The sequence below is a fragment of the Anabrus simplex genome, chromosome 9 (assembly GCF_040414725.1).
Source record: "Anabrus simplex isolate iqAnaSimp1 chromosome 9, ASM4041472v1, whole genome shotgun sequence".
NCBI classification, from domain to species: domain Eukaryota; kingdom Metazoa; phylum Arthropoda; class Insecta; order Orthoptera; family Tettigoniidae; genus Anabrus; species Anabrus simplex.
Window position 1 is genome coordinate 422,276 of NC_090273.1, and position 1,007,679 is coordinate 1,429,954.

Genomic DNA, 1,007,679 nt, shown 5'->3' on the forward strand with positions numbered 1-1,007,679 from the left:
CCTCCTGCATGTTGTAAGAGGAAACAATCACAGAATCTGTAAGCGCTCTCTTGTCTTTTAAACCCACAAACATATTCATGATTCCATCTTTTTCCATGTAGCAGAAAAATTTAGATATATCCTACTGTCACATAAAATAGAGCATTTTTAAGTATTGTAAATAGTGCAGATCAATGAATACACAGGATGCATACAATTTTGTAGCTTGACATTGTTTATCATCTAAATGCATATGACTGATTGAATGATATGTTGTGTTTTGGTGCAGTATGTAGGAACAGAGTATGTGCTATCATGTCTTGGTTTCTTCAAACACTACTCTGCCAGAGATTTGCCATCCTCTAGTAGATGCAAAAGAAGTACAAATCTCAATATTTCTCAGTGTGTGGCCCTAGGTGCCTCTTTTGACAGACTGAAAGATGTATCATATAGTAAGTTCCTTGGGAAAATACAACTGGTGTTGCTGAAAACTTTTGCAATGTCAGTGCAATGTTAGACTGCAATAAGAGAGAAAAGTATTATGTTGTAACTTGTCAGTTCCAGTCTTTCTTTCCTAAATGAATGATTTTGTATTTGTGTTGTATTGAATAGTTTTCTGGCTGATGAATATTAATTGATGATTAACACTGCTGAATGTAATGTTATGAGATCACTATGATCACTAAAACTTTCGTGCAAATTTCTACACAATTTTATACCTGTAACACTGTGGATAGTAGGTAGAATATAGCTCCATAAACCAAAAGATCATGTTTCATTTCAATTTATCTTTGAATCCTACAAACTCCCTCCTTATCATATGAGTTTCCTTTCATCATTGTGGTTCCTGTGTATGGTTTTTTTTCTTACATTGTATTTATATTTTATTTCCTGCATAAGTGGCATATCTTGATACTATTGACTGTTACGGTTGGCTTAAGTAGTGTTAAAGAGGACTGATGTACGAGGGGATGTTAGTGTCTATTTCTGTCATAGGTCTTAATATGAGATAGGGATTGCCAATCCCACTCACCTTCTGGTCACTTCCTTCCTCCCTTTGTGAGTTAGCTTCTATTTTCCTCAGCAGAAACAAACAAAAGCAGCACAGGCAAGGCCAGTCACACCCATCCTTCATGGCTTTGTGAATTAGTAAAAGTAAAATATAACTCCATAAATGAAATAATTATAATAAGCAGCACAAGCTGGTAAGCTTCTTTTCTCCAGCAAAAAAATATTAATAATAATAATAATAATAATAATAATAATAATAATAATAATAATAATAATAATAATAAAGCACAGGCCAACCTCCAGGTGTATTGTTGTTCAGAATGCAGTATTTCAGAAAAAGATAACAAAGAAGGAAAGAAAGAAAAGGAAATTAAAGAAAAAATATGAGGGGAAAAAAAGAACAAAAATATATTTAATATAATATTTAAGAGTTGTGGGGGGGCGAGAACCTGGGGACCCTCCGCGCGCTAAACGATTTAAATCGCCCGCCCGGTAATTTTAGTTCAGCCCTGTGCTCACTAGAGGCGCTACTGTGCAATCCCTGGCGATCTTTGCGCAGCCGTTGCGTACAGAAGTGAAAAATAACGTTGAGAGTCATCTCTTACTCATTCTCTTTGGTTGATACTTATATCAGCTTGCCTTACATTGTTGGTACCAACGTGAAACACTACCACCTTCTCCTTCCCCTCTTCCCTCTCTTCTACTTTCCTCAACATTGCCTCAACCTACTTCCTGGATAACACTCTACCCTGGTTCCCTTTGCAAACATAGTAATCTTATGCATGTAAATGTATGATGAGACATTTTAATTGCAGAAAGAAATGTATGATGAGACATTTTAACTGCAGAAAGAAGAGGTAGTGACAGGTCAAGACCAAGAGTTCCCTGTAAATATGAAAATAGAAACAGATAACCTCGCACAATCTCCTGTGAAAACAGAATTCAAAAGATCAAAAGGCTTCAGATGATTGTTTATCACAGGAATAAGAAATTAAGTAACATGGCCAAATTAATTTCCAGTTTGAAAAAGAAGGGGCATCTAAATACTGACTTAGAAAGCATTTTGAAATTTCATTTCAGTGGCTTTCCACTCCCTTCATAATTAACCAGTTTCACAATTCTGAGGTAGGAAAACCAGCAAGAAGGTACAGTGATGTCATGAAACAGTTTGCACTTTCATTCCCCGACAGATATGCGAGAACACGGTTTCCATTGCCGCACCTGAACCGCATTACATCATGGATTTCATCAGTGAAATGTGGACCAGAATTTGTTTCTGAGGTGTCTGAATTTTTGCAAAAAAACTGTGATAAGTTATCACATTTAAAAGAATGTGCTTTGGTGTTTGACGGTATGTTGATTTGAAAGGATTTACTATGGGATGATAAAGTTAACAGAGGTTATGTTAATTTTGGTCACATGCTTCCAACAGAGGTAGATGAATTGGCTAGGGAAGCTCAAGTTTTTCAAATTGTGTCATAAAGGAAAAGGTTTAAGTGTCCAGTGGCATATTGTTTTTGTAGTTCCTGCTGATCTACTGACATAATTAATAAAAACTTGTCAATTAAATTGTATAAAGTTGGTGTTGTCATCCGTTCTGTTACGTGTGATGGGCCTTTTGTTGATGTTCAAACTCTGTGATTACATTAAAAAGACAGAAAAGTTTTTTCTTATTAGTCATTTTCCAGAGTTAATAAGAACCCCACAGCTAGGATACAACAAAGTTTAAAATCATTATTGAAAAATTCTATGTTAATCCTCAATGAAGACTAAATTCATAAGATTACAAATACGAACCCCAGGTTACCTACAACTAGAGCGTTGCCAAAAATCCTTAAAGTAGGAGTACCTGTTAATCCTTTTTATTAACTGTAAGAACAGTACTATGTATACAACCTCCAAATTTATACACAGATTTCTTTTTAACAACTATAGGTTTCACAATAAATCAATAACAAATTCAGTGGATTTTTGTAAAAGACTGGAAAGGGACAAAATTCTGCCACATCATTACTTATGTTCATATGACGTAACTAATAAATAAGCAAATATCCCGGTCAGTAAAACAATAGATATTATTATAATGAATTTAACTACTCAAGGTCATCTAGGGAAGTTATGAGATCGAAAAATTCATGAAAATTATTGAGTTAGTCACAAGAAACAACTTTTACGTTCAACAACACTATTTATAATCAAGAGGGATTACCAATGGGAGCTCCAGCCTATGGTATCCTAGCCAATATTTAGACTATCTAGAACACCACAAAAGTAATTGGACATATTCAAGGTTTGGATTTTTGGGCACAGTTCGTGGACGTTACCTTTGTAATAATAGATAAACGTTATAACAATAGTAACAATATCTTACAGTTTTTAAATTCATTACATGAAAGAATAAAATTTACACTTAAAAATGAGAAGGACAATTCTTTAAATTTCTTCGATGTGACCATTAAAAGGGAACCCAGTAAGTTCTCTTATGAAGTAAGTTTACTCCAGTGACCATTAAAGATGATTCTTTACATCCTGGGGGTCATAAGAGGGCTGCTTATTTCAGTATGGTTTATCGAGCCTTCAATTTACCTTCATCTCGTACGGAAAGAGAAAAAGAATTACAGTACATACAGAAGATAGCCATTATGAATGGGGTCAGTGTTAATACCATTAAAAAATTATAACTGAAGTAAAAAGAAAGAACAACATAAGACCAACACCAGAGAATTACAACAAGAGTTCAAAATACGCGACTTATGCATTTACAAACCCAGGGACTTTTCAAACCACAAAATTATTTAAGAAACACGGCTATCAAGTCTCAGTTTCAATAAAGAACAATATTGGTCATATATTTCTAACCATAAGAGTGTAAATTACAATAAAGAGAATTACTTAGATTCAGGAGTCTATAAACTTAAATGCGATCAGTGTTTTGTCACGTACGTGGGGCAAACAGGTAGGAGTTTTCAAACTAGATATCTAGAACACGTCAATGCCAATAGACACAAGAAGTACTCTGCTATAATTGTCCATATGGGAGATACTGGTCACCAGTATACTGACAGAGACTTGACCATTTTGAAAAACGTGAGCAAAGGGAACCTAATCAGCAATTACGAAAATATTTATATAGGTTTGGACCAGAGTATTAACGCAAACTAAAATTTGAATGATGTACAAGAGAACAAAAATTCTGTGACGTGAAAATCGCAACTAATATTTATTTGGCATAATGGAATTGTAACATGAAAATATCTACGAGTATTTATTTATTTATTTAAATATTTATTTATTTATTTATTTATTGATTTATTTATTTATTTATTTATTTATTTATTTATTTATTTATTTATTTTATCTGGCATGTCTACTTGTGAATCGAGACATTATCTAACTTTATCGCTCATTCTCTGAAACTGTCGTCTAGTTGTGGAATTTACCATGCACATTTAATTCATCTCCTATTGTTTCATATTTGCTGGATTAATCTGATTCGCTCGATTACTGATCGAGTGCCGTGTGGCCTTGCGCTGTGGGGACTTGGAATGCTGGGAGCTGCTGACTTCCGCCTTCTCTGTGTGAGAGAGGGGCAGTCTGTCTGTTGTGTTGGAGAATTCAACATGGCTGGTTTTAGCCGCGCTCGTAAAAAGACATCTTGGTGCAGTCGGAGAGTGCTAGTAATGGCGAATTACTCACCAGGACAAGTGTGAGGATGTCAGGGCTTGATCTTTTGAATATGTATCAGTGTGCTCCAACCCATATTTACTGTACTAGTGTAAGAAGAAAACCTTGTGTGTGTTAACCATTAACAACATGGGAAGTTCTAAATGTGTTGCAAGTCTTAGTATTGGATAACTCTACTCAAGTAAGTACTGGGAAGTCTATTATTCAGGAGATCTCGTACAACCAAGGAGCACATACTTCGAAAGTTCGGTTCGTTAATTAAAACTGTAAACATCTAGTAACAAAATGTATTGTATCAGTTATGGAGTAAATTCGTGAAAGTATGTAACTAAATTATGTGGGAATTTGAAATCGCTAGTTATGCGTCTATGAGGTTGTATTTTGTGCGAGTTGTTTAAACTTGCTATGTTGTGGTTTGTACCTTGTTTGCCTACTCATTCTTTGAGATTATTATTATTATTATTATTATTATTATTATTATTATTATTATTAACATCAAATCTGTGAAAAATTGAAATTTGCTGGTCGATATTTAACTTAAAATATGCCATTCTCTTTACGTTTTCTCGTCACATTCTACGCATTGTTTGAGGTTCCATGCCTTTGTTATTATTACGTAATGTGTCATCCCCTTTTTATCTTATCTGATGGACACGTTATTAATTTTGGGGCTTTGATGACTATTATGGGACGATGGCTTTGCGTTGGTAAATGGTCGCTCCTGTGGTGTGCTTCCATGTTCTCTTGTTATGTGGGAACGTTTATAGTATTTTTCCCTTGATATTTTTCATTTAAATGGGATAGTTTCCACTATTGTTTTATTATAATTTATTCTGGTTTGGTTTATTTATGTAATTTTAATTCGCAGTTGGAGCCACTGACTTCTTGTACGTGTGTCCTTGTGGGTGCCTTTGCGTGTGACTTATTATTTGTTGGTAGTGTAGCAAATTTCAATTTTAAGCAGTATTAATATTCGTGGGCCCGCATACTGATTATCCTCTATTTTATATTTTTAAATGAATTTCCATGTAGCAGTTACCTAGTGTTTATTGTTCCAAAAATTCTGGTTGCAATGAAATTTCCTTTTTTTAAATATTTTAATATTTCTGTACACTAAGGTAACGAAATTGACAATTTTATTTAATGTTATCAGTTATGAGTTTTCCAAATTTGATATTTTGAGGAAGCCTATGTTGATATCAGCTTCATTTTTTTAAAATTTAAAATTCATTATAAAATAGCGTTTCTTCCTTCAGTTTTAAAAGTGTTTTTAAAAAGAAGATATATTTAACTGTTCTTATAATATTTTAAATTTTCATATTTAATTTATTAAGTAAAAATTCCTTATTGTAAATTTAATCTTGTGTGTTATTTAGTAGCTAGCAATATTGACCTGGCAACCTGTCCAATGTTAACGTAAGACCCTGGCCTTTCTCCTTCATGTTTTTGCCCTTCACGCTTCGTATTTTGTGCTACTGCCCTTATAAGTATTGTGTTTGTTTTCATTTTGTTCTTTGGATTGTTTTTCCCTATATCTTGGTGAGGTTGCATGTTCGTTATATGAAGAGATACTGTCGCTTTTATCAACACGAAAAAATGATAGTTTGAAGTTACCTCCTCTAAAACATCTGACCCTCCCGTTCTACATATAAGCCAAGCTATTTCCCATTCCCCTATTATAGCACTGCTCCCGCCCCTAGCCAAGTTCCGCCGGGTGAGAGGAAACATAATTATAACATGCGCAGTAGCGTGGCGTTAAGCAAGTCAGAGCGAGGCTCAGATGTGAAGCAGCTATAGGGAGTTTCACAAACTTTGATGGTAAGGTTTTACATTTCTTACATTTCCGAGGGTGTTAAACTCGCTAATCTTATATATCTCTTTCCAGGCCTTGTCTTTTTAAAAAAGGAATATTCATAAGAATTAAGCTACCAATATGCTGGTCATGCAGCGCAGATCTTTGCCATGCAACAGGCTATCTCAGAAGCATTAGATTCCTTCTACCACAAATAGCTTATTTTTTGAAAGGAATTTCCATATGAATTAAAGCTTTCAAATATTCTCATGTTGATTTGATCCCATTTTCCTATTCCGAGGCCAGAATTCAATTCTCCCTCTGTCAGTACACTGAAGCTACCAGCTACTAGCACTGCACATCATATTTTCAAGAAATGTCATTGAAATTTTAACAATGAAGAAAAAGATTTTTTTTTTTTGCATGAAGTGATGAACAATATCATGCAAATTTTTTTACAGTCAGGTCAGGAATGATCCTGATACCGTATCCGACAGTAGACGGTACTACCTGCGACTGTCTGGCCGAGGGTTGGGCGGCCGACACCAAACCCGACAAACTAGGGGAAGACCAACAGCTACGGGTGGAGGAGTTTTCCCCTAGAAGGTTTGATGAGACCCTTGTGTAGGAAATGACACAAATTCATCAGCTGCTGCCTTGCAGTGAGGTAGGGGACTGCCAAAGGCTAAGGGAGAATACCCCTGACAGAAAATCCCCAGCAGTGTTAGGCTTAGCAAGTCAACTGAAGGGTTATATCGATTGCTTTCAACTACAAAACGAGCCTCGGAACGCAAAGAAAATACCGGATAGACACGTCTTCTCAAACATCTGCAACGTATGATGACCGTAAGGCTGATGTTCAAGTACGATGTTCTGAGAAGAAGCCCAAAAGAAAGTCCTAAACACAGAATTGGAACATTAAATATCCTGACCTTGACTGGCAGAAGCGAGGAGCTGATAGATATGATGGAAAGGAGGAACCTCTGTATTCTTGGCCTGAGTGAGGCAAAGTGGAAGGGAAGAGGAACAAAAAAGCTAAGAAAAGGATACAAACTACATTGGAATGGAAATAAAACAGAAGCCAAAAATGGTGTAGGTTTTATATTAAGAGAGGACATTGATTTCATCAGTGAGGTAATATATGTTAATGAAAGAATTAAGTTGAACATCTCTCAACAAGAGTGTGCTGGTCCAGGTGTATGCCCCACAGACTGGCTGTAACGAAGAGGAAAAAGAACAATTCCGAACTGATTTAGAAGAAGCTATAGAAAGAGAGGAAAATATCATAATAATGGGAGATCTAAATGCTGAAGTTGGATCAGACAGGCGTGGATATGAAAATGTACTAGGTCCACATGGATATGGAGACAGGAACCCAGAAGGAGAAAGTCTTCTATATCTATGTGTAAGGAATGGCTTGAGAATAAACAACAGTTGGTTTCAGAAGCAGCTAAGTCATAAACACACAAGATACAGTTGGAATGGAGATACTAAAACTCTGATAGATTATTTTATATCTGACAATGAAGCAGGAAAGACTATATGTGATGTCAGAGTTATACCAAGTGAAAGCCTGGACAGTGACCACAGACTTCTCCTCGCAACAATAAAGCACATTGAAATTTATAGATCTCAGAAATACAGGAAACCAAAAATTAAGACATGGGAGCTAAAGAAGACAGAGAAACAAGTTGAATACACAAAAAAAGTGACCAATAAGTTACCATCAGATGCATTACAAGAAGGCAACATCGAGTGGACTAGATTCAAAGAAAGCATTGTCGGAGCTGCATTAGAAGTTTGTGGTAAAACTAATAGCAAAATGAAGGGAAAAGAAACTCCTTGGTGGAACGATCGGGTGAAGATTGCTGTGAAAGTGAAAAATGAAACCAGGAAAGCCAGAGACAAAGAAATGCAAAAAGGAAGTCAAAGGAACGAATCTAGAGTAAACAAACTGCAGCAGAAATACAGAGATCAGAAGTTACAAGTAAAGAAAATTGTGGCCGAAGAAAAACAGAAAGCTTGGACTGATTTCACAGATAAACTAGAGCAAGACAGCAAAGCTAATTCTAAACTACTTTACCGAACAATACGAAATATAAGAAGAGACAATGAATACATAACAGCAATAGAGGAACCAGATGGTAACATAGTTAGGGAGGAGACAGAAATAAGGAAGATCATGAAATCCTATTTTGATAATTTATACAACAGTACTGGGAAAGACTCCAATGATGTAACCATGCAGGTCAGTTTAAGCTGCAATGATGAGCCTGACCAAGAGAGTCCGCCAACATGGAAGGAAGTAGAGACGGCCCTTAATAGTATGCCCAAAGAAAGATCTACAGGATTTGATGAAGTCAGTGCAGATATGATCAAAGCAACTGGTGCAATAGGAATACAGTGACTTCATAGAGTAATTAATGCAATATGGAAGGATAGGAAAGTCCCAGATGATTGGAAAAAGGGAATAATAATACCTCTCTTCAAAAAAGGAAGCCGGAAGAAATGTAGCAATTATAGAGCGATCACTTTATTGTCTCATAGTTTGAAAATATTTGAGAAAATACTTGAAAAAAGGCTAAGGAAAATAATAGAACCACAACTACAGGAAGAACAATATGGATTCAGAGAACACCGATCAACTACCGATCTCATATTTGCACTTAGAATACTGTTAGAGAAGCATTGAGAGAAGGGCAAAGACTTAATACTAGTGTTTTTGGATCTCGAAAAAGCATTTGATAGTGTTCCAAGGAAGACTATATGGGAATGTTTAAGAAAGAAGAATGTACCCAAAGGGCTTATCCAGAAAGTTAAAATGCTTTACAAAGACTGCTGCAGTTGCGTACAGATAGGAAACGGTAATTCTGATTGGTTCCAAACCACTAAAGGAGTGGAACAAGGCAGTACCCTTTCACCATTACTTTTTATCACTGTCATGGATGAAGTCGTGAAAGAAATTAAGCAGAAGAACAATATGGACATCAATGCATTTGCATTTGCAGATGATGTAGTAATTTGGGGAAATACAGAGAAGGAAGTCCAAGAGAGGCTGAACACCTGGAATGAACATTTGAAAGCACACGGATTAACAATAAATCGAAAACTGTTACTATGTCTGTCAACAGGCAGAAGAAGAAAGGAAAAATAATGCTGGAAGGTACACAACTGGAAACAGTAGACCAATATAAATATCTTGGGTGCATCATTTCAAGTGATAACAGAATACAGCATGAGATTAACAACCGCGTTCAAAAATCAGCTCAGTTTTACCATCAAGTTCGGAACCTCCTCTGGAACGAACAAGTTCCCTTAAGATCAAAGCAGATTCTACTCCAATCATACTTCACCCCCATAATAAGATATGGCCTAGAAAACTGCACAACAACCCAACAAGTGGACAGCAAACTACAAGCCGCAGAAATGAAGTTCCTACGAACTATGCTACAGAAGACAAAAAGGGACAGGGTAAGGAATGAAAGAATAAGGGAGCAAGCTGGTGTGTACCCATCCCTGAATGAAAAAGTGACAAGGGCCCGTTTGAAATGGTTTGGCCATGTCAAACGAATGGGCGATGGAAGGACAGCAAAACAATGGCTACACACAGTCGTGGCCGGAAAACAACCGGTAGGAAGACCTAGGAAGAGGTGGCTGGAGAAGAGTGGTACATGGACAGACAGAAGTGGAGAGTGCTCGTAAACCACACCCGGGCAACTGGAATGGAAAACTGATGATGATGAGTGTGTATAATTTCTTTAGTGTATTCTGTAACTTGTGTCTCATTAAGAAAGGACAGCAGAATTTCATTTTTGTCTTAAAAAATTAGTACCGTATTGTAGAAAATGAAGAAATATGGACTCTGCAGGAATTATTTTAATGTATCTAGAAGAATATATTAATTAGAATATTATTGTAATATTTCTTTCATGCAGTTTAGGGAAACCTCAACACTATTTGCGACTTATGAACTTTTGAATATTTTTAACACTGCAAGAGCGATTAACTGACCTTTTATTTAAATTTCATGTAGTTGGGTTTTATGTGTATCATTTAAATTAATTTCAAGAAGTGTGAAGAAAAGATTCTGGATGTTTTAATGTTACTTGAAGAATTTAATGGAAGTTTTTTTTTTTAAAAATTATTGTGGGAAGAAGAGCCAAATGGTATTAATATTACACTTTTTGAAGTACAGAATATAAAATGTGCTTTGGCGAAATGTGTGCGGTACATAACTTTTGGATCAGTTGGTACTGCACGTGGAGAGATTAGGTGATGCAATTCCTCTCGCATCAACGGTTTATAAAATGACCATGTATGGTCATGTAATTGGATTGGTCAGAATAACAATCTTTCCAATTGGCAAAAAACAGGAATCTAGAAATTTGGTGTCCTATTGGTTATTTGTGATCAGTCCATTTCCGGCCTTCTGCCGGCTTTGTGTGTATCGTGTGTTGTTGGTGTCTTTTCCATCTGACCGCCCTTGTGAGCGTTCACGCTCGAGGGCTCCCCTTGGGGAACTCCTCCCTTTCTTGGTACGTGCTATATCTATGTTTTTCTATCATGTTGATTTTATTTAATTCCTTCTAGTGTTTCAGTATTTTCTCGTTTAATATAACGTTCAATTATTTAAATTCAATGTGTCGGAGTTTGCCCTAGATTCCCGATGTCACTAATTTCAATTCTCTGGGTGACTTTTTCGCCGGACAGTCACTTTTACGAGATATTAGAATCATTCTGTATTGACGGTTTTCACTTTACAAAGGTGAAAAATTGAGTGTGTCCTCCCAATTCAATGGAGGATACACTCCACTTTTCACCTTTGTAAAGAGACGGTCACCTGCATTTGTTATTGACAATATATTGTAATTCTGTATAATCTTACGATGTTAAACCTTGTGTTTTACAAACTGAAGTATCCTGATTATGTCTATTTTGGTTTAGTGGATCTATATCTTCTGTGAATATCCTTTGTTTTAGTGAGTTGAGTATCAGCTGCTCTGTCATGTATTACTTTTGCTTCTTGTACTTTTCATTTGTTAATTGTAATAATATTTGAGTTGAGGGGGATTGTTGCGAACCTCTTCTTCCCCTTAACGTCATACCTTCCTGCGGACCTCAATAGGGCTCCAACATGTTCCACAATCCTGTTCGTAGTTATTGTTAGGCCTATAAGTTTATTCCCTTGCATATGGTTCAATTTTGCGTACTGATAAATTATCCGTCACGTTTCCAAGCTTAGATGTGAAATCGCCGCTACATATTTTTCCATTTTCCTTATTTGGTTTTATTATTATTATTATTATTATTATTATTATTATTATTAGTTCGTGTATGCGCAAATAATCCCAACTGGCTACACATTCTCAAACAGTTCTTAAAGGAAATGGGTTCTTTCATTTTTAAATTATAAGACAGCAACAACGAGCATTGTAATCTGCTATGAGACATTATGGTTGAAGAAGTCTCAAATTGAGATGTAACATGTTCCAAAGTACGTTGAATATATATTGATATTAAATAGTTTTCACTTGTGAAGTGAAGTGTATTGATTGGGTGGACCATTAAACCTAATCCTAGTTCTTAACGATGGTACTTCACTCTTAATTCTCCTTCCACCACTTCTCTTCAGTAATTTTATTCCATTCCAGACTACTTTTCGATATAAAGGGTGAACAAAAAATGCCGCACGTGGAGGTCGGCATGCAGTTCCTCGTCGAAATTCACGACAAAAGCTTATTTTGCAAAACCTAGTCCCAGCAATAGGCTTAATAGAAATGCGAGTTAAGAAACTAGGCTCTGGCAACGCTGTAACTGCGTGCAGCGTGGCCAAGCACAGGTCGCATGAACTCTGCACTCTGCCGGAGCTGTCTCATTAGCTCAACGAGGCGAGGTAATATGCCAGTTGTGCGGACGCGCCGATGTTCAAGTCGCGTTCGCGCCAATTTTTTTTCAGTTAGTGTATTCCATAGTGGAGGTAATACATTGGATACAATTTGATACATTATGTTCTGTCTTACCATTACTTATTTAAACGTTCATACATAACATGAACTTCTTACAGCCATAAACGACCACTTTGTATTGTCCATGGCACAAATAAAGCCAATACGTAGAACATAATAATGGATACAGTAAGATTGTCTCTATCCAATGCGGTACAAGGAAACAATACAGTACAGTAGGTAGGCTACACTGGATTGTCCATTATGCTACGCACAATAATTCCACAGTGTACTTGTGACATCCAGTCTTATCTTCACAGAGCCGGTACGTACACTTACGAGCATCGTTCACTTCACAGCAGATGTTCAAAGCGACCACCTTCCATTTGCAAACACTTCGCCACTCGCTGGAACATACTTCGCCCGACTCTACGCAAAACACCTGCATCCACCATTGCCGATGCAGCATGCACACGAGCTACATCCACGGGTGGAGTACTATAAACATGTTCCCTTAAGTGTCCCCACAAATAAAAAATCTAGTGGATTTAAGGTCCAGGGAACGTGGAGGCCAGAACATTGGACCTCCACGACCAATCCATTTCCCTGGAAATGCTTCATTTAACCAGTCACGCACAGTCATTCCAAAGTGTGGCGGTGCACGATCACGCTGAAACCATAGCTGTCGCCGAACATCAAGAGAAACGTTTTCTAACGCATCAGGCAAAGTACTGCTCAGAAAGGTATGATAGCAGGGCGCATTCAACTTGTCCAGCAATAGGTAAGGGCCTAAAAGCACTCCTTCCACGATACCAGCCCACAGGTTTATGCCAAAACGTGCCTGAAAGCCACGTTCGTGGGTGACTTGGGTTGTGGTCAGACCAATAATGACTGTTGTGATGGTTGAAAATACCTTCCCGAGTGAAGCTACATTCGTCACTCTATATCACATTCTTAAAAATGTTCATTATCTTCAACTTGTTGCAAAAGTCTTTCACAGAACTGTACTTGTTCAATGCGGTCTTCTGGCCACTGGTGTTGAGTTAACGTGTAATGATATGGATGCAGTTTTCCGTTGTGCAACACGTCAACAACCAGTGTTTGAGATACCTGGAACTGCATTGCAATATCACGGGTACTTCACCGAGGTGATTGGTGAACGGCTTCAAGAACGTCGTCCTGTTTGTTGAGTACGTCTAGTCCTTGGACGACCTCTGTCCAGTACTTGTGCACGAAGATTACCGGTTTCCCCACAGGCATTGCTCAAGGCAACGAAAAACATTCTTATCAGGATGGCGCCTTTGAGGGTATAGTGCTGCATACTGACGAACAGCAGCAGAAGCTTGGTTATCAGATGTACCCAACACTAAAAGCCGTTTGTGTACTCCATCAGGAAGCCGCCGTACATGCACCTGACAGGACCAGTTACGGTTGTGCACTCATGCATTCAGTTGAATGGATCACACCGTCATGTGTTCGACTATACTCATGCGACAACAGGACGTCATGCTTACAAACGCAGTTACACAATGGGAACTAGGGACCTGACGTCACACACACAAAAGGAAAAAAATCTGACAGATACAAGCCGTAGGTCCTTGGTGCATGTGGGTTTGATAACCCAGCAGTCTACTCAGTGAGCTGCGACGGCAGGTACGGTAGAGCGGGATGATGCACGTTGCACTATTACATTCGGATGCGCTGCAGGATGTGACAGTGTTGCCAGCTTCTCGTTTTAGACTTGTTTTCCAACAGCAACAAATCCGATTTGGCTATAGCAACTTGTCTTGCAATGGAATGAGGAATCTCATGCCGACCTCCAAGTGCGGCATTTCTTCTTCATCCTGTATTGTTCTTGACAGAGTATATCCATCTTTCTTTGTGCCTCCCTTTTGTCATCTTTTCCCTTCAACACTAGTTTTGGTATCATCCTCTTCTCCCACTGGGCTGAGTGGCTCAGACTTGGCACGTTCGATCCTGGCTCGGACCGGTGGTATTTGAGCACAATCAAATATGTCAGCCTTGTATGGGTAGATTTACCAGTATGTAAAAGAACTCCTGTGGGGTGATATTCCAGCATTTTGGCATCCCCGAAAACCATAAGAGTAGTTAGTGGGACATAAAGCCAATATCATTTTATTTCTTCCCTCCTCCATCATCATAACATGTCTCAATTCTTCTCCATCCTCTGTTTTTCTACCGTTATTTCTTTTCTGAACTCAACATATCTCTCTCTCTCTCTCTCTCTCTCTCTCCTCCCTCCCCCCCCCCCCCCCCCCCCCTGTCTTCCCTACCATACTCCCAAGAAACTTCATCTCATCAGCCTGAATTTTACTCTCATCTCTTGCTGTCAATGTCCAAGTCAGATTCATACATTTAGTACATCTTGTACGTTACCTCTTTACATTTCACAGGAACATTCTGGTAGAACGTATTTCCCACTTGTACCCTTCTGCTGATCTTATCCATCCTTACAGCTTGCATTCTTTCCCTTCTCAAATATTTGAAACATTCAACCTCAAGATTTTGTCCTTTGATACTAACAATTCCTTTTCGTTCTCTTGTCATCACCACTGTTATGCTCTTTGTATTACGCAGTTTTCATTTTTATTTAACTTCTCCTGTGCTTTCAATATAAGTGGTCCATTTTTGGAAATTATAAATTTTGCAGATAATTCATTCTTGGCTGCCAACGTTTGTGCCCAGTGTACCAATTTGGGCTCAGTTGGTAACTAGCAGACCTACCATGATGCATGGCTAGTGTATGTGGTGGAGGCCATTGCGTAGGCTACTTCGAGCCACTGGCAGTGCCAATGGATTATCAGAGAATTTGTCTCTGAAAAATTGATGCCTGCTAGGCCATCAGATGATGTCAACCTAGAATGAATTAGCTGGAAAATTTACAATTTGCTATAATGGAGCATATACTGGAATTATGAACTTACTCATTCAGGACAATTCTTTCAGATTCCCAATGGTAATGTTCTTGCTGGCGAGACCTAGTATTTACAATGCACTATGTCGTCTGGTAAAAAATGTTACTTTCATTGATCTGTGTCAATCTCATCCTTGGCTTCGACAATATGAAAGTGACCGACGTATGAGTGATACTAGTAATGCCAATCCTTATGCAGCCAGTCCCTGCTATGAATGGTGTGAAAATGTTACTCATATGGTCGGTTGGTTCATGCATTTCTTCTTTTTTTTTTTTTTACAAGTTGCTTTACGTCACACCGACACACATAGGTGTTATGGCGACGATGGAATAGGAAGGGGCTACGAGTAGGAAGGAAATGGCCGTGGCCTTAAGGTACAGCCCCAGCATTTGCCTGGTGTGCAAATGGGAAACCACGGAAAACCATTTTCAGGGCTGCCGACAGTGGAGTTCGAACCAACTATCTCCCGATTACTGGATACTTGTCGCACTTAAGCGACTTCAGCTTTCAAGCTCGGTTTCATGCATTTCAGTGCGCTTTGCAGACTAATATGTAATAGCAACTTCTGGCCTGATGAGAAAAAGAATGGGAAAACTACCTCACTCCTCATTTCCATAGTATACCTCTTCAGTGATGCCTGGGCTATCTATGACAGCTGATGGAGGAGCTATTCAGGATTGGATTCAACATACTTACATGGTAATCAAAATCTAAATCATCTGATGGCCTAGCAGGCATCAATTTTGGTAAGAGAGGCCAAATTTCTCATAGTGCATTGTCACTGCCAGTGGCCTAAAGTGGCCTGCGCAGTGGTCTCCACTACATGCACTAGCAATGTGCGCTAGTTACCAACTGATGAGCCCAAATACACACACTGGGGCATAACGCCGGCAACCAAGTCCACCTTTTCAATACAAACTGTACAATGTTTTACATTACATTTACATTCAGGGACTAGTTTAGACCTAACTGTAGGTCATTATCAGCCTTAAAGCAAATCAACACCAATACATTGAAGAAAAGAAACAAAGGAGGTGCAGGGAGGAAGACTGGAGGGAGGAAGGAAGTGACTTACAGTTTACCATGCATCTTTCATCTCCCTAACACAGCTTCTCAATTTTATGTCGCAGCCCTTCCGACCTTTTATAATAAGGCAAACCAACCAGCCAACATTATGAAACTATAATCAAGAAAGGGACCGCTAGACTGGGAAGATATTGAGAATGCTGTTGTTCTAAAGCTTTAAATTTCATCGGTGTTCTTCCTTGTCACAGGCTTTTCACCTGCACGTTATATCAGGCTCCAACTTTTTCGCTTCCGCTCCCCTCCTAGCCAATTTGATGTGATGGGTTTCTATAAAAATAAATTTTCAGCCTGAATTTTCGACAGTGATTTCAACCAGTTTTGTTATTGTTACAAAACCAATATTTTGTAAACTATGAGGTCTGCAACCTCACCATGTGCACTTGAAAACAAATGATACAGTATTTCTTTTCTTCTTAGGTTAACACTGTTTTTAGTTTCAATTATTGTTTTGTATTAACATCTGTTGCACTGAATTTTGTCGCAGTGAGTTGTTTTTTTGCTCCACATGATAATGTAAATATTGTATTTTGTGATAATTTTGTTTCGGTCTAGGCTCTCTTGTTTTTTTCATTTGTTCCTTCATTATGTTTTTTGGCATTTTTAACTTGTATTATTTAAATCATTTCAACCCCCCCTCCCCCCGATTTTTCACTGAAGATGGCTCAAACGAGCCAGAACACGTTTGAATTTGTTTACTCCATCTAATGATGGAATATATGATCTACTGAATTAGGAGGATACACTCATTTTCTCACCCATGTAAAGTGAAAACCGTCAATACGGAATGATTCTATCTTGTAAAGGAAGTGAAGTGGAAAGAAAAGGGGGGAGGGTCAAGGCAGGGCTGAGGGATTTGGGAATACAGATGATTGCATAAGTAGAGTACTGTAAATAGAACGAAAAATCGGACCTTGAATATTTGATTTCGTTTTTCTGAAAAAAACGAATGAGCAGGTCAAATAGAATATTTGGTTTTTCGGAAATGTCATTAAGATTGTAATTTGTATTAAAATATTGGTCCAAATGCATAAAGCAGTTTTCTGCTATGTTAAGGAGCGATCCTTTATTCATAACTGAGGATTTCCATATCCTGCTTAATGTCAGTAAACTTGTGGTTGTAATCGTGCATGTGTTGTCCTACCCCTGAAAATTTATTGTATTTTAGGGCAGTGACATGTTGGACAGACTGGAAGGAACATAAGAAAAATTACAGCTGTTGCATTTTATCCTATACTAGCTGATGTACCCGTGCTTCGCTACGGAATTCTAAATTTTATACAGAATTCTAGGTTAGGTAGTGTAAACCTTGTGAGCAAGATTGTATTAAGTTGCATAGCTCTTAAAGTTGCCCTAGAAGCACGACGGGCAAGTCACCAACGTCTTTTCTCATATGAAGACTGGGTTAGGGAATTTTCATGATAATGGTAGGCCAGCTTGCCTACCGTCAGTCACAATTAGGTTGGGAAGTTTTCATTATAATGGCAGACACTCACTCTCCGCCTGCCTGTATAGATTCCCAGAAAGACTTTCTTAGTGGTTTTCCCAACTGAAATGAACATGGATCATTACAATGACGTCAGTAGGAATGGCGCGATTAAAAGCAATGCCTTCATATGAAATACTCTATCAAAGGAAAAAAAAACACATTTTCTCACTTTTAACGAACAGTACTATTTTGCCGAACTAACCGTCCAAAGCTACAGAGCTGGAATGACCAAGACGCAGACATCCGTGAACAGTCTTCGTCCTTTTTTCGGCGGGGGGTAGGGGGGTTTCAAATAGTGGATAGTCCCAGGGCAAAAACTACGCCCGTTTACTTATCTGTTTTCTGGGAGTACCCGATGAGTCAGAAAATCTCAATTCACTACACTGGCGGGGGAAAAGAATTGTCTGACGTGGAGGCAATTTGTACTACAAGCCAGAGAAGAAACCACATCTTCGCTACTAATTTGGAATAAAATTAATGAAGATTTAATGAAAGTGAAGAGGAAGAAGCTTTTCCTAAGAAACGGCTCTTTTCAGGGTTGAATTTTGAGTTATTTAGTGCATTGTGGTACTACAATTTGGAATAGGGCTAAATTGTAATTCCAGACCAGTTCATACTACTCCTCCTATTACTAACTGAGCCGCTGACTTAAGTGCGCACACTGCTCATTCAAAACAGCGCGTCAGAGTAGGTATCGAATAGCTGGCATACTATGACGAACCAGTGTGTTACGTACCAGCAGTATCAGAAAATGTATGAACCAGAGGATTGGCATGCTAAAGAAGAAAGTTATCTAACTCCTCAGCTATTTCCCGCCAATATTCAGTTAGGCTGTTATACTCTGTACGCAGCAGTAATCCTATCTATCGGAGTTGAATGTCAGCATAAGAGACAAAGAAAATTACAACAAACAATGGTCAGTGTAATGTTATTGTTGATCAATGTTACGCGCTATCGATATTCTAGGCCTTCACATTATTGTCTTCCGGTTCTGAAATACCACTGTTATCATAGTCGGTACGGTAAAACTGAATAAAACAAATGATCGGAAATTATATTCTCTCTAACTTTTGTTATGTAGTACTTTTCCATAGGACCAAGAACATAGGTATTTAAAAATTAAATTTTAGGTGCCTTCCCCTAAACTACCATTTCACCCAGGGTGAATAACATTGTTTATAGCTTTAACTGTAGTTTCTGATTCCCCGACTCTATATACCGATTTTCATTAAAGTCTGTTTATCCATTTTGTCGAGACTCGGCGTTGGTATGGACTTGGCAACAAAAATCCAAATTCATGAATATCTGCGTTATCATAGCCGGTATGGTAAAAATGCATAAGACGGAAATGATCAGAAATTTAATTCTATATAACTTTAGTTATGTAGTATTTATCGATATGACCACTAATAATATAAATATTTGAGAATTGAATTTTAGGCCTTCCCCTAAACTACCATTTCACTCAGTGTGAATAAAATAATTTATAGCCTAGATTGTAGCAGTTCACCCTCCGACTCTACATACCGATTTTTATTAAATTCTCTTTAGCCGTTTTCTCGTGATGCTTGTACATACATACATACAGACAGAAATTACGGAAAAGTAAAAACCATTTTCTTGTTACTGTGGACATGATCGATACAAAAATACCATTCTTTTCAAATTCTGAGCAATGTACAGACAAAACTCTTATTTTATATATATAGATACTCCTGATTTTGAAAAATTATTAGTCTTATAATAGAGGTAGAGTTGTGTAAGATTGTTGCATTATTATAGATAGTTTTAAAGGCTATTTTAACATGTTTCTTAAAAATGTTATTGACTTCATAAATTTCTTCGTTGAACGTGAAGGGTGAAAAAACCCAATGTTACTTTATTTTCTAAGTGGTTAAAGGGAGATGTTTGTATTTATTGATGAAGTTTTGCAATAATACAAATATTGTTCAATTCTTTTTTTTTAAGATCACTTTTGGGCATTAATACAGTAAAGGCTCAAACCATGCTATTGTATGCCGGCCTTTATTGAACTTCTACGCATCATCCTTGACCAGCATCCTTGCAACGTAGTGCAGCGCATCTCTTGAACCTTAGCTTAATTTCTTATTTGGTATGTATATTTCATTTTTATATCATTGACACTGCACTGTGTCTTAAAACTGCTTGAACTTTCAACAGAATTTTATTTTATATAACCGACCTGAACTTCAATTCTATGAGCTGCGCATACAATTTTTTTAAGACCTTTGTGTCCATACATTATTTTCTTTGATGTATTTGTGTTTATTTGCTTGAAGGCTGATAATGACCTACATTTAGGTCGAAACTAGACCCTGAACGTAAATGTAATGCAAAACATTGCACAGTTTGGATTGAAAACGTGGACCTTAATAATAAAATATTTAAAAACTATTGTAATCACAGTTCAATACGGATCTATCATAATGAAATGTGTATCTTAATTATATGGCCAACCAGGCAAAACGTAAAGCCTATTTATACTTATGTTTAAAAGTTAAAATATACGTAATACATTGTTTAAGAAACTATCTTTGCCCAATTTAGCTAATTTGACACCTGATTTTCTCAAAGGTAACTTGAAATGATATTGACTTTCTCCTCAAATCGCTAAGACCCAAATTAGAACCTATAAGATTTGGCTAAGAGAAAAAATTAAATTCCTATTCAAGAAAAAATATTTCTTAAATCATAGATTGTATGAGACTCGCCTCGTAGCTGCAAATTTACTTTCAAGTGCTCAATGGAATTTATTTCAAACTCAAGTTGATAATGGACTATTCACCTTATTAGCTAAGAAGCTAAAAACCCTAGATAAGGAGCTCTGTGCACTAAAGAACTCTAAACCTAGCAACAGCCGTGTTAATGGAAACAGAAATTTCACTAGCACAAAGAATCATTTCATCCACCGATGATTAATTTATCCAATGTACCTTTGAATGATGACTGAAAGACAATTCTAGCCAAAGGTCCTAACCTTAATATACTTACTAAAACCATAGTGGTGGTGGTATTAAGTTACCAATAGAAAAACAGGCTGAAGTGAGGTTTGAAGTAAAACTAAGAATTAATAACATTCTTAACTTAATAACAGCAACCCCCCTAACTATAACAGCAATAAAGAATCAGTCACTGAACAGAAACGAATATGCGCTCTTAAAAAGATTACTGATAATCTTATTGTCATCAGGTAGCAGGTAGAGACTCTCTTCGGAGGCAGCCCTGCCCAGGGAGTGGCGCCCCTGCCTATGCAAGTCCCAGAGCAGACTGACCCGGTGTGTAACATCTGGTAAGGGTCCCAGCTCAGGGTTACGAGCGAAGACTTCAACGGAATCTACAGCGGAGAAGATGGACTTCGGAACGGTGGAGATTGTGGAAGAGGCAGCCCAGTTCTCGGGGAATAGTATGAGTACACTAACAGCAGCGTCTGTTTCCCAGGTGAGGGGCGGCTGCAAGGACGTCTGTTCCCCAGGTAAGGGGCGGCCTAGAACAAACTCTGGGGCTTACAACCTCAGTTTTAACTCTGAGGAGCAGGCTGTTCCTGCCCTCCCAACTTAAGGCATGATCGAAACGTCTTCAGGAAGAACTACTCCAGAGCGTACCAAGAAATGGAAATCCCCCACTGCCAAGAGCAAAGCCTGGAACATCATGTAGGAGAGAGTCGGAGCTTTCCAGAACTTCAAGGCAGAAGATTCGACCCAAGAAACAGTGAACATTAACACTACTACAGGTCGGGAAATTAAAACAACTTACCAGTATTATAAAGGAACGGAATATCTGCATATCAGCGGTACAAGAGACGAGATTTCTGGATGAAAATTCATTTGAGTCAGATGGTTTTAGAATCTATAAAGGAAAACCTGCAGTAAGAAACAACTCTAATATACCGATTCTAGGAACGGCCTTTGTAGTCAAAAGGAGCATTACTGAGTCTGACAAACTTCACGTCAAACAGAGAGGGTCTCACTTCTCTCCTTTAGATCTGGCAACAAAATTTACACAATCATCAATGCACATGCCCCTATAAATGAAGGTAACAGGAAACTTCCAGAAAAGGTGGATGAATTTTGGGAAACACTTGAAGATATAACTTCCAAAATTCCACAACATCATGTAAAGGTTTTGGTCGGGGACTTCAACCTCAGATAGGCGAAGAAAAGAAACATAGAAAAGTCGTGGGAGATTACCCAGCACACAGAAGAAGGAACAGAAATGGCGAAAGACCAACTACTTTAGACAATTCAACCTGAAAATCGTGTCCACACATTTCAAAGCTGTCCCAAAAAAGAAAACTTGGGTCTCTCCTAATACAATGTTGGGTGAATTTCAGATTGACCCTGTCGCAATAACAGCACGAAACCAGAAAGAAATCCTAAATGTTAAAGTAAGGAAAAGTCTGAACAATGATTCGGATCACTATCTCTCCGAGATAAAAGTAACATTCCAGCAAAGGAAGCCTAGGATCAATAGAGACTCTGGAGCAGAATAAATTGGAATACCAGCAGAACCTCTACAAACTAAGGATGACCTACTGGGATGAAATCAGATTCCATGAATAAAGCTTTGAAGGTTTGGGGAATCCTCTGAGGAAACGGAAATCTAGATGGTCGAACAAAAAATGTGTCGCATTAGAAAGCAGACTAAAGGCCTGGAAGAGATGGCATTCGAACAGCAACAGCGAGAACTTTTAAGACTTCAACAAAGCAAGGAAGAGAACAACTAGGATCGAGAAGAGAAAATATGACAGGAATAGGATAGAGAAACTAGAAGAGGAATACGAAAGGAACAACACCAGGGAGTTCTACAAAACCTTCGAAGAAGACCTAAAGGGATACACACCACCAAATCTGTGCTTCAGACGAACAGACGGTAGCATAGCAACAAGTGATAAAGAAAACTGCCAGCTCTTGGCTCACAACTTCCAAACGCTGCTCAACTGTGAAGAACCGCATAAAAGATTGCCTGCCCTGAAACTATAGAATGAGAATGCAAATTCCAAACCACCAAGTCTAGACGAGATAAAATGGATAATCAGAGAGTTTAAAAACAACAAAGCACCAGGTGAAGATGGCATTGCAGAAGAAATGTGGAAGATCAGAGAAGAAGTGGCTGCAGAAAGAATACATCACCTCATAAAAGAGATTTGGAAAACTGAAAGGAATCCAAACGACTGGAATTGTGAGCTTATCCACCCACTTCACAAGAAAGGTAGCCGTATGAATATATTAGTGCTTTACGTCCTACTAACTACATTTTTTAAGGTCTTCGGAGACGCCGAGGTGCCGGAATTTAGTCCCGCAGGAGTTCTTTTATGTGAGAGTAAATCTACCGACACAGGGCTGTGTATTTGAGCACCTTCAAATACCACCGGACTGAGCCAGGATCGTACCTGCCAAGTTGGGGTTAGAAGGCCAGCGCCTTAACCGTCTGAGCCACTCAGCCCGGCATATATATTAGTAACTAACGAGGTATCTCTTTACTTTCAGTCGCATACAAAATATTCTCCTAAGTGCTACTGAACAGAGTCGAAAAACAAATAGACTCCCTCATTGCAGAATACCAAGCTGGTTTCAGGAAAGGGAGGTTGTGTACAGAACAGATATTCAACCTCAAGGGTATTCTAAGGACTAAAGCATTGAGGGGCCAGAACACAGTGGTAATCTTCGTTGATTTCCAAAAAGCATACGACTCAATTGATAGACAGACATTATTTAAATGTCCTAGAAGAGTTTGGAATCGACAGGAAAACTAGAGAAATAATAAAACAAACCCTGACAGACACCATCTCAAAATTTTATTTGCTGGAGAAATCTCTGGTCCATTCCAAATAAAGACAGGAGTCAGACAAAGAGATGGATTATCACCCATCCTGCTTAACATTGTATTGGAGAAAGTCATAACTTGAAAGTAGAAAGCATACAGGGAATTCATTTTGGGCGCTAGGGACAAAACTTGGAAATTAAACGTCTGGCTTTTGCTGATCTTTCTCTCTTAGCTCAAAACAGAGAGGATGCTGGAGCTTCTTCCTGACAATGCGAAGAAAACAGGTCTCAAAGTCTCCTGCGAAAAGACGAAGTACATGGAGTACCGACATCAGGGAGAGAAAAGCATGGAAGTAACATACATCATTATCATAGACTGTCATGCCTTTCAGCGTTCAGTCTGCAAGCCTCTGTGAATTTACGAAACGTCGCCACAATCCTCGATTTGCAACTAGTGCTGTGGCCTCATTTAGTTCTATACCTCTATCTTTAAATCGTTAGAAACAGAGTCTAACCATCGTCGTCTTGGTCTACCTCTACTTCTTTTACCCTCCATAGCTGAGTCCATTATTCTCCTAGGTAACCTATCCTCCTCCATTCGCCTCACATGACCCCACCACCAAAGCTGGTTTATGCATACAGCTTCATCCATCCAGTTTATTCATAAATTAGCTTTTATCTCCTCATTCTGCGTGCCCTCCTGCCATTGTTCCCACCTGTTTGTACCAACAATAATTCTTGCTACTTTCATGTCTGTTACTTCTAACTTATGGATAAGATAACCGGAGTCCACCCAGCTTTCGCTCCCGTAAAGCAAAGTTGGTCTGAAAACAGACCGATGTAAAGATAGTTTCGTCTGGGAGCTGACTTCCTTCTTACAGAATACTGCTGATCGCAACTGCGAGCTCACTGCATTATCTTTACGACACCTTGATTCAATCTCACTTACTATATTACCATCCTGGGAGAACACACAACCTAAATACTTGAAATTATCAACCTGTTCTAGCTTTGCATCACCAATCTGACATTCAATTCTGTTGAATTTCCTACCTACTGACATCAATTTAGTCTTCGAAAGGCTAATTTTCATACCATACTCATTGCACCTATTTTCAAGTTCCAAGATATTAGACTGCAGGCTTTCGGCACAATATGCCATTAAGACCAAGTCGTCAGCATAGGCCAGGCTGCTTACTACATTTCCACCTAACTGAATCCCTCCGTGACATTTTATACCTTTCAGCAGATGATCCATGTAAACTACGAACAGCAAAGGTGAAAGATTACAGCCTTGTCTAACCCCTGTAAGTACCCTGAACGAAGAACTCATTCTATCATCAATTCTCACTGAAGCCCAATTGTCAACATAAATACCTTTGATTTTAATAATCTACCTTTAATTCCATACTCTCCCAATATAGCGAATATCTTTTCCCTCAGTACCCTATCATATGCCTTCTCTAGATCTACGAAACATAAACACAACTGCCTATTCCTCTCGTAGCATTTTTCAATTACCTGGCGCCTACTGAAAATCTGATCCTGACAGCCTCTCTGTGGTCTGAAACCACACTGGTTTTCATCCAACTTCCTCTCAACGACTGATCGCACCCTCCCTTCCAAGATGCCAGTGAATACTTTGCCTGGTATACTAATCAATAAGATACCTCGATAGTTGTTGCAGTCCTTCATGTTCCCTTGCTTATAGATAGGTGCAATTAATGCTTTTGCCCAACCTGAAGGTACCTTACCAACACTCCATGCTAATTTTACTACTCTATGAAGCCACTTCATCCCTGCCTTCCCACTATACTTCACCATTTCAAGTCTAATTTCATCTATTCCTGCTGCCTTATGACAATGGAGTTTATTTACCATCCTTTACACTTCCTGAAGCGTAATTTCACCAAAATCATTTTCCTCCTCCCCATGACTTTGGCTGTTCACAACACCACCAGGATGATTTCCTTTTACATTGAGAAGATGTTTAAAATATTACCTCCACCTCTCCAGTGATTCCCTGGGATCTATTATGAGTTCACCTGATTTACTCAAAACACTGTTCATTTCCTTTTTCCCTCCCTAAGTTTCTTTATTACTGTCCAGAAATGTTTCCTTGCTGCTTGACCTAGCCTTTCCAGGTTATTACCAAAATCTTCCCATGACTTCTTTTTGGATTCAACTACTATTTGTTTCCCTCAGTTTCTTTCATCTACATACAAATCCCTGTCTGCTCGGCCCTTGTTTGGAGCCATTTCTGATTAGCCTTCTTTTTACGTTTACAAGCTGCTCTCACTTCATCATTCCATGAAGCTGTTCGCCTTTTCCCATCTTTACACACAGTTGTTCCTAGGCATTCCCTTGCTGTTTCTACTACAGCATCCCTGTATGCCACCCAATTCACTTTCTATATCCTGAACCTGCTTACTGTCTACTGTTCGAAACTTCTCACTAATCATATCCATGTACTTCTGTCTAATTTCCTCGTCCTGGAGATTTTCTACCCTTACTCGTTTGCAGACAGATTTCACTTTCTCTAGCCTAGGCCTAGAGATACTTAGTTCACTACAGATCAGATAGTAGTCTGTGTCATCGAAAAATCCCCGGAATACTTGTACATTCCTAACAGATTTCCTGAATTCGAAGTCGGTTAAGATATAGTCTATTATGGATCTGGTATCCCTAGCCTCCCATGTGTAGCGGTGAATAGCCTTATGCTTGAAGAATGTATTCGTAACTGCTAAACCCATACTAGCACAAACGTCCAGCAAACGCTTCCCATTTCCATTAGCTTCCATATCTTCCCCACAATCACCCTTTCGTATCCTTCAGTTCTATTCCCAACTCTCGCATTGAAATCACCCATTAGCACTATTCTATCCTTGCTGTTCACCCTGACCACGATGTCACTCAATGCTTCATAAAACTTGTCAACTTCATCCTCATCCGCACCCTCAGATGGTGAATACACGGACACAATTCTAGTCCTAATTCCTCCAACTGACAAATCTACCCACATCATTCGCTCATTTACGTGCCTAACAGACCCTTCCCTTTCTAACAGCCATCAAGTACACTTTATAATCTCCTATCTCTTCCTCGTTATCTCCCCTTACCCGAGTATCACTTACTCCTAGCACATCCAGATGCATCCTCTTTGCTGACTCAGCCAGTTCTACTTTCTTCCATAAGCCCCATTAATATTGATAGCTCCCCATCGAATTCCATTTCGTTCGCCAAGTTTCCAAGGAGTCCCTCGCCTGTCAAATGGGAGTGGGACTCCGGGATGGAAGTAAAGTGCGGAAAATTAGAAGAGTAGAAAAGTTTAAGTATTTTGGAGAACTGATCCAACTCAATGGACTAGACAAGGGGGCAAACAAGGAAAGAGCTAGAAAAATTAGAACTGGCCTACAGACTGACACAGAACAGGTACAATAAGTGGGCAATATCCTACAAAGCCAAAATTAAACACTACAACGTTATTGTAAAACCAGAGGGGCTGTACGGTTCAGAATGCCTTATCTTAAATAGAAAAGGGGAACTGAAAGAAATGGAGAAGGAAAGGAAAATTCTGAGGAAAATTCTTGGTCCTCAGAAAACGACGGATGGGACATGGAGGAATAGGAGAAACGAGGATCTCTACAAGTATTCCGAAAAGATCACGGACACAATGCAAAAACAGAGACTGAAATTTTACAGACATATCGTCAGAATGAATGACAACCGCATGACGAAAAGAATAATTAAATATACATAATTGGATTGAGGAGGGCAATGAAATGAAGGACGCAGAAGAAATTAAAATAACACCAGAATTGATCCTCGACAGAAAGAAGTTCAGAACTCTAGTAGATGACCACAAATTCCATGAAGAGCAGTGGAAGAACAGACCCAAATTGTTATCTGAGGAGCAGAGAAAAATACTCCCATAGGTCCGAGGCTTGCTTAAAATGTTCCGAGCTCGGTAAATTCATGAAGCAGGATGCTACTACCCTACTTGCACATATTCCAAGTGAGGATCTCTCCTCTAACGGGTTATGGACCACCGGTGGATTGTATAGTCCTGAGCACAAGGAGGGCCACGCCTCAGAATATGTCGGATGCCCACTCCCATTCCATAGCAACTGGTATCCCGACTCTCAGGACCACTTACTAGGCCACTCAGCCGTTGCCCATGGTTCACTTACTAGGATGCGACTACAGTAACCCACAAACATGAACCACTGAACGAATGAAGAAGTTCTGGGAAGAGAAAAGAAGACTGGCCAGAAAGCATTAAGTTTCACGTTGCCCACAGTTGGCCAAATTCGGAAGCAAGAAGAATCTTATTGTCACCAAGGCAGACAAGGGCAACACAACCATTTTAATGGAAACAAATGAATAAGTAGGTAAAAATAAAGAATTATTTTCAGACAGTCGTTTACTACAGTAAATAAGGACCTTACTCAAAGAATTCAACGCCTACTTAAGCAAACTTTAAAGAATACTTTGTTCCTTTTAACGGATCAAGGAAAAACAAAATTAACTAGTATGAACCCAAGCCTTCCCACTGCTAAAGCCCTTCCTAAGATACACAAGTTTAGCGCCCCCCCTTCGCCCGATCATCAATTACAGACCAAGCTCTCTATATAAGACATCTCAATTCATTTAAAAGTTTTTTATCCGAAAAAAATCTGTTAAAAATATTACAGAATTGATAAAGAAACTAAATAAATTTTGTATCCAACCTAATCATTCCCTTCACTCGTTCAACATTGTAAATATGTATCGTAGTATTCAAACGTCTTAAATTATACCCTATCATAGAAAACAATTTAAGTAAATACAGCCACGTAAGTACTTCAGAAATACAAGATTTTATGTATATCCTGAAATTAGTTTTAAATAATAACTATTTCACTTTCGATGATATCTATCAGCAGGAAAGTTTGGCCATGGGATCGCCAGCCTCGGGTATCTTGGTGGAAATTTATTTAGATTTTTCAGAACATACTAAGATTGATAACAATAACAACTTCGACAACATTCTTTTTTGGGCTAGATATGTGGATGATACTTGAGTAATCTTAGACGAGAGCACAGCAGACATTGATACCACTCTTTACAACCTCAACAATATTGAGCCACACACAAAATTTACGCTCAAATCTGAAAATGAACAAAGAATACATTTATAGACCTGACTATCATTAGACAACCAGACTCCTTAAAATATAATATTTTCAGAAAACCTACCCAAACAGCTTCTACAATTCATCAAGATTCTTTACATCCCCAAATCCATAAACGAGCAGCATACAATAGCATGGTTTATCGAGCCTTCACTATACCAATGCCCAAATAAGAAGTGAACAATATTCATATGATTGCGAAACTTAAATACAACAGTTATTTCATTAAAAGAATTATCAATAAATACAAACATCGCCCTTTAATCACCCAATGTTACTTTCTTTTCTACCTTCAGATTCAACGAAGAAATTTAAAGCTATTTTAACATGATGTTTTTTAAAAACGTTAGTGACTTTATAAAACTATCAATAGTAACATTTTCTTGAGTAAGTGTGTGTTGAAACTCTACAGTTTTCATGCTTTATTACTTCTTTTGCTTAACAAAATAGACTATATTCTCAAAAATTTAGCATTTTTTTCCTGTAATTAGTGTAAACTTAGGAAAATTCATCTGAAAAAAATGTGTATATCAAATTATGCTTCATACTGATGTCCAATGATCAATCGTGTAATAAAGTAGTGATATAAGATTAGCCAAAGAGTTGTTTTATGTCAAATTACAGAAATCCAAATCACTATCATAATTTTTCAAATATGTTGTTTTAAATCCTGGGGTGTTTCAAGACCCCGCGTGTGTGTTTGAGTCCTAAAATTTGGCGTGTATGCTTAACGGTTAATGGAATGAAATGGCGTACGGTTGTTAGTGCCGGGATGTGTCCGAGGACTTCAGCTCGCCAGGTGCAGGTCTTTTGATTTGACTCCTGTAGGCGACCTGCGCATCGTGATGAAATGATGATGAAGACGACCTGGTGCCATCTGACTATCACCTCTTCGTATCCATGGGGCACGCGTTCAAAGAGCACCACTTCAGCAATTTTGAGGAAGTTGGAAAATGGTTTGCCACTAAAGACAACCAGCTTTTCTGGCGTGGTAAACATGGACTACGTGTGTAGATATTTTGAATTTAAAAAAAATGAATTTCCCTTGAAAATTATATCTTTCCTTTACTACAAAAACCAGCAAAAACGTATGCATACACCTGGTAAACATATCCAGTTAAATAGCATTTAAGTGTGTCCAAAAGTAAACTGGCAACTACGGAGTTTTCCTTACCCGCACCAGTTATATTTTTTGGAGTTCTGAAGGATGAATTTCATCCACTTTATTCGGTTTATGGAACAGTAACATACTAAACAGATCTTTCTCCGTGAGTGGATGCAACCGGAGATAATAAATTACCCTCAAAATGCCCCTTGTGAAATGAATGAAGCCTTTATTGGAAGAGCAATTTGACGAGTAAACTATGAAACAACAATAATGGCACAAGTATGTGGATAGTGTAGTAAAAAGCACTGTCACTATCACGATGACTGAACAAAACCAAAATCTTTAACATTTAGATTTCAAATTAGAAAATTATAGCAGAAATGTTATATTATCAACCAAACGATATTGGCACATGAACTTACCAACTTCGCGTGCTGAGGAGGATGACAACGGTCACGCCTTCTTGTACATAAACTGTGCTGGTAGTCCCAAGACATAATCGGTCTCCCCTCCAGGCACAAGCATTCGTGTATCGCAGTAAACGTTTTTCTGAAATGAAAATAATGTAATTAAAACCATAAATTCCAACATAACACTTTTGACAGTTAATTCTGCCACTATTCCTTCTTGTAAATATCCATCTACAACAGTCATAGGAAGAGTAATCAATCCCAATATCATAAATATGAGTTTTTAAATGCTTCAAGGATAGCAGGGCATGTGACCGTGTGACCTACGGGAATGAACATCTTAAGGAGGAAATCCAAGGAAATGTTCACAGGAGGATCACATCATTTTAACAAGAAAACACTTCAAAATTCAAAGTTGTAAAGGGCCACAAGGTTCATTCAATACGCTAGGAACGACAAGTCAAAATAATTAATAAATGCTTGGTAAAGCTGGAACTGTATAAGTAGATCCGACAGCTTTGTGCGCGAGTACCGTAAAGTGGAGTAACTTCAGCCACTGACGAATAGCAACACTTATTTTCTCTTGCCTCCTGTACTGAAAAAGATAAACCACTTGCAAGAACTAAAATTCACGTACAAAAGAATGGTATATCAACACTCTGTAGTCCAGAGAACATTGGCGGGCTCGTTGAGTCGATCCACTTTTTTCGCAGCCCCGACTATTATCTTGTCCAGTAACAGCAGAAAACAAACTGTTCTCTAGCCCCAGCATTTGATTCTCCATTCCGGTGGTTTATGGGGTCAAAATGTAAATACATCTGGTAACTGATCAACCCAATTTAATGCATTTCATTTAAATAGGTTTTTCAGGGAATAGTTTTGTGATAAAAGTTGTCCCCTTCCGGGGTAACTTCGGCCATGCCAAGAACATACAGGAAAACATTATGCCAAGAACATACAGGAAAACATTACGTGGCCATAGGTATTGTAATCACAATCCTGTTTACCTCAAGAATGCTTTAGAAGACATTAATAAAGCCACAATAACAATAAATGGAGAAGTCTATCCCAACAGGGAGGGGAAAGACAGTTTCCATTTTCAATGATAAATAGATGGATATCAGCTGACATGGATGATACACATTAAAGAACTTGATGACGGCCCAGATATTTTCTAATTTAGAAGAGTGTATTACGAGGACAGTCTACAAGATTGCTTCTTTTCCGACCGCCTTTTCTCTCCATACAATTGGGCTTTATGATTTCCGTACCTTTTTTTTTAAGTTCCGTTTGGGCCTGCTATGGACCACGTGGTTCTCATCTCTAGCAGCTTTCTTGTTTGACCAGCACTCCTTCATTCTTGAATGTCTTTTCGCTCCCGAGTCCCGGACGTACTGTTTTTTCTGTTAGTGACTGGAGAGAGTTTGATGTTCTGATCAACGTTCTGTACCTATTCCTGTCATAAATTTCACTGGGAGCAATGTCCAATTCTTGAAGGTCTTTAATGCCAAGTGGGCAAGACTCATCAGTAGTCGCTTTCCCTCTAGAGATAGTGTGGAAGATTCTGGAGGTGAACCTCTGATTGTCCATTCCCATGACATGGCCGTAGAAGTTCAATCTCCTCTTCCTCATAGATGTTGTAATGCTCTCCAATTATTGGTACAGTTCGTTGTTGTGCCTGATTCTGTACTTGCCTTCTTTAATAGGGCCCATGATTTTTCTCAGGATCTTCCTTTCCTTCAGCTCCAGTTTTCCAAGTTGCCCTTTTCTTACCATGTTCAGGCATTCTGAGGTGTATAGTACTGACGGTCTCACCACAGTAGTGTAATGCCTGATTTTGAGGTTAAGGGAGAGGGATTTGGATTTGTACATACTCTTACATAGGTGGTACGCATTTTCCAATTTGATGCATCTGCTGTTCATGACCTGATATTCATTCATGTTTGGGGTTATCCATTCTCCTAGGTATTTGAAGGAGTTAGTCCTTTGTACTGTTTTGTCCCCCAGTGGGATTGATTTGGGTGCATCTTTGATGTTGGTGATAAACTGTGTTTTTTTGATGGCAATCTTCAGCCCTACTTTAGCTGCTATGTGGTCGAGAGAGGATAGTTGATGGATAGCTTCCTCCACACTGGATGCCTGGAGTGTAAGGTTGTCTGCGAAGGCTAAACAGTTGACTTAACTTTTCTTTCTTGTAGCCTATTCTCAATCCAGAGTCATCCCTTTGGTATTTTCATCCACTCACGAATGACTTTTTCAAGTAGGCAGTTAAAGAGGATTGGAGATAGGCCATCCCCTTGTCTAACACCTGTTTTGATCTCAAAGCTCTGGGACAGTTCCCCTCTGAATTTGATTCTGGCTGTAGTGTTGGTAAGAGTTGCTTTCACTAGATTCAAGGTTTTCTTATCTAGTCCCAGTTCAGCAAGTGCCTGGAAGAGTGAGTGACTACTGAATCATAGGCCTTCTGAAAGTCAACAAATGTTGCCACGTAGGGTGAGGTGCTTAGGTTTTTGTAAGTGATGATGGTTTTGAGGTTCAGGATTTGTTCGGTGCATGTCCTTGACTTGCGAAACCCAGCCTGGTACTCTCCGATGCAGGAGTCTAGTTGAGCCTCTACTCTTGTAAGTAATACTTTGGAGAGTATCTTGTACGTCACTGATACAAGGGAAATCCCTCTGTAGTTGTTGAGATCTCATTTGTCGCCTTTTTTGTGTAATTTGTAATATCATACAATGCTTGTTCGCTTAGGCTAAATAAAATAGTTTCTTCTTTGGGGAAGAAGAGAATTTGATCACTATACATCTGTTTCACCATAAATCGTTTTAATTTAATTTAATTTAATTTGTTTGTGATTGTTTATGCTGGGCGTTTTGCAGGTTTTTAAAAAACATTCACAGTGGCCGAAGTAACACTACATCAAAGAAAACTTGGCATCTTGAGTTATTTTTATGGCGGCCTAAGTTACCCCAAAACACGGGGTAACTCCGGCCACTCTTTCGATAATCATTGTTCATTACTGAATAACAATGAGAATTATGTTCATATTTAAAAATGAAGAACAAACATGGCAGAATTTATATTACATTTTTCAGAAAATTAGAGGGAATATTTCACATTTTAATTGTAAAAATATACAAAAAAAGTGGCCGAAGATTTAAGGTACTTGTTTTTCTATCAAATGGCAGTTTGTGGAGTAACGAGAACCTATCGGCCTGATAGCCAGAGTAGTTTTCTGTGACATAAAACTCGGAAAGTAAAGATGGTCGAGGTAAATATGGGAACACTTTATTCTCCAACCCCAAAAGAAAAAGAAGGGGGGCCCAAAATTTAAATCGGCTAACTGACTCTCTAAATGTGGGGAACCGTTAGAAAGCTCCCTCCAGTACAAAAGATGTTCTGTGAGCATTCCTTATTTTGCTCCCCATTGAATTCCTGAGATGTGCAGCACCACCCTAGACAATTAGTGCAGAAGATATTGGCTTTGTAGCCAGCCATCAGTCAGGTAAGATAGTTCACATTAAATAACAGAGACACTCGTCTCCTACTAGCCACTTGTAAATAAAATTGTGCTCTAAAGCACCAAGCCGGACTTGGATCGGGCAAAGTTGTCCAGTTAGTGAAAGTGTTCAGTCTCCACAATCCCCTATATGTAACCAGGTCAGCAAACTCGTTTAATCCCACACCTCAACCTTGTAGTCGTTAAAAACCATCGTCTACTACTCTTACCCTCCATAGGCGTGTCCACTATTCTCCTCCTCCATTTGCCTCACAAAGCCTGATCCATTCAGTTGTTTTTTAACTTTAATGTTCTCATAAAGGGTACTCTCCTGCCATTGTTCCCATCTGTGTGTACCAGCAAACACACTATCTGCTCTCATGTCTTATTTCTAACTTGAGAATAACACATCCTGAGTACACCCAGCTTTCACTGTTGTACAATAAAAGTCTGAAAAGAGACCAGTGTAAAGATTTCAACTGGGACGACTTATTTCATACAGAATACTGTTGATCGCAACTCCGAGTTCACTTTGCTGCACCTTGATTCAATTTTGCTTAATAGCAACTAAATTATAATAATAATAATAATATAATACAATAAATTTTTCACAAGAGTAATCCAGATGGAAACATGGTATGTCCACGCCTCCGCCAAAGAAAGTGTTATTTTTGCCGAGCGTGTAGTACCGACCTTCACCCCGTCAACGACTCTTGTTTGGACGAACAGTGCTACACCTGCATACAGCAGTGCGAAGATCTGAACTTCTGAATAAACGACTAAACCTGGATTCTGTTCACTTAGTTTATTGAACACATTCACAATGCACTGCCTATGGTCACTTCTGAGCGGTTTTCCTCTTTTGTGCTTCACTATACACGATGGTCCATTTCTCTCACTATAAATACCGACTCACTGACTGCTGGAAGATGCAACACACTGTACAGCTTGGGACCTTCCCCCACTACGAGAAGACTTCCTGTATTACACCACGCCTTGTGCCTTCATTTCTTGTTATTTAATCACTATTTTATAAACAAGCATATATAAATATATATATTATTGATTGCGTATTCTTCCAAACACTCTAAATGTAATAAAATAAAATTAATGCGACATCCTACTTTTATTTGAGGTCACATACAGTCGAGCGAGTGCAATGGTTGCTTCTCCAATGAAGTATGTCTATGTCCAGGTGCAAAGGAAAGGTGCTCCACCTATTTGTTTACATCAGGATTAATCTCTTGTGAAAAGAAGTATACTGCTACTACTACTACTACTACTACTTGAGGCAAGTGGAAGTTCCTCTAAAAAGGAGATACAAATAATATATTTAATTTACCTGTGTTGTTTTACTATTTACATTTAATACTTTTTTCTCTCAAAATGATCTTTTAGAGTTATCACTTAAAACAATAATCCAAAACAGTCTTTAACGAGCTAGTTAATCGACGACGTTCTTTCGCACTGAAGCATGATTAAATACGAACTGAATATGCTGGCATTTAGAAAATAGATGACAAAGTGCTCTGTATTGAACTCGTTACAACACGACAAAAGTAAACAAGGGCACCCAGCACTCTCATGACATGGGCCGGCTCCCTACAAAGCTGTTTTAGGTGGAGCTGCCAAGCAGGCAAGCAAGAGGGCACTGACCAAGCTGCATGGCCTCAAATTCTGAAGGATTCGCACCAGGTTAAGTATGTTTTCAGCTTCCCTGTTGGCTACTAGCAACCCACCCCCCTAGCATGCTCTCTCAGGACACAGGAAGCTAGGAAACTCAGTACGAGGGGTTGGGTAAGTATTGCCAAATTTTGGAAGCCTGTCTGACAGGAATTTTTTTAATCTACTGGCAATTCTGATGGATATCAAAAGTATCTTGGTGGTAATCTGGTGCATGTACATGTTACCTTAAAATCACTTAGATAAATTGATGAAACATTAAATTCACTGTCAATTAAAAGTGCACTTCCTTTAAAGGCTTCTGGACAATATCAAAGCTTTGTCTTCCAGAATTATACATGAAAATTAAGTTGTTTCTTGGCCTCGTGTCAGTAACGTACCTGCAGCCTCAGCGTACCGGAGAACCGCGAAGGTAGTGGTCGTAACATCCTCATCACTTGCACTGCGCTGCTCAACTGGAGAGAATTTCTAGTCAGTAGAATATTAGCAAAACTAAAGTCAAAAGTAAAGGGAGACACGAAATGATAAATTTGCTTTTTATCAATTCCGGCAGGACGGAAGAAACAAACACTGCTGCCAAACAAATATATTACAAGAAATACGGACTGCACTGTTTCTTCCTCTGAGCCTCAACTATTAGGAGAGAGCCTTGAAATAGTTTGAACTACACGGATATATATACTTTTCGTGTTGATACAGATTTAAGAAGGAAGGAGAGGGGGGGAGACTTGTCATTTCTGGTGATTTTCAAGTAGCTGTTTAATGGTAATTATATTCCACCGTTGGCAGCACTGGCTGAGGTGAAGGAACTAGTTACACTTCTGTTTCGCTTGGCTTGACTGCACTAACGTATGCACTTGTCAGAGAACAGTTCTAATATATCTCCTTGTACCAATTACCACAGAAGCTTCACTTCAACGAGCGTATAAACGCGGACAAGACTGACTGTTCCCTACCACAAGGAGGTTCCATGAGCCCAAGCCTATGCCCACCACAATAGTGCAGGTCCATACGCCTATTAGTTCAGCAGATGACAAGGAAAAAAGAACATATGAAGAGATAGAAGATTTAATACAATATGTGAAAGGTACCTAATTGTGATGAAAGACTGGAATGCAGTGGTAGGCGAGGAAGAGAACAGTACGAAAATTCAGATTGGTATAAAGGGATGAAAGAGGAAGTCAGCTGGTTGAATTCTGCACCAATCATAATTTAGTCCTTGCTAATACTTGGTTCAAACACCACAAACGACGGCTGTATATGTGGAGACATTGGAAGGTATCAAATAGACTTCATTATGATTAGGCAGAGATTAACAAACCAGGTGCTTTCCCCAGGAGCAGACATGGACTCTGACCACAACTTTGTCATGAAATGCCAAGTTTAGTGCAACCAACAGAGGTCGAGGCCACAGTGAGTGCACTAAGAACCGACAGATTTCAGATTCGGGTGTCAAAAAACAAACATTATCCAATTTGCTAGAGGAGGAGTAGATATTGATCCTGATATCTATGTCCTACTGACAAGCATGTTACCCAAGGCTAAGTTCAAAGTCAATTATGTTTACGTATGGACAAGAGTAGATTCACTTAGGCTGGAGTGAGGAGGTACCACTCTAGCTGCAACATTTAACTGATGAAAAGTCAGGATGCGAAGATTTTAATAAATTTTAAGAGACGCTATTTTAATAAATTGGTACCTACAATACAATCAGATATTTTAAATAAGATTGTAAATAGAATAGTGTAGTCGAGTGCTCACTTACGACAGTGTACAGTACATTAACTAAGAGATGGCTTACGAGGGGATTGGTGTTTATTGATAAGTGAATAGGTCCAAGAGTGTGAGAAAAACTGCTGAGGAAGAGGGCAATAAGGTCCTCAAAACATGTACGGTATATTCCGTGAAAATAAATAATTTGTTAAATAACCAAATATTGACAACGCTGATTTTAAATATGAAGTTGCTTTACGTCGCACTGACACAGATAGGTCTTACTGCGACGATGGGACAGGAAAGGACTTGCAGTGGGAAGGAAGCAGCCACGACCTTAATTATGGTGCAGCCTCAGCATTTGCCTGGTGAGAAAATGGGAAACAACGAAAAACCATCTTTGAACCCACTATCTCCCGAATACTGGATACTGGCCGCACTTAAGCGACTGCAGCTATCGACCTCCGTGATTTTTAAATATCACATGTGTATTTATTGGAGTTAAGATTGTAGTCAATACGGACTATTATAATTTCAACCCACAATGGTTAGGTTAATAAACTTAGCTAAATTTGACGAGAAGAGATAGAATGATAGGTCACACCTTAAGACACCCAGGACTTGTTCTGTTGGATTTTGAGGGAAGTATAGGGGGTAAAAATGGTACGGGTAGACCAAGGTATGAATATGACAGGCAGATTAGAGCAGATGTAGGATGCAGCAGTTACAGAGAAATGAATACGTTAGCACAGGATAGGGTGGTATGGAGGGCTGCATCAAACCAGTCCCTGGACTGATGACTCAAACAGGATTAATTAGGAAATATATGACCTGTCAAATTGATGACATATGCAGTCATTTCCACAAGAGAATTTAATGAAGTAATAACATACACTTCCTCCAGAATTCCTATAATGGAATTTCTTCAACCTCACTATCATTACCACCCTCAGCATCGACGCCCAAAGTTGTATTTGTGACTCTCAAAACAACGCCAGGAAGTGCATCTATGATACCAATATACTGTACTTACTAGACATTATAAATTTTCCAGCGTTTTGCCCCAGTGTGCTAGTTGGCCTCAACACACCTACCAACACCAGTGCATACATGGTGGCCACAGCGTAGGCTTTTCTTTTTTTAATTTTAATTTTTTTAAATAAATGTTATTTGTTCGGGGCGTCGACTCATGTGGATCATTTGCCCCTACTGGCACCATATTGTATGAACCTGCGTGTAACTGGAATGGTAGTAGTGTGGAATGTTGTGTGTGAGGAAAGGAAGATTAAGGACATCACAAACACCCAGTCCCCATGCCCGGGATATTAATCCTTAGTTAAAAACCCCTGACCTGGCCGGGAATCGAACCCGGGGCCGCTGGGTGAGAGGCGAATGTGTTGCCCCCTACACCGCGGGGCCGGACACAGCGTAGGCTACTTAGACCCACCGGCAGAGCCATTGCACTATGAGAGATTGTCTCATTTTCAAAAATTGATGCCTGCCTCACCATCAGGTTTGCTATAGGAATCAACATCTATATCAGCATTTCCACAGTCATCTTAAGGCAGCACTGATAGTCCGAATATTCCCCATCCTATTTCTAAGTCCCGTCTTCAATAAATTTACCTGACTAAATGCCCCCTCTAGTTCGGCATTTGAAGAAGGGAGTATAAGATTTCAAAGTTTGTTAAAAGGATTTTCGCCATTTTCATCTTTATACCACGACACTTCGTGTCCAATCAAATAAAAATTTAGTGCGCTGACGTTCGGTTTATTATGTGTCCTCAGGAGAAAAATGTATTACTCCCGAAAGGGTAGTATTGTCTCTTTAAATAAGTTTTAAACTGTTACATGGTTCTAGGAGAGCAGTAGCATAGAGAGGATCAGCCGAAGGATGAGCATTAGGGGTGCTGCTTCCGTAACCGGTGTACAGACTTAGGGATGATAAAAATCATAAAAATGATATGCAACAATACCATAAGTAGCAGAAAGGAGAGATCCTTCCTTTATGCTTGCTAGAAACCCACCATCCCGCCCCAAGAAGTATTCTTACCTATATAGCAGAATTAAAACCGAGTCTGTGTAAATCGGCTGAATGCAACCATGTGCTGTGTTCCTATTGTCTGGCCAGTGTTCGTGATGGTTAAATAATAAATTAATAATCGTAAGTAGGGTACCTATTCGCCAGACAAGCTTCGTATTGTCTCCGACAGAGCTTGCATCGTGTGCAAGTACAGGGCTAGAACTGCCATATTCGCTTAAAGTGAGAGAACCATATTCAGACCAATGGTTTTGTCACTAACCTACCCAAACCTGTACAGAACAATTGTTTTGTCGCCAAGCTACCCGGGCCAACGGTGGTGTCACGCGGGATACTAGAGGCCTAAGGGCTGCTTTGCGGCTCTAACCCGGGAGGGGGGGGGGGGGGAGGGGGGAGGGTTATGCCCCCAGAACCCCCTTTGCTTGCCCCGAGGCCAATGGTCTAGTCACTAGCCAGACCAACCAATCCAGACCAATGGTTTTCTCACTCATCGGACCTTGTCACTAAGAATGCAAGCCTTGCACGAGATCGCCCGAGCCGTGCCATGTTGAATCTCTGAGCTCACTTTTGCACAACGGGTACGGAAGTTTTACCGCATTAGATTGTAGAACACAATTAAGTGCGTCACTTTCTGTTTATTTTATTTTTGTAAGGGGTCACCCTAGCTATGCCCCTTACTCAAAATGGCAGGCACTAATGAGTTCTACGTTGGCCAAATGCCAGGTTTAAGGAATCTACTAAGATCGGTAGCTTGAGCTTGGAAAGCTTCATAAACGTGTTGTACCTCACTTAACACTGGTTTCAACAATAATAATAACATCTTTGTACATTTCTACTTAGCGTACCAATATTTGTGATACACTGTGTTCAAGGTGTGCGCTGAACACCCAGTAAATTCGGTAATCTCATTTTTCTTATTTCAAGTTGTTTTGTGCAATGTAACTAGATATTAATTTATCACAATTTAAATGTGTGGTAATATCACTGGAAAAAGTTGAAGACTAATTTTAATTAATTATAGTTTAAATAATTTTAAATGCCTGCTGGCTCGATCTGTACATCGCCTCTGCCTGATAAATGGAACGAGGTCCCTGCCCGTACAACAGAACGTCCTTTGATGCAAGTTACTGCGCGGATGGTGGCGTGTGAGCTGCCAACTCCGCTCATCAATTAAATAGTGTTATAAAATATTGTGTTTTATATTTGTTGTTTGTGCGCTTATTTAGAAATGTAAAAGATTTGCATAAGTTTGTCATCAATGTATAAGTAGTTACTGCACAGAGACCCATGTTATAATGCTGTGATTGAGAAGAAAGAATACAGCTAATGAGGTACGTACATGTTAAATACACTGACTTATTTCAAACCGATATGCAGGTTACACAATGCGCACGGCATCGACTCAGTAGGATGTAGGACCACCGCGAGCGGCGATGCACGCAGAAACACGTCGAGGTACAGAGTCAATAAGAGTGCGGATGGTGTCCTGAGGGATGGTTCTCCATTCTCTGTCAACCATTTGCCACAGTTGGTCGTCCGTACGAGGCTGGGGCAGAGTTTGCAAACGGCGTCCAATGAGATCCCACACGTGTTCGATTGGTGAGAGATCCGGAGAGTACGCTGGCCACGGAAGCATCTGTACACCTCGTAGAGCCTGTTGGGAGATGCGAGCAGTGTGTGGGCGGGCATTATCCTGCTGAAACAGAGCATTGGGCAGCCCCTGAAGGTACTGGAGTGCCACCGGCCGCAGCACATGCTGCACGTAGCGGTGGGCATTTAACGTGCCTTGAATACGCACTAGAGGTGACGTGGAATCATACGCCATAGCGCCCCAAACCATGATGCCCCGTTGTCTAGCGGTACGGCGCTCCACAGTTACTGCCGGATTTGACCTTTCTCCACGCCGACGCCACACTCGTTTGCGGTGACTATCACTGACAGAACAGAAGCGTGACTCATCGGAGAACACTACGTTCGGCCATTCCCTCATCCAAGTCGCTCTAGCCCGGCACCATGCCAGGCGTGCACGTCTATGCTGTGGAGTCAATGGTAGTCTTCTGAGCGGACGCCGGGAGTGCAGGCCTCCTTCAACCAATCGACGGGAAATTGTTCTGGTCGATATTGGAACAGCCAGGGTGTCTTGCACATGCTGAAGAATGGCGGTTGATGTGGCGTGCCGGGCTGCCACCGCTTGGCGGCGGATGCGCCGATCCTCGCGTGCTGACGTCACTCGGGCTGCGCCTGGACCCCTCGCACGTGCCACATGTCCCTGCGCCAACCATCTTCGCCACAGGCGCTGCACCGTGGACACATCCCTATGGGTATCGGCTGCGATTTGACGAAGCGACCAACCTGCCCTTCTCAGCCCGATCACCATACCCCTCGTAAAGTCGTCTGTCTGCTGGAAATGCCTCCGTTGACGGCGGCCTGGCATTCTTAGCTATACACGTGTCCTGTGGCACATGACAACACGTTCTACAATGACTGTCGGCTGAGAAATCACGGTACGAAGTGGGCCATTCGCCAACGCCGTGTCCCATTTATCGTTCGCTACGTGCGCAGCACAGCGGCGCATTTCACATCATGAGCATACCTCAGTGACGTCAGTCTACCCTGCAACTGGCATAAAGTTCTGACCAGTCCTTCTTGGTGTTGCATTTGCTCTGTCAGTCAGTGTATAAACAATGGCAGTTAATGTAGACCTCATATTTCACTTAGAGACAGGGTGGTCAGTGTTAGAGGGTTGGTCATACAGATCAAGAATTTCATATCTCGTACCGTTGTGCTCGAGGGGAGGAGTTTGACGCTACACTCACACAGGCTGGTATGTTTGTGTTTCATGCCGTTCTTCAGTCACGTCACATTCCCGCCCAAAGCGAACTGATTGGCCGACCACGGTGCGATATATCCAATTAATTCTTTCAAATTCTTTATCAGTATGACCAACCCTCTAATGTCCACATTCTTTGTGACTACCCTTACTCCACGCCAATGCTGAACAGGGTTTTACATCATTTCTGCTGTGTACTCGACTTAGAATGATATGACTAAAGGAGTGGAATCGGAGGTAAGACTTTTTGCGCATGATGTTATTCTCTATAGAGTGATAAATAAGTTACAAGATTGTGAGCAACTGCAACGTGACCTCGAAAATGTTGTGAGATGGACAGCAGGCAATGGTATGTTGATAAACTGGATTAAAAGTCAGGTTGTGAGTTTCACAAATAGGAAAAGTCCTCTCAGTTTTAATTACTGCGTTGATGGGGTGAAAGTTCCTTTTGGGGATCATTGTAAGTATCTAGGTATTAATATAAGAAAAGACCTTCATTGGTGTAATCACATAAATATGATTGTAAATAAAGGGCACAGATCTCTGCACATGGTTATGAGGGTGTTTAGGGGTTGTAGTAAGGATGTAAAGGAGAGGGCATATAAGTCTCTGGTAAGACCCCAACTAGAGTACGGTTCCAGTGTATGGGACCCCAACCAGGATTACCTGATTGAAGAACTGGAAAAAGTCCAAAGAAAAGCAGCTCGATTTGTTCTGGGTGATTTCCGACAAAAGAGTAGCGTTACAAAAATGTTGCAATGTTTGGGTTGGGAAGAACTGAGAGAAAGAAGAAGAGCTGCTCGACTAAGTGGTATGTTCCGAGCTGTCAGCGGAGAGATGGCGTGGAATGACATTAGTAGACGAATAAGTTTGAATGGAGTTTATAAAAGTAGGAAAGATCACAATATGAAGATAAAGTTGGAATTAGAGTGGACAAACTGGGGCAAATATTCATTTATAGGAAGGGGAGTTAGGGATTGGAATAACTTACCAAGGGAGGCGTTCAATAAATTACCAATTCTTTGAAATCATTTAGGAAAAGGTTAGGAAAGCAACAGATAGGGAATCTGCCACCTGGGCGACTGCCCCAAATGCAGATCAGTATTGATTGATTGATTGATTGAATTTATGATAAGTGAATCATACAATTGGTTTTCTAAGGTTCAGTTGCAGCAGACACAGCCAGAACAGCGTAGGTTACACATTTAACCAGAATAACAACTTTTCAAGCTTGTTGATAAGCAATGTTTCTTAAATTTTGTGAATTAAACTTTTCATTAACTTTCGTGTTTTCGTTAACATTTCGGTTCGCATGTGCACAAGGACGCAAGTAAAACACGCACATTCGTACCGCGGAATATGATGAATTCTTATTTCTTCTAAAACTTTACTATCAAATCGCAAGTGAAAGTTCTTATATACAGTAATTTTATTTCTGTATTACATTCTTTTAACTGTGTTCTAATGTACTTTCATTTCCAACTTCACTCCTCGCTGAATAACCTAACCAACAATGCTGTATCGCTTGTATATCATCAAAATAATACTATCCTAACCAAACACCTCAGGCACAGTACGGTAACAAATTGCTGCTTTTGATACTCTAGACAAATATAAGTGAAATGTCAATCACCAGTTGCTAGGAATCTTACACTTATACCTATTAAAAAATTAGCCTGTCATCAGTGGGGCCGGCTTTCCGATAATCTGAATCACTACTTGCAGCTTCAGACAACATTACTGTCAACAAGAACTGAGTGATGTGGGGGGGATTCTAAAAATTCTGAAAGCCTGCATCATGAATTAAAAAGTTCTGACATAAGTGTTCTCTCCAAACCAAACAGAATGCTCCACACTTAATTCTACTCGCCTTTCCAGTATTTCCCTTTGCTACACTTTGCATCTGTGCTTTTCTCTAGTTGTACTCAGTTAAATAATGAAAGCTGAAACTAAGTATTTTCTTCTTCCTGACCCTATCGATTGTAACCTCACAAACAGCTATTTTGGTGTGGACACAATGTTGAATGAGTTTTATTAACAAAAGTTTGTTAACATTTTCAGAAATGTGTTTAAGATTTTTTATTACCTTTGTTTCGTTAACATTGTTTATTAACTTTGGTGTGGACTAACCATAAACTCATACAAACCCAAGAATGTCGATCTATCCTCTTGAGTCTCAGAAAAATGAATGATGTACAACCATACGGTAGGTAACTGTTCGTTCACTCGTCAACTGAAACTGTGAGGACTTTGCAGGGTAATGATGCAAGAGGTTGATAATTAACGCACTGCATTTTGTACGATGCACTTAGATGATCCATACTCCGGATCGCACAATGACGCACTGTAAATAAAGCACATCCAGCTTCCGTTCTTTCTCGATAAATGTATGAGTGTGAAACTGTCCAGCGACACCCGGGTGACTTTTTTACGATATACAAGATCAGGATATCAAATTAGTTTCACAGAAACGACAGCAAGCCACTGTATTGATTTGTTTGCCCCATTTTTTTGAAATGCACGTATTTATAAATTTTATAATGACTTGACTACCGGCACCTCTGCTCTGCGTACGTAGGCCGTGGACCACTTTAACCGAGGGAGGGGACTCCCTCGCTGCGGTTCGCAATGCTGCGCAGAACCCCTCACCTGCTTCATTTCAAATGTCACGTGATCTCATGTTCATGTACTACATTAACCCAAGCCACAAAAATGCACAATCCTAAATACGAAAAATCTTTAAATCACCGTCAAAACCACGAAACAAAAAACCTTCCGAATTTTCCAGCTGCCAAATTCAGTTTCGTACCACCAGAAACTAAAAGACTTGGTGGTAAACCACTGACGTTGGCAATCCTGGGGCTCGGAAGTCCGTTCCCACACCACACCGAGGCAAATACTTTAATACGCTTTAATATTAAAGTATTTGACCGATGTAATGTGGCTGGAAACCTGCGTGGCCAGCGCGACCTTGAGGCTTCGTCATTCGTCGGACGAGCTGTGAGAGGAGCATCTCCCATTCAGTGGGGTAAGGAATGCGATGCGAGTCCCCTCAAACAAAATGTAAAATCTATGAATAACTTCATGTAGGCCTAAATGTGATTAGGCCTATAGGCACCGTGCGTGTCGCTCTTGCGGCCGGGCGGAGAACACGTGAGGCACACTCCAGACTCGCGGTAGCTGTTCTGTTATGACTGAGCGTGCAGTTACTCCGATGATAATAACAGAGAAAAAGATCAAGTAAACACAATTGTTGTGTTGTCGGATGTTCTAATACTAACGCCATTACGGGAAGAAGTACAATTTTGTTTTCCAAAACGAGCGATAGAAGTGGACCGAAGGAGGCGATAGATACAAGCAGTTAACCGAACGAAGTAAGTAGGCCTACACATACGTAGGCCCTACTCCACATGTTTGCAATATGTTCAATTGATCCGATTTAATTTAATTTTTAGCACTGATGGATCACTTTGGCAACCTACGACTTACTCAAGAATATGTAGTGCACATTTCATCTGAAACAGAATATCTGGACACCCACTAAGTCCAGCCTATGTTCTGACAATATTTCTGGATGAATACAAGAAGATGAATGTGTCGCCGGGACCCAGCTTACAGCGCTTTCATAGACAACTCGAGCGATTAAAAAAGGAAGAATCAGACGGAAAATGTTCAAGTACAGTTTGCCCAATTAACATAACCAAGGACACATCCGTGGGAACAGCTGCGTCTGATTTTCATTGTTCAGACGTCATGTTTTCTTGCTCAATAAATGAAAACGACGTAAATACACAAGCATGTATTCCACGTAATGTCTCTCTGGGAGAGGACATTACGAAACATGATAAAATGTGTGGAACGGAAGACGATCATGCAGACATCAAGGGTCCAGGTTTCCAAGGCTACAGTTCCATAAGGAATACACAGAAGCGTGATTTAACAGGTGTGAACTTCAACGTCTTTGCCTTGCTGCTGTAACGTTTCGAAATTATGTAAAGAAACCAGATTACTGATTTTCCTAGTGAAAATGAAAATCGGACTGTCCTATTCTGCTTTGAGACTACTATTTGGTATTCACAGGACAACAATTTAACGTATTTTTACGACCGTGCTTATGCAACTGGCAATGCGTACGAAACATTTCATATTCTGGCCCATTAAGGAAAGTGTTCAAGAAACAATACCTCAAGAATTTAAAAGAAATTACGGTAATTGTCGATTCATTACTGACTGCACGGAATTTAGGGTTCAACAGCCTCCCCAAGTAGATCAGAGAGTGTATTTCTATTCTCAATACAAGGGTTGCTACACTGCAAAAGTTTTAATTGTAATCACGCCTAGTGGTATGTTTGCCTTTAAATCTAAATGTTACGGTGGAAGAGCTAGCGACTCATTCATAAAAACCGACAGTGGTTTATTAACTTTCCTTCAACCTGGCGATGAGGTCATGGCTGATAAAGGATTTTTTGGCATCAGAACTAACTTATCTGACCGCGATGTCGTAATTGTGACACCACCGTTCTGACGGGAGATTAACAGCTGAGGAAGTTGACAGTACTTACAATATTGCGGGTGTTAGAATTCACGTAAAAAGGTGTATTCACAGAATCAAAATATGCAATACCGTATATTACAGAAATTGCCAACAGAACATTTTCCACACGTGGATAACATCGTGCATATGTGTTGCGTGTTAACGAATTTTCAACCTCCAATTAAGAAATACGAGGTAGTTTGAGAATTGTTCTACCATCAGTTTGTTTTATATATTCTTTGTTTATATTTTGATCTGTTAAACGTTTTACAAGCAAGAGTTAGCAAATAAATACTTTATTATTATTATTATTATTATTATTATTATTATTATTATTATTATTATTATTATTATTATTATTATTATTATTATCAATACCGCTAAATTTTGGCAAGTAATTATTGAAATAGAACTTTATCGTTTTGGTGAGACATTCCTCGACATACTTATTGTCCTGATAAATAGGTATTGTCAACTGTTGTGCTTTGCTATATACATATAGATCACATTTTTCCAAGCCAGTTATGTACATCAGTATTTGTATTTGTGTGTAATACATGTGACTTGTCTTTAACTGTATGTTATTTTGATCATCAAAGTAAAGATAACGTACTCGCACATTTCCTGACTCATCTACTATTGATTTATCTTTACAGGAAGATGGACTTCTAACACTCTGTCAGCTACATTTCCTTTTAAGAACTATGCCATCGGGAGATCCACAAATCCAAGGTTGTTTCTTGTGGATTATTAACCCACATCGAATAACACGAACACCAAATGATCTTCCATAGCATTCTATTGTTTCACTTTCCATTTCACTTCCGTAAGAAAGATTGTTCAAAGCAGCTCCTCCAATTGGAGATTCAGTTACAAATGCGAGAGCTAAAGTATCAAAAGTTATGTCGCTTAGTTTTGATCCTATGTGCTTTCGTGCTAGCAGATATTTTTATCTCTTCCTTTCTTGAAACCATCGAGGGCTTCCTGACTGAGATAGTGTGTCCAGGGAGATTTTAATTATACACGTATGATCTGTATTAACCTCCACTTTGCTAGTAAAAAACATTTTTTCACTCACAGTGCGAAAGGTGTACTTGTCTGGCAAGTGCACGTCGTTAGAGACTTGTGACACAGGTATTATATTTACAATTACCTCACATTCTTTTCTCTCCACATCATTCACTACCCTGTTTTTCTGTTGACATTGTTTTCCGGCACGGTTTTCTCCATTGTTGCGGACGGTCTGTTTTGGAGACAACACAGGTCGTGCTTTCAGATAGTCAATCAGATGTCGGATTGCACAGCGCGAACCAATTGGAGACCACACACTTACATATAAATACAGCTGCTTCCCAAACAACTTTCTCACTCCTCTCAGCAACAAATACATCCCTACAATACTACAGAAACTTCAACCGGCCAACATACCCTCTCCGATTCTAGTCAACCCAGTCATCATGTCAGCTCAACCTACCACATCTAACTGCAGTATTCAATCCCCTGACACTCAAGACACAGGAAGCCAAACCGATGCCACCCGCAGCACTCCTCAGCCTATCACTGAACCTAAGGAAAGTCAAACGGATCCAGAGCTCCAGCACCTTCTCACCCCTCCCACCTCACCTGTACCTCCACCACCCCCCACTTCTGATACAATTTCAATGGCTGTCCAGTCTTCTCCTACACTCACTTCCAGCGCCACCCAGACCCGCCGCAGGAAACGAAGGAGACGACGGACCCCTGCCCTGAAGCCTACGTCGAACCCTGAAACTGCACCCCTGCCAAAACCCTCCCCTAGCCCTCACCCCTCCCTGGTCGTCCAATGTTTCAATTGCCTCCAGCTATATCATACAGCTGCTACATGCACCAACTCCACCAAGTGTAATAGGTGCGGCGGTCACCACCGCCACACGGACTGCAAGAAACCACGCGACCAGCCGAGATATGCCAACTGTGAGGGAGAACACGCTGCGTCGTTCCCGGAATGCCCTTACCTCAAGAAGGCCATCAAGCAACACTACCGGCACTCCAGGCACCTGCAACAACCAAGCTCTCCACCACCACATCTCAACAACATTCCCCCACCGTCCCCTCCACCCGCCTACCAAGTCAACCAAGTTACCCCCTCTCTAATTCAATTACTTCTAAATCTTCTCACCACTCAAGTTCCCGTCATGCCCCATCAACAACTCATTGTCCCCTAACCAACTACTCCCTGACAAGACGCCACGCCTTGCCAAACTTCCCTCCTCTAATATCTTGCTTCTCTTCTAACACCATTGAAAACGAACATCATGTTTCCCTGCCTCTGCCCACTAGCACTAGTTTATTTGATCTGTAATAGCTCAGTGATGAGGGGTTTTCAGCTCTGACATCTCCGCCATAGACAGATTTTTCCCCGCTAGCGCTACGTCATGCTTTTTTTTTCCAACGTCGAAGATACAGATGAGTAGAGTGGCCGAAGTGTGCCACGGCACTCCCAAGTACTTGAGAACAAAAAACAACTTTCGCAGTCGCCAGCGGGATACAGGAGAGCGTATCTACACGATGCCACAGAAGATGACTACCGCAGCAGTAGTCGAAACGTCTGGGAGAAGCGAGAGGAGTGTACCACGGCATAACAGCCCGGAAGCTTTTTATTACATTGACACCGGCCGTGAAAGCCTTCATACTTTAATTAACACTTTCATTATTTATATAATACAGTACCGGTACCGCAGCTACATGTTTGCAAGTTCCTCTGACGCTGGCAGGACAGGAACATTCGCTGGTAGAGACATTACTATTCTGGTCAACCTGAACACACAATAAAAATGCGTACAACTTGGCAAACATAAGGATTACTTACTGCATAATTTTTTACCTAACTACACCTCGCCTACCTCAAATTTCACGATATAAGGCGACAAAGTGACAGACGTTTGTCGGGTGACTTTTCCTGTGATGTATCCGAAACCATCTTCAAGGCCGTTCACATGGCCACTGACAACAAGGTTTCTTCCTTTATTGCGTGATGATTCACTTAGATCCCTGAACTGAATCGCTTTAAACCCGCAACTTGTTCGAATGTCACATGTTGTACTGAGACTCTCGTACTACACCTCACCTCTTGTTTCAGAACGGGCCACTATCTGCACGGTGCCTATAGGAGGTAGAAGTAATGTGATATATTGTCAAATCACATGAACAAAGGGAAAGATTCTTAGACTGCCTCTGCGGTTTAACAGCTGCGCCACTCGCACTCAAGGCAGAAGGCTCTGTCAAACCATAGAGTTAGTAAATAACACACAAGAGGTAGCATTGGCGCCACCGTCTACGAGAGGATCACTGTAGCGAGCGGAGCATGTTGAAATCGCAGCTGTTTGGCAAAAAGCTCACTCCGCCGTACTCATCAATGTAAATTGGGGACTTTTAAAACTGTGTGGATGTAGATACGATTTAAATTTCATACATGTAAACATTCTCAGATACTACAGTATAGTTGCGATGCTTCTCTCCAGTGAAAACGAGAGCTCTAAAAGCAAAAATACAGGAGAAATGCGTGATAAAAGAGGACGATGTTTAGGTGCAGTTAAGTAACAAAATCAATTTGCTGTTCATATTAAGTCTTCTAACGAAATACGTTTAGAAGGAGGGTACGTATATTTTGCTACCTTTTGTGTAAATGGGCAGGAATTTGCTATAATTCTGCCCAATGACCGAAAATGTTCTCTCTCGTACGAAGCGGATGAGCTAGTTTTTAGGCCTAAAAGCGTTGGCGAGATATTGGGGTAAACTAGACAAAATATTGTCATCGCCGGTTTAGACGCTGGCTTTCTGAACCCAAGTTGGCAGGTTCGAGCCTAACTCAGTACGGTTATACTTGAAGATGCTCAAACATGTCAACCTCTTGTAGATAAATTTACCGGCAAATGAAAAAACTCCCGTAGGATAAATTCCGACACCTCAGCATCTCTGAAAACCGCGCAAGTAGTTAATGGGACGTAAATCCATTATTATTATTATTATTATTATTATTATTATTATTATTATTATTATCATCATCATCAATGTTTTCTAAATGCGATTACAAGTGGAAATATGACACTCGCTTATGGTTTTAGCCTATTATGGAGTTTTTATTTAGCTTTTCGTGAAATGTACCGTATGATTTGCTTTAACATTTTAACTTGTAAAATGATTTCTGTTAACGGAAAGGGAAAGTAGTAAATCATATGATTGAAGAGAACTGAAAAATACAAGAATTTATACAATTTGCTTTACATCGCACCGAGACAGATGGGTCTTATGGCGACGATGGGATAGGAAAGGACTAGGAGTGGGAAGGAAGCGCACATGGGCTTAAATGAGGTTCATCCTCAGCATTTACCTGGTGTGAAAATGGGAAATCACGGAAAACCATGTTCAGTGCTGCCGACAGTGGGGTTTTAACCCACTATTTCTCGAAAGCAAACTTAAAGCTGCGTGGCTCTAACCGCACTGCCAACACGCTCGAACATTAATTTGCGTATTATGCTTGTATAGGCCTGTGGTCCTATATGCCATTTCCTCTCTCCTGCTAGGGGCTTTACGTCGCACCGACACAGATAGGTCTTATGGCGACGATGGGATGGGTAAGGCCTAGGAGTTTGAAGGAAGCGGCCGTGGCCTTAATTAAGGTACAGCCCCAGCATTTGCCTGGTGTGAAAATGGGAAACCACGGAAAACCATTTTCAGGGCTGCCGATAGTGGGATTCGAACCTACTATCTCCCGGATGCAAGCTCACAGCCGCGCGCCTCTACGCGAACGGCCAACTCGCCCGGTTATATGCCATTTAAGTGAATAATATTCACGAAAGTAAAGGACTCAGATGTTCACACGGTGTTGCACATTTAGTCTGGTAAGGCATGAACGGGGACTGCTACAGTACACGTACTATACGAAGGGAAAGCAACAAACTGTATGTGCAGAAAATATATCCATTAGCTTTTAATACTATAAATACACGCAGAAACTGAAAAACGGAGCACAGTTCCAGGCTATCATGCACAACTTTTCTTATTTTCTTTTTTGTACCAATTTCCTTTACGTTGCACCAACACACATAGGTCTTACGGAGATTATGGGACAGGAAAGGGCTAAGAGTGGGAAGGAAACGACTGTGGCCTTAATTAAGGTGTAACAATTGGAAACCATCTTCTGTGCTGCCGACAGTGGGTTCAAGCTGACAGCTACGTGACCTAAAGTCTGCAGCCACTCGCTCGGTATCATGCGCATGATTTTTCTGCATATTTGCTTTCAAAAGCATGGCCATTCAGTGAAAGGAAAATGCCATCCCTTATATTTCCTAAAACTTTAATTTCAGTCTTCAAGGAAAGATCCAAAGAAACTCATTCACGCCGACAGGGGAATCAGTCGCGAAGTCAGCCCAAGTAGGCCAAAGTATTATTTTATATGCATGGAAATGAATTTCAAGGAAACATACCTGTAAAATGATACGCCACTGCCCTTTATGAACCTCTCTATGCAGTCATTAGTTGCACAGGAGACTGGCATTTTCCTTCACAGAAGTATATACTTCAATTTATCGGGAAGCTCCAGTAATGACAGTGCCAAACAATACAGCTTTTGCCAAACAGCGCGCTCGTTCAATTTCGCACGCGACTACAGCGCCAATGCTACCTCTAGTGTATAATATACTAACTCTATGTGTCAAACTGTCTGCACGCCGTCGCGTACTGGGATAGTCAAATAGAATGCGAACAAGTGTGAGAACAGTCGCAATCAAGTGCTTACCGACTCATTTTTCTTTTTTTGAACTGGTGTTATTTTGTTGTTTTAATCGAATGTCCAGCACCCCCTGTGGGTGGGAGACGCAGACGAATAACACACCCAACTGTATCCCGTGCCTGTCGTAAGAGGCAACAAAAAGGGGCGACAAGGGATTCTGACATTTTTTGCCATTTGCTTTACGTCGCACCGATACAGATAGGTCTTATGGCGGCGATGGGACAGGAAAGGCCTAGGAATGGGAAGGAAGCGGCCGTGGCCTTAAGGTACAGCCCAAGCATTTGCCTGGTGTGAAAATGGGAAACCACGACAAACCATATTCAGGTGCGGGCCCCTAACCGCACGGGCAACTCACCCGGTGATTACGACATTAGAAGCATGAACTACTTGTGATCGACGTGCCGTGTTTCATACAGGATGACCAAGCACTATGAATCAATTTATCCGTATCTTCTGGAGACATTGTTCAGTGTTGGCCCCGAGAACTCAACTGTCCGCCTTCTGTTTGACCAGTGCGTAGTGCACAGAGTCCGCGCGCACAGTCCACCGCCTTAAGATGTTCGTATTGTAATTGGTTTCATTTTCCAGTAATTACAGAACTATACTCTGTAACCGATACCAAAGTCTCGGTTATAATAATTTATTCGATTACCAAAATGTATAACTGTCCGCCGGTCCACTGCGAACTAGTCTGGTCCGCTGCGGTAGGCCGCCCCCCCCCCTCTCCCCTCCACCACTTTGTAGTGAAAACATTACATTTTTATTCCATTTTATCCGGCTGAAATTAGGAATTATAGGAATTTTTAAAAAATGTGCAAATTTTTAATTATTAACACATTTATTATCGAAAATACGCACAGAACGTCGTTCGTCACGACTAACCTATTTGTACAGCGCCACAGCGAGTAGTGGAGACTTCGCAAATGCTATGAGGAAGGGTAAGAGGGGTATATTTTTGGCCAAGGTCGTGGACACTGAGGTATGATTCACCTGCTTGCCGCGTGCGTTCGTCAGTCTGGCTGTCTCTGTTTCTTCGAGTGTAGTCAAATACTAAATGATTTTTTAATCACGGCATACTTGTAATATGTGTGAAATACTGTTTCTTTGGTGAAAGTATAGCTATTATTGCCGCACTGTCACACACTACATGTAATAAATATCATTTTTGGTCCGTATTGATGATGTAGATTGAAATAATAACATTAAGTTATTTATTAGACCACCTAATCAATACAAAATCGTCTTGGATGATTTACATAAATTTGTTAGCTAATAGTGGGACATGTTTCGCCTTCTCTGAAGGCATCATCAGCCATAGTCTTAACCTTAAATTAAAAATAAGCGTCTAAATAACATGTAGTGATGAAATGAATTTTAAAATCTTGAAGAGATTTGAAGTAAAATAACATTAAAAATAACAATGATGGTTTGAAAATACAATGTGATGAGATACAATAGAGGAAGTATTAACAAAATTAACCTTAGAAGGCTGCTAAAATAAGTACAATGGAATAAAACAACAGATTGTTATACAACAAGTAGTAAGATTGCATAAAAGTAAAGTTGATAGTAATGGCGGTTATAATTAGACGATGGCGAAAAATCTTATGTAATCAAAGTAAAGAGGAGAGAGTAAAAGTCAAAGTTAGTCGAGAGATCCGAAGTTCATTATGATCTTGAAGATAAAGGATGAAAGTCAGATGCATATGGTGAAGTTGTAGAACACGTTGAGGATATGAAGTTGGTGAATAGAAGTTGAAGAACAGTTTCAAATAGGATCACTATGGACCATCTCAAAATTTGAAGTGATGTTCAAATGTTGTAAATTGTGAGTTTGTAGATATTCTAGTTGAAAAAGCATATACAAGTGGAATCTGTAAATGGAAGCAAGAAACGTAGAGTTAATTGTGTGAAAAGATATTTGAAAAATCTTGAAGTAGAATCGTATGCACTTACCACTTGACGGTGACAAAGATAGCTTGTAATATTATGAGTAAGAAGTATTTGCAACAGTAGACTTCTTGCTACGTGTGTTATAACTCTTTTTTTTTTTTTTTTTTTTTTTGCTGTCGTTGATTTGTTTATCAATGATAGCTATGGTATCATCAACATAGCGATGCCAAAGACAGAGTCCGTTGATGTTATTAATAATCTTACTATGTTCGAGATTATCTAAGTATATGTCGGCTAGTATTCCAGATAACGGGTCTCCCATCGCTAGACCTTCTTGTTTGTAAATTTTCTTATTGAAGGTAAAATAGTTGTTGTCTAAAACGAAATTAAGTAATTTTAACCATTCATCAATTTCGATTTTACTCAATGTGCTATGTTTCAACAGATTGTTTTTTATGATGTTAATAGTATTGTTGATAGGGATATTAGTATACATGTTGGTGATGTCAAAAGAACATAAAACGTGGTTTGGTTGTAGACTGAACTTATTTAGGGAATTACAGAGTTCGATCGAGTTCTTTATGGGGTTGGAGTTGTGAAATTTGAAGTGTTTTTTTTAGGAATTTGTGTAGGAATTGAGAGGTTTTATAGGTAGGACTATTGATACTATTAATTATAGGTCGAATGGGGACATCTTTTTTATGAATTTTGGGCAGTGATCTGACTGTAGGTAATTTTGGGTTCATTACAGTTAATTTCTGATAATCTTGATCATTTAAAATGAAGTTAGAATTTTTCAGAAGGTTCTTTAAGTTACGCTGTATTTTGTTTGTAGGATCTTTGTTAATTAAGGTATAGGTATTGTCTGAAAAAAAGGTTTCAGTTTTATTGATGTAATCTTGTTTGTTCATTATTACTATGGTGTTGCCCTTATCTGCTTTTGTAATTACTACGTTGTTGCTATGGATTTTGGATTTCAGGTTTAGAATTTGTTTCGAGACATTGTGGTTATTATTAGATGTTATCTCATTAATCAAAGTTGGGAGTTTCTTTTTTACTTCATATCGTACGTCATTCTGTTTATCAATTGGGATTTGTTTATCGATATTAGTTTCGGTTTCAGCGATGGTAGTGATGATGTCTTCTGCCTTTTTGTGATTAGGCCAATTATGTTTGATGCCTTTATCTAATAGATTTAATTCTTGGTTAGAGAAGGTTGCATTAGATAGGTTGATTGTAGTGGGAATGTTAGTCAAATGGGAAGGGGACACTTTGTTGTTTGTATTTTGGTCAGGAGTTTTACATTTGTTTTCTTGAAGACTAAGTAATTTATGGTTTAGGGTTTTCTGTTTCTTGTCTAATACGTAAGATAGTTTGAGGTCAGTGTACCTTAAAAATGAGCTCCATTCAAGTGGGGGTAATTTCTGAGAGATGGTCAAATGAGTCCTATATAATTGTAAATTTAGTAAAGATTTCTTCTTGTATAATAGTTTAATTTCATTTTTCAACCATATGTTGTTTACTTTCTTTTGAGTGGCATTAGATTTTGAATAGGGATGACTTTTTCTTTGTAAAGATTTGAGAGATTTAGGTACCAACTCTAATTTCAAGCAATCTTTAAGAAACTTGATATCTCTAGAAATCTTGCCTATTTTAATTTTTAGGTTTAAGTACTTGTTAGGTTTTACTATTGCCTGGTTGGCATTGACATTACATGTAATAAATATCATTTTTGGTCCGTATTGATGATGTAGATTGAAATAATAACATTAAGTTATTTATTAGACCACCTAATCAATACAAAATCGTCTTGGATGATTTACATAAATTTGTTAGCTAATAGTGGGACATGTTTCGCCTTCTCTGAAGGCATCATCAGCCATAGTCTTAACCTTAAATTAAAAATAAGCGTCTAAATAACATGTAGTGATGAAATGAATTTTAAAATCTTGAAGAGATTTGAAGTAAAATAACATTAAAAATAACAATGATGGTTTGAAAATACAATGTGATGAGATACAATAGTGGAAGTATTAACAAAATTAACCTTAGAAGGCTGCTAAAATAAGTACAATGGAATAAAACAACAGATTGTTATACAACAAGTAGTAAGATTGCATAAAAGTAAAGTTGATAGTAATGGCGGTTATAATTAGACGATGGCAAAAAATCTTATGTAATCAAAGTAAAGAGGAGAGAGTAAAAGTCAAAGTTAGTCGAGAGATCCGAAGTTCATTATGATCTTGAAGATAAAGGATGAAAGTCAGATGCATATGGTGAAGTTGTAGAACACGTTGAGGATATGAAGTTGGTGAATAGAAGTTGAAGAACAGTTTCAAATAGGATCACTATGGACCATCTCAAAATTTGAAGTGATGTTCAAATGTTGTAAATTGTGAGTTTGTAGATATTCTAGTTGAAAAAGCATATACAAGTGGAATCTGTAAATGGAAGCAAGAAACGTAGAGTTAATTGTGTGAAAAGATATTTGAAAAATCTTGAAGTAGAATCGTATGCACTTACCACTTGACGGTGACAAAGATAGCTTGTAATATTATGAGTAAGAAGTATTTGCAACAGTAGACAGTAGACAGTGTGTTATAACACACGTAGCAAGAAGTCTACTGTTGCAAATACTTCTTACTCATAATATTACAAGCTATCTTTGTCACCGTCAAGTGGTAAGTGCATACGATTCTACTTCAAGATTTTTCAAATATCTTTTCACACAATTAACTCTACGTTTCTTGCTTCCATTTACAGATTCCACTTGTATATGCTTTTTCAACTAGAATATCTACAAACTCACAATTTACAACATTTGAACATCACTTCAAATTTTGAGATGGTCCATAGTGATCCTATTTGAAACTGTTCTTTAACTTCTATTCACCAACTTCATATCCTCAACGTGTTCTACAACTTCACCATATGCATCTGACTTTCATCCTTTATCTTCAAGATCATAATGAACTTCGGATCTCTCGACTAACTTTGACTTTTACTCTCTCCTCTTTACTTTGATTACATAAGATTTTTCGCCATCGTCTAATTATAACCGCCATTACTATCAACTTTACTTTTATGCAATCTTACTACTTGTTGTATAACAATCTGTTGTTTTATTCCATTGTACTTATTTTAGCAGCCTTCTAAGGTTAATTTTGTTAATACTTCCACTATTGTATCTCATCACATTGTATTTTCAAACCATCATTGTTATTTTTAATGTTATTTTACTTCAAATCTCTTCAAGATTTTAAAATTCATTTCATCACTACATGTTATTTAGACGCTTATTTTTAATTTAAGGTTAAGACTATGGCTGATGATGCCTTCAGAGAAGGCGAAACATGTCCCACTATTAGCTAACAAATTTATGTAAATCATCCAAGACGATTTTGTATTGATTAGGTGGTCTAATAAATAACTTAATGTTATTATTTCAATCTGTCACACACTGTCGAAATTCGGTTAAAGAGCTTTTTTGTTCAGTTTTGATGTGTATACCCCCTCCCCAAATCGCCGCTACTGGGCCGCCCCGAAGGACCACGGCCTTCCAAGCGACCGCTGCTCAATCCGAAGGGCTACAGATTATGAGGTGTCGTGTGGTCAGCACGACAAATTCTCTCGGCCGTTATTCTTGGCTTCTTAGACCGGGCCCGCCATCTCACCGTCAGATAGCTCCTCAACTGTAATCACGTAGGCTGAGTGGACCTCGAACGAGTCATCAGATCCAGGTAAGAATCCTTGACCTGGCCAGGAATCGAACCCCGGGCAGGCAAGCTACCCCTACACCAAGGGGCCGGTTTATTCCATAACAGCACAAAAATATAGAACAAATTAAAACAAAAAACTGTTCAAATAAAGTTTAAATATCGAACCCCACTGATAAGCCTAGTCTTCTATTAACTCGTTCGAAACGGAATTGACAGGGTTTCTACACCAACTTCTTATTGGCGTTATACACTGTTGTCGTAAAACAAAAATGTTCCGCAAAATTGTGCATAATACGATCTAAGGAGACCTACACAACAAACAAACAAACAAACAAAAAATGTTTGTATCATTTTCACTGCTGCAGTTATTTTGAAATTATTTGGTGCAGGTCTTCTGTGAGGAGCGTGCAGCAAGGGCAAGCATTGTTTACAGCTGTGCTATAATGACAGCTGATACACGTAATCAAGTGTCAATTCCTCTGTTTACAAAGTTTAAAAGAAAAAGAAAAAAACATATTTCAAGTCGCCATTTCCGTGCAGTGACATTAGGCTATATACAGGGTTGTTCATGCTACATGGAAATAACTTCTAAACAATTAAAGATATCGCCATTGTTTTCATATTCGTAAATGGTACCCAAGGACTTATAAAATAACGTGCTACTTAGTCTCATGAAGTGATTAATAACCGAGATATTGGTACTAACTTCATATTTTTAAATGGAACGGTACAAATTTATGCAGCTGGCATAGAAGTTCAACGGCGTACAAGTCCAAATATGTAATTATTTTCAAAATCAGACGAGTACTTTTTGAGATATAAATAACAGCATGAGCGGTTTTGCATGCCACATCAGACAGCGTGAAGTTGAGCAAGGGCATATTGACGCGCAAGCAGGTTCTTGGCTGTGATTCCGGCCACAGGATGGATACCAGGAATGTAAGCATATCGTATACATGTGATGGGTTCGCAAAGTGTGTATGGCAGGCGAACTCATGACAGGATAGGGAGGGTTGATGCGTTTAAAAAGGAATAAAATAAGTACTTTGGCTTGAAAGGAACATAACGAAAGCTATAATTGTCACTGGTTTCAGTGCACAGTACGTACTACTGTATGAGTTGAGAAATAAACATAACACAAAACACCGGAAGAGCTCCTTCTAGAAAAGCAAATGAATAATGTCCGAGGTACGTGGTTAAGACACTCAAAGTGGTACCTAGAATAGTGGTTGTTATTTCATTTCCGGGGCTTGAACATCGTGGTCGTGTAGCCTCGTGTGTGTGTGCGTGTGCATGCATTTGTTAGAATGTGCATGACAACCTATGTTATTGTGATGTCTGTAGTAGTATACTGTATTTGTAAATTTAATTATATCACATTTTAAGTAGTATTGAACAGGTGGAGAACCCTACCCTTTATCTTTGAATGCAGTATCCAGTAATCGGGAGATAGTGGTTTCCCATTTTCACACCAGGCAAATGCCGGGGACTGTACCTTAATGAAGGCCATGGCCACTTTGTTCCAATTCCTAGGCCTTTCCTATCCCGTAGTCGCCATAAGACCTATCTGTGTCGGTGCAACGTAAAGAAAAAACCCTAAGTAAGACAAATGATCAAACATTGTAATCTCCAACCTTTTTTTACACAGTATGTATCAAGATAACCACTAATAAATTTTGGTGTATCGAGCCCCAAGGAAGAAGAATTGCAGTTCTGTGGAATGAGACACATAAAAGAGAACGACTCAGAAAAACTTGTGGTTAACCTCTCTGCAGCAGCAAGGGAACAGTATGGCAGAAAAATAAATTGCATAAAAGAAATGGATGAACAACTACGTAAATTTATAATAGATAGAACAGGCTTTGAAACTGCAGCCTGTTCTAAATAATTCAAAACTCTAAGCTACAACACAGGGCGGGTCCTTGATGGGTACCTCAGCTCACCGTAATGAGGAAAAAAACGCTTTAAGAAGTTATCAGAAGACTATAGAAAACGAACCCTTGCAACAACAAAGGAAACTAATATACAAAGCAGTTGAAAGAGTATCAAATAGTGATAAGAAAAGAAAAAATGAAATCATGGAAAACATACTGTAATATAACCAAAACACACTGGAACACAGTGTACAAATTAGCTTCAGGGAAAATTAGGAACAATTGTACAATATCAACCTTAAGACAGCCCGACGGTACATACACATCTAATTTAGTGGACACAATGAGCTACACAAAGGCTCATTTTACCCCCTGCGATGATGTAGCTGAAAACAGCATACATCACATAGAAGCAAGAAGGAAGTTGCAACAGCCTCCAAATACTGATGACGATATCCCATTCAAACAAGTAGTTGCAGCCATACGGGACCTAAATCACAATAAAGCACCCGGAGAAGACTGAATAACAGTTGACATACTAAAATATTCTATGAGCAATTACCATCATATATATCATACTATCATATATACATGTGTTAAAACTGGATGCTTCCCAAGAATATGGAAAAGGGCCATTATTGTACCCATAATCAAACCTGGAAAAGTAAACAGTGGTGATGTTTCTAAATATCGACCAATAAGTCTGTTGAACGTAGTCGCCAAAGTGCTAGAAAAGCTCTTCATAAATCGAATAATGCACCACATTAACTCACGAGACCTACTAAACAGAAACCAGTATGGTTTCATGCCACAAACTGGAACAGTCGACGCACTGATGGCAGTCAACCAGTTTGCTGAAGATGGACTTAAACACGCAATGATCAGTTGGGACGTGAAAGGAGCCTCTGATGCGGTCTGGTGGCCTGGGTCTTGAACGCACTGAAAGGATTCAACTACCCTAAAAACCTCTACAAACTCACGCAAAGCTATCTCAGTGAGAAGAGATGTGCTCTGAAAGCAGGCTGAAGCGTCATTGCGCATAAGTAAAGGATATCCACAGGGTTCATGCTGCGGAACGGAATATTGGAACATCCAGTATGAATCGCTTTTAAATCTCAACTGCAACGAGTGTACGAAGGTGATTGACTAGGATGAGCACATCTGAAAATGCAAAGGAAAGAGCAAACTGGAGATAGTTCTATGTTTGCATTATTTTCTGAGTAAAATATAGACTTGGGGTACACAAAACAAAGTTGTGTTTAATGAGCAGAAATCTCAAACAATGATAACACGCAAGAGATCCAGTGTACGGTAGAATGTGCAAATATATTTAAATAACAAGACACTGAAAGAAGTAAACATCAAAATATCTTGGAGTCATTATAGACAACAGATTTAAGTTTGACCAGCACATACAATACGTAACTGATAAGTGCTCGAAACTTGTTCATGCTCTCTCAAAGTCTGCCAAAAGAAATTTGGGACTTTGCCCTGATGTTATATATATAATCTACATAAGAGCTATTCCACATATCCTGCCTTGTGGAATACCATTACGGATACAATCCACAACCAAGTTGTATAATACATTGAAATTATGTAACGACTAATCAACATTAAAATAGCTAAAGCCTACCGTACAACATCACATGAGGCACTGTGTCATAACCGGATTAACTCCCATTGTGATAGAACTTGGAGAGGTTGCCAAAATAAGGACCTATCTGCATAGATTTAAAATCCAAGAGCATGTGACATGTTGGTACTGCGAATAAACGCAAAGCGTGGACCACATCCTATATGAGTGTGAATTATTAAAACACGAATTGATGAACCTGAAGACCAATGTAATCAACTCAGGAGGCCACTGGCCTACAAGCAAGAATGAACTTATAGATAAATGCACTTCAAGTTCTTTAAACTATTTGTGAAGTGCATCAATTTTGATAATCTGATGTACAGCATAGTAATGTCAAGAAAGAACACTATCACTGAAAGATATCTAGGCTAGACACACTAAAATCAAACATGGAGGTACAGGTAACATAACAAAAATAGAAATGTAATCATGACTACAAAAAGAACACTATTGCATGTAGTATTACTTAAATTGTAATGGAGCATGCAGTTAATGAATATGTTAATAAAAATAAATAAAAAGAACCCACTAATAACTGATACTTGAGAATTAAATTTTAGGCCTACCTCTATACTACCACTTCACCTAGCATAAATACATTTATTTACAGCCTCAATTAAATATAAGAATTCCATTATGTTCTTTATTGAACTGAGTTCACAATTAAATTGAAATAAGTTATATAATGGTTCAACCTTTTCAATACATCATAGGTTCTGATTTTTTTCAATACAGTCAGAATTAGAAATGTAATGTAACATTACTAGTTGATTATAATTTAATTGTGTTATAGCCTTATTCTCTGACTGAATACCAATCTTTCAAATTATATTCAACAATTTCCTCATGATGGATGTACATACACACAGAAATGACTGAAAATAAATAATTGCATTTCCTTCTTGCTGTGGACAAGACCGATACAGAAATAACTCCTTTTTAAATTCTGAGAAATGTATTAAGAAAACGCTGACATAATGTATGTAGATACTGAAAGCAAGATGTGTTGACAGCATTTCTGGATATTAACGCAGATCATTAAGTCAACATTATTATACTAATTCATATACTTAAAATAGATTTCCTATAGCCTCTTGTCAGTCGCATTTAAAAACACTTTATTTCAAGTTCAATCTTATTACAATGCAGTTTATTCAGTGCTCTTGATAGTGTTATGTTGTTTCTGAACTGTTTACGAAAGTTAATCTCAACTTGGTCTCTTTAATGGTGATCGTGTTTCTTTGCCTTTAAGCTATTGGATAAGTGCATACAGGAATTAAACAGGCAAGTAATGTGTTGTGTTATTTGCTACTTCATTTCAGTCCACCAAGGGCACAGCATTCCAAGACCACTGCACCAAATGAAGGGGCCAGGCATCTCTATGCTGCATGAATATTTGAAATCAGTTACTGTACTGGCTAAAAGAGAACTAGAGTCAATGAAATGAACTAGCTTTTCTTGGAGCCCCAGTTCATGAAACAATTAACTCATAAAAAAACAAAACTCAAAGTTGAACGACGAGCTCTCAAGGAGTGAGCCAGCTTGGAATTAGCTCTTTTGAATGAGTAGTTCTGAAGAGTAAGTTTGTTCATGAACAAACCCATCACTAATGTAACATAACTATGAAGTCACGATAAGTTAAATACATCACAGTCATGAAAATTTTGACTGTTTTTAGAGTTGGTGCTGAATAGTTATTTTCCCAGGTATAATGTCACGACATCTCACACACATTGTTACCTGCTCTGCAAGGCTTCGTATCTTATAAACATATCTACATAAAAAGCATGTACGTGTGTCTAAAAGTGAACTGACGACAGAGTTCCTTACGTGAACTGGTTATATTTCGTGCAAGTCCCAAGGATAGATTTCATCCACTTAATTCAATCTTGATGTGGGGTATAAAACTACATATCTACACCAGTCACTGAACGCAACTGGACTGAATACATCTCCCTCAACACGCCTCTTGCAATCAATATAAGTCACGACACTTTGTCGTTATCGGAAGAGCAATCTAATTAGAAAACCATCACAAAATATGGCACAATATATCGCAAGTACTTTGATGTTACGGCAAAACCACTTGGTCAAAGACCGAAAAAAATTATACTTACAACAAATCGTCATCATTTATATTGAGAAATAGAAAATTATAACAAAAACGTTTGATTACTAAATGAACAATACTGGCATAATAACTCACTTATTTTGTGTGCTGACGAGGACGACCACGATCACGCCTTCCTGTACGTACACTGTGCTGGTAATCCAAGTCATTCAGGTCAACTACCTTTCTTCTCTCCACACACAATTGTATGTACTGCAGTCAACAAAATGTACTTTTCTGAAATAAGAAAAGTCATTAAAACAATAAATTCCTACCAAAATTTATCTATTGACAGTAAATTCCGCCACCATAACCATCTACAACAATCACAGGAACAATATACAATCCCCAACCAGAGAAAGAAATACAAGACAACCAAAAGAAAGGAAACAACAGGCATAATGGTTTCATCCTGATAAGGTAAAATTATACGCTTTTATATTTACCACTGATGTGCATTTACGACTGTACCGAGGTGGCTCATTAGCTATCAGTTGTTTACCGGATCTTGTGTTACCGTAAATAATATCGAACAAGTCAGAAATTATCGAACTTCTCCCTTCGTAATCATTCCTCTTCCTATGAAGGATTGATTCCAACTTTACCTTCCTATTATGACATTTCCTGCTTTCAAAACCTCCACACAAGCTGATTCCCCTACTAATGTCTTTTCGCACCCTAGAGCATACCGCTTACACAAGTAGCTTGTCTCCTTACTCCCAAATCTTCCCAGCCCGAAGACTTCACATTTTCGTAAAACTACTCTGAAATAGCCCAAGACAAGTTGTAGTCTAAATGGGGTCTTACCAGTGACTTATGCCCTCCCATTTACATCCTTACTACAGCCCTCATAGCCATGTGAAGAAATACGTAACCTTTGATGATGCTTGTTTAAACGGGCCTAACATCTAGGTCATCGGCCCCTAATGGTACGAAATGAAATGGCATATTAAAAACCCCAAATCCTCCACTGACCACAATTCAAAACGTGAAGACGAAGAATGAATGGATGGATGGATATGAAGTTAAAACGATCAGTGGAACCGACTCACAGTGCCTCACACGCACAGAAGCTGGCGTAAAACAATAGTATTACTGACCAAGGGACTGCTTCTATAGCACGATACTGAACCGATGATGCTTGTAGTCGAAAGGAGTCCAAAATCCAAGCCATCGGCCCCTAGCTTATCGCTAGAAAAGTAGAACCATGGTATTTGTCATGTTGAGATACTAATCAAGAGTAGCGTAGACTCGCGGCATTCCGCACATTATGGTACTACTCACAGGTAAAGAAATTCGCACATGTATTACAGACCTACTGTGTTTCGCACATTGCAACGCAAACCTATGGTGTTCATCACCTAAGTGTACTAACCACAGGGACTCGTACTATCGCATGGTGTTCCTCATATAGCGGGTACTAATTATCGGCAAGATAAAAAGGGTGGGGAGGTGTTAGCGTAAATTGTATAATATTGTATTATAGGAAAATTTTCTTCTCTTGTTAATTTAATATTTAGTGCTTCACAATAATGTATTTTAGTGTACCATTTGCCACCGAGGTAGACACCTCATTTGTAAATAAAGAGATTTTGATTTGATTTGAACCATGGGTTCCATCATCTCATGGCGTCGCTCATATAGTGCTACTCATTACAGGTACTGTAAAAGCCGTGGCGCTCTCGTTTGCTACTAATCACAAACCTTTTTTTGCTAGGGGCTTTACGTCGCACCGACACAAATAGGTCTTATGGCGACAATGGGATAGGAAAGGCCTAGGAGTTGGAAGGAAGCGGCCGTGGCCTTAATTAAGGTACAGTCCCAGCATTTGCCTGGTGTGAAAATGGGAAACCATGGAAAACCAAGGCTGCCGATAGCGGGATTCGAACCAACTATCTCCCGGATGCAAAACAAACCTATGTGGTACATAGTGGTACTACGCGCAAGTAAAAGTGACCCATGGTGTTCCCCGCGTGGTGGTACTAATTACAAGGAGTTTCGTGGTTCTATACAATCATCCCTTGGTTACACCTTTTAGTCGCCTTTGTCGTATCCCAGCCAACAGGTGAGACGCCAAGCGGTGAGTGGAATCACCTCATGGCTAACAACAGTACTAAAAACGAAAGGGATATAAGATGGTAATTTATAGGCGTTAGGTAAGTTGGTTGTTAAGAGTTGAAACTCATATGATTTCCTATATATGTGCGTATATTGACAGATGATGTACAAAGAATATACACGTACAATTGAAGTCGGTCGCGTATCGAGACGTACAGGAACTAGCCTTCCTCAGAACGGCTACTCCAAGTAAATGAAAGTGGACTCAAGAGTACCACTGAAATACTAAGCGATGTTAAAAACAGAGTATCGTGGAGTCTCAGAGATTCCTCAATCTTTAAGTTGCCAACTACGATGAAACCCAAAAGAACTAGGGCTTAAGTCGAGAATCAAAGTATGAATGGTGAATACCAAGTGTTAGCAGCACCATTCAACCTGATCTACTAAGAAATATTCTAAGTAGCGAGACCGCTTGGAGAATTGATCGCAATTCTCTAACGTGAGCGGAAGGCAAGGCTTCCAAAGCGAAGACTAATGCAATAAGACGCTTGTTCCTTCAATTACATACGTATTTAAAGGGACTAGCAATATGATATGAGGGTCTCCCCTCCTCTTAGATAAAGCCTTACTGGCTTACCATTGGTGCTACCACCTCCCTCATGCATCACAAATTCCACACTATGCACGTGGCAATATTTATTAACATGAACTTGACTTCTCGCCCTTAAACCTATGCTCATAATAAACTCCCCCATTTCTAATACTTGTCATCATAAACATGACTGCGTCCCGTTTCACTTAGTTAAGTATGGTATCCTTCAAACTACCCCCTTTTCTTGCCATCTCCAGACGACAGGACGTGACTATTTAGATTTGTCCGTATCGACTTCCCCATGAGACCTCTTGACCTCACACAACTCTGTTTTTAACTGTCATTCTATATCACCCCCAACACATGGCTGCTCAGACAGCACGGCCAATGGATTTAGTTACCAAAAATAATCACTATGTATTACTTATGTACTGCTACTTGATGAAGGTTCGTGTCCTTGGACATGACACCTTTTACGACAGGCAGGGGATACCGTGGGTGTATTCTTCGTCTGCGTCCCCCACCCACGGGGGTTATGTAACCTTTACTTTCAACCTCAGTTATGTGAACCTATATCACATGACAACTTCAAATGTGAACCAGTGTGTCATATCGGCTTTCCTCTGGGGATTAACTGAAGTAACTCCTACTTAAAATCTCGTTTATCATCATTTCCAAAATGTTCGGAACAAACCCTTGCATTATTTCTTCAAAACGAATTTCTCCTTTTACAAGCAGGGCGTCGCCTTTTATTTTAGAGAATGAATGAATGATTCTTTGTGTGTGTGCTATGATTTGTGCAGGCTGCAATGGCGCAGTAAACTGTACACTCTTTCTGCCTTTTACATTACATTAAAAAAAAAAAACCTTTCTTTTACGCCACTATCATAGATTACCTACGTGCACTGATTCTTATTAAAGCTGCCACAACGTGTGACGTCACAGCATCTCTCCCGTGATGGTGTTCTGGGCTCGATTCCCAGCCGGGCCTGTCTAATTCCCCTGACTCGGGGAATGGATTGTCACAACACACTTTCCACACATCACTACCAACCATCACAAAAACACGCATTATCTCTATATATAAAATAAGAGTTTTGTCTGTACATTGCTCAGAATTTGAAAACAATGGTATTTCTGTATCAGTCATGTCCACAGTAACAAGAAAATGCATTTTTTACTTTTCCGTAATGTCCGTCCGTCCGTCTGTCTGTCTGTCTGTCTGTCTGTCTGTATATACACGCATCACGAGAAAAAGGCTGAAGAGAATTTAATGAAAATCGGAATGTAAAGTCGGGTGATGAACTGCCACAATCTAGACTACAAATTATTTTATTCGCGATGAGTGAAATGGTAGTTTAGGGGAAGGCCTGAAATGTAATTCTCAAATAAGTTATTTATGTTATCAGTGGTCTTATCGATAAATACTACATAACTAACATAAGTTAGTAGTAGTTATGTAAGAAGTTATTAAATTTCCGATCACTTATATCTTATACATTGTTACCGTACCGCATATAATTAGAGATATTCATGAATTGGGATTTTTGTTACTAAGTCCATATCAGCGCCGAGTCGCGAGAAAATGGGTAAACAGAATTTAGTGAAAATCGGTATGTGAAATCTGAGAATAAGGAACTACAGTGTACGATATAAATAATTATGTAGGACACCCTAATATCACAAAGTCGAAAGAAAACTAATGTGAAGGCCTGCAATATAGAAAGCTCAAACTTTATCAACAATAACATTACATTGACCATTGTTTGTTGTGATGTGCTTTTTGTCTTCTGTTTCCTCTCATCCCCGATAGATAGGATTACTGCAGCGTACCGAGGTTTTTTTTAATTTGTTTGACGTCGCACCGACACAGGTAGGTCTTATGGCGTCGATGGGAGAGGAAAGGTCAAGGAAGCGGCCTAGGCTTTAAGGTACAGCCTTGTGTGACTGGTGTGAAGATAGGAAACCACGGAATACCATCTTCTGGGATGCCTGCAGTGGGGTTCGAATCCACTATCTCCCGGATGCAACCTCACAGCTGCGCGCCCCTAACCACACGGGCAACTCGCATGGTCGTATCGACTGTAACAGCCTGCCTGTATATTGGCGGGAAGTAGCTGGGGAGTAAGATAACCTCCTTCTTTAGCATGCCCTCCCTCTGGTTCATACATTTTCTGATATATCTGGTACGTAACACACTGGTTCATCTTAGTATTCGAGCTATTCAATCCCTACTCTGAGGCACTGATTGGAATGAGTAGTGTGCATATTTAACGGAATAATGACAGGAGTGTTCACGGCAGTCTGCGACCTGGTTATTCCATCTCTGGAACTTTGGACTCTTAGAACGGCACCGTAGTACTGTTCGTTGTAATTGAGAAAGTGTGCGGTTTTTCATTTGACGGAGTATCTTATATCATAACATTGCTTTCAATCGCTACATTTCCACTGACGTCTTTGTAATGACCTATGTTGAATTCAGTTAGGAAAACCACCAAGTCAGTCTTTCTGAGAATCCCGTAGGGAAGCACGGGTACAGCAGATAGTTTAATTATATTTATCGTACACCAGGAGTGTCCAATGGACCAGCACATGATGAAGTACGGAGAAGGTGAAACCCATTGTCGGCACGTAGCCTACTCTTTGGGACTGCTCAAAACTTAACGTCACCATCCGACGGACAAATCGCCAACAGCGACGTATGCCCCTGCTCCTTATGGATTCTAAGGAGAGGCTTAGAATTGAATCCGGGCTTTCGGCACACAACTAGAAAACTTCTAAGCTGCCTGTGATAATTTTCCACGTTAGCAACTATAACCACCAGGAGGGCTAAAGGAACACATCCCTCCAAGTAGGGTTGGAGTAATCCAGACCAGTGGCGCGACTAGCTGTACGGCAGTGAAGCACGAGTGACTTACACCAAATACACTGCAGAAACTTCTGTATTCTCCCGTAATAAACAGACATATTGACAGTGGCGCACCTGGCAGCAAGATCGAAGCTATAATAATGTCATTTGTTTTACGTCGCACTAACTACTATTTTACGGTTTTCGAAGACGCCGAGGTGCCGGAATTTAGTACCTCAGGAGTTATTTTACGTGCCAGTAAATCTACCGACACGAGGCTGACGTATTTGACCACCTTCAAATACCACCGGACTGAGCCAGGATCGAACCTGCAAAGTTGGGGTCAGAAGGCCAGCGCCTTAACCGTCTGAGCCACTCAGCCCGGCAGATCGAAACTATAAAAAGTTGCATGCTTAATTGATAGAAATAATGAAACTGAATTCCTCTGTTATACTGCGAAAGTTGCATGTTAACACTGATAGAAACAAGTGAAACTCAAATATTTCGTTTCGTCAGAATACTTGGGTAATGGTCAACGGTGAGGCCTTTGATTCAGAAGTTCGCAGATTCGATTCCCGGCCGGAACCATGACTTCAATCGCGTCTAATTAATTCTTCAGCCTCGGGGACTGGGTATTTGTGTTTGTTCGAACACTTTCCTCTTCTTACTCAGGCTAGACATTACACTTCCAACCAGCACAAACGTATAATAGTGAATACCAGCCTCAGATTCGTAAAGGTTGTTTTAGCTGCCTAAAACAGACTCTCAAACAGGTTCTAAAATATTTTTTAGATTCAATTTTACGTATTTTCATACGCATCAATTAAAATACCATACTTATTTTACTAAATTGGTAATAGCTCGTTAGCGGGGAAACATAAATCTATTTTCATCACTTCTCTGCTGCAAACGTTAGAGAATATAATTTTACGACCTCATGTGAAATGGAGAAACTCATGTAACCAGTTTTTAATTAAAGGCGACTTGCTACCAGACACATAATTCATAGTGTACAGTGTACTAATGCCTTTCCTGACAGGACCTAGTGTTTACAATGCACTACGTCTTCTGGTATAGGCTAGAGCAATTTTGTTACTTTCACTGATCTGTCTCAGTCTCATCCTTGGATTTGACGATACGAAAATGACTGAGGTATGAGCGATAGATTCCTTCTGCAGCCAGTCCCTGCTATGAATGGTGTGAAAATGTTGCTCATAGGGTCGGTTGGTGCATGCATTTCAGTGGGCTTGGCAGACTGATATGTAATAGCAACTTCTGGCTCATTAAGGAAAGCAACGGGAAACTACATCGCTCCTCATTTCCCTAGAACGCCTCTTCAGTAATGCCTAGGCCATCGATGACAGCTGATGGCGGAGCTGTTGAGGATCCAACCAGCCTTAAGGCTGAACATACATACAGTGTACTACTACACTCAGTTTCAAGGGCGCCCCGATAGGTGCGCTTGAGATATCTCGCCAAGTGGCACGTATTCTCTGTAGTGTATCTGCTTACACAAACTGTTCATCCAACGAGACATAAGTATCCGAACAAATTTTAAACATTTAAGTGGAAAGCTTCTTGCAAACTTCACGTGATTTACGGTGAAATATATTCAGAAGATTATTAGCAATTTGTTACTGAAAAGGCTGTTTGGATGTATTCTACGCCTGATTGAACCCTTATAGAAAATATGTTTGAGAACTGTGACGTGTGCTACCAGAGTTTACACATTTGGCCTCTTTCAAGTAAATTTTGGATCATTTGAAATTGTATTAATTTTTATCGTCCAAAACTGTGGGACACCGTCCTGTACCACATGTGTCGATTTTTCTGGTACTTTCGCAAGATACAAGCTTCGAGAAGATTCCAAAGGACAAGATAATAAGCGTCCAATTAAACATTTGTCACTGGTCATTAATTTTGCTCCGCATTTCCGGTTACACCATCCAGCGTGGGCTACTTTCGGTACGGGCGCCGCAGGGTGTCTTAATTCTGTCTTCGGCATCATGTAGAGCGGACGTGTGCTCCATGGGAGATTGCCTTCTCTTGGGGTAAGTAAATCTTAATATAAAATTAAATTACATCAGGAAATTCGCTTCACGTTTTATTTTGTCACGGCAGTTTACCCGTCGATGTTTCCATGAGAAATCAATTGTCATTTGCGATGGTGTAAAGACGTCTTACATCCATCTTCACGGTTTTTTTCCTGAGTGTTTGACAGACTGAAAAGTTTGTTATATTTTACATCTTCACGTTCGCACGAGGCAAGCTTTTTCTAACAGGTTTGTAATTTAAGTTAAATTTCTCATTGGGACTGACCTCAGTAAATCTGCTTCATTTGGAAATATTATCCTTTGACCTGTATTGTAATGTGAAGCGATCACCTTTACGAAAGAATTAAAAGTATTTTCCATTAAGACTAGCATCGGTAAGATTGTAAGACTGCAACTTCATTTCATCTGGGTTTGTATTTCTATTTTGTGCTTATGCTACTAGTACTGTTGCTTATTTCCTTTTCTTTAATGTTTTTATAATAAATAAGTATTTAGTATAAGTAGGTATTAATTATTCTTTGGTCGAAGTTTCGGCCACAAAAGTCCTTCGATCCACAACAAAGCAGGATTCCTCCCATGTCCCCATCCTGCCGTTAGAGATTCCGTGTATTTTTCCTTGTTTTATTTTGTATTTTATGATATGGTTTTAACGATTCTAAATGTTATTTAATGTTCCAAGTGTTTTTTATTTTATAATTTTATAATTAATCCCCGATCGCCGCTACAAGAACGAAGACGGTACTACACTAGACTACACAGGCAATAAAATACTTTCCAAACAAATAAAATTAAGTAAATGCCTTGAGAACAAAAATATGCATACAAAATGCAGTCGAAACTGGTTAAGACATCCCTCCCTAGGGCATTTCCCTCGTTATTGCGTCGTTATTCCGAAGTCCCAGTATGTGCCCCATTTAACACATTCTAAAGACACCTGGATAGCACACTTACGTCACTCTTTAGTACGTTCGTAACTCCCACCATAAGAAATTTAAGTTACCGTTCCCGGGCACGTTGGGCGCACCACAGGCCAGCGACAACTGGCCCGATTTGGTAGAGAACTTAATTTCACGGCCGCGGAGTGCGGTTCGCAAGGGGCGGCATTCTTATTATCTTTGCGTCTGACGAGTTGGTGCTTAATTTCACGTTCGTGAGCCTCTTTCAGACGGCGCGGGTTCGAACCGCTTCCGCGCTTAACCGGCTAGGCCTGAACTAAGAACTGATTGTTCAAATAGAATCTTTCAGATGACGCGGAGGCGGAGAATAACACCGCGCGGGAGAAATGTTTGAGCGGGCAGTCCGTGGTGAGTCGCGGTCCCACGCCCACAATTACTTATTATTGGACATTGGTGTAACGGATTGACCGTGCTCGCGACATCAGTGCAGAACCTATAGGAAAGTAGAAATTGATTTCGACGATAAACGAAAGTAGGCCCACTCTCACCGATTCGACGTACCGTATTTCTCATTTTCAATTTAAAAGTTAGTCGTGCGGTTTTCTCTTTTTCTGTGTGATGTATAGAGGTTGGTTATGGAACCCGAAATAGACACTCAGAACTTTACTTCAATGTCGGATATAACAGTGGTCTCGTGTTTGGGAAAGCGAGATTTAGAGAGCATCTTCAAAATTTTACCCATCTTCTTATCTAACGAAATGTGAAGGGCACTTTTAAGTCTAAAAGAAGACTATGATGGTCCATATTCATTACCCACACTGAAAATAGTGTTGAAAATGAACCGCTGGAAAGCGCGGCGAGTTTTTCACCACTCGACCCGTTGTGTGTGTAAGCGTCAGCGGAAGCGGGTGCACCCGTACATACACACGGACGCGTTTTACTCCTGAGTGACTTATGTACGTAAATAGGCCTACTGTACTTAAGTATACAACTAACATGTTGGTGCTTACTTTTACGTTCGTAAATGAAGTATGTAACAACGTACACTGTACCTACGCATGGTGGTTTGCAGGACATTGCTAGACAGTTTACCGATGATGAAAAGTTAAAGGGGATGCTACACCACACAGGAAACATGTGCAACTCAACCACATGTTGGACTTTCCTGTCACAATTTTAAACATAATTGTAAGCGACGTGTACAGTTCGCGTTTGTAAGAACGTTTCCCTTTGAAGTTTTACTGTGTTGGTATTTCATTAATTATAACTGTAAACACATTTCTTTGTTTTTAAAATAATTATTTTTACGTTCAAACTTAACCTAAACTTTAACTGTGAAATTGTTTTTCATTTTATTTTAGCACGTTCCCTCTTTATGAATTGTTTTGGTCCCAACAAAAACGTCCTGAGTAGTTTTGGCTGTAGTGATTTTAGACTGGAAATATCTAGGAATGAGTGTCAACTGAAAATATATTTTAGTTAGTGTTCGAACACTCAGTTACACGGCAAAGGACATTCGTACACGTGTATGTACATAATACACTACTTCACAGCGCAATATACACTTAAACTAAATACACACGCTTTACAAAACAACCACACATTCAACAGTCTTCAATGTAGGGTAATGGGGGGATGCTTCTCAATAATTACGTCGCAACAGAAATGACTAGGGTAAAGGTAGGCCCTGCTGTATGCAGTCAAACATTCATGCTACTACATTCAAATAATGGAGATACTGGATCACTGAAATTTTACAACATCTACACAATATCATGCATGCGGTAAATGTTCTGTACCCAGTGCGAGACACATGCCGCTCTTTCCTTCTTTCACCGAATGTGGTAACCCTGCGGCTACTATTCATGTGAAAATTGCCTTCATCAAACCTTATCACAGCTGATCGCAGCTAGCCATTAGGAACAAAGAAAATGGCGATCTTCAGTTTTAATTCAACTATGTAAGTGAAAGTGGTTCATGGTGTGGGTTACTGTAGTCACGTCCTCGTTCGTGAACCATGGGCAACGGCTGAGTGGTCCTGAGAGTCGGGATACCAGTTGCTACGGAATGAAAGGGGGCATCTCGGACATTTTCTGAGCCATGGCCTTCCTTGTGCTCAGGCGGCTAGGGCTATACAATCCACCGGTGGTCCCTAACCCGTTAGAGGAGAGATCTCACTCGGACTATGTGTAAGTAGTGTAGCATCCTGGTTCATGAATTGACCGAGCTCAGAACATTTTCACCAGGCCTCGGACCTATGAGAGTAACGGAGCCCCACTCCAATTTGACAGGCGGCGGGCTTCTTGGAAGCGAACGAAATGGAATTCGATTGGGAGCTATCAATATTAATTGGGCTTATGGAAGAAAGAAAGTAGAACTGGCTGAGTCAGCAAGGAGGATGCATCTGGATGTGCTAGGAGTAAGTGATATTCGAGTAAGGGGAGATAACGAGGAAGAGATAGGAGATTATAAAGTGTACTTGATGGGTGTTAAAAAGGGATGGACGGGGTCTGGGGTAGGGCTATTCATCAGGAATACCATTGCACGCAACATAGTTTCTGTTAGTCACGTAAACGAGCGAATGATGTGGGTAGATTTGGCAGTTGGAGGAATTAGGACGAGAACTGTCTCAGTGTATTCACCATGTGAGGGTGCAGTTGACAAATTTTATGAAGCATTGAGTGACATCGTGGTCAGGGTCAACAGCAAAGATAGAATAGTGCTAATGGGCGTTTCAATGTGAAAGTTGGAAATAGAACTGAAGGATACAAACGGGTGATTCGTAAAAGTGGAGAACATGTGGAAGCTAATGGGAATAGGAAGCGTTTGCTGGACGTCTGTGCTAGTATGGGTTTAGCAGTTACCAATATATTCTTCAAGCATAAGGCTATTCACCGCTACACATGGGAGGCAAGGGGTACCGGATCCATAATATACTATCTTAACCGATCTCGAATTCAGGAAATCTGTTAAGAATGTGCGGGTTTTCCGGAGATTTTTTGATTATACAAACCACTATATGATCTATAGTGAACTAAGTATCTCTAGGGCCTAGGATAGAAAAGTGAAATCTGTCTGCAAACGAATAAGGGTAGAAAATCTCCAGGACGACGAAATTAGAAGTACACGGATATGATTAGTGAGAAGTTCCGAACAGTAGACAGTAAGCAGGTTCAGGATATAGAAAGAGAATGGGTGGCATACAGAGATGCTGTAGTAGAAACAGCAAGGGAATGCCTAGGAACAACTGTGTGTAAAGATGGGAAAAGGCGAACATCTTGGTGGATTGATGAAGTGAGAGCAGCCTGTAAACGTAAAAAGAAGGCTAATCAGAAATGGCTCAAACAAGAGCCGAGGCAGACAGATTTGTATGTAGATGAAAGAAACAGAACAAAACAAATAGTTGTTGAATCCAAAAAGAAGACTTAGGGAGATTTCGGTAGTAACCTGGAAAGGCTGGGTCAAGCCGCAGGGAAACATTTCTGGACAGCAATAAAGAATCTTAGCAAGGGAGGGAAAAGGGATATGAACAGTGTTTTGGGCCATTGAGGTGTACACATAGTAGATCCCAGGGAATCACTGGATAGGTGGATGGAATATTTTGAAAAATCTTCTCAACGTGAAAGGAAATCTTCCGGGTGGTGTCATGGGGAAGAGGGAAATTATGGTGAAATTACGCTTGAGGAAGTGGAAAAGGTAGCAAATAAACTCCATTGTTATAAAGCAGCAGGAATAGATTAAATTAGACCTGAAATGGTGAAGTGTAGTGGGAAGGCAGGGATGAAGTGGCTTCATAGAGTAGTAAAATTAGCATGGAGTGTTGGTAAGGTACCTTCAGGTTGGGCAAAAGCATTAATTGCACCAAACTATAAGCAAGGGAACAGGAAGGATTGCAACAACTATCGAGGTATCTCATTGATTAGTATACCAGGCAAACTATTCACTGGCACCATGGAAGGGAGGGTGCGATCACTGGTTGAGAGAAGTTTAAAACCACTGTGGTTTCAGACCACAGACGGGCTGTCAAGATCAGATTTTCAGCATGCGCCAGGAAACTGAAAAAGGCTACGAGAGGAATAGACACTTATGTTTATGTTTCGCAGATCTAGAGAAAGCAAATACTAGGGTACCGAGGGAAAAAATGTTCGCCATACTAAGCGACTATGGGTGTAAGGGTAGATTATTAAAATAAAAGGCATTTACGTTGACAATTGGGCTGCAGTGAGAATTGATGGTAAAATGAGTTCTTGGTTCAGGGTACTTACAGGAAATAGACAAGGCTGTAATATTTCACCTTTGCTGTTCGTATTTTAAATGGATCTTCTGGTGAAAGGTATAAAGTGGCAGGGAGAGATTCAGTTAGGTGGAAATGCAGTAAGCAGTCTGGCCTATGCTGACGACTTGATCTTAATGGCATATTGTGCCGAAAGCCTGCAGTCTAATATCTTGGAACTTGAAAATAGGTGCAATGAGTATGGTACGAAAATTAGCCTTTCGAAGACTAAATTGATGTCAGTAGGAAAGATAAGAAATTCAACGGAATTTTTTGTCAGATTGGTGATACAAAGCTGGTTTCAAGTATTTAGGACGTGTGTTCAGTATTCTGTAAGAAGTCAGCTCCCAGACGAAACTATCTTTGCATCGGTCTGTTTTCAGACCAACTTTGCTGTACGGGAGCGAAAGCTTGGTGGACACAGGAAAGTAGCGAGAATGATTGATGGTACAAACAGGTGGGAACAATAGCACGAAGTTACTCGGAATGAGGAGATAAAGGCTAAGTTAGGAATGAATTCGATGGATGAAGCTGTACGAATAAACGCCTTCGGTGGTGGGGTCATGTGAGGCGAATGGAGGAGGATAGGTTACCTAGGAGAATAATGGACACTCTATAGAGGGTAAGAGAAGTAGAAGTCCAAGACGAGGATGTTTAGACTCAGTTTCTAACGAGGTGAAGATAAGAGGTATGGAACTAAATGCGGCCATAACACTAGTCACAAATAGAGGATTGTGGGGACATTTAGTAAATTCACAGAGGCTTGCAGACTGAACGCTGAAAGGCTTAACGGTCTATAATGATGTATGCATGTATGTAAGTAAAAGTACTGTTTAGAGCGGGAGAGACAGTCACAAAAGAGGCATCGAGGAGCGATCACCCCTCTCTGCCACTTCAGGTGCTCAAAAAAACTTTCATATATTTACAGCCCCAAACCAGGTAAGGAATCACCACATATTTCCTTATTTTTTTCTCATGACAATGTACATAAAAGCAAGGATTTCTTGTAGCACATGTTCATATGATTTTCTCATCCCTATGTGCGTCCGCCGGGTACTGAAGCACCACCGACTGAGATTCCCACTGCTTTTAGTGGCAGGTATTTCGCCGAGGGTAACAGACCTCACTGCTTCCCCAAGGTGTGAAGTGACCGCACATTAGTACTCTGCTTTTTAGTGTTCAGTGCAAATGCTTTACGTGCAAATACACCGCCCTCATAGCTCATCATTGCTGCCAACTTCACTAGTTACATACTGAAATCACGAGACATAACCATAAACAACCTAACCTCAATACGAGTACGTTATCAGTAATAGAAGTAAATGATCAATCAAGGTATTCATAAATAAGCTTAGAGATGAATTAAGGAAATACACTCTCCCTCACACTCAAATGTTATATATTCCTGCATTTATTTTGATAGACGCATTACTATAACCGTTCATGTGCAAGTAATTCGGCTCCCTTCTTGAAATGTATGATTACAGCGGGGTTTCACATCAGTCCGACAAGTAACAGTACACAAGCATAGTTCGTACGCCGTGAGTCAATAAGCACCGTACAAAAGTCGTGTCAAAGTCAGGTTAGGTTGGTAAGGTAACGAAATTCCCTTCTATTTCAACTGAACTGCTCTTTATATCGGAGGTAATGTTACTTTCCTTTTCAGAGCTCTTGCTTCTTATACATCCTAGTTGAATTCTATACATACGAAATAGATTAAACAAGACCCTATTAATAAAATGCTGCGTTCGTCATTCAATGCCAACTACGTTATTCGAACATGGCACAGTTCTAATTACCACATTTACAGTCCTCAATATAAATGAACGAACCAATCACTACAATGTTTTGTCCCTCTCGCAAGTACACTATCAAGAACTCACACGATCCAAAGGATCAACAATGCAATATTTTCGAATACACAGCAAAAAGCATTTTCCGGTTTCAAAAAATGCATTTCCGCATACCCCAATAGAATAAGAACCTCCGACTCAAGAGCTAACGGGTAGTCAATATGTTAGCCATACCGAAAGTTAGACTCCTTTTTCATACCAAGAATGGAACTTAATGAACAGGCGTCCCAGGCAGTTTAACAGGAATGATCCAGTGACTCTGCAATATGGGAGTACTGGAAGGCGACTATTAGTTAAGTCTTAACGAATTTTGCACATAAATGCCATACGTGTGACTAACCCCATACGTATACTTCGACAGACAACCTCCACTAGCAAGTGTGTCGTGCGGGGCTATATAACTTTCTTTGCCCCTAAAGCACTTTGATATGCAACCAAACATACGAGTAGGTACTACGGTTATGCATAAACACACAGCGCCTAACAATGTAGACATGAGGCCACCAGTCTGACTTGCTGGTAATATAGGAATTTATAGCACGCCGCCCCAGGGGCCCGTCCTACAAATCTGTTTAGCGGTAGTGTAGAAGACGTATAAAAACGGTTTAAGCATTGATAGTCTACATGCTTAACACGGATAAACACAAACACTCCAGGAGCACATTCCTAAGAAATGTCATGTCCACAGTACTTCTTGTAAAAACCCAATACTCTTAATTATTATTATTATTATTATTATTATTATTCGCACATCGTGCATAAAATTACAAAGATATACAGACATACCCTGTACTACGACAACCATTGCACTTCCTACTACACAATTCACAGATATATTCCGCCCTTGGCAGGTGAAATACCTTAGGCCCAGTTTCTTCAACGAATGTTGACACTTAACTCTCCTGTTAAGGAGACTTAACACATTTAACAAAACGGTCGTCTCATCAATAACTGTTAACTCGAACAAATTGTTCATACTTGTGTTAAATTAACCTGGCAGCAGCCCTATGTTAAAACTCTTAACAGCTGCTAAAATTTCAAAATGGAGTCATGTAGAAGACGTACGTTTGAAGATTTACTGCTGTATGAAGACTTTATAAACTGAAGAAGGCAAAGGACGGCCATACTAAGAAATAAGAGTTGTCTGAAGAAATATTTCTAATTACCAAAGCCATAATGAACAAGGTACTAGACAGGGTTAGAATTTCCAACAGATTGAAACTCCAGTGCAGCAGTTGTACCTGTTGGGGGACTCAACAGTAAGTCGTCTTCTCATTCTCCTTCTGTTTGCCCTCCAGGGTCGGTTTTTCCCTCGGACTCAGCGAGGGACCCCACCCCTACCGCCTCAAGGGCAGTGTACTGGAGCTTCGGACTCTGGGTCAGGGGATACAAATGGGGAGAATTACCAGTACCTCGCCAAGGCGGCCTGACCTATGGTGAACAGGGGCCTTGTGGGGGGATGGGAAGTTTGGAAGGGATAGACAAGGAAGAGGGGAAAGAAGCGGTCATGGCCTTAAGTTAGGTACCATCCCGGCATTTGCCTGGAGGAGAAGTGGGAAACCACGGAAAACCACTTCCAGGATGGCTACGGTGGGAATCGAACCACCCTCTACTCAGTTGACCACCCGAGGCTGAGTGGACCCTGTTCCAGCCCTCGTACCAGTTTTCAAATTTCGTGGCAGAGCCGCGAATCTAACCCGGGCCTCCGGGGGTGGCAGCTAATCACACTAACCACTACACCACAGAGGCGGCAATACGCTTACGTTTTCGAAAAAAAAAAAAAAAGACAAATGTAATGAGGCAGGGTCCGCTTTGGACCACATGGAGGTGATATAACACTAAAATGCGAACACGTCTTACTAAAACTTGTCAGGTCTGCACCCTAATAATTTCCGAAAATTTTATGAATCCCCCGATTCTAATGCAACGTGTACACTATACTTGAAGAGTTGCAACCCAGACACATGGAGCAGTGGCCGAGTGGTCATCGTACTTGTCTCCGAAACGCGGCGACGTGAGTTCGAGTCCTGCCATAGCCATACTTTTTATACAAATTAAATTATTATTTCAGGGAATGTGACTAACATGTCGAATAAAATTAATAATCAAATTGCAGTGGAACTTCATTTTCTACCTCAAATTAATGTATATCCAGCAGTAACTGTGAGAACGTTTAGGTCTATATTAATTTCAGGTAGAAAATAAAGTGTACTGCAATTTGCATAATATTTTGGTTCCAACTTTTATCTTATCGTTCACTCAAATATTAATTTATTTTGTACAATTATAGCTGCGACGAGACTCGAACTCACGTCTTCGAGGTTCGCAGATAAGTACGGTAACCACTAGGCCACCACTCCGTTTCGCTGTGATGTAACTCCTTGGATTGGAATCAAGGATTCATCAATTTTTCAGAAGTTATTAGGTTCGGACTTGACATGTTTAAGTAAAATTTGTTCGCGTTTTAGTGTTGTATCACCTCCCCTTTGTCCGAAGCGGATTCTGTGTAATGACATCTGACATTTTTTTTCGAAAACGAAAGCGTATTGACTTAAACACTTATACACGAGTTACTGTTGAGTGTCTCCCCACAGGTACATTGAAGATAGGTGAAATCGGTTGACCGCATGGTCTGGCTTCTACTTGTTAGATATTATGCTTGACACACTTATCATGTAATTGTAGGCGACTATGTTCATGAGTGCAAGAAAAGTGTGTAGAATCCTGCAAAGAATTCCTGCTGCCACTGCAACATTAACAAGGCATTACATTATTTTCCTCGCAATAACAGAATGCCCGAAAATTATTCAAAAGATATCAATTGTCACATTTCCCCGGTGATAAGAATATAAGAATAGGCTATATCCAATGTTGTGATGTAACAACCCGTTCTTTCATTTTTAAGCACACTCGCATAATGTTAAATTAAAACTATAACATTTGTCTCGCATTCATCAAAATAACGCTTTTGTTGCCTCTTACTTGACATGATTACGTCTTATCGGTCTCCGCTGACCATAACCTATAATAATGTCAACCATGTGTATCACAAAATACTATTTCAACACACCACCAAGAGCGCTTTATGTAAACAAACAAAAGACGCTCACTGCCAAACGCGTTCAGAAATCTCAGGGAAATGTGTTAGTTTGACTTCAACAATTGTTTTCTAAGAAATGTTGGAAATGTGTTCGTGAAACAGGGCACTTTTAAACTAAGTGTTAAATTAATAACAATTGTTAGTTAACATTTGTTAAGTAAAATTTAAGAGTTGAAGAAACCAGGCCTTGGTGGTACACACACTGATGGCTCTATCTGCAAAAACTCTGGGGGCACGACTCCCATAACATCGTTACACTCTGGATGCTGTTTAAGTCATAGTTCAGTCCCAGTCAGAATCGAGGTTGAGAAGGGGCGAAAAATTATGTCCCAAATGGCCGAGATTATGGACGTATGTATTATATTCTAGCATAGCTGTCAACTAAGCTTGGTGAAAACATGACTCACTATATTACCTGCAAATGAAATTATATAGAATATGGCACCTTTAGCGGAGGGGGTGATATTAAAATTAGTAGAAGACGACGAATATTACTGTCAAATCCATAGTTTTCGGGATGGTTTAGATTAGTACCGACACTCCGGACGTCGTTTCATTCCAAGCTCAGCACCCAACGGCATGGTGGTTCAGAAGGGGCGAAAAGGAAAATGTCCAAACTGACCGAGATTAGTGTTGATGACAGTTTTCGGGGTACCTCGGCTGATTGATGGCAGTCCCAGTGACAGTTGGAGTCATGAACATATCTATAACGCGACGCATATATACATTTTGTTTCAAAGGATCAACTACTTCCCAGACAATCTGGGCTGCCACAAAGAAAACTTTAATGCGAAACTAAAAGATCTCAAACAAAAAACGTAAAATTATACACACAATATTTCTCATAAACTAGCAGTCAATGTCACAATTAAGAAAACATTTTAAAAAGTCACTTCAACACGTAATACAATTCCTGTGAAAGAGAAAATGACCAAGATTGTAGATGTAAGTGTGTACAGTATCTTCCAGAACAGCTCTCAACCAAACTTCGCACAAACACGAATTAACATCTCGAAAAGATACTGGAGGGGTAAGACACCCCTAGCATTCCTAGGAGAGGGAATGACATACAAGAAAAATAAAAAATGAGCAACGTTAGCGTCGAATCCATAGTTTCCACGGTCGCTGAGATGTATTGTGATGCTCGGGATGCCATTTAAGTACTAGTTCAGCTGCAGAGACCTGCCGATGAAGATGTTCAAAATGACTGAGATTAATTTGAATAAAGGGAAACGAAATAATCCATAAATGAAACCTGAAATTGAACACACAACACTTAAGCTACAGAATAGTTCTTAAAATACCATTCAACGTCACATTAAAGTAATCTAAAAGAATTCACCTCACAAATTAACAGGTAATAAAATGTCTTAAAGTAAACAATCAATAAAGTGCCCAAGTTAAGGAGAAATACTACCAACACAGAGTCGAACCAAGGAACCTGTAAACAAACCACCCCAAACACAATTAAGAAATAGTCACACCAAGAGACCTCAAGACCGCCAAAGAGATAACCCTCCAGTCCATACAGTTCTTGCTCTAGGCCACCCTCTTGCCCTCTTTCCTTCTATCAGCCTCCTACACTTCTTTTTGTATCCTTCTCGCCTACATCCTCAACAACATGTCCAAACCATCTCCATTTACGCTTCTCTATCCTATCACTCAGTTTTTCTACCCATACCTCTTTTCTGACGTCAACATTTCTTACCGTCTCTCCTTGTCTTTCCTACCACACTCCTCAGGAACGTCATCTCACTGGCCTGAATTTTCATATCCCCTCCAAATATTGTTTTGTTTCCTTCATAATTTCATCCATAAGCATAATAAACAAATTTTGGACGCGACTGGAACAATTCTTATACATTGCTTTCACTAGTTCCCTTCAACCTTCTGCCACGTTATTATAATGGGAGACTTCAACACACTTTTGTTGGAGAGTAGTGCAGCTTCTACTCGACAGTTTCGTAATACTTTTGAATCATGTGACATGACCATTCGAGCCGTACCAGCCATGTTGTGAGAACACAAGGCACTAAATCTAATTTTTCTGTCTTCTTATGAGAGTTAAATACTCTTGTCGAAGAGTCAGGATAGCGGTAATAGGCTAACAAGTGTTCTGATCTATAAGAAGTAACTGATTCTGAAACCACAATATTGATTCAGAGCACCCTAAAATTTAATCAAAACAATACTACCATCCATTTATCAACAGGTGTAGGGCAATAGCCCATTAATCTGTACCAATCTTTACCAAATAACCGATCGATCAATCAAACAGCATTGACCTGCATTTAGAGTGGTTCTTAACATCACCCTTGATAAATTATTGTAATCCCTACTTCCTCTTCCTAGAAAATCAACATGTGCACCAATCTGTGCTCTTGAATTCCAACTTTATCTTCGATTTATGACCTGTTATACTCTTATCCTCCTCCTCCTATGGCGCGACGGCCCGTTTTCGGGTCATGGCCTCCCCAGTTGCTCTCCGCCAAACTTGTCGATCTCGTGCAGCTACTCTCCAATTCCGGATCTTGAGGATATGTGCTGCGTCCTGATGTACACCATCTTCCCATCTGTTACGTGGCCTTCCCACAGGCCTTCCTCCTCCAAAGTCTCCTAAGAATACCTTCTTTGGGATTCGGTGTTCTTCCATCCTAATTAGATGACCTGCCCATTTAAGTCTCTTCATTCGAATGGCATGCGACAGGGGTGCCTCCCCATACAGGGAATATAGTTCATTGTTATATCTAATTCTCCACTCCCCTTGTACGCATATGGGTCCATAAATTCTCCTCAGGATTTTCCTTTCGAAGGAATCTATCTTCTCCACGGCTTTCTTTGGGAGGGTCCACGTATCACTTCCATACATCACTATACTGCGAATGAGGGTTTTGTATAGCATAACTTTTAAGCTCTGATTTATATCTCTACTTCTGAAAAGTGGTAGTACTGCAAAGTATGCTCTGTTGGCAGCTTGAATTCTTGCCTGTATTTCCACCATTTCCTCATTCTTGTTGCTCAGATGTACACCAAGATATTTAAATTCATCCACCACCTCCACTTTGGATCCTTCAGGGACAAGTTGGTCATTTGTATACTTCCTTCTCCGAGCCTGCACCATTACCTTCGTCTTCTGTTCATTGATCTTAAGTCCAATCTCTTTGCCTTCCCTATTCAAGTCTTCAAATGTTTCTTTAACTGTCCTTGTTGTTCTTCCCATCAAATTTATGTCATCAGCATATCCAACTAGTTGAGCTGTTTTGTACAGAAGTGTTCCACTGGTGTCCACCCTTAACTTTCTAATCACTGACTCTAGTGCCAGGTTAAATAGAATTGGTGCTAAGGCATCTCCTTGCTTCAATCCCTGATTCACTTCGAAGAAGCTGCCTACTTCAGTCTGAATTTTCACTCCCACCATCGTATTTCTCATAGTCAATTCCACCAGTCGCACCAGCTTTTCTGGTATCTTGAACTCTCTTAATACCTCCATTAATTTATCCCTGTCAATAGAGTCGTATGCTTGTTGAAAGTCGATAAACATCTGTACCACATCTATGCCCCGTTCCCAACACTTCTCCAACACTTGTTTCACAGTAAATATCTGATCAATAGTGGATCTTCCCTTCCGGAACCCTGCCTGGTATTCTCCTAGAATTTCTTCCACCAGGGGTTCTAGTCTCTTCTTTAGAATGGAAGTGAACAGCTTATATACTGTACACAGCAGTGTGATCCCTCTATAATTGCTACATACCAACTTATCCCCTTTCTTGTATATTGGGCATATGATGCCTTTGCGCCAGTCTTCAGGCATTTCTTCTGTATTCCACACACTCACAATTAGATCATATATAGCTTCTTGTAGTGTGGTTCCTCCGTATTTCCACAACTCTGCAGGGATTCCATCGATACCTGGTGCTTTATTGTTTTTCAGTTGCTGTATGGCTTCTATCACTTCTTGCATAGATGGTGCTGTGACTTCTGATTCATTTGTCTCAGTATTCTTCCTTGAGGTAGTTGGTGTTTCCTCTTTCATTTCTACTGGGTTCAGGAGGTGTTGGAAATATTCCTTCCATCTATCTTGGATCCCTTTTTTATCTCCCAATAGCTGTCCATTTCTGTCCTTACACATGTTTGTTCTTGCCTTGAATCCTTCTTTCACTTCCTTAACTTCTCTGTAAGCCATGTAGCTATTATCTTCTTTAAATTCCTCCACTATTCTAGCCATTTTCTCATTTAATTTTCTTCTCTTCTTTCTTCGACAAACATTCCTTACTTCTTTATTCTGGTTTTCAACCTCTTGTTTCTTCACCCTTGTTGGTCTCTCTAGGTATGCTTTATATGCTTTATCCCTTTCTTCTATGGCTTTTTGGCATTCCTCATCAAACCATTCCTTTGTGTTCCTTTTGGGTACAATGTCTAGTGTGTCCTTTGCCACGGCCTTAACGCTTTCCTTCAGAGCAGTCCATTTGGTCTCGACCGTTGCTGTTTGGTCCTTATTATATTTCTCTACCAGCACTTCTGCCATTCTTTCCCCGTATCTTTCTGATACTTCCTTATTCTTCAGTTCACAAGTATTGTACTTTTCTATCCTACTCATTCCTTCCTTTCTTGTTTTCATAATGCGGCACCTTAAGATTGCCTTAACTAGAAAGTGGTCGGAGCCACAACTTGTTCCTCTGAATGATCTGACATCCATGATATTGGATGCCCATCTTTTCTCCATTATTACATGGTCTATTTGATTACAGTTATACTCTTATTAATAAGCGAATAAGCTTTAGTGCAGATTTTATCATTCCCAGCCATCTCTCCACCGACAGCTCGAAACATCTCATCTCCTTACATATAAGTATTCTGAGCCTAATGTTTCCAAAATTTTCGTTACACTACTCTTATCGGAAATCATGTCCGACTCCTTGCCCGAATGGTCAGAGTACTGACCTTCGGTTCAGAGGGTCCCGGGTTCGATTCCTGGCCGGGTCGGGGATTTTAACCTTAATTGGTTAATTCCGCTGGCACGGGGGCTGGGTGTCGTCTTCATCATTTCATCCTCATCACGACGCGCTGGTCGCATACGGGCGTCTAATCAAAAGACCATCTGGCGATCCGAACATGTCCTCCGACACTCTCGGCACTAAAAGCCATACACCATTTCGTTTCATCGGAAATCACCCAGAACAAATCATGCTGCTGTCCTTTGGATCTTTTCCAGCTCTCGTGTCAAGTAATCTTGGCTAGAGACCCGTACAAATATAAACATACTCCAAATGGGGTCGCACGCCTACTTTACATCCTTACTAAAACCCCAAAATAAACCCCATAGCAATGTAAAACGTATTTACAATCCCGGTTATGTGATCACCACAATGACGATCTCTTCGTCGTCTCATCAACACAACAACCGAGAGGACTTCTCCCCTTCGTGAAACTTACGACCTGACCTTTCACTCCGATAAACATCGTACCATTGCCTGACGATCATCTCACAACTTTGTCAGGATCTTTATGCAGTCACCAATAATTTCGAACAACATTTATTCACTCATAAACGGGACCATATAACGAGTAGATTTGTCGCGGCAAACAAGTCCGCCAATTTATCTTTTTAACCCTCATGACCGTTTTTCTCTGACGAGATCCCGATATTATTTGAGAATTCAAAACATTTCCGAAGTAAAGAATAAAATCCAACATGTAAGTGAATTGCTTCATGCTCAACACCTTTAATCACATTAAAATTATAAGAAAGAAATATCCTGGTAGGAGTTTTAATTGTCAATTCCAGAAAACAATGGCTCTGCATGTTTAGCATCATTGTGGACAATATCCATTTCTTAAAAGAAATGCAAGTAAAAATTGAAAATCAAACCCAATCAGTTTTTTTTTTTGTCACACAAGTACACCATCAAGAACTCACACGAGCCTAAAGCTCAATAATTCAGTACTTGAATCTTCGCATATTTTCGATTGCAGAGAAAAAAATAACCTTCCGGTTGTGAAAACCGACTCTCCGCATTCCTGACATATATAAGACGTCTGACTCGAGAGCTAACGGATAGTCAAAGCAACTGGTCATGTTAAGCCATACGGAAACCTCGAAGGCTTTTTCACACCAATAATTGATCAACAAACTGAGGTCCCAGGCAGTTGAACAGGATAGACCCAGTAAGTCTGCAATTCGGAAGTACTGGAAGGCGGCCCTTAGTAAAGTCTCAACGAATTTTGCACATAAGTGCTATACATATGACTAACCCCTTAGGAATCGTTCGAGAGGGAACTTACATGGCAAGAGTGTCGTGCGGGTCTACATAACTTGTCTTGCCCCTCCGGCACTTCTATATGCAACCAATGGCACGGGTAGGTACGGCGGGTATGCATAAACACACTGCGCCTGCGATGTAGACATGTGGCCACCAGCCTGACATGCTAGTAATGCAGGACGACGGGGCAAGTCGTACAAATCTGTTTAGTGGTATTGTAGAAGAATTACGGCTTAGGCCTCTCGTCCACGGCAGAACGATAATTCCGCCGGCCGGCAGGTAAACCGTGCGGAGTTGTCAAGCGTGCAGTGTTCCACTTCAGTGGTGTAAGGCAGCATTGCACGCGCATAACGCAGTATACTATTTAAAAAAAGAAAGACTGGGTGCATCTTGTGTTGCAAGACAGATGCAAATTTGATGCATTTAGAGCAATGTTTCAAAAACTACGACAGGAAGACACAAAGCTAGTTAAATTTTTACATTTGACATGTTACTAAAAATTATCTTCATCATTTGGAATATGAAGACAGCAATATGTGAAACGATTTCTCCTCCTGAAATAACGCTAGCTGTGACACGATGTGCCGCATTTACATAATTTACCTGTTTGAAAATAAACACTGTAAAACAAGTGAAACGAACATTAAATATTTCCTTTTATCTGACTTAGCACGGAATTAAATATCTCATTTTATTCAGTAAATTGAAGTGGAAATATAAATGAAAATGTCTAGTACTGATGTGAAGGTGAGCTACCTGAAATTAATGTCCTAGAAAAACTTCAACACTACTAAGTGTCTCGGTCGATAAGCAAACCTACCCAGTTCATCACGCACATGTTCCAATCTTAAATCCTTCCAGCACCAGATTAATGCGTCCAGTCTGTTTTCAGCCGGATGTCTCAAAACCCTCATGCATCCTACTGACTGAAATACTTCAGTGAGATTGTATTGGTCACCAAAAGAAACCAGTTTTTCTAATGCGAATGGACATCAAGACCTGCCGTAGGATTCTAGTCAGTGTTTCCATTGTTCGAATAAAAGTGAAGGAAACCGAACGCACTCATCACACGGAGTCATGTTACCCATACACCCTTATTATTTTCGTCTGAATTAACAAAAAGGAAACAACTGAAAATGATAGAACTGAGAATGAGAAAGGTTGGTCCAGACAGATCCGTTCACACACCAGCCAGAATCATATACCGCAGTTGTGTCAAACCTGCTCGGAATATTTTTTAGATATGTACCTCTGTATTGGCTGTGCCCACAGTGACAGGGAAGATAAATTTTTATTTGTGTCTGCCTGTCGACGCATCACAAGAAAATTACTTATCAGAAAATGAAAATCGTTAAGTCGGGGAAAAAGGCATTACACTCCAGGCTATGAATAATTTCATTCACTCAATGCAAAATTGTGGTTTAGGGGACACCTCAAATTTAAATCTGAAATATTAACGTTATTAGAGGTTCTATGGATAAATAACATACAAAATACAACACCGATCTACAGTTTTGCCGTGGCGCTGTGATAAGACAGACATTCATGAATTTAGACTTTTCTTGCACAGTCCATAACAGCGTGGAGCATCGCTAACATGGAAATGTTGATCAGTCACGTTAATTGGAGAATGTGGTGTTTTTGTCATAAGCTCTTAAGTTAACGGCTCATAAAGAGAAGGAAAAGTGTGATGACGACCATCAAAATTAGAAAAATCGTGTAGTAGCAATAAGAATTTGACAAGAAGGACTCGTGAAAGGAAGGAGACATTGGATGCCCTATATCATAGAGTACAAAGAAAAGTAAATGTGAAGGTCTTTAATATCGAAAGCCCATAAATCTGATCAACAGTAACATTTCGTTGACTACTGTTCGTTCTGATGCGTTTTGCCTCTTTTGCCTCCACCCATCTCCGATAGAGTGCAATACTGCTGCGGTGCTGAGGGAGCTAACCGACTACAGCAGTCCAAGTGAATACTGGCCCATCTTGCAAGAAAGATAAATAATTTTATGTTTCAAAATGCAATTCCTCCGTTTCGTGAATGTTCTGATAACTACTGGTAGGCTGCATGAGAGACACAGTATTGCAGCTTCTCGATACCTGATAAGAATGGAAGTGTGTACACTCAACGGCAGAGCATTGTTCACCGCTGTCTGTATTGACAATGCAGTATTAAGACTAGAATGATCCGTACACAATGTTCTGTGTCCGTTACACCATCACGGAGAAATGGATGGGTGGATTTTTGGGAAGTTTGGCATTTCAGTTAAAATAAGGTGCAGTAGAGTATTAGGTAAGAGTTTTCCAAAATTTCAGCAGGCGGAAATGCTTCAGAAAGAGACGGAAGCATAAAACTGAATTTACCTCTTATGATTGGTTTTACATTAACATAGGTCATAGCCATATTTATTTACAATTTATCTTCTACATCTTTCCTCCGATACAGTGATAAGCGGTGTTTATCAGAGGCAGTTTTATGAAAGTTATCCGTTAGCCGGTATCTATCGATCTATAGCCCGTAAAGAGAGTTGCTATGGAAATAGTCCCGGCAACTTTGCACATCTGTCAGTATTATTTGTATATTAACCAAACGCTTGGCATTCTTTCATACTGGTATAAAGAGATGAACTCAAGATCAGATATAATGCAGAAAAATTATATTGCAAAGAGCCACAGTGAGCACATAAGCCGCCGACAGGGAGAGCGTTGCCCACTTATGAGCAATGAAGTTGGGGAGAAAAAACCGTAATCATGCACATGCTACTTGATAATGCCGAAATCGACGGGTTTTGAACAGGTACCAAGATAACTCGAACGCTTGGAGCAATTTCAACCAAACCTACTACTCGTACATAGGCCTATGTGACTTACGATCAGATGTAAGATAATGCGTGTTTGAGGCACAGCTAACATTCCTAGAGAATGGGGTCGCAAGGCAAAACAAAAAAATCTAAAATGACAAATACAGAATTCAGTTTTCGGGATCGCAGAGACGCCCTTGAAGTCGAAGTTCGCCCAAATCGACAAGGCGCAGTGAGAAGTGAGGAAAACAAAGTGTAAAATGACCGAGATTATTTGTGTGTGTGTGTGCGCGCGCGCGCGCGCGCGTACGGTCGCGTGTAGTCCGAAAAAATAGGATTTTCCTAGCACAGGGTGATAGGTATAACGACAGAAAGTTTGTAGAGCAGACAGATATGCACACAGAAGGAAAGAACCACCCGCAAGACCTGATAATGTGAGTGACCGCTAGTCTGGCATTTTCACTTCAGGTAACATCTGTAAGGGTACTTGAACACACGGGTGTCCAATGGGAACTTCGGTGCACAACCCTCACCTTGTCGCAGGTACGATCATCTGTATACGAGAATACAAAACAGTGTGGTTAATACCATTCACCTGCTGTTTTCACATGGCCGTACCTGCATCTGATGTCATCCCAACACATTCAATTCGGTCTGCCATCTAGTGGGCCCAGAGTAAAACGGAACGTCGAAATTGACGAGCAGACAGCCAGATGGCGTCAAATTGAAATGTCTGGACACGGTAGCTGAGGCCATACGATTATTATTTTTAACACATTCAATGGAAGATAGGTCGGGGCGATCGAGCCAGGAAGCGCACTAGTCGAACCACACCATAAACAAGTCTCGTAGTAAAGGAACTATGAGTTCTCTTAGCACAGGACAGCACAGGGTGAACCGGGTATACGAGCCATGGAGGGATGTTATTGTTTTATCACCTGCTGAAGCTAGCCAATCAGATCACTTCACGGGAGACTTCAGATGGGATTTACTAAATGTGCACGGCTTGAGAGCACCAATAGAAGAAGGGCCTCCATGCTGATAACAAGCACCGGCTGGCTTGGTCCCCGTGCACATTTAGCAACATCGCCCGCGAAGCAGCTGACAAGGACGCGAGACCAACGCTCGAACGCTCATTGTTTACGACATGTCACAGCGGTAGTGAGAAGGTTTGTCTTTTTTACACGTAAAATACAATAAACCTAACGTACCTTCCATCATGACGACCTACGTAAACAGCTAAATCTATCGGCGTGCCTCCTGGCTTCTGTTGTCTTCCACATATACAAGTCATCAATTCTGAAGTGTTCAGTGAAAAATGCTCTCTCTCGAATAAATGTTTTCCATTCTGCGGCCCACCCAGTGACCAGGGTTAACCGGTTCGAGCACCGTCCGTTGAATGTTGGCCGGTAAGGGGTGCCATAGAATGCTTGCCAAAAGCCTGGATTTAATTCCAAGACTCTCCGCAGTGCTCTGAGCGCATATGAGCTGTCGGTTCGTTTTGGATACAGTGACTCTATATATACAGTGTGGCCAACGAGTGCTTCATTCTGATTGGCTCCGCCATGTTTTAGCCAAATGTCCCGTCAGCTGATTTAAACGTATCTATTCAGCACAGCGTAAGATCACTCATCATGCAATTTCAGCGAAGTACAGGCTACCTGTTTTAACCTTAATACACCGAAAATATGTTCTTATTAAACACGAAGATTATTTAGTATTATTAGTTAAGAAATGTGTGTGAATTTACGTATTTCTGAGGTCTGAATTTTGAAGAAAATTACGCCAGGCTGTTATGCTTATGGTTGTAGAAACAATTCAGGAAAGGTTTTTAAAATGAAATTAGGCAATTGATTGTTTTCAGCACGTTATAAGACGCTCCCAACACCGAGTAGAGTTGTTTCATGCATTATAATGGTAACAATAACAACAAAATGGGTTAGTAATTTTATAGAGGCCAAGACAGTAAATGTCATTTCTCCGTTAATATTCGCCGCAACGAAAACCTGTACATAAGGAAAGTTGTTTAGAATATAATTTCCGACACTTTACGTGTGTTTTTTTTTTTTTTTTTTTTTTTTTGCGATTTTACTGTGTAAGCTAAATAACAGAGATGTTCACGATTATATGATTTTTACAAATTTTCAAATATCCCAGAAAATATCTGTTTTATCTGAAACCTGTACTTAACAAAACTCACAGGAAAGGTCACTTCCGATCATATACTGTAAGTCTCATTCATTTTCACCGTATGAGGCATTATGATTGATATATTCTCGAATTCAAACTGTTATGGCTATTCATCTATTAAAGAACGTAGTTATAAGTGCCGCCTAGCATCCAGTTGAGTTTTCCCATACATTATGATAAAAATAATAGTCCGACTCCGTGGTTGCAACAAGTAGCATTTTCTCAAACGATAGGCTTGTTGTATAGTGATACTAATATTTAATTCCTCGTTGCGGGGATCGAACCGTAGCCATTATTAAAGGACCACTATAGACAACCCGGGGACAATGGCAGTTGCTTGTTTTCGCCACTAAAGAGGTTTTCGCTATTATTTCTATTAGTACCACGAGTAAAATGGTACAGTATATTACGTTAACTTATATTCATCATCATCATCATCTGTTTACCCTCCAGGTTCGGCTTCTCCCTCGGACTCTGCGAGGGATCCCACCTCTACCGCCTCAAGGGCAGTGTCCTGGAGTTTCAGACACTTTGTCGGGGATACAACTGGGGAGAATGACCAGTACCTCGCCCACCCTGCTGTGCTGAACAGGGGCCTTGCGGGAGGATAGGAAGGGATAGACAAGGAAGAGGGAAGGAAGCGGCCGTGGCCTTAAGTTAGGTACCATCCCGGCATTCGCCTGGAGGAGAAGTGGGAAACCACGGAAAACTACTTCCAGGATGGCAGAGCCTGGAATCGAACCCGGACCTCCGGGGGTGGCAGCTAATTACGCTAACCACTACACCACAGAGGCGGACGTTAACTTATATTACGTTAACATAAATATGGAGCTAGGTAATACAATTTTGTCTACCCATCGGTTAACTAGTCATGTTATTTTCCATCTTCTGCGTGTGTTCAGATTATATACATACCGTAAGTCATATATAAAAAGTAAATTTCTATGTATAGTTTTATGATACTGCGTTGTATATTCTGATATGTAAAACTATGTAACCTGATATATTTTCCTAAATTTAAATAAACGGGCGAGTTGGCCGTGCGGATAGGGTCGCGCAGATGTGAGCTTGCATCCGGGAGATAGTGGGTTCGAACCCAACTGTCGGCAGCCCTGAAGATGGTTTTCCGTGGTTTCCCATTTTCACACCAGGCAACAGGCAAATGCTGGGGGTGTACCTTAATTAAGGCCACGGCCGCCATAAGACCTATCAGTGTCAGTGCGACGTAAAGCAAATGGAAAAAAAATAAATGTAGGCTAACTTTACAGTCATCACATACATTATTCAAGACAATGACTATACTATTTTAGTAGGCCTAGCTACCATCGCAGAATTTCTAACCTCTTCAATAATACTGACTTGTAAGCCTATACCACGTATAACTCTAAATTTTGAAGTTTTACGGCAGGTAGTCAGGCTCTGAATATAACAAATACTGATAGGCCTATATACATACAGCATAAGCAAAATAAATAACATCTTAAAACGTTGACCTAGTCTATTCTTTATTGAAATAATAATAATAATAATAATGTCACTCTCCATCTATCAGCGGATTGAGTGCTTGGCAAAAACATGGCGGCTAGACTGGCCTTGGCCACACTGTACATATAGAGTCACTGTAGTTTTGGACACAGTTGTACGCAGCTTTCTCACGAGCAGACGCCAAAGTACAACTCCGAGCTACAACTGCATTCAATAGAGTTTGTTTTGACTCCATCTGAACGCCATATAAAACCTAGCAAGTGTAACTTGCTAAGAATTGTCTGTACATTGCTGAGAATTTAAAAACAATTGTGTGTACGCACATCACGGAAAAAACGGCTGAAGATCACTTTACATACCGATTTACATAAAGTCGGGAAATGAACCACTACAATCTAGCATATAATTATTTTATTCACACTGAGTGAAATGGCAGTTTAGCGGAACGCCTAAAGTTAATTCTCAAATATTTATGTTAATATAATAATTTCGTGCGGCTATTTCTAGCCGAATGCACCCCTTGTAAGGCAGACCCTCCGATGACGGTGGGCGCATCTGCCATGTGTAAGTAACTGCGTGTTATTGTGGTGGAGGACAGTGTTTTGTGTAGAGTGAGTTGCAGGGATGTTCGGGACAGCACAAAAACCCAGCCCCCGGGCCATTGGAATTAACCAATCAAGGTTAAAATCCCCGACCCGGCTGGGAATCGAACCCGGGACCTTCTGAACTGAAGGCCAGTACGCTGACCATTCAGCCAACGAGTCCGACAAATATTTATGTTATTAGTAGTCCTGTCGATAAATACTGCATACATTTTCACCGTACTGGCTATGTTAACAGAGATACTCATGGTGAGTCCATAACAACGCCGAACCACGAGAAAGTGGGCTAACAGAATGTAATGAAAATCGCTACGTGAAGTCGGGGAATAAGGAACTATAACACACTCTAGGCTATAAATAATATTGTATTCAACTGGATGAAATGGCTGTTTAGGGGAAGGCGCCTAAAATTTAACTTGTAAACACCATTTTTTTTCCTACCGAAAAGTACTACTTAACAAAAGTCATACAGAATACAATTTCCGATCATTAGTGTTATGCATAAGAGAGAAAAATGGAAGGGGTCCGACACTTCGAAAATTGAAGGTATCGACTGAAGAAGACAAGGACCACGAAGTGCGTGAAAATGAATGCCTCCCTAGGCCTCCATACGTAATACTGTCGGGGTCAGACCACGGGAGGTCGGATAGTATACATAAAAGTGAGGAGCCTGGCACACGTAAGTGAAAGCAATAACACGACTCGCCTACGGGCCCCGTGGTCGCCAACGGACGCTCCTAAATTGAGAGCCCGTAAGACCCCTTTTATTCGCCTCTTACGACAGGCAAGGGTTACAATTTGTGTTATTCTACCGTCCCCACCCACAGGGGGACGACCATCATAAAAGTTCACGAATGTAGATTAATTTAAATAGTTTAGTCCGTATCAACGCCGAGCATTGCTGACATGGAAATATTGTTCCATCATGTTAACTGGCGATCGTTTTTGTCATGATTAACAAAATGGCGTCTGCAAAGTCGCTCTGTGTTAATCTAGCCAAATCTTCATTTACAGATTCATTTAGTTTTCAGGAATGATCAAAACAGTCTAATTACTGTAACTTGCCGTTAAGAGTTTACGAAATTCAAAATGACTGAAGGCCGTGCAAAATACGGTTTATTTGTTTTCAAATCGGATGAAATAATTTCAAGCTCGTCTCGGCCAAGCGACCGTGGCTGTCAACAGTGCTACCAACTCCCACAACATACTCCAGGATCTCCGCTCGGACCTCACTGATTTCCAGCCCACTGTAGGAGCTGAATTGGTCTCCATGAAGGAGCGCAGCGAACAGTGAAAGCGAAATTGCCTCTTCATCCATGGGATCAGTGAGTGCCCAAAGGAAGATGTAGCTCAATATGGTGAAGCAGAAGCTAAACATCGAGAGCATTGACTGCTGCCATGGGTGAGCACCCGTAGAACAACTGCTGCTGATGTTCTAACAACAGGGAAGAGGCCGATAAGTGAAATGTACTCGACATCATCAACGTAATGCGGTCTGGCGGGCTAAACGTGCCCTCAAAGGGACGGATCTCCTGGTCACGGAATTATTTATTTATTTATCGTATGATGAGTCTATGCACACACATGTATATAGTTCAGGGTAAATGTGCAGTCAAGTCCGTACAATACTAGAACTCAAGGTCTAGCATTTTGACCCAATCAACTGCTTCATCCGATGTGCGGTGAATGTCCATTAGTGTTCCTTTGAAAGCTGGAATTGGGCAGTCAGCAACAATGTGGTGGATTGACTGAGAAGAGACACCCCAATCACAATCTGCAGAGCTAGTCCAACCCCATTTGCACAACAGATAACCACATCTGCCTTGTCCAGTTCGTATCCGATTGATGATTCTCCACTGTCGTCTTGGAAGATCAAATCCTTGTACTCGTTTAGAAGGATTCTCAACCAGATGTTTGTTCACTACTGAAGACTGATCCCACTGGGCTTTCCATGAACTGTTAACATGAAAAGAGGTTCTTTCAAGATCCACTGCTGTACGCCAGGGTGGTTTCCTTGATTTCAGTCGTTGATGTTCAGTGTGCGTAATATCTTGATGGATGGGTAGTTGGGGATTCTGCTGAATGTTCTTCCAAACCTTTAGGAGAGCTTCTGATCGTCTTAGGGCTGGAGGTGGAATATTGCTGAGAACAGGAAGCCATAGTGTGTTCGTGCTCCGAATACAACCCGTGATTATGCGCAATGCCTGATTGAGTTGTACATCGATCTTCTTTGTGTGAACACTATTGATACAAGAGGGGCAGCAGTATTCAGCAACAGAATATGATAAGGCTAATGCTGTTGATCTTAGAACGTGAGTATTGGCTCCCTATGATGTAACAGCAAGTTTCTGAAGAATATTATTTCTGGTTTTTACTTTAGCAGCTACATTTAAGAGATGTTGCTTGAAAGTCAAAGTTCTATCAAGTGTTATTCCCAAGTATTTTGGTGTACTGCAGAACGGCAACACTTCCCTCGGAATCTGACTGTTGGTTTGTATTTAGACTGTCTGTTGCGTAAGTGGAACGTAGATATAACTGTTTTTTGAGGATTTAGGTGAAGGCACCATTTCTTAAAGTGTACATCCAAGCCTTCCAGATCAGTGGCTAAAGTAGTTTCAGCATCATAAAAGTTGGAGCACTGAGTCACCAAACAAATGTCATCAGCATAAATGAATTTTCTTAATGTGTCTGGGAGGTCGTATATGTACAGACTGAAAAGAAGGGGGCAAGGACTGGTCCTTGTGGTAAACCATCGTTTAATTTAAACACTCTACTTCTGTCATTATCAGCGTAGACCTGGAAGTACCTATTACTGAGCATACTGCTAAGTAAGGCCGTAAGTTTACGACACTGGATCACACTCAAAAACTTTAGGAGTCTTTCTCGCCAGACAGTATCATAGGCAGCTGATAGGAAATCAGTAAGCGTGGCTGCCTTTTTGGATCTCTCATATCCATTTTCGATATACGTGGCGAGAGACAGTACTTGATCATTACAACTTCTTCCAGGTCTACATCCTGCTTGCTCTATAGGAATGTAGCTGTTGATTGTTTCATAAATTCTATTGTAGATCAGTCGCTCAAGGAGTTTATATCTAACACTTAGAAGTGCTATTGGACGGTAGCTTTCCACTTTAGATGGGTCTTTATTTGGCTCCAGTATGGCTATTATCTTTGTTTTCTTCATCAGAGGTATGTTTCCAGTTTGCAGAATATTAGTGAAGAAGTTGGTTAACCATTTTATTGTGGCTGGTCCACAATGAGCCAAAAATTCAGGATAAATTCCATCAAATCCTGCAGCTTTTCCAAGTTTCATACTTTTTATTGCGGCTTTCGTTTCCCCTTCTTTGAATGGAGTAGAGAATTCAGAAAACTGCGGCGCTGATCTTTTCTTGGTGTTCAACTTTAATTTGATATCCTTGGTCACGGAGTGTCTCAATGTTACTCGGAAAGGGCTGCTCAACAAGGCGCGTGAGCCGGGCCTCGTCACAGGATGATCGAATAGTGATAATGGACAAGGACGGGAAGAAACAATAAACATACCCGCAACCGGACAGTGACAATTCGTGTTTTATTTTTGAGTGTGAATGTGAGCGAGTGCATGAAAGGCCGGTACGACATCGGAGGAGATTCGAAGGTAAGAAACATGTATTCTACTTTGTGTGATGAGTAACTGTTAGCTGTGGACCTGACTGCCCCCCTACCCGAGAGTGCAGACACCCCGCTGCCAGAGCTCATTAGTGAAACTCCCGAGCATTAAACTGTATTCACTTAAATTCCCAATCGCTACCTGCCCATCACGAAGAGCTAACAGGTATTCTTGAAAACAGCGATGTACACGTAGCTTGTGCTAGTGAGAGCTCGTTATGCGCAACTATTCCTAGTAGTATGGTTCACATAACGGGCTATAATATTTTCAGGCATGACCGAATAAATGAGAGGTGGAGGAGTAGCCTTGTTCTGTAGAGATTATATTAAATGTAAAATTATATGCACATCTGCGCACTGTGCTGACCCGAGACCCGAGTTCATTTTTGCCGAGATCACTGTGACAACAGTTAAAGTCCTAATAGGAATAGTTTATCAGCCACCACAGGTGGGTCTCCTGTCAGACATTGACGACATTCTACAGGGACTATCACCTGCTTATAAACATATTTTGATATTTGGAGACTTAAATACTAGTTTACTGGAACAGGCTGGAGATACAAAACAACTGTTAAGTATTTTCCACACATGACGATACTTCCACTGAAACCGACAAATCATACCTCATCTTCACTTACAATCCACAGAAAATAGTATCGCATGGTCAGATCCCTACTCCCAGCACATCGACACATGGCACTATATTTGTCTTACTCGCTCGAAGTACGCAAGTATTAAACGAGATACATCACATTCACGAACATTAAACATATAAACTTAGATCATCTAAGAGCTGATGCCTTGAATAGTCCATGGGATGACGTCAGTATCGATAAGACATTTGAAAATTTAGTTCGCTTATACTGGACAAACATGCACCTACGCGCAGGGACTAAGTCTCCCGACCCCCCTCTACATGGCTGACCGAGGATATCGAACAAATGATGTCTCACCGCGACGCGTTACACCAGCTCTACAGACGCACTCACCCAGTGCGCTTGAAAAGTGCCGAACACTTCGGAATGTAGTTAAAATAGCCCGAAATAAGAAATTTTCTTTTTATTACCCCCTTGCTGGAAATGTAAATTTGTCAAACACTTGGGAAAAACTTCGTTCCATTTGAATTGGGAAAGTTTTGCCCCAGCCATGTAATCTACACATCTCTGTGGAGAGATTAGATGCCCATTTTTCTGAATTAAAAAGTAAACCGAAAATTGTAACAGTATGTAGAACTATAAATTCTCTTCTGAACCAACTACCACCAAATAGGCCATTCTTTGAATTTCGTGAAGTCAGAGATTGACGTGAAACGTGAACTACACCAACTATAGAACCTGATAAAATATCCATACTCAAAACACATTGACATTCTTCCTGTCATTACTCATATCAAACACCTGCATCACAAGTGGCCTCTTTCCAACAATGTTCTGTTCCAAAAACACCCTCACCTGTAGTTATAAGACATTATCCACCTTCTGGGTACTTCCATCTCTCTCTAATCCACTTGAACGCATGCCACACGTGCAATTAACCGACTAAAATACATATTGTTTGACACTTTAGTCTGGTTTCAAAAAGGGACACAGTAAGGCCACTGCCCTACTAAAAGTTATCATGAGACGTGCGATGGACGAACGGCAAGTAACGTTATTTGCACTTCTTGATTTTAGCAGTGCCTTTGACACAGTAAATATAGAAATACTGGATGCTAAATTGAAATCACTCCACCTAGGACCGACAGCGGTAGAATTCTTTCACTCATGTGTTACCGAACGAAAACAATGCGTAATTCTTCAGAATAGGTCATCTGAATGGGTAACAAAATATTCAGGAATGCCACAGGATTCAGTACTTGGACCGCTTCTCTTTGTTGTCTATATTACTGATACATCAACACGGCTGAGACACTAAATACCACTTGTATGCTGACGATCTACAAATATATTATTACTCCTAAATTTCGGACATAAATCAAGGAATAGTTTATATGAATTCTGACTTAAATAATATGTGTACATAGATAGATAGATAAAGCCTTTATTTTCTGTGGCGAAGTTAGGGCTCTTGGCCCTTTCTTACACTTAACCACACACATATTGTTATTATTCCATTATCATATCAAACCAATATTTAATTTATTGTGCAATAATATATCATTTTCACACACAATCACTCGTTCCACTCATACAGGTACTGTACCTTGATGGAAGCACTTAACAAGGAACTGCTGGTAGGAGGTTTTAAATATACTTTTTGATGCAGCATCCTTGATGTCTTTGGGAAGAGCATTCCACCATCCCGAAGCGGTGATAGTAAATGATCGATGGTATGTGGTTGTTCGGTGGATAGGTATTTCTAGGAGGGACACTGAGCGAGTATCATGAGGATGTAAAGAACCAAGGTGACGAAAATTGCCGGAGAGATAAGCAGGGATGTCTTCTGAAAGTACCTGGTACACAAGAGTATTTGCATGTAGTTTACGTCTGTCATGTAGTCGTAACCAAGATAATTGTTTATAGTAGGGAGAAACTCGAGCGTCATACCGTAAATCCATAGCATATCTAAGACAAGCATTTTGAGTGCGTTGTAGTTTCAAGCTTAATTCTTTTGTTATATCCGTAAGAATTACATCACAGTAGTCAAAAATGGGAAATAATAATGACCGAACAAGTTGAATTTTAAGTGATCGAGGGAATACATTTCTGAAACGTTTTAAGGGGTGCAAGCAACAATAAACCTTTTTGCAGATATTCTTAACTTGCGCTGTCCAGTTTAGAGTTTCCGTTATAATAACACCAAGGTTAGAAACTGATTCACACTAAGGTATAACAGTATTATTTAAAGTTACGGGAGGAATGCAATTTTGTTTTAAAATGTGAAGATTCTTTGCGTTTTATGGGGGTTTAATTTAAGGTTGTTTTTAATTGCATAGCTATTAATTTGCTCAAGGTCAGCGTTTACATTACATATTGTTTGTTGTATATTATTAGTTCTAGTGTGGTAATAAATTTGCAGATCATCAGCATAAAGATGGTACTTGCAGTGCTTAATTGATCTGGTGATATCATTTATATATAAAGTGAATAGGAGAGGGCCTAGGACTGACCCTTGTGGAACACCAATATTTTTTGTTCGCCACGTTGATTTATTATTATTTGCAACCACACACTGCCGGCTGTTTGTGAGGTAAGAATAGAAAAATTCCAGCACTTTCTGGCTAAAGTTTAAGGACTGTAATTTGGAAAGAAGCAACCTAGGATCGACAGTATCAAATGCGCTACTGAAATCTAAAAGAGTAAGTACTGTCACTTGTTTGTTGTCCATTGCATATCTAATGTCATCTGTCACATACGCTCATGACAACTATATTTTAATTAATCCATCAAAATCTAAAGCTATTATTGTTGGGCACATGAAACAAATCAGTGCGCTAAAAAGAAAGAAAAATCCTCCACTAACTTAATCTGATAAAATTATTCCGTACAAAAATCGGCAAAAAATCTAGGTGTCATTATAAATGAGAGAACATTACCAATGTCTGTAGAAAAGTGTACGCCTCCCTCCACCCACTAAAATATCAATATGCTGCCACTAAACAGAGAATTAGACATATAAATACTCTTATCCTCCCTATATTTTCCTACTCTGACATAGTACTAATTGTTGCCACGAAACAACTAAACCGATTACAACGTGCTGTGAACTCGTGTATTCGATTTATTTTTGCCTTACGCTATGATGTTCATGTTGCCCCTTATTATCGTCAACTTCCTTCTAAAATTTGAACAGTACAGAAACCTCCACGTGGCAGTATTAATATTTCGAGTATTACATGAGAATATCCCATACTACTTATCTTCACAACTGAATTTCCTTTCCTTTTCCACCAGCACAACACACGCTCCGGAAGCACACTTGCTATCCCTCTCAGCACGTCAGCAGCATATAGCCCTTCCTTTGTTGCAGGAGCTAGAATATGGAATTGTCTCCCCCATAACAGAGCCATAAACGGCTTAAATCCCTTTAAGTCGTCTTGCCGCGAGCATCTCCTTGATGTGTGTCGCCAGATTGAATGAATATTGTGGTGTGAATGTGTGTGTGTGTGTGAATGTATGTTTACCGTGCTTATGTAGTTCCTGATATTAAGAACATGTTGTGTTCTTATATTACGTCTTCTGTCTCATGTTACTCTAGTTTGTAATGGCAGTTTCTAAGATAAGATTAAGAATATATTTTGCTTATGTTATTTGTTATTGAATTAGCCTGTAACGGACGGAAAAATTCCAATTTTCCATTTTTTACATCCAAGAAATATTGAAATATGGAAGCAATTTTAACGACGGCGCAGACCTTCATTTCGAGGTATTTGGTGGCTAAACAGAAAGTCTTATCACAAAACGGATGGCACAATCTTGGTTCAATATGGAGTGATCAACAACTTTGGTCCTATGACTTACTGTTGTACCTCTCCCTTTTACGTTAGATTTGGCGGTATTTCTCAATTGCACATACGTTTTGTGCTTTTTACACGTATATTTCATAGTTCGACACACTTATAGTAAGGATAGAATCATCAAATTCGGGACGAACATAGTCGCCATATGTGAACCAAATTCTATGTTTCTAGTTGTCACAAGTGTATCCGGAAAGTAATGCAGTGTGTGGAAACTGTACCCAAGTTCCGTCTTATTCAACGTTTCTAACTCAATTTAACACAAACAGAGGATATAGGAGAAAATTTCATAGGATCTACCATTTAGATCGCTATAAGATGTGTGTTATAGTGCAATCTGTTTGTTGATATGAAGTACCGTTAAGCATCAGTTAATCCGTACGTGAATGTCTGAAATATTGTAAAAGTGCATATACTTTCGTATATTGATCTATATTCATTGAAGTCTATTTGTACCGATCTAGAAAGCGACTGTCTGCCATTATTATTAATACTTTACAAATTTATAGCGACTGTCAGCAGGAGGGCATCTGCTATTGTTATGAATACTCCCCACATCTATTTTGACTGACAGTGGGAATGGAGACCTTCTCCAACTCTTGTAAATGGCATTAGTAAGGAGGGGCTACCGTTGTAATGAAAAATTCCCTTCTCAATTTGACTGGCAGAAGGCAAGGGAGCATACAATTTTGATCAAAACCCTCCTTCCCAATTGCGACTGGCAGTACGCTAGAGTGCCCGCCATTATAACGAAATTTACCCATCTAAAATCTGACTGGCTTAAGGCAAAGTTGCCTGCTAATATAATCGTAACTCCAATACAATGCGACTGTCAGTAAGCTGACTGGCATTACGAAAAGGGTCTTCTATAATAACAACAAAACTCAATCTTGACTGGCAGTAGGGAATGTGCCTGACATTATGATGAAATTACTCAACTGGAATGTGACTGATAGTAGGCAAGGGGGCCTGCCATTATAATGAAACTTTCCAACTCGATCTTGAATGGCAGTAGACAAGTGGGCCTTCCGTTATCACAACTCCACAACTCGCACGTTACACGGGAAAGAACGTATGAGGATTTCCCCCATGCAGTTTCTTCGATAACGTTAGGAGGTGCAATTTAATGAAGTCTCCCTCACCCCGTGTACAGTAATTTACGTAGAAATCCGAATACAATCTAGAATACCGAAGCGAAGCACGGGTACATTTGCTACTTTATTATAAATTTATTTTCCTCTGCTTATTTCCCTAGCCTGATGAAGGATATCCGTAGTTTTGTTATTTTTCTTGATAATTCTTGTGAATTCCAGCACTACATCATCGACATACAAGTAGAATTTTGTTTTCTCATCTGTGTGTATAATTTTATCTATCAGATCTTTAACTGCTATATTAAACAAATGTGCCCTCTTGAACACTATTCATGTGACCTATTGAGCTTGAGAGGGCGATGTCATCATTGACAGCGACATAGTTAGAAATCCATTATTGAACATCATACGTAGTACTCTCATTTCTATGACCTACAAGGGCCCTGAATGATATACCGGTAATTAAAACATGTGTAATATTGTAAAACTGTATCAAAATGAGGTATGGTTTACAGTTTAAAGATACTTTATCTGTAGTTAATAGCCCTAAGCATGACGTAGGAGTTGACAGCCAAAGTTCTAAGATTGCATAGACAGAGGTAGTTGTGCTGCCTAATTTGAAAATGTAGGAGCTGTTCCACGGCAGCTTTCAAAAATTAAATTGAGATGCATTAACTTCAAAACTTCTCTTTGAATATGCCCCATTTTTGTTATACGCTCCCCTGAAGAGGTGAGTGTGTGTAAACAATATTAAAATATAGGACTGACCATACTTACCACATTCTTCCATTTTTCTGTCAACACGTATGTACCGATTCGGCTTCTTCAGTTTGTTACAAAAATACGAGATTCAAGTGTCCCGCTAACATGGACGCTTTTCAGTTTCACCTATCAATAATTCTTCGTATATAAACTCGCTCATTGTGGAATTAAAAGATGTTCAACGTGGCACGTACCCGTTTGCCTGTGTGAAGTGGCAGACTGTTGTGACGTTGGTGACGAGTATTAGCTCTCCCCAACCGTATTTCGAATACTGCATTTGTGTTTTTTTTTTTTTAATTGTGTCATTCAGAATTATTTCAGTCTTGTATTCTACTAGTACCTTCTACGTGGCCTTGCCCACTTTATTTAATTGATACCATCTTCGTCATTGTCACCATGAGATTATATTGCTGTAATGTTCTCTTGCAATCTTTAATCTTGGTCTGGTTAAATTACGTGCCCTAAGTTGGTGGGCGAGTCTATGACTTTCGCTTTCCATTCTGGTGGGCCATGCTTATTATCGGTGTGGTCCGCCGTGAGTAATCCTTGGAGTACGATGGAGACAAGACGTGTTTCGTTCCCTCTCCTGGGTCGTTTTCCGATCCACCACATAGATAAAGGATAACAGTGTTTCTACATAAGGACTTGTCCTTAGTGCTGATCTATCAACTTTGGGAACGTCTTCCTTTTATTATAAATTTGTAACTTCAAGTATATTCCATTTATGTGAGTAACGGATAGTAGTACACTTCTCCAACTCCAACAAAGCAAGTAAGTCTTTTCTTCATTTCTGTCTTGGATCTGCTTCCTGCTGCGTGAAGAATTATGAGTGAAATTCTTTCATCTTGAGTATCGTCGTCGGTCTTGGATTTATTATGTCGTCCAGTTTTGTTTTAGGTTACCTTAGGTTTCTCTGAATTGGGTTTCCAAACTGTATCAAGTTATACATGGGATCCGTTTGGTGAAAAGGAAGTGTAATTAATTAAAAACCAATTTATTGGATAATACTAATGAGTAACTGCGAAAAATCTCTGTGTATAATCTCTAAACTACGCGAGATTTCACCTGGGTACCAGTCTCTATTCGTTTTAATTTCTTGTTTACCTCTGTTTCTGCTCTTTTAATTTTGACTGTGCTTTGGTTATCTTTCCCTTTCCCCTCGTATTTTGGTTGGACCTGTGTGTTATTTGGGTTCATGTTTTCGGGGTTGCCAAGGACTCTTGGCGTGTTTGTTACCATGGCAACTGGTCACGTGATTGTGTTTGTTGTTGTTTGGTGGCGTTCAGCTTCTCTTAATTATGCATGCGTATTTTGGTCGGTTTCTTGAGGATTTTTCATTTGTTTTCCATACTTTATGTAATTTTATGTATTCCCCTTTTATTGATCCTTATATTTTTCTGGCTTTCTGCCGGTTTATGTCTGCTATTTTCTCATCCGCGTTGCATGTACTGGGGGCAGTGTGAAATCTCCGTGGTGATTAGCCTAGTGTTTTCGGTGTAATGAAAATATTTATAAGTTAAAGGAATGTTGTGAAAAGAAATACTTATTTAAGACGCAATGCATAAAACATGTTAATAGTCACACGTAGTTGGATTGGTTTGAAGTTATACAAAATGTATCAGGTAATTTTATTTTTCCGTCCGGACGGTACGTTAAGTTTTTCCTTCCTAAATTTATTTGTAACCCAGTTTGGGTGGTTTTAATTTTGGACGCTTCCCTGATAGTGATGGCTTAATTCATTTTTTTTCTTTAAAATAAATAAATATGTAAGTTATGTTCATTATGAAAAACTTGTCCTCTTTATTGTAGATTAGAAATTTTACTGCCGTACCAACATTTATTTTGGTTCATGGTCTCTGGGTAATGGATTGTTCAACTAAGGTTGTGGTATGCTTTGATGGTAATGAAATATTTTGCTACTGTCTTCAATTTACTTGTCCCTGTTTGACTTCTACTGCTGACAGTCGGTAAGGCGGTAGACTGTTAAACAGCGTGGAGCTGACCCTGGCATAGAAACTCGTGGAAAGCAATGGCCTGACCTTGTATTGACTGTGCGAACGAGCACAATGTACGAACTATTGGGCAAGCCAGAATAACCGAATACAATATTCACACCATTTCTATCCCTTCCGACAGTTCCTATAACACTAGCAGCAAGCTGGCTAACGAGCAACTGCTGCAAGTGTTGCCCTTGGACCCAGCCGGGGGTAGGTGGGGAAAAGCGGACATGATTGTGGAAGGGGAAGTTCGCACTCGCTGGCCACTTTCTACCGCCAACTGCACTGTACAGCGCTACAACAAATGTGTTCTCCGCTGGCGTAATAATATTAGCCTGCATTTTTATTCTTTTCTCAGCAAATTTCAGATAGATTTTCCGGAAAGAAGTTCATTCTACAAATAACTCACTGTTTTCTGCTGGCTGTAGACAAGTTATTGAGCATACCCACAGAGTTAGCACAAGAAGCCAACAAGATACTACTGTTAACAAGACCGTACCCAGTGTCCTCACTTTCCTCTTGCCACCCGTTGTGAACTCTGACCCACGTTAGAAAGTTTGCAAGACTCTTTTGTTGATGTCTTCGTTCTTCTACATTCACTCTGATTAGTGTTAATAGAGGCTGAGTGTGGCCTTCGGAGAGGCCTAGTGCAGGGGATGACGCCCTATAGGAGACCTGCGCATCTGAGGATTGCGCCCTACTTAATGCTGAAGGCGGTACAAACACCCAGCCCCCGAACCCAATCCCCAACCCTGCCGGGAATAGAACCCGAAAATCCTTCAATCAAACGCTAGCATGTTAAACATTTAGCCATGGAGCCGGACAAAACTTGTGTGCTCGTCCCAATCTGGCGCAGCTTTTTCAGACACACCCCCAACGGAGGGGAGCTGCTTGTGCCATTTTAACCTCGCCATTCATAAATCTCTGGCAGTACCGGGAATCAAACCCGGGGCATCTGATGACGGCAGCTAACAGGTACGCTACGAAGGCGGACGAGGCATAGTTTCAGTTATGAAACAGATTTGAGCAGTACCATTTAAAAATCAACGGGTTGAGATAACCGTGACATAGTAGACAGCACACGCAAGCGTGCAGTGCGAGGCAAATCATATTGCAATTTGTTTAAAAATGGAGGAAACCTTTTCTTCACTATAATTGTTATAAAAGATATTAACATATCTGACATTTTCGAAAAACTCCTAGTGGCTTGATGACATTTGAGTGCATTCAATAGTTTGTTCATATAAACATAAAACCATTCAAATATATAGGCCTACGTATTTTAACACTCATAATAAGACAATACCCTTTTTATTAGCATCGTTTACATACAGAAAACTGAAAATATAATGTCCAAACAAACCATTCGTATGGAGTGAAAAATTATTTTTAAAATGAAAGGGACACATCTTACCAAGATTTTCAATTATTTCCCAGTAAATTTGTGAACTATGTTCATAAAAAAACATTTAAAGACTGCCCAGTTTTATACATTAAATTCAATTGTTTTATTTTGCAAGTTGTTGATTTCATAATAGTTAATGCGTTGAATGTTTAAAAATATAAACAACATATTCGGGTTTTTAAAGTTCATTTGAGAGGGGGAGGGGACGCTGAACCCTTTTGATTCCCCATGGATACGGCCTTGTCTGTTGACATGAAAGCAGATATACCCATTGACTAAATGTCTGTTCCTTATGCAAATCCATACCGTTCCACCAATCTGAACCAAATTTTGTATATTTACCCTTTAGGACCCCAGGTAACCCCATCTACAAGAAATGTTAACATCCCTCTCCATTCCCTAAATTTAGGCCCTTTGGATCATTAACATAGGCTAATATAGGCTAAATATAGAATTTATCATACCAAGAACGACACAAAGCTCATTTTAAGCCTCACGGATCAAATAACAAAAAACATGGTTTTCGGGGCCCATAGGGCCTTACCGAGTTAAGGGCCTACAACCAACCGTTAGAGATATTGGCATCACACTATCCCACTCTATGAATCGGATGAAGAATCACCAGCTGTAATCATGGCAACGTCAGCTCAAGAATTTTGCAACAGAATACAGGCATGGTGTTCGAAGCAGGCATGTGCGTCAAGGTAGGCTAGCCCAAGGAGAGATTCTGCTACACATATGACTGTCTGGATAAAACACTGTGGAGTTAGAGTGGCAGAAAAAATAATCGAAAATAGTATTGAATCCATAGGTTCCGGGATCGATGAGATGAACATTGGCACTCTGAATATCGTTTAAGTCCGAGTTCAACCCCCATCAGCATGAGGGTGAGAGGGGTAAAAAAAAAGTCAAAAATGTCCAAGACTGGGGGTGAAGTATAAAAGTAATAGAAAACAACCATTATTAAAATAGATTCCACAGTTTTCGGGGTCGCTGAGATGAATAGTGATACTGCAGGTGTCGTTTAAGTCCAAGGTCAACCGCATCGACACGGAGTGAGGATGGTGAAAAAGAACGTATACAAAATAACCGAGATTACAGATGAATGTGTCTATGTTCCAGCATAGCCCTCAACTAACATTGTACACATACGGCTTACTATCTGGGGGCAGGACTCCCATAACTGCGTTTAAGTCATAGTTCAGCCCCAGCCGGAATGGAGGTTGAGAAAGGGTGAAAAAGAATGTCCAAAATGGCCAAGATTATGGATGTATGTGTTATATTCCTGCATAGCTGTCAACTATACTTGTTGAACACGGCTTACTATACTATGTGGAAAAAAATTATGTGGGGCAAGACACCCCTAGCGAAGGGGACGAATCGAAAACGACGTACTGTATATTATTGATGAATCCAGAGTTTTCAGGGTAAGTGACCGGGAAGCGCCGGGTAATATAACTAGTATATATTGCTTGACGATAACATTCACCATCCTCGACGACTGGACAATTACTTCCATGTCAGCAATAAAAATCTAAATTATTGAACACCCCTCTCACCCCCATGCTGATGGGGGTTGAACTCCTAGCGCATATGTTATGTACAGTATTCACACAGAATTAATATTCCCTAATGCTTGTTGTTTAAGGGGCATAATATTTAGGTCATTGGCCCCTAATATTCCCTAATTTTTCCTCCAAATGAAAGATCAGAGATAAGACTTATGTACCACTATTGCTGTGATACAAACAGAGAAATTTGAATTATATGTGGAGACGGTAGGTTAACACTAACAAGGGGGCTAAAACCGAGTTTCTGTTAAGCAGGAATGAGAGGCGCTGGCCTTCAGACCCCAGGTTCGATCCTGCTTCAGTCCACTGGTATTTGAAGCCTTGTTTGTAACTTACTGGCACATAAAAGAATTCCGTGTTACATAATTCCGGCACCTCGCCGTCTACCAAAAACCGTCAAAAATAGTTCGTGGGGCGTAAAAGCAATAGCATGATTTAATAGTTTTTTAAGTCATTTCCCGTTAAGTTACGTACAAACAAACTTTCCACTTAATCTCAGATCAAATATTTGACTCATACCTTACTCTGCTTGTAAGCATACAAACAAGTTTATTTAAATGACGTCCATGTTTTAAAGATAATTAAAGCACAAATATTCAAACACTATTTTACACAAAAACTGTGTTTTAACTCTTAACTGGTATAATGGTGCACGTCAGACTCCAGAAATTTACTATTAAATTTGTTGCTGTTTATTGAATTTAATTAGTTGAAACATGTTTTCACATGTCACAGCAAAATTTAGGAAACAAGTTTACAAATTCAGAAGAAAATACAAAACACCGAAATGAATCTAGAAAAAGTGGACCTTCCTATTTTTCTCAAAAATCTATAAACGCAACTTCTAATGATTACTTTTCTGCTATGTCAGTCTTTTATAACGAACCTACAATCGGAAAAGGAAATGAAATTAGATTCTCAAGGCGGTTTAGTCTTTGCTATAGTCAACTATGCTCTTTTTCCTTTTACTACACAGTGTTATGTGGTATTTGTCGCATGGATTCTCACACAGAGAACATGTACATTCTTTGTTCGGTTCATGATATTTTATGTTTCTACAAATTTTGTGATGGTAGCCATGTACGGCGAGTCTAGTGATTAAGTTTCTTAGTTCCTGATCTTCCCGTGTCCATCGTCTACGGTCATTGCTTCCGTTGCGTAAAAATCCAGTGGTATGTCCTGTTGCTTCAGATGCTTCTGCTCAAGTACCTTCTGCATTTGCAGGGTGGATGGCAGGTGTAGTTTGAATCGGAGGTCTTCTATATAGAAAAGTTCCCTTGCCAATTAGTCTGGACGGTGACGATCTTGCCACGCCCAGTGCTCTCTTAAGGAATCGTGCTTAGGTCTGTTGTGGTTAGCCTTTCCCACATTAGCTCTAGGCCGTATGAGATAGTGGGAGTTATTTTGGCGTGGAAGAGTGTCATTGCTGTTCGTAGTGAGAGAGTGGTTATGTTCTTCAGATCGTATATTCCTCTGATGGCAGCTGTTGCTCGTTCCTTTATGTGGTGTCTGAAAGAGTGGCACGTTGTTTGCAGGGTGACGCCGAGGTATTTCTAGGTACTGACCGACGTGAGTTGTTCTTCGCCGAGAGTCATTGTTTTCTGCTGCTAGTTTTCCTCCTTTTCGGAAAGCCATGTACACTGTCTTTCTCTGGTTTATGTTGAGATCGTTATCAACTGCCCAATTGTGAAGGTTGTTTAGGACTTTCTGTAGCTCTGATTAACACGACTCAAAATGACAGCTACATAACTGGGTATATCAGACTAAGAAACAGCGCAGCGATCTTACCACGCTTTTACTACAGGCCAAATAGAGCCACCTTCACCGTATGGAGCCTACAATCCAACTGAAAGGTACACACAGGTACAAAGATGTAGAAACCTAGACTCGCAGACGTATGATACCAGTTGAAGGTTAAATATTCTAAACAACCGCCGTCATGATTTCACTACTACAAAACATTGCCGTCACTCGTCGACAATCGTCTGTCATCCACCTCCACTGGCACTTACCAGTATTTCTTTTCCATCATCTTACTATGCTACACTTCATAATATTGTCCTCTGTTTATTTGAAAAGTCAAGGGATTATGAAATGTAAAAAGTTAACGTTTACACTCTTCTTGAACTTCTTCAACAGCAGTGGCAGTGGGCTCTTAGCTCGTGAACATCCGGTTCTCATGTATATTCACGCATTCATGGATAATTCAAAATTGTTTCCTTTGTTTTGATAGATTTCAATCGATCTAAAGCATTCGACTTAAATAGAATCTTAAACAAATTGTCAAATTATGTTTAATTATCCTCGTAATCAATACACAATACACATGTAGTCCTTTCATCTGACAATTTGCTACATCTTCACTTAGAAATAACTGATGCCAGAAAAGTGAGAAGAGTACTCAGATAAGGAGCAACCATTGAGTGGTGTAACTTGCAGCAGGAAGGAAAAGGTGTATATATATGTTTATACAATGAATATACTCCTGCCAATTCCTGATTCGAGACCATCAAGGCTTGTCATGTAGTGAATGGCGTGTGGCATATGAAGTTTACAGCAAACATGTCATCAGTTAGATCAGTACCAGGAAGATCTCATAAGGATCCCCTTTGTAGGCACTGCCTCAAGCTGATTGAAAATCTTGCGCATGTTCTGGGATCTGGACCTCGTGGTGAACGTGTCATCATAACATCCACTCATCACTGGCGTAGCCGGGGGGGGGGGGGGGGGGGGGCAGGGAGGCCGGGCCCACCCCAAAATATTTCCTGAAACTAGATCGAGGATCAGCCGTTGTTTTACGTACGGTACGAACAACTTAAAAACTTACGCCGAAATATTAAATTAACGTAGCAACAAAGAATCTACTAGCAAGGCTCAATAGAGCCATACAAAATTCTCTATATTTGTACTGCTTTAATGAAAGGAAAACACTTAGGATTTTGATGCGCGGGGATATTTCCCTGTAGAGGCCTCAGTATTGGGAATGCAACCGTGTGTTGACAAATGTCACGACATGAAAGGGGCAATTAGTAAGGGATTACTCAGTACGGGGCCGGAATGTAGCAAGATAAATCGCGGATGCGTGCCTAAGTTCGATAGGTAGATCTATAGGTAGGTTAGGGAACTGACTGGAACCTCAAATGGCACAATCAAAACTATAGGCCTATAGGTAGGTTAGGGATGTGATTGGAACCTCAAATGGCACCATCAAAACTATTTTGTAATTGGTGGTGGTGATAATTAAGTTCCAATGGTTCTATCTTCTCATCAGGACGGCCCAGGCTTCAATCGCAGCCGATGCATGAAACTTTTAAAAAATGGTAAGTTACGTTCTATTGATATGTATTCTACTTAAAACACTAGACCCCGTCCCTTACCTATCTTTATACTTTTGAGTTATAACTGCAAATGGTGGTGTATTTTGAGTATCCAACCATTCATCGGGCTTACCTTGTACCTTAAATGGTGAGTGGATGCAGTGGCGTACCCCTTGGAAGAGGCTGTGAAAAGATTTTTTTCATTTTTATTTAGAATTTGCTTTACGTCGCACCGTGTCTTATTTTTTTCAATTAATCACTGTGATCTGCATTTCGGCCAGTCGCCTAGGTGGCAGATTCCCTATCTGTTTTCCTAGCCTTTTCTTAAATGATCGCAAAGAAATCGGAAAATTATTGAACATTTCCCTTGGTAAGTTATTCCAATCCCTAACTCCTATTCCTATAAACGAATATTTGCCCCAGTTTGTCCTCTTGAATTCCAACTTTATCTTCATATTGTGATCTTTCCTACTTTTAAAGACACCACTCAAACTTATTCGTCTACTGATGTCCACCCACGCCATCTCTCCACTGAGAGTTCAGAACATACCACTTAGTCGAGCAGCTCGTCTCCTTTCTCCGAAGTTTTCCCAACCCAAACTTTGCAAACATTTTGAAACGCTACTCTTTTGTCGGAAATCGCCCAGAAAAAAATTGAGCTGCTTTTCTTTGGATTTTTTACATATCCTGAATTAAGTAATCCTGGTGAGGGTCCCATACACAGGAACCATACTCTAGTTGGGGTCTCAGAGACAAATATGCTCTCTCCTTTACATCCTTACAACCCCTAAATACCCTCATAACCATGTGCAGAGATCTGTACCCTTTATCAACAATCATATTTACCGTATGTGATTACCCCAATGAAGGTTTTTTTTCTTATATTAACACCTAGGTACTTACAATGAACCCCAAAAGGAACTTCCACCCCATCAACGCAGTAATTAAAACTGAGAGGACTTTTCCTATTTCTGAAACTCACAACCCGACTTTTAACCCCGTTTATCATCATACCATTGCTAGAGGATTTAATCCCGGGATCCCGATTGCTTTTCAATCCCGTAGATTTCGGGATTACGTTTTCGGGATCCCGGGATTTTCGGGATTGACATTTTTTTTTTTAATTTGCAAAAGAGACTGCGTGAAGCGAAACTCTCAGTGCGTTATTTATGCGTCTTTTCGGTGTGTAAATGCCTGTTCTTGTTTAGCGCATGAGTCCATCCCCTATGTGCGTAAAAGTCTGACCACAATTGCGTGCATTGGTACATTACCTCTCCCGTGTGAGTGAGATGAGTGTGTGCCTTCTTGAAATTTAGCGTCAAAAAGGCGCTTATAGCTTTGAATAATCCAGTGCAGTTGGAAGAGTCCGATTTCGAGCCCATCGATTAAATCATTAAAGTCTTGGCTCCAGTCAAATTAACTGTAGAAGTACTCTGTCGCACTGATGCGTATTTATGCACAACAGGTGCTGCCCTAAAGTTTGTTTTTAAGCTGTTAAATGACAATAGCTCCGAGTTGGCTTCCAAATTCAAGATGCATTTACACAAGCGCATGAAAGATCGCCGAAGAAATGAGTTGAGTGGCGTATTATGCTACCTACAAAATCCTCAAAGTGACAATGGCGTTGGCGTTCGATGATGAAATAAAGCGTATATATTTTCAAGTCTGAGCAAAGTCCTGATAAAAAACACATTTGGGCCGATGACCTTCGATGTTAGGCCCCTTAAATCAACAAACATCACCACAAGCAAAAAAACGTTGTTTCTTTAATTGAGAGATTAAATGGTAAAAAAAGACGAAGAGGAAGATCAAAATACGCAAGTCTAGCCCAGAAATACGGAAAAAAAAGGGGATTTGACGCTCAAAGAAAAACTTCAGCTGGAAATAGAAAACAGCATGAAAATTATGTCTCCTGGAGCATTAAATGAAAATGAATTTTCCAGAATTGTTAAGAAAGAAAATAACCTATACAAGTCTTCAAGTTCTACTCGGAGCTATAACCTAGAGCAGGCTTATAAGTATTTACTAACGATTCCTCCAACTTCCATTGAACCTGAATTCGCTTTCTCAGCAGCTGCATATATGTGCAACAAATTGAGAAGCAGGTTTGGTGATGAGACACTGGACGCACTGTTATTTCTCAGATCATATTTTCGCAATTCACACTAGAATGTTGCTATTAAATTAGTTTTCTTCATATTTACGAGAAATGTGACTGGGAAATGTTATTTTTAAATACTTTTTGCTAAGAAATATTCTACCTACTTATGTTGTTACATGAAAGTCATCTATTTAGTCTATGTTCAGAGAGATCGTTGTTAATTTCTAAAGTTTATTTGCATACTTTGTTAAAAAAAACCCTTATGTAACTTTGTGTAAGTTTAAAGAGATCTCACTGATTCTTGAATAAGAATAATTTTAACATAGAGACTGAGTGATTTTAAATCTGGTTATACCGTAAAATATGTTTATTTTGCCTAAAATTTGATTTTCTGATTAAACAGCCGATTTCTGTGAGGATATCTTTTTTTTTATTTGTACCTTTCAATCCCTCGATAATCCCGGGATTGACTAAGTGTAATCCCGAAATCCCGGGATTAGAAATAAGGGCCAGGATCAAATTCCCTAACCATTGCCCACCGTTCATCTCACAACACTATCGAGGTCACCCTGCAGCCATTCACAATCTTGTAACTTATTTATTACTCTGTACAGAATAACAATCTGCCTTATCTCTGATTCCACTTCTTTACACATTTAAGAAAACATATAGGTCCAATAATACTGCCTTGAGGCATTCCCCTCTTAATTACTACAGGAGCTTCGCCTACTCTAATTCTGAGTTCTGCTTTCTAGAAATATAGCCACCCATTCAGTCACTCTTTTTTCTAGTCCAATTGCACTCATTTTTGCCAGTAGTCTTCCATGATCAACCCTAACAAATGCCTTAGACAGGTCAATCGCAACACAGTCCATTGGGCCTTCTGAATCCAGGATATCTGCTAGATCTTGCTGAAATCCTACAAGCTGAGCTTCAGTCAAAAAAACTTTTCCTAAACCCAAACTGCCTTCTGTCAAACCAGTCATTAATTTAGCAAACATGTCTAAAATAATCAGTAAGAATGCTTTCCCAAAGCATTCTTACATACAATGCATGTCAAACTGACTGGCCTGTAATTTTCAGCTTTATGTCAATCACCCTTTTCTTTATACACAGGGGCTACTATAGCAACTCTCCATTCATTTGGTATAGCTCCTTCAACCAAACAATAATCAAATAAGTATTTCAGATATGGTACTATATCCCAACCCATTGTCTTTAGTATATCCCCAGAAATCTTATCAATTCCAGCTGCTTTTCTAGTTTTCAACTTTTGTATCTTATTGTAAATGTCATTGTTATCATAGGTAAATTGTAATACTTCATTAGTATTACTCACATTCCCTATCTGGACATTATCCTTGTAAGCAACAATCTTTACATACTGCTGACTGAATACTTCTGCCTTTTGAAGATCCTCACATGCACACTCCCCTTGTTCATTAATGATACCCTTGTTCATTAATGATTCCTGGAATGTCCTCCTTGGAACCTGTTTCTGCCTTAAAGTACCTGTATATACTCTTCCACTTTTCACTAAAATTTGTACGACCACCAATTATGCTTGCCATCATGTTATCCTTAACTGACTTCTTTGCTAGATTCAATTTCCTAGTAAGTTCCTTCAATTTCTCCTTACTTCCATAACAATTTCTAACTATTTCTTTCCAGTCTGCACCTCCTCCTTAGCTTCTTTACTTCTGTTATAATATAGTGGATCTTTACCATTCCTTACCACCTTTAAAGGTACAAACCTATTTTCACATTCCTCAACAACTGCTTTAAACCCATCCCAGAGTCTGTTTACATTTTTATTTACCGTTTTCCAGCAATCATAGTTACTTTTTAAAAACTCCCTCATGCCTGTTTTATCAGCGATATGGTACTGCCTAACAGTCCTAATTTTAATACCTTCCTTTCTTTCACATTCATTTTTGACTACGAATTCAAATATAGGCCTTCATGTGTTATTTCGATCAGTTAATTCAAAATACGGTTAATATGCAATTCCAAGTTCTTATCCGACTCATAAACGATGTAATTAAAAATCAGTATTGTAATCTGGTTGCTGCAGAGCGGTTAACAAATAAAGTCATTGTAGACAATTAACGACAATGAGCGTAAAACATATCTCCTGTCGCATACGTGCCCGAATAGTACGTTGACCTTAATTTAGTATATAGCTGCTTTTTTGTTACTTTTTTTTTATCGCATCGTCAAAGAGCTCTATTATTGTCGTGAGGTACACGTACGATACGGTCGCAGAGTTATTTTTGTTCAAGTTTCGTAGAGCCTAAGTTTGTTTATAATGGGGAAAAAGAAGACTTATTCTGCAAAGATGATAGCGGAGAAATTGCGGAACATCAAGGAAGTCGACAAGAAAAAAAAAATCTGAAGTGAAATAGCTAAAACATACGGAATACCGCTATCAGCACTTTCAATGTTCTGAAATAATCGAGATTGAAGGTAAGAAGATTGAACAACGGAGGCGAATTCAAGGAGCAAGGCACACAAAATTAGAAGATGAGTTAATAGAGTTGTTTCATCACGCCCGTTTAAATAATATTCCAGTGGATGGCACAGTGATAAAAGAAACGGCCAACAAACTGGCACTGAACTGTGGACTGGACTTCCAGTGTTCGAATGGCTGGCTGCAATGATTCAAAGAACGGCATAACATCACTTGACAGACAGTGAGTCGCGAAAGTAGAAGTGTTGACACAAAGTATGGATGAATGGCAGGAACGAGTGGCACCGATTTTAGTAAAACATGCACCCAAGGACATGTTCAGTATGGATGAGACAGCTCTCTTTTTTAATGCCCAACCAAAGAGAACTGTTGCTGTGAAAGGACAGGCTTGTCACGACAGAAAAGGTTTTAAGGACAGAGTGACAGTAATGCTGTTGTGTAACGCCGATGGCAGTGAGAAATTACGCCCTCTCGTTAGAAGCAAGTTTGCAAAGCCCCGCTGTTTTAAGGGTGTGAAGAAATTTGCGTGTGATTATAGATGTTCTAAAAAATACTTAGATAACAGGAAATTTGTTCCGTGAATGGCTGCTGTGTTTGGAAAGAAAGCTGGCATGTAAAGACTGCAATATTCTTATTCTGGATTAATGCGCTGCCCACAACCATGATGGACTGGAACTTCAAAATATCCAGATCTCCTGTACTTGCCGGCAAACACTACCTGCCAAATGCAACCACTGGATCAAAGGATTATTTACTGCGTGAAACGTGCATATCGGAAGCGGCTCGTTCATGAGAGGTATCAAGAAATGTGCCCTACTCTGATATCAGGAAGTGGTATGTCATGGATGCTATATGGACTATAGCTGTGGCTTGGGACACTGTTACACCATTTGTTATAAAGAACTGCTTACAGAAGTGCGAGTTCTTTGCAAACGATACAGAAGAAACCATCGTGGCCGATGCGGACAACTGGGACTGGACTGATTTACAACAGCCTTTGGAGTTGGAAGAAACTTTCAAAGACTTTGTGAATCATGTACCAGTAACAAACATTCTCCGACATGTGTGAGCTAACGGAAGTGGAATCGCAAGCAGACGAAACGTCGGAAATGGTTAAAGACGCAATGACAGCCTTATTGATTCTGGGCAGTGTTATCGCTACCAGCAATGCCCCAGAAAATGTGAATGCAATGGATGCAATAAAAGATCTTATTTCAACAAGTTACAGAAATGCCCTTAAGCAGAGTACCATTGACTCTTATTTCAGAAAACAATGACATTTTCAGTGTTTGCCCAATAAGGTAAAATGTTTACATGTGTTTTTGTTGGAACTTAATTTCTAAGTTGGCTACTGTATTAGAATACTTTTATACCAGGCCACACTGTCACAGAGGTGACAACCTTTGAAACAGATTATCAGTAATCAACCTCCGCCCCCGAGAAAAATTTAGAGTCAAGTCCAAAGCACGCTCGTTCCTTCACGATAATGACACCCCTTTTGCTCTTCCCTCTAGCAATCAATTCAAAATTATATCATATTGCACAACATCATTTGCACACAACCTGTTAGTTCTGTGATAAAACATTTGTTGTACCTTGTTTTTCACGCAGAAGCTGATTTTCAGTGTAGTTTTTCTTGAAACATCCTTCCGACTGTGATGACATCTTCGTCTTCTGAATCATAAGCGATTCCAGTGCAGATATGCTTAACGTAGGCCTAACTTCTTATTACTTCTCTGCCATGATTGAACTCTTATGACAATATCTGGTAAATATATATCAATTAAATTACTTAACACTATTACTTTCTTTACAAAACTTCTGCAGTTTAACGATAACAACTTCTTGTCTTCCTATACTCTCATTCATAACCACTCCCAAGTCTAGCCTGTTTCTCAGAAAGTAAGGAACATAACCAGGAATAGTAGTGAATAGTAGAAATCCAACCTCATAATATATGTTGTGAACTAACCAACCCACCCCTAGAAATATATTTTCTTTTGTATAAGTAAGGTAGCATCCTGCTTCACAAATTTACTGAGCTCATACACTTTAAGCATGCCATGGACCTATGGGAGTAACGCAGTCTCACTTCCATTTGACAGGTGACCGACTCCTTGCAAACAACTTTGCTAACGAAATGGAATTCGATGGGAAGCTATCAATGTAAATGGAGCTTATGTTGGGAAGAAAGTTGAACTGGCTGAGTCAATAAAGAGGATGCGCCTGGATGTGTTAGATGTTAATGATGTTCGGATAAGGGGAGAATAGAGAGAGAATATGAAGTGTTCTTTACAGATGTTAAAAAAGAGCAGTGTGGTGTAGGACTGTTAATCAGAAACACACTGTCATTTCTGTTAGGCATGTAAATAAGCCAATGATGTAGGTAGATATGGTAATTGGAGGAATTAGGAAGAGAAGTGTCTCAGTGTATTCAACATGCGAGTGTGCAGATGAGGAGGAAATTGACTAGCTTTATGAAGCACTGAGCAACATCAGAATCAGGGTCAACAGCAAGCTTAGGACAGTGTTAATGGGCAATTTCAATGTGACATCTGGAATATTGCATTTTTATTCTTTAGAAGGTACTTTACGTCGCACTGATACAGGTAGGTCTTATAGCAACAATAGGATAGGAAAAGGCTCAGTGCAGTTGGAAATAGAACTGAAGGATATGAGAAGGTGATGGGTGTATGTGTGGAAGGTAACAGGAATGGAAAGAGTTAGCTGGACTTCTGTGCTACTTTAGGATTAAGGCTATTCACTGCTACACAGGGATGGGAAGGGGCACCACATCCATAATAGACTGTATCATTACCTACTTTGAATTCAGGAAATCTGTTAGGAATGTGCAGGTATTCAGGGGATCTTTTGATGATACAGACCACTATGGCATTTGTAGTGGACGAAATATCCCTAGACCTAGGAGAGAGAAAGTCAAATTTATCGGCAGACAAATTAGGGGAGAAAATCTCTCCAAGATGAGGAGCGTCGACAGAAGTACATGGATATGATTATTGAAAAGTTCTGAACAATAAACAGTAACCAGTTTCAGGATATAAAGGAGAATGGGTGGCATATAGGAATGCTGTAGTCAAAACAGTAAGAGATTGCCTAAGAACAACTGTGTGTATAGATGGAAAAAAAACTGATGAGTTGGCCGTGCAGTTAGGGACGCGCAACTGTGAGCTTTAATCCGGGAGATAGTGGGTTGAACTCCACTGTCGGCAGCCCTGAAGATTGTTTTCCGAGGTTTCCCATTTTCACACCAGGCAAATACATGCGTTGTACCTTAATTAAGGCCATGATCGCTTCCTTCCCACTCCTAGCCCTTTCCTATCCCACTGTCGCCATAAGACGTATCTGTGTCACTGCGACATTAAAAAAATAGGAAAAAGCCAATATCTTGGTGGACTGATGAAGTGAGAGCAGCTTGTAAACTTAAAAAGGAGGTGTAACAGATATGGCTCGTAAAAAAAGAAAAAAAAGAGAAGGACTGAAGCAGGTAGGGAACTGTACATAGATGAAAGAAACTGAGCGAAACAAATAACTGTTGAATCCAACAAGTCGTGGGAAGATTTCGATAATAACCTGGAACGGCTATGTCAAGCAGCAGGGAAACCTTTCTGGACAGTGTAAAGATACTCAGAAAATGAGGGTAAAAATGAATTGAATTGTGTCTTAGGTAAATCAGGTGAACTCATAACAGATCTCAGGGAATGGAAGGAATATTTTGAGTTCCTCATATAGCGGGTACTAATCATAGGCAAGATAAAGGGGGGGGGGGGGCATAAATTGTATAATATTGTATTACAGGAAAATTTTCTTCTCTTGTTAATTTAATATTTAGTGCTTGACAATAATGTATTTTAGTGTACCATTTGCCACCGAGGTAGACACCTCATTTGCAAATAAAGAGATTTTGATTTGATTTGAACCATGGGTTCCGTCATCTCATGGTGTCGCTCATATAGTGCTACTCATCACAGGTACTGTAAAAGCCGTGGCGCTCTCGTTTGCTACTAATCACAAACCTTTTTTTTCTTTTTTTGTTAGGGGCTTTACGTCGCACCGACACAAATAGGTCTTATGGCGATGACGGGATAGGAAAGGCCTAGGAGTTGGAAGGAAGCGGCCGTGGCCTTAAGGTACAGCCCCAGCATTTGCCTGGTGTGAAAATGGGAAACCATGGAAAACCAAGGCTGCCGATAGCGGGATTCGAACCAACTATCTCCTGGATGCAACAAAAACCTATGTGTTACATAGTGGTACTACGCGCAAGTAAAAGCGACCCATGGTGTTCCCCGCGTGGTGGTACTAATTACAAGGAGTTTCGTGGTTCTATACAATCATCCCTTGGTTACACCTTTCAGTCGCCTTTGTCGTATCCCGGCCAACAGGTGAGACGCTGAGCGGTGAGTGGAATCACCTCATGGCTAACAACAGTACTAAAAACGAAAGGGATATAAGATGGTACTTTATAGGCGTTAGGTAAGTTGGTTGTTAAGAGTTGAAACTCATATGATTTCCTATATATGTGCGTATATTGACATGATGTACAAAGAATATACACGTACAATTGAAGTCGGTCAAGTATTGTGACGTACAGGAACTAGCCTACCTCAGAACGGCTACTCCAAGTAAATGCAAGTGGACTCTATAAAGCATTAGAGTACCACTGAAATGCTAAGCGTATTGTTGAGTCTCACCGAGATTCCTCAAGCTTTAAGTTGCCAACTACGATAAAACCCTGAAGAACTACGGCTTAAGTCGAGAATCAAAGTATGAACGGTGAACACCAAGTGTTAGCAGCACCATTCAACCTGAACTACTAAGAAAAGTAGCGAGACCGCTTGGAGAATTGATCGCAATTCTCTAACGTGAGCGGAAGGCAAGGCTTCCAAAGCGAAGACTAATGCAATAAGACGCTTGTTCCTTCAATTACATACGTATTTAAAGGGACTAGCAATATGATATGAGGGTCTCCCCTCCTCTTAGATAAAGCCTTACTGGCTTACCATTGGTGCTACCACCTCCCTCATGTAAAACATAATTCCACACTATGCACGTGGCAATATTTATTAACATGAACTTGACTTCTCGCCCTTAAACCTATGCTCATAATAAACTCCCCCATTTCTAATACTTGTCATCATAAACATGACTGCGTCCCGTTTCACTTAGTTGGGTCGCCCATTAATTTTAAGTATGGTATCCTTCAAACTACCCCCTTTTCTTGCCATCTCCAGACGACAGGACGTGACTATTTAGATTTGTCCGTATCGACTTCCCCGTGAGACCTCTTGACCTCACACAACTCTGTTTTTAACTGTCATTCTATATCACCCCCAACACATGGCTGCTCAGACAGCACGGCCAATGGATTTAGTTACTAAAAATAATCACTATGTATTACTTATGTACTGCTACTTGATGAAGGTTCGTGTCCTTGGACATGACACCTTTTACGACAGGCAGGGGATACCGTGGGTGTATTCTTCGTCTGCGTCCCCCACCCACGGGGGTTATGTAACCTTTACTTTCAACCTCAGTTATGTGAACCTATATCACATGACAACTTCAAATGTGAACCAGTGTGTCATATCGGCTTTCCTCTGGGGATTAACTGAAGTAACTCCTACTTAAAATCTCGTTTATCATCATTTCCAAAATGTTCGGAACAAACCCTTGCATTATTTCTGCAAAACGAATTTCTCCTTTTACAAGCAGGGCGTCGCCTTTTATTTTAGAGAATGAATGAATGATTCTTTGTGTGTGTGCTATGATTTGTGCAGGCTGCAATGGCGCAGTAAACTGTACACTCTTTCTGCCTTTTACATTACATAAAAAACACAACCTTTCTTTTACGCCACTATCATAGATTACCTGCGTGCACTGATTCTTATTAAAGCTGCCACAACGTGTGACGTCACAGCATCTCTCCCGTGATGGTGTTCTGGGCTCGATTCCCAGCCGGGCCTGTCTAATTCCCGACTCGGGGAATGGATTTTGTCACAACACACTTTCCACACATCACTACCAACCATCAAAAAAACACGCATTATCTCTATATATAAAATAACGAGTTTTGTCTGTACATTGCTCAGAATTTGAAAACAATGGTATTTCTGTATCGGTCATGTCCACAGTAACAAGAAAATGCATTTTTTACTTTTCCGTAATTTCTGTCTGTATGTATGTATATACACGCATCACGAGAAAAAGGCTGAAGAGAATTTAATGAAAATCGGAATGTAAAGTCGGGTGATGAACTGCCACAATCTAGACTACAAATTATTTTATTCGCAATGAGTGAAATGGTAGTTTAGGGGAAGGCCTGGTGACGTCGCAAACAGAGCCCATGGGAAGGAGGGCAATGATTTTGGTGAATATACACTTGTGGAAATAGAAAGGAAGGTGAACTCCATTGTCAAATCAACAGGAATTCGACCCGTAATGGTAAAATTTTCAAACACAGGGATAATAATAAAGTTAATGTTTTCACGCCCTCAATAACTACTTCATAGCATTTCTGGAGCTGCTTAGGTGGTGGAATTGTGTCCTGCAGGGGGTTATTTTTGTGCGAGTACATCTACCGACACAAGGCTGACGTATTAGAGCACCTTCAAATTCCACTAGACTGTGCTAGGATCGAACCTGCCAAGTTCGGGTCAGAAGGCCAGCACCTCAACCGTCTGAGGCACTCAGTCCAGCAAAAGGCAGGGATGAAATGGCTTCTAAGAGTAATAAGATTAGCATGGAATGTTAATAACGTACCATCTGATCGTACAAAAGCCGTAACTGCACTATCCATAAGCAAGGGACCGGGAGGGATTGCAACTACTATCGAGGTATTTCATTAATCAGTATACCAGGCAAGACGTTCACTGGCATTTTGGAAGGGAGGGTACGATCAGTGGTTGAAACTTAGTTGGATTATATCCAGGGTGGTTTCAGACCATGAAGGGGTTGTCAGGATCAGATTTTCAGTATGTGCCATGTAACTGGAAGATGAAACGAGAGGAATAGACAGTTATGTTCTGTAGATCTGGAAGTTACATGACAAGAGTTCTGAGGGAAAAGATGTTTGCTATACAAGGGGACTATGATTTCTTTTAATAATCTGCTCTGAACCCCAAAGGAATTTATGTTGACACTTGGGCCCCAGTGAGAATTGATGGTAGAATGAGTTATTTGGTTCAAGGTACTTACAGGGATTAGACAAGGCTGTAATCTTTCACCTTTGTTGTTCATAGTTTGTATGGATCATCTACTGAAAGCTATAAAGTGGCAGTGGGTGTGGGGTGATTCGGTTAGGTGAAAATGTAACAAGCAGTTTAGCCTACCCCAACGACTTTGTCTCAATGGCAGATTGCGTTGAAAGCCTACTGTCTAATATCTTGGAACTTGAAAATGAGTATGATATAAAATTTAGCCTGTTACTAAAGTGATGTCCATAGGTAAGAAACCTAGGAGAATTGAAAGCCAGGCTGGGAATACGAAGCTGGAACAGGTACGTAGTCGGTTTGAAAAGTTCTCGGAATGTACTAGAATTAAGTATCTTACATCGGTGGAACTGCTTTTATTTTTCAACATAGTCTCCCTGTAGACTAATGCATTTGGTCCAGCGATGTTCCAATGCCTTGATCCCATCTCGAAAATGGGATTCCTCCAGGCCTGCAAAATACTTCTCCAATTCGGCTGTCAGTTCTTCCCTTGTAGAAAATCTCCGTCCACCGAGGAAAATTTTCAGCTTGGGGAATAGGTAAAAGTCTGATGGTGCCAAATCAGGCCTTGTTTCACGTATCTTTTCGTGTAGTTGGTCTAGGAGGTTTGCATAGTATTGCCCCGTAATTGTTTGGCTAGTAGGAAGATAATTATCAGCAGAATGCCTTTTGCATCCAAGAAAACTGAGGCCATGACCTCTCCGGCCGAACGCACTGCCTTTGCTTTCTTTGCTGGTGGTGAATCAGCATGTTTCCACTGCTTTGTCTCTGGGGTATAGCAGTGGACCCAACTTTCATCTGTAGCCACAAACCAGTGCAAAAAATCTTGTTGGCTACACTGAAAATGGGCCAGACTTTGTTCCGACATTTCCAATCTGGTGCGTTTATTGTCCAATGTCAAGAGCCGCGGCACCCATCTTGCGGATAATTTTTTCATACCCAATTCTTCGGTTAAAATATAATATATCTGTTCAGAAGACATCCCTACAGCTTCAGCAATCTCCCGCACTTTTAGTCGACGATCCTCCATGACCATTTTATGCACTTTTGCGATAAATTCTGGGGTTGTAACACTTTTTGGCCATCCACTATGCGGATCATCATCCAAGCTCTCCTGACCAAATTTAAACTCGCTGATCCTCTTGGCAACAGTTGAAAATGAAGGAACAGAGTCCCCCTGTGTGTTCTGAAAGTCGGCATGAATTTCCTTTACTTTCATACCTTTCTTTACAAAGTATTTAATCACTGCTCGAATCTCAGTTTTTTCCATTGTCACAAACGACTATGCGGGAACAACAACAGTCATCACTACCACACTCCTGCAGCTAGACCGCTGACGCACCACGTGTTCACTCACAAAGAATGTACGATTATTGTGCGGGAACCTCGTTGCTCTAGCACTGACATCTAGCGGTGATTCCGAGAACTTTTCAAACCATCGTCGTAGACAGTTTCAAGTGTTTAGGACGGTAGTATAGTAAGTGAGATGAAATGAAGGTGCTGTGAGCAGTGAGCTGGCAGTTGTGATCAACAGTATTCTGTAAGAAACAAGTCAGCTCCTGGATAAAACTATCTTTCCAGACCAGCTTTAATTTATGGGAGTGAAAGCTGGGTGGATTAAGGATATTTATACATATGTTAGAAGTAAGACGCAAAAAAGTAGCAAGAATGATTGTGGAATAAACCTGCAGAGAAAAATGGCAGGTGACTACTCTGAATGAGGAGATAGACTGTTGGGAATGAACTCTTGATGAAGCTGTGCGCATAAAATGACTTCCGTGGTGGGGTCATGTGAGGTGAATGGGGAGCGATAGTTTATCCAGGAGAATAATGGACTCTGTCATCGAGGTTAAGAGAAGTAGAGGAAGACCTGGACAATGATGGTTACTCAGTTTGTAATGATCTGAAGATAACGGGTGCAGATTGAAAGCTAAAAGGCACAACATACATATGCATGAAATGTGGAAAATGTGACATGACTTCTGATGTTTTCCTAACACCCACTGTAGCCGACATTTATTAAATATGGCAGATATAATTTCAAACTGCCGCACAATAAGGATACCTTAACAAAATCTAAACCTAAACAAACAAACCAATGGTAATAAATTAATATACACGAACTAAAATTAAGTTTAACCCCTTAGGGTGTAACAAACCTATACATTCCAGCAAACCTCCAATCAGGACGATGTACTAGAAGTGCATTCTGAAATGATATAGGTTAGACAGATAATTGATGGTTATGAATTTCATGTTTTTGGTCCGTATTGAACAATATATAAGTAATAATAATAACATTTAAGTTATTATTATTATTACTTAGACAGATAATGCGATTATGGTGCTTCTCTGGTACTAGCAACGGAGGCAAAGCAAAGCTTCAGAGTTGAACCCGAGGTTATACAGTCAACTTCCATTTCAATTAAAGCCTGCGACTATGGCCACATACTGTGCGGAGAGTTCAGGCTTTAACTTATCCCTATACATGATATTTATTGCTTGAACTTCACTTAGGAAGCCAATCCATGAAGGTAGCACTCTATACTAAGCTTGGTAACGAGGTGTATTTTCGCCATTTCACACAGTAGGAGACACTTGTGGTTTTTGGAGATGCGAAGATGCTGGGCTCATTTCCTGATGATGATGATGCTCGTTTGCTTGTCATTTAAAGAGGCCTAACATCTAGGTCACTGCCCCTCTAATGGTACGAAAAGAGATGAAATGTTATGGCAATTTCAAAGTCCAAAATTCATCCACTGACCAGAATTCAAAACGTGATGAAGAATGAATGGATGAATATGAATTTAAAATAATCAGCAGACCCAACTCACAATACTGAAAGGTAAAAATTATTCCAAAATAGACCCACTTACTAGTATTCAAGAAGATGACGAACAATAATTATGAACTTAATCAGTGGATCCGACCTACCGTCCCAGTAACTACACTTAAGCTAGTATTACTGACCGAGTGACTGCCTACAAAGCACAAACATGAATCGATTATGCTTGTTGTCTAAAGCGGTCCAAAATCCAGGACTATGACCCCTCATAATGGTACTTATCGCTAGCAAAGTAGAACCATCGTATTTCACATGTTGCGGTACTAATCAAAAGTAGTGTAGACTCACGGTGTTCCACACATTATGGTACTCCTCACAAGCAATGTACATCGCACAGGTAACTCAGAATTCTGTGTTTCTCACATAATGGCACCACTCATAGGCAACGCAAACCCATGGTGTTCCTCATATAGTGGGTACTAATCGCAGGCAACGCAGACCCACGGTGTCGCTCATATAGTGGGTACTAACCACAGGCAACGCAGACCCATGGTGTCGCTCATATAGTGGGTACTAACCACAGGCAACGCCCAGACCTGTGGTTGTGGTGATTATTGTTTTAAGATGTACAACTAGGCAACCATCCTCTATATAACAATAATCACAGAAAAAATGGAAGGGATCTGAAACTTCGAAAAATGAAGGTATCAGACAAAGGAAGACAAGGGCCACTAAGAGCATGAACATGAAAGACTCCCTAGACCTCTAGTGCTCTAAAACCATCAGGTCGGAAAGGAATAAGATTTGACCAAGGGAGGTTGGATGGGATAGATGAAAGTGAGGAGCCTGGGACAAGTAAGTGGAAGCAATGCCAGGACTCAGCTAAGGGCACCATGGTCACCAGCCCACGCCCCAAACTTCAGAGCCTCTTGGGGCCCCCTTTACGCCTCTTGCGATAGCATGGGTGATATTCTACAACCCCCACCCACAGGAGGACCAGACCTGTGGTGTTTCTCACATAATGGTACTAATCACAGGCAACCTAAGCCCGTGGTATTCCGCATGTAGTGGTACTTCTCACAGGTATTGCAAAACCACAGTGAACCACTCTCTGCTTCTACTAATCACAAACCTATGGTGTACCTAACATAGTGGTACTACTCGCATGTAAAAGCTACCCATGGTGTTCCCCGCGTGATGGTACTGATCATAAGCAGTTTCATGGTTCTAATTCGATCATCTCTTGGTTGCCCCTTTAGTCACCTCTTACAACACACAGGGAATACCGTGGGTGTATTCTTTGTCTGTGTCCCCCACCCACAAGGGGGTGCTGCAATTTTTTTCCCACAGGAGTTCTTTTAAGTGCTGGTAAATCTAACAGCGCAAAGATATGAGCACCTTCAAATAACAGCAGACACAACTGGAAACAAAACACCAACATGGATTCAGAAAGCCTGCGCTCTTCTATCCTTGCTACACAGACTGATAAAATAATCTACAATGTGAGGTTCTGGCTTCACAACTTACAAAATAATGACAAGTATGTCTCGTGTGTGCAAGTTGGGTGAAGCAAAAGGCCACATTTGACTCCAATGTAGACTGAAGAACATAACTTGATAAACAACTCTGAACATATTGTGGTGCATACACTTGTTGATTAGGCAAAAGTGTACTATTTATTGCATTTGATATGATTATTACACAAGTATTCCCATTACACAGGTGTCCAAATTCATTCCATTTAGTTTTAATTTGTGGAATATATGTCACGATCACAGAAGCCATGATGAAATAATAGCGTCTTACTGGATGCTTTATTATGAGTGGACGAAGAATTTTACTTCCAAGAGAAACTTTAAGTAGATATGTCAAAGCACTTGAAGGTGACTCCTTGAATATAAATGTCCCACGGCCATTCTGCCAGACCATCAGGCACTCTAGAAAAAATTGGCTTTGAGAGATTCCAGCAGTCCCTTCCATCTGTAATTTTTTAATATTAACTGGTACTTATTCTTCACAGTACCGGCTCTATGCTGTTCTCTTAACTGTGTCTGCCTCTTACCCATACGTCCCAGGTCTGAGATTTTTACCCGGACTGAGGGCTGGTTCGAGGTCCACGCAGCCTATGTGATACAATTTAGGAGCTATCTGACAGTGAGATGGTGACCCAGTCTAGAAGGCCAAGAATAACTGCCGAGAGGATTCGTTGTGCTGACCACATCACACCTCCTAGTACTGTAGACCTTAGAGCTGAGCAGCAGTCGCTTGGTAAGGCGACCCTTTGGAGCTGTAGGGGTTTGGTTTTTCCAAGTTTTCATACCGAACAGGACATATGTTGCAGGATCACAGGAGAATGGATTGGTGGATTTTCATGAAGGGAGAGTGGGAATGCTGCCTGAAACATAAAACACAATGCATCTCTTCAATGTTATTTTTAAAGGAAAATTCCTCATGGCAACATATATTTAAAATAGAATTTGGAATATAGAATATGCCTAAATTGTAATTCTAGACTAGGTCATGCTGCTGCTACTACAACTACTACTAACTGAGCCTCTGCCTTAAGTGTGCACACTACTCATTCAGAGTGTCAGTGTAGGGATCGAATAGCTGGAAGACTGATGAACCAGTCTGTTACGTACCAGCAGTATCAGAAAATGTATGAACCAGAGGAATGGCATGCTAAAGAAAAAGCTTTTCTAACTCCCCAGCTATTTCCCGCCTATATTCAGTCAGGCTGTTATACTCAGTACGCAGCAGTAATCCCATCTATCTCAGTTGAGTGGCAGCATAAGAGACAAAGAACATCACTACAAACAATGGTCAAGGTAATGTTATTGTTGATCAATGACATGCGCTTCAAATAGAGTAGGTTTTCACATTTAGTTTTCTTCTAACTCTGAAATACCACTCTTATCATAGTCGGTGCAGTAAAACTGAATAAAACATGAATGATCAGAAATTGTACTCTCTAGAACTTTTGTTATGTAGTACTTTTCGATAGGACCAATAACATAGGTATTTAAAAAGTAAATTTTAAGCGCCTCCCCCTAAACTACAATATCATCCAGGGTGAATAAAATTGTTTATAACTTCGTTTCTTATTCCCCGACTCTATATACAGGCTTCAATTAAATTCTGTTAACCCATTTTCTCTTGACTCGGCGTTGATAAGGACTTGGCAATAAAAATTCAACATCATGAATATCTGTGTTATCAAAACAGTTACGGTAAAATTGTATGACATAAATGATCGGAAATTTAATTCTATATAACTTTCGTTATGTAGTATTTATCGATAGGATGACTAATAATATAAATATTTGAGAAATCAATTTTAGGCCTTCCCCTATACAACCATTTCACTCAGCGTGAGTAAAATGATTTATAGCCTAGATGGTAGTGGCTCATCCCCGACTTCACATACAGATTTTCATTAAACTCTGTTCAGCCGTTTTATCGTGATGCGTACACATACATACATCATCATTATAGACTGTTATGCCTTTTAGCGTTCAGTCTGCAAGCCTCTGAATTTACTAAACGTCACCACAATCCTCGATTTGCAACCAGTGTTGTTGGCGTCATTTACGTCCGACCGCCCTATTGAGCGCAAGCTTGAGGGCTTTCCGCGGTAAGTGTCATTTCAATGTTAATCTCAATGTTTTCTGGTTTTGTTTAATGTAATTTTTTACTTTGGTATTTTGGTATTTCCTTGCTTAACGTCTTTTTTTAAGTTTTAAATTTAACGTGTCCGAGATAGCCCTTTTTTTTTAAATTCAACAATTTGTTCATTTGTGTTTTTGGATTCGTAATTGTATCAGTTTGTCAAAAGCGTTAAGTATCAACTGCTTTGTGATCTAACTTTCGTAATGTTTTTAATATAGCTGAGCTAGAGGGTGTTTCTTGTAAGTCTTTTCTCCCCCATAACGTTATACATTCCCATAGACCTCGTAGGGCTTCCTTGCACCTTCTACTCTCCTGTCTTAGTTGTCATTTTTAGGCCTGTAAGGGTTCCCTTGTATTTGATTTAATATTGCGTATCAAAAGATACTCGTCACGTTTCCATGTTCTGATATGAATACACCGCCACTGCGTCATGTTAATATTTCCTTATTCATATTGTTAAGTGCCTATATTATTATTACAACTATTTCTTTATTCTCATTCATTTATGTCAATATTTTTTATTATTATGATGATGTGTAGGCGTAATTGTCCCGATTACGGTTACAGATATATCACAGAATTTTCAAGATCCCATGGGTAGATAATAATGTAACCAGTAAGAAGGTAAACAATCATGCCAGTAAACTTCACATGATTTAACCTTCACAAAATGCAGAAAAGCAGCCTATTTTGGTCACATATTAAAAAATAAATAGTACGGCCTGATATAACAGATAACAGATCATAGAAGGCCAGGCGGACGTGGGCGAAGATTAAGTTAGGCAGCAGTGGTTCGACATCATATATACGACAACTGACATGGAAAGAACAAAATAAGAAGAATTATTCCATGTTAGTTGTCAGACTTCTGTGAGGAAAACATATGAGTAACAACACATGAAATTTATAACCCTTAATTCTGTGAGGAAACAACACCAGAAGAAAAGATGACAAAGAAGTTAAAAGCAAAGAAAGATCAACTTCTTTCATGAGTATTTGAAGATGTTGCTCTCATCCTTACCTTATCAATGACACTCATATCTGTGGAAAATCAGCTGATGGTTCATCCGATCGGTGTTCATTCGATGAAACGCACTGGACATTTCAGGATATTCTGTTATGCAGCATTCGTCTTGCTCTTGCCCCACCGTATTGTCCTACGCCATTTTAGGACAACGAGAAGAGGATGGAAATCGCTGACAGAATGGTGTAGACAGTGAAGTACTCTACCATCTGTAAAATACAGAAGAAGAACTAATGAACACACATTTATCTCTTAATCATTTGTTTTAGACGGTCTGTTGAATTGGACAATTGTCACGACTGTACAATATTTCCCATTGTGATGTTTTAAGAACTATATTTGTAGTTGTCAGCTGAGGATGAGCCTTGAAGGGTCGAAACCGGTAGTGTGAATGATAGTATGTAAATAAATGTATTGATAAGGTGGAGGCTTTAGTATCAATTTCATGTTGTAGCTACAATCAATACGGAAATGAAACTCGTAGATTATGACCATGATCCTTATGTTATCATTGTATTTATAATTTGTTCACGGGGCAAGCAATGCAGTTCCTTCAACATGATTTGCTCATACTTTGTGAGCACCATCAGCCAAAATAACCTAATTCAAGGTAGGTCAGTACATGTCCTAATTTTAATATCTGTCAATGGTTTCATCCTAAATATAAAGGATTACTATGTATTGGAAAGATGGTTTTTATTAATGTATCAACTTATTCTGAATTCCAATACGGCTCTTCAATGAGATTCATAACCTGCAAAATATGAAGGTGACTGAGGTATGAGCGATGCTAATAATACCATTCCTTATGCAGCCAGTCCCTGTTATGAATGTGAAAATATCACTCATAGGGTAGGTTGGTGCATACATTTCAGTGGGCTTGGCAGACTGATATGCAATAGCAACTTCTGACTAAGCGAGGAAAGCAACGGGGAACTACCTCACTCCTCATTTCTCTAGTATGCCTCTTCAGTGACGCCTGGGCTATCTATGACAGCTGTTGACGGAACTGTGGAGGATCAAACCAGCCTTCGGGCTGAATACCCAAAATACATACATACTGCACCCGCTCACCTCCTGACACTGATTCATGGTTTGTTCGGGGCTAAGGCAACTAATCCAGAAACACCTTTTTAGAACTACCTGCATAATATGCGGGTACTGAAAATGTTTTGCTGCTAAAAGTTCTGTGAATAATACAATGTACAGGTAGGAAATCAGGAAATGATGTTTCAGCATTTAAAAGCCCAATAAGCCCTTGTTTCATGCCATTCATAGATGGTGAACCATCGGTAGCAATGCTGATAATGAGTCTTTCTGTAAAACACTATCCAGGGCTTCTTTAATGTCACAACCACGAGTTGTATCCTTCAAAGTAGCCAGGTCCAGAAGTTCTTTCACCACCTCCAAGTCCTTTGACACACACCTCACAAATATGGCTAGTTGTGGTTTATCTTTGATATCAGTAGACTCGTCCAGAGCCAGACTTACTGCTGAGCACTCATATATTTTTATAAATTATTTAAAATATCCGCACTATAACAGAAACTCGCCTCTATTGTGTTTCTAGCAGCTGGCATTTCGTTGATCATTTTCAGCAGTTTCTTATTTTGGGTTCTAAAACAGAATTAACTTCCTGTGTCCTTAACACTAGAACCGCCGGAGCGGTCAAAATGACCGCTACACATTTTCCAAACTCAATTTTGACTACAGTTTTTTTTGTAGGATATTGAGCTGCAGTGACTTTTCCTGATTAGTTCCCAGGAAAATCCATATTATATATAATTAATTTTGTATCAATAGAAGGGGCATTAGTAACGGCTATACCTACTACCGCCGGCGCAGTCATTTTGACCGCTGTATTAATTATCATAATAAAATGTATTGTAACACATACCTCTCGTTAAGATATAATCATCTACTTATAATTAACCTATCAACAACAGTGATGTACAAAACCACAACAGTGGAACTGGGATATATTAAGAATTGTACGAGCATTATTTCCGCTGCGTCTCCGGTAGTGTTATTCGTCAGCTTTTGTCAGTTCGTCAGCTTGACACAGTACAGTAAACATGTCTGTTGCTGAGTCTATTGCATGACATTCCTGAAGATATGTCGGATGTAAAATGTGGTCCAGGTATAAAGGACCTAAAAAGAGAAAATGCATACGAAGCTTACGACCAGTCAAGTGATAACTCTGAAAGCAATGATGCTTATCACGCTGAAAACCGTATTGTTCAGGCTGCAGGCGAGTTGATATTAGTACGAAGTGCATACTATATTGTTTTACTCTTTGTTTTCTACACAAATGAAATGCATTACACATCGGTTCTTACGTCTACCTAATCAACATAATCTCCTTGTAACTGTATGCACTTTTGTCATCGATGTGTCAGTTTCTCCAGACCTTCCTGAAACCATTCTTTCGGACTGCTGCGTACCCATGCCTTGACATCTGTGTCCAGTTCTGAAAAATCTGCAAAACAGCGACCACGTAGAGGTTCCTTCATATTCCCGAACATTACTTCTTTGGCAGCGGACTGCCCCTGAGCTTCCATGTCTAATCACCAGTCGCAAACCTAGCCATGAAGTCGGATGGATCTTGATCATGGCATTGCAAAAATCCTCTGCACACCTCCACATGTAACAGCTTTTCATTTGCAGACAAGATTCTAGGCATCCAGGTGGATGACACCATCGGCTAATTCCCGTAGCTGCCTCCATTTCCGTAAATGTGATTCATATTTTTCCTTGGATGGCCTGTTTGACTTGGGCAATGTTGGCTGGTGTTGAAACCGTCGCATTCCTTCCAGAACAGGTTCTCTTGTCCACCGATGTGCGCCCTGTTTTCCAACCGTCCAACCAGTTGTAAACAATCTTCCTTGACGGCGCACGTTCTCCACAGACTGCCACCAAGGGCCGGTGAATTTCTGCAGTGGTCACACCTTCATTCCATAGGAACCAAGTCGTATAGCGCTGTCCCTGACAGTTGCTTTCCATTGTGTCTGCTCCTATGCTGACAGTATTGTTATGAAATGGCTATGACGAGTGCATTCGTTGGCCTCTGTTCGTGTGCTGCTATCAAATGGTGGAACAAGACACTAGTTACACGTCACCACCTTCAAAGGTGAAATGTGAACCATACCCGGACGTATCAAAAATAAAGTGTAAAACAATAGAGTACGCCCCTCGTATTATTATAACCATTAGCATAACAAGTTTGATGTAATTCCTTTATTTATGCCGTATTCAGATTATAATGATGCTTTGCATAGGCTGAGAACTGACGAGTTTTTAATTATTCTATCACAGACGTAGAAACAGTAACCCGTAAATCATGGTATACAAGGAGACGCAACAACCAAGGTAAAAGCCTCCCATGGCCAGATAATGCGCTATTAGGTACTGATGGCATCAGGGAGTGGACTGCAGCAGACTGGGAAGATGACACTTGGTTGGATTGCTCGCCATACACCCTTGAAAAAATATCCAGGACTTACTCCATATTACAAGTGGCATGTTCCTGATGATAGTGTAACGAGTGGGTGGTGTCCTTTTATTGATAATTCAATATTGAAACTCATACAAATGCACAGAAACAGAGGTAAAAAGATAATGAGTAACCGTGCATATCAAGAACGAAAATATAATAATTTCAATAGCGGTCAAAATGACCGCATCGGCGGTTCCAGGTATACAATATATTCCGGCGGTTCTAGTGTTCTAGTGTTTTGTTTTTGTAACATTAAAAACCAAGATGAAGCCAGCTTCGGTTGTCAAACCTGCTTCTTTGGTAAAAATTGACATAACCCCACTCTGACCACTCTGATTTCAGTTTGGTTTTCCTTAACTGCGAGCCAACAGGAAAATCTTTGTTGAAACCGCCGTGGTTAGTGTAATGATGGCGTTTTAGATTACTGGTCTTGAACTGTGACAAAGTTATTTGACACAAAAGACACATTGGCTTACCGTTTCTTTCTACAAAAACGAATTCTTCCTCCCAGTCGGTATTAAAAGCTCGATTCTCGTCTTCACATTTAGGCTTCTTAGACAGCATCGCAACTGTTCGGACACCAGGCCACAACTGTACTCAAATAGCACACAACAACTGCACACAGAAAAGTATCGGCACTCACTACTGCCTATACGCGACTGGCTTCACCTCACGACACTGACTCACTGACACACACTCCCGCGCACAGCACTATCTAACAGAAGGCGCCGGAACTATCTTCACCTCCCATGTCTTACCACTGATGTACAGCGCTAATAACGTTAAACCGCACATCGCTGCTACTGACTGCCGCCGGCCGCGAGATGTCGTTAGATTCCATTAATTTTATCATTTAATTTTACTCTAAGGTTGGTGTCAATGAGCCGCAAAAGACTGACTCAAGAGCCACATGCGGCTCGCGAGCTTCGTTGTGACCAGCCCTGCTATAAGCCATGATCAATTAGTTCTAGATAATGCCCAACAGATGGCAGAACATGCCAGAGATCGAATCAGTAATCAAGAGTGAACCGGGAAACTAAAAAAAAATTCTCGTGCACCATCTATAGACGGGCGTAGCATTAGTGGACCAGCCGTGTCAGCCCGTCCATAGACGGGCGTAGCACTCATCGCATTAATTGTTTTGCTTGAAGGAATGGGGAAGATAAAATGCTTTGCTTTAGAACTTCATACCGTGGAGACTACTACTTCTCATTCACACAGAATTTTCGTACTTCTTCCCCTCTACCTCCCAATACCATCAGATCATCTGCAAACATTACTGCTGTAAGAGCATGCCGTATAATTTCATCTCACCTCATCCCTGACCCCATATAAGGACACAGGACGAAGAAGTACACGTACATAGATACACGTTTCAATGCTGACTTATGCAACAGAGACTGGATAATGGAGGAAATAAATAAAAGTAGGATATAGGCCTGCAAGATGAAGAAACTTAGGTTACGACTGGAATGGCAAGATTGGACGATGAACCCATAATAGCTGCATAGAAAGCTCAAGATTAGTGATATGGTCAAGAGTGGAGAATGAAAGAGGAAAGATGGTTGAGGGGGATGTTTGATATGAGAATGAAAGGAAGGAGACCTAAGGTAAAGCCAAGAGACAGATGGCTGCAAGGCTTTAAGGACTTTAACAGAAAAAGTTAGAAGAGAACCGAATGTGGTAGAAATAGTGTCTGCCCCACTGGGATTATAACTTAATGTTGATATCGGAATTAGAAAGATGTTTTTGAAGACTTTTGTGTGGAGCGTGGCATTGTATGGAAGTGAAACATGGACGATAACTAGCTCAGAAAGAAAGAGAATAGAAGCTTTTGAAATGTGGTGTTATAGAAGAATGCTGAAGGTGAGATGGATAGATCGAATCACGAATGAAGAGATACTGAATCGAATTGGTGAGAGGAGATCGATTTGGCTAAATTTGACGAGAAGAAGAGATAGAATGATAGGACACATTAAGACACCCAGGACTTGTTCAGTTGGTTTTTGAAGGAAGTGTAGGTGGCAAGAACGGTAGGGGTAGACCAAGGTATGAATATGACAAACAGATTAGAGCAGATGTAGGATGCAATAGTTACGTAGAAATGAAAAGGTTAGCACAGGATAGGGTGGCATGGAGAGCTGCATCAAACCAGTCTATGGACTGATGACTCAAACAAACAACAAGTGATGTGTTCATTACGCCTGCCAGAGACCAACCTGCCTTCCCCTAGAAGTATATTTACTTTCATAACCTGAAGTAACAGTCCAGGCGCCACTATCCATTGCTTCTGCCAAGGATCACGAGCATTGGCCGAGATATCGAAGATTAAGACATCATTCCCACCAATGAAGAGATAAAGATTTCGTTACTAACCACTGCAGAAGAAAAAAGGATAAAGAGGCCCGCAAAGTTTGAAAGTGTCATGGCATCGGACCATAACCTTACACTTTCTCAATTCCTCCCATAATCTCAGGGCTTACGGCAAGAAAAAAATGGTCATTTAGTAGCTGTAACGTATTTTTGCACATCCTGGCCAATCTGTCATGAGAACAGTGGCCCCTTCCAGGTCATATTCCTTTTGAGATGCTTTTTGCTATCGCCGCGGCACATACTGTGCGCACGGTAAAGAAAAAAATAAAAATGAAAGACAGTCATATAAAACGAACAGTTGGCAGCAGTGAAATTCTTCTTCCTTCAGTGCTACTAGTGGAAACCTAAGTGTTAAACAGTCCCTTTGCATGCGCCAGCGTTATTAACATTGCGGGACAACCTCTATAGTTATGCCCTGAATGTGGACAGACAGAAAAGAAAGTGGTGGAGAGGCGTATGTTGCAAATAGACCCGTCAATACTGGAAACAGGTCAAGATGGGTATAAAATTTAATACAGGTCGTTCATAAAGTTCTGCAATGGATACTCTGCAACTGAAAAAACAAAGTGCAATACATTAATGAAAGTAGCTTTTCGTGGTTCAATGTCGATAGTATGCTCGTGATTTCGACATCCCTTCAAAGAATTCCTTTGTTCACTGTCGGAGGCATGCCCTGATGAAGGCCAATGTAATTTCGCGGAAAGCTCGGCTTTGTTAAATATATACAAGTGGTTTTAATCCAGATAGCATATTTATTTCTTTATTTTAAACTGCAATGTATGTTACTTACCACTTGCCCTCCCTCAGCTTGCCAAGACTCACGAGCCACACTGCGCTGTTTCATCTGCACACCAAATCGCTACACGAGTCGCACTAGTCTCCACCGTTCTCTAGCCGTGTGCCCTCTTGCTCCCTGCTTCTCCTCCACCTGTTCACGGGTCATGTTCTCCCAAGTCTGCAATACTTCACTATCGATAGCTTCTATCTGAACCAGGGTTCCTTGAGTTTGGACTTGGCCAACTTCCATTGCTACGATCTGTATTGTAAAAATTAAGGTGCAGAAATAATTGCTCTGCACCAAAATTGAGTATATCATCAAGTTATACATAGATAGAACCAAGAAAAGGACCTCTTCACACTATGATAGGCTAGAGTGAGACAAGATAGAAATAGGAAGAAAATGTGGAAGGAAAAGGACAGTCTGCACATCTTCATACACTGTCAGTCTTTAAAGAAGCCCCTTTTCTTTTAATACAGTTAATAAGATGTTTCTGTTAAGCGAGAAAACGTACTAGTGAATACAGGTGTGAAAAAGATAAGAGAACAAAGATGAAAACACTTCCCTAACAACAATGCCTTCAAAGGTGGGTAAAGCACAAGACAAGTGAAAAAACGAATGAAATGGTGTACGGCTTTTAGTGCCGGCAGTGTCCGAGGACAAGTTCGGCTCGCCAGATGCAGGTCTTTTTGACTCTCGTAGGCGACCTGCGCGTCGTGATGAGGATGAAAAGATGGAAGGCGACACATACACCCAGCCCCAGTGTCGGCGAAATTAATTATGGTTAAAATTCCGGACCCTGCCGGAAAACGAACCCAAGACCCCTTTGACCAAAGGCCAGCACACATGGAGCCGGATAAGACAACAAAGCGAAAAGCCGAGCGGCCGCGAACGTGATAAGAGAATTAGTAAAGAGGCGAATAACATTGAAAATCCAATAAAAGTTCATGCAAATACGTTTTTTTTTTTTGCTTTATATTCCCTTCGAATTGTAATATATATGAAAAAAATGACAAAAAACGAAACAAGCGGGCCTCGATCCAGTGAACCAGCGACTACGGAGCTTGAACGCCAACTACTTGACAACCGCCGTTTCGTGCTCACGATCGCAACGCAACGGTACATATTCGACGCGAAAACTTCTCTACGATTTTCTCGACACGGTTTTTTTCTTACTAGGTGCACAGATAGGTCTTATGGCGACGAAGCGACAGCAAAGAGCTAGGAGTGGGAACGAAGCAGCCGTGGTCTTAAGGTACAGTCCCAGCATTTGCCTTGTGTGAAAACGGGAAACCAGGAAAAACCATCCTCAGGGCTGCCGACACTGGGGTTCTCCCGAATACTGGCCGCACTTAAAGCGGCGTCACAACTATGGCGCTAGTACAACTTACTATTTTCACATTATCTTGTCCTAATGGACTACTAAATGTGTATGTTTGAAGATGCTCCGTGATCCGAACGTCGTGGCCTCCCCGTGAAAGATTACTGCACCTGTATTCAGTCTGTGCTGCTTAATTTGCGTCTATATTTCCTCCGCTTGTTCTGGTTTGAAGATAATACAAAGTATATTAGTTTGATATTTAATACGGAATTATTCTTCTCTGTCTGGTTACCCCCCCCCCCCGCCGGGTCGGTTTTCCCCTCTGACTCAGCGGGGGATCCCACGTCTACCGCCTCAAGGGCAGTCCTGATCGGGGGAGGATGACCAGTACCTCGCCCAGGCGCCCTCACCTGCTATGTTGAACAGGAGCCTTGCAGGGGCATGGGAAGATTGGAAAGGCTAGACAAGCGGCCGTGGCCTTAAGTTAAGTACCATCCCGGCATTTGCCTGGAGAAGTGGGAAACTAAGGAAATCCACTTCCAGGATGACTGAGGTGGGAATCGAACCCACCTCTACTCAGTTGACCTCCCGAGGCTGAGTGGACCCGGTTCCAGCCCTCGTACCACTTTATCAAATTTCGTGGCAGAGCCGGGAATCAAACCCGAGCCTACGGGGGTGGTAGCAAATCACACTAACTACACCACAGAGGCATGTTTAAGAATATTTAAGGAACTGAATACTTGTTTACAGACATTTGGACCACAAATGTCACGAAAACTGTCTGATGCATGGCAGTTCCTTGAAATTACTGATGAAAAAAATCAGCAAAATGCAAATTTTGCGGTGGCATATGAAATGTGTGGGATCATATCAAGAGGCACCACAAGGATGAAATGAGTAGGTCTGCTTCTACAGCAGAAAACACCAGTTATGTTGTGAGAAAAGGGCAATGAATTTACGTTGTCATACCAATTACGTGCTTAAACGTGCCGCTACAGTAGTCTACATTCACTCGGTACAATCGGCTGATGACGTCACAACTGCCCCGCTCCGTCCGCAACGCTAGGATTGGAGTGAAGGAGGAATTAAATGACGCTGTTAATCAAGCGGGAGGGGGAGAGCGAGTGAGCTAGTGGCAGACGAATCGAATGAGTTGTGAATGATATGAAGTGTTTGAACTACCAGTTCATAGAAATTGAGTAGTTCACACTTCATAGGAGTGAAACGTTCGTTTTGAACGACTCATTCACGAGTTACCGTATCCATCACAATCGCTCTTTGTTCGCGGACGGCCAGTATTGAAATACTTCTAGTTGATACGAAGACAATGACGGGCAGTATTCGGCACATTAGAAGTGGGAAAAATAATATTCACCTTTATGACTTTAAATTGTTAATAATGCACAGGGAAAATGATAACCTGGCGTGCAATAAATTAACAAACTGAATGATTACACATGTGTCTTCGGGATACCAGTACTTAATGTAGGTTTAAAAATAATGACTTTTACCTAATATTATAAAAGTACAACCTTCATTGGGGTAATCACACACAGGATTGTAAATAAAGGGTCCAGATCTCCGCACTGCGTTATGAGGGTAATTAGGAGCTGTAGTAAGAACATAAAGGAGAGGGCATGTATAAGTCTCTAGTAAGACCCCAACTAGAATATGGGACCCTCACCAGAATTACTTGATTCGAGAACTGGAAAAAATCCAAAGAAAAGCTGCTAGAGTTAGTGGTATGTTCCGAGCTGTCAATGGAGAGATGGGGTGGAATGACAATTGATAAGACAATATGAAGATAAACTTGAAATTCAAGAGGACAAATTGGGGAAAATATTTGTTTAAAGGAAGGGGAGTTAGGCATTGGAGTAACTTACAAAATAAGATGTACAATAAATTTCCAATTTCTTTGCAATTATTTAAGAAAATGCTTGGAAAACAACAGATAGGGAATCTGCCACCTGGACGACAGCACTAAATGCAGATTAGTAGTGACTGATTAGTTACACACAGTTATACACCTACATTACAAGGTGTGCACCACAAATAACCCGTGAACGGTTAAGGATATAGGCAATTTTTTTTCACTTTCGGTAATGATACCAAGGGGCTAATAATCTGGACTTACAGTGCTGTTTCATGGCGTTAATATTTTCTGAGATCATGGTACTAACTTTGCTTTTTTAAACGGTACCTAACACTATTTTGTACACATAGCCCTAAATCAGCACCGTGATTATTTTGAAAATGGGACAAGTACTTCGAAGGAATATGATGTATTCAAACGTGCGTCATTTGCTAGCTGAGAACTGCCCTGTTCGATTCGCGCTCCGTATGAATCATTAGCTGTTGACATACGGAGTTGCTAGATAGGCATTCTCTCTACTGTGCTCAGAAGTACACTATGATCAAATGCATGATTTGACACCTTTAATATCGCCGTAGGTAACAGGTAAATGAAAAACGGATACAGACCTTGAACTACACCAGATAACATAGCCCTGTGAACGTGATCTAAGTACACAACTTAAACGATATGTTGTCACATATAGGCTACTTCCGTGCCAGCGTAACTGATACATCGGTGACAAATTAGCAGGCTGCGATTTATCGACCATCTTAGTTACAGACCTCGAAACTTACTACCTATAAATTACATTTTTGATAAGACTGAACACTCCCGCATATACTAACCACATTCCAGGAGAAATCATCTGACCCAGAAACGCTCTTTTCAATAGACCTGGATTAAATTGTCTCCAATATGTTTTTAAAATCCATCAATATGAACATTAACGTCCAACGCGAATGTCAAGAGATGTCAAAAGGCAAAGCCTGATTAACAGGATAAGTCGCACTGTAGTAGATCAAACTTAAGTATTGTATGAAAACTGCACTTAATAGCTTCGAAAATAAAATAAAACCGTTTTCAACTACAGATTATGAAGAGTCCGCAGATTTATTTAATACACTTTCAGCATCACGAGCAATAAATAGAACCTGGATGTGGCCATAAATGTAGAACATTTTACAATTGATGTACCGGTAATTAAAACATGTGTAATAAAGCGCAACTGTATCAAAATGAGGGATGGTTTACAGTTTAAAGATACTTTATCTGTAGTTAATAGCCCTATGCATGATGTAGGAGCAGTTGACAGCCCAAGTCCCAAGATTGCAGAGACAGTTCGAGGTAGTTTTGCTGTCTAATTCAAAAATGCGATTGAGATGCATTAACTTCAAAACGGGTAGGGGCTGTCAATACTTGTTATGCCCCATTTTTGTTGCACGCTCCTCTGAAGAGACGAAAAATATGCCTTGTGTGTGTAAAAATATTAAAATAAAAGAATGATCGTACTTACCACATTCAGCTATCAATAATAATTCTCGCTCATTGTGGAATTAAAAGATGTTCAATGTGGCACGTGCCCGTTTGCCGGTGTGAAGTGGCAGACTGTTGAACAGCGTGGCATAGAAGCTCGTGGAAAGCGATGGCCTGACCTTGTATTCACTGTGCGAACGAGCAGAATGTACGAACTATTGCACATGCCGAATAACCGAATTCAATATTCACACCATTTCTACCCCTCCCGACAGTTCCTATAACACTAGCAGCAAGCTGACTGACGAGCAACTGCTGCAAGTGATGGCATTGGACCCAGCCAGGGGTAGCTGGGGAAAACCGACATGATGGCGGAAGGGGAAGTTTGAGCTCGCTGGCCACAACTGCACTGTACAGTGCTACAACAAATGTGTTCTCCACTGGCGTAATAATATTAGTCTGCATTTTCTTTTCTCAGCGAATTTCAGATTTTCCGGAAATAAGTTCATTGTAGAAACAACTTGCACTGTTTTCTGCTGACTGTAGATGAGTTATTGAGCATTATAGAGATGTGCTCGAGCTGCTCGAACAGATGACGTCAGAGTTCGAAAAAGTTCGAGATTTGCTCGAGCTTTAGGGCGCGCGGCGGCCTAGCGCCTTGTTTGTTATCAGCCAGAAACCTCAAGAACGCTGTGTTAAATTACTGAGCTAGGCGATACCGCCTCGTCCTGTGTTTGCTGTGCACTTCTGTATATTTTGAGCGTATAATCCCTTCAAACTGTATCTGCAATTTAGAGACAGCCAGAATCTGTATGTGCGACGATTCGTTGCAAATGCCTCCCCAGAATATACAGACTGCCTCCAGAACTTCATTTCCATGTACAGTACAAAGACGACGGGTCACAAGTTCTTCTTACAATGTTGCGGCAACAGTATTTGTATATGTATGTATGTTTAGTCCTCAGCCCGAAGACTGGTTGGATCCTCAACAGTTCCGCCATCAGCTGTCATAGATGGCCTAGGCATCACTGAAGAGGCGTACTAGGGAAATGAGGAGTGAGGTAGTTTCCCGTTGCTTTCCTCACCGAGCCACAAGTTGCTATTACACATCAGTCTGCCAAGCCCACTGAAATGCATGCACCAACTGACCCTATGAGCAATATTTTCACACCATTCATAGCAGGGACTGGCTGCAGAAGGAATGGCATTACTAGCATTACTCATACCTCAGTCACTTTCATTTTGTCAAAGCTAAGGATAAAGCTGAGACAGGTCAATGAAAGTAACAAAATTGCTCTAGCCCATACCAGAAGACATAGTGCACTGTAAACACTAGGTCCTGCCAGCAAAGGCACTATTTGTATATATGCGAGTAATTTGTACCGTTGCAGTAACGTACTTTTGTTACTATCCTCAGTAGCAGCGATTGGGAATTAGAAGTGGTGGGGGGGGGGGGTGCAAAAAAAGTTATATAAAAACAAAATGTACCGGTGGTCTGGGGAATATAGTGCGGAGTAGACATCAAAATTGAAAGTAGCTACAAAATGATGTTTTGGTGCTCTCCGAGCGGATTTCGACAGAAAAGTAAAGGCTCGACACTTCAGCAACTTAACTGTGATAATAATAGTTTTGTGACATTTTGATTCAATTCTCTACAATAAAACTCTCACGGAAGTAACAATATTACAAATGTGCGCATCTAAGGTTCTGTGCCATCAGATAGTGATCACGCTTCTACCCGCTGCTGTGCGGGTCTCTACTACTTGCTGTGGCACTGAGCTGCGTTGAATGGCATATTTTAATGTATTTATTCAGGATCAGCAACAGCATAACGCCGAATTACAGAGATCCGAGCTGTGTACAATATATATGTTTATCTAAAATGAAAGATATATAGGATTGTACAGCTTTTACTGTGTATATTCGTGTACTTTGTAAATATACAGGGTTATTCACCTAACATGTTACACGGAAATAACTTCTAAACGATTGAAGATATCGGCATTCTGTTTTCATATTCGTAAATGGTACTCAGGGTCTTGTAAAATAACGTGCTACTTAGTCTCATGGGGTAATTAATAACCGAGATATTGATATTAACTCCATGTTTTTAAATAGAACGGCACAAATTCATACAGCTGGCCTAAAAGTTCAACTGCGTACAATTTCAAATTTGCAAGTATTTTCAAAATCGGACAATTACTTTTTGAGATATAAATAAGAACAGCATGCGCGGTTTTGCATGCTGTATCTGACGGCGTGAAGTCGGGCAAGAACATATTGACGCTCAAGCAGTTTCCTGGGAGTGAGTTCAGCCTCAGAATGGATACCAGGCATGTAAGCACCTCGTACACATGTGCTGGGTTTGCAAAGTGTGTATGACAGGCGAACTCATGACAGGACAGGTAGGGCTGATGTGTGTAAGAGGGATAAAGTAAGTACTTTGCCTTGAAAGGAACATAACAAAAGCTATCCCACTGTCGGCAACCTTGAAGATGGTTTTCCGTGGTTTTCCATTTTCACGCCAGCCAAATGCTGGGGCTATACCTTAATTAAGGCCACGGCCGCTTCCCTCCAACTCCTAGGCCTTTCCTATCCCATCGTTGCCATAAGGCCTATCTGTGTCGGCGCGACGTAATGCAACTAGCAAAATTAAAAAAAGTAGCGATTGCATGACAACATCCACAATTTCAAACACTAACTCCAGAGCAGTAATGCTTATACGGTCGCACTTCTAGTAACCTGATGCATCTTATTCGGGTTCCTCTCCAGACGTACGTGATTAAGACACTCGAAGGGGTATAGAGAACAGTAGTTATTTCATTTCCGGGGCTTGGGCATCGTGGTCGTGTAGCCCCATGTGCTTGGGTGTGTGTGTGTACTGTGTGTCTGATAACCTGTGTTACTGTGGTGTCTGTAGTACTGTGCTGTATTTGTAATTCCGGTGAGGAATTGGGGCGGAGGCGGCCGCTGTCGTAAGTAAGAAACCATCCCGACATTTGCCTGCAGTAGCGGTGGGAAACCACGGAAACACTTCCAGGATAGCTGAGATGGGTATCCAACCCACCTCTTCCCCGTTCTGCCTCACGAAGTTGAGTGCATCCCGTTCCAGCCCTACAACCAGAATTAAATTGCTTATCAGAGCCGGGAATTGAACCCAAACCACCGCGGCGACAGCTACGAATGCTAGCCGCTACACGTGATTAAGAAACTCGACAGGCTGCGGAGAAGAGTGGCTGTTTGTTGTTATTTCATTTCCGGGCTTTGACAGCGTGGTCATGTAGCCCCGTTTGTGTGTGTGTGTGTGTGTGTGTGTTACAAAGCGCACCTCGTTTTGTGCTGGGTTATTTCAGGCGAAGGAGCAGTGTTACCAATGCTGGATTATTTGGTTTGGGATAGGTTATACAGTAGGAGACAAACAGCTCGACTTATTATGTGGGATGTTCAGAGCTGATCGTGGTGAGATGACAGCAACACATTTATTTATTCTACACGCATTAATCTCCGCGGGGATCAAGCGCGACTGTAGTAGCGTGCATTCGGGAGAGCGCAGGTTCGAGTCCTGCCTCGCCCAACCTGAAAGTGATTTTCATTGCGTCCCATGTTCAACACCAGGCAAATGCCGGATAGGTGCCTTTGTGATAGGCCACGGCCGACCTCCTTTCCAAATCCTTCCCATTCCCATCTGCGGGAAAAGACGCTAAACTGAGCGCAACCTATTACACATGGATGTCAAAACAAAAAGCAGAACAACTTTAATCTCCCTTTCCCATTGTGTGTTTGCCAGTCATACAATAAAATTGCACACCCAGGGTATGTTACGGTACATCACATTATGTTTACAGTACATGCCTGGTATCCGTTCTGTGGCTGAACTCACTCCCAGGAAACTACTTGCGCGTCAATATGTCCTTGCCCGACTTTACGCCGTCAGATGCGGCATGCAAAACCACACATGCTGTTCTTATTTATATCTCAAAAATTAATTGTCTGATTTTGAAAATACTTATATATTTGAACTTGTACGCCGTTGAACTTTTAGGCCAGGTGTATGAATTTGTGCCATTCCATTCAAAAATATGGAATTACTATCGATATCTCGGGTATTAATCAAACCATGAGACTATGTAGCACGTTATTTTACGAGATCTTGGATACCATTTAAGAATATGAAAACAGAATGCCGATATCTTTAATCGTTTAGAAGTTATTTCCGTGTAACATGTTAGGTGAATAACCCTGTATATAACACATATTTACATAAACGACATAAACAAAGGAAAATATATTTACATACAAGAGGAGAAACAGGAAAGAACAAGTAGGAAGATAAGTTATAGAAGAAATATCATGAGAGAAGGAAGGAAACGATACGAAGATGTCGAGGTTCTGCCTATTCCTACTATTTTTTTAAATTGGGTTTGATTCCGACTTCAGCCATCCTCAAAATGGTTTCCTACTTCTTCCCCACGCAAATGGCGGGGAGATAATTTAAGGCCACGGCCGCTTTCTTCCCTCTTCCCCTTCTATCCGTTCCAATCTTCTCATTCCAACCCAAAGTCTCCAGGACACGGCCCTTGAGGCGGTAGAGGTGGGGTCCCTCGCTCAGTCCGAGGCGAATAACCCTGGAGGTTAAACGGATTAAGGAAGAAGAAAGATTTTTAATATTTAAAGAAATTTAAAAATAATTATCTAACAGACAACAGGGTTTACATACCATTGCTTTTTATCATTCCCTATTTTTCGCCGCTACTGATATCCTCGGCACTATGGCTTCCTGGCCAGAAGTCAGAGGCGCATCAGGGATGGTGGGCGGGGGGAATAATCTATATTATTATTATTATTATTATCTACTTTTATTGGTAACTACTAGACAATTATTTACAATTTGCTTTTACCTCGCTCCGACACAGATAAGTCTTAAGGCGACAATGGGATAGGAGAGGGCTATAACGCGGGAAGGAAGGGGCCGTGGCTCCGACACAGATAAGTCTTATGGCGACAATGGGATAGCAGAAGGCTATGACGCGGGAAGGAAGGGGCCATGGCTTCAATTAAGGTACAGCCCCAGCATTTGCCTGGTGTGAAGATGGGGAAACTACGGAGAGCCGACAATGGGGTTCGAACCCACTATCTCCCAAATACTGCATACTGGCCGCACTTAAGTGACTTATTTCTTTTTGTTCATACTTCGTTTACCCTCCAGGGTCGGTTTTTCCCTCGGACTCGGCGAGGGGTCCCACCTCTACCACCTCAAGGGCAGAGTACTGGAGAGTGAGACTTTGGGTTGGGGTATACAACTGGGGAGGATGACAAGTACCTCGCCCAGGCGAGCCTCACCTGCTATGCTGAACAGGGGCCCTGCGGAGGGATGGGAAGATTGGAAGGGATAGACAAGGAAGAGGGAAGGAAGCGGCCGTGGCTTCACGTTAGGTACCATCCCGGCATTTGCCTGGAGGAGAACCACTTCGAGGATGGCTGAGGTGGGAATCGAACCCACCTTTACTCAGTTGACCTCCCGAGGCTGAGTGGACCCCGTTCCAACCCTCGTACCACTTTTCAAATTTCGTGGCAGAGCCAGGAATCGAACCCGGGCCTTCGGGGGTGGCAGCTAATCACACTAACCACTACACCAAGAGGCGGACTAATTGCCAATCAATGAATAAATTGATGCTTTCATGCTTATGAACGTAAAATCGGTATAAACTGTATGCCTTAACAGTAGAGTAACTTCGTAGATCCTGTCCAGGCAGACATTCTGAGCCCTTATCATTCTAATGCGAGCGGCCGTCCACTGTGTTATTCGTGAAAAGTAAAAAGGAGCCTAAGGATATTTCAGCCGCGTACCGTATGTCGACGTCGTCTTAGGTGGAGATGTCTCCCCCTCATTTGGAATGGTTTCGTTCGACGAAGGACGAACATTATGAAGTGCCTTGTCATCGTCGATGTATTTTTACTATCGTTTTTTAATATTTTATCACATTGTGTGCATTTTACTTGTTTGTCTGGAAGCCCTTCAAAGTCGTCCCAAGCCCATGACCTTTTTCTACCGGTCATTGTCTGCTCTGTCTCAAGTAATAACAAGTTCGTATACTATATTATTAATAATTATTATTAATGAGGAAATAACTCGTGGCATACGAAAAACATGTTAACTATCGGTACTTGAAAGTAATGATTAACAACATTAACCCTGCAAAACACGACAAAGTTATAAAGCTAAGCATTTCTGAAGAGCGGACACAATGTAAAATGCAAAGTTAAATGTTAACGAAATAAATACCTTACCAAAAAATTGCTTTTACCAATCTGTTGTTCGTACTACCAGAAAGACTATCAAGCAAATGCTCTTTCCCTTCACAGAGAACGTTGTGTTCACCAACCCACACACATAAATATACTGAGTGTAGTAGTGTAATACGACGACTGGTCCGTCAGCGCTCCGCATAGTCTGTGTGTGGGGTCGCCAGACTAGTGCTGGGGACGGAGCGGAGCGGAGCGGAGCGGAGCAGTTGTTGTGACGTCATCACCCGGTAGTACCGAGTGAACTACCGAGTGAATGTCCTGACGCGGGACGTTTAAACACGTTATATGTATGGCACTGCGAAGGTATTGCATCCCCCTATTAATACCCTTCTCTCACAACGTAACAACTGTAAATAAGTGCATATATATTCACTATAATTGTTATATACGTAACTGCTAGGGAGTAGGAGGTAGTATGTGGAATAAATGTTAGTAACTCGTATAGTTAACTCATTCGAATAGTGAAATAAAGTATGGCGCACACTTACCAAAGGGTTTGTATACAAGGTGATTGGAAGTTAACAGAAAAGTAATGTATTAACAATTATTTCGTAAGTTCATGTGATACGGTACACTGTTAATGAGAAGAATAACCTGAATATAAAGAATCTTATCAGAATATAATGAAAAACACTGACATAATTTCATATACAGAATGACAAAAGTAATTACGTAAATGAACGTTGACTGGAATGTCCTTCTTTGCAAATGTGATTACAAAACATATCTGACAACATCCTACTACTATACGTCCCAATGCCAAACAGCTATCAGTAGAATGCTTCTATAAATACAGTTATTATATATTATATTATATTATATTGTATTTGATGTGCCACCACCCGTCGCGTATGTGCGGCCACAAAATTTGCATTTTGCGTGTTTCCTATTATCAGTGATGTCAAAAAACTGCCAGGCATCCGACGGTTTTCGTGGCATTTGTGGAAGAACGTTCTGTAGAAATTTCTTTAAATTCCTTTAAATATTCTAAAAATATAACTACTATCTACGAATATGTTTAAATATCACACTAACACCACAGATATAATCTAACAGACTTTACATTATCTACAAAACATAACAAGCGTAGGAAATATATACGTACATTCGAAACACACAGATTGAATACAGGTACTTTCGTACGTGTGTTGTGCGCTACACTGTGCTCAGGTCCTCCGCGAGTACTCGCAGTTGTAAGCGGAGGGGATCGGTGGTGCGCTCTACCGCTACAACCGGATTACTCATCGGTATTACTCGCTCCGTCCCCACCTCTACGCCAGACCGTATCGAGCCTACGTAGCGTATTGGACCGGCTCGAGCCTGCTCGAACTTGAGTATCGTTCACCCATTACTATTGAGCATAGTCACAGCGTTAGCTCAAGGAGCCAACAAGATACTATTTCTGTTAACAAGACCGTACCCAGTCTCCTCATTTTCCACTTGCCTACCCAGCCACCCGTAGTGAACTCAGATCCACGTTAGAAAGTTTGTAAGACTCTTTTGTTGAAGTCTTCGTTCTTCTACATTCACTCTGATCAGTGTTAATAGAGGCTGACTGTGGCCTTCGGAGAGGTCTAGTGCAGGAGATGACGCCTTGTAGGAGACCTGCGCATCTGAGGATTGCGCCCTACTTAATGCTGAAGACGGTACGAACACCCAGCCCCCGAACCCAATCCCCAACCCTGCCGGGAATAGAACCCGAAACTCCTTCAATCAAAGGCTAGCATGCTAAACATGTAGCCATGGAGCCGGACAAAACTCGTGTGCTCGTCCTGATGTGGTGCAGCTTTTTCAGACACACCCCCAATGGAGGGGAGCTGCTTGTACCATTTTAACCTCGCAATTCATAAATCTCTGGCAGTACCGGGAATCAAACCCGGGGCCTCCGATGGCGGCAGCTAACAGGTACGCTAAGAAGGCGGACGATGCATAGTTGAACTTACTTTTATAATCATCACCATCAGCAAATAAAAACACTATAGTTTCAGTTATGAAACATTTCAGCAGTACCGTTGAAAAATCAACGGATTGAGATAACCGTGACATAGTAGACAGCACACTCAAGTGTGCAGTGCGAGGCAAATCATATTGCAATTTGTTTAAAAATGGAGGAAACCTTTTCTTCACTATAATTATAAAATATATTAACATATCCGACATCTTCGAAAAACTCATAGTGGCTCGATAACATTTGTGTCACATTCCATAGTTTGTTCATATAAACATAAAACCATTCAAATATATAGGCCTACGTATTTCAACACTCATAATAAGACAATATCCTTTATATTTTCAGTTTTCTGTATGTATACGATGCTAATAAAAGTGCAAACAAAACATTTGTCTGGAGTGTAAAATCTATTTTTAAAATGAAAGGGACACATCTGACCATTTTTTCCATTATTTCACAGTAAAATTGTTAAGTACGTTCATAGAGAAACATTTAAAGGCCGCACAGTTTTATACATTAAATTCAATTGTTTTATTTTCCAAGTTGTTGATTTCATAATAGTTAATGGGTTGAATTTTTAAAAACCTGTATAAGTTATGTTATATATATTTTTCAACTTCATTTGAGTGGGGAAGGGGAGGTTGAACCTTTTTAATTCCCAATGGATACGGCCTTGTCTGTTGAAAAGCAGATATACCCATTGACTGTCTGTCCGTTCCTTATACAAATCCATACCGTTCCACCAATCTGAACAAAATTTTGTATAGTTATTTTTTTAGGAACTCTGATAACCCCATCTACAAGAAATGTTAATATCCCTCTCCATTCCCTAGATTTAGGCCCTTTGGCTTATTAACATAGGCTAATATAGGCTAAATATAGAATTCATCACACAAGGACGAGACAAAGCTATTTTAAGCCTCACGATGCAAAGAACAAAACTCGGTAAGGCACTATGGGCCCCAAAAACCATGTTTTAAGGGTCTAAAACCAACCGTTATAGAGATATTGGCACCACACGACCCCACAGTAGGAATCGGATGAAGAAATTGCCAGCCGTTATCATGGCAACATCAGCTGGGTGGAGTTAGAGACACTGGCATAAAAAAATAATAGAAAATAGTGTCGAATCCATAGGTTCCGTGATCAATGAGATGAACAGTGACACTCTACATGTCGTTCAACTTCGAGTTCAACCACCATCAGCATGGGGGTGAGAGGGGTGAAGAAAGTCCAAAATGGCCAAGATTGCGTGTGAAGTATAAAAGTAATAGAAAACTACCATTATTGAAGTAGAATCCATAGTTTTTGGGGTTGCTGAGATGAATAGTGATACTCCAGGTGTCGTTTCTGTCCAACGACACGGCGTGAGAACATAATTATACAAAATAACCGAGATTACAGATGAACGTGTCTATGTTCCAGCATAGCTCTCAACTAACATAGGACACATACGGCTTACTATCTGAAAAAATGGCTGTGGGTTCAGGACTCCCATAACTGCGTTTAAGTCATAGTTCAGACCCAGCAAGAATGGAGGTTGAGAAAGGGTGAAAAAGAATGTCCAAAATGGCCAATGGCCAATGCATAGCTGTCAAGTATACTTGCTGAACACATGACTCACTATACTATCTGGAAAAAAATTATGTGGGGTAAGACTGCCCTAGCGGAGGGGATGACATTAAAAATAATCGATAACGACATATTATTGTTGAACCCATAGTTTTCCGGGGAAGTGCCCGGGATGCGCCGGGTAATATAGCTAGTACATATTATTTATATCACCGTTTCATGATAACAGTCACCATCCTCGATAACTGAACAATTACTACCATGTCAGCAATAACAATCTAAATTAGTGAATACCCCTCTTACCCCCATGCTGATGGGGGTTGAACTCACAGTGCATTTGTTATGTGCAGTATTTACACAGAACTGAAAGGGTAAAAAAACCTACAACCTGTTTTCCAGTCTTTGACTGGGTCAGGGATGTAATGAATGAACCATATATAGGCTTTTAGTACAATGGGGTCGCCACTCCCAAAGTCACACAGAACTAATATTCCCCAATGCTTGTTGTTTAATGGGCCTAACATTTATGTTATTCCCTTATTTTTTATCCAAATGAAAGATCAGAAATAAGACTTATGTACCTACATTCCTGTGATACAAACGGAGAAATTTGAATTATATGTGGAGACGGTAGTTTAACAATATCAAGGCTCCATCCCTGACAGAAGACGCCACCCTCTATGAGGCTCACCTTACCCCACCAGGGTGGGAATTTTTTTTACGAACAGACGGAAGTCCACTTTCGAGCGTAGTAGCGAATTTTTTATGGAGCATTTTGAGGAGGCTACTGCTTCAGCACCCATCAAACCTATGATTTGGTGGAGGTATGTTGATAACTCAGGAGATACTAGACCTGACTGATGAACGACGAAAATACAAGAATGCTAGAAATGAAGAGAGCAGAAAAGAATACAGGCGATTAAAGAATCAAGTGGATAGAAAGTGCAAGATAGCTAAGGAAGAATGGCTGAAGGAGAAGTGCAAGGATGTTGAAGGCTGTATGGTCCTGGGAAAGGTAGATGCTGCATACAGGAAAATCAAGGAAACCTTTGGAGAAAGGAAATCTAGGTGCATGAATATTAAGAACTCAGATGGTAAGCCACTTCTAGGGAAAGAAGACAAAGCAGAAAGATGGCAGGAGCATATCCAACAGTTGTATCAAGGTAACGATGTAGATAATTTCGTTCTGGAACAAGAAGAGGCTGTTGATGCTGATGAAAAGGGAGACCCAATTTTGAGGTCAGAGTTTGACAGAGCTGTGAGTGACCTAAATAGGAACAAGGCACCTGGAATTGATGATATTCCCTCTGAATTACTGACTGCCTTAGGAGAAACAAGCATGGCAAGGTTAATTCATTTAGTGTGCAACATGTATGAGACAGGAGAAGTCCCATCTGATTTTCGGAAGAATGTTGTTATACCTATTCCCGAGAAAGCCGGTGCTGACAGGTGTGAAAACTACTGCACCATTAGTTTAGTATCTCATGCCTGCAAAATTTTAACACGTATTATTTACAGAAGAATGGAAAAACAAGTTGAAGCTGAGTTGGGAGAAGATCAATTTGGCTTCAGAAGAAATTTAGGAACACGTGAAGCAATGTTGACTTTACGTCTGATCTTAGAGGATCGAATCAAGAAGGACAAGCCCACGTACATGGCATTCGTAGATATAGAAAAGACATTCAATAATGTTGATTGGACGAAGCTATTTATGGTTCTCAAGATGATAGGGATCAGATACCAAGAACAAAGAATTATCTACAATCTGTATAAAAATCAGTCTGCAGTGATAAGAATCGAGGGCTTTGAAAAGGAGAGGGGACAAACTGCAGCCTTGCCTCACTCCTTTCTGGATTGCTGCTTCTTTTTCAATGTTTACATAGAACAGGCAGTAAAGGAAATCAAAGAGAAATTTGGAAAGGGAATCACAGTCCAAGGAGAGGAAATCAAAACCTTGAGATTTGCCAATGATATTGTTATTTTATCTGAGAATGCAGAAGATCTCGAAGTTGCTGAATGGTATGGACGAAGTCTTGGGTAAGGAGTACAAGATGAAAATAAATAAGTCCAAAACGGAAGTAATGAAGTGCAGTCGAACGAAGGCAGGTGATGTCGGAAATATTAGATTAGGAAACGAAGTCTTAAAGGAAGTAGATGAATATTGTTACTTGGGTAGTAAAATAACTAACGATGACAGAAGTAAGGACGACATAAAATGCAGACTAGCACAAGCAAGGAAGAGCTTTCTTAAGAAAAGAAATTTGCTCACTTCAAACATTGATATCAAAATTAGAAAGATGTTTTTGAAGATCTTTGTGTGGAGCGTGGCATTGTATGGAAGTGAAACATGGACGATAACTAGCTCAGAAAGAAAGTGAATAGAAGCTTTTGAAATGTGGTGTTACAGAAGAATGCTGAAGGTGAGATGGATAGATCAAATTACGAGTGAAGAGGTACTGAATCGAATTGGTGAGAGGAGATCGATTTGGCTAAATTTGACGAGAAGATATAGAATGATAGGACACATCTGAAGACACCCAGGACTTGTTCAGTTGGTTTTTGAAGGATGTGTAGGTGGTAAGAACGGTAGGGGTAGACCAAGGTATGAATATGACAATCAGATTAGAGCAGATGTAGGATGAAATAGTTACGTAGAAATGAAAAGTTTAGCACAGGATAGGGTGGCATTGAGGGCTGCATCAAACCAGTCTATGGACTGATGACTCAAACAACAACATGTTGATAAATTTGTGGTCTGGACAGAAGATCCTGAGAAACTTCATCTATCATAAGTTATGAATTTCATTATGATCCCTGTTGACAATTGACCACTATCAAAGGGTAGAGAAGGGTCCAGCTATTCAATACCATTAGCTTTCCTCTTAAATGACAAAGAAACCCCTGAACTAATCAATATGAACCCAGGACTCCCTAAAGCTACAGCACAACCCAATATCCACAAAGTTGACGTCCCCTTGAGACCTATCAATTTTAGACCGAGCCCTTTAAATAAAACCTCACAGTACATACAACAGTTTTTCAAGAAAAATTACAGGTTTCTAGCCAACAAGTCCATTAAAAACACATTGGAATTAGTTGACAATCTTAAAAATGTTGAAGTTCATCCTAACCATCCAATTCACTCTTTCAATATTAAAAACATGTAACCAAGTATCCCTATAAAAGAAACCATAGATATAATATACAATAATCTAAGAAAGTATAGTAAATTATCCATACAAGAAATTCAAGAATTTATGTCCATTCTGAATTTGGTTCTTTTGTGTGTGTCCTCCGCGCCTACAGCTCCACAGCCCGCCGAACATGGATGTTTCCAGAGACCACGAGGCAGACTGCAGTGCACTGACGTGATCGGTGACGTCAGTCAGCGCTATATAAGGAGCAACGTTTCTCGCCTCTCCAGGACTCCTACAGTGTCCAACGACCAGACTACACCACAAGTCAGACACAGAGGTACCCTCTTAAAAATGTGTTCTGAACAGGTGGACCGATTCCTGGCCGTGAGGTTTCACCTCTGGACATTGCCTCATTCATCCTGCATTCCGTAGCTACGTCGAGCACTCGTCCAAGCATTCGGCTATTCACTCAAGTCCCCTACAGTGCTCCGACTCCAATCATAGCATTCTGCTATATATGAACATTAAACGCAAGTTCCTTATACGCCTCCTGTTAGCATTCACTTGTTATTATACATGACCGATAGTTTTCGACTATGAAGAGCATTCTCTCATTTGAAAGACAAGATTGAATGTAAAAATTATTCAGGCCCTTATATTAACATTAAACGTGTGCAACTCAACAAGCTTCAAGAAAAGTTTTGTTCTATTTCATGTACATATTGAAATGTGTTGAAGCAATAAACTTTAATGTTGTGCCTTGTATACAACAGGTTCTAAATAATTACTACTTCAGTTCTAATAATGTAATTTACCAACATAATGGTTTGGGCATGGGATCACCAGCCTCCGGGATACTGGCAGAAATCTATTTAGATATTTAGAAGACACAATGATCTTAAACAAACCCGTATTCAGTAATATCTGCTACTGGGCTCGCTATGTGGATGATTTTCTGGCTATATTAAATCAGGCCTTGGAAATGCAGCCTATACCCTATCCAGTTTAAACACCCTAGATCTGCATATTAATATTACACTGAAATCAGAATCCCAACAGAATCTAAATTATTTAGATTTAAGTATTACTAGACATCCCAACTGGTTATCTTATATCTTTAGAAAACCAACTAAAATGCATACCTGCCAAAACTTCCGATTTACCCGGAAACGTTTCCTTTTTTAATTTTTCTCCTGATTTTCCAATTTAATTTTACTTCTTCCTATTTTTGAACAATATAACCTCCAGTACGGTCAATACTCTTCCGCTGGTATAAATTCTTATATGCTTTTGTAATTTACGCATCCTAATTTTCAAGCGCATTTATTTGTTTATTTGGCGAGTGTATAGACCGTCGCCTTCGTGTATCATGTTTCCCTCTCACTATTGTAACTGTTCGCTCTTCTCATCAAGACACTTGGGGAGATGAATGTTATTACCTTGGGACACATGAATATCAAATAAACTATTTGTGGCTTGCCCGTAAATTGCCACGCAAATAGAAACAATTAACATTCCATGGTTTCCCATTTCTTTATGTGATGTTTGGGCGCCAGGGTTACAGTTTTAAACAAAACTGTACACCAAACTTTATATTTACTAGCATAGAGACTTATACTTAAATCACAGGGGTAGGATTTTAAATAATTAACCATTAAGTATCGCTTAAGAAAGAAAATTAACGCAATATAAAATACAAATGAATTTATTATACAAAAAAAATGAGATGAATCGGAAAAGTTCCTTAAAGAGTGGCGGGATTTAGAATTTACTTTACTGAATTTACTAATTGCTTGCTTTATCTAATTGAAGCTCACCAATTACAGCTTTCGTTGAAGTCATCGGGTTTCCGTGGTTACTCATTATCTTCTTCTCGATGTAGAATTGGCTCCATGGACATCCTTCCTTCCTTCTTTGATGTGGTACGGGCTATCTGGACTAGCACTCCCTAATTGCCTAGTCTTTAAATCAGACATTGGCCCTATACTTGTAAAAACTGATCAGCGTTGATCGTAAGAGGAGAAAATTCAGAGATATGAATTTTTCCATATAAGTAGAAATCTCAATCCAACTGAGCTATACTACTTACACGGTACAGACTTGTACCAAATTCCGTAGACTTGAACTAAACATGGTTCTTCATCCAGAAGATTTACTGAATATAACACAAGCCATAAGCTTGTTTCGTCTCGCGCAGATCCGATAACATAACCGCAGCCAAGTAGTGTATCAAAGCGATAACACACTGTACAAAAATAACTGTCGCGGAGCGACCACACACTGTTTCAAAAATCAATAACATCGTTCACAGTAGATGTTCTAATAATTTGTTTAAAGCGCACAATGTGCAAAGAATTACTATATAAAACATTAATCATCGTTGCAAAATTTCACCAGTGATTCTGATCGCTGTTTACAATTTAAAACATGGTACCTAGTACAGTGTGCACCATATCTTAAACATACACAGTTCAAACCTGGTTCATGATAACGCTTTATATTACACAGTTTATAATGGAACCCATGAACGGAGAACCTTGTCAGCAGGTGTCGCAGTTCATATCCACCTTGAACCCACTCGCGATTTAGCATGGCATCGGTAGAGTAGAAATCTTCCCAGATGTCAGCCTTCTTCGATCGTAGGTCTCGAAGCAGATGTATATAGGGTGTTGTTGCTGGAAGTAACAACTGTAACCTTAGCTCTTCCACATATAATCCCTCTCTGGATAGCTCATACATGAGCCGGGAAGGAGAATATTTGGAGAGGCATAGAGCCCGTTTCAAGTAGATTGCATTCAACTTCTCGATTTTATCTAACTGTTTCATACTCAAATATTCCCAAATGTTTTCCAAGCCATATGTTGCTATAGGGCTGATTTTTAGATGAAAGAGTTTTATAGAGTAGATGTTCTAATAGTAGATAGGTTGACAGCAGAAGTAGTAGTTAGGTTCTCGTAGTTAGGTGTCGTTCTCGTGGTGAGAATCTCTATATATCTGGGCTCACCCCCCATTCTTGGTAACAGTTCAATCGCAAAACTCATATACAACGAAGTATCTGATTCGTAGATCGAATTATCAACTCCCCTTCTCTTCTTTCTTGACAAGTCCAGTAGGCGTGGCGATGATGTAGCTGACCAGCTTGCAAGCCTCGCGCGCGGGTCGCTGTTTACTAGCCTTGGCTCATGAGTTAAACCCAGTGAGTCATGTAATTTTCCACACTCAAGAATAACCTTTTCCGTATACACAAATATGAGATGAAATGACAACTATATTTCAACATATTAACCAAATCCAATACATAATAAATTCCTATCTTTCATAATATAGTAATAAATAATAAATGATGTTATAATATGATTGCAAAAACCTTATTTACAAATGCTTGACGTAGAATAAATATGTTATTACAAATAATTGTCGATGGCGGATAAATTTGATATCAAATGATATCGCGTAAAATGATGATATATTAAATTAGTAGGGCTGGAGAAGCCTGGACGGTTACACTATAGCAGTGCGTTTGCCTTACACCTGGGAATTCGGGACGGCAAACGTCCTACAAGAGAGAGAGAGGCCGACTCCATTAAGTAATCGGGACGAAAAATGAGTGTTATTGTATGGTTTGCACGCTGTTAACATCAATCTGTGCATAGATTCATTGGAGTTGTAGGCCACGTGTTTTTCTCGTTCTTCTGTGCTTTTCACCCTGTCGAAGTCGTAATAATCTAGGAGACATATTGATCTGTTTTGTAGGTGGTAGTTTTGCGTATTTCAGTGTATTTATGTTCATTCTTAGTTCATAATTTTAATGGCTTGAATGTATTTCAGGGAGTTGTGTCAATAACAGTGTCTGGTATTTTCTCTTCACATTATGGCCACCAAACATAACCGTTATCGCCAATTGTTCAGATACACCTATAAAATTGAATTTCCGTTCATTTTACAGTCTAATAAGAGAAAGTATTATGCATTTCACTCCATATGTCGGTGTAATTGTTATCCGTATGTGTGTGTCAAATGAGATTGATTAGGTACATTTTCTTATAACCATATTTATCTATATATTAATTTTTTTTTATGGAAAGTAATGTCAGTCAGTCCGGTCGTTCTATCCGGTCGATTTCCTTCATTTTTTAAAAAACTGAAAGGTATTCATGCACAGATTTGTCATCAGGTACTATAAATCACTTAAATTCCGCCTTCCTCAAATTGTTTGATTTTTCAATTTTTCGTCTCTTTGAAGCAATCATATATTTGGTTCTAATTGAGGCTCGGAGTTCGTTTTGCCTAAGAACATTCAGTGGATCAAGCTCTTTCATTTCAGCTCTTAACTATTCAAACTGGTTGATTCTGAGGAAAGTTATGAGTGCATACTCAATTTGACGTGTCGATTCAACATTTTTTCTCATTGAAGAAATCACATCTTTCGTTCTAATTGAGGTACGCAGTTTGTCTTGGTCTAAAAACACTCAGTGGAGCAAGTGCTTCCTTTTGAGGTAATAACTACTTAAATAGGTATATTCTGAGAAAAGTTATGAGTACATTTGTCTCCAGGACGAAGATCTTTGAAGGACTTATTAACAGTTCGGCATGTAGTGTTGTTCCAAGGAACGTTTAATTCAATTTCTTTGTGTGATGTATTTTCAAGTATTTTGTTGGCATAATATTACATTCTATTACCACAACAGATCATGTGCTTTATTTCATTAACTCGAAACTTTCCAAATACATCCGTGAGGATAGTAACGAACAACACCATACTTCGTACATTGCGGGCGGAGTCAGCAGGAAACTGCTAGTATTTTTTTAGTTAAATATTTTAAATTTAATGGTCAAGTCGGATTGTAACTGTAAATCTGTATGCCCTTTATCTTGTCCTTTTTTCATCGAGACTGTGGTGCAATATACGTGATGAAATCCAAGAATTAAAGATTCTTCCTATTTTTTATTTCTAAAAGTTGGCAGGTATAAAAACGGTTAGTACAATCCAAAATGATTCTCTCCATCCCCAATCCCATTAAAATGCAACATACTATTGTATGGTAAATAGACCATTCCCCATCTCCTTCTTCCCCAACAATAATCACCACCAACACCACCACTTGCATTTTTGTATCTCATAGTTGCCAAAAACTTATCCAAAACTATCTTGAAGGCTGCCGATAGTGGGATTCAAACCTATTCTCCCGGATGCAAGCTCACAGCCGCACGCCTCTTCGCGCACGGTCAACTCGCCCGGTGGGAATGGAATGAATGAAGCCCCCTTCTAGCGGCGAGGATGGGAATCGTGCCAGCTACTGAGGTCTGTCGCACTCCTGGGGCAATGATTAATGGATGATTAATAAAATGAAATGATATTGGAGTGTGTTGCTGGAGTGAAAGATGACAAGGAAAACTGAAGTACCCGGAGAAAAACCTGTCCCGCCTCCGCTCTGTCCAGCACAAATCTCACATGGAGTGATCGGGATTTAAACCAGGAAAGCCAGAGATGAGAGATGGCATGCTGCCACCTGAGCCACGGAGGCTCCCAAGAAAAAAAAATATTGAAAATATGTAAGTGTTGTATTCGCGACTCAAACCCGGATACCTCCGATCCTCACGACGAATAGAGCAGAAATTGGGAATTATCATTCTTACATTTTTTAGTCCATAATACGACAAGAATAAGAGGAAGCTACAAAAATTGGGTTTACGGTACAGAAACTTATGTAATAATAAAGAAGTCCAGGGTCCATCAGTGTTAAAATTTACGTATCTAAATAGAGTGGCCCGCTCTTCCTGAATGTTTAGAACACACCTATCTATTATTTTGACATGGAGAGAACATTTTAATATTGTTTTTGTACCCCATTTTAAAATGTATGTATATCTTTGTATTTTGGCTTTATTCCATATATCTATGGTTGAAGATGTGTCTAAATAGGAGACCAAACATGTCCTATTAACTAACTTGTTATTCGTAATAGAATATTGTAAAAGTGGAATTTTTCTGAAAGCATTCCAAAAATTATTTTACAGGCGAGTTCTATCAGGTGGTATAAGTGATCACGAAGCTGTTTTTGTTGCTATAGAAATGAAGGTTATACAAATATTTTATAATTATTACAATCATCATCAGCTATCGCGTGGAGGCATTTTAATTTGAAGCCACCTGGCTGCCTGTTCATCAATTTCGATGGCCTACTAGATGGCAGAGTATATTAAATCTAAAGCCTACCCGGCATTCTCAGGTTTATTTTTATATACATGTTTTTCTTTAAGTTCGAGATCGCAAATATGAAAAGTGAGACCTTTTAAATAAAAGGAACTGTCATTTGTTAGTAGGACTACACTATTGTCGTGGCCACCAAATTAGGCGAATCATACAAATTACGCTGTTGCCACGGTTATGTAGCAACTGGCGAAGAAATGTCTAACTGAACACATACTTTCGGAGCGCAAAGCAAGTTGTTCTCTCTCAAGCTCTGATGTTACTTCATACAATGTTTCAAAACAAATTATACTACTAGCTTCAGAAAAGACTGCTCATTTCAGTGGTAGAACTATTTTCCACATAAACCACTTTAAATAATTATTATAAATACAAACTTGAACGAGTAAATTAAAATCAGTAGAATCATGTATTGAAAATTTCAGTAAGCGGCCAAGTTTTTATTTCTTCAGCCAATAAAATTTTGTCTTCAGGAAAAATGTAAAAAAAATCGCCTGACTTACATTTTTTATCTGAAACATATTTCCATGAGTATTGCAATTTTCCTAGAAAATGGCCTGGAAAGCGATCATGTAAATGTCGCTAGCTGAGACAGTTCGGGGCGCGCGTGCGCCAGGACAGGCTGCAGAACGCCGTAAATACTTTCGGATTACATATTAATATGTGTCAGTTTTATTACATTATAACTTTAGATATTTGAATATTGTATATTGTACTGAGTAATACAGAAAAAGAATTACTTTAAAGAATAGGTTTACATTAATTTACAATGAATTAAGAATCGGTTTCTAGATTCAAGGCAGTCTAAGATTTCTTAGTCACTGTCATCACTCACTTCACTATCTGTCGAGTTATTTACACTGATGATGAATGGTTCCATTCTTTCATCCCTTACCATTTCCTTGGCCCAATCATCTGTCTGAAGATTTTCCGCATGATTGAAGCACTTTTCCCAATCTGCAGCAGTTACACGGTCGATGGCTTCTGACGTGAGCTTTTCTACGTCCTTTATTTTGAATGTCTTGTTCCTCTCCGCCACTTCTTTCCTGACTTGAGCCCAAATCAATTCACATTCACTATCCATCTTTAACTGCACTTACGGCGCAAACTCAACAGCTGCACGACAGGGAATGACTCTGGTAAAGTGGCCCATTGGGCTTCAGCTAGAGAGCACTGCACGATCAGCATTGCCAATCTGTGCTCAGTCATGTCCACAGTAACAAGGAAATAATGCACTTTGCCTGCCTGCCTGCCTGCCTGCCTACGCATCACTAGAAAATGGCTGAAGAGAATTGAATGAAAATCGGTATGGAAAGTCGAGGAATAAGCCGCTACAATCTAGGCTATAAATAATTTTATTAATGCTTATAGAAATGGTAGTTTACGCGGAAGGCCTCAAATTTAATTTTCAAATATTTATGTCATTAATGGTCCTATCATAATAAAAAATGGTATACAAAGTCAGGGAATAAGTCACTACAATCTAGGCTACAAATAATTGTATTCAGCCTGAGTGAAATGGTAGTTTAAGGGAAGGCCTAATATTTCATTCTCGAATATTTATATTATTAGTGGTCGTATCTATAAATACTACATAACCAAAGTTATATATAGTTATAGAGAATTACATTTTCAACCATTTATATCATACATTTTTACCATACCGGTTATGATAAAGATATTCATGAATTTGTATTTTTGTTGCTAAGTCCATATCAACGCTGAGCCACGAGAAAATGGGTTAACAGAATTTAATGAAAATTGGTATATACAGTCGGGGAATAAGAAACTACAGTCTAAGCTATAAACAATTTTATTCACCCTGGATGAAATTGTAGTTTAGGGGAAAGCGCCTAAAATTTAATTTTTAAATACCTATGTTTTTAGTCCTATCGAAAAGTAGTACATGACAAAAGTTACAGAGAATACAATTTCCGATCATTTATGTTTTATTCAGTTTTACCGTAGTGAGTATTATAAGAGTGGTATTTCAGAGTTGAAAGAAAACTAAATGTGGAGGTCTACAATACATAACATTGATCAACAATAACATTACATTGACCGTTGTTTGTTGTGATGTTATTTTGTCTCTTATGCTGCCTCTCAACTCCGATAGAAGGGATTACAGCTGCGTACCGAGTATAATAGCCTGACTGAATACTGGCGGGAAATAGCTGGGGAGTTAGAAAACTTTCTTCTATAGCATGTCATTCCTCTGTTTCATACATTTTCTGACAGAGCTCAATAGCTGCAGTCGCTTAAGTGCGGCCAGTATCCAGTATTCGGGAGATAGTGGGTTCGAGCCCCACTGTCCGCAGCCCTGAAGATGATTTTCCGTGGTTTACCATTTTCACACCAAGCAAATGCTGGGGCTGCACATTAAATAAGGTCGCGGCCACTTCCTTCGCACTTCTAGCCCTTTCCTGTCCCATCGTCACCACAAGACCTAACTGTGTCGGTGCAACGTAAAGCAACTTGCAAAAAAAGAAAAAATTTCTGATACAGCAGGTATGTTACACACTGGTTCTTCATAGTATTCCAGTTATTCGATCCCTACTCTGACACGCTGTTTTTGAATGAGCAGTGTGCATACTTAAGGCAGAGGCTCACGTAGTAGTAGTAGTAGTAGTAGTAGTAGTAGTAGTAGTATGGCCTGGTATAGAATAACAATATAGGCCAAATTATAGCACCACAATTCACTAAATAACTCAAAATTTAACCCTGAAAAGAGCTTAAGCTTCTTCTCCTTCTCTTCCTCCTCCTTCACTTTTATTAAAATCTACATTTATTTTATTCCAAATTATCAGTGAAGAGGGGTTTCTCCTCCGGCTTGGAGAAAAAATTTGCCTCCAAGTTAGATAATTTTTTTCGCAGTCACTGTAGTGAATTGATAAAATCCGACTCATCGGGTACTCCTAGGAAACAGATTAGTAAAAGGGCATCGTTCTGGCCCTGGGAGTCTCCACTATTCGACCCTCTCCCCGCCAAAAAGACAGTGTTCACGAATCACGGCTGTCTGTGGCTTGGTCATTCTAGCTCGGGAACTTTGTACTGTTAGATCGGCAGCTTAGTCTTGTTCGTTAAAAGTGAGAAAATGTGTGGCGTTTCATTTGATCGAGTATTTCATATGAAAGTATTGCTTTGAATCGCGCCATTGCTACTGACGTCATTGAAATGACGTATGTTCATTTCAGTTGGGAAAACCACTAAGACAGTTTCCGAGGATGTAAAAAGGCAGGTGGAGAGTGAGTGTCTACCATTATAATGAAAACTCCCCAACCTGATTGTGACTGATTGTATGCAAGCGGGTCTACCATTACAGTGAAAATTCCCTAACTCAGTCTTCATAAGAGAAGAGATGTTTGGTGACTTCCCCGTCACATTTCTAGGGTAACATTAAGAGCTATGCAACGTGTACACTAGAATTCTGTATACAATGTATAATTCCGTAGTGAAGCACGGGTACATCAGCTAGTCATACTTAACAGACATGATAGTGTATAGGCTTTTGGACTTATATGCCGTGTCAATGCTTCTTAAACAAGCCTTTCTTGTGGACAGTTGAGATTTCTTCTGAGGACGCAGAGCACAGTTTTCTGCAAAACGTTAAGAATTTCACCTTATTTTCTTGAAATGGCATAAGCCCAAAAGCCTATACAATATCCTGTCTGTAAGTATGGGCCGTGAAAGCATTAATGGCAATATCATACATAATTCTTAAGTTTTTCTACCTTTCTGGAAGTCTTCTAAACAACACGATTTATCATTTGACTTCATCTCAAAATTATTTAGTAGACTTTAATTTGCACAGACACACCCTTTCAAGTTCATTTAACAGTGTATTGTTAAGAGAACACATTCAGCATTATTTGTCTGATTTCTCTAATTTTGACATACTTTATCTTTTGAGCAACAAAGAACTGTTTCCCCATGACATAAAACGCTGTATGGAATCTTTCACATGTAAAGAAGACTGTGCGACACAACAATCCAACTCTAAATACAACTATCTCAGATGGCAAAGTTAATTTACCCCTATCCAGTTCCTTAACAGAATCGTATGATGAATCAACCTTAACTTCTTTACTAAAAGTAAAGCCACTACATACTGTATATCACAATCACATTTCAAATGTTGTAAAAGCTTTCGATTTTACTAGCTAATAATTACAAATTAGTTTCTGTAAGGTACAAGGATGCAGTAAAAACATGAAATTGCATTTCCGAAGAGCGGTGAATGTGGGGACTGAATAAACATAAACAAGATGCTACTATCATGGTTCTGTTGCCATACTGTCTTATTTCTTGAGGCCTGCGAGACATTACGTTGTTCGAACAATAAACAATTAATTGTTCGTTCTCATAACTGGGAAGAGTTTGTAGAATTTGCGTAGCACTCAACTGTATTCCTAATAGTAGGCACTATTTATCCCTTTTCCACTTGTGACTTAATACCTTCTAAACCGTTTATAGAGTTCAGCATCTTAATGTGTTTTAAGGGCGCATTCACACTGAAGTCATTACCGGTCTTTATGTTTACAATAAATGTCAAATCTTGAAGTATAGTGATAAAGGAAGTGTGTTGTTGTTTGAGTCATCAGTCCATAGACTGGTTGGATGCAGCTCTCCATGCCACCCTATCCTGTGCTAACCTTTTCATTTCTACGTAACTATTGCATCCTACATCTGCTCTAATCTGATTGTCATATTCATACCTTGGTCTAGCCCTACCGTTCTTACCACCTACACATCCTTCAAAAACCAACTGAACAAGTCCTGGGTGTCTTAAGATGTGTCCTATCATTCTGTATCTTCTCGTCAAATTTAGCCAAATCGATCTCCTCTCACCAATTCGATTCAGTATCCTTTCACTCGTAATTTGATCTATCCATCTCACCTTCAGCATTCTTCTGTAACACCACATTTCAAAAGCTTCTATTCTCTTTCTTTCTGAGCTAGTTATCGTCCATGTTTCACTTCCATACAATGCCACGCTCCACACACAGATCTTCAAAAACATCTTTCTAATTCCAATATCAATGTTTGAAGTGAGCAAATTTCTTTTCTTAAGAAAGCTCTTCCTTGCTTGTGCTAGTCTGCATTTTATGTCCTCCTTACTTCTGCCATCGTTAGTTATTTTACTACCCAAGTAATAATATTCATCTACTTCCTTTAAGACTTCGTTTCCTAATCTAATATTTCCGACATCACCTGCCTTCGTTCGACTGCACTTCATTACTTTTGTTTTGGACTTCTTAATTTTCATCTTGTACTCCTTACCCAAGACTTCATCCATACCATTCAGCAAATTTGAGATCTTCTGCAGTCTCAGATAAAATAACTATCGGCAAATCTCAAGGTTTTGATTTCCTCTCCTTGGACTGTGATTCCCTTTCCAAATTTCTCTTTGATTTCCTTTACTGCCTGTTCTATGTAAACATTGAAAAGGAGAGGGGACAAACTGCAGCCTTGCCTCACTCCTTTCTGGATTGCTGCTTCTTTTTCAAAGCCCTCGATTCTTATCAGATTGTAGATAATTCTTCGTTCTCGGTATCTGATCCCTATCATCTTCAGAATCATAAATTTTGCAGGCATGAGATACTAAACAAATGGTGCGGTAGGTTTCACACCTGTCAGCACCGGCTTTCTTGGGAATACAATAGAGTAAAATAATATATTATTATTGGTCCACCTTTTCAATACAAAATGAAAATTACATAGGGACTAGTTTCGACCTAGTAATAGGTCATCATCAGCCTGAAGTAAATTAAAGCGTAAATATCTAAGAAAACATAAACAATGTAAACACAAGTACATTCTTTTTAAAGGTACATACCATGTGGGAAGTTGAGTAGAGATATATTGAAAATAATAACTCTTCCAATTGACGAAGCACTGAGCGGAAGTTATGTAAAGTTCGGTGCGCCGTATATTATAAAAGACCACTGTGCACTAAATGATGTAATAAAGAAGAATAGTAGGTTGAATGCTGGCTTCTTCTTAGCTGTTGTATATTCGAAGAGCCTTTCCAACATTCATGTATTTTGACGTCTATCAATACCTTATAAAATACGACATAATCTTCTTCGAATATACAACAGCTAAGAAGAAGCCAGCATTCAACCTACTATTCTTCTTTATTACATCATTTAGTGCACAGTGGTCTTTTATAATATACGGTGCACCGAACTTTACATAACTTCCGCTCAGTGCTTCGTCAATTGGAAGAGTTATTATTTTTAATATATCTCTACTCAACTTCCCACATGGTATGTACCTTTAAAAAGACTGTACTTGTGTTTACATTGTTTATGTTTTCTTCGATATTTACGCTTTAATTTACTTCAGGCTGATGATGACCTATTACTAGGTCGAAACTAGTCCCTATGTAATTTTCATTTTGTATTGAAAAGGTGGACCAATAATAATATATTATTTTACTCTATTGTAATCACAGTTCAATACGGATCTATCATTATGAAACTTATTTCTTTTAATTTCTTGGGAATAGGTATAACAACATTCTTCCGAAAATCAGATGGGACTTCTCCTGTCTCATACATGTTGCACACTAAATGAATTAACCTTGCCATGCTGGTTCTCCTAAAGCAGTCTGTAATTCAGAGAGAATATCATCAATTCCAGGTGCCTTGTTCCTATTTCGGTCACTCACAGCTCTGTCAAACTCTGACCTCAAAATTGGTTCTCCCATTTCATCAGCATCAACAGCCTCTTCATGTTCCAGAACCAAATTATCTACATCTTTAATTTGATACAACTGTTGGATATGCTCCTGCCATCTTTCTGCTTTGTCTTCTTTCCCTAGAAGTGGCTTTCCATCTGAGCTCTTAATATTCATACACCTAGATTTCCTTTCTCCAAAGGTTTCCTTGATTTTCCTGTATGCAGCATCTACCTTTCCCAGGACCATACAGCCTTCAACATCCTTGCACTTCACCTTCAGCCATTCTTCCTTAGCTACCTTGCACTTTCTATCCACTTCATTCTCTAATCGCCTGTATTCTTTTCTGCCCTCTTCATTTCTAGCATTCTTGTATTTTTGTCGTTCATCAGTCAGGTCTAGTATCTCCTGAGTTATTCACTGATTCTTAGTTGATCTTTTCTTCCTTCCTAACATTTCTTCAGCAGCCCTACTGACTTCATTTTTCATGACTCTCCACACTTCCTCTATAGTGTTTCCTTCAGGCTCTTCATTTAGTCCTTGTGCAACATGTTCCTTGAAACAATCCCTCACACTCTTTTCTTTCAACTTGTTTAGATCCCATCTTTTTGCATTCTTTCCTTTCTTCAATTTCTTCAACTTCAGATGGCATTTCATGACCAACAATTTGTGGTCAGAGTCCACGTCTGCTCCTGGGAAAGTTTTGCAATCCAATACCTGGTTTCTGAATCTCTGCCTAATCATAATGAAGTCTATTTGATACCTCCCAGTGTCTCCAGGTCTCGTCCACGTATACAGCCATCGCTTGTTTTGTTTGAACCAAGTATTGGCAAGGACTAAATTATGATCAGTGCAGAATTCAACCAGCCGACTTCCTCTTTCGTTCCTTTGTCCCAATGCAAATTGTCCTACTGTACTTCCTTCTCTTCCTTGGCCTACCACTGCATTCCAGTCTCCCATCACAATTAGATTCTCGTCACCTTTTACATATTGTATTAAATCTTCTATCTCCTCATATATTCTTTCAATTTCTTCATCATCCGCTGAACTAGTAGGCATATAGACCTGCACTATTGTGGTGGGCATTGGTTTGGTGTATCTTGACGACAATAATTCTTTCGCTATGCAGGTCATAGTAGCTTATCCGCTGCCCTATTTTCTTATTCATTATTAAACCAACTCCTGCATTTCCCCTGTTTGACTTTGTGTTGATAATTCGGTAGTCGCCTGACCAAAAATCTTGTTCTTTCTGCCAACGTACTTCACTTATACCAACTACATCTAACTTTAGTCTATCCATCTCCTTTTTCAGGTTCTCTAATCTACCACAACGATTCAAACTTCTAACATTCCACGCTCCGACTCGCAGAATGTCAGTATCCATCTTCCTAATGATCGCCCCTCTCGTGTAGTCCCCACCCGGAGATCCGAATGGGGGACTAGTTTACCTGCGGAATATTTTACCCGGGAGGAAGCCATCATCATTACATCGTTCATACAGAGAGAGATGCATGTCGTCGGGAGTTAGTTACGGCTATAGTTTCCCGTTGCTTTCAGCCATGTAGCAGTATCAACACAGCTAAGCGATGTTGAGTATTATTACAAGGCCGTATCAGTCAATCATTTAGACTGCCGCCCTTGCAACTACCGAAAGGCTGCTACCCCGCTTTCGATGAACTATTCGTTAGTCTGGTCTCTCTACAGATACCCATCCGATATGGTTGCACCTGCGGCTCGGCTATCTGCATCATTGGGACATGCAAACCTTCCCACCGCGGCAAGATCACATGGTTCGCAGAGGATAAAGGAAGTAACACAAGATATTCAACTCCCAAATACCAGGAAACAAGTAATTTCTTCTCATGCTTAACCATCACAGTCCAGTCTGAAATAAACTTGTCGGGTTCCTAGGAATGAACCAATGTCATTTAGACACTTCACAGATTCCTCTGCAATGTATATTTTATTGGATTCGATACCATTCTGAATAGCTGTTCAAAGATTATCCTCTTCTACAACAGCAAGACGTCTTACTTTACGAGTTGACTTTGAACAATATGAAGGTGTATTCGAAAAATAGTTGGCACAGCATTTTCAGTAGGTTTTGGAATTATTCTTGTTACCGAGTTTTTGTGGTAGTTAAGCATGAAAGAAGGTGCTGGGTGGTGAATAGGTCTCAAGCTACTAAAGAGAAATTAAATTTTAAAATTTAACAAGGTTATATTTTCTTTTCAAAATTAGGTAACAACAAATAGAACAGGTACTTAGTAGCCGAAATACAACTTGAAATGTACAATTACAGGGATTAAAGAATTTGGGCTTCGAGCCCTGAAAACACAATTCTTGAGCAACTAGCTCAACTTTACGATATACCAATTTCAACAAAAGGGGCAGAAGACCCCACTCAAACCCTGGAGCCCTTGCTCCAAATTACACAGCAAAGCCTCCTCGAGGCATACAACTCTCAGTTTTAGAAAAGAGCCACTCGCTCTTAAAGTTAAGCCTCTCCCAGGCCACACCAAACTCAACTTTCAAGTTGTCCTCAAAGGACATATACACAGGGGTAAAATACCCAACCTACTGAGGTCTATTAGGTGAGAAAAGATTAATACATGACCTCTAAAATACAACTTGAGAGGAGGCGAACTTGCACTCCTAATACACTTTGCTTAAGACCTACTTGGCACTAGGCCGTTAATACAAGGGCTAATCCCATACTACAGAGGTGACTTAAAGGCAATTTACATTACATTACGGGAGAATTGGTTGAGAAAAATAAGTTCACCTCAAGACGATGTGAGTGGGAACTCGAGAGGGTTAGCACTCTCTATCCCATAATGTAGCTTTACAAGAGAATAGAAGAAAAGAGTAGTTACATTTTAGGAAAAGGTTACATGATGGAAAACGCTTCGAACCCGCCGCGAGAGTTAAACTGCCGACCTAGCAAGAAAAGAAGATATTAATAGGCCATTACCTGGTAGTAGATCGCTGCCGAGGAAAGAGGCGCTTCCCGCCTCCTGCTATGTACTTAATACACTGAAAGATGGAACAGAAGTGGCCCGGAGACCCTAAAATCAGCAGTTTAAATACTCTCGCGGAAAATTCTAGGCGTTAGGGGAAAGAAAACACCCTCCCACAAAGATTTTATTGGGTAGGACCCCGCAACAGATACAAGATGGGGGAAGATACCCCTGATTGGTCAGAAATTCATTGAAGAAATTCGTGATTGGATACATTCAAAGCAAGGGGAAGAAAGGGGTAAATATTGCCAACTTAAACAATGACAGAAAGAAATTTAACAAAGAACAAACTCTTGAAATAAAAATTTCTCCAACAAAATAGTTCTTTGATTTCGCACTAGGTTGCACTATTGTAATTCTTCAGTAGTGTCCTCTAGAAGAGAAAGTTCACACTTCTTAATACAAGCAAAACAAAAGTACGTCGAAAATGACACAGTTCACAAACTCAAAATTTTCCAGGTAGTGACATCTTCAGAGAAATTTGGAAATTAAGACCGTAGATAAAGTTCAGACTTCCTCCAGAAGAGGAGTTTCAACTGGCGCAACTTTTAAATAAACAGAGTAGAGGTGTACCGCCCGGTACAGACCTCCCCCCCCAAAAGTTCCTCCAGGGGTGACACATGAAATCAGTTTGAAACAAGTTCCAAGTTATAAGGTGGATATGAAAATAGATTACAAGATTTTCAGAATGTTGTGTGATTCAGTTTCACAATTTGTTGTTGCAGGTGAAGCAAAGTCTTTATGTTTGTAGAATTTGAATTTCTGAAGATAAACTTTTAATGCTTAAAAGTGAAGAAAAGTTTTGCGATGTCCACCAAATATTGTTGTTAAATTCCCAAATGTAATTATTGCTTATGGTGACTGTCCATGTAGTTGATGTAGATTGAGTCGAATGGCCGGACCGGCCGTTGCAGCTTGCGTCCAACGGAGGCCGCTCGGACCCCTCAAGTACCCTGAGATACCGCTCGCCCGCACTATGAGGGGAGCAGAGGTGTTGAAGTACGCCGCGCCCGCGGTGAACAGATACAGGCTGCGGGCATGTAGTAGGTCGTGCGCCGCACATCAGCCTTGGCCGGGAGGAGAGCTCCGGCTCGCCGTGCACATGTCGTCCTCGCTGGAGAGGAGGGGGCCCATCCCCCTCCCCAGTCGCTGCACGGTGCTGCGCGGCTGCGGGGGCGCTGAAACATTAAAGCTAGGCGGCAGAATTGTGTTGGACAATCATTTTCTTTGAGGGCACAGGCTTGTAGAGAGAGTGAGGGGCCAGCGGCGTGCAGATATTCATGGTATTCATTAAGCCACTGTGTAGGGTGGAGCAGGAGACGGGAGCGTGGTAATGGCCGTGGCAAGAACAGGATGGCAGTTTAATGGGTCGGGGCAGGTTTTACACAAGGCTTACATCTAAAACCAAAATATTACAGAAGGGGCAGAATGCCTTAAAAGTGAAACTCACAAAAAAATATAACCTTCATATCCTTTCAAAATAATATGGAGCAAGTTAACACAGAAATTACACCGGTTTCACCTGGGACAGGTGAACTCTAAATATCCTCTCGGTGGCTGGATTACTTAGCAATAAGGTAACCGGCGTAAGAAAATCGAGAATGATACAAGGCCCATGGAATCTGGGGGCAAGCTTGCCCGCGGGAACAAAATTTTTGACCATAACCTGGTCACCTACCTTCAAAGGGGTGGGTCTCCGTCCACGATCATACCTTTCCCTAACCTTTTCATGAGACACTTTAAGATTGGCTTTAGCCTTCTTCCAAAGATCTTTGATGTTGTCCGGGTCTATTGTCTCGGGCAGAATGTCACTCAGAGACCAGAGGTTAGAGAGCGGCGTGTTGGGAACGAACTTAAACATCAAAGAAGCTGGAGTAAACTTGTGAGATTCATGAACCGCCGAATTCAAAGCAAAAGCTAACCAATGCAGGGACGTGTCCCACCTGGAAGGATCTTCATGATGATAAGCAATGAGAGCGGACCTGAGATTACGGTTAACTCGTTCAGCCAGAGATGGTTGCGGGTAATAAGCAGAAGTAGTTACATGAGATATGGACAAGCCAAAACAGAATTTACGAAACAGATTAGATGTAAAAGCCTTAGCATTATCAGATACAATATATTGGCACGGACCAAAAGAAGCAAAAATAGAATTTAGGCAAGTAATGGTGGACTGAGCGGTAGCCAGCTTAGTCGGAAATAACCAGGAAAATCTTGTAAAACCATCTACACACACAAAGATGAACTTGTTAGCATTGCCCTTTGACTGGGGGAAGGGTCCCACATAATCAATATACAGGCGTTCCATGGGGCGCGACGCTTGATGAGAAGACAAAAGGCCTACTTTAGTGGACATGGTGGGTTTACTGATCAAACAAGATTTACAAGCTTTTACGAGTTCCCGAATTTCACCGTCCATACCTTTCCAGATGAACATTTCACGAATCTTTTCACGAGTTTTAAAGATACCCAGATGCCCTCCTAATGGGGTCTCATGATAATACTTGAAGATCATAGGTACAAGAACCGCTGGAACAACAACTTTCATCAACTTATCATGCCTCGAAGGGCAACATAAAACACCATTCCTCAGAACATAAGGGACAGCATGTTCCCCAGAAGAAAGGGTTTCCATTATCGGAGCCAGCGTCGGATCTTCACGTTGGTATTTCTCAATATCCCTAAAAAGCATGGGAGCATCTGTTAAGATGGCATTAACACCAGATAGTATGGACTCGGAAGGTGATGAACTGTCGACCGGTTCGTGGGTCTCTACGTCGTTATGAAACATACGGCTGAGTCCATCGGCAACAACATTTTCGGTACCTCTGATATGTCGTACATCAAATTGGAAGGCAGAAATACGGATGGCCCAACGGGCTATACGACCAGTACGACGCGGCCTACCTAAGACCCAGCTTAAGGCTTGGTTATCTGTCTCCAGGTCGAATTTGACATGTTCCAGATAGAGACGGAACTTTTCTAAGGCAAATAAAACTGCCAAACCTTCGAGCTCATAGATGGAATACTTGGCTTCTTGAGCCGACAAAGTCCTAGATGCATAGGCGATGGGGCGCCTCCCTAGTTCAGTCTCTTGAAGAAGGACTGCAGCTACCGCTGACGACGACGCGTCGGTTTGGACGATGAATTTCTTCGAGAAATCAGGCATAGCAAGAACAGGGGCATTACAAAGAGCTAATTTAAGGTCTTCAAAAGCGGCTTGTTGAGAAGGTCCCCACTCGAATTTGATGCCTTTCCTACGAAGAAGGTTTAAGGGCGCCGCTCTATTAGCAAAGTTAGGAATGAACTTTCTGAAGAAATTCACCATACCAATGAATCTGGCGATACCTTTAATGTCCTTGGGAGGTTTAAAATCACGGATGGCCTGTGTTCTAGAATGATCGACAGCTACACCATCAGGTGACACAATATGCCCAAGGAAAGACATAGAGGGCTTAGCGAAGGCAACCTTGGACAACTTAACAGTTAACCCAGCCTTACGAAGGCGATTGAGAACTTCTCGCAAATGATCTAGATGTTCTTCAAAGGTTTCGGAAAATACGACGACATCATCCAAGTAGTGATATAAGTACTCAAATTTGATGTCGGAAAAGACCCTATCTAGTAGCCTAGTGAGCACAGCTGCCCCGGTGGGGAGCCCGAAAGGCACGCGGTTGTATTCATATAAATTCCAGTCCGTGGCAAACGCTGTAAGATGTTTAGACTCTTCGGCAAGGGGAATTTGATTATAGGCCTGATTCAAGTCCAAGATGGTGAAGAACTTGGCCTTACGAAACCATGAAAAGCAAGAATGAAGGTCGGGAAGGGGCACAGATTGCAACACCACCTTCCGATTGAGAGCCCTGTAATCAATGACAGGCCTGAAGCCTCCTTGGGGTTTCGGGACTAGAAAAATAGGCGAAGAATACGCTGACTTAGAGGGCCTAATAATACCATCCTTCAACATCTGATCGATGATTTCTTTCAGAGCCTTCATTTTAGGTGGAGATAGCCTATACGGTGGAAAACGGACAGGAATTGAATCCGTGACCTCAATTTTGTATTCAATAAGGTCAGTAACACCAAGAGTATCAGAGAACACCTCGGGAAACGACTGACACAATTTCCGAATACTATCAGCCTGCTCCTCAGGTAGATGTCTAAGGTCTAACAACATCTCATCCTGGGTAGGCGAAATAGATGAACATGATACAGAATTACACTTTAACAAGGGAATTCTACAATTGGACGCAAATTTGAATGTGCACGACCTACTCTGGAGATCGAGCACAAGACCAGTGTGAGAAATGAAGTCCGCTCCCAATATGATGGGGCAAGACAAACGCTTGGCCACAAACAATTTGATCTTCCATGTAAATTTAAAAACCCGAATTTTGACATGTAAGGAACCTAGAATTTCTAATGGAGATGAATTAGCCGAAACATATTTAACAGGAGATGAGTCATAGTCAGGGAGTTTACAAACAGATTTCAATTTAGAATACCAATCAGCCGAAATAATGGAACAAACACTGCCTGAATCTAAGAGAGCTGTTATAGGCTCGTTATTTAACTCAATCTTAAGAAAAGGAACAGGTGCGGGGGTATCCGCCGCAATCCTAAGACACTCTCTGGGGCATTCAAAAAAAGAATTTGAAGATTGCTCATTCCCTGAATTCTCGACCCTTTTGCCCGGGGCTGAGCCTTGGAAAGCAGAATTAGTCGACTCAGCCGAAGCCGCTAGTCACTTTTTATTATTGGAATAGCTGGAATTTGCACCAGAAGTTGAGCAGGAGGGGGTGCTATTTGAGTTTGGGCAATTCTTGGCGATATGTGAGAAAGCCCCACATTTAAAGCAGCCTTGTGATGAGCCAGCTCCATTCCTAGTCCCACTTGGCTTGATCAGTGGACACTTGTTGCGCAGATGGTCAGGCGACCCGCAAGCATAACATTTACGGAGATTGACTGATCGGCGAGGTGGAGGCCGAGTGTTACTAAAGGAAGGCGGGGGTTCTTTCGCTACACGCAAAGAATCGGCGTATCTAACTCCTTCCGCTGAGACGGCCAACGCTTCAAGTTCAGAGAAAGTTTGCGGGCATGCCGCAAAACACAAGTATGATCTATAAGATGGTGATATGCCTTCCACAATAGCTTGTACAATTTGATCCTCAGGGAAGTGAAGAGCAAACACCCTAGTGTAGAATTTGATATCTTGTATGAAATCAGCCAAGTTTTCATCCAAGCGCTGTACACGGTAATAGTACTTCTGAATCAGGGAGGACCTGGCCCTAGCCGGGATGAAGTTAGCTAGCAAATGGGCATGGAAATCCTCAATAGAAGATTGCTCGGCGATGGCTCTAACTATTTTGTCAGATAGGACACCAATAGCATAAGGATAGATAATTTGCAAAATTTGACATGGGGAAAGAGAAAACACAAGGGCATGATCCTGAAATTCCACTAGAAATCTTAAAAATGAAATTACGTCACTGGTGGTGTTGACGGAAAACTTAGAGATACCTCTAAGCAACATTGCCAATGGATGAGGCAAGCTGCTGAACCCAGGTGACATAGTCGTTAAAGGTTTCAATGGCAAAGAAGTTAATTCAGAGCGGATGTTACTCAATGACGCACGGCGTTCAGATTCGTTGTTCGATGGGGCAGAGATAGTTTGAGCAGCCACGGTTATCCTATTGACTTCTCCCTGAGGAGGCTCTTCCTCGTTACCTACATTCACCGTGGCGGGTTGATCAGTTTTGGGAGGAGCTTCGCCGGTTAGCAATTGAGTGACCTTATTAGACAATTCAGAAATAGTTTCAAGGAGCGTATTAGCTTGCTTCCTCTGAACGTCATTCACCTTTAGAGACAATAGATCATTAACTCTATTTGCAAAGTGATACAGCCTGCCTTGCACACGCTTAATTTGATTAGGAGATGGATCGTTTTCATCAAAAAAGCTGACTACCGATGCTAGCCCAGTAATATTCTCGACAATCGTGGAAAGAGAGTCATCAATTTCTTTCTCTCCCAAATTGGGGATGGAAATGGGCAAATCAAGGGACTCTCTAAGCTTGTTAGTATCTATTGCAACCGTGCCTCCAGATTGAACATTTCTGATAGTTAACTCATATATCAACTCCTCTTTGCGCAAGTAGTTAAGGAGGAGAACATCGCGAGGGCCGGGCATGATGACAGAACAATTTTGAAAAACTCAAAAAATTCCAGCAACTGAGACAATTGTTAGAGTTCGAATCAAAGCAATATTTAGCCGTCAAAAGGGGCTAAATCGAGACCCATTCAACCACGCTCTGCTACCACTTGTTACCGAGTTTTTGTGGTAGTTAAGCATGAAAGAAGGTGCTGGGTGGTGAATAGGTCTCAAGCTACTAAAGAGAAATTAAATTTTAAAATTTAACAAGGTTATATTTTCTTTTCAAAATTAGGTAACAACAAATAGAACAGGTACTTAGTAGCCGAAATACAACTTGAAATGTACAATTACAGGGATTAAAGAATTTGGGCTTCGAGCCCTGAAAACACAATTCTTGAGCAACTAGCTCAACTTTACGATATACCAATTTCAACAAAAGGGGCAGAAGACCCCACTCAAACCCTGGAGCCCTTGCTCCAAATTACACAGCAAAGCCTCCTCGAGGCATACAACTCTCAGTTTTAGAAAAGAGCCACTCGCTCTTAAAGTTAAGCCTCTCCCAGGCCACACCAAACTCAACTTTCAAGTTGTCCTCAAAGGACATATACACAGGGGTAAAATACCCAACCTACTGAGGTCTATTAGGTGAGAAAAGATTAATACATGACCTCTAAAATACAACTTGAGAGGAGGCGAACTTGCACTCCTAATACACTTTGCTTAAGACCTACTTGGCACTAGGCCGTTAATACAAGGGCTAATCCCATACTACAGAGGTGACTTAAAGGCAATTTACATTACATTACGGGAGAATTGGTTGAGAAAAATAAGTTCACCTCAAGACGATGTGAGTGGGAACTCGAGAGGGTTAGCACTCTCTATCCCATAATGTAGCTTTACAAGAGAATAGAAGAAAAGAGTAGTTACATTTTAGGAAAAGGTTACATGATGGAAAACGCTTCGAACCTGCCGCGAGAGTTAAACTGCCGACCTAGCAAGAAAAGAAGATATTAATAGGCCATTACCTGGTAGTAGATCGCTGCCGAGGAAAGAGGCGCTTCCCGCCTCCTGCTATGTACTTAATACACTGAAAGATGGAACAGAAGTGGCCCGGAGACCCTAAAATCAGCAGTTTAAATACTCTCGCGGAAAATTCTAGGCGTTAGGGGAAAGAAAACACCCTCCCACAAAGATTTTATTGGGTAGGACCCCGCAACAGATACAAGATGGGGGAAGATACCCCTGATTGGTCAGAAATTCATTGAAGAAATTCGTGATTGGATACATTCAAAGCAAGGGGAAGAAAGGGGTAAATATTGCCAACTTAAACAATGACAGAAAGAAATTTAACAAAGAACAAACTCTTGAAATAAAAATTTCTCCAACAAAATAGTTCTTTGATTTCGCACTAGGTTGCACTATTGTAATTCTTCAGTAGTGTCCTCTAGAAGAGAAAGTTCACACTTCTTAATACAAGCAAAACAAAAGTACGTCGAAAATGACACAGTTCACAAACTCAAAATTTTCCAGGTAGTGACATCTTCAGAGAAATTTGGAAATTAAGACCGTAGATAAAGTTCAGACTTCCTCCAGAAGAGGAGTTTCAACTGGCGCAACTTTTAAATAAACAGAGTAGAGGTGTACCGCCCGGTACAGACCTCCCCCCCCAAAAGTTCCTCCAGGGGTGACACATGAAATCAGTTTGAAACAAGTTCCAAGTTATAAGGTGGATATGAAAATAGATTACAAGATTTTCAGAATGTTGTGTGATTCAGTTTCACAATTTGTTGTTGCAGGTGAAGCAAAGTCTTTATGTTTGTAGAATTTGAATTTCTGAAGATAAACTTTTAATGCTTAAAAGTGAAGAAAAGTTTTGCGATGTCCACCAAATATTGTTGTTAAATTCCCAAATGTAATTATTGCTTATGGTGACTGTCCATGTAGTTGATGTAGATTGAGTCGAATGGCCGGACCGGCCGTTGCAGCTTGCGTCCAACGGAGGCCGCTCGGACCCCTCAAGTACCCTGAGATACCGCTCGCCCGCACTATGAGGGGAGCAGAGGTGTTGAAGTACGCCGCGCCCGCGGTGAACAGATACAGGCTGCGGGCATGTAGTAGGTCGTGCGCCGCACATCAGCCTTGGCCGGGAGGAGAGCTCCGGCTCGCCGTGCACATGTCGTCCTCGCTGGAGAGGAGGGGGCCCATCCCCCTCCCCAGTCGCTGCACGGTGCTGCGCGGCTGCGGGGGCGCTGAAACATTAAAGCTAGGCGGCAGAATTGTGTTGGACAATCATTTTCTTTGAGGGCACAGGCTTGTAGAGAGAGTGAGGGGCCAGCGGCGTGCAGATATTCATGGTATTCATTAAGCCACTGTGTAGGGTGGAGCAGGAGACGGGAGCGTGGTAATGGCCGTGGCAAGAACAGGATGGCAGTTTAATGGGTCGGGGCAGGTTTTACACAAGGCTTACATCTAAAACCAAAATATTACAGAAGGGGCAGAATGCCTTAAAAGTGAAACTCACAAAAAAATATAACCTTCATATCCTTTCAAAATAATATGGAGCAAGTTAACACAGAAATTACACCGGTTTCACCTGGGACAGGTGAACTCTAAATATCCTCTCGGTGGCTGGATTACTTAGCAATAAGGTAACCGGCGTAAGAAAATCGAGAATGATACAAGGCCCATGGAATCTGGGGGCAAGCTTGCCCGCGGGAACAAAATTTTTGACCATAACCTGGTCACCTACCTTCAAAGGGGTGGGTCTCCGTCCACGATCATACCTTTCCCTAACCTTTTCATGAGACACTTTAAGATTGGCTTTAGCCTTCTTCCAAAGATCTTTGATGTTGTCCGGGTCTATTGTCTCGGGCAGAATGTCACTCAGAGACCAGAGGTTAGAGAGCGGCGTGTTGGGAACGAACTTAAACATCAAAGAAGCTGGAGTAAACTTGTGAGATTCATGAACCGCCGAATTCAAAGCAAAAGCTAACCAATGCAGGGACGTGTCCCACCTGGAAGGATCTTCATGATGATAAGCAATGAGAGCGGACCTGAGATTACGGTTAACTCGTTCAGCCAGAGATGGTTGCGGGTAATAAGCAGAAGTAGTTACATGAGATATGGACAAGCCAAAACAGAATTTACGAAACAGATTAGATGTAAAAGCCTTAGCATTATCAGATACAATATATTGGCACGGACCAAAAGAAGCAAAAATAGAATTTAGGCAAGTAATGGTGGACTGAGCGGTAGCCAGCTTAGTCGGAAATAACCAGGAAAATCTTGTAAAACCATCTACACACACAAAGATGAACTTGTTAGCATTGCCCTTTGACTGGGGGAAGGGTCCCACATAATCAATATACAGGCGTTCCATGGGGCGCGACGCTTGATGAGAAGACAAAAGGCCTACTTTAGTGGACATGGTGGGTTTACTGATCAAACAAGATTTACAAGCTTTTACGAGTTCCCGAATTTCACCGTCCATACCTTTCCAGATGAACATTTCACGAATCTTTTCACGAGTTTTAAAGATACCCAGATGCCCTCCTAATGGGGTCTCATGATAATACTTGAAGATCATAGGTACAAGAACCGCTGGAACAACAACTTTCATCAACTTATCATGCCTCGAAGGGCAACATAAAACACCATTCCTCAGAACATAAGGGACAGCATGTTCCCCAGAAGAAAGGGTTTCCATTATCGGAGCCAGCGTCGGATCTTCACGTTGGTATTTCTCAATATCCCTAAAAAGCATGGGAGCATCTGTTAAGATGGCATTAACACCAGATAGTATGGACTCGGAAGGTGATGAACTGTCGACCGGTTCGTGGGTCTCTACGTCGTTATGAAACATACGGCTGAGTCCATCGGCAACAACATTTTCGGTACCTCTGATATGTCGTACATCAAATTGGAAGGCAGAAATACGGATGGCCCAACGGGCTATACGACCAGTACGACGCGGCCTACCTAAGACCCAGCTTAAGGCTTGGTTATCTGTCTCCAGGTCGAATTTGACATGTTCCAGATAGAGACGGAACTTTTCTAAGGCAAATAAAACTGCCAAACCTTCGAGCTCATAGATGGAATACTTGGCTTCTTGAGCCGACAAAGTCCTAGATGCATAGGCGATGGGGCGCCTCCCTAGTTCAGTCTCTTGAAGAAGGACTGCAGCTACCGCTGACGACGACGCGTCGGTTTGGACGATGAATTTCTTCGAGAAATCAGGCATAGCAAGAACAGGGGCATTACAAAGAGCTAATTTAAGGTCTTCAAAAGCGGCTTGTTGAGAAGGTCCCCACTCGAATTTGATGCCTTTCCTACGAAGAAGGTTTAAGGGCGCCGCTCTATTAGCAAAGTTAGGAATGAACTTTCTGAAGAAATTCACCATACCAATGAATCTGGCGATACCTTTAATGTCCTTGGGAGGTTTAAAATCACGGATGGCCTGTGTTCTAGAATGATCGACAGCTACACCATCAGGTGACACAATATGCCCAAGGAAAGACATAGAGGGCTTAGCGAAGGCAACCTTGGACAACTTAACAGTTAACCCAGCCTTACGAAGGCGATTGAGAACTTCTCGCAAATGATCTAGATGTTCTTCAAAGGTTTCGGAAAATACGACGACATCATCCAAGTAGTGATATAAGTACTCAAATTTGATGTCGGAAAAGACCCTATCTAGTAGCCTAGTGAGCACAGCTGCCCCGGTGGGGAGCCCGAAAGGCACGCGGTTGTATTCATATAAATTCCAGTCCGTGGCAAACGCTGTAAGATGTTTAGACTCTTCGGCAAGGGGAATTTGATTATAGGCCTGATTCAAGTCCAAGATGGTGAAGAACTTGGCCTTACGAAACCATGAAAAGCAAGAATGAAGGTCGGGAAGGGGCACAGATTGCAACACCACCTTCCGATTGAGAGCCCTGTAATCAATGACAGGCCTGAAGCCTCCTTGGGGTTTCGGGACTAGAAAAATAGGCGAAGAATACGCTGACTTAGAGGGCCTAATAATACCATCCTTCAACATCTGATCGATGATTTCTTTCAGAGCCTTCATTTTAGGTGGAGATAGCCTATACGGTGGAAAACGGACAGGAATTGAATCCGTGACCTCAATTTTGTATTCAATAAGGTCAGTAACACCAAGAGTATCAGAGAACACCTCGGGAAACGACTGACACAATTTCCGAATACTATCAGCCTGCTCCTCAGGTAGATGTCTAAGGTCTAACAACATCTCATCCTGGGTAGGCGAAATAGATGAACATGATACAGAATTACACTTTAACAAGGGAATTCTACAATTGGACGCAAATTTGAATGTGCACGACCTACTCTGGAGATCGAGCACAAGACCAGTGTGAGAAATGAAGTCCGCTCCCAATATGATGGGGCAAGACAAACGCTTGGCCACAAACAATTTGATCTTCCATGTAAATTTAAAAACCCGAATTTTGACATGTAAGGAACCTAGAATTTCTAATGGAGATGAATTAGCCGAAACATATTTAACAGGAGATGAGTCATAGTCAGGGAGTTTACAAACAGATTTCAATTTAGAATACCAATCAGCCGAAATAATGGAACAAACACTGCCTGAATCTAAGAGAGCTGTTATAGGCTCGTTATTTAACTCAATCTTAAGAAAAGGAACAGGTGCGGGGGTATCCGCCGCAATCCTAAGACACTCTCTGGGGCATTCAAAAAAAGAATTTGAAGATTGCTCATTCCCTGAATTCTCGACCCTTTTGCCCGGGGCTGAGCCTTGGAAAGCAGAATTAGTCGACTCAGCCGAAGCCGCTAGTCACTTTTTATTATTGGAATAGCTGGAATTTGCACCAGAAGTTGAGCAGGAGGGGGTGCTATTTGAGTTTGGGCAATTCTTGGCGATATGTGAGAAAGCCCCACATTTAAAGCAGCCTTGTGATGAGCCAGCTCCATTCCTAGTCCCACTTGGCTTGATCAGTGGACACTTGTTGCGCAGATGGTCAGGCGACCCGCAAGCATAACATTTACGGAGATTGACTGATCGGCGAGGTGGAGGCCGAGTGTTACTAAAGGAAGGCGGGGGTTCTTTCGCTACACGCAAAGAATCGGCGTATCTAACTCCTTCCGCTGAGACGGCCAACGCTTCAAGTTCAGAGAAAGTTTGCGGGCATGCCGCAAAACACAAGTATGATCTATAAGATGGTGATATGCCTTCCACAATAGCTTGTACAATTTGATCCTCAGGGAAGTGAAGAGCAAACACCCTAGTGTAGAATTTGATATCTTGTATGAAATCAGCCAAGTTTTCATCCAAGCGCTGTACACGGTAATAGTACTTCTGAATCAGGGAGGACCTGGCCCTAGCCGGGATGAAGTTAGCTAGCAAATGGGCATGGAAATCCTCAATAGAAGATTGCTCGGCGATGGCTCTAACTATTTTGTCAGATAGGACACCAATAGCATAAGGATAGATAATTTGCAAAATTTGACATGGGGAAAGAGAAAACACAAGGGCATGATCCTGAAATTCCACTAGAAATCTTAAAAATGAAATTACGTCACTGGTGGTGTTGACGGAAAACTTAGAGATACCTCTAAGCAACATTGCCAATGGATGAGGCAAGCTGCTGAACCCAGGTGACATAGTCGTTAAAGGTTTCAATGGCAAAGAAGTTAATTCAGAGCGGATGTTACTCAATGACGCACGGCGTTCAGATTCGTTGTTCGATGGGGCAGAGATAGTTTGAGCAGCCACGGTTATCCTATTGACTTCTCCCTGAGGAGGCTCTTCCTCGTTACCTACATTCACCGTGGCGGGTTGATCAGTTTTGGGAGGAGCTTCGCCGGTTAGCAATTGAGTGACCTTATTAGACAATTCAGAAATAGTTTCAAGGAGCGTATTAGCTTGCTTCCTCTGAACGTCATTCACCTTTAGAGACAATAGATCATTAACTCTATTTGCAAAGTGATACAGCCTGCCTTGCACACGCTTAATTTGATTAGGAGATGGATCGTTTTCATCAAAAAAGCTGACTACCGATGCTAGCCCAGTAATATTCTCGACAATCGTGGAAAGAGAGTCATCAATTTCTTTCTCTCCCAAATTGGGGATGGAAATGGGCAAATCAAGGGACTCTCTAAGCTTGTTAGTATCTATTGCAACCGTGCCTCCAGATTGAACATTTCTGATAGTTAACTCATATATCAACTCCTCTTTGCGCAAGTAGTTAAGGAGGAGAACATCGCGAGGGCCGGGCATGATGACAGAACAATTTTGAAAAACTCAAAAAATTCCAGCAACTGAGACAATTGTTAGAGTTCGAATCAAAGCAATATTTAGCCGTCAAAAGGGGCTAAATCGAGACCCATTCAACCACGCTCTGCTACCACTTGTTACCGAGTTTTTGTGGTAGTTAAGCATGAAAGAAGGTGCTGGGTGGTGAATAGGTCTCAAGCTACTAAAGAGAAATTAAATTTTAAAATTTAACAAGGTTATATTTTCTTTTCAAAATTAGGTAACAACAAATAGAACAGGTACTTAGTAGCCGAAATACAACTTGAAATGTACAATTACAGGGATTAAAGAATTTGGGCTTCGAGCCCTGAAAACACAATTCTTGAGCAACTAGCTCAACTTTACGATATACCAATTTCAACAAAAGGGGCAGAAGACCCCACTCAAACCCTGGAGCCCTTGCTCCAAATTACACAGCAAAGCCTCCTCGAGGCATACAACTCTCAGTTTTAGAAAAGAGCCACTCGCTCTTAAAGTTAAGCCTCTCCCAGGCCACACCAAACTCAACTTTCAAGTTGTCCTCAAAGGACATATACACAGGGGTAAAATACCCAACCTACTGAGGTCTATTAGGTGAGAAAAGATTAATACATGACCTCTAAAATACAACTTGAGAGGAGGCGAACTTGCACTCCTAATACACTTTGCTTAAGACCTACTTGGCACTAGGCCGTTAATACAAGGGCTAATCCCATACTACAGAGGTGACTTAAAGGCAATTTACATTACATTACGGGAGAATTGGTTGAGAAAAATAAGTTCACCTCAAGACGATGTGAGTGGGAACTCGAGAGGGTTAGCACTCTCTATCCCATAATGTAGCTTTACAAGAGAATAGAAGAAAAGAGTAGTTACATTTTAGGAAAAGGTTACATGATGGAAAACGCTTCGAACCCGCCGCGAGAGTTAAACTGCCGACCTAGCAAGAAAAGAAGATATTAATAGGCCATTACCTGGTAGTAGATCGCTGCCGAGGAAAGAGGCGCTTCCCGCCTCCTGCTATGTACTTAATACACTGAAAGATGGAACAGAAGTGGCCCGGAGACCCTAAAATCAGCAGTTTAAATACTCTCGCAGAAAATTCTAGGCGTTAGGGGAAAGAAAACACCCTCCCACAAAGATTTTATTGGGTAGGACCCCGCAACAGATACAAGATGGGGGAAGATACCCCTGATTGGTCAGAAATTCATTGAAGAAATTCGTGATTGGATACATTCAAAGCAAGGGGAAGAAAGGGGTAAATATTGCCAACTTAAACAATGACAGAAAGAAATTTAACAAAGAACAAACTCTTGAAATAAAAATTTCTCCAACAAAATAGTTCTTTGATTTCGCACTAGGTTGCACTATTGTAATTCTTCAGTAGTGTCCTCTAGAAGAGAAAGTTCACACTTCTTAATACAAGCAAAACAAAAGTACGTCGAAAATGACACAGTTCACAAACTCAAAATTTTCCAGGTAGTGACATCTTCAGAGAAATTTGGAAATTAAGACCGTAGATAAAGTTCAGACTTCCTCCAGAAGAGGAGTTTCAACTGGCGCAACTTTTAAATAAACAGAGTAGAGGTGTACCGCCCGGTACAGACCTCCCCCCCCAAAAGTTCCTCCAGGGGTGACACATGAAATCAGTTTGAAACAAGTTCCAAGTTATAAGGTGGATATGAAAATAGATTACAAGATTTTCAGAATGTTGTGTGATTCAGTTTCACAATTTGTTGTTGCAGGTGAAGCAAAGTCTTTATGTTTGTAGAATTTGAATTTCTGAAGATAAACTTTTAATGCTTAAAAGTGAAGAAAAGTTTTGCGATGTCCACCAAATATTGTTGTTAAATTCCCAAATGTAATTATTGCTTATGGTGACTGTCCATGTAGTTGATGTAGATTGAGTCGAATGGCCGGACCGGCCGTTGCAGCTTGCGTCCAACGGAGGCCGCTCGGACCCCTCAAGTACCCTGAGATACCGCTCGCCCGCACTATGAGGGGAGCAGAGGTGTTGAAGTACGCCGCGCCCGCGGTGAACAGATACAGGCTGCGGGCATGTAGTAGGTCGTGCGCCGCACATCAGCCTTGGCCGGGAGGAGAGCTCCGGCTCGCCGTGCACATGTCGTCCTCGCTGGAGAGGAGGGGGCCCATCCCCCTCCCCAGTCGCTGCACGGTGCTGCGCGGCTGCGGGGGCGCTGAAACATTAAAGCTAGGCGGCAGAATTGTGTTGGACAATCATTTTCTTTGAGGGCACAGGCTTGTAGAGAGAGTGAGGGGCCAGCGGCGTGCAGATATTCATGGTATTCATTAAGCCACTGTGTAGGGTGGAGCAGGAGACGGGAGCGTGGTAATGGCCGTGGCAAGAACAGGATGGCAGTTTAATGGGTCGGGGCAGGTTTTACACAAGGCTTACATCTAAAACCAAAATATTACAGAAGGGGCAGAATGCCTTAAAAGTGAAACTCACAAAAAAATATAACCTTCATATCCTTTCAAAATAATATGGAGCAAGTTAACACAGAAATTACACCGGTTTCACCTGGGACAGGTGAACTCTAAATATCCTCTCGGTGGCTGGATTACTTAGCAATAAGGTAACCGGCGTAAGAAAATCGAGAATGATACAAGGCCCATGGAATCTGGGGGCAAGCTTGCCCGCGGGAACAAAATTTTTGACCATAACCTGGTCACCTACCTTCAAAGGGGTGGGTCTCCGTCCACGATCATACCTTTCCCTAACCTTTTCATGAGACACTTTAAGATTGGCTTTAGCCTTCTTCCAAAGATCTTTGATGTTGTCCGGGTCTATTGTCTCGGGCAGAATGTCACTCAGAGACCAGAGGTTAGAGAGCGGCGTGTTGGGAACGAACTTAAACATCAAAGAAGCTGGAGTAAACTTGTGAGATTCATGAACCGCCGAATTCAAAGCAAAAGCTAACCAATGCAGGGACGTGTCCCACCTGGAAGGATCTTCATGATGATAAGCAATGAGAGCGGACCTGAGATTACGGTTAACTCGTTCAGCCAGAGATGGTTGCGGGTAATAAGCAGAAGTAGTTACATGAGATATGGACAAGCCAAAACAGAATTTACGAAACAGATTAGATGTAAAAGCCTTAGCATTATCAGATACAATATATTGGCACGGACCAAAAGAAGCAAAAATAGAATTTAGGCAAGTAATGGTGGACTGAGCGGTAGCCAGCTTAGTCGGAAATAACCAGGAAAATCTTGTAAAACCATCTACACACACAAAGATGAACTTGTTAGCATTGCCCTTTGACTGGGGGAAGGGTCCCACATAATCAATATACAGGCGTTCCATGGGGCGCGACGCTTGATGAGAAGACAAAAGGCCTACTTTAGTGGACATGGTGGGTTTACTGATCAAACAAGATTTACAAGCTTTTACGAGTTCCCGAATTTCACCGTCCATACCTTTCCAGATGAACATTTCACGAATCTTTTCACGAGTTTTAAAGATACCCAGATGCCCTCCTAATGGGGTCTCATGATAATACTTGAAGATCATAGGTACAAGAACCGCTGGAACAACAACTTTCATCAACTTATCATGCCTCGAAGGGCAACATAAAACACCATTCCTCAGAACATAAGGGACAGCATGTTCCCCAGAAGAAAGGGTTTCCATTATCGGAGCCAGCGTCGGATCTTCACGTTGGTATTTCTCAATATCCCTAAAAAGCATGGGAGCATCTGTTAAGATGGCATTAACACCAGATAGTATGGACTCGGAAGGTGATGAACTTGATTGAAATAATAACATTAAGTTATTTATTAGACCACCTAATCAATACAAAATCGTCTTGGATGATTTACATAAATTTGTTAGCTAATAGTGGGACATGTTTCGCCTTCTCTGAAGGCATCATCAGCCATAGTCTTAACCTTAAATTAAAAATAAGCGTCTAAGGTGATGAACTGTCGACCGGTTCGTGGGTCTCTACGTCGTTATGAAACATACGGCTGAGTCCATCGGCAACAACATTTTCGGTACCTCTGATATGTCGTACATCAAATTGGAAGGCAGAAATACGGATGGCCCAACGGGCTATACGACCAGTACGACGCGGCCTACCTAAGACCCAGCTTAAGGCTTGGTTATCTGTCTCCAGGTCGAATTTGACATGTTCCAGATAGAGACGGAACTTTTCTACGGCAAATAAAACTGCCAAACCTTCGAGCTCATAGATGGAATACTTGGCTTCTTGAGCCGACAAAGTCCTAGATGCATAGGCGATGGGGCGCCTCCCTAGTTCAGTCTCTTGAAGAAGGACTGCAGCTACCGCTGACGACGACGCGTCGGTTTGGACGATGAATTTCTTCGAGAAATCAGGCATAGCAAGAACAGGGGCATTACAAAGAGCTAATTTAAGGTCTTCAAAAGCGGCTTGTTGAGAAGGTCCCCACTCGAATTTGATGCCTTTCCTACGAAGAAGGTTTAAGGGCGCCGCTCTATTAGCAAAGTTAGGAATGAACTTTCTGAAGAAATTCACCATACCAATGAATCTGGCGATACCTTTAATGTCCTTGGGAGGTTTAAAATCACGGATGGCCTGTGTTCTAGAATGATCGACAGCTACACCATCAGGTGACACAATATGCCCAAGGAAAGACATAGAGGGCTTAGCGAAGGCAACCTTGGACAACTTAACAGTTAACCCAGCCTTACGAAGGCGATTGAGAACTTCTCGCAAATGATCTAGATGTTCTTCAAAGGTTTCGGAAAATACGACGACATCATCCAAGTAGTGATATAAGTACTCAAATTTGATGTCGGAAAAGACCCTATCTAGTAGCCTAGTGAGCACAGCTGCCCCGGTGGGGAGCCCGAAAGGCACGCGGTTGTATTCATATAAATTCCAGTCCGTGGCAAACGCTGTAAGATGTTTAGACTCTTCGGCAAGGGGAATTTGATTATAGGCCTGATTCAAGTCCAAGATGGTGAAGAACTTGGCCTTACGAAACCATGAAAAGCAAGAATGAAGGTCGGGAAGGGGCACAGATTGCAACACCACCTTCCGATTGAGAGCCCTGTAATCAATGACAGGCCTGAAGCCTCCTTGGGGTTTCGGGACTAGAAAAATAGGCGAAGAATACGCTGACTTAGAGGGCCTAATAATACCATCCTTCAACATCTGATCGATGATTTCTTTCAGAGCCTTCATTTTAGGTGGAGATAGCCTATACGGTGGAAAACGGACAGGAATTGAATCCGTGACCTCAATTTTGTATTCAATAAGGTCAGTAACACCAAGAGTATCAGAGAACACCTCGGGAAACGACTGACACAATTTCCGAATACTATCAGCCTGCTCCTCAGGTAGATGTCTAAGGTCTAACAACATCTCATCCTGGGTAGGCGAAATAGATGAACATGATACAGAATTACACTTTAACAAGGGAATTCTACAATTGGACGCAAATTTGAATGTGCACGACCTACTCTGGAGATCGAGCACAAGACCAGTGTGAGAAATGAAGTCCGCTCCCAATATGATGGGGCAAGACAAACGCTTGGCCACAAACAATTTGATCTTCCATGTAAATTTAAAAACCCGAATTTTGACATGTAAGGAACCTAGAATTTCTAATGGAGATGAATTAGCCGAAACATATTTAACAGGAGATGAGTCATAGTCAGGGAGTTTACAAACAGATTTCAATTTAGAATACCAATCAGCCGAAATAATGGAACAAACACTGCCTGAATCTAAGAGAGCTGTTATAGGCTCGTTATTTAACTCAATCTTAAGAAAAGGAACAGGTGCGGGGGTATCCGCCGCAATCCTAAGACACTCTCTGGGGCATTCAAAAAAAGAATTTGAAGATTGCTCATTCCCTGAATTCTCGACCCTTTTGCCCGGGGCTGAGCCTTGGAAAGCAGAATTAGTCGACTCAGCCGAAGCCGCTAGTCACTTTTTATTATTGGAATAGCTGGAATTTGCACCAGAAGTTGAGCAGGAGGGGGTGCTATTTGAGTTTGGGCAATTCTTGGCGATATGTGAGAAAGCCCCACATTTAAAGCAGCCTTGTGATGAGCCAGCTCCATTCCTAGTCCCACTTGGCTTGATCAGTGGACACTTGTTGCGCAGATGGTCAGGCGACCCGCAAGCATAACATTTACGGAGATTGACTGATCGGCGAGGTGGAGGCCGAGTGTTACTAAAGGAAGGCGGGGGTTCTTTCGCTACACGCAAAGAATCGGCGTATCTAACTCCTTCCGCTGAGACGGCCAACGCTTCAAGTTCAGAGAAAGTTTGCGGGCATGCCGCAAAACACAAGTATGATCTATAAGATGGTGATATGCCTTCCACAATAGCTTGTACAATTTGATCCTCAGGGAAGTGAAGAGCAAACACCCTAGTGTAGAATTTGATATCTTGTATGAAATCAGCCAAGTTTTCATCCAAGCGCTGTACACGGTAATAGTACTTCTGAATCAGGGAGGACCTGGCCCTAGCCGGGATGAAGTTAGCTAGCAAATGGGCATGGAAATCCTCAATAGAAGATTGCTCGGCGATGGCTCTAACTATTTTGTCAGATAGGACACCAATAGCATAAGGATAGATAATTTGCAAAATTTGACATGGGGAAAGAGAAAACACAAGGGCATGATCCTGAAATTCCACTAGAAATCTTAAAAATGAAATTACGTCACTGGTGGTGTTGACGGAAAACTTAGAGATACCTCTAAGCAACATTGCCAATGGATGAGGCAAGCTGCTGAACCCAGGTGACATAGTCGTTAAAGGTTTCAATGGCAAAGAAGTTAATTCAGAGCGGATGTTACTCAATGACGCACGGCGTTCAGATTCGTTGTTCGATGGGGCAGAGATAGTTTGAGCAGCCACGGTTATCCTATTGACTTCTCCCTGAGGAGGCTCTTCCTCGTTACCTACATTCACCGTGGCGGGTTGATCAGTTTTGGGAGGAGCTTCGCCGGTTAGCAATTGAGTGACCTTATTAGACAATTCAGAAATAGTTTCAAGGAGCGTATTAGCTTGCTTCCTCTGAACGTCATTCACCTTTAGAGACAATAGATCATTAACTCTATTTGCAAAGTGATACAGCCTGCCTTGCACACGCTTAATTTGATTAGGAGATGGATCGTTTTCATCAAAAAAGCTGACTACCGATGCTAGCCCAGTAATATTCTCGACAATCGTGGAAAGAGAGTCATCAATTTCTTTCTCTCCCAAATTGGGGATGGAAATGGGCAAATCAAGGGACTCTCTAAGCTTGTTAGTATCTATTGCAACCGTGCCTCCAGATTGAACATTTCTGATAGTTAACTCATATATCAACTCCTCTTTGCGCAAGTAGTTAAGGAGGAGAACATCGCGAGGGCCGGGCATGATGACAGAACAATTTTGAAAAACTCAAAAAATTCCAGCAACTGAGACAATTGTTAGAGTTCGAATCAAAGCAATATTTAGCCGTCAAAAGGGGCTAAATCGAGACCCATTCAACCACGCTCTGCTACCACTTGTTACCGAGTTTTTGTGGTAGTTAAGCATGAAAGAAGGTGCTGGGTGGTGAATAGGTCTCAAGCTACTAAAGAGAAATTAAATTTTAAAATTTAACAAGGTTATATTTTCTTTTCAAAATTAGGTAACAACAAATAGAACAGGTACTTAGTAGCCGAAATACAACTTGAAATGTACAATTACAGGGATTAAAGAATTTGGGCTTCGAGCCCTGAAAACACAATTCTTGAGCAACTAGCTCAACTTTACGATATACCAATTTCAACAAAAGGGGCAGAAGACCCCACTCAAACCCTGGAGCCCTTGCTCCAAATTACACAGCAAAGCCTCCTCGAGGCATACAACTCTCAGTTTTAGAAAAGAGCCACTCGCTCTTAAAGTTAAGCCTCTCCCAGGCCACACCAAACTCAACTTTCAAGTTGTCCTCAAAGGACATATACACAGGGGTAAAATACCCAACCTACTGAGGTCTATTAGGTGAGAAAAGATTAATACATGACCTCTAAAATACAACTTGAGAGGAGGCGAACTTGCACTCCTAATACACTTTGCTTAAGACCTACTTGGCACTAGGCCGTTAATACAAGGGCTAATCCCATACTACAGAGGTGACTTAAAGGCAATTTACATTACATTACGGGAGAATTGGTTGAGAAAAATAAGTTCACCTCAAGACGATGTGAGTGGGAACTCGAGAGGGTTAGCACTCTCTATCCCATAATGTAGCTTTACAAGAGAATAGAAGAAAAGAGTAGTTACATTTTAGGAAAAGGTTACATGATGGAAAACGCTTCGAACCCGCCGCGAGAGTTAAACTGCCGACCTAGCAAGAAAAGAAGATATTAATAGGCCATTACCTGGTAGTAGATCGCTGCCGAGGAAAGAGGCGCTTCCCGCCTCCTGCTATGTACTTAATACACTGAAAGATGGAACAGAAGTGGCCCGGAGACCCTAAAATCAGCAGTTTAAATACTCTCGCAGAAAATTCTAGGCGTTAGGGGAAAGAAAACACCCTCCCACAAAGATTTTATTGGGTAGGACCCCGCAACAGATACAAGATGGGGGAAGATACCCCTGATTGGTCAGAAATTCATTGAAGAAATTCGTGATTGGATACATTCAAAGCAAGGGGAAGAAAGGGGTAAATATTGCCAACTTAAACAATGACAGAAAGAAATTTAACAAAGAACAAACTCTTGAAATAAAAATTTCTCCAACAAAATAGTTCTTTGATTTCGCACTAGGTTGCACTATTGTAATTCTTCAGTAGTGTCCTCTAGAAGAGAAAGTTCACACTTCTTAATACAAGCAAAACAAAAGTACGTCGAAAATGACACAGTTCACAAACTCAAAATTTTCCAGGTAGTGACATCTTCAGAGAAATTTGGAAATTAAGACCGTAGATAAAGTTCAGACTTCCTCCAGAAGAGGAGTTTCAAGTGGCGCAACTTTTAAATAAACAGAGTAGAGGTGTACCGCCCGGTACAATTCTAGTGAACTCTTTCAATTATCCCTTAACCGTACCCCTATGTACTCTAATTATGTATGACTCATAAAATGTTTTATGCATACCGTAAGTTAGTAATGGCTTTTTCACTTTAGAAAAATCCATCGACATTTGACGAAGCCATACCTTACGGCGGCTTTCATCCGTTGGTAAATAAATGGTCCCTGTATTTTCAGATTCTGTGTTATTATTCCACTGATAGTCGATACTACAGCAATGAGCCATTTTCAAGTTTTCACATATCTGTAAACAAATAAGGTATGAATGTATTACCTCTAACTCGTGTATTGCAGCTTAACATTGCTGAATGAAGAGACCGCTGAGGTTACACACACATTTTTGTCGACAAATATTTACTTACACTTCCATACACAATACTGTCAATGTAAGGAACTGTCGCACAACACCTATATATTCCTGACACGGTCAAATGACTGGAAACAGGCTGTTGATTTTCATTTTTTTCTCTTACACAGAAACTCATTTAATTCAAACTTACGTAATTCAAAGTCCAATTAATACTGTCTTGTGGGTATTCTAAGTCATTTGGAACGACCTCCATTGGGAGGCAGTTATGAAAATTAAAAAACTCAACAGGTCCTGAGGACAGCTCCACATGGAATAAATGCTGCCTTCAGGACAATCTATAAGACAGATTCACAGAACACTCAATATCTATCTTTACCAGACTACTAGTATCAAATATTTCTGCTCGAAAGGAAGATCAAGTTCAAAGCTACTTACACAAATACCTTGCAAGGAATGGAAACATTTCATTTGTAAAATATCAAATTAGCCATATTCCAGCCTGAAAGCAGAACCAAAGCAATCCCAATACTTCATACAGAATATAAATGACAACATGGACAGAGTCCAAAACTTACCAACACAGTCACCAGTTCATAGTCAGTGTTTTCTCTGAGGACAGCTTAATATGGCTGCAGAATAAATGCTGCCTTCAGGACAATCTGTAAGGAGAGAGATTCACAGAACTCATAATATCTGTGTTTACCAAACTACAACTACTTTTAAATATTTCTCTCAATTTTCAATGCTACTTTTCTGAACTAAAAGAAACACCAGTGTCTAGATATGAACAGTGCTATGTAACTTTTTTAAATTACAATCCTCCCTTTGGAAGGAAGTGTGACATAGTTGAGAGAGACTCACCTATACCATCATGATGATTTCTTCCTCTTCAACAGATGATGCCTAGCTAAGCCACTCTTCACAACTTCTCCCTTACTGATGCTTCTCCAGCACATCTGAAACTGAGCTTGAATTATTGCTATCAGCATGATTTTATACTTTATTGCTGCTTGACCAAAAGTCCAAGGGTTTGCAAGGCTTTGTTAATAGGATGGAGAGGATTATATCCCAAACAGTGCTAGCCAGTGGCAGGAAACTCTGCTAGACGATGAATTACATAAAATTGGTTAGTTAGGGTATATAACAACATGTCCTTCACCCAAAGCATTAGCACTTTAATTACTCTGAGAAAAATACTTGAATGTATACTTGCAGTGTGATATACAGAATATGAGTAAAACATCTGTGATTAGAAAGACTATGTCCTCAGAGCAAGATTATCAGCTGTCTTAGGCAGGACTGCACCAAGAAGTATTGCAAGTGCAGATTACCAGTGACAGGTCTGGTAATGCATTACAAGATAATCCTGTGTTACAGTTTCATAATTTAATGTGTACTACATGAAATTCAATTATCTGATACTGCCATTTGAGAATAATTGAATTATTGATTCATGAAATTATACAATTTACAAATTATAATTACATACTAATATTCCTGTAGATCAACGCTTTCTTGGCCTGCACTAAGGGACATTATCTTTTGGTTTCTTGTAATATCAGTAACCCAAAAGACCACTTACTAGTAGTTTGTAAATAGGCTTTGTTGTCCCAAAAGCTGTTTCTAGAAAATCTGGCTATGTAACATAGCAGACACAGAATGAAGTGTTGTGCAGAATATGCTGGAATATTCCAGACTTCTTCAGAATCATACAAATTGCTTAAAATAGCCAGATTGCTCTATGGTAACTCTGAACATTCCAGAAGGTTCTCCTTTCCTTCAGAATGTTCCTGAATATTCCTGATTTGTACAGAATTTCTAAAATGGTCACCAATATTTTGGCATGTCAGTGTTTCAAGAAGTACCTAGAATATTCAAAGTCAGAAAGCTTTATGTAGCTGAAGAATGTTCCAGAAGGTTTAGGTCCTGTTTAAGGTACGTATATATAAAGGAGCCAGCCCAGCATTTGTATTGCACAAACCAAAAAAGGCAACACTTCAAAAGTACCTTAACAAATGTCAAGAATTCTCAAAGTTGTGTGTGCCCATTCAATAACTGAACTTAGTGATGTTAATATGATTGTATTGTAACTTTAGTTTTCCGATTGTTTTCAGCAGAATGAGCGTATGTATTTGATGCAAATGATATACTAGAGACTGAGGACATTGGTATTTACGCAAGTTATTGTGGCAATTTATTACTCCCTCGGTTGCTATTAAAAAGTTAATAAATGATGTTTCCTTACTATTCCCTTTCATTTGTTCTTCAGTGGATTCTTCTTTAAGAATATAATCGTATGTAACCAAACATATTTTACTTTCTCACAGATATACACATCCAGTACGTGATGCTTCATTTTTCTTTACTTGTAGTCCAGGAGGATGCAAATACTGAGGAGATTTCTCCAACAATTACCATTTGAAGTCCTGGAGGTAGAAACTGGTAATTTCAAATGATCTGAATACATTGTGAGGGGTACTGGTTGTTGATTTACTGATGTTCACTGAGTAACATGAACTGTTGATATTAAATATTAATCCTCCGATGGTTTACTAGTACACTCCATTACACTTGCCATAATTATAACCACCAGTGTAATCTCAACTAAATTATTGGTCAATTTATCATTGAGGTGTAATGTTTTACCCATTCATTTTTCCAACTCTGTCGACAAGGATACCTCAATACCTACTGTAGGTACACAAATATGCACAGTTTCTGATTCCAACAGAATTATTGTTGCTTAACAACCTGTGAATGAGTGTTGCATAATGTCCCTAGATGACCTATGGGCTACAGAAATCCTGGGATGACCTGGGCAAAGCCGACCTTGCAAATATCATCTTAAAGAGGTGCTCTCCCTCTGAACAAGATGTGTGTGCTACTGTATCAATACCAGTTTGGTGGGCCGAAAAACATTTTATGCTCTTCATCATAAATCTAATGGATGCTGTACATAGAGCTGTTTTCATTTCTCAATATTTCTCACTGAGAGTGTATTTTGCTTCATGTCACTTAGTGGCCACTTGAAGGCAAGTCCCCTTAGGGTCCCTTCACCTGTCTTTAGAGACAGGCACGTTCCACGTTTCTCGGCCATGGTCTGTGGTGACCTGATATCTATAATTATAATGGACAGCTGTGCGTAGTGGAAACGTGTTGGACTGGTATTCGTTGGAACAGAGAGAAACAAATCCTTGTCTCTCTTTCATGACTTATTTTAGTAATTAACACCAAGTTCATGTATTGCCAACAATTAATCCATTCCTTCTACAAAAATTTATTACCAAATCTCCTTGACAGTGTGCCCAGACAGTTGGTATGGGACACATGAGGAAAAAAACAAGTCAACAGAGTGGAAGTGCAAGTGATAAAAGCTATGTACGAAAATTGTGTTAGTGGTGTGAAGACAAGTATAGGAAAAACAAAAAGGTTTTAAGTAGAAACTGGTCTCCAAAAGGGAAGTGTACTATCTCCCATACTATTCATCATTTTCATGGATGAAATTCATACGTAACACACTGGTTCATCATAGCATTTGAGCTATTCAATCCCTACTCCGAGGCACTGATTGGAATGAGAAATGTGCATATTTAACGGAATAATGACAGAAGTGTTCATGGCTGTCTGCGGCCTGGTCAATCCAGCTCTGGAACTTTGGACCGTTCGATCGGCAATGTAGTACTGTTCGTTAGAAGTGAGAAAATGTGCAGTTTTTCATTTGATCGAGTATTTTATATGATAACTGCTTTTAATCACTACATTCCTACTGACGTTTTTGTAATGACCTATGTTGACTTCAGTTAGGAAAACCACAAAGTCAGTCTTTCTGAGAATCCCGTAGCGAAGCACGAGTACATCAGCTAGTATGAAGATAAAGTTGGAATTCAAGAGGACAAATTGGGGCAATTATTCATTCACAGGAAGAGGAGTTAGGGATTGGAATAACTTACCAAGGAAGATGTTCAATAAATTTCCAATTTCTTTGAAATCATTTAAGAAAAGGCTAGGAAAACAACAGATAGGGAATCTGCCACCTGGGCAACTGCCCTAAATGCTGATCAGTAGTGACCGATTGATTGAAACTCACTCATTCGACAGTACGGTTCTCGCATACGTCTGCACGGCATCCTGCACGTCTGCTCAGTCACATCCATTACCTTCGGTTTATAGCGACGAGAGCCACAGGCACATTTTACCTGTCGGTGGTGGTGCGCAGAGATATCGATGTGGTCCTTGAACCTGAGGGCTAACACGCTTCAAATGCTAATCATTTCTTCAGAACATACTAATGCACATGTCCTGTGAATATGAACTTCCTATCTTTAGTCCTTCAAGGTGTTCTGGTTCAATCAGAATATCAATCAAATGAACATAGAAATTAGTATTAGAAAATACTAATTTCTACGTTCATTTGACCACATAATAGTGGAATAAATTGTATTGAATAGGTGGTATAATAAATTACTCCTTGTGTAAACTTAGTGATATAGCTATTTTCAATACGGAATAATGACGATAATAATGGTTTGTAACATACCACTTAGTCGAGCAGCTTGTCTCCTTTCTCCGAAGTCTTCCCAGCCCAAACTTTGCAACATTTTGGTAATGCTACTCTTTTGTCAGAAATCACCCAGAACAAATTGAGCAGCTTTTCTTTGGATTTTTTCCAGTTCTTGAATCAAGTAATCCTGGCGAGGGTCCCATACACTGGAACCATACCCTAGTTGGGATCTTACCAGAGACTTATGTCCGCCTCCGTAGCGTAACGGTTAGTGTAATTAGCTGCCGTCCTCGGGGGCCTGGGTTCGATTCCTGGTACTGCCAGAAATTTAAGAATGGCAGGAGGGCTGGTATGTGGTTGAAATGGTACATGCAGCTCACCTCCAATGGGGGTGTGCCTGAAAAGAGCTGCACTACCTCAGGATGAGGACACGAGTTTACTTTTACCAGAGACTTATATATGCCCTCTCCTTTACATCCTCACTGAAACCCCGAAATACCCTCATAATCATGTGCAGTAATCTGTACCCTTTATTTACAATCATATTTATGTAATTACCCCAATGAAGATCATTCCTTATATTAAGACCTAAGTACTTACAATGATCCCCAAAGGGAACTTTCACCCCATCAACGCAGTAATTAAAACAGAGAGGACTTTTCCTATTTGTGATTTTATGAACTTTAGAGCACTGTATATAAAATACGAGTTTTGTCTGTACATAGCTCAGAAATGAAAAAGAATGGTATTTCTGTATATGTCCTGTCCATAGTAACAAGTCTGTCTGTCCGTACGTAGATTGTGAGAAAATGGCTGAAGAGAATTTGAAGAAAATTGGTATGCAAGTTCGGGGAATGAGCCACTACAATCTACATACATACATAATTATTATAGACCGTTATGCCTTTCAGCATTTAGTCTGCAAGCCCCTGTGAATTTACTGAACGTCGCCACAATCCTCTATTTGCAACTAGAGCTGTGGCCGCATTTAGTTCAGTACCTCCCATCTTTAAATCATTAGAAACCGAGTCTAACCATCGTCTTGGTCTCCCTCTACTTCTCTTACCCTCCCTAACGGAGTCCATTACTCTCCTAGGTAATCTATCCTCCTCCATTCGCTTTCCATGACCTCACCACCAAAACCAGTTTATGCATACAGTATACCTTCATCGATCACGAACATTCCTTACAGCCTTTATCTCCTTGTTTCGAGCCCCCTCAAGCCATTGTTACCACCTGTTAGTACCAGCAATCATTCTCCCTACTTTCATATCTGTTGCTTCTAACATATGAATAACATTTCAGTCCGCCCAGCTTTCACTCCCGTAAAGCAAAGTTGGTCTGAAAACAGACTGATGTAAAGATAGCTTCGTCCAAGAGCTGACTTCCTTCTTACACAATACTATTGATTGCAAACTGCGAGCTCAGTGCATTAGTTTTACTGCACCTTGATTCAATCTCACTATATTACCATCCTGGGAGAATACACATCCTGAATACTTGAAATTATCTACCTGTTCCAGCTTTGCAACAAAAATCTGACATTTAATTCTCTTGGATTTCTTACCAACTGACATCAGTTTACTCTTTGAAACGCCAATTTTCATACCATACTCATTGCACCTATTTTCAAGTTCCAAGATATTAGACTGCAGGCTTTCAGCACAATCTGCCATTAAGACGAAGGCCAGACTGCTTACTACATTTCCACCGAACTGAATCCCTCCCTGCTACTTTATGCCTTTCAGCAGATGATCCATGTAAAGGTGAAGGATTACTGTGGCCGGAGTTGGGACAGCAGTGGGGAAATGACGGAAGCCTCTTCAATTTTATTTTGAAAAATTAATTTGTTTTAAAAATTTATGTTGTATAAAATATGTTCTTTCAAAAATTGAACCCAGGACTTATTGCTTTGAAAACTGATTTATTGTTCTGGAAGAATTCGGTTTTTGAACTTACGAAGAATTACGTTTGGGTAGCAGTATGTTTTGAAATTACGTATCTACTTATGAGGCATCGTGTACTTGCACGTGCCGCTTTTGGTGGCGAAATTAGTGTTGCGTAGTCTTATGTAAAAGAAAGATCTGTAAGAGAACTCTAACTGGTAGGAATAACAACAAATTTAATTGGTGAACGTGGAAGTCGGGAGTAAAATTATATTGCCTGATTGGTCACCTCTGTAGTTGCACCATTTCCGGCTTCTAACTCCTTCGTGGGAGCGAAGCTTGCATCCGTGTCTTTTGGCTTGGACCTGCCTTGCGAGCGGTCCATCCCACGATGGGATGTCGGCCTCGGAGTAAGCACTATTTCTTCTTGTTTTTCAGACTTTAACTTTATTTAAATTTAATTTTTCCTTAGTGCGCAGGAGTATACCCTCGAATTTCACATTCGCCATTTAATCATTGAAATGACTTAGCTCTTCAACTAAGCATTCACATTTCAGTTTTGGAGGCAATTACCTTTTCCTTTTGTTAAAAAGAAACATTGTAATTAACATGTACTGTGATTTAGTGTTCCTTGGGTTTGCCTCCGGTAGTTCAGAGTCACTAATAGAGTTTTGTTCTGTACTTCCTGTATTTTGTATTATCTGAAAGTTACTTGGTATGTAGCACATATTTACCAGCGCAGTCTATTTCTAACAGTCATTTGGTATACGAGATGTTTTGGTTCTTTCTTTGTTGATTTTGTGTCGTCCTTTCTATATTGGTTTTGTTAGTTTATTAAAAATGAAATTGTTCAAAGGTGATTACTTTTTACCAATGTTCCTTTTCCTTTTCTTACAGAAAGGTGCAATTACTGCTTTTGTCCAATCTAAAGGTACCTTACCAACACTCCATGCTAATTACTCTGAGGACATTTCATCCCTGCCTTCCCACTATACTTCACCATTTCAGGTCTCATTTAATCCATTCCTGCTGCTTTATTACTGGAGTTTATTTACCATCCTTTCCACTTCTTCAAGCATAATTTCATCAACATTGCTTTCCTCCTCCCCATGAGGTATGTTGTTCGCGACACCACCAGGAAGACTGTTTTACGTTGAAAAAATTTTCAAAATATTCCCTACACGTGTCCAATGATTCCCTGGGACCTATTATGGGTTCACCTAAAATACCCAAAACACTGTTCACTTCCTTTTTCCCTCCCTTCCTAAGATTCTTTATTACTGACCAGAAAGGATTCCCCTCCTGCTTGACCAAGCCTTTCCATTTTATTACCAAAATCCTCCCACGACTTTTTTGGATTCAACAACTACCTTTGTTTCGCTCCGTTTCTTTCATCTGTGTACAATTCTCTGTCTGCAACAGCCCTTGTTGGAAGCCATTTCTGATAAGCCTTCTCTTTATGTTCACAAGCTGCTCGCACTTCATCATTCCACCATCTTTACACACAGTGTTCCTAGGCATTCCCTTGTTATTTTTACTACAGAATCCCTGTATTCCACCCATTCTCTTTCTATGTCCTGAACCTGCTTACTGTTCACTGGTAACTCACTAAACATATCAATGTACTTCTGTCCAATTTCCTCTTTCTGGAGATTCTCTACCTTTATTCACTTGCAGACAGATTTCATTTTCCCTATCCTAGACCTGGAGATACTTAGTTCACTACAAATCAGATAAAGGTCTGTATCATCAAAAAATACACAGAAAACCTGTATATTCATAACAGATTTCCTGAATTTGAAGTTGGTTAAGATATAGTCTTATGGATTGGTACCCCTACCCTTCCAAATGTAGCAGTGTAGTAGCCTCCTGCTTGAAGAATCTATTTGTAACTCCTAAACCCACACTAGCACAGAAGTCCAGCAAACACTTCCATATCTTCCCCACATTTACCAATCACCCTTTTGAATCCTTCAATTCTATTTCGAACTCTTCCATTAAAATCGCCCATTAGCACTATTCTATCCTCGCTGTTGACCAGGACTATGTCACTCAATGCTTCATAAATCTTGTCAACTTCATCCTCATCTGCACCCCAACATGGTGAATACACCGAGGCAATTCCCATCCTAATTCCTCCAACTGCCAAATCTACCCACATCATTCGCTCATTTACGTGCCTAACAGAAACTATGTTACATGCAATAGTATTCCTGATGAACAGCCCTGCACCACACTCTGCCCTTCCCTTTTTAACACCCACCAAGTACACTTCATAATCTCCTATCTCTTCCTTGTTATCTCCTCTTACCCGAATATCATTTACTCCTAACACATCCAGATGCATCCTCTTTGCTGACTCAGCCAGTTCTACTTTCATCCATAAGCCCCATTAAAATTGATAAATGCCCATCAAATTCCATTTCATTCGCCTAGTGTTTTCCAAGGAGTCCCTCACCTGTCAAATCGGAGTGGAACTCCGTTACTCCCATAGGTCCGAGGCTTGTTTAGAATGTTCTGAGCTGTGAAGCAGGATGCTACCCTTACTTACACATAGTCCTCTCCTGTAACAGGTTAGGGACGACCAGGGGATTGTACAGTCCTAACTGCCCGAGCACAAGGAGGGCCATGACTCAGAATATGTCTGAGACGCCCACTCCCATTCTGTATTCCAACTCTCAGGACCGCTTACTAGGCCACTCAGACGTTGCCCATGGTTCACGAACTAGGATGTGACTACAGTAACCCACACCATTAATCAATCGTCATTTCTCATTTTGTCCTAAAAAGGGATGTTTATAACTCGTGTAGGCTATAAATTATTTTATTCACACTGAGTGAAATGTAAGGTTAGAGGTAGGCCTAAAATTTAATTCTCAAATATTTGTGTTATTAGTGGTGATGAATACTGCATAAAAATGTTAGAGAGAATTAAATTCTTTATTTACTTATTTAATTATTAGATACAGCCTACGGAGGGCCATTTTACACTAATAAGTTTAAATAAGTATGAAGGATAAAGGTATAAACAACAACATTAGGTAGCAACAATAAATTAACAGTTAACAATGTACCGGCAATGAAAAGAGTAGTGATGGTGATCATGGTTGCCTAGTGTTCCTTCCTCTGAAGACAATCCTCTATATAATACAATTCAGAAAGAAAAAATTGCAAGAGCCCGATACTTCAAAAAGGTATTGGCCTAAGAAAGACAAAGGCATTGAAGGGAGTGAAAATGAAAGACTCCCTAGGCCTCTGCAAGTAATAATGTTGGGGTCAGAAAAGAACAAGAGTTGACCAAAGGAGGTCGGATAGGAGAGATGAAAGTGAGACGCCTGGTACAAGCAAGTGGAAGCAATGCCAGGATACAGCAATGGCCCTGTGGTCCGCAACCCACACTTTCAAGTTCAGAGCCTCCCTGGGGCCCCTTTAAGTAGCCTCTTACAACGGGCAGGGGATACTGTGGGTGTTAATATACGGCCCCCCGCCCATAGGGGGTCGACTAGGAAAAGGGAACTCGTGAACTTACATGAATGTACGCTTTTGCTGCTTAGTCCATATCAGTGCAGACATGGAAATATTGTTCAATTGTGTTAACTGGTGATGGTTTTTGTCGCGACTGACTTCAGGTGTAAAGCTTGCATGGTCACCGGTCCATATCGACAACAAAAACTATGAAGATGATTATAAAAATGACAAGAAGTCAAAGGAATGATCACTTGAAGGATGAGGCAAGAGGGAGTCTGAAAGAAAGGACGACTCACTTTACATTCGATGCCATAATATCACAGATTTGGAAGAAAACTAAACTAAAGGAGATCGAGGTGGCAGTGAATGTGTACAAACGTGTGCCAGTTTTTACGTAAATAAACATACTTCAAGTTCTTTCTCAATGCAAATACTGGACTAAATGTGAGTATTATGACTCAGTGTAAACTTCGAGGACTGGACTCGACATAATCTTATTTAATTAGAGTGAAATTGATTCTTTTCTGTTCTACGTGTAGATAACCGTTAGTCACCAACAGTTGAACATCGTAACTCAGGGAGGCTTCAAAGCCTTCCACCCTCAAAGAAATGGCTTCTTACCAAGGAAATCAGACCGTACATAACCTTACCGACAGCTCTACCCATAATGTTCCAAAACAATCTCAAAAAAGTTATGCTTCTGTAATGCAGTTAACACCAAAAAAAGAACAGGCTATCATTATTGATGCTCACGACGGAATCCCAATAAGAGACTACGTCCTTGCTGTAGGAAAAATAACAGATCCAGCTAACATACGTTATATATCTCGTATTTCAAACTCAAGAATTTGCATATTCCTATCGAACACAAAAATTGTTCAGGAATTGTCACTCAGTCACCCCGTAATTAAAATCAATAATATTGATCTCACTCTCAGACCATTAATTGTAGCAAACAAGAGAGTGATATTATCCAATGTATGTCCTATTTTACCAAACACAGTCATTGAAGAACATTTACAACAACTGGGTATTAAGCCAATGTCATCTATATCCAACTTAAAGGCTGGAATTAATATTCCGGGATTCACACACATTCTTAGCTTCCGCCGACAACTATATGTTAAACCCGACGATTTCAATAAACTACCGAATGCACTACAAATATGTTTCGAAGGAACCAGTTATTGGATCTACACTTCGTCAGACGTTCCCACCTGCTTTATTTGCAAAGAAGAAGGCCACCTGGCCCGAGTATGTCCCTCACTACCTGAGACTCTAGAAGAAAACAACCAGCCACCTGATCAACATTCAATTTCTTCCAAGGAGGACACCTCCAACCCAGCAAATGCCACTATGAATCCTGAGCCAACTACTGACCCTCAGCAAATCATTGAATATTCTAATGACACATCATCTTCCTCTAAAAACCTCTCTGAACAAGACATCTCCTTGAAATTGAACACTTCAGTCCCAATATATGAAGTAAATAAAGAATCACTCATAACTAAGCCTCAAGGAATAAAACGACCCTTCCTTTCAAGTGACTCTTCTAATAACACTTCCAAGGCTGATAATAATTCCCTCTTAGATAATTCTTCTATCTCGGGAGATGATAAAACAGATGATGAATTTCCTGTTCTAGGGTCTCATAAAACCCAAGACATTAAACAGCCTAAGAAGAAACTAATGGTATTAAATCCCCTCAGTCTTGAAGAACAACTACTTCCTGTTAAGGAAGTAATAGAAGCTAATCCCTCAAATTTTATTCTTAATTTCATACAACTCAAAAGTTTATTTGAAAATACTAAAGGAACATCAGCAACTAATATCTTACCTATTGCATTATCTTACACTTCCCATGTTGAAGATCTCATAGAGACCCTGAATAAACTATACCCCTACTATCAGGACAAAAAAATTAAAAACCAGAGTACCAGACTTGTAAAGAAACTACTTACAGCCATAAACGGAGAAAGCAATAGGCCTGCCCCAGATCAGACAATCCCAATAACTGATAAGGATCAAATCTAGTAAATACATCTTTAAAAAGCCATCATGAATTCTTGGATACTGCAGTGGAATATGAACGGATTTTACTCTCAATACGAATATCTACAACAACTTATTAATGAACACCAACCCGAAATCATTTGTTTACAAGAAACCAATTTTCGAGATAACTACGTAGCTAATATGAGACAATTCACAGCATATCACAAAAACCGCAACAATCCCATTCATGCAAGTGGAGGGGTTGCCACTTAAATCCGTGACAATGTTCCTCAAAAAGAAATACCACTAAAAACCCATTTGGAAGCAGTAGCAGTTACAGTCTTTCTAACATTTTCCCTATGCATCTGTAATATTTATTTGCCCAGCAGCCAGAAAATGGATTTAAATGAATTAGTAGATCTGATAAATCAACTTCCTAAACCATTCCTCCTCTTAGGAGACTTCAACTCCCATAACACCCTATGGAAATGTCTCTACACTAACACACGAGGAAGAACAATTGAATCGTTGCTAGATTCTGAAAATTTGATTCTAATAGACTCGAATGGTCCTACACATTATGATATCCAGCACGGTACTTTTAGTACTATAGATCTGTGTCTGAGCACTCCAGATGCAGCAACGATATATACATCATCAGCGAGCAAAACCCTTTTTGGAAGTGATCACTTTCCTATCATAATAAATGGAAACAACAAGCCCCACCCAAGTGTATACCCAAATAAATGGAATACTAAACATGCTAATTGGCAAGAATATAAAGAAAATATTAAGGCAGAGTTATATAGATTACCACCACCTACCCATTTCAAAAATTACAAGATTGACTATATAGTAAGAGAATTCACCAATATCATACTTAAAGCCGCAGAAAATTCTGTTCCAAGGACCAACAATACAACTTACAGAAAATCAGTTCCTTGGTGGAATGATTCCTGTAAAGTTGCAATTAAAAAGAAAAACCAAGCATTCTACAAGTATAAACGCCATCCCACTTTACAAAAGAAATTACGGTTCCAAGAAAGTCGCGCTGCAGCCCGAAAAGTCATAAAAGAGAGTAAACGAGCATCTTGGCTGAAGTATGTGTCATCTCTTTCTCATCAGACCCCACAAAACACAATTTGGGAACACCTACGAAAAATAAGAGGGCTTAAAAAACCCTCACGTATCATAGCCCTCAATAAAACGACTGGACCAGTTACAACTACACATCACGATATTGCAAATGCATTAGCAGAGAACTTTGCAAAAATTTCAAGTGATTCCAACTATGAACAAGAATTTTTATCCTCTTGTGAAGATTGTCCTGATTTACAGTCACACATCCACTTAAGTGCTGACCAATGCTACAACGATAATATCAGTATTAATGAAGTACTATTTGAACTTAGTAGCTGCCGAACTACAAGCCCAGGTCCTGACGATATTATATATGACTTCTTGAAAGAACTTCCTCCTGAAGGCCTAGCATTCCTCACTGAAATATTTAATTTCATTTGGGCACAGAAAGTCTTTCCTGTAGCTTGGAGGAAAGCTATAGTAATTCCAATACCTAAACCTGGCTGCGACCACATGTTACCCGATAACTATCGACCAATAGCTCTAACCTGCACTATGTGCAAATTAATGGAAAAAATAATAAATAAAAGGCTAAAATGGGTTCTAGAACAACAGAATTTCTTCACTGCAGAACAGTGTGGCTTCCGACAGTTTCACTCAACAGCTGACACCTTAGTAGTATTGGAGTCAGAAATCCTGGATGCCTTTCATTGTGGACAACATCTCCTTGCTGTCTGCCTGGATATTCATAAAGCATATGATATGGTGTGCAAAACTCACATTATTAAAACTCTACTGCAACATAATATTAAGGGAAATATGATCAGTTTTATCTATAACTTCCTGCAAGACCGACGCATTCAAGTTCGAGCTAATGGTGTCCTGTCCCAAGAAGTCAGTTTAGAAAATGGTGTCCCACAAGGCTCAGTTCTGAGTGTAACACTATTCTTAGTAGCTATAAATGGCATCACGTCATGCGTTAACCCTCCTGTAAAAACATGCCTCTTTGCTGATGACATGACTATTTTTTGCAGAGGTCGCAACTTGTCAACCACCCAAACAATAATACAGAATTCCCTTGAAGATATTGCCAAATGGGGAAAACACACAGGCTTTACCTTTTCTTCAACCAAAACCAAATGCATCTTATTTTCCAAACAAAAGAGTGATAGTAACTGCCCAGAATTGTACCTCAAGGGAAATAAAATTGAGATAGTAAATGAAATTAAAATACTAGGAATGACCTTTGACAGAAAATTAACATGGAACTCCCATCTAAAAACTGTAAAAAAAGATTGCCTACATCGAATTAATGTACTAAAATCATTGGCAGCTAACAACTGGGGAGCAGATCTTCATGTATTAATGTGCACTTACAAATCTATAATTCGCACCAAACTGGATTATGGTTCTATTATATATAATTCAGCTACAGCATCCTCATTGAAAATGCTTGACCCGATTCAAAACACGTCTCTCAGGATTGTCCTGGGAGCATTCAAAACTAGCCCGATCTCAAGTTTATTAATAGAAGCTAATGAACCCCCGCTTCGGACTCGTAGAAAACAACTGACTATCAACTACGCAGTGAAGATAGCGGCCTCTCCTCACTCCAGAGCACACGAGTATGTTTTCCCACGCTATCAGCCTCAACGCTATTCCTTGCAACAAAAGAGACATTTACCCTTCCACGTTAGGTTTACGCAATACTTACAGGAAATTAATTCTTCAGTTCCCCCGATTGCTTCCAGAACTAAAAAAGACATCACATTCCCCCCATGGAAAGCTGAACCACCACCAACAATATTAGATTTAAGTGAATTAAATAAAGAAACAACAGATAGTACCGTATTTAAACATATGTTATCTGAAAAGTGTGAAAGTCTGCCCAGACACACTCCTATATACATTGATGGCTCAAAAACCGAATATGGTAGCGGCTGTGCTGTTGTCCACCCCGATCATACAATGAAGTATGCACTACCAGCTACATGCTCCATATTCACATGTGAACTGTATGCTATCCTAAAAGCTATGGAATCCATAAAGAGTTCCCCCAAAAAAGAACCTTTTCTAATCCTTAGTGATTCTTTATCAACAGTAAAACTCATTCAAAATGCATCATCCTCAAATACATTAGCACAAGACATACTGCAAACTTACAATACCGTGAAAAATAAAGGACAGCAAGTTACCATAATATGGATTCCCTCACATAAGGGAATAAAAGGCAATGAACAAGCTGATATATCAGCTAAAGAAGCAACTCGTCTTCCTGTACATGATCCAAACTTTCTAATCCCCTACACCGACGTTGCTCCTTTTCTTACTACAAAGATCCGAAAACAGTGGTTAACTGAGTGGACAAGGGAACAACCCACAAGACTCCATGATATCAGGCGTGGATCTACAGACAAATTTGATGTTTCATTCCTTCAGCGTCGAGAACAAGTGCTCATTACTAGAATACGTATAGGCCATAGCAAACTGACTCATGCTCATATCTTCTCTAAGAAACCTCCACCAATATGTGACACCTGTCAAAAAAGAAAGACTGTTGACCACATTTTACTAGAATGTCATCTATACGATCAACAAAGACAGTTTTGTAATTTAAACCAGAATAATAGAGTATGTGACATCTTCAACAGAGATACTCAGTGTAAAAACATAATTAAGTTTTTTAGACAAACAAATCTATTCAATGACATATAATTACTATCTGATCAATATGTACTTTTTTTTTTTTTTTTTTTTTTTTTTACAATTGTAACTGTATGTAATCAATGTAATAATCCTGTATGTACAATTGTGAATGTCGCGATATGACTTTCTAAGTTAAAGCGACAATAAATAAACTTAATTTTTAAAAAAATATCGAAAGTTCATAAAACTGATCAAGAATAACATTGTTTGTTGTGATGCGCTTTCTCTCTTCTGCTGCCACTCATCTCCGATAGGATTACAGCTGCACACTACCCGAACATTGGCGGGAAGTAGCTGGGGAATTAGATAACTTTATTCTTTACAGTGCCATTCATCTGGTTCATAAATTTTCTGGTTACCAATACGTAACACACTGTATCATGGTATTCCAGCTTTCGATCCCTACTCTGAGGTGCTGATTGGAATTAACAGTGGGCACAGCCAAGGAATAATGGCAAGGGAGTGTTCACAGCTGTCTGCGGCCTGGTTATTCCAGCTCTGGAACTTTGCACTATTAGACTGGCAGTGTAGTACTTTTCGTTAAAAGTGAGATAATGTGTGGTTTTTCATTTGAACAAGTATTTCATATCATAACATTGCTTTTAATAGCGACATTCCTACCGAGGTCATTGTAATGATCTATGTTGATTTCAGTTGGGAAAACCACAAAGACACACTTTCTGAAGATGTAAAACGGCACGTGGAGAGCAAGTGTCTGCCATTGCAATGAAAACTTCCCAACTCAATTGTGACAGATAGTAGGCAGGAGAGCCTGCCATTATCTGAAAATTACCTAACCGAGTCTTCACATGATAAAAGACCTATGGTGACTTCCCCGTTGCATTTCTGGGTAACATTAAGAGCTATGCAATTTAATACAATCTTACCCACAACGTGTACACTACTTAACCTAGAATTTGGTATACAATGTAGAACACTGAAGCGAGGCACGGGTATATCAGCTAGTGTAGCTTAAAAATATGATCAAATGACAAACAAAACCTGGAGTGTTCCAAAAGTGTAGGACACCACGGCAAGAGACAACATTCACACAATGTTGACAATATATGCAACACCAAGAGATATACGCAATGATTTCTGAACAATATGAAAGTCTGAAAGAACTACCTGTTCCCAACACTATTAGTCCCCTTGTCACTGCTTTGGTTCTTTCAGAGTATTCCTACAATTACACAGCATGTGATGACGCATCCTCTAGGCTAACACAAAACCATCCTGAGCATTTCACAGTTTTACCACAGTTTATTATGGTCTAAATATCGTCTGCCACAAATTTCCATGAAGTGAAATGGTTATGCATATACACGACAAATAAAGATTCCTTTCATTTAGTGAAAATATAACTAGTTTATTCCACATTCGATGGCATGTTGCCAACTAATTTCTTAATTTTGTAGAAAATGATCAAGCTACTAGCCTTCAGAACTAGAACATTAACCATTTGTTTTGTTAACTAATGTAATTTACAAGGAGAAATGGTGTGGAAAAGTGGAATAACCTTGAGGTATTTTTAACTTCTTATACAATTTCAATAATTTAGGTCTAAACATTTTTGTTCTCAACATTTCAATTTGCATCACTTGCAAGTTGGCATAATTACGTTAATTTAATGAACCACTCCATTCCATGTAACTTTCTTTTGAGTTGTTCTGAATTCAGATGGAATATGTATTAGGACATTTCAGTGCCTTCTTTCCAAAAACGTAATGATCAATTGAAGACCTCGCTGCAAAGACTGGTCAAATCAACTGTTTTGAAAAATTATATTTTGTGTGTACTGGTTACAGAAATAGATGCCACACATTTGATAATAGAATCAGACACGTTCATATTTAATGTCTGTACCGGAGAGAAGAACTTGACTGAGTCACAAATTTGTAGTTCTTTGTCAACCGTGATGAAGGACAGCACATGTGAAATAGCCTACTGTATGTGATGTGTATTAACATGTGAATTGCTACCATAGTCCAATGGTAAAGATAACTACATTTAAAAATGACCAAAAGCTTCCACAAAGGTATGTGCCAAAGTGTTAACAGGCTATAATATAAATATCAGTCATGCAGCATTACAGAACAAGAATATAATTATTTAAGTAAATCAGACTAAAGGCCACAACAGCTGCAAGAAACTTAGTTACAATATATATCAAGTAATGTTGTATACTATCATTTTACAAATTGGAACAAAGTGTTAGACGAAAATGAATTTAAGAAATTAATTAAATAATGGTTGCCTGCTGGGAATTTGAGAATATAATATATATAAGCTCTTTGGGCTTTCTCAGTTGTGGAATTACCAGTCTGGCAGCAGGCTCATTAGCTGTACTGTCCCACCCTTCAAGGATGTTGGCGACCAGCATGGAGTTGAGACACCACTACAAGCGTCTTTTGAAGATGTAGCGAGTGTTCCGGGGAAGATATGTATCTCCACTTTCTATAGGTTAAATAACAGCCTTTGGCTTTCATATCAAAAGTTAAGTTTCTAGCTCCTAGTGTGAAAGAGACTTGCAGTGGAATCTGAAAGGCCCATTGGCCACCAACATCTTTAAAGAGGTGTACCACATGACACAAAATGCTGCTAACTTATATTCCTGACTGAAAAAGTAATTAAATAATTTATTTTACTGACTGTCATGAATGCTTCAGTGTCACTAAAATGGCAAGAGTAAATTGTTAATTATGGAGTGACCATAAGCTCACAAGTGCCACATCAGTTGTGGAGCATTCTACATTAACAGAATCTCATGATCACAGTAGCTACAATGTTACCTTTACATGAATAGTCTGACAAAGGAGCTACCTTTTCAATACAGTATATCAGTACATCAGTGTTGGAACTAGTTTCAGCCACTTAGTGGCCATATTCAGATTATGTGATAACTAAAACATAAAGAATAATTATAACATATAATAACAATAATTATGGTTATGATCTTGTCATAATATGATGTCTAAGTTGACTTAGGACCTAAAGCAAAGGAATAAATCTGGAAAATATAGCCAGAATTATGAATGAATAAACAAACAACATCAAATATGAAGCTTCATGTGCATCATCAAGTTGACCAAGGTTACCGTTATTTATGGACACTGACTGAAGACCTCTGAGCAAAGATTTTAAATGCTAATATTTATCAAGTACAAAACTATTTAGACTACATTTTCATGACCATGAGGATGATTGTAGAACTTTGGCACAAGGTAAAATCTCCAACTATACATATGTGGCACACTATGTGGACTTCTCTTGCATAGGATACCAGTAGAGAACTTTAGTGCAGTCACAGTGTGTACTGTGTGTGGGAAGATCTACACAGCAAAACCACTATTGTGAAACAAATTGCTGAGAAACAGAATATTTAGTAGGGCAGAGGTAAGCAACCACATAGCACAAAAATATATTAGGTACATGAATACTGTACTGCGAGCCTGTTCCGGGCAAGTAGAGAGAGCTCAACCTAAGAAACACTGTCCGCAAGTGAAGTCTGCCTTAATGCCACCTGGATGTGAAATGTCCTAAAACTCAAGTTTGTTTTTCACTTCTATGAAGAGACTAAGCCTTCCTGTATCAAAAAATATGCATGTGTTTAAATACGGTAGCACCTCTGCCACTCCCCCTCACCTAACATTACATCGCCAAATGACTCTAGGTACACTTCTCAGAATAATAAACACTTCCTAAGTTGTCTATAAGCTACAAGGAAGACTTCCAAATGCACATTGTTTTACTGAAATTGAAGTAGCATAGCACTAAACACTTCCAGATTTTTAACAGAAAAATGATTTATTTTCGAGAGCCACATTTAATAGGGCAATATCTTTTTGAAAAATCTTAAGTCTTCATTGTAGGTTATTAACTCTCACAAAAGAACTCTCACTCGAATTAATATCATCCATGAAAATTGTACTTAAAGTTGCAGCAGTAATGTGAGTTGCTCCTCTTGGCATCCCTGTTGTAGAACTGAGGGAGACTGGAAGTTTATGATAGTCTTTGAACACGGTTTCTTACATATGAACCTACAAAATGGGCCTTAGAAATATGCAGGTTTCACATCCAGGCAGCCTTAACAGAGAGCTTAACATTCACAAACCTTTAATAACTTAACCTATGAATATAATATTTACAAAAGTTGCTACATCCACAATTCACATATTTTTGCTGATGTAGCACAACTCTTCACATAATCTTCAACATATTTTGTGATATTTTAAGCCATCACTTTTCACTTTAGACTGTTCATTTATAACTTGTTTCTTTTTCATGTATAATTCTGTAGCCATGTATGTTTTCTTCTTCAGACAGTTTATGATTTTATTTATTCAAAATTAGTTTTGGAAGAAGCTACACATCACAAAAACACATTCCAACAGAGGTTTGTAATTCCAGCCTAAGAATCCCAAAAGAAAGAGTTGTTCTGGATATTACAACAATTTGCTATTGCTCTAGTAAAAACGCGACCAAGAATTTGCTGTACTGTGAGATAACCTAGAACATGTCATTCCAAACTTCTGCATCCATTACTATCTACAGTTATTTTGCGTGTTATAGCACTGCTAGCCCGTCACAAGCACACCTCCAGCTTTTACAACAATATAATTGATTAGTGTGTGTTCAAGAGGGACTAATTCCACTTAATTTTTGTATTTTTTTAGTATTTCATCCACCTGCATTGCAGTAGATGAATACTACTGAATGTCCTGAGCAATCCAGACCACAAAAATGTAATTCCTTAAAAGTGGTATCGTACCCAATCGTGTACGTTCCACGTGTCTTATTATATGCTTCCTTGCAGTTTTCCACAACTTGCTTAGGTTGAAAATAGCTCCATGGCTTAATGGTTAGCATGCCAGCCTTTGGTCAGGAATAAACTGGTTAATTCCTCTGGCACAGGGGCTAGGTGCATGTGTCATCACGACGTGCCTGTCTCATACAGGCGTCAAATCAAAAAGACCTGCATCTGGCGAGCTGAACTTGTCCTCGAACACTCCCGTTACTAAAAGCCATACGCCCCTTTGTTTCACCGCCAAATGAAAGGACACTCCTCAACTGCAAATTACAAGTCACCACATCCATTATAGGCCTGTAACAAGACAAAGTTAACCATTTATACAGTTGTCGCCGAAGATACAAGTGGTAATCTTCCGGACGTTTTAATGGAGTCACTGCAGAGAGCCGTAACTCCAGGAATGGATACAGTCAAATTCTGATATTTACTTCGTTGAAAGTCATCACTGTGCATTAAGATCTAACAGGATGATAAATACAGGTTAAAAATAAAATTTGCTTATTAGACACTATAACAGCCTATTGTTCTCACCCTCACAGGTATGGGAAGTGGAACAGAAGGACTGAGGAATGTAACATCTTCATGCCAACGAGGCCCATCGTGGCAACTTGGAAATGAACAGGCCATGGGCAGGTTAACAACAAGAAAAGGAGGAACACTAACTGATAAAAGTAACAGTACTTGCAATATTAAGTGGTGCTAGAGAAAAATATACAAGACAAAATGAGTGACCTTATGTGAATGAGAAGCACTGTCCTGGTTCTGAGTAACCGTAAGATAATAGGTTTCTAATAACAACAATAATAATAATAATAATAATAAACATTACTGGTTTCATGCCAACCAACTACCGTACTTATACGGTTTTCAGAGATACCGCTGAATTTTGTCCTGCACGAGGTTGGTTGTTTTTTTTTTTTTTTTTTTTTTTTTTTTTTTTTTTTTTTTTTTTTTGCCGGTAAATCTGCCACACGGGGCTTACATTTTTTAGCACTTTCAAATACCACAAAACCTGCCAACTTAGAGAGTCAGTGAGTTAACGATCAAAGCCACTCAGCCCAGCTAATAGGTTTCTTCTATTATTTTTATTATTATTATCATCATAATCATACATAAAGTGCAAATAACTTAAAACAATGAACAGATCTTATGACGAAGGCTATTCCAAGCACTATTCCTGATCTGTCCCTCAATACTTGCAGTAGTTGTACATAGTAAAAAGGTGAAGAAAATAACCAACATTCCCCCCACCCAATGAGATAATTATCTGTGCTACACCTGCCAGACACTTCACTTCCACTATATATTGCCCTAATTCCTGGACAGGATAAGGAGTGCTTCTCCAAGAAGTATATACCCCTAATCAATAATATATACAATTTTACACTTATTTGTAGAGGTAAGTCAAAATAAGAACCACAGTAATTTAAATACCAGTCATTCGCTTATCTGAAATTGAACTTAAAGATGTCCTCATAACAATAACAAATAAACAGACCAAGAAAATTTTACATTAATTGACCGATGTAACATTCCTTCCATCAAATGGAGTAAGAAATATCACACATTAAGGAAAATAATCTAATGGAATTATGGTTGTTTGTTGTCAAATCCACAAAATAAAGTACTGTTTCTCATAATGTTATTTCTAATACGGCATGGCAACTCAAGACCAAGAATACAAACAAAATAATAAAGATTACAAATTATTACAAAAAGTACCACTCGGGCCTCATACAGAATCAAACATGGCCATGATGTTCAACAGCATGACACTTTTGTTCTCTATTCCAAAGTGGTCTTTCTCTATTACAAAGTAATTTATATGAAAATTTAAAACCCACTGTAAATTATATTAATGTTTTCTAGAGAGAATTAATTGGCAATAACGATTAAACAAAATAGTTTCTTCACACTGTAAACTGTTAATAAATGTGCACTTTCTAGTACTAAAATCTCTTGTACAATACAGTCAGCATGAAACTGTGTATGCTCTGTCCCAAGCTATAGCCTTCTGTTTTTCAAAAACGTTAGTCCAACATACAATGTCCGACTGTTGTCCCATTGCAGCACAAAAGTGACCAGCAGTGTTTATGGTGCTATCATTTAAACTATTTTCATAATCGGTGCAAGTTCATTATTTTATTGGTGAAGTGCACACAAACCTCTGAATTAACTACTAAAGAATCCTCTATGACAATATACTTCTTGTACTGGGGACATAAAGTGTCAAGAAGTGTACAGTCACTGAAAAAAAAATTAGCACATGGCATTGTAAGTTCCCCATACGTACACTTTCCTCAAAAACAAATGAACATAGAGATGACTCTTGTAGAATACATGAGAGGTGAAATATATTTTGATAATTAAAATTAAATCTGACAGAATATTAAATGCTAAGAACATACAATTCCATGTGCACATATAGTTAGCAACAACTATTATTTTTCCTTTATTAATTTATCTTCACAAAATACTGTATATTATTCATAAACATTTGTTATCTGTGGCTGGCAATGTCTACAACAATTTCTGCACAAAGTTATGCCTGAACACACATTTGTAAAAATCACTCTACATGGGCTGATCAGCATTGAAATAAATTATTGTTCAAGGTGACAAGCCACTATTACAGAAAAACATACATGGATTCTCAATTCTGAATTGATTAAATTCCACAAAAGTAAATAACTGTTACATGTAGTCAACGATTCAATATATTCCACTTAATGTAGACTACTGATGATTTTTGTCTTAATTCAAAATAAATCCACCAGTCAGTACCTTTCACAATAATTTAATTTTTTCTTGCAAATTTAATATTAATATGACAAGTACTGAATAGTTGAATAGTTAAGTTCTCTTCAAATATATAACATTTGTCAATGAAAAATGAGATTTCATTTACTAGGATTTTTATCTATTCCATATCATCTAAATTAAAACAAAGGAAGCAAATGCCAGCTTACACAAGAAGCACAATGTAACAAATTATGAAACAGTTTACCTTCAAAATTAGTACATTAGAACTTAATTATTCCAGATAAAATTTAGGAAAATGCATCTTATTTTATGAAAAAATCATTTATTCATTATCATTATGCAGAACATATCATAGATTACAGTACAGTACTTTATTTCCAAACCTATAATATAAGAGTAAATAATGTGTTTAGTAAGTTATTCAAATACTGTAGTGTGTGTGCAATATTCCATACACTGTATTATATTTATTAATTACAGTAACCTTTGAAGTGGCTATGTTATTATTCCTGTAAAGATCACTGATAATAGCACGTTTCCACTAATTTGGTACAATTCGGACTTTTGTTAGTCCAGATTACCTGCGGTCCTGTTTAATTTGGAGAATCTACTTTCTACTGTACACCACGACTGTCCCTATCCATTTTCATTTAACTTTAACAACTAATATCATTTCTGGAAATAGTAAATATCTTTACAGCAATTACAAAATGCACATACTGCACAAAATACACTTCCTGATTAAACACATTCTAAATAATATGCCAACAGAGGAGAATGGAATCATTCTTCACAATTTGTTATCTACATGCATATTGACCTTTACAGGACCAACTGACTACACATTGCCAATATTACGGAATCAGTTCAGATCTCAATACTCAAACCATAGCCAAACTCCCAGAATGAACCCTTTCCACAGCGAACGTCAGAGGGCACTAACATCTCTAACAGCAAGTCAAATAAAGAATAAATTTAAAGTTCAGATTAACACTGTAATGGCTTGAATTACTCCTAGCGTTCTCACCCTGACGGGTATGAGGAGGGGAGCAGAAGGACTAAGGAATGTAACATTTTCATGCCAATTAGGCCCACCATGGCAACTTGGTAAAAATAGGCCATGGACAGGTTAACAACAAGGAAAGCAGATAAGTAACTCGATACTTAATGGGTGGCAGGATTTCAACTACACTAAACTGTATGGACCTAAAGTGAATATGAAGCATTATTCAAACAGGAAGTGCTACCAACCATCATGTTTGGGACTCACCATTAGGTGCAAATAGTTTTCTTATTTAAGTGAGCCACCAATAAATGCTACTCCCAGCACCATTCTTTAGCAGTCCCTGAAGATCTGAAGTATTGGTACAAAATAGAAGAGGAAGAAAATAACCATCACACAACAAATTATTTTCAAGCAAAACTTAGATATCTCATAGATGGGAATTAAACATTTTATGAATTCTGGAGCAAAATATGAACAGATTATATTTTGTCATGAACATTACACAAGTGCTACAAGACCACGCCATCAACAGTGTAGAAGATGAAATCTAAATTTACAAACATGAATTAGGTCAGATCCCTCACGAAGTACAGTATATTGTCCAAAGGAGGAAGATTAGGTAACATTGTACTGAACGTTAGTTATTTGGACTGATGCTTTCACAGCCCGTACTAATAGACATGGAAATGCAGCTTTCAGGCTATTGCAATGTCAAGAAAAAAGGTAAGAAATTCTTTACATTTTGCACAGACTCTGCTCTGCATATTTAGTAGAAAAATCACTTGTCCATGAGAAAATTTAACAACAACAATAATAATAATAATAATAATAATAATAATAATAATAATAATAATAATAATAATAATAATAATAATAATAATAATAATAATAATAACAGTGTTCTCCCTAGAAATTTTCGTTAAATTCAGTGGTCCAGCTGGAGACACCTCTCGCTGCATTCAATGTGCCTCCGAGACCCAAACCACCCACAGAAGTCTTCTGTCACTAATCTTTTGGTGCTCACATAGGAGTACATACATCTACAGGGATGTGAAGACAAAAGTTATATGTTAGGAAGATAACATGTACTCAGTCTCCAGGTTAGTTTTCAGAGAGGATCTGCACAATAAACAAATACAGTAGAAGTAACAAGTAGGTCCTATACTATTTATATACAGCTCGGTAAAACCTACATTGGGACTATCAAGTAACATTCTTTCACTAAATGAAAAGGCTTTAGTATGAACCACCAAGCAAGTTCCAAGGAAAATTAGCATTTTTACTATCTTCCTTAGAGGCTACCTCTGTGGATTACTGATAGTGCCAGTCTGTAGAAGCCAAGGTTGGGAGTTCACACCCAGCAGCTGTAGTCATTTTTGAAAGGAGGCAAAAATTCCATTTGACACTCCATGCCATACGATGTTGGTATGAAAATCTCGGGTAGCACATTTGGTGTTTACTTGCCAAAAGAATGACAAGACCTTTGGCAAAGACTGCATTTGGAATGAGTTTATAAAAGAGAGAGCAGAACTCTAACACAACCAATCCCACATAAGTCATACCAGTGCAATGGAAATCTACGACTGACCATCATTCTACTACACAAGAAAGAGTCAAAGGATGGTTTGAACAACGATAAGGCACTAAGTCTAATGTCCAGTCTGAACAAATGGTTTTCGAAGGTAAGAACAAGAAGGCTGACAAAGCTCCTAGACTAGAACCTAACATGTGAATACTCAGGCTTTGGTACAGCAAACCACCTCAAAACTCTCAACCAAATTATAGAGAAGAATGAAGAACTTTGTTTACTGTTGATGAAGCAAGACATTTGACTCACTACTCCACTCATCACACAACCAGGGAATAGAAACAAATTATATCAGTACTCTTGACAGTCTATAAGGATAATTACCACCTCTTGGACAAAGTTTCACATGACTACCACTGAAATTTCCCTCATTTTTTATAGAACAAAAATTCTAAATAAATGTTATCATGAGCTATTTTCGTGCGAAACCAACCAAAATAGTTTTATGCTTTAGGGCCCCTTCTGAAGCATCCCCACCTGCTGAAATATTTTTGACAACATATAAGTAAGATCGTACTGGGCCTTATTCTAAACTGAAATCGACTCGTCTGTTTTCCTGTGGTGCTGTAAGACACAGAAATTGACACAAGTCATTACAATGATAACATTGTATTCTGATAAGAATACTGATAACAGACCAGCATATCGAAGTTAAAAGCAATGCTCCATCAAATGATAAACTACAGTTTAATAATTTTCATGAACAGTACTACGCTTTACAAAGGAAAGGATTTATTGCATCATATTCAATACATATATGTATCTTGCAACAGTACTACACTGGCATTCTAACAACGCCAAGTCCCAGAGCTTGAATGATCTGACTACAGACAGCAGTGAACTGCTCTTTTCTATTAAGTGTTCACTCCCCCCCCCCCCCCCCATTTCTATCAGTGCCTCCTGGCAGGGATCAAATGGTCTGAATACTATCCTGAACCAGTGTGTCATGAACCAAGTAGTACCGGAACAAGTATGAACAAAGGAATGGCATTAAAAAAAAAAAACAGTTATCTAAATACCCAACTACTTCCTGCATCCCACCAATACGCAGGCAGGCTGTTCTACTCTGGAAGCTAATTCCCTTGAATCGTGCAGCAGTATTGCCATCTGTTGGAGATAGAGAGAACACACATCACAACAAACAATAGTCTATGTAATGTTACTGTTAATCAATTTTTATGGGCTTCACATTTTGTTTCCAGCCGAGTGTGATATTAGGGCATCCATGTAAAGGGAACCCTCCTTCCTCTGTTGGCAACTCCCTCTTGTCTCATTTTCATAGCCAGTCCGGTAAAACATTATGAAGGCTAGTTTACACGATGACACTGACTTATCTCAATATGCAAGCATGAATTCCAGTTGTGACACTAAATTAAGATACTAGCAACTTTTTGTAAAACCATCCAGGTAACTGAGATTATAAACATTTTGATGTGTTACTTGGTTTGCAAACAGAAGTGACAATGTGAAGAAATAGTGAAATCTCAACTTGTTCACAGTCCAGACGAAAATAACTTCTTTAAAATCCCATAAAGTTGAATGCACTACTAATATTGAATCTTCCGAAAAGTAGTAATATGCATTAACTGGCAGTTTATAAACTCAAAAACAAAATGCGTCCTATTGGAAATACCTACACAAATGAACTCTCGATAAGGAAGATGGAAAACAATTAAGTCTAGTAGAGGCACGCAATAAATTTATAAGCCTAAAATTCCTTAGTTCAACCTTGCTCCTTCTACAGTTATCTTTTTCGGTAAAGTTGCAGGTCATCTTAAATGTGATCTTGTATTTATCCATTCCCTATTCCAAATTCGTATGTTCATTTTCTCAGCCTATAGAGTCTCTAACTTTGCAGCCATGACTGTAGTTGCTGTAAGAATCTGAGTATAGAATTAAGTAAAGTGCAGAAGATACCATGGAACTACAACATGCACTTGTCTCTCCACGTAAACCATCATTGAGATCTGTTCCATAAAATTAGAATGAAATGTAGTGTCGTGTAAACTAGCCTTAACACTTCAGTATTCTCTATAATGTTCATTACTTAGTACTTATTGAAAGGACCACTACAGTTGGGCCCACGAGAGTTGAAGTCTGACGTTTAGCACCAACGGCGTGTTAAAGTTGACTTATGCTGTTGGAAAATGATCTGTTGCTATGGCAACGATAACAAAGATGCCACATTTAAGGAGGCTATCGTCATGTGGGTTGACTTGCTCTCGGTCGCTTTTGTTATATTATTTGTAGTAGTGCTGTATTAGTTGCTGGTTTATGTAATTTAAGTGTTTGTTTTCTGAATATTATTTTCATTGTTAGTTCATTTTTGTAAGTTAATCAGTGGCTAGTTGTACAGTTCTATTCTCTATTTAACATGTGCATTTGGTGAGGTTATTGTCAGATTAGTGAATATGAAATCTCATATTTATCGGCAATGGCGTGTTCTGTCTTAAAAGCCAGGATTATTAGGATGAGCTTAGGAACGGGTCAAAGTTGATTGAAATGCAATAGACCAATATAGTTAATTAAACATTCAACCAGTATGAAAGGGTGATACGCCGCAGATAGAGGTAATTATGACAACGCAGCATACTTCGCCGCTCAAACGTCAGACTTCATCTCACGTGGGCCTAAACTTTCTCATGTCTGTGCTAACGCTTAAATTACCATTTTACTCAGCATGAATACAGTTATTGCGGACGTACTGACCCTTGGCCCCGAGAATTTGGAACACACACATACAAAAAAAAAAAAAAAAAAAAAAACTGTTAAAGCAAGGTCAATGTTGATCAAGTAAGTGACAGAGTGGACAAGGAAGGATGTCAGTGCTGTGGGCATTTTGGTGTTAACAATAGTGAAGGTAATTTGTCAGCATTCGAGCAGTAAATTCACCACTCATCTCGACATGCAATAGCGAGGTTAAGTGAACCAATCTACAACACTCCACAGATCACACACTTAAACCACAAACCCACCCAAAACGTGTTACCACAGATGTTACATACCGACCAACTCGCACCAATGCACAAATTGATTCACACAGGAGAGAAAATCTGCAGTTGCAATAAGTGCGAACAGACATTCACCGATATTTCATGCGCTGGTTCAGTTTAGGAAGGAGAACCACAGCTGCAATATAAGCGAGCAGACGATCACAGTGGAGAGAAAATCTACAGTTGTAATAAGTGCGGAAGACATTTACTGAAATCGCATAAGCTGCCACCACTCTCTTGTCCAAAGGCAAAAAAGCATTCTCAAGCAAAGGAAAATGCCACTACAGCGAAATATCAATACCACCGCCGACGAACAAACAGGAGAGGGAAGTCACTAGTGCCCGAAGTGCAGCAACGATATTGACAGGAGTCCCAGGCCGTAAAGTGTGACGACCCATGTGATCGACGGCTACACAGGGAATGCGCGGGAAATGTTCACTGCTATGGTTATGCTCCGACTGCAGAAACGAGTACCAGAAGATAAAGCAGGATGTGCCAAGAGAAGAAGATAAAATTAGGGATCTGAAAGAGTGCGTGGAAAGGAAAGATGCAGAGAACAAGCAGGCCTACAGAGAGACACGTACTAAGCTAACCATGATAAAGGACATGATTAAAACGCTGCAAGATAAAATCATGGAGAACAGCTCCAAGGATATACCCCAAGAGAAATTCATATAGGCGACAGCGGGAACAGCACGGATACAGAGACAGAAATCCCACTACGCTATGCCACCGTAGTAGATCTGGGAGGTCCCAGACCGCGGCAACGACAACCACCACTACATTATAGAGAGCGCTCCCCTGCCATAAGACGACCAGTAGACGGAGGGGCAGGAGATCAAGACCAAGATCATTTTACACCCCGTGCACCAAGAAGGATACAGAAGGGTACATCAACGGCGCCCGGTGGAAAACTATGTGCCGCAAACAAGACTGCATGGCTGTATGTAGGATGCATGAATCTGGATGTAACCGCAAGCGATGTCGTAGACTACTTAAAAGACAAGGGAATCGAAACCGGCATAAAATGTGAGGAACTCGTCACCAGAGGTGAGAATAAAGCCTTTGAAGTTGGGATTCCCTTCGAGAGGAAGGAGGATGCTTACGACCCAAACTTATGGCCAGCGGATGTGATTTACCGGCCTTTTCGTTTTTGACCATGAAATCCCGTAAGATGCAAACAATCAGAAAGTGAAGTTATTTCTATGGAATATTAAAGGCCTGATAAACGCCACGAACTCAAACACCAGGAAACATTGACACCTACGACATCGTAATACTGGTTGGAACCTTCCTAAATTCAGATTGGATTGCGAGAAATCACTACACAGTGAACAATCTGGCAGAGTAAGGTATGGTGGGGAGGCCGAAAGGAGGAATCACCTGCCTTTTAAAGGCTCACTTCACACCATTCAAAGCCATATATAAAAACAACAATGTTCTAGTAGTGAAGACTAAATTGTGTGTGTTAATATGTGTGTATTTTCAGCCAGGTTTCACATCTTATCAGATCATTGATGAAATAGGCAAACGGAACGGAAGGATAACATCATCCTAGCAGGAGACCTAAATTGCCGAACTGACATTCCATCACAGAAGACAATAGAGGTCTTAGGCTACTTAGAAGATCGGAAGACGTATGTCTGTTATAACGGCATTAGCACCATGGATCCTGTCTTTTTGAATCAAGGTAAAACAAAGCCAATAAAACAAGACATAATCCCAACCCCCTACCGGAAACACCAACTAGTAGAAACGACTTTCCTACTCAGTCATGGCAACAAACAGGATAAGCCTAAAACATAGAAATTCTCAAGGAAGACTCTACACCAGTTTATTTGGGAGACAGACAACCAGGCAGTCTCGGAAAAGGCCCGGAAAGGAGATCTTGACGAAGCAGCAAATATGCTCGTCGAACATCTTTTACAGGGCGAAGTCATACCAGAGGCTGCCATAACTAGAAAATCTAAACAATGGTTTGACGAAGCCTGTTACAGACTCTGTAGGACTACATTGAGAGCTGTGTGTCGGGAATACAAAGATCCAACTGACGATCATCTAAGGGAATATTCTAATCATAGGAAGACATACAAAACCCTCATAAAAGAAACAAAGGAATGGTATCAGGAGCAAGAGGAGAGGAGGCTGATGGCGGCAGCGGATCAGTGCCCATACAAAGCATTGAACCCGAGGCAACCAAGATACTGCAGAGGCATCCCTATGGAGACAAGGGTGACTCACCTTAGCAATGTACTGCAATACAAGGATACTCGATCAACGGATACCCCCAGAGATCGAGGGGGACTCTGACTTCGACATGGAGATATTCACAATTGAGGAAGTAGAGACCGCTATCCTCTGCTAAAAAAATAATAAAGCTTGTGGCCCAGACAATATATGTAATGAGCACCTTAAAAACGCTCACCCAGTGTTAAAGGAAGCAATAACTTCCCTCCTGAACGAATGTCTCAGGAAAGGGAAGCACCAAGGACCCAAACTCCCATCGAGGCATCACCCTAGAATGCGCATTATTCAAAATTCTAACAAAACTTATGTCAACGCCTCAACAGAGAAATTGACCCCAAGCTCGCGGAGGAGCAATTTGGCTTCAGAAAAGGAAGATCTAGAACACAGACCATCCAATGCCTTCTAAATGATATCAAGACAGCCCTGACAGTCCCAAAAGGAAAATTACATGCCATATTTATAGACTTCTCCAAAGCCTTCGACACAATAAGAAAATCATAATAGAGAAGATAGGAAAACAAACAAGTTTTTTTTTTTGCTAGTTGCTTTACGTCGCACCGACACGGATAGGTCTATTTAAAGATAAAAATTTCATTGTTCCGTATTGAAAAGTATCACAGTTAAATTGAAATAATAAATATGGGAGTTCAACCTATTCAATACAAGTAAATAAGAGATGTAGAGATTACATTCTTATTTAATTAAAAGTGGAAATGGTACCGGTTTCGACCCCAGTCTGGGTCATCATCAGCTGATTATAACTCTAAAAACAATGCATAAGTAAGAAAGAAGTTAACAGTCAAGTCCACACAATATCAGTTGACAGAGGCGATATAAAAATGACGGGGGTAGGCACTGTAAAATTCAGACGAAGTGGAATGTAAGTCACTTAAAAGAAGTAATGCGTAATCTTCCGAGCGTCAGCAAGGCACACGCAATGTTTGGCACTGCCTCACGATGTTCATGAAGAGCAGAGAACAGTTAAATGAGCCAGACTGCATAAACCGTCATGCACAAAGTCATAACACAATCCAAATATGAAGATCTAAAGTCATAAAGAAGCCGAAGACGAGCAGCTCAACCAAAGTAACTTGCAAGCTCCAGAAGATCCAGAAGATATATATATATATAAAATAGCTTGTCCTGACTGACTGACTGATTCATCATCACCGAGCCAAAACTACTGGACATAAAGGAATGAAACTTTGGGCATAGATTCATATTAAGATGTAGGTGCTCGCTAAGAGAGGATTTTTGGATATTCCTTTGCTAAGGGGGTGAAAAGGGGGTTGAAATTTTAAAATGAGTATCTATAACTCAAAACTTTAAAAGTTTAAAAATGTAAAAATTGGTATTTAGAATCTTCTTTAAAAATAAGGAAACACGTATTTTTTTGTTTTCAGAAAATCCCAATAGGAGGGGTGAAAACGGTGAAAAAGTGGTTGAATGCCTTTTATCAGGATACCGGTACTTATATCTCAGAAATTGGAGATATTGCAGACCTGAAAATTGGAAATTTTGATCTCCTTTAAAAATAAAGAAACACGTATTTTTTGTTTTTGGAAAATCCAATTAATGGGAGGATGAAAACGGGGGTTAATTTTTAAAATGTGTGCATCTATATCTCAAAACTTAAAGTTTACAGATGTAAAAATTGGTATTTAGAATCTTCATTAAAAATGAAGGAATACGTATTTTTTTGTTTTTGGAAAATCCCAATAGGAGGGGTGAAAACGGTGAAAAAGTGGTTGAATGCCTTTTATCAGGATACCGGTACTTATATCTCAGAAACTGAAGATATTACAGACATGAAAATTGGTACTTTTGATCTCTTTTAAAAATAAAGCAACACGTATTGTTTTTGAAAAAAAAAACAATTACTGGGAGGGTGAAAAGGGGGGGGTGAATTTTTAAAATGAGTGTATCCATATCTCAAGACTTTTGAAGTTTATATATGTAAAAATTGGTATTTAGAATCTCCTTTAAACATAAAGAAACACGTATTTTTTTGTTTTTGGAAAATCCCAATAGGAAGGATGGAAAAGGGTGAAAAAGGGGTTGAATGCCTTTAATGAGGCTACTTATATTTCAGAACCTGAAGATATTACAGACCTGAAAATTGGTATTTGTGATCTACCTTGAAAATAAAGAAAAAGGTATTTTTTCGTTTTTGGAAAATCCAAATAATGGGGGGTGAAAAGGGGGGGTGAATTTTTAAAGTGAGTGTGTCTACATCTTAAAACTTTAAAAGTTTACAGATGTAATAATTGGTATTTGGAATCTCCTTTAAAAATAAAGAAAAACACGTATTTTTTTTGTTTTCTGTTAATCCCAGTAGGAGGGGTTTAAAGGGGTGAATAATGGGTTGAATGCCTTTAATGTGGATAATATATCTCAGAAACTGAAGATATTACAGAACTTAAAATTTGTATATGGGATCTCCTTTAAAAATAAAGAATCACGTATTTTTTGTTTTTGGAAAATCCAATTAATGCCGGTTAAACAGGAGTGACAACTTGGGGTGAATTTTTGAAAGACTATATCCACAGAATATATGAGAAACGTAAAATGTTACAGATGTAAAAAGTGGGTATTTGGAATCTCCTGTAAATGTAAAGAAACATAGGTGATTTGTTTTTGGAAACTCCACTTAAGGGGAACTAAAAAGGGGTGAAATTTTAAAATGAGAATTTCTACAGTATACCCAAAAAAAACTTAACATGTTACAGAAGTGAAAAATGGTATTTTTTATCTCCATTAAAAATAAAGAAACGTGTATTTTAAGTTTTCGGAAATACCATTGGGCCGAGGGGGGGGGGGGTGGTAAGAGTGACTGAAAATTGTGTTGAATTCTTTTAATTAGGCTACTGATATCTCAAAATTGAAGATGTTACAGACGTGAAATTTGATGTTCGGAATCCAATGAAGGGGGGGGGGGGGTGAAAGAATTGAAAAATTAATTGACTTAATTGTATTAGAATACATAACCCACAAATCCTATGGCACTACAGCCCTTGAAGGGCCTTGGCCTACCAAGCGACCGCTGCTCAGCCCGAAGGCCTGCAGATTATGAGGTGTCATGTGGTAAGCACGACGAATCCTCTCGGCCGTTATTCTTGCCTTTCTAGACCGGTTTAGAATACATACATCTAATAAAAAGTAAAGTTGTTACAGACGTGAAAATTGGTATTTGGATCTCCATTAAAAACAAAGAAAAACGCGTTTTGGGGGGGAAACCATCTTGGTGGGCGGGAGTGAAAACGAGTTGAATTTCCTTTCATGAGGACACACAAATCAAAAACTGAAGAAGTTAGAGTCTTGATAATTGGTATTTAGAAAATCCTTTAATATTAAAGAAACAAGTTTTTTTTTTTTTTGCCGGAAAATTCACTTAGGTGGGGGAGAGTGTGAAAGGAAGTGAAAAAATGTGAATTATTTTTATGGGGATACTTATATCTCAAAACTGAAGGTAATCGACGTGAACACTGGTGTTTGGAATCTCCTTTTAAACACAAAGAAACACGCCTTCTTTTAAATTTTTTTTTGGGGGGGGGGTCTAAATAAACTTAACGTCGCTGGGGTGTAAAATAGGTGAGACCAATTGATTTTACTGTTCATAATGTACTTATAAGGAGCCTCCGTTGCTCAGGCGGCAGCGCGCCGGCCTCTCACAGCTAGGTTCCGTAGTTCAAATCCCGGTCACTCCATGTTACACTCGTGCTGGACAAAACGGAGGCGGGACAGGTTTTTCTCCAGATAGTCCGGTTTTCCCTGTCATCATTCATTCCAGCAACACTGTCCAATATTTCATTTCATTCGTCATTCATCGATCATTGCCCCAGAGTAGTGCTTCGGCAGCCAGCACAATTCCTATTGTCGCCGCTAGATGGGGCGTCATTCATTCCATTCCTGACCCTGTCGAATGACTGGAAACAGGCTGTATATATTCGATGTACTTATTCTGATCATAAACCGATAATTTTTAATCTTTCCTGGGTTCGTTTTCAACAGCCATCTTTTCCTTCGGAGAACGTTCTTAGATTACAGTATATTCTCCTGGCATATAAATAAAAAATTAAACACATTTGTAATAAACGATAGGAATGAGATTGACCGTCAAATTGTTCACCTCTATAATATGGTCAATATTGCACGGAAGTATGTCATTCGTATCGCCAGAAATCCTGCACACTTGCCTACGCGCGACAATGGTGCTGGTGACATTTTCAACAATGACAATGCCAGCAGATGTAATTTACCGCCAGGTAGCGGTCTTGCATCTTGGCTGTGGGGTCCATAACATCTATAATAATAATAATAATAATAATAATAATAATAATAATAATAATAATAATAATAATAATAATGTTCTGGACCGTCGTCAAATGTGCGAACCGCGCTGGAAATGGGTCCTGGATGGGTAATGTTAAGAATGCTGTCCGACCACGGGTTCAGTCCGCCAAGGAACCCATGACGACGCCACGCCGGATCTCCTGAAGGATTTGATCCATACTAAAAATGCTTATAGGAAAAGATGGCAAAGATTTAGGGACCCAACTGACCGGGTGGAATGCCTGGACCTAGCCCGGGAAGTACGAAATCGATTGCTGGAAAGAAAGGTTGAAAAATGGGAGGAAACTTGCCGTAATCTATTAGAAAACGAGTCAGAGCGCGAATTTTGACGGATTATATATCTAAAACAATAAGCATTCAATTATAAATTTCAGTATAATACCGCAGCGAAGCACGGGTATCTTGCTAGTGTATATCTATATATATATATATATATATATATAAATAAAGTAGCTTGTCCTGACTGACTGATTCATCATCGCCGAGCCAAAACTACTGGACATAAAGAAATGAAATTTTGGGCATAGATTCATATTAAGATGTAGGTGCTCGCTAAGAGAGGATTTTTGGATATTCCGTCGCTAAGGGGGTGAAAAGGGGGGTTAAATTTTAAAATGAGTGTGTCTATATCTCAAAACTTTAAAAGTTTACAAATGTGAAAATTGGTATTTAGAATCTTCTTTAAAAATAAGGAAACACGTATTTTTTTGTTTTCAGACAATCCCAATAGGAGGGGTGAAAAAGGGTGAAAAAGGGGTTGAATGCCTTTAATCCGGATACGCTACTTATATCGCAGAAACTGAAGATATTACAGACCTCAAAATTGGTACTTTTGATTGCTGTGAAAAATAAAGAAACACATATTTTTTTGTTTTTGGAAAATCCAATTAATGCGAGGGTGAAAGGGGGGGTGAATTTTTAAAATGAGTGCATCTATATCTCAAAACTTTTAAAGTTTATAGATGTAAAATTTGGTATTTAGAAATCTCCTTTAAAAATAAAGAAACACGTACTTTTTTGTTTTCGGAAAATCCTAATAGGAAGGGTGAAAAAGGGTGAAAAATAGGTTGAATGCCTTTAATGAGGCTACTTATATTTCAGAACCTGAAGATATTACAGACCTGAAAATTGGTATTTGGGATCTACTTTAAAAGTAAAGAAACAGGTATTTTTTCGTTTTTGGAAAATCCAAATAATGGGGGGTGAAAAGGGGGGTGAATTTTTAAAATGAGTGTGTCTACATCTTAAAACTTTAAACGTTTACAGATGTAAAAATTGGTGTTTAGAATCTCCCTTAAAAATAAAGGAACACGTATTTTTTGTTTTCTCTAAATCCCAATAGGAGGGGTGTAAAAGGGTGAATAATGGGTTGAATGCCTTTAATGAGGATACATATATCCCAGAAACTGAAGATATTAGAGAACTGAAAATTTGTAAATGGGATCTCCTTTAAAAATATAGGAACACTTATATTTTTGCTTTTGGTAAATTCAATTAATGGCGGTTAAACAGGAGTGGCAAATTGGGGTGAATTTTTTGAAAGACTATATCTACAGAATATCTGAGAAGCGTAAAATGTTACAGACGTAAATAGTGGGTATTTGGAATCTCCTGCAAGTGTAAAGAAACATAGGTGATTTGTCTTTGGAAACTCCACTTAAGGGGAACTAAAATGGGGTGAAATTTTAAAATGAGAATTTCTATAGTATATCTCAAAAACCTTAACATGTACAGAAGTGAAAAATGGTCATTTTTTATCCTATTAAAAATAAAGAAAAGTGTATTTTTAGTTTTCGGAATACAACTTGGGTAGTGGGGGGTGGGGGGTAAAAGTGACTGAAAATGGCGTTGAATTCTTTTAATTAGGCTACTGATATCTCAAAAATGAAGATGTTACACACGTGAAATTTTATTTTTGGAATCTGCTTTAAAAGTAAACAAACACGTATTCTCGGAAAATCCAATGAAGGGGATTTGGAGTGTTAAAGGATAGAAAAAATTAATTGACTTAATTGTATGAGAATACATACATCTAATAAAAACTAAAGTTGTTACAGACGTGAAAATTGGTATTTTGATCTCCTTTAAAAACAAAGAAAAGCGCGTTTTGGGGGGGAAACAATCTTGGGGGAGGGGGGGCGGGAGTGAAAAGGAGTTTAATTCCTTTCATGAGGACACATAAATCAAAAACTGAAGAGGTTAGAGTGGTGATAATTGGTATTTAGAAGATCCTTTACTATTAAACGAACAAGTATTTTTTGCTTGAATATCACTTTGGGAGGGAGGGGGGGTGGGGAGTGTGGAAGGAAGTTAAAAACGTGAATTATTTTTAAGGGGATACTTATATCTCAAAACTGAAGGTAATAAACGTGAACATTGGTATTTGGAATCTCCTTTAAACATAAAGAAACACTCCTCCTTTTAATTTTTTGGAGGGTGGGGGTAAATAAACTTAACGGCGGTGGGGTGTAAAAGGAGGTGAGACCAATTGATTTTACTGTTCGTAATGTACTTATAAAGAGCCTCCGTTGCTCAGTCGGCAGCGCGCCGGCCCCTCACAGCTGGGTTCCGTGTTTCAAATCCCGGTCACTCCATGTGACATTCGTGCTGAACAAAATGGAGGCGGGACAGGTTTTTCTCTGGATACTCCAGCTTTCCCCGTCATCATTCATTCCAGCAACACTCTCTAATATTTCATTTCATTTGTCACTCATCGATCATTGCCCCAGAAGGGAGCTTCGGCAGCCGGCACAATTCCTATTGTCGCCGATAGATGGGGCTTTATTCATTCCATCCCTGATCCTGTCGAATGATAGGAAACAGGCTGTAGACTTGCGATGTACTTATTCTGACCATAAACCGATTATTTTTAATTTTTCCTGGGTTCTTTTTCAACAGCCATATTTTCCTTCGGAGAACGTTCTTAGATTAGATTAGGAATGAGATTGGCCGTCAAATTGTTCACCTCTATAATAAGGTCAATAATACACGGAGGTATGTCATTCGTATCGCCAGAAATTCCGCACACTTGCCTACGCGCAACAATGGTGCTGGTCACATTGCTAGCAATGACAATGGTGGCAGATGTATTTTACCGCCAAGTAGCGGTCTTGCATATTGCTGTGGGGTCCAGAACATCAATAATAATAATAATAATAATAATAATAATAATAATAATAATAATAATAATAATAATAATAATATCCTGGACCGTCGTCAACATGTGCGGACCGTGCTGGAAACGGGTCCTGGACGGGTAATGACTACGATTGCAGTCCGGCCGCCGGTTCAGTACTGCCAAGGCACCTAAGAGGACACCACGCCGGATCTCCTCAAGGATTTGATCCACATTAAAAATGCTTATAGGAAAGCATGGCTAAGATTTAGGAACCCAACTGACCGGGTGGAATACCTGGACCTAGCCCGGGAAATACGAAATCGATTGCTGGAAAGAAAGATTGAAAAATGGGAGGAACGTTGCCGTAATCTCTCAGTAAACGAGTCAGATCACGAATATCGGCGGGTTGTATATAAAACGATAAGCATTCAATTATAAATTTCAGTATATTACCGTAGCGAAGCACGGGTATCTTGCTAGTATATATATATATTATATATATATATATATATATATATATATATATACTTATAATACGATTCAATATAATTGAATACGTAATAATGATCTTGAAGATTTTTAGAACAGTTGACGTGAAGAAACAATAGTGAATAGAAAAAATGGTAAAAAGCGCAATAATGGAAACAAATGAAAACGTGTATGCACAGGACGCTATTTTTTTAATATAAAAAAATTCAGGCCGTGATTGAAGTAGTCAAAGTTGGCGGACGCAAGGCATGAGTTTAAATTTGAAAATGAGGGACCAAAATGAAGGTGGCAATGTAGCGTTTTTTTTTTTAAATAGAGGTGAAAAGAAAAATAGAATAAGTTAATAAAGAAAGAAGATTAGTGGATAAGAAAAGATTAAAAGGGTTTAAAGTTAAAAGGTGGTGAGAAAGGATAAGATAGGGATGAAGGAGGGGTAGTTTAGGGTGGGTTAGGAGGGTGGGTTACTGGAGGTAGAAAATGTGGGTAGGAACTTTGTAAGGCATGGAAAATTGAATTCAGGTTTTGAAATTTAGAATCTGAGAAGAAGAATTAGGAAGTCAAATAGGATGTTGGATTTTTCAGAAATGTCGTTTAAGTTGAAATTGGGGTTGAAGTATTGGTCAAGGTGAATAAAACAATTTTCAGTAGTGTTTAAGAGGGGGCCTTTGTTAATGATGAAGTATTTTCATGTCTTTTTCAATATTGGTGAAATTGTGCTTGGAGTCATGTATGTGTTGTCCTATGGCGGAGAATCTGATGTATTTAATGGCGTTCATATGTTCGGAGTATCTGATGTTGAAGTTGCGGCCAGATTGACCGATGTACGAGGAGCTGCAGTTGTTACATTTGAATCTGTATACTCCAGATTCTGAAAAAGCATTAGATTTATTTAGTGATTTAGAGTTGTGTAGTATATCAAAATTTCTGTTATTGGTTCTAAAGGAAATTTTCATGTTATGTTTTTTAAGAACAGTTATTTTATAAGCTTCTTGAGTGAAAGTGAAAGTGGAATATGCTCTGGGTTTGGTTTTGTCTTTAGATAAAGTAGTTTTAGGACGGTGTTTGAAGGAGTTGTTATAGCCATTGAATTTAGCGATGTTATGGATAGTGTTTAATTCATTATTTAAATCTTTTTTAGACATAGGGGTGTTGAAGGCACGGAAAATTAGGCTGTTATAAGTAGCACGTTTATGTGCTTGAGGGTGCGAAGAATCTTGTATTGTGGTTGCAGTTTGGGTTGGTTTTCTGAAAATTTTGTAAGATAAAGAAGAAGGATGTATAGTAATGGTTAAGTCTAGAAAATTAACAGTTTTGTTGTGTTCTGATTCGAGGGTGAATTTAATGTTAGAGTCAATGTTGTTGAGGAGAAGAAGTGTAGAGGCTGCGTTGGTTGATTCTTCGTTTCCGTTATTGCGCTTTTTACCATTTTTCTATTCACTATTGTTTTTTCACGTCAACTGTTCTAAAAATCTTCAAGATCATAATTACGTATTCAATTATATTAAATCGTATTATAAGTGTAATATATATATATATATATATATATATATATATATATATATATATATAAAGTACATCTTTGTGAACTAAGAAAATACTTTATCATTAATCTATCCTTCAATCTCCGTCAGCGTATGAAACTACAGCACTTGACGTTGTAAACACCGCGCCGATCTTCTGGAGCTTGCAAGTTACTTCGGTTGAGCTGCTCGTCTTCGGCTTCTTTATGACTTTAGATCTTCATATTTGGATTGTGTTATGACTTTGTGCATGACGGTTTATGCAGTCTGGCTCATTTAACTGTTCTCTGCTTTTCATGAACATCGTGAGGCAGTGCCAAACATTGCGTGTGCCGTGCTGACGCTCGGAAGATTACGCATTACCTCCTTTAAGTGACTTAGATTCCACTTCGTCTGAATTTTACAGTGCCTACCCCCGTCATTATTATATCGCCTCTTCAACTGATATTGTGTGGACTTGACTGTTAACTTCTTTCTTACTTATGCATTGTTTTTAGAGTTATAATCGGCTGATGATGACCCAGACTGGGGTCAAAACCGGTACCATTTCCACTTTTAATTAAATAAGAATGTAATCTCTACATCTCTTATTTACTTGTATTGAATAGGTTGAACTCCCATATTTATTATTTCAATTTAACAGATAGGTCTTACGGCGACGATGGGACAGGGAAGGGCTAGGAGAGGGAAGGAAGCAGGCGTGGCCTTAAGGTACAGCCCCAGCATTTGCCTGGTGTGAAAATGGGGAAACCACGGAAAACCATTTTTAGGGCTGCCGGCATTGGGGTTCGAACCTACTATCTCCCGAATACTGGCCGCAAATGAGAAGAAACAGCTATACAAAATGGCTTATTGCGAACATCCTGGGCTCAAATTTCATAGAGATAAGCGATGAATCCAAATAGAACAAACAACCGGTGTATTGCAAGGGGACACTAAGCCCACTACTGTTCATCGCGATGGCAGATATCACACAGGTAGTCTCGAAGGAAGTAATTCTATATATGTATGCTGATGATATCGTGCTGGCCTCAAGATTTGAAAAGAAGCTGCAATCTGCATTTGATCTGCTGCTGGAATGGGCGGAAGAAAACGAACTCACCCTAAACAAAGACAAGACTGTGTCAATGACTTTCCCTCACACACAGAAAACCACTGCAGAGAGTCTTTCATATAAAGTACTTGGGCGTGACTCTCCAGACAACTGGCAATGTTTTTATGCTCCACATCAACGATAGGATCAGCGCAGCTACGAGAGCCATAAACTACATCACACAGCTGAGAAAACGCTCCGTCTAAACAGCCTTGGAAATTTTTTAATCTTAAGGTTACACCTGTCGTAACATACGGATTAGAGAATATCTTAGATATATATATTAGAGAATACTTTTTCGTTCAACGACACTATTTATAGTCAAGACTGATTACCAATGGGAGCTCCAGCCTCAGGTATCCTAGCCAATCTAATTGGACATATTCAAGGTTTGGATTTTTGGACATGATCCGTGGATGATCCCTTTGTAATAATAAACGTTATAACAATAATAACAATATCTTAGTTTTTAAATTCATTACATGAAAGAATAAAATTTACACTTGAAAATGAGGACAATGCTTAAAGTTTCTTGGATGTGACCGTTAAGAGGGAACCCAGGAAGTTCCCTTATAAAGTATATAGAAAGGATACATTTACTGCGGTGACCATTAAAAATGATTCTTTACATCCTGGGAGTCATAAGAGGGCTGCTTATTTCAGTATGGTTTATCGAGCCTTATTTCATATGGAAAGAGAAAAAGAATTACGGTACATACAGAAGATGGCCATTATGAATGGGTTCAGTGTTAATACCATCAGTAAAGTAAAAAGAAAGAACAACGTAAGACTAACACCAGAGAATTGCAAGAGTTATACATTTACAAACCCAGGGATTTTTCAAATCACAAAATTATTTAAGAAGCACGGCTATCAAGTCTCATTTTCAAGAAAGAGCAATATAGGTCATATATTTATAACCATAAGAGTGTAAATTACAATAAAGAGAATTACTTAGAGTCAGGAGTCCATAAACAAGTGCGAACAGTGTTTTGTCACGTACGTGGGGCAAACAGGTAGGATTTTTCAAACTAGCAGGGGCGAATGCTGGTCATGAAAGTCAGGCTTGCTCTTCCATTCGTGAAAGTTGGTGGGGTGGGACATGCATATTTCTGAATGAATAAAATTTATAAACCCAATAATCGCTAAATCACATGAACATTTTAATCATCGGTTACATGAACATGCATTCAAACTGGTTATGTCACACCTACAAGAATGGCCAAAAGAATAACAATCAGACACATTTTATAATTATTAAGAAATCATGACAAGCCAGTGAACGTCAAACTATGTACACAGAAAAATTGCTACTATTTATTAAATCTTCCTACTTGAAAACAAACTCTACTCTGCGGCTTCTCTTGACAAAACCATCAATAACTTCATCATAGAAAGAGGACTGTAATCTAATTTTTGCAAGCAACCCTTTTTCAATCGACAACATAGCTAATGATGATAGCCTCTCCTGACCTTGAGTCGATCTGCAATATGTGTTAATGCGTCTCAGTGTTGAAAAAGAACATTCTGCAGAGGATGTAGTAGCAGGAATTGTTGCTACAAGTTTGATGAGCTTGAAAATTTCTGGCATACCCATGTACAATTTATTAGTATGCATAAACTGCATTAAGTCTGAAACACTTTTCTCTTTAAAATCAGAAGATGAATACATCACACTCAATTCTGTTTTTAAGCGAACGATGTCGAAAAATGACCCATAGGTCTTTTCTAGGGCAGTAACATCACTGTCTGGAAACCTATTTCTGTGCTTCTCAAACAAATCACAATCCAACATCAAGAAGAACACAAATTTCTTTATGTATTTAAAACGCTCTCCTATTTGGACAAGTGCATTGTCAATAATTTCATTGAATAGACGTTTGTATTTTGATTTTTCTGGTTCATCACTAATTCTTCGATTTTTAGAGCACAGCTGTCCTCCATAAACATAAATTTCAGTACCAACATGTCCGTACAAACTATCAAAATCTTCATTTCTCAGACTGGATATTTAAAAAGAGCTCCTCAACCTTCTTGCCACAGTACTGAATATTCAGACTTTTTGTTTGTATAATACTGAATACAGTATCAGAGAATGAAAAAATCTTGGAGAACACTGCCAGCAGAAATCTAGTGTTGAACTTAAGTAAGAAGAACAAAAATCCCTGTGCTTTCAACGTAGTGCCTTCATCCCAGTTGTCTGAAGTATCCTGTACATGTTGAAAGAATTTCACCAGCGTACCATAATATTCCTACACAGTATTAATAAGACGTGAAGCAAAATTCCATGTCGTTGGTGCTACTGTTGGCAACTTCTTCTGAACAAAATCTCGAAGAGCAGCTGTTCTCTTTGTAGACTTTGAAAGAAAAAGCAGCAAGTCCTGACTTTGTTTGGAAGAAAATTGTACATTCTTTGATTTTTGAAGCAGACTGCTGTAGTGTGAAAATTCAATAGGTGGCTATAACAATGCACAAATGTCGCATATGGATACTGGTCTTGAGTAGTTTATTAAGCCCATTCACATGACCGGCTAAGACAGCAGCACCGTCATATGTTTGAGCCACAATCTTTTCCTCACAACTGAACTCTATTAAAATAGCACGAACATGATTTAAGAGGGCTCCAGCAGTGCGATCTTTACTAACGTCAGCAAAACCATGAAACCCCTCTTGAATTTCACCACTTTCATCTACAAAACAGAGTAAAGTAGAGAGTTGTGACTTATTAATAATATCTGACGTTTCGTCCAACATTATTACCACAAAAGTTGCTTGTTTAAGCTTCTCCTTTATTCTTCTCACAATTACTGAACTTATTTCTGCTATTAAATCATTTTGGATTGCAGACGACGTCCCTCTAAAAATGGTGGAGTCTTTCAGATGAGCTGCCAGAAGAGGATCATATTCACTTATAATTTGTAGAAGTTCGATGTAATTCCCTCTGTTTACGGAAGTTGCAGGCTCGTCATGTCCGCAAAATGGTAGTTCCTGTTTTGCTATAAAAAAAATTAAAAAAACCACTGCATCGATCACTCGTTTAAGTATGTCACGATTTTTCTTTACCTTTTCATTATGAAGTTGGTCACTGATGCGTTTCTGTTCATCCAGCTGGTGGTCGATCCTTGTACGCCCAAAGCCCAAAGAAACACTTCATATGGTTTGCAGATTTCTCATGCCTTGTAATGGACAGTGTCAAGGTGTTCAAATTGTCAAAGCCACTTTTACACCATACACCGTTATCAGCAGGAAATAGTAAACACGGCCAGCAAAATAGTCTATTCAGTTTCTTGGACCCTGTCAACCAGTGCGTATTATTATATTGAGATACAGAGAACGAACTTACATATACTCTATTTTTCTCCCTGTGCTATGTCTTTAAATCTGGCAGCGCCTGCCATCTTAGTAATGTCTGTTTTCTCTTGGATAGTCCTCCGAGAAAATGGATTTGATAACAAGCTGTCAATAATGCACGGTTCGGAACCCATTGCAGCATGTCAAATCATTCAGAATAGATGGTCGGGAACTTACAGTACACTACTCATTGACACAACACACTAGATCTGTAGCTCTCAGACCAGAGCTTCCAACTACACATTATAAACGTGACAGCTTGCAACCGGCCTTCGAGAGCAGAAACCTGCGCGCGCATACATTTCTCGCTGTGTCGACAGCTCCGCTGAAGCTCCTAAGACACGAGCAAGCCTCGCAGGACTCGCCAAGATATATGCAACATGCGATTTGCATAATGCAGATCTATTACAGATACGGTACATATTGAATTTTTTTAACTCGCCTGCTTTAGAAAAATATTGCGCTTGCGCAGCAAGCGTAGCATGCTCGGAGAAATCGCCCCTGCAAACTAGATATCTCGAACATGTCAATGCTAATAGACACACAGTGTTTTCTGCTATGAGTGTCCAAATGGGAGATACCGGTCACCAGAATACTGACATACAGACTTGACCATTTTGAAAAAAAGTGAGCAAAGGGAACCTAATGAGCAATTACGAAAATATTTATATAGGTTTGGACCAGAGTATTAATTTGAATGATGTACAAGAGAATATAAAATTTCACCATACGCTTCCAAAGTTTTAAATTTAATGCATCGTCACACAACAATGTTTTCATCTTCCTGAATGTTGATCTTGCAATTTCTATTCGGCTCTTAATTTCTAGGTCTGGATTCAAATCATCCGTTATCCAACAACCAAGATATTTAAGTTTATTTACTTGTTGAATATGTTGGTCTTTGAGTTTCAGAGTAGCATTATTTCTTCCTCTGCTGAAAACCATTAGTTTTGTTCTTTTGATGTTGATGTTTAGATCCATCTCTTCCCCAACTATAATAATTACTGTGTTATCTGCATATCACAAATTACTTATTAGTTCTCCATTTACATGAATTCCCACTTCCTAATCACTTGATGCTGCCTTAATTATGGCATCTGAATAGATGTTTAACAATAATGGAGACAAAACACAGCCTTTACAAACTCATCGGATTTCTATGTAGTCCGTTGTATCAGCCTTCTGATGCCAATACAGGTTTTCAATAATCCTTATATCTTTATCATCAATTCCAGTTTGCTGCAGTAGTCTTGATGTTTTACTCTATCAAAAGACTTTTCATAATATATAAAACAGGCAAAGACATCCTTTTGTTGATCCCAACATTCTTGAAGAAGAGTCGTTAAACTGAAAACAGCCTCACGAGTTCCATATCCATTCCAAAATCCAAACTGGGTATCATCCAGGTTTTCCACACATTTCGTTCTTATTTGAGCATGGATAACTTTTAAGAAAGATTTTAACAAATTGCTCATTAGGCTAATGAGACTATATTCACCACATTTTTTTGAGGTGGTTTTCTTTGGAAGGGGAATGAAAGTAGAGGTTAGCCAATCATGAGGTAATTTTCCGGAGTTATAGATGTTATTAAAAAGGTCCACTATCTTATTAATTTGTTCCTTAATTGATAAGTTGCATAACTTCAGCTGGAATTTCATCTGAGCCTAAAGCTTTCCTATCTTAATTGGCTTATCGCATGGATTACTTCCGATTTCAAAATGCTCGGTCCATTTGAGCATTCACGATTTTCATTTATGTTGGTCGATTATCATAGAAGAGTTCTTCTACATATTCTTCCCATATCTTAATTTTGTCGATGATTTATAATAGGTTTCCTTGAATTATCTTCTAGAACAAGAGGCATCTTTTTTTCTAATTTTGTGCATATTGAAGATATCATGTGTTTCTTCCAAATTTTCAATGTTTCTGCATTTTTCAATCAACCAATTTTGTTTTGCCTTCCTAATTTCTCTTCTAATTTGAAAATGTATCTGAAGGTATTGAGCCTTATTGTTCTTAGCTTTTCTGCGTTCTTCCATTAAGTCCAAGATATCATCTGTCATCCACTTCTTTTTTGTCTTTTTATCAGGCTGTAGGTATTTCTTGTTTACTTTCTGTATAGCTTCTTTTACTTCCTCCCACTGGTTTTCCACCTGTTGACTATTCAATGACACTTGTCTTAGCTCTTCATTAATTACTTTTGCAACTTCGTTTTATTTCACGGTTTACCAATTTTCTTTGGTCAATTTGGTTGGAATGTTTTATTTTCTGTAAAATTTTAATTTTAGTTGTACATCAGCAACTAGTGGATTATGATCAGAACCTATATCTGCTCCTGGGTATGTAGTAACTCTTTTAATGAAGTTTCAGAACCTCTTATTTATGAGGATGTAGCCTAATCAATTTGGTTCCTGATAGGAACATTATGTTCACTGTCACTAGGTGAAACCCAAGTGTATAATCGACATTCAGGAAGTTGATACAATGTGTTTGTAATAACCATTTACTTTTCTTGACAAAATTCATATAACTTATCTCAGTGTTCATTGGATTTTCCACGTCCCCAATTTCCTGCCAAATTTTCTCGTTGGCCTTTGCTGATCTTAGCATTGAAATCTCGCATTATTATGGTTATGCTATCATTTTTTGTTGATTCTAGAATGTTTTGCAAGCTTTCATAGAATTTTTCCACCTCAGTGTCATGCTTTTTTATCTGCTGTTGGAGGATATACTTGTATCATATTGATCCTGAAGAGTTGCCCATGTAGTTGTAAAAGCATGAGTGACTGATATTGGGACAAAATTGGTGACATATTTCACGAATTCTGATTTTACAAATATTGCTACACCATTTCTGTGACTTCTATTGGTTTCAGGACTGCCAGAATAGTATAGATTTCCACCTTCTCTTTGACAGGTACCTTTACCTGGCCATCTCAGTTCACTTATCCTAAGGATAGAAATTTTTAACCATGTTATCAACCATGTTATATTCCATGTTGCTAATCTTGTGTTGAACTTCATTACTTTGAACCAAGAGATTCTTCGCACACCCTGCCCATTAAAGGGCTGCCTGGGACTAGGGGCCATTATATCATTAACTCTCTCCATAATGATATCCTGGGGAAAAATATACCAGAGTAGTTTCCCGTTGCCTTCTCTGGTTACTATTCAGCCGCCCCTAACATGGGATACAGTGGCATTTCCTCCACTGAGAGACCATTATCCTCCTAAAGGAGCTCATCCACCTTAAGATGTTGGCCCCTTTAGGGTGTTAGGTTATTTCCCGCCATCCAACACTCGGCGTTGAGACGCTGGCTGTACGGCCTACTCCATTACTGTAGCAGGATAACCTGGCCCAGCAGTCATCAATTTTTGTACGAGAGACCAAATTTCTCATAGTGCATTGTCGCTGCCAGTGGCCTAAAGTGGTCTGCGCATTGGTCTCCACTACATGCACTAGCCATGTGTCTTGGTAAGTGCGCTAGTTACCAAATAGGTACACTGGGACAAAACGCCGGCAACCAAGAATAAGTTTAAATATTTTGTTATTAAAGTCCACCTTTTCATTACAAACTGTACAATGTTTTACATTACATTTGCGTTCAGGGACTAGTTTCGACCAAACTGTAGGTCATCATCAGCCTTAAAGCAAATCAACACAAATACATTGAAGAAAATAAACAATGTATAGTTCAAGCAATTTAAGACACAGTGCAATGTCAATCACATAAAAGTGAAATATACACACCATGTAAGAAATTAAGGTAAGGTTCAAGAGACGCACTGCACTAGGTTAAAAGTTGCTTTTTGATAGAGATTCATTAAAGTCCAGTGCGCCGCACTACATTAAAAAGTTGTTTACGATAGAGATCCTTAAATTGCTGGTCAAGGATGATGTTCAATAAAGGCTGGCTCCTTAAATATGCTGCTTTCTATTCAAAGTTCAACTGAGCCAAAATCACACTGTTGTCAAGATATTCATATATTCAGTATACATGAATGTGATGCATGATGTTAGATAGGCTCTTCTGTTTTAAGAATCTTGAAAGATGGTGATTGTTGCACATGGAGGTCTAAATACATAATAGTAATTAAACGTGGTTGGATTTCGCAGTCCAATGCAGACTGTACAGATGACCTTGATAAATGACAGCTAAGATAGAAAGTTATGTTAGCGGGAAGAATATATTTAAATGACATGTTGTATGGGAATCACCTCGTGTTGCAACAAGCGTAGTAAAGCTTGAAATGAAGCATGAATGAGGAGTGGACTGGGTGAGGTTTTAACGAAGCCTTGAGAAGGAGGTGCAGGGAGGAAGGGAGGAGGGAGGAAGGAAGTGAAATGGAAAGAATGGGGGGGGGATCAAGGTGGGGCTGGGGGATTCGGAAAGACAGACAGTATTGTAAATAGAACAAAAAAATCAGACCTTGACTATTTGATTTTGTGTTTCTGAAAATATGAATGAGCAAGTCAAATAGAATATTCAGTTTTTTTGAAAATGTCATTGATTATACATTTGGACCAATATTTAAATCCAAATTACAAAGCAGTTTTCTGTTATGTTAAGGTGGTGTCCTTTATTCATAACTTTGAGGATTTCCATATCCTGCTTAATGTCAGTAAACTTGTGATTGTAATCGTGCATGTGTTGTCCTACTGCTGAAAATTTATTGTATTTTAGGGCATTGACATGTTCCAAGTATCTTATGTTAAAGCTCCTTCCAGTCTGTCCTACATCTTACAGCTGTTGCATTTTATCCTATATACTCCTGATTTTGAAAAACTGTTAGTCTTATTAATAGAAGTAGAGTTGTGTAAGATTGCTGCGTTATTATTGACAGTTTTAAAGGCTATTTTAATATGATGTTTTTTAAAAACGTTAGCGACTTTATAAATTTCTTCGTTGAATGTGAAGGTAGAAAATAAAGTAACATTGGGTTTTTCTTTTTTCAAAGCGATTAAAGGGCGATGTTTGTATTTATTGATAATTCTTTCAATGAAATAACTATTGAATCCATGAAGTTTTGAAATCATACAAATATTGTTAAATTCTTTTTTAAGACCACTTTTAGGCATTGGTACAGTAAAGGCTCGATAAACCATGCTATTGTATGCCAGCCTTTATTGAACTTCTACACATCATCCTTGACCAGCAATTTAAGGATCTCTATCGGAAACAACTTTTTAATGTAGTACGGCGCACCAGACTTTTATGAATCTCTATCAAAAAGTAACTTTTTAACCTAGTGCAGCGCATCTCTTGAACCTTACATTAATTTCTTACATGGTGTGCGTATTTCATTTTTATGTCATTGACACTGTACTGTGTCTTAGATTGCTTGAATTTTCAATGGAATTTTATTTTATGTAACCAATCTTAACTTGAATTCTATGAGTTAAGACCTTTGTGTCTATACTATCTTTATTTTCTTTGATGTATTTGTGTTAATTTGCTTTAAGGCTGATGATGACCTACACTTAGGTCGAAACTAGACCCTGAACGTAAATGTAATGTAAAACATTGTACAGTTTGTATTGAAAAGGTGGACCTTAATAATAAAATATTTAAATACTATTGTAATCACAGTTCAATACGAATCTATCATAATGAAATTTATATCTTAATTATACTGTATGGCCAGCCAGGCAAAATGTAAAGCCTATTTATACTTAGGTTTAAAAGTTAAAACAGCCAAATTGGGCAAAGATAGAGTTTCTTAAACAATGTATTACATATAATTTCACACCTAATTTTCTCAAAGGAAACTTGAAAAGATAATGACTTTCTCCTCAAATCGCTAAGACCCAAATTAGAACTAATAAAATTTGGCTAAGAGAAGAAATTAAATTCCTATACAAGAAAAAATATTTCTTAAATCATAGATTGTATGGGACTCACCTCGTAGCTGCAAATTTACTTTCAAGTGCTCAATGGAATTTACTTCAAACTCAAGTTGATAATGGACTATTCACCTTATAAGCTAAGAAGCAAAAAACCCTAGATAAGGAGCTCTGTGCACTAAAGAACTCTAAACCTAGCAACAGCCGTGTTAATGGAAACAGAAATTTCACTAGCACAAAGAATCATTTCATCCACTAATGATTAATTTATCCAACGTACCTTTGAATGACGAAGAAAAGTTAATTCTAGCCAAAGGTCCTAACCTTAATATACTTAATACCACTACCAATATGGTATTAGAATCTGAACTAGTCAGTAGGTTACCAATAGAAAAACAGGCTGAAGTGAGGTTCGAAATAAAACAAAGAACTGATAACATTCTTAACTCAATAACAGCAACCCCCCTAACTATAATAGCAATAAAGAATCGGTCATTGAACAGAAACGAATATGCGCTCTTAAAAAGATTACTGATAATCTTATTGTCACCAGGTAGCAGGTAGAGACACTCTTCGGAGGCAGCCCTGCCCAGGGATTGGCGCCCCTGCCTATGTGAGTCCCAGAGCACACTGACCCGGTGTGTAACATCTGGTAAGGGTCCCAGCTTAGGGTTACGAGCGAAGACTTCAACGGAATCTACAGCGGAGAAGATGGACTTCGGAACGGTGGAGATTGCGGAAGAGGCAGCCCAGTTCTCAGGGAATAGTATGAGTACACTAACAGCAGCGTCTGTTTCCCAGGTGAGGGGCGGCTGCAAGGACGTCTGTTCCCCAGGTAAGGGGCGGCCTAGAACAAACTCTGGGGCTTACAACCTCAGTTTTAACTCTCAGGAGCAGGCTGTTCCTGCCCTCCCACCTAACTTCAACTTAAAGCATGATGGAAACGTCTTCAGGAAAAACTACTCCAGGGGGTACCCAGAAATGGAAATCCCCCACTGCCAAGAGCAGTGCAACCAGACCATCATGGAACATCATGTACGCAAGAGTCAGAGCTTTCCAGAACTTCAATGCAGAAGATTCGACCCAAGAAAAAACACCTTTTGGAAACAGTGAACATTAACACTCTTCTACACGCCAGGAAATTAAAACAACTTACTAGTATTATAAAGGAATGGGATATCTGCATATTAGCGGTACTAGAGATGAGATTTCTGGATGAAAATTCATTTGAGTCAGATGGTTTTAGAATCTACAAAGGAAAACCTGCACTAAGAAACAACTAACATACCGATTCTAGGAACGGCCTTTAGTCAAAAGGAGCATTACTGAGTCCATCATAAACTTCACATCACCAACAGAGAGGCTCTCACTTCTCTCCTTTAGATCTGGCAACAAAGCTTACACATTCATCAACGCTCATGCCCCCATAAATGAAGATAACAGGAAACATGGATGAATTTTGGGAAACTCTTGAAGATATAACTTCCAAAATTTCACATCATGTAAAGGTTTTGGTCGGACACTTCAACGCTCAGATAGGCGAAGAAAAGAAACAGAAAAGTCGTGCGAGATTACACAGCACACAGAAGAACGAACAAAAATGGTGAAAGACTGACTACTGTAGACAATTCAACCTGAAAATCATGTCCACATATTTCAAAGCTCTCCCAAAAAAGAAAACATAGGTCTCTCCTAATACAATGTTGGGTGAATTTCAGATTGACCATGTGGCAATAACAGCACAAAACCAGAAAGACATCCTAAATGTCAAAGTAAGGAAAAGCCTGAACACTGATTCGCATCACTATCTCTGTGAGATAAAAGTTCCAGCCGAATAGATCTAAACCGAGGTAGTAAAGGAAGGCCAGGATCAATATAGAGACTCTGGAGAGAATAAATTGAAATACCAGCAGAACCTCTCCAAACTAAGGATGACTTACTGGGATGAAATCAGAGATTTCATGAATAAAGTTGCTGAAGGTTTGGGGAATCCTCCGAGGAAACGGAAACATAGATGGTGGAACGAAAAATGTGACGATGCATTAGAAAGCAGACTAAAGAGATGGCATTCGAACAGCAACAGCGAGAACTTGGAAGACTTCAAGGAAGCACGGACGAGAACAGCTAGGATCATAAGAACAGAGGAGAAAATATGACAGGAACAGGATAGAGAAACTAGAAGAGGAATTTATAAAGAACAGGGAGTTCTACAAAACCTTCAAAGACCTAAAGGGATACCAACCACCCAATCTGTGCTTCAAGCGAACAGACTGTAGTATAGCAACAAATGATAAACAAAACTGCCAGCTCCTGGCTGACTACTTCCAAATGCTGCTCAACTGTGAAGAACCACATGAAAGATTCCCTGCCCTGAAACTATCCAATGAGAATCCAAATTCCAAACCACCAAGTCTAGATGAGACAAAATGTATAATCAGAGAGCTTAAAAACAACAAAGTACCAAGTGAAGATGGCATTGTGGTAGAAATGTGGAAGATCGGAGAAGTGGCTGCAGAAAGAATACATCACCTCATAAAAGAGGTTCGGAAAACTGAAAGGATTCCGAACGATTGGAAATGTGCGCTTATCCACCCACTCCACAAGAAAGGTAGCCGAATGGATATTAGTAACTACAGAGGTATCGCTTTACTTACAGTCGCATACAAAATATTCTCCAAAGTACTACTGAACAGAGTCGAAGAACAAATAGACTCCCTCATCGGAGAATACCAAGTTGGTTCAGGAAAGGGAGGTCGTGTACAGAACAGATATTCAACCTCAAGGGTATTCGAAGGACTAGAGCATTGAGTAGTAATCTTCGTTAATTTCCAAGAAGCATATGACTCAATTGATAGACATTATTTAATGTCCTAGAAGAGTTCGGAATCGACAGGAAAAAGAGATTTAATAAAACAAACCCTGACAGACACCATCTCAAAAATTAAATTCGCTGGAGAAATCTCTGGTCAATTCCAAATAGACCATGATGATTAATTGATGTTTGTCGTTTAAAGGGGCCTAACACTGAGGTCATCGGCCCCTAATGGTACAAAATGAGATGACAAATTAAAAGTCCAAAATCCTCCACTGACCAGAATTCAAAGCGTGAGAACGAAGAATGAATGGATTGATATGAAGTTAAAACGATCAATGGATCCGACGCACAGTGCCTCACATGCACAGAAGCTGGCACAAAATAATAATAGTACGGACCAAGGGACTGCTTCCATAGCACGATGCTGAATCGATTAGAATATGCTTGTTGTCGGAACGGGTCCAAAATCCAGGTCATCAGCCCTCATAATGGTATTTATCACTAGAAAAATATAACCATGCTATTTGTCATGTTGCGGTACTAATCAAGAGTAACGTAGACTCGCGGTATTCCATACATTATGGTACTACTCACAGGTAATGAAATTCGCACATGTATTACAGATCTACTGTGTTTTGCACATTGCAGCGCCCTTGACAGGCAACGCAAACCTATCGTGTTCATCACCTAAGTGTACTAACCACCGGGACTCTTACTATCCCGTGGTGTTCCTCATAGAGTGGGTACTAATCATAGGCTAGCCAGAACCATGGGTTCCCTCATCCCATGTGTTCGCTCATATAGTGCTACTAATCATAGGTACTGTAAAAGACTCCTTCATCCCCATCTTATCCTTTCTCACCACTTTTCAACTTTAAACCCTTTTAATCTTTTCTTATTCACTAATCTTCTTTCTTTATTAATTTATCCTATTTTTCTTTTCACCCCTAAAAAAAAAAATAACTACATTGCCACCTTCATTATGGCCCCTCACTTTCAAATTTAAACTCGTGCCTTGCGTCCGCCAACTTTGACTACTTCAATCTCGACCTGAATTTTTTATATTCAAGAAATAGCGCACTGTGCATACACGTTTTTATTTGTTTACGGTATTGCGCTTTTTACCATTTTTTCTATTCACTATTGTTTTTTCACATCAACTGTTCTAAAAATCTTCAAGATGATAATTACGTATTCAATTATATTGAATCGTATTATAAGTATATATATTGTACTGGTTACGACCTGTACATACATATTTTTTTGAGATTTGATTGTATTTTATCACCACGCGTATTACTCCGTGCAAGCCTGGTTTGTTTACATTCAGGAAGACGAGCGAGCAAGCTGAGAACAGCTGTATGCGTGACGTAGCCGCAGGGGCCAGTTAGATCACCCGCCTGTCATGCCACGGGCAGCTACCCTGAACTCGTATGTTCCAGATTCAAGCATCACACCTTTCAGAACATTCGATGGAGAAAAAATTTAAAACTCCTATAATAATTGGGGTAGCGACTTTATCAACATGTCATCTTAAAGGGAATTACATAAACGTCGCAATGCTTGAATTTCAAGAAAATCCGTCGAGGGATTCAGGAGATAACCAGCTTCACGGCATATGTGACGTAATGTCCCCAAACCAAATATAAGGAGGGCTCAATATAGCCTGATATCTCAGTCAGTCAGTGACAGTCGAGTAGTCAACGTGGCCCTACTCGCTGCCATTATCGTCGGAAGCTATCTTCGTGTGGTTATAGTCTCACTGAGGAACTCTGAATTCTTCTAAGTCTTTATAAATGGGACTTGCAATATTTACGAGTGTTGAGGAATCCTGAATTTTTCTAAGTATTTACGAGTGTTGAACTCTAATTTTTCGCCAGTGATTATTCAAAGACTTAATATTTACCCGTGTTGGACTTTAACCTTTCGCCAGTGATTATTCAAAGACTTGTAATATTCACGAGTGATGAACTCTAAATTTATTCGAAGTTTCCATGAGCATAGACTTGCGATCTTTGCCAGTGATTACTTAAAGACTTGTAATTTTTTTCACTTATGAACTATAACATTATTGAAAGACCTCATGACCACGGACGTGTCACTTCCATGAGTGTTAAAAGGTGGATTCTTGAAAGTCTTTATGAACTTTGTCTCGTGATTTTACTAGTGGTGAGAAAACTCATTACTCAAGGTTTTCATGAACTTTGATTTATTCTGCGAGTGACGAAGAGCACATTTACGGAGTTTGCATTGATTCTACCAACCTCATTGTACTTGGGTAATGTGATTACCCTCAACATCGTCAGGAACCAGCGGAGGTCATCACGAGCATCGGGAACTTGAGGTGTATTCCGTGCAGCCAACCTGGATGGTCCGTCCGCTTCTTGACGGAGTACTTGGGCATCTTCTGGAACGTGTTCCAGCCGGTGAGGCCTGGTGAGCTGGAGACCCGGGCCATTTAAAGGACAATGTGGAAGACAACTCCTATCTACGATCAGGTGATGTGCAATTTAACATGCATTATATGAATAAACTGTCATCAAATCAGATTCAAAATTTTGTTGTAGATAGGACCCTGCCTCCTGTACCAAGCCCTAGCTATTATTCATCCAGTTTAGCCCTGAGAACTATTCCATGCTTGCGTTAAAAACAAATCTTAAAGTCGGGCTCTTTTATTGGTACAATATATAGGTACATTTTCGTGAACTAAGCAAATACTTGATCATTAATCTATCCTTCAATCTCCGTCAGCGTATGAAACTTCAGCACTTGATGTTGTAAACACCGCGCCGATCTTCTGGAGCTTGCAAGTTACTTCGGTTGAGCTGCTCGTCTTCGGCTTCTTCATGACTTTAGATCTTCATATTTGGATTGTGTTGTGACTTTGTGCCTGACGGTGTATGCAGTCTGGCTCATTTAACTGTTCTCTGCTTTTCGTGAACATTGTGAAACAGTGCCAAACATTGCGTGTGCCGTGCTGATGCTCGGAAGATTACGCATTACTTCTTTTAAGTGACTTACATTCCACTTCGTCTGAATTTTACAGTGCCTACCCCCGTCATTTTTATATCGCCTCTTCAACTGATATTGTGTGAACTTGACCATTAACTTCTTTCTTACTTATGCATTGTTTTTCGAGTTATCGGCTGATGATGACCCAGACTGGAGTCGAAACCGGTACTATTTCCACTTTTAATTAAATAAGAATGTAATCTCTACATCTCTTATTTACTTTTATTAAATAGGTTGAACTACCATATTTATTATTTCAATTTAACTGTAAAAGCCGTCGAGCCCTCGTTTGCTACTAATCACAAACCTATTTGGTACCCAACATAGTGGTACTACGCGCAAGTGAAGGCGACCCATGGTGTTCCCCACGTGGTGGTACTAACCACAAGTAGTTTCATGGTTCTAATTTGATCATCCCTTGGTTGCCCCTTTTAGTCGCCTCTTACGACAGGCAGGGGATACCGTGGATGTATTTGGGTTATTGTACTTTGCTGGCGTGATGAAATCAAATGTTTTAAATATTAACCTCATATTTTGGATTCCATTCCTTGTATGACTCACTATTTTCTCTGCGCTGAAGGAATTTTACAAGTCACATGTTGTGCTGTTATTTCTAAACATTTTCTCGAATAAGTGTGTGTTGAAACTTTACAGTTTTCATGACTTATCACTCTTTTTGCTTAACGTAAACAAAATAACTATGATCTCAAAAAAATTTAGCAGTTTTTTTTCTGTAATTAGTGTAAACTTACCTCTTAAGAAATTAATCTCATTAAATGCATCACTTCTTATCCATAAAGTCTTGCATAATAAAATGTTCACCAACTATGAATTTCCTAAAGTCACTGATATCCACTCATATAAGACAAGGCAAAAAAATAAATTACATGTTCATCAAAATTATACAACAAGGTTTGGCACTAAGGGAGTGCAACACTTACTAATATCTGAATATAACAGCATTCCTGACAACATAGCAATCATCTCTAAAACTGTGCCATTTCGTAATAAGCTTAAGAAATACCTGTTAGGCACTATAAATGTGTAACAGTTATTTCTCTGATATTTCCATTTCCAAATCTTAAAAGTCAAAAAGTTGTTCCTCCTGTATTGTTACTCTGATAATAATCCACTTAATATAATCCTATCCATAGGTAAATTGTGATACTTAAAGTATATGTAAAACCACTGTAATTACTCTTTCACGTTTAGACCTTATGCGTTAATCCGCCATTGTTGTGATTATCTATGTATTGTTCCTCTTGACAGAGCTCTTGCTCTCTGGAACCCTATTTATCAATAAATAATTTTTTTTTTAAAAATTTCATCTGAAAAAATGTGTATATCAAATTATGCTTCATACTGATATCCAATGATCAATTGTGTAATAAAGTAGTGATAGGAGATTAGCCAAAGAGTTGTATTATGTTAATAAATTACAGAAATTCAAATCATCATAATTTTTGAAATATGTTGTTTTTAAATGCTGGGGTGTTTAAGACCCCGCGCGTGTGAGTCCAAAAATTTGGCGTGTGTGCATAAGGGTTAATGAAATGAAATGGCATATGGTTTTTAGTGCCGGGATGTGTCTGAGGACTTCAGCTCGCCAGGTGCAGGCCTTTTGATTTGACACCCGTAGGCGACCTGCGCGTCGTGATGAGGATGAAATGATGAAGACGACACATACACCCAGTCCCCTGTCTTAAATTGCTTGAAGTTTCAACAGAATTTTATTTCATGTAACGAATCTTAACTTCAATTCTATGAGTTGCACATACAGTGTTAAGACATTTGTGTCTATACATTGTTTATTTTCTTCAAAGCATTTGTGTTGATTTGCTTTAAAGCTGATACCTACAGTTAGGTCAAAACTAGTCCCTGAACATAACTGTAAAACATTGTACAGTTTGTAATGAATATGTAAATACTATTGCAATCAGTTCAATACGGATCTATTAAATGAAATTTATGAATTTTCCACCTAACTCATCATTTCCAACCACGGACCATTTATACAGGAATTATGAATTTAGGCTCCTTATTTGGGACAAATATTTCAACTTCCCTAAGGAAATCAAAGTTTGTATCATCTAATGGCCTAGCAGGCATCAATTTTTGTAAGAGAGATCAAGTCTCTCATAGTGCATTAGCAAAGCCTGTGGCTCCAAGTAGCTTACGCAGTGGCCTCCACTACCCATCCCACCCTCTACCAGTCTCTTCTATCCATGGAACGTCTTCTGATTCACATTGTTCTCCATCTCCCACTTCTCTATCACATCAAGGACCACTATAACAAATTCCCCTCCCCAAACTTAACACCCACGTCACCCTCCTGTTCCAAAGATTCCTAAAATTCCGGACCCCCCAACAACCCCGGCACATCCCACTCTGGTCACTGCACTTAAAGACCCCTCGACATACCTTATCCCCGCTCCACTTTTACCACATCCTCATCCAACCCACAGACCGGCCACCCCTGTAGAGACTGTGTTTGGGTACCCTATCATTAGCTGCCTAGTCCATCTCATAGGTCAGGTTGCCATACGTCCTGAAAAAATGGGATTGTCCTGAATTTGAACATGTGTCCCGACATCCTGACTGAATTTTTAAAAATCCCTAAATGTCTTGAATTTTAAAAATCAGAGAAAGTTATTTAAAATTTTGCTCAAATGCTTTTGGAAGGGAATGTCCACATCTGCTACTTAAAAATCTATGCAAATAACATTGAATATCATTTAATTTTGGAGTGATCGGTAAAGTAGATATTTTACTTAAAGTATGATTTCTTATCATTTCTCTATTTGACTTTTGACATTAACATCATGTAACAAATATGTATTTTGGTAATGGATGCGACAGTTCACATGGAATTACCCAAATACTCATTTGCATCCCCGTACCACTAGATGCATGGGGGCAAGTGCTCCCGTGGAGTCGGTGCCTATGTTTGGAACTTGTCGATGCTTGGTGTCCTGAATTTCATCCTGAACCTTATGGCAACCCTATTCATAGGTCACTATTACTTCTTGCTATTCCGGTTCCTAAGACACTACATCGACCACCTCTCCATTGACCATGAAATAGCACTCCCCTTTAGTCACACTTAGCAAGTATTTGAACCCACAATGTGTTCCCACCATAGACAAATCCAGGTCCTTGCTAAAACATTACATTCTGTACATGTGTATATAGTCCTAAAATGCTGATGCTGATGGAATTTCTTCATTTATTTTTAAATATGCTGAAAATCTGGGCCTTGATATGAAAAAGTTGATTGGCTTAGGCTTTGATCGCTGTTCGACAATGGCAGGCCATGAAACTGGAGTGCAGGCTACGATTAGAGAAAAGCATCCTTCAGCTGTTTATTTCCATTGTGCATCGCAAATACTAAACTTAGTTGTCAATGACCTTAACAGAGTCCATTGTAACGGTTCATATCCCGTTACAAACATTCCCGAGTATTTATTCTTATTATTATTATTATTATTATTATTATTATTATTATTATTTTGTAACTATTGTTATTTCATTCAATTCTGTCATCTGATTTTGCTATTTATTAATTATTGCTTGCTTCATTTTATTATATATATATATTATAAATGAAGTGTGTGTGTGTGTGTTAGCATTAAGAAAATGTAGATTGAGAGATTTGCTGCTTAATGTATGTACTTATTTTGTGAAACAACTTTTAAGACATTGCGTTACGTCATGCAATAATGTCACAGTGTCGAGTCATGCTAAATACTTGTGCATCATGGTGTTCATTTAGAAACCAGAGGTGATACAGGGAGTTAACGCAACCTGCGGCTATTTTAAATATCAGGTGCAATACAGCGATGCTTGGTTTGAGTGATGTCACGGACAGTTTTAACATGACGTGGGTATAATACCATGTGGCAATTAGTGTTCATAAAAGGAGGCGTCTCCTATAGCGGCTAGTTCGTTGGATACTGAACCATGCCAAAGAGACAGTAATGAACAGTCATATGGATAGTTAGGCCTTAGTCGGCCAGTCAGTCAGATGGAGAAGAAGCAATCATATGGATACGTAGTCTTCAGTCACCAGATGGATTATATGTTCGGAGTGTGTTTGGTCAACTTGTGTCGGTTCACTGACAGCCAAAGATTGAGTCTTCGTTATGCAAACTAACTAATCAGTGGTTTACGTGTAAAATTGATTGAGCAGTGTGATATTTTCAAGCCATGCTCCCTCTTGTTTGTGAAACTAAAAGGATACATCACCAAATTAGGATTGAGATACCTACAACTGATGCCACTTCCAAGGAATACGTCGTAATAACACTCAAAGTGTTCAAGGTACTGTTAAGTGTAGTAGTGCGGGATAAATTTCTTTTACAGATTTCAAATATCCGGTCAAGAGTATCTTAAATTTAATGCCTAGAGCTTCATTCCATTTTAATTTCAGAGATTTATATTGTAAACTTTACTATCGCAGCAATCTCACATTTCAATTCAAAATTTAAAGAATTTATTTTGTTTAGTATCGGGTACAGTTAACTGTTTTATTTCATGATAAATCAGGTAACCTCAAATTTTAGTTGGGAAACCAAATGTCAATATCCTTTTCCCAGAACATATATTATGCTGTCAAAGTAAGCTTATTACACCACACCCTAAAGATACTCACGATTCTCATTCTATTTACGAAATATTCGTTTAATGTTTCTATTACCGTTACATTTATTTGTAGCTGGTGCCCATCATCAAAGTGTTAGTATTTCTGATTACTGTATGTGGAAACCCGATGGTAAGTACAAAGTGAGACCACATAGTGTGACGATTGACTGTTTTATTTTATGCATATTCAATGTGATTAGAGTAATTACAAGCACAGCAGGAAATTCATAACACTGAACATGATTATGATGATACTTCTTGTTTAAAGAGGCCTAACATCTAGGTCATTGGCTCCTAATGGCACGAAATGAGGCTAAATGTAAGGACAATTAAAAATCCATAATCCTCCACTGACCAGAATTCAAAACGTGAGGACAAAGAATGAATGAATGGATTAAGTTAAAACAATCAGTGGATCCGACCCGAAATGCCCCACATTCCCAGAAACTAGCGTTAAACAATAGTATTACTGACCAAGGGACTGCTTCTAAAGCACAATACTCAATCAATGATGCTTGTAGTCTAAACGGGTCCAAAATCTAGGTCATCGCCCCTCATAAAGGTACTTATCGCGAGGAAAGTAGAACCATGGTATTTGTCATGGTGCAGTACTAATCAAAAGTAACGTAGATTTGCGGTATTCCACACATTATAGTAGTAATCATACGTAATGTAATGCGCACACAACTCAGACCTATGGTGTTCTTCACATAAGTGGACTGAACACAGGGACTCCCAGTATCACGTGGTTATTACATGTAATATTATCACATATCACCACCATCGCTGAAACCGAAACAAATATCAATAAACAAACCCTGATTGATAAACAAAATGACGTACGTTATAAAGTAAAAAGGAAACTCCCAACATTAATGAGATAACTTCTAACAATAACTACAATGTCTCGAAACAAATTCTAAACCTGAAATCCAAAATCCATAATAACGTTGTAAGCAGATAAGGGCAACACCATAGTAATAATGAACAAACAGGATTACATTAATAAAACTGAAACCTTTTATTTTTCAAACAAAACCTATACCTTAATTAACAAAGACACAAGAAACAAAATACAGCGTAACTTAAAGAACCTTCTCAAAAATTCTACTTTCATTTTAAATGATCAAGATTTTCAGAAATTAACTATAATGAACCCAAAATTACCTACAGTCAGATTATTGCCCAAAATTCATAAAAAGGAGGTCCCCATTCGACCCATAATTAATAGTATGAACAGTCCTACTTATAAAACTTCTCAATTTTTACACAAATTCCTCAAAAAAACATTTCAAATTTCACAACTCCAACCCCATAAAGAACTCTATTGAACTTTGCAATTCCCTAAATAAATTCAGTCTGCAACCAAACCACGTTTTATGTTCTTTCGACATCAACATGTATACATACAAACATCCCTATCAATAATACTATTATCATCATAAAGAAACAATCTGTTGAAACATAGCACATTGAGTAAAATCGAAATTGATGAATGGTTAAAATTACTTAGTTTTGTTTTAGACAACAACTACTTCACCTTCAATAAGAAAATTCACAAACAGGAAGGTTTGGCGATGGGAGACCCGTTATCTGGTATATAACATCAATGGACTGTCTTTGGCATCGCTATGTCGATGATACCATAGCAATCATAGATAAACAAATCAACAGCAGCGATAACATACTATCATTTCTTAACAATTTGGATAATAACATTAACACTTTCAACACTACCATATTTTAACATAGATCCTGGTGTGAACTGGGTCTTTTTGCTAATTTTTAACACGTTATTATGGAACAGCGAAATATATTACATGCCTGATTTTTGTACCTATGAAGGTGTCAACCATCCAAAATGAAGATGTTAATCAACAAGTGAATATCTGAAGTAATTTAATTATACTAGTCTTATGAAAAACATGAAAAAAATAGTACGGAAAAATTTTTTACATTGAGGTTATACCAATAAGCTTGCTCAAACAATAAAAAATAATCATTTAATGTGACTACTTAGGCCACGAATCACAGGTACTGTAAAATGCATCCTGAGTACACACTGTTGCTACTAATCACAAACCAATTGAGTACCCAACATAGTGGTACTACGCGGAAGTAAAAGTGACCCATGGTGTTCCCTGCGTGTTGGTACTAATTACAAGTAATATCATGGTTCTAATTTGATCACCCCCTTGATCACCTCTTACGACAGGCAAGGGATACCGTGGATGTATTCTTCGTCTGCGTCCCCCACCTACAGGGGTTGTGTGTTTGGACCGCGAGAGGCATTCTATTTCCCTCAAGTCTGCCAGCAAGCCGGTTAGGACCCCCCTATGCGCCACCTGGGACACGCCACGTGGGAGTATCACCTCTCCCCCTGCTATTGTTGGAACAATAAAAGAAATTATTAGGTTCTTTAGAGAAAGTGTATTGCATACGAAAACAATACCTAACATTCCAGTGTTCTGTGAAACTAGCTGGTCACACAAATATGCATCAATCAGGGTATTCAAAGAAAACTTCTTGGCAATAAAGGATAGTCTCAATCATCTTTCAAATAACCATTAAAACAAACAAGACACCAGATCACGAGCCAGCCAACTAGATAGTGCAACATCAACTACATATACATCATATCAAGGTATTCTTCATATCTAGAACTAATAGTGAACAAACTCCAATGTACTGACCTGCAAGGCAATCTTCAAAAGCAGAGAGAAAGCAGTAACGAATTCAAACATTTTCAGGGAATTGTAAGGAATTTGACACAGACATGAAAATACCAGGGCAGCCCCACAGATGTCCAGTGCTCATCGCCCGAAGACTATTTCAAAGTGGCAATTTACAACCCGTACACGGATTCTGTAATCACGTCACTTATCACAAGATTTGAAAAAGATAAAGACATACCATTCAAAGGTGGAATTCTTCACCCACATTTAATGAAAAAGAAGAATATTTCATGAGACATACGAAGTTTGCACAATTTTTATCAAATAGACGACTTTGTAGCAGAAGCCAGATTATGGTGTGACATCTGGACTATCAAGTGTTTGGAAAAAACAAAGCTTCATGATATACTTGCAGAAAGTAATGTTTTACCAAACCATCCCCCTCCCCCCACAACTGCACCTTTAGCACACTGCGTAGAGTGAGGACTGTCGGTGTCCACAGGAAAAGAGAGAAGAACCCTGTTGTCTAGGACAAAGTGATTAACTTGTTCAGCAAGAAGAAAAGAAATGTACAGTTTGCTTTGCTTTTTTTGCACTGGAAGGGTCATGTTGATGACATTGTTGGGAAAGCATACAGATCGTTACATGTCATAATGAGGCTACTTAAAGGATGCAACAAAGAATTAAAAGAAAAAAGTTACTTGAGTATGGTTCGTCCATTATTGGAATATGCAAACGTGTTTGGGATCCTCACCAAGAATACCTAATAAAAGAAATAGATAGTGTGGAGAGGAAAGCAGCAAGATTTGTAACAGGGGATTTCAGGAGAAAGAGTAGTGTATCAGAAATATTAAAGGAACTTGGGTGGGAAACTTTAAGTAAGAGAAGGGAGAAAACTAGACTTATAGGATTATATAAAACCTATACAGGAGAAGTATGGGGAGATATCGGCGAGAGGCTTCAGTTGGAAAATAATTATATCGGCAGGACTGACCACAAATATAAAATTAAAAGGAATTTTAGCAGAAGCAATTGGGGTAAATTTTCATTCATTGGGAAGGGTATGAAAGAGTGGAACAGTTTACCAGGGGTAGTGTTTGATCCTTTTCCAAAATCTGTACAGATATTCAAGAAGAGAATAAACAGCAACAGAGAAAATAAATGAAATGTTAAGAGGGCATTCGACCAGTGCAGGTTATTGTAAATAAAAAAATGTGTGTGAATAAATTAATTCCATCCCCTGGTCTAAGGAGTTTTGACAGCCAAAGTAGGGGACTGCCTGTAGGGATGAAGTACAGTGGGGACTTCGAGGGCCGTGGGACCGCTACGGTAGCTGTGAAGGCCCTTCAGGAACTCTGAAAAGTGGTGGCAAAAGGGGTCCTCGTTAAGACGCAGCAGGTCGTTATGCTACTTAGGTTCCAGAATGAGTAAAAAAAAATAATAAGTAAATAAATGCAATGTAAATTTTAATCTTATACCAGTTGTATAGTATCATTTGAAGTAATTCCACATACTGTATATCAGTTGACTATATTTGTAAGTAGTACAGGAGATATAAATAGAATTTTGTAAACAATATAAATTTATTAAGGATGAGCTGTATGTTTAATAGAAAAAAAAAATTGTTAGCGTAAATTGTATAATATTGTATTATAGGAAAATGTTCTTGTCTTGTTAATTTAATATTTAGTGCTTGACAATAATGTATTTTAGTGTACCATTTGCCACCTAGGTAGACACCTCATTTGCAAATAAAGAGATTTTGATTTTGTTTTGATGTCACCCAGGATTTGTTCAGTTAGTTTTTGAGGGAAGTATAGGGGGTAAAAATGGTACGGGCAGACCAAGGTATGAATATGACAAGCAGGTTAGAGCAGATGTAGGATGCAGCAGTTACATAGAAATGAATAGGTTAGCACAGTATAGGGTGGTATGGACAGCTGCATCAAACCAGTCTCTGGACTGGTGACTCAAACAAGACTAACAACAGGTTTAATTAGGAAATATATGACCTGTCAAATTGATGAAACGTGTAGTCATTTCCACAAGAAAATTTAATGAAGTAATAACATACACATACTCCAGATTTCCTAAAACGGCATTTCTTCAACCTCACCATCAGCATCAATGCCCATCTTAATGATACCAATATACTGTAGTTACTGGACATTATAAATTTTCCAGCATTTTGCTCCAGTGTGCTAGTTGACCTCAACACACCTACCAACACCAGGGCATACATGGTGGCCACAGCGTAGACTTTTTTAATTTATTTTTTTAAAATAAATGTTATTTGTTCAGGGCGTCAACCCATGTGGATCTTTTGCCCCTACTGGCACCATATTGTATGAACCTGCATGTAATTGGAATGGTGGTAGTGTGGAATGTTGTGTGTGAGGAAAGGAAGATTAAGGACGTCACAAACACCCTGTCCCCAGGCCAGGGATATTAATCATTACAGTTTTAAAAAACCTGACCCGGCCGGGAATCGAAGCCGGGGCCGCCGGGTGACAGGCGGACACGTTGCCCCCTACACCGCAGGGCCAGACACTGCATAGGCTACTCAGACCCACCGGCAGTACCATTGCACTATGAGAGACTGTCTCGTTTTCAAAAACTCATGCCTGCCTCACCATCAGGTTTGCTATAGGAATCAACATCTAGCCTATATCAGCATTTCCACAGTCCTCTTAAGGCAGCATCGATAATTTGAATATTCCCCATCCTATTTCTAAGTCCCGTCTTCAATAAATTTACCTGACTAAATGCCCTCTCTAGTTCAGCATTTGAGGCAGGGAGTACAAGGTTACAAAGTTTGTTAAAAGGATTTTTGCCATTTTCATCTTTATACCATGACACTTCAGTCCAAAAAGCTGCAGTATTGTTAACTTTTCTTCCAATCAAATAAAAATTTAGTGCACTGAAGGTCGGTTTACTATGTGTCCTCAGGAGAAAAATGTATTACTCCCGAAAGGGTAGTATTGTCTCTTTAAATAAGTTTTAAACTGTTACATGGTTCTAGGAGAGCAGTAGCATAGAGAGGATCAGCCGAAGGAGGAGCATTAGGGGTGCTGCTTCCATAACTGGTGTGCAGACTTAGGGATGATAAAAATCATAAAAATGATATGCAACAATACCGTAAGTAGCAGAAAGGAGAGAGAGATCCTTCCTTTATGGTTGCTAGAAACCCACCATCCCGCCCCAAGAAGCATTCTTACTTATATAGCAGAATTAAAACCGAGTCTGTAAATCGGCTGAATGCAACCATGTGCTATGTTCCTATTGTCTGGCCAGTGTTCGTGATGGTTAAATAATAAATTAATTAGTAATCATATAAGTAGGGTTCCTATTCGCCAGACAAGCTTCGTGTTGTCTCCGACAGAGCTCGCATCATGTACAAGTACAGGGCAAGGACTGCCATATTCGCTTAAAGTGAGAGAACCATATCCAGACCAATGGTTTTGTCACTAACCTACCCTAACTTATCCAGAACAAATGTTTTGTCAGTAAGCTACCCAGACCAACGGTGGTGCCACACAGGACACTAGACTCCTAAGGGCCGCTTTGCGGCTCTAACCTGGGGGGGTTTATACCCCCAGACACCCCTTTGTTTGCCCCGAGGCCAATGGTCTAGTCACTAGCGAGACTAACCAAGCCAGACTAATTGTTTTGTCACTCCCCGGACCTTGTCACTAAGAATGCGAGCGTTGCATGACATCGCCTGAGCTGCGCCATGTTGAATCTCTAAGCTCACTTTCGCACAACGGGTATGGAAGTTTTTCTGCATTAGATGGTAGAACACAATGAAGGTGCATGCATGAAGTGTCTGTTGGCAAACCTGCCGAGCGTTACCCGAGCCATGCCACGTTGAATCTCTAAGCTCACTTTTGCACAATGGGTACGCAAGTTTTACCGCATAAGAAGGTAGAACACAATGGAAGTTTGTCAGTTTCTGTTCTTTTTGTTTTTGGACCCCCCTTACTCAAAAGAGCAGGCACTAAGAAGTTCTACGTTGGCCAAACCCCAGGTTTAAGGAATCGATTAAGATCGGTAGCTTGAGCTCGGAAAGCTTCATATACGCGAACAAAATGAACAAAATTCATTTTTCTCACCTTTGAACATTTCTACTTAGCGTACCAATATTTGTGACAATCTGAAAAGGAGTTCTTACTTTGAAATATTATGAAAGAAGATATATATACCAGATATATAGTATCATTTGAAGTACTTTTGAGACTTGAACAAGTTTGAGTGGGTCAATGCCTGAACAGCAGAGGTGTACTGTATATTGCAGGTGTTCAAAGCGTGCGCTGGACACCCAGTAAATTCGGTAATCTCATTTTTCTTATTTCAAGTTGTTTTGTGCAATGTAACTAGATAATAATTTATCACAATTCAAATGTGTGGTAATATCACTGGAAAAAGTTGAAGACTAATTTTAATTAATTATAGTTAAAATAATTTTAAATGCCTGCTGGTTGGATCTGCACACCATCTGCCCATCGCCTCCACCAGATGAAGTGGCACGAGGTACCTGCCCGTACAAGAGAACATCCTTGGTTGCAAGTTACTGCACAGACGGCGGCATGTGAGCTGCCAGCTCTGCTCATCAATTGAATAGCGTTATAAAATACTGTGTTTTATATTTCTAAATAAATGCACAAACAAACATCAAATGTAAAGGATTTGCTTAAGTTTGTTATGAGTTACTGCACAGAGACCCATTTTTATAATGCTGTGATTGAGAAGAAAGAAACAGGTAATGAGGTACATACATGTTAAATATAAACAATGGCAGTTAAATTAGACTCGATATATCACAGAGACACGGTGGACGGAAACAACGTCAGTGTTCGAGGGTTAGTCATACTGATCAAGAAGTGGAGTGAGCCACTTTGCGGGAGAATTCAAATGGGCTTGTGATTTAAGACCGCTTGAGAGTTTGATGGTACGCTGACACTGGCTGTTTCATGCCGTTCTTCAGTCGCCTCACATTGCCGCCAAAAGCGAACTGATTGGCTAACCACGGTGTGAGATATTAAATTATTTCTTCCAAATTCTTTATCAGTATGACCAACCCTCCAATGTACATATACCAGGTTCAGTGCTGAATAGGGTTTTACATCCTTCCTGTCGTGTACTTGACTTAGAATTTATAAGTGAATCATACAATTGGTTTTCTACGGTTCAGCTGCAGCGGACGCAGCCAGAACAGCGTAGGCTACACATTAAACCAGAATAACTTTTCAAGTCTGCCTGCTGTCATTTCTTGATGGATGCAGTACTTTTGCATCCATCTCTTGGCACAGGCCAGAGTAAAGTGTAGCTTCCACCGAAGTCCCAGTCAACATCCATGGCTGTGACAATATGAAAGTTGCTGGGGTATGGGTAGTGCTGAGTAATGACATTCGGAGCACGACTAGTGCATCCGAGTGTTATGAAAGGTGCTGCTCATAGGGTCAGTTGTGCTGCAATAGTACTTGCAGACACCGTGAGGAAAGCAATGGCAAACTACCTCACTCCTCATCTTGCCTAGTACGCCTTATTTTGGTGCTGCCATTGGTTTTTGGGGTTTCCTTATAACCGCATAACCTTTGGTGGTGCTATCTGAGGATCCAACCAGCCTATGGGCTGATGACCTAACAGACAGACAACTTTTCAAGCTTCTTGATAAGCAATGTTTCTTGAATTTTGTGAATGAAACTTTTCATTAACTTTTCGTGTTTTCGTTAACATTTCGGTTCGCAAATGCGCAAGGACGCAAGTAAAGCACGCACATTCATAGCGCGGAATATGATGAATTCTTATTTCTACTAAAACTTTACTATCAAATCGCAGTAATATTAATTCTGTATTATATTCTTTTAGCTGTGTTCTAATGTAGTTTCATTTCAGACTTCACTCTTCGCTGAATAACCTAACCTCCAATAATCGCTTGTATATCATCAAAATAATACGGTATTCTAACTAGGTTAAATGAAGACTTTCTTTATTTCGCACCTTTACTAATTGCTTGATATTTTTGTATAAAACTTCAAAAACCTCAGGCACAATATGATAACTGAAACTGCTTCTTTTGATACTCTAGACAAATAGATGTCAGGGTGACCAGTTGTAGGAAACTTACAGTTATACCTATTAAAAAAATAGCCTGTCATTAGTGGAGCCGGCTTTCTGATAATCTGTATCACTACGGTACTTGCAGATCACAATATCAAGATAAAGTTGGAATTCAAGAGGACAAATTGGGGCAAATATTCATTTATAGGAAGGGGAGCTAAGGATTGGAATAACTTACGAAGGGAGATGTTCAATAAATTTCCAATGTCATTGAAATCATTTAAGAAAAGGCTAGGAAAACAACAGATAGGGAATCTCCCACCTGGGCAACTGCCCTAAATGCAGATCAGTATTGATTGATTGAACAAGAACCGAGTCATGTGGGGGGATTCTCAAAATTTTGAAAGCCTGCATCATACATTAAAAGTTCTTACATATGGTAAGTGTTCTCTCCAAACCAAACAGAATGCTCCAAACTTAAATCTACTCGCCTTTCCAATATTTCTCTTTGCTACACTTTGCATCTGTGCTTTTTTCTAGCTGTAGGCCTACTCAGTTAAATAATGAACGCTGAATCTATAAGAATTTTCTTCTTCCTGACCCTATCCATTGTAACCTCACAAACAGCTATTTTGGTGTGGACACAATGTTGAATGAGTTTTATTAACAAAAGTTTGTTAACATATTCAGAAATGTGTTTATTAAGATTGTTTATTAAATTTGTTTCGTTAACATTGTTTATTAACTTTGATGTGGACTAACCATAAACTCATACAAACCCAAGAATGTCGATCTATCCTCTTGAGTCTCAGAAAAATGAATGATGTACAACCATACGGTAGGTAACTGTTCGTTCACTCGTCAACTAAAACTGTGAGGACTTTCTGCAATATATGTTTTGAAAGTAAGGATACAATAGGTTGATAATTAACGCACTGCATTTTCCATACTCCGGATCGCACAATGACAAGAACAACAGCTTCAGTTCTTTCTCGATGTGTGTATGAGAGTGAAACTGTTCAGCGACACCCGGGTGACTTTTGGTTTTTACGATCTACAAGATCACGATATCTTGCTTTCAAATTAGTTGCACAGAAACGACAAGCCACTGTATTATCACCGGACACTTACCAATTACAGACGTTGATTTCCAGGTATTTTTTCCACTGCGATCAGAAAGTTTGTTTGCCCCATTTTTCAATATGCACGTATTTATAAATTTTATAATGACTACTGACTGCCTCTGCTCTGCGTGCGTAGGCCGTTGAACTCTAGAGAATATGGTTGAACTGATTGTGCCACAGCCCACATCGCGCCGCACAATACGAAGACGCAATGAAGTTACCCGAGGAGGGGACTCACAATGCTGCGCAGAACCCCTTACCTGTTTCATTTCAAATGTCACGTGATCTCATGCTCATGTACTACATTAACCGAAGCCACAAAAATTCACAATCATAAATACGAAAATCTTTAAATCACCGTAAAAACCACCAAACTAAAAACCTTCGGAATTTTCCAGCTGCCAAATTCAGTTTCGTACCACCAGAAACTAACAGACTTAGTGGTAAACCACTGACGTTGCCAACCCTGGGACCCGTAGGTCCGTTCCCACACCACACCGAGGCAAATACCCACTTATTCTCTTTGCGAATACCTTAATACACTTGAATATTAAAGTATTTGACCGAGGTAATGTGGCTGGAAACCTGCGTGGCCAGCGCGACCTTGAGGCTTCGTCAATCGTCGGACGAGCTGTGAGAGGAATGTCTCCCACTCAGTGGAGTAACAAATGCGATGCGTGGTCCCCTCAAACAAAATGTAAAATCTATGAATAACTTCATGTGATTATAGCAGGTAGAAGTAATGCGATATCACATTAACAAAGGGGAAGATAATTAGTTTGACTGCCTCCGTGGTTTAACAGCTGCGCCAGACTCAAGACATGAAGTGGACTGTCCGCACGCCGTCGCGTACTAGGGTAGTCAAATAGAACGTGAACAAGTCAGGGCGAACCAGTGTGAAAGTTGTAGTCGCAATCAAGTGCTTACCGACTCAAATTTTTTTTCTTGAACTGGTGTTATCAGTTTGTTGTTTTAATCGAATGACCAGCACCCCCTGTGGGTGGGAGACGCAGACGAATAATACACCCACTGTATCCCCTGCCTGTCGTAAAAGGCAACAAGGGATTCTGACTTTTTTGCTACCGGTATTTGCTTTACGTCGCACCGACACAGATAGGTCTTATGGTGACGATGGGACAGGAATGGGAAGGAAGCGGCCGTGGCCTTAAGGTACAGCCAGCATTTGCCTTGTGTAAAAATGAGAAACTACGGAAAACCATCTTCAGGGCTGCCGAAAGTGGAATTTGAACCCACTATCTCCCGGATGCGAGCTCACAGGTGCGGGTCCCTAACCGCACGGGCAACTCGCCCGGTGATTATGACATTAGAACCATGAGACTACTTGTGATCTTTGTAATCGACGTGCCGTGTTTCGTCCAGGATGACCACGTACTAGATCGATTAATTTCTCCGTATCTTCTGGGGACATTGTTCAGTGTTGGCCAACTGTTTGACCAGTGCATAGTGCACAGAGTCCGCGCGCACAGTCCACCGCCTTAAGATGTTCGTATTGTAATTGGTTTCATTTTCCAGTAATTACAGAACTATACTCTGTAACCGATACCAAAGTCTCAGTTATAATAATTTATTCGATTACCAAAATTTACAACTGTCCGCCAGTCCACTGAACTAGTCTGGTCCGCTGCGGTAGGGCGCCCCAGTAGCGGCGACTAAGGGGGACACTTTATAGAGAAAACATTACATTTTATTCCATTTTAGCCGGCTAAAACTGGGAATTATAGGAATTATTAAAAAATAATTTCTGCAAATTTTTAATTATTAACATATTTATTACCAAAAATAAGCAGAAAATTTCGTTCGTCGCAGCTAACCGATTTGTATAGCGCCACAGCGATTAGTAGAGGCTTCGCAAATGCTATGAGGAAGGATAAGAGGCGTATATTTTTGGCCAATGTCGTGGACAGTGAGGTATGATTCACCTGCTTGCCGCGTGCATTCGTCAGTCTGGCTGTCTCTTTAATATTGTCTGTTAGTTTGTACTCAAATACTAAATGATTTTTTTAAAAAAATTTTATAATCACGCAGCTCTTCTATTTAATTGTAATACTGTTTCTTTGCTGAAAGTATAGTACTCAACCAAAACTATTATTGCCGCACTGTACCTCTCTGTCGAAATTCGCTCAAAGAGCTTTCTTTGTTCAGTTTTGATAAGTACACCTCCCCACCCAATCGCCGCTACTGGGCCGTCCCGAAGGACCACGGCCTTCCAAGCGACCGCTGTTCAGTCCGAAGGGCTGCACATTATCAGGTGTCGTGTGGTCAGCACAACGAATTCTCTCGGCCGTTATTCTTGGCTTTTTAGACCGGGCCCGTCATCTCTCCGTCACATAGCTCCTCAATTGTACTCATGTAGGCTGAGTGGACCTCAAACGAGCCCTCAGTTCCAGGTAAGAATCCCTGACCTGGCCAGGAATCGAACCCCGGGCCTCCGGGTAAGTGACAGGCAAGCTACCTCTACACCGCGGGGCCGGTTTATTCCATTACAACACAAAAATATACGAACAAATTAAAACAAAAAAACTGTTCCAGTAAAGTTTAAATATCAAACCCCACCGATAAGCCTATTCTATTATTAACTCGTTCGAAACCGAATTGACAGTTCTTATTGGCGTTATACACTGTTCTCGAATACATAATACGATCTCAGGAAACCTACACAACAAAAATATAACATGTTCTAACTAAAATATATTTTGGTATCATTTTCACTCCTGCAATTATTTTTAAATAATTTGGTACAGATGTTCTGCGAGGAGCGTGCCTCAAGGGCAAGCAATGTTTACAGCTGTAACTGCTGATACGCGTAATCAAGTGTCAATTCCTCTGTGTACAAAGTTTAAAAGCAAGTCGCCATTTCCGTGCAGAGTGACATTAGGCTAGATATATTATCATTTCGCGACGTGTCTGCCGAGCCCACTGTATCGTTATAAACAGCTAAACTGAGTGCGTCTCGGATTCCATCGTTATGTCCCATTCAACTTAGTGCTGTGCCTGTATTTAGGTACATCGTGTTCAGTTTCACTTGCCATGACAAGTTCTTATGACGCCGGCTCCCTACGAAGGTTGGCGATCCACTTGATCATAATAACTCGCGAAACAACGGCTCCGAAGATTCCAGTGGAAGTTCGTCCAACCCAGCGGTGCAGGAGCCGGAACTGTCATAGGGATGATTGTCAATCCTTACGGTAGACCCAACATGGTCCGCGAATCACCTCATTCAAACTTCCAGTGTTAGGCAACAAAACCATTGCGATCATGCTTCATAGAAGGGGTAACCACATGTCCGGAAAATGCCGGACATGCCCTATATCTTAACCTTCTGTCCGGCATCCAGGAGGAGTTTCTCAAAAATTCCCTAATGTCCACCTTTTAGAAATGCAACACATTCAGTGTATAAAAAAGGTATTTTCCAGTAACTTGACCGCTTGGGGGTGAAATACGTACGGTACACCTTTTCAGGTCACCTGCTGTGTAATTTAAACCAATTTCAGTGATGTCTAACAATAAGTGGGCGATATATTTTAATGCCATTCTGAACTGCTGAGTGCAATGAATAGTAGGATTTGTCAATAGACAAAGAAACGGTGTGTGAATGGTATAATTTTAAATATACCCACCGGTGTTACCAAAGGATTGGCGGGTGTAAAATTATCAGGATCTCCTCAAATGTAACGTTCAAGAAAAGTGAATAGTAGTAAAATAGCTACGGTACCATAATAATATATCTGGTACGGTATCTTAAAACAGCTCTGAATTTAATGGATATTTTTTTAAACAGGTCAGATATTTTGCAACACATCAGCAGAACTACCGGTACGTCTCTTAAATATGAAAGTTTTAAAGTAAAAGTAGGACTGATTTTGTTGTTGGTATATAAAGTGAGAATAACATGCATTAAAAATATTGCCTATTTGTCTGAGTTTAGAGTACAATTTCCAGACGGCCTCAATTTTCCTAACAGCCTATGTCGTACATTTTAAGTCGTACATGGTAACCCTACATTCGAGGAAGGGTTTGTTTAGGCAATAACGGTACAACAGGAAGCCAGCACACGTTCGACAAGCCTTCACGGAACTATGGAATTTGGAACATGGATATTTTTAAAGAAAATATTTATTGGAAAACACGGAACTGATAAAGCGCCATACGAGAGTCAAACGAAACAGGACTGACGCTCGTCAAAACGCGCCATCCATCTAAGTTAAATCTATCGGAGTGAGACTTATCCTATTCAATTTTAAGGTTCTGCACGAAACTGGCACGTTTATCTCTGTGGAACTTATCTTACTGTAATAACTGACTGTCTGGTGTTCCTATAACATTACAAATGAAATGCGAATTGTCACTCACCGGAGTATGCTCTGACCAATAGTGATACGGCACTCGACACTTTCCAGCCCAGACCACACAACACCAATGTCCACACTCGACCAGATGCTAGCATGACGTTGGTCACATGTTCGCACTTTTGCCCGCATTGCGCACAAGTGGGACTGCGATAGCGCGGTAAATTCTTCTTCTTATCAATCAATCAATACTGATCTGCATTTAGGGCAGTAGCCCAGGTGGAAGATTCCCTATCTGTTGCTTTCCTAGCCTTTTCCTAAATGATTTCAAAGAAATTGGAAATTTATTGAACGTCTCCCTTGGTAAGTTATTCCAATCCCTAACTCCCCTTCCTATAAAAGAATATTTGCCCCAGTTTGTCCTCTTGAATTCCAACTTTATCTTCATATTGTGATCTTTCCTACTTTTATAAACTCCATTCAGACTTATTCGTCTACTAATGTCATTCCACGCCATCTCTCCGCTGACAGCTTGGAACATACCACTTAGTCGAGCAGCTCTTCTTCTTTCTCTCAATTCTTCCCAACCCAAACATTGCAACATTTTTGTAACGCTACTCTTTTGTCGGAAATCACCCAGAACAAATCGAGCTGTTTTTCTTTGGATTTTTTCCAGTTCTTGAATCAGGTAATCCTGGTGAGGGTCCCATACACTCGAACCATACTCTAGTTGGGGTCTTACCAGAGACTTATATGCCCTCTCCTTTACATCCTTACTACAACCCCTAAATACTCTCATAACCATGTGCAGAGATCTGTACCCTTTATTTACAATCATATTTATGTGATTGCCCCAATGAAGATCTTTCCTTATATTAATACCTAGATACTTACAATGATCCCCAAAAGGAACTTTCACCCCATCAACGCAGTAATTAAAACTGAGAGGACTTTTCCTATTTGTGAAACTCACAACCTGACTTTTAACCCCGTTTATCAACATACCATTCCCTGCTGTCCATCTCACAACATTTTCGAGGTCACGTTGCAGTTGCTCACAATCTTGTAAGTTATATATCACTCTATAGAGAATAACATCATCCGCAAAAAGCCTTACCTCTGATTCCACTCCTTTAGTCATATCATTTATATATATAAGAAAATATAAAGGTCCGATAATACTGCCTTGAGGAATTCCCCTCTTAATTATTACAGGGTCAGATAAAGCTTCACCTACTCTAATTCTCTGAGATCTGTTTTCTAGAAATATAGCAACCCATTCAGCCACTCTTTTGTCTAGTCCAATTGCACTCATTTTTGCCAGTAGTCTCCCATGATCCACCTTATCAAATGCTTTAGACAGGTCAATCGCGATACAGTCCATTTGACCTCCAGAATCCAAGATATCTGCTATATCTTGCTGGAATCCTACAAGTTGAGCTTCAGTGGAATAACCTTTCCTAAAACCGAATTGCCTTCTATCGAATCACTTATTAATTTCACATACATGTCTAATATAATCAGAAAGAATGCCTTCCCGAAGCTTACATACAATACATGTCAAACTTACTGGCCTGTAATTTTCAGCTTTATGTCTATCACCCTTTCCTTTTTACACAGGGGCTACTATAGCAACTCTCCATTCATCTGGTATAGCTCCTCCGACCAAACAATAATCAAATAAGTACTTCAGATATGGTACTATATCCCAACCCATTGTCTTTAATATATCCCCAGAAATCTTATCAATTCCAGCCGCTTTTCTATTTTCAAATTTTGTATCTTATTGTAAATGTCATTTTTATCATATGTAAATTTTATTACTCCTTTGGCCTTAGTCTCCTCCTCTATCTCGACATTTTCCTTGTAACCAACAATCTTTACATACTGCTGACTGAATACTTCTGCCTTTTGAAGATCCTCACATACACACTCCCCTTGTTCATTAATTATTCCTGGAATGTCCTTCTTGTAACCTGTTTCTGCCTTAAAATACCTATACATACCCTTCCATTTTTCACTAAAATTCGTATGACTGCCAATTATGCTTGCCATCATGTTATCCTTAGCTGCCTTTTTTGCTAGATTCAATTTTCTAGTAAGTTCCTTCAATTTCTCCTTACTTCCACAGCCATTTCTGACTATTTCTTTCCAGTCTGCACCTCCTTCTTAGTCTCTTTATTTCTCTATTATAATAAGGTGGGTCTTTACCATTCCTTACCACCCTTAATGGTAAAAACCTGTTTTCGCATTCCTCAACAATTTCTTTAAACCCATCCCAGAGTCTGTTTACATTTTTATTTACCGTTTTCCACCGATCATAGTTACTTTTTAGAAACTGCCTCATGCCTACTTTATCAGCCATATGGTACTGCCTAATAGTCCTACTTTTAAGACCTTCCTTTCTATCACATTTATTTTTAACTACCACAAAAACACCTTCGTGATCATTAATACCATCTATTACTTCAGTTTCCCTATAGAGCTCATCTGGTTTTATCAGCACCACATCCAGGATATTTTTCCCTCTGGTTGGTTCCATCACTTTCTGAATCAGCTGTCCTTCCCATATTAACTTATTTGCCATTTGTTGGTCATGCTTCCTGTCGTTCGCATTTCCTTCCCAATTGACATCTGGCAAATTCAGATCTCCCGCTACAATCACTTTTCTTTCCATGTCGTTTCCCACATAGCTGGCTATCCTATCAAATAATTCCGAATCCGCGTCAGTGCTACCCTTTCCCGATCTGTACACTCCAAATATATCAAGTTGCCTATTATCTTTAGAAATGAGCCTTATACCTAGAATTTCATGTGTCTCATCTTTAACTTTTTCGTAGCTTACAAATTCTTCTTTCACCAGAATGAAAACTCCCCCTCCCACCATTCCTATCCTATCTCTACGATACACACTCCAGTTCCGAGAGAAATTTCTGCATCCATTATATCATTTCTCAGCCATGATTCAACTCCTATTACAATATCTGGGAAATATATATCTATTAAATTACTTAATTCTATTCCTTTCCTTACAATACTTCTACAGTTCAACACTAACAATTTTATGTCATCCCTACTTGATTTCCAGTTCCCTGTTCCCTTATCACCGCTCCCTAGACCATCCCGTTTCCCTGAATGTACCTCCCTATTACCCTTCCAAACAAATTTTCTAACTTATACGTGGCACTGCGGTTTAAATGAAGGCCATCCGAGCGCAGATCCCTATCTCCTCTTATGAATTCGCTGAAGGAATAACCCAAATTTGATTATACTGGCTTGAATGAAAACCTACAACCTGTTTTCTAGTTATTGATCGGGTCAGGGTTGGAATGAATCTTGCGGTGATGACAGGAACTGTGCCGGCTGCCGAAGCCTGTCGCACTCTTCTGGGGCAATGATTAATGACTGACGGATGAAAAGAAGTGATACTGGAGAGTGTAGCTGGAAGGAAAGATGACCCGGAGAGGAGAAAAACCTGTCCCGCCTCCGCTTTGTCCAGCACAAATCTCACATGGAGTGACCGGGATTTGAACGACGGAACCCAGCGGCGAGAGGCCGACGCGCTGCAACCTGAGCCACGGAGGCTTCATATTGACTTGAGAACGATATTACGCCTATACCGCTGTCAGCGAGAAAACCAGCCATGCTGTAGAGGGGCCGATGACCTTCGATGTTAGGCCCCTTAAAACAACAAGCATCATTGTAGACATGTGCTCATGTTGGTTGAGGTGGTGGTGGTGATTATTGTTTTAAGAGGAAGTACAACTAGGCAACCATCCTCTATATAACACTAATCAGAGGGAAAAATGGAAGGGATCCGACACTTCGAAAAATGAAGATATCGGCCAAAGGAAGACAAGGGCCACGAAGGGCATGAAAATGAAAGACTCCCTAGCCCTCGCAAACCTAATAGCGTCGGGGTCGGAAAAGAACAAGAGTTGACCAAGGGAGGTCGGATAGGATAGGTGAAAGTGAGGAGTCTGGCACAAGTAAGTGGAAGCAATGCCAGTACTCAGCTGAGGGCCCCGTGGTCGCCAACCCACGCTCCAAAGTTCAGAGCCCCTGAGGCCCCTTTTAGTCGCCTCTTACGACAGGCAGGGGATACCGTGGGTGTTATTCTACCGCCCCCACCCACAGGGGGTCATGTTGGTTGATGCTAGCGCAGAACGCCTGTGCGGAGACATCAAAATAGTTCGTTAGTCAGGTCATAGCATGCTGCGATCCTACATGTACAATATCCAAGTCCGGCTCCATGGCTAAATGGTTAGCGTGCTGACCTTGGGTAACAGGGGTCCCGGGTTCGATTCCCGGGAGGGTCGAGAATTTTAACCATCATTCGTTAATTTCGCTGGCACGGGGGCTGGGTGTATGTGTTGTCTTCATCATTTCATCTTCATCACGACGCGCAGGTCGCCTACGGGAGTCAAATCGAAAGATCTGCAGTTGGCGAGCCGAACCTCCCGGCACTAAACGCCATATGCCATTTCATTTTCACAATATCCAAAATATACACTGTACGTATAACAAACGACGTCTTTGTTCTAATACTGATAATAAAGCTTATAATTAACCGGCCTGAGCAGCTTGGCAGGTTCGATACTGGTCCAGGTGCTCAAATACGTCAGCCTCGTGTCAGTAGAATTACTGCGGGAACAAAATTCCGGCATCTCGGACTCGGCGAGGGATTCCACCTCTACCGCCTCAAGGGCAGTGTCCTGGAGCGTGAGACTTTGGGTCGGGGATACAACTGCGCCTCCCCTGCTATGCTGAACAGGGGCCTCGTGGGGGATGTGATGATTGGAAGGGATAGACAAGGAGGAGGGAAGGAAGCTTACAACCCTGCCTCACACCCCTTTTCGATTCCATACACTTGCTCAACCCACCCCCTTTTAGTTCAATCATCACCAATACTTTCTCGTATATTCCTTCTATTGCCAGCCTCATTTTTTTCGATAACCCAACCTCTCTTAATCTAGTAAATAACGCCTCCCTATTCACTGCATCGAAGGCTTTCTCTAAATCTATTGCTGCTACATATAATCTCTTCCCTGCTATTTTCACATACTTCGTAATTAAAGTATCCAAAATCCATACATTATCCACAGTATTTTTCTCTTTTCGAAATCCATTTTGATAGTCCGAAATCCTTCCATATTTCTCTGCCCAATTTATAATCCTATTAGCTAGAATTCCTGTATATACCTTCGACAGCGAGTCCAGGAGTGTTATTCCTCTATAGTTGTCTGGATCACTTCGACTTCCTTTGTTCTTATATATAGGACAAAGTACTCCTTTTCTCCACTCGCTAGGGAATTTATTCGTTTCCCATATCTTGTTAAAAAATTTCACCATCACTTTCAACATTTCTTCATTTGCTCCTACTTCCTTCCATATCCTGTTAGTAATACCATTTGCCCCACCCGCCGTTTTGGTTTTTACTTTACTTAACACCCTGAATATTTCCTGACTTGTTATCTCCTCATCTAGTAACTGTACTCCTATTTGTACTTCCTTTACAATATACGTCTTTTCCATACCCCCCTGTCCTTCTCCCCTCCCACCCAAAAGCTCTGCAAAATATCCTATCCACTCATTTTCTGTTATCATTGTTCCTCCCCCTGTCGATCTAGTTCTCTTTATCTTATTTATAGTTTCCCAAACCCTATCAAATCTTTTCTCTTTACAATACCTGTTCACTCTCTCAGCTTCCGCCTCTTTCCAACACTTTTTTTTTCTCATTTAGTAACTTCTTGTAATCTCTTCTTAATTTACAATATTCCTCTCTTTTCCCTTGTTCCCCTCCTTTCTTGAAGTCCGCTAGAGCTGTCATTACAACCACTCGTTTCCTCTTACACTCTTCATCAAACCACCCCGTGCCTATGTTTCTGTCTATCTCTTCCCTTATTCTCACTTTCTTCCCTTATTCTCACTTTCTTCCCTTATTCTCACTTTCTTACCCACCTTCCATATTGGGCGTTCTATTAGTTTTAAAACTTCATCCACATCCCCTCCTTCCAACATCCTTTCACTTTCAACACTTATACTTCCTTCACTCTCTTTTAACTCTGTTCTCAATCTCTCGATCGTAGTATCATTCCAAATGTACTTCCATCCCTCCTTATACCTGTCTCTTTTTCCTACCCTTCTCTTCACTCCATCATATTCCCCTCTTAATTTTATATTGATGGGCATATGTTCTGTTATCACACATTCTGTCACCTCAAAACTTATTATCTTCTTTCGAGCTATTTCCGTGCTTACTCCTATATCTACTACACTCCCGCCCTTCGATGTGATGAATGTCAGTTCACCATTAGTATCTCCCTTCATCCATCCATTTAAAATATATAATTTTTCTATAGCACATAACTCTAATAATCTTATCCCATAGCTATTTATATCTCTGTCTTTCCTATTTCTTCTGTACTCTCTCACTTCATTATCCTCTCTCCCATAATCGGGTACCCTATTACTCACTCTTGAATTCCAATCCCCTAACAATATCATTCCATCTTCCACATATAATCCTTTCATTTTGTTTATTTCTTCACTCAGTTCTTCAAAAAATGTTTTATTCGCATAAGTTGAGTCTTTAGGATGGTGATATAATAGAGCCAGGCAAATTGCCTCCTTCGCATCATTTCCCATTTTAATTCTCAGCCATACCACCCCGTCTACCTCATTCTGTATTCTCTCTACTCTCTCTACTATCTCATTTTTTATTAAAACTGTTATCCCTCCCGGGTTTCTTCCCATTCTCCCCCTTTTTTCCTTTATTACGTTGGCTACTCTATACCCATCCCATTCAATTTCTATCCCTTTCCCTAACCACGTCTCTACTAGGGCAATAATCTCATACTCCTTTACTGTTTTCTCCAAATCTTTATTCCCTATCTTCCCCATCAACCCCTCAATATTCCACAACCCTATCGCCATCTCTAGTTATTTATTCCCTCCCACTCTTTGCACCTGTGCTTCTCCATTTCCACCTCTACTCCTTGTCACTCTTCCCTGTGAGTCCTCTCCAGTTCTCTCCTCATCCTCTTTTCTCCCGTCATCCTTCCCTTTCTCCATACCTGCACCTTTTTTCTTTCCCCACAAATCTTTCAAACTTAATGATCTTTCCTTATTTAGCGCCTGCCTTTTAGCAATTTTATTTTCTGTGTTCCTTTTACTCGGAGAGGATGCATTCTTACCCTGCCTACTGTTACCTTCATTCACAATTTTCACTGCACTCCTCACCAGTTGTGCCACATTACTTGCTTCCTCCATCTCTGTGTTGTGATGACTCTTCAAGGACTCTGCACTTCCGCCCACCTGGTTGCTGGCACTGCTGGTCAGCACATCCCTACTTCCCGCTCCTGATGTGATGTGGACTTCGCTCACTTCCGTAATATCACTCCTTTCTACGTCACTGACCTTCCTTGCTACTTCCACTGTTACCAAAGACACGTTCTGCTGCTGTTGGTGTTCATCAAGTTTTTTCAGCCTTCCCGCCCCCCACACTCGATTCCACCTTCCGTTTCCAACCACCAGCTGCTGCCCTCTAATATATGCCTTAAGACCTTGTTTTCTTGCCTCTCTTAAATGTCTATTCAGAATTATGTTCTTCTCTCTGGCTTCCCTGTCAATCTCCCGTTTTATCCACACTTTCTCTCCTTTTAGATTACTCGAATTTCTTATTACAATGTCCGCCATCAGTGTCGATAGTAATTTCACTCTAATTGGTCTCTTTCCTTTCACTCTCCCCACACGCTGTACATCATCAATATCAACTTCACTGAAGTTGATCTTCATCCTATTCTGGATCACTTCTACCACTTTGTACACTAGTTCAACTTTAGACTCTCTTTCTTCTTCTTGGACACCGTATATGAAGATATTTTTTCTTACGTTATCTTGTAAACTCTTCTCGACTGCTCTCTTCGTTTCTCTTAGGTCCCACTCCAGACTTCTTACCTTCTGCTTCAATAGGTCTAATTCATCTTTATTACACCCTCCCTCTTCCAATATCTTCTTTACATCTTCTTTAACACTCAATTTTAGGTCCATAAATTCCCTGGATAACTCTCGGAACATTTCTTTTATTTGCTCCGTCTGACAAGCCTCTCTTATCATCTCTCTAATCGCCTCGTACTCTTCCCATCCAATGGAACCTACTGGACCTGGGCCGGGATTAATCTCAACTCCTCCTATTATCAGCAACACCATCACCACCGCCGCCACCAGTAACGTAGCCACCATCTTCCTTTTCCATTCTTGTTTCCATTCTGCTTCCCTTTTTACAGTTCCATCTGCCGATCGCTATCCTATATTGTGTCAACGTGATACCCATTGTTCCGCGCTCCACTCAGCTCACTGTCTCACAGACGACTGTGGTTAATATTAGGATACTTACACAGTTTAGCTGGCCGCTGTTCTTTTAAGGTCGTACATACATACATTATAGACTGTTATGCCTTTCAGCATTCAGTCTGCAAGTCTCTGTGAATTTACTTAACGTCGCCACAATGATCTAATTGCAACTAGTGTTGTGGCCTCATTTAGTCCTGTACTTCTTATCCGTAAATCGTTAGAAACCGAGCCTACCTCTAGTGCTCTTACCCTTCATAACAGAGTCCATTATCCTACTAGGTAACCTATCCTCCTCTATTCACCTCACATTACCCCACCACGGAAGCCGGTTTATGCGTACAGCTTCATCCATCGAGTTCATTCCTAAACGAGCCTTTATCTCCTCATTCCGAGTACCCTCCTGCCATAGTTCCCACCTGTTTATACCAGCAATCATTCTCGCTGCTTTCATGTCTGTTACTTCTAACTTATGAATAAGATATCTTGAGTTCACCCAGCTTTCGCTCCCGTAAAGCAAAGTTGGTTTGAAAACAGACCGATATAAAGATAGTTTTGTCTGGGAGCTGACTTCCTTCTTACAGAATACTGCTGATCGCAACTGTGAGCTTACTGCATTAGCTTTACTACACCTTGAATAAATCTCACTTACTATATTACCATCCTGGGAGAACACACAACCTAAATACTTGAAATCATCTACCTGTTCTAGCTTTGTATCACCAATCTGACATTCAATTCTATTGAATTTCTTGCCTACCGACATCAATTTAGTCTTCAAAAGGCTAATTTTCATATCATACTCATTGCGCCTATTTTCAAGTTCCAAAATATTAGACTGCAGGCTTGTAACCGTACGTATGTACGATACCCGAATTTTTAGGTTAGGAAATTTCGTATATAGTTTGTAATGTTAAAATCATGTAATTTTGTTTATTTAGAATTAAAAATGTAATATGATAAGAAGAATGTGTAGTTAGGGAATATTGCATTTATGTGCATCATTATATTTTGTATAAATTTCCGTTTGGGTAAGAGTCTATAAATATGGCCTAGCCGTAAGGATTGTGCAACCGAGAAAACAGCGACTATATCGGGAAGGACGGTTGAAGTCAGTTGAATGTGATGCAACAAAGTGGCTTGGAAGCACGGGGTACGGCAGGTAGTATAGGCTGAAGATTGGAGTGGATCAATGCTGAATGTGTTGCAACAAAGTGGCTTGGAAACCCGGGGTACGGCAGGTAGTATAGGTTGAAGATTGGAGTGGATCAATGCTGAATGTGTTGCAACAAAGTGGCTTGGAAACACGGCAGGTAGTATAGGCTGAAGATTGGAGTGGATCAATGTGTTGCAACAAAGTGGCTTGGAAACACGGCAGGCTGAAGATTGGAGTGGATCAATGCTGAATGTGTTGCAACAAAGTGGCTTGGAAACCCGGGGTACGGCAGGTAGTATAGGCTGAAGATTGGAGTGGATCAATGCTGAATGTGATGCAACAAAGTGGCTTGGAAACCCGGGGTACGGCAGGTAGTATAGGCTGAAGATTGGAGTGGATCAATGCTGAATGTGATGCAACAAAGTGGCTTGGAAACCCGGGGTACGGCAGGTAGTATAGGTTGAAGATTGGAGTGGATCAATGCTGAATGTGTTGCAACAAAGTGGCTTGGAAACCCGGGGTACGGCAGGTAGTATAGGCTGAAGATTGGAGTGGATCAATGCTGAATGTGATGCAACAAAGTGGCTTGGAAACACGGCAGGTAGTATAGGCCGAAGATTGGAGTGGATCAACGTGGATATATGTGAGTGGGCGTTCATGTTACATCAGACACTCAATAGCCAATACGAGGCCTTTGTTTTAAGCGAGGTTGGGTTGACTGAGTGACGCGTGAAGAAGTGCCTGTGAGAGCGTTGCTACCTATAAACTTTTCGGGACGCTATGACCACGTGAAGCTGTACGCGTGTGTGGCAAGTAGTAATGGGAAAAAGCAGTTCACCTCTGGGAACTAGTTCATTCACTCTCGCTCCCAACAAAGAACTACTTCACGAACTACTTCAAAATGTGTAATTTTCCCGCCAGAGCACTCTTCAACCGCTGAAGTAGTTCGTCTGCGAACAGGTTCTTTCTCATTCCCCTCTGTATTCTCCAAAATACTGGAAAGAATTATGTACGATAGACTGTTATCATTCTTAGAGAAGCATAATATATTAGCTGGTTGCCAGAATGGCTTTCGTAAAAATAGATCAACTACCACAGCATTCATTAACTTTATTGAACGGATATATGACACACTACATGGGAAGGGTGCATGTTTAGGTATTTTCTTGGACTTAACAAAAGCTTTTGATATAATTGACCACAGCTTGCTTTTAGAAAAGTTATACATGTATGGAGTTCGGGGAATGGCCTATGACTGGTTCAAATCATTTTTAGGGGATAGAAGGCAGATTGTTGAAATATCATATACCGGTACTGATTTGAGCAAAAATGTAATTAAGAATGTGTATTCCTGTGCCAGAAACATAGATCATGGTGTTCCACAGGGGTCAGTTTTAGGACCATTATTATTTTTAGTATTTATTAATGATATCGTCCAAATTGTTGATGATATTCAAGGAGTGCAATTAACTTTGTTTGCAGATGATATTACTGTCTTTGTAGCTGATGAAAGTTCTGAAGGGTTAGAATTGAAGGCAGGCAATATAGTGAGTAATATCCTGAGCTGGCTTGAGGATAATAAATTAATTTTAAGTAAACAGAAAACTTCTGTGATTAGATTTCACCATAAGATTAATTTAAATATGGAAGTTAGTCCAATATCATTTGGAGAGACCATAATTGAGTACTCATCATCAACAAAGTTTCTTGGCTTGTGGATGGATGAATCATTAACCTGGGATAAACATACAGAGTTTATAGGGAAAAAGCTTAGTAGAATTTATTTCATGATAATGTCTTTGAAAAATAGTTTTAATTTAAAGGCTTGCCAAATTATGTATTTTGCATATGTCCATCCCATACTAACCTATGGAATCATTTACTGGGGGAATTCACGATATAGCAAAGTCATCTTTAAGTTACAAAAGAAAATAATTAGAGGAATGGCCGGTGTCGGCAGGAGGACAAGCTGCAAGAAATACTTTAAACTTTATTTTATTTTACCATTGCCTAGCCTTTATATCTTCCATACACTTGTATATATGAAGGAGAATGTAAACAGCTACACCATAAACTCTGATGTACATAGGTATAATACTAGAAATAAACACAGTCTGCACATAGAAACACACAAAACTAAGCTATATGAATCAAGTTTGAGTTATGCAGGAGTACATTTATTTAATAAATTACCAGACTGCATTAAGCAGATAAAACCATGTTCAAAATTTAAGAAAGAATTATTCAAATTTGTTTCTAACCATTGTTTTTATTCTATTGAAGAATACTTAGCTCTTGAAAATTAACTTATGTATCACTTTTTTTAAATTTTTTTAAAATCTGTGCCTCTTTACCACATTGTATATTTCTCTTTATTTATCATGGCATGTATGTTACTGTTTTATCCTTTGTTACTGTAAATATGATTATTGACGTGTCCCATATCACTGTATGATCAGTTGGACGAAATAAAATACAATACAATACAATACAATACAATACAAGGCTTCATCGCTTCGCGAGCTTTCCAGAACGAGGAAGTACACAAAGCGGACAACAGGTAGCACGCAGGTGCACTTCTCTGTAGTAACATTCATAAATGCTATAGAGGTGAACGTTCCTATTACCGGTAATGTCAGTTCACACTCCCCCCGCCCTCACACCCTCAGAAATGTAAGTGTAGGAAAAACCTATTTCTTTTCAAAGATAATCAAAATTTCTGTTAAATATTGTCGACTTGAAAATGAGATGTTTTAAACGTGGATTTGCTATCGCAGGAGAACCCTTTTCTTGGTGGTGATTTCATCCCCTGACTGAAACATAAATTTATAATATCTGAGCGTTGGTCAACCTTTTCCTCGCCGGTGGCGCTAAACGTCAGACTCCAACACTCTCGCTCCCAAGAAAGAACTACTTCACGAACTACTTCAAAATGTGTAATTTTCCCACCAGAGCACTCTGCAACCGCTGAAGTAGTTCAAGGCCCCACACCGCTGGCTGCGCATAAGCGTGTGACTGGGGAAGATATGTCCATGCGCGTACCGCCATCTTGCGGGCACTCCACAGCTCACCGAGGAGACCGTACTATGGAATTCATGCATTAACTTACATTTCGCACATATGAAAACACCTGCCCTGGTAAATTAATGCCAGCCTACACAGACTACCATGTACACACGCAATAAATATAAATAATATCAAGACCTTGGTAAAATTGAAAATACTTGTGTATAAAAACTGAACACATTTTGCATTGTACTGAACAATCTGCACAACTCCTTTGGATAGCGTATAGATGGGGCACATAAAATAAAATTTAAAAATAAGAAAACCTTTAGCAGACTGAATAAGAAGACTGAAAAATACACTACTAACAAAAATAAATATACCATACCTCCTATTTGAAATTCACTCCGCGAAAACAGAAAAAAAAAACAGTATACAGGCCTAGCGGTACTTAAACGTAATCATGTCGCTCATTTTAATATAAGCGTCATGTTTGTAACTGATGTGTTTGAACATTCGGAACAGATACATGTAATTGAAACATAGGTTCTACACTTTAGCTTTATTGAAAATACGAATACTTGTTCAAATGACAGCGACCTACAACATAAGTACGATTACATATCGCGAGAAAAAAATTGCCCGTCTCTCAGCAGACTGAAGAACACATTAGTTAAATATTTACACACTTCTGTACCGATAACAATAATCTTCAGTATCAACAAAAAGGAAACCTGTGAAATAAAATATTTCTATGAACGGTACATACTGTAGCTTATCATTCCTCTCTCATAAGTCATTGCAGCAAATTGTACTCAAGTTTCTGAACAGTTTAAAAAGCACATAACTGCGAAAATCTTTCTAAAATATCAGATACATTTATCATTTTCTGAATATGAAATACCGGCTCCGCGGTGTAGGAGTAGCATGCCTACCACTTACCCGGAGGCCCCGGGTTCAGTCCCCGCCCAGGTTAGGGAATTTTACCTGGATCTTAGGGCTAGTTCGAGGTCCACTCAGCCTACGTGATTACAATTGTAGAGCTATCTACGGGTGAGATAGCGGCCCCGGTCTAGAAAACCAAGAATAACGGCCGAGAGGATTCGTCGTGCTGACCACATGACACCTCGTAATCTGCATGCCTTCAGGCTGAGTAGCTCTCACTTGGTAGACCATGGCCTTTCGGTTTGGTTTGGTTTATCTATGACATAACGTAATGGTATGAGTAGAACTTAAATGATCATGTCTGTGTGATCTGGATTTAGGAGAACTTAAGAGATAAGTTACGATACCAATAAATCATTTTTCAGATACCGGTAATTGATAATAATTTGAAGCAATACCTTACCCTAATATTAAAGGGGTTTCATTAAGATTTATCAGTCATATCTTACGGATTCTAGGCCCAAGTTTATCAAATTTGTAATACCGGTACACAGTCTGTAGGAAAAATATGTATGCTTTTTCAGAACAGCTGTTTAGTTCTAAAAACTTATCCCCGATGAATTGGAAAGAGGCAAAGAGGGGAAAAAAAGAAGCCTAAAAATAATGTCCATACATTGTCTGAATCAACCACCTTGTAACCTGTTTAGTTTTCGATTATGGTCATTGAAAGTCATTTTTTAACAGTTCAATTTCTCCTCACATGTGAAAAGAAATACCAAATCCCATCTGATAGCGATCTGTACAAATAAAGGTTGCACACGAATTCACCCTGGTGAATACGGTACCTTTCCATTCCACACGTAAGGCCTAACTTACTTCCCTTTAATATTGCCGAAAAATTTAACTAGCGTATCGTACAAGCTCTCACATTCCTTGAAGATATTTGACAATATAGTTTCACTCCGTCACATATAATACTACAACAGATCCACTAACAGACATGATTCAAATCGAAAACATGCACGGGACTGTAAACATTACCACGTGCTAAGCTGAAGCGCCCGCAACATGGCGATGCGCGAAAGTGATCAATATTCCGCATAGCATCAGCGCGCTCTGTGAGTCTAGATAAGTAATATTAAAGTCTTTGAAGTAGTTCATCCGCTCACAAGTTCCTCCCCATTCCTTCACACTCGTGAAGTCCTACAGTTCGCGAAGTAGTTCTCGAGAGATGAGTAAACACTTCACAGTTCGTGGGAGTGAAGTAGTTCCCGAGAACTAGTTCGTTCGCGAACTATCCATCACTAGTGGCAAGTCATTCGGACGCTGATTCTGTTTCTGGTTGTGTTTGTGTTCTTGATTCTGTGTTTCTCACTCGGACCGGCGCGCGGGAGCTACTTTGCGCAGATTCCTAGGCGATGCTCTATTGGTCTTAAGTATATTTTACCTACGGAGTGAGCACGCTAAATATCGCTGATGCTACAAGTTTCTGATGGCCGTTTTGTAAAAGACGCCACTAAGTGTTTATTTGTAATTCCAACTCTGTACAATAATTACACTGTAAATCTTGTACGAGATAATGTACAGTGGATGTGTGGTTGTGCACAGAGCTAATTCTTAGTAAAGGAAATCGTTGGCCGAGTATCCAGTTACAGTTGGAGAAACGTGAGGCGCCACACTAACCTGTGCGGCACTCGGGAAGGACTCAGGACGTCGATGAAGTGTGTAAATAAGGTTAGGGATGCTCTTCGTAAAGAAGAGTAGTAGTGAGTGTAGTGGGATTCTTACCTGGAGGTATGTTAAGAAATGTATAGCTTGTCAAGTAATGATTCTGTTGTTGGTAGTAGTGTGTATATTTGCCTTTGTAAACGACAAACGAGTAGGTCTCGTCAAGTACCGGTAATGATTTTGTTATTGGTAGTAGTGTGTATATTTGCCTTTGTAAACGACAAACGAGTAGGTCTCGTCAAGTAATGATTAATGTTGGTCGTAGTTGTTCGTGCGTTGCCTTTGTGGACGGCAATCAGGAGGAGGTCTCTTTAAGTGATTATTGTGGTATTTGTTATATTTTGTTTATTATTTTGGGAGTAAAGTCCTGGTATCAAACTTGCAGTAAATCTTTTATAAGTGGAGTGAGGATGAACCTGGCATGCTACCTACATCTAATTTCAGGGGTAAACAGGTAAGGTTATAAAGTAAGTCTGGAGCTTCGTCAGCCTGATGACCGTCGGCTTGGGAGAGGGAGTTACTCATTGCCCTACATAGTTATATATTCCTGTAATTGTTTCACATGTGGCGCCCATTTTCTTGTTATTTACACCTATTTTAGTCACTGTTTATTTATTTCATATTTTCAAGAGCTTGCAATCGTTACAGGATTTCCGGAACAATATGCCGTTACGACCAAGTCGTCAGCATAGGCCAGACTGCTTACTACATTTCCACCTAACTGAATCCCTCCTTGCCATTTTACACCTTTCATCAGATGATCCATGTAAACTACGAACAGCAAAGTTGAAAGATTACAGCCTTGTCTAACCCCTGTAAGTACCCTGAACCAAGTACTCATTCTACCGTCAATTCTCACTGAAGCTCATTTGTCAACATAAATACCTTTGAATGATTTTCATAATCTACCCTTAGTTCCATAGTCCCCCAGTATGGCGAACATCTTTCCCTCGGTACCCTGTCATATGCTTTCTCTAGATCTACGAAACAAACACAACTGCCTATTCCTCTCGTAGCATTTTTCAATTACCTGGCCCATACTGAAAATATGATCCTGACAGCCTCTCTGCGGTCGGAAACCACACTGGTTTTCATCAAACTTCCTCTCAACGATTGACCGCACCCTCCCTTCCAAGATGCCTGTGAATACTTTGCCTGGTATACTAATCAATGAGAGACCTCGATAGTTGTTGCAATCCTTCCTGTTCCCTTACTTATAGATAGGTCAATTACTGCTGTTGTGCAATCTGAAGGTTCCTTACCAACACTCCATGCTGTTCTTACTACTCTATGAAGCCATTTCATCCCTCCCCTCGCACTATACTTCATCATTTCGGGTCTAATTTCATCTATTCCTGCTGCTTTATAACAATGGAGTTTATTTACCATCCTTTCCACTTCCTCAAGTGTAATTTCACCAACATCATTTTCCGCCTCCCCATGAGCTTGACAGGGGCTGCCTGGCCGAGGCGGTAAAGGCGTGCTCGGTTCGCCCGGAAGGACGTGGGTTCGAATCCCCGTCAGGAAGTCGTAAAATTTAAGAAACGAAATTTTCACTTCTGGAGGTGCATATGGCCCTGAGGTTCACTCAACCTACACCACAAATGAGTATCAGGTTAATTCCTGGGTTCAAAGGCGGCCGGGAGTAGAGCTAACCACTCTACCCCATCACGTGCCGAGGTTAACAATAGTGGAAGCCTTTACCTTCCACTCCTCCAAGGGCCTTCATGGCCTGTACAGTGGTGACTTTGCTTTGCTTTTGCACGAGCTTGACTGTTCGCAACAACACCAGGAAGATTTCCTTTTACGTGGAGAAAATGTTCAAAATATTCCCTCCACCCCTCCAATGATTCCCTAGGATCTATTATGAGTTCACCTGAATTACTCAAAACACTGTTCATTTCCGTTTTTCCTCCCTTCCTAAGATTCTTTATTACTGTCCAGAAAGGTTTCCCTGCTGCTTGACTTAGCCTTTCCAAGTTATTACCAAAATCGTCCCACGACTTCTGGATTCAACAACTATTTGTTTCGCTCTATTTCTTTCATCTACGTACAAATCCCTGTCTGCCTCGGCCCTTGTTTGGAGCCATTTCTGATAAGCCTTCTTTTGACGTTTACAAGCTGCTCTCACTTCATCAATCCACCAAGATGTTCGCCTTTTCCCATCTGTACACACTGTTGTTTCTAGGCATTCCCTTGCTGTTTCTACTACAGCATCCCTGTATGCCACCCATTCTCTTTCTATGTCCTGAACCTGTTTACAATCTCTGTAAAAGAAATTGGGAGGTTCATCTCCTTGACGAAGGAGCCGCAGCGCTCATTAGGGATCTTCAATCTCAAGGGTGCTTTTTATTCAGTATTCTAAAATTGTTACCCTATCTTATGAACGTTTGTACCTGAATAATAGAGTTTGTCTAAAAAAAGAAATAAAAAAAGATAACCGAGATAAGAAATATAACACTAATTTTAAAGTTTTAATTCATCTTTTGACTGTCTTAGATAGACCCATTCATGCCGACACCTTCTTTCACCTCCTTCCACCACGGTAACCCCGTAACAAGTGGTAGCAGAGCGTGGTTGAATGGGTCTGGACAAAGCCCCTTTTGATGGCTACTAATGGAAATCAACACCGAAGTTTAAAAATTTTCTTGGTTGCTGGAATTTTTAAAATTTTGTTAGATTTTCAATCACTATGTCTGGTCCTCGTAAAGTCCTTGCGCATGGGTACCCAGGAATTAATTTATGAGCGTCTAATTTGGAAGGTCCAATCTGGCAAATATTGCCAAACTTATGGAATCTTTAGAATTTCCCATTTGTATCCCGGTATTTGGGGAGAAGGACATTGATGAGGATCTGTCCTCTATCAGTACTATTACTACCCTGTCCACTATCAGTACTATTACTACCGAGCTAGCTTCTGTGGTTAGTTTTTTAAAGTAAGTGATCCTTCCGCTAATCAACTTAAAGTAGTTCAAGCTAAGCTAGACTGTTTTCATTTTTATAATAGGGCTAGGGACATATTGTCTCGGATACTAAAGGATGATCACGCCAAGGAGGCTAGTACCTTGGTTGAACATCTGTCGGAGCTGTCTAATAGCGTCAGTCAATTGCTTTCCGCGCCGCTACTGCTAAAAGCGACCAGGTTCCTACTGTGAATCAGTCTACGGAAGAGGACTCTAGTAGATCTATTGAGAATAGGAAATCTGTGGCTACTCAATAAATATCTGCCCCATCGGAACAAGTGCAGTGGCGGTTCGTGGGTTGTAAGTTTGGTGCAGCCCAGCACTCGCATATGCAGTAAATCTGTAGCCTACATTTTGAATAGGTGTGTTGGATAATCTAGCTGGGAGGAAATAAGGGATCGGGGAGATCTTTTGGTATGATAATGGTCTACAAATATCCGCTGTGTAACTTTCATGCAATTACCTTAAAAAACACAATGTAACTATAACATTAACTAAAAAACAAGTATTACAATCGGTAACGTCTATTGCTTGTACGTTAAATCTATTCTTCGGTCCTTTGAAGCTGCGAACTTGTCAATGATGTCATCGTAAAAGGGCATTGTATCCATCAAGTCGCTGAGCAGTGACTTCTCCAGGGATATGGTTGCCAGCGCAGTCAACCTCTCCTGCGATGTTGAATTCCTTAAGTAGGTTTTTATCCGCTTAAGGCACGAAAAGCTTCTTTCTACTGAGGAGCTGGTAGACGGTATGGTAAGTATTAAATAAAATAATTTATACGCTTCTTTGAAAACGTCCGTGAGTTCATTTTTATTGAGCGACACAATTATTTTCTCCAAACTGGTATTTTTATAAGTGGAATCAGAATAGATAAACTGAAGTTCATTTTTTAACCTGTGTGTGTCAAATGTCGTGGGATAAGAGATTTTTAAGTTCTCTAGACCATCAGGAGGGAGGATTTTAGAAAATTCTTCAAAATTAGAGCTATCCCCTAAGCAAAGAAATTGGAGCTTCTGCATATCTTAAAATCTTGTATCAGTCTCTACGGAGACTAAATCCAGTATCTGAAAATAAAGCACTCGATACTTTAGAAAAATTTCACTTTCTGTTTTTAAACCAGAATGTCTTTTTAGTTCAATTTTGGTTTTCTTCTCAGCCGTACGAAAGCTGGTTTTAAATGTTTCTTCATTCCTTTTACCTAGTATCAGTTGCCGTGTGGGTCGTACTTTTGAGAGGCAGAACTAAACGCCCAGAGACTTCTTTTGGAGCACGTTAAATAATATATTAGCAAGCTCAAAAATATTATTGAATACTATTGATAAAATTGTGAACTGGAAGCTATTAAAGTTATTAAACAATCCCTCTGATTGGCGAATGGTTTTTTCGTCTGACTGAGGATCGTACATGAGTCTTTCAAAAATGTATTTCAATCCCTCCCACTCCTCGACAACCACGCTCAGAAGTTTCCCATGTGACGACCAACGTGTATCCACACCAGATGGTATTCGCTTCGCAATTCCTGAATCAGCGACGAAAGTTCTTTTGGCTGATGAATGAATAAATGAAAGAATACCACCAAGACTCGCCAAAAAATACGGCACTCTGATATGTTGGTAATACTTTGCTGTACCACTAGATTTAATCAGTGTGCCGAACAATGTACAAATAATGCCTGAGGGGCATCTTCCTTGACCTAAGTTTGAAGACCATTTAGATGACCTGCCATGACACTAGCTCCGTCATAACACTGGGCAATCAATTTAGTTTTGTAGGAAATTTCACTCAATACAGTCTGCAGCAAGCTGAATAAAGTAATCGCCGTACGGTCCGAACTAACGTCAAAAAAACAAGAAAGCGTTCAACTAGCGCACCTTTGTGGATAATATACCGAAGTATCACTGAACACTGCGATTTCTTTGTGATATCAGTTGTATCGTCGACCTGTTCTGAAGAGAAAGAGGTTTCTAACATTTATTCTTTCACAGCATCCCTAATGAAGGTATAGATGCAGTCTATTAACTCACATTGTATAGTTTTCGATTCTGCGCTAAAAACTTTCTTTATAGATGCATAATGCTGCTGCATTTCTAATGAGCTGTTGGAAACTAGAAGTTTCAACAGTTCTTTGAAATTCCCTCTATTTAAGGAGTCATGGCCTCTAAATGTATTTTCCTGCTTAGAAAGAAATAAAACTGCATCGATTTGCAATCGCATGAAAAGTCTGTTAAGTCTCACATTCTCATTAAATTTTGTGATGTATAGACGAGCATTTTTTCTTAAAGCGTCAGCAATTTGATTCTGATTCTTCTTAAGTTCTTTAAATCCCACGGCATTTTTATATGCTCCGAGGAACCTTCGTGCTTTTGGAAAGACCTAGTAGCACAGGACATATTTTCAAATCCTGTGTGAGTCCAGACTCCCTGTTTCACTTCAGCAATAAGACAATGCCAACAAAAGTGTTTCTGCAAATAATGACTACCGGTACCGCATAACCACGGATGACTACTATGCCAAGATATTGGAAAGTTCGTGTGTGCATCTTTCCGGAGGCAGTACCTGTTATTTTCTGATAAGTCAAATCTGGCTGGGGACGATTAACTGATAAAATTTCTCTTTTATCCTCCTCCTTCCATTTCGAAAACGGAGTTTCTCTTAAAATACAAACTAAATCCACGGAGGGTTCCATGTTAAAGCACGCTTTGGAGGGAACACTATTCTTTCACACTATAAGAAAAGATTTAAATACTATAATACTACATATTTATATCCCTAATTAATTTCAAACACACTTTCTCTCCAAACATCCATACGGCAATAATTATTCTACGCTTCACATAGTAACTATGAAAACGCCAAGAGCTCACCGTGTGAGCTGTGCTACTAAATGCTCTTCAAATGCGCTTATGTTATTTACATTTCACTCACAATTAATCCGCCACACGGCCACGATTCACGGACTTCACTCCTCTTGGGGAGCGGACGCATACTTCCCGTCGCAGCAACTTCAAATCTTTTGCTCGGCCGGGTGGCCTTCATCTATATTCGCTACCCAGCCGACCTCAAGTCAAACACATAGGCTGGCACCTAGTTGGAGGTCAGCCTTCCCAACACCACCATGCACACCTGTCTTCTCAGCGGTGTTGATCCCGCTCTCACCGATACTGACATCTATCACGAACTCCGCTCAACCGGCGCCCCCATCTACGATGCCTGCAGGCTGTTGGATGGCACTACTGGATTACGGTCATCAAAGGTTCTTCTTTATCTCCCCAGAGTGGACGATGTGACCCGTCTCCTCGACACCGGCGTTACTATCTATCAACGCTTTTACCAAGTGGAGCCTACTCCTCCGAACATCATCGCCCAACTCAACACAGATCCTGCTAACCTGCTCGCCGAAGTTGATTCTCCACCCAGGACGCCGCAAGAAGAGTCAATGCCCCCTTTTCCCACTTCCACGACCACCACCACCACCACCACCACCATTACGACTTCAGTCTCTACCCCTTCCAATACTCCCCCCGCTACTGTAACAACCTGTCATCCTTCGTCAATAATGATATCATCCCTTCCTCTTACTTCACTTCCCGCACAATCTATCCCCCAGCAACCCCCTACGAACGTCTTGGATTCCCACGCAGCACCGCCACTATCTCCATACCCTGACGCCGCAGCAACCACCGAGTCTCTGTCATCGCCAACGCAGCTACCACCATCATCCACAGGTATGCCTAGCTGTGTACTTCGCGGCATCGACCCTACAATCTCATCACGGGAAATACTCCGGGAACTTCAAGCAGCTGGTGTCCCCGCCCGCCGTGCCTCCAGGATCCAGAACGACTCCGGTCCTACATACATGGTCAGACTACACCTTCCAACTGCCAACGATGTACACCATCTTATTCACAACGGAGCAACTATCTACCGCCATCGGTATAAAGTGGAACCCTCTCGTTCATCGCCCCTACAACTTCGTCATTCCCTCCCAAACACGTCTCGTCGCCCCTGGCCAGCCCCTCCACCCTTCGAACCTCGTCAACCAGTCTGTCCGCCCCTTCCCCCGACAAGTTTCTTCGCTACACCCCTTCCGACGTACGAACTCCTTCGTCTCATCACTACCTCCCTTTGTAATCTCACCGCTACCCTCAATCTTCTAACCTTTCATCTCCATCCAAGCACACCGCTCTAACCTCCACACCTCGCACATCTATCCTTGTAAATCTGTCACTAAAGCAATCGATAACCGACACGTCCTTTCTTCTCATCTCCATTACTTACTCACACCGCATTTTACCCATCTCCCTCTTTTCTCACTTCTTCTCCACCCCGTCATCTCTCCTGGCCAGAGAGAGGGCTACACCCTCTAGGTGGCCCGCCCCACCCTGAAACAACAAACACGATTCACACACACACATACTCTGTCACACTACGAGTAGGGCTTCGGTGACAACTCTTTTTCCCTTCTCCACGCTTTTTTTTCGGCTGGGTGGCGCTCTTCTCTGCTCAGTCGGCCCAAGAACAATCAAACGGGCAGACGCCTAGTTGGCTGTCGCCTATCCCTCACCATGTACACCTGTCTCATCAAAGGCGTGGACACATCCTTCACGGACTGATTCATTTGTAATGAAGTAGATGGACACGGCCAGTCGATCTGGGAAGTTGCACGGCTACAGGACAGATCTTCTGGACAGCCTTCGCCAGACGTCCTCGCCTTCTTCCGGGAACAGGCCCAAGTGGAGGACTTCATCACCGCTGGCGCCACCATCTCCGGTCGCCGGCACGAGGTGGTTCCGACTCCCGAGTATATCATCCGTGACCTGCGCTCCATTATGGACCCCCCTCTCACTGTTCCACCACGTTCCTCCCGCCCGATGAGGTCCCCACCTCCCCCAACCTCCATTACGTTTACCAGCACCACTCCCACCTTCACCACTTCTGCCTCCACGCCCATGACTGCATCGCCCGTCTTTACCACGACTAGCCACTCTTCTCCTATCATGTCTACTTCCCCCGTCTACTTACCTGTCTCTCTCCCGAGTCCAGTGCTACCCCCTGTCACCGTTTCGGCTGCCACCTCTGCGGCTCCGCCTGCTCGCCAAGAATCCACACCCGACGCAGCCACGCTCCCTCTTCCACCGTCTCTGAGCTGCGTCATCCGTGGCATCGACCCGGCCATCCCAGAACAGGATATCCAGACCGAACTTCAACTGGCGCGTGTGGAGGCCCGTCGAGCGTTCCGTATCTTCAGCGATCACGGCCCAACGTTCATGGTCCGTCTTCAGCTCTCGTCTACCGCCGCCGTTGACCAACTGATCACCACTGGCGTCCGTCTTCGCGGAAGAACTTATCTAGTAGAACCTTCCCGCTCCCCACCCCGCCCTGTCCGTTCTTCTTCTCCAAACCCTTCTTCTCGCCCACCACCAGTCCCGCCGCCCACTCCTCCGCCGCCCATTCATTTTCTCCCGCCCCTCCCGATATTGGACCTTCTGCGTTTACTCGCTACTTCCGTCACCAACATGACCACAACCCTGTCCTACCTTCTCTCACGACATTACCCTCCTCCTGTCTCCAACTTCCTACCACACCCGCTCATTACTCCAGCTCAATATATATAATGTAACTCTCTGTACTATTCCTGTCTCTTCATCCATTTGTTATACTCTTCTGTACCTATCTGTATAACAGTTTATCCTCATTCGTCGTTCTCCTACTTTTCCCTTAAGTATGTATATACATACCACTAAATATATTGTTTTTTCTTTCATATATGTATATTGTACACGGCCTAAGAGCTACTTTGTATAGTTGACGGCCCGCCTACCCATCGGCTAGGAATGAAATAACCTTGTGAAAAAAAAAGATTCACATTATAACAACAGGCATTTATTTTCACTATGAAAGAATACTCCGTGCACCACACGTTCAAATTTATAAGAAGTTTCTTGTTACAGCTGGTGTAACAGTAGCCACAACTCTCGCCACAAAATATACTAGTAAATGTATCTTTGTTTGATTGTGTTTTAGCGTGAGATTGAGATACTAATATTGGCAGCAATGCTGTAGGAGCCCGCATGTGTTCAACCTAAGCAGAGAGGGTGGGTTACACGTTCGGTTGGGTTCGGATAATATCGTCCCAGCTCGAGCCAAGCAGCCGAATATCCCAGAGACTCGCTGGGCTGCACCACGCAAAATACAACCGTATGCGTACTCATGACAGTCTTGAGCGTTGTCATGGCAACCGTTGTGTTACACGTCACAAGTCAGCCCGCGCTGCTGTGAGCATTGAGAGGGCTGCACTCAGCGGTGCTTGCTTAACTATGAGCGCTACGCATGTTGAGTAATCACAACATATAGAGCGCACTCTTCGGATTTTTCAACGAATATGTTTTAAACAAAATATGTAGGGATACAGAAAATGATAGACAATTGTTTTGAGAAATGTTAGTGCAGCCGGGCTGTACCTGATGCACCTGAAAAGCCGCTACTGAACAAGTGTCTGATCATCTAAGACAACTTCCACCATTTTTTATGAGTAATGCAGTGTTTGAACCTTCTGAATCTCCAATGCTGTCCCCCATTATGTCGCCCGATTTCAGTAGCTAGCCCCACCCCTTCGCCATGTTGCTTAAGGAGATCTCAAAATTTTCCATTAATTCGACTATTGAGGTAATTTCATTTCTGAGATTTTTGTTGAATTTAAAGACCATGCCTTAGTACTGGATCTGTTCTCTCTCACTCCCAATTACTGCAAATAATTTACCGTTACTCGGTAGGTGTTCTCTAGGACAAAATAGTAAAAGCAATAGCCGATAGACCTTCAATAGAGGATTTCCATGCCCACCTTCGGCTAATTTTATTCCAGCTAGAGCAATTTCATCCTTAATCCAGAAGTACTAATTCAGAGTACAGAGGTTGGACGAGAACGTTGTCGACTTTATCCGAGATATAAAGTTTTATACTAGGGTATTCGCTCTCCACTTTCCAGATGACCAAATAGTACAAGATGTCAAGGTGAAAAATATAGTGGAAGTGGAAAGTGTTTTGAAGACTGTATTTGTAGAGTGTGATATAATGTTTTATTTGTGATGACCTAACCTGTACTGTGTAATATTTGTAACATATGTATTTGTAAATAGTAGATTTCAATTCTGTACTTACTGGAAGTATCTAGAACATTGTTGAACAGGGTGTGTGCCTTTTGTGGGTTATGTTTTCTAGATGGAATTTTCTAACTATTCTGGAAATGGAAGATTCGCGAACGTGTGTATTCGAGAATGTTAGTTAAAGTTCGCGACGGGAGTAGGAATTGTGACTTGTGAACCTAGGAGGGGATGGGCGGACTCATGCATTCTGATTGGTTACTCCAAGGCCAGGGTTTTCTATATATAGTGAGCGAGGCAGCGTTCGTGATAATTCGGTCTTGTCTTGGCCTGATCTGCCTTTAGTCTGTGTTGATCTGCGTCGTGTGCGACGCCTCGCTTCCGGGATGGCGCACCTTCGGGTAAGCACTCTTCAATTCCGTTCCGGCTAAAATTTCCGTAATGTTCGGTAGCAATTTCGTATAGGAGTCTGCCCTAGCCTAGCCTAGCCTAGCCTAGCCTAGATTCGCCAAATTAATTATTTATGACGCCTTAGCTTTTCAGCTGGGCTTCCCTGTTTGTTTTCGAGACATTCCCATTTCTTATTTCACTAAATATGTACATTGTTATTTAATATATTTACCTTGGGGTTTGCCACTGGTAGTTCAGAGTCACTTCATGTATGCTAGAGTTTTGGAGAGTACGTTTTCTCCACTGTAAATTGTAATCGCTTTTTACGTTGCCTTTAACCTACTAAATTGCATTGTACTACTGGATTTGCAACTAGATTTATAGTTGTTTTAAGTTTGAAACTTGTAGTGAAAAGCATTATCAAAGAACCTCTAAGTTATGTGTATCACAGAGCTTATAGTTCGTATGTTGCAAGCTGGTGGATTTTGTTTCGGAATGTATTGGTAAAATTTCACTTGTAAATAATATTTTTCAAATTTAAGGATCACGGCGTATTATTTCGGAAACCGCAACCTAAGCCACGTCCATGCCCTCGGTAGGTCGTAGTCCCTTCCACTTTCCTGGTTTATTGTTCACTAGTTGGCCCTACTGATATTTACGTATTATGTTGTTGGTGAGATCCGCGTAATTTCAGCTAATGTTTCTCTGTGTGTTTTTGCTTTTACTTCCCTCCTTTATTGTGTTTAGTACTTTGTTTGGTGTAGCCACTGTAGTAAAGGTTACACAACCCATAGTAGAAGGAATCTCTTTGCCCTATAGGTCATACCAATTTCGCCTCTCAACCCCAAACCTTCTCGGAACTTGAGGCAATGGCAGTGTCAGCGGAAGGGATGAGGTACGCTTGCCAGGGAGCTCCTTCCGTCATCTAACAGTTCTCGGCCACCACTTCACTAAACCTTCCCCACACGCAAGTGTTACGCGTGCAGATCACCCGAACACCTTAGAAATAAATGCCCCTTGGTAAAATCTAGTGGAAATAGGAATGGAGCAGGTCCGTCCCAAGGTTGTTTCCCCATCTAGCCGAGAACAGCACACCATCTGGTGCTGCCTCCACTAACCCAGGCGATACGAAGTGACTAGTCACAATGATCAGCCTCCGTTAGATTAGCCAACGAATCTTTCAAGGAAGAGAACTCCTCTAATCTATTATTTGAAGGCGCAGAGGAATGCCTGAAAATTGCTTCCGAGACTCCAGGATTTGTACCCCATCTTTAATTGAAGTAAATAACGAACCCGTTATAGCTCTATTAGATTAAGGGAGTGATGGGCATCGCTCTCGCGATCGATCCTCCCGTAGTGCAAGCTGTGCGACGTACCAGTAACTACGACTGTATCATTGGCAGTTAACGCGTGGAATAAGGTTCTCATATGAAAATGTGTGAGCCAATACATTTTGTCAAAAGCCTGAAAAAGTACTGCATGTTCAACTATGAACCCCTTAATACCATTAACGAAAGTGGAAACAGAATGCCAGATCATTGCTCATTTGGGGTGGACATCTTAGCTGAATAACCATGCATAATATGTGAATAACTGTAGATACGATGTACACCTACTTGGATACTAGAGGCGTGCATTATTCGAACCTGTGCTTTTCTACATATACAACCCCAAGTACACATGGAAAGTGAAATCTGACCTGCCCGACTTTGCTCCAGTTCTTTCAGCAGGGGTGATGGGCGACACTCTCGAGACCAATTCTCGTGTGCTGCGAGCTGTGCGACGTCCCAGTAACTACGAGTGTAAGCTTGGTAGTTATTATCAGCAGTTCTCATATGGAAACGTGTGTGACAAATTTTTTCAAAAAACCCCTAGGAAAACACTGCATGTTGAACTATGAGCGCCTTACTACCTTAACGAAAGTGAATACAGAATGCCAGTATCTTAAACTGTTAACGAGTTATGTCAGGTAGCTGAATAACCCGTATAATTTGTTAATAACTCTTATTAGGATGTAAACCTACCTGGATGCCTCACAATCGTTGTCGGCAGGGTAGCTTCTTGTGATTCAGGCCGGGGCGGAGTTGTTCTGTGACTATTCCTCTTCATTTATATTATGCGTTTGTAAGTGCCGGATCATCCCGGAAGTATTTCTGCCAATGTATTTTACTTCTTGTGAATAAGCAACACCGTGGGCTGTGCTGTGTGACATCTCTTCAAAATAACCGACATCCACGACTTGCATTGCTTTGCGGACATCGTCTTCAAGTTGTCGCGTACAACTACACACAATTTCACATTGCACCGTCATATATCGAAGTACCTAATAATGACGCGAATACTCTACACTGTAAGGAATTATTTCCTTCGTCATCAAAATATCGGTAAACATAAGCAGTGGTAATATGTTATTGAATGCGGGGTCTGATAACGATGACCTACCTGTCGAAAGAACTGGAGCAAACTGGAGCATTTTTATTACACATTGCTTTCATGCGTAATGGTGGTTGCATATGCAGCAAGGCGCACCTTGCCTCGTCTCGAGTTCGAATAATGCACGCCTCTAGTATCCAGGTACGTGTACCTACAGTAGCCGTCAGTTTCTGTATTTAAACCACTCATCCGCGTACCTACCAGTGCATACAATGCTAGAATGCTTATCCTTTATAATTGTTATACTGCGTCAAAACAGACCTAGGCGCTTGTTGACACATATTTACGAAATGGAGAAGGTCCGTGGTTGGCTATTCGCATACTCGGCACAAACAACATTCAGCTCCGACTACCTGTAGGGCTGCGATACGCTGTTCGACGCACAATGCGGGGACAACGCTCTCGAGATCTCTCGAAATTTCTCGCGAGAAATAGTGCCTGCGCTAGTCTCGGGAAATTCCGAGAAATATCGAGACCTCGTCTCAGACTGCCCATCACTAGTTAGCTCCATTATTTCCGAGGAGTGGTACGGTATCTTAAATTAAAAGCTTGCTCTAAATTTTTGGACTGTTGTGTCCCTTCCATTAAATGTGTTTCGGCAAATTCGTCACCATTGCAAATATTAGGCTTCATTTTGGTTAAAGTTCGAATCTCAAAATTCACTTGGAAAATTAAGTTATTTGTCGCTCAACGATTGATTGTCTTGTCCTGTAATATTAGGGGCTAATTTTATGTCTCATTCGGGTCTTGTACTCGATCTTCAGAGCAACTTGTGCACATTCAAGTTTGCTATTAACTGTCATATTCCTTTTTTGAAATGTAATTCTGTATCATTTGCATCTATTTCGCCTATCCACAGCGAGATGATGTTATATCTTAGGCACCTATTGAAGAAAATGTGTGGCTGTGCCCTGAGTGTAAACAAACTGATAGTGAGGCAGAACAACAAGAGAGACGAATCTATGCTTAAGATTTTAGGAGTGCTACAAGAAGACTTATATGCTCCGAAACTTGAAAATGAAAGCTTAAAGGACAGAATAAAGAAACTGGAAGATTAAGAAGACATTGGGGAAGAAAGATCGCCCTGGACGGATGGGACGCGTAGCCATTTTAGGCCTAATGTTAAACATATGCGAGAAACTACGTACAACTTAAAACAGGGGGAAAAATCTTTGCAGAGCCAAAATAGATTTCAGTTATTGCAATAAGTTCCAAACGAAGACACATCAAGTTTTCCGAATAATTTTAAATCCAGTGGAGGTAACTTACAGAAGAAGAAAACAACCGAAAATCAAGATCGCCAAAAATTCATCTCTACGCAGACAGTCAAGGGCGGGATATGGCAGAACGCATCAAGGATGAGTTGCATAATTCAGAAACTGAGGTTTTCGGACTAATAAAACCAGGTGCCAAAACTGAAGACGTCCTGTCAAGTTGTGATCCTGTGTTAGAGAAGGACAATTATGTGGTAATTGTGAGTGGTACAAATGACATTGCTGTAAACGAAGGTGAGGAACAAATTGCGACCCTCAGAGGTAAGATTTCCAAACTACCTGACTCAAAAGTAATTGTAGTTAATGTGCAACCCAGGCATGACCTCTTACAGGACTCGTGTTTGAACAAAGCTGTACATGATATAAATGTAAAAATCAAGAGATTATGTACGAGTTTTAGATATGTCTATGTAGTAGATACTTTAGGTCTTGGCAGGCAAATGTTCACTAGGCATGGGTTACATCTGAATGGTAATGGAAAAGCAACTGTCTGTAGACAAATTGCTACAATTATCAACAGAGATTTGCAAACTAATATGCACTAAACTGGCATACACAGGGAAACTTGCCAGAAAATCAAGATCTATGTACAAGGATCTGGGTTCCACGGATGTTCTCAACTCATGAGTCAAATGTTACCCACTTGCAACAGTCAAGTTTTAGGGAGTCTGAGATTGCTCTTGGTAAACTGTCAGAGTGTAGTAAATGAACTATTAAAATTCGGTACATTGATGTGGTGATAGGAGTGGAATCGTGGTTGAGAGAAGGTGTGTGTACTAGAGAAGTATTTCCAGAAGGCTATAAATTCTATCGTAGAGACCAAGGAGATAAAAAGGGAGGGGGGGGGGTGTTTATTCTGGTGAAGGAAACTTATTGTTCACATGAATGATTTACCCATGAAAGGGATGAAATATTAGGGATAAAATTAGTTTGTGATAACATGAAGGAGGTGGGAATTATAGGAATATATAGGCGAGGAAGAGAGGAAAGAGCCATGGAAATATTTGAGAAAATAATAGATTATACTCATAAAAAACAATAATAATGATATGGTAATAATTGGGGGGAGATCTAAACTTGCCTGAAGTTGAATGGAATGGAGCTGCAAGTGAAGCCCATGAACAGAAACTGGCAAATAAGTTAATTTGGGAGGGAGGATCTGCACAAGTAGTACAAGAACCAACTCGTCTCAATAACTTGCTAGATGTATTCTTGGTTAACCCATGGGAAATTGTTGATAAAACTGAGGTAATTGAAGGAATAGGAGACCAAAAGGCTGTAATATTGGATGTAGGACTGGTACCAAAAATGCTTAATAAGAGGGTAACACAAGACAAGAAATTATGCGGAAAAACTAAAGTTGATGAATGACTTACCTTAAATCACAATTCAGTTGTTGGATAAGTGAACGGAGTAATGTGGATACACTTTGGGCTAAATTTAAAGGAATCATTTGGAAAGGAGAGAAGAGATTTGTACCTGTTAAGAAGGGTAAAATGACCTCAGACCCTGTTTATTATACAAGGGAAGTAAGAAAATTAAAAAGAAAATGTAGAATAGTAAACAGGAAAACAAAAGAGGGTGGGGAGAGTAGAGAAACTAGAAAACAGCTAATGAGGGAACTGAATAGAGTGAAAAAGGAAACAAAAGAGAAATATATGAATGGCATACTTCAAGAGGGCAATGACCACAAAGGAAAATGGAAAAAGCTGTATCCATATATTAGGAATCAAAAAGGAAAAGGAATCAAAATTCCTACAATGGTGGGAGAAGGGGGTGAACACTATTTAACAGATACTGAGAAAGCAAACCTATTTAGTAGGGAATTCAGAGATTCAGTAGAAGATTGACAGGAGTTGGAAACTGAAACAGAAGATAGAGAGGAGAGAGACAGAGGGAAACAAGAAGCTTCTCATTCACAAATGAAGATATTTTCACAGAAATCCAACTGCTTCAGCAAGGAAAAACAGCAGGAAGTGATCAAATTACTGGGGAGGTATTAAAGACAATGGGGTGGTACATAGTGCCTTATTTAAAATTTCTCTTTGACTATGTCATAAATAATATTGTAATACCACAGGAATGGAAAGAATCTATAATAATACCAATTTATAAAGGAAAGGGTGATAAAAGGAAACCAGAGAACTACAGACCAATCAGCCTGACCAGAACAGTTTGTAAAATACTGGAGAGTTTAATATCAGAGTACATCAGAGGGATATGTGGTGATAAAAATTGGTTCATGAGGAGCCAGTATTGATTTAGAAAGAAATGTTCTTGTGAGGCACAACTGGTGGGATTTCAGCAGGACTTATCAGATCAATTGGATTCAGGAGGCCAGTCAGATTGCATAGCCATAGAACTTTCCAAAGCCTTTGATAGAGTGGAACATGGAATATTATTAAAGAAATTGGATGGAATAGGATTGGATGAAAGGGTTACGCGTTGGATAAAAACATTTCTAAATTCAAGAGTTCAGAAAGTCAAAGTAGGAAATAATGTATCGCAGGAAGAGAAAGTTTGGAAGGGAATTGCACAGGGTAGTATAATCGATCCATTACTTTTCTTAATATACACAAATGATTTAGGGAACAATATAACATCAAAAATAAGATTGTATGCAGATGACATCATTGTTTATAGGGAAATAAATAACATTGAGGATTGTTCAGAATTACAAAAGGATCTTGAGAGTATCCAACAATGGGTTGAAGAGAATAATATGAAGGTTAATGGAGGCAAATCAACTGTTAAAACATTTACAAACAAGAGTTTTAAAACTGAATTTGAATATACTTTGGATGAGGTAGTTATCCCAGAAGATGGCAAGCGCAAATACTTAGGTGTGAGATTTGAAAGTAATTTGCACTGGAAGGGTCATGTTGATGACATTGTTGGGAAAGCATACAGATCGTTACATGTCATAATGAGGCTACTTAAAGGATGCAACAAAGAATTAAAAGAAAAAAGTTACTTGAGTATGGTTCGTCCATTATTGGAATATGCAAACAGTGTTTGGGATCCTCACCAAGAATACCTAATAAAAGAAATAGATAGAGTGCAGAGGAAAGCAGCAAGATTTGTAACAGGGGATTTAAGCAGAAAGAGTAGTGTATTAGAAATGTTAGATGAACTTGGGTGGGAAACTTTAAGTAAGAGAAGGGAGAAAACTAGACTTATAGGATTATATAAAGCCTATACAGGAGAAGAAGTATGGGGAGATATCGGTGAGAGGCTTCAGTTGGAAAATAATTATATCGGCAGGACTGACCACAAATATAAAATTAGAAGGAATTTTAGCAGAAGCGATTGGGGTAAATTTTCATTCATTGGGAAGGGCGTGAAGGAGTGGAACAGTTTACCAGGGGTAGTGTTTGATCCTTTTCCAAAATCTGTACAGGTATTCAAGAAGAGAATAAACAGCAACAGGGAAAATAAATGAAATGTTAGAGGACATTCGACCAGTGCAGGTTGTAAATAAAAAATGTTTGTAAAAAAAAAATTAATTCCATCTCCTGGTCCATGGAGTTTGGACAGCCAAAGTAGGGAACTGCCTGTAGGGGTGAAGTACAGTGGGGACTTCGAGGGCCCGGGGACCGCTACGGTAACTGTGAAGGCCCTTCAGGAACTCTGAAAAGTGGTGGCAAAAGGGGCTCTGGCTAAGAGGCAGCAGGTCATTATGCTACTTAGGTTCAAAAAGGGGTTAAAAAGTAAATAAATGCAATGTAAATTTTAATCTTATACCGGTTGCATAGTATTATTTGAATTAATTTCACATACTGTATATGAGTTGACTATGGTTGTAAGTATAGGAGATATTATAAGTAGAATTTTGTAAACAATATACATTTATTAAGGATGAGGTATGTGTTTAATAGAAACAATTGTTAGCGTAAATTGTACATTATTGTATTCTAGAAAAATTTTCTTCTTCTCTTGTTAATTTAAAATTTAGTGCTTGACAATAATGTATTTTAGTGTCCATTTGCCACCGAGGTAGACACATCATTTGCAAATAAAGAGATTTCTATTTGATTTTCATCTACCTGAGGACCTGGCTGAAAGTATTAGAAGGTTGTGCCAGCCTTTTTCTGATGTATTTTCAGATACCCTTGGTGTCACTGACCTTATTGAGTATAAGATTGAACTAACCGATTCTATCTCAGGTTTCCTCCTTATAGACTACCTCCACCTAAAATGAAGGCTCTTAAGGAAATAACTGATCAGATGTTCAAGGATGGTATTATTCTACCTTTCAATTTGGAGTATTCATCACCCATAAGGTTGTGTTATAATCTGTGTCCCTTCCTGATCTTCACTCTTATTTTTCATGGTTTTGCAAGGCTAAGTTCTTTGCCATCTTAGATCTTAACCAGGCATATAATCAGATACCTCTGGCAGAAGAATCCAAACACCTGACTGCTTTCGCCATCAATTGGAATTTGTATGAATAGAACCGTGTGCCCACGGGTGCGGCTGTCCTTACTAGACTGCCGGATAGGGTCTTCTCCGACATCAAGTTTGAATATCATTATCTCGATGATGTCGTGTGCACGGAGACCTTTGAAGAGCACTTAAATCACCTGAAGGAAGTCCTCAATCGACTTCGTAAGGCTGGGTTGACTGTCAAATTATCTAAGGTAGCTTTTGCTAAGCCTTTTATGTCGTTCTTAGGGCATATTGTGTCGGCCAATGGTGTTTCTATAGACCATTCCAGAATGCAAGCTATACAAGACTTCAAGCTCTCCCAAGGACATTAAGGGAATCTCTAGGTTCGCGGGTATGGTGAATTTCTTCTGGAAATTTATTCCTAACTGTGCAAATAGGGCGGCGCCCCTGAAGCTACTTCGTAGGAAAGGTGTCAAATAAAATCGGGACGTCACAGCAAGCTGCGTTTGAAGATCTTAAACTAGCTCTTTGTAACGCCCCAGTATTAGCCATGTCTGATTCCTCTTCATCTGTTGTTGCTGCTGTCCTCGTTCAGGGAAACAGAACTCAGAAGGCGTCTAGGACTTTATCGGCTCAAGAATCTCAGTACTCCATCTATGAATTAAGTCTGGCAGTCCTGTTTGTCCTGGAAAAATTCCGCCTCTATCTGGAGCGTGTCAAATTTGAATTAGAGACAGACAATCAAGCTTAAAGTTGGATGCAAGAGTATTTAGTTTTCATGACTGTATTGTACTTATCTACTGGGAGATGCTCGCTGCACTAACCACTACACAAACAGTGCAGAAGTGTTATGTACAAAAGTATTTAGTTTTCATGACCACATTGTACTTATCTACTGGGAGATGCTCACTACACTAACGACCACACGAACAGTGCAGAAGTGTTATGTACAAAAGTATTTAGTTTTCATGACCACATTGTACTTATCTACTGGGAGATGCTCGCTGCACTAACGACCACACGAACGGTGTAGAAGTGTTACGTACAAGAGTATTTAGTTTTCATGACTGTATTGTACTTATCTACTGGGAGATGCTCGCTGCACTAACCACTACACGAACAGTGTAGAAGTGTTACGTACAAGAGTATTTACTTTTCATGACTGTATGGTACTTATCTACTGGGAGATGCTCGCTGCACTAACGACCACACGAACAGTGTAGAAGTGTTACGTACAAGAGTATTTACTTTTCATGACTGTATTGTACTTATCTACTGGGAGATGCTCGCTGCACTAACGACCACACGAACAGTGTAGAAGTGTTACGTACAAGAGTATTTACTTTTCATGACTGTATGGTACTTATCTACTGGGAGATGCTCGCTGCACTAACGACCACACGAACAGTGTAGAAGTGTTACGTACAAGAGTATTTACTTTTCATGACTCTTGTACTTATCTACTGGGAGATGCTCGCTGCACTAACGACCACACGAACAGTGTAGAAGTGTTACGTACAAGAGTATTTACTTTTCATGACCACATTGTACTTATCTACTGGGAGATGCTCGCTGCACTAACGACCACACGAACAGTGTAGAAGTGTTACGTACAAGAGTATTTAGTTTTCATGACTGTATTGTACTTATCTACTGGGAGATGCTCGCTGCACTAACGACCACACGAACAGTGTAGAAGTGTTACGTACAAGAGTATTTACTTTTCATGACTATTGTACATATCTACTGGGAGATGCTCACTGCACTAACCACTACACGAACAGTGCAGAAGTGTTACGTACAAGAGTATTTACTTTTCATGACTCTTGTACTTATCTACTGGGAGATGCTCGCTGCACTAACGACCACACGAACAGTGTAGAAGTGTTACGTACAAGAGTATTTAGTTTTCATGACCACATTGTACTTATCTACTGGGAGATGCTCGCTGCACTAACGACCACACGAACAGTGTAGAAGTGTTACGTACAAGAGTATTTAGTTTTCATGACTGTATTGTACTTATCTACTGGGAGATGCTCGCTGCACTAACGACCACACGAACAGTGCAGAAGTGTTATGTACAAAAGTATTTAGTTTTCATGACTATTGTACTTATCTACTGGGAGATGCTCACTGCACTAACGACCACATGAACAGTGTAGAAGTGTTACGTACAAGAGTATTTACTTTTCATGACTGTATTGTACTTATCTACTGGGAGATGCTCGCTGCACTAACGACCACACGAACAGTGCAGAAGTGTTACGTACAAGAGTATTTAGTTTTCATGACCACATTGTACTTATCTACTGGGAGATGCTCACTGCACTAACGACCACACGAACAGTGCAGAAGTGTTATGTACAAAAGTATTTAGTTTTCATGACCACATTGTACTTATCTACTGGGAGATGCTCGCTGCACTAACGACCACACGAACAGTGTAGAAGTGTTACGTACAAGAGTATTTAGTTTTCATGACTGTATTGTACTTATCTACTGGGAGATGCTCGCAGCACTAACGACCACACGAACAGTGTAGAAGTGTTACGTACAAGAGTATTTAGTTTTCATGACTGTATGGTACCTATCTACTGGGAGATGCTCGCTGCACTAACCACTACACGAACAGTGCAGAAGTGTTACGTACAAGAGTATTTACTTTTCATGACCACATTGTACTTATCTACTGGGAGATGCTCGCTGCACTAACGACCACACGAACAGTGTAGAAGTGTTACGTACAAGAGTATTTACTTTTCATGACTGTATGGTACTTATCTACTGGGAGATGCTCGCTGCACTAACGACCACACGAACAGTGCAGAAGTGTTATGTACATAAGTATTTAGTTTTCATGACCACATTGTACTTATCTACTGGGAGATGCTTGCTGCACTAACGACCACACGAACAGTGTAGAAGTGTTACGTACAAGAGTATTTGGTTTTCATGACTGTATTGTACTTATCTACTGGGAGATGCTCGCTGCACTAACGACCACACGAACAGTGTAGAAGTGTTACGTACAAGAGTATTTAGTTTTCATGACCACATTGTACTTATCTACTGGGAGATGCTTGCTGCACTAACGACCACACGAACAGTGTAGAAGTGTTACGTAAAAGAGTATTTACTTTTCATGACTATTGTACTTATCTACTGGGAGATGCTCGCTGCACTAACGACCACATGAACAGTGTAGAAGTGTTACGTACAAGAGTATTTAGTTTTCATGACCACATTGTACTTATCTACTGGGAGATGCTCACTGCACTAACGACCACACGAACAGTGTAGAAGTGTTACGTACAAGAGTATTTACTTTTCATGACCACATTGTACTTATCTACTGGGAGATGCTCGCTGCACTAACGACCACACGAACAGTGTAGAAGTGTTACGTACAAGAGTATTTAGTTTTCATGACTGTATTGTACTTATCTACTGGGAGATGCTCGCTGCACTAACGACCACACGAACAGTGTAGAAGTGTTACGTACAAGAGTATTTAGTTTTCATGACCACATTGTACTTATCTACTGGGAGATGCTCGCTGCACTAACCACTACACGAACAGTGTAGAAGTGTTACATACAAGAGTATTTAGTTTTCATGACTGTATTGTACTTATCTACTGGGAGATGCTCGCTGCACTAACGACCACACGAACAGTGTGGAAGTGTTACGTACAAGAGTATTTAGTTTTCATGACCACATTGTACTTATCTACTGGGAGATGCTCGCTGCACTAACGACCACACGAACAGTGTAGAAGTGTTACGTACAAGAGTATTTAGTTTTCATGACTGTATGGTACTTATCTACTGGGAGATGCTCGCTGCACTAACGACCACACGAACAGTGTAGAAGTGTTACGTACAAGAGTATTTAGTTTTCATGACTATTGTACTTATCTACTGGAAGATGCTCACTGCACTAACGACCACACGAACAGTGTAGAAGTGTTACGTACAAGAGTATTTAGTTTTCATGACCACATTGTACTTATCTACTGGGAGATGCTCGCTGCACTAACGACCACACGAACAGTGTAGAAGTGTTACGTACAAGAGTATTTAGTTTTCATGACTATTGTACTTATCTACTGGGAGATGCTCGCTGCACTAACCACTACACGAACAGTGTAGAAGTGTTACGTACAAGAGTATTTACTTTTCATGACTGTATGGTACTTATCTACTGGGAGATGCTCGCTGCACTAACGACCACACGAACAGTGTAGAAGTGTTACGTACAAGAGTATTTAGTTTTCATGACTGTATTGTACTTATCTACTGGGAGATGCTCGCTGCACTAACGACCACACGAACAGTGCAGAAGTGTTACGTACAAAAGTATTTACTTTTCATGACTGTATTGTACTTATCTACTGGGAGATGCTCACTGCACTAACGACCACACGAACAGTGTAGAAGTGTTACGTACAAGAGTATTTACTTTTCATGACTATTGTACTTATCTACCGGGAGATGCTCGCTGCACTAACCACTACACGAACAGTGTAGAAGTGTTACGTACAAGAGTATTTAGTTTTCATGACTGTATTGTACTTATCTACTGGGAGATGCTCGCTGCACTAACGACCACACGAACAGTGTAGAAGTGTTACGTACAAGAGTATTTAGTTTTCATGACCACATTGTACTTGTCTACTGGGAGATGCTCGCTGCACTAACGACCACACGAACAGTGTAGAAGTGTTACGTACAAGAGTATTTAGTTTTCATGACTGTATTGTACTTATCTACTGGGAGATGCTCGCAGCACTAACGACCACACGAACAGTGTAGAAGTGTTACGTACAAGAGTATTTAGTTTTCATGACCACATTGTACTTGTCTACTGGGAGATGCTCACTGCACTAACGACCACACGAACAGTGTAGAAGTGTTACGTACAAGAGTATTTACTTTTCATGACTATTGTACTTGGCTATAACACACCGGTGGGAAATGATCTTGCAACCATACGATTTTTGAACTAAAAGCTCTACCAACTGTGGTATGGTGGCGTGACAGGGATCTGAGCTAGAGGTCTGGCACAACTGCGATACTTTTAGGTTAGCTTTTCAGAGAAATTAAGCTATAAAAGAGAGATATCCATCTCATTTATTTTCAGTCAAAGATTGCTTAAAAATGAGATTACCGAATGAATGAATCTTTTCTGTTCCTTCACCCTTTTAAACAAGGTGTAACAACAGGTATCATTTCTAATATGTAATTTTTAATGATTGATTTATTTAAAAGCATAATTGTTGTCAATTGGCAAATAAACAAAGCTGATTTCAGACACTTTGTTACATTTATCACATTCCACTGAAGCATGCTATAAAGTCCTGTTGACAGATAGTCTAGTACAATACACTGAAGGAAATGGAAATTGCAACACCCAGAAGAAGTGGTACTACATTGCTGCAATTTAACATGCAGGACGAGTGTTCGGTTGTAACTCGATTACACTTTCAGGTCCCTCTGACCGCAAGTTTGGACAACAATCAATATAGGATGTGCCCACCACGAGTTGCAATACATTGATGAATTCATCGAGGCATGGAGTCAAAAAACCCTGGATCACTTCCTGAGGAATTGTGGCCCATGCTTGCTGCACTGCACGGGTCAGTTGTTCCAGAGTTGTGGGTGGCTGAGGACGGTTGGCCAGTTGCCGACCCATCATGTCCCACACATGCTCAATAGGACTGAGGTCCGGGAATCTGGCGGGCCATTGTAAGGTTGTAACGTCATGGAGAGCTTCTCTGGAGATGCGTGCAGTGTAAACCCGGCTATTGTCCTGCTGTTCGCCATCATAGGGACAACCACTGGATTGAGTACCCTATCAACGTACTGTCGTGCATTCATAGTGCCCTCAACAAGCACTAATTGTGATTTCACATTAAAGCAAATAGCTCCCCAGACCATAATGCTTGGTGTTGGCCCTGTGTGCCTCTCGACAATAAGATCTGAGCAGCCCCTCTCCCCCGTACGTCGGCGCACACGATTCCGGCAATCACTGCGGGCAAGACAGAAGCGCGATTCATCACTAAAGACGACCCTATGCCATTCGTCGACCCACGTCCAATCTTTCTCGACACCAGGCCAGCCTTACACGTCGCTGTTGTGGGGTCAATGGAACACCTTTTGCAGGGACACGGGCTTGTAAGCCACCTGCACGCAGGTGATTACCAACTGTTTGTTGTGTAACGTGGGGTGCCACAGCTGCTCGAATTTGCGCTGCTGTTGCATGGAGTTCCATCCGGGCCATCCGAATGATGCGACGATCATCTCTCACAGTTGTCTGTCGCGCTGGGCCTGTGCCAGGTCTACGAGTGTGGGTACCTCCATTTGACCACCGCTACCATACACGTTGTACCGTAGATGCCTGTCGGCCAACACGTGCAGCGACAGTCCTTAGCGATGATCCAGCCTCACACAGCCCAATTATCCGAGCCCTCTCAAACGCCGACAGTTGTTGATAGCGTGCTCTTTTTTGACGGGGAACACTTCACTGCACAGACTGCAAGTCAACTTCGCTACACCAGAGTCCGTATACTGGAATTGATTCCTCCGCGACCAATCACGTGGGAAGACCTGTAGCAACAATCCAATGGGTCTGAAACTTTGATCGTTTACATACCTACATGGCATCGTTCCATATCTTGAAAATCAACAAAAACGACCAATGCCTTCATGGTGTTGCAATTTCCATTTTCTTAAGTGTAGATAAGTAAAATTTAAAATCCACCTTTTCAGGTTTGTGTGCATATAGCGAAGAAGCCCTCTATATCGAGTTAAACGTGGTTTTTTTTTTTTTTTTTTCTGTCCCTTTAAAATTCCTATATTGAACTGTGTAGCCTATTACAGCGAGAACCCTGTCACTGCCAGGTGTGCACAATTATTTCATTTACCGATATTAATGCATGCAGCGATAATATTGCATCCAACTGATTATCTTCGGTATTGTTATCGCTCGGTATCGGTATTGTTTCCTCGCTATGTCCACTAGCTAGCTCTCTCGTCAACATTCAAAGGCGATGTCCGAGTCGATTAGTAATACCCATCATTTTTGTTCCTTAAAGGGAAATGGAATAGGTTTTCGTAATGAATGCGTAAATGTGTCCGATAACAGTTGTTAATTCGTTAAAAATAAGGGCTTAAGTAAACGATCGCTTAATTTTAATGCTAAATACTGCAATTAAGTAGGACCGGGCGAGTTGGCCGTGCGCGTAGAGGCGCGCGGCTGTGAGCTTGCATCCGGGAGATAGTAGGTTCGAATCCCACTATCGGCAGCCCTGAAAATGGTTTTCCGTGGTTTCCCATTTTCACACCAGGCAAATGCTGGGGCTGTACCTTAATTAAGGCCACGGCCGCTTCCTTCCAACTCCTAGGCCTTTCCTATCCCATCGTCGCCATAAGACCTATCTGTGTCGGTGCGACGTAAAGCCCCTAGCAATTAAGTAGGAATGGGATACACCTCAAGATACGACAGAGGGCATCATTGATTTTAGAAGTAAGTTTTATATTTTCTCACGATCGGTTAAATTTCAGAAAGGCTAGCAAACAAGTACATTTTGAATTATAATCTTGTAACTTGTAAAATTATAGCGAGAACATTTATCATTTTTCTACTGGAGCTTGAAATATGTTTTTATGATGCATATATTAAGGTTAAATTAGGTAAGGTGATGCTGTTTGAATAAGAAAACTGGAAAGTTAGTCTTAAAATGCGATCAATCATCTTTTCTCGCTATGTGCACTTGCGAGCTCTCTAGTCAACATTCGAAGGCGGGCGATGTTGGGTCGATACTGGAGCTATCTACAATTAAAGCCGGAAGGTACGCTTGGCAACATTATGATTTGTAAACGGTCTCAACATTATACAGGAGCTACCGCTACGCATACACACAAACCTTCTTTCTAAGTTATCACTTTGAAACTTCCCTAACAGTAACTAATTTGCTCTCACAGTTTCAAACAATTTTTTTTGAGTAACTCTTCTTCTTTTAGTGCAAAGTTCAAATTGTTCCCTTACATATATGAGGTAACGAAACTCTGGGCTTGTCAAGCATTTTAATACATTTTTTTTTACACATTCAACACTAACACTGCTAGCAGTGGCTAATAAATATTCCTTTAGTTGAGACCAGTCTGCTCATTCACAATGTTATTGATTTATTGATTTTTTGGAGATACTAGAATTTTGTCCGTAGGAGTTCTTTGACGTGCCAGTAAATCTACCGACGTGAGGCTGACGTACGACCAGACTGGGCCAGGATTAAACCTGCCAAGTTGGGCTCAGAAAGCCAGCTCTATCAGCTAAATATGTCATTTCTTTTAATGGTGCGTCCACACCAAGATGTTTTCGTTAACTTTGTTAATAAACATTGTTGATGAACAATGTTCATGAACATTTCTGTGTGTTAATAAACAAAATAGCGTGTTTATTAACTTTTCGAGCATGTTGATAAACAAACTGTGAATGAAACTTTTCATTAACATTTCGTGTTTTCGTTAACATTTCGCTTCGCACATGCACAAAAACGCAATTAGAACGCAAATTTGTAGCGCGGAATGCTCAAAATCGAATCGCAAGCAACTCGTATACACCCACGACGGACACTTGATACACCATACAAATACATAAGTGAAGAGTAGGAGTTATCAGTTGCTAGGAATCTTGAAGTTATAGCTAACCTAACATTAAACGAGATGGCATTCTGATAATTTGTATCATTTCTTGCAATTTTAGGCCCAATTACTGTCAACAAGAACTGAAAGTCATGTGAGGACATTCTCAGAAAGTTTTGAAAGCCTGCTGCATAATTAATTAAAAGTTATTTTTTCTATTTGCTATATGTCGCACCGACACAGATAGTTCTAATGACAACGATGGGACAGAAAGGCTTAGGAATGGAGAGAAAACGGCCGTTGCCTTAATTAAGGTACAGCCCCAGCATTTGTCTGGTGTGAAAATGGGAAACCACGGAACACGATCTTCAGGGCTGCTGACAGTGGGGTTCGAACCCACTATCTCCCCGATGCAAGATCACAGCTGCGCGCCCCTAACCGCACGGCCAACTCGGCCATTAATTAAAAGTTCTGACATAAGTGTCCTCTCCAAACTTAACTCTAAACGCTTTACCAATATTTTTCTTTGCCACACTTCGTTTTCGCTTTTCTCTAATTGCACTCATTAAAATAATGAAAGGTACAGCTGGAAGTATTCCTATCCATTGTAACCTCACAAACAGATTTTGGTGTGGACACAATGTTAGAGGTTTGTTAACAAAAGTTTATTAACATATTGAGACATGTTTTCGTTAACATTGTTTATTAACTTTGTTTCGTTAACATTGTTTATTAACATACACGGTGACATTCGTATCTTGGTTAATTGTGAATAAATGGCTTACATTTAGAAAATCATCCACCTTCTTGTATTCCCTGCTCTCCATTTCCTTCAGGATCTTTTCTTTTAACACTTTTCGATGACAAATATTTTGGCAAATTTGGGAAAAATAATTGAACATGCATCAGGAAGAAGCTCATTAGGTTTAGGTGGTAGTATAGTTACGTTGCCTTTACTATCAAAAATTGTATCCCCTGTTGAAAAACTCTTGTGTGAAATGTTTTATGCACACAACTGAATCCATCCCAGATTCCCAATGATCCTGTTTAAGTGACACGTCCATTTTTGTTTTAATTCCTCACCTGAAAGAAACCTAAACTAGATAATGAAGCCTTCTTTTTTATGCTATAGTTGCTACGATACATGTGAACAGAACATTTTCTGGGCATCTGCAAATTACACAAACCGTTTTATTAGTAACCCAAATTCAATCTGCGCATTCACAAATAATAATGTTATTGCTTTATTGATTTTGGGGAGATGCCGGAATTTTGTCCCGTAGGAGTTCTTTAAGGTGCCAGTAAATCTACCGACACAAGAATTTGAGCACCTTCAAATACGACCGGACTGAGCCAGAATTAAACCTGCCAAGTTGGGCTCAGAAAGCCAGCTTTATCATCTAAGCTACTCAGTGCTGCTGCGCCATCACATTATTTCAATAACAGGCTCTACGTATGCTTATTTCATCAGTTATCTTGTTATATATGCTGGAACACATTCATGAAAAATAAAACAAAACATAACGGACAGCTCCCACGCTTTCACCTTGGTCAAATACAGTAGAGATAATACGCGACACTTACGGACTTCGCCTTGCTAAATTGGGAGACAATCCGACGGTGGCGCTCCTAGTGACCTGACCTGAACAAATCGCGCTAAATTTAAATATCGATGGAAATGTGTATACGGAAATGGATAAATAAATTACGTCTAGAAAGAAAGTGTTATTGAGATATTAACTTAGAAGTTGCTAAAGCAATTCTGTATAAATGAATGAAGAATTATTTAAAAGGTTATTATCCGTGGTAGAGTGTCGGCCTCCGGATCCCAAGATAGCGGGTTCAAACCCGGCAGAGGTTGTCGGATTTTTGAAGGGCGGAAAAAAGTCCATGCGATACTCCATGTCGTACGATGTCGGCATGTAAAAGATCTCTGGTGACACATTTGGTGTTTACCCGACAAAATTCATTAAATCTCAGCCACAGACGCCCAAAAGAGATCCGGTTTACTCTGTCATCTAGTGGGCCTAGAGTAAAACGGAACGTCGAAATTGACGAGCAGACAGCCAGATGGCGTCAAATCGAAATGTCTGCACACGGTAGCTGAGGCCATACGATTATTATTATTATTATTATTATTATTATTATTATTATTATTATTCAAAGACTGAAATTAGACATGTAAACAAGAAGTGAAATGGCTTGTTCTTTCATTTATGCATTACTTTTTTAGCTTTAGCATTCCTGCCTGAACTCTTACGGTTGGATTTGTCTTTTTTCTCATTTAAAAACATTGTATCATCACATTAAGACACTTGCCAATAAAAATATCGGCGCATTCCTTACACATATGATGCAATTAATTAACATTTAATAGCTGGACAATTTTCCTCTTAACATGAAGCCTACTAACAGGAAGATATTCCTTACACATATGATGCAATGAATTAACATTTAATAATAATAATAATAATAATAATAATGGTTTTTGTTTTACGTCCCACTAACTACTCTTTTACGGTTTTCGGAGACGCCGAGGTGCCGGAATTTAGTCCCGCAGGAGTTCCTTTACGTGCCAATAAATCTACCGACACGAGGCTGACGTATTTGAGCACCTTCGAATACCACCGGACTGAGCCAGGATCGAACCTGCTAAGTTGGGGTCAGAAGGCCAGCGCCTTAACCGTCTGAGCCACTCAGCCCGGCGAATTAACATTTAATAGCTGGACAATTTTCCTCCTAACATGAAGCCTACTAACAGAAAGATAATCTATAAAATCCCGGCTTTAATCTGAGAAGAGGGATAAAGAAAGAAAAGTATTAAAATGTTGTCGATAGTGATGCTTTAAGGAATATTTACGTACAATTAGAGCAAAAATGTAACATACCCTTGGCTGTATTGTCGAGGATTTCTAAAGTCGCTGGCCTGGAAATGATCTGAACAGATCTTATAATTCTTATATAAGCGTAACGTCCCTTCTTTCTTGTACACCTTATCCAAATCGCTTCTGTGACATTTCAAAACCCACAGATCACACCTACAACAACACATCGGTATTGAAGGTTAACTGCTGCACTATACAATAAAATACGCGTATTACATTTTATGCCAGTTAAAATACGGGTCGAGCAGGTCAGAAGATTATGAAGTACTATAAAAATCTCTGTCAGTGGAAGAATATATATGCAAACAATATTACTTACATGTTCTTGTCACGAGGGAACCTGAAGAACGACCGCGCATTTTTCTCTACTTCATAGTTACTGCAGCCAAACACAGCACATACCTTTCCCCTCATGTTGAGAGGAGACATCAAGGAATGACACACACTACTATTTATTTATGTCAACTCACTGAAAACGCATAAATAACACCAAAAACTTTACACAAAAATACACGTGCTCTTACGAGAGAATCAGTACTGTTCAGGTCTATCCGTTAGAGTGAGCTCCAGTAGCTGTCCCTCGATATCTCGCTCAGTGTCGCGTATTTTGCCTCGGTCTCTGGTGCACGTTGCCAAAATTACTTTAACTGTAGTCTAGTGGTGGGCAAAACTCTCGTTCGAGATACTCGAGACTGACGTCACCACTCTCGATGCATCTTCGAGATCTACGTTGAGATGGGCATAACTCTCGTTTGAGATACTCGAGCCTGACGTCATTTTCTCGATGCATCTCGAGGCACGCTCCAACTGAACCTCAGCCAGGACGAATATAGCAGAAACAGAAATGATTGTAAACGTTGAACTCGAGCTGTTAGCGTGGCTCAGTTGGCGAAGTATCATCGTTAGGCATTATCCTCCGCTACGTTTCGTGGTGGTTCGAATCTTATCTTCAAATATTTTTGTTTGTTCTTGTTTTGCAATCAGAGTTTCGGCTACCAAACACACACCTGTTCGTGCAGAAACAACCAGATCGCTAATAGAAGTAATTGTAACGTTACTGAATATACAAAATAACCAATAGATAATAAAATCTCTTCCACTTGAACACATGCAATATAAACCAATCATAATGTAAACAAACCTGATTACCTCGTGGCCATGTCATCAGATCAGTTAGCTTTGTATCTGTATTGCACTGAAAATAGTACTCATAATAATGTTATTTGTTTTACGTTCGTCGTAAATGCTAGTTCTTGACAGACGCCTGGGTGTGGGAATTATGTCCCGCAGGAGTTCTTTAACATGCTGGAAGCCAACGACATGGGATTGTTACCTTTAAAACAGTAGGTACACTGGCAGAACATATTGAACACACTGTGATAAAAATGTACGTGTTTCGACAGAGGGTTATTGCACTACTCTGTGTTTTGTATTGTACGTTTTGGTTATTACATATTACAGGCTTTGCTACTCTGGGTTTTGTGTTGTATATTTTGGTTATTGAATATTGCAAGCCATTTCTCTGTTGTGAAGGTGTTTTCACAGAAATAAGTTTGTTTGCGGTAATAAAACCGAATAAATCATCGTTTAATTACCGGTTCTACTCTATAACGAGCCACCGGAGACCACGGGTACCTTCTACCAATATACACAGAAGGTTTCCCTGAACAATTTCCGAAAATTTGTCGATGGAGTTCGGCTTCATCCTGTATATGTGCCTTCAGGTCCGATAATATTGTGGCTGGTCTTGAATGATCCTTTTCAAGGAAACGATCTATTTGTTACCATACTTACATGAAAGTATCGATAGTCCAGAAGGAGACTTAACCTGAGAATGAGTTCCTCTTCGGATACATGCACACATATACCAGTATACGCCAATACCGGTATATTTTACTTTCTGTTCAAATTATTGCACAACTCGATGCGCCGTAAAAGAAGTCGTTTCAATAAAATGTTAAAAATATGTCACACTCTTCATTGCTATTTATTTCACATGCCCAGTCCCCGAACCATAGGAACTAATCAATGAAGGATAATATATCTTACCTAGCCGAGAATTGAACCCAGAGACCCTTGGACGAAACGCCAGTACGCTAACCATTTCGCCACGTAAGCAGACAGTGATTACATAAAATGTAGGAAGTTGAGGTAGGTAAGTTGACTGCGAGTAGATTATAAAGTAAGTTAGTTGGCGTATCGTCATTAGTTGTTATAATGGTGTTATTTGCTTTACGTCCCACTAACTAATTAAGGTTTTCGGAGACGTCATTTGTTGATCAGCAGGCGAAGTATAGTCGAGGGATAACATACCGCATGCGCATGATGTCCCGATTTAAACTTCGAGGTAGGATTACGAGTCATGGACTGCATCAGTTGCTCGAAATGCATCGAGAGCTCTCGATACGTTTCCCAGCACTGCCTCGAGACCGTTGCCTACGTCATAGTACAAGGCCTGGAAATAGAGCCCGTAAAACGCTATGGAAGTGGTTACATTGAAGTTCAATGCCGGGCCGCTAGGATCGCTTTCCTGCCCCCTGTCTACCAGGCCTTTAAACGTGTTCATTAACTGAGTTTGTTGTGAATGTATTATGTATTTGTCTGATGTTAAGCATTTGCAGTTCCAATCATGGTTTATTTACGAGAAATTAAAGGTAGTGGAATTTCGTTTCACAAGTTTCCAGTGAATGTTCAATGTTCGAAACATTATACAGAGGAAGTATTACGCATGAGATACGACTTCAAGCTGATCGAAGTAGGCCTCTGTTCCTAAGTTTTGATCCGAGTTACGTCATAAGAATCGGGCGATCCCAAAATTTGTCACTGGACTTTTTTAAACTATGCTACCGTGACCGGCAATCATTTGAGGGGCATCTTCAAACTCAGAAATCTTAAATTAGGAAACCAACGAGGAAAATAATTTGCCCAACAAATTTCACGAAAATGGATGTAGCAAGAGCTAAAAATATTGTATTTTCCCCTGAAACAATCTCTGGTTTGAAAAGTATGGAGGTGGTTTTGTCCCGAGAGCATAAAATACAGTTTAAAATAAGCCATTTGTTTTATGGAGCATTTTATTAAATTGTTCAATGCGCATAACGTCTGCAACACCTCACATGGGACATATTCAGGAACGAGAACAAACGAGCATCTTTTAACCGGGCGAGTTGGTCGTACGGTTATGGGCGCGCGGCTGTGAGCTTGCATCCGGGAGATAGTGGGTTCGAATCCCACTGTCGGCAGCCCTGAAGATGGTTTTCCGTGGTTTCCCTTTTTGACACCAGGCAATTAATTAAGGTCACGGGCGCTTCCTTTCAACTCCTAGGCCTTTCCTATCCCATCGTCGCCATAATGCCTATCTGTGTCGGTGCGATGTAAAGTCACTAGCAAAAAAAAAAAAACACATCTTTTAGTACTGAAGATGAACTCCTCGGTTGGTTAATTAATGATTTCCTGTCATATATTAAGAAACTTAAAATGCATTCAGAGAAAGTAAAAAAGAATCATGAGAGAAATGTGTCAGGCATAGATCTTGACTACCCAGTCCACTGTGGCCTGCGTAAAATACCTCATAAGTATACATTTGTATTATGCATTGACGAGGAACCTAACGAGCTACGACATCGAGCTCTTCTTCAGCTACCTAAGGCGCCAAGCGGAATACAATGACATTATGGTTCGTGTGGCAAAAGAAAAAAACAGACTGTAAAGGCTGTTTAGAACATATCTGCTCTCCAGCTACTCAAAGTCCAACATTGTGTCTTATTCGTTTTCAAGATCGAGGAGTCCTCAGATACCGAAAATCATCGTCTGTGGCACTTCTGCAGTGAACGACGGAATTTGTCACTTCCGCTACGCAGTACTTGTCCCGAAGAGAGTTACTAAAAGGTGTACGTTTATTTTTTTCGAAAGACATGTTCAACAGTGAAATTAAGTGTGGAAAGTGTAAAGGCGACAAACCACCTCTTTTCTACTATGAAAATTTCCGAGACCTCTGTTAGACAACATTGTTTTGAGCCACTCAAGCAGAAGAGAGAAAGTTTTGAAACTTGATAAGAAGCCCCTCAGAAGGAAAATTTTGAAACTTCAATGACAGATCCAAGCCAATGCAGCACCGCTCTAAAAATAAAGTACTGTCAATACTCGCAAAAACATTCAGTTCTTTTTATTTAGGATATACTTTACTTATTGACATATACGGCCATGCGAATACAAGGGGGCAAGACCGCGATCCTAGCGGCTGAATGGTGAACTAGGAAGCGATTCACAACTAAGTATTTTTTATTTTCCACCTTGTCGATACACTAAATTGCCTTTGCTAAATTGCTTAAGGGAACTTATTGGTTAAAAGTGGCACATGTTTCGTATATTATCAACATCTTCAGCCACATAAGACTCTTAACAGTGTTACCAATAAGTTGCCATAAGCAATTTAGTGTATCGACAAGGTGGAAAATAAAAAATACTTAGTTGTGAATCTGTTTAACCCTTTCAGTCACGCATTTTTTCTAATTGGCCATAAATTCTAAAATTTTGTACACTTGCTAAATGAAACCTTGTGATTAATTATATCTGAGCTTGAAACACCTAGGTCGAGCAGTTTTCGAGATTTTTAATGTGCATTGTAATGTACATTGTGACTCGAAGGTTGCAGAGTACAAGACACAGTTAATATTATTTATACAGTTTTATTGAATCTATATTAGTATGTAAATTAGTCATACAATAAGTTCCAAAACAATATACCAAAAATTCTAAATAAGAATATACCAAAATAATATTACTAAAAATCTACCACAAAAGAAAAAAGAAAGAAAATGTCTGGAAAATGACCAAGAAGTAACATAAAAGCTTTGTATTGGCAATTCAGCGCGTAGGATTGCCTTCTACTTTAGTGGAGACACTAGTTAATAGCACAGAAACAGTGCCTGAATAATGAAAAACTTTCTTCCTCTACAGATTTATGGAGTATGATAACTCTGGAAGCAAGTGCGTTCCCTCTTTATGCAAAGATGAACTCGACATTTTAGGCACAAGAAGTGCGTTCTGTTGTTGCGTTCTGAAGCCTTGCATCGTGATGCAACTTTTTTGTCATCGAGCCCTGGCATGTGGTTTATTTGATCCAAACGTACTTCGTTGATTGGATGCTGCTCAGCTTACGTCTCCACTTCTGGTACATCACATTCTGTATTGGCACTTGGACGGCATCTCTTTTTAGGCCGCACTTTTTGAGAGAGGATCAAAGATTCACCGATGTGTTGCCTGAAGTGAACCAGGTCCAGAAAGTTCTTTCCTGGTAAACTAAGTACTTTGGCATTCCTTTTATATTCCAGCCAGCTGTTGGTGCAAGCCAACCTTTGAGGCACAATGTACATCCCACTTTATAAAAATCTCAGGGTGAAATAAACTAATTATCTGCAGTATATTTCACATTTCCTACCATATTAATCTATGTTCTTTAGAATATAATGTTGTATGAACTTCAATCCTCACGTATTATAGCAGAAATTTGCCTTCAGATAACACACTGTTTGCTGACGTCATAAACAGCAACTACGCAGCGGAGCAATTCCTGGTATTTTGCTGGTAAAACCGCCAGATGTCGGGCCAAGTTACTCAGTCGTGACACGGAAGATGTAGGCTACATCTCAATGCACATTGTGACTCAACGGTCGCACTGCATCAAATATTTCCTAAACGGATACCGTAATATCGATGTGCATTATAATGTACACAGCGACCGAACGGGTTAAGTGCGATACTGACCGTCAAGCTGGTTTTATGTAATTCGAAGGCGATGGAGTCCACATCTGTTCTCTGAAAGAAAATTCAAAATGAAAGAGGATAATGCGTTTTTTTTAATAAATGCAAAATTAACGTGGTCGATAGCAGTTGTTAACTCGTTAGAAATAAAGGCTGAAGTAAACGATCCCTAAATTTTAATGTTATATACTGAAATTAAGAAAGAATGTGCTACACCTCAAGATATGGCAGAGTACATCACTGATTTCAGAGAATTTACAAACTTTCTCGCATTTAATTAAATTTTGGAAGAGAGTAGTGTGCGCTTGAAATACGGTTTCATGATGCATACATGGTTAGGTTAGGTTACGCCGTTTGAGGAAAAAAACTGGAACGTTTGGCACAGAGGCATCTGAAGTGATATAATTTTTTTCAGAATGAAATTAAACACTTTCACATAGTACCGGACTTCGAAAAATAACAAACGAATAAGCCGTAGTTGGATATCATCCGCGAAAACGCAAGGTTTGAACAAACTGATTGCCGGTTTCATGTAGATTTCAATATGTATGGGACCTGAAAAATTTGCATCTATTTACAAAGTTAAAATAATCACATGGAATCATTAATTTTAACGATTCCAAGTTTATGAAGTGCAATTATTGTCCTTAGTTCACACACAATACAAATTCATTGTTCAAACTAAAGCATTGTCAGTATTTCAGCATTGCTTTTTTTTCAAATTGCACCTTCTGTCTGTAACCACTGTGTTGTAATGAGACAACACGCACTCGCTATCTACATTGTTGGGGCCCACATCAACTCAAGACAGTATCTAGCAAATATGCTGAACTCTGAACTGCAGTTAATGCACGCATGACATACATTTTTCACTTTCATCTGGGTTTGAATTACATGTTTCAGAGAACAGTAACCAGACCAGATATTGTTTCATGAGAGATCTGCTACTCCAAACAATTTCTCAAGCTCATCTGATTTATCAGTGTTATTCAACATTATATTTTCTGGATACAAAGCTTGAGAAATTGACACAAAATGCTTATGGTTGGGGTCTTTAGCTTTCAATGTGGCTAGCTTGCGCTGTGAAGAATGAGCAGCTTTGACAAATGTGTGTCTACATGCAGCCTGCTATATATATATATATAAAAAAAGAAGCAAATGACGTATGGCTTTCAGTGCCGGGAGTGTCCAAGGACATGTTCGGTTCGCCAAGTGCAGGTCTTTCGATATGACACCCGTAGGCGACCTGCACGTCATGATGAGGATGAAATGATGATGAAGAAGACACATACACCCAATGATGGTTAAAATTCCCGACCCTACCAGGAATCGAACCCGGGGCCTCTGTGACCGAAGGCCAGCGTGCTAACCATTTAGCCATGGAGCCAGACGCAGCCTGCTATAGAGGAGTGAGCTTAATCAAAGCATCATTAGTTGCCGCAGAAAAATTCCCCTCACAAATGAAGGTAAAACTGGCGTCAAGGTTACGCAGTTTGGGGTAAAAGAGATGAGAAGTAGGATACAGAGACCCTTCAAGTTCAGTGAGGTCAATCAATCCAGCCTCATGATCTGTGACAAAAACCACGTGGGAGTGAATCCTATTCACTTCTCGGTCACTCAGATCAGTCAGGTATTTAATGCCACAGTTGTTGATGTCTTTCATGTCAGCCATCTTGAAAAATGTAATCAGTAAAGTAAGCACTCAAATAGAAGACAGCCTGAAACCAGCTATTCCATCGAGTTATGACGGTGCAGGAAAAAGCTCTGCTTCCTTTGAAGCACCATACTTTGATGTTAAGAATTGTAAATAATTATATTTTCACTTTCTTGTGTTCAAGAATGCAGACTTTACCATCGCAACCACATGATTTAAATCTGTCATCACTGCGACCCAACTATTGCCAACCAAGCTGATCTTATGTGCCCAGCACTGTACATGCATTAAATGATCCCCTATGACCACACTTAATGTTTCATAACACCGGGTCATGGACGGGGCATTGTCACTAACAAATACTAACTACATCATATGGTACATTGTAACTGCGCAGAGCTTCTAAAACAGCACGAGAGCAGTCTGTAGCATTTGCTGCATCAAGATAGTTCACAGAAACAACGTGCAGCTCTCTTTTTGATCCAGCTGGGACTTGGAATATGATTATAAAAACACAACGGCCCATTCTATCTGTAGTTCCATCACAGAGTATGTTGATGTTCTTCCCCACTAGAGCCTCTGCTGTTCTTTTCTGGTGGTTAGATGTAACTTCTAGAAAGGAAGAAAGGCTTCAAATTATAACAAAATAATTTAAAATTACTGAATTAATTAGGTATGGGTAAGATAGTTTGATATGGAAATCGCACTAAAATTCAGTATCCTTCAATTTTGTGCGTGGTTTCAATGTCTTAATACCTAACCCATACCCGATCAATGAAATCGAAACTTACCCGGTAAATATACTTCACGTAGAGTTCTCACACATGGGAGCTCTTCATTTGAAAACTCAGTAATCCAGGCTCTTAGCTCTTTGCTTTCCAGGTTTTCCAGAGGTATATTTGCTTTGGCAAATACTTCAACTGAGAAGTTATCTCTGGAAATTTTTCGTCATTTACAACTATTGAACTGTGTAAGCATAGAAGATTGCTTTCTTCGAGACGTACTAGCAGCAGGGGTTGAAGTTTTGTTACTGCGTTGTTTACCCACGTGTTTTTCAGGTTCAACATGATTCACAATGCTATCTTTTTTTCCCACCCAACTCGGCAATCATAATACTTGCAAAACACTGTTGCTGAATCTGTGGCATATAAACCATCCTTTGCATATTGCTGAGCCCTTTCGTGTGCAGTTTTTGTCATGCGCCCCATAACCTAAACCATCACTGGACTTTCTACTCTTCACTAGTTTCAATTTTGAACAACAGGAAAACAACGCAACATCTATCTCGTTATTTCCCATGACACTCGATTTACATTTCGATTATGATCGATAAAGATCTTATTCTCCTTGCTATTCCCATTGTAAATATCGATTAAAGTCAGCAAGCAACAATCGATCAGCTACTTTTCTTCATCAATCGGAACGGTCGAAAGATTTATGCATCATAGTTTGAGTATTTCTGACGATTTTGCCGAAATATGTTGTTTTCGCCAGTAAAATAGCACATTTTCGCAGAATTTGCACCAAAATCACATATTCATACTAATTTTGCATTTTGGGTCACAATCACATTTTCATATCAGATGCAAGGCTTTTCAGGCGTTTGCTCTATTAACCAGCGTTTCGTCTTGGGTCTGACACTAGACTCGTCAGAGTGGGATGTGTCAGACCCTACCCACTTACGCTGGGTGTATTAATTAACATTTTGTCGTACTTCTATTTATGCGTAAGAATGATTTTATTCCACATTAGAATTACCGTAGGCTTGGATTCAGTACAAGATTCAAAAGTTCGCATATATCGCAGATGCGATTTTTTTCAAGTCCCTATGTATGGGTTTTCCCCGACTTTTTACAAAAAATGAGATAATGACAATCTGTTATAGCGAGTACATTTTTCGCAGTTCTGAATTCTCGCTATAAGGGACTTCTACTGTATCTGTAGCAGCGATAATATTACGCTAATAACTTTCGCCGATTTATCATTGTGATTTGGAAATCTGATATTGTTTTGTATTGTAAGCATTTTATTTCACAGGAGAATTACTCTCCTTTCAAGTGTCATGTATCTATATGATATTTCGATTGTAAGTTCATTTGTCTGAGTGAACTGTATATGCATTCTGTCACAGTCTAGCTCGAGCGGTCGAGGAGAGAGGTCGTGTAGAGTAGTGCGTGCGGTGAATATGGTTGGCATCGAGCAATTCCGGGCCGCTATTGGCAAATGGCAGGCGAAACGGAAGAAGGAGAACAAGAATGGATTGGTGATAAGTAAGGACGGATTAAAAATGAGTGAAACGGTGCTGGTAGTGGCAGTGGTAGCGGTGCTACTGGTTATTGGGGGGGTGGAATTAAACCCAGGCCCAAATACCAGTGGAAAATATAACACAGAGGATTTGGCCGCACTCAGGGTGGTTGTGAGTGAAGTCATGCAGGAGAAATGCCAGTGGGAGAAAGTGCAGGAAATAAAGGACATGATGGAAGAGCAGAGAAAGGAGATAGGCAACATGAAGAAATGGCTGGAAACGAGGACGGAGGAATCAAGCAGAAGAGTTGATAATAATGAGAAAGAAATCGAGTTATTGAGATGGGAAGTGAAATATTTGAAAGAGGAGATGATGAGGATGAAGAAAGAAGGGGAGGAGTACAAGCAGGAGAGATGGAAGAAAGCCATATTTATATATGGAGTTGAGGAAGATATGAGGGAGGACAATTTGGAACTGATAGGCAAGGTGATCGAAGTTATACGTGATACAATGAAGATAAATTTCAGTAGTGTTGACATAGACGATGTAGAGAGAATTGGTAAGACTAAAGGTCGGAGGCCAATTAGGGTAAAATTTTTATCTACCCTAATGGCAGAAATTGTGGTAGGTAACAGTAAGAATTTACAGGGACAGAAAATAAGGGTGAAAAGAGACATGGGAAGTGAAAATATGAAGATCTTGAATAGGCACCTATGGAGAGCGAGGAACCAGGGGCTAAAGGCCCGAATAAGAGGTCTGAGGTTGGAGGTGACAAACGGGCGATGGGTTAGAGTACATTCAGTGACGAAGCTAAAGGAGATGGATGAAAACGAGAGGGTTGAGGGTGGTGAGATGACAAGGCAAGATGGGAAGAAGAAAGAAGAAAAGAAGAGGAGGAGAGACGTGGCAGGAGAGGAGAGCATCACAAGAGAATGGGCAGTGCAGCCGGGAGACAGAAGATCAAGATAGTGAAGTGGACGGTGAGAGTGAGCAGCAAGAAACTGGGAGAGTAGAGTGTAGTGTTGCAGTGAGCAAGAAAGGACAAGGGAAGGTGGATTCAGAAGTCCAAAATAGTGAGGGGGTGAGTGGGGGTGAGCAGCAAGAATCGGTGAGAGCAGGGTGCAGTGGTGTAGTGAACAAGAAAAGACAAGAGGAGACAGATCGACAGGAAGGTAAAAAAATTATGAGTAAAGTCAGAAGTAGGAGCTTAAAAGACATATGGGAAAAAGTACGTAAAGGGATGGAGGATACAGAGGACATGGAACGGTATCGGTTGGTTAAAGAAGGAGGAATGGAGATGAGGGATGAGAGGTCGATAACTACTAGAAGTAAGAATAGAGGGGGAGACCTAGAAGGGAGGGAGGGAAAGTTATAACTATATTGGAAAATAGGATGTGTGAATATTGAGGGACTAAGGAACAAATTAGGAAACAAGAAAGTTCGGGAAGTAATTGAAAGTTTTGATGTTGTGGCACTCTTGGAGACGTGGCTGGAAACAGGGAGGGAGATTTCATGGAAGGGGTTTGTGATAAAATATAAATATAGAAGAAAAGAGAGGAATAAGGGACGAGCACCAGGAGGGATGATAGTTCTAATTAGGGAAGAAATTAGTGAAAGAGTAGAGGATATAGAGACCGATATGATGGAAACCATATGGTTGAGATTGAATATGGGAGGGGGTGAGGGAAGGAGGAAGAAAATAAATCTAGCTTTTGTTTACTGCCACCCTAGTAATTCAGCATATGCAAATAAATATTTTTTTGAAGAGTTATTGGTAGATATTGGTAGGATAAGGGGAATGTTTCCAGGTGAGGAGGATAAGATTAATAAAATTATTAAGGGTGGAAGGAATATAGAGAAAACAAGTATTGAGGAAGTGCAATGGGTCAGACACTTTGATGAATTACTAGGGAAAAAGGGGGATGAAAGATGGAGAGGTTCGGGAGAAGAAGTAATTTGGAGGAATAGGAGAGTGGCAATTTATGACCTGGATAAAGAAATCACAAGGGAGAAAATCCTGAGAGTGATAAGCAGAGCCAGAGCGAAGTCGGCCGGGGGGTGTAATGGTATAAATAACAAGTTTTGGATGTTTGAACATTGAGTGAGTGACTGCTACAGCTAATGACTGCTAGACTTTGCATGCGAACATGTATAGGGGCGAAGTCGCCTGTTATGTTCAATAAATGTATGTATGTATATGCATTCTGTTGGCGCAACTGTGAACTAAGCAACAATAGCTTGTTGCCGATCAGGAGATGACTCTTGGTTGTTTTTAGTTAGTGTTGAGGCTCTGAGGAAACAAGATGTTTTGGTGGTTGCGAAGTATGTTTGGGGCCCAACAGGCAAGAAGAACTCTTGTAGGAAAAAAAGAAGAGAGTTAAAAATATGGCTTAACAGCCATTACAAGATTTATTTCACAGAGAGTGGCATTTAATTTATTTTTCTCTTAAATATCTTTCTTTGTTGCGATGGCTACTAGTTGTTCATAGTACTGAAGTCATTGTAATGGATATAACTTGAATTGTAAGTTACTGTTTTTTTGAAGGTTGAGGGATAATTTGTTTTCATTATGTTTTTGGCTCTTGAGCTTGCTTAAATTAATATTTTGACAGCGAGACTGGGTCACGCCATTTCTTCTCCTCCTGATTTGTAATGTCCTTATATGCCCTATTATCCCGTTTCATTTCGTTTTACTTTCTATTTTATCCTTTGGTCTTAAATACCTTTATTCTTATTTGCACAGTTTTCATTTTTTGGGGATATGTTGTGGCCATTTACTTTCTGAGGGATTGGCCTACTAAATGTGTCTCCTTATTTTGGACCTTAATTAAGGTCTCTCTTCCTTAGTTGTAATTCAATTCCTTGCGCGTAAGGAAAATTACTTTCATTAACTTCAATCTAGTTATATTAATACATATTTTTATTAGAAAATGGTCACCATTTAATCAAGTTTCATTTGAAGAATGCGTACAGAAATATCAATTGAATTTTGCTCGGCTGTAAAGCTTGGAAACTCCTATAGTTGTTCAGGGTTTAATGTTTTAAACTGAGTTACTAAAACTTGACTGACTTGTAAATTTTCATTTGTTTGGGGGTATACTTCGACATTGTTTTATTGACCTTGCTAATGTTTTTTCAGTAGGCAACTGATTTATACGTTGGATATTAAAAAAAGATATTGAAATGATTATTACGATTCTAAATGACGAACATGATGGATCAACTGTGATATTGCTTCTGGGAACTGACTAATTTATTTCTGGTATTAGTTTAGAATTAAAGAATTATTATATTAGAATTATATTCTGGTACATATCTGAAGTGATAGCTACCTCAAGGATTCTCATATTTCATTAATCTGATGCGATTTATTTTCTAAAAAACTTGAATCTTGGGTTTTCTTTGGTCTTAAAGGATTTCATTTTATGATTCCTTGTATTTGACTGGTTATATTTATTCAATCAGCAACGTGACTGACATTAAGATATTTTGGTATAAAATATGTACCGATTAATTTATTAATTATTTTATTACAGTAGAACCTCGATTATACGTTCCCGGAAACTAAGTTTTCCCGTATTATTCGTTCAAATTACGTGGTCCCGCAAGCATCCTAATTAAATCACATTGTAAAAACTCTGCATTCGCCGTTCCTCGAAGAAACGATTTCCCGGATGAACCGTCCAGAAATTTCAGTCCCATCAACGCTAAATCCTCAATCACGCGTTTTTCAAGAAACTGTATCTTACGAAAGGACGGCTACTTACGGATCTTGGTGTTGACGTCCTGTCATTGCGGTAATTTGAAGAGTACTGTACTGGAAAAGCGATCGGCGGTGAACTTGCATAAGGGATCATCTTAGCATCCCATTCGGGTAGTATTGTACAGAGAATCCTCAGAAATCATAAAGCAAAGAGTGTCCACGACAATTGGAAGAAGACAGAGCGCATTTCGACAGCTCTATTTGAAGACGGAACTAGTTTTGTCAAATGTTCGTACTTGCAAAACGTCTACATTATGTCCAGGGTTAGATGTTAATTTTTTTACTTTTTTCAAGTTTATCGCCAAACAGGTTTTCGGCATTTCCCTCAGGGCACTGTATAGTCACTGGGCTTTCAGGCAGGAATCGAAACTACTCCTTAAATAACACAAATTTAGTATATCTTATACGATTATGTTATCAAGACCAGAACAGATGTTTGCACCTTACATACCGTACATAAAGCCATGGGAGGTTTTGGGATTGCCTATTACTGTTTTCGTCCTAGTATTAAGACTGGGAATTTCACATTTTTGTGTTAAAATTGTATAAAAGCCGCAGTAGTTTTATTTGCACACATTACATTTTAAAACTTTGTATTATTTCGCACTCGTACTGATTTGTACAGCGAGCGCGCTGTCCTTCTGAGGTCAACGTCGCGAATAATCGTAATTTTGGAATGTTAACGATATTTTTTCTCTTTCCAATTTGACTGCGATTAGTGACGGGCAGAACTAAATACAATGCATTCGAGAAATTGAGGATTGATACTTTCGAAACCATATTCTCAAGTTCAACATAACACAAGTCAATGTAGGCCTAATTTACGCGGTACAAGATTTCCATAAACTAACTACGAACAGTATACCGGTGCACAGTGGGTAATTTCTAGCATCCAGCCGGCCAAAAATAATATTTTCAACCCTTGTCTTTGGTGCGCATTTGCTGTGAGTCGTGTTTATAAGACTCTTGGGTACAGTAATTAAGTATTGAAAACTCGTGCTGTCTGATTACCTAATCTCACCGAAGGCCTAAAGTGGCTCTCCTTCGTTAGGGCACCATATTCTGGCAAGGCAAGCGCGCAGTTATTATTATGTGAGCGCTCAGTAAAGACGTCAGAACTAAATATTTCTTTAGCTTGCAATGTGATTATATTAGATGAAGGTATGTATTTTTATATAGTATGTAGCATTTTATGAAAATTACTATATTGTTTTCCGGAACATGCACTTAAAATTCAGGTACACGGTGTCCAAGCGCTATCTAATTATACAAATTTGCGCTGACTTTCAAAATGGATTGCCTTTGATTTCCGCAATGAAAGTCTTTTGGACGAGTTATCTATACTTTAGTGAATAGAAAACTGCGACTTTTTGCTGCGACCAGGCGCGACCATGAGAGTAATTAATTTTTTTCATAAGCCATGTACTCGGTAACCTGGAGGTTGGTTTTCGAGCTGTTGAGGAACAGCAGGGAATATAAGCGGAACGATGATATTGCAAATGTTGTAATTGAACATTTAGGCTTTGAGGAATGTTCCGAGAATATATCGAAGTCAATAAGGAAATCTGTCAGTATTTTGTGTGCTGAAATTCGATCACGCTGGACAAAATATAGTAGAAAAAGGGACAAATTGCTGAAGTACAATAAAAGTTGGTTCGAGCAGAGAATGAGCCTTGCAGAAGGACGTGCATCACAACAATGTCAGAATGAGCCTGCCAGTACTATAGCTCATTCCATGTAAATAAAACAGTATTGCCCTTACGACAACAGGTTGCCATGTCGAACGGCTCCGCTCAATGCCATCACAGAAAATGGCGGCACATAAATTTGTGAAATTCAGTATGTAAGTTGAAGACAAAAGGCTGAAGAAACTATGCTACAAATAACTTTCATGAACTAAAGGGAACGTGGGGTTTACAGGGGCCACTTTTAGTTTGTACAGAATCAGAGGTAAACTACGGCACATAAGAAACCTCAGCACTGAAATATAAGGCAAATTGCGAGAGAAAATAGACAAATAATTTTATGGGCTTGAGGGGCGGGGGATTTATTTAATTGCATTTAATAAATTTATGCAGACAACAAAAGCTAGAAAACAGACGCAATAAATAAATAGTGCAGATGACTATAGAAGTTCACAGTATTAATGTTAAATAAATAATACACACACGTAGGCTTATCGCATAACTCTCATTCAACACAATACATTTACGCACCGATTTAAAGCCTAAAATACACACGCAATAAATAAATACTCTAGATGACTTCACTATAGAAGTTCAGGGAGGAAACGCGTCTATTGGTTGACATTCAAAGCAAAGTGCTGGCAATACCAATGATGGAAACTGCTAGAAGATTCTTCAGAGAGGCTTCCACTTCTGCGGATATTATTGGAGTAGATATAAATTTAATAAACCATTTACGTGCCATTGTAGAAACTCCTTCGTGTGGGTATGCCATTGATAATATGACATTTGGCATGTACGCAATTGTACTTACAAAAATACAAATCGTACTACATGCCTGTAACTTTGCACAAACTCTTGGGTCATGGAGAGGAGGTCATTGGACAACTCTCCGAGGAAGCCCAGGAGACCAGGAATAAAGATAATAGGAAACCATCCAGAAAGACACAAATACTGACCTTTTCCATAGGCTGCTTATACCATCGGACCTTTATATTACCAGCTTAGGGAAATGCAAGGAGGAGGAAGTTGATTCCGCTTTCACGAGAAGTGCTCAACTTACTGTCTGAGCCTCCTGTGTCTGGTTCTGCCGAAGGAGATAATGACAGTGACGATAGCGATTCTAATGTAGCTGCATCTAATGAATAAACTGTTTGGCAAGTACATGTATTCCTGTATCTGTTTTCAAACATTCTAAACAGCATGTCCTACTATTAACATATATTTAATTTCTTAAAACTATAACGAAAAATGATTAAAATTACAAAGATTACCAATTCTATTCCTGGCGTAGTAATTTGTTCTTTGTACTTGATTGACCACACACTTAATTATCTCCAATAATAGCAGTTACATACTATTTTTTATGTAAATCGGTCCATTAGTTTCCGAGATAAGATTTTTGGCCGGCTATAGTCCTGAAATTACGCACTGTGTGGTGACCAAATTACAATGGAAGATTTAAAAAAAAAATTTTGCCATCATGTTGGACGCTTTTTTATCTAATGTGCTTTATTTTATTAAATTAGAGAATGAAAATCTACTTGTGGTCGATTGTTGCTTGGCGTTACAGGTATTAGATTTTTCGAAGAGTTTGGCTGATCAAAGTTGCTGAACTGAAAGAAGTTTTCAAAGGAATATGACGTTTTCAGAGGAAACTGACGAAGTTTTCCCGGTAAAACTGAATGTAAAGTTCCGAGATTTTTAAGTCGCGTACCAGTAATTTAACGTTTGATCTACCAACTCATTGGCTCCTGCTTCTATCTGGAATAATGCCATCTGATTTACGCAGATCCACCGCTCTTATCAAGGAATTCAATAAAATCTTAAGGAACCCCAATCTACCTGTACACGAAGATCTACGAACTATCAACCAAAACAGATTACGTTCACGCCATCCAACTTTACGTAACGCCTTAGACGTGGTTGCTAGAAACTACAACCCAACTACAGAGTGGAAAAGACGGTGGGAAGCAGCAACGGAGATGCACCTGCACAGTATGTTCTCGAATGCCAAACTTCCAAGTGGATTCCAACTACCACGTAAAGCATGGTCCGCTCTGAACAGAATAAGAACAGGCTGTGGCAGATGCAGAGGCATGCTGTTTAAATGGAACAAGTTGCCGACACCCGCATGACTGTGGAGCTGCACGACAAACCATACATCATATTGTCAGAGTGTGAAACGCAGGCATACACAGGCAGCGAAGTGGATTTCCTGATGGCAACTCCAGAAGCAATACAGTGGATCAGTGATCTTGACATTAAGTTGTAGGGAGCCTTTTCTTGTTCATTGTTTTCTTGTTATGTAAATATGTATATAATTTATATCTGAACTCAACTTGATTGTATGGGCCATACGCTAAATAAATAAACTTTGAAGCCAGCCCCGTGGTCTAATTTGTCTCTCACCCGGAGGGCCCAAGTTCAATTACTGGCCAGGTCAGGCATTTTTACCTGGATATGAGGGTTGGTTCCAGGTTCATTCATTCTACGATTACCTTTAATTGAGGAGCTATTTAATGGCGATATGGCGACCCCAGTCTACAGAACCAGGAATAACGGCCGACAGGATTCATCACACTGACCACGCGTCACCTCATAATCTGCAGGCCTCCGGACTAAGGGCGGACGCTTGGTAGGCGGAAGGCCCATTGGGGCTGCAGTCTGGTTTGGTTTAGGGGCGTTTGTAAGATTATAAATATACATATTTCATTTTTGTGATGTTTAGCCAAACTGTTGATGGTTCATTCGTTCCCCGATTTTCCGTTTTCCTGTGTTGATCATTTTTTTTTTCCGTGGTCCCTCCAAAAACGAACAATAGAGGTTCCACTGTATTTTCCCCTTTGGTTCTACTATTGTCATTTTAATTCAACTATAACTCAATTTAATATATTGAAACCCTACACAATCCATCATTAAGATTTTATTCATAATTAGGTTCAGTTAATCTACAATAATTTCACGATATCTTTGAATGTTAAGAATTATTTATCTAATTCCGTATGTAGCAAACATTTTATCCTCACTAGGGTGAAAATGTTAATGAAAAGATACTGATTTCTTTTTCACCAGAAACATTTAACATAATTTAATCCATCCTACAAAGTGAAAATGATATCAACTCATTGATTATCGTGTATTCATTTAGTACTGCCCACTTCAGTAATAAGCCTGAATAACCACGTGATCTAGGCAACTTGGGTTTCATGGGAATTTAGCATGCATATGAATTTTATGTTGAGAAGTTCACAATGTTCTGACAAGGGTAGAACGGCCTTGCTAACAATTCCAGGTCTAACATCTGTTCTCCAACCATGTGACGTGTGCTTTAACCAGCCTTTTAAGGCGGCAGTGAAACAACTGTATACACGTTGGATGGCAGACAAAGCATACGAATTTATGCCTACTGGTAAAATCATGCACCCAGAAGTTCGGCAAATTTGCAAATGGATAAAACCTGCTTGGGATTCCATTCCGCTGTAACTGGTGGAGAAGAGTTTCAAGAAAAGAGATATCTCTAATTCGCTGGATGGAACCGAGGACGATGTGCTATGAGAGAATGATGATGAAGGCGACGAGGAAGACTGCGATTCTGTCAGTGATGGCGACCGCTAAGAAGATTACAGGTTAGGGAACATCCATGTACACTATATTTTATTTCTTACTGTGTATTTCACTGCAATTTTAAGATACTCAATTACAGTACAGTTTTCCTATTGCAGGATGCCAGACACTGTTGCTAAAATCGTAGCATAATACTGTGTTCAACTTTTTTGTTGTATGTCACTCTTGCACTTCGCTAATTCATGTACTGTTTATAATTTTTATTTGCTGATTCATGTACTATTCTAGTTGTTGAATCCAAGAAGAAGTTGTGGGAAGATTTTGGTAATAACCTGGAAAAGCTAGGTCAAGCACCAGGAAAACCTTTCTGGACAGTAATAAAGAATCTTAGGAAGGGGCAGAGAAAGGAAATGAACAGTGTTTTGGGTAATTCAGGTGAACTCATAATAGATCTCAGGGAATCACTGGACAGGTGGAGGGAATATTTTGAAAATCTTCTCAACATAAAAGGAAATCTTCCTGGTGGTGTCATGGGGAGCAGGAAAAAGAAGTTGATGAAATTACACTTGAGGAAGTGGAAAGGATGCTAAATAAACTCCATTGCCATAAAGCAGCAGGAATAGCTGAAATTAGACCTGAAATGGTGAAGTATAATGGGAAGGCAGGGATGAAATGGCTCCATAGAGTAGTAAGATTAGCATGGAGTGTTGGTAAGGAACCTTCAGATTGGACAAAAGCAGTAATTGCACCTATCTATAAGCAAGGAAACAGAAAGGACTGCAACAACCATCAAGGTATCTCATCGATTAGTGTACCAGGCAAAGTATTCACTGGCATCTTAGAAGGGAAGGTGCAATCAGTGGTTGAGAGGAAGTTGGATGAAAACCAGTGTGGTTTCAGACCACAGAGGGGCTGTCAGGATCAGATTTCCAGTATGCACTAGTTAACTGAAAATAGACAGTTGTGTTTATGTTTCATAGATCTAGAGAAAACATATGACAGAGTACCAAGGGAAAAGATGTTTGCCATACTGGGTGGATATGGGATTAAGGGCAGATTATTAAAATCAATCAAAGGCATTTATGTCGATAATTGGCCTGCAGTGAGAATTGATGGTAGAATGAGTTCTTGGTCGAGGGCACTTACAGGGGTTAGACAAGGCTGTAATCTTTCACCTTTGTTGTTTGTAGTTTACATGGATCATCTGCTGAAAGGTATGAAGTGGCAGGGAGGGATTCAGTTAGGTGGAAATGTGGTAAGCAGTCTGGCCTATGCTGACGACCTGGTCTTAATGGCAGATTTTGCCGAAAGCCTGCAGTCTAATATCTTGGAACTTGAAAATAGGTGCAATGAGTACGGTATGAAAATTAGCCTTTCTAAGATTAAATTAATGTCAATAGGTAAGAACTCCAAGAGAAATGAATGTGAGATTGGTGATACAAGCTAGAACAGGTCGATAATTTCAAGTATTTAGGTTGTGTGTTCTCCCAGGATGGTAATATAGTAAGTGAGATTGATTCAAGGTGTAGTAAAGCTAATGCAGTAAGCTCACAGTTGCATTCAACAGTATTCTGTAAGAAGGAAGTCAGCTCCCAGACGAAACTATCTTTATATCGGTCTGTTTTCAAGCCAACTTTGCTTTATGGGAGCGAAAGCTGGGTGGACTCAGGATATCTTATTCATAAGTTAGAAGTAACAGACATGAAAGTAGCGAGAATGGTTGCTAGTACAAGCAGGCAGAAACAATGGCAGGAGGGACTCGCAATGAGGTGATAAAGGCTAAGTTAGGAACAAACTCTATGGAAGAAGCTGTACACATAAACCGGATTTGGTGGTGGGGTCATGTGAGGTGAATGGAGGAGGATAGTTTACCTGGGGGAATAATGGACTCTGTTATGGAGGGCAAGAGAAATAGAGGGAGACCAAGATGACGATGGTTAGACTCAGTTTCTAACGATTTAAAGATTTAGAGGTATAGAACTAAATGAGACCACAGAACTAGTTGCAAATAGAGGATTGTGGCGACGTTTGGTAAATTTACAGAGGCTTGCAGAGTGAAAGCTGAAAGGCATAACAGTCTACAATGATGTATAATATATATGTATGTATGTATGTATGTATGTATGTATGTATGTATGTACTATTTACAATTTTCATTTGCTAATATATTTGCTGCTTATAGCTTTTATTTAAGCCTTTATATTCCAATGAAGTAAGTCAAAGAACCACATTTTTCAACCAGAGAATAAAGTAGGGGTAAACAAAACCTCATTATTTAGACCGTTTCACACTTCCTTTATTCACCCAGTTAATGGTCCATTTCTAAATTTCGTATGACTATAATGAGTTCCTTATGACAGCTTGAAGTATTGAGTGCAAAAATAATATTAGGCCTACTGTTGTAAGCTTCTAGCAAATATCTGCTTGCAGAAATCGCTTATTTATCTGCGAGCTGGGGAGATCACCAACGCACGATTTTGATTCTGTTCGCTGCACTGGTTCCTGTGCATGTAAAACAAAGAGAGGAAAACCTCTGGAAAGGAGAAAAAAGACTGTTGTATTAAGGACACGTGTACGTGAATTATTTTCAAAAAATTGAATTTTTGATTCTTTGGAGTTCTCTCTTTCAGAATATATATAGTTTACATATGTTAGCAAGCATATTTTGTCCTAAATGTTGTTTTTAAAAATGTCTGCGCTAATTAGCCAAGCCCCTTTAAACGTCAAACATTTGAAAGTGTCATAACTTTTCCACAGTAAAGATATCAGAAAGCGGTAAGTAATATGTTATCAATTGGCTGCCCTGCGTAAGAACTGATTGGTCTTAGACCTGCCAGCCGCAGCGTGCTAGGTTTTAAACAGAAGCTAGTAGCGTGCATGACAATCTCTATTTCTAAACATCCAGCATTTGCCTGGTGTGAAAATGGGAAACCACAGAAAACCTCCTTCAGAGCTTATTAAAACTGTACTATGGCTTAGCTATAAGGAGAATCTGTGTGGGCTAGTTTACTTCACAAAGTATCAACTGATGACCACCCAAAACACGTGTTATGTCCTCCAGGTCCAGACTTCTGGTGCGGGTACCAGATAGCAAAGACAGAGGGTAAAGATTTTTGTCAAACATGTATTACCTTATGCTGTTATTGAAGCCATAAAACCTATTTTTATACATCTTAGTGCCAAAATTCTCTTGGAAAAATATTTACATGAACGAACACAGAGCCCTAACGAAACTTTCCATCACTGCATTTGGGAACATGTGCCAAAAAGCATATTGTAGGTCTTCCTACCCTAAAAATGGGTGTATTGGATGCAGTTATCTGCTTCAATGCAGGTGCTGCATCCATATGTAAAGTACTGGAGTCTTTAGGAATCTCTCCAGGGGAAAATATGGCCTCAGCATTAGCTACAATTGATCGTCGTAGGGTAACTGACTCTGAGAGGGCTGTATTTGAAAGCTATAAAGAAGCCAGAACAAAGAGGAGGAATAGGAAAATACAGCAGGATGATGAGTGTCCTAAATCATGAGGAATATGGAGCTGGAATGGATGAAAACTGTACGGATTGGTCACAAACTTAAATTTTTTCTTTGAATGGCTCTCCTGAAAAATTGTATTTTTTGAGAATATTTATTTTACTATCTCAGTAACCGTTAATGATAGACCACTGAAATTTGGCACCCAGTTTTAGTGTGCTGTTGTCTGAAAAGTAGACTACAATCATGAACGTAGCTCTTTATTTATGATGAACAGACCATAAAATATTCAACAAAATTTATGAAAATTTTAATAACAATTTTAGAACTTTTCCCACATAAGAACCATTTTACCAAATATCATGACTGTAGTCTACTTTGAAGCTACCGTAAAGTCGGGTAACTTCGGCCACTGACGAATAGCAATACTTATTTTCTCCTGCCTCCTAAACTGAAAAAGATAAAACACTTGCAACAACTGAAATGCACGTACAATAGAATGCTCTATCAAAACTCGGTAGTCCAAAGAACATTGGTGGTCTCATTTTTGAGTCAATCCACTATTGTCTTGTCTGGTAACAGCAGAAAACAAACTGTTCTATAGCCCCAGCATTCGATTCTCCATTCCAGTGGTTTATGGGGTCAAAATGTAAGTATGTCTGGTAACTGATCAACCTAATTTGATGCATTTTATTCAAATAGGTTCTTCAGGGAATAGTTTTGTAATGAAAGTTGTCCACTTCCGGGGTAACTTCGGCCATGCCAAGAACGTACAGGAAAACATTACGCGGCCGCGGGTTTTGTAATTACGAGCCTGTTTACTTCAAGAATGCTTTAGAAGAGATTAATAAAGCCACAATAACAATAAACGGGGAAGTTTATCCCGACAGGGAGGAGAAAGACGGTTCCAATTTTCAATGATAAATAGACGGAAATCAGTTGACATGGACGAGGCGCAATTAAGAACTTGATTGACGGCCCAGATATTTTCTAATTTAGAAGACAGTGTATTATGAGAACAGTCTACAAGATTGCTTCTTTTTCGTTCTCCTTTTCCCTCCATACTATTGGGCTTTATGATTTTCGCACTTTTAATTTATTATCTTTTGTACCATTACGAATAATTACGCAATGCAACACGTAATTTGTAATATCATACAATGCTCTTATGCTTGGGCTAAATGAAATAGCTTCTTCTTTGTGAAAAATGTGAATTTGATCACTATACTTCTGTTTCACCACGAATTGTTTTAATTTGTTTTGTGATTGTTGATACTGGGCTTTTTGCAGGCTTTTAAAAAAAACATTCACAGTGGCCGAAGTAACACTACATCGAAGAAAACTTCGTTTTAAGAAATATTTTTATGGCGGCCGAAGTTACCCCAAAACATGGGGTAACTCCGGCCACTCTTTCGATACCGGTAATCATAATTCATTACTGAATAACAATTACAATTATGTTCATATTTAGAAATGAAGAACAAACATGGCAGAACTTATATTATATTTTTCAGAAAATTAGAGGGAATATTTCACATTTTAATTAAAAAATATACGAGAAAGTGGTCGAAGTTACCCCGTTTTATGGTACATGCTGTGGGTAGCATCTGTAAAAATATCATTGATATCACACAAGTAGTTTCCGAGTTTACCATTCTGACAGCTTGGAGTGATTTTGCAGCCTTTTAAAACATCACAAGAAATAAATTCTCATAAAAAATTAACAATGAACTTTAACCAACAATTACTGATATAACAATAATATACAATGTTCATTCCTTGCACAAAAATATTATTTGTCCACCTAGAATAAGTGTATCTGGTCAAATTATGATGGCAAATATAGTGATTTTGCACTATTTTACTATGGTCTTCACAGACACAAGCCCTTAAATGTATTTCAGTATAGCCTGAGCGAGCGACAAGTGCAGACGTGTTGTGTAGAGGATCCCGGTAGTGAGAGAGGGGAGTGAAAGAAAGAACCAAAGAGTTTAAGGAGGATGATTGGTGTGGAACAATACAAGGCAGTAATAGAAAGATGGCAGGGGAGAAAGAAGAAATGACAGCTGGAGGAAGCAGAATGGAATTGGGAATGAAGGGCGAGATGATGCTGACAGCAGCGATCATAGTAATGCTATGGATCAGGGGATTTGAACTGAATCTGAAGTTGAGCTGATCTCCAGTGGAAGCACGAGTTGGAAAAACGTGGAAGTAATTAGAAGGGTAGCAGAAGAGGTGGTAGAAGTAGTGTGTCCATTTGAGCAACTTAAAAACATGATACAAGAACCAACTAAGGAGTTCAAGAAAATGAAGAAATGGTTCCAGGAAAAGGCAGACAATACATCATAGTGAGAAACGACGACGAAGAAGTTGCATCATTAAGGGAGAAAATAAGATTAGAAGAGGAAGCATCGAAGCTTAAATCAGAAGTAGAAGCCAGTAGTCAAAACATTCAAAAGAAATGCCTATTCATATATGGTGTTCCAGAGAAGAAGAGAGAGGACAAAGTAATGATGATTCACAAAGTGGTGGACCTAATCCAGGGCAAAATTAAAATTAATTTTAGTGAAGTAGATATAGACGATGTGGAGAGAATAGGTACAGTAAAAGGAAATAGGACTATTAAAGTGAACATGTTATCCACTCTGATGGCCAAAATAGTGATTAAAAATGTGGGTAATATACAGAGTGATAAAATATGGATTAAGAGAGACATGGAAAGTGAAGGGATAAAGAATGCAAAAATTCTTAAACATTTGTTAAGAGCTAGACACCAACGATTGAGAGCCTTTATTAGGGGGCAACAATGAGTAGTGACGAATGGCAGGTGTAGAAGAATCTGGTCTGCGACTAAATTACTGGACCTAGAAGAAAAGATGAAACAGGAGGAAGATACGTAAATGAGTGCGGGAGAAAGGCGGGATGAGGGAAATCTACCTGGTGAGGAGAGGCATGAAGAAAGGGAAGGAACAGAGCCCAATGAGGACATAGTTAATGCTTCGGAGGGGACAAGTGATGAGGGAAGAAAGAGAGATGTTTGTAGTGATGGAGTGGACAGAAACAGTGATAAAGAGAGGTTGATGAATGTCGCCAAGGTGAGCACTCAGGACTGTTACCGCTGAAGCATATAAGGAGGCGTATTCGGGGGTGAATGCGGAGATGGTGAAGTACTGCAAAGGCCAGGAGGAGTTAAAATTGACACTTAGTCAAGGAGGAACTTTGAGGAAAGGGAAAACCATGAGTTTAAAAGAGCTATGGGGCAAGAAAGACAGAAAGGAAGAGGGTGTAGTGACAAGAAGTAGGAAGTTAACTAAAGAAAGTTGGCTGTCTGAGTGATGAAGTATAAGGTAGAGAAAAAAGAATAATTGGTGTAATGATAGGTAATGAAGTGTGTGTATTTATTAGTGATGTTGTGGCTGAAATGTATAGTGATTGTGAAATATTACTGGGTAATGGTTAGAGAGAGGATGAGAATGAGGTGGAGTTGGTGGTACATGGTGGTAGGTGTTTGTATAGTGAACTTAATGGTGAAGTGATTCGGAGGTTTGTTTTCTATTAAGATGGTATACAGTGGTATGTGTTTGTATAGTAAATTTAATGGAAAAATGTGTTTTGGAGGTGGGTTTATAGTTGAGAAGGTTTGATTTATGAAAAAGTGGTTGGGTGGAGGACGATTAAGAGTTGGAAATGTGACGCTCGTCTTCTAATTGTGTAATTGAGTGTGGAGTTTGAACTTTAAGTAGTACAGTGCATGTGTGGTAAGATAGGTAGGCACAGCTCAGCAGATTGAGTAAGTGTAGTGAAGACTTAAAGGAATTTAACCCTTTAATATTCTTTGGTAAATATATGTACCGAAATTATAAAGGCTATATTTCAACACTTTATGAAGTAAATATGGACCTTACTAGTTAGCTATGTTAACTTTGTGTGCTAAATGATCCCTGGTATCATATTGATCATTTTTGTGGGGTTCTGTTGGCTACAGCGGCAAAAAAGCGAATAACGGTAAGCATATTTACCGATGTTACTTCCGGTCGGCATGGCAGCGCTGATCTATTGACATACACATGGTTTATCAAAGATTGCATCATTTATATGAAGATTTATGTCATTTTTTGAGGTAAGCATAACATATATATTATTTGTCTATTGAGTGATTATCAAAAGAGCACGTGATAAAATTTTACTGTTCCAGTAATGAGCATCTTTTCGTGCACATATCACAAACGGCTATCGAAAATAACATTTTGCCCATCTGATTATCGATTTCTTCTTTCTGTTTGAAGGTTATATAATATATGATGGCTAAACCCCAGTTATTCAGTATCTAATTGCCATGGTTATTATATGTGATCTGTGTGGCACAAAGATGTCAAAATTATTTTACTTCGTGAGTGCATCATAACCCTACTTTTCGCTTCCTGCACTGCTAACATTTGTGAAGGTATAGACAGGCTGTAGCAATTGGTTCTGGATAGTTATGAAGAATTACAACAAATTATGTTTTGAAACAAACTTTTCCAGTGAAATAGCCTAATAATAATAATAATAATAATAATAATAATAATAATTGTGTTTAGATTTCAGATATCGTGCAATATAGCATGAGCTCTTGGAAACGGAACTCTACAATGTGAGGGGACTCCCTTGCTAAGTTTGTGGGAGATGCTTTGGAAGAGATCACTGTGGATCAGGCTATTGATTCGGAAGTTGGCGGGGATAGTGAAGATGAAATAAGTTTCAATAATGTGTCAGTGGGGAGCACCAACAGCTTTCAGTGTACAATAATGAACAGGCGCACAAATAAGGAAGGAAACAAAGAAGTAGTAGAATGTCCCGAGGCCATCAAAGACTACAATTTGTTTATTGGAGGGGTGGATCGATTCCATCAGCTCCACTCCTGTTATTCAGTGACCTGGAAATCAAGAAGGTGGTGGGTAAAGACATTTTATCACCTGCTAGATGCCTGCATTGTCAATTGTTATATTCTGTACAGGAAGACTGTACGGCTCAAAGACAATAAAGTGAAGCCAGTTATTCATTTGGAATTCCGTAGTACTTTGGTAAATGAATTGATTTGCAATTTTTGTGGTAGAACGCAGAGAGGAGCCTGGCTAAAAATGGAGAAACAAAAATCCTAAAAAAGCCAACCGTGGGGTGACCTAAATAGATGGGTGTAGGTTTAGGCTATATAAAGGAACATTTGCCTGTACCTGGGACATGGAGACGGTGTACATATTGCAGCAGAGGGGACAAACAGAAGCACAGTAACCTCATTTGTCAGAAATGTGAAGTTGCCCTCTGCAAGTCTTGTTTTCATCCATTTCATACTGAAAATTAGATAAGTCTTACATTACTAACAGCGAATTAAATTTTATCTTTTCAATAATAACCTACGAAGCCTTTAGCTGTGCTTTTATATGCCCTAATATTGTATTAATTTGATTGAAAACCAATAAATTAATTTTGGTAAGAATATTTACCGAAATATTTGTAGTGATATTATTTACCTTAAATATCCATTGGTATATATATTTACCAGGGCATAACTGCAAGCAAACAAATGATTACGGCAATATTGCATTATATAATACTACTAGCAATTACCCGCGGCTTCGCTCGCATGGATTTCGTAATTTGATCAGAGTAATCGTTCCTCGTCATTGTACTAAGAGGCTATCTGAAAATTCCTTAAAAACTCACCCAAAAATTGAGTTTCATTTACCCCAGAAATTCTTTGTAAACCATGTTTGTGGTATTACCATCTGGAGCTAAGACTACCATGCGACATAGAACTGTACATGCTAGAAACAGTCTTCTCTCAAGTGAAAAAATAAATACAAGTTTCTATATTTTTAAAGGATTTTCCAAATACCAATTCACACATCTGTAACATATTCAGTTTTTGAGATATACATAAGTATCCCCATAAAAAGAATTCAACCACTTGATCTGTCCTTCCCCTACCCACATCTAAGTGTATTTTCCAAAAACAAAAATACATGTTTCCTTATTTTCTAAGGAGACTCCAAGTATCAATTTTTCCCCTCTGTAACATTTTCAATCTTTAAGATATGAGTATCCTCATAAAAAATATTCCAACTATTTTTCACTACTTTTCACCCACTGTTAAGTGCCCTCTCCGAACACAAAAAGGTGCAGGTTCCTGTATTTTTAAAGGACTTTCCAAATACCAAGTTTTTTGTCTCTAGCATGTTAAGTTTTTGACATATAATGTAAAATGAAATGGCGTAAGGCTTTTAGTGCCTGGAGATCCCAGGACGGGTTCGGCTCGCCAGGTGCAGGTCTTTGATTTGGCACCCGTAGGCGACCTGCGCATCGTGATGAGGCTGAAATAATGATGAAGACAACACATACACCCAGCTCCCGTGCCAGGGAAATTAACCAATGATGGTTAAAATTCCCGACCCTGCCGGGAATCAAACCCGGGACCCCGGTGACCAAAGACCACCACGCTAACCATTTATCCATGGAGCCGGACGACATATAATGTAGATATACCAGTACTCATTTTAAAAACTCACCCACTTTTCCAATTCTTTCCAGCTCCTCAATTGGATTTTCCGAAAGCAAAAAGAAATGTGTGTTTCATTGTTTTTAAAGGATATTCAAATACCAGTTTTCATGCCTGTATGTCTGTAACATGTTTGGTGTTTGAGATAAATGTATACTCATACGAATTATTTTGCTTCTACCTCACTTCTTTCCACCCCTCTCCCACCTTAAGTGGACTTTCCGAAAACGAAAAGTACGTGTTTCTTTATTTTGAAAGGAAATTCAAAATAGCAACTTTCACGTCTGTAACACCTTCAATTTTTAAGATAAAGTATCCTCATAACCGTATTTCAACTCGTTATCTACTTATTTTCAACCCCACACCCCTTCCGTCGATTTTCCGAAAAAAACAAATGTGTGTTTCTTTATTTTTAAAGGAGATTCCAAATACAAATTTTCATGTCTGTAACATCTTCAGTGTTTGAGATATAATTGTACTCATGAAAGTAACTCGACTCCTTTTTCACCCCCCTTCCTACCCGTTAAGTTGTTTCCTCCTCCTCAGAAGTGCGTGCTTCTTTATTTTAAAAAGAGATTCCAAATACCAATGTTCACGTCTTTAACATTCTTAGCTGAAATGAAATGGCGTACGGCTTTTAGTGCCGGGAGATCCTAGGACGGGTTCAGCTCGCCAGGTGCCAGTCCTTTGATTTGACGCCCATAGGTTACCTGTGTGTTGTGATGAGGATGAAATGATAATGAAGACAACACATTCACCCAGCCCCCATGCCAGGGAAATTAACCAATGATGGTTAAAATTCCCGACCCTGCCGGGAATCGAACCGGGACCCCTGTGACCAAAGGCCAGCACGCTAACCATTTAGCCATGGAGCCGGACAACATTTTTAATTTTTTGAGATATAAGTATCCTATTAAATTAATAAATTTCATTGTTTGTCCGTATCGAACCAAGATTACAACTTTTTATTATAATTTGGATCCACCTTATTCAATACATAAAATCTGTTGTTCAGATGAAATTACAACAGATATTTCAATCAGAACTAGTTTCGACGCCCCTTTGCGTCATCATCAGCTGATATAGGTTCTTGGAAAAATTGGCAATCACATAAGTTTATCTACGTCAAATTGAACACAATTTAAGACCATATTAACAACCTAAAACTGTGTAATGATTATGATGTCTCAAAGTCCATATTTTCTACAAGTCCGAGACTTGCAAGTCATAAATCTTAAATAAAAACATATGCAAACAGTTTTGCTCACTAATAAAATAACGTGGATTTAAAAGAACAACAACTTAAAAATAAAATAGTCTTGAAGAAACATTAGCTTAATTTATCACACTTCTTAAAACGTGACGTAGGATCGTATTAAAAATACTTCAATTAAAATCTTCAGAGTCGCTTTAATGGAGCAATCCTAGTGAGGTGGAAACGAGCAATCAGTCCTTTAAGATGTTAACAAGTACAACGTTCCCAGTTCAATGCGGACCTGAAATAATAGGAATGTAATAAACTATCACTTAACTGAAGAGGCAATATATAAAATTATGTCTTATAACATAAACTTTTTTACGTGACTCACCTCAGAAGACCGCTGTCCGTGCGAAGCACAATGAAGCCTAGCGAGCAGTGTTATGATAGTAATCAAGTGTCCAAGGTTGGTCGCGGCTGAAGGGGGGAAATAGGGGAAAGTGGGAGGAGCAACTCAGGAGCGGCAACCTGTTGGAGCTCCGGAGGGCGTGGTCGTAAAAAGCAACTAGTAAAGCTATTACTCATAATATGAAACACCGTCCTATTGACCGGGATATGTATATTTTTTTAAAAACTCAATAAGGAAATCAAAAAAGAATATTTGATTTTTCAGAAATTTAATTTAAATTAAGGTTTGGATTAAAATACTGATCCAGGTGTATATAGCAACCCTCTGTAACATCCAGCATACTTCCTTTTCCTAAGCTCTCCAAGATCTCAATGTCCTGTTCTATAGATGTGAATTTATGCTTTAGATCATGTACATGCTGGCCTACTGTGGAAAATCTGTTATATTTTATGGCATTAGTATGTTCCACGTATCTAATTTTAAAACTTCGTCCTGTTTGACCTAGATAAGTGCACCCACAGTCGTTACATTTAAATCTATACACATCCGATTTGGAATATGGGTTCGATCTATTAACTGAGGCTGAATTGTGCAATACAACTGTATTATTATTATCAGTACGAAACGAAACGAAACCTTAGTTTCTTGAAAATATTAGTAAACTTATATATATCCTTATTATAAGTAAATATTGTAAACGCTTTTTGATTAGATTTGTCTTTGGGCAAAGTGGTTTGTAAACGGTACCTGAACTTGTTGATGATACGTTCAGTAAAGCATTCACTAAAACCATTAACCTTAGCCATTGAACGGATTGTCTTGAGTTCTTTATTCAAATTAGCTTTTGTCATGGGGATCCTAAAAGCCCGTTCTACTAAACTATTGTATGTAGAGTTTTTTTGACTCTGTGGGTGTTCTGAGTCTTGTCTAATCGTGACTGCCGTTTGTGTAGGCTTTCTAAAAATTCTATAAGCAAAAGATGAATCTAATCTGTTAATTTTTAAGTCAAGAAAATTAATTGATTCATTACTTTCTGACTCCAAAGTAAATTTAATCCGTGGGTCAATGTTATTAATTACGTCTAGCCGTTGTGTCCCTAACACGTTCGTCTAAAATTACTAATGTATCGTCCAAAAATCTAGACCAAAACAGAATGTTGTCAAATTCTTTGTCGTTCTCTATTGGAGATTTATCTGGATTCTTTGGAAACATAAATGATGGATAAACTTATATGATTGCCAATTTTTCCAAGTACCTATATCAGCTGACGATGACGCAAAGAGGCGTCGAAACTAGTTCTGATTGAAATATATGTTGTAATTTCATTTAAACAACAGTTTTTATGTATTGAATAAGGTGGATCCAAATTATAATAAAAGTTGCAATATAAGTATCCTCACACAAGGAATTCAACTAATTTTTTAATTCATTCACTCCTTATGCGGATTTTTCATAGACAAAAGAACACGTGTTTCTTTACTTTGAAAGAAAATTCCAAACATAAACGTTCATGCCTCTAACATTCTCAGTTTTTGAGATATAAGCATCCTCATGAAAAGAATTTAACTCCAACTCCTTTTTCACCCCAGCCCGTTAAGTTGCTTCTCCCCCTCCCCCCCTTCAAAAATGCGTGTTACTTTATTTTTTAAGGTGATTCCAAGTGAAAATATTCACGTGTGCAACCTTGAGTTTTTGAGGTGTAAGTTTCTCCATAAAAACAATTACATTTTTTCACTTCCTTTCACCCTCCCCCTTCGGTGAATTTTCCAAAAACCAAAAAATTGTTCCTTTGTTTATAAAGGAGCTTCCAAATGCCAGTTATCACGACTGTAACATATTCAGTTTTGAGATATATGTATCCTCATAAAAAAGATTTCAACTCCTTTTTCAACGCCCTCACCCCCTCCAAGTTGACTCCCCTCCCCTTCCACAAAATGCGTATTTCTTTATTTTTAAAGGAGGTTCCAAATACTAATTTTCACGTCTGTAACATCTTTATTTTTTGAGATATAAGTATCCTCATACGAAGTATTCAACTAATTTTTCTATTAATTCACCCACCTTAAGCGGATTTTCCAAATTCCAAATGCAAGTATATTCATCTTCAGTTTTTGAGATATAAGTATCCTCATGAAATGAATTCAACTCCTTTATCACTCGACCCCCATCCGTTAAGTTGGTTTTCCCCCCACCCAAAAATGCATGTTTCCTTATTTTTAAGAGAGATTCTATTCCAAATACTTATTTCCACGTCTGTAACCTTCAGTTTTGAGATATAAGATTTTCCAGAAAAAGTATTCATTTTTTACTTCCTTTCACACTCCCCACTCAAGTGAATTTTCCAAAAACAAACAGTACCCTACTCATTTCTTTAAAAGAACTTCCAAATGCCAATTATCACTTCTGTAACATCTTCAGTTTTTGAGATATACGTATCCTCGAAAAAGGAATTAATCTCCGTTTCCATCCTCCTCCACCAAGTTGATCCCCCCCGGCAAATGCGTGTTTGCGTGTTTATTTTTAAAGCAGATTCCAAATACCAGTTTTCACGTTTTTAACATCTTTAGATTTTCTTGCTATGCATATATTCTCATACAAATAATTCAACTAATTTATCAATCCTTTCACCCCCCGCCCCTCCCCGTTAAGGGTCTTCCGAAAACCAAAGAATATGCATTTCCTTATTTTTAAAGGAGATTTCAAATACTGTACCAATTTTCATGTCTGCAACATGTTAAGTTTTTGAGATATACTGTAAATACACTAATTTTAAAAATTCACCCTCTTGTTCAGTTCCCCTTGAGGGGATTTTCCGAAAAAATATTTATGTATCTTTACTTTTACAGGAAATTCCAAATACCAGTTTTCAAATCTGTAATTTGTTACTTGTCTTAGATAATTTGCAGAAATACTCTTTTTAAAAATTCACCCCCTTTGTCACTCCTGTTCACCCTCTATTAATTGGATTATTCAAAAACACAAAAATATGTGTTTCTTTATTTTCAAAGGAGATTCCAAATTTCAATTTTCATGTCTGTAACATCTTCAGTTTTTGAGATATAAGTCTCCTCATAAAAGGTGTTCAACCTCTTTCCCCCCATTTTTCACCCCTCTTATTGGGATTTTCCTAAAACAAAAAATATGGGTTTCTTTATTTTCAAAGAAGATTCCAAATACCAATTTTTACATCTGTAAACTTTTAAGTTTTTGAGATATAATATCCCCATTTTAAATATTCAACCTCCTTTTAACCCCCTTAGCGACGGAATATCCAAAAATCTTCCCTTAGCGAGCACCTACATGTTAATATGAATGTATCCCCTAAATTTAATTTCTTTACGTCGAGTAGTTTTGGCTTGGTGATGAATCAGTCAGTCAGTCAGGACAAGTTATTTTATATATATAGATTAGGGCTCTACATGGAACTATTTGGAAATATGTTTTAATAATAAGCGGTCTTAAATTAATTTGTCACTTAAAGGGTTAAATGGTAAGAGGACTGTCTTGAGTAAGCAGAAAGTGGTATTGTATTGCCAGACTGGCATACCCAGGCAAAGTAAATCTGGGACAAGGTCGGGTGTCACCTGCACCTTAGTGCAATTGTACAGCTATATGTTCCGTAACGTAAGCACGCAGCGTAACATCTCCTAGTAAATTGGTCAGCACCGGCTCCACTCAGCGGTTGGCACTACTGGGAGGAGAAATTACAACTATCCTTATTAGTCCCTAATTTCTATAGTCTCATGAGAATCCTCGCGAGTCCTGGCAATCACCTTACATCTGATAAGCACCAGATTCATGTGCGCGGTGGGCATTGCCTGGTGGACCCACCCTGTTGCTATGAGAAGCCTCATGGTCTCAGGCCTGGCCGGGCGGTGGTCACTGCGTGAGGTGTCCACTTTACTTATTATAGCATATTTAGTACTTATAACGGTACTACTACGACCAGCATAATGAAAGAATTATTGTCGTCAAGATAGACACCAAACCAATGCCCACCACAATAGTGCAGGTCTATATGCCTACTAGTTCAACAGATGGTGAGGAAATCGAAATAATATATCAAGAGATAGAAGACTTAATACAATATGTAAAAGGTGACGAGAATCTAATTGTGATGGGAGACTGGAATGCAGTGGTAGGCCAAGGAAGAGAAGGTAGTACAGTAGGAGAATTTGGGTTGGGACAAAGGAACGAAAGAGGAAGTCGGCTGGTTGAATTCTGTACTGATCATAATTTAGTCCTTGCAATACTTGATTCAAACACCACAAACGATGGCTTTATACGTGGACGAGACCTGGAGACACTGGAAGGTATCAAATAGACTTCATTATGATTAGGCAGAGATTCAGAAATCAGGTGTTGGATTGCAAAACTTTCCCAGGAGCAGACGTGGACTCTGACCACAACTTGTTGGTCATGAAATGCCATCTGAAGTTGAAGAAATTGAAGAAAGGAAAGAATGCAAAAAGATGGGATCTAGACAAGTTGAAAGAAAAGAGTGTGAGGGAGTGTTGCAAGGAACATGTTGCACAAGGACTAAATGAAAAGGCTGAAGGAAACACTATAGAGGAAGAGAGGAGAGTCATGAAAAATGAAGTAAGTAGGGCTGCTGAAGAAATGTTAGGAAGGAAGAAATGATAACTCAGGAGATACTAGACCTGACTGATGAACGACGAAAATACAAGAATGCTAGAAATGAAGAGGGCAGAAAAGAATACAGGCGATTAAAGAATGAAGTGGACAGAAAGTGCAAGGTAGCTAAGGAAGAATGGCTGAAGGAGAAGTGCAAGGATGTTGAAGGCTGTATGGTTCTGGGAAAGGTAGATGCTGCATACAGGAAAATCAAGGAAACCTTTGGAGAAAGGAAATCTAGGTGTATGAATATTAAGAGCTCAGATGGTAAGCCACTTCTAGGGAAAGAAGACAAAGCAGAAAGATGGCAGGAACATATCCAACAGTTGTATCAAAGTAAAGATGTAGATAATTTGGTTCTGGAACATGAAGAGGCTGTTGATGCTGATGAAATGGGACACCCAATTTTGAGGTCAGAGTTTGACAGAGCTGCGAGTGACCTAAATAGGAACAAGGCACCTGGAATTGATGACACTGCCTTTGAATTATTGACTGCCTTAGGAGAAACCAGCATGGCAAGGTTACTTCATTTAGTGTGTAAGATGTATGAGACAGGAGAAGTCCCATCCGATTTTCGGAAGAATGTTGTTATACCTATTCCCAAGAAAGCCGGTGCTGACAGGTGTGAAAACTATCGCACCATTAGTTTAGTATCTCATGCCTGCAAAATTTTTTTTTTTTTTTTTTTTTTTGCTAGGGGCTTTACGTCGCACCGACACAGATAGGTCTTATGGCGACGATGGGAGAGGAAAGGCCTAGGAGTTGGAAGGAAGCGGCCGTGGCCTTAATTAAGGTACAGCCCCAGCATTTGCCTGGTGTGAAAATGGGAAACCACGGAAAACCATCTTCAGGGCTGCCGATAGTGGGATTCGAACCTACTATCTCCCGGATGCAAGCTCACAGCCGCGCGCCTCTACGCGCACGGCCAACTCGCCCGGTTGCAAAATTTTAACACTTATTATTTACAGAAGAATGGGAAAACAAGTTGAAGCCGAGTTGGAAGAAGATCAATTTGGCTTCAGAAGAAATGTAGGAACACGTGAAGCAATCCTGACTTTAGGTCTGATCTTAGAGGATTGAATCAAGAAGTACAAGCCCACGTACATGGCATTCATAGATCTAGGAAAGGCATTCGATAATGTTGATTGGACCAAGCTATTTTTGATTCTGAAGATGATACGGATCAGATTCCGAGAACGAAGAATTATCTACAATCTGTATAAAAATCAGTCTGCAGTGATAAGAATCGAGGGCTCTGAAAAAGAAGCAGCAATCCAGAAAGGAGTGAGGCAAGGCTGCAGTTTGTCCCCTCTCCTTTTCAATGTTTACATAGAACAGGCAGTAAAGGAAATCAAAGATAAATTTGGAAAGGGAATCACAGTCCAAGGAGAGGAAATCAAAACCTTGAGATTTGCCGATGATATTGTTATTTTATCTGAGACTGCAGAAGATCTCGAGAAGCTGCTGAATGGTATAGATGAAGTCTTGGGTAAGGAGTACAAGATGAAAATAAATAAGTCCAAAACAAAAGTAATGGAGTGCAGTCGAACGAAAGCAGGTGATGTAGGAAATATTAGATTAGGAAATCAAGTCTTAAAGGAAGTAGATGAATATTGTTACTTGGGTAGTAAAATAACTAACGATGGCAGAAGTAAGGAGGACATAAAATGCAGACTAGCACAAGCAAGGAAGAGCTTTCTTAAGAAAAGAAATTTGTTCACTTCAAACATTGATATTGGAATTGGAAAAATGTTTTTGAAGACTTTCTTGTATGGAAGTGAAACATGGACAATAACTAGCTCAGAAAGAAAGAGAATAGAAGCTTTTGAAATGTGGTGTTGCAGAAGAATGCTGAAGGTGAGATAGATAGATCGAATCATGAATGAAGAGATACTGAATTGAATTGGTGAGAGGAGATCGATTTGGCTAAATTTGACGAGAAGAAGAGATAGAATGGTAGACACATCTTAAGACACCCAGGACTTGTTCAGTTGGTTTTTGAAGGAAGTGTAGGTGGTAAGAACGGTAGGGGTAGACCAAGGTTTGAATATGACAAGCAGATTAGAGCAGATGTAGGATGCAATAGTTACGTAGAAATGAAAAGGTTAGCACAGGATAGGGTGGCATGAAGAGCTGCATCCATATTTGAAATAATGAGCATTGAGAAACTATCAGTAAGGACCGCCCTCATTCTCTTTAACATTAAGATAGCACCAATAGCCTGTTATGCTATCAGCAGAATATGGACGCACCTCACTATGGCCAACCTGAGGAGACTGGAAGCTGTGATAGCCGGACACGGTTAGTATATAAACTGGCAGACTCGGACTTTTTCATCAGGGAGATAATGATAAGCAATAATCTAGAATCCACCCCAGCATGTGGGGCCCACATCAAACAAAGACAGCAAAAGCTTGCAGCAACAGATCCAGACTTCTACGAAACTCCTGCAATGAACACAGATGAAGGGAAAGAGCCCAACTTTGAACTCCGACATGTCTTCACGCGGACGCAGCGCATGGCTTTCTCGACAGAATTTGACACCAACGAGGTTACCATCATGCTTCAACCCAGTGTTCCTGTACGCTCTGCGGCTTGTATTGTCCACAGTACCACTTGTCTGATTGTAAGGAGAGGAAAAATTTCCTGAATTTCTAAGCAAACTATAAAAACTTTCAAGAGACCTCATAACCATTCTTTGTTAAAAGTACACAGTGTGTTTAATAAATCTATATATTAAATAAAAAAGTGTATTAAAAGGGGTGTAAAACACCTAACAACAAATATAAAGATGTTTCAGTGGGGTTCCATTAAAGTATCAGCACACACTTTCTAAAATGAAAGTCAGCTGAAGCCTTATATTTCGGACCAGTAGGTCAAACATTGTTTTCTGCTCACACACAATTTGGAGGTTAAACTCGGCCTTGTGTGAGACAAATGACTTTTGACCATTTTGACTCGAGTCGAAACTGAAGGGGGCAGTTTAAAGATCATAATGTATAACTTATAAGGGAACATCTGAGACTACTGTGCCACACAACCAAGGCTGTACCTTCTACATCAACACACAGCAGCTGTTACAAAACAATGAAGGATGTTCCCCAATTCCTCGGCAAACTGCTTTAACTGCAAATTGTCTCACTATTGGCACTTTACAAGATCGTCGATTTTGTTACATGTTTTTTATTCTTCATCGACAATTTGACTACGAATATATGAACATTTTTTAACATATGATTTTTATATCCACAGTAACAAATAAGAACTTCATAGTATTCCTCAACTTCACAAGTTTTTATATATTATCTTAAAACTCTGCTCAACATTGTACAAACTCACTACAATTATCTGGGACCTGAATCCTAGGACATTCTTTAAATTTTAATGTGTATATATGTCATATAACCCATGTCAACCATTTTAAGTGTTTGAAGGCAGATTTCTTGTTGATTAAGTTCCTTTTGATTCATTTATTTATTGTGAACTGATGAGGATTCCAAGGGAATCAAAACCGGTTTTCATTTAATAAATGTTAAAATGTTTTATAAAGTGTTGAATGGTGGAACATCCCTGGATACAGTTGAAACACGTGGATGCGTGTCCACTTCCTGGATTTTGTCTTTGTTACGTAAGCGATTTCACAACTTTTCCAGTATCTAGAATGGGGCTAGTCAACTTCACGCGATTATGTTCCTAATCCTTACGTAGTCTATCAGGCAACACATATTCGCTACCCTTCACTCTGTCATTCAACACAGAGTACACTTCTAACATCTGACAAGCACAAACAGACTTACTGGGTTACTCAGCAATATCCCAGAGAGCAAAACTGAACTTTCTTGAGGCTAATGGCTTGCTTCTCGAAGCAATAATTAACTCTCTAAAGTTCCGGAATTCAAGGCCATTTCCCGTTTTCGCCTAAGTTTCCCCAACCTGCCTCCTGTGGCGAGGATTCTAATCTGTGCTTGAAGTCACATTTGTTTCACAAGGAATGACAAAGATTTATTTCAGGGCTGGGAAAAATGTGATCATTACTGAGTGGTAACAACGAAAATTTGTGCCACGATAAATGAGGTATTTTTAAATACCGTAGACTTAAAACGATGTGAATCGGGAATAGGAAGTTTCACTGTATTTTCTTGCATCTGGTTAAATGTCAGAGGCTATTCCCGAGTAATTTATACCAAAAAGGTTATCATTACTCTACTGGTGCTTGAAATATGTTTTCACGATACATATGAGGTTAAGTTAAGTTAGGTGACTGAATAAAAAAATTGAAACATTTGCCAGAGAAGCCACTGGAGTGATACTACTAGAATTTTTTCCGAATGAAATTGAAAATACGCGTTCACGTTGTCTCGGAATTAGAAAAATAACTTACGAGTAAGCTGTAGAATGGAAATCTGCAAACATGCAAGTTTTGAACAAACTAATTGCAGTTACATGTGTGCGAGTTTTCCCCCCAACTTTTACAAAAATCAGATATAACGACAATCCCTTATATCGAGTAAATTTTTCGCCGTTATGAATTCTCGCTGTAACGGACTTCTACTGTATTTGTTTATGCCTATGTTACTCTTCCAATGGAAGGAATTTTATTTAGTTCATTTCATTTTTTTGGAAGTGAGCCTAGGACCAACCATCGACTCCATACAGTGCACGTGGTAGGACAGTTGGTAGGAATGTTAAATGATACACCAGTAACTGTGTGTAGACTGTATTCTGGGACCTCAGACTGAGTTTTGCATAGACTACAAATTAGGTTAACAATGCTGTTTCTAGACCCACATTAATACTGCTATCTCACATGAAGCAGACAGTAAGATGTGTTGCAAGCATACAAAATATTTACTTAAGTACATTTTAAGTACATTTTAAGTACATTTTAAGTTTTAGTTAACTATTTAAGACTACATGTACTGACATCCACATTTCAGGTGCACACAGACTAGGACACTGTCTTCTAGTGTGGATGCATTTAGCAGGTGATTTCTGTGGATGAAAACACAGCACTTCTCTTGATTCCTTGTGTGAGTTTATTAGGGCAAGCCAATAAATAAGAATTCTATCCCACACTAAGGAATGATATGGATACCTACAAGCAAGAGTGCACTGTCACTTCTTAACAAACTTTGTGCTGAAAGAGAAGAAACAAAAAGTCAAATACGGTGGCTCGTATGAAAACTGTACATAACTTTTATCTCTCAACTGTGACAAATCAACTTTTTGTTTCTTCCACACTGTTGATGAAAAAGACAAATTAACAGATGTTACAACAACTTATGACAGAACGGCAGTAAAACTGGCATGAAGATGCCTTTATTTTTTTAGCATCCATAATTTTAAAAACACCAGTTGCCAATTCACTCTGATATGTGTGATACCTCAAATTATCAGAAGGAAACACCAAGGTCTTAAAAGAATTACAAATGATTTTTGAAGCCATCACATGAAACTGTTAGAAAAAAAATGAAGTCAAGAATGAACCAACCAACACCACGAGTTGTCATTGCTTTCCCAGCTGCTGTTTCCAAGGTTGACGGTAATGAAATTTAAAAATAGAATATATGACTTGTGCATTAGTACAGGTTGGGAACAGCAGCTAGGAGACTCCAGCATTAGCCTAGTTGATCCTGGTCCTTAACCACCACCTACACACTCAACTCTATCTTGCGGCAGTAGAGGAGAGGACATCAAAATGCACCCAAAGCATAGAGCAAGTGAACACTAACTGTTCCCCACTGATCATTATCTCATCATCAGATTAAGTGAATGACAGACAGACTTTCTAGCACCAAATTTCAACTGGTACGCCTATCAACAAAATCAAATTAAAATAAAATGTTACACACATCGAGATGAAGCTGATGGGTCTATAACATAGCCACGAGAAGCATCCATCTACCAACACTGCAAACATTCAGAAAGTAGAAAGAAGAAGTCATACTGCCCAGCTTGCTGGAAAGAGAAGAAGAAAATAATAATGATAATAATAATAATAATAATAATAATAATAATAATAATGATGATGAGAAAGGAGAAGTGAAGTAATGTTCCCCTCGAGTCCACAATTGTGTAATATGTTCTACAATGCCACTGTCTCCAAAAAATTAACAATACTTATCGTTCAAGATGAGGAAAATGGACAACAGTGAAAGTTGTGCGTTTTCCTCAAGCTGGCTCTCCCTTATCTACAAAGATAAAATACAAGTCAGGCAGATGGGATCTACATTTGCACTTCGAATGCCTTCACCGAGCTGGGCGTAACGAACGGGTTGGTGCTTCGGACGGCCGCGGCCGCTGCCGCCGCCTGGTTGCGAGCCGCTATCGCCGCCCATTCCGCGTCGAACGGATCGTGTTGGCCGGGGAGTTGGCCGTTGGCATTGTGGAAGGGTTCAGACGAGCCGAGGGAATGCGCCCGCAGGTGCTGAGAGAGCGGAGGTGCGCGTCGGGGCGAAGGAGAACCCGCAGAACTCACCACGCTGCCCAGCCACTGCTCCGGGCGAGGCAAAGGAGTATTTGCCACTACTGGGGTCACTGTACTTGTACCAGACAACCTGAAAGTACACAAACAGAATATTACAATGCTGTCAATTGTGTACACTGTTTTAATTACACACGCACTAATGAACCGCCGTCTTAAAAATTTGACTGTTACAGTAGCACTACCAACACAAACAACTCATACTTGACTTCAAACACTGGACTAACAGGACTTCCTCACAAGTAAACCAAACAAATTAATTTAAAAACCACCTAATCGATACTTTATTTTTTTGCCTTGGGCAAAATTAAAAATACATTAGCACACACAGAACATGTTTCGACCACTTAGTGGTCATCTTCAGTTGTATAAAGATAGTTGAGATGAAAAACATTTGGACAGTAAGCACATTAAACCTTAAAACTATGTCCCATGGGATCTTAAAAACTATTGCTCTAGATGCTCTAAAAGAAGGGAGGGGGGTGGTGGTAAGGTAATATGTGTGTATGATACTTAAATTACAATTCGCGTCTACAATTGTGTTGAAAAACTTATTAACTAATAATATAATAATAATAATAATAATAATAATAATAATAATAATAATAATAATAATCGTATGGCCTCAGCTACCGTGTGCAGACATTTCGATTTGACGCCATCTGGCTGTCTGCTCGTCAATTTCGACGTTCCGTTTTACTCTAGGTCCGCTAGATGGCAGACAGAGTAAACCGGATCTCTCTTGGGCGTCTATGGCTGAGATTTAATTAATTTTGTCGGGTAAATACCAAATGTATCACCAGAGATCTTTTACATGCCGACATCGTACGACATGGAGTGCCGAATGGACTTTTTTCCGCCCTTCAAAAATCCGACTACCTCTGCCGGGTTTGAACCCGCTATCTTGGGATCCGGAGGCCGACACTCTACCACATATTTAAAATATTTTAAAGCGTCTGTGGTGATACACTTTTCGTAATAACACTAGATGACATGAATAAAGACAGTCTTCAGGCATTTGTGGGAGGGTTACTTAAATTAAAATTTGCGTCTGCATGATGTTCAAAAACTTATTTACTAATAAACATATTTGAAAAATTATATTCAAGAGTCTATGGTGAGGCACTTTTTAAAAACACTTGGTCTTGAATAAAAAGTCTATGCAGAGTATATTCCAGTCTTCGGGTATTTGTTGTTTGTATTTTGTGATGATATCTCCTTAAATGTTACTCATTATGTTATGGTAAAAGACCGTGTTGACTGTTTGATTTGCGAAAATTACTCTTTAGATTGTGGTGAAAGAATGCGTTGATTGTTTGAATTGCAAAGGTCCTTTGGTAGCTTCTCTGTTATATAAAATGGCCGTCTTCTAATTAGGGCAGCTTGCCTCACGATCTGAAACCAGCAGGAGATCGTAATATATTAAAATATGGCATAAAATAGAAGATCTCCGAATTTAAATAGATCGCAGGAAAAGGAATGTATTGAAAATTGTGTTGTCTTAACTCACCTTAACTGGAAAGATGTTTATTCCGCACTGCCTTGGAGAACTGTCTTTGTACACGACCTAGTGTAGTAGCGATGTGACACGGTCTGATTGTTCGTGCGATCCTCCGGAGAAAGGGGAAGTAGAGTTGTGTCGTCATCTAATACGTGTCGTGAGGGGGGAGGGAGTACTAGCTGTGCTTCCGTGACGTTGTGTTTGGTTATTTCACTTGTTTGTCTTGTTTGTTTTCTGTTTACCCATTCCATGTATTTGCTGATATGCTCGTATAAGATGTTCTTTTGCTCGTTCATTTTGTTTAGATTCCGTTCCCTGTTCTCTAATTTATCAAGAGTAATGTGAATCTTTTCTAGGCTGTTCATTAGACTTCCTTTATTAATACTACTGATGAATTGAAGGTCCTGTCTGATATTAGTGAATTTGTGGTTTGCCTCTTTCATATGAGCTCCCATGGCAGAGAATCTTCTGTATTTCTCTGCATTGACGTGTTCCTGATATCTAATTATAAAGCTCACCAAATTGTCCCGCGTATGTTATTTGCACTGGGTATATGTCAGCCTATAAATGCCAGATTCCTGGAATTCGTCATTAAGTTTATTGACTCTGTTGTGATTAAAGAATCTATGTTTCAAATTGTTGTTGGTTGAGAAAGCAACTTTGGTGTTATGTTTCTTGAACAAATTCGTGATTTCATAAATCCTCGGGTTATTAAAGGTGAATTTGACGTACCCCTTTGCCTTCTCCGATTGTTACTTTAGTTTAATTTGTTGTTGATATTTGCATTTAGTAATGATTTTGTTGATGAATTTCAAACTGAAACAGTTATGTAGGGCTTGTTGGCAAATGTAAGATAGTTCCTTCTTTCTGTCTGTTTCTGTTAGCGGAATTTCAAAGGCCCAAATAAATATTAAAGTTTATTTATTCCACCTGTTCAATACATAAAAAAGATTATGAATTAAATAAAATTATAGGGACATGTTTCACCCTTTAATTATGGGCATCTTCAGCCTTAATTTCAAACTGAAAGTTGATTAATGAGGTACCTGATTGTAATTACATATGAATGTGAAGGAAATGTTGGAAATATGCGAAATGGTTGACAATAGTTATGAAATTCTTAATATCAGGCCTTAATATAGTCTAAAATACAAATGTTTGTAAAATTATACACTTTCTTGAATGTAGTTAAGAAATTCTTGAAATGAGGCCTTAATGAAGTTTAAAATGCAAGTAGTGGTGAGTTTATACACTGGAGGAAACTTTTGGATCTTAATCACATCAAGTGGGGTTTTTAATAAATGTGAAGTGATAAAACTGTAGTTCTCTAGAAGCATGAGAGAAGAAGAGTGTTTGAAGGTAAGTTGCTGTGTTAAATGTTAGCAGGAAGGAACGGCTGTAGTCTCTTGCGTAAAGTCTATGGTTGTTGGGCTTGCTGAGGGACATTATGAAGAAAGTCCTCAACAACAATGCAGACACGACTTCAAAGTGAAGAGAAATGTTCCTCCCAATGCTCTAAAATATCTCCATTATCGGTTTAAATGAAGGAGTTGTCAGCAGTCTTCAATGACCCCAATGAAGATCGAATTGGACCATATATCTCCTTTATGCCAACATAGAAGTTTTGTGGGTCACAGACATCAGATAGTCTTTGCAGTTCTTCAGCTTTTTGTTGCCACCAGTTATTCTTAATTTCCCTAATTTGTACCTGACATTTTCCTTGAAGTTCCAAGAAAAGTGATTTCTTCACATTGGAAGACGGAACTTGAAGATAGGATAGGTGGGCTTCCCCTTTGGCATTGATCAGACATTTAATTTCTGCATTATTTTCATCAAACCAGTCCCGTCTCTTTTTCCTCACAAAACCAATTGTTTCCTCCGCCGACTCAGTGACGACCTTCTGAAGCATGGCCCGTTCCTGATTTGTACTATTACTGCTGAGTTTGTTTGAGATTGCATTTCTATAATCTGTAGCAATGGATTCAATTTGAGTTTACAAGTATCGAATTTCTTTCTGGGCAGGTTGTGGATGGACCTTTTTGGTTTGCGACAGACAGATTATCAACCGGCAAAAAAGGAGCTTATGATCTGTCCAGCAGTCATCTACATTTCTTGCAGTCCTAGTAGCAAGGACATATTTGTTATCACATTGCCTGGTGATGATATAATCAAGGATGTGTCAGTGCTTTGAGTGAGGATGCATCCAAGTGGTCTTGTAGCGATTAGGCAGGCGGAACCGAGTATTAGTAATGAAAAGTTCATGTTCAGCACATAAACCAAGGTGCATTACAGTTGCCAAGTCCATGTTTTCCCATCACATTGCCCCATAATTGGTGATCTTTACCAAGTCTGGCGTTGAAATCGCCATGTACTAAGAGTTTGTCTCTTGGTGGTACTTTGATGATGGTAGTGCTCAGCAGGTTGTAGCTTCTACATCAACATCCAAGGTGGGAGCATATGCAGAGATGAGCGTCATAATTCTTTCACTGACTGCAGTTGGAGTTAGCTGATAATCATTCACCAATGTGGTCTTCACAACAAATCCCACACCATGAATGCGGTGTTCAGTTTACAAGATTGTGTAACCTGGGCTGAACTCTGCAAGTTTACCTTCACTGGACAGTCTGGTTTCACTTACGGCAGCAATATCAATGTTCATTCGTCCAAGCTCATGGGTGACAAGCTCTGTTCTTCTCTCAGGTCTGTTATTGTATTTAGAATCAAATAGGTTTCAAACATTCCACGTTCCTATAATCAAAGTTTTGGTATTCTTCGATTTTCGACCGCATACGGGGTGACCCGCTAAGTGTGGCCTCCCAGCCAGCTGAGAGTGTGACTACCGATGTTTAGCCGACATTTTCTAGGGCCTTCCTCATTCAGGATGGGCAGCGTGATGCTAAATAGGCCTGCCCAAACACAGATGCACAAACAAATTCCTGAGTAGTCACGGGGTCTGACAAGGTAACATCGGCAATGGTTAAATCGCCGATTGCGATGAACCTTGGAAAACACATTGAGGTACACATAAAAACGATGTCAGCATCAATTTTGAGTGCCAACATTCATTAGGGCCTTAACTTCGGGGCTTAAAAGTTGCGATATTTCAAATTCCGCGCAATCAGTGATGAATACCTGCTGGCCAATGCTAAGCCGGCACACTGAGTGCCTGGAGACGTGCCGCTGAACCTCCTCCCCTACACACCTCCGCCCCTCCTCCTGGTTCGCCACCGCACGTTTCCCTTCTCCCTGTGCCTATTGTTTTCTTAGCTGTCGAAGAGAACCAGTGCCACACTTTGCATACTCTATCCGCCTTCCTCATATCTCGCCTTTGTAATTTCCACATAGTATTAATCAGTTTACGTTTTCTGAAATGGTTATGAAAACATTTGCACCAGGCGAGTTGGCCGAGCGGTTAGAGGCGCGCGGCTGTGAGCTTGCATCCGGGAGATAGTGGGTTCGAATCCCACTGTCGGCAGCCCTAAAGATGGTTTTCCGTGGTTTCCCATTTTCACACCAGGCAAATTGCTGGGGTTGTGCCTTAATTAAGGCCACAGCTGCTTCCTTCCAACTCTTTTCACTATTTTTTAATATTTCGAACAGACCAAAGATTGTTTTCGTTTACTATCAGTTATTGACGGGGAGTTTGCCTGATATAATGTATACGGAGTCAATTATTGTGTTGCCTTGTAATTGATTGTAGTTGTACCGATTCGTACAATAGCCATTTAACTTTTTGTATATGTAACTGCCATTATAGCCAGAAGACTGTAGTGTGATACTTTAATATCGGTACTTTTTGAATACATAGACCTTCGTCAGCTATAATGCCAAAGTACCAGTACAGTAAGACTACAGGTCTGCCTGTGATTACTGTATGTGTTTGAGTCATCAGTCCATAGACTGGTTTGATGCAGCTCTTCATGCCACCCTATCCTGTGCTAACATTTTCATTTCTACATAACTACTGCATCCTACATCTGCTCTAATCTGCTTGTCATATTCAAACCTTGGTCTACCCCCACTGTTCTTACCACCTACACTTCCTTCAAAAACCAACTGCACAAGTCCTGGGTGTCTTAAGATGTGTCCCATCGTTCTATCTCCTCTTCTTGTCAAATTTAGCCAAATCGATCTCCTCTCACCAATTCGATTCAGTATCTCTTCATTCGTGATTCGATCTATCCATCTCACCTTCAGCATTCTTCTGTAACACCACATTTCAAAAGCTTCTATTCTCCTTCTTTCTGAGCTAGTTATCGTCCATGTTTCACTTCCATACAATGCCACGCTTCAGATGAAAGTCTTCAAAAACATCTTTCTAATTCCTATATCAATGTTTGAAGTGAGCAAATATCTTTGCTTGTGCTAGTCTGCATTTTATGTCCTCCTTACTTCTGCCATCGTTGGTTATTTTACTACCCAAGTAACAATGTTCATCTACTTCCTTTAAGACTTCATTTCCTAATCTAATATTTCCTACATCACCTGCCTTCGTTCGACTGCACTCCATTACTTTTGTTTTGGACTTATTTATTTTCATCTTGTACTCCTTACCCAAGACTTCGTCCATACCATTCAGCAGCTTCGAAATCTTCTGCAGTCTCAGATAAAATAACAATATCGGCAAATCTCTGGTTTTGATTTCCTTTACTGCCTATTCTATGTAAACATTGAAAAGGAGGAGGGGACAAACTGCAGCCTTGCCTCACTCCTTTCTGGATTGCTGCTTCTTTTTCAAAGCCCTCGATTCTTATCACTGCAGACTGATTTTTATACAGATTGTAGATAATTCTTCATTCTTGGTATCTGATCCCAAACACCTTCAGAATTGTAAATAGCTTGGTCCAATCAACATTATTGAATGCCTTTTCTAGATCTATGAATGCCATGTACGTGGGCTTGTCCTTCTTGATTCGGTCCTCTAAGATCAGATGTAAAGTCAGGATTGCTTCACGTGTTCCTACATTTCTTCTGAAGCCAAATTGATCTTCTCCCAACTCAGCTTCAACTTGTTTTTCCATTCTTCTGTAAATAATACGTGTTAAAATTTTGCAGGCATGAGATACTAAACTAATGGTGCGGTAGTTTTTACACCTATCAGCACCGGCTTTCTTGGGAATAGGTATAACAGCATTCTGCCGATAATCGGATGGGACTTCTCCTGTCTCATACATCTTACACACTAAATGAAATAACCTTGCCATGCTGGTTTCTCCCAAGGCAGTCAGTAATTCAGAGGGAATGTCATCAATTCCAAGTGCCTTATTCCTATTTAGGTCACTCACAGCTCTGTCAAACTCTGACCTCAAAATTGGGTCTCCCATTTCATCAGCATCAACAGATTCTTCATTTTCCAGAACCAAATTATCTACTGTACATTTTTACCTTGATACAACTGTTGGATATGCTCCTGCCATCTTTTTGCTTTGTCTTCTTTCCCTAGAAGTGGCTTTCCATCTGAGTTCTTAATATTCATACACCCAGATTTCCTTTCTCCAAAGGTTTCCTTGATTTTCCTGTATGCAGCATCTATCTTTCCCAGGACCATACAACCTTCAACATCCTTGCACTTATAATACAGCATCTTTGTCCATTATTGGACATTATAAATTTTCCAGCTAACTCATTCCTCGTTGCCTGCATTTCACCCAGCCTAGCACACGGGGGCGAAACGCTGGCAACCAGGAATGAGTTATCTGGAAAATTTATAATGTCCAATAACAGACCATTTATTTTGGTATTATAAATTTACTCATTTGGAACAAATATTTCAGATTCCCTATGGGAATCAACATCTATGTCATCCTTGCACTTCTCCTTCAGCCATTCTTCCTTAGCTACCTTGCACTTTCTACCCACTTGATTCTTTAATCGCCTGTACTCTTTTCTGCCCTCTTCATTTCTAGCATTCTTGTTATCCACTGATTCTTAGTTGATCTTTTCTTACTTCCTAACATCTCTTCAGCAGCCCTACCGACTTCATTTTTCATGACTATCCACTCTTCCTCTATTGTGTTTCCTTCAGCCTTTTCGTTTAGCCCTTGTGCCACATGATCCTTGGAACAATTCTTCACACTCTCTTCTTTCAACTTGTCTAGATCCCATCTTTTTGCATTCTTTTCTTTCTTCAATTTCTTCAATTTCAGATGTCATTTCATGACCAACAAGTTGTGGTCAGAGTCCAGATCTGCTCCTGGGAAAGTTTTGCAATCCAACATCTGATTTCTGAACCTCTGCCTAATCATTATTAAGTCTATTTGATACCTTAAAGTGTCTCCAGGTCTCGTCCACGTATACAGCCATCGTTTGTGGTGTTTGAACCAAGTTTTGGCAAGGACTAAATTATGATCAGTGCAGAATTCAACCAGCCGAGTTCCTCTTTCGTTCCTTTGTCCCAAACCGAATTCTCCTACTGTATTACCTTCTCCTCCTTGGCCTACCACTGCATTCCAGTCTCCCATCACAATTAGTTTCTCGTCACCTTTTACATATTGCGTTAAATCTTCTATCTCTTTCCGCTGAACTAGTAGGCATATAGACCTGCATTATTGTGGTGGGCATTGGTTTGGTGTCTATCTTGACGAAAATAATTCTTTCACTACGCAGGTCGTAGTAGCTTACCCACTGCCCTATTGTCTTATTCATTATTAAACCAACTCCTGCATTTCCCCGTTTTGATTTCGTGTTGATAATTCGGTAGTCGCCTGACCAAAAATCCTGTTCTTCCTGCCAACGTACTTCACTTATACCAACTACATCTAACTTTAGCCTATCCATCTCCCTTTTCAGATTCTCTAACCTACCACAACGATTCAAACTTCTAACATTCCATGCTCCGACTCGCAGAATGTCAGTATCCATCTTCCTGATGATCGCCCCCTCTCGTATAGTCCCCACCCAGAAATCCGAATGGGGGACTAGTTTACCTCCGGAATATTTTACCCGGGAGGAAGCCATCATCAGTACATCATTCATACAGAGAGAGCTGCATGTCCTCGGGAGTTAGTTACGGCTGTAGTTTCCCGTTGCTTTCAGCCGTGTAGCAGTATCAACACAGCTTAGCCATGTTGAGTATTATTACAAGGCCATATCAGTCAATGATGTAGACTCCCGCCCTTGCAACTTCCGAAAGGCTGCTACCCCCCTTTCGATGAACCATTCGTTAGTCTGGTCTCTCAATAGATACCTATCCGATATGGTTGCACCTGCGGCTCTGCTATCTGCGTCACTGGGACACGCAAGCCTCCCCACCACGGCAATGTCGCATGGTTCATAGGAGGGATTACTGTATATCTACTGCATATATAAATGCACTTTTTTATTTTTCAAGGCTTTCCTTATTTTGTCAACCTGTACTACGTTCCATGTCATACTCATATCAAAGTTGCCTATGCATTAAATTTATTTATATTCGATAACCATTGCTGCAATTGAAATGTGTTGTGCCTGTCACTGCAAAATATAAATAAATCGTTTGGTAAAAGAACAAATAAAAATATTCTACCTATAGGCCTATTCCTTATACCAGAGTACGCAATACGGAAAATACCAGTATCTTCAAACTCTGAGTTTATAATAGTTGTTGTTGTCATCCGCGATGTTGTTTCGTTATGACAACTGATAGCGTACAGAAAATGGGTGGGGGAGGGGGGCATAGAAAGAAGATCTGGGCCTATAAGCAGGTTTTGATATCCCGAGATACCGAATCTCATTACATTTATTGAGATCCTCTACCCGGGCATGTAATTTCTTTAGATAAAAAGGTATTTAACGTTGTTTAACCGTGCGAGATTTATTTAGTGGTGGGTGATTTAATTCTAGATGTATGTCCACTCTAAAGGACACTACCGACAGCTTTAAGGCTTCCCCCCCCCCCCCCCCCCAGTTGCTTTACGTCGCACCAACACAGATAGGACGTATGGCGATGATGGGACGGGAAAGGGCTAGGAGTTGGAAGGAAGCGGCCGTGGCCTTAATTAAGGTACAGCAGCAGCATTTGCCTGGTGTGAAAATGGGAAACCACAGAAAACCGTTTTCAGGGCTGCCGACAGTGGGGTTCGAACCTACTATCCCCCGAATACTGGATACTGGCCACACTTAAGCGACTGCAGCTATCGAGCTCGGTTTAAGGCGTTTTAGCAGTAAATAATAATTGAAGCGTAGGTAGGATGCGGTACCCCATCCCACGTTTGACCACGCCCGGCGGTACATAACTCAGGAGTTGTACCCACGAATGTGACAACTCACCGGAATTAGCAAGAAAGAAAATATATAACATTTGAATAAAATATGGTTATATTAGTTTAGGTTATTTATTATCAATATGTGTGAAACAGAACGTTATTTAAAGGATTTCAATAATTATAGTACGAAAAGAAGCAAAATATAGAGCCGGTCCTGTTCAGCAGCTAAGCAGCTGGCAAGCGCGGGGAGAAGGGAAACGTGCAATGGCGAACCAGTTGGAGTGAGGAGGGGAGGAGGTGCTGAGGCATGTCTCCAGGCACTCAGTGTGCCGGCTTAGCATTGGCCAGCAGGTATTCATCGCTGATCGCGCAGAATTTGAAATGTCGCAACTTTTAGGCCCCGTAGTTAACACCCTATTGAATGTTGGCACCCAAAATTGATGCCGACATCTTTTTTACGTGTACCTCAATGTGTTTTCCAAGTTTCATCGCGATCGGCAACTTAACCATTGCCGATGTTCCCTTGTCAGAAAGACTACCATCACACATCTGCAGCCAATGTGCAGGTCCAAACTAGAGGTTCCCAGTTTCACCTGAAAACCTGCCTCCACCATCCAGATCCCATCATCGTTGGACTTGAGTTGAAGGGAGTGACAGCAGGAAAATGTGCCACAAGCGGGATTTTGTTTAAGATGGATTGCAGCTTGCAAGGAAGTGACCCACACACTACGATCTCGGAACTATACCCTGCAGCACAAATGAAATGCAACATGCAGGTTCTAGTAGCACGACTGCAACGGACTACTGCAGACTCTAAATACCATTGTGTTGCGCCTCATCCGCCTCCACGACCGATGAGAACCACAAAAAGGAGGTTCCTCCTTCCGTTTTACCGTTGGGCCACGTAAATAATAATAATAATAATAATAATAATATTTTTAAGAGAAATACCTCCTCATGAATCATAATTTAATAGAACCACAGCCTACAGTAAAAAACGAAGTTGAACTTTTCCTTCGAACAAACACATCAAGATTTTATCTGTTGTGTGGTTAATATACCACTGTATTTACAAATGACAGATGTATATCATAACAGAAGTGACTACGTTTAATGTTTTTAATCGGCACATGGACAGAACAAGTCATCAACCAGTGTCTTGTCCATTTTAGTCTTTCAACTGTGGCTGAAGATGTCCCCATGGGGACATGTTAAAATAAGATAATATTTTATTATGGTATAATAAAGATTTGTATTGTAAAGGTGGAATTTTCCCATAAAGTATCATAACTCTGTTAATGTCAACAATAGCGTGCTATGGTCACATTGCCCACTATGTGGATTTCGTAACGCTTATTTGCTTTGTCGTAAGAGCACTCCGAGCTTCCCAAGAGATGTCACAGTCTTATTTCGTAGAGCTCTGCACACAGGTTTCACGCTAAAGGCCCGCAGGTCCTAACAGAGTTATTTGTGATGCAGAAGTAATTAATTTACTGGTTAATAGTGGCAGTGTGACAGTGATGTTGACAATGTAATTCACGATAATATGCGGAAAATGCGGACGCATGAGGCGACTTTGGTATTATAAACCCGCCCAATACCTTTCGATTGTGACAGTGTGTGTGTAAATAAAATGGGCCCAGCTGAAGGAACACCAATTGCCTTTCACAAACTATTTGCAGACGATGTACTGATAGATCTAATCGTTCGTGCAGCCTCCAATTACCAAAGAAATCCCGATTACATGTTATAATTCTCATATTTTGGCCCGTATTGAAATATACAATGACGTCAAATAAATAATAAAGTTTAATTATTCCACCTATTCAATATTGAATATTCAATATTTATTATTTATTTGAAATCCCGAATGTCAAACTGAACCTGCACTAATGCCAATTACCAAGGGAAATGCTCAATAAATTTCCAATTTCTTTGAAATCATTTAAGAAAAGGCTAGGAAAACAACAGATATGGAATCTGCCACCTGGGTGACTGCCCTAAATGCTGATTGATTGATTGAACACTATGAGGTAAGGCACTCATATTGATGGGTATTCTTCACAGCTATATTTCATTAGAAAACATCCCATTTCAACACCTTTCATTCCAAATGTTATGTGCGAGAAGATATTTTCCTTGCTTTCAAAATCTATTCATATGACAGATTCCTACAATAAAATTGAGAAACAGAAGTACGGTAAATCCACCAAATAATGGCCGTAGTATAAAATTTTCAGAATAGATTTCAGTGTAACTACAATCTAAGGAAGGAGATTTCTGTGGACGAGTCTATTACGGAAAGGACGACAATGTTTTGAACTTCGTGACAGCACCACCAAGTATCTCTGGAATTTCATCATTTATACAGGTGCTGGGAGTATATTGCAATGAGATCTGACAAAGGCTGACAGTCCACTAACCACTAAGATTGTATTGTGCCTGACTGAACAATTTAGATGTAGGAAGATGTATTTAAATGGACAATTTTTATATAACCCTAAGGTGATTGTAAACTGCACTGACACCGTATAGACTGTAAAGGTTTCAAGAAAGAACATGCCACAGAAATTGAATGAGGGTGATACAGTGAGTGCTCAAAAAGGGAAGTTGATAACACTGAAGTGGATGTGCCACTGTATGCGAATGTTTATAGGTGGGGTACATCTTAAAGCAGTCCTCATCAATGTATCGGTACTGAATGCCTACATTAAGTACCTTTAAGAACAACATTGGTAGACTAAATGATTGCAAAATACTCGGACAAGAATGCTGGGAAAACATCAGGCAGACCATCCGATGTGGACTCGGACGAGACATTTTGCGGCTGAGAGCCATGGAACTACATGCGAAGAGGGACAAGACAACCAGGACTGTATGCGGACTCGTGCTTTGAAATCTATTGAGGTGCAGCTGTCCAGGGATAACCAGGTTAGCATCCACCCGTTTGGAATGGGGGTGCAGCTTGAAAGGATGTGGCATGGAGAGACTTGATAAGTCATTTACTCACACGGGCAAGTCCGGTTTACAAAACATTTTAAAAGCATTACACCGTTTGTGTTTCACATAGGGACACAAAGATAGGGTGTGCTGAGATAATGTCAACTTGACTGAGAGACCCATGTCCCAACAGACGACCATGTTTGGCCAATGTATACCTTGCCAAAAGTACAGAAAATTTCATACACACATTTCAGGTGTAACAGTGGGGACAATTTGTCCTTGTTTTTACATGAACTGTGAATATTTAATTTTGGGAGGTGTTCTTTTAGTTTTCTACTTGTTATTGTATTTCCAGAGATAGAAAGTACTCACCCCACACTGCTAGGGCTCGCACTGCTGGCTCGCGGTGGTAACACTGGTGGTGACGTAATTGCTAGCACCGAACTAGACCACTGCATAGAGGTTGTAGTGCTGCTGCTGCTACTGTTGTTCAGAGGCTCCAGGCTGATTCCTCCAGGAGTACTAGAGGTCACTGAAAGATATCCATAAGAAACATCAACAGAGAAGGAAAATACACCAATACTTCAGAAATGAGCAAGGCTCCTTTTGCAGAACAGGGCAATGACTAGCACATAATTACAACTTCGACAAAATTAACAATATAAACTCTGTATATACTATTCATGCATAGCTGTAGAGTAATTTCTTCCATTTGATTATGCTGCCTTGCTTTTTTGCCGCCACGTTGCACAGTTGACCAGTGGCATGCAATCTGGCTATGTTTTCGATCGCAGTACGTCGGTTATGTCGTCATTTCTATCTGGGGTACTAAACAGATAATGGCACTGTTCTTCATATGACGACAGTTTCTTTTCCACTCATCCGACAGAGTGAAGTCTCGAAATGATAGCCACATTCAGTCCAATATCCATTAGATCCGAGCTGCGAAACAATGTAATTGTTTGTTTTATTGGGAACCTCTTGTAAGCTTTGCAGACTGTTGAAACACGAAATGCAACACTTAGCCTACTATAACCTCAACGGAGAAAGAGTTACGTACTGTCATTTATAAATATTTATAGTGGACCTCTGAATCTCAGGCAACTATTCAATTGCAATGGAATAAATAAATAAATACAGAGTCAAATGTGTCTGAAATCATCATTCTTGAAATTCATCGGAATTCCTCGTTAAGAGTGGTAATAACCTGTTTCAATTTTCCCTTTGTAACAGACCGACTTAATCCGTCAGGACGTGCGCTCGGCATTTTAATATAGGAGCTGATCACAGCATACCAGTACGGTAAGCTTTTATTTTCCAACTACTGGTTTTTGGGGCATCTCCAATGTAACTAACATCCTCCGCAGCACTCTTCATTCCTTTTAATAATTTCATACTTTTACTTATAATTGGAGATGTTCAACGTTAAACAACATAGGCCTAAAATCCGCCAAATAGCTCTCACCAACATCAACACGTGTGAGCCGTCGAACTACACTACACTATGCCATAGATGGGCGAGAATGCCTCTCAGCAGCTAAGCTAGTCCCATTACTGTGAATTGCAAACTTAAATCAACGAGACAATTAAAACTCACTGTAATTTACGTTAGCTCGCACGCTGGCATCACCTCGAATTGGATGTTAGTAAAGTATGAAACAGTAACTCCTAATGGACTCTCAAACAGTAAAGTAGCATGGGATACAAGATAAATACCTGTTCAACCAAGAAATTATTTTGTCATGGGTAAAAGTTACCCACACACCTCCTAACGGGTTATCAAATAAAATTGAAATTTGGGCATAGTTTTTATGACGTTATGAACTCAGCATTCCCAATCATCAAAGGGAACCCCTAAACTTATTATCCGCCATAGTCGAGAGTTACGTTGCTGGAAAAAGAGCATCCACTGCACTGTCACTTAACGAACACCCTCTGGGCAACACTCTTTGGGCAAGAAATGAATCCACATTTGCAAAATTGTAGGGAAGAATTTTGTATGTATTTGAGGAATACTTGAGACTATTTGCCAAAATACGATGACTATTTGGACGTTAATTAAAACTTTGATTGGCACAATGGACCGCCCCGTAAATGATACGGAATTAACAATTCTCTTCAAGCCAAATTTAGAAAGATTTTTTTAACCATGGAGGAGTTTTGACCAAGAGTACGCCACAAAAATATGTTATCATGGTGGGGGAAAATTATTTTCTCAACCCATGCTTCAGCATTTTAAATATGCTACAGGGTAATTAAAATTATGGGATTGGAAATTCTTAATCGTTGAATTTTTCTGATCATTGTGGATGCAAATTACAAATATGAGACCCCTAGAGCAAAGTTGCCATGTGTTGTGCAATAACTTGGTCATTCCTAGCCCTAAAAATCCCAAGATATGAGATGCAGACAGTGAGCTCTCATTCTGTGGTTTGCGGTCCATCAAGACACAGCTACCTGACACATCATTTTCAGTAGTCGTGAGCATCTCTGAAAGAGAAGTACCTTTCATCTCTCGAAAGCACAAATTAATTATGTCTAAACTTACCAGACTCGGCAAAGAGCTGCTTGGCAACAGCACTGACTCCAGCTGAGTTGACCTGGAAGAACAGAGAAATAACAGTCATCATATCGTATTCACAGTGTGGAGGGTGGTGCCAGCATCAATTCTATCTGACAGGAAAATATTCTCCTGGAATTTGCCATTCAGAAATTGGTCAAATGTTCCGCAATAAAATTCCGAAGAGATTATATGAACTCTGAAAAGAAGTCTAGCCGATAAGACAAGATACAAAATAAGTTTTTCTTATATACACGAGTTGAATTTGCAACTCCAACAACAATATTCAATGCTTGGAACAAAATCAAATCATTCAAAAACCCTCCAATTCTGCATTAATATAATTGCAGAAGGAAACGATGAAAAGTACCCAGATTATATTCAGGGAAGCAATGAGCAAGTACAAACAGGAGCCTACTTCTTCCTCCTCAATAATGACCGAGACCTTGTCACTGGATGGCGTACACTGCAATGAATGGGGACTTTAGCACCTATACCTATGAGCGAAGTCCCCGTAGATCAGCCATGTGTTGAAACCCCTCCTACACACAGCCAGCTGAAACAACTCCCTGGGCACCCACAAGCCCCTCTTTGCATTGCAAATACTCATACAGAGATGCAGTGATGCGAGTTGTGACCTGTTTACACCAAGGCATTTGATCCCTGTCAGCACCAGATGTAGAATAGGTGTGGATCAATGGTGGAGTTAAATCGAGTAGAAAAACTACCTTCACAAGATGAATATTTTAGATATCGATGGTTAAGAAGTTAACATTAAATTTAATCTAATTAATTTTGAATTTTATGATAAGTCTGTCATTTTGGAAATATTTTTAGGGGTAACATTTCATGATTTAATAAACTTGAAAATTTTCTCAGCCTGCTCACCACGTGAGTTGACAAGTTTTTTTGAAACACAGGGTGGTTGGTAGACACGGAGCTAACAGGAAGAGGAAGCGTTTACTGGAGTTTGGTGCTAGTGTGGGATTAGCACTGCTACACAGGGGCAGCAGATCCAAAATGGATACAGCAAAAGCCCAAAAGATTTTTATCATGTCTATTAGGAATGTGTAGGTGTTCCACTATCTGCAGACGAATGAGGGTAGAAAATCTGCAGGATGAGGAAATTAGAAGTTAAAAGTGAGCAGAAGGTAGCAGTAGAATAAGCAAAGGAACAGGAACAGATGGAAAACGCGAACATCTTGGTGAAATGATGAAGTGACAGCAGTTAGTTATTGTAAGAAAGGACATCAGAAATGGCTCCAAACAAGGACTGATGCAACTTTTATTAGGACTGATGCAGGCTGATGAAAGAAACAGAGTGAAACAAATAACTGTTGAATCCATTCAAGAAGAAGTCCTAGGAAGAGTTTGGTAATAACCAAGAAAGGCTGTGTCTGGCAGCAAGGCAACCTTTCTGGACAGTATAAAGAAGGTGGGGAATGAATAGAGTTTTCGGTAAATCACAGGGAATCACTGGACAGTGGAAGGAATATTTTGAAAATATTTTCTACATACAAGGAAATCTGTCATGGGGAGGACAATGATGTTGGTGAAATTACGCTTGAGGAAGTGGAAAGGAAGGTAAATAGATGAAGGAATACAGATTATATTAAGACCTGAAATCGTGAAATATAGCAGGATGGCCTCAGAGTAATAAGATTAGCACGAAATGTTAGTAAGATACCGTTTGATTGGACAAAAGCAGTAACTGCACCTTTCTGTAAGGAAGAAATATTGCAACAACTATCAAGGTATTTCATTGATCAGTATACGAGGCAAAGCGTTTACTGGCATTTTGGAAGAGAGGGTCATACAATCAGTCCGGTTCAGTCAGGATGCACCGAGTAAATGAAAAATGCTACGAGTGGAACAGAAGAGAGATCTAGAGGAGGTATATGGTATGGGAGACTGTGAGAATAAGCAATAGACAACTAACATGAAAGCTTGTCTTAAGACACTCCAACATTTCAAGATGAACATCATAATTTACAGTATGTTGGCGTTCTAGCTTTACTAAGAGTACGCAGCCAAACTTGGTGGCATGCCTCAAGGATGGAGAGAGACAAACGTACTAATATTCATTGCTTTGTCACCTTTCAGAATGTTCACGTCTTGTTGGTTGATGACTAACTAAAATTCTCACTTGGATCCAAAAAATTGCCTAATAAATATCGTACAATACGAAATCTGATTTTGAAGAATCTAGATAGGTATTTTGCCGTAGCTCTCCACTCCTTCCTTCTTCAGTTCATGAACATTTTTGGCTGGAAAGTAGAATATTTGAAACTTGACTGAACAGAGGTTGGGAATAGCTATAAATTTCTTTTGGCTATGAAGTCTGAACTCGTTTGAAGTAGATCACAACTCCTGCAGCTAATCTGACGTCATTTTATTTTCCTGTCATTTATACGTACAGTTCTGATTTTCTTTCCGATGTGCATGAGTTATTTCTGTTTCAACTCATTTTAACAACTCAATCCACAATTCTCATGTTTATTTCAAATTTCACACAATTATACAGACAGCACCCAGTCCCTAATTTTCTAGTCTGAGCAGTCACGCGTATCCGTTGGCTTGGACTCTGGCAGCATAATGGTAACTCCAACATTGAAGCACGTGATAGGACACAGTTCACTTCTATGTCAACAGATTACGCTGCCATGTGCAACTAAATGACAAGCATTTTGTCAAAAAATAAAAATAAAAAATAAAAAAAGAACCAAAAATGCAAAATTTCTATCTCATCTGAAACATGCATCTAAAATGGAAATATCTACACTGAACCATCATAACTTGTTAGAAGTAGTACAAGTCAATTCATTTTATGGAAAGAAAGAATGTATTTTCCACTACAGAGTCATTTTCATCATTAAGGTGTTCTTATCTGGTGCTATTTTCTCAATATTGTTGTGAATGACAACTGGGCTGATGGTCGAACGAGCTCTCCATTCAAGGTACTTTCAAGGGTTAGAGAAGGCCGTAATACTTCACCTTTGTTGTTCATAGTTCATGGGCATGAAGTGGCAGGGAGGGATTCAGTTAGGTGGAACTCTCCTAAGCATGGACAGACAACGCTGCTCGTTCAACACCGCCCTACCCGGCAAGCGGAAGGGTTTACATCCACAGGTACTATTTCCCACATTAACAATGTCGTTTCCATACAAAGGAATTTCATTGAATGGGCTATTCATGCATGTCAAAGTCAATGCATAAGGTGGATGTTGTTATTTAATGCCTTAAGTTGAATAATAATAATAATAATAATAATAATAATAATAATAATAATAATAATAATAATAATAATAATAATAATAATAATAATAATAATAATAATAATAATAATAATAATAAATCTTTTTGAAAGAAACTCTTGTAAATGAAGCTGAGGAAATGTGTAGGAAAATAAGTGCAAAACCGACAGAGAAGGAAATGCCTTGGTGGAATGACTGGATGAGGACAGCAGTAAAAAGAAATATGCTGAAAAGGAAATTAGATCAAGTAAAACAAAAAATGGGTGATAGAAGAAATGAAGTAGAAATTGAAGAGCAAGCATAGGAATATTGGACAAAGAAGTCTACAGTACAAAGTCTTAATTCAAGAAGAAAAGAAAAAGTGCTGCAATGACTTTACGACCAGCATAGAGGAAGACTGTCAAGGAAGTAGTAGAAACATCCTTGTGCTCGAAACAAATGATGCTACAAAGGAAGGGATTAGAGATGAAATGAAGTACTTAAGCATGTCTTTAAATCGAGATGGAGACAGCTCTACCAAGCCCCATTAACATGCCTTGAAGTTGAAACAGCACTAAAGATCTAACCTTGGGCTTCCATGATCTCACCTCAGATATGATGAAGGCAGCAGGAATATCAGGCTATATAGTGTACTCTTGGTGATCCGGGAAGAAAACAAAATCCCTTACTCATTGTTTTAGAAGCCTTTCTCTAGGACAGTCGGGATTTTCTTCTGATGACGCAGAGCATAGTTCGTTGCGAAACTTAAAGAATTTCGCCTTATTTTCTTGATACGGCCCAAAGTACGGGCTGTGAAAGCATCAATGACAAAATCCCAGAAGATTGCAGAAAAGGAATCATCCCACACAACGGACACAAATGTGGAAACTATGGTACTTCTCTCCACTTTCCCTTTTCTCTCTGGGTAGGTAGTGTACTCTATCTTTCCACCACTCCTCTTCTATTGCTATCACTCCACTATTTGCTCCATCTCATTCTAGGCCTCTCTGCAGTCTAATGTTCTCTCTCCTGGCATTCCCATCATGTGTTCAAAACCAGGTTTTTCTTTTTTCCATATTCCCAATACCTGACCATCATTTGACGCAATGTGAACTGCCAATTTTCCCTCTCCTCTGTCTCTTATTCGTTTATCTAAGGATCAGTGTCACTCCTCTGTAATTTTCACATTGCTTCCAGTCTCCTTTCTTGAAAATTGCTATAATGAGCCCTTTTGTCAACTCTGAAGAGTCTATACAACCACTGTAGGCCAATTGCTCATGGTGACCTGCCTTGCCTCGTTTCATCCTTTTGGTGGCCCACTCAATCTCTGCAATGGATACCTCGTTTTCTTCCATCTGCACTGAATCTGGTTATTCCATTTCTCTTTGTACCGAGGTATTTTGCACGTTGTAAGCTGTTCAAAGTATTTTCTCCACCTCTGTAATATATCCTGCTTCTGTGTCATCACTTTCTCCTCTTCACTTTTAATGAAGTTAGCACCTTCACCTGGGTTTTTCTTTTTTTACCCACTGGAAGAAGATGTTTTTGCTTCCGGTTGTATCTTCTTGCAGAGATTCAGTGAAATTTTGCCAGCATTTCTTTTTCTCCTCTTGAACCACCTTGGAACACTCCTTCTTAGTGCCTGTGTTCTGTTTTGCATTCTGTTAATAATAATAATAATAATAATAATAATAATAATAATAATAATAATAAACTATAATTTAGATAAACTAGAAATACTATAAAGGCGAATCATGAGGAAAATATTAGGCCCACAAAACACAGCAGAAGGTTGGAAATTACGAAGTAATGCTGAAATATATCAAAAAATAGAAAATATATCAGATGTAATGAGGAAAAGGAGACTTATGTTTTTTGGACATTTATATCGAATGCAAGATAGTAGATTAACCAGTAAGATTTTCAGATATTTGTGGAGTAAAAAATCAACGACAAGCTGGGTCAATGAAGTAAGAATGGATTTAGAAAAAAACAATATAACAACAGAAGAAATAAATAATAGAGAAGGCTTTCGAGAAAAAGTATTGAAAATAGAAGGATTCCAAGGTAGGAAAGTAAAAAAGACTGGTTCAAAGTGGTCTGAAGACAGAAAGAAGAAACATAGTGAACAGATGAAAGCGTACTGGAAGAAAAGGAAAGAACAAAGAAGAAGGAATTGAAATTGGCACGTGGTCCTCTGGTGGCCCATTCGAAAGAAGAAGAATATAATCCTTTCAAAAGACAGAAGTAATGTCAAATATCAAAGATGATACGGCACAACTAAACACCAAATATGGAACGATAAACCGTGTTAGTAAATTTAAGTACCTTGGGGAATGGATTCAGCAAAATGGACTTGACAAAGAGGCCATAGCAGCAAGAATCAAGAAAATTGAAGTCACTTTCCAAACCACCCGCAACATATACAACAAAAAGTGCTTTTCCCTGAACACAAAAATTCGTCACTACAACACTGTCATCAAACCAGTATCGCTGTATGCATCTGAATGCCTTATCCTATCTGAGAAATGTTTGTTTGCAGATTTAGAGAGGAAAGAAAAAGATCCTACACACCATACTTGGTCCAAACTACCAAAATGGCATCTACATTAGAAAATCCAGGCAAGAAGTATACTCTAAGATAGAGAAGACCACGGACACAATGCGTAAAGGCAGAGTTCGCTTCTACGGTTATATACGACGGATGATAGACTCTCGATGGACGAAACGTATCTTCAGTATATTTGCCTCAAAACAAAAAACGGCAATGCCATGGTATGTTAATGTCAAGAAAGATCTTAATGAACTGGCCTACAAGCAGAAGATACACAAGTCCGAAATCCTTTCAGAGCAGCCATCAAGACTTTTTGGACTTTCCGGGACGAAAAACAGGCAACTGGTGCTAAATGGACAGAAGAACATCGTGTTAAACACAGTGAGCTAATGAAGACGATGTGGATCAAGCGAAAAATGATCAACTGCCAGAATGTAATGTGAGGCTTATCGTGGTCCCTAGTTGACCGATTAGCAAAGTTGAATGAATGAATAATAATAATTCGATTTTGAGTGTTACTTTTGAATTTAACCAATAAAATTGAGAGGGTGTGGCTGGTTTAGTCTTGAATGATCTCGAACCTTCCCTGAGGGTTTATAAACTGCGGCTTTTCCCGTTTCTTGGCCAATATATCGTCATCTTACTGAGTGTGTGTGTGTTAAAGCAGGAGGCGGGCGGCCTCTTTCATCGGTCAACAGAATATCTCTAAGGTAATGGCCACATAACTTCTTTCTTTCTTGCTACCTCCGCAGTTTAACCTGAGGGAAAGGTCCGACTCTTTAGTTATGTAACAAGCTTTTCTAAAATGTAACTTTCTCCTGGCTAATGTAAAACCTTCATTAAATCTTTAACTGTAAATCGGGAATAGAGAGAGAATTACCCTTTCAAGCTCCCCTTCATCTTGGTTTGGGGTGACTAAGTTTTTTCTCTAACTGTTTTTCCTACTGTAATGTGTTCAAGTAATTTCTACACGAGTCACCTCAGTAGTTTGGGAATAGCCCCTGTTTCATTGGCCTTGAGCCCCTGTTTCATCAGCCTTGAGCCCCTTAAGTTGTTTCAGTGTTCATATCTAGGAGTGCAAGTATACGCCTCCATTCAGTTTGAGTTTCGGGCCATTTACTTAACCTGTTTTTTTCCGAAAAGGGCCTATAGGTTGGGTACGAGATACCCCTGTTTCAAATTGTACGTTGTACCATGGAAGGCCAGAGAGTGTAAGGTTTTTGAGGCTGCCTCGAGGAGGCTGAAAGAAACGGAGAGCCGGTTAGCTCTTTTTCTAGTTTTGTAATTGTAAAGAGTGCCTTTAGAAGGCTAGGAATTGTATTTCGGGAGTAAGTGCTCCTTTAATTAGGGGATTTCTGTTCTTTACTAAAGCTGTCCTTTTTTGTAAATTTGAGCTGGGAGCTCAAAAATTGTAAAGTGAGGGGCTTGAACCCCAGGATTTGTTAAGACCACTAATCTTGTCTTTTCCTAGACTTGTTTCATGATTATCACTGTACCTGATGTTTCATTATGATGAAAAATTGTTAAACTTGAAGTTCTGAAAATATAACCTTCAATTTAAGTTTTAAATTCAATTCTCGACATTGTAGTTAGAAAGGAAAGGAAATTCTAAGTTCCCATGGAGGGAATTAGATATTTTTCCACCAATAGAGCATGTCTAGACCCATTCAAGCCCGCACCTTCTTTCACCTCTTTTTGCTCCACAGGTAACCCCGTAACAAATGGTAGCAGAGCATGGTTGAATGGGTCTCAATTAAGCCCTTTTGACGGCAAAACATAGAATCTGCATCAAACTCTAAGAATTTTCTCGGTCGCTGTAATTTTTTTTTCCTAAATTTGTAAATGTTCTTTCACCATGTGATGCCCTCGTGAAGTCCTCCATCCCGGCTACTTGCGCAAGGAGGAATTAATCTATGAATTACTTATTAGGAATGTTTAATCTGGAGGCACGGTTGCGGCAGATACAACTAAACTTAAGGAATCATTAGAACTACCAATTTGCATCCCAACTTTGGGGGAAAAAGAAATTGATGAGGCTCTATCCACTGTCGCGGACAACACCACCGAGCTAGCTTCTGTATTACATTTTTCTGAAGTGAGTGATCCATCTCCTAATCAACTTAAGAGAGTACAAGCTAGATTGTTCCATTTTTATAATAGGGTTAGGGACCTACAGTCTCTCAAGCTAAAAGAAGTTCATGCTAAGGAGACTAGTAACCTTGTTGAACACCTTTCTGAAATGTCAAAGTTAGTCAATTGTTGACTGGGGCAGCTGTTCCCAAATCTGACCAAGCCCCTTTAATCAACGTGCCTGCTGAGGAGGATTCTTCTAAGAGGGTAGAAAGCAGGAAATCTGTGGCAACTCAACAAACTTCTGCCCCATTAGGAAACGAGTCTGATCGTCGTACATCAATTCCACCTTTCTTTTTAAATAATGCTGGGTCTGAAGCTTCTCAACCCCCCAGGCCATTACCCATTATGTCACCTGGGTTCAGTAGTTTACCTCATCCTTTGGCTACAAGGTGCGTTCCATAAATAATGCGACCAGATTCATAAAAAATCATTTATTGAATATATTCGTACAAATAATCAAAAATCTTCAAAATAGCACCCTCTTGCGTCGATACACTTCTAGAGGCGGCGTTTCCATGCCTGGAAGGCCTTTTCCGGAATGTCCTTTAGAGCCGATGTAACATGCGCCTGGATTCTTTCAATCGTGTTCCAATGTTTTCCTTTCAAGACTCCTTTTAAGCGAGGGGGAAAAAAAAAAGTCAGCGGGAGCCAGGTCAGGACTGTAGGGAGGCTGGGGAACCAATAGGGTGTTGGTCCTGGCCAGGAAGTCGTTGACAATGAAGGTGCTGTGACTCGGTACGTTGTCGTGATGAACTTTCCACGTGTCCTTGATGTCGCTTCGGCAGTGCGAGACCCTCCTTTTCAGTCTTTTGAGCACTTCCAAGTAGAAAGCTGAGTTCACTGTAGTCCCGATAGGTACGAATTCGTGGTGGACAATGCCTCTGACATCAAAGAAGACAATGAGCATGGTTTTGATCCTGGACTTGCTCATGCGTGCCTTCTTGGGACGGGGCGACGATGGGCTCTGCCACTCTGAACTCTGCGTTTTTGTCTCAGGGTTGTACTCAAAAATCCATGACTCATCACCAGTGATAACTGAGATAGAAATATTAGGATCATTTTCACACATTTCCAACATTTCTCGTCACCGAAGCACTCGCATGTCCTTTTGTTCGTCGGTCAACACTTTTGGGACCAGTTTGGCAAACAGCTTTCTCATGTTCAAATCTTCGGTCACAATGCAGAAAACGGTTGTTTTTGCCATGTTTAGAGTTTGTGTTATCAATTGAAGGCTCAGCTGTCTGTCAGAGTTCAAACAATCGCGCACACGCGTCATCTTTTCGTCGACTCGTGAGGTTGATGGCCGTCCACTGCGAGGTTCGTTGGTGATCTCCTCTCGGGCCTCCACGAACGACTTGTGCAATCGGAAAACTTGTGACTTGGACAAGCAATCAGTCCCAAAGGCCTGCTGAAGTAATGGAAACGTTTCGGTGGCGGACTTCTCAAGTTTAACGCCAAATTTGATAGCGTACCATTGCTCTACAGAACGATCCATTGTGCTGTGTTACATGAACTCAAAACGGGCTTGACGGAAACACACGTCCTGACTCTCCGGCAGCTCGCTGCCGAATGAGACAAAGAGCGTTTGAAGCTAACACCCCCCTCCACCTAGCCCAGCAGGTTAGAACATGCTGCGGTGTACAGTTGCGTCAGAAAAAAAATTGTAAGTCATAAATAAATAATAAATAAAAATAAATATATATATATATATATAAAAATAAATAAAAATGAAATTTATCAATCAAGAAAAAAATTGGTCGCATTACTTATGGAATGCATGTTGTATGGTGCTTAGGGGAATTTCAAAGTTTTCGGTAAATTCTATTAACGATATTTCATTTTTAAGGTTTTTAGTTGAATTTCAAGATCACGCGCTAGTGTTTTCTCTCTCTCTCTCTCTCTCATTCTCAAATCCTTCAAATTATTTACCCTTACTCCACAGGTGTCCTCTCGGACAAAATAGTCAAAGCAATAGCTGAACAATCTTCCATAGAAGACTTCCATGCCCACCTGTTTGCTAACTTCATTCTGGCTCGAGCCATGTCATCATTAATTCAAAAGTACTACTTCAGAGTACAACGACTGGATGAAAATCTGGCAGACTTCACCCAAGATATTAAGTTTTACACCTGGGTATTCGCTCTTCATTTCCCTGAAGATCAAACTGTGCAGACAATTGTTGAAGGCATTTCCCCACACTATAGGTAGTATCTGTGTTTCGCGTTGCGTCCTCAAACTTTTGCAGAATTAGAGGCTATGGCGGTCTCAGCCGAAGGTATGCCGACACCTTACCATCTTCTAATAGTTTTCGGCCTTCACCTTGCTGAACTTTCACCACCCGCAAATGCTATGCTTGTGGGTCTACGGATCATCTACGGAACAAGTGCCCCGTGATAAAATCCGAGTGGGACAAAGAATGGAGCAAGGTCATCACAAGGATGTTTCAAGTGTGGCTCCTTTAATCACCTTGCCAAGAATTGCCCTAATACCAATAGCATCCTCTACTGCTCAACTTCTGGTGCAACCTCCACGAACTCTAGTAATCGAAAGTGACTAGTGTCATCGGCTGAGTCAGCAAGTTCAGCTTCCCAAGGCTCAGCCCCCGTTAAACACACTGCAAGCTCGGAACAGGGTCGAAGTTCTTCTAACCCCGCATTTGAATGCCCTAAAGAAGGCCTCAGAATTGCGGCGGAGACCCCCGCACTTGTACCTTTTCTTAAAACTGAGTTGAACAATGAACTGGTCACGGCTCTATTAGACTCTGGGAGCGTGTGTTCGATAATTTCGGCTGATTGGTATTCCAAATTAAAGTCTGTCTGTAAGTTTCCTCAGTATTGTTAGTCTTCGGTCCAATGCGTTTCGGCTAATTCCTCTCCACTAGAAATTTTAGGGTTCATCCTTACCAAAATTTGTATTTCTAAATTTACTTGGAAAATAAAACTGTTTGTGGCTAAGCACTTGTCTTGCCCCGTAATATTAGGAGCAGATTTCATGTCTCATACCGGTCTAGTGCTCGACATTCAGAGCAAGTCGTGCACCTTTAAATTTTTCTAATAATTGTAAAATTCCTTTGCTAAAATGTAATTCGGTGTCACGTTCATCTGTTTTGTCTATCCAGGATGAAATGTTGTTAGACCTTAGACATCTACCTGAGGAGCAGGCTGATAGTATTCGTAAGTTGTGTCACTCGTTTCCTGATGCGTTTTCTGATACTCTTGGTGTTACTGACCTCATTGAATACAAGATTGAGGTTATGGATTCGATCCCAGTTAGGTTTCCACCCTATAGGCTATCTCCACCTAAAATGAAGGCTCTTAAAGAGATCATCGACCAGATGTTAAAGGACGGTATTATTCGACCTTCTAAGTCGGCGTATTCATCGCCCATTTTTCTGGTGCCGAAACCCCAAGGTGGCTTCAGGCCTGTCATTGATTATAGGGCTTTAAATCGGAAGGTGGTGTTACAATCTGTGCCCCTTCCCGAACTTCACTCTTGTTTTTTCATGGTTTCGGAAAGTTCTTCACCAACTTAGACCTTAATCAGGCGTACAACCAGATCCCTCTAGTTGAAGAATCGAAACATCTAACAGCTTTTGCCACGGATTGGAACTTGTATGAGTACAACTGTGTGCCTTTCGGGCTCCCCACGGGGACAGCTGTGCTCACCAGACTGCTAGATAGGGTCTTCTCCAACATCAAATTTGAATACTTGTATCATTATCTTGATGATGTCGAATTTTCTGAGACCTTTGAAGAACACATTGATCATCTAAAGGAAGTACTCGATCGCCTTCATAAGGCCGGGTTGACTGTGAAGTTATCTAAGGTAGCTTTTGCTAAACCTTCAATGTCATTCCTAGGGCACATTGTTTCGCCTGATGGTGTTTCTATCGATCATTCCAGAACACAGGCCATCCGTGATTTCAAACCCCCTAAGGACATCAAAGGTATTCCCAGGTTCATAGGCATGGTGAATTTCTTCAGGAAATTTATTGCTAACCTCAAGCCCTTGAACTTACTTCGTAGGAAAGGCGTCAAATTTGAGTGGGGGCCGTCTCAACAAGCCGCTTTTGAAGATCTGAAATTAGCTCTTTGCAACGCCCCTGTTCTTGCATATGCCTGATTTTTCCAAGAAATTCATTGTCCAAACCGATGCCTCATCATCGGCGGTGGCTGCTGTCCTTCTTCAGGAAAATGAACTCTGAAGCTTATGTGTCTACGACATTATCAGCCCAAGAGGCTAAATATTCCATCTATGAACTTGAGGGTTTGGCGGACTTATTTCCATTAGAGAAGTTCCGCCTCTATCTGGAACATATAAAATTCGACCTGGAAACAGATAATCAAGCCTTAAGTTGGATCTTGGCTAGGCCACGTCGTACAGGTCGTATAGCCCGTTGGGCCATCAGAATTTCTGCCTTCCAGTTTGATGTTAGGCATATCAGAGGATCTGAAAATGTCATTGCGGATGGACAAAGCCGCATGTTTTCTCATGATGTGGAGACCACCGAACAGGAAGATAGTTCTCTTCCCGCGCCCATACCTTCCGGGTGTAAATGCCATTCTAACTGATGCCCCCATGTTGTTTCGGGACATTGAAAAATATCAACGTGAAGATCCCGTGCTGGCCCCTATTATTGAAACCCTTTGTTCGGGGGAACATGTCGTCCCTTATGTGTTGAGGAACGGGGTGTTATGTTGCCCTTCGAGGCATGACCAAAAGAAGAAAGTTGTGGTTCCAGCCGTGCTTATACCTATGATCTTCAAGTACTATCATGAGACCCCATTAGGGAGGGATTTAGGCATCTTCAAAACTCTGGAAAAGATCCGAGAGATATTCATTTGGAAAGGTACGGATGGCGAAATTCGAGAATTGGTAAAGGCTTGTAAATCTTGCTTGCTTAGTAAGCCCACCTTGTCCACTAAGCTAGGTCTTTTATCTTCCCATCAAGCGTCGCGCCCCATGAAACGTCTCTATATAGACTACGTCAGACCCTTCCCCCAATCAAAGGGGAATGCCAATAAATTCATTCTTGTGTGTGTAGATGGCTTCACTAGATTTTCCTAGTTATTTCCGACTAAGCTGGTTAGCGCTCAATCCACTATTTCTTGTTTAAATACTATATTTGCTTCTTTTGGTCCCTGTCAATATATAGTTTCTGATAATGCTAAAGCCTTTACATCCAACCTCTTCCGTAAATTCTGTTTTGATCTGTCTATATCACATGTAACTACTTCGGCGTATTAACCTGAGCCATCTCCGGCTGAGCGGGTCAATCGTAATCTTAGATCTGCTCTAATTGCGTTTCATCATGATGATCATTCCAGGTGGGATACGTCCCTGCATTGGTTGGCCTTTGCTTTAAATTCTGCGGTTTATGAGGCCCATAAGTTCACACCTGCTTCTCTTATGTTTAAATTTGTTCCTAACATGCCACTCTCTAACCTTTGGTCACTCAATGATATTTTACCAGAGACAATAGATCCCAATAATATTAGAGATCTATGGAAGAAAGCTAAGCACAACCTGAAGGTTTCTCATGAAAAGGTTAGGGAAAGATATGATCGTGGATGGAGGCCCACCAATATAAAAGTATGAGATCAAGTCATGGTTTAAAACTTTGTTCCCGCAAGCAAGCTTGCCCCCAGATTTCATGGACCGTGCATTATATTGAATTTTTTGATGCCAGTTACATTATTAGTGAGCAATCCAGCCACAGAGAGTCCACCTCTCTCAAGAGAAACCTGTATGATTGAAGTACCTTTTTTGCCATTAAAAATTTAGGAGTAGTTTGAAGGTTATATTTTTTGGAGGCCTTCTGCCCCAAATTATTTTATTTAGTTATATATATGATCTGAATGTATGATCTTCCCCTCTGGTTTTCCTGCTGTCTATTCCTTAGTGGCCATTACCAAGCCCCCCCGTCTCCTGCATGTCCGCACCATTGGTACTAAAGCACTTTACACGCCGTCCGCCCCTCTGCATCACCAATAAAGATCATACTTCTCTGTCGCCGAGATCTTACTGTTTCAGTGCCCCCTCAGCCGTGCAACTGAAGTGGAGTAAGGGCCCACTCCGCTCCCGTGAAGACTCCCTGTGAACGGCGCGCCGGAGTGCATCTTCCCGGCAAAGGCTGAAGTGCGGTGACCCTACCACCAACTCATCTGGGGACTGTAGATATACTTCTAATCTGCGGCGATCATCACCACGACTACCCCTCTCATAGTACCGGGAGAGGTGTATCTCAGAGTACACGACCTTCAGCTGGGTATCGGCAAGCGGCGGCAGGTATTGCCGTCAAATCTATCAACATGTATTTAACATTCTACGACAATAAGGACACTCTAAAGCTGGAGCTAATCAAGTTTCTACCTATCAACTTCTAGGAAGGTCTGTACTGGGAGGTACACCCCAAAGCTGCGCATTCAAGTTCAGCGCCTAAATGAACTCCTCTATTGGTAAAACAGTGAAACTGAAACTACACCAACTTAGAAATTTACTCAGAAGATGTCACTACAGAAATATGATTTAATTTTGTTATTGTAAAGTTTCCTAAACTGACTGAATTTCTCCTAGTTTTGTTTGCTATACATCAAGAAGTTTGGACATTTCTCCACAGATGACACTACAAAAAAACTATGATCACGCACCCTGGTACAAAATGTAAGAAGTTATAATTTAAAGAAGTTTTGTATTTCTAGGTTTTTGTAACAGATTGATGTTCATTTATTTTAGGGTTGGCAATATTTCCTTTTTCTTTCCGCCAGTTTTGAATCTAACCAATCAATAATTTCTGCAATTAATTTTCCACCTATCACAGGCTACTTGCTCGATATTGAGTGTTACTTTTGAATTTAACCAATAAAATTGAGAGGTTGTGGCTGGTTTAGTCTTGAATGATCTCGAACGTTCCCCGAGGGTTTATAAACTGCGGCTTTTCACGTTTTTAGGCCAACTGATAGTCATCTGAGTGTGTGTGTCAAAGCAGGAGGCGGGAGTAGCCTTTTTCATCGGTCAACAGAATATCTACAAGGTAATGGCCACATAACTTCTTTCTTTCTTGCTACCTCCGCAGTTTAACCTGAGGGAAAGGTCCAACTCTTTAGTTATGTAACAAGCTTTTCTAAAATGTAACTTTCTCCCGGCTAATGTAAAACCTTCATTAAATCTTTAACTGTAAATCGGGGATAGAGAGTGAATTACCCTTTCGAGCTCCCCTTCATCTTGGTTTGGGGCGACTATGTTTTTCCTCTAACTGTTTTTCCTACTGTAATGTGTTCAAGTAATTTCTATACGAGTCACCTCAGTAGTTTGGGAATAGCCCCTGTTTCATCAGCCTTGAGCCCCGTAAGTTGTTTTAGTGTTTCATATCTAGGAGTGCAAGTATACGCCTCCATTCAGTTTGAGTTTCGGGCCATTTACTTAACCTGTTCTTTTCCGAAAAGGGCCTATAGGTTGGGTACGAGATACCCCTGTTTCAAATTGAAAGTTGGACAATGGAAAGCCAGAGAGTGTAAGGTTTTTGAGGCTGCCTCGAGGAGGCTGAAAGAAACGGAGAGCCGGTTAGCTCTTTTTCTAGTTTTGTAATTGTAAAGAGTGCCTCTAGAAGGCTAGGAATTGTATTTCGGAAGTAAGTGCTCCATGAATTAGGGGATTTCTGCCCTTTACTAAAGTTGTCCTTTTTTCTAAATTTCAGCTGGGACCTGAAGAATTGTAAAGCGAGGGGCTTGAAGCCCAGGATTTGTTAAGACCACTAAGCTTGTCTTTTCCTAGACTTGTTTTATGATTATCACTGTACCTGATGTTTCATTATTATGATGAAAAATGGTTAAGTTTGAAGTTCTGAAAATATAACCTTCAGTTTAAGTTTTAAATTCAATTCTTGACATAGTAGTTAGACCCATTCAAGCCCGCACCTTCTTTCACCTCTTTCTGCTTATAAAAATTTTTTGTCAACTGACAAATTAGAAGATAAAATAGAGTATCACAACAAGAGAGCAATAGCAAAAAGGGAAGTGCGGAAAAAGCACAGAAAGAGTTGGGAAAACTTCGTTTCACAACTGGAGACTGATATAACAAGACCACAAGCACAGACCTATAAAATACTCAAGAAACTAAATAATGATGTAAAAGAAGACATACGCATTAATGCAATACCTCTAACAGAGTGGCTCATTTATTTTTGGAACCTTTGGAGAGGTTCAAATATTGAGTCATTTCTTCAGCCAACATCCCTTAACAAGTCTTCGGAAACCATTACACTCTAAGAACTGGAGCTAATACTCAGAAAACTTAGAAATGGAAAAGCATCTGGAGAAGATTCAATAAATGCAGAATTATTCAAGTATTCCAGTGACATCTTCAAGCTATGATTTCTCAAATTCATCAATTTAATTTGAAATGGCAACAGACCACCAGAGAATTGGCAAAAAGCTATAGTTATTCCTCTTCATAAGAAGGGCAGTGTGAAAGATTGTGGAAATTACAGACGGATAAGTATACTCAACTCAGGTTACAAAATTTACTCTAATATTGTCAGAGAAAAATTATTCAGGTATTATGAAAATGTGATTGGAAATGAACAACATGGATTTCGAAAGGGGCGTTCGTGTGCTGATGCTTACTTTACCTTGAAAATCTTAGTCGAAAAACGCAGGGAATTTAACTTGGAAACTCACATAGCATTTGTTGATTTTAAGAAAGCCTTTGACCTAGTTAATAGGAACAGACTTCTTAATATCTTAGCAGAAGATAATGTCCCACAACAGTTAATAGATAACATATACAACATGTACAGTGACAACCTTATTGCAGTAAAGTTAGGTAATCATCAGACTGAATGGAAACCGGTCAGCAGAGGTGTGAGACAAGGTTGTGGACTTTCTCCTTTATTGTTCATAATCTATATGAACAACATAATACAGGAATGGAGGCATGAAAGGCATGGATCAATCCCAGTCAGTAGATATCTCACACATCTTGATGCCATACTCTTTGCTGATGATGTTGCATTGGTAGCGTCATCAGAAGATGATCTTCAGTGGTCAGTATTTAATCTCCAGAAAGTCTCTTCAAAATTCGACATGATCATTTCACCACAAAAGAGCAAAATAATGGCCTTTAAGGGGAAGGACCCTATCCCAAGTAAAATCTTGTTTAGATAATAAAATTTTGGAAAGAGTCAACGAATTCAATTATCTGGGATACAATTTATCATACCAAGGGGAAATTGATATCTCTGCAAAAATAACCAAATTTATCAGAACAACAGGAATCATAAATCATATCATGAAGCCATCTCTTGTCCAAAAACACACTCGCTTACGTCTTTATAACACTTTAGCCAGACCAACACTTTGCTACGGCAGTGAGGCATGGACGATAAGAACTCAAGACATTTCCAGAATTACAGCACGTGAAATGACGTTCATGCGCTGAACAGCAGGCTATACGAAATGGGATCGTATAAGAAATGAAGATGTGCTTAAGGGACTAAATGTGAAATCAGTAATCAATTACATCTATGATTACCAAGAAAACTGGAAACGTCATGTTCGAAGGATGTAATCTGGAAGACTACCAAAGGAGATCCCACGCTATCAACCAAGAGGAGAGACATGTATAGGACGTCCAATGAAGCGATGGAAAGAAAATGCAAGACCGTAACGGGCCACATGGCCCAGTACTTGGAAGGAAGATGATGATGATGATGATGATGATTATGACATAACCTCTCCTGCCCAAAGGCCAACCTCACCTTCCCGAGATGAAGAAACCTGTTCCCAAAGATGAGGCCCTGTCGACAGAGTCACGGCGGTATAGCCGTTACATCCATTATGGAGGAAATGCTGTGATTTCAGCTAGTCCATTAGCTGAGAGGTGGCAGCCCCACCAATGGTCTTACTTCCTTCAGGCTAGCAACCCGTCGGAATGACATTTGATTGCTTTCAAGTCTTGCAAAAAGTAAAATGCAAGACCGTAACGGGTCACATGGCCCAATACTTGGAAGGAAGATAATAATAATAATAATAATAATAATAATAATAATAATAATAATAATAATAATAATAATAATAATAATAATAATAATAATAATAATAATAATGGACAAGATCGTAAAGTCTATGAACAAAATGGACAGCAGATCAAATGCTGATGATGTGCTGCAATGGGAACAAACAGAAAAAACAGACTTTAGTGGAACAATATGTTCAATAAATTTGAGATGAAGACAAGTGAAACAAAGACTGACCATCAACAGGATAGAAAGAAACTAAAAATTAGAATCAATTTCTCACTTCAAGTACCTCATGAGCACAATATCCAAAGAAGCAGGAAATACTCAGCAGTGCACTTTTACAATCAAGTCAAAAATTTACTATGGGACTGCAAAATACCACAATTCTCACATGCGGTTTAAGACTACGGGTGATTTCCGACAAAAGAGTAGTGTTACAAAAATGTTGCAAAGTTTGGGCTGTGAAGAACTGAGAGAAAGAAGATGAGCTGCTCGACTAAGTGGTATGTTCCGAGCTGTCAGCGGAGAGATGGCATGGAATGACATTAGTAGACGAATAAGTTTGAGTGGCGTCTTTAAAAGTAGGAAAAATCACAATATGCGGATAAAGTTGGAATTCAAGAGGACAAATATTCGTTTATAGGAAGGGGAGTTGGGGATTGGAATAACTTGCGAAGGGGGATGTTCAATAAATTTCCAATTTCTTTGAAATCATTTAAGGAAAGGCTAGGAAACAGCAGATAGCGAATCTGCCACCTGGGAGACTGCCCTAAATGGAGTTCAGTACTGATTGATTGATTGATTGATTGATTGATTGAATCCAGAAGACAAATGAAATTCATGAGTCAAACTACTCGAAAGCACAGTAAAAAGAAGGAGGTTGCGAGTGAAATAAAGAAACACAGATTTCAGTGGTATGGGCTCATTATGAGAATGAAGACTGTCCAACGAAAGTCAAGGAAACCCTGGATAGACACAGTGAAATCAGAAGTGGAGGAGAGGTCTCAAAATGGGAAGATGGCGAGTGCTTGTACACCACACCCGGAAAACTGGAGTTGGAAAATGATGATTATGAATATTCATCTATTGTTTATTATTTTCTAGCCTGGCATTTTGTAAGCCTTGTGATTCTGCATATCTCAGAGGCGAGTCTCTGACTCGGAGTGATCGCTTAACGAAGGCTATTCATGTGTTCTTTACATTTAAGAAATGTTTAACCTTCCTAACTTTCTAAGTTCTTGATTTTTCTCTGTACGTTCATTCTCCTTTGTAGATTTAATGTCGCTGATCTGTAACTTCAATAAAGCACAATCAACTTTAGTCATGGTTTGTAATTCTTCAAATTTATTATATAACATCTTGTCTAAATTCTGGGTTTATCATTGTATGATTTGGTCAGCAAGATTAATGAATCAATTGTGCCATCACAACTACGGGCAGGTATCACTCAAAATAATGATCGAAGGCGATTCCAAAATGTTGGCACATGTATCTGTCTGGTGAGGGCTGGCTGTGTTTCCTTTAAAAGTTCCTGTTGTTTCCTGGCATTACGCTTGTCAGTTTATGTTTTCAGACATTGTTGCTCTAAGCGCTCACTTCCTTTAAAGACATTATGGTGCCAAACTGAATGCCAGTTCAATACAGAGTATGTTGACCATTTCCCACTTTAACTGGTGAAGTACTCAACAGTCAACTACAGTAGTTTCCCAGTTATCAGTTTTAATTTGACATATGTTCATGTATCGTAGGTTTTTAGTGTATATACTGACCAGGTACTCTACCATATCTATACTTGTCTGTGACAAGAGAAAAATAAAAAGTCTCTTTTTGGTTACAGAACTTTGAAAAAGGGCAGTTCATTTTCAAATGCAATTGACCAGTATAACCAGTATTTTAACAGTTTCCTCCTCCTCTTTCTACTACTACTACTACTACTACTACTACTACTACTACTACTACTAGGGCAGAAGAAGGATATTTGAGTATTCAACTTCAGCAATATCAGATTTATTGTTGTTATATCTCTCCTAACATCCCTTTTGATATTTTCAAAGCTGAAGTAGATGCAATAGTTCAGGACTGCATGGCATCAGGTATTGAATCTAAATGTCAAGTCGCCTCTGTGGGGGGCACCAACTGCAGATCGTAGGGGAGAATATTGGGCAGAATGGATAGCGACCCTAGACTTGGTGGTTCATAACACTGGAATCTTACCAACTTTTTCCAGAGGGAACTCAGAGTCTTTCATAGACGTCACCTGCTCAACGCAGGGTATAGCATCATTCATTGTTGACTGGGAAGTTATGGAAGATGAATCTCTCAGCGACCATCGTTTTATTTACTTTCAAGTTAAGGGATCGAAGAAGCTTAATGATATCACGAAAACGGTGTGGAACTATAATTGGGAAACTTTTAAAATTGCAATCGAGTGGATGTCACAAACTGTAGATACAGTGCAACATACTCTAAAAGATATAACTGCTGTTCTTAAAGATGCTTGTAGGACCAGCCGATTGAGGGGATCAACAAAATATAAAACACGAGTCCCTTACTGGTGGAACAATGAAATAGACATGCAAAGGAAAGACTGCAATCGCAAGAGACGAATTCTTACAAGATCTAGGAAAAAAAAAATCAGCCAGGTCAACTTAATACAATTAGAAGCTGACTATACGGCATCAAAGAGGCAACTAATGAAGCTAATAAAGGATTCTAAGAGAAATCTCTGGCAAAAGCTATGCGAAGATCTACACAGTGATATCTGGGGAGCGGGATATAAGATAGTGATCGGTCGAATAATCAACAGGGTACCAGTTCAGCTCCCAGCTGATAGAAGGAAAGCCATAGCAATGGAGTTGTTCCCTTGTACTAATGACAGACTTGAATCGGAATCAGATTTTTGTGTTGCAAAACTGTTTACTGTAGTTGAATTACAAGAGGTAACACGCAATATGAAGACTGGTAAGGCACCAGGTGTAGATGGAATCCCACCAGAAGCCATCAAGTATGCAGTTGAGGTGGCACCTGGTTGGATCTTATCAGTCTTCAATGATTTATTAAAAAAGCGTGAATTCCCCGATGTGTGGAAAGTAGCCAAGCTAGTGCTGTTATTGAAGGCAGAGAAACTATCATTAGATCCATCAGCATACAGGCCACTTTGCTTATTAAACACCTTGAGCAAACTTTACGAAGGACTGATTAAAACTAGACTGGAGAAAGAACTTGAACAACAGGGAGGACTTTCTTCGAACCAGTTTGGATTTAGAAAGGGTAGAACCACAACCCAAGCTATTGAGAGGGTGATTCAAATACAGGCAGAAAGCAGTGAGAAATGGGCTGCCTTGATAACGATAGATGTCAAAAATGCTTTTAACACTGCTTCTTGGAGCATTATTTTGAGAGAACTTCGTAGGATGAACATTTCTCAGTTTCTACAACAAATAATCGTTAAGTACTTCAAAGGACGAAGAATACGATTTCATGATTTAGAAGATCTTGAAATGAGTGCTGGCGTTCCACAGGGATCTGTCCTAGGACCCACCTTGTGGAACATTCTATATGATGGTGTCTTACGCCTGCAGCTGACAAAAGGGACAACATCTATTGGTTATGCAGATGACCTTGCAATAGTGGTAATAGCAGAGAATGTAGAAGAACCGACCTTCCGAGTAAATGAATCGCTGAGACGAGTTAACCTTTGGATGGTAAATAATAAGTTAAGATTGGCTCCACATAAGACTGAGGCTGTAATTTTGAAAGGTTCCAGAAATTGGAAAAATGTCCGTTTCGTATTAAATGATACAGTGATTATCCCAGGAAAGTCTGTACGATACCTTGGGGTTCTTATTGACAGGAATTGCACATTTGGTGCACATGTGAAGGCAGTAACCCAAAAGGCAGAGAAGAAGGCATCGGCATTAGCCAGACTTATGCCTAACATCGGGGGACCAAGAACAGTTAAGAGACAGATTACGTGCTCTGCAGTATATTCCATTTTACTTTATGCTGCACCTATCTGGCACAATGCACTCAGGAGGAAGATTCACCGAAGAGTTATGGAAAGAGTACAGAGGAAAATGTTGCTCAGAGTTACCTGTGCATATCGAACTGTTTCGACAGCAGCTTTACAAGTTGTAGCTGCCAGTATTCCCATTGACCACCTCGTTGTAGAGAGAAAACTTTGGCATGAAAGGGGTGCAACTATATCTGCTGAAGAAAAGAAAGCCTCGAGGAACCAACTTTTACTAGACTGGCAAGACCGATGGGATGGCACAACCAATGTTGGCCAATGGACAAAAAAGCTAATACCCAACATAGGAGACTGGCTTAAATGTAGACATCGGCAGGTAGATTACTATCTGTCGCAGATCCTGACAGGACATGGAAGATTCGGCGTATACGCCATGAAGATGGGAAAGACGCAGGGAGATGGTTGTCGGTACTGTTCTGAAAGGGATACAGTAGAACACACTTCTTTCTACTGTGTTCGATGGGAAGAAAAACGAAGGAAAGCCTGCCAACAACTTGGCCGACGACTCACGCCAGAGAATCTGGTTCAGATTATGTTAGAGAGCCCGTTTGCCTGGAACACAGTAAAGGCAATGGCGACAAGCATTATGGGGATGAAGGAGAAAGAAGAGAAAGGAAGAACTTAATAATATACATCACTCCATTCTGATGTGCCGACAAGCAGTTCCAGAATGGTCTGAGTGAAGAGGGCCGGGGTTTTTAGTTGGTGGAAATCCAACTCCCACACAGAGTGGTGTCTTTAAAAGATTTTCCCCTGCCATAACAAACAAACAAACAAACTACTACTACTACTACAGAAACTCATCACATCTCATTGTATAGTAGCATGTTGGAAATGTCTCCAACCTCAGCTGACTGTCAGTTAGAAATGGGGCAAGGAGGTTCTCAGGACCCACAGAGATGGCTCATTAACACATGCAGTCACTCGACTTAATATATTATATTATACTGTTTTATGTTTTAGTTAAAGAAAGAAGTTTTGTTTCAAAAAAACCTTGTCGAGGATGTCACTCACTTGTGTCGAACCAACAGGCAGAAAGTCGTCGTTGGAAGAAAGGAGCGAGAGTCCGTGTGCCAGCTGTTGGCACATGGCGCTCACTGAATCGCCCCTGTCGCTCATGGGCGATGCCTCGGGGATTGGACTCACTGGAAAACAAACACACAAGCCACTGTAGTATTCAGCCAAGCATGAGGACAAAGAGAAAAGAAACAGGTTAATAACCTTTGTTCCCATCACATTCACAATAAAACAGACAGTTGATCACCTTGTTTGCCAAACTGACTAAGCTCTTTCTGGCACTTGACAATTCTTTCAAATTTCTTAAGTCAATAAAAAGTTCTGAGACAGTGTGAAAGGTAATCTGTAACTAGGAGATTTTTCAGTCCCTTGAAAATAGTCGATAGTCATCGCCCTTTGTCCTGCCGCTGCTCAGCGTTACAGAAATTAACAAATAATAATATTTATTATACACTGTTATATGTTTTAATTGCACCCTGGCGTCTCCAAAAAGTGGGACATAAAGTATCATTATTCTTATATAATTTTATTCTGCATACACTGTTGAAATGCACCATCCACTTTCACATTTAGTGAGCATTGGTGAATGGGGTTTGAATTCTACTGCTTTATGTCGCATCGACACAGACAGGTCTTATGGCGACTATGAGACAGGGAAGGGCTAGGCATGGGAATGAAGCGGCAGTGGCATTTGCCTTGTGTGAAAATGGGAAAGCAGGGCTGCTGACAGTGGGATTCGAACCCACTATCTCCCGAATACTGGCTGCTACAGCTATTGAGCTTGATGATAATACAGGATTCAATTTAGTAGAGTATGATGGTTGGCTTCTTTTGTGATGTGTAACTTATCTCTATTGCCTCCTTTGTATTTAATGATTTTTATTTTTCATTATTAAGATCTGTGTTGTCCGCCTCTGCAGTGTAGTGGTTAGTGTGATTAGGTCCCACCCCGAGAGGCCCAGGTTCTATTCCCAGCTCTGCCACAAAATTTGAAAAGTGGTACGAGGGCTGGAACAGGGTCCACTCAGCCTCGGGAGGTCAACTGAGCAGAGGTGGGTTCGATTCCCTCCTCAGCCATCCTGGAAGTGGTTTTCCGTGGTTTCCCACTTCTCCCCCAAGCAAATGCCAGGATGGTACCTAACTTAAGGCCACGGCCGCTTCCTTCCCTCTTCCTTGTCTATCCCTTCCAAACTCCCCCCCCCCCCCACAAGGCCCCTGTTCAGCATAGCAGGTGAGGCTGCCTGGGCGAGGTACTGGTCATCCCCCCAGTTGTATCCCCAGACCCAGAGTCTGAAGCTCCAGGATACTGCCCTTGAGGCGGTAGAGGTGGGATCCCTCACAGAGTCTGAGGGAAAAACCGACCCTGGAGGATAAACAGATTACGAACGAAGATCTGTGTTGACGTCCATGAAGTAGCAGATGCTCTCGCAGAATACGGAGTGTCTGGGTATGCAATTGCTTTTTGTGTTCATTGAACCTGGTTTGTTTGACATGTGTGTTGTATATTTCTCATTTGGAAAAATGATTGTTTTCATTTAGAGTGCATGCACATCAGGACAGATCTTAAAAAATGTATATGTATGTATGTTCAGTCTATCAGCGATGCCGCTGGTGGGATCCTCAACAGCTCTGCCATCAGTTGTCATAGATGGCCTAGGCATCACTGAAGTGGCGTACTAGGGAAATGAGGAGTGAGGTAGTTTCCCGTTGCTTTCCTCACTGAGCCAGAGTTGCTATTACATATCAGTCAGCCATGCCCACTGAAATGCATACACCAACCGACCCTATGAGCAACATTTTCACACCATTCATAGCAGGGACTGGCTGCATAAGGATTGGCATTACTAGTATTGCTCATACCTCAGTCACTTTCATATTGTCAAAGCCAAGGATAAGACAGAGACAGATCTATGAAAGTAACAAAATTGCTCTAGCCTATACCAGAAGACATAGGTCACTGTAAACACTAGGTCCTGGCAGCAAAGGCATATCTTAAAATATAGCACATTTAAAATAATAGAAATTTTTTTTAAAAAAGGAGGCAATAATAATACACATTGCAATGTCAACTATCTACACCAATTAAATCAGATAGCAATAAAGCACAACAATTCACGAAACATCAGCGATTGGCTGAATTACAGTTACCTGAACTTCAATTACAAATAACGTCTTCAACCAAAATCAGTAAAATTACTTAACCGAATGCCAGTGTTAAGGAAATTGTGCACGGGGCTGCAAAGTTTACAAGGAAAAAGTTGTTATCTCATTTTTATGTAACAGACACTAAATGAGACTAAACAAGATAGAGTACCTTGGAACTTGTATTTCAAATAATCTTCCATTTACGTTACAAAGTAAATGGTTCATAGAATTCTCATAGCAAAGCCTGGACCTCACGAGGAGAAGTACATTTTTGTACAGCCATGTTCAATTGTAAGAGCAACCCCAGCAATGATGGATATTGTACCAAGTACTTCATCCAGGTCTGGAAGGATAAGTGTAACGATCACTAGAATGCAACAATTACAATTTTGAGAATTAAATTATTCAAAAAAGTCACATTTTGTAAGAAGTAATCAGTACAAGTAAAAATTACTAGCAAGTATTCATTAGACGTGTATTGCTTCCCAACTCTGCTAAACATCTCTAAGATGTCACCAGAGCATGACGCCAGTCCTAGTTGGACCCGTGAGGCACATCAAACACTTCAATTGTTATTATGCAGAATTTAACAAATGTTTTACAACTGTTCATAATATTCATCAATTCTGAAGAACAAGATTTTAATTTTTATATTCTAGTAGTGGCATGTGACCTCCAGAGAGGCGACCTGCACATCTGTAAGGACGGGGTCCTACCAATGCCATGAGTTCTAACACAAATACACACTCTCCCTGAGCCATCAGAATTAAAGTTTAAATATCCCTAACCTCACCAGGACCCTTTGGACCAAAGGCCAGCAGGCTAACCACTTAGCCTTAAAACCCGATTATTATTATTATTATTATTATTATTATTATTATTATTATTAAAGTGTTAGACTGTGATGAAGTTTTTTTTTTCTAAAACGAGAAATGTTTTTGTATTTTTAATTAAATGGTATCCTGGTCAGGTATAATCTGTTATTAAATTTTCCTTTCTCAGGAATTTTATTTAAACTGTTAAAAGAGTATGAGAAAGTGATTGAACTGCTTAGCTACGCTCTAAGGTTACCATGTTCATTGTAAATAGCATATGTCTACTGAACACCATTTTTCTGTCCATTGTTCAACACTTGTAAGAACTGTTCTGTTACCAAAGTTAGACAAAGTACTCAGTGGAAATGAGCTACACATCCTATGCTGGCAATAAAGATGACTAAAGTAGGACAGGCCCTAATGGGAGGTAGTATCAATAAAGGATGTTCCAGATAAGTAAAATTCTTTCTTGAATAAAATTACGGTGTCCACCTATTCAATACAATTAAATTCTACGTGAATTATAAACACCAGTTATCGCATGTGTGCTGTGATTTAGACATACTGGGGACTTTATTCTGATCTACGGTCCGGATTAACCTCGGAGTTGCCTCATATAACGGATCTTTGTTGTCAATGACGTTAAGATTATTATTTTTATTATAAGTTTGCTCCAAATAAATGCATTTATGGCCTGTTTCACTCATATGCTGGCTCCAATAGCCACTCCTAATGCTGGGCCCCCCCAATCCAATTCGAGAGTGCCCAAGGTTCTTAAACACTAAACGCCTCTCAAGCAACAACACGGACGCACAAATTGAATCTCACTCCCCCTTCCCCTCTACGCTCCACCCCTCCATTACCGCATCAATACTTCACTAGAAGTTGCAAGGTTAGTCGCAGGGGGTGACAGTCGCATAGATCCTACGCTTCCGAGGGCCAAGCCCAGACTGAGTAACTTTTCCCTACGACCAACGTGCGCCGAAGTTGACTTGTGTCTAGCGCCTGACAATGTGAAGCCACTCGGCTGCGCTCGGGTGAGATCTGTCGGCTATACTCGGCCGTGCTCGGGGAGATCTGTCGACTATACTCGGCCGTGCTCGGGTAACATCTGTCGGCTATATTCTATTAGCGCACATTAAGATAGTAATGGAATATCAGTGTCCAAATATTAGGCAATACCCTCGTTACAATTACTAACTAGTATATTTGTTATGGACTTTGCAATATTGAACTTTCCGATAGCAATGGGACACCAGTATTCAAATATTGCTACAATATGATAGAAGCTTGAGACATGTTTCGGCATGAGAGATGTCAACAGAGATGCACTGGGTGTTGAAGTCAAGCTGGCTAAGAAACTACTATGTATTCTATTCAAGGGATTGCCAACATTTTATAGAATAGTCTCCCGGTTTCGTTATATTTCACTTATTCGCTAACTGGAAGGCAGGTGGCAAAATTTACATTAGATGCCATTGAAGCAGTCAAAGAACATGGTTTTCAAGTTTTTACGAGTTACTTTACTTCGCACCGACACAGATAGGTCTAATGGTGTCGATGGGATAGAAAAGGGCTAGAAGGGGGAAGGAAGCGGTCGTGCACTTAATTAAGGTACAGCCCCAACATTTGCTTGGTATGAAAATGGGAAAGCACGGAAAACCACCTTCAGGGCTGGCGACAGTGGGGTTCTAACCACTATCTCCCGAATACAAGCTCACTGCTGCGCGCCCTTAACCGCACGGCCAACTCACTCGGTTTTCAAGTTCTTCGAATAGTAACTGATAATTAACAGGTATGCCTTTGCTGGCAGGATCTAGTGTTTACAGTGCACTATGTCTTCTGGTATGGGCTAGAGCAATTTTGTTACTTTCATTGATCTGTCTCAGCTTTATCCTTGGCTTTGACAAAATGAAGGTGACTGAGGTATGAGTGATGCTTAGTAATGCCATTCCTTCTGCAGCCAGTCCCTGCTATGAATGGTGTGAAAATATTGCTCATAGGGTCAGTTGGTGCATGCATTTCAGTGGGCTTGGCAGACTGATATGTAATAGCAGCTTCTGGCTTGGTGAGGAAAGCAACGGGAAACTACCTCACTCCTCATTTCCCTAGTACGCCTCTTCAGTGATGCCTAGGCCATCTATGACAGCTGATGGCGGAGCTGTTAAGGATCCAACCAGCCTTCGGGCTGAGGACTAAACATACATAATTAACAGGTTAATGTTTCAATGTTTGAAACATTATGTGGGGGACGTGGTACTTTTGAAGCATGAAATAACACATCCATCCGATAATGGAAGGTCACTATTTCTTTGTTATGAATCTAGTCATCTTTTGTATCGCTTCTGACAATTGTCTCCGATTTTCTTATTGCAGCTCTGCATTACCTTCCTCGAAATGAATTAGTAGTCCCTTGGTCAGTAATACTACTGCTTAACGCTAGTTGCTGGGAATGTGGGGCATTACAGGTTGGATCCACTGATTGTTCTAAATTCATATCCATCCATTCATTCTTCGTCATTGTGTTTTGAGCCCTGGTCAGTAGATGATTTTGGACTTTGAAATTGTCATTATATTTATCTCATTTCATACCATTAGGGGCCGATGACCTAGATGTTAGGTCCCTTTAAACAGCAAGCATCATCATCTTAGGCAAGGAGATTTGTGGTGAAGGCGAGATGTTTGGTGGCCTTGACATATACTAGGAACTGTCCCATCATTCGCCTTACTGCAGGCGAAAGGAAAACCATTCTCAGGACAGCCAGTGGTAGGGAAACAGCCTCTTTCTGTGTCTCAAATGCAGAGGTGTAAAGCCATGGCCACCCTTCCTCTATTCGGTTGGCCGGTCAGAGTGCAGTGCTGTCAGACCACGGGTTAGCCTACTCTGTAACCACTGACACAGATTTCTGCCTTTGATATACAGTAGGTACAAATGGCACCGTATTTGAAGTGAATTTCCACCGCCTTTGACTGGCATTTTGACTAGGTCACAGCAAAGCCCCTTGCACACGGTAATGTCGCGGAAGGTAGCAGCATACTGTTCATAATACTGTACATTAATTAGCGACCAATTCCTTGAACGTAGATCTTAATGGGTTGAGCTATTTTGTGACGTGGCATGCGATTGTTTTGTGCTGGATCAGCTGCCATATTATTGTACGTAGATCCTGATGCTACATATTTCTTTCAATTTATTGGAACTCCTCCCCTGCGGATGGACTGAAAGGAAGCATTATTTGTACTTCCTGCATGTTGTAAGAGGGGAACAATCACAGAATCTGTAATCGCTTTCTTGTCTTTTAAGCCCATAAACATATTCATGATTCTATCCTTTTCCATGTAACAGAGAAATTTAGATATATCTTACTGTCACATGAAATACAACATTTTTAAGTACTGTAAATACAAGGAATGCATACAATTTTGTAGCTTGACATGGTTTATTATCTAAATGCAGATGACTGATTGAATGATATGCTGTGTTTTGATGCAATATGTAGGAACAGAGTATGTGCTATCATGTCTTGGTTTCTTCAAACACTACTCTGCCAGAGATTTGCCATCCTCTAGCAGATACAAAAGAAGTACAAATCTCAATATTCCTCAGTGTGTGGCCCTACATGCCTCATTTGTCAGACTGAAAGATGTATCAGATAGAAAGTTTCTTGAGATAATTCAAATGGTGTTGCCATAAGCTTTTGACGTGTCAGTGCAACGTTAGACTCCAAAAAGAGAGAAAAGTATTTATTATGTTGTAACTTGACAGTTCCAGTCTTTCTTTCATAAATGAATGATTTTGTGTTGTGTTGTATTGTATTGTTTTCTGGCTGATGAATATTAATTCATGATTAAACACTAAATGTAATTTAATGAAATTATGATATACTATGATCACAAAAAATTTGTGGCAATTTCTACACAATTTTTATACCTGTAATACTGTGGATAGTAGGTAGAATATAGCTCCATAAATCAAATGATCATGTTTAATTTCAATTTACCTTTGAATCCTACAAACTCCTTCCTTAGCATATGAGTTTCCTTTAACCATTTTGGTTCCTGTGTATAGCTTTCTTTCTTACATTGTATTTATATTTCATTTTCTGCATAATACTATTGACTATTGAGGTTGGCTCAGTGTGCGTTAAAGGGGACCGAGGTACGAGGTGATGTTAGTGTATTTCTGTTGTAGTTCATAATCAGAGATAATTATTGCCAATCCCACTCACCTTCTGGTCACTTCCTTCCTCCCTCCCTCCCTCCCTCCCTTTGCAAGTTAGCTTCTTTATTCCTCAGCAGAAAAAAGCAGCACAGGTCAGTCCAGTTAATTCCTTCCTTCATGGCTTTGTGAATTAGTAAAAATAAAATTATAATAAGCAGCACAGGCTTTAATAATAATAATAATAATAATAATAATAATAATAATAATAAAGCACAGGCCAACCTTCAGGTGTATCATTGTTCAGAATGAAGTATTCCAAAAAAAAAGGTAAGAGAAAGAAAGGAAAGAAGAAGAAAGATATGAAAGAAAAGAAATGAATATATTTAAGAGTGGGGGAGGGAGGGTGAGAACCTGGGTACCCGACGCGACCCGCGCTAAACGATTTAAATCGCCCGCCTGGTAATTTTAGTTTTTCCTACGACCACTACGAGCGCTAACATGCAATTCCCAGTAGTCTTTGCGGCAGCCGCTGTGTACAGAAGTTAAAAATAACGTTGAGTGTCGACTCTTACTTATTCTCTTTGGTTAGTCGTTCAGACGCAACCAGAACAAGTGGTTCCAGCTAACATCGACAAGACACTTATGGGGTAAACACTTTCACTTTACAATTATTATTATTATATTCATCATTCTAAATTCCTTTCTTCTCTTATTCAGTTACAGACAACTCATAATTCCTCCCAAGGTTGAACAATGCACCAATGGGAACGTTAATCGACAAGAATGGCACAATATTCAAGAGCACTAATGAACAATACCAACAATATTTTTCCAACATACATGCTTTTTAACCTATTAAACATTACCGTCCAACCATGCTTCTTTCTACAGGAATATTCAAATCCAACATGATCGACTTTAACCACGGTATTAAAATAATAAATTCTTTTATTAACAACCACCTACTCAATACTATATAATACACTCATTGAATTATAAAATAATCATGAGGTGTCTTAAGAAATGGCTTAAATAACGGAACATGTTTCGTTCGACACTGCGAACATCATCAGCCGTTAGTACAAAGACCAAGGTCAGGTCCCTGAACTTAAGTGATTAAAATTGTTAAAAGATTAATTACATGTAATTTAACCACGGTTCCGGTTTGCTAACAATATACTTACGATAGTGACCATAACCACCTTTGAACGAACCAGCTGCAAAACCTTCAACCTAATGTTCATCCATAAAGTTGGAGAAGCCCCAATTCACGCTGTGATCAATCTCTAGCCAATATATATATATTTGCATAAACTTTCATCCATACAATAGGATAAATTCGATCTACACTTTGGACGTTTTCTAGTCAATGTAAAATAAAATAATTGATTTGCTTCCTTGTTCACAAATTCTGACATTCAGTTAATGTACACATTGTAAACTATGTAAATATCACCTAAAACACAACTTTGTAAGGAGCATAAGACCATTGTATTAGTATTTAGTATTAATTTAAGTTTAGTATTAAGTTCCAATGTTAATAGATTTAAGACTTGACCTTAAGATTAGTATTAGGCTGAAGATGCCCAAAAGTAGGGCAAAACATGTCCCTAACTAGTGTTTATAATTCATGTAGAATTTAATCACTACAAAATATAATTGTATTGAATAGGTGGACACAGTAATTTTATTCAAGAAAGAATTTTACTTATTGTATCTTCAATACGGAACAAAAGGAGATTAGTTACTTGTAAAATGTTCCAGTGCAACAGGAGCCCATGATGGGTAGAGGAGACTACACAGCCAACATCTCCACTAGCAAGTTGCTTCTCAACTACACAATCTGTTCAGAATGCACATGCAACTTGTGGAGGGACAGGGTTTGGGGAGCAGCCACGGTGTTAGGGAGAGACTGTAGCCCTGGGACTATCTGCAAGACAACACCACAGCAGAGCATACTACACCGACTTAGCAAAAAGAGCTCAGAGAAATGCTGAATGGTTGTTCAAAAAGAAACACCACGCAAAGCATAGTGGTATCCTTCACTCGGCAGCTGTTAGTTTGTCTGGTCACTTGCTTCTACTTAAAACTGGGGAAAACATACATGAAGACAGCTTACAGCAAGCAGTGCACTGACACGTTCACTGTGTATTACCCACTAACCTGAGCAAAATACTTGTGTGGAACTCTTTAATAATTAGAGTTTTGAACATTGGTAGGAGGTGTGTCATCTGCTTGGTGGTTGAAATAGAGGCATCAGGCAAATCATGTGTCAGGCGAGGGGGATCATTACTGTGCATTATTTACCACGGATAACAAAAAAAAAATGCCTAAAGAAAGATTACAAACATAAATATACTCATATTTACACTTCCTTATTATGGAACTTTAAGTCACAACGTCTTTATCTAAGCAGAAGTTGCGAGGTAGTATTTCTTCTGTCGAAGCGTGCCTCAGGATGTTGAAGAAAGTGCATTGTCAGCCATCTCAACAATATAAATAAAATTATGACATAAGCATCGTGATACAGTCTACTACAGGTGCTTTCATGTTACTCATAAATATGAAGCAAACTATGTATTACAAGTTCAGAACTTTCACTGCAGTAGTGATTCAGTGTCGTACCTCGCTTGGTGTTCAAAGTGACGAAAACTGTGGAGAGGAAATACGTGGGAAACTGGATTTGCATGGTCCATGTGACTAAGCTCAAATTGCACAAGTTCTCGATAGAATCACGAGGAACTTCAGAGCTCTGCTAATGGAGATGATACAATCGGAACAGAGGTGAGGGTGTGTGGTCGGTAAACCGCTGTTAGGTTCTTCACTGTGCTTCTCAAAGGAGAACGTTGCAGAGAAATACACCCAACTGAAGGCCTTAAACATGACCATACAAAAAAGAGCTCAACAGAATGCCCTCCCTTAAGCACCATTTGCTTCAAAACAAATGAATCCATATAGCAATTGAGGCTCTCATGGCTGGTGTTATAAACCAGGTCAGCAGGCTGTGGTCCAGGAGCATAAGAAGGAATCTGAACGGGTTTCCAGTCCTCAAAGTCTTAAATCCTAGAGGACACGATGGCCGCGGCGGTCCAGAAAAAGCAACGGGTTATTGGTTGCCTGTCTCCGCCAAGGCAGGCTCCTTAATGCTCCAATCATTGGCCGAAGAACAGCCAATCGGCGACTGTTGGACCAACAGACGAGCAGCGCATTATATAATGAGGTGGAAATGCAACACCACTCCATTCCACTGTGAGCTTCGCCGGAACACTCGGTGAAACGTCGGGACCATCGCACGCTCCTGGAGCACGGAATTTGTTGATAGCGACATTAACAGAGAACCTCTCTGACATGTGTTCAGAGTAAATACAGTCTGGAGCTACAGCTTATGTTTATGGAATACAGAGAGAGGAACTGATAATGAGATACTTGTAAAAATGTTCTCTCATATCAGCCAATGAGAGACTTCCTTGCTTGAAAATCAACTGTCGCCAAGGGTGGACACAGGGTTGTTCTGTACTGAGTGTGTGGTAAAACACTATTATATTAGTCAATACACAAATGTGTCTTATAAAAAGCTTTGCAAGTACACGAGCCTTCTTCAGCTTTAAAAATACAATAAAACATAACACTAAAAGCTTATAACTAAAAGTTCTGCGAAAAATTACTTGAAATATCTTATTGTATCATTAAAGTTATTACATTAACAAAATATTACTCGGGATCAGGCTCTACTCGAGATGCAGTATATTTTAAATTACGTGTCTGTACGGCACAACTAACCTGAAATTCTGATAGGGATTGGACATTTTTAAAATGAGCAGAAGAAAACTTTGACAGAGTCTATTTTGGCATATTGTCATCGTGTTATTGTGAAAGTTCCCTTCAAGGCTGCCGCATGGCTGTACATGAAGGCCGAGCAAACTCTGAAGACATCTGTTAGTGAACTTTATTATTAGCCGTGTGTGCGGACTATAAACAGAGCGCACAGCTATTTGCCAGACACTAACGCCAGCGCAGTCTACTTAGGAATGCGACTGTCGGCCGTTGAGACTGATCGAGGGTAGACACAGGAAGCCATGTCGCTGCTTTCATCTTCAAGGATGAAAGACTACCCGACTGGAGTCGGACGAACCTGTTTTAAGTATCCTGTTTAGGGATTGTTCAACTAAATTAAGTATATTTTAAAAATATTAATTATGTAATTGTAGTGTTAAATGTTTCTGGGTGTCAGATTACCAGCGCATGTGTCAGCATGGAAGATAGGAAGATGTGTGGTTAAGGTTATTTTTAATATGTATAACTTTTGCTTTCTCAACGATTCAGTTGTTTCTATATTCGTCCCTGTTTTTATCTCCTCGTAAGATGTGTATTGTTTAATGTAGCGCCTTGTATAATATAAATGCTACATGCTAGCCTATTTCCCACATTTTGGCTGAAGATGACGCCAAACAGCGTCAAAACTAGTTCCAAATGTAAATATATGTTGTAAATAAACTATAACATCTTTGTATTGAAAAGGTGGACCCTCTTAAGTTTCCTATCTTCCATTCTCAGTTCAATACGGACAAAAATGAAATTCTTAGATTTAAATGTGTCAGCATGGTAAGTATTTAATCTTTTTGGTAGGGTAATGTTATTCTTTTATTATGTGTCATTTAGATTATTGCCTTGGGAAATATGGTGAGATTTTAGTTTGTGCGCCATGTTGGTGTTTGACGAGTAACTTTGAAATTCCTTTTGCTTTTCCAAGTTTTATTTTCCCTCTCTGATTATATTGATCATTTTCTTTTTTCTTGAATTATTTCGTTTGATGCGTGTGTTATTACTATTCAATTTTCTTGTGTTTTTAAGACATGGAAATCCTTGTCCCGTGTTCTTGTACGTTTTCATTTGTCGTTCCGTTATGATTTATTTATATCAATTGCATTTTTTTCGATTCCCTAATGACCGTGTGTTGACCTATTGTCACCTTTTTCTTATTTAATATATTATTAAGTTGGTGTTTCCCTCGTGGGGAGTTTATCTTGTTCGGATGTTAAGAGCTGAAATCTGAACTATAAGTTTGAATGACCACGTTTAATGCAATTTCATGTTGCATATATTTCAGCCATTTTTATTGTTTGGTAATATTTTGCTCATTTTAATGATAAGGTCATATTCAGCATTTTTGTTTATATTGAGGCGTCAGTAACAGTGTCGAGTTTCAAACGCAGCATTTCCGAATAGTGTAGTAGATATATTTTTCATTCTTTCCCGGAAAAAGGCAGGTAGCAGGTTTAGAAGGCGCTCCTCTACGGAAGTCTCTTTCTGGACAGGCGACACTGTACGCGTGAGGTCACGGAACATGATGATAGTGCGTCACTCCAGTAGATATAGCAAACAAGGAAATGCCATGTTATATCTCGCCCAGTTAAAGCTCCCTTGTTCTTTCACTACCACTACACTTGTAGCGCTGCAGTGAACCCCATCGTGCCCAAAGTGAAGTGTAGTGAAGCTGTAAAGTTAAGAAAGTATGTGAAAGAGTTCGGTGAAGAGACGTTCAGTACTGACAGAACAGTTCTCTTTTGTAAACCGTGTGAAGTTAAGGTAAGTCTTCTGTAATTTTTCAGCTTTATGTCTATCACCCTTTCCTTTATATACAGGGGCTACTATAGCAACTCTCCATTCATTTGGTAAAGTTCCTTCATGCAAACAAAAATCAAACAAGTACTTCAGATATGGTACTATATCCCAACACATTGTCTTTAGTATATCCCCAGAAACCTTATCAATTCCAGCTGCTTTTCTAGTTTTCAACTTTTTTATCTTACTGTAAATGTCGTTGTTATAGGTAAATTTTATTACTTCTTTAGTACTAGTCACCTCCTCTATCTGGACATTATCCTTGTAACCAATAATCTTTACATACTCCTGACAGAATACTTCTACCTTTTGAAGATCCTCGCATACACACTCCCCTTGTTCATTAATTATTCCTGCAATATCCTTCCTGGAACCTGTTTCTGCCTTAAAGTACCTATACATACTCTTCCATTTTTCACTAAAATTAGTGTGGCCACCAATTATGCTTGTCATCATGTTATCCTTAGCTGACTTCTTTGCTAGATTCAATTTCCTAGTAAGTTCCTTCAATTTCTCCTTACTTCCACAGCCATTTCTAACTATTTCTTTCCAACTTTTAACTCCTCCTTAGTCTTTTTACTTCCCTGTTATAATATAGTGGATCTTTACCATTACTTTCCTCCTTTAAAGGTACAAACCTATTTTCACATTCCTCAACAATAGGTTTAAACCCATCCCAGAGTCTGTTTACATTTTTATTTACCGTTTTCCACCGATCATAGTTTCTTGTAAAAAACTCCCTCATGCCTGTTTTATCAGCCATATGGTACTGCCTAATAGTCCTAATTTTAAGACCTTCCTTTCTTTTACATTTATTTTTAATTACCACAAAAACAGCTTCGTGATCACTAATACCATCTATTACTTCGGTTTCTCTATAGAGCTCATCTGGTTTTACCAGCACCACATTCAGAATATTCTTCCCTCTAGTTGGTTCCATCACTTTCTGAATCAGGTGCCCTTCCCATATTAACTTATTTGCCGTTTGTTGGTCATGCTTCCTGTCCTTCGCATTACCTTCCCAATTGACATTTGGTAAATTGAGATCACCCGCTACGATCACGTTCCTTTCCTTATCATTTCCCACATAGCTGATTATCTTATCAAATAATTCTGAATCAGCATCTGCGCTACCCTTTCCTGGTCTGTACACTCCAAAGACATCTAGTTGCCTATTATCTTTAGAAATGAGCCTTACCCCTAGAATTTCGTGTTTGTCAACTTTAACTTTTTTGTAACTTACAAATTCTTCTTTCACGAGAATGAATACTCCCCCTCCTACCTTTCCTATCCTACCTCTAAGATACACCCTCCAGTTCCGTGAGAAAATTTCTGCATCGATCATATCATTTCTCAGACATGATTCAACTCCTATTACAATATCTGGTAAGTATATATCTATTAAATTACTTAATTCTATTCCTTTCTTTACAATACTTCTACAGTTGAGCACTAACAGTTTTATGCCATCCCTACTTGATTTCCAGTTCCCTGTTCCCTTAACACCGCTGCCTAGCGCACCCTGTTTCCCTGAATGAACCTCCCTATAACCCTTCTAAACAAATTTCCTAACTTATATGTACCACTGCGGTTTAAGTGAAGACCATCTGAGTCCAGATCCCTATCTCCTACCCACCCATTAGGATCTAGAAATTTCACTCCCAGTTTTCCACATACCCACTGCATAGTCTCATTTAAATCCCCAATCACCTTGCAGTCAGTATACCTCCTACACAGTATTCCACTGATATCAATTTCCGCTTCCTTAAACTTCACCCGTGCTGCATTTGAACAGAGCAGCCAGGCTCTTTTGTTTGATACAGCGAGATCTTCATCAACCATACTTTCCGATTTCTCAAAAGACCCTTTCGTGAAATGTTGGTATCTACCAATATTCCGCTTAACAAAGTGAACAATGAACACTTCCGAAAATTCTTAACTAAATGTACAACACAGTCCATGCCGGACGAGGAAACATTGCGAAAAAGTTATTTGCCCTCCTGTTATGAAGACGCACTTCGAAAAATTAGAATTAGTGCAGGCAACAACAGCGTCTGGGTATCCGTTCATGAAACTACGGATGTTTGTGGTAGGTATGTTGCGAATGTTCTCGTGGATTGTGCGGGCGGAGGTTCTAGATGCAGCTAACCATTCCACAATTGCAATACTTTTTGACAATGCCATGAAGCTTTTGTGGGATGGTGAAGTTAAGCGAGAACGAATCTTGCTGTTACTAACCGATGGTGCACCATACATGATGAAAGCAGCAAGGGGACTCAAGATAGCTTACCCAAAAACAGTCCATTTAACATGTCTTGCTCACGGATTGCACAGAGTTGCTGAAGAAATACGGCAGAATTTTCCTGGTGTTGACCGGTTAATATCAAACGTACAGAAAATATTTGTGAAGGCTCCACTGAGGGTGGCAAAATGCACCCTCTTCCTCAGCCAGTGCTCACCCGATGGGGAACGTGGCTTAACGCAGTAGAGTACTACTGTGAACATTACGAAACTGTGTAAGAAATTGTTTCTACTTTTGACAGTAGTGAGGCATTGTCAATAAAAATTGTACAGGAACTGTTTTCCAATGATTTGTAGGGACAATCAGTATATATTTCTTCAAATTATAGAGATTTATCGAAAACTATCTCTTGCCTAGAAACTATTGGTTTAGAATTATGAGAGAGTTTGGGAATAGTAAAGCACATGGTATCCAAAGTAGAACAAGCAAGAGGTATAGTGTCAGCTGCGGTGAAGAAAAAACTTAGTAAGGTGCTGAGTGCAAATGAAGGATACGCAACGATGTGCAGAATTGGTGCCATTTTAGAGGGTAATGGATCTGGTTTAGGCGAAAACGACCTGCAGCTAAGCAGCAGTGAACTAACTATGTTTAAATACGCTTCTGTGACATCATGTGACATAGAAAGGAGCTTCTCCCAGTACAAAAAAATACTGAGCGACCTTCAAAGGAGATTTCTTTTCGACAGCCTGAAAATGCACATGGTCGTAATTGTGCACTGCTGGCAAAGGAGAGGATGAAGAGGTATGTACGTTTATGAACTCAATAAACTTCTTGTTAGGCAGTGTCTTCTAACTTACGCCGATAGATATCATAAAGCATGCTAATACTTTGAGTTTTTTTTTTTCTTTTTTTTTTTTTCTTTTAGGAAAAATGAGCAAGAACTGCATCTCAAGGCTATGATACTGAATGAATGTTGAAAATTTTAATGTACTGTAGCTCTCTGTCAGTTTGTATGATTAAATGTGCCTGGTGTATTACCGCTGATCACGTTTTGGCACTTAAGACGTTTACTGTATGTTAGTGATACTCTAACTATCCCAAAAATTCATGTCATTTTTACAGATTTTTAGGGCATATTTGCTTGCATATTTTGTACTTCTTTAGGTCTTAAATTTCCAAATCCTAATTATTACTATTATCTATTAGTTCATGTTTGATAAATTCTTATTTCTCCTCATTATCTTAAAACCTTTAATTTAAAATTTCATATTAGCTACGAAGTATTAATGTGTGTACTGGGACGTACTAGATATTTTAAAGCTTATTTACTCAAGGTATATAATTTAACTGAAATATTATAATTAGGATATGCAACTTAAAACCCATTATTTAGTGGGGGTTTATGCTTTGCTTAGGAGCGTTTCATACGTTTGATATCCTTATTTTCTCATTCTTGCATTATCTTGCCTCCATTTGTCCAATTATGTAACTGTCGTTGTTGTTCTTATCTCGCGCATCCTTAGTTTGTTCTTGCGTGGCGTCGCTAATGTTATTATTAATGTTTTGATCTTGGCGTAAGATCGGCATTGATTCTCAGTGTGTAAACGCCTTGAGTTACCGTGTCTGCCTTGTTTTCTCTTTTATTGACTAATGAGTTTTAATTTTAGTTGATTTACTAATCTGTTGAATAAGTCCGGCCCCGCGGTGTAGGGGGCAACGCGTCCGCCTGTCACTCGGCGGCCTGGGGTCCGATACCGGCCGGGTCAGGGGTTTTTAATTGCAAATGATTATTATCCCTGGCCTGGGGACTGGGTGTTTGTGCTGTCCTTGATGTTCCTTTCCTCACATTCAACACTCTACACTTCTGCAATTCCAATTACATGCAGGTTCATTACATATGGTGCAAATAGTGGCAAAAGATCCATAGGGGTCGACGCCATGAACAAATATCATTTTTTTAAAAGAAAATCTGATTTTATTTGGGATTTAACTTTTATTTATTTTGTGACCTGTGTTAGAACAGTCATGAAAAGAGGACGGAGAAATTTGTGTATTCTAAAATTTATTGTAGTACTGTATATTTTTTTATTTAATTAGGAAACATCAAGAGAGGATGGAGAAATTTGTGTTCTAAATTTTATTGTAATATATATATATATATATATAATTTAATTCAGAGACATCAAGAGAGACATTATTATGAAGAAGTTTCGATCTAGGAAGAATGTAAAACTTCATTTGGACTTGTGTGTTTGATGTTTGAACAAATTGTGCATTTTGTAATATGGTGGAACCGTGTGCAGTACCTAACTTTTGTGACAGGGTGTATGGACACGTGGCACTTCTAGGAGTATTTTTCTTGTCATTTCCTGTCCTTTGCTGGCTCATCAGAACGATGTTTCTTGAACAATTTTCTGATAGGTCAGAATAACGACCTCTCCCATTGGTGAAAATTATGTCCGAATTGTAGCGAGATTCCCTGATTGCCTATTTGTGTGTTTCTCAATTTCCAGCCTTTGGGCTCCCTGGTGGGAGCAGGGCTCTTGTCCACGTCTTTGGTTTTTGAATGGCTTAGCAGCCGGACGCACTTTGGGTGTCGTCCTGTCAGCGGGCTCCAGCTACTTCAGGGTAAGCATGTTTCCTTCTCTCGAACTTAAAAATTAAAATGTACATTTTTTTGACATGGAGTTTACCTTCGACCTTGGCATTCGCCACTTTCTTTGTGATGCATTAGCTCTACAGCTAGGCATATCCTTTTGATTTTAGAGGCAATTCCCTTTTCTTTTAATTAACATATTTGGTTGTTCACATGAAAAACAAATTTTACTCCGGGATTGCCTCCCGTAAATCTGTTCAGATTTCATGCATGCGAGTTGGAGCTATGCGTCTTTCACTAAAGCATTTTAATCAATCAATCACTACTGATCTGCATTTAAGGCAGTCGCTCAGGTGGCAGATTCTCTATCTGTTGTTTTCCTAGCCTTTTCTTAGATGATCGCAAAGAAATTGGAAAATTATTGAACATTTCCCTTGGTAAGTTATTTCAATCCCTAACTCCCCTTCCTATAAACGAATATTTGCCCCAAATTGTCCTCTTGAATTCCAACTTTATCTTCATATTGTGATCTTTCCCACTTTTAAAGACACCACTCAAACTTATTCGTCTACTGATGTCCTCCCACGCCATCTCTCCACTGACAGCTCGGAACATACCACTTATGTAAAAGTTTCAAACAAATTTATTTAAAAACCACCATTCCAATACTTTAAAATCTCTAAGTCTAAGATACAAATACTACATACATGTTAAAATGGGACATGTTTCGCTTAGGCTTTGTAAGCATCTTCAGCCATACTTAATCTAAAGCTAAGTCAGGGCCCTGAACTGGGTTTCTCATTAAAGTATAATAATACAAGATAAAACAGTCATAAAACCTAGTTTGTGGAAAAAGCAATACTTAAATGCAAATAAAATTCAATAATGAACTTGTCATAGTATTATAGGTACATGGAATGAATACTAGTGTTCATCTAAAAAAGTACACATTAGTTATTTGTAGAACGAGACAGTCATAATGATCTGACATACATTTGGCTTGTACAGATTGCTTGACATTAATGAAGCGTGGATTAATTAAAAATGTCGAAAAATAAAACTTTGAGCGTTGTTGACAGAGAATCAGGTACGTAGAATACAGTAGAGCTGTTGTATCCAAGTGGCTGCGTAATAAGGTCAAAAGGCGCTTGAAGCATCAGTATAGAAGTGTTGTGTCTTTTCCTAGAATATTCTTTGTAATAGATTGTAGTCGCGAGCTGTCTAGCGTAGATTCAACAAATAGGGTGTTCAATAAAGCCTTAGATTTGGAAGAATTCACAATGTAGCGCGTGTTGAAAACTGAAATGTGTAAGAAAATAAATGTAAGTATTGAAACATAGAGAACATTCTATTAATGAGAGGAAGTTTAACGTTTACCCCTAGTGTTGACAGAGAGGTGACTAGTCTTGTTGGTTGTCTGAGACAATCTGGCAGTTGTTATTCTATTACTACGTGTATTGTAGGGGTGTGTCTGTGAAGGCGGAGAATGAGTCAGGAGAGGGGAGGTAGGCAGAGCATTGAGGACATTAGGAGTAGGTGGAGGGGGTGTGGCATGAATCGGTGACTTGGGAGTGGCTACTATTGCGTTATGGAAATTGCGGACGTGTTTATAATTAAATAATTGTATTTATGTTGAAGACTGAGTAATTTAGGGATTTGTTCAATTAATGGGCTATTTGCGTCAAGAACATCGTTTAGATTACTATTAATGTTATAATGCTGATCTAGAGAAATGTAAGCGTTTTCAAACTCGGTCATCAGTTTACCCTTGTTTTATAATATGAAGGTCTTGTTCAATCGTGGTAAAGTTATGGCCGGTATCCTCATGGCGGAATATTTTCTATGTTTTGAAGCATTGTAATGTTCCAAATATCTAGTTTTGAAACACGCTTTTGCGACCTCGTAGGGTTGAAACATTAGCCGATTGATGCCAGGAGCGTACAGATAGGGCCTTTATTTAAACTAAAACGGGGGATTTGGTTTTTAAAAAAGGTGTTTGTTCCGAAGCGCGGTTTTCATGCTGGTGTACTTCATATAAGTGTGTTGACACTGTGAAAGTTTGTGTTTTGCCTTTTCTAGACGTTATATCACGGGAATATATTCAAAACTAGAGTGAAATACAATCACAATTATTAAATAGTGATGATGAATACCTGGAAATGAGTGATAATGAGTGGGAAAGTCAGGAAAGTGAGATTGTTGCAAGTGAATGCGAAAAAACTTCGGTGATAGAGGAGACACAGACGATGAAAAAAGGGTTCTGCAGTCCGTGTTGTCTATACGGCCCAAAAAGTAAGAAAAGAGACTATTTATTATTGTAAAACTTGTACAGCGAAGCCATTCTTACATCCTGATACATGCTTTGAAATGTATCACACAAGTGCACGTTTCTCAACATCATGTGTATAAAATTGTATCATAAATACTAGTTAGATTGTTACTGTACATTTTCCAGTTCAATATTTATAGCAGTAATCAGTGAATTATGAAGTAGGGTAGAAAGTGACTTACAGCTCAGTTGTTTAGTGATCTTAAACAAGACCACTTTGTGTTGTGTCATTTTTGCAATCAAACCAGGAGTTAAGGATTTATTTTTTCAAGATTATATGGATACCTACAAGCCGACCTCCTGAAATCAGCTACGAATAACTTAATAAACCTTAGAGTACTTACATATTTGTATTTTCATGTGTGGTAAGAATAAAAGATATTTTTACAAAAAAATAATTACGCTCACAAGCAAAAACTTGTCCACTTGGCAAGCGTTAATACATTTCACTATGTGGTGTGGTGATTTTGGTTATGCTTTTAACGTTATGATAAGGTAAGATAAAGCCAAATGGGGCTGAAAAATGTTCCTGCAGTGTGATTTTTCTTGAAGTTCTTTTTTAGACATATATGTGTATTGACTAAGACGGACAAATTATACCAATATAATTGTCACTTGTGTAAATAAATCTTAATTCCAGCATTTCTCTTGACCTAGCACTTTCATTTGGCGAGTCGGCTGAAGTCTGAAATAACAGCCCTTTACGATTACCGTACACAGTTAAGCTGCAAAATACAAAGAAGAAATTACCATTACCCCAGACATCAGAGCACCAGGCATCACGGAGCCAAGATGCCAGGTGCTGCTGCGTCACAGGCAGAAAGACGTGCACAATGACGACAGAACATGCAAAAGAAGATGGTTAAGGAGCAGTGATTACCATGGTCCTTACCTGACCGGCCGTTCAGAGCTGTTCAACAAATACGAACACAGTATTACATGACAGTTTTATAACAAACAAGTACAGTAAAACACAGCAGTGAATAGTGAGGAAATGTTATTTAGCACTACCTCTCTCATTAAAGGAAAGGAAGTCATTCCATGGAGCAAAGTAATGCAGCTATTCCAGGACTCCAAGTTAAGGGTTCTGCATATTTTTTACTGATGATTCAACATGTAGACTTGCTACCATTCCAGCTTGATGTTCCCACGAGTGCATCTTTATTTTCAATCAGATGACATAGCAGTTGCAACCAAAGAGTTTAATTAGTTAGGTTCTAGAGAAAAGCACCGAACAGTCAAGAGTCAACATAAAGAACGGTTTACCTTCTTAGTGAGAGTGATAGTGTTAACCCTTACCTCTACTACTAGTATTCTAAATGTGACCTGTATTCATGTTTCATGATTTTGGAAATAGCACTTGTTCTTAAATGATAAATGTTACACCAAGATATACTGAAGCAAATAAAAGCAACATCAGACATATTATTTCACATTTTTATTATTATTATTATTATTATTGCTATCGTTATCGCATACCAATTGGTAATTTCACTCAACAAATTATCAGTAAAAAAAACAACTGAATTCAGTCTGTGGTTTCATAACTTGCGGTGGTTTGTAGCCTGAAACCACTATACAGTAAAACCTTGATGTATCGTTTTTCAGGGGGAGGGGGTAAATGACGAAATGAGGACGCATGTGGGCAATATAAAAAATAGGGGGAAAGCAAAATAATAAAACACGGGTACTGTATTTGGACATTTTTCGTTATGTAAATCTACATATATAAAATACGAGTTTTGTCTGTACATTGCTCAAAATTTTAAAAGGATGGTATTTCTGTGTCAGTCATGTCCATAGTAACAAGGAAATGCATTCTTTAATTTTCCGTAATTTCTGTCTGTCTGTCTGTCTGTCTGTATGTATGTGTCTGTCTGTCTGTCTGTCTGTCTGTATGTGTCTGTCTGTCTGTCTGTCTGTCTGTCTGTCTGTATGTACACGCATCACAAGAAAACAGCTGAAGAGAATTTAATGAAAATCTGTATGTTAAGTCCGGGAATAAGTCGCTACAATCTAGGCCACAAATGACTTTATTCATGCTGAGCGAAATGGTAGTTTAGGGGAAGGCCCAAAATTTAATTCTCGAATATTTGTGTTATTAGTGGTCGTATTGACAATTACTATATAAATAAAGTTACATAGTATTAAATTTCCAATCATTTATGTCATATTTTGACCGCACCGGCTATGATAACGGAGATATTCATGAATATGGATTTTTATTGCTAAGATCATATCAGCGCCGTCACGAGAAACTGGGTGAACAGAATTGAATGAAAATCGGTATGTAAAGTCGGGGAATAAGGAACTACAGTCTACGCTATAATTAATTTTATAACACGGCCTTATATTACAGAGTCTAAAGAAAACTGAATGTGAGGGCCTACAATACAGAAAGCTCATAACATTGATCAACAATAACATTACATTGATCATTGTTTGTTGTGATTTGCTTTGTGTCTCCGTTGCCATTCATCTCCGATAGATGGGATTACTGCTGTATACCGAGTTTTTTAAATTTGTTCTACGTCGTACCGACACAGATAGGACTCATGGCGATGATGGGATACGAAAGGCCTAGGAGTGGGAAGGAAGCAGCACCTACGTTAATTACGTTACAGCCCCAGCATTTTCCTGGTGTGAAAATTAGAGACCACGGAAAACCATCTTCAGGGCTGTCGACAGTGGAGTTCGAACCCAGTACCTCCCGGATCCAAGCATTGCGCCCCTAACCGCACAGCCAACTCACCCGGTCGTACCGAGTATAACAGCCTGCCTGAAAATCGGCGGGAAGCAACTGGGGAGTTAGATAAATTCCTGATACTACCGATACGTAACAAACTGGTTCATCATAGCATTCGAGCTATTCAATTCCTACTCCAAGGCACTGATTGGAATGAGCAGTGTGCATATTTAACGGAATAATGGCAGAGAAGTGTTCACGGCTGTCTGCGGTCTGGTCATTGCAGCACTGGAACTTTGGACTGTTAGATCGGCACCGTAGTACTGTTCGTTAAAAGTGAGAAAATGTGCGGTTTATTAATTTGATCGAGCATTTTATATAACATTGCTTTTAATCACTACATTCCCTCTCACGACTTCAGGTAGGAATACCACAGACAGAGTCTTTCTGAGAATCCTGTAGCAAAGCACGGGTACATCAGCTAGTATTATTATAAAAACAACAACAATAATGGCGTGTGGCCTCCGGATCTGGGTGCAGGTCTTTCGAGTTGTCGTGTGATGGGGGATCTATGCGCATATCAAAATGCGGCCCTACCTAAGATGAATTCTAATGTTTAATTCGGCAAACAGCCCCCGAATCATTGGAATTAACCAAGAAAGGTTAAAATCCTCAAAGTGATCGAGACCCCTTGAACCAAAGGCCACCATGCACTAACCATTTAGCTCACACTATACATAATGGTATCAAAATATTGCAACCATGATATGAATCGCTAACTGCAGAAAGGCAACAAGTCCACAAATCCTGATTTTACGGGAATGACAAAAAAACTGTTTTGACACTATTTTCAAACTCATGTTTTTCATTTTTTAAAATAGTTATACAACAGTTTAGTATGGTTCTAAAGGATATATACATAATCTGTTAAGCCTTTGTTTTTAAGTGTAAATATTTTTTTTTTTTTTTTTTAAATGGACATGACCCCTTTTTGTAGTAAATGAGTTTTAAAAATGAAAAAACTTTCTAAAATCTTCAAAAATGCTTTCTTTATCCAACACTATTGTCATAATGCTATTTTGTTATTTTAATATCATAACTGATGAACAGCACTTCTTAAGAGCTTCATTTATTCAGCTGGTTGATCATCTCGAATGGACACAGTAGTTAGAGGACATGACGTAATTTAATTCCGAAATCGGAGCTTTTCATCCGGAATATAAACCAAAGTTTGCTTTATATCCACAATTTTTGAGTGGTTGATGGGTAATGCAACTGAATAGGCTTTATTATTTGGTAGTTCCAAGCCCTTTATAGTGTTTCGTAAGCGAAAAATATCACTTGTCAATCCAGAAATATTCATACTGCATTCAATCTCCCCCGACATCTCAGAGGGAAATCTTCAAATGACTTTTTTTACTGTAAACTTTCCAGGAATTTTTGAGGAAGCGTTAATCAAATCAATTATTTCATCAGTTTCATAATACCTCTCTACTTTCCTTAGTCTTCTCCTTATAATTCTAAAGTCACGGTCATTAGGGATAAACGAATGTCCCCTAACAGGAAACACCAAATTAATTTTGTTGAATCTCTTAGTTTTACAAAGAGCAATCTAACACGGGTGTGGTTCTTCTTTTGACCAGCACAGTTGTCACCAAAAAGGTGACAAGTTTTAAATTCATCTGAAATTTTGTTTTGTATGTACCACATACAGTAAGCATAGAGAATACTTCATTTGAACCTTTACCGCCTTCCCCTTCAGGATAAATAAAAACAGTCATTTTTCGGAAAGCAATGTTGTAAATTTCAAAGACGTTCACTGTGAGTTGCCTGAAATGGTACATATCTTGTACTGGTATGCACGGTAATGCCACATTAGCCATGCAATCTACACATAATCCAATTTGTTTAGGGTCTTTTTTGCATTCCTCTGCGGTATTTTTAAATTTTCTGTAAAACATTTTAGCCCTCCTATTGTGGACCATAACATCTGCTATTGCGGCTCTTTTTGCACTGTCATTGAGAAAAGGACTTTTTATTTCCAACTTCAACTCCTCACAGCTCACACATGCATCTTTTGCAGGATGACCAAAACCTAATGAGTAATTTTCTTTGAAATATTGCCAAAAAAGTTTATCTGACAGTCTCTTCTCACTGCCAAGTGTAGTTAAAAGGAAATCTTTCTCTTTGTTTATAAACATATCATACATGGTTTTTATGTCCAAATTAGCTGGTAAGTATTCTTTATCTCTTCCAATATAGTGTTCAGTTTCTGTAGGATATTGTTCAATATGGAATAATTTATCAGCAGATAGTAGCTGCCACCAGCGAAACTGGTGTTTAGAACAGTAAACAGTGCTTTAGAACTATTGTTTACAGCAGAAAAGGAACGAGTCCCGGACATGTTCCCTATCTTCAGTAAAAGCAAAATTCACTGTTGCCATACCTATAGAAATGATGTCAGCAATTTCCTTTTAGCAGTAAACGGTGTGTCTACCCATTTAGAATTGATTTCTGCTAAAAAGTGAATTTGTGAATTTTGAGGACTTGTTGCCTGTCTGCAGTTAGCGATTCATATAGGCCTATGCGAAGAAAATAAAAAGCGTGACTTTTACAATGATAGGTTTCATTTTTCTTTACACCTTTCATAATAAATGAAAACCTTTAAGTTCAGTTCTCTTCTTGCAAACTAAGGATGTATGTGGATATTATGGCTATAGCCTGTATTTAGGAAAAGATTCTGTACACCCTTTGCGAACAATAGGTTAGATACCCAACACGGCGCGGCTATTGCAGCTCGGCTCAGACGATGTAACAGAGGTTAGAAATTCAACACGGCTCATCTCGAACGATGTCAGAGCGGCCTGTGCAAGGTTGCCACCTTAGAAACTAGTTACAAGACTATTGGGCAGAGGGCAACAAAGCGGTCAACAGGCCTCTAGCATCCCACACACTCCACAAAGTACGACGCGATTCAATCACTCTGTGACTAATTAAAACTTATCTGGCGAACTGTGCAATTTCCTCATTTGCAACTAAGTTGGCAGCCTTAGTCAGCCTATCCCAACACAGAAAATGGTGGCATATTTGAGTTTTACGCTGTCTACGTTTTAATTTTTGTAAATAACAATACTTCTATGGGTCAGTTAGTGGGTCGAGGAGAAGCGTTAGCACCAGGAGACTCGTAGCAAGGTCGCGCATGAATAACCTGCGCACAGCACTCCAGCCTACAAGATCTTTGTTCAAGAATCGCTCGTACATTCTCACGTAACCGGTTGCCACTATTATATGCTAAGAGTATTGAGCAGTCCCTCTAAATTAAAAAAACTGTAGCATATATTTTTCTTACGTACGATCGATGGTTGCGGGAAAATTGTGGCAGACAACAAAATTTTTCGACGATCGATGTGATAAAACTATAGTTCAAGGAACGATAGATGCGGGGAAATTTATTTTAACATTGGTTTGTATTGAACATTTTTGGGACTGAATAAATTGAACTATGAATACGGCTAAATGACAGTTCCGGGAACAATGCATCGAGGTTCTGCTGTAAACGGCAATTTCTTCAAATCGGGAGCCGTCAGCATCAGCTACGCGTTGGGTTACGGTACAGATGCCGAAATCACCAGTTCACTTGTAGGCACCATCAAAAGCTATTAGATATAACCATCAGAGTACGAGGAAGGAGTAGACGTGTGAAATTCTGGGGTTTTGTACAATTACCTGGCGTACAACATTGAACAGTACACTGTATATGACTAAGAGAGCATGCTTGTTTACTATTGCTCGAGCCTTCCAGTGCGTGAATGGACCGGACGCAGCTGACGGCTACACTGCCATATGGTATCTGAATTTAACAAAGTTCCACGCTGAACCAAAAGATGGCATCAATGTCAGGGCTCCCCGACAGACAAAGGGTAACATCTGTTTAACTGAAAATACTACTTGTGTTAAGAACAGGTTTTGTAAAATTAAAGTGAAGATTATTTAATAAACACTGTTCAAAAATGCTATTTCAGATATAAGAATAGCAATCTGGATCCCCTACAGGTAACACTAACAGTATTAGATAAATCTCTGGGTTTAAAAAGAGGTTCGTAAACATTGACCTAGGGGGTTGTATTCATTTGTCGGCAGCCCAGTGACCCCTACAAGAACACTCAGTGCTCCACTTATGGCACTGCACTGGTACAAAGTGGAATCTCTCCGCTGATGGATGACCATGGCAGTGATTAGGTCCGTTCATTGCGGCAGCATCAACTACCAACCAATACACTTATTATGTCAGCTGAAGAAGATTTTGTAATGTCTTGATTGTCTCCTATGCAACATTGTATAAATTTCTACAAACCTCCTACCTGTGGGGAAACAAAAGAGTGTTTTTGATTGATTTTGAAGTAAAGGAACTTGGTGCCTTCAATACTTGATTGCATTTGATATGTCTTCCTTATACGATATCACAACTTGTTGACGAACATGACTGTTACTTGTGTAACCATTTTTAAGAATACAAAATCATCCAACCAATCGGAAATAGGCTTAAAAGTGCCAACGTCAATTAATTTATAAAAATTAAACGACTCTTCATAACAAAACAGAGAAAAACAAACTTGAAAATATCTGAAATATGAAATGCATAATAATTACACATTATGACAAGCTCACCAGACAAAAAATTAGTCCCGAGTGCGCACACACAGACGGGTCGTGAAGCAAACCAGTCCTGCGCTCAACTGCACGTGCACGTGAGCATATTGCAGTAGCGATCCGCGAGACACTGATGTCTCAAGCGGAGAGTGATGTGACACAGAGCGACAAAAGGGCAATTTTGTTTGGGTGTGCCCATGGGCATACGGTGCATGTAGTTGCTGGATTTGTTGGCATTTCGCAGCAGACTGTTCAACGAGTCTACAAGCAATGGTGCACTGCACGTACCCACGAAACACAACGTCAGAACTGTGGTTGGAAAAAATCCTGACAGAGGGACGGAATTCACAATTAAGTATTTATTTATTTTCCACCTAGTCGATACAATGATTGCTTAAGGCAACTTTTAATGGTCAAAAGTGGTACATGTTTCGTATATTATCAACATCTTCAGCCACATAACACTGTTTAGATGAAAAATATATAAAATTGACAAAGTAATGCTTTAGATGAAGTGTCCTTAAAATTAACAGGAATTGCTGCAGTCAGTGAATGAAAGTCCATCCTAACCTGTTAGTGAGAGAACATTGAGACGGGAACTGCATGCAATGAGCTGCACGTCTTCCACGAGCTATAAATCATCGAGCGTGGACAGTAGCTGAGAGGCGGAACGTAATATGGTCTGACGAATCACGCCTTTGCCTGTATTCCAATGATGCACGTCGTCAAGTGCACTGAAGGCCAAATGAAGCATTTCATCCTGGTTGTGTGCAAGGTCAGGTTCAAGCCGGCAGTGGGTCTATGATGTTTTGGGGGTGTTTTTCGTTTCATGACTGGGCCCAGTCACCAAGGTGACCGACTGTAATGAACCAGCATGTTTATTTAAATATTCTGGATGATGAAGTGTTGCCTTTCACTCAACATCTGCATTATGAGTATGCTACTGATACCCTGAAGTTTCAAGATAACAACAGCGAAGTTCATAGGGCTGGACACATGTGTGACTGGTTATACGAACACTCTTCCGCCCTAATTTCGATTGGCCTGCAAAATCACCGACTTGAACCGCATCGAAAATCTGTGAGACACGTTGGAACAGGGGGTAAAACACCCACATCAGCATCCCGTAAATTTGGTGGAATTGCGCGATCAAATCCTCAGCGAGAGACTTAACCTGGATACAACGTACCTGCACAACCTTGTGGATTCACTTCCTAACCGAATCCAGGTGGTCATTAAGTCCAGAGGCGGAGTTACATGGTATTAAATAATGCCTGTAATGATTTCTGCAGGCGTGACTAATTTTTAGTCCGGTGAGCTTAGTATCATGGCAGGAAACTATCAATTCCTTCTCATTAGCAATATTTAATTTTAAATTTGGACACTGTAAGAAAGTATCGGGTGACTTCTCGCAGACAGGTGGGAGCAAACTATGAATAGCGACACCTGGTGACGCGAATGACAGCACGGCTTCCACCACCGATTACGCAGAAGGAAAATTTATCGTGTACCTATGAAGACTGTCACAACCAACACTGCCCTGAAATTCTGCCTGGAGGAGTAATTTTATTCTAGCAAAATCCCTTATTGTTAATTATTTACAATAGCCTAATAGAACTTGTATATGGCTGCATTAAAATTATTATTATTCGCTTGATTTTAAGACTATTTACTTCTAATTTTGTGTAATGTGCTCGTTATTGTGCATGAGGCAATGTGTTTTAGGGCTAAGAGGTCGAACAACTACAGTACTCACTGTTTTACGGCCAGTCATTGCCTGAGATTTGAATATACTTGGGATTTATTGCAGAATAGCTTCCTCCAGATTGCAGTTCCGTATGGATGGAAAGAGCACTTCAAGCTGAAGCATGTAAAAGACGATCAAATTACCTAAAAATCAGCCGTGGGTCCCCTAACAGTCTGTCACCATGAGGATGGTGGTGGTGATTATTGTTTTAAGAGAAGAACAACTAGGCAACCATCCTCTGTATAACACTAATCAGAGGGAAAATGGAAGGGATCCGACACTTCAAAAAATGAAGATATCGGTCAAAGAAAGACAAGGGCCACAAAGGGCGTGATAATTAAAGACTCCCTAGCCCTCGCAAACTTAATAGCGTAGGGGTCGGAAAAGAAGAAGAGTTGACCAAATGAGGTCGGATAGGATAAATGAAAGTGAGGAGCCTGACACAAGCAAGTGGAAGCAATGCCAGGACTCAGCTGAGGGCCCCGTGGTCACCAACCCACGCTCCAAAGTTCAGAGCCCCTGAGGCCCCTTTTAGTCACCTCTTACGACAGGCAGGGGATACCATGGGTGTTATTCTACTGCCCCCACCCACAGGGCACCAGGAGGAGAGAAACAGTTACGGCAATATTATATACTGAATTTCTGGTGATCCTCCAAATGTGCAAGATTGTATTCTTTAGTGTACCATTTCACTGCCCTGATTACTGAATACAGAAGTTTAGTCATCATTTGCCGTGAATAACGCTAAAATTTTCGTAGATCGAACGGCAGAAATACAAGTTAAATGGTGTGAGCAATTGGAATCAAAGAGGCCGTGACGGAAATAAATATACTATTTTCAAATTGTTAAAAAAGTCAACAGGGAGAACAATTGAATACTAAAAAAAATAAGCCACGGTGAACATCAAGAGAATAGTTTCGTGAAGGAAATCATCATATTTGAAAGAAGAATATTCATATTTAATTGCCAAACTGAAAGTAATACGGAATCTGATTGCCGTACATCTCAAATATTCGGAATTTAAAGAGAGTTAAATAGGAGAAGTTAAAGTACAGTTGAATTAATACTGAAGTTCTACTGAAGGAAAGCGAGAGTAACCAAGAAGATGATATTAACATTGTCTTTGGATATGTCTTTCATGCATGTTCCTGAGATCGACATGATGGCTTGCTAAATCTAAGATGGGATTGGCGACTGGCAGACTTCAACCGATTCTACCCGTGAAATACGAGCCCGACTGCCGAGACTCTTAGATGACGGAACCGAGGTCCAGATAAGGGCGTACCCATGGAGTGATGTAAAAGAACAATGATCCCGGCTACAAGCACATGCAGAATAAGATAAATTTCACTATTTATTTTAAAGTCATTTATGTTTTGCTAACTTGTAGTAAGTTGTTGGTTGATGTTTGTAAGGAATAGGTCGTCATATCTTCATGAAGTGCCTAAAATACGTAGTTTCAATCTGAGTGAATTACTAATGCCGCATTAAGGAAGGTTATAGGTAGTCTTCCGAAAAATATATTATCATATCTAAATGTAGGAAAAGGTGCCTATGTTGATGAGTGTTATGTTAGTAATATTTCCGTTTATTCTCAAGAAGCAATGCCAAAGATAGGGAGTTTTAATGAATATGAAGTGCGATATGTGTTATAACAAATATTAGGTTACCGAGGTCATAAATATCGACAACTTATTGCCAATTTAAATCAATAATGGTTAAATATGGTAATGTTTTGATAAGTGAAGTGCATATTACTAGGAATGTGTTAGTTGTTGATCCTACCAATTTTAAAGAGTTGAGAAGTTAATTGAGTTATGCGTTACAATGAACTGAATAAATAATTTTTGGATATGCGGCGATATAAATATATGGAGAGCTATGAGGAAATGGAAGTGTGATTAAGAAATAATGTTGTCTTGGATAATGTAGTTGATGAATTGTGATAAATATGAAGAGGTATATGAAAAGATTTTCATGTAAGGTTAATTTATGAGAGATCAGGTAACTCAAATATGGATCGAGGTTATAATTGATACTAGTAATGACGTGAAATATGGAATAACCTACGAGGGCTATTTTTTTTTTTTCAAGGTCCGATTGGTCACGAAATGAAACAGCAGTACAAATTTGAAACTTTTCTATTAGTAACACTTACTGATACATCACAGCTATTTTTCAACATAGTCGCCTCGCAGATTGGGACATTTGTCGTAGCGTGGTACCAACTCGTCAATGCCCTCTTGATAGAACATCGCCGCCTGCGCCTGTAACCATCTTTGTACGCCGGTCTGCAGCGCCTCGTCGGTGTCAAAACGCTGTCCTCCTAGCCAGCGTTTCACGTGAGCAAAGAGGTGAAAATCTGATGGAGCCAGGTCCGGACTGTATGCTGGGTGATCGAAAACGTCCCACTGGAAACGCTGCAGGAGGTTCGTGGTGGCAGCTGCAGTGTGCGGCCGAGCATTGTCATGGAGGAGGACAATGCCTGATGACAACATCCCTCTCCGCTTATTCTGAATTGCCCGTCGTAGACGTTGAATAGTCGCACAGTATGATGTAGATGTTTATTCCCATAGGGAACCTAAAATATTTGTCCTGAATGAGTAAATTTATAATACCAATATAATGGTCCATTATTGGACATTACAAATTTTCCAGCCAACTCATTCTTGGTTGCCTGCGTTTCGCCCTCGTGTGCTAAGTTAGGCTCGTCAGTTGGGACTTAGCACACCACCCAAGACGCAAGGCTAGTGCACACCGTGGAGGCCACTGCATAGGCTACTTGAAGCCACCAGCAGTGCCAATGCACTATGAGAGCTATGTCTCTTTTCCAAAAAATTGATGCCTGCCTGGCCATCAAATGATCTAGATGTTGATTCCCATAGGGAACCTAACATATTTGTCCTGAATGAGTAAATTTATAATACCAACATAATGGTCTGTTATTGGACATTACAAATTTTCCAGCCAACTCATTCTTGGTTGCCTGCGTTTCGCCCTCGTGTGCTTAGGCTCGTCAGTTGGGACTCAGCACACCACCCAAGACGCAAGGCTAGTGCATACCGTGGAGGCCACTGCATAGGCTACTTGAAGCCACCAGCCACCAGAACTTAGCACACGAGGGCGAAACGCAGGCAACCAAGAATGAGTTAACTGGAAAATTTGTAATGTCCAATAACGGACCATTATATTGGTATTATAAATTTACTCATTCAGGACAAATATTTTAGGTTCCCTATGGGAATCAACATCTACATCATTTGATGGCCAGGCAGGCATCAATTTTTTGGAAAAGAGACATAGCTCTCCTAGTGCATTGGCACTGCTGGTGGCTTCAAGTAGCCTATGCAGTGGCCTCCACAGTATGCACTAGCCTTGCGTCTTGGGTGGTGTGCTAAGTCCCAACTGGCGAGCCTAACTTAGCACACGAGGGCGAAACGCAGGCAACAAAGAATGAGTTAGCTGGAAAATTTGTAATGTCCAATAACGGACCATTATATTGGTATTAGTCGCACAGTATGCGGCTGCAGTGATGGTGGAACCACGTTCCATGAATTCCACCAACAGAACTCCTTTTCAGTCCCAGAACACAGTAGCCATACACTTTCTGTTGGAGAATGTTCGCTTGAATTTCATTGGCTTACTCGGGGAGTGCGAATGCATCCACTGTTTGGATTGCTCTTTTGTTTCTTCCGTTTCAAAATGAACCCATGTCTCGTCCCCTGTGACAATTTTGTTCAAAAAATCCGGTCCTTCATCATGGTAGCGCTGGAGAAACACTAAAGCGGCGCCCGTTCGCTGTGTTTTGTGACGGTCAGACAGCATCTTCGGAACCCATCTCGCACAAAGTTTGCGGTACTGAAGTGTGTCACTCACAATTGTGTAGAGAGCTGACCTGGAAATTTCAGGAAACGAAGCACTCAACAAAGAAATTGTGAACCGACGATTTGCCTGATCCACATGCTGAACAAGATCAACGGTTGACACACGCTTCCTTCCCTGGCCGCCTGCATCATGGACGCCTGTACGCCCTGCTGTAAAGTTCCTGCACCATTGTCGCACTTTGCTGTCGCTCATGCACGTTTCACCATACACACGACTTATTCGGCGATGAATTTCGGCTGCAATGCAACCCTCAGCCTGAAGAAATCGAATTACACCGCGCACTTCACACTTGGCGGGCGAAGTGATCGTTGTAGCCATGTTTACGAGCGCGCTGCACGTTCACTACTGACGGGACTGAGGTGAGGCGCATAATGGTCATTTCAGAGACGTTGCGCAACACATCTGCGCAGCGGTTCATCATATATTTGCGGGCATTTGACTGTCGCAACCGATCGGACCTTGAAAAAAAAAAAAAAAAAGAAAAAAAAATAGCCCTCGTATAATATGAGTTAATGGCAATTCGATATTGGACTTACGTGTTAATAGTAGATTATGGTCATCAAAATTAATCTCAAGTAATCTATAATTAACTTAGATGGCAACTTCTAGGAAATTTCATATAATATTGAAGGTTTTAAGCTAATTTGAACTAAAATAGCAAATCACTGATTGGGAATACGATCTTAGAATCTTCATTATGTTAGCCTATTACTGTTAAAGAGTTAGGAAGTTTATCCATAGCATTCCTTGTCGAGTTGCAATCATATGATTGATTCCTATGTAGTGATACGACATAAATGCAACCTGTAAACAATGTTATTGAAACTATTTAGCACAATCCTACCTATTTCTTGGGAAAGTATTGTACCAGAAATACCACAACGTGAAAACACATTTGAAATGTGTGTGTTAAACTTTGTCACATCCAGGTATAAAAGGAGGGCGATCCAGGCTACAGATTCAGTGATACTCCACCGTCTCTGAGATACAAGTGCGGCAGACCGAACCTATGGTCGGACGAGACTTTGCATCTTGAGTGCTCGGTTCCAGCGGAGTTGGAACTTTATAATTTTCTTCAAGTGCCATGTTAGGACTAGTGTTTCAGTGACAAACTGAAGGAACTTAGAATTTCTCTCGTGAGTGTTGTAACCCTTCCAAGTGCTACATTTGAACTCTCGTTTGAACTTGTGTTTCGTAAACCGACTTTGGGAACATAGAAATTTCCCAAGTGTCATATTTGAACTTATGTCCCCACAGCTTGTCGCAAAACACAACTTTTCTTGTGAGTGTTGTAATTTTCGAAGTACCACATTGAACTTGTGTTTCGTGACGAACTGTGAAAACTTAAGAGTATTTCCGAGTATTACGTTCGAACTTGTGTTTCATAACAAATTGTGGGGACATAGAATATTTCTGAGTGCCACATCTGAACTTGTGTTTAAACTTGTGTCATGGTAACTGACTGTGGAAACAGAGTACCCATGCCATATCTGAATTTGTGTTTTCCTCTCGTGAAGTTCCGAGATAACATAGGATTTTTAGTGCTATATTTGAACTTATAAATTCTATTTCATAATAATTATTCACGAACAGTGTTAGACTCTTTCCAAGTGCAGTTGAACTTTAATGATCATTTAAAGACATTGCTGAACATTCATCAAGTACACGTATTTTTTGTTTATAGACAGAATAGGACATTTCCGAGTGCCATTAAATTTGCTCAATTTATTATGAACATGCTAGTATGTCCTGAACTTGCATGAACTGTGAATATTGCACTCAATATTGTGTTTTGGTTATAAAGTGCAAAGTCAGTAAGTTAGGAACTGTGATGATAACGATTAGTGATCTAATAGAACATTCCAGTCTGCCATGCCAATGTTAGCAGACCTATGTCGTGAGCTTGACATTATAAATGGTAGAGTAAGTAGGGGAGAGATGGCGCACATTTTGTAATGATTGTGCAGCAAGTCTTCGCCAATATTTCGATTAGCTTATTTTTATGCTAGATGCCATTCCTTATATCTCTCCTCACTGCCTTTTGAAGGTAAGAGATTGTTTATTTGAAGGTGTGTCACCTGCGCCATCTCTCCCGTAGTGTTCGGGTGAGATGGCGTTATGTACTTGATATGCTAAGGAGGGAAGAAATTAAGTAAACTATGGTTACAGGTTTAATACATTTATTTACCTTATTTACATTCACTTGTCTATTATTCCTTAGTCATTAATGAATCAATTCATTATTTAAACTTTCAAGATTTATCCCTCAGTACTAAGGATATGTTTTTCCTTACTCTCTCTCTTCCACAATCATTACACAAGTTCTTATACACTGAACACAATTCATGCAGCCAGGTGCACTTAATCCAATCGTCCTTTTTTTGTCAAATAATAGTTCTCCCAGCACTCCACACACTTGTTGCAATCATCAGATATTGCATTATTTTGCCCATCTTGAATTATTTTAGCTGCTTCATTGGAAGGAGGTTTTACTCCTTTCCTATTCTTTCCCGTTGTGGAAGTGGTTGCAATTTTTCTTTGCACTTTGTTCTTTTTGTTCATTGCGATTTATCTTTTGTTGGAGATATTACGCTTTGAAGTTGTATTACAGGCATGTACCACAAACTTCGATTAGGCTGTAGCTGCTTCCTCTTCTCCATAATTGGTATAATTTGACACAGAATTAAACAAAATGCATATAGCCTATATATATTTTATTAACAAACTGATCGGAGAATAGAAACACATTTTACACATAAATGGAAATTCAAAGAATACCGCGCCATCTCTCCTGGAAATGTAGCGCGCCATCTCTCCTGACATTTGGGGAGAGATGGAGCAGGAACTGCGTTGGTCCAACATGGCGTATATCACACCAGCATAGTCGCTGACTATCCTAGTCACCCGCCTGTGGCAATGAAATGTTAATTTAGCTTGAACAACCCAGTCACTGGGCTTTTATATCATGCCATAGCAAAACTTTGAAGGTAGAGAAGACGTACTTAACAGAAATATCCAGGTTTTCAGGCAAAATCACTTGCACTATGTGACATCCAATAGATAGCTTTTGTTCTCACGTACACACGAGAAGCAGTGGTCGAGCGATCTAGCAGGCGATTGCCGCACTGGCCTGCCCTGCGTCATCTCTCCCGGAATCGCTATACATAATTTTCCCAAGTATTAATTCGGCTGACATCTAACACGTGGTCAGATATTCAGTTCAATCGTCTTACTTTCAAGTGATAATTTACAAACATTTGCGATTCAGCAAGGTGTTTGAATCAAAATTTGAGTGTCAATTTCATTAACATTTGATCCCACTTGCAATGAATGAACGCAATATTTAAAGGTCAATGTTAATTTATTTAACAGTGCTGCAAATGAGTTGAATGCCATAGTGTGCGCGTCACGCCTCACCTCTCAATATTATCGTGCAAGATCGAACCCCGCAACGTGTGCACCTAGAAAGTCGAGAACTCCCAGATCCTCTAGAACGTCGAGGACTTCACATCCAGGACAGGCGTAGTTTCTGTCCAGACCGTGCCCAGTAACCATCCCGGAGTCGGAGATTCCAGCCTGCTACAATGCTTCAACTCAACTTGTATGAAAGGTGATATGAATTTGTTTCCAATGAACATTAAAACCAAATTTTCAAAGAAATCTAAGTTCAATGAACTAATATCCCTCTCTGTACCAACTCCAAAGTTTACGTGCCACACCCTTAGAAATATTCCATGATCTTCTAGCTAGTGTCAGAGGCCCCAAAGACAGACATTTTTTTCCCTGGTACAATATATTGAATATGATTTTTCATGATATAAATGTTTTTTATTTATTTTAGTAGATAGCCATTGAAAGCTACAAAATGTGAAATTATCTTATTCTGCGTATGTTTAAACAAGTAAATAATCGTGAACATCAGAGATGAATGAAAATTTCCACGAATCATTCTTAGGTGACTTCAAAAATTTATTTTCATATTATTGTGAGATTTCAAAACATTCAGACTATGTTAATAGAGTTATTTATTTTTCTCAACATTATGAATTCTTGATTTTTTTAAATATGCCTTAATAAGAAAACTAGGATGTATGAGAAGTAGTTGAAGTTAGGTCAAGATGATTTTCATTTAACTAATTCAAATCCATATAGACTTGATTGGAGACTAATTAAGTTTTGATTAAGAAATCAAGACCTTGGAAGAGCTGATGATACATTATTTTTATTTATTGAAGGAATAAAAATGAGCAAAAGCAAGAGAATGAATTCAAACAGAGACTGACAAAGAAATATTATTGTAAATAATAAAAAATATTTTAAGATGTGATTTAACTTAACCATCATATTCTTTATTATTTGCATAAATAATCGTAAAATTGTTAATCCATTATTATTATTTTCATAGATTATAATATTATTATGAGATGATCTCATGGTAGATAGTAAGTTATTGAATCTGCGATCAATGTTTAAGCTTGAAGGTCCATAAAACTTATATATCGCAAATGAAAGAAGGAAAAAGGATTATTCAGTCTAAGCTACATTTAAAAATAATTTTTCTTTGGTTTAACTTCAACTTTAGCTGCGGATTTTCTTGAACGTCATGAATTACGGACTTGAAGGAAACATGGGAGTTAAATGGAAGAAAGAGAGGAGGCATAACGACCACAAAGACTTCATTAGCAACAAACAACACATTCATACTCTCGTGTACTCCTCAGTCCTGTTCCAGAAATAATATATTTGGCTACCATATTGTTGGCAAGTCTGTACTTCATAATGTACATAGCTGTACTATCATCATCATGATGCCCAAATCAAACATCTTAAAATGTGTCTGAATGAATTCCAGGGATTTTGTTAGTCCTGCCTATGTGTTTTTTTTTTTAAATGCAATTTGTTCAAGGCATCGACCTAGAAAGCTCTTTTGCCCCTACTTGCACCATATGTTAGGAACCTGCGTGTATTTGGAAATTGCGGAAGTGTAAAGTGTTGAATGCGAGGAAACGAACATTAAGGATGACAAAAATACGCAGTCCCCAGGCCAGGGATATTAATCATTTACAATTAAAAACCCCTGACCCAGTCGGGAATCGAACCCGGGGCCGCTGGGTGACAGACGGACGCGTTGTCCCCTACACCGCGGGGCCGGACTGCCTATGTTGGTAGTGGAGGTGAGATTTAACAGCCTGTGCACAACAGAACTAGTCTATTTTAATAAGAGACAATTCATCTTGTCTTCAGGACAGCTTGACACAAGAGAAAAGCACAAGTAGAGAGAAGCTTGATGAAGTAGAAGCATAAAATATTCTAGGACACCTTTACAAAAAAGAAATCAATTACTACCTGGAGTCTTCATATGGACGGGCGGAAGGCGGAAGTCGCTACCCTCCAGGCTGAGGGAGCGCTGGCGTTCCAGCGTCGAAGGCAGATCGCTAATACGTAGCGACATCTGGCGTTTAAACGGAGACGCCTGGTTGAGCTGCTGAAACCCACGGAATGACCCCTGTCGCTGCAGCATGGATGCGGTCGCATGAGGGCGCTCTATGGCGTACGGATTGACCACAGATTTCACCGGAGGAGGTTCTGCAATGTAACCAGTTCCAGCTGCTGAGTAGAGAAAAACAGAAGGATAGCAATAGATATTTGTATGCTTAAAGTAAATACAATATTTTAATATTCCACCTTCTCAATACTAAAAAATCATTTGATGTTTTACAAAAACATTACAATGATATTAATAGGTACTAGTTTCGGTCCACTGTGGACCATCATCAGCCTAGCCAAATTTAAACAGTAAAAGACATAGTGATAAAATAAAGTAAAATAATGTGGAGAAATGAGAGAGGATCTAGAAGGATGGGATGGTGATGGAATGACAGACAAAAGTGAAAAACCTTATATGCGAATTATGATAAAAGTAACAGAAGTGTTCACATTGACAAGTAAAATCTTTGTGAAGTCACGTAAAAAATCTCTTGATGAGATAGTCTTTGGTTGACAGTTACGCCTGTGTTGCACAATTAAAATATATAACTAAGTATATGCTTCTAGAAAGTTCTAGATGGGAGTTCCACTTTAGCGTAGAGGGAAGAGTTGTCCAATGAGACCAGCATAAGTTTAAAAGTTGACAAAGTTGGACATATTCTGCGGTGGAATGAAAGCTTGCTGTGTTAAACAGAAGTAGTCTCAGTTCAATCGGAACCCCAATGAACCTGGGGAAAGAAGTTAGTATTAACGCGAGTAATCAAATTGAGAATGAGTGAGGCACCGGAAAATATAAACGATGACTCACCTTGCGCTGTGTGGAACAAACTTGTTGTATTGAATGCAACTTACGGAGTGAGCGTAGCGCGGAGTAGATCAGCGGGAGAGGGCGTAGGTGAAAACGGAGGGGAGGAATGACGTAAGTGGTGGAAGGTGGGAGGGGTGGGAAAGGTTCAATGTGGGGTGGATGGGAGAGGAAGTGATGGTGTTTGTATTGGCGGGGGACCCTTTATTGACTTAAAGAGTTTTGAACGATCGATTTGTTTAGTTTATAGAGCTTTCAAAATCCTCCTTTCAGAGAGTAACTTAAAAAAGGAACTCAATTTTATAAAAAGATCTGGCCTCAATTAATGGATATAAAGTAAATATAGTCAATCGGATCATCAATAAAGTAAAACAAAAGTTAGTAACTAATCTTACTCCCGAAAAAACTCAGTAGTCCAAATTCGCAACATTTACATTCACCAATCCAGCCATTTTTCAAATAACTAATCCTATCAAAAAACGAGATGTGAATGTAGCATTCAAAACACAAAATACAAACAGAAACATTTTTTTCAACCACAATAGTATAAATTCCAAAAATAACCCTTATCTAAGTTCTGGCATCTATAGATTAACATGTGTAGAATGTAAATGTTCATATGTTGGCCAAACTGGCCGTAACTTCCTCACAAGATACTTAGAACACGTTAATGCTACAAAGCACAACAAACATTCTGCGATGAGTGCTCACATGAGAGAGTCAGGCCACCAATTTACAACCATAGAGAAAGACCTAAAAATTATAAAGAAGATAGAAAAAGGTAAACTAATGACAGAATTAGAAAATATTTATATCCACTTAGACCAGTATTTCAATAAAGAAAAAAATTCAAATGACGAAATTGAAATAAGAAATCCGTTACACGAACAATTGGGAACATGCATCATTTTCAAAAATAATTTTTTTGAAAAGTACACCAATGAAATAGTACGTAAACGTATTACATTGTGGTAAGTAACCTTGTTTTCTACCATTAAAAATATATTTAATAGTGCCTTTCCGCAAGGCGAGTGAAACGGCCTCTGACGTAAGCGGCACGCTGTTACGTCACGATCCAGTACCGCATGGAGCTCTACCAGGCGTTGTGCATCAGCCGTTGCTAAAAGCCGATTGTTTGTTATTCATGATCGCGAATAACTTCGAAATGACAGAGGAAAGGTTCAAAACAGCACAGTCAGACAATCTACCATGTGTAGATGTCATCATTGTTGAAAAATGCGACTTTTGTGGCCGCAGAAATTCGCGGATAACAAGCAAGTTTGTAAGTGGCGTCTTTTATATATGTGCAATGTACTGTAACCCATAGTATTAGGATAACAACGAACCTGGATAGATATCACATCACTTTCAACATTTCCTTCTAGACTGATTCCCCTATTAAAGAATAACATTACATTTTCGGGCTTTCAGCACTAGTAAAGTAAGAAATCGGATTTCAGCACTAACATAAACATATAGGTAGCATTATAGTACTAGTCCGCTTCTGTGGTGTAGTGCTTAATGTGTGCCGCTCCCGGAGGCCCGGTTTCGATTCCCGGCTCTGCCATGAAAGTTGAAAACAAATAGTACGCGGGCTGGAACGGGGTCTACTCAGCCTCGGGAGGTCAACTGAGTAGAAGTGGTTTTTCGTATTATCCTACTTCTCCTCCAGGCACCTAAGGCCACGGCCGTTTCCTTCCCTCTTCCTTGTCTATACCTTCCGAGCCTCAGATCCTCCAACAAGGCCCCTGTTGAGCATAACAGGTGAGGCCGCCTGGGCGAGGTAATGGCCCTCATTACCAGTTTCATCACCATACTCAAAGTCTCACGTTCCAGGACACTGCCCTTGAAGTGGTAGAGGTGAAATCCCTCGCTGAGTTCGAGAGAAAACCAACCCTGAAGGATAAACTGATTAAGAAAGAAAGAAAGAAAGAAAGAAAGAAAGAAGGAAAGAAAGAAAGAAAGATGATAGTACTATAGGGCTATGATCTATCATTCCCAAAAATTATATATATTTATGGTTGGGACAACTGGCCTACCCACTTCCGGGGACCATGAAAGAGAATTAAATATCTTTGTGGAGGGAAAAAGTTAAACAAGATAAATATGACTTCATCTAGTTTTCACAAGTCGGGCTGAGTGGTTCAGATGGTTGAGGTGTTGGCCTTCTGACCCCAACTTGGCAGGTTCGATCCTGGTTCAGTCCGGTGGTAGTTGAAGGTGCTCAAATACGTCAGCCTCGTGTCGGTAGATTTACTGGCACGTAAAAGAACTCCTGCAGGACTAAATTCCTGCACATCGGCGTCTCCGAAAATCGTAGTAGTAGTTAGCGGGGCGTGAAGCCAATAACATTAATTACATTTGGCTTTTAACAAGCTGAGCATATCAGGCAAGAAAAGTGTCCTGGTGACATTTTAGTCGTTCAATACAGGAATATCTTTGGGTGCTGTGACTTTTTCTTTTTTTTTTTCTTTTTTGCCGTTTGCTTTACGTCACACCGTCACATATAGGTCTTATGGCGACGATGGGACAGGAAGGGCCTAGGAATGGGAACAAAGCGGTCATGGCCTTAGGTACAGCCTCAGCATTTGCCTGGTGTGAAAATGGGAAACCACGGAAAACCATTTTCAGGGCTGCCGGCAGTGGGGTTCAAAACCCACTATCTCCCGGATGCGAGCTCACAGCTGCGCGCTCCTAAACGCACGGCCAACTCGCGCGGTATTTTTACTCTTCGGTTTATTGACTTGGCTTGTATAACCTAAAACTTAGGCTAAGTTGGATAATATTTTAAACACCTACATCACTATTTTCACCTATGTGCAATTATGTTATTTATTTCATTAATATTATGATAATTATTATAATTGAGCATTGTTAACTTATAAGACCCCAACAGACAAGCATTGGTTTTGTGTACAGTTATACATTTGTTAAATTCACGTTGTTTCCTTTCATGATGTACACGCCTATTCTTTGTTACATTATAGAGTATTTAGATATAGCCTAAATTTCTCTAACAATTAAGCTCTTCAATAAAGACATACATAACTGTCGCATACCAAGATATACTGGTAGAATTAGAGCTGTCAAAATAGTTCATAACCCCTCTGATTTATTACCTTGACATGGATCACCCAAAACATAGGTTAGGTTTGGAGAATACTTTAATAATCAGCACTAATCAATGCACTGTTTATTACTTTCATATTCCAAGATGTAATTGAAGCATTTAAATAAAGCATCATACATTAAAATTTAAAGTTTTACCTCTAGAACAGCTGACATGGAAAAGTGATTGAAAATTCAAACAAATTCATCTTACGTTAAAATCTTCAAAAAAAAAAAACACTGTAGACTTTTCCGATATATCACCAGCATTTCTCCGGCTCGCCAAAATACATTTCTCCCTAGTTTTAGCGTCTCTGGAACATTTATAAACAATTTGTTTGGTATGGTATGCGATGTGCTATTGCACATCGGAACTCTACATCATTTATAAGTTTTCTGCCTCACTGTCTGCGCAGGATTCATTTTAAGTCTAAAATATACCACTCAGATTATTATCCAATGTATAGACCTCGAAATTAACCATACCAGACAATAACGTAAAGTAGAAATACGCAAAGTGTATCCTGCTTCTCACAGCACACTATGTGTTATTTCGTCTGCTAATTCAGTCAACCTGTACGATGACATCAGACCAATGAGATCGCGTACTTGCGTCACCTGACAGTTTCGTACATTGATTTAGAGTTTTATCATGTTTGGAGTTGTTATTTGTACGTTCTGATCACATTTTTGATTTCTGCATGAAAGTTTGAATCAGATTAGCATATTTTTAATTAAAACCCCTGATCATGCATGTTCCCTGTTAGCGAAACTATTAAAGACGCTTAATCTAGAAAAAAGTAATTTTGCCAAAGTTTTCATTCCCAAAACAGCTAATAATCATCCAACATTAAAGAACTCAACCCCTCCCTGTGCTCCTACTAGACATTCCCCTTCCAATACCACACTCACAAACATTTCTCCTCCTACCTCTACTCCCTCCCCTCAACCCCCAAAACCTCACTCTTACAACACAAGGAGTAGACACAGAACAGACAGTCACCACATAACCTCGGACAACACCAAACCGACAAACAGCAATTGGAGGGGTAAGTGACGTTTCTAGAAGCACACTCTTAACTAGCAACACAAATTCCAGTTACTTACAAGATTCCTTTTCTTGTTACAGACATTCAACAAGATAAACCAAGCAGCAGCTTTCAATACAAACGTTGATTTATGTCCCTTTCAATCATCCTTATCAAATCCATTAGTTCAACGAATGGCCATTGACATCTATAAGAACATATCTTTTCAACAGCATTCGCCGAGGTCATATGACAACAAGCATTTAAATTTCTTGAAGACCAACATTTATCCTGTTACAAGTTCAATCATCAAATTGACGATAATTTGAATCTTTATAGACTCTTATCCACAAGGGATAAATAACTTTTTTACCAGATCTCATTGCCAAGAAAATCCTCAAATTTAACTCCTAAGATTGATTTTCACGTCTCTCTAAGATTTTAGACATGATATATATATATTGTTATTTTATTTTATATTTTAGCACTCTCTCTTCCATAATTTTAATGTATCTTCCTATTAAGCATATGTAATTAAGCCATGTATACAAAGATTTTATATTTTATGATATTCTAATAGAATAAGTTTTAAGTTTGTCAAAAATGTTCTAATAGTTCTTAAGTCATTATTTAAGTAAATAACAATTATTCGAGATTCAGATTTGGCTGATGATGCTCTGTAAGGGAGCGAAACATGTCCCATATATAACTTTTTAACTAATGAAGTTATTTTAAATGTGACAACATTATAATGTATTGAACAGGTGGATTCATAACAAAACTTTATTATTGTATATCAACAGATTTCAATACGGATTAAAACATGAGATTAGTCACTTGCAATTTCTCAGTTGTTTCGTTAAGATTGTAGTTAGCATTAAAGTACTGATCCAAATGAATGTAAAAGTTCTCAATTATATTGAGTAGAGGTCCTTTCTTAACTATTTCAAGAATGTGCATGTCTATTTCGATATTCGTGAATTTGTTGTTATAGTCGACCATGTGTTGGCCAATAGCTGAGAATTTGTTATATCTGACTGCATTGAAATGTTTCAAATATCTAATGTTGAAGCTCCGGCCGGTTTGCTCCACATAAGAAGTATTAGAACATGTATTACATTTAATCCTGTAGACGCCTGATTTTGTGTACCTATTTATTTTATTGATATGTGATGTGTTATGTAAGATTTGTGTGTTGTTGTTGTTGGTTTTAAAGGCTATTTTCATACCTTTTTTCTTTAAAACATTGGTGATCTTGTGAATTCCATTGACGTAAGTGAAAGTGGAAAAACAGTCATGTTTAGGTGGGGTTTTTTTTAAGTGTGGTCTTGGGGCGAAATTTATGTTTGTTAATGATATTTTCTATGAAATGGCTATGGCCAATGAATCTGGCAATGTAGCGGATAGTATTCAATTCGGTATGAAGATCTTTTTTGTTCATGGGAACGTTGAATGCTCTATGTACAAGACTGTTATAGTTTGCTTTTTTCGTGGGGGAGGGGGTGAGCTGAATCTTGTTGGATTGTGACGGCCGATTGGGTGGGCTTTCTGTAGATCTTGTAGGTTAAAGTAGGTTAAAGATTCCTGTTGTCTAGTGATGGTAAGATCCAGAAAATTGATTTTTTGATCTACTTCCGACTCCAATGTGAATTTAATATGAGGATCGATGTTAAGTGTTTGAAGTGTGGTGTGAGCATCTTCCAAATTCTCGTTAATAACTACTAGGACATCGTCGACATACCTAGCCCAAAGGAGGATATTGTCGAATTTATTGTTGATTTTAGTATTCTCGAGAAAGTCCAAATAGATTTCTGTGAGAATGCCTGATGCAGGTGAACCCATTGCCAGACCTTTTTGTTGATAGATGGTACCATTAAACGTAAAAAAGTTGTTGTTTACGACTAATTTGAACAATGTAATGAAATCTTGAATTTCCAATTTACTCAAATGACTGTTTTTGTGTAAGTTACTTTTGATGATGGGAATTAATTTAGAAATTGGAATGCTTGGGTACATGTTTACGATATCAAAGGAGTGAAGTGAGTAGTGACGTTGCATGTTAAATTTATTTTGTCTATTAATTCAAAGGTATTTCTAACAGACTTATTGGATGAAAAACTAATTTTTGCTTAGAAACTTTTGAATAAATTGTGCAGTTTTATACAAAGGGCTCGGTCTAAAATTGATGATTGGACGAATGGGAGCACCTGCCTTATGAATTTTTGGAAGAGCTCTAGCCGTAGGAAGCCCAGGGTTCATACTTATAAGCTGGCTTTTTTCATGTTCAGTGAGTAGGAAGGAGGAGTTTTTTAAGGTTTGTTTAAGGAGTCTTTGGACTTTTTGTGTGGGGTCTCTTTTAATTATGGAAAAGGAACTATCTTTAAAGAAGTCTGATGTTTTACTGATATATTCATTCTTATCGATGATTACGGTCGTGTTGCCTTTATCGGCCTTGGTCACAATTAGGTCGTTGTCCTTAATTTTTTTTATTTAGGGTGTGCATTAGCTTCAAATCGGTTTGTACATTCCTATTATTACGGGAAAATTAGGTGAATTATTGCAAAAAAGGATGTTATTAAGTTTCTTTTTTATGTCATATCTTAATTCATCTTGTGTGTCTAAAGGCGTTTTAGAGATAGCTAATTCCGATTGTTAACATTGTAATAATTGAATTGGTTGTGTTCAAATCGGGCCAGTTATGTTTGGGTCCCTTGGCTAAAATTCCTTCATTTGGATTTAGGGGAGTATTGGATAAGTTGATTACTGGTGGATGAAAATGGTTACGATCGTCTGCTGGTCTACTATTGCATCTAATTTGATAATCTTGCGATTTGGATCTCTTTAATTTCTCCAATTTATTATCCAAAGTATGTTGTTTCCTGGTTAAGTCTATAAATAATTTATCTTCAACTGATTGGAAGAAGATTGTCCAATGCGCTTTAGATAACAATTTTGTTGCCGCAAGGTGAGACTCTTATAGTTTGAGATTAAGGAATGATTTTTTCCTATACAGAAACTTGATTTCATCTTTCAACCCAATTTTATTAGTCTTAGTTTGAGTTTTGGCAGTTTGTGACGTGATACGATGTTTCTTTTTGTTGTGTCTTAAGAAATTTGGCGTTAAACTGAATACACTGTTTGAGGAAATTATGTCTTTGCATAATTTGGCTATTTTCAACTTAATGCCTAGATATTGAAAGGCTTTGTGTTTAGCTTGGTTAGAGTCATCATTCAAAGTAATAAACTTCATTGTTAGGTTCCATATTGAGTTAAGACTATGCTTAACCTTCAAGCGGGCGCGTGGGCGGCAATTTTGCCGCCTTTGGAGAAAAACACGAGTTTGTGCCCTTCATGGACAACTAGCCAGGCGGGACCGCCGGCTATTCTTTAATTACTCATCTTGACGCGAGACAGCGCTTTCGTACTTTTTCCAGTCGGCGCCAATCTGCCACTGTTCAGATGCTAAGTGCTGCGTGCCATTGTCGTTCGAGTCAGACGGCCAGTCTGCCGCCACGCGCCCGATTGTTTTCGTGTTCTCTCGTACCCGAACGAAACATGTAAGTAAATATATTTCGCTCGTGTGTGCGTGCGTGTGTGTGTGTGTGTGTGTGAAAGAGAGAGGGAACGTTTTCTCTTGTGCATAAATGTTCAAACATATTTATATTTTGAAGTTTCCTTAGTTTTCTGTGCGATTCCCTCCTTTCTCCTATTGTTTTTCTTCAATAATATGGACTAATTATGTCTTATTACGCGTTTCAGGGCACGATACAATGATCCTGATTCTATTCTCCAAATTCTTGATGAATTGGAAGAAGAAGAAGCGAATGAAGGAGAAGATGTTTGGGACGATCCTAATGATATTGACTTTGAACCCGAAGTTATCGAAACGGACGTTCACAGCAGTGACTCTGAAGTTGAGATGGACAAGGCTGATGATGTAAGCGATGACAACCGTGATGACAGCACCCTACGTTTCTTCATTGGAGAGATGGTGACACATTATGGGCAAATAATCCCATGGGAAGGAGTACAAAAACAAAGGCGAAGAACTTGATAAAAACTTCTCCTGGTCCTAAAGGACAAGCTCGCCAGTGTAAAACTGAACTAGAATGCTTTCTCACCATAATAAATTCAAACATGGTTGATGAAATTGTTAGACACACAAATACGTTTATTGACAGGGTAAAAGTGCAACATCCAGAAGGTCGAGAAAGAGATTTTAGAGAAACAACAAGATCGGAAATTTTAGTTCTTTTTGGTGCCTTGTTCTTGATAGCTGTGAAAAGAGCAAACCGCACAAACTTATCGGAATTGTTTACTACCAACGGAACCGGAATGATAATACTGCGGGCTAACTTCAGTGAACGCCGCTTTCGATTCCTGTTGAGAAGTCTTCGATTTGATGACGTGAATACTAGGAATGAACGTACGGAAAATGACAAACTGGCCGCTATTCGGGAATTTCTCAATCACTTCGTTGCAAACTGTCAAAGTGCCTATTGTCTTGGCGAGTTTGTAACTATAGATGAAATGTTAGTTGCATTTCGTGGCCGCTGTAGTTTTATACAGTATATGGCCAAAAAGCCCGCCAAATATGGCCTCAAAGTTTATGCGATGTGCGATTCCCGAACTTTCTATACTTACAATTTGGAGGTATACTGTGGGACGCAGAAACCAGGGCATTATGAAGTTTCAAATAAGCCTTTTGATGTGGTAAGGAGGTTGAGCGAGCCAATAAAAAATACCAACCAAAATGTGACTACTGATAATTATTTCAGTAGCTACCCTTTGGCCGAATACCTACTGGAACAAGGACTGACCTTTGTAGGCACCCTGAAGAAGAACAAACGAGAAGTTCCACCCGAGTTTGTGACTGAAAATAGACATCTAGTTCCCGGAACATACCAGTTTGGATGCCAATACGATAAAAGCCTTCTGTCAGTGGTTACAAAAAAGAAGAAAGTTGTGTTAGTTCTATCAACGATGCATGATGATGCTGAAATTGATCAGCAATCTGGGAAAACATTCCACGTCATGGATTACAATGCCACTAAAGGAGGGGTGGATACAGGGGACTTGATGACTTCACGGTGCTCGACTTCCAGACAAACACAAAGGTGGCCAATGGTACTGTTTCATCGCTTCCTCGATATTGCTGGCATAAATTCATGCATTATATATAAAGCAAACAACGCAGAAAAAAACACTTCGAGGAGAGAATATACTTTCAAATTGGCGATGGCACTCATGGAGGAAAACTTGAAACACCGTGCAACGATTTGGTCTCTTCCAAAGGATTTGCATGTTTTCTTGGAACAGTACAGGGATAGTGAACCGATTGAAGGTTCAGGAAGTGTTTCAAGAACGCGATGTATTTGCTATTGTTGTGGGTCAAAAAAGAACAACCGTACTCGTCTACAGTGCCACAAATGTGAAAGATTCGTCTGCAAAAAGCATTCACAGCAAGTAGTTTTCTGTGATGCTTGCCTGAAGAACATGGAAGAGGAAGATATGGTGTAGTTGATTTCAAGAACTTAAGTTCCTTTCATAATTGCCGCCATTTCAATTTATTTGTTTCACTGAAGAATTGTCTTTCACTTCTTAAAAACAAGCGTAAATAACTGAACTTCCTAAATGTAGACAATATTTAGCAATTTAAAAAGATTTTCAGGTATGTAACGTTATTATGTGTCAGACAAGACTAAATTCAGTGCTCAGGAATGTTATTTTCTCTATAATATTTAGTTCGGGAGTGCAATTAAAAGTGCTTGATTTCTTATGCTTCGAAAATACTTCCTCATTTTCATTTTCTACAGTTATTAAATGCTATATTGTGTCTCAGACGACTGAATTATTTGTTTAATTTATTATTCATGCCACTGTCCTTTTATGAGGACGTTATCAATTATTTTTAATAAAGTATATTGTGTGCTTTGTGGAAATGTATATGAAGTTATTCATTTCAGTTTCCGATGATTCACTGCATGCAAATCAAGTACTGCTTATGTGAAAAGAAAGATCCAGGTATGCGCGCCCGCTGGAAGGTTAAAGTAAATACAAAATTTTAATATTCCACCTTCTCAATACTAAAAAATCATTTGATGTTTTACAAAAACATTACAATGATATTAATGGGTACTAGTTTCGGTCCACTGTGGACCATCATCAGCCTAGCCAAATTTAAACAGTAAAAGACATAGTGATAAAATAAAGTAAAATAATGTGGAGAAATGAGAGAGGATCTAGAAGGATGGGATGGTGGTGGAATGACAGACAAAAGTGAAAAACCGTATATGCGAATTATGATAAAAGTAACAGAAGTGTTCACATTGACAAGTAAAATCTTTGTGAAGTCACGTAAAAAATCTCTTGATGAGATAGTCTTTGGTTGACAGTTACTCCTGTGTTGCACAATTAAAATTTATAACTAAGTATTGTACCAGGAAGGCCTAGGTCCCGGCACATATCAATTGAAAAACTTTATTTCAGCATACAACTTCCGTCCGCCATGTGATCAGCTGAGCGAAGGAACATTCCAGTACGTACCAGGCTCCACGACCGACCAGGCGAGGCCTACCGCTTGAAACTTGCCTCCCCTAGAGATATTTCTCGAAAGAATTTATCTTTCCTGAACTTTTTAACACCTTAACCAATTTGAACAGGACCAACGCTAAATTGTCGCAGACATCGTAAAAGTAAAATCCTGTAAATTTCGAAGCAATCTTTCCAGTAGTTTCTGAGTTATAACAATATAAAATTTAAGAAGATCGAGCACTCTCGGTCACATGACTTAGAATACCACCCCTCCTGGCGCAGATATATATGCCACTAGGTCAAGGCTAACAAGCAGTTCAGTTCAGCAGTACAGTCTAGCAGTGCAGTGCAGAGCAGTGCAGTATGTGTGTGTGAGTGAGACAGAGGGGAGACTCACCCTCGTACAGTATGTCCGTGCAGTCTCGAAGACAGTACTTTCCGTCGCGTTTTGCAGAGACGAAATTATGGGATAATCAATTGCCGTCGCACTTGTAAATGTAAATATGTTGGAAGATGGTCCGCCTAGTCAATACTATTTATTTATTTACCTTTCACCTTAACATCTAGTACATGTTTCAAGAATATTATGCATTCTCTTCCTCAGCTAGTGGATTAAAATTCAGTATTTAAAGATACAAATTTCATTGTTCCGTATTGAAATTATTGATGTTAAAAATTAAATAATTGAAAAGGAGGTTCAACCTATTCAATACTTAAAAGAAAGAAATGCAGTAATCACATTCCTATTTAAATGGGACCGGTTTCGACCTTAGTCCAGGTCATCATCAGCCGTAAAAACATGTACAATGTTTATCAATATTGGAGGTCAGTTTCACACTCTGATAGGCACAAAGACACGACATTCTGTCATGCACAAAGTCACAACACTATCAACTAATATACGAAGATCAAAAATAACTTGAAGTTGCAGACGAATAGATTTGTAGTAGAAAGCCGCCAGCTCCTGGTGATCAACGCGGCACATTCAAGGTCATGCGCTGCGGTCGAACGCCAAAGTAGACTGGAGAATGTTTTGAAGGTCCAGAATTTGTCACGGTTGCGGGAAGTTAAGTACGTATATAAAAATGGCCCTAAGCCATAAACGGGCCACTTATAATAGCTTAGTACATCGAGCATTTAATGTCCCAATGTCGAAATCAGACCTCAACAAAGAATTAAATACCATACGCAATATCGCAGCTCATAATGGATACAACAAGAATTTTATAGAAAATATAATCAGTAAATTCAGACATCGCCCAAAATCGAACCTAATTAAAGAAGCTACTAAATCGAAATCTTTTTCAACCTTTACCTACAACCGTAATATTCACAAAATTACAAATATATTTAAGAAACAGAAAATTAACATCTCCTTCAAAACTAATAACAGAAATCTAGATATCCTATACAATTCTAACTCAATCAATACCTCTAACCCTTCTGACAAATCAGGCGTCTACAGATTTCACTGTAACGACTGTCTCAGCACCTACCTTGGACAGACCGGTAGATCGTTCAAAATTAGATATACTGAACACGTAAATGCGATAAAATACAGAAAATTTTCCGCAATAGGCCAACATATACATGATTATAAACATAAATTTTATGGTATGAATAACGACATAGACATCATTGAAATAATAAACAAAGGCCCCATACTCGATTTCACAGAACAATTCTACATCTCACTCGATCAATACCATAACCCAAATTTTAACCTTAACGATCTCTCCGAAAAACCTACAATACTTTTTGACACTTTTATCAAAATAATGAACACTCTTAAAATACCAAAAAACCGATCCATCTTCAAAACAATACACAACACGCTTACATATTTCCCCTACCATCGCACGCGCCCACCTGATCACAGTCCCGCCTCTACCGCGTTGCCTCCTTCCCCTAACTCAGTAACTCCGCCCCTCCCTGCTCCCTTCTAGGCCTCGTCTCTCCTCAGCCTGTCAGTTCCACTACGTTCCGTCTACCATCAACTTGGCACCTGAGGTGAGTTTCTCATTCACCAATACTTCGCGAAATTTAACTCCCTTTCGTTTCTTATATACGGTAACTTTATATCGCGTTTTATTTCTTATAGGTTCCGACTTGGATCAGGATCCCTTCTAGTCAATTTATGTAATCACAACCTACAACATAAGATCTACAAGCACCATTTTAGCCAGGACCTTTGTTACTTCTCAGCAAGATGATATACAACCACATGTCGACATGTATAATTGTTTAATAGGACTCGCTGATCATCTACATCAACAAGCAGTGACCCATTCAAATTGTTCATTTCTACTTATATTGATATTTTACATAATTATCTGCTCCTCAAGTCCAAGTTGTAGCTTTAGCTGAACTTTACCATATATTTTAAGTGGAACACCATTAACTAAATGTTTTATCAACTTTTAACTTGTCACACATGGCTATATGTCCCGAGTGTTAAAAATACCAAACTAAGCCTACAAACATATTACTATAACCTCAGCTGAACTGTATCACATATTCTAAGTGGAACACCATTTAACTAAATGTTTGCACACTTTAACTTGTCAAACATAGCTATATGTCTTGAGTGTCAAAACTCCATAGATTTACACCTATAAACATCTCTGCTATAGCTATAATATAACAGCAGGTTTTTAACACGTTATTTTAATTAGAAATTTTATAAGTGTACACCCTACAGGACTATGATTTTTCTTAAATCGTGATTTTTTACCTGGACATGTTCACACCTTTTTGTAGATAGATAATGTATAATTTTATATTCACTGTTATATCATACCTGAAGTATTGTAAGGCTTATTGTCCTCGATTAATTGTTCTTGGCTGATGATGACAGGTACACTGTCGAAACCGGTCCCGAGTGTATAAAAATGTGAAGGTTTAACTGTAACGTAAAACTGTCACATAATATAATGTATTGAAAAGGTGGAACTTATTGTACTTTTCTTTGATGTGAATTCTGCTTCAATACGGAACCTAAATATGAAGTTCTTAACTTTAAATTACAATGTAACACTAAAAAATTTGAATAGTACAAACATAGAATTAAAATCCCATTCTGTCAAGTACAAATTAAAAACACAATATAGTAATGTCTAATTAAATACGTCTTGTGATCATATGAATTCACAGTGGCCTTGAAGTTGCCTTGCGTAGTTCATAGTTCAATAAAGTTGAGTTAAGAATGAATGAAATTGCATTAAAACTTGAACTTGTAAAAGACGTCGCACCGTAATTAGTTTATCGTGCCGCGACTACGATATAATTCACAGACATTTCGGAGTATAACACATGTGAAATTATTGAAGTATGAAGTTAAATATTGGACATTCACAAACTAGAACACGACGTGTGGACTTAATTTCACATAATATTAAATTACTACAATAAACAGAAACTGTCGTGTACAATAACTAACTACTCTAGAATTCATTTTTTTTCTAATGAACTGTGTCTTTATTTACGTGTCATATTAGGACATGACTTACTACAGTGATAAACTTGGTGAATATTAAGAACTTTTTCTAAAGTAATATAATTTTATCACCACCAGAAAATCAGTGTTATCTGCTAGGATAACGATTCAAAGACTGTGGTCAGAGACGGTAATGAGAAACATTACACGTAACTTTTTCAAGTGTTTGAACTGTGTATTTATGGACGTTCGCAGTGACGATTTAAAATAGTGTTTTATGCAGCAAGGACTGTAATCATTCATTTGACGTCATAAAATTAACATATGAACTGAACTGTGTTTAACAGTGAATGATAGCATCTGTAAATACTACTTGCATTAAATGAACGTTCCGTGTGCTAAAATAACTTCCACAAGCAGCGGAAATCTTGATGAAATTCTACAAGATCCAGCTACCTTCAACATCATCTCATCTATGGTACCCATCGAGGGACGTCAACGTGTTTTCTTCGTGGAACATCGAGTTCAAGTCTTCGTCCGCACCCTGCGGAATGTTCCAGATTCCCATCAATATTTGTAAGCTAAATTTTATTTATTAAGTGAGTAGTCACAAACTGATTGACTTTTTCTTATCAATCTTGAACAGTGGTTTATTCAGTGCTGCGTGTGACGATATTTTGTAGTTTTTCATCATTTCTCAAAATTCATCTTTTAATGATAAATTTATTTTACATAGAAAAACTCTAGGATTTTCAAATGTTCTATATTTCAAGGCTAACAAACTGAGAAACTTTCAACAGAAATTCAAATTCTTATTTCAATTTTCAATTATAAGTGTGTGTTCATTTCATGAATTAATACTTAGAAAGACTTTAGGTGAAGAACTGACACTTCGTGTTTTCACAAAAGACTATAGGATCTGTGAGATTTATTTTCACGAACTGAATTCAAGAAGATTTACGTTAACATTTTTGATTTCAACAAAATATCCGAGTCCTATATTGATATTGCAGGGTGATGAATCATTTAACATTATTAATAAATTGTTTGGAAAAGGTATAACCATCTATTATTTGCCCTGCAGTTCCTTCCTGCTCTGTACTGGCTCCAAAATCAACTTCCACTACCTGAGATCCTTCTCATGCCCTACACCCCGAACTTTTCCTGGTACAGTATATGCTTCTAGAAAGTTCTAGATGCGAGTTCCACTTTTCACATACCCCCCTCTCCCGCTGATCTACTCCGCGCTACGCTCACTCCGTAAGTTGCATTCAATACAGCAAGTTTGTTCCACGCAGCGCAAGGTGAGTCATTGTTTATATTTTCCGGTGCCTCGCTCGTTCTCTATTTGATTACTTGCGTTAATACTAACTTCTTTCCCCAGGTTCATTGGGGTTCCGATTGAACTGAGACTACTTCTGTTTAACACAGCAAGCTTTTCATTCCACCATAGAACATGTCCAACTTTGTCAACTTTTAAACTTATGCTGGTCTCATTGGACAACTCTTCCCTCTACGTTAAAGTGGAACTCACATCTAGAACTTTCTAGAAGCATATACTTAGTTATATATTTTAATTGTGCAACACAGGCGTAACTGTCAACCAAAGACTATCTCATCAAGAGATTTTTTACGTGACTTCACAAAGATTTTACTTGTCAATGTGAACACTTCTGTTACTTTTATCATAATTCGCATATAAGGTTTTTCACTTTTGTCTGTCATTCCACCACCATCCCATCCTTCTAGATCCTCTCTCATTTCTCCACATTATTTTACTTTATTTTATCACTATGTCTTTTACTGTTGTAATTTGGCTAGGCTGATGATGGTCCACAGTGGACCGAAACTAGTACCCATTAATATCATTGTAATGTTTTTGTAAAACATCAAATGATTTTTTAGTATTGAGAAGGTGGAATATTAAAATTTTGTATTTACTTTAAGCATAGTCTTAACTCAATACAGAACCTAACAATGAAGTTTATTACAATAGAGTAAAATAATATATTATTATTGTTCCACCTTTTCAATACAAAATGAAAATAGTTAAATTACATAGGGACTAGTTTCGACCTAGTAATAGGTCATCATCAGCCCGAAGTAAATTAAAGCGTAAATATCGAAAAAAACATGAACAATGTAAACACAAGTACCTTAGGTCGAAACTAGTCCCTATGTAATTTAACCCTCTACTGCCCAATGTGACCTTGAAGTCACACATCATTCTGTACACATTTTCTACTGTTAGAATGCAATTGAGCCACTACTTCCCAGTGTAACTTTCAAGTTACAGTATGGCTGTGTGATTTTCAACTGTTTATAGTTTAATAGTTGTATGCATAAGCCACCAGGAAGCGCCAAATGTATGGTTGGGAGTATTTCCCAGGCACATGGCGGATACCTAGTTTTACAATTATGTTTTGTGTTATTACTAACAAATTATATGCATAACAAATATAGAAACCAAAGGTAAGCATCTTGAATATCTTATGAGACTTATTTTATAAATTAGTCAATTTTCACATATCAGAACATTACTGCCCAGTGAGACCTGGAAGTCACAAACCTAATTTTTGAAAATCAAAAATGAAAATTCAATAAAAACTGCATTTATGTGTAGTTTACAACATATTTACTTAGTATATGGCAGAGAAAATTTTTTAAAACACAAAATAATTTGGGCAGTAGAGGGTTAACCATTTTCATTTTGTATTGAAAAGGTGGACCAATAATAATATATTATTTTACTCTATTGTAATCACAGTTCAATACGGATCTATCATTATGAAACTTATTTCTTTTAATGAAGTTTATTACTTTAAAATAGATATTTGATCGCAATATCTACAGAATAACACACAGAACATACAACTTTATTGCTCACATTCCCTCAAGCGGCAGTTCATTCATTATGCATTAAAATAAATGGGGAGGTTCAGGACATGATAGAATATTACAAATATGAAGGCAAGACCTGATCGGTACAAAACACACCCATGTGCAGTAATATAAGAAGAGAACCTCCTCACACTGGCCCTTCCTGACACCACAGGCCTCTCAACTGACCGTACAGCCAAGGAGCCCGATGGTATTCTCGACAAGACAGTGCATCTCACATCATCTTGATCTTGTCAGGGCTCCCTTCAAAAGATTTCATGCTCCAAGTACACACTTCAGGCTAAAAAGAAAACTTCTTTAACCCTTCGCAGTCCAATGTTTTGTCACATGTTATAACAGTCTGGTCCAAATTAATTTTGCACATTTTTACCTAGTCAGATTAAACTCATATCTTTTATTAGTAACTATAATTATACTATTATTATGATTATTCTATCATATAAACATGAGTCTAGTGAGTTACTTACAGGTTTACACAAAAGTCATCAGTGCAGGAGTGCAAAATAACATAAAAAAATTGAAGTGGAGTGATGCAGCTAGGAGCAATCTACGGTCCTCTAGTTTCCTGACCTGATGAATAACTTAGTCTAGGAGGCTCACTATCATCAAATGTTACATTCCGGTGAACACTATTGTTTGCATTCCCATTTGTAAGTGCGAAAGTATATTCAGCATCACTGTTACTCAAATTATCAACACCGATCTGAGCAGCATCGTCATTGCCGCGTGCCGTATTCCCTCCTCCACCCCGGCCCATCACCTTCGTGAGTCTTCTTGCTTTTGTAGCAGATACTGGAACTTCCTCTTCTGAATCTTCAGAAACAGCATATGATGGTCCGGGATCATTCCGTGCTTTTTACGCACAGGTCCAGTCGCTGAAATTTCACTTGCAATGCTGGAGTACCTTCATCTTAACTTGACAGTTCTCTAAACTCTTCGTTTAATTCAAATAAATAATCATCTTCATTGCTGTCGAAATAAACGTGCATACGTATTTCTCCTTAATTCATATTTGCCGCTTTTATATCACAAATTTAACTGAGACAATTCGTATTCACAGATGAACACGCCTAGTACAACATGTGTGCACACTACTCAATGTAAACAAAACACAGCTGACAAGCCGCGGGTAACCATGATGATACAGGGCTACATATATATTGTATTATTTCCATGGAGATAAAAGAACGGATTTCTTTGTGCACAAAAATTTGCTCTAGAAACATCAGGGATATCGACTGACCTCAATTAGTTCAAAGGACTTCAATAAATAACTTCTTAAATAGAACGAAACATAACGTCGAGGTGATCTCGACGTTGGACCAGTTACAATAAACCATGACCTCGACGCTGGACCGGAAAAGGTTAAGCTTTGGTTTATGGATTTACTGTTTAAAAGTCTTAAACGCACTCTACAGAGTGATTGCAGTAGTGCCAGACCTGTAGCTTAGATCCCTTCCAACAGCACAAAGATGGCCTAGGCCACCACAGCTCAATTGGTAGAGCAACCGATGCGAAATCGGGAGGTTGTGGGTTCGGGTCCCACTGGTGTCCAGTTGGCCATTTTTGTTCTGTACTTAACATCTCTTCCATACGTACTAAATGTACATAACACGACCTAATAAGTTGAAAGTCAGTTTCGATTACAATTCGGTTGTGAAAATTCAATATTCATTCAAAAGTTTATATTTACCAAAGCTGGGAAAAAATGGAGAGAGTAAGAGAAAAGTAGCTGAATCACTTGGAGTGAATGAATCAACCTAAAGGCTCTAAGTACACAGTTCAGGCTACCAGAGTGATTAAAATTTGTACCTTTAGTAGGAATCTGACTGATCTGTTGTATTTTCAGGGAAGAATGCAGCCACTATTCAGTCACAATCACACGAATGTGAGATTGTATGGCATGACAAGGTGGATGGTAATGTAGCTTGGACTTCAGTTTGCACAGAACAACACTGACAAATTTAGACAAGAATAAAAAGTGGCTGGAAAAAACAGGGTCGATGAAATGGCGTATGGCGTTTAGTGCCAGGATATCCCAGGACGGGTTCGGCTCGCCAAGTGCAGGTCTTTCTATTTGACACCCATAGGTGACGTGCGTGTCGTGATGAGGATGAAATGATGATGAAGACAACACATACACCCAGCCCCCGTGCCACTGGAATTAACCAATTAAGGTTAAAATCCCCTACCCAGCCGGGAATCGAACCCGGGACCCTCTGAACCGAAGGCCAGTACGCTGACCGTTCAGCCAACGAGTCGGACCAACAGGGTCGATGAAACAATCGGACACTTTGTGCATCCTTGGATGAGCCACAGGATTCAATAATTTGAATATGGTAATAGGAGAGAAACACTTCCCTGCCCTTAGAATGGATGACCAAAAGTTTGTATCGGCTAAAAAGGCCAAAGTTCATTTTATTTTTTCATTGTCGTGCCGCCATCATTCTCAATTGCATGAAGACACCCCAGAAGAGACCCTGACTCTTATTTCAGAACTTCAGGTTGATACACTTTGAACAATTTGTAAAACCAAGTGAAGAAGATCCTGTTCCGCTTATTATGGACAACCACATTTCAGTTTGTAGTTTGAACTCTCAACTGGATGTTCAGCAGTTGCTCTTCCTTTCTGCACATAAAAGAGTGCCAACACTTGAATTTTTTTTTTTTTTTTTTTTTTTTGCAAGACTACTGGGATTCATTCATACAACGGATATGTTAAGAGATTTTGAACCTTCCAACAATATTGCAATGTCCACCTCTCTAAAAGCAAATCGAGAGGATGCAAGCTTGCAACACATTTCACTCATTAGACAGGAAGAGAAAGGCACCCTGTTCGTAACATAACTGAAAGTAGAACAATGTTTCAAAAATACAGTGTTGCCAGCTGCACCCTCCCAGGCAAACTTTATACTTGCTTGCTCACTGTTGCTGCTGGAAGAGTCTAATGATTAGTAATGTTATTTTCTTTACATCCCAATAACTACTTTTACGCTTTTTGGAGACGCCGAGGAGGCGGGAGTTCTACCGACAAGAGGTTGAGGTACGCGAGCCCTTCAAATATCACCAGACCGAGCCAAGTTGGGGTCTGAAGGCCAGCGCCTCAACCGTCTATTCCTGTAACGTGCCTCCACTTCCTTCACCTGACCCCATACCATAACAATCGCTTCTTTTTTGAGTTGGGGATGGATTGCATTCTCGTTGACAATAACCAACCAGTTAGTAATCATTGCTAAAATCTAACACATCGTGGTAGTCAGCAGAGAATATGTATAAGCAATAAATTTCATGGTTGGTCCCATATTGATGGACATCACTTACTTTAGTTTTTTTTAAATTAAGAAATGCACACAAGTTGTGTATATATGTTACAGTACATAAGTTACATAAGTAATTAAGCACAATAGTCTATCAGGGGTATTACTCGTTTTTTACAAGCGGTAATGTGGTAACGATCACAAGGTTGATCGCACAACTCACATATACAGTTATTTCCGGGATCGTGAAAACGCTTGTTCTTGCATACTTTGTGGTGGTACCCATGCACAGCTATTGAGGTCACCAGGTGTCGCAGGTATTGATTCATGTTGGCCCAGGATCTATTTACCATGGTTTCTGTAGTATAAAAGTCCAGCCAGATTTCTCTTCGTTTCTTTTGTCTTTCAAGGAGCAGTTTATTCGAGCTGTCGGTAGATGGGAGTCTCATACGCAGTTCTTCTACAAAGAACGGTTCTCTCGCTAGCTCGTACACTAGCCTCGACTTTGTGTGTTTCGAAACACCTACAGCGGCTTTCAAGAATCTTGATTTAACTGCTTCCAAAGTGATTAGATCTTTTAGACTTAACTTATACCACATAATATCTATTCCGTATGTTGCAATGGGAACTATTTTTGCATTGAATAAGGCCATAGCGCTTGTTAATGATAATCTGGATAATTCTTTGATGTCAAAAATTGCTTTTGTGGCAGATGCTGCACGGGATTTCACGTGTATTCTGAAAGATCTGGTGGTGGTTTGCAGAGTTACTCCCAGGTATTTGAAGCTGTTGACTGTCACAAGAGGTTTCGGTCCTAGATATATCCTGTCCTCCGCAGCTTCTCGGCCTCCGTTGCGGAATGTCATCTGTACAGTTTTCTCGGTGTTAATTTCCATTTTATTTTCCTGTGCCCACTTCTCAAGTTGGTTTATGGCTCTTTGCAGGTTGTAGGTGGAATTCGATCCAATGACCATGTTGTCCGCATATATGTAGATTTTTATATCTTCCGTCTCTTGTCTAATCATCTGTACAACATCGTATGTGGCAACATTAAATAATAGGGGACTTAAAGGGTCTCCCTGTAGGACGCCGTTGGTCTGAGTTATTGTTTTCGATGTGGTTACGCCATCTGTGATCTGAATGAAATTGGCTGTCATCATGTTATGGATCAGTACAGTGAGCTTATTTCTTCCTGTTATTGTTTCCAGCTTCGAGATTAGGATACGTCTGTTTCCTGTATCGAAAGCTTTGGTGTAATCTATGAAGACTACATGGAATTTTCCTTGAGGATGCCTTAATGTATCTTCTATATCATCAATTAAGTTGTTAAATGGCGTGGAGAGTGCTCCTGCCTTTTCGGAAACCAAACTGTTCTTCCGGAATCCTGTGTTCTACTTCCTTAGAAATTTGCTTTGAGATAATGCTTGTGAGTATCTTCAATATGCATTTTTCCAGGGCAATTCCCCTGTAAGAGTTCGGGTCCAATAGATTGCCTTTCTCCTTAAATAGTATCTTAATTGTTGAGATCCTCCATATTTCTGGGATGTCGCCCTCTTTTAAGCATAGGTTTAACATATCTGCGACTGCTTCAAGTAATAAGCTAACTGAGCCTTTGATATGTTCATTATATATGCCGTCGGGACCTGACGCCTTATTGTCTTTTAGAGATGTTATTGTCTCGTATACCTCTTCTGTCATGAAAGGTTCAGTTTCCACTAGACATGTTTTCACATTGATCGGTTCATATGCGGTGTAGGTTTTATCAATGTTGAGAATGTTGTTGAAATGTTCTTCCAAAACTGTTAAGTCTATTTTGCTATTGCTCTGAGATTTCCGTGGCCTCAATGCCACGAACGGGTCCTTTCTGGCTTCTTCCACCATATTTTTTGCTTCCTTTTCCATGTAATCGTTTTTTTTAATCTTCAGTAGATTTTTATATTCTTTTCTGATTTGACTGTAGGATTGTATATCCTCTAAACTATGGCTGGATTTGACTGTATGTAGCGCAAGAAGGGTAATCTGTCTCTTTTCGTAACATTCTGCGTCAAACCATTTGCGGGCTCTTCTCTTTTGATTATATACCATAGCAGACTGAATCGTTTTTTCCAGTGTCATGGCAGCAGAATCAATGTCATTTCTCTCTATGTGATTATCGAATTCTTCCCATTCTTCTTTCTTTTGTCTTAATACGCAGTTTCTTAGCTACCGTGATACTTTGATTTCTATGGTTTCAATTCTGTTCATCACATTTGGAATGAAAAAATTGGCTACGACTGGGCAATGCTTCTTTAGGGGGGTCTCATCTGCTGAATAACATACTATATCATTATTCAATGTAATATTAGGTCCTTTATAGAATATTAAGTCAATAGTACTACATCCTGAGTGTGAGAAGTATGTTCGTTCATCCGCCTGGTTGACAAGGATGAATCCTTCCTCTATCATCATATCTAACAGTTCATTTGTTCTTTGATTTGGAACGTCTAATCTGCAGCTCAGATCTCCAGCTATAATAATGTTTCGTCCCGGTGTCGCCTGTCTTAAGGCAATCATAATGGTTGTTATGTCTTCTATTGGCATTAATGGCTCAAGGTATATGGCTATTATAGAAAGGTTCTCAAAATTTATCACAAGTGTGTCTTGATCCTGATGTGTGCTTAGCACTTTTCCCATTTTTGGTTTGAAGAAGCAGGAGATTCCTTGTTCTGGCCGTCCTCTTGGTCCTTGCGTCGCTGATATATGTTGTGAGTAGAATCCGTTTATTTCCAAGGCTTTAGTTGCTAGAGTTTCTACGAAGACTAATATGTCTTGTGTGTGCAAAAGATCGTTGTTAGATAGCGCTAGAGTGCTTTTCAGTCCTTCCACATTCCACAGAAGCAGATTGAGCTGCAAGTCTGGCTCCTGCTCCTTGGGAACGAAAAATACAGTAGCGTCTTCGTTAAACATTGTTTGTTGCGTTGAAAGCCGTGTGACGTTTGTCAGTCCTTCTACATTCCTCAGTAGAATGGTTAGTTTGGTCTCGTCACTTTTGTAGAGTCTTTCCTTGGGGCAGCATACGTATTGTTCGTCTTTGAAATTATTGCCTCCGAAATCGAAAAGTTCGGTAGATTACCCTGCCTGGCCAGAGATTTGCCTGCATGACTGACTCCCTTTCCCCTATGGGCACACCGATCTTTAACGCTTTGCTTGTACCGCGCGAGGGGAGTTGTTCACAGCTGAGGATCTTGTTTATTATGTTCTGGGAGAGATGTTCTTTGATATCCTCTTCGGTTGTGTCGCGATCCAATCTCCCTATGAAAATCCAGGCTGCCTGGGGTGCCGCTCTCAGTTTTCCTACTTCTGGTCCTCCTATGCCAAGTTGTGGGGACCTTCTTTGGGTGTCGTCAGGTCTTCTTGCCTCTCCTTGTGTTGTATATTTTTGCTGGGTAGTCCTGGCCAATCGTTGGTGGTTAATGATCTCACTTTGTATTGATTGTTATGCTTATTTTGTGGCTCTGCTGTGGTGGTTTGTGGGTTTGCTGGTTGTTCTGTTTCTAGTGTTTCAGTGTTGTCCTCGCTTCTGTAGTGGGCCTGCTTTTCTCCTTTTGCTAGTATATCTGCCTGTTGCAGTTGTGTCTCGAGGGTGTCATCTTTTTCATGACCATTTCGGTTATCTCTTCAAGCTGCTTCTTAATGTCTTCACAGAATTGTTTGTTTTCTATGGCTCTCTCTCTAACCTCTTCGTTTACTTCTTGACTGCTAGTTGTCAGTGGGCAGAGACCGTGTGATTGAAGGTGTGTTCGACAGGCCTCGCACATCCATAAAAGTGATCTCTTTTTTGAATGCAGAGCATTGAATTCAATTGTTGTCATAGTTGTGCATTCCTTGTGGAACCAGCTGTTGCAACCTCCATCGCAGCATACAGCAAGTTGTTCTTTTGGGATGACCGAGTTGCACTTTGTGCAGAGACCAGTTTCGTTTCGCCGGTTATCCATTGTCGGTTGCTTTGTATAAAGCGATTGTGTCAAGACGTCGGTGTTCTGAGAAAGGTTTTATGTTCCTTGGACAGTGCAGCAGATGTGCGCTATAGTCGATCTTGGATGGTCAATGCTTCTATGTCTTGGTAGTGCTGAGACATTCGCTTGTTTGATGTTTAATGTTTTGAGAACTCCTTCTTGCAATTTAGGCAGCTAAAGTTCCTCTTCACTGGATGGGTTAGTTCGTGCGATAGAGTGAAAGCCTGTTTGCACTTATTGCACATGTTCCTTTCCCCTAAGTTTATTATTTATACATCATTATAGACCGTTATGCCTTTCGAAGTTCAGTCTGCAAGCCTCTGAATTTACTTAACGTCGCCACAACTACTGCTGTGGCCTCATTAGTTCTATACCTCTTATCTTTTAATCGTTAGAAACCGAGTCTAACCATCCACGTCTTGGTCTCCCTCTACTTCGCTTACCCTCCATAACAGTCCATTATTCTCCTAGGTAACCTATCCTCCTCCATTCGCCTCACATGACCCCGCCACCAAAGCCGGTTTATGCATACAGCTTCTTCCATTGAGTTCGTTCCCAACTTAGCCCTTATTTCCTCATTCCGAGTACCCTCCTGCCATTGTTCCCACCTGTTTGTACGAGCAATCATTCTTGCTACTTTCATGACTGTTACTTCTAACTTCTTATGAACAAGATATCCCGAGTCCACTCAGCTTTCGCTCCCGTAAAGCAAAGTTGGTCTGAAAACAGACTCATGTAGTTTCATCCGGGAGCCGACTTCCTTCTTACAGAATACTATTGATCGCAACTGTGAGCTCAGTGCATTAGCTTTACTACACCTTGATTCAATCTCACTTACTATATTACCATCCTGGGAGAACACACAACCTAAATCAGGGCCTCTCAGGGTGCATGCGCGTGGTGCATGCACTGTGCACGGTGCAAAAGACGACTTGGCTTGGTTGACCAGAGTGCAGACCCCCCACTCCTCGATTTGGAGCAATAGCGCTTTCTCTCCCTTTCCTCACGCCTGTCTCGCTCGCTCCGCCTGTCTCCCTCTGCCCCACTTGCGCCGTAGCGCTCCAAATCCGGGCTGACTTGAGCCGAGTATAGGCGAGTTGAGCCGAGCTTAGCCGAGTAGCCCAGAGACGAAGCGTTGATCCGAGCCATGCCGAGCGGCAGCGATGCACAGTGCACGGAGCTCTTGCGCCTCTATCTGCACGCGTGAGATTTTGGGCGTTTGAGAGGCCCTGACCTGAATACTTGAAATTATCGACCTGTTCTAGCTTGTATCACCAATCTGACATTCAGTTCGCTTGGAGTTCTTACCTATTGACATCAACTTAATCTTCGAAAGGCTAATTTTCATACCATACTCACTGCACCTATTTTCAAGTTCCAAGATATTAGACTGCAGGCTTTCGGCACAATCTGCCATTAAGACCAAGTCGTCAGCATAGGCTAGACTGCTTACTACATTTCCACCTAACTGAATCCCTCCCTGCCATTTTATACCCTTCAGCATATGATCCATGTAAACTACGAACAGCAAAGGTGAAAGATTACAGCCTTGTCTAACCCCTGTAAGTACCCTGAACCAAGAACTCATTCTACCATCAATTCTTACTGCAGGCCAATTGTCGACATAAATGCCTTTGATTGATTTTAATAATCTATCCTTAATCCCATATCCACCCAGTATGGCAAACATCTTTTCCCTTGGTACTCTGTCATATGTTTTCTCTAGATCTACGAAACATAAACACAATTGTCTATTTTCAATTAACTGGTGCATACTGAAAATCTGATCCTGACAGCCTCTCTGTGGTCTGAAACCACACTGGTTTTCATCCAACATCCTCTCAACCACTGACTGCACCTTCCCTTCTAAGATGCCAGTGAATACTTTGCCTGGTATACTAATCAATGAGATACCTCGATAGTTGTTGCAATCCTTCCTGTTCCCTTGCTTATAGATAGGTGCAATTCTTCTTCTTCTTCTTCTTCTTGCGTTACGGCCTCTGTAGGACCACGGACAGCTCCTTCATGGATTGCATTTTCTTCTTCTCCTCCCAGAACCTCTTCATTCTTTCTCTTCTTCTCTCCCGCTCTTCTTCCGAGATATTCAGTATCCTCTTCTCTTGTCTACTCCACTGGTGACTCTCAATCCTTTTCCTGTATCCATCCCTATCGTTGATCTCTGGCATATTAGTCGGTATGTACTTGCTTTTCCAATTTTCCTTTTCTTCCACCTTGATCCCCAATTCTGACCAATCTTTCCGGAGTTCAACTACCCACTTGGTTCCTGTCTTTCCTCGTGTCCTCGCTGTTGTTTCCCATACTCTTTTCGTCATTCTATCCATATTCATCCTGATTACATGTCCCGCAAACCGTGCTCTTTTCAGTCTGATTTCTTCTGAGATTGTCCTCATGTTCCGGTATAGTTCTTCCCTGGGTCTCCTCATCCATCTCTCACCTCCTCTCTTAGGGCCTAGTATTTTCCTCAATATTTTTCTCTCTTCTTTCTCTAGTTGTTCCGCACCATTTCTTCCTAGTGCTATAGTCTCAGCAGCATATAAGACAGCATTTCTCACCGTTGCCTTGTAATGTCTGATCTTTGCGTCCGTAGATATATTCTTTTTATTGTATATATCTCTGGTCATACAGAAGGCTGATCGCATCTTTTTTATCCTCTCTGTTATTCCTTCATTGCTCCTATTCCTTCCTGTTATAAATTCTCCTAGGTACTTGAATTTGTCCACCTTCTGCACGGTGCCTTCCGGTGTTGTCCAATCCTCAGTGGTATTCAATGTCTTTGTCTTGTTGTAGGCGATCCTCAGTCCTACCCTTCCGGCTATATTGCTTAAGTTGTTGAGTTGTGTCTTTGCATCTTCTTCTGTCTCACTTACTATAACTATGTCGTCCGCAAAGGCTAGACAATCTACTTGGGCCCTATTGTCCTTTTTGTCCCCAACATGCGTCTTTGGTATTCCCATTGTCTCATTCATTGTTCTCCACTGTCTGATGACTTCATCCAGAGCTATGTTGAACAACATTGGTGATAATCCATCTCCTTGTTTTACACCAGTGTTGATATCAAATTGTCCAATCTGAAGGTTCCTTACCAACACTCCATGCTAATCTTACTACTCTATATGAGCCATTTCATCCCTGCCTTCCCACTATACTTCACCATTGTAGATCGAATTTCATCTATTCCTGCTGCCTTATGACAAGAGTTTTTTTTACCATCCTTTCCACTTCCTCAAGCATAATTTCACCAACATAATTTTCCTCCTCCCCATGAGCTTGGCTGTTCACAACATCACCAGGATGATTTCCTTTCACATTGAGAAGATGTTAAAAATATTCCCTCCGCCTCTCCAGTGATTCCCTGGGATCTGTGTGTTCACCTGAATTACCCAAAACACTGTTCATTTCATTTTTCCCTCTCTTCCTAAGATTCTTTATTACTGTCCAGAAAGGTTTCCCTGCTGCATGACCTAGCCTTTCCAGGTTATTACAAAAAATCTTCCCATGACTTCTTTTTGGATTCAACAACATTTGTTTTGCTCTGTTTCTTTCATCTATGTACACTTTTCTGTCTGCATCGGCCCTTGGCCATTTCTGATAAGCCTTCTTTTTTACATTTACAAGCAGCTCTCGCTTCATCATTCCACCATGATGTTCGCTTTTTCCCATCTTTTCACATAGTTGTCCCTAGGCATTCTCTTGCTGATCCTAGTACAGCATGCCTGTATACCACCCATTCTCTTTCTATATCCTGAACCTGCTTACTGTCTACTGTTTGAAACTTCTCACTAATCATATCGAAGTACTTCTGTCTAATTTCCTCGTCCTGGAGTTTTTCTACCCTTATTCGTTTGCACACAGATTTCACTTTCTCTACCCTAGGCCTAGAGATACTTAGTTCACTGCAGATCAGATAGTGGTCTGTATCATCGAAAAATCCCCGTAAAACTCATACATTCCTAACAGACTTCTTGAATTCGAAGTCGGTTAAGATATAGTCTATTATGGATCTGGTACCCCCACCCTCCCATGTGTGGCAGTGAATAGCCTTATGTTTGAAGAATGTACTCGTAACTGCTAAACCCATACTACACAGAAGTCCAGCAAATGCTTCCCATTCCCATTAGCTTCTATATCTTTCCCACAGTTACCCTTCACCCTTTCGTATCCTTCAGTTCTATTTCCAACTCTCCCATTGAAATCGCCCATTAGCACTATTCTATCCTTGCTATTGACCCTGACCACGATGTCACTCAATGCTTCATGAAACCTGTCAACTTTATCCTCATCTGCACCCTCACGTGGTGAATACACCGAGACAATTCTCGTCCTAATTCTCCAACTGCCAAATCTAAGTCCTTTGTTCATTTACATGCCTAACAGAAACTATGTTGTATGCAATGGTATTCCTGATAAACAGCCTACCCCATACTCAGCCTTTACCTTTCTAAAACCCTTCAAGTACACTATAATCTCCTATCTCTTCCTCGTTATCTCGCCTTACCGGAATATCACTTACTTCTAGCACATCCAGATGCATCCTCTTTGCCGACTCAGCCAGTTCTAGTTTCTTCCATAAGCCCCATTAATATTGATAAAATTTCATTTCCTTCGCCAAGTTGTTTCCAAGGGGTCCCTCGCCTGTCAAAAGGGAGCGGGACTCTGTTACTCCTATAGGTCCGAGGGTTGCTTAAAGTGTTCTGAGCTCGGTAAATTCATGAAGCAGGATGCTACCCTACTTGCACATAGTCCAAGTGAGGATCTCTCCTCTAATGGATTAGGGACCACCGGTGGATTGTCGTAGCCGTCTGAGAACAAAAAGGGCCACGACTCAGAATATGTCTGAGATGCCCACTCCCATTCCATAGCGACTGGTATCCCGACTCAGGATCACTTACTAGGCCACTTAGCCGTTGCCCGTGGTTCACGAACTAGGACGCGACTAGAGTAACCCACACCATTTATTATCCACCTAATTAATGTCACTGTCTAATAATAATTATAAAAGTACGATATTAAAAAATACTATCATTTCAAAAATAAACTTATCACAGTACTGACACAGGTACATGCTGACTAAGTATCTTCTGTAAGTTGAAATTAATGAAGGATATCCCGATGTTTTGAACCGTCCATAAAGGTTGCTGTGGGAAGACCTTGCGACAACTATCGACTCCATTTACAAAACCACCGAGGTTGATGCCTATATCTCTCAGGTGCCAGCATGGAGAGGTGTCAGTTATTTACATTAGCTTGGAAACATCTGGCAAGCTCAGTAGCGTTCGACTAACGGCAGGCAGTGCGAGGTTGGCTGAAAGGGCGGAACACCAAAAGCGATGGTAATAAAACAGTGTCTGCAAGTTCTGAGCACTTTCGTTGATTGAAGACTGTATTCCATGTGTTTTAAGAAAGAATGGAATTACCAAGCAAGGCCTCCATGTTCCTGCTACAAATGTTGGAACCCAGAAACAAAATTTGCTAATGTTCCAGGAAAGATATGGAAAGCAACAGAAGTGATGACTGATTGTGTAAAATTTTTGTTTCCTATCATGCTGGATCATATGTTTGCATTATTTAGTTCATACTCATCATCATCATCATCATCATCATCATCATCGGTGACCATCTCCAATTGCCCAGGTGTGATCTACGAGCTCCCTCCATCTTTGTCCATGAACAACTGTTCTCTCATAATCTTCTCCTCTCTCCTTAACATCTTTCTTCACCAGATCTGTCCATTTTCCTCTGGGTCTGCCCATTAGTCTTTTTCCTTTTACTTCTCTTTTATATTCTCTTCTTGCAGTCCTCCTTGCATTCATCCTTCTTACATGGCCAAACCACTTCGGTCTTGCTTTCTAAATCCTCTGTAGGAGGGAGTCTCCTATTCCCCCCTCCTCTCAAACTTTTTCATTCCTGAATTTGTCCTTCCTGGTCTTCTCTATCATGGTGCATAGGAACTTCATTTCTACAGCTTGGAGTTTTGAGTTTCTCATTAATTCAATGGCGGCTGCGTGTGCACTGACAATTCATACACAGACACCTGGCAGGCGGGCTACTGAGAGGTAAGATTTCTGTCCATAGATGGCATGACAAGCAGTATACCTTCTGAAAGCCGAGAATCTGCTCTCTCTTGAAGTTGGAACGAACATCATAGATTCCATCATGCAGCAGACAATCGCTCTCCAAGTAGGGTGATCACCTGCTTGATAATCAGCAGAATGGCCGGCACTAGTAAACACTGTATTACAAGGAATAAAATAAAATGTATATTAAGGCCTAGTCAAAGTGAATTGGGCAGTGATGTAGTTTCAGAACATTAAACAATTTTATTTGCTAGCAGTGAAAATTGTAACAGCATAACAAAAAAATTTCACGTGAGAGTGATGCCAAGTTTGCAAGTGACGATCCTGCCTACAAAAAGACAACGGAAGATGGCTGGAATTGGAATAAAACAGGTGATAAACCATACAATTGCAATTTTATACGAAATTCTGGAATAAAACCCATCATAAATACAACCTCTACTTCTCAACATGTGATTCACAATTCTTTATGGGATGAGATAGCTACTGAAAGAAACAGTTTTGCTGATCAGTTGTTCACAGGAAAAATTCCAACTCACCATGTATGAGTACACTGGGAACATTTCACAAGGATTATAACTCTAAACCACGCTGTAACTATGTTGAAAGCATTTCCCGGAGTGTTTTAGGTTGTTTCACACCATTAAAACTTACAAAAGTTGTTCTTCTGGGTGCTGCACTTCATTATATCAAACAAGGCTACGATTAAAATTCAGTATCTTGCCGATTACATGTATAAATTTTAGTAGTATGAAACTGTATCTTATGCGCAAGCTCAATTTGTCAATGCTATACGTGAGGATAATACCTCAAAGTTCATGTTCACTTAGTCCTGTTTCTCGATGAGGTGATATGTTTCAAGGCCGGATGCCAACCTCAGGATAAAGAGATGGAAGGAATCGGCCATGGCCTATGAACAGGAAACTGTGGAAAACTATTCTCAGGCCTCTCCCGAAGGCAGAGTTTGGCTCCATGGCCAGCCACTCCACTCGCGATGCGCTCACTATAGTCCATCTTCGTAGTAAGCGTCTTTCTGGACGACCGGAGGTGTGGCCTGGCCTCGTGTGCGAGGAACTATGGGAGCGTTCGCGCTGGTGGTGGGGGAAGAACTTGAACCTTTCCTCCAGCTGACACAGTCGAGTTCAGGCAGCGGACGTAGCCCTGGGAACCGACTGAAATAGTGTGGAAAGCTTAGGCGCGATACGTTCCCGGGTCGGGGTGGTCATTATGCAATGGCTCATCGGTGTACATACATCACACTAACTCAAAAGTGTAGGAATTACTTAATATGATAAACTAGTGAAAATAAAATAGTACCGTACATTGTACAAATCGAGTCCTATATTTCGATTGTCTGCCTTAAAACCTTGTCCATTAACTACACAGGCCTTTGAGCATAACATTCTAAAATTTCAGTTCTATTCCAGTACGAAAATACTTCGTAACTTTCGTCGTAAATGTTGGTGACGTCAAGAAATCAGAGGGTCGTGCCTAAAAGAATTCATATCGGATGATGCTTTCGACACAACGTGAAATAAATCTCATTGTATAGTAAAAGTGGAGGTCAATATTTTGGCACTCTGTAGCCTTTAATTTATTCTTATACATTCTTATTATACATTCTTACGAATATGAAATCTGTTATATAAAATTGAAAGGTTTGAACCATATGGTAGAAAATCAATTGAACATAAGACAGTAACTTGCAACTGGTAATACTGCGAATAAAGGAAGTTCGTTCGAAACTGTACTGTACTGTATACCAAGGAAAGGCGCATCGGTACGTGCTATCAGTTCATCAATCGCCTAACGAATAGGAGGAAGTTGTTTCCACTGACAGCCTGGAGATATAATCTACTTAACGTGATTTCTAGTGAAATACGTATAAAAGAGATTAATTAATGCAAATTTGTCGGGAAAATGCAGAAAAGAAGCATTAGTAAAAATACTTCAGCTACTTTCATAATAACATTAACAATGTCTACTTTTCTTGTCCATCAGAAGCTGCCTCTGTGGGTCCGTGGTAGAGTGTCGGCCTCCGGATCCCAAGATAGCGGGTTCAAACCCGGCAGAGGTAGTCGGATTTTTGAAGGGCGGAAAAAAGTCCATTCGACACTCCATGTCGTACGATGTCGGCATGTAAAAGATCTCTGGTGATACATTTGGTATTTACCCGACAAAATTAATTAAATCTCAGCCATAGACGCCCAAGAGAGATCCGGTTTACTCTAGGTCCGCTAGATGGCAGACAGAGTAAACCGGAACGTCGAAATTGACGAGCAGACAGCCAGATGGCGTCAAATCAAAATGTCTGCAAACGGTAGCTGAGGCCATACGATTATTATTATTATTATTTTGTCCATCAGAAGAAATATAATAATATATAATACTCTTAAATAACCTGCTATTGTTATGACTGAGAGAACAGGTCTCCTACAGCAACAGCAGTAACGAAAACAACAACGAAATGCTCCGGAACAATAGACAATATAAATCTGTCTCAAAAAAACAGAGCAAAAATATTATCGGACTTCTTACGTGTTCTATGATCACGTTTGTTTAATATTCGGAGTTCAGGGATCTTATTTACAAATTATTCAGAATAATCTTCACTCTCGTCTGAATCAGTGTCATCTGAAGCTTCACCGAGGTTGATGTCGGACTGGTCTAATTCTAATTCCTTATGCATGGTGTTGTCACGCTCCCAGTATTCCTGCTCAGTGTCTTTTACGTGGTTGCAACATTTTTTTCCGTTTGTCTTGCGAATACTGTGCAAGCAATATCCGCAAAGAGCTTCCTTTTTGTCGAGTGTCTCTGCTGTCAAGTCACGAGTGATCTATAAGATAGAGAAATATTTCGTTCAGAATAAGCATTTTTATTTATATTGGGAATAGGAGCGCCTCATTTATGAACAGTGAAGGCATTAGAGATGCTATGGCACACATTTTATGCTAAAAAACTAATTATGCTGTATTACTATTAATTGAGATATATTCTTTTCTTTTGCTAGGGGCTTTACGTCGCACCGACACAGATAGGTCTTATGGCGACGATGGGATAGGAAAGGCCTAGGAGTTGGAAGGAAGCGGCCGTGGCCTTAATTAAGGTACAGCCCCAGCATTTGCCTGGTGTGAAAATGGGAAACCACGGAAAACCATCTTCAGGGCTGCCGAGAGTGGGATTCGAACCTACTATCTCCCGGATGCAAGCCCACAGCCACGCGCCTCTACGCGCACGGCTAACTCACCCGGTGAGATATATTCTTATCACGGACCTCTCCTTTGATATCTCCCCAAACCGACTCAGTGTGATTGAGATCTGGATGATATGTTTTATATGTTCACTCATGGTATAAACACTTTCACGTGCCTAGCCTCGCAGTGGTCTCCCAGATTTAGAAGAGGACCTAGAAGCCATGCTCGTCACTTCAGTAATTTCAACTTAGCCCGCACGTTACAACACGCGCCGCTTGAGAGACGTTTTCACTTCAGCGCTAGCCTGGCGACTGGACCTGCTGTAGGAGTGGGGGGACGATAGCTCCCACCACTGCATGCGCAACCATTTCTCGCGCAGGACGCTTTCAACCAAAACGGACTATAGCGCCTAATGCCGGGTTAATATGGTCACCGGGAGCATGCCGCTCACGAGGCTAGCCAGCCGTTTTGCAGCATCACTAAGGAGTTATTTCAGTTGGTAGATCACCCAGGCCTGGAGCTTCTTCATACACCTTGTAGCATGGGTGATGCTCTCACTAGTGAGTAATGCCGGGTTAATGTGGTCACCGGGAGCAAGCCGCTCACGAGGCTAGCCAGCCGTTTTGCAGCATCACTAAGGAGTTATTTCAGTTGGTAGATCACCCAGGCCTGGAGCTTCTTCATACACCTTGTAGCATGGGCGATGAGGCTTACTGATCCACAGCAATTGGTGAATGCGGAAATTCCACAAATGAAATTTCTTCAAAGTAGTGCTGAAGGTTTTCATCCTTTTCTTCGATGCACATGAAGGGCTCAATGTCTCGTGTTGCTGTAGACACTGTTAAAAATCTTAACCATAATGGTTAAAATGATTGATCACCACAGCCCCGTGGAGCACAGGCAGTAGGCTGTAGTGTTTATGACGATAGACATCAAACGTTGGAACATCGATGTACCTCAGCGATACGGCTACGGAGGTCGCCTATTCTTTTTTAGGGTGTCTCTGTCCCCAAAATTCAGCGTTCAGTCTAATCCATGGCTATCATGCCTTTGAGTTATACAAGCCAGATGAGTCTGGTGTATTATTAGGTTGGAGGATTAACTTGAGTTTTTACAACTTACGTGACAATTTTTACAACTTACATGACAAAGGCGAAGCATGTATGAATATTTATATGTGTATTTTGAGATGCTCTTCCTACAGTTGAGCACTTGTCTGATATTGATGATCAAATTATTGGTTCTAACTTGCTTACTTCTTATGCATCACAGGACGCAATGACTGCTGCTAATAAATTATGTTGGTGTTCAAAAAGGAAGGCTAAATTATGGAGGTGACACGTACTCTGCATTGTAATAAATATAAAATCAGAAGAGCGTTCCTTGAAATTAAATTTATTTGGTAATGCAACGCTATACTTTGAAGTATATGAATTATCCTATTTCCTACGCTTTGCTGTCTGACCAGGCTTGCCTGGGAGGTGCAATGGCCCAATTTTAAATATTTCTGTACTACGTTGCTGCTGTCAGTCAATAGACACACTTTTCGTCTCCCTTAGTGTCTAGCTCTGCTTTTATACCTCATTATCTCGTTGTCTCGCTTTTGTTACTGTGCCATTTTTCTTCTCCACAGCCACACCTGCTTGTACCCATGGTTGTTTTGGAAACCTTGACAAGAGAATTGTAGAGGGCTGTCCAAGTGGCATCAACAGAGCCCGGAATAACCGGGTGGGGGATTTAGTGCAGTTTATAAGAGTTGCCTTTTGCTTCTATAAATTCCAGCACTTTACCTGCGTACGATGACCCTTGTTCGAATGTTTTTCAATCTTCAATACAGAAAGACCGCTTATGTTGCAAGGCAAGACAGTCGGATGGTATGATCTTCTCATCTTTTACAGCAGTGAAGTTGCATCACTGAACAAGAATGAAGTCTTTTTGGTTCCTATGGCCACGTAGGTAATGAGGTGGGTGGTGCGTATTACTGATGAGACAATTCTCCTGAGAATAACGAGAGCATGCTGATATTTGATCTTGTACCTTCATAACCACAGCTCCGTGGAGCACAGGCAGTAGGAGATAGACATCAAACGTTGGAACATCGATGAACCTCAGTGACATGGCTACAGAGAGGGTGTCTCCTTCGCCAAAAATTCAGTGTTCAGTCTAATCCATTCTGTAAGAGGATGCCAAAAACCTGGATTCAATCTCCTTAGTGTTCATCAGGAGTGAGGGCATACGACTCTGCTGATGACGATTCGTCCATACCTCCATGACCTACACTAAGAGAGCTGAGATTGTCCTCCGACACTCTAAGCCCTAAAAGCAATACCTTAACAAAATAAAGCAATCGTTCACTGCAGTGGCTTCCTTCATCAGGTGGAACCAATTTAAACATACGATGCCACGTAGCTATCAACTCGGCCACCAAGCCTTCTTTCGCAATATAGAGGACTCTGATACTTTCAAACATGCTGTTTATGGCAAGAGTACTGCATTCAAGTAATTACACTTCTTTAACATCACCTTTACTACCGACAGTCTTCGGTGGGAGAGAATCAACCTTTGCCGTATGTGAAAATACAGGGTTTTGCATGAACTCAGACTCTGCTGTATAGTATGTCGCCTTGCTTTAAGCGTGTATACGATCTTATATGAAATCTTACCCTATAAAGAAATGTAGGCAGTGTCGTCATTCCTGGCTTATACAAGCATTGTATCTGGTAACCACATTCCAGTGGACGCAAGAGAGTTCTGCCACTGTAATGTTTCTGATTTCATTCGTAATGTTTTCCTTCCGTTCCTCGAATGTGTGAGGATTTCTTGGACACCCCACACGTAAGAAACACACACTGTTAGATCTGGAGAACGAGGGAGAAATAGACCAGCCATGATCACCCTATCTGCAAACACTGCTGTATGAGCAGGGGCTGAATCTTGTTGAAACCACCCACATGATTATTTTTCTTCTGTTGACCGATGGAAGAATGGCATCAAAAGTAATCTGCATTTACTGTTGTCTCAAAAAGAAAAGGCCTAATTATTCATCTTACACTAATGGCACACCAAATATCAATCTTGCTATCATAATGAGGGACTTCATAAACACCAACAGCAAGAGTTATGACCATTAAGAAGAAACCAGAACTTTTACAAATGAAAGTATGGTGTTGTAATGATAACTATCTCAGACCGGTGCATAGTGGGTAATTTCTAGCATCCAGCCGGCCACCCCTGTCTTTGGTGTGCATTTTCTGTGAGACATGTTTATAAGACTCTTGGGTACAGTAATTAAAGACTGAAAGGTCGCGCTGTCTGGTTATCTCATCTCACTGAAGGCCTAAAGTGGCTCTTCTCCGTTAGGGGACAATACCCTGGCGAGACGAGCGCACAGTTGTTTTTATAATACCAATATAATGGTCCGTTACTGGACATTATAAATTTTTTAGCTAACTCAATCTTGGTTGCCTGCGTTTCGCCCTCGTGTGTTAAGTTGGGCTCATCAGTTGGTACTTAGCACACCTACCAAGACGCAAGGCTAGTGCATACCGGGGAGGTCACTGCATAGGCTACTTGAAGTCACCATGAGAGACTATGTCTCACTTCCAATAATTGATGCCTGCCTGGCCATCAGATGATATAGATGTTGATTCCCACAGGGAACATGAAATATTTGCCCTGAATGAGTAAATTTATAATACCAATATAATGGTCCGTTACTGGACATTATAAAATCAACATCTATACCATCAGTTTTTATGCGTCGTCGCCGTAAGACCTATCTGTGTCGGTGCGACGTAAAGCCCCTAGCAAAAAAAAAAAAAAAAGTTTTTATGCGAGGGCTCAGTAAGGACGTCAGAACTAAATATTTCTTTAACGTCCAGTGTGATTATATTAGATGAAGGTATGTATTTTATATATTATGTATCATTTGCTGAAAATTACTATATTATTGTCCGGAATGTGTGCTTAAAATTCAGGTACAGGGTGTCCAAGCGCTATCTAGTTATAAAAATTTGAGCCGACTTTCAAAAGGGATATTGCCTTCGATTTCTGTAATGAAAGTTTTTGGATGAGTTATCTATACTTTAATGAATAGAAAACTGATTTTTTTGCTGCGACCATGAGAATAATTAATTTTTTTCAGAAGCCAAGTCCTCTGTAATGCAGAGGTCGGTTTTTGAGCAGAACGATGATATTGCGAATGTTGTAATTGAACTATTTAGGCCTTGAGGATTGTTCCAAGGATATATCCAAGTCAATAAGGAAATCGGTCAGTATTGTGTGTGCTAAAATTCAATCACACTGGACAAAATTCTTGAAGTACAACAAAAGTTGGTTGGACCAGAAAGTGAGCCTTGCAGAAGGACATGCATCACAACAATGTCACGATGAGCCTGCCAGTACTAGCACTAGAGGACGTCCGCGTAAACTGTTTGAGTGAATGGTCTAAGAGAAGGAAAACTAGATCACTTCTTGAAGAAAAATCACAAGGAGAGATAGTTTCTGCCACTCAGACGAGTCTTCGATCTTCTGGGAAAAAGGATGCCGATGATATTGTTGGCGAACTCTCCTCAACGTCCGACAAAAATGAAAAGGTCACGCAATTTATTTTTGTAGGAACATCCGACAATGTCACCTGATCAGACTGTCGCTATGATAAATGATTTGCAATTGTCATCTAATCAGTAAAAGGAACTGAGGGAAAATGCTAACCAATGTCACTCCAGTGATATTTTAATCACTGATTCATCTGCAGAGGTCAGATTACAAGAGATTCTTGACCATACAGTATGCCGAATTTGCTAAATACAAGGGAATATGTTGAATTTGGCAGATCAAGAATGTAAATATCACTATAAACTTGTAACAAATTGGGCTGTGATGGCAGTTCAGATCAAAGTCACTATAAACAGAGATTTTCACAGGGTCGATCATTAAGTGACGAGTCTCTGTTTTGCATTTACTTGTGCCCCTTCAGCTTTTGTTGAGCCACCCAAACACCGGAAACTAGGATACAATTTGGCATAATCCTAGACCTTCATCATCTCGTTACTGCAGGCCCATTAAATGAAGAGTTCCAGAAAGAAAAATCTGACTTAATCCATGAAGAGGTGCAATGTATCAGTGCCCAGGAAGAGAAGTTGTTGCCTACTACGGTAGTCCTGAATGATGAAAAAACAATAGTGGTCGAACATGAGCTATATTTCACTGTGGTGGATGGAAAAGTTTGCAGTGCATTGTCTTCCTATCAGTCTTCCGAAAGGTGTTATATATGTGGCGCGTCCCCTAAAGAGATGAACAATATTCCTGAAGTGACAGAGAGTAATTAACTCAACAACACTTAAGTTTGGGTTATCACCACTTCATGCATGGATTCGATATTTCGAATGCCTTTTGCATAGAACGTACAGACTTGACGTATGAAAGTGGCAAATAAGAGATGCCAAGGAGAAGAAACTGGTTGAAGAAAGAAAGAAAGAAAGAAAGAAAGAAAGAAGAATACAGGTTCGGTTCAGGGAGGAAACGGGTCTATTGGCTGATACACCTAAGCAAAGTGCATGGCAAAGCTAATGATGGAAACACCGCTAGAAGATTCTTCCACTTCTGCGGATATTACTGGAATAGATCTAAATTTAATAAACCATCTACGTGTCATCTTATGCTGATGATGATAATGATGCTTGTTGTTTTAAGGGGCCTAACATCGAAGGTCATCGGCCCACGTGTCATCTTAGAAACTCTTTTGTGTGGGTATGCCATTAAGAAAGTGGCATTTGGCATGTACGCAAAGGAAACTACACAACTGTACTTACAAAAATACAAATGGTACTACATGCCTGTAACTTTGCACATTGGGCACCGTATTATACCTATTGGACAACTCTCCGAGGAAGCCCAGGAGACCAGGAATAAAGATAATAGGTGTTTCAGAAAAGTATTCACCTGGAAACCCTCCAGAAAGGACACAAATACTGACCTTTTCCATAGGCTGCTTATATCCTCAGACCCTTATATTACCAGCTTAGGGAAATAAAGGAAGAGGAAGTTGATTCCTTAACTTCCTGTCTGAACCCCTTGTATCTGGTTCTGCCCAAGGAGATAATGACAGTGAAGCTAGCGATTCTGATGGAACTGCATCTAATGACTAAATTGTTTGGTAAGTACCAGTGGCGGCGGGCTCTCAGGAGCACATGACCACGTGAACACCCAATTCAAATACATATTCACGCATTCATGGATAATATTCAAAATTGTTTTCTTTGTTTCTGCCCAATTTCATCATTGATGGTTATGAATTTCATGTTTTTGGTCCGCATTGAACTGCGAATAATATATAAGCAATAATAATAACAACGTAAACGTTTCCACCTTTTCAATACTACAATATATTCACAAAATTACAAATTACACGGTACTAGTTTCGACCCATCTAGGGGTCATCATCAGCCGTATTGGAGCAAAGATCATTTGTGGCGAAATCCTAAGAAAATGTTGCAGCAAACCTTCTTTCATCGATCGAAAGTACTCTACTTATGTCGAAGCTCCGTTACACTGACAATGCACTGGAGGGTTTGCTACAAGCCTGAAGACTATATGTATGCGCATGGAGATGACGTCATGGTTTATCCACAGATATCTGCATAAGTTCAAACAAGTGATAGTATTACAGTTGACAACTTCACCTGTTACTGTTGGCCACAGCTCCCAGGAGTTGCTATTCATTACATCGCCGGAAGTTTTCGCTAGTAGGCAATTCTGAACAGGGTTCATAATCACAGGAAAATATTTGCTTTACATTGTGGGCGGAGAATCGTTTCAATTTCAATTAATTTGAGTGCTGGTGAATGTGGCAATTGCACGCAATATGTTTATGCTTGTTTTCATACTTGGGTGAACTTCATGCTATGTAAATCGAAGAATATTGTTTGCATCTTTTAATATTCGCTACAATGTAGCAAAGTTGCTGTGAATTTTACTTTTACCGAGCTAAGTAACTTTAAGTCAGAAATCCGTCAGAGCCACTCAGCCCGGCAGTCGGAATTGTACGCTCACTGCATCCTCGGTACAAGGAAAGTTGATTTGCATTCTACTTTGGTATGTTTGAAGACATTTTGTTGTGAACCCCCCGAGCCACCACTGGTAAGTACAGCATGTCCCACTATTAACATCTATTTAATTTCTTAAAGCTAGAACGAAAAATTATTTAAATTACTAAAATTACTCATTCTGTTCTTGGCGTAGTAATTTCTTTTTTGTACTTTAATGACCACACCCAATAATAGCAGTTACATACTAAGTTTTGTGTAAATCGGTCCATTAGCGTCCGAGATACAATGTGTTCGTTCTGGGTTTATATGAGAGTTTTTCCATACCGAATTCACGAGTAGAATGAGCGCCTGCAGGAAAGAAGAACGTTGCAGCAAACCTTCTTTCATCAGTGCAAGCTTTATTTTGGCTTATAGTGCGCTCCTCACACTTGCTGTCATAAAGAATACCCAATATAATTCCACTAACATTCCAGAATGATTCAACTATTGTGTTCGACAAAATTTCATAGGAAAGTGAATATGATTAGTACATCTGGCAACAGTGTGCTTTATTTTCCCATAAGATCTCATTGTGATAAGCACTAGCCTGCCGAATTCATTGTCATTCCCCCTGAAATGATGCGACATGAACAGCATTTATAATGGAAACTGGTACCCGTTTCATAAATCTGGTATAAAAGAGGGCACAATTAGGGTCAGGGAATGCAGACTGTACATTCTTGACAGACATAAGCAATCCACTACACTATCCCACAGGACCATGGGATAGACTGTACACTACATTACTCCTGATGTCTGAACATAGCTTGCTCCTTTCTCCCCACCTTTTGCGCTTTCACTACAATAACTAAAGTATTAATATTATTGACATGAATAAGGATCTTGGGGGTAGACAGGTTAGGCAGCGTCAGCCAAACATTCCTCGATCAATGTTCCACACAACGGTGAAAAGTACATGAAAATCCATTTGGTAGCAGTTTACCTGTTGGCTTGACTTCCTGCGGGTCTTGCAAGCGTTCCGTAATGGATGTCTGTCGGAAGCTGCCTGTCCTTGTAAAAGTGGAATTCTTCGGGTCGAAAGTCATCGTGACGCCACACTCCTTGTCTCGCCTCTGTTTGCGCTCCAGACAAGCAGCAAACGCACACCCCACAGCGTGGCTTAGCCGCTCCCCCTGCAATGGGCCAGGAGTAACATTCATTGGAGACACTCGACATGACACTATCAGATCCCTATCGCCTCTGCAGACAACTCACCGACTCCTTAAGCGCCAGGAAGCCATGACACATCCAACGTCGCGTCGTACCATCTCGACAGATATAAGAGAAACCCTTTTCATGGTTTCGGTCTGGTGCACAAAAAGATACTTTCTCTATAGTTTGGTCCACCATCAAACCCTAAACAGAAAAAATAACAGTTAGAGCCACAGTAGGATAGGATCTAATACAATGAAAGGCACTGGAGTGGAGATCATGAAATGCCAGTCCTGCTTGTGTACGGGAGTAACACACAGCCACCCACTGGTCAGTCAGGGTAATAACACGACTACTCCACATCATGAACATATTATAGTGTCTTGTGTTCACAGAATACATGACCTGACATTTAAATTACATTGAAACGATACCAGTTACAAAATAATGTTTACAAGAATATCGCATTGCAGCTGTGTACTTACTGCTCTGGTTCCTGTAGGTCTCAATGGTGTCTGTGGATGAACATCACAGGAAACAGGAAGAATTCATTTGGCTGAATTTGATAGTGATGAGAGTGGGGAACATGACGACAGAGTCACCCACAGACCAAGATTTTGATAACGATAGAAATGTTTTTCTCTGTTACAAATTACAGTAGATATTTCCGTGATATTAGTGCGAAGTTTAGTTTCAGGAGAGGAAGATCAGTGTCTTTAAGTCAACATGGAGGAGGCGCTAGCATGACATAGACGGAAACAGTATGCCAAAGCTTTTGACACCATCACAGAACTATCAACTACAGTTGATTACTGCATCGAGTTTCCATTTACTTTATTGTGACCAGATTTTGAAAATAAAAAAGGGCCACTCAGGCATGTCTTCCAAGGAAGTGGAAAATTTCATTTCAAAACAATTATTTTAATCACTAAAACATGATTTAGTAATTCTTAATTCTCATCATTATAGTCACTTTCAACATATTTAAAAATAATACAACTCAAAATCATTATATCCTTGTCTAAAAAACCTACTCACATCCAGTACCTGGGTTAGTCTTTCTTTGCACTCTAGAGAGTTTTGAATTTACTTTACACAAGATACACAACAGAAATGTGTCTGGGTCTTTACTACGAGCCTCTTCTTTTTATCCGACCACATACATGCAAACACTCTCTTTAAGACTGCATTTGTTCCTGGAATCGTCAAAACAAAGGTCAAGACGCATAGTATATTCATTAACAATAAAAATCTCAACCCAGTTATCTTCCGTTGCTGTACCATTATCTTCATGGTTTCTCTTTTTGCTTCAAAAATATTTTGTACATGTTCATCAAATAGTTTATCTGCATCTTACTTTTTCAGAACCATGACGATGGACTGTTCAGCTGAAGTTCTCCAAGTTTGTCATAAGCTAGTGTCTACTGAGGAAGCTAGAAAAAAAAAAGAAAAAAATGAAGGTACTTGCTTTTAGAAAAGACAGATCAATGTTTCACCTGAACTTTACATTAAGACATGACGGAGAAAAGATGGGAGTTAAAGACGTAGTGATGACAGTTATCGACATTGAGAAGCAGTGGCGTATCCTGGGATCAAGACGTGGGCTACCACTAGACTTAGGTTACCCCTTTCTGATAGTTGGTTTACTGAACGTGAAGCCTTCAGCATTTTCAGCTGCAGCCAATAGCCTACAGAGAAGCCTGTTGTGTTGTGAAGGTAGCTTCACGAGCTGCCCTGGCCACTGCTACTGTCAATACTCAACACCTGATCAGTGGAGATGGAAGCCTATGGTTTAACAAATTACAGTCCAGTTTTATGGCTAAATGGACAGAATGCTTGCCTTTGGTCCAATGGCCCCGGTTCAATTTTCAGAATCAACCCCCCCCCTCAGACTATTAATTCCCCTGGCTTGGGGACTGGGTCTTTATGATGTCTGCCATTCATTTTATCCTAAGCCTAAACAGATGCCATGCATTATTATTTTATTTATTTATTATTATTAATAAACATGTTGAATCTTACAGCGGTCATACCCATCGTTCACTGGTTAATTAGCTTTCTCAGAAGATCAGTGGTGGTGTCCGACCCATGATCACGGGTTCAATTCCAACCAACAAAAGAGAACACTAAACCTGAAAGAATGCATTTCATTTTAGCAGATATACCTATAAAAAGAAAACTATATTACTCCTATAACAGGAGCCCTGCAGTATCCTCCTACAAGGATGTAGAAGTAATAACAGCACTCTTATCTATATAATTATGCCAGACATATGGAGGTGAGGAAGTATATACAATGAGTAACGCATGGTTGACAGTTAGCAGTGGCGATCTGGCGGAATGAAGCCTAGCACTGCTATCATCTCTGTCCCAGCACCTATCAGACATGTCAGCAAGGCGCGCGAAGTGGGTCGAGGGGAGAGGGATGACAGTCTGGGCTCTCAGAAATACGTGCGACGTTTTTTCTCATTGCTTTCAAGTTTTGAAAATGGAACAATGTGTCAGACGCTTACCAGGTAGCAACAGGTAGCATGGTAGTGTAAGGTGTGTTGTGTGAGCTCCGCATTATTATGAAAATGTGATGGTTTTATCGGCGACACAAGAGTGAGAGTGGTTTCCTCTTAAACTGTAAGTTACACTGATTCATCTTTGATAATTATTTGTTTGATGTTTTATACTATAAGTCAAATACTGAACTATAATAGTGTATGTTTTTCATCATAACCTCAAAGGATAAACAATGGATCAGTGTAGCCAACTGTAAAATCTTGGCAAAGAGTATTTATACAACCAGCAACAGTTAATCTCAAGGAATAGTAAATTACTTCCAGTGTATCCAACCGTGAAATCTGGGCAAATAGTATTTATATAACCAGTGGCAGTCAATCTCAAGGAATAGTAAATGTTTCAAGCTCCATCATCTCTCTTCGTGTCGCCAGTCTATATTCTATATTCTCGGAGCTCAGCGACTATTAACCTCATCTAACGATGGATATGTGCAATATCTGTAAAAATAAAACATCTAGTAGGTCAGACAAAACTAACAGGATTACGTGTGGTTTATGTGATAAAGCATTTCATACAAAAAGAGGACAGTGACAGTTTAGGAAGTACTGGACATGCGACAGTTGCACTGACAAAAGTATCAGTCTCCCAACAATCGGACATGAGGAGGATATTGCTGGCACTCTGGACAGTAACCAACCTGAAAGAGAGAGTTGTATTAATAAAACTCTTTATTCAATAAAACTGATGATGAGTAAACTAAGTGAGATACAGGCAAATATAATAACCATGGAGAAGACCCAGAAATCCTTAGAAACAGTTCTTGGAGAAATGAAGTATGAACTTGTGGAAATGAAACAGGGAATTGGATCGGTCAAGAATTCTCAGAAAGAACTTGAGTGAGATCTAGGTAAATCCATAGAAGTGTCATGAAAAGTTGGACCACAGTATCACACAGCAATAAGGTGTTACAAGAGGTGCAGGGGATGATCGAGAGTTTGAAAGATGAGAACATAAAACTCAAGAACGAAAATCTGGAGCTAAAACAGCGCATTGAAGACTGAACAGTACTCGAGGGTAAATACAATAGAGATTCAAGGCATTCCAACACAAGCTAATGAAAATACAGTGCATTTAGTGAAGGCTGTGGAAAGATCTCTGGACATAATGAAGAGGATATTGATGCATGTCATAGGCTCTCAAGTAACCTTAACTACCCGTCGTCTAATATCATCATCAAATTCTGTCGGAGAGTACATAAAGATGAACTGCTGAGGAAACGCTGCGTGAATAGGAATCTGTCGACTTTGGACTTGGGGTTCACCTACAACAATCCCGTTCATATCAATGAGAGCCTTTGCCCTACCAGGAAGCGGCTTCTGGCTCAACAAGTGATAAAAATCATTGTTATCCGTATTGAAAATACTGAATGTAGGATGCTAAAAGGTTTGTTTTTTCACCTATTCAATACGTCGTCAACTTCACAGGTCATCTAATGTGAAGCATCTTTGGACAAGGAATGGCCGAATCTTCATAAGACAAACTGACAATTCACCAGTTGTCAATATCGCCTGTGAAGAAGACATCAGAAAATTCAAGAACACTATTCATATTGTGTAATGAGTTTGTTAGATAATGAATTTATAATTTATTATCAGAATGTACGTGGATTAAGATCCAAAATGCATACTTTATATACAGGTATATTATCAAATAATTTTGATATTATACGTCTGACGGACTTGGCTGAATGATACTTCACATGATTCTGAACTACTTGTTAATAGGTATACTATATTTTGTAAGGACAGGAATGCCATAACTAGTTGCAAAAAATATGGTGGAGTCCTCATTGGTGTTAAGGCAACATTTAATCCAGAAATGGTTCATTCGTGAGACTCAAATACTGAGTCAGTATGGGTTAAATTTACTTTCAACAATAACAAGTACTATATCCGCACAGTTTACTTTCCCCCAAATTCACAATTAGATGCCTACTTAGAATTTTTTAATAAGTTAGAACAATACATTAATTTACTTGGAATAAATAACATTATTATAGTTGGTGACTTTAATATCTCTGAAATAGTTGACAGTACGTATGATCTGAACAAAGGAAGTCAAGAAGTAAGCAGGGTCTTACATTTTTTGAATCTCCACTCTGTTAACAATGTACAGAATAGTAATAATAAGACACTTGAAATTAAATGTCGTATGGCTTTTAGTGCCGGGATATCCCAGGACGAGTTCGGCTTGCCAGGTGCAGGTCTTTCTCTTTGATGCCCGTGTCACAAGACACTTGATCTTGTGTTAAATTTATTAGACATACGTATTGTTGAGGAAATTGATCCAATCATTCCAAAAGACGGGTATCATCCTCCTCTTCAGATAATACTTAAAGTTAACCTAAATAGGAGAAAAGAAAATCATCATAGAAGGTATAATTTCACAAAGGCAGATTTTGAGAAACTTAAACAGTCTGTTGAAGGAAAACTGACGGGATTAATATTAAAGAATGCAGAGATGTTAACTTAGCCACACAACTTTTCTATGATAAAATGTATGCTGTATTGGATCAATGTGTTCCGAAAACAAAACATACATACATACATACATACATACATACATACATACATACATACAGTAACGTGTTGGCGGGATAAATAAATTAATAAATGAGTACAGCACCTGGTAGCGTCCTATTTCTAAGATTTATTAACTAGGCACCACCCACCCACCCACCCACCCACCCACACACACACACGATAGCCGAGCTTACAACTTACACAAGTACACGGTTACACACTTATATGGTTCGCGCACTCTCTTAGTTTCTCTCTTGTTCTCACACTACACAGTTTTCGATTATTTACAGTACACTCAGTCACACTTGTTAGCGCTGTCACGGTCCACAGCCCACACATCAGTTTCGCAGGTCGGGATGGTATCCGCTGTTCACTATATCCGTCGAACTCCGCAGTCTTCCACGTCGGCACCCAGTGTTTCCTTCGCGCTACTCCAGAACACCCAAGGTTTTTTCTCCAGTAGCCGGCCCCAAGAGATACACACGCACGACGTCAGGAAAACAGGAACGAGTCCTCAGCTCCAACAGGCAGACACTCCAATCAGACTGACACCTCAGTCTGACTGCGCTCACTCCTCACACACTCACTAATTAACTCACTGACCCCAGACTAACTCTCACTGACTACAGGTAAGTCATTCCTCTCTTATATAGCGGCGCCGACCCTTCTGGAACAGTCCGGATGCTAGATGTATCCAGGAACTTCGCGAGATGGAAGACTCCAGATTAATCGTCGAGTAGTTTCCATCGTACCATGCGGTGCAACCACGGACAGAAGAGAGAAGGGCCAGCCCAGCACGTAAATGTTGCTTGCGATTGGCGCGCTCGAGTCTAAGGGGGTGGGGGCGATGGGTGACGAGCTCGGCGCGTAGCGACTTGGCATGGCGGACACTATAACCATTACAATACATACAAACATACATACATAATCACTATAGACTGTTATGCCTCTCAGCGTTCAGTCTGGAAGCCTCTGAGAATTTACTAAACGTCGCCACAATCCTCGATTTGCAACTAGTGTTGTGGCCTCATTTAGTTTTATACCTCTTATCTTTAAATCATTAGAAACCGAGTCTAACCATCGTCATCTTGGTCTACCTCTACTTCGCTTACCCTCCATAGCAGAGTCCATTATTCTCCTAGGTAACCTACCCTCCTCCATTCGCCTCACATGACCACACCACCAAAGCCGGATTATAAGTACAGCTTCATCCATCGAGTTCATTCATAAATTAGCTTTTATCTCCTCATTCCAAGTACCCTCCTGCCATTGTTCCCACCCGTTTGTACCAGCAATCATTCTTGCTACTTTCATGTCTGTTACTTCTAACTTATGAATAAAATATCCTGAGTCCACCCAACTTTCGCTCCCATAAAGCAAAGTTGGTCTGAAAACAGACAGATGTAAAGACAGTTTCATCTGGAAGCTGACTTCCTTCTTACAGAATACTGCTGATCACAACTGCAAGCTCACTGCATTAGCTTTACTACACCTTGATTCAATCTCACTTACAATATTACCATCCTGGGAGAACACACAACCTAAATACTTGAAATTACCGACCTGTTCTAGCTATATTAAAAATTAACTTATTCTGTTTGCTCCAGTCTACAAGAGATTCTAAATCGTTTTGAAGTAGTTGACAATCAGATACTGTTATAATAGATTTGTATATTTTAGTATCTTAAAGATAAGTTGATGTAAAGGGATTATACCGCCATCTTGACCCACGACGACTTGGCTATGAACATGGACATTCCCATGGTTTTCGATTTGGACAGTTATTAGTAGGATGTGTACCTGATCTTGTTATATTTTGTTGTGTTATATTTTATTATGAAAGTTTATGTTTGTTAAATAGTCTGTTGACAGTGCAAGTGAAATTTGCTCCGTGTAGCAGTATCTTGTGCTTCGTGAATAAATAAATAAATAAATAAATAAATAAATAAATAAATAAATAAATAAATAAAATGGTTTAAAGTTGAAACTGGTCTCCGACAGGGAAGTGAACTATCCCCCCATACTGTTCATCATAGTCATGGATGAAATTCATAAGAACATTAAACAGAGATTGGGAAGACGGGCAACAAAAGCCATGTTGTTTGCAGATGGTATAAAGCTTTTGTCAATTCCAAATAAAATTCTCGCAAGAATGCTATTAAACCGGCTCCCAGTTATCTCAGAGAGGATTTTGCCTGAATCTCAATGTGGTTTCTGAACCTCCAGAGGCACAAAAGATGTGATCATCTGTGCTAGACAACTCCAGGAAAAATGCACAGAACAGCAGCAGCCTCTGTATTTAGTTTTCTATGATCTGGGAAAAGCCTTTGATTCAGTACAAAATCTGCTATGTGGAAAGTATATAGACATTTTGGATGTCCTGAACATTAAGTGGAATTGGTTCAAGCTCTTCATAATGGCATGTCTGGACAGGTTCTTCATGGTAACTCAGTAACAGATTCGTTCCTAATCACTCATGGATTAAAACAAGGCTGTGTGCTTGCTTCTACACTCTTTGCACTGTACAACGCTGCCATGCTGCATGAATCATCTGCAAACAGCTTAGGCATGGAGATTAAATTTCATTTTGATGAAGGCCTTTTCAATCTGGCAAGACTTCACTCACAAAGACATACACTAGGTACCCCGGTGACAGAACTGCAGTATGCCGATGACACCGCTAACACATGCAGAACTACAACAGACAGTCAACTGCTTTAAAACTGCATGTGATCGCTTTGGTCTTGCCATTAAAGCGAAAAAAATGAAGGTACTTGCACAACATGCCCCAGGATTAACTCTTCCTGAGTTCAATATTAGACACAACACTTTTCATATCTTGTCGAAACGGTGTACCTGTGGACAAGATGTTGATAGAAGATTTGGGGCTGCTCATGCAGCATTCGGATGGTTAATGCACAGTCTTCATGAATAACATACCAAACTTGGGGTGTACAAAGCTGTTGTTTCCACGCCGCTGAAACTTTGACACTATTGCCATATCAAAAAACTTGAGCGCTTCCACCAACAGAAAATGAGATTCATCCTGTATATTAAGTGGGAGGATTATGTGACCAACACAGCTCATCAACTGAGATGGTTAAGCCATTTTCACCACATGGGTGATACCAGGCATCCCCGCCAAATTCTTTATGGTGAACTTTGCTCTGGCAGTATGTAATAATTTTGATGATAATAAAAATCATGAATAAAAATATATATAAATAAAATTACTCAAAAACTTAATAAAATTAATAAGCATAATTAACCGAAATGTCCGTAGTATGTGCGCCAGAGTTCACCAGAATGGATCCCTCGAATTTAGATAAGAGCATGATAAACTGTATATCCCAGAGTGTGTACATAATGCTGCGTACTGGTACATCTGCTGCAGGCCTTATCTAACCTCCTGAAAACGACTAATTAGGTAGGAACTGCACCTAGGTTCATCAATAACACTGATTCTAAAATAGCTACCTATATTCTGAACAAATTCCGTGCATGAGCACCTCATCAACATACAACATTATACATATAATACACACATAAAATATTGCTGGAAGACTCCATATTCACAACAACAACAACAATAATGAAAATCGTGGGAAAACGAAAGCGAGAACTAAGCTACCATTTGTAGATAGTCCGATGAACAATGTACATGTATGAAGATAAATACCCTTCACTGTCTCTATATCAATTCGACTTACCGATTCTCATAATCGGCAGTTATCACATCACACAGATACTGTACCTTGTACTACTGTGTTCACATATTTTAACACTTGTTGTAAAGATATATACACACGTCTGTCGATCCTCAACATAAATTTATGGAAAGTCTGAAGCTTTCACCAACATATAATGCTAGGCCGCCACAAGTGCTACCATACTTAAAGCGCACGCACTCTACACAATCAACCACTTTCTACGAACATAACAAGACTACGCTCCACGAACGTTTGAAGTCCAGTCCATTGCTGCCGTGTCACTCCAGTACCGTGTATCAGCACTACTTCCTTCCTGTACAGTGCGTCAGTTGTAGTTGTAGTTATCTTCCTTCTCGTTCCTTTACAATCACCCTTACAATGTTTCTTACAATCTCCTGGTTGCCGCCGTATGATCAACCTTTATAGACATCAACATCCCCCTCCTCTCAGATGATAAGTCTGGATTGGTGCTTGCTAGCCAATCATGAGTGATCTCTAGTCAAGACCAAGCCCTGACCTACTTCTTCCTCCCAAGACAATAACAAACACTCGGGAGTTTTACATGAATCACCAAATTTCCCTGGTACAACAAGAAGCTCATCTCATCAGGCTGGGATATATACATGACTCATGAATTTCCCTTGTACAACAACAAGCACTGGGGCAGCCATATGACTCATTCAAATTACCAGAGTTATTAAAGCAATGTTTTCCCACTCATGCAAAACATATTACTCATACCTACATATGTGGATATCTTCCAGCTTACCAATATAAATGGCAAAATATACAAATGAAATAATAATAATAATAATAATAATAATAAATCGAATACTGACAATAATATCTCTAACTTCTACATATAATTCGGGGGTGTGATATATGTACTATCACAAGTAGACCTCATGGAGCCCCTCTTAAGCGTTTTAAGAACCACCTGAAACACATCATGAAGACAAATGGTATATACAGAAATGAGAAGAAGGTCTGTGGACCGCTCGCTGTGGTGGAACACTACATCCGCAGCTGTCAACTTGTTTGAAGGAGAACACCGCAAACATAAAGAGGCCAAGTGACATGCAAGAAAACTCGTCAATTACAACCCCACCCTCCTCCATCCATTCAATGTGATTTGTGTGGGCGTATGTTTTATGCCAGAACTGACCTGTTTAGTCATCGTAAACACATCCATAAACTGAGCTGAACTGGCCAATGTATGCAGGAAGAAGTTATATATACTCAGATCGAGTTATAGCCGACGGCGATGAGTGATGTGGGGTAAGGATGAAACAGAAGTACAAAAACAAGCAGATGTATGGAATCAAGAGATAGACAAATTTGGGATGAAAGCAAGCACAGAGAAAAATAAAACAATAGTGATGACAAAGGGAAGGAAGGAAGGAAGGAAGGAAGGAAGGAAGGAAGGAAGGGGAAAGATAAAACTGAATGGTAAAATTCTGGAAGTGGTTAAAAGTTTCAAGTAGTTGGGAAGTGTGATCACAGAAGATGGAAAGATAACCAAGGAAATTGGAAAAAGAATACAACAAGCAAACTGCTTCTACCAGTGTAATGGGTATTTTGTGGAACCAAGATGTCCTGAAGAAATGTAAGAAAGTAATATATTCAACCTATTATGAACCCATACTAACATATGCAGCTGGATCGTGGACTACAACAAAGTGAGAGGAGAGTTAAATACAGGCAGCAGAGATGAAATTCCTAAGAGGTATCTAGGGCAAGACCAGAAAGGATAGAACTAGAAATTGAGAAGAAAAAGGACAGGAATCTTGAAACTTCAAGACAGGATAGAAATAACATATGATGAGAATGGGAGAAGAGAGTGCCAAAAAAAATTCTCAGAGAAGTTTACAGGAAAGAGACCACTTTCACACGTCTGCAAATACTTTAGTTAGTGAATTTGGAGCGATATCATTACTTGTGGAAGAAGCCATTGGAAAATACAGGTATGCCTGCAAGACCAATTGAACATTAATCTACTCCTGTTTCCAGGGGAAAGCGAAATGTAAGTGACGAAAATTGCACTTGAACTATTATGGAGGGAAAAAGCAATTTCTCACACCTTGTATGCCTGGATCAGCTGTTTCAAGAAACAGCAAAGAACTGGGAGAAGGAAAATTATGAAATTTGTATTGCGTTTGCACATTCAGGCTGAAAAACAAAAGAATAAAGCTTCAAAAGAATTTCTGGAGAGGACTTGAGAGTAATTTCTTCATTACACCCCAGATTCTATTTACAACACAGATCAAAGCAGGTTCAAACGCAAAATGCGATTGAGAAGGACTATCTTTTGTAGGTGAGAAACAAACACGATAGCCCAATCGGTTCGTTTACTCACACATTCAAACATCATAATGCCAACAATCAGTATGGACAGTTCTTTGTTCCCTAAATTATTTATGCTGCAGAAACCAACCGGAATATTTAGCCCCCTGGTTTCAAAAAACTGTTTAAAGCTGATAAAGCCACAAGATCAGGAAAAATGTGGAAAACAGAACTAATAATAATAATCGTATGGCCTCGGCTACCGTGTGACGCCATCTGGCTGTTTGCTCGTCAATTTCGACGTTCCGTTTTACTCTAGGCGCCCACTAGATGGCAGACCGAGTAAACCAAAACTCTCTTGGGCGTCTATGGCCGAGTTTCAATGAATTTTTGTCGGGTAAACACCAAATGTGTCACCAGAGATCTTTTACAACCGACATCGTACGACATGGAGTGTCAAACGGACTTTTTTCCGCCCTTCAAAAATCCGAATACCTCTGCCGGGTTTGAACCCGCTATCTTGGGATCCGGAGGCCGCCACACTACCGCTGATCCACAGAGGCAGAAAATGAAACTTTTTTCCCCATTTTCTGAAGACAACTGTGCTCTGCTTTTTGAACTGTAGACCACATACAGTGATACAACTTCTCTTGAAGACAACAGAAATGCTTCTCATTCCTCCATGTAGCACAGGCATAATTCAACCAAACAACAAATTCTTTTTTTCACCACAGAGACATAATTCTTGAACTGCAGTCTTTCATTCATTTTTAGGTCTCATCTCCACGATTTTGGGATATGATAAAATATTCACGGTTTGCAATGAATTACACAAGGCAGAACCTCCCGTGTTCGTAGTACCGTTTGGAGAAGAAAGAAACTTGTGAAGAACAGTGTGACAATGAACTTCTAAACTTTAACGTCCCACTAACTACTTTTTACGGTTTTCAGAGACGCTGAGGTGCTGGAATTTACTCCTGCAGAAGTCCTTTTACTGGCACGAGGCTGACGTATTTCAGCACCTTCAAATACCACCGGACTGAGCCAAGATCGAACCTGCCAGGTCAGCGCCTCAACCTTGTGAACCACTCAGCCCGGCATTCGATACAACTTAATAGATTACATAAGTTTCATTTTCTTGATATTAAATCACTTGTAAAAAAAAAATCGTTAAGATTAAAATGCAATACTAGACAGGCTGTTGGGTGTTCATATTGTACATTTAATATTTGTTTTTAATTGTTCTTGTAGAGCTTTTCTCTGGTAGAAAAAGTCCTCATTTACCAATACCTTAAAAACAATGTTATTTAAACATACATATTTTAATCTAAAAACACACTTAGTTTGTCTTCTTGTATGCCCAACTGAGGTTCAACCCGGCAACGCCGGCCAGTAGGCTGCTTTCTTCTCACATAACCACCCAATTACATATCAAATGAACAATTGTATGAAAAAAAATAAAAGCAGTTTTAATTTCAGCCTGACATTCTCATGAGCTCCATAACAAACTGATGCAAGTATCAAGGGCTGCATGGGAATCGTACATGGGCATTACGACAAGATAAGATTTATCATGATCAAGCAACATCTGAAACATTCCCATTGGCTTTGTGGTGTGGAATAGTGAAGGAACACTAGATTCTCAACAAAGACTAGTAGGAACATGTATCAGCACATAGTGTACAACATACCGTACTACAGCCTTTCTTCACCGATCGTTTCCGAATTGTTGGACTCTATGAAAGAGACCTGCACCTTGGCCGGCCCATTCCCCAGATTTGACCCCTTCTGTTTGCAAGGATATACGGACCACACCCGATGATATGAAACAACATTAATACTTCTGCCTGTGCTGAAATCTCTAAATGCTACTTACAACGTATTCATCAAATGGAAGCTAGTACTGTAGCTATTTTGACTACAACCTTTGAGGTCCAATTCTCATCCTCCTTCAAAGAATTTGTTTTACTTTTTTTTTTTTTCCTTAAGTCAGTGCTGACACATGCAGCAGATAACTGTCAGTATTTCGAGTAACTTGTAAACTACAGTACCTAAACCAGATGACATTCTAATTTAGTCTAGTTTTATTTTGTTAATGTCAATAGACATTGGTTCATTTGAAAAAATATCCAACTTTCTAAAATAAACACACATTCCAATAATTATTAAAATTTGTGTTAGAGCTTATTTCTGTGAAAACAGCACCTTGCATTTCAGAAGTTTTACTAACATAACAAGGCACAAGATTAACAAGAAGTTCACTCTTAAAAACGTAGTTTACATTGCCATATTTAACAGTCCTTCAGAATGGAGGAAAATTAAAGAAAAGCAAACTTTCTATAAGATAGAGTTAAATTACCATCCCTATTCACACCTTTCACTTTGCCCAGCAGAGCAGGACCAGCCTCTTGCCCTCGAACCACCACCTGACAATATGCACATTGGAGAGATGACTGAGCTCTAGTATAAGATAGAATACGTGTGATGTCATTTGAGTCGGTAGTCTGATAGACTGAAGCAGACTAGGCGTATAAATACGCTAATCCAGCTTTCTATTCCCAACTCGACATTCAACCTCTTACCTAGTGACATCACTTTAGCCTTGGAAATGCCAATTCTCGTAACGTACCCACTGCATCTATTTTCAAGTCTGCCACTAAGACCAAGTCTTACCAGGCGAGTTGGCCGTGCAGTTAGGGACGCGCGGGTGTGAGCTTTCATCCGGGAGATAGTGGGTTCGAACTCCACTGTCTGCAGCTCTGAAGACTGTTTTGCGTGGCTTCCCATTTTCACACCAGGCAAATGCTGGGGCTGTACCTTAATGAAGGCCATGGCCGCTTCCTTCCCACTCCTAGGTCTTTCCTATCCAATCGTAGCCATAAAACCTATCTGTGTCGGCGCGGTGTAAAGCAAAATATTAAAATAAAAATAAGACCAAGTCATCAGCATAGGCCAAACTACTTACTACTTTTCCACCTAACTGAATCCCTCCCTGCCGCTCTGTACCTTTCAGCAAATCTATGAAAACAATGAATAACACAGGTAAAAGGTTACTGCTTTGCCTAATCCCTGTAAGCACCTTAAACCAAGAACTTGTTCTATCATCAATTGTCAACATAAATGCCTGAAATCCCTCAAGTATGGCTAACATCTTTTCCCTCTGAAATCTGGCATATGGCGTTTAATCCTCTCGTAGCACAACGTTTTGCTCAATATTTACATACTGGTCTCAGATACAACATGCCAGAAAGGAAAAAGAATTGGCAAGATAAATGATTCAGTTATAAAGACGAATTGAGACCCGGCCTTACCTTAGTTTCATCTTCTACCACTCGAAGTCCATCTCCAGACACATAGAGAACAGCCTTCACTGGGCGTCTTCTGGAGTTCTGGAACATAACATAATCCTAGAATCAGATATGGTCCTGTAGCACCTGCAATACACTAGTGTTAGTAGATGGGGTGCACATCTCAGTCTGTCTGAATAACACCTGCATTCTTCACAATTTGACCCATCTTCTGAACCACTTCTTCACCCAACCTGAACTATTCTTACTGTCATGGGAAAAAGTATAGACACTCGAGTTAACGCTATAATAAAAACAAGCTAAACGAAAATTTGATTATTTTATTCTACATTTAATTCTTATCGTACCCAGCCAAAATGTTAATGCAGCTTGAACAAAAAAAGTGCCAGTTTTTTTCCATTTCCAATGGAGCGCTCACTTGGTAACTTTAGATACAATACTTACCAAACTGTAATACGCTTATAGCAAGTTTTTATTTCATCCCAGATTTGTGAAAAGCATTGTTCTCAATTTTGTGAAACAACTTTTTCTCGTTACTGGGTGATCATATCAATTTGTTATGAAGCTCATGAGAATGGCAGGCTGATTTTTGTCTGTTGTTGATTTTATATTTAACTGACAGAAGAATGCAGCATATCCACTGCTCTACTTCACAATGAATGTGTTCTGTTGTGTTGTGTGGCGAAAAAGTGGAATAAGGGGATAATGTGCTACATGACGAATAGTGGTATTTTTCCCCATCACCTGTAACTTTAAATACCAGAAGTTGAATGCATCGCACCATTACTATTGATATCATGAAGAGAGAATACACTTCGAATAAGCCATATCACCTAGCCCCAAATGAAGAAATTTCAATGACCTGGGCAATATTCGAACCTGGGACCCTTGAACCCAAAAATCAACACGCTCACCGTCCAGCTACGGAGTCTGACAAAGAGTAAAGGACTTTTTGACTCGCACTGTAGAGACAAACTTTTCCTGCCCAGAAAAAGCCAACGATGAAGCATAAACACGCAACCTTTACATTCCTTTCAGAACCGAGCAATGAAGATTCCATAGTATCTTTCATTTAGCCTGCGATTCTCGTTGCTCCCATAAAAAGAAACATTTTGAAGAAAAAATGACTTCCTCTCTACTTCTAAGGAAAGTAGGTTCTCAAATAATTCTGCAAAGTGCACTGATGCATTAATCACTAACAAAACGAAGAAGTCCTTCTTATAAACTGGAACTTACGACGAAATACAAGATATACTATATAATTCTACCGTTCACTATCGAGCACTACTCCAATAAAGGTTTTAAACAACAAACATCCAATTGAGCTTCAACCCGGAAACGTCGCTATGGTTTCCAGGACCGCCGGCCGGTAGACTGCTTTCTTCTCGCACAACCACCCAATTAAATATCAAATCAACAATTGTGTGCAAAAAAAGCAGTTTCAATTTTAGCCTCACATACTCATGAGCTATATAACAAACTGAACTATGATCACCCATTAACGAGAAAAATGTTTCACAAAATTTTCAACCACCCTTTTCACAAATATGGGATGAAATAAAAACTTGGTAGACGGTTCAAGAATAAGTTACTTTAAGACGTATTACAGTTTAGTAACGAATAGATCAATACTTTTAAAGTTACGAATTTTCAAAGTGAACGCTCCGTTGGAAATGGGAAAAAATACTGGCACTTTTTTTGTTCAAGCTGCGTTAACATTTTAGGCGGGGACGATAAAAATGTCTACTCCACATAAAATAAGCCATATTTCGGTGTAGCTTGTTTCTATGTGTGACTTTATTAACGAATGAACCGGGGTGTCGATACGTTTTTTTCCACGACAGTAGTCTATACAGCTTTCATCTGTTTATTTTGTGTGTATTCTGTCCCCACAAACTTAGTGCAAAATTACAGCTCTCAACCCAATATCTCATTCTTGTTAACTTCTTACCACACAATTATTAAGCATCACTATTGGTAATATAGCAATATTATGTAAAATGGTTATAATCGCCTTTTGTTGTTGTTGTTTGTTTTTTCATTCTTGAGAACATGTAAACACAACACAATGCAATATAAATGTGAAGATACTAACAGCTATAATGATGGTGAGGTTAGGAACTGATCCCATGCTGGGCAACGAACGTGCACTACACCGTAATGTCCAACAGTATCGCTCATTCATAAACATGATTTTAATTAATTTCGTATATTTTCCTTTTTATTAATCTGACTTTGCATCAATATAATGTTCCTTGATTGATCGAGGTCATCGGCCCCTAATGGTACGAAATGAGACGAAATGAAATGACAACTTAAAAGTCCAAAATCCTCCACTGACCAGAATTCAAAGCGTGAGGACGAAGAACGATTGGTTGGACGGATATGAATTTAAAACGATCCGTGGATCCGACCCACATGCACAGAAGCTGGCACAAAACAATAGTATTACTGACCAAGGGACTGCTTTTATAGCACGATGCTGAATCGATTATGCTTATAGTCGAATCGGGTCCAAAATCCAGGTCATCGGCTCCTCACAATGGTATTTATCGCTAGGAAAGTAGAACCATGCCATGTGTAATGTTGCGGTACTAATCAAAAGTAGCGGAGACTCGCGGTATTCCACACATTATGGTACTATTCACAGGTGGTGTAATGCGCACATGTAACACAGACCTATGGTGTTTCGCACATTGGGCCGCTACTTGAAGGCAACACAAACCTATGGCGTTCCTCACAGAAGTGGACTAACCACAGGGACTCGTACTATCCCGTGGAATTCCTAACATAGTGGGAACTGAGCATAGGTAAGGCAGAACTATGGTGTCGCTCATACAGGGGTACAAATCACAGGTACTGTACCCACCTCTTGATTCACACACTGTCGCTACTAATCACAAACCTATTGCGTACCTAACAAAGTGGTATTACGCACAAGTAAACGCGACCCATGGCGTTCCCTGCGTGATGGTACTAATTACAAGTAGTCTCATGGTTCTAATTGGATCATCCCTTGGTCGCCCCTTTTAGTCACCTTACGACAGGCAGGGGATACCGTGGGTGTATTCTTCCTCTGCGTCCCCCACCCACAGTGCGGTTTTGTGTTTGGTCCGCGAGAGGTATTTTATTTCCCTGAAGTCCGCCAGCAAACCGGTTAGGACCCCCCTATATGCCACGTGGGAGTATCACCTCTCCGCCTGCTACGCCAGCGTAGTAGGTTCGTGGTATAATGTTTCTATGTGGTGCTTTAGCGTAAGCCTATATGGGTTAAAATTATCCAATGCACTTTCAAAGTTTGAAATACAATGAACGTATTGCTCAGGTAGTAGGATTGTCAGGCACAGGCTACCGACAGTTCAAACATCCTTGCAATTCAAGAATGTATAAAATTAAATATATGTTTACTGGACAGTTTTTGTGCAGTTAAGTGTACAATTTTGTTTCATTTTAGCTCTATGGAAATGGGATTTCAATTTTATTACCTAATTGTGTGCAAGAATTAACTCAAATACTAGTTTTAAACACTAAATTACAAATGTATAAACACTACAAAATGCTAAACAGCAAGAGCCAATGATATTGCAGCACAAATTACCTATTCTGTGCCAGAAGAAAGAGAATGGCAAACAACAAAGACTAGTTCACTCAAAAAATATGAATTTTGAAAATAAACTACAGTAGAACTTTGTTATAACTAGAGCCCGAAAGTTAGGCAAAATGCCTTTTTTATCTGACTGGATCAATTGAAGAATCAGATAGAGATATATTTGTTTTCGTGCATTTAGGAAATGTAGAGACAATTTTTATTACGCCTTTTTTGCCTATTTTGGCTTTCGTTGCCTATTTTAAGATTTAAAGCCTTTTTTTGCCTTTTGTGATCGTTATGCAAATTATTTCTGCGATTTACACATTCTAGAAAGCACATAATGAATTTCCGTACATCGAAGACAAAAAAGGTTGCACAAATTAAATTACACATTGTCGTCGCAAATATCTATTTAGAATATAGTTCCCTTTAAAAAGTTAATTTGTTTTCAGGCATTCGAAAGCTTATTTTCTCACCCATTAATTTAATCTCTGTGATTAGCAGAACCTTCATTAGTGAAAATAATGCACAAGCATAATGAATACCAGGAAAGAGAGAGGATGAGGGAAGTACCTCTCCTCTCCTTCCGCACACCACCTTTTGGTGGGTTGTGTCCCATTTGCGATCACTCCCATTACAGTGGAAAAAAGGAATGTGAAGAAAGACCAGTTCGTGTCCCATTTGCGATCACTGTACAATTATCAGCAGCCTATCAGGGTTTTCCAACGTCCATGCAGCAGGGGAACTGCTAATAAGGTCTGTACTCCACACAACCGCATGATAAGGATTCTCCCAACCTGTCCCCTTTCTCTTGAACGTTTTTTGAGGTGATGTTAGTCTACAGTAATTATTCCAGCTGTAAACATCCATCGTTGATGTACTGTAGATTTTCTTGTTATCTGCGTGCTTACTTACGACATGCAGGTCATTGAGACGGAGAGAGGCAAGCCTTGTGCTTTACATAATGGATACTCGTACAGAAATTTACGGAAAAGTCAGGAATGTTTGGTGACATGGGTATTTTTTTACCGCTGGCTTTACGTCGCACCGACACAGATAGGCCTTATGGCAAGAATGGGCTAGGAATGGGAAGGAAACGGCCATGACCTTAATTAAGGTACGGTCCCAGCGTTTGCTTGTTGTGACGATCGGTAACCACGGAAAACCATCCTTAGGGCTGCCGACAAGGGGGTTCGAACCCACTATTTCCCGAGTACAATCTCATCTTTTCGCGCTATTATTATAGAATTATCATTTTTCAACTTATTTTAATCTAAATATTTTCGTAACATTAAGTTCTGGAATCTTGGACATCTAATCTGAGCGTACAGACAAAAATTATAATTTTATTTATATAGGTGAAAGTAGACTGAGTGGCCGCGTGTGTTAACGCGCTACGGCTATGGAACCAAGCCCTGCATTCGGGAAACGCGTGTGTTCGACCACTCCGTCGGCTGTTCTCAGAAAGTTTTCTGTGGTTTAATCTTTTCATTTCCAGTCAAATGGCGGGACAGTTCCTATCCATACGCCAGAGATGAATCCTTCCACTCCCTTACCCAATTTCATTCACCATAACACATTTCATCTTCATTAGCTTCTCAACTGAGGTTGGTGCTAGAAAGGGCATTTGGCCGTAGAAACATGCCGTATAAATTAATCTCATCTCATTCCCGATTCGGTATCAAGAAACGAGACTAAGGGGTAAACATACATACATACATATAGATGAAAGTTAGGCTAATTACATTTCGAGCAGCTGTTTACTTAACATGTTAGTATGAATATTTGAACAGTTTGAGCATTATTTAAGCAGTAATTTAATAGTGAAATGAAATGGCGTATGGCTTTTAGTGCCGGGAGTGTCTGAGCCAGGTGCACGTCTTTCGATTTGGTTCCCGTAGGCGACCTGCGCGTCGTGATGAGGATGAAGACAACACACACACCCAGTTAAATTTCCCGACCATTTAGCCATGGAGCCGGACATTCAGAAAGTGTAGGTTAACTGCTAAGTTGGACATGAGCTTCAAAAAGGGTAGCACTGCCGAAGAAGCAAAGTGTTACGGCAAAATCCTTTGTTTTGAATTTAGAACCGCCTTTACACCCACAACCATCCGGGAACTCTAAATAAAAGGTTCATTTGAGTCCTGTTTATTCTCTGCCAGTCCCGATATTAACGCACGAGTCGCAAACAGTAAATATAAGGGTTTTTGTCTTTTTTTTTTTTCTATTTGCTTTACGTTGCACGGACAAAGATAGGTCTTATGGTGACGATGGAAGACGAAAGGCCTAGGAATGGAAAGGAAGCGGCCGTGGCCTTCACTAAGGTACAGCCCTAGAATTTGCCTGGTGTGAAAATGGGAAACCACGGAAAACCATTTTCAGGGCTGCCGACAGTGGGGTTGGAACCCTCCCGGACGCAAGCTCACAGCTGCGCGCCTCTAACCGCACGGCCAAATCGCCCAGTGTAGGCCTAAATATAAGTAATTTAATGAGTTACAACATACGACTCGTAAGAATGCTAGTAGGCTATGTAGTTGTCTTGCTGTACCAGTCCTTCAGTAGAGAATCCCCTCACAGCAACCTGACTGTATGTCACTGATAAGAGTGATCGCAAATGGGACAATGCTTAACCCGTCAAAAGTAAAATAGTATTGTAATCTAGCTGAATGATCGCAAATGGGACGACACCTTTTGGTGTGACAATGCGTAATTACCTGGTATTCCCGATTTTGAAATGATAAGATAATGCAGAGGAAGGGAGGAAATCACTTCTGTCTAACAGGTCAAACATAAAAGAAGCTGTTAGTATACTGTTGAACTTGTTAAAGGCGACTCGGGTGTTCGCGCTGACTTATTTATCGTACCGAAATTTTTAACGTTGCTTGGTAAACTACATGGCTATGTTCGCGAATTCGTTTCGGATACACTTTCTACTGATGGAGCTATACTCTTTTGCAAAATCTGTGAAAAATCTATTAATCACGATAAAAGTACTTAATAACTCAACATTTCGCAACAACGAAACATAAGTCTAGGTTAAATATTGTTGGCCCTAAGATCAATTTAATATCAACAGCAGTTACAACATTCTGCAGGCAATCTCAGTTTTCCCTTGGTCTACGTAAAGCTTTCTTGGACTCCGGAATTCCGTTCTGGAAACTGGAAAATCAATCCCTCGGGACTTTTCTGCAGAAGTACACTAAAGAAGAAGTTCCGTCGGAATCCACATTAAGAAAAACGTATTTGAATATCTTCTTTGAAGATATCCTGCAGAGGATTCGAAGCAGAGTTGCAGAAAAGAAGATCTGGATCTCCATTGATGAAACTACGGATGCAATGGGACGTTACATGACCAACGTCATCATTGGAACTACGGAAGCAAAGAAAACTGACGACAGAAGAGATGGAGAAAGCAAATGGTTCCATAGTGGCACAGTTGTTCACAAATTCATTAATGTTACTCTGGCCGGATGGAATACGGCATGATGATGTCCTACTTTTTGTCACAGCTGCGGCACCTTACATGAAAAAAAAATCAGCTACAGCCTTGAAAGTTCTCTTTCCTAAAATGCTCCAACTCACGTGTCTAGCCCATGGACTGCACAGTGTGCTAGGCTTTGCTCTGTCAGATCGCCACTGCTAACATTACTCATCGTATATACTTCCTCACCACATACTCTTAGATGACAGAGTACTGGTATGGTATTTCACTCGCATTTACTTCTACATCCTTGTAGGAAGCCACTGCATGGCTGCTGTTATAGAAGTAACAGTTTTCTTTTTATAGGTGTATCTGGTAAAATTTAGTGCTTTCTTTTGTTGGTTGGAAATGAACCCATGATCATGGGTCAGAAACCACCACTGATCTCCCAAGGAAGCTAATAAATCAGTCAATGATGGGTACGACCGCTGGTAATGCTGTAAAATAAAAATAAAAAATTAATAATAATAATAATAATAATAATAATAATAATAATAATAATAATAATAATAATAATAATAATAATAATAATAATAATAATAGCCTGGTCAGGTTGCGTGGGGGTTTGGCTCTGGATTGAGCAAGAGCTAAGCATAACCCTGCGTGAGACACTAGGGTGGGAGCCCTCAACCCCAATGGCACGTTCCAATGGCTGAAAAGGGGAAGTTCCTGTAGATATGCAGGACAAGTGTGAATAGGGCATAGCCATATTAGCACCCACGGATCAACTGAGGTAAAGGGGAAAATGGTCAACGGCCTCTAAGGCAGAAGAGGACATATCCCAATAGCTAGCCATACACGGAAAGAATTGTGTCAGGCGAGGCCTCGTGGCGCGTACCGACAGGCTAGGACTGCTCGTTAGTGAGCGAGGCCAGTTTGAGGCGTTATCTGCTACAGGCGAGAACTGTTGTCAGCACCTCAACGGAAAGACCTCGCCTCACAGATCAAGCCTCTTGTAAGGAAAACATCGAGAGGACAAAGGCACGGACGGAGAAATTTATTGAAATGTCTGAACTGCAATTTCTGTCACAAATTTCAAATCTTCGAAAGACCGCCCGCTAGCTAAAATTCTCAGTGTCGCAATCACGCGCTCCTCAGGTGGTATGCTTTGTCGCATTACAATATCCTCATTCTTTAGCTTAGAAGCTACAATACCTACAATAAATACACTATCAACAAGTCATTATAGGCGTGTGTTACAAATCAAACATTTAATGTAATAACGAGAAAAATCCCAACATGCTTACCTAACAGCGTATCATAATCGCTGTGGTCCATTCCCATATAATTCTTGTAATCGTCCGGTTCACATGTGACTAAAGCTGCCTCGCCCTATTATCCATTATTTCATCCACTTCGATCAATTTTTCTCTTTGCATGATTTAACATAAAACGAAATGCACATTCCAACAAACGCAACAGCAAAATTTTCTTTTCCTCTGGACAATGCCTGCTTTGACATTCATCGCACAGTTCTAAGTACGGCAAATCCAATCGGCAAAGGATTTCAAGGCCATCAGATGAGACTTGGCCTGCCGAGACGACACGGATCATTCAATTAACGGGAGGGTCTGGACTGTTGACAGATCATGTTGCACTACACGAAGGGTTGGCGTCACAGTTGATGGCGAGCAGCACGCCTGGTCTCTTAAGGTCACACCTGACAGGCGGCCCATCGGATCTGGCCCCAAAGGCAAAGCCTGCTAAAAATTCTTTCCGCGTATGGCCAGCTAATGGCAGAGAGTACGGAAGAGCCAACTCAAATCCACTTCGCGTCTGACCTGCAGCATGCGGCAAAGTGGTCAGCGTCTGATCACTAGAGGTGCGGCTGGAAATTCATGTTCTCGAACTCACAACACCATTACTAAGAACTGGACCTATGCCCAAACTTGTGATAATCAAGTACCATGAGGAGTGTTAGAAATCAAACTATTACCCCAGGTGGTAACTAATCCACTGCTGTCAAGAACAATACAACCAGACTGTCGTATTCTGGGGAGTCTGGAGCGACACAAACAGAGGGAGTCTGAGACTCTGACTAACTTCGCCCAAACAGCAAAACCTTTTTCAGAACACTTAAACATAAATACTCTCCTACGAGCAGGAAAATTGTATGAACTAGAGCAAACCTTAAAAGAACAAGAAATACAGATACTGGCACTACAAGAAACAAGACTGAATGATGAAAACACAATGGATTTCGGACACTAGACTTTAAAAGTAAAACAGATGAACAAATTCGCAAAAACACACCACTTTTAGGAGTCGCTTTTGCATCAAGAAAAACATATTCAACTCAATAACTAATGTGAAACATGTAAACGATAGACTGACATCCACCGTGAAGTGTGCAAATAAAACACACACACTAATGAATGCACACATGCCAATCAATGAGGTCAATAAAACAGACCTCGAAAAGGTAGATAAATCCTGGGAAACTCTTGAAGAAATAATATCCAAAATTCCTCCAAACCACATCAAAATCTTACTAAGTGTCAAAGCACGATTAGGCAAAGAAAGAAAATGCAGAAAAATAGAAAAATTCCCAGCACATAAATGGACCAACAAAAATGGACAAAGATCAGTCAAACTCTGCAGGATATTCAACCTTAAAATCATGCCGTCGCACTTCAAAAAGAAACCATCAAAAGAAATGACATGGAGATCACCAAACACACTCATCGGCGAATTCCAAATTGACCATGTAGCAATCTCTTATCCAAACCACAGGGAGATTACTAAGGTTCAAGTCAACGGGCACCTGACAAGAATTAAACTACAGTTGAAACGTCAGAGATTCACAAAGAAGAAACCAATAATCCCAAAATTTGACCCCACTAGGATCCAACCATCTCTCACAGAAGAATTAGAGAGAAAAGAGGAAAAAAAATTGGCAACAACTCAAAAGCAAACTGATTACAACAGCACAAACACTAATTCCTCTGCGAGACCCTTGGTGTAATGAGGAGTGCGAACAGAAGGCATACAACAACTGGAACAGCAAAGGTCGGAATAATTACACATCTTTCTTGGCAGTGAGGTAAGAGACAGCTCAATTGATAAGACAGACCAATAGGAAATTTGAAAAGGATCAACTACTTAAAATCGAGAAAGACTTTGAGAGAAACAACACACAAAATTTCTATAAGGACTTCAAAACTAAGCTTGCAGGATATCAACAACAAAGTCTCTGTTTCAAGAAAGAAAATGGACAATTGGCACTAAACAACAAAGAAAACTGAGGAACTTGCCAGATATTTTAAAGAATTACTGAACTGTCCAGAAGCAACGCAAAGATTTTTTCCACAAGAACATGAAAATACTAATCCAAATGCATTGCCACCAGACGAAGAAATCACAAGACAGATAAAAACACTTAAAAACAAGAAAGTATCAGGTGAGGATGGAATCACAGCGGAAGTCTTCAAAACAGCAGGCCCAAACACCATAAGAGATGATGCTTGTTGCTTACAGGGGCCTAACATCTAGGTTGTCAGCCCCTAATGGTACAAAATGAGATGAAAATGTAATTACAATTTAAAGTCCAAAATCATCCACTGGCCGAATTCTAAACGTGATGATGAAGAATGGATATGAATTTAAAACAAGCAGTGGATTCGAACCGCAGTGCCCCACATTCCCAGAAACTAGTGTTAAACAATAGTAGTAGTGACCAAGGGTCTGAACTAATTACGCTTGTGTAACACAGACCTACGGTGTTTCTCATATTGCGGTACCAGTTACAGGCAACGCAAATCTATGGTGTTCCCCACATAGTGGGCAACACAGACCCACGGTGTTGCTCATATAGTAGTACTAACTATAGGCAACGCAGACCCATGGTGTCGCTCATATAGTGGTATTAATCACAGCCAACGCAAACCTATGGTGTTCCTCACATAGGTGTACTAATCACAGGTACTCCCACTATCCTGTGGTGTTCCCCACGTAGTGGGTACTAATCAAAGGCAACGCAGACCCACGGTGTCGCTCATACAGTGGTATGAATCACAGGTAACGCCCAGGCCCGTGGCATTTCTCACATAATGGTACTAATTACAAGCAACGTAAGCCCATAGTGTTCCGCATGTAGTGGTACTAATCACAGGTAATGTAAACCCCACCCTGATTCATACTCTGTTGCTACTAATGACAAACCTCTTGTGTACCCAACAGACATACTACTCGCAAGTAAAGACAACCCATGGTGTTCCCCGCATAATGGTACTAATTACAGGTTATCCCATGGTTCAAATTTGATCATCCCTTTGTTTTTGTTTGTTTGTTTTTGCTATTTGTTTTTTCGTCGCACCAACAGACAGGTCTTATGGCGACAAAATCATCGCTTTGTTGCCTCTTTTAGCTGCCTCTCAAGACAGGCAGGGGATACCGTGGATGTATTCTTCGCCTGCGTTCCCCACCCTCAGGGGGACGTGTGTTTAGTCCGCAACAGCTCTTTTATATTCCTCAAGTCTGCCAGCAAATGGTTGGGACTCTCCCTGTTTTCTGCTGGATTTAGAATGTTAAACTAGTAGCATTTCTTGTAATATTTTCTTTCCATGGAATAGCTTGTTGTTGGGTAATTGTTTATCATTACACTACTGTAAGAGCCTCTCACCACTGGGTCCTGGGGTTCAAATCCCAGTCACTCCATGTGAGATTTGTGCTGGACAAAGCGGAGGCGTGACAGGTTTTTCTCCGGATACTCCGGTTTCCCCTGTTATATTTCATTCCAACAACACACTCCGATATCATTTCATTTCGTCTGCCATTCATTAATTAATGCCCCAGAGGAGTGCGGCAGCCAGCTCAATTCCTATCCTTGCCGCTAGATGGGCCCGGTCGAATGACAGGCTGTGGATTTCCATTTTCATTACACTACTGTAAGTGACCATTGCACCGGGATATTTCCCATTTGCGATGTATTTGTTAATAATTAAAAAATGTGTCAAATTTAAATATTGGCACAGAAATTGAATTTCTAAGAAGTGTGTTACAAAAGAGGAGATGCAGAATGAGAACACAGGGTGGAAGAGGGAGTAATGCTAAATTCCATGCAACGTCATCACAGCTTCCCGGCTCCTGTACACTCTGGTCATAGACAGTATGTGGGCATTCCGACATACCATTGTTAAAGTAAGTTGCACAGCGTTCCAAGCCATGAGTGCAGAAAATGACTGGAAACATTGGGTGATAATTCTGTTTTTTTCCAAGCTTCATACACATTTCACATTAAACAAAGTATAGAATGAAAGAAAACAGACTGATGATGCAGTGATGTTGGATGAGAAGCGAGATAAGAGGAAAATGCTGACAAGATCAGGGTTCCACGAGGTGAAAGAAGAGTGAACAATATCTTACTTACCCGCAACACCTTGAGGGCTTCTTCACAAACCTGCATGCCACGGGACTCGAACACCTCCACGCAGCCCAGGTACTGGAACACAATACAGATCTGTGAATGAGGCTGACCTAACACTTGGAGCGACATACCTCACAACAATCAAAAATCACTACCATTCTTTCTCCCCCCATACACCCTAAAGTTTTGTGCTCATGTGTACACCAGGGGCGATTTCTCCGAGCTTGCTGCGCAATTGCAATACTTTTCTAAAGCAGTTAAAAGAAATAAGTTTCATAATGATAGATCCGTATTGAACTGTGATTACAATAGAGTAAATGAATATATTATTTTGGGTCCACCTTTTCAATACAAAATGTAAATAGTTTAAATTACATAGGGACTAGTTTCGACCTAGTAATAGGTCATCATCAGCCTGAAGTAAATTAAAGCGTAAATATTTTTTCTTCGATAAACAATGTAAACACAAGTACAGTCTTTTTAAAAGTACATACCATGTGGGATATTGAGCAGCAATATATTAAAAATAGTAACTCTTCCAACTGACGAAGCACTGAGCGGAAGTTATGTTGTTTATGATGACCTATTACTAGGTCGATTCCACTCCTTTACTCATATCATTTATATATATAAGAAAACATAAAGGTCCGATAACAATGCCCTGAGGAACTCCCCTCTCAACTATTACAGGGTCAGACAAAGCTTCACCTACTCTAACTCTCTGAGATCTATTTTCTAGAAATATAGCAACCCATTCAGTCACTCTTTTGTCTAGTCCAATTGCACTCATTTTTTGCCAGTAGTCTCCCATGATCCACCCTATCAAATGCTTTAGACATGTCAATCGCGATACTGTCCATTTGACCTCCAGAATCCAAGATATATCTTGCTGGAATCCTACAAGTTGAGCTTCAGTGGAATAACCTGATAGGATTGACGAAGTTACCCGCCAATAACTGAGGAGTTCATCTTCAGTACTAAAAGATGCTTTTTTTTTTTTTTTTTTTGCTAGTGACTTTACATCGCACCGACACAAGTAGGTATTATGACGACGATGGGATAGGAAAGGCCTAGGAGTTGGAAGGAAGCGGCCGTGGCCTTAATTAAGGTATAAGGTACAGCCCCAGCATTTGCCAGGTGTAAAAATGGGAAACCACGGAAAACCATCTTCAGGGCTGCCGACAGTGGGATTCGAACCCACTATCTCCCGGATGCAAGCTCACAGCCGCGCGCCCCTAACCGTACGACCAACTCGCCCGGTTAAAAGATGCTCGTTTGTTCTCGTTCCTGAATATGTCCCATGTGAGGTGTTGCAGACGTTATGCGCATTGAACAATTTAATAAAATTCTCCATAAAACAAATGGCTTAGTTTAAACTGTATTTTATGCTCTCGGGACAAAACCACCTCCATACTTTACAAACCGGAAATTGTTTCAGGGGAAAATACAATATTTTTAGCTGTTGCTACATTCATTTTCGTGAAATTTGTTGGGCAAATTATTTTCCTCGTTGGTTTCCTAATTTAAGATTTCTGAGTTTGAAGATGCCTCTCAAATGATTGCCGGTCACGGTAGCATAGTTTAAAAAAGTCCAGTGACAAATTTTGGGATCGCCCGATTCTTATGACGTAACTCGGATCAAAACTTAGGAACAGAGGCCTACTTCGATCAGCTTGAAGTCGTATCTCATGCGTAATACTTCCTCTGTATAATGTTTCGAACATTGAACATTTACTGGAAACTTGTGAAACGAAATTCCACTACCTTTAATTTCTCGTGAATAAACCATGACTGGAACTGCGAATGCTTAACATCAGACAAATACATAATACATTCACAACCAACTCAGTTAATGAACACGTTTAAAGGCGCGAGCCTGGTAGATAGGGGGCAAGATAGCGATCCTAGCGGCCCGGCATTGAACTTCAGTGTAACCACTTCCATAGCGTTTTACGGGCTCTATTTCCAGGCCTTGTATTATAACGTAGGCAACGGTTTATATATATGGTGTCTGCCATCTGTTCGTGTTGTCAAAAACAAGCTGAGTGGTTACCGTTTCATCTTAATACACTGTAAATAAAAGTCATTGTATGTACTATCTGCGTTTGACGAAAAGTCGCGACAGCTCGTAGGTACGGCAGGAGTAACAGATACTACACTCTTAGCTACAAATTCAGCGCTGACACACAATACGAGTTCTCTGACTCAATGCACATTCCTTATCAAACCGTTCACTATGCAGTGAACTGCACTGGGAACTGCGCGTCACTTTCAGGGTGATGCCCTAGCATTTTCAGAGGCCTAGATTGTGTTATATCACATGTACCGCATGATAGCAGCACGGTGCTCTGTTGATTAAAGATGGCAGATGACACCTGTCAAAAAAAGCACATGGCTTTGTTTCCAAACAAGAGCACGTGAAATTTTTCAATTTGCCGCCACCACATTTCAAAGGTATCTAGCTAAATATGGCAGCATGGTCCGAAAAACATTAAGTTGGAATTTCAGAAACACAAGCACGACCAAATTTTGGTGTTACAACCACATCGAACTGACACACCAAACTGAACGTGTGTATGTGATTGCTGCTTCAGTTAGATTTGTCAATTCTAACTGACAAGCCGAATTGAACGTGTGTAGCGGCCTCAAGGAGCTTCAGCGGAGCTGTCGACACAGCGAGAAACGTATGCGCGCGCAGGTTTCTTCTCTCCAAGGCCGGTTTCAAGCTGTCACGTTTGTAATGTGTAGTTGGAAGCTCTGGTCTGAAAGCTACATATCTACAGTCCAGCCGCTGGATGTCCGGCCCTGACAGATTGTGATGAAAAGAAAAAATAAGAGTAGAGAATAGTATTGCCAACCTGCGGCGATTTAAAACTATACATATAACCTTGAAAACACTATTATAAAATTACAATGTGCCGTATGATTTTAATATTAAATCATTGAAACCTACACCCCTCGTCGATTTGATATTATTGTTTTAATTAAAGTTATGTTACCAAAAAGAATACTAAGAGTTCTGCTAGTGGTAGAATAATCGTCACGGTTTGCAATGCCTGACGTCACTGGCGCGCCAGATTTAAGATTTAACAGCAAGCACCAATCACCGTTCATGTCACCATGACTCTCTTGTACTGCTAGTGCGGTGATGCCACTGCTTTGAAGAGAAACACGTGGCCTCAGTTGCTCGCTAGCCTGCATGAAGTGTACGCGTTCACTGTGTGTGTAAGCCGTTTGTTTTTGTTATTGTGACATGGCCAGTGGATCATCGGAAACGACTAAGAAAAAAATGAGTTGTTATAAAAGCCAAAGCCGTGAATTTATATACCGGCTTCGTGAATATTTTGAGAAAGAGCGTGATAACGGTGGGCCTCTTCTTCCTGTTACAAAAGTGGAGGATCGAGTTTGTGCAACACCTCCTAGATAATAAGGCCTCACAACTGTTCGGCATGTCTACCGTGACGTCACTACCGGGAGGCAAACTTGAACCTTCTCAGTGTTAAGAAAGCAATGAGTGTGGCAACGTGTTGGTGCAATTATGTAGAAGTGTTTTAATTATTTTAATTGTACCAGTTGCGAATCGTTGTGTACAATGGTGCTAAAGTGTTGTGTGCCCAACTGCAAGGGAAATTACGATAATGATAAAGTCCATGTGTTTAAGTTCCCGAAAGATGAGGTTATGCAGCAGAGATGGTTACGTGCAATTCCAAGACAAGATTACAGAGTTACTAAATACTCGGTGGTGAGTAACTGTTACTTTTACATTCTCACATAATCATAATGCACATAGACGTATTAGGTATTAAACTACACGCAGCAACTGGTGATATGTAGGTATGTTTACTCTCGTAAGATATGAGGTTATGTTAGCTTACAATCAAGGGATACATTATTATTATTATTATTACCCAAATTAGATTTATTATACACATTAAACTACATGCCTACATATGTAGGCCTATTCACTCTGTAAATGCATGAAGTTGGCTCACAGTGGTATCTTATTTTATAGGTATGCCACAGACATTTCAAAGCCAGTGATGTCTTGTGGGAAGTAACTGCTACTGATTCAAAGACAGGAGAAACTTTAACTGCTCCTCTTCCAAGTCCACGACTGTCAGAGAATGCAGTCCCCTGTATCTTTCCCAACTGTCCATCATATTTATCTTCACATTCTACCAGTTCAAGAGAAGAACCGGACAAAAAGAGAAGTAGAATAGAGAGGGAATCAATAAACAGAGCAATTGAAGATAGTATCAACAGTCATGCCTCATACACAGACAGAATTTCAGTCCACAATCTAACACAACTCAAAAGTAAAATAAACATGTTGAAGTTACCTGATGGTTGGTGTACTGTTGTGAAGGAAATGCAAGTAATTTTTCTGTACATGGATACATTAAAGCAACCACATTGCATAGCATATATAATAATTGAAGAGGACATGACCTCAAAAGTGTATTCTAAAGGGGTTTTGTTGCAGTGTAAATTTTCTAATGTAGACAAAATTACCAACACAAATGAAGTACATTCTTTAGTTACAAAATTCCATAGGTACATTACAGGGAATGAGTGTAACAGTGTGCAGAAAGATACAACAAATAAGTTAATTCTAGGCCTAGTGGGTGAATTGATCACTGAGGAAGATGACCCCACGTTTAATTTAATAAAATCACAGTTAAAACTTTCCTTAGTTCCTAAACACGAAAGGGAGTATGATAATGATTTTCTTGTTATTTGTTCAATCTTCCAACTGATTTCTCCTCATGCTTACAAATTTATGAGACATAGAAGTAATTTAATTTTGCCACATGTTAATACTTTGAAAAGAGTATGTTCCAGTCTGAATGGTAGCCCAATATTAGAACAGAACCCTACATATTTTCTGGAATATATAAAACAGAAAGTTCAAGGTTTTCAACAGAACGACAAATTTGTAACATTGATGGTAGATGAAATTCACATTAAACCATACATGGACTTCAAGGGAGGGAACATTGTAGGCTCATGTGCTAACACTACCAATGTTGCTACATCAGCACATGTATTTATGATTCAGAGCATTTTATCATCAAAGAAGGAAGTAGTTCATATTCTCCCTGTGTCCAAGTTAACAGGTGATGATTTACACAGTATCATGTCAAAGGTTATTGTTGGTTTGGAATCTATGGGGTTTAATGTTCTGGCTGTTGTGACCGATAATAATGCTCTCAACACCAAAGCAATGTCAAAATTTTCAAATCCACCTCAACTTAAAACTGAGTATTGTAATCCTGGAAATCCTAACAAGTCTCTTTTTTATCTCATTGACACTGTGCATTTATTTAAATGCATCAGAAATAATTGGCTCAACCAGAAAACTAATGGTTTGGAATTTGTGTATCCTGACTTTGATGATTTTTCTAAAGTTAAAGTTGCATCTTTCAAAGCTATAAGGGACTTGTTTGAGGCTGAAGGGAATGACCTTGTAAAGCATGGGTATGGTTTGACTGTCAAAGCTCTATGGCCTTCAAGTTTTGAAAGACAAAATGTGAAATATGTGTGTCAGTTGTTTAATGACCATATAGTAAATGCTTTACTAGTTGTAGGAGAAAAGCACAATTTAACATCATATGAGGGCACAGCTGAATTTGTAAAAGTAATCACTACCTGGTGGCAGATTGTTAATGTGAAGACCCCTTTCAAAGGTGTAAGACTTAATGATAAATTTCAACAGCCTCTCACCAACAAACCTGGTGATGAACGGAAGGGTTTTTTAATGAAGTTTGTTCAGTGGTTAGATCACTGGGATAATCTAGGTCTGAAATGTGGCAAATTGTCTAGTCAAACGCATAGGGCTCTTACTCAAACAACTCACTGCCTTATACAGCTAACAGAGTTTTGTTCTGAAGTACTGAAATGGTCATATTTTCTTCCTGGAAAGTTTCAGACAGATGCATTAGAGGCACGATTTGGTGAATACAGGCAACTTGCAGGTGGCCAATACCATGTTTCTGTTCGACAGGTGTTTGAAATTGAGAAAAAAATAAGAATCTTGAATTCAATTGAACTTCCCATTTCTAATGGTAGGAAAATTGTTGTAAATGATATTGTTGATGAAGATATACTGTTAGATCATGATTATTGTGCAGTTTCCTCATTTCAAACATTTACAGGTGAGATCAATGTAACAGACTCAGATCTTGACAGCACATCTGGTGTTGCAAGTGTTTTAACATACATAGCAGGTTATTGTTGTCATTCTCTTCTCAAGAAATTAAATTTTAATTACTGTGCAGATTTCTTAGTTTTGAAAGATGTTACTGTTAGAAACAGTCATCATAATGTTATTGACAGCCTCAATAGGGGCAATTTGAAATATCCTGCAGAAACAGCTGTACACTTAGTTACATACACATATGTCATCATAAAAAAGATGTTGAGGCCAGAAAGTGAGAGAAAATTCCTTAGCTTAAATAACCATAAGAAGTATGTAAGTGATGTGACCCTGCAAATTGTTCTCTCAGCTGATGAATGTATAGACGACAGGAATGAATGTACGGAGCACACTTCAGAATATTTGTATTACAACATTATTTGGAAGTGTACAACTATTCTAATAAATAACTACTGCAGGAACAAAACTAATGAATCCACAAAATATTGTACAAATTCAAGAAAGTCTGTAATTTTCTCAAAATAGGTGTGTACAGTACTCATGTAATAGGCAAAAGTATCGAAGTCATTTTGCATTACTAGCATGCTTGATATATGATGTATATCTTATTAACTTTAATGCCAATATGTTATAATTTGGACCTAGGCCTACCTACAGACCAGGTGAATGTTATGCTCCTCTTCCTTAATATTATGAACTCGGTGTTTTTCTAAATTTTCCCAAAATGGAAGTTTGTAAATAAATGTGAAGTTAGTGTATCATATTTTTGTAGTACAGTCTAAATGTTAGGCCTAAACTAATTTTATGCGTTCTCTTTTTATTTTAAAATCATTTACTGTCTATTCAGTGCCTATGCCAATTGAAATATGTTTGTGAATTTCAGTTCTGTGTCAGCCTGGAGTAAGTTAACATTGTAAATGCTGCTGTGATTTAAAACAGTGTGTTGTTTATCTTTAATGACAGTATCTCTAAGATACGGTAATAACGGCAATATAATTCAATGTCCTCTAAAATTTAAACTTTATTTGTTGGTAAATAAGTTATTCCACAAGCTAAAAGCATTAAAATCATGTTTGTGTGTGACCATGCTTTGCGTTTCTTTGGATTGCGATCGCCTCCGTAGCGTGACGTCACAGCGCTGTTGTGAGGCCTTATTATCTAGGAGGTGTTGGTTTGTGACGCTTTAAAAGTAGGTAGGACAACCGTGAAAAGTGTTACGAAAGAGAAGTGTCCAGTGGATCTTAATACACCTTCTGAAGTGCTGCGTACTCCTGAAAAACGAAGACCAAGACATTGTCCCAAGACATCACTAGATGCATTTCAAAAGGATGCGATAAGGCAACATATTTATAGTTATTACAAGAGGAGGGAATTTCCCACGCGTGATAAATTACTTGACTCTTTGAAAGAATCTCGCTTATTCAGTGGAGGAAAGACCAGTTTAAGTAAAATACTGAGAGAACTTGGCTTTCGTTGGAAGAAATTTTCAGGGAGAAAAACTGCGATGGAGAGAAGTGAAATTGTAGCATGGCGAGGCAGATTTGAGGGAAATTCTGAAGATTAGTCCTGATAGAGTGGTGTGGTTAGATGAAACGTGGGTAAATGCCGGACATTCTAAAACGGTGGCCTGGACAGATGAAACTGTAGCAGGGACTTTCAAAGCACCTATTGGGAAGGGAAGTAGGCTTATTTTGCTTCATGCAGGTGGCATTAATGGATTTGTTCCGGGAGCTATGCTTCTTTTCAGATCAAAGAGCACTCGTGATTATCACGAAGAAATGAATGGGATAACTTTCACAACGTGGTTTAAAAATTCTTTGCTACCAAACATAAGTCCCAATTCCGTAATTGTTATGGACAATGCCCCCTATCACTCTGTGCAACTAAACAAAGCACCGACAATGAAAGACAGAAAAGATATCATTCTTCAGTGGTTGGTGGGAAATAATGTACCGGGGATATCTGCAGAAATGACAAAGGCGGAGCTGCTACAAAGTGTAAAACTCCATAAGCCTAGATTTTGCACCTACGAAGTGGACTCCATCGCTACGGCTCAGGGTCATAGGGTAATTAGGCTTCCTCCTTACCACTGCCACTTTAATCCAATCGAGTTAATTTGGGCACAAGTTAAAGGATATGTTGCCGAAAACAACAAATCTTTCCGTCTGACTGATGTTGAACGCTTAGTGCACGAGGCAGTCAAACTTGTTACAGCGGATAAGTGGAAAAGTGTTGTGAGTCACACCTGGGAAGATTTACACAAGGCAAAAGAAGCGGATGGAATTGTTGAATGTCGAGTGGAAGAACTTATTATTTCCCTGGATGAGGATGATAGCAGTGACTCCAGTAATATTAGTGACAAGGACGAAGACACCGATATTTTCGGAGAGTGTGGCGTATTCCCTTTGGATTAGTCCCTGTGAGTACATCATTTGTTTCATTTCATTACAATATTTTATTATTTCGACACTACTATTCTATGAGCATGTTGAAGTTTTATTGTAACAGTGACGTTTTTATTGCCACGTTGATACTATTTTCAGGTTTTTTTAATTCTGACTTATTAAAATTACGGTGATACTATTCACACAGTTCGGTTTTCATGTTGTTATTTTATATTACGTCTATAGCCTGCTGTTTTTGAGTTACAGTTATTATATTCTCTGAGTGTGCTTAATTTTGACTGCAGTGTTTTGTTATTATCTTTACGCTGTTCTTGGAATGTGCATAACTTCGACTGGATTGTTTTGTTATATTTACGCTGTTTTGGAGTGCAGTTAATTTTAATTGGAACGTTTTATTATTATGATTACACTAGTGTTGGTTTTCAATATATTAGAAGTAATTTTCGCATATTTCCGTACGCATTTCCGTCGCATTAACACAGAATCTGATCTACGTATACGTGAAATATTTTAGGTGTGTGTGTTTGTTTATATCGTATGGTTCAAAATCGGCAACACTGTCTGAGAAACGTCAGGGCCGGACAGCCAGCGGCTCGACTGTAGTGTGTTGTATCAGTGAGTAGTGTACTACAAGTTCCTGATCATCTATTCTATTCCTGTCCGGCGCTGCCAGATTTAAAGACAGCACAGAGAGAAAAATAGAGAATATGTACGTTCGTTCTCTGTATCTGAATATAATAATACGCACTGGTTGACAGGGTCCAAGAAACTGAATACTGTTTTGCTGGCCGTGTTTACTATTTTCTGCTGATAACGGTGAACCGGTATGCTGTAAAAGTGGCTTTGACAATTTGAACACCTTGATACTGTCCATTGCAAGACATGAGAAATCTGCAAACCATATGAAGTGTTTCTTGCAGTTAAATAGCTTTGGGCGTACAAGGATCGACCACCAGCTGGATGAAAAGAAACGCATCAGTGACCAACTTCATAATGAAAAGGTAAAGAAAAATCGTGACATACTTAAATGACTGATCGATGAAGTGTGTTTTTTAGCAAAACAAGAACTACCATTTCGCGGACATGACGAGTCTGCAAGTTCCATAAACAGAGGGAATTACATCAAACTTCTACAAATTATAAGTGAATATGATCCTCTTCTGGCAGCTCATCTGAAAGACTCCACCATTTTTAGAGGGACGTCGTCTGCAATCCAAAATGATTTAATAGCTGAAATAAGTTCAGTAATTGTGAGAAGAATAAAGGAGGAGCTTAAACAAGCAACTTTTGTGGCAATAATGTTGGACGAAACGTCCAATATTATTAATAAGTCACGACTCTCTACTTTACTCCGTTTTGTAGATGAAAGTGGTGAAATTCAAGAGAGATTTCTTGGTTTTGCTGACGTTAGAAACGATCGCACTGCTGGAGCCCTCTTAAATCATGTTCGTGCTATTTTAAAAGAGTTCAGTTGTGAGGAAAAGATTGTGGCTCAAACATATGACGGTGCTGCTGTTCTGGGCTTAATAAACTACTTCAAGACCAGTAGGCCTATCCTTATGTAACATTTGTGCATTGTTATAGCCACCTATTGAATTTAACACTACAGCAGTCAGCTTCAAAAATCAAAGAATGTACAATTTTCTTCCAAACAAAGTCAGGACTTGCTGCTTTTTTTTTTCTTTTTTAAGTCTACAAAGAGAAGAGCTGCTCTTCGAGATTTTGTTCAGAAGAAGTTGCCAACAGTAGCACCAACGAGATGGAATTTTGCTTCACGTCTTATTAATACTGTGAAGGAATATTATGATAAACTGATGAAATTCTTTCAACATGTACAGGATACTTCAGACAACTGGGATGAAGACACTACATTGAAAGCACAAGGATTTTTGTTCTTCTTACTTTAAGTTCAACACTAGATTTCTGCTGGCAGTGTTCTCCAAGATTTTTTTAATTCTCCGATACTGTGTTCAATATTTTACAAACAAAAAGTCTGGATATTCAGCACTGTGGCAAGAAGGTTGAGGAGCTTTTAAATATCTAGTCTATGAGAGATGAAGATTTTGATAGTTTGTATGGACATGTTGATACTGAAATTGATGTTTATAGAGGACAGCCGTGCTCTAAAAATCTAAGAATTAGTGATGAACCAGAAAAATCAAAATACAAACGTCTATTCAATGAAATTATTGACAATGTACCGGTACTTTTCCAAATACGAGAGTGTTTTAAATGCATAAAGAAATTTGTGTGCTTCTCGCTGTTGGATTGTGATTTGTTTGAGAAGCACAGAAATAGGTTTCCAGACAGTGATGTTACTGACCTAGAAAAGACCTATGGGTCATTTTTCGACATTGTTCGCTTAAAAACCGAATTAAGTGTGATGTATTCATCTTCCGATTTAAAAGAGAAAAGTGTTTCAGACTTAATGCAGTTTATGCATACTAATAAATTGCGCATGGGTATGCCAGAAATTTTCAAGCTCATCAAACTTGTAGCAACAATTCCTGCTACTACATCCTCTGCAGAACGTTCTTTTTCAACACTGAGACGCTTGGTCAATCCTGTGGTCGCCGAAAGGGGTACAAAGTACAAGACTGCTCGTACTACTTTATTGCATACTACTATTCCCAATTAGAGTGGCAATTCTTTGCATGTGTTTGTCAATGAGTTTCAAACTAGTCTAATACCTAAACTATTATATTTCAAATGAGAAAGAAACAATATTTCATATCTAACCTAATTCAATCATTACTGTTACGGAGTATTGTGGATGTGCAGAGGTGAAAGAAGGTGCTGGGGTGAACAGGTCTCAAAATACGAAATTAAAGTTAATTTAACAAGGTTATATTTTCTTTGCAAAATCAAGAAATAACAAGAATGGCAGGTACAGAGTAGCAAAGAAACAAAACTAGAATGTACAATTACAGTGTTACAGGATTTGGGCTCCGAGAGCCAGACACACACTTCTTGAGCTATAAGCCCAACATGACCCATATACAAGATTCAACAAAGGGGCAGAAGACCCCAATCATGCCCAGGAGCTCTTGCTCCCAATTACACAGTAAAGCCTCCTCGAGGCACGCAAAAACAATTTTTAAGAAAGAGCAACCCGCTCTTAAGTTCAAGCCTATCAAAGGCCACACCAAACTCCACGTTCAAGCTGTCCTCCAAGGACATACACACAGGGGTAAAAAAATACCCAACCTACTGAGGCCTATTCAGTGAAGAAACAGAAATATTACATGGCCTCCACAATACCAACTTGAGGAGGCAAAACTGCACTCGAAATATACTTTACTAAAACCTACTTGGCACTAGGCCGCTAATGCAAGGGCTAATCCCATACTAAAGAGGTGACTTATATAAGAAAACGATTTACATTACATAAGAAGGGAAGAAACGGTTGTGAAAATAAGTTCACCTCAAAGCAATATGAGTGGGAGCTCGAAAGGGTTAAGCACTCTCTATCCCAATTTGCAGTTTAAAAAGATAGAATAGATACCAAGTGTCTTTACATCTTAGAGGAACGTTACATGGTAAAAGGCTTCGGACCTGCCCCGAGAGTTAAACTGCTGAGCTAACAAGAAAAGAAGTTATTAAAAGGCCATTACCTGGTGGTTGAATTGCTGCCCGAAGAAAGAGGCGCTTCCCGCCCCCTGCTACATAATTTACACAAAGATGGATGTTACTGAAGTGGCGCAGAGACCCGAAAATCAGCAGTTTATATACCCTCGTGGAAAGTTTGAGGCGTTACGAGAATGATAACACCCGCCCACAAGCATTTTATTGGATAATGGCAAAAACTACTACACTAGACGAAGAAGAAACACCTTATTGGTGGAAAATTAATTACAGAAATTCCTTATTGGTCAAATTCAAAACAGGCGGAAAGAAAGGGTTAATATTGCCAACTTAAACAATGACTGAAAGAAATTTAACAAAGAACAAACTTATGAACCCAAAATTTCTCCAAAAACACAGTTCTTTCACTTCGTACTAGGGTGCATAATTGCAGTCCTTCAGTAGTGCCATCTAGAACAGAATGTCCACACTTCTTACTACAGGCAAAACAAAAATACATCAAAAACGACACAGTTCAGAAAACTTCAAAATTTACAAGTAGGGACATCATCTGAGAAACTTTAGAGTTAACATGGTAGTTAAAGTTCAGGCTTCCTCCAGTAGAGGAGTTTCAACTGGCGCAAAGTTTGAATTAGCGGCGGGGGGTGTACCGCCCGGTACAATTACAAGAAACAGTAAATTAAAAAGTAAACTTATTTTGTGCTAGTTCTCACACTCATGATTATATTTATGGGATAGAGATTAATGTGGTTCAAATCAGCATTACATGTAATTTAGAGTTTTCATGGAGATGGTGAAACAGGTCTAGAGGTACATGGACTGCACATATTTAGTCGCACCCCAGCACTCTGTTCCATGTGATGCATCATGACAGACAACATAAGTTGCAGATGCTTTGCTATCTTGCGGTCACATACTTATCTCCACTTCATCCAGGGTGGGTTGACTCCAGTGATAAGCTCGTCATCTCTAGTATCAAAAGAGGTCGATCCATGTTCAGTCGCCTCTGATGTGACCCAGGTGGAAATTCCTTATCAATATTTACTTAAATGATTTCACTGAAGTTGGAAATTTATAAAAAAAATCTCCCTTAGAAAATTATTCTATTCCACAAGTATGTCAGAATTTGCCCTCTTGAATTCCAACATTATCTTCATTTATGAAAAGGGCCACTCAAGCTTATTCCTTACTCTATAGTCTCCCCAGCCTAAAGTTTGCAACATGCTTTGTTGGAAATCGCCAGTACAAATTGTGATGCTTTCCCCTTCTTGAGTCAAGTAACCCTGGTGAGGGTCCCCTACTCTAATTGGAGTCTTACTATTGACATATAACAATCTTGTTTACATTCTTACTTCAACCCCTGAACACCCCCACAACAATACGAAGTGGACCCTGTCACTGATTACTTTATATTAACATAGCGTGACCAACCATCCGGCAAGTCCGGCATTTAGGACATATCCTCCTTTTTTCATGTTTGTCCTCTGTCCGGCTGGCATTTACTATTTGCTATTAAATGTGCGGCTTTTTGCATATTGTATTCTTAGTCATTCAGTTTCCTCTGTTGTTGCACTTCCTTTATCTCAGTCCATATATCAGACTACGACACAAGGGCCGATTGTATAAACATCACTGACTGGAGATCAGACCGGTGTCGTGATTTATGATCAACTATTCCAAGTTCAATTTTGATCCCCGTTCAACAGCGCAAAAACAGTCGAGTGTCACGAGTCGCAATTGAGCAGTGTGAATGTTTTCATTCGTATTCGTATTCTGTGTGCCGAGCGAAAGAAAGAAATAAAGAAAAATGACAAATATTTGTATTGAACAAGTAAGTAGGGAAATCATACATTAATCCTGTATTATGTTTGTTAAATTTGTTGGCAAGCAATAGGCCTACACTTCTTTATTTCTTCTATTGCAGGCCCCTGCTTCCAAATCAGCTGATCTCCACACCTCGACCTCGAAAACAGCTGATGTGCTCACGAAGTCACGGTCGCCTGGCATAAAATGAAACTGAGACCTTAAAACATTATAATGAAATTTAAAACATGGATATTTTAATGAACAGGAGAAAGTGAGGCCTGGACAATAAGGAAGACTGGGTTTAATTGCATAGTACAGTCGCGTTATTAGACGTATATAGTTGTAAAGTACATTATGTTGCAGGTAAACTGTTCGTATAATTTAGTTTGAACCACTTTTCGTAATAGCCAACTGTAATTTTTTGTAAATATTGTTACCTAAATACACTACGGTATTAATAATTGCTGCCCTAAATATTGTTACCTAAATACACTACGGTATTAATAATTGCTGTCCTTATAGCAGTGTTTTCTCTTCCATGAACGTCATTTGCAGCAGATACTGGAATACTCTTCTTGCAACGAACACAGCCTCACGTCTTTCAGGGACCTCATCTACTGCATTTACAGCGATATTGTGCAAGACGAATGCTGCAACTATGATTACTGGAACACGAGCTAACTTCACTCTTAGCCCCATACTCAGACACAACCCTAAATGTTCTTTCTATTGCTGACCTGGTTGCTTTATGGGCTCGATTATAAGCTACGATATTTAGGGACCTGAGCCTAGCATCACAAATAACTTGAATATTTAACGAAAACTACCCATGACGATTCATATCAACTTCTGCGTTATCGCCCCCAGGAGATATTATAGGTATGTGGGTACAATCTATGCCGGCCCCGTGATGTAGGGGTAGCATGCCTGCCTCTTACCCGGAGGCCCCGGATTCGATTCCCGGCCGGGACAGGGATTTTTACCTGGACCTGAGGGCTGGTTCGAGGTCCACTCAGCCTACGTGATTAGAATTGAGGAGCTATCTGACGGTGAGATAGCGGCCCCGGTCTAGAAAGCCAAGAATAACGGCCGAGAGGATTCGTCGTGCTGACCACACGACACCTCGTAATCTGCAGGCCTTCGGGCTGAGCAGCGGTCGCTTGGTAGGCCAAGGCCCTTCAAGGGCTGTAGTGCCATGAGGTTTGGTTTGGTTTTGGGTACAATCTATAGCGCCTATAACACCAGGGAAGTGTTTTATATCGAAAAAATCACGCTTGATTTTCCTCACGTCATTTTGTTCGGGGAGCATTTTGATAAACTCGTGTTTCAGTGCAGCAATGACATTAGATACGCGATGAATGGCTCTGCAGACTAACTAACTGAAAACTTCCCGTGGCAAAGTTAGTAACAACATGTGCATTGGAGTTAGTAGGTTTTAAGTAGAATATCACGCAACCTGAGTTCTAGCAGTTCCACGGTATCTTTTCCCAAGTGATCCCTCAGTTTTAACTTCTTATCACTCAATTCTCTCACTGGATTTCCTCATTCACAGAACACACGAGGAGCCCGACAAAATTAATCATTTTCATCATCAGAATATATATCCGAGAAATCAGAGTAATCAGACATCTGTAAAATACGAACGAGATATACAATAACGTAAGCAATTTATCGAGGTTATGTTATAGAATTATTACATTACACTGCAGTAAAAGAAGCGTAATAGTGCCTATATATTGTGATAGTACATATATCACACCCCCGAATTATATGTAGAAGTTAGAGATATTATTGTCAGTATTCGATTTATTATTATTATTATTCTTATTGTCAGTATTTCATTTGTATATTTTGCCATTTATATTGGTAAGCTGGAAGATATCCACATATGTAGGTATGAGTAATTTGTTTTGCACGAGTGGGAAAACATTGCTGTAATAACTCTGGTAATTTGAATGAGTCATCTGGCTACCCCAGTGTCTGTTATGATGTACTTGTGTCAGGAAATTCCATTACTCGTGTATATATCCCAGCCTGATAAGATAAGCTTGTTGTTGTACCAGGAAAGTTTGGTGATTCATGAAAACTCCCCAGAGTTTGTTATTGTCTTGGGAGGAAGAAGTAGTTCAGGGCTTGGTCTTAATTTGAGATCACTCATGATTGGCTGGCAAGCACCAATCCAGACGTCTCATCTGAGAGGAGGGGGATGTTGATGTCTATAAAGGTTGGTCATACGGCGGCAACAAAGAGATTGTATGAGAGACATTGTAAGGGTGATTGTAAAGGAACGAGAAGGTAGATAACTACAACTACAACTGACGCACTGTACGGGAAGGAAGTGGTGCTGATACACGGTACTGGAGTGACACGGCAGCAATGAACTGGACTTAAAACGTTCGTGGAGCGTAGTCGTGTTATGTTTGTGGAAAGTGGCTGATTGTGGAGAGTGCTTGCGCATTAAGTATTGTAGCACTTGTGGCGGCCTAGCATTATATGTTGGTGAAAGCTATCTCAGACTTTCCATAAATTTATATGTTGAGGATCGACAGACGTGTGTATATATCTTTACAACAAGTGTTAAAATATGTGAACACAGTAGTACAAGGTACAGTATCTGTGTGATGTGATAACTGCCGATTATGAGAATCGGTAAATCGAATTGATATAGAGACAGTGAAGGGTGTTTATCTTCATACATGTACATTGTTCATCGGACCATCTACAAATGGTAGCTTATTTCTCGCTTTCGTTTTCCCACGATTTTCATTATTGTTGTTGTTGTAAATATGGAGTCTTCCAGCAATATTTTATGTGTGTATTATATGTATAATGTTGTATGTTGATGAGGTTTGTTAAGAATATAGTTAGCTATTTTAGAATCAGTGTTATTGATGAACCTAGGTGCAGTTCCTACCTAATTAGTCGTTTTCAGGAGGTTAGGTAACGCCTGCAGCAGATGTACCAGTACGCAGCATTATGTACACGCCCTGGGATATAAAGTTTATCATGCTCTTATCTAAATTCGAGGGATCCATTCTGGTGAACTCTGGCGCCCATACTACGGACATTTCGGTTAATTATGCTTATTAATTTTATTACGTTTTTGAGTAATTTTATTTATATATTTTTATTTATCAGTAGTCATCAACTTATTACAATTGGCTTCCCAACGTGTGGCTGAATGATTGGTACATCTGTTAGGCTGATAAGCGTAGGTGCACTTGTCAGGTGTGGATGGAATTCTACAAACTATGTCAGTGAAGTGTTTTATATGTACGTGATATGTATGTTGGAGTATGAAGAAATGTTGTAGCGGGTCGAGTATTATAAAATTGAGAAGTAGAGAGGTTGTTAAAGTTGCTGGTACCATGAATCAGGATAGGAGAAGTCAAAATAATTCCACCACATTGAGTTTATCTAATTTAAGTGAGAGTAGCGAAATGGCTGATAGTAGGAAAGATCAATCGGCAACGATATGTGAGGAATCTAGTACCCCGTCTCAAACTCAGAATGTAGGGAATCAAGGCGAGTCTTCAATGCTCTGTATGATTAAATCGCTACTTAATGAGTTGAAGGGTGAATTGTCCAGTAAGATTGATAGCCAGAGTAAAGAGTTAAATTCAGTGAGTGTTGAATTAAATGCTGTTACCAGTAAAATCGATAATAATAATGTTGAATTGTCCAGTAAAATCGATAATAATAATATTGAATTGTCCAGTAAAATCGATAATAATAATGTTGAATTGTCTAGCAAGATTGATAGAGTAAAGAGTTGAAGAGTGAATTGAGTTTTTTAAGTAATGAAATATACAGTATTAATAGTGAATTAAATTCAGTTAGTACGGAATTGTCTAGTAAGATTGAGAATCAAAGTAAGGAGTTAAATTTAGTGAGTGTTGAATTGTCTAGTAAAATTGATAGTTTAAGTAGTGCTGTGAATGGTAGAATAGATGAATTGAACCAGAAGTTTGACCATCAAAGCAGGGAAATTCAGGAAGTCAATAATAAGGTTGAATCTCAACGCTTGGAATTGACTGAGAAAATCGAATGCCGATTTAATGTTGTTAGGAAGGAATTTGTTGAAAACAGCAAGGAATTTGATAAGAGAATAAAAATAGTGGAAGATAAAGTAGAAGAAATAGATAGAATTAAATCCAATCAGAACGTTTTAGCGAAGCGTATAGATGAGAAGAATGAGAAATTGGAGAAAGACCTTAAGTCGGTAAAAGATGACCTTAAGTCAGTAGAAGGAAATGCCAGAATGGTAGTGGAAGAAGGAATTAAATCATGTCATGTGAAATTAAGGCAGGAGATCAGTCAAATCCAATTAGGTAGCAGCATATGTAATAGGTACGTATCTTGTACGAAGGACTCTGAATTACCCAAGTTTAATGGTCGGCAGTTTAATCCGATGGAATTCTTGAAAACGGTGGAGAAACGGTTTTCCAAGAATCTTGACGATGGTTTGATTGATTGGAGTATGGTTGATGAGCTGTTGGATGTTGCATTTGTTGGAGAAGCTAGATCTTGGTTTCAAGTTTATAGACAGGGTATTTCGAGTTTGGAGGAATTTAGGGAGAAATTTATTTCTAAATTTTGGAGTGATGCTATTCAGGGAAGGGAAAGAGATCGCGTGCTATTTGGCAAATATAGACCTCAGGAAGGTGTATCTATGACGGAGTATTTCTTAGCGCATGTTCTGATCAGCCAGAATATTGAAGGTCTAGCATCGGAGAGAGATACAGTCCGCCAGATGTTGAGGCATTTTCCTGAGAAGGTCGGATTAGCTGCATGTATGCAGAATATTGTTACGATTAAAGAATTAGAGCAGCTTTTAGAGAGGTTTGATGCTTTGGAAGGGCAGGGGAGGACTAGGCAAAGTGAAGGTAGAAATTACGGGGATAATGGGAGACAAGGTAATCAGGTAGCGGGAGATAGGAATAATCAGAATTTCAGTCATTCTAGGCAAGGGAATCAGGGTGGTAATTCCGGAAGGGGAAACAGACAGTCTAATCAGGGAGTTAATCACCATGAATATTATGGCAGAAGACCTAATCAAGGGGAATCAGAAAGTAGGGGGCGTACGGATCAAAGACCTCCAGATCAAGTGCAGATACATGATAATAGTGAACAGTCCACGTCAAGTAATTTAAACCGGAATCGGACTTCTTAGTTGGGTCAGATAGGCAGTCCGATACCGAAATTCCTATTCACGTGATGAAACAGGTAAGTTACGAGGTAGACGTGAAAGAGGAATTATTGTATGACCATGTGTTTTGTGTTCAGGGAGATTTTGAGAATAGGGGGCGTGATGAAGGTAAGAAAGCTGTGTCGGATGACTTACTTTGTGCTAGTGGTGATGGTAATAGCGGTGTTGCGATCGATAATCTTGTGGAAGTTTCTGAAATTGAAAGTGAAGTTTTTTGTGAAGTTGATGAAGGTTGTTTAGTAAGTGAAGAGTGTTCACGGAGTATACATCATGAGGATGTTTTTGTTGATTTAAGTGTAAGTGAGGAGAGTAAAGTTAGGACCATTATGTGTGAAAATGGTGACTTTAAGATTAATGAAACTTCTGATAAGAGAGTCGAAAGTAGCAGTGTTATTGGCATGAAAGTGGTGCAAGTGGGAGCTGATATGAAATGTGGTGAAGATGGTTTAATTGTTGGGTCATTAAGTAGTAATGACAGCAATTTCGATGTGTATTATGGTAAGAATTTCTGTGATAGAGTAAGCGTGTGTAAGTATGGAAGTGTGCGTGAGATGAAAGAAAGTCTATCCAAGCGAGTGCGTAATGTTTCATTTAAGACAGAGTTGTGTGAATGATTTGAATGACGTGCTGAGTGATAGCGATGTGGAATGTGTGAAAAAGTATGTGATCTGTTTGCTTGCATTAATTATGGTTTTGTGGAAGAGTAAACATAGTAAGATTCCCGAATATTTCAGAAAGAGGGATTTCTTGGTTATGAATGTTCCGAATGAAAGCTTGTATGATTCTTGTGTGACTGGATGGTATGAATGTTTGTGTGTGAGATAGATTGTATTCTAGACGTAGTTAGTTTTTATTACGGTACGCATTCCTCGCTTATCGATGTCGATATTACGTTTATATGTATTTTTTCAATTATATCAGGGTCCGTATACTGTGGACAGTAGAATAGGCAAGTGTGCTTATAGGCTCCTAACCGCTGAAAATAAGGTTCTTGGGACATTTAATATCTATAGCCTTCGCAGATATAAGAGATAGGATCTGCACCTTGGATGTATATATTATCAATTGTGAGTTATGTGTACAGTAGTAAGAAGGGATTGTGTTCTATGGTATATGAAACAATCGGAGTTGTGTGTATATAGCCATATTATTATTGTTTGGACAAATTGTATTTCGTGTGTGCGAATACAATGCAGTAGACGCAATGTATATATCATTATTACAGTAAATTATGTGTTCAGTTATGCCATTATAATGTTATGTATGAAGTTCTGTTTTATGGTGAATCATAATATATGATATCATCGATTCACCAAGGGGGCGTTATGTGATAGTACATATATCACACCCCCGAATTATATGTAGAAGTTAGAGATATTATTGTCAGTATTCGATTTATTATTATTATTATTCTTATTGTCAGTATTTCATTTGTATATTTTGCCATTTATATTGGTAAGCTGGAAGATATCCACATATGTAGGTATGAGTAATTTGTTTTGCACGAGTGGGAAAACATTGCTGTAACAACTCTGGTAATTTGAATGAGTCATCTGGCTACCCCAGTGTCTGTTATGATGTACTTGTGTCAGGAAATTCCATTACTCGTGTATATATCCCAGCCTGATAAGATAAGCTTGTTGTTGTACCAGGAAAGTTTGGTGATTCATGAAAACTCCCCAGAGTTTGTTATTGTCTTGGGAGGAAGAAGTAGTTCAGGGCTTGGTCTTAATTTGAGATCACTCATGATTGGCTGGCAAGCACCAATCCAGACGTCTCATCTGAGAGGAGGGGGATGTTGATGTCTATAAAGGTTGGTCATACGGCGGCAACAAAGAGATTGTATGAGAGACATTGTAAGGGTGATTGTAAAGGAACGAGAAGGTAGATAACTACAACTACAACTGACGCACTGTACGGGAAGGAAGTGGTGCTGATACACGGTACTGGAGTGACACGGCAGCAATGAACTGGACTTAAAACGTTCGTGGAGCGTAGTCGTGTTATGTTTGTGGAAAGTGGCTGATTGTGGAGAGTGCTTGCGCATTAAGTATTGTAGCACTTGTGGCGGCCTAGCATTATATGTTGGTGAAAGCTATCTCAGACTTTCCATAAATTTATATGTTGAGGATCGACAGACGTGTGTATATATCTTTACAACAAGTGTTAAAATATGTGAACACAGTAGTACAAGGTACAGTATCTGTGTGATGTGATAACTGCCGATTATGAGAATCGGTAAATCGAATTGATATAGAGACAGTGAAGGGTGTTTATCTTCATACATGTACATTGTTCATCGGACCATCTACAAATGGTAGCTTATTTCTCGCTTTCGTTTTCCCACGATTTTCATTATTGTTGTTGTTGTAAATATGGAGTCTTCCAGCAATATTTTATGTGTGTATTATATGTATAATGTTGTATGTTGATGAGGTTTGTTAAGAATATAGTTAGCTATTTTAGAATCAGTGTTATTGATGAACCTAGGTGCAGTTCCTACCTAATTAGTCGTTTTCAGGAGGTTAGGTAACGCCTGCAGCAGATGTACCAGTACGCAGCATTATGTACACGCCCTGGGATATAAAGTTTATCATGCTCTTATCTAAATTCGAGGGATCCATTCTGGTGAACTCTGGCGCCCATACTACGGACATTTCGGTTAATTATGCTTATTAATTTTATTACGTTTTTGAGTAATTTTATTTATATATTTTTATTTATCAGTAGTCATCAACTTATTACAATATGGACAACTATAGCTAGCAATGTATGAGGTTAGACTTCAGTGTATTTTTTTTAACCATTTATCGTAAAACCACAGGTAATATTTTATTAACAATCAGCTGTTCTTTTATCTCAAGTAGGAAACAACTCCTTGAACTAAGATCAAAGAGTTTGATCGGAGAAATTTCTCCAGTCAAAGTTGATCATAGTTCAGTGCGAATTGATCCCAGAATAACGTTTTATACAATACAAATGTACGAGTTTTGCGTAAACCGAGATCAATTTCGTCTCTGATCTAAGATCAAACGGTTTATACAATCGGCCCTTACTCACTTAATAATAAATCATAATTATCTTAAGTTAGAGCTGTCTGAAGGCGACACCGCCCGACGTGGTCGGTCGGGGCCAGGGAATGCTGGCTGCGGTATTACGTAGCTTTGTTTTTGTACTAGTTAGATTCGGACCTTCTGAGCGAGTGGAGTTTTTGTGATTTTAGTATGAAATTTGAATAATATCAGTATGCCATCACTCAAAAGGGCGAGGCACAAAAGAGGAAATGTAAGTTCTTGGAGAAACTGAAGCAGAAGTACTCGTGTCTTAGACAGGGACGTAACGAAAGTGAGGCGAAATGTTACATTTGTGACTGTTATGTAACTAGAGCTAGTTGCTTTACGTCGCACCAACACAGATAGGTCTTATGGTGATGTTATGTAACTGTTGGAAACCAAAGGTTCAGGTGATCTCGAGAGACATATTGCTAGTGAAAAGCACAGAAAAACAATTAGAAGCAGTTCTTCTAGTAGTCATATTGATTCATATTTCCCGATTAAACATTCCCCACTAGACAGGAAAGTTCGGGCAACATTGGCATATCACACTGTTTCTTACCATCAGTCGTATAGATCTATCAACTGCACATCAAAGTTGGATAAAGTGCTGTTTGCAGATTCCGAGATTGCTAACAAAATATAATGCGCTAGAACCAAAACTGAAGCTATCATAAATAATGTAATCGCCCCTCATTCCATTATCACTAAAACAATGAATAATATTATTCCTTTGTTCGGAGTGGGTAGTGATGCTAGCAACCATGGGGCTTTGAAACTTTTTCCTATTGTTATACAATATTTTGTGTATAAAGAAAATGGTATTCAAACTGAAGTCTTAGAACTACCAACATGTCCTAATGAAACTTCATAGACAATATCCAATTGTGTTTCGGAGACTTTAAAGAAGCATAATATTTCTGCTAAATCCATTGCTTTTAGTGGAGACAATGCAAATGTAAATTTTGGAGGGGTTTATCGAAGAGAAGGCAAAAACGTATTTTCAGCACTTAAAACTGAATTAAATAAACATATAATCGGGGTTGGATGCCCAGCACATGTACAGTATAACTGTTTGCAACACTGTGCTGATGTACTGCCAGTTGATATAGAGTTGTTGTTGTTGTTGTGAGTCATCAGTCCATAGACTGGTTTGATGCAGCCCTCCATGCCACACTAACCCGTGCTAACCTTTTCATTTCTACGTAACTACTGCATCCTACATCTGCTCTAATCTGCTGGTCATATTCATACCGTGGTCTACCCCTACCGTTCTTGCCACCTACACATCCTTCAAAAACCAACTGAACAAGTCCTGGGTGTCTTAAGATGTGTCCTATCATTCTATCTCTTCTTCTCGTCAAATTTAGCCAAATCGATCTCCTCTCGCCAATTCGATTCAGTACCTCTTCATTCGTGATTCGATCTATCCATCTCACCTTCAGCATTCTTCTGTAACACCACATTTCAAAAGCTTCTATTCTCTTTCTTTCTGAGCTAGTTATCGTCCATGTTTCACTTCCATACAATGCCACGCTCCACACAAAGATCTTCAAAAACATCTTTCTAATTCCTATATCAATGTTTGAAGTGAGCAAATTTCTTTTCTTAAGAAAGCTCTTCCTTGCTTGTGCTAATCTGCATTTTATGTTCTCCTTACTTCTGCCATCGTTAGTTATTTTACTTCCCAAGTAACGATATTCATCTACTTCCTTTAAGACTTCATTTCCTAATTTAATATGTCCTGCATCACCTGCCTTCGTTCGACTGCACTCCATTACTTTTGTTTTGGACTTATTTATTTTCATCTTGTACTCCTTACCCAAGACTTCGTCCATACCATTCAGCAGCTTCTCGAGATCTTCTGCAGTCTCAGATAAAATAACAATATCATCAGCAAATCTCAAGGTTTTGATTTCCTCTCCTTGGACTGTGATCCCCTTTCCAAATTCCTCTTTGAATTCCTTTACTGCCTGTTCTATGTAAACATTGAAAAGGAGGGGGGACAAAATGCAACCTTGCCTCACTCCTTTCTGGATTGCTGCTTCTTTTGCAAAACCCTCGATTGTTATCACTGCAGACTGATTTTTATACAGATTGTAGATAATTCTTCGTTCTCGGTATCTGATCCCAATCACCTTCAGAATCTTAAATAGCTTGGTCCAATCAACATTATCGAATGCCTTTTCTAGATCTACGAATGCCATGTACGTGGGCTTGTCCTCCTTGATTCGATCCTCTAATATCAGATGTAAAGTCAGGATTGCTTCACGTGTTCCTACATTTCTTCTGAAACCAAACTGATCTTCTCCCAACTCAGCTTCAACTTGTTTTTCCATTCTTCTGTAAACAATACGTGTTAAAATATTGCAGGCATGAGATACTAAACTAATGGTGCGATAGTTTTCACACCTGTCAGCACCGGCTTTCTGGGGAATAGGTAAAACAACATTCTGCCGAAAATCGGATGGCACTTCTCCTGTCTCATATATCTTACACACTAAATGGAATAACGTATATCGCAGGAAATCGCCGGACAGGTGGAGAAAATATTTTGAAAATCTTCTCAATGTAAAATGAAATCTTCCTCGTGGAGTCGCGAACAACCGAGCTTCTGGGGAAAAGGAAAATGATGGTGAAATTACGCTTGGAAAAGTGGAAAGGATGGTAAATAAACACCATTTTCATAAAGCAGCAGGAATAGATGAAATTAGACCTGAAATGGTGAAATATAGTGAGAATGCAGGGATGAAATGGCTTCATCGAGTCAAAGTGTTGGTAAGAAACCTTCTGATTGCACGAAGGCAGTAATTGCACCCATCTATAAGCAATGGAACAAGGATTGCAATTAGTACACCAGGCAAAGTGTTCACTGGCATGTTGGAAAGAAGGATGCGATCAGTGGTTGAGAGGAAGTTGGATGAAAATCAGTGTGGTTTCAGACCACAAAGGAACTGTCGGGATCAGATTTTCAGTATGCACCAGATAACTGAAATATGCTACGAGAGGAATAGGCAGTTATGTTTATGTTTCGTAGATCTAGAAGGCATATGACAGGGTACCGAGGGAAAAGATGTTTGCCGTACTGGGGGACTATGGTATTAAGGATAGACTATTAAAATCAATCAAAGGCATTTATGTTGACAACTGAGCTGCAGTGAGAATTGATGGTAGAATAAGTTCTTGGTTCAAGGTACTTACAGAGATTAGACAAGGCTGTAATCTTTCACCTTTGTTTACATGGATCATCTGCTGCAAGATATAAAGTGGCATGGAGTTATGTGGAAATTAGTAAGCAGTCTGGCTTATACTGAAGACGTGGTCTTAATGGCAGTTTGTGCCTACAGCCTGCAGTCTAATATCTTGGAACTTGAAAATAGGAGCAATGAGTATGGTATGAAAATTTTTTGCTAGTTGCTTTTCGTCGCACTGGCACAGATAGGTCTTATGGCGACGATGGGACAAGGAAGGGCTAGGAGTGGGAAGGAAGCGGCCGTGGCCTTAAGGTACAGCCCCAGCATTTGCCTGGTGTGAAAATGGGAAACCACGGAAAACCATTTTCAGGGCTGCCGATAGTGGAGTTCGAACCTACTATCTCCCGAATACTGGATACTGGCCGCACTTAAGCGACTACAGCTATCGAGCTCGGTGGTATGAAAATTAGCCTTTCAAAAACTAAATTGATGTCACTAGGTAAGAAATCCAAGAAAACAATGTCGGATTGAGGATACAAAGCTGGGACAGGTACATATCAAGTACTTAGGTTGTGCGTTCTCCCAGAATAGTAATATACCGGTAGTGAGATTGAATCAAGGTGCAGTAAAGCTAATGCAGGGAGCTCGCAGTTGTGATGAACAGTATTTTGTAAGAACGAAGTCAGTTCCTGGAAGAAACTATCTTTACATAGGTCTGTTTTCAGACCTACTTTGTTTTATGGGAGCAAAAGCCGGATGGACTCAGGATATCTTATTCATAAGTTAGAAGTAACAGACATGAAAGTAGCGAGAATGGTTGCTAGTACAAGCAGGCAGAAACAATGGCAGGAGGGACTCGCAATGAGGTGATAAAGGCTAAGTTAGGAATGAACACTATGGATGAAGCTGTACACATAAACCGACTTCGGTAGGGGTCATGTGAGACGAATGGAGGAGGATAGGATACCTGGGAGAATAATGGACTCTACTATGGAGAGTATGAGAAGTAGAGGGAGACGAAGACGAAGATGCTTAGACCCAGTTTCTAACTATTTTAAGATAAGAGGTATAGAACTAAACAAGGCCAGAGGACTAGTTAGTTACGAATAGAGAATTGCGGTGGTGTTGAGTAAATTCACAAAGGCTTGCAGACTGAACGCTGAAAGGCACAACGGTCTATAATGGAGATAAAATAGATGTTGATTCCTATAGGGAACCTGAAATATTTGTCCCGAATGAGTAAATTTATAATACCAATATGGTTGGCCTATGATTGGACATTATAAATTTTCCAGCTAATTCATTCATGTTTTTTTTTTTTCTATACATTAGTTTAATTTCATTACTAAGCCAGATGGTGTTGACTTTATTTTGGACGTCTTTAGATTTGAGTGTTGGAATGTTTTTCCTTTGAGTTGATTTTAAGAAATTCGGCACCAGACCTAATCTTAAACATTCTTTTAAGAATAAAATATCTTTTGAAATTTTACCGATTTTGATTTCGAGGTTTTGATATCTATTTTTATTTTTATTAGCCTGGTTGGCTTTATCATTACAAGTAATGAAAATCATTTTATTTTCCGTATTGAAAGAATCTCAATAATAAGAGAGAATTTATTGGACTCCAACCTATTCAATACTTTACAGGATGTTAACATTTTTAGTTAAACATCGTTAAAATGGAGACATGTTTCGCCCTCCATGTGGGGCATGATCAGTCATGTCAAAGCACCTCAAAATTAAACCAGACGTCTGGTTGGAAATTATGAACATAATATGTAAGAAAGAATACATTAAAAAACACGTACAAGGTCCTATCCTAAACGAAATAACAATAGACTAGTTACACATAGTAAAATACGCTAGTGGTTTCTTAATATTAAAATGAGGCCATCATATGCACAGTATAAAAATGAAAGTAATCAAAGTCTATATGATATTGAGTTCAATGGTAGTTCTACGTAGTATATACAAATGTTGGCAAAATAAAACAATTTATAATTACTGTACACTTATTTATAATTGTTAAAATTGATGAGGTAAAACATTCCAATTTGTCTATTTGTAATTTGGCTCCAACCAAAATAATTCGCCCTAGGATTCATGAGGTAGTCAACTCCGTTGGTCACTCTCTATATGAATGGAGTGCACAGTGCAAGTGAACAGCTTTTGTTGATTATAACATGAGGCTGTGCTAAGACAGAGTTAAAACAACACCGGCTTCAAATGATGATAGTTAAAAACATGATTAGGTTCTTCCTAGTTGACTAAAGGTTTGCGTATATTTTGTTGTTGAAGTGTGGGAAAGTCAGTTGTTGGTTGAATGGGCATCGGTCGAAAATGTTGTGCAGTGCAATCGGTGTTTGAGCTGTCCTACATGTGAGGGAAATCTGAAAATGGAGGATTTGTCTTAATTAGTTAAGTGAAATAACGGAAAAAGAGAAAAGGGGGAAATCATTGAGAAATGAAAGATGTGAAAGTTAAAACTTACCTTGAAAGCTGTTGAGCTGTTACCGAATTGCTAGGAGGTTTGTGGAGCACTGGCTGTCGCTAATAGCGCTGTGAAGAGGAGGCGGACCTCCTGTTGATTGAATCGGATAATACGATTACAGTGCTCCTCCGGAGACCTCCAGTAGTCCTCCGATTAAATTCACTGGCGGAAAATTCAAATGCTTTGATGTGGGCAATGTTGCAACGGTGATCTTAGGAGGAGTTACAACTTAGATTTCAGTATTAATTCCACAGATGCATGTGTTCCCCTACGTTTGTCATTCAAATGATGTAGTCGTTTCAAGATCGCCGCATTTTTTGTTACGTTATGAATAACAGATTTTGATCTGCTGACGTTCAGTTTGCAATAGGTGCAGGTGGATAGAATACTGTAGATTGAATATTGGCATATATTATACCGTTGCAAATGCGTTAACAATATTATTAATACTGGTAGTAAAATAGTTTAAGTGGTAATTATATTCCATTGCATGTAGACATGTATTATATACAATATTCTTACATTAATTATACTCGTAGCTCATTTATTACGGAACAGTACATCCGGCTCCATGGCTAAATGGTTAGCGTAACAGGGGTCCCGGGTTCGATTCCCGGCAGGTTTGGGAATTTTGACCTTAATTGACTAATTTCGCTGGCGCTGGAACTGGGTGTATGTGTCGTCTTCATCATTTCATCCACATCACAACGCGCAGGTCGCCTAAAGACGTCAAATCAAAGGACCTGCATCTGGTGAGCCAAACTTGTCCTCAGACACTCTCGGCACTAAAAGTCATACGCCATTTCAATTTTTAGTGAAGAGCACGAACTGATTGAAACTGGTTATATGCTGTACCGGGCTGAGTAGTTCAGACGGTAGAGCGCTGGCCTTCTGAGCTCAAGCTTGCGGTTTCAATTCCGACTTTGCTCGGCGGTACGTGAAGGTGGTCAGGTGTACCGGCAGTAGCGGGCGATTGGGAATTAGAAGTAGGGGGGCAAAAATGTAGACAACAAAGTACCCCAGTTTGTGGGATATAGCGGGGGGGGGGGTATATACGTTATACATTAAAACTGAAAAAAAAAACCTACTAAATGGAATTTCGACAGAGAGGTAAAGATTCTCAGCCTACCAACTTACCTGTGTTGATAATATTTATTGGAGATTTTGATTCAATACTATACAATAAAACTTTCACGAGAGGAACAATATTACACATGTATTACAATTAAATAGACGTACGGCGTGATTATATAATTAAAATCATTTAGTATTTGACTACAAACTAAAAAAAACTGACACTAAATAGACTGCCAGACTAACGAATGCACGCGTACGCTTCCTCACAGCACATACAAAGTCTCCACTACAGTACTCGCTGTGGCGCTATACAAATCGGTTAACCGCGTGAACGACTTTGTTGCTTATTTCCGCTAATAATTTCGTTATTAATTAAAGCAAATAATTAGCTGATAAGACAACAGGGCTTGTACAAATTGCTTGTTTTAATAATTCCTATAATTCCTTGTTTCATCCAGCTAAAATGGAATACAAATGCAAAGTTTTCTCCACAAAGTAGGGGGGGCGACTGTCCCCTCTCGCCCCCCCTAATCGCCCCTACTGTACCGGCACATGAAAGAACTCCTGTGGGACAAAATGTCGGCACCTTAACGTCACAGAAAACCACAGAAGTGGTTATGGGAGTACAATAATAATAATAATAATCCATCAATTTACCCTCCAGGGTTGGGTGTTCCCTCGGACGGAGAGAGGGATCCCCCCTATACCGCCTCAAGGACAGTGTCATGGAGCGTGAGACTGGGTTTTGTTTTATGTCGCACCGACACAGACAAGTCTTATGACGACGATGGGATAGGGAAGGTTTGGGAGTAGGAAGGAAGCGGCCGTGGCCTTCAGTTAGGTACCATCCCGGCATTTTCCTGGAGAAGTGGGAAACCACGGAAAACCATCTTCAAGGCTGCCAACAGTGGGATTCGATCCCACTATCTTCCGGATGAAAGTGGGTTCGAACCCCACTGTCGGCAGCTCTGAAGATGGTTTTACGTCGCTTTCCATCTTCACGCCTAGAAATTACTCTCCTTAGCCGTTCCTATCACATCGTCGTCATAAGACGGCATGACGTAAAGCAAATTTTTACAAAAATAACCGACAAATGAAACACGAACGATAAATGAGAATGTAAATATTTCCTATATTCTCCTTCGTCATACTTATAAAGCAGTATTTACTATGTCGCTAGCACATCCGTTGCGCACCACGGATGTAACGGCAAGCGAGGCACACATTCAGTACTGTTGCTCCGTCCTCCGCTCGCCCTCCGCTCGCGTGCCGAAGCACCGATTGGTTTCCCAGCAACAGTTTACTACCGGAGAATACCGGAGGGAGCGCTCACTCGCACTACCGATTGCAATCATAGGAGCAACTGCTCCGTTCCCAGCTCTATTCGCAACAGTAGCTCCGAGTGTAAGGACTTAGTGGGCTGTAATTTCAAACTTACGTCCATGAATGTAGGCGCCCTATAAAAATCGTTACCTACATAAACAAAAATTGATCTATATCACCGATATTCCATACAATACCCCTTAACAAAGAACGTATAGTCATTCAGAATAATTAATGCATCCTCTCATTTGTTATCAAGAAAATGCAATTATATCGACATATAATACATACCCCATATACCTGTAGGTATAAACCCTGTAGATACAACAAACAATATATCTAAACAGGTTCAGTTGTTTCTCAGAAAAGTGCAGGCCCTACCTGTGCAGAACTTACACAGTACATCCACTTCTTTCATTATTATTATTATTATTATTATTATTATTATCATCATCATCATCATCATTATGGAAATATTCCCATTGTATTGGCACTAGAATACAGTAGTTTCAAGTTAAATTTGAATTCGCTTTTAATTTCTGGACATATGTAAAAAACGCGAAAGACGTGCAGAAGTAAAGGATGATTATTTACGAGTGGACGGAGGAGTTCAAGCAGTTCAAGTCTGTAAGTGCTGCGCTGTAAAACATGGCACAAACAGCTCGTAAACACCGGTCTCACGATGTAGGTGGCAACGCGTCCGCCTGTCACCCGGCGGCCCCGGGTTCGATTCCTGGCCGGTTCAGAGTTTTTTATTTAAATTATTAATATCCCTGGTCTGGGGACTGGGTGTTTGTGTCATCCTTAACGTTCCTTTCATCACATTCAACACTTTACACTACCGCCATTTACATAATACACGCAGGTTTCCTCACATATGGTGCAAGTAGAGGCAAAAGATCTTCAAAGGTCGACGCCCCGAACATATAGCATTAAAAAAAGTTAAAGGAGTGTAGTTTCGCGCAATAATAGCGACAAGTTATAAATTCATATGAGAATGCTCGTTCATTCCTCCCCTATGAAGTTCACACTACGCGCTTGTCATTCAATGTTTCTTTTTTTGCTAGTTGTTTTACGTCGCACCGATACAGATAGGTCTTATGGCGACGATGGGACAGGGAAGGGCTAGGAGTGGGAAGGAAGCGGCCGTAGCCTTAATTAAGGTACAGCCCTAGCATTTGCCTGGTGTGAAAATGGGAAACCACGGGAAACCATTTTCAGGGCTGCCGACAGTGGGGTTCGAACCTACTATCTCCCGAATACTGGACACTGGCCGCACTTAAGCGACTGCAGCTATCGAGTTCGATCATTCAATGTTTGTACGTAAGAATGCTATCTGTATTATCGTCCAATAATAAGGGTACCGGTATAAACTGAGGGACCTAGTTTCTCACGATAATAGTGACAAGTTATAAATTCCTGTGAAAATGCTCGTTCATTTCTCCCGTACCAAGATCACACTACGCGCTTGACATTCAATCGGAGGTTCGGATACATAATTACGTTTGTACGTAAGAATGCTATCCGTAATATCGCCAAATTATTAAGGTATTAACTGAGGGGCCTAGTTTCGCACAATAGTTCCGACAAGTTATAAGTTCCTGAAAAAATGCTCGTTCATTTCTCCCGTACCAAGTTCACACTACGCGCTTGACATTCAATCGGAGGTTCTGTTACATAATTATTATGTTTGTACGTAAGAATGCTATTTGTAACATCGCCAAATAACTAAAGTATTAACGGAGGAGCGTAGTTTCTCACATTAACAGCGACAAGTTATAAATTCCTGTACAAATGCTCGTTCATTTCTCCCGTACCAAGTTTAAACTACGCGCTTGTAATTCAATCGGAGGTTTTCCGGAGGCACCGATTGAAAGCGCCCGGAGCCTCCGCTCCGTTAACAGCGCTAGTCGCTAATCAAGGAACGTCGCTAATGTCCTGCTCCTCGTGTTGTACGTGTGACGTCTTAGAGGAGGGGAGTGGATTTGAGAAGGCGGGGCTGTGGGTATGTGATTGGCGCTTGGGGAGGAGTTGTGTGTATTGGAGGGAGAATAGGGCCGTGATGAGTTGAGCGGCTTACTGGGGGTGCTTGGAGAGTTTTTTTTTTTAATTAGGGTTGTTTATAGTCGCTTTAACTCCAAGGTCTTATCGCGACTCTTACATATGATTACAGAATAATAGTAATAATAATAATATTTTAATTATAAAATGTAAAGAAAGAAAAAAATAAGTATAATGTAATTACATTTTGGAGTGCAAGTCAGTGTCTTTGAGGGAGTTGATGACTTGATGACTCAGTGCTGGAGAAGACAGTGTCAGTTCCATTTCCTTAGGTATGTTGTGGTGTTGGCGCCAATGGTCATACAGTTGACATTCTGAGATGATATGCTTGACAGTGAGAGAGCAGTTACATTTGCTGCAGGTGGGAGGTTGTTTCTTTTCTAGGAGATAGTTGTGGGTGATCTTCGTATGTCCTATCCTTAGTTGGGAGATTAAGACTTGTTCATGTCTGGTGAGGTTTTGGAGAGGATATGTTCTCGTAGATATCATTTTAATTTTTTGGAGGTTGCTAGTGGAAGTTTTAAGCCAGTTCATTTTCCATTGTTCGTGTAGTTTGATTTTGATATAAGCGATGATATCAGAATGTGGCGTGGCAATTTGACGGTCGTTGATTGGAAGACTAGTAGATTCTTTTGCTGCTTGATCAGCTGATTCGTTGCCTGGTATAACATTTTTTCCTGCAATCTTGATCTTGTGGTACAGCATTTGAATTTCTTTAACTAGGAGGTGTGTTGTTGATGGATTTTGTATTGAAGTTAATGCACTTTTGGAATCAGAGAATATTATGAATTAGTTATTGTAGCTTGCTTTTGAAATATGAATCATGGTCTGTTTAAGATCATACAGTTCACTTGTAAAAACTGAAAAGATCTGGTAATCTGTATAGCTTACTATAGTTTTTATATTTCACTGCACAACCATTTCTGTCATTGAATTTTGATCCATTTGATTGCACTATATGATGAGTATCTATTACAAATTTCATTAAATAACTGTTGGAATTTTGCTGTGTCAGTTTGAGCTTTAAGATTGTTGTTCAATTCCCAGTTGACTGGAGGCAAATGCGTTTTCCATGGAGGGGTATCTAGTGAGTTTTGTGGAAATAAAATGGGTGGAAGGCTGAGGTTTATTTCTTTGAGAAGATTGGATATTCTGATGTTAAAGGGTTGGGGTTGAGATCCAGTTAGTTTTTATGTCTTTTTGAAATTAGGTGTTTTTTCGAGTGTTGGTTACTTGTACCAGCTATCTTGAGTGCGTATGTCAAACTCAGCTGTTTACGTCTGATTTCAAGTGGTGGTTCGTTGGCTTCAATCTCTATACTAGCTATGGGGCTGGTGCGGTGGGCTCCTAGGGCAATTCCATGAGCTGAAGATTGGATGGTATCAAGGATCTTAAGAGTAGATGGTCTGGCAGAATATACTATACTGCCATAATCCAGTTTGGCTCTGATTGTGGCTCTGTGTGTGTTCATTAGGACATGGTAGTCTGCTCCCCAGTTTTTTGCTGAGAGAATTTTCATGATATTCATTCTTCTTTGACACTCGTCTTTAAGATTTTTAAGGTATGGGATCCAGGTGAGCTTGTTATCAAATAGAAATCCTAGAATTTTAATAGTTTTAACCGATTCAATTTTATGGTCTTCCATATATAATTCACGGTAAGCGATGGTATGTTTATTTTTGGAGAAGAGAATACATTTGTATTTTAGTTTTAGAAAATTTGAATCCTGTGGTTTTAGTCCAGTTTTGAATATTTACAACTGATTCTTGTAATAGGAGTTGAGTTGTTGTAATGTTTTTCCCTGGGCAGAAGCTTATCAAATCGTCAGCAAAAAGGCAACACTTAACTGGTGAGTGGATGTTAGAGACTATACCATTAATTGCCACAAGAAACAGTGTTACACTGATAACTAATCCTTGTGGGACTCCATTGTTGATTACTACTTCCTTTGACAGCATTCCATTTACTCTAACTTGAATTCGGCGCATTTGGAGAAAATTATAAATGAAATATAGGATATTTCCAGATATATATTATGTGTCATTAATACTTTGATTACATAGTATTTCCATACCATGTCATATGCCTCATTAATATCTAAACTGACTGCTATTAGGTGTTGGTTATTGAGGAACGCTTCCTGTATTTCAGATTCCAGACTTATCAAAGTCTGTTGTGGAACGTGCTTTACATTACTGAAGAAATTTATGTTTTCGAGATACCAGCGTAATCTTTTGTTAACTATTTTCTCCATGAGTTTACACATCGCATTAGTTAAAGCAATAGGGCGATAATTTTCTGCAATTGAGTTGTCTTTCCCTAGTTTGGGTATTGGAACTACAATGGCATTTCGCCATTGGTCAGGAAATGTCTTAGAGCTCCATATGTGGTTGAAAATGGCCAGAAGATAATTTATTGCACTTAGTGGAAGCTGTTTTAGAAATTCATAAGGGACCGTATCTGGGCCAGGACTAGATTTGCCACATTTGTCAAGTTCAGTAATTATTTCCTGTAGTTGAAAAGCGTCGTTTAGATTATAGTTGGGTTCAGAGGTGGCTTTCCTTAGATCAATGGGTTCACTGGATTTCTTTGTATGGAGAAATTCGGGATCATAATTTTTGTCACAAGAGATCTCGGCAAATGTGTCAGGTAATTTATCAGCGATGTTTTGAGGTTTGTTTATGAAGGTTCCATCAACAGAGTTTCTGAGGGAAGTAATGTAGAAGTGATTATATTTGCCATTTATTCTTTGAAGTTTATTCCACATTTCCTTTTGTGGGGTTTGGGAACTTAGCGAGGAGACAAAAGATAGCCATGAATTCTTTTTGCTGAGTTTAATTTCTTTTCAAGCGATTGCTCTATATTTCTGAAAATGGGCTTTATTTTCAGGTGTGGGTTTTCTTTTGTAGAGGTAGAAAGCATGAATCTTATTCTTAATAGCCTCCTTACAAGTGTCATTCCATCAAGGTACTGTTTTCTTAAAGGAATTTGAGATTACTTTTGGAACACTCATGTCCGCAGATTTAACAAGAACTTCTGTGAAATCTTGAACAATGGTATTTATGTGCTTAGAAGGGAAATCATTTGGAGGGGTTAAGTCTTTTAAGTGATTGACTGTCTGCCTAAATTTCGTCCAATCTGCCTTATTTAAGTTCCTTTGAGAGTTGTTAATAAATGAGGAGTTGAGAAGAATTTTCATTATTGATTAGTATCGGGAAGTGGTCAGTATTTCCTTGGAGTGTTGAATAAACAGACCAGTTGAAAAGGGTTGCTACGTCCGGTGTGCGGATGGTTAGGTCTATACTACTACTACTACTACTACTACTACTACTACTACTACTACAGGTGCCGTGCGCTATGTCAAAGCGAGTTGGAGCAGTAGAGTTCATTAGAATTAAATCAAATTCATCAAGTATCTTTTCTATCTCTTTTCCTCTTGAATCAGAACTATGGCTACCCCATAACGTGTTGTGGCTGTTGAAGTCTCCTACTAGGATGAATGCTTTAGGTAGTTGGTGGATAAGGTTTCGTAGATCGTCACCTTGAAACAAATAACTGTTTGGAATATAAACATTGCAGATACATAGAGAAGGTGGTAGATGGACTGAAATTGCTACAGCTTCCAAATTAGTGTTAACAGTAATTTATTTGGCATAGATATTGTTTTTTATATAAGTAGCTACTCCTCCACTCGTATGATTCACATTAGTTCTATTTTTGTGGTAGACACTGTAGAGTCTTAGACTGGCAGCAAAGTCGTTCTGAAAGTTTGTTTCTTGGAGACAGATAACAGATGGTTGGTGTTTGTTTATTAGGAGTTGTAGATATTCTAACTGTGATCGATAACTGTTAAGATTCCATTGGAGTAATGTTGCCATAATAATGATCAAAAGCAGAACGAGGTTTATCTCCAATGTTATACTGGGAAGGAATTGTCGTGACTGGAATAGTCTGGCGTTACATTGATATGCGTTGGGTCTTCACTTTGACTGGCGGATTTCAGTAGTTTTTTTACTATTCGAGTGCTTTTGTTTTTTATGCTTTTATCGGTATAGTAAGGATACAGTTTTTGAAGAGCTTTAGCAAGACCTTCTATGTCTTGTGTGTAGTTTGAAGCAATTTCTGATATGTCCTTGGCACCAACTGTATTTTCAAAGAAGAACTGGAGCTGTAGGTAGCTGAGGGGGAATATTGATGGGTCGGCTTCCAGAACTTGTTTTACTGGCAGGAGCATGTCACTTAGTGATTTTTGCGTGTCTGTCTTGGGTTTCTTGGGAGTGTGATTTGTCTTACGGTTTTCGATTTGTTCAGGAGAGGCCAGTATGGATTTGTTGCTATCAGGAGGATTTGGATTAGTTGTTTCACTGCTAGCTAGTGAAATTGGCCTTTTACATGCAGGAAAATTCACTGTTGTAGGGGTGGCGTGTGTGTCCATAGGTGCTGCAATTTCTCTCTCAATTTGAATTCTGGAGGAGGGAGGATCATTACAGACTTGGCTAAGTGGTAAGTCAGGGTTGGTCATTGAAGTGGCTTCTTGATTAGGCCTATCTTTTGGGACTGAGCTAGAAGAGCTAGAAGTACCGATGTCTGTTTTGGGGTTTTCGACCTGTGACTTTTGTGATATCTCTTGGAGCTGAGGAAAATTATTCGAAGAGGATTCATCTTTTGGAAGTGATACGTTGTTAGGACCATCTTTGGCCAGATGTCCTTCGGTATGGCAAAGAAAACAAGTGGGTGAGTCGGATGATGGGTAAATCCAGTAATTTGTACCATCGTATTCGAGATGAAGGGATTCGGGGAGTTTATCAAAGCCTTCATTTTGAATGTACATTTGTCTTCGAAAGCTTAAAATGTGGGAAAATCCTGGAATTGACAAACCTGCTCTGATTGGGGTAATCCTAGACATGATTTTCACACCAAGTTTTAACAATTCCTCTTCAATAACATAGTTCGGGATCACAGGACAGACGTTGGATAATATGATACGCTTGTTTTTTGTTAGAAGGGGTCGTATTTCCAGTGAAACATTGTTTATTAAGATCTTAGGGTTTGTCAATATCAGATCTTCGACATTTTTCTTACTAGGGAGAAAGATGCATATCCTTCCGTTCGATATACGTGAAACAAATCGAATGTTGCTAGGGGTTGTAAGTTTCCCTATAGCTAGCACATAATCCTTGATACTGATCCCGTCATGAGATTCGATTACAATAGCTTGTTCTTTGGAGGGGTACGACTGTATTGCAGCAGAATAGCTTAACCTTGAATTACGTTCGTTACTAGGCCTACTTGTGACGGTTGTCATTTGGTTACCTGATGCACTGTTAGTATGTGGAGGGTTATTTACGGTGTTATTATTATTATTATTATTATTTGTTGGCTTGCATGGTGTCTGTTGAGGAAAAATATCATTGATTTTTTCATTCATTGAATTCGATAGATGCCGACCTCTATCAACAGAGGTGGCCATTTTGAGTGGGTCAACAAAGGGTTTTAGGTTATCTGTATAGTTCTTCACTTCACACAAGGACCACGGAAATAATGTCAGGTATCTTACTTACAAGAATGTAGTATGTGATCTAAATATTTACTCCTGATCACTCTTACACTAATGTAACGATTACGAACCTCTATTATATACCAAAACTTGAGCAAAGTAATTACTTGCTAACATCATCAGTCACTGCCTTCTCGATACTTTTTTCCTTGGAGAGCTTGTTTTGAGGACGTTAACAAGTCTTTCGTCTTTCAGATTTAAAGTATTGAGCGAAAATATTAATTGTTCGTAAAGAGGGCTTCGGTTGTCTATTGGATCATTTAAATTTTTATTCTTATTATATTTTTGGTCCAAAAAATGTATAAATTTTCGAACTCGGTCATGAGCCTGCCTTTATCTACAGTGAATCACCTTAATATTCGGACACCGGAAGGCATGTGACAATCTGAACATTATATTTGTATTTTCTTGAGCATACAGAAAGGAAAGTTTGACAATACAAAACGCCAATGTTTCCAATATGATTACATAATAATCCAAGTGTATCAGAACAAAAATGACTTGTAGATAAAAAATCAGTCGTCACCTTATCACATAACAAAACCACTTTAATATTCGGACACAAGGATCATAATGACCGAAATTGTAGCGTAACATGGAACTCAAATCAATCTAGTACTTGGTGGCATTGCCACGTTGTTTTATGACGGCTTTCAGTCGTTGTGGCATAGAACAAACTAACTTTTCTGCGTCCTTAGGGCTAATATTAGCCCATTCTCGTATGAGTCTTCGTTGCAGTTCCTTCTTAGACGTTATTTTTGACTTCCTCGCTCTCTTGTCAAGTTCAGTCCATAAATTCTCAATGGGATTAAGATCCGTGCTCTGGGGTGGAGTTTCAAGCACCTTTGGGCAGTTGAACAATAGCCACATTCGGACATTCCACGCTTTATGCTTAGGATCATTATCTTGATAGAAATGAAATGTGTCCCTGATCCCAAGCTTTGTAGCACTTTGGTGTAAATTCTGCTTCAGGATGGCTAGATACGGTTTATGGTCCATTGTATGTTCAATAAACGACATTTCACCCACTCCAGCAGACGAAAAGCACGCCCATACCATTGCATTCCTACCTCCATGTTTGACAGTTGGTTGCATATGTTTCGGTTTTAATTCGTCATTTGGTTTGCGCCAAACCATTCTCCTCCCATCCGATCCATAAATATTAAATTTGCTCTCATCACAAAATAACACACGTTTCCACCATTCTATGTCCTTGTGTACATACTGCAAGGCAAACTGCAATCTTTTCCTTCGGTTCACTTCACTGATAAATGGCTTTTAACTCGACACCCTCGCGTTAGATCCGACCTTTCGAAGAGTCCTGAGCACAGTTTCAGGGTGCACTGATTTGCCAGCTTCCTCTTCTAACTCCCGTGCTAGTTGTGGCGCACTCAGTTTAGGATCGTTTCCTATTTTTCTTAAGAGAAGTCTTTCTTCACGATCAGTTAGCTTTTTCGGTTGACCCGTTTGCGGTATAGACGCAAACCTGTCCTCTTCTTTAAATCGCCGTGCAATGTCATTGACAGTACTCTTACTCATACACAACATTCGCACAATATCTCTGCAAATGCGTCCCTTTGCATTGTGGAAAATAACCAGTTGGCGCTGTTCAAACGTTGTGTTTCTGCCTTTGCAACCCACAGTACGTACAGACTAATCCCTGTCGTTCTGTACATCGCTGCTCACTGCAGTGAAGTTCAGGGATACGTATCCTACTCCTTACGTTTCTCCCTTGCCGCAATTGGTCAGGTAGGCACGTGCAAATGGAGTAACGATGACGTGTCCGAATATTAAAGTGATGTGTAGTATCTCATTATTTCCTTTTCTATCACTATCAGAACACTTCACCAATTCGCCTGACATTTAATCTTGTTGTGATACGTGCGCTAAATACTCACGAAGTGTTGGACGTACGTTTGTTGTATACACATTTGTTTGCGAACAAATTATGTCAGGAAACATTCCATTATCTGTGTTGTCCGAATATTAAAGTGACCCACTGTAGTCTTTTTAAAATTTGGAGAGCCTGTTCGATTGTGGTAAAACTATGTCCGGTGTCTTTCATATGGATGCTCATGGCTGAGTGTTTGTGCTTTTGGGCACTGAAATGTTCTGCATATCTAATTGCAAAGCTTCTACCAGTTTGACCGATATATGAACTGTTACATTCAGCACATTTCAGTCTATAAATGCCAGAGCCCGAAAATTTATTGTTGTCCGGGTTTATCTTATTGTGGTTGAAAAATAGCTTTTGATTAGAATTATAGGTCTTATAGGCTACCCTAATATCATGTTTTCTAAAGGGGTAGCGATTTGATGTATAATGGGGTTAATGTAGGTGAAAGATGCATATTTAGGCTTATTAATTTTTATTGGGGAGAGGTTCGTGGCCAATTTCAATTTCATTTATTGATTATTTTCTGTATGATTGAGGGATTGTATCCATTGAAAACAGCTATTTCTTATGGTACTTATATCTTTTTTTTAAATTGACGGTTGACATGGGAATTTTTAACGCTCTGTACACTAAACTGTAAAACGAGGCTTGTTTGTGCGATTGTGGGTGAAGAGAATTTTGTTTTATGGTTGTGGGAGTGAATGAAGGTTTTCTGTGAATCTGGAAATCGAAATTGTTTAACGTCCTGGTGATTGTAATGTCTAAAAAATTGATGAAATTATTGTCCTCATCTTCTTTAGTAAACTTGATGCAATTATCAACATCTTTAAGTAAGTTAGTATGTCTTCAATATTGTTGCAGCTTTTGTCTATTATTGCTAGTGTGTCATCGACATAGCGTAGCCAAAGACACAAACCATTAATGCTGTTTGTTATTTTACTATTTTCGAGGTTGTCCATATAAATTTCGGCGAGTATTCCCGAAATGGGATCACCCATGGCTAGACCTTCTTGTTTGTATATCTTATTATTGAACGTAAAATAATTGTTATGAAGGACGAAAGTTAATAATTTTAAGCATTCTTCTATTTCTAACTGACTTAAGGTGCTGTGTTTAGAAAGATTAGTTCCTATGATTTCGATAGTTTTTTTAGCGGTAATGTTCGAGAACATATTGGTAATGTCAAATGAGCACATTATGTGGTTAGGCTGCAAATTAAATTTATTTAAAGTTTCGCATAATTTTATTGAGTTTTAATAGGGTGTTTATTGTGAAATGTGAAGTGTTTCTTAAGGAATTTTTGGAGGAACTGAGAAGTTTTGTACGTGCGTACTAGATTTAAGTTCTTAGGATATCCCATTTACGTTCTTACTACTCTCATTTAAGGCTATAGACTGTTCATAGAAATATACTACAAAGTAACATCGATTTTAGTATTCTCAGATTGTAACATACTAATATTCAGTTAGCCTTATGTTTGAATAAGTTTTCCTTGAAGCTAGTTGTAGATATATTCTTTAGGTTATAAGTTGATATTTTTTGTTATTATCCACTCTATTTATCCTATAATTTTTCATCAGTAGTAATCTTAATTATATTATTGTTATTCCTTATCTGACTTACATATCTCAATAACAGTAATTGATTACATGATTACAATTATACTTTAGATTAATACTGTAAAAATAAAAAATGTATGTGGTTAAGTGTAAGAAAGAGCCAAGATAAATAAATTAATTAATTAATTAATTAAATATTTGCCAAACCAGATCTGCAGATTCAACTTCAAACTCCAAAGTTAAACCATCAAAATTATCACTGTTAAGTTAGCAACTTTGTAAACAAGATTCCTAGCGAGATATTTTCACCCGCTAATTTCAATAGTCTGAAAGAATATGGTGCACTGTTTCGGGCTGTACTAGAGTGGGTCCATCTTCTTATAGTGCCAGATGGAAACTCATTTTTGTGAGTGAAAATTAGCCTAACAAAGTGAGAAATCAGTCTGCACACGCAGTATGCCCACACCTCACATATGGCAGGCAAGGGTAGAATTTCCAATAGGCAACGTGTGAAAAATTAACTGCAATGCTCAATGAGAGTCATCCTATTCCAAAAGCATATGTAGAGTTTGTAGAAACCGTCAATTACTGCTCCCGAAAAACTATTCCTATAGAACGACTTACATTCACGGTGTTGCTTCTAAAACACTTATGAAAGCGTATGAACCATCTCGAGCGGGCAGCGCATCATTTCCTCCATTTCTCAATCCTAATGCAACCAATGCATTAAGTCAATGGAGGAGCTAGACCTCAGTACATGCTCATTAGCCCTGCTAGTCAACTCGTAGAGAACGATAAAGCAAATAAAGCTGCAGTCAAACAGCATTCACTCTAAATAGAAATGGTAAGTCTACATCGAACAACTGCTAGTAAACAGTGGCTCTTGGATTTATTCCATCAAGCATTGCAGACCTAAGTTATGCTATGCTCGACCCTGGGAAGATCCCAAGGACTACAGACCAATTGCTATGTCATAACATCTTTACAAAATCTTTGACTGTCTGAAATTATAGAACCATCGTTCATTCCAGAACAAGCAGCCTTTCGACCAGGGAGAAGTTTTACTTTCCAAATATTACATCTCACGCAGCATCTTTTTACTGACCTGACATCAGCCATGGTATACTGCTACGAAAACGCTATACAATAACTAAGGTCAACAAAATAACTCGAATGATTGAGCGATTTCTGCAGAACAGAAGACTTTTTGTTGAATTTCAGGACCAACAGAGCAGATGGAGCAAAGTGTGCTAGCTCCTCTACTTTTTAATACCTGTACAATCAGCCCCAGCCACAAGGAGCGAAGAGTTCCCCAGCAAGAAAACCACTTACAAAAACTGTCTCTCTCTTTCAAAAGTTTTCCTGCTATTCAGCTTCTCCCTTTCAGAGATAATGTTTTGCTAGGTAGTGTTCGGGAGACAGTCCAGTTTCATCAGTTATCTATATTCGGGGATTCACACCCTTCAATTACAGAGCCAATTTTTGAAATCCAATCTGGCAATGTCTGCAGCCAATCTTAAAACTTTCCGACCACCCACTGCCATTGGAAGTGGTAAAATCCGAGCTTTCTCTTGCACAGTATAGTACCATCGTCCCTGATTTGGGCATATTTCTTGCTCTTGCATTAAAAATCCATTCCCAAACCATATTGTTTCTTTCCTCATTTCCAGTTACTCTGAGCTTTTGTTTCACAATTCAGTTTCCCCGCAACCACTCTTCATATAATTCGCCTTTTTTGCAAGAATGTCACAGACTTCCGTTTTTCCAATCTTAAACTTTGCTATGATCTGCTTGGCAGACAATTTATCTTTGTCACTACATCCTTAATTTTTGTGTATAAATCTAAAAGCACAAGTTTATTTCCTTCTATCACTTTTAACATTAAACTATAACTACAGCACAATCCCTTCTCTTAGTCAACAACACCAGTAGCTAACACTTTATTTTTTTTACATAATCCAGGGAAAAAATTTGCTAAACAAGTCACCCCATCAGTTAGAATTCTCTGTGCCCAACAGGATGCATAAAAAGAAAATATTCATGTAATCAATAATTATCCTTTAAATTATTTTTTTAAATGTGTGTTCTTGCACCTATAGCTGCCACAGATTTTACTGTACGATGTAACAAAATAAATCACCCTTTAATCACCTAATCATCGTTTATAACTTACAGATATCCTGTACATTGTGTTTTTTTTGTTTTTTGTTTTTACGTCGCACCGACACAGATAGGTCTTATGGCGACGATGGGACAGGGAAGGGATAGGAGTTGGAAGGAAGCGGCCGTGACCTTAATTAAGGTGTAGCCCCAGCATTTGCCTGGTATGAAAATGGGAAACCACGGAAAACCATTTTCAGGGCTGCCGACAGTGGGGTTCGAACCTACTATCTCCCGAATACTGGATACTGGCCGCACTTAAGCGACTGCAGCTATCGAGCTCGGTCCTGTACATTGTAAGCAGGCATACTTTTCCCTAGCCTTGTACAGAAGAGTAGTTATTTTGAGCTGCCATATTTACTGGCATTCCTCATTTTACCTCATCAAATGCAGCAACCACAGATGAATGTGGGTACTTCATAAATTTACTTTGTTGACGGTCCATTTTATATCGCCACCTGAAAGAAAGATACACACCGGCTGCCTACACCTGATGCGTGGGGTCAGTTTCGTCATCATCATCATCATCATCATCATGTGTCCTGGGTGTGGTTAACAACCTCCTCCACTCCTTCCTGTCCTTCCACTTTTACTGCTCCATTACTTCCGACACATTCAATCCAGCACGTCCTTCCAAATCTGGTCCAACCACCTTCTCGGTCTTCCAACTGGTCTCTTTCGCTTAACTTCTCTTTCGAATTCCCTTCTTGCTAACCGTTCCTTTCCCATTCTTTTTACATGTCTGAACCATCTCAGTCTTGCTTTCTGTATGTTCTGTACTAACTGTTCTATATTTAGCTCTTTTGTGATTTGTATATTTTGAATTCTATCTCTTCTTGTCTTTTTAACTGATGTTATTAAAAGTTTCATTTCTACTGCTTGGGTCTTACTATCTTGTCTCTTATTAGTTACCAGCGTTTCTAGTCCATATATTACAACTGGCATGAAATACTGTTTATATACTGGTAATTTTGTGCTCTTGGGTACTTTGTCATCCCATAAAAGCTCTGACTTGATGATAAAATGTTGTACTTTTACTTAGCCTGTTATTAATTTCAGGGTTGATTTCATTACTTCCAGCTTCATGTTCTCTTACTGGAGAATCACATGAAAAGAAATATTATATCTAGCTAGCATGCATATGTCCAACCTTTGTCCCATTTCTCAACAGGGTCGACTGGATGCCCTTCCCGACATCAATCTCATCAGAGGAGTTATTGAGATGAAGTAAAGTGTGACATGGCACATAGCCTACTCCTGTCGAATGGCACCAATGCTTCACAGCGTCATATGCCCCCGCTCTATATGAGCACTGCAGAGAGATTTGGAATTTGATCCAGGTGTTTGCCACACAATCTAGTGATTAGAAATTGTATACCACCACATCTGGTATAAACTGAATGTATCTGATCTGAAACAGACCAACAGACACTGGTCCGCACCTTGCCATACCCTCCATTTACTTTCACTTCAGCCACGATACAGAATCCATACACATTCATTAAACAAACATTGATTTAACTTTCAATAAACAATTCCTTATGAAAAATGCTGAACTTTGTTTGCTGAAGCTCCCCATCATACAAAGGACTCTAGATCATAACTTTAACTGGTAACAATTTTTTTCTTCCAGAGAGAAACATTTAAACTACAAACTGATGCAAAAAGAAATTAAGTATGAGTCGAGATATTCTCTTTATTTTTTTATAACTCAAGTTAGATTGTCAGCTATAGGTACAGGGTCAGGCATAGGTGCATCTACCTTACATAACAGATGAAGCGTAAGGCCCCTAAGGTTTCTGCTACCAGTTTAGGTCTTTCCGCATTCCTACAGAAAAGGATGTCCTTGTCATGGTCTACAGATAGAGCTCCCGCCTTACAACCGAACGCTCGGAGTTCAATTCCTCGCTGAATGCTATCTCGTATATCATAGATCCATTCGGAATACGCATGAAACGGGGTGGGAAGGAAACTTCTTTTCCGTTATAGTAGTAAAATTTCCCTCCGTTTCTGCATTAGATGGGTTCTGCTAAATACAGGTAAACTTACATGAATATTAAACCATAATTCACGGGACCAGGAAAATTTTCCGATATGCACAGTTCCACTAAAAGCAAGTTTTACTAGAGAGAGTTCTTTATTATGTAATTGGTGCATTGCTTAGTTTTTGGAAGGCCAAAATATCAAACAACGGACAAGTATTACGGGCTAGGACTCGTGCTCTACAGAGCTCCCAAGAGAGGGATTAGAGCTACCATGTCTAGTGTGCAGCCTGAAATCTCTTCCAATTTTCCGAAAACAATGATATACTGATAGAGTATCGATACTGATCAGAAATGGAAGGTTGTGAGATAAGAGAGATCCAGTTTTGAAGCCTTTCCAAGCTGAATTTTCCCAGAAACTGTTTTATTCCTCCCTCTAATTGACAAATTAACAGGCTTTCTTTATTTGGAGAAAATACAACCAGGTACAGTAACCTACTCAGCCCCAATGTCTACTTGCCTGAATTCTGTGGGGAAAGTTCAGAAATAAAACAAACACATGACAGAATTCTTTCGTCCATATACAAACATTTCTCTCCCATGCTTTCAAGAGGCATCATGGACTGACATTGTCAGAATGTCTGCCGGCACCTCTCCGTAGTGATCATAGCTCCGTGCCCAACACGCAGACGAAAAGCAGCGATGGCGGTCCGGGTCTTCACCTGGACTGCGTGACTCCGCGTTGGCAGGTATACTCAGATCAGTCTGTCGAACACTCGTGGAGGTTCCTTCCTGCAGGACAGGGTCGTGTAGCTGTGAGCTTGCATTCGGGAAATGGTGGTTTCCAATTTGTGAAGATGATTTTCCGTGCTTCTTAATTCTCTATGCAACGCCTCCCAGTGTTATTACTATGTCAGATAGTGTTGGTTTCATTTCCATCCGAGTCGGAAAACATCGTCTGCTTCATTCATTACTTTCTGTGGTAACAAAAAAAAAAAAAAAAAAAAAGACGAGAGCCTCTTGAAGCGCCCGCACTCAGTTCGTTTAGATTTCACATGGTGTCGGCAGTTTAACTGTACCGTGAAATCACATTCGCTCGATTCACAAAACCCGTGGTACTGCTTTCGGAAATGTTGATGTCCATCGTCACTCAGCCCTTCATCGATTTTATGCTGGAAGGCCTCATTGTTTTATGTAACACCGAAATATGTAGGGAATGGGAGATCCTTCCAGCAAACGCTGAACAAGATACAAGCCACCTATTTATCTGCACATCACAAGAGGAAACAAGGCCATCGCAACTGCTGACCAGAGACGGAAATGAAAGGTAGACTTTACACGTTGTGTTGAAACACCTCTGTTTATTTATTTATTTACATAGTTTGCGTCCACATTGGAGCACTTAAATCAAACCCAACCACATTTACGTTAACAAAGAATTAACTGAAGATTTAGCTTGCATCATCTTCTTCCTTTCCCAAAACCTCTTCATTCTGGCTGACCTGGCTGCCCTTTCTTCATCAGATATGACATATTGTTTGTGTTGTACAGTTTTTAATGACAATATTATTTGTTTGTTCTTGAGAATCCTTTTTTTCTTCTCTATTTTCAATTTGCTTCATTGTAATATTCCGCTCTTCTAAATCATTCTGAACTTCTTTAAACCAATTATTTTTTGTTTTACTTTTCCAAAAGTAAGTAAATAGTTGTTTTATTATCCTATTATTTAATCTAGAAGGATAACAGAAAAAGGCAATTCTTATTTTTCTCATCGTATCTATTATAGATTCACTTTCCCTATAACCCACTGCATTAGGCAATAATCTCCATTGTCCATCCACCTGATGTTTTTTTATTAATGATTGTTCTGAGTATCCTTCTGTCAACCTTTTGCAGTGTATCAGTTGTTGCTTTGGTGTTCAATTTAAACAGTGTTTCACAAGCATAAGTCGCTTCAGGTTTAATGACGGAACCGTAATGTTGAAGTTTAGCATTTATTGAAAGATATTTTTTCTTGTACGTTGGCCATGTAATTCGTTGTGCTTTTTTTAACTTAAATGTTCTGCTTTCTATTGATTTTTCATTAGTGTTCCACGTTATAATTTCACCAAGATATTTAAACTTATTCACAATTTTAATTTGTTTGGTATTGACTCAGGTAATGGTTGGTGCTGTAACAGGGAAGGTTGGTATTATTTCTGTTTTTTCATACGAAATTTGCAATCCAACTTTTCTTGCAATGTTATCAAGTTCTTCTATTTGCAATTTAGCTTCTTCCATATCATTAACAAGTAGTGCAAGATCATCAGCGAATGCTAAACGATTGAGTCTTATTTTTCTGCCAATCGTGATGATAGGTTGACTCATCTTATTCCATTCCCGCATGATTTTTTCCAACACACAATTAAACAATAATGGTGAGAGTCCATCTCCCTGCCGAAGTCCAGTATTAATGTCAAATGGCTTTGAGAGTTCATTTCTAAATCTGACTTTAGATTTAGTGTTCTTAAGGGTAATTCCAATAAGGCGAATAAGTTTTGGACGTAAACCAAATTCTTTTAGGATATTCAATAATGACTCACGATGGATACTATCATACGCCTTTTTAAAATCAACAAAAGTGATAACTACCTTTTTGTTTCTAACCCTATGATGCTTCATAATCCACTTTAAACTGATAATGTGATCTGGACAACTTCTCCCTGGACGAAAGCCTCCTTGGTATTCTCCAAGTTCACAGTCAAGTTGTTCTTGAATTCTCATGTATAATAACTTTGAAAAAATCTTGTAAGTGATATCCAGCAATGATATCCCCCGATAATTGTTGGGATCTGATCTGTCACCTTTTTTTATGTAAAGGGGGTATTATCGCCATATTCCACTCTTCGGGCATTTTTTCAGTATTCCAAATGTCTGAGGTATTTATGTGAATTCTGAATGGTTTGTGTATTAGCATTCTTCCATACTTCTGCAGTTAGTTGATTCTCCCCTGAAGCTTTGTAATTTTTAAGTGAATCGATGGCTTTCAACACTTCATTGTAATCTGGTGGTATAACCTTTTCTACTGGAGTTTTATTTTTTGAATGGAGGTCATACTCTAGGTATTGTGTTGGTTCTTCGCAATTAAGTAATTCTTGAAGGTACTGAGCTAAAATTTCTGCATTCTCTTGGTTACTATGTGCCAGTTTTCCATATGTATTTCTCATCATAAGTGTTGGTGGAGTATAGTTTGATTGGTATTGTCGAAACGTTTTATAAAAATCCCTCGTCTTATGTTGTATGAATGCTTTAATGATTCTTTGTGATAATTTCTCTTAGCCCTTCTGATTTCTCTGGCTGTTTGTTTTCTAGCATTATTTAGTTTTGTTGATCATTCAAGCATGCTTTGTGCCTGTTTTGACTCGCTGTGTCACACTCCACCAAGCATGTTTCTTTCGTTTTTTAACAGGAACAATTTCTTCATCTATGGTTTTTAATTTTTTACTTACCGTCCCCAAATGGTCGCTTAGAGGAATTTTATATCTTACAAATACAGTTTATTATTAATTAAATAACTAGGGTCATACTTCTTCCTACTATTGGATTTGGATATTGTTCTTTTTTGGCGTTAATTTTATTTTAATCTTGGAAATATAGTGATCTGAATCTATGTCTACCCCACGGAGTACTTTCACATTATAAATTTCTTTGTGATAATTCTTGTCCATGGCCACATGGTCAATCTCGAACTCCTCCAATTTAATATTAGGGCATTTCCAAGTCATTAGTTTGTGTGGTCTTCTTTTAAACCTTGTAGATCCCAAAATTAATCCATGATCTATACAAAGATTAATTAATCTTTGGCCATTTTTATTTGTAAATTTATGCGCTAGCCATTTACCCACCACTGTACGAAATCGTTTTTCTTTTCCTATTTTAGGATTAAAGTCACCAAGTAAAATTGTGATGTGTATCAGAGATACCTGAAATCAACTGGTCCAATTCTTCCCAAAATTTTTCTGTTTCCTCCTTTTCTTTGTTATTTTTGTCATTCGTTGGGGCATGGACATTTATCAATGTGTATGTTTTATTCTCTACTTTAACTGTCCGACTCGTTGGCTGAACGATCAGCGTACTGGGCTTCGGTTCAGAGGGCCCCGGGTTCGATTCCCGGCCGGGTCGGGGATTTTAACCTTAATTGGTTAATTCCAATGGCACGGGGGCTGGGTGTTGTCTTAATCATCATTTCATCCTCATCACGACGCGCAGGTCGCCTACGGGAGTCAAATAGAAAGTCCTGCACCTGGCGAGCCGAACCCGTCCTGGGATATCCAGGCACTAAAAGCCATACGACATTTCATTTCATTTCTACTTTAACTGTTAGGAGTGCCATTCTTGGGGAGGTCGAAGAAAAAGCTTCAATTAAATCTAATATGCTGTTAATAGACCAAGAATCCTACTCCAAATTGAGGAACATTCTTCATCACTCTTTTTCCTGGAGGACCTTTGTAAAGGCGATATCCTCCTGATTCTAATGGGTCTTGATCTGTATTGCGCAATTCTTGAAGAGCTGTTATTACTATCTTATGCTGGTCCAATACATCTGTTAAATGTTTTAACTTTCCAACTTTCATAATTGAATTGATATTTAACGTTGCAAAAAATTAAAATTGTCCTGGTTTACTGAATTTCAGTCTTTTCTTAACCGGATGTGTCTGCATGTCATCTGTTGGGCTTCCAGGCGCTCCCACTCGCCCTGATCTACGTGACACCCCACTGTATCCGAGTGGTGTCTTTGTTTGGACCTGCTGATTTTGTATGTCCAAACCGGTGGATTTATTCGTGAGAAGACTAATCATATTTGGTTGATTATCTGATCAATGATCAATGTTTCTGACCGTAGTCAGGGTTTACCACTCCAGATGTGATCTAGAAGGATGATTAATGAAATATGGATTGATGAATGATGAATTTGTGGAGTGGAAAAAAAATGGAAGGGATCCGACACTTCGAAAAATAAAGATATAGGCCATAGGAAGACAAGGGCCACGAAGGGCGTGAAAATGAAAGACTCCCTAGCCCTCGCAAACCTAATACCGTAGGTGTCGGAAAAGAACAAGAGTTGACCAAGAGGTCAGATAGGATAGATGAAAGTTAGGAGCCAGGCACAAGTAAGTGGAAGCAATACCAGGACTCAGCTAAGGGCCCCGTGGTCGCCTACCCAAACTCCAAAGTTCAGAGCCCGTGCGGCCCCTTTTAGTCGCCTCTTACGACAGGCAGGGGATACCGTGGGTGTTATTCTACTGCCCCCACACAGGGGGGCCTCTGTTTATATTGTAGTGAATGAATAGCAAAATTCTCATCAATCAACGTGATGCTTAAAAATCAATCAATCACTCCTGATCTGCATTTAGGGCAGTCGCCCAGGTGGCAGATTCCCTATCTGTTGTTTTACTAGCCTTTTCTTAAATGATCGCAAAGATATTGGAAAATTATTGAACATTTCCCTTGGTAAGTTATTCCAATCCCTAACTCCCCTTCCTATAAATGAAAATTTGCCCCAGTTTGTCCTCTTGAATTCCAACTTTATCTTCATATTGTGATCTTTCTACTTTTAAAGACACCACTCAAACTTATTCGTCTACTGATGTCTTCCCACGCAATCTCTGACTTTCAACCCCGTTTATCATCATACCATTGCCCACCGTCCATCTCACAACACTCTCAAGGTCACCCTGCAGCCACTCACAATCATGTAACTTATTTATTATTCCGTACAGAATATCATCTGCAAACAGCCTTATCTCTGATTCCACTTCTTTACACATATCATTGATATATATAAGAAAACATAAAGGTCCAATGACACTGCCTTGCAGAATTCCCCTCTTAATTATTACAGGGTCAGATAAAGCTTTGGCTACTCTAATTCTCTGAGTTCTATTTTCTAGAAATATAGCCACCCAATCAGTCACTTTTTTCTAGTCCAATAGTGCTCATTTCTCCAGTTGTCTTCCATGATCTACCCTATCAAGAGCTTTAGATAAGTCAATCGCGATACAGTCCAATTGACCTCCTGAATCCAGGATATCTTCTGTATCTTGATGGAATCCTACAAGTTGAGCTTCAGTGGAATAACCTTTCCTAAACCCAAACTGCCTTCTGTCAAACCAGTTATTAATTTCGCAAACATGTCTAATATAATCAGCAAGAATGCTTTCCCAAAGCTTACATGCAATGGATGTCAAACTTACTGGGCTGTAATTTTCAGCTTTATGTTTATCACCCTTTCCTTTATACACAGGGGCTACTATAGCAACTCTCCATTCATCTGGTATAGCTCCTTCGACCAAACAATAATCAAGCAAGTACTTCAGATATGGTACTATATCCCAACCCATTGCCTTTAGTATATCCCTAATTCCAGCTGCTTTTCTAGTTTTCAACTTTTGTATCTTACTCTAAATGTCATTGTTATCATAGGAAAATTTTAATACTTCTATAGTATTAGTCACCTCCCCTATCTGGACATTATCCTTGTAACCAACAATCCTTACATAATGCTGACTGAATAGTTCTGCCTTTTGAAGATCCTCACATACACACTCCCCTTGTTCATTAATTATTCCTGGAATATCCTTCTTGGAACCTGTTTCTGCCTTAAAGTACCTATACATACCCTTCCATTCTTCACTTAAATTTGTATGACCACCAATTATGCTTGCCATCATGTTAGCTGAGTTCTTTGCTAGATTCAATTTCCTAGCAAGTTCCTTCAATTTCTCCTTACTTCCACAGCCATTTCTACCTCTTTCTTTCCAACCTGCACCTCCTTCTTAGCCTCTTTACTTCTGTTATAACATAGTGGATCTTTACACCATTCCTTACCACCTTTAAAGGTACAAACCTATTTTCACATTCCTCAACAACTGCTTTAAACCCATCCCAGAGTCTGTTTACATTTTTATTTACCATTTTCCAGCGATCATAGTTACTTTTTAAAAAACTTCCTCATGCCTGTTTTATCAGCCATATGGTACTGCCCACAAGTCCTAATTTTAATACAGTAGAATTCCATTAGTCCGGCATCCAACAGTCCGGAACGGCCGATGGTCCGACACCATTCCAGGATTTTTTGAGGTGGTTTTTTTTTTTTTTTTTTTTTGTGACAGTTAAAGAGCAAAGCGCGGTTCGAAACTACCCGGGTCTGCTGCTGTTAGACACAATCGGCATTGTTGGCTGTCACCACACACAGGTTCAGTTCATTGTTTTGTAATGTTATTTGCTTTACGTCCCACTAACTACTTTTACGGTCTTCGGAGACGCCGAGGTGCCGGAATTTAGTCCCGCAGGAATTCTTTTACGTACCAGTAAATCTACCGACACGAGGCTGTCGTATTTGAGCACCTTCAAATACCACCGGACTGAGCCAAGATCGAACCTGCCAAGTTGGGGTTAGAAGGCCAGCGCCTCAACCGTCTAAGCCACTCAGCCCGGCGTTCATTGTTTTGATTGCGAGGAGTTTCCGCTACAGTACTTTTCTTGCGATCTAGCCGCAGAGTCCCTAAATAAATTCATCACTTTTGCTGGGTGTAATACTAATTATAATGCCAGTGAACATAGGCTACTGATTTACATATCATCAGAAATAACTTTTATGCCAAGCGACAACAACCTCTAAAACAAAGATTTCGAGATGTTTTTAAGTCACACTAAAATATTGTACAGTACATGTATGTAAACTGAATGTGTTGAACGAAAATTTGCTGCTGCCCTAATTTTGAGCTAAAGTTATTAAACTAATGATTCTGCTGATCAACATTTTACTGCAAAACGCCGTGTTACAGCTGTTTTCGCTGTACACCTTAACCTATATCGTAGTAAGAGGTACCGCCCGATAGTCCGGCATTTTCGGTAATCCGGCACCGGACGTGCCGGACTATCGGACTTCTACTGTACCTTCCTTTCTTTCACATTTATTTTTAATTACCACAAAAACAGCTTCGTGATCACTAATACCATCTATTACTTCGGTTTCTCTATAGAGCTCATCTGATTTTATCAGCACCACATCCAGAATATTCTTCCCTCTAGTTGGTTCCATCACTTTCTGAATCAGGTGCCCTTCCCACATTAACTTATTTGCCATTTGTTGGTCATGCTTCCTGTCCTTCGCATTACCTTCCCAATTGACATTTGGTAAATTGAGATCACCTGCTACTATCACATTCCTTTCCGTATCATTTCCAACATAGCTGATTATCTTATCAAATAATTCTGAATCAGCATCTGCGCTACCCTTTCCTGGTCTGTACACTCCAAGGACATGAAGTTGCCTACTATCTTTAGAGATGCGCCCTACACCCAGAATTTCATGTTTTTCATCCTTAACTTTTTCGTAGCTTACAAATTCTTCTTTCACCAGAATGAACACTCCCCCTCCTGCCTTTCCTATCCTATCTCTACGATACACACTCCAGTTCCTTGAGAATATTTCTGCATCCATTATATCATTTCTCAGACATGATTCAACTCCTATTACAATATCTGGTAAGTATATATCTATTAAATTACTTAATTCAATTCCTTAGTTTGCAATAGTTCTACAGTTGAGCACTAAAATTTTTATGTCATCCCTACTTGATTTCCAGTTCCCTGCTCGCTTAACACCGCTCCCTAGACCATCCCGCTTCCCTGAATGTACCTGCCTATAACCCTTGTAAACAAGTTTCCAAACTTACATGTAAGTGCAATAAGAATAGGCAGGAACGGGGAAGTGTAATGTCAGCTTTTTCATTTCCGTTTCAGGCACAGTTTGCATGAAGTAGCACAGATGGATAATAGCATAACAGAAGGCACAATAACTCATTTAATTCGGATGAGCACAGTAGTGTTGAGAATTGCCTGTCTAATACGCAGTTACTATCTAGACTGAGGCATGAATAAAAGAATTACTGCAGGAGGAAGAGTAGTAGATGGGAGTAGTATGACCTATGGAGGTACTTGACCATGGCGTCAGTATTTTTTTCTGCTGAGTCAGCACACGAAGTCATTAACCCCGGCCAAAGGTCATCGTCGCCACGTGACGTCACATTGTTTACAAACAATGCCATGGTAGATGACAATCTTGATGGAACTTAACCTCACTTTTTCGGACAAGAGAACATCGCTAGTCTCACTGCTGCGATCCCAGCCGGGCCTAACCTCACTGCTGCCACCGTAGGGACGTGGCCGAGCGTGGAATTTGAAATTCACGTGCTTTTAACAGCTGCCATCTTGACAGGTTCTAACCACCGAGCTGGATAGCTGCAGTCGCTTAAGTGCGGCCAGTATTCAGTATTCAGGAGATAGTGGGTTCAAACCCCACTGTCGGCAGCCCTGAAAATGGTTTTCCGTGCTTTCCCATTTTCACACCACGCAAATGTTGGGGCTGTACCTTAAGGCCACGGCCGCGCCCTCCCACTCCCAGCCATTTCCTATCGCATCGTCGCCATAAAACCGATTTAATTTTCAAATACCTATGTATTTGGTCCTATCGAAGAGTACCGCATAACAAAAGTTACAGAATACAATTTCCGATCATTTATGTTTTATTCAGTTTTATCGTACCGACTATGATAAGAGTGGTGTTTCAGAGTCGGAAGAAAACTAAATGTGAAGGCCTACAATATCGAAAGCGCATAATAATGAGTAGTATAATAGGCGGATTCGGCGGCCTCCTCCTCCTCCCGCGGGAAATTTGAATTTTGGCGGGAAATTTGAATTTGTAAACAAAGCCACGTGCTTTTTGACAGCTGTCATCCGCCATCTTTAAACTACAGAGCACCGTGCTGCCCTCTTTATCGCAGTAGCTGCAAATTCGTCACCTGTCATCCTCAGAGCTGCCATCTTAACGGGCCTAAACCTTAGTGCTACCAACTTAACCTCACTAGCGTGAGATAAACAGATCCACGTGCAGCCGTCATCCGCTATCTTTAATCAAGAGTGCACAGTGCTGCCCTCTTTAGCTACTTACCTTTGAAATGTGGTGGCGGATAATTTGAAAAATGCTTTCTGACAGCAGCCATCTTTGAGCACCGTCCTACCCTCTATGCAGTAGCGGCAATTTGAAAAATTCTACATGCTCTTGTTTGGAAACAAACCTACGCGCTTTTTTGTCAGCTGTCATCTGCCATCTTTAATCTACAGAGCACCGTGCTGCCCTCTTTATCGTAGTAGTAGGCAATTTCTACGTCACAGCTGTCATTCGCCATCTTTAATCGGCAGAGCACCGTGCTGCTATCCTGCGGGCAATTTCGTCAGCTGTCATCCACCATCTTTAAACCACAGAATACCGTGCTACCCTCTTGCGTCAGCTGTTATCCGCCATCTTTAAACTACAGAGCACCGTGCCGCACTCTTGCGAGCAATTTCGTCAGCTGTCATCCGCCATCTTTAATCAAGAGAGCGCAGTGCCGCACTCTGTGGTGGCAGACAATTTGAAAAGCTGCCAAGAGAGCATCGTGTTGGCATCTTTATTCTTTGACATGTGGTGGTCGCAAATTCCACATCCGCCATCTGAGAGCGCCGTGCTGCGCTCTTGATCGTAGTAGCGGACAATTTAAAAAGAACATGTCAAGGAATACCTTTGTTCTAGGAGAAGAAAAAACTACAGTTCTGAACGGCTTGCGTAAGATAACGATTGTTATAACCTCCCTTTCCCTGCTCTGTTAAGGTATAGCTTTATCGAATACTTGAAGATTATATTACAAAATAAGCGATTAAGAATATAATCGAACACTCTACTCGATACAACATATGATCAGAACATTGATTGATGCGTTTGGGGTGCACCTTCGTTCTAATAGAATCGAACCCGAGACTGCCGGGTGAAAGGCAAGCACACTAAACCAAACCGAAGGAGCCGGCAATTCTCTTTCTATATAATAATTTCGTGTGGCTATTTTCTAGCCAAGTGCAGTCTAAAAATAAATCCTAGTCTTGTTACATCAGGAAGGGTAACTGGCTAAATCCTGGTCTTTCAGCGTCAGGAAGGGCAACCGGCTGTAAAACAGATTCTTGCCATTTAAAATCTCATGTTAGGAAGGGGCACTCGGCTGTAAAATATATTTTTAATCGCGGCCCTGTTACGTTAGGAACCACATCTAGCTGTAAAAACAGGAGCTCCAAACATTTACATTTAGGAACATGCTATGTGCTCACACCAGGTTACATTTGTCTTTGAAGTTGTATCGGCGCAGTCAGAGCGAGGTAAGGAATGCATGCGTCGACTGAAATTGTACACTCGTCTTCCGGCTGTAGCAACCTTCAGCGAGGACACTGCGTGCTGATAAGCTAGTTGTAACTCACGGAACATTTTCTTAGCCGTGTAGCATTTAGCTGGTGTAAGTTCCCAACATAAAATATTATGATTGTGCGGAGAGGTTAAAACACAGTGCCAGCACATAGCCCACTCCTATCGAAAGAGCCTGCACGGTGCCGGCACATAGGCTACTCCTACCGAAGAAGCCTGCACAAGGTGTAACGTCCCCATCAACAGCCCTTACTTAATGCTGGCTTTTTTGCACACCCTCTGGTTATTCGAAACTGCCTAAGAATGTAATATACTACAGTAGGGAGAGGGTAAAACCCGGTGCCGGCACATAGCCTACTCCTACCGAAAGAGCCTGCACACACAGCTTATCGCCTCCATCCGACAGATGAATCACCATCAACATCTTGTACCCGCAATCATTTTCGAAGGAGTCTGCGCAAGGTTTTACGTCCCCATCAACAGCCCTTACTTAATGCTGGCTTTTTTGCACACCCTCTGGTTATTCGAAACTACCTGAGAATGTAATATGCAACAGTAGGATCGCCTCCATCCGACAAATGAATCACTCTCAACACTCTTGTACTCGCAATCATTCTCGCTACTTCGGGAGATAGCGGGTTCGAACCCCTACTGTCGGAAGCTGTAAAAAAAGCAAATGCTAGGCGAGGGATCTGCGCGATCGTCATAACGTGTAATTACATGATCTAGCTGGATGCGGTCTTAGCTCAATACCTTTAAGTGCCTACAGGTAAGGAATACCGCGGATGTAGCTTAGTACCCTCCCGTTTAAGTCCAGAGGTCGAGGATCGCGCGCTAACTTTCTAAGGCTCGATCCGCTGCAGAACTCAAATTCTGACACCTCGGCATCAACAGCAGGTTCGATCCCGGCTTAAATACGTCAGCCTGCAGAACTCAGCGTAAGGCACTCAGGAGAGCTCTTGTTGCATAAACATTTCGTTCTAACTGTACTGCAAACGTCTGCAATTCTTGATATCCGCTTGGTAACAAGGAGCATATTTACTCGCTGCAGTCTGCGTGAAGCGCTCACAGTTCTTTGTGTGTGTTTATTACGTGCACATCCCCCGTCTAAGTACTATCAGCTGTGAATATTATTCTTCAGCCTTTAACTTAAGGTAAGCCTGAACTGTTAGTTACTGTTTGCAAAGCAACTTCTACGCTAGGTAGTAACCATCTACATTCATATATTTTCTTTTATTTAGGTACAACTAGAATATTATCATTCGAGTTACAGGCTTGAAAGTACGCATTTTATTTTCCGAGTAACAGTCTGCAGCGCGAATATTTTAAGGTATGTTTCGAACTTTGAGTTGTAAAGATAGCTAGGCTAGCTGACGTACCCTACAGTACAATCATATGTTTTAGGTACGACCAGAATATTATCGCTCGAGTTTCAGGCTTGAACGCACGCATTTTATTCATCCGAGTAACAGATTGCAGCGCAAAGATTTTAAGGTATGTCTGACCTCTATAGGTTGAAACTTGGTTTCTTCCGAACATCGCAACTTTAGTCTATTGATAAATAGTTGTTCTCTTTAATGGACATGCTGTAGAAGAGGTTAATCTTATAATTTCAAACGTTCAGCAATGTCTGACTTCTATAGGTTGAAACTTCGTTTCTTTCGAACATAGCAACTTTCGCCTAATCTCTATTGGTTGTTCTCTTCTCAGGTGTTCCCCTGCTGTGAGGAATGCAATGTAACGTTTACAAGGCGAGATAACTTCATGCGCCATATGAAATCAAAACACCCTAGCATAACATCTGCTTTATGTAAAGTTTGTAGTATGTATTTCGCTAACGTAGAGCGATACGAAGCTCACTTAGTAGAAGCTCATCAGGTATCTACTTGCAACTATAACCCTCAGGTAATAGCAGAAAAGCGTAAAACATAAATAAACGAATCGGTATCTGTGTAGAGCAATTGCGCATTATGCGTACTTCATCATATAATCGAAATGGAATTCATACACGAGTGTTTTAGCCAATTCAAGTACTGCAAAGTCGACGTAGGTAGGTTTGTCGTATTTAACCCTAACACGATTCATCTGTATAATAACTAAATTCTCATGTATGATGGTACAGCTGTGGAAATTTGGTTTACTTATTAAATAGTAAGCACCATACGTTTCTTAATATTTTCCCAGCTTGTAATCAATTTTACATCAACGCGTTTGTCAACATTTTCCATAGTCTTACCAAACACACTGTAATTCATGAGCTTGTAGAAATCTTTTTCAAACTCGTTAACCGCATTCGTTCTTAAATTATTATTTAGATCGATATATGGCTTTAGCCACGGTGACTGATTAAATTCTAGTACGCGATGAATTTTGGATAACTTCAAGCCATGCTGCAAACACTGTTTTAAATTTCGGTAATGAATGCTATACTAGATTTATCACACAAATTAGCAATTAGCATTTTCGTCGTATGTTGATTCAGATTTCATTTCCATTCAGTTGGCAGTATTACCGGAACCGGGAGAGCTCCCTCCTTACTCCTCACCACCGGACAAAAATCTATCCCTAAAAGGTGCGCGTACTATATGTGGGCCGGGGTACACGCCCCCCTATAACTAGCAGTCTCATAATCACCGCTGCCACCAACATCATCTCACCCATCATTCCCATTTCCACATTATCTTCCTTTCCTTTGGTTGTTTCCTTCTTCCTTCTCCCCTGTATCTTCCGATAACTACCCGATACTGTTCTACTCCAATCATTTTCCTCGTCACTCTCCGCTTAACTCCACTTGCCGATCACACTCAGCTCCCACTATACCGTCACACTCGACTCAGCACGTCCTCACACGTTGCTTGCTTAGGCTAGACTGCGTACATTGTGATTTTTCTAACACACTCATGTTTTTGTGGTCGTAACAATATGCGTATACTGACAGTTTGAGAATGTTGGTCGTAAATAGATGATTCTAACTAAGCAACGAAAGGTGAGATAATTGTATTAGATCGAGAATATAATATTATGAAAGTTTTATGTTACATGAAATTCAGAGAAAACGTTTCACTTGACTTGCAGCCTGTGCTCAAGAAAATGTTTATAAGACATTGGGTGGTGTGAATAAAAATGAGCACGCACTCTTTGCGAATTTAGAGCAGGCGCTCGCATTGAGGTGAATAAAAACCGCCTGTCGGAAGCAGTCACAGCAGACCTGTGACCTTGAGCACACACTCCAGTCGCTCGAGTAGCAGAGTGGGTGCTCCAGATTGCTGGTGAATAAAGATAAAGCAGGCACTCTTTCCGGTAAGCGCCTGCTCATGTTTCCTTGAGCTAACTCAGTAGGTGACTCCAAATGATAGTGTCACGATCAATAGCATGGCAGAGGTAATGGTGGTGGTTAATCGGAAAAGAAAATTATGTAAACTTCGCAGAGAATCATCTCGTCCGCCTCTGTGGTGTAGTGGTTAGTGTGATTAGCTGCCACACCCGGAGGTCCGGGTTCGATTCCCGGCTCTGCCACGAAGTTTGAAAAGTGGTACGAGGGCTGGAACGGGGTTCACTCAGCCTCGGGAGGTCAAGTGAGTAGAGATGCGTTCGATTCTTACCTCAGCCATCGTGGAAGTGGTTTTCCGTGGTTTCCCACTTCTCCGCCAGGCAAATGCCGGGATGGTACCTAACTTAAGGCGACGGCCGCTTCCATTCCTCTTCTTTGTCCCTTCCAATCTTCCCATCCCCCACCAAGGCCCCTGTTCAGCTTAGCAGGTGAGGCCGCCTGGGTGAGGTACTGGTCTTCCTCCCCAGTTGTATCCCCCGACCCAGAGTTGGAAGCTCCAGGACACTGCCCATGAGGCGGTAGAGGTGGGATCCCTCGCTGAGTCCGAGGGAAAAGCCAACCCTGGAGGGTAAGCAGATTAAGAAAGAAAGAGAATCATCGCAACTTGATTACAGAGTTTTATAAAGGTCCGGTAAGGAGCATGCTGAAGAGCCTCCGTGACTCAGACGGCAGCGCGCCGGCCTTTCACCTTTGGGTTCCGTGGTTCAAATCTCGGCAACGCCATGTGGGATTTGTGCTGGACAAAGCGGAAGCGGGACAGGTTTTTCTCCGGGTACTCCATTTTTTCCTGTCGTCTTTCATTCCAGCAGCACTCTCCAATATCATTTTATTTCATCTGTCAGTCATTAATCATTGCCCCAGAGGAGTGAGACAGGCTTTAACAGCCGACACGATTCCTAACCGCACCGCTACATTCATTCCATTCCTGACCCGGTCAGATGACTGGAAACAGGCTGTGGATTTTCAAGGAGCATGCTGAATGGTTAGTGGAGCATTTCCTCGGGCATTCCAAAGAAACACGAGGTGCTGCACTAACAAATGAAGATAAACTGTAAATCTTCTTGCGTTATGTTGGTGAAACTGGGTTTCAGAGTGGAGTTGGTGAAGACATCTCGGAGAACTGTGTCAAAAACATTTTCGCAGGTTTTGACATGAAGAGAAATGAAAGCAGATTACTAGATAAAATTCCAGCAAATGTTGCAGGAAGCACGGGCTAAGTGGCAAGAACGTTTGAGCTGTAGACTGTACTCATGTACAACTTCAGAAGCCACATGTTCATGGGAATGACTACATTTACAGAAAAGGCGTCCCTAGCATTAACGTACAGGCCACTTGCAATGGAAAGGAAGAATTCAACCAGTGTAGATGTATCACGGCCTGACTGTCTATGACTTCCGAATTCGGAGAAATCCGATGTTTGCAGGGTTATAACGCCTCTGTAGGAAGTTGAAGGGATGATAACTTCTGCAGATCTTAGAACTTGCTTACGTCACGCCGAAACAGATAGGTCTTATCGCGTCGATGGGATAGGAATGGCGTAGGAGTAGAAAGGGAGCGGCCGTGGCCTTAAATAAGGTACAACCCCAGCGTTTGCCTAGTGTGAAAATGGGAAACCACGGAAAACCATTTTCAAGGCTGCTGACAGTAGGGATCGAACCTATTATCTCCCGGATGCAAGCTCACAGCTGCGCGCCCTTAATCGCACGGCCAACTCATCCGGTCCTGCAGATCTGGCTCCTAAAAAATGTCATTCAATTGTCTCTATATATTTTTCATCATAATTAATGTTTGTTATTTACGTTATGGGCCTACCATTTTCCTCAATTTCTTGATGTAATATTCAGGCTATGATTTCCTACCTTTGGTACCTACCGATGGTAGGGTTATTTTCCCTCTGCATCAGATTCATCAGCCGTTTCTCCCATTATTTAACGATATGCATTTGTTTCCAGTACGCTTTAATTCTACTTTATACTGTATATCAGTCTTTTCATGTTTTGCAATTTTTTACCAACAGTTGTTGGACGGAAATTCTTCATCTCCTTCTACCGCTTTTCCCACCTCTGTGGGGTCCTGGGTGCGAGTTGTGTCGCGCATGTGGATTTGGCCCTGTTTTACGGCCGGATGCTCTTCCTGACGCCAACCCTAGATGGAGGGATTTAATCACTGTTGCGTGTTTCTGTGATGGTTGGAGCGTAGTGTGTGTGTGCGAATATGAAGAGGAAAGTGTTGGGACAATTGCAAACACACAGTCTCCGGGCCAGAAGAATTAATCAGATGCGATTAAAATCCCCGACCCAGCCGGGACCCTCTGAACCGAAGGCCTCAATGCTGACCATTCCCAATCAGACAGTTGTTGGACGGAAATGTTTAAGTTAAATTTAGCGAGTAGTTCACAATGAACTGCATTTATTGTACTTGTTTTCTTGTGCTTCTAATCCGGTAATTGTGACTTTGAAAACGTAATTGGCCGTACGGTTAGGAGTGCGCAGCTATGAGCTCGCATCCGGGAGATAGTGGGTTCGAATCCCACTGTCGGCAGCCCTGATTATAGTTTTATGTGGTTTCCCATTTTCACACCGGACAAATGCTGGGGCTGTACCTTAATTAAGGCCACGGCCGCATCCTTCCCATTCCTAGGCCTTTCCTGTCCCATCGTCGCCATAAGACTAATCTGTGTCGGTGCGACGTAAAGCAAATAGCAATAGAAAACATAATTGTATGTTCCTTTAAAACGGAGATAAAAGCGGACTAGAATTCCACACTGTCAGTACCATGTTAAGCATTGAACTACCCGGAAGTCATGGAAGTGTTATCACAGTCTAAGGTGTTATATACATGGCACGTGCACGACCTTGATCAGTGACAATGAGTGGCTGCTCCAGACACTCGAGTGTACGCTGTGCTTCCGCTCTATATTTTTATTCTCCGCAAATGCGGAGTAGAAGCTCATCGACAGGAAGAGACTCAGGCACTCAGCGAGCACACGCTCACTTGCTTAGACTCATTTTTATTCACACCACCCATTATCACATACAGTTCGCTGGTGGTCATGGGCTGTCTTGTTTGGTGTCTTCCTCACTGCCTGGTTTATTCAGCCATAAATTTATATCGTAATCATCCATTTTACATTTATCGATCAATAGATACATTCACAAGAACCTTGATAGGTCACACTAGTGGTCGCGTGGTTCAACCTAAACAGCCCTACCAATAGAGAGGAGTGATTAAGAGAAAACAGAGTGTTAACACTAATCAGAGAAAATATGGACGAGGCCTGTCCCTTCGAATAATGAAAGGTCGGCAAAAGAAAGGGGAATACCATCTCCGCCCACAGAAAGCGAGTGGATTACATTAGATTTAATGTTGTGCTCTGAATTAACCAACCATCTTTTACAATATAAATGCCAGAAAGAGAATGTACCCATACGAAGAAGGGAAAAACAGAATATCAGCTCTTCCTTCCACAGGACAATATTGTGCCAATTGCCAACAATAAACAGAGCAACAGTACCTTGACGTGGAAGCTGCAGGTTCCCGCGCGTACGCCTGCCTCATCTGCCTGCCACTGGTGTGGCTTAGAGCTCTCCGGTACGTGATCCTTGCGTTTCCGGAAGCTATCCCGGAAACTCCTCCGTAACCTGTCCATCCTGCGGGGGGACGCCCCCTTGTCACCCTGCAACAAACAAAGCAATACAAACATGAGCTCTATCTGCGATCGGCATTTTCACCTCGGGTGCGTGCAACTTTCCTGGTGAAGTGCAATCTTCTAGAATACCAATTCACAATATTGTAAATAAATTTGCCAGCAATGGCTCACTGTCAAACAAGAAACGAAAGCGCAAACGAACACGGGGAATGCTGGACGAAATTCGAGCAAATCTTGAACAATCGCCCAATAAATCTAATAATAATAATAATAATAATAATAATAATAATAATAATTATTATTATTATTATTATTATTATTATTATTATTATTATTATTATTATTATTATTATTATTATTATTATTATTATTATTATTATTATTATTATTATTATTATTATTATTATAGACTTTACGTCCCACTAACTACTCTCCCAATTGACACAAGGAGAGATTTCGGTTTTTCCGCATACAAAGGTGCTAAAACTCAAACCGTACCGGAAGGAAGACATTATTTCAAGCAGGGAGTCCGAGAGGCGAACGTATGGGTCCCATGTCACTAGTAGTACATTAATAACGCACTGTGTCGTTCAGATGCCGTAAGCAGTCCCACGCCTGCTGCACTCGGTTTGTACTGAATTTGTCGTCCCATAATGACCGCAGGCCAACGCAACTGGTCGACACTCGATAGAACACGTTGGGTGACAGCAGTGGTATGACCCTCTCGAATATCACCAGCCTGACGTACAAATCCGCTTTCAAAGTTCTTGGGATAACGACGAGGAAATCGCTTCCCAGATCCAGTGAGTCGAAACCGCAGGCAGCTTTGTTCCAAGCGCTCTCCTGGACTGCTCCATCACTGGCACTAAGATCACCCCAAGTCTCGGCATGAACGCTACTACATGACGTCCCTCTGGTGGCTGTTGCAGATGCAGTACAGCCTTCTCCCTGCGTACCATACAATCAATCAATCACTACTGATCTGCCTTTAGGACAGTCCCCCAGGAGGCAGATTCCCTATCTGTTGTTTTCCTAGCCTTTTCTTAAATAATTGCAAAGAAATTGGAAATTTATTGAACATCTCCCTTGGTAAGTTATTCCAACCCCTAACTCCCCTTCCTATAAACGACTATTTGCCCCAATTTGTCCTCTTGCACTCCAACTTTATCTTCATATTGTAATCTTTCCTACTTTTAAAGACACCATCCAAACTTATTCGTCTACTGATGTCCTCCCACGCCAACTCTCCACTGACAGCTGGGAACATTCCACTTAGTCGAGCAGCTCGTCTCCTTTCTCCCAAGTCTTCCCAGCCGAAACTTCGCAACATTTTTGTAACGCTACTCTTTTGTCGGAAATCGCCCAGAACAAATCGAGCTGCTTTTCTTTGAATTTTTTCCAGTTCCTGAATGAAGTAATCGGGCAAGGGTCCCATACACTGGAACCATACTCTAGTTGGGGTCTCACCAGAGACAAATATGCTCTCTCCTTTACATCCTTACTACAACCCCTAAATACTCTCATAACCATGTGCAGAGATCTGTACCCTCTGTTTACAATACCATTTATGTGATTACCCCCAATGAAGATCTTTCCTTATATTTATACCTAGGTATTTACAATGATCCCCAAAGGGAACTTTCACCCCATCAACGCAGTAATTAAAACTGAGAGGACTTTCCCTATTTGTGAAACTCACTACCTGACTTTTATCCCCGTCTATCATCATACCATTGCCTACTGTCCATCTCACAACACAATAGAGGTCATTTTGCAGTTGCTCACAATCTTGTAACTTATTTATTACTTTGTACAGAATAACACCACCTGCGAAAAGGCGTATCTGTGATTCCACTTCCTTGCATATATCATTGATATATATAAGAAAACAAAGGTCCAATAATACTGCCTCGAGGAATTCCCCTCTTAATTATTACAGGGACAGATAAAGCCTCGCCTACTCTAATTCTCTGAGTTCTATTTTCTAGAAATATAGCCACCCATTCAGTCACTCTTTTGTCAAGCCAATTGCACTCATTTTAGCCAGTAGTCTCCCATGATCTACCCTATCAAATGCCTTAGAATAAGTCAATCGCAATACAGTCCAATTGACCTCCTGAATCCAAGATATCTGCTATATCTTGCTGGAATCCTACAAGTTGAGCTTCAGTGGAATAACCTTTCTTAAACCCAGACTGCCTTCTGTCAAACCATTTATTAATTTTGCAAACATGTCTTATATAATCAGAAAGAATGCTTTCCCAAAGCTTACACACAATGCATGTCAAACTGACTGGTCTGTAATTTTCAGCTTTATGCCTATCACCCTTTCCTTTATACACAGGGGCTACCATAGCAAGTCTCCATTCATTTGGTAAAGTTCCTTCATGCAAACAATCAAACAAGTACTTCAGATATGGTACTATATCCCAACCCATTGTCTTTAGTATATCCCCCGAAACCTTATCAATTCCAGCTGCTTTTCTAGTTTTCAACTTTTGTATCTTACTCCAAATGTCATTGTTATCATAGGTAAATTTTAATACTCTTTTAGTATTACTCACCTCATCTATCTGGACATTATCCTTGTAATCAACAATTTTTACATACTGACAGAATACTTCTGCCTTTTGAAGATCCTCACATACACACTCCCCTTGTTCATTAATTATTCCTGGAATGTCCTTCTTGGAACGTGTTTCTGCCTGTAAGTACTGTACCAGTAAACGTTCGGGGCGTAAGGCATGAGAAAGATCTCAGGTAGTGGAAGTTGGTTTTTGGAGCCGGCACAGAGCAGGATAGACTCGCAGGGCGAATAATAGATGGTTATACCCTTTTTCAAACAATTTATTAATAATGTTAATCAATTCACCACCCTGCAATGTCGATATAGAATGCAAATAATTTGTTGAAATCAAAAGGGTTAACGTAAATCTTCTTGAATGCAATTTGTGAAAATAAATAAATCTCACAGATCCAATAGTCTTTTGCGAAAACAAAGTGTCAGTTTTTCACCTAAAGTCTAAGTATTATGACATGACATGAACACACTTATAATTGAAAATAAGAATTTGAACTTCTGTTGAGAGTTTCTCTGTTTGTGAGCCTTAAAACATAGAACACTTGAAACTCCTCGAGTCTTTCTTATGTGAAATAGATTTTGAAAATAGATTTATCATTAAAAGATGAATTTTGAGTAATGGTGGAAAACTACGAAGTATCGTGACACGCAGCACTGGGTAAACCACTGTTCACGATTGGTAAGAAAGGAAAAAAAAAAAGTCAATTTGTGACTACTCACTTATTAAAAAACTTGGCTTACGAATACTGATGAGAATCTGGAACATTCCGCGGGTGCGGATGATGACTCAAACTTGAAGTTCCACGAAGAAACCACGTTGACATCATAGATGAAATGATGTTGAAGGTAATTGGATCTTGTAGAATTTTCTGAAGATTCCTGCTGCTCGTGGAAATGATCTTAACACACGGAACATGAAAGTAGTATTTACAGATACTATGTTAATTTTAGGACGTCCAATGAGTGATCACAGTCCTTGTTGCAAAAAACACTATTTTAAACTGTCACTGAGAACGTCCAACACAGTGCAAACACGTAATATTTCTCATTACCGTCTCTAACCACCGTCTTTTGAATCGTTATCCTGACAGATAACACTAATTCTCTAATGTTGATAGAACTATATTATTTTAGAAAAAGTTCTTAACTTTCACTAAGTTTATCACTGTAACACGTCATGTCCTAATATGGCACATAAATAAAGACACAGTCCAAGGATGTGCTATGTTAGAAAATAAGTTCTAGAGTAGTTAAAGTTACTGTACACGACAGTTTCTGTTGGTAATTTAATATTGTGTGTAATTAAGTCCACACGTCATGTTGTGAATGTCCAATATATAACTTCGAACTTCACTGATTTCGTACGTGTTATACTTCGAAATGTCTAAGTTATATCATAGTCGCGGCACAATAGACTACTTACGGTGCGACGTCTTTTTTTTCAAGTACGATTGCGATTTACTAGCCCGTAATTTCGTCTCCGCGAAACACGACGAAAAGTACTGTCGAGACTGCACGAACATACTATGTGAGGGCCAGTCTCCCCTCTCTCTTACTCATACACATACTGCACTGCTAGACTGGACTGCTTGCAATGAACTCAACTCAACTCAACACACACAACTACCTGTTAGCCTTGACCCAGTGGCATATATAGCTGGCGCTGGGAGGGGTAGTTTCTCTCGGTCATGTGACCGTGAGTGCGTAATTTCTGTTAGATTTTAAATCATTGTAACTCAGCAACCACAGGATGGATTAATTTGGAATTTATAGAGGTTAATTTTCGTGACGTCCGCTACCATTTAGCGTTTGTTCCATTAAAATTGGTACAGGCGTTGAAAACTTGCGAAAAGAAAGATATTTTCGAGAAATATCTCTAGGGGAGGTGAGCTTTGAACGACAGGTGACGTCACTTGACTCCGCCTAGCGCACTCGTGGAGTCTGGTACATACTGGAACATTCTCTTACTTAGATGTTCGTACGTCGGACGGATCTTATATGCTGGAACAACATTTCTTTTGATAACTATGGACCAGGACCTAGGCTTTACTGGTACAGTACCTATACGTACTCTTCCATTTTTCACTAAAATTAGTGCTGCCACCAATTATGCTTGCCATCATGTTATCCTTAGCTGACTTATTTTCTAGATTCAATTTCCTAGTAAGTTCCTTCAATTTCTCCTTACTTCCACAGCCATTTCTAACTATTTCTTTCCAACCTGCACCTCCTTCCTATTCTCTTTACTTCCTTGTTATAATATAGTGGATCCTTACCATTCCTTACCACCTTTAAAGGTACAAACCTATTTTCGCATTCCTCAACAATTGCTTTAAACCCATCCCAGAGTCTGTTTACATTTTTATTTACCGTTTTCCACCGATCATAGTTACTTATTAAAAACTCCCTCATGCCTGTTTTATCATCCATATGCTACTAATATGCCTAATATGAATTCATATAACTTACAGGATGGATGGTAAACTTTTTTATTTGAGCCGTTTAAAGGCAGTAACTCGGACATCGTCTGCAGCATTAGTTGAGTTACAGTACGCTGATGATAATGCTGTCGTAGCTCAGACACAAGAAGAGCTTGTGAGAAGCCTGAATGCTTTCTCTGCTGCGTACAACAAGATCGGACTCAAACTGAATACCAGCAAAACGCAGATCCTATACCAACCAGCCCCTGGGGAAGGTCAAAGAGATATCAATGTCACAATTGATGGAATGAGCCTTCAAGTTGAAAACACCTTCCCATACCTTGGCAGCACCCTCTCATCAAGCGCAAATATAGATTCAGAAATCCAACACAGAATTAACCGTGCAGGAGCTTCCTTTGCTAAGTTAAGATCTCGAGTTTTTGACAATCACGACGTCAATATCACAACAAAGATTCTTGTATACAATTCTGTTGTAGTTCCAACCTTACTCTACGGATCTGAATCCTGGACATGCTACAATCGACACTTTAAGAAGCTGGAACAGTATCATCAACGTTGCTTGAGGAGAATACTGCAAATAACTTGGCAAGACAGGCGCACAAATATCAGCGTTCTTGACGAGGCACACACCACCAGTATAGAATTGATGGTTTTAAGACGCGAGCTACGATGGACAGGCCACGTAATTCGCATGCCCAATAATCGCATTCCCAAACAAGTGTTTTACTCTGAGCTATCAGTAGGTAAACGCTGTGTAGGCGGTCAGAGGAAGCGATTTAAAGATGTAATCAAGGCTAACTTGAAGAGATGTAACATTGATGCTGATAACTGGGAGAGCTTAGCGCTTGACCGTACATCCTGGAGATCACTAGTCCATTACGGCACACTGTCTTTTGAAGAAAACCGCCGACGTACAGCGAATGCCAAGAGGCAACGTAGGAAAGAAAAAAAAGTGCTGAGAAGACATAAAAATAACATGACTGCTCCACCTGGGACTACCTGTCATCACTGTGGCAAATTGTGTAACTCCCGCATTGGACTGTATAGTCAGCTCCGAACACATAGATGAAGAGACATCCTACCTGGAAGACAAACCTACTCGATTACGAGTGTTTGCTATCATTATCATCATCACTGCCTAATAGTCCTAATTTTTATCTCTTCCTTTCTTTCACATTTATTTTTAATTACCACAAAAACAGCTTCGTGATCACTAATACCATCTATTACTTCGGTTTCTCTATAGAGCTCATCTGGTTTTACCAGCACCACATCCAGAATATTCTTCCCTCTAGTTGGTTCCATCACTTTCTGAATCAGGTGCCCTTCCCATATTAACTTATTTGCCATTTGTTGGTCATGCTTCCTGTCCTTCGCATTACCTTCCCAATTGACATTTGGTAAATTGAGATCACCCGCTACGATCACGTTCCTTTCCTTATCGTTTCCCCACATAGCTGATTATCTTATCAAATAATTCTGAATCAGCATCTGCGCTACCATTTCCTGGTCTGTCCACTCCAAAGACATCAAGTTGCCTATTATCTTTAGAAATGAGCCTTACCCATAGAATTTCGTGCTTGTCAACTTTTTCGTAGCTTACAAATTCTTCTTTCACGAGTGTGAATACTCCCCATCCTACCATTCCTATCCTATCTCAACGACACACCCTCCAGTTCCGTGAGAAAATTTCTGCATCCATTATATCATTTCTCAGCCATAATTCAACTCATATTACAATATCTGGTAAGTATGTATCTATTAAATTACTTAATTCTATTCCTTTCTTTACAATACTTCTACAGTTGAGCACTAACAGTTTTATGTCATCCCTACTTGATTTCCAGTTCTCTGTACCCTTAACACCGCTCCCATTGATGCCAACACCGACATTCCATCTCTGCCACTTTCTCGTAGGCTTATCAAACGTCAGTGAGCTGCTGATACAGCCTTCATCGTCTGATCAAAGGCATGTAATAACGCTCACGAAGTGTACAGTGCGTATTTAAAGCAAACTTGCCGCTACTAGCATCACCCTTCGTCGACTACCGCACTAATTTGAATATGCGTCGTCTTTCAAACATGCAGACACCCCTCCCATTTTTTTTAATATAGCACATCTCTCAGTGTTGAGTTATCCTGTCAGTCAAGACGCAAGAAAACAGCAGACCAAGTAAACTAACATTACTGCACAAAGCGAGTCTAGTGGTTTAACGTCGTAAGGGTGGGAAAGGGATTCGGAACGCAGCTTTTTACAACTGGCTTTACGTCGCACAGGTCTGTGAAAATGAGAAATCACGGAAAATCATCTTCAGCCCTACCGACGATAGGGCTCGAACCCACAGCTGCGCACCCCGAACCGCACGGCCAAATCCCTCAGTGGGAAGGCGGCAGCCATGGTCTTAAGGTACAGCCCCCCGCATATGCCTGGTGTGAAGATAGAAAACCACGGAAATCTACTCCTCCCCCCTCCCCCCATGACAGTTAACCTACGCATCTCAATTCACTTAATATGACCCGATCACTTAAACCGGTATATACGTAACTTTATCTTCTCATTTCGAGTATCCCTGCCATTATTAGACATCCCGAGTCCCGAACGGTGCTCAGTGATACCAGGCCTTGTTCCCTTCGTGGCCTTTCACTCGGTTGCCCACTTGCACTTCCTCTCAAAACAAATGGGCAAATGAAATGGTGAAATGGAATTCGATGGGATGGATTAAATATTAATGGGGCTTACGAAAGGAAGAACTGGCTGACTCAGCAATGAGGATATGTCAAGGAGACGACGAGGAAGATAAAAGTGTTCCGAAAAGGGGAAGCGCGGAGTGCGGAGTCCACAGCACAGTATAGTTTCAGTTACACTCGTAAATGAACGAATGACGTTGATAGATTTAGCGGTTGGAGGATTAAGGACGAGGTTTGTTTCAGTGCATTCACTGTGACGAACTAGACAAGTTTAATGAACCACAGAGCGACATCGTAGTCAACAGGAACAGCAACGATAGGATAGTGCTAAGGAGCGACAACTGGAAATAGAACTAAAGGATATAAGAAGGTGATGCGATAAATGTGGAGAAGATATGGAAGCTACTAGCAATGGGAAGAGTTTACTGGTGTTTTGTGCTACTATGGGGTTAGTAGTTCCGAATTCATTCTGCAAGCGTAAAGTTATTCACCGCTACACATGGGAGGCTAGGGGTACCAGATCCATAATAGACTATCTTAACCGACCTCGAATTCAGGAAATCTGTTAGGAATGTATGAGTTTTCCGGGGATTTTTCGATGATACACACCACTATCTGATCTGTAGTGAACTAAGTATCTCTAGGTCTAGGGTAGAGAAAGTGAAATCTGTCTGCAAACGAATAAGGGTAGAAAATCTCCAGGACGAGGAAATTAGACAGAAGTACATGGATATGATTAGTGAGAAGTTTCGAACAGTTGACAGTAAGCAGGTTCAGGATATAGAAAGTGAATGGGTGGCATACAGGGATGGTGTAGTAGAAACAGCAAGAGAATGCCTAAGAACAACTGTGTGTAAAGATGGGAAAAGGCGAACATCTTGGTGGAATGATGAAGTGAGAGCAGCTTGTAAACGTAAAAAGAAGGCTTATCAGAAATGGCTCCAAACAAGGGCCAAGGCAGACAGGGATTTGTATTTAAATGAACGAAACAGATTGAAACAAATAGTTGTTGAATCCAAAAAGAAGTCCTGGGAAGGTTTTGGTAATAACCTGGAAAGGCTAGGTCAAGCAGCAGGGAAACCTTTCTGGACTGTAATAATTTTAGGAAGAGAAGGAAAAAGGAAATGAACAGTGTTTTGAGTAATTCAGGTGAACTCACAATAGATTCCAGGGAATCAATGGAGAGGTGGAGGGAATATTTTGAACATCATCTCAATGTAAAAGGAAATCATCCTGCTGGTGTTGCAAACAGCCAAGCTCATGGGGAGCAGGAAAATAATGACGGTGAAATTAAGCTTGAGGAAGTGGATAGGATGGTAAATAAACTCCATTGTCATAAAGCAGCAGGAATAGATGAAAGACCTGAAATGGTTAAGTATAGTGGGAAGGCAGTGATGAAATGGCTTCATAGAGTAGTAAAATTAGCATGGAGTGTTGGTAAGGTACCTTCAGATTGGACAAAAGCAGTAATTGCACCTATCTATAAGCAAGGGAACAGGAAGGATTGTAACAACTATCGAGGTATCTCATTGATTAGTATACCAGGCAAAGTATTCACTGACATATTAGAAGGGAGGGTGCGATCAGTCCTGGAGAGGAAGTTGGATGAAAACCAGTGTGGTTTCAGACCACAGAGAGACTGTCAGGATCATATTTTCAGTATGCGCCAGGGTGTTTATATTTTGCAGATCTAGAGAAAGCAAATAACAGGGTACCGAGGGAAAAGATATTCGCTATATTGGGAGAGTATGGAATTAAAGGTAGATTATTAAAATCAAAGGCATTTATGTTGACAATTGGGCTTCAGTGAGAATTGATGGTTGAATGAGTTCTTGGTTGAGGGTACTTACAGGGGTTAGACAAGGCTATAATCTTTCACCTTTGCTGTTCGTATTTTACATGGATCATCTGCTGAAAGGTATAAAGTGGCAGGGAGGGATTCAGTTAGGTGGAAATGTAGTAAGCAGTCCGGCCTATGCTGACGACTTGGTCTTAATGGCAGATTGTGCCGAAAGCCTGCAGTCTAATATCTTGGAATTTGAAAAGAGGTACAAAGAGTATGGTATGAAAATTAGCCTCTTGAAGACTAAATTGATGTCAGTAGGTAAGAAATTCAACAGAATTGGGTGTCAGATTGGTGATACAAACCTGGAACAGGTCGATAATTTCAAATATTTAGGTTGTGTGTTCTCCCAGGATGGTAATATAGTAAGTGAGAGTGAATCAAGGTGTAGTAAAGCTAATGCACTGAGCTCGCAGTTGCGATCAACAGTATTCTGTACGAAGGAAGTCAGCTTCCAGACGAAACTATCTTTACATCGGTCTGTTTTCAGACCAACTTTGCTTTACAGGAGCGAAAGCTAGGTGGACTCGGGATATCTTATTCATAAGTAAGAAGTAACAGACATGAAAGTAGCAAGAATGATTGCTGGTACAAACAGGTAGGAACTATTGCAGGAGGGTACTCGGAATGAGGAGATAAAGGCTAATTTAGGAATGAACTCGATGGATGATGCTGTACGCATAAACCGGCTTCGGAGGTGGGGTCATGTGAGGCGAATGGAGGAGGATAGTTTACCTAGGAGAATAATTGACTCTGTTATGGATGGTAAGATAAGTAGAGGTAGACCAAGACGACGATGGTTAGACTCGGTTTCTAACGATTTCAAGATAAGAGGTATAGAAGTGAATGAGGCCACAACACTAGTTGCAAATCGAGGATTGTGGCGACGTTGAGTAAATTCACAGGGGCTTGCAGGCTGAACGCTGAAAGGCATACGTCTATAATGATAACGTGTGTGTGTGTGTGTGTGTGTATGTATGTATGTATGTATGTATATTATCTTACGCCAACAACTGTGTCACACACACAATATATAATATTGTATAACATTTGCCGATGCGATAGTTGTTCATAGTATGAATTCTATAGTTTGGCTTTGCTGTGTAAACAACAACAGTACGAGTACGTGAAGTGTACGCCAGATGTCGCTCAGCGATCATAAGCGATTCTTAGTTTGTGTTTCAAAGGTTGCCAATACGAATTTCGAAGATAACCGAGGTCGACCGATTCAGCACTAGAGTGTCCTAAAAAGTGCGCGTACAATAATCCAGAAACGGCAGGGAACGCTTAAAGGAACAGCTGTGAATAAAGATGGGGCGAAACGTAATGAACTTGTAAACATAGTAAGAAGGCGTATCACAAAATGGCTCCCCCCCCCCCAAAAAAAAAAAAGATGTTGATAGGGAAATGTATATAGAGGAAAGAAAGAGTGCGAAGGAAATCACCGAGTCGAAGAAGAAACCACGGAAAGGCTTAGTCGAGCGGCAAGAAGTTGGACTATAAAAGAAAAGAATCTTGGAAAAGGAGGGGAGAGGAAAGGGAAATGATTAGGGTATTCGGAAAATAAGGTGAACTCGTAGATCCGAGGGAATCGTTGGACAGAAGGAATATTCTGAATCTCTCAATGTTAAAGGAAATAATTCTCTTGAAGTCTCGAAGAATCGAGTTCAATAGGGAGAACAACAAAGGCAGTGAAATTAGGCTCGAGAAAATGGAAAGGATGACAACTAATTAGACCTGAAATTGTAAAATTATTAAGCAGGGTTTGCATGGAATATGAGAAGGTATCTTCTAATTGAACGAAAGCAGTATCTGCACATGCCTATAAAGAAAGGAACAGAAATGGGCTGCGACAATTACAGAGGTATCTCATTCATCAGTATACAAGGCAAGTGTTCAGACATTTTAGAGAGAAAGGTGCGATTAAGCGTGGTTTCAGACGACAGAGGTGGTGCCACGACGAGTTTTCTAACTAATCATGCTATGAGAGGAATAGACCTGTGTTCTCCCAAGAAATTTTCGTCAGTCGGGTGGCAGGAATGAGTAGCCTGGTGGGGAAATATGAATATGATAAAAGTTCAATTTATTCCCCTCAGGGCATTAATAATAATGTCAGAAAGGTAAACAACTGAACAATTTTAGTGTTATCACAAGCAAGACATCGGAGTATTCTGAACTGCTCCTCCATAATCATGTAATACCGAAGGTAACACTTGGTTGCTGTGGAGTGCCAGACAGGTTTGTGACGTACGTTGTTATGAAGAAAGTCACTAGTCGCCTATTGCAGCAGTATTCCACCGGTTGTGTCGCATTTGCGATCAGTCCCATTGTGATCACAGCAAAATATATCCCATTTGCGATCACTCCCATTACAGTGGGAAAAAAAAAAGAATGTGAAGAAAGACTAGTTCGTGTCACATTTGCGATCACTGTAAAATTATCAGCAGCCTATCAGGGTTTTCCAAAGTCCATGGAGCAGGGGGACTGCTAATTAGGGCGTACTCCACGCAACCGTGTGATAAGGATTCTCCCAACCCGTCCCCTCTCTTGAACGTTTTTTGAGGTAATATTATTCTATAGTTTTTAACATACTGTAATTATTCCAGCTGTAGACATCCATCGTTGATGTAGCTTTTGTTGTTATCTGCGTGCTTACTTACGACATGCAGGTCACTGAGACGAAGAGAGGCAAGCCTTTTGCTTTGTATTATGGATACTCTTACAGAAATTTACGAAAAAGTCAGGTATGTATGGTGACTTGGGTGTTTTTCTTTTTATCGCTGGCTTTACGTCGCACCGACACAGATAGGTCTTATGGTGACATTGGGATAGGAAAGGGCTGGGAAGGAAGCGGCTGTAGCCTTAATTATGGTACACTTGCTTGTTGTGAAAATAGCAAGCTACAGAAAACCATCTTCAGGGGAGCCGAAAATAAGGTTCAAACCCACTATTTCCCGAATGCAATCTCATCTTTTTGCGCTATCATTATGGAATTATAATTTCTTCAACTTATTTTAATCTAAACATTTTCTTAATATTAAGTTCTGGAATCTTGTACATCTAATCCGAGCGTACAGACAAAAATTATTTTACTTATATAGGTGGAAGTAGGCCGAGTGGCTGCGGGTTTTAACGCGATACGACTATGGAGCCAAGCTCTGCATTCGGGAAACGCGTGAGTTCGAACCCCACCGCCAGCTGGTTTAGTATTTTCACTTCCAGGCAAATGCCGGGACAGTTCCTAGCCGAGTCCTCCCACCCCCTTCCCCAATTGAATTCACCATAACACATTTCATCTTCATTAGATCCTCAATTGAGGTTGGTGTCAGGAAGGGCATCCGGCCGTAGAAACATGCCGTATAAATTAATCTCATCTTCGACCCGGTATCAATAAACGAGACTAACGGGTAGACATACATACAGGTAGATGAAAGTAGCTGTTTACTTAACGTGTCAGTTGAACAGTCTGAGCAGTAATTTAATGGTGTCCCCTACTGTATAAGGAAGTGTAAGTTAACTGCTAATTTTGAAATGAGATATAACTGATTAAAAAAAGGGTAGCACTGTCGAAGACGCAAAGTGTTACAACAAAATCCTTTTTTTGAAATTGAAAAGTGTAAAATTCAACGGTTTTAATACGCCCATCTTTTGACCTACTTCTTAAAACTCATTTAACTGCCTTTACACTCACAACCATCTGGTAACTCTAAATAAAAGGTTCATTTGAGTTCTTTTTTATTCTCCGTCACTCCCGGTATTAACGCATCAGTCCCAAACGGTAAATATAAATAATTTAATGAGTTTCAGCATGCGATTCGTAAGAATGCTAGTAGGCTATGTAGTTGTCTTGCTGTACCAGTCCTTCAGTAGAGAATCCCCTCACAGCAACCTGACTGTATGTCACTGATAAGAGTGATCGCAAATGGGACAATGCTTAACCCGTTAAACATAAACTAGTCTTGTATTTTAATGGGAGGACACCCAAAGTCAAGGTCAAAAACAGGTCTTGCCCAGCAAAAGCAGCAAGTTACAGCCATGAATGTAACGAGAATGATCGCTGATATAAACAATGGCAGAAGGATACTCGAAATGAGGAGGTAAAGGCTAACTCTGTACTCATAATACAGCTTCGGTGGTGCGGCGAAGGTTACCTAGGGATACAAGAAGTAGAGGAAAACCAGGACGACGATGGTTAGATTCAATTTCTAATGATTTAAAGATACGAGTTATACAGAGGATTTAATAAATTCACAGAGGCTTGCAGAAAGTCATAACAGCCTATAATGTAGTGTAAAAAGTGAAATGTGCCCTTAAGCTCTAGTATCCGAATAAAGCACATAATTTACAGAATCTTTATATTTTCGTATTTTTTGACTACAATACACTGCCGGGCTGAGTGGCGCTGGCCTTCTGACTCCCAACACCTGGCACAGTCCTCGCCGTAGTTAGTGGGATGTACATAATAAAGTAAGATGGGTTAATGAGGCGAAGGAGGGCGCTATATTTCCACCGAGCGAGTTGGTCGCAGGCAAATGCTCGAGCTTTAGTGCGACATTAAAACCACCACCTCGTGCTTCAGCGTCTCCCAGTCGCCGCGAACGATCAAGTATATAGTAACATGTAATTTCGACTGCATAGTGCAGGGTCTTTATTTATGCTTGGCAGGGACTTTATCGGTCGAACTTGGCCGGCGATGACAGGCCGCTACCGGCCGCTAGCGCGCGCAGTTTCCGACACTTCTGCAGTTGCTGAGAGCTGTTCAATGAAGCTACTGCGTACTGTGTGTCGCATCGTATAGTGTTTTATTGGGATTGTGTATAGTGCTGTAATGTATGCGAAATATTCGTTACGTGAACGTGTATATCTGCGCAATGCTTACGTTAAGAGCAGAAAATCGTGCGCTAGGACAAGACAAAAGTTTCGAGCGAAATTTCCAGGGAGACCCATTCCTATCAATCGGACAGTAAAACAACTGACCAAGAGATTCAAACCTACAGGTTCAGTAAACAATAAAAATAGACGTAAAGGTCGCGTGTTTGGTACGAAGATCATAAGTAAAAATATGTGGCCCCCTCGTAGCCCAGATTTAACGGTATGTGCTTTTTATTTGTGGGGAATGTTAAAAAATGTAGTTTATGGGAGCAACCCTCACACACTAGATGAACTTAAAGACAATATAAGAGTTGCATTTGCATCCATCAGTGCTGAAGAACTTGGTAGAGTAACCGAAAACTTCATTAGATGCCGATTATTTTGGCAGCGCATGGGAAATATTTTCAGCATAAACTGTAAAAATAGTGAGTAAAATGCATGATAATGATTTTGGGCACCGTATTCTGCCGCACATACGCACGCGCGGTAGCCGGCAAGGTCGAGCGAGAAAGTCCCTGCCAAGCATAAATAAAGACCCTGTATATCTGACAAAGTAAATGTTTGGGACATAATGCCTGATCAAGGTTAAATCACTTCGATATCATCCAATTGGTACTCTTGTTGATAGAACCGCAATGTGTTGTGTCGTTCTGTGGAATAAGAGTGGTCCCCCTCATGTCAATTCGACTGGTGCTTCTTATTCTTATTACAAACATTTCGTTGCTTAAGAATGGAGACGTCGTATTTACGAAAAACCTGATCTTACATGAAGGTAAAATAAACTGTCCTATTGCGTATTCAATTTCATAATCATAATGATTAGTACAAAAACTGATTTTCATTTTGTGTCATAATAGCGGTGTTGGTGTTGGATATTTTGTTACGAGGCCTGGATATAACGCTCTAGAGGCTTCGTATAGCCAAATGTAACAGCGCGCGGGTCCGGCCGGGTCAGGTGGTTAATTCCTCTGGATCAGGAACATCTTCAGCATTATAATTCATCAGAGACAGGCTCGTATCTTCACAGACACGCGGGTCGCCGGTCCGGAGGCCATACGAGGTCACGGATTTACTTCACATTTTGCATTTCCTTGTTTGTTGAATGTCGGGAAAATGACCTCGAAATTAATGTCCGCATACATTCTTTCATTAAGAAATGTGAGCCTATTCTTCCAGCAATAACATCAACTCTTGGTTTTTGTAATGGCACCGGTTTTGGCAAGACCATGATCTACTGTTTGCAAGTGAAACCACCGTCCCAGTAAAAATAAAAGCTGTGAGTCAACAGACGCCAGAATTCACTCGACGAGTAGGTCTCGCACTCTAGCATAGCAAGACGAGGGAGAGCAGGGCCAATTCGGTCAGAATTGTTTCAGACGAACGCTCTACATCACAACGAACTGCTAAGACTGTTTTGTATTTAGCCCTATTTTCCATGCTTGTTCTCTAAGGTCCACGACGACCAGAGAAGCACCTAGGAAGTGTCATTTTCTACACCGCGTTGGTGATGAAGAAATCGGTACACGCCGTGGAGTCTTACACTATTCACTTCACGGCTAACAGACATATTTCTTTTAAAATACCTGATGCAGAAGAAACTATTAGAATCAAAATGACAAGTAAGACAGGTCGCTAGAGAAGATCCCACATGGCACAGTAAATGACTTCGTTAGTCGAGAGAAAACGCGTTGTCAACCCCTGTTGTCAATACGCATCGTGTATTTCATTGCTCCACAGAACGAGCAAGTATCTTGCGGAACATAACGTTCATGAAGAGCCTGACAATCAGCCGGCCCGGATCAGAGGAATTATCCCCAACCTGGCACCATTCAGCCGAGGAGCCAAATTTTGTATCAAGTACAAAAGCAATCCACCGAGCTCGATAGCTGCAGTCGCTTAAGTGCGGTCAGTATCCAGTATTCGGGAGATAGTGGGTTCGAACCCCACTGTCAGCAGCCCTGAAGGTGGTTTTCCGTGGTTTCCCATGTGCACACAGGCAAATGCTGGGGCTGTACCTTAACTAAGGCCACGGACGCTTCCTTCCCATTCCTAGGCCTTTCCTGTACCATCGTCACCAAAAGACATATGTGTCGATGTGACGTAAAACAAATAGCAATATTAGCAAAAGCAATCCAAGCCCTAAACAATACTGAAATCTTGTTTGATATGAAAATATTTCGTAGCAGAATTTTTTTCTTCTTCTTCTTTCTGAACTCACACATGCGACCACAAGGCGCTGCGGGCTGTTGCGTTTTCTTCTTGCGGGTCAGTACAGTACACGAGTCGGCTGGCAATACTACAGGAAGAGGAAGTGGTGCGGTCAACAGATAACACGCGACAATCATTTTATACATCTACTTGCAAGAAATAAAAGAATGTGACGCTCACCGCCAGAGATTTAAGATTGACAGGAGGATCATTACATTACATTACCTTTTCATAATCGCATCACCGAGCTGCAGTTTCGCAAGAATTTGAGTGGTGCTTGTAAAAATATGACATCTAGAACATTTCACAAACACGCTTCATTCTTCCTTTGACAGAGAAATATACAAGAATAGTTTCATTTCCTACTTAACGCTTTACATGTTTGAAGCATTAGAAACATTAGCAACCAGCCATACACACACAGTCACTGGAGGTTAACAGTGGAACACCACTAATATCACTTGTTATGCGCACGATTTAACGTGACTTGATAGAATCTGATAATGTTCTTTCTTTACAGCTAGTGTGTTCGACAGACTGAAAAGCTGTAAATATGAAAACATGTAATTGCTCCATGGTGGGTTCAAACCTGGCATACACACACTTTCTCAACTACCTTGATTCCTCTATCTTTCTATACTGAAAATTAAAGTCTAAATGCAAAGAAATTTTAAATGCAAAATAAGAGAGTAAATAGTGTAACATCGAGATCTTGTTGGCCATATGAATGTATTTTGAGGAAAAACTGGTATTGTTCACATGTCCTGTGCCGATAGTGGCTACATGGGTTTCGGGAGCACTAAGATGTTAAAACAGAAAAGATAGAACGTTGGTAGCAAAGTGGCCAGTTCGCTGCTGGTCTTCTAAGCAAATTTTGAACATTTCTTGTATTTTTAGGGCGTAAGCACAAGTTCTTGGCCTTTCTGCTCTATGCATTTCGTTTTCACGTCGCCAAATGCCATCGTGCTTGTGCTAAGCATGGATAGCAAAATTCAGAACTAGAACGAAACTGGCAGTTATTTCTACCTGAATCCAAGACAGATAACAATGCTCTTTATCAATACTGACACGACAATTGCATTGTGGTGGCCGCTATGTTCGTCACTGGAGCGCCACTATTGGATATCGTCCAAGTCGACCCCGCACCCGAATTAGGTTTCTGTGAAATAAATCGCACACAATATCATCCCACCGCAGCAGTGAAGTATATTAAACTGCCCATGAATAATATTCTTATCAATAGAGGTTGACCATTACTACAAGACTAGTAATTAATTTGTCCCTTTTTAAACTATGTAGCAGCACACACTAAGCAGATAGATTTCGACGTCTTATTTGTTAAAATAAGCAATATGAACCATACGAACCATCTCGTCGCCTGACAGCTCTCGAGCTCTTATTTCCATGCCGACCCACCCCGAACACAGACTGAGCCGCCTGCTTGTATCGATTGCTGCAGGTAGCGCCACTAACGGTCCTGCTTGGAGACTGTCCAGTTTCCTTGGCCACAATTTACACATTGCGAATAGCGTAATAGTTGGAGCAATACACAAGTTTAGCTCGGCCTGTACTCAGTAGAGTCGAAGTGTACGACATGTGAACGGTGAGCTGCATGTATTGGTTCTGCTTCACGAGTACGTGTCACTAGAACATCCCGAGTTTCCCAGGCATGTGTTCAGAGTGTTTGAGCACGAAACACAGAGAGAGTCCCGCATATGTTGGAAAATGGTACGTTTCGTGTTATTAGTTGAGATTTTGTTCCTACAGCCTAGATATTTTGTTCATTAAAGAAAATGATATAAAAGTCTTCTGGCCAATTTGGAATTGACAACAGTCATCTCACAGAGGACAGTTTAGAGAAAGATATAGCTTAAATGTACTCCATCCATTTGATGGAGAGGAAAGTGACAAATATTTGTATTAATAATCTTGACCATAGTGGCCGGTAATTTGATCCGTATTGACTTGATCACAACAAATGTGTAGGTGGATGGTCCGCCTAGTCAATACTAAATGTTGATTATTTATATTTATTTACATAAGTCTAGTACATGTTTCGAGAATCTATATACATTCCCTTCAACAGCTAGTCAAATTAAAATGAAAATCCCTGTACACAAAAAGACCTAATTAAAAGGGGGCCCCCCATTGTGAAAATCCAAGACTATTGCCAATACAATTTCACATTTTAAAAATCGAAGAGTGGATGCATGGAATTAAATTCCATCCAGTCGAATACGATAAAACATAATAGAATAAAGTCTGCATGAATTAAAATATTGATCACTGTGTACTTGATGATCCGACGATTTCTTGTAAAATTCAATTGGAGTTAAGAATAAAATAAAATAGCGCAAAAACTTGCCATGCCGAAACCATTCGTTAATGGGTATCGTATTCGACTGGATGTAATTTAATTCCATGCATCCACTCTTCGATTTTTAAAATGTTAAATTGTATTGGCAATAGTTTGGGATTTCTTAATGCCCCCCCCCCCCCCGGTTTAATTAGGTCTTTCTGTGCACAGGAATTTTCATTTTAATTTGACTAGCTGATGAAGGGAATGTATATATATTCTCGAAACATTTACTAGACTTATGTAATTAAATATAATCGATATTTAGTATTGATTAGGCGGACCATCCACCTACATATTTGTTGAAATATTTGTATAGTGAACTTCAGTAAACTAGAGACAGTACAAACAAAACAAAACAAAAAATAGATTATGCCCCCCCCCCCCTATCAGTTAACACTATCGTAATATACGATGAGACTGAGAAGTGCTCTCTTAGCGGGCCCACAATCCACTGTCATATGTCAGGCCCCACTTAGGAAGAAAACTAGCAACAGAACCTCGTGTTGAAACGTGAGGCGAGTGAGTACCTGTAGTCGGCTCGGCATAGTAGTGGGGGTTCACTTCACTCTCATGTCGAGTTTGAAAGCACTGAAAAGTCTGCAAAGTAATCCACACTCATGAATTTCCAGGAATTGTTAGTCACTTGGGAGATAAAGCTAATTCTTGCTAGATAAGCTAACATTAGGTTCTCATCAACGTTCGATTCACGGATAATACATGCGGGAGTTGAAAAAAAGTTCAAACAGAACCGTAGGCAAGAAGCTGTGAGCTGTACTGACGAAACAGGCAGTAGTGTAAGTGTGTACATACTCTCTTATCAGACAGCTCACTCTTCAGGTCACGAATAAAATACTTCTGGGCAAGAGAAGTCGTACATGAAGTATGTCGATCGGTCCCCATGCCCGAGCACATTTAAGCAATAGCATGTTTTTATTCCGGACACATGAATGACACCATGCAGCCTTTAAAATAGTTTTACGAGATATGCTAGTAGTGATTAGTTGTCAGGTGTTATTGAGTCAATTTTACTCTGATTGTTTGCACCTGAAATGATATTTGCAATTTTAAATGGGGAAAGACGGGAGGAGGATCTTGTTCCGGACAAAGCTTCGAGCCATGTAAAGATGTATGCGTGATCATGTTTTCAGCATTAGGCACCCATCACTCATTTATGTCGCATAGCTTTCTCGCAGCCCTTGTTTCACCGCCACATATTTAATAGTGACAGTTTTTAAAAACCACGGTAGGGGCGGTCATCACGTCCACTATATATAGTTAATCGCTTCTTCGCTCATTTGGCTTCAGCCCGTGTTGTAGACTACAGATCTCCACGTGCGGTTAGCGTACTTCATGTTCTAGTTCTAACTAAGCAGCTAAGCATGAAGGCTCAACCTAGATTTATTAATGCGGACTTGCTGCAGAAGGTGGACTGGACTGAAAAGTCATCACAAATGTCACAGAGCATTTGATAGCACAATCCGCAGAGATAATTGAAAGCATGAAAGCGCAGGCGGTGGTGCTTATTGTTTTAAGAGGCAGTACAAACAGGCAAACATCCTCTATTTAACACTAATCAGAGGGAAAAAATGGAAGGGATCCGACACTTCGAAAAATGAAGATATCGGCCACAGGAAGGCAAGGGGCACGAAGGGCGTGAAAATGAAAGACTCCCTAGCCCTCACGAACCTAATAGTGTCAGGGTCGGAAAAGAACAAGAGTTGACCAAGAGAGGTCGGATAGGATAGATAAAAGTGAGGAGCCTGGCACAAGTGGAAGCAATGCCCGGACTTAGCTGAGGGCCCCGTGGTCGCCAACCCACGCTCCAAAGTTCAGAGCCCCTGGAGCCCTTTTAGTCACCTCTTACGACAGGCAGGGTATACCGATTCTACCGCCCCCATCCACAGGGGGATGAAAGCGCAGGACAGTGGCATTTAAATATCTGACAAGGAGTTTAAAGTATATGTCAAACTACAGAAAATCACTGAGGAGTTATAACAGAAAGAGTAGATAACAGTAGAGGCTCAGTTTATTTTCTCTCTCTCTCTCTCTCTCTCTCTCTCTCTCTCTCTCCATACGACGTATCAAAATCGTCATTTTAACACTGTGATATCAACGAAGACGAATTCAAACGATCTTGTGGTCCTTACGGAATACCTCGCTATGATCTAAAACCATGTTCGGAATTATTAAAACTTCCTCCCCTGATTCTGTAAAATCTTAAAGTGCAAAAACAAAGTTTCCCTTATTTGGAAAACAGCTTAGAGGCTGTCCCGTTTTCGAAGCGAAAGACCCTATTGGTGCGCAAGCAAAGCAAAGCAAAGCAAAGCAAAGCAAAGTCACCTCCGCACAGGCCATGAAGGCCCTTGGAGGAGTGGAAGGTAAAGGCTTCCACCATTGTTAACCTCGGCACGTGATGGGGTAGAGTGGTTAGCTTTACGCTCGGCCGCCTTTGCCCCCAGGAATTAACCTGGTACTCATTTTTGGTGTAGGCTGAGTGAACCTCAGGGCCATATGCACCTCCGGAAGTGGAAATCTCATTTAAATTTTACGACTTCCTGACGGGGATTCGAACCCACGTCCTTCCGGGCGAACCGAGCACGCCTTTACCGCCTCGGCCAGGCAGCCCCTTATTGGCGCGCACCCGCTAAAATTTTTGAACAAAAGCTATACTTGCTTCACATCGACACATCGGTTTTATGGCGACGATGCGATAAGAAATGGCTAATACTGGGAGGGACGCGGCCGTGGCCTTAAGGTACAGCCCCAGCATTTGCCCGGCGTGAAAATTGGAAAAATACGGAAAACCACCTTCAGGCCAGCCGACACTGGGGTTCGAACCGACTCCCGAATGCAAGCTCACAGCTGCGCACCCCTACCCGTCCGTGTATTCGGTCATGTGAAATTGTTATTAATGAAAACCAGCATGATTTAATATCTGGGAGATCCGCTGTCAGTATGCTTTTGAAGTTTGGCCTGAACAAGGAACTACTGATTTAAATATAGACGGATTTTTCTAGGCATTTGATAACAATGATCTTCAAATGGTCTTCTCTACGCAGATTATGTCGAACTATTCAAGGAAATCACCTCAAGTGAGGATAAAGCCAATTACAGACATGCCAGTGTCGCGTGTAAACTCAGATCCTGGAGTGGAATTCCTCAAAGCGGTATGTGATATGATTAAACGATACGACGAAGTAACACCTCCAAAATGTTGTGAGATGGATGACAGCATGATGTTTAACGTCGCTCTAAAACACTGAAGGTTTTTGGCAACGCAAGAATGGGAAAGGGCCGTGGCTTTATTGGCTGCCGATGGTGCGATTCGAACAACCATCTCTCGAATGGTTCCAGCACCCCGCTTACTTCATTCAAGAACTGGAAAAAATCCAACACAAAGCATCTTCATTATAGACCGTTAGAGCCGCCAGTCCTCTATTTGTAACTAGTACTCTAGCTTCATTTAGTTCTATGCCTCTTACCTTTAAATCGTTATAATCGCGTCTTGGTTTCCCTCTACTTCTCTTGCCCTCCATAAGAGTCCATTATTCTCTCAGGTAACCTATCCTCCATTTATCTCACATGACCCCACCACCGAGGCCGGTTTATGCGTACAGCTTCAGCCATAGAGTTCATTCCTAACTTAGACCTTATCACCTCATTTCGAATACTCTCCAACCATTGTTCCCACCTGTTTGTACCAACAATGATTCTCGCTACTTTCCTGTTTCTAACTTATGAATACGATATCCTGAGCCCACCCAGCTTTCACTCCCATAAAGCAAAGTTCGTCTCCGAACAGACCTATGTAAAGAATTTATTCTGGGAGCAGACTTCATTCTTACAGAATACTGTTCATCACAACTGCGAACTCACTGCACTAGTTTTACTGCACCTTGATTCAATCCCAGTATACTACCAATCTGGGAGAATACACATCCTAATGTACCTCTTTGAGCGTTGTATCACCAATCTCACATTCAGTTCTCTTGGATTTCTTACCCACTGACATCAATTTAGTCTTGGAAAGCCTCATCTTAATACCATACTCATTACATCTATTTTCAAGTTCCAAGATATTAGACTGCAGGCTTTAGGCACAATCTGCCATTAAGACCAAGTCGTCAGCATAGGCCAGATGCTTACAATTTCCACGTAACTCCCTGCCACTTAATATCTTTCAGTACATGATCCATGTAAACTATGAACAACAAAAATGAAAAATGAAAAAATGAAAAAAGTATCTTGAACCAAGAACTCATTCTACCAGCAATTCTCACTGCAGCACAATTGTCAACATAAATTCCTTTGATTGTAATTATGTACCCTTAATCCCACAGTCCCCCAGTTCGGCGAACATCTTTTCCCTCTGTACCGGTTCGCTATCATATGAGTTCTATCTAAGAAACAAATAACTGTCTTCCTTTCGTAGCATTTTTTCAATTACCTGGAGCAAACTGAAAATCTGATCCTGACAGCACCTCTGTACCGTGAAACAACACTGTTCATCCAATTTTCTCTCAACCATTGATAGCACCCCTTGCCTTGTATACTGCTCATGAAATACCTCGATATTTGCAATCCTTCCTGTTCCCTTGCTGACACATAGGTACAATTACTGCTTTTGTCCCATCAGAAGGCGCCTTACTAACACTCTCTGCTAATAGAATAGTATTATTCTATGAAGCCATTTCATCTCTGCCTTCCCACTATATTTCAACATTTCAAGTCTAATTTCATCTATTCCTGGTGCTTTATGACAATGGAATTTATTTATCATCCTTCCACCTGCCCAGTGATTCGCTGGGATCTATTAGGAGTTCACTTGATTTGCCCAAAACACTTTTCCTTCCCCCGCTCCTCCTGAGATTCATTATTATTACTGTCCAGAAATATTTCCCTGCTGCTTGACCCAGCCTTACAACACAACACCTCGAATTTCGGATCACCTGAAACTGGACACATGCATACAATTCGTGAATGTATTACTACACTGAACTCTAAATTGTCGTTATTTCTTGTTTGGACCACGTGGTTCCTAACTCTTAGCTTTCCTTCCTGAGACCACTGCAGCTGTCAGTGATCTGCTCAGCATTCTAAATTTATCCCTGCTGAATATATCTCTCAGATCAATTTCTAAAAATTCTAGTTCTTTTCGAACCAGTTTCGTCCCCTTTTCTCTAGAAATGGTACTGAAGATTCTTGAGGTCAGTCTCTTGTTGTCCATTCTGACTATAGAAGATAACTATCCTTTATCATGGCTGATGTTATGCTCTCTAATGATGGTAAAAGTCGTTATTATGCCTGATTCTGCATTCACCTTCCTCTTTAATGGGGCCCCATGATTTTTCTCAGGATTTCTCGTTCTTTCATTTCCGGGTAGTCCCTTTCTAACCATGTTCAAGCATTCTGATGCATACAGAACGGTTTCACAGTGACGAAGTAAAAGGGATTTAGGCCGGTATTCATAGTCAGCGACTTATTTCTCTAATAAGAACGACTTAACAAAGCTGTACTTATTCGTGAAGTCGACTTTAACGTTTCTCGTATTCATAGTCGTTGGTCAAGTTCTACTTTATTAAGCTGGACTTGATAAAGCGTTACTTGTTATGCAGACGCTCTGCACAATTAAGTTGAACTTTATAGTATGAGAAATAGTACAGCCATCATCACAACAGTTGAATATGCGAGTCATCCTTCAGACACGGCCAACTAGATCTACGCTGCGCTCCTTATTCCGAGTTTATTTGTTTATTCATTTGTTCTTTTACCTGTTCCTCTGCGGCTAAAATTGTAGTTACTTTTTCTTAAATGGATATGAAATGCAATCGCAAGCATTTTACTTCTGTTGAAAACTAGGCTTTCAAGGATATTTTATTGAACCATTCTCAAATCATCTATCTATCCATCTAATATAAGTAAGTCTGTCTATAATTATATATAAAGGTACACAAATGAGAATAGACGTGAATTAATGAGGTAGTTCCAGGCATCTCAGAAACTTACAACTTACTAGAAAAATCGAAAATTCTCAAAATTCCCTCAGAGGGCACGCTGGGGGTTGGGGAGGCTTGAAATTTTGGGCTCAGCATAAGAATGCACTCATATATTTACCCAAAGCGATAACCTATAGGTTTAGTGGGCTTAAAAAACATTCAGGAAATTCATAATTTTTATTCCCCTTCCCCCCAAATCAAGCTGGTGGCACAATCTGCCAGACGAGCTAGAAAATTAAAATTTGACGAAGTTATAGCTTTTAGCCTGTAAACGACGGAAAAATTCCAAAATTTTTAAAATTTTCACTTTTTACTCCCGATTTTTTGTCGCATTTCTCTCCCTTATACGTTAGACGTGGCTGTATTTCTAGACTGTACGTACATTTTGTGATTTTTTACACGTATATGTCTGGCACGCACATTGACACGACCAATGCTGGCCATATTGCGAGCCAAATTTCATGATTCTAGCTTCTACGTAAGTATGCGAAAAATAATATAAAGGTTAAAAATATACCGAAATTTCACCCCATTCAAATTTTCTAACTCAATTGAACCCATAAATATGGGAGATACGAGAAAATGTTTGAAGGCCAAACATGTAGAACTACAAAACTGGCGTCTGACGGCTTAAACAGTTTGTCGATATGATGAACTGTTTAGGAGCAGTAAATCTAGAAAAGTCGGTTTGGAGCGATCTAGAAAATGTGTGTCATTATTATTAATACTTTACAAATTGATGGTGACTGTCAGCAGAAGGGCGTCTCCTGTTGTTATAAATTCTCCCCACATCTACTTTGACTGGCAGCAAGAATGGAATCCACCGAGCTCGACAGCTTCAGTCGCTTTTGCGGCCTGCCGGGCTGAGTGGCTCAGGCGGTTAAGGCGCTGGCCTTCTAACCCCAATTTGGGAGGTTCGATCCTGGCTCAGTCCGGTGGTATTTAAAGGTGCTCAAATACGACAGCCTCGTATCGGTAGATTTACTGGCACGTAAAGGAACTCCTGCGGGACTAAATTCTGGCGCCTCGGCGTCTCAGAAGACCGTAAAAGTAGTTAGTGGGACGTAAAGCAAATATTATTATTATTATTATTATTATTATTATTATTATTATTAAGTGCGGCCAGTATTCAGTATTCGGGAGATAGTGGGCTCGAACCCACTGTCGGCAGCCCTGAAGATGGTTTTCCGTGGTTTCCCATTTTCACACCAGACAAATGCTGGGGCTGTACCTCAATTAAGGCCACGGCCGCTTCCTTTCCACTCTTAGCCCTTTCCTATCCCATCATCGCCGTAAGACCTATCTGTGTCGGTGCGACGTAAAGCAACTTGTAAAAAAAGGAATGGGGTCCTTCTCCAACTCTTGTGTAACTGGCATTAGTAAGAAGGGCCTACCATTTTAATGAATAATTCCCTCCTCAGTTTGACTAGCAGATGGCAAGGGAACATGCAATTTTGTTCAAATCCCCCCTACCCGATTGTGTCTGGCAGTAGACAAGGGTGCCCGCCATTATAAACAGTTTTGCCCATTAAAATGTGACTGGCATTAGGCAAAGTGGCCTGGTATTGTAATTGAAACTCACCAACTCGAGTGTGACTGACAGTAAGCTGACTGGCATTAGAAAGTGGGGCCTGTCATTATAATGATAACAGTATAACTCAATACTGATTGGCAGTAGGGAAGGTGCCTGCCATTGAAATGAAAGCTCCTCATCTGTAATGTGTCCGGAAGTACGAAAGGGGGGCCTGTCATTGTAACGAAAACTCTCCAAATTGATTGTGACCGGCAGTAGACAAGGGGGCCTGCCGTTATCATCACAACTCCACAAACCGTGCGTTACACGGGAAAGAAAGTATAGGGTCCTCCCGTGGCGTTTCTTCGATAACGCTGAGAGACATGCTATTTAATAAAATATCACCGCGTGTACAGTAATTCACGTAGAAATCTGTATACATTGTAGAATACCGTAGCGAAGCACGGGTTCATTTGCTAGTAGAGAATAAGAAAACGAACGCGGTATCTCCTAAGCAAAAGGAAGATGCTTGGTTAAGTATTGCTGAAGAATTCAATTCCTCAATACACACTGTAGAAAATGTAAGTGAAGTTCTTATAATGGTAAAAATACTATTTCAGAAGCGAAGATTGTATAAGTATTATTATAACTAGCACTAATTTCGTTATAATTTATTATAGCGAGATGCCAATAATTGCGGGAAGTATGGGCAAATATGAAAAGCCATTACAGAAACCTCCTTTTGAATTCCACTTCACTGTAAAATTCAAATGGGTCCATAACATTTTGCAAGTATCGCTTTGGAGCACGGATTTCTTCTAACACTTCCTCAAAATATTCATCCATTTTATAGGCTAAGATGCGAAATAAGTCAAGGTTCTGCTTGACTTGAGGAAGTTCAACTTATTTCATCACATGGGAAGAGTCGGAGCTCCCAAGAACCTCCAAAAGGATCAAAACGAAAAAGATTTTCAGGATGGGGACCATAAATGTACAGACAATGACAAAGACTGGTAAACTTAAAAAGGTAATAGATGAGATGAGAGAAAGAAACATTGGGATACTAGCCATGCAAGAAACAAGATATATAGTGATGAAGACACAGTGGAGTCAGAAGGCTTCATAGTGCTGAAAGGAAAACCAGGAATCAGAGTGGGAAAAGGAAGAGACACACCTACATGCTTTGGTACAGGATTCATAATAGACAAGAGGTATGAGGATGGCATAATTGAAATGAAGAGTAGGTCTGAAAGGATTTCCACGTTATCAATTCGAGCAGGGAACAAAAAATATACCATATTAAATGGACATGCGCCTACTAATGACAAGAACAGAAAAGACAAGAAAGCTGTAGACAGTTTCTGGGAAGAACTGGATGATACACTGAAAAGCATACCACACAGACAAGTAAAGATACTTGTAGGTGATTATAATGCACAGGTAGGGAGGGAGAAGCAACATAAAGGGATAGTAGGCGAGTACCCAGCACACAAGAGGACGAACAAAAACGGAGAAAGGTTAATTGAACTATGTCGAGAACACAGAATGAGACTTATGACAACTCACTTCAGGGCCAAACCGAATAAGAAAAAGACATGGGCAAGCCCATGCACCCACATTGGGGAATTAGAACACAAGAATAGAATCAGATCACTATCTTACAGAAATCAAGTGCCTTTGGATTTCGCACAGGGGTAGACTGCCACAGACAAGTAGACCAACTGGAAAAATAAATATAGACAGAGACAAATTACGGCACAATCGATCCAAATACGAGGAAGGAATAGAAACTGGCAATGGATGGGATGACATGAAGCTGAATATGAGGAAACAGGCTGAAATTAGGGGAAAGGAAGAAAAAAAGAAACACTGGTGGTGGAATACGGACTGTGAGGAAGCGGTTGAGAATCGCAGGAAAGCCTGGAGAGACTGGAGCATTAAGAAGAACCTGGAAAAATGGGAAGTTTTCCTACGAGTAAGGAAGGTAACAGCCAGAACCATAAGATGGACCAAAAGACAGACGATGAAGCAGGAATTGGATGAAATTGAAAACAACTTCAGGAAAAACAATAGTAGAGACTTTTTTGGGAAATTCAAAAAGAGCCTGAGTGGATATAAAGGCAGAGAACTCTTTATAAGAGATAAGAATGGGGATCTGGCAGTTAGTGCGAAGGAGAACTGTAGGATGCTTGCAGAATACTTTCATGACCTGTTAAACTGTGAACCACCTGAAGAAGAGCTGGAGCTGGGGACAAACACAGAAGAGAGAGAGTCATGTCCTCCAACTAGAGATGAGGTCGCACAGGCCATAAGCGATCTAAAGAATAACAAAGCAACCGGAGAAGATGGAATATCAACTGAGATGATTAAGTGGGGAAGTGACAAGGCAGTAGACAACATGACCAACATCATCGGCCAGATTTGGAGAACAAAGAAGTTACCAGAAGGATGGAAGAATGCGATCATAATACCAATACATAAGAAGGGAGACAAGAGGGATGCAAACAACTATAGAGGAATTTCGCTACTAGAGATTGGCTATAAGGTGTTGTCGAAAGTCCTCCTCAATAGACTAGAAGAACAGTTAGAAAGTACAATTGGAGACTACCAAGCAGGATTTAGGAAGGGAAGAGGATGCATAGAACAGATATTTATACTGAAACAACTGATAGAACAAAAAACGGTGGTAACCTTTGTAGATTTCACTAAGGCATATGACTCCATCGACAGACAAACTCTTGGAAGAATCCTGAAGAACAGAGGATTAGATGGCACTACACATGAACTCATAATGGAAATTCTATCAGACACAAAGGCAAGGGTGATATTCAGAGGAGTACCCTCTGAAGAATTTTATATCAACACTGGTGTCAAACAAGGAAATGGATTATCACCAATGTTGTTCAACATAGCTCTGGATGAAGTCATCAGACAATGGAGAACAATGAATGAGACAATGGGAATACCAAAGACGCATGTTGGGGACAAAAAGGACAATAGGGCCCAAGTAGATTGTCTAGCCTTTGCAGACGACATAGCTATAGTAAGTGAGACAGAAGAAGATGCAAAGACACAACTCAACAACTTAAGCAATAAAGCCGGAAGGGTAGGACTGAGGATCGCCTACAACAAGACAAAGACATATAATACCACTGAGGATTGGACAACACCGGAAGGCACCGTGCAAAAGGTGGACAAATTCAAGTACCTAGGAGAATTTATAACAGGAAGGAATAGGAGCAATGAGGGAATAACAGAGAGGATAAAGAAGATGCGATCAGCCCTCTGTATGACCAGAGATATATACAATAAAAAGAATATATCTACAGACGCAAAGATCAGACATTACAAGGCAACGGTGAGAAATGCTGTATTATATGCTGCTGAGACAATAGCACTAGGAAGAAATGGTGCGGAACAACTAGAGAAAGAAGAGAGAAAAATATTGAGGAAAATACTAGGCCCTAAGAGAGGAGGTGAGAGATGGATGAGGAGACCCAGGGAAGAACTATACCGGAACATGAGGACAATCTCAGAAGAAATCAGACTGAAAAGAGCACGGTTTGCGGGACATGTAATCAGGATGAATACGGATAGAATGACGAAAAGAGTATGGGAAACAACAGCGAGGACATGAGGAAAGACAGGAACCATGTGGGTAGTTGAACTCCGGAAAGATTGGTCAGAATTGGGGATCAAGGTGGAAGAAAAGGAAAATTGGAAAAGCAAGTACATACGGACTAATATGCCAGAGATCAATGATAGGGATGGATACAGGAAAAGGATTGAGAGTCACCAGTGGAGTAGACAAGAGAAGAGGATACTGAATATCTCGGAAGAAGAGCGGGAGAGAAGAAGAGAAAGGATGAATAGGTTCTGGGAGGAGAAGAAGAAAATGCAATCCATGAAGGAGCTGTCCGCGGTCCTACAGAGGCCGTAACGCAAGAAGAAGAAGAAGAAGAATATCACTATTAAGTAGGACTTATTTGTGCCGGAATCTGGAATAAAGTCGAGATTTAAGTTCGACTTGAACGTAAGTATTACTTATTGCGACTATGAATACCGGCCTTAGACATGTAAATGTTCTTGCAAAGGTCTTCTTTATTACTGCATCCTCGTGGGGATAGAATTGGGTGCATGTTTGCTATGAACTCCGTTTTGTTAATGGCAATCCTCAACCCTACTTTAGCTGCTATTTGACTGAGGGAGGAGAGTTGGTGTGTAGCTTCTTTATGTTAGGAGTGTGAGGTCATCTGCGAAGGCCAGGCAATATATGTTTAACTTGTTCTTGAAAACAATTCTGAACCTCGAGTTGTCTGATAGTGTTTATGCGCATTCACGAATGACCATCTAGTATGCAGTTTAAGAGAATAGGGGATAAACCATCCCCTTGCCTAACACATGTGATTAAACTGAAATAACTAATGGTTCAACCTTTTCAATACAAGTAGAATTAGAAATGTAATGTTACATTCCTAGTTCATTACAAACGGTACTGGTTTCGACCACTGTTACGGGTCATCATCAGCCGTTCACTTAAAATATAAAGAACAATGCACAAGAAAGCAATAGGTGATGTATACTTCTTTCACTAGTTGCAGTTCGTGAAGCACTATAACACTTTAGAAATTAGCACCGCGTGTTGGAAGTTCCCAAAATCCTGAAAAGTCGAGGATCAATCACATAAATGAAACAAGACGCAAGTTCTTCGAGATCAGCAAAATATACATGCTGACCGGCACTTTGGTACCCAATGTTTATGAAAACTCGATGAAGAATTAAATAGTTCAAGGATCAAGCCTGCAAACGCTGCTAGGCGCGAAATCTTACAGTACAGTTTAATATACTTGACGATAGAAATATATATTAATGTTTATAGAATCTCGTATGTCAAATTCTTGAAGTTTGGAGATGCAGAACAATTGACATAAAAACTGTAAAAAGAAAAAAGTTGAAAAGCGCAATATTAGAACAATTGAGAAACGCATTTACACAGCGTGTGATTTTTTTAAGACAAGAGTTCAGGTAGTTGTTGAAGTGGCATAAGGTATAAATTTAAATGTTATAATGATCTGAACCGTAAGTGATAATATAATACAGAGTTCAATACGGAAAAGAAAAAGAAAAATAGGTGTGGATCAGAATGTAAATAATGACTACAGCAGATAAAATATTTTTGAGAGGGGTTGAATTAGGTAGGAGATAATTAATAAAGCGGGAAGTGGAATGATGAAAGAAGAAAGGAAAGGATGGGACAGGGAAATAATGGAGGAGTAGTATTAGTTTAAGGTGGGGCAGGTGGATGGGTTATTGGAGGTAGGAACTGTGTAAGGCATGGAAAATTGAATTCGGGTTTAGAAATTTAGCATCTTTGAAAAGGAGAATGAGAAAGTCAAATAGAATATTGGATTTTTCAGAAATGTCGTTTAAATCGAAATTAGGGTTGAAGTATTGGTCAAGGTGAATAAAACAATTTTCAGTTGTGTTTAGAAGGGGGTCTTTGTTAATTTTCAGCATTTCCATGTCTTGTTCAATTGTGGTGAAATTGTGTTTAGAGTCTTGTGTGTCCTGTTGCAGAGAATGTTATATTTTATGGCGTTGACATGTTCGGAATATCTGATAGTCAAATTACGTCCAGTCTGTCCAATGTACGAAGAGCTACAGTTGTTACATTTGAATCTGTATACTCCAGATTTAGAAAAAGCATTCGATTTATTTAATGAGTTAGAGTTGTGTAATACATCAAGATTTCTGTTATTGTCCTAAAAGATAATTTTCATGTTTGTGTATTTTTTTGCAAGTGCCTTTACGTCGCACCGACACAGATAGGTCTTCTGGCGACGATGGGATAGGAAAGGCCTACGAGTTGGAAGGAAGCGGCCGTGGCCTTAAGGTAGAGTCTCAGCGTTTGCCTGGTGTGAAAAGAGGAAACCACGGAAAGCCATCTTCAGGGCTTCCGACAGTGGGATTCGACCCCACTATCTCCCGGATGCAAGCTCACAGCCGCACGTCTCGAACAGCACGGCCAACTCGCCTGGTCATGTGTTTTTTTAAGAACTTTGGTGACTTTATAAGCATCTTGAGTAAAAGTAAAAGTGGATTATGCACTGGTTTTGGTTTTATCTTTTGTTAACTTGGTTTTGGGACGGTGTTTAAATTTGTTAATGATACGGTTTATGAAAGAGTTGTTAAAGCCATTAAATTTAACGGTAGTATGGATGGTGTTCCATTCATTATTTAAATATTTTTTTAAACATAGGAGTGTTGAAGGCACGAAAAACTAGGCTGTTGTATGTTGCACGTGTATGTGCTTGTGGGTGTGCAGAATCTTGCCGAATTGTGGTTGCTGTTTTGGGTTGGTTTTCTGAAAATGTTGTAGGGGCTGCCTGGCCGAGGCGGTAAAGGCGTGCTCGGTTCGCCCGGAAGGACGTGGGTTCGAATCCCCGTCAGGAGGTCGTAAAATTTAAGAAACGAGATTTCCACTTCCGGAGTTGCATATGGCCCTGAGGTTCACTCAGCCTACACCAAAAATGAGTACCAGGTTAATTCCTGGGGGCAAAGGCGGCCGGGCGTAGAGCTAACCACTCTACCCCATCATGTGCCGAGGTTACGGATAGTGGAAGCCTTTACCTTCCACCGCTCCAAGGGCCTTCATGGCCTGTATGGAGATGACTTTGCTTTCCTTTTCTGAAAATGTTGTAGGTTAAAGAAGGATGTCTGGTAATGGTTAAGTTTAGGAAATTAAGAGTTTTGTTATGTTCAGATTCAAGGGTGAATTTAATATTAGAATCAATGTTAGTTAAGAAGTGTAGAGGCTGCGCTGGTAGATTCTTCAATAATTTTAAATGAAGTGTCATCAAAATATCTGGCCCAAGAGAGAAAACGTGCTACTTATAACAGCCTAGATTTTCGTGCCTTCAACACTCCTATGTCTAGAAAAGATTTAAATAATGAATTGAACACCATCCGTACTATCGCTAAATTTAACGGCTTTAACAACTCTTTCATAAACCGTATTATTAACAAAGTTAAACACCGTCCCAAAACCACGTTTTAATGGGGAAAAAAGGGCACGAAACACAAGAGGAACGGAAAATAATTATCAAGCTTCACAATGAAACAAACCCCTGTCTGAGATTTCACGAATAATCAATCGACCTCGGTCGACAGTTCAATCTATCATTCACAGGTATTGTGTGGCTAAAATGTACGGAAGAGGCCCAGAAGCGGTCGTCCCCAAGTACTGCCTCAGAGGGACAGGACGTTTATTGTTCGAACTGTGAAAAATGATCCGAAAACCAGTGCCCCTCAGATTGCTGCAGAGTTGGAGAAGCGGGGCGTTAAACTGCGCGAAATACCTTGAAATCAGGAGGGTATAATGTCGAGTGCAAGGAACCGCAAGAAACGCCTAGAATTCACTTTAAAACATGTGGATAAGACGGACGAATTTTGGAAGCATGTGATTTTCAACGATGAAAGTAAATTCAACGTATTTGGTTCCGTTGGGAGATTAGTGTGGCGAAACACAGAAATGTCACTCCTACAATCAAACATGGAGGGGGCTCCGTTCTTGTCTGTTGCCGGTGTTTGAAATTTGTGCTTTATAGATGGAACCATGGATCACAAATGCTACATAAATATTCTCAAAACACATGTTATACCCAGTGGTAGGACGTTCATGACGGACATTGGTCCAAAACACACCGCCATGTGGTTAGTTTACAATGTGCCAAAGCAACCCTCGGTCCCCCGACATTAATGCGATAGAGCAAGTAAGGGAGATATTGGACAGGAATGATCTCCAAACTGCCATACTGCACTGCGTCATCGGGACTGCAGGCAAAGGGGAACCCGACGAAGTATTGAAAAGTGAACAAACGTCTCGGACTGGATATGGTGTACGAATACTTTTTCCGTGTAATGCGACTGCCTTTTTTTGTTTCAGGCGTACCTTCACATTGTAAGCAATTACTGATGGAAACTAACACTCCAAACTACGCAATCCGTGTTTTATTTATATTTGCCCTTAAATCTACGCACATGTACGGAATGGTGACGTGTCTGCATTTTGATCAGATTATCGGTCATAACGTCCAATGTTGACTCACACACAAACGAACGTGAGCATCGCGAAGGACTGAATGACGCTCCTCTTCACTTAGATGGTTTAAGCAGCACTTCTAGCTGCCTCTGTGGATCCGTGGTCGAGTGTCGAGATAGCGGGTTCAAACCCGGCAGAGGTAGAAGTCGTACGATGTCGGCATGTAAAAGATCTCTGGTAATACATTTGGTATTCACCGGACAAAATTCATTAAATCTCAGCCATAGACGCCCAAAAGAGATCCGGTTTACTCGGTCTGCCATCTAGTGGGCCTAGAGTAAAACGGAACGTCGAAATTGACGAGCAGACAGCCAGATGGCGTCACACGGTAGCTGAGGCCATACGATTATTATTATTATTATTATTATTATTATTATTATTAGCAGCACTTCTTTCTTAGCAACAACACAGGCGACCTGACACCGTACACGTAGTTAGTGGGACGAAAAGCAAATTAAAATACCTCCTCCACTTTTTGCTGTCGTCCTAGCTGTAATACCGTGTCTCATATTCAAGATGTCTCTTATCCTTCAGTTATTTTGGTTTATGTTTTATTCTTTCATATTTACTTTTGCCCCATACTTTAACACAATTGCAGTTCTTTCCGGTGCAATCCATTTGTATTTAATAATTTAACAATCTCTCTTGATATTCCCTGCCTAGTCTCCCAACAGATGCGTCTCTTGCTTTATTTCCGCACAAAGTGAAGAACGGTTTCGCCCTGCTCCTCCCTGGTCGATAGCGTTATTCTATCTTATCCGAATGAAACAAGGAATTATTAAAGACAGCAATTTGTATGAGCCCTGTTGTCTAATTAGCTAATTCTGTCCTTTATTTTCATTAATTATTAACAAAATTACTAGCTATAATACGCACAAAATGTCTTATTTGTTTAGCGCCACAGCAAGTGCTGTGAGGAAGATTAACAGCGGTGTACTGTTTTTGCCAAGGTCACAGTCTGTCAGTCTCTTTAGTCTCTCCTAGTTTCTTAGTGTATTGTCAAATACTAGATGATTTTCAAATGTAATACATTTATTTATTCCTTGGAGTTGTAGAAGAGAGAAGTTTCATTTTCTGCACACGAAATAATAGAAAGCTTGAAGAATATTAATTCATTTTCACGGGAAAGTAGAAGTTACGCGAATCTGAGGAATTACTATCATCTCAACTGCAGTAAATAGAATAACAGCAGTTTGAAAATTCCTTTTGTGTGTGTTTATGTGAATGCATCATGAACGATCCTCCTGACACGGGTCAGGTAATTAACGCTGCCTTACAAGCATGCTACAGCAACTCTCCATCGATGATTCCAGACTTTACTTTAAATGCTAAAATTCCTCCGAATCCACATCAACTTCTGTCGACTCAACAACCTGTCAACAGAGATGCAAGGAGCATCTGCCGCATTACTTCAAAGACGTCAGGTACCAGTATCCATTGCATCAGCACAACCAGCCATCAAATCAGGTAATTCTGACTCGGAATTTTTAAGTGAATTCCATCCCCAGTGCAAAAAAAAAAAATGCGCCCTAGTGGAAGTGAATCCCGTCCCACTGAGGAATCTGACATGCTCCTTGATGTCATAAACAGTTCCGGTTCAACTGATACCACGAATTGTTCTAATCGTGCAGATGTGGGAGAAATAAATACTTTATCCTCATCTGTAAATCAGCCCAACACTAATCAAAGAGTTGTATATCGCAATAGCAGCGAAAATAGATACAATCCCAATGACCATGGCCCTTTCGTTGTTATCGTCGAAAGTGTAAACAAAGACGTGGGTAGTCTCCATCCAATGGCGCTTGGTAGGCTTTTATTTAACGAGCAGGTCGTTTGCCGTCAAAACATCCTGGACATAAAACCCATAGGGCGGAACAGACTTCGAGTCGAAATCACTTCAGGAGCAGTGGCGAATCAACTAGTGGAAACATAATTTTTTCGTAAACAAAATCTAGAAGCTTACATTCCGTCTAGTGTTATTCAAAGACAAGGTTTAATTAAAAATGTCGACCCCTCACTTAGTGAAGATGAAATATTACGGGAGATACAACCCCGTTTCCAGTTGTTCGTGTAAAGCGCTTCAGTAAGGTTATTCGCGGGGAGAGAAGGCCTATCCCAGTTTGTCTGTTAACTTTTCGTGCACAACAACTGCCAGCATATATCCACTTACTCGGAACTAGGTGCCCAGTGCAACCATTTGTGATGTCTGTGCGATTATGTGAACGATGCCTGAGATTCAATCACTCTAGCCTGCAATGCCGAAGTGCTCAACGCTGTAGCCGTTGCTCAGGGCCTCGCGATATCAGTGTCCCTGTTGTGTTCACTGCAAAGGAGCTCATCTCTCCACTGATAAAAACTGCACAGAATATAAAAAGTGGATTTCTGTTCGGGAACTTATGGCATTTAACAATATCTCTCAAGTGGCTGCGCTTGATATTTATAACAACAGAGCGTACGCGGAGTCAGCGTCACGCCCACCAGTTAATTATCAAAATCAGGTGGAATTTCCCCCGCTACCTAATATTTCTGCAACCTCTAACATGTCAACAGCAAGAAACTTTCCAAGACAACATGAACCAAGGGTTACAGCAGAGCCACCAATGAAGGAAGATGCCCCATGGAATTTCACACAACAGATCTCTCCCCATTCAACATTTAACCAACAACTCGACCATCCACTCGCCTCTCAGCGTAAAATTTCAGTTCCTGTAAACTCGTCAAGACGTCCGGTACAACCTTTTAAACCCCATTTTCCCCAATTTCTCAACTGGCCTACATTCCTCCACATTTACCTGTTACTCCGATTACTTACAATCCCTACCCTCCCCAACCCTATCGCGTAACATCAAATCCTGCTCAAAACAACGAACAACTCATTGAGCATATATTCAATATTATGCTCATCGTAGGTCAGCTCCAATCTTCATCATCCAGCAACATTCATCCAACAGCAATCCGCGACATGATTACCAATATTTTCGCCTCTGAAAATGGCCTTTAAAATCTTACAGTGGAACGGCCGGTCGGTGATCTCGAACAGAGGTGTTCTACAGAGTGAGATTCAAAGCCAAAATGCATCCATAATCGCACTATCTGGGACATGGCTCCTTACTTTACTGATCCAACAATTTTTGTCTCAACCATCTGACTCTCTACAACCCATGGCGAACAAGTATATTCTGCGACAGATTTTCCAAGCTCATAATGGCATTTAAAATTCTTCAATGGAATGCACGATCGGCTATTTCAAACAAAGAGAGTCTAGATAATACACTTCACAATATAAACCCTCACGTTGTTGTCCTGTCAGAAACATGGTTCAAACCTCAAAGATATATACATTTTCGCAACTATACCATTTTAAGGGAAGACCGTGATGATGGATATGGTGGCGTTGCTATTCTGGTACACACGACATTATCTTACAGACAGCTAACTATCCAACGTAGTGTACCATCGCCATTTCAACTGATTGCAGTTAGTATACAACTACCTTCTAGAACTCTTACGATAGCATCTGGATATTGCCCACCGAGAACAGCAGTCACCTTGGATATTTGGCAAGAAATCATGTCGCAACTTCCTCACCCACAGATCATCTGTGGAGACTTCAACCCTCACTCCACAGCATGGGGTTGTCCAACCACCGATCGCTACGGCAATGATATAGTCAATATGGTCGAACATTATAATTTAGTCATCCTGAATGATCATTCCCCTACATTGGTTCCTTCACCAAATCGACAGAAATCAGCAGTTGACCTCACTATTGCCACCCCCTCTTTATCCTTGTCCACCAACTGGTCCGTCCTTACTGATCCTGGGGGTTCCAACCACTTTCCCATTTTGATGACAATAGAGACTTCTCCGCTACCTCATCAGCAGAAAGTGTCAACAGGAAAATGGAACTGCTCTAAAGCAAATTGGCCACTATTTACAGCCAATATGGATGAAGAGATATTACGCCTTCCACTGCAAAATCCTAGTGGTGTTAGCTACAACCTCTATATCTCCGCTATGGAGAAAGCTGCATCCGATTCAATTCCCCTGAAGAAAGTTGGATCTACACACACGGGAAAACCAGCTGTCTGGTGTACCCCAGATTGCTCTCGAGCTGTTGCACGACGACGGACAGCGCTTCGGCAATATCGGGAACAACCCACTTTTGAGAGGTACCAGCAATGTCTGCACACTGCAGCTCAAGTAAGGAGATTTTTGAAAGAAAGGAAAAGACACAGCTGGAAGGAATTCTGTACATCATTAGATAGGAATGCCAACATCTCCGACGTCTGGAACAAAATCAAAGCCTTCCGCCACAAAGATCATAGTCCACGATCCCATACGATCTCACCAGCCTATATAGAGGGATTCTTTGACAAAATAGCTCCACCGTTTGTTGAATCTCAACCCCTTCAGTTCAACACGAACCCGAGTTGCTCTCCCTTCACATTGGCTGAGCTGCAAAATGCAATAAAACAGTCCTCCAGTACTGCACCAGGTTTTGATAATACTTGTTACCCGGTGCTGGCCCATTTATCAATCCATTCTCTACAGTAGCTGCTTCGGATCATAAACGAAATATGGTCTCAAGGAGAATTTCCAATATCCTGGCTAACACAGATTGTGATACCCATCTTCAAATTCGGAAAGGAACCAGAGGATCCGAACGCTTACCATCCTATCGCCTTGTCTTCATGTACACTGAAAACCCTCGAGCGTATGATTAAACTTCGACTCGAATGGTGGCTATAATTTCACAATCTTCTACCACGAACTCAGAATGGTTTTCGAAAAGGAAGAAGTACCTATGATAGTCATGCACTGCTCACTACGGACATATATAAGACATTTGCTACGAACAGTTATATGCTTGCCCTTTTTCTGGATATTTCTGCTGCATACGACAATGTTGATATCTCAAGATTATTATCTAAATTGATGGACCTCGGCCTTACTCATCCGCTCATCAAGGGCATTTACAATCTTCTACACACCAGATGGATATATGTGCGTTATCATGACAAACTACTTGGCCCACGGGAAGTCTCACAAGGTCTGCCTCTGCTTAGTCCCCTGCTCTACACCATTTACACCAGTGATCTAGAGACCATATTTTCACCCAGGATTAAAATATTACAATATGCTGACGATGTGTGTGTATATACTAGTGCAAGCTCTCTCCAGACTGTAGAAGCCCACATGGCTTTAGCTGTATATCAATTAGACCATTGGCTCCTTGAAAATAATTTATCCCTATCGCCTTCCAAGTCTCAAGTAGTGATATTTATGCGAAAATACCTGAGAGTCCTACCCTTAACCTTGAACGTGGGACCATACAACATCAGAGTCAAACCTCAGGCAAGGTTTTTAGGTCTCACATATGACACTCGACTGACATGGTCGCCACATATATCTGAGCTTACACCAAAACTGGAAAGATCTATGAATATTCTTCGTGCTCTCACCCGAACATGGTGGGGGGCTGATCCCTGTGTTCTCCTCCTATATCGCAGTTTGATCCGATCCAAAATGGATTATGGGAGTATGTTTTATCATAACAGAAGCAAAATCGCTTTGCGCAAGCTGGATAGAATACAATATAGCTGTGTCAGAACCTGCATTGGAGCAATGGCTTCGACCCCAACAAATGCGTTGTTACTAGAGTGCGTCGAACCTCCTCTTGCTGTACGTCGACAATAATTAGCAGACAAATTTGTATTATCCAGGATGTACAAAAATGAACCACCAATCTGCAGCAGTCTGGATGATTTAGAAACAGTTATGAGAGAGCACGGACACCGAAAATGGATGAAAAATATATGCCTCTGAACAGTCTTCAGTTTCTACGCCCCATACTTCCATCGTCAACACCCCACAAGTCTTGCCCGTACTCCTACTTATTGTTTTCTGTTCCAATACATCTTTTTACAACAGACTTACTTCCTCTAATCAGAGTTCAGTCTTACTTTGTGGAATATACTCAAAGACAGTGGCCCAATGCTCTTCAAATATTCACTGATGGCTCAAAAATACCCTCACCACCTGCAGTGGGATGCGCTTTTTACTGTCCCGCAACTGAAGAATCTCCTTTATTCACTTTACTAAATGACTGGTCTATTTTTACAGCAGAAGCTGTCGCTATTTCCGAAGCTCTAGCATACAGTTTAAGGGTTAAACCTTCTGCAGTTCTTATAATTACTGACTCTCTCAGTGTCTTGAAGACTTTACAGTCACCTGCTACATACAAACTAACGGTTCATCAAATTCAGATCATTCAGAGAATTCGACAACTTACTCGTCTCAATATTGCTGTGCACTTTCTTTGGATACCTAGTCATAAAGGTATCAAACACAACGAGTATGTTGACCGGCTCGCTAGAGCAGCAACGCATTTGGGCGAACGGCTAGATTCACCAGTGTCTATTCGAGACTACGTGCCACGTATCAAGCAGCGTTCCTGGACGCAAATTGAAGAAGAATGGTATATTACAAAAGGGCAACAGGGAAAACAATACGCTGCAGTCCAACCATACCCTCCTCACTCACCTTGGTTCTCCAGATGGAATGCTTGTCGCCGATACATCACTTCTCTTATTCGCATGAGGTTCAATCACGGCAGTTTTGCAAATCATCTCTATCGGATAGGAGTCCTAAACTCGCCCTACTGTTCCTGTGACCGCCAAGCACATCTTCTCGTGCCATCTTTATAATGTACAGCAGGAAAAATTTATAACAACTTTACTTTCATTGAACTTCCAACTACCACTCAACATCCAGTGCATTTTATCATCCCAACAACCAGAAGCGTATAATGCAAATGCCATATTCTTAAAAGACACCGATTTAAGATTATGAAGTTTGACGTGATACTACTTCAGAAAAACTACGTAAACATACTACAGTTGCAGTGTCCCAATTTGTTCTTTTGTTCTTTTTTCTCTTCGTATGTGTGTGCGCGCAACGTAACAATACGCTGCAGTAATACCAGTACAATACTATGGAAGATTCATAGGTGTATATGTAATCTCAGTGTATATTTAATGTATATGCTTTTTTGTCTAATGTATTTCTAGCTGGCTGTTTGGTCTGGCACCTAAAGCCAATAAATTATTTTTTTAATGTAATACATTGGTAATATTGTTCCTCTGGTGAAACTTTTATTGTAGAGTATTGAATCAAAATCTCAACACCGCACTGTCAACATTTACCTCTTTGTGGAAATTCGCTCAGAGAGCATAAAAACTTGCCAGTTTTGTTGTATACACCTCCCCTCCCCCTTGCCCGCTATATCCCACGAAAGGGTACTTTTTGTTTTCTGCACATTTTTTTGCCCCCGTACTTCTAATTCCCAATCGCCGCTTCTGCTTATACAGGCGCATCAGCAACACCTCTTACTACTCTGCTTGGAAACCTTTCTTTATTGACTTGTTTTTCAAGTTTATTACCAAAATCTTCCAAAGACTTCTCCTTGGATTCAACAACTATTTGTTTCACTCTATTTCTTTCATCTACGTACAATTTTATCTGAGTCACTGCTTCTTTGGAGTCATTTCTGGTACAGCTTTTTAAGTTCACAACTGCTCTCACTTCATCATTCCACCAAGATGTTCGCTTTTCCCCATTTTTACACACAGTTGTTCCTTGCTGTTTCTACTACCGCACCCCTGTATGCCACCCATCCTCTTTCTATATCTTTAACATGCTTACTGTCCACTGTTTGGAATTTTCCCACCAATCGTCGTCGTCTTCTTTTCTAGACTATTTCAATCCACTGTTGGATATAGGCCTCTTCCATGTGCTTCCATCGTCTTCGGTCTTGAGCCACTTAGAACCAGCGTGTTCCAGCCAAAAGCTTTATGTCGTCGATCCATCTCTTCTGGGGTCTTCCAATGCCTCTCTTGTGTCCCCATGGTCTCCAGTGAACAATCCTAGAGGTCCACCTGTTGTAGTTTTGAGTTTATCATGGCAGTTTAAAGTGCCTTCATGATTGCCCAAATCACCACTGAGTCAAAAGCTTTTTTATAATCAACTAGCTGTACTACCCGGCGTAGCCGGTTGGTTTAGGATGTTTACTTTTAAAATTAGCATCACCTGTTAGTTATGTTAAAGTGAATTTTATATAGAATTCCTTCCTGGGATATGGATTTTTACCATCTATTATATAGTTTTAGAGTTATTTAGATGTGTCTGAATTCAAGTTTTAAATGATTTCATTTTTGAGTAAAATTTTATCCTTGTGGAAGCTCGAATTGATTGGGAAGTATTTGATAGTTTCAAAAAGATAAGTGATAACTTCATGTATTTATCAGTCACAGTATAGATATGACCTACACTATTTCAACTGTCATTGATACTCTCACCAATCAGCCTTGAGACCCGTGGATTCAACACTAATATCGGTCATTTTATACTATTCACTACAAAACCCCTCTCAGTGTACCGTTCCAATGGAGGCTGAACGTCGACTTAAACTATATTCAGGGAGTCAACAATGAAATCGACATTAATATCGGTTATTTTCTATTATTTTTAAATAATGGAATATGTCATGCCCTCCCATTCCCCACCCCCAGCGGGGATTGGTGTTTTATCTCCATAGTCTTTTTTTTTTCCAGATGGTAAGTCATTATGTACCAAGTTTTGTTGAGAGCTATTTTGGAATATACCCATATACACCCATTTTTGACGGTTATTTTTTTACATCATTTTTACCCCTTCTCAACCTCCATACCAATTGCGGTGAAGTATGACTTATTCGTCCAGAGTGTCACAGTTCAACTCAGTGAACTCGTAAACATTAATATCCGTCATTTTCGTTTATTTTTATTTTCACCACCTCCACGAGGAGTGCCACTGGTGTTTTACCCAATAGTTTTTTTTTTTTTTTTTTTCAGATAGTAAGTCATATGTGTACCAATTTTGTATGAGGGCTATGTTGGAAGAAACATACACAGAACGACGCCCGGAGTATTAATATTCGTCTCACTACTCCACACTATTTTCGATTATTTTTATATCTCAGCTCTTCCCACCCCACCCCTAGCGTGCTAGGTCTACCATACCTCCTCGCAGTTTGTCTCACGATAGTAAGTCATAAGTGTACCAAGTTTGGCTGAAATCTCTCCCGTTGTCCAGAAAACTATAGATTCACTACTAATATCGGTCGGTTTTAGTTATAATTATATTTCGCCCCCTTCCATAGGGCCTCTAGGGGTGTCTTGCCCCTGCAGTATTTTTTACAGATAGTGTGAATTTATTAAATAAATGTAGTATTGTACCAAGTTTAGTTGACACCTATGCTGGAACATGCATACAAACACCCAAAAACTCGATCATTTGCACATTTTCTTTTCTTCACCCCTTCTCACAACCCTGCTTACTGGGGCTCAACTTGGACTTAAACGACATCCGGAGTGTCACTATTCATTTCAGCCATCCCGAAAAGTATGGATTCGACACTATTATCGATTAATTTTATGTCTCACCCCCCCCCCCCTCCCCTCCATGGTCGCTGAACTCACTTCAATATGGAACACTACGAAATTCTCATCTCTAAATGCTGAACATGTACTTTTAAAAATCCGGAGTGTCACTATACATCTTACCGACGCCGAAAACTATAGATTCGTCACTATTTCCGATTAATTTTATATCTCATTACCCCTCGCCCTCCCCCCCAAAGGGTGATGAACTTTGAATTTTAAAAATACCGGTGCCACTATTCATCTCAGCGACCCCGAAAACTATGGATTCGATACTATTTCCGATTATTTTTATATCTCACTCTCCCCTCGTCCCTCACCCCAAAGGTTGATAAACTTCGACTTTAAAAAATTCGGAGCGTCACTATACATTACAGCAACCCCGAAAATTGTGGATTTGGCACTATTACCGATTATTTTTATATCTCGCTCTCCCCTCGTCCGCTATCCCAAAGGACTTTAAAAAATCGCGGGTGTCACTATTCATCTCAGCGACCTCAGAAACTATCGATTCGTCACTTCCGATTATTTTTATATCTCATTCTCCCCTCGTCCCTACCACCCCAAAGGGTGATAAACTTGGACTTCAACAAATTCCGGAGTGTCACTATTCATCTCAGCCACCCTGAAAATGATGAATTCGGCTCTATTTTCTATTCTTCTTCTTCTTCTCCTTTTTCTTCTTATTTCTAACTTCTCCTCGCTCCCGCCCCGAAGGGGACTGAAATTGGGCTTAAAAATCCGGAGTGTCACTATTTATCTCAGCGACCCCAAAAACTATGAATTCAACACTATTTTCGATTATTTTTGTAACTCGTCCCCCAAGCCCCCCCCCTTTAAGGGTGCTTGTGGTGTCTTTCCCCCCACGAGGTTTGTTTCCTGATACTAAGTCATAAGTGAACCAAGTTTGGTTGAAATCGCTCGAGTGGTATAGGAGAAGATGCAATACATACATACCCACATACCCACCTATAGATCTATAGATTACATAGACTCGCCTTTGCTCGTTGGGAACCCCCAGTTGCTCTTCGTTAAGAGGGGGGTGATAACTCTTGTCATTCCATTGTTGATATTCTATATTTTTAACAGTTTCTTAAATATTTTACACGTCTAATACACAGCTACATTCTTCAAAATGGGCAGACCTATCAATGTTGATACTATGACATGAAAGTACATCTCGATCATGGCATATTGGATTGCTATTTCAAAATAATAGGCATAAGAATGCACCTCCTATCAAGAAAGGTACTTTGTAAGTCAATGCGGCGTGTTTTCATCCTCCTATATAGCCTGCAGCAAATAGTATCCTCATCACAACGCGCAGGTCGCCTAAGGGAGTCAAATCACAAGACCTGCACGTAGCGAGGCGAACATGTCCTCGGGCACTCCCGGCACTATAAACCATACCTACGCCATTTCATTTAGCGGACTATCATGGTATAGCGTAAGCTGCTGTCGCCTAGCGACAATCTGTCCATCAAGTCGATCCAATCTTGGTGCGGCTTTGCAATTTTATAAAATTACATAAAATTACTCAATGATAAAACTACCTTACCGATTTCGATCAAACATCTTCATTATCCCTTTCAGGTATAATAAGAACAAATTGTGAAAATTTCAGCGAAATCGGTTTTTGAGTCTATTAACGTCAAATATACCAACATCCAATTTTATATATATAGATGAAGGCCACATGAATCTTGATGTTTTACTCGGTGGTTTTTTCAAGAAGAAGACGAATAGTCTGGATGTGTTCAACAGTTGAGAAACTTTTAGGAAATCCCGGTTGCTCGGCAAGTTGATAAAAATCCAGTTCTCGTGTGAGGCGGTTGGTTACAATTTTAGCCAGGAGCTTGTAAAGGTGTGATAAACTCACAGGACGATAGTTCTCTAAATTTTCCTTATCACCTTTCTTGAAGAGAAGTATCACTTCAGCATTTTTCCAATTTTCTGGCATTCTTCCAGAGTTAATACACTTGTTGAGTATTCTCACGGCTTCTAGCAGATCTCTTCCACCTAATTTCAGCATTTCATTCGTTATTTTATCCTCCCCAGGGTTTTTTAAATTCCTTAGTTGTTTAAGTGCATTTTCGATCTCAGCAGTGGTTACTTCCGGTGTTACTTCATGTGTATAATTCTGGGTTAGTTGTTCACGATTCGAGAGCCAGCGCCTGAACTGAGCAGACGTCCGACAGCCTTGTCCGAGCTTGCACTCTGTCAACCTGCCAGCTCACCGTCGTCGTCCGCCAGCCAAGCCAGCATAGCCCACTCGCTCTCGCCTCTCCGCCAGACCACCAGCCATCGCGAGCTCCCGCTCGCCCCTGCAGCAGAGCCAGCCAATCATCGTAGAGCACCCAAGTTCCCTGCGCGGTCCGTCTTCCCGGATATACTCTGGGAGCATTCGTTCTGCGGTTTACCATATTACCACCAGCTCTTCGACAGGCCATACATCCAGCCAAGCCACCCAGTCCGCCCTTAGTCTTAGGGCCACCCTGTACCATAAGCAAATTTTTCTAGCGCTCAGTGGATCATCTGTTCGTGTCTTGTCCCGGCGCGATCCGTTAAAACTACACCTGATACGACTGGTGCCCACTGAGTGCGCCTTATTCTGGTCCTCTTCGGAGTTTGACCCTTCCGTACTCCATCCTTTCCCCTACTCCCCCCCCCCCCCTGTCGGGTCAATCCCGGTGGATTGAGTAGCTGGGACCCTGACAACCCCAGCCATGAACCCTTCCTCAGCCGCTAAGGCGGGTCCTTTAATTCTAGACCCGTCCCTCCCCATATTCAAAACCTCTGACTCCAAGGCGCCACCGCCTCAGACACCACCGTCCAAGTCCCCTTTAGTCACAGACCCGCCCAAGCCCCAGCACTCAACAACATCAACCAAAGACCCCTACCAGACCCCCCTATTCCAACGTGCCAAGATACTAGACACTAAATACCTACCCCTTGTTATTCCTCCCATGCCTGATTTCCTCACTCTGCACAAATTCCGCGAACTCGTGTCCTCAGCTACGTCTACTATTTCGAACCATATCCAACTTATCCAAGAACTTGCAAATGGTTACGTCATTATATTTACAGATAGCGATGAGAGTTTCCAATTACTATGGGAGCAACTTGCACTCCACAAGCTGCTCCCCTACACATGCCAGATAGAAGCCTTAACGGTGGACACGGGTACGCAGACCTCTCCTCCTACCAACCACATACACACAAACACTATTCTCCCGCCTCCCCCCATGACAGTCCGACATCACGCTCCCACCTGATCACCAGACAACAGTACTCATTACCACTACATCATCACTCACTGATCCCCCACCATCTACCGAGCCCGGAAGCGAGACCCCTTCAATCTCCCAGCCGGGCAAGGTCACACAAAACAAACATACTCAAACTGGGAGCAGGCGTAACAAACCTGCCTCCCAGTCAAAACCTGCACCAACACCCAACACCTCCAGAACAGCTACATGCCCCCACCCCTCACTCATTACACAATGCTATAATTGCCTGAAGTTGAACCACTCTGCGGCCTCATGCCCAGAAGCTACCAGATGCAACAGATGTGGCGGTGCCCACCGCCACACTGTCTGTAAAGTACCAAGGGAGCAGGCGAGGTGCGCTAACTGCGAAGGCAGTCACGCTGCCTCTTACCCTGGCTGTCCCTTCTTAAAAAAGGCAATTAAAGCTCACTATAAACACTCACGACACCTAACTACTCACTCCAATCATTCCCCGCAGCCTCAACACCACGCCGCATCCACCTCGAACTCAATACCCTCCACTACCCAAATCCCGAACCCAGTATCCTCCCCTACCCAACACCCCGTCCTGCCAAGTCTTGATAACTCCAACCTCCTCAACTTGCTCCTCATCCAGGTACTTTCGTCCCTCAACCAGACTCCTCTACCAAGTCGCCAGCTAATCTAGCTAATTTCCCCACTGTACAAATCCCACCATGTACCAAGATGTTCAACTCCTTATCTAGCCCTCCTCAGTAACTCCCCCGCAGCACCATCATCCACTCTGACTGCCCTAACTTACCTCCCAACAATTATGTAAATCCTACAACTAATAATTATGACAGCAACATCGGGCGTGGTCAACTAATGGATAGGTGACCCTCCACCCGACATTGCTACCCCCACTCTCCGTTGGCCTCTGATATCAGAGAACCAACGCCCCCCTCCCCAACATTCGCCCTACTAAGGGCACCATCCGCCCCGCAAGGGGCGCAGGCCATATTCTGGCTAGTTTGATCCCTTAAAAAGTATCCACCTTTCACCATATCCGCTATGTTCCCAACAACTTACTCTGAAATAGCACTCAAGGCCTGAAACATCGGTCGACGGGCTATAATTCCTCACTGGTCCCTAGGGACCTCTCAGTATGGTGGTCGAAAAAAAGGTTGATGTATACAGCTTGTATTATAAATCTCTAATAACTTCAGTAATGTTTTGCCTAACTGTGACTATTTCTCCATTTTGGTTCTTAAGTTTTGTAATTTTTGGTCTTCCTGTAGACATGTTTTTCTTTATAATCTTCATGTTTTTATTTTCTTCGATTGTCTGCATGATCATGTTATTATATCAATATCAATCAATTAATATTGATCTGCATTTAGGGCAGTCGCGCAGGTGGCAGATTCCCTATCTGTTGCTTTCCTAGCCTTTTCCTAAATGATTTCAAAGAAATTGGAAATTTATTGAACGTCTCCCTTGGTAAGTTATTCCAATCCCTAACTCTCCTTCCTATAAATGAATATTTGCCCCAGTTTGTCCTCTTGTATTACAATTTTATCTTCATATTGTGATCTTTCCTACTTTTATAAACGCTACTCCAACTTATTCGTCTACTAATGTCATTCCACGCCATCTCTCCGCTGACAGCTCGAGATCTGACAGATCTGTACCCTTTATTTACAATCCCATTTATGTGATTACCCGAATGAAGATTTTTCCTTATATTAACACCTAGATACTTACAATGATCCCCAAAAGGAACTTTCACCCCATCAACGCAGTAATTAAAACCGAGAACTTTTCCTATTTGTGAAACTCACAACCTGACTTTTAACCCCGTTTATCAACATACCATTGCCTGCTGTCCATCTCGCAACATTTTCGAGGTCACGTTGCAGTTGCTCACAATCTTGTAACTTATTTATCACTCTATAGAGAATAACAATCTGCAAAAAGCCTTACCTCCGATTCCACTCCTTTACTCGTATCATTTATATATAAAAGAAAACATAAAGGTCCGATAATACTGCCTTGAGGAATTCCACTCTTAATTATTACAGGGAGTGATACGGACTGGAGGGTGATTGGGGATTTAAATGAGACTATGGAGTGGGTATGTGGGAAACTAGGAGTGAAATTTCTAGATCCTAATGGGATGGGTGGGTAGGAGATAGGGGTCTGCGCTCAGATGGTCTTCATTTAAACCGCAGTGGTACGTATAAGTTAGGAAATTTGTTTGGAAGGGTAATAGGGAGGTACATTCAGGGAAACGGGATGGCCTAGGGAGCGGTGATAAGGGAACAGTGAACTGGAAATCAAGTAGGGATGACATAAAATTGTTAGTGTTGAACATTAGAAGTATTGTAAAGAAAGCAATAGAAAGGAATAAATTTCCTTAGATTTTTATTATTTCCTTGCGAATGGTCTTGTTAAGATTTTTGTATTCTGCTGTATCCCTGTCCATTGTCTTACTGTCCTTAATGAGCTGTATGGTATTAAGTGAAAGTCGGCTCCTTTTATTAGTTTTCTTCAATGGGATCCTCTTTGCTGCATTTTGAATACCGACTAATTTTTTCATGAAGTTCGTTCACGTCCAAGTATTTCAAATCTTCTAATGGGTTTCGTTTTTTTGGTAAGAGCTTGTTGAAATGATGATTTATGTTTTTCTAAGTCCTCTACTCTTGGAAAAGTGTTCGCCCTTGTCATTTTGGACCGTTCAAGTTTGAGGTCAAATGTGAAGGTTGCTCGAACTAGTCTATGGCCGCTTCCTGTATCAAATCTGTTGAGAACAGCAACATCTCTACAATATTTCTTCTTGTTGGTCAGGATGAAATCTATCATTCTTGGTTTGTCCATGGGGGCTCTTCCATGTCCATTTTCTTCTGTCTAATTTCCTCGTCATAGAGATTTTCTACCCTTATTTGTCTGCAGACAGATTTCACTTTCCCTATCCTAAGCCTACATATACTTGGTTCACTGCGTATCAGATAGTGGACCGTATAACCGAACAATACCCAGAAAACTTGCGCATTCCTAACAATTTCCCGAACTGAACATCGGTTTAAGATATAGTATATTATGAACCTGGTGCCCCTACCCTCCTATGTGCAGCGGTGAATAGTTGTATGCTTGAAGAATGCATTCGTAACAGTTAATCCCATATTAGCACAGAAGTGCAAAAACTCTTCCCATTCCTATTAGCTCCCATATCTTCCCCACTTTTACTAATCATCCTTTCGTATCCTTCAGTTCTATTTCTAACTCTCGCGTTGAAATCGTCCATTTGCACTATCCTATCGTTGCTCTTCCCCTGACCACAATGTCACTTCATAAAACTTGTCAACTTCATCCTCATGTGCAACCTCACATTGTGAATACAGTGAGATAATTCCCCTCCTAATTCCTCCACTGCCAAACGTATCCACATCATTCGCTTGTTTACGTACCTAACAAACTATGTTATTCGTGATGAACAGTCCAGCCCCTCACTCTGCCCTTCCCTTTTTTTCTTTTTCTTTTTTTCTTTTTTTTCACCCGTCAAGTACACTATCTCCCCTTACCCGCCCCTTGCTACACGCACACGTTAGACCCTCTAAGTTCAGAAAGATTACTTGACAATATAGATGCTAGTTATGCGGTCCTTGTTGCAAAGATAATTACTAAACGAATTAAAAAGTATCGAACCCATTTTATTCCATTCTTTGTTTGGGCATCACACACAAAAACATTTCGTTGTGGTGCATATCTGAGTGCAGTAACATCAACAGAATGGTATTTCTTCTTCAATGAAATTTACAGGAAGTTAATACGATTTGAGGTATTCAGAAATTCGTCCTATCATCAAAAAAGGGGTCGGAAGAGTATTCACTCTTTACAGGCACGAAATTGAGCAGACTCTTCAACGTTGTCCTTTGTATAACTCGTCTCAAAGGTCTTACTTGTATTCCGAAAGTGGCAAGCAGCATTTAGGGCAGTTTGAAGCGAATGTTTTCTAAATCAGAAGTGCGTAGTGTACATAGGCCTCCACATTTTTAATATATGTTTCGGCTATAGGTCTTGACGATTATTTAGCCAGCTACAATTGTGTATGTTTTGATTATTAATTATGAATCTACTTTGACGAACTGAACTTATACATTTAAGACGAAAACAAACACCCAGCCCCCGAGCCGGAGATTTTAACCAGTTAAAATCCCCGACCCGGCCGGGAATCGAACCCGGGACCCCAGTGACCAAAGGCCAGCACGCTAACCAACCTCAATATTTTAACTGGCCGAGAAATCTCGATGCATACCCTCCTTTGTTCTCAGAGACTTAAAATTTTCAGCCGATCACTTCGTATGTCAAAAAGTGTTCAGGCTATTTTCCAGGATGGTTGTAAATCCGCAGAGGCACCCCAATGAAGGTTAAAAACACCGACCCGGCCTGGAATCTAAAGAGGGAACCCTCTGGACCATGCTAACCAGCTCGCGCGGAGAATGGATGGTATGTGGTTAAGAAGGCACAGTCGCATGGCATTTATGTTCCTCCCATGTATCTGTAGTTCGGGGCCGATGACCTTAGATGTTAGGTCCTTTCAAACAACAAGCATCATCATCATCATCATCATCATCATCATCATCTGCAGTTCAACTGCTCTATTTCTTTTCGGTTTCGACTGGGTTCACCTATTTTTGTCAAGTCTTCCGGTCAAAACTATGGAGGATTCATAAAATTCCTGAAAAAGAAAAAGAAAATATAACATCTTTTTCAACATTATTATATTAATCAGTTTTTATTATTATTATTATTATTATTATTATTATTATTGTAGTAGTAGTACCGGCAGGTACACCTCAACCCCGTGCATTTAAAGGAAGCGCCTTGAAGAACGCTAACATACAAAACTTGAAACACCTAGTATAAGAAGTTGGGACGTTGATCAACAGATGTCACTACTAACGTGATAGAGTAATGTGTCATTTGAAGGTTTCATAAACTGACTGAATTTTTTTTCTTTTCTTTTTTTGTGTGTTTGCAACAAGTTTTGGACTTTCCTCCATAGATGCCTCGATTCAAAAACTGAGTTCATGCACTCTGATGCAAAGTGGAATAAATAGAAATTTGAAGAAATTTTGTGTTTATAGGTTTTCTGAACTGAATGGACTTTCCTTATGTTTGATACTTCAAGGTTTGCAACACTTCTTACTCATCGCGCCAACGTTGGATTCTGACCAATTAGAAAATCTGTGTATTTATTTTTCTGCCAATCAAAGGCTTCTTGTAACTTTTCAACTGGCCAATAAAAATGAGAGGCTGTGTCTGGTTTTAGTCCAGAGCCTTCTCGAACCTTCCTCTCGGGTATATAAGCTGACGCCTTTTCGAGCTAACTTGTCTTAATGATCGTCGTACTATTGAGTGTATGTGCTAGAGGGGAGGCGGGGCCTCATCCATCGGCAGGCAGAATATCAGCAAATGTAATGGCGACCAGTTTTCTACTTCAGTAGTTATCTCCGCAAGCTGAACTCGAGGGGAAGGTTTCAATCTTTAACTATGTAACAATCAATTTCCTAAAATGTAAACTTTCTTCCTTCTGATGTAAAATTTCAAGTAAGTCCTAAGGACTAAAACTGTAAACCAGGGATAGAGAGTGCGTTACCCTCTCGAATTCCCCTTGAATTATCTTGAGGTGACTACGATTTTGAACTGCTTTCCTCTTGTAAACTGTAAATTAACTTGTCCACCTAGTCACCTCTGCATCATCGGGCCACAAGCCCAAGTAGGGTTTTAATTTCTGATTTCGAGGAGCGCAAGAGTTCTCCTCCATACATTTTGATTTTTGGCCCAGTAATTTAACCTGTTATTATCCACGAAGGCCCGGTAGTATGGATACTCGATACCCCTGTGTAAACTGAAAATGCAAATGATATGGTGTTGTAAATTGTAGGTTGTGCCTAGAGAGTCCTAGAAATGTAACTACATTGAACGAAGACGTTCTAATCTCTAAAGGTTGCCTTAATCAGGCTGTAAGGGTTGGGAGCTTCGCTTCCTCGGTAGAATTATAGAGATACTTGCTTTACGTCGAACCGACGCAGATATGTCTTATGGCGACGATGGGATAGGAAAGGTCTAGGAATGGGAAGGAAGTGGCCGTGGCCTTCATTAAGGTACAGCCCCAGCATTTGCCTGGTGTGAAAATGGGAAACCACGGAAAACCATCTTCAGGGCTGCCGACAGTGGGGCCCGAACCCACTATCTCCCGATTACTGGATACTGGCCGCACTTAAGCGACTGCAGCTATCGAGTTCGGTGAATTATAGAGCACTGAAGCTCTTCTTCAAATGTAAAATATATTGGTGTGAATATTGAATGGCGCCTTTGGAAGGCCATAACCTGTAACCTTTGGAACAAAGTGCTCTTGAAAATTGTGATTTAAATTTCTGTAAAAGAAACTGGGAGATTCCTCTCCTTGTCTATCTGCTTTTACGCAACTGTAGTGTTGTTGGGACCTTTGTAAATTATGAGCTTGAAGCTCAAGTTTTAACTAACCTGGTCTAGATTTTTCCTTTTTTTTATTTAGTACTAAACTAGCTCTGTTCCTATTTTTTTTTTTTTTTTTTTTTGCCTAGCAAATTGTTTGTTAAAATTTGAGATCAGAAAAGAAATATAACCTGAATTTTAATGTTTTTGACTATCGCAGATAGAGCCATTCCAGCCCGCACCTTCTTTCACCTCGGTGATCCACGAAACCCCAGAACAATAATTGTTATTATAAGTGCGATTTTATACTCTGATGATCTTTCAAGGATGAAACATGCTATTCAGTTTTTAATTAACATATTTTCAGGTATATGATGTTCCTGTTTTCAACTATTTTCTAACGTTATTGCTCCCGTATTAGTTTTGACAGACTGAAAACTTAAAAAAATATATATATATATATCAGAGAAAAGTGTATCTATGAGAAACTCGGACAGAGCAGCACTAAGTGCAGCTATCGGCATGTAAAAAGCCAATATTTCATCAACTCAAGGGGCTCCCAAAACTATAAAAATTAAAAGCTCGAACAAGGACGAGAAGGCAGCTAGTTCGAGCCTGTGCTGAACCACGCCTACAATCGATACCAGTGCGGGAAGCGCGAACAAGAAAACAACTTCAGATTTTTCTGCCAAGGTCGATCGATTTAAATATTCGCAGCATTGCAGCACAGCTGTCTTGGCTTTCAATAGCGGTCGCGGTGTGTACGTGGTCCTGGAATCATTGGATACAATGTGACAACATCCCCAGACAGTGGGAACTAAGCAAGCCAGTGTTCTGACAAAATAAGAAAACTGCACTATAAAACAAATTAATTTCCAATCTTTTATACATTTTTTACGGAGTCCAACACCACGTGTCTTCATTGTGACGATAAAATCACACAACGAGATGGCTCCTCAATTGGGCTGAGTTGACCTCAGATCGAAGAGAGAGGCTCACTACCCCTAAGCCGAGGGGCTGGCTTACTTTGCAGGACTAGCTTTATTTCCTGATTCCCTTTAACGACAGTTTAAAGCAAGCGAAATGCCAAAGATACCCTTCTCTTCTAACCTGAACGGACCATTTTCTGTTTTCCAAAAGAATACTTAACAGCAACATACATAAGTCTCTTGGACAAAATTACATTTTAAAACGAGGAGAGAGAACGCACTACATACCACCCTATTAGTGTCTGCCTCCTAATCACTACAAATTAACATTATTTCATTAGGGACTTTGCTTTAATTAGACTCGTTATGATTCAAAATTAAAATTGCCGAGAATCAGGGTGACTTTCTGATTTAAAAACCAACGTGGTATTTCAGGCCAGGGGATACAAATAGCGCCTAAAAATCCCGAGCGAATTTTTCAGCATCGAGTCAGCTGTGATCTGGATGGTGTTCGGGATTATTTTTTATTCTCAAGAAGTCCGGCTTCTTAGGACTTATCCCTCTAACGCCAACTATAAGACGACTGACTTCCCACTTCTTGCCGAGATTATCGGAGAATGGTTCATGTAAAATCTTCTCGCAGTCTAATCGAGCCTATTGATCAGTTTCCACGAATCTTATGCCGGGATCAATCACCGTACCCGTATATTTTGCCCGGTTAATGGCAATCGCCTTGTAGATCCATTTGTGGAAAGGCATCTCTTTCTCATAGACCTCATAGTGTTGTTTACGGAGGCTTTCAACAATCGATCATCGAACTGTACTGCCATCAGCTCTCGCCTTATGCACAACCCTAATAAGAGTAGTTACATATGACTGCTATTATTGCGATGGGCAGATGGTGTACCCCACCCGTTGGGGGTCATCCGCAGTGTTGCCAACTCAGCGGATTTTCCGCCAAATTTAGCGGATTTTTAAATGGAATAACGGATACATTTTCCATTTAGCGGACAGGGGATTTTTTGGCGGATTTTCAAACATATTTTGGCGATTTTCAGCGGTATCAATATCACTTTTCACCGTCAGGAGAAAAAATAATATAGAACTTAGAACAGCATAATACTCTACTTATTCCCCGTATATTGAACTTATGCTGACTACTACCACTCGGCCCACGCCCTCAGTCAGAATTTGTCACAATCGTTACTGTACTCTTGATGAGCGGCGTAGTGTCGTGTTCTTTTTGGTACATCAATATGTCCAATAGTAGTCAGACATTCCGTAAAGAGTGATTAAAAGACTAGTTGGTTGAGCTTCCCAGTGATCCCACATCTATTGGCAGTGCAATATAAATGCAAAATTGTTTGACATCATTCCTTTCCGCATTTATCAAAAACAATTACAACAGTGATGAAAGTGAAAATAACTTTCGAAATGTACTTGAAAATTTCCATATGTGCTTTGCTACTGTGAACTACCAGCATATATTTGAAAAAAAAATGGTCTCATGAGACCACAGGACCTCAACCCAGCATATCTGCTTCAGAGTGCGCCAGTGCGGGGAAAAGATTGTAAACTACTCTTCTGAAACTGGCGAGTTTCAAGTTAATCTCTTTCATTAAAACAGCTGGTGTATGATATTTAACTGGCGAGTTTCAAGTTAATCTCTTTCATTAAAACAGCTGGTGTATGATATTTAACTGGCGAGTTTCAAGTTAATCTCTTTCATTAAAACAGCTGGTGTATGCTATTTTTTTCAGTTCGAAAGTTAGCGGAATGTAGCGGATTTTCAACTAAAATTTAGCGAAGAAAGGTCACCCGTGACTGTTGGAGAGGGAGGGGATGTCTGTTCGTTGTCTTGGTCCATTCGCATGAAGTATGGATTTACAAGAGGTATATAACACAGTTAAGGTCTGGGGAATACCTCACAAGGCTAAGGTTGTGTAATATTTATTGAGTATGTAACACATTTCAAATATTATCATCATATCATTCCACTAATTGGAATATCTTTGCCATCCGAGACAGGAAGAGAAGAGTTCGGTCTCTCCCTGGAAGAAGCCATAAACCATGTACTGACTATACTCGCTAGGATAAAGCTATTGATGCCTACTTTAATTGTTTATACCCCAATTCCCCCTTGCCTTCTTTCTCTTACCCCAAACCGAAGCCCCGAAGGGCCATAGCCTACGAAGCGACCGCTGCTCAGCCCGACGGATCCTCTCGGCCTTTATTCTTCGCTTTCCAGACCGGGGCGCTATCTCACCGTCAGGTAGCTCCTCAATTTCATCACGTAGGCTGAGTGGACCTCGAACCCTGACCTGTCCGGGAATCGAACGCGGGTAAGAAGCAGACACACTACCCCTACACCGCGGGGCCAGCATTCTTTTACTCCATGCACGGAAATGTCCTATCTAACTTAGGCAGGGTACATCTACTAAAAGTATTCGATCCATACTCCACCTGTGTTATCTCTGCAGATTTGATTTAAGCTATACCACACTTTGTATTAGTTACAAGACCTTTCGAACTGCAATGATATCACAGTTCATTTTAACTGCTTCTGTAACGAGCGAGTTGGATATGCTGCGAGCTACGAACCCGCCGAGACAGTCTTAATGGTTTCCCATTTTCTAACCAGGCAAATGCTCAGGTTCTTCCCAGTCCCAGGCCTGTCGGCGTAGGACTTGCCCTCGTCATCATACGATGGCAATGAGCTTGGGAAGAGTGTGTTCAATTGTGGGCTCTAGTCAGTCACTGTATTTGATGCCAGTTTGTGTTTAATGTTTGAATTATCACCGCTCCATCACAGATTTTATAATGAACTTCTGAATGTAATGTTGGTGATTCTAAAAGAAAAACTTCTCTTTTAAGAACAGCTCCGGCATCTTCCTGTACCTATAATAAACTACATTGGAAATTATTTGCATTTCGAATGATTGCTGACGACGCTTAGTGTAAAGGATGAACGATAGATATGCGGCGGCTCTGTAGTTCTCACATGGTAACTCAGCGATTTCTACATGTACTGCAGCACATTGTATATTTCAAAAGAAATTACTTTAATAAGGTTATCTAGTACAATCAAATACAGTGCATTGAAAAAGACGTCAGTCAAAGAACGGGAAATTCAACTCCCCTTACAATCAGGTACGTTGTCGTGCGTCCCACTCAGGAGGCTGTGCGTATACAGTTCAGCGAGCATTCGTAAGATATTTGCCAGAAAGAGGAAATCTGCCTTTTTCGCATGCGTGGCCAACTCTTCCGATATGCGTGGAAAGAACAGCCAAGACATCACTTGTCAGCGATTCTTCGTACGACCACAGAGGCAGCACTGACCACACTTTCATTTCGACCGAAATGAGAGCGTGGCAGGTAGCATCCTCTAGATTCAGTGGTAATATTAAGAGGGACTCGCTCAAAACAAACGGGAAAACAAAATACTGCAAGGGAAGGCATCAGCTGTTCCCGCCAGATCTTTTATTACTCCCGACTTGACTATATTCCATAGTCACATTTGTAAATCGATTAAGTATAAAAATTGTACATTGTATGTTGTCAAAAAAAGGACACGATGACTAGTATAAGTGGACAGTTCGGCCGCCTCCACCGCCACCAGCCGTCCGCACAGGCCTCCACCACCCGCGGGAAATTTTAATTTTGGCGCGAGATTTGAATTTGTAAACAAATCCACGTGCTTTTGACAGCTGTCATCCTCCATCTTGAATCGCAAACCTCAGTGCTGCCCTCTTTATGGTACTAAACCTTATCGTGGTGCTGGTAGGAAATTTAAAATCTACATGCTTTTTGACAGCTGTCATCCGCCATCTTTAATCAAGAGAGCACCGTGCTGCTATCTTTACGGCACTGCGGGCAATTTGAAAAATTCCGTCAGCTGTCATCCGCCATCTTTAATTAACAGAGCATCGTGCTGCTATCCTTATCGTAGTAGCGGGCAATTTTACGTGCAGCTGCGACCATCTTTAATCAACAAAGCATCGTACTGCTACCTTTAGCTACATACATTTAACATGTGGTGGCGGCAATTTGAAATTCTATCCAGCTGCCATCTTTAATCAACAGAGCACCGTGATGCTATCATTAGCTACTACTTTTGAAAAGTGGTGGCGGGTAATTTGGAAAATTCCCTTAGCTATAATAATTAAACAGTAACAATTGAATGCATTCGCGAACCTAACTTCTCATCTACCATCTTGAATGTGACTATCCTTAGTTTACAACAAGATGCCCCTCCCGACTCTAATTAGCACTTAGAGGTTACTACACAAGATGGCGGCGGCTGTTATAGCCTCCTCTACCTCCTCCTCCTCTATCAAAGCATACCTTTATCGATTATGCATTGCTAAGGCGTGAGTGTGCATCGATAACATCGTGCATGTTTAGACTTGCTGATTACAAAAGAAACATAAGACTAAAATCGAACACTGTACTCGATGTTGTTAACTTCAACATGTCATTAGAACATTGATCAGTGTGTTCAGATCACTAAATAAGTGATCAAGACTAGAATCGAGCACTGTACTCGATACAACATGTGTTTAGAACATGTCAGGGGATACCTTTGTTCTAAGAAGATCAGATTAAAACATCACAAGACTAGAATCGAACACTGTACTCGATGTCGTTAACTTCAATATGTAATTAGAACATTGTTTGATGTGTTCAGAGGAAAAGTACAACTACAATGATTTGCCTAGTTTAAAAATCAAAAACTATAGAAACACACCCTGCACATATCGCGTAGCTATCTTGCTCAGTAAACGATACAGCAAAGTATAACTTAAATGATTTGCCTAGTGCGAAAATCAAAACTAAAGAAGAAACCCTACTGCGTAGCTAACTCGCTCAGTAAACGATAATATGAATATATCAAACATACAACTTCAAATGATTTGCCTCGTCTTGTGCGAAAATTTTAAAAATCCATACTGCATAGCTAACTCGCTCGGTTACACATACCGCACTGTTAAGACGCTCAGTGATTGCAAATACACGGGTTATCGACTAGAACACTGATATATGTCATGCGAAAATAAAAAAGCACACTGCGTAGCCAACTCGCTCGGTCACTCTCTTAGTAATTGGAAATACATCGCAACACGGGTTATCGACTAGAACACTGATATACGCATACACGTTACTCTTTTTCAAAACACACAGACAAGAATGTTGGAAGATACTACACCTGACATACTTATATGTTTAAAAAAGGGAGGATGAAAAATAATAAATCAAATTTTGTGTATGCATGTTGTCTCCTCCAAGTTGTAAGACCAAATGGGAGCAGTACTGTTTCTGTTACGGCTTGCGAAAACTTGAACGGAAGTGGCATGTTATCTCAGCAAAAAATACGCATGATCTTGTTCCTGCATACACGCAAGTCACACTTACAGAAATAACATGATGGATACCGCGATTCAAATCCTGGCAACTTATTACTCTACAGTGTGCTAGCAGCAGTGCCAGACCTGTAGCTCAGATCCTTTCAAACAGAACAAAGATGGTCTAGGCCACCATAGCTCAATTGGTAGAGCAACCGACGCAAAATCGGGAGGTTGTGGGTTCGGATCCCACTGGTGTCCGGCTGGCCATTTTTGTTCTGTACTTAACATCTCTTCAACACGTACTACATGTACGTAACACGACCTAATACGCTGAAAGTCTGTTTCGATATAATGCGGTCGTGAAAATTCAATATTCATTAACATTTTTAAATTTCATTTTTCAGATTTAGCGATTTGGAGCCGACAGTTTTCAGATAAATAATGGATATAAGAAGATTATTTTTATTTTCCTGTATTTTTTGGACTGTAATTATTTATGAACCAGAAAGGTGACTTTATGTAATGTAATAAAGACAAACTCAAAAAATCTCGCATTCTAGCAGTTAATTAGTAACACTCTGCTCCCATACCCCGTTGAGTTGCACTGATTGTTTCACCATGGACAGACGACGCTACTGCGCTCTTCCACGTGACTATCTACACAACTTCGACAATGGATCCCATGACTAGCAGAGACTCTGGAGATGTCAGATCATACAATTTCGACATTGTTTCGTACTCGCTGAAAGATCCACACATTAACAGATGAGGAAATGGACTTAATGGCTACCGAAGGAATTGTATAGCTGCAGGGTTTTCCGTATCACCCGCGAGAATCCTCCCTCCCCATAGGAGTACGGTACTTTTATTACATTAAGTGGCTATGTAAATAGTCAAAACAATCGCTACTGGTGTGGAGAAAATTCCCACCAGCTGCATGTTCGTCCACTTCATGATGTAAAGGTAGGAGTTTGGTGTGCAGTAAGTGCTCGCAGAATTATAGAGCCTATATTTTTCCGTGAAACAAAAAATGCTGATCGATATGTACAGTACACCTCATTCTCAGACCATTCTTTCAAGAGCTGACGGAAGAAGAAAGGAGTAATGGTTACTTTATGCAAGATAATGCGACGGCACACACTGCTAATCGGTCTATGGAGGTAATACGGGAAGTTTTCGAAGATCGTGTGGTTAATTATCCCCCTAGATCTCTTGATTTAAATACCTACGATTATTACCTGTGGGGGATGCTGAAAGGAAAAGTGTGTGTGAACAATCCTCACACAAGAGGAACTACAAGAGAACACTACACATTTATTTCGAACATCACACGAGCTGAGATTCGTCGAGTGTCTGCAAACCTATTTACGAGGTGTCAGGCGTGTTTGACAGCTGAGGGACAACATTTTGAACATCAAATGTAATGCCAGGTATGTTTTAGACTAACAGTTTCACTAGAAATGGATTTCTGTAAGTGTGAATTGCCGTGAGTAGTGGGGAGGAACAGCACGCATTATACCGGCCAGCGACCGAGTGTCATTGCGCCAGCCGTGCCGTGCTCTGAGTTGTGCTGCCGAGCATGCTAAAGAAAATACCCTGTACTATCTTGAAATACTTCCGTAATTGTACCCTCAGACTACTCTGCTGTTTAAGCAGTTGTGGAATCTTGTTGAAATCAATAATATGATTTTTCTTCTTGTGGTAGCTGGTTGAAAAATGGAATGGCACTTCCGTACCGCTCTCTGTTTACTATATCCTCGTACCGATTATGGGTACACAAACCAATGTGGATTTTCAGAACACCAATAGCATGTGTTGTGAGTGTTAATATGTCTGACAACAGAAACCACTCGTAACAACGCACACGTGGTGCGGAATCGGCTGCTTCTGAACACGTGTGCATTGAGTTTCTGTTGCCGTATTTGCAGTAGTCACTGAAACCCCAACTTTTTTTTTTTAGAACGTTTAATTTTTGCGCCAATTTCATCTAATTTTCTTTGTGTTAAAACTCTGCGTTTTCGCGTATGTTTTGGTTTAGCACTGAACCAATCGTCTAAAACTTATTCACAAGAAACCTCCAAATGAACTCCGTAGGAACGCGGTTCCATACAAAAATGCGTTGCTCTTCCCATCTTCGCAAATGAACGCGGACTACCGACTTCCGCGTGGGAAGTGAAGGGCAGGAAGCGAGCCAGACAGTCAGGTGCCTGCCTGCCTTTGGTCAGCCGCGCGCGAGCAGCCAGATTTTATACGGAAAACCCTGCAATAAAATATGCAGGCACACTCTCCCTTATACAATTGATCAAGTATTTCTGAAAGTTATGAAAACCCAGAGTCTACAATGTTAAAATATGGAGTACTTGTATTTTACCTTTTATTCCACGGAAACACATTCCACATTTTGTACTCGATTTCGTATTTTTTCGTGGCTTAAAAACCTTGATACACTTAATTTTATTTTAAACGTCGAACTTGTACAGCATTTGACGACTCGTGGCATTTATGAAGATTGATAAAATCTACCATCTCTAATAACATGGCATGCGTTTGAATGGGTACATAAAAAGGGGGGATTAGTCTACGTCTTGAGAAATAAAGTGAAAATCTCTGCAGACCTACATGGATATCAAACACCCAATATCTTACGAGATCTCATGAGTTTAACTTAAGGCCTACCGAATTGTTAAAACTCTTGTTTGCTGAGCTGTGCCAGTGAATAGACGTGTTTAGAAACGATACGAAAATGCAGGGAAAGCAGTATGGGTTCAACATTATAGGAATGCCATAGAGCGATGAGAACTGGCTACTCTGTTGATCCTTAGAGGCGCCGAGATGAATCCAGGGAGGCTGACCACACAAAAGAAATGCTCCAAGTACAGTCTCAATAAATTAAGGAAATGAAGGACTGTCTAAACGAAGAGCTAACATTAACAAAGGAGAAAATGCGACAAGACAAATAAGAAAGAGCTGTTCTGAATTAGAGGAATGTAGTGATAGCAAGAACGTAGGAGAGGAAGAGAGTGCACGGTAGAACTGATAATGAGAGACTGAACAGGTTGGTCGGAAACAACGTACATTGCTGATAAGGAATTTGAAAGCCATTTGGCCTGTATGCATAAAGAGAAGCAAATCCTTCCAGTGGTAAGAAGCAAAAGGAGGAAATCCTTCAAGAGTCTTATTTTTTTAATTGAGAAATGCATTTTTATTTCTGCTTCCTCCATTTGCAGGCTGCCCAAAAGACAAAGTTTACATAAAAATTTGATTAATAATTACAAGGGCCATTTAAAATGTGTGTATAAATGATAGGTATACTATAGTAAAGCCTAAATAATAATAAATTGTATCAGTCAGTAGTTTTGAAATCCATTCTAGTCAGTAGTAGACTCACGAGCTGGAAGTAAGCATGCATCAGTTTAAAAAGTTGTACATGTTTGGTAAGTTAAACTTTATATGTCCCTGCTAATCAACAGGAATTGTGGCAAACTGCGATCAGTGGGGGGGGATAGAAAAACACGCCACGCAAACCTACATTGAATGTGCAAGCAACCTGTGATGCAAAATACACAAGTGTTGGTGTTAATTGGCCCGGAAGTGTACACAACAGCAGGAAATACGGCGAATTATGGCAGGATAACAAACACAGTACTTCTTGGTGATCAAGGTTATGGATCATCCTATTCCTGATGATTATATTAAGACGTGTTTCAACAACCTCCTTAATATGTTATCATGCTTTGCTTTATACAACATCGCTAAAATACTAGGAGATCCATATTTTGAAGATGAATTTCGTGATGACAGAAATGACCTTGACGAATTTTGTATGTTAACATTTGTTCCCGAGGACAGGAAGTAAGAAACTTTGGCGTTCAGTGAATAAATGTACATAGCTCCAAATATCTTTATATTCTGGTAAATAAACATATTCAAAGTAAAAAATGTTAACTGTGAATTTTTAGCTTAATTACTGAATAAATAAAGCTTTAAAAAATGTGACCTAAATGAACATGCACTTTATTTCTAATGGGGAATAATTATCATTTTTCAACCCGTCAGCTTAAAATAACAATTACTCTCTCTCTTATGTATCATAGTAGTGTCATTTGTCTTCATTCTAATTCTTCTTCAAACGGCTGTTCATTAACTAGGATGCATCTATCGTTCCTTCGTATTTAATATAAAATCTTTGTTTGCTTTTGTGCTTGGTATTGAGACTTGGACAATCTCATCTGTTTCATCGTGTGCACGAACTGAGGCGCCGAACAACACGAGATGCGCAGTAATTCAGTGGCATTAGTTCCCGCAATACAGTGAAGGAGACTAAAAAAGAGAACATGGATGATACAAAACAAAGACAGGCCGACAATCTATATGGTTCGATTCCTGGTAATGTCACTGGCTGCTAATTACAGTTATACTGTTAACCAGTTTTAACTTTCATGCCGGTATAGGCTGACATTCTTTGCCTTACGTGTCAGCCATTTTGATTGACTTGCCACCAATACCACGGTAGTCATGGAGAAGATAGACGCTATGTATGGCCTTCCCGATATTCTTAAGACTCAGAGTCTACACTTCTGATTGCGGGGACAACGTTGCTCAACGTCCGTAGGTTTTACCTGAAATTTTCCTACACGTGTCCTCCGGGTGGTGCTAACTAAGCAACAACACCGGCTGCCAGATAATCCTTTGGATCTCCTGGCATAAATCACATCATGCAATGGAAAGTAAGTCTGAGGTCCCACTGTCTAGAAAGTTAGGTCATTGCCTGACGATTTTTCAGTTGAATATAAAACGCATTAGTCGATCTAAATGCCAAATATTACACAAGATCTTGGTCGATAACAACTTAAGCTTGGTTTGATGAAATTCCTAGTGATCAGCTCGAGGGCGAAAGTGAACACAGTGAACATTCTGCGGATAATGAACAGTCCAAGCCAGAAGAACATGCTGATGGTACCGTACCTGGAGAAAAATCTATAGCTGGCGAACAACATATGTTGGAGGTAAAAGAGAATTTTATGTTTAAGTGACAAAGTGGGGCAGGTCCACCAAGAAGAAATCCATGCTCACGTACGGTACTTGTGCTGAAAATATAGTGACTAATCCTTCTTGTGTAAAGGGCATTGCGAAAGACGCACACACTATTTTAGAAAGTTGGGAATTGTTTTTTTTGTTTTTTTTTTGTTTTTTTTAGATACAGTTATAACCATTTGAGATTTATTCTTATGTTCATTTAATGTGTTAATACATTTACGCTTGGAATCGGTATTTATTATGTAAACACGTCAAATCATACCGTGAGCATTTTGCTCAACGTGCGACCACTCGCGTTACATTCATCCTAGCGACCACTGACGTGTTAATACTATGTGACTTTAGTTGTGTAGTATTTATCGATACGACCACTAATAACTTAAATATCTTAGAATTAAATTTTAGGCCTTCCCCTAAACCACCATTTCTCTCAGCGTGAATAAAATCATTTATGGCCTAGATTGTAGCGACTTATTCCCCGACTCTGCATACCGATTTTCATTTAATTCTCTTCAGCCGTTTTCTCGTGATGCGTGTACATTGATCAAAATCGGTATGTAAAGTCGGGGGATGAGCCACTACAATCTAGGCTATAAATAATTTTATTCAAACTGAGTGAAATGGTAGTTTAGGGGAAGGCCTAAAAATTAATTCTCAAATATTTATATTATTAGTGGTCCCATCGGTAAATACTACATAACTAAAGTTATATGGAATTAAATTTCTGATCATTTATGTTATACATTTTTTACCGTACCGGCTATGATAACAGATATTCATGAATTTGTATTTGTGCTGCTAAGTCCATATCAGCGCCGAGCCACGAGAAAATGGTTTAATAGAATTTAATGAAAATCAGTATACAGAGTCTGTGAATAAGAAACTACAGTCTAAGTTATAAACAATTTTATTCACCCTGGATGAAATTGTAGTTTAGGGGAAGACTCCTAAAATTTAATATTTAAATACCCATGTTATTTGTCATATCGAAAAGTACTACATAACAAAAGTGATAGGGAATAAAATCCGATCATTTATGTTTTATTCAGTTTTACCGTACCGACTATGATAAGAAGTGGTATTTCAGAGTCGGAAGAAAACTAAATGTGAAGGCCTAGAATATCGAAAGCACATAAAATTGATCAACAACATTACATTGACCGTTGTTTGTTGTAATGTTCTTTGTCTCGTATGCTGCCACTCAACTCCGACAGATGGACTACTGCTGTGTACCGAGCATAACAGCCTGACAATATTGACAGGAAATAGCTGGGGTGTTAGAAATGTACTCCTCTTTAGCACGCCATTCCTCTGGTTCATACGTTTTCTGGTACTGCTGGTACGTATCACACTGGTTCTTCATAGTTTTCCAGCTATTCGATCCCTATTCTGACGCACTGTTTTAAATGAGCAATATGCACACTTAAGGCATAAGCTCACTTAGTAGTGATGGTAGTATTAGTATGATCTGGTCTAGAATTAAAATTTAGACCTCTTCCAAATTATACCATCACAGTTCACTAAATAACTCCAAATTCAACCCTGAAAAGAGCCGTTTCTTAAGAAAAGCTTCTTCCTCTACAGTTTAATTAAATTCTACTTTCATTTTAATCCAAATTAGCAGTGACGAGGGGGTTTCCTCCTCTGGCTTGGAGGAAAAATTTGCCTCCAAGTCAGATAGATGTTTTCCGCCGCCTGTGTAGTGAGACATCGGATACTCCTAGTAAACAAGTGAGTAAAAGGCCATAGTTTTTACCTTGGGACTCAACTCCTGCCGAAAGAGGATGAAATGTGTTCACGGATCACGACCGTCTGCGGGTTGGTCATTCCAGCTCTGGAACTTTGGACTGTCAGATCGGCACTGTACTGTTCGTTGAAAGTGAGAAAATGTAAGGTTTTTCATTTGATCGAGTATTTCATATAAAAGCATTGCTTTTAATCGCGCCATTACCACTGACGTCATTGTAATGACTGATGTTCATTTCAGTAAGGAAAACCACTAAGACAATCTTTCTGAGGATATAGAAAGGCAGGCGGAGAGTGAGTGTCTGCCATTATAATGAAAACTCCACAACCTGATTGTGACTGATGGTAGACAAGCGGGCCTACCATTACAATGAAAATTCCCAAAGCCAGTCTTCATGAGAAAAGACGTTTGGTGACTTCCCCGCCGCGTTTCTAGGGTACCGTAAAGAGCTACGCAATTTAATATAATCTTGCTCACAGCGTGTACACTACCTAACATAGATTTCTGTATAGAATGTAGAATTCCGTAGCGAAGCACGGGTACATCAGGTGGTTCGCTACGTTGGTCGTGGGAACTTACCTGCTGCCCTATTTCTTACCCATTCCTAAACCAACTCCTGTAGTTCCGATTAGACTAACTGTAGTTGTCTGACTAGAATTCCAGACACTTCACTTACACCGTCTACATATAAATTTAGTCCATCCAGTTCCATTTTCACATTACCTCAACGATCTACCTGTAGAATGTCACCTCCAAAACTATGAGGAAGCTATCACGGTTGGTTACGGCTATACAGTGATGTCCGCCCAGAAAATGAAGGATATTGATATGAAACAGTGCACTAAAAGCTATAAACACATTGTGTACAAGGTATTCATTAAATAAGTGAAATTAGCACTTACTGTCAATGATATACGTACATACATCTGTCGGTGGGGCTGTGGGCTACATCACCGAATATGTAAGAATTAAAAGTAAACCAGTCGACGTACACTAATGAAGGTATCGGTCAAAGAAAGGAGGTTTCGCAAACCTAATAGCGGAAGAGAACCATAGGGATACACGAGGAAAGTGCAGTGCCACAGACTAAAGCGGATAGTAATACTTTGTATGAGAGCAGCATGCAATAATGGTTTTATCAGATACAAACACGGCAGCGGTCTGCTCAGTGCAGTTTGGTATCCGTTCTTCTTATCCGTAAACACATTTAAATGAACGACTTTGGGGCTGCTTCTTCCTCCCATTTGCTAGACTTCTTTTAGTAGTAGCAAAGCCTACTTTTACGGCCGGATGTCCTTCCAATGTGGTGACTGTTGCACAAACATAGGAATTAACATCTATAAGCAGTTAAAATTCCCGACCCGAGCTCTGAGTCCACTGAACAGATCATTCAGTATTACTGCGCGAATAAAACTTTTAATCTCCAAAACGCACCCCCCTCCTCTCCCAAAACAACTCCAATATGTAGCCTGAGAAATGAAATGTTCACAGATTGAAAAAAGGAATGCCGAGGTGCATCAAATTACCTCCGAAACTCCAAATAAACTGTGGAATGAAATGTCCATAGACAGAATATAGAAAAGCCGAGTGAAACTCAACCCATCCACTCTTCTCCGAAGTCTAACTCGATTATTAGCTGCTGACAACACTGTACTGAAGCCGAAAGATGTCTAATTTGTGACAAAAACTTCCGAGATTTTTCGATTATTCGAACTGTTCCCCACTCACGCCAGAAAAGCATTACTATAGGCCTAGGTTTTATTATTATTATTATTATTATTATTATTATTATTATTATTATTATTATTATTAACATAAATCACAGCATTAAAAAGGCTAAGAAAGAATATTTAAGTAATATTTGAATATTTGTATTTTTTTTCAGAAATACCTACGAAATTTGCGACGACTTCTTGTCAAAATTGAACTACATTTCCCGTACTGTGCCTTTCTATAAACATTTGTTTCACTGAAACTCGACTGCTGTGATCTCATCTTGCTGACAATGGAACAATGGACGGTTTGATGATACGCCGACATTCATTAGATGATAATATTGCAAGGTGGTGTAACAACTCTGTGGACAAACGATGTAGCAATCGTGTGGAGTTTTACAATAAAATTTACACACCTTTCCTTGATTACGATTTCAGCATCACCAGTGCGTAAATTTAGGCTTTATAACTCCTCCAATTTTGTTCTTACATAATAACCTTACCTAAATGAAGTGGCACCACTCATTTGGCACTCATAATGATAAAGAAGAGATACCATCGTACACTCAATAAAATTAATCAACCGGGCGAGTTGGCCGTGCGCGTAGAGGCGCGCGGCTGTGAGCTTGCATCCGGGAGATAGTAGGTTCGAATCCCACTATCGGCAGCCCTGAAAATAGTTTTCCGTGGTTACCCATTTTCACACCAGGCAAATGCTGGGGCTGTACCTTAATTAAGGCCACAGCCGCTTCCTTCCAACTCCTAGCCCTTTCCTATCCCATCGTCGCCATAAGACCTATCTGTGTCGGTGCGACGTAAAGCCCCTAGCAAAAAAAAAAAAAAAAATCAAAATTAAGAAAACGAAGTATTTGTAATTGTGAGAAAAATCGAGAGAAAACCTTTGGATATCCGTCTTACTTCTGACAGGCATCACTTCGAAAACCGAAAAAGTAGTGGGACGCAAAGCAATAGACAAGAAAAACGGCGAGAATCCCTCACTAGGCTGAGAAAGGACATCTTGAATAAGGCACGAGACACTTTTGGACTGCGCAACACATACAGCCAAGATGGAAGGATAATCATTCATGTATGCGGCAAGAAATTCCAAGTGAACTCACTCGCGGAATTACACTCATTAATCAGGCAATATGGTGAAAGCAACATATGAACAATGTGCATTCTGTGTAGTTTATTTATTTTTAATTTAGTGCATAGTTGTGAATATGTGTGTGTGTGAATCAGCTGGCCACTGTATGTACAAGGAAATTAAGGTAAGCCGCATGTTTTACATTCCTTTACCATGCTTGAGTTGAGAAGTGCTATTGAAAGTACCCCTCCTTGCTCCCTCCCGCCCCCCTCAGCTACCACTGCAGGACAGACCCCCCCGCCATCATAGCCCCTTCTCCGGAACATACGCCTGGAAGGACACGGCCTGCCTCTGACCGTTCCCCAATACTTTCTCCTTCCTATTCTACCCACCCATACCATTTTAGAGAAGGAACTAAAGTCATTTAATCGCGCCCTGTTGTGTGCGTATGTCAACAGCGAATCCATCGTTGCTCAACTCGACGAACTGAAGATGATATTTGAAGACAGTCCAATTCATATCGCTGCTGTAAGCGAGAGTTGGCTCCGTAGTTCGATTCCCTCAAGCATGGTTGACATATCGGGCTATGATATTCACAGGCATGATCGGACGAACAGACGAGGTGGTGGGGTTGCCCTATATTGTAAATCAATACTCAAGAGTAAAGTTGTCCACACGTCTACTCCTGCTGTAAAAACGGCTCCTGAATATATGTTTGTAGAGGTGCTTGTCAATTCTGTAAAAGTACTTGTAGGTGTAGTATATAGGCCTCCTGACGCAGTGCGAGACTTCCATGACTTAGAAGACAGCTTACTGAGACTGCTACCATCATACGAGCACGTGATACTTTTTGGAGACTTTAACACCAATTTTTTAACTCTGAACAACGACGCCCCACGACTACATAATATTTTTAAATCCTGTGACATGACTACATTACCCCTTAAACCCATGCACCACATCCATACTTCCACTATTTCCGCTGATACATTCATAGACCTAGTAATAACAAATAACCCTCAAAATATCCTTCACCACGATCTAGTATCTGTTCCTGACATCTCTAAACATGACCTCATATACTTAGCATACTCTCTTCGCGTGCCGAAGTACCGACCGAAATGTGTAACGTTTAGAGACTTTAAAAGGATGAATTTAATACAACTGAGACAAGATGCACAACTCTGCTCCTGGTATGACTTAATGATGAAGAGGGACATTGACGTGAAAGTGGAAATATTTAATTCCCATTTACATGAATTGTACAACAAACATGCACCAAAGCGTTGTGTGAGAGTAACACGTCCACCCTGCCCTTGGCTGACTGCTGATGAAGACTATGATGAAAGAACGAGACTCACTACACCGACGCTATAAGCAGACTCAACTAGCTGACGTACATGAACAGTACCGTGTTCTTCGAAACCGAATTAAGCTTGTAATTCGTAATAAGAAATTTAATTTTTTCCAGCATTTAAACAAAAACATTAACACTGGTTCCACATGGCGACAACTTCGGTCACTGGGTATTGGCAAACCACTTGCGAAGCAAACTGATCCCGAGGTGTCCCTTGACGAGTTGAATACATATTTCTCCACGGAACGTCTCACTCCTGACAACGACAGTACAAAACACCATTGACAATATATTAATGCAACAATCCCCAGTCCGTCCTGTATTTGAATTTGATACCGTTACAGAGCATGAAGTAAGAAGGGAAGTTAATTCAATAAAATCTCACGCAACAGAAACTGATGAAATTCCCATTTCATTCATGACTTACATAATATTGCCCATTTTTACACATTTACTTAATACCTGTCTCACTTCAGACAAAATCCCAATTAAATGGAAAGATGCACTCATTGTGCCTGTCCCAAAAATCTCTCCTGCAAGCAATACATCTGACTACCGACCTCTCTGCATCCTCACAGCACTTTCTAAGGTTCTGGAGAAGATAATGCATAATCAAATTGTTAAATACTTGGAAAAACATTCTGTACTTGATCCCTTACAGTCTGGTTTTAAGAAAGGACACAGTACTGCAACTACACTAATCAAAATCACGGATGACAGACGGGCTATGGATGAACGAAAACCGACTATATTTATCCTTCTAGACTTTAGCAGTGCGTCTGACACTGTAAATATAGACATATTGTTAGGTAAGTTACAAAAACTTCATATGGCTCATTCTGCCATTCAGCTCTTGGGCTCATACCTCAAAAACAGACGACAGCGAGTTGTATCAAACATGAAGACTACAGAATGGAGGACTATGCTATCTGGCGTTCCCCAAGTGTCTGTCCTTGGACCTCTTATTCTTAATCTATATTAATGACATTTCTGCTCATCTGAACGACTGCAACTATCATCTTTATGCTGACGATGTTCAGATATACTCACACTTTAAGGTCCCCGACATTGACAAAGCAATCCACCATATGAACTAGACTTTAAATTCAATTAGCTCGTATGCTAAAGAGAACTGCCTATTAATTAACCCGAAGATAACGCAAGCAATCATAATAGGACAATCTAGACTTTTAAATACGCTAAACATCATACAACAGCCTAACCTCACGCTCTGTGGTGAAGCTATACCTTTTCAGAAGTCTGTAAGAAACCTAGGCGTTGTCATGAATGACACATTAAACTGGAATGACCATATAACAAGTGTCTGCAGAAAAGTATATGCATCTCTTCACTCCCTAAAAATGAAACAATCCATTCTTCCACACAGCATGAAAATAAAACTTATTCAAACTCTCATTTTTGCAATAATTTATGACTGTGATGTCGTATTAACTGATGCAACTGCACAACAAACTATGAAACTTCAAAGGGCAATGAACTCTTGCATACGATTTATATTTTCTTTGAACTTTAGGATACACATTTCCCCTTATTATGAGAAGCTATCCTGGCTGAAAATTTATCAACTAAGGAATTTACATACTGCGACACTAATTTTTCGACTTCTGAACGAATCTACACCTCAATACCTATCCTCACATTTTAACTTCCTCTCATCTATCCATGGACATAACACCAGATCGACTTCTACCCTTATGATACCGGTTAATCATTCATCTGTATACAGCCACTCTAAGTGTCTGGGGCAAGGCTATGGAATACACTCCCTGTCAGTATACGTAATAGCACTTCAACAGTCTCATTTAAACGGTCTTGTCGAGATTTCCTCTTAAATACGTGACCAGCTTGTATGAATGTTAGTGTGTATGAGAGCAAGCGTGATTTAGAACTATTTTTAGGTGATGTAGGTGTAGATAGACTAGATAATATTAATCATTAAAAATAACAATTATAATCTGTTATAATATTACTCCATAAATTTAGGTAGCTCCTAGGGACTGTTAGTGTTATTTTACCAAAGTATGGTTAAGTGTAAGGGAGGGCCGTGAGCCCTAACTTCGCCGCATACAAAGGCAATAAATAAATAAATACATACATACATACATACATAAATAAATAAAAAAAACCTTTGATGTCTCACTCGCCCGGAATGAAGACTGCGCGAAGAAATGAAAACGACGGTATCTCGGAAAAGTATAGATGAAAACTGCATTCTTTAAATGGCATTTTATTCTATTATTTTGTGTGGCTATTTCTAGCCGAGTGCAGCCCTTGTAAGGCGTGGGCGGCATCTGCCATGTGTAGGTAACAGCGTGTTATTGTGGGGGGAGTACAGTGTTGTGTGGTGTGAGTTGCAGGGATGTTGGGGACAGCACAAACACCAAGTCCCCAAGCCAAGGGAATTAACCATTTAAGGTTAAAATTTCCGACCCGGCCCGGAATCGAACCCGGGACCCCTGTGACCAAAGGCCAGCACGCTAACCATTTAGCCATGGAAATGGACAGTTACTTGAGGTGAACAAAATTTATTTTGATAAAGTTTAACTACCCAAATTAAAAAGTTCGTTTTTATTGCAAACTGTTAACATAAAAACAATTATAAGTTACTGTAGTAGAACTTGTTATGCTGAACAATTCTTATCCTCATATGTTAACGGTTTAGCCGGCGTAAGCGCACGGACGGCCGTTTTTTGTTCGACTCTTCTTTACTGCTTCTGTATGTTTTATACAAAAACCTTACTCAAACGATTAACAGAATGGTGAAAACCTGTGATTCTTGAGAGTAGCCGAGACAGGCTCACTATGTAGAGAAGAGATGAAACAGCTTACGATTAACAGAATGGTGAAAACCTGTGATTCTTGAGAATAGCCGAGACAGGCTCACTATGTAGAGAAGAGATGAAACAGCTTATGATGACTAGGGCTCAGATGTTTAGGAAAAAGTCATATTTTTTCTTTGTCTCTATTTTCTTGCCGGATTGGATTTTGGTGCAAATCAGGTTATTATCGTCACAATTAAGTGACTTATTTGTCATAAATGCATATTTTGGCTATTTTCTGTCATAAAGTCATTTGAGCAATTTTCCTAGAAACGCCATATTTCGGCGATTTGGCGACAGCTGTAGCAGTGCAAAATCATCGTCAACTTTCCGTATTCACAAAACTGCTTTGCCGTACCACACATACAAGTGCCTCTTCTATCAAGATTGCGCAGGAATTGTTTTCCAACAGTTTGTCAGAAAGTCTGGCGTATATTAAGTTGAACTTCGTAATTATATCGAGTGCAATTACTCGTTTAGAAATTCATGCAAGTATTGAAATTGTGAGAAGTGTTGAACATTCAGCACAACGATCACATGGAATAGTTGGCGTCAGTGGAAAACGGAAACTTTAAAACGTGCTTAATCGAAATGACAGTACATTTCAAGATGATTGCATACTCGACAGCAGTGATTTAATATTATTTAAATATGCACCATTAACGTCTTGTGACGTAGAAAGGAGCTTCTCTTCTTACAAGAATGTGTTAAGTGATAATCGGAGGTCTGTCGCGCCTGATGCTTTGAAGATGAATCTTGTCATACACTTCAATACCAGCCGCGGAGAAGAATGATAAGTTATGAATTTCTCCTGGCGCCCTACCGTAATGTATCGAAAGACGTCTACTTAATTCGTTTCGTGGTGCTCAATTTAAACTTTAACGCATTTCAGTAATATTAATGTAATCTGGGCTTAAACGTTCCAAAATAATTATTTTTAAAAGATTGATTTCCAGTTTTCTCGTATTTCAAACCATCAATTAAGGGTGCAAACATGTTTTGAATTTTAAAATGTTGTGTGATCTGATAATCTTAGCGAACTTAGTACTTTACAAGTATGTATTTACAAATGTTTGATGAGTGAATCAAGGGTAATAGACTGAATAACTGCTAAACATGTATATTCAGCAAACTAATATGAAAGTAAGAATAAAGAATTTAGTTAACAAATATGCATCAAAGGAATTGCCGTTTCTATTTATAACTTATTTTAAAATGGTCATATTAAATTAATCATTTTCGGGTCATATTTTGTAATTTTTACGTCATATTTCGTCACTTTTAAGGTCATATTTGCTTGCTTATTTGGGATATTTTTAGGTCTTAAACATCCGAGCCCTAATAACAGAATTACCAAACAATGAGTGAGGAGAGGATGAAGTTCTTTTGAGCGTTCTACTAATACAATATAAGAGTGATAATAAAGTGTGTATTTGTCAGAGCTACAGTGAAACCTCCATGTGACTTAGTCTTCTTACGTGATCCTAACACACCAGTCAATTTAAAAATCATGATTGGAAAGTGTTGGCACCATGACACTGTACTACTATGGTGGATTAACAGAAAATACAGTCTACCTAATTTGTATTCTGTGTGCTGATACAGAATGATGTAAGAAAAACTATAACCGTACAAGAACCAATACCACCGTCGTTCATTTCCAGCCAAATGCCAATGCCTTACCCAATTTTATTCACCGTATCAATATTCAGAGCTAAGATGGAAATCCACTTCTAGGGAAGATGGTAGGAACCGTTGTATCAAGGTGAAGAAGTAACAAGAAGAGGCTGTTGATAGTGATGAAATGGCAGAACCAATTAGGTCAGAATTCGATAGAGCTTTGAGGGATCTAAATAGGAACAAGGCACATGGAATTTATGAAAACTACCGCACCATTAGTTTAGTATCTCAAGATTGCAAGATTTTAACGCGTTATTTACAAAAGAATGCAAATGCAGTTGAGAGGAGAGTTCGGAGAATATGAATTCAGCTTCAGAAGAACGGTAAGAACACGCGTGGCAATCCTGACTTTACGTCTGATCTTAGAGGACCAAATTAGAAAGGACAAACCCACGTACATAGTGTTCGTAGATATATAGAAAAAAAAAAACATTCTATACATTCTGAAGGTGACCAGGATCAGATACCGAGAAAGAAAAATTATCTACAATCTGTATAAAAATCAGTCTGCAGTGATAAGAATCGAGGGCTGTGAAAAAGAAGCAGCATAGAGAAAGGAGTGAGGCATGGCTGCAGTTTGACCCCCTTCCTTTTCAATGTTTATACAGGCTAAATCAAAGATGGGTTTGGAAAGGGAATCACAGCCCCAAGGAGAGCAATTCAAAACTGTGAGATTTGCCGATGATATTGTTATTTTATGAAGATCTGGAGAAACTGCAGAATGGTATGGACAGTCTTGGGGAAGGAGTACAAGATAAAAAAATTATGTTCTAAACAGAAGTAATGCAGTGCAGTTGAACGAAGTATTAAAGAAGTCGAATATTGTTACTTGGGTAGTAAAATAACGGACGATGGTAGGAGGATATAAAATGCAGACTAGCACAAGCTAGGAAGGCCATTCTTAAGAAAGGAAATTTGCCTACCTCGAAGACTGATGTAGGATTTAGAAAGATGTTTAGAAGGCTTTCGTCTGGAGCGTGGCATTGTATGGATGATAACGTCAGAAAGAGAATATGCGGTGTTACAGAAGAATGCTGAATCACGAATGAAGAGATACTGAGAGGAGAACGATTGGGCGAGAAGAGGTAGAATGATAGGACACATCTGAAGACACCCAGGACTTGTTGAGCTGGTTTTTGAGGGATAGGGTGACATGGAGAGCTGCATCAGACCGGTCTATCGACTGATGACTCAAATAAGCTCCTCAGTTCAGTAAGGGCGTCCGGCTGTAAAAACACGCCATATAATTCAATCTTACGTCATCACCAGAGCCCGGATTTCCATGTACTATCAAAACAAAACATGCACACAGAATACACGGGAAAATATGCACTACTGAAATTCAGTTCCTTTTGAAACATTGTACAACTACCGTAATTTCTCCAAATTGTCTAAACTCAACAGCATATTCTTAAACACAGAAAATGATCTACGTAACAAGAAGCGACAGGTTCATACTTTAGTAAGACATTTGGGACAAAGTGAGGTCAAACTGTACGTCTTTTACATTTTTGCGTCTTATGTAAGTTTGGAGAGTTCAAAGTCAGGCTTTGAACGGATGACTTTGTTCGACCTATCTCTAGCAGCAGCTACTTCTACATTTTTGAATGTCCTCAGTAACTGGTAACGATTGCCTGTGACGATTGAGTTCCGGGTAAGAAATTCCAGGATAACAACGGAAGAGGGTTCAGTGCAAAACAAAGGTTTGTAAGCTGATATCTCTGTAACGCGGCGTCACAGAAGTCTGATACAAGAGTTACAGAGATCGACGTGGGACCTCCCCGCATACGTTAATGTTTACTCAAGCAGCAAATAAGAAAGTTAATTGGATTATAGGACCTCTGTCGTATGTACTAACTTTGGTTGTAACATAGGCCCTAAATCCTGCACACCTACATTCATAAAAGGCACTATCATGCAAGTTAACATTATACTTATATGCGCCAAAGTCAGAAAAAAAAAAGTCATATTGTGCCATATAATTGTCCAAATATTCGCTATTGAATCCAAAATCTTCAAAATATGCATAAATTTTCTCCGAATAGGACCAAAATATGCAAAGAAAAAGAAAAAGAACGGTTATTTGGAACAGTTGAGCCATAAATAGAATAATTGCAAACTTTGAGAAGTGTAACATGCATTTGCATGGAAATCTGGGCTGTATTCATCACTGATCACGTATCAGGAAAACGGGACTAAGATATAGAGAAGAAGAATACTATTAATATTTCAAAAATTATTTGAAGTCTTTGTAAAATGTAGAATACGAAGATGGCTTCGAAGGGTGAACCAGGAAGGACTGTTGAAACATTAACAGGATTCCTAGAAAAGTGTTACGACATGCGGTTCGGAATAGGCGATCAGTCGTGTTAAAAGAAGATCCAGAACATACCAGCCAATGAAAACAGTTGGTGTCGGATATTAACGTCATCTGTGACCAATCTAGAGAAATGTTTTATTTTCAAATGGATGGCTTAAGCCAGTAGCTCTGTCTGTTTACCAAATCCCCGCGAAAGTGACAGACCTGTATACAATTCGATTATGTTCTAAGTCTTCAACTTAAGCGCGAGGCAAGTTGTTCTCTCTCAAGCTCCTGATGTTACTTCATACAATGTTTCGAAACAAATTATACTACAAGCTTCAGAAAAGACTGCTCATTTCAGTGGTAGAACTATTTTCCATATAAACCACTTTAAACAATTATTAAAAATAAAATCTTGAACGAGTAAATTTAAATCCGCAGGATCATGTATTGAATATTTCAGTAAGCGGCCAAGTTTTTATTTCTTCACCCTATAAAATTTTGTCTGCGGGAGAAATGTAAAAAATCGCCTGACTTATATTTTTTATCTGAAACATATTTCCGTGAGTCTTGTAATTTTCCTGGAAAATGGCCCGGAAAGCGATCATGTAAATGTCGCTAGCCGAGACAGTTCGGGGCGCGCGCACCAGCACAGGCTGCAGGACGCCGTAAATACTTTGGGTTTACATATTAATCTGTATCAGTTTTATTACATTATAACTTTAAATATTTGAATACTGTATATTGTACTGAGTAATGTAGAAAAGGAACTACGTTAAAGAATAGGTTTACGTTAATTTACAATGAAGTAATCGGTTTCTAGCTTCAAGGCAGTCTAAGATTTCTTAGTCACTGTCATCACTCATCTCACTATCTGTCGAGTCGTCTTTTACACTGATGATGAATGGCTCCATTCTTTCGTCCCTTATTATTTCCTTGGCCCAATCGTATGTTTGAAGATTTTCCGCGCGATTGAAGCACTTTTGCCAGTCTGCAGCAGTCACACGGTCTATGGCTTCTGACGTGAGTTTTTCTACGTCCTTTATTTTGAATGTCTTGTTCCTCTCTGCCACTTCTCTCTTGACTTGAGTCCAAATCAATTCACATTCACTATCCATCTTTAACTGCACTTACGGTGCGAGCTCAACAGCTGCATGACAGGGAATGACTCGGGTAAGGTGGCCTGGAGCGGATGGGCTTCAGTTTGACAGCACTGCACGATCAGCGTTGCCAATCCGTGCCCGGAGGTAAGCGACTCTCGACCATTTGTCGCTTCGCCGTTTCCATATCTGACGGCAGCGCGGTTTTCCTCACCCGCCTAATTTGGTGGCCGCGACAATAGTCGTCCATATTACGGAAAGTTACGTGGTGTAGTGTGACGGTGTAATCTAGATTGCCATATTCAAATTTTGATTATTATACGACCATAAGCTGTCAGATGGCAAAATTCGAAATAAAACTTCTAAAGATTTTCCAGTTAATGACCGGATCAGGGATGGATGAATGAAGCCCCCATCTTGCGGCGAGGACAGGAATTGTGCCGGCTGTCGAAGCCTGTCGCACTCCCCTGGGGCAATGATTAATGACTGACAGATGAAATGAAATGATAGTGGAGAGTGTTGCTAATGACAGTGAAAACCGGAGCAACCGGAGAAAAACCTGCCCCGCCTCCGCTTTGTCCAGCATAAATCTCACATGGAGTGACCGGGATTTGAACCACGGAACCCAGCGGTGAGAGGCCGACGCGCTGCCGTCTGAGCCATGGAGGCTTCTATTAATTCGATAATCTGATGTAAATACAGTGACATTTTAATAACATTTGTGAAATATATCGCAGTGGGTTATAAAGCCGGGAAAAACTCTGTTGCAACAACTTGAACCAAGGGCGGTCAACTGAATCAATGAATCATCAATTTCATGATGAGGCGTGTTGTCAATAGTCAGAAAGCAGCCCAGCAAATTGGGACTGTCTCAGTGTACAAGGAAGGATGGCGTTCTTAACCTTTCGAGTAGGAAATTACCGGTAAATGGTCTGTTACTAGAAACCAACCAATAATGATATGTAGAGTTGATTTTTGACAAGTGGACTCCAGCAACGCCATGTTAAGTGGGGGTGACGGTAAATGATTTCTATATTTACTACAATCGAAAATGTGCATGATTTTAAATAATGTTGGACCGGGCGAGTTGGCCGTGCGGTTAGGGGCGCGCAGCTGTGATCTTGCATGCGGGAGATAGTGGGTTCAAACCCCACTGTCGGCAGCCCTGAAGATGGTTTTCCGTGGTTTCCCATTTTCATAGCAGGCAAATGCTAGGGCTGTACCTTAATTAAGGCCACGGCCGCTTCCTTCCCATTCCTAGGCCTTTCCTATCCCATCGTCGCCATAAGACCTATCTGTGTCGGTGCTACGTAAAACGAATATAATAATAATAATAATAATAATAATAATAATAATAATAATTGTGGGACCAAGGTAAGATCAGAATGCAAAATTTGGACCTTTGCCAGCAACCTGGGGAAAAGTATGAATAAATATTTATTTTATGCAACATTGTCCCACTGGCGTCCAACTAGCGTTTTGTTAGAGGCCTCATGCATATGATCCTCGATTGGAGTTTGATCGATATTTTTGAAATATTAATTAAATGAAGGGTGTAAATGCGAAGGGCATCAATGCATGCGAATTTAATAATATTTCAAGTACGAAGTTAGCATATTACAAGTCACAAAACATTGATTATAAAATAATGGAAGTGATTGCGCTCCTTCGCTGGACGATGATGTCAAACTCAAATGAACCGCTAAGCTGAGGATATTTCCTAAAATGCCTAATTAATTGTTCCTGTAACACGCAAAGAAAAGTGAAAAATTCGGTTCACGTCAAATTATGACGAATAAACGGCATTTGTTAGTCCATTGTAAATGTCCATATCGTTGGTCGACAGAGAGCACTGTCCGATCACAACCAGTGATCCCTCGATAAGAAATATCCAGGCTGAAAGGAGGCATAATTTGACACCAGAAAACCTTAATAAAATACGCAGCCGACAACTGTAAAGCAAGTTCTTTCAGTATAGTATCATTTCCATTGAACAGGAGATGATTAGAATCTCAAATAACTCTGCTCTTGGTTTAAACGTTAGCGTTAAGGCCTTCGGTTCAACGGGCCGCGGGTTCGATTCGCGATCAGTTCGGGTCTGACTCGGGGATTGGCCGTTTGCATTTATCCCATCACTCTCGAAAGACAGCACATCACACTAGCAACCACGTAACACTGATGGCGCCAGGAAGGACAACTGTTCGCAAAACAAGATTCCACCAGAGTGTGGTAGTACACACTTGTCCTCAGCTTTACACATCCAGTGAAGCAACTTCTTCCTTGGCTTCGGCACCATGCAACTGTAACTATAGTCCACAGGAGTGTGTTTTTCCATAACGCTTAATCAGCACTAAACTGTTTTATGTTTGGCGCCGGCTTGATGTGTCATTCCACAAGACTGGTTAAGTGAACTCTGCCAGGCACATTACAAATAAGAGCAGGGTGGATAAGCAACTGTAAAACTGGGCTTATCAAGCTCACCGAGGTCAAGATCATGGTACGAGGTGAAAAGAAATGTAAAATGTGTCCACCGACTAGAATTTAAAACAAAAGATGATGTAAAAAGGATTATGAATTTAAAATAATCAGTGGATCTAATTGTCAATGCTTTCTTTTCTTATAAAATGATAGAAAGGATACATTAAAAGAAAGTGAGGCATTGCCTTCGACTGAAATCATTTCAAATTAAAAGTTAAAAACACACAAAACAATAGAATAAAAGTGCTTAACTGTTAAATAAAAATTAAAAACAGACAGACTGAGTTGTATACATGATAAAACAGGCCACTATCCCTGCTCGTCATCTCGTAGGATGAGGGAGATAGATGTGTACCTGTACCACGGTAAGATGACCGCCGCGCACGGCTTCTCCCTTCAGTAAGCAGCAGTGCGTTGCGATACCCAGTAGTGTTGGCTACTGAGTCTATGATTCGAAGCAGTGCATCGATTCATTCAAGTGTCTAAGTGAATCGATTCACAGGAACGGCGAGCTCACGTCACACGATTCAGCTGACTCGCAGCAGACAGTGCTGAGTGGCACACTCACGGATGAGTGGACATTGGCGGGGAGTCGAACCTCCACTGCAGCGAAACATGCAGAGCCATGGCACACTGAAAGAATAGTACGCATATATCGGCTCAGTGAGACACAACACACACATGGTTCATATCGGCACAGTGGACATTGGCGGGGAGCCGAACTTCCGCTGCAGCGAAACATGCAGAGCCATCGCACACTGAAAGAATAGTACGCAATATCGACTCAGTGAAACAACACATACATGGTTCATATCGGCACAGTACACACTTGAAAGAATCGTACGCCATGACGGGCTCTTGCTCTCAGCTCATTTGAAAATAATACCCATTTGCATTCACTGTCCTCTTCTTACAGTGAAGCTTAAATGATATATGCAGTGTTAAAAGGGTACGGTAGTCAAAACAAGGTTCCAAAGTAACTAGCTAGTAAATGGGTAGGCTATTAGGTTCTTCTATTAGTTCAATGAATCAGTATTATAACTTAGTTGACATTCCACAATTCAACTCAACTGTCTAGCCTACCTAAGTCATGCTCGTGACCACTCGAAATTGTCTGTTTTATATTGGGAAGACCCGCTCAGTTCGTACGTCATATCACTGCACAAGACTTCAATAATCGAAACATGATATCACCGGTGTACGCGGACGGTGAGTAAGCGAGCCGACTGATGCAATTTGAACTTAAATAAAAAGACGTTGAATCAGAAAACCACAGGGCTACCCTGCATCTTGGGTAGCCTATACAAAATATGACGATTTAAAAAAATTCTCTACTGACAGACATATTTTCAAGGATGACCGAGCAAGTTGGCCATGCGGTTTGCGTAGCTATGAGCTTGCATTCGGGGGATGATGGGTTCGAATCCTACCGTCGGCAGCCGTTAACATGGTTTTCCGTGGTTTCGCATTTTCACACCAGGCAAATGCTGGTGTTGTAGCCTACCTTAAGGCCACGGCCGATTCCTTTCCACTCCAAGCCCATCGTCGCCACAAGGCCTGTCTGTCGGTGCGAGGTAAAGCAACTTATTTGATTTATATTTGATATGTAGGCTACTTATTGCGAACACAGGTATTTTTACATCCAATTCTGTATATATGATAGAGTTGTGACTTTCAGAGAACTGAGGGAAAACCACAAGTTATTGTATAAAATGAGTTATGTCAATTCTTCTTTTCATTTTTATTATTGATTATGATGGTGCTTGTTTAAAGGGGCCTAACATCGAAGGTCATCGGACCCTATATTATTATTATTATTCTTTCTTGCGAACCGGCCAAACTTAGGACCACGCCAATACCACTTCACTTCCTTCTAATCATCCCTTCTTCCTTCCTCTTTCTCCACAGTGCCTTCATTCTTTCAGAATGTTGAGCTCTTCTCTCTTCAGTCCATCTTCCCCCCTCTGCGCTCTTTCTTTACTTCAACCAGAACTTTTATGTTGGAAAGTCTTTTCCTGAATTGGTCTCTATCACGACATTCTTCATCTGCAATTCCTAACCTCTTGAGTTCTTCCTTCATCTGCTTGGCATATCCCCCCTGGCTCTTCAAGTAGTATATTTTATTAAAAATTTGTTTATTTAACCTTGTTGGATCCATTCTGACCATGTGTCCATAGAATCGCAACCGTCTTTTCCTCATTGTTGTTTCCAGGTCTTCTGTTATTTTGTATACCTCCTTATTTGAGCGTAATCTGTAGTTTCCCTCTACCACCCTTGGTCCGTAAATCCTCCTCAATATTCTCCTTTCAATCTTTAGTAGTTTTTCCAGGTTCGTTAGTGTTGCTGTTTCCACCCCATACAGAATCACTGGTTTTACCACAGCATCATAATGTCTTAGTTTCGCATTGATGGAGAGATTCTTTTTGTTGTAAATGGCTTTGGTGGCAATGTTTAACCTTTCCAACTTAAGCCTTCTATTTTCCATGGCCTCTTTATCCATCCCGTTGCTGCTGATAATTTCTCCCAGGTATTTAAACTGCTTTGTGACCTTCACTTCGCCATATTTCGTCTTCATTGTTCACTTCACATAATTCTTGTCCGTGCTCATCATCTCTGTTTTCGTGAAGGAGATTTTTAAACCTGTTTTCTCGGCTATCTCCTGTAGTTCATTTATCTGTGTTATTGCTTCCTGTTCTGTCTCAGCGAAGAGTGCCAAATCATCAGCAAAGGCCAAACACTTGGGTTTGACATGTTTATGTTTACTACCTATTATAGCACCTGAGTCATGTTTCCACAGTGTTTTCATGACTATCTAGAACCACGTTGAAGAGTGTTGGGGATAAGCTGTCACCCTGTCTCAGACCTGTTTTTATCTGGAAGGGTTTGCTGATCTCTCCTCGAAATTTTACTTTGGATATGGTGTTTGTTAGTGTTAACCTAAGTAAGTTGAGTGTTTTTTGATCGATACCATATTCTCTCAAAATTTCCATCAATGTGTCTATCTATTGAATCGTATGCTTTTTGAAAATCAACGAAAGAGATGAAGATGTTCTTTGGCCGCGCATTGTAATATTTGATTATCATTTTTAGACTTAGGATATGGTCCTGACAAGAGCGCCCTCTCCTGAAGCCACCCTGATATTCTTCCAACTTGTGGTCAATTTGCGGTGTCAGTCTGTTCAATAGGAGTTTAGAAAAAATCTTATACGTGACAGATAAAAGTGATATTCCTCGGTAGTTGTTGACGTCTGTTTTCGGTCCCTTTTTATGTAGTGGGTGTATTAATGCCACGAGCCAGTCTTCTGGTATTTTGTCATCTCTCCAAATATTCCGGAACAGTTCTGTCACTTCAGTGATAAAGGCGTCATTGGCTATCTTCCACAGTTCTGCTATTACTCCATCTTCACCAGATGCTTTGTTGTTCTTTAGGGAGTTTATTACTTCCCTTAATTCTTCCTCATCTGGTGGTTCAGAATCTGGGTTCTGGATTGTGTCCATCTCAATCTCCAATTTTTCTCGTGGTGATTCACAGTTAAGGAGGTCTTCAAAGTACTTTGCAAGGATCTCACAGTTATCTTTATTGTTGAGGGCAAGAGTTCCGTCCGTTTTCTTGAAATGCAGGCTCGGTGCTATATAGCCTTTGATTCTATTTTTTAAAGGGCCTATGGAATAATCTGGTATTGTTTTTCTTGAAGTTTTCATCCATTTCTGTGACTTCTGCCCTAAGGTGTTCTCTTCTGACTCTTCTCAGTGTTTGGTGGGTTTGTTTCCTTATTTCTCGTGATTTTTCCAAATTTGTCACAGTCTTATTCTCATTCCATGATTTCCATGCCTCAAATCTTTCTTTGATTGCATTTTCACATTCTGCATTCCACCATGCATGCTTGCTTCGACGTTTCGTAGACGCTAATTCAACTGCTGGCTCCTACAGATTTTTTGTCACTTCATTCCAATTTTTTGGCACCTGTAGCTTTTTCCTGTACTCTTCCCTCTTTTCTTGGATGAGCAATTCACGGTCAATTTTTGGCACTCTATTGCCACAGATATGTGTTTTTCGTCCGGGTATGAAATTCATCTTAATCTGTGATAAATAATGGTCTGATGTTACATTAACCGCTTTTCTAACTTTGACATTATGAATTTCCTTGTAATTGTTCTTGGATATCGCTACATGGTCCAGTTGAAATTCGCCTAGAAAGGGGTTTGGTGATACCCATGTTGTCTTTTTGTTGGGGCGTGCTTTGAAATGGGTAGACATGAGTTTGAAGTTGTTCATATTGCATAAATTGATCAGTCTTTCTCCGTTTTTATTCGTCCTGTTGTGTGCCGGATATTCTCCAACTATTTCAATGTACTTCCTTTCCTGCCCCACTTGTGCATTGAAGTCCCCCAGGAGAATTTTGATGTTATTTTTTGGGATCTTTAGTATTTCATCCCCCAGTTTGTCCCAAAACTCTTCAACCATATCGGGGTTCTTTTTATTATCCTCATTTAATTATTATTATTATTATTATTATTATTATTATTAATAGTACCGCACAAGTGCCTATTTGTTCCTGCATTTCATTAACTTATTTATTTTGTATTGTGTACTTACTGTGAATACAATTAAATTTCCATGTTCTTTGAAATAATTTAAGAACGTCCAGGCAAACAATTGATGGGGAATCTCGCACCTTGGCAACAGCTCTAAATGCAGATCACTGATGATTGTGCATAATTCATCTAATTCTATGTACTTATTTAATGGAGTTGTCACTGTGGGGGAAAAGCTGTGTAACATCAAAATTTGATGCGAAGCGCCAGGAGAAATCTGAATCTGAAAGCTAGATGACGCGTACGAAAGCAGTTCATAGAATGAAGACCAGATGGCAGCAGCAACCTTTAAATGTTGTTGCTGTTGTCTTATCAGTAGACACTACACAGATGCATTAAGAACGGTAACTAATCTGCCGTGAATAGGATCACTGTATCGATTCATTAACTTGAACGGAATCAAGTGAATCGGTTCAGTAAAATGAATCGAATATCCCATCACTAATACCGAGGCCATGCCTTTGCCGGCGAGATGTAGTGTTTACAGTGCACTATGTCTTCTGATATGGGCTAGAATAAATGTGTTACTTTCATTGACTTGTCTGTCTCATCCTTGGCTTTGACAGTATGAAAGTGACAGGTATGAGCGATGCTAGTAATACCATTCCTTATGCAGCCAGTCCCTGTTATGAATGGTATGAAAATAGCACTCATAGGGTCAGTTGGTGCGTGCATTTCAGTGGGCTTGGCAAGCTGATATGTCAGCAACTTCTGGCTCGGTGAGGAAAAAAAAACCATGACACTACAGCCCTTGAAAGGCCTTGGCCTACCAAGCGACCGCTGATAAGCCCGAACGCCTGCAGATTACGAGGTGCCGTGTGATCAGCACGACAATCCTCTCGGTCGTTATTCTTGGCTTCCGAGACCGGGACTCGGTGAGGAAAGCAACGGGAAACTACCTCACTCCTTTCCCTAGTACGCCTCTTGAGTGATGCCTAAGCCATCTACGACAGCTGTTGGCATAGCTGTGGAGGATCAAACCAGCCTTCGAGCTGAATACCCAACATACAATACCGAGGCCGAACCGAAGACGACATAATACCATTTCTCTCCGAGAAGCCTGAAGGGAAGTTCCTTTTATCGTTCTCAGCTTATTTGGAAGAGGGGTGGCCTTCCTACCATCTCTCAATGGGATATAATGCCACTGGCTGAAACTTGGGGGCACTATGACCGCCTCCTTGCAAGCTGCACCCATGTGTCAATACGATAGGAGTGTGCACACAGCAGCTTCAACGATAGCATAGAGCGCTGCTGTGTACAAACCACAACTTTAACGCACACCCTACCTTGCCTTCTGCCTTCGAACCATCCGTGTAAATAACTACTGAATCTGGATCCCGGCCAACAAAGAACAGCAAGGGCCTCCGAAAATTGGAGGGGTCCGTGTTTACGATTGGACCGGTGTGCAGATCCAGGTCACCGTATTAACCACGGAGGTACCCTATTAGATAAGGAACTGAAGGAACATCAAACGATCTGTAACAGCTATCCAGGCGTATACCAACCGTCTTCAGCATACAGCCGACGGCTTGCATTGTCGAATACACAGGCATAGCTTGAGTGAAGTGGCATATGTCGCAAATTTGCAGCATATGACAACAAAATTTGTCGTCGCCTCAGGTCTAAAAGCGACACACCATCATCAGCGAGCAGGCTTGCAATGGGACTTCTACAGAATACTTCCGTTGCCAACCTAACTCCGCTGTGGTGGATGCTATTCAGTTTCACAAGGATGCTTTGCCTTGCTGATCAATATGCTGCACAGCCGTAATCTAACCTGGATAAAATACGTGCCTTATAAAATCAGGAGCACCGTGCTGCCTGACCGACAAGTTACGCCGTTCGGAAACTTCAAAATATTCAGTTTGAGCGCATTTGGCTTTTAATTGACGCACGTGTGGCTTGGTATTTGACTAACACCCAGTTCCAAATAATTTACTATCGAAAACGAGCCCGAGGGATCGGTGTCAACTACAGAAATAAAGCTCAAGATGGGGGTGAAGAGTGCGCTTCCGGCAGAAGTGAACAACAGAGGTCTTTGCAGTTGAAAACCAAAAACTATGTTCTGAGGTCCAGTGTTCCACTCTCCTAACAGCTTGCTCTAATTGTCGCCTTGCGACTGCCATACTTAGTGAGCTTTAATGCACAGCAATCGCGAACAGAGCGACACTGAGGACCGATCCCTGTGGGATTCCTTTTTCCCGAACACGATATTGCGAATATGCCCACCCTACTCGAACACGCAATAGACAGAGAGACCAACGATTCGCAATAAAAAGCGCCAACTTACCTCAAATTCCAATGATACAGGAGCGGCTGTATTCATACAGTGGAAGGCAACAAGAAACCACCCCAGTGACAATATTCCAGGAAGTTACTATGAAGAGAAAGAATAAATCAAAGGCCCCTAGTCCCGGGCACCCCTTAAGTGGGCAAGGGATGCTAAGAATCCCCCACCGGGCGAGTTGGCCGTGCACGTAGAGGCGCGCGGCTGTGAAGCTTGCATCCGGGAGATAGTAGGTTCGAATCCCACTATCGGCAGCCCTGAAAATGGTTTTCCGTGGTTTCCCATTTTCACACCAGGCAAATGCTGGGGCTGTACCTTAATTAAGGCCACGGCCGCTTCCTTCCAACTCCTAGGCCTTTCCTATCCCATCGTCGCCATAAGACCTATCTGTGTCGGTGCGACGTAAAGCCCATAGCAAAAAAAAAAAGAATCCCCCGGTTTAACATAATTAAAAATCAACTACGTATAGCTACATGGAACGTTAGAAGTTTATATGCAGCTGGAAAGCTGGACAATATGATTCAAGAAGCCAGGCGATTGAAAATGAACATATTAGGAATCGGTGAGCTACGCTGGCCAGCTTCTGCATTGTGTCGCCATGAACATGGCACACTACTACTGTGGCAGGGACCCGCAAGACCGCACTCACTGGAATGGAGTACGTGTGTTCGTTTCGACGAACTATGTCAGATATGTCGAAAACTTCATACCAATCTCTGACCGTATAATGCTGTTACAGATGCAGAGTCACCCCTTTATCGTAAGAATTATACAAGTATATGCTCCAACAGCGGGCACAAAACATGACGACGTTGAAGAGTTCTATGATATGCTGATATGCTGAATAAGGTGTGTAAAGAACTCAACAACACTGACATAATAATAATAATAATAATAATAATAATAATAATAATAATAATAATAATAATAATAATAATAATAATATCAGGAGACTTCAATGCCAAAATTGGGCAAGGTAGAAGGTCTGACTTAGTAGGAGAATATGGATTGGGTTCAGCTAACCAAAGAGGAGACAGTCTATTCCAATTCTGCCAAGAGTTGTTTGTAACACTTGGTTCAAACTTCATAAACGGCGCCTCTACACATGGATTTCATCACTAGAAAAGGAAACAGGAAGACCAATCAGGTATCAGATTGATTATATTCTGGTTAACAAAAGATTCAGAAATATTGTAAAACGAGCAACAACGTATCCTGGAGCACATATTGGGTCCGACCCTGTGCCATTAGTGGCAGATATCAGACAAATTGAATACCACCACATCAAAGCAAGTGTCTAGCAAGTTTGATGTTAACAAATTGCGATATGGTACAATTAAAAAAGCAGTGATACAAGACCTGAACGACAAAAATGCACACCAACAATAGCAACAACAATGACAGCAGTACATAATACAAATGTCCGACTCGTTGGCTGAACGCTCAGCGTACTGGCCTTCGGTTCAGAGGGTCCCGGATTCGATTCCCGGCCGGGTCGGGGATTTTAACCTTAATTGGTTAATTCCATTGGCACGGGGGCTGGGTGTATGTGTTGTCTTCAACATCATTTCATCCTCATCATGACGCGCAGGTCGCCTACAGGGGTCAAATAGAAAGACCTGCACCTGGCGAGCCGAACCCGTTCTGGGATATCCCGGCACTAAAAGCCATACGACATTTCATAATACAAATGGAAAATATTACGATACACTGTTAAAAGTCTGTAAGGATCATCTTACATCAACAAGGCAAGAGAAGCAGAGATGGATGACTGAAGAATTTGATCTAATCGAACGGAGGAGACAAGAAAAGGGCAGAGAAGACAGCTAACGACAGACACAAAGGGAGATTAAGAAGAAAATCAGATTAGCCAAGGAAAGATGGATGACAATGAACTGTGAAGAAATAGAAGAACTAAATAAAGCCCATGATAGTTTCAAGTTATACAATAAAATAAAAGAGATAGCTGGGCTGTACAGAAGACAGACGCCAATGACTCTTATGACAATCACTACTGATCTGCATTTAGGGCAGTCGCCCAGGTGGCAGATTCCCTATCTGTTGTTTTCCTAGCCTTTTCTTAAATGATTTCAAAGAAATTGGAAATTTATTGAACATCTCCCTTGGTAAGTTATTCCAATCCCTAACTCCCCTTCCTATAAACGAATATTTGCCCCAATTTGTCCTCTTGCACTCCAACTTTATCTTCATATTGTGATCGTTCCTAGTTTTAAAGACACCATCCAAACTTATTCGTCTACTGATGTCCTCCCACGCCATCTCTCCAGTGACAGCTCGGAACATACCACTTAGTCGAGCAGCTCGTCTCATTTCTCCCAAGTCTTCCCAGCCCAAACTACGCAACATTTCTGTAACGTTACTCTCTTGTCGGAAATCGCCCAGAACAAATCGAGCTGCTTTTCTTTGGATGTTTTCCAGTTCTTGAATCAAGTAATCCTGGTAAGGGTCCCATACACTGGAACCATACTCAAGTTGAGGTCTCACCAGAGACTTATATGCACTCTCCTTTACATCCTTACTACAATCCCTAAATACTCTCATAACCATGTGCAGAGATCTGTACCCTCTGTTTACAATACCATTTATGTGATTACCCCCAATGAAGATCTTTCCTTATATTTATACCTAGGTATTTACAATGATCCCCAAAGGGAACTTTCACCCCATCAACGCAGTAATTAACACAGAGGACTTTCCCTATTTGTGAAACTCACTACCTGACTTTTATCCCTGTTTATCATTATACCATTGCCTACTGTCCATCTCACAACACAATAGAGGTCATTTTGCAGTTGCTCACAATCTTGTAACTTATTTATTACTTTGTACAGAATAACATCGTCTGCGAAAAGCCTTATCTCTGATTCCACTTCTTTACATATACCATTGATATATATATAAGAAAACGTAAAGGTCCAATAATACTGCCCTGAGGAATTCCCCACTTAATTTTTACAGGGACAGATAAAGCTTTTCCTACTCTAATTCTCTGAGTTCTATTTTCTAGAAACAGAGCCACCCACTCAGTCACTCATTTGTCAAGTCCAATTGCACCCATTTTAGCCAGTAGTCTCCCATGATCTACCCTATCAAATGCCTTAGATAAGTCAATCGCAATACAGTCCAATTGACCTCTTGAATCCAAGATATCTGCTATATCTTGCTGGAAACCTTTCTTAACCCCAAACTGCCTTCTGTCAAACCATTTATTAATTTTGCAAACATGTCTTATATAATCAGAAAGAATGCTTTCCCAAAGCTTACACACAATGCATGTCAAACTGACTGGTCTGTAATTTTCAGCTTTATGCCTATCACCCTTTCTTTTATATACAGGAACTACTATAGCAACTCTCCATTCATTTGGTAAAGTTCCTTCATGCAAACAAAAATCGAACAAGTACTTCAGATATGGTACTATATCCCAACCCATTGTCTTTAGTATCTCTCCCGAAACCTTATCAAATCCAGCTGCTTTTCTAGATTTCAACTTTTTTATCTTACTGTAAATGTCATTGCTGTCATAGGTAAATTTTAATACTCTATAGTATTAGTCACCTCCTCTATCTGGACATTATCCTTGTAATCAACAATCTTTACATACTGCTGACTGAATATTTCTGCCTTTTGAAGATCCTCGCATACACACTCCCCTTGTTCATTAATTATTCCTGGAATATCCTTCTTGGAACCTGTTTGTTCCATTTTTCACTAAAATTAGTGTGGCCACCAATTATGCTTGCCATAATGTTATCCTTAGCTGACTTATTTTCTAGATTCAATTTCCTAGCAAGTTCCTTCAATTTCTCCTTACTTCCACAGCCATTTCTAACTATTTCTTTCCAACCTGCACCTCCTTCTTAGTCTGTTTACTTCCTTGTTATAATATAGTGGATCCTTACCATTCCTTACCACCTTTAAAGGTACAAACCTATTTTCACATTCCTCAACAATTCCTTTACACCCATCCTAGAGTCTGTTTACATTTTTATTTACCGTTTTCCACCGATCATAGTTTCTTATTAAAAACTCCCTCATGCCTGTTTTATCAGCCATATGGTACTGCCTAACAGTCCTTCCTTTCTTTCACATTTATTTTTAATCACCATAAGAACAGCTTCGTGATCACTAATACCATCTATTACTTCGGTTTCTCTATAGAGCTCATCTGGTTTTACCAGCACCACATCCAGAATATTTTTCCCTCTAGTTGGTTCCATCACTTTCTGAATCAGGTGCCCTTCCCATATAAACTTATTTGCCATTTGTTGGTCATGCTTCCTGTCCTTCGCATTACCTTCCCAATTGACATTTGGTAAATTGAGATCACCCGCTACGATCACGTTCCTTTCCTTATCGTTTCCCACATAGCTGATTATCTTATCAAATAATTCTGAATCAGCATCTGCGCTACCTTTTCCTGGTCTGTACACTCCAAAGACATCCAGTTGCCTATTATCTTTAGAAATGAGCCTTACCCCTAGAATTTCGTGCTTGTCATCTTTAACTTTTTCGTAGCTTACAAATTCTTCTCTCACGAGAATGAATACTCCCCCTCCTACCTTTCCTATCATATCTCTGCGATACACCCTCCAGTTCCGTGAGAACATTTCTGCATCCATCATATCATTTCTCAGCCATGATTCAACTCCTATTACAATATCTGGTACGTACATATCTATTAAATTCCTTAATTATATTCCTTTCTTTACAATACTTCTACAATTGAGGAATAACATTTTTATGTCATCCCTACTTGATTTCCAGTTCCCTGTTCCCTTAACACCGCTGCCTAGCGCACCCTGTTTCCCTGAATGTACCTCCCTATAACCCTTCTAAACAAATTTCCTAACTTATACTGTATGCACCACTGCGGTTTAAGTGAAGGCCATCTGAGCGCAGATCCCTATGTCCTACCCACCCATTAGGATCTAGAAATTTCACTCCCAGTTTCCCACATACCCACTGCATAGTCTCATTTAAATCCCCAATCACCTTCCAGTCAGTATCCCTCCTACACAGTATTCCACTGATAATCTCCGCTTCCTTAAAACTTCATCCGTGCTGCATTTACCAGATCCCACACATCCCCAACTATGTTGGTACTTATACCTGCTTGTCTTACGTTGTTAGTACCAACGTGAAACACTACCACCTTCTCCTTTCCCTCCTCCTTCTCTTCTACTTTCAACATCTGCCTTAAAGTAATTCCTGGATAACACTCTACCCTAGTACCCTTTCCTCCACACACTTTCCCGACATGTCTAACGATAGAATTCCCCATGACCAGAGCCTCAACCCTACCCACCTCATTTGATCCCCTCCCCTTTTGGTCAGTCCTATCTTTCCTGACAGCTGCAGAACCTACTTCTTCCTCCCTTTTCTCCATCCCATGACCCTGTTCCACCTGTCTTTTCCTATCCACTACTCCACGTTTCCCTTTCCTACATCTTCCCTTTTTCCTACTTCCAAACTTCTCGGCAACAGTTCCCTGTTCCTCACCTTCCCTCGGTTGTTCTACCTGCAGTGACTCGTACCGATTTCTCACCGACACCTGTCCTGAATTTTGATCCTGAATGGAGCCTTTAGCCTGCAATCTCCTTCCCCTTAAAACATTTGACCACCTGTTTTCCACAATTCCCCCATTTCATTCCAATCCCTCTATTTCACCTACTGTATCCTGTACATTTTTTGGAGGCCTACTTTCCTTCCTGTCCTCTGACAGTATCCTAATTATCTCCCTCAAGCTCTCCAACTCCTCCCTCATACTCCTTAATGCCTGGCCACACCCACAGTTCCTACACTCGCACTGCTTAGGCATTTTTTACTAAATAATGAAAAGAAAAGGAAAAATAAGATAACTTATTCTATGCAAAATAAAAATGAAAGGAAAGAAATATTGTCTAGGTTAGTTCACAAAGAACACACGACAGTAAGTTATTTGATATAGGCTACTACTACACTACAATACTACTTAATTGTACTATTGTACGATGAAAATTGATGTTAATTACTGGAAACAATAATACACAAGAATTACACAATTCTTAACTGCAGTTAAGTCTACCCTAACTACAACAACAGAATTTTAGTAAGAGAGTTACTAGAGATACCACAGAAACGGTACTATACTATACAAATATTTCACAGTAATAGAATAAACACACTACTTTCTAATAAGATGCTATAATACACTACAATTATTTATTTAGCGTATGGCCCATACAATCAAGTTGAGTTCAGATATAAATTATATATATATTTACATAACAAGAAAACAATGAACAAGAAAACACTCCTTACAACTGAATGTCAAGATCACTGATCCACTGTATTGCTTCTGGAGTTGCCATCAGGAAATCCACTTCGCTGCCTGTGTATGCCCGCGTTTCACGCTCTCTGGCAATGATGTATGGTTTGTCGTGCAGCTCCACAGTCACACGCGGGTGCCAGCAACTTGTTCCATTTAAACAGCATGTCTCTGCATCTGCCATGGCCTGTTCTTATTCTGTTCAGAGCAGACCATGTTTTACGTGGTAGTTGGAATCCACTTGGAAGTTTGGCATTCGAGAACATACTGTGCAGGTGCGTCTCCGTTGCTGCTTCCCACCGTCTTTTCCACTCTGTAGTTGGGTTGTAGCTTCTAGCAACCATGTCTAAGGCGTTACGTAAAGTTGGATGGCGTGAACGTAATCTGTTTTGATTGATAGTTCGTAGATCTTCGTGTACAGGCAGATCGGGGTTCCTTAAGATTTTATTGAATTCCTTGATAAGAGCGGTGGATCTGCGTAAATCAGATGGCATTACTCCAGATAGAAGCGGGAGCCAATGAGTTGGTGTAGATCGAATTGTGCCAGTTATGCGCATAGTGGAATTCAATTCAGTATCAATGAGTTTTGTGTGATGACTGTTCATCCATACTGGAGCACAGTACTCAGCACTTGAATATACCAAGCCTAAAGCTGAAGACCGTAAAACGCTTGCCGAAGAACCCCAGGTAGTTCCACAAAGCTTATGAATGATGATGTTACGTGTTTTCAGTTTCTGTGCGGAGCCCAGCAGATGTTGCTTGTAGGATAGTGCTCGATCCAAGATTACACCAAGATATTTTGGGTTCCAGTTGTGGTGAAGTATCCTACCACAGAAACTTACATTCAATTTAGTATTGCTAAGTGATTGTTTAAATGAAAACAAAAAACCTCCGTTTTATTGGTGTTGGGCTTTAGTCTCCAGTTCCTGAAGTAAGTTTCCAGAATGGACAAATCCCTTCTTAAAATCTCTTCAGTTCTCTCCAGTTCTTTGTGTTGCACAGCTAATGCTATATCATCAGCGTAGCAGAATTTCCGTGATGTAACTTCAGGAAGATCAGATATATATACGCTGAACAGGAGTGGCGATAGGACTGAACCTTGAGGCAAACCATTTTTAAGCTTCCTCTCCTTGGTCACATTGTTCCCGATGATAACCTGAAGCCTCCTATCACTCAACATATTGTTAATAAAACTTGCTATCTTCATGTATGGTATGACCCGGAGAAGTTTATAGACCATACCTTCCCTCCGCACGGTATCAAATGCAACAGTGAGATCAACAAAAGCAACAGATGTTTTCAATTTTCTTTGGAACCCCATTTCTATGAATGTTGTAAGTGTTCTAATTACAACAGGTTATTACCAAGCAAAAGCAAAAAAAGAAAAAATTACCATTAAAGTTCGAAATTCGCAAAACTACTCAAAATTATAAAATAGGCACTCTAATAAGTTACTATACTACACTACAATAATGTTAAAACTACGTTCGGAGGTATCCTAGCTTCTTACTAAGCACAAATAGAAGTGAAAATCCCTATTGGGCCTAAATTTAGATATTCGCAAGAATTACCGGTAGGTACGGTCAAATACAGTAGAGAGAATACACGACACTGAGCGAGATATCGAGGGACAGCAATTGGAGCTCACTCTAGCGGATAGACCTGAACAGTTCTGATTCTCTCATAAGAGCACGCGTATTTTTGTATGAAGTTTTTGGTGTTATTTATGCGTTTTCAGTGAGTTGACATAATTAAATAGTAGCGCGTGTCATTCCTTGATATCTCCTCTCAACATGAGGGGAAAGGTATGTGCTGTGTTTGGCTGCAGTAATTACGAAATAGAGAAAAATGCGCGGTCGTTCTTCAGGTTCCCTCGTGACAAGAACATGTAAGTAATATTGTGTTTGCATATATATTCTTCCAGTGACAGATTTTTATAGTACTTCATAATCTTCTGACCTGCTGGACCCATATTTTAACTGGCATAAAATGTAATACGCATATTTTATTGTATAGTGCAGCAGTTAACCTTCAATACCGATGTGTTGTTGTAGGTGTGATCTGCGGGTTTTGAAATGTCACAGAAGTGATTTGGATAAGGTGTACAAGAAAGAAGGGACGTTACGCTTATATAAGAATTATAAAATCTGTTCAGATCATTTCCAGGCCAGCGACTTTAAAAATCCTCGACTATACAGCCAAGGGTATGTTACATTTTTACTCTAATTGTACGTAAATATTCCTCAAAGCATCACTATCGACAACATGTTCATACTTTTCTTTCTTTAATCCCTCTTCTCAGATTAAAGCCGGAATTTTATAGATTTTCTTTCTGTTAGTAGGCTTCATGTTAAGAGGAAAATTGTCCATCTTTTAAATGTTAATTCATTGCATCATGTGTGTAAGTAATGTGCCGATATTTTTATTGACAAGTGTCTTAATGTGATCATACAATGTTTTTAAATGAGAAAAAAGACAAATCCAACCGTAAAAGTTCAGGCAGGAATGCTAAAGCTAAAAAAGCAATGCATAAATGAAAGATCAAGCCATTTCAGAGCAGCCCATTTCATGTCTTGTTTATGTGTCTAATTTCAGTCTTTGAATAATAACCTTTTAAATAATTCTTCATTCATTTATCCAGAATTACTTTAGCAACTTCGAAGTTTATATCTCAACACCACTTTCTTTCTAGACGTAATTTATTTATCCATTTCCGTATATACATTTCCATTGATATTTGAATTTAGCGCGATTTGTTCAGGTCAAATCACTAGGAGCGCCACCGTCGAATTGTCTCCCATTTTAGCAAGGCGAAATCCGTAAGTGTCGCGTATTGTGTCTACTGTATTTGGTACGGTACTCAAAGATTACCAACAAAGTTAAACACGTATACAGGTTAATATTAGTACTACTTTGTCCTATGCTGTAATAGAAATGAAACCTGCCGTTTGGACAAAAATACACACGAATTTAACAGGCAGGATACTGTCTAAAATACTGTATCTACACTACAATTCTCAACTGAAATGCGGTTATGTGATCTTTACAGATGGTGGATTACTATTATTTTCCCTACTCCGCGGGACGGAGAATAAATGTGTCCTTAAATAATGAAAAATATGAGGTTGTTTACAATAATTTCTCAAAAGTATTTCTGTCTAAACTACGCCAGGGACTTGAATTGCAGTTATTGGAATGTAGGAACTTTATTATTAGCTAACCGCTCATAAAAACTGAAATGTCGAGGGTATGAAATATAAATTACGGATACTTTAACTGCCTATGCAGAACTACGAATGATCGGAATACAATAATCAGCTGATTTTTATTTATATTTCCTTGATACACTACACCCTTTGTTCACAGACTGTAGCCAACAATGCCAATATTTGAATAAGAAGAGCGACAATAATCAATAACAATTACGACTGTTAACTATTTCGCCGGTGAACTACTGTCTATTCCGTTGAAATCCTTTCTTTAAACAAAATTCACAACAGTATCGCGTTATTAAAAGAAGTTATTTACCTTCGTGATAGGTGGGACCGTTGAACTGCTATTTGAAATACCCTGTCAAATGCCTGCACCAATAGATATAACCGCTGTCGAAGTTACGACTCTCTTTAATATCCCGTCTTTGTAAGTACCGTATTTTTATCAACAAACCTATTGATATTTTAATAATACTATTAAAATATAAAGATATATTTCTTCTTTCACGCAGACCTAAATTACCGGTTGTAATCTAGCGAACGCCCAAGGAGCTACTCAGTGTGAAAACTAAATAAATGCCACTAATCGCAGATTACTACAAATAAACACTAAACACAATTATTTGTGGAGCTAAATGTATCTCTCCCTCTCTCTCCCTCACACACACACACACACACACACACACACACACACACACACACAATTTGGTTAATTTCTACAATCATTAACTACTTCATCACTGAGATTACACAGAGCTCTTGGAACAGTCAACCACTCGCTAGCGCATCCAACAATGGAATCCACCAGCAAACCCATCCTAGAGGAACAAAAATCACACAGACCTGGACAGAATACATAAACGAATTGTTCCGTGATGACAGGGGTGAAAGTGTGTACTTACACAATGCAAAAGGTCCAAAAATAAGAAAAGAAAAAGCATTACATTCCCTCACAATATCACCTATCACTAATAGGCCCTATCACTAATAACTGAAGAGATTGTTGACCAAATTGCTAAACTTTTCAATATAATTTATGATACTGGAATAATCCCAGAGGACTGGTTGCAATCGACATTCATCGCAATACCTAAAAAGTCTAATCCAAAGAAATGCAGTGACTACCGTCTCATAAGTCCGATGCTAAAAGCATTTTTACGTATAATACACGCACGCATTAGAACGAAGTGCGAAATAGGCTTGGATGACAACCAAATGGGTTTCAGAAATGCCTTTGGCACACGAGAAGCCTTATTCAGCGTCAATGTCCTGCTCCAAAAATGCTGCCAACTACACAGGATGTATTTGCATGTTTCATTGACTATGAGAAAGCTTTTGATAGAGTGAAACATGAAAAACTGATAGAGATTCTCCAACGAAAACATCTCGATGGAAAAGACATACGCATAATACAGAATCTCTACTAGGGCCAACAAGCAACAGTCAAAATCAACCAAAACAAAACATCAGATGTGAAAATCAGAAGGGGGGTACGCCAAGGTCGTATACTCTCGCCGCTCCTTTTAAGTATCTATTTTGACATCATTTTAAAAGAAACTTTGCATGATGTTGAACTGGGTGTGAAAGTAAATGGTGTTTTGATCAATATTAGATATGCAGATGACACTATGAATCTGTGCAACACTATAGAAGGCCTTCAAGAACTCCTAAACAGAATCCATGTCAAAGGTTTACAGTATAGTCTCAATGTAAATGTAGCAAACATTAAGTTAATGGTATTTAGCAGAAATAGTAATGCAAATGTCACCTTGTCATTAAACAACCGTAAAATAGAACAAGTCCACCAGTTCAAGTACCTCGGCAGCATAACAACATACAGTATGGATCCAGATAAGGAAATCAGATGCAGAATTGAGAACGCTAGAGCTGCATTTCGCAGGATGAACTCTTTGTTCTGTAATAATCATTGAATCTGAAGTTCAGACAGAGATTAATGAAGTGCTACATCTGGTGAGTACTGTTATATGGAGCAGAAACATGGACCTTAAAAGCCCAAAGTATCAAACGACTTGTTGCCTTAGAAATGTGGTTGCACAGAAGAATGCTTAGAATACCCTGGACAGATATGATAAACGATGAAGTCCTAAGGAGAGCTAGGACGAAGCAAGAATTAATAACTATACAATTTCGCAAAATAGCTTATCTAGGTCACATATTGAGAGGAAACAAATATGGCCTCATAAAACTCATTCTCCAGAGTCAAATAGAGGGCAAACGGCGAGTTGGCAGACCAGAGATAACATGGTTACACAATATCAAGCAGTGGACCGGTATTGAAACAACAGACTCTTCAGACTGGCAGAAGACAGAAAAACTTTCTCCAGAGTAATCGCCGACGTCTGGGCAACCGGATATGGCACCTGAAGGACTGAAACGTTGCCACATCGCAATGTAGTGTTACAAGCCTTTTTTTAAATTGAAGAAAACAGCCACCAAATTTTGTTTTCGGAGAAACTCGTCCTGGATAGAACTCTCCTCAGTTGTGGACTGAGTAACAGTACACTTGTAATTTATATACCCTTGATAAGTCCACTGTCGCACATAAAGCTGATGACGCGATCAGCAGTAGTCGCGTCATCGGCTAGTATGCGTTCGAGTGTTTCCTGCAGGCCGAGGCTCCGTCTTAGGCCAGAGAGATCGGCGCACTCTGTGAGGATGTGGGCCACGGTGAAGTCGGCACCACAAGAACACACTGGGGGGTTTTCCCCTCTTCAGGAGATAAGAGTGCGTGGATCGTAAATGACCTATCCTCAGCCTCCATAGTACTATGGCCTCTCTCCGTGAAGGTCGGAAAGAGGACCGCCACACGGTAGTTGTCTTCTTCATTGTTCTCAGCTTGTTGGGATTTCGGATATCTAGCCACTCCGATTCCCAGGACGCCAAGATGGTTCGACGTAGCTGAGAACAAATATCCTTAGCAGGTACATTGACTGGTCTTGGAGGTAAAAGTACAGCTTCCTTTGCAGCTTCATCCGCAAGTTCGTTTCCCGCAATCCCAACGTGGCTTGGAAGCCACACGAAAGTGATTCTGGTGCCAGCATACCCTAACCTGGCTAGAAGGCCATGTATCTGCTGTACCAGTGGGTGTTGCGAGAAACAGGTTTCAATAACTTCAGAGAGCTTAACGAATCGGTACACCTAAGAAAGTGGCTTCTTTCGTCACGCAGTGCAAACTGCAGAGCCTCTAAGATGGCGTAAAGCTCTGCAGTATACACGCTACATACTTCAGGGAGCGAGATTTTCGTGCACATATCATCAATGACGAAAGAGCAACCAACATTATCTCCGATTTTAGAACCATCCGTGAAGATAAAGTCTCGCAGCCGGATATTGGTGAACGAAGTCCTGGAAATACCTGCAATAAACGGAGGAATCCGTGTTCACCTTGGGTCCGCGGAGCAAATCTAGACGTATATCCGGTCGCGGAACCGACCATGGAGGTACTTCGCTAAGAGTTCGTTCAAGACAACCACCGATATCAATATTCAAATCATGGCCCAAGCTATCAATCCGAAACCAAACCGGCCGTGTGGCATTCGGCCGGTCTTGGCACCGCTGATGGTATTGGGTACGATAGATGCATTGATAGCTTGGATGTAGCGGCATTTCACGGATTGCTGCCTCCTTATTCGTAAAGGTGTAACTCCCGCTTAAGCGAGTAGGCTGGGAATGGGGCTAGTACGGAAAGCACCCGTTGCCAGCCTTACTCCACTATGGTGGATATTAAATAAAAGGCTCAGCGTAGACTTTGACGCTGAGCCATAAGCCGCACTTTCATACTCAATACGGGAGAGGACCGTAGCCGTGTAAAATCGTAGCAGTGCCGCACGGTCAGCCCCCCACGAAGTACCGCTGAGAAACTTAAGCATATTAAGTCTCTTCATGCAGGCAACCGTCAACTGACGTATGTGGGGCTGCCACGTAAGTCTCTTATCAAAATGGAGACCCAGGAATCTGCAGGTGTCAACCACTGGTAAGACACTGTTTCGCAAGCGGAGCTCTGGTTCGGAATGCACAGGCCGACGTCGACAAAAGTGTACAACAGAGGTTTTCGCTCCTGAAAACTGAAAACCGTGTTGCAAGGCCCATCTGTCGACTCGGTTAATAGCTTGCTGTAGCTGTCTTTCAGCAAACGCCACCCTTCCGGAGCTGTAATGTAGAGCTAAGTCGTCTACATACAGCGAAGGAACGACTGCGGGCCCAGCAGCGGCAACTATGCCATTGATGGCGATTGCGAACAGCGTGACAGTACAGATCCCTGAGGTACTCCATTTTCCTGAACGTAATATTGAGAAAATGCATTCCCTACTCGGACTCGAAAGAGACGGAGGGACATGAAGTTCTCAATAAACGTTGGCAAATTTCCCAGAAATCCCCACTGGTGTAGTGTGGAGATAATCCCATATCGCCAGGTAGTGTCGTAAGCTTTCTCCAGGTCAAAAAAACACGGTGTTCCTTGCGGAGAAAGGCATCCTGAATGGCGCTCTCCAGTCTGACCAGATGATCAGTGGCAGACCGATGAGAGCGAAAACCACACTGGTAGCTGGACAAGAGACCCTCCTTTTCCATGGCCCACACAAGACGCCGGTTAACCATCCTTTCAAATAGCTTACAGAGGCCATTTGTAATGCATACTGGCCTGTAACTATCCAGAAGTTTTGGATCTTTACCTGGCTTGGGAATTGGTATCACAATTCCCTCACGCCATTGAGATGGAAACACTCCCTCACTCCATATTCTGTTGAATAGGGTGAGGATATCCTTGAGACATCTGTCACTCAAATGCTTAAGCATTTGATTATGGATTTTGTCCGGTCCAGGAGCCGTATCTCTGCATAGCGCTAGTGCACTCCGCAACTCCCACTCCGTGAAGGGCACGCCATCACTGCGCGTTTTGTAAATTGTGGCCAATTTGCCCGCCGAAGTAACCAGCGCTTGGGTACTTCGGACTGTCTGATTCAAGAGAGACAGAATTATCGGGAAGTAGTCACTATCACAGAGGTCGTCGTGTACTTGCCACCGTAGCAGGGGAACTAGCGCACGGCTGCACAGAGTGACATCCAGGTGTGAGAATGTGCCATGTGCGCTGCTGAAATGTGTCGCTTCCCCTGTATTAAGCACGCAAAGATCAAATAGGTTGATCATTCGCTCGAGCATCCTCCCCTAGAACAGGAGGACGGAGAACCCCATAGTGTGTTACGGGCGTTCACGTCTTCCAGCATGAGGAAAGGAGGAGGCAGCTGACTGATCAAATCTTGTGGTGCACGAATGTCAAGGTTATAATCCGGTGAAAAGTACACGTTGCAAACCGTTGTCATTACTGGCAACGGAGTGCGAACTGCAACTGTATATACCTGAGTACGGAGCGGTACTTCTTCGCTGAAGATGTCGGAGCGAACTAGGGTACAAACGCCCCCAGTTGCCGCGCCATCCATAGCTACTCTATCTTTGGGGGGAAAAAAGGTATCCTCTCATAGTCGTGTCGAGGCCTCAAACGAGATTCCTGTGGACAGACTATGGAGGCCGCATAGACGGATATCAATTGACGTAACTCGGCTAGGCGACAGTGGTAACTACTGCAGTTCCACTGCAATAGTGCCATTGTGTGGATTGGTAGTGTTGGGTAATTAGGACAATTGCTTGCCCTTCTTTTTGTCAACTACCTGCCATTTTCCGCCGTTCTTGTCGGTATTGTCATCATCCACGATAATGAGTGGTTCAGTCTCCATCGTCTCCTCAGAAGGAGGCGGCGCGGTGACTGGACACTCCGCGGACGGTGATCTCATTGATCGGGGACAGTGGGCCTTCTTCCTGGGAGAACTAGGTTCTCTAGAAAGAGATCGAACAAGAGGACGTCGGGGCCTCTCGCCCTTACCCACCGTTTTCGAACACTTCGGAGGAGGACTGGCAGATGACTTGCCAGGCTTTTTGGAGATCATGGGAGCCCCAGTCTCTTTGGAGAAGGTTTCTTCTCCAAACGTATAGGGGAGCATTTAGGCTTCCCTTTCTCCACCTTTTTCGGGCCAGTTGAAGGATGGCTGGAAGGTGATTTTCCAGCCTTTGTTGGGGAAGTCTTTTCCCCCGCCTTCGTGAGGGAGGACTTCCCAGCCGAATGTGTCTGGGAAGAATTTTTCCCGGACGACTTCGGCAATGACGTACTTGCTGTCTGTTGAACCTGTGGTTTGACGTTTACTTGCTGATTACTTGATGTTTGCGGAGTTGATGGTGGGACAGAGGGTAGTACAAAACGTATGGGATTTATGCGTACACTAGAAGCCTTCTCTGGAAAGGAGACGGAGAATTCCCGAGGAGCCGTTGATTTATACTTCTTCCGTGCCTCTGGATAAGAAAGTTCATCCAGAGTCTTAATCTCCTGGATCTTTTTCTCCTGTTTAAATGTAGGGCATTCCTTGGATCGAGAGGCGTGCTCCCCAGTGCAGTTAACATACACTGGTGGTGGTGTGAAGCCCACATGCCCCGCATATTGCTGATCCCTGGCAGCGTGGTGAGGTGTGGCCAAAACTCTGGCAGTTGTAGCACCTCACAGGAGAAGGAAAATATGGTCGAACAGTGAGTGTGTACATGGATACCTTAATACGTTCGGGCAGTTTCTCGACATCGAATGTTAAGATGTCGCTATGAAATATAACTCCTTTGCAGAAGTTAAGGTAGTTGTGGCTCTCAAACTTAATTGGCACTGGTGCAAACATTGTGGCTTCCAATAACTTTTTACTTTGCACGAGCGTACTAGTCTTAATGAGTACGCTACCATCCCGCAATTTCCTCATTTCATCTACTTCACCAACAAGACCTTCCACAGCATTGCTTATCAGGAACGGGTTATCTTGAAGAAAGCTATGTCCATCGACTCTGGTCGCAACCAGAAACCGTGCCAGACGCTCTTCAGAATCTTCCCTACTACACAGGTCAACACGATTGAAACGTTTACGTTTCCTAACTGAACAATTAAAGGACGCAGTTTTAAGGCCTGCAGCCTTCGAAGAATCAAAACCAAACTCAAAAACCATCCATAGTCCCACGAGTACCCGGGATATAAAAGGTCGACCTTCGGCAGAGCCCTGACGTACCGAAGACAAGGCTATATACTCCAGAGGGCGCCCGGTATCTGGAGGTGGGTCGCTAGGAACTACTCTCCCAGTAGCCATGCATCACCTCGCCACGACCCGAAACTTGCGATTGGGGGAGGATAAAACCTCCATACTAACCTATTCTAACCATTTTTATCGTTTATTCTACCCGAGGCAGAGAGGTTGGCTAGACAGGAAGAGGAATGAAATTTAAGAAGGTGAGGATAGAAGGGTAGAAATAGTTATGAAATTTAAAGAGCACAGACACCTCTCAGGCAACTCGGTGGAGACCTTGTTAGTCTGGACCTACACCGAGGCCAATCCAGCATGGGTAACCCTGAGGTGGCACAGCCCTCGGGATCAACAAGCACACAATCCCCCACACCGACGTCAAGGTCTTGGTGTCCCTAGAGGGGGTGTGCATACTTGGGATTCTCTCTCGCCAATGTGATGGAAACTCACCCTCTCTCCAGATTCGGTTGACACCCCAAGAAGATCTCGCTCAAGTATTTAAACTTCTGGTTATTGACACCCATGTCCTTGCGAAACGGTGTTCCCACTTCGTGAAGGGTACGTTAAAATCCTCTGAAACTTGCGTGGCAAAACTCAGATTATGACGTTCTGCCCCTCGCTTCACAGCAAGGAAATCAGTCTGGTAATTCCCGGAACCAGATACATGTGCGAAATGACTTGCTAGGAGATTAGCAATCATGGGTGGATCAGTGACTACTATACTGTCCGCAATGGAAATTCCCGGTACTGAAGATTGTCATTGTACTCCCGAAATACTTCAAAGTTTAGTCGACGCTTGAGAAAACTGTATGTCACGTAATAGACGCTTTCTTAGTCTAATAAGAAACCGCGCTTTATCGCGAATTTTTAAAACGTTACAAAGTTGGCCACAATAGGCTGCCTACGATAGCGTGATGTCGTTCTTTTATAGCTGATGTAATTTCTTCTTTCCAGCATGGAACGAGATTTTGTCGAGGACTCTCAGAAAAAAATGAAATGGACTCCTCAGCACCAGCAAGAATAACTTGTACGATATAGGTTAAATCATCGTCTACGCCCCGGCTATTCGCGTCGTTAAAGATAGCTTGTGATGTGAACTTTGATCAACCAGCACGTTCAAGGATCCATCGGAGAGGAACTTGGATGAATTTTTGCTTCAAAAAAGTAAGAATAATGGGGAAATGGTCACTGCCATACAGGTCATCGTGCACATCCCACCGAGCACTAGGCTGTACAGACTAACGTCACGGCGCGAGAAGGTGCCCTGCGCTACACTGAAATATGTTGTTTCAACTGTATTTAAAATGCATAAATCCAGCTCTCCTATAAACTGCTCCAACTCCTTTTGTCTGGGACAAGGCATTTCAAAGCCCCATAGTGGGTGATGACCTTTAAAATCTCTCAGTAAGAGGAAAGGAGGTGGGAGCTCATCTGTAGTAAGAGGAAAGGAGGTGGGAGCTCATCTGTAAGATCAATTACATCAATGACATTAAGGGGCAGGCCTGGCGAGATATAAACATTACTGCTATGACAGGCAACGAAACACGTAGACCGCTACTGCCTCCAACTGGGTTTCTAGTGAACCTCTTCTCTCTAGGTATCAGATCGAATACAAAAATACCAACGCCACCGGAAGTCCGTTTAGCATAATCCCTTCCTGTCGAGTATAGTCTGAAATTTCTTAAGACCGTATGATGACCTGGTTGTTTCTTCAATACAGACTATACCCGCCGCAAACCGGCTTATTAGCTTATGCAGCTTAGTAAGATACCTGTCATAATTACAATGCCACTGTAACAGTACCAGTGTGGACTATTGGGGCGTTTTACGTTATAAGTGGCGAGACGCTTGTATACCTGAACACCAATACCTATATCCGCATAAGTACATGAATGCTCGACGTCCATCCCCTCAACACCGGACGAGGTGATTAACGTCGAGAAGTTCTTCGATGCTTTATGGTGGTGGACTTTTCTCTTACGAGGGGAGCGCATGGGTTTAGAAGCAGGTGAAACTGCTGGCGCTGATGCATACCCTCCAGATGGAAGGGGAGCGCTTGGTAAGTCTTCCCTGCCCTGTTTTACTTCTTAGACTGGATGGGAGGTGAAATTCCAGCCCCTGTCGACGATGCCGCCTCCGCTGACTTGGGTGCGGCATTCGCCAACCTCTTGGGGGAGGTGGTTCTGTTCCGCCAGCTTGGGATTCCCAGCCGGCACAGGTTTCTTTCTGGTCAAAGGCCGAAAGGTCCCGACGTTCGAGTTTTTACCCATCACGGCTTTGCTCACAGGAGCAGCAGCGATCTCCACAGGCGTTGCTGAAGTAAATGACGAAACTGGTGGACCCTGTGCTACCATGCCGAAGTCTTGTGTTTTTAGCAGGTGCGTCCATAGAACTGAACTTAGGGCGCGCTTCCTGGTAGTAAAGACCATCCAGGGTCTTGATCTCCTGGATGTTCTTCTCACTGAGATACTGGACAGTTCCGATCTCGAGGAGAATGAAGACCAGGGCAGTTAGTACTTGCTCGGGGTGTGTACTCTTCTGCGCCATGAGCTTCTCTTCGGGCTCTCGTCCATTGGAACCGGCGTTGTTCGTCACTGAACGCACTACCCAGACCGTTTTGGATTTTTCGGCCCAAGAGCTGCGTTTTATCAAATACAGTAGAGACAATACGCAACACAGCTATTAGAGCTCTCTCTAGCGGACTGACCTGAGAACTACTGATTGTCATAAGAGCACGTGTATTTGTGTGTGAAGTTTTTGGTGTTATTTATGCGTTTTCAGTGAGTTGACATAATTAAATAGTAGGGTGTGCCATTCCTTGATATCTCCTCTCAACATGAGGGGAAAGGTATGTGCTGCGTTTGGCTGCAGTAACTATGATGTGGAGAAGAAAGCACGGTCTATCTTTCGCTACCCTCATGACGAGAAAATTTAAGTAATATTGTGTTTGCATATATATTCTTCCAGTGACAAATATTTTTATAGACTTCATAATCTTCTGACCTGCTCGACCCATATTTTAACTGGCTTAAAATATAATACGCATATTTTATTGTATAGTGCAGATGTTAACCTTCAATACCGATGTGTTGTTGTAGGTGTGATCTGCGGGTTTTGAAATGTCACAGAAGTGATTTGGATAAGGTGTACAAGAAAGAAGGGACGTTACGCTTATATAAGAATTATAAGATCTGTTAGATCATTTCCAGGCCAGCGACTTCAAAAATCCTCGACTATACAGCCAAGGGTATGTTACATTTTTACTCTAATTGTACGTAAATATTCCTCAAAGCATCACTATCGACAACATTTTCATACTTTTCTTTCTTTTATCCCTCTTCTCAGATTAAAGCCGGGATTTTATAGATTTTCTTTCTATTAGTAGGCTTCATGTTAAGAGGAAAATTGTCCAGCTTTTAAATGTTAATTCATTGCATCATGTGTGTAAGGAACGTGCCGATATTTTTATTGACAAGTGTGTTAATGATACAATGTTTTTTAAATGAGAAAAAAGACAAATCTAACCGCAAAAGTTCAGGAAGGAATGCTAAAGCAAACAAAAGTAATGCATAAATGAAATTCAGTCTTTAAATAATAACCTTTTAAATAATTCTTCGTTCATTTATCCAGAATTGCTTTAGCAACTTCGAAGTTAATATCTCAATAATTCTTTCTTTCCAGACGTAATTTATTTATCCATTTTCGTATATGCATTTCCATTGATATTTGAATTTAGCGCGACGTTTCAGGTCAAGTCACTAGGAGCGCCACCGTCGAATTGTCTCCCATTTGAACAAGGCTAAATCCGTAAGTGTCGCGTATTGTCTTTACTGTATTTGGTTTTATCATCAATGCTGAAAGGCTGATACTTCCGGTACAAGATGGGAAGTATTTGTGCGACCAGCGATAATCTCATTACAACGTGTGGGATGTGCAAAAGTTATGGAATGAGGTGGCGAGAGAAATGGGTAAATGTTATACCACTTTACTCGATTCTTGTATCTGAAGATTCTTTACAACAAATTCAAAGTGTAATTTTCATTAAAAAGCTTGTCGGCCTCCGTAGCGTAACGGTTAGCACTATTAGCTGCAGTCCTCGGTGGCCTGGGTTCGATTCCTGGCACTGCTAGAAATTTAAGAATGGCAGGAGGGCTGGTATGTGGTTAAAATGGTACATGCAGCTCACCTCCATTGGTGGTGTGCCTGAAAAGAGCTGCACCACCTCCGGATTACGACACGAATGAACTTATTAAAAAACTCTAGCAATATTTATACTTTCCCGCCCGATCACTTCATGACTACGCCTGATTATTTTTTGTAAAATATGTTCTAAAAAAATACTGTATATAATAAATCATTGCCTCTAGTGTTTGAATTTTAGAAAATAAACATGCAGTTTCTCATTTCAGATAAATGTTATCGTTCTGTGACTTGACAGCGAAACTCCACACTATGGCTGATCGAACCAAGCTTTATCGCACTGATGAGGGAGAATCATTTCCGTTTCTGGTGACTCTCGCTGTTACAAAACATCTTTCTTCCTTTCTTAATCTGCTTACCCTCCGGGGTAGGCTTTTCCCAAGGACTCAGCGAGGGATCCCTCAAACGCCTCAAGGGCAGTGTCGTGGAGCGCGAGACATTGAGTCAGGGTATAAAACTGGGTAGGAGGACCAGTACCTCACATGCTATGTTGAACACGGGTCTTGTGGAGGGATGCGAAGATTTGAAGGGACAGGCAAGGAAGAGGGAAAGAGGCGGCCGTGGCCTTAAGTTAGGTATCATCCCGGCATTTGCCTGGAGAAGTGGGAAACCAAGGAAAACTACTTGGAGGATGGCTAAGGTGGGAATCGAACTCACCTGTACTCAATTGAGCTCCCGAGGCTGAATGGACCCCGCTCCAGCCCTCATACCACTTTTCATTCGTGGCAGAGCCGGGAATCGAACACGGGCCTCCGAGGACCGTTACTAAGCATACTCTCGGATAAGAGGATTTCCTTTGTCTGGTTGGGAATTAGGCAATGAATGTTAAAATTGGAAAAATAAATAGAAGGGTGTCCCACCAGTTAGGTTACCCGGTGTCAAACTAAACTGATTGGCAGTAAAAACACAACACAGGACAAAGATCCCGTAGAAAGGAACAAACGGAAGCGTGATAAACACTACACACCCAGAAAACACCAAAAGAAAATAGTAAAAGGCAAACTTACCTCCAGGTGGTAGAAAAAAACAGGTGGATCAAGCTACCAACCGACAGTGTGTCAAATAAATGTTGCGTGGAAATAAAGACCAAACTTTCTTTTTTTTTAAAAAAGAAAATATATAATTCATGAAACTCAGATTAACACATGTTAAATAAATGACATCCTCGTAGTTAGTAATATTTTAAAAAAAAAAACTAGGTACCAGAAACCAAATAAAATTAGGTGACATAGGTTTAAAATAAGGAGGCCTTTAGAATTTTAAAAGATTAATTTAAGTTAGGTAAAATAAGGGAAACAGACCTCACCTAAAACCACAGGAAAAACACAGTTAAACTCAAGAAACACCAAAAGATAAAATTAAAGAAAAATTATTTAAAAACCGCCGGACGGTAAGAAGGTAATGAGAGTAAATAAATTGGTACCTAGAGCTTGAAAAAGACCAAAATTAAGGAATTAAAACACCAAACGCCAGTCGGCAAGAAAGATATAGTCTGCAGGAAGTATTACAAACACCTCAACCTGTTTACTTAGTAACAACCACCAAATCAATTATCAGTGGATTCCATATGGAAAGGATACCATGTTAAAAATTAGAAAATACAACCTTCTTGGTTCACCGTTATTCCATGAGAAATACCAACTCTCAATCCGTTTCACATCAACAAACTGGTACCATTAATACGGTGGGAGTTCCAGTCATGGGATGCTAAGTGCTTTACGTAAAAATTTACCAAGGGAAAGAAAGCCACCACAACAAACGAAGAAGGAAAAGGAAAGAAATCAACTGGGGTGCCCGAGAAACAGTAAATGCGCAACGGGGTGACAAAAATACTGAAACAACATCAGACAGGGTAGTCTCCCAACATAAAAATCATCACCAACATCAATCCATTTCAAAAATCAACATCCATTACCCCGGCAACAAAGCAATTGTTAAACCATGGGAGAACCAATCCCGAAGGAAGATCCAACAATGGCACCAAAACAATGGAGGCCAGAAGGGCAAAGATCAAACGCAAAACACGATTAAAGCCCCCCAAAAAAAAATAAGGTAAATTAAATTAAAATAAACCAGCATAGCATAAGCAATCCCTACTGGATCTTCCACGTATTACTCCACTTTTAAAACCAAAATAAATTTCAGAGCAGCAGTAACATCTTTACGGTGTGATGATAATAATAATAATAATAATGAAAATTTTACACCACTGCTTTTCTTTGGAAATTACCCCCAGTAACACTTAAATTCCATTACAAGAAATGTTATACACTAGGTAACTGAATTAACAAGGACTTTTCAACCCGATACTTGGTTTTGGAAGAGCACAATAATTTTTCCCAACAGTGAAAAGGTCCACATCATTATAATCGAAACGCACAAGTTGCTAATTAATAAGTTTCCTCCGAAGAAATCACACGAACAGTTTTCCGTTGATGAAAATACTAAAATAACAAGGTTGACTTACGGTTGGTTGGTTCTTCAATCAGTAGAATGATAATTCATGGCTCGGCCATGTGTACTTTACCAAGTTGGAGATCTTCCTTGCAGCTTTTTAAAACAATCACTCACTACGAGGTTACAAATACAGGAAAAAGAAAATATTTTTAGGGTGTGGGGCACATCCCCACATCCTTACGATTTACTATCCACCGTCCATGATGATATCCCAAAGCATCGCCTTGAGTACAGAACGCCAACGACCTTTAGCCATGTTTACCAAGCCGCAACTGCCTGCTCGCTTCGCTTCCCTCTCTCTCGCCCCAGAGAGAGTGACTACATCAAGATGGCTGACACCAAGCGCTGATTGGCCGGAGCAGCTTCAAGAAGAAAGCGACAAATAGTTCTCATCATAGCCGTAGATGGCGGTAACGATCAGAGCTCACATGCGCTCGCTGAGTTAAACATGAAATATTGTGAGAACACCGTTGAAAGCAGAAGAAAATTAGAATACAGTTTTCTACACCGTAATAGGCAAACTCAAAACGTTGGTGGAAAGGAGACAAACGAAACCTCGGTTTCAGCCTCCCCCCCTTTAAGGGTTACATATCTTCTTACATCACTCCATGACGAAGTCCAGTGTATGAAATTAAGCTAGATTTTAAGTGTTTCAGTCCACAACAAATAAAAGTCACTGGTACCAAGTCCATCTCCAGATTGTCATAGCATGCAGAAGTTTAAAGCATTCCAAAACGGGCAATGTACATAGCTCACCACCAATCAACCATTAAGTTCATTAAACACCGTTCAAGGTCCGGAAGTTATAGGATACGATAAACTTACACAGCGCCACAACACAGTTTTTCTTTTGAAATTCACCATCTCCAAACAGTTTAAGGATTCAATTTTCCTACATGTTTTACACCAAGTTCGCTTTAGATTACCTTTCACATACAGTTTCATAGCAAACGCTTTACCATAACCATTCCTGAGTTCATGTGGAATCTGGAAGTTTTTAAAAGTTTTCACATAACCAGAATCAATGTTCTTCGCTTGCAGACTTCAATCACCAAACACACCTTGTTTACAAGAGAAGTTCAATGGACCTTTAGAAACCAGTATTTTAAGTCCACTACAGTCCAGGGTAGATCACCTAACATTTCTTACAATACCCTTCCAACCTTTAAACCAATTTTCTTAATTAAATCGGGTTGCTAATAAAGAAACGCACCATCAAGATTGTTTCAATTACAGTGAAATGGCCCGTAAAAGAAAAAACAAGGACCAAAGGGAGGGAAGAAAAATGCAACGTTGGTGAGTAATCATACATAAGGTGATAAAATCCAAAATATCCAGGTCACGTGATAAATTAGGTTGGCACTAGTGTATATCTTTGGCTTGAGAAGGTACCAAGAGCAAGGAAAAGGAAAAAAAGGAAAAGAAAAGGAAGGGAACCTTACTAAACAGAATATACTCCCCCAAAAAAAATAGCAAGGAGCAAAATTACAATAACAGAAAAGTCACATGCATACAATCGGAGCACAATCAAGGTTTCCGATATCAGAAAGAAACCACCTTAAATAAGGTCAATTAAAATTTACACAAATCAATTAAGGGGAATTAATGCCCTCAACGAAGGAGCACACTTACACATTAAATACAACACGGTAGTAGGCTACGCACAGACACAGCTTAACCTAGGAAAGGAAAACTAAACGAACCCCAATTACTCACTTTAGGGAGTTCCAACAAGATGAGGAGACGGTAGATACATGATAGCAAAAAAAAGAAAGTACCACGTACCTCGAAAAATACAGTTTAGGAAATAGGCAACATGACCATGCAATTCCACAGAACTGCCACAGGAACGCCGCAGAACCACCCACAGTGGGGCCAACTAAAGGCTAGCTTACTAAATATACTACAGAAATCTTCCCGAAAATTAGTAATACTCAGGTTTACAGTGCCACACAAGAAATCACATACATAACCCAGTAGAAGGAAAATATGAAACAGTATAGCGATCAGAATAAGTACACCAGAATGACAAGTTTAGCAAAAAACAAATCCATGGCTACAGGGTAAAGGTTTACTCAGAAAGAGCAAATTGATAGAACGGACGGAGACATCTAGAGCTCAAATAGATGGAGGGCACGCGTTCAAGTTGGTCATCAACGACCAAACTATCAACAGCATCAGGTAACGAGTAACCGGGATGGACAGAATTAAATTTCACAAGACCATAGCAGTACCATGGGAAAAACATAACAGGAGAGGTTTTGAGAAAATAAAATTTCACGAGTTTAGAGACAAGCACAACCCAAAGACCAACCAACGTCCGCTAACTCCAGTTATTTCCCACCCGGACAGCTAATCAAATTAAAAGGAACGTGAAATACGCCTCAGATCAGTTGACCAGCAGGAAGAAGGGGAACCATGTCCTACACAACATAACCTACCAGTAGCCCGTCAGGACCTCGACACAAATCGGACTAAAGATAAGTGACATCACCCTGTTGCTCAACAGCAGACAGGTACCTATCTCCATTTCCCAAGGAGATGAGGTAAATAAAAGAATAAATGGCAGAGACGAGGCAGGACGATAGAAAAAATATTCCATAAGACTAGGAAGAAGGAAGGAAGGCTACCCACAAACCTCATGATCCTTTAGCGGAAGGACGCTAGCATACATCCAGAGTTTCCTCAAATAATCCCATACTTATTCGGAGAAACACCGAACGATAGATGTTTAAAACGACCATATCGACAAGCATCGAAATCCACCAAGCAACACCTAGAGCGGTAGGTCGACATTAAATGAACTTATAGCAATAATAAAGGAATACATGATGACGTCAGAGAAACAGGTTATGCATGAAAACAAGGGAATGGCCGAAACAAAATTCAACAGGAAACCAGTTACCTAAATCTACCTTCATACAATACTACAAGAGTTGCGTGCAACCTAAAAACAACAATTCCCAAATCTACCAGGACACAGGAGAAATCAGAAGGCCGAACAATCTTCCATCAAGTGCCATAACTACCCAATAACGACTACACAACATCAAAACGACAATAACTTCCAAAAACATGTGCCAGCCCATCAGGGATAAAAAGATCTCACAATCTTCAACACCATGTTAAGAAGTCAACATGCGACCATCAAAATTTTACACATCAAACAACACTTCGGTACCGAAATAACACCACCAGATACAGGCCCAACACCAAACCTATCGCGGCTAAAGAAGAAGAATTCTCAGGTTAAGGACCTTACTTTGACAACCAAACGCTACAACAACAGGTAGATAAGGTAGGATACTCGACATACTACAAGAGCACACAACTCCCATAGAACAGCACAGAACAGGAAACAGACCAAATAATTTGAAGCAAGGAACCTGGCGAAGAAAGCTTCCAGAGGAGCACAGAACTAAAAGATGATCGTGGGGCAACAGAAAACAATAATGAAAAGGGAATTTCCAACAGTTATCAAATTGAGTACGAAGAACTATTAGGAACAACGAGCTAGCTACGAGCCAATCTCAAAAGGAATTCACAACTCCCAAAGACATGGGAATAGTAAGGAACAGGACATTAGATGAATTAGCAAGGGAGGAGCACCTATTACCAACCGTCAGGCAGTGGAGAACCAGGAAGACGCAAGTCCATGCACAAGGCAAACAGGTTACCACTCTCAACACCAATCAACAGAGCTCCTTCACAACTAATCACATCCGCCAAAGATTTAACATAAAGAAGGCTTCACTGACATTAGAAGGGTTTTTCAACCTACACCATTTAACAAATGATATTACAAGGGAAACCAAATCCTGGGATGACACCTTACTATCAGCAGGAAAGAGCAATCTTACAGTAGAAATGAAACAAACAACCCAGAGACAGAAGAACCAGAGAAACCAGAGATAATGATAATGTACAACATCTCGAAAGGGAGCCCTAACCCCACATTGCATAGGCAAATCACGATGAAAATCAATAGCTACAGATTATGCAGACTTAATTTTTTTTTTGGGAGAACAATCCAGGGTTGTAGACAAACCCAAGCTACCCTAGAATGGGAACAAGAAATAGAACCTAGCAGGGCACGGAAAGATAGCACAAGCAGAACGATTTTAACCAACAAGTTTTAACTTAACACGGGTAGATAGACTAGAAATTCACCATATAGCGGAGCTACAAGGTCTGCATAAGATAATAAGCTTCACATGCCAAGTCCGTTTCATCACGAAAAATCAACAAGAGACCTTACAGGATAATTTTCCCACACCTATCAAAGGAAAAACTCACACAGGAAACCATCATAAGCCAGGGAATCAATACAGAGATTAAAAATCAGAAAATATTACACGGTTTACACACCACCCATGATTTAACCCTAATTAGCCCACTAAAGGTAGTTCTTAGGCGCATCTTTAAACCGTACACCACATCCTACCAAAGGTTGTACCAAACACCAAAATTAAAGGGAAACCAAAAGGGAAACTACACCTTAACCAGATTTGATTTGAGACAGATGAACCCGCCTAATTCTCTTAGCGATGGGATCACTAACTAACACTGATACAGGGGACAAGAACTGCAAAATAGTACAAGGTCCTTGGTACCTGGGAGCCAGTTTAGCAGTAAATTTTTTGATAGCTTTACTAATTGGGTAGCATTTAATGAAGACTTGGTCTCCAACCTTCAACCTTGTTGTTTTTCTACCCTTGTTGTACCGTTTCTTAGCCTTCTCGTACGATACAGACAGATTTTTCCTCGCTTCATCCCAAATTTTCTGAAGATCATTGGGCTTAGACAGGTCAGGAAGAAGGTCATCGATTCCAAGTAGGTTGGACATGGGCGAATACGGAGGGTAACCAAACATCAGAGACATAGGCGTCTTACCATGAGTTTCGTGTAAGGCTGAGTTGAACGCATGGGCCAACCAGTGCAGGCAAGAATCCCACTTGGACTGATTGTTATGATGAAACGCAATCAAGGCGGACTTTAGATTCCTGTTCATTCTCTCAGCGTAAGATGGGTTAGGATAGTATGGAGTAGTAGTTACATGTGAGATGCACAACTCAAATAAATATTTCCTGAATGAATGGCTGGTGAAAGAACTGGCATTGTCGGAAACTAAAAACTTGGGAGGACCAAAGGATGCAAAGATAGAGTTCAAACAACTGATAGTCGTTCGAGTGTCAGTAGATCTCGTAGGGATAATCCAGCTGAATCGAGAAAAGGCATCAATGCACACGAAGATGTGGGTGTTTCCTAAGGTAGAACGGGGGAGTGGACCCAAGAAATCGATGAAGAGCCGTTCCATTGGGCGAGAGGCTTGAGAAGAAGATAAAAATCCCACACGGTTGTTCAAACTCGGTTTACTAATAGCACAGACTTGACAAGATTTCACCATGTTTCTAATGTCATTATCCATCTTTTTCCAAATGAAGATCTGTCTAATCTTTTCCCTAGTCTTGAACGTACCCAAATGTCCCCCAATGGGAGAGCAGTGATAATATTTGAAAATTTCCGGGACAAGGACCCTAGGGACAACAATTTTGAAATTCCGACTCTTTCGACCTTTACAACAAAGAACACCCTTAACAAGAGAGTATGGCATTACTACAGATCCTCCGTTAAGCTTATCAATGATATCCTTCAAATCTGGATCAGTTTTCTGATGATCAGCAATTTCATGATATAGTAGAGGAAGATCCGAAAGAATGGCATTAACTCCAAAGACGTTAGTTACAACTTCTTTATCATCAGGATTTACATCGGTGCCAAAATTATCTTCAAACATCCTACTTAGGCCGTCGGCGATGACGTTCTCAGAACCCCTGATATGCCTGACATTGAAATTGAAAGATGAAATCCTCAAAGCCCATCTAGTGATACGACCAGTTCTCTTGGGTCGGTTTAATACCCAAGAAAGAGCTTGGTTGTCAGTCTCGAGATCAAAATTAACATGCTCGATGAAGGGTCTGAATTTTTCCAGGGCAAACAACACGGCCAGAGATTCCAACTCATAAATGGAGTACTTGTTTTCTAAGTTGGTAAGAGTCCTGGACACGTAAGCTACGGGCCTACGCCCATCTTCGTACTCTTGTAGAAGAACACCAGCAACCGCTTTGCCAGAAGCGTCGGTTTGCACAATGAACCATTTATTAAAATTTGGAATAGCCAAAACGGGAGCATTCATCAGAGCGGATTTCAAAGCTTCAAAGGCTTCTTGCTGAGGACGACCCCAGAAGAACTTCACGTCTTTACGTCTAAGATGATTTAACGGAGCAGCTATCTCTGCAAAATTAGGAATGAACTTCCTAAAAAAATTGACCATGCCTACGAACCGTGCGATGCCTTTGACATCTTTAGGGGGGCGAAAGTCCCTAATAGCCTGAGTCCTAGAGTGGTCGATGGAGATACCATCGGAGGAAACTACATGACCAAGGAAAGACATACTCGGCTTAGCAAACGCTACCTTTGACAACTTGACAGTCAGTCCAGCTTTCCTCAAGCGATCCAGGACTTCTCTAACATGTTCGACATGTTCTTCGAAGGTTTTTGAGAATATAACCAGGTCGTCAAGGTAATTAAAGACGAATCTAAACTTAATGTCAGAGAGAATGGTGTCTAACAGCCTCGTGAGAACAGCCGCGCCACAAGATATGCCAAACGGAAGTCTCAGAAATTCATAGAGGTTCCAATCAGTGATGAAGGCGGTCAGTGGAATGGAAGACTTAGACAATGGGACTTGGTAATATGCCTGATTGAGATCTAACACGGTGAAAAACTTGGCACCCGAGAACCACCCAAAACAAGTGTGCAGATCGGGTAAAGGGATGGATTGCAAGATGACCTTGCGGTTTAAAGCCCTGTAATCGATAACAGCCCTGAAACCTCCAGAGGGTTTAGGTACCAGGAAGACCGGGGATGCATAGGGAGAGGTAGATGGACGGATCACTCCGTCAGCTAACATTTGGTCAATAATCTTTTTAAGTTCGAGCATACGAGGAGGTGAGAGGCGGTAAGGAGGGGATCTGACAGGAGTGTTATCAGATAACTCAATCTGATACTCGAGAACATCAGTAACTCCTAGCTTGCTAGTAAACACATCGGGGAAATCATTACATAGAACACGAATACATTCAGCTTCCTCCTCACTCAAATGGCTGAGATCCAATTTATCAATTTCACCAACTCCTTCCGGCACTGACTCGTCTACACAGGAAACCTTGATTGTACACGAGGAAAGATCCCTAAAATTAAATTTAGAATCAGGAGAAAATTTAAAGAAAAACATTCTAGCTTGAAGATCCATAACTAGTCCCGTTTTCGACAAGAAACCTGTCCCTAAAATCATGTTGCAAGACAGGTTAGGTGCCACAAGGCACGTGATTTTCCAGGTGAAATTCCCAATTCTTACTTTTACCTTTACAGCCCCCAGAATTTCCAACTTGTTCCCATTAGCAGCCACACACTTCACACCAACAGGTAATAATTCATCCAGTTTACAAGCACTCTTCAGCTTGGAATACCATCCAAAATTGATCACGTTGACAATACTGCCAGAATCAATCAAAGCTAACAGGGGTTCGTTATTTACTTCCACTTCAGCAAAGGTACCCTGGGAAACACCACAGGTAGAAATCTTATTACACCTTTGGGGACAGATAACCTTAGCAGAGCCCGGAGACCTTCCAAAATTAGAATTTTTATACTTTATTTGGGAAACTCCTAGTCATTGACCTGATTTTGGAGCAGACAAGGGGCAATTATTCTTAAGATGCTGAGCAGATCCACAAGTATAGCAACAACCCCTAGAGTTGCGCTTAACTACAGTACAAGCATTCCTGAGGTGATTCCTAGAACCACAGTTAAAACACTTCTTGGCATTGGCATCATTATACATAGAAGAGTGGACAGGAGGAACAGGTTTGGCAGGAGGAGGTAAACTTACAGTTCTGGAGGCATCTCCATGCTTGACGTCTTCAGCGAAGGAGCATGCAACCTCCAGTTCATCAAAATTAGTGGGGCACTTACTCAGGGAAAGGTAGGACCTGTATGAAGGAGAGATCCCTTTTAAAATTCTTGCCACCATTTCTTCCTCGGGAACAGTAATTTTGAAAACTTTACAGAAAAATCTGAGGTCAAGGATATACGAAAGTAAATTTTCATGAAGGAACTGCATCCGAAAACAATGTTGAGGAATTAAGCTCTGTAACGCCAAGGAGGGAATAAATTTTTTCAACACCGATTCATGAAATTCATCAACCTTAAGTTTTGATGAAATGGCCTCTGAGATTTCCCGTTTCAGAATACCTTCACAATGGGAGAAAAGAGCACGAAGGATACCCAAATCATCGATAGAATAAACTTTACCGGAATCCTTCATTTCTACTAGAAACCGCAGAAAACGAATGCTTTCCTCAATCGAATCTACTGAGAAATTTTTCACCCCATGGAAAAGCTCCTTTAAAGGGTAGTAGGTGGGAGTAAGGCTCATCTTAGACAACAAACTTTCCAGGACGGGAGAGGCAGCACAACATAAGCCTTGGTTATTAGGAGGGGTAACTACATGGTTTGAGGAACACTGAGGAATAGGGTCAGAAGGATTACATTTTTGACTGATTTTTAGGTTATCCATATCTCTGCTGGCAATCATCAGGTCCAGCTCAGCGGAAATGCTAGAGGCAATAGCCAACAATTTGGTGCACTGGGAGATAAACTCGGGTTCAGGTTTAAGCGACAACAAATCATGGATCCTTCCCAAGTAGTGATATACTCTGGCCTTTAAACGGTCAATTTGTGCTTTAGAAGGAGACAATTCCAAGAACTCTTCCCTTATTACTTCTATCTCAGTCAAGGCCTCAGTGATAAAATGAAGTGACTCACCAACATTGCTGGGGCGAACACGGGATGGATTAATGGGCACCTGAATAAGCTCGGAAAGAAGATTAGCACAATCAGCAACAGAACCAGCAGGACTAGCTCCACGTATCGCTAGCTCATAGGTTAACTCTGCCTTACGGAGCTTGTGGGGAAACAGGACCGCTCGAGACATCGTGGAGGTACATGAAACAAAATTCCAACGAATTAATCAAGATAAATGCGCTTCTTTTCACAAAAGTAAGTAACCTTTAAGACCATTCGCCTTTTTTCCACCACTCAACCATTTGACACACTGTACGGTTTTCAAGAAAGGGGGATACGACCTACCTACAAGAAATTAACACTAGCACGAGCGTAGTCAACTTAGTAACCACGCTCTGAAGCTACCACTTACTGCCCCACCAGTTAGGTTACCCGGTGTCAAACTAAACTGATTGGCAGTAAAAACACAACACAGGACAAAGATCCCGTAGAAAGGAACAAACGGAAGCGTGATAAACACTACACACCCAGAAAACACCAAAAGAAAATAGTAAAAGGCAAACTTACCTCCAGGTGGTAGAAAAAAACAGGTGGATCAAGCTACCAACCGACAGTGTGTCAAATAAATGTTGCGTGGAAATAAAGACCAAACTTTCTTTTTTTTTAAAAAAGAAAATATATAATTCATGAAACTCAGATTAACACATGTTAAATAAATGACATCCTCGTAGTTAGTAATATTTTAAAAAAAAAAACTAGGTACCAGAAACCAAATAAAATTAGGTGACATAGGTTTAAAATAAGGAGGCCTTTAGAATTTTAAAAGATTAATTTAAGTTAGGTAAAATAAGGGAAACAGACCTCACCTAAAACCACAGGAAAAACACAGTTAAACTCAAGAAACACCAAAAGATAAAATTAAAGAAAAATTATTTAAAAACCGCCGGACGGTAAGAAGGTAATGAGAGTAAATAAATTGGTACCTAGAGCTTGAAAAAGACCAAAATTAAGGAATTAAAACACCAAACGCCAGTCGGCAAGAAAGATATAGTCTGCAGGAAGTATTACAAACACCTCAACCTGTTTACTTAGTAACAACCACCAAATCAATTATCAGTGGATTCCATATGGAAAGGATACCATGTTAAAAATTAGAAAATACAACCTTCTTGGTTCACCGTTATTCCATGAGAAATACCAACTCTCAATCCGTTTCACATCAACAAACTGGTACCATTAATACGGTGGGAGTTCCAGTCATGGGATGCTAAGTGCTTTACGTAAAAATTTACCAAGGGAAAGAAAGCCACCACAACAAACGAAGAAGGAAAAGGAAAGAAATCAACTGGGGTGCCCGAGAAACAGTAAATGCGCAACGGGGTGACAAAAATACTGAAACAACATCAGACAGGGTAGTCTCCCAACATAAAAATCATCACCAACATCAATCCATTTCAAAAATCAACATCCATTACCCCGGCAACAAAGCAATTGTTAAACCATGGGAGAACCAATCCCGAAGGAAGATCCAACAATGGCACCAAAACAATGGAGGCCAGAAGGGCAAAGATCAAACGCAAAACACGATTAAAGCCCCCCAAAAAAAAATAAGGTAAATTAAATTAAAATAAACCAGCATAGCATAAGCAATCCCTACTGGATCTTCCACGTATTACTCCACTTTTAAAACCAAAATAAATTTCAGAGCAGCAGTAACATCTTTACGGTGTGATGATAATAATAATAATAATAATGAAAATTTTACACCACTGCTTTTCTTTGGAAATTACCCCCAGTAACACTTAAATTCCATTACAAGAAATGTTATACACTAGGTAACTGAATTAACAAGGACTTTTCAACCCGATACTTGGTTTTGGAAGAGCACAATAATTTTTCCCAACAGTGAAAAGGTCCACATCATTATAATCGAAACGCACAAGTTGCTAATTAATAAGTTTCCTCCGAAGAAATCACACGAACAGTTTTCCGTTGATGAAAATACTAAAATAACAAGGTTGACTTACGGTTGGTTGGTTCTTCAATCAGTAGAATGATAATTCATGGCTCGGCCATGTGTACTTTACCAAGTTGGAGATCTTCCTTGCAGCTTTTTAAAACAATCACTCACTACGAGGTTACAAATACAGGAAAAAGAAAATATTTTTAGGGTGTGGGGCACATCCCCACATCCTTACGATTTACTATCCACCGTCCATGATGATATCCCAAAGCATCGCCTTGAGTACAGAACGCCAACGACCTTTAGCCATGTTTACCAAGCCGCAACTGCCTGCTCGCTTCGCTTCCCTCTCTCTCGCCCCAGAGAGAGTGACTACATCAAGATGGCTGACACCAAGCGCTGATTGGCCGGAGCAGCTTCAAGAAGAAAGCGACAAATAGTTCTCATCATAGCCGTAGATGGCGGTAACGATCAGAGCTCACATGCGCTCGCTGAGTTAAACATGAAATATTGTGAGAACACCGTTGAAAGCAGAAGAAAATTAGAATACAGTTTTCTACACCGTAATAGGCAAACTCAAAACGTTGGTGGAAAGGAGACAAACGAAACCTCGGTTTCAAGGGGAGAAATTCTCCAGCTTCCCATTTCAAAATGAACATTGCATACCTCAAAGTTATAGCTAGACGTTTTTCAGGTGAAACAGTTTCTCGAAAGTTACTGTACTTTAATATTGTATTTTTTGTAATTTGTATTGAAATGTTTCGCACGTCATGCGAAGATAACCAAAGTACTGTCCTTCGCCCTTTTCCAGATAGCCCATATATGTGAAAATTCACCAAACAATTGCCTTTTCGATAACATTACCCACTCCCGCCTCCTTTTCTGAGCTCCTGTTCTCGCTAGTCACACATACACCTACTAAATAACTCGGCCGAATAGGCAGCCAAAGGACGAACAGACTTCGCAGTTCGCAGGTTTCCGCTTCCAGTGGACGAGACGCCTTCCACATGTACCACACAGACGGATTCGAATAACGAGATACCATGTCAGTCTAGCCTAAGCAAGCAACGGGTGCGGCTGTGCTGAGTAGAGATGGGCGGTATTTAACATAACAGTTAAGATAACAGTGTTCCAGTCTGGTAACATGTTACTCAACTAACCCTGTTATATTTGTAATAGGTACCTGTTCTTCCTCAACCCTTCATTGTTTCATTAGTCATTCCATCATTTACATTACTTGATAATTACTTAAGTTATTTTAGTTCATTACAACTTAGCATGGTTCTTGATTGAATCCCGTGAACTTGGAACACTGTTCCACCGTAACGAATTTTCTACTGAGGTAACAACCGAAGCGCGCATCCTAGTACGTTTCGTTGTTATTCTATGGAACATTGTTCCATCGCAACGAGAGTTCTGTTGAGGCAACAGCCTGAGCTCTGTGGAACACCGTTCCATCGCAATGAATGTTCTGTCGAGGCAACAGCCTGAGCTCTGTGGAACACTGTTCCATCGCAATGAATGTTCTGTCGAGGCAACAGCCTGAGCTCTGTGGAACACTGTTCCATCGCAATGAATGTTCTGTCGAGGCAACAGCCTGAGCTCTGTGGAACACTTCCATCGCAATGAATGTTCTGTCGAGGCAACAGCCTGAGCTCTGTGGAACACTGTTCCATCGCAACGAGAGTTCTGTCGAGGCAACAGCCTGAGCTCTGTGGAACACTGTTCCATCGCAACGAGAGTTCTGGCGAGGCAACAGCCTGAGCTCTGTGGAACACTGTTCCATCGCAATGAATGTTCTGTCGAGGCAACAGCCTAAGCTCTGTGGAACACTGTTCCATCGCAATGAATGTTCTGTCGAGGCAACAGCCTGAGCTCTGTGGAACACTGTTCCATCGCAACGAGAGTTCTGTCGAGGCAACAGCCTGAGCTCTGTGGAACACTGTTCCATCGCAATGAATGTTCTGTCGAGGCAACAGCCTAAGCTCTGTGGAACACTGTTCCATCGCAATGAATGTTCTGTCGAGGCAACAGCCTCAGCTCTGTGGAACACTGTTCCATCGCAATGAATGTTCTGTCGAGGCAACGGCCTAAGCTCTGTGGAACACTGTTCCATCGCAATGAATGTTCTGTCGAGGCAACGGCCTAAGCTCTGTGGAACACTGTTCCATCGCAATGAATGTTCTGTCGAGGCAACAGCCTGAGCTCTGTGGAACACTGTTCCATCGCAATGAATGTTCTGTCGAGGCAACAGCCTAAGCTCTGTGGAACACTGTTCCATCGCAATGAATGTTCTGTCGAGGCAACAGCCTGAGCTCTGTGGAACACTGTTCCATCGCAATGAATGTTCTGTCGAGGCAACAGCCTGAGCTCTGTGGAACACTGTTCCATCGCAATGAATGTTCTGTCGAGGCAACAGCCTAAGCTCTGTGGAACACTGTTCCATCGCAATGAATGTTCTGTCGAGGCAACAGCCTAAGCTCTGTGGAACACTGTTCCATCGCAATGAATGTTCTGTCGAGGCAACAGCCTAAGCTCTGTGGAACACTGTTCCATCGCAATGAATGTTCTGTCGAGGCAACAGCCTAAGCTCTGTGGAACACTGTTCCACCACAACCGAGTATTACGTCCAGGTAACAGCCACAGTATTATAATTTCTGCAGCGTATCACTATTCTGTAAAGCCGTAACGTGTGATAAAATTCATTTTTGGGTCCGTATTGAAAGTATTTGTATAAATAGTAGTAGTAGGCGAAACATGTACCATCCAATGTATTAATTTTATGTTAACAGTTTGATAAGGACAAAGTCGTAACTTTTAAGATTGTATTGTATTGTATTGAGTAGGTGGGAGAACAATAAAAACATACGAGTGTTATTTATATAAGCCGTAACGTTTCGAAAGAACTCTTGAGGTTTATAATGAATAAAAGGTCGAACACAGGTTAGCTTACATAAAAGCATATTTCCCAATGAATGGCAATGCCAATAAATTCACTTCGTATGATATTCGTGATCAAGGCTGCTTTAAGTCTGCCAGGCTGAGTGGCTTAGACAATTGAGGCGCTGGCCTCGTGTCGACAATTTACTGGCAAGTGACAGAACTGCGGGACTAAATTCCGGCACCTTGGCGTCTCCGAAAACTGTTAAAAGTAGTTAGTGGGACGTAAAGCTAATAACATTTTGTATCTGTTTTTAGTCTACAGTCACTAATTTCAAAATCCCAATCTAAATATGGGAGCCCATTCAAACTCAGCCTCTTCAATTTCTACCGGTACTCAATGTAACGAAGATGACTCTGCATCAATTAAGGTCTGCTATGCCGTCAGTTTTTAACGAAAATGTTGGAACAGTCATTGGCATTATACCCACCACATGCACAGGCGAAACCCCCAGTCATCTCAACAACCTGTCACAGGGAAACAGACATCCGTTGTTTTTAAAACATTCATCCTGATAAACTTGTTCCTAAAATGTGTGGTCTTGTTCCAGTGTGTGATATTTTGTATTGCCTTATCCTTCTTGATTTAATGATCACCGAATGTGATCTTAAAGTACAAATGTCGAGTGAAGATTTTGATTACGCATATTGTGCGGTAAGTTTGTTAATTGTTTCAACTTATTTGTTTTGTGTACTATTTCGAGACCTGATTTTCACAATAAAAAGGCATGTATAACCATTTGCAATCTATGCCATATGCAGTTTATGTTCACTGATTTTATATGTGATTACTGCTTTTTTTTTTAACAGGCTTTACGTTGCACCGACGCAGATAAGTATTTTGGCGAAGATCAGATAGGAAAGGGCTAGGAGTGGGAAGGAATTGGCCGTGGCCTTAAATAAGGTACAGGCCAAGCATTTGCCTGGTGTGAAAATGGGGAAACCACGGAAAGCTACATTCAGGGCTGTCGACAGTGAGATTCAAACCCACTATCTCCCGGCTGCAAGCTCAAAGCCGCGCGCGCCTAACCACACACCCAACTCGCCCCGTGGTCTAGTGAAAAGGGCTGGCCCAGTGTACATATAAAATGCTTCCTAGATTCAGTTTTGTCCTATTTCTGAATCATATTTTTATCGGTAGCAATTAATTGAAATAGTCACGGCGCGGCTATCAGTGGAGGAGTTTCCGGTCACTTTCACACCCAGTTCATACAGTTGTCTGTGTAGTATATTACGCTACACGTGGCTGCGTGGTCAGAGACCGCCCCTTCCACTGATAGCGCTGTATCACTCACCCGTCAAGATATCTGGCGCCTTCTAGTAACAACTTCGTTAAGTAACATTATGCTTTGCTAGTTTTGGAACACGTTATCTCAGTGGAACTGGAATGTTGGAACATGTTATTGGAAAATAACAGTTTAGCCCACCTCTAGTGCGGAGTAGAGTGTGCCGGTAGAGTGGAGTTGAGTAAGAGCGGGGAGTGGACGGGTCAAGTGGAGAGTGACGAGGAAGATGATTGGTATAGAACAATATCGGGTCGTTATCGGAAGATGGCTGGGAAGAATGAAGAAGGAGCGAGCTTTCACATTTGTACCACGGCTTAAATACTTACGTCATTAGGTGTAATTTCAAATCATCTGTCAGCTCTTACAGACTGCGCTAGAATTAGATTCCGCAAACCTGAGCACAGAAGGTGAGCTACTGTGCGGCGGATGTTCACTGTGGAAGAAATGTACTTCTGGTTACAACTGACTGAGCAATTTACTTATTTATCGTATGGCTGTGTGTCCGGCAGACCCTCCAACGAGGGTGGCTGACACCTACGATAGTGCTGTGTGTGAATGCTGACCATTTAACCAAGGAGGCGGACAATAGCACTCCGCCCCTAAACTAGAATAATACTGTAGCCAGGACGAATAGAAGTGCATAGTGTGACGACTTCTGCTGGTTATGTTCCTACATTACGCGGCGCTGGTGTACATACAGTAGATAGTGATCGGCTGTCTCCGAACATGTGATTCTAAATGAGATCTGATGTGACTTAATTCGGAATTTGTCGTTTAAATAAATAATTTTACACCGTGTGTTCATTATTGTAATTTTCAGGACTGTGCATTCTGTTTACTGACCGATGACTTTATGTGCGATCTGTGTTTCGTTCAAATTAAGATATAGTATTCCTTGTCTTGAAAGTAATATGTGAAAAATACATAGGAAATATTTTACGTTTAGTAATGATTTAATGACATTACTTCTGAAAGTGGTTCGTCAGTATCTTAACGAATATCTCAAACGTGCGTGTGTCTATAGAGCTAAGTGAACTTTCATTAATTCACCACGAAATCAAACTCAGTTGCAACTATTAATTATAGCCTTAAAAACACATGTTCAAGTGTTAGTATACATGTTACGTAATATAAACACAATAAAATTCTGCAGACACCCACATGATCTTCCGTACCGGTATGTCATACATATGTAATTCCTACATAACTATTTATATGTTAACATGCTCAGCTTAATGAATCTTACCGCCACTTCACCCCATCAGTCAGTTAACTGGACACCTTGGACATGTTCTGGGTATGTTTTGCGGTCGTACGAGTTTGCATTTCTTTCCTTACTTCTTTTATTCGGAAATAAAATCGGTATCGTACGTAATGGAAAATTAATTTTGGTACGAAGTCTTCAGTATAGCAGCCAAGTCCATGAGAAACAGTAATTGAATGTTAACTATCTCCCCATAATGCTTCTTGTACACTAAGATTTCTCAGAACAACTTCCCCTACACGAGAAAAATGAGATGAGTTACGTTAGGGCTGAAAACGGACGGCCTTTTGCCTCCTCTGTATTGTTTTGCTGTCCAATCTGCCACTTTGCTTGCATATACCCACAACAGTGATGAACAAATAGCTCCTTTCACCAGTTCATAAAATGAATATTATTCATCTTCCCAACTTGATTATGGCGGCTGATCAAAGGTAAGCTTGCTGTAAATTATCTTCCTGAGCTGTTCTTATGATTTTGGCATTCTCCTTGACAACAGCTTTTGCCATGGCTCTAATCTGACCGAAAAATGATGTTAAGGGTACTGTCTCTAAAAGACAGATCTTGACATTGGATAGCCTTCGACCACTTTGAGAACAGAGTGGGATCTTTTGGGGGTGAAAAAAAAAATGCCGTTTTTCATTCGAATGTTTATCGTAACCCGACTTGCAACTCGGTACATAGCAACTTGTACGCATATTCACATGTGGTAGTAAATTGAAGCATATCCCAAAGTATACGTCCCACTTTTCAATTCACGAAAAGTTCATATCAGATACTTTGCACTATACAACTGGAGAACGTATAAAACGCGCGCATATCGACAGCAGCGCTGCAGGTGACGGAGAACATGTTCACCGTGTCTGTTAACATGTGATTCAGAGGGAGTCGCCACACTATTCATTTCTATTCGTCCTGTTGTAGCTGACAGGAGGGGAGCAGTCAGGCGAGCTGGAGGACAGCGGGCACATGAGTCTCACATGAAGAAAAACAACGTGTACCAAACTGAACAGAGGTGCAATGCAACAATAAATAAATAATAACAATAATAATAACAATAACAATAATAATAATAATAATAATAATAAACACCTACAACTGTGTTTGACCACTGACAATTCAGCTGTACTAGGACAAATTGGCGCTTTCTCAGGCCAGCCGCGAGGTCTGCGACTGGCAATTAGCATCACCAGTATTTGGCTCACGACAACCCTCACCATCTGTCTGTGTCCTGTTGCAGTATACGAGCAAACTAAATAACATCACCTTTCACTACACAGCACTATTACCAACTATTCCGAATTGAGGAAAGCAGAAGATGTACATATCATGAATAACGAAAAGTTTTTGTAGAAGCATATGCTTGATTTTAAACAACAACAACAACAACAACAACAAAATATCAAGACTTCAGTCTGTGAAGGTAAGTAAATCAATCCACCCTAAGATTTCTCAAATATAAGAGCCATGGGTTGGGCACCACCATTCCACTAAACTTTAATGTCAGCCAGTCCTATATTTTATACCTTAAATGAGAATTGTGTGAATATGTTCAATATACCCAGGCAATTGTATCTTGTTACTAGCACAATGCCCGTGCTTTGCTACGGTATTATACTGAAATTTATAACTGAATACTTAACATTTAATATATAATCCGTTAAAATTCGCTATCTGACGGCAAAATTCCTCCCATTTTTCAATATTTCTTTCCAGCAATCGATTTCGTACTTCCCCGGCTAGCTCCAGGTGTTCCACCTGGTCAGTTGGGTCCCTAAATCTTTGCCATCTTTTCCTATAAACATTTTAAATATGGATCAAATCCTTGAGGAGATCCGACGTGGTGTCATCTTGGATGCCTTGGCGGTAGTGAACCCGCGGCCAAACTGCATTCGTAGTCATTACCTGGCCAGGACTCGTTTCCAGCGCGGTCCCCACATTTTGACGACGGCCCAAAACTATTATTATTATTATTATTATTATTATTATTATTATTATTACTGATCTTCTGGACTGCGCAGCACGATGCAAGCCCGCTACTTGGCGGTAAATTACATCTGCTACCATTGTCATTGCTGACAATGTGACCAGCACCATTGTCACGCGTAGGCAAGTGCGCGGGATTTCTGGCGATACGAATGATATACTTCCGTGCATTACTGACCTTATTATAGATGTGAACAATAGCACGGTCAATATAATTCCTATCGTTTATTTTAAATGTGTTTATTTTATTTATATGCCAGGAGAATTTAATGTAATCTAAGTTCTCCAAAGGATAATATGGCTCTTGAAAACGAACCCAGGAAAGATTAAAAGTGATCTGTTTATGATCAGAATCAAGTAGTACATTATGAACAGTAACATCAGTTGGTCTCAACTCCTTTTCGCCGTTAAGTTGATTTATGTTCAAAGGAGATTCCAAATACCAATGTTCACGTCTGTTACCTTCATTTTGGAGATATAAGTATCACTATAAAAAATTTTCTTTTTTCACTTCCATTCACACTACATGCTCCCCTCCCCCCCCCCTAAATGAATTTTCCGGGGGGGAAATTCATACATACATTATCATTATAGACTGTTATGCCTTTCAGCGTTCAGTCTGCAAGCCTCTGAGAATTTACTAAACGTCGCCACAATCCTCGATTTGCAACTAGTGTTGTGGCCTCATTTAGTTCTATACCTCTTATCTTTAAATCGTTAGAAACCGAGTCTAACCATCGTCGTCTTGGTCTCCCTCTACTTCTCTTACCCTCCATAACAGAGTCCATTATTCTCCTAGGTAAACTATCCTCCTCCATTCGCCTCACATGACCCCACCACCGAAGCCGGTTTATGCGTACAGCTTCATCCATCGAGTTCATTCCTAAATTAGCCTTTATCTCCTCATTCCGAGTTCCCTCCTGCCATTGTTCCCACCTGTTTGTACCAGCAATCATTCTTTCTACTTTCATGTCTGTTACTTCTAACTTATGAATAAGATATCCTGAGTCCACCCAGCTTTCGCTCCCGTAAAGCAAAGTTGGTCTGAAAACAGACCGATGTAAAGATAGTTTCATCTGGGAGCTGACTTCCTTCTTACAGAATACTGTTGATGGCAACTGCGAGCTTACTGTATTATCTTTACGACACCTTGATTCAATCTCACTTACTATATTACCATCCTGGGAGAACACACAACCTAAATACTTGAAATTATCGACCTGTTCTAGCTTTGTATCAACAATCTGACATTCAATTCTCTTGGATTTCTTACCTACTGACATCAATTTAAGTCTTCAAGAGGCTAATTTTCATACGATACTCATTGCACCTATTTTCAAGTTCCAAGACATTAGACTGCAGGCTTTCGGCACAATCTGCCATTAAGATCAAGTCGTCAGCATAGGCCAGACTGCTTACTACATTTCCACCTAACTGAATCCCTCCCTGCCATTTTATACCTTTCAGCATATGATCCATGTAAACTACAAACAGCAAAGGTGAAAGATTACACCCTTGTCTAACTCCTGTAAGTACCCTGAACCAAGAACTCATTCTACCATCAATTCTCACTGAAGCCCAACTGTCAACATAAATGCCTTTGATTGATTTTAATAATCTACCTTTAATTCCATAGTCCCCCAGTATAGCGAACATCTTTTCCCTCGGTACCCTGTCATATGCTTTCTCTAGATCTACGAAACATAAACACAACTGCCCATTCCTCTCGTAGCATTTTTCAATTACCTGGTGCATACTGAAAATCTGATCCTGACAGCCTCTCTGTGGTCTGAAACCACACTGGTTTTCATCCAACTTCCTCTCAACGACTGATCGCACCCTCCCTTCCAAGATGCCAGTGAATACTTTGCATGGTATACTAATCAATGAGATACCTCGATAGTTGTTGCAATCCTTCCCGTTCCCTTGCTTATAGATAGGTGCAATTACTGCTTTTGTCCAATCTGAAGGTACCTTACCAACACTCCACGCTAATTTGACTACTCTATGAAGCCATTTCATCCCTGCCTTCCCACTATACTTCACCATTTCAGGTCTAATTTCATCTATTCCTGCTGCCTTATGACAATGGAGTTTATTTACTATCCTTTCCACTTCCTCAAGCATAATTTCACCAACATCATTTTCCTCCTCCCCATGAGGTTGACTGTTTGCAACACCACCATGATGATTTCCTTTTACATTGAGAAGATGTTCAAAATATTCCCTCCACCTCTCCAGTGATTCCCTGGGATCTGTTATGAGTTCACCTGAATTACTCAAAACACTGTTCATTTCCTTTTTCCCCTCCCTTCCTAAGATTCTTTATTACTGTCCAGAAAGGTTTCCCTGCTGCTTGACCTAGCCTTTCCAGGTTATTACCAAAATCTTCCCATGACTTCTTTTTGGATTCAACAACTATTTGTTTCGCTCTGTTTCTTTCATCTACGTACAAATCCCTGTCTGCCTCAGCCCTTGTTTGGAGCCATTTCTGATAAGCCTTCTTTTTAAGTTTACAGGCTGCTCTCACTTCATCATTCCACCAAGATGTCCGTTCGCCTTTTCCCATCTTTACACACACACACACACACACACACACACACACACTTGTTCCTAGGCATTCCCTTGCTGTTTCTACTACAGCATCCCTGTATGCCACCCATTCACTTTCTATATCCTGAACCTGCTTACTGTCAACTGTTCGAAACTTCTCACTAATCATATCCATGTACTTCTGTCTAATTTCCTCGTCCTGGAGATTTTCTACCCTTATTCGTTTGCAGACAGATTTCATTTTCTCTAGCCTAGGCCTAGAGATACTTAGTTCACTACAGATCAGATAGTGGTCTGTATCATCGAAAAATCCCCGAAAAACTCGTACATTCCTAAAAGATTTCCTGAATTCAAAGTCTGTTAAGATATAGTCTATTGTGGATCTGGTACCCCTAGCCTCCCATGTGTAGCGGTGAATAGCCTTATGCTTGAAGAATGTATTCGTAACAGCTAAACCCATACTAGCACAGAAGTCCAGCAAACGCTTCCCATTCCCATTAGCTTCCATATCTTCCCCACATTTACCAATCACCCTTTCGTATCCTTCAGTTCTATTCCCAACTCTCGCATTGAAATCGCCCATTAGCACTATTCTATCCTTGCTGTTCACCCTGACCACGATGTCACTCAATGCTTCATAAAACTTGTCAACTTTATCCTCATCTGCACCCTCACATGGTGAATACACGGACACAATTCTTGTCCTAATTCCTCCCACTGACAAATCTACCCACATCATTCGCTCACTTACGTGCCTAACAGAAACTATGTTGCGTGCAATGGTATTCCTGATAAAGAGCCCTACCCCAGACTCTGCCCTTCCCTTTCTAACACCCGTCAAGTACACTTTATAATCTCCTATCTCTTCCTCCTTATCTCCCCTTACCCGAATATCACTTACTCCTAGCACATCCAGATGCATCCTCTTTGCTGACTCAGCAAGTTCTACCTTCTTTCTTCCATAAGCCCCATTAATATTGATAGCTCCCCATCGAATTCCATTTCGTTCGCCAAGTTGTTTCCAAGGAGTCCCTCGCCTGTCAAATGGGAGTGGGACTCCATTACTCCCATAGGTCCGAGGCTTGCTTAAAGTGTTCTGAGCTCGGTAAATTCATGAAGCAGGATGGTGCCCTACTTGCACATAGTCGAAGTGAGGATCTCTCCTCTAACGGGTTATGGACCACCGGTGAATTGTGTAGTCCTAGCCGCCTGAGCACAAGGAGGGCCATGACTCAGAACATGTCCGAGATGCCCACTCCCATTCCATAGCAACTGGTATCCCGACTCTCAGGACCACTTACTAGGCCACTCAGCCGTTGCCCATGGTTCACGAACTAGGACGTGACTACAGTAACCCACAAACATGAACCATGGGAAAAAATACTTGTTTCTTTAATAGTAAAGGATCTTCTAAATTACCAATTATCACGACTCTAACATCTTCAGTTTTTGAGATGCGTGTCATAAAAGGAATTCAACTCCTTTTCACCCCCGCCCCAAAACGCGTTTTTCTTTGTTTTAAAAGAGATCCAAATACCAATTTTCACGTCTCTAAAAACTGTGGTTTTTATTAGATTTAAGTATACTTATACAATTAATTCAATTAAATTTTCCTATGTTTCAACACACATACCCCCCCCCCCCTTTTGCATTGGATTTTCCTAAAATACGTGTTTCTTTAAAGTTTCCATGTCTGCAAAATGTTTCGTTTTTGAGATAATAGTATCTTCATACAAATAATTCAACTAATTTTTCAATTCCCCCCCTCTTTAAGTGGATTTCCGAAAACAAAAAATACATATATATTTATTTTTAAAGGACATTCCAAATACCAAATTTCACGTCTGTTAACATCTTCAGTTTTTGAGATATCAGTATCCTAATTAAAAGAATTAAACCTCCATTTTCAGTCACCAAGTGGTTTTACCGAAAACAAAAAATACCTGTTTCTTTATTTTTAACTGAGATAAAAATGCCATTTTTCACTTCTGTAACATGTTAAGGTTTTGAGATATACTGTAGATATGCTCATTTTAAAATGTCACCCCCGTTTTATTTCCCCTTAAGTGAGTTTCCGAAAACAAATGACCTATGTTTCTTTACTTTTACAGGAGATTCCAAATACCTATTTTTACGTCTGTAAACTTTTAAAAATTACCCCCCCCCCCGCAACCTTTTCACTCCCTTAGCGACGGAATACCCAAAAATCCTCCCTTAGCGAGCACCTACATTGTAATATAAATGTATCCTCAAAATTTCATTTCTTTATGTTCAGTAGTTTTGGCTCGGCGATGATGAATTAGTCAGTCAGAACATGCATGTTCTTTTATATACAGTATATAGATTTATTTCGACTTTCCCCAAGTGGAGATCGCCCCTGAGGACAAAGTACACAAAATAATGTTATTGGCTGTACGTTCCAGTAACTACGGTACTTTTACGGTTTTCGGAGAACCGAGGTGCCGGAATTCTGTCCCGCAGGAGTTATTTACGTGCCAGTAAATCTACCGACACGAAGCTGACGAATTTGAGCACCTTCATATACTACTGGAGTGAGGCAGGATCGAAGCAGCCAAGTTGGGAACAGATGGCTCGCGCCTCAACCGTCTGAGCCACTCAGCCCGGCAAAGTACGACAGCATTTTAACGGTTGTTGTGAATTGATTACAAAATGGCTGGTGAGCACATTTGTTGCAGTAGAAAGTTTGGAACATACGGTTCTTCAAGACAGTCACTGCAACTTCTCTTATTAATGCCTGATCGGGGTTAAAAGATTCCCAGAACTTTACGAAAAAGAGAGGAATGGTTCCTCTAGCGTAAACCATGGCTACAATATCATCTTGTTGATAAAATGGGACGGTTGGTTTATTCCCCCTCATCTACCTCACTGGGTTGTGTTTCTCTTAAGTAATACCACATTCATACATACGCCGGATAAGTAAATAAAATTCATTAATGCACATGGACACACCTGCAGGAATCCCGAGACACTAGGAATACAGACAGGTCTGTCACAATCAAACTTTCTTGACTGTACTGGGGCGTGCGTGATGTAAGCTTGCTTCCTCTGCTCAAGGTTGTTTTAGTCTTACCTACTTCTCTTTACAAGGAACTGTTCAGAACATGAAAGAAAGCTCAATTCTTTTCACATCGGAATTTACTGTAAAACTCTTCCTCCGGTTACTCAAATACTAATCCACACGCAATATTCTTGATTTCAATGATAGGGTCAACCGGGGTAATTCTGGGACAAAAATGAAAACTTTCAAATTTTAGGGCACTAAATCTCAAAGTAGAAAGTTGGCATGATGTTAAATTAATGTAATTTGGTACCCACAGTTCATTTCCAAGAAGAAATTTTATTAAAATCTTATAACTGTTTAGCAATTCCACAAAAACTGTGTCCCAAAATTACCCCATGGTTTGGGGCAATGTTGGGACAAGCATGGGGCAAAAGAGGGACACACTGATAATTCAATGAGAAAGCTTGTTTGACAGATACTGAGGCAATAGTGGGATAGAGTGTATTCATATTATGTGACTGATTAAAAAAAAAAAATAATTAGCCCAATATTACGCTGTTTTTCTTTAGTTAAAAAACAGGTTTCTTAACTGGTAAAAATGACTTGATCCTTAAAGTAAGAATAATCACTTTTATTTCCCACCAAAATACATAAGACATGGAATAAAAAATGACCACTGTCCATACATATTACCCAATTAAAATTTTGGCAAAAATGTATATCAAATACTTCTGAAATAACCAAAAACATCACTCGATACACATTATCGGTGTTAAACGCCACAGGGTACCTAATGAAATATATGTTTGGAAAAAGAGACGAGGCTACTATTACAGTCCACAATATGTCAAAGTAGCCTAATCCAATAACCTAGGCCCTATATTTTTTCTCCACTACATCTATGGACTCGGAAAATTTATAACGGATCCGATCCCCAATACAAACAAATTTAGGTTGTGGCAATTTCTTTATAATATTCACATGGCTAATTTAAGTCACATCATCTTCATCTGGCCCGAATACCATTATTTTGTTCGTCTACACACTTTTACACACATCACTTCAGCATCATTATCATTAATTACATTTTGTATAACACACACATACCTGTATTCACTAATTTTTGCTTCCTGGCTACTTCAAATTTCACCAAAACAAAATCTGACTGGTGTAAATCTAAAATACCTAATTTTGCACCTAATGTCTCCTTTTCACTGATTAAGTTACAGCTGTCTTCAGAATCACTTGATATTACAAACTCATCACTGCTTTTGCTGCTTTCCCATTCTTCCATGCCTTCCTCACTATCACTGCTGATTTCTTTCCTTCTCCTTAAAGTTTTAGGTTTTGGACTAGCCTTCTCTTTTCCTGGTTTAGTCAATTTCTGTTTACTACATGGTATCTCATTTATTATGTCTAAAAATTCTTCTGTTTTAAAACTAAAGTAACCTAAAAGAAGATCCAACAACTGTCCCAACTTTACCCCATGAATGTCCCAGAATTGCCCCAAAACATGTCCCACAATTGCCCCGGAAATTAAAATAATAATTTCTTTCTTAATATTCATCTTACAAATACTTAGCTTTAGAGACAGTTTCTGCAATGCTTTCTTTAGATGTGGGATAAAAATAATTAATTGTATCAACATCAGTTTTTTCAAAAATTATAAATATTTCTTACCAGAAACCAAATTTTTTTACGCTGAAAATGAGTGTAAGTTTTTCATTATTTTTCCTGCTCATCACATGGTAATTTTTTGTAATTTAGTTATTGCCTGCCATTCAATAAACTCAAAATAATGTATTGCCACTAATAAAGCTTACAGATAATTTACTTGTAAGGAGATATGATGATGTCCCTCTTTTACCCCAACATTTTGCTGTCCCACATTTGCCCCAGTTGACCCTAACTTATTTGTCCTGACAGACCGTCTGACTGATTCATCATCACCAAGCCAAAACTACTGGACATAAAGAAATGAAATTTTGGGGACACTTTCATATTACAATGTAGGTACTAAGGGAGGATTTTTTTGATATTCCGGCGCTAAGGGTGTGAAAAAGGAGGTGAATGTTTAAAAGTTTAGACGTAAAAATTGGTTTTTGGAATCTCCTGTAAAAATAAAAAAACACGAATGTTTTTGTTTTAAGAAAATCCCATTAATGGGGGTGAAATATGGGGGAAAAGGGGTTGAACACCTTTTATGAGGAGATATATCTCAAAAACTGAAGATGTTACAGACATAGAAATTGGTATTTGGAATCTCCTTTGAAAACGTGAAAATTGGTATTTGGAATCTCCTTTAAAAATAAAGACACGCACTTTTTGGGGGTGGAGGGGGGAATCAGCTTAACGGGTAGGAAGGGGCGAGGGTGAGAAAGGAGTTTAATTACATTTATGAGGATACTTATATCTCAAAAAATGAAGATGTTACAGACGTGAAAATTGGTATTTGGAATCTCCTTTAAAAATGAAGAAACGTGTATTTTCGTTTTCGGAAAATACACTTAAAGGGGGGGGGGGAGGACTGATCAAGGGGTTGAATTATTTATGGGGATACTTATGCGTATCACAGATGTGGGAATAGGTATTTGGAAACTCCTTTAAAATAAAGAAACGTGTATTTATTTCTTCCACTTGAGAGAAGACTGTTTCTTACATGTACAGTTCTATGTCGCATGGTCGTCTTAGCCCCAAAAGGTAATACCACAAATATGATTTACAAAGAATTTCTGAGGTAAATGAAACTCAATTTTTGGGTTAGTTTCTATACTTTAGGAATTTTCAGATAATGTCTTAGTACAATGCCGAGGAAAGATTACTTTGATTGAAATACGAAATCCACGCGAGCGAAGCTGCTGGTAATTGCTAGTATATATATATATATATATATATATTGCGATTAGATTCCATTTGACAGAAGGACCAATCTAGGGGCTCAATACAAACCAAATATTTTTCTACAGAAGCTACGGTATCGGTGAAGAAAGCAAATTCAAATAGATTTTCCTCCCTACAATTACTAATCAGCGCCAAGCGTAACTAATGTTACAATGCAGTAAGCTTGTTCCCTAAAACACCAACAGAAATGGCATGGAACATACGAAAAGGCGAGCTATTAGAGCTGTTGACATCTTACAAAGAAGTTATTTATAGATGGATGTCTTAAAGAAAACAGGAAGTTTAAGTTTCGTCCTATCTATGTGTTCTACGGAAGGAAAGCCTCTCCCTCTCCACAAGCAGAGCAGAATCGTGATGATGCTTGTTGTTTAAAGGGGCCTAACATCTAGGTCATCGGCCCCTAATGGTACGAAATGAGACGAAATGGAATGACAAATTAAAAGTCCAAAATCCTCCACTGACCAGAATTCAAAACGTGAGGACGAAGAATGTTTTAAATTCATATCCATACAATGACTCAGTGGATCCGACCCGCAATGTCTCGCATTCACAGAAACTAACGTGAGACTATGGCATCACTGACCAAGGGACGGCGTTTATAGCATAATAATGAATCGATGTCTTCGGCCCCTCATAATGGTACTTATCGCTAGGAAACTAGAACCATGGTATTTGTCATGTTGCGGCACTAATCAAAAGTAGCGTCGACACGCGGCATTTCACACATTATGGTACTACTCACACGTAATGAAATCCGCACATGGAATACAGACCTATGGTGTTTTGCACGTTGCGGCGGCATTTACAGGCAACGCAAACCTATGGTGTTCATCACATGCGTGTAACTAACCACAGGGACCCGCACTATCCCCTGGTGTTCCTCATATAGTGGGTACTGATCATAGGCAAGCCAGAAACAGAGTCGCTCCTAAAGTGGTACAGGTACTGTAGAAGTCGGCAACTTAATCTGTTGCTACCAATCACAAACGTATTTGGTACGTAACAGTGGTACTACGCGCAAGTAAAAGCGACCCATGGTGTTCCCCGCGTGGCGATACTAATCACAAGTAGTTTCATGGTTCTAGTACAGGGTGCGCTGTGATGTTTTAGAAGCCATTATGCTTTTAGTCGCCTCTTACGGCAGGCAGGGGATACCGTGGATGTATAGACAATCCAGAGGGACTATTTCCCGTTTGAAAAAAAGCTTGGCCCCTAGCCCGAGCTTTGCGCACTTTTCTTGAAGTTTTGTTGTGGAATATCTTTGTGGACAAATCTGTCCATTATCCCATTAATAAAGAAAAGTTCACCCATTCGAGAAGCTGCCACGCACCTCGCCTGAACCTCCTTGTAACTTAAAAGCTTTTCAGTCTGACACACACACACACACACACACACACACACACACTATTAAACAAAGGATGTGCGTTTGACAGACTGACATTTATCTGAGTCGGCACTGGAAAATACGGCTTCCTTCTTCAAATAAACCACATTGTTTCACAGGGGATTGAATATTATGTAGTTGCCATTCTGTATTATTTTTCCGACATTTCAAAATTGTCAAAAATGTTGAATTTACTCTCATCGGGAAAAAAAAAATCACCGTTTTCGGAAACTGCCACCTTGACTACGTACGCCCTTGTAAATTTAAGTCTTTTTTTCCTATTAACCTTACATATGGTTCCTTCTCGACAAACGGACTCTTCAGATGGTTCGTGCACGCCGTCCTGTTACATGGATAATACAGTTCGAACTAACATTTGCAATCCCGTCGTACGATTCTTGTACGTAAATGCATGATGGCGCCTGTACCACATGACCCGCTCTGTTTCTTCATGCGACCAACATGTTGTCCCGCCCGACTTCGACCAAGCTGACGGCACTGTAGACGACAAGCTGCTACCTGAATCGCTGCGAAAAATAGACCGGGATTTTGAAGCACCTGCAACAATATACGATAGCCTAGTTTACAACGGACGATATTGTGAAGAAGAAAGTGAGTGATGTTTTAGAAGCCATTCATTTTGTCCGAAGCTAGAGGAAGGCATATGAACATAGAAGGCAGACAAAAATGACATTATTATTATTATTATTATTATTATTCCTAAATGAAGAAGCTTGGCGAGTACAGTACGAGGTAAAGCTCTCTCATGAAATTTAATACTATATTTTATGGTGGACGTAGTTCAGTTTTGCGCTGTGATGTCAGGCTTAAAAGTAAATAAGTACAATCTAAAATAAGCCTAAGTAAATTCTGTTCGATATCACTCGCTCACTCGACTGATAGCACTTTCTTTTTATCAGAACTCTTGGATGTCGTCACTGTACTTTTAAAATCAATAATCACGACGGGCATGACCTTCACTTTGTTAGTGAAAGTAATTAAAAAACAGCGGACAGACAGCTTAGACGAACGATGTACGTACGCGTCGATTCTTTTATGACAAAACCCCTGGAAATATACTTGCACTTATGCCTTAAAATATACGAAAATATGACAAAAATTGGAAAAATGGCGCAAAAGGAAGAAATGAAATATCGGCTCGGGAGATTAGCAACCACATTCCTTTCTATTTGGACAATGTACTGTAATATTACCTATTCACTAGGCATGTGAACTGACCAGATCACGAATACCATACTAAAGGTTGCCGACTAGCAGCCTGTTTACCCCTCATTTGACTTCTACCCTATTAGATTGCATTAAATTCATTCGACTCAATGTTTCATGACTATTGTGCACTGAAAATTATATTTCAAAAAACAGGTAAATTTTATATTCTTGGTTTAGCCTAATAAAAAAGTGCGACATCATTACAGCGTAATGTTAAAACCTATCCTGCCCTCACCTACACTGCAACGTAGTTTGCTTGTTGAGAATGTTACCATTAAACACTGAATCTGAGATAAACACAGTTAATTTATTGCCTGTTACAAGCATTCTTGAAAAGTGACTTTGAAGTTAAGAAAATAGAGGATTCTTTTATCAAAGTTTGTTTAAGTACAGTTTGTTTTCACATTTGACATAAGGAGGAGGTCATTAGATGTTAAAGGCTTCTAGTGAACTGAACGCACTATTGGCCCACACAAACTATGGAGGTGCCACGTTCCACCAAATCTCTGATTAAAACGAGAATATTTACATGATTTATAAAATTCCCATCAGCGCCAATAAGCGAAAGGAGGACGTGGGCGGACTTTCTCTTACCTTGGCATGCTTGGAGGAGCGGCGAGTGGTTGCCACTCTGTCCAGAGGCTCGTGATGTGTGGAACTTCCTTGACCCATGTCCCTGGGATGAGGCACGTACGCGAGTATCTTGAGTTATCAACAATCCATGCTGCTTGTTTATTCACATAGCACTTAACACTGCACTGCACACGTCTGGCGGTACATTACATTACATTGGTCCTAATTCAAGGAGAGAAAAAGTCTCTTAGCCTGCAATTTGGTGTATCTGGAGTGTGAGTTCGTCTGTCTTGTTCTTGTGCATGCGGACTCGTTTTTAGGAAATGCGCATTTTAAAACACGTTTACTGTAAGTTGATTCAGAGACGCTGACCGACACGTATTACGTAGATGAAGCTCCTACACTGACGTAAGGCTCTTCCGTAGTTCTCTTGTCACAAATACACGTCATCAAAATCGCCCGCGGACTGCTGTAGAAAATTACCTGAACTTCACTTCTCCGTTCATGTTGGCTGCATCCCGACTGAGTTCCCTTAATGTTTGCGGGATAAAATTCGGCACTTCCGAGTCTCCAGTGGTTAGTGGGGCGTAAAACCAATAAAATAATAAGAATAATAATAATGAGAAGAGGAAGAAGAAGAAATTTATGCAGGATGGTGATAATCGACCAATCCCAAGAACAGAGACCAACTTGGACTCCCAACCTTATCTCCAACTGAAAGACGAAGGCCTAATCTATCGAGAATATAAAGTGGCATACGTTTTGAAGAAAGTAAAGGAACTCGTTTGACCCACTTCTGATCCCCAGTATACGGCAAGAGCAGATCGATGAATGAGTACATTCCATCACGGAATGCCAGTCAGCACCCGATGACATCATGCCTACGTCAAGGCGTCGACGATAAGTCACCTTTTCTGTAAACGAGCGTGTGCGACAATTCGCGGTTTTCCCTTCCTCCAACTAAAATTGTGCACAAGACATTAAAATGAAACAAAGGACCCATGAAGCATTAGAGAAAACGGACATTGCCACCGGCTTCTCATCCAGACGGTTACGGTTCGAATCCCATCCAAAATCCAAATCATGCAAGATTCATGCCCCTGTGGCCAGATCCCACATAAAACAGTCCTGTAAAAGCGAACGATTTGGTAACATCATAAGTTACTGAATACTTATTCGTTCAGTGATCTGGGGATCAAATCCGGCAGAGCATGTGCGATGTCGCCTATCATCGTCTAGATGCCTCCACAAGGGATCTGAGGCCATATGATGAACAGTTATTATTATGTCTGTGTTTTATGACACACAACAATCCGAGACGATCGGTCACATCGTTACTATTAATATCAATGTTTACCGATTTTCCCAGTTTTAAAAAAGTCAATCCGAATAAATGTTTCGATAAATTGACCAAAAAGCTTAAGGGACACCGGTTAAAATACTAATCAAGAAATAATAACTGAATAATGTTATATAATCTGAGTTAGAGGCATATTAGTGCTACAGTGGCATACAGTATACAGTTGCATATGATCAAGAACGTCCGGCATAAATAGCATTTCTCTGCTCAGTGCATCATTAAATGTTGAGAAACGCTCAATAAACAGAAGACGAAAGACGTGAAAAACAAACGGGCGAGGAGCAATATGAAACACGAAAGAACATTAAAGAACTATGCAAGAAGCACCCGAACGAAGTGTATAAACGTTCCATACCTATGTAGATTGGTACTTCATATGAACTGAAATATTTAATGTGATCTGGGTAAAAAAAAAAAAAAAATTGGAAGTATCTGTTCTGTTACTTCTTAATAGCTGTATTGATATTCTAGATCAGTGTTTCTCAACCGGTGTAGTTTGAGAGAATTGAAGATGTACAATTGCTAGTAAGATTAGACAGAGCCGAAAACCCATTCGAAAATTAATTTATACTTAGAGAACTACTATTCAACTATCGTACATTAATAGTTTGCGTGAAAACAGGCTCAGATTTCCCATTTTTCATCGCCACCCACACTCAATTTTTAATAATAAAGAATCTGAACCTACACGTTCTCTGTGTTCTTGAATTGATGATATAACTTCGTCAATTTCACAATTCATGTCTGTATTGCCTTTATTCCTGGTGGCTAAATAAAACAAAACTCTCAGCCTATATTAATGATTGTATAATTGTAACTTCCAGAATAACGGTCGAGAAGATCCGTCGAGCGCACAAGACACCTCGTAATCTACTGAGCAGCGGTCGCTTGGTAGGCCAAGACCTTCGGGACTGTTGCGCCATGGTTTAGTAACTTTAATAACTAGTATACCTTCAAGTAAGTTATATTTTACAAGTAATACTGGAAGCCTAATGAATTAAACACTAGAATTGGATGCGCAGCATTCTTATCACAGTAAAGGTAAACCCTAACAAAAAATGAAATGCACGCTTAATGTATTAGTAAAACAGCGGTAAATTAAATCAATCCGGAATTATGATTTATGCATATATGAGGTATACAAATTCCTTTCCCATGATGCTACTGGACGTGGAGCGAGAGCTGACACAGTGTCCAAGCCCCTGGGGCCTCCAACCAGGCGACCTTCACTTCACACAGGTGTGGCCACACAGTTCATCAGGCGAGACGAAATTTCCCTGCGAGCAGACTAACGGTTCTGAGCCATGGGGTTGACAACAGCCTTCTCCCCTTGACACAGCCAGCTGCGGACCCAGCAGTGTTGCCGTAACCACCCAGCAAGAGACTTGCAATATTGAAAAGGAGCATGTTTCCATGTCAGAACACAGCCACTCCTCAATTCAAGAAGATAGAGCTGCTGCTATTTGTCCTCACTGCACGCACAAATAGAAGGCTCAAAGACTCTTCTTTATAATTATGGCAAAAGAAACAAGTTATTGACGGTGGGATTGAAGTAACAGACTATCACCATCCAATTGATTTTTAGTTCAGGGTTGTAACTTAATTTTTTCTCGCCCTGATTAAAGGACACTTTATGGTACTTTCTAAACAAATTCACTTCTTGACACGTATTCAAAAAACCTGTTAAACACCAAATGCAATATTGATATTTTTATCGTTGCAACATCAAATGTAATTCGAATTAAGGCCACGGCCGCTTCCTTCCAGTTCCTAGCCCTATCTTATCCCATCGTCGCCATAAGACATATCTGTGTCAGTGCGACGTAAAGCAAATAGAAAAAATAATGTAATTCGCCCTTACTGTACCGGGAGGGTTCCGCAACCTTCTTCCTCTAAGCCTGTAGATGCCACGTATAGTATTACATACCGCTTTACAACATGTACGTAGGTATATTTCTGACATATTTACAAATTAGGAAACATCTAACAGCCCGCGGAGGTGTTGACTGATGAAAGTATACTTGAAAATGAAAAATAAAGATCTACAGCCTGTTTTTCAGTCATTGACCGGGTCAAGGATGGAATGAATGAAGCCTCCCATCTTGCTGCGTCGACAGGAATTGTGCCGGCTGCCGAGGCCTGTCGCACTCCTCTGGGGCAATGATTAATGACTGGCAGATGAAACGATATTGGAGAGTGTTGCTGGAATGAAAGATGACAGGGAAAACCGAAGAACCCAGAGAAAAACCTGTGCCGCCCCCGGGATTTGAGAGGCTGTCGCCTCTGATCATGTACTGCCCAAGACTTGGAAATGACTCGCTTCATAAGTACGTTTGAACTTAGGAGAGTCCGCAGTACCACCATTGCGATACACGTACTTTTCCACGGTTTGGACGTCCATCTATATTTACAGTTGAAACTCCACACACTCCATTCACCTCACCACGCAGCATTTACTTTCCGTCCGGCTCCATGGCTAAACGGTTAGCGTGCTGGCCTGCTTAATTCCCCTGCCGTCCTAATCATGTCATCCTCATCGCGACGCGCAGGTAGCCTACGGGTGTCATACCTGCACCAGGTCACACGGCATTCCGCAGGCACCCAACTTTCATTCTCGTACAGTTGCATGGCGTTAGCTTTGCTGCACTTTGACTATATTACCACTCTCTTCCTGTTTTGAATTTCCTCTTCCCTATCGGTCTACACTTTCTGCATATCTTTTCAAGTTCCAAGATATTAAATTGCAAGCTTATTACATTTCCACCAAACTTAATCCGTCCTTGCCATTTTGTACCTTTGAGGAAGTGCAACCGGCCGTAAAATGGCGCCATCGGCGTGTGGGAAAATTCATATCAAATATTATCGTCGCCATAAGACCTATCTGTGTGGCTTGTTTGTGAACGTACGGCCTGTAAGACTTCATGGTATTCTTTAACTATTTCACACACGAACACTGATCTGCCTGTCGGTTCCCACGTACCGTTGTACTCAACTTGATTAGGCGACCTATGGCTCAGTTTTTATTAATTTTGTCGGGCTAACACTAACGTGTCACCAGAGGCTATTTACGGCATTGAATGCCGGGTTTGAACCTACAATCTTCGGATCTGCAGGCAAACACTAACCCTAGTCTATAAAGCCATTTCTTACCAGCCTTTCCACTAAATCATATATTGTTGCTGCTATTTACCATCATTTCCTGGAGCGTAATTTCATTGCCTGCCATTGTACGCTGTTGTTCGAGGAGTTTAACAAAAATATTAACTTTTTCATTGTGAAGATTTTCAAAATAGTCCATGAAGAGCAAAGTAAAGTTGCTCAATTAACTCTTTTCAAATACCGGAGAATTCTTTAAAATTTCGCTTCTCCATTAGTTTGAGCGTGTGTTTATTTCTCCTTCTCATACAAATATACAGTAAAAGCAACTTCCCTAGGCGTGGGAATGTTTACATTTCAAACCGCACGTCCACCAGGTACAATGTCCGGCCTTTGGTCACAGGGGTACTGGGTTAGATTCCCAGCGGGGTCGGGAATTTTAACCATAATTGGTTAATTTCGCTGGCAGGGGGACTGGCTGTATGTGTCGTCTGTCGCTTACGGGTGTCAAATAAAAAAGACCTGCATCTGGCGAGTCGAACTTGTACAATATGATCGAAGAAAGGAGTACAATGTCGATGCCTAATGAGTAAAGAGGGGTTCTAGTTGCAACTGCTACATGACAACTGACTAGGATTCAAACCAAGAAAATCTAACGACCTAAAAGGAGCAAGAGAAGTACTTCGATAACTTTAAAATGTGGTTGTGGAGAAGAGTGGCAAAAGTGAAGATGTACTTGAAAAGGGTAGGAGGAGACGAACACACATGGGGTGAGTCAAAAGCTAAGGAGGAACTGTCTAAGAGTATCAAGAAGGGGAAAATAAAAGACAAGGGATTAAGAGGAAGTGGAAAAATGTCAAAAACGTGAAGAAAGAAAGATCTTCAGGACCAAGAAAAACGGAGGATTTACAGAAAAAAAAGGAGAAGGAACGGGTATCCATCCTTAAAAACGAAACGTATGATCGAAAAGAATTAATTAATCAAAACAGAACGAACCTGTATTAACCAAACGGAAATGCAAAGTGTGGGCGCTTCCTCAGACAAGGAGGGAGAGAGAGACTTAACAATAGCGAGTGTCGCGGCTGCCCCTAACTTCTTCCCACGCCAGGAATGTGAATTATATATATAATCTTGGTGCAATAAGCCAGGCGAGTCATAAAACCAGATTTGTTTGCTTTCCTCTCAGTACCAACTAATCCGTCCGGCTCCATGGCTTAATGGTTGGCGTGCTGGCCTTTGGTCACAGGGGTCCCGGGTTCGATTCCCGGCAGGGTTGGGAATTTTAACCATAATTGGTTAATTTCGCTGGCACGGGGGCCGGGTGTATGTCGTCTTCATCATCATGTCATCCTCATCACGACGCGCAGGTCGCCTACGGGAGTCAAATGAAAAGACCTGCATCTGGCGAGCCGAACATGTCCTCGGATACTCCCGCCACTAAAAGCCATACGCCATTTCATTTTACCAACTAATCCGTTGTAGAATCTGAGAGGATTGCTGACATGGTAACGTTGAGTTCTCGAGTTGGTTAAACATTACTCTAATTGCCTAGAAACTACAGAAAACTATTCTCAGGACAGCCGACGGTGCACTCGTCTTCAGAGTTTTACAGCCGTAGCGCATGCACTCCTTTCGGTACGTCATTTAAATGTTTAATTTATTAATGTTATCTCAAAAACGGAGAATTCATTTTGATACTGTATAACCATACCTTCTGCAGTAAAAACGGGAAGGAAAGAGTCCAGCCGGCAACAAGCACAAGCACCTAACTCAGCTCTGTAGCGAGTAGGCGCCCATAGCTACCGAAGCTGTCCTTGTTAACCTGAACGAAGGTTACCAGCGACTTTGCCATTCATAAGCCAAAAGTGTACGTTCGATAATTAACTTTTCCACGTGTAGCAGACAAGAGGGGTACCGTACATAAACCTGTTAACGGATAACAGGTTGGGGAGAATATGTTCTCAGGACTTTGAAAGGCCTCCCTCAACCAACTGTTGCTGCTGCAGCCTGCCCTGTTTTCCTCTTTTCTTCGAATGGAATTCTATTTTACTCAGTGCGATCACCTCGCTGCAGGGTGCACAAGATCTCCGAAGACATAGGGCATTCCCCTCGATTGTGGGCTGACGTAGAAACTCCCTAAGTTAATACGTTATTCTCCTCTGTACGGTTACAATCCGCATATTCCCGCGTTTTTTCTTTGTACTCGGTACTTTACAATAGCAAATACTAGTGTCAATTCGCGAAACGTATCTACTTTGAACTCAAAATTGCTCATCCTTTTACTTGTCTTCTTACTGGCCTACGCTAAAGGACTGTTCCAGAGCCAAAGAAGATATAAAGTCAAAATAAAGATTCGCGTAACTAGAGATATGTTATTATCTCTTCACCATGAAGTGGGTGGACTAAGGTAGAAATATCACTTCAACATGGAAGGAGATGCAATGTAATGTAATGTACACAACCACAATGAAGATGCTTACCAACCCTCCTCACACATTTACACAACACACACGCTAGCACACAAGCACAACTGACGTGCGTGCAACAGCAAACCAGACAGCATCTGTCGCTCGGAGACCCCACCACTCGGCCGAGCCATCCAACCAATCGGAGCCCTTCAACAGCTTTTGTTATGCATGCCTTTCAGCTGTTCAGGTAGCTGACCTTCCGGGCACATTAAATACCAACACAAGCGCACGAAATTTCCTCGCATGATTCATCGACCTGACAACTGCACTCCAAAGAGAGAGCAGAGATCGAATCCAACCTTGCCTTTATTAGATGAGATTTTCCCCTTCGTAGTACAGATGTGATTCGACGATCAGACCAATCTGACAGAGGAAGGCTCAACACAGCCTTGAAAACTCATCTTTACAACGCAATAATACAGTGACATTACAATGTGTTTTACGTCGCATCGACGACGACGGGATAGGAAAGGAAAGACTTACAAGTGGGAAGGAAGCGGCCGTGGCCTTAATTAAGGTACAGCCTGGTGTGAAAATGGGAATCCACGGAAAACCATCTTCAGGGCTGCTGACAGTGGGGCTCGAACCCACTATCTCCCGAATGCAAGCTCACAGCTGCACACGAGTGGACCCAGAGAGACTTACAAAACAATAGTCGAATTCTATGAAAAGAGGAACTAAGCCAAAACAGAAAAATGAAATAGATTGGAGAAATCAAAACCGATCTGAAAGAGGCAGGAATTAAACCAGCAGATGTCCGAAACCGGGTAATCTCCAGAATCAAAATTCGCAAATGGCAAGTTGACCAAAGAAGACGACTAGAAGAACCTAGTGTGAAGACAGAAAGGAAGCCCGCAGTAAAAGAAAGAAAGAAAGAAAGAAAGAAAGAAAGAAAGAAAGAAAGAAAGAAAGAAAGAAATATGGGCACAAAGGAAGGCAAAAGCACGCACCTAAGTACCTTACGTTGTAGTAGTGGGCTTATCCGCTAATAATAATAATAATAATAATAATAATAATAATAATAATAATAATAATAATAATAATAATAATAAATCGCAAGAGTATAGTTCTTTGACTGAATGGTCAGCGTACTGACATTTGGTTCGAATGCCCCGGGTTCGATTATCGGCCGAGTCGAAGATTTCAACTGCGTATAGTTCGGGGAAACAAGCACCCACCCATGGTGAATATATCGCCTATAAACTGGGGAAAAGGCCACTCGAAAAATGAAATAGGACATTTGGTGCAGTGCATTCAGACTGGGATAAACACGCAGTTGCAATATTTCGTGGGTCAACTTTTCACGTATTTCAATGTAATACATGTTACAAGCATACTAAGATACGGAGGGAAACATTGTATTTCTTCGAGCTGTGTGTGCGCTTGGGAACCTGAAACCTGGGGCTCATTCAATCTTATATGGATATTCCTCCTAAATCCAGCAGTTTTCCAAGAAAAATGGTTTTCTGTCCGAAAAGGAGCATGCATACAGGAAAATGTCCTAGTGCAAACTAACAGCTCGCAAATCGTTATCTGTATCCATTACTCCAACAATCGTCAAACTCTGTGAGAGTAAGTTTGAAGTATGCCATACTGCATATCTGTCAGAGGCCGAGGGTGATCAGGTGTCTAATTAAGAATCGTTTCAGCGCAGGCGGAAGTGATGATTACAGTCCTGACTTATGATATAGTTATCTCTCAGCCCTTTTCGTGAGTTGTTTGACCTTACAGTACTGATCAGACAGTTGAAGGAATAAATACCAGTTGTTCACCTCGCATGGCTTCTAGTCATCTTCAGGTCCTTCATATGCGCGCAGCCAGTAATATGGAATGTACGATCTCGCAGAATGAAGGAAATATTCGAAGTAGGTATGTAACATTTGATATTCGAATTAAATCAATCATTGGACCCAATTCATTTTGCTATAGAAATAAAAAAATCTTTCTGGTTGATGCTTCCAATGGAGGTGTTGAATGTCATCGATGTCATTCAGCTAATGCACTTGCTTGCATTTCACATCATGGCGCTGTACGATATCTAACTTCAGTTGAGGTTGGGTAACAATTGCAAGAGTTTGTGATCTTCAACAGTCGTCTCTGATCTGTGTTACTGAGTTGGCCTTCTTTCGCAATCTGTATTTCGTTCGCCAACGTATAACTAATTCGTCGTTCGGTTAACGGCAGGAAATATTCCTAAGTGGAACTCTTCTGGACTGGTCCTCTGGTCTATTCAGTGATTTTTAAATCATATGGGTCGCGGTTTTAAAGTCCTGTAACCAGCAGTGTATAGGTATGCTACAGATCAGCCGATTATTGAGTGGTTTAGTCACTGGGTCCGCACTAAGACGGCCGTGGTTCGAATCCCAGTGAATACAAGTGGGGTTTTTAAAAATAAGTCACGTCGCTGTAGTTCGGATTCCAAATAAAACTGCAGGTACCATGGCTATCAACAAGCTTGCTTGTAAATGTCTGGTAGTATATCTGTACTTTTAATATTCCTCATTTAAATGTTTTGTAATGGAAGGTTGGGTCTATTCGATCACAGAAGGTATTTATCAAACACTTACGAATACATATTACCACTATCTTCAGGAAAGATATACAATGTACAGTGTGCAACAAAACAAATGGCACTGTAACGTGTACAAGTGAATACGTGGGACTGCAAAAACATCTCGACAAATTTGTGTGATGGTATGAAGGGATCAAAAGTCAGGTGGAGAGTCACTGTAAGTACTTAGGAAAGATCTTCATTAGGATAATCACATAAACGGGAGTTTGTTACAGATTTCTTAATATGGTTATCAGGGTACTTAAGGGGTGTAGTAAGGATTTAAAGGAGAGGGCGTAAGACTCCAAATAGAGTATGGGACCCTCACGAGGATTCCTTGAAACGAGAAGTGGAAAATATTCACGAAGTTTGTTCACGTCAATATCCGACTAAAGAGTAGCGTTACGAAAATGTTGGAAACTTTGGGTTGGAAGGACTTGAAAGTAAGGAGACGAACTGCTCGACTAAGAGGAATGTTTCAAGATGTCGGTGGAGAGATGGCGTGCAATGACATTAGTAGACCAATAAGTTTGAGTGAAGCTTTTAAAAGCAGGATAAATTATAAAATAAAGTTGTATTTCAAAAGGACAAATTGGGGGAAGTATTTGTTTATAGGAAGAGGAATTAGGGATTGGAAAAATTTATCAAGGAGGGAGATGTTTGATACATTTCGAACCTCTCTGAAATAATTTACGAACAAACGTGACAATGGCAGATCAATGGTCATTCGCTGATCTTTCTTAAAACATCTGGAGTCCTGAGATCCGGGGAACGGCAATGGAGTTCCACCACTGCAGAAGCCCGTGGTCATTGTGCTTGGTAACAGTCAAGGTACGTAGAATACAAGGTAGGGATCACGAGAAAGATGCGCAGTAGCAAAGCAGAGCTGTGACGTCACGCAGGACCCTCGCGTTGAATCTGCTCTGAATGAGGTAGAGGTAGTTCGAATAAGAATCGCTGTACACGCAGACGCTAGGTGCTAATAATAAACGATAGTAACATATCTGTGGTGTATAAGAAACCGTGTGTGTTTATTTTATGTGATAAAACGTAAAAAACAGTAATAGTGTACATTTTCAGTATGCTTTGTCATGCCATTGCAGGCTGCACAAATTATAACAGGCACGCGGAGGAACGAAACATACACTTTCATGTATTCTCTAAAGCCACTGACCTAAATAAATGGTGACAGAAGTAATCAAGACATTATCGAAAGCTATCTTTCTTAGCTTCGAGGGTTCGGAAGGCTTTATGACCATCCTCTTCCGACAGCTGTGACGCGAAAGGTGAAATCATTGCTTCTTAGCCTCAATGCTTCCGAGGCGATAAGAAATTCCATCTGGTCTTCGGAAGATTATGAAACATTACGCCCAAATATGTTACATGCTATTGATGAACTCGATCAAAACTCGGATATCGTGTGCCAGTCTAAGGCCAGCGTTGAGCAGACAACATCCTATTCTTGACCGGAGGATAAGCAAAGGTTCGTTAAAGCCCTTGAAGAGCTAGTAAAACAGCTCGAGGACAGTCGCAAAACCAAGGGTCGTGATGAGCTGCTTGAAAACTTCACAGGCTATATTGTAGCTTTTAGGGTAAAGAAGAAGAACCTCGATATAGAAAGCAATTACGGAGAGAAAACAGGTCAAACTACAAGGGGTGGAAATTAGATTTCAAAATGAGTTCCATTTTTTGCAAGTTGCTTTACGTCGCACGGACACAGATAGGTCTAATGGCGACGATGGGACAGGAAAGGGCTAGGGGGGTTCGAACCTACTATCTCCCGAATACTGGATACAGGCCGCACTTAAGCGACTGCAGCTATCGAGGTCGGTAGTTTCAATTTTACCACGGGAAAGAACTGAAAGAGGGTTCTCAACATCATCCCAAACCTTACGGATATCCTGAAGAAGGAATTCCCCGAAATTTATGAACTTCCAAGTTGCTTCGTGAGAAGCCGTTCTTTTATTCGAATGGACGCTTTGAACAAAAGTAAGACATTCAAGAGACCGGGTTTCAGTTAATACAATACCGATAAAGAAAGAAAGAAAGCAAAGAAATTCCACTTATGCTAGGGATAAGTGTGTTTGATATTATTTTTTTAATACCAGCATTATACTTTGTGTATAACATATCTGTTATTTTTTTATGAAAGGCAATTTATTATGTTGTATGTGAAACCAGTGCTAAGAATGTTAATATACAGACTCATTAATTTATATGGCCTATCTAATTGGAGGAGAACATTTACTGTACTGTTTGTTTTGTGGACAGTTTCCTAACATTTGCTGTTTGTGTTGTTGACAGTGTATATAGTTTCCCAACATTGCTTGTAACAACGGACATATTTCTTGTAGTCATCAAGCTTTAATGCTCGCGTCTGTAACAATGAGAACTCCTTGTTATTATCATAGGTGTTGAGAACATGAACATATGGAATTGTCATTCCACTGCGATCACAGTCTTAGCATTGTTACAACCTTGTATACTGATCGAAATACTTCAGAAACGCTGCTGGATTCACACTGTATCTCCTATTATTACTCTACTATAATGCCTTTTGTGAGGTGATGTTAAAATATGAATGGAGTTCTCTTATCTCTAACTCGTGGCTAAAACAGAATTGCTTACAGCAGTGTATAGCCTACCTCATACAGAAGACAAGGCGCTGAGGGTTCACGTTGACGTCATCGCCGGTCAAGCGTGGTGGGGAGACCTGCGCGTGATCCCTACCTCTTACTCTAACTACCTTGGGTAACAGTGAGGTCTCTGTAGAACATCAGGTCATTCAAACCCTGGAAAAAAAGAGTTCTTTAACGGTTGATTTTTTAATTTGCTTTATGTCACATAAACAAATATAGGTCTTATGGCGACGAAAGAAGCGCCATGGCCTTAATTAAGGTCGTTGCCTACGCTATAATGCAAGGCCTTGAAATGCACTCGTGGAAACGGGTTGCTTCCTAGTTCACCATTCAGCCGCTAGGATCGCGGTGTTGCCCCCTTGTATTCGCATGGCCGTATATGTCAATAAGTAAAGTATATCCTAAATAAAAAGAACTGAATGTTTTTGCGAGTATTGACAGTACTTTATTTATAGAGCGGTGCTGCATTGGCTTGGATATGTCATTGAAGTTTCAAAACTTTCCTTCTGAGGGGCTTCTTATCAAGTTTCAAAACTTTCTCTCTTCTACTTGAGTGGCTCAAAGCAATGTTGTCTAACAGAGGTCTCAGAAATTTTCATAGTAGAAAAAGAGGTGGTTTTTCGCCTTTACACTTTCCACACTTAATTTCACTGTTGAACATGTCTTTCGAAAAAATAAACGTACACCTTTTAGTAACTCTCTTCGGGACAAGTACTGCGTAGCGGAAGTGACAAACTCCGTCGTTCACTGCAGAAGTGCCACAGACGATGATTTTCGGTATCTGAGGGCTCCTCGATCTTGAAAACGAATAAGACACAATGTTGGGCTTTGAGTAGCTGGAGAATAGATATGCTCTAAACAGCCTTTACAGCCTGTTTTTCCTTTTGCCACACGAACCATAATGTCATTCTATTCCGCTTGGCGTCTTAGGTAGCTGAAGAAGAGCTCGATGTCATAGCTCGTTAGGTTCCTCGTCAATGCATAATGCAAATGTATACTTATGAGGTATTTTATGCAGGCCACAGTGGCCTGGGTAGTCAAGATCTATGCCTGATACATTTCTCTCATGATTCTTTTTTACTTTCTCTGAATGCATTTTAAGTTTCTTAATATATGACAGGAAATCATTAATTAACCAACTGAAGAGTTCATCTTCAGTACTAAAAGATGTGTTTTTTTTTTTTTTGCTAGTGGCTTTACATCGCACCGACACAGATAGGTATTATGGCGACGATGGGATAGGAAAGGCCTAGGAGTTGGAAGGAAGCGGCCGTGGCCTTAATTAAGGTACAGCCCCAGCATTTGCCTGGTGTCGAAATGGGAAACCACGGAAAACCATCTTCAGGGCTGCCGACAGTGGGATTCGAACCCACTATCTCCCGGATGCAAGCTCACAGCCGCGCGCCCCTAACCGTACGACCAACTCGCACGGTTAAAAGATGCTCGTTTGTTTTCGTTCCTGAATATGTTCCATGTGAGGTGATGCAGACGTCATGCGCATCGAACAATTTAATAAAATGCTCCATAAAACAAATGGCTTATTTTAAACTGCATTTTATGCTCTCGGGACAAAACCACCTCCATACTTTTCAAACCAGAGATTGTTTCAGGTGAAAATACAATATTTTTAGCTCTTGCTACATTCATTTTCGTGAAATTTGTTGGGCAAATTATTTTCCTCGTTGGTTTCCTACTTTAAGATTTCTGAGTTTGAAGATGCCCCTCAAATGATTGCCGGTCACGGTAGCATAGTTTAAAAACGTCCAGTGACAAATTTTGGGATCACCCGATTCTTATGACGTAACTCGGATCAAAACTTAGGAACAGCGGCCTACTTCGATCAGCTTGAATTCGTATCTCATGCGTAATACTTCCTCTGTATAATGTTTCGAACATTGAACATTCACTGGAAACTTGTGAAACGAAATTCCACTACCTTTAATTTCTCGTGAATAAACCATGACTGGAACTGCGAATGCTTAACATCAGACAAATACATAATACATTCACAACCAACTCAGATCACAATATGAAGATAAAGTTGGAATTTAAGAGGACAAACTGGGGCAAATATTCATTTATAGGAAGGGGAGTTAGGGATTGGAATAACTTACCAAGGGAGATGTTCAATAAATTTCTAATTTCTTTGAAATCATTTAGGAAAAGGCTAGGAAAGCAACAGATAGGGAATCTGCCACCTGGGCGACTGCCCTAAATGCAGATCAGTATTGATTGATTGTTAATGAACAGGTTTAAAGGCGCGAGCCTGGTAGATAGGGGGCAAGAAAGCGATCCTAGCGGCCCGGCACTGAACTTCAGTGTAACCATTTCCATAGCGTTTTACGGGCTCTATTTCCAGGCCTTGTACTATAACGTAGGCAACGATTAAGGTAGAGCCCCAGCATTTTCCTGATGTAAACCAGAGTGTGGCGCGCACATCACAAATTGAACGTCACGTGCTTGGCTGGCTGGCTGGCCTGCGTGGCGCTAACCGCGCGACCATCTCGCTCTGTTTTGTCAAGGTGAATATGGTTTTCAGATGTTGCAGAAGAAATCACGTCATGGACAACACTCGGCTCGCTGATGCTGAACAGTTCCAGCGATGTTCTGACTGATCCCGTACGACGGAACTTGTTCTCCTTCTCGTACGTGAAGTACGCATGTTACATTTCGTGTTTCGACGGACTAAAAACTTAATACATTACACAGCATTCTGGACAGCAGAGAGCAATAATTTGAGCATTGTTTGCTTTGCCGCATAAAGTACACTCCAAGAAGAAATAGAAGATTTCGATAATAAACTGTAACGGCTTGGTCACGCGGAAAGGAGGGAAAGGGAAGTGAATGGTGTTTTTAGGGTAAATCAGGTGAACTCATTGATCAATGGACAGATGGAAGGAATATTCTGAATGTAAAACTAAATATTTTATTTAAAGTCCCCAGGGTGAGGAGAACAATTACGCTCGGGGAAGTGGAACGGATGGTATATAAAAGGGGCGCTTCATGAAGTAATGCGACCCACTAATGTCATACAGATCTGACGGGCACCGTTTCCGAGCAATAGACACTGTACAAAAGGCCGTTTGGCTTGGCTTTGTAAATGTTAAGGACTGAGGCCGCTTGACGCCACTAGAGTACAACAATTGGCAAATACCCAGCGTTAATAACACAGCAATTTTGTCACTGTATCTCATGACTTTTTTATCTTTTAACTACAATATGTTCTTCGTTCTCTCGTATTACTGTAATACAGATCTCAACGTATCAGCGACAGAAATACGAGTACTAGTTGTAATCGTGAATTTTACGCTGTTTCATAAATGTAAGTTTGCGGAAATAGTGTGAGAAGGTAGGGATGACATTAACGTAAGCACAAAATATCAAATTTGGTGTTTTTGTTGTGTGTGTTCATGAATAGCGACGTGAAATTACTTTTCTGTGCAAAGTAGCCTTTTCAGTTTCCTGCCAACACCAAGTGATTGTGCGTGCGCGTCTGTTGACAATAGACATGGTTATTTATTGCTTTGAGACGCAGTCAGTACCGTTCTTAGTAGTACACTTGAAGGTACACTTGTGGTGAGTAGACCCATGCGTTTTCTTTCCGAGAGGTTGTTAATTTGTTAAACTGACTGCAAGTGGATGAAACTAAAGCTCTTGTACAATAGCAGAATTATCTGCAGTGACAACGTTAAGACCCGTACGTTGGATGTTTCGCATCACAGTGTCACATAGACAGTGAGGGATCCCCGAGTACTAGGCAAAATGCAGCAAATGAGCCAAAAAGGTATTAAACAAGTCTGAAAAGGTGCAAAAAAAGTGCAACTAAAACACAGTTCGGGGGGTTCATTTTACGTTTTCTCTGCAGGGAAAGCTAATTTGGCCATATTAATAGTGAAAATAAATATATAAATAAATTAAGGTGCAGCACCTAAACTTCCTGTCTTTGTAAAAAAACAACCCAAAATGGAAACTAAGTAAACCTAAGCAACGTAATGTACTCAGTGTAAAATGCAAATGAACATCACTAATTTCTTTTATCAGTAAGATAAGACATTGTATTCCACTTCTGTCAGACCATCTTCCCTCGAAACTCACCCCCTTCAGTTGTCGTAGGATACAATCAATCAATCAATCAATCAATCAATCTTGATCTGCAATTAGGGCAGTCGCTCAGGTGGCGGATTCCCTATCTGTTGTTTTCCTAGCCTTTTCTTAAACGATTTCAAAGAAATTGGAAATGTACTGAACATCTCCGTTGGTAAGTTATTCCAATCCCTAACTCCCCTTCCGATAAACGAATATTTGCCCCAATTTGTCCTCCTGAATTCCAACTTTATCTTCATATTGTGATCTTTCTCACTTTTAGAGACGACACTTAAAATTACTCGTCTACTAATGTCATTCCACACCATCTCTCCGCTGACAGCTCGGAACATACCACTTAGTCGAGCAGCTCGTCTTCTTTCAATTCTTCCCAGCCCAAACTTTGCAACATTTTTGTAACGCTACTCTTTTGTCCGAAATCACCCAGAACAAATCGAGCCGCTTTTCTATGAGTTTTTTCCAATTCTTGAATCAAGTAATCCTGGTGAGGGTCCCATACACTGCAACCATACTATATATATATATTTCGTATGGCATGAGGATACATTGTTACAATTTGGTTATTTACAAATATGTACAATTGCAGAAAAAAAGTTCCATCTATACACACAGAACAAGTACGTAATAAAACAAACAATATTTGTAATTTGAGCTCATCAATATCTGCATTGCTGCTAAAGCTGAATGTCCAGTTTTGTTATCCACCTCACATTTTCATCTCTGGCCTCGTGAATGTCCTTTATTGTCCCAGTGAATCTTCGGAGTGGGCACTCTGTGACGATATGTTCAACGGTCTGAGGCACGTCAGAGCAGTCGCAGTAAGGGGCGCTGATAGTCTTCCACTTGTGTTTCCACAAGATGCATCTGCCATGTTGAGTTCTGATCCGATTAAGTGATAACCAAATTTTTCTGGGTAAGTTGAAACCAGGAGGATGCACAACTGGATCCGAAATTAGACCTAATCTGTCAGGGTTTGAAGCTACCCACCCATCGCGCCAGGCAGTGTTAGTATGAAATTAATCTTGGGCTAGCCTCTTTCCTAGTAACCAAAAAGGTATCCTAGATTTCAACCTGAGATCTTCAAGTAAGCAGTCTTGATGCATTGGTAGGAGAGGGTTATCACAGCATTTAAGCCATTCTTTCTTCAGTGCCATTTGTCTTCGGAGATGAGGAAGTGGAATATTTGAAAGAACTGGTAACCAATCCAGAGGTGTGGATTGGATGGTTCCTGATATAGTCCCCATTGTATCGTTTAACTGAGTGTCTATCTTCTTTGTATGGGCACTGTGGGCAGCAGTATTGATGATGATGATGATGATGATGATGATGATGATGCTTGTTGTTTAAAGGGACCTAACATCGACGTCATCGGCCCCTAATGGTACGAAATGAAATAACGAAAAAGTACAAATTCATCCACTGACCAAAATATAATAAAAAATGCCATGAAGAATGAATGGATGGACATGAACCTAACAAAAACAAACAAACAAAAACAGTGGATCAGACTCAAAAAAGTAAATAATAGTATTACTGACCAAGGGACCATTTACAAAGCACAATGATGCTTGATGTTTGAAGGGGTGCTAAATTCACGTCTAAGGCCCCACAGAATGGTACATGTCGCGAGTAAAGTAGAACCATGGTATTTGTCATTTTGGGGTACTGATCAAAAGTAGCGAAAACTCACGGTGATCCACACAAGATGGTACTACTCACAAATATAGCAATTCGTATAGGGAACGCAGACCTATGGTGTTTCTCACGCAATGGCGCCACTCATAGCCAACGCAAACCAGTAAGGTTCCTCACCTAGGTGTACTAGTCACGGGCGCCGGTATTCCCGTGGTGTTCCTCACATAGTGGGTACCAATCACAGGCAACGCTGACCCACGGTGCCGCTCATTTAGCGGTACAACTCACAGGCTACGTCCAGACCCGCGGTGTTGCCCACATGGGTACAATGCACGGGTACTGGAATCCACCAGGCCAGGCTTTTTACTGCAACTAATCACAAACCTATTTCGTACCTAATTTAGTGGTACTACTCTCAAGTACAGGCAACCCATGGTGTTCCCCGCATGACGGTACGAATCAAAAGTAGTTTCATGGTTCTAATTCAATCACCCCCTTGGTCGCCCCTTTTAGTCGCCTCTTACAACAGGCAGGGGATACCGCGGGTGTGTTCTAAATGTGCGTCCCCCACCCACAGGGGGTGTGTGTTTGGTCCACGAGAGGTATTTTATTTCCCTCAAGTCCGCCGGCAAGCGGGTTAGGACCCCCCCTATCCGCCACCTGGGACGCGCCACGTGGGAGTAGTAGGTTCGTGGGGCAGCAGTATTCGGCTACTGGGTATACTAACGCAAGTGCTGTAGTTCGGAGGGTGGATACAGATGGGCCCCAGCTTGTTCCTGTGAGTTTGTGCAGGATGTTATTGCGGGTTTTGATCTTATGTTAATGTTCACAATACGCTCGGTGGTTTAGATATACCAGCAATTCTTAACTGGGCCTAATAGCTTAACACTCGTATGTGATGTGGATTGCCATATTGGAATATATATACGATTTTCCACGATTTTACGCTAAGCTTTTAACATTCAAAGACCGAACATTACTGCCTACTGGCCATGGGTACGTATTGCAGGGCGCAAGTATACTTGCACGACCGTAGGTCGGTAATGTCTTTGACGTTGAGCCAGAGGTACTCCTGAAGCCTGTGGTAATATGATGGGGAGGGCCCACGTAAAATAAACGGTGGTTGGTTCCCGTGGATGTTGACGGGGTGGAAGGAGTACCTTTGGCTGTAGGGCTGCTTTGTCTTATGTTATGTAAAAAAAAAAGGCGTCACTGGGATATGTGTTTAATTGAATGTACAGTTGTAGGTGTGCCGTAAAACTACCTCTGTCTATAATATTTATCCATTTACACAGGTGAAAAGTTATTTGTTGCCTAATGGCAACAGTATGCAGTAGAGGGTTAACACCTAGGTACTTACAATGATCCCCAAAAGGAACTTTCACCCCATCAACGCAGTAATAAAACTCGAGAGGAATTTTCCTATTTGTGAAACTCACAACCTGACTTTTAACCCCATTTATCAACATACAACATCATCGAGGTCACGTTGCAGTTGCTCACAATCTTGTAATTTTTTTATTACTCTATACAGAATAACATCATCTGCAAAAAGCCTTACTTCTGATTCCACTTCTTTACTCATATCATATAAGAAAACATAAAGGTCCAATAACACTGCCTTGAGGAATTCCCCTCTTAATTATTACAGGGTCAGATAAAGCTTTTCCTACTCTAATTCTCTGAGATCTATTTTTCTAGAAATATAGCAACCCATTCAGTCACTCTTTTGTCAAGTTCAATTGCACTCATTTTTGCCAGTAGTCTCCCATGATCCACCCTATCAAATGCTTTACGCAGGTCTATCGCGATACGGTCCATTTGACCTTCTGAATCCAAGAGATCTGCTATATCTTGCTGGAATTCAACAAGTTGAGCATCAGTGGAATAACCTTTCCTAAATCTGAACTGCCGTCTATCGAACCAGTTATTAATTTCACAAACATGTCTAATATAATCAGAAAGAATGCCTTCCCAAAGCTTATATGCAACGCATGTCAAACTTACTGCTCTGTAATTTTCAGCTTCATGTCTATCACCCTTTCCTTTACGAAATGGAAATGGTGTGTGGCTTTTAGTGCCGGGAGTGTCCGAGGACATGTTCGGCTCGCCAGGTACAGGTCTTTCGATCTGACGCCCGTAGGCGAACTGTGCGTCATGATAAGAATGAAATGATGATGAAGACGATACCATACACCCACCCCCATGCCAGAGAAATTAACCAATGGTGGTTATAATTCCAGACTCAGCCGGGAATCGAACCCGGGACCCCTGTGACCGAAGGCCAGCACGCTGCCATTTAACCATGAAGCCGGACATTTCCTTTATACACAAGGGCTGCTACAGCAACTCTCCATTCATTTGGTATAGCTCCTTCAACCAAACAATAATCAAATGAGTACTTCAGATATGGTACTATATCCCAACCCATTGTCTTTAGAATATCCCCAAAAATCTTATCAATTCCAGCTGCTTTTCTAGTTTTCAATTTTGTATTTTATTGTAAATGCCATTGTTATCATATGCAAATTTTAATACTTCTTTAGCATTAGTTTTGTCCTCTATTATCCTTTTAACCAACAATCTTTACATACTGCCGACTGAATACTTCTGCCTTTTGAAGATCCTCACACACACATTCCCCTTGTTAATTATTCCTGGAATGTCTCTTGGAACCTATACATACCTTTCCATTTTTCACTAAAATATGAATGACCGCCAATTATGCTTGCCATCATGTTATCCTTAGCTGCCTTCTTTGCTAGATTCAATTTCCTAGTAAGTTCCTTTAATTTCTCCTTACTTCCACAGCCATTTCTAACTATTTCTTTCCAACCTGCACCTCCTTCTTAGTCTCTTTATTTCTCTATTATAATAAGGTGGGTCTTTTCCATTCCTTACCACCTTTAAGGGTACAAATCTGTTTTCACATTCCTCAACAATTGCTTTAAACCCATCCCAGAGTCTGTTTACATTTTTTTTACGGTTTTCCACCAATCATAGTTGCTTTTTTTAAACTGCCTCATGCCTGCTTTGTCAGCCATATGGTACTGCCTAATAGTCCTACTTTTAAGACTTTCCTTTCGATCACATTTATTTTTAACTACGACAAAATCAGCTTCATGATCACTAATACCATCTATTACTTCGGTTTCTCTATAGAGCTCATCTGGTTTTACCAGCACCACATCCAGAATATTCTTCCCTCTAGTTGGTTCCATCACTTTCTGAATCAGCTGTCCTTACCATATTAGCTTATTTGCCATTTGTTGGTCATGCTTCCTGTCGTTCACATTTCCTTCCCAACTGACATTTGGTAAATTCAGATCCCCCGCTACAATCACATTCTTTTCCATGTCATTTCCCACATAGCTAATTATCTCATCAAATAATTCTGAATGCGTGTCAGCGCTACGCTTTCCCGATCTGTACACTCCAAATACATCATGTTCCCTATTATCTTTAGAAATGAGCCTTACACCTAGAATTTCATGTGTCTCATCTTTACCTTTTTCGTAGTTTACAAATTCTTCTTTCACCAGAATGAATACTCCCCCTCCTACCATTCCTATCCTATCTCTACGATACACTCTCCAGTTCCATGAGAAAATTTCTGCATCCATTATATCATTTCTCAGCCATGATTCAACTTCTATTACAATATCTGGTAAATAGATATCTATTAAATTACTTCATTGTATTCCTTTCTTTACAATACTCGTACAGTTCGAAACTAACATTTTTATGTCATCCCTACTTGACTTCCAGATCTCTGTACCCTCATCACTGCTCCCTAGACAACCCCGTTTCCCTATTACCCTTCCGAGCAAATTTCCTAACTTATACGCACCACTGTGGTTTAAGTTACGGTCATCTGAGCGCAGATCCCTATCTTCTACCCACCCATTAGGATCTAGAAATTTCACTCACAGTTACCCCACATACCCACTCCATAGTCTCATTTAAATCCCCAATCACCCTCCAGTCAGCATCCCTCCTATACAGAATTCCACTGATAATCTCCGCTTCCGTGAACTTCAGCCGTGCTGCATTTACCAGATCCTCCACATCCCCAACTATATTGGTACTTATATCATCTTGCCTTACGTTGTTGGTACCAACGTGAAAGACTACCACCTTCTCCTTCCCCTCCTCCTTCTCCTACTTTCCTCAACATCTGCCTCAACCTAATTCCTGGATAACACTCTAACCTGGTTCCCTTTCCTCCACAGGAATCCCCCATGACCAGAGCCTCAACCCTACCCACCTCATTTGAACTCCTCCCCTCCTGGTCAGCCCTACCTTTCCTGATAGGTGCAGGAGCTACTTCCTTCTCCCTTTTCTCCTTGCCATGACCCTGCTCCACCTGTATTTTCCTATCCTCTACTCTACATTTTCCTTTCCTACCTTTTTCTTCGCAGCCGTTTCGCCTAAAAGGGACCCTGGTCGGTTTGGAGCAGCATCGTTTGTGGCGATGCTTTCCTTCACAGTTCATGGCGATAAAAAACAACGCAAATATAAACGATTCTAGGTACGGCCTTTATGGTTAAAAGTAACATTCTGGAGTCCATCATCAATTTCACCTCATCAACAGAGAGGATCTCGTTTCTGTCTTTTAGATATGGCAATAAAGCATACACGATTATCAATGCACATGCGCCCATAAGTGACGATAACCAGAAAAACCCGGAGAAGATAGACGACTTTGGGGAAATTCTTGAAGACACAACGTCCAAAATTCTACAACACCATGCGAAAATTTTGGTTGGCGATTTCAATGCTCAGTTAGGTAATGAAAGAACGTACAAGAAGGTACTCAGCACATAAGAGAACGAACAGAAATGGCGAAAGAATAATCAGTTTCTCCAGACTCATGTCGACACACTTCAAGGCAAAAGAAGAAAACATAGGCATTTCCTAACATGTAGCTGGGGGAGTTTCAGATCGACCATGTTTCTATTACGACCAGAAACCGAAGGGAAATCTTGAACGTCAAAGTAGAAAAAGCTTAAACATAGATTCGGAGATTAAGGTAAGTTTCCAAGCAAACAATCCCAAACAAGCTTAGAATTGATACAGATACTCAAACAAAACACAGGGACATATTGTGAAAAATTGTCAAAGCTAAATATGAACAGCTGAGAAGAGGTCAAAAAGTCAGTATTTAAAGCAGCTGAAGGTTTAGGGAATCCAGCGGGGAAATGAAAACATAGGTGGTGGAATGAAAAGCGTGATAAAACTTTGGACAGAAGACTACAAGCATGGAAGAGGCGGCATTCCAACAAAGCCGACGAGAGATGGGGAAACTTTCAGGGAAGATAGGAAGAAAACAGCTAAGATCATACGATCAGAGAAAAGAAATTATGATAGAAGTAGGTTGGATAAGATAGATGATTTTCGAAAGAACAACACTCGAGCATTTTACAAAACCTTCTGAGAGGAACTACAGGGATACCAGCCATCGAGTTTGCGTTTCAAGCGGAAAGATGGTAGTGTAGTACCGAACAACACAGAAAATTGTCACTTTCTCGCAGAATACTTCAAAATGTTGTTGAATTGTGCAGAACCTGTGGAAAGATTGGATACGAAAAATCTATCTCAGGATAACCAAGATTCCAAGCCACCGAGTCTAGAAGAAATCAAGGAAATAATAAATGAACTTAAAAACAACAAAGCACCAGGTGAAGATGGAATTATTGCAGAAACTGCAGCAAAAGCAATCCACGCCGTCATAGGAGAAACCTGGAGAGATGAAAAGATCCCCAACGATTGGAAGTGTGTTCTTATACACCCACTTCACAAGAAAGGTCTCCGGACGAACATCAATAACTATAGAGGCATCCCTTTACTCCCAATAACATCTAAGATACTCTCTAAAGTACTATTGAGAAGAGTTGAAGAACAAGCAGACCATCTCATTTGTGAGTACCAAGCTGGTTTTCGAAAAGGAAGATCATGCGCAGAACGTGAAGAGCTTTGAGAAGCCAGAACACCGTGGTAATATGTGTTGATTCAACTGGCAGGCAGACTCTATTTAACATCCTAGAGGAAATCGGAATTGACAGGGAAACAAGAATGTTAATAAAACAAACCCTGACAGAAACTTTCTCAAAAGTCAAATTCTTCGGTGAAATTTCTGAGCCATTCGAAATAAAAACGGGAGTCAGACAAGGGGACTGCCTATCACCATTATTCTCTTTAACACTGTTCTAGAAAAAATCATTAGAACCTGGGAAAAAGCCTTGGAAGTGAAAGGAATAAAGGGAATACATTTAGGGAGGAAAGGACAGAACTTAGACATTAAGTGTTTGACTTTCCCAGATGATCTTGCCCTCTAGGCTCAACCGAGAAAATTCCCAATTTATGCTGAATACTCTACATGAGATAGCTAAGAAAACGGATCTCAAAGTCTCATATGAGAAGATGGAATACATGGAATATGGACATCAAGGGGAGAGACACTTAGAAGTGAAGCATGGAACTGTAAAAAAAAAAAAAACTGAGAAATTTAAATATCTAGAGGAATGGATAGAACCTAACGGATTGGATAAAGAGGCGAATAGGGCAAGAATTAGAAAACTAGAATTAGCTTACAGGTTAACCCAGAACTACAGCACAGTGGTAAAGCCAGAGGATCTCTACGCTTCAGAGAGCCCGACAATGAATAAAAAGGGTGAGCTTCAAGATCTCGAAAAAAAGGAGAGGAGAATCTTAAGGAAAATTTTAGGACCACAGAAAAATGCTGATGGCGAGTGGAAGAATAGAAAAAATGATGACCTCTACAAATACACCGAAAAAATCACTGTCACCATGCGAAAGCGAAGGCTAAAATTCTATGGGTATCTAGAAAGAATGGATGAGAAACGGCTAACTAAGAAAATATTCAAGTACATCACTGGACTGAAAGCTTCGACGAAGTGGGTGGAAGGGGTAAAATGAGATGCAATAGAAAGTGGACTCACAATGGATATGATACACAACAGAAAAGAATTTAGAAACCGAGTGGACAGCATCAAAACATTCCAGGAGAAACCACCAAAATGTAGACCCAAATTGGTCGTATCTGAGAAAGAAGTGAAAGGATGAAGAGGTTCTGGGAGGAGAAGAAGAAGAGAAAGTCTTAGGTTCAATGCGGTTCAAAGGCGGCCAAATTCGGAAACAAGAAGATGAAGAAGGTAAGACACAGCACAGCGTCAGGAAGGACACCCGGCCGTAAAACAGGACAGGATTGTTTGGTTGAAGGAGCTATACCAAATGAATGGAGAGTTGCTATAGTAGCCCCTATGTATAAAGGAAAGGGTGATAGACATAAAGCTGAAAATTACAGGCCCGTCAGTTTGACATGCATTGCATGTAAGCTTTGGGAAAGCATTCTTTCTGATTATATAAGACATGTTTGCAAAATTAATAACTGGTTTGACAGAAGGCAGTTTGGGTTTAGGAAAGGTTATTCCACTGAAGCTCAGCTTGTAGGATTTCAGCAAGATCTAGCAGATATCCTGGATACTAGGCCAAATGGACTGCATAGCAATGGACCTATCTAAGGCATTTGATAGGGTAGATCATGGAAGACTACTGGCAAAAATGAGTGCAATTGGACTTGACAAAAGAGTGACTGAATGGGTGCCTATATTTCTAGAAAATAGAACTCAGAGAATTAGAGTAGGCGAAGCTTTATCTGAACCTGTAATAATTAAGAGGGGAATTCCTCAAGGCAGTATTATTGGACCTTTATGTTTTCTTATAAATATCAATGATATGTGTAAAGAAGTGGAATCAGAGATAAGGCAGATGATGTTATTCTGTACAGAGTAATAAATAAGTTACACGATTGTGAGCAGCTGCAGGGTGATCTCGATAGTGTTGAGAGATGGATGGTGGGCAATGGTATAATGATAAACGGGGTTAAAAGTCAGGTTGTGAGTTTCACAAATAGGAAAAGTCCTCTCAGTTTTAATTACTGCGTTGATGGGTTGAAAGTTCCTTTTGGGGATCATTATAAGTACGTAGGTGTTAATATAAGAAAACACCTTCATTGGGGTGTGTTTGAGTCATCAGTCCATAGACTGGTTTGATGCAGCCCTTCATGCCACCCTATCCTGTGCTAACCTTTTCATTTCCACGTAACTACTGCATTCTACATCTGCTCTAATCTGCTTGTCGTATTCATACCGTGGTCTATCCCTACAGTTCTTACCACCTACACTTCCTTCAAAAACCAACTGAACAACTCCTGGGTGTCTTAAGATGTGTCCTATCATTCTATCTCATCTCGTCAAATTTAGCCAAATCGATCTCCTCTCCCCAATTCAATTCAGTATCTCTTCAATCGTGATTCGATCTATCCATCTCACCTTCAGCATTCTTCTGTAACACCACATTTCAAAAGATTCTATTCTCTTTCTTTCTGAGCTAGTTATCGTCCATGTTTCACTTCCATACAATGCCACGCTCCATACGAAAGTCTTCAAAAACATATTTCTAATTCCTATATCAATATTTAAAGTGAGCAAATTCCTTTTCTTAAGAAAGCTCTTCCTTGCTTGTGCTAGTCTGCATTTTATGTCCTCCTTACTTCTGCCATCGTTAGTTATTTTACTTCCCAAGTAACAAGATTCATCTACTTCCTTTAAGACTTCATTTCCTAATTTAATATTTCCTGCATTTCCTACCTTCATTCGACTGCACTCCATTACTTTTGTTTTGGACTTCTTTATTTTCATCTTGTACTCCTTACCCAAGACTTCGTCCATACCATTCAGCAGCTTCTCGAGATCTTCTGCAGTCTCAGATAAAATAACAGTATCATCGGCAAATCTCAAGGTTTTGATTTCCTCTCCTTGGATTGTGATTCCCTTTCCAAATTTCTCTTTGATTTCCATTACTGCCTGTTCTATATAAATATTGAAAAGGAGGGTGAACAAACTGCAGCCTTGCCTCACTCCTTTCTGGATTGCTGCTTCTTTTACAAAGCCCTCGATTCTTACCACTACAGACTGATTTTTATACAGATTGTAGATAATTCTTCGTTCTCGGTATCTGATCCCAATCACCTTCAGAATCTTAAATAGCTTGGTCCAATCAACATTATCGAATGCCTTTTCTAGATCTACAAATGCCATGTACGTGGGCTTGTCCTTCTTGACTCGATCCTCTAAGATCAGACGTAAAGTCAGGATTGCTTCACGTGTTCCTACATTTCTTCTCAAGCCAAATTGATTTTCTCAAACTCAGCTTCAACTTGTTTTTCCATTCTTCTGTAAATAAAACGTGTTAAAATTTTGCAGGCATGAGATACTTAACTAATGGTGCGATAGTTTTCACTCCTGTCAACACCGGATTTCTTGGGAATAGGTATAACAACATTCTGCCGAAAATCAGATGGGACTTCTCCTGTCTCATACATCTTGCACACTAAATGAAATAACCTTGCCATGCTGGTTTCCCCTAAGGCAGTCAGTAATTCAAAGGGAATGTCATCAATTCCAGGTGCCTTGTTCCTATTTAGGTCGCTCACAGCTCTGTCAAACTCTGACCTCAAAATTGGGTCTCCGATTTCATCAGCATCAACAGCCTCTCCTTGTTCAAGAACGAAATTATCTACATCTTCACCTTGATAGAACCGTTGGATATGTTCCTGCCATCTTTCTGCTTTGTCTTCTTTCCCTAGAAGTGGCTTTCCATCTGAGCTCTTAATATTCATACACATAGATTTCCTTTCTCCAATGGTTTCCTTGATTTTCTTGTATGTAGCATCTACCTTTGCTAGGACCATACAACCTTTGACATCCTTGCACTTTTCCTTCAACCATTCTTCCTTAGCTACCTTGCACTTTCTATCCACTTGATTCTTTAATCGCCTGTATTCTTTTCTGCCCTCTTCATTTCTAGCATTCTTGTATTTTCGTCGTTCATCAATCAGGTCCAGTATCTCCTGAGTTATCCGCTGATTCTTAGTTGATCTTTACTTTCTTCCTAACATTTCTTCAGCAGCCCTGTTGACCTTATTTTTCATGACTATCCACTCTTCCTCTATTGTGTTTCCTTCAGCTTTTTCATTTAGTCCTTTTGCAACATGTTCCTTGAAACAATCTCTCACACTCTTTTCTTTCAACTTGTCTAGATCCCGTCTTTTTGCATTCTTTCCTTTCTTCAATTTCTTCAGCTTCAGATGGTATTTCATGACCAACAAGTTGTGGTCAGAGTCCACGTCTGCTCCTGGGAAAGTTTTGCAATCCAACACCTGGTTTCTGAATCTCTGCCTAATCATAATGAAGTCTATTTGATACCTTCCCGTGTCTCCAGGTCTCGTCCATGTATAAAGCCGTCGTTTGTGGTGTTGGAACCAAGTATTGGCAAAGACTAAATTATGATAGGTGCAGAATTCAACCAGCCGACTTCCTCTTTCGTCCTTTTGTCCCAATCCGAATTCTCCTACTGTATTTCCTTCTCTTCCTTGGCCTACCACCGCATTTCAGTCTCCCATCACAATTAGATTCTCGTCACCTTTTACATATTGTATTAAATCTTCTATCTCTTCATATGTTCTTTCGATTTCTTCATCATCCGCTGAGCTAGTAGGCATACAGACCTGCACTATTGTGGTGGGCATTGGTTTGGTGTCTATCTTGACGACAATAATTCTTTCACTATGCTGGCCGTAGTAGCTTACCCGCTGCCCTATTTTCTTATTCATTATTAAGCCAACTCCTGCATTTCCCCTGTTTGATTTTCTGTTGATAATTCAGTAGTCGCCTGATCAAAAATCCTGTTCGTTCTGCCAACGTACTTCACTTATACCAACTACATCTAACTTTAGTCTATCCATCTCCTTTTTCAGGTTCTCTAATCTACCACAACGATTCAAACTTCTAGCATTCCACGCTCCGACTCGCAGAATGTCAGTATCCATCTTCCTGATGATCGCTCCCTCTCGTGTAGTCCCCACCTGCAGATCCGAATGGGGGACTGGTTTACCTCCGGAATATTTTACCCGGGAGGAAGCCATCATCAGTACATCGTTCATACAGAGAGAGCTGCATTTCCTCGGGAATTAGTTACGGCTGTTGCCTCCTGTTGCTTTCAGCCGTGTAGCAGTATCAACACAGCTAAGCCATGTTGAGTTTTATTACAAGGCCATATCAGTCAATCATCTAGACTGCCACCCTTGCAGCTTCCGAAAGGCTGCTTCCCCCCTTTTGATGAACCATTCCTTAGTCTGGTCTATCAACAGATACCCATCCAAAATGGTTGCACTTGCGGCTCGGCTGATTGCTTCATTGGGACACATATGCCTCCCCACCGCGGCAAGGTCACATGGTTCGCAGGAGAGGTCATTGGGGTAAACACATAAATATGATTGTTAATAAAGGGTACAGATCTCTGCACATGGTTATGATGATATTTAGGGGTTGTAGTAAGGATGTAAAGGAGAGGGCGTATAAGTCTCTGGTAAGACCCCAACTAGAGTATGGTTCCAGTGTATGGCACCCTAACCAGGATTACTTGATTCAAGAACTGGAAAAAATCCAAAGAAAAGCTGCTCGATTTGTTCTGGATGATTTCCGACGAAAGAGTAGCGTTACAAAAATGTTGCAAAGTTTGGGCTGCAAAGACTTGGGAGAAAGGAGACAAGCTGCTCGATTAAGTGGTATGTTCCGAGCTGTCAGTGGAGAGATGGCATGGAAGGACATCAGTAGACGAATAAGTTTGAGTGGTGTATTTAAAAGTAGGAAAAATCACAATATGAAGGTAAAGTTGGAATTCAAGAGGATAAATTGGGGCAAATATTAAATATTCATTTATAGGAAGGGGAGTTAGGGATTGGAATAACTTACCAAGGGAGATGTTCAATAATTTTCCAATTTCTTTGAAATCATTTAAGAAAAGCTAGGAAAACAACAGATAAGGAATCTGCCACCTGGGCGACTGCCCTAAATGCAGATCAGTAGTGATTGTGATTGAAAGTGGCATAGTTCGCACCACGATGTGAGAAAAGCGGTAGAGACTGTATTTTACATCCCCCTTCAGTTGCAGTACCCGTCTGGTTTAATGGGACACCTGGGGATGTCCGTTTCGAGTGAGTCTTGAAATCGAGTGTTTCATATTACAAGTTCTGTAATAATATGTTCGCTTAGATGCAGGGTTGAATCATCTTTGAGGAGTATCAAATTAATTGCCATACTTACTGGCATAATTTTCGTACAGTAGTTTTACTTTATCTGATTGTAATTCGAGTAATTTCAACATTTTTAAATATCTTTGATCATTTGACGGGGATATTCGCATTTAATGGTAACAAATTGCTATAACTCCACAACGAATTTTCGTGGAAAGGTGCTCTTTTTTTTTACAATGTGTTAAATATAACAGAATGAAGTCATAAAAGAGCAATAATTTTTAAAATGGAAGACGTGCATTGGAATTAGTGTTCTATGAGGAAATGGAGTCATACCACGCTGCATGTTCAGTGCGAGGGTGCCACTTCCATCTATCCATGAAGGACCACGGGTCGCTGCGTGCTACTTCTTTGCAGTGACCCGGCATTGCTTTTCTTCTCGTTTGTTTATATTTTCATGGAGAGATCGCCATTGTTTCCGGGCCCTATGGGCGAAGGAGTTTCATAAAACTAACTAATCATATTAGAACTCCTACAAATAATCATTAGTTAACCAAATTCTGTTTCATAAAGATTTACACATATCTTCACTAATAATATTAGTCAGCTGATACAAATGGAGGTTAGAATCGGTCTGTTGCATATGTTTGGGTTTGTTCCTCGCAGTAGGCTAATGCTTCACTATTAATCCACATGTTCAAAAGGTTCACTTGATATTTTCGTTGTTATGAATTAGATACGTGTGAAAATGGATAAAAGAAGTGAAAATAATGTGAAGAAGAAAGTTACTTTTTGCAGAAAGTGACTGAGTTAAAGCGTCAACTATTCGCAGCCTTTTGCACACTATAACCCTCCTTGTTCCTTTTACTTTTTTATTTCATGTGCTCTTAAAAATCTCTAGCTGGACTAGCAAAATCTTTGTTTACTACGCCCTAATGGTGGGGGCGGCAGGATAACAGCCACGGTATCCCCTGCCTGTCGTAAGAGGCGATTAAAAGGGGTCCCAGGGCTCTCAACTTGGGAGCGTGTGTCGGCTTTCTAACCTCCCTTGTTCAACTGTTGTTCTTTTCCGACCCTGACAATATTAGGTTGCGAGGCCGAGAGAGTCATTTTCACGCCCATCGTGGCCCTTCTCTTTCTTTAGCCGATACCTTCATTTTTCAAAATGTCGGATCCTTTCCATTTTTCTATCTGATTAGTGTTATTATAGATGATGGCTGCCTAGTTGTAGCCTACTTCCCCTTAAAACAATAATCATCACCAGCATCATCTTGGCTTATTTGTGATATAAGCCAAGATTTTAAAGGATACCTGGAGTGTCCGAGCAGAACTGCACTAGAGAAACACAATGACACTGTATCACTACCGACCGGTGGAGTGCAATGCGAAACTGCTATTTTAAGGTTATGCTTCATTCCTTGCAGTGGAACGTTCTATTTTGGCGAACATGGGGCACTGAGATTAGTCCTGCCATTGCTTTAACTTACTTCTTCCGATTTCCTCTAGGATGTTAAATAGAGTCTGCCTGCCAGTTGAATCAACAAATATTACCACGGTGTTCTGGCTTCTCAAAGCTCTTCACGTTCTGCGCATGATCTTCCTTTTCGAAAACCAGCTTGGTACTCACAAATGAGATGGTCTGCTTGTTCTTCAACTCTTCTCAATAGTACTTTAGAGAGTACCTTAGATGTTATTGAGAGTAAAGGGATGCCTCTATAGTTATTGATGTTCGTCCGGAGACCTTTCTTGTGAAGTGGGTGTATAAGAACACACTTCCAATCATTGGGGATCTTTTCATCTCTCCAGGTTTCTCCTATGACGGCGTGGATTGCTTTTGCTGCAGTTTCTGCAGTAATTCCATCTTCACCTGGTGCTTTGTTGTTTTTAAGTTCATTTATTATTTCCTTGATTTCTTCTAGACTCGGTGGCTTGGAATCTTGGTTATCCTGAGATAGATTTTTCGTATCCAATCTTTCCACAGGTTCTACACAATTCAACAACATTTTGAAGTATTCTGCGAGAAAGTGACAATTTTCTGTGTTGTTCGGTACTACACTACCATCTTTCCGCTTGAAACGCAAACTCGATGGCTGGTATCCCTGTAGTTCCTCTCAGAAGGTTTTGTAAAATGCTCGAGTGTTGTTCTTTCGAAAATCATCTATCTTATCCAACCTACTTCTATCATAATTTCTTTTCTCTGATCGTATGATCTTAGCTGTTTTCTTCCTATCTTCCCTGAAAGTTTCCCATCTCTCGTCGGCTTTGTTGGAATGCCGCCTCTTCCATGCTTGTAGTCTTCTGTCCAAAGTTTTATCACGCTTTTTATTCCACCACCTGTGTTTTCGTTTCCTCGCTGGATTCTCTAAACCTTCAGCTGCTTTAAATACTGACTTTTTGACCTCTTCTCAGCTGTTCATATTTAGCTTCGACAATTTTTCACAATATGTCCCTTTGTTTTGTTTGAGTATCTGTATCAATTCTAAGCTTGTTTGGGATTGTTTAGTTGAAAGAAAATATTGTGATGGACTGTTTCAAGGAACATGTTGCACAGGAACTAAATGAAAGGGCTGAAGGAAACATAGTAGAGGAAGAATGGACAGTCGTGAAGAATGAGGTGAGAAGGGCTGCTGAAAAAAGTTAGAAAGAAAGGAAAGATCAACTAAGAATCTATGGATATCTCAGGAGATACTAGACCTGATTGACGAATGACGAAAATATAAAGACTGCAAAAATTGTGGTGGGCAGGAAAGAATAGAGACGAATAAAGAATGAAGTACACAGAAAGTGCAGGACAGGTAAGAAAGAATCGCTGAAAGAGAAGTGCAAGGATGCTGTTGAAGGTTGTATGGTCATAGGAAAAGCAGATACTGCATACAGTAAAATGAAGGAAACTTTTGGAGAAAGGAAAAGTAGGTGCATGAATATCAAGAGCTCAGATGGAAAACCACTTCTAGGGAAAGAAGAGAAGGCAGAAAGTTGGTAGGAACAATTCCAACAGTTGTGTCGAGGTAAAGAATTAGATGATAGTGTTACTGCACATATCGTATTAACAATTATAACTAAGTAATTGTATATCATTTATTTGTGTTTTTCAATTTACAATATTGTAGTATTTCATTTATATAATGTATTTGATGATGAAGTTGTGTATAGAGGGAGAAGCGCAAGAGACATGCCGCGGGTAACATGTGTACTCAACAGTCTCGTGAAATTATGTAATGCACAATAGCGCTAACATTTTTAAGTTCAGCCAAACGATTGACACAATTTTAGTTACGTCTTTTCTAGTGTAAATAATATTTCTAATGTTTTTAGTTTCAGTGTTTACCTCATGTGTGTTTAACAGAATAAATCAGTGACTTGTTTTACAAAACGTTGTTTTCTTAATAACATTTATGTGGTTGTTATATGCGACCACCAGATCGTGAACATATCATCTCGGACATGGGAGACCCAGAATTGGACAGAGAGTAGAAACAAGGCATACCCCACTGCCTTGGGAGAAACCGGCAGGGCGAGTGTGTAAGATGTAGGAGAAGTGCCATCAGATTCTCGCCAGAATGTTGTTTTTCCAAGAAAGCCGGTGCTGACAAGTGTGAAAATTACTGCACCCTAGGATGGGAACTGCTTCTTGTACTCTTGCTGTTTATTTGTCTGTCTTGTTGTTGTTGCATTACTGCACTACTGTAAGTGACCATTGCCACCGGGATATTTCCCATTTGCGATGTATTTGTTAATAATAAAAAAGTAATTCCTTTAGTATCTCATGCTTGTAAAATGTTAATTCATATTATTCAGAGAAGAATGGGAAGACAAGTTGAAACTGAGTTGGGAGAAGATCAATTTGGCTTCAGAATAAATTTAATCCTGACTTTACGTCTGATCTTAGAGGGCCGAATTAAGAAGGAAAAGCCGACGAACATGGCCTCTAAAGTGATAAGAATCGAGGGCTTTTGAAAAAGTGTCAGTGAGGCAAGGCTGCAGTATGTTCCGTTCAATGTTTACACAGAACAGCGATAAAGGAAACCAAAGAGGAGTTTGGAAAGGGAATCACAATCCGAGGAGAGGAAATCAAACCCCTGACATTTACCGATGATATCGGACTCTGCAGAAGATCTGGAGAAATTGCTAAATGCTATGGACAGAGTACAAGATGAAAATAAATACATCCAAAACAAGAGTACTGGAGTGCAGGTGATGCAGGAAATGAAGTCTAAAAGGAAGTTACTTGGGTAGTAAAATAACTGACGATGCAGATTACCACAAGCAAGGAAGGTCTTTCTTAAGAAAAGAAATGTGCCTACCTCGAAGACTGATATAGGAATTGGAGCGTGGCATTGTATGGACGTTAACAATGTCAGAAAGAAAGAGAATAGAAGCTTTTTTGAAATGCGGTGTTACAGAAGAATGCTGAATCGCGAATGAAGAGATACTGAATCGTATTGGTGAGAGGAGAATGATAGGAAGACACCCAGGATATGACAAGCAGATTAGAGTAGACTGGCTTAGTCGTTTTCCTAACTGAATTCAACACAGGTAATTACAAAAACGTCAGTAGGAATGTAGCGATTGAAAGCAATGTTATCATATAAAATACTCGACCAAATGAAAAACCGCACACTTTCTCACTTTCAATGAACAGTACTACGGTGCTGAACTAACAGTCCAAAGTTCCGGAGCTGGAATGACCAGTTCTCAAACAGCCGTGAACATTCCTCTGCTATTATTCCGTTAAATTTGCACACTGATCATTCCAATCAGTGCCTCAGAGTAGGGATTGAATAGCTCGAATACTATGATGAATCAGTGTGTAACGTACCAGCAATATTCAGAAAATGTATGAACCAGAGGAATGGCATGCTAAAGAAGAAAGTTATCTTAACTCCCCAGTTACTTCCCGCCAATATTCGGTACGACCGGGCGAGTTGGCCGTGCGGTTAGAACCACTCAGCTATGAGCTTGCATCCGGGAGATAGTGGATTCGAACCCCATTGCCGGCAGCCCTGAAGATGGTATTCCGTCGTTTTCCATTTTCATACCAGGTAAATGCTGGGGCTGTACCTAAATTAAGGCAAAGGCCGCTTCCTTCACACCCCTAGCCCTTTCCTATCCCATCGTCGCCATAAGACCTACGTGTGTCGGTGCGACGTAAAGCAAAACGCAGCAGTAATCCTATCTATCGGAGATGAGTGGAAACAGAAGACACAAATCACATCACAACAAACAATGCTATTGGCTTTACGTCGCACCGACACAGATATGTCTTATGGCGACGATGGCACAGGAAAGGGCTAGGACTGGGAAGGAATCGGCCGTGGCCTTAATTAAGGTACAGCCCCAGCATTTGCCTAGTGGGAAAATGGGAAACCACGGAAAACCATCTTCAGGGCTGCCGACAGTGGGGTTCGAACCTACTATCTCCCGAATACTGGATACTGGCCGCATTTAAGCGACTGCAGCTATCGAGCTCGGTCAACAAACAATGGTCAATGTAATGTTATTGTTGATTAATTTTATGAGCTTTCTATATTCTAGGCCTTCACATTAGTTTTCTTTCGGCTTTGTAATATTAGGGCGTCTTATAAATTCTGTTTACCCATTTTCTCGTGACTCCGCGCTGATATGGACTTAGGAACAAAAATCCAAATTCATGAATATCTCTAGGCGATACGGTTACAATGTATAAGACATAAGTGATCGGAAATTTAATAACTTACTACATAACTACTACTAACTTACTACATAACTAAAGTTATGTTTGTTATGTAGTATTTATCGATACGACCACTAATAACATAAATATTTGAGAATTATATTTTAGGCCTTCCCCTAAACTACCATTTCACTCAGCGTGAATAAAATTATTTACAGCCTAGATTGTAGCGGTTCATCACCCCATTTTACATACCGATTTTCATTAAATTCGCTTCAGCCGTTTTCTCGTGATGCGTGTACATACATACATACATACAGACAGACAGACAGACAGACAGACAGAAAGACAGACAGACAGAGAGAAATTACGTAAAAGTAAAAAGTGCATTCCCTTGTTAGTGTGGACATGACCGATACAGAGATACCATTCTTTTTCAAATTCTGAGCAATGTACAAACAAAACTCTTATTTTATATATAGAGATGTACAAATGAAAAGGTTAGCACAGGATAGGGTGGCATGGATGGCTGTATCAAACCAGCCTATGGAGTAATGACTCGAACAACAAGACACTTGTTTGTGTAGAAGGGAGAATGTCCTGCTCTAATCAGCACAACGCCTGTATGGTCCGGCTCGTGAACAGATCCCAACAAACAGGTCCGTGTTAGAGAGAAGGACTGAGGAGCTAGTGTATCTGTCCGGTCTGACGGTCCACAGGAATATACCTGTAACTAGCAGTTCGCCATGGAATTTGGTAGGTTTTGTCCGTCACATGTGCTGCACATTTTCTTTGAGTTGTTCTGTCACTCTGTTATTCCCCGCTTATTAATACAAACTGTTACTTGCAAAAGTGAAAACATTACAATAAATATTCCTAAGTAAATATTTCTTCTTTAGGGCCATGAGCGTATGTACACTCGCACGCTTCTCTCTTCACGGAAAACGAATAGATCTTGGAAATGATTTTAAGAACCTTTCGCTGATGGCAAGGTCGCTTATGGTGGTAAATTCAAGTTCAGTTCTTGTCCAAAGCTCGAGATTGTCAAATTAGCAGTACGATCTCCCGGTGAGAATGGAGTCAATTATCAGAGGAAAATTAACACGATACCGATAGGCGAAGACGAGCAGCGGCTCCGACAATAAATTGCAACATAAACTTCGTCCACCGATGTTTATCACAATTACTATGCCTCCTTACGCAACTACTGCGATCAGCTGCCTCCGTGGATCAGTGGTAGGAGTGTCGCTCCCCGGATCCGAACATAGAGGGTTCAAACCCGACAGAGATAGCGGGATTTTTGAAGACCATGTATGTTTACCCGACAAAATTCGTTAAAATTCAGCCGAATATGCCTAGAGAGAAGGTGTGCAGTAAATCCGAGGAAACAGCCAGACACACGATCACATGACCAGTGACAAGTGACCAAAAGTACCGAAATGGAAATTTAAAAAAGGACATCTCTCTTTGGGAACAACTGCAGACAGAATACTACATACTGTAAATGAGGAAATCAAGACAGTAGGTAAATTCAAATATATAAGATCGATAACTGAAAGGGAGACAAGCTTAAGTGAGTGCAAATACAATACGGACAAGAAGCGGACAAACTATGAAGTATGTGCTGGTTTGATCCTCCCCAGCTGTGAGAGATAACGTCGGTGTCAATGAAGAGGCACACTGTCCTCACTGAGTCATTACACCACATTATTCATAACAGGAAGCTAGAGACTGAGACAGCTCAATGAAGACACAGTGCACTGACATCTCACTAAAATAATAGACATTTAACAGGAGGATAGAGACTGAGACAACTCAATGAAGACATAGTGAAATGACATCTCACTAAATTAATAGACATTTAACAGGAGGATAGAGACTGAGACAGCTCAATGAAGACACAGTGCACTGACATCTCACTAAAATAATAGACATTTAACAGGAGGATAGAGACTGAGACAACTCAATGAAGACATAGTGAAATGACATATCACTAAAATAATAGACATTTAACAGGAGGATAGAGACTGAGACAGCTCAATGAAGACATAGTGAAATGACATCTCACTAAAATAATAGACATTTAACAGGAGGATAGAGACTGAGACAACTCAATGAAGACATAGTGAAATGACATCTCACTAAAATAATAGACATTTAACAGGAGGATAGAGACTGAGACAACTCAATGACGACATAGTGCACTGACATCTCACTAAAATAATAGACATTTAACAGGAGGATAGAGACTGAGACAACTCAATGAAGACACAGTGCACTGACATCTCACTAAAATAATAGACATTTAACAGGAGGATAGAGACTGAGACAACACAATGACGACATAGTGAAATGACATCTCACTAAAATAATAGACATTTAACAGGAGGATAGAGACTGAGACAACTCAATGAAGACATAGTGAAATAACATCTCTCTAATATCAGAGACATTTAACAGGAAGCTAGAGACTGAGACAACTCAATGACGACATAGTGAAATGACATCTCACTAAAATAATAGACATTTAACAGGAGGATAGAGACTGAGACAACTCAATGACGACATAGTGCACTGACATCTCACTAAAATAATAGACATTTAACAGGAGGATAGAGACTGAGACAACTCAATGACGATATAGTGAAATGACATCTCACTAAAATAATAGACATTTAACAGGAGGATAGAGACTGAGACAACTCAATGAAGACATAGTGAAATGACATTTCACTAATATCAGAGACATTTAACAGGAAGCTAGAGACTGAGACAACTCAATGACGACATAGTGAAATGACATCTCTCTAATATCAGAGACATTTAACAGGAGGATAGAGACAGACAACTCAATGAAGACATAGCGAAATGACATCTCACTAAATTAATAGACATTTAACAGGAAGCTAGAGACTGAGACAACTCAATGAAGACACAGTGCACTGACATCTCACTAAAATAATAGACAATTAACAGGAGGATAGAGACTGAGACAACTCAATGACGACATAGTGCACTGACATCTCACTAAAATAATAGACATTTAACAGGAAGCTAGAGACTGAGACAACTCAATGACGACATAGTGCACTGACATCTCACTAAAATAATAGACATTTAACAGGAGGATAGAGACTGAGACAACTCAATGACGACATAGTGAAATGACATCTCACTAAAATAACAGACATTTAACAGGAGGATAGAGACTGAGACAACTCAATGACGACATAGTGAAATGACATCTCTCTAATATCAGAGACATTTAACAGGAGGATAGAGACTGAGACAACTCAATGACGACATAGTGAAATGACATCTCACTAAAATAATAGACATTTAACAGGAGGATAGAGACTGAGACAACTCAATGAAGACATAGTGAAATGACATCTCACTAAAATAATAGACATTTAACAGGAGGATAGAGACTGAGACAACTCAATGACGACATAGTGCACTGACATCTCACTAAAATAATAGAAATTTAACAGGAGGATAGAGATTGAGACAACTCAATGAAGACATAGTGAAATGACATCTCACTAAAATAATAGACATTTAACAGGAGGATAGAGATTGAGACAACTCAATGACGACATAGTGAAATGACATATCACTAAAATAATAGACATTTAACAGGAGGATAGAGACTGAGACAACTCAATGAAGACATAGTGAAATGACATCTCTCTAATATCAGAGACATTTAACAGGAAGCTAGAGACTGAGACAACTCAATGAAGACATAGTGAAATGACATCTCACTAAAATAATAGACATTTAACAGGAAGCTAGAGACTGAGACAACTCAATGACGACATAGTGAAATGACATCTCACTAAAATAATAGACATTTAACAGGAGGATAGAGATTGAGACAACTCAATGACGACATAGTGAAATGACATATCACTAAATTAATAGACATTTAACAGGAGGATAGAGACTGAGACAACTCAATGACGACATAGTGAAATGACATCTCTCTAATATCAGAGACATTTAACAGGAAGCTAGAGACTGAGACAACTCAATGAAGACACAGTGCACTGACATCTCACTAAAATAATAGACATTTAACAGGAGGATAGAGACTGAGACAACTCAATGAAGACATAGTGCACTGACATCTCACTAAATTAATAGACATTTAACAGGAAGCTAGAGACTGAGACAACTCAATGAAGACATAGTGAATTAACATCTCACTAAAATAATAGACATTTAACAGGAGGATAGAGACTGAGACAGCTCAATGAAGACATAGTGAAATGACATCTCACTAAAATAATAGACATTTAACAGGAGGATAGAGACTGAGACAACTCAATGACGACATAGTGAAATGACATCTCTCTAATATCAGAGACATTTAACAGGAAGCTAGAGACTGAGACAACTCAATGACGACATAGTGAAATGACATCTCACTAAAATAATAGACATTTAACAGGAGGATAGAGACTGAGACAACTCAATGAAGACATAGTGCACTGACATCTCACTAAATTAATAGACATTTAACAGGAAGCTAGAGACTGAGACAACTCAATGAAGACATAGTGAAATGACATCTCACTAAAATAATGGACATTTAACAGGAGGATAGAGACTGAGACAACTCAATGAAGACATAGTGAAATGACATCTCACTAAAATAATAGACATTTAACAGGAAGCTAGAGACTGAGACAACTCAATGACGACATAGTGAAATGACATCTCACTAAAATAATAGACATTTAACAGGAGGATAGAGACTGAGACAGCTCAATGAAGACATTGTGCACTGACATCTCACTAAAATAATAGACATTTAACAGGAGGATAGAGACTGAGACAACTCAATGACGACATAGTGCACTGACATCTCACTAAAATAATAGACATTTAACAGGAGGATAGAGACTGAGACAACTCAATGAAGACATAGTGAAATGACATCTCACTAATATCAGAGACATTTAACAGGAAGCTAGAGACTGAGACAACTCAATGACGACATAGTGAAATGACATCTCTCTAATATCAGAGACATTTAACAGGAGGATAGAGACTGAGACAACTCAATGAAGACATAGTGCACTGACATCTCACTAAATTAATAGACATTTAAGAGGAAGCTAGAGACTGAGACAACTCAATGAAGACATAGTGCACTGACATCTCACTAAATTAATAGACATTTAACAGGAAGCTAGAGACTGAGACAACTCAATGAAGACATAGTGAAATGACATCTCACTAAAATAATAGACATTTAACAGGAGGATAGAGACTGAGACAGCTCAATGAAGACATTGTGCACTGACATCTCACTAAAATAATAGACATTTAACAGGAGGATAGAGACTGAGACAACTCAATGACGACATAGTGCACTGACATCTCACTAAAATAATAGACATTTAACAGGAGGATAGAGACTGAGACAACTCAATGAAGACATAGTGAAATGACATCTCTCTAATATCAGAGACATTTAACAGGAGGATAGAGACTGAGACAACTCAATGAAGACATAGTGCACTGACATCTCACTAAATTAATAGACATTTAAGAGGAAGCTAGAGACTGAGACAACTCAATGAAGACATAGTGCACTGACATCTCACTAAATTAATAGACATTTAACAGGAAGCTAGAGACTGAGACAACTCAATGAAGACATAGTGAAATGACATCTCACTAAAATAATAGACATTTAACAGGAGGATAGAGACTGAGACAGCTCAATGAAGACATTGTGCACTGACATCTCACTAAAATAATAGACATTTAACAGGAGGATAGAGACTGAGACAACTCAATGACGACATAGTGCACTGACATCTCACTAAAATAATAGACATTTAACAGGAGGATAGAGACTGAGACAACTCAATGAAGACATAGTGAAATGACATCTCACTAATATCAGAGACATTTAACAGGAAGCTAGAGACTGAGACAACTCAATGACGACATAGTGAAATGACATCTCTCTAATATCAGAGACATTTAACAGGAGGATAGAGACTGAGACAACTCAATGACGACATAGCGAAATGACATCTCACTAAATTAATAGACATTTAACAGGAAGCTAGAGACTGAGACAACTCAATGAAGACATAGCGAAATGACATCTCACTAAATTAATAGACATTTAACAGGAGGATAGAGACTGAGACAGCTCAATGAAGACATAGTGATATGACATCTCTCTAATATCAGAGACATTTAACAGGAAGCTAGAGACTGAGACAACTCAATGAAGACATAGTGAATTAACATCTCACTAAAATAATAGACATTTAACAGGAGGATAGAGACTGAGACAACTCAATGAAGACATAGTGAAATGACATCTCACTAAAATAATAGACATTTAACAGGAGGATAGAGACTGAGACAACTCAATGACGACATAGTGAAATGACATCTCACTAAAATAATAGACATTTAACAGGAGGATAGAGACTGAGACAACTCAATGACGACATAGTGAAATGACATCTCACTAAAATAATAGACATTTAACAGGAGGATAGAGACTGAGACAGCTCAATGAAGACATAGTGAAATGACATCTCTCTAATATCAGAGACATTTAACAGGAAGCTAGAGACTGAGACAACTCAATGACGACATAGTGAAATGACATCTCACTAAAATAATAGACATTTAACAGGAGGATAGAGACTGAGACAACTCAATGAAGACATAGTGAATTAACATCTCACTAAAATAATAGACATTTAACAGGAGGATAGAGACTGAGACAGCTCAATGAAGACATAGTGCACTGACATCTCACTAAATTAATAGACATTTAACAGGAAGCTAGAGACTGAGACAACTCAATGAAGACATAGTGAATTAACATCTCACTAAAATAATAGACATTTAACAGGAGGATAGAGACTGAGACAGCTCAATGAAGACATAGTGAAATGACATCTCACTAAAATAATAGACATTTAACAGGAGGATAGAGACTGAGACAGCTCAATGAAGACATAGTGAAATGACATCTCTCTAATATCAGAGACATTTAACAGGAAGCTAGAGACTGAGACAACTCAATGACGACATAGTGAAATGACATCTCACTAAAATAATAGACATTTAACAGGAGGATAGAGACTGAGACAACTCAATGAAGACATAGTGAAATGACATCTCACTAAAATAATAGACATTTAACAGGAGGATAGAGACTGAGACAACTCAATGACGACATAGTGAAATGACATCTCTCTAATATCAGAGACATTTAACAGGAGGATAGAGACTGAGACAACTCAATGACGACATAGTGAAATGACATATCTCTAATATCAGAGACATTTAACAGGAGGATAGAGACTGAGACAGCTCAATGAAGACATAGTGAAATGACATCTCTCTAATATCAGAGACATTTAACAGGAGGATAGAGACTGAGACAACTCAATGACGACATAGTGCACTGACATCTCACTAAAATAATAGACATTTAACAGGAGGATAGAGACTGAGACAACTCAATGAAGACATAGTGCACTGACATCTCACTAAAATAATAGACATTTAACAGGAGGATAGAGACTGAGACAACTCAATGACGACATAGTGCACTGACATCTCACTAAAATAATAGACATTTAACAGGAGGATAGAGACTGAGACAACTCAATGACGACATAGTGCACTGACATCTCACTAAAATAATAGACATTTAACAGGAGGATAGAGACTGAGACAACTCAATGAAGACATAGTGAAATGACATCTCTCTAATATCAGAGACATTTAACAGGAGGATAGAGACTGAGACAACTCAATGAAGACATAGTGCACTGACATCTCACTAAAATAATAGACATTTAACAGGAAGCTAGAGACTGAGACAACTCAATGAAGACATAGTGAATTAACATCTCACTAAAATAATAGACATTTAACAGGAGGATAGAGACTGAGACAACTCAATGAAGACATAGTGAAATGACATCTCTCTAATATCAGAGACATTTAACAGGAAGCTAGAGACTGAGACAACTCAATGACGACATAGTGAAATGACATCTCACTAAAATAATAGACATTTAACAGGAGGATAGAGACTGAGACAACTCAATGAAGACATAGTGAAATGACATCTCACTAAAATAATAGACATTTAACAGGAGGATAGAGACTGAGACAGCTCAATGAAGACATAGTGAAATGACATCTCTCTAATATCAGAGACATTTAATAGGAAGCTAGAGACTGAGACAACTCAATGACGACATCGTGAAATGACATCTCACTAAAATAATAGACATTTAACAGGAGGATAGAGACTGAGACAACTCAATGAAGACATAGTGCAATGACATCTCACTAAAATAATAGACATTTAACAGGAGGATAGAGACTGAGACAACTCAATGACGACATAGTGAAATGACATCTCTCTAATATCAGAGACATTTAATAGGAAGCTAGAGACTGAGACAACTCAATGACGACATCGTGAAATGACATCTCACTAAAATAATAGACATTTAACAGGAGGATAGAGACTGAGACAACTCAATGACGACATAGTGAAATGACATCTCACTAAAATAATAGACATTTAACAGGAGGATAGAGACTGAGACAGCTCAATGAAGACATAGTGAAATGACATCTCTCTAATATCAGAGACATTTAATAGGAAGCTAGAGACTGAGACAACTCAATGACGACATCGTGAAATGACATCTCACTAAAATAATAGACATTTAACAGGAGGATAGAGACTGAGACAACTCAATGACGACATAGTGAAATGACATCTCTCTAATATCAGAGACATTTAACAGGAGGATAGAGACTGAGACAACTCAATGACGACATAGTGCACTGACATCTCACTAAAATAATAGACATTTAACAGGAGGATAGAGACTGAGACAACTCAATGAAGACACAGTGCACTGACATCTCACTAAAATAATAGACATTTAACAGGAAGCTAGAGACTGCAACAACTAAATGAAGACATAGTGAACTCACATCTCACTAAAATCAGAGACATTTCGGTATCCTACGATTCCTAAGTTGTGATGATCACCCGTCCACTATTGACTTTCTACATTTACACACGTTGCAAATATTTACGTAGCGACTAAACTTGCCTTATTATCTGGCGGAAACTGTGAGTACAGAGCTGAATCGCCATTGATGTCGGTTGTTAATCAAATGCGTATTATTGAGAGAAATTGAAAGTAAAAATCGTGCAATGAAGACACAGGCTGTAGATGAAATCAGAGAAAAATTGTGCACATCGAACATGACATTCAAATACCAGACTGGGAAAACAGACAATGGTTTTATTCGTAACAATCTATACATATAAAATAAGAGTTTTGTCTGTACATTGCTCAGAATTTAAAAAGGACGGTATTCCTGTATCAGTCGTGTCCAGTTTAACAAGGAAATGCACTTTTTTATTTTCCGTAATTTCTGTCTGTCTGTCTGTCTGTCTGTATGTATGTATGTATGTATGTATGTATGTATGTATGTTCATGCATCACGAGAAAACGGCTGAAGAGAATTTAATGAAAATCGGTATGCGTAGTCGGGAAATAGGTCGCTACAGTCTAGGCCATAAATAATTTTGTTCACGCTGAAAGAAATGGTAGTTTAGGGGAAGGCCTAAAAAAAATTCTCAAATATTTATGTTATTAGTAGTCGTATCGATAAATATTACGTATTCGGGAGATAGTGGGTTCGAATCCCACTGTCGGCAGCACTGAAGATGGTTTTCCGTGGTTTCCCATTTTGTTTTGCTATTTGCTTTACGTCGCACCGACACAGATATGTATTAAGCGTCCGTGGCCTTAATTAAGGTACATCCCCGGCATTTGCCTGGTGTGAAAATGGGAAACCACGGAAAACCATCTTCAGGGCTGCCGACAGTGGGGCTCGAACACACTATCTCCCGATTATTGGATACTGGCCGCACTTGAGCGACTGCAGCTATCGAGGTCGGTCGTTTCCCATTTTAACACCAAGCAAATGCTGGGACTGTACCTTAATTAAGCCCACGGTCGCTTCCTTCCCACTCCTATCCCTTTTCTGTCCCATCGTCGCCATAAGACTATCTGTTTCGGTGCGACGTAAAGCAACTTGAAAAAAAAAGATATATATATTACACAACTAAAGTTATATAGTTTTAAATTTAGGATCATTTATGTCTTATACATCGTTACCGTACCGGCTATGATCATAGATATATTCATGAATTTGGATTTTTGTTCCTAAGTCCATATCAGCGCCGAGTCACGAGAAAATGGTTAAACAGAATTTAATGAAAATCGGTATGTAAAGTCGGACAATAAGGAACTACAGTCTACGCTATAAATAATTATATAGGACGCCCTAATATCGTAGAGTCGAAAGAAAAATAAATGTGATGCCCTACAATATATGAAGCTCATAAAATTGATCAACAATAGCATTACATTGACCATTGTTTGTGATGTGCTTTGTGTCTTCTGTTGCCACTCATTTACGATAGATAGGATTACTGCTGCGTACCGAGTATTTTTTTAAAATTTGCCTTACGTCTCACCGACACAGATATGTCTTATGGCGACAATAGCATATGAAAGGGCTAGGAGTGTGAAGGAAATGGCCTTGGCCTTAATTAATATACACCGGGCGAGTTGGCCGTGCGCGTAGAGGCGCGCGGCTGTGAGCTTGCATCCGGGAGATCGTGGGTTCGAATCCCACTGTCGGCAGCCCTGAAGATGGTTTTCCGTGGTTTCCCATTTTCACACCAGGCAAACGCTGGGGCTGTACCTTAATTAAGGCCACGGCCGCTTCCTTCCCATTCCTAGGCCTTTCCTATCCCATCGTCGCCATAAGACCTATCTGAGTCGGTGCGACGTAAAGCCCGTAGCAAAAAAAATTAATATACAGCCTCAGCCTTTGTCTGGTGTGAAAATGGGACACCACGGAATACCATCTTCAGGGCTGCCGACAGTGGGGTTCGAATCCATTATCTTCCGGATGCAAACTTACAGCTGCGCGCCCCTAACCACAGGACCAACTTGCCCGTCGTAGCGAGTGTAACAGCCTGCCTGAATACTGGCGGGAAGTAGCTGGGGAGTTAGATAACTTAGCATGCCATTCCTCTGGTTCATACATTTTCTGATACTACTGGTACGTAACACACTGGTTCATTCATCATAGCATTCGAGCTATTCAGTCCCTACCGTGAGGCACTGACTGGAATGAGCAATGTCCATATTTAACGGAATAATGGCGCGTCGGCCTCTCACCGCTGGATAACGTGGTTCAAATCCCGGTCGTTCCATGTGAGATTTGCGCTGGACAATGCGGAGGCGGGACAGGTTTTTCTCCGGGTACTCCGGTTTTCTCTGTCATCTTTCATTGCAGCAACACTCTCCATTCTCATTTCATAGCATCTATCAGTCATTAATAAAACACTTTGGGAGTGGCGACCCCATCGTACTAATAGCCTATATCTGCTTCATTCATTCCATCCCTGACCCAGTCAATGACTGGAAAACAGGTTGTAGGTTTTCATTTTTTTTTTTTTTTTTTCTCCCCCAATGGCAGATGAGTGTTGGCGGCTGGCTGTGGCTTGGTCATTCCAGCTCTGGAACTTTGGACTCTTAGATCGGCACCGTAGTACTGTTCGTTAAAAGTGAGAAAATATGCGGGTTTTCATTTGTTCGAGTATTTTATGATATCATTGCTTTTAATCGCTACTTTCCTACTGACATTTTTGTAATGACCTACAGTACAGTATGTTGACTTCAGTTAGGAAAAGCACAAGATCAGTCTCTCTGAGAATCCAATCCCGTAGCGAAGCACGGGTACATCAGCTAGTATACAGGCTGATTCACCTAACATGTTACACGGAAATAACTTCTAAACCATTAAATATATCGGCATTCTGTTTGTGTAGTCCTAAATGGTATCCAGGGTCTTGTAAAATAACGAGCTACTTAGTCTCATGGGGTGATTAATAACCGAGATATTGATACTAACGCCATATTTTTAAATAGAACGGTACAAATTCATACAGTTGGCCTAAAAGCTTAACTGCGTACAACTTCAAATATGTAATTATTTTCAAAATCGGACAATTACTTTTTGAGATATAATTAAGAACAGCATGCGCGGTTTTGCATGCCCCATCAGACGGCGTGAAGTCGGGCAAGGACATATTGACGCGCAAGCTGTTGCCTGGGAGTGAGTTCAGCCACAGAACAGATACCAGCATGTACTGTAAACATAATGTGATGTATGGTAACATACCCTGGGTGTGCAACGTTATCGTATGGCTCGCAAACTCACAACGGGGACGGGAGATTAAAGTTGTTTTGTTTTGATATCCATGTGTAACAGGTTGCACTCAGTTTAGCGTCTTTTCCCACGGATGGGAATGGGAAGGATTTGGAAAGGTCGTCGGCCGTGGCCTATCCCAAAAGGTACCTATCCGGCATTTGCTGGTGTTGAACATGGGACACCATGAAAATCACTTACAGGTTGGGAGAGGCAGGACTCTAACCTGCGCTCTCCCGAATGCACGCTACTACAGTCGCGCTTGAGCTCCGCGGAGATTACTGCGTGTAAAATAAATAAATAATAGTGTTGCTGCCATCTCACCACGATCAGCTCTGAACATCCCACATAATAAGTCGAGCTGTTTGTCTTCTCATGTCTAACCTAACCCAACCTAAATAATCCAGCATTGGTAACACTGCTCCTTCGCATGAAAAAACGAGGTGCGCTGTGTACTGCACACACACACACACACACACACACACACACACACACACTCACGCACAAACACACACACACACACACACACAAGTAAACGGGGCTACATGACCACTCTGTCAAAGCCCCGGAAATGAAATAACAACAAACAGCCGCGGTGGTCCGGGTTCAATTCCCGGCTTTGATAAGCAATTTAATTCTGGTTGGAGGGCTAGAATGGGGTACTCTCAGGCTCGTGAGGCAAAACGGAGAAGAGGTGGGTTCGGTACCCATCTCAGCTATCCTGGTGTTTCCGTGGCAAATGTCGGGATGGTTCCTTAAAACAACGGTCGCCTCCGTCCCAATTCCTCAGCTGAATTACAAATACAGAACACTGCTACAGACACCACAATAACACACGTTATCATACACATTCTAACAGACATACCGTACACACACACAAGCACATGGAACTACACGACCATGATGTCCAAGCCCCAGAAATGAAATAACAACTACTATTCTCTGTACCCCTTCGAGTGTCTTAATCACGTACGTCCGGAGAGGAATCCGAACAATAAGATGCATTACTGGAAGTACGAACGTATAAGCATTACTCTTCTGGAGTAGACTTAGTGTTAGAAAATGTGGATGTTGACATGCAATGACGCACGTTCTTCAAACAAATGGAAATAGTAAGGGAAGGTAGTGTAGCTGCTATTAGAGGGCGTAGGAGGGGAAGGTCTTCTAAACCGTGTGTCGCACGGGCCTCATGTTACGTACAGTACAGTTTTGGAGTACGTCTGGAGTACTTACGCAATGCCCTACACAAACCAAGAGAAACTGGATATGCTTCTTCTGTACAGAGAGTGTGGAAGGAGTTCTAGGAGAGCTTCGCAACTGTATGCTGAGAGGTATCCCGCCCGGGATCATCCGTCACATATGACAATACGACGTCTTTGCCGCAAGTTGTTGCAGAACAGATACTAGAATAATAATGTGAAGAGAAACAGGAACACACAAGCGACAGGGGAAGAGAAGGCAATAGGTGTTCTGGCGGCCGTCGCCCATAATCCACGCAATTGCGCGTGATGCCGGGATAAGCCAGGCAAGTGTCACTCGCATTTTGCAGCAACACAAGTTTCATCCCTATCACACAACTTGATGAGCGAGATTATAGACAACGTGTGCATTTCTGCCGTGCTGTTCTTTTGCAAGTACGGGACGAGAGGAACTTCCTGCAGAGACTTCTCTTCACTGACGAAGCGACCTTCAGTAACCATGGACATATCAATTTACGAAATATTGGTCTTGTGAGAACCCACACTGGGTCAGGCAGGTGGATCATCAGCGGCAATGGAGTGTCAATGTGTGGTGCGCGATAATCGGGGACCATGTAGTAGAGCCATATTTTCTTGAAGGTACTTTAACGGGGAGCAGATATGCTGAATTTCTATCTGAAGTGTTACCGGTTCTCTTGGAAAACGTACCCCTTAACATACGACAGGATATGTGGCTCCAGCCCGACGGGTCTCCTGCCCACTATTCGCTTGTGGCCCGGCAAGTCTTAAACGAGATATACCCCGGTCGATGGATCGGACGTGGAGGTGCATTCAGGTGGCCAGCACGGTCACCTGATTTGACACCGCTGCACTTTTTCCTCTGGGGTACGTGCAAGGACATAGTCTACGCGCAAGCTCCAACAACACCACAGGATCTCAAGCGACGTATCATCGCAGCATGTGCTGCAATATCGAGGGAAACTCTTCGGTCTGTGACATCATCCCTCGCGACACGACTTCAAATGTGCATCGCCGTTGATGGTCAACATTTCGAGTACATAATTACATAGACAACCGAGCTCGATAGGTGCAGTCGCTTAAGTGCGGCCAGTATCCAGTAATCGGGAGATAGTGGGTTCGAGCCCCAATGTCGGCACCCTGAAGATGGTTTTCCGTGGTTTCCCATTTTCACACCAGGCAAATGCCGGGGCTGACCTTAATTAAGGCCACGGCCGCTTCCTTCCACTTCCTAGGCCTTTCCTATCCCATCGTCGCCATAAGACATATCTGTGTCGGTGCGACGTCAAGCAAATAGCGCCAAAAAAAAAAAGACACATTTTGTATGCGGATCACTGAGGCGCACGTTTTCAAACATCACCTACCTCGTATCTTTATTGTTGTGATAATTCAGTCTCCAATTAATGAACGATTGGCCACGGGTGGCTTTGCCACATAAATTACTGAACTCGTTGGCAACACGGTCTCTAGATATAAAATGTCCGCATCATAACACTTACACTGAAGAGACGTTGGTATGTTCTCGTGCCTACGCCCTTAGGAACATTTCCAATGAAGTCTACCTCGGACATTATTCATTTGATTTTCTAGAAGGAGCTCTTCCGGTGTTTTGTGATATGTTTATTTCCCAACTCATAGAGTAGTATGTACTGTACACTAAAACCAGTGACAATTATAGCTTTCGTTATGTTCCTTTCAAGGCAAAGTACTTATTTTATTCCTTTTAAACACATCAACCCTCCCTGTCCTGTCATGAGTTCGCCTGTCATACACACTTTGCAAACCCATCACATGTGTAAGAAGTGCTTACATGCTAGGTATCCATTCTGTGGCTGAACTCACTCCCAGGCAACTGCTTGCGCGTCAATATGTCCTTGCCCGACTTCACGCCGTCTGATGGGGCATGCAAAACCGCGCATGCTGTTCTTATTTATATCTCAAAAGTAATTGTCCGATTTTGAAAATAATTACATATTTGAAAGTTAAGCTTTTAGGCCAGCTGCATGAATTTGTACCATTCCATTAAAAAATATGGAGTTAGTATCATATCTCGGTTATTAATTACCCCATGAGACTAAGTAGCACGTTATTTTACAAGGCCCTGGATACCATTTAAGATTATGAAAACAGAATGGCGATATCTTTAATGGTTTAGACGTTATTGCAGTGTAACACGTTAGGTGAATAACCCTGTACATATTTAAAACATTTTCAAATATCCATGACAATGATCCTTTCCATTTCATATTCACAAATTGGGACAAGGCAAACATAGAACAGATAATCATGTCTGTATGTATAGTGTACCTCCTCCCCCCACAAGAGACCGTATAACTCAAGTTTTGTGTTGTGTGCAAGGTTTATTGAACGCAGGGAGATGACACTTCCTGGTGAGCCAATACGTTATGGAGACTTCGTACAGTGTTACTTGAGGGAAATGTGCACCGTACGAGTACACGTACATGAACTCAATGGCTAATTTACTACTCTCAAGAATCATGTCTGATTGTATCCCATGTCAATTAGCAATATTCGTTTAAATACAGGGAACTGTGTGATCGATTCTTCCTCAGAAATAAAAGAAAGTAGGTTAAACAAAGATAGCACTACACCTGACACAGGTTTGAGATTAGATAAGGTGATCAAACAAGAACGCTATACTACGGTGTAATGGAAAACAACAGCAGTGAGTTCAAATGTTTCATTGGATACTTGTGACACGTGAACTTGTCATAGGCCGCACAATCAACAGCACCTAAAATAAAACAGTATATGTACCAGGTTCGAACATTCCAGAACAAGCAGCGGAAGTAGATTTGAGTAAAGATTCATTGACTAATGTTTGTTGTTTAAAGGGATAACATCGAGGTCATCGACCCCTGATGGTACGAAATGAGACGATATGAAATGACAGTCCAAAACCCTCCACTGAACAGAATTCAAAGCGTGAGGACGAAGAACGATTGGTTGGACGGATATGAATTTAAAACGATCCGTGGATCCGACCCACATGCACAGAAGCTGGCACAAAACAATAGTATTACTGACCAAGGGACTGCTTCTATAGCACGATGCTGAATCGATTATGCTTATAGTCGAATCGGGTCCAAAATCCAGGTCATCGGCCCCTCATAATGGTATTTATCGCTAGGAAAGTAGAACCATGCCATGTGTAATGTTGCGGTACTAATCAAAAGTAGCGGAGACTCGCGGTATTCCACACATTATGGTACTATTCACAGGTGGTGTAATGCGCACATGTAACACAGACCTATGGTGTTTCGCACATTGGGCCGCTACTTGAAGGCAACACAAACCTATGGCGTTCCTCACAGAAGTGGACTAACCACAGGGACTCGTACTATCCCGTGGAATTCCTAACATAGTGGGAACTGAGCATAGGTAAGGCAGAACTATGGTGTCGCTCATACAGGGGTACGAATCACAGGTACTGTACCCACCTCTTGATTCACACACTGTCGCTATTAATCACAAACCTATTGCGTACCTAACAAAGTGGTATTACGCACAAGTAAATGCGACCCATGGCGTTCCCTACGTGATGGTACTAATTACAAGTAGTCTCATGGGTCTAATTGGTCGCCTCTTACGACAGGCAGGGGATACCGAGGATGAATTCTTCGTCTGCCTCCCGCACCCACAGGGGGTTTTTGTGTTTGGTCCGCGAGAGGTGTTTATTTCCCTCAAGTCCGCCAGCAAACCGGTTAGGACCCCCCATACGCCACGTGGGAGCATCACCTCTCCCCCTGCAACGCAGGTTGGTGGTTTGAATAAAGAAAAGAGCGTACTTGATATAAAGTGTGTATGTCTGATGCGTTGCTTCTTGAGGGTGCCTCAATGTGAACAAAGGTAACTTCTTTGTTTGTTAATTTTGTTGATATAATTTGTCTTAATTAAAATTAAATGGTTCATGTTTGTGGGTTACTGTAGTCACGTCCTAGTTCGTGAACCATGGGCAACGGCTGAGTGGCCCAGTAAGTGGTCCTGAGAGTCGGGATACCAGTTGCTATGGAATGGGAGTGGGCATCTCGGACATATTCTGAGTCATGGCTCTCCTTGTGCTCAGGCGGCTAGGACTACACAATTCACCGGTGGTCCATAACCCGTTAGAGGAGAGATCCTCACTTGGACTATGTGCAAGTAGGGCAGCAACCTGCTTCATGAATTTACCGAGCTCAGAACACTTTAAGCAAGCCTCGGACCTATGGGAGTAATGGAGTCCCACTCCCATTTGACAGGCGAGAGACTCCTTGGAAACAACTTGGCGAACGAAATGGAATTCGATGGGGAGCTATCAATATTAATGGGGCTTATGGAAGAAAGAAGGTAGAACTGGCTGAGTCAGCAAAGAGGATGCATCTGGATGTGCAAGGAGTAAGTGATATTCGGGTAAGGGGAGATAATGAGGAAGAGATAGGAGATTATAAAGTATACTTGACGGGTGTTAGAAAGGGAAGGGCAGAGTCTGGGGTAGGGCTCTTTATCAGGATTACCATTGCACGCAACATAGTTTCTGTTAGGCACGTAAATGAGCGAATGATGTGGGTGGATTTGTCAGTGGGAGGAATTAGGACAAGAATTGTGTCCGTGAATTCACCATGTGAGGGTGCAGATGAGAATGAAGTTGACAAGTTTTATGAAGCATTGAGTGACATCGTGGTCAGGGTCAACAGCAAGGATAGAATAGTACTAATGGGCGATTTCAATGCGAGAGTTGGGAATAGAACTGAAGGATACGAAAGGGTGATTGGTAAATGTGGGGAAGATATGGAAGCTAATGGGAATGGGAAGCGTTTGCTGGACTTCTGTGCTAGTATGGGTTTAGCTGTTACAAATACATTCTTCAAGCATAAGGCTATTCACCGCTACACATGGCAGGCTAGAGGTACCAGATCCATAATAGACTATATCTTAACAGACTTTGAATTCAGGAAATTTTTTAGGAATGTACGAGTTTTTCGGGGATTTTTCGATGATACAGACCACTATCTGATCTGTAGTGAACTAAGTATCTCTAGGCCTAGGGTAGGGAAAGTGAAATCTGTCTGCAAACGAATAAGGGTAGAAAATCTCCAGGACGAGGAAATTAGACAGAAGTACATGGATATGATTAGTGAGAAGTTTCGAACAGTAGACAGTAAGCAGGTTCAGGATATAGAAAGTGAATTGGGTGGCATACAGGGATGCTGTAGTAGAAACAGCAAGGGAATGGCTAGGAACAACTGTGTGTAAAGATGGGAAAAGGCGAACATCTTGGTGGAATGATGAAGTGAGAGCAGCCTGTAAACGTAAAAAGAAGGCTTATCAGAAATGGCTCCAAACAAGGGCCGAGGCAGACAGGGATTGGTACGTAGATGAAAGAAACAGAGCGAAACAAATAGTTGTTGAATCCAAAAAGAAGTCATGGGAAGATTTTGGTAATAACCTGGAAAGGCTAGGTCAAGCAGCAAGGAAACCTTTCTGGACAGTAATAAAGAATCTTAGGAAGGGAGGAAAAAAGGAAATGAACAGTGTTTTGAGTAAATCAGGTGAACTCATAATAGATCCCAGGGAATCACTGGAGAGGTGGAGGGAATATTTTGAACATCTTTTCAATGTAAAAGGAAATCATCATGGTGGTGCTGCAAACAGCCAAGCTCATGGGGAGGAGGAAAATGATGTTGGTGAAATTATGCTTGAGGAAGTGGAAAGGATAGTAAATAAACTCCATTGTCATAAGGCAGCAGGAATAGATGAAATTAGACCTGAAATGGGAAGGCAGGGATGAAATGGCTTCATAGAGTAGTAAAATTAGCGTGGAGTGTTGGTAAGGTACCTTCAGATTGGACAAAAGCAGTAATTGCACCTATCTATAAGCAAGGGAACAGGAAGGATTGCAACAACTATCGAGGTATCTCATTGATTAGTATACCAGGCAAAGTATTCACTGACATCTTGGAAGGGAGGGTGCGATCAGTCCTGGAGAGGAAGTTGGATGAAAACCAGTGTGGTTTCAGACCACAGAGAGACTGTCAGGATCACATTTTCAGTATGCGCCAGGTAATTGAAAAAATGCTACGAGAGGAATAGGCAGTTGTGTTTATATTTTGCAGATCTAGAGAAAGCAAATAAGAGGGTACCGAGGGAAAAGATATTCGCTATATTGGGAGAGTATGGAATTAAAGGTAGATTATTAAAATCAAAGGCATTTATGTTGACAATTGGGCTTCAGTGAGAATTGATGGTTGAATGAGTTCTTGGTTGAGGGTACTTACAGGGGTTAGACAAGGCTGTAATCTTTCACCTTTGCTGTTCGTAGTTTACATGGATCATCTGCTGAAAGGTATAAAATGGCTGGGAGGGATTCAGTTAGGTGGAAATGTAGTAAGCAGTTTGGCCTATGCTGACGACTTGGTCTTAATGGCAGATTGTGCTGAAAGCCTGCAGTCTAATATCTTGGAACTTGAAAATAGGTGCAATGAGTATGGTATGAAATTTAGCCTCTCGAAGACTAAATTGATGTCAGTAGGTAAGAAATTCAACAGAATTGAATGTCAGATTGGTGATACAAAGCTAGAACAGGTCGATAATTTCAAGTATTTAGGTTGTGTGTTTTCCCAGGATGGTAATATAGTAAGTGAGATTGAATCAAGGTGTAGTAAAGCTAATGCAGTGAGCTCGCAGTTGCCATCAACAGTATTCTGTAAGAAGGAAGTCAGCTCTCAGACGAAACTATCTTTGTTTTCTGTTTTCAGACCAACTTTGCTTTACGGGAGCGAAAGCTGGGTGGACTCAGGATATCTTATTCATACGTTAGAAGTAACAGACATGAAAGTAGAAAGAATGATTGCTGGTACAAACAGGTGGGAACAATGGCAGGAGGGAACTCGGAATGAGGAGATAAAGGCTAATTTAGGAATGAACTCGATGAATGAAGCTGTACGCATAAACCGGCTTCGGTGGTGGGGTCATGTGAGGCGAATGGAGGAGGATAGGTTACCTAGGAGAATAATGGACTCTGTTGTGGAGGGTAAGAGAAGTAGAGGGAGACCAAGACGACGATGGTTAGACTCGGTTTCTAACGATTTAAAGATAAGAGGTATAAAACTAAATGAGGCCACAACACTAGTCGCAAATCGAGGATTGTGGCGACGTTTAGTAAATTCTCAGAGGCTTGCAGACTGAACGCTGAAAGGCATAACAGTCTATAATGATAATGTATGTATGTAAAATTATTTGGGTTTCTTGAATCTCGATAAGCCGCCCCCGATAACAACACAATGATGATGATGATGAGTCAGCGTTAAGAGGTGAAGTATATGAAACAAGACATATGTAGAAGGAAGTGCGTTTGAAGAGTGCCTATTTGAACATGTTCTCCCAGTCACACTGGATCACCACGTCATGTTCATTGCAGTTGATCAGAGGACTACAGCCTCAAATTTTTTACAAGTGGACGTAATTAATTACAATTCTCACAATTCAATTTTAAGAGGTGCTTTCTAACATAATACAGAGTTAAGATCAATAATCTGATATCAGTCAGGTTATTTATTTGAACGCATACTATACTTGTACTTCAATCTTGACTCTGTCCCCATCCCTCGCTATCTATTACCATCGGACGCCTCATAAGTTTTAAATACTATTTTCAAATTCAGTGAACAGGGAAATTCAAACAACACTGTTCAAAATCAAGCAGTAAACGTGTTGAATTATGTATGAATGAATAACATGAACTTTACTGTTTAGGAAATGGAAATACTGTCATTCTCACCCAAGGAATTGTAAATCGCAGCTTGTACGCTTAAAATTGTAACACACAAATTATAACGTGTGAGTTTTCTTTAATGTATAAATATAAGAAAATAAAACTGACTCTTTACATCGAGCACAGTATATATCAAACCGGAATATCATGAAAAAGTCTGTTTTCTTGCGTTTATGGCGTTTTTTCTTAAATACCGTAGCTCACTCAGCATTTCGCTGAAGAGAGTTTCGTAATGATAATCGAACGTCACTTTTGTGTTTGCTCTCCCGCACTGGGTAGCCTGCGTGACTGCATGGAGCGACAGTCCAGCTAACCTGTCAATCATCCGTACCGAACTTCAGAGGAGGCTATAGGAACCATATGCCTATGAACGAAACAAATTAGTCTGTGTGCAGTCCACGCTGGAATACGAGTTAATAGTTCAGTGCTGATTACCGCCGTGATTTTAGACAACTGTCACGTGACGTGTTTCCAAGTTTGACTTTGAAGCAGTCACGAAGAATGCCAAAACAAAGAAGTAGTACAAGTTACCTCGCAAAATGCTGGATTGGAGGCGACGCAGATTATACCACAGACGGTGAAATCATTTTTTCTCATGTTTGTGATGATTTATCCGTGATTTGTGTCACACAATGAGTTCTACAAGTATTCCATGGAACAGATTAACCAACCCTCATTTCCGTAGCTTTCTTAAGAAATATTGCAACCAGACTATTCCTGAAGCGTCTACAGCTCGGAAAGCAAACTTGGACAAATTAATGTTACAAATACGAACCGAGTTACTTGACTGTCTGAACTGCGGATGCATGTGGTAGGTACGTAGCAAACACGTTGGTCGGGAAGTTGAGCGGAGATGGACCGAGTACCTCGTATCTTGTCTCATTCTACAATCGCTCGCTTAGTGATACACCTGCTCTGGCCTTCGGGTGAGCACGACAATCAGTTCCAGGTATAGTAGTCTAAGGGTGCAACCTTACCCTTTCTCCCTTGTAATATTAAGGTATTGATTTATAGTTACTTTTCTTGCTGTTGGGTCTTTTTCAGTGTCGGTAACCATACAGTTTAGGGACCCTACTTGCCGATACGACGTCTTACATTTACCGTTAATCTGGCACGTTGGCAACGTTCAATCACTGTTCTAGCGTGAATTGCGTGTTGCCACCGCATCGGTGTTAAAGTCACTAGCGATATTTGCGAGAATATTTAAAGCATATTTTCTTTTTCTGTGGGATTGTAAATCTACTTGGCTAATACCAGGTAAGTAGAATTGTGGCATGTTTGGATGATGCATTTAATAACATAGTTTGTGTGAAATGATGAACACATCATTTTATTAATTACGTTCCTATTTCGTCCCATACTTATACGAACAGAATTCGATTGGGATGTCTAAGAAGGAAGAAAAATCTGCAAGAACTCCTCCGAAAAGGAAAGCAAGGTTACGTCCTTTACAAACATCAGGTCAAGAAATGCTTGTACATTGCTACGAGCAATTGAAACACGAAGACGACGAAGAAGGTATCAGTCGTAGTGATACGAAGCTAATGGCAAGAGTTTCATTATTAACTGAGGTAAGTGTTCGTTTTTATCTTGTTTCTACGATAAGTTTCTGACATAATGACAATCAGTTGAAATGGAGCAGTATTTCATTCTGAACCTAACCTAACCTGATTATGTAGGTCTAGGCCTATACATGTCTTGTGTCGACTTCGATACGGTTTGTAGACTTAACCTTTGTGTATTCCTGTTGACTTACGGTATATGTATATGTAATATATTTCTGTGTGTGTATTCTTACAGTGTAGTTTTGGTTTAGTCCGAAAAGTAATAGGAAATTTCAAGAAGGGAGTTGAATTTTCTACACCAGGTAAACGCCGGAAGCGTGAACATCCAGTGACCGGCATAGATAGTTTTTCTAAGGAAGCGATAGCAAGGTTTATTTACGATAAATTACATAAAGGTACGGTAACTTCACAAGGAATCTATTGCATCATTATTTATAGAAATTGACACGCAGGTGAGATAAGCTCCCAGAAATGTTTTGTGCATATATTGACATACAGCTCTTTTGAGCCCCTTGTAACTCTCTTTTTTTCTTCCCACAGGATAAGTTGTAACTGTAAGACCACATGAAAGGAAATTATGACACTTATTTGTACAAGGGCTCAGAAACATCATTAAGAAGAATTTTGAAGGCCATGGGATTTGTGTGGAGTAAAGGGGATCCCTATGCGTATGTTAGAGAAAATGAAGACATTCGTTTTAAGATATCATGTTTTCTGAGGGAATACATGCGTAATAAGGACAGTGAGAAACCAAAACCTGTTGTTTTCTTGGATGAGACTTGGATTTTTATGAATGGTGAATATATATGTTATATATTATATTTTATATAAAAATCTTAGAATAATTTATCTTCATCAGGTGTTTTTTTGGTTTCAAATGTGCATTTCTCTTTCAGGGTCACCCACATACTCCTGGAATAAACCACACAAATCTGGACACGATGTTCAAGGAGTAATTCGTCGACCTGTGTCTGAGGGAGGAAGACTGGTTATTGTTCATGCTGGAACGAAAGATGGCTTTGTACCTGGTATGTTCTTACTTTATTTTACTTCATTTTATTATAGTGAGGTGATATCTCTTTACATAGTTATGAGAGTATTTAGGGTATGTAGTACGGATGTAAAGGGGGAGGGCACATAAGTCTCTGATCAGACCCCAACTTGAGTACAATTCCCGTGTATAAGATCCTCACTAGGATTACTTGATTTGAGAACTGGAAAGGTTCAAACGAAAGAAGCACGATTTGTTGTGAGTGATTTCTGACAAAAGAGTAGCGTTACAAAAATTTTGTCGAGTTTGGGTTGGGAAGACTTGAGTGAAAGGAGACGAGTTGCTGGACTAAGTGGTATGTTCCGAGCTGTCGGTGGAGAGGTGGTGTGGAATGACATTGGTAGACGAATACGTTTCAGTGGTATTTTAAAAGTAGGTAAGATCACAGTACAATGATAAAGTTGAGGATGAAAAGTGGGGCAAATATTTGGTTCTTTTTTTTTAAAGAAGGGAGTTAGGGATTGGAGTAATTTACCAAGGGAGATGTTCAATAAATTTCCAAATTCTTTGCAATTATTGAAGAAAAGACTAGGCCTATCCCTGAAACTACATCTTCCACCTGGGCGACTGTCCTGAGTGCAGATCAGTGGTGACTGATTGATTGAAATTGACTGGCACGAGATCGGAAGTGGCATTATAACTTACCGCTCATTGGGTTCTGTACGTGGTTTTTGATTTTGACTTCTCCACTGTTAAGGGATCTCTTGGTTATTAAAAAGACTTGCAGGTATTCACTTTAGGCCAATGATTAACCTTAGAGAGGTACTTCAATCAAAACTTCCCCAGTGTATGTTCATATAATATTACTGGATATTTGTATCAGTAAATTACTTGTATTGTAGGCCTATTTATTATGTTTATTCTGCATTCGACAATCTCCACCTGAATCAGTGCTTGATACCTGACTGTTGAACACCTTCCAAGCTTCTTATTTCTTATTGCCTGATATAGGTTCAGTGTTCACAGCAATTACATTTGTCCTAAGGTATTGAAATGGGTGTTTATACTTATATCTTTAATGCAAGTGATCGTGGACTTCTAATCCAGATATAGGCCTACTAATGGAAATACATTCATGAGAGATGTTAGGATAAAGTAGTGTAAGTAGTAATTCATTGACTTCATCATCAGGTGACTTTGCTACACAGTAGTTGGTTTCACTTAAAATCATCAGACATCTTTTTGTATTGAATCCTTTTGGTCCATATTTAGGGATACCTACCTTCCTTACCTATCAGCAAAGTTCATGAGATCTGTCTCTTGGGTCGTATCGGGTTCTTCGTCACTTGCTGAGGTAAAGGTAGGGTTCAGTAATTCTAGTCTATCTACTGGAATGAAAGGTCTGTTTAAAAGATTTCTATTTATTCAGGAAAATTTGAAGCATTCTGATATGTCAACGGCATCATTGAAGTCAATTGTGTCCACTGGACACCACAATCATTATTCATAAAGGGTCAGAACACTGGTGTGAGCCTTTGACGTAACTGCCTGATGGCCCTTCTTTCTAGCAACCATTGCCTCAATTATTAATTATTTAAGAAAGGAAAGTCTGGAAATCCTTAAATTCGGCTTCCATGTGAGACCACATGTGCCATCATAGTGATTCGTTATGGTCCAGCCCTCGTAACACGAACTCTGGACTCTGGGTATAATTAAGGCCGTCCAATCGGTGTGCCACACAGTGGTCATACGACATGGACCCTTAATTGAATCGATGTGACCTGCGTCTATGTCATGGACCGACATCTAAACTTCTAAGTTACTTTAAAGTCATTGTGGATGATGACCGCAAGGAAAATGATGCTACAGTGGCATATGGCCCTAATCTGAGTCACTGAGCTTGATGGCCCCCTGACCATCCACGTTTCTAGGCTGAAGGCTAAACACAATTAAGTTACATCGGTTGATGACCAAAGTTTCCACTTTACTATCCCCAGCACATTCACTGCTTAATCAATCAAAGTTAAATAATTACAACAATAGCAATGCCCACAAACTTTGTGGCAGTAAAATCCATTTCCTTCGGATATGTCCCCTTAATCTTTACTTTACCATTTAAATATTCCCCAGAAAACAAACTAAGATTTCCAGAATGTATCTCCAAGTTATTCGCTTGATTAAAGTTATTTCAAAATGCGGTTTCACTGAATTTATTAATTAAATAAATTTAAATGATTTAACGAAATGTTAAAGAACGACAATTTCTATCTCCGCGGACTCTGGTTTCTTCACAAATTCCTACGCAGCTGTGATGTAAATTCAATCATGTGATGTTTATCTGGCTGGAAAAGAATTGTTACATAATTCATGTCCAGTTACATAGCTTGTCTCATGATCTCACACTTTAAATCTAATCTAGTCCTAGCCATTATTAACACTTGGATATCCTAATAATCTACGTACAAACCAAACCACTCGTCATATAATTACGATGTCATATCTCGTCATACCATTTATAAATTTTGCGCACCCCTCACAGACAAACCAATCATCACTACCATCGCTCTGTATTTTGGACAACCCTGAATTTGGTTACTCTTGTTCCTTATACTCGAAGTTCGTGGTTTCAAATGTTCATTACGTCCCCAATTAAACAAATTTACAGTATTCCACAATACTCAGGTTGTTACCGGATATGAATTTCAACCAAATTCAACTTTTAAAGTTCTCCCCGGCCGAGAATACAATCTCAATTCCACGTGTGTCCCGTTATCTTACGGTGAAACCCTCTCAGCTGAGGTCTCTCGTCCCCAAGTTCGCTTGGCAGTAACATGAAACACCTGGTTTGTTCTACTTGACTGGCTTCTCAAAATGCTCCCTTTTAAACTCTGCCGACATAATTAAACAAATACGATATTCTAACCAACAAAATGCACAGATTATGCTTCAAGATGCCCACAATAAATATACGCGTTGCAAATTAATACCGCCATGGATTTCTATATATTTCTTTCCATTCCCAACATTATAAAATATTCCTCGGGCTTCCATGTCCCGGCTTCAATGACAAGTCTGACCTGATTCACACATCTCATCTTGACTCATACGACAAAACTAACCTCTGTTTCCCAACTCCACAACAATCACCGACAAAGAACGGGAATAAAATCCTTACTAGAATTCATGACGTCTAATACGCAAATGCATTAATAATGAATAACTTCGCATAAAATGATATCGTATTTAATAACTGGATTTTCACGAAAAATGACTGAAAATTTTTACTAGATCTTTTGTTGTCAGTCAGACACAGTTTAAAATGGGCCTAGAAAAACGTTTCTCTCCGTGACCAAATTCATCACACTAGACTCTCACCCGACAGCGCGCTTCCACTCGATTGAAAATGAGTAACCATGGATTTCTAAATTATTTACGTCAAAATTACAGACAGAAAAATTTTACGTCGAATGAACATCTTAATTTGACATCTTAAAATATAGGCAGTACACACACACGGGAATGGCGATCTACATTGGACATGATATCACTTCGAAACCCTATTCAATAACTTTTACAACATTATACGGCACTCGCAAGACTTCAAAAATTTATCCAAGTGGAAAATAAAACAAATGACTCTTTTAGTCGTATTCTAACATTTACAAGACTTAATAGGGGTGACCACTGCGTCGTATATCCCCATTCAAATACACTCTTAGAGATCATGAAACAAGATATAATAGGTAGTAAGATGGAAAGTCACATTACCTTATGTAGTCTCACCAGTGTTCGTCATAGGGCTCACCCGCGACCCTGGCATTATATTTAGCCATTTTTACATTCATGGCTTTACAGATCATTATTATATTTCTTCAGGTTTCCTGGAATAAAGCATTAAAAAAGAAATGCCCTTCACTTTTTTGTTGAGCGCACACGATGGACTGTAATTTCTTTCCGCACACGAATTACTTTCTTTACAAATTTATTCGGTACCTTAACCGTCCTATCTGTTACAATTATTTCACTCAAGAAAACTATCTCGTCATGGAGTCAAGACCCCAGCCACAATGGCTAAAATCTGTAGCTGAACTCAGTCTACTTTTGTTGTTTGATTTCGCAGAGCAGCTCAACAGTTTTTCGTCCGCTTTGTATCACAAATGCCGGAGGAGGAGCTTCGTCATGGCGTCCCTTCATATTTATACCAGTTACCCCATCTCTTCGGGTATCTCCCTTTGCCGCCAAGAAAATTTCTATAAATTTTCTGACTTAACTAAACTGTAATTACAAGAGTTTTGAAAGTGACTACATACTTGCTAATTTCTGGCGGTAGTGTTCATGGACATTTAAAATTTATACGGGTTCGATTTGTGGGATAATTGACCTCCTTTGATAGGCACTATATTTTTTTGACTTGGCTTGGGTCACGCCATGTACACGCGCTTTGAAATAGTTCGCAAAACTGACTTAAGATTCTTCCGCCGTTAACACGTGCGGCTGACGTCACGTATCCCAGAGCAGTCACGTGTCAAATCCATGCTATCAAGAATCGAACTTTTAATTTAATTGTAAATTTACGCATAATGTTCTTAGGGCACAAAGGTCATGGGTTCAGTATCAATCAACAGAAATCACATTTTTAATCAATGAATAGGCCTATCCTTGGAAAGGGGTGATCTCATATTTTTAGGGAATACTTTTATTAGAAGAAATAACTTCACACTAAAACTTAAAATTCTTACAAGTGCTGATTTGGTATTTGCTACAAACTTGAAGAGAAATCAAGATTATCATGGTGCTATGAACAGTGAGAAATTTCAGATGTGGGTGGAAACGCAATTAATCGTAGGATTAAGAAATATAGGACCTTGTGTTATTGTAATGGATAATGCACCATATCACTGTAAGCTTGTTGAGCATCAACCAACAACGAGATGGAGGAAGGATCAATTAGTGGTAATTATACTTCATTGAATATTTCCTTCTACTGAATGATATTTCATGATGTTACAGAAATTAAATTTTTATTTTTCCTTTAATTTACAGTCATGGTTAAGGCAGAATGGAGTTTCTCCACCAGAAAATGCTACAAAAGATGAGCTGCAAAGGTTGTGTAATATGAATCGAAGTCACTTAAAGAGGTACAGAAGCACAGTTTAGATAATGTTGTTTACACTCATGTAGTTGACTTTCATGTATGCATAACAATATTTCTCTGTTTCTTTAAAACCAGGTACATTGTTGACGAGATGCTGCAAAGCGAAGGCCATACTGTCCTACGACTTCCTCCATACCACTCATTTTTCAATGCCATCGAATTTGTATGGTCTGTGGCAAAACAGTATTATAACAAAACAGTGGCTTCAAGACCTGGTCACGGATTGGACAGAGCTACAGCTGTGTGGAAAGAATCTCTTGATCAGGAAGGCCAAGTGGAAATGTTATTTATTGGATATAGGCAAGTGGAGTTTATAACATACTTGTCAGGTTGTGATACTTCAACATATCCTATAGGTAACAGCAGAGATGTGGAGAAATGAAGTAAAACACACGGAGAAGAAGATTGTCGAGTTCTACAATAATGAGGTGAGAGGTCTTCCTGAAGTGGAGGAACTAGTCATTCATCATGGAAGCAGTGAATCAGAGGAGGAAGAGGAAGATGAAGAATAACAAGAAGAAAGAAGAGGAAAAGAGAGTTTGATCTAGTTTTGTTAGATAATGGATTATGTCCTACAAATATAAAAAGAAATATTTAAATGCTATGACTTCAATAGACTACAATACCATATCAGTATCAGCATTATCTCCATTCGACAGGACATGAGTAAGACCTCCCATTGAAACTTCAAGACAAGATCGACCAGTTCAGTTCCAAAACGTAACATAAGTTTGTATACATTAGTGTAAATTGTGTAAAAAATAGTTTTTAAGAATAGTTCTAGCACAAGTTAATCTCCAATAAGTTGTACAGATGGTTTAAACCCATGTATCATGCCGTTCTCATTACTAACTCATGAATGTTGACAGTAAATATTATCTCCATTAAATGCGAACAAGATTTGGACGTCACATTAGTACTTTAAAACATGGATGGCTTGATCACTCCATTGCAATTGTTATGTAAGTAATATTTACTATGATTAATCCTAATATAGCATCCAATCAGAGCTCTGACTTGGAGATAGAATTCATGGCTGATGATGCCTGCAATGCCAGGCGAAACATGTACCATACTCAAACTTAATGTAATGACATTGTTATAGTCATAAAGACTTAACTAGTATTGAATAGGTGGTATCAATAAATTAATTGTTTAACATTTAATAATTGAATTTCAATACGGTCAAAATAAAAATAACCACTTGTAATATCGCTTAACATGTAAATAAACTATTATTTAATACAGTAAATAATGCTTATCTCTTTGGATTCATTTTTTCTTTGCATATTCTTTTTGCTATGACAACATGACTTCTTTATGATATAAATAAATATAAAATAAAAGTATTTCTTCCCAAACATATTTGTTATACGTGCACCAATCAGAGAACCAACTAGGGAAGTACCTTTTACTAAGGTACATAATGTTTTTGCATACATGTATAATTGAAGAACTGAAGATCCATATACAGGTAAGTGGGTCGCCCATGTGGTAGGCCTATTGCGCGTCATACGAAACTGAGTGAACTGGCTGTGCAGTTTGATCACACTGCTGTGAGCTTGGTTTCAGCAGATGGTGATGGATTCGAACCCCACAGTCGGCAGGTCTGAAGTTTTTCTTTTCGCCCGTCATTTTCATTTCAGGCTAGTGCTGTGTCTGTACGCTTATTTACATTTTAAACATTTTAAATCCTAGCCCTCTTTCCTATCCCATTCTTGCCTCACAACCTGTCTTCATGTGATTTAAGGCAATGTATATGTAAAAATCTGGTAATGTTGTTTGACTCATAGTGCTCCTGTTCATTGATTTCTGTAATGTTGTAAGCTTGAGATACACCAACTTGCAAGCTGAAAATATGTGTAAAATGCCAAATGCCGAAAACCGTAAAAGTACTTAGTGGGATGCAAAGCTGTTAGCATTATTATTAAAAGGAAGGACAGATATGTCTTATGTGGTAAGTCCTTGAACTTGCAGAAATCGCAATGAATTATACAATCTATATTCCCACCCCCTTCCTTCAAGAATGCAGTTATAGTAATGCGTACATCAGAATAAAGGCAGGAAATGCTTAAAATTAATTTAAGCGAGTGAAGGAGAGAATGTATGACTAGCTCAGGTTGGCGGATTCGAGTTCGGCGGTATTTGAAAGTGCTCAAATACGCCAGCCTCATGTCTAGATCTACCGGTACATAAAGAACTCTTGCGGTACGAAATACTGGCACCTCGGCGTATATGAAAACGATAGAAGTAGACAGTAGAACTAACATACAGTTCTGCAGTGAGCTTGAAAGCTGACCTAATTTCCGTTCACGGAGCTTGGCACATTAGTATTCCTATATGTTTCCTGATAAGCTTGAACATATAAGCAGCCTGCAGGCTGAAAATATGCCCAATAATCTCTCTCCTTACTGGTTACCGGTATTGAAGAAAGAAGGAAATGTTCGCGCAAAAGAAAGGGAAGTCATTGGATGTCTGGAACTTTCGAAAATCACACTGCAAAGACTTATTAAATAAATTGCATCGTTTAACACGCCGCTCTTTTCAAGAATATGGTTATAGTACGCCTACTGTATATGGAAATAAAGACAGATATATGTAACATTAATTTGAGTGAGAAAGTGTGTTTATTTCCTTAATTCCTCATCGAGCGTGGAAACCGACTTAATTATGAATATCTTGATTTATTTCATCTTAACTTTTATCATTTACTAGGGTAGGGTAACATTCATTATCGGTGTTTACACTGAGGTTAGTTTGTTATGGTTATGTCTGGTGATTTTAATATGTAACCAGGCAGGTTGGCAGCAGTGATCAGCCATTACAAAAGAGAAAAAGAAGAGCATCGGGCGGCGATATTTACTTGCCTTATGTGGCGATTACAGTAGTTCTACATGTTAAAATCAGCTGCAGCACTGACGGTACTTCCTTATTTGATTCAAAAAACATGCGCAGCGCATGCCTTTACCAACGTTTCAAAAGAAATAAGGGCACAATTTCCAAATGCGAACAAACTAATATCCACTACGAAAAAAGTGTCTCTCCGTACAGTCCCTACCGGACGCTCCTCCTCCACCAGAGCGCTGGGGAATTTGGATTGAAGTTGAGCTTTTCTATTGTCACTATTTCGATTGAGTGAAGCGTGTAATTGAAGGACTTGATGTCAGCACTATTCAGACGACCAAAGTGGCTTTAGTGATTCGCTGGGGATTCGTGAGCTCGAATATATCCCAGGAAACCTCGGACATCACCTGTCCTCAAACGAAATCTGGGCTACGACATCCATAAACAAATAATTGACTGGTACTGAACACCTACTGTCCTGACACATCCGTAAATCATTCTCGACGTTGAAGTGAATTTTAACAAGGTCAAAAAAGAAAACTTGTACAAGTTGTTATAGTGTACTTCAAAGCAAATTATGGACAGAAAAAGTAGGTTGTGTAATGAAAGAGGAATGTGCACTTAGGTGTGTTTCTTCAGACGATCTTCTTACAACCGTACCGTATCTTACCGTGCATATATTTTAACATAAACTATGCACGGATGTTTGGTATTAGTGGAATGTAGCGCGTGAGTTTTTGTTTTTCATTCACTTGTTTGTTCATTGGTGTGGGTGAATCGCGTGAGTCTTAATTTTACGTTTACATTTGATAAGTGTTTAATAGCATGGAAATGAGTGCATGCTTATATTGGTGATTTATATAACGTCTATAAATCCGATGTCTACTTATAACATAAGGTATCAAAGAAAATCACAAATAACAGGTGTTTAAAAGGTTACCTTCTATCAAATCTGAGATTTATAGTGCTTCCATTTTAATTCTTCTATCAATCACTACTGATCTGCATTTAGGGCAGTCGCCCAGGTGGCAGATTCCCTATTTGTTGTTTTCCTAGCCTTTTCTTAAATGATTGCAAAGAAATTGGAAATTTATTGAACATCTCCCTTGGTAAGTTATTCCAATCCCTAACTCCCCTTCCTATAAACGAATATTTGCCCCAATTTGTCCTCTTGAATTCCAACTTTATCTTCATATTGTGATCTTTCCTACTTTTAAAGACACCATCCAAACTTATTCGTCTACTGATGTCCTCCCATGCCATCTCTCCGCTGACAGCTCGGAACATACCACTTAGTCGAGCAGCTTGTCTCCTTTCTCCCAAGTCTTCCCAGCCCAAACTTTGCAACATTTTTGTAACGCTACTCTTTTGTCGGAAATCGCCCAGAACAAATCGAGCTGCTTTTCTTTGGATTTTTTCCAGTTCCTGAATCAAGTAATCCTGGTAAGGGTCCCATACACTGGAACCACACTCTAGTTGCGGTCTCACCAGAGACAAATATGCTCTCTCCTTTACATCCTTACTACAACCCCAAAATACTCTCATAACCATGTGCAAAGATCTGTAGCCTACCCTTTATTTACAATCATATTTATGTGATTACCCCAATGAAGATCTTTCCTTATATTAATACCTAGGTATTTACAATGATCCCCAAAGGGAACTTTCACCCCATCAACGCAGTAATTAAAACTGAGAGGACTTTTCCTATTTGTGAAACTCACAACCTGACTTTTATCCCCGTTTATCATCATACCATTGCCTACTGTCCATCTCACAACATTATCGAGGTCATTTTGCAGTTGCTCACAATCTTGTAACTTATTTATTACTCTGTACAGAATAACATCATCTGCGAAAAGCCTTATCTCTGATTCCACTTCTTTACACATATCATTGATATATATAAGAAAACGTAAAGGTCCAATAATACTGCCTTGAAGGAATTCCCCTCTTAATTTTTACAGGGACAGATAAAGCTTCACCTACTCTAATTCTCTGAGATCTATTTTCTAGAAACAGGGAAACAAGTAAGAATACCGCTAGGGGCAGCTTGGTGAGTCCCTGGCAAGCATGTAGGAAGGATCATTCCTCTACGCTACTCAGGTATCGTTTCACATCATTTTTATTATTTTTTTTTTGCTTTTTTGTATTATTTTTTCACTCGGTGAACTCAATAGGAAACTGCCAGATTATAACTGAACATTTTTGAGAACATATTTCCATTTACAGTACATTATGAATTCTCTTGTTCCTACTTCAAAAGTTTTGTACTTCTAGAAACATCATGTCTAATAGTCTTTCTCTTCTTTTATGAAACAAATGCATGGTTATACTAAGCATTATTGCCAATTAGCCCAGCTGTAGAAATTTAAGATATAGGAACGTTGTAATTTAAGTCAATTTTGTTATTTTTCAGATCAAATGTGGAAAGATACCATATAGATCAACATAGAAATACTGCGATGCATTGGACACGAGTACAGAAAGCGTTGTCATCGCAGCTTTTCTACTAGTCCACTGTGAACAGCAACCAACAATTTTCTATAGACTTGTGAACTGCAATGGTGGGAGCTAATATCCCCTTGCATAAACTGGAGCATCTTCAAACTTCAACAAGCTGCTGGAAGCAATCGCCGAGTTGGAGAAGAGTGGCTTTCCCCTGGTGGGGTCATTTAGGGTCGTGGAAGAAGTCAGGGGAAATTTTGACCAAACCTCTGGGAAGGTAGTCGCTGAAAGCAAAAAGTTCCACATGAGTCCTGCAGCAGAATCCATGATGGAAAGTGACGGTAAAAGTAGCCAGGGTGCTATGAGGTGAGGTAGGTGAAGCAGCTGAAATAAAACCAGATGAAGTGGCTGCATTGAAGTTTTGTCCAATCACTTCCTGTGATGCTGAGAGATCTTTCTCTCAGTACAAAACATTCTGCCCGACAGGAGAACAAGATTGTTACCGGAAAACTTTGAAAAGTTGCTTGTTGTAAATTTCTTTTATAGTAATTGAATGTGTTATTAAATTATAAGTAGGCCTATTTACTTCATGCCTATTTGAGCTAATTTAAGACCCTATATGCCTGCCTATAATTCTCATCTCTACCGGCCTTCCTCTTCTCCTAGCACCAACCCAATACTTGTTTCTCAATTATGTCTGCCTTCCCGAGTGTGTATCCTATCCAAGTCTACTTATAATTTGATTTTGATCTGATGGTCCGATGCTCATGCCAATAATTCTTCTCTGGCCAGTACATATTTAATATTCTTTTGAGTGAGACACCTATTTGTAAAACTTGCAATCTATTAGTGAATTTGCCTGAACAACACAGCAAGGCAAGAAAGAAGGGTAATGTGGATGTAGAAACTTGTTCTGGACGCGGAACCTCCAACAGTCCTTCAAGAATCCGAATAGAGGTCATGCCTCTATTCTTACAAGGCTTCACCAGACCTGCCCTACGACAATGATGATCGGGGACCTGATGAAGCCTAGTTTTAATCTGAATTATAAGTTCACAGTGGTGATACCCACAAGGGAGGAGTGGGCCACGGATACTGGGGCACGTCTCAGGTCTGGGGGCTGTACATGGTACACAGATGGCTCGCGGGCAGAGACGGGCACAGGCGCCGGGGTCTGGGGGCCTAAGACAAGGCTCTCCCTTCCCATGGGTAAATATGCTACTGTTTTCCAGGCCGAAGTATATGCAATACCGGTACTGGCCTGTGCTGTATATATATGGAACATGCCTGGACATAGAAGATGTATCACCATTTGCAGTGATAGCCAGGCAGCGTTAAAACACTATGCGCAGTTAGAACAACATCAAAAATGATGTGGGAATGCCAAAGGATCTTAGATCTGCTGTGTGAACTTAGCTCAGTTACCCTATTATGGGTCCCTGGGCACACAGGTATCAGTGGAAATGAAGAAGCTGACAAACTAGCGAAACAAGGCTCAAAAGGTCCTTTCATAGGACCAGAGCCCTTCCTGGGAGTGTCACTCCGAAGCGTGAAACTGGTAATATCCCAGTGGACAAACCAGTCTCACTTAGACATTTGGAAGGCAAGGCAGGCACGTGAACTTATCAAAGGGCCTAGCCAAAGTTATAAAAAGGTCCTGATAAATTTGAATAGGACCAGAATGCGAATGGTAGTTGGACTGCTGACAGGCCACAATACCTTACAGAGACACCTACACATCATGCAAATCAGTCAGGATCTGATGTGTAGAAGATGCGGTAGGGAGGAGGAGACCTCCGCGCATGTGTTGTGTCAGTGTGAGGCTCTTGCAAGCACTAAACATCGATACCTTGGCTCACATTTCGTGAGCCTGGAAGACATCAGGAATGCCAACATCCGGACACTGGTATCCTTTATAGGAGCACTAGGGCTGGACTAGGCAAACCCGTTTAAGGGACACAAAGGGTCTTCACAGACCTATGTGTGGAGCCCTGGGAAGGCAGGGCTCACCCATTCTTTATCTATCTATCTATCTATCTATCTATCTAACCTCCAACAGTGGTTCAACATCTATGATACGGCAACTCTGAGATGGGAAATATAAAATAAGTGTTGTTACTCCATAATGGTCACCAACCTTCAGTGAAAAGATGGCACCAGAAGGAGGCAGAAGAAGGAGAATGGTTATAATTTTGCTCTTCCAGATAAGAAACAGTTGAAAAAAAGCTCCAATTGCTTTCTCAACCCTCAACCACTGGAATGTACGAGAACTGGCAGCATAGCCTCTTGGAAAAATTAAGGTTTCATCAAAGGAGAGGACTGAAAATCTAGACTCCCCAGACCTTTTGACACCTAAAACTACAAGTTCTCTTCGATGGTGGGTGCCAGTTCATTGGTTCATTGTTACGGTGTGTGTGTGTGTGTGTGTGTGTGTGTGTGCATTTAAATATTACCATTGGTTGAGATACCAGTAGCATCCTGAAGAGTTTATCAGGAATAAGAATTGAACAAGGTAGGGCAGATGTGAAAGATGAAAGCAAGAAGTCTATTACATAAAGGTGGAAGTAGGGTCAGAATAATGTCTCAAAACTTGCGAGCCATTGTGGATGTAGAAATGTACAAGGAACCTAGGACCAAGAGAACAGCAAATATTATATTCCAATATAATTTGCAGGAGAAAGGAAGAGCCCTCGAAAAAAGATGAGGGGTATCCATTAAAGAGGAATGATGGGTAAGGAAATTAAGTAGGCCTAAGCCACATTCTCGACTTCACAAAACAGTATCAGTGGAACATTGAGTTACAAGAGCTGATGAGGGAAAATCGGGTAAGAGAGAAGTCGGGAACAATAACAGGTTCAGCTTTGGGAGGGGGATCCAGTCATATGAATATACGTACGTACATACATACATACATACATACATACATACATACCTACCTACCTACCTACATACTTACATACAGACATACGTTATCATTATAGACGTATGCCTTTCAGCGTTCAGCCTGCAAGCCTCTGTGAATTTACTAAACGTCGCCACAATCCTCGATTTCCAACTAGTGTTGTGGTCTCATTTAGTTCTATACCACTTATCTTGAAATCGTTAGAAAATGAGTATAACCATCGTCGTCTTGGTCTACCTCTACTTCTCATACCCTCTATAACAGAGTCCATTATTCTCCTAGGTAAACTATCCTCCTCCATTCGCCTCACATGGCCCCACCACCGAAGCTGGTTTATGCGTACAGCTTCATCCATCGAGTTCATTCATAAATCAGGCTTTATCTCCTCATTCCCAGTACCCTCCTGCCATTGTTCCCACCTGTTTGTACCGACAATCATTCTTCCTACTTTCATGTCTGTTACTTCTAATTTATGAATAAGATATCCTGAGTCCACCCAGCTTTTGCTCCCGTAAAGCAAAGTTGGTCTGAAAACAGACCGATGTAAAGTTAGTTTCGTCTGGAAGCTGACTTCCTTCTTACAGAATACTGTTGATCGCAACTGCGAGCTCACTGCATTATCTTTACTACACCTTCATTCAATCTCACTTAGTGTATTACCATCCTGGGAGAACACACAACCTAAATACTTGAAATTAGCGACCTGTTTTAGCTTTGTATCACCAATCTGACATTCAATTCTGTTGAATTTCTTACCTACTGACATCAATTTAGTCTTCGAAAGACTCATTTTCATACCATACTCATTACACCTGTTTTCAAGTTCCAAGAAATTAGACTGCAGGCTTTCGGCACAATCTGTCATTAAGACCAAGTCGTCAGCATAGGCCAGACTGCTTACTACATTTTCACCTAACTGAATCCTTCCCTGCCATTGTATACCTTTCAGCAGATGATCCACGTAAACTACGAACAGCAAAGGTGAAAGATTACAGCCTTGTCTAACCCCCGTAGGTACACTGAACCAAGAATTCATTCAACCATCAATTCTCACTGAAGCCCAATTGTCAACATAAATGCCTTTGATTGATTTGAATAATCTACCTTTAATTGCATAGTCCCCCAGTATAGCGAACATCTTTTCCCTCGGTACCCTGTCATAGGCTTTCTCTAGATCTACGGAACATAAACACAACTGCCTATTCCTCTCGTAGCATTTTTCAATTACCTGGCGCATACTGAAAATCGGTTCCTGACAGCCTCTGTGGTCTGAAACCACACTGGTTTTCATCCAACTTCCTCTCAACGACTGATCGCACCCTCCCTTCCAAGATGCCTGTGAATACTTTGTCTGGTATACTAATCAGTGAGATACCTCGATAGTTGTTGCAATCCTTCCTGTTTCCTTGCTTATAGATAGGTGCAATTACTGCTTGTGTCCAATCTGAAGGTACCTTACCAACACTCCATGCTAATTTTACTACTCTATGAAGCCATTTCATCCCTGCCTTCCCACTATACTTCACCATTTCAGGTCTAATTTCATCTATTCCTGTTGCCTTATGACAATGGAGTGTATTTACCATCCTTTCCACTTCCTCAAGCGTAATTTCACCAACATAATTTTCCTCCTCCCCATGAGCTTGGCTGTTCGCAACACAACCAGGATGATTTCCTTTTACATTGAGAAGATGTTCAAAATATTCCCTCCACCTCTCCAGTGATTCCCTGGGATCTATTATGAGTTCACCTGAATTACTCAAAACACTGTTCATTTCCTTTTTCCCCTCCCTTCTTTAGATTCTTTAATACTGTCCAGAAAGGTTTCCCTGCTGCTTGACCTAGCCTTTCCAGGTTATTACCAAAATCTTCCCACGACTTTTTTTGATTCAACAACTATTTATTTCGCTCTGTTTCTTTCATCTACATACAAATCCCTGTCTGCCTCGGCCCTTGTTTGGAGCCATTTCTGATAAGCCTTCTTTTTACGTTTACAAGCTGCTCTCACTTCATCAATCCACGAAGATATTCGCCTTTTCCCACCTTTACACACAGTTGTTCTTAACATTCTCTTGCTGTTTCTACTACAGCATCCCTGTATGCCACCCAATTCACTTTCTATATCCTGAACCTGCTTACTGTCTACTGTTCGAAACTTCTCACTAATCATATCCATGTACTTCTGTCTAATTTCCTCGTCCTGGAGATTTTCTACCCTTATTCGTTTGCAGACAGATTTCACTTTCTCTAGCCTAGGCCTAGAGATACTTAGTTCACTACAGATCAGATAGTGGTCTGTATCATCGAAAAATTCCCGGAAAACTCGTACATCCTTAACAGAATCCCTGAATTCGAAGCCGGTTAAGATATAGTCTATTATGGATCTGGTACCCCTAGCCTCCCATGTGTAGCGGTGAATAGCCTTATGCTTGAAGAATGTATTCGTAACAGCTAAACCCATACTAGCACAGAAGTCCAGCAAACGCTTCCCATTCCCATTAGCTTCCATATCTTCCCCACATTTACCAATCACCCTTTCGTATCCTTCAGTTCTATTCCCAACTCTCGCATTGAAATCGCCCATTAGTACTATTCTATCCTTGCTGTTGACCCTGACCACGATGTCACTCAATGCTTCATAAAACTTGCCAACTTCATCCTCATCTGCACCCTCACATGGTAAATACACGGAGTCAATTCTAGTCCTAATTCCTCCAACTGACAAATCTACCCACATCATTCGCTCATTTACGTGACTAACAGAAACTATGTTGCGTGCAATGGTATTCCTGATAAAGAGCCCTACCCCAGACTCTGCCCTTCCCTTTCTAATACCCGTCAAGTACATTTATAACCTCCTATCTCTTCCTTGTTATCTCCCCTTACCCGAATATCACTTACTCCTGGCACATCCAGATGCATCCTCTTTGCTGACTCAGCCAGTTCTACTTTCTTTCTTCCATAAGCCCATTAATATTGATAGCTCCCCATCGAATTCCATTTCGTTCGCCAAGTTCTTTCCAAGGAGTCCCTCGCTTGCAAAATGGGCGTGGGACTCCGTTACTCCCATAGGTCCGAGGCTTCCATAAAATGTTCTGAGCTCGGTAAATTCATGAAGCAGGATGCTACCCTACTTACACATAGTCCAAGTGAGGATCTCTCCTCTAACGGGTTATGGACCACCGGTGAATTGTGTAGTCCTAGCCGACTGAGCACAAGGAGGGCCATGACTCAGAATATGTCCGAGATGCCCATTCCCATTCCATAGCAACTGGTATCCCGACTCTCAGGACCACTTACTAGGCCACTCAGCCGTTGCCCATGGTTCACGAACTAGGACGTAACTACAGTAACCAACACCATGAATATCATGACTTAAATTTTCACATTAATCAAGAAGCACTGAAAGAAATGCGAACTGCTTTACACTATGATAGGCAGCCTGAAAATCATTACATCTTATGTGAAGCTCAGCCGAGGCTCTCAGTGGAGCAGGAGCTCTATCAAGATCCACATAATGGTTTCCGGACATTTCGTACCACCTAGGTCGTCAAATTCCTGTGGGAAGGTTTTCCAGTAATCCACAAATACCACGTCATAACAATCCGCACCACTTGTGTCAAATGGGAATTACCACATTAACATCGGTAGCTTTTAAAATGTTGGAATTAACTGTAACATGGAGTTGTGTATCTTTGCGCACTTTGAGGGACAGGAAGAAGCGTCAGGTGTATCACTATTTCTCAACAAAACTATTCAAAAACGTAATGGATGCAAACCTTCTAAATCAACAACACTATAGTCATCAGCTGGTTTCGCTAGAAATATTTTTCCACTATTGATGCCACCAAACACCAACGAGTTGTTCGTCTCCGGAAACTCGCTCTATGGTGTACTAACTCAATATACTGTAATGCACCCGGAATATTTCCCAATCTTTCAAGTGGTACGGAATGTCCTCTCCTAAATACTTTAAACACTTTACAGGTAATAAGTTGGTCAAACGGTGTTCGCACATAATAATCCCAGTAGCTACTGTACACAGGATCCCGCCCACCTTGACCTTGAAGCGTGTGACGTCACAGCGCGGGAAACTGAATGGTGGGCAGGCTGTCAGAGGTGTTTGACAGTTGACAGTGTCACGTGAAGATGTGCGGCGGGATCTGGTGGTTGATTTTGAAACTAGACAGCTCATGTGCAGGTTTGCCAACCTGACAGAGGGAAGGAGTGCCAACTTACAGCCTCAAATTAGGTTTTTATAAGACTCCAGACTTACCTTAACTGCCTTAGTGAGCAAGATGACTGCTATACATCGAGACAAATGGTGACAGTTCTGGAAGCTTCTTCTTCTTCTTCTTCTTCTTCTTCTTCTTCTTCTTAACCGGCTGCCATTCCTTAAACTAGCTTGTATTCGTAGTTTTTTGCGCAAGGGCTAATAGACAAGATGGCTGCAAGACATAATCTGTATGAGTGCTTGTATGTGCTCTTACGAACGAACGAACGAACGAACGATTCTTTTAAGTTGCTGTTGTTGATTTTTATTAGCAACTGTGTAACATTGTGATCATGAACATTGGGCACTTACAGGTATGTAGAATTTGCTTGATAACCTGTGTTACTGCAGTAACTGTGTAACGTTCCAGATGTCACAGTGTAATTATGTTAATTTTATTATGTGTAATTAATTCAGGAATTTAACGTCATGATATTTATCTTGGTATGTAATTTTATTATAATTCATGTTTGATCATTTGCTCACTATCATTTCATTACTTTGTAACTACGACTTGTAAACGAGGGCTGAATATCCTAATATTAACTTAGATTCTTGCGACATTCGTTTAAATTTAACTTGCAGTAGATTTTCCTCAATCTTGCCACATCACCGAGGAAGAAGGAAGGACAAATTTAGACATCAAATTCTGGGAAAAGCGAGCACGTGTTCAAGCGTTGTAACGACAACTACTGTACTTCGACCAGAATAATTCAAACTGATCACCGCCTATATTTTCAAAGGAGCGTCATGTTGCCATGGATACTGAGTGAAAGGGCTAATAGAAGAACAGTTGATATCATGGTTGGGACCCATCAACTTTAATATCTGGAGTGGGGAGAGACGTGTCAACTGATTGGACCACGTGTAGCGACCTGTAATTAGAGCCAGAAAAGGTTATAAAAGGGCGTGTTGGAGCTCTTGGCATCAATCTTCTTGATTATTCTTCTATCTTGTATTTCGCTTTAGGTCTGATAACTTGTCTTATGGTTGTTGTACCATAGTGGACTAGTGTGATAGTTTATCACTTCTACATTAATTACTTCGTTACCACGACGTGGTACTTAGGATTTTCTGAATGATGGGTGTATAGCCACTCTCATCAGGAAGTACGAACAGCTCTGTATTAGACCAGTTTATACCAGTCTAAGACAATAGGTAGTATTAAACTAGATAGAAATGAAACTTCAGTGCACATTTTCAGTAAAGTTGGAAGGATTATTAATTGAGTATCCTCTCCACATAACCCAAGGAGGTTTTTCTAACTATGACTTAGGGCTCATCTCCAATATATGGGATAGAGCATAACAGGGAGTGATAGTTTCAAAGCCATCATCCAATTAGTGGTTGATGCAATTTGCAAGGCAGGAATGGTACTTAGCTGCAGATGAAGATATCTCAAAGACGACCGGTGATGTCCCAGCTACAAGGATGGAAGCTTTCCAAGGACCAGCAGAACAAGACTACATGGTGAGCAAGCGAGTTAAAAATATTGCAAGTTTTCGCGAAGTAGAGTCATTCAACCTTTTGTTAAATTCATTTCCTATTTTAAATTCAGTTCTCGTTAAACCGTCGTCATTTATATTCAATATAATAAATAGTATTTTCCTAGTTTACTTTCATCAATCTGCCTTAATTAGCCTTTTGATTTCTAATTCTCCTGCTTAATGATTAGTGCACTATCACCCCATCCCTGTGATAAGAGTCCGTCCAAGCTTGATTATAAATTTTTATCTTTAAGTCATCAACTTAAAGATTGGCGCCCTTAGCTTGCATGGTTGCATTTCTCGTTCAATTAATGTTCTCCAAGAGGGGAAGTCACAACTGTAGTAGTACGTTAAAAGGTTTTGAAACGTATGCACTGTTTATACAGGAATAACTTTGAAGGACAACCTCAGGGCTTTGAAGTTGAGTTCCAAGATGGCAACTATACACGGTTCGTATGGGACTAGGGAGGTGGTGTGAGGGGCGGAGACATATGCATTACTTGTAGAGAAAAACGTTGGAGGGCGACATGACTGATTCGGACCTGAGCTCCAAGATGACGACTATATATGGTTAGTATGGGACTAGGAAGGCGGTGTCATGTCTAAGACTTAACGCCCACTGCAGGGAGCCGCGCCGCGCCACGCGGAACAAGCTTGTGGAATTTCCGCACCAGAAGCCCCAGGTTTCTGGAACGGAACTTTTCCTTTCGGCGCGCTTGTATGGGCGAGGGTAGAAGGAAGGAATAACGGAAATAATGTGGTTTCGTGCCGTTTCGGCAGTCTTCGTGAGTCCTCGACTAGTGCCAGCACGCTCGTACCTTCACGCGGTTAGTGGTACTGTGCACTGTACGCCTTTCTCGGCGAAAGGTGATATATTTTCTCGCTCTACACACGGCTTTTTTATTTGCTAGGTGCTTCACGTCGCACCGACACAGATAGGTCTTATGGCGACGATGGGACAGGAAAGGGCTAGGAGTGGGAAGGAAGCGGTCGTGGCCTTAATTAAGGTACAGCCCCAGCATTTGCCTGGTGTAAAAATGGGAAACCACAGAAAACCATTTTCAGGGCTGCCGACAGTGGGGTTCGAACCTACTATCTCCCGAACACTAGATACTGGCCGCACTTAAGCGACTGCAGCTATCGAACTCGGTACACACGGCTTAACTAGGTTCAATAGTTCATAGAATTTTTCTTGGGACATACGAAAGCAGTGGGAAAATTTACTTCGGTCCTTTAGTAGATCAGGAAATAAATGGTGAAACTCTCCGTACGTTTCCCTTTTCTCATAAATGTTGTGGACCCAAACTTTTCCTTCGCGTTTTTCTACTTCCTCATTTGCAAATATCGCAGCCGCAAATAATAAGTCCTCCTCGGAACTGGAACTCATATTTCCCCAACTGGAGAGAGGCGGCGCGGTGAGGTGTGCTGTATGGGCGAAGTCTCGGAAAATGGCCCGTGGAATGTTCCACAAGCTTGTTCCGCGCGGCGCGGCGCGGTTCCCTGCAGTGCGCGATTACCGTAACTTGGAGGGCAACTTCAGGGCAACAGAGCTGAGCTCCAAATTGGCGACTATACATGCTTCGATTGGGACTTGGGAGATGTTGTAAGGCCTTGCTTATAGAGGAATAACACTGAGGGCAACTTCAAAACATCGGAGCTGAGTTCAAAGATGGCGAATATACATGGTTTGTATAGAACTAGGGAGGTGGTGTAAGACTTAATACGTAAGCAGTGGACTCAGAACTGAGCTTGGAATTCAGAACAAGATAGTGACTATACATGGCTTTTCGTGGGGTGGTGTAAGGTTAATGTGTATACATTACTGTTCTGGGAGGCTCACGACTTGTTACCTCCAGTTCGAGACTCCAGACTTGTAGGACCTTGTTCTGTATTGGGTGCTATAGGACTTGTTTTTTACATTATAGTGAGGATCACAAGGCGTAGGAGGAGGATGAGGCGGAGCTTCCACTCGTGTGCTTTGCTTAATCAACTGCCGATTTTGTTTCTTAATAAAGTATTCAGTATAACAAGTATGACAGAAAAAATAGTTTACTAGAAACTGAAGGCTGAAAAATTACTTTGTGTTTGTGACTGCTTTTTTAAATGTGTGTGTATATATTTTTCAGCTCTTTTTTATTACAAAACAGTGCTCACGTGTATAGTTGCAGAAGGGCCTACAGGACGTCATTAGTAAGTGTTTGTTTGTTTGTCAACAGTAATCTGATATAGCATGTACATATGCAAGATCTCAAGGACTTACTCCCCCTCCCACCCCATCGTTTCCATTAAAAAATGAATTCGGCGAACTTGCCCATAGCAACACTGAAAAGTGTGAAATTCTTGCGAAATAAGTTTCTAATACTTTGCTCAATTGTGGAAAGCCCCAAGAAAAATTTAATTTCAACTACAAACAACAAAACCCAAACTACAAACCACCGAAACTACAGTAAATAAAGAACATTATTCAATCATTGAAAAATAACAAAGCGTCACGGGAAAACCAACTCCTTGCAGAATTATGGAAAAATTCATGAGAAAATCTTAAACAAAACTCAAAAAATTATAGAAGAAATCGGGCAAACCGAAAGAATCCCCGCAGATTGGAAGACGCTGATCATACATCTACTGCACAAAATAATAATTTCGTGTGGCTATTTCTAGCCGGCTGCAGCCCTTGTAAGGCTGGGCGGCATCTGCCATATGTAGGTAACTGCGTGTTATTGTGGTGGAGGATAGTGTTGTGTGTGGTGTGCGAGTTACTGCACAAAAAATGAAACAAGATAGACCCCAACAACTACCGTGGAATTTCATTAATCTCCATAACTTGCACAGTTTTGTCTCAAGCCTTCCTGAACCATGCAGAATCTCAATTGCATCAAGAAATTGGCGAATACCAAGGTGGATTCAGAAAAAGGCCCAGCATGCATAGAACAAATTATTAACCTGAAAAATTCGATGAAATATTTGAGCAGGACGTCAAACAAAAGTTATGTCATCACATTTGCCGACTTCAAAAAAACATATAACAACATAGACCGATAATCCCTTTTCGAAATGCTAACAGAATACGACAAGGAGATTGATTATCCCCATCACTCTTTAACTGCGCCCTTGAAAAAAGTTATAAGAGAATGGCGAAAAACAGGGACACCAATGCATCGAATCCGACCAAAAGATTAAGGCATAGAATTGGACTATTAAACATTTGCAGAAGACATGGCACTAATTGCCCAAGACATCCCCGATGCACAAAACCAGCTTGAACTCCTGCAAGAACAAGCAGCAAAAACTGTGTTACAAATTTCATTTGAAATAACAAAATGTATGACATGAATACTGCCCCATTTGAACTCCAAATTCCCCAACCACATCTCTCGAGTGAAAGAATTTAAATATTTGGGTGAATGACTTACTGAACCCTTGAATTTACCGTTCCATCGTTGGTCGTCTGCCTTAGTTGCTTCAATAGAGCAATATCGAACTCTTAGATCTTGGCGTCGTAGCGGGTTTATTTCTGTCACTACATTGACCAAACGATGGGGTTCAGAAGAGAGCCTAACTACTTTAAATGAGGAGCAAAAATGTGCTTACTAAAATTTTATTCAATTAAATCACGACAAAAATATCTATTGAATTAGTTAGAAAAAAACTTCATAATTTTGCAACGTTTCAACGCAGTCACAATACATAACGTGAGTCTTATCTTTTTTATTTTATTACTGTGCAAGAACGGAAATTCCTGAGAAGAATAATAGGGCCAAGGATCCTACCAGATGGAAGGCGATGGTACAGACGTGCATATTAATGGTGTCCCGACATAAACAATCAACACTGCCCCACTCCAGTACTGAAAAGAAGGGGAGAGAGTGAAGAATGACTCACCTTCTCGCTTAACGCATTGCTGCATGGACTGCATGCAGACAGCCCGCTACAAGACTTCGTTGTGATCGAAATGGGCACAGTGGCGGATATATTGAAGTACAGCATTAGGTTACCTACTCGTCCGGCCCCGCGGTGTACGGGTCAACGCGACCGGCCACCCCGGGTTCGATTCCCGGCCGGGTCAGGGAGTTTTAATTGTAAATGATTATATCCCTGGCCTGGGGACTGCGTATTTGTGTCGTCCTTAACGTTTCTCACATTGAACACTCAACACTTCCGCAATTCCAATTACATGCAGGTTCATATATTGTGCAAGTAGGGACAAAAGAACTCTATAGGTCGACGCCCCGAACAAATAGCATTTTAACATTTTAAAAAAATTAAAAAGTAACCTACTCTGATAATTACAGTATTAAGAGGTAAAGGAGGTTTTTAACCGAAAAGTATTTTATACTAGTTAGGAATATTTTGTAGCTGCGTTATATCGGGTCTATCAATCCTTCTTCACCTCTTTCTTGCCATATTTCTATCCATCTCCAAACTGTCTTAAGACTGCATGGTATTGTTTGGACTATTGCTTGGGGGACCATGTGAGCCTCCCACATGCCAATAATACGGCCTCGATTCACCTGTGATAGGAAAGGAGCCATCTCATTACAATGTTACAGTATAACGCCGGAACACACACTGTGTATTCAGAACTACCTGTTAACTCCCTTCCCCTCCTTTTCAGTACTGGAGTGGCCTTCAACACTATCCCTTTGCTCTCTCCTCTCCTTTTCAGTACTGGAGTGGGGCAGTGTTGATTGTTTATGTCGGGACACCATTAATGTGCGTGCGTGCGTGTACAAACCCAACAATGAGCTCTACCAGCATCAAGAAAACCTCATAGATGCCATCAGAAGAAAACGTCTGACTTTGTATGGACACCTATACAGAATGGATCCTAATAGATTATCCCATAAGATCTTCAAGGTTGCTAACAAAGGCAAAGCTACTCCGTGGAAAATCTGACCTTCAAAAAGTAGAATTCCAGATTTACATTTAATAAAGGTTATCCACCAGTCTGGTATCCTATCGGATATTGGAACATCCGCGAATGGACCCTTAATCGAACCAAATCGACTATCAGTTGCTTTGGATAGGTTGCGAAACATTACTAAAAGGCATGGTGTTCATTACAAGTTAACAGCAATTATCACAATCAAAATAAAATTCCACCGTGTATTGTCATCTCATGACACCCTTAAGTTACATAATAATCCTGATGCTGAAACATGCATCACCCCAAACAGATGTTCAGAAGGAACGAACAACAACTTGATCCGAGGGGATCTTACGTTAGGTCGTCCTGAAGGAACAAAACTGCGAATTGCAGGAAAACATTAATTCATTGTGCATTTAGAAGAAATGCCAAACAATGAAGTTACAAAAAAAGTGATAAATCACTTGAAAATGTTCTTACTAAACCGACTTTCAGGTCATAAACAGTCATGTCGTTAAGTTTATAAATTACAAGTCCACATCCAAACAAAGTAAAGGAAATCTTTCCAATTTCTATAACTACCACTACCATTACAAATCAGTCTGCCTACATTAAACTAAACTACAACGCCTCACCTACAATAAAGTAAAATAACGAAAATTGAAAATAAAATATATTAACAGCTGACGAATCGAAACCGCATTCGTGGTTTAAATCCTACATACATCAACTAAGTGTCAAGACACGGCACTACCATAAGATACCAGACATCCGAACAATGTCTAAATAAAAGAAAAAGAAAAATAGAAAAACGAAAGTTAATCGAACTTGAACACGTGCGGCTAAGCAGTAATGGTCAATCTCCATTAGCTAGGTTCGCATGTGGGACAACCCTCACATCCACGCCACTACCAATGCAACACTATTATGGGAGCACCTTCTGGCTAGTATGAATTATAATGAAACGTGGCCTGGATAATACCTGCTAACAGTCTTCACATCCGTATTCACTATTGCAGACACTAACATCGTTCAAGTCGACAAATGACTAACCTCCTCAGCTACCGTGTGCAGACATTTCAAGTTGACCTATGACTTGACTATATATAGTCCGCGCACCTTTTAGCGAGTGAAATTTCTAGATCCTAATGGGTGGGTAGGAGATAGGGGTCTGCGCTCGGATGGCCTTCATTTAAACCGCAGTGGTACGTATAAGTTAGGAAATTTGTTTGGAAGGGTAATAGGGAGGTACATTCAGGGAAACGGGATGGCCTAGGGAGCGGTGATAAGGGAACAGGGAACTGGAAGTCAAGTAGGGATGACATAAAATTGTTAGTGTTGAACTGTAGAAGTATTGTAAGGAAAGGAATAGAATTAAGTAATTTAATAGACATATATTTACCAGATATTGTAATACGTGTTGAATCATGGCTGAGAAATGATAATAATGGATGCAGAAATTTTCTCACGGCACTGGAGTGTGTATCGTAGAGATAGGATAGGAAGAATTTGTAAGCTACGAAAAAGTTAAAGATGAGACACATGAAATTCTAGGTGTAAGGCTCATTTCTAAAGATAAAAGGCAACTTGATATATTTGGAGTGTACAGATCGAGAAAGGGTAGCACTGACGCGGAATCGCAATTATTTGATAGGATAGTCAGCTATGTGGGAAACGACATGGAAAGAAATGTGATTGTAGCGGGAGATCTGAATTTGCCAGATGTCAATTGGGAAGGAAATGCGAACGACAGGAAGCATGACCAACAAATGGCAAATAAGTTAATATGGGAAGGACAGCTGATTCAGAAAGTGATGGAACCAACCAGAGGGAAAAATATCCTGGAAGTCGTACTGATAAAACCAGATCAGCTCTATAGGGAAACTGAAGTAATAGATGGTATTAGTGATCATGAAGCTGTTTTTGTAATAGTTAAAAATAAATGCGATAGAAAGGAAGGTCTTAAAAGTAGGACTGTTAGGCAGTACCATATGGCTGATAAAGCAGGCATGAGGCAGTTTCTAAAAAGTAACTATGATCGGTGGAAAACGGTAAATAAAAATGTAAACAGACTCTGGGATGGGTTTAAAGAAATTGTTGAGGAATGCGAAAACAGATTTGTACCTTTAAGGGAGGTCAGGAATGGTAAAGACCCACCTTATTATAATAGAGATTTAAAGAGACTAAGAAGGAGGTGCAGACTGGAAAGAAATAGAGTTAGAAATGGCTGTGGAAGTAAGGAGAAATTGAAGGAACTTACTAGAAAATTGAATCTAGCAAAGAAGGCAGCTAAGGATAACATGATGGCAAGCATAATTGGCAGTCATACAAATTTTAGTGAAAAATTGAAGGGTATGTATAGGTATTTTACGGCAGAAACAGGTTCCAAGAAGGACATTCCAGGAATAATTAATGAACAAGGGGAGTGTGTATGTGAGGATCTTCAAAAGGCAGAAGTATTCAGTCAGCAGTATGTAAAGATTGTTGGTTACAAGGATAATGTCCAGATAGAGGAGGAGACTAAGGCCAAAGGAGTAATAAAATTTACATATGATAACAATGACATTTACAATAAGATACAAAAGTTGAAAACTAGAAAAGCGGCTGGAATTGATCAGATTTCTGGGGATATATTAAAGACAATGGGTTGGGATATACCATATCTGAAGTACTTATTTGATTATTGTTTGGTCAGAGGAGCTATACCAGATGAATGGAGAGTTGCTATTGTAGCCCCTGTGTATAAAGGAAAGGGTGATAGACTTAAAGCTGAAAATTACAGGCCAGTAAGTTTGACACGCACTGCATGTAAGCTTTGGGAAGGCATTCTTTCTGATTATATTAGACATGTTTGTGAAATTAATAACTGGTTCGATAGAAGGCAGTTCGGTTTTAGGAAAGGTTATTCCACTGAAGCTCAACTTGTAGGATTCCAACAAGATATAGCAGATATCTTGGATTCTGGAGGTCAAATGGACTGTATCGCGATTGACCTGTCTAAAGCATTTGATAGGGTGGACCATGGGAGACTACTGGCAAAAATGAGTGCAATTGGACTAAACAAAAGAGTGACCGAACGGGTTGCTATATTTCTAGAAAATAGATCTCAGAGAATTAGAGTAGGTGAAGCTTTATCTGACCCTGTAATAATTAAGAGGGGAATTCCTCAAGGCAGTATTATCGGACCTTTATGTTTTCTTATATATATAAATAGTATGAGTAAAGGAGTGGAATCGGAGGTAAGGCTTTTTGCGGATGATGATGTTATTCTCTATAGAGTGATAAATAAGTTACAAGATTGTGAGCAACTGCAGCGTGACCTCGAAAATGTTGTGAGATGGACAGCAGGCAATGGTATGATGATAAACGGGGTTAAAAGTCAGGTAGTGAGTTTCACAAAATAGGGAAAGTCCTCTGTGTTAATTACTGCGTTGATGGGGTGAAAGTTCCCTTTGGGGATCATTGTAAATATCTAGGTATAAATATAAGGACAGATCTTCATTGGGGTAATCACATAAATGGGATTGTAAATAAAGGGTACAGATTTCTGCACATGGTTATGAGGGTGTTTAGGGGTTGTAGTAAGGATGTAAAGGAGAGTGCATATAAGTCTCTGGTACGACCCCAACTAGAGTATGGTTCCAGTGTATGGGACCCTCACCAGGATTACTTGATTCAAGAACTGGAAAAAATCCAAAGAAAAGCAGCTCGATTTGTTCTGGGTGATTTCCGACAAAAGAGTAGCGTTACAAAAATGTTGCAATGTTTGGGTTGGGAAGAATTGAGAGAAAGAAGAAGAGCTGCTCGACTAAGTGGTATGTTCCGAGCTGTCAGCGGCGAGATGGCGTGGAATGACATTAGTAGACGAATAAGTTTGAATGGCGTTTATAAAAGCAGGAAAGATCACAATACGAAGATAAAGTTGGAATTCAAGAGGACAAACTGGGGCAAATATTCTTTTATAGGAAGGGGAGTTAGGGATTGGAATAACTTACCAAGGGAGATGTTCAATAAATTTCCAATTTCTTTGAAATCATTTAGGAAAAGGCTAGGAAAGCAACAGATAGGGAATCTGCCACCTGGGCGACTGCCCTAAATGCAGATCAGTATTGTTTGATTGATTGATTGATTGATTGATTGATTGATTGATTGATTGATTGATTGATTGATTGATATTTCTTTGTACGGGGTGGAGGAGCAAGGAGGAAACTCTCCCGGTTCCGGCAATACTGCCAACTGAATGAAAATGAAATCTGAATTGAATCGATAATATGATCGATCGATATGAATTTTCTAAACCTTTATTATCTTAAATGGTTCATGTTTGTGGGTTACTGTAGTCACGTCCTAGTTCGTGAACCATGGGCAACGGCTGAGTGGCCTAGTAAGTGGTCCAGAGAGTCGGGATACCAGTTGCTATGGAATGGGAGTGGGCATCTCGGACATATTCTGAGTCATGGCCCTCCTTGTGCTCAGGCGGCTAGGACTATACAATTCACCGGTGGTCCATAACCCGTTAGAGGAGAGATCCTCACTTGGACTATGGGCAAGTAGGGTAGCATCCTGCTTCATGAATTTACCGAGCTCAGAACATTTTAAACAAGCCTCGGACCTATGGGAGTAATGGAGTCTCACTCCCATTTGACCATTTGACAGGCGAGGGACTCCTTGGAAACAACTTGGCGAACGAAATGGAATTCGATGGGGAGCTATCAATATTAATGGGGCTTATGGAAGAAAGAAAGTAGAGCTGGCTGAGTCAGCAAAGAGGATGCATCTGGATGTGCTAGGAGTAAGTGATATTCGGGTAAGGGGAGATAACGAGGAAGAGATAGGAGATGATAAAGTGTACTTGACGGTTGTTAGAAAGGGAAGGGCAGAATCTGGGGTAGGGCTCTTTATCAGGAATACCATTGCACGCAACATAGTTTCTGTTAGGCACGTAAATGAGCGAATGATGTGGGTAGATTTTTCAGTTGGAGGAATTAGGACTAGAATTGTGTCCGTGTATTCACCATGTGAGGGTGCAGATGAGGATGAACTTGACAAGTTTTATGAAGCATTGAGTGACATCGTGGTCAGGGTGAACAGCAAGGATAGAATAGTGCTAATGGGCGATTTCAATGCGAGAGTTGGGAATAGAACTGAAGGATTAATTAATTTCGTATGGCTATTACTAGCCGATTGCAGCCCTTGTAAGGCAGACCCTCCGATGAGGGTGGGCGGCATCTGCCATGTATAGGTAACTGCGTGTTATTGTGGTGGAGGGTAGTGTTATGTGTGGTGTGTGAGTTGCAGGGATGTTGGGGACATCACAAACACCCAGCCCCCGGGCCATTGGAATTAACCAATTAAGGTTAAAATCCCCGACCCGGCCAGGAATCGAACCCGGGACCCTCTGAACCGAACGCCAGTACGCCGACCATTCAGCCAACGAGTCGGACAACTGAAGGATACGAAAGGGTGATTGGTAAATGTGGGGAAGATGTGGAAGCTAATGGGAATGGGAAGCGTTTGCTGGACTTCTGTGCTAGTATGGGCTTAGCTGTTACAAATACTTTCTTCAAGCATAACGCTATTCATCGCTACACATGGGAGGCTAGGGGTACCAGATCCATAATAGACTATATCTTAACCGACTTCGAATTCAGGAAATCTGTTAGGAATGTACAAGTTTTCCGGGGATTTTTCGATGATACAGACCACTATCTGATCTGTAGTGAACTTAAGTATCCCTAGGCCTAGGGTAGAGAAAGTGAAATCTGTCTGCAAACGAATAAGGGTAGAAAATCTCCAGGACGAGGAAATTAGAGAGAAGTACATGGATATGATTAGTGAGAAGTTTCAAGCAGTAAACAGTAAGCAGGTTCAGGATATAGAAAGTGAATGGGTGGCATACAGGGATGCTGTAGTAGAAACAGCAAGGGAATGCCTAGGAACAACTTTTTTTTTGCTAGGGGCTTTACGTCGCGCCGACACAGATAGGTCTTACGGCGACGATGGGATACGAAAGGCCTAGGAGTTGGAAGGAAGCGGCCGTGGACTTAATTAAGGTACAGCCCCAGTATTTGCCTGGTGTGAAAATGGGAAACCACGGAAAACCATTTTCAGGGCTGCCGATAGTGGGATTCGATTAGGAACAACTGTGTGTAAAGATGGGAAAAGGCGAACATCTTGGTGGAATGATGAAGTGAGAGCAGCTTGTAAACGTAAAAAGAAGGCTTATCAGAAATGGCTCCAAACAAGGGCCGAGGCAGACAGGGATTTGTATGTAGATGAAAGAAACAGAGCGAAACATATAGTTGTTGAATCAAAAAAGAAGTAATGGCAAGATTTTGGTAACAACCTGGAAAGGCTAGGTCCAGCAGCAGGGAAACCTTTCTGGACAGTAATAAAGAATCTTAGGAAGGGAGGGGAAAAAGGAAATGAACAGTGTTTTGAGTAATTCAGGTGAACTCATAATAGATCCCTAATCACTGGAGAGGTGGAGGGAATATTTTGAACATCATCTCAATGTAAAAGGAAGTCATCCTGGTGGTGTTGTGAACAGCCAAACTCATGGGGAGGAGGAAAATGATGTTGGTGAAATTATGCTTGAGGAAGTGGAAAGGTAAATAAACTCCATTGTCATAAAGCAGCAGGAATAGATGAAATTAGACCTGAAATGGTGAAGTATAGTGGGAATGCAGGGATTAAATGGCTTCATAGAGTAGTAAAATTAGCATGGAGTGTTGGTAAGTTACCTTCAGATTGGGCAAAAGCAGTAATTGCACCTATCTATAAGCAAGGGAACAGGAAGGATTGCAACAACTATCGAGGTATCTCATTGATTAGTATACCAGGCAAAGTATTCACTGGCATCTTGGAAGGGAGGGTGCGATCAGTCGTTGAGAGGAAGTTGGATGAAAACCAGTGTGGTTTCAGACCACAGAGAGGCTGTCAGGATCAGATTTTCAGTATGCGCCAGGTAACTGAAAAATGCTACGAGAGGAATAGGCAGTTGTGTTTATGTTTCGTAGATCTAGAGAAAGCCTATGACAGGGTACCGAGGGAAAGGATGTTCGCCGTACTGGGGGACTAAGGAATTAAAGGTAGATTATTAAGAGCAATCAAAGGCATTTATGTTGACAATTGGGCTTCAGTGAGAATTGATGGTAGAATGAGTTCTTGGTTCAGGGTACTTAGGGGGGTTTGACAAGGCTGTAATCTTTAACCTTTGCTGTTCATAGTTTACATGGATCATCTGCTGAAAGGTATAAAATGGCAGGAAGTGATTCAGTTAGGTGGAAATGTAGTAAGCAGTCTGGCCTATGCTGACGACTTGGTCTTAATGGCAGATTGTGCCGAAAGCCTGCAGTCTAATGTCTTGGAACTTCAAAATAGGTGCAATGAGTATGGTATGAAAATTAGCCTCTCGAAGACTAAATTGATGTCAGTAGGTAAGAAATTGAACAGAACTGAATGTCAGATTGGTGATACAAAGCTAGAACAGGTCGATAATTTCAAGTATTTAGGTTGTGTGTTCTCCCAGGATGGTAATATACTAAGTGAGATTGAATCAAGGTGTAGTAAAGATAATGCAGTGAGCTCGCAGTTGCGATCAACAGTATTCTGTAAGAAGGAAGTCAGCTCCCAGACGAAACTAACTTTATATGGTCTGTTTTCAGACCAACTTTGCTTTACGGGAGCGAAAGTTGGGCGGACTCAGGATATCTTATTCATAAGTTAGAAGTAACAGACATGAAAGTAGCAAGAATGATTGCTGGTACAAACAGGTGGGAACAATGGCAGGAGGGTACCCGGAATGAGGAGATAAAGGATAAATTATGAATGAACTTGATGGATGAAGCTGTACGCATAAACCGGCTTCGGTGGTGGGGCCATGTGAGACGAATGGAGGAGGATAGGTTACCTAGGAGAATAATGGACTCTGCTATGGAGGGTAAGAGAAGTAGAGGTAGACCAAGACGACGATGGTTAGACTCGGTTTCTAACGATTTAAAGATAAGAGGTATAGAACTAAATGAGGCCACAACACTAGTTGCAGATCGAGGATTGTGGCGACGTTTAGTAAATTCACAGGGGCTTGCAGACTGAACGACGAAAGGCGTAACAGTCTATAATGAAAATGTATGTATGTATGTATGTATGTATGTATGTATGTATGTATGTATGTATGTATGTATGTATGTATGTATTATTATCTTAAGCCAACAACTGTGTCATACACACTTTATATAACATTATATAACATTTCTCGATGCGAATCTTGTTCCCACCATGAATTCTATAGTTTGGATTTGCTGTGTAAACAACAACAGAACCGAGCTCGATAGCTGCAGTCACTTAAGTGGGGCCAGTATCCAGTAATCGGGAGATAGTGGGTTCGAGCCCCACTGTCGGCAGCCCTGAAGATGGTTTTCCGTGGTTTCCCATTTTCACACCAGGCAAATGCCGGGGCTGTACCTTAATTAAGGTCACGGCCGCTTCCTTCCAATTCCTAGGCCTTCCGTACCCCATCGTCGCGATAAGACATATCTGTGTCGGTGCGACGCAAAAAACAGAACTAGTACGTAAAGTGTACGCCAGATGTCACAAAGCGATGCATAAGCGATTCATAGTTTGTGTTTCAAAGGTTGCCAATACGAATCTCGAAGATACCCGAGGTCGACCTATTTAGCACTTAGGGTGTCCATGTATCGCTAAAAGGTGCGCGTACGGTACAGACGACGCCCTAATCCTGTCGCTGAGCCTACACAGTGTCTACTCATCCTACATTATCATTGAGACTACGTTTATACTGTCAGGCGAAATCGAAACTTCAAAAACAATCCCAGATTTTTAAATCTAATCCTAATGGAATGAAACTCGCCACAAAATGAACTCGAACCTGGAAATAACGTGTCCGACTACTTTAATCCATTCCTCAATACAATCTCAATACATGCAGTGAAGTTCGGTAAAAAAAAAAAAAAATCAACTATCGTTTAAGTTTACGTAATATGACCGAAAACAGTAATCACCACCATTACGATTTCCACAGCGTAACTCAAGTGTGAGGCTCCAGATGGCCTATCATATCAACGTTCCAAACATGTATTGCCGTGAACTGTCCAGTGAAGCAACTTTCCAGTCAATCATTCTAATAATATTCAATTTTCTCACCCGCAATGTTTCCAGTCACCGAGAATTTTGTCTCATAAAATACAGAATAGAATTCAGTTCACAATAATCGAATATTACCTTGACCGTGTGTCGGAAAGTATTTTGTTCATGATATTAAAATTTAGGCAGACCTTGTAACGGGGTCGTAGCTTCCGAGGTCATTCCGGCTACATTTGGGCTGGCTTGCCTCACACACTTAGGCCGGTATTCATAGTCAGCGACTTATTTCTCTAATAAGAACGACTTCAAAGCTGTACTTATTCGTGAAGTCGACTTAAACGTTTCTCGTATTCATAGTCGTTGGTCAAGTTCTACTTTATTAAGCTGGACTTGATAAAGCGTTACTTATTATGCAGACGCTCTGCACAATTAAGTTGAACTTTATAGTATGAGAAATAGTACAGCCATCATCACAACAGTTGAATATGCGAGTCATCCTTCAGACACGGCCAACTAGATCTACGCTGCGCTCCTTATTCCGAGTTTATTTGTCTTTTACCTGTTCATCTGCGGCTAAAATTGTAGTTACTTTTTCTTAAATGGATATGAAAAGCAGTCGCAACCATTTTACTTCCGTTGAAAAGGAGGCTTTCAAGGATATTTTCTTGAAACATTCTCAAATCATATATCAATCTAATATAAGCAAGTCGGTCTATAAATATATATATATATATATATATATATATATATATAAAGATACAAAAATGAAAATAGATGTGAATTAAACAGGCAGTTCCAGGCATCTCAGAAACTTACAACTTACTAGAAAAATCGAAAATTCTCAAAATTCCCTGAGGGCTTCAAATTTTGGGCTCAGCATAAGAACGCACTCATATATATTTACCCAAAGCAATAACGTATAGGTTTAGTGGGCTTAAAAAACTCAGAAAACTCCTCATTTTTATCCCCCTTCCCCCCAAATCAAGCTGGCGGCACAATCTGCCAGACGAGCTAGAAAATTGAAATTTGGCGAAGTTATAGGTTTTAGCCTGTAAACGACGGAAAAATTCCAAGAATTTTTAATTTTTCACTTTTTACTCCCAATTTTTTGTCGTATCTCTCTCCCTTATACGTTAGATGTGGCTGTATTTCTCGATTGTACGTACATTTTGTGATTTTTATAGGTATATTTCATAGTTTGACACACTTATAGGAAAGAGAGAGAGTCATCGAATTTGGCACGCAAACTGACACGGCCAATGCTGGCCACATGCGAGCCAAATTTAATGATTCTAGCTTCCACGTAAGTATGCGAAAAATAATATAAAGTGTTAAAACGTATCCAAATTTCACCCCATTCAAATTTTCTAACTCAATTGAACCCATAAATATGGGAGATACGAGAAAATGTTTGAGGATCAAACATGTAGAACGATAAAAGTGGCGTCTGACGGCTTAAACCGTCTGTCGATATGATGAACCGTTTAGGAGCAGTATATCTAGAAATGAAGGTCTGCACTTACAAACGTGCCCATGTTTATCTGTCATTTATATATAAAAGCAAGTCGGTTTGGAGCGATGTAGAAAGTGTGTGTCATTATTGTTAATACTTTACAAACTGATAGTGACTATCAGCATGAGAGCGTTTCATGTTGTTATAAATTCTCCCCACATCTACTTTGACTGACAGTAAGAATGGGATCCACCGAGCTCGACAGCTTCAGTCTCTTAAGTGCGGCCAGTATCCAGTATTCGGGAGATATTGGGCTCGAACCCCACTGTCGGCAGCCCTGAAGATGGTTTTCCGTGGTTTCCCAATTTCACACCAGACAAATGCTGGGGCTGTACCTCAATTAAGGCCACGGCCGCTTCCTTTCCACTCTTAGCCCTTTCCTATCCCATCATCGCCGTAAGACCTATCTGTGTCGGTGCGACGTAAAGCAACTTGTAAAAAAAGGAATGGGGTCCTTCTCCAACTCTTGTGTAACTGGCATTAGTAAGAAGGGCCTACCATTTTAATGAATAATTCCCTTCTCAGTTTGACTAGCAGATGGCAAGGGAACATGCAATTTTGTTCAAATCCCCCCTACCCGATTGTGTCTGGCAGTAGACAAGGGTGCCCGCCATTATAAACAGTTTTACCCATTAAAATGTGACTGGCATTAGGCAAAGTGGCCTGGTATTGTAATTGAAACTCACCAACTCGAGTGTGACTGACAGTAAGCTGACTGGCATTAGAAAGTGGGGCCTGTCATTATAATGATAACAGTATAACTCAATACTGATTGGCAGTAGGGAAGGTGCCTGCCATTGTAATGAAAGCTCCTCATCTGTAATGTGTCCGGAAGTACGAAAGGGGGCCTGTCATTGTAATGAAAACTCCCCAAATTGATTGTGACTGGCAGTAGACAAGGGGGCCTGCCGTTATCATCACAACTCCACAACCCGTGCGTTACACGGGAAAGAAAGTATAGGGTCCTCCCGTGGCGTTTCTTCGATAACGCTGAGAGACATGCTATTTAATAAAATATCACCGCGTGTGCAGTAATTCACGTAGAAATCTGTATACAATGTAGAATACCGTAGCGAAGCACGGGTTCATTTGCTAGTAGAGAATAAGAAAACGAACGCGGTATCTTCTAAGCAAAAGGAAGGTGCTTGGTTAAGTATTGCTGAAGAATTCAATTCAAGTATTATTATACCTAGCACTAATTTGGTTATAATTTATTATAGCTAGATGCTGACAATTGCGGGAGGTATGGGCGAATATGAAATGCCATCACAGGAACCTCTTTTTGAATTCCACTTCACTGTAAAATTCAACATTTTGCAAGTATCGCTTTGGAGCACGGATTTCTTCTAACACTTCCTCAAAATCTTCATCCATTTTATAGGTTAAGATGCAAAATAAGTCAAGGGTCTGCTTGACTTGACGAAGTTCAACTTATTTCATCACATAAGTAACACTTAAATGACTATGAATTCCAATAAGTCCAGCTTCATGAAGTTAGACTTTATGAAGTATATCACTATTAAGTAGGACTTATTTGTGCCGGAATCTGAAAAAAGTCGAGATTTAAGTTCGACTTGAACGTAAGTATTACTTATTGCGACTATGAATACCGGCCTAAGCCCTTCATATTTGGAGAGCACATTCTTCCTCTATATTCTATATTCTATGACTTATGATGACAAAGATTCTACACTTCAATTGCTCTAACACGTAAATAACGAATTATTCTTTACACACACCATATGTACAACCTCGGCGAAGACCTAACTCCCTCGCTCTCACCCTCTTGTTGTTAATATGAGACTTGAAGGTTATCTCGGCTAGTCTACCGTTCCCTTCACTGACTACAAAGACACACTGTATTTTCATTTGCATAAGTTCAGGAATTCTATGTCAATTCCACTAAATATGTTATCTCGAGCCAAAAAACTCAATAAATGTCACAAGTTTATTTGAAGAAACAGCTCAAGACCTCTACTTTAAAGCAACACAGGTCCACCCCCGCAACAACCGACCAAGTGAGTGTCGCTACTGTCCAGAGGTGGGGATATTTATAGCTTTTCTAATGACGCTATTCTGGTCATGATTTATTGTGATGTAATCATACAATCTGATAACCACTCGACCGATTTCTTTGAGACTCACCCTAAAAATTGCACCTAATTTCCAAGTCATTGTTTACTGATTTTCCCATGCCTCTAACGGGCGTAATTAATTAATTTCTTGTAGGTGATTTCGCGCACTTTGATTGCTTAACCTTGGCACGTGCCGCTAGTCTGGCAGTATGGAGGCCTAATTAAACACATTTCCACCCTGTGCTTCATTACACACTTCTTAAAATTCTTAATTATATTTTTCTTGGTTAATGATACTGCCGAAATCTCTCGCAATGAAGTGGAAGTTAATTGTTTATTACTCAAAGTCGGCCGAAGTGTTCCGAGTCCGCTCGCTCCCACGGAGACTTCTCCCGCCACGGAGGGCGAGATGAGCTTGCAATAAAGAATTATGGTTGCGCTAGTAGTTGCATCTTGTAGTTGTAATTTTCTAGTTACAATATTTAGCAGGGTAAGAATTATGAGTTCATTACTGAGGATTGTAATGAAAAGAAATCTATTGAATAATTACTCCTGAAAATGGAGACTGCATTTCAGTTAACAAAAAATACTTACAACAAAATATCTCATGAAACTGCAAAATCAGACACTATACTACAGTAACCAAACCCGAGCTCTGTACGCATCAGAAACTCTCAATGTCCAACACAAAACACTAGTTAAAAGTGAAAGAACGAAAAATAATAAGAAAAATGAGAATCAAAGATGGAGTACATTTTCCAAAACCAAATGCGAAAATACACTCGTATAAAAGAATCTCCAAAATTACAGACGATGCGCATGGGGACAATTAGAAAGAATGGATTCTAAGAGATTGATTCACAGAATATACATATACTTAAAAAATAAAACCACTAGATCAAATTTGTGCAAACGGACAGAGAAAGAACTGAAGGAAAAAGGACTACCAAATCTACTGTACCGAGATGAAATCAGAAAAATCACACTCGCAGAGGTTTTGAGGGTGATGAGAGAAAGACTAACCGACATGTATGGCGCCTGGAACGAAAACACCCCCATTCACTACTGTGACGTTATAACGGAAGGGTCATTTGTATAAATATCACCAACTACAACATTTTAGTATGTGAGGAATTAACTTTTTTTGTTGTTGTTGCTATTTGCTTTACCTCGCACCGACACAGATATGTCTTATGGCGACGATGGGATAGGCCTAGGAAGTGGAAGGAAGCGACCGTGGCCTTAGTTAAGGTACAGCCCCGGCATTTGCCTGGTGTGAAAATGGAAAACCACTGAAAACCATCTTCAGGGCTGCCGACAGTGGGGCTCGAACCCACTATCTCCCGATTACTGGATACTGGCCGCACTTAAGCGACTGCAGCTATCAAGCTCGATGAGGAATTAAAAAAAAAAGTATCACTTGACAATACGCCATAAACTGCAAGACAGCTATTGGCTGTAATTGGTTAATTGACGTATATCTAAAATCTTGATTAGACGGAGTGGTGTAATTTCTACTGCTTTTATTCCGTGACTCCACCTCGTAATCGTCAATTGTTTTAGTACGTTGGTTGGCGCACCTTTCGGTGGACAGGCTGTTGGCATCCGGTTACCATCCAACATGGACGCGTATTTTGTAGCTTCCGGCCTAGTCACTATGGCTGGGTGGACCGATCTCTCACCGCCTTAAGGAAGCTGTGAAAAGGCTTGGGGCCTCAAGTTAATAAGTGTGATATTTTAAATGAATTTATCGGCGGGCTAAACCAACTGATTTTCTCAAACTACGTGCGATGTTAACACCATGTTTTTATCTTACTACTTCTCAGTGTTTCTACTTGCAAGGGTTTTTTTTCTTTTTTTTTTTTTGCAAGTTGCTTTACGTCGCACCGACACAGACAGGTCTTATGGCGACGATGAGAGAGGAAGAAGCTAGGAGTAGGAAGGAAGCGGCGTTGGCCTTAATTAGGTACAGTCTGGTGTGAAAATGGGAAACTACTCCGGAAAACCATCTTTAGGGCTGCCGACAGTGGGGTTCGAACCCACTATTTCCCGAATACTGGACTGCAGCTATCGAGCTCGGTCTTGGAAGGTTTATGGATATTAAGAGTGAGCCTAAAATGTATTATTCCTGAATTGTAACGTCGGTTAGTGATTAGGGGCTTAACTACTATTATTTTCACGAAGGCAAATGTACTACTGTTACTATTTCGGCGTGCTTGGCGACCTCTAATTCAAGATGTCGGACATCATCTTTAAGTTACTGACCCAATTGTGTACATTGTTCTTACTCTCGTTATGAAAAAAAATAACTTACATTTTACGTTTCGTGGTCTGAAATAATATCTGAAGAAATTTAAAGGTGTTTCCTTGGAAACTCTCGAGTGACATTCTGTATATGTGTTTAAAACTTTTAAAACACGAGCTAAACGTGTGGTCACCGTAATTTGCCTGGTAATATAATTTAAAGACTGTTCTGAGTGCAGCTATTATCCAATAGCATATTATTATCATTATTAATATTTCAACTCAACTGTGTACTACTTAACGTAATTTCTTGGTATATTATTACACTTAGGTTTCTTTAGTAGCTAACTCATTTATATTCTACAGGCTATTGAAGGTGCTATTATCCTTTTGGGGCTTCATTGTCTTTATTCAATCATGTTGCAACATGCCATTGTTGGGACATACGTTGCGTCACCCTTAGGAGTTTGTTCGGAAAGGGTTGTGGATTAGAAGTCAAGTCTTTGATTGATTGTGACTGTCTTTAATAGTATCTCGTATTAAATAACATTTTCGGGGTGATTTAAGTAATGGTCTCTATTATATTTCTTATGTCTTATCTGTGATGGTGATTTTGCAAAATTTATTATTTTTTCTCTTGTGTGCTTATGCCATGTTTAAGCATGTTGCGGACTTGTAAATTTTCAAGTTTCCTCTTTCACCTTCTGCCATTCATGGTGTTTTCAATTAGTTGATTGAGATATTTCACCTTCCCTGTTTGGTTAATTATCTTGATTTCATTTTGAGTGACCTCCTCTAAAAGAAAGTTGTATATATTATGCACTTCAATCTTCTATTAGTTAATTTAGGATACTAAAAGGGGTACCCGTTATTTTTAAATCGTAGTTATTGAAAGCTCTCAACAGATATGGTCATATGGCCATCGATTTTTTTTTTTTTTTAAAGAATTGGAGCTCGTGTGTAAAATTTTAAAATGTATTAAACGGAATTTGAATAGTCATTAAGTACCATAATTTAAACTTTTGTTATTTGTACTCAAAATGCACGATGACTCTAATGTTTCCTCTTTTTTAATTGGGAATCATTTTGAAGATATTAATATTTTGAAAATATAATTAATTCTAATGTTATCTTTTTAAAAAAATATTCTATAGGTATTAACTATTTAGTTTAATTTCGTCCGTTTTGTTATTTAATGAAATTATTTATGGGTGTTACTATCTTTTTTAAAATATTTTTTATTCATTAAAAGTTTTATGAGGTTTAAACTAGTTATGGTGTTTCATGGCATTTCTCATGAATTGTTCTATCCTTCTGCCCACGACCCATCCTCTGTTGAGGTTCTTTTGACCTTGGTTTGCCCAGATTCCATCGCTGTGACTTGTGTTTTGGTCGAGGCCTATCCTAAGTAGTTGGCATGATTTAGCGTGGAATGGCCTCTAGTCTCTCTTGCTGGCAATCAAAACTGTGTGCTTGCGGTGTTGTGTCGTCAGTCGTTCTGTCGTCCTTGAGTTCGATTGTCGGCACGTCACACTGCGTATGAAGGAATGCTGTGCTAAAAGACAAAGCCAACGAATGTTGATTCCGCGTTGTCCTAAGTGACCTATTCGCAACGAAGAAGACGAAGATGTCCTTCTGGCATTCGGATGTGCGGGAACTTGCGTTGTCAGGCGGATAGTACTGCGTACTACCACCCGACGGGCCGGGTATACCGCTGGGCTTTCGAACGTAATCGCAGCACGCATATCTACTACTAACCCCCAAGAAAAAAGAAAGAGGGGACCAATAGCCACGTGGCCCTTTTAGTCTCCTTCTACGACAGGCAGGGATTACCTTTGGACGTATTCAGCACCTCCCATCCAGAGAGGGTAGAACACATAGTACCAGGTCGTCCCTTCCGACAGGCAGGGCATGCCATGTCTGCGTCGTCCACCTAGAGGGGATTTATAATCGCATGAAATATACAAGATGGAGAATTATGTTTTCCAAAACTTTTAGCATGCACAGTTGTTCGAATACAGCTCCCACGAATAAAACACTGTCTAAATTCTAATTAAGAATGAATGACAAGTGGCTATCCTCCACTCACGACGCTTAGCGACTGTTCCTTACCTGGACTTCTGTCGTCCTGCTCCACAACATCACTGACACTGTGCTGAAGTACAACTGGCCAACCATCCTCTATTAACACTAATCAGAGGGAAAACATGGAAGGGCTCCAACACTTCGAAAAATGAAGGCATCGGCCAAAGGAAGACAAGGGCCACGGAGGGCGTGATACCTAATATCACCGGCGTCGGAAGGGAGGTTGGATAGGATAGATGAAAGTGAGGAAGGAGCCTGGCACGAGTAAGTGGAAGCAACACCAACTCCGTTCCCACGTTAAGACCAATTTCAGTCGCCTCTTACGACAGGCAGGGGTTACACGTTCGCGAAGAGCCTGCTTTTGTGAGGTCCTCGGCCTGACTCACTCATGCCTATGACAGTCGCTCGAGCAAGTACAGCCTGAACCTGTTACTTTCCCCTGATGTCAACACGAACAGACATAATTCAAGATATAAACTAAGAATGAGGCATATCTACTGTAGATATGCTCTGGTCCTGTATCCGAAATGTTGTAATGTGCGCCACGTTAGGCAACATACGATCGGATACATCTGGGACGAACTACTGCTCTCTATATAAAGGAGAAATCTGACTGTTTGTTCCACTATTTATAAATAATCTATTTTGTACTATTTTTTGCCTCTTTACCGCATAACACTTTCTAGAACGTTTCGAGACCTGGCACCTGCTTTGTAACATTACTCATACTTGTATGGCATGCACGTGTTACCTTACCTTAAGTGGCTAGGACAGACAGCAGGGCGCAGACATAGGTGGCCATTAAAGTGCCTGAAACGAAAAACACGTTACTTGGCAACTGTTCACTTCACATGAAACTTACAAAGAGAAATAAAAGGAAACAAACTTCTCTAAAGAATTATACGGTGTGTGGAGTGTCGAGATATTTTATTACTCTGCCCGCAGGTAAGGGGAACCAGTACCAGATTACCAGATCAGACACCGGCTTCACGCCTTTTAGGGGTCCCGCGAAAACGGGGTTTGATCTTGAAAGACAATTACAATCAAGCTTTCTGAAATTGATTACAGAAGAGAGGGACAAAAGCGAACATCCTTACCTTAAAGACTCCACAGAGAAAATACTTCATGCCTATGGTTCAGAGGGTCGGATCGACGATTTTAACTGCTACTACACTCATCGTCTGACAGGCTCCACAGTGCTGCACACTTTTGCACAACAAATAACAGAAATATGACTCTTACGTTCAACAAGTGTGTGTGTGGGGGTGAGAGAGAATAAACCAACCGATGGTAACAAGGCAGTGAACAAAAAGTCTCTATCTGTGAGTATCGACGTTGATGGTCATTAAGTGTTTTCGAAGCGAAGGCGATGGGGCGTTCCTGTCTATGACGATCCTTCTGGGAGAGAACGGCACCGACACCGTAGTCTGAAGCGTCAGTAGCTAGCGTGATGAGCTTGTCGGGCTGAAAATGAGTGAGTTGTATAGCTTGAATTAAGGCGTTGTTGATGGTTTTCCATGCCTGTTGGCATTGCTGAGTCCATTGAAACTTAACACCTTTTTTACGTAGAGCGTTTAATGGAGCTGCCACTGTAGCGAAGCGGGGCATGAACTTATTATAGTAGTTCGCTTTGCCTATGAAGGACTGAAGCTGCTTGAGGTTCTGAGGTTCTGGCATGTTGACGATAGCTGAGACATTCTGTGCACTAGGGCGAATTCCAGTCTTATCAAGTATATGTCCTAGGTAGTGAACTTGAGGCTGAAAGAATGTACATTTAGCGAGATTCGCTCGTAGGCCATTGTCTTTCAATTTCTGGAGAAGGAGGCGTAGATTGTTTAGATGTTCCTGATGATCTTTTCCCGTAACAAGAATATCATCCAGGTAGTTAGCACAACCGGGAATGGAGGCAGTGAGTTGAGCTAAATAGCGCTGGAAAATAGCCGCTGAGGATGAAACACCGAATGGGAGCCGCTGGAGCTGGAGCAGTCCGAGAGGAGTGTTGAGTGTTAGAAATTTCTTAGAGTCTTCGTCTAAAAGTAGCTGAAGATATGCTTCTTTAAGATCAACTCGAGAGAAGAATTGTCCACCAGCGAGACGACGGAATAAGTCTTCTGGACGTGGAATAGGAAAGATATCTGTGTCGAGTTGTGCGTTGACTGTAGATCGAAAATCGCCACAAAGTCGAACATTACCATCAGGTTTCTTGATTACCACTAGTGGAGTAGCCCATTGACTAGAAGTAACTGGTACCACAATTCCAGTTTGTATCCATCTTTCTAATTCTTTCGTGACCAGGTCTTGAAGTGCTAGGGGTACTGGACGTGCTTTGAGGAAGCGAGGCTTAGCTCCGGATTTCAGCTGTATGTGAGCTGTATAGTCTTTTGCTGTTCCGAGCTGAGAGTCGAAGACTTCAGGAAACTGCTTTAGGAGATCGGTAACGTCAGAAGTAGGATGCAATGTAGATACAACGTTAATGTTGGAAACCAAATAAGTTAAATAGATCCATGCCCATAATGTTGGATGCAGTGTAGTTGTTAACTACGAGAAGAGGAATGGCCTTCTGAATTCCTTTATAACTAGCCTGAAGCTGGATTTGACCTTTAATGTCAATTTTCTTTCTGTTAAACGTCACAAGCTGGATGTCAGCTGGAGAGCACGAAGGGGAACCTAAGTCATGGTAGGTAGCCAGGTTAATAATAGAGACAGGTGATCCAGTGTCTAATTGAAAATCGACAGATCGAGTAGAGAATGAGAGAGGAACGATGATCTTGTGAGAATTCCTTGTGGGAAGAATAAGATTGATCTGGTCAACTTCCATGTCTTGGCGGGGCTGTATATGCTTCGGGCGTGCTGCAGGAGTCTTAGCAGGGCGGAGCGAACTCCGACATACAGTCTTAATGTGTCCAAGTTTATTACATCGTTCACAAGTGGCTTTGAAAAAACGACAGTCACGACGTTCATGATGCTTGAAACAGCCTCGGCAGGAAGGCAGGAGTTTTGAGGTGCTTTTAGAATTGGGCTTCCTTGTAGCATTACGAGAGGGAACCTGGCGAGAATGCTTGGTAGAGAGCGCCTTATCTGGACGGGTCACTGTAGCAGAGGACTTGCGGGCCTGAGTCGAGACTTGAGCAACTTCGTGTGGAGAAGCTATGGCTGCGGCAGTGTTGGTAGTAAGCTCATACACCGTAGCAATACGCTGGACGTCTTCTAAAGAAGGGTTACTCTGCTTGACAGCGTCAAAACGTATCTTGTCCTCAGGAGTATGTAAAATTACCATGTCCCGAATGAGAGAATCAGTGTAGGGTGAACCACAACCGTCCTTGGAGCATATGAACTGGCAGGGTTTAGCTAGACCACGCAATTCAGTTATCCATTCAGTATGTGTCTGATGGGGTTGCTTTCTGCTCTGAAAAAATTTATAGCGAGCAGCCACTATGTGAGGAGCTTTGGCATAATGTTCAGTGAGACGGGCCAGGAGCTGTGCGAATGGTACCTCAGAAGGGTTTTCTTCTGGACCTAATTTACGTAGTAATTCACACGTAGCATTGCCAACCGAACTAAGAAATAGTGCGCGGCGGCGTTGATCATCTGTGACAGAATGGCAGATGAAATGCTGTTGTAAGCGGGCTAAATAAACTGACCATTCTTCCTTAGCCGGATCAAAAGCAGAGAACGGAGGAATAGCTGATGGCTGTGTAGAGACAGAAATAGCTTGAATAGCCTGAATTAATGCTGCCTGTTGTTGTTGCATAAACTGTTGTTGTTGCTGCTGTAAGGCTTGGAATACCGTAGCGAGTTGCTCAGCTGTAGCCATTGCGAGATACGTGCAATAAAGAGCAAGGAGAGCTGTGTGTCAGAACTGGTTGTAGGCGCGACCTTGACCGGTATATGCTGGGAGTGAGAGAGAGCAAGCAAACACGCTGGAGCGTGCCACACAGGTGGAGCGCACGTCAGAGAGCTGTGGAATGTCTGTTGAGTGGGCGACACACTGAGCACTGATTGACTTCGTCGCCAATGTCTAAGTGTATGAGGGCACTGAGTTTGCTGTACCTCGTTGTGAAGGAGTGGATGAATAGCAAGTTATTATCCTGTCGCCACAGAGTTGGTTGACTGGGGCCGATGAAGTGGAGTGTTTGTTGCGTACTGTTTTTTTTTTACCTCGTCGCCATAGAGTTGTGTTGTAACCAAGGTTGAGATTTACAAAACACAACTTTATTATTCGCTTCAAATGCAAAATACACTATTTACACAAATAAAATGAAATTTAACTTGAAGCAAAATGAATTAGGAATCTTGAGAAAGAGTCTATCTTCTGTACACTATATACAAGTTTACAGTATTTACATCCACTACTATCTCGAAAAGATAGTCCTTGATATGAAAGTCGATAGTCGAAAACTATCCGAAGTACTGACATAAATGTTTTGGAAAGTCCTTCCTTGCTGAGTTCATCAAAGCAAGTTCAATGTAGGAAGAATTCTTACTTGGCGAAACCAAGGGAGCTTGCATTAATTAGGGAAATATTACGGTATGTAATAGTATAATTGGATATGGGCAGCGGAAGAGGAGCGGTGACCAGAGGTGAGACCTCGTACTGCCAGAAATTCAGTCCACCTGGTCGAAGCACATTTTCAAGAGGAGTAGCCTCCGTGCTCAACGTAGGGTGTATTCTGGAGCTGGACACCGGGGCAAGTGGGCATCTGGACAGGCTGGGAGTTCCTCTTTATAGTACACACACGACTGTTCAGGCACGCGCACTGAGGGCTGCGCGTCGAGGCTAGAAGAATGACACCAGGCGCGCGTGTAGCTGGCTGGCGGAGCGAGAAGGGAGCGCCGGACATACAACAGATATCAATAATCTCGAACGAAATCGATACTGCTTGTGTTTTGGACTTCCGCTATCAACAGTGCCTTCCTTACAACGCAAACAGAAAGGAGGGGCGGACTTTTATCACGTCTGATAAACTCTTCTGTTTTCCTTAGTAGTCAGTGTGTGATTTGAAGCGTTCATTTGCCTTGAAGATGCCTAAAGAAAAGAACAGGAGATGTTTATTAAATTAGTGGCCATTCGACATATTATATTGTCGTTGTGTACTATCAAGTTTGTTCACGGGAAATGCAATGTGAAAAAGAAATTTCAACTTGAACGACTGCATATATTACGACAAAGGAGTGGTGGTGATTATTTTTTATTTAAGAAAACGTACAAGGTAACAATCCTCTCTGAACAAATTAAGTGGACACGAAACTCAAAGTACATTTTTATTAAACAAGAGAATTTGAAAATAAATTGAAAATAAAACAAATTTTATTGAGCCGTAACGGACGCAAACACCGTAGGAGAACACTGGATACATTAGGCGAATGACGAGATCAGAAGTATCCTCGTCATCTACGTGTGGGGCACGCTGAATTCGGTAAACACACTAGCGGTCCTGTGAAGAGGAACTGTCCATACTGCCATATCGAAATCGACAATGAAATTTCGCAGAGACCACGAGGAGACCCATTAAACTGCGATGTAAAAAAATTAGCAGCCATTTCGAACTGGAAGGTTTCGAAATCTGACAACGCAGCTTACTGGACAACCCTTGCTTCTTGCTGGCTCGCGCGGCGCCCAGCGGAGTGGAGTTCCAGTTGTGCTGGAGAGAGAATCAACTGGCAGGCTGCCACGCGCCAAGGTCTCTTTATTGTTACGGAACGAATGTGAAACATAAACGAGGTGCGTTAATCTATATAATTATAAAAGGAAGTGTTTGTATGTCTGTCTGTCTGTGTGTCTGTGCGCAATGCCCAGCAAAATTTACAGCACGCAGAGATCTGAAATTTTGAACATACAGTAGATAGATGGAAAGGGGTACGAATGCACCTCGAAGCCGGAATTTTCATTTTCGCTTTCGTTAGTGAGTTATGAACGAAAAACCAACGGAAAACTTGCATTGGGATATGACAACCCAAAGTGCTGTCACCAAGATTAAATGCATGGAGTAACTGTCGCTAGGCAACGTACATAAGATGGGTAGAGAACACAATATTCAAGGAGCCATTTTACGTCCAGGGCGTAGGAAACCGTTTTTGGTCTTATATGGTGTGAGGGTATATGACGCTGTTGATGATGATTCGTCCGTCGGATAAGGACGTAAAGTCTTGAGCTATTCGAGAGGAGTGGGCTATGTGCCGCCGCCGGGTTTCATCCTCTTCATTCTTACTATCATATATAATGTCATTCATTTTATCTCATTAACTCATCTGATTACGTTGTCGTCATTAAAGTCATCCAGTCGTAAAAATTCGCTACGAAGATTCATCCCACTTCATACTCAAACCCCATAGGGAAATGGGACAAGGGTTGGACTCTAGACGAAACATATGTGACACAAGATAGACGATAATAATAAACAAAGAATAACACATATATCAGTCAGGATGCCATTTTAAGTCCGTTGAATAGGAAGCCATTTTCCTTCAATCCATGATGTCTGCCTGTCTGTCTGTCTATCTGTGTTCATGTGTGCGATGCCCAGCCAAATCCACGGCAAACAAAGACCTAAAATGTTTGTCATAGGTGGGCACAGGTTTTCATCTAAGACGCAAGGCTGTGTCTGAGAGCAATTCTTGCACCAAGACATGAAGCTGTCAACGTAATCAACAAGCAACACTCACAAGAATTATCCGGTTTCCTATAAATTGAAAAGTTTATCGACACGACATGTCATACAGACGAGGCTGTCAATTACACGACAGAGATTTTGAACAATTTGGAGTCACCTGGAGTACCCTCGAACATCTTCGGGTGGACGATTGTGGTACCGATTATCTTTCTCAGGAATACGAATCCTTCCCTTTGCAATGAACACGGCTCTGAAACTGATGACGAATATTACTGAAGCCACCATCATGACTGAGCATGCCGCGGGCGAAGTAGTATTCCTCGGACTGTAAGTCCATTGAGTAGGAAGCCATTTTCGGCCCGCGACACGAAGAGCCATCAGCCCGTAATATTCGGAAGTATTTGTGCGTATGTATGCGAAGCCCAGTCAAATCTACGAGACACAGAGATCTGAAATTTTGACATAGGACAATCGCTTAAAGTTGTAGGACTCCATCTTCGAAAACGGTGCTTTTGCCATTGTCAACTGTACGTGGATTGTTCAAGAGTTCGAAAGGCAAACACAGTATACATCTTACCTCCAAATGGAAGGACATTAATATAGTTTATTCCGAAGCTCTAAGCAAATAATATATATTTTGTATTATATAACATGGTCTTTGACATGCTTTTAATATTATTTGTACCATCCTCAACCCGGTATCTTAAGCATTGAAAGTAACAATATAATAAAAATAAAAATAATGTCTTTCATGCAATTTACGTCAAAAAGATGTGAGTTAATAAATACAATGCTTTAATTTGCATTTAAATAAAGAATTTAGAAATATCTAACGGTTGAATAAACGCGGGCAAAGCCGCGGGCACATGCTAGTCGCATGATAACACAAATATTTTTGGCACAACGAATATGCACTTTGAGGCCACACTGTTCTTCACAGTTTTCTTTACTTGTTTGAAGGCAATATTTCACAGGCACTTCGAACTCGCGAGGTCTCTCCGTTGTATAATTGGTTGCGAACTACGAATATTTAATCATGTCCTTAAACGGTGAGGAAGAAAATTGAAAATGAATAAAGGACTGCATTTTCAGTATGCTGCTTCTCTGACAAACATCAAACTGAAAGTCTTCACAAGTTTGCACAATGTCTGTTAAGCGGCTGGAAGAAAAACTTGTCCAAGGGCTGTATTTTTCCTGTAGTGCCGGGAGGAATCTGGAGAATTCTATACTGTTGTCTGGAGGAATGTCTTCAAGACAGCTCTTATCACTATAAGTAGTCCAGGAATCTAGCAGTAGCAAACACTTCACTTCCACAAATGGGAAGGAGGATTCTTTAAACCAATACTTTATTTTTTTCCCTCATTTTCCCTGATTTTGTGGCCGTTACAATTATATTTCTGTCATGAAACATTTCTTCGGAAACTCTCGGACCGAAAGTTCCACTTGCCTCCTGTAGTGCAATGAATAATTTCGGGAAAAGAGTCCATGCCATACTAATTGTAGGCATAATTGTGTACGAAAGGGTGAGTGCACTAACTGTTTCTCACCAACAAACGATAGAGTTCTTTTCCCGGACTATTGTATACTGAAGAAGGGGTGTTGCCTAAAAATCGCTCTGTAGCTACTTCCACAAATTTCTTTGCGACATTATCTTTTTCATCTTCTTCTTGCAGATACGTACGAGATACCAATTCCGTACTTTTTCTACTTTTAATTCTGTACTACCAACTAGCAAATGCGCTGAAATTAGTTCGCCCCATTGAAATCTCTCTTGAAATTTCCAAGGCCCACAGTCGCAGGTCTTCACCGCATACATTCCGCTTCAGTCTCCTTGCTTCTGTAAAGCGAAAAGCAATTTTGTATGCATCAATGTCCTGTCTTCAATGGGGCTTACTGATGTAGATCCTAATTGGTTTTTACACCTGTACATTTGTAGTGACGTCACCTTACAACTTTTGCGAACAGTGGTCAATGAAAGCCGCTTCTTAACCATAAGTTAAATTTGCAGCTTTTCTCTTGTACGCAAGATCTACAGTTTGTTTCACTTTCTTGTGTGGACTGGAAGCAGAGCTTCTTGCTAGGTGACTGCGGTGACGGGAATCAGACTCGGGGCACAAAGTCTGATCCGTAACACTCTTGTTCGTGGCAATGTTTCTTTCAGATAATGCAGATGAGGTGTCGCTGCTTCCACTATCACTTTCATTGCCACTATTTCTCTCCAGACACGACTCCAAGACGATGGTGGCCTCCATGGGATGATTTTCAATTAGTTCGATCACATGTCGTCCCATCTCCCTTTCCTCCGAAGTTATTTCACGGGAAGAGGAGAAAGGTTTTTTCACGGAAATAACGTAAAGCATACTCTAGAACAGGGTCTCTCAGGGTGCATGCGCGTGGTGCATGCACTGTGCACGCTGCAAAAGACGACTTCGCTTGGTTGACCAGAGTGCAGACCCCCCCACTCCTCTCTCCCTACACCTGTCTCCCCGTTCGGCCTGTCTCCGCGTTCCTCACCTTCACTGCTGTTTCTCCCCCACTGCGAAATGTTTACGTGTGGTGAGCGGAGACGCTCAGTTGTATGGGACAAGGTTACCAGTGTTATTAAAAAAATTAAAAAAGTGAATTAGAAATACACATACATGTTTGAGAGGAATGTAAACATAATTTTAAAAAAATGCAGAACCCGTAACCAAAATGAAAATGCTACAGTACTGGAACAAAACTCATTTGTGGATATAGAATGCTCTTCTTCAAGCTGTTTCAACTTCCTTAATTCTTTCTCTCTGACGTCTCCTATGATTTCACAATAATTTTCCGAATGTAGTCTATTGTAGTGTCTTTCAATAGATGATTTTCTTACGCACGTAATTATCGTCCCACAGATTAAGCATTTGGCGTTATCGTCACGACAAACAAACAAAAAAAAAATACGAAAGTTCCCAGTTCGATTGAAATGGACTTTCGGAAGTCTTTGCTTTCTTCGAAACAGGTTGCTCCATTATTATGTTGTCGTCGTGCGCTTGTCTATTTCACTGATAAACACGTCGTCTTCCACCAAACGCTTTTTTTTAATTTTTTTAATTTTTTTTATTCGCCTTTTCAAAAGTACAAAGTTACAAAGTACAAATCACATTGCAAATTAATTTTTTAAAATGACAGTTTAAAGAAAGGGACTGACCTGAAACCCAAAAGCACACCTGTAGAATTGTATACGAGTGTTGAGTCTAATAGAAACACTAAACTGCACGTTATAATTTAAGGAAAGAATCCAAAATTAGAATAACACTCTTTAAAAAAAAAATACAGAGTCATCTCACTGTTATCAGTTCTCAGTACCTCACCGGATAACATAACAGAAAATACATTTAAAAATGAAATAGATGTTTCGCAAATTTCTCTATGTTGCGGTTCTTTACCAGTTCCCAACGAGCAGTCTTGATTGATCTGATAAAGTCCACCAAAGTCCATCCACTCTTATCGTATGCCGTCAAATTCCAATGCACTGCCGCCGCTAGCAACCATGTTACAGCATTCAACGCTTCGTCGCTCTCAGCACACTACACCATCCGAGTCAAGCCGAGTTGAGGCGAAGCGTACCGATGCACAGTGCACAGAGCCTATGCACCTCGCTCTGCACGCGTGAGAGTTTGGGCGTTTGAGAGGCCCTGCTCTAGAACATTCGCCGGATTCACGACTGCTCTTTCAACGGGACCAGTTCCGCTTTAGCAACACGTATCTGGAGCAAGTGTGTACAAGTGTGGAGCCGTACTGTGCAGTAAGGAAAGCCTGTTTGGTTTAAGTTTTAAGATAATTAAAGACATTACGGAGCGATGATGGTTGAAAGGAAAAATACAATCGTCATCACATTCACAGAACGAGATATTCCAAGACCAGCCCCCAACGAAATCTACGAGTGGATTTTTGAAAATTTGAAACTGGATGAAGCCGACATCGAAACATTACAGACCGGGCGAGTTGGCCGTGCGGTCAGGGGCACACGGCTGTGAGCTTGCATCCGGGAGAGAGTGGGTTCGAATCTCACTGTCGGCAGCCCTGAAGATGGTTTTCCGTGGTTTCCCATTTTCACACCAGGCAAATGCTGGGACTGTACCTTAATTAAGGCCACGGCCGCTTCCTTCCCACTCCTAGGCCTTTCCTATCCCATCGTCGCCATAAGACATGTCTGTGTCGGTGCGACGTAAAGCAAATAGCAAATAAATAAAAAACCTAAGCAAAAAAATCCACTACAGCTCAACGGAATTTCCCGAGGAGTTCCAATTTTCGATATAAGGTGTACAATGTTATACGTGCAGTACGCATCAGGCTTAAAAAAACCTATCCCTTCCTACGTAGACAGAGCAGGAAATAAGACTTTAGTAAATTGTGATAGCCGGGCTGAGTGGCTCAGACGGTTGAGGCGCTGGCCTTCTGACCCCAACTCGGCACGTTCGATCCTGGCTCAGTCCGGTGGTATTTGAAGGTGCTCAAATACGTCAGCCTCGTGTCGGTAGATTTACTGGCACGTAAAAGAACTCCTGCGGGACAAAATTCCGGCACCTCGGCGTCTCCGAAAACCGTAAAAAAGTAGTAAGACGTAAAGCAAATAGCATTATTATTATTAAATTGTAATAACCAAGCACCAACCTGTGCCAGCTGTAGTAAGATAGGCCATTAACGTAGTGAGTGCCCAACGCGACGTTTACCAGTACAAACACCTGCTACACCCAAAAGCCAACCTGGGCGACCTTGACTTCAGCCTTGGAGAAGTTACCGACGCAATGCACACCACTCACGTCAACACATCTCACCCCAGATTTTCCAGAGGTGGACACACGATCAGCTGATACACCAGACTCACATGTAAACACACCGTCCGCACAACAGGCAGAAGAGGAAGAGACACAACTAGCCAAGCCAGCACACAACCACCTTGAGACAACAGAACCTGTTTGCGATAGAGATTCCCCAGTGGAACAGTCACTAAGCTCATCGACCTACCAGAATAATACCCAGTTAAAAGATGTACCGGTATTATCAGAGCCACCCTCACAGAAACAGATCCAACTTTGTGAACCTGTCAGCGAACAGTTCCCGACACCTAACAGTGACATGACTGGCTTAAAAAATGACACCACCACACAGTCATTGCAGACGCATTCCTCAAAGTACAGAAATAAAGAAGGCGATGACGAAGGCAGTTAAATGGAAACGGAACCCACCAATTCAAAATCCCACCAAGCAGTTAGTCACAGGGATCCAAGATTAATAAGACCGGTTGAGGGGAATGATACGAAGAAAGTAACAAAATTAAGTAAATGTCTTCCGGAAACATAATCTGAGGTATATTTACGTGCTGTTGGATAACGCCAAACGAGTATGGAGGCTGCTAATGTATTTTTCTTGGTAACGTTAGCTGTGACGTCAGTAGTTAGCTGCCACGGTATTCTGAATGTGAACTGCCTACGAAGTCAGAGCAAGCAGGTCTTGTTAAAAGAATTTATTAAAGATCATGATTTAGACGTAGTTTTCTTGCAAGAGGTTAACGTCACGAACTTAGCTTTCCTTGGATCTCAATACACTTATATAATCAATGCAGGAGAAAATTTAAGAGGAACTGCCATAGTCTACAGAGCAGGGATAACTATCAAACTTAGTGAATGTCACCCGAGTGGAAGAATCTCATCCATACTTACCGAAGATAATACACTGATGATTAATATATATCTACACTCATGCAGTGGCGTCTGGTACATAAAATCAGTTGTGTGCTGTAACCCATTTCCACCCCTCGTACAAAATAAAAAAGATTAGAAACATATAGAAAAACTCACTCAGTGACGATAAACGAAGTCCATACGTCGCTCCTTCTTGCTCCAGAATTTGTCGATCACCCTGGCGTTGAATCCCTCTATGCTGGAGACCATCTTATCTCAATGGAGAGCATTGCGAGGGCACTTAGTCTTTCTTGTAACATGGTGTTCCGCAGGAAGGTCTTGATCCTCTTCAATTATGAGAAACATCTCTCAGCCTCTGAAGTAGTCATGGGTGTTGTTACTAATATTTTCAGAAGCTTAGTTATTTGGCAGAATGTACCTTACATGAACTGCAGAAGAGGAACTAGCCCACCAGTATTCTTAAAATTTGGCCTACAATACAGAACCGACAGCTCTGTTCTGAGCCTTTTCTTTTCCACCATGCTATAGGCCTGGACAGTCACATCAAGTTCTTTATCCGGAAACGTTTTAGGAAACCGTTTAAAGTCGGTGGACTCTAACAATTTTGCTGCTTCCAGGTGATCCAAGGTTTGGAAGCGATCACAGGCCTCACGTGTTATTCTATCGCACACTATCAGTATGCCGACATGATAGTTTTCTGAAGCACGCGTTCCTTCAGAAGTACTGGCAATGTTTTCTACCCATTCCCGTATGTCGTTTCACTTGAATGAAGTGTGATGCAGCATCAGCTGTTCTTAACTGCAGCTGGTTACACATAATGTCCACATGAAATAATGATAGCCAAGCTGCGACGAAGCCCGTTTGCTTCAAGGCAAGTTTTATAGGATGGGGTTTTCTCCAACATTAATAAACACAATCACTTTGTTCGTACACCACATTTACGGCGCGCGACCTGAAAGTCCATCTAGTCGCTGGTCCTGTTGGAATTCTTCGAGCTGACACTGCTTCTGTAGCAGACATCCGTTGCGGCGACCTTGAAAAGAAAACAGGGAACGCTGAAAGATGAGCGAAGAACACCCTAGCCGACTGATTCTGCGAAGCAGCATGTTCCATTGTCAGATTCAGCTGGTGTGCATAGCAGTGGATGTAATGTGCGTTGCTTGCACTCCACCTTTACCACCACTTATTACTGCTGCCCCGTCGTATGTCTGCACAATAACTTTGTGCGGTGTACTTTTAAACATGTTGTTCATTTCACTTGAAATGCATGATGCAAGAGCATCCGCATCCTGACCTTCTGGTTTCAAGAAGCCCCAAAATCGTTCGTATGGAATACCATCTTCTTCATACCGAAATACCAACACTAACTGCGTCTGCTCTGAAATATCGGTAGTTTCATCGGCCATCACACTAACAAAATCTGCTTGCTGTATTTCTTCTGCTGTCACTTCTCTGCAGGTCACAGGCATGCAGTCCAACAGCTCGTTCTGTACAGTTTTTGAGGTCCCTTTGAAAACTCTATTAGATTCAGTGTGCTCCTTTACTGCACTTTCTGTGCTAGAAATTAAATCTACTAGGCCCAAGAAAACACCAGGATTGTCGGAACTTTCACTTTCGTCGTGTCCCCTTAAAGCTAATTCAAACGCACCGCAAAACTTAATGCAGTCTACAATTCTTGATAGCACAAACCTGTTCTTTTCCACTTGTTGATTGTGCTTTTCTTTTTCTTCGTGATAAGCACGGCTTAAAAATGCTGCAATATTAACCCTTCCTAAAGCACTCAAGTTTAAAGAATTATTAACGTGTTCCTCACAGTCAGATTCCCAAGATCTTTAACACCCATTGTTCCCCAAGAATCACTATTGCCAAAACACAAACACGGAAAACAGAAAAGGGCATTTCTGATCTCTCATCAGCACACCTAATCGTTTTTATTAAATTTTCTTTCTGAGCGATATCTAAATCTGGGGTAGGTCTACCTGACTTCTTTACCTTAATTTTTTCTTCCAGAGTTCTGGTTGAAAATCCTCTTTCCAAGAGGCTCTCCACTGAGTTTTCCATTCTGAACTAACACTCAAATAACCTCAACACATACTGTATACACATTCCTCATACAAAACTAATTAAGCACACAATAACACCTGCAATGACAAAACATTCACGAACTCAGAAACACTTGGTGTGAGCGCGCAAAAACACAACTTCTGAATGTCACCAAAAGCATTGAAATAAAACCAGTAATCCAAATACATATTATGTTGCTATAGTGACATTTATGAAGTAGGCATTTTGTAATTAAAGAAAATCAAAACATCGTGTCCTTATTTTGACAACATAAAAAGTACAATTTTTATCGTTCATCGATTTACAAATGTGGCTATGGAATAGGCAAGTTGGGTGTATTAAAAGATCTGGCGGGAACAGTTGATGCCTTCCTCTGCAGTATTTTGTTTCCCCGTTTGTTTTGAGCGATTCCCTCTTAATATTACCACTGAATCCAGTGGGTGCCACCGGTTGCCGGACAATTGCAGTCGCCGGACATTTGCGGTCACTGAGATAAACTTGTGCCCATTCACAGAAATACCCCAGGACATTTGCGGTCACTGCAGCAGAGGGTGGGCCTCATCAGCTTAATCTCGGGGTATCCGCGCTAACCTACCTGAGCACCTGCTCACTCCTTGCAGATTAACATTTTTCTCTCGTGGGCGTTATTTAGAGATTGATACCTTCAGCCACAAACACCATTCTATACCGAAACTTCCTGGTGTGAGTACTGTATTTACTATTGTGCGCCGTAATGGAGTTGACAGTTACTAATCAGGGAAATCGTTGTGCACATTACAAACGTTATATGTATGGAAAGTATAGGGAGAGTCAACCTGGGTGTGTCTGAAAGAGAAGAACAAGTGTACAGGACGGCTGAGGAGAAGAGGCGAAGAAATGGTTCATACCGTCGTTCATCAGCGTGGACCACCTGAAAAAGTGAAAAATCAGGTTCAAGAGGGACAGAAGAGAGCAAGAGAAAAAGTGGCTCCACTATCACAGATTTACGTGCAGGAGTTGGGTGACCTGCATAACTTTTTTTTTTTTTTGCTAGGGGCTTTACGTCGCACCGACAGATAGGTCTTATGGCGACGATGGGATAGGAAAGGCCTAGGAGTTGGAAGGAAGCGGCCGTGGCCTTAATTAAGGTACAGACCCAGCATTTGCCTGGTGTGAAAATGGGAAACCACGGAAAACCATCTTCAGGGCTGCCGATAGTGGGATTCGAACCTACTATCTCCCGGATGCAAGCCACCTGCATAACAGGGGCTACAACTTTGTCACTGACATGCCAGCTCAAGAAACTTCAAAAAGAACAATGCGTCGGCAACGAAATCATGCACGCGGACTTCAAGTGCTCAGATAATTCTTAATGGAGAGACGTTAGCCCGTTTCGTTTAGCTGACGATGACATAGGAGAAAGAGTTATAATTTTTAGTGCCGAAAAAGGTAGAGAAAGTCTTAGGCATTGACACGTTCGAGAGTTGAAGCAAACAGTTCACCATTCATGCAGACCTTGGAGGCCGGAGTGATGAAAGCAACGTCTTTGCGTCTCTTTCACCTATCTTGGAAGCTGTTCCCCAATGGAATACTAAGAAAATCACTATTGACTTGGAAGCAGCTACGATATCAGCCCCACGAGAGGTATTTCCGTCAGCAGAGTTAAGTGGCTGTTTTTTCACAAAGTGATTTTTTCTGTGCAGAAAAGTACACGAATTTGGCCTGACGAGCGAATACAAGAAGTCTCCACATACTCTGGCAGTGAGGGATGGTTGGTGATACATTTTCATGCTCCTTTTACAGAAAAACTTACTGGAGACTAAGAATATTTTGTACACATCGAGAAACCAATCACTATTTGGAGCTGTTACAAAAAGTGACATCGAACAACAAATGCTGTAGACGGATGGCATCACAAAATCAACTCCTTAGTTGGAAATCCACATCCTCGGTTCGACGATTTGGTGGTTTGTTTAAAGAAGGAAGCAGAAGCGACGAACTGCATGTACCTGAAACCGGAGCTCAATCTTGAAGGTAAGAGGAGGAAGACGAAATATGTGAAGAAAGACGACAGAAATGAAAGAACTCTTAAGAAATATGAAGAAACTAGCGACATCAGGTCCTGCTTAAAGTCGATTTCTTACACAGAAAATCTTGTGTAATCTTCTTGCTGCTTCAGGTATTCCTAGTAAATAGGTATGTACAAAGGAACAAAATTATAACGACGCTTACCTAAAGCCGACAAAAAATAATTGACGAAGCTTAGTTACAGCTGATTTTAAACACGCCAAAATTATTTTAATACAATCATTATGCCAGTCCAAAGCCTGGATAAAGTGTGATACTAATCAGCATTTTAAAACATACAATTTACTGTTCTTGACCAAATTATTGTATGTTCTCCAGTTTGGAGGTTTTGACTCCCTACGGGTGAGGGACACAGACGAAGAATACATCTACGGTATCCCCTGCCTGTCGTGAGAGGTGATTAAAATGGTCCCCGGGGGCTCACGACTTGGAAGCGTGGGTTGGCAGGCAGGATCGAACTTGTCAAGTTGGGGGCCAGAAGACCAGCGCCTGAACCGTGTGAGCCAATGTTAAATTGACGTTAGACTACAATAAATAAATAAATAAATAAATAAATAAATAAATAAATAAATAAATAAATAAATAAATAAATAAATAAATAAATAAATTTTAATTAATTAACGATGGATTAACTTTTGTTTTCCTAAAAATGAAGGACTGGTGCGGAATAAAACAGATTCTTTTACCCTGGCCTACCTTAAATTATTACACGATAAATAAATAGGAGACTTATTTTTTGAATTAGCCTCTGATGTTTGTATGTAAAAATACACGTTGTGTTGCACTAACGTTTAAATATCAAATATACCAGCTTGTGTATCTGCGGGAATGTTTATATCGTGGTAGCCACGGGACCTTTTCGTGATGGTAGTGATTACTGTTTTTGTGAGAAAGTAGAACGGTGCCACCATTATTCCTTAAAACTAACCAGAAAAAAAGTCGAATAGATCCGACTCTCTTTTAGGGAAAAAGATGAGAAAAGCCACGAAGGACGTGGAAATGTAAGACTGCCTGGGCTTGGCAAGCATTGTACCGTTGGGGTCGGAAGAGAACAAGAGTTGGCCAAAAGAGGCCGGATAGGAAATAGAATATATATCATCTACAGGTGCCTTTGCTGGCAGGACCTAGTGTTTACAGTGCACTATGTCTTCTGGTATAGGCTAGAGTAATTTTGTTACTTTCATTGATCTGTCTCTGTCTTATGCTTGGCTTTGACAGTATGAAAGTGACTGAGGTATGAGTGATGCTAGTAATGCCATTCCTTCTGCAGCCAGTCTCTGTTAAGAACGGTGTGAAAATGTTGCTCATAGGGTCGGTTGGTGCATGCATTTCAGTGGGCTTGGCAGACTGATATGTTATTGTTGTTGTTATTATTATTATTATTATTATTATTATTATTATTATTATTATTATCGTATGGCATTTACAAGCATAATCTGTAAAAATATATAATTAACATACAAATTAAAATATAGAGGTAATTAAACTAGAATGTCCAGCTTCGACAACCAGTCCACTGCACTCGGTGTCAATTCATGCAGAGTCCGTAAACCGTCCTTAAATACTGACAGTGGACAGCTCTCGACAACAAGAAGCCATGTCTGCTTCTCAGCACCACACTCACACGCAGCACTTTCACAATATCCCCATTTTTTCATCATATATCGGTACCTGCCGTGGCCTGTTCTGAAACGGTTGAGTTTTGACCACTCATGTCGAGGAAGATCGAAACCTGGCACTTTCTTCGTTGGGTCTTTAATCAGAAAGGCATTGGTGGGTGGACATTGTTCCCATCGCTGTCTCCATTCTGCTGTTACACTGAATTTTTCATAGGAGTGTAGATCAGTCCAGAGTGGATTCCTGGATTTTAACCTTATCACAGGTGGATCTCGTAAGGCGTTGAACAAAAGTGAGTTCCTGTGTGTAAAGGTCTTCTTGAACAACTGTATTTTCGCTGCTTTTCTCCTCAGATCTGCAGGAGCAATGTTTGCTAAAACAGGCAGACACTGAGTAGGAGTGGACCTCACTGTACCAGTAACAACTCTCATGGTTTCATTGAGCTGTACGTCAATCTTGCTCGAATGTACGCTGTTTTCCCACACAGGCGCGCAGTACTCACCAGCCGAGTATACTAGAGAAAGTGAAGCAGTGCAAAGAGTGTTTGCATCTGCACCCCAGTTGCTGCCCGCTAGTTTATGCAGTAGATTTACTCTTGTACTCAGCTTCTTTGACAGATTCGAGCAATGCTGTTTGAACGACAAGGACCGATCCAGTGTGACACCCAGATATTTTGGGAAGAAGTTGTGGGAGACTTCTGTTCCGTTAAAAAGCACATGTAGCTTCCGATTAGCTTCCATGTTATGCAAGTGGAATGCTGTTACTTCCGTTTTACTAGGATTTGGTTGGAGTCTCCATTTGTGAAAATAGTCGCACATGGTAGCTAGGTCCTCTATAAGTACATCCTCACAGTGTGCCAAATCCGTACTCTGAGTAATTAAAGCTACATCATCTGCAAACTGTATCTTCTTTGAAGTTGTTCTTGGCAGGTCATGGATGTAAAGATTGAATAGAATGGGAGATAAAACTGACCCTTGGGGTAAACCATTATTTAGAGATCTCCACCTGCTTCTTTCACCATTCAGAAATACAGCAAGTCGACGGTTGGATAACATGTTGTTTAGTAAGCATGCTAGCTTCTGACAAGGGATGACTTGAACAAACTTGAGCAACAGTCCCTCTCTCCAGACCGTGTCATAGGCTGATGTAAGGTCGACAAAAGCTGCAGCAGTCTTCAGTCTTTTCTGGAATCCTGCTTCAATCTCTGTTGTCAGTGTTAACACCTGATCACAACAACTACGATTCTTTCTGAAACCCCCTTGCTCAACTGGGATGACTCTTTCTATTGCTTCCTGGATACGGTTAAGTATCATTCTTTCAAGCATCTTGTAGATTACGCTAAGGAGTGAAATTGGTCGATAATGTGAAGCATCAGTTCCTTCCTTTCCTGGTTTCAAGACTGCAATTACTTTGGCTTGTTTTAACAACTTAGGTAATTTACCAGTTCGTAGAATTTCATTGAAGAAGTTGACTAGCCATTGTTTTGTACCAGGGCCTATGGCCTTCAGAAACTCAGGATAGATTTCATCCAGACCAGCAGCTTTATTTATCTTTGTCTTGGATAGAGCCTTGTCCAGTTCTTCAGTACTGAAGTCACAGGAATACTCCGGATGGGATGTCAACTGTGATCTTCTCGTTCTTAGTTGCTTCTTAACACTCCTTGCGTGTACCTTGTCCATTTTCGCTCTAGAGATTTGTGTCAGTCTGGAGGCAATGGTGTTTGGGTTCATCGGCAAACTTCTGCGGTTCATTGTAGGGTCACTACCAAGTTTTCTTATGAGGTTCCAGGCTTTACGACTAGAGTGTGTGAAGTCCATCTCTGCTGTAGTTCTGTGCCACTTCTCTCTCGTAGATTTATTTAGAGCCCTTAGCAACTCATCAGCTGTTGTTTTATTAGGAGAGTTCTGATATTCGGTGTAAAGCTGATTACATTCTTCTGAGCATCCTGGTATATACGTCTTGCGATATCCCCGGGGAATGAACTTCCTAGCATTAGCTTTTATGGCGTTGACAAATCTATTGTAATTTTCAGGAACTGGTCGTATCCACTGTACAGTATTTTCAAGTCCTTCTGCAAATTTATCCCACTTTGCTAGTCGAAAATTCCAACGAGGTTGTGGTACTGAAGACACAAGAGGGATCTCAGTGCCATAGTAAATAATAACTGGTCTGTGTTGACCGTGAGGAAAGGAACTGATGACCTTTCGTTGTACCATGTGTTGATTCTCAGGAGTTGACTGTGACACTATGCATAGGTCAGGAGAATAATGTGCCAGGATGTTTAGCATTGTGGACGAGTTGTAGGGAGTTTGTTTCAATCCAGTTATTTAGGTTAGACCCACCTATGTAGAGCAGCCATTGTTTAAAGATGACAGCTGTCAAACAAGAACGTACATTTTTTTTTAAATTACCAGCCACCACATTTCAAAGGTATGAGGTTTAGTGCTGTAAAGATAGCAGCACTATGCTCTGTTGATTAAAGATGCGAGCTGACTAAAAAGCACATGAAATTTAAATTTCCCGCCACCACATTTCAAAGGTATGAGGTCTAGTGTCGTAAAGATAGCAGCACGATGCGTTGTTGTTTAAAGATGGTAATCGACAGCTATGAGAACCACGTAGAATTTTTTCAAATTGCCGCCACCACATTTAAAAGGTAGTAGCTAAAGATGGCAGCACGGTGCTCTGTTGATTAAAAATGGCGGATGACAGCTGTCACGTGGAAATTGCCCGCCACCACATTTAAAAGGTAGTAGCTAAAGATAGCACCACGGTGCTCTGTTGATTAAAGATGGCCGCTGTCAAAAAGAACGTAGTTTTGAAGAGCACGTGGAATTTCAAATTGCCCTCTACCGCATGCATAACAGCAGCCGCCATCTTGCGCAGTAGCCTCCAAGCTAGCTTTCTTCATAAGAGCCTCCGCCATCTTGTGCGAGCACCACTAGGCCGTCTGATAAGGAGCTGTGTATAGCCGCCATCTTGTCGCTGCCATCTTGCGCAAGCAACCCTAGGGGTCTCATAAGAGCAGCAGTCCTCTTGTGCAAGCACTCTTAAGCAGCCTCATAACAAGCTATGTATAGCCGCCATTTTGTGTCCGCCATCTTGCGCAAGCATCCCGAAGGCGTCTCATAAAAGCAGCAGCCATCTTGTGCAAGCACTCCTAAGCAGTCTCATAAGAAGCTATGTATAGCCGCTATCTTGTAGAATTAGATAGCTGCCAATGCCAAAGGGCCTAAATATGAACCGAACCGTTGATCTCATCATTAGAGTACTTTTTTCTTATGCTATCATGTTCCTGATACTGCGAACCTAGGCATTAGGCAGAAAAAATTTGTCCGTTTTCCTCTACGACACACCGTTTTCGAGATATTTAACATTTTGCATTTATGCTCAAAATTTAATAAACCGAACCAGCACGGCATGTTATAATCTCTACCATAACAAGACCTGATCAAGTTACGAAACCTTGCTTCAATACAAGCTAAAACTGACGAAATGGCAAAGGGCTTAAGTAGGCTTTCTTTTGCTAATTGCTTTACGTCACACCGACACAGATAGGTCTTATGGCGACGACGGGACAGGAAAGGGCTAGGAGTGTGAAGGAAGCGGCCGTGGAATTAAGGTACAACCCCAGCATTTTCCTGGTGTGAAAATCGGAAACCAAGGAAAACCATTTTCAGGGCTGTCGACAGTGGGGTTCGAAACTGGATAATGACCGCGCTTAAGCGACTGCAGCTATCGAGATCGGTGGCTTAAGTAGGAAACGAACCAGTGATCTCATCATTAGACTACATTTTCCTTATACTGTGAACCTGGGTTTTAGGCAGAACATTTTTGTCCGTTTTGCTCTACGACGCACCGTTTTCGAGATATTTAACATTTTGCATTTAAGCCCCAAATTTAATGAATCGAACCAGCACGGCACGTTAGCCTCTAAGCTAACTTTCTTAATAAGAGCAACAGCCATCTTCCGCAAGCACCCTTAAGGCTTCTCATAAGGAGCCGTGTATAGCCGCCATCTTGTGCCCACCATCTTGCGCAACCATCCTTCGGGCGTCTCAAGCCATCTTGTGCCAGCACCCTTAAGGCGTCTCATAAGGAGCCATCTTGTAGCCGCCATCTTGCGCAAGCATCCCAAGAGCGTCTCATAAGAGCCTATGTATAGCAGCCATCTTGCATAAGCACCCTTAAGAGGTCTCATAAGGAGTCATGTATAGCCGCCATCTTGTGCAATTGGCGTCGAGAAGAGCATCCGGTCGTAAAAATGAGGTTAGGTCCTTCTATGAGGTTAGGCTTGCTGTCTTGCGTGTCAAAAGTTCTTGCGCAAGCACCCTTAAGGTGTCTCATAAGGAGTCATGTATAACTGCCATCTTGTTCAATTGGCGTCGGGAAGGGCATCCGGCCGTAAAACTGAGGTTAGGCTTGCTGTCTTGTGCGTCAAAAGTTATGCTAAGTCCCTCCAAGATAGATGTAAGGTTAAGCTCACACTCTTACGCGTCAGGAAGGGCAGCCGGCAGTAAACTGAGGTTAAGACTCTCTGTGAGGTTCGGCTAGCGCACTTACGTATAAAAAGTTAGGTTAAGCCCCTCCAAGATAGTGCATGTGATGTTAGGTTCGCGCTCTTAGGCGTCAGGTAGGGCATCTGGCTGTAAAACTGAGATTAGGCCAATCCATGAGGTTAGGCTAGCTCTCTTACACATAAAAAATTAGGTTAAGCACCTCCAAGATGGCGGATGTGAGGTTAGGGTCGCGCTCTTAGCCAGCGAGAGGAGGAGGCCTCTTCCAAGAGCGTGCGGAGGAGGCCTCTGCGGAGGGCCTGTGGAAGTGGCGGCGGCCGAACTCTTCATTATATCTACTGTTAACACTTCCGGTCGAACACAAGAGCCCTCATCAAATGAGAATCAGGTATATGGGTCTACAGTATCATTTTCGAGCATACTATGGAAAAACTTTGCTGCAGCCGTAGAAGAGCTCGTTCAAGCGCCAACTGTTAATCCAAAAGCAGCAAGTATCATACAGATGAACAAGGATTTAAATACGCCTCTTCTGCATAGGCTAGAGAATCCTCTTCAATGGTGGAATGACAACAAAGATACCTTGCCAGCCCTCTACGACTTAATGAAGAAGAGACTTTGCATTATGGCGACATCAGTTCCCAGTGAACGAGTGTTCTCAAAGCAAGGGCAGACCATCACAGAAAATCGTACACGTCTAAAAAGTTACAAAGTTTCTAAAATCATGTTCCTGTATGAAAATATGCGCTGAATTATTTTGAGCACCATTTAAAGTGTAGTATTGGAAGATTAATATTTGTCGGTATTTTCACTTCATTTTTATTTTCGTGTTCTCCTTGTACAGTACACAGTGTTTAATTTTTATTTACGTGTTCTCCTTGTACAGTATAATACAGTGTTTAATTCTTATTTTCGCGTTCTCCTTGTACAGCATAATATAGTGTTTAATTTTTTCCGTGTTCTCCTTGTACAGTATAATATAGTGTTTATGTACAGTATAATATAGTGTTTAATTTTTATTGTCGTGTTCTCCATGTAAAGTATATAGCGTTCCATTTTTATTGTCGTCCTCTCCTTGTTTAGTACATAATGTTTTATTTTTACTGTCGCGTTCTCCTTGTACAGCATAATATAGTGTTTAATTTTTTCCGTGTTCTCCTTGTACAGTATAATATAGTGTTTATGTACAGTATAATATAGTGTTTAATTTTTATTGTCGTGTTCTCCATGTAAAGTATATAGCGTTCCATTTTTATTGTCGTCCTCTCCTTGTTTAGTACATAATGTTTTATTTTTACTGTCGCGTTCTCCTTGTACAGCATAATATAGTGTTTAATTTTTTCCGTGTTCTCCTTGTACAGTATAATATAGTGTTTATGTACAGTATAATATAGTGTTTAATTTTTATTGTCGTGTTCTCCATGTAAAGTATATAGCGTTCCATTTTTATTGTCGTCCTCTCCTTGTTTAGTACATAATGTTTTATTTTTACTGTCGTGTTCTCCTTGTACAGTATAATACAGTGTTTAATTTTTATCTTCGTGTTCTCCTTGTACAGTATAATACAGTGTTTAATTCTTATCTTCGTGTTCTCCTTGTACAGTATAATATAGTGCTTAATTTTTATCTTCGTGTTCTCCATGTATAGTATATAGCGTTTTATATTTATTGTCGTCCTCTCCTTGTTTAGTACATAATGTTTTATTTTTACTGTCGTGTTCTCCTTGTACAGTATAATACAGTGTTTAATTTTTATTTTCGTGTTCTCCTTGTACAGTATAATACAGTGTTTAATTTTTATCTTCGTGTTCTCCATGTATAGTATACCGGGTGGTACAGCTGCCCCTATTTTTTCCCGAATATATGCAACCAGCTAGGACGTAAATGCCTCTTAGTCCCATCTTGCGCAACACCTTACAGCAATGTTATGTGCAGTTAACCGGATGTAGACTTCTCCGCACAATGGAAAAATGGTACAAGAGGCAGTAAGTGAGGTCCATCTCAAAAACACTGTACCATTTTATGTAGAGCGGTGTCCAATACTCTACTAATTTTTACGAAATGTTTCTGTACTGTACAAACCATAAACACCTGATTGGTCCAAGAGGCCATTTTCTTTTGATAGAAAGGGCGGTCGTGGTATCATAGAAAACGTGATAGGGTAAGACCAATTACAGACATGTCAATGCACCACCATTTTGTACAGTCTCATCACATCGAAATTGATAGAAACGTGTTTTGCACTGTAGTTTATAATCTGTGGCACGCAAATGCTGTACAGCAGATGTGATAGCTTACGCCATGTAATTACTTCCGTTAGAGCGATCAAAAAAGGCATAAAACGGGACCATAAGGCTGTAACTCATCAGTAACTTGTCCAAGCGGGAACTTCCGCTCTCCTCGTGAATACAGAGTTACAAGGATGGCGCTTGTACGTTGCAAATAGCTGCGCGGAATTACGTATGGAAGACGTACCTCGATAGGTTACTTGAAGCAGGAAGGGTTCCAACCATTCTCGAGTCATGCATTTTTTAATGTCATTTCGTATTCGCCTAGGCATCGTTTACGAAGACCTTTCTGAAGTCTCCGATATTCTTCTACGGAAGTTATAATAAACAGGTATCATAAATATCGCCACATACGCACCGATTGTGAATACCACCTGAAACATAACGCTGGACTCATTCAACCAAGTAACGCGTAGAAAATGGTTGTAACTATCTGGGCGTAAGAGAGACGCGATTCTTTAGTTCACTGTGGTGTTTGCACATTCGAGTTCAGAACTTTTAACATCAACGATCAGTATCGAAGCGATAGCCTAGGTAATTCCATTAGTACAGAGCTACGAGACCAATTCTTTGTCGCCTGCAGTGGCTACATGGCACCAATCACAGCGAGCATACGATATGTTAGCAGACATTTAGAGTTCGAATCTAGTTACGAGCTTTTCAATTTTATTTTTATATTATACTTGTAAGGCCATTCGTAATAAATATTTAACGTTCTTAAGTCTCAAAAGTAATTTGCCACCTTTACAAAGAAGGCATACATACGAAAGGAATAATAACATGCGAGTTCCATATGGCAAACGACTACAGGGAATGAAGCGCAGTGCACGTGTTGTCAACATTCTGACCCACCCATTCAACCAAGCAACTGCGCACGTTCGACTCGAAGACCAACTAACAGCGGTCTACACTTCATACGTAGGGCACATGAAACAGCATATCGTAATCCTAGCAGCAACGTGTGAGCACGTACTGTACGGTTAGCACGAAAGCAAATATTATGTATTCACGGGATGATTATGTGAATATGGTACTACTTTATGGAGAAGCAAGGCAAAATGCATGGGAAGCCAGACGCTTGTATCAAGAACGATTTCCTGGACGAAGCCTGCCAACTGCAGATACATTTCGACGTGTTGAAAGACGGTTGCGTGCAATGGGGTCATTTCATACATTACCCCCCGTTCGGGATGCTCCAGTAACGTCTGGAAATAACGACGAAGCTGTTCAAAATGCAATTGCATACAACCCGCACACAAGCTCACGGGCCATAGGAAATGAACTGAACATCAGTCATGTATCTGTACTGCGAATATTGCACCGCCACAAATTCCACCCTTTCCATCAACAGCTGCACCAGGAACTTCACGGAGATGACTTTCCAAAACGGATAGAATTTTCGCAATGGATATTACAAAGAGTTGAAGCTGATGCGAATTTCTTAACGGACATTCTCTTTAGTGATGAATCCAGATTTCACAACAACGGAACTGTTAATCGTCACAACTTCCATTACTGGAGCGTTCAAAATCCTCACTGGATCAGGGGAGCTCGATTTCAGGTACAATGGGGCGTCAACGTGTGGTGCGGGATACTAGGTGACAAGATAATTGGACCATATTTCTTCGAAGGAAACCTCACGGGACGACGCTATCTAGAGTTTATTCGTGAGTACCTCCCACTCTTATTGGAGGATGTGCCCCTTATGACACGGTTACGGATGTGGTTCCAGCAGGATCGAGCTCCCCCACACTGGTCTTTGGCAGTACGGAACCACTTGCATAGGACATATCCTGGACGATGGATTGGACGAGGGGTTCCGGTCACATGGCCGGCTAGATCACCTGACCTTACTCCACTCGACTTTTCCCCCTGGGGTTATTTAAAGGAAAGAGTCTATGAGCAGGAGCCTGAGAGCCCGAATCATTTACGACGGCTCATCACGGAAGCCTGCAGGCAGATTCTACCACATATGTTGCAGCAAGCAAGAATGTCTCTCCTCCACCGTGCTCAGATGTGCATTAACGAAGCAGGTGGTCATTTTGAACATTTGCTTCATTAATCGAATGGCCATGCATAAGCCCATCGCACCGCTGTCGGTACAATCTCACTTTATTGCAAATAGCTCTTTTAAGAGCTCCTTAAAAAACAAACACAGCTGAGTACCTGCAATATGAGAACTGATCATGATTTAGATTTGTCGTCAACAACACGACTCTCACGAACATCAACAACGCAATAAAAATATTCGTCGTACACCGGTACTCTCTTCTAACTTTTAGCAAGCTCGGCTATCACGGGTTGCTGTTTAGCGCTGTTGTGTTGCTGCTACTTCTAGTCATTCACCAATAATACTCTCTGTACAGGACGTTTCTGCGACACATAATTTTCACGATTCTTTACCATCAATCGGCATTTTATCATTAATGCTGATTTGCTTGACACGAATAAACGAATTATGGAAAGCGTTGTAAAAGCAGACATTGTAGTGAGTAGTCAAGGTCAATATTTTTAGGTTCGACTATAATCTGCGGGTTGCATAAAACTGCGTGAATAGGGGCAGCTGTACCACCCGGTATAGCGTTTTATTTTTATTGTCGTCCTCTTCTTGTTTAGTACATAATGTTTTATTTTTACTGTCGTGTTCTCCTTGTACAGTATAATACAGCTCCATGTATAGTATATAGCGTTTTATATTTATTGTCGTCCTCTCCTTGTTTAGTACATAATGTTTTATTTTTACTGTCGTGTTCTTCTTGTACAGTATAATACAGTGTTTAATTTTTATTTTCGTGTTTAATTTTTATTCTCGTGTTCTCCTTGTACAGTATAATCCAGTGTTTAATTTTTATTTTCGTGTTCTCCTTGTACAGTATAATCCAGTGTTTAATTTTTATTTTCGTGTTCTCCTTGTACAGTATAATATAGTGTTTAATTGTTATTGTCGTGTTCTCCATGTATAGTATATAGCGTTTTATTTTTATTGTCATCCTCTCCTTGTTTAGTACATAATGTTTTATTTTTACTGTCGTGTTCTCCATGTATAGTATATAGCGTTTTATATTTATTGTCGTCCTCTAGTTGTTTAGTACATAATGTTTTATTTTTACTGTCGTGTTCTTCTTGTACAGTATAATACAGTGTTTAATTTTTATTTTCGTGTTTAATTTTTATTCTCGTGTTCTCCTTGTACAGTATAATCCAGTGTTTAATTTTTATTTTCGTGTTCTCCTTGTACAGTATAATCCAGTGTTTAATTTTTATTTTCGTGTTCTCCTTGTACAGTATAATATAGTGTTTAATTGTTATTGTCGTGTTCTCCATGTATAGTATATAGCGTTTTATTTTTATTGTCATCCTCTCCTTGTTTAGTACATAATGTTTTATTTTTACTGTCGTGTTCTCCATGTATAGTATATAGCGTTTTATATTTATTGTCGTCCTCTAGTTGTTTAGTACATAATGTTTTATTTTTACTGTCGTGTTCTCCTTGTACAGTATAATCCAGTGTTTAATTTTTATTTTCGTGTTCTCCTTGTACAGTATAATATAGTGTTTAATTTTTATTGTCGTGTTCTCCATGTATAGTATACAGCGTTTTATTTTTATTGTCGTCCTCTCCTTGTTTAGTACATAATGTTTTATTTTTACTGTCGTGTTCTTCTTGTATAGTATTGTTACGGAGTTTTGGTGGAACAGCAGAGGTGAAAGAAGGTGCTGGCTGGAATAGGTCTCAACTACAGAATTAAAGTTAATTTAAAACTTTGACAAAGGTTATATTTTCAACAGACAACAAAGTTTAACAATTTTCATATAGACTTTCAAAACTCAACAAATAACAAGTCAGCAACAAGCCAAAATCAGGTACAAAGAAATTACAAGATTTCGGGGGTTATTACAAAATCTGGGCTTCAAGCCCCAAGTATAATTCCTGAGCTCTCAGCTCTCAACTACTATTGCTGAAGGGCATAAAACCCCTAAGTACAAGGAGCACTTGCTCCTAATTACAGTGTTAAGAAAAAGAGCAGACCCGTTCTCAATTTTACAAGCCTATCAAAGGCTACAGTAAACTTCATTTCTATCTGCCCTTAAGGCACACCAAGAAACAGGGGTATTTGATACCCAACCAACAGGGCCTCTACATGAGGAAAATAAAACATCAGGTTAAGTTACTGGCCCATAATACAAAATAGAATGGAGGCGAAGCTTGCACTCCTAATACACTTTTAAAACCTACTTGGCACTAGGCCGCTTACGCAAGGGCTAATCCCATACTAAGGAGGTGACACGATAAGAAAACTTTATTACATTACGAAGAAAAACGGTTATGAAAACGTAGTCACCTCAAAACAATATGAGTGGGAGCTCGAGAGGGTTAGGCACTCTCTATCCCAATTTGTAGTTAAAGAGACGGAATTTTTACCAAATGTCTATTACATTTTAAAGATAGGTTACATGAGAAAAGTTTCGAACCTGCCCCGAGGGTTAAACTGCTGAGCTAGCAAGAAATAACGTTATTAAACGGCCATTACCTTGTGGATGAACTGCTGCCCGAAGAAAGAGGCGCTTCCCGCCCCCTGCTACCTAATCACACACTAAGCAAGATGTCGATGAAGTGGCACCGAGACAAGAAAATCAGCAGTTTAAATATCCTCGTGGAACATTCGAGACCTTTCAAGAATGAGTACACACACCCCCCTCAACTTTATTGGATAGTTTAAAGCAACATATCCATATCGGAGAAGACATACGTTATTGGTCAAAAATTAATTAGAGAAATTCGGGATTGGCTAAATTCAAAACAAGCGGGTAGAAATGATTAATGTTGCCAACCCACAAACCAGTAAGGTCAGAAACTTACGAACACAAAACTTCTTCAAGAAGGTTCATTATTTTGCAACAGAGTGCGTAATCCTAGTTTTTCTCTGTAGAGACAACTAGAAGAGAATGTCCACACTTCTTGATACGGAATAAACAAACACAAATCGAAATAGACACAGTTCAGAACACTTCAAAATTACACCATTTACCGTAGTGACATCTTTTAAGAAATACTAGAATTAGTTCAGTTTTCAAGGTTCCAAACTTCTCCTGTAGAGGAGTTTAAATTGGCGCAATATTTGAATGAACGGCATGGAGGTGTACCGCCCGGTACAATATAATAAAGTGTTTAATTTTTATTTTTGTGTTCTCCTTGTACAGTATTAATTCGTTTTTTTCCTCCCCAGGGTTTTTTTCATTCGTTAGTTGTTTAAGTGCATTTTCAATCTCAGCAGTGGTTACTTCCGGTGTTACTTCATGTGTATAATTCTGTGCTAGTTGTTCATCACTGGATGGTTTATTAATGGTTGATGCATACAGCTTGTAGTAGAAATCTCGAATAACTTCAGTAATGTTTTGCCTATCTGTGAATATTTCTCCATTTGGGTTCAGCCAATAAAAATGAGAGGGTGTGTCCGGATTAGCCCATAATCCTCTCGAACCTTCCCTGAGGGTATATAAGTTGCGGCTTTTCAAGCTTCCTTGTCTCACTTGATCGTCCTCCTTCTGAGTGTGTGTGTTAAGACAGAAGGCGGGACGCTCATTCTTCGGAAGGCAGTACATCAGCCAAGGAATGGCCACCTAATTTCTCTTTTCTCTAGCTACCTCCACAGACTAATCCGAGGGGAAGGTCCGAATTCTTAACTATGTAACAAAACTTTTCTAAAATGTAAATTTTATTTCGGCTAATGTAAAACTCATAAAGTCTTTAACTGTAAATCGGGGATAGAGAGTGGGTTACCCTTTCGAACTCCCCTTCATCTTGGTTTGAGGTGACTACGAATTCGTAACTGTTTTTCTTACTGTAATGTATTAAATTTATTTCCATGCGAGTCACCTCAGTAGCTTGGAACTAGCCCCTGTTTCGTCGGGCCCAGAACACTGTTAGGGTTTTAATGTTTCATTATCTAGGAGCGCAAGTGAACGCCTCCATTCAGTTTGTGTTCGGGCCGTTCTTTTTCCGCAAAGGCCCAGTAGGTTGGGTACTAGATACCCCTGTGAGGCCAGAGAGTGTTGCCTCGAGCAGGCTGTAAGAAATTGAGAGCATGTAAGCTCTTTCATAAGTGTTGGTAATAGTGAGGGCTGCCTCTGGAAAGCTAGAGCAAGTGCTCTCGAATTGGGGGATTTCTGCCCTTGACTAAATTATTCCTCATTCTGAATTGTATTTTTTTTAAATTTGCGCTTGTAGTTCAGAACTTGTAAATCGAGGGCTTGAAGCCCAAAATTGTTAAATTCCCTGCTTGTTTGGCGTTGTGCCTGAGATATCATTGTTATTTTCACCAAGTGAAAAATTGTTAAGTTTGTTGTTTTTGAAGAAATACAACCTTCAGTTCAAATTTTAAATTAATTTTGGTATTATAGATAGACCCATTCACCCCAGCACCTTCTTTTACCTCTTTCTGCTCCACGGATATCTCCGTAATAATAATAATAAAAAAATAATAATAATACCCGTGTGGGGATTTACCGGTTACCTCCATCGGGCGCGTCCCATTGGAATTGGCGAAGCTCGCTGGCTCTGCCGCCAGCAGAGTCAGAGGGTAGTAGGGAAATCAAATACCACCGTGAAAAAAAAAACTGGTCCCTTGCCAGGGTTACGGCGAAGACTGGTAAATGACCAGAAGCCAGAAAACATCTTGAGACAACCTCTAGGGCTAACAACCCTAGTTGTAAAAGGATGGGTACCCGTCCAAAGCAAAGTCAAGTCAAAAAGCATGATGCCACAACATTTCAAGAAACATACCCCAGGGGGTAAATCTTCGGATAAATCCCTCGTCGTGAACGCTACGACGCACGAGTCTCGTTCGGATTCTGGGGGAGACTCGATATCATGCAAAAGACGAGTCGGAGCGTCTCGGTGTACCCCGAAGAGTCAAAAACTCAGGCCAAAATCTAAAACCTTTCTAGCAACTTTCAACATAAATTCACTTACACAAACTGACAAGCTGAAAACCCGTACCAAAGCTCTTCACGAAAATCAGATATCCATAATGGCCCTACAGGAAACAAGGTACCCAGATGAAGAGATTTTTGAATCCGAAGGCTACCGATTTTTCAAGAGCAAAGCGCAACGAGGAATCCTCAATGGAGCTGTGATGCTTGGAACCGCGTTTGCTGTTTTAGAACCAAGATCCTTAAGTCGGTTGCAAATTTGGAACCTGTGAATGACAGATTGTCTATACTCACAATTAAATGCGCGAACAAAACCTACGCCCTACTTAACGCACATGCTCCTATAAACGATAAGAACAAGTCTGATCCAGACGAAGTTGATAATTTCTGGGACCTACTGGATGAAAAATTAAACAAAATCCCCAAACACCATGTCAAGCTTCTTTTGGGTGACTTCAATGCCCAACTAGGTCGTGAACAGAAGTACAAGAAAGTTATAGGAAATTACCCTGCTCACAAAAGAACCAATCCCAACGGTAAAAGACTGATGTCCATTTGCGAAAATCACAACCTGCAGGTCATGTCGACCCACTTTCGCCATCCACCCAGAAAGCAAATGACTTGGCGTTCTCCCGTCCAAGCTCTCGGAGAGTTCCAAATTGATCATGTTGCAATCTCTAGGAGAAACAGCCCTGAGATTATGAATGTCAAGGTAAAGAAAGGCATCAATGTGGCCTCAGATCATTATATGTCTCTTATCAAATTCAAACCAATTCCCGCAAACACAAGGAAGACAACCAAACAGATCACACGCTTCGACAATGATAAACTTCGGCAAAGGGTCGAGGAGTTCCAGGAGAAGGCTAGACCAAATGACTGTGGCTTTAAGAACGCCAAGTCTCCTTGTTGAGGCCGCCAAAGACGTTGCAGAAATCAAGAGAAGCAAAAAGCATGCCTGGTGGAATAGTACCTGTGAATCAGCGCTCCAAGAAAGACTCAATGCGTGGAAACAGTACTGCTCTACGAAATCAAAAAATGATTGGGAAACCTACAAAACCCAAATTGCCCAAGCAGCTAGGGTGTTCAGAACTGAGAAACGTAAATACGAAAAATCTCTCATTGAAAAGATAGAACAAAACTTTAGGAAGAATGAAAGCCTTCAAACGCAAACTCACTGGCTATAAACCACTATCTCTCTGCTTTGAGTGAAAGGACGGCACACTGGCGACGTCAAATGAAGAAAATTGCAGCATTCTGGCAGATTACTTCAAGAATTTACTTAATTGCTCTAAACCGCAAAGCGCCATTGAGACCAAGGAACCCTTACTCAGGTACCCAGATTCCAGACCACCCGACAGAGATGAATCAAGCGCCACATTGTCGGTCTCATAAATAACAAAGCGCCGGGGGAAGACTCAGTAGTAGCAGAACTATGGAAATATGCCCCAGAGGAATCACTTGATATCTTGAAAAAGCAAATAGAAGAAATTTGGAACAAGGAGACCCTACCCGAAGATTGGAAAATAGCTTTGATCCATCCATTACACAAAAAACGCAGCATGAAGAACATCAACAACTACAGAGGAATATCTTTGCTACCCGTGACTTACAAAATTCTCTCACTTGCCATCCTGGAGCGTTTGGAAGCACAAGTCGAACATCAAATAGGTGAATACCAAGGAGGGTTCAGAAAAGGTCGCTCAACAGCTGAACAGATCCAAAATCTCAAAACGATCATCAGATATTGTATACTAAGGTCCAAGCAGTATGTGTCTGTTTTTGTGGACTTTAAGAAAGCGTACGACTCCACTGACCGGGAAGTCCTGCTAAACATCTTAAATGAATTTGGAGTTGATTTGAAACTGCTGGCATTAATTAGAGCCACCCTGACCGATACAAAATCCAAGGTGAAGTTCCACGGATGTCTCTCGCATTCCTTTGACATCAAAACAGGAGTCCGACAAGGTGATGGGCTATCCCCGATACTCTTCAACTGTGTTCTTGAAAAGATCATCAGAACCTGGCGGGTGAGATTACAGGAAACCAACTACAGTCCATTGAGAATAAGAACCAAATCCAAGGGGATCGCAACAGACTGCTTAGCATTTGCCGATGATATTGCTGTTCTCTCAAACGACATAGAAACCGCTAGAGCTCAAGTTGAAATTTTAAAGGAAATTGCTGAACAAACTGGTTTGCAGATATTGTTTGAGAAAACAGAAGTAATGACTAATATCAAAGAGGCTCCACCAAAACTCCATAAAAAATACGGGGACATCACCCGAGTAGACAAATTCAAATACCTGGGTGAGATCATCATGAAAAATGGACTGGACAAAGAAGCATTTCAGGAGCGAGTACGCAAACTGGAAATAGCCTACCAAACATCCCGCACAATCTACAACAAAAAATGCCTTTTCCAAAACACCAAGATACGTCACTATGAGACAGTTCTGCAGCCAGTAGTTCTATATGCAGCCGAAACCCTGTCTCTAAATGCCAACAAAGGACTTCTTGAAGAACTGGAGAAAAGAGAACGCAAAATTGTTAGAGGAATCTTGGGATCAAGGTACAGAAATGGAATCCATCAAAGGAGATCCAACAAGGAAGTCTACAGCAAAATAGAGAAAATTACCGACACAATCAGAAAAGGACGGGCACGATTTTACGGTCATCTGAAAAGAATGGGCGGAAGAAAGTTAACTAAAGGAATCTTTCACTTTTTTGATTGAAACCCCAAAACCACAATTCCCTGGTTTAGAAATACCAAAAGACGACCTGCAAATGCTACATATCTCAGCTGAAGACGCCCTTAACAGAGATCTCTTCCGCAAGAAAATATTGATGAACGGGCTAAACCGAGACGAGCAACCGAAGAGAAGACACGGTGCCCCTTGGACAGAGGAGCGTAAGCAGGCCCACTCACAAAGAATGAGGGAAATTTGGGCTCTAAAGAAGGCCAAGTTCAGCGTCAAATGCAACAAGATTTAACGCGGTCCTTGATGGCCCCAGCGAATTGTATATAATAATAATAATAATAATAATAATAATAATAATAATAATAATAATAATAATAATAATAATAAAGTGCTGGATTCACGAGTCACGTTCATAGTGATAAATGTCTTACAGCATAGCTGCGCGATGTGAGATACAGCGGCCTAGGCTCGGTTCGTTTTCATCGTGACCTAGCTCTGGGTATTGATCCACCCTCAGCACGAGGTCGCGAGTTCAAGAACCGCTGGAAACGGATATATGATAGACTCGTGCTCATAGCTGAAGTTGCACATGGAATGTTACCTTTTTCTGCTTCGTTTTCGTTAACATTTAAAAAAAATCAGATCATCAGCCAGACGATTGAAGAGTAAAGACTAGGTAGAGAATTGTTACGGAATCTGGTCAATGGTGATTGATGATAAAGAGGAGTTTCATTTAACCACGAACGGTTTTAAGAGATTTTTTAATGTGCCGGAAGCAAAGGACACAGACTGCTCCACCATGGAGTCGACCAAATCTAATATTGGTGGGAGCAAGACCAGCACAATCAGCTAAAACCTCTTCATTGAAACACACATGTGTGGAGTGTTAGGCTTCAAATAAACCGGTGAGAAGGACAGAAAAATACTGCCCGTCTGCAAGTTCTTCTGACTTCATTTTGACGTTTTGCTGCAAATCAATATTTTTTTTTCTTTTCAAGTTGCTTTACGTCGCACCAAGACAGGTAGGCCTTCTGGCGACTATGGGGCAGGAATGGGCTAGGAGTGGGAAGGATACAGGCCTGGTGTGAAAATGGCAAACCACGGAAAACAATCTTCTGGGCTGCCGACAGCCATCGAGCTCGGTACACTAATAAGAAACAGGGTCTCTCTCGAAAGTTTCGTACCAAGTAGCTGTACGTTCTTCCCACGGTGTTCATTGTTACAACGTACCAGCGCTCATCCATCTTTCAGATTTATGAGCACAGTTAATTAAAATACAGACAGTCCTTACTCAATACCGCTTAAGTCACGGCCTAGTAGTTCGGGTTTCACGCAAAACTATAGCCTAAGGTGGTGGTGGTGATTATTGTTTTAAGAGGAAGTACAACTAGGCAACCATCCTCTATTTAACACTAATCAGAGGGAAAAAATGGAAGGGATCCGACACTTGGAAAAATGAACATATCGGCCATAGGAAGATAAGGGCACGAAGGGCGTGAATATGAAAGACTCCTAGCCCTCGCAATAGCCTCGGGGTCGGAAAAGAACAAGAGTTGACCAAGGCAGGTCGGATAGGATAGATGAAAGTGAGAAGCCAGGCACAAGTACGTGGAAGCAATGCCAGGACTCAGCTCAGGGCCCCATGGTCGGCAACCCACGCTCCAAAGTTCAGTGTTCCTGGGGCCCCTTTTAGTAGCCTATTACGACACGCAGGGGATACCGTGGGCGTTATTCTACCGCCCCCACCTACAGGAGGGAAGGATACCTTTCAATATCAGACGCTCTTTCGTACTCTGGGTCTACAAGGTTCCGAGGCATAAGACCTTCCTTAGGATATTCTCGGCGTGTAGCACCGGAAACAATGTGATGACCTGCTGTTGAAGAAGTAGTACAGATCGTCAGTCGTAGGGATATCATACAGCGGCCAACAACGGACAGGACCCAAGAAACGTGAGCGTGACCTCAGCCCGCGGTAAAGCTACAGACAGAAAAATACGCAGAAAGAAAATTAATGAATTCTAACCACCTACACATTCGTACCGCAGACACATAGCATGGAAGTGGGCGGGCGAGCGATCAGCGACAGCAACGTTGTGGTTACGGTACAGGCCGTGAAGGTCAATGAAAGGTGAACTTTAATTTGGAAATAGTTAATTTATTTCTGGTGGACAGTAAAACTTACGTTGCAAGAAATTAGTTACAATAAAGAGTTTACGGGTATCTCGAAAACATTTTTGTACTCTACGCAATGAATTAAAAAAATGAATGAAAATTTTTATTACGAATATTACGTTTTTAGAAATATTCTATTGCAAAAGAGGAAGATAGAAAAAACTAGCAAAACAATTAGATGATTTGGAAGGTCTTGAATTGCTGCTTTGGCTAGAAAGGTAAACAGATTTACGTGTCTATTCCAGTGGACACTCGCGAACAAATCCCATCATACATTTCGAGGACAATTCTTGATAGCGGCGCTCAATGTCCATGATTTCTTGTTCTTCCACCAATTCACCCATATTGTCCTTAAATGTCTCAAGATGAGAATCCACCATATGCATTTTGAGAGACATGCAGCATCCTATTTTACCAAAATTGTCCACTAACTCCTTGACCAGGGCTTCATAGTCTTCGAGCCTTATGGTTCTCGCGGAAGCCTTCTGACACACCAATAACATTTCTCCAGGCTGCGTTTTCTTTGAGTTTTTCTACAAAATCTTCCTGCTACATAATCTTTTATATCTGTGGCCCAATAAAGATACTATCTGCTTTAATTTTAGCCTCCGACAACTTGAGAAATCCATCTCGAAGAATATGAAATGGCTCGGATTCTTGGTCCAGTCCATCTGCTATTGTTGCATAAGGCCGAGCTTACTGCCACTAACATTCTTGTCGACAGTAAACTCAAGTCATCATCTTGTAATTCTCATGGTCGGCCCGACTATCCCATAAAATATAACACTGATGCTTCGTAAAGACTCCTTGCAAACGTATGAGAAATGATATTTTCGATGACCTCCCACTTGTGGCCTTCGTACATTTGTCTTTAACACTTAAGATGAGTGGAGTGAGGGAGGTACAGATGCTATTGGGTTGGCTCGTGTTCCATTCCCATCTCTTCGAACAACGCTTTAACGCCGTGACAGATAAACAAGCTCCCTCCTCGGAGCAGAAACTCACCCTTCCCCTGCTCAGACACGCGTAGGGATTCGTCCAAAAAATTCCACTCATTTTCCCTGCCTTTGACTTCGGTAGATCTCGATCTCGCAGCAAGGCATGTACACCCTGTTGATCGGGGAAGTAGGTACGGTGATTTTTTCTATTTCCATCAGCCGAAAAGGATTTTGTGAGCGTACGAGTAAGTAGTTACGCAAATATCCTGAGGAAAAATGGGTGTGAATCAACATTTCCCGACGCTGAGTCAGGATTTTTTCAGTAGAATGAATGAGAAGTTTCCGAAACAATGGATGCAGTAGTATGACAAAGAGTTCTGGAACAATGGGTGCAATGACCTCCAAGTGAGGGTAGGCCGACATAACCCCACGTCCGAGGGCAATCCTAATCTCAAAGGCTCCCCTTGGAGGAGCGCAATCGGTTGGATGACCTGTAGGTGAGGTTAGGGCATGTTAACCTTGCCCACGAACGCTAAAATAACTTCATGCCAATCGGTCAGATGAGGTGTAAGTGAGGTTAGTACGTCATTATTACGTGTTAACCTAACCTTGCTCAAAGAAACCAACCCAACCTCACGAAGGTTCTTTACGGACTCCATTTGGAGGATCCCAGACGGTCAGATGACATGTAAGAGAGTTTAGTGCGTCATTATTACGTGCTAAACTAACCCTGCCCACGTACACTAACCTAACCTCACACAGGCTTTTTACGGACTCCATTTGGAGGATCCCAGACGGTCAGATGACATGTAAGAGAGTTTAGTGCGTCATTATTACGTGCTAAACTAACCCTGCCCACGTACACTAACCTAACCTCACACAGGCTTTTTACGGACTCCATTTGGAGGATCCCAGACGGTCAGATGACATGTAAGAGAGTTTAGTGCGTCATTATTACGTGCTAAACTAACCCTTCCCACGTACACTAACCTAACCTCACACAGGCTTTTTACGGACTCCATTTGGAGGATCCCAGACGGTCAGATGACATGTAAGAGAGTTTAGTGCGTCATTATTACGTACCGGGCGAGTTGGCCGTGCGCGTAGAGGCGCGCGGCTGTGAGCTTGCATCCGGGAGATAGTAGGTTCGAATCCCACTATCGGCAGCCCTGAAGATGGTTTTCCGTGGTTTCCCATTTTCACACCAGGCAAATGCTGGGGCTGTACCCTAATTAAGGCCACGGCCGCTTCCTTCCAACTCCTAGGCCTTTCCTATCCCATCGTCGCCATAAGACCTATCTGTGTCGGTGCGACGTAAAGCCCCTAGCATTATTACGTGCTAAACTAACCCTTCCCACGTACACTAACCTAACCTCACACAGGCTTTTTACGGACTCCATTTGGAGGATCCCAGAAGGTCAGATGACGTGTGAGGCTAGTACGTCATTATTACGTGCTAAACTAACCCTGCCCACCCACACTAAGCTAACCTCACACAGGTTCTTTACGGACTCCTTTTCGATGATCCCAATAGGTCAGGCGACGAGTGAGATCAGTACGTCATTATTACGTGCTAAACCCACCCTGTCCACATACACTAACCTAACTTCACGAAGGCTCTTTACGGACTTCCTTTGGATGATCCCAATCGAACATGTACCGGGTGGTACACCTCAACTCCGCACATTTAAAAGAAGCGCCTTAAGGAACGCTCTCTCTCATACAAAACGTGAAACAACTAATGCATGAAGGTGGGACATTAACCAGAAGATGTCACCATTGAATTATTGACTAATGTATTATTTTGAAGTTGTCTAAACTGTCTGGATTTATTTGTTTTGTGTTTGTTTACTTCAAGAAGTTTAAACTTTTCTCCATAGAAGTCACAACGAAAAACCGAGGTAATGCACTCTGGTGCAAGGTAAAATAATTAGTGATTTAAAGATATTTTGTGTTCTTATGTTTTCTCAATTAAATTAATGGTCATTTATTTTGTTATTTCAAGGGTTGCAACACTTCTTTCTCATTCCACCAGTTTTTTAATCTGGCCAATCACTAATTTTTTGTAAATATTTTTCTGACAATCACTGGCTTCTTGTAGGTTTTTGATTTACCCAATAAAAATGAGAGTGTGTGTCCGGATTTAGTCCAGAACCCTCTCGAACCTTCCTCTCGGGTATATAAGCTGCGGCCTGTTCAGGCTACCTTGTCTTTTGATCGCCGAATTTCTGAAAGTGTGTGCGTTAAGACAAGAGGCGAGGCGCCTCATTCTTTGCCAGGCAGTTCAACAGCCAAGGTAATGGCCACCAGTCATATCTCTCTGTAGCTACCTCTGCAGGCTTACACGAGGGGAAGGTTCGAATTTCTATGTAACCACCTGTTTTCTAAAATCTAAATTTTCTTTCGGCTGATGTAAAATTTCATAAAGTTTTAAACTGTAAATCGGGGATAGAGAGTGCGTTACCCTCTCGAGTTCCCCTTCAACTTAGTTTGAGGTGACTACGATTTTGTAACTGTCTCTCTTTTCTGTAAAGGTTTAATTAACCTTCATTCTAGTCACCTCAGTAGTTTGGGATTAGCCTCTGCATCATCAGGCCAAGAGCCCAATTAGGAGCGCAAGTGTACGCCTCCATTCATTTTGTGTTCGGCCTAGTAATTTAACCTGTTTTTCTTTCCCACGAAGGCCCAGTAGTTTGGGTACTAGTTACCCATGTATACTAAATTGTAAAATTGCAAGTTGAGCCTAGAGAGGCCAGAAATTTGTACGATTTTTGTAAGAACTTGGGAGCGGTCTCCTTGGTTAATGTTGGAGGGCATGTAAGCTCTTTTCTGAGATTGCTGTAATATTTAGGGGTGCCTTTGGAAGGCCGTATTTGTAACCTTTGGAGCAAGGTGCTTTTGTTTTGGGAGATTTCTCATTGTCTATGTAAACGCTAATTGGCGATATTGTAAGGTTGGAAATTAGGGGCTCGAAGCCTAAATCGGTTAAATTCCCTATTCTTGGGTTTTATAATTCTTGTATCAAAATTGTTATTGTACCTGATCTTTCTTTTCTTCGCCTAGTGAAGAAGCTCGTTCAGTTTAAAATTTGAAATGAAATATAACCATCATTTTAAAAATTTTAAATTAATCTTTGATATAGTAGATTACATCAGGTCAGTCACAAAGGTCAGTGACATTTTAGAAAGGGTATTTACCCTAAAATGGCAGTGGGCAGGCCATGTTGCTAGGAGAACTGATGGTAGGCGGACAAAGCTTGTGCTTGAGTGGTGTCCGAAAGATCATCTCAGACCAAGGGGAAGACCACCGGACAGATGGGATAAAGACATCCGGAAGATTACTGGGATCAATTGGCAGAATATCGCTCAAGACCGTCCCAGATGGAGAGACCTCATGAAAACCTACCTTGCTTCGGACTTAAAGAGGCCACATCGTAAAAACGATTGAATATGGCTGATAGTGATACTAGATAGACCCATTCCACCCAGCACCTTCTTTCACCTCTTTCCGCTCCACGAAAACACGGTAACAGATCAGATGATGTGTAGGTGAGGTTAGTGCGTCGTCATTAGGGGTTAAAATAACCCTGCCCACGAACACTAAACTAACCTCACACATGCTCTTTACGGACCCCATTTGGAGGATCACAAACGGTCAGATGACGTGTGAGTGAGTTTAGTACGTCATTATTCCGTGTTAGCTTAACCTTGCTTAAAGAAACTAAACTAACCTCACACAAGCTTTTTACGGACTCCATTTGGAGGATCCCAATCGGTCAGATGTCGTGTAAGCGAGGTTAGTGCGTCATATTACGTGTTAACCTAATCTCACCCACGTGTACTAACCTAATCTCACAAAGGCTATTTACGGACTCCGTTTGGAGGATCCCAATCGGTCAGATGACGTGTAAGCGAGGTTAGTGCGTCATATTACGTGTTAACCTAATCTCATCCACGTGTACTAACCTAATCTCACAAAGGCTATTTACGGACTCCGTTTGGAGGATCCCAATCGGTCAGATGACGTGTAAGTGAGGTTAGTTCGTCATTACTTGTTAACATAACCCTGCCCACGTACAGTAACCTAACCTCACACAGGCTACCCTAGGGGGACCTTTACGTAACAGCCTTATCGGTCAGATTAGCGACCGATGTTTTCAGGGGACAGAGGTTTCTTTCCCCAGACTCCCTTTGAAGGAGTCCATTTGGTCAGGTGACCTGTATAGGAATGGGCAGACCGGAATATTCAGTTGTTCCGCAACATTAGGAGCTTGAGGCGGAGTGTTTCGGTACAGAGTGCCGGGACACGGGACACAGGACTGTAACTGCGTCGTAGAGAGAACTTCGAGAGGCAACATGACATGCCCCGCGTCAGCTGGAATGTGCCTGTACCGAACGTGCTGTGTCAAGGCCGCACTACATAGATTAGTTGGCCTTGGCTGTGTCTGACTGTCAATACCGGCTGTGTGCCGCCCTGTGCTGGAGTGTAAACATTTTTTCATTCAGTTATATCTTTAATTCCAAAGCGATGACCTATATTTTTCATGGGCTTAAAAGTTTCCTTAAAGTCCAAATTAATTTTTAACATCAGTCCCCGAGAAAATGTTGAGGGAAATTTTCGAGACATTAAAAAAAGTAAATGGGAGTTGAGAGGGAAGGAATTCGAAGCGCAGAGAGCAGAACACAACGAAAGTACAACAATGTTTTCATCCAGTTATATTTTTAATTCCAAAGCGATGACCTATATTTTTCTTGGGCTTAAAAGTTTCCTTAAAGTCCAAATTAATTTTTAACGTCAATCCCCGAGAAAGTGTTGAGGGAAATTTTCGAGACATTAAAGAAAGTAAATGGAAGTTGAGAGGGAAGGAATTCGAAGTGCAAAGAGCATAACAGCACGAAAGTAATTAAACCGTACGAAAGACGGTAAATTTCGCATAATGTCGCATCGGAGTCCTGTTCAGGACTTTTTTAATAGAATAAAACCGGACAGAGTGAAATGCAATTTATGTTCTATTTTGTCTGCAAAGGGACCTTCGACCGGCAAAATGACGAGACATTTCAAACTTAAACATCCCACAGTTTTTATTTTCGTGTTCCGCTTATATATTGTGCACGTGAATAGAGCACTGACGAATGTTTGTTCAACTGTGCGAGTATACTTTTAATTTGTGAAAATAACATTGTGACATTTGTAAACACCTGCACTGCCATTGTAACCGTGTTATGTGTATTTCATATTGACTGGAAAAATCTTAACCTGAAAGCAGCCTTTAAACATGATTATTGGGCGCGAATTTCTGCGTTCCGACTGTTCGTTCACGTTCCGTGCAGCTTTATGCTGGACATGGCCATAACTACACACAGGCACACACCACACAGCACGTTTCGTACAGACACATTCCCGCTGGCACGGAGCATGTAATGTTGCCTCTCGAAATTCTCTCTACACTGCGCAGTTACAGTCCCGCGTCCCGTGCGCCCACTGCACAGTTCAGCTAGTAGGCGAAGGGCAGTGCATAGTGGCGCTTCTGACGGGACAGCGAGTCAGTGTCTCCGTCTCGCTTGAGAATGTTTCGGAACAATTGATACTCGGTGTTCTGGAACAGCGGAACATAACTGTGCACCGGCACAGTGTGCCGAAACAACGACATAGTGCCCAACCCTAGACCTGAAGGTAAGGTTAGGATGTCATTGTCTTAGCGTAACCTCAGAGAGCATCATGAAGCTACAGTGATCATCACATGCCGAAACACGTGATCCTAGGAAGAGTTTAATATCTGCTTCCTATGCCTTAGGTCTTTTAGAAATGAAGTAGTTCTAAACATTAGGGTTTGATCTTCTAATGTTGTATGCTATCTTTATGTTATGTGTGTGCTCTTTGACTAGTTGTGCACCAATGCACGCCGGCAAGGAAAGGTACATGTGTAAGTTGCAGTTTTCAAATCTCGTCAGTGAGATAGAAACATAGAGAAATGATATGTCGTTTTTATGTGATACTAAGTGTAACGCTGTTGAAAAAGCAATCGTAAAACTTTATGCTTGCAAGAAAGAAACTTAACACTTTTACTGAAGAATAGTTTAACGCATTACCGCACGCATATTTTGGAAATGTAGCTGAGAATTCTGTCAAGAAGATGTAGGAGAAGGTGCCTCGTGAGTGGACGCAAGATCCTGTTCTTTTTTTTTTTTGCTAGTTGTTTTACGTCGCACCGACACAGATAGGTCTTACGGCGACGATGGGATAGGAAAGGGCTAGGAGTGGGAAGGAAGCGGCCGTGGCCTTAATTAAGGTACAGCCCCAGCATTTGCCTGGTGTGAAAATGGGAAACCACGGAAAACCATTTTCAGGGCTGCCGACAGTGGGGTTTGAACCTACTATCTCCCGAATACTGGATACTGTCCGCACTTAAGCGACTGCAGCTATCGAGCTCGGTAAGATCCTGTTCTATCAGAGCTTCAAACGTGTAGTCTACATCACTGACATGTGAGTTTAGGTAGCAGACTGTCAGTAAGACAGAGAGTGTCGTATATGTCAACTCGTTAAACTGCGTCATGGACCTCAAAATGACGAGATGACTACGTTTTTAAACACTTATCATGGCTGCGAAAGGAGCAGTCAAGCAGATGGGGAAAATGTGAGGAAGCATGCTGGGCATGGACTCATCAATAAGGCTCGGTGTTCGCTTGGCGCATGGTACATTGCTTATCGCGAAAACAGAGACGTGAAGCTCGCTTCGTAAGGCGTTGCAGTGCGCTTGTCGCTGCTGCTATGAAAGGAAAACTGATATTAAGTGGTAGTATTAGAAAACATCGATGTAACTGGACGAAACAGATTTGCTTGATAAAAAGAAATTTTATACATACTGTATATACACAAATAAATAGGATATAATGCAGCTTTAACTTGTTTGCGAATCCTACTATTATCCATGTCTTAACTTAACTAGCAATTTGTCATGTTGATTAACAAGCTTAATCTTGTTTTAGACAATAGTAGAGAGGAGAGGTTGTTTCTCTGTGAAAATAAAACGCACTAGTTTTTTAAAAGTACATGTGCTTTATTACTCCATGATTTGAAGGAGTTATTGCAACCAAGCCATTTTACTTACAATTTATATCGCGACAACAAATAACACGATGTGTTAAATATAGATCAGAATATTTTTGTTTCCCGCAGCTCTTGGATGTCAGGCTGTCCTGAAAGATCGTGAGGAAAATAGGTAACTGGATTAGTAAGCTTAACTTTGTCCATTTGAATATTTTCTGCGGTCCAGACTTGCGCTTGCTCATGAGAAAAAATCGCCTTTCTGGAAACGATGACGCCGTGGATGAACTGTATTGATTTTGATGACAGCACCTAAGCGTGGCGCTTTCTTGGTAAAAATGTATCGTGTAGGTAGAAGATCAATTCAGCGACAAGAGCCTTGTGCTGTAAATTCTCGCCACACTATTGTTTCGAGTGTGCGATTAAAGCATTCTACGACACTTGCTTTCACATTGCTATGCGTAGAACAGTGATGAATGCCAAGTGACATGAGATAAGAAAAAAAAGCGTTGTTGTAAAACTCTAACTTCCCAGTTCGAAGAAGACACAGACAGTGATTTCATTTCTGAACAATACGTTTAAAAGCGTCTTTGTCTTGAACTGCCGTCTTAGAACAAACAGGTTCTCTAAAAACTAACTTTGAGTACACATCGATAAAGTAAGTAAATCCCTATGCCCCTTATTGCTAGAGGCATAAGACATCTCTGCGACTTAAGTGCGACGGACTGGTTTATGTAACTCAAGTGATCTTTACAGACGAGGTCTTCCTTTGAAGGGCGTAACTCTCTCCCTATTTCTATAATCTCTCTGTGGCCGGCATCTTGAGAGGCACACGTTCCATGAGTAGGTTAGGGTCGTTCCAGGATCTTACGTCTACCTATGGTAACAGAGGCTTGTACAGAGTTGATGTCAAGCGAACAGCTCAGAAATAAAATCACGATACTTGCGACACTTATTTGCTCTTCTCATTACGCGGAGTAGAGTCAGTAGCAAAACGAACTGCAAGGATGATAAATCTTGTTTTGATGTGATAGGTGTTTTGCAATAACATCTGTAGTTAAAAACTTAACTTGCTTTGATGGTAAAGAGGCATTGCGATCTTCTTTTTCTTCTATTCCTTTTCCCTAATCCTGCTTCTCTTCCTCTTGCTTCTCCTTATCGTGAGGTGTTCGCATGATAGCACAACTTTCAATAAGCTCAGACGGTGAAGTAGAATTAAAAATACCTTTTAAAGTTGTACCGAGTTGCGCTTTCAAAAATAAATCCGTGTCTACTTGAATACGTTTAAACTCTTTAAATTTACGTCGAATATTGTTTCGCGCACGGATGATATGTTGTGTAATCTCTTTGCTTGATGCTGACATAATGTCCGTTTCAGAACAAGTGCCGCCTCGAACTGCTGCGCTGATGCTTACAAAATGATCAAAGCCAGTGCGATACCGTCCGTGATGAACATAATTTTCTTTATCGATAACTAGGAAGCCGTAACATTGTGATAACCAACACGTAGCACACACGGAAGTTTAAAGTCACTGAATGTCATATCGCTGTTAAGATGATCGTTATATACATGTCGCATGTTGAGGCCGTTTTATCGAAAAAGCACAGTGATATTTGCAATGTCACGTATCAACTGCCTAGGTACAGAGAATACGTTTGACATAAATAAAACCAATCTGCAAAATTATGACCCCCATACTAAAGTATGCACGGATATTTTAAACCAGCTTTAACTAGATCTTGGATAATAAGTTGTAGAATTGTATACAGTGGTTGATAGAGTGGACTTAAAAAGACGGAAATATCCTGGAAGCGTATGCCACTTGAATAGTTAATAAGTGTGATGATGATCCGGTAATGATACAACCAACTGAAGAAGGAAACGATGTTCCGTGACGACTTTGCTTAGTTGTAACAGAACTAGGTAGAACATGAGACAGGTAGTGTGCCTTGCTGCTTTATAATATTTATGCTGATTGAATGAAGAAGCCGAGCATGATAAGAATATATGTAACTTATGAAGCAAGAGATAATTAACAGTTCGTAAATCGCTGTCGTACACAGAATGGTTTAACAACGGTATTCAAACCTCGTGAAAGAAAAAAAAGACTGGTTGTAAAGCAGCGCGAAAAGCTATTCGAGGAGAATATAATCCACGGTTAACTTTCGCTAAAGCTCTACGTGTAGCAAGAACATTAATTTATCCTAAGAGTAAAGCAGTTTCGCAAACGTGCACGAATTATTCCTGTATCGAAACAAGCGCTGTTTGCCGGACTAGCAGCTTTAGGATCTCTGCAAGGTGGCGCTATTGCTGTAGCAAGGACTGTTATGGCTGTAGATGAGGCAAAGCAGCAGTTAAAAGAGAGTGAACCTCATAATAAGACGATGGAGGTAATTCCATTGCTTGGTGAAGGTGCATACATTAAACTAGAAGCATACAAGAAGGAGCTTGGTACCTAACGCCCAAAACCGCCTACTGAATACACTGTCACATCGAGCTCTAACCCATGAAGAAGTTGTTATTTTCGGCGTGTGCTTATGCGAGATCAGCTACCAGCATTCCCATGTCACCGGGAGAATGCTGTGATTGGAACAAATGATGCTTCTTATGTAAAACGTCTATCTAAAGTATGGCATTCTGATAGTTGACTTACCCTCTCCATTTGAGCTCATACGCTATTTCGGAAGCAGTGCAGACATTACTTACGAAAAAACCGTAATGTAATACACGCATGTGTGGTCGCTTATGTCAAATGTTCCTAAACAAAACCCAGATTGTAGACGAAGAGCATTAGTGTGCACGCGATATCCAATGATATAAGAACGTTTAACGTACGCGGAGGACGTGAAACAAAAGAATACTTTAGGGCGACACTCTGGAGATAAAAATATTTTTACCTAATGCATGGATTTTCACGAGACTTTGTGGGAATGTCACCTACATAAAAGTAGAGATATCGCGAACTTTTCTTACATATACAATGAATAGTTTTCCAAAATATTTTTTAAATCTTTAATTCCACTTTTTCATTAAATTTAATTAACATATTAATGTCAATTCGTAATTAGGTACATAATACTTCTTTTAAAAGCACTATGTATAGATTTTTCTGTACATAATTTATATAAGGAGATATATCGTACTAAAAATTGTATAATTTTTATGTTCTAAAGTTTTGGACTTAAAAATCCCTACAACTTGAAAAAATTCTGCAATCCAAAATTCTTACGCAGGTTTCTTAATATACATGTGATACATATACCATACAAATTGTGTTACATTTGGCAGAATGTTATGGGACAAAATGGAATTTAAATGTTGTTGTTGTTGTTTGAGTCATCAGTCCATAGACTGGTTTGATGCAGCTCTCCATGTCACCCTATCATGTGCTAATCTTTTCATTTCTACGTAACTATTGCATCCTACATCTGCTCTAATCTGCTTGTCATATTCATACCTTGGTCTACCCCTACCGTTCTTGCCACCTACACTTCCCTCAAAAACCAACGGAACAAGTCCTGGGTGTCTTAAGATGTGTCCTATCATTCTATCTCTTCTCGTCAAATTTAGCCAAATCGATCTCCTCTCGCCAATTCGATTCAGTATCTCTTCATTCGTGATTCGATCTATCCATCTCACCTTCGGCATTCTTCTGTAACACCACATTTCAAAAGCTTCTATTCTCTTTCTTTCTGAGCTAGTTATCGTCCATGTTTCACCTCCATACAATGCCACGCTCCACACGAAAGTCTTCAAAAACATCTTTCTAATTCCTATATCAATGTTTGAAGTGAGCAAATTTCTTTTCTTAAGAAAGCTCTTCCTTGCTTGTGCTAATCTGCATTTTATGTCCTCCTTACTTCTGCCATCGTTAGTTATTTTACTACCCAAGTAACAATATTCATCTACTTCCTTTAAGACTTAATTTCCTAATTTAATATTTCCTACATCACCTGCCTTCGTTCGACTGCACTCCATTACTTTTGTTTTGGACTTCTTTATTTTCATCTTGTACTCCTTACCCAAGACTTCATCCATACCATTCAGCAACTTCTCGAGATCTTCTGCAGTCTCAGATAAAATACAATATCATCGGCAAATCTCAAGGTTTTTTTTCCTCTCCTTGGACTGTGATTCCCTTTACAAATTTCTCTTTGATTTCCTTTACTGCCTGTTCTATGTAAACATTGAAAAGGAGAGGGGACAAACTGCAGCCTTGCCTCACTCCTTTCTGGATTGCTGCTTCTTTTTCAAAGCCCTCGATTCTTACCCCTACAGACTGATTTTTATACAGATTGTAGATAATTCTTCGTTCTCGGTATCTGATCCCTATCACCTTCAGAATCATAAATAGCTTGGTCCAATCAACATTATCGACTGTCTTTTCTAGATCTACGAATGCCATGTACGTGGGCTTGTCCTTCTTGATTCGATCCTCTAAGATCAGACGAAAGGTCAGGATTGCTTCACGTGTTCCTACATTTCTTCTGAAGCCAAATTGATCTTCTCCCAACTCAGCTTCATCTTGTTTTTCCATTCTTCTGTAAATAATACGTGTTAAAATTTTGCAGGCATGAGATACTAAACTAATGGTGCGGTAGTTTTCACACCTGTCAGCACCGGCTTTCTTGGGAATAGGTATAACAACATTCTGCCGAAAATCGGATGGGACTTCTCCTGTCTCATACATCTTGCACACTAAATGAAATAACCTTGCCATGCTGGTTTCACCTAAGGCAGTCAGTAATTCAGAGGGAATATCATCAATTCCAGGTGCCTTGTTCCTATTTAGGTCACTCATAGCTCTGTCAAACTCTGACCTCAAAATTGGGTCTCCCATTTCACCAGCATCAACAGCCTCTTCATGTTCCAGAACGAAATTATCTACATCTTTACCTTGATACAACTGTTGGATATGCTCCTGCCATCTCTCTGCTTTGTCTTCTTTCCCTAGAAGTGGCTTTCCATCTGAGCTCTTAATATTCATGCACCTAGATTTCCTTTCTCCAAAGGTTTCCTTGATTTTCCTGTATGCAGCATCTACCTTTCCCAGGACCATACAGCCTTCGACATCCTTGCACTTCTCCTTCAGCCATTCTTCCTTAGCTACCTTGCACTTCCTATCCACTTGATTCTTTAATCGCCTGCATTCTTTTCTGCCCTCTTCATTTCTAGCATTCTTGTATGTTCGTCGTTCATCAATCAGGTCTAGTATCTCCTGAGTCATGCACTGATTCTTAGTTGATCTTTTCTTCCTTCCTAACATTTCTTCAGCAGCCCTACTGACTTCATTTTTCATGACTCTCCACTCTTCCTCTATAGTGTTTCCTTCAGCCTTTTCATTTAGTCCTTGTGCAACATGTTCCTTGAAACAATCCCTCACACTCTTTTCTTTCAACTTGTCTAGATCCCATCTTTTTGCATTCTTTCCTTTCTTCAATTTCTTCAACTTCAGATGGCATTTCATGACCAACAAGTTGTGGTCAGAGTCCACGTCTGCTCCTGGGAAAGTTTTGCAATCCAACACCTGGTTTCTGAATCTCTGCCTAATCATAATGTAGTCTATTTGATACCTTCCCGTGTCTCCAGGTCGCGTCCACGTATACAGCCGTCGTTTGTAGTGTTTGAACCAAGTATTGGCAAGGACTAAATTATGATCAGTGCAGAATTCAACCAGCCGACTTCCTCTTTCGTTCCTTTGTCCCAATCCAAATTTTCCTACTGTACTACCTTCGCTTCCTTGGCCTACCACTGCATTCCAGTCTCGCATCACAATTAGATTCTCATCACCTTTTACTTATTGTATTAAATCTTCTATCTCATCATATATTCTTTCAATTTCTTCATCATCCGCTGAACTAGTAGGCATATAGACCTGCACTATTGTGGTGGGCATTGGTTTGGTGTCTATCTTGACGACAATAATTCTTTCACTATGCTGGTCGTAGTAGCTTACCCGCTGCCCTATTTTCTTATTCATTATTAAACCAACTCCTGCATTTCCCCTGTTTGATTTCGTGTTGATAATTCGGTAGTCGCCTGACCAAAAATCCTGTTCTTCCTGCCAACGTACTTCACTTGCACTGACTGACAGAGCAAATGCAACACCAAGAAGGAGTGGTCAGAACTTTATGCCAATTGCAGGGTAGACTGACGTCACTGAGGTATGCTCATAATGTGAAATGCGCCGCTGTGCTGCGCACGTAGCGAACGATAAATGGGACACGGCGTTGGCGAATGGCCCACTTCGTACCGTGATTTCTCAGCCGACAGTCATTGTAGAACGTGTTGTCGTGTGCCACAGGACACGTGTATAGCTAAGAATGCCAGGCCGCCGTCAACGGAGGCATTTCCAGCAGACAGACGACTTTATGAGGGGTATGGTGATCGGGCTGAGAAGGGCAGGTTGGTCGCTTCGTCAAATCGCAGCCGATACCCATAGGGATGTGTCCACGGTGCAGCGCCTGTGGCGAAGATGGTTGGCGCAGGGACATGTGGCACGTGCGAGGGGTCCAGGCGCAGCCCGAGTGACGTCAGCACGCGAGGATCGGCGCATCCGCCGCCAAGCGGTGGCAGCCCCGCACGCCACGTCAACCGCCATTCTTCAGCATGTGCAAGACACCCTGGCTGTTCCAATATCAACCAGAACAATTTCCCGTCGATTAGTTGAAGGAGGCCTGCACTCCCGGCGTCCGCTCAGAAGACTACCATTGACTCCACAGCATAGACGTGCACGCCAGGCATGGTGCCGGGCTAGAGCGACTTGGATGAGGGAATGGCGGAACGTCGTGTTCTCCGATGAGTCACGCTTCTGTTCTGTCAGTGATAGTCACCGCAGACGAGTGTGGCGTCGGCGTGGAGAAAGGTCAAATCCGGCAGTAACTGTGGAGCGCCCTACCGCTAGACAACGCGGCATCATGGTTTGGGGCGCTATTTCGTATGATTCCACGTCACCTCTAGTGCGTATTCAAGGCACGTTAAATGCCCACCGCTACGTGCAGCATGTGCTGCGGCCGGTGGCACTCCCGTACCTTCAGGGGCTGCCCAATGCTCTGTTTCAGCAGGATAATGCCCGCCCACACACTGCTCGCATCTCCCAACAGGCTCTACGAGGTGTACAGATGCTTCCGTGGCCAGCGTACTCTCCGGATCTCTCACCAATCGAACACGTGTGGGATCTCATTGGACGCCGTTTGCAAACTCTGCCCCAGCCTCGTACGGACGACCAACTGTGGCAAATGGTTGACAGAGAATGGAGAACCATCCCTCAGGACACCATCCGCACTCTTATTGACTCTGTACCTCGACGTGTTTCTGCGTGCATCGCCGCTCGCGGTGGTCCTGCATCCTACTGAGTCGATGCCGTGCGCATTGTGTAAGCTGCATATCGGTTTGAAATAAACATCAATTATTCGTCCGTGCCGTCTCTGTTTTTTCCCCAACTTTCATCCCTTTCGAACCACTCCTTCTTGGTGTTGCATTTGCTCTGTCAGTCAGTGTATACCAACTACATCTAACTTTAGCCTATCCATCTCCCTTTTCAGATTCTCTAGCCTAAGACAACGATTCAAACTTCTAACATTCCACGCTCCGACTTGCAGAATGTCAGTATCCATCTTCCTGATGATCACCCCTCTCGTGTAGTCCCCACCCGGAGATCCGAATGGGGGACTAGTTTACCTTTGGAATATTTTACCCGGGAGGAAGCCATCATCAGTACATCATTCATACAGAGAGAGCTGCATGTCCTCGGGAGGTAGTTACAGCTGTAGTTTCCCGTTGCTTTCAGCCGTGTAGCAGTATCAACACAGCTAAGCCATGTTGAGTATTATTACAAGGCCGTATCAATCAATCATCTAGACTGCCGCCCTTGCAACTACCGAAAGGCTGCTACCCCCCTTTCGATGAACCATTCGTTAGTCTGGTCTCTCAACAGATACCCATCCGATATGGTTGCACCTGCGGCTCGGCTATCTGCATCATTGGGACACACAAGCCTCCCCACCGCGGCAAGGTCACATGGTTCGCAGAGGAGGGGAAGTTAAATATAAAATTATAATTGGCGAACAAACCATTATTACAGAGATAAATTGTTTGAATTCAGCGGAATAACTTCATGACAAGAAAAGAGAAACTCAATCCTTTCAATTTGTCATAAAAATAATTTCACCAAAATGACCAAAATATCGATTTTTATCTCCGGATTGTCGCCTTAATCCACCGATCGAACATCGGCCACACAATCTCGGAGTAGTATCGTTTGAAAGTCACAATAAATCGCTAGTAGCTTATGGCAACGATGGGAAAGGAAAGGCCTAGGAAGGGGAAGGAAGCGGCCGTGGCCTTAATTAAGGTACAGCTGGGTGTGCAAATGGGAAACCGCGGAAAACCATCTTCAGGGCTGCCGACAGTGGGGTTTCACAATTGTAACGCTCTCGACTACTTATTCTGCACTTGAACCTACCTTCACCTTCCATTTTTCTCATTTCTCTTTTTTTTAATTTTCCCCTTCGTTTTGGGCACATCGTCTCTCTCGTCTGCCTGCTTTCTTCTTCCAGTTTGATCTTCGCCCTTGAGAAGACCGACACGCTATCATCGCTGCACTTTCATCCACGCTTCGCTTTTCGCCGGCAAGTGGGAGTATTGTAACGATCTCCACTACTTATTATGCACTTGATCCTACCTTCGATTGTTTCGCTGCCATCGTCTCTCTACACTGGTGCGTCCGCCTGCTGTTCTCCGGCTGACCGTGACGTCATCTCCTTCTGACGTTGCCATATTCGCCGCCTATTGCCATGCTGCTACACATCTCGGTGGACACGTAATTGTGACGTGGCGTTTTTGTTTGTTTGTTTGTTTGTTTGTGATCTCGTAGTTGAGAGTCCCGTGGCAACACTAGGCCACTCTACTCATCTGTGTTAAGAGGCTTGAGTAGACACGCAACAGCACCAGCACGACGTACACTAGCGGGGGGGAAATCGATCTGTCGTGACGAACAAGTTCGCCAGTCAGAAGTGAAAACCCCCTCTTCGCTTGTCATATAGTAATCTAATTAAGCTAGTGCTAGTGGGCAAGGCTGGGAGACATCGGAGTTAAATATGTGTAGATACAAGAAGAAGGCAATTGTTTTAGGGTTGGAAGGATTGGCAAGGCGAGAATGCTTGGTGGGATGAATTAGTGAATTATAATTTGTCGGGTAGGCATGGTTGGGATTTGAAGTGAAGAGTAGGGGGAGAGTAGGCTGAGCAGAAGTCGGAGGAGGGCAGAAGAGTCCTGGTTGGTTTGGTGGGGAGATGGTAAAAGCGGCGGGTGTGTGAAGTGTTTGAAATGTGGTGGTGGATATATTGACTGAAACAGATGCCTGGAGTGCCTGTAATGAGACCTGATGGCCCTCTTGATGTAGGGGCACCCAGGGAACGACGCAGCATGCTTTCCCTCGCAGTTAGCACATCTCGCCTGGTCACGTTGCAGTCAGTGTGGCGGTGGGACCCGCCACACCTGTTGCACCTGGTGGAATTGGTGTACGTCGCAGCAGTGTGGTGCAGCTGGAGGCAGCTGAAGCATTGCACGACCATGTAGGAGGAGACTTCGGCGAGGGAGCTGGTGTGGCGTTCGAAGAGGGCTTCGGAGCAGGTGTCCGGCGCTTTCTTCTTCTATGTGTCTGTGTGGCACTAGTGGTAAGGCTGGGGCAGAGGTTGTTCAGGCTCGGGGCTGTATTCAAGTATGGGCGGAGGTGAATGCGTTGGAGAGGGGGGAGGGGTGGGGAGTGATTGGGCTTCCGGGGTGCTGCATGGGGTGCGATCAGTTTGAATTTCTTGGTCATGAGTAGTTGGTGGTTGATTGTCGCAGGTGGGGGTGGTTGACATGATTACCGGATTAACTAGTATTGGAGAGGGAATATCGGCATGTTGGAGTCTCTTGAGGATGCTGGGGATGAATTTGTTGCTGAGGGGGTGATGAGGTGACTGTTGTGAGTCTCCTCGATGACTGCAATGTGACTACTTATTATTGGCTTTATTGCTTCTATTGTTGCTTTCCTGGTAAGAGGAATAGGTCCAGGATTTGTCAGGGGGATGATAAGGAAACTGTTCTTGGGATTAAAGGGGAAGAGGTGTTCTTCCGGGTGTTGTGGAAGGGTTGCTCGAAGGGGGGTGGTTCTTCGGCTACGGAGTCTTCTTCTGCTTCTTCTTCAGAGTCGAAGCCGTCTTCCAGTAGTTCTTCCATCCCGGGGAGTTCATTGGCGGGGGTGAAGGGGATACCTTTGTTAGTGAGAAGGTTGGAGAGAGTGACTAGAGAATCTTGGACTATGGGGAAGATGAATATTAAATGGGAGGAATCATCCTCATCAATACGATGAATCAGCTTGGTGGAGGAACGGAGGGTGGCGGCTATACGCTGCCTGAGCTGACGTGGAGTTTCTCGAACATGCTGGCTTTTATTCTTGCAAACTTCTAGACTTTTCCTTGCTCCTTTATATTCACGGACTCCACTCCTCGCAAATTGAGTCTGTTCTCGCAACGGAGTTGTGGAGCACCGTACCTGCATAACACCTGCTGTTTCTTTGGTGAGCGAGAACTATGAACTTATTACGTCAACTTCATATTTAATAGGCTATCTTGCCTCTACTTGTCTTTATTCTTGCCAGCTAACACCAGTGTTGACATTATGTTAACAGACTCAACTCTTCTCTCTGTTAAATACGGATTTTACCCAGGACTGTTATCTGCATATTCACACGGCCTTTTTGAAGTGAATTACTATTCCACGCATCTGAGGCTTTTACTACATACTACTCGGCGAAGGAAACCTTTCCCATAGTTTATCCCTGTTTCCATTTCCCTGTCCTCTGCTTTATTTCTATCCTTGGAGTTTTTCGATTTCAGTATATTGTACTTTTACTTTTTATTCTCTTCTTGAAGCATATACCAGGTGGCTCACGGACGCCGTACTTTCTACTTATAAATGTCCCGCATGCATAAGTGATGTGTGGGGTGCCTACCAACTGATTTTAACAGGGGAACTACTGCCACCGGGCCGGTTACGTCAGAATATGAAGAGATAAGAAACAGAGTCACACTCGCAGCATGTTACTCAGCGCTGCCGGTCAAATGCACCCCTTGCATTAGTAAACATCGTTTTCGACCGCATAGTTTTAGGCTGGTGTATGGTACAGCCGCACTATATTTGCTGTCTGCATATCGGCAATGGCTAGTGTGATCAGCAGCGGTGAATACACGGACATTATTTTAATCTGGACAATCTGGTCGGAATACAACAGAAGCTCCAAACAGACGTATGCCTTCTACATACGTTCTTCACCGAACAGTATTAGTTTTTGTTTCATACATGCAACTCTTCCATCGAGTGGAATGTCTACACGTGTCTAAATTAATAAGTTATTAGATTTCATTTACTGCATCTTTGGCGTGTCTACAAACAGTAGCGGCGGTTAGGGGGTGGGGTGAGGAGGGACAGTCGCTCCCACCCGCACTTTGTAGAGTAAATATGACATTTATTCCATTTTAGCCAGCTGGAACTCGAAATTATTTTAAGAAAGCTATTTGTACAAGCCTTGTTGTCTTATATGCTAAATCTTTCCTTTATTGTATAGTGCTACGGCAAGTAGTGGAGACGTTGCATGTGCTGTGAGGAAGGGTAGTAGGGGTACAAATTTTTGCCGAGGTCGTGGCCACGGAGTTATAATTCACCCGCTTGCCGCGCGCATTCGTCAGTCTGGCAGTCTCTTTATTGTCTGTTAGTTTCTTAGTGTGTATTCAAATACTAAATTATTATTAATTGCATAATCATGCCGTACATCTATGTAATTGTATAGGGCGATCTGGCCGTGGGGTTACGGGCGCGCAGTTGTGAGCTTGCACTCGGGAGATAGTGGTTTCGAATCCCATTGTCGACACCACTCAAGATCGTTTACCGTAGTGTCCCATTTTCATACCAGGCAAACGCTGAGGCTGTACCTTAATTAAGGCCACGCTTGCTTCCTTCCCATAAGTTCTATCTGTGTCGGTGCGACATAAAGTCAATTGTAAAAATTGTAATTGTAATTGTAAAAACAGATATATTTAATTGTAATTGTAATTTCAACGCGGGAGAATACCAACTTTACATTCACCGGACTAAATTATTTCGTTTGTATTATGCTTTTTTATAAGTAAATGTAATTAATCAGCCCCGTGGATTAGGCCTATTCTTAATAAGTTTTTTGATATTTTGATTCAATGCTGTATAACAAAATTTTCACCAGGTCTCACAAACATACTACGGGGCATTTACTTAATAAATAACATAACTCAAATAAATAACTTAGGAACGTTGGTATTAGCTCCTGATGAAATACGATTGCAATTGGCTTTACGTCGCACCAACATAGATAGGATTTATGGCGACGATGAGACAGAAAAGGGCTACGCGTGGAAAGGAAGCGACCGTGGCCTTAAATAAGGTACAGCCCCAGCACTTGCCTGGTGTGAAAATGGGAAACCACGGACAACTATCTTCAGGGCTGCTGACAGTGGGATTCGAAACTACTATCTCCCGAGTGCAAACTCAGAGCTGCACGCCCGTAACCCCACGGCCACCTCGCCCGGTATAATTATACAGAAGTACGGCATGATTATGCAATTAAAAATAATTTAGTATTTGAATACTCACTAAGAAACTAAGACAATAAAGAGACTGCCAGACTGATGAATGCGCGCGACAAGTAGGTGAATCATAACTCAGTGGCCACGACCGCGGCAAACAATATACCCCTACTACCCTTCCTCACAGCACAGGCAGAGGCAAAGTCTCCATTACTTGCCGTAGTGCTATACAAATTGGTTAGCGGCGACGAACAGCATTTTGTGCGTGTTTCCGTCAATAATTAAAGAAAATAAACGAAGGAATTAGCAGATAAGATAACAAGGTTTGTAGAAACAGCTTTTTAAAATACTTCCTAGTTCCAGCTGGCTAAAGTGGAATGAAAATGTAATGTGTACTCCACAAAGTGGAGGGGGGGGGGAGGGAGCGACTGTCCCTCCTCGCCGCACCCCCTAATCGCCGCTACTGTTTGTAGACACGCCAAAGGTGTAGAAAAGGAAATCGAATAACTTATTTATTTATACACGTGTAGACATTCCACTCGATGGAAGAGTTGCATGTATGAAACAAAAACTAATACTGTTCGGTGAAGTACGTATGTAGAAGGCATACGTCTGTTTGGAGCTTCTGTTGCATTCCGACCAGACTGTCCAGATTAAAATAATGTCCGTGTATTCACCGCTGCTGATCACACTAGCTACTGCCGATATGCAGACAGCAAATATAGTGCAGCTGTAGCATACACCAGCCTCGAACTATGCGGTCGAAAACGATGTTTACTAATGCAAGGGGTGCATTCGACCGGCAGCGCTGAGTAACATGCTGCGAGTGTGACTCTGTTTCTTTTCTCTTCATCGAGGCTCACGTTGGCCTCGCTCTTCATATTCTAACGTAACCTGCCCGCTGGCAGTAGTTCCCCTGTTAAAATCAGTTGGTAGGCACCCCACACATCACTTATGCATGCGGGACATTTATAAGTAGAAAGTTCGGCGTCCGTGAGCCACCTGGTATATGTGGCATATTTTCGTTCGCTATTCCTAGGCAATATTATTTGAGTGTCTTGTATCTTATCACAGATGTTGTTGTTGATTGTTAATAAATATATATTTATTGCCTTGTTTGTATATATATTTTTTTTTCTCTTGCCCCTTTCACTCCCTCTGGGTGATTCTTATTTACTAGCTGCGCGCTTCATTTTATGGACTCTGCGTTTCTATATTATCACAATTTATATGTTTGCCTAATTGCTAGTATTTCGGCTTGCGTTGATTACTGACGTGCTTGCCGCTGACCCTTTTAATATTTGCTACATGTATACGATATCTCGGCCCATTACAAGTTTAGTTGCAGTGTATATCAAGTTCGATAGCAGTAACCATCATACGTGTGATAGTAGTAAACCATCACATGTTTGATAACAGTCCATCCCACAATAAATCCATAACTTGCGAGATAAGTTCTAATACGATAAGTATGTGTTAACGTTACAGTTAGGCAATTATTCAGTAAACGATATTCACCCATTGAGCCCTGCATATTTGTTGGATTGAAACTGCATTGGCGCTGGGATTATTTTGGAGGAAATATAGTGTCGATTCATGTCGTGAGAAGTTTCTTACTTACAAGACCATTAAAGATTTAAATATACATGAAAACAAAAGGCTTTCATACCACAAACTGCGGAACAAGGAATACAGTAAAACATTTTATTTTATTAGCATCACGGGTCCGTACTCAGTCCGCCTGCTGAGCTGTAACACGGCCTTCTTTTTGCATTTCCTCTTCGATTTCCACATCTATTTGTTCTTCAGGAGCATTGCTAACACTAATACTAATATTACTACTAATTTCACTGAAAAAATTACATTCCTAATCATCATTACTTTCTAAAAGGGGTTATATATCGGTAAATATCAGTTCCATACTGGCAGCCACCTTGTATACAAGCGAATCTCAAAGTCGAGAGATAGCCCACTTCAAACTAATATTACCAAGCACACTATCGATATATATTAGCAAAGACTATGTAACATTGCAAAGAAAGAATCCCTACACAAATTACAAATGCAACCCACTCTGCCATCTCTTGAGGAAAGGTTGAATTACGTAGTAAAGTGAGACAACGGAACAGTTCCGTGGTCCGGCATTTGGTCCACCGAGACGAAGCACGGAACGGTTCCGTGGCTCGGGCCCAATGAGTTCACGAACAGACTGAAACTGCGTTTGGTGATGGGAGTTTTAGTAATAACAATTATAAAAATTGTAATTGTAATTGTAAAAACAGATATATTTAATTGTAATTGTAATTTCAACGCGGGAGAATACCAACTTGTACCAACGGTACAATCATATAGCATGTGCAGTTATCTAACTGCTCAGCTACTTTCAGCCATGCGGTTTTACTCGGGACGCAGCAGTAGATGAGTGGCAGTAGAGGAGACAAATCACATCACAACAAACAATGGTCATTGTAATGTTATTGTTCCTCAATTTTATGAGCTTTCGATATTGTAGCCCTTCGCATTTAATAATTTATGTTTGTGAGGAAAGTTTTGGCATGGCCTTTTTACATCGCGTATGGAGCCTCGTTTTCTCCACTTCTACGATGGTTTGCCGTACCACAGGTCCGAACACGTCGCGCACTACGTCTGCGTTTGAATGATAGTGTCAACACCATTGTTTAAATGCACTGTAAAATTACGAAAACCCTATTAAACGCCTCGCAGGCACTGACTGTTCTGTTTGGCGTGATTTTGTTGGAAGCCCAAACCCTACTTGTGCCAATTTTGGGAGAGATTTATTCGGCAGTTGTTCAAGAAGTTCGCCTGCTTTCTTCTCAGTCAGTACTGTCAAATTTATTTATAATATTGTGAACTGCTGTTCTAGAATGTGGTGCTTCACCAGGAAAGTTCCGAATAAATTCAACTATTTATTATACGTCTCATCAACTACTTTTACGGTTTTCGGTGACGCCAAGGTGCCCGAAATTAGTCCCGCAGGAGTTCTACTGACAAGAGGCTGAGCACCTTCAAATACCACCGGACTGAAGAGCTTAAAGGCATGTTGTAGCATTAAAGGAGCCTATGTTACTCCCTGATGGGTGACACACAACAATGTGCGCGAACTACGAAACGCCGGGTAGCACGGGTCTGCCGTTCAAATAACTGGCGGGAAGAAATCACGAATTTTCGACGGGGGAGAGGAGACGGAGGAGAGGTGGCCTAGGGGCCTCCACAGGGTATAATTAGGCGCCTTCCCCCTTATCATTGTAGCACGCACTCGCCTGCAAATGGTCACAATAACCGTGGTCCGACAATGTTCAGCTAACCCTCCCTGGCCCAGCTTATCGGGAAGAGAAGCTTTTCTTTAATGGTGCTGGGTCAATATCAAAATGAACACCTACTTCACAACGGAAAGTCTGTCAACATACGACAACCATCATTCGTTAATCTTCAGTACGGTATCACAGTTTGCAAATGGAACCTGCTTGATATAACGATGGGATTCCTCCAGACCATTCAAGCTAATTCCGAACGGCACCTTGCAACTCATTTTTGGAAGAGTATATACGCGGAACGGAGCGACAAACTGTACGCTTTCAAAAAGTCTGATAGAAAGCTGGCACGACTGGTTCAGTCACAAGTGATCGACTGACAATATTTCTTTCAGCTTATCAGTCGTACTGAGTCGGTGGCTCAGGCGGCATCGTATCGGTCTCTCACCGCTGAGTTCCGTGGTTCAAATCCTGGTCATTCCATGCGACAGGAGGCGGGACAGGTTTTCCTCCGGGTGCTCCCGTTTTGTCTGTCATTTTTCATTACAGCAACACTCTCCACTATCATGACATTTCATCTGCCAGGCATTAATCATTGCCCCAGAGGAGTGCGACAGGCTTCGGCAGCCGGCACAATTCCTATCCTCACCGCAAGATGGGGATTTCATTCATTCCATGAGTGAACCAGTCAATGACTGGAAAACAGATTTTAAGTCGTACTGAGTACACATAGATGTTAAGCACAGCTCTACCGATTGATCTACGGTGGCCTGTTAGATCTGTTGAATTTGGTGGCAGAAAGCATTACAAGTTTTCAGTTATCGAGGCTTTCCTCTTCAGCACTTTTCACACTTCCCTTATTCTATTGGTGGTCTTCTAACTTTTGATCTTTGATAGTTGCGGCAATTTTTCTGTTTATGCGGGTTGAGCAGGTTGGACAGTAGAGCGCTGGCAGCTCAGTCCGATGTTATTTGAAGGTGCTAAAAAAACGTCAGCCTGGTTTCGGCACATAAAAGAACTTCTGCGAGACACAATTTCGGCACCTCGGCTTCTCCGAAAATCGAAAATTAAGTCAGTGAGACGTAAAAATTATTATGATTATTATTACGTATCTTCTGTTTCAATTTCTTGACCTTTAGGCGGCTTTCATTCAAAACGATGTTTTGGTCGCTACCAACAGGGTAGCTTCAGCTGTGTCTTAAATCGTTGCTTTACTCCCTTCGTCTTCGTGTGTTGGGTTGAAATAATGTATTTGCTACCAGAAGCTGATTACAAGTGCAGAGTTCCACCAAACGATTTCCTCGGATGTGCCAAGTCCAAACTGGCCGACGCCTCTTCAACTACAGCGTTCTAGTCCCCGCGTATTATCAGATTCTCGTCTCCTTTAACATTGCTGATCAATTTCGTCATGTCATCTTCAGGGCAGTCGTTGGCACGTAGACATGACATTTAGCGCTGTAGTGGATGTATCCACTCCTCCTCCTCGTTTATCCATGGGCCATGCCATTTCTGCTATTCCTAAATCGTCTATTCTCACACTTTAAAAGTGACCGAAATGCAATGCGCCTCATTTGTACAAGCATGCCCCCGGAGCTATTCCTTGGGAAATCCTATGCCCGCTCACTTCACCTGCCGAAGAGGTTGCTGGCACTTGGTAGAGGGAAACCACTCGGTCTCCATGGGAATCAAGTAAATAAAATAAAAAGAACTGACCACACAACTGTACATAAGAAGGTTTTGATGTACATCACTGAATGTAGAGAATATGTGCATCCACTAACCTTACACTTGAGTCATGAAATACCAATACTGATCGAAAGTAATCTGCCACCTGGACGACTGCAGATCAGTGTCCATAGCAACCACATAATGCACTAATCAAGCAGAATACTTCAAAAGAGACAGCAACACTCATCAACAAAAAACAACCAAGCAGATCTCGAATAAGGGAATGAACCATCAATATTTGAGGACCATAAAGTCTTTCAGTCATCGCATGAATACGAAGAAATAGGGATGGCCAATTCACCCGGTGAGGTTGGATCTTAGATCTACATACGTCTATCCCTTAGTTCCTGATACGAGGTCGATGATCAGGTGATGGGATGCCCTTCCTGTCACCAACCTCAGTTGAGCTAATGAACATGAATTGAATTATGGTCAATAAGGAGGTGGAAGGAATCGGGAAAGGCTTTACGTCCCGGTAACTACTTTTACGGTTTTCGGAGAAGCCTAGGTGCCCGAATTTGGTCCCGCAGGAATTCATTCGCGTGCAAGTAAATATTTCTTTTTTTATATTTGCTTTACGTCGCACCGACACAGAAAGGTCTTATGGCGACGATGGGATAGGAAAGGCCTAGGAATGGGAAGGAAGCGGCCGTGGCCTTCACTAAGGTACACCCCACCAATTGCCTGGTGTGAAAATGGGAAACCACGAAAAAACATCTTCAGGGCTGCCGACAGTGGGGTTCGAAGCCACTATCTCCTGGATGCAAGCTCATAGCTGCGCGCCCCAAACCGCACGGCCAACTCGCTCAGAACAGGTAAATCTACCGACACGAGGCACCTTCATATACCACCGGACTGAGCCAGGATCGAACCTACCAAGCTGGGGTCTGAAGGCCAGCGGCTCAACCGTCTGAGCCACTCAACCCGGCTGACCTATGAATAGAAACTGTCCTGGCATTTTTCTTTGGCCAATATCTCCACTTTTCCAAGTGTCGGACCCCCTTTCTTATCTCCCCTCTGATTAGTGTTTATACACTGGCGGAAAAAATCCAAACACCATGAAATAAGGAATATGGAATACGAAAACGTTTGCAATATATTTGTCGAGGTAACATATTTAATTGATTAGAGGTACAAGATTACAGGTTAATATCCGCGCGAGAAAAGCCATCACAAATGTGCCAAGCAGGTCCATTAATAACGGTGTAATCGCGTGAATGTTGAATGCATTGTGTTGTGCAGGTGCCGGGTGTTTGTGGGATGGAGTTTCATGCCTGTTGCACTTGGTCGGTCAATAAAGGGACGGTTAATGCCGGTTGTGGATGACGCTGGAGTTGTAAAATGATGTCCCATGCGTACTCGATTGGGGACAGATCGGGGATCGAGCTAACCAAGGCAACATGTCGACACTCTGAAGAGCACATTGGGTTACAACAGCAGTATGGGGGCGTGCATTATCCAGTTGGAAAACACCCCAGGGAATACTGTTCATGAATGGCAAGACAGCAGGTCGAATCACTAGACGTACGTACACTTTTGCAGTCAGGATCCGTGGGATAACCACGAGAGTGCTCCTGCTGTCAGAGGAAATTGCTCCCCAGACCAGAACTTCCGGTGTAGGTCCAGTGTCGACGCCGCAGACAGGTGGAATGCGAGCGCTCACCTGGCCTCCTCCTAACGATCACACGACCATCACTGGCACCAAGGCAGAACCGGCTTTCATCGGAAAACACAATGGACCTCCACACCATCCTCCAATGAGCTCTCGCTGAAGTCACAGACGGCGGTGGTTTGGGGTAAGTGGAATGCACGCCGCAGGGCGTCTGGCTCGGAGCTGTCCTTCAAGTAACCCATTTCGAACAGTTCGTTGCGTCACTGTGGTACCAACTGCCGCTCGAATTGCTGCTGCGCCACAGCTGTACGCCGAATATGGCGGTCCTCCCTCTCGGTGGTGCCACGGGGACGTCCGGAGCCCGGTCTTCTTGCGAGCGTACCTTCCCGTGACCACTGCTGCAGCACGCATGTACAGTGGAGACATTTCTACCAAGTCGTTCTCCAATAGCGTGGAAGCCCTATTATATGGCCTCATTCAACCGCAGTGAGCTGTTGATACTGACCTCTTCGTCGTCGTAAAGGCATTCTTGACTCACTCAGAGTCACTCCGTCCAATCCCACAGGTAACAAACTCTCTCGCTCAGTACAAACTTGATGTGGAAGGTCATGTGCCACGCTAATACGATTTGCGAGAATCAACGTCACCTTTCACGCTTAGCAATCTAGCACAACCCCTTCTTAGTGTTTGGATGATGAACCAATCTCAGGGCAGCCGACGGTGCGGTTCACGTACCTCAGATCACTAATGACTGATTTACCCACCATCTCTATGCCGGCCTCTAGCTCAGCCTGAGATGCTATTGACGGTGAGATAGCAACCCTGGTGCAGAAAGCCAAGAATAACAGCACAGAGGATTCGTCGCGCTGACCATGCAGCCAAGGCCCGCCGCACCAAACAGGCACTGGGTTTACGTCGCATCGACAGGGCCCCAGTCGCTCCGTTGTCTACTATCATCAATAGAGTCCATATTTTTCCGTATTACGTTTCTCTAAATGTGGAAGAATTAGGCTACGAAGGCCATTGATGGGAAGACTACAAGAAAGAGGCAATTGGGCTGATGCACAGTTTTCAAATTACTTTTACAACACGTAACCAGTAAAATTACAATTACTTTACAAAACGCTGGTCTTAAGGAAACCAAGGAATCTAAGAATAATATACTTTATTTTGTATGTGTGTAGCAAAGAGGCTAGGTGTCACTAAGCATGATACATCGGGACTTTCGAATTCATTTTTATTTTAATGACTTTTAGCGTTTCGTGGATTATTGATATTTACTTTGTAAATAAATTAATTCGTTCTTATGGTTCTCGACGTGTGCGGGGGAAGTCCTATAGAAGCACAGGAGAGGAAATTTCCTGGTTCTGCTGTAATAAAATATCGTCACTTATTTTTCTCAGTTTCTTTTTTTTTTTTTTTTGCTAGGGGCTTTACGTCGCACCGACACAGATAGGTCTTATGGCGACGATGGGATAGGAAAGGCTTAGGAGTTGGAAGGAAGCGGCCGTGGTCTTAATTAAGGTACAGCCCCAGCATTTGCCTGGTGTGAAAATGGGAAACCACGGAAAACCATTTTCAGGGCTGCCGATAGTGGGATTCGAACCTACTATCTCCCGTATGCAAGCTCACAGCCGCACGCCTCTGCGCGCACGGCCAACTCGCCCGGTTTTCTCCGTTTCTGTTTCCGTGCGATGCATACCAATTACTAGAATGTAACGAATGCAAATGTTATTTCAAGAAGTACATTGCAATTTAAAATGACTCTTCGTAAAAAGTAAGGATTACAAGTTGTGATAACCATGGGTCATGACGCGCCCTTCCCTCCTTTACTGTGGAGCATACCGGTTCGAGCGAGCTTCGAACCCGAGACCTCAAAGAGAGAGAGGTCTTGAAAATTGTATTTAAATTTAAGGAAATCAAGCAAGAAATAGTGCTTCAAGTGTTGTTGTAATGCCCAAATGTGTGGCAATTTTATTTGAGTATAATAGAACGGTACGAAGCAGAGCCTCATGAAATGGCGGCTTGCTTATGCCAAATATTACTGTTTGGACACCCCCTAGGCCCTAGGGGGTGTCGGTGTGCTACCAGTACCGGTGCGCTATTGCGCTCCTCACCTGGTCTGTTTGGGAAAATAACAATAAGAATAATACATTTATACTGATAATAGTAATTAAATGGATAATAATAATAATAATAATAATAATAATAATAATAAAATATAAAGGTGTCAGTAATATGATCTGCATCGTAATTGCGGTGGTTAAAATAGGCTTAAGGTAACACTCGCGACCGTTTTGACCATGTTTTGAGCAGTGGTTTAAGTTATTGTTAGGACTTGCGTCAGGGGTCTGATTTTGTTGGTTACCCAACCGTCTCCGACCACGCCCAGTGTTTCTAAGTACTGTCGGGCCTTGGAGCTAGTTTGTATTCAAGAATATTAATTTTATTCTTGCGTGTCAGTTGTTGGTGGCACTTTTAGATTGTGTACAGCATGGGGATGTTATTTTAATCATTTTTTAGCATGTGTGCGACCCGCCTCGGCGGTCCTTGGTTCGCAGGTAGCAGAGGTTGCAAAAACGGTCCTTATCTTTTTGTGTGTGTTCATACGTTTGTGTGGATGTGATGTCTATGTGTAGTTAAGTATTAGTCTGGGTTTCTGAGAATGTCCTTGATGAGAAAGATATATTTAGGTAGGCGGTGAATTTTGTCGCGTCTATCTGGTTCATATTGGCCTAGAGATCTGATTAGCGGATTGTTGTGGGACTGTGTTTGGTTGTAGAGTTTTGTTGCTTGTTCAAGTGCAAAGTCTAGTATGTAGGGTATTTTTGTGATCTGGTGTAGGTCCTTAATGCTTGTTGTGTAGCTTTTTACTGCCAGTTTTAGCGCCCAGTTTTGTATGTATTGATATTGCTGAAGGGTTGTTCGTGGGAGAAAGCCGATTGCTGGTAATGCGTAGGTTAAAATTGGTCTTATAAATGAAGTGTAGATTAGCTGGACATTTTTCCTGGCGTTGTGGAGACCTACTTGTTCGATAGCAGAATCACAAAGACCAATCAGAGAGGGAGACGATTAGCTATTCTGATGCGAACTTGGAGAACGTAGGAAGGGACACATCGTTCGGGAAAGCTGTTGAGGGCCGACCGTCAGCAGTCTTTGAGTGAGCACTTCCAGACAGTCCGCCAAGTAAAAGTCGGAGAACATTAGATGTGGTGTAAGGACCAGTAGCAAGGTACTCAGTAAAGGCAGGCTTGAGGTAGGAGTCCATACGAGAGGTTCCGAGTTCGAGTTTGTAGGATCGCATTATTCTTCTGGAGAGTTAACTGAAGGACAGCTTGTAGGCCAGCGTCAGGAAAAAAAAAAAAAAGAGAAAAGATAAGACACCCGAGCTAAGTAATAATTCAATTTTATGAACTCAAGGTTGCATAATTGCGCTTCAAGATAATTCAAAAGGGAACTGAAGAGGACTATTTTCATTACTGTTACACTGTGAGTTAGGCGTTCCCTCAAATTCAGGATCGTTCTAGTTGTAAGGCTGTATATACAGTGGGTCACTTTAATATTCGGACAACACAGATAATGGAATGTTTCCTGACATAATTCGTTCGTAAACAAATGTGTATACAACAAACATACGTCCAACAATTCGTGAGTATTTAGCGCAAGTATCACAACAAGATTAAATGTCAGGCGAATTGGTGAAGTGTTCTGATAGTGATAGAAAAGGAAATAATGAGATACTACACATCACTTTAATATTCGGACACGTCATCGTTACTCCATTTGCACGTGCCTACCTGACCAATTGCGGCAAGGGAGAAACGTAAGGAGTAGGATACGTATCCCTGAACTTCACTGCAGTGAGCAGCGATGTACAGAACGACAGGGATTAGTCTGTACGTACTGTGGGTTGCAAAGGCAGAAACACAACGTTTGAACAGCGCCAACTGGTTATTTTCCACAATGCAAAGGGACGCATTTGCAGAGATATTGTGCGAATGTTGTGTATGAGTAAGAGTACTGTCAATGACATTGTACGGCGATTTAAAGAAGAGGACAGAATTGAGTCTATACCGCAAACGGGTCAACCGAAAAAGCTAACTGATCGTGAAGAAAGACTTCTCTTAAGAAAAATAGGAAACGATCCTAAACTGAGTGCGCCACAACTAGCACGGGAGTTAGAAGAGGAAGCTGGCAAATCAGTGCACCCTGAAACTGTGCTCAGGACTCTTCGAAAGGTCGGATCTAACGCGAGGGTGTCGAGTTAAAAGCCATTTATCAGTGAAGTGAACCGAAGGAAAAGATTGCAGTTTGCCTTGCAGTATGTACACAAGGACACAGAATGGTGGAAACGTGTGTTATTTTGTGATGAGAGCAAATTTAATATTTATGGATCGGATGGGAGGAGAATGGTTTGGCGCAAACCAAATGACGAATTAAAACCGAAACATATGCAACCAACTGTCAAACATGGAGGTAGGAATGCAATGGTATGGGCGTGCTTTTCGTCTGCTGGAGTGGGTGAAATGTCGTTTATTGAACATACAATGGACCATAAACCGTATCTAGCCATCCTGAAGCAGAATTTACACCAAAGTGCTACAAAGCTTGGGATCAGGGACACATTTCATTTCTATCAAGATAATGATCCTAAGCATAAAGCGTGGAATGTCCGAATGTGGCTATTGTTCAACTGCCCAAAGGTGCTTGAAACTCCACCCCAGAGCACGGATCTTAATCCCATTGAGAATTTATGGACTGAACTTGACAAGAGAGCGAGGAAGTCAAAAATAACGTCTACGGAGGAACTGCAACGAAGACTCATACGAGAATGGGCTAATATTAGCCCTAAGGACGCGGAAAAGTTAGTTTGTTCTATGCCACAACGACTGAAAGCCGTCATAAAACAACGTGGCAATGCCACCAAGTACTAGATTGATTTGAGTTCCATGTTACGCTACAATTTCGGTCATTATGATCCTTGTGTCCGAATATTAAAGTGGTTTTGTTATGTGATAAGGTGACGACTGATTTTTTATCTACAAGTCATTTTTGTTCTGATACACTTGGATTATTATGTAATCATATTGGAAACATTGGCGTTTTGTATTGTCAAACTTTCCTTTCTGTATGCTCAAGAAAATACAAATATAATGTTCAGATTGTCACATGCCTTCCGGTGTCCGAATATTAAGGTGATTCACTGTATATATATTGCTGGTGGCAGGTCAATCTGAGTGTTCACAACTTAACCTAGGATCGAACCAAAGTCCCCAGCTTAGGATCACGACAAAGTAAAATTTACTAAATATGTACTCGTTACAAGTAATTCAATCTCTTTTACTCTATTACTTTCCAACTCTGATTTTTACATTTTCCCTACAATTCTACGTATGTTTGCAGAAAATGTACACCCACGCTAAATGTTCTTTATTTAAACACCTTGTACAATATAGGTGAGGTATATCGACTGTAGGCGAACAAGTCGTGAAAAGAAATCGAAGCAGTCCTAAGAAATCCGAGTTATCTGCTAAGCAGATTCTCAGCGAAGAAACGCGGGACCCTCCAGATGCAGTGTAAACCATCCTCTGTTTACACTGCCACAACTACAGCATGTTGAACAAGAGATTGTGTCAACATCAATAACTATTGTAAGTAGCTGATGTACCCGTGCTTCGCTACGGAATTCTACACTGTATGCAGAATTCAAGGTTAAGTAGTGTACACGTTGTGAGTAGGTTACCCCAGAAACGCGACGGGGAAATCACCATACGTCTTTTCTCATGTGAAGACTGGGTTAGGGAATTTTCAGTGTAATGGCAGGTCCCCTTGCCTATTATCAGTTGGGGAGTTTTCATTATGATGGCAAGCCGACTTGCCTACTGCCAGTCACAATCGAGTTGGGCAGTTTTCATCATAATGGCAGACACTCACGCTCCACCTGCCTTTTTACATCCTCACAAAGACTGCCTTCGTAGTTTTCCCACCTGAAGTCAGCATAGGTCATTATAATGACGTCAGTAGGAAGGAAGCTATCATATGAAATACTCGCTCCAATGAAAACTCACACATTTTCTCACTTTTAAACGAACTTTACTACACTGCCAATCTAACAGTCCAAATTTCCCGAGCTGGAATGACCAGGCCACAGACGGCCGTGAATATTCCGTTAAGCACTGCTCATTCCAATCGGTGCCTCAGAGTAGGGATCGAATAACTGGAATGAACCAACGTGTTAAGTTATCAGCACATTTACGAACCAGAGGAAGAGAGAGATCTAACTGCCCAGCTGGTTCAGGCAGCAGTAATCCCATCTATCGCAGATGAGTGGCAGCACATCACAACAAATAATGTTGATCAATCTGATGAGCTTTGTATATCCTAGGCCTTCACATTTAGAGACTGATGTCTAAAGCGATCTTTCCTTTACGATTTTCACAATTTTCCTTGTCGATTTGGACCGATGACCATGTGTTTTCACACCTTAAGACAACACTATTTCCATGTAAGCAACAAAAGTCTAAATTCCAGAATTCTCTTATTATAGTCGTACCTGTGTGGGTGCCTGTCGTAAGAGGCGACTAAATGCGGCCTCAGGGGCTCTCAACTTGGGAGGGTGGGTTGGCCGTTAGCTGAGATCTGGCACTGCTTCCACTTGCTTGTGCTAGGCTCCTCACTTTCATCTGTCTATCCGACCTCCCTTGGTCAACTCATTCTTTTCTGACCCGGACAGTATTACGCATGGAGGCCTAGAGAGAGTTTCATTTCCACGCCCTTCGTGGCCCTTGTCTTAAAAAATAATCACTACCACTACTCTTATCATAGTCGGTACGATAAAACAGAATACGACATAAATTATGGGAAAGTGTATTCTCTATAACTTATGTTATGTAGTACTTTTCAACAGGACCAAAACATAGGTAATTGAAAATTAAATTTTAGGCGCCTTCCCCTAAACTACCATTTCAACCAGGGTGGATAAAATACTTTGTAGCGTAGTGTGTAATTGCTTATTCCCCGACTTTACACACCGATTTTCATTATATTCTCGTCAGCCATTTTCTCGCGATGCGCATACATACGTACTTAATATACAGTATATACAGACAGACAGACAGACAGACAGACAGACAGACAGACAGACAGACAGAAATTACGGGAAATAAAAAGTGCATTTCCTTGTTACCATGGACACGACCGATATAGAAATACAATTCTTTTTAAATTCTGAGCAATGCATAAAAAAACTAGTGGGTAGCGCCCTACCCTAGGCACTCCAGTATATAACACACAACCTCGCGAAGAAATATATATGAATTGAACCTTAAAATCCTTTTAGAAGAGAGATGTGTTCATTACCAATGCCAGGGACCCACCAACCCGCCCAAAAATATATGTTTACTTTTATAACACAACGAAAGTTTTCACCCGCCATCGACCATTAGCCGGCCAGCTACGAGCACGGCCATTGGCCGACATGACGTCATTCACATAATTCGTAACTCGCTGGTTCTGTTACCAACCCGCGCAGAATAAAAACGCAGCAAGAAACCCACCAAGAAAAATATGTAATTTAGTAGCTGTAACCTATCTTTCCAAATCCAGGCCAAGCTCTGTCATGAGAACAGTGGCCACCTTCGGGGGCCACACTCCCTTCGAGAGGCTCTTAACTATCGCCGCGGCGCATACTGCCCGCACGGCAAGAAAAAAAGTAATTTAGTGGTTGTAACCTAAAACAAATTTCAAGAAGAATTCTATGGACTAGTGATTTATTGGTCCAGGGATCGAGCTACTTTCGTTCGAACAAAAATAAAAATATTTATTGGTCCAGGGATCATGCTATTTTTCTCTTGACCTCCATTTTGCTGTTTGCATTCCACGGTGCTAGCCCTGGACCTGAAGAAAGTAACAAAAGACGGCACCAAATTTCGCAGCAGTCCGCTGGACATTTCCTAAACAGTTGGCAACAGTTCGCAGATCGCAAAGGACGCTTCTATCGGCAATCCCGCGAACTAAAAATAAAAGAGCATCACCGTCCGCGTAGCTTCCGTGTACAGCAAGCAGAGTGAGTGGAGTGCCTACACTAGGGTTATGCCAAACTAGAGAGAGAGAGAGAGAGAGAGAGAGAGAGAGAGAGAGAGAGAGAGAGAGAGAGAGTGAGTGAGTGAGTGAGTGAGTGAGTGTGTGTGTGTGTGTGTGTGTGTGTGTACAAAATAAATTTCCAAGATATTTTGAAGAAAGAGCAACAATGTTTATGTCAATGTGCAATTCAATTTTGATATTACATATTATTTAGTACGTATTTATGTGCATATTTTTAAGATAATAAAACAACATTCTAGACTCTAGTCATGGATTATCCCACACCACTTTCTAGTATCATGAAATTCCAATAAGACGCTACGCCTTATCAGTTGTTGCCATTACTCGACATTTCATTATATATACACATACAATAATGGGCTACCATTTGGCCAGCTGGTACTGATAAGGATAGTCTTGTCGCCATACAGGACCTGCCGGCTTCATAACTGTCAACCGTTGTTGAATGTCTATTGATTTTACAGCTGCACAAAGAATCGGACGGTGAAATTGCATTTCTCGCGCGGCTGTCTGTTCCATCAAATAGCCTTCCGGAAAGTCAAGAAAATAAATATAGTTAAAACACTTTTCTCACAGTAACTCTTTAAATATACCGGAATATTACCTCGAACGCTCTGATTCGCTCGAAAACATGGTCAGCATATAGATCGTTCAGGACAAGAACAGTGGGTTGTTGTGTGTTCGGTAGCGGTTACAATGTCGTCAGAATATTAGAGACAAAGCTGGGACGTGCTGAATATGGAAACACAGTCGGAATTGAGGATATGTTAGATGGGAATGACACAGGAACGCATAGCGTTACACTGGATAGATAGAGCCTGCACACAAAACAGCAGGAACCGTCAAATCAAAGCGAGTACGAACTATTCCACCTTGAAAAGTCGAAACGCAGTGGATTACAGCATGCTGGAGACTGTCACAATCAAGGCTTTAACTCCTATAGCAAACCAATGAGGCGCTATACGTGTAATAGAAGTAAATCGAACTGAAAACCATTTTTAAATTATGTCACTAGTAAATGACGAGGAGGTCACTTCAAAGGAAACTTTTTTTTTTTTTTGTTACGATGGACACCATATTTTCCAATGTCGGCTTAGTCCGTCGAAAACCCTAATTATAACACATATCACACTATTAAACAAAGAATGAACATTCTCAGATTCTATCGCATATCTGTACAATAGAGTTGTAGTGGTGTTCAACCATCACCTTACTGTTTCTGTAGTTATCTTCTAAGTCCATCACCTGCTTCCGTCTCATGTGGTTTTCTAGAAAAGTGTTCAAATTTTGAAATATTGCCTTTCATTAAAAATATTTTAGCCCTGTTCGAGCGTTTTCCCCAATGGACCTTCTTTTGTTCAAAACTTAACGTTGAACATCTATCCTCAAACTTATTACCGCAGGTCCCTATTTCTGACTTGTCTCCATGGTGTATTAGCTAGCGTATTGATTTGTGAACTGAAATTTCCGAGTTCGAATCCAACCTTAATGTTTATCCTTTCTTTTTCTTTCGTCTTCATTTCTTCTTTTAATGTCATGTTTCTGGTACAGTATTTAGGGCAGCGCTAAAGAATGTTCAAACTACCGAACAATCGCACTTATATCGCATGGTAGTAAGGTTATGCTCAAGATCCTGCAAAATAGGCTTCGGCAGTATGTAGACCGAGAACTACCTGAAGAACAAGCCGGTTTCCGCAAAGGCAGAGGAACCAAAGATCAAATTGCTAATATTCGCTGGATTATGGAGAAAGCAAGAGAATTCCAGAAAGACCTATACTTATGCTTTATTGACTATGCTCAAGCCTTTGACTGTGTCGATCACAATAAATTGTGGCAAGTACTCAAGACTATGGGAGTACCAGATCATCTTATTTGCCTTATGAGAAATCTCTACTCTAATCAGGAAGCTACGGTGAAAACCCTATATGGAACAACTGAATGGGTCAAGACTGAGAAAGGTGAACGTCAAGGCTGCATATTGTCACCTTACTTATTCAACTTATATGCAGAGTATGTGATGAGGAATGCCAAATTAGATGAAACAAACTGGAGCTAAAATTGGTGGGATACATATAAATAACCTTAGATATGCTGATGACACCACCTTGTTGGCAGAAAGTGAAGAACAACTTAAGTATCTACTAATGAAGGTGAAAGAAGAAAGTGCAAAAGCTGGACTAAGGTTGAATGTCAAGAAAACAAAGATCATGACAACTAAACCTATCACCTCCTGGCATATAAATGGTGAAACAATGGAGGTTGTTCCTAGTTTCATCTACTTGGGCTCCAAAATAACTGCTGATGGCGATTGCAGCCATGAAATTAAGAGACGCTTGCTCCTTGGGAGGAAGGCAATGGCCAACCTTGATAACGTTTTCAAGAGTAGAGCCGTAACTTTAAGAACGAAGATTCGTATAGTGAAGGCTATGGTCTTCCCAGTAGCAATGTACGGAAGCGAAACCTGGACAGTAAGAAAGGCTGAGCGCTGAAGAATAGACGCATTTGAACTATGGTGTTGGAGAAAACTCCTTAGAGTTCCGTGGACTGCGAAGAGATCTAATAAGTCCATATTACAGGAAATCAACCCAGGTTGTTCACTGAAAGGGCAAATACTCAGGCAAAAACTAAAGCACTTCGGTCATATTACGAGAAAACATGATTCACTGGAAAAGACCTTAATGCTGGGGAAGACTGATGGTAACAGGAGAAGAGGGCGACAACGGATGAGATGGATTGATGACATCAAGGAAGCCACGGCTCTCAATTTAGAAAGACTTCGGAAAATAGTATACGACAGGAAGAAATGGCGCACTTTGGTCTATGGGGTCACGGAGAGTCGAAAGCGACTAAACGACTAACAACAACAACAACAACAACAACATTTAGATTACATCAAATACTGTAAGATTTGTTGTTGTTTTTTCTATTAAGAATATAAATACATATTTACATTACTGTTTACACTATTTACAATATTTCTCACTTTTTCACAGTTCGTTTCAGGAGAAAAACAGATGTTCACAAATTTTAAAAAAAGATCAAGTTCGGATTCGAACCCTGAAACTTCAATTCCCAGTGACAATGCGCGCGACTACGCCACTGAGACAAGTCAGAAATATCTGCAGGAATAAGACTACAGAAGTTTGAGAATAGATGTTAAAACGTAAAATTTTGAACAAAATAAGGTCCATTGACCTAAACGCTCGAACGGGGCTAAAATATTATTTAATGAACGGCAAATCCTCAAAATACTGAAAACCACATGGCGACCTCCCCTTGCAAGCTGCTAACGAATAGTGCGACACCTTCAACAACTACTTTCGGGTAAAAAAAAAGTCATTAACTTTCATTTGCTCCCTAACAACTGAAGAAGCAACTCCTCCCCTCTCTCCGACAGAGTCGAAAATAAAAATAATTCTTAGAATAATATAGAAGTAATCCAATTTTAAACCGCAAAACAACTATCCAAACCAACCTGAATGATTTTACAGGTTTTTTTCATCACCCATCTTTGACTTAATTAACTTCTGAAAAACATTTACACTTTTTCTATTTACGCTTAATGAATCCGACAAGGGGAAATCTCCGACTTAAATATCTGGAATGTAGATCTTTCACTACTCCAGACGGTTTCTAGGTTATTGTTAATCACTAAAATACTGTCTTATACTTTTCTTTAATCACATTCATGAACTTGAAGCAACATACCCTCCTCTTTTCAATAGCCTACAACACTCCACGGAACAGAGTTCAACGCCAAGGCCATCTCAGTCCGGAAGCAGTTGTTGAAGGTGATGGACTATTTGTTAGCAGCTTAGAAGATAACTACAGAAACATTTCTACGAGTTAATAAGGTGACTACAATCACTGTTGTATCAGCAACTCTCAATCACTGACAAGTACACAACATTTTACAGATATGCGCAAGACTTAGTGATTTGATAGAATCTGAGAAAAGTGTCATTCTTTGTTTAATGGTGTGATAATTGGGGTTTTCGACAGACTGAAAAGCTTTAAAATTACATCAAAGGGAATAGGCTGTCACAAGAGCATCGCAATGTCGCGTATGGATCTACAGTTCCTTTGGCATCTGCAAAGCACTAAGAGAGCCTTAGACCCGAATATGATATATCATTACTACATTCGTCACATGAAATGTCATGGAAGAAGGTAATGGTATATGTTGGAAAGCACAAGAGTTTGGAGGAAGTGTGGACTAAAGACACGTTTGGAACAGTGAACAAAGATAATCTAATTACCTCACAGAGGAGAGAAAACTACACCTTGTGTGTAGAAGTCTGTACACAGTTCTAGACAGAGTGGCAGTTTACCTAAGAGGTGTATATCCGTTTTCAAGAGACACAAGGCAGTATCGACAAAATGTTCCAAAAAACTTGAAGCAACATGTTCATATGTCCATCAAACATTTATGTGGAGGCAAGCAAAAGATCACATGAACCATAATCTAACTTGTCTGTGGTCAATATGCAAGTGTGCGATTCCTCGTCACGTCATACAGATCACACATATATTTACATGCAAGTTTTCCAAACAAAGATGTCAGTCTCTTGATGTATACTTCTTTCCGCAGTACAAGCTTTATGGATCACTAATCTTGCAAGACTACAATGTGCAAAACCAGAATGAAGTTGCAGGACGAACATTTCATCATTAGAAATCGGTCTGTGGTATACAAAGTACAAGCCTGTGTTGCAATATGCAGGTTGTGTAGCTTTTGAATGCGGAATGTTCTCGTCCGCTTTGCTTTAACCACTTCACATCTGCACTAGCAGGTCAGTGGAACAAATGTGTTTTACTCTGCGTCACTGTTGTATGTTTCCTAGCTTTACTCTTAGTACCTGAGGTAGAATGCACCACTGTTCTAACCATGTTTCCGTGTGATTCAAAGATTTGGTCCCTTGACAGTAAATTGTTTTATTTTACATACCAGAGTTCCCAAGGAAGCAATGATCTTGCGAAGGTATACTGTTTATATTATGTCTCTTGACGACTTGCCATCAAACGCTAAACGATTCAAGATGGGAGTCAATAAAATACGGTCTTCTGAAGAAAGGCGGCAAGAGAAAGGTTTCATCTCGCTCTCAGTGCACCTCCCTGAGTGTGTAATGATAATGACCATACTGCCCGCTGTAAACATCCCTCCTTTATATCACTGCCAAAAAAGAAAAGAAGGAACGGGAAAACAATTTCCATGCATTCCTTACGCTTTCCTCTCAATGTTAGGTGGTTTAATCAATTCTTCAATTCTCTTTGATACATTCATACATACATACTGTGGCTCACATAACTGAACGTACACCAATCGGGTAGGGATATATTAACGCAAAATACATACTTCTTTCACATTATGTATTGTGAAAAATAAATACATTGCACGACCATCTGGCTACAAAATATAATAGCTGTTCAACTCATATACTCACTCGCTATAAAAAACAAACGAAAATATCTTCTATCGGTCACACAAAATTGAATATACACCAAGAAAATAGAGTGCATAATGAGATAACTTTAGCGGTACTTTGTTGCACGTTCTTTAGATCGCAGCACTGCTTCCAGTCTGTTTGGCATAGAGGCTGTGAAATCTTGCTCCATTCCTCCTGTAGGACTCTCTTGATTTGTTCCTTATGTGCTTGCACTTTTTTCTCCAAGTGCCACCATAAATTCACAATTGGATTCAGGTCTGGTGATTGTGGGGGTGTTTCTATTCTTTTCTGTACGTTGTAAAACAACCATAACCGCACATTGTGAGCGGTGTGCTTGGGACTGTTAACCCAGTCCTGCACTTTGACCTCCTTGTTCAGTATGGAAATATTCACAAACTAGTCCATTTTCGCGTCAATAACGTACAGATTACCCACTCCAGAGGCAGTCATGCAGTCCCATACTATTGCCGAACCTTGCCTTCTTCATAGGCTGTATTAGGTTGCAGCCACACGTACCAACGGCCATCAGATGCGAAGATGCTAAATTTACTCTCATCACTAATAAGTACAGAGTTCCAGAAGCCATCTGAACAATTTCTGTATTCTTTAGCGAACCAGTCTTTCCCGCCGGTTCATATCCAGACTACACAACACTTGAATGACTCCTGTACCCAGGAAGATCTTATGCTTGCCACAGACCGGGGGATAAGAGCTGCAGAGGTCTGGAGAGGAAGAATTTAATGTGTCTCCCGTACACGGAAAGTAAGTATCTCACTAATCCATGGCTTCTGCCTTGACACTAGTCCATGCAATTTTGCCGATCTTAGAGTCCTTCTAACGGTTTCACATGACACCAATCTATTAATCGTGGACACTACCTCAGACGTCAGTTTGGGAATACTTGCATGTGGGTCTTTGCGGAGTTGTCGGATTATGACACGTTTATATCTGTCGTGTAACACTGGTTTCCCTCCACTTCATACTTTATTGTGTACCCTTCCTTAGAGATTATATCTGTCAATCGCGGTCTTCCTATTGCATGTGCAATTTCTGTTAAAGATCTATCGTCCTTCGTCCATTTCACTCTTAGGTGCCGTTCTTGCACAGACGTTTCTTTTCCCCGACCCATTATCACCTGATGTTGACTAAACGAACACTGAAGAGTATCTGTAGCGTCCAACACGTTCCTTGCTTCTGCATAATTAGATATACTGGGAAAAGAATCTGTCGTGAACGTTCAATTTTGTGGTGTATGGGGCAGCGATGTTTATTAGCAGGATGTGTCATGGATACAGGAATGGGATGTCTGTCGAGAAAGATAGTATGGCAGAGCTTACTACTCGATTTCCTGGTACGTCAGCAATACCCCGCTTGTCAAGCTTGGTCGTACTTCCACGTGTACGCTCAATTCTCTACTCTGTTATGCCTTTCAATATTCACTCTGTGAATTAACTAAACGCCTCTACAATCCTCTACTATTTGCAACTTGCTCTGTAGCCTCCATTTGTTCTACACCCCTTATCATTAAGTCGTCTGACTCGATGACTAAATTATTATCGTGCTGGCCTTTGGTCCAATGGGTCTCATATTCGATTGGCGGCCTAGTCGGGGATTTTAACCTTCATTAGTTAATTCCTCTGGTTCGCGAACTGGGTTTCTTCAGCATTAGAGTTGATCTTCACAAACACGCAGGTCGTCAATTCGAAATACTTCTCCGGAGGCCAATCATCGCCTTCCTCTCCTTCTCTTACCCTCCTATCGTCCTCCATTCAACAGTTCATTACCAACTCCTTGCCAATGGTCCCACCTGGCTTTACCCCCATCCTAAGTTCTTTTCCTACTTAGTAATTCAATCCTCAAGCAGATTCCAGGCACATCCCTACCGCGTTATGCTCTTCAGCAAACGACGAACACTCTGAGCGAGCCCAATGTTTTCTGTTTTTCGCGACGTCGAAAAAGTGAGGTTAGGGTCTGTCAAGATGACAGCTGTCAAAACACGTTGCTTTGTTTGTAAACAATAGCACGTGGCCGTGACGTCATGGGGTCAATAACCTTGACCAGGGTCAATGACCTCGGTGCTGACACAGCACAAAAATGCTGACGAGGTGGCTCAGAGTCCCCCTAGCTCATACTACTTAATATCACACATATATACAGGGTGTTCGAGAAATCCCCGTACCCCTAGTTTCATACGTTTCATATTATTATTTTGTTATATCATGGCATGGACAACTGAGTTTGTATAATCGGGGAATTCAATAGTTGTTTTATTGGTATTGGTATCCCTGCTGCTAGCGTTGTTGTCAGTCTCATTTCAGTTGTTAAGTCATGGCGGACGTGAGCGGACACAGCTGCACTGTTGAGGGGCGATTAGTGGCGTGTGTGTGGGTGCACGAACGAGCACATACGAGGCAAACAATGACAGTGATAACGAGTACATTTAGAGATCGCTTTGGCAAACTGTTGTGTGTCTCCTCCGCCGCCTGCAAGCTCCGCAACCCGCCCAGCATCGACGCTTCTAGACACCACACAGTCTAGCTCGAGCAGTCGAGGAGAGAGGTTGCGTAGCGAAGTGCGTGCTGTAATCATGGTTGGCATTGAACAGTACCGGGCCGCTATTGGGAAATGGCAGGCAAGGCAGAAGAAGGAGGTCAGGAATGGATTGGTGACGGACGGATTGAAAATGAGTGAAGCGGTGCTGGTGGTGACAGTGATAGCAGTGTTACTGGTTATTGGGGGGGTGGAGGTGAACCCAGGCCCAAATACCAGTGGAAAATTTAGCGCAGAGGATTTGGCCGCACTCAGGGGGGTTGTAAGTGAAGTGATGCAGGAAAAGTGTCAATGGGATAAGGTGCAGGAAATAAAGGACATGATGGAGGAGCAGAGAAGGGAGATAGGGAACATGAAGAAATGGCTGGAAACGAAGACAGAGGAATCGAGCAGGAGAGTGGTCAATAACGAGAAAGAAATCGAGTTATTGAGAGGGGAAGTGAAGCATCTGAAAGACGAGGTGATGAAAATGAAGAAAGAAGCGGAGGGGTACAGGCAGGAGAGATTGAAAAAAGCCATATTTTTATATGGAATTGAGGAAGGGGCGAGAGAGAGCAAGATTGAGCTGATATTTAAGGTGGTGGAAGCTATACGTGATGTTATGAAGGTAAACTTTAGTGAGGTAGACATTGATGATGTAGAGAGAGTTGGTAGAATCAAAGGTCGGAGGCCAATTAGGGTTACATTGTTCTCAACCCTAATGGCAGATTCTGTGTTAAGAAACAGCAAGAATTTACAAGGGCGGAAAATAGGGGTGAAAGGAGACATGGGAAGAGAAGGAAGTGAAAACGCGAAGATCTTGAATAGGCACCTTTGGAGAGCGAGGAAACAGGGGCTAAAGGCCCGAATAAGAGGTCTGAGGTTGGAGGTGACGAACGGGCGATGGGTCAGAGTTCATTCAGTTTCTAAGCTAAAGGAAATGGACGAAAACGAGAGGGTTGAGAGTGGTGAGAGGTCAAGGCAAGATGGGAAGAAGAAAGAAGAAAAGAAGAGGAGGAGGGACGTGGCAGGAGAGCAGGGCGTCTCGGAAGAGAATGGGCAGTGCAGCCGGGAGACAGAAGACCAAGATAGTGAAGTGGACGGTGAGAGTGGACCGCAAGAAACTGGGAGAGGAGAGTGTAGTGGTGCAGTGAGTAAGAAAGGACAAAGGGAGATGGATTCAGAAGTCCAAAATAGTGAGGGGGAGAGTGGGGGTGAGCAGCAAGAAGAGGTGAGTGCAGGGTGCAGTGGTGTAGCGAAAAAGAAAGGACAAGAGGAGACAGATCGACAAGAAGGTAAAAAACTTATGAGTAAAGTCAGGAGTAAGAGCTTAAAAGACATATGGGGAAAAGTACGTAAAGGGATGGAGGATACAGAGGGAGAGAGGTCGATAAATACTAGAAGTAAGAATAGAGTGGGAGACCTAGAAGGGAGGGAGGGAAAGTTATAACAATTTTGGAAGATAGGATGTGTGAATATTGAAGGAGTAAGGAGCAAATTAGGAAACAAGAAAGTTAGGGAAGTAATTGAAAGTTTCGATGTTGTGGCACTCTTAGAGACGTGGTTGGAAACAGGGAGGGAGATTACATGGAAGGGGTTTGAGATAAAATATAAATATAGAAGAAAAGAGAGGAATAAGGGACGAGCACCAGGAGGGATGATAGTTCTAATTAGGGAAGAAATTAGTGAAAGAGTAGAGGATATAGAGACCGATATGATGGAAACCATATGGCTGAGATTGAATTTGGGAGAGAGAGAGGGACGGAGGAAGAAAATAAATCTAGCTTTTGTTTACTGTCATCCTAGTAATTCAGAATATGCAAATAAATATTTTTTTGAAGAGTTATTGGTGGATATTGGTAGGATAAGGGGAATGTATCCAGGGGAGGAGGATATGTTGTTATTTGGGGATTGGAACGCGAGAATAGGAGAACAGAGCCCAATTTATAGTAGGGAGGATGGAATGTGTTTGTTAGAAAGCAGAAGGAGTGAGGACAAAATTACAAATAGTTATGGAGAGAAGCTCCTAGAGATGTGTGCTGTGGGAAACTTGTATATTCTGAATGGGTGGATAGAGGGTGACAGGACGGGGAAATTGACACATGTTACGGAGAAAGGGGGTAGTGTGATAGATATGGTTCTGAGCTCGGAAGGGATGATTGAGGAAGTTGTAAGTATGGAAATAGGAGATTGGATTGAGTCACACCATTTCCCGGTGAGGGTTATGCTGAAAAGAGAGGTAGAGAAGCGTACAATGAAGGAAAATGAGACAAAGGATAAACGAGGGAGGGGTTATAATAAGTACAAATGGACAGAGAAGGTAGGCCGGGATTGGAATAGGGTAGTAAAGGAGGAGTTACATCTTCTGAAATATGGGTGGGAAGGGGCGTTAGAAGAGAATGATACTGATAAAGCCTTGGAATTGTTGCTACATCCAATAAAGATGATAGCGCAGAAGGTGAAAGCTAGAAAAGGAAATAAGAAAGAGGGAGAAGAATGGTTTAATAGGGAGTGTGAAGGATTGCGGAGGAGGGTGATGGACGCTTTAGGAGAATATAGAAGGAAAGGTGGAAGCCAAGAAAGGGAGTTTTTCTGTAGATTGAGGAAGGAGTATAAAAAGAAAATTTCTGAGACAAAAAAGACGTGGTTAGAGGAACAAATGGAAGCCATAAATAATGACTGCAAGACTAACAATTTTGAGAGAGTCTGGGATAAGATTAATAGAATTATTAAGGGTGGAAGGAATATGGAGAGAACGAGTATTGAGGAAGTGCAATGGGTCAGGCACTTCGAGGAATTACTAGGAAAAAAGGGGGGTGATAGATGGAGAGGTTCGGGAGAAGAAGTAATTTGGAGTAATAGGGGAGTGGCAATTTATGACTTGGATAAAGAAATCACAAGAGAGGAAATCCGGGGAGTGATAAGTAGAGCCAGAGCGAAGTCGGCCGGGGGGTGTAATGGTATAAATAATAAGTTTTGGAAGGAAATTAGTAAAAATGAGATAATGATAGAGGGCATGGTGAAACTATTCAATAGGATATTCGAGGGAGGAAATTACCCTAGGGAATGGGAAACAGGAATTATATGCCCTATATACAAGGGAAAGGGTAGTAGGAACGATGTGAACAGTTATAGGGGTATATCTCTGTTGGATTCTCTGAGTAAAATATATACGGGGGTGCTAGCGAACAGAATAAGTGGGTGGGCGGAAGAAAATGGAATTTTGACAGATTACCAAGGGGGATTTAGGAAAAAGAAAAGAACAGTGGATAATATAATGATAGTAAAGACTATTTTAGAAAAGTATAAGAATATGAATAGAAGTACGGTTTATGTAGCAGCAATAGATTTTGAGAAAGCTTTTGATAAGGTAAATAGAGAGGCCCTACGAGAGAAATTAGGTAGGCTAGGGATTTCGGAGAAGATGTTGAGGGCAGTGGAAGGAATATACAGGGACGTCAGGTTTTGTGTAAAATTGGGAGAAGAGAGAATGAGTGGACCATTGGAGTCCAAGGTGGGTTTAAAACAAGGTTGCAAGTTATCGCCCATACTGTTTATTTTATTTATAAACGATATTTTAGAGGGGTTTGGGGCAGGAAATTGGGCTGTACCGGTAATTAATGGTTTGGAAGTGCCAGGACTGACATTTGCGGATGATGTGTTATTGATGACGTTAACTTCAGGGGCGATGAATAGGGCCTTAGAGTCAGTGATGCTATTTGCGAGGAAATGGGGATTGAAAATTAATGGAAATAAGTCTAAAATATTGATAGTACAGGTGAACAAAAGAAGAAAGATGGAAGGGAATTGGGTAATACAGGGAGAAAGATTGGAACAGGTAAGGAAGCTGGAATATCTAGGAGTTATTTTTAATGATAAAGGAACTTGGAGTGACCAGATCAAAAGAATGAAATATAGAGGCTTGGCAGCCTTAGCCTCAGTCAGAAATTTGCTACTCAAGTTCCCGGGGATCAGTTATAAAACACTGAGACTCGTGTTCAGGTCGGTAATAGTGGGGAGGGTATTATACGGAGCAGAAGTTTGGGGGCTGGATGAAAAAAGAGAGGAACTAAGAAAGATTGTTAGTAGTTTTGCTAAGTTAGTGATGGGCTTACCGAGGTGTACAGCAAACGTAGGGGCGGAATTAATGTGTGGGGAGGATTTGGAATCAGAGGGTGTGAAAAGAATAGTTAGATATTGGATGAATTAAAAAGACAGGAAGGTGGGAGAGTTTTACAGGCTGCATATGTACAGCAATTTAAGAGCATGTATAAGGGTGGATGGTTGGAAAAAATAAAAGGATATTTAGAGAGGATAGGATTAGGGCACCTGTGGGGGGAGGTTTGGTCAAAGACAGAAGTGAGAGGGATGAAAATACTAGAAAGGAGAATTAGGGATATCCACAGGCAGAAATTATTGGGGGAAAGCAGACTAAGAAATTCGCTGATTGTTTTGACGAAAATAGAGGAGATAGCAGGGTTGAATATTAGATACGTTGATAGGTCAAATCGATATGGGATGATGTGGTGGCTTTTAGGTCTGCCAAGGAATAAGGGCTGGTTACAGGGCAGGGATAAGACAAGGTGTGTACTTTGTGGAGATGTGAATGATGAGTTTCACTTGCTAAGAGACTGTGAGGGAACGAGGGGGTTAAGACACAGATTATTGAGTGCCGAGAATCGGGAAGTACTGGGGAGAGGGGATGAGAACGCAATACTGAGATGGATTCTTAAACAATGGGAAAAAGGGGGTGAATTGAACAGGTATTTTTGTGCGACAAAAAAGGCCTGCGAGAGTAAAATGAAGGAGAGTGAGTTAGAGGGTGGGCAGGGGAATAGGGGGGTAGAATAGTTATCTGTATAAGGGAAGGAGATAGTAGGTTAAAATTTTAATGGTTTAGTGTATATAGGGACTGAGTATTTAGTTAGGGGAGTTGGGTAAGAGGACAGGATGGCATGGTCTGTTTGTTTTATGATATGTCAGTAATTGTTATTCATTGTAATTTTATTAGGCTAGGATGGTAACTATTTGTGAAGACTGAAATATGGTAAATAATTTGTGAAGGCTGAGACGTGGTAAGGGTGAAGTGATATATTTATTGTGATATTTGGAGTTGACGCTGATTGGTAAGTCTTACGATATGTCAGTAATTGTTATTCACTGTAAATTTATTAGGTTATGATGGTAATTATTTGTGAAGGCCGAAATGTGGCAATGGTGAAGTGGTATATTTATTGTTGATGTATATAAGAGAGAGGATAGCATGATAGTGTGGTATGGGATTGAGAGGTGGTATATGAAGCGATGTGTTGGTATTGAAGGGTAGCTGTATTAGGTTTTGGTTGGGTAGGAGGTTTATTTAATGCTAACTAAGTGAGTGTTAAGAGGGACAAGAGTTTTGGATGGTAGAGATTGGAATGTGGTGTTGGTGAAGAGATGGTATATGAGTGTTTGGTATTTTAAGGTGAAGATGGCCTGGTATCTAGATACGATTAAGGTAAGATGTGTCATATTGCTGAAATGAGGTGTTGGAGAAGTGGTGGTATAAAATGGTCGCAGTTATTGAGGACTATGGTTGAAATATGGTGAGAAGCGGTGTTAAGCGGTGTTATTTTGTAAATCTGAGATGTTGTAAATTTAGATTTAGTGGTGTATTGTGGAAGGTATATGAGGTGGATCTGGAATGGAAACGGTGGATAAGAGGTGGTATCGGAATCCGGGAGTTGGTATGTAGATGGTTTATTTATTGCTGAATTAGTTTAGATTTATCGAAAAAAAAATGTGGTGTGGGAGAAGTGTTGGTATAGGCGAAGATGGTTTGGTAATGAGATGGTTTAATTTATTGCTGAAACTTTTGGAGTTGGAGAGATGATTGTATTAAGTGCGGGTTGGTAAATGTAGTGTATGATGGATTGAAGGGCAATTGCGGAATGTTGGTTGTTATGGTTTGGACAGAGAGTAAGTTAGAGGACAATGAAGATGACGTATGTGCTGAATCCACAAGGACACGGAATGAGTTGTGGTTGCGATAGCAAATGTAATGCTGAGCATGGCTTGGGTTTTAAAATGAGATCAAGCATGGCTAAATAATGGTCAAGTTGCAACATGAGAGGTAGTAATGCATTGAAATAAAAGTGGTATTTAAGGTAAGTGTGGAGGGAGACCAGTGTTGAAATTTGATTGTAAGTTATTATGATTTTCTGCTGGGTTAGGATTGTGTTATTTATTGTTGTGAACGTGGAGGACTTTTGTTTGTGTTATGGCTGGTTAGAATGTAAGTGCTGACTGTCGATGTTTTGGTATTGATCGGGAGTAGGTCAGGGAAAAGGAATGTGACGAAAGTTGCGGTAGGCATAAGGACAAGTGATGAGTTTGCTGGATTCTCGAGCCGAGGACTGCTACAGAATTGTTATCATTTTTGTTATTATTTATTCCTATTATCTCTATTTTCATTATTTTATTTTTATGTATTATATTATTATTATCATTATTTTATCATTATTTTTATTATTATTATTTTTTTTTATTATAATTATTAATATTGTGTCTTATTGCTTTGTGAACATGTAATGGGGCGGAAAGCCTGTTTGTTCATAAATAAATACTACTACTACAATACTACTACTACGCTTCTAGACACCACGAGGTGTGACTGCTGCGCGCTGACGTAATCGTGTGTGACGTCAGTCAGCGGATATAAATTGGGCGACGTCTTCTCCACTGCAGGGACTCCCACAGTGTCCAGCGATCGGACTACACCGTATGTCAGACACGGAGGTACCCTCCTAAAAAAGTGTTCTGAACAGGTGGACTAATTCTGGTCGGGAGGTTTCACCTCAGGACATCTCCGCCTCAAGTATCCTCCCTCCCGCATCACCGACATGCGTCTTGTCCTAGCATTCTGCTACTCATGAACTTTACCACATGTTCCTTGCAAGTTCTCCAAATTCGGCCTAGCATTGCGCTACAACGAACTTTAATCCAAGTTCCCTGTATAATTCTAACTACAGATAGTCATCAGCTATCACGGACATTCGTTCCTCCAAGCGTCCTATCGTATCAAGATAGACAGCAATGTACATATTAATATTAATATATATGATTGTACTTTATTCTCAGACCATCAGTCTACTAGTTTATGTCATTATTTAACGTGTGCAGCGCTTCAAGCATCAAGTCAGTTTTCGTTCCTTTTTGTATATACTGTGTAAAGATTTACAAATAATAAACTTTTATGTTGTGCTTTGTATATCAAGTTCCTTGTATACAACACAATAATATTGGCAACGACGAAAAGTTAAAACCGCCAACAACAATATTGATGACAAGAAAAAAGTTAGGCCCGCCAACAATATTGGCGACGAGGAAAAATTAACACCGCCATCAACAATATGGCAACGAGGAAAACGTAGGAACACTACCAACAATATGGCAACGAATAAAGTTAGAAACACCATGAACAATGTAGCAACGAGAAAAAGTAGACACGCCATTAACAATATTCTGCACTTCATTCTTCACGACAGTATATTCGCCACCGTGCCACGTTATATTCCCTCAGCTCACTAGGACGATATTCTATCGCCCACATTTTGTGCAGTGTCATTATTTCAAGTGTGTACGCCCAGTCGAACTGCGGACACCAGGCCAACATTTCACGTCACGGATACAGTACCTGCTTCTCCAGTGCATACTTTCCCCGCTCTCTCTCCCTCTCCCTTACGCTCGCTGACTGTCAAGCTCACAGCTGGTTCTACTACACCCAGCTTCAAACGTTGTGCTCACTGTATCATACGCAAGCATGGCTACTACGGAACAATTAGCAGCTATATTGCAGGCTTTGCAACAGCAGCAATCAGCATTGCTTACAGCCATTCAGGCTCTCTCTTCATCAGCGCAGAACAATGCCGTTCCTGCCTTTTCTGCCTTTGACACAGAGAAAGAAGAATGGTCGGTATATTTTGCTCGCCTTCAACAGCACTTCATCTGTCACGCCATTACGGACGAGAAGCGCCAACGAGCTCTTTTTCTCAGTTTTGTAGGAAATGCAACCTGGGAATTACTTCAGGAATTAAGCCCAGAAGAACAAATATCGGAAGTTCCTTTCGCTCAGCTCCTAGCTCGCCTAAATGAACATTATGCTAAGGATCCCCACATTGTAGCTGCTCGCTATACATTTTTTCAATGCAGAATGAAACCGCACCAGACTCACAGAATGGATTGTGGAATTACGTGGTCTCGCCAAGAGTTGCAAGTTTGTCTGTTCTAAGCATGGTTGTAGCACGCCCTACACTGATTCGCTCATTCGGGACATTGTCATTCTTCATACTCCACAAGACAAAGTTCGTTTTGACGCTGTCAAAAATAGTAACCCTTCTTTGGAAGAAGTACAGCGTACTGCAGCTGAAATTGCTACCAAACATGAAGTCGCTCACGTATCTCATACGGCCAGCAAGCATTCTGCTCCTTCGAACCGCCAAGTCAGCTCGCTCACTTCGAAGTCTTCCCGATAGGTTCATTCTCGCTCTTTTACGAAGATACGCATTCTTAAGAAAGCTCCACAGCTCCTGCCTTCCAGCAGAGGTTGTTTTAAGCATCACGAACGCCGTGATTGCCGCTTCTTCAAGTTCACCTGTGATCGCTGTCATAAAATAGGGCATATCAAGACTGTCAGTCAAAGTACGTCCCCCTTGCCCGTACTCCTCCTGTGAAGAAAACTACTCATAAGACACGACAGGACATGGAAGTTGATCAAATCAACCTCATTCTACCTACAAGAAATTCTAGTAAGATCATCATTCCGATCACTTTCCCAGATCATTCAACTGACTTTCAATTAGATACTGAATCGCCTGTCTCCATCATCAATCTTTCTACATATCACCGATTAGGTTCGCCGTCCTCTCCTGCTGATGTCCAGCTTGTTACTTTTAACAAGAAAAAGATTGATATTAAAGGAAAAAGCACTTTTCCTGCAAGATATAAAGATATTCATACGGTAGTTCCCTTACTGGTTGTCTCCAACATTCTAGGCATGGAGCTCTTCAATTTATTCGGATTTAAAGTACATGACAAGGTCAATGTCGTCTCCGCCTTGCAACCTACCTCTGATGTCACTGATCTCCTAGAGCAATTTCCAGAAGGTCTCGACTCCAACCTAGGCACAGCCAAAAACTGCACAGCTCGTATTCAGCTTAAATCAGGAGCCAAGCCTCGCTTTTTCAAAGCACGTCCAGTCCCACTTGCACTTCAGGATCAAGTTACGCAAGATCTACAGAGATGGCTAGCAGCCGGTATCGTAGCTCCAATCAATTCCAGTAAATGGGCTACTCCACTCGTAGTAGTTAAAAAGGCAAATGGCAATATCCGCATTTGTACTGATTTTCGGTCTACAATCAACTCTCAGATTGAAACCAACGTTTTTCCGATTTCCCGCCCGGAAGACTTATTTCGCCGTGTAGCCGGTGGCCAGTTCTTCTCTAAAGTGGATCTCAAAGAAGCTTATCTACAGCTACTCTTAGATGAAGAATCCAAGTAGTGCCTAACTCTTGAATACCCCTCTTTGACTTCTACAGCTCCAGCGTCTACCTTTCGGAGTATCTTCCTCCGCTGCGATTTTCCAGCGATATTTAGAACAACTTACTGCCTCCATTCCCGGTTGTGCTAATTACCTTGATGACATTATTGTGACCGGCAAAGATTATCAAGATCACCTGAATAATCTGCGCCTACTCCTCACCAAATTGAAAGAAAATGGCCTTCGTGTTAATCTTGCTAATTGCACCTTCTTTAACCTCAAGTTCACTACCTAGGTCATGTCATTGATAAGCATAGTATTCGGCCCAGCGAACAGAAGGTCTCTGCCATTACCAACATGCCCGTACCGCAGAACATCAAACAACTAAAATCCTTCATCGGAAAAGCAAACTATTACAGCAAGTTCATTCCACGCTTCGCTTCAGTAGCAGTTCCTCTGAACGCCTTACGCAAGAAAGATGCTAAATTTCATTGGTCTCCACAATGTCAACATGCCTGGCAGACGATCAACAAGGCCCTTGTCCACGCTGTCAAGCTTACTCATTTTCGGCCCGGTAAGCTACTCACTCTCGCCACGGATGCAGCTGATTATGGACTCGGAGCCGTTCTCTCCCAGAAGGATCGCCCCGGACAAGAACGTCCTATAGCCTTCGCTTCCAAGATACTCAACGAACGCCAACGTCACTACTCTCAGAGAGAGAAAGAAGCCTTAGCTATTATATTTGGCATTCGCCGCTTCAATGAGTATCGATATGGTAACCTTTTCCTCATAGTCACTGATCACAAGCCTCTTGTTCACTTATTCCATCCTGGTAATAAGATTACTGAACATTCTCTACGGAAACTTCAGAGATGGTCAATATTTATCTCTGACTACTCCCATCAGATTGCCTATCGTAGCACATCCCAGCATTGTAATGCTGATGCTCTCTCTCGCCTACCTGCAGGTCCTCATACTACTTTTGATTCTCAAGAATCTGAATGTCTTCAGTTAGACATTGAACTTGAAGACACAGTCTCCAGTTTTCCCATTGACGCTACTTGCATCGCCAAAGAGACTGATAAGGATAGTACACTAGCTACAATTCGTACTTATACCCGAAGTGGTTGGCCTCTTCAACACAAGCTTCCTACCAGCCTTGCACCTTATCATCGTTTTCAGCATCGTCTCACGATTCGTGCCGGAGTAATCCTATTAGAAACAGGCACCCTATTCCGAGTGGTTATCCCACTTAGTCTGCCCAAGCAAGTTCTCAACTTGTTGCATGAAGGTCATTGGGGAATATCGCGCACCAAGCAACTCGCCCGTCAACGCTGTTATTGGCCCGGTATTGACGCCGACATCGAGAAATTCATCCGCCACTGTGACATCAGAACGCACCGTCGTCTGACCTCGCTCCATGGCCTCCTGCTAATTCTCCTTGGGAAAGAGTACACATAGATTTCGCCGGACCTTTTCTCAACTCTATGTGGCTCATTATGATAGACTCTCTCTCTAACTTTCCTTACGTCGTAGAAATGCATTCTACTACTACGGAAGCTACCATTCGCGCACTTCAGACGATTTTCACTACTGAAGGTTTACCTCAAGTGCTAATTTCAGACAATGGACCTCAATTTACTGCCACTAACTTCCAGAACTTTTGCACACATAATGGCATTCGGCATATTTTGGCACCTCCTTTGCATCCACAATCCAATGGTGAAGCTGAACGATTTGTCCAGACTTCCAAGAGAAACGTGAAGAAAGCCGTATCTTCAGGTTTAACCAAGGATCAGGCATTATTACAACTCCTAGGAAGATATAGGACTATGGCTGGTACCGACAACCTCACTCCCGCTCACAAGCTCCACGGACGCCCTCATAGAACTTTGCTTTCTTTGTGGCAGCCTCTTCCTGCCCAGCCGCATCGCTCGCAACCAAAGTTCAACGCCGCCGACAAAGTGTATGTCCGGACGTTCAAGTCCCATCCTCCCTGGATACCTGGTATCATCTGCCGTACATTGGGACATCGTCTCTACGACATCCAGACCGCCGAGAAACGCATCTGCCGCCTCCAGGACCAGATCCGCCTCCGCTATCGTCCATCTCTGTCTGTTGATTCCCTTATCATTCCTCAGAAATCCATCGCAGAAAGAGCTCTGGACCATTTAATCACGATGGGTTCTTTTCAGGGCGATTCTACGCTCCTCCGCCCAGACTAGGCTCCAGACACCTCAACAAACACGGCCGAGTCTCCAGCCCAGCATCGCTGCCACAGCCAGCGCCGTCGCCGCTTCACGCCGTACCGGCATAATTAGGAGGGGAAGGTGTTGTGTGTGTCCGCCGCCTGCAAACTCCGCAACCCGCCCAACATCGACGCTTCTAGATACCACGAGGTGTGACTGCTGCGCGCTGACGTAATCGTGTGTGACGTCAGTCAACGGATATAAATTGGGCGACGTCTTCTCCACTGCAGGCACTCCAACAGTGTCCAGCGATCAGACTACACCGTATGCCAGACACGGATGTCTCCTCTTAAAAAAGTGTTCTACCGGGCGAGTTGGCCGTGCGCGTAGAGGCGCGCGGCTGTGAGCTTGCATCCGGGAGATAGTAAGTTCGAATCCCACTATCGGCAGCCCTGAAGATGGTTTTCCGTGGTTTCCCATTTTCACACCAGGCAAATGCTGGGGCTGTACCTTAATTAAGGCCACGGCCGCTTCCTTCCAACTCCTAGGCCTTTCCAATCCCATCGTCGCCATAAGACCTATCTGTGTCGGTGCGACGTAAAGCCCCTAGCAAAAAAAAAGTGTTCTGAACAGGTGGACTAATTCTGGTCGGGAGGTTTCACCTCAGAACATCTCCGCCTCAAGTATCCTCCCTCCTGCATCACCGACATGCGTCTTGTCCTAGCATTCTGCTACTCATGAACTTTACCACAGCTCCTTGCAAGTTCCCAAATTCGGCCTAGCATTGCGCTACAACAAACTTTAATCCAAGTTCCCTGTATAATTCTAACTACAGATAGTCATCAGTAGAGACGGGAATTATAGGCACGAATAGGTTAGAATGCAAACGTATTTAACCAAGGCGCAGGTGCATGTTACCCGCATGACGGTTCTGCGGTGAGATTTGCATATACATTATCGGTCTGGACAAACAGAACCCCAAAAATTTATGGAATTCCCCGACATAACTGTAGAGCGGCTGGATTACACTTGCGCCTTCTTCAAATACGTTTGCATTCTAACCTATTCGTGCCTATAATTCCCGTCTCTAGTCATCAGCTATCACGGACATTCGTTCCTCCAAGCGTCCTATCGTATCAAGATAGACAGCAATGTACATATTAATATTAACTAGCTGATGTACCCGTGCTTCGCTACGGGATTCTCAGAAAGACTGACTTTGTGGTTTTCCTAACTGAAATCAACATAGGTCATTACAAAATCGTAAGTATCAATGTAGCGATTAAAAGCAATGCGATCATATAAAATACTCGATCAAATGGAAAGTCGCACGTTTTATCACTTTTAACGAACAGTACTTCGGTTAGATTGCGGTGCCAATCTAATAGTCCAAAGTTCCAGAGCTGGGATGACCAGGCCGCAGATTGCCATGAAAACTCATCTGCCATTATTCCGCTAAATATGCACACTGTTCATTCCAATCAGTGCCTCAGAGTAGGGATTGAATAGCCCGAATTCTATGATGATCCAGTGTGTTACGTACCAGTAGTATCAGAAAATGTATAAACCAGGGGAATGGCATGCTAAAGAAGAAAGTTATCTAACTCCCCAGCTAATTCCCATCAATATTCAGGCAGGCTGTTACACTCTGTACGACTGGGCGAGTTGACCGTGTGGTTAGTGGTGTGCAGCTGTGAGCTTGCATCCGAGAGATAGTGGATTCGAACCCCATTGTCGGCAGCGCTGAAGATGGTTTTCCGTGGTTTCGCACTTTCACACCAATCAAATGCTGGGCCTGTACCTTAATTAAGGCCTAAGGCACTCCTAGCCCTTTCCTATCCCATCGTCGCCATGAAACCTATCTATGTCGGTGCGACGTAAATCAAATAACAAATACTCTGTACGCAGCAGTAATCCTATCTACCGGAGATGAGGGGCAACAGTAGACACAAAGCACATCACGACAAACAATGGTCAATGTAATGTTATTGTTGATCAATGTTATGAGCGTTCTATATTGTAGGCCTACACATTTAGTTTTCTTTCGACTCTGTGATTTGTAAAATATTTTATACCGTAAACTGTAGTTTCTTATTCTCCGACTTTACATACAGATTTTCATTAAATACTGTTTACCCATTTTCTTGTTACTCAGCGCTGATATGGACTTAGTAACAAAAATCCAAATTCAAGAATATATTTGTGATCATAGCCAGTACGGTAACAATGTATAAGACATGAATAATAGGAAATTTAATACTATATAACCTTAGTTATGTAGCATTCATCGGTTACACCTCTAATAAGAAATATTTAAGAATTACATTTTAGGCTTTCCCCTAAACTACCATTTTACTCAGCGCGAATAAAATAATTTACATCCTAGACTATAGCGACTTATTTCTTGACTTTGCATACCGATTTTCATCAAGATAGGACTACTAATAACAACAGTATTTGAGAATTAAATTTTAGGCCTTCCCCTAAACTACTATTTTTCTCAGCGTGAATACAATGATTGATAGCCTAGATTGTAGCAATTTATTCCACCAACTTCGCATACCAATTTTCTTTAAAATACGACCACTAATAATATAAATAGTTGAGAATTCAATTTTAGGCCTTCCCCTAAACTACCATTTCACTCAGCGTGAGTAAAATGATTTATAGCCTAGATTGTAGCGGCTCATCCCCCGACTTCACATACCGATTTTCATTAGACCACTAATAACATAAATAGTTGAGAATTCAATTTTAGGCCTTCCCCTAAACTACCATTTCACTCAGTGTGAGTAAAATGATTTATAGCCTAGATTGTAGAGGCTCATCCCCCGACTTCCCATACCGATTTTCATTAAATTCTCTTCAACCGTTTTCTCGTGATGCGTGTACATACATACAGACAGACAGACAGACAGACAGACAGACAGACAGACAGACAGACAGACAGAAATTACGGAAAAGTAAAAAGTGCATTTTCTTGTTACTATGGACATGACCGATGCAGAAATACCATTATTTTCAAATTCTGAGCAATGTACAGACAAAACTCTTATTTTATATATATAGATATATATATGATTGTACTTTATTCTCAGACCATCAGTCTACTAGTTTATGTCATTATTTAACGTGTGCAGCGCTTCAAGCATCAAGTCAGTTTTCGTTCCTTTTTGTATATACTGTGTAAAGATTTACAAATAATAAACTTTTATGTTGTGCTTTGTATATCGAGTTCCTTGTTTACAACACAAACCCCCACCTCGTAAAGCTACTCTGCTTGATTGGGAGAAAAGTCAGTTTGCTTCAGGCAGTGTCAAAGACAGATAAGAAGACGCGGAAAGAAACGTGTGCCGCCGTCGCTCAATCAATTGAGCAGTCTCAATTGCAATCCATTCGCAAAAGAGCAGCCAAACTTCAAGTATCGCGGTCAACAATGCATGACCATATTAAAAGAGATTTGAAAATGAGAGGATTTAGGCCGATGCCTGACAATGACATGGAGCAACGAGTTGCAGCCTGCCGTGCTTTGTTGGCACAATTCCCAAATGACGTGTCTCGCTCAAGAGTGATATATCGCAATTCACATAGGAGGAATATGGTTTTCTGGTCTAAGGAAAATGCTCATTATGTGCAAGAGCTGGAAAGGAACCCCCCTCATGTTATGGTATGGGCCGGGATATCATCACGTCACTTGTGCGGACCGTATTTGTTTGATGGGAACGTGAATGAAAAATCTTATTTGCTTATGTTACAATCTTGGTTAATACCTCAGCTTCAAGACGAGGGAATCATGGGGTCATGTGTGGTTACAGCAGGATGGGGCTCCAGCACATCTTGCAATTCGAGTGCGCGAGTTCCTTGATGAACAATTTCAAGGCCTCTGGATTGGCCGTGGCTCACCAACATCTCCAGCCCTGTTGTAATGGCCACCACGAAGCCCGGACCTTACCACGCCAGACAACTCATTATGGGGAATAATCAAGTCCCATGTGGCTGATCGTCGGTACACGACTAATGAAGAATTGCGCCAAAGTGTGGAGGAAGCCTTTCGTTACATAACTCCTGAGAAGCTCCGCAAGATGTCAATGAGGACTTGGAGACGGATAGAACTCTGTGTAAGGCATGATGGTGCACATACAGATTTCCTGGATTCACAGTTTTTATATGTAAGTACACCACTATAATATGGAACGTACGAAACTAGGGGTACGGGGACTTCTCGGACACCCTGTATAATGACACAACACTTTTTGGTACAAAAGAGGAATGGAAATATTCCTAGGGAATTGTTATCAATTAATCATAAGGAGCACGCTTAAATCGGGATTTAAAAACACTCCGCAATGCTCTTCTTAAGGCCTTCTTTTGCCCTACATCAGCTTGATGTTGGTTCCACGCTTGGCCGGTGGAAACATAGGGAGCGCCCTCTATCTGTATGTATGCTCGAAGCAGGACGCTCGAAGTGTGTGACCTAGAACAAACAGTGGAAACTCGTTTAAAATACGGTGCCATTTGTAACTACCCTGTATCTTATATAAAAGGAATAATTTCTATCCTCACCGCCAGATGGGGCTACATTCATTCCATTGCTGTCCCGGTTCAAACTGAAAACACGCTGTGGATTTTCATTAAGTCTGGGCGATTTTAAATATTTTTATATCGCTGAAGTGAAATGAGTATTTAGCTTACAGTACAAAAGAATAGTCTCCTCAGTGCAATTTACATTTCAGATTCTTCGCCTTCTAGTGTAATTTTCCGCTTATGGTTCTTTCAGTGCAATGCACTACTCTAATGTGCATGAAGTAATCGATTACAAAGTGAGTATTAAAGGAACATTTAATGTTTCTTATCCACCATTCATGTTTCATAGGGTTCACTGAACATTCGTTCCAGCCAGTGCTTCGTCACACCCATGTAACCCGAAGGCCATGCAGGAATCTCAGCTGAACAACACACATGTATCTCGCCTACCTTGAGGACAAGCCACTTATTCACCTCCAACAAAACTAGTTTCCATAGCTCTGCAGACACACTTTAGCACACTGTTCAGAGTAACTTGTCGATTACGATATACGTTTTGCAAACAAACAAAATCTCTGTTCTTTTAACTACGGAAATGGTATTTTAAAAATCTCTTTTTCCCTTGTTATAGACCTACCAAGAAATATGGAAATATTTTTTTAAAGGTCAAAATAAAAAAATCAAACATTTAAGCAACTTCTGAAGTTCGTCCTACAAGGGAGATTAGTTAGAAGGTCGTAGAGTTAGACTGGGAAACATAGACAACTCGATGGAAGTTATTCCGGCTTGCAGAAAACAGAAGCGGACATGATACGGCACTTTCAAGAAGAGTATCATCCTCGTCGTTCTCCTCAACAAGGTAGCTTACACATCTCATTTATTGCCTGATACTATCTTACTAGCTTGGTGCAGGTGGCACCTGGCAACTCTGCACCAAGTTCGTATACGGGATTAGATAAATATACGATTTCTAGAAAGAAAGAAAGAAAGAAAGAAACAAAGAAAGCATTAAGATATTCACTTCAAAGTTATTGGGGCAATTCTAAAAAAAAAGAAGAATTATTCAGCTGGATATTACTTAAAGACTGAAATGAGGCATAAAACTGCACTACTGTGAAACAGGGCCGGTCGGTCCGAAACGCGACCTCCCAACCAATATACCTATACAAGTATTGTTTTAACTGTTAGTTCGGTACTCATCAGATTCAAAATAGAGTGTAAAATCATTTTTGAGCTCGTCGTCACAGTTCTAGCAGCTATATTTCTTGGAGAAGAGACCTGCCCCGGTCACGAGCAAGCTGTGGGAAAGAACGAGAAGTTAAAGTACCTGCGGCCTGCATATCAGTAGGTTTCCTTCTTAGCTGCAGATGTTCAGGAACAAAAATCGTTTCACGCTACACAGTGGCCCATACTGAAACAAACATTCATTTATTTATTTTTGTTTTTCGAATTGAGCCTCTATGGACTGCGCGTCGAACAGCGCTTTCTCCGCTCCTCTGGTAAAGGGACTCTCCGTCTTCTAGGTTCTGTCTCTACCATAAAACGCTGATAGCTTTTCACCATCCCTCTGAAACAAACGCTGTCACTGATTTCATCCACCTCTCTCAGATCTTTCTCACACTCTTGGAACCATCTCAACGTTGAAAAAATGATCCGGTCATTACTCATACGGAGGATTCTCTTTCTAACTGCTGTTGTTATTGGTTACATTTTTACTGGATTTCAGTCGACACACGGAACCCGCGTTCGATTCCCGGCAGGGTCGGGAATTTTAACCATCATTGGTTAATTTCTCTGCCACATCATTTCATCCTCATCACGACGCGCAGGTCGCCTACGACAACCAAATAGAAAGACCTGCACCTGGAGAGCCGAACATATCCTCGGACACTCCCGGCACTAAAAGCCATACGCCATTTCATGTTTTTCATTGGTGAGGTCAGCGCGGCTTGTTTTCCGTTTTGCGTGTGTCATTCGTTACTGTGATTGCTTATATAAGAGAAATATTCGGCAGATTGAAGCGATCGTCTTTCTGGGTGCATAGTGTTTCATTTTTCGTGTATTGCATTGCTTTTGATTGTGTGTATCGTGTATTGTTTTTGTATGTTTAGTTTTTTATATAATCAATCAGCGAGTAACACTGTTTTAAGTTATGGTTGAACATGTGAAAAAGTTGATTGATGCTTATTGTTTAAAGGGGCCTAACGTCTAGGACATCGGCACCTAATGGTACGAAATGAGACGTTAGTTGTATGGGAGCAGAAAGCACGTTGCAGACTATAACAACTAGTGTGCCTCAAGGTTCTGTTCTAGGACCAATATTATTTCTTGTATTTGTCAACGATATTGGTAACTTGCCGCTGTTCGGCAAATTGTCATTATTTGCTGATGACACAAATATTTTCTACACAGGGAATTGTATATATAATCTTGAAGAAAAGATGCAACATGACATATCTTTAATTCAGACCTGGCTAACTACCAACCGACTAAGAATTAATCATAATAAAACTAACTATATCATATTTCACAAACCATTATGTACATTTCCTCTGGACATCAGCTTAAGTTTCTATGACCAAGTGATACCTCGAGTTCAATCAACCAAATTTCTAGGACTTAGCATGCATGAGTCGCTAATTTGGGAGAATCACATCACAATGCTGTGTGATACAATAACTCCTGCTATTGGTGTACTCAGCCGATTAAAATACAAAGTTTCTCGTGGACTGTTGAAGAGTATTTATCATGCACTAATTGAAAGCCACCTGAATTACATGATTCATATCTGGGCATGTTACAGAAAAGAGCACTGAAAATACTCTTCAACTTACCCACCTTACAACCAACCATACAGGTCTACCAGTATTGTAATGTGCTGTCACTAAATGGTCTTCGTAAAAAAGCTTCAGCTATTATGTTGTATAAATTGAAAAATGGGCAAACTCATTCGAACACACTTTGCAACTTGAATTCTGATATACATTCATACAGTACAAGAGGATCTACTAAAATTCACTGTAAATCATCAAAGTCTACTAAGTATGGCACTAATTCTTTATGGCATTTCTCTGTAAAGTTTTTCAATAGCCTTCCTGAGCATATTCGAGAAGCAGCTAAATTACCTATCATTAAAACCAAGCTTGTTAATTTTCTAAAAGTAAAAATGCCAAGCCTACAGAGTACTGATTTAGTATACTAAATCACTGCTGTTCATATTTGATTTCTATCACTATGATACCTTATTATTATATTATTATTATTATTATTATTATTATTATTATTATTATTATTATTATTATTCATTGTACAGTATAGTATATTTTTGTCCTAGAAGCTGATATTCTCAAATCTCATCTTTGTTGCCAAATGTATTTATTATTATTATTATTATTATTATTATTATTATTATTATTATTATTATTATTATTATTATTATTCACTGTAAAGTATATCATATTTTTGTCCTAGAAGCTGATGTCCTCAAGTCTCCTCTTTGTTGCCAAATGTAATTAATTGTACTGCACCATTATGAGCCTTGGCTCAGGTGCCTCTTTTAAAATAAATAAATAAATAATTAAAAATGACAAATTAAAAACCCAAAATCCTCCAATGACCACAATTCAAAAGAAAGGACGGACGGACGGACGGACGGATGGATGGATGGATGTCATGTTGCGGTACTAATCCAAGAGTAGCGTAGGCTCGCGGTATTCCACACATTATGGTACTACACTGACTTAGCAAATGTCATGGGATAGTCACCTAATAGCGTGTGGGGCCTCCTCTGGCCCTGCGAACTGCAGTGAGACGCCGTGGAAGTGAGTCGACAAGTCCCTGGTAGTCTTCTGGACGCAGCTGACACCAAATCGCTTGCAGAGCGGCCTCCAATGCTGGTCTGTTCGTGGGTGCAGGATCCATGGCACGGAGTTTGCGTTCCAGGACAACCCAGATATGCTCGATAGGGTTCATATCGGGGCTCCTGGGTGGCCATGGCAGTCGTTGGACCTCCGCTGTATGTTCCTGGAATTATTCCCGGGCGACGTAGGAGCGATGTAGCAGCGTGTTATCATCTTGAATCACCGCAGAACCGCTTGGGCGCTGGAAGGCCAAAAATGGCTGGAGATGGTCTCCGAGCAGCTCAACATACCGCGTACCATTCAAAGTCTCTTCCAGAACAACTAGGGGGCCCATTCCATACCAGGAAAATGCACCCCAGACCATAATAGAGACACCAAGCGCCCTGGACCAAAAGTCCGTACAAAGCCCGAGAGATGGCACCACCGGCGCGTATCGAGGTCATGTTTAGTTAGTAGCATCTCTTTAATGAATGCACACCAAGTTTCATCCATATTGGTCTATTTCTTTGTGTTTGGAATTCGTGTGAATCAACGAAGTTGAGTGATTTTAAGAAATGGACGAAAGAATTCCGTGTGGTGATTAAACATTACTTTATGAAAGTCAAAACGCCTTAGGAGACTAAAGAGAAGCTTGATAAACATTATGGTGACTCTGCACCTTCGATTAGAACAGTGTATAAGTGGTTTCAAAATTTTCGGACTGGCCATATGGGCACAAGTGACGCTGAACGTTCTGGACGGCCTGTGGAGGTTACGACTCCAGAAATCATTGATGAAATCCATGATATGGTGATGGATGACAGAAGAGTTAAGGTGCGTGAGATTGCTAGTGCTGTGGGCATCTCGACTGAACGGGTACATAATATTTTGCATAAATATTTGGAGATGAGAAAGCTATCCGCAAGATGGGTGCCGCGATTGCTCACGCTTGACCAAAAACGGAATCATGTGAAGTGTTGCAAGAATGGTTTGCAGCTGTTCCAGACGAATCCGGAGGACTTTAAGCGTCGTTTCGTCATTGTGGATGAAACACGGATACATTACTATACCCCTGAGACCAAAAAACAATCTAACCAATGGGTTACCAAGGGGGAATCTGCACCAAAAAAGGCGAAGACCGTTCCTTCGGCCTGAAAGGTTATGGCGACTGTCCTTTGGAATTCACAAGGGATAATCCTCCTCGACTATCTGGAAAAGGGTAAAACTATTACAGGTGCGTATTATTCGTTGTTATTGGACCGTCTGAAAACCGAGCTGCAAGAAAAATGCCCGCGATTGGCCCGCAAGAAAGTCCTTTTCCATCACGACAACGCACCAGCACACACCTCAGCAGTTGTGGTCGCAAAATTAATGGAAATAGGATTCCAACTCGTTTCACATCCCCCTATTCTGCAGACTTGTCTCCCTCGGACTACTATTTGTTCCCCAATTTGAAGAAATGGCTGGCGGGACAAAGATTTTACTCAAACGAGGAGGTGATTGCAAACACTAATGGATATTTTCCAGACTTGGACAAATCCTATTATTCGGAAGGGATCAACAAACCAAACATCATTGGTCGAAGTGTATAAGTCTAAAAGGAGACTATGTCAAAAAAAAAGTTTACTCCAAACACGTAAGTAGTTTTTATTTTTGCGCGGACTTTTCAAACGCCCCTCGTAACTTTCGTCTCCCACGTGTGAAGCAAGGTGAGGGGTAAAGTTACAAGTGTCCGGCTCCTTCCAAGAAGTGGTCTACAACCAAGCAACATACCAGATGATCAGTGTCCGGTACCTTAGCGTTAGCGGTCCCGGGTTCGATTGCCGACCAGGTCGGGGATTTTAACGCTCATTAGTTTAGGGGCTGCATTAATCACTAAACACTGCACCCAGAAGGGGAGGAGGAAACTTGTGATGTTATTACAGAGAAGTTGGCAGTACGAGCTCACGTATCAGCTCTCTTGGTCTGGAAGGGGTGGCATAAAGCCCTTGTAACCTGAATATTGCCGCTGGGACGGCGATGGTCTCACACATGTTCTATCGGGGACGGCCAACATCATGCAGAGAGACATGTGCCGTGTTCCAGTTGGAAAAGGACATCACGATAGTGTTGCATGAGAGGACGCAGTATGTGCCATCAATCACTACTAGCCGTCCCGATTGCTCCCCATAGCATGACGCCAGGAGTAACACTACTGTGCCTCTCCAGAATATGGAAGAATGGGACCTCCCCCCAGGTCGCCGCCATATTCTCAGACGATGGCTATCCGGGATAGTGCAGAACTGCGATTCATCGCTGAACTTAATGCAGTGCAGCCTACTAGACACAGAATGATGCAAGGAGTCCATTACTTGTTCTTGGGTGGTCGACCGGAACCTTGCCTTGCCCTTACAGTCACATCCGAATGCCCCACAAATCAGAATATTGCTCGATTCGAGCAGCCGGCTACACGAGTGTCCGATAGCTGTTTGGTGGCCGCTCTACCAGTCAATATACCCGCCGATGACATCCGACGATTTCTTCCGGGTGCTTCAATTCATCTTACATATCGCCTACAGGGCGCCAAGTCGAAAGACCTCGCACCTGAGGCCACTTATTAATTTGAAGGGCTACCTAAAGAAGTTTCAAATACGTCTTTGTTGATGAGTAATACGAAAGAAGCGAGAACTCCATGGAACGAATCCAAAATACACAAGACGTTTCTACCACTCATTATTTACAAACTCTTACTTCTTAAGTAATGAACGTAGGTTTTCGTGGCTCATAGTATGGGAAACTTTCAGGGAAGAGAGGAAGAAAACAGCTAAGATCTTACGATCAGAGAAAATATATTATGAAAGAAGTAGGATGGATAAGATAGAAGGTGATTTTCGAAAGAACAACACTCGAGCATTTTACAAAACCTTCAGAGAGGAACTACAGGGATACCAGCCATCAAGTTTGTGTTTCAAGCAGGAGGATGGTAGTGTAGTAACGAACAACAAAGAAAATTGTCACTTTCTCGCAGAATACTTCAAAATGTTGCTGAATTGTACAGAACCTGTGGAAAGATTGGATACGAAAAATCTATCTCAGGATAACCAAGATTCCAAGCCACCGATTCTAGAAGAGATCAAAGAAATAATAAATGAGCTTAAAAACAACAAAGCACCAGGTGAAGATGGAATTATTGCAGAAACTGCAGCAAAAGCAATCCACGCCGTCATAGGAGAAATCTGGAGAGATGAAAAGATCCCCAGTGATTGGAAGTGTGCTCTTATACACCCACTTCACAAGAAAGGTCTCCGGACGAACATCAATAACTATAGAGGCATCTCTTTACTGCCAATAACATCTAAGATACTCTCTAAAGTACTATTGAGAAGAGCTGAAGAACAAGCAGACCATCTCATTGGTGAGTACCAAGCTAGTTTTCGAAAAGGAAGATCATGCGCAGAACAAATATTTAACCTGAAGAGCATTCTCAGAATAAGAGCTTTGAGAAGCCAGAATACCGTGGTAATATTTGTTGATTTTAAGAAAGCGAATAATTCAACTGACAGGCAGACTAACGTCCTAGAGGAATTCGGAATTGACAGGGAAACAAGAATGTTAATAAAACAAACCCTGACGGAAACTTTTTCAAAAGTCAAATTCTTCGGTGAAATTTCTGAACCATTCGAAATAAAAACGGAAATCAGACAAGGGGACTGCCTATCACCAATTCTCTTCAGCACTGTTCTAGAAAAAATCATTAGAACCTGGGAAAAACCTTGAAGTGAAAGGAATAAAGGGAATACATTTAGGGAGGAAAGGACAGAACTTAGAAAGTAAGTGTTTGGCTTTCGCAGATGATCTTGCGCTCTTGGCTCACAACCGAGAAAATGCCCAAATTATGCTGAATACTCTACATGAGTTCACTGAAAAAACGGGTTTCAAAGTATCATATGAGAGGACGAAATATATGGAATATGGACATCAAGAGGAGAGACACTTAGAAGTGAAGCATGGGACTGTAAAAAAAAATGAGAAATTTAAATATCTAGAGGAATGGATAGAACCTAACGGATTGGATAAAGAGACGAATAGGGCAAGAATTAGAAAACTAGAATTGGCTTATAGGTTAACCCAGAACAGACACAACAAAAGAGAAATATCTCACAAGGCGAAACTTAGACACTACAGCACAGTGGTAAAGCCAGAGGATCTCTACGCTTCAGAGAGCCTGACAATGAATAAACAGGGTGAGCTTCAAGATCTCGAAAAAAAGGAGAGGAGAATCTTAAGGAAAATTTTAGGACCACAGAAAAATGCTGATGGCGAGTGGAAGAATAGAAAAAATGATGACCTCTACAAATACACCGAAAAAATCACTGTCACCATGCGAAAGCGAAGGCTAAAATTCTATGGGCTTCTAGAAAGAATGGATGAGAAACGGCTAACTAAGAAAATATTCAAGTACATCACTGGACTGAAAGCTTCGACGAAGTGGGTGGAAGAGGTAAAATGAGATGCAATAGAAAGTGGACTCACAATGGATATGATTCACAACAGAAAATAATTTAGACGCCGAGTGGACAGCATCAAAACATTCCAGGAGAAACCACCAAAATGTAGACCCAAATTGGTCATATCTGAGAAAGAAGTGAAAGGATGAAGAGGTTCTGGGAGGAGAAGAAGAAGAGGAGAAAGCCTTAAGTTCAATGCGGTTCATAGGCGGCCAAATAATTCGGAAACAACAAGAAGAAATAAATTATTACTGGATTAAAGCCACTATGTTTATTTAATGAAGCCGAGCATTCAGCCAAATTGCATTGGCCTTCATCAGGGCAAGTTAAATTCTGCTTCCGGAAGCTTTAATCCAGTAATCATTTATTTATTTATTTACGTTACTTACTTCTTTTTCCATGGGGTCGCGAGTACATGAGGACCTGGCCCAGGTTTATGACAACATGCCCTTCCTGACGTCAACCCTATGTGAAGGGATGCATTCATTATTGCGGGTTTATGTGATGATTGTTAGAGTGTATTGGAGAAAACAGCATGTTCACTAGTCAAAACAATTAACCAAATGCGATTAAAATTTTCACCCTGGCCGGGAATCGAACCCAGACCCTTCTCGATGCTGACAAATGAATATTTGAGGTGCCTAGTATCAAACATAGACAAAAGCCATTTTGTTAATTTTTCAGTAGAGCCACACTTTTGTTTCTCTATGTTAAACCCCCGTTATATATGTGAAAATGTGTGTGTCATATTTTCAGCCCTATGAACAAGAAACTCATGGTCGACACTTAGGAATTTCAGTCTAAGTCAATGTAAAACACGTTCAAATATGACGATGTCCATTTCTGAAACCGAGATTGGCTTTTGTCCATTTTTTATACAAACATCCATGTAATTGTCCACTTTTGAAACGAACTATCCCAATATTTGGAAAAAAGTTACAGGATGACACGGAAGTACACTTCCAATTTAAAAGAAATATACTTAAAATATGAAAGAAATAAGGCTATTCTTATACTTTGTTAACATTTTTAACATTCATTTCAGTTCTTGCTTCACTGTATTTCTGGACAAATAACCTCTGGTTCATCACAAGGGTCTTCAAAACAATCACATTCATTAATAATCATTAACAGCTTGTTGATTTTCACTACAAATGTTCTTATTGATGACTTCGACATACCACTTAAGAGAGGGATTAATGTCCAATCTTTTCCGAAGTGCTTTCCTAGTAAATTTGTCAACATCTTTAAGTTTCTGTGGGTTTACTTTCATGCCAATATCAGAAGTAAAGGATTCATTAACATTAGACTTACCTGTCATGCTTTCGTGATCTTACGCTCAATACCTGTTTTGAAATAGAAGCCTACTTCACCTTACCTTTAACTACAACGTTGCCTCTTTTCGTGCTCCTGACTACAATTCTTTTACAGTGTGAAATCTTGAAATCTAGTTGACTAGCAGATTTCACATAAATCTGTGCTTGTTCTTTCCATTTCAGTAGTTCCAAGGTTTGTCCAATCACTTTCACTGTCCCGTACATTTTGAACACATCAAGATATTCATCAGGACTTACTATGGTCGCCATCTTCTTAAGGTCTTTCTCAATGAGTCCAAAAATCCTATCTTCAAGCAAATATGAGTGTCCAGTAACTTGAAATACCAATTTTAATTTGTCAACAGAGGATGGTGCATACGTTGTAAGCCACTTTGCACACATCGCCAACATATTACTGTTTTTATTTTGGCCGGCGCAGCCATCAGCAATCAACTTGACTGAAGTGACGCCTTGTAAATCATTAGATCGTAACTCATTGACAACCGCTGATGCTATCTCGTTTGATGATTTCTTTCCCTCATTCACCAGCCACGTGTCAACAGACACATTATCAGGGCGCAGTTTGCTTTGAGATGTGCCTATTAAAACAGACAGATTGTAACAGTAAAGTTGTCTGGAATAATAAGCCGACTGATCACTTAATTTTGGAAAAACGAGGTTCTTTTGGCAATCATAGGACATTAAAAAACAGTCCCCTTCTTTTTTCCTCAAGATGTCGATAAAAATTCTCTGGTCGCCATGACAGTTTGATGTAGCAATATGATTGGCTGAAACGTTCATGTCCGTTTTTGATACAAACTACGTTTGGAGGTGTCCCATTATGAAAGAAACTGCATATTTCTATGTTAAAAATTACGTACAAACATTCGTTTATGAAATATACGGACCACTAATTCAGAAAGAGCATTAAAAATGCTATAAGGATCAATCCTTAACTCAATTTTGATATAGGTGGCGCATGTCCATGTTTGATATTACTAGTGCTGCTCCGCAGGTCGTCTCCATACAATATTAACGATCTTGTCCGAGATAGTTGGCCGTGACTGCTTCGTGCGCTTTATTAGAAGGCTAGTCGAATTCTCGTCTGTACGTACGTAGATTATATTCACAATATTCGTCCATCATCAGAGGATGGCTTTACAGGTAGTAATCAAACATGGCTGCATGCAATCATATTACTAAAACAGAGTTTTTTCCCTATTTGCTTTACGTCGCACCGACACAGATAGGTGTTATGGCGACGATGGGATAGGAAAGGCTAGGAGTGAGAAGGAATCGGCTGTGGCCTTAATTAAAGTACAGCCTCAGCATTTGCCTGGTGTAAAAATAGGTAACCACGGAAAACCATTTTCAGGGCTGCCGACAGTGGGGTTCGAACCCACTCTCTCCCGCAAGCAACCTCACAGCTACGCACCCCTAAACATTTTGTATTATTGAGGATCATTTTATAATTTCTCTAATAATAAAACAGATTATCCTAATGAAGAACTGCATGTCATCTATTTTCGTATCCACAGTCTTTTATTATTTCTGGTTAATTCTCTCTTACTATATCTAATACTTCTGCGTACACGCACGCACGTTAATGGTGCCCCGACATAAACAATCAACACTGCCCCACTCCAGAACTGAAATGGGGAGAGAGTGAAGGGATAGTGTTGAAGGCCACTCCAGTACCGAAAAGGAGGCGAAGGGAGTGAACAGGTAGTGCCCGTGGGTAGTGCTGAATACACACCTTGTGTATTCTGGCCTACATTTCGTTATACCATGACGAATACAAGACCAAGTGTGAGGACTCAGCCATTATAGCACGGTAGTTTGCGGTCGCGCCACTGCAAGCACTGCAAGCGATTATATCCAACACGTGCTCCAGTAGTTCCGGTCAAGCCGGGTATAGAAAAGCGCGGGAGACGTTACTGTGCGAGATATTTCAGTAAGTAAGTTGAATTTGCTTTGCTTTCAGTTCCTAAACTCAGTTCACTGTGTGTTGTGTATCTTATGTGGCTTGATTAATTTAATAGTTCAGCATGCCGTACTGTTTTGTGCTACGCTGTAAGTCAGGCTATCGCACAGTAGTTGATGATATGCGATTTTTTCACCACCGAAGGATAGAAATAAATTTGATAGAAATCAATTTGAAAAACGGCCAGAGCTATTCCACGGAAGGATACTGAGTCAACGCGTGATGGCAGAATTTGTCTGATCATTTGATAGTAAAATCAGATAATTTTATAGCGAATGGTGAAAAAGTGGATATCTCTCTTGTGAGATGAAAATTACGTCCAGGAGCAGTGCCTCATATTTTCCCTAATTTACCAAAATACCTTTCAAGCGAGATGAAGTCTCGTGAAACTCCCAACAGGAAAAAGAACGTGGACACCATCGGGAAAAGAAGAAAGAAGATTGAAGACGGGAGTGCGGCAGCGAATGGGGAATTAGTCTTAAATAGTTCATGGATGTTTGTTTTAATAAGCTGGGAGTATATGTACACTCCAGTACATGTGAAGAAGGCCGTAGTTCTTGTTTTTATGTATGATCTTTTCCATTGTACTCTGCCGTGGTATTTTAACTGTAATCACTCATTGTTTTTTTTAAATACAGTGTATATACCTATCTGTTACGGAGTAATACGTTTCCTTTGGTATCATTCCTAAGACGAACTGATCGATACTGTGGAGCTTGTCCACTCTAGCGCTGCCTGGCGGGGCGCGTTTGAACTCGAGGAGTCCTCACACCTGTTCTTATATTCGTCATGGTTATACTGTAACATTGTAAGATTGCTCCTACCTTATCACAGGTGAATCGAGGCCGTATTATTGGCATGTGTGAGGCTCACATGGTCCCCAAGCAACAGCTCATGCAATACCATGCGGTCGTAAGACAGTTTGGAGATGGTGAAGAAGGATTGGTAGATCATAGGACACATAACAAGGCTCATAGAAGAACTACTCCGAAACAGGATGCTGATATCGTTCAAAGTATGGACAATTCTCCGTTTGCAACTATCGATAATGCGATTTGCCGCAATGGAATTGCCAGTAAGCCGGACTACCGTGAGTCGCCGACTCCACATGGCAGGTATTTACAATCGCCGAGCTGCGAAAAAGGGGCGACGTCTTCTTATCCACAGAGAACTTCGCGTAGGCTTTGCACTACAAGAAAGTGTTACTCCACGACAGGAATGGGAAATTACAATTTGGTTGGATGAAAAGGAATTTTGCTCCGAACCAGGTAAACAGCTGAAGTACTGGCGTCCAGTTGGAAGCCCTTTTTCCAGGTAGCTAATCAGTCGGGTTGCGTCACTGGTCCAGGAGAGTCCACATATGACTGCTTGTGAATATGTAGATATTTTAGAAGGTGCCGTTCTTCTTAGTGTTCGAGACAGAAGTTCCCGTTATCAGGTTGTGCAAGATAACTGCTCTGTTCACACTGGACATGTAACCGAAGCTTTCTTCAAACAGCATTCTGACGTTCACGTGCTTGACTGACTGGCCTCCCAAGTCGGCTGACTTAAATATAATAGAACATGTTTGGTCAGGAGAGGACAAGAGCGGCACTGCCATCGAGTTTGGGTGAATCTAAGGAATGAACCAGATTTTTTCCAACATATAATAGATTCCATTCCCAAGCGGCTAGAGCAAGTGATAAACATGGACTGATTATTGATTCTGGGAGGGAGGAGGAATCCGTCACTTACACTTGTTGATGATGGTGCTTATTGTATAAAGGGGCCTAACATCGAGGTCATCGGCCCCTAATGGTACGAAATGAAATAACAAAAAATTCAAATTCATCCACTGACCAAAATAAAATAAAAAATGTAATGAAGAATGAATGGATGGGCATGAACCATAAAAAAAAAAGCAGTGGATCAGACTCAACAAGAAGGTAGTTAATTAGAGTATTACTGACCAAGGGACCATTTACAAAGCACAATGATGCTTGATGTTTGAAGGGGTGCTAAATTCACGTCTAAGGCCCCACAGAATGGTACATGTCGCGAGTAAAGTAGAACCATGGTATTTGTCATTTTGGGGTACTGATCAAAAGTAGCGAAAACTCACGGTGATCCACACAAGATGGTACTACTCACAAGTATAGCAATTCGTATAGGGAACGCAGACCTATGGTGTTTCTCACGCAATGGCGCCACTCATAGCCAACGCAAACCAGTACGGTTCCTCACCTAGGTGTACTAGTCACGGGCGCCGGTATTCCCGTGGTGTTCCTCACATAGTGGGTACCAATCACAGGCAACGCTGACCCACGGTGCCGCTCATTTAGCGGTACAACTCACAGGCTACGTCCAGACCCGCGGTGTTGCCCACATGGGTACAATGCACGGGTACTGGAATCCACCAGGCCAGGCTTTTTACTGCAACTAATCACAAACCTATTTCGTACCAATTTAGTGATACTACTCGCAAGTACGTGCAACCCATGGTGTTCCCCGCATGATGGTACGAATCAAGAGTAGTTTCATGGTTCTAATTCAATCACCCCCCTTGGTCGCCCCTTTTAGTCGCCTCTTACGACAGGCAGGGGATACCGCGGATGTATTCTACATGTGCGTCCCCCACCCACAGGGGGTGTGTGTTTGGTCCGCGAGAGGTATTTTATTTCCCTCAAGTCCGCCGGCAAGTGGGTTATGACCCCCCTATCCGCCACCTGGGAGTATCACCTCTCCCCCTGCTACGCCTGCGTAGCAGGTTCGTGGTCTTACACTTGTTGTAAAATCAGTATTTGACACCACTCTTTAGTTATGAGTTAATTAACATTTTTCTTTTCTTTAAATTATGTATCTATAGACAGTGCATTATATTTATTCTTTTACCGTAAGTTTATTTTATTTATATATTTTCGAGGAAGATGCGATACATTCATATTTTTTATAAGATATTTCTGTAAAAATGTGTTCATTTTATAATAATTAATTATGTTGAGATGTTGCAATAATAGCATTTTTGTTGTAAAGACACGACTTTGTATTTTATGGAAGTTGAATTCGAATGATATTAAATTATTTTTAGATGTATTTTCTTATCGCTCAAGAAGTAAAATGAATCTTCAGTTATTTTTATAAAGAAATGCTTACACAGTTATACTTCAATATCTTATTTTAGCATATTCGTTTTCTGTTTATAGAATTTATCGTAATTCTATATCCGAGGTGGTAAATTATGATAATGTAACTTCAGTAAAATCCAGAACAAAGTTACGAACCAGTAAAAGGTATTTTCAAATTACGACCCGATATAACGCAGCTAAGAAATATTCCTATCTATTATAAAATACTTTTCGGTTAAAAACCTCGTTTACCTTTTGATACTGTAATTATCAGAGTAAATGCTGTACTTCAATACATCCGCCACTGTGCCCATTTGAATCACAACAGTCTTGTAGCGGGCTGTCTGCATGCAGCAATGCGTTAAGCAAGAAGGTGGTGGGTCATTGTGCCTTCGGGACTACCCCCTTCACTCCCTTCCCACTTGTTTTGCACTGGAGTGGCCTTCACTCTCTCCCCTCCTTTTCAGTACTAGAGTGGGGCAGTGTTGATCACCATTAATGTGCACGTCTATACAAGTTTACGGAACACAGGACAATACAGTATTGTGTCCCCATCTAAACTCTGCTTAAGCATAAAAATTACTACTGTCGCGCCAACCATGACTTTCATGGTGATATATTTTTGTGCATTTTACTTCTAGATAGTTGTTTCGGTGTCTGCAAGTTGTAATTTGAGCTGAAGAAGTGACCCGAGGATAACTGGATCTGCAATGAGTGATAAGTACATTAATGTTGAAGACGTAAACCACTCATTAATCTACGTATCACTCACTGCACATCCAATTAGAAAATGTTATTACGGTAAAAATCGCTTCAAATGGAGCACCCTGCCTCCTTGCAGCTCAGAAACTAGACAGCATAATATAAACAAGGTAAAGTTGGCTCAGCTCCGAGGGGAAGCAAAGATAGTTCAGTCTAATGAACTTGTAGATTTCTGGCAATTGCTTTTTGATGAGGACATGCTGAGTGTTATTGTCCCTCAGACAAATGCCAAAATAACAGAACAGTGCTCGAACTATGGTGATACAGCATACCGACCTTCTTTGTTGGGTTTGCTGTATCTGACTGGGATTTTTAAGTCGGGGCATGGAGATGGAAGCATAGGGACATATTTAGAGACCTTTTTTTTTTTTACAATTTGCTTGACGTCGCAACGACAAAGATAGGTCTTATGGCGATGATGGGACAGGAACGGGCTAGGACCGTGGCCTTAAGCGACTGCAGCTATCCAGCTCGGTAAGAAGTGTTGGCAACTTCACAGTAAAAACATCTGAAGGTATTTTCTCACCTATTTACTTCAAGAGAAAGTGGCCAGTCTTCCATAACATTAAATAAATATTAGGGCCCATATTCCAACAGTCGTAGAGTAATAATTCTGCAATGCTTCTGCTATTTGTTTTTCGGATTTACACAGTGAAATATTTCGGGTCATAGCAGACCCGACGATCAATGAAAGTGTTAGTTGGCTGCAATTATTCAAGTGATTATTTAATGTTATGATTACTCGAAGTTCACCGGCAGGAGAGAATAAAAGTGGTGGTGGTGGTGGTGATTATTGTTTTAAGAGGAAGTACAACTAGGCAACCATCCTCTATATAACACTAATCAGAGAGAAAAAATGGAAGGGGTCTGACACTTCGAAAAATGAAGATATCGGCCAAAGGTAGACAAGGGCCACGAAGGGCGTGAAAATGAAAGATTCCCTAGCCCTCGCAAACCTAATAGCGTCGGGGTCAGAAAAGAACAAGAGTTGACCAAGAGAGGTCGGATAGGATAGATGAAAGTGAGGAGCCTGGCACAAGTAAGTGGAAGCAATGCCAGGACTCAGCTGAGGGCCCCGTGGTCGCCAACCTACGCTCCAAAGTTCAGAGCCCCTGGGGCGGAGAGAATAAAACAAATGAAGCAAATGCTTTTAGTAAACTCTTTTAAGTGAGCTTGCATCCGGGAGATAGTAGGTTCGAATCCCACTATCGGCAGCCCTGAAGATGGTTTTCCGTGGTTTCCCATTTTCACACCAGGCAAATGCTGGGTCTGTACCTTAATTAAGGCCACGGCCGCTTCCTTCCAACTCCTAGGCCTTTCCTATCCCATCGTCGCCATAAGACCTATCTGTGTCGGTGCGACGTAAAGTCCCTAGCAAAAAAAAAAAAAAACTCTCTTAATATATCGATTTGTAAACTAAATATATATGTTTTGCTAAAACAGGCATGATTGCTTTCAAAACATCTAATGTAGATAATAAAAAATATTGAAAATATCTTCTCTCGTTTCGGACAGGAAGCCAAAGCAGAAGAGCGTTAAATTGGCCGGAAGCAATCGGTACCTAAACAAGGTGTTAGCAGTATCGAGACTCCTTTCGAAAGCTTCCTCTAATATTGCGTTACACTTCAACTCTGACTCAATTCCTGCATTCATTGGGAGATTGCAGAATTAGGGGTAGATTGTTAATTACAGGCAATAGGGGCATAGCAAGCATGAACTCCTACCTTTGTTTTTGATCATTTACTGAAACGTATACATTGGCAGGGAGTGCAAAACGTAGTAAGCAGTTTGGCCCTTGATGGCAGGCAGACTGCAGTCTAATATCTTGGAGCAAGTATGTTATAAAAATTAGCATTTCCCAGATCAAAGTGAAGTGAGTAGAAACACAAAACTGAAACAGGAATTAGGACGTGTGGTCTGAGCTCCGTGTGCAGTACAGCTAATGGAATAAGCTAAAAAACACGATGGTCTACCCCAAGTCAAAATTGCTTCACGTGTTCCTGCATTCCTTCTGAATCCAAACTTATCTTCTCCCAATTCACTTCCACTAGTATTTCCATTCTTTTGTAAATAATACGCGTTAAAATTCTGCGAGCGTGAGATACTAAACCAAGCGTATTTGTCAATACCTGCTGTCTTGGGATTAGGTATAACACTTCTCCTCCATGCCATGCTGATTTCTCTTACGGCAGTCAGTAACGTGTTGACGTCGTATAGGAGACCTGTGCGTCTGTGAGAATGAATTCTAATGATGAAGAGGCACATAAACACAGCCCCGGAGCCGTTGAAGGTGCGGGAATCGAACACCGGAACCCCTGGACCAAAGGCCGGACAGGCAGTCGGTGCCTTGTTCTACGTCTTCAAAGCCGAATTTAATCCTGACCTCAAAACTAGGCCTCCCATTTCATCAGCCTCTTTTTGTTTCAGAACATTATCATCTACTTTCCTTTGATACGGTACATTTGTTGACTACGTTCCTTTCTGCCTTTTCTTATTTCCCTGTTTACTCTGCTTGGAGTAAAACGGAACGTCGAAATAGACGATGGCATCAAATTAAAATGCTTGCACACCGTATTATTATTCGTATGGCTCTTAATATCTAGTTTTCCTTTCTCCGAAGGTTTCCTTGATTTTCTAATATGAGCAAACTACCTTGAACTTCAGCCATTCTCCATTCTTTAATCGCCTGTATTCTCTTCTGCCCTCAACATACTGTACTTTCACCGTTCGTTAGTCAGACTGAGCTGCCTCAGCTGATCTTTACTTTTTCCGAACATTTCTTCAGCAGCCGTACAGATCTCGTTCTTCATGACTCAACTCCTCATCCGTTATCTTTCCTTCAGCCTTTTTATTTGGTCCTTGTGCAACCATGTTCCTTGAAACTCTTTTTCTGCAACTTGTCTAGATCCCATCTCCTTGGATTCCTTACGTCAGTTTCTTCAACTCCAGACAGCATTTCATGACCACAGAGTTGTGGTCAGAATATATGTCTGCTCCTGGGAAGGTCTTACAATCCAACACCTGGTTTTTTGAATCTCTACCTAATCATAATGAAGTTCCAGTGTCTCCATGTCTTGTCCACATATACAGCATTAGCCAGGACAAAATTATGATCGGTGCAGAATTCCACCAGCCAACTTCCTCTTTCATTCCTTTGTCTCAATCCGAATTCTCCAACTACACTGCTTTCTCCTCCTTAGCGTACCACTGCATTCCAGTCTCTCATCACAATTAAAACTTCTATCCCTTCAAAATGCTTTCGGTTTCTTCATCATCGGCTGATCTAGTAGGCATATAGACCTAGATTAAGATGGGCAGTTGCTTGATGTCTATCTTGACAAGAATAATCCGTTCACTATGCTGGCCATAGTAGCTTACCTGCTATTCATGATTAAACCCCCTTATTTGATTCTGCGTTAATAATTCTGTAGACATCTGACCAAAAATCATTCTCTACCTGCCAAAGTACTTCATTTATACTAGTTACGTCTAACTTTAGTGTATTTGTTCCCATTTTCGGATTCTCTAGCCTATCACCACAAGACAAACTTCTAACATTCCACGCTCCGGCTCACAGAATCGAATGTCAATATTTATCTTCCTGATGATTGCCCCCTCTCATTATGTCCCAACCCTGAGATCCGAATGAGGGACTATTCTACCTCTGAAATATTTGACCTGAATCACTTAATGATCAATATGAATGGACCAAGCCTAGAGGTTTTTGAATCAATGACTGATATTTTCAAACAATGGAATATAGACTTATTAGAAGCTAATAAGAAGGAAGCAGTGGTGACGGCGAAGGTTGATAAGATCGAACTGGTTAACAGGGAACGAATATTTATTTAACTTATCATATTCCTTGTTTCTAAAACATGTTCATATATTTTATATTAAACTGTACCAGGAATACCAATTTTCGTTACCTGTCGCTCTGAACCCCTACTTCTTATCTTAGCAAGGAAAGAAAAGAACTTGGGAATGCCAGTTTTTATGTTCCTTGTCTCGTGGTTAAGTTGTTTTGTTGTGTACCGTGGTTATATTCTTGTCTTTTGGTGTTTCGTGATTTTTCAAGTTGGTGTAAATTCATTCATTCATTCATTCATTCATTCATTCATTCATTCATTGATATTCTGAAGGCAAGGCCTTGTCGCTGCAACCACATTTGACCTGAAACGCTCAGCTCAGCAGAGGGTGTAAATATGGAATAATATTTTATTTAAATGTTATTGGCTTTACGCCCCACTAACTACTTTTACGGTTTTCGGAGACGCCGAGGTCCCGCAGCAGTTCTCTTGCGTGCCAGTAAATCTGCATATACGAGGCTGACGTATCTGAGCACCGGACTGAGCCAGGACAAACCTGAGCCACTCAGCCCGGGTTGTGTAAAGAGCTTGCAACTTCAAGCAGCATTCGAGAAAAACACAAAAGGTCGAAACATATCATGAATCGGCTCAAGAAAAACTAAACAGTCAAGCGTCCAGCGGTGTTACCAGGCCCTCCAAACATTCCTTCCTCACTTCAATCCGGTGCACATCAGTGTAATATATAATATTGTTTAATTTTCCTTCAGCTGCTATCGGTCTGAACAAAGGAACTTTAACATGCCAGTGATAAGAGTCTCTTAAATGACAGCTGCCTACACTAAGATATCAATACAAGACCAGGCATTCATTCTTAAAAGGTTCTCGAAGATCTCTGTTTTCGAGTTTCTACGTCTGATGAAGAACGGCATCTATAAAGGTGTGGAAGCAGCTTACATTCAAGGTTAAGTTTTTCCTTCTGTCGAAAGCAAGTACAATAATGTACAAAACTCTAATATATACCTAGAACAAAAACAGTCCGGTATGTAACTTACCAGTGCTTTATAAATGTATATCTTGTGTTTCAGAGACTGAAAATAAGATTATTTTTACTATGTCAACACAGAAAAGTACCGGGCATTGCTTCCATCTTAATAAACAGCATGAATATTATGTTACACTTATAAACGTCTTCCGAATACTTGACCAAATTGTCCGAAATATTAGGTTTGGATCTGGAAACACTGCTTCAGGGGTACAGTATAAAACATTAATGTATTACAAATAGTGCTGTGTCATATGAATAATTTATTCTATTAAATTTTGTCCATTTTATGGGGGTCCGCTAAAACAAAACGACGAGATGACGGAACGGTGTCCCGCAGGAGTTCTTTTTACGTGCCAGGAAATATACCGATACGAGGCTGAGGTATTTGGGCCCCTTCAAATACCATCGGAACTGAACCAGGATCGAACCTGACAAGTTGAGGTCAGAAGGCCAGCACCTCTCAGCCTGGCGAAGTAAGTATTTCAAGAGGGTCAGGCCGGTCAGGGCACTTAAAAGCATGGGAGGTGGTGGTGAATACTGTTTCGAGAGGAAGTACAACCAGGCAACCATCCTCTATATAACACTAATCAGAGAGAGAAAATGGAAGGGATCCGACACTTCGAAAAACGAAGGTATCGCCAAAGAAAGACAAGGGCCATGAAGGGCGTGAAAATGAAAGGCTCCCTAGGTCTTGATTCCTGATACCGTCGGGGTCGGAAAAGAACAAGAGTTGACCAAGGGAGGTCGGATAGGACAGATGAATGTGAGGAGCCTGGCACAAGTGAAAGCAATGCCAGCATTCAGCTAAGGACCCCGTGGTCGCCAACCCAATCACCTCTTACGACAGGCAGGGGATAGTGCATGTTATTCTACCACAGGGCTATTAAAAGCTTGCGAACGGTTACTATCGAGATTCCTAGATTTCTGATGCTTCTTGTTTAAAGGGGCCTAACATCTAAGGTCATCGGCCCCACCTCGATTTCCTTCTGATGTACATCCCACATGCCCCTTCCAGTTTAGAGAAATTGCCTTAAAGGTACATGAACGTGAAACCTGCATATTTTAAGGCCCAATTTTAAATATCAATTCCAAGAAACGATTTGTTCTAAGACTACCAAGCCGTGCTCAACTTTTAACATCAACTAGGGCAAAATACATGCATAATATCAACTATCCATCAGCCTTAGATCATCAGCATGGAAGTAAAAAGAAACAAACCACATTTTAAAATTAAAATATTTACCACAACTTTTGGTGCAATTTTTTACGGAAGATACTATTTTATGAATCACAATTCTTTTTGTGTATGATAATAACACTAGTAATTACCAATGTATTCGAGAAGTATTTTACCATGTTACAATCGGCTCTCAAAAAAGAAAATATTTTCCCTCACAAATTTGAAGGCGGTTGGTGCCATTCCTTGCAAGTTTTCCTTTTAGGTTTTAGACTATTGCAGATGTGTACCGAGTTCGATTGCTTTAGTTCTTATAATTACCGGGAAAAGTCGCTTTCGGAAAAGTAATGTTAGGTGACAGCTGAAGGGGAGTAATAGCGGTAAAAATGGGTGTTACATGTCAACACAAGTTACTTTTTTCTCATGAACAAATTCCTAACAAATAACAAAATATCACACCGGTGTTCACAGGGGTTTAAAAATAGAAAGAATGAATTAAAATCCCCTGCTTTATCTTTTTTTTTTCTATTTGGTTTACGTCGCACCGACACAGATAGGTCTTATTGCGACGATGGGATAGGAAAGGCCTAGGAAGAGGAAGGAAGCGGCCGTGGCCTTAATTAAGGTACAGCCCCGGCATTTGCCTGGTGTGAAAATGGGAAACACCCCCCCCCCCCCTGCTTTATCAAGGTACCCCATTTACAAACTTATTTTCTTTTCTTAGGGGCTGAATGTCTAGTCGAAAACCGCAAGAAGTAAAATAATACCGTAAACAGAATAGGCCTATAGTACTAATGTGCCCAAGAAATTTGTGTTAAATAGCTTCTACTTAAGACCAAATGTACTAATACTACACCACTACATCCAAATAAGACTTTTTTCTTTCTTTTCATGCAATGTATCAGTTACGAGAACGGTATGTCCACCAAACTAGTCTGTGACAGAATTTTCCGGCTTGCCAATCGAGAGGTGTGATTATTGTTACAACTTCAATTTCGATTCATTTATAACCTCAAATTTAAAGAGTAAAATGTCATAAACTGGTATATTAAAACGAGTCCCTGGCGTGAATAGAAATAAACCCACATAAAAGATTACAAAAATATTCCAGCTGTCACTAAATATTAAACACTAGCACAGCAAGCAGGTACCTCAGCTTGATGTATTTCTATGTTACCAAGTTCTAATAAGCTGTCAGTAAAACATAATGCGTTTATGAAGACAGATGTCCTTCTTCTGGAGCTGCTCAGTAGCCTATATTAATGCAGTGTCCTATTTTTCCTTTACCTAGAATAGGGGAGATACAGAAAGACTGCAATAAGGGGAAAAGGAAGAGAGGGTGCAAGATCTACACGCACCTGTTCACTTTTCATCTTACCTTGGTGAAGACTGGCAATATATCCGACGGGAACAACACGTCACTTTTCGGCGTTTTCATAAAGTATCCTTTGCACTCAGTTCCACCACTAAACAAATTGAGGTTTATTCAACATCTGTAAGAATTTTGCTTCCTCACACCACAACAAAATGTGTTTTCACGCAAGAAACGAGCAATGCCTCCCACGCATGCGCATCATTAATAATCCACTCAAGATGTCTGTGACATCTAGCGGCGAAATATCAAACACGTGTCTCTGTAGTCTTCGGTGGCCAGGAAAACTGGATTCTTTCCCTTATCCCCTTGCAATTCTCGCTTCAATGTAGCCGTAACAAGAGGCGAAGAGTTATATTCCCATTACAAACAAATACTACTTACTTTATAGCACGAAGCTGATATGGTTACTAGGGTTCTGCAAATCCGATACAATGAGGAAGTGTTCTTTGATATTTTCGTGCAAGCGACAGGAAGTTACTCGTGGTGCACCACAAGCAACGACAATTTTCTGAGCTGGCAGAAATACTGTTCGTAACGCTGCCCACTCACCATTATGCTATCAGGTGAAACAAAGGAGATAGTAAATAATAGAGTGCCCGAACCTCTTATCAGGAAAGTGCCGTACGGTAGATAAAAACAGTCTACAAATAATTGTCTGATTCCTGGGAACTATGACGCGTTATGAGTCTGTATGGCTAGCGTAGTGGCCCCGGGTTCGATACATGTAATATGCGTTTGTAGATACGATACCGGTTTAATGAAATACATAGGACGTACATATTGATACACATTCTCATACTGTACTGGTACTTATTATTACATACTATCCACTTCAATTAATTGTACTGGTACTTCACATGCAATAAATGTTGAAGGAAATCATGACAAATGTTCAGCAACGCATAGGTACCTGGCAATTAATGCTATATATCAGATCTGTCCGACTCCTTGGCTGAATGGTCAGTGTTGAGGCCTTCGGTTCAGAGGGTTCTAGGTTGGAATGCCGACCGGCTCGGGGACTGAGTTTGTCCCAACACATCACCAGTGGCGTTGCTGTACCTCCATCTCTTTCCCCTCCCCAGTTTTCACTGAGCAGCATCACGATAATAACCTGATGACACTGGCTGAATAGAAATATGCTTGTTGCACTACAACGCTAAATAATTAACTACACTACACTGGCATTTATGCACACACACATTAACAGCTAATGCAATCACGACTAACTATGGCACTGCACTATTTCACTGATCGCAATCACAAGCGACAGTAACAACATTCACGAAAACAAATACACAATGCATGCTCGAAATTCTCTCATCTTGCCCATATCTCAAAGCATAAAGATGTGTTTAACAATTTGACCAACTTACAAATAGTGCCATCACCTTATGGTTACATTTTTTATCTTTATTTTAGCTTCTTTATAGAAATGAATTGTTTAAATAGTCAGTGTAATGGAATTCATTGTTTTTTAAAATATTTTGGAATTAATCTCTAACTACAGCTAATGTAAGACAGGGAGGGGAAAAGCTGAGGTACATTGTAAAGTGGTTGCGATATTGCTACGGACTCTGCCGCACAGACCATACACCAGCCTACACTCTTCCTTCCCCTGACAAGCCCATATATCTTTCCAGGCTTCTCCTGCACCCGGCACACTTGCTAAACTCTACGAACCTACTGAGGGCTCTCTTGCCAGAGCCCGACTGCCTCACGACTAAAGAGAAAACATCGTGCTTGCTGAACGGGTGCCACGGTCTGACAGCCTTTGCCATATGTTTGAAAATAATAAAGCGCAATGTTTACAGCCAAAATAATAAAGATAACATTGCATAACTGAATAGCGCACCACCATAAGTTTGCTACATTTGTCATCTCTTTATGCAATCAGTTACAGAGTGAAATTATGTTAAATGTTTTTGAAAAGGCGGTGAGGTGGTGCCCAAAAGCCCTTCATGCACGAACCGCTACTACCACTACCAACCCCCACAGAAACATGCAATAGTGATTACATCCCTCCATTAGGGTTGGTGTCAAGAAGGGCATCGGGCCATAAAACAGAGCCAAATCTACATGTGTGTGGGGAGAAGAAGAAGAAGCTTTCTTTAGTTATGGCAAATCCATCTCTCTGGAATTCCATTAAAACTTCTCACTTGTGTAATGCAAAAATCGGGTTTTGGAGGACCTAACTCTTTAGCTAAAATTCTGTTTTTGCAAGTATTTTATTTTGTTCATTTTCTGCACTGTGCATACTACGAATTCAAAGCCACTTCAGTAATAAAAAGTAACACTACCAACACCTTCGAGCACTAGGGCTATACCAAACAATTTCCGTTTCCAAGCATTTGTAGTTCCCACGGAACTGTACCGATGTGCAGGCCGCAGGGTGTGGAAGTTGCATTGAACTGTCTGCTTCGCTTCCACTTCTGTACAGCTACAGGGCACCCGACTGTAAAACTTTGCCAGATTCACATTAAGTGCTGACCCCAAAGAAACTGACAAGAGACCAGGAAGAAGACGTGTTCTAGCTGGCTGCGTGAGGTATTAGTGTGTATAAGTCTCCTCTTGTGCTAGTGGACTATAGTGATTTTTATAGATACAAGTTTCGTTAACACTGAAAACAGATGTCTTATATTCATGGCCCTTGTCTTTCGTTGGCCGCCGTGTCACATCGCCTCTGACTAGTGTAAACGGTTACCACGACCACTAAAGAAATACATGATCAATATGTTGCAATTTCATCGTGTGAGGGAGACATACAGACTCATAGCACCTTTCTGTAAGCCAAAATACTATCACACTGTCCCATTGGGTTGCACTGTTTTTCTTCTTTGTTGCAAATTTAACAATAACAAAATCACTTGATGTGCATAGCTGGTTTTTCTTTCAGAAGATAGAAACTCGTCTCTTCGTCAAATGTACCCCCTGTGGGTGGGGACAGTAGAATATTCCCTGCCTGTCGTAAGAGGCGACTGTAAGGTGGCCCGAGGGCTATGAACTTGGGAGTGTGATTGGCGATCACGGGGGCCTGGCATTGCTTACACTTACTTGTGCCAGGCTCCTCACTTTCATCTCTCCTATCCGACCTGCCTTGGCCAACCATTGTTTTCTTCCGAACCCCCTGTGGGTGGGGGCGGTAGAATCACACCCACAGTATACTTTGCCTGTCGTAAGAGGCAACTAAAAGGGGTCCCAGGGGCTCTGAACTTTGGAGCATGGTTTGGCTACCACGGGGCCCTTAGCTGAGTCCTGGCATTGCTTCTACTTACTTGTGCCAGGCTCCTCACTTTCATCTATCCTATACAACCTTCCTTGGTCAACTCTTGTTCTTTTCCGACCCTGACACTATTAGGTTTGTGAGGGCTAGGGAATCTTTCATTTTCACGCCCTTTGTGGCCCTTGTATTTATTTGGCCGATACCTTCATTTTTCAAAGTGTCAGATCACTTCCAATTTTTCTGTCTGATTAGAGTTATATGATGGCTGCCTATCTTAAGCGGTAATCATTACCACCACCACCACTGCCACCACACACATCAGTTGCACAGATGTTCAAATTATTTTCATTGCTGGGTGGGAAGTTCCCTTCCCAGGTGGAAGATTAAGCCATTTCCCTTGTTGATGTGCCATTTGATTTTTCTTTCAGATGGTGAATCAAAAAATTCATATTTCATCATGCATGGAACCTGTGTCGTCCATGTCTCGAACATCTTTTCATGAGAGAAGGCATGAATTCCAGTTTTATGAAAGCCAGATATAATATTCATTGCATTGCTGACCTATTTTCAGATGTCGAGAGCCCTCTTCTTTGTTTTCTTGCATTCGTTGATTGTGATTCAAATGATTCATCTAGTTGCATGGAATGAGGTGAAGTAGAACAAGCAATAGCAATACAAGGAAAAAACCCCCGTCAGCTGCAGCAGCAGTGATAACACTCGTGCCACTATCCACTCCTTGTCGTACCTGAGGGCAGTATACACCTCATCTGCTGTTTTGGATCTTTTCTCCCTTCTTGTGGTTTGGTTCACATGCCCCTGGTAGTACAATAGAAACCTCACTGTGGGTCTGCCAGCTTTTAGTTATTATTTAGTGTTGTGGTACCCCTTGGATGCTTTCCTTATGGACATTTTATTGGTCCAAACCTCAATTTAAGCCTTTTTTTTCGTATACCTAGAGTTGTTACTCTGTAAAGTGGGGCCAGCAACTAACTTGAGCTATTGGTACAGTTTAACAAAATTATGTAAAATATAAAGTTTTATGGAAAGAATATCCAAAGACAACATAAGTTTAAACTGCCTGGGATTCACTAATGACCTTGCTGTCCTGACAGGAAGCCTAACAGTAAGTTAAATCACTACAGGAAATAGCACAGAAATTAAACTCAGTATATTCTTTAAAAATACAAAAATCGTGTTAATTGACCAACTAACCATAAATAAAATCATGATAGAAGGGCAGGAAATCGCAATCATTGACAAATTTAAATAGTTTGGAGAAATAATAACTTCAAGGAAAAGCTAACACAGCATAATAAACTGACCCGAGCAGAATATATCACCAAAAACACATGCAAACACCCTCAATAGCCATAAAATTAACACACAACCAGAAATAACATAGCAAGTAAAATCATTTTCAAAACGACTTACTCTGTAGAAATAGACACAATACTCAAGATTAAAAAAGGAATAATCAGAACGTGCACATACAAAAAGCACCAAGAATATGGACAGAGAATGAAACATTCTAGAATAAAATGGAACCAGTAATGATTACAATCAGGAAGAAACAAATCTCGTTCTCTGAACATCAACTCAGGACAGCAAAAAACAGGATCAAAACGAGAATAATAGAAAAATTATGGAACAGAAAGAGCAACTTAGGTGGATTACAGAAATCAAGGAATATATGAGGGAACTACAAATTATAATAGAAGATTTAAAAAACAAAACAGACAAAATTAAGAAATTCACAGACAAGGAAACCAAGATCAACAGATGGACAATGGGACGGGCAATTTCAGGCGACGAAAGAAAGTTAAGACTGAGAGAACAAAGACGTACTTGGCTGACGGGATATTGCAAAGCCCTCTTCTAAAGTGGTCCAGTGAAGGCCATGAAATGTCATCATCATCTTCCTTCCAAGTATTGGGCCATGTGACCCATTACGGTCTTGCATTTTCTTTTCTTTTTTTTTTGCAAGACTTGAAAGCAATCAAATGTCCTTCCGACGGGTTGCTAGCCTGAAGGCCATGAAATGTAAATAAGTAAATAAATAAAATAAATCAAATTAAAAATAAATTCATGAATAAATAAATAAATCTAAGAACCTACTATGGTGTCGTAGCAGGCGGAGAGGTGACACTCCGACGTGGCACATCCCAGGTGGCAGATAGTGGGGTCCTCACTGGTTTACTGATGGACTTGAGCCCTCACGGACCGAACACTCTCCACAGTCTCACTTTGCATCATATCATATTTCATTCATCACCTTTCCAGGTCACATCTGGAATTGTTAACCTGACCATGGTCAGGCTCTTGATCATTGATCAGACAATCAACCTAGTATGGGGAGCCTTCTATTGAAAGAATCCACTGGTTTGGACAGCTGTTATATAATCATGGAAGCGAAGACACCATTCGGATACAGTGAGGTGTCAGATGGAAGATTAAGGCGAGTCGGAGCACCTAGAGACATAATGAACAATCATGCAGACTAATCAAACTAAGAATGTACTTAAGTTCAACAAGCCAGGGAAGTTCTCATATTTGGCAACATTAAATATCAATACATTGATGAAGGTTGGTAAGTTGAAGCATCTAATTGATATTTTGGATCAACACAAAATTCAAGAATTATGTAATACTGATCAGAACCCAATTGAATCAGGTGGGTATCATGTCTATAAAGGACCTCCAGGTGAGAGAGTTATGAGGAATGTTTCTCAATTCGGTATTGGTTTCTTGGTACACAATAGGATTGTAGATTCCATTACTGATTTTTCCTCATATTCCCCACAAGTAGTATTGTTAACGATTAGAGTGAAAAACAAGATATACACAATGATAAATGTTCATGCACCAACAAATGAAAAAAACAGAACTGACAAGGAGGGAGCAGATCAATTTTGGGATGAACTTGATCAGATGGTTACGAATATACCTGATACTAATATTAAAATTTTACTTGGAGATTTCAATGCAAAGATTGCACTTGAGGAGATTTCGTGTAGTGGTGGGGCAATGGCCAGTACATAAATTGACAAACAAGAATGGTGAACGGTTAATTGAATTTTGTATTAACCATGGACACATTTTGGAGATGACAAGGTTTATGTTAAGTTAGGTGAGTCTCAGATAGATCATGTGGCCATGGATCGTAAATTTCATAACAAAATTTATAATATAAAGGTTCTTCGTGGTGTCGATGTTGATTTAGATCATTAATCTCAAAGATTAAAATCAAATTCACTCCTAAAAGGAAAAATAAACCACAAAATTTCATTAGGAAAAGAATGTATGATCTTAGTTCACTCATTAATAATCCAGTATACTTTGAGAAATCCGTAAAGCTCTTAAGTGACAACTTGGGGACCACTATTAACAATTGCTCCTATTAAACAACTAAAACACATGCACGGTGGAATGAAGAGTGTGAAATAGCAATACTACGCCAACATAAAGCTTGGTTCAATAACCAGCAACAAAAACTGAAAGTTCTAGGGAAGAATTAATCAATGCTAGATGATTAATGGCCAAAGAAATCAGGAGTGATAAAAGGAACCATCAGAAGGAAACATTAAAATCTCTCGATGAAGCTTTCAATCGCCATAAAACAAGAGACTATTAGAGGACATTTTGGCAATACCAAACAAATTATACTCCCCCTACTCTTCTGACAAAGGATACGAGTGGAAAGGTGGCCCATAATGCAATAATTTTGTCTGAATACTTCAAAACACTTCTTAATAGTGATGAACCTGAAGATTATTTTGAATCTGATCTGTATCCCAGAAATAAAACACCTCTGGAAAAGATATCATACCACCGGTTTATGATGAAGTGCATGCAGCTATTGATTCAGTTCAAAAATTTAAAGCGGCGGGAGAGAATCAACTAGTAGCGGAACTTTGGAAGAATGCAAATGTACAGACTATTCGGAATTTACATAAACATCTCATTGACATATGGAATACTGAAAAATTGCCTGAAGAATGGAATGTTGCAATTATAGACACACTACACAAAAAAGGCGATAGATCAAATCCTAGTAACTTTTTTTTTTTTTTGCTACTTGCTTTACATTGCACCGACACAGATAGGTCTTATTGCTACTATGGGACAGAAAGGGGCTAGGATTTGGAAGGAAGTGGCCATGGCCTTAGTTAAGGTACAGTCCCAGCATTTGACTGGTGTGAAAATGGGAAACCACAGAAAACCATTTTCAGGGCTGCCGACAGTGGGGTTCGAACCCACTATCTCCCGAATACTGGATACTGGCTGCACTTAAGCGACTGCAGCTATCCAGCTCTGTGATCCTAGTAATTATCGAGGAATTTCTTTGCTGGATGTCACTGAGATTTTATATTCCAGAATTCATGAACAACTTGACAGTGAATTTGGTGCATATAAGGATGGTTTTCATCCAGGACGAAGCTGTTCAGATCAAATTTTCAGTATCAAATGGATTATAAAACATCAAAGGATTAGGAGCAAAAATTTAGTGATCACTTTTTTTGATTTTCAAAAAGGTTACAATAGTATCCATCGTGAATGATTATTACATATCCTTGCTGAATTTGGTTTACATCGGAATCTTGTTAACATTATTGCGATCACTCTTAGAAATACAAAATCTAAAGTTAGGTTCAGAAATTAAATCTCTGAGCTGTTTGAAATTCACACTGGTCTTCGACAGCGAGATGGATTATCCCCATTGTTGTTTAATTGTGTGCTGGAAATGATTATGTCCACCGATTGTTAAAACTGGAAGAACTATTCGACTGAATTGTTTTGCATTTGCTGATGATCTAGCAAATAGTATTGAAGAAGCTAAATTTCAAGTAGAGGTATTGCTTGCTTTGAACATTTCTTTTGAGAAAAACACAAATGATGTTAAAAAATACACAGAAAATAAAGGTTGTGGTGAGATTATAACTTGGAATGCTAACGAAAAGGCATCCATAGATTGAGACGAGCACAACAAATTACCTGGCCGAGTTACAAGAAACAGTCTCTGTCGTTAAGCAACACGTTCAAGTGAAACATTATTTAAACTGAATACCCAATCAACAAACTGCACAAAGTTGGACAATTATTAATTTAAAAAACCACCAGACTGATGGCCAGTGGAGACTTTGCCAAATTCAGTACTTTACAAAGAAAGTGAATCGATCATTGACACGATGCGAAAACAGAGGATTGAATTCTTTGACACTTATACTGCTTACCAAATACTAGACTCCTGAAACAACCTTTGGATTTTGTTTGGAATAGTAAAACAAAAAAAAAAACAACACATGGTTTAATGAAATAGAAGTGGATTTAGATGAATTGAAAATTACTAAAGATCAAATTGAAAACTGAGATGAAAAACAGATTCTAAATAACAAGTATACAAGACTATCACTAAAACTATCACAGCGTAAGCAGTATACTATATCTGTAGGGCTACAAGACCATCCAGAATGAAGAAGTTTTGGGAAAGGAAAAAAAGTTGTCAAGTGTTAAAAGCTGAACTTATTCCTGGCAGACTTTGTTGTATAAAGTTTGATTTTGGTGCTCCGAAGTGGGCGCAAACAAACAAACAAACAAACAAACAAACAAACAAACAAACAAACAAACAAACAAACAAACGTATTTTATGGAAAGTCAAAATGATGGAAAGAGGCTTTATTGATATGGGCTATTAGCCAGTTTTTTAAAACTTGCTGCAACAGCTATAAAACTGCATGCAAAATTCAAAGTGAAGGAAAAAAAAGAATCGAAGATACTTTCAGCAACTGGTGGCCTACAGTTTCTGATGTCGGAGCTGCCTGTGGGCGCTCTGGCACCTGCGGTAACCAGGTTTGACCGTTACCGTAGATAGCTGGGAGCGTGTTGATCAGAGGTACCTGACAAATGGCAACAGCTTTGGTTTAAGATGGGGCCAGTTCTGACACCAGAATAAATATAGGGAGGAATACTGATTGAAGGGTGAGAGTCTATGGAGTGGGTAAGAGGGAGGTGCCTGCACTCGGGTGGTCATCGTGAACTCGAGCTCTCAGACGGTAACTTGCTGCTGGCGCTTTGAATTGCATGGGTAGGGGGTTTGTTTTAGAGAGATATTCTGGGAAATGGGGTGGAAAAGTTGTTAACGTTAAACTGTACAAGTTTTGAAAAGAAGGGAATATAATAGGGGTGGGTCTGTACCAGTTTTTCTTGATACTCGATACCGATACACAATCTTTTCCATGATACCCAATACTTCGATATTTGATACGGTCATTTCTACTCCTAGTTTCAATACAAAATAGAATGTTGGGAGAGCTGTGTGATTAGGTGCACATATTTAATGAGACAAAATTTAAAAGCATCAGTGTACTTATTTTTAAACTCTACATTAGATATTTAAAAGCAAAATGCATTTTTGAAACAGTCCACTTTGATGAGTTTTGTCCTACCATTCTCACTCTTTCAGGGTCAAGTGTCGCATATGACTCCTGCCTTTCAGAGAAAACTGGAACACACAAATATTTAGTAGCTAATTTTTTTAGTTTTGGAAATTTTGAATTTGTTTTGCAGGAATCCAGTGCACTAGAAAGAGGAGGTGAGATATGCAGTGATTTCTTCTTGGGAACTGTTAACTGGCACACGATGTTACTGTACACGTACCAGCACGTTCTTGGGCTTTGCAGTAGGTGACAAGTTTGTGAACTGATCGAGTATGTCAGTATTACATGACTATCCCACGTAGGTATCCGAAAATCTGCAGGACTTTCCTCTTGGTTAGCAAGGTCCACCAGTCGGTCTAAGAGCGGGGACCCAACAGCGTTGCAATGGAACATGTTCATGTCATCCAGCAATGACTGTTGCAGTCACAATTCCTGATCTGTTCACCACTTCGGACACCGACACTGAACTTACGGCAAGTGTCTATCAGTATATAATAAAGATCTCACTGGCAAGGAGAGATCAGAGGATGCTCCTCTCTTGCTGCTCAAGTCTTCTTAGCATACGTGAATCAAGCTTTGAGAATCTTAACGGACTTTGAGGAGTGTGAAGTCCAGGCTTCAAAACAAGTTGGATGTATGAGTTAAACACGACAGGTGGGTTAAGATTCCTAACTTCATAGCATTTACAACATTGCGACCGTTATCACGATAAAGCCCAGTGGGGCTCACTTCATATAGTCCCGGTCCACATATCCGTCATAACAGTTCTTTTCTTACTCTTCTTTCTACTTCTTCATAAAGTTCTGGAATTGTTTGATTAGATATTTGCTTATGAGAAGGCATAGCATATCTAGGTTCAAGATACTTAATCAGCTCCTTAAATCCTTCATCCTCAACAATGCTGAATGGCTGGTCATCTTTTCAGACCATTGTAGCAATTTTTCTGGTAATTGTCTTCGACTAACAATCACTTGGTTTAAATGCAAATTTCTTGTCCATATATGATTGAAGTGTAGGCTGAGAGAATGATGGTGATGATGATACCAGTGTGAAGGAAGAGTCACTATTACTTCTTCAGAAGTTAAGTTTCCACTTCCGCAGAATTTTTCATTAAGATGTTGTGAAAAAGCAATTTTGTGCCCTGATGTGACGTGTTTTTCTAGATTACTAGTGTTTCCCACCACGTCAAAAACTCTTTACAAATAGTGCAATGGGCGTCTATTTGAAAATAGTTCGCACTTCACTCATATTGATGAAATAGAACACAGACGGTACGAAACGTAGAGGTACCAACTGAAGAAACAGTAATCAGTTTGGTGAGTGGCTGCAGCAGGCGGTGGTTTTCCCAAATAAATTGTCTGTTTACCTGCGTTGATATTGCTAGTTATCTCCAGGACCAACCTGCAGCAGAGCTGTCTCTCAACTGACAGCACTGGCAATTAAGAACATACGAAAATAGATCGCTTTATGATTCGATAATATAATCAATCTAACTGTAAGCCGGTCTGTCAAATATTTCTTTTAGGAGGAGTTTCATTTTTCCCACAACACGACGAAGGTAAATTCTCTATTGATAGAAAATCACAAAGAAGCACTTTCCAGAAAATTCAACTCAACATGTAATTAGTCAGGTTCTTGCTTGACTCACAGTGAGGTAATTAGATGTTTGGGTTGGAACCGAATTGAAGGAAGGATCTCCATCCTCATCTCTACTGTTTGCGACCACTTTAAAATGTTCTACTAGCGGCAATAATATTTTGTGATTTTAAAATGAAATAAAAATTGCAGAATTACCATCGAGGTATCAAAAAAGTATGGAGGGATTTTCTGAAGTATTGTTTGATGTTGTGAGTATTGAGAACCCATTCCTAGAATATAATCAATATAGTTACCAGATATCGTATGGCTTTTAGTGCCGCGAGTGTCAGAGGACATGGTCGGCTGCGGATCTTCACATTTTGATCCTTCCTACTTTTAAAGATACCACTCAAACTTATTCATCTACTGATGTCATTCCATGCCATCTCTCCACTGACAGCTCGGAACATACCGCTTATACAAGAAAATAGCAAAGGTAATTTATTGGTCCACCTATTCACTGTTATGTGGTTACATCTACATACAGCTATAGTGTTTAACGGTACATGTTTCGCCCTTTCTAGAGGGCATCTTCAGCCTTTAGTCAATCTTAAAGTGTTGAACGTAAATAAAAATGTGAAACAAGAAGCTAGATAATTAACACTGTAAAGCTAAAACTAGTATACAATATCATTTAAAATATGGGCAACACTAAATTAAAACTGTGATAACATAATAGATTAAAAACTATCTCAGCGTCAGTCTAAAACTGATACTAAAACTAGACCTTCATCTTTCCAGAACGTGTGGAACTTGTATATTCTCGAATATGTAATTCCAAGATCGTCACAAAAAATCTTGCCCAAAGCTAAAGTTTGTGTGTTCAAACTGAGGAAAGATGATTACTTTTGTGCAAGGATCAGAATCTTAATGATGTCACGGACGTGAAAAGCTCACTACATGAGCCGACACCCAAGTTATTGAATATGGTTGAGATAAGTCCCCTCTTGTACATTCAGAGACTCCCTCCAGCTCTCCAAATATCAGGCGCGCTCCTGCCAATCATAGTAGCTCCACTCCTTTAACAGCTCCCCCATGTTTGCCACATAGATATAACACTAGGAGTAGGACCAGTCCTAGTCTATCCAAATAGGGGATCCTTTAGCTCTTCCAGGGTTTTAAGTGAAAAAAAAATAAATTTTTAAATCTTTTCGTTTCATTCCAGAGAAATGATGGTTCATTCAACTATCAAGTATTTTCTACAAAATGACTACATTGTCACCTACAGTTCACCTTTGTGTTACTCCAGCTAATGTCGTAATTTAAAACTGTCTCCATTGACAAACTTTGCATACTCGCCCGTTATATTTTTTACAACAGCACCAACTACGTATTTCACAACTCATGCAAAAATTTATATCCTTGCACAAAAGTAATCATCTTTCCTCAGTTTGAACACACAAACTTTAGCTTTGGGCAAGATTTTTTGTGACGATCTTGGAATTACATATTCGAGAATATACAAGTTCCACACGTTCTGGAAAGATGAAGGTCTAGTTTTAGTATCAGTTTTAGACTGACGCTGAGATAGTTTTTAATCTATTATGTTATCACAGTTTTAATTCAGTGTTGCCCATATTTTAAATGACTTTGTATACTAGTTTTAGCTTTACAGTGTTAATTATCTAGCTTCTTGTTTCACATTCTTATTTACATTTAACACTTTAAGATTGACTGAAGGCTGAAGATGCCCTCTAGAAAGGACGAAACATGTACTGTAAAACTCTATAGCTGTATGTAGATGTAACCACATAACAGTGAATAGGTGGACCAATAAATTACCTTTGTTATTTTCTTGTATAATAACTTTCAATGAAGATTAAATCATGAGGATAATAACTTGTAACATACCGCTTAGTCGAGCAGCTCGTCTCATTTCTCACAAATCTTCCCAGCCCCAACTTTGCAACATTTTCGTAATGCTACTCTTTTGTCAGATATCACCCAGAACAAATCGAGCTGCTTTCTAGGTGGGGTCTTACCAGAGATTTATATGCTCTCTCCTTTACAACCTTACTACAACCCCTAAACACCCTCATAACCATGTACCGTTTATTTACAATCATATTTATGTGATTACCCCTATGAAGTTCATTAATAATACCTAGGTACTTACAGTAATTCCCATATGGACCTTTTAACCTATGAACACAGTAATTAAAACTGAGAAGATTTTTCCTATTTGTGAGACTCACAACCTGACTTTTAACCCCGTTTATCAACATACGACTGCCTACTGTCCATCTCACAACATTATAGAAGTCATTTTGCAGTTGCTCACAATCTTGTAACTTATTTATTACTCTGTACAGAATAACATCATCTGCAGAAAGCCTTATATCTGATTCCACTTCTTTACTCATATCATTTATATAATATATAAGAAAACATAAAGGTCCAATAATACTGCCTTGAGGAATTCCCCTCTTAATTATTACAGGGCCAGATAAAGCTTCACCTTTCACACCAGGCAAATGCTGGGGCTGTACCTTAATTAAGGCCACGGCCGCTTCCTTCCATCTCCTAGGCCTTTCCTATCCCATCGTCGCCATAAGACCTATCTGTGTCGGTGCGACGTAAAGCTCATAGCAATAATAATAATAATAAAGCTTCACCTACTCTAATTCTCTGAGATCTATTTTCTAGAAATATAGCCACCCATTCAGTCACTCTTTTGTCTAGTCAAATTGCACTTGTTTTTGCCAGTACTCTCCCATGATCCACCCTATCAAATGCCTTAGACAGGTCAATCGCGATACAGTCCAATTGACCTCCTGAATCCAGGATATCTGCTATATCTTGCTGGAATCCTACAAGTTGGGCTTCAGTGGAATAACCTTTCCTAAACCCAAACTGCCTTCTATCAAACCAGTTATTACTTTTGCAAACATGTCTAATATAATCAGAAAGAATGCTTTCCCAAAGCTTACATGCAGTGCGTGTCAAACTTACTGGCCTGTAATTTTCAGCTTTATGTCTATCACCCTTTTTTTTAATACACAGGAGCTACTATAGCAACTCTCCATTCATTTCGTATAGCTCTGTCATGCAAAAAAAATAATCATGTAAATACTTTGGATATGGTCCTATATCCCAACCTATTCTCTGTAGTATATCCCCAGAAATGTTATCAATTCCAGTTGCTTTTCTAGTTTTCAAATTTTGGACTGAGCCCTTATTGAAGTGCTCATTTAGTTAATCATTCATTCATTTGAGAGTACAGAGATTATTTTATTTTATTGAGTCTTGGTGACTTGCAGGGTCCATCTACATTCACAGTACATTTCGCAATTTCAACAGGAAGCTTGGAAACGAGGTCTATTTGTTTGCAAGCTATGTTTAGAAGGAGGAATTTCTACCTGATGCACCCAACTTAGAACAAGGAAATAATGTCATTCCAATGGCCCGGACAAATGGAATACATTTCGGAAGTCCGGCGAGAGGCTAGGAAATTCATACGATACACGTCTGAAGTAAGCATCACGTACGCGATGTTTTGACCAATGATATGCTAGCGTCACTGTCATTATGGCTAGGCATTGGTTAAAGTCAGAGATGGCCCTGAATGAGCATACAACGGCGTCTTATAAAAGCGACTAGCTACCCATATTATTCGGCAAGAGTCTGCGAATGTAACATCGTATTTACGTGAGTGCTGAATATCTTGATCGTGTGGGGAATTGTAACTTTTGTTTAAGACGCTCAGACTGCATTTAACTATTCACAAGATGTAATTTTGGGAGATTTGCATTTATATTTCAATTTTCAGATGGAAAGAACTGTTTCCAATGATTATTTACGTGCATCTCCTTTTATTTTTCTTCATGGGGCCTCTAAATATTAGTTCCTAATTAGCGACAACCTCTAAGATCTTTTGCTACCATGTTTTTCCTTCATTCCCACCTACATATACCTGCTCCCTTCACAAAGCTGCAGGTTGTTCTTATTGGGTCTTCCTGGATTTTTTCTCTCTCTTCACCTGGTAGTCCTAGAGTTGAGAGTCTGATTCTACCCAGTGCCTCACATTCAAAAAGTATGTGTTCGGCTGATTCCTCTGCTTCATTGCATTTTGTACATATATTGTCTCTTATTACTGCAATTCCATGTAGGTGTTTTTTCAGATGGCCCTGTTCTGTCAACATTTCTACTACCTATCTTATATTTTCTCTGCTGAGTTTCAACAGTTCTTTAGTATGCTTCTTGTTTGGTCCTTATATCGGTTCCTTTGCAAGCCTGCATCCTGGAATATTTTTCCAGTTCTGCATTTGTTTCTTTTGTACCCATTTTCCTATGTAGTGTCAGGCTTGTCCATAGGAAATTCCACATACAGGTTCTGTGCCTACAAAATGTGTTTCTGCCCCTTTCCTGGCCAGTTTATCTGCCTTTTCATTTCCTTCTATACCTGCATGCGCTGGTACCCATATTATTTTGACAATGTTGTACTTTGAGAGCTTCAGGAGATGTGAGTGTCAATACCAGATAATTCTGGATGTTATCTGGACTGCTTCTAGTGCCTTAATGGCTGCTTGGCTGTCCGTAAAAATGAAAATGTTCTTATTCCTAAAATTCATTTTCAGATTTTCTTCAAGACACGTTGCGATAGCTATCACTTCAGTTTGAAAGACTGTAATGTGTCTGCCCAGGCTCACCTGGATTGATATCTCAGGTCTTCCCCCGTTGATCTCTCCTCCTGTGCCATCTACAGTCTTTAAGCCATCAGTCCACCACACTATATCTTCTTTTTGAGTATTCCATTTCTTGATATCCCAGTCTTCTTTTTTTTATTATCTGGGTCTCAAACAGTTTTTCAAAGTTGTACTTTGGTATCATATAATCAGAAGGCATGTGTAGAACTTCCTCTGTTATTACTCTGTTAAGTTTACAGTGTCCTAGATTGGGTCCTTGTGCATTCCAGCACTCTGATTGTGCCATTCTATATGAACTCATTCTAGCCTGTGCATAGTGATGGGAGTTCCAGTAATAAAGTATTAAAGGCTTCTGTCAGCGTAGTTCTCATAGCCCCAGTTATGGGTATGCATGCCATCCTCTGTAGGCAATCCAATCTACTACTGACTTTTCCTTGGCTTACTTTCTGCCACCAGATGATTGCAGCATAGGCCATCAATGGTCTAATGATCATTGTACGAGGGTAATCCCAAAAATAAGGTCTCCTATTTTTTATAAATACAGAAGTCTGTTCGTGTGGCTGTTGGTCACAATATTGTTGGGAGTGCTTCCCGCGCTCGCATATAAACATGCGCATGCCCTGCTGAGGCACTCGGTCTTGGCTTGGCAGCCGTTCAGAATGGAGATCCCGTTGGATGTTACCGCCAAGAGCATGGATGTCAAAAATGTCCGTAAGTGGTGTAGAGAGTTTGCAGCCGGTCGGACCGAAATTCACGACGAACAAAGGAGCGGGAGACGGTCAATTTCCGTCGAGACAGTCGTGAAGGTTGAGCAAATCACGCATGAAGATCGGCGGATCATCCTGCACGATCTCTGCACTTTGGTTCCTGAGGTTTCCCAAAGCGTCGCTCACAGAATTTTAACGGAAAAGTTGAAATAGCGGAAGGTGTGCGCAAGATGGTGCCAGCTCCAACAATGAGGTTCACAACTTCCTGAACAGCATGGCGGTGAGTTGGTATGACATGGGCATACAGAAACTGTCACAGCGTCTACAAAAATGCATTGAACAAAATGGTGATTATGTAGCTAAATGTTCAAGCTGTAAAAAATAGGAGAACTTATTTTTGGGATTACCTTTGTGTTTATCCACATTACCATTGATGGTCTTAGGCCCCATTGTCATCACGACGGCTCTTTTACATGCATACAGCAAGTTCTTGGCCTGGGTTATGTTCCTTTCTATATGTGGATTTCAGGCTAGATTTTTATCAAACACTCCACCTAGATGCAGTGCCATCTTGCCCAAACAGCTACAGTGATCTCTTTCCCTCTAATTTCCTCCTTCTTGAAAAGGGACCAGAGTTATCTTGTTCGGGTTGACTGATAGTTGTTCTTCCCGACACCAGTTCTCCACAAGGTTGAGTGATCTTTGCATGAGGTCCTGGATAACACTCATCACCTTACCTCATACCACAATCACTAGGTCATCTGCATATACTTGTGTATAGAAACCCTGTTCGTTCACCACGAGGTTCCACAGCAGAGGAGAAAGAATTCCTCCCTGAGCACAGCCTCGGGTGGCCCTAAACGTCAGCGTTTCTTCACACAGGGTTGCTTTTATTGCAATTTCTTTATATTCTGGGCTTTCTTCTAGTTTACAAACCGACTGGTGGAGTGCTACTTCAGTGGGTCCGCCAGGTCTATATGCAAACTGATTTTCATGTAACGTTGAGTTCAGTTGCACAGTTATTCTGATATATTTATCCAGAATTTTCTCCATTGCTTTCAGCATTAAGGAGGTTGAAAATAATGGTCTGTATGCTTTGGCTTGGGCATAATTTACCCTTCCAGGCTTAGGTATGAATATTGCTTTAGTTTTAGACCATGATTTTGGCATGTACCCTAAAGCTAGACTAGTTATGGAAAGGTCCGTCAGGGCATTAACGAGTATCTCCCGACCTGCCTCTAGGCGTATCAGAAGTATCTCACCTGGCCCCGGAGCCTTCATACGATGAAAAAAGTCGATTGCCCATTTTACACGGTTGTGTTTTATTATTCTGTTGGCAGAGTTCCAGTCTGCTCTTTGAGCTCCGGTCTCTGTTCCAACCGTTTCTTCTTCTGTTATCTCCTCATCCTCAGGAAAGTGACACGCCATTAGCATCTCCAGCGTGTCCCTCCCCGCCCGAATAAATGACCCATCTGCTTTCTCCAGTGTCCCCACCTGATTTATATGGGTTGCTTTAAGAACCTTCTGGAACCTTGCTGTTTCAGTGTGTGATTCCACTTTCTCACAGAACAGTCTCCAAGATTTTCTTTTTGCTCTCCGTATCTCTAGGTTATACTCAGTGAGTTTCCTATGATATACGTCCCACATACCATTTCTAGATGATATTCTATACGACGTCCTAACCTCTTTTTTCATTTTGACTATTTTGTTGTTCCACCACCGTACTTTTTTGGTGTTTTTCTTTTCTTTGAGAGGACAGTTTTCATGGAATGCATCTATAATTGCCCCTTCTAATAGTTCCACTGCCTCATCCAATTCTTTCTGTCCTCTCACGTTAGTTGGGATTTTTTGTACAGCCTTCCCAAGAACTTCTCTGTATCTATCCCAGTTAGTTCTTTTTGGGTCTCTGTACATCTCAATCCCACATAGTCTTGCATCTATTGCAAACTGGATGTGCTGGTGGTCTGCCAATGATGGTTCCTCCAGCACCTTCCAGTCTTTAATAAAGTTTGCAATATGCGTAGTGCTTAGTGTAATGTCTTATTACCTCCCTACGATTTTTATTTATAAATGTAGGCTTGTTTCCTAGGTTTAGTATCGTCAACTCATTTCCAATAATAAACTCTAGTAAAGAATCGCCTCTTGCATTGCATTTCGTGCTGCCCCATGCCGTGTGGTGTGAATTTGCGTCTGCTCCAAGGACTGGGTGTTCGCCTTTCCTCTTTGCGTTGCAAATTAGGTTCTCAACTTCTTCTGATGGGGGCAGATTAGTTGACTCATATCGGAGATATGCAGAGGCTATAGTTATTTCTCTGGGTCCCTCCCTTCCAAGTTTAATCTTGGCCATGTTTAAGTCCCGTGAACAGTGTTCCTGCAACATAAGACATTTTAATTTCCTGTTCACAAGAAGACATGTTCTGGGTATTTCCGATGTTCTATCGTACATCAGCTTACCTCGAGATTCTGCCAGTCCTGCTACACTGCCCTTGACTACCTATGGCTCTTGAATAATGGGCACGTCAATGGCCTCGGACTTGAACTTCATGGCAAAATGACCACAGCTGCTTTTTTATGCTGAAGATTGGCTTGAAGGAACTTCAGTTCCATCTTTATCAACGTTGGGTTTCGTTTCTCCCCTGATGACTTGAAACTTGATCTGCCCAAGTCCGAGTTTACCCTTAAGGCTTCTCTTTTTGAGCTCTTCAAAGTCTCTTCTACCAAGGGCTAAAATGACTGTCCTTCCTGTCTTGTCCATTGAAGTGGCAATCAGCACTCTCCACTCTTGTGTTAGAAGTTTGGTATCGTGCTGATTGATTCTGACAGCAGTCTGCTCTACTGGAGCTTCCGTTGCCATTTCTTGTTTTGAGTGAGCGACAGCCTGTCCAATTGGGACTTCTGTCACCATTTTTTCAATCAATCAATCAATCAATCAATCAATCAATCAATCAATCAATCAATCAATCAATCAATCAATCAATCAATCAATCAATCAATCAATCAATCAATCAATCAATCAATAAATCAATCAATCAATCAGTCAATCAATCAATCAATCAATCAATCAAACAATCAATCAATCAATCAATCACTACTGATCTTCATTTAGGGCAGTCGCTCGGGTGGCAGATTCCCTATCTGTTGTATTCCTAGACTTTTCTTAAATGATCGCAAAGAAATTGGAAAATTATTGAACATCTCCTTTGGTAAGTTATTCCAATCCCTAACTCCCCTTCTTATAAACGAATGTTTGCCCCAATTTGTCCTCTTGAATTCCAACTTTATCTTCATATTTTGATCTTTCCTACTTTTAAAGACACCACTCAAACTTATTCGTCTTCTGAAGTCCTCCCACGGCATCTCTCCACTGACAGTTCAGAACATACCACTTAACTGAGCAGCTTGTCTCCTTTCTCCCAAGTCTTCCCAGCCCAAACTTTACAACATTTTTGTAACGCTACTCTTTTGTCGGAAATCACCCAGAACAAATCGAGCTGCTTTTCTTTGGATTTTTTCCAGTTCCTGCATCAAGTAATCCTGGTGAGGGTCCCATACACTGGAACCATACTCTGGTTGGGGTCTTACTAAAGGCCTCTCTTTCACATCCTTGCTACAACCCCTAAATACCCTCATAACCCTTTAATTACAATCATATTTATCTGATTACCCCAATGAAGATCTTTCCTTATATTAATACCTAGGTATTTACAATGATCCCCAAAGGGAACTTCCACCCCATCAATGCAGTAATTAAAACTCAGAGTACTTTTCCTACTTGTGAAACTCACAACCTGACTGTTTTCATCTTGGGCTTGCTTCCAGATCTGCTCTACTGGAGCTTCCTTGGCTTCCCTTGAAGTCAAAGGTTTTGATTTGTTCTTTATAAGCATCCATATTTCAATCAATTATAGGGTGTTTGCCCCTTCTAGGGTGCTGAGCGTCGTTCTCACCATCCGTGGTGAGGTGACACAGCACTATTCTCTTTATCTCACCTAGGAAAAGGCAAACCTTGTCGAGCTGGGGTGGGCGACGACCGTGCGACCAGGCCTCCAGTGATTTCCATCTCTTTGAATCGTTGATGAAGCACGAGGATGAACGTCATGACGTGGCTTCAGAAACTGGAAGCAGATTTCTGTCTTAACCAACATCGATGTCTTGATCTAGAGGAACAAGAGCTTGGATAAGAATAGTGAGTATGTTGAATAGCAATGTGTACTACTATGTATTCTTTTATCTGCCTGTAAAATAAAGTTTCTCCGTGCAAGATCTTGTTTCCTTATTTTTTAAAGGTGCATTTTACTTATAATAAATGGAGCTCATCATCGTTGAAGGGTCTGCCTTACAAAGGCTGCACTACTCTTAGTAATAAGCCACACAAAATACACCCTGGGGTGTACAAAATTTGCTGTACTTGCGGCAAGGTATACATTGGCCAAACATTGCAGTTCCACTGGTACTCGTATCAACGTACACCAACGTAATATCCATCTCAACCAACCAGACAAATCAGCAATAGCTGAGCACTCCCGATCTATGTCACGTTCATTCCTTCCTTGAAGATGGTGACGCCATCTCTCAGACCAGGATATGCTTGGAGAAAGTGAGGGGGTAGGCGTTCGTTGCCTACACTAGGAACTGTCTCGGCATTCACCTTAGTGCAGGAGAATGGAAAACCACGGAAAACAATTTTCAAGACAGCCAAAGGTGGGGACCGGCCCCTCTCCGTCACCCGAATTCAGAGGCGTAGAGCCGTGGCCATCCCTTCTCTGCTCAGTTGGGCCACGGACCAGCCATGACCACGTGTAGGCCCAGACTCACCCTGCATCCGCCGACCCAATGTTCGAACTCACGCTCACACTGAACACTATAGGTCTGGGATTATACAGGAAGCTTTGGAAATACGTGGTTGCCAGCCATTAAGGTGTACTTCCACTATTATTGTTTCTTTCCGATTTATTCTCCTCATCACGAAATGATTTCTACTGCGCACGGGGAGCCATCTAGTGGCAAACGAGAGTACCACTTACTACAGAGAACGGTAAAGTATTCTTAAGTTCAAGTCATTCAAAACATTCATTCATTTTTTGATGTCTTACTTGTGAACAGACGAGATTATCTTTCGAAGACGAAGAGCAAACTTTTTATTATCATATCTACATACAAACTATTATTATCTATGTAATGTCATCATCATTCATTGTGCAAAATTTGATTCACCAGTATACTGTATTTCAAGGAAAGTGTATGTTTGGTGGTTACTTATACTAATGACTGTATTTCATGAACATCACCCTTTAATTGGTCAGTTTCATTTGTAAATGGCCTGAAGGAATGCAGTTTATCACGTTTCTATTGACGCAAGGGAAAGTATAACTGGGCAACCACCCTAGGCAAAATATGATAAGTTCCAACAATGCTTAGAAAGAATGTACTGTCCACAGAAATACAAGCACCATAAAGGGCTTGAAAATGAAAGACTCCCCAAGCCTCGGAAACGTAACACCGTCGGAACAGAAAAAGAACAAGAGTTGACCAAGGGAGGTCGGATGGCCTGACACAAATAACTGGAAGCAATGTCAGGCTCGAAAATGAAAGACTCTGGGACCCCTTTTAGTCTCCTTTTTCAACAGGCTAGAGATACCGTGAGTGTATTCTACCGGCCCCACCCACAGGAGGAGAGTAACATTATTATTGCTATTACTATTCCTGTCCTAGTACTAAATGTGTTAGTCAGCCTGTACCGTAGTCAGGTCTAGTTTTATGGCTGAATATCCTTCCTGACGCCAACGCTGTGCGGTGGGACGTCGTCAGTATTACATGTTTCTGCGGTGGATGCTAGTGTGATGTGTTTAGTGTGTATGAAGTGTATGATAATAATAATAATAGTAATTGTTCCGAGGTATCTGTGGAACAGCAGAGGTGAAAGAGGGTTGGAATGGGTCTAAACTACAAGGCCAAAAGATTAATCTAAAATTTCAATAAAGGTTATATTTTCGATATTTAACAATGGTGACATAGAATTTTGAGCATACAACAAATAACAACAAATTAAATCAGGTACCCGACCAAGAAGTCCAAGATTTAGAGAAAATTTTAACCAGTTTCCACTAGGGGAAATAACAAAATCAGGTACAAGAGTAGATTTACAAGGAAAGCCCGAGTTTCGGGTTCTTACAAGTCCTGGGCTCCAAGCACTCAATCTGACAATCTTTGAACTTTAGCTCAACAATACCAAGTTACAGAATTACTGTTCAAAGGGCAGAAAACCCCTTCATTACCGGGAGCGTTAGCTCCAAAGACACATATTGGGCCTTCTAGAGGCACATCTATCACATCAGAAAGAGCTAACCCGCTCTCAATTCCTCACGCCTGTTAAAGGCAACAACAAACTTTCCTCTAAACTGCCTCTCAAGGCACAATTACAAGGACACAGGGGTATCTGATGATGATGATGCTTGTTGTTTAAAGGGGCCTAACATCGAAGGTCATCGGCCCTCACAGGGGTATCTAGTACCCAACCTACGAGGCCTGAATAGCAAATTAAAGGTTAATTAAATGGCCCAAACACAAAGATGAATGGAGGCGCGTTCTTGCACTCCTACACTAAAGCTTGTTAAAACCTATGTGGCGCTAGGCCGATAATACAGGGGCTAATCCCAATCTATGGAGGTGACTAGTCTGCAAAATAAATTTAACACATTAAGAAGGAAGAGAAAAACGGTTACGAAAACGTAGTCACCTCAAATTCCAAAAATGAAAGGGAGCTCGAGAGGGTAAAGCACTCTCTATCCCCGAATTACAGTTCAAGTTAAGTGGAGTTTTTACAAGGATTGAAAAGGCTTACATATTTAAAGATATAGGTTACATATTAAAGGTTTCGAACCTTCCCCGCGAGTTAAACTGCTGAGCTAGCAAGAAATAAAGAAGTTAAGAGGCCATTACCTAGTTGACGAGCTGCTGCCTGAAGAACGAGGCGCTTCCTGCCCCCTGCTACATATTCACACACTGAGCAAGATGTTATTCGAGTGGCCTGGAGACAAGAAAATCAGCAGTTTTATACCCTCGTGGAAAGTTCGAGACCTTTCATGAATGATAACAACCCGCCCTCAAACTTTTATTGGCTACAGTTCACAGTTACATACAACATTGAAGAAGAAAGCCCCGATTGACCAAAAATTAATTACAGAAATTCCTGATTGGCTACTTTCAAAACAGGCAGAAAGAAAGGATTAATATTGCTAACCCACAAATGGCAGAACAAAATTTAGTAAAGACAAAACTTATGAATACAAAATTTCTCCAAGAAAGTTCATTCCTTTACACCAGAGTGCGTTATCATAGTTTTTGGTAGAGCCATCTGTTAGAGAATGTCCACACTTCTTGATCAATGAAAAACAAAAGCAAATCAAAAACACACAGTGACATCTTCTGATAACCAGTAGAGTTAGTTCAGTTGTTAAAGTTCAGGGTTTCTCCAGTAGAGAAGTATTTTAAGGCGGAAAATTCAAATGTGCGGCGTAGAGGTGTACCAACCAGTACAGACCTCCCCCCCCCAAAAGTTCTTCCAAGGGGTTACAGAAGAAGTTCTTTAACAAGGTAAAAAAAAATTTTTAGTGATATTTGGTAATTGAGAAATTAATTGGATCCCAGCTTCCTTGCAATTAGATGTGTGAAAAAAAATATTGACGGAATGTTAATCGATGAAAAGGTATTTTTTCCTGAATAGCAGATAAATCTTGAAGAAGAAAAAGAAAAAAAACATTTCAAAGTCTTTTGTGTTTGATCAAGAATTGATCAACATTTTCTGATTCCTTGCCAATAGCTTTGTTGAAAATTTTTGGAAGAGGTATTAATGGTTGAAATTGATTTGCAGAAGAATTTTGGAGACGTTACCAAAAGGAAAATTTTCACAGTTTTTTTTTTTTTTTGAAGTGGATTTGTAGAAATTATTTAAACACCAACTTTAGAGTTCCTTTGTTGCCGTAACCAGCAATGTACATGGAGGTAATTCTGACGGCCAGACCAGCCGTTGCTGCCAGAGTTCAGCCGAGGTCGCCCGGACCCCTCAATTACCCTAAGATACACCTCTCCCGCTACTATGAGAGGGGTAGTCGTGGTGAAGCATGCCGCAGATGCGAAGTTTGCTTACAGTCCACGAGTAGCTTGCGGTTGGTACGCCGCACATCAGCCTTGGCCGGAAGGAGTGCTCCGGCGCGCCGTACACTGGTTGACCTCACTGGAGTGGAGTGGGCCCGTACCCCACCTCAGTGGTGGTACGGCGCCGCACGGCTGCAGGGGCAGTGAAACAGTAAGATCTCGGTGGCAGAATTTGTGTTGGACATTAATGTTTTAGGGTACTGTCTTGGTGGTGAGGCTGAGGGGCCAGCGGCGTGGAACCTTTTATTTTATTTTTATTGCCACTGGTGTGGTTTAGCAGGAGACGGCAACATGGTAATGGCCATAGGGGCAGGACAGCAGATTAACTACGGGGAAGGTTGTACATGAAATGCTTAAATCAATAACCATAAAATTAAATCGGGGCAGAAGGCCACGGAGGACGACAAAATATAACCTTTACACCATTGCAAAACATAGGTGGCTAAGTTAACAATGATATTACACAGGTTTCACCTGAGACAGATCTCTTGGTGGCTGGATTACTCACTAACAATGTGACCGGCGTAAGAAAATCTAAAATAATGCATGGCCCATGAAATCTGGGGGCAAGCTTGCCAGCGGGAACAAAGTTCTTGACCATAACTTGGTCTCCAACCTTTAAATTCGTGGGCCTCCGTCCACGATCATATCTTTCCCTAACCTTTTCATGAGACACTTTAAGATTGACCTTAGCCTTCTTCCAAAGATCTTTAATATTATCTGGATCTATTGTCTCAGGTAGAATATCACTAAGAGACCAAAGGTTAGAGAGCGGCATGTTGGGTACAAACTTGAACATCAATGAAGCAGGAGTGAATTTATGAGATTCGTGAACTGCCGAGTTCAAAGCGAAGGCTAACCAATGCAGGGATGTGTCCTACCTAGAATGATCGTCGTGATGATAGGCAATTAGAGCCGACCTCAGATTACTATTGACCCGTTCAGCCAAAGATGGTTGAGGATAGTACACAGAGGTTGTTACATGTGAGATGGATAAATCGAAACAGAATTTACGAAAGAGATTGGAGGTAAAAGCTTTAGCATTATCAGACACAATGTATTGACAAGGACCAAAAGAAGCGAAGATGGAATTTAAACAGGAAATAGTGGCCTGAGCGGTAGCCAGCTTAGTCAGGAATAACCAGGAAAATCTTGTGAAACCATCTACACACACAAAAATAAATTTATTGGCGTTCCCCTTTGATAGGGGGAAGGGTCCTACGTAGTCGATGCAAAGACGTTCCATGGGGCGCGACGCTTGATGAGAGGACAATAAGCCTAGCTTGGTGGATATAGTAGGTTTGCTAAGCCAACAAGGTTTACAAGCCTTTACTAATTCACAGATTTCTCCGTCCATACCCTTCCAAATAAACATTTCTCGGATCTTTTCTCGAGTTTTAAAGATGCCTAAATGCCCCCCTAATGGGGTCTCATGGTAGTACTTGAATATCATAGGTACAAGAACAGCTGGAACCACAACTTTCATCTTTTGGTCATGCCTCAACAAGCAACATAAAACACCATTCCTCAATACATAAGGGACGATATGTTCCCCAGAAGAAAGGGTTTCCATGATCGAAGCCAGCATCGGATCTTCACGTTGATATATTTCGATATCCCTAAAGAGCATGGGAGCATCAGTTAGAATGGCATTAACCTCAGGGAGTATGGACTCGGGAGGTGAAGAACTATCCACCTGTTCAGGGGTCTCTACATCATTGGCTAACATACGGCTTAGTCCATCTGCCACAACATTTTCCGTTCCTCTTATATTCCTGACATCAAATTGGAAGGCAGAAATTCTGATGGCCCAGCGGGCTATGCGACCAGTACGACGCGGCCTAGCTAAGACCCAGCTTAAGGCTTGGTTATCCGTTTCCAAGTCGAACTTGACATGTTCCAGATAGAGGCGGAACTTTTCTAGAGCAAATAAGACTGCTAAACCTTCAAGTTCATAGATGGAATACTTGGATTCTTGGGCCGATAAAGTGCTAGAGGCATAGGCGATGGGTCGCCTCCCTAGTTCGGTCTCTTGAAGAAGGACTGCAGCTACCGCCAACGACGACGTGTTGGTTTGGACGATGAAATGAAATGTCGTATGGCTTTTAGTGCCGGGATATCCCAGGACGGGTTCGGCTCGCCAAGTGCAGGTCTTTCTATTTGACACCCGTAGGTGACCTGCGCGTCGTGATGAGGATGAAATGATGATGAAGACAACACATACACCCAGTCCCCGTGCCATTGGAATTAACCAATTAAGGTTAAAATCCCCGACCCGGCCGGGAATCGAACCCGGGACCCTCTGAACCGAAGGCCAGTACGCTGACCGTTCAGCCAACGAGTCGGACGGTTTGGACGATGAATTTCTTAGAGAAATCGGGCATAACGAGGACAGGGGCATTACAAAGGGCTAATTTGAGGTCCTCGAAAGGGGCTTGTTGAGAAGACCCCCACTCAAATTTGACGCCTTTCCAGCAGAGTAAGTTCATGGGTGCCCCTCTATTAGCGAAATTTGGAATAAATTTCCTGAAGAAGTTCACCATGCCTATGAACCTGGCAATACCTTTGATGTCCTTAGGAGGTTTGAAATCACGGATGGCCTGTGTTCTAGAATGATCTATAGCGACACAATATGCCCTAAAAATGACATGGAAGGCTTAGCAAAGGCAACCTTGGACAACTTCACCGTTAACCCTGCCTTAAGAAGGCAACTCAGGACTTCTTTCAGATGATCTAGATGTTCTTCAAAGGTCTCCGAAAATACGACAACATCATTCAGATAATGATATAAGTACTCGAATTTGATGTCGGAGAAGACCCTATGCAACAGTCTCGTAAGCACAGCTGCTCCTGTGGGGAGCCCGAAAGGCACGCGGTTGTATTCGTACAAGTTCCAATTTGTGGCAAACGCCGTCAGATGTTTAGATTCTTCAGCCAGAGGAATCTGGTTATAAGCCTGATTGAGGTCTGGGATGGTGATGAACTTAGCTTTCCGAAACCACGAGAAACAAGAATGAAGGTCGGGAAGGGGCACAGATTGTAACACCACCTTCCGATTGAGAGCCCTGTAATCAATCACAGGCCTGAAGCCACCTTGGGGTTTCGGGACTAGAAAAGTAGGCGAAGAATACGCCGATTTAGAGGGTCGAATAATACCATCCTTCAACATCTGATCTATGATTTCCTTCAAAGCCTTCATTTTAGGTGGACACAGCCTATAAGGTGGAAATCGGACAGGAATCGAATACGTCACCTCGATCTTGTATTCGATAAGGTCAGTAACACCAAGAGTATCGGAGAAAACACCCAGAAATGACTGACACAACTTACGAATACTTTCAGCCTGCTCCTCAGGTAGATGTCTAAGGTCTAACAACATCTCATCCTGGGTAGGCAAAACAGATGAACATGATACAGAATTACACTTTAACAAGGGGATTTTGGAATTATTAGCAAATTTGAAAGTGCACGATTTGCTCTGAAGGTCGAGCACTAGACCGGAATGAGACATGAAATCCGCTCCCAAAATAATGGGGCAAGACAAGTGTTTTGCCACCAACAACTTTACTTTCCAAGTAAATTTAGAAATGCTAATTTTGGCATACAGGAAACCTAAAATTTCTAATGGAGAGGAGTTTGCCAAAACGTATTGAACCGAAGTCGAACAAAAATCAGCAAGTTTACAAACGGATTTTAATTTGGAGTACCACTCAGCTGAAATAATGGAACACACACTGCCAGAATCTAATAGAGCAGTTACAGGCTCATTATTCAATTCCATTTTGAGAAATGGTACAGGTGCGGGGGTATCCGCCGCAATCCTAAGACATTCTTTGGGACATTCAAATGTGGGTTTGGGAGACTTCCTACCATGTTCCGAGCCTGAGATTTCGGCTGGTTTGCTTGGGGCTGAGCCTCGGAAAGATGAGTTAGCCGACTTAGCCGACGCCACTAGTCACTTTTGAGTATGGGTGGACGTTGCACCCGAAGTTGAGCAGGAGGGAGTGCTATTAGAATTCGGGCAATTCTTGGCAATATGGGAAAAGGAGTCACATTTAAACAGCCTTGGGATGACCCTGTTCCATTCCTGGTCTCATTGGGTTTAATCAAGGGGACTTGTTCCGAAGGTGGTCAGATGAGCCACAATCATAACATTTGTGGGGTGATACGGTTTGGCGAGGTGGAGGCCGAAAATTACTAGAAGATGGAGGGTTTTTTTTTCACGATACGTAAGGTGTTGGCGCATCTAACTCCTTCCGCTGAGACAGCCATAGCCTCTAATTCGGCAAAAGTTTGAGGACGCGACGCAAAGCACAAATATGACCTGTACGATGGGGAAATGCCTTCCACAATGGCCTGTACAATCTGATCTTCAGGGAAGTGAAGAGCAAACACCCGAGTATAGAATTTAATATCTTGGATGAAGTCGGCAAGGTTTTCATCCAGACGCTGTACATGGTAATATTACTTCTGTATTAGAGATGACCTTGCCCTAGCCAGAATGAAGTTTGCTAATAAATGGGCGTGGAAGTCTTCTATAGATGATTGGTCAGCAATGGCTCTTACTATTTTGTCAGATAGAACACCAATTGAATAGGGATAAATGATCTGCAAAATTTGACACGGAGAAAGAGAAAAAACAAGAGCATGATCCTGAAATTCAACGAAAAATCTTAGAAAGGCAATAACATCACTGGTGGAATTGACGGAGAACTTCGAAATACCTCTGAGCAACATTGCTAAAGGATGGGGCAAACTGCTGAAGCCAGGTGACATAGTAGGTAGAGGCCTAAGTGGCGGAGAAGCAGATTCAGAAGGTGCATTATTCAACAAGGTACGACGTTCAGATTCATTGTCTAATGGGGCAGAGGTTTGTTGAGCTCCTACAGATTTCCTATTTTCTTCTCCTTTAGAAGACTCTTCCTCGCTAACTACGTTTACCAGAGTGGGTTGGTCGGTTTTGGGGGGTATTGCTCCAGTTAACAATAGGCTAACCTTACTGGACAGTTTAGAAAGGTTTTCGAGAAGAGCACTAGCCTCCTTCCCTTGAATGTCATTCAACTTTAGAGACAATAGATCATTAACTCTATTAGAAAAATGGTACAATCTGGCCTGTACTCTTTTGAGTTGATTTGGGGATGGATCCCCTCCTTCAAAAAAACTAACTACGGATGCTAGCTCAGTAGTATTGTCAGTGATCGTGGAGAGAGAGTCATCAATCTCTTTCTCTCCCAAAGTTGGGGTGGTAATCGGCAAATCAAGAGAATCTTTAAGCTTAGAGGTATCGGCCGCAACCGTGCCTCCAGATTGAACATTTCTAATAGTTAATTCATAGATTAATTCCTCCTTGCACAAATAGCCAGGATAGAGGACATCGCGAGGGCCGGACATGATGACAGACACTTTACAAATGTAGAAAAATCGAAAAATTCCAGCGACGGAGAAAATTGTTAGAGTTTGAATCAAAAGCAATGTTTGGCCGTCAAAAGGGGCTAAATTGAGACCCATTCCACCACGCTCTGCTACCACTTGTTCCGAGGTATCTGTGGAACAGCAGAGGTGAAAGAAGGTGCGGGTTGGAATGGGTCTAAACTACAAGGCCAAAAGATTAATCTAAAATTTCAATAAAGGTTATATTTTCGATATTTAACAATGGTGACATAGAATTTTGAGCATACAACAAATAACAACAAATTAAATCAGGTAACCGACCAAGAAGTCCAAGATTTAGAGAAAATTTTAACCAATTTCCACTAGGGGAAATAACAAAATCAGGTACAAGAGTAGATTTACAAGGAAAGCCCGAGTTTTGGGTTCTTACAAGTCCTGGGCTCCAAGCACTCAATCTGACAATCTTTGAACTTTAGCTCAACAATACCAAGTTACAGAATTACTGTTCAAAGGGCAGAAAACCCCTTCATTACCAGGAGCGTTAGCTCCAAAGACACATATTGGGCCTTCTAGAGGCACATCTATCACATCAGAAAGAGGTAACCCGCTCTCAATTCCTCACACCTGTTAAAGGCAACAACAAACTTTCCTCTAAACTGCCTCTCAAGGCACAATTACAAGGACACAGGGGTATCTGATGATGATGATGCTTGTTGTTTAAAGGGGCCTAACATCGAAGGTCATCGGCCCTCACAGGGGTATCTAGTACCCAACCTACGAGGCCTGAATAGCAAATTAAAGGTTAATTAAATGGCCCAAACACAAAGATGAATGGAGGCGCGTTCTTGCACTCCTACACTAAAGCTTGTTAAAACCTATGTGGCGCTAGGCCGATAATACAGGGGCTAATCCCAATCTATGGAGGTGACTAGTCTGCAAAATAAATTTAACACATTAAGAAGGAAGAGAAAAACGGTTACGAACGGTTGCGTCTCTCACCGATGTGCATTAGGAACGCAGCAACTCTAAAGGCCTATGCATTAGATTTTAAATTCCTTTGTCAATTTTCCTTGTAAATTAAATGTAATAGTCTGTAAATCTCCTTTTCTATTTTCCTTGTAAATTTTAATTGCAGATGTTGATCTCATTTTCTTAAATGTAATCTTAATATTTTATCATTTGTTGCTGGACAGATGAACTTGTAATATACAATTTGGTTTTCTGAAGAATAGGAACCTTGTGGTTTGTTACTTTCTGCTGTACAAATATGTTAAACCTTCCTTATTTGTTAGTAAATGCAGACTGAAGGGTAACCGCTAACACGTCTTTTTCCCTACAACGTCATGTAAGATTACATCCTCTTAGGGATCCCAGTCCTTTTTCTAGTTGTCGTGTTTGTAATCCTGCTTATCTGTGTTTCTAGCCATGAGTGTTTTTTCAAAACTGGCGATGTTATAATTGGTGTCTTATCGGTTGGCATATGTTCCTTCAAGTTTATTACTTTAATTATATGTGCTTTAAAATAAATGTTACCAGCTCCAAAAGGGGTAGGGAGGTAGGAGGGGGGGGGGGCATGACAGTTATCCTTAGCTGACTTTTTTGTCAAATTCAATTTCCTAGTGACCTCCTTCAATCTCTCCTTACTCCTGTAACAATTTCTAACTCTGTTTCTTTCTAATCTGAACTTCCTTCTTAATCTCTTTATTATTTGTTATAATACAGTGGGTCCTTACCACTTTCAAAGCTACATACCTGTTTCCAAATTCTCAACAATTGTTTTAAGCCCATCCCTTAGGGCATTTACATTTTCAATTCCCATATTCCATGGATCGTAATTACTTTTAAATAAATCCCCCCCTTGCCTCTCGAAGTATTAGTTTACTTTTACAACGTTCCTTTCTATCACATTTATTTTTAACTATAACAAAAGCAGCTTCATGGTCACTTTTACCATCTGTCACTTCAGTTTCTCTATAGAGCTTATCTAGTTGGTTTTATCAGCACCACGTCTACGATATTCTTGGGTTCCATCACTTTCTGGTTCAGCTGTAAACTGAGATCATCTGCTACAATAACGTTCCTTCCCCACACAACTGATTATCTTAACCAGTGGTGGAAGTCATGTAGTTTAGCGTTACCGCCGCGAGGCGATACTAATGTCAATTGGTCTTAACGTGAATTCATAGCGTAACATGAAACAGTTGTCGGCGCTATATTGCGAGACTTTTTCAATTAATTGAAATACAGATTCATTTATTGGGTGGTCTATATAACGCACAGCAGTACTGTTTGCAGGAAAAAATGGTAAAAAATAAAGGAAATCGATGCAGAGTACACATAATTATTGAAGGAAAAAAAACCTCAGTTGGAAAGAAACTTAAAAAATACTTTTCTTGCAGCTTTACAAAATGACCTGGACTTTTGACATTTCCTTCACTCGATAAATAAATCTGGAATACCATTTTAGGTAAATGTAACAGCAGATGATTCTCTGAAGAGCATGTCACATCCACACAGTCTACTCCACAACGGGTCTTACCATTTTTAGTTTTCCTTCCGCCAGTATCCAGTAATCGGGAGATAGAGGGTTCGAGCCCCACTGTCGGCAGCCCTGAAGAAGGTTTTCCGTGGTTTCCTATTTTCACACCAGGCAAATGCCGGGGCTGTACCTTAATTAAGGCCACGGCCGCTTCCTTCCACTTCCTAGACCTTTCCTGTCCCATCGTCGCCATAAGACATATCTTTGTCGGTGGGACGTTAAGCAAAATAGAAAAAAAAAAAGTTTTCCTTCCATTGTAGCTACACGTTTCACCATGTCGTAGGATATCATATTCATTGCTTGGTTCACACTTGATTACCGCCTGCTGTAACTGAGTCTCCCTTCCAACTTCACCGTCTTCCATCATGTGCCGTTGGTCAGCTTGTGTTCAATAACAGTGAGTTGTGAACTAGTTCCTTTCATGTTACATAGCCGCTATAGGCTAGAGAGTTAAGTCTAACATCTAGAATAGGGGCTGATGACCTTAGATGTTAGCATCATCATCATCAACACCTGGAATGTCATGTTTACCAGTATGAATACTCCCCTCCTTGTCTGTGCAATGAGCACTCCAGTTCCACATCCATAATACCAGTTCTTAGCCATGATTCGATTCCTATTATAATATCTGCATGAAGTTAATAAATAATTTTAATTTCGTGTGGCTATTTCTAGCCGAGTGCAGCCCTTGCAAGGCAGACCCTCCGATGAGGGTGGGCGGCATCTGCCGTTTGTAAATAACTGCGTGTTATTGTGGTGGAGGATAGTGTTATGTGTGGTGTGTGAGTTGCAGGGATGTTGGGGACAGCACAAACACCCAGCCCCCGAGCCATTGGAATTAACCAATGAAGGTTAAAATCCCCGACCCGGCCGGGAATCGAACCCGGGACCCTCTGAACCGAAGGCCAGTACGCTGACCATTCAGCCAACGAGTCGGACTGCATGAAGTTACTTTACAATACCTCTACAGTTTAACACTCTCGCTTTTACCAGCAAGTATGAACTCTCCTCTGGGATCCCAAAGTACCAACAAAATCAAAGCTGGTGATGTTCAATCAATACTTCTTACTAATCTCAACCTATGCTATTGAAACCTGCATCAAGGTTGCAGGTATCTGAGATGAAGTTCCTGATGTCCACAATTCGAAAAACCAAACTGGACAATGATGTGGTTAGGAAGGAAGCTGGGATTGTTACATCATTCTTAGATCGGATCAACATTGGTTTGGGGATGTAATGAGGATGAAGTCAACATGGACAGCTTATGTTAACTTGGAGAGACATGTGGCAGGAAAATGGATAGTGGAAAGACCAAGAACCCCCTGGTTGGACATCGCAGATTGGAGAAGGAAACAACAGAACGTATCTCAATAAGACCGAACGGAAGAGACTTGCCAACAGTACCTGGGAAACTGGAACTGTAAAATGATGATGATGATTTAACATTAACAATTTCATGTCATCCTTACTTGACTGCTATCTGCTCCCTAGTCTACCGAGCTTCTAGAGGATAGCAGAAGCTCACCAGAGCAGTCGGTCACGGCATTAGCACCGTGCGTTGCTGCTCGACATCCCCATCAGTTAGCTGAGCACGAATCTTACAGTTTTCTTATTGCTTTGTGTCGCACCAACACAGAGAGGTCGTATGGCGACGATATGGATACAAAAGGGCTAGCAATAAGAAGGAAGCAGCTTTGGCCTTAATTAAAATACAGCCCCAGCATCTGCCTGGTGTGAAAAATGGGAAACCATGGAAAACGAATTTCAGGGCTACCGATAGTGTGGTTCGAACCCACTCTCTCCGGAATGCATGGTCACATGTTCAGTGCAGAGGTTCTAAAGAGGGATTTCTATGTATATGATGTCCTCTGTGAATCGGGCACGATCAATGATGCACGCATTCTCCTCCATGAACTTATCGACCTTCTCAAAAGTGCTGGGTTTCCATTGAGGAAATTCTGCTGCAATTGTCGTGCTGTATTAGAATCCATCCCTCCAGCACTAAGACAAACCCAGTTCCTGCTTCAGCCGGACAAGGCACACAAAGTGTGGCATCACACATATTCATGATCACTACCACGACACCACCAATTACTTCCAGCATTGATGAAGATTCAAGGAATTCAGCAGTCATTGAGCCCTATAGTCATCAATTACAAGGTCCTTCTACAAGAACTATGGTTGCACAACCTTGGCTCAGATGAGAACTTGGTACAGACCTGAATACACATTGGTACTAACTGCATTCCCAACTGCCAATAATCAGACATGTATTAGTCAAGGGAACACACTCTCAAATGGTAGAGCGTGTCTTTACCTGCATTCCATATCGCAACAGGAAGAGGTAGAGTGTTGCACCTGTTAACTCTTCCAAGACTGGAGCACAAAACTAAGCCAGTCTTGGAATTAGAAATCTCCGGAACGAGCTACGAGGTGGAAAACATCTGTTGCTAATTGAGCTTGCCAAAGGAAGCAGATGGTTGCATGTACCATGACAGGACAACCCGGCAGATCACCGCTTCACTACGCGACCATCATGGCGAACTCAGTCTTTGCTGGAATGGCTTACGTATACCCCTAATGTAATAGGCGTAGACCCACCAGAACATCAATCATTGTCCCTTTATCCATACAATGTGACCAGGACATTTGCCCACAACACTTAGAATTCTGCCCAATAAAAGAAGTGTTAGCACAACTGTCCAAGCAAGGAAAGATGCATTGCACTGGTGAATCAGAAAGACAGCTTTTGGAAAGAAAAGGGAAAAGTATAAGGAGATCTCACCCAAGAGGGGACTTCGGTATCTTGGTGTAGGTGGACGGCTTTGCCACTCTCAGCTTTCTTACGACAACAAGCATCAGTTTATTTTACCATCAAGCCAGCACTTTACGACGTTGATCATTGCGTCGCCTGCATGCTGGGCCACAACTGCTTATGGGTAATGGGTCAGGTACTACGCAGGTCCTCTCTGCAACAGTCAGAAGTTCTGTAGTGTTGCTTGTCTGCTTAGCCATCTCGTGCATTGTCATTCAATCAATCAAACACCACCTCAGAAGACTCCCTTGTCCGATATGAAGAAATGTGTACACCTCTAACAGACCCATCACCATCCTAGTGATCCTAGCTATCTCAGCCTTTCCGTGAGCCCCATCTGGCTGGCTTGTCCATGAATGTGAAGGGTTTGGTAGTACGTTGAAGGAAGTGCTAATCATTAGCCGAAAGAAGTGATCCTGAAAACGTGCTTCCACTATCAGTGAGCTGTTTCCAGGAAATGATCGTCTCCAAAACTGCAATTCAATTCGTCCCTTTGCAATAATTTAAATGTAATTAGATCCATTTAGTGACTGATGTTTACTCTATTTACAAGTAATTAATTTTTTATGCTCTCTTTTGAAACTAGTAGGGAGCATGTTGATAGGTAGTCCCTGGTGGTACACCCTGCTTGGGCCAGGGAGAGTCGTCACACGACCCAATCAGTCTCCGCATATTAGTCCAGTAAATGAGTGTATTCTTTTTTTTTTCTTTTCTATTTGCTTTACGTCGCACCGACACGGATATGTCTTACGGCGACGATGGGATAGGAAAGGACTAGGAATTGGAAGGAAGCGGCCGTGGCCTTAATTAAGGTACAGCCAGAGCATTTGCCTTGAATGAAAATGGGAAACTATGGAAAACCATTTCCAGGGCTGCCGACAGTGGGGCTCGAACCCACTATCTCCCGATTACTGGATACTGGCCGCACTTAAGTGACTGCAGCTATCGAGCTCGGTAGTGTATTCTTTTGGAGTTAAATAACCCTTCAGCAATGATGGAAATATAGGAAGGTTACGGCTTCTACAACTCTAATTCCGAGAGATGCCATACAGTGGCTATTATAGAATACTTGTGTATTGCTGCCTTGCTAGGTTTAATCCTGGCTCAGTCAAATAGTCCTGCTGGCACCTCAGTGTCTCTGAAAACTGTAAAAGGACTTGGTGAGACATTAAACCAGTAACATTATTATGAACGACTGAACCCTTGTCAACATCTCCATCTCCCATTTGCGTAATAGCCACAACCTGGACATGTCCTTCTTTATTCTTGTATCTGCATTTTAAAAAGAACACACTTCTGGGAACTGTTATAATTGTAAATTTATACTAAGGTAAAGATTGTGATGTTTTTTTTACAGATGTAGAAGTTGGCGTCACCAAAATGTTTATAATGATCTCTGATATGTCGCGAGTTAATGAAATGATTTGTGGGAGCTTGCTGCATGATACTGTTCCTTGTAGTTCCCAGGCTTTTTTACAGCATCTGAACCGTGTAGTTGTTAGGTTTATCCCAACTTTAAAGGTGATGTATTTATTGTGAGAGAGAAGGCTACATTTAGAGGAAACTGCCTTCATTTAAGTATGACGTGTGCTGTGGGTGTTTATATATTTTGCCTACTTCAAGAATATTTTGATAATTTGAAAATTGAATTAAATTTACTGTCAACATTTGTGGGACATCCTGTACCGCACGTGTCGATTTTTTTAAGACTTGCACAACACCCAAGCTTTGAGAAGTGTCCAAGGACAGGATAACCACCGTCAAATTACAGATTTAAATTCCATTGGCTAAACAAATTCGAAAGGTAACTCCTGTGCAGTCACAGGTCATTAACTTTGCTGTGCTGTTTTGTGTTGCATCACGCAGTGCGGGATACCATCGGGAAGCGCGTCGGGGTAGCTTCATTCTGTCTTTGGGATCATGTAGAGACGACGCGTTTTTTGGGAGCTCTGGCTTCTCTAGGGTAAGTGAATCTTAAATTTCCTGATGTAACCTAATATTTACATCTTAATTTGTCAGAGGAGTTTACCCGTCGATTGTCCGTCTCCAGGGCTAAATGCTTAGCGTGCTGGCCTTTGGCCACAGGGGCCCCAGGTTTGATTCCCGGTAGGGTCGGGAATTTTAACCATCATTGGTTAATTTCTTTGGAACGCGGGCTCATTGTAAGTGTCGTTTTCATGGATCATTTCATCCTCATCACGACGTGCAGGTAGTCTGCACCTGGCGAGTCGAACATGTCCTCGGACACTCCTGGCACTGAAAGCCATATGCCATTTCATTTTACTGGAGTGAAATCTTAATTTTTGGCCATAAAGTAGGATATTTTAAACATGACAGGACAACAGCTGCACCAAGCATGTAGAGAAAGGCAATCATGCTCATGTTGGTCTGTATTGACTTGTTTAGCTTAACCACCTAATCAATATACACTTAAATAATCACATGTCAAACAAGGTAACAGTCCGGCGAGAGGGAGAATATGGAGGTATACTTAACCAATAACAGGAAGGAGTAAGCCTGATGGTATGAAATATAGAAGGCCTGCAAAGTGCATTAGAACGAATGCCAATGGAGATACAGATATCATAATTTTAGTGGAGACTTTTTTAATGGAAAGAATAGGAACACATAGTCTAGCGGAACAGGGCTTTTAAGGTAGACCAAGTGTAGGAATATCATGTGTCATAAATTCTAAAGTCGCTCCCATTAAAATTGTACCAAAAAGACCCAAATTCTAACAGTGAAAACCACCAATGGCAACACTGATAGGAGTATATTTTCAACCTAATATTCCCGCAGCGGCTATAGCGGTCTCGCCTGCAGAAGTGATAGGCTTGATACATAAAAATGAACCACTCATTATAGCTGGGGATTTAAATTGACGCATTGTGCCAAGCATCAAAACACAAATAGTGACAGAATGCCTAGAGTTAGAAGGCCTATTAGATAAAATACCTAACAGAATCAACACGTCATAATGGTCACATAAACCATAGAATCGGAGCAACCACCACCAAGGTAATGGTGAACACATTTTCAGCACCCATACAACTGTCACTAAAGTATAAGAGAACTATAAACTTATTTTTACTTTCTTTTATGATTTCCTGGACTTGTATCTCAGTCAAAGGATCTGCATCTTTGTTCAAGGATTCATTTGTGTTCTATACTGTCCTTGTTCAATACTTTTCTGAAACGTTTTTCCCACTCTTCCATGTTAAAATGGGGATTACATGCTTTCAGGGCGACAGAGGGACACGATCTTGCTTCTTCTAAAAGTTTCTTTCCCTCTTCTTCAATGTCATTTCTTCTCTCTTCTTTTAGTAAATTTTTGCAAAATTTCTTTATCTGCATATATGTGTAGATCACTTTCTTCACCTCCCAGAAGGGTGATATTGTCATACATCCAGGTCAACAGACTACGACTATACCTAGACAGCTGATTCTCTTACTCCAGTGGCACTATTGCAAACTCGGTATGATTAATAAATATTTCAAAGGGTCCTTTTCAGGACCAAAGCTAACAATCCTGTCAGTAAACATAGAGGGCATGACATTGAATAAAGAGGCCATATTACTGCAAATGTGCCACACACACACACATGTGACATTCTTTGAGTTCAGGAAACTCACAGAAGTAGTACACAAAACTGACCAAAACTATTCCAGGAATGTGACTTGTCGCCGAGAGACCTAATGGAAAATACAGCAGTGCCATTTTTGTAAGCCCTGAACTAAATATACTATCAACCTCCATTTCTGAAGATGATGATATACAACTGATATCAATGGAATTAGCAAACTGTATGATAACGTCAGTTCATAAACCACCAAATGTTCCATTTCATTTCTCCCAGTCCGTTAATTCTTCTAGGAAGTAAGATCCATTTTGTTATGGTTGACTTCAATAGCCACAGCTCCATTTGGGGATATAGAGATGGCAACGAAGATGGACTAGCTGTTACAAATTGGGCTGAAATGAATCACTTGTCTTTAATTCATGACAGCAACCTTCCACCGTCCTTCAATTGTGGCAGATGGAGACGCGGATACAATCCTGATCTCATACTTGTTACTGATACCATATCCCATCAATGTGTAAAGGAAGTCCATGGACCTATTCCTCATACTCAGCACAGACCAATTAAGTGTCAGGTGTTCTCAGTGGTTCGACCTCAAATAATACCTTTTCAAAAAAGGTACAATTTTCAGAAAGCTGACTGGGATAACTTCACCAAGAGTCTAGATGAAGCAATCTTGAACATTGATCCAAGTCCAGAATCACATGTTAAGTTCACTGATGCTATCAAGAAATGTTCATGCAAATGAATCCCACGTGGTTGTAGAACACAGTACATACAAAGTTTAGATCCTTGTGCAGTAGAAGATCTGGAAAAGTACATTTTGCTTTTTGAAGTGAATCCTTTTAGTGAAGACACAACACAGGCTGGCAATAAACTGATAGAGACTGTTGGTAAATTGAAAAGGGGACGTTGGATTAATTTGATGGAAGAATTGAATATGTCGCAGAGCAGCATGAAAGAATGGAGGCTACTAAAACGTTTGAATAATGACCCCACCAAGGCACCTGTTCATTATAATGTATCCCCAAATGAAATCGCCCATCAGCTCTTGTTGAATGGCAAAGTTAAACGCAGAGCTAGACCACCAAAATTTCTAAGGAACATTGAAGATGAAACCTGTGAAATATCCAAACCTTTTGTTTTTGGAGAGCTGGAAAATGCCATCAAGATGTGTAAGAACAGAAAAGCACCTGGTCTAGACGATTTTCTTATAGAGCAAATTAAACATTTTTGAAATGCTACCAAAGAATGGATACTCCAACTCTTCAATAACTGCCTGGAGCACTATCACGTTCCAAAAATATGGAGGAAGGCCAGAGTAGTTGCTATCCTTAAACCCGACAAGGACCCTAATGACCCTAAGATCTTTTGACCGATCTCCCTTTTGTGTCAAATCTACAAGATCTTTGAAAGAATGCTTCTCAATCGTCTTGCACCATCTGTGGAGCCTTTGTTCGTAGTTCGCTTCGAACAGTGGTAGTGTGCGGTTCTACTTTCCTAATTGTGTCGTGTGCAACAAGTGCAGTATTCCATAGTGCAAGCACTACAGTATATGTATGGCATCTTCGATAGTGGGGGTGGCGGTACTAACCGTTCACCGGACATGGACATTTCTAGTAATATTGATAATGAAGAAACAGTGCGATCAACCAATAATAGTGATATCACACCAGCTCTCGGTGGTGAAAACTCTTCATCCAATATAAAATCTGACAAGATTGTTATAACTAATCCGATTTACTACAATTCAGGACACCGCGGTCCGTTCGTAATCTATGTTGAGTCAGCTGATGAGAAAAACACTAGAAATATTCATCCCATGGCGCTTGGTAGGCTCTTCTACGATAGTAAAATTGTAGATATAATATCTATCAAACCGAAAGGTGCAAAGCGCATTCAAATTCTATTTGTCTCAGCTGACAATGCTAACATTTTTCTCAAACACCCCATTTTGATTTCTCATAAACTTAAAGCTTTCATTCCGGAATCCAGCTGGTATCGCATTGGATTAATTCAGGGAGTCGATAAGAAATTAACTGAGGAGGACATTATCAAGTACATTGAATCCCCCGTTCATATAGTTAAAGCCCAATGGCTCAACCGACGCACAGTGCGTAATTTCAGGAATCTAGGCGGCCAAAAAATGTATCTCGGAAACTAATGGACCGATTTACATAAAACTTAGTATGTAGCTGCTATTATTGGAGATAATTAAGTGTGTGGTTAATCAAGTACAAAGATCAAATTACTACGCCAGGAATAGAATTAGTAATCTTTGTAATTTTAATAATTTTTCGTTATAGCTTTAAGAAATTAAATAGATGTCAATAGTGGGACATGCTGTTTAGAATGTTTAAAAACAGATACAGGAATACATGTACTTGCCAAACAATTTATTCATTAGATGCAGTTACATCAGAATCGCTATCGTCACTTTCATTATCTCCTTCGGCAGAACCAGATACAGGAGGCTCAGACAGTAAGTTAAGCACTTCTCGTGAAAGCGAAATCAACGTCCTCCTCCTTGATTTCCCTAAGCTGGTAATATAAGGGTCCGATGATATTAGCAGCCTATGGAAAAGGTCAGTATTTGTGTCTTTCTGGAAGGTTTCCTATTATCTTTATTCCTGGTCTCCTGGGCTTCCTCGGAGAGGTGTCCAATAGGTATAATACAGTGCCATGACCCAAGAGTTTATGCAAAGTTACAGGCATGCAGTACGATTTGTATTTTTGTAAGTATAATTGTATAGTTTCCTTTGCGTACATGCCAATGTTACTTTATCAATGGCATACCCACACGAAAGAGTTTCTACGATGGCATGTACATGGTTTATTAAATTTATATCTACTCCAGTAATGTCCACAGAAGTGGAAACCTCTCTGAAGAATCTTCTAGCGGTTTCCATCATTGGTATTGCCAACACTTTGCTTCGGATATCAGCCAATAGACACGTTTCCTCCCTGAACCTCTGTAGTGAAGTCATCTACAGTATTTATTTATTGCGTGTGTATTTTAGGCTCTAAATCAGTGCGTAAATGTATTGTGTTGAATGAGAGTTATGCGATAAGCCTACGTGTGTGACTTATTTATTTTCTTTAACATTAATACTGTGATCTTTTGTAGTCATCTGCAGTATTCATTTACTGCGTCTGTTTTCTAGCCTTTATTGCCTGGATAAATTTATTAAATGCAATTAAATACATCACCCGACCCTCAAGTCCATAAAAATTATTTGTCTATTTTCTCTTGCAATTTGCCTTATATTTCAGTGCTGAGGTTTCTTATGTGCCTTAGTTTACCTCTGACTCTGAACGAACCGAAAGTGGCCCCTGTAAACCCCACGTCCCCTTCAGTTCATAAGTAATTTTTAGCTTAGTTTCTTCAGCCTTTTGTCTTGAACTTACATACTGAATTTCACAAATGTATGTGCCGCCGTTTTCCCGTGATGGCGTTGAGCGGAGCGTTCGATATGGCAACCATATTGTCATAAGAGCAATACTGTTCTCTTAACATGGAATGAGCTATAGTACTGGCAGGCTCGTCCTGACATTGTTGTGATATACGTCCTTCTGCAAGGCTCATTCTCTGCTCGAACCAACTTTTATTGTACTTCAGCAATTTGTCCCTTTTTCTACCATATTTTATCCAGCGTGATCCAATTTTAGCACAAAGATACTGACAGATTTCCTTATTGACTTAGATATATCCTCGGAACATTCCTCAAAGCCTAAATGTTCAGTTACAACATTCGCAATATCATAGTTCCGCTTATATTCCCTGCTGTTCCTCAACAGCACGAAAACCGACCTCCTGGTTACAGAGTACATGGCTTCTGAAAAAAATTAATTACGGTACTCTCATAGTCGCGCCTGGTCGCAGCAAAAAGTCACAGTTTTCTATTCACTAAAGTATAAATAACTCATCTAAAAGACTTTTATTGCGGAAATCAAAGGCAATCCATTTTGAAAGTCAGCTCGAATTTGTATAATTAGATAGCGCTTGGACACCGTGTACCTGAATTTTAAGTGCATATTTCGGACAACAATATAGTAATTTTCAGAAAATGCTACATACTGTATAAAAAATACATACCTTCATCTAATATAATCACATTGCAAGCTAAAGAAATATTTAGTTCTGACGTCTTTACTGAGCGCTCACATAATAATACTGCGCGCTCGCCTCGCCAGAATATGATGCTCTAACCGAGGAGAGCCACTTTAGGCCTTCGGTGAGATTAGGTAATCAGACAGCACGACTTTTCAATACTTAATTATTGTACTCAAGAGTCTTATAAACACGGCTCACAGAAAATGCACACCAAAGACAAGGGTTGAAAATATTGTTTTTTGCTGGCTGGATGCTAGAAATTACCCCCTGCGCGACGTGTGTCAGTTGATGGGCAAGCTAACTTTGTTCTTACGGGAACGATAAAATTAACCTGCAAATGCCAAACTTTACCGGAATTTGTATCTATTGTTCACGTCATACTAGAGGTTCAGGCATTCATTTTTCGCCCTATTATCTGCGGGAAGTGTCAACGATATGAGCGTACAGCCAAAAACTGCAGAACAAAATACCCGAGATGCGCTAACTGCTCTAAGAATCATGAAACTCACACACGTTCTGATGTAATACGTAAGTGCCTACATTGTGGGCTAAATCACAGTGTAGGATCTGATAGATGTGAAGTTCATCAGCAACAAATCGCAATCAAACGCATGATGTGTGTGGACAATATTTCCTTCCAGGAAGCACAAGTAAAACTCCATGTGACAGGATTTCCCCCCTTAGCGTCCCACATCTATTTCCACAGCTTAGTACAAGCAATTCGACGTCTCCACGTGAGACTCTTCGTAAACGGAAATTCACTGAAGTGATTCAAAGACCAATTCGACCAGCTCCCCTGCCAGGCTTTGATAGAGCAGGCTATCACGCGATCTTACGCAATCCTATCTTGGAACATGCACCACGGATATCTATTTCACAGACTCAACAGCCAAAGGTGCAAGTAAAACAGTCAACTAGCACAGCTTCCCCTTCAGAATGTCCTCAGCCTTCATCTGATCGCCCTACACTCCCGCGATTAACAAAGAATGTTCAAGCAGAAATACTGCAAGACTTCGAGCACTTAGCAGACTTTCTGGGTGAACAGCCTCAATGGGCTAATTTATTAAAAATCCTCTTTAACAAGGTTAATCAGTTTTTCGTAGAGGAGGATGCGCATACTGCAATGGAACAGTAGGAGTATTACTCCAAAAACGCATGAACTAATACTTCTCAACCAAGAATATCATCCCTACATTATTATATTACAAGAGTCATGGTTAAAACCTGACTCCACCTTTTCCGTCCAGGGTTATAATGTTGAACGACTCGATGATTGTGGCTACGGTGGGTACTCACTTTAATTGCATCGCAAACACCATATACTAACGTCTTACTAACTTACACTATTCCTAACACATACTCCTTGGCTGTTAGAGTGCAACATTTCCTTATCGTGAATCTCTACTGCCTACCTTTCATACAAGGCAATGCCTTTCAATGGCATCACTATTTTTCACAGTTTTCAGCCCAAGACAGTTTAATAATAGCAGGTGATCTCAACGGACATCACACTGACTGGGGATGTGTCGATACCACAAAAAAGGACGTCATATTCTTAATGCAGTCTTAAATAACCACTTGTTTATTTTAAATGATGGCTCCCCTACGCGGCTATCTCCACCTGGACACCCCAATAGTGCAGTAGATCTATCAATTTGTTCCGAAAATATCGTCCATAAATCAATGTGGTACACGCACAAAGACACTCATCTAAGTGATCACTTTCCTATAATTATTGACATTATAACACAACCTCATCCGCAGAACATAATTTTAAAACTTCCGCGTAGAACACGGAATCTGCAAGATTTTGATTTTGGCCTCTTTCATGACTATATTTTAAATCGCATTAAATTCGCATCACAAACACCTTCTGCCTATACTTCCTTACATCAGCATATTCAAAACTACCTAGATATATATCACCCTTTTCATTATCGCAAATATAGCAATACTACTAGACGACTTAACATTCACTGGTGGAATAAGCAATGCGCCGCTATGGTGAAACGAAGACGCAGCCTGCTCAGAAGTTTAAATAAAAATGTCACACCTGCCAATTATTTGCAGTATAAAATGTACACTGCCCACCTGAGAAAAGTATTCAACGAACGACGAAGAGAATCTTGGAAATATTTTATTAACTCCCTCAATAGAAACACTCTGTATTAAGGATATTTGGGCTGCTATAAAAAACTAGCTCATACGGGATGCAATCAACTCGACCAACCACACTTCGAAAGCATCTCCCAATTTTACGACACATTAACTCCGGATTTTGTTGTTCAAGAATTTCAGCAGTATACTACAGTGCCTCTTCCAGATAAATTTATCACACTCTCGCAACCTATATCTTACCCAGAATTTTTTAACATACTCCAAAAGAAACCTACTTCTGCTCCTGGACCGGACTATATTACCTATAAAATGATCTCCCATCTTCTTTACCATGCACATGCAATCATCATAGCATATTACAATCAAATACTAAACTCAGATGTTCCTCCTTCTGCATGGAATACATTTACGCTTGTGCCCATACCGAAACCAACACTCTCGACTACCAACCTCGTCGAATATAGAGGAATCTGTTTAGGGTTATGTTTAAGGAAGGTCTTCCTCAGTATTCTTTTGGAAAGGCTTTTATGGTGTCTAGCTTATCACAATTTGCTACTCGTCTATCAATATGCCTTTATAAAAGGGAGAAGCACAGCGGATCCCATTAATATATTATTAACGGACTTGCTGCTAGCAAAACAGCGCAAACATGGAACAATTGCTGCTTTCCTTGATATCAAAGCTGCCTATGACAACGTGCCCATACACATGTTACTGTCGAAACTTCATAACTTACACCTACCTGCTAATTTTATTAAAATGCTCCAACATCTTTTATATTGTCGGCGAATGGAAATCACATACCCAACCTCTATGTCTAATGTCCGATACGCGTCTAATTGGTTGCCTCAGGGCGACATTTTAAGTGGCCTATTATTTGCTCTATACTTAAAGGATTTAGAAGGTATCGTAATACGCGATGCAAGAATATTACTTTATGCGGATGATATAGTCATTTATTATTCTCATGAAAGTCTGGAAGTCTGCAGAACTAATATTACTCGAGCATTAACTAATGCTAATGCATGGTTAAACGAGCACGATTTGGAACTTTCCTCTACTAAAAATGTTGCCATAATTTTCACGCATAAACGCAAGAAATATTCAGACTCTTTCAGAATTGCAAATATTACAATTCCGATAGTCCGGGTGCACAAGTGTCTTGGTATGTAGGCCTATTTAGATAATAAACTGTCCTGGAAACCCGATTTTGAATATCTTTCGAAAAAGACTCAAAAATTTACCAATATATTGAAATTAACAATTCGACGAAACTGGGGTGCTGATCCTGTAACGGCTTTATTACTTTATCGGCATACAATACGCTCGCATTTAGGTTATGGATCTTTTTATTTTGATATTGCTTCCGCCATTCTTATTCACAAGCTCAACGTAATTCAACATCGAGCACTCCATTATGTAGCCTATAGGCGCTTTACCATCTTCCCCAACGAACGCGATACTTGTTGAAACATGTGACATGCCTCTCCACTATCACCGTTTGTATTTAGCTTCTAAATTTTTATTGCCCCGAATGTTGCTTGCTAGACATCCTATCCTACCCAAACTACAATTAATGGAGAAATATCGTCAACGTTCTCAACAGCAATCACGAACTCCTGCTTTGTTAGACGCATTCAACTTAACGCGACAATATCATACCAGCATTCAACAAAATATTTCGCTTCCATACAATAAAATGCTATACAATATTATGCACTACAAACCTAATATTGTAGTGTCTCACACATTTCCTTTAATAACAGCACAATGCAACTTTGTGAAATACCTAAACTAACACTTATAATGGCGATAACTGATCTCAATCCTACTCTCATAATATATACATATTCGGGAGATAGTAGGTTCGAACCCCACCATCGGCAGCCCTGAAAATAGTTTTCCGTGGTTTCCCATCTTCACACCAGGCAAATGCTGCGGCTGTACCTTAATTAAGGCCACGGCCGCTTCCTTCCAACTCCTAGCCCCTTCCTGTCCCATCGTCGCCATAAGACCTATCTGTGTCAGTGCGACGTAAAGCAACTAGAAATATATATATACAGATGGATCCAAACGAAATGTAGGCACGGGGCCGCATATTACATTCCGCAGTTACACGTCTGTGAGCAATACACACTTCCAAACTATGCCTCAATATTTACTCCCGAGGCTTTCGCTATACGACAAGCTTTGATATACATCAATCAATCAATCAATAAATAAATAAATAAATAAATCAATCAATCAATCAATCAATCAATACTGATCTGCATTTAGGGCAGTCGCCCAGGTGGCAGATTTCCTATCTGTTGTTTTCCTAGCCTTTTCCTAAATGATTTCAAACAAATTGGAAATTTATTGAACATCTCCCTTGGTAAGTTATTCCAATCCCTAACTCCCCTTCCTATAAATGAATATTTGCCCCAGTTTGTCCTCTTGAATTCCAACTTTATCTTCATATTGTGATCTTTCCTACTTTTATAAACGCCATTCAAACTTATTCGTCTACTAATGTCATTCCACGCCATCTCTCCGCTGACAGCTCGGAACATACCACTTAGTCTAGCAGCTCTTCTTCTTTCTCTCAATTCTTCCCAACCCAAACATTGCAACATTTTTGTAACGCTACTCTTTTGTCGGAAATCACCCAGAAGAAATCGAGCTGCTTTTCTTTGGATTTTTTCCAGTTCTTGAATCAAGTAATCCTGGTGAGGGTCCCATACATTGGAACGATACTCTGGTTGGGGTCTTACTAAAGGCCTCTCTTTCACATCCTTGCTACAACCCCTAAACACCCTCATAACCATGTGCAGAGATCTGTAGCCTTTATTTACAATCCCATTTATGTGATTACCCCAATGCAGATCTTTCCGTATATCAACACCCAGATACTTACAATGATCCCCAAAAGGAACTTTCACCCCATCAACGCAGTAATTAAAACTGAGAGGACTTTTCCTATTTGTGAAACTCACAACCTGACTTTTAACCCCGTTTATCAACATACCATTGTCTGCTGTCCATCTCACAACATTTTCGAGGTCACGTTGCAGTTGCTCACAATCTTGTAACTTATTTATCACTCTATAGAGAATAACATCATCCGCAAAAAGCCTTACCTCCGATTCCACTCCTTTACTCATATCATTTATATATATAAGAAAACATAAAGGTCCGATAATACTGCCTTGAGGAATTCCCCTCTTAATTTTTACAGGGTCAGATAAAGCTTCACATACTCTAACTTTCTGAGATCTATTTTCTAGAAATATAGCAACCCATTCAGTCACTCTTTTGTCTAGTCCAATTGCACTCATTTTTGCCAGTAGTCCCCGATGATCCACCGTATCAAATGCTTTAGACAGGTCAATCGCGATACAGTCCATTTGACCTCCAGAATCCAAGATATCTGCTATATCTTGCTGGAATCCTACAAGTTGAGCTTCAGTGGAATAACCTTTCCTAAAACCGAATTGCCTACTATCGAACCAGTTAATAATTTCATAAACATGTCTAATATAATCAGAAAGAATGCCTTCCCAAAGCTTACATACAATGCATGTCAAACTTACTGGCCTATAATTTTCAGCTTTATGTCTATCACCCTTTCCTTTTTACACAGGGGCTACTATAGCAACTCTCCATTCTTCTGGTATAGCTCCTTCAACCAAACAATAATCAAATAAGTACTTCAGATATGGTACTATATCCCAACCCATTGTCTTTAGTATATCCCCAGAAATCTGATCAATTCCAGCCGCTTTTCTAGTTTTCAACTTTTGTATCTTATTGTAAATGTCATTGTTATCATATGTAATTTTTATTACTTCTTTCACTGGCGTAGCCAAGGGGGGCCCCAATGGGGCCGGCCCCCCAAAAAATGTTTCCTGAAACTAGAGCGAGGATCAGCCGTTGTTTTACGTACGATACGAACAACTTAAAACTTACGCCGAAATGATGAATCAACGTAGCGACAAAGAATCTACTAGCAGGGCTCAATACGGCCATTCATAATTCTCCATATTTGTACTGCTTGAATAAAAGGAAGACACTTAGTATTGTGATGCGCGGCGATATTTCACTGTAGAGGCCTCAGTATTGGGAATGTATCGACAAATGCCAAAAGATGAGGAAATGGGCAATTAGCCAGGGATTACTCAGTAGGGGGCCGGAACGTGACCACCGAGATAACGGGGTCCACAGCCAGAAACAGTTGAACAACATCGTGTCAGCTTTTGCAGATCAGTTCCAGGAAACTGGGGTTGTACCTTGGTTGAAAGATGTGCTGTGTTTAAGTTGCAGCGTTAGGAAGACTGTGACAGGATTGTGAGCTGCACGTTAGTTTCTCATTTTGTGCCATATAATAACTTTAGTTGTCACTAAGGGCAAAATCATGTGCATCCTCGGTAAGTTATTTTTTAAAAAAAATTCTAATAGCAAGACAGATCGCAGATGCGTACCTTAGTTCTATAGGTAGGTCTATATATTTTGTCAAATGCCCGGCGACTGATTGGAACTTCAAATGGCACCATCAAAAGTGCATGTAACTATCTTGTAATTAGCGGACGTGATAACTCAGTTCCAATGGTTCTGTCTTCTCCTCAAGACGGCCGAGGCTTGAGTCGCAGTCGATGCATGAAACATTTTTAAAATGGGAAGTCACGTTCTATTGATACAGATTCTACTTAAAACACTAGGTCGCGTGCCTTACCTTTCTTTAGTACTTTTGAGTAATAACCGCATCATTTATGTTGATGTATTTTGAGTATCAACCATTCTTCGCGCTTACCTTGTACCTTAAATGGTGAGTGGATGCAGTGGCGTACCCACGAAATAATTTCAGTGGCCAAGTCTAGGCCAGTAGCGTGGATACAACTTTTCCATGGAGGGGGTTGTGAAAAGATGTTTTATTTTGTATTTAGAATCTGCTTTACGTCGCACCGTAGGTCTTATGGCAACGATGGGAAAGTAAAGGGTTAGGAGTGGGAAGGAAGCGGCCGTAGCCTTAATTGTATGTTGTATGTTCAGTCTTCAGCCCAAAGGCTGGTTGGATCCTCAACAGCTCCGCCATCAGCTGTCATTAAGGTGTGAAAATGGGAAACCACGGAAAACCATCTTTAGGGCTGCCGACAGTGGGGTTCGAAGCGGATGCAAGCACACAGCTGTGCGCCCTTAACCGCACGGCCAACTCGCACGGTGGAAATGAAAAGAAAGCCGGTCCTACCGAGTGCGGTGACGGATCTTCTGTAGATATTGATGGTTTTGATTGTTGCCATGTAATTATATCCAACAATCGAAATCATAGCTTCTGTACTCTAAACCGGCTGCATTATTGAAACTGTTCGTAAAATTGATATCGTTCTTCGTTTGAGGAAGTAGAATCTTCATTTTTTTTCTAAAAAAAAAAGAACCACTGTGGTACGACGCCCCGTGAAGGTGACTACCTGCCAGGTCGTAGATATTTCTATCACGGGAGACTCATGGCCAACTCTATTGCACCCACAAACAAGGCTGTATCTTCCCGATCCCATGCCTTTCTTAACTCGGTCAGTGGCGGGCATCGAATGCAGGATGCCTTAAGTCTGATTCTAAAATAAGGTGACCTGAAAGTAACAAGCCGACCCGGCGGTGTAGGGGTAGCTTGCCTGCCTCTTACCGGAGGCCCCGGGTTCGATTCCCGGCCAGGTCAGGGTTTTTACCTGGATCTGAGGACTGGTTCGAGGTACACTCAGCCCTCGAGCTTATAATTGAGGAGCTATCTGACGGTGAGATAACGGCCCCGGTCTAGAAAGCCTAGAATAACGGTGGAGAGGATTCGTCGTGCTGACCACAGGACACCTCATAATTTGCAGGACTTCGGGCTGAACAGCGGTCGCTTGTTTGGCGATGGCCCTTCGGGGCTGTTATGCCATGGAGTTTGGTTTGGAAAAGTGTACAGAGAAGGAAGCGACACCCCTGCAAGACTCTTTAGCTTCCAGCTAGTTCTTCCGTCCGGTCTCGTGCATTTAGGACAGTTGGAAAACGTACGCCTTAATAATAGCTCTTCATAAAACCTGTGTAAACATACTAACTGAATCTATTTATAACAATAATCACAAACGCATCCTTTTCATGTGGTTCATTTGGTTGAGTCGCTGTCCTTCCGAGTCCGAGTTCGCAGGTTCAAATCCCGACTTTGGTCGGTGGCCCTTAAAACGGTGTTGAAATGGCAACAGCTCCATGTCGTTGGTTTCTGGCATGTTAATAAAAATTATACATACGAATATTAGCGTCATAAAACTGTAACTTAATGCTACTATATTCTGCACCCCAGGTTTGCGAGGGAAACGTATTAACAATTTGTTTTACACTGATAGGCTTTATGGTGACGGTGGGATAGGAAAGGCGTAGGAGTGGGATGGAAGCGGCCGTTCCCTTAATTAAGGTACAGCCCCAGCATTTGCCTGGTGTGAAAATGGGAAACCACGGGAAACCATTTTCAGGGCTGCCGACAGAAGGGTTCGAATACACTGGCTCCCGGATGCAAGCTCACAACTGCGCTGCCCTAACCGCTAGGGAAACTAATAGGACAAGGTGAACACTCCCTAGCATATGTTGTGACATATATTTTTCTTTACCAACTAACAAAATATCTATACCCATACCCCTTATATTCTATATTTACTTATTTATTTATTAGTGCCTTTTTTACAGTGGCGAAGTTAGGGCTCGAGGCCCTCTCGTATACTTAACCACATACTAATCAAAATCTTAAATAAAATACTGAGATACGTAAAACAGTTAAAACTACAAAAATTAATACTTTTAAAAATAAATTTAAATACATTAATAACTAAATTAATATTAAAACTAATTAATATTGAAAAGTGCGGCAGCATGGCTAAATGGTTAGCGAGTTGGTCTTTGGTCACAGGGGTCCTGGATTCGATTCCCAGCAGGGTCGGGAATTTTAACCATCATTGCTTAATTTCGCTAGCACGGGGGCTGGGTGTATGTGTCGTCTTCATCATCATTACATTCTCATCCCGACGCGCAGGTCGCCTACAGGTGTCAAATAAAAATACTTGCACCTGGCGAGCCTAACATATCCTCGGACACTCCCGGCACTAAAAGCCATACGCCATTTCATTTCAATATTAAAAACTCTTAAAAATGACATCCTCAGGCACGCACACATTCACACTTCAACCACTCAGTCAGCTGTCCTCAGCAGGTAGTCTCGGCAGGTTTAATTTAATTTCGTGTGGCTATTTCTAGCCGAGTGCAGCCCTTGTAAGGCAGGCCCTCCGATGAGGGTGGGCGGCATCTGCCATGTGTAGGTAACTGCGTGTTATTGTGGTGGAGGATAGTGTTATGTGTTGTGTGCGAGTTGCAGGGATGTTGGGGACAGCACAAACGCCCAGCCCCCGGGCCACTGGAATTAACCAATGAAGGTTAAAATACCCGACCCGGCCTGGAATCGAACCCGGGACCCTCTGAACCGAAGGCCAGTACGCTGACCATTCAGCCAACGAGTCGGACGTCTCGGCAGGTGACCTTAAATCTTAATAAAGAGCTAGTTTCTCTGACCTGAGCTGACAGGGAATTCCATAATGTGACGCCGATCACCACAAATAATCTATTAATTGTATTTGTGCGGTGCAGTGGAATAGAATGATAGGATCTAGAACGTGTATTTAAGTTGTGAAATGATGATAAAAAGGTGAATTTAGAAGAAATATACAGTGGCTGACTTTCAGCTAACACTCCTAAACACCATCGTTAAAGTGTGTAGCTGCCGAGGTTTATCAGGCTTCAGCCATGAGACAGCCTGATAGTATGGGGTGATATGAACATCGTACCCGATGTTGTAAATAAATCTCAGGCAGGAATTCAGTGCTCGTTGAAGTTTAAGTGTTTCTTCTCTCGTTAACTAAAACAACGTCACAGTAATCAAGAATAGGGGGAATGAGTGTCTGTATTAGTTTTGCCTATAGCTCAAATGGAAATACATCCTTCTGCCGTTTAAGAGGGTGAAGCACTCCAAAAGTCTTTTTTTACGTAGCGGTATTTCTTTCGTGGACCAGAACAATCAAGTGTTTCATTCATAATTACGCCAAGATTTTTAACCGGTTTACTGTGGGGAATAATGTTCCCATTCAGTAGGATAGGTGGGATTGCGACATTGTTTGAGCAGCTCAGTAATTTTCGTGGTCCAATTATGATTGCCTGCGATTTTGTGGAGTTTTGTATAAGAGAATTTCGTTGTGCATATATACTGAGTCATCAGAGGTCATTGTTAATATCTTGTCTTGCAGTGTCGATATGTTATTTTCTGTCACGGATGGTATGTCATTGATATAAATACAGAAAAGTAAGGGTCCTGGAATACTGCCCTGTGGGGCAACACTAAGTTTCATTTTCCATTTAGAGGCCTTGTCGTTTACTGTTACACGCTGTTGACGGTTACTCAAATAAGAACTAAAAACCTTAAGCACAGCCAGGTCGAAATTTAGCAGTTCCATTTACTTTAGCATAGTCGGGATTTCTATAGTGTCAAAGGTGCTACTGAAGTCAAGAATGATAAGTTTAGTGAGCAGTCCTTTGTCTATAGCGTTTCTTCTTACCTTTTTTTTTTTTTTTTTTTTTTGCTAGCGGCTTTACGTCGCACCGACACAGATAGGTCTTATGGCGACGATGGGATAGGAAAGGCCTAGGAGTTGGAAGGAAGCGGCCGTGGCCTTAATTAAGGTACAGCCCCAGCATTTGCCTGGTGTGAAAATGGGAAACCACGGAAAACCATCTTCAGGGCTGCCGATAGTGGGATTCGAACCTACTATCTCCCGGATGCAAGCTCACAGCCGCGCGCCTCTACGCGCACGGCCAACTCGCCCGGTCTTCTTACCTTCAAAAGTGCTGTCGCGGTACTGTGACCCTTCTTAAATCCAGATTACAAAAGGGTCCAAAGGAGCATTTTTATTTAGGTATTCCAGAACTTGCTCATATACTAAATGTTCAAAGGCTTTAGAAAGCGCAGGGAGTATGAACACAGGACGAATGTCAGAGAGAGATTGTGGGTCTAAACTCTTAGGTACCAGTATAATATTCAATATTGTCTGTTTTCCAGACAGTAGGGAAAATTCCGTTTAGTAAACAGTAGTTCAGTATGTGCGACAGTATAGGCAGGACAGCACCAATAATGTTATGTATACAAGTAATAGGATTATCATCTACACGCGTGGCCTTTGATTTAATCGAGTACACAGCCTTTTTAACCTGATTTTCTGTGACACTGTGAAATGTGAATGGTGGATTGGCTGGAGGGGAGGGCGGTGATTCGGTGCAGTTAATTGGGGTAGGTTGAATATTTATTCTACTAGAGTAATCGTTCAGTTCGTCAAGTAGAATGCCAGGAGTTGTCTGGCTCTGTTGATGTTTTCCTATTCCCAGAGCTCTAAATTGGTCCCATGTGCGACTGGAATTAAAGTTGTTAGCTAAATTCCGGAAATATGCACATTTTTTATTTCTGATTAACTGCTTTGTGCGATTTCTTAAGATGCGGTAAGATTCGAAGTCTGTGTCATCTAAGGTTTGTTTATAATGTCGAAATAACGAGTCACGGTGGGCCATCATTCTCTTGGTTTCAACATCTAGCCATGGAGAAGGGCGAGCAACCTTTATTCGACGTGTAGGTGTGTTTCTTTGCCGCATTAATCGTATAAGATGTCACTTCTTTATAGCTTATCACATGACCATTATTATAATAAAATTACCGTATTTATATTCTGGCTTGGGGAGTTGGTGTTTGTCCCAACATTTTCCTCTTCATATTCAGACAACATACTACACTACCAGGCACCAAAGAAACACACAACAATGATTACATCCCTCCATATAGGGTTGCGTCGGGAAGAGCATCCGGCCTAAAACAGGGCCAAATTCACATTTGCGACACAGTTCGCACCCGTGACCCCACAGATGTAGGAAAAACGGAAGAATAAGAGGAGGAAGAAGAAGAAGATGATGATGATTACTATTAGCTTCCGGAATCCGCACGAATCCACCACTCTTACTTGGATCCAAGGACACTAATTTCCTTTTTAGGTATTCTATACCACCTAAACTCTGGAAGTTTGGTCACCTATCAAAATAAATGCCCCCCCCCCCAAACTGAAATCCTGGCTACGCTACTGACTTCTTTGGCCTTAGTCTCCTCCTCTATCTCGACATTATCCTTGTAACCAACAATCTTTACATACTGCTGACTGAATACTTCTGCCTTTTGAAGATTCTCACATACACACTCCCCTTGTTCATTAATTATTCCTGGAATGTCGTTCTTGGAACCTGTTTCTGCCTTAAAATACCTATACATACCCTTCAATTTTTCACTAAAATTTGTATGACTGCCAATTATGCTTGCCATCATGCTATCCTTAGCTGCCTTCTTTGCTAGATTCAATTTTCTAGTAAGTTCCTTCAATTTCTCCTTACTTCCACAGCCATTTCTAACTCTATTTCTTTCCAGTCTGCACCTCCTTCTTAGTCTCTTTACTTCTCTATTATAATAAGGTGAGTCTTTACCATTCCTTACCACCCTTAAATGTACAAACCTGCTTTCGCATTCCTCAACAATTTCTTTAAACCCATCCCAGAGTCTGTTTACATTTTTATTTACCGTTTTCCACCGATCATAGTTACTTTTTAGAAACTGCCTCATGCCTGCTTTATCAGCCATATGGTACTGCCTAATAGTCCTACTTTTAAGACCTTCCTTTCTATCACATTTATTTTTAACTACCACAAAAACAGCTTCATGATCACTAATGCCATCTATTACTTCAGTTTCCCTATAGAGCTCACCTGTTTTTATCAGCACGACATCCAGGATATTTTCCCCTCTGGTTGGTTCCATCACTTTCTGAATCAGCTGTCCTTTCCATATTATCTTATTTGCCATTTGTTGGTCATGCTTCCTGTCGTTCGCATTTCCTTCCCAATTGACATCCGGCAAATTCAGATCTCCCGCTACAATAACATTTCTCTCCAAGTCGTTTCCCACATAGCTGACTATTGTATTGTATTGTATTGTATTGTATTTTATTTCGTCCAACTGATCATACAGTGATATGGGACACGTCAATAATCATATTTACAGTAACAAAGGATAAATAAAGAGAAATATACAATGTGGTAAAGAGGCACAGATTAAAAAAAAAGTGATACATAAGTTAATTTTCAAGAGCCAAGTATTCTTCAATAGAATAAAAACAATGGTTAGAAACAAATTTGAATAATTCTTTCTTAAATTTTGAACATGGTTTTATCTGATTAATGCAGTCTGGTAATTTATTAAATAAATGTACTCCTGCATAACTCAAACTTGATTCATATAGCTTAGTTTTGTGTGTTTCTATGTGCAGACTGTGTTTATTTCTAGTATTATACCTATGTACATCAGAATTTATGGTGTAGCTGTTTACATTCTCCTTCATATATACAAGTGTATGGAAGATATAAAGGCTAGGCAATGGTAAAATAAAATAAAGTTTAAAGTATTTCTTGCAGCTTGTCCTCCTGCCGACACCGACCATTCCTCTAATTATTTTCTTTTGTAACTTAAAGATGACTTTGCTATATCGTGAATTCCCCCAGTAAATGATTCCATAGGTTAGTATGGGATGGACATATGCAAAATACATAATTTGGCAAGCCTTTAAATTAAAACTATTTTTCAAAGATATTATCATGAAATAAATTATACTAAGCTTTTTCCCTATAAACTCTGTATGTTTATCCCAGGTTAATGATTCATCCATCCACAAACCAAGAAACTTTGTTGATGATGAGTACTCAATTATGGTCTCTCCAAATGATATTGGACTAACTTCCATATTTAAATTAATCTTATGGTGAAATCTAATCACAGAAGTTTTCTGTTTACTTAAAATTAATTTATTATCTTCAAGCCAGCTCAGGATATTACTCACTATATTGCCTGCCTTCAATTCTAACCCTTCAGAACTTTCATCAGCTACAAAGACAGTAATATCATCTGCAAACAAAGTTAATTGCACTCCTTGAATATCATCAACAATTTGGACGATATCATTAATAAATACTAAAAATAATAATGGTCCTAAAACTGACCCCTGTGGAACACCATGATCTATGTTTCTGGCACAGGAATACACATTCTTAATTACATTTTTGCTCAAATCAGTACCGGTATATGATATTTCAACAATCTGCCTTCTATCCCCTAAAAATGATTTGAACCAGTCATTGGCCATTCCCCGAACTCCATACATGTATAACTTTTCTAAAAGCAAGCTGTGGTCAATTATATCAAAAGCTTTTGTTAAGTCCAAGAAAATACCTAAACATGCACCCTTCCCATCTAGTGTGTCATATATCCGTTCAATAAAGTTAATGAATGCTGTGGTAGTTGATCTATTTTTACGAAAGCCATTCTGGCAACCAGCTAATATATTATGCTTCTCTAAGAATGATAACAGTCTATCGTACATAATTCTTTCCAGTATTTTGGAGAATACAGAGGGGAGGCAGACAGGCCTATAGTTACCAGCATCTTCTTCACTACCCTTTTTATGTATTGGAACAACTTTGGTTACCTTGAATTTGTCTGGAAATTTACCAGTGGTTAGTGACAAATTTATCAAGTAACAGAGAGGCTTGATTATGTATTGGTAACAGCATTGAATAAGGTAGTTTGAATAACCATCTAAACCAGAAGACTTATTTTTACCCATCTGTTTTATTACCTTATCTATCTCTTGCTCAGTCACAGGAGTAAGAAACATGGATGATACATTCCTGTGAACTGTATTCAAGTTTGTTCTTGTCACTGATGTTTGAAAATTTTCCGTTAACCTCAAAACTGCTTCTATAAAATAGTTACTAAATATTTCTGCAACTTCTTCTGGATCACTGATTTCTTTCCCTGCATTTGTAAGAGTAATATTATTTTTTAATGGAACTAGAGTACCTTTCTCCCTTTTTATAATGTTCCACATACATTTAGACCTGTTTTTAGAATTTTTTAGCTCATTCTCATTATGCAATCTTTTGCCAGCCTTCAAAACTTCTTGATATATGTTCTTATACTTCTTATAATAATCCTTCAATTCAGATGAGGTGTTACTCCCTTTCACACATTTGCTTAAAAACCTTAATCGTCTACTTGAATTTCTAATTCCTGTTGTAATCCACCCATTCCTATAATTCTTCACAATTATCCTTTTGACTGGTATTGCCACTTGATAATAATAATCGAACAAACCCAAAAACTCACTGAAGGCCTCATTAGTTGAGTTATTTCTATATACACTCTCCCAAGTTTCCTTGGCCAATAACTGGTTAAAATATGAAATATTTTCCTTGTTGCACATTCTAGTTTCCCTGTAAATTACATTGTTATTTTTTAAATTATGGTTTCCTATTACCCTAAAATTTAGATGCACAATTTGAGCAGAATGATCTGAAAAACCTGTATCATAAACTTCTATTTCATAGTTCCACATTTCCTCATTCAATACGACTTGATCTACTGCTGACTTTGTATCCCCAGATATTCTAGTTGGTTGATTTACAACTGCCTTTAGACCGTACAAGGAAAACAACATTTCTAGCCTTTGCTTATCTCGCCCACCATTATTCCCTAAAAAATCTACATTGAAGTCACCCATGATTATTACATTTTTGTTATGATTCTGTAGGTCATCTAAAATAATTTCAATATTATTATAAAAAGTTTCAACATTACTAGAAGGATTTCTATAAATGCATATAAGTATTAACTTATAATCCACTAGTTCAACAAAGCTAGCCTCGAAATGCTCCTCTACATTCAGATATTCAAATTTATCCAACTGCTTACATTTGATATTATTATTCACATATATACATGAACCTCCACACTTCATTTTCTTTCTACAAAACTTACTTGCAAGAGCATAACCTTCTAATACAAAATTTGAAATCTCATCCTCCATCAACCAATGTTCAGTTAAGCATAAAACATCATACCCTTGTAGGTTATCTGCCAACAGAACCTCCATACTTAGAATTTTATTTCTTAAAGATTGAACATTCTGGTGGAACAAATTTAGCTCTCCCTTTAGATTATAACTATTGCTACCTTTTACCGTAAAAAATCCTGCTCTAGTAATACTGGTCGTTTCCTTGTCCTACTTGACGTTCTTATTTCTGGTTGTTTAGCTTGCCCTCCTTCAGTGCTGATGGTGCTCCAACATCCAACTTCTCCAGTAACTCCTCTCCTCGTTCATCCAACTGACTGCTACTGATGATCTCAATGGTTTCCTCACAAGTTTTCCCTGAGTACTCAGTGCTTTCTGGTATTGCTGTCTCTGATGATTGTGGTAGAATCACATTAATCCCTTTCAGCTGATTTTCTTCTCCTAGGCATCCTTCTTTAGTGGTAGCACTCACCTCAACTACTTCCTCAACTCTTCTTACTTTCATTACCTGCAAATGTTCTGCAACTTCCTCATCTTTATCGAACAGCAGTGGTATGGCATTAGTTGTGATAGTTGTTCCTGAAGTCTGTTGTATTTTCTTCCTTATCATATTACATAGCTGCTTTTTCCCTCTTCTGCAAAGATGCATGCCATGATTTGTGAAATATCCTCGATCCATATTGCTCATATCAATTATTTCTGTATTTCGAAAGCATTTGACAATTTTCTGTAGCCGCCTGTTTGTATCATCAACTAACTTATTTACACAAGACCATTCAATTAAATCATGTCGATGTGGAATATTACATAATATTACATTGGTGGTCTTTAATTTGCAAAGTGCTTTCTTCACCCCAGAAATCACATTTGATGCTTCATTTCTGGCAATATCATTCGTCCCTGCCATAATAACCACGTAGTCATTCTCATTAAGTGTTCCCATCTCTTCCATATCTGACTGAAGAACCTCTTTGAACAGAGCACCTGGCTTGACAAAACCTACAACTTCAGTCTCCGGTAGCATATCACCAAGTTCGACAGCAATACCCCGACCATGGCTATCCCCGTACACAACTACCTTACATTTTTTCTTCTTCAACCCCAGTGCAGGCTTCCTTGTAATGGCTGGAATGTTATTAATCTTTACACATTCTTCTTCACTAGAGGTAATTGATTCAAGGACCTGGAACTTATTCCTTAATTCAATACCTAGGCCTACGCCCCGATCATGATTAGTTTTAGGCCTACTGTTACAACACCTCGTACTTACTTCCGACCATGTCTCAGTTTGCACTTCAGTCACACCATTTAAACTAAGTCTATTACGTTTAATACTTTCAATGTCTTCCCTTAACATTCGAATAATTTCATCCCTTGAGGCCAATTCGGATAATAAAGTAACACAGTCAACACACTTTCCCGCTTCCGCATGCACGATGCGTGCGTCACATACACAAACACTTCGCAAATTATTTTTCCTTTGGCCTATGACCTGATCCACACTTCCACTGGTATTTGACACCTTCTTCTTCCCGTCGTTAAATTCTATGCACTCACTACTTTCCATTAAACTATTACATTTCTGAAAATTCTCAACAGCTTGAGGAGCAACACGACCGGCAGGCGCCATTTTAGCATTTTAGTGCTACCCTTTCCCGATCTGTACACTCCAAATATATCAAGTTGCCTATTATCTTTAGAAATGAGCCTTACACCTAGAATTTCATGTGTCTCATCTTTAACTTTTTCGTAGCTTACAAATTCTTCTTTCACCAGAATGAACACTCTCCCTCCCGCCCTTCCTATCCTATCTCTATGATACACACTCTAGTGCCGTGAGAAAATTTCTGCATACATTATATCATTTCTCAGCCATGATTCAACTCCTATTACAATATCTGGTAAATATATATCTATTAAATTATTTAATCTATTCCTTTCCTTACAATACTTCTACAGTTCAACACTAACAATTTTATGTCATCCCTACTTGATTTCCAGTTCCCTGTTCCCTTATCACCGCTCCCTAGGTAATCCCGTTTCCCTGAATGTACCTCCCTACATAAAAAATAACCACGTCTCCAAAGCGATCATTTTTACAGATTCCTTAAGTGTGCTTCAAAATTTAATGCCACATAAGTCCTATACAAATTGGTACATCTGCAATATACGACGCCTTTTATTTAAACTCGATGAAAATGGTGCTGATATAACTTTAACATGGATAAAAGGTCATTCGAACAACGCAGGTAATGATCAGGCTGATAAAATGGCAAAACAAGCTGCATCCATAACGGAAATCAATGCTTCCATAGTCCTTCCCTACACAGATTTCACGCCGATTATTAAAGTTGCTATTCAAGAAAAATGGCAGCACAACTGGACACAATCGGCCAAACTCAAAGGAAAATATTACTATCAGCTGCAACCAAGTATTGCTAGTCACCCTTGGTTTTCAACAACAAAATATTCACGCAGAACATATTACAACAATTATCAGATTACGCTTTAATCACGCTCTGACTCCGTTTATAAATTCAAATTAAAGTTAGTGGATTCACCCATGTGTTCATGTAATAATAGTACGGCCGACGTTAGGCTAATCACATATTATTTCAATGTTCCCATTTCGCTCTACATAGAAAACGTTTTTTCCACACTTTACGCTCGCAAAAAATACAACTACCCACAACAGTCGCTCGCCTCGTTCAACAGCCTACACCTTCACTTGTTCTTGCTATTCAAGAATTTTTGGATAATTGTAACATTAAACTCTAAATTCTTTTGACTAGTGAGTCTTATGAGCTTCTTAACTTGCATCCTCCTCTACATAACAGTAACCAAATCACTTTGCTGTAACCTATGAGGACGTCTCGTTCTCGACCTGTAACCCTAGTGTTTCTACAAGTGTTGAACAACTCTATCAATCATAAGTAAAACTCAGTCTGTTTCTCTTGAAGACTTGTGACAAAATAAGTGTTGCGACTGGGTAATGGCTTTTTAGCAGCGCCCAAGAAAAATCCTAAGCAGAAGAAGAGCCTTTGTTAATCCCAGAGCAAGCTGGTTTTAGGCCAGGCATGAACTGTACTGCACAAGTAGTAAACCTAACGCAGTATATAGAAGATGGTTTTCAATCCTGAAAAATCACAGGAGTAGTGTTTGTAGACCTTTCTTTGCCTATGACACCGTAAAACATCAAATCATGTTACAAAAACTGTACAGCCTTACAAAGAATTTCAAGCTTACCAGAATTGTTGCTGCCCTTTTACAGAACTGATGATTCTTTGTTGACTTTCAGGTTCAGCGAAGTCGATGGAGAACGCAAAAGAATGGTCTACCTCAAGGTCAAGGAAGTGTGCTAGCTCCCTGACTTTTCAATATATATACTGTCCCCGTCTAATTTGGCCTATAATGAATGTTTTGTAGTGCAGTCAACTAACAGGCTATTATTTATTTCGTACGGGCGAGATATTCATTTCCAGCCCGGGTTACAGACGCGTGTTCACATGTTGGGAACCGGTTTTAGCCAGCCAGGAGCGAAGTATTGATTTTCCAATCGAGCGATCAGCTGTGCCACGTGACCCAGTGAGGGCTCTCAAGGCCGCTGCGAGGTGAATACACATGACAAGTGCCTTCAAATGAGAGCACTTTCCAACATTATAATAACCTATCAGGAGGAAGACGGCGTGGAGCCACACCTACCTCAGGAAGTTAATAAATACCTTAGTTTTGCGAAGAAATACACTCTTGCTATCTTGTTCTCCTGCTGAATGACTGAATCGGTGCTCTCAATTATTCTACAGAAAATTTTGAACGCGAGCATTCTGTAGCTGGACTCGAAATGTCATCCTTTTACGTACAATAACCTATGTTTCTGACGAACCTTCACAGGCTAAGTTAAGTGTCGTTCATCATCTAAAATTGGCGTATTTGTGTGTGAATATTTCCTACAGACTTGTGTTAGTTTCAGCTTATACAGCATAAGAAGAAGGAAGAGGATTACCACGTGGCTACTGCAGTACCTCAAGATGTTTCCACAAATTGATGAGCAACCCTACAGAGTTCCTGCATTGAACTTCGCTGCTGCCATGGTGTTCTAAATGAAGGCGAAATCTACAATGGGGAGATAACGACAGAAGCCGCCATCCAACACCATGTGATCCAGAAATTCCATATCAGCGGCAGATATCCAGTTCCATCATGCATTTAAGTAATAATAATAATAATAATAATTGTACCGGGCGGTACACCTCCACGCCGCTAATTTAAAAGTGCGCCAGTTGAAACTCCTCTGCTGGAGGAAGTCTGAACTTTATCGACGGTATTAATTTTCAAGTTTCTCAGAAGATGTCACTACTTGGAAAGTTTGGAGTTTTTGAACTGTGCCACTTTTGATGTATTTTTGTTTTACCGGTAGTAAGAAGTGTGAACTTTCTCTTCTAGAGGACACTACTGATAAACTACAATGGTGCACCCTAGTGCGATGTGAAAGAACTGTTTTTTGGAGAAACTTTTATTTCAAAAGTTTGTTTCTTGTTAAATTTTTTTCTGTTATTGTTTAAGTTGGCTGTATACCCCTCTCTTTCCCCTTGTTTTGTATTTAGCCAATCCCGAATTTCTTATATTAATTTCTGACCAATCTGATGTATCTTCCCCCAACTTGAATATGCTGCTTATCCCTAACCAATAAAGTTTTGGTGGGAGGGTGTTCTCATTCCAAAAACGCCTCGAACTTTCCGCGAGAGTATATAAACTGCTGAGTTTTGGGTCTCTGCGCGACTTCTGTACCATCTTTCAGTGTGTAAAGTACATAGCAGGGGGCGGGAAGCGCCTCTTTCTTCGGCAGCGGTCAACAACAAGGTAATGGCCGATTAATAACTTCTTTCTTTGCTAGCTCAGCAGTTTAACTCTCGGGGCGGGTCCGAAGTTTTTCCATAATGTAACCTTCCTTAAAATGTAAAGACCCTTGGTATCTATTCTATCTTTAAACTGCATATCGGGATAGAGAGTGCTTAACCCTCTCGAGCTCCCACTCATATTGTTTTGAGGTGTACTTATTTTTTCTCAACCTATTCTTCTTTAACGTAATGTATATTGTTTCTTTCTTAAGTCACCTCTTTAGTATGGGATTAGCCCTTGCATTAACGGCCTAGTGCCAAGTAGGTTTTAAACAAAGTGTATTAGGAGCGCAAGTTCGCCTCCTCTCAAATTGTTATTTTAGAGGTCATATAATTAATCTTTTTGTCACTTAATAGACCTCAGTAGGTTGGGTATTTTACCCCTGTGTCTATGTCCTGAGAGGACAACTTGAAGGTGGAGTTTGGTGTGGCCTTTGAGAGGCTTAAAGTTTGAGAGCGAGTGGCTCTTTCTCGAAAATTGAGTGTTGTATGCCTCGGGGAGGCTTTTCTGTGTAATTTGGAGCAAGTGCTCCTGAGCATGAATGGGGTTTTCTGCCCCTCTGTTAAAACTTATTTTGGAGTAAGGTTGGGCTGATTGCCCAAGAATTGTGAAGTCGGGGCGCGAAGCCCAAATCCGGTAAATATTGTAACTATACTTTTGTTGCCTTGCTACTCTGTACCTGCTATGCTTGTTATTTCTTTATTTTGAAAAGAAAATATAACCTTGTTAATTTTACATGAACTCTAATTTCGTAGCTTGAGACCCGTTCACACCCGCACCTTCTTTCACCTCTAACTACCGCAAAAACACGGTGACAAGTGGTAGCAGAGCGTGGTTGAATGGGTCTCAATTTAGCCCCTTTTGGCGGCTAAACATTGCTTTGATTAAAACTCTAACAATTTTCTCAGTTGCTGGAATTTTTGATCTTTCCTGTTTCAAAATTGTTCTGTCATCATGCCCGGCCCTCGCGATGTTCTCCATCTTAACTATTTGCGCAAGGAGGAGTTGATCTATGAGTTAACTATCAGAAATGTGCAATCTGGAGGCACGGTTGCGATAGACACCAACAAGCTTAGAGAGTCCCTTGATTTGCCCATTTCCATCCCCAATTTGCGAGAGAAAGAAATTGACGACTCTCTTTCCACGATCACCGAGAATACTACTGGGCTAGCATCGGTAGTTAGTTTTTTTTGACGAAAATGATCCTTCTCCTAATCAAATTAAGCGTGTGCCAGCCAGGCTATATCATTTTTCAAATAGAGTTAACGATCTGTTGTCTCTGAAGTTGAATGACGTTCAGAGGAAGGAAGCTAGTACGTTGCTTGAAAGTATTTCTGAATTATCTAGCAAGGTCACTCAATTGTTAACTGGGGAAGTTCCTCCCAAAATTGATCAACCCACCACGATGAATGTAGGTAGCGAGGAAGAGCCTCCTAAGGGAGAAGCCAATAGGATAACCGTTGCTGCTCAAACTATCTCTGCCCCATTGGACAACGAGTCTGAACGCCGTGCATCGTTGAATAATATACGTTCTGAATTAACTTCCTTGCCACTGAAACCTTTACCTACTATGTCACCCGGGTTTAGCAGCTTGCCTCATCCATTGGCAATGTTGCTCAGAGGTATCTCTAAGTTTTCCGTTAATACCACCAGTGACGTAATTTCATTTTTAAGATTTTTAGTTGAATTTCAGGATCATGCCCTTGTGTTTTCTCTTTCCCCATGTCAGATTTTGCAAATCATCTATCCCTATGCAATTGGTATTCTCTCAGACAAAATAGTAAGAGCCATTGCCGAGCAATCATCTATTGAGGATTTCCACGCCCACTTGCTAGCTAACTTCATCCCGGTTAGGGCCAGGTCCTCCCTTATTCAGAAGTACTATTATCGTGTACAGCGTTTGGATGAAAACTTAGCAGACTTCATCCAAGATATTAAATTCTATACTAGGGTGTTTGCCCTTCATTTTCCTGAAGATCAGATTGTACAGGCTATTGTAGAAGGAATTTCACCATCCTATAGGTCATATTTGTGTTTCGCGGCGTGCCCGCAAACCTTCTCTGAACTTGAAGCATTGGCCGTCTCAGCGGAAGGAGTTAGATACGCCGATTCTTTGCGTGTCGCGAAAGAACCCCCTCCTTCTTTTGGTAATCCTCGGCCTCCTCCTCCTCGCCGACCAGTCACACCTCGTAAATGCTATGCTTGCGGGTCGCCCGACCATCTTCGGAACAAGTGCCCATTGCTCAAGTCTAGTGGGACAAGGAATGGAACTGGTTCATCACAAGGCTGTTTTAAATGTGGGGCTTTCTCACATATCGCCAAGAATTGTCCCAATTCGAATAGCACCCCCTCCTGCTCAACTTCAGGTGCAACTTCCAACAACAATCAAAAGTGACTAGTGGCTTCGGCTGAGTCGACTAATCCATCTTCCCGAGGCTCAGCCCCTGGCAAACAGGTCGTAAATTCAGGGAATGGTCAATCTGGAAATCTATCTTTTGAATGCCCCAAAGAGTGTCTTAAGATTGCGGCGGATACCCCCGCACCGGTCCCTTTTCCTCAAACTTGAGTTAAATAATGAACCTGTAACAGCTCTTTTAGATTCAGGCAGTGTTTGTTCGATTATTTCGGCTGAATGGTATTCTAAATTGAAATCTGTTTGTAAACTACCTGACTATGTCTCATCTCCTGTTCAATATGTTTCGGCTAATTCATCTCCATTGGAAATCCTAGGTTCTGTAAATGTCAAAATTCGTATTTTTAAATTTACATGGAAAATCAAATTGTTTGTGGCTAAGCACCTGTCTTGCCCCATCATATTGGGAGCTGACTTCATTTCTCACACTGGTCTTGCGCTCGATCTTCAGAGTAAGTCGTGCACATTCAAATTTGCGTCCAATTGTAAAATTCCCTTGTTAAAGTGTAATTCTGTATCATGTTCATCTATTTCGCCTACCCAGGATGAGATGTTGTTAGACCTTAGACATCTACCTGAGGAGCAGGCTGATAGTATTCGTAAATTATGTCAGTCATTTCCAGAGGTGTTCTCTGATACTCTTGGTGTTACTGACCTTATTGAATACAAAATTGAGGTCACGGATTCAATTCCTGTCCGTTTTCCACCTTATAGGCTATCTCCACCTAAAATGAAGGCTCTGAAAGAAATCATCGATCAGATGTTGAAGGATGGTATTATTAGGCCCTCTAAGTCGGCGTATTCGTCACCTATTTTTCTAGTCCCGAAACCCTAAGGGGGCTTCAGGCCTGTCATTGATTATAGGGCTCTCAATCGGAAGGTGGTGTTACAATCTGTGCCCCTTCCCGACCTTCATTCTTGTTTTTCATGGTTCCGTAAGGCCAAGTTCTTCACCATCTTGGATTTGAATCAAGCCTACAATCAAATTCCCCTTGCGGAAGAGTCTAAACATCTTACAGCGTTTGCCACGGACTGGAATTTATACGAATACAACCGCGTGCCTTTCGGGCTCCCCACGGGAGCAGCTGTACTCACTAAGCTGCTAGATAGGGTCTTCTCCGACATCAAATTTGAGTATTTGTATCACTACTTGGATGATGTCGTCGTATTTTCGGAGACCTTTGAAGAACATCTAGATCATCTGCGAGAAGTTCTCAATCGCCTTCGTAAGGCTGGGTTAACTGTCAAGTTGTCCAAGGTTGCCTTTGCTAAGCCCTCTATGTCATTCCTAGGGCATATTGTGTCACCTGATGGTGTTGCAGTCGATCATTCTAGAACACAGGCCATCCGTGATTTTAAACCTCCCAAGGACATCAAAGGTATCGCCAGGTTCATTGTTATGGTAAATTTCTTCAGGAAGTTCATTCCTAACTTCGCTAATAGAGCGGCGCCCTTGAACCTTCTTCGTAGGAAAGGCATCAAATTCGAGTGGGGACCTTCTCAACAAGCCGCTTTTGAAGATCTTAAATTAGCTCTCTGTAATGCCCCTGTCCCTGCTATGCCTGATTTCTCAAAGAAATTCATCGTCCAAACCGACGTGTCGTCGTCAGCAGTAGCTGCAGTCCTTCTTCAAGAGACGGAACTAGGGAGGCGACCCATCGCCTATGCATCTAGGACCTTGTCGGCTCAAGAAGCCAAGTATTCCATCTATGAGCTCGAAGGTTTGGCAGTCTTATTCGCCTTAGAAAAGTTCCGTCTCTATCTGGAACATGTCAAATTCGACCTGGAGACAGATAATCAAGCCTTAAGCTGGGTCTTAGGTAGGCCGCGTCGTACTGGTCGTATAGCCCGTTGGGCCATCCGTATTTCTGCCTTCCAATTCGATGTTAGGCATATCCGAGGTACCGAAAATGTTGTTGCTGATGGACTCAGCCGTATGTTTTCCAACGAGGTCGAGACCCATGATCCGGTCGATAGTTCTTCACCTCCCGAGTCCATGCTATCCGATGTTAATGCCATCTTAACAGATGCTCCCATGCTCTTTAGGGATATCGAGAAATACCAACGTGAAGATCCGACGCTGGCTCCGATAATGGAAACCCTTTCTTCTGGGGAACATGTTGTCCCTTATGTTCTGAGGAATGGTGTTCTATGTTGCCCTTCGAGGCATGATAAGATGATGAAGGTTGTCGTTCCAGCTGTTCTTGTGCCTATGATCTTCAAGTACTATCATGAGACCCCATTAGGGGGGCATCTTGGAATCTTTAAAACTCGTGAAAAGATTCGTGAAAGGTTCATCTGGAAGGGTATGGACGGTGAAATCCGTGAACTAGTAAAAGCTTGTAAATCTTGTTTGCTCAGTAAACCCACGATGTCCACCAAGGTAGGCCTTTTGTCTTCGCATCAAGCGTCGCGCCCCATGGAACGCCTGTATATTGATTATGTAGGACCCTTCCCCCAGTCAAAGGGAAATGCCAACAAGTTCATCTTTGTATGCGTAGATGGTTTTACAAGATTTTCCTGGTTATTTCCGACTAAGCTGGCTACCGCTCAGTCCACCATTACTTGCTTAAATTCTATTTTTGCCTCTTTTGGTCCGTGCCAATATATTGTGTCTGATAATGCTAAGGCGCTTACATCAAATCTTTTTCGTAAATTCTGCTTTGACCTGTCCATCTCTCATGTGACTACTTCTGCTTATTACCCTCAACCATCTCTGGCTGAACGGGTTAACCGTAATCTCAGGTCCGCGCTTATTGCCTATCATCATGAAGATCATTCCAGGTGGGACACGTCCCTGCATTGGTTAGCTTTTGCTTTGAATTCGGCGGTTCATGAATCACATAAATTTACTCCAGCCTCTTTGATGTTCAAGTTTGTTCCCAACACGCCGCTCTCTAACCTCTGGTCTCTGAGTGACATTCTACCCGAGACAATAGGTCCGGACAACATTAAAGATCTTTGGAAGAAGGCTAAAGCCAATCTTAAAGTGTCTCATGAAAAGGTTAGGGAAAGGTATGATCGTGGACGGAGACCCACCAATTTGAAGGTAGGCGACCAAGTGATGGTCAATAATTTTGTTCCCGCGGGCAAGCATGCCCCCAGATTTCATGGGCCATGCATAATTCTCGATTTCCTTACTCCGGTTACGTTGTTATTAAGCAATCCAGTCACCGAGAGGATATTTAGGGTTCACCTGTCGCAGGTGAAACCTGTATAATTCTGTGCTAACTTGCCTCTTGAAAGGAATATGAAGGTTATATTTTTTTGAGTTTCACTTTTAAGGCATTCTGCCCCTTCTATAATATTTTGTTTTATATGTAAGCATTTTTGTAAAACCTGCCCCGAACCGTTAAACTGCCATCCTGTCCTTGCCACGGCCATTACCACGCTCCCGTCTCCTGCTCCACCCTACACAGTGGCTTATTTAATGCCATGGATATCTGCACGCCGCTGGCCCCTCAACCTCTCCACAAGCCTGTGCCCTCAACAAAAAAAAAAGATGATGGTCCAACAAATTCTGCCGCCTAGCTTTAATGTTTCAGTGCCCCCGCAGCCGCGCGGCGCCGTGCCGCGACTGGGATAGAGGAAGGGCCCCCTCGACCCCAGCGAGGACGACATGTGCACGGCGAGCCGGAGCTCTCCTCCCGGCCAAGGCTGATGTGCGGCGCACGAGCTGCTACTGGCCCGCAGCCTGTATATGTTCACCGCGGGCGCGGCGTGCTTCTACACCTCTGCTCCCCTCATAATGCGGGCGAGCGGTATCTCAGGGTACTTGAGGGGCCCGGGCGGCCTCCTCTGAACGCAAGCAGTGGCGGCTGGTCTGGCCGTTAAAATCATCAACGTTTGAAGTACATATCCAGCTATATGGACATTCCAGTTCAACTTTACTACCTTTTCTTGGGTATTCTACTGCAATATTTGGTGGACTTAGAAAATTTTTCTTCACTTTCAAGTATTAAAAGTTTTTCTTCTGAATTCAATTCCTACAAACATAAAGACTTTACTTCACCAGTTACAGCAAAAATTTTGAAACTGAATCAAACCAAATTACGAAAATCTTATAAATACTTCTGCAATTAATCTCCATATCAACATCAAAACTTGGACCTTGTTTCCAAACAAATTGCATGTGTCACCCCTGGAGGAACTTTTGGGGAGGGAGGTCTGTACCGGGCGGTACACCTCCACGCCGCTAATTTAAAAGTGCGCCAGTTGAAACTCCTCTGCTGGAGGAAGTCTGAACTTTATCGACGGTATTAATTTTCAAGTTTCTCAGAAGATGTCACTACTTGGAAAGTTTGGAGTTTTTGAACTGTGCCACTTTTGATGTATTTTTGTTTTACCGGTAGTAAGAAGTGTGAACTTTCTCTTCTAGAGGACACTACTGATAAACTACAATGGTGCACCCTAGTGCGATGTGAAAGAACTGTTTTTTGGAGAAACTTTTATTTCAAAAGTTTGTTTCTTGTTAAATTTTTTTCTGTTATTGTTTAAGTTGGCTGTATACCCCTCTCTTTCCCCTTGTTTTGTATTTAGCCAATCCCGAATTTCTTTAATTAATTTCTGACCAATCTGATGTATCTTCCCCCAACTTGAATATGCTGCTTATCCCTAACCAATAAAGTTTTGGTGGGAGGGTGTTCTCATTCCAAAAACGCCTCGAACTTTCCGCGAGAGTATATAAACTGCTGAGTTTTGGGTCTCTGCGCGACTTCTGTACCATCTTTCAGTGTGTAAAGTACATAGCAGGGGGCGGGAAGCGCCTCTTTCTTCGGCAGCGGTCAACAACAAGGTAATGGCCGATTAATAACTTCTTTCTTTGCTAGCTCAGCAGTTTAACTCTCGGGGCGGGTCCGAAGTTTTTCCATAATGTAACCTTCCTTAAAATGTAAAGACCCTTGGTATCTATTCTATCTTTAAACTGCATATCGGGATAGAGAGTGCTTAACCCTCTCGAGCTCCCACTCATATTGTTTTGAGGTGAACTTATTTTTTCTCAACCTATTCTTCTTTAACGTAATGTAAATTGTTTCTTTCTTAAGTCACCTCTTTAGTATGGGATTAGCCCTTGTATTAACGGCCTAGTGCCAAGTAGGTTTTAAACAAAGTGTATTAGGAGCGCAAGTTCGCCTCCTCTCAAATTGTTATTTTAGAGGTCATGTAATTAATCTTTTTCTCACTTAATAGACCTCAGTAGGTTGGGTATTTTACCCCTGTGTCTATGTCCTGAGAGGACAACTTGAAGGTGGAGTTTGGTATGGCCTTTGAGAGGCTTAAAGTTTGAGAGCGAGTGGCTCTTTCTCGAAAATTGAGTGTTGTATGCCTCGGGGAGGCTTTTCTGTGTAATTTGGAGCAAGTGCTCCTGAGCATGAATGGGGTTTTCTGCCCCTCTGTTAAAACTTATTTTGGAGTAAGGTTGGGCTGATTGCCCAAGAATTGTGAAGTCGGGGCGCGAAGCCCAAATCCGGTAAATATTGTAACTATACTTTTGTTGCCTTGCTACTCTGTACCTGCTATGCTTGTTATTTCTTTATTTTGAAAAGAAAATATAACCTTGTTAATTTTACATGAACTCTAATTTCGTAGCTTGAGACCCGTTCACACCCGCACCTTCTTTCACCTCTAACTACCGCAAAAACAGGGTAACAATAATAATAAAAATTCTCTGTTCATCTTTGTAGAAGTAATGCTTGCTTATTCATTAGCGTTAATATTTCTTCTACATTTGCACTAGTAATTGATAATTTCGTTCTTCTTTCACTGGGAGATGGTAATGTTGTCAAGCTGAGTGTGAATGACTAGTAAAACCTATTTGTGTAGCTAGGAGATGTGTGTGTCTTCTGTGATTAATCTAAAGGTCGCATTTAATAGTCTAGCATTAATTAAAATCATTGTCCTCGACGATAACTAATCATTTGAATGTTGGAATATTTTCAATAAGGAAACAATGTGGGACAGATTTCCGGCATTCTTTTTGCATGCCGAATTTCTACGTAAATTCCTTCTTGTTGTATTTATCATGTGTTAGAGTCATCTGGCTTATTGTCAAGCTTTGGTTTACGTAATATCTCGCGCATATAATAATAATAATAATAATAATAATAATAATAATAATAATAATTTCGGTTTAATGAATGGATAAAGGGTCACGAGTGTAAATATTGCTCGATTTTGTGTTGATGTTTATGTGTGCTCAATTGTAATGGAGATGAGCCTGGAATATGGCAGAATCCTGATGGATCAATTAATGTAGTTGTTGAATGGTTGAAATCATTTATTGAATTTTTATTGAGGAATATATGCGTGGTACACGAATTTTCTTCAGTTGCGAGCACGTGTTAATTTGAGAATGTAGAATGGAGTAATAATAAAGTCGTGACTCATGAGCCATAAATGTGAATGCTATATTTGACCTGTATTATGTGCGTGTCTGTAGCCGACCAATTTTCCAGATATTCACTGCTAATGCTGTTGTAACCAACGTTTTGAAATCTACATCATCCTTGACCAAGTGACTACTGAAGTTTCGACACATATCCGAGAGTCGAAAATAAAATCTTTCTTTAGCCGATATCGTCATCATGAGAACTCGCATGTCTAGGGTTAAAAATCAAAATCATAAAATCAAGAACTAGAGTTCGTTGTAAATATTGTAAATAATTTGTGTGTCTTTGTGTGAATGTGGTATGTGTATGCTGTATTCATTTCTGTGAATGGCAATATATTTTCTTCTTTGAAATATGGTTTTGACCTGGCCTTGTGTTTTTGTCAGGTTGGGCCCAGGTTGTTTACACCATTGTTCGAGATGATTTATTTTATTTGGAGTTTAACCTTTAGTAAATTTTATTTAAAAATTAAGTTGAGACAAGATTACAGTTTCAAACGCCAATGAATAAGGAGGGGTTATTTCAATCGTTTGGACAAAGGCTCATTGTGTTGTAAAGCTTAAAATGTTAAATTTCATCAAGGCGTCAGAGGTTTAAGGTCAACTTTACGTGTTGTCCAGTTGAATATTAGAGGAAATTTTTGTAGGAATAATTATTGTCTGAATACACTTCAATAGAAATGAGTCCGATAAAGGTATTCTGAAATGATGATTTTCTGAATAAGATTTGTTGACTTAATTTGAATAATTTCATGTTTATGAACAAGATAATGTGACATAAAATTACCCATGAGTAGAACAACACGATTAAGTACTTGTTTCTAGTAGACTTAGATGCCGTAATTTATTCAATTATTTGATAATTTAAATTTTATTTTGAAGTAATAAATGTCGTCCGGGAGAGATATGACAATTCAAAGGTTTAAAGTCAAATAGCCTATTGAGATCTGCTCGTTCTCATCTTGTAAATAATTCAAGTATGACCAAAAGGAAACTTATCCCAATGTAGAATTTTATTTTTTTATTTTGTCAATCCAGGTGTGGGCTGACATTAATGTGTATATTTACAGAATTATTTAACGTCAAAATGGGATCACAAATTTAAGAGCTGTATCTAGAGAGAGACCGGCTGAGAAGATGTTTTTCTTTGCCATCAAGATTTACAACAAGATGTTGTTTTGTTATTTCAATTTAGTGCTAGTTGATAATAAATGTCAAAACCTGTTGTTTGAATCTTTTTGTATTATTGTCCCCAGTCCTTGTTTCTTTCCCTGTCCTCAAAATTAAGCAAAGCTTGACAGCGAATGGTCCACCCTTGAGACCCTCGCTCTCCGGCTGAGCATGCCCGGTAAAAAGGGGACAATACAAACGAACAACCACATCCACCTCATACTAAAAGCTTCCTATACGCTGCTGATCTGGGCTTGGCTACTCAGAGTGAATGCTTTGAAAGAGTATAAAACAATCTCAATTCAGCATTGGATATTTTGTCTCATTACTATGAGACCAATAATCTCAAACCAAACCCATCAAAAACTCAAGTATGCGCTTTCCATCTGAAGTACAAACAAGCCTCAAGAAAGCTGCAAGTGAAGTGGAAGGACAAAGTTCTAGAACATAATTACACACCTAAACACTTGGGTATTACTATGGATCGTTCTCTAACTTATGGGGAGCACTGTTCAAACATCAAGGCAAAGGTCTCCTCTCGGAACTCCCTGCTCCATAAAGTGACAGGTTCAAAGTGGGGTGCCCACCCTCATACGGTAAGGACAACAGCCTTAGCACTCTGTTACTCAGGAGGGGAGTATGCTAGTCCCGTTTGGTATACATCCACACACGCCAGAAAGGTCGATGTCACCCTGAATGAAACATCCAGACATATTACAGGATGTCTGAACCCAACTCCAAGAGACAAACTGTACTCCCTTGCAGGAATAGCCCCTCCTGAGATAAGACGCGAAGTAGCTACAAATGTGGAGAGGTTAAGGCCTTCTAACAGCTCAGCCCACCTCCTACATGGACACAAACTACCACTCACTCGATTGAAGTCCAGGAACAGTTTTATGCACTCCTCATCCCCCGCTAGTGCAGATGCAAGGAAGACCAGACTTCTACTTTGGAATCAGAAGATCCCTTTTCATCTAGAAAGCTTAAAATTGGAGGAAAAGCTTCCCCATGGTCATGAAGAAACCTGGACTATATGGAAGGCACTGAACAGACTGAGAGCAGGCATTGGAAGATCAAAGGACAATATGAAGAAATGGGGCCTTCTGAAGGGCGATCAGACCCTATGTGAATGCGGCATGGTACAAACTACAAGGCACCTTATTTATTTCCCTCTATGCCCTGTTGAATGCACAGGCCAGTATCAGTGCTGTTTACATGGCCAAATTCTGGGCCAAACTGTCTAGTTTTAAGTAATATTGTAATTTCATATATTTTTATCTAATTTGCATCTGTAATCTATATTGTGCTACTGATATCAATAAATAAATAAATAAATAAATAAATAAATAAATAAATAAATAAATAAATAAATAAATAAATAAATAAATAAATAAATAAAATGAATAGAATATTACTCTTGAAATAAACAAAGGTAAATGAAGCAGCCCGAGGAATTGAAGAATTAATAAGATTAGGTATATGGTAAGACTATTCAGGAAAATCACAGGAAATCCAAAGCATGATTTGACCAAGAATGTTATTATATTAGGAAAGATACATTATGAATATTACTCAAAGCCAGATACACACATGAAGAAAGTGATCTACACATATATGCAGATAAAAGAGATTTTGCAAACATTTACTAAAAGAAGACAGAAGAAATGACATTAAAGAAGAGGGAAAGAAACTTTTAGAAGAAGCAAGATTGTGTCCCTCTGTTGCCCTAAAACCATGTAATCCCTACTTTAACTTGGAAGATTGGGAAAAACATTTCAGAAAAGTATTGAACAAGGACAATATAGAACACAAATGAACCCTTGAACAAAGATGCAGATCCTTTGACTGAGATACAAGCCCAGGAAATCATAAAAGAAAGTAAAAATAAAAAAAGCGGCAGGGTGAGATTGGATTTATAATGAGTACACACAATATACTGTTAAAAACATGGACTACATTCTACACCACTGAGGTCATGAAATCAGGGGTATGAACTGAGACCAAATGGCTTTCATTACTAAAGTAAAGTAAAGTGAATTGTGTAGTAGGAAGTGTGATCCTGTGCTAAGAGAACTGAGTCAATAACAAAAATCTGTATATCTTTGTAATTGTATGCACGATGTTCAAACACTTTCAACACATGGACCCCAGTGAACTGGGTCTTATAACACAACAGTGAAACGTAGTACATACCTGATTTTTATATCATATGAAGGTGTCAGCCATCCAAAATGAAGATGTTGATCAGGAAGTACATATCTACAGTAATTTAATTATACTGTACTAGTTTTATGAAAAACATAAAAAGATGTATGGAAAAAATGATTACATTCAAGTTATAATAATAAGCCTGCTCAAACAATAAAATGAATCACTTACTGCCGCTACTTAAGCCACAAATAAACACAAGTACATTCGAAATACAAAATTTACCTATTCAGTAAAGTTGGTTTTGGTATAGTAGCCCTGAAAACATTGTCATTGTACAGTCCAACCTTACACTCCTTGCAGCATCATCAACTTTCTTTTCAGAGTACAGGTGAATCATCAGCCAACGTCTCTTCGTCTAAACAAAAAGTAAGTTCAAATTTCTGGGGAGGTGAAGTATTTCTGTCATTTGTATTCGGAGTAAAATAATGCATCTGAAAGTGACGTAACAAATTAAAATCTTGCCTGAACTGGTTCGTAGGCAGAGTCTTCATCACAGTCACTTCTCAAGTCGTTTCTGCCGATGATATCACTATCGTCGATCCAGTAACACAGCTGACAACGTGACGTATTTGGCGTGCTCGGCACATCGAGTGTGTCGGTAGAGGTCACGGCAAGGAGAAACTACCCTTTTAATCATTTAGGATTGAACTTCGGGATAACTGCTGTATTCTAGTGGACACTAGATAAACTCTAACCACCAAGCAAGGGACAGGAACTGTATGGGATTCGTGCAGCTGCCTATAAACATGCGCAAAAATCACGCCCGTGCATCGTCGACAACCAGGAAAGCAGTGCACACGTATCCCACATGGGATAGAATAAAGAGGTCTTGGGAGAGGAGGAAGATGATGAAAGCTAAATTCTCAGTTAATTCTTTGAAGTGCTCCAATGTGGGCATAAAAATATGTAAATGTTTTGAATGTGAAAGCAAGAAACTATGCGGAGTATTATAAAAATAGGGTGTTTTGGTGGCAAAAAACATGACAATGTAAACACATAAGTGTTTAAATGTGTCATTAACCGCTATAGTTAGTGAGTGTGAAAAATCTAGCTTAGGAATAGTCGGATATAGAATTTATGAGTGAATTTGATGTCATTCGCTAGTTACATTTTGTAGACGCCATCTTGTCAAAGAAACAAAATTTCCGAGAACGACGTTAGTAAGTAAATACACGTGAATCCTGCGGCTTTGCGATATACGCATCTCATCAAGGAGTAAAGGTGAAATAAATCCGCAAACATGAAGAAAACAAAAGAAGACGGATCATCGTGCAAGAAAGGTGGAAAAGTTTTCAACAGCACAGACAATGCAGTCGGATGCAATCAATGGTACTATAGAGTTTGCACAAATATAACAACCACTGAACTTAATGCATTAAAAGGGAAAAAAGGCTCCTTGCTATGGATGTGTAGCAACTGCCGTCATATGCTAGAAACATACAGAATCAACTCAGCACCACCAGAACACGAGAACTTCATCAAGGAAATGAGAGACGCTACAACCGCAAATACTAAAATGTGTGAAGTGTTAAATGGAAAATATAAACATGATTAACGAAAATATGTTGCAGAAAATGCAACTACTCTTGGACACACAACTTCAACTAGCTGCAACAAAAGCATGCACAAAAATAGAAAGGAACAAAAAAATGAAGAATCTAATGAGGAGAGACTCGATGTAATAAGAACGGGAGAACTAGGGAAAGTACGGAATGACTTGGGGAAACAGCTTGAGGAAGAAGAGGAAGACAAAAAAGAAGTAGCAGCAGCAGCAGCAGCAGCAGCAGAAGAAGAAGAATAAGAAGACAACGGAAAACAAAATATCATATGTTCAAGCAATAAGAAAAAATACATCATCAGCGAAGAAAAAGGTTACAATTGGGTCGAAAGAAACACCAGACGAAGGAGCCGAGCTGCAGGCTGCCGTGAAACGAGCATGGCTATACATAGGAAGGTAAGACAATTCTACAACCCAAGTAAAAGTGAAAGAATTCTGATAGATGGTGAAATAGAAGCCGAGGAACTAAGCATAATGGGAAGAAACAAAGCCTTCAAAGTTGGAATAGACTTTAAACATCACAAAATAACAGAAAGGAGTCGTCGTTAGGCCTTTTCATTTCTCAAGACAAAGAACAGGCACAATAAAGACACTACCCCAGTATTGTGGAATATAGAAGGTTTGAAGAACGCAGTAAACATGATACCAGAAAACACATACGAGTTAATATCACTCACAGAAACGTTCCTAACAACTCAATGGAGTATAGAAAATTTCTACTCCAATCACTCATATGCCAGTCAAGGAGAAAGAGGAAGACCTAACAGGAGGCATAACTATGCTGATAAAACCAAAACTGTCCCCTTTTCAGAGATTGCTCAACTCAAAAAATATTCTGTTAGTAAAAACCAAATTATGTACAGTTATGAATTATATTTCCAACCAGAATACAAAGCAGATGAAATACTAGAAGAGATCACTTACGCCCTTAGCTTTAGATACCATGATTATAATGGGAGATTTAAACTGCAGGATAGATACACCAACACAAAAGACAAAGCTCGTGATCAGCCACCTAGAAAAGGAAGGCCTGACACTGCTGAACGACAGAAAATAAAAAACTTACCTTGGTCCAAATGGAACCAGCACTATTGACAAATAGCGACAAGACCTCTCAGGAGATCCGAAGAGACATCCCAGCAAGAAAACATCTACCAGTACGTACCGTCATAAATGTGGGAAACACGCTCCAAGGGAAAACGTGCAATAAAACAAACATTCTATCACGAGAAATCAATAAAGACAAACTAAACATGGAAATGATGATCCTGGCATCGAGAGGAATCAAGAAAGGAAAATTAAATGAAGCATTAAACATAATCGAAGAACAGTTAACGTATGCAGTAGTAAAGAAAGATAGAAAACAAACGAGGGCAAAACCTTGGTTCAACCAAGAGTGCTACAAGGCAAGGAAAGACGCGTTAAAAGCACTTCATAAAGCAAGATCCTCACAAACACAAGAGGACTTAGAGGAATATAGTAAGGCTAGAAGATGCTACAAACAAACACTAAACAAGCATAAAAACAACTACCAGGCAGAAGAAGAAAATAAACTCATCCAACAAGCCGAACAAAAATGGTACAAGGCCTTAATGCCGAAGCAACCCTATTTCCCTAGGGACCTCCCACTCAAAACTT

At 40.3% G+C, this 1,007,679-nt stretch overlaps 1 protein-coding gene, 1 long non-coding RNA gene and 1 other non-coding gene across 8 annotated transcripts; 1 reads left to right on the forward strand and 2 right to left on the reverse strand.

Annotated features, from left to right (window-relative positions):
* Window positions 1-195,737: 195,737 nt before the first annotated feature.
* On the reverse strand, window positions 195,738-266,686 carry LOC137502182 (uncharacterized). The gene is made up of 3 exons (XR_011018702.1): window positions 266,309-266,686; window positions 196,024-196,124; window positions 195,738-195,821 (listed from the first exon to the last, which is right to left on the reverse strand). It is a non-coding gene; the product is annotated as an uncharacterized lncRNA (long non-coding RNA).
* Window positions 266,687-355,447: 88,761 nt separating this feature from the next.
* numb (NUMB endocytic adaptor protein) lies at window positions 355,448-928,325 on the reverse strand. 6 transcript variants are annotated; one of them, XM_068229274.1, is made up of 13 exons: window positions 928,070-928,316; window positions 809,779-809,832; window positions 566,822-566,983; window positions 503,192-503,263; window positions 490,757-490,834; window positions 476,426-476,566; window positions 476,154-476,343; window positions 433,629-433,892; window positions 416,194-416,223; window positions 395,400-395,530; window positions 372,406-372,457; window positions 370,230-370,389; window positions 355,448-357,303 (listed from the first exon to the last, which is right to left on the reverse strand). In XM_068229274.1, the coding sequence occupies exons 3-13, from the start codon at window positions 566,954-566,956 to the stop codon at window positions 356,973-356,975; spliced, it is 1,584 nt and encodes a 527-aa protein (XP_068085375.1). In that variant the 5' UTR covers window positions 566,957-566,983; window positions 809,779-809,832; window positions 928,070-928,316; the 3' UTR covers window positions 355,448-356,972. The 6 variants fall into 6 exon arrangements, with proteins under 6 accessions (XP_068085375.1, XP_068085372.1, XP_068085371.1 ...); XM_068229271.1 differs by lacking the exons at window positions 809,779-809,832; window positions 928,070-928,316 and adding exons at window positions 708,557-708,757; window positions 715,472-715,531; XM_068229270.1 differs by lacking the exons at window positions 809,779-809,832; window positions 928,070-928,316 and adding exons at window positions 708,557-709,103; window positions 715,472-715,491.
* TRNAL-CAA (transfer RNA leucine (anticodon CAA)) lies at window positions 627,207-627,283 on the forward strand. The gene has a single exon. It is a non-coding gene; the product is annotated as a tRNA-Leu (tRNA).
* Window positions 928,326-1,007,679: the final 79,354 nt, after the last annotated feature.

Coding starts and splice junctions, on each gene's coding strand:
- numb (XM_068229271.1), bottom strand. CDS start 708,634: ATGGGTCAAGGAAGTTCCACACATCACGAGCCTCTGGACAGAGTGGCA. Junction 566,984..708,556: donor GCTCCTCCAAGCATGCCAAG/GTAAGAGAAAGT, acceptor TGTTTGTTGCAG/GGTGACAAGGGGGCGTCCCC. Junction 370,390..372,405: donor GCAGCTCTTTGCCGAGTCTG/GTAAGTTTAGAC, acceptor GATATCTTTCAG/TGACCTCTAGTACTCCTGGA.